The sequence below is a fragment of the Helicoverpa zea genome, chromosome 1 (assembly GCF_022581195.2).
Source record: "Helicoverpa zea isolate HzStark_Cry1AcR chromosome 1, ilHelZeax1.1, whole genome shotgun sequence".
Lineage (NCBI taxonomy): Eukaryota > Metazoa > Arthropoda > Insecta > Lepidoptera > Noctuidae > Helicoverpa > Helicoverpa zea.
Window position 1 is genome coordinate 10,886,072 of NC_061452.1, and position 1,147,899 is coordinate 12,033,970.

General features: G+C 36.2%; 65 protein-coding genes, 4 long non-coding RNA genes and 3 pseudogenes across 101 annotated transcripts; 50 read left to right on the forward strand and 22 right to left on the reverse strand.

Moving 5' to 3' along the window:
• The first annotated feature begins 19,013 nt into the window (after positions 1 to 19,013).
• LOC124631280 (fork head domain-containing protein FD4-like) lies at positions 19,014 to 20,631 on the forward strand. The gene has a single exon (XM_047165602.1). It carries the CDS (start codon positions 19,105 to 19,107, stop codon positions 19,858 to 19,860), a length of 756 nt encoding a protein of 251 aa, XP_047021558.1. The 5' UTR covers positions 19,014 to 19,104; the 3' UTR covers positions 19,861 to 20,631.
• A 27,120-nt stretch (positions 20,632 to 47,751) lies between these two features.
• On the reverse strand, positions 47,752 to 56,898 carry LOC124631676 (fork head domain-containing protein FD4-like). Its single transcript, XM_047166195.1, has 3 exons — positions 56,067 to 56,898; positions 49,520 to 49,678; positions 47,752 to 47,983 (listed from the first exon to the last, which is right to left on the reverse strand). The coding sequence occupies exon 1, from the start codon at positions 56,853 to 56,855 to the stop codon at positions 56,070 to 56,072; it is 786 nt and encodes a 261-aa protein (XP_047022151.1). The 5' UTR covers positions 56,856 to 56,898; the 3' UTR covers positions 47,752 to 47,983; positions 49,520 to 49,678; positions 56,067 to 56,069.
• Positions 56,899 to 109,127: 52,229 nt separating this feature from the next.
• LOC124646370 (peptide chain release factor 1-like) lies at positions 109,128 to 110,385 on the forward strand. The gene is made up of 2 exons (XM_047186508.1): positions 109,128 to 110,075; positions 110,161 to 110,385. Exons 1-2 carry the CDS (start codon positions 109,128 to 109,130, stop codon positions 110,383 to 110,385), a joined length of 1,173 nt encoding a protein of 390 aa, XP_047042464.1.
• A 660-nt stretch (positions 110,386 to 111,045) lies between these two features.
• LOC124632393 (peptide chain release factor 1-like, mitochondrial) lies at positions 111,046 to 112,701 on the forward strand. Its single transcript, XM_047167222.1, has 2 exons — positions 111,046 to 112,190; positions 112,360 to 112,701. The coding sequence occupies exons 1-2, from the start codon at positions 111,219 to 111,221 to the stop codon at positions 112,588 to 112,590; spliced, it is 1,203 nt and encodes a 400-aa protein (XP_047023178.1). The 5' UTR covers positions 111,046 to 111,218; the 3' UTR covers positions 112,591 to 112,701.
• Positions 112,702 to 117,046: 4,345 nt separating this feature from the next.
• On the forward strand, positions 117,047 to 118,458 carry LOC124632112 (peptide chain release factor 1-like). The gene is made up of 2 exons (XM_047166783.1): positions 117,047 to 117,966; positions 118,129 to 118,458. The coding sequence occupies exons 1-2, from the start codon at positions 117,055 to 117,057 to the stop codon at positions 118,363 to 118,365; spliced, it is 1,149 nt and encodes a 382-aa protein (XP_047022739.1). The 5' UTR covers positions 117,047 to 117,054; the 3' UTR covers positions 118,366 to 118,458.
• Positions 118,386 to 135,791, reverse strand: LOC124632084 (voltage-dependent calcium channel subunit alpha-2/delta-3). 5 transcript variants are annotated; one of them, XR_006984583.1, is made up of 27 exons: positions 135,463 to 135,791; positions 135,068 to 135,149; positions 134,614 to 134,989; positions 134,411 to 134,542; positions 133,922 to 134,181; positions 133,633 to 133,779; positions 133,360 to 133,479; positions 132,220 to 132,402; positions 131,849 to 131,983; positions 131,600 to 131,692; positions 129,549 to 129,629; positions 129,389 to 129,463; positions 129,085 to 129,189; positions 128,801 to 128,872; positions 127,937 to 128,142; positions 127,507 to 127,664; positions 127,243 to 127,305; positions 127,019 to 127,112; positions 126,235 to 126,339; positions 123,684 to 123,951; positions 123,393 to 123,515; positions 123,176 to 123,301; positions 122,932 to 123,043; positions 122,335 to 122,352; positions 121,105 to 121,511; positions 120,412 to 120,801; positions 118,386 to 119,049 (listed from the first exon to the last, which is right to left on the reverse strand). XR_006984583.1 is itself a non-coding variant. In XM_047166757.1 (27 exons), exons 1-27 carry the CDS (start codon positions 135,573 to 135,575, stop codon positions 120,703 to 120,705), a joined length of 3,774 nt encoding a protein of 1,257 aa, XP_047022713.1. In that variant the 5' UTR covers positions 135,576 to 135,791; the 3' UTR covers positions 120,415 to 120,702. The 5 variants fall into 5 exon arrangements, 4 of the variants coding, with proteins under 4 accessions (XP_047022713.1, XP_047022707.1, XP_047022729.1 ...); XM_047166757.1 differs by lacking the exon at positions 118,386 to 119,049 and adding an exon at positions 130,412 to 130,438 and having other exon boundaries at positions 120,415 to 120,801; positions 133,366 to 133,479; XM_047166751.1 differs by lacking the exon at positions 118,386 to 119,049 and adding an exon at positions 130,412 to 130,438 and having other exon boundaries at positions 120,415 to 120,801.
• Positions 135,792 to 136,245: 454 nt separating this feature from the next.
• Positions 136,246 to 147,841, reverse strand: LOC124633074 (voltage-dependent calcium channel subunit alpha-2/delta-3). 2 transcript variants are annotated; one of them, XM_047168176.1, is made up of 19 exons: positions 147,178 to 147,841; positions 146,436 to 146,517; positions 146,040 to 146,150; positions 144,926 to 145,205; positions 144,184 to 144,707; positions 143,593 to 143,812; positions 143,122 to 143,258; positions 142,325 to 142,363; positions 141,900 to 142,046; positions 141,230 to 141,304; positions 140,433 to 140,614; positions 139,934 to 140,137; positions 139,443 to 139,597; positions 138,960 to 139,230; positions 138,443 to 138,749; positions 138,051 to 138,290; positions 137,665 to 137,785; positions 136,687 to 137,084; positions 136,246 to 136,411 (listed from the first exon to the last, which is right to left on the reverse strand). In XM_047168176.1, exons 1-19 carry the CDS (start codon positions 147,252 to 147,254, stop codon positions 136,307 to 136,309), a joined length of 3,675 nt encoding a protein of 1,224 aa, XP_047024132.1. In that variant the 5' UTR covers positions 147,255 to 147,841; the 3' UTR covers positions 136,246 to 136,306. The 2 variants fall into 2 exon arrangements, with proteins under 2 accessions (XP_047024132.1, XP_047024126.1); XM_047168170.1 differs by having other exon boundaries at positions 136,687 to 137,117.
• Positions 147,842 to 155,210: 7,369 nt separating this feature from the next.
• Positions 155,211 to 163,287, reverse strand: LOC124632515 (glutaminase kidney isoform, mitochondrial-like). 6 transcript variants are annotated; one of them, XM_047167377.1, is made up of 10 exons: positions 163,093 to 163,287; positions 160,576 to 160,628; positions 160,097 to 160,144; positions 158,837 to 158,933; positions 158,399 to 158,759; positions 158,170 to 158,322; positions 157,735 to 158,015; positions 157,344 to 157,652; positions 157,104 to 157,258; positions 155,211 to 156,652 (listed from the first exon to the last, which is right to left on the reverse strand). In XM_047167377.1, exons 1-10 carry the CDS (start codon positions 163,270 to 163,272, stop codon positions 156,292 to 156,294), a joined length of 1,998 nt encoding a protein of 665 aa, XP_047023333.1. In that variant the 5' UTR covers positions 163,273 to 163,287; the 3' UTR covers positions 155,211 to 156,291. The 6 variants fall into 6 exon arrangements, with proteins under 6 accessions (XP_047023333.1, XP_047023357.1, XP_047023348.1 ...); XM_047167401.1 differs by lacking the exon at positions 163,093 to 163,287 and adding an exon at positions 160,792 to 160,965; XM_047167392.1 differs by lacking the exon at positions 163,093 to 163,287 and adding an exon at positions 160,759 to 160,965.
• Positions 163,288 to 179,139: 15,852 nt separating this feature from the next.
• Positions 179,140 to 204,345, forward strand: LOC124633583 (protein rolling stone-like). Of its 4 annotated transcripts, none has more exons than XM_047168873.1 (6): positions 179,140 to 179,400; positions 196,241 to 196,391; positions 196,638 to 196,846; positions 199,725 to 199,889; positions 200,446 to 200,673; positions 201,061 to 204,345. In XM_047168873.1, the coding sequence occupies exons 1-6, from the start codon at positions 179,352 to 179,354 to the stop codon at positions 201,207 to 201,209; spliced, it is 951 nt and encodes a 316-aa protein (XP_047024829.1). In that variant the 5' UTR covers positions 179,140 to 179,351; the 3' UTR covers positions 201,210 to 204,345. The 4 variants fall into 4 exon arrangements, with proteins under 4 accessions (XP_047024829.1, XP_047024831.1, XP_047024841.1 ...); XM_047168875.1 differs by having other exon boundaries at positions 199,743 to 199,889; XM_047168885.1 differs by lacking the exon at positions 179,140 to 179,400 and adding an exon at positions 180,061 to 180,291 and having other exon boundaries at positions 199,743 to 199,889.
• Positions 204,346 to 212,346: 8,001 nt separating this feature from the next.
• On the forward strand, positions 212,347 to 223,102 carry LOC124629429. The gene is made up of 8 exons (XM_047162838.1): positions 212,347 to 212,843; positions 213,691 to 213,801; positions 214,818 to 215,013; positions 218,543 to 218,735; positions 219,714 to 220,092; positions 220,381 to 220,488; positions 222,301 to 222,493; positions 222,742 to 223,102. Exons 1-8 carry the CDS (start codon positions 212,531 to 212,533, stop codon positions 222,926 to 222,928), a joined length of 1,680 nt encoding a protein of 559 aa, XP_047018794.1. The 5' UTR covers positions 212,347 to 212,530; the 3' UTR covers positions 222,929 to 223,102.
• Positions 223,103 to 223,495: 393 nt separating this feature from the next.
• LOC124634204 (protein rolling stone-like) lies at positions 223,496 to 227,341 on the forward strand. Its single transcript, XM_047169640.1, has 4 exons — positions 223,496 to 223,913; positions 226,108 to 226,215; positions 226,442 to 226,631; positions 226,864 to 227,341. The coding sequence occupies exons 1-4, from the start codon at positions 223,601 to 223,603 to the stop codon at positions 227,081 to 227,083; spliced, it is 831 nt and encodes a 276-aa protein (XP_047025596.1). The 5' UTR covers positions 223,496 to 223,600; the 3' UTR covers positions 227,084 to 227,341.
• A 511-nt stretch (positions 227,342 to 227,852) lies between these two features.
• LOC124634051 (protein rolling stone-like) lies at positions 227,853 to 232,515 on the forward strand. Its single transcript, XM_047169460.1, has 4 exons — positions 227,853 to 228,211; positions 228,973 to 229,083; positions 229,436 to 229,625; positions 231,598 to 232,515. Exons 1-4 carry the CDS (start codon positions 227,899 to 227,901, stop codon positions 231,818 to 231,820), a joined length of 837 nt encoding a protein of 278 aa, XP_047025416.1. The 5' UTR covers positions 227,853 to 227,898; the 3' UTR covers positions 231,821 to 232,515.
• A 2,034-nt stretch (positions 232,516 to 234,549) lies between these two features.
• LOC124629502 (protein rolling stone-like) lies at positions 234,550 to 243,516 on the forward strand. The gene is made up of 4 exons (XM_047162892.1): positions 234,550 to 235,316; positions 239,870 to 239,980; positions 241,859 to 242,054; positions 242,573 to 243,516. Exons 1-4 carry the CDS (start codon positions 235,022 to 235,024, stop codon positions 242,784 to 242,786), a joined length of 816 nt encoding a protein of 271 aa, XP_047018848.1. The 5' UTR covers positions 234,550 to 235,021; the 3' UTR covers positions 242,787 to 243,516.
• Positions 243,517 to 243,597: 81 nt separating this feature from the next.
• Positions 243,598 to 257,500, reverse strand: LOC124629514 (myoneurin-like). Its single transcript, XM_047162915.1, has 13 exons — positions 257,170 to 257,500; positions 256,563 to 256,928; positions 256,285 to 256,358; positions 255,952 to 256,066; positions 250,355 to 250,542; positions 250,023 to 250,255; positions 249,330 to 249,516; positions 248,994 to 249,177; positions 247,552 to 247,694; positions 247,208 to 247,474; positions 246,441 to 246,532; positions 245,750 to 245,846; positions 243,598 to 245,499 (listed from the first exon to the last, which is right to left on the reverse strand). The coding sequence occupies exons 2-13, from the start codon at positions 256,891 to 256,893 to the stop codon at positions 245,422 to 245,424; spliced, it is 1,989 nt and encodes a 662-aa protein (XP_047018871.1). The 5' UTR covers positions 256,894 to 256,928; positions 257,170 to 257,500; the 3' UTR covers positions 243,598 to 245,421.
• An 880-nt stretch (positions 257,501 to 258,380) lies between these two features.
• LOC124629506 (low molecular weight phosphotyrosine protein phosphatase-like) lies at positions 258,381 to 259,505 on the forward strand. The gene is made up of 4 exons (XM_047162906.1): positions 258,381 to 258,573; positions 258,841 to 259,028; positions 259,109 to 259,270; positions 259,348 to 259,505. The coding sequence occupies exons 1-4, from the start codon at positions 258,534 to 258,536 to the stop codon at positions 259,429 to 259,431; spliced, it is 474 nt and encodes a 157-aa protein (XP_047018862.1). The 5' UTR covers positions 258,381 to 258,533; the 3' UTR covers positions 259,432 to 259,505.
• Positions 259,506 to 261,609: 2,104 nt separating this feature from the next.
• LOC124629481 lies at positions 261,610 to 264,066 on the reverse strand. Its single transcript, XM_047162856.1, has 5 exons — positions 263,615 to 264,066; positions 262,996 to 263,181; positions 262,472 to 262,796; positions 262,130 to 262,388; positions 261,610 to 261,916 (listed from the first exon to the last, which is right to left on the reverse strand). Exons 1-5 carry the CDS (start codon positions 263,978 to 263,980, stop codon positions 261,652 to 261,654), a joined length of 1,401 nt encoding a protein of 466 aa, XP_047018812.1. The 5' UTR covers positions 263,981 to 264,066; the 3' UTR covers positions 261,610 to 261,651.
• A 216-nt stretch (positions 264,067 to 264,282) lies between these two features.
• LOC124629487 (lipid droplet-associated hydrolase-like) lies at positions 264,283 to 266,052 on the forward strand. The gene is made up of 2 exons (XM_047162869.1): positions 264,283 to 264,808; positions 265,015 to 266,052. The coding sequence occupies exons 1-2, from the start codon at positions 264,625 to 264,627 to the stop codon at positions 265,722 to 265,724; spliced, it is 894 nt and encodes a 297-aa protein (XP_047018825.1). The 5' UTR covers positions 264,283 to 264,624; the 3' UTR covers positions 265,725 to 266,052.
• Positions 266,053 to 271,018: 4,966 nt separating this feature from the next.
• Positions 271,019 to 276,745, reverse strand: LOC124629495 (alpha/beta hydrolase domain-containing protein 17B). The gene is made up of 5 exons (XM_047162882.1): positions 276,627 to 276,745; positions 275,914 to 276,546; positions 272,995 to 273,127; positions 272,800 to 272,917; positions 271,019 to 272,709 (listed from the first exon to the last, which is right to left on the reverse strand). Exons 1-4 carry the CDS (start codon positions 276,644 to 276,646, stop codon positions 272,834 to 272,836), a joined length of 870 nt encoding a protein of 289 aa, XP_047018838.1. The 5' UTR covers positions 276,647 to 276,745; the 3' UTR covers positions 271,019 to 272,709; positions 272,800 to 272,833.
• Positions 276,746 to 277,241: 496 nt separating this feature from the next.
• LOC124632984 (F-box/WD repeat-containing protein 9-like) lies at positions 277,242 to 281,344 on the forward strand. The gene is made up of 6 exons (XM_047168043.1): positions 277,242 to 277,399; positions 277,959 to 278,103; positions 278,507 to 278,818; positions 278,918 to 279,186; positions 279,569 to 280,109; positions 280,293 to 281,344. Exons 2-6 carry the CDS (start codon positions 277,978 to 277,980, stop codon positions 280,380 to 280,382), a joined length of 1,338 nt encoding a protein of 445 aa, XP_047023999.1. The 5' UTR covers positions 277,242 to 277,399; positions 277,959 to 277,977; the 3' UTR covers positions 280,383 to 281,344.
• A 5,757-nt stretch (positions 281,345 to 287,101) lies between these two features.
• LOC124634102 (DNA ligase 4-like) lies at positions 287,102 to 297,581 on the forward strand. Of its 2 annotated transcripts, XM_047169521.1 has the most exons (14): positions 287,102 to 287,324; positions 290,193 to 290,380; positions 290,858 to 291,167; positions 291,324 to 291,499; positions 292,210 to 292,383; positions 292,624 to 292,819; positions 293,062 to 293,275; positions 293,432 to 293,567; positions 293,849 to 293,969; positions 294,225 to 294,418; positions 294,542 to 294,679; positions 294,764 to 295,025; positions 295,459 to 295,730; positions 296,880 to 297,581. In XM_047169521.1, the coding sequence occupies exons 2-14, from the start codon at positions 290,216 to 290,218 to the stop codon at positions 297,207 to 297,209; spliced, it is 2,688 nt and encodes an 895-aa protein (XP_047025477.1). In that variant the 5' UTR covers positions 287,102 to 287,324; positions 290,193 to 290,215; the 3' UTR covers positions 297,210 to 297,581. The 2 variants fall into 2 exon arrangements, with proteins under 2 accessions (XP_047025477.1, XP_047025485.1); XM_047169529.1 differs by lacking the exon at positions 290,193 to 290,380 and having other exon boundaries at positions 287,102 to 288,859.
• Positions 297,582 to 298,308: 727 nt separating this feature from the next.
• LOC124634115 (doublesex- and mab-3-related transcription factor 2) lies at positions 298,309 to 303,079 on the forward strand. Its single transcript, XM_047169538.1, has 3 exons — positions 298,309 to 299,379; positions 299,763 to 299,910; positions 302,349 to 303,079. Exons 1-3 carry the CDS (start codon positions 299,185 to 299,187, stop codon positions 302,591 to 302,593), a joined length of 588 nt encoding a protein of 195 aa, XP_047025494.1. The 5' UTR covers positions 298,309 to 299,184; the 3' UTR covers positions 302,594 to 303,079.
• On the reverse strand, positions 302,675 to 317,007 carry LOC124634094 (transportin-1). The gene is made up of 16 exons (XM_047169509.1): positions 316,845 to 317,007; positions 316,262 to 316,594; positions 315,491 to 315,706; positions 315,268 to 315,390; positions 314,840 to 314,935; positions 314,352 to 314,535; positions 312,679 to 312,896; positions 311,991 to 312,200; positions 311,468 to 311,779; positions 311,288 to 311,395; positions 310,307 to 310,480; positions 309,243 to 309,414; positions 309,072 to 309,167; positions 308,169 to 308,244; positions 307,052 to 307,353; positions 302,675 to 306,974 (listed from the first exon to the last, which is right to left on the reverse strand). The coding sequence occupies exons 1-15, from the start codon at positions 316,947 to 316,949 to the stop codon at positions 307,071 to 307,073; spliced, it is 2,706 nt and encodes a 901-aa protein (XP_047025465.1). The 5' UTR covers positions 316,950 to 317,007; the 3' UTR covers positions 302,675 to 306,974; positions 307,052 to 307,070.
• Positions 317,008 to 317,183: 176 nt separating this feature from the next.
• On the forward strand, positions 317,184 to 318,840 carry LOC124634280 (probable dimethyladenosine transferase). Its single transcript, XM_047169771.1, has 5 exons — positions 317,184 to 317,359; positions 317,627 to 317,813; positions 317,919 to 318,222; positions 318,308 to 318,529; positions 318,652 to 318,840. Exons 1-5 carry the CDS (start codon positions 317,302 to 317,304, stop codon positions 318,799 to 318,801), a joined length of 921 nt encoding a protein of 306 aa, XP_047025727.1. The 5' UTR covers positions 317,184 to 317,301; the 3' UTR covers positions 318,802 to 318,840.
• Positions 318,837 to 319,792, reverse strand: LOC124634286. Its single transcript, XM_047169785.1, has 3 exons — positions 319,400 to 319,792; positions 319,209 to 319,310; positions 318,837 to 319,072 (listed from the first exon to the last, which is right to left on the reverse strand). The coding sequence occupies exons 1-3, from the start codon at positions 319,640 to 319,642 to the stop codon at positions 318,935 to 318,937; spliced, it is 483 nt and encodes a 160-aa protein (XP_047025741.1). The 5' UTR covers positions 319,643 to 319,792; the 3' UTR covers positions 318,837 to 318,934.
• A 312-nt stretch (positions 319,793 to 320,104) lies between these two features.
• LOC124634272 (mitogen-activated protein kinase p38b-like) lies at positions 320,105 to 327,603 on the forward strand. Of its 2 annotated transcripts, none has more exons than XM_047169757.1 (9): positions 320,105 to 320,347; positions 320,541 to 320,677; positions 320,766 to 320,959; positions 321,222 to 321,331; positions 321,440 to 321,564; positions 322,346 to 322,425; positions 323,503 to 323,624; positions 324,304 to 324,434; positions 325,357 to 327,603. In XM_047169757.1, the coding sequence occupies exons 1-9, from the start codon at positions 320,244 to 320,246 to the stop codon at positions 325,434 to 325,436; spliced, it is 1,083 nt and encodes a 360-aa protein (XP_047025713.1). In that variant the 5' UTR covers positions 320,105 to 320,243; the 3' UTR covers positions 325,437 to 327,603. The 2 variants fall into 2 exon arrangements, with proteins under 2 accessions (XP_047025713.1, XP_047025703.1); XM_047169747.1 differs by lacking the exon at positions 322,346 to 322,425 and adding an exon at positions 322,084 to 322,163 and having other exon boundaries at positions 320,110 to 320,347.
• A 421-nt stretch (positions 327,604 to 328,024) lies between these two features.
• Positions 328,025 to 332,750, reverse strand: LOC124634251 (E3 ubiquitin-protein ligase Topors). Of its 3 annotated transcripts, none has more exons than XM_047169736.1 (5): positions 332,300 to 332,750; positions 331,580 to 331,796; positions 331,077 to 331,234; positions 330,522 to 330,749; positions 328,025 to 330,371 (listed from the first exon to the last, which is right to left on the reverse strand). In XM_047169736.1, the coding sequence occupies exons 2-5, from the start codon at positions 331,784 to 331,786 to the stop codon at positions 328,865 to 328,867; spliced, it is 2,100 nt and encodes a 699-aa protein (XP_047025692.1). In that variant the 5' UTR covers positions 331,787 to 331,796; positions 332,300 to 332,750; the 3' UTR covers positions 328,025 to 328,864. The 3 variants fall into 3 exon arrangements, with proteins under 3 accessions (XP_047025692.1, XP_047025676.1, XP_047025684.1); XM_047169720.1 differs by having other exon boundaries at positions 331,065 to 331,234; positions 332,300 to 332,749; XM_047169728.1 differs by lacking the exon at positions 332,300 to 332,750 and adding an exon at positions 332,081 to 332,250 and having other exon boundaries at positions 331,065 to 331,234.
• Positions 332,751 to 335,979: 3,229 nt separating this feature from the next.
• Positions 335,980 to 336,883, forward strand: LOC124630697 (NADH dehydrogenase [ubiquinone] 1 alpha subcomplex subunit 5). The gene is made up of 3 exons (XM_047164664.1): positions 335,980 to 336,130; positions 336,280 to 336,441; positions 336,530 to 336,883. The coding sequence occupies exons 1-3, from the start codon at positions 336,113 to 336,115 to the stop codon at positions 336,704 to 336,706; spliced, it is 357 nt and encodes a 118-aa protein (XP_047020620.1). The 5' UTR covers positions 335,980 to 336,112; the 3' UTR covers positions 336,707 to 336,883.
• On the reverse strand, positions 336,881 to 339,458 carry LOC124630685 (tax1-binding protein 3 homolog). Its single transcript, XM_047164654.1, has 3 exons — positions 339,064 to 339,458; positions 338,857 to 338,985; positions 336,881 to 338,770 (listed from the first exon to the last, which is right to left on the reverse strand). Exons 1-3 carry the CDS (start codon positions 339,115 to 339,117, stop codon positions 338,582 to 338,584), a joined length of 372 nt encoding a protein of 123 aa, XP_047020610.1. The 5' UTR covers positions 339,118 to 339,458; the 3' UTR covers positions 336,881 to 338,581.
• A 998-nt stretch (positions 339,459 to 340,456) lies between these two features.
• LOC124634129 (NADH dehydrogenase [ubiquinone] 1 alpha subcomplex assembly factor 2) lies at positions 340,457 to 342,196 on the forward strand. The gene is made up of 4 exons (XM_047169554.1): positions 340,457 to 340,599; positions 340,825 to 340,915; positions 341,096 to 341,246; positions 341,471 to 342,196. Exons 2-4 carry the CDS (start codon positions 340,825 to 340,827, stop codon positions 341,670 to 341,672), a joined length of 444 nt encoding a protein of 147 aa, XP_047025510.1. The 5' UTR covers positions 340,457 to 340,599; the 3' UTR covers positions 341,673 to 342,196.
• A 4,882-nt stretch (positions 342,197 to 347,078) lies between these two features.
• Positions 347,079 to 354,028, forward strand: LOC124635314 (ornithine aminotransferase, mitochondrial). Of its 2 annotated transcripts, XM_047171187.1 has the most exons (11): positions 347,079 to 347,164; positions 347,617 to 347,675; positions 347,804 to 347,916; positions 350,379 to 350,517; positions 350,846 to 351,014; positions 351,526 to 351,666; positions 351,748 to 351,907; positions 352,759 to 352,886; positions 353,103 to 353,180; positions 353,294 to 353,432; positions 353,635 to 354,028. In XM_047171187.1, exons 3-11 carry the CDS (start codon positions 347,805 to 347,807, stop codon positions 353,799 to 353,801), a joined length of 1,233 nt encoding a protein of 410 aa, XP_047027143.1. In that variant the 5' UTR covers positions 347,079 to 347,164; positions 347,617 to 347,675; position 347,804; the 3' UTR covers positions 353,802 to 354,028. The 2 variants fall into 2 exon arrangements, with proteins under 2 accessions (XP_047027143.1, XP_047027148.1); XM_047171192.1 differs by lacking the exon at positions 347,617 to 347,675 and having other exon boundaries at positions 347,093 to 347,164.
• Positions 354,025 to 359,696, reverse strand: LOC124635327 (trans-1,2-dihydrobenzene-1,2-diol dehydrogenase-like). 3 transcript variants are annotated; one of them, XM_047171207.1, is made up of 7 exons: positions 359,550 to 359,696; positions 359,182 to 359,242; positions 357,603 to 357,810; positions 356,085 to 356,376; positions 355,580 to 355,826; positions 354,856 to 355,006; positions 354,025 to 354,418 (listed from the first exon to the last, which is right to left on the reverse strand). In XM_047171207.1, the coding sequence occupies exons 2-7, from the start codon at positions 359,194 to 359,196 to the stop codon at positions 354,312 to 354,314; spliced, it is 1,020 nt and encodes a 339-aa protein (XP_047027163.1). In that variant the 5' UTR covers positions 359,197 to 359,242; positions 359,550 to 359,696; the 3' UTR covers positions 354,025 to 354,311. The 3 variants fall into 3 exon arrangements, with proteins under 3 accessions (XP_047027163.1, XP_047027168.1, XP_047027172.1); XM_047171212.1 differs by lacking the exons at positions 359,182 to 359,242; positions 359,550 to 359,696 and adding an exon at positions 358,107 to 358,394; XM_047171216.1 differs by lacking the exons at positions 357,603 to 357,810; positions 359,182 to 359,242; positions 359,550 to 359,696 and adding an exon at positions 356,978 to 357,579 and having other exon boundaries at positions 356,085 to 356,748.
• A 2,281-nt stretch (positions 359,697 to 361,977) lies between these two features.
• On the forward strand, positions 361,978 to 364,280 carry LOC124635268 (FAST kinase domain-containing protein 3, mitochondrial-like). The gene has a single exon (XM_047171137.1). The coding sequence runs from the start codon at positions 362,082 to 362,084 to the stop codon at positions 364,035 to 364,037; it is 1,956 nt and encodes a 651-aa protein (XP_047027093.1). The 5' UTR covers positions 361,978 to 362,081; the 3' UTR covers positions 364,038 to 364,280.
• A 546-nt stretch (positions 364,281 to 364,826) lies between these two features.
• Positions 364,827 to 859,013, reverse strand: LOC124635257 (solute carrier family 12 member 4). Of its 3 annotated transcripts, XM_047171119.1 has the most exons (23): positions 858,782 to 859,013; positions 846,909 to 847,208; positions 744,884 to 744,916; positions 394,126 to 394,196; positions 384,465 to 384,722; positions 383,210 to 383,395; positions 378,423 to 378,658; positions 377,640 to 377,793; positions 377,177 to 377,363; positions 376,802 to 376,958; positions 376,239 to 376,451; positions 375,861 to 376,040; positions 375,659 to 375,778; positions 374,904 to 375,097; positions 374,372 to 374,540; positions 373,756 to 373,948; positions 373,120 to 373,335; positions 372,543 to 372,650; positions 372,344 to 372,394; positions 371,377 to 371,517; positions 370,178 to 370,341; positions 369,611 to 369,750; positions 368,633 to 368,986 (listed from the first exon to the last, which is right to left on the reverse strand). In XM_047171119.1, the coding sequence occupies exons 2-23, from the start codon at positions 847,027 to 847,029 to the stop codon at positions 368,895 to 368,897; spliced, it is 3,384 nt and encodes a 1,127-aa protein (XP_047027075.1). In that variant the 5' UTR covers positions 847,030 to 847,208; positions 858,782 to 859,013; the 3' UTR covers positions 368,633 to 368,894. The 3 variants fall into 3 exon arrangements, 2 of the variants coding, with proteins under 2 accessions (XP_047027075.1, XP_047027084.1); XR_006984983.1 differs by lacking the exons at positions 744,884 to 744,916; positions 846,909 to 847,208; positions 858,782 to 859,013 and adding exons at positions 364,827 to 366,360; positions 418,113 to 418,285 and having other exon boundaries at positions 366,501 to 368,986; positions 370,178 to 370,272; XM_047171128.1 differs by lacking the exons at positions 744,884 to 744,916; positions 846,909 to 847,208; positions 858,782 to 859,013 and adding an exon at positions 418,113 to 418,286.
• On the forward strand, positions 478,188 to 480,296 carry LOC124635426 (annotated as a pseudogene).
• Positions 484,269 to 486,937, forward strand: LOC124635537 (trypsin, alkaline C-like). Its single transcript, XM_047171445.1, has 4 exons — positions 484,269 to 484,314; positions 484,623 to 484,788; positions 484,868 to 485,125; positions 486,615 to 486,937. The coding sequence occupies exons 1-4, from the start codon at positions 484,269 to 484,271 to the stop codon at positions 486,901 to 486,903; spliced, it is 759 nt and encodes a 252-aa protein (XP_047027401.1). The 3' UTR covers positions 486,904 to 486,937.
• On the forward strand, positions 495,159 to 498,528 carry LOC124635389 (trypsin, alkaline C-like). The gene is made up of 5 exons (XM_047171273.1): positions 495,159 to 495,299; positions 496,742 to 496,910; positions 497,408 to 497,617; positions 497,847 to 497,892; positions 498,146 to 498,528. The coding sequence occupies exons 1-5, from the start codon at positions 495,254 to 495,256 to the stop codon at positions 498,443 to 498,445; spliced, it is 771 nt and encodes a 256-aa protein (XP_047027229.1). The 5' UTR covers positions 495,159 to 495,253; the 3' UTR covers positions 498,446 to 498,528.
• LOC124635436 (trypsin CFT-1-like) lies at positions 500,022 to 504,464 on the forward strand. Its single transcript, XM_047171322.1, has 4 exons — positions 500,022 to 500,129; positions 503,076 to 503,244; positions 503,493 to 503,748; positions 504,021 to 504,464. The coding sequence occupies exons 1-4, from the start codon at positions 500,084 to 500,086 to the stop codon at positions 504,315 to 504,317; spliced, it is 768 nt and encodes a 255-aa protein (XP_047027278.1). The 5' UTR covers positions 500,022 to 500,083; the 3' UTR covers positions 504,318 to 504,464.
• Positions 514,282 to 515,773, forward strand: LOC124635519 (trypsin, alkaline C-like). The gene is made up of 4 exons (XM_047171411.1): positions 514,282 to 514,375; positions 514,851 to 515,010; positions 515,087 to 515,345; positions 515,434 to 515,773. The coding sequence occupies exons 1-4, from the start codon at positions 514,330 to 514,332 to the stop codon at positions 515,728 to 515,730; spliced, it is 762 nt and encodes a 253-aa protein (XP_047027367.1). The 5' UTR covers positions 514,282 to 514,329; the 3' UTR covers positions 515,731 to 515,773.
• On the forward strand, positions 517,406 to 518,748 carry LOC124635357 (trypsin, alkaline B-like). Its single transcript, XM_047171239.1, has 4 exons — positions 517,406 to 517,511; positions 517,843 to 518,002; positions 518,084 to 518,342; positions 518,424 to 518,748. The coding sequence occupies exons 1-4, from the start codon at positions 517,412 to 517,414 to the stop codon at positions 518,718 to 518,720; spliced, it is 816 nt and encodes a 271-aa protein (XP_047027195.1). The 5' UTR covers positions 517,406 to 517,411; the 3' UTR covers positions 518,721 to 518,748.
• Positions 522,645 to 523,796, forward strand: LOC124635407 (trypsin CFT-1-like). The gene is made up of 4 exons (XM_047171294.1): positions 522,645 to 522,715; positions 522,884 to 523,055; positions 523,136 to 523,391; positions 523,475 to 523,796. Exons 1-4 carry the CDS (start codon positions 522,670 to 522,672, stop codon positions 523,769 to 523,771), a joined length of 771 nt encoding a protein of 256 aa, XP_047027250.1. The 5' UTR covers positions 522,645 to 522,669; the 3' UTR covers positions 523,772 to 523,796.
• Positions 525,027 to 526,255, forward strand: LOC124635528 (trypsin, alkaline C-like). The gene is made up of 4 exons (XM_047171422.1): positions 525,027 to 525,072; positions 525,171 to 525,339; positions 525,481 to 525,739; positions 525,959 to 526,255. The coding sequence occupies exons 1-4, from the start codon at positions 525,027 to 525,029 to the stop codon at positions 526,253 to 526,255; spliced, it is 771 nt and encodes a 256-aa protein (XP_047027378.1).
• Positions 526,995 to 528,211, forward strand: LOC124635344 (trypsin, alkaline C-like). 2 transcript variants are annotated; one of them, XM_047171232.1, is made up of 4 exons: positions 526,995 to 527,105; positions 527,179 to 527,347; positions 527,473 to 527,728; positions 527,804 to 528,211. In XM_047171232.1, exons 1-4 carry the CDS (start codon positions 527,060 to 527,062, stop codon positions 528,098 to 528,100), a joined length of 768 nt encoding a protein of 255 aa, XP_047027188.1. In that variant the 5' UTR covers positions 526,995 to 527,059; the 3' UTR covers positions 528,101 to 528,211. The 2 variants fall into 2 exon arrangements, with proteins under 2 accessions (XP_047027188.1, XP_047027180.1); XM_047171224.1 differs by having other exon boundaries at positions 527,473 to 528,211.
• On the forward strand, positions 528,764 to 530,790 carry LOC124635447 (trypsin, alkaline C-like). The gene is made up of 4 exons (XM_047171331.1): positions 528,764 to 528,902; positions 529,617 to 529,785; positions 530,079 to 530,334; positions 530,405 to 530,790. Exons 1-4 carry the CDS (start codon positions 528,857 to 528,859, stop codon positions 530,699 to 530,701), a joined length of 768 nt encoding a protein of 255 aa, XP_047027287.1. The 5' UTR covers positions 528,764 to 528,856; the 3' UTR covers positions 530,702 to 530,790.
• Positions 532,219 to 533,939, forward strand: LOC124635379 (trypsin, alkaline C-like). Its single transcript, XM_047171262.1, has 4 exons — positions 532,219 to 532,355; positions 532,667 to 532,835; positions 532,956 to 533,214; positions 533,527 to 533,939. Exons 1-4 carry the CDS (start codon positions 532,310 to 532,312, stop codon positions 533,821 to 533,823), a joined length of 771 nt encoding a protein of 256 aa, XP_047027218.1. The 5' UTR covers positions 532,219 to 532,309; the 3' UTR covers positions 533,824 to 533,939.
• Positions 542,263 to 543,764, forward strand: LOC124635369 (trypsin, alkaline C-like). The gene is made up of 4 exons (XM_047171250.1): positions 542,263 to 542,329; positions 542,596 to 542,764; positions 542,964 to 543,222; positions 543,443 to 543,764. Exons 1-4 carry the CDS (start codon positions 542,284 to 542,286, stop codon positions 543,740 to 543,742), a joined length of 774 nt encoding a protein of 257 aa, XP_047027206.1. The 5' UTR covers positions 542,263 to 542,283; the 3' UTR covers positions 543,743 to 543,764.
• On the forward strand, positions 548,341 to 549,567 carry LOC124635477 (trypsin CFT-1-like). The gene is made up of 4 exons (XM_047171337.1): positions 548,341 to 548,470; positions 548,582 to 548,750; positions 548,836 to 549,091; positions 549,175 to 549,567. The coding sequence occupies exons 1-4, from the start codon at positions 548,425 to 548,427 to the stop codon at positions 549,469 to 549,471; spliced, it is 768 nt and encodes a 255-aa protein (XP_047027293.1). The 5' UTR covers positions 548,341 to 548,424; the 3' UTR covers positions 549,472 to 549,567.
• LOC124635488 (trypsin, alkaline C-like) lies at positions 550,413 to 551,702 on the forward strand. The gene is made up of 4 exons (XM_047171347.1): positions 550,413 to 550,473; positions 550,661 to 550,829; positions 550,951 to 551,209; positions 551,382 to 551,702. Exons 1-4 carry the CDS (start codon positions 550,428 to 550,430, stop codon positions 551,673 to 551,675), a joined length of 768 nt encoding a protein of 255 aa, XP_047027303.1. The 5' UTR covers positions 550,413 to 550,427; the 3' UTR covers positions 551,676 to 551,702.
• On the forward strand, positions 552,688 to 555,474 carry LOC124635531 (annotated as a pseudogene).
• LOC124635549 lies at positions 557,965 to 558,869 on the reverse strand. The gene is made up of 2 exons (XR_006985024.1): positions 558,680 to 558,869; positions 557,965 to 558,074 (listed from the first exon to the last, which is right to left on the reverse strand). It is a non-coding gene; the product is annotated as an uncharacterized LOC124635549 (long non-coding RNA).
• LOC124635496 (trypsin, alkaline C-like) lies at positions 559,329 to 561,301 on the forward strand. Its single transcript, XM_047171359.1, has 4 exons — positions 559,329 to 559,478; positions 559,848 to 560,016; positions 560,186 to 560,441; positions 560,968 to 561,301. Exons 1-4 carry the CDS (start codon positions 559,433 to 559,435, stop codon positions 561,259 to 561,261), a joined length of 765 nt encoding a protein of 254 aa, XP_047027315.1. The 5' UTR covers positions 559,329 to 559,432; the 3' UTR covers positions 561,262 to 561,301.
• Positions 561,121 to 563,630, reverse strand: LOC124635556. Its single transcript, XR_006985025.1, has 2 exons — positions 563,258 to 563,630; positions 561,121 to 563,001 (listed from the first exon to the last, which is right to left on the reverse strand). It is a non-coding gene; the product is annotated as an uncharacterized LOC124635556 (long non-coding RNA).
• On the forward strand, positions 565,165 to 566,419 carry LOC124635506 (trypsin CFT-1-like). The gene is made up of 4 exons (XM_047171369.1): positions 565,165 to 565,313; positions 565,449 to 565,617; positions 565,702 to 565,957; positions 566,052 to 566,419. Exons 1-4 carry the CDS (start codon positions 565,268 to 565,270, stop codon positions 566,343 to 566,345), a joined length of 765 nt encoding a protein of 254 aa, XP_047027325.1. The 5' UTR covers positions 565,165 to 565,267; the 3' UTR covers positions 566,346 to 566,419.
• Positions 574,143 to 575,370, forward strand: LOC124635397 (trypsin, alkaline C-like). The gene is made up of 4 exons (XM_047171284.1): positions 574,143 to 574,263; positions 574,398 to 574,566; positions 574,648 to 574,903; positions 574,998 to 575,370. The coding sequence occupies exons 1-4, from the start codon at positions 574,218 to 574,220 to the stop codon at positions 575,295 to 575,297; spliced, it is 771 nt and encodes a 256-aa protein (XP_047027240.1). The 5' UTR covers positions 574,143 to 574,217; the 3' UTR covers positions 575,298 to 575,370.
• Positions 577,776 to 578,982, forward strand: LOC124635415 (trypsin CFT-1-like). The gene is made up of 4 exons (XM_047171303.1): positions 577,776 to 577,872; positions 577,999 to 578,167; positions 578,253 to 578,508; positions 578,603 to 578,982. Exons 1-4 carry the CDS (start codon positions 577,827 to 577,829, stop codon positions 578,900 to 578,902), a joined length of 771 nt encoding a protein of 256 aa, XP_047027259.1. The 5' UTR covers positions 577,776 to 577,826; the 3' UTR covers positions 578,903 to 578,982.
• LOC124635364 lies at positions 579,689 to 581,018 on the forward strand (annotated as a pseudogene).
• On the reverse strand, positions 580,932 to 582,643 carry LOC124635559. Its single transcript, XR_006985026.1, has 2 exons — positions 581,509 to 582,643; positions 580,932 to 581,058 (listed from the first exon to the last, which is right to left on the reverse strand). It is a non-coding gene; the product is annotated as an uncharacterized LOC124635559 (long non-coding RNA).
• LOC124635514 (trypsin, alkaline C-like) lies at positions 584,434 to 585,911 on the forward strand. Its single transcript, XM_047171397.1, has 4 exons — positions 584,434 to 584,582; positions 584,748 to 584,916; positions 585,002 to 585,257; positions 585,352 to 585,911. Exons 1-4 carry the CDS (start codon positions 584,537 to 584,539, stop codon positions 585,643 to 585,645), a joined length of 765 nt encoding a protein of 254 aa, XP_047027353.1. The 5' UTR covers positions 584,434 to 584,536; the 3' UTR covers positions 585,646 to 585,911.
• Positions 588,899 to 590,170, forward strand: LOC124635510 (trypsin, alkaline C-like). The gene is made up of 4 exons (XM_047171382.1): positions 588,899 to 589,055; positions 589,189 to 589,357; positions 589,449 to 589,704; positions 589,793 to 590,170. Exons 1-4 carry the CDS (start codon positions 589,010 to 589,012, stop codon positions 590,084 to 590,086), a joined length of 765 nt encoding a protein of 254 aa, XP_047027338.1. The 5' UTR covers positions 588,899 to 589,009; the 3' UTR covers positions 590,087 to 590,170.
• Positions 592,097 to 593,321, reverse strand: LOC124635462 (trypsin, alkaline C-like). Its single transcript, XM_047171332.1, has 4 exons — positions 593,224 to 593,321; positions 592,942 to 593,110; positions 592,579 to 592,834; positions 592,097 to 592,484 (listed from the first exon to the last, which is right to left on the reverse strand). Exons 1-4 carry the CDS (start codon positions 593,267 to 593,269, stop codon positions 592,188 to 592,190), a joined length of 768 nt encoding a protein of 255 aa, XP_047027288.1. The 5' UTR covers positions 593,270 to 593,321; the 3' UTR covers positions 592,097 to 592,187.
• Positions 607,521 to 611,343, reverse strand: LOC124635322. Its single transcript, XM_047171200.1, has 3 exons — positions 611,029 to 611,343; positions 609,484 to 610,522; positions 607,521 to 607,669 (listed from the first exon to the last, which is right to left on the reverse strand). The coding sequence occupies exons 1-2, from the start codon at positions 611,123 to 611,125 to the stop codon at positions 609,489 to 609,491; spliced, it is 1,131 nt and encodes a 376-aa protein (XP_047027156.1). The 5' UTR covers positions 611,126 to 611,343; the 3' UTR covers positions 607,521 to 607,669; positions 609,484 to 609,488.
• LOC124635288 (monocarboxylate transporter 6-like) lies at positions 650,325 to 657,758 on the forward strand. Its single transcript, XM_047171158.1, has 10 exons — positions 650,325 to 650,435; positions 650,994 to 651,120; positions 651,586 to 651,728; positions 652,103 to 652,205; positions 652,556 to 652,732; positions 653,088 to 653,223; positions 653,681 to 653,828; positions 654,108 to 654,255; positions 656,640 to 656,831; positions 657,591 to 657,758. The coding sequence occupies exons 1-10, from the start codon at positions 650,340 to 650,342 to the stop codon at positions 657,755 to 657,757; spliced, it is 1,437 nt and encodes a 478-aa protein (XP_047027114.1). The 5' UTR covers positions 650,325 to 650,339; the 3' UTR covers position 657,758.
• Positions 679,357 to 697,226, forward strand: LOC124635279 (monocarboxylate transporter 9-like). The gene is made up of 8 exons (XM_047171148.1): positions 679,357 to 679,512; positions 683,293 to 683,419; positions 687,103 to 687,525; positions 687,824 to 688,184; positions 690,133 to 690,280; positions 690,976 to 691,120; positions 693,399 to 693,590; positions 695,742 to 697,226. Exons 1-8 carry the CDS (start codon positions 679,402 to 679,404, stop codon positions 695,885 to 695,887), a joined length of 1,653 nt encoding a protein of 550 aa, XP_047027104.1. The 5' UTR covers positions 679,357 to 679,401; the 3' UTR covers positions 695,888 to 697,226.
• LOC124635298 (monocarboxylate transporter 1-like) lies at positions 699,235 to 707,968 on the forward strand. Of its 2 annotated transcripts, none has more exons than XM_047171168.1 (8): positions 699,235 to 699,477; positions 703,156 to 703,282; positions 703,587 to 703,994; positions 704,070 to 704,181; positions 704,397 to 704,544; positions 705,377 to 705,521; positions 706,112 to 706,303; positions 707,569 to 707,968. In XM_047171168.1, the coding sequence occupies exons 1-8, from the start codon at positions 699,250 to 699,252 to the stop codon at positions 707,679 to 707,681; spliced, it is 1,473 nt and encodes a 490-aa protein (XP_047027124.1). In that variant the 5' UTR covers positions 699,235 to 699,249; the 3' UTR covers positions 707,682 to 707,968. The 2 variants fall into 2 exon arrangements, with proteins under 2 accessions (XP_047027124.1, XP_047027131.1); XM_047171175.1 differs by lacking the exon at positions 699,235 to 699,477 and adding an exon at positions 699,500 to 701,687.
• LOC124635544 lies at positions 808,264 to 809,212 on the forward strand. Its single transcript, XR_006985023.1, has 4 exons — positions 808,264 to 808,606; positions 808,693 to 808,761; positions 808,955 to 809,080; positions 809,203 to 809,212. It is a non-coding gene; the product is annotated as an uncharacterized LOC124635544 (long non-coding RNA).
• Positions 859,014 to 864,893: 5,880 nt separating the features above from the next.
• Positions 864,894 to 891,428, forward strand: LOC124629435. The gene is made up of 12 exons (XM_047162849.1): positions 864,894 to 865,139; positions 874,836 to 875,111; positions 875,460 to 875,611; positions 883,936 to 884,188; positions 886,228 to 886,343; positions 887,645 to 887,777; positions 888,112 to 888,285; positions 889,570 to 889,703; positions 889,835 to 889,994; positions 890,411 to 890,518; positions 890,636 to 890,744; positions 891,140 to 891,428. Exons 1-12 carry the CDS (start codon positions 864,894 to 864,896, stop codon positions 891,352 to 891,354), a joined length of 2,076 nt encoding a protein of 691 aa, XP_047018805.1. The 3' UTR covers positions 891,355 to 891,428.
• A 2,647-nt stretch (positions 891,429 to 894,075) lies between these two features.
• Positions 894,076 to 898,717, forward strand: LOC124637311. The gene is made up of 6 exons (XM_047173709.1): positions 894,076 to 894,331; positions 896,704 to 896,826; positions 897,209 to 897,344; positions 897,608 to 897,706; positions 898,010 to 898,151; positions 898,403 to 898,717. The coding sequence occupies exons 1-6, from the start codon at positions 894,083 to 894,085 to the stop codon at positions 898,590 to 898,592; spliced, it is 939 nt and encodes a 312-aa protein (XP_047029665.1). The 5' UTR covers positions 894,076 to 894,082; the 3' UTR covers positions 898,593 to 898,717.
• A 180-nt stretch (positions 898,718 to 898,897) lies between these two features.
• On the reverse strand, positions 898,898 to 945,832 carry LOC124637175 (ADP-ribosylation factor 6). Of its 2 annotated transcripts, none has more exons than XM_047173563.1 (7): positions 945,692 to 945,832; positions 933,982 to 934,082; positions 906,187 to 906,295; positions 904,387 to 904,542; positions 903,438 to 903,584; positions 902,076 to 902,258; positions 898,898 to 901,707 (listed from the first exon to the last, which is right to left on the reverse strand). In XM_047173563.1, exons 3-6 carry the CDS (start codon positions 906,266 to 906,268, stop codon positions 902,116 to 902,118), a joined length of 528 nt encoding a protein of 175 aa, XP_047029519.1. In that variant the 5' UTR covers positions 906,269 to 906,295; positions 933,982 to 934,082; positions 945,692 to 945,832; the 3' UTR covers positions 898,898 to 901,707; positions 902,076 to 902,115. The 2 variants fall into 2 exon arrangements, with proteins under 2 accessions (XP_047029519.1, XP_047029551.1); XM_047173595.1 differs by lacking the exon at positions 945,692 to 945,832 and adding an exon at positions 937,898 to 938,137.
• Positions 945,833 to 946,600: 768 nt separating this feature from the next.
• LOC124632694 (leucine-rich PPR motif-containing protein, mitochondrial-like) lies at positions 946,601 to 957,023 on the forward strand. Of its 2 annotated transcripts, none has more exons than XM_047167643.1 (16): positions 946,601 to 946,803; positions 946,873 to 947,223; positions 947,440 to 947,596; positions 947,990 to 948,099; positions 948,281 to 948,512; positions 949,038 to 949,244; positions 950,047 to 950,260; positions 950,756 to 950,968; positions 951,440 to 951,660; positions 952,105 to 952,281; positions 953,028 to 953,186; positions 953,564 to 953,778; positions 954,169 to 954,342; positions 954,696 to 954,918; positions 955,259 to 955,481; positions 955,744 to 957,023. In XM_047167643.1, exons 1-16 carry the CDS (start codon positions 946,676 to 946,678, stop codon positions 955,920 to 955,922), a joined length of 3,183 nt encoding a protein of 1,060 aa, XP_047023599.1. In that variant the 5' UTR covers positions 946,601 to 946,675; the 3' UTR covers positions 955,923 to 957,023. The 2 variants fall into 2 exon arrangements, with proteins under 2 accessions (XP_047023599.1, XP_047023606.1); XM_047167650.1 differs by having other exon boundaries at positions 946,900 to 947,223.
• A 669-nt stretch (positions 957,024 to 957,692) lies between these two features.
• On the reverse strand, positions 957,693 to 960,777 carry LOC124631778 (intraflagellar transport protein 74 homolog). The gene is made up of 10 exons (XM_047166380.1): positions 960,548 to 960,777; positions 960,110 to 960,347; positions 959,830 to 960,026; positions 959,541 to 959,717; positions 959,296 to 959,421; positions 959,083 to 959,184; positions 958,670 to 958,975; positions 958,483 to 958,597; positions 958,236 to 958,345; positions 957,693 to 958,060 (listed from the first exon to the last, which is right to left on the reverse strand). Exons 1-10 carry the CDS (start codon positions 960,662 to 960,664, stop codon positions 957,848 to 957,850), a joined length of 1,701 nt encoding a protein of 566 aa, XP_047022336.1. The 5' UTR covers positions 960,665 to 960,777; the 3' UTR covers positions 957,693 to 957,847.
• Positions 960,778 to 961,847: 1,070 nt separating this feature from the next.
• Positions 961,848 to 963,293, forward strand: LOC124629449 (putative serine protease K12H4.7). Its single transcript, XM_047162850.1, has one exon. It carries the CDS (start codon positions 961,848 to 961,850, stop codon positions 963,291 to 963,293), a length of 1,446 nt encoding a protein of 481 aa, XP_047018806.1.
• Positions 963,294 to 963,565: 272 nt separating this feature from the next.
• On the reverse strand, positions 963,566 to 1,112,292 carry LOC124630432. 6 transcript variants are annotated; one of them, XR_006984429.1, is made up of 10 exons: positions 1,053,198 to 1,053,320; positions 1,032,352 to 1,032,499; positions 1,013,291 to 1,013,448; positions 987,678 to 987,750; positions 982,859 to 983,026; positions 978,557 to 978,755; positions 971,749 to 972,023; positions 968,761 to 968,854; positions 966,014 to 966,421; positions 963,566 to 965,452 (listed from the first exon to the last, which is right to left on the reverse strand). XR_006984429.1 is itself a non-coding variant. In XM_047164354.1 (10 exons), the coding sequence occupies exons 1-10, from the start codon at positions 1,112,219 to 1,112,221 to the stop codon at positions 965,334 to 965,336; spliced, it is 1,551 nt and encodes a 516-aa protein (XP_047020310.1). In that variant the 5' UTR covers positions 1,112,222 to 1,112,292; the 3' UTR covers positions 963,566 to 965,333. The 6 variants fall into 6 exon arrangements, 4 of the variants coding, with proteins under 4 accessions (XP_047020310.1, XP_047020324.1, XP_047020302.1 ...); XR_006984428.1 differs by having other exon boundaries at positions 971,734 to 972,023; XM_047164354.1 differs by lacking the exon at positions 1,053,198 to 1,053,320 and adding an exon at positions 1,112,160 to 1,112,292 and having other exon boundaries at positions 966,182 to 966,421; positions 971,734 to 972,023.
• On the reverse strand, positions 1,096,528 to 1,099,292 carry LOC124630462. Of its 2 annotated transcripts, XR_006984431.1 has the most exons (3): positions 1,097,939 to 1,099,292; positions 1,097,691 to 1,097,819; positions 1,097,365 to 1,097,431 (listed from the first exon to the last, which is right to left on the reverse strand). XR_006984431.1 is itself a non-coding variant. In XM_047164381.1 (2 exons), the coding sequence occupies exon 2, from the start codon at positions 1,097,409 to 1,097,411 to the stop codon at positions 1,096,782 to 1,096,784; it is 630 nt and encodes a 209-aa protein (XP_047020337.1). In that variant the 5' UTR covers positions 1,097,412 to 1,097,431; positions 1,097,691 to 1,097,923; the 3' UTR covers positions 1,096,528 to 1,096,781. The 2 variants fall into 2 exon arrangements, 1 of the variants encoding a protein (XP_047020337.1); XM_047164381.1 differs by lacking the exon at positions 1,097,939 to 1,099,292 and having other exon boundaries at positions 1,096,528 to 1,097,431; positions 1,097,691 to 1,097,923.
• Positions 1,112,293 to 1,147,899: the final 35,607 nt, after the last annotated feature.

Genomic DNA, 1,147,899 nt, shown 5'->3' on the forward strand with positions numbered 1-1,147,899 from the left:
GTCAAATGTTTAATTTGCTCTATAAATCACGCTATTAAAAACATTTCAAGGGTGTCATCGCGGCACCGATCTCATTGGAAACGTGACGGCGAGCTGTGTGGTCGAAGCTACTCCATGTTGGTATTCCACCTCATTGTTGGTATACTCATTGTACGAACAAGAATGTACACTCACATAGAACAAATTCAATTTGTTGAGATGAAATTGAATTAGGCATTGATGTGTGTCTTATTATTGTGCTGCTAAGTTATAATGAAGCGCAAAATGATGGTATACCTCGTTGGATAGACTCGATTAGACGTTAACTCATTTATTTGGTAGCTTGGTTCTAAATAGGAGTGAATAGTGAACGTATTGATTCATGTGGGAACGTGTTGTGCTACTGTTTAAAGAGTTTTTTGGATGTGTTCGCATGATCTCATCGAACGTGACTTGCTACACATCCTTAGCAGTAGCTACTTGTGACTACTTATATATTTACTGATCGGAATTAACGATATTGGTTTAAAATTGGAAACATTGAACTTATTCTTCAGTAAAGTTGTTAATAACGCAACCAGTGTCCTTACCAGTTTCTATATTTTTTCAGTGTGCGAACGTTACAATGACACTGAGAAATGTAGCTTTTTTAAGTACCTATGTACATGAAAACTGTAGGTAGGTATTATAATTTTGAGGGGCATTTTACTGAGGCTTTCCATGCTTCTATGAACTTTATTTGTTGTTACAATAAATAAAGAATCTGTTTTTATCTGTACTTACCTGGATTTTGTAATTACTAATTGGCCTTGTACTTTCGCACATTGAAAAGTTATTTAAGCGACTGTTAAAACGTGATCACTAAGTCTTTGTTTAGGTATAAAGAATCTATTTTAGTAATCAATTGTTATTTGTAGTAACAGTATTTTTAAACCAAGCCTGTGCTGTGGCGATTCATATATGCAATTACTGGAGGTGAATTAATAGTGCTACGCGCTACGAGATGCTACGAAAATGCGTAACGCTACGGCTGATGTCAACTTATTCATACTTACTTTATATGGTGAAAATTATTCTCTTTATTTTATCAGAATTATCGCGCAAAAAACTTTACTGTGGAGTTACTTTATTTCTCTATTTTAATATACAATAAGAATAGGAACCTAATGTCTAAGGGCCACCTTTATACGTACGTCAAGAAACTACTAATAACCACCTATGTAGTTCTATGCTGATGGTTTACTAAGACTAGCTCCATACCACATTTAGTAAACTGTTATTGAATCGGATCAATACTACGATTCTTATTAGACTAGCTGAATTCCATATTTAAGTAGTAAGCTATCATAGTACCTGTAGGAAACATGAATACTACTATCAAAATACCCTACCAATATTTGTCATCTAACAAAGTTATAAGGAAATCGACCTTAAACATGGAGGTTGCGTGACTCCGAAAACGTTCGGAGGAAGCCAGGCCTCAAATTAAATTATAGTTCGGCCATTCAGAGAATGCGTTCCTGACACGTCGCGATTGAACTGACGACGTAACTACATTCATTGATTATTGATATAATAATGTTGTTTTAATGCTCCTCAATTGTTAAAACGGTAAACAACCAGCAAAAATATTTTTATCGTAACTGCAACGCCATTGCAAAGTTACGTCGTCAGTTCAATCGCGACGTGTCAGGAACGCATTCTCTGAATGGCCGAACTTTAGATTAAATTGATTTATTGGTGAAGGAGCGTGAGTCCTCCGTCGCTTCGTTCCGCACTCCGGCGCAACTCTAATTAATGCTATTCGATTCGGAAACGTACCGGAAAAATTTACGGACGCTGCGGCCCAATGAGATGCTTCGTGATTTGATTAAACCTCTATGGAATGGTTGTGTTTTTGTCTATGGGAAAATTATATGCCTGTGTTATTCTTCTTTATTTAAAAATAAGGAAGTATAAAAACATGTTTCTCTCTGGTTTTGGTATGTAAAGGAGAATAATGTAGGCTAATAGGAAAAAAGTTTTGTTATATTTTAATATGGTCATATTATGAATGAAGCTCTTTCTTATATATAATGATGTCCGAAAGATTGTGATTGTTTCACCTTACTCATGTTTTCCCAACACCACTTCAGAGTATCCATTATTTTTTTACACCTGAATATTTCAAAACGTAAGATATATAAGATTAAACATCTTTATAGGCATATCCATATAACATCTCAATCTTATATTCATACTGATTACATTACATTATATTAGAAGCTAGAAAACATAAGGAAGTTCAGAACCGTGAGTAAATACCCCTATTTGTATCTAGGTATATAAGTACAGTCAGCATCAAAAGCAGCTGAACAAATCAAAATTTCAATATGTTGTACATTTACCTTCTTTAACCGTCAAATCCGTAGCGGACCCCAATCGGGGTCTGAACATCAATGTCACCGTAAGCTCGGTTTAGACCCCAATTGGGGTCTGCGAATCAGTCATACACTTTCCTAATTATTTACGCTATTATTATTATTTAATGTATGTCTCTTCCAGACCTCGGGACTATAGAGTCCCGGATTTTTGGGAGGCGAACGTGGGGCCGAAGCCAACACGCTGAAGCCCTTTTGAGACAACTTTAATGAAATGGTGACACAAAACCGACGATTATCCCTGTATACACTATAGAAATGTACCCAAGGACAATCCCCGGTTCTGTGCTAAACTATTGCTAACTATGGATGAAAACTACTTAGGCTATTGTGATGGGATGCTAATGGACTAGGAATGGGGAAACTACGGGAACTATGGCACCTGCCGATGACAATGTATTAAATACATGTTAAAATGGCAGGTGGAGACTCGCCAACTCACTTACTGGGCCCCCGGGAATCAGTCACTGAAAAGCAACAAGAGGGCAACAGGGACATGAGCGGCTGAGAAGGGTGAGGATACCTCGGCGGACTTTAAACGCAGATCACGCGCTCCCTGTGGGTCCAGCATCACCGGCCCACTCGCCACTTACCACGAGGCACCTACCCTCCGAGCAGGACTAACCTTGCTCTAGCGACTCCACTCTGACCGGCCGATGAAGGCAAGCCAAGAGGCGGGAGACCTATCCCCCGTCATGCTTCACTCCGGCAAGCCGGAGGTGGGGGACAGTATACTCTCCCTGGAGCACTCGGATATATAGCCCCGCGGGGTCGCTACTCCCCGTCATCCGCCTCAGATGCCCTGCGGGGCTATTATTTATATTATTTATATATTTATTTTCTTTCCAATCAAACCACATTTGTGAGTACTAAATAAAATAACTAAATAAATTTAAATTATTTTTACGTATTCAAACCTTTCATATTTAGCATCCCGTTAGAAATATACCTTTTTAAAATCCAATCGTAATTACCGGGAATTCTGATCGAACTCGCCATGTTTGTTTACATTAGTTGTTTTTTTAAATTTGAAGACGCATAGACAAGATGGCGACGGTGATAGAAGTTTTGCATCGAATGATCCGATTCGTTAAAATAAAGAATCGATTTAATAATTTTATATTATAATATTACTAAATTGCACTTTTGTATAGGTACTTACCATAGTCTGAAAATAAATAAGGAAAAGTAAAATGACTTAATTTATTTTGAAAAAAGTGCTAGAAAATCAGTGGTAGAAAATACGTTGTAGCCGGAATAAAAAAAATCTTCGGTTTTTAGGGTTTCTGAAGACGGCAAATGAAGACTTATTTTTTTCTTCGGGTGTTTTATGTGCAGGATTCCTGTAGACCTGCCAAACTTAATGGCGATTCGTTACTCCAACTTTTTAACTGAGCGGCAAAGCTATTTGACGAGAGCCGTAGTTAGGTGTAGTTATCGCAAAATTTTATGACGATTTCATTGTTTGAAAGGGCAAATAGTTCGCTGTTCATCGAAAGCTGGTCCAAGATGGAAAGATGGCCGCCGCCGACTTATTTTTAACCGACTTCCCAAAAAGGGGAGGTTCTCAATTCGACCGTTTTTTTTTTGTATGTTTGTTACGCGATTACTCAGCCATTTATTTATCGATTTTAATGATTCTTTTTTTGTTTGATAGCGTATACTTCCGAGGTGGTCCCGTTATCATCAGGTCAGGATCTGATGATGGAACCTTGAGAAATCGAAGGCGACTTTCGAAAGTTGCAGAAATACATAGGTTGAAATCTTATCACTCAGGTGTTTGCCTGGTAGCACTATTCAACAGTGAAGGTTTTGAGCTGAACTGATGATGGAGACCAGTGAAGTTCGAGGGAACTCGACAACTGAATATTTAAACTTTCTCGTGTTTGTGCTTATATTATTCGTATTTACGAGGCCTCTGCAACAGTGAAGGAGATGGAGACGAGAGAAGTTCGGTTGTCGAGATCCCTCGACCTTCTCTGGTCTCCATCATCAGGTCAGCTCCAAACCTTTACTGTTTCATAGTGTTATCAGGGGCCCGATTCTCCTAATTTTACTTAAGCGACCTTCGATTGACGTTCGACTCGCTTCGACTGAGATCCAATCCCGACTCGATTACGATTGAAGCGTATGTGGCATTCCGCTATTTTTTCTTTGAAATAAACGTTTTTATCCTTTTCTGTCATTCAATAATGAATCATTTTGTCTGCAAATGATTTACGATTGCATAATGATTGTACAGCAAACTACCGTATAGACCAAAATCATCAAAATAGCAGACCAATCGCACACCAATCAAATGTCAATCGAATACGATTGGTCTTTTATTAGTAGCAGAATGCCCGATATGGTTAAAACTGCTATAACGATCATATTGCGATTCGATTTCTATTAGATTTTGACATTATTAACTTAGGAGAATCGGGGCCCAGACATACATCTGAGTGTCAAGTTATAACCTTATCTATGCTTACAATTTTCGAGAGTTGCCCTCGATTTCTCAAGGTTTCCATCATCAGATCCTGGACCTAATAACAAATATGGGGAATATACCCTTTCGACCAAAAACAAACATCCAAATTGAGAACCACCTCCTTTTTGGGATTCGGTTAAAAATATTTGGTGACTTTAAAATCAATCAATTATTATTATTGTTTCTCATCATCAAATAAGTACATTACTTTGGTAGTTACAAATTGCATTATATTTCAGAACACCAGGCTTACCCTCATCATCATCATCATCATCATCAGCCTATCGCAGTCCACTGCTGGACATAGGCCTCTCCAAGTGCACTTAGTGCACGCCACTGAGATCGATTGAAGTAGGCTAAATACCTCTATGAGCAGGCTTACCCTCCGCCGAAACAAAAATCTTAGAATTGTTCAGAAATAATATAAGAATAAATTAAAATTCCGTAATAGGTAATAAAAATTCAATTAAAGTTAAAAATTATTACGAATGACGCAACACCAAAATAAATAATACATATAAAAATTTAATGCTAAAAACTTTCATAAAACTTAAATATCTTTTTTCTTAACAACAAAAACAAATTGAACCTATAATTTAAAATTAATAAATAAAATTGAAATAAGTTGCTATTAAAAAGAATATATAAAATTGGTATTCGATTATTTATAATAAATATCCGATTTAGGTATCGAATGCACACCGATGATTGAAAAAAAAAATAAAACTCTATTCCAAACTCTACTTGTCTGTGACTTTGATCTTGTAAATATTGTTCATTTTTATTGTGTATTTTATGTGCTGATTTTTTAGTTATTGAACATAAATAAGTGCACCAAATGTATTGCAATGGGTTGAAAATGTTATAAATATGACGTTTGTGTTGTGTTTGAGAAAGTGATGCGATTATTTAATGGTACCTAAGTTTTCACCAAATTTGAAATGCCTAACTTTTCTATAGACTTAAAAACGCCGTAATTATTATATTTTTCTGAATTAACTGACCCCATTTGACCTTTGCACGTTGTTGTCAAATAAGTGAGCTCTAAAGTTATAGGTAAAATACTTCTAATCAGGCATTACGGACTTAGAATTCATGTGTTGAAAGTTAGTACAAATTTTTGACTTCCATGTCGCGATTCAAAATATCCCGCCGAATCAACGGTATAGTCATATGTCAAAATCTTGTCGAGCAGAGGGGTTAAAAAAAAATATTAAGACAAATGCATTTTTTTTCCTGTAGTTTAGGATGTTAAGTAAATGGTGTTTGCCATGTTAAAAAAATTATGACCCTTACTTTGTAAGCACTTTTGAAAATTGTGATTTGTAGTACCTACTTTTGGTTCTGAAAGTACATAATATTTTCCTCATCTCGTTGGTTTTGAAAGCTCGAATGATACTTGTAGAGAACAATGTTGGGATACAAAATGATAAATTAAAATTTTGACGACTATTGTTTACTGAGAAAAGTTAATTATGTATTGTTTGCAGTAATAGGCTCATAAAACTAATTGGTTGGTGCAGCTAATTAATTGCCGAGCTATTACGAGTGTTCTGATGTAATTTAGGGATTTCTATTTTATTAGAATTTGCGTAATGACAAAAATGATGAGACATTACACAAATTAATTTGTAATTTTTGTGGTTAGTTAATGAATGTATATGAATCATTTACCGTTTTTAATAAGATTTATTATATTATATATTGTAATTTTATATTATAGAAAAGGTACACAAAAATTACCATCTTGTTTTTTTCTGTGTCTATAATAATTTTCATTTAGGTCTGCAGTAACAATAAACTCAAGATAGTGAAAAGTCATGGTGGCCTAGAGGGCAAAGAACCAACCTCACAAGTATGGGGGCGCGGGTTCGATTCCGGGTCAGGCAAGTACCAATGCAACTTTTCTAAGTTTGTATGTACTTTCTAAGTCTATCCTAGACACCAATGACTGTGTTTCGGATGGCACGTTAAACTGTAGGTCCCGGCTGTCATTGAACATCCTTGGAAGTCGTTACGGGTAGTCAGAAGCCAGTAAATATAACACCAGTCTAACCAAGGAGTATTGGGTTCGGAGGATGATAGTGAAGGAAAGTTTGTGATAAATTATTGTGAGCCCAGCAAGGGTTTGAATAACATACCGCTTCATTCCTATCCTTTATCGAAAGTAAATTGAATGAGAGTCGAACTTTATTAATGCTTCAGGGCTTCATTTCACTTTAAGTATTACGCATTAGTAATGATAAGGCTATTAACCATCCCATCGACCTATCTTGTATCTTAATTAAAGGTACATTAATTAAATACCGTAAATTACTATTGAAGCCATGGGCATTAATCTGAATATGATAACGAAACCGCGAATCAAACATTAACAAGGAAGTGTAGCGTTGTATAAAAGCGGTTTATACGCGATAATTCCGATACATAAAACATTTCATTATAAGCAGCGAGGCCCCATTATTCAAAGATATTTATTCATGTCGAATGATTGCCTTTCTTTTGTGTATCGACAATGGCGTCGCCGGCGTATTCCATTTGCGCGGCACCGCTCTTGTTCGCTCGCATTGTGCACGCGAGCCGTTCTTGTTTCCCGCGCCGCTCACCGCTCGCATGCTCGACGCTCACCTATTCTATGCAACATTAAATGGAGCCAAGATTGATGAGCTTAGACACGACCTGTGACACCTACTACCGAATGTACCATATACCCGTTTGTTTGGAATGCGCTTTATTTCATCCTTTATAATAAACGGTAATTATTGGTAGCGAGCCCATATGTATTTATGTCCGATCGCGGCCTTTGTCTAATGTTTGGACGAGCCCGGCCGACTAATAGGATTTTTTGTACGCGCCTGTTACTTATATCGGAGTAGGTATTAAAATGACGTTAATTTATCTTTTAGTTTATACCGCTCCGTGAACATTAATCACCGGTCATTGAATTGGTGTACGAACTAAATTAATGTAAATTAAACTTAAATAGAACACAATATATTATGTGAGGATACGTGTGTTGGATTCTTAGTTTGGTTACGAAACTTTTTGCGGTGTAAATTGAATTATGTTGATGGAGAGAAAAAAAAAACATCAATCAATAGTTGTTTGACACAGATAACAATATTTCTTATAGTAACGAGTGTCGATATCGTATTAGCAGTGAAAGTCGTCGGCACAGAAAGGGGTCTAAACTACTAGGTGCATGGGAGTCATTACATCTAATTCGATTGTTTGGGCAGCGTAGATTTGGGCCAGGCGCGGTGGTTGCGCCCCTGTAATTTGTACCCGTGCCGCCGCGCCGCAAGCGCCTTCTCAGAAACTAACTATTCGGAACTATGATACGCTTCATGCTACGAACTACTTATACGTTTTCAAAACGTAAACATCATATGCATTAATGTGATTGTTTGATATCAAAATAATACAGTAGGTAGGTGAATTAATGGTTAGATAATTTTAAAGCATATGCAAAACTTGTGCCTCAAATACCATTCGGTACCTACGGGGCAAGAAGAAAAATGTATAACTCATAACTAACATGCTGGACAAAATATACGTGAGAGGTGGAAGGAAGTTGGAAGTGTTGTCTGTAATATTGTGAACTAGGTGATACTTTACTTAAAAAAATTAGTAAAGATACCTGTAGAACAATTTCAGAGACAAAACATTTATTAGTTGCTTGTAGGAGCTTCTTTCCGCATCCAGAAAAACTGGCCTAAGTATGTTTTTCATCAGCCTCTAAACTATCTGAGCATCAAAACTTAAAATTGGTTCAGTAGTTTTGGCGTAAAAGTTGGAAAAACAAACAGACAGAGTTATTTTTGCAGTCACTTTCTCGTTTGTAATATATGTATTTTGATAAATAAATGAATCAATACCAGTTTGCATAGGAATAACCTCGCATGGTGATACTAAAGCTTGCAGTATTATTTATATTAATGACGTCAAAGTTGATACATAATATTAAAGATCAATATTACCAAAGTTAATATGACAACAGTAGTTATGAATGCTACACGTCATACCGGTGGTTATCCAAAATACTCATTATTATTTATCCTGTTAAATTAAATTATTTAACAGTATTTCACTGTTCATTATTTTAGTTGGCCTAATTCATGAGATTAAATATTCAGGCATTTAATTTTACCCAGTATTATTTTTTTATCTATTTATCGAGTTTTATGACGTAAACGCAACCGCACACTGCAGACTAAACAAGCCAAATATCTGATCATTGTTATTTTATGTATTTCTGTACATCCTCGTTGACTGCTTCGTCTAGTGGTCGTTATGACTGAGGTCTCGGGTTCAACTTCCAGGTCGGGTCGAAATCACGTGCATCGAAGAGCACGTAAATATCGGTCCTGCGCCTGATCTCTTGCCGGTCGTGTCGGATTGCCATCCCATCGGGCTATGAGAGTGAAGGAATAGTGAGTGCACTTGTATCTGCGCGAATGCTCGTGCACTATAATATGTCCTGCGCAGCTGGCTTATCTCCTTATATGAGATCGGCCTAGGACATATTATCATTTCTGTAGTTTTCAAGTGCCCGATCGGCCGACTAAAAAGTCTGCAGTGCGCTGATACTAAGTTTGATTTAAAGTATTTTCATTGCTACGTGCCCAGTCCGGTGTACTTAGTTTCTGGATCATTTATTACTCTAAGTAGTTCGTAATAAATAAATTTTTCGCCTACCTAATTCAAAACTTTGAGCGACTCGTGTGCGTAAGCACGTAACTCAATTACGTGATGCCAAGACCTAACTTAACAAGTATGTGCTTAGTCATTCTAATTTTTCATTTAATATATTATGTTATACCTGCCTACATTGTCTGCAAAATTTTAACAGGAAAAAGAAATTCCCAGGTACTATACGAAGGAATAATACATATACAGATTTATGCTCCACTAAATTATTAGCGTTGTAGGAGGCATATGTCGTGGTGGCTTAGTGGATAAACCATTCACTCAGCTGCATCCGGTTCGACTGGAAGACGCCCCCAACATAGTTGAGAAAAGGCTCGAGAGATGATGATGGAAGAGGCATAAGCTATTTGCTCTTCGCATGAGCCATAGAGCCATACTGTCGTGGGTTCACGATCACCCATTCCTCGCCCTCTATCGGCGCTCAATACGGCAAGACTGACTTGACTCCGATTTGTTTGCGGTCGATTGGAAGACAATACTGTCGGTATATCTGAAGTACTGTGAGATGAGCTTGTGAATGCTCTGACCGTTTTTGTTTGTAAATAAATAAATTATTAGGTATTTTTTTAAGTAATTACTTGGCTTAACTTAACTTTTTTTTAAAAGTCATCATCAAGTAACTTATTATACCTATTTAAGATTTTGTGGTAGGTACTATCCGAACGAATCTCGTCTATTATGAAATTATATAGATACGAAGAGACTCTTACGCCAATAGTAGGTCAATTTCATGTAAAAACAAGAAAATGAAAAGTTCAAAACTACTATAAAGGGAAATGCAATTTACATGTTAAAGCAATGATAGAGCTCAGTCAACAGCTAAAACCGCAATAGGTTCTACAAGTTCTCAGAAATACTTGCATAACGTTTGTAAAGGTAACACAATAACGTAGTATCAGTGTAAAACAAAACGTTTGCTTGATCATAACAAAATAAATGTTTATGTTGTTTGTAGGAAAGGCCGCAATTACCGAGGGCGGCGGTAGGAACGGAGCGCGCGGCCGCGGCTGGGCCACTACGATTTTTATCTCAAACGGTGAGCCGACGTTTCCATCCGCGTAATTACAGAGTTTAGGCCATAGAGTGAATTATTAGACGCGGCGCGGTGCGGTAATCAACACAATAATTGTTATTCACGGCGCTAGTGTTTGGCGCTGGTCTGCGGCGGACGGAACACAAATTGAATTTCGTACAATTGCCGTGTAACGGTCTCGCTTTGTTACCTTTTTATGTACCCATCACGTGAGCCGCTTTTTGTTTAGCTTAATAAAGAGCAATTTAATACGTTTTTTAACACGCAAATTAAATTTATAACGCTATAAAAAGAATAAGTCTTAATCCACGATAACATAAATCAGATATCGCAACAAAAAATTATAAAATACATTGCAGATTTATTTCAGTTAACGGTTATGAGATTCATTCAGAAGTTAATACATTTTTGATTATTGTTGTGCTGATTACACAATGCGATAAGAAATCTATGTTTTGAGGTAAAAGTCAATTTTACAGTGATTTTCAAGTAAAAAATGTATTCGATTTCATCTTTCTAAAAATGGGGATAAACTTGCGATCTGAGGTTCGCGGAACTCTTTAAGAACACACGACTTAGTTATTCATTGAAGTAAACTGAAAGCTTTTAAAAACAAAACAAGGAAACTACGTGGCAATTTATTTTCGTAGGGCGGCGCCCCCCGCGCAAATTCATTACCAGCACAACCTGGCGCTTCCGTTTCCGGAGCCCAGTACTACAAAATACAACCTTAACTACAATAGTCCTCCTTTGCACATACATTACTGGTTCATTACGAAGCTTAGTCCGAGAAGTTCGTTTCAACAGCGCAATGTAATGTGTATGTGTGAGTTCGTAGTGTTGTGTTAGTGTGTTCGTGGTAGTGTGCGTGGATCATGATAGCATCGATTTGACGTGACTGCGACTTCGTTTGCTCAGCCGTTTAGCTTTGTGGAAAACTAACATAAACTTCTACTGTTTTGTTTTTTATTAGTTTTTTTTTTATTTTCCATGTAGTAGGTACAATTATGCGATGTTTGTAACAGACCTTTTTTGGTTAATGGTTTAATAAGGCGTGTGTAGGAGTGCGTTTGCTTTTGCAAAACGATTCAGCTTTTTGCTTAGAAGATTGAGTAAATTATTTTATTGCTTGATGATGCAGGATTTTTTAAGGCTAAGTTTTTTCAGAAGCTGATTACTCAACGTGTATTCTGATAATTTAACATTTATTTACCGGTAATTGATGCAATTACCTACTTCATTATGTGACATGACAAAATAGCGCTGAACTAAACCCTGTTGTAGGTACTCGTTTTATGTTCGATATCTTAGTAACAATAGTCGAAGAAAAATCGTATTTTCCGGCCACCAAGCCATCAAACTTTCATACCATCCATTTTAAATTCAATTTCTTCTACTTCAAACAATAGCATTTCTTTATTTTTAGCTCCGAACACCTGGGTGGAAACAGGTGCACAGATAACATATAAGCACCTAGTTACATATAGTCTCACGATACATAGGTATATGATACGATATGATATATTTATTGACGGGTTGTTCATAACAGACGTGATATGGGACTGTAAAGGTCGGCATACATAAATAACGCCCGTCAGTCGAAGCACGTTGCAGGTGGAGACACGAGGCTACCCACGCTCTATGTCACAGCTTAACAACATCAGTGCGTCAATCAATCTAAAAATACTTATATAAAACTACAAATACTTATATAAAACCAACTTCTAAAAAAATTATAAAGAAATCATTTGACTCCAATTGATATATTGAATCAAATTATGTATTTCGTAACTGGTTAAAAAAGAACGAAATTCTAGAAATCTATCAATTTACTGGTGTTTTTTTAACCTAATTATATATCGAGTCAAATACATATTACGTAAACACATCCATGTCTTTTTTAAGTCTGTTAAAGGACTAGTTTCCCCATTGGCTTGGCATAGGCACAGCAATGATGTATTTCCTCATAAGCCTCTATGTATTGTTGAAAAATGCGCGGATTTTCATTCATCTTTATTAGTAGTAGTTTTATACAATGTGGCGTAAATTTTTGTTGTAATGCGCTGTTGTAAACTCAGATAAATCAAGGCGTTGTAAACAATTAAAAGTTACCTTTTTGGTAAGTAGGAAGTTTATATGCAAAAAGTTATCTAGTTGGTATGTGGGAAAAGCCACAAGAATATTAAAATTTAATATGATAAGGCCTTATAGGAACATGATAAGAACTTAACCAGGTAAACCACATAATAAACAAATCATGCAATTAGATACATATGACCAAATATAGCAGTACTTAGTAACAAAAATATTACCTGTCTGATTACGTACTCAGAAAAGCGCCATCGCCATATAGGCCGTATTTAATGCGGTATATACCTGGTAATTTAAATCAGTCTACAACAATTTATAAACAAAATTTCTAATTAAGGCACTAACAAATTGTCGAAACATTTAATGAGGACCATTAAGAACTATTATAAAATTATATAAAATTATTTTTCCCACGTTTACACGAATTGGCAAGTGAGCTTAACAGGTCATACTGTAAGTGAAATGGAGTCCGGAATTTTATTTTTTCCCGGAATAGTTGGTTTTTAATCTAGTTTCCCTGATTTCGGCATAGATCAAGTTAAACACCAAGATCGATCAACAACCAGTACTGCTGATTTACTTAGGTATTACTTAAAACCTTCCTTCCTAAATCGTGCAGCAAGCATTGTATTCTGTAATTACGAATGGGTTCGTAGCACCAGTGAGAAAGAAGTTTGAGACTTATTACAGTACCCGCACATTGCAAATCATTATAATGCATTACCGATAAGGCATTTACCGATATCAGACCGACTGAAAGAAAACACTGGTTGGAATCAAGATTTAAATAAAAAAATGCTAAGCATCTGGTCTACTGTCGGCCGACTGTTTAGTTTGCATTATGCATGTACTCTGGGTTCTCAAAAGTTACAAAGTAAACTTAAAGGTAGGTAACTATGTGTCAGTTTAATGTGGTTTTTCCCGGGTTCAGAAAGATTTGAAAAATCCTTCATTTCAGGTATATAATACTGTAATAGAAGCCAAAACAGGCTATCAAAGTTTTATTACTTAATTTGGTTTACTTAGTCGATGATTCAGTAACGCGTAAGCACAACTCTTAAAGTTTTAATATTGGTTATTCCAAATGTATATTAATTGGTTATTCTAAATATAATATACAAGTATGAAGTAAAGCATGGTCTAAAGTTCAATGATAACAATTTCCTTTAAATTAACAACACATAATATTACTAATTCGATGATTATATAACAGCCAAGAAACAATAAATCTCCTTAGTAATTAAAACAAAACTATTAATAACTTGTAGAATTGAATAATTGTACCATTTTATTCTGTGACTCGGTACTCGCAATCTCTTGATATGTAATTCAATAACAATAATCGGATTCTCTTTAACGCCGACAAGAGGCGTATGCCTTACAGCAAGAACCATTAACTCAGATAACTTACAAAAGATTTTAACCTTAATTGAGAAGGTGATAAGACTGACTTTCGCCTGTGAATGTCTTGGCACTTATGGTGAAATGAAGAGCTATCTATTCGGTAATAGGCTGGTTTGGTTGAGCTTACAAATAACGAATCGTTACGAGTGTTGCTCCATACTTTGTAAGTACTCTCTGGTCCATTGTTTCACTGCACTATTAATAGACAACTAGAATTGTTTATGTAATTATAGAGTTGGGATTCGTAATTAGAAAGGTGACTTTTAATTTTATTTCCAAAGTTCTTGATTTGATTAGCTAATTTAAATATGAGACATATAACAGTCGAATATTAAATCGATTACATTGGTAAATTGAATTTATATTGCAATATATTATTACATTAGTTTAGTGTTTACTATTTGATTATACAAAGGTTTCAAAAATGAGTACGTAGACATACACATTATTTATTAGCAAAGCAGCTTGTATAAAATCGAGAGCACTCTGAGAGGGGGGATACCAACGGGCCAGGTTCCGCAGTCTCCCCGCCATGTAGGCGGACACCATCGCGAGATATCTGTACCCGGTTATACATACAAATTGTGATCTCGTCGACTTGCAGATGCAAGATAAGAAGCAATTAAGCGCCCATGAATATACGACCCCGCTTCGCATCCCCTCTCATACATTACCACTTTTCCGAGGCCGGTTAATAAATAAAATCTCATATTTGCGCTCGCTCTGCCCAATGATATATAACGTTTGTTAATTAGGTTATCTCCCCGTCGGCATCTTCAAAGGGCCAAGGTTTAAAAGGCTCGTTGATATTAAAAATGCCGCTTATAACTTTTATCATAAATCACCCTGTGGCTAAATCGCGAGGGCGCGCGAAAAAATTCGATCTACTTGGAACAAAAAATATGCAAGTAATGACGAAAGCACCCTGAGAGCTTTTTTGAGTAGCTGCGGACTTGCTTAGAATTAATTGTATTGAGCCCACTCAATAGCCGCCTTGCCACTAAAATATTTATCTTGTAGTGTGACTGCGTAACACTTGCCCACTCTATACGAAATTACAGGACAAAAAGTGAACTAAAACATTGAATGACGTGCACATAAGCACGTAGAATTTTTATTTCTAGACTAAAACTAAGGAAAAATTAAAGGCACAAGGTGTAAAGCGATTGCGTAGCATTTTAAATAGGTTTTAGAGGAAATATGAAATATGTGGTTTGCGGTCACATTTAATTGCTTAAAAAATATTTCATTTTTATCTTACTTATTACAATATAATACTAGACTTAAATAATTATAACATCGCAAGCATCTGGGTTCAACTTTTAAACAACTATGCCCAAGGAAGATACGTACGGCCTATATGTTAGTATGTATTACGGTATGTGTGACAAACGGTGAATGTCTATCCGCCAGATCAATTTTACTCATGTGGTCACTACTTAGCCACGAGCTTACCTTAAACAGTATAAATATGAGGTATTAATGATCATTCAATACTCTTAAATACGAAACCAAAGTATTCAGAGAACATTAACGAAATGTTCCCCTATATTTTCAAGATTGTTCCCGTTGTAAAGAGACCGGCGAACAGTTTAATGAGTCCCAAGAGGTCTCGTCGAAAGCAGAGCGTGGGCTCGTGATTACCATGGGCCCCCTGTAATAATAAAACATCGACAAGCCGCCTTTATCGAGTGCCTTCTCGATAAGCATCCGTGACGAATTCGCACCATTCGAGCGAGCCCTCGGACCTACGATACTCGTGCACATGGCCGTTAAACACGTTATTAAAACGACTAATAATACACCATCAACAACCCAAAATATGTCTTATAATTTAAGTTCCAAGATTTATTTTTGACACCGGCGCGTCATATTTTATACGGTTCTTACAATTTTGAGGGAAAATGACCGAGATATTCATATCGATACAATTTTAATTCCAATTATAATATTACCACAGCGGCTTATCATCATTTTGAGGAAGTTCTTGGGTTGAACAGTTTTTATCCTGAATACTACGTCACGGTTTTTACTGCAAAATTATTGCAACCTCGATATCAACAAAGCGTTATTGATATTATTTGATAAAATTAATTTGAAATTATATTCGGAAATGGATTATCTATAGAGAAGTCGGTCACAGCTGATTTGATCCGATTATTCACGATCTCAAAGATGAATTTCCCCAGAAGGTGAAATTTCGCTAGTGAGACTGATTATAGCGGTCAAACGGAGAAATGTGGTGAACTGGTAAAAATAATGAATTTCATGCGTAGGGTACAGAATACCTACATTTGTTTCTTTGTTGGTAAAATTTTGAAAATATATTTCTAGCACATTAATCTATGAAAATGTTGTTTCTTGACTGTTTTTTATTGTCCTCATCGTTCAATTAGAACCGCAAATTCTGCCCGGTAGGTTTCTACTTAGGTACTTTCATATTTCATTTCAAAAATTGTTTAGAACTTTTCATATAATAAACTCCGTTCATGTAGGTAGGTATACCTATTAAAAATGGACAAAATAACAATTTAATAAATAATGTTACTATAGGTTAGTTACGATAGATATTTTTTACATTCCATATGTAGTCAGTTAGATACCATACCTCTATGTATAAAATTAAATATAGTACAAATTGTTTGTCATATTTTTAAGAATACCTGCCGAAACTATCATGTTTTCCTTACAGATAAAATTTAGTCAACAATTAGCTAATCGGTCCTCATTGGACAAATGATAATTTAAGTGAATTTGAATAAGTAATCAATCATTTATTTATTATTATTATATTTTAAACGTATTTAGTTACATCATCATTTTTTATCTTTATCCCAATTTTATTTGACTACTTCCATTTTCCTCTTTAAGTAGATACTATAAATAAATAATTTATTGTTAATTTTTATTTATCATAAATCAGTTTTCAGACATAGAAATCAAATTGTAGCTGTCTATTAAGGCAGTCCTCAGCTTTTACAAAAACCTATAACAAAGTTGCGTTTGCGCATGCAAACGGATGTCACCGCCATGTTTTTGTCGGCGATCATTCACCTCCCAATCATTCACGAATTTGGGAAACGGTATAACAATAAAAAATAATATAAAAACGATAGTTCGTGATCGATGTGACTATTAACGTTTTTGCTTTCTACAAGTCAATAGTGAGTCCAATCGTTGGATTGGACAATTTAGGTTAGATTAGCATTCTTAACAACACTGAGCCACGCAACCAATTAGAATATTATATTTAATTAAATATTCGATTAGCACTTTATGGCCGCTCAGCTTAACTCGAGTGCGATTATGATAATATTTTAATGACTAGAAAGGGAAACTAGTGTTGCTAGAAACTGCGGATTATGCCAATATTATATAGGAGATTATGCTTTTTTGAAAACAGGAAACTAATTTTTAATCTAGTTTTTAATACAGGAATGAATTTTAAGTAGTGCGCAAAAAGAAACTGGTGGTCCAGAATCGTTAACAGAACATATCTGCATCATCAGTAAAAAAAAAAAAAAAATTCATTCTTTTGTCCGCCCTAAAATCAGCAAAATATGGATACCAACTAAGTATTCTTACGCGTGCCGAGCGGAGCTCCGTCAGTAAACCGGTTTCGCGTTGCCGCCGTGCATACTATGATGACTGTGACCGTACTACTGGTTACAAAATAAACATCTTTCGATATCAATAACTTTTCTTTTTTGTACTAAAACACTACAAAATAAAAATATACGTATCTATAAAACTTATTTAACTATAAGTTGACAAAGTTTGCGCACTGGATAAAATTCATTCCTGTATTTTGTGTTGAATTTTCTAATACGATTTCTATTAAGTTACTTATAGTTAATGCTCTTTGATTGGTGAGTGATCGAACTATACCTCTACATATCTATATACAGGTCTACATACTTATAGATAAAACAAGTAAATATATATAGATATAAAACTGGAGTTATTCCAGTAACATTAATACTGAGACTCAAATTAGACCATTTATTGAAAAAACAAATTGGTACCTACTTTAGTGGCGACCCCCCGTTTAAAGCAAGTTAGTGTAGGTATTTTAATTTTCTTGTTAGTTATGTATCAGAACTTCAAGGTTAGATTTTCACTCGTATAGTCTAGGTTATAAACTAGGCTAGTTACAGCTTTTACTACTGGCATATACAATATCCAAATATAAAAAATAAAACCGGCCTATTAAGTAGTCGTAAAAGCACAGTTATAGTCGTTGTTATTTGATATTATATGATTCAGTCCTTGGGTATTATATTCTAGTTTCTGTTAATGATCTTATTAGTTCTCCCTCGTTAGTAACCTATCGGTTTTACTTTAACCTAGTTAACCTCTAATTGGGTTTTCTTGTAATATTTTCTAGAGCTTTCAAGGTTTGTCAGGAACAAGGAACTAAGTATTGTTTTTTATATGGCATCAATATTTAAATACAGTTACGTTGTTTTCAAATACTGGAATATATTTTCCTTGTGAAAAAATAAACGAGACTTTATTTATATTATACCTCTCTCGGGCTATGTATATTGATTACTATTATTATACAGTTAATCTAGCTTAAAAATAACAATGCAAAAGGATTTAATAACATTCATTCATTATTAAAGCAGAGTATAATTCAAATCTCTTATTCTGTATCATCGTAATTTACATATGCTAAATAAAAAGCGGTGTCATCACAAAAGATTTTGGAGGCAATATAAACATAATATCAATTTAAATTCCTTGTTAGTGGAGCGAAAGCCGACATCATACCTGAAAGTGGCGAGACCCCATTGGACGACGAGCGCGCCAATCGCGTGCGCGCTGCCGGCCGCCGCATCCGGCCGGCGGCGGGCGGGCGGGCCGGGCCGCGAGCTCGCCGCGCCTCAGTTCCTCTCCACACCTCGCATCGGACTGACGCGCTCGTACATCCGTGTGTTGCATACTTGCTTATATTCACTTGTCCTCCTGGGACATTCAGGGAAGTGACAATGCCGCGACCCTCACGTGAATCTTATGGCGATCAGAAACCTCCGTACTCGTACATATCCCTGACGGCGATGGCGATCTGGAGCTCCCCGGAGCGCATGCTGCCGCTGTCGGAGATCTACCGGTTCATCACGGACCGCTTCCCGTACTACCGGCGCAACACGCAGCGCTGGCAGAACTCGCTGCGGCACAACCTCTCCTTCAACGACTGCTTCGTGAAGGTGCCGCGCCGCCCGGACCGGCCCGGCAAGGGCGCCTACTGGACGCTGCACCCGCAGGCCTTCGACATGTTCGAGAACGGCTCGCTGCTCCGGAGGCGCAAGAGGTTCAAGCTCCAGAAAGGCGAGAAAGATAACCTGAACGCAGAATTAGCAGCGCTGGCCAGTTTTAACAGAGCATTTTTGGCAAGACAAGCAAGTGCACCCCCGCCGCCGCCTGCAATGCCAACCGCCAGTTTATACACTCCTCCACTGTGTCCACAATTGAGTCCAGAGCCAGCAGAACTACCGGAGGCAGCCGCTATTACAACGTTGCCACGTGAAAGACCCCGAAGAGCGTTCACAATCGAGGCGCTTTTGGAGCCGGACTTGCCGCGCCTGTCGCCGTCGCCGCCGCACCAGGTGCTGATCCCGATGCCCCGCATGGAGAGCGCGGTGTCGTACGTGGCGGCGGCGCAGCGGTACCACGCGGAGCTGCTGGCGGCGGCGCACGCGCTGCGCCCCTGCTACCTGCCGCCGCCGCCGCTGCCCGTCGCCTGACATCAGCCTCACTCCAGCTGCTCCAATGTTTCGTGCAATGTTAGATTGTAAGTACACTAGTATTCAACATTTTGTAGACCGTGATTGACGTGAACATTCTTCATTATTTAATTGTTAAAGTTTTGAGTTCTTCATTTGTGTTCTTGCTGGAGTCTTCAAGAGCCACCAGTCCAACTTATGGTTTCCTACTTTATGACGTTAGTAGGAAGCAGTGATGACATACCCTTAACGCATTTAGTATAATGTATAACTATTTATTATCCAAAAAGCGTGATACATGGAGGCTTAGTAAGATGGGCCTACTGTTGAACATTCCACAAATGATTCACCGCATCAATATCGTGTTTAAGTGATCTCACTTTAAGGTTAATGTAACTATTGATTAGAGTTTGAAAGGTGTGAAAAACAGTGGTTCAACATAATATACTGTAGCAATAAATAATCGTGAGAAAGTGAACTAAATAATCAAGAGAGCAACTAAATGACAAAATTATAAATACTACAGAAAAGTCCTGTAAATTATTCTCAGTTTATAATTTTACATATTCTCTCTTACAATTCTAATCAGAAAAATCATATTATCTGTAGTTATATAGTAAATGTAAAAAATATAATTATTGTTGTATAATAGCTAGCGTAGATTAAGATTGTTATTTATTTAGTGATGAGAACTGAATATTTTCCTGTGCATAGAGTAGATCAATTATTTGTGTAAATATTGTTTAAATTGTTATGACTATTGAGTAGGAATATTAAATGCAATTCATTATACGTACTAGTTTCATTTCTCCTAACTTTTAAAATCATTTACTGATATTGGTTTGCGGTATATACCAGGCAATTAAATAACTGAGGAGTGAGGTAAATAAAATTGGGAAGGCTAAAAATTCTTCGTGTGGGGTGGAGGAAAAAAGTGGTAGAAAATTGGTAAAAAAGGGATATTCCTGGTGGTCTTTTTCACGGTGTAACGCGGCGCGTCGGACCACGGTTGTGGGGCCATTAGCTCCCGATATAGGCCTGCAATGTGCTGACTCATCGCTTCTATCCACAGGCTTGTTACACACTATAATGCGCTTTATAGGCCTGACCAACATTTTGACCCTTTTTCACAGTGAAAAACCTTTAATCTAATGAAAGAGGATACAATAGAAAGGCTCCATTCTTCGGCGCCTTTTTGTGGCTTCAATTTATGTAATTAGGATCGGGTTAAACGGGGCAATAAAACATTGATGTTGTTTTGGATATTTTATTTTTGGAAGTAAAGTTGAAGTTTTATAGGGTTTTAAATTTGAATCTTAGTTTTTAATCACTACATGTAGGTATTATTATTATTATACACATATACATTATAGCGGGCACTTTAACTTCATCCCAATTTCGATCTCTGAAACATTTAGCCTACCCGCATACTTCAGACTAAACAGTCACCCGATGGTAGGAATTTTTATTTTCAAAGAAAATGTTGATTCTAGTCAAAGATTGCAGTCGGTCTAGTACCGGCTAAATACTTGATCTTTGTAATGTGCGTATTACCGTTCCGTTCAACTTCGTATAATCATCGGCAAGGATATTGAGCCCTGACCTTCACCTGCGCAGAAGTGATTTATTGGTTTATTGCCATAAGTGTACGGTGCGCAAAGCGATCGCCATTCTTCCGCCGAGAGCTCATTATCCGTGCCGATAACTACATATACTGATTAATAAGCTCAAACAAACTATCGGCCGACTAAAAGTTTGCAGTGTGCGCCTACTCTTAGACCAATTGAAATGCGCAGTAGGTATTTAATACCTGTACTTAGCTTACTTTAACACACAGTAGCCGTTAATGTGTGTTTAACGACGACATTAATTAATTAATATTAACAACGTATGATTATTATTACAAATTGTTTAAAAAAATGAAATTATTCCCTCGATAGACTGACTTGTTACGAAAAAGAGCCTTAAATTGAACAAGTGGTCAGCAACAATGTAACTACATACTTAGGAATTTCTGCTTTCACCTGCGACTCAGTATTACATTATTACATGTACAAGAAAATTATCAATTGAAACAAATGACGGCGTTTACACACTAGCGGATTCTTGTATACGCTTGATACATTCCGAGCGGAAAAATCTATCGCGTGGTTCTAAGCGGAAGTTTTTGTACTGGTAAATTTCAATTCTTTGCTCTCAGAGTCAAATTATGTATTTAATTAAGGATCGATTTTTCTATCATCAGTTAACTTCTATCCGAGGAATAATATGGCGGTTTGACATACATAATGTTCCATACCAAAGGTGACCAATATGCTTTTCAGATCAAAGTTTTCTAGCGATTGAAAAATCAGACTCTGAATGACAAAGATGTAAGTAGGTACTAAGGTTGGTCCAGTTGTGGTTGGTATGTATGGCCGTATTTACGATACGAGTGTTGTAACTCAGAAAAATCGAGCGGAAAATCCACTAGTGTGAAAGCGCACACTTTCGACCACTACCTGTATTTTATTATTTATTTATATACATTTGGTATGTTTCCTTATTAATTCGATATGTGACGCGGATTGGCCTGTCGGGGCCATGATAAAATATTATCCTGTAACATGCCATAATATTAAGTAAAAACGGCAATATAACAAAGTAACATAATAAAGGTAAAATGTTAAGGCATGTTTGGATTAATAATAGAACATAGGTACCTATTTTTAATAGAAATAATACAAAAATTGTTATAATGTTTCTTACAAATAAGCCATTGCAGGCAATTCATGCATTTATTTAGTTATTCCATTGTTTCATTTATTTCTAAAATAATAATTCGTTGACTCCATAAAAATAAAGTAGACTATTTTTTTAATTCATTTGTTTAAAATATAATTACATTTTAAAATATTAATCACAAAAATTTTAGTTAAAAAATAGTGTCCTACCAGCATCGGGAACATGGTCCAAGCTACCCGGGTCAGGGCTCCATGGAGAGAAACCTCCTGACAATGTGTGGCGTGTCGAGTAGCACTGCTTTCTGCATCAAGCGCTCGATCCAAACGTCTAACGAGAGCCCTTTAGAAGTCGAGTCTCTTGGCTATTAAGCCATTGGCTGAAACGACTGTTGGCACAAAGATTGCAGTACTTATCCACATGACAAATGTTGATGACCTCGTGAGCTAAATCAAGACTTTATATATTTAAAAAAATATATAATTAAATTCTAGTTTGATAGGAACCCAAAATTAATTTCCAATGGTCCTGGGAAAACCTAGAATATCGAAATTTCCTGCTTCTGAGTTACCCATGTACCTCTATATAAATTATGTTATTGACAAATTTTACAATAGTGTCGAAATTCTGATCTCTACCGTCTACTACTGAGCAATTTTTTTGTTCTCATAAATCAGTATGAAGACGAATAGTAGTAAGAACATTACAAAAATCAAGTATTGTCGATATCAGACCGATTGAAAACTTTTGATTGGAATTAAGATTTTCTTTAAAACAAAAGTGGCCAGCCATCTCGTCAACTGTCTGTCACTTTTGTAGTTTGCGGCGGGTACTCTAACTTGAAAGGATCAAATGCTGAAAATAATGACGATTTTGATTTTTGGCCTTTAAGTTAATGTTTTCCTTACCCAGGTGTACCCTTATGTATCTTTTTGTAGGTATATATTAGTACTTACCTATATTTTTACTTAAAAATAATGTAGAGTCCTTGCATCATAATACTAGTTAATTTAGTGCATGTTTAATAGATCTTTTCTAGAGAATATAATATTTACATGAAATAAATGAGGGAAACTAGCACTGACCTATGGTAGGTATAAAAATCACTAACTACTTACTTGAAATTGTGAAAACTGTATGAAAATCTCTTAAGTTCTTTTTGCATTAAACCTACAGACTAATGAAATAATTTGCAGTAGGTACCTAATAATCTAAACCTTTTATAATTATTTAATAAACAATAGCGTATACAATGCCGACTTTCGGAGCTCAAATGTTCAAAAGCGTTTCAGCCAAAACCAATTAAAAAAACGAATCGTTTCCTTTTACATTGTGTTTTTGGAAACTTAAAAGATAAGTTATCTTAGAGATACTGTAGACTAACAGTCGGCCGGCATTTAAGCCAATGGTTGTTTTATACCGACAAAATACCAGCTATTTGCAATCATCTTCGTATTGAACAAACTATCGGCTGACTAAAAGTTTGTTCGGTACTCTCACAGTTTAGCAAAATGAATCCAACTAGCTACAATAAAGGTCAATCTTAAACATTTAATTATGTCAACATCTTAATCGATCTGATTTAGAAACCTTGAGCCTTGACTATTTCCAGCTAAGTACCTAGTTAAAAAGTTATTGATTGTTATATTTTATAAGTTTGCAAATATAAAACAATATGTTTTATTGTTAAATACAAAAAAAAAACTAAAAACCGGCCAAGTGCGAGTCGAACTCGCGCACGAAGGGTTCCGTACCAGAGCAAAAATAGAAAAAAAATCACGTTTGTTGTATGGGAGCCCCCCAAAATATTTATTTTAGTCTAGTTTTTATTCCGGGACACCAAAGCGCGTTTTTTCTACTGAACATTAAGGGCGTTATCTCTGTTAAACTGTCGACGGGCTAAAAGTTTGCAGTTTACTTACGTACAGTTTGTTCAGGCTTTATTATATTAGTATACAGATAAACACTTTTACGATCTTCTGACATTACGTTTATACGATTTTGTTATTAAAAAACATTAACGACATGCAAAAAATAAAATGCCACTGGCTTAGATCACCTGTAGGTACATTATAGTCATTAAAATGGGCAAAACAATAAATGCCATTATTAATGTAAATAGACAAACTTGATATTTATAAAATGCTAGTATTTCGTGTCTATCGAACTTTAAACGTACCTACCCACCTACGTAGCCATGTACTTCACAGGTTATTTTCGTGGAAATTATAAAAAAAAAAACATAAAGGTACAACCCCGGCGAAAAGTAAGCGTGACTCAGTATTCATTAAGTCACATTAAATTATTCACTTATTATTTGTCATTTGTTTATATTTCACAATTTTACTTGACCACAATAAAATTGTATGAGGATATTATTAGTGTATACGTTATTACTTCTTCTTTTTCTGTGTAGCCTTTCTCAGATCCTGACAACATCGTACTTCCTAGGGCTGTAAGATGGTTCGAAAGAAGTTACTGCGTGAAAGGTTACTGAAAGCGAATATTTTTGGTTAGTAAGAACCTGACACTTTGCTCACGGTGGAAGAATTGGTTGAGTTCACATTAAAGATGCCATTTTCTCTACTAGTGTAACAGAAACCTCCAGTTAAAAATTCGTTTACCCCAAGGATCTAAACAAATTTTAGGATCGAGAAATGAAGGTAGCTGTGGCGGTCAAGACTATAGGTTAGAAAAATATCGAATCCAGTAATGAGACACGCCTTATGAGATTGAATATTAATTCTCACAACAATGATTTAAAATCCTAAAAAAAACATTTTCACATTAGGAAAAAATATATCCACAACACTTTCCTGTGGTATAGAAAAAGTCCGATAAAATACTTAAAAAAGGAATAGGACGGATAAAACGACTATAACTAAATTAAACATGGCTTTTAAATAGTTTTTTCCTCCTCTTTGTTCGAGGTGTTTACTTACAAAGTTTTTACGAACAATCTAAATCACATAACAAACAATAAATATTTGTAGAGGCAGCTGTTCGGTCAGATTATTACACGAACCTTAAATAATAATCGTCCTCTCTTAGCACTTCTGTTGATGTTTTTGCCCCGAACACCTTTGCATGCAACAGTTACAGTTACAGTTACAGCCTTTTTTATCGTCCCACTGCTGGGCACAGGCCTCCTCTCTCACGGAGAAGGATTGAGCATTAATCACCACGCTTGCCTAGCGTTTGCATGCAACGCTAGGCTATAATTTCGAAATTAATATCTAACACATTGTGCCTATCCGTCCGTCCCTCGATTTGCCGTTTTTATAGCTTTCCCGACACCGTAACTGCTAATTATATCTGCCGCGGCATCGCCTCGAGCCTTTCCCGAATTTATCGTCAAATCAATCTGGACTTTAATCCCTTGACGTAGGGTCCAAGTTCAGCCCCCTGAAAGGTTTTAATCAGCAATCTGGGTTAAATGTGAATTCGCTACGGAATTTTTGGTCCTTCACATTTACCTAACGATATCCGCTTCGAATTTGTACAATAAGCACTTTGGTTGCATAGGATGCAGTTATAAAATGTGATTATTTGCAGTATTTTTATTTAGCATTAACAAAAAAAACATATTTGCTCATTAACTGTAATTGCTAAACAAAGCATGACCGATTTTCGGAGTCTGAATATATTACAACCATGATCATAACCTATGGTGGGATCCTTATTCTTGAATCTTTTATATAAATTAATTTACTTTATTGATAAAATGCAGAGCAAGATCCAGTAACTGCCAGACCCAATCTACTTCATAAATAAAGGCTGGAACTTGTACATCATTACACACAGTGATATGGTGGTTGCATAAACAGCTTTGGTACTACGAAGTTTGACTGCTGCTACTTGGTGACTTTGGAAGAACTTGGGTAGGAAGAAAAGCCAACCATTGTCCTTTTTTCAAGAATTACATTAATTAGGAAAAACAATTACTTATGATCAGGCAATTGTCATGTGTGGCATTAACAAAGTCTCTGAAGCGTGTAAAGAGGTAAATTTTATTTGCCGGACGTGTTTTCAACATTTCATGTCTTAAATCCATTTTAATGCATACTGAAAACTTGCATAAATATTAAAGAAGAGTGATTCTAATCAATTAGAAGTTATTTTTTAATTTAATCGTACAAAAAAGAATTAGATAATGTAATAAAGCGTAAAGATTGAAGATTATCAGCATCCCATTGTCCATCTTAACACGTATCGATATAATATCAACAGATGTGTGACAACGCTATCAATCGGCCAATAGAGAAAGAACAATGTCGTCATGGTGATCAAGGTGTCGGCCTATTGTCACCGGTGTCGCTGTGTCGGTGAATGGGTGTCGGCGAATGTCGGCGTCACGGCGTCCCGTCGTGTGGTTCCGGCGATTGTATGGAAGGCACGCCCCCAACCCTATGCCTGGCCGAAACCTGATACGGACCTTTTTATAATTTGTCCTTGTTTTGATTGTGTTGTCTTAGTGTGAGTGCGATGGTGTTCTTATTTTAAATTCACTTTCATGGCACCATAAAATTGAATGAATTGTAATTGGCCGTAAACAGCTATGTAGGATCGATTAAGGCCGTGTGGATATGTTTTGAAAAAACTTACATGGAGTCCTCACTTAGGTATTTTACCCATATCATTATTGATCACTAGCCTTAGATACTTATTCACCCATACGATTACTTCTGACGCTGTAGCTTCATTCAACCTTACGTAATTTTTATTATATCCATATGTAGGATCATAGAGTTTTGGTCTCTAATAGATAACACAAAGAATTTTCCTCTAATCTTCGGCTTAATTGCATAATAAGTAAGCATAATCCATTCAATATGAAAAAGGAAAAAGCCAATACACTTTTCTGTGGTTATTTGCTTGAATCCGATTGGAGTGGTTTTCCTGGCACACAATAAATAATCTCTCTTCAATTTCAATAACAATTGATATCTGCAAAAACAACAAACTCCTTAGTATTGCAAAATAATAATTACAAAGTTGTCGTTGAAGCGATTTCTAATTAATTTAGAGGTACAATAAACATTTAAGTTGGTGAAATTCGTAAAGCTTGTCTTGATAAATGGCTCGTTGTGACGAAACTACAATGCCACGCTCAGCCATGCGTTATTCCTCTGCTCACGTTTCCGTCAACAGTCTTGTATTCAGTTTTACCTTTACCTTTTTTACGGTACATAATACATTATTTTTTTACCCAATTATCTATTAATTTTGTAATCAGCTTCCTACGCAATATCAATTCTTGTAAAGCCCTTCAATCACATCCTGTGCTCGTTTGCATATCTGCTTTATTAATTAACTGATTAGTTAATTTTCAAGGTTTCCAAGTAAAAGAATCTTTAGAATGTGCAAATTATGTACCTGAAATTCAGGAGGTGAAGTACCCACAATCTCTAAGGTGCATAATAAATGACTCAATACATAAGGAATGTTTATATCGTGGTTAATTTGTTTATTAAATATAGTCATACATTTCCCTATAACGCCACGTAACTTTTGCACAAACAAAATATGTTATCAACCAATGCAAGGTCTTTTACACAAACAAACAAGTTTCGTGCGTAAGAAAATATTTACCTGCACACATATATACGGAATCCTAAAATATGCCTGACGAAACCACTGAGTAATGAACGTTCTATTTAAAATATCCTTATGGCCATTAACACCGCTAATTGTTGGAAAAAACTCTTTTTGCACAAATCTGCCATTGTGTCTACTCCATTATTGGGAAAACTGTAAAGCATGGTGTAACTGTATGTTGCTGGTGTGGGACTAACGGCCTTGTGATAAACTAGATAGAGTCTATAATGTTCTGCTTGGGGTAAGAGGTTTGCGTGGCTTACTGTGGTCGAGTTGTCATTAGGTCACGTATGGCAGGGTAGAAGATGGCTTGCCGGCGGCTGGCTGATGGTGTGAAATGAGTGGTCGCCGGTGCTTTTGAACTCGCCGCCTGATACCGTTTTGTCCGTCGAAGTTTTTGTGGCGTGCGTTTAGGATGCGACCTCTTTTTTGTGGCGTGTTTGTAATGCCGAGTGTGTGGGACTTGACACGTAGGTAACTATTGTTAATTCATTCCTGTTTGTTATTGTTGCATTCCTACAATATAATAAGCTATTTTGTGACGGAAAGACGCACCGGTGCCGGTGTAACCTCGACCTGTTTGATTTCCTTTCAATTAATTATGATAGTTATTTAAGTACAATTGGCAAGACTTTTTGTACCTGGGTTTAATTTTATCTCTATGCTTGCACACTGAGTCATAACAAGGAGCTGTATTGTTGATATTTTAATTACTTGGTGTGGACAAGATACTGTCAGTACAATACTTTAGCGAGTTTCACTTGTTGTGATATTTTTCGTTCCGTCATTGTTTCTTCAACGAGTGTTTATAATTGTTTCGTGATTAAAGTTCTCAGAACGGTAATTGTTGCATGTAAGGAAGTGACTATCGATATCCATTAGACAAATGGTTTGTAACTTTATGTTAGTCACTGTTCAGCGATTTATTTAATGTTTGCACGCGAACTAATAAATGGTGTCTATCAATTAGTTGAAAGAAACATTTGCATAAATTTAAGTGCTTATCATTATTAAATTGCGTGTAATTGTGTAAGTCATTTTTAGTTTCTACAACAGTGATAAAGTGTAGATTTTTATTGATCTTTATTGCAATTAATTAACGGATCTATAAACGTGTTAACTACCGTTTCTGCTGTTTTATAATTAGCGAACTCGGAGAAATTGATTGCTTTTTATTTCGATAACTACTGGATTGATGGAAGGATCCATTTAGTTGGATACCACTATTGGTACTATTTAGATTCTTGCGTACACAACTAGTTTTTGTATCATAAAAACGAGGTTATTATCTGTAATTTTCTCACGTGAGCAATTTTTGATATCGTCGGCGTGCTTAGATGTGTTCACATAATGTTATGTTAACAAACTGACACTATTTTAACATTTCGGCATTGTTGAGTTTGGCTAATTTGGTGTGAAAATAACGTCATAGGTTACCGCTTAGCTTTGAAGTAGCAAAAAATGTGATAAAAAAGCGAAAGGATGCCGTCCTAAATATATGAGCCTGTCTGCTTATGGCACTTTGATTATATGTGTGAGCAGATGACGATTTGTTTAAAGTAGATTATAATTCAGCGGTTATCTCTCGTGTCCTGATGTTAGGATAGAGTTAAATGACAACAAGTGTAACTTGCATAAAGGGTGAACTTTTTTGAATAGTTTTAAAATATATGGGACTTTACACACTAAACTATTTCACTATATATTATGTAGCAAAATATTTTTATCATTACATTAACATTCATATTCTTTATTTGCTTTCCACAACTTTACAGATGTTACATTTGACTTAAAGCTAAGAACAATCATTTGGTCGTCTATTCTAATCAATGTATGGTTGATACAAGACGGACGAAAAAAAAACAGAGCGCATAAGTTCCTCACTTAACTATTCCTTCATCCTAGGTTTAAGAGTAGGAATTAGTCGAAGTGATAAAATAAAGGAGCCCGCGCTCACGGCTTCAAATGCACATCGTTAGAATAATCTAACTCACTTAACTTTAACATGCACAGATTTACCACAGGATGATACTTTGTATTCTGAGCTCTGTTACTGAGGGAACTTCTATCCAACTTCTGATGACAGGGGAAAACCAAAGGAAAATTCCGTAGCGCTACAGTTGTGCTATGGTTTTTTATTTGATTGGACATACTATAAAGTTTATAGGGGGTGAACTGTTCAGAATTAAGTACTCAGGGTATCTAGAAGCGGGATCATCATAAAGAATATTGTTATCTGGTCTTTAGTGTGTGTGTTATGTTTTTTCGTGTCAAATATGTTATTCCCTAAGACTGAAGTAGTTAAAAACTCAGGTTGCGTGTTTACTGTAGGTATTCAAGTAAAAAAAGAAAAACAGATCACCAAATATCCAAAGTAAATAATCCTACCAAAACCAAAACATAAACTCAATATTGACAGGTACCTAATCCCCCTGTATAGTACCTCTAACAAATATTGACAAACGAAGCAAGCAGGTTGGGTGACAAACGGCATAGGCTCGCACCCTGTCTTTATTTGCACATTACGCCGCGCCACTACGCCTCCACAAATTAGTTTCTAAGTAATCACTGATGATTGCCAGCATTACCACAGACGTTTGAGTTTCTATTAGTGCGTAGGTAATTTTTTTTGACGTTAGACTTCTTGATTTCAATATGCTTTAAAGTGGAGTTTATATCAGTTTCCTGAATAAATTGAATGATATTATATAGTGGGGTGACTGGAAAACCTCAAGCTAAGTGAAAAATTACATTAAAAAACTTATTTGACAAAAGATTACCTATTGATTAGAAGCCGACCCCAACATGGTTGGGAAAAAGGCTCGGAAGATGACTTTGGAAGTTTTTCCTATCTTATTGTTAATTCAACCATAGACGAGTAGTTAAATGTACTAATTTGTTCTATGCACCCTAGACACCCCTAATTTATCAATCGAAACTTAAGTGAATACTTTGTTCTCGTAAGTTGTACTTCGTCGTACACGAGATCAGCAACTATTTTATGTACATTTGTTAAACAAACCATAAAACCTCAATTTTAATATATCAACACTAATCGTAGTTTACAATTTTGATCCTTTATAGATAAACCTACTACCTACAAGATCAACAAAGTTAATCAGGAAAATGCGTGTCTGTCAAATAAGTATAAATAATAGATAAATCTGATAAATTACAGTAAACATGACTCCATAACAATTTATCTGAACAGTCAATATTATTTGCGTCTTGTACAGTGATTACTTTAATTACTTATCGTTCAGATAATACATATTAATGACAGAAGAGACCGATCATTGATCATGTTATTTATTATTGACATTATCCTCTCACTGCTAAGATCATGGGAATGTTCATAAATTATTGCTTTGCAGAACCATTACAAGCAAATTATTTAGGTAAAGCTCTGGCCGTCAACATACATAAACGCTTTTATCCGCTAAGCATATAATTTGGGCTTTTAATGGTAATCAAATGCATTATACGTGTACAACTTAAAGTAAATTGTATAGCACAGCGTACAACTTTTATTCAATATGTAAGTCCGTGGGTAAAAAAACGAATAAACAACATTAGTGGCAGCTTCTTTCTTTGTCATTCAGTGGAACCGATTTTGCATCATTACAGGCGACGTAAGATTGATTCCCACACAAAGGCGCTGTCAGGCTCGGCGGATGAATAAAACGCAAAACGCAGGCTTTCATTGTTGTTATAACAAAATGAAGTCGTAATGAGTAGGAGTGCGACCGCGGCCCGCCTCGATGTGAACTGAATGTCGCACGATTGAATTAAAATTGCTTCAATATTGTGGCTTTAAAATGTTGACATTTGACAAGCGTTGCTGACGCCTGTCGCGCTGACGGGTCGGCGCAGTGGCGCGGGCGCACGCTACGACGCACCTAAATGCATAATGATTGTCGGCTAAATTAGAAGGTGCATTTATTGCTTTATTATTATTTATTGGATTAGACTGAGATTGGTTTTACCTGACGTGATGTTTCGTAATTTAAATTGTAGAAGATACAAATGTAAATAACAAAACTGACAAGCTCCTTTCACTTTTAGACATTTTCTTTATTTATATTTTAAAAAAGTATAGTCACTATAATTTTAAGTTTTATTTGCTTATCCTCGTTTCATAGTTACATTAACTAAGTGTTCTGTGTAAATTACCTGTTATGTTGATGTCAGCTCGCCTTATTTATTACGCTTTATATAATGTTCTTGATTTATTTTGTTTAACATAATATCATTAGTTGTGTCGGAAATTAAACAAAATTAAATTAAGAGATCGCTCAGGGACAGTGGAACAGTATCTAATTGCATAAAATCGCGGTAAATTTTGCACAACAAAAACTGGTATTCAAATTACAAGAGATTATGTGAAGATAGATTAGGATCGAAGACTATTATTACGAACGAGAATCGAGTTTTTGTGAGTTCTATGTAAATCAGAGGCAGCTCCGGTAGCCCAATCTAAAATCTGATTATTAGTTTAGCGTGTTCGTTAAGAAAACATTGTTAGCTATTAATGTATAGGTAGTTTGTTTATAATAAACTGAATTAATAACACGTTTTGTCGGTTAATTCGATACCTATGTAGTTATAACTAAGCGCTTAGGTAAGGTATATATTGGTACAAAAAAGGTGGATTTTATTACAATTGGCGAGCATAGTTCTTAAAATTAATTTAATGAAAACATAAGGATAAACATAAACAAAGCATCATCATCATCCTCCGAGCCTTTTCCCAATCATGTTGGGGTTGGCTTCCAGTCTAACCGGATTCAGCTGAGTACCAGTGCTTTACAAGAAGGCCACCACGACCAACAATATCAGAAAAAAATTACATTGATTCGCACCGACGACACATTATTACGTTTTAAGAAGACATCTAACGTTTTCATTCAGGAAAGCCCAGAAAATCCTTTAAACGAATTTTCAAAAGGAATACTCAACGAAAATCTGAAAACATCAACGATTTGGGACTTAAGTATCTATGATTTGGTATACTTTGTACCTATTGTAGTAAAGATGAGAAGTTACTTAACCGTAAAGAATGCACTACATTTATCGTGGAAAGTTACGAGCATAATAAACATTGTTACAAACATAGTTTTGTCGAACAACGTTGGATCGACAATCGTTGCACGATTTTGACATATGATATAGGTTACCACAACCACGTGAGCCGATAAGTTCAAGTATCATTTCATCAGAATAACAAATTAAATGTCAGCCTATTTACGTCTAGCAAGATTTAATATTAATGTGCTTCATAATTCAGAGGAGCCAATAAATATTAATTTGTGCGTTATGTAAATATGGCAGATATATGTACATATATAATTATGTGATGTTTTGTGATGATTGCGTTAATAAACAAATATAGATTTAATGATCTTTTTAAGCCAACAGGTGGACTGCGAAGGGCAAGTTTCACAGACATTGTGAAGTTTCGAAGGTTCTTATTCGGGTTACGTCACTGTGAATCAAGTAAGAAGGTATTACTTACCTATAGTAAAAGTTCGCGGAGATTCTATCACATTTCATGAGTCATTTACGAAGCTAGCTCGAAAAATCCCTGTTGTTTCAAAAAAGAAATAATGAGATCACGTCATTTAGATGCAAGAAGTCATACAGCACCATCCCCAAATAAAATTGAAATAAGTGCTGGAGGATTATGATGATTTTCCTAATTTCAGCTTCTGAAAGAAAATTACTCTCGCCAAAAGATACCGACGGCAAATACAATCACAAAAGGGCAACTCCACAAAGGCATAAACAAGTCTGATAGCCAGTTTAAAACTGTTTAAGCAATCTTCGTCTCTTAAGGGACAGCGCACATCATATTTCCCTGTGTTATCGAGTCGAGCGGGTAAAAACTCGAGATCTCGAGAAACGTGGGTAGTTAGCGGCCGACTTTTGTCTTGTTTGTTATTAACAACAATGAGCTCGATATGGAATATGGTTGGAGGAAAGTGTTTTGGAATTCTTATGGAGTGCAGTGACATGATATGTGAAGAGGGAATGTTTGTGTCTAATGATTTCACGGCTACCTACTTAGTATGCCAGGAATAATTAGAGTGTCCGAAAGGGATAAATGTGGATTTCAGTGAAATAATCCGTTTATATCTTTTCGAAGAGTCGTCAACAAAAATGAAAGTGGTAATTTCTGTCAGCCGTACTAGTTCTCGTATCGTTCGGACCGTGTTGCTGGAGTGATTAGCTGCGCACAGCCCTGTAATCACGCCTCTGCTGCCCGTGCGTCTGCGCCGACCCGGGCCCCCTCCCCGCGCACCCCCGCAAGCCCTGCTCGCACCCCGCACCGCCCTGGGGCGAATATCTCCAGAGCAAACAGAAAAAAACAGAATCACAAGGTTCGGTTCGGCGTGCGTACACTGTTAACGACCCGACCTGTTTTCGATGCCGTGTGGGAAGATTTAGCGAATTTGAATTTCGATTGCCCGAGTCGGGTCCAAGGGTCCATCCATCACGAGAATTGATGGATTCGGGGCCAAAAAGATGCGAAAAACTTTATGAGATGAAAGCGGGCTATTTCGTGATCGATATTTGTAAGCGAAGCTATTACGATCAGCTATTGCTTTTCCACCGGAGCTTGTTTATTTTTGTTTTGTCAAGTTAATGAGTCTTCAACCGCGGTAAGGTGTTAACTAAGTTTTCTTATTTGTTCTCTCACGTTATGGTCATTTTTTATTATTATAATTACATGAATTAACCATCTACTAGGATAAGCGTTCGTTAACCGTCATGAGACCCGTAGTTACTTAAAAAAAAAGTTTTGTTGCATGTAAATATAAGATGGGTAATAATACTTTGCTTGTCAATGGCACTGTACTACAATTTTTTACAAGTTTACCACATCTGACCCCGATAGTATGCTATTTTTCAAATTAATACATAATACATCAATTGACAATCAAGACACGACTATGCATAAACCAGCTTTTTAACAAACAGGTACATATTATATTCCTGAGATTCCCTCACTGAGTGACACAGCGGGTTGGTGCCTCCCCGTCTGGTCTCTCCGACGTGATGTCTGCCAACCCCGCGCTTTTTATAGCCTCACCTCTCGCCTGCAGAGATATCAAATAAAACCGCCATGAAACTACAAAATCCTGGCCAGTTGTATTGTTTTGTAAATCGCATGCAATGCGTGAGCACTAGCGAACATCTGTCTGTAAAATTGATTTCTTTGATTTTTATTTTTGTATGTTCGAAATCGGAATATGTTTTTACTTGGATATTTTGAAGCAAAGTGTGATCAGCAAGAGGTAAGAAATAGAAATCTGTACTGTGTACCTATATTGGCATATAGGTACATGATTATGTTTCTGATAAATTCGCTGATTAATGTTAGATGATATGTTCCTAGAAGTTAGTGGTATATGGAAAGAAGAATATACAGAAAGCCGCAGTATATGAGAGAATACTACTACTATACTTTTGTGAGGAAAAGAAAATTTAAAGTTTTTAGATTAGGATCAGGGTTTATTGAAGTTGGATGATTTAGCATAGTATTCCTTCATTCGTTTAATTGAAACTACTTACTATTAATTGTTACAATTCTGATACACATAACACCTATCGCATCATTCGCTTATAATATAGGTAAAAATCTTCTATAATAAGATCCTAATATCATCTCAAACCACAGAATGATACTCTATTCTTCTTAGAAGATCGCCGCATCCAAAATAATGACGTAACAGTTATTCGTAATATTAAGGGTGGCGTCAAACGAGCCGAACAAGGGTCTCTCCGGGTCTCTCCTAATATCAGTTACCTGACTGATTGCTATTGAGGGCCTAAAGTGATTGTACTAATGTATACAAAGTTGCTGGTGAACAAATGAATGATGTTTTTCGTAATGAAATATGACTTATTGATATATTTGAAGTTTTGAGTGATTCATGGTCAGCCAAAGGTGTTCTAAAAGGTGTATTATTTAATTTTAGTTATCAATGTCGATTTTGTATAAAGAAGAGTAAGAAGCATTACTAAAACTTTTTGTTTCTGCTGGTTACAAGTTTATTTCTAAATTAAAGAGATACATAGGTATTCAGCTTATCTGAAAATCCATAATAGACTAAGTGGCTATATCCTTTAATTAGAATATTAAAATTAAACTGTTAATAAGTTTATAGTTGCATGAAAACCGAAGTTTTTTTAGGAACGTGGTATGCTTACGAACATATACATTTGAAATAGGCGTGTTTGTATTTTGAGACTCATATAACAAACATTACATATTTCAATATGATGTTTTCATTAGATAGATCTCGAATATGAATAGGTGTCAAGATGCTGGTCAACTCAGTAGGCAGTCGGTTTATTGGTTTTGTATTATATTTATTTTATTCATCAGACCTTGTACGCGAGTGGTCTGTGTCCACTTAATTAAGCAATTCTAATAAGAAGATTTACATATTCATTATGATGAAAACTCTTTTCTAATTCCGCTCTTTATTTCTATGTAAAAAGGTTATGTTGTGGGTTGTTCTCGTATTCTGCCAAAAAGGAAACATAAGAAAAATATTTTATGAACACAATCGTCTATGCCTACGTGTTTGGTGTTAGAAGGAAGGAAGTATAACAAAGATTTCTGGAATCGGCGTATTGATAGAAAGAAAAGGAAAAGTTGTGACAATGATTTTACTACCCAAATAACCGAACATTGAATCCACTGACCAGAGACGTATTATTTTGTATCCAAAGCTCAGAATGAGAATAAAATACTGGCGATTAATATAAAAAGAAGTTTTGATAACATATATTTTGTATTTAATGATCTCGGCAATAAACGACTAATGAAAAATAATAAAAGATTGTCGTGTTGAGAGCCGCTACTAAACTCTACCCGCGGACTTCTCTCACTGACAGATTTTTAATAATGACTGCGACTGCGCTCCGTCAACAACATAAATCATAATATATGACGAAGTATTTTTATTACTTTTTAGGTGTTATCAAATCGAATTTATTAAAATGGAGGTGATATAACGAACTAAAATATCGCGTTGCGCAATTTGCCATAAAGCTGTACCTACTAATAATTTTAATTAATATCCGGGTGATAAAACCAATGCAAATGTAGGGTAGATTAAAATTTGAATATTTAATAGCTTCTGTATTTATTTATTTGATTTACTCACGATTTTCTAACAACTACCGATTTCTCTGACGCTATGAATCTTGAAATTTGACGTTTTCTCAACCAGCTGCAGTCGTATGTAATTCGCATTTTGTTCATGTGTAATACAAGCATACTACAGATATGTAAGACAGCCGCATGTCCATTTTATGACGACACATCTGCCACATTTCACGCTCACCTTTCCCATTTTCCATCGGTTCTTTCTTAAGCCGCTATAAAAGTTTATGTTTTCGAAAAGAGCTATTCACCACTGAATCCATATACTGTGACATTGGTCATGCCGTCTGTCCATGTTTGCGTATTTGCACGTGCAAACTGTATACGAAATGGGTACTTAGGCGTGTGTGCTTTAGGGTGACAACTGCTTGCGCCCGCACGAAGGTACGCAGGTGTCTCCGCGACAAGCGATGGCCTGTGTGTCACGCATGTACTCGTAACGAAGCGTTCAACAATTCTTTAGAGCTGGTTATTAAAATATTTGTTGTTCCGATGTTATTTATTTGTATATGTGGAGAGGCTTTGTGGCTCGCCGACAGACGCTCGCTGTGATGTAGGTGTTCGCCGGAGCCCTGTATGGCTGCCATTGTTGACGACTGTGACCAATTCTTGTATGTGAGATAATAACATCGCGAAATTCCCTTCATTTTTTATCTGTAGAATGTAAAAAGGTTCAAAATCAAGTTGAACATTTGAAATTTAATTTAATTTGACTTCATAGCCCGCCGACACCTTGCCTCAATAGCAGTTTAGACGGCAGTATAAGTGTTTATAATTTAAAACTAATATCTGATTGATCAATCGTGTAACGTATTAACCATCGTACAAAGTTAATGGTAATGGAGATTGCTTCTCATTTATAGACACTCGAATACGTATGTGCATGTATCTGTTTACCAGATGTGGGATTCGAAATAATCAATTAAAAGGAATCGATTACGTGGGCCTGAAGCAGACGCGTCGGCTTCTGCGCTGACTCCTCGCTACATAGAACGAATCGACTCAATTATTACTAACCCGAGGATGAAAATTAAATTGGACCTCGGCTTGATGCGCTCAAACGATGAGACTGTTAAAACATTATGAGCCATACAATTTTTATCTCCCTCTCGGATCTTTAAACAGAGAGGTGCGCGGAGCCCGCAGACGCGCCGGCGCAGCGCGAGCGGGACGCATGCGCGCGACAGGGACGCAGCACCGACCGGCCGGCAGAGGTCGAATATAAATGTGGAATGTTTATGGTTCTACCGTTTTATTTTATTCCTGGGCCGGCAAAGCATTAAATATTGTTTCAATTGAAAGCGGGCAGATCAGACGGTAGTGTCTAATGAAGAATAGATTAATAAAACCCGACAGTTGATTGAGTTCGATTCGCAATCGTGTCGATGCTGCATCAACAGATCGTATCTGTAGCGCGCATACTACTTGTGTTACGAGTGTTGATACAAATCTAAGTAATAGAGGCGGCGGCTATCGGGAGATAGCGCTGGGTCAGCGCAGCGCTAGAGCGGACCGCCCGCGCACAAAGGCTTTGTCGCCACCGCTGGTCTTTGATCGGGCGGCGCGGCAGAGCGCGCGCGGTATTGTCGCGCGATTAGTCGCGGCGCCGCGGTCGCCACATTTGTGTCGCGAGTGTTGTGACACTGGCACACAGCATCACACGCGCCGACACAGACGCCGACTGTTTGCATTGTACTACGTGCCGTGACATATCGTTTGTCGGCCGGCCGCCGACGATGCTGCGCCATGACTTACGATGTTTTATGGAGCTGAGCTTTGTTGCCATTGAATGACTTGGATGTTAAGGAGGGTCGCGTTAACAATTACACAACACCTAGGCATTACCTATGTTCATTGTTCGAGCGCTTTATGTAAAGATGGGCTGAAATGACACTTCTAAGTAGACGCGTGATGTTGCAACACTTACAAAAGCTAAACTCATTAAGTTATGACATTAGACATCGTTCAAAGAGTTGATGTTGTTCATCTTTATACTGGACTCAATAAACAAAGACAAACTAGTTGGTACAGTAAGTAGAAGTAGGTACATATCAAGTAGGACCGGGAAACTGTTAGGTTTTATAAAAAAAAGCCATTTCCAATCAGCATGGTATGGACTTTCTTGAATAAATTTTTATTTTGTTCATTTACTACAATTAAAACACTGCTTAAAAACACCGTAATTAATAGTACCCATGAACTTCCCTACTGCCATAAGGTACGATTTAAATGTACATTTTATAGTGGTCCACTTTATAAAGTAATATGTAACTACAGCAAATGTTGTGGAATTGTAAGTGCTACGCAGTTCGTAGACAATGCTACGAACGTATTATTACGCTACGAGTTTTTAATTTCTGTTGCTACGAACTATAATTGTTTCAAACACTGTTTGCTACGAAGTTCTTTGTTGTAGGTATTTTTAAGAGTAATGTTTTTTGTACCTATACTTTCTTAACATGTAGATAACTTTCGTAGCATATCAAAGATATTAAAGATTATATAATATTTAACGTACCTGGTTGCATTTCCCACCCAACTGTGCGTTTATATCAATGTATTTCAGTACGTATTTGTTACCTACATATCTGTAGTCATAATAGGTGATGATTGAAATCGAAAACAGTTAACATATTTTAACAAAATTAAGTTATTAAAAAAACGCAGGAAGTACAATAAAATATCATCGAACAACAACTTACAGAAGTTTATTGCGTTTACACCGGATACAACAAGTGCAGTTCCCACACGAATTAACACAACGCGCTGTTACTTCATTAGATATTAATTTAATTAATTATATTATTTTCTAGCGAAGTAGGTTAACTTTAGTTCTGTAATTAAGATAATGATGACTTCGTTGGTCTAGTAGTTGAAACGGGAGAGAGTCGACTGTTGAGTTTTAGGTTCTGGGTTCGATCAAACATTTTAATTTAATTGCAAGCAGGCTAGATTAGATTTCGGCTGTCATTTCAACACCTTTGACAGTATTTACAGTAGTCGGAAGTAGTGCCAGTTAGAACGTCTGAAAATAAGTCTTATCAAGGGATATCGGGTTGCCCGGGTGACTGTGTTGAGGAGGTATGATAGGCAGTCGTTCTATGTAAGACACTGGTAATCGTATGCACTCGGCTAGACGGGACGCCGATACCAACATAGTTGGGAAAAGACTAAGCAAGATGATGGCAATTATTGCTCCTTTTGTCAAATTGGAATTTGAATAAGGCTTCAAACAATGATTACGATAAAGGTGTAAATGCTTTAAAATTTCATGAGAGCCGGTTTTTGAGCACCTGTTCGGCGGTCATCATCATCCTCCGAGCCTTTTTCCCAACTATGTTCGGTGGGCTATCTGTGAAATGAATAGATTTAAGCCACTGCAAGAAACTGACCATGAATGACTTAGTTCACAATTTGTTTCAAAACTTTGATTTGATTCCAGAATTTCAATTAAAAATAACATCGAGTTGTCAAAAATTTTCATCTATAGGTATTATATAATCCAATTTTTTTCTGCATTTTGATTTTAAAATTCTTTCCTTGTTGGAAAGCTGTCAGAAGCCAGTAAGTCTGACACCAGTCTAACCAAGGGGTATCGGGTTGCCCGGGTAACTGGGTTGAGGAGGTCAGATAGGCAGTCGCTTCTTGTAAAGCACTGGTACTCAGCTGAATCCGGTTAGACTGGAAGCCGACCCCAACATAGTTTGGGAAAAGGCTCGGAGGATGATGATGTTGGAAAGCTGGTGTATCCTCTACTAACATAGGCAATATTTTCCACCTGAACACAGGTGAAACCGCGGGAAAACAGCCAGATGTTTAGGGACTTATTTGTAGGTATATATAGAGCTTCTGTTATTTGCAGAATTCATATAATAAAAAAAAACCTATTGCATTTTAATCAGCTTACCTACTTACATAGCGATACAATGTATTTATTTTTAATGTTTAAAGGCAAACACAACGTTTAAATATGTAACATTATACAGTACTTACATATTTTACTCCTTGAAGATATTATATTACGTCAATGGCCATCGGTATTATTTACTCAGGTATGTTACCATAGAAGCAAGTATATAGATATATAGATATAAAGGAAAATATAATATTGTTGTATATATGTATGTTTTCATAAACTCAGAAATGTGACGTCAATGGCATCCGTATAATATGGGAACACGATCGATTTAGATTTATTTAGTTAAAACCACATTAAGTAAACAATTATATAAATAGGTAATTCAACAATGAATTATCCTTGAAAATAGCGGTAGTTTACTGTACGGTGCAACCGTACATTGCCATTTTCGCACTATCAGCAATATTGAATTGTATTAATTTTCACACAAGTCGTGGTGGCCTAGTGGGCAAAGAACCAACCTCTCGAGTATGAGGGCGCGGGTTCGATTCCAGGTCAGGCAAGTACCAATGCAACTTTTCTAAGTTTGTATGTACTTTCTAAGTATATCTTAGACACCAATGACTGTGTTTCGGATGGCACGTTAAACTGTAGGTCCCGGCTGTCATTGAACATCCTTGGCAGTCGTTACGGGTAGTCAGAAGCCAGTAAGTCTGACACCAGTCTAACCAAGGGGTATCGGGTTGCCCGGGTAACTGGGTTGAGGAGGTCAGATAGGCAGTCGCTTCTTGTAAAGCACTGGTACTCAGCTGAATCCGGTTAGACTGGAAGCCGACCCCAACATAGTTTGGGAAAAGGCTCGGAGGATGATGGATGATTAATTTTCACACATAATTGTTCATAGTTCAGTTCACGCTCACCTCGGTATCGGTACACGCGTCATATCATAACTCATTAGTCTATCAAATCATTAATCCTAAGTGAAGTGGACTCAATACACGTTATCAGTTAAAACTCCAAATCTAGTTTCATTCAAATATCACTATCATCTATCAATCAGCAAAAGACGTACGGTGAGAACCGTACAATTTGCACAATTATATTATAAAGTAAAATAATTAAGATGTGTGCCTAAGTTTTTTATACATACTAATTAAAGAAACCAAGATAATTTAAATTAAAAGCTTTCCAGCACTTTTCTTATTTCCTTAACCGACTTTAGTTAAGGGAAGTGCTAAAAAAGGAGTTTTTAATTTAATTTATCTTAGTTTTGAAATTGCATTCTTGAAATAGGTATTTAGGTTATTTTTATTCAGGAAGGTAGGTTGATAATGAATACGTCACTTCCATGGAATATAGTTTTAATTATTACGGTCGCGCCATTGATAAAATGCTTATTAATTTAATACTGTGACTGTAGACGCTTTCCTCAAGATAAGATCTTGACTTAACATTTTCATCTATATACCTACTATGAACAGGTTGATAATTTTAAATGGTTTTCCCCGGCGATTTAACCCACGTCTCGGAATTTAGGATTCGCACACCAGGATAAAAGGTACCCTACATACATAGGCTTTTTCAATACACAGACTATCTAACACTGAAATATATAATTGGCATGTTCATGCAAACAAACGCTACAGTTTTATAATCTTGAGAAGGTATCATTAAAAAAAAAAAAAACATACCTAGAGAGTGTGTACAATAATGCTTAAACGTTACAGATATACGTTAAGATCATGTTTGACGTTCTCTCCTTTCAACAAAATCTCTCTTACATAAAAAAAAACACATAATGGCTTTAAATAAATACATTAGGCACTCACAAAAACTAAAGGATAGATTACTTGCGATGCTAGCTTTTTTCTGATTTTCAAAAGGCAGTATGTCTGGACAGTAGGTACACGCTGGAGAAGTTACTGGCGTTACTGCAATCTCCATTGAAGTCCCTGTTGAAACCCCGTGACGCCCAGTATGATTGGACAAGACAAACGTACCTGGGAACAGGGAAGAGGACGGGAAAGAATCTGCCAACGACGGGGCACTTCCTCCGCACTTGCTTCTAGTAGAAAAGTAAAGTCTTTGCACGAGTCAGGGTGATACAGGCACTATATAACAGTTAGCACTTCTATTTATAGTTTTTCTTATCGGGCGACGGACCGCGGGCGATACCAATATTTTGACAGACAGAAGAGAAAAAACCAATAGCGAAACCCGTCATGTCAGGAAAAATAAAAAAGAAAGAAATGAGTAAACGACCAAGAAGTTTGTGTAATGTCTGAGAAAAATATTTATATAGGTACCAATCCGTAGAAATATATTTTTCATATCTCTATTATGTGAATCACATACTTATATTTATTATATTTGTATTATGGGAGAAACTATTTCCCTTATAAAATCACGGTTATATGACTAAATTAGTAATACGTTAGTCACCTTAAACTGTGTAATTATTAAATAGAACATTTGTTAAATAGTTGACAAGGAAACCAGTGTTTATTTATTAATTATTTAGTTTGAATGGCATGTTACAATGAGTTGGCACTCTGGCATGTAATTAGATATGGATTCCAGAAATGACGCATAAATATATTAATGTTTAAATGTAGTCTATTTTATTTATTAAGTGTATGTGTGTGTATTTTGTCTAATAATTTTCTTAGCGATAAATAAATACTTACTGGTTAATATTTAATATTAACGTGTAACGTGTATGTTAAGGTTTTATATAATTTATATAAATAAAATACGGATGCTCAGTCACACACGGTTTGAAATTACTTAGCAGTTTGAACATTCCAGCGATTAGGAAAAGCCTGTTGGAAACGTCTTGCATTGAGATTTACGCAATACACAATAGCATTTTCTTTTTTTTTTTTTGGTTTGGCATCTCGCAGTTATTATCCGGATCTTTCCCAGTTCATGCAAAGAATTGAAGCCCTAAAGCCAGGGGCTAGTATTTTTTATCTCGTATTTATTGAAGTATGGCTGAGTATAGTTTATTCAATACTGGTATTAAAAATAGTCCTATCTTGAGCTAGATTTTCTAGCGAAAAGCCGAGCTAAATTCCACAGATATTTTAATACATTATAAAACTTACCCCGCCTAAATTTTTGAGAAATACTTTCACGTATGACAAAACGCTGTAACTTAACGATCGATATCTTAAATCTCGTTTGGGTGTAACTAATTTTGTTAATGTCTGCCTTCTCATAATTCACGTAATCGTTAAAGCAATTAAAATCGCATTATCCATTGAGCCCATTGAAGCTCAGTTGCCAAGAGAAACGGTCAAGCGGGAAATCTATATTTTTAACAAAAGACCATGCATAATACCTGGGCCTATCCATTCAAAGCAATTAGCGTGAATGGAGATTTTAGTTTAGAATGAAGTTTCAATTTTCGTTAAATAAGTGGTTCCTGAAAAGTGCGTGGGACTATGAATTTTAATTTATTTTAATCAAATCCGCCTGACGGCCAGTATATCGGATACTTTTCATTGTAATATTATCTTAGGTACAAGTCGCAAGTCCAGACGCCAATAAATTTGCGATACTATTAAATAAATATTTAATTTTTAATCGACTTCCAAAACAGGAAGGATATCAATTCGGATGTTTATAAATTAAATATTTAAGTTTCCAAATAACAATATGTTTCACCTGTAACAACGTCTGTATTTGCATGTTTAAAAATATTACAGGAAGAATATTTTGCCCTTGAATTAAATCAATTGTGGTTAGAAAATTAAATATACATTTATATTCTGGACCAGGAGTTATTCTTAGCTATATGAGATATTAATTTTGTCCAGAAATACTTCTAATTAATATGTAATATTGATTTTAATTCATAATATAGGTATTTCAGTTATTTGAATTCTGAAAGGAATTGTTTACCTGTGTACTTAGTTACTGTATGTACTGGGAGCAGGAAAACCTGAAGCCTGTGCGCACACTGCAGATTATAGTATTGAGTCGGCACTTGGAAGGAAAAAAGTGTTTTTTAAGAAAATCGTGAATTCATCACGATTTTTAATCGGTTTCAAAGTTTTTAGTCGGTTTGGTACCGACTAAATACCTAATCGTTGTTACGTGTGTACTTCCATTAATTTTCATTTAGGTAGATTTATGAGCAAAAATCAACTATCGGTGTAATGTTCGCGCACTCTAAAGTGTATTGAAAAGAAATATACTAAAAAGTACATACACCCTTCGTATTTTTATATTTTATATGTTGGGGTTGGCTTTATGTCTAAATGGATACAGCTGAGTACTAGTGTTTTACGTGGAATGACTGCATATCTGACCTCCTCAACCCAGTTGCCTAGGCAACCACCAGTTACTAGGTAAGACTGGTTGTCAGACTCTCGAGCTCCTTACTAGCTGTAACGATTGCCAAAGATATATTAAAATGACAGCAGGATCCTACCATTTCATCGTGTCTTTCTAACCACGAAAGAACTCGTTAAGACAAAATGGTCACCCATCCACGGATCGTCAGCGCCAAGCGTTGCTTAACCTTGCTTCCAACCCTAACACTGGCAGTGGATTTGGATGGGGATTTTTATGTTAAGCGTATTGTGTATGCTTATAGTTGCTGCAGAAAGACCAACCCATATCTATATCAATCTATCTATATCTATCTATACATATACAGAGTGTGTCGTTCACAATCACATTAAATCCTATCGCATATTCTTTATGATATTCTATGGCGAATTGTAAAAAAAATAACCTAATCCATTCAGTGGTTTAACCACAGGAGTCATTTTTAGTTTTTATAATTTTCAACATCATGTGTAAATCAGAGATAAAGTTAGATTATGAATGACACACCCGATATATAAAAATAAAACCCGCTTTCCGTTGTCACGACATAACATGAAAACGGCTTGACCGATTTGGCTGAAAATTAGAGGGGAGGTAACTTAGACCCGGGAGAAGGTTTTAGGATAGTTTTTGTCACCATCCGGCTACGGGACGCGGGTGAAACCGCGGGCGAAAGCTAGTTTAAAAATAAAATTCAAGTAGGTTTCAGTACTTTTCAGTTTTGTTAATTCAGTATTTCTTGATTAGTAACCTATTTCTATTACTCCTAGTGACTTTGTGATTCGCTGATATAGATAGAAATATAGGGAGGGACAATCGAATTCCGACGAATGAAGTCATATAAACAGTAACAGGGGATTAAATCCTATCGACGATGGTACCCTCCCTCCAGACTCACTCTTTAAGAGCCCTGCCTCATTAAGACGCCATGGCGACGTCGCCGGTTCTGTATCCAAGTTAATATTGAAATGTATGGAACCTAACTCACTTGGCGACGGTTTGGCAACGTCGCCAAATTGGAAGCGTGGCCACGAGCTATATTTCGCTACGTGGCTTCTGGCTACTCTGGCAGCTTGGAGACGTTGCCGCGGTTGCCACTATAATGTACGCGGTAAAGTGCACATCCCTCACTCAGTCGCCAGTGTGGTCGCCAGTCAGCGTGCGATTTCTTCAGGCGACGACGTAAACAATTGACTGTCGAGACGCCATGGCTAGTCGACTTGGCGACCTTTGGATGCCATAAGTAGCCAGACTTGCGCCACTGGCGACGTCGCCAGAGCTCTTAGTCGATAGTGCATTTGGCCCCATAAATATGAATGGTAATATGGACATAGCAAAGATCAGGTATTTAGCCGGTATCAGACCGATTGAGCTTAACTGAAATTTAGGTTGAAATTAAGACTTTCTTTAAAAAACCGGCCAAGTGCGAGTCGGACTCACGCACGAACGGTTCTGTGCCAGAGCAAAAATGAGCAAAAAAATCACGTTTGTTGTATGGGAGCCCCCAAAATATTTATTTTATTCTAGTTTTCAGTTATTTGTTGTTCTAGCGGCAACAAAAATACATCATCTGTGAAAATTTCAACTCTCTAACTATCACGGTTCATGAGATACAGCATGGTGATAGACGGACGGTCCCGTTTTACCCTTTGGGTACGGAACCCTAAAAAAAATGCCTACCATCGGGTCAACTGTCGGCCGGCTGTTTAGTCCGGAGTCTCAAATTATCACTCACTGTGGCTTGTGCTGAATTCCAACCATGAAGTAATAAATGAAAAATCTGTTATTAACTTTTTCAGGAGCTCAAATGAAATCGCTCGGAGCCTATTAACGATCATAATAGAAAAATATCTACTATAGGAACTACTGATTAAAAATTTATTGTAAACTTTTAAATGGCACTAAAACACTATACCTACAGCCTTACTACAAAAACGTAAACATCTGTTGAACACTTGTCTAAAAAAAGTGTGGCTGCAAAACGAACCTTATAACCTTATTTCAATGTCATAATCTGACATTCTTTTAGACAAGTGTTCAACAGACGTTTAAATTTGTCCATTGAATTTTTAAGCTGTTGTATAATTGTTATTAAAGATACTCACTGACCCCACAGTCAAACCATTACAACGGTTTTGTGGGGCTTAGCACATAAGATGGCTACCTTTGTGATATACGATAAATAAATAAAAAAAAAACACTCACAAACAATTAACACGTATTTTTCTATATTTTCTTTCACTAATATTTATAGCAATAAATTATAATAATTATATTCGTATAATACCGTTTAGACTGTACATATTTACAAACAGTTCATTCCTAACCTATATCACAGTTTACATTTTAGTATCTACGTAGCAAAAGTAGGGAATCGTTTCTGTTGACTTCGATTTCAAAGTCGACTTCGAACTTCGACTTTCAACTTCTTTGTTCTTACATGCCAATACCTGAAATGAAAAGAAAATTGGCTTTAACTTTTGTCCATATAAAGGAGATGGCCAAATTTTCATAGAAAAAAAACCCAGAATCGACAGCAATGAAATGGTTACCAATAGGTTCTTTATGATAGACCTTTGATGGTGCCAAAAAATCCAGACTGAAATCCATGGGGTATAGGAGCTATTTCATATTATCGCAAAAATAGATTATGTTGAATATATGTTGATTTTAAAGATTATTATCATCATGGGACATAAAAAAGCAAAGTAAACTAACATTATACAAGCCACTAGTAATAACCCCACAGTTTCAGAGTTGGCCTGGTGATTAAAAGGTCTTGTATTTAACCACTCCAGATACGATTAAGCACCGACCTTACCTACTTGGAGAGGTTTCGCAATTCCATGCAACCTTCACAACTGGCTATGAAATGTTTTTGGAGAAATTGTCTTTGAAAATCGCGCCATGTGACATTGTCAAATATAACAAATGACTTAGCAATGTAAAACGGTCCAATCACGAGTCTGCATTCAACTTCTAACGAACATCAAACAGTAAAAGTAAACTTTTTTGTGAACTAAAATCTTGATCGAAAAAACGTTATAAAAAGAGAACCCCATGGTTTTTAGATGATTTGAAATACTTTTTAAAATCCACAAATTATACTGAATCCAATCATACATATGAAGTTCCTGTCGACTCTGGGTGTTTTTTTGGCCATCTCCTTTATTATTAGGAAAAATTGGTTGCGGATTTCAATAACCTAAGGGACCTATCTGTTAATATCCTAGAGAATAAAACATGGTTGATTTGTCTACAAGAAATATAATTTTGACATTAATCCACCATTAGCCCCATATAAATAATATTTAATTAATATCTTCAGTAAAAAAAATAACAAATATGTAATACACATGTATAAAATAATACAAATTTACTGAAATCCGCGATTTGTTATCATTTAGGAAACTATTTTGGCAAGTCCTTGCTAATATATATAATTGAAGCTGTAATTAAATTGCAAAATGATACGCTTGGTAATAAGAACAGTTAGTTTTAACGAGAGCAATAAATGTAAAATTAAATTGAAAAAAATAATTTTATAATACCTACTGTACAACTCGTTGAATACGTAGGTATAATTTAAAACTGACTTTTTGCATTTTTTTTACTTAATTTGTATTTGTAATGTTGTAAAGCAGCAGACACTCGTCATAAAATGAGATCAACAGATACAATTAACAAACGGAGAAAAGATTTATTAATTTTCTACTAGCTTAATAAAATTGTTCCTCCTAGGAGCAGCTAGACTTATTTCAGAACTAAACAGAACTAAATCGTAAATTAATCGCCGTAAAATATTTTTCAGTAATATTGGGTTGGAAAGATTTTCTCCGCTCGGAATATGTCGCATTTACCTATACGCTTGGTTTTGCGGTAAAAATATGTTAAGGTCAAAATGTTGACTATATAGACGATAATACCACCATTATTATGAACATAATTTGTCCGAAATAAAGCTTATTTTATTTACATAGACTCACCTCATTGTCATCACAAGTGTATCAGCGGTCCGTGTCGTAAGCCCACTGAATCCCAGTCACTATTCATCTAACTAATTAACTTGCATACATGAACTGTCTCTAGACATTTTCTTACAACTAGAGCTAATTCTGAGATCTGTCTATACACGACTGCGACATCTGTGGACAAAGAAAATTCACATTAGTACGAGTATACTTATAACTTCGTTCTTAAATAAGACTAACCGTTTGCCCGCGGTTTCATACGCGTCCCGTGGAAACTACTGCCCGTAACGGAATAAAGATAGCTTATGTTCCCCGGGAAGAGTGTAGCTTTCCTACCGTGAAAGAATTTTTAAAATCGGTCTGGTGGTTTTTGAGTTTATCGATTACAAATAAACGAACATAATTTTTTTCCTCTTCATAATATTACATAGTACTTATAGATAATTCCTGAGAGCTTTTAAACATTTTCTAGTTTGTACTTGAGTCAAGCTGAAAATTAGGTCTTATGCCCGTTTTCACCAACAACCTCTTACCGTTTCCCTATCTAAATGCTACTTTTAATAAGGACCCCTCCCAATTTGACACCTACCTAAATTCATTTTCACCACACTTGTACATGGATCCCTTAAGTAAGTGACAGATTACTAGTTCTACAAACGATAATGCAAAGTCGATATTTTATCGATAAAATGATTTTTCTGTACTTATTAAGAAACAAACGTCTATCCAGTATATATTACTAAAGCCTGTGAGTTTTTTTTCTTGTGATGTTATTTTAATTTAACTTAAACTACATTACGCTATGTTTTTTGCAATAAAACAGTAAAGAGGTTTTCTATAGGTGAATTTTTACCTATGTCATTCGCGCGTTTGTCAAATTGACTGATGTGTATGTGTACATAGAGTGAGGTTAATTTTGGGTTTATTATTGTTGAATAGATAAGTTTATTTTGGCAGAGAAGAGAAAACGAGGATAAACCTTTCTTACAGAAGAAAAAGACAAGCTAGTGAAATTGCTAACGTCTCATAGAGACACAATATTAAACAAAAAACGGATGGGACCACGAATGAAGCCAAAAACAAAGCTTGGATCCAGTCACAAAAATAGTTTTAATGCGATAGGAACCGTTTACAGGTAAATGTGAATAAATCTGTGTATAATAATATAGTGTATTAAGATATTGCCGTTCAACTGTGTTCCTTGTTTTACTGTGGGCTTCATTGTATTTTTGTTCTCCATGAGTTGATGGATTTAAGTATGGGGTTAAAATTATAGATTTATTATATTTATTTAGTTGCAGGTGGTGCGAGAAATTGGAAAGACGTGTAAAAACATGCTGCGCCCAGCCCACCCCAAATTGAATTGGTGCAGGAGGATGATGATAATGTTTGGTACATCATATGAGGACTATAATATTAAAATATTTGTTTACTATCTTTGTTTTAATTTACATAATTTATTATGTTCAATGTTAGCCTACTTCTTACCTCCAGAGGGTATCCCTATCACCTAGGAGATAGTCTCCTCCATATTCACCATTTTCGAATCATTGGTATCTACTGCAGTTTTGGTATTTAAGGCCTATTCAAACCTGAGCGATATTCGCTGCCGCTGTGGGTAGAGGTAGATACCGCGCGGGTTTCGTTCAGGTATTTAGTATCAAGTATAGTTACCGGCACGGATATTGAGCGCTCGGCGAAAGAATGGGGATCGCTTTGCGCACTGGCTTCTGCGCAGGTGAAGGTCAGGGCTCAATATCCGTGCCGATAACTATACCGCGGCTAGAGCGACCTGAGCGATATTTACTGCCGCTGTGGGTAGAAGTACATACCGCGCGGCAGCAGCGGCATACATCCCGAACATCAACAGTAATATTATCGCATACCCACTGGGTTTTCTCTGTCGCAGGTGGTAGCGAATACCGCTTAAGTCTGAACAGTCATATTACCGCGCTTACGTGGTCTTCTAATGAATATTATTTTACATATCCACAACCTCCACAGCTTCTAAACTTTCTAAAAGTTTACGTTTCATTTCACTATCAATCGCCAGAAACGGTTCAAAATATGTTTGTATTCTGTCATGATAATGATAGGAGTTGTTTAAGCAGGCATCAATCGGGCTCCCAGGTTTAAGTGAAATTTTAAGGTTATAATTGACACCTAGGCTTTGGTGAAAATGAAATTCTTATTAAGTGTTCCGTAAATGCTCCCTAAATTTAGGTATTCGTTGGTGAAAACGGGCATAAGATACCTTTCTCAACACACACATGTACAGCGAACAGTAAGGCATTCATCAAATTTTATATTTCCAAATAAAGTCTTTATTTCTAGCTGAGAAAAGGCTTGCAATATTTCAAGTTTACAGTATCTATTGAAGACACTTGTAATAGGAGTTAACTCAACAATATAAAGTTCAGATAAAAGCGTCATTCAGCCAAGTGTCTACATACATGTAACTTATGGACTATTTCACTGAAGTAATGACATGCTTCCAAAATATGTTTTATTGGGAATTGTGTACTAGTGAAATTACTATCTTAATACAAGTACATAAAATATAATAAAATAAATAAATGTTTTTATGTTTAATCGGCATGTGTTGTGTAGAAATAACTTTGTTGTGGTATTTAGCATGAGAAAGCGGCCGCGCGCATTGTGCTCTGAGCTTTGACGGCGCGCCGGTTCATTTATAGTTTTCTTACTATTCAGAAACGCACAAAGTCATCAAACGTTGGTGGTCAGTGTCTGCCGCGTCATTGTTTAATGATACCACTATATGTTTGTACCTATGTATAATTAAATTATAAAATATATATACATACATATAAACTATAGTAACACTGATTATTTTATTAATTTTACTCACGATAGGTTTGATTTATCATGTTGTTAGTAAACGTTTGCAATAAAAGAATAACTAAAATAACAATGCTTTTAAAAATATTTGAAAAAGGGGTATTTAAAGGGGAATTTGACCACATCAGATTTTTTGTAGTAGCACTAAGTTAATTTTTACTTTTATATTATTTATAGGAGAGAAACTCCTAAACTATCACCTATGTTACAAATTAATTGTCTATTCCTCAAATATAGCAAAAATTTTAAATCTCAGGCCTAAGTTTTGTGTTAAACCTCAATTTTTCGTTGCTTAAGTTGTTTTATATTTCTGATTTAAAAGGTAAAGGAAGAAAATCGCTGATCTGGCGGCAACACACATATATTATAACTATTTTCCTCATTCTCAATATTTTGCCTGCATTAACGAACCGAAAAGGCAGAAATGAATCGACCAATGGCAATTGCCGAACCTGCAAGCTAGGTAAACAATTAGTAGATACTTATTATTAATTCATTGGAATTGGTGACACAATGCCTATGTTTTAACATGTAGCGCCCGCCTATCTGATTATAGGTATCACAATAAACTTCTGTAACCGGTCACCAGACTAAAATCCCGTAACAATCATCAACCGAGAACTAAATCTGCTTTCCGAGACGCGGAAGGATCTATGAATTCAGCGCTTTACCTAACACCATTGGCTTTTTGTAACTACGCGTGAAAAGCAAGAAAAGCAAGCTGAAAGGCGCGACACTTTTTGAGGGGCCAAAATATACCGCTTGGTTTTAAACGTCATCTTTCGCGTTTCGTATCTTTCGTTGAGTAGTCCTCTAAATAATATATAAATAAATACTAAATAAGCATAATAAATAATACGTAGGTAGGTATATTATATACAAGCCCTCAAAACAACGCCTGAAAAAGACCTTTAAGCTATGACTTTGCTTTGTTACCAACACCTGTAAATACCTTGACGAGCAAATATACATACATAGGTATTTTGAGTTTAAGTTTGTTTGCTGTCGTCATACGTCTGTACGAATCGAGCAATGACGCTCGGAAAACCCGTGCGGAGAATCCGCTGGAATGAAAATGCTGGATAGTCACCCAGCCGTATCGTAGTTTAGTTACCTATTTGGGCAATATTTTGTTATTATGTTAATTAAGTATATTATGATTCATTGTTCTAATTTAAGCATATCTACGGTGTATTTTCAGGAATTCACGCAATCACTTGAGAGTTGGTATTATTATGAAATGTGTACCGCTTAGCATGAATAAATAATTTATGTTTCACAATTACTTAGCTATAACTCCCTCAACCTCTATAAAAAGAATGAACGCGAATTAGAAAAATTGAAGTAATTAGTCATTAAATAATTAAAAATTATAATTACCGTTGCATTATTTCTCATTAAAATAACGAGTTTAGAAAAACTTAATAACTCCTTTAAGAATGTACCTAATGTTTCTTTTTTTATTCAGTTGCTGATTAAGACAATTAAGAAGGTTCTGTAATAATTGTTCTCTTTATGAACAACTTTAAACGGCCTATTTTTATAACTAAGTATAGAGTTTTTGTTTCATGTTTATTTATAGATTCTCTTACATTGCTAGGCCCGCTGTTTCTCGCGTTCTTAACTAATGAAATTGTTATATAAAAATCTCTCACAAAAATGCATGATAAGTGCTACACTACTTATTATTATAAGCGTGTATATGTGAAGCCTTATGAGCTTCGCTGTATCTGTTATCTATTAAATTTATTTATAGCTGAAAAGTTGATGAACATGTTAATCTCAGAAATTCCGAACCAATTTGAAAAATGCTGTCAGTTTTAGATAATCCATTTATCATTTTGTTGTAATATACATACTTAGGAATATTTTGGCCATTTTTTTGGTGAGTATTTGCTGCTGTCGTAGATAAAACCTTACTAATATTATAAAGAGGAAATATTTTGTTTGTTTAAAGGCTCAGATATTAAGCTACCGATTTGAAAAAATCTGTCACAGATGGAAAGCTACAATTTTAAACGGGTACGGAAAGAGGTTTCCCCAAGAGGCGGGAAACAGCTTGTCTATTATAATTATAAATTGTTTTTCCTATATGTATATAAATAAATTATTATGTCGCATAAAATTCTGCATAGACATAAAATACGTGACTTTCATAGGTGCATACTTATACACCTTTTATTTATTTTATGCAAAGAAAGAGAAGGCAGGTGCAAAACATCTCGTTCGGACATAGCTTAGGGTACGTCTACACGGTGCATGTAGCTGGATCGAGTTAACATACGCAAGTGATAACTGACAAGAGCACGCGGGTGGGTATTTTGCTTTGGTACATGCGCGAGTCGCACGTTTTTAAAATGCATGTAGCCTGCGCATGTGCCTAAACATGAGCAAGCTACTTCCACCGTGTAGATGCAGCCTTATTGACTATTCGAACTCACTAACCGGTCCAAGTTTCTTTTAGATATTTCTATGTCTATAAAGTTTCTCTCTTTACTAGTAATTTTATTTCTTTTAAATTAGCCAAGTCCAAGTTGCGATTTCGATTCCAGGTCAGGCAAGTACCAAAGTAACTTTTCTAAGAAAGTGCATATAACTTTCTAAGAGTAGGTATTTTGAATACCACTTGAGCTCATTCCTTGTCTGTATGAGATATCCTACATCCTACAGCATGTATCAATGGGATAGTAAAAGTGACTGATGATGATGATGTCCTCCTAGCCGATTATCGGCTACGACGGCTGTTCTCACGTAAGGAGATTAGCCAACTACGCAGGACATATTATAGCGCACGAGCATTTGCGCAGACACAGGTGCACTCACTATTCCTTAACTCTCATAGCCCGATGGGACGGTAATCCGACACGACCGGAGAGAGATCAGGCGCAGGACCGACATTTACGTGCTCTCCGATGCACGGGAGTATCAATCACCAACTTCCAGGCTCCGGGCTGCTTTGTGAAAGTCTTCTAAAACCCACAAAGCGATTTCGGCCCGACTCGGGAATCGAACCCGAGACCTCGTGCTCAGCAGCCGCACTTGCGACAGCTAGACCAACGAGGCAATCAAAAAAAAAAATGAATCAAAAGTGACTGAAAAAGTATATAGCTAGGTTTTATCAGGTGTTTAAAATATCCTGAATACTTTATTCTGAAAAACCTAAAAGCACTTTGTTGTTAGTTATTGCAATAACATTCTTGCTTAGAAATGCCAACTAGCAAGTCCAACCAGTCCAACCTACATATCATCAACATCATGGTTTTTAGGTATTGCTCTCAGAGCCTCTTCTAATACAGAAATTACCCTTAAACCATGGTGTATCTTTTGAGTAACCCGAGTGGGAATTGTACCCGCGACTATCAGCCTCATTGTTAAATTTATTTTAATTCAAAAGCCATGCTTAGGTATGATTCATCACATAGAGATTAAATAAGATGCAAATACATAAAGTACAATTAAAGCTTATTTTATAATAGTTTAATAACGTGGTCTATAGGTATTTCTTTATCATACTGCTTATATAAGAGAAGAATTCCTGATACCAGAATCCTGCAATTAAGAGCAGCAAAATTGCATGTATTAGGTAGATTGATTAATTGATTATGATCCATTTATCATAAACCATAATTATCAACGTCCATTCGATGAATAAGTATAGATAGATGCTGGGTAGGTATGAGCATAGTAAAGTAATCAAACTTACCATTCATGAATTGAGGGTGTAATGTGAAAATTGACTGGTATCTCGCCACGTCCATAGAGGAGGTAAGCAGGACTGTTGCAAGCCAGCGATGAGCTCTGCGTGATACCTCTGGGCGGCGAGCAGGTACGGTGGCGGCAGCGGCAGCGGGCAGTGCGGCTGCAGCGGCGGCAGCGGTGGCGGCGACGGAGACGAGCGCCGCGGCTCCGGCTCCAGCAGAGCGTCTATCGTGAACGCTCTCCGCGGCCTCGGCCCTAGCGGCAACAGCGCTGTCGTGTCCACTGCCTCCGTAGGCTCCGGACTCGGCCTCGAAATAAACGTCGACGCCGGACTGTACATGCTACTATTAGGCATCGTCGCCGGCGGAGGAGGAGCACCGGCCTGCCGCGCCAAAAACGCTCTATTGAAGCTCGCCAAAGCCGCTAACTCCGCATTCAAACTATCCTTCTCCCCTTTGTGCAGCTTGAACCTCTTACGCCTCCTTAGCAGCGAGCCGTTCTCGAACATGTCGAAGGCCTGCGGGTGCAGCGTCCAGTAGGCGCCCTTGCCGGGCCGGTCCGGGCGGCGCGGCACCTTCACGAAGCAGTCGTTGAAGGAGAGGTTGTGCCGCAGCGAGTTCTGCCAGCGCTGCGTGTTGCGCCGGTAGTACGGGAAGCGGTCCGTGATGAACCGGTAGATCTCCGACAGCGGCAGCATGCGCTCCGGGGAGCTCCAGATCGCCATCGCCGTTAGGGCGATGTAGGAGAAGGGTGGTTTCTGATCACCGTATGACTCTCGTGTCGGCCGAGGCATGTTTTCGCACAATACTGTTCTGTAATGTCTTGTTTGTCACAAACTTGGGCGACACGTCTCTCACAGCGGAGTGGAAGATAAGGACTGGGTGAGTGAGCGAGACTGCGCGCGCGAGGCGGGAGTGGCCGCGCGCCGCGGTGACGCCCTGCCCGCCACCCACCAATCGCGTGCCGGGAACTTTGTTTGTTGTTTTTGTCGGCTCCGGACCCGTTACAGAGGAATTTAAATTGTTATCACGTTTACATTATACAAAATTTATTCGACACCGACAACAGCTTGAGCTTGTTTCGAAATTGCAATGATTAAAGTAGTAGATACTTATTGATGGGTGCGGGAGAGAAAGAGAAAGAAATGATGTCTAGCGCTGATACTTACGGCAGATATATTCGTTCTGAGCTAAATGGACAGTGGCTGATATTATTAAGAGTAATATAATGTTTCATCACACACATCGATTGAACATCGATATGGTATCGAATTAGAATATGTTATTTATTGTAAATAGGAAGTGTAGGTAGGGATTGATCAAATTCTGTATGGAAATGCATCACATAAAATATTATTATACGTTGTAGGTAGCGCTTTACAATAAATAAACTAAAATGATGGGTGTCGATTAGTCAGTTTAAATGTGTAAGTGCTGGCAGTACTTACTTACCGTGAGCAGCTCTAGTTTACAGTCATTATCTGGCTCTATGCGCGAGCGCAGAGCTTTGCACATTTTGTGCTTTCATCTTAGTCTACCATCCACATAAAATTTTACTTAGGTGTGTTATAAAAAGTAAAAATTACTTGGTACCATTTTTTATTTAAATTGATAGATATAATTTCTTCAAGAAACGAATGATGAATATTGCCAGTATTATTTTTTATGAATGAAATAACAAAATTACAGTTTGCTCCTTTGAGTATTACTTTTCAAGAAACCAAACGATCATTCTTCAAAAATGGTCGAAACAAATCCAACAATTAGAATCTTATTAGAAACCACAAAATACGCGTGCGTACAACTTCAGTGGATGGGAGACTAGTGATTCCCGCATCTTGTCGATCTGCGCCATGGCTCGCAGCGGCACAAACGCGCCGTAATGTCGGAGTAGCTACAGGGGAAACGAGCCGTTCAGGTGCAAACGTTGACGTGTTGCTTGTATAAATTAACCAAACACCTATACTTTGAACCGTCATGTCATACCTCTAAAGTGAACGCTGGGAATATTACAATCGAGGGAGACATTGCTAATCTCTTTATTAAGCAAATTAGATATAGGGAAACGTATTTTTTCTTGATTTCAATATGAACATTGCCTTACAAATTGTCTGATACTTAATGATGAAAAACTATCAAACCTAAGCATGAGATAAAGAAAGATAAAAGAAGAAAACATAATAAAATTGAACGTGAAATAATACCCGGTCCGCGAGCTTCTATTCCTTGGAAGAGAGTGGTGGAGCTGTTTGGAGGCCTCATTAGTGGTGACTGGTCGACATACGTCATAAGTCGTGTGTAACCATAAGTAGTCTGACAAAATCAAAAGTAATTTATTCAAAGTAGGCTGAAAATCAGCACTTTTTGACGGTCAAATTTACAAAAGACAGCCTCCAAAACGCCCGCCCTTCATCACTTCCTATGTGTTTTTGCTGGGAAGAAGTAGTGGTGGAACAAACTCCCCAGCAAAACAATTCTGTCTGTATGGTTTGAAGAACCACAGTTACTTCTTGGTTAATTCTGACATTCAATTTTATCCCTAAAACTCAAAGATTTCAATGACGTTTCCAAATAAAATAAGTTTTCTAATTGAAGTATGGAAATTCAAAATGAAACACCCTACTAATTTATAAATGTAGAAGTAGGTAAAGCTATCTGACTACCCCGCTCGCTGAACCGATTAAATTAAAATTTTGGAACGGTTCCCTCAAGACGAGGTTTACCTACAGGAAACAGCCATTATGTGTATGTATTATATAACTTGCATAATTAAAGACTCTTGGGTATTAACATTTGCCTTGAGCCTTCATTATGTCTCACAGCGATCAAGATATTTGTTTGGATTCGCAACATTGTTAGCAGAAAATGAATAATAAGTGGAACAGTTTTAATGAAGTCGTCTGTATGTTAATGTAAGAACTTAATATGTGGCTTTTACGATTGTTTGCGATACAGCAATTCCCATAATGAGACGTTCATGAATTATCAAATGTAACGGACTTTAAAAGGTGTATGAATATTTACCATAGCTTTCTATGCACATTTTTGGGCAAGTAATTTTTGAAATGTCATAGCTACCAAAAAGGTAACAACTTCATAAATAAATATGCAACTTGATTTAAAAAAATCGATCGATTTTCCTACAGCACTTACGGTGGTAAACTAGGTCCACTCACGTTCAGTTTTTTTTTCATTTTTATAATCCGGTGCTGGAATCACGTCATTTGTAAGTAACGCACTGCTTTCATCTCGCCGCCGATAGATGTAATAGAGGCGTGTATCGTTCACCGCTCTGCACGCTGACCACGTCTCGCCAAATTGTCGGCGTCTTCGCAAATAGCGCCATTAAATTCAATTGGTCGCAGCAACGAGACAGAAGCGTCACTTGTTACTTACTCGTCTCCTATATAATTTAGAGGTATTAAAGTAACATATAAGGTACAACACCGCAAGGTGAATCCTGTGCTTTGTATGCCAAATATGTCTCGTCTCCTATGGGATCGTGTTCAACCAGTAAAGTTTCAGCACCAATAAATTCTAAAATGGCCTGTTCAGCAATGCGGGGCCTGAGATGAATTTCTTAGCTTTAATTGGATGATGCTGTATATAATTATAGGGTTTCAATGTCTTTATGTGCTCATGAAACTTACATTTCATCGAGATAATTTATAAATTATAAAACTTAAATGCTTTTGAGAAGTTTTGTTGCTTTTATATTATGTTTAATCGGAAAAAAATGTGGGTGGACTGAACTGAAGTATTGTAATGTACCTACATTATACATTGCATTTTATTTTAGGGACATCGACCACTTTTCCATTAATATAAATTGCAGAAATATTTCGATTTGCATCAAAATAAACTCAAACGTTGCACATAAATATTTCACACAAAAATTACAATCAAATGACATGTTCTGTTATAAATCATAGAGTAAAAAGTTTATAAAAGTTACGTTGCAGTCAGGGGTTACACAATTACGATGCATTGTTCTGTCTTTTAGTCACGGGTGACGCGACGTTAAAGAAATGACACGCATTACACGACAAACTGTACGATTAAATAGTTATTTTAAAATGAGTCTGCACAATACAATTAATAATAACTGTATCATTGTTGTATAAATTCAATTATTTACGATCCCTTTTTTTTCTTCCCCATGCTTGTATGGTAAGCGAGATTCCGTGTCAGCATTTCTGTAGATGGGAAATGCAATGAGCGTAGCTACATTAATTTGTTCGATATGAAAACTGCAAGTGCGCCGTTGAGCCGAGTTGGCTTGTTAAGATTTGTAGGCTTTTGCGTTTTCGTAGTAAGCCGTTTTTATTTTTTTTTAATGAAACTTGCATATGTAATTATTTATATACGTAGTATCACACAACATCAATATTTTCTCTTTTTCACTGTTTTACTTAAATGCATCTAGTGACACTGAAAACCACCCCCAATAGGTATAGTTAGAAAAAGGTAATGATGGTGTTCAATGCTGTTGATTTTAATTAATAGTTAGTGTAATTTGTAAGTTAACAAGAGTGTAGAAGTCAACTAAAAAGTTACCAAACTTCATATGTTAAAAAATAATAGATGTAAGGATTCTTAAAACATATGCAAGCTTTAGATAAATAGTTACTCATTTATCTGTACTCTTAGGAAATTATTTGCAGACAGTTAAAATTCAGATTTCCTGATATTTTAAGTATGACTCACGCCAAATTCATCAAACCGGGAACTAATATTATAGCGAGACGAAATATAGCGATATCGTTCCCAGGCTCTTAAACAACTACGCATGCCCATTGAAATTAGTTCAGCAGTTTTGTAGGATCTGCGAACAAACAAAGGAATTGGTGAAAAAAAAAACAATCGATTAACATTTTATTGTCTTTAACTGGCTAATGGATAACATACACGTGGTAATATTTTTAACAATAAAAAAAATGATGGTGATACAATAAAAAAAAATTATAGATGTCTGACATGTGTCAGAACAAACAGACAAATCTTAAACATGTGTTTAAGAAAATTTGTTTGTGAATTGGACTGTTTTTTGGCTTTTAATACTTAGTTTCCGTCACATGGAAAGCATCACTTTTCGGTATCCCAGTTTTCCTACCAACTTCATGAAATATCAAATACTTATTGAAAGGAAAGTTTACTAAAGTATTCATATCATTATGACAGACATTACTCGAAATACAACGACAGATATCGATCAAAATACGTGGTTAATGGTCAAGTGTTTACAAGGCAGAGGCAAGAGGTGTTTGATTCAATCTAAGGTCGATCAAAAATCAAATCAAACCTTGCGAAATTGAATGGTTCACCTTAGTATAGTTTTATAAAGTAAGCAATGGATGTAAACTTGAAGTACATAAGTCAATAATTAGTAACTTATCTAGTATCCAGGCTTTTCACAAGAAAACTCGTTTCTGTCTAAGCGTTTACTCTTTGAAAGCCATTTTCCCAAACAAAGAGATCTGATACCCACTTTTCTGTTTCAAATCAACAAAAACTAGAAACGATATGGTTATTATCTCTTAGATCGCTGTCACCTGTTGCAGTATCCCATGGAGTCAATCATAGCACCTCTGCCTAATGATTCTCTTTGTGGTCGCCGCCTGGACACAACGCGAAAAAAAATAAACACCTCCGTTCTTATTAAGTGTGAATTCTACAAATTGTTCACAAATATTTGCGTCTACCTGTGCTTTTTACTAACATTTGTTAGATTTGCCGTGACTGAATCAAGGACGCCATAAAAGCTCTATATGATTAAGCACGGTGAATTAAGAATGGTGCTTCAATACGTATCGGATCTAGCGCGGATTTTTAAATTGTTTTTGGTTGATGTAGTGTGGGGGTATGCCGAAGTTAAGTAATGGATTGGTTGGAATGCAGCGACTTGAGTGAGCTTTGGATCTACTTGATGCTTTTATCTTAGTATCAAATTGTTAAGAAGAAAAGTGAGGAAAACTAATTCAAAATTTTGGATTATTTAGCTTCACAAATGATTGTGCACTATATCGAGCATTATAGTTAATTACTTACAGAGAATTCGTTTCAGCGATACCAATGTATATTAAATGAGAATACGAATGCCTTTGTATATAGTTCTTGGTAATTTCTAATCTCATAAATAGCCGTCCTGCCCGCTCATCTGACTGTTTAGCAGGTTATTTTCTAATACTCGTATAACGTCCTTTTTATTGAGTGTAAATAATTGAGTTTGTATCAACGCCGCGCCGCCATCTGCTCGCTGGAGTTTTAACACTCCTTTTCGGATTTCCCACTTAACTTTAATGTACCCATAAAATTTTACGTATTTAAAGATCACATTCAAAATTGTATCTTATTTTGTGTGATCAGAATTGAGAATCGCTCGCGCCTCCAAATTGTGTATCACTTCGCCGGGATTTAAAGAAACTTCATTCTGGTTAGTATTTAGTGTAACACGACATTAGTCCTTAAACGCCTCGCTGCTTGGACACATTTTTATTTGGTTTGTGCCCGCCTGGATCATTTCATGTGCTGCCTCGTGAGTTCGGTTATTACAATATTTGTTGTTGAAGGTTATTTATTTGACTAGTTGTCAGGGCTTACGTCGTCGGCTCCGACTGTTGTCGAGTCGGTGGCATTGATCTCTTTGCCATGGTATTGAGATTATAAATCTCACGCGTACGATTCAGTTAGTGTACCTTTTGGATTATGTGTTCCTAAATTGGGGTTCGGGTTGTCTGTTTGTCTTGTCAGATTTGAGTGTCCTTTGTTCAGGACGCGATGATCGCGCACAAAACCTGTAATATACATATTTCTGTCCCCGAGCAAGATGTCCGAGGCGGTAATCCAATATTCATTACCCGTGCAATGTATACAGATAGCCGATATTGAACTTAATTTATTCGTCGTCCAGATGTATATTTTATTTTTTACGCATTTTATACCAACAAGCGATACGTTTTACAGCCCATTTGTATTGGTGCGCCAATAATGGAATCCTTTTGAATTCATATTTACGATTTAATGCAAGGTCATTTTGCATTAAATATTTTGAGATCTTGGTGATTTATAAAGGTTCGTTATTTATTGCGCTTCAATAAATCATTGGTCATAGTAAAGTTGTGTTTTCAGTAGCCCTATTTCATGTGTAATAATATTTTTTCTTGATTCTATTCAACACTTGTATTCTTGCGTTTGTGGTCAATATATTAACAGTACTATAATGGACGTAATCTTGTCGTTGATTATTAAACGGACGGACACAATGGCTCGATAATCGGTCCGATCGGCCCCGGGGCGATTACCATTATTATTTGATATTGTTGTAGGTAAGTTGTACAATGCAGTCCTACTGCTGGCCAGCGCCACATGGTGCTGTCGCCTCGGGCCACGCAACTTTTAAACTCACCGCAAAATTAATTTAATGTTCTATCAGTCAAATAATGCAACAACGGCGGATGTTAATGTGTAAGGAGCTTGTGCAAGAACGGATGTTCTAACATAAAAACGCACGTAGTTGTGTCAGCTCGCAATGATAGGTATAAATATAAGTATGCGATTAAAGATACTAGTGCATAAAAATCCCGTTCACAAGTAATGATCGTTTAAAAGCGTTTAATTTAAAGATACATTGATATCTCTGAAAACAAATAAACTATTGAGACACGGACCCGGATATACATCGGTCAAAACAAGGGCTCTATGCTAGCGATATCTAGATTTGAAGATTGTTACATTACGTTACACAAAAGTGCGATAATCTCCTAAAAGGTGTTCATAGTGTTGTAGATAATTAATATTTAGAGTCGGCTTGGCGCCCCGCGGCGCGCGCGCACCTCGCCGCTTTGTGCCGCGCCGCCGACACCCGCATTTGTCATGTTAGCGCGCACCAAGGTGTGAATGACTTTTTTCTAACCATTATTAATGACAATGATAGAAAATATTGTTTTTTGTTGCAACACTGTTGATTGTTGTCAATTAGTTTTTTGTTGCATCACGGACTTTTGATTATGAGCGTGGCCGATCGATTCAATCGGATTTGAATTGAATGTTTGGATTAAAATATGGCGAGCTTCATTAAAGCTTTTGATATGATTGAATACCGACGCTTTTGTGTCGAACCAGTTAAACAATGGGTTAAATATATCAGAAACTTATCGAATTGTGAGAACCCATCGTCTTTAATGGGATTCAGTGATATTACAGAATTATTATCGGTGGCTAATAGATTTGCATAAACAATGTCACTTTTACCATTATTTTTTCCACAAAGCGCATTATTTCCAACAGGGTCGGTTACTTGTTTTGTTACTTAAAAAATGAGCTAAATCACGGAGCCAAGAAAAGCTCTCAGCCATCGCTCCCCTCGCACTCGGGTGAACAATGAATAATAAGCAGCAACATCATCTATCCATTTTCTTTTTCACCCCAACAATAACAGGGACGCTAAAAGAATGGAAACAATCGAAATTTAAATATTTCAAGAAAAATACTTTTCTTTGAGAGAAAATATTGGGTGAAGTGAGTCGTACGAGCGAAGCCCGGTGCGAAGTCTGGCGTGCTAGCCGCTCGTTTGAGATCGCTCTGAGCACCTATTCATTACGCGTCCAGTTTATATTATATTTTTATATTTACTTGTAAGATTATACGTTCAGTTAATACTGTGAATGGGCAGGCTATTAAGGCGTATAAACTACTTTATGACTTCATTGTCAACATTATAGGATAGGCTTTATTTCTGAGGAGATAATGATTCGCATAACACACTAGAATTCCTATCTTACCTTCATGCGATGACCTGAGGGTATCATACTTTATTCATGAAGGCATTACACCTATATAAAATCAACTTAACAATGATTAAGTAAATAAGTACACGTTTTCTCCTGTATGGATGTTCCGAAATGGATCTTCAGTTCAGCTGGTGTTGCAGTTCTGATTCCACAATAAATCAACACGCCGTGATTACATTTAGGATCGTTTTAGAACAATAGCTATTATATTCTAAACAAATGGATTCTTTTGAGCCGCAACAGTAAAGCATTGCTTCCGGCTAGTGAAGGCGATTTGATATAATTCTGACACGTTAACCCAATTTAGAAGCTATAATAAATAATAATAGGTGGTGTTTTTATAATTAAATACCCTGTTCATGCGTTTAAATTGAATTTATTGCTCGTGTGTTTTGTAAAAAACGTATCGTGAAGTACTTCGAACAGATGCTTCCTATATTTTATTGGAATGAACTGTCTATGTATTTTTAACACTGTAGTTACAAGGATGGTAAACAATTTGATACCTGCGTATCATAAATGCAATTGAAGAATAATGTTTGCGTGTGTTAATAACGCAAGTGTACATATTTGTCCCTTGTGTTTAGTATTGGATAAAAAAGAACACGAATAAAGTGGCCAACCTACCGGTTTTCCGTAACTATTTAACCTAATAGTGATAGCAGGCTAGGTTTGCCGGACGACGATGATAAAAATGTTACGTTTTAAATTGTTTATACCAATATCTAGATATTTACTAATCAGATTTGAAAAATCTTTTAACATGAAAAGGCAGGACACAGTGGACAAAACGAGTAAAATGTTTACTAAAGACAAAAAAAAACAACCACTATTTAAGTGATCATTTAATCCTACACCAGTGATAGCAGTTAGAAAGAAAACACACGGTTTGTGGAATGACGATGAGTAAGCGAGCCGAGAGGCGTCGGTACTATTAACGGTACCTTTTTTATATTTTATTTATATACCAAAATCTAGATTTACTTATCAGTTTTTTAAATTATTTTAGGTACATGAAATGCCAGGACACAGTGGACAATACGAAAAAATTACTCAAAGTTTAACTAAAAATATACATACAAAACACTATTTAACTGACCATTTAACTGTACACCAGTGATAGCAGTTAGAAACAAAACACACGGTATGTGGGATGACGATGAGTAAGCGAGCCGAGAGGCGTCGGTACTATTAACGTGTGGTTTAGAGATAACATCGGCCGACAAACTCGATTAGCGGCTCCACTGACTCGCTTTGCGTGTGGTACAAGTAACAAGCTTTTACTTTTGGAATATAATATTTTTTGAGAATAAGTATTAATTTTTTTTGCTCACTGTGCACATTTGCTGTTCAGAGTACTTGCAATTAGCATTTTTTTTTACTCCAGTGTTTTACATTTACATAGTCAGTGTAAAATAAAACGTTCTATATGAATCAAAAAGAGTACTATAACACTGAGCTTTGGACGTATATGCCAACATGACTAGGTAAAGAGTACCCTAGTTTAAAATAAAATTGTGATTGAGCTGTAATTTCCTAAAAGCGTAACACAAACCTTTGCTTGAAAGGTGTGAAAGAAGTGATTGTGTTACTGCTTATAACTGTTTATACTCTTGTGTTACTGCTTATAACTGTTAATACTAACTTTTTGCATCTCTATTGAGTCCTCCATGAGTCAGCTTTAATCTGCTGTGCTTACTGCAAATCTTATCTTATCTTTGTATCTCAACAAAATTTTGCCGTCATAATATCAGTAAAGTAGTAATTATATATGTTTTGCTTTGTACAAAATTATTAAATGCGAGAACAGTAAAACACTTATTTGGACCACACAATATATCACATGCATGAGTTATCTGTCCGTAACAACTTTTCATAATAAGTATTGAACATCAACCGGTTCAATAAGATTTGACAGATAAAATAAACCAATGCAGAATCAATAAGACAGTACTTAACTATGTCGAGTTTGCAATGACTACGGCGTAGCCGAGCGCTACATGCTACGCCGTAGGCATCCGACGTATTTAAAAATTTAAGAACTTAAAGATAATTTCAAAGTCATAATGTTAACTAAGTCGAAGTTAATTACTTTGGTTCTCTCAAACTAGGCTTTGGCGGTAACGTGGCTGGCTCATAACTCATCGTGGCGCGCATCCTCCTTGGTAATATGGTACGCGTAGACGCGCCGGCGCAACGCGAACGAGACACTGCTACGTGCGAGACAGAGACAGAGCACCCCAACTCACATAATACCCAATGTTTATAGCCTGAGAACTTCCTTTTAATTTTTTTGGGAGCACTATTTCAAATATTGTTTTAATTGATTGCTGGCAGACCATTTGGCGGCGGCGGCGCGGGATGAGCGCTAATTACAGGGGTTAACTCGCTTTTATATTATCTCCGATTTAAAAAGACAGTTTAGCTGCGGTACTTTACTGACAATAGTAATTTACTAAAACTTATCATGTTGATTCTTGTCGGACCGCTTGTGCTAGACAGTCGTTATAATAATACGAGGTATGTTTGTAATCATAGCGGTACGAAGACAGAGGATTTTATGTATTTTTGTAGAGTTTTGTTCTGTTGTGTTTATCTTTGGAGCTTCGTTTTTATAATTGTGACTAGTAGTAAAGGGCTGGCGACACAATAGGCAAGACGTTGTTTACTAAATACGCGGTTCGCTAAAAGTAGCTATAAACAATAATTGGCGGCAGTAAAGGCGCAAGAAGCGGCACCCGCATGTGCGCGCGCGCCACCCGCCCGCCATTGTCAGGCCGCGGCGAACACTATAAATTTTACTCCAACTCCACATTTGCATATCAACAATAATTTTATCAGTTTTCGTGGTCACGTTGCGTCTTAACGTTATTAACTGTCTCTTAACTTTTAAATGTTTAGCTTTCATAAGTACCTTTCATGAGATTTATTATGAGTGTTTATAATTATCTAACAAACAAAAGCTAGAAGCTAAATATTTCTAGACAATAGTTGAGGCATTAATTTTTATTGTTTCTTTGAACTGCCGCTCGCGGTTCACGGTTGCTCAGGTATATAGCGGTATTGGAAAAGTGTGTTTACAGACATACTTAGGTATATGTTAATAGCTTACGCCCGTGACTCCGTCTAACTACTAATGGGAAACAAAACGATGTACCTACTGGCACAAGATACCTACTCTGTCATTTTCAAAAACACCAATACCGTTCAGTTTTAAACTGTTTTATAAACAAAACGTCATAGTTTTTCATTTACTTCTACCAAAAAGATTTGACAAAGTTACACGATTTCAGTAACTTCACACAGAATTACGAAAAAGAACGCCTTTAATAACACTTTCTATCATTGCTAAGTTAAGAAGTTCACACTTACCTTACGCGGAGCGCAGTAACACCATATATTACTACTGTCCCTTCACGGCTGAACACTACATTGAGCAATATTACATACAAAAGTACTCGTATAAAGGTATAATAGAAAGTTTATTGAAAACAAACGAGCGTCGCTCACATGAGGTGGTCTATCGTTAATCTTCTATCTAATGCGGCACAAGCAATGTCATGGGCTTGGACGAGACAGCAAGGCGAATCAAACGCGGTTGGACACACCTCCAACCATTTTAACCATACTTCACGCGTACCATGTACAAAGGTTTTTAACACATTAACTTTCGTACTACCTAATGTGTAAAACCATTAAGTTGATCGCATTCGAATTTCCTTTATTCGTTTGTAATTTGGAGACATTATGGTCAAAATTTGGAGACAGGTAATTCAGAAAGTGGAATTAGCGGAGTAATGCTTTTTATTCGTGAATTGAAGGAAAGATTTACTTTGATTGTGATGATTGTGAAAATAGCTAAACTTAATAATTAATATGTTTAAAAATATGATAGAAATTGAAACTAGTTTCGTGATTCGAAAAATATACGTAGATATGTGTTATGTATTGAGAACGAATTTCACTATCTAATTTCCTTTGTGCAAGGTATTTTTCTCAGGTCTTGTATTCACTTATCAACTCTGAGGAAAGTTCATCAGCATCAGCAACAACTACACAAGAAGTTAATACCATCAAAATATTTATCAGCAAAAGCACCTACTATTTTTGTCCTGCAACTCCTTGCTTGAAATCCTTGCTTTGGCGCAGAGACTATTGTGGGTTAATATTTTTATATAAAATTTTTAACAATAGAACAGACTGTCCATCTTTGTTGTCCCAAATTCAAATAAAAGTACCAAGGTCTTCAGCTAGGCTAGTAAATTATACTTCATCCGCCACGAAACATACCCGAAATAAGTATGGCAGCAACGCACCTCTCACTTATACTCTCAGAAAGTGTAATGACATTTATAAAAAACATGACTTGGATATATTTGCAAGTAAAATAAGTGTGTTTAAAGGAGCCATTAAGAGTTTGCCTAATTTTTTATTTTTAAAGTTTTATTATGTTTTACCTGTTTTAATCATTTTTTTTTTAATTATTTCTTAATTTCTTTTATTATTAATTACTTTTAATTTTTAACTCATTTACTTTTACTTTTACTTGAACAGCCTAAAAATAATGTTGAGCCTACCTTTAAGAGCATACACTAACTTTTGTTTCCTTTGTTTTTAAGATTGTCTGTATGTGGCTTAGTTGGTAAGCCTAAATAAATAAATAAACTCAATTGAATAAATTATCAAAGCAATCAACATTCACATAACTTTTAACCAAATGGTCAAATTAAAAGACAGAAGAGACACGGTTTTTCTGTCTAAACCTGTAAAACAATTCGTTCCAAAAATATTTGCACAACAACCGTCCAGTCACTATATCCCTCATTTTGTAAATCTTACCTTATTACAAGCTACATCATCTCAATTCCACATCGCAGCAGGCTCTGCTTCCCCTATAATCAGGCAGAGATTCCAACCAGCTACGTCACGTAAACCTCAGCTCTAAGATTGTTTATCCACCAATTTCTCGAGCTGGGACCCAATACAATTGTGTTTGTCAATGATAAATGGTCGCGCGCGGTGCTTTTCATCTCGCACGGTCAAAGGCGCCGCCACTGACAGACCACAGATAAATTTAAATTCTAATATTCAAAGCATAAGGTGTATTCCCGGTTGGCTATAAATAATTACAACACAGGACTAAATGATACGGTACTAATCAAGGCCGGGAATAAATGCGGATAATGCGGTTTAATATCGTTTGAAAGGAACCTTTCGGCGGGTAGTCGCATTCAGCTATAATGAGTTTATTCAGACTTTTAATCGAATGAATCGTGGTAAGCAAATAGTGGTTCTAAAGTATTAAGCCGGGTCGGCGCAGCGGCACTCCACTAGTTGCCTTTTCAATTTGTATACGAATGATAGACGGTCGTAGATGATAAATTAAAATTATTATTTTTCATAATTGAAGTTCTTAAATATATAATTGATGCGTGTTTTTGTACATTGTGCATCTTTGTTAAGATTTGAGGGTTGGGGATGTATTTTAAAATATACCTAATTTCTGTAGTGTTAAAAAATTCTTGCAAACCCGGTATTGTAAAAAATACTCGGCTACAAGCAGACATTAAAGGCAGTTGTTGTAAAATGATTTCTTAAATATAAATATACCTATTTATAAATTCTTCTTTTGTACAAATAAATTATATTTTTTTATTGAAATTTCAATTGAAAGAATATCAAAACTTCTTGTATCTGTATCTTCTTGTGATTTCCAACTCAGGCGGGTTTTTGTTTTTTAAATACTTATCCTCTTTTTAAGCTTGTTTATAATTAGGCTCCAGATTTCCCATTTAAGCTTCATCATTCATAGGTACTTCAGATAATTCAACGTACTTACCTATCTAACGTAATCTCCTTGTTACGTAAGAAAAATAAGCTATTTTTGATTTTGACTCAGTTTTCTTTGTAGTAATCTACAGATGATAAACCATTTGCTAAAAATACTGTTTAAGAAACTAAAGCATACATCGACTGATAACTATACTGAACAGTAGGTATTTATACAAGCGTAAGGAAATGTGTTACAAAATTAACAAGTCAAGCTAGAGAAACAATCAAAACAATCAAAATAAACGAGTCAGAAAGACCAGAACGATATATCCATATGATTCTAAAATCTCAACATAAAAACAGGCTGCTCCACAAACGCTGAACTCAAAGTAAGTACATTCGTTAAATATAAACAAGGATGGATTCACGACGGGCATTACCCGCATTAGCGTGTCGGATGCTGCAGCTCGCATATTTCATCACATCTTAGGAGATAATGCTCCCTTTAACAAAACATTAATCTAGGAGTCGTTGGAGGCGTGGGGCGGAGTACCCGCGGCCGGCCAATGGCGGCGCTCCGCGGCCGGCGCCCCGCGCACCTGCCACCATCGATTGTCTTACCAACAATTAAGAATTGGGGACCATCTCCATATTATGAGCACATCCATGTTTGATATTTACTGTCTCCTTGTTGTATTCAATTGCTTGAAAGATTCTGAAAGTTGATATGGAATTTTCTTCGTATTTTCTTGTTATTTGTGGTTTTGCAATTATTTTGTACTGTTACTGTATATAAAAGTTTTGTGTTCTGTACTTTTTGTTATTTTCAGGTGATGCTGAATTCTTGTTGTCAATTTTCTGTTTATTATCTACTTTGCACTGGCAATCTAGGCAAATTCATTATTATTTATTCCCCTTATGAGTCATAACTTAAACGATTTTGGCGCAATGTAATTATAACAATTCAAGTGTTTATTTTCCCTCCGGTACAAACATATCATTAGAGTATGATGAGTTATTTGTACCAACATTAATTGGCTGATAAAATTGGATTCCATCTAAATTGGCGTTTGATCTTTTTTAATAATAAATATTTATACAGGTAGCAGCTGCACTAAAATCCTCGCTCTGATACCCAAATAATAATTAGCCTGCCCTTAGCACCTCAGTCGGCGTCCGAGAAAAAAGAGCCGGTCGAGTCTCGCTCGCGAACCAACATAACCTGTAATTTGGAAATTATTATCTAACACATTGTGCCTTTCTGGTTATCCCGCCGGTCAATTTGCCGTTTTTATGGCTCCCACAGAGCCGCGGCCTCTAATTATCTTCGCCACGATCTCGGCCCGAGGCGCGAGCGCGCCGTCGCACGCGCAGCTCCGATGTGCACCCTCGCGCGCTCGCACAAAGCACAAACTCCATCGCCCCGCGCTCTCCGCGTTAGCTTAGAAACATGGGAAAATAAATAGATACCTATGTTTTGAAAGGGTAACACGTCTGCGCGAATACTATTTGTTTTACTGCGAATTCCTCTAATAGTTTCAAATTATTTTACCACTAATGTGTACAGCTCTCAGTATCTTAATACGCATTCGTACAAACGACGTGGATATATAGCTGTGATAAATTAGTGCTTTGACTTTGGACCGACCAATACGATTATGTTAATATTAATGAAACTAAAGTGATGGTGGGTAGGTAGTAGTTTGATAAAATAATTTAATGAAATGAAATTATAGTTAAAGTCATTAAGGTGTGTTCAGATATGTGCCTTGTTAGTGATTGCCCCACTATAACGCGTCACAATTTCCTCTTTATATGCCTTTATATTATGCATAATGTCATAAATTTAAATTATAATCGGTGAGTTTTAACGCCCAATTTTTAAATTAGAGAAACGTAACGAACCGGGAAAACACGGTATCGTCAGAGTGGTTGGGAGCGACGCGGCCCTCAATGTTCGTATTCTATTAGGAAGGACTACTAATAAAATTAATTTATTTCTCGATTACAACAGTAACGCGAGTTCAAAAACGCGCCGCGGCCTCGGCTCATTAATCATATTAATTAAGACGAGGCGTAAGCGCTTTTGTTCGTGGCTCTCTCGATAAACGAGCGCCTTCTTTACGCTTGTACAATGACGGCGGAGTCGTGCTCGGCGGCAATAACGCGGCGACTGTGCGCAGTGACACGCGGCGCGGTGCGTGACGCCACTCCGCGATTGGTCAGAGACAGTATTGTTAAATGGTTCTGTTTCAACCACCACCTTGTTATTGGAGCGTTATGTGTGTAATCGGATAATCGCCCTGTTATACTCAAGTTTTATTGTTGGCACGCGGGCACGATTGGTTGCGATAGTGCAATTATTTAATTCCATTGTTTTGATGAGATTGATGAATCGAAAGTGCGTTGTGAAGTCTTTGTTATTCACAAAGCTGTCTCGCTGGTAATCAATAAAGCGGCAGTCGTTATTCAGCGTGGGCACTCGCATACAACACTCATTTAATTGAATTCAATCTTCAAGAACAGCAAACGAAATTGATAGTTTAATGGATTACAGACAGTAACAACTGCTCATCATGCCATGACTCTGCAGTGTACCTCATTAGCAATAATACGATTGCGTGTCTGTCTGTACAAACGTTACCTTAGTATTATCGCCTAGTCTAGTTAAAATCAAGCTTAACGTTGCTTGCAGTTGAGTTGAGATCGGGGTATTTGTTGCATGGCGGGTACCTACTAAGGTACCAATCAATTATACTTAGGTAGGGGATTGCAAGGACTTTGTTTCATCGAACTTTTGCCATAGCCACGTAAGGAACGAGCTGTTTCTATTTTAGGTCTTTCGGTTGAAAGACATAAATTCTCATCAGTTATAGATAGTAACAATTGGTCTCTAGTGAAAAATGTTTTAGCTCAGGGTTCAGAAATACAATGATCAAAGATTTGAGGAAGGATTACCTTCACCTCTGTCATTTCAATAATAAACAACCTTCTTATAAGCTTTTTTAAACCTGATATGATCTCATTGTGGTTTCAAAGAAAATTAAGTTCAAATTAGTCATTACCGACAACTTTCATCTTTTAATCAAAATAAAATCCAAAAACGCATCCGTATTAAATGTCAATATTTCAATATAGACAAGTTGAAGGATTAAGCTATAATTTTATAATCAAATTAAATTATCAATCAAAACGTTTTTACGACGGGTGCCATTCCGACTTCGCAAGTTCAATTTGTATCGGCAACTCATTAAAACAATTATAGTAATGAATAAAACATGTTACTTTGGTGTGATTACGAAATAATGTTTATTTTTGATTAGCTGTGTGTTGGCTGCCAATAAAATTTGATTAGATTCATCCATCCAATTAAAGATTGATACCTGCTACTTTTGATGCCTGCGTCGACAATTTTTGTTTATAGTTACCTCGCTTTGTAAGGTCGTTACCTTGTAAATATGGAGTCTACGTTTGAGTTTTATGTCTTTTTAAGAACGTAGTTACTTCGCGTTTTATGTGAGTTTAATATGAAAGCGTATACGTGAGTGTTGTTATGCTGTCGCTGTGGCTACTGGTCTGCTACTGTTTTAGTAGACAGAAGTCCGGGCTAGACGGTTATGCACTCATATTTGATTGCATACTGTAACTAGTGGTAGCGGTGTGACAAATATTCGTAAGACATTTCTTTGAAAACAAAGACAAGTACCTATGCTAAACCGTCCTATATGGGGTCCTGTGTCGTGTTGGTGGTCTATTTTCAGCTACATTCAATGAAGTTCACTCCAACACTGTAAGCAGAAGGCTAGGTTGATGATACAGAGTTCATTAAAAATGTTAAAAATAAGAACCCACGCGTCTTTGAGCGTGATCCCGAATCCATACGATTGTATTTATTTTGAAGTCTTTTTGGAGTTTAATTTTAAACTGAATTACATATTTTTGCCCCGTTCTCCCGTTTTGAAAGTAGAACGTAAGCCTAGTATCACTGCATTTCAGTCTACTAATGCCGACAGAAGTACGAAGATCGCCTGATAATTGTGCAGTTAAAATGCTGCGAATCTTATTAGATATTCATAGATAATGCGGAGAAAATTACACCTTACCATCGGTTGCTTGTTTAGAGGCCACTCCATCATTCAAGAAGCCACATATGTTAGTGAAGAATTGCTTTCGCTAAAACGGTCCGTTAGCCGTCGGAATTACTCAAAGAATAGATAAAATACAGCAGACACTACCTCCTTGCTATTTAATTTTCTTAAATGGCAACATTAAATACCTTTTTTGTATTCCATAGTAGGTAACACATTCTGAATTTAAATCGATGTGTAAAGTTATCGCAGGTACGTTAGTAATTTCATAAATAATTAATTATTGTTGTTTAAACCGTCTTGTTGATAGGTTTTTATGTGTTTACTTTCGAATTAAATAGGTAATTTGTGATATCGACGTGCAAGAACTGTATATTACTTACTATCATTTTATAGTTAAAGAAAAGCATGGTATTAAAAAAGTCGTGGTGGCCTAGTGGGTAAAGGACCAACCTCTCAAGTATGAGGGCGCGGGTTCGATCCCAGGTCAGGCAAGTACCAATGCAACTTTTCTAAGTTTGTATGTACTTTTTAAGTATATCGGCCCTGGTACATAAAAGGCCTATGACGGAACACAACGATTTTAGTCAGTAAGAGTCTGACACTCCCTCACCGCTGCTAACCCACAGCGGGAGGGGTCATTTGATGATTTTACGTCGATAAAAGACACCATGGACTGTGTTTCGGATCGCACGTTAAACTGTAGGTCCCGGCTGTCATTGAACATCCTTGGCAGTCGTTACGGGTAGTCAGAAGCCAGTAAGTCTGACACCAGTCTAACCAAGGGGTATCGGGTTGCCCGGGTAACTGGGTTGAGGAGGTCAGATAGGCAGTCGCTTCTTGTAAAGCACTGGTACTCAGCTGAATCCGGTAAGACTGGAAGCCGACCACAACATGATTGGGAAAAGGCTCGGAGGATGATGATGAAAAGCATGGTATTAACCTTAGTCTTACAACAGCATACAAACTTGAACTAAACACAAAACTGAGAACAAAACGAATTGTTTTCTTTGCAAAAAAAAAATGAAATTGTGTTCAATTTCCTAAGCATTATTTTCAAAATAAGAATATAGGTATTGCTTAGTACATTTTTTATACGAAAGTACGACACATCGAGGCTTGGTAATTATGAAAAAAAAAATAGCAGCACTAAAATGACAAAAGTTAGCTCCTACCTACTTAATTACTGAAACCTAATCCTCCTCTACATATAAAACGCAATAAAAAACATAAATGTTTTTTGCAATATTCGTAGAGTTGTAAAAACTAATTGATATACCTATCTAAAATCTGAATGCTTATTTCATGAAATATTTAACAAACACAACATCTTGTATTAGAACATCCGATGAAAGTAATGATATGAGTCTATTCCAATGTAAGTTATTATTTTAAGACCTCTGTATTTACCCATATTAGCAAAATTCTATTCTATTCTATTCAGATATGTGGTGAACTGTTTCATTAAACTGGCTTTTGTACACTTAACTTAGGTAGTGTTTTAACTTGTTTTACTAGGCAGAATAGGACAATTTACAAATCAAATGCTGTTGAAACAATTACTACTAATTGCATCTATTTCATTTGTGTGGAAAGTCATGTAAGCACATAGATAATTTTCCTACTGGGTTACAAGAAAACGTTATAGATTTTTTGTAGGTTTAAAAAAACATGATTTTCTCTCCAATTTGAACGGTAGACACTAAACTGAAAATTTTGATAGGTATCGTATCCATACGCCTAATAGACTTAACACTTAATATACCTTTTCCCTGACGTTTATCTTGTAGATGAAAATGGGCATTAAGTAGTCTCTTAAGCATATCTATAGAAACTGCAAACTTATGAGTTTCTAAACCGGTCTATTCTTATTGAACATCATTTATTTTTCAACACACTTCATACACACTCGAACTATTAATTATTTTGTTTTATTTATTTCTTGTGGCTTTTTTACCTAGACATCAGACAAAAACCTTATGAATTATTATTAAAATAAGCTTGCAAATAACCATTAGTTATTCAACTATTTATTTAAACAATATATCATGCGTAAGAGTATTGTGAAGTCAAACTTCAAAGTATGAATGCACGCCGCTAGGAGGCATAATTCATAAATTATTGTAAAGCCTGTGCTATAACAGCCAGCTTTAAAATATCCTCTATCGTAAGAAAATAATATTAATAATCATGAGTGACTGAAAAGCAAGGACCGGCCACAAAATGTATGGTTTTTATGCTAAAGTCCTTAGCGTGGTTTAATAGATTTCACTAATGAATAACAAAACTGGAAATAAAATTGTTTTGACTATTGTTGCAAAAAACAATAATAATTTTTAATCTCAAAAAAAACTTTGTCCATTTATAATTTTCCCTTAACCTTTAGAAACTTGCGTAAACCATCACGGGCCCAATTAAAATCGATGTCCGATATCACTCGGATCGTAATTACAAGTTAGCTACTAGACATGTCCAGTGCAAACAAGTTTCAGTCCACAAGTGATCAACTGATGGATGAGGCTTCGCTCGCTTATTTTCGCCAACTAATTAAAATTTCGACGTCGCCGGTAAAGCGGCAATTACGGGCGAGATTGCGCGATATACGGCAAAGGGCCCGCTTAATAACTAATGCAGGTAACTTGAGAACATCCAGGGCTGGTCACACTCGTGTCAGGGGGGTATTATATGAAAATTTGCCACTTTAATGGGTCTTATACCGTGTCGAGTGTGGCAAATGAATCAGGCTAAAACAAGGGGTATTTTTTTGTTTATTTAAATTTTGCTTAAAAAGAATAATGATTTATTTAGAACACTCAAATTATAGTAAAGCCATTCCTAATTTCTGCCTCAGTCAAGGAAGTTCTACCCCCAAAGACTCTGTGTAACTGTAAATTGGATTAAAAAAAAACAACTATGTAATATGTAACAACAAATCAACGTGACAAGTGGCTAAACAGTCTGTTTATCGTTTATATTTTGTTGACGTTTATTGGCAAAGCATGAAGAATATCTGCTTATTATCCACTGTAAGCGGCAATTAAGAGTCACCGAAGGAACGAGTTGTTATAACGCTCGCGGCCGAAGACCAACCTGTCATTACGCATGCGCGATGAGACGCGATTTTAAAACTTATAAATGGTTACTGTGACTGAGCATAGATAGGCATCGTAAACACTCGTTAGCTTACTTTGTGATAAATGGATAGAAAGAGTCATTATTAAATAATAATAAATAAAAAAATGCTAATATTTAGAGTGACAGAATATTTTCTCCAGTATGTAATAAGCTGTTACTTAATCAGTTCGTACACAACTGATTTCAATAAATATCATATGAAGTGCATACATTATAACAAAGTTATAGTGCAATAAAATGGTAGATCTCTCCGTTACATTGATATTTGTATAATTGTAAACGATACAAAAGCGATCATCATTGATTTATAACCACACTTAAATTAACTATTACTTTTATAGAATAAAATATTGTGATTGACATCGATATTGAGTTCTCATCAAAGAGTCAATATATCAATCTGTGTTACAGATGCGATGTAGCCCTATTGGACTTTATTGTACTTTCTCTTCATTACGTATTCAAATCGGTAGCTGTTTTGTGAGAATATTAGCTACTTAATATAAGTAGGACAGTCTGGAAAACTTATATTTACCTACTTCGTCACAAATGTTTGCACCGACCGAAGATCGATTAGTCATGTAGGTACGTAAGTATGTGGCTAGTCCTGCTTAATGCATGCATTTATTTACAAGTTGTGTGCATTTCGCTCATACATCTTCCATGTTTGAAAACACCATGTTACATGTCACAAGTTTAATTACGAACGACAGTAATTTATGTACTGAACGAACAGAAATGCAGCGAACGTAAATGTTGATATTTATTAGACGTTAGTGTACCTTCTAAAGTACACAGCTTTCACAAACAAAGGGTGAATTTAATTTGCTCGTACCCATCACTCGAGGCTACCTTTTGCACCTTATAAAACGTTTTTCTTTATAAAAGAAGTTGTGAATTGCAATTAATACAGAAACAATCGATGTAAGCTCGCCTTTTATTAAGTTGTTAGAGGAAAACTCAACGCAACCATGCAAGTATAGGTAGGTACGTGCTAGCGAGTAATTTTATGATACAATGTGTATTCAATTAGCGGAATCACATCGCATGCAAGCAATTGCGAACGGTTGCAGCTATCAACTGCGCCACTTATGTGAGCGCGCCGAGTGATTGCCGCGCGCGCACCGCCGCGACGCCGCGCCGCATCGCACGACACACGATGTAGCACGCACGACGCTCTCATTAATTCAACGAAGAATTATATCTTCATCGACTACTGTGAGCCACTGTGCTTCCTCTCTGTAATTATCTCGTATTAGGGACTATTATCCTATACGATGCACTATCAATTTAATGCGTCGCCATTTCAATAATCGGCCTTAGACAATAGCCACCGGATTGCACACACATTATAGCACAATGTGAATTTCGCAAATATCCGCGGCATGCATGATGCATGAGCACCGTGAGTACGTTAACCATACCTTACGCGGAGTCCTTGTGTAATAACTGGAAATGCTATGAATTTATCATTAAATGACAGCCGTTTCCACGACCGACGCTTGTGCGACGACGCGCCGCGTGGAGTTATTTAAATAATTCACAAATTAATGAAACGCTTCTGTGAAGAAAAATACATTTAATTTATTTGCAATACTTCAATGGCCTTTTCAATTCAGGTAGACGCGGCCCGCCCTCGGGGCACTCGAAAGCTATTTGCGATTATTTCCGAATTTCATTATTGCGTTATCATTTTGTTAATCACTGTAGTTGGTCGGGGGGTTTGCTGCCTTATATCTGATCGTTAGGGTCGATATTTAAGCGTGGCGATATTGAAAAAGTAAGGAGATGAAAGATGCCGCCACCATTTGTCACTACTTTCGGAACGAGGTGGCGCAGTAAAGTACCGGCCCGCCCTGTTTGCACCTCGGGCCGCGGCGTTTTCTTTTTCACCGCGACGTTCGCCGGAATGCGAACTTAATGGTTCGCTTTTGAGACCAGAACCAATCACTCCGTCATCAAAATTATGGAAACATTACGCGTGGCCTGTTTGCCGAAAATCACGACCGATGTGGAAAAAGTGGATTAATGTAAAAACTCCGAGCCATATCTTTTGATAACGGGCTTCGCGAACTTGCCACGCGAAATGTTTACAAAATCATGATCATTATCTTTTAATTAAATGCATTCTGCAACACTCTAGGTGTAGCAATTACGTCTGAACTGTAATTATAATTGTTATTTAGATAATGTTGAACTCGTAATTAATTTAACAAATAATTTCGCTCACGCTATTGACTATGGAAACAATTTCAGTGTGTACACGCAAGCGTTTTGTTTTGACTATTTTGTTTGTAACAAAGTTGTTAATTCATCAAGTCAAGCTTGGGTGCATGTATTCAGTTCGCGTGTAAACAGAGCGACATTATAAATAGCAATTAAATAATTTGTGGCACTAATATGTAGATTCTGGTGCGTGGATCTGGCCGTCACGTTGACCGGCCATTAGACGCAAAACGCCAAATCATTTACAAGAAAGCGAGAACCCGCCTCGTACTATTTACATAATTTATTCATTACGATGTCCAAGTGTTGTAACTTGGAAATGAAGTACTTAGTCTATTTGATAGGTGGATTATGTAAGTATGTATCTAAATCAAAGCGCGGTTTATCATCGAACAATAAGTCGTATAATTTATTAATTGCTTATCAGTAACAACTGATAAATAAAAAAAATCACAAACATCCGAATTAAAAAACTAGTCCTATTGGGAAGTTGGTTGATAAAAAAGATCTTTTAGTTGAAACAAATTCCCTTCAATTCTCGCTTTAAGTAAAGATTAATTTTTACATATTGGACATATTGATAACAGTCCTTTCACGAAGACTGCAGTTTCAGGATACAAAATTCTGCAAAGAAAGCTTGTCGTAACTGACATTTCCGGCAACACCTTCAAGCATCGAGCGATACAACAAAACAAGTTGCAACGCTGCTCTAATGCGGCCGTGATACAATCTTCCAAATATTAAACTAATATTTAGGCAACGCTTTGGCCGCTGCCGCCTCATTTGCATAAGGTGCGGTCTCGTTCCACAGCACTATGAGTTTTCCCAGTAACCACTACTTACAATGGGATTTGTCCCACGTTTCCATTATTTTGTACGACTTTTAACATATTGTTTTTAATCTGTGGTGACCATTATATGCAGAATGTTAATATTTCTCAACTTATATTTACCCAGTCTTCACATGTTTTTCAAATCCACAAAGATTGCTGGCAGAAAAATGGATACTTACAGACGAACAGAAAACTACAAGACAAAGACCATTTCGACTTTTAGCATTAACGCGACGTGTGTGTTAATTTCAACATTGGTTCGGAACAAAAGATGACGAAAACAAAAGCCAAATCGTATTCCATAACTCGGACTGGCCGCAAAGCTAGTAAAAAGTTTCTATTACGGCGCGTAAACTCTTGGTGGGACCGCGGCTTAAGGCGAGTGTAGCTGTAAATATCATAATCATAACCCATTAGTCTGTTAATGTTATGTCCCTGCCGGCGGGCTTTGACTCGTGTTTTATTACGCCGCTATTAATTGTGTACGATCCCCTGAAGAATTTCATAAAATAAGCCTTTGTTTTCTGCGGTACTCGCATGATAAGAAGGCTGTATGTGAATTGGCTATTTTGTTCAAACTTTTGTGTTTGTACTTTTTTGTGTGAGTAATTTACGTTCATTTGTTTTTTTTTTCATTGTGTAGTCAAATTAACTTCAGTTTGTATGTTTGTAGAATCTTTGTGACCCACTGTCCATGTGAGCACCACGATACTTTGTAGTTTTTGGACGTCCACACCAATTTATCAAATACAAAGAAAGAAAACACAAATTGAATAACATTATCAAAATTATTTGCAGATGTAATTTTTACAAAAGGTGATATTGTTGTATACATATATAAAAGGTACCTAATAGTATTGTATATATTAATATGGATAATTTTATGTACCTATTAATTTATAGTTATGTATGATATATGTGTATTTGTGTTTTTATGGGCCCTAGTTGCCTGAAATAAAGGAATTAATAAATATTTGGAATTATATAAAACTTTATAGTATCTTGTACCTATGAATATTCTCCATTTATTTTAGTTTCCGTGTTAGTGTGTTTCATCTCTTTCAATGAACAAAGTTTTGATTATAAAAACATACCTACTTTAATTACACTTGAAATCCTTTACCAAATTCAATTTGCATTTTATGAGCAAAAATAAAACTTATCTTCCTACACAGTTTTATTATACCTAAATGATAATGAAGCAATTAGTTTTTTGGACATTTACAAACAAACACAAAAGATCGTGCATTAAGACATCAACTTCTGAAGGCCAGATATAAAACAATAGCATAACAGAGCAAAAAAGACAGACAGCAAAGTTTAAAACGTGCCCAAAGAACAATAAAGTTTAACTAACAAATAAAGCTAAATCGTATCATTAGTAATGAATGTTTTAATTAAAGTTCTCCGTTAGTTTTCGATCGAGTTAATTAACAATTTGCACTTAAGTTTTATTGCAGGTCACATTATTCTGAGAGATCACTTTGCCGGCGGATTTACTTTACAAGACTCCAATGTTTGCAGTGATCACATAAAAAAGATAATCAGATCGTAAAATGAGTCGGAATGTAATTGCATTACGATTAGCAACTAAGTAAGTTGATTAATGAGATGATTGGACAGGAGACAAGTAAACACAGAAGGTTCACTTGTAGGTAATAATTATAAATTATACAGAATAATGTGGTGGTAGATCTATACTTATAATAAATCTGTAGGGAGGTCAATTCTGTACATTGAGTATATTTCCAAAATAACTATTAGGGGGTGATTAGTGATCGATACTGATGCCAAAAATGCAATCAGAAAATTTTTTGTCTGCCTGTCTGTCTGTCTGTCTGTCTGTCTGTCTGTCTGTATGTTCGTTATGGAAACAAAAACTACTTGACGGATTTCAATGAAACTTGGTGCAATGATTCTTCATACTCCTGGGCAGGTTATAGGATACTTTTCATTACGCTACGATCAATAGGAGCAGAGCAGTGAAGGTAAATGTTGGGAAAACGGGAGAAGTTACTCCATTTTTTAAGCTTCCGTCGCGTGTGCAGCCCTAATGGTTACCGTTACACAGAAACCATGTAAGACGGAAATGTTCTTCATAAAATTATGTAAAAAATATCACATGACAGCATATATCTATCTTTTATGGTTGACTCACAATAACAAGTAAAACTCTCGGTAGGTTAGCAGTTCGGAGCTTTCTGATTATATTTGTCTACTATTACGTTTATAACACTCTCACTCACACTAATTAAAAATAGTTAACAGTATTACCTATTCATTAAAAAAAGAATCATATAAATCGGTGAAGAAACACCAAAGTTATACATGAAAAACGGATAAGCCATCGCGCGTGAATACTGAATCACGCTATAAGGATCATTTTTGTGCAACGGTCGCCGCGCTCGACGCGACTCGCGGCGCGGTGTCTGCGCGAGCTTCATACAATATTTGGCTGTTGGTGCGATTGATGCGAATAGACGTTCAGAGTGTTCAACCTTATTGCGCGACTTTTAGGTTTTAAATAATTTATTTTTAACTTTCTTTTGTTGTTATTATTTCTTCCTCTCTTTGCACGAAGTCCGACTCTAACGCGGACGAAGTCACTGGCAGAAGCTAGTCCTACTTATATTATAAATGTGAAAGTTTGTGAGAATGTATGGATGTATGTTTGTTATTCAATCACGCAAAAACGGCTGGACCGATTTGATTGAAATTTGGTATGAAGACAGGTACCCACAGGATACCCTGGATTAACACATAGGCTACTTTTTAACATACCACGCGGGCGAAGCCGCTGGCGGAAGCTAGTATCTAATATATCTAATAATGACGTCTGCCATTTACTTATTCGGTGACAGTCTCATCACTTTAAAAAGTTACACCATTTTGCTAACACAGAAATTACTTTTTAAATTACCAAAAAACTCGCCTAATTTTCCACAAACAATGACAAATTTTCTTTTTAATCAATTTTCTTCTTTTTTCTTCGAATATTCTGTGCCTCGTTTAGACTTAGCACAAGGCGGTGGAACTCACTTAGGGCCGCCCCTTTCTCCTCCGCCAATGGGACGCGCTCGTCGTGTCTCCGCGAGATGATCAGCGAGGCGCCTCGCGCGGACACGACATGAGCGAACAGCGATAAACTTGTGACTTGTAGATCGGGGACAGAGATAAGTGTTTCGATAAGTTGGTGTATTTCTTTAGGTTTGGTTTTGAATATGGTATGTACCTGTATGTATGTATATTGTACATGGTGGTTGTGAAATTGTAGCAGGGCAGCCATTTGTAAACGTTTGGTTAAATAAAGCTACTTACCTTCATATACCAGTGATTTATTGTTTGATTTTTCTTCCGCCACTCTGAGTCAGTTACAAGCGGGAGAAAAAGTCGAGTCTAAAGTATCTCTTCAGAAACAAAAGCTCTAATATTTCTCTCTTATATTTATTGTGTTTTTTAGTTTTGCTTATCGATATTTTGTTCAGACATTACAGCGAGTTTCATAAGTAAACTTTCCCTATAATCGCTTTTCGCTCACGCTCTAAGCCCACGATGACAGCGCACACCGCTTTCATAATCCAATTAAGAATAATTGTCGATAAACTGACAGGCGAGATAGCGATTTATGTGGTGATATTTCAGCATCGTTAATAAATTTATGCTTGTTCTTGCCGTTTGATTGCGCGCCGTGTTTCCATTAAGTTTATTCGATTCGCGCTCCGAATGCCTCTCAGTATTGACAGCTTGTAATCTAACTGAAATTTACACTACTTCACGTCAAAACATCAAACGCACTTATATATTGCTTCTTAATTATTGCTCTGTGGATTAAGACTACTGTTTATTAAGTACATTTGAGTCGGCTTTGTGTCAGATGAAATATTTATCGAAGCCGCAGCGCATTAAATAAAATGTACAAGGGAAACAATTTTAGCTCCCGTTTTAAATTCAGTTCGATTACATAGACTTGACAGCTCCATAAAAGACTTGAATGCGGCTACAAATAATACAGGGTGGCAGTTTTTCCGCGGGTCGTATTGTCAGGTCTATTGATTTCGCGGCACATTGCGCGGCTGAGTTACGGGCTCTGCGGTGAACCCTGACTTACGGCCGCATCCTCCGGATTTATTAGATCGTTATACCGCATCGGGGCAAAATAAATTCAATTCCGTTCCGTTTTGCGCTCCGTATTTCACAGCGTGACAAATTTGTCCACGGTGCGCGCGAGCACCGCCATGCGGGTAACGTCTTGCGGTTTTGTTATTTTTGGAGTTTGATGTTTGTACTCGAGATATTCTCAGAACTTCTTTATGATACTGCCTGAGAGAAGTTCATATACAATTCTACATAATGTATTGTAATTATAGGCAATGACAATTTATTTTACTAGAGCTTTAAAATTTTCCATAGAAAGCAAGAAAGCTAGAGTTAAATGAATCGTTAAATCATTGATACCTGAATATTACTTAGTTTCTTGAGATCAACCACAGAATACGACAAAGTTTTGCACTTAATGTCAATTTTCTTCATGAAAATAAGTAGGTATAAATCAACTTTTGAACATTTGAAAAAAACATTTTTAAAGATTTATGATGATTACAATTTTGTATCTTCAGTTGTTTCTTGAAAATTACAGATAATTAGATATATCGATTACGAAATAACTTTTAAGTAATCTGTGGTATCGAGTTATTTCTACACTTACATCCTTCTTTACTAGTTATTTCGTTTACAGATATCCATTCTTAAAGATGATTTATATAAATGAAATAACATATTTAGTAAACAATATGAGACATCAGACATGTAAAGCTATAAGGCTAGTCACCACTGATGTAGCTTCGTATCTTCAAGGGTAATTTCTACCGTGTGTACGGTCATTAAACTTATATTTACTACATTGTTATCTGAAATAAATGGGCTCGTTTTGTCATGCGGGAACTGCTGTCACAACAAACATTATTTCATTTTACTTTATGATTCTGTAACGCGCCGTGAAGCAAGACGCACATTTTGGAAAAACCGATTTGAGCATAACAATATTCGACAGTACTGTAAGGGTAGATTGTGTGCAATGTTTTGTTATTAATGCTGTTACACTTTCCATTTACGCTCACAAAAGAAATTAAAAAAATAATAATAGCAACGACTTCTAAGAGGAAACAACAATACCCCAGCAACACATAATACAACGTTACATTACTTTACCGGTGTTAGACACGGAATAATAGCATAGTATGTTGATAGGCAATTAATAAAACCTGCATCAAAATTGTAAAGTATAGTGTGAAATCCAGAAACTCAGAAGACGTACCGTGAATCAATAAACACATTCGGCACTCCCGTCGCATGATAGCCGACAATAAAAACCGTAAATAAGACGAGCCGAGGAATAACAACAGTATTCAAATTTCGAATTCGTCTCGGATTTAAACAAAAACGTTCTAAGTATTTAATAGAGGAATGTGCACGGCACGGGTGTCGATAATGGTGTGTGTACGGCTCTCGGTGTGTGCCACTCGAATCGATTTGGTTGGTAATCGAGAACGCGTGCTTGATCCGAACTATCGGTGGATATCCACGGCACTGTTCCGGTTGATTTTGGTCAATCGTCGGTAATCGAATTTGGATCTTTTGGTTCGCGTGCGCGCCACCCGCGTCCCGAGTCCTCTGCAATCAGCAATTCGATAGACCCAATGTATTGTTATAAACATTACATGCATGTTAAAATATCTCACGTTTTCAGATATGTAAAATGATATTCGTTTAAATAAAGTTAATTGAATTTCTGAATTATTTATGGATTGTCTAATCTAGGCATTTTTCTAAAGTCAATTTCAACGACAGTAATCCAAAATTCCTGTTACATAGAAAGCGTCAACTATGACCTAAGGCCATTAAAAACAAGATTGATTGAGACAACTTTTTATAATGTAGCATCAATTACAGAAACATTTACATGTAACCTGCCCCTTATTCGCCTTGTACGTCTCCCCTAAAATTGTACAAAACGCAACCGGATGTAGGGAACAGCCAAAACGATACAAAACGTATGGGCGGGCACAATACAAGCCACACTAATGATATTATTATGCCAATAGATATGACGAAAAGTTACATACGGTTTATCAAAGGAGAAATTGAAAGGGAGACTTTGTGTAGGAACATCGATAGCAAAAACTATGACTTTAATGAGTTGTGTGCCTACAGGAACTTTTACTGTAGCACAACAACAAAGTTTTCTAATAAATAAACAACTTACTAACAACTGTTATGTTCTACACACATAATTGAAAAACTCCGCCCGATGTTTCCCAACAGCGACCAAACAGTTTTCAAGCGCTCCACACAAATTCGTGGACGATGTGTCCGCACAATAATAAATATTTAAAGAGGTTAGCAGGTGCAATACGCCTCAAATTGATGCCCAAATAACAGAGTACGGTCGAGCTCAAATAATAATAAAAAACAGGCTCGGCTTTGAGAGCGGCGAACCTGCAATTTGAGAATTAATTCTATCACATTTCGCCCGCATCTCGGCCAATTCGCCGCTTTATGGCTTTCCTGACACCGCAACAGCTGATTAAGTATAAAACAATCTCGCCGCCCGCAATCTCGCGATATTATCGGGTTAATCAACAACCTTCAGCGTTTTTTATCATTATTTATATACACAGTGTTTGTTTCGTTTGTAATATAAACGCGGCCCTCGTGCGCTGTCCCGTTGTCTGGCGGAGCCTGCCAATGATTGGCAACATGACTAATGACCTCCGATTGTACCATGATCTATCTCATATTAACAGTAAAGATTCACCTTGAATCCTACGTTTAATATTGAAAGATCGTTATATATATTGGAGTGTTCAGATTAATCCGACTTAAACTGAGCAATAAACGCCTCGCATTCGGACGTAGGTGTTATAATGATTCAAGTCTAATTTTTATTTTGATAGCGAGTCCACATTCGGGAGCACATTCACCATAGATTAATATCACATTAATTAATATTCTCAAGGTATCCGAATGTAACTGTCTGTCCTACAACTGAGTTATTGGCCATTGATTTATAAAACTTGCGAAGCTAATCACGTTTAATGGCCCGATAATTGATGATAGATGAATGTTTGAGCCTAATTGGAATAATAAGGCAAGTAGAACGAAGTAATGAGCTCGTATAATGAGCACTTGATATATGCATTCCTATTTGATTGCTGGTTGGTGGATAGTTGTATTGCGAAATGCGCAATTAGTGCAATTTATTACAAAAGAATTACATTCTAGCTTTTCATTAAAACAGCCTTTAGAAACAATAATTACATATTCTATGAAATAAAAAAAACTGTTGAGCTGATTTTTTTGTGCTTCCCTTATGTAATTTATCAACAACTATCAAGTGTGTGAAAATAATAGCTGTTAGGGTAGCGCAACTAATAATACGTCATTGGTAGTTTTAAGTTGGTCGATATGCTGCAGGAAGAAGGTCCAGCTGGTCTTCATAGATCTTATTGAAAATCAATTCTTCATAATACCATGGACGAAGCATTGAATCAAAGAGCGAAAGCAATTTTCAAAAGATTTTTATCGTCGACCACGCTTAATTTGAAGGATCCATATAGCCCACATTCCTGGGTAAACTGGCACAACCCCGAAACCCACTGGTCTATTCACAGCATTCTATTCGACGTGCTTTTAATTAGGTTCCAATCAGTATACAGCGTGACTAACCCGCGATTCGTCACGAAGGATTAAACCTATCGACCTGGCTCACCATCCCAGGAGGTCAAGGTCAATGTAAACCTTCTCGGACACCCGACAGGTTCAGATATAAACACTGGTTGTAAATAACATCATTTGATTGGTTCCAATCAAGCATGGTCTCGATTAAAAAATATATTCGAGACTCTGGGCCGAATTAAAATCTTACCACGCTCAATTTGAGTCGACACTTTATGATTTTTTGTTCTTTACAAATGGAAGTGTGTAATGTGTTGACATGCTGTGTTACCTCATACGAGTTTGAAATAATTCCAATCCGCCATTGTTAATTGCATTAGTAAAGCGAAGTAGAACAAATGGGAAGGGGTAGGCTTTTATGATGGTGTATAATTACTTGATAGACTATTTTTACCCGTATTAAAAATATAAAGCTAGGAAATGTTCTTCGTTTAATTTACAGAATTGATTAAAGCCACTTAGCATATTTTAACGATTACACATTTTGGCTTCTTTAGGCAGAATTTAAAAACCACGTCGATTTTGCATTTCAAGAATTACCTTTTCTTTTCATAAGATGCATTAATATTGTTGCAATGTAATTATTGTTACTTTGGTCTGGACTCGCTCAAACATAAAAGGTTCTATTGAGTGAGCAGTCGCTCTATTCATCCCATATGTGTTCTATTACACCTAATAATTATGTATAACAATGAAGCACAGAATACAACGGAAGCCATGGAAGTGCTAATTCGAAAAACACAAACCGCAGTGTACTATAATGAGCACAAAGACGTCCCTCGTAGTGAGCGATGAAATGACTACTAAGGCCCTACAATTAGTGAACGAAGCAAAATGGCTGACCAGTCAACCATCCTAACAGGACCTCCCTTGCCCCTTCGGCAGTTCTACGAAGACCCGAGGCAGGGGACAGTTGGGTGATGTTCGGAGGCCACCCTTGCTTGGACGTTTGCCCTCCCCCGAGTTACACGATGTGCGTGTGTGTTAATTTAATTTTCTACTTGCAATAATTGCAGTTAGCCCCGGGACAGACAGGCGAGGGCTCGACACGAAATACTAGAGTTGTCTTTACATACATCGAGCGGACAGTCGCGTGTGTGTACCCGGCCGGCCGGTCAAGCGTACCACTGCCACTTATGCGATTAAAACTTTATCGTGACAGTTATGCTACTTACCAATATGAGGATTAAACTTGAAACTGATAGCTCTATAAAAGAAAAAGAACTATGCTTAATGAATTTAAATCATACGTGTAATTTTAAAAATATTTTCTTCAGTACGATAATATTTTTTATGATATGGCAATTAGGGTGGTATTTTAGATGATGTGTACAGATGCTGGTTGTTTATAGAGCTCATTATTATTTCTTTACATGAAGGTTAGATCAATAGATAGCTATGTGCATGCACGTAATGCGCAGTATAACTGAGTCCTTAGACAGCGTGGGCCGATCTGTGTGGTAAAGTGTAAATGATAATGGTGCGCGTAGCGGGGCGCCCGCGTGGCTTTGTGAGCGCCGCTTGCATTTGTCATGTTAACACTGAACGTGTGAAGAGCCCTTATTAATGACGAACAGATTACACCGGCTCAAGCCGCGGCCGCATTGTTGCCATTGTCAGCGCGGCCTCGGTGTGGCCACATTGAAAAGCGCTTTTTCTTCTATTTGCTTTGGGCTTCATTCAAATAATAGGATTTTCGGTTTGTAAAGGTAATAAAGCAGCAAAAAACCTTTTGAATAAGCAGGTAGGTAAACATAAGCCGAGCGACAAAAAAGTCAAACGTGTAACGTACTTAATTCAAGTTGAGTTGACGCAACTAATTCAAAAACTTTATCTGATTAAACTTAATTTTAAAGTGTTATGTTATAATAGGGATACACAAGATAATTGAACTATTTGTGTCTAATAATATGCGACCAATGTTTTTGACTAATAAACCGTTCGTTTATGGGGCTTTCATGGAGCAATTACCAGCGGGGGTCTATCCTAAGCCGAGAGGTGTAATGCAATAAACCCATAAACTGCCGGCCGATGCACAGGTGTGTGAAGCCATTTATGATTCCTCGCTAACAGCGATTCTTTTTAGGATAAATGTATCCATTGCTTGTTGGTTAAGGGTTCTTCCCGAGTAAACATGTAATATACGCGCAATGGATTAGGAGATGTCGGCAGTTAAGACGCTATAAGTTTCCGAATGGCGTTTTTTTATTCACACAGAAGTTTTGTGGTATCGTTTACAAATTTATTGTACTTAATTCTGGGAACATTGTGTCGTGCGCGCTCATTGAGTTTTGTTGTAAAACGCACCAATTATTTAATAAAACCTTTTGTGATTTAGGTTGAATGAACGCTTTTAGACGAGGCCGAAATTAGACCACGGCTAATTTGTTTTGTGAATATTGCTCCTTATCTTACTGCCCTATGTTTTATTGCGGATAATATATTTTAATCATATCTTTCGGCTTTACAGAAGATATGACGAGGGATTATTTTTTTAAAGCAAATGGATTATTTTAATGTTAATTAAAAGCGAATATAGGTAAATCCTATTTCACCAGCTTAATAAAATGGAGTCGTTACCTAATAATTTGTCATTAAACTGTTTCCATGTAAATTAATGAAGCAATAAGTCGGCCTGGTTAAATGTAAAGCAATAAAATTAACATGGACATAAAGTTCTGACGTACCGCCGACATTGTGTCACATAATCGCGGTTTGCTCTCGAATGCACCGATGGTTAATAACCTAGAACTCAACTTCCTGTATGCGGTGAAAATAGCATGTACTGAGACTATTAAGTGCTTATTTATCATCTCCGATTTAATATAGGTAGGCACATGAATGTAGCAAAGATCAAAGAAATCTGAAATCTTATGCCGGCGGAAACCTTTTTGATCCATGGAAATTATTTATTAGAAATCTTTAATATTTAGCTTAAATAGTACTTAATACTAACTTATGAAGTCTCAAGACATTAGTACTACATTATTGTTTCTTTATACAAAGGTTGCGAGCCTGCATTATAGTTTCGCCACACAAAGGTATCTGAAAAACTAACCAGTAATACATTATGCTACATTTTCCTGCCTTTACTATTCTGTTTACGCAATTACAATATCTGTAATTTTCATACCAACGTAAGAATGTCTATCAATGGAATTACTTTATACGCTCAATTTCCGATTGTCTGTATTACAAATAACTGACAAACGGCGACGTGCGACCATTGCGACCATTCTGCCGAGTGCCGGTAAACATTATGCACGGGTAAATACATTATTAAAGCTTGCCCATGGCCGCTCTGTGTTATCTTTTATTCAGAATATTCATATAGGTATTATTATAATAGTATTTGTTGGCATAAATACCTTAAGATTACATGCCAACAATTCGCACTGAAAACAATGTCTCGTTTACCGTGAGCGCGGCGCGCGGCGCAGACTCAGCCCAAAGGTCGTATGAAGATATATTAACGTGGCGTGAAAATAAAGAGCAAGTAACAGACACAAATACGTATCATAACACAAACGGATCTAGTATTTCGTGATCGGGGCGTGTTCGTTGCGTATTAATGTACCCGCGGAACGATAAGCATCGCCGAGGCTTTGTACCGCGCCGGCCCATTGTGCGCGCCGCCCGCGCCGCCCGCCGCCAGAAAAGTAATTCTTAATAGACAATAAGCCGGCGTTTAGCGCTTTTATTTATGTAACACAATGCTACGGTTTGCGAGAGATATATGGATCGCTCGCATCCAAACCACTTAATGTACGCGCAAAATGCTCGCCTTTTTTCTTTTGCTCGACTTTAATGATCCTTAATGTGAAGGGTATTTAATAAACATTCGGCTGTTTGAGGAAAAGTTTTACATGCAATTGCCCGTCTTCGCAGAGTCATTTTAAGTAATCACCTCCAGAAATAATATGAAAGGTTCACTGCGGTGTATAACAAGAAAAAATTAACGTATGAAATATTGATTTGCTAATCGAGTATGACTTGAAAATGGTACGATGAGCGTCCAATGAGTAATTACTGTGTTTGTTTTGACAGTGTAGGCTGAGGTTAAGGAACTGTTAAAATAAAACTTGACCACAATTTAGTCATTACAATCTAGCAACATGAAATGTATTTATTGCTATTCATTTAAGGAAAATTTTCAAAGCAATTCAAACATAGTTCTAGGAAAAACTGGCGCTTAGAAATTAATCGAAAGAGTTATTAAAGTCACGTAAGTCACTTTAACCGTCGGTCATTAGTCATGAAGTTTCAATCACTCTTTCCGCTAAAAAGTAATTTCAATCATTACGCGCGATTACGGTACTGGATATTAATAAAGTAGCTATTACCATCGATAGATCAAAGCTTGGATTCCGAGTTGCGTATCATTATATACGAATGCACCGACCATTGAATTGTGAAACGAGTCGTTTGCACATAAATGTCATCGGCTGTCAGTTGTCATACCCGTGGGCTGTCAGCGGTTGATCACAGAACGGTAACGTGAATCGATTGATAGCCGGGGAAGGCTAGACGAAATAATTATATGATGCTTGTCGATGGCCTGTCAAGAGCCTTGTTCATACACGATTTCCTTTATCGATGAGTAATCGTAATTGTGGAATGAACACTGTGTTCAGGTTGTGTTAGCATTGCTCGAGGGGTACTTGTAAGCCGTATTATTTCGATTTTTTGTGGGCAATTGTCGGCACGTGTAGGATACTCAGTAGAATATAGTCTTAGAAAAAAATTCTAATAAATATGGTATGTTTTATTTATCAATGCTTATATGACAATGTTTATTGAATAAAGCAAAGTCATTTAAAACATATTTTATCTAGATTAGGCGTCAATTGTTTGATCCAAATAAAGGAAAGAAAACCACGACCGTAAATAATATTTTTGTAGGTAGTATTAATGGGAATAACACTTAAAGATAAGTAGCTATTATGGAAATAGCAAAACAACTATAACACACCCATAACAAGAAGGTCAGACGTCACTATGACGTGCGCATACGCAACTATCATCGCGGTCCCTACTAATATAATTACATATACACAATAACATATTGGTTACCTCCCTATATGTAAATTTAATTATAAATAAATTTGCGGTTACTTATTCATTTATTTTATGTAATATTTTCCTCAATTTCCGTGTAAAAAAAAGTCCCCCTTTTTTATGCTTTTTTATATACCTAGTACTTCCGACAGTAAACTGGTAATCGCAGATAAATTAAGGTACGTTTTGCATAGTGAGAGGTTCCTCTGCAATTTATTCAGTGTGCGTACAAACCTTATCAACGCGATACATAATTTTAAATACTATTCAATCATTCTTCCATGAGCGGTCAATAACCTAAACAAAAGAACTACGCCCCGATTTAAATACGTTCGAAGAGTTTGTTGTTTTACTTTACCACGCTACGCAAGTTTCGTAGCACAAACAAGCCTACGCCACCGTAGATAATGTAGCATCGAATCACCCATTATTAGGTGTAATAAAATCACTAATTAGACCTAGTTTCTGACCTGAAACGCACTGGTCTGTCATCAAGTACCCAGTTACGCTAGTTTTGTTTGAGTTACACGTAGGGCCACGAAGCCAGCGGATAAATTAGCCGGTGAGCCGCCGCTAATTGCACCACAACACAAATATTTAATAACAATCCAAGATCCTCCGAGATGACCACTTATCTGTTCAATTGGAACAGTAGCTGCAGTGGAGTCGCTGTTCGTTCAACAAGATTTATATATTTTTTTATGGACGTCTATGAATTTTGGAAAATTACTAACTCAACGTGATTTATAATTCTTTTGTCATGCAGATTCTTCTGTATTTTTACCTATAAGTAGTACAGTGATTTGTACGGATAACGGAGGTATTAAATTTCTCCTTATCAATGTTGGTAAAGTAAAGAGTTGAAGCAAAACAATTATTTCCTATCCTAAGTAAGTATATTAACATCATCACCAACATTGGAGCGATGTAAATTGCATCAATTTATTTATCATTCAAGAGCTAATTTCTTTATAGCTTGAGTAACATATACATACAATTATTAACATACTTACTTACTCAAGTTTCTATAAAAATATCGCTTAAAGCGACTCCATCGTCCCTGTTGTTCAAATTATCGCTGCACGATTGTTAAACATTATTACGTCGGGTGTTGTTTAATAGAAACAAAAATATCTGGCGGCGCGCCTCGTGTTTGATCTCGAGGTGTTCGCCCGTCGAGCGCGATTAGCCCTCTCTCAACGTATAATCAAATGTGCCTCGGGCCACCTCTACCCAGAACAAAGCCGGGCCAAACTCCTGCGTCGCCCATCCATTGCTCGTTTGATACGACACAACTTTCATTTGACCAAACAAACTTTCTTTTGGATGTCGGGTCTTTCGATAGTGTGGTAATTTTCTTTTTAAAAAGCGACCAGTCGTATTGAACAGCGGCCGGCATCGGCGGACGAAGCCTCTCATTTGGCCGCCATTTGTCGGCCATTTCGGTGTACCGATCATAAATGGAGCCCGCTCCGGGTCACGTTAGCATCTCGGGAGAAAACGTGAAAAATCACACTTCGACGCGTGAAATTACTATCGATATACGCGGCCGGTTTAACTTTACGAATCATGTTTTAACGAGATTAACCAGAGGAATAGGGTTTGATGATGATTTAGTTTTTGATCTCATTAGAATGAGTTAAAGGCAAGGCAGTGTAGTGATTAGCAATCTTTTCTATTCCTGGTATCATCATTGCTTTTAATGGAAAATAAGGAAAGCTGTTCTTACAAGTTTTAATGACATGATTGCAATTAAAGAACACTTCACATAAATAGGTAGCTACTGTTATTTAGAAAACCAGCACGTATTGGAAGGAGCCGCTTGGTGTTTCGAATAGCGACTCCCACCTTTCAGACAAACAATAATACAACATAAACAAGAACATAAACCACTGGATGACAATATTTTTTTCTACAATTAATGTAACCACAATTTCGTCGCACTGGGCAAAGTAGATCACGAGTACCACTTAGTACTCATCGTCGTCGTTTAGCGGAGCTCGTGAAACCCTGGTTAGGCGCGCTCCAGGCATGTTATACATCAAGCGGTCAGAACAAGGCTTCAAAAATTACATAGCGCTGCACAGCACAAACCTTCGTAGTGCTGCGATTTATTTATTTCACTTAAAGTGCATCGTAAAAGCTCGCTATGAGCACGCCGCCAGAACACACGACGCCGCAAAATTCATTTATCGAACATAAATGAATTTACCAAGAAATATGTTTTACAATATTATTAGCTCGTTATTTAAGGTTGTTTAATTTTAATGGCATAAAAATTACTTGAATGATTAGCCGACAAAGGAATGTCTATTTTGCTATTATTGTTTTTCTATATACCTTGATATATAGGTAGGTAGGTACTCAAGGTGTGTATGAAGTTTAGAGGAAAATCTTAACATTGTGAAAACCAATATACAACAAGAAACGTCATCATCTTGAACATTTCTTAAAAACTACTCTGAAATTAATATTTTCAGTATACGAAAACTCCACAGTGCCCATACAACACACAATAATATGCCAAATTAGCGAAATTATCTCCAACGCGATTAAATCCTCCCTGTTCAAATGCGCCGACGCACTCGTCCTCGCAGACGATCCGGCGCAGAGGGAGAGAGACAAAAACCTTCGCGCTAGACAGAGACAGCTGACTTTCGAAAACATTTATAAATCTCCTTCTTGTTTTTGTTTCAGATACACGTAAGAGATGGTCGTAAAAATTTCGACTCGTATTAATCTTATTTTCGTTCGATAAGTTACCAAATTTGTTTATACGAAAATCGTTATCGGTTTCAGGAATATTTTTTATTTTTTCGTGTAGGCAGAGAAAGTATCTTTTCAAGAATAAGGAACGTATTGGATGCCATTATTATTTTCATTGTTCATGCTGCATTTTGCTAGGACATCTACTTTATGCTAATCTGGTAAAATCCAAAGTAAAGTCTTGCTTGAGACAAATTTTGTAAACGAAGTAAGTATCTAATTACTCCGGATCCATCTCAAAGTCCATCATGAGTCCAATCCGACACGATGCAGCACACGCTAGTATGCAGTAACCACATATTAACCTGGCTTCCCGCCCCGCGTTTACAACGAGGCCTAATGAGCCTCCCAACACATGATGGATGAGCACCCCAAATCTGTTTGATTAGCATTGCTTAAGAGTACGCGCACACTACAAACTAAAAACTAAAACATAAAAACTACTAGAAAAACTTTTTGTAGAAAAAGAACCTGAAAATCAGCACTTTTTGAAGGTCAAACTTAAAAAAAACAGCCAACTAAACGTTCACACTTCACCACTTCCTATGTGTTTTTGCTTGGATGAAGAAATGGCAGAACAAACTCCACAGTAACACAATTCGGTCTGTACGTACATACATACATATACAAGGTGTTGATTTGCATTTGTGCCATACTTCAGGAGGAGGACATAAAATACGTAAATAATCGATTTGAATTACAGTAGACGGGAAATAGCTAATATGCGCTACTTTTTTTGTCATTTTTATGTCGTAGTATTTCAGAAGTAACCCAATTTTATGAATGAAAATTATGAATGATCGTTGCGTATGCTTTGTGTTTGCGTTTGTTTGAGGGCGCAGCACGGTTTTAAGGCCAGTAACACACGCGCCAAGTTCAAAATACGGCTAGATGACATTGAGGGAATTCGGAAAAAAAATAATAAAAAAAATTACCTGCCAATTTTTTTGTTGATTTGGGTCGAGAATCAGTAGCATAATTACGACATTGAATATGGCACGGATGCAAATCAACAGCTTGTATAGTCAGCCGATACTTTGTTCGGGCTCATAAATCAATATGAAAATGAATGGAAGTACCTACTCACGTAACAATGATCAAGAATTCGTCCGCTATCAGCCCAACTAAAAACTTTGATTAAATTCACAATTTTCACTTATAATTTTTTTCAACCACCACCGGGTCAACAGTCGGCCAACTGATTAGTCGTGCAGTGTGCGCGTAGGTTTAAGCTTCATTTCAACCAGCCTTATTAGGAATCCCACTGCTCCATTTTTGTATAAGGTCACTGAAGATTATCAATTCCTTTGGAACTAAATTAAAGTTATATCAATCTTCTATGTCCTGAAGGGTGAAAAATTCTGTCGGCGCATGACTTAAAAGAGTAATGTATGATCTGTGTCAAAAATGACCGCCATTTTTGACACAGATCATACATTACTTTTCTGTACCTAATTTAAGTCTTTTTCTGCTTTATTGTATTTCTTATTAAACTTATCATAATTCTGATAAAGAATAACGGATTACCTTTGTAAGAATAAATTAAGTAAGTACCCCATTATTTAGAATGTTTCGGTAGAGATAGTACCTAGTAGTGGTCAATTGGATAAGTACTTTGTTAAGGAATCACAGCTTATGCTGGTCAAACAATGAAATACTCGGAATTCATGTCATGCTGTAATATCATCATGCATTATAACTGTATAAAATAATATTAAAAACCTGCACACATAATTTGCAAATGTTAGAAACAAATAAATACCTACTGTGTTTATCAATAGTAAACAAAAGTAGTGCCATCTGTTGTGAAGTAGCAGACATATTGATTCAGTTTCTAAATGCAAAATACGACCGTCCTATAAAGGAGAGATAAGTTATTCGTAGTCACGACATAAATAAAATTAAATGACCAAAACGTTTCGGTTAAATTAAATTCGATTCCATTTACAATGTTGTACAACAGCAAATCACAATCAATTTGCCACGTAGCGTGTATTCACCCCTTTAGCATTGTGGCTTCCCCCGGGTTCTGACACAAGAGACAATATGGCATCGCTGAGTCTGCGTCACGCCGACTTCTCGCCTCCTCGCGACACTGTAATCGAGGGGGACGAACCTTTGTCATCCTACCCCGCAAAACCAACTGCAAACAATAACCAACCCTAACTCAACCACCAAAAGTTACTATCTCTTTATCAAAAATTCTGCAAGCATCATAAATTTTATGGCATTTTAATACAGCCATAACAACATAACAATAATAGGGTAAATGTTTTGGTAAGTCATAAATAAATTGAATTACGTCCCGCTAGGAGACGACAAATTCGGCGTCATAATTTAACGTTGTTTCTAAACCACAATTGTGACAATTCTTGTAAACGGACCTAATTAAAGTATTTTATCAAGGTATGTTGTTGTGTTGTTGATGTTTGTTTGCAGGTTTAATATAAACAGACTGATGTGTTGTGCCTACCGACCTGAATTATATCCAAAACAAATAAGGTAGGTACTGAATTGTTCTGAATTTATCCCTACACTAACTTGTGGATACCAAATTCATGCAAAAGTTATGTCCTGATTTTCCTCACCTGACAAGAACTTGCCAGAATGGCTAAGCCTTGGTATGGTAGTAGGTATACATATACGTAGAAAAGAGTTAAGGCACTGTTGTGCCCTACACTAAAAAAATCATTCATTTATACGAATAGAAAGCTTTATAAATGTACTTACGTACCTTAAATAAAACGCCAACCAACGCATTGACATTTAAAAAGTTAGTGTTACGTAATAAGGCTACAGGTCAAGAAGTTCCATCTATAGTCAGTCTATAGTCTATGCTACTGCCACGCTGGCCGGCAAGACACGACAGAAAACAATCGCAGTGTTTGCTTGCCTCGGCTAATGGCCCATTAGCTGGCCGTACACGCGAGCCCAGCTTTGCTTTACTTGACACTTAACAATATAGAATTAAAGCAATTATTGTGTGCACTTCTGCTAGCGAGCGTACTTAGATTTTTTTGTTTATTCTAATTAAATGTTTAGATTTAAATGCTAGGTCCGTACCGAGAAATAATTGTAAAACAAACGCAACTGCTGCTGTGTGCTAAGCAATTAGGTATTAGAACTAGTACCTAAATGCCTATGTTTTTTAGCATTAGATACTTGACTTGTTTACCGGTTATTTAACTAACATTCTATTTCTAGTTGCAAATGCTAATAAGTACGTACTTGTTCTGAGCCTGAAAAGTTCTGATAAGAAATTATGAAAACAAAACGATGCCTACCCAGTTACTCACAAGAACAAAGCATATTTATTTCACAAAGCAACCATTAAAGGAACTGTAAAAGTTTAAATATGTACTTGTAGGTGAAACAATAAATCGAGGGGATTTATGCGGGCGCAATAAATGTCTTCCCCAGTAAAAGTAAAGTGTGAAGTGTTGTTAGCGGTTATATTGCACAAACGTGGGATATTTATTTAAGAGGCAGAAGGCGAGTGCCGAGGACTGGGCAAACTGAGCACTCTGAACGGCAATGGGCCAAGACTAATGTGGACGGAGTGGGCGCACTCACACACATAGGCCCTTCACTGAGGGTTAAGGTATGAGGATTCTGTGAGGAAAATATAACAGTATTAATATAAGAAAGTGCTACTTTACTTAGATATTTGTTATCATTAATTGGAGAGATTTATATTTTAAGCAAAATTAGTGACATTTTTCGTAGAGGAACCTTTGTGAGGGCACGCGCGGCGGATCTAGCAATACATGCGATCGATGCTTATCGCGCGCGGCTCCTGCGTCTACTGAAGTACTAAAAAAAAACAAGATGTCGGCGCGCCCGTCGCTGCGCGTTCGTGGCGCGTCGGCGCGCATTCGCGTAAACTACGAACGTCCCGCCCCTTCCGTCTATTCTAGGAAACGAGCGGGAACGCGAGTTTGGCGGCGTCCGGAAATGCGCGGGGTAATTCGATTTGCGACATACTCCCCCTCTAGTTCTGGAGAGCGTCCTCGCTCCTGGACTAGCTCATTGCCCGAGCGTTTCGGACGTCCGCGACGTCGTTTGGGTCGAACAGGATTGGGTGGTACGGCATTACCTGTACCAGTGTCCACGAACGGTGTTAAATCTTGTGTATGATATTTACCTAGACTGTCGGCCGGATTTTCTATAGGCGAGATAATAAAGGTAGTCGGGCTAACCCTTTTGGTGATCACGTAGAGTCCGTCCCGTTTGGGGAAGAATTTCGCAGTCAGACCTTTACTTCCTTGACTCAGGGCATGGGTCCGGACTAATACTTTGTCCCCTACCTTATAATCGGGACTAGGTCTACGTGATTGATCAGCACACCTCTTGGATTGATCTTGTTGTCCTTCAACTCGCTCTCGAACCGCAGCCAGGTTAGAAATAAAGCTCCTTAAGTAGGGAGTGATCTGAGGAAGGAAGTTCTCTTTATCGAGTATGGCTCTCAAATCATGACGGGCTTCGGTGGGGGATCTCATCTCTCTGGCAAACATCAGAAATGCGGGAGTAGCACCGGTGGTTCTACAAACGGCGCTATTCAGGGCAAAACGGATCACCGGTAGTTTCTCTGGCCAAGAACCATGGTCATTCTCCACAAGTTGGGCGAGCTGCACCTTTAGATTGCGGTTTTTCCGTTCAGCGGGGTTTGCCTCTGGATGGTAAAGTGGTACAAAATTTTGTTTTACCCCTAAGATAAACATACATTGTTGCATGACTGCCCCAACAAATTGTACGCCGTTATCGGACGTTACCCTGCGGGGTAAACCATACCGAAGGAAGTATTCTTCGGTTAGCACTCGTGCGCAAGCTTCAGCAGTCGCCTCCTGCAGGGCAAAAAGTTCTACCCACCTGGTAGCGGTGTCTTCAACCAGAAGAATCCATCTCTCACCGTTTTCAGCTTCAGGTAGGGGACCGAAAAGGTCAACAGCTAAGACCTCATTGCGTTGCTGTAACACTGGCGTTTGGAGCAGTCCGGGGGGCTTGTTATTGGTAGCCTTGTATCGCTGACAATCTACACAAGCCTTCACATAATCTGTAACGATCCTCCGCATCCCAGGGAAATAGAAAGACTGAGCGATCTTGAAGTAAGTGCGATCGATCCCAGAATGTCCCGCTAGGGGGGAATCATGGCACTCCTTAAGGATCTCAGGACGAAGGGAGAGAGGAATGACGAGCTGAGGAGACTCACTATCCGAATCAGGGTTGTATCGGTAAAGTACTCCTAGGGATAACAGGTATCCGCGTTCTGTCCATCTCCGTGACGCTACTTCGTCGGTACTTTCCATATCGATGAGGATCTTCTGAATCTCCGGGTCGGCAAGCTGTTCCCGCCTTAATTCTTCGGGGCTCCTAGCGGGTATGTCGACAATCACTGTGCAGATACCGCAAGAGTCGCGAGTATCTGGTGAACATATAGGTCTACTCAGTGTGTCTGCGACTACATTCGCCTTTCCCGGGGTGTACTGATACTGAATATCGAATGACTGAAGTTTAAGAGCCCACCTTACTAAGCGTCCTGTAGGGGATTTGAGCGTCATAAGCCAACGGAGGGGTTGGTGATCGCTACCTATAATTACGGGATGTCCGTCTAAGTAGCACCGAAATCGCTCTACAGCCCATACGACGGCTAGAGCCTCTCGCTCAGTGGTCGAATAATTTCGCTCAGCGGCGGTCAAAAGACGGCTGGCGTATTCGATGGGTCTTTCTTCCTTATCCTCCCCCTGGAGCAAGACGGCTCCCAGCGCATAATTGCTAGCATCGGTGCGGAGGATAAAAGGGCGATTGAAATCTGCCTGAACTAACACTGGAGCTGAAGTCAAAAGTCGCTTCAGGTCGTGAAAAGCAGAGGACTGCGTTGTACCCCAGGTCCAAGTCTGACTTTTCCTAGTTAATCTAGTCAGAGGTTCGGCCACGGCCGAGAAATTCGGGATGAATTTGCGGAACCACGAGCAGGTCTGCAAGAAGGTTCGTAGATGCTTCAAGTTGTTGGGTTCATGCATATCCAGAACGACCTTGACCTTGTCAGGGTCAGGTGAGATTCCCTGTTGGGTAATAACATGGCCCAAGTACTGGACACTCCCCCTGGCGAATACGCATTTATCTCGATTCACCCGTAACTTGAATTCTCGAAGGCGACTGAAGACAGACCGGAGATCCTCTAGATGCTGCTGAAAACCTTCGGAGATGATCAGGAGGTCATCCAAATAGGCCAGGATGGTGACGTTGGCTAGAGATGAGCATGAGCGCAGACGATCGATCAGCCTCTGGAACGTCGATGGCGCGTTCTTCAGTCCGAAAGGCATACGCTTAAAGCGATCTCTATCTTGCTCATTCACACTCACCTGCCAGTAACCTGACCTAAGGTCCAGGGTACTCATATAGCAATCCCTCTTCGTTGATTGTAATAGTTCGTCAATCAACGGTATAGGATAATGGTCGGTTTTGGTAACAGCATTTAAGCGCCTGTAATCTACACAGAAGCGTATGCTGCCGTTGGCCTTAGGAACTAGAAGAGCAGGAGAACACCATGCAGACTCACACTCTTCAATGATGTCGTCCTTGAGCATCTTCTCGATTTCTTGACGCATAAGTTCCTTCTTGGCCGGGGTCAATCGGTACGGTGGTACCGAGATAGGAGGGTGCTCACCTGTATCAATGCGATGTTCAGCATAGGGGGTAGGCTCTCCCCCTAGCTGGAAGATGTCCCCATTGTCCACCAAGGTCTGCTCCAGCAGGTCCCGTTCCGGTTGGGTTAATACTGTACCTTCATCTTCCCGGAGTACATCCGCGGAGGAACAGGAAAGCTGTGGCAAGATGGAGGGTTCGAACTGCATTGGGTACTCCACGTGGCGAGTCTCTGAAAAGCACCAACATTTCCTAGCAAAATCCATTATTAATGAAGCTGCCAAGAGGAAATCCATGCCCAGTAATGTCTCATTCTGTCGTGCATCCGGAAGGATGAGGAAGGGTGCCTGAACCACCTTTCCCTCCAGGTGCACGTCCAGAGTCGTCATTAGGACGTCAAGCTCGCGCGCGTGTCCGTCAGCGAGTTTGATACGTCTTCGCGCCGGTTGAAGCGGATGACCCTTGCGACGTAGGAGGATGTGCAGCGTGTGGCCCGCAATACAATTTTTAGCACCGGTATCAACTAACGCGGTTCCCGACGCGCCTAATATTTTTATATTAAAAATAGGTCGCGAAACTACCCCGAGTTTATCATGGTTACCGTCACTGGCGCGCGTGCTCTCATCACAATATATTGTGTCACTACACACCTTAATATCTAACTTATGCTTAAAACAATTGCAAGAACAAAAAGAATCACTAAACAAATTACAAGCATATTGGTTACACCCCTCTATATCGCGGGCGTCATTACACATATTAAAATAATGCGAAGAATAGTCGTCGTCGGCGTCATCGCAACATAAAATGTTTTTCGGTACAATGGTAGATAATTGGCGCTTGCACCCTAATTCACAATGAGCGTTATCAATAATCGTGTTATCCTTGCTATTATTCTTCGTAACATATTCGTGGTAACATTTCACCACGTTGCTGGTCAAGTGAACGTCCGCAAACTCTTTATTTAGTTTTAAGTTATTAGTTGAGCACGTACTATTTTGTTTACGTAAATAACGCGAATCTAATTTTTGTTTAGATGGTTGCTCGTTTATGCGCGGACTATCACATGACCCGCTATTCTGTTGAACACAATTATTATTAGAAAATATGTTCGAATGCGACGTCGACTCTATACAATTTGCAACGTAACTCTTATTACTTATATTATGATTCGACTGTTGCGTTGATTTAGAATAAGAAACACATCGCGGGGCAATGCTATAAAAACTTTGTTCGTTGTTGCATTGTTTACAGTTTTCACGAGTCACATTTTGTGTACCGCACTGATAACACGACACCGGATTATTATTAGTCTGAGCAGCTGACCCACCTGTGCCTGTTGACTTACGGCACTGTTCCTTTCGGTGTCCGAATCTTCTGCAGGACACGCAGAATGGCCGCGATGCAGGTCTCGATGACGCCGGTGATGACGTATGCGTCTGCTCCTGACGTGTTGTGGAGGCGGGCGCTCGCTCGGGCGGAGGGCGCGGCGCGCGCGGCTCGCGCGGCGTCGGCGCTGTCTCGTCGCGAGGGGAGCGCAGGCGCGCGGGGAGAGGGCGCGCGGGCGCTTGAAGCGGGCCTCCGCCGCCTTCGTTGCGTCGCGCTGCGGGTGCTCCGTGCGGCTCGGCGCGTGCATTGCTGTACATTGCGGGCTGTTTGGCCGCAGTGTTTTTCGGTGGTGCGGAGTAGAGCGCTTCGCTCTTTGTTGACTCGGCGATAGTTTCTTCGATAATTCTCGATTTATTCAGAAGTTCAGAGAAATTATTAAACTCTTCGCGACGTAAGCGTTTTCGAATTTTGCGATGAAGTAGGCCGTAAACCATATCGAGCTGCACCTTCAATGATAGGTCGCCCGATGGTAGGCGCGATAACAGCGCTCGGCTCTTCGCTATGAAAATGTCTGTTCGAACATCCTCGGCCTGTTCGATTCTAAACAATTCTCGGTATATTTTGTACTCGGGGCGGCGATCTCCGTATGCGTCGCGTAGGTATTTTATTACGTCATTCCACGACGAAACTTCGGAACGAATGCTCTGCCACCAGGTCGCTGCGTCGTCTGTCAGCAGCATGGACATGCCTTTTATGGCCACATCGTCATAAATATTGGTGCACTCTTTATATGCCTCAATGGCGTCGATGAACGTTTCCACGTTTTCCTTCGCCGATCCGGAGAATCTCGACGTGCATCGAGCGAAGTTGCCGGTCCTCTCTGCCGCGCTCGGCGTTGGTGCCGGTGATGCGGTCGGGGTGGACGCCGTCGCGGACAGGCGTTGCAGCATGCGCTCGCACATATCCGCGTTAGACTGCTGGATAGTCGTCAGCAGTGCGGTAAAGTTGTCGCGAGACATGGTGACGCTGTCGTTGAGGTCTTCGGCGTGCGAGCCATTGAGTGATTGCCGTTGGCGCGTTCGCGGCATTTTAAACGGACACTATGGTACTCAAACACGTACACGAACAATAATTACACCAATTGTTTATACTTAACACCAACTAGAGTAGGTATAAGGCCCTAAAGTTGGGACGCCATCTTTCGTAGAGGAACCTTTGTGAGGGCACGCGCGGCGGATCTAGCAATACATGCGATCGATGCTTATCGCGCGCGGCTCCTGCGTCTACTGAAGTACTAAAAAAAAACAAGATGTCGGCGCGCCCGTCGCTGCGCGTTCGTGGCGCGTCGGCGCGCATTCGCGTAAACTACGAACGTCCCGCCCCTTCCGTCTATTCTAGGAAACGAGCGGGAACGCGAGTTTGGCGGCGTCCGGAAATGCGCGGGGTAATTCGATTTGCGACACATTCTCATTACAGCATTTCTTAAAAGACTAGAATACGGTCTTTCTAGCATAGTACCTACAAACCGGCAGCCCATTATTCAAAACCTATAAAAAAGCTTGAGCTTAAGAAGGCAGTATGCCTCAGTTTTAGTGCCGGATATATCACATCCGTCGCTGCCAGGTACAGCTAAATTCGCGGGAATCTTAGCACAGAAAAACTCGCAATCGTTCGTTAGTATTTATTAAAAATACTTAAGAAATATTGAAAACATAAAAAATTATAACGACCATCCTTTATAGCTCCTCAACTGGTCATAAAACAAAATTGTGGCTTATCAAAACTGTAAAGGGTATTCGCGTAAATCGTTCGATGGTTTCCATGGAGGTTATACCCTTATTGTGAATTTAGTGAACCAATATTTACTGGGAGCGGGAATGTTGCTTTTCTCCCGTCAAATGTGCCGGAACCCTCCGGAAATAAAGTGCGAGCCAATTTGCTCAATTACTTACTCTAGATGAAATATTTGCACGTTGGTAACACTTGGATTTGGTGCTTTACGCGAAATTGATACGAATAGTTTGTTGCTCACCATTGTTAACATTTGGTAAATTTGGTTACACTATGGTACTTGAGGTAATACAACAGACTAAAAAATGTTTAGCTCTTGTTTAAAATAATAATTCGATGTACCTAGGTTTTAGGTAATTGTTGGGATTGGCGACGTGTGGACTTAGCAGAATAAATAAATAACGCAAGACTGAAAAATCATAAGACATCATAACCGGCACATACCTACCTACAGACAAAAATCAGCAAGAACTTGGTTTTTAAAATAATTTCTCTTTAATAATTTAAGAACGCGAAGGGCCATCATTTAGAATCATATATTTTTATTGAAAATATACTTACGTATAGGTACACATAGCTTTGCTTTTGAGCTACCAAATGCAACGTGAACAATTTTAGATCTTGAAACCCACTCTCACACATACGCATGGTAAGTAATTTTAATTAGCTTCATACATGTGTGTGTCTACATACACATGCACGAATACATTGAATATAATATGCTTGTTGGTAGGTACGGGAGCTCGCTTGTAATTATGTTGCATTAGCTAACATTATCGCTTACACTGCTATCAATTTAATTCAATGCCGTTTGAGCAAACTACGGTTGACTACCGCGATTATAGTACCTACTTTATGGGTGCCGGATAAACATGTTACGCAACATCGAAGTATTTTGTATTCTATTTTTGTAGAGTATTAATGGTTTTTACTGTTTTATTTTCACATCTAAAGTCACCCAACATCTTACATATACTGAATGGATAAACAACAACAATAGAAACAGCGACCGATAGGGAAAGATGTAAGGCTATAGGGGAGGCCTTTGCCCAGCAGTGGGACAGCATAGGCTAAATAAAAAAAAAAAACTGGATGAATATTATTTTTTTATGTGATAAACTAGGCTGTACCTAAATCCCGTGGGGGCTAGCCTATATTACCTACCTGCAAGTAAAATGTTCATAAATCTTCAGTCGCCGCATCAGTTACAGGTGAATGCTCAATTTCAGACAAAGTAGCAAACAAGTCATTTTAGTTAATGATAACTGTTTCTGACTGCAACATGCCATAATTTCCACCACAGCCGACGAAACAAAGGAAGCTCGGTGTGGTTGCACCGTCCGTCTGTCCGTCGTCATTAGTACTAATAACACCATGCGCGTAACAACCTACAATAACGCAGAAGTGACGTCCTTGCGGTTACTAGAGGAAACTCCCTTTGAGCCTCCTAATAATTCTATCAATAGGCGCATCGCTGCGGTCGATGTGGTAATCGTGTCTGGAATATGTTTGGAATGCAACCATTCAGGGGTTCTGACCATCCATAACAATTGACACAGGAAGCTTCAGACAGAAGAGCAATTTCAATGTGGTCAGACGGTTACACCATGTGTAATTTCCTCGTTGTTGTTTAGCTTCGAATTTTAATTGCATTTTTAGGGTTCCGTACGTCAAAAGGGAGAAATGGTACCTACCTTTATAGAATCACTTTGTTGTCCGGCTGTCCGTTTATCAAGAGTAGGTATTTCGGTAAAATTTCGATTGGTTATTGATCTATCGGTAATCTATCGCACAGAATCCTCGGTGAGCGAGTCCAACTCGCACTTGTCCAAGTTTTTTTGTACCCCCAAAACAATATGGTTTTATCTTGTTTACCTACTTGCCTAAATGTATCTACTACGAAATTAAGTCTAATCCAGTCTTTCGAAAGATTGGATACCGCAGATTTTATCCTCGTATCCTTCCAAAAAACCTACCTTCATATATTAGGTAGATACCTACTTAGGTAACTACTTCCTGATGCGAAGAAACAAAAAGTACTCGACAAGAATGAGTTTAAGTCGTCATGAATGGCTTTTAAACGAAGGGCAGGACTATGGAGACTCTTTAAAAGTCGAAATATCCGAATAAAAGCTAAATGATTATGCTATAAGGGAAAGGACACACAGCACCGACCACTGTTATCACTAAGTAGACTTCTACTTTTGTACACCTCTATTGTCGGCGGAAAATGGTAGCCTATGTATAAAACCTGCCTCTCGAAGGTCTTAAGTACGAGTGCACGAGTTTGTTTCCAATTCTTGAGATCAACGTAAAGGAAACTGTTGGAAGCAGAACCCAGTATAGGTAGGTAGGTACATATGTACTTAGGTAATTCAGAAAGGGCTAGCCAGTCAGATGACTTTGGTATTTATCCAAAGTCATCTGCCTGGCCACTTCTATCAAATAGATCAAGACTAAAAATGTTCCGAAAAGACAATAAAAAGCTTACCTATACATAATTCCATTATTTTCCTGTGTAAATCCATTTCCACATTCATTCTGGTCTGTTCTACACATACGCCATCTATTACTCAGTCGCAGAACTAAAGTTTACGATTAGTTATGCTACTCGACAACAGATGGCCGATTTCGGGCTGAGGCTGTAAAAATAAATAAACGTTTTTACTTTCCTAAAATTAATCTGAATTATATTAATTTTGTGATAATTTTAATCAAGTATTCATACAACGATCGAGTAATAAGGTTTCATAAATATTCCGGCTCCCGCTTTTAGTACTGACATCAAAAGATTGACAATTTATAAACGGTCTACGGCTTTTTGTCAGTTAAAATAGTGAGATGTGATTTTTCTCATTTCACCGTTCAAGCTTTTATAAGTGCTTTATTGGATTACACAAATGCTTCCCTTAAGAATTTCACTCGGTCGGCAGATTTTGAAAGTAAAAAGTTTCGTGTCACTCACTAGAAGATATTATAGCCCACAGAATGATTTTAACTTGTCCGACGTTGCTGTACAGGCTTACTTTAAAAAGCTTCTGTTTGAACATGAAGAGCTGTACACTAAAATGAAAAGGACACCTGAAGAATCAAAACGCTTTTTTGAAATCAAGCCAATTGTCAATGTCTTACAGCACCGAATAACGTTGTATGAAAACATCGAGTCTCTTCAAGATCTTATTAGTAAACAAAAAAGCAAGGACGACGAGGATATGAAAAAAATGATAAAAGAAGAAGCGCAGATATATTTGAAGCGTATGTCAGACGTCGATCGTGAGTTACAGTCGATTTTATTGGAGCCGCAGTTGACAGAAGGCGCCGTGCTGGTGGAGTTAAAGGCTGGCGAAGGAGGACACGAAGCAATGTTATTTGCGCGAGACGTATTTGAAATGTATGAACGATATGCAAAGTATAAAGATTGGGATATTCGCATTGTGTCTATCGAAAAGTCAGACATTGGAGGTATTCTGAAGGCTTTAATGTTTATTGAAGGTGTTGGTGCGCCAGAATTGATGAGAATAGAGGCTGGTGCACATCGTGTACAAAGGATTCCGACGACAGAAAGGGGTGGCCTTATCCAGACAAGCACTGTTTTAGTATCAGTTTTCTCTAAACCAAGTAATATGGAAGCAGATATTTCCAAACGAGACTTGGCAATTGAATACAAATCGAGTAATAAGACTGCTACACGCAATGGTGTACGTGTCGTTCATACGCCAACCGGAATAGTAGTAGAATGTAGTGAGAAACGGTCAAAGACGAAGAATAAAGACATTGCTATTGAAGCATTAAAGACTCTTTTGTTAAATAAGGAACAACAGGAACTGAAGATTGAAGGAAGACCAAAGGTATAGATTTTGTGAAAAATAAGGTTGATTAAGTTTTTTTGACGACGATACAATTAATTACCTAATGAGATCACCTTAATTTCAGATGGATGCTATTAAAATAAATGATACAATTCGAACATATAATTTCCCACAAGATCAAGTAACAGAGCACCGTGAGGGTGGTGGCACGATTCATAGACTTCAAGCTTTCATGGAAGGGGATTACAAACTGGAACAGATGCAGCAAAATCTTTTGAGGGAGTACAAGCGTCAAGCATTCTTGGAGGAAATCAGTAATTTTTCTGAAAAACCGTCTTGTGACAAGTAATCTCCGATATTTCCATTAAGAAGCATTTCCAAGGATTTTAGTTAATTGGTATGGTAGACGGTAAACATCAAAACAAACCATGGTCTAACTACATGAATAGGCACTTATTTAAAACAGAGAATAGCAAAGTTTTTCATAGCATAAATATCAATTTTTGCTCCTACGCGATCGCAGGTGGAAACTTGTAAGAAATAAAATATGGCATTGGCTATATTATTATGATATATTCTGATATATTGTATCATTATTATTTAATTAAAGAACTTTTTATAACATAAAGTGACATTAAAATTAATAGGGTACAAGATTATGATATTACATTATGAGATAATTACGCAAGTGTCGTTAAACTCCAGGATGGGGCCGGCTAGCGTTTTCGATAATAAGCAAAAAAAAATTGGACCCAAAATCAAATGGCTGTGCCTATTGTATTTCTTCTAGGACGAAACTTCTATTCGGCAACAGATGGCAGCATGTGGAAATACTCGTTCTCGTTTGGCGAAATATGTATTTCTAATTAAATAAATATTTTAAAACTTGAAGCTAATTATTTACAATGAAATATTAAAAAAGCTGCTCAAATAATTATTATAACGAAAAAAAATTATAGATTGGCTAGTTATGAACAAAGTTTAAAGCTATCCTTGTAATCAATGTAATGTCAAATGTCAGATCAGCTGTTCTATCAAATTATAACCTATAACAAATAAACCGATTCAAAATAGTGTAATTTTACAGTTCCCTGAAAGATTGCATTTTAGTGTATATCAAGTCGGACATAAACACAACAGTCGAACAGTGGATAAATAAATTTTGATTCATTCAATTACATTATGTCACTTACAAGAATATTATTTTCACGGTCTCTATTCGCCGCTGAAAAGCTCACTTTATTTCGAAGATGTAGTTCACAAAACGGTGTCAACTTATCAGATCCTGCTGTCCAGGTTTACTTAAAAAATGTGATGTTGGAGCATGAAAAACTACTCATCAAGCTAAAAAGAACGCCAGAAGAGGCCAGGCGGTTGTTTGAGATAAAACCAATTGTAACTGCGCTAGAGCAGCGGATCACCTTGTATGACAACATCGAAAACCTCAAAGAGCTTAGTAAAAAACAGAGCAATGAGAAAGATGACGAAATGAAGGAGATGATAAAAGAAGAAGCTCAGATATATTTGAAGCGTATGACAGAAGTGGATAATGAGTTGCAGTCGATTCTCTTGGAGCCCCAGCTGTCAGATGGTGGGGTACTGCTGGAGGTGACGGCCGGCGCTGGCGGGCAAGAAGCTATGTTGTTTGCGCGAGAACTGTTCGACATGTATGAGCTCTACGCCAAGTATAAAAATTGGGAAGTTTGCATTGTTTCTCTTGAAGAATCAGACATTGGAGGTACTAGAAAGGCCTCAATGTTTATTGACGGGCATGGCGTGCCAGAACTTATGAAAGTTGAAGCTGGAGTGCACCGTGTACAACGTATCCCTAGTACCGAGAAGGGTGGACGTATTCACACAAGCACTGTCTCGGTAGCAGTACTTCCGAAACCAACAGATGTAGAAGCCAATATCCCAGAAAGAGACCTGGTCATTGAAACTAAACGTGCAAGTGGTGCGGGTGGCCAGCATGTGAATACCACAGACAGTGCTGTTCGTATAATTCATACTCCTACGGGTACAGTTGTGGAGTGTCAAGAAGGTAGATCACAAATTAAAAATAAAGAGATTGCTATTCAAAAGTTGAGAACACTTTTACTTGAAAAGCAGCAACAAGAGCAAACATCAAAAATTAACAATGAAAGGAAATCACAGGTTTGTCTTCTATTTATAGTATTAATGCTAATGTGAATATTGACTGTTAATTTTAATCAAATAGGATGAAACTGCACCACAAGGTGTTTTAAACTATTTCAAATTCTTCAAGTAGAATGTTGCCCCAATAAGATAAAACCTTTTAATAGAACTTTGCAATTGTTTACAGATTGGCACCAGTAACAGAAATGAGAAGATTCGGACGTACAATTACCCACAAGACCGTGTGACAGAGCACCGAGAGGGTGGTGGCACCATTCACAATCTACAAGGCTTCATGGAAGGCCAACACCAATTGGAACACATGCAAGAGAATCTGTTGAGGGCCCAGAAACGTCAGGCATTTTTAGAGGAGATCAGTGAATTTGCAAAACAAATAAAATCAGCAGATAATAATTAAAACCTTTGTGTCAGCAGTCATTTTTGAATAATTTAAGGATAGGAATAGCATTGACATTTTATATTAGTTTTGTTTGAAAATTAATTAAATAATTTTATTGTTAGTCACAAATTGTCTTCTTTTTACAGATATCAAATTTTGGCCTACTTTTTGGGCTTTATTAAAAACCATTGATACTTAAATTTTTTCATCAGGCATTATTATATCTACTGGTCCGGTTTCAGCCTTCAGTCCTTCAGTATTGCCAGGACATTTTATTGTTAGAATTTTTTTTTGCTAGAAAAGAGTATGTTGCTCAGATCACTGAGAACTAGAACAATCTATTGTTTTGAAATGTGCATTTCATTTTATAACTAGAAAGAAAGTGAAGGTCAATCTTCGGTATCACTGGATGCCGTGAAGAGATGTCCCCTATGCCCCCAGGCACGCTTTTTTAAAGGTAAGCGGGGTTTGAGCGTAGGGGAAAGTGGTATAAGATGGGGTCGTGGGGTAAGATGGGAATTGCGAAAAAAAGAATGTTCCAAACATGCTTTGAAATTACTACTAACGTCATCTAATGGCCTTTTGAGTAAGTTATTCAGTGCCGCAAGTGTCATGACAGAAAGTGCGTGCATTGAGATTTCGTAAGTAATTTATTGATTTTGACGCTTTTAATCTAATATTTCGACTAAGTGATCTACGTGACTGTGTGAAATATATGACAATAAGACGGTCGAGGTATTTTTTTCGTAAACCTAACATATTTTGCTAATTTATGAGCAATGTTTCAATCGAGTAGCTTTGGTTTTCTAATCTCAAAAAAATAATGTTTGGTAAATAGTCGTTTGGGACATAATGGGGTACCACGGTACCATACTTACGGAATCTCCATACAAAGCTAAACTAGAAGAAAGACAAAGAAGTAAGAAACCGAAAGCACAAAATAAGAAGACAAAAGAAAACCAATAACAAAAAAACTAAAAATAGAGCCAAAAAAAAATGTTGAATCTGAAAGTGACACTGAGGATACTGAATATTAATACTGTCAGGGTTTGTTTTCTCAATCTACTGAAGGATGGATCACTTGTGAGTTGTGTGGAAGATGGGTGCTTTGTCCATGTGCAGGAGTTGAAGACGATGATGATGAGGCGGTACATATTTGTCCCAATTGTGGCGACAGTGATTGATTTGATGTACCCCACAATCATACCCCATCTTGCCCCATTGACGGGGGCAAGAAGGGGCAAGACACAGTTTTGAAAAAAAATATATTTTCATATGAAGATTTAAATTTTTGAGTTATTGTTGATTAGAATATAAGAGAACTAACACTGATTGTTTCTTAATTAAAGTTTCTATTTCGTAAAATAATTTTTTGTTTGTGTTTCAGCAACTTTTCCTTAAAGGCCCCATCTTATACCACTTTCCCCTACACATTGGGAAGGTCCATAAATCCCAGTGCACAGGGCCTACCAATGTGACCGCGCCAAACCCAACTCTTATCACAACTACACCAACTCTCGATCCTTTTTGGCAAAAGCTATCGAAATTCAAAAATTCTGTCCCAGTATTAAAGCGGGTTCCCCGTGGAGCCAGGCCTCTGGTTGCTCAACACTTGGCAGGTTGTGTTCGCCTGGCTGCACGAGAGAACTCGCAACGTGCCTGGGAGGAATTGCTCACCTTCCCCTATAGAATTCTGCATGTTCAGAAAAGTTTGGCAAACAAAAAGTCACTAACAAAACAAATTAAAGACAATTGTACAACTTTAGGCCATACAGATTTCGATACTAAATTACCGACTCAAAGATGCTCAAATATTTCACGCCTAGTGGAATCAAAGTTGAGTGAAGGTGACATTCGGGGGGCTGCTAGAATTCTCTTCAGCAGTGATGTGGTGGCGCCGTGTTCTCCAGAGACACTCTCCGCTCTGGAGAGTAAACACCCTGCCCCTGCCGATGACCTCTCTTTTCCCGAACCTCCTGATCCGGACACAGATATCCTCACAGTTACAGGTCGACACCTGGTCACAGCCATAGGCTCCTTCAGATGCGGCTCTGCAGGCGGCCTCGACGGCTTGAGTCCGCAACATCTAAAGGATCTCACCTGCCCAAGCGCCGGGGAAGCAGGTGAGTCGCTCTTGAAGGAGCTTACAGCCCTGACCAACCTTATGCTCTCCGGCAAGGTGGACGAAACCGTCATCGACGTTTTGTACGGAGCCAATCTATGTGCTCTGCGCAAAAGGGATGGCGGTATTCGTCCAATTGCCGTGGGGACTACTTACCGTCGTATGGTAGCCAAAATCTGCTCTAAATTTTGTAGTGAGGAAGTTTCGGACAAATTTCAGCCCCTGCAGCTAGGTTACGGCTCGAAAGGGGGCTGCGAGGCTGCCGTACACGCCCTGTCGACCTATCTAAATCATGGGAAAGGAGATGTCATCCTGAAGGTTGACATCAAGAACGCCTTCAACTCGGTGAATAGGGACACCTTGCTGGCAGAAGTCAAAAAAGAAATACCCAAAATTTACAGTTTTCTTTGGCAATGCTATAGATACCCAACAAAATTATTATATCGGAACAACCTATTAGAATCCGCTGTTGGCTGTCAACAAGGTGATCCACTCGGGCCTGTGATTTTTAGTTTGGCGATTAACCCAATTATTCGGCAGCTAAATTCTGAATTTAACGTGTGGTATCTCGACGACGGGACCCTGGGAGGCAACAGACATACTGTTCTTAATGACTTAGTTTTCCTAAAAGATAAATTCCACGACATTGGCCTCGACCTCAACCTTTCTAAATGTGAACTTTTTATACCCGACTCGACTGACAGACAGACTATTCTTCAAAATTTCCTCTCAATAGCTCCTGAAATTAAACCGATAGACCAAAGTTCTCTTTGCCTCCTTGGATCGCCTATACTGGAAGATTCATTTTCGGATTTTATTGAGAAGAAAATTCAAAATTTTAATAATGTTTCGGAAAGGCTACTCAAAATTAATATGCATGCAGCCATCACCATCATACGGTACTGCTGTTTTGGACCAAAATTTACGTATAACTTGCGTGCTTCCCATTTATGGAAGCACACCAGCCTTTTGGACAAAATCGACGAAATTATACGACATACACTATCATCCATTTTAAATGTGGCCTTGGACGACAGAGCTTGGTCTCAAGCGACTCTTCCCATCCGTATGGGAGGACTTGGCGTCCGTAAAATTTCCAGTGTAAGTTTACCAGCCTTTATTTCCTCGGTCCATGGCACTGAGAAATTGATCAGGAAAATATTACCCACCACACTGGCCAATTTTGAGGTGCCAAGCCTGACTGAGGCTTTAAATGCTTGGAAAGTCGCATGCCCGAACACCGACTTACCCGCCAACCTGTCCTCCCAGAGACAGTGGGATGAGCCGCTCTGCAGAGTAATACGGAAAAGTTTAATCGATACGTCAATTACTTCTGCAGAGCGAGCGCGCCTACTGGCTGTGGGTGAATGGGAGTCGGGTCTATGGCTTCTTGCACTTCCGTCCTCAAACACAGGCACCATGTTTGATGACACCACCTTCAGACTCGTCGTTTGCCTCCGACTAGGTGCTCCATGCTGCTCTCCTCATCGCTGCCACTGCGGGGAAGCTGTCAACAGCCTCGGTCACCACGGCCTGTCGTGCAGCCGGAGTGCCGGCCGCATACCACGACATGCCAACATAAACGACGTGATCCGTCGCGCTCTTGTTGCCGTCGGCGTGCCAGCCGTACTCGAACCAAATGGCTTGGCACGTGACGATGGCAAGAGACCAGACGGCATGTCGCTATTTCCGTGGAAGGTGGGTAGGACTTTAGTGTGGGACGCGACATGCGTCGACACTCTTGCGCCATCTCACCTTCCCGGAACTGCATGTTGTGCTGGCTCCGCCGCTGCACAAGCAGAGAACCTCAAGCGGCGCAAATATAGTAACCTTATAGGCAATTACATGTTTGAGCCGTTTGGGGTTGAAACTCTGGGGCCGTGGGGTCCGAGGGCGCACCTTCTTGCCAGGGATATTTCCCAGCGCCTGGTTGACACTTCCCGGGACCCAAAGGCTGGCTTTTATTTCGCACAGAGGTTGAGCATTGCCATCCAACGTGACAATGCTGCCAGTCTTTTGGGTACATTACCCAGTGACAGCGATGAGGAGCAATTTTTTGATGCACTGTATTAGTTTTAAGTTGTATATATATATATAAGTTTATTTTATTTTATTTTCAATTAATGTAAATATGTATATTGTGAATAATTAACATTTTACCTTTTATAACTTAGGTATGTAAAACTCTTTAATATCTACTTTTTTCACATAAGTAAGGTAAGTTTTCAATAATGATCCTGGCAGTATGATATAAAAACTTAAAAAAATAACTTCACTCAAAACGCTTTTTTAGTTTCTTTTTGTTTTATTCTTTGAGAATAAAATTTTTACTGAATTATTTATCGCGTTTCTTATAAACTATGTCTGTTTCAAGAATATTTTCTTCCATGCTAACTAACGGTAAAAATATTAGATTACTTCGAAAGTGTAGTTCACATAATGGTGTCAATATAGCTGATACTGCCGTTCAATCTTTCCTAAAAAACATGACGGCGGAACACGACATTCTAAGCTCGAAAACAGAAAGAACACCTGAGGAGTCGAAACGACTGTTTGAGATAAAGCCAATTGTAAAAATATTGGAGCGCCGTAACAACCTTAGTGAGAACATAGAAATGCTAAAGAATTATGAAGACCAGAGAGACGACAATGAGAACAAAATAGAAGGTGAAATCCAAGGGTACATGAATCGTATGACAGCAGTAGACCGTGAACTGCAGACGATACTCTTAGAGCCGCAGTATACTGAGGGTAGTGCGCTTCTGGAGCTGTCGGCCAGCACGGATAAACAGGAAACCATGGTATTTGTGGAAGAACTATTCGAGATGTATCGAAGATACGCTGAGTACAAAGACTGGGAGATTTACGTTATTTCTCAACAAGAGTCAGAGGCTGGAGGCATCGAGAAGGTTTCAATGTTCGTCGAAGGCGTTGGCGTGCCTGAACTTCTGACAACGGAGGCTGGTCTGCACCGTGTTATAAAGACCTTCGAAAATGAAAGCGGGAGAAATGTTCACACAAGCACTGTGTTAGTAGCAGTTATGGTTAAGCCTACTGATAAGGAAGTAAATATTGCCGCAGAAGACATTTATGTTGAAAATGTCAGTTACGAACCAGATAACAACCTGTACCCTGAAGCAGCTGTCCGCATCACTCACACGCCAACAGGTACTGTGGTCGAGTGCCAAGATACTCAATCATACAAAGAAAATGCAGATATTGCTCTCAAGAAGATGGGAATGATATTATTAGGAAAGCAGCTAAAAGCACAGGTATGTCCTTTTAACCATATACCTGTTCAGTTGACTTTTTTTACAGCAGAGATCTAGGTATTTTAAACCGACTGCCCAAAACGAAGGAGGTTCATCAATTAGGTTGTGTAAATAAGGCTTTATGTAAGAAGCTTCTTTTTAATTATTATTTTTTGTTTACAGTCTAATTCCAGTACAGAGCATGAAGAGATCCGAACATACAGTTTCCCGGAAAACATTGTGACGGACCATCGTATGGGTGGCTTGACTTACAAAAATTTACAGGACTTCATGAACGGTGAAAACCAACTGGAATTTATGCAGGAGTATTTTCTGAGAGAGAATATACGCAAAGACTTTTTGGACCAAATCAGCCAGTTCACCAAAGAATTTGATATGAAATCTGCTGATAATATGTAAACATTAAAAAATCTTTTCAATAATCTTAATCATTTATTTATTAAAACCAAACAATCACATTTCAGTAAGTAATTCAGTAAATAGTCGACTTCTAAGACATATACTTAAATGACAGAGATTCAAAATACTAAATTCTAGTAATATTACAAATATTTCATCCAGTGGTGTGAACCTAGGTACTGGCCCAATGCAAACAAATTAACTTTATTGAAGATTTTTCCTAAATTGTTTGTACCTATATTAATTTTGCATATTATTGTCAAAATAATACGTGGATCCTTTAAAATGTTCACCAGCAGGACGGAAATAATTAGTTAAACATTCCGATAGGCATAAAGCAAAATTTAAAACATTACGTAAGTTTAAAATCATGCAGCCAAACGTTTTACAAAAGCTATAAATTTTATTCTAATTTTTTAATTATATTATTTTGTTCACAATTTTAAAAAGTTAACCCCACATGCCAAGGGGGTAATTGAATTTGTGATATGATTTTTTCATATTGCTTCCTATTGTGGCACAATGGGAGCACATCATTTAAAATTTGATATGTGGGAATGACATGTAATTTTTTTAATATCTACCTATTCTAAAAGCAGAGATCAATACAATTCATAATAATCATAACAAAACAATTGTAATATAATGAAAAGTTATTACCATCAATATATCTTTGAATTTACTATAGTTCGGCCATTCAGAGAATGCGTTCCTGACACGTCGCGATTGAACTGACGACGTAACTACATTCATTGATTACACTAGTTTACAGTACATTTGTTGCCGGGATTTTTTAAGCTGTTGTTGACTACTCATATTTAACCATATTTAAAACTATTAGTAGTTTTTTTTTATCAGCTCTAGTTTTTGAGATTCAGCTAAGTGCGGTTTAAAGAGAAAAAACGTGGATTTACCTTAAAGAATATTTGTTTAAAAATTATATTAATTGTTAAGTTCCAAAAAACTTGGCTTTAAAGCTCTTCTCTTATGTGTAGACTTTGGGAAATGGCGTATCAGAGACCAGCAATAGTCAGACATCATATTTACATCCCAGAAACCCTGATAACGTTCTTCCATGACACGTTAATCTTGATGCATACGTTCTCCCCTGCTCTTCGCTCATATCTCCTAAATTTTCTGGAAATCTGTCCAGATGACTGAAGAGGAAGTGACTTTATGCTCAAATTGCATCCCATACCTCTTATTTGTAAAAGCAGGTCTTCGACAAGTTCAACATAATTTTCATTATAATTTTTCAAAATTCAATATAATTTTTATTCTCTGAAAGTTCAGGTGAATGCTACACTCTTCGCTAAACACATGTTCTACTTCGGTTTTGCCATTTAGCTCGATTTTTGGTGTTTAAGCTGTTTATGTTCACGCTGCAAAAGTAAGAGCCGTCGAGATGATTTTTCGATTCTTTCCAAATAGTTGGTGTTTTAAGTTGAAAAGTACTTCTTTTACCACTTTTCCATAATCTTAAATATTCAACGCACGATTTACAAACACAATCAGGAGCCCAAGATTTGTCATTTTTATCTAACAACATTCCAAAATATAAAAAATAAGTATTTTTAAGCGTCTCTGATGACATTTCTACTCTTCTCAAACACATATTCTCCACATAAGTAACAAACATGGTTTGGATTGTTCAAACAACGCCTCCTTGAACTACTCGTGTTGTAAAAACTTCACATATTTGTATAATTACAATAAAATACGTACTTCAGCGACTGAAAAAGGTTCAGAAAAGAGAAAGTCAATAACAAGTAAAGTCGAGCTACAAAAAAATTTTTGCGGGTGTAATTAATAAAAACTAAACATAAGTGAATGTTACCAGCCATTAAATCCACGGCAACAGGCAAAAAGTTTGATTTTGTAAACTAGTGTTATTGATATAATAATGTTGTTTTAATGCTCCTCAATTGTTAAAACGGTAAACAACCAGCAAAAATATTTTTATCGTAACTGCAACGCCATTGCAAAGTTACGTCGTCAGTTCAATCGCGACGTGTCAGGAACGCATTCTCTGAATGGCCGAACTATAAGAAAAAATATTCCGATAAAGTATGACACATTTTAACAAAACGTATAATTCAATCTATTAATATCGTACCTATTTAAAACAATACTCGACTCTCCGACTTATCGTATTGGCTATTAACAAAAAATACCTAAGCGCAGGTATGCACCGTGCACACTGGCTAGTATTGAAGTTAGGTTTCTTTGATGTTATTGGCAATGCCAGTCAGGTAAATCTTCGACGTGGATGCACCTACATTATATCAACAGTCTGGCCGCTTTATGCTTTACCTACCCTAGCTTTGAACCTACACTTTACGCCAGATATTTGACTAGCAGAAAGATACTCAGCGAAATCCATGTCTTGCTGTTGCCAGGTAGACTGCCGCGTCCGCACATGTCGATGTTGCTCTCCTGAAAACACATTAATTGTTCAAATATTTTGTTTGGTTATATATCCTCTATTGTTGTGGACAAGAAGGCGGTTTTTCTATCGAATGTCAACAGTAGATATAGTTTAGTTTCCTAGGTATTCATCGTGACAGACACACAAAATCTTGCCCAAGCTCGGGGGATTTCCCTTACCCCGCTGGGCATGCGTTTTGGTAAACGCTTTCTTAGATGGTTTAGTATATGTATAAATTAAAGTAACACCTATTTATCCACCTTTGTTTCTTCAACCAGGAAGGTGTATTAATTGAAATGTATTTCACTGACCTCAGTGTGATTCCTAATGCACGAAGTAGGCTGCTTCCTGTACAAGGGATGCATATGCTTCAGGCATGGCAGTGACTCGTTATAGTTCACTTCTGTCGCATCCACCGACATGGCCGCGACCTCGTCTTTCGGGCAATTGGCGTCTACTACAATCATTAGCATGTTTGTATAGTTGACGTGTTGAGCAATGAATGGTCGGCCGCACTCTGACACTGGTTTGTTCAGCTTCTCGTCTAAGTTGTTATAGTCTAGCTGGTACAAGTACATCTCTCTGTCGCAAGGAGTCGGTCGCGTTCGGTTTATGAGCACCAGCTTCTCATAGTCTCGCTCTAAAACCCGCATGTTTGGTGGTTTCGACATGTATGGGTCATCCGTCTCTTCATCGTTTTCGTAGCTCTGGTATGCAACTGTCGAAAAAATGCTATTAATTACAAGTATAAGATCATTGTAGTCCCCATGCAGAGCGAACCAAGAGAGCTTGTTATAAATACGGAAAATCCTTTACCTTGTATAAAAAAAAAATAATAACATGCAGAAGTAGAGATTTTAAAGTAAAAATAAATCGGCATTTCAAAATTACAGCGATAGTGAAAAAACGTAATCGTAGTCAAAAATATTTACAAATCAGTTGCTGCCATACAAAAAAGATAGAAATAGAGTAAAATGTTATCTTGGGTCCCCAATTGAAAAAAAATTAAGATGCGAAAGTGTTTCTTCAGCAAAATAAATAAAAAACATTAATTAGACTACCTACCTAGGGTTCTTATTAATAAGGTTAATTTTATCTGAATAAATTATTTCAAAGTAGGTACATAGGTAGTATGTATCAAACATGCAATATCATCGTAATTTAGGTACCGTATTGTACAATCTCCCGAAAATCGAACAGTAACTGTTCGATTGAAGAACAACTGTTCTTCTTCAATAGGTGGTCTGGTATAATTAGTTTTAAACAGTAGGTATTTAAATCTTCTTTAAATAGGTACTAGTCTAACGTCATGCACATTCCGGTATTCTATCAAGCCTACTCTCATTTCCAAGAGCCATTTTGTATGCGAACAAAACTTATCTAAACATCAGCCTTGATTCAGTCTCAAATAGAAGCTCGGACCGAGAATAAGCTTGCCTTCTATGGGAGCACATAACTAAAGTATCAAAATATAAATAAACTATAAAAGAATTGTCTATAGGTCGACACGTGCGCATGTGCTCGCTCTACATAAAACTCACCAGTGGGTGTAACATTCTCTGAAAAAAGATGGAGTCATTACTACTTTAGTAGAAATATCTAAGTCCAATTGTTGACTCCATGAATGAATTTTGCTTTCGCTACAGATATCGTGAGAACCAGCTACGAAGTAATGTTGGGTGCAGTTAAATCGCGGTGCACACTCGCATGCACCCAAAATAACTTTCGTGTGTAGTGAACAGGTGTCTCAAGTTTTTATAACTTGACTATTGTTACGTGTTCGATTAATCTAAGTTTGACTAACAACCTAATAGTTGTTAACACAGATTTATTTCCTTTTCGTCAAGATATTCCATGCACAGAAACATTGATAAGCACAACTTTGTATCTCGCCCAAATAATGTTTGCTTCCAGTTAGACAACGTACCATTTCTACTAAGATAATTTTATTTGTCTAGTGCTCGTTGTCATGCAGATTGACAGAACATGCCGACAACGCAAGAGCAACATCGAATGCGCAGATACACAACATTTATGGCCTATCGATCCAATTTTGTTTTAATTGTGGAATGTTCTCGAACTATCCTGGCACATGTATGAACATGGAACATGGACTTGTATTACAATGGGTAACGTACCGTCATCGAAGGAGTAGCTGGATGCTTGAGCCAAACCTGTCGTTATGGAGTTGTAGAACCACACCGTGGTAGCTAGGAACCACGCCATCACGAGGCGCAAGTTTTCAAGGGGCTGAAATAAGAAAAAATCTGCTCAGAAATCACCGAAATCCGCATAGGAAATATTGATGTATTCATTATTTTTATCTAATACAACATGTTGAAAACAGGTGTCTAAAAATGTAATTGAAATAAGTTGTGTTACGGTAAAGAGCATTGTCGCTGGGTTCGTAGTTTTCTTCTCTCTGAAGCAGACCGCCTGATAATCAACAATATGTACTGCCTTGTACACCTCATCTTCAACTAATCTTGACATGATGTCCGGTCGAATCTACAAACAAATACATAGGTACGTATATTATAACTACGAGTATTCTGAATTGGATATTAAAGAAGATGCTTGTATTTATGAGAAATCTTACCCTCCCAAAGAACTGGCCAGTCTGTGTAGAATCCTCACTAACAATAATCCAGCCATTGTTGTCCACCAAGTAACAATCCCAGTTGTCTGACTGGCACGTTGTACACTCCTTGTTATGTTCACACTAAAAGAAGAAGGATTTGATATATCAAACATGTAAGTATAATCAGCCACCAATGGTGATGAATTATGATGAGGACCAACTGTTGATGATTTTGCAACTATGGGACTACAACCAAATCATTTTTGTGAGAAGCCATCATTGAAACAGTAGAAAAAGTGTAACACTTACCGAAGACGTAATATTATCAAACCATTCACTGAGTCGCTCATGTTTGAACTGGAAGCCAACGACAGCCGCCGGGGCCTTCCTGTGCCCGTCTCCGTGGAAGACAGCATGTGATGCGGTGACTAGAGCCAGGCTGACGTTGAGGGGAAACTTGACAGTACTCAAGTCTACACTGTAGACATAGCTCAAAGGATCTACGTAGTGCTGCTCGACTGCGCGACGGTACCAAACTTCTTCGATCGCTCGCGGCCATTGCTTGCCGAAGTCTGGCCTGGAAGGTAGGTAACATAGGTTCAAGCACATAGCACATCTGCTTGCAAACCCACGATTTAGTCCAAAACTTTAAATACTGAGGATGGTATGATTTGTATTTATACTCCATTATGTAATCTTTCCCATGTCCCTTATGTACTAAAGGGTAGTATGTACTCTCTAAGGCACCGTCCCTATTTACTCCCTTTTGTACTATCTTTATAAATTCCTTTATGTTTGTAAATAGAATACAAGTTGTCCTGTATATACATACATACCTATACAGTCGTGGTCAGCTAATTAAAGACACTGTTGGAATCTTAAATTGCCGCTGCATTTCTTTTTTCTGATTGCTATTGGAACTTTATTTTCTATTTTAAAATATTTAAAAGGGCATTGTGAAATATAAAAACTAAAGACTATCTTCAGTGATCCTCCACGACAAGTTTTTTTCGCTTTATCCGAATCTCGAGCGGTATGAACCATAACGTGGCCTGGCCTTATAATTAAAGACACTCCATTTGCTCAGAGGAAGAAAAGCAAATTATTAATATTATTGATGGTACTTTTCTATAACAACATTTCCTACACTATAACTAAGCGTACTAATGAGTACTAATATTTGGTTTATTTCCTTTTACCTCAATGACAGCACGACATCCCTAAACGTGTAAGCGGTCAGTTTTGTTTTAAGTCGCTACGGGAATTTTCTTCCATGCTTCATAAAAATCTATGTAAAACTGATCAATGTTTCATGTATGACTTATCGCCATTGTGTTTTCTGGCCGATTATCAGTTTTGTTTCTATTAAATTTGCAATAGGCCAAACCAAAACCGTCATAAGTTGCTCGATCAAAGAGTCCTTTTCACTACTCTTACAGTGTTTTTCAGAACTTTTCTAATTTGGAAAGCGCTAAGGACCGGTAAATTATGCTTAGCATATAGCAACATGCTTATTTCTAAAATATTATAGTACTTGAATTCGCCTATTTTTAATAATATCTTTCTAAAGGATCACCACACCAAGTATAGTTCGGCCATTCAGAGAATGCGTTCCTGACACGTCGCGATTGAACTGACGACGTAACTACATTCATTGATTATTGATATAATAATGTTGTTTTAATGCTCCTCAATTGTTAAAACGGTAAACAACCAGCAAAAATATTTTTATCGTAACTGCAACGCCATTGCAAAGTTACGTCGTCAGTTCAATCGCGACGTGTCAGGAACGCATTCTCTGAATGGCCGAACTATAGTGGAGAGAAGCCCCACACTATTACTTTTTCGCCTCCTATATTTGAGAACTTTCTTGGTGTACTTTGGTTCCATCTCATGTTTTGGAGGCGACTAATATCGATGCATTATATTAGAATTATTCGTATCCCTTTGTTTAATGAGAAAAAAAATACATTTTTGAACACTTGTTCATTGCACCTTTCACATTTAATAGAAATAGCCAACTACAGTATGGACACGCGGTGCTTTTCCAAAAGTAACATCTTCCGATACCCATGCCTTACAGTTTTTCCCAACCCGATTGTAGTCTTAAAGTTCTGCAGACACAATTATCGTCCTTTTAGCATCAGATGACTCCCAAAAAAACCAGAACCGAATCATGTAAATGGTTCACTATTTGCCTATAGCACCGCCTTAAAGTCTGTTTGCGGACAAGTTTTCCTTGGGGTCGGTTTTCAGTTGTTCTCAAACCTTGCCTTTTTTAGTGCCATTGATAAGGAATCTTTAATAATAAATATATTACCATATCCTTACTACAGATCAAGTGGTATGGATAAATCCGCATGTCAAAACTTAATTTTAAAAAGCCTAAAACATTTTACTTACCAGTATTTTTGTTCTAGTCTTATTGATAGGACTAAAATGAAAATGTTTAATGAAAGAAACCTAAATTATTACCTAATTCGAGTTTTCATAATTATTTTACTCACTTCTAAAAAAAAGTATGGCAACTATTTCTATCTTTCGTTTTTTTTTCTTAACTGGGCTTCAACTGTCTTTAATTAGTTGACCAGCCAAGTATCAGCTACAAAAGTTAGTGTTCATTTCCCATAGATCGTTATATCTAAAGTATTAATGAAGGTAAATATTTTTTGTCCTTAATTTGAAGAACACAGTGTAATGTTTGTTTTAATAATAATTACATTACATTTTATACCGTGCTTAAGCTCATGCCAGTACCATAACTATTTATTTCACTTCGAGTTGGGGGTGTCTTTAATTATGTGACCATGACTGTATAATTCCTTATGTAATCTCCCTATCACATCGAATGGTATCTTACTTGTCATTATCATGTTCCTTGGGCGGATGGGTCTGCCAGCGCGTTAGTCCGCTGTGGGTAGACAGGAACGCCACGATGTACCCAAACCGTTGAATGAACTCCACCCTGTTTAAAATTACCTTTATGGTATATTTTGCTTAAATCGTTTTTTTTATTTGACTTTCATTTCTGAAAAGGGTCAGGGCTCGATGAATATTGTTTTTGTATTTAATAGGTACCATAAAAGATGACAATTAATTTTATCAGTTATCAGTCCTACTATAGCATCTTAAGTAACATTTTCTTTGGGCATTTACAACCGTACAATGAATACAAACCCATCCGGAGCTGCTTGCTAGAGAAAAATAAACACAAAGTTTTCACGGATTTCCCTCATCTGAATTTAAAATGATGACTTTAAATCCTAGTTGCGACGGACCTAATTTAGCACCCTGTGGCACTCTGTCTTATCACTTGTTGTATTAGTTTAAACCATTATTTGTTCACAAATTAATTTCGCCTTTTAACAAGTAACCATCCCATCATCAGATATCATGCAAAATATTGGTCCATGTCGAAAGTACGAGTATACTTTACCTCGGCAACAATCCGATCACTTTTGTCAATGGGCTATCCGGGTGAAAGTAGTAAAAATGCATTCCAAATAAATTATATTGTTTTTAGAAATCATAATTGTGCTTCAATCAAATACTCCCTGTGTGTGCGCTAAGTTATCCACAACTTTGTTAAAAATGTGAAAAAGAAAATATAAATTATTTTAGTTAATAAAGTGAAAACTACTTACGCCTTCTCATCAGATGCGGAATCCGAGATGCTTTTGTTAAACCAAGCTGTATTTCTGGCGTCGTATACCAAGGCCTGCATCAAGCCATGATCGCCTTGAGGAAATAAAATAAAATGATATTAATGACATTGCCGGTAAGAAGTTGCATTGAGTATAAACAGGCGACATTTTTTAGATGAGTTACCTATAATGTAGGAAAACAATAAAGACAATTTGTCACTTACAATAATACTCATTCCTAGGAGTGCTATTAGATACTTTGCTTCTTTCCCTCGTTTCTGGTGTTCCTGGTGAGCAAAAACATATTGTTAATCGCAAAATTGCTTTCCGTCTTATGAATCAAACTTATATTAGGTGCCTACTTGTAGCTTTTTTGAAGTCTCAATACTTTGTAAAGAAATAACTAGATTAATGCTAAATATGCTCTTCAAAGTCTTGTCTTCATTTGATTACTTTGTATGTAGAAATGTTTACAATAAATGGTTTACCATTGTTATGCCGCTCATGTCCAGGTTTATTTTTATGGTGCTCCGGAGGCCGAGGTTTGGCAGGCCAGCGCCAGCCAGGCTTGGCTACGCGCTCCAAGAAATAAAGAAGCTCTTCCTCCGCAGTCGCAAAAGTGCGTTCATAATGCCGGCAATACATCCTACGAAGAACAACATTATTGTAAGATAGGTAAGTTTTTGTCACTCATTTACTTATAATGGATGGTAGAAATAAATAAATAAAAGTAAGACGTTTACCTATTGTTTACTCCATTGCTCACATGCTTTAGATATATCTAATCAACTATCATCTAAATAGTAATTCTTTCAGTAACGGTTGCCATATTTTCCAGCCTACCTTCACTTTCATCAAATTATGCGATTTTTGTTGCGAATTCCTCAGTGCCAATTCCAGATCTGTCGGCTTACTCACCAATCAGGATGAACGCTCCACTTATCCGACAGGTACTGCCTCGCCGAGATGTTCTTGGAAGTCAGAGACAGTCTATGGATGTCATCAGTCGGTGGTGGTGTTATGCGGTGGCGGCCATAATTCTCTGGTATTGCCACCACCAGCGTGAAGGGGGAGTCGCTGATACCAGTCCAGAAGTAATGCCTTTTTGCTCGGGATACTCTTTTCTGGAATATTATTTAGGTAAGTTATATACGTTATTATTGTGTGTACTTTGTAAGCAAGCATATTATAAATTAGAAGATTACATTCAAGATAAAAATGCTTGGAAACATGCTGGTCCTGCTCCATAGGACATACTGACAATATCTAATTAATTAACAAATTAAAACTACACCAGCAAATAAAATTGTATTCATCTTTTGATTATTAAAATTTGTTTGTAACTTTGTACCAAAATATAAACCAATTTGTAAATGTGAACACCATGTAGCATTTTAATTGTCACTTTATCCTCATTTGTCTTTGCGATTCTACATGATCTTCGCATGCTTTTACTGTATGTATCAATACATACAAACTGTAATACTATATTATTTTTAAAAAGAGTAACCATGGAGTTTCTTGCCCGTTCTTCTCCATAGGAAGCTACTTTTGGAATGGGCAACTAGAATCAAACTTAGTTATAATTTTGACGTTCATAAGTGCTTGTAAAGGCCTAAATGAAATAAATGATTTGACTTTGACTTTGACTTTGACTTTGTGTAGACAAACTTATTCTACGTTTACTTCAATCTGATGGGACAAGTTCTCATTTGAATAAATCAGTTTGGATTAAATGGCAAAACTACTTATTTACTATCTAGGTATGGTAAATTAACTTACCATATCGTCCAAATGGTACTTGACACTCATCACCTTGTTGCCCGTTTTCTGATCGATAATTTCTTTTCGTAGCTGTAAAAATAGTAAAATTAGTACAAGTGCTTAAGAATTATAAAGACTTGTTTTATTAGGAGCAGCCAAAAAAGATGAACGGTTGAAGGGAATAAGTATGGAGATATGAAAGAAAAGATGATCTTCGTCGATCTTGAGTACTTTAATATATCTACATCGTCACAAAATCTATGTTTCTCGTGTAGAAGTGTAATATTGAGATAAGTACTTACTGCTGTTAGTTCTTTGCTAAAATTCCTGGGGCCCCGATCATCGTCAAAGAGTTCAACTTCTATCATATCCACGCTGTTGTAGCTTGGCTTCAAGATTTGTTGAAACTGAAAATTAATTCACCCAATAAAAATAACTGAAGTACTTATATTAAAAAAAAATCTTACTTGTTGTAGGTGATTCTGTCATTATATTGTGTAAGAAATGTTCAGTCCTTATCTACAAAATCTTTTTTTTTCGAAAATAATAAATTATTTTCATTATGGCAACGTACGGTGTACGTGGAAAAATATAGGTAATACTTACGACAGGCCTCAGATCCGGGTGTATCAAGATGTAACCATTGTTTGTTACTATAAACGCGTAGCCATTCACACCGATCTACAACATCAAATCGTAAAATAAATACAAATTATTAATTAATTCCTACAAAGATGAATATTGATTATAATTTAAAGAACTGTACCTTATACGGTGTCATGAGAGCTTGTATTTCAGAAAGAGGTACGTCAGTGCCAGCGATTCCCAACAGTCTAGCTATACGCATCTGAAAACATTCGCAAGGCAATACATAACACTGACACGAGTCAATATAAACAAAACACAACACACTTCACATTCAATTGTTTACTATTTATTTATATTTTAGTCTCAGGCTATCTGCAAATCAATATCGCTAAAGTCTACGTTACCATTGTATAAATCTACGTTCGAAATATAAAAAATATTATAAAAATATGCTGTATGTTATTTTTGTAAGTAAACAGTCAAAAATTGTTCTAACTACAAGGTATTCCGCATCTGGCGACGTATTGGCCATCAGACTACAGTTATTATACAACATTATGACAATCTCGTAAAACTAGCAATAAATTACTGATTCTTTAGCATCTAAGCCCCGTTAGGCGAAGTTCTATATATTTATTTATATAGAACTATATTAAGGGATTCTAATTTTATATCCACGGTTACAGGTTCTAGCAAAACTACTCAAATATTAAATAATTTTATGTTAGAAAATTAAAATTCTACTCTTTAGATTCTAAAAAACCCACTACCATTTGATTGTAAGTATACAAATACCCTTTGGAATGTATCCTTGTAAAAATCTGTCGAAATTTTAAATTAATCATAGAAAGACAAAGATATTGCGACTTATGCTAAGCAGTGTTAAACCTCAGACTGTATCCCTTAGTTAAATATGTGAACAAACATTGAAAGCAGCACCTCAGGCATGGCTGGCATGGCACCCGCCGCGCTCGTCCGTCGTCTGTCAGGCATCGTCTGTCACGTCTCACGGAGGCATATGGTCTATGAGCGGTGGCCTACCTCTTTCTGGCCGTTCTCCTCTACGGACTGCGATTGGTTGTGGACGTACGAATGCAATAAAATATAATAACATATAGATAAATGCGTTGGAACAACTTCCGCTAGAAATTAAAATGGTTCCTCTTTTCGAGATACTAAATATTTCTAAAATTGTTTATATCAAAAATTGCCATTCTTAAGAAGGTATAATAATAGTTTAAACTCAATAGATACTCAAGTAACAAAAGCCCCATACTAGTCATGTGTACGCCGGGCTGCACGATACTCTTATTCAAAAATATTTACATTTACTTGTCGTCATAAAAGTCAATTTTTAAAAAATTGTCTCTACGAAGACATCACTATATTCAGGCAATAATACATTATTTCATTAGATAGTGTGTGTGGTGTATATAGATCATAACTCTTGCATAGAAAATTAACTTGATGATTGATAGAAAAGTCGTTCATAACACCCTAGTGGTCTACGCCTACGAGCTAGTAGAAACTACGTCACTACAGTAAGCCAAAGGGTCGGACAACACATCGGTCAGGCGGTGCGGGCTGCGCGCGCGCCGCCTCCGCGCACACATCTATCGAGGACAGATGCATCGCTAACGGGGCCAAATAACACTGTACCGTTACTGAAATCCAAAAAACTAAATCATAAAAACTCTCTTGTATCTTGCAAAACTTTACAATTAAATCATCAAAACTTTCTAAGTGTAGTACCTCTTTCGTAACCGATACCCAGTAAGCTTCATTTATCAGTACATTCTCTGTGATGTTCTGAGGGGAAACCATCAAACAAAACGGAGTTATTAATAGACATTGACATGTAAAAGAAGACAGACAATAGAGTAAAGTAATAAGAAGAGATAGGGCTTACGTCCAATTAGTAGGAAATATAAAACCAATCTGTAAACATAATCTTTTGAAACAGATAACAGGTTTATTCGGTTCATGCCACATGAAAAATTTAGAATTTGGAAAAGACGTAATGTACAGCTAAATAATAGAGACAAGAGAATAATTTGGCTAGAAGAGAGAAGAACACATAGGTACACTGAAAAGGATAGTTTAATTGATAAGAACGCAAATTAATTAGGGTACGCAAATCATTCTCTTTCCCGAATATTTATGAGATATCAGACACATTTGGGGACTTTCAAGTACAGGGTTAATTATGGTGCACGGGGGATAACTCACCTCGTTGTGTCGGAGGTCGTACACTGGCATGGACACTGATGTCATTAACTGATACTGGGAATTTCCGAGCTCACTGTACTGGCCCTGTTTCATCTGAAACCCATACCAATATTTTATTAAATCGTATTGTTAACGAATCGTTTACGAATTCTCTAACAAACCTAACGTTGATTGCGCTTACATTTTGTTCTTATACCTACTTACTACTAGCACAATATTATTTGGTTTATTGAATACCCTTTTAACTACCTGCGTAATTCTCCATCGTCTATCCTGTTCTTTGTCCGAGTTGAAGAGATTCTTGTCCCTCCTCTGGCTCATGAAGCGTTCTTTCTGCTCCGCTCGCTCGCGTTGCTCCCATAGATAATCTGCTACCTTCGGATCCTACGTATACACAAAATTAAAATCACTATTATAAGTGAGGGAAAAAATTAATATGCCAGTGTGGTAAGTTTGCCGCCAGCTTCCCAGGTAAAATAAACGGTGTTCGTAGAACTTCCAACAACCCTGATTGGTGGGTACACTCTAAGAATTGAGAGGTGTGGAGACAAAATGGGGAGGCAAAGATGCTCTGTAGTGGGAAAATAAAGGTTAAGAAAAAATAAAAACGTAGAACTTACAGTGACGTTAGCGTAGACAGGTGTCCAAACGACAGGATGCTTTTCTCTCTGCAGCACGAGCGGGCGCGCGAGCACGTTCACATGTTCTAAAACGCGCTCGCGCACCTCCGCTAGAGTACTCAGATGCACGTAGAACCCGCGATTCGCGCACGCCATCCACTTCACCTCTCTTACGTCTGCGACCTACATAACCCTCAATGTGTTACTAAACATCCTTTGCAATTCGTGACACTAACGACGGCCTTGTGAGTGCTGCATACATTGTCACCTAGCTAAGTGCCCTGCAGCATGGTAAGGCTTTACAACATTTATATTTGAACTATCTACAACAACAGCGATGTTGTGGTCTAGGGTTCGTTGAATTTGTTAAATGTAATAGAAATGGTAAAGAGATTCTAAAATTACTGTAAGAAGAATCAAAGTAAGAGGGTAAGAATAAAATGCATGTCCCAAACAACACTACTTAGGAAACAAGTTTAAACAACAGATCAATTCATTAGATATACGGTAAAAATGTACTTTAAATAATCAATTTAAATTGAATATTATAAAACTTTGGGAACATTAATTAAGCGAAAAACGAAACTATTTACTTCAAAAGAATTTTGAAACCATGAATGACCAAATTGAATTGGACAAACATGATACAATAATTTGAATACTGACATCAGTCTCATCCTTTTTTCGCTCAATAAACGTTGGTATTGTTATAGTGTAGTTGTACGATTCAAACACTAACTATTATTATTTTATATTGAACATATTGGTATTAAAAAAGTTGGAAGAAAATCCAAAATTCTTAGAACCAAAGCCAAAATAGTTGAACGTGAATCGTACAAAAGTGTGAATCCAGACGTGTCTTCACCAAAGTACAATACAAACACTTCATTTAGCAACACACTTGACAATACGCTGCACATGTATGGACCCACAATAAACAACAAACACCACAAACATGAACTACAAGCAAAAGCACATCGAGATTGGAAACAACGAACTACAGAAACACAATGCAATGTACAAGTACAATGTACAATATTAATACAGACAGGGTACCACATTCTAGGCGTACTGGCAGATTGGTACGAAGGAAGGTCGCACAATGACTACGACACACAGTAAGACTTGAAGTGGTACTACCTTTACCTCACGCCCTATCAGGTACGTAAACACTCTCACTGGGGTCTCATACTTCCAGTTGTACTTCTCAAATATTTCCTTGTAATTGTACGGTACGCCGTCTGTTACCAGCATTATTGCCTGGAAGTCACAAATATTTAATCTATGTATGCGAGAATGTCAAAAGGCCATAAACAGTGATAGGTATTGAACCGTCGCGTAACGTCCCTCTTTTTGTATGTAAAGATATGGTTTTTACAAGATATTAAGCGACCTTTTATCTTGATCATTTACCTGGTTGCAGTTTGCACCTCCACTATTATTTCTATATATCTCCAGCAGCTCGAATGCTCTCGTCAGTGCAGCTGAAAAGTTTGCTATCTCCTGTGTTTCAAAACTGTCCATCGCCAACTTTAGTTCCCGTATATTTCCCAGAGTGGCCTAAAAACAACGAATAAATGTGATGTTACGTTATGGAGTAGATAAGAAACTTATTATAGTCTTTATCTCGATATATTGTTTACGTACTATGTTCAAACAAAGTGCTTCTAATAAATTACACTATCCACATATTTTTACATACCTGCACTAGAGAATCTTCGAAACACGGTACGATTTCTTCCACGGTGTCGGCAAAAGTTAGAACATTGACAAAATCATTGTTACCGAGTGTGTCAAGTATATTGGTAACGACGTGTTTAGCGATATCCCGCCTTTGCCCGGTCATTGACCCGCTTCGATCAACTAAAATTATTACATCCTTTGGACTCGCTGCCGCTTCCATGTACCACGCTCGGGTTCGACAATCGTAAATATCCACGGGGTCAGCCCTCCATTTCAATGCTAAAACATTATGACAATTCGATTAAAATAAACCAAAACACGAGAACCATAAATCAACGTTAAGTAATAGGACAGTTAGGGCCTATCAGCACTTAGAATGTCATTAAATTAACCAGATTGACCATCATTATTTGGTTCAAATTATCTGGCCCCTGGCCCTTAACATTGACCCTATCAATCATTCGGAGATGGTGTAACTGTGCTTTTTATATTGTATGTGTTTGATTACCGGGATAATGTCTCATGAATCCAGTAGAACTGCCGAAGTATTGCCACGACAAGGTCGGGTCGCTCTGATAGTTGTTAATGAAGTGGGTGTCCAGTCCCTCCGACCAGTGGATTCCCTTGATAACCTCAGGTGCTGCAATAAATAAACCATTGCAAGTATTCCGTTCGCGCAATATTTATGATTACACGGTTATGGTTACTCACCCCAAGCATAAACATTCGTTGGAACATGTACACTGCTAAAATTAGTATTTACTGGAATGTTTGAGAAGTGTGGGTTTTGTTGCGTGTGCGCATTCTTTGACGGCGGTCGTACTATCCAACTTTCCTGACCAAAGTCTGTCTCAGGTGTGGTTGTGATTGACACCTCGTCCCATGGTTCCTCCATTTCTTTACTATTGTAGAACTGAAAGTCTTCAGGAACTGGCTCGTTTTGTTTATCGAACGCCATGTTTTCAGCAGCTTCCACTATCCTTTTGACGGCGCTGATCTTCAGTTCCATCATGGCGCGTATGTCGTCTGACATACTCTGAACTAGTTTTTCACCATCTCTTGATTCCACTTGAGCGGATTTAAAACTCTGGATGGAATAAATAAAATATTTTACAAACTTCCTACATAAGCTCAATACTTATAAAAATATAAAACGTATACATACATCCTGAACTTCTTTCTTCCTGGTGATAAACTCTCCGAAATGATACAGCTCAGTACCAAGCTTAACCGCCCATGCTTGGACCCTACAAAGTAATTGATTGACAGGACTATAAATCAAATCTACAAATCATATCGTGTCAGGGAACATTTGCTCAGCAGCATTTCCGAGTTACTCGTTCTTTATGGTTTTTTTACGATGTTAGCATACCGATATTAATAGATTCTTTCTAGTTCAAAAGCAAGTTGAACTTATTTGTGAACTATACATTATTCTGTTACCATGATTACAAATCGTAATCAATCATGTATTTAGCACGTTAATTAACGGAAGCCATTGGTGTCGGTAGACGAGTGAAGAAAATTAATAAATCGAGTAATTTGAATGTAATTACTTACGAGTTGAGCGATATTTTGCCAGCGGCATCATATTGTGCACTAGCCGAGCAGTCCCTGGAGTCCAGGAACAAAACCAGCAGAAGTAACACGAAGGCGCCGACACACTTGCACATCAGAACCACTGCGTTATTGAGTTCACTGACTAGAATTGCGGCAGAACATGTTACGTTTCTAATCTAATTATGACATTGATGATGTTTAGGGATTCCGATGTTAGACCGTCGAGAGGTACGGGGCGACGAACATTGATAAGGTTGATAGGTATGCGGTGTAGTGCGCAGACGCGAGAGAGCGCGGGGCGGGCATGCGCGCTGGTTCCCTTGCGCGGCCCGACTGGCGACCTCCGCCGCGTTGTTTGTGTATCGCGGCTGTGGCGCGTTAACGTAACTTGTGGATTCACACGCCACCTGACGCATCGATTGGTATCGCCCTCAGCACTAGGTCAGCGTGTCTATAGGACGCGTTCCGAGCTTTCGTTCCCTGCTATTTGTTATGCTTCCGCTTCAGTACGTTAATCGGGATTGCGGGTAGTAGAAAATGTTTTGCTCTTAGGTAGGTACCTACCCTACCTACTTGTATGAGATAAATAGCTCTTTATAACAATAACAATTGATCGAATAATGGGCTTTTATACCACATCTCAAATAGGCTATATAGAAGTGGGTATAAAATGATGGTTAATACGTTGATAATCTTCAGTCAAGGTACAAATAACCACGTTCTAGCGGCCTATCCACGAACATCTTTACCGACTATGATCATAGGACAAATAAAACACCAAACACGGGTGCAACAAGTTTTATTGCCAAAGTAACAAAGGTACAAATGTATGGAGTGTTCCGCGTCAGAGGCTGGTCTTGGCCAGCAAAGTCAAGACTGCGGCTAATAGAAGGACGGCCAAGTCGACTCGTGCGATACTCCCAATACCGCATGCTGTTATATTCCGCTCCTGGTGAAAAAGGCGTACTTTAATATAAAAAAGAAAAACAAACCAAAATAGGCTGTTGATAAGGGTTTGACATGACCATTTTCAATAATGTATTATTTAATCCATACATTGCAAAAGTATATTTAGAATTCAATTTTATGGGATCAGACTAAATAAAATTACTCCCCATCGCATCGCGGAGTCTTTTCGTAAAAACTTTAGTAGGTAAAAAAGTGATTTACTTGACTGGTACATTATTAGGAAAATTAAAGCTATCCGAAGTATTTGAAACGTACCCCGTCGTGGTAAGTGTAGCAGCCTTCAAGACGTCTTCTATATAGGGCGCCTAGATTCAGCTTATGGCAGGGCTCCTTACTGGACCGTGACATGAGCGTCGGTTGCGGCTTAGTATCGGGCGGTTCCGTACAATTCGCAGAAAAGTCATCTTGTTTCTCCACCACCACAAGTAGCAAGTTTGTCTTAGGAATGTACGAAGCCCAGTAAGCGGGCCAGCACTCCCCGGGCTCATCTTTTTGTACAGTCGGCGAAGCTCCAGCCGCCTCCAAAAAATATTTCTGATTCAGTATATAAAGCGTGATACTGTGGTCGCAGGAGAATGGGTTCTCGTCGGAATTGTCCTTCGCAGTCTCTGTTTCGTTCTCCGGTAAGGGTGCTGCAGTCGTGGTGGGCGGCTCTGTGTACTCTTTGTTGTTTAGATCGAAATACTCTGCGAGCGAGACGACCATGCGGTTACATTAAGCAGAAGAATTAGACGTGCTTACATTATAGAGAAGGCTGCGAGATGCAGCATGCAGCTAAAGTAGTGCTCGATAAGCTCTAGACTCAAGAAGGATACTTTCATTATTATTTTTCTACATATTTATATATTTTTTTAGTAATAAGCCCCCATTAGTTCCTTGTTTACTGAAATAATTTTACTATGAACATTCCAGTAGTGGTTAAAATATTACACGAACTACGACTTTACAAGTAAAGCGATTAGTTTGAGATCATCCTCATTACTTCTAACTATTTTCATTTTTGAACATCAAAAGCTAGAGGTTATTGCCAACCTAACCTAATTTCGTGAAATTATTTCTAGGAATTTTACATAATTTGACACTAGCTAGTCTATGTATTATTTATGTGTTTTGCTAATCCATTTATAGGAAATACTGTTTCAGATTTGGAGTTAAAAAGATTTTTCAAGAATTTTTAGAGTGTAATATAATCTGTCATATTTTTAGGACTACAAATTATTTCTAATATCTCACCATGGTCCTCCACGATGATGCCGGCGCCATAAGCGTAATAGTCCTGATTGTAGAAGTTTGTTAACAATAGCAGAGCCTCAGTCACCAGCCAGTTGATGAAGTTGAACGCTAAACTAAAAGGCTGGAAAATATTCATAATATTTAACTTGATTTATATCTATTAAAATGCACGAATGCAAGATCATAAGACTTTAGAGTTTTTAAAATAGAGTGAATTCAAAATATATATGTATAAGATTTCCTATGAAGGGAAAGGTACAGTTGATAGACAGGTTTATCTGGCTGCCCAAGTAGTTTCGTGAGAAAACTCTAAAATCCTCCATTTATCTATCCAATAGATGTCCGTAGGCATACCAGAATGCGAACAAATTAATGCACACGCTTACCGTTCGCAAAGTCCAAGAACTGCTTTTCTTCAGTAAAACCGAGTACGGGCAAAGAGCTTGGTAGTTAAATACTTCCACGTGTTCGTATATGCCCATGTCCAGGAAGGATTGCAGCACATACTTCTGTACCGTGCCGAAGAACTGGCCGACCAGTTCCTTCTCCTTAGCCAATACGATGTATCCAGAACTGTCTATTACATAACAGTCGTATTTCTCGGAATCCGGACGACATGTTGGGTCCTTAAAAATATCAAGTTGTAATTAATTAGCTTTTCCTAATAATTTACGAATATAAAGCACTCCTGGGTTTGGTTTTGGATAACCTTAAAGAAATAAGGCATTATGAGTTTTAAGGTTTTCCAAAACCCTCCAGTTTTAGATAATTAACATACCTTCGACCCATCTACATCAATATTCGTGATTTGCAAGAATCTTTCATAAAACTTCAAATATGAATACTGGAATCCAACAACGGACGCCGGAGTCTCTGAATTACCGTCTTTATAAAATATCGCGTAACTAGAAGTAATGGTTATATCTCCATCTTCATTGATGACTTTGGGAGGATTCTTTATGATATCATCGAGGACTGGGAGAGGAGTTGCTACAACTAGAGACTCCTTGTTTATCATGTGCTGCAGAACTGCAGCTTTGTACCAAGTCTCTTCTATTGTGTTGTGGTAGTCATCACCAAAAACGCTGTAATCAGATATAAAAATATATTATAATTAGCATAAGCCAAGTCAATTTTCCGTTATTTATTAAATTGACAATTGTATTTTATTTAAAAATAACGAATAAGGAGCAGCAGAGTCGAATGTGGGGTTTTCAACGTTACAGTTTTTTAGCAAATGACATTGGGTCTTACATTCAATTTTCAACTAAATACGTATTTCCAAATAATCTTACTTTCCATCATACTCCTTCCTTCTGTTACCTTGATCGTCCACTTGCTCATTCTTATCAGGATCAAAGATATAATGCCATCTTGTCAAACCACTTGATGTTGCTATGAACCTTACGCTTACATTATACTTTCTAGCCAAATCCCATTCTTCATCAGACGCTATCCAGTTCTCGAAGTAGGGAGCAGATAGTTTAGCATCAAACACTAATTGTTTGACTAGATCTTCATTGCAATAGTAATCATCTTTGCCTAATGGTGTCATGCCGCAGTGAGCTGTTGGAAATAAATTATTTTTCATTCATGACTTGCTTGACCTTACAGAAACGGTGACAAAACGATCATGGAATAAAAATTACGCTTTTAATATTTTCCCGAGTTTTCAGCTACGGCAGATAGTCTATAGGACTTCTTTAAAATTCATATATAATGTAATATAGGTAATTAACTAAAATACACAGTACAGTACAGTTTATAATAATACTTACTTTCCAAACTAAAATCCGCAGTTTTATTTTCTGTCGGATACTGCTCTTTCCTTATATCAATTTCATTCTTAGATAAACCAACTAAGAACTTCCAGGCTTCCACTTCAGAATTAAGTGACTCGTGTCCCTCCAAGTAGTGGTATTTGCAGTAAACCCTGCGGATTATCAAAACACTCTATTAAACTTATCATTAAAATGCATCCATCTTCGCCTATTTTCCTCAGTTCTATCTCCGTAATAGGAAACTCTTATGTGGGTGGGCACCATAATTTTTAATATGCCTTCATATTTTACGCTGCCGTATAATTTAATTCGCATTTACAATACAAACTAGTATCCACTAGCGGTTTCACCCGCGTCCCGTGGAAACTGCATCATGCAGACGGTTACAAAGTACTCTTCCTCTATAAAAAGGTGAATCTAATCCACAAAATGAAAGAATTAAACTCTTCAGATCCATAATTAAAGATTAGGGATAGAACCTTACTTACCAATCTGGATGTACCCTGAAGCTATATCTAAAGTAATCAGTGACATTGATGCCAGTCAGTTCCTTCCCTTGCTTTGCTTCCAATGGATTATCTTTGAGCCACAGTTCTGTGTCTCCATATATTTTGGGCAGTGAGATACCCATAGAAAATGGTGTCCCTTCCAGTTTGTTGAAAAAGTAGTCATGGCTTACTCTGGCTATTCTCCTGAAATATTCGAAACATAAAATTTAAAAGTTATATGCTTTGCTCAAAACTATTAACATCATGTCCCTTTCACAGCATCTCCCTTTCCATGTTTGTGTGTCTCTTCGTAGATTTTATGTCAACCCTACATCGTCGTCGTCACAGCCGAAAAACCTCCACTGCTGGAAAAAGGCCTCCCCCAAGTTAAGGTAGTTTTGCCCATACTAGTTTTAGACTTCCATATTACGTGTTAACGTTATATAAAACTCTTCTGCTATAGGTAACATTTGAATAGCAAAAAAGAGCATAAACCAACCTCATATTATCATAATGGTACAACACCGGGACCTGCGTCATGTTCCCATCTGTACCATTCACGAGATTGTACCGCAAGTTCTTGATCTGCTCGCCCAAGTCTCGTGAGCCTTTGCCATCGTCTACTTGTTCTACCTCCACGAAGTCCACGCTGTTGTAGTTCTTTTGTAGGTCGCCGTTAATCTGGGGACATTGACGTAATGGAACAGGTTTAGGTACCTACGTACGTAATTATAAGTAGTACGCTAACGTTGAAGTTTCAAAAAAGGATTTGATGGCAGATTTAAAAAGAATCGTGGAAAAGCTAAAAGATACCTAGATAGTGACAGAAAGCTAAAGTTGATATTTAAAAAGAATGCAGATTAAAAAAATATTTCGTGCTAAAAAAAACTTAAAAATACAAAAAGTGTACCCAATTTTGAATGTAGAACAGCAGTTACACGTCGCAAGAATGCAGAAAGACCATTTGTGCCAATTTTTAGCAATAGTACCTTTTTTTTTTTTTTTTTTTTAACGACGTAAAAAATCATCAAATGACCCCTCCCGCTGTGGGTTAGCAGCGGTGAGGGAGTGTCAGACTCTTACTGACTAAAAGCCGTCGTGTTCCGTCGTAGGCCTTCTTATGTGCTAGGGCCGCGGTACCTCTTTCGAACAACCCGCAGCCCTAGCAATAGTACCTGGCTTATTCATAAACAACAACGAAATCATTACCTACTAACTTCCATGGAAACTAAACTAACCGTTCTCGTTATAAACTATAGAAACTGAGCTAAAACGGGATTTGTAAGAGATACTCACTGTAGTAGTCAAAAGTGGATGCAGCAACAAGTAGCCATTGTTACTAACGATGAATGAATACCCGTTCACACCGAGCTGAAAGTAGCAAAATGTCATTGTGAATAAAAGTTTTGCATAATAGAAGGCACAGATGAAGTTAAAATTACAGTGAAGGCATTACATTATTTTAGCAGAAATAATACTGAACAAGGAGTAGGTACAATAGGCACCTATTTAGGAAACACAATGTTGTGAGACAGAAACAAAGGGGAAGAACTATATGAAAGGTGGCTTTCCGTAAATTTCTTCCCATGGAAATTCATATTTATACACGAATGTTTACATAGGTAAGTACATGGTACATACCACGTGCACACGTTTCAAACATTCGATATTTTTCCTTAGTGAAAGAATCTGCGGATTTAGTATTATTAGCTATTATCGGGGATTACACAAAAAACCATATCCATTTGTTCAGCCAATCATAATAAACCAACACCCCACCACCAACCCATGGCCCCACCGACATCTTTGTCATATGGGCCGAAACGCAAGGAGACGCCTGCGGACATATCCCATCCTCAGATAGGTCTATCACCGCAGACGCTGCTTGACTCCTTTACAAGTTCTAGTCCAATAATAGTCATAATAAAACAACAATAAGAAATACTTTCGATTCAAAAACAGTTACCTGATGTGGCTTAGCAAGCTTGGCGATGCTGTCAATAGGCACGTCAGTCCCCGCCACTCCAAGCAGCAGGGCGTCATTGTTCTCCTCATTGTACTTGTAGTCGAACGCCGGGATCGCCACTGAAGTCACCAGCTTGTCTTCGTCAGGCTGAAATATTGAGCAGTCTTGGTTGAGTTTCAGTAATATGTACGTAAATGCTGGATAAACTTAACCACTATTTTGAACATGATTATCATGATATTGGTAAATTGGTTGAGGTACAAATAATACGAAATTGTGGTTCATAGTCTTTCTTTTTCAAAGAAACTTCTGCTGAATTTCTTGGTAAAAGCATTTCATGGTGATTCCATGTGTTAGTTAGATACTCAATAGAAAACTTGAAAAGGTAAAGATTAAGTAGCTATAGGAAATAGAACGATAATTACCTTTGAGATGTCTCCACTTACACCCCATTTACTGGTACGCTGAAAAATTTAAACAAAAATAATTATAATTTTTGTAAATAGGCACCCATATAACAACTTGGACATTGCATTATATCCTGACGAAAACTTCTTTAGAAATTGTTATTTCATAAAAGCAATTCAAGTTGGCTTTGTTTTCCTGCATTTGTTTTCAATTTCAACAAAGTTATTACTTTACACCTTTGCTCCAAAGTTACTTGTTCCCTAGACGGGTAACACAATAAATGAAAATGTTCTGAAAATATGCGTTAATTGCTCTCCCGAATAGACGTTCATTTAGCATAATGTCGACGACACATATAAAACTAATTTTTTTGTGACATGGCGTGCCGCGTTGTTATTTCATAAGTTGAGTCACTCGGTAATCAATATTGTAGTAGCTACAAGTAAACAAAACGCCCGCAGACATAAACAAGCAGCTTATTTATAAAAAGATATTTTCTTCTATTTTCACTCAAATTCATTTTGTTCTTCGTCTTAGAACTTTCTCGATAATACAGAGACTTAGATCGTGGTTAAAGGTACTTTTTGTATTTTTTGTAATTGTTTTTCGTCTAAGGTACATCCCCAGTGGCGGCCTGCCGGAGCTGGGGGTTTGTTCGAAAGAGTTACCGCGGCCCTGGTACATAAAAGGCCTACGAAGGAACATGATGGGATTTAGTCAGTAAGAGTCTGACACTCTCTCACCTCTGCTAACCCACAGCGGGAGGAGTCATTGATGATTTCCCATAAAAAGGACTTTACATAATGGTACTGACCGTATAGTCAATGTTGGCGTGAGTCCAGGTGGGCGGTGGTTCTTTCTGCTCCAGGATCATGGGGCGAGCGATCACGTTGATGTACTTCAGCACTTGTTGCTGTACCTCTTCCACTGAGTGAATGTGCACGAAGTAACCTGGCGGTCAAAAAGCAGTTGGTTTAGTATCTACAAGTGATGAGAGATTGCACGATAGCTAAATACAATTCAAGTGCAATGTTTTTGCTTATGTTACGATATGGTTGACGTGTTAAAGAGCCTAAAAGGATAAGATTAATTGCCATTTCATCAACATTCTTTCGCTAAATACTGATTCCTACGCCTTTACAATCAAAAAACATTCCTGTTCCAAAATTAACTCCTTCTAAATATAAAACATCAGATGTTGAAACTGTATGCACAGGTTTGTTCAATACGAAATGTGTGTCTGTGCACACCCGTTTCGGCTTCAATACAACAATGTACTGGTTACCTCTATTCAAACACGCCATCCACTGTATTTCGCGTACATTTGTGACTTCCTTCCCGATGAGGTAGGTGAACACCCTGACCGGAATGTACGTCTTATTGTCTACCACCTCCCGGTTGTATTCCTCGAACACCTCTGTGAGGTTGCCCGGCACATAGTCCGTGATCACCATCACTAGTTGGTTGCAGCCTTGTGTACTGCTCACGTTGCAATGCTTCCTCCTCTGAAGTCAGAATAGTTAAGTTGAATTAAGCCTTTGTATGTACTTTGAATTTAAGGTTGAGTTTTATTTGTTTGAGTGTCGAATAATCTTGACCATCTTGACCCGTAATTCTGATAAAAACACAGTACAAAAAATACCTACAAAATGAATAGCTCTCATTTTGCAGTACCTCTCACTCATAAGAAAAGTTCTAATTTCAAACTTCATAAAATATCAACATTTGCTGTTGAAATAGGATCCCAACCTTTATGACACAAAGAGAAAGTGCTACAAACGATCCTCATTTTGAGAGCAAAAGTTAGAAGTGATCGTAGTTAACTTCGATAAAGTTGTGTCCGAGCGAGCAAACGAGTAATAAACACCTCACTTACCTCTTTGAGTGTTGTAAAAGCTTTTATATACGCTGTCGTCAAGTTTGCGTAGCCTTCCAACTGCACTTTATGGGTTTTCCCCCCATTAGTAGGCTCAAGTGTATCAGTAAGGGTCTTCAAATTTTCGGGAGTAGCTTGAACCAGATCCACGAAACATTCCACTACGAAATTGGTCGCATTTTTGAAAGTGTATACGTTGACATAATCGTTGTTCGATAAGGTGTCCAAAAGGGAACGCAACGTTCTTCTTGCTACGTAGTTTTTGAAACCAGTCATTGATCCGGAGACATCGAATAGGATGATCATGTCTTTGGAGCAGGTTGCAGCTTCGATGTACCACGACATGACTCTGCAGTCGTAGGTGTCCACTTCATTGGTGTTCCACCGCATGCCGGGGTAGAACCGAAGGATACCATGCGAACTACCGAAGTACTGCCATGATAATGACGGATCGGAGTTGTAATTTTTTATGAAGATTTCGTTCAACTCCTTTGACCATAATATGGAATTTAAAGCATTTGTCTCTGTAAAAATAAGAATTTATTCTATAGAACAATCATAAAGTATCGTTGTTAATTTCAGGACAATAAAATAACTGACACCCACGCCTCATGATATATTGCCAAAAACGGCAGCGGTTTATGAGGGCCTTGGGACCGTTTGAAATCCGACGCTCATTGGATTACACAGTATAATACTTATTAACAATGAAGTATGACATGAAAAGCAATTTAAATATTACCTATATCGAATATATTCGTCGGGACGTGAACACAACTGGTGTTAGTGTTGACATTGATATTGTAGAAGTGGGAGTCCCTCTCTAGAGACACGTTCATGTATCTTGTACTGTTTATGACGTATCTGGGGAGCTCCGGCTCCTCATGATGAAGACTTGGGTCATCGTTCTCGTCTTCATAGAAGAACTTGGAGTACTTTGCTGAACAGTACTCGAACTGAAGAGTTTTGTTGTGCGTATAGTTGAAGTTCCTCGCCAATTTTTCTGCCGTCGCGTGAATGCACTAAAATGACCAATATTAGATAAATTTCAATAACTTATCTATCAGTTGATGATTTATTTGTCTAGAGTTAAAATTATTGTGGTTATTACGTCAAAATTGTATTTTTCTATTATTCTTTATTTTTCGTCTTTAGTAAACACAACCACAGATAGACAGTTAAATTGAAATCCACACTATGTAAATGGATCTTTCACGAATCAAATGGCGTATCAACAACAGATTGTTTTCAAAGTTAACCCTTATCATGTATCTGTCCGCATACTCATATATGTTGTTATAATAAAGATACACCGCACCCTACGCACCCCCGGTGAGCTTAAGTGGAAAGTCGCTCTTGACAGAACATTTAGTTGCCTACATACCTTTTTATATACCCATACCCATATGTAGACATATCTCATTAAGTACGAAAGAAAAGATCCCTCTAAATCGAATTTTAAGCGCAACCATATCTTTTCGGAGACGGTCTCAATTATATTATGTGTATGGTTGTGTTTCGGTAAAATCTTAGATACATTCTTGGAAAAACAAGTGTTTTTTTTAGTAGCAGACACAATTTGTGCTGAATAGCAAACGAAAAAATATAAATTTAACTTCTTTGTCTATGCTGGTTCAGATAAACTTTTATTTAAAATAAAACCTGCATTTGTTTCGCTTAAAGAAACTATGTATCTAAGCTCAAAGCCTACCTATATACCTATTGAATAGGTTGGTAATACGTATTGCATTTATCCGATCATCGATAGCATTACAGACGATGTATGCCGACCAACTGAGGTCAGAGCGATATGGGCTATTACGTAAGTAAACCCTGGAGTTACGACTATGGCTTACCTTGACGGCATTGATTTTGCGAGTGAGCATTGTGCTAACAGAACGCAGTGACGAATCCAATATTTGTTTCCCATCTTTTCTTTTCACACTCGCATTCATTTGTTTGTATTTCTGGAAAATATTTAATTTGAGAATTCTGTAAGTAAACAAGAAGTAATACTAGGCAAACCTAATACACGTTGTTATTACGGTAAATGAGAACAATCATTTTGAAACATAATTTAAGCGTAAAACTAATCACATTTTTTTTATGTATAAATTTTCTTTATTTCATAGATACATAAGTTTGGTGAAGTCCAAACAAGCTATTATGTTGAAAGAATAAATGCGTTGTTTATTTACTATGGTCACAAGTCATAAGTACAGGAGTCTGAAGGCATTCTAAAGTTTACTCACGATTCTAATCTGATCTGCTTTAGTTAGTGCTTCGTTCAACTTCCATAGTTCATCCCCCAGAGCTCTCGCCCATATTTTTACACTAAAATAAAATAAACATTCAAGTTACCCTCCAAATAAACAGCCAGTAATTGGATAGAACAAAATCGGTTTTTAATATTTCGTTTCCCAAAAATAAATATAATGAGCAGTCATGAAGAAAATTCAGAGCCCATTATATTTGCGAGCGGCCGACGGGAGGTAATCCGGAGACCTTTGGCTCGTAAATAAAAGCCCGTTTACGATAATGAACAAAATAAATTCGGCGTTCTTTAATATAAGGGCATAACTTTCATAAATGCTGTAACTAAGTGATCGTGTTCAGGTGTTGAACATGTGACGGCATTGTATGTGCGTCACGTAGTCGTCCCGTGTCCGGAGCGGCGTCCGGCGTTGTATCGTAAACACTCTTTCAATAAACTTTGTAACACGTACTCCAAGTGTCCGTATAAACTTCTGTTGTTTGTGTTTTGTCCCTTTCTCTAAACTGTGTAGTATTATGAGCTTTAACTGAACAACAGTTTCTGTACAAACTGAAAATAGCCGCCGTTTTCAGAGGGATAGTAATACAGCATCAAAAAGTTTTTAAGTTATAAGTTTCAAACTACACATATTATTCAGAGTGTTTCCAGAGAGTACACTCTATATGGGCTTTGTGTTGGTAGCTTAGCAGATTTTACAGAAGATAATATGATAATCTTACGTGTCAGCCTTCCAGGCGGGGACAGGTTCCGGTATGAACAGCAGTGCACACAGTAATGCGAACTTGAAACTTTGCATATCTGCGGCGGTGAGTCACGCGCGCTTACTAAATATCACTCTCCTCTAGTAACCGTCGTAAACTACGCGAATATTACAGGATAAGGCACATCGTTACGGAGTTTTGTCACTTAAGTAAGGCTTGTCACGATACATCACAAAAATATATCACTCTAAGCGGCTAACGGGCTAACACGTATCTATGACAGATAAAGAACAACCGAACGAAAGGTAACAGAAAGCTTTCCCGACGAGAGATAACGAGCAAGGCCACTACAATTTCGAAGCACAGTAAACATTCAGTCACTAAATACTTTCACGTTAACGAGGTTATTAATAGTTTACGTATAGTTTTTGAGTAGAGTTTAGTCGTCCATTTACGCGGGTTCACAACACGAGTTACATGGGTGTTTGAGAAGCGCGGGGTATAGTTGCGTGCGAGTGCAGCGTGCGCGGGCTCGCCGGTGCGGGCCGGAGCGGCGGAGCGAGCGCGGCCGGGCCGGGAGCGGGCGTGTGTCGCGGCCGACGCACGTGCTGCGTCTATTCTGGGCGGGCGCCGGCGAGCGTTCGGGCGGCATCGAGCGGACCCGAACTAGGTCGGCCCGTGTCTGTCCACACACTGCTACCGGCGCGATTCCTACCCGCTCGCCTTCTACTACTTATAATTATAGAATTTACAACTTTTTGTCTATACCACCCTACGGCTGAATAATGTGATTTACATTTCTATTATCTCTTAGCTAATGAGAATTCGTTTACGTCAATGCCAGATTAGAGACTTACCTCTATTTATTTTATTTGATAGAGGGTTTGAGGGAGGTTTTCTCTCTTTGTTTTATAACTTTAAGTTAGTCTAGATCTTAAGTAATCTCTAAAAATATTTTGATATGATATGAATAACAATTCTTCAATAACACATACAGAAACTTCTGAGAATCAATATGAGTACAACTTTTCAGTATTCTATTTTTGAACACATTTATATGCAGCGATGCTGATGCGCTCTTCATGTTTTGGAGCCGCCAGTCTTTGCCTCTTGAGTTATAAAACAATATTGATTGCATTGCCGGCAATGTTTCAATATGAAGCGAATACATAGTACAAAGTAGTACTGTTTAATCTGTCATTTAACGTTCGCTACGCGTAGCACTCGTAGCAAATGAAGGAGACACTTTAAACGTTGAAGCGGGTTTTTGTATGAAATATTCATAAAATGGCTATAAAATATAACTTCTTACCTAAAGTGTAAAACAAAATGAACAAATCATTCATTTGCTGATTAGATTATTAAATAATATTCTAACTTAATCAAGGTTTACTACGTGCTACGGTGCTACGAACTTTTAATAAAGTTGGTACGATACCGCTTAAAGCTCTTGCGTTATTGAATCTCATATTCCACAATATTTAACAATTTAATTATATAACATAATTATGTTTTTCATTATCTATTTTTAGAAAAACAAATTAAGACAACAACTAAGTCATCAAAATGTGAGGAAAATGAGCGCGAATGTAACGTGAGGGCTTCATTACGCTTCGTGAAATAAACCGATTTAATATGCAAAGGGCGGGCGACGCGTGTAAACATTACTTAAATATAAACATTCGGGTGGGTTAACACTTCACAAGACCCGCGCGGTCTATAACTGCTCCCTACATTATTTACACTTGAAGGTTTCTCTTTTGGATCGTTATCTTTAGTGGCTTTTAGGGATGTAAACAAAAAATTTACTAAAAGAAAAACTTTCATACAATTGAATCATTTCAGATGTGGGTAAGGATTTTATACAAACTGTATTACCTATACCTCTCCAAATGATCTTTTATATTTTATACTAACTAGACCCACAAGATTAAAAAATCATGTCTTCTGTACTAGTCATACGGATTTTCCACTTTCAGAGCTTGTCGCGAATTTTTACCCGGGGTATCATCAGCCACCGTTGACAAGATAGGGTTCTCCGAATCTTGATGAAAATGCTTCCGGTCGTCAGATCAGTGAACTCTTTGATGTGTAAGTTAATCTTACCGTCAAAACCATAAAAACGTAACAGCAGATCAATCCTTTTGATCTGTTGATCTGCTACGCTTTGATTACAGAAACTAGCTTTGCAAGAAATTCTGTACCTACAAAGCGCTTTCGATTTAGTCAACATTAGATAATTAGGCAAGATTGAGGCTTGACAAATTGGGCGAAGACTTTCTTTGCGGTTATTCTGAGAAAAAAATAATGAAAGAGATCATTCCATATTTTGACCTCCATATTTGATTTCTGTTTTATTTGAAAACAAAAATAAGAAAAATATTACTAAACAAAGTAAAAACTTTAATAAAATCATACTAGTGCTAAATTACATCGACATTCGAAGCGAGCAAAGATTCTCGGAAAATGGAAGCCATTTGATCAAGCTTTGCCAAGAACTTATTATACTCTAGTCTTTGTTGAAGAAAATTCTTCCTTTAGTTAGAGAAACCGCACACTGTAGACTAAGCCGATGGTATGGTTGGCATTTTTTTTCCAAGAAAATCTTGATTCCAATCGAAGTTTTGAGTCAATCTGATACCATCTTTGTAATGAGCGTACTGCCATCCATCTTGATACTGATTTATGAGCCCCAACAAACTATCGGTCGTTTAAAAGTTGGCAGTGTGCACTCTTATACTTATTCGAAATACAATTGCGCAGTTCGACTGCTATAGAGGTACAAACAGCCATTATAATTCTGCTTTCGTTCCTAATTGTACGCGTAAAATACGCTAACAAACTAGTTGTTAGAAGATTTGTTCTATTTAATTATTATTCGGGGCTTTGATACTTGAAACGCGACTCAAGTGGCGAAGGAATAATTAAGAAGAAGAAGAAGAAAGAAACAAATTATCTTGTAACGAGAATAAAATCTTTTTAGCGAAGTTCAATTTTCGCCTTATTTACTGTCAAGTTGGCTTGGTAAAGAATTTAATTTAGCTATACAGAAAATGTTTACTTAGTCATTGGTTGCCAGCTTTTTAAGCCGATTAGATTGATACGCAGTTTTATAGATAAGTTTATCTATTGCAGATATAGTAAGGTTATATGCATATCGATTGTTTGAGCGGCTGAAACATACTTCAGTCATTTGTTTATTTGTTGAGCAATAAAGGGCAGGTAAATCACATATCGAAGAAGGCAGTAGATACCCTAATAAGCCTATTTGATATAATAATGCTCTTATCTTTTGTTGGCTATATCCCCTTCACAACAATATTAGGTTAGTTAGAAGAGATTAGGTCTCTTATTTTAAAGCTGCTTCTTTTTTAAGTTAAAGAAAGTCATTCTTTAAATAGGTACCTACTACATAATATTTTCTGAAATATACTGAACCTAATGTATGTCTTATACAATATTACTATAATGGGTATTTCAACAGTATGAAACATTTGAATGCGTCGCGGCGACTCAACAGCAGACATCGGGGGTGGAATGCATTAATTTAATAGCCCCTCGAGCGCTGCTCATTTCTTGATGACGTCATAAATATAAAGCGAAATGGCGCAGTATTTTGACCTTACTTGTGTCGCTTAATTTACGTTCCGTGTTGCGAGATTGTCAAGTGCTGTCGTTGCGTATTGTTACCAATGATGAAGTGCCACTCGTGTGAATTAACTGCTATATTATTTTTATTGACTGTTCAAAGTCTTTAAAAGAACATCTGGCATCTAATATCCTGGCATATGACGCAATTCAGCACAAAAATGATTTCAGGACAAGCGGTTCGATATCGGAGGCTTAGAAATTTTCATATAATTTTTCCGTTTTCCCCCTAACAGGGGCAGAAATTCTTTGGATACCGAGTATAATGGCATGCACTTGACGAAGCCGTCGAGGTTTTATTCATATCCAAGAGGTCAAGGTGCATTTATTATAATGATCCTGCATATTTAATTCTGTGAAGAGCTTGAAAGATTTGTGCTAACACTTTTTTGTCAGGCGCTTGAATATATAGCTCGTAATAGTTTTACAGGGTCCCAGATCTTGGAAATTGAAAATAAGACTGAAAAACACTAAGAAACTATGAGATTCATAACTAGTAAATATCCTTGAGTACTTTACTTATTACTGCAAATCTTGAAAAAAAAAACTATATAATATACATATTTTCGCTGAAATAACAGTGAATTGTAACAAGACTGTTTATTGATCGTTTTGTAAAGTAATAGGCACTGGAAAGTTAATTTTCCAATGTCCATGGCTTAATGAAGGTCCGCGCGATCGAGCTAATTAAAAGTTCGCAACTAGACTCCGTGTTAAGTGCCGTGAACAGATTAAAATGCTTCGTTAGTGTAATAGCATTGAAAAGTTTGTTGTAAAAAGGTTTTATGGAAGTATAGTTACCTACTTGTTTACTTGGAAAAATGTTCAACCAGCAGTAATTAAATAGAAAGTCTGCTTGCCATATTCTATTGTAAACAGTTGTGAAGCTACGTACTAACTTTCGTAACATGTCACTCACACACGCATGTGCATCGATGAGCTTTTCTCTGTGCTATTGGTGTTGTCAGTACTGAGTGTCGTGCATCGAGCACATGCGTTTGTGAGTGGAGTGACATGTTACGAAAGTTGGGAGGTACGTAGTTTCACAAGTATCTGCAAGAGAATATATCTGAACTATGATAATAGCTTAAACTTAAATTATTCAGAGACAAATCATCATCATCAGACTTTTTATTGCCCCACGACAGAACACAGGCCACCTCTCACACAGAGAATGATTGAGACTAATCACCACGATTTATCAAGGCGGATTGGCGATTTCCTTATTTATAGTCCAGGTTTTTCTAAGGTCACCACGTCTTCACATTGCTATTTAGGTACCTACACTAATTTTGTCTATGCAAAAATTGCATGTAAAGAAAAAATATAATTAGCTCCAAAATATATTTGATCCATCTATTACCGTTCGACAAGTGATATTATAATTCCATAAATCCTTACCATTGAAATCATAAATATTTGTTCAATTTAGATTAGTTTCCGTAATGTATCTCATACCCAGCAAACCACCTTTATACCTACGTATTTCAGGTATACGTGGTCGGGGCAATTTACGCGTATTCCGAACAAACATTTATATTAAATTCATCGCGGTCCCTTCATATTTTATTTATGCCGTTCATCTGCCATCATTTTCACTGCCATGTGGTAACAGCCTCAATTATTAATTACTAGCCGTTTTCCTGCGGTTTTAATTGCGTCCCGTGTGAATCGCTGCCCGTACCGGGATAAATTAAAGGCTGTGCTACTCGAAAAGATGGCTTTCCAACTGTGGAAGAATTTAGTATAGAATATTACGTTATTGTTATTGTACCTAATTTATTGCTTAGATTGAATCTGTGATACTCAGCACATTATGTGATGCACATAACATCACACCTTTTTTCTACAGTAATGGGCGGTAAGAAAATAACGTCAAAGAGTTCATACGTTACGTTCAACGTTCCATACTCATATAATAAATGGCACACAGCTAGCACTTTCCACAAAGCAATCAGTTCTCTGTGGAAGTATAAATCATAGTCAACACTGGTTCCGAACAAACACATTTTCAATCGTTTGCGAGTTCTACAAACAATACTTCAAGATGCCCGGAGCTCTCGGCAATAACGCTGTTGTGTATTTTATTCTATTCCATTACCCTGGTACACAGGATGACAGCTACCTTTAGGGAGAAAGAAATAAATGCACGCTATTTCTCAAATCTAGACAATGAAAGATTACTCGTCCTGCTCAGTCCTTTCTTTCCTTTTTGAGACGCCAAGATTTGACGACTGTAATATTGAAACTGTTGAAAGAGATGCGCTTATTAAGTATATTATGAATACGTTTAAAAAAGTCATATTTAAAATTTCATGTAAGATTAATAATTTTTAACTTTATTAAGGTCCTTAATGTATCAAGGACTTTTCTAACTAATAACTTATGCATATTCTAATATGATAGAAAAACTTTTAACGACGACTTCATTAAAACTTTTCATATCCAGTTCAAGCAAACTTTTGTATCTTACTTGATATGCCCGAAATGTGGTTCGCTAAAATGTTTACGAATATAATATTGGGTGAATTTCAGTTGAAGTACGTGAGTAAGGCTGGCGAGTCTGCAAGGACAAGTCCGGGGCGTCGGGCAGGCGTCACCCCGTCACCCCGGCGCCAAGGCGTCGAGACGCCCGCCAAGCCCACCACTACGTATTAAGGGATAACACTAAATTGATTTACGCGTTTCATAAGCCTGTAATCAGTACTGGACTATGAGAGGATAGTTATTTTTGGCGTATCATGTTTGTACTTCTAATTGATGACTTTGATTAATTTTGGTAAACATAATGAAAAATATATATTAGTAGATATAAGGTTTCAGTGAAATAATTGAAACTTTTGATAAAAATAAACCAATTCAGGCACGTAGTTTATAACTTGATTAATGATAGCCGAAGATTTACTCAGTATTAGTCTAGAGTCTGATTTATCTCCCACCCAACATTCCAAATATGTGCTCATTTATTACCTAATCTTTATTGAAAGGACGTGAATAAGGAGAATTGTTAAATACTGACAGCTAAAAATAAAACTTTTGATATAGCTATGGATAATAGACGTTGATGTCTTTTGACTGTTTTATTTTCCACCGACTTTTATTATAAACATTTCAAAAAAAAGACCGATTTCCAAAGAAAGGGGGAGGTTCTCAATTTTCTCAATAGATAATCATGCGTGCCATAACCTGAGAATCTAGACAAATATAAAGAGCTGTGATTTATGAAGAGCTGAGATAAATTCACGAACATTTTGCGTCCCTCCTGAAATTACAAACAAAAAGAAGTTTCGGATTTTACAGACCCCGCTGCGGAACTTAAACTTAAACCACTGATTACTATAATAGTTACTACTTAGCGGTTTTGCTAAAGCCTTTGAAAAACAATCACAAATAAAGAAAAAATATACATTTGATTCACTACTCCAATATTCTAAATTATATAATGGATGTAAGATGTCTTCTCTAAAACTATAACTTTTGGATTTGAATTATTTATGATGTTGTATAAGAAGGATATAAGAGTTCGGATAGGTTATAAGGATACAGATTTCAAGCTATCTTTGGAGTATTTTCAACGCCGCCGGTGAGAGTTTCTGCTATTACTGAAAAGCAATGTTACTTAGATCCATTTTTACCAACAACATAAACGTCAGTTTCCCTTAAAACAACTGTTTACTCTGAAAATTGAACGTTGAATTCCGAATAAAAATATTGTTTTAAGAAAATTGACGTTTATGTTGCCGGTGAACTTGGGCCTTAGTGTGTTTGTAGTTGTAAAATCAATAAATTTTGTTGTGAAAATATTACGGGTTTGTTTTACAACTCTTTTTCATCATGACCAAAGACCATTATTTATTATTAAATTCGTGATCTATATTTTTTTTATGCATCATCCTCCGAGCCTTTTACCCAAACTATGTTGGGGTCGGCTTCCAGTCTAACCGGATGCAGCTGAGTACCAGTGCTTTACAAAAAGCGACTGCCTATCTGACCTCCTCAACCCAGTTATCCGGGCAACCCGATACCCCTTGGTTAGACTGGTGTCAGACTTACTGGCTTCTGACTACCCGTAACGACTGCCAAGGATGTTCAATGACAGCCGGGACCTACAGTTTAACGTGCCATCCGAAACACAGTCATTGGTGTCTAAGATATACTTAGAAAGTACATACAAACTTAGAAAAGTTGCATTGGTACTTGCCTGACCTGGAATCGAATCCGCGCCTTCATACTCGAGAAGTTGGTTCTTTGCCCACTAGGCCACCACGACTTTTGCATGTTTTTTTTTATGCATACTACCTAATACATATTGTGTTACGAGAGCCTAAACACCTAAGTGTATTTTGTTAAAACAACTCTAACATATTAGGATAGCTGTGCTTTGTACAAGAAAACAAGGCATATTAAGTCAACAATTTATTTAATTGACAAACATTTGGACAACATCAATAATGGCATAGTATAGCATCTATTTATTGTCAGATTACATGTAATTACTTATATTTTATATTAGTAATTATAACATTTTTAACATTCCTGAGTTTTTGTGACATATATATATTTTTGAAAATACTGTATAATTTATAGTAAATAGAGTTGTTGTAAATTATATATAACAGATAATTTAATCTGAAATAATGAATATGTGATTTGTAACTATCATAAATGGAATGTTAAAAATACAATATTTGGGGATTTGTCTCCAAGAATCAGATGCTTACAGATTAACTATGAATAGAGAGATTATTACACCGAGATACAGTAGTTACATTCTGATAAGCCTATGTTATTTACTTTTCAAATATCGTAAAAGTTTCCGAAATAGTAGCTACACACTACTTTATGAATAACATTAAAAGTAATATAGATTTCATACAAATAGAGATTTCTGTGTCTGCTTTGAACACTACTTATAACTAAATAGGTAACATTTCCCAATATTCTTCTCAATATACTGAGTTTATTTCTCTAAGCATCTCTTCCCCAAACTGATTCTTTCCCAAGATGTTATCCATTCAAGTTATTTTAATATCACACCTTTGAGCTCAGTGCCATCATACTGGTCAAAGCTTATCCTATATAGTATCAATCCTCCAATAATTCCAAAACTAACTACGATCCATTTATGAATTTCTCATTTTAAAATGAATACAAAATACCATGTTAAGTACGCAAGCGAACATCATAAAAATTACAAATATTCACGAGAAAAGCTGTCCAAACGTGAAATGCAATATATTTTTTCTACTTAAATTAAGATATAAGTATCAATATGTACTGTAAAATACATCAATTGATTTCTACCAAAGTCAACTCACTATCGAGTGCCGCAAAATATACGGTACCTGATATTTTCCTATTATCATTATAATCATTATCATACAGGTACCTACCAACGGCACGATACAGAGTCGCCTTTCAAAAGTAATTAAAAGTGACTGCGTAGTCACGAGATCATCTCATTACATCCTAGTAGTTGAGATTCTACTTTTCTTTGTCTCCATTCCTGGTCACGATCTCCTCGATGCTCGGGTCCTTTACCGCATCATCGGCGTCTGGTTTGACTTCCAAAATGTCATCGACGGTGGAAGCTGACGCATCCGTAGGCTTGTCAGTTGGGTGTGCGAGCTCCCACTCCTTTAGATACTGGACGACGGCGGTGTGTCCGAAAGTTTCGGCCTCGTTCAGTGGGCGGCTGCCCCAGCGATCACGAGGGTCGTGTGGGACTCCGCACTGAGCAAGGAGAAAGTCTACGCAGGAGAGGTGGCCCTCCGCTGCAGCCAGATGTAGTGCGGTACGACCGTCGTAGTCCGACAAAGTCATGTCCATGCCTGAGAGGTGGTGCCTGGAAAACGACAAATATTTACTTATTTAACTAAGTGTCCTGATGCAAGAACAACGATACGTCGTGACAAACTACTTTTGCGTTAGACTGTACCTAGTGTAATGATGTTCTTGTTAACTATACTAGCGTCATGTGTATGAGCCGCTGTTAAGCATTGCCTATTCAAAGAACAGCTCTTCAGGTATATCGGTTGTTACAGACCCATTAAGCACTACAATAAGCAGTACTTGAGTGTGAATATGGAACATAATGTTCTGGCTGATATATCTACTAGATAAGCAGGTACTAGTAGGTACTTGTTTAGTAATTGTTGAAAGCAATCTATTTGTTAGAGTTCACCGGTACGGGAAGAAGTTTCGGGTCAGACCTTTGGCTGTTAAACAATAATATACATATCAGCGGTAATGTCTCATCAATTAATGTATAAAACTACGTTTAAAGGTTTGGCTACCTCCTCAGTGCGCTTAGATCACCACTCGCAGCAGAGAACAAGAGATTGACGATGTTGAGGCCAGTAGACTCGAACTTGTACCGACGAGGATCTTTCTTGTGGCTCGCGTAACGAATGTTGTCGTACTTGTGGAAATTAAACCTCTTGATCATGTCCTGAAAAAAAGTGTACGTAGAGATTTAAAATCAAAATTATGTCAAGAGTATGAACGTGATAGTAAATGATGTAAATATAACTTACGTCACAGAATTGCAAGCCTCGGCAGCTATTTCCCAGAGGATCCAGGGGTGGGGACCATGTGCAGATGCCCATAACATTAGGAACAACTATGAGCATAGCTCCAGACACTCCTGACTTCGCTGGAAGTCCTACTTTGAACGCAAATTGTCCTGAGTAGTCGTACATGCCACAGCTATGCATCAGAGAGAGCACGTTGCGAACAGAGTCTGGCCGAAGAACTTTTTCATCGGTGATTGGGCAGATACCTCCATTTGCGAGGGTGGCAGCCATAATTGACATAATGTCGCAGTTGGCTTCCATCGAGCAACACTGTAATTAAGAGCACAATTAGTTGAAGTCTTTTGTAAGAGGTACATGCATTAATTTTTAAAGAACAGAAAATAGTACACACTTGGAAATAGAAGTCCATACACTCTCGGAAATTTGTTTTTTCTGGGTAACATTTATGTTCTCTCATGTAGAAGCCAAGCGCATAGTTTCTGTCGGCAGCTTCGCGTTCAGACAAAAATACTGCATTGTTAAAGCCCAGAGGTTCGTTGCCAGCCAGTCGACTGAAGAATGACATGACATAATCAAACTTTTCAGCGAGTGTCATCTCGGGCCTGTCCAAGGTCTTCAGTAATGAGCATACTAGAATTGCGCCCGCATTGATCATTGGATTGTGCGGCTTCACTGTAAAAAAAGTCAAAATATGATTTACGACGCGCACACGGCGTACTTGGCAGTTGAGTTTGTTGATTCTAATTGTTTATGCGTGGCAGGTTTGTCTCGATCAAAACTCACAACAACAAATACTAATCTGAGTGTAGGCGTTGTTGATACGTACTGTTATAGTCTAGAACGAGTTCATTGAAGTTGCGGCCGCTGGGCTCCGTGCCAACATATTTGTGTACCACGTCGGGACCCAGAGTCTCGAGTGCCATGGCGTATGTGAGCGGTTTGCTGCATGACTGTAGAGTGAATGGGACGTTCACGTCACCTAGGAAAAATAATTATGTAATTAGTCATGAAAAAATATATAAATATTATGTTTTATTAAATAATCGAGGTCTCACCGATGGAAAATCGTTGTCCATCAATAGTGCAAACGCTCACTCCCCAGTTCTCTGCGCTGGCTCTAGCTAGCTGTGGTATGTAACTAGCTACTTTTCCATCGGAGTTGCTTTTAGCGGCCCAATACATTTCTTCTACGTCTTTAATAAAATCCTGGAAGTCTGGAATTACAAATTGACTGCGGAAAGCCCTCGTTATCAGAACTATATTGGGAGCAATTACTTCTTTGAAAGTCTTCCTGTCCAATTTTAAAGTTTCTGGGGAGCCACCCTCGAAATTGGAATCTTTGTGCACTTTGTATAAATTGTGCATAACTTCTTTGACACGAGAGTCATTTTTTCTAATGCCGGTTGTCCTCAGGGCCTGTAGATGGATAAACCGTTTAATAAAGATTTTAATTTCATGTGCTTGTAAAGAAAACGTGGCTTGTAGGTACTTACGGCCAAAAATTTTCCGACCGGCAGAAGTCCTGTGTCTTCATTTTTGAACATGTCAAATAGGACATCGTCAGCGTTTTTGTGAGGCCCTTCGCGAACTCTGTCGGTGAACAGAAAGCAGATTAGTATTCATAATTTTATTGTTAAACCGTAGGCAAAAAATAAAATAAAAATTACGCTAGACAGAGAAACAATGCCTACAAGGCTTTAGATACCCAAAAAAAACGTAGATATAATCGTAGGCGTCATGTACTTAATAGAAAGCCTCGTCTAGCTTGTGATTTAATCGGCTTACTCAGTCTACCGAGCAGCATAGTAAATACATATAGCAAAATAAGTAAATGTTACCGTGTTCTGTCATGAACATTTTAATTATTATGAGAGGGGTATACAGTGTTCTACTTGCGCCATGCTACATCTACAACGCATTTAACTGCAATCTACTACATAAAAGAAATAAGTGCCATCATGCAGGGATCGTGTGTAGTCAAGTACAGACAAACGCGATTGTTCGCGAGTGAGCAATTAGCACAACGTCGTTAATAGAGCAATTATATATTGGACAAATATTAAGTGTTGTGTTACCAGTAATTTACACCAACGCCCCCGAATGACGTCACGAGCTATTAATATCAGTAGCGTGACTACGTAGGCCGCGGGTGTGTCCGCGACGATCACACTTCGTGACAAAGCGATTTACCATCACCTGATGGTTCTATTTTTAATTTGAACACGAGAATACCAAGAAAACAAGCAAATTCTGCAAAATTTTGTTACGACACTCATTGACGAAAGCGGTTTGATAGCCAAAACAAATGCAATAAACCAAGAAGACCGATGCTATAAACAAGAAGAAAACAAAATGCCATCAACTCTATATTGGTGTATTCATATTTTCTTTAACGTTGCCTGCAAAATTAGGAGAGCCTTACCTTGTACCTACTTCATTTTATTTTTATGTATGTTCAAACTGTGTACCTCAAGTTCATAACATAAAAATAAAGTACATAATATATGCTCGTCATTATAATATTACTTAGACACTAAGGATAGGTTTTTGAATTTTCAGGAACTTCTTATGTGAAACTTGCCTATTGCGAAAATCTTACTCTAAAATACTGAAGAATATTAACCAAAAATGTGCACAACAATTTCGAAAAAAAAAAGCCAAAAAAACTCGCCAATCGGTTGTAGCCAATTAAACTACAAATCATAGTGATTCATGCAAAACGCCGGCGGGGGTAGGCAGTGCCCAGTACTCACGATATGGGGTCGATGTTATGCACGAACGAGTACTGACGAATTCTGCTGCTGCCATGTAACGTGAACAAACACAAAAGTGAATTCCTTATCACAGTCTCGCATGAACTTGACCGACATTTTTCATACGTGCGTTTTTATCTAACAGATTTTTATCTGTCTGCGAATTCGTAAGTCATCTAATATCATTTCTTTTGCAGACTGAGGTAATCAATATTTGCGTTACGTCCTACGTATAAAACGTTGCGTAACTCAATATGGAAAAGTTAGTTATTACAGATCTGAAGTGTAGACTATACTAGAAGTGTATGGGTGCCCAGTTTTAAATGTCAGGGGTGAATTGAACAAGTACCGGCGCCGGCCTGTTAATATAGATCAATAGGAGTTCATGTGTGTTATTAACAGCAATTGATTTCCAATGAACGTGTGTGTATTGACACTGTTTCTGCATTGATACATAATAATATGCACTAAGTACTTACTTCAGGTCCAGGGACTGTACTGAGTAGAAGTGCGGTGCCGAATTGCGCCATTTCTGAAAGGAAATTATAATGAATTTATTTAGGGTTAGTTTTGATGGGTCAATCCCGTATTCCCACACACAGAGACGGACACAAAGGTTCCTCTGTCACCGGGGGGAGGTAAGACAAGGGAGGGACACTCACTTCACGTTTGACTATTACATAGTTGGGTCTCACTTGGCTGTAGTGCCTGCAGGTGCATAGGGTGCGGGGACGCGCGGCTGCGAGCCGGCACAGCTGGCGGGTGCTCATGGCGGCTGTGGGGTACTTCGGAAGTGCCGCACGACTTGGTACGGGCGACCCGCGGCGGCGTGCTTGTGTCCGCTCTCGAGGCGCAGGCGCCAACTGACGTCGCCCCGCGCAGCGCACCTCGCGCTTATCTACTTGTTTACGTTCAGTGTTTACACGAGTACGACGCGTCACGTTAAATTCTATAAAATGTGGTAATGGAACTCCTGAATCACGTTTATCTTGTAGACTTAAGCTACGTTGTGGGGAATGCCCATCATATATTCTGATAACTGCGTCGTAATACTCACGAATTTGTTAATTGTATTTGTGAAAACGTCACAATGTAGTGCCGCTATTTTTGGTTAGTTTGTGTTTCAAACGGTTAGGCAACATTTTCAAGGGTTAAGAAACTGGACGTCATCATCATCCTCCGAGCCTTTTCCCAAACTATGTTGGGGTCGGCTTCCAGTCTAACCGGATTCAGCTGAGTACCAGTGCTTTACAAGAAGCGACTGCCTATCTGACCTCCTCAACCCAGTTACCCGGGCAACCCGATACCCCTTGGTTAGACTGGTGTCAGACTTACTGGCTTCTGACTACCCGTAACGACTGCCAAGGATGTTCAATGACAGCCGGGACCTACAGTTTAACGTGCCATCCGAAACACAGTCATTGGTGTCTAAGATATACTTAGAAAGTACATACAAACTTAGAAAAGTTGCATTGGTACTTGCCTGACCTGGAATCGAACCCGCGCCCTCATACTCGAGAGGTTGGTTCTTTGCCCACTAGGCCACCACGACTTTCGTGACTTCGTGAGCTACGAAGTAAGTGATTAGATTCTGTATGAAATACGGTTAGAGGATCGTAGCAGTTCGTAGCACGCGTAGCATGAACTCTAACTTAACGCATGGAAATGTAACTACTCACACAAAATATTTTAATTCTATTATATTTAATTTCATCGTTTAAAACAATGTCGGTTCGGTATCGGGAGTATCGGTAGGTGCTTTATAAATACTTTACAACATTAACTCTACAACTATAATATTGGCATTATAAACATTTCAAAAAGAAAATATAATATTTAACCCTGACCGTAGGTATGACCCTAAACTTGATAGCTATAAGTTTAGATTGGTATGAGCTACAAACTCTCTTTATTGCTTTAGCGTTTTGCTGTACGATTCCATGTAGCCGAACGGATGCTGCTGCGAGTTTTAAGTGAAAACGTATCTAACTTAGCACAACTTGGAGAGAAAACGAAAGAATTAAGATGGAATCTATAAGTAGGTAAATCGTATCGTTTGTACACTTATGAAATTATGCTTTAATCATAACGTAAAATACTATCATTGTTGTATAGCAGATATTTAATTGGTAGAAACAATGCAGAGAATCAATTAATTTAATCACTTCAAAGGTAAACCATCTAGAACAATACCGGCTATCCTATTGTAATCAATCGGAATCACAATTAATATATTGTATGTCTTCAAGTACAACAGCTTGGCATAACCATCTTCCTTTTGTTAATTACGATAACAAAGTCAGATTAATTTGATGCAATTATTAAAATTAATAATACCTTAGGCTAATGGCAGTCTAATATAGGTGGATATTGAAACCCAGATATATTCAATTAGATAGAACAACTGCATACGAACGTTCAGTATCTGTACTGATATTATAAAGCTAACGAGTTTGTAACGCTAACCTCTGGAACTACTGGTCCGATTAAAGAATTCTTTCAGTATAAGATAGCCCATTAATCGTTAAAGGCTATGGGCTACTTTTTATCCAGGTTCTTAGAGAAGTTCCCACGGGGCGCGAGTGAAATCATTGGCAGAAGCTAGTATTATTATAATCCAAGACAAACATGCCTATATATCTATCGTATCTGACCCAATTTCGAAATAGTATTTCATATTGTGATAGTATTTATTCTTGGAATCATGCACATACACGACTTTTCTCTACAATTTTCTGTACACGTAAATATGAGCTTTTTCATTTCGTCTGTCCTTGATCTTATAAATACCAACTACGTTGTTTTTAACCATTTTATTTGTCGCTATGATAGAATCTATAAATGTTTTATAGTGCGTCTATATATGTAATGATGAAAATATTTTGATGGAAATTGTGAAGGGAAAGAGAAAAGCTCGATTTGTTGGTGAATGAAACACAATATTTTGATGATGAATGAGAAAATGCAAAGAAAATGTTAAGAATTTAGATAATCACCTCAAAACCATTATCACATTCCATCACGAATTCTTCAAAGCCACTGTTATACAAGTACCGCATACCCGTGTAGCGGGACGTGCGCGGGCGCAAGGGATGTGCACGCGCCGGGACTCGCGCGAACTGAACCGATCGCCGTGCGAAATGCTCGCCACTTCCGCGCAACGCACACTGAGCCATTCTCCTGTCTGACGTTTATAAATACTACATCTGGGAGTGCCAAATTAGTAATAGAAGGGAACACTTGTATCTTTATATTTAGTTTACACTGTGATGTGATTGTTAGAAAATAATAACACTACCTACGTTTTCGACGGCTTGACAATGTCTCTTTCTTTTACGTTGCACTTAGCTGTTAAGGAAAATTCAAGTGTCAAAGATATCTTTTTTTTACTAATTAAATAGCTAGTTTGAAGATGAATACGTATCGACCACGTATTTTTCAAAGAAAATATGTAGGTACTAAGTTTTGTTATAATAAGTAGCTTTTCATATAATGAAGCTCTGTATTGCAATTATGATATCTTTCAAAACATCAGTAGAGCAATTGGTGATTTGTACGTAATCGTCATAATGCAGCTTTCGAAATAACATTCGCCATTACAAAATACAAAAGTTAAAGTTGTATCAACATAGACGTACTTATCGTGTAACTGCAATAAATGTATTTCACTTAGATTTTCCTCAAAATCTCTTTTAAACATATTTAATTATATAAATTGAATAAGCAGGTATTTAATATTTTTTTCTAGCCCACTTAAATCTATTTATTTGCAAAGGCAGATTATTAGGATAAATCCACATTCCATCAGTAAGTATTGGCAGAAAAAGCTCATAAAGGCTGAGTCTTATTTTATTACGAATATCGCTTATTCACATGAGAGGTCTATACATTCGAGTCTGGAAACATATTGAATGAAGTACAACGAAGATGTACTTTGATCTGTCGTTATAAAAGTGCCTTGATGAATAGTGGAAATGCGCATTTAATTGATAAAATAGTGCTCCTTCATTTATGGTTGACAATAAACTTATAGTTGATGGGAACATAGTTTACTCTCAATGTATTTTTGGCTCTTGTTTAGGAAGTAAAATCACACAACAAGGATATGATTTAATCATATTAAGAGCTCTTGTACACGGCACGTTGTTTGAACGTACGTCGAATTTGCCATACCGTGAAACTTTGTTCACAGGACAATTTTTTGGAGTGACTCATACGAAACTGACGGCCGCCGCCGCGCCATGCCTACAAACGGTGAATTTACCATAGGTTTTCACAAAAATGAGCCGTTTACAAGAGGCACTCCATATTCTACAACACTCTCACACTGAACTTTCTATAGGCCTAAAGTTATTGAAACTTTGGAATTTTCAGTATTTTTCAGTAGCCATTGCAATTGATTTTTGAGCTCACTAAGAGCCTTATCATACTAGCGGATTGCGAGCGTCTCCAAAGCGGAGCGGGCAAATAGCGAATGCGACGCGAAAAAGCTGCGGCTGCTCAGCGGAGACGTCGCGGACGTACGGCAAATTCGCTCGCAATCCGCTAGTATGATAAGGCCCTTAATGGCCATAAGCATTCTACCTGCCAATACATAATTATAATAATGACCACGTCAGTACTCCCTCAGAGATTTGTGTACCTATTCCTCATATTTCGTAATACGAGTAGCGTACATCTTTACCGAGAGGCCGAGAGGTGTGTGTAATTGATACAATATTGGCATTAGGTTCTGAATCTATTATGTAATAATTTTGCACTAAAACTAAATCCATTGTCTTTTAACGAAAGTGAGTGCGATAGGTCCATCGTTCCTAAAGACAGCGTCGGGATCATTCCTACATACGTATGGCTGAAGGTCGCCTGACCGGCTGCAGCTAAACTCGCCCATCACTTCCACTACGGCTATTCAGTAGAAACTTTCCTGTAATACAGCCGACATAGGGTAAGCTACCCTATGTTAGCTGTATTATATCGGGGAAAGATATTTTCAAATGGTTTCACTAGGTAGTTTTTGAACCTGTTGGTAGGGTATTTTATTTTTATTGGGGTATAAAGAAACAAAAATAAACTCTTTATAATATTAGCATACCTATTTATCCTGTTCTGACCAATCTGACCTTTCCTCGATTACTTCCATTATACAACTATGCATTCGTTTGAGATAATCGCTTTATTTATTGCTCAATGGTACGAATGTATTTTAATAAATCTTTTAGTAAAATATGTACCTATCCTATCCTTAATCGTGTATGGCTTGTGGCACGGCCTGTAGCGCCCATGCAATTTTCATAGCAACGTGCATTTCAACGTATCGCGGTGGGTAATCTACCAGGCGTTAAGAATCGATGTTTTTCATTTGAAGCCGGTTGACCTCAGCTGTCCAACTTCAAACATGGGTACCTATTGTTAAAGTTTTGCGAGCCGGAAAACGGTTTGGACGTTGAAGGTAACCGGTCCCCTGGGACACCGTTTGGACTTTTCCACAGAAAAGGCCTTTCCTTTCAAAGATTTTAATCTAACATAAAAGAGCGAAGCTTGTCAAGGTTTTATCTTGAGACCCCTTATTGTTGAGAAATGGGTCGTCCTCAGTGGAAAATTGGACAACAAATACTCTATAATTGTGTTAACAGGATTATTGTCGTATTATAATAATTCTACCACGTTCGTACTGTAATATACCTATAATAATGTCGTAGCAAAGTCAATTATTTTAATGAATAATTGGGGCGTGATCTACAATCTATACCCGAGACCAAATCGATAGTTCGTCTGAACCGAACTCGAAAAGTACTGGATAGATTTCATGTAGATTGTACGTACGTTTGTAGGTACATACCGTACATACATACAAGTTAGTTAATGTTTTTTAATGTAAAATATGTATACCTACCGTTCATAAGTATGTGCACATTTATCCTAATAAACTTTACCTACGGGTTAAACGAATGTAAAATTATTAAAAGACCTTTTCAAAGATTCAGTATGATTTTGAATATAAATCTAATAATGAAATAAAGAAAACAATAGAATGATTTGTAAAATAATACAGTTATTGAAAAAGTAAATTAACCCCTGCGCCCTTTATAATATAAATATCTTGCATAATGATAGTACTCGAGCATGATACATACATATTAATACGTGAAACCACTATGAATGAACCCTTCTAATGAAACAGTAAGACATACGAGTCTGGTTTCAAATATATTTAAAGACTAGTCCTTATATAGCTTGTAGATTCGTTCTTGAGAGTATAGTTAATCACTTTTTTCTTAATCGACCACCATTAGTTTTGCACTTAAGTATAAAATCTACTGTAAGGAATTACATATTTTCAGTGGAGATAAGCAAAATCTGCGAACCATATACATACATCACAACGACTAACTTTTATGAAAGCATAATAACAATTTATGTAAAAAAATCGTCAAGGAAAAGGTTTCAGTCTCTACGGACATATAGTTGATCGTTTTCTACGTCAATATTACACTATTAAATGCCGTTCCCAATATTCTCCCAATCCTTTGATTTGATTACTAAAGATAGATTTTTGACATAAGCCATACATAATGTCAAAAACCTATATCTTATAGTAGCAAAAAAATAGATAGATAGAATATTGGGACAGCCGTAACAGGACTGACTCACGATGCTTAGGCTGAATACTTCATGCATTGATACTTGTTATATTAATTGATAAGTAGAGATAATCTGGCGTGACCACAATATGGCGTGACTTCGATTCGAAGAAGGGCTTCAAGCTAGCAAAACATTTGCATTTACCCGTATATTATCATACATATTATTTCAATATGTGTAAATTTGAAACAAAAAAATCCAAATAAATGATCCCAAAGGACCTCAGCTGACAAAATTCACCGTAATTAACGGTCTTGACTCATCATTTCCTTAAGTTACACTTCAGTTATTTGCCAATTTTTACTCGTTGATACTGGAACGGAAAATATTAGCCTCGTATTGAAATGGTACGAAATGTAGGTGAAACTGCGGGAATGAGATAGTGTTAGTCACAAATTAAAAAGGGCTCCTAGACACGTCACACTTTAGCTCTTTTTCCTAGATCAAGAAGTAATTCCGTAATTGCTTGCTATCTATGATATTTATATATCACTCACCATAAGTACGCGAGTAAGCAAACGAGTAATAAAATTGAATGAATGTCGTCATTACAAACTATATGATACACAGGAATTATGAGTCGCCACAACTAATATCAATATCACTTCAAATGGAGTGTATTTTTCTGTACACATCGAAATTATTTTAATAAGACTAGATTATATCCAGATATTCATTTTATGTGTCTATAAAATGTGTTAATTCAAAGTTTACCCATTCTCGTCTTAACCAATAATTAGAAACGATTATTTTTTATTGATCACACGGCGACGGCAAAGCTCTTTCTTGTCTAACTTTTAATTGAAGCTGTTTTCAGCAAAGTAAAAGAAAGTCATAGAGGTGAAAATCCTTAGCTCAGTCTCATTAATGGGTTACCCACAAAGATAAACAACTAATTAATAAAGATAAATGGCATGAATATCACCAGAAAAACCATAGGAAAATAAAAGGACTATTACAATTATTATTCTGGTAGGTAAAGAATTTCCCTCAGGATGCGATCAATATCTCTGGAATATGCAAACAGGTAAATGATGTCATCTTACGCTTCTTGGAATGCAATCCGTTTCTGAAATATACCTACCTAATAATGTCTAGGATTTTTTACGAAAAAACGACGGTTTTGTACATGACTTGTATACCACGTATATTACAGAAATGATCAAATATCAAATGTGGTAATGTTTTTGAAATCTACTTAAGAAACTGGAAAGATGTAAACGACAAAGTTATGAAGCCGAATAATAAGAATCGTTTGCTCAGTGTTCAAACGTCACACGAAATGCGCCTAACTACACAAATACAAAAATATAATAAAAAAATACGACCTGCCTTTTAGCCTTTTAAAAATAAATGATTCAGATCTCATATTTCAAGAGCATCCTTTAGCCCAGTGGTTCTTAACCTTTTTGGCATGAGGGACCACTTTATCAAAAGTTTGTCTTGCCGGGGACCACCAAAATGGTTTAACTAAATTGACGGTTCTTTGATAAAGAATACGAGCACACTTTATAATTAGCACTCATTTCTTTATTATTTAGCAAAAACAAAACGCCTGTCGGCAGTGGCATTCAACAGATTTCTATGCTTGTTTTTAACAATCAGAAGCGTCGAAAACCCACGGACGTATTTATAGTTTTGACAAGGGTCCATCCACTGGGTAAAAAAAAACGAGTTTTAGCTCCAACTAAATCTTTCATTTACAAACTAGACATTGAGTTTACAAAATGAAAGTACCTGCTCTTATACCTATGTATTGCGTTTCCAAATGCGCGAGCGAAGCGAGCGCAAAACTTTTTTCGGACTCAAACCAAACATTACGTAAAATGTGGCCCAAACGTACTTAACTTTTTGTTTGTTGACAAATGCAAATATAAGGGCACACAGTTTCTGAATACGCGAGCGAAGCGAGCGCGAAATTTTAACTATTTTTAAGACTCAAAATTACGTAACATGTAGCCCAAATATATATTTTTTTCTGTTGGTAAAGTAAGATGGATATCTTAAATACGTCCATGCGAAAACCCCCGTTCGCATAGATAAGTCGTTAAAAGTAAAGTTAGATTAGCAACGTCGCGAAGCAATGCTTCGCGGACCACTTGGAATGCCTCCAGGGACCACCAGTGGTCCGCGGACCACCGGTTAAGAACCACTGCTTTAGCCTGAGAGCACTTCGCGGGGCACAAAGTGTTTGTAATTTAATTCGCTCTCCCCTTGGGGAAAAGCGCGCTTTCAAAGAGGAGGTTTTAGGGTTTCATGCCAATTAAAATGACGAAAAACATTGCGAACGACATTGCGAAACATTGCGACGAAAAAGCGAAGGGAAATGTTCTACTATTTTTCCTTATACCAAACAAAAGGGAAAAGGCTCGGGAGATGATGATTACGACCCAACCATTATTTATAATTTATATAAAAAAAGATTTATTGAACTACCCTTATTTACGAAACTGCCCGACTACGGAACCTAACAAGAATTTATGATCCTCGGAAGGTTGACAATAGGAGGCCATTGCCAAATTGACTCGAAGTGTCCTTGGAATACAGCCAGGACAGCCCTTTGCCAAATACTTTCGACAGGGACGCGGCTTTTACATTCATTTTGATAAAGATTTTCTTTGAAGATTAATAATATCTCTTTGGATATCTTTAAGTTGATTTTGCTCTTGAAGGACTTTCATGATATTTATTTGAGTTTAGTATCTTCTTATGAACTCACGATTCTTATGAAAACATTTATCGTGTTTTTATGAAAAGACTGGATATGACAAAAAGAGTTTTTTTTTTTTCAGTTTCTTTAAAAATAACAGATAAAGCTAAGAATTGTCTACAACCAAGCTTACCTCGGACAAAGGATCAGCATGGCCATCCAACGAGGTAATGCTGCCAGCCTCTTGGGTACGCTCCCAGTTGACAGCGATGGGGATGAATTTTAGAGTTTTAGATATAGGTAGTGTTTTTTTTATTGCTTTACCAGTATAGTTTTTTTTATGTATTATAACTGCACCATGCCCCATATAAGCTGCACCGTGGTAACAGCTCTTGTAAAACCTTGAATACGTGTATAGATAGGTACATATGTCAGAGTTCATTATCCCTTTAGTTAACAATGATTCATAGTTATAATGTAACTGTTTAAATAATACATAACTAAAAACTTTTAGGAAGAGATAGGATTTACTACGTACTAACGTGCATATGAGCACAACTGCACGTTGTTAGGGGATTTTTTGCGTCCTGAATAGGAACTGGGTGTGTACCTATGTCTTGGTATTTTTATTGAGTTATGCCCGATTCGTCATTTTAGTGATTTGGCATCCATAAATAAAAACCGGCCAAGTGCGAGTCGGACTCGCGCACCGAGGGTTCCGTACAAATGCTGTATAGATAAAAAGTGAGTTTCGCGCCAACCGTTCAGTTTAGAACAATCATAGTTATGGTAATTTCGTGAGAGTCAAAATAGTTAATATTTTTTATTTTATAATATAAGGTAAGTAAAGGTAAGGTGGTAGGCCAGTACCTTGTAAAAGTTATTTTATTGAAGTTATTTATATACAACATTTTATAGTCATCATTCAGAAATCTGATTGAAAATAACTAATTATGTCTTAAAGGTCATGGGGCATATCTGACCCGCTTTGTAAAAAGTGGCGGACATGAATCAAAGTAGTTTTAAATCGTGGAGAATGGTATGACGTTTCTTTGAATATAAATATTTTATTAAAATTCCATGGAGACGAATGTCCAGGATCGTTTGAAAAATATAAAAGACAAGCAGTTTCAGAGGATTGTACAGGTTGCAATGCTAGTTTTTATTGTTAAAGACATTTCATAAAGAAGGAAGGTGCCAATCCGGATGACCAGGATCTGATGAGGATCTGGAAACCCTGAGAAATCGAGGGCAACTCTTGAATATTGTAGGCACGCATCGAGTCATAACCAGACATGTGAGTGTATTTTTGAGGGTACTGTTAAACAGTGAAGGTTTGGAGTTGATTTGATTATGGAGACTACAGAGAGTCAAGGGAACTCCCGAACGGTATGTTGCAACTACCACGTGTTTGGGCTTATTTTATTCGTATTGGCGAAGACTTTCCACAAAGATAGGTTTGACTGCCATTGTGGGATCGACAGCTAAGATCAGATATAGTTATGGGAACTCCTTTACAATTTATAACGTAACCTTGTGTTGGAGCTTATTTTATTTTAGGTGATGAGAATTCACTACTAACTTGGGTTAAAGCAGACCGCCTGACGACTTGTAGCTGTCGAATTGTAACAACGACTTCTAGAGAGTAGGATTCGGGGCTGCTGGCTTTACGTTTCTAGAGCCTTGACAAAAGTGTAATTCTGTCCCTTTCTTTGTTTTATAAAGTCGGCATTATTTTATTTTGTAGCATTTTACAAACAAATCCAACTTCAAACATATAAAAAAGCAACAAGAAAACAAAAGCAAGAAAGAAATTAAAAAGATGTTAGGTGCATCGGTCTAGAAGTCGGTGTCTAGAGGATGCATCTATATTTATTTAACCACCGAGATCTAGACCGATGCATTTAAACAGTTTTCTTGTTGTTTTAGAAGTTGTTTTTTTTTTGTAAAAAGTTTTTAGGGTTCCGTACCTCGAAAGGAAAAAAAGGAACCCTTATAGGATCACTTTGTTGTCCGTCTGTCTGTCTGTCTGTCTGTCTGTCTGTCTGTCTGTCAAGACCCTTTATCTTAAGAACGCGTGGACATATCAAGCTGAAATTCACATGAAATACTCGGGTCTATTGCCCCTTTAGGCTGTGAAAATATCAAGCTTCTAAGCCAAGCCAATCAAAAGATACAACCGATTATGTCGATATTTTCAACAAATTTTCGACACTCGCAAAGGAATCAAAACCTACAGGGTACTTCCCGTAAACTCAGAATCTTGAAATTTGGCATGAAGCATTGTTATATAATGCAAATATAGGAAAAATTGCGAAAATCTCATTTTTTTTTGTTATATAATATAATAAAAATATTTTAATAAAATGAAACTTACTACCTTATTTCTCACGAACGAATAAAGGTACCAAATTGAAATTCATACCAAATACCTAGGTCTATTGTCCCTTTAAGCAATGAAAAAATCAAACTTCTAAGTTAACGCGATCAAAAGATACAGCAGGTTTACCGACACCTTAGACGAATTTCCGTCACACGCTAGGGAATCAAAACCTACAAGGTACTTCCCGTGAACTCAGAATCTTAAAATTCGGCACGAAGCAACGTTATATAGTACAGATAAAGGAAAAATTGCGAAAATGATAAATTTGAAGTTACATAAAATATTAAAATATTATTTTTGCTTACATGACATAAAATATTTTTTTAATAATTATAAACTTACTACCTACCCTTTTTCACATGAACGCGTAGAGATATTAAAGTTTTGAATAAAAAGTGAAATTCATATCAAACACTTCTTAAATATAATGGCCTCTAAAGTGTGAAAAATTTTAAATCATTCAAAGGTCATTGGGCACCTTAGTATGAAAACCATACCCACGGTGGATACGAACGAAATATAGCACAGTACAATGATAAAGGCTCTGATTTACTATGGCATTAGTCGCATCAATGTGAACCATGGGAATCTAGAGAAAATCAGGTGTAAACATCAAATATTTTCCTTATTTCAATGGGGAATTTAAACGACCAAGTTTGACGGATTTGAGAAATCATTTCTTTGTAGTGAAAGAGTATACTCGCCGTTTATTTCCATTGTCATCAGGTCAGGATCTGATGATGGAAATCCTGAGAAATCGAGGGCAACTATCAGAAATTGTAGGCATGCATAGGATTAAAACTTGATTCTCAGATGTATGTCTGGTGATACTATCAAACAGTGAAGGTTTAGAGCTTATCTGATGATGGAGACGTGAGAAAGTCGAGAGAACTCGGTATGTTTTAGTTACGTCGTGTTTGGGCTTATATTATTCGTATTGACGAGAACTTTTCACAAAAGTTAAAAATAAAAAACTTTTTACAAAAAAAAAACAACTTCTAAAACAACAAGAAAACTGTTTAAATGCATCGGTCTAGATCTCGGTGGTTAAATAAATATAGATGCATCCTCTAGACACCGACTTCTAGACCGATGCACCTAACATCTTTTTAATTTCTTTCTTGCTTTTGTTTTCTTGTTGCTTTTTTATATGTTTGAAGTTGGATTTGTTTGTAAAATGCTACAAAATAAAATAATGCCGACTTTATAAAACAAAGAAAGGGACAGAATTACACTTTTGTCAAGGCTCTAGAAACGTAAAGCCAGCAGCCCCGAATCCTACTCTCTAGAAGTCGTTGTTACAATTCGACAGCTACAAGTCGTCAGGCGGTCTGCTTTAACCCAAGTTAGTAGTGAATTCTCATCACCTAAAATAAAATAAGCTCCAACACAAGGTTACGTTATAAATTGTAAAGGAGTTCCCATAACTATATCTGATCTTAGCTGTCGATCCCACAATGGCAGTCAAACCTATCTTTGTGGAAAGTCTTCGCCAATACGAATAAAATAAGCCCAAACACGTGGTAGTTGCAACATACCGTTCGGGAGTTCCCTTGACTCTCTGTAGTCTCCATAATCAAATCAACTCCAAACCTTCACTGTTTAACAGTACCCTCAAAAATACACTCACATGTCTGGTTATGACTCGATGCGTGCCTACAATATTCAAGAGTTGCCCTCGATTTCTCAGGGTTTCCAGATCCTCATCAGATCCTGGTCATCCGGATTGGCACCTTCCTTCTTTATGAAATGTCTTTAACAATAAAAACTAGCATTGCAACCTGTACAATCCTCTGAAACTGCTTGTCTTTTATATTTTTCAAACGATCCTGGACATTCGTCTCCATGGAATTTTAATAAAATATTTATATTCAAAGAAACGTCATACCATTCTCCACGATTTAAAACTACTTTGATTCATGTCCGCCACTTTTTACAAAGCGGGTCAGATATGCCCCATGACCTTTAAGACATAATTAGTTATTTTCAATCAGATTTCTGAATGATGACTATAAAATGTTGTATATAAATAACTTCAATAAAATAACTTTTACAAGGTACTGGCCTACTATTTTAGTTATATTATAAAATAAAAAATATTAACTATTTTGACTCTCACGAAATTACCATAACTATGATTGTTCTAAACTGAACGGTTGGCGCGAAACTCACTTTTTATCTATACAGCATTTGTACGGAACCCTCGGTGCGCGAGTCCGACTCGCACTTGGCCGGTTTTTATTTATTTTTAACTTTTGTGAAAAGTTCTCGTCAATACGAATAATATAAGCCCAAACACGACGTAACTAAAACATACCGAGTTCTCTCGACTTTCTCACGTCTCCATCATCAGATAAGCTCTAAACCTTCACTGTTTGATAGTATCACCAGACATACATCTGAGAATCAAGTTTTAATCCTATGCATGCCTACAATTTCTGATAGTTGCCCTCGATTTCTCAGGATTTCCATCATCAGATCCTGACCTGATGACAATGGAAATAAACGGCGAGTATACTCTTTCACTACAAAGAAATGATTTCTCAAATCCGTCAAACTTGGTCGTTTAAATTCCCCATTGAAATAAGGAAAATATTTGATGTTTACACCTGATTTTCTCTAGATTCCCATGGTTCACATTGATGCGACTAATGCCATAGTAAATCAGAGCCTTTATCATTGTACTGTGCTATATTTCGTTCGTATCCACCGTGGGTATGGTTTTCATACTAAGGTGCCCAATGACCTTTGAATGATTTAAAATTTTTCACACTTTAGAGGCCATTATATTTAAGAAGTGTTTGATATGAATTTCACTTTTTATTCAAAACTTTAATATCTCTACGCGTTCATGTGAAAAAGGGTAGGTAGTAAGTTTATAATTATTAAAAAAATATTTTATGTCATGTAAGCAAAAATAATATTTTAATATTTTATGTAACTTCAAATTTATCATTTTCGCAATTTTTCCTTTATCTGTACTATATAACGTTGCTTCGTGCCGAATTTTAAGATTCTGAGTTCACGGGAAGTACCTTGTAGGTTTTGATTCCCTAGCGTGTGACGGAAATTCGTCTAAGGTGTCGGTAAACCTGCTGTATCTTTTGATCGCGTTAACTTAGAAGTTTGATTTTTTCATTGCTTAAAGGGACAATAGACCTAGGTATTTGGTATGAATTTCAATTTGGTACCTTTATTCGTTCGTGAGAAATAAGGTAGTAAGTTTCATTTTATTAAAATATTTTTATTATATTATATAACAAAAAAAAATGAGATTTTCGCAATTTTTCCTATATTTGCATTATATAACAATGCTTCATGCCAAATTTCAAGATTCTGAGTTTACGGGAAGTACCCTGTAGGTTTTGATTCCTTTGCGAGTGTCGAAAATTTGTTGAAAATATCGACATAATCGGTTGTATCTTTTGATTGGCTTGGCTTAGAAGCTTGATATTTTCACAGCCTAAAGGGGCAATAGACCCGAGTATTTCATGTGAATTTCAGCTTGATATGTCCACGCGTTCTTAAGATAAAGGGTCTTGACAGACAGACAGACAGACAGACAGACAGACAGACAGACAGACAGACAGACAGACAGACAGACGGACAACAAAGTGATCCTATAAGGGTTCCTTTTTTTCCTTTCGAGGTACGGAACCCTAAAAACGTGTCCCAGTTTGTCATTCAATAAAATATTTTATTTTGCTTAGTCCCAATTGGTCATCCGTACTTTATTTTGTATAAAGTACTGTCAACAAGATAAGCTTTACAATATTGTAATATGTTTTTTTTTATTTATGTTGGTTATGTTTTTTCCGATTAGGGCAAGACGCTATTAATAAAATCGCGATTTCAACGGCGTCACACAACGCACGGCCAAAACCAAAATACCAGGATCGCATAAATCAGATGAGTAATATACCAATCAACGAGTGTCCATGGAACTGCCCACCGTGTACTAGGACCGCATAACTTACAGGAGTATAGCAGTCAAGAGTGTCAGGATTTTACGTTTTTTTCCTAATTGTAGATAAACATACCAATTTACACCATGTCGATGAATTGTATTTTATGTATGTGAACCAATGTTTTGAAAATCCCGGTATAACTTATTTATATATAAAATCAGGTAATAAAACAGAAGCCTTTTATTTTCCAGAAAGAGACAATATATAGAAGGGGCAAAGTATGGTCCGGTTTCTATTGTTTTGTGTAAGTAACTATTTACTATTATCGGTATTAGCAAAAAAACATGTGGTGTAAATGCATTATTAGTGTATGTGACTTGTGACCAAAACTTAAGCACATAGGTATTCATAAATAAAATAAATATATTTTCTCAATTGTGTATGGATAGTAAAGCACTGGTACTCAGCTACATCCGGATAGACTGGAAGCCGACCCCAACACAGTTTGGGAAAAAGGCTCGGAGGAAGAAGTGTATGGACAGTAAGAACAAGAAGTTTAAGAAGATAATTGAACTGAAACGTTCTGTTTAACCGAACAAGGACCAATTTAAAAGAAAAATTGCAGTGTGTACAACACAACTGCAGACTACGTTCGAATTATTTTTGTTAATTAAATTTTATATTTATGAATATTTTTATGTATACAATCTCTTTGCTAGTTATGGGCCCCTGGTACTTTTGTTACCGGTACAAAAAGTATCGAGTCACATTTTCGGGTTATAAAATGCCCATGTTGTCTTCACCTGTGTTTTAATGTAAATTTTATTATATTTATATGAGAGCTATTAAAACCTTTACCTACATTGAAGTTTTTCATTTAAAATTTCTTCTAACACTTTTATTTCTGACGGTACTCTGATACGTGAAATTTTACGCGGGTGACGAATCGGCACTCAAAATTTAAATATTAAAGGACAATGCCTAAAAACGTCCCCACCCACCAACAGACTTGAAAGTAGTGTCATTGGATGCGCCTCATTTAATAGATCATTTCTTATTATGGAGACACATTCCAAAAGTATGGGGTTTAGGAACTATAAGACAATTTAGGTTGGGTGGACCGATTTTGATGTTTTTTATTTTATTTTAAAGAATCTATCTCAAAGTTAGTCTAATTTAATTTTCATCAAGATCTTTTAAGCAGTTTTTGAGTTATCATCGGTTAAAATAATCGGTTTGAAAAGGCAATTCAGGATGTCGTACTCTGTTGGAGTCAGTAAAGGTCCATACAAAATCATTAAACTAATTATCATTCTAACCGGTGATAACTCAAAAGTTGCTAAAAAGATCCCGATGAAAATTATATCGGACTAACGTTGAGACACGTTCTTTGCACTAAAACAAAAATAATCAAAATCGGTCCACGCATCTCCGAGTAATTGGTTAACAAACTTGAAGTTAATTGATTATTAAGGATACTAAAATGTCGTGTATTTCCAAAACCCCATACATTTGGAGTAAATCGTTTTGATAATCATGATCTATCGAAGGATGCGCTTGCGATGACACTAGTTTCAAGTCTGTTGGTGGGTGGGGACAGGGTCCATACAAAATCCGGCATTGTCCTTAGTTATTTTGCTAGAATGACCAATCGGGATTTGGTGTATGGAAAAAATAGTTGGTGACCAATCGGTACTAATGACAAATTGGGAATAACTCTTTTTATTTAGCTATTTATACCCTTGTGATTTTATTTTTATTTAGCGTTCTATTCCATTTTGATTTTGTTTTCCTAAGAAGGTATTTTATTTCATCTATAATATACTAGCTTCTGCCAGCGGTGTCACCCGCATCCCGTGGGAACTACTTCCCGTACCGGGATAAAAAGTAGCCTATAGCCTTCCTCGATAAATGGGCTATCTAACACTGAAAAAAATTTTCAAATCGGACCAGTAGTTCCTGAGATTAGCGCGTTCAAACAAACAAACAAACTCTTCAGCTTTATAATATTAGTATAGATTTGTCAAAATTTTTATTTCAGGATTTTTTTTAACGTAACTGCTCTTAATTATAATACATATTATATGCACTTAATATCTAACATTACATTAATTAAAATAATAACAATCATAATTAAACAATGGCATAAAAAATTGCGTTCAAAATTACTAACTTAAAAATTTAAAAAAATGTTAGGACTAATCAGTATTTGCCATGACCAATGATCAATTAGGTATACAAGAACCAATACAATTGTATTAAGTATTTGTTCAGAAACCGTCACGTTTAGGTTAAAATCGACACAGAAGTACTACACAATTTAGTTACATAATAATAATCAGTTGTAAAACAAAAGGTACCTGCCTATAGTTTTATGTCTTAGATAACGTTTCGTGCACAAATTGAATAAACGCTTATAACGCATGGTCACCAATTTTATCCATGGTGAATTTTCACTTACGCATGTTGTTATGATGATACTTATTTTTTTTCTCTGTACATATAACGCTTTATTAAGAAACATGAAGTTAAGTTATATTCCTCTTTAAATACGTACTTACTGTTTATTTTTCCCTTTACTAACGATCGTGTAAATTAGTAAGTTACCAGAAACATATTTTTCCGGTAATTTACTAATTTTCTAATCTAGGTAACTATTACTAGCCGTTTTCCCGCGGTGTCGCCCGCGTCTCGTGAGAACTTCTAAAAAAATATACCCTATGTTACCCGCGAATATCTCTCGAGTATCTTTCCTATGGTAAAATATTGTTTCAAATCGTTTCAGTAGTTTCGGAGCCTTCAGGGTGCAAAAAAATCGTCTTTATTACATTACCCAGCATAGATTAATTATTTGACGCAAGCCGGCGAATTCCAGATGGCGTTGCTGTTTCTCCCATACGGTCATGGTACAATAATTACAATTACAGGGGTTCTTTAGCTTCCCCGCCGTGACCCGGCCCAGGTAAAGACACGTGGTCACCCCAGGTAGTCGAGACCACGTGCTAACGGTTTTTAAGACAGATGTGACATTGATTGACATCGCTGTATTACAATGATTCTCGATATAAAATTATGTGAATAAAAATTGTAGTTTTTTTTTATTTCTTTGAAGTCGCTTTTTCGATCGGATTTAGTCAGAATCATCACTGAGTGATGAGTAAAATATGTAGTCTATTTAAAGTACTGGTAGCAAATAAGTTTGTAGTTCATGTTAGTTGCAAGGACGTTCTGGTTCAGAAATTATTTTTTGCGAACTATTTATGTACTATTTTTATATCTTTCTTTATTGACTTACCCCAGTTCTTATAATTTGTTGAATAAATATTTGGCTAATGGATTTATTACGTGTATCTTTCTCCTGTCAGTAAATATTTGTACATAAGATTGTGGTGATGCAGCTCGTAGCCGGTAGCGGCGAGCGAGCCGGAGTAGCGTGGCGTGGCGTGGTGGCGCGCGCCGCCACTGCGCATGCTCGCCACCGCCACTGTTTGCACGCTGCAGTCGCGGCCACGCGCGCCGCACACCACACGCACCCATGCATAATACACCATACTAAATAAAAAAACATCCATCGGAATTAATCACGAAACCTAAACAAAAAAATATAAATAAAAATAACATACAATTTAAAAAATATCTCCAACGAAGTGCATAATAATATTAGCTATAAAAATGTGCAAAAATGTTGCTATGGTGCCCATGAAGAAGAGTGTGGACTCAGGTGAGTTTGATAAGAATTCCTCTTAGATTTACGCACGGATATCGTACGCTATAGTATTAATTAACAATTATAGGTTTTATATTGTTTTATCCTTGTCGATACGAAGAATGTGAGAGTTTTATGGTTCATATACATAACAATCGTTAGTGCTTGTTTCCGATGTAGTTAACTTAAATACCATTATTTCCTTCTAGTATCGGATTTGTTGCTAATCGGACGCAGTGAGTTTAGCAAGTTTATAAATATTTTCTGTGATAATGGTGACAATCAAAAGCGTACTGCTTCATGCACAAGTTTTTATACGTGTTTGTATTACTTTTCATTTAAAATGTAAGCAATAGTTAATTCAGTTTCTATTTATTTTTTTGGTATAAGTAATCTGTCCTTCGTTTTCATACGTGGTAATAATAAATAAAAAAATTCATCATTATGGGTCAACGAATAGTTTCGCGAGGCTAGCCAATTGTTTTAAATTAGGAAGCCATTTGTTCGTATTAAGTGTCATGTGGGACTATTAATCGTAACGTCGATAGTTGAGGCGCGGTGGCATTGATCCGCTGAGATTGTTGCCGGGACCGAAGGAGCCACTTATCGGATGAGTTAATTGTAATGGAGATCGTGTGAGGACGGTGCTGCTGTATTGACTGTGTCGGCCGGCTCCGCAGTGTCAGCCCGTCAGCCCGTACATGCGCACACCCGCTCATTTCAATGCACCGCTTCCCTTTTAAAAACATCGCGATACACGAATCGTACACATTCTTCGGAGTTCAAAAACAACGTAATGCGAACTTGTAAACGTTTTTAATAGTGTGGTATTTTGATACGCCGGTCGTTGTAACTGATTACTTGAATCCTGAACCAGAAAGATGAAGTTGCCGAAATTGGATCTATGTAAGTGTAAATGCCGACTTATATTACAACTGGATTACGATTACTATATTTGTGTAGGGAATGTAAATAGTCTCAAATGATTCATGCACGTGTAATGTAATTGCATTTTTACGCATTATTTAAACGCGTGAGAATAATAAATAAATTATATAGGTATCACGATAATGTGTGAATACCTTACACGTCTTTATTATAAACATGATTTGTGTTTTTTATTTCCTATATAAAAGTGTTCTATGACTATTTTTCATTCCGTGCGTGTACCTATTGAAATCTGAAACATTTACGAATATGACTTTGGTAAACAAGAACTTAATTGTGACAATATTTGCGACAGTTCTCGAGACTCGAGGTTAACTCAGAAAAACACGCCTGTATTTTTGTATTTTTGTCAAATCTTTGTAGACATTAATACAATCAAATGCAGGCCTTCGTACGTCACATATTTGAAGTCCTTTGTTAAACGTTTTACACGACAAGACGTTACTATCTATGAAACGAATGAATCGTTTATGTCATTGTTAATGAATGTAATAGAAAAATTACAAGACATTCGGTGTATGACGTCTGTTCTCTTAACGATGTAATGTCAATTACGGTCAGTTAATTAATTTTATAAAATTAAAAATACCCACATTGTGTATTTTTGAAGAATATCTCAGGAAACAGGTTGCACCTAACATTGTTTAAACTAAAATTATACTTTTCTCAGCACCAACACAAATCGTTAAAACAATTCTCTAATAACAAGAAGAAGTAAATGTTTATAAAATTCTAATTACGTAGTACAATTATCTACTTAGGTATCTGCTTAATAAATTATTGTATTACAAGAAATGGGTAGACATGGTCATTTTAACAATCTTCCAAAAACTTTATATCTAGCGAAAGCTCCTTAATTCCCAAGAAATTATTACAAAAAAATGTAAATTCACAAAAGGAAGTCTTAGAAAGACACCAGAGAGATCCATCCATCTTTGCAAGCGATCCATTCAATCTCAGCGCAAAAAGTTTGAAATGTTAAAAGTGTTCCAACCCCGATCTCAAGCGCTTTTCCGTTAACCCAATAACCGTGAGCGATTGCACGAACCTTTCAGCAACGTAATCTCTTTTGCGCAACAAAGCGCTTCAGCGCTTCAGAGATACAGCCACCCCTCAAATGTGACAGGTAATGACGAATTACACGCTATCGTTCATTTGTTTATTTCTTTCGGTACATTAATTATTTACAACTACCTGTTTGTAGTGTGAAGATTGCAGCCTGATAGTTTACGTTAGGTAGATTATGTTAGAAAAACTACTGCAAGCTAGTCGAAGCTAGTCCAATATAACAATAAGATTCATGCTATGAAAATGTTGACTTTCCTTCAATGGATTTGTTTTATACATTCCTTATGACCGTTATCTATTTATTATGCATTACAGTTTAACGACAGCTAGGAAAGAGGAATCAGATCATAAATTGTAAAGTTTCAAAGTGCAAGTAACTTTTATGACATCGTTAAATAAATAAACACTGAGTGTAAAACGTAAAAGCTTCCTACGGTCCTTACACGGACGGTTTATTACAATCGTATCACCAATAGTAATAAAAGCTTAGGTTAAGTCCGTTTACGTTGATCTGATTTGTTTGAAAAAATATTTTAAGTGTTAAATAGATCATTTACAAACGCTAGGTCGGCCGCCAAATCTCTCAAATACCAATCGAACATTAGCCGTCCTCTATTATGATAATGTTGAAAATATATTGAAGAAAGACAGATTGAGATTGTCGTCTGTACGTAAGAAGGCTCTTAGGTATTTTCCCACGAGACGCAGACCCAACCACGGACGGAAACTGTTATATAATACAACTATCCGCTGAATATTTATAAGGATTGTTAGGAGGCAGTAGACGAAACATTCAGAACGCTATATTCAGAATACCTTAGACTGAAAACATCGTAAGTGTGAACGACGTAATTTTTCAATAGAAGGATACTACGAGCTTTGGAATGTTATCTTTCTTGAAAGGCAGTAAACTAACAGCAAAAATCCATTCTGAGGTTTTCACTCTAAGGATCCATTCACACGACATTATAGGTACTGCACGTTTTGTTTTTATTCGTTATCTATAACATCCAGTCTAGACGAGACCTACGCTATGCATTTGAGTTCTATTCTCGAAATAAATATTTAAAGGTTTTATGCTAGTGTGTTTGTTGACGTTACTATTCTGATGCAAAGCAATAAAAAAGTCGTCGGCCTACTTTATTGTGCAAATATTTTGCGTCTGTCCTCGCTGACCGCGAATTAATAATGGATTGTGGTGTAAATTGTTACGAAAACTACTCGAGGATTAATTTGTTAACAAACGTTTAAAAGATTATTCGCTTATTACATCCGCTATTGTATGTTGTTATAAAAGTCCACACAACAATTTTGCAAACTTAGTGTTTACATCAAGTGTTTGTTGAGCCAAGAAAGTGCTCGTAACACCGCAACAAAATAACTCGGGAGTCACATATCAGACATTTTGTCGTAGTCTAAACATAGTTTACCACTGACTCAAAGTTTCACTTGAAACTAAAGACTTCGGTTGTTATTTGTCTTGTCGCCAAGCGCTTAGTTCGACATTTACGATGTCGAACAAATCGTTCAATTGCCGTAATGGCCGATAGATATATCAGCAATGACTGCTAACTCTTTTTCAATCGAAAAAGAAGCTAGCAACAATATATCGATGGTACAATTAAATAAACGTTACTTTTATTGCGAACTCTTAAAACACTTCTGAGAAGGATAAAAAATAGAACATATTTAGGTAGAAGTGGTTCGTCATCATTATTTTTATCACTGCGTTATAAGTAGGTACTACTTTTATTTCCTAAACACATTTTCTGGGAAATCCCCTTTTGCAAATAAGCTACTTTCCTAGAACCATTAATACATTTACATATATTACCAACACCGATTTATGACTGAATTTTGATATAAAGAATAGACATATGTTTTACCCATCTCCAAATTAAGCAATTTCTTTTTAAATATTCATAAACACCGAAGATAAACACATGCGAAAAAATCTCCTTATTACCCAATGCAAATATAATGACGTATTACGAAAATATGCCGATAGATCTGCAAGAAGGTCAAAGCCAAGAGATAAACCTTTCCACATCAATACATGAGGCTCGGCTTAGGCACGGTTATTTGGTAATCCAGCTATCGAAGCTAGGAAATAATTGTCTGGTAATCATAAGTTTATTTTGAAGTATGTTAAATCTACGCTTGTATCCTCGTCCCCAAGAAACAAGCAATTAAAGATATACCAAAAAGTCATTTAAATTAGGCTGAAAAAACACATTTTTCGCTCATCAAATATCACATGGGAAAGCCCCCAAAAACGCCCGCTCTTCCAAAACCACCTCCTACGTGTTTTCCTGGGAAAAATAAGTGGCACAACAAACCTAGAGATAAAAAGTAGCCTGTATGTTATCATAATGTGTAAGGTTTATTACTGCCACGTTTCATCAAAGTCCAATCAGCCTTAACGCATAATTGAGGACACATCTAAAGCCGCAATCTTTCCCATTCATCATATTAGTAAAATCATTACCAAAGGGCAATAGGTTCAATGTTCAAGTTTCTTATGTTAATTTTTATATTATTCATGAAGGAATGCTTTTTTACAGCCTGTTCCTATTACGAGAATTTGAATATCCATTAGCATATATGGCATCAAGAATGCAGAAAACTGATTCCAATGTTTGTAAAATATGTCTAACACTGTATATTTTATAATGTGACTAAAAAGGCCAGCACGTGTCCTGCCTAACAGTTGTAATATTACCTGGCAATGCGCAAGTTTCAATTATCAAAATGGTAACCGAAATTGACGGGTCAATACTCCGATGCTAAATAGAGACGAACATGCGCCCTTATTTAGATTTGGTGTCAAATAAATGTGTGACAACCATCTCCATGTATTTTTGGTACCCTGAATAAACATTGCAACTGTGTACCTACACTATATTGAATGGCAAAGTAACTCTGTTTTAAAAAATAATGCTAAAATTGCTGAATCGAAGATGATAGGCCCAGAGATAGATAGTGGTGACCTGCAGGCGGTTTTTATGTGGCTATATATTTCTTCGAAACGGGCGTAGGCCGATATTCAGCAATTAGTTTATTTTAAAACTTAAGTTATGAATTACCTCATTACCATTTTTAGTAATTGACGTATTTTCCTGGATTTATTAGTTATTTAACGATTTCGCTAAGAATGATTTTTGTACGTTCATCCCTTTTCCCTAAAGAGTCCTTGAACGAATCATACCACTTTTTGGTGGAATTACTGTGCTGATTTCCTTCCCTGAAATAACCGTTTTTATCAACTTACTTTTTCAAAGGTAATTGAACTACATTTGAAGTTTCTGACCCAAATGAGTAGTGCGGCTTTCATATCGATTTTCTTTAAATACTTCTAGTGTGCATTGACCTTTCCTATAAGTTGTACATAAATATTACATTAAGTTTTGATACGTCATTCCTATAGTGAAATGATAAGGGCTTTGGTCATTCATTACAGTATTGATCGTGGTGGCTGTGATGATATGATTCAGTTCTAGAGCCTGAAACACAAAAAAATAGATATAAAATTACTAGTATTAAAGTAAGTACTTCTGTAAATACTTATGTAATTAAGAATAACATATGGAACGCAAATAAATAATTGAGTATTGAGTAATTTGTACCTATTAGTATTATTTGAATTAAGTAACTAATAGTATCCAATTATGTGATACGTAATTTCAATACTTAATGTGACACAATTTGTCGTAAAGGGTTAACAAGTTATTGATCTTCGCGACCTTTTAACCCTACGACTTCCAATCTACATTCTCATTATACGATTCATAGACCGCGCTCTATAAAACTGCACCTGCAATCATTGGTTATCAAGTTATTATAACTGAAATAATGGTACGTTTTGGAAGCGAACTGCCGACTGCAACCGTCGACCGCGCTTACCGCGACTGCACTGCTTGTTTTGAGTATTTTTCGTTTCGGGTCGAGGCGGCAACAGCACGTGCGGTCGGCAGTTGCAGTTGGCAGCTTGCTTTTAAAACGTACCTTAACATTATATATGTATGACGTTGTACCACATATGTACCTGTTGGTTATGCACGAGTGCATAAGCATTATACACACTTAAACACGTGGTTCCTTCTGCGTGCGAACAATTGTTCGGGACGTCTGTACGAAACTATCATATTATCTAGTTCTAGATGATGATTTGATGAACAATCATCGTCATGTTTAGCGTCACAATCTGAGAATGATGATTGTGTCTAATATTGTGAGAACCCGTCTTGAGTAGGTAATATGTCTTGACCGCTTACCTTAACATTTTGCAAAATAACTAGGTACCTAATGTAACGTGTGTGTGATAATCTACGATCATCATCATCATCATCCTCCGAGCCTTTTCCCAACTATGTTCGGGTCGGCTTCCAGTCTAACCGGATTCAGCTGAGTACCAATGCTTTACAAGAAGCGACTGCCTATCTGACCTCCTCAACCCAGGAAACCCGATACCCCTTGGTTAGACTGGTGTCAGACTTACAGGCTTCTGACTACCCGTAACGACTGTCAAGGATGTTCAATGACAACCGGGACCTACAGTTTAACGTGCCATCCGATAATCTACGTGTGATAATCCACGATCATCGCTAAAAAATATACAAGTATGTACGTTTGAATATAAACTTCTAAATCCATTTAAACTTCTTCCAAAGATGACCCACATAAGATATGATCTTGTTATAATAATTGTTTGAGCTAGTACCTTGCAGTAATGTTCAAAATATACCCTTTAGAACGCTTACACTTTTTTTTAGTTAACTAATTGTATAGATACATCCAGTCTTACGTGAATGACTCAATAATGAGGGTAAACCCTTTGCCGTGTGTACACTAATAGAAGATTAAACAGGTCAGCTGAGCTGTGACCTAGGTTCAACAATGGCGGGTCAACGCTAACTTATCTAATTAAGACAGTTGCGAGCACGAAGGAGAAACTTTTCTCCTCCGTGGTTGCGAGCCACCGGCCCTGTGCAAATTCATATGCAAAACTGGATTATAGACTATACCTACCCGCCATTTTACAAGCGTCCCGAGGGAACAACTTCCCGGCGCTGGATAAAAAATAATCCGTGTGGTACTCAATAATAGAGTAGTTTAACAAAAGTCCGTTCAGGAGTTTTTGCGTGAAAGAGGAATAGGCTTCCACAATTTCCCGTTAGAAGACTTTGTTTTCGCAATACATACAGCAGATGGCCAGAAAGGGCAGGTCAAAACTGCACGTGCGAAGCCTTACAAGAGTCGATTTTAATTATCCTCTATAGTTTTTGTAGGGAGACCTCTAAGCGACAAGCCATACTTGTGCTAAAAAACTAATTATTACTTACCTAGATACAAAAACTGTGTGGCTAATGGAGCATGCGGTGCGTCATAAATTCATGATTAACAACCATGTACGCTGATAAGATTTACCATGCGAACAATTTTATGATAACGCCTGCCTATATAGAAAATTCAGTATTATGCAATACCTATAAATAGGGAAAAAGAAAACGTATCGTAACTTAAGACCTAAAGTGGACCTAACTAACAAAATATGTGTGAGAGAAGGCCTGTGCCCCAGTAGCGGATTTACCAATAGGCCAAGTAGGCCAGTGCCTAGGGCGGCAGATTTAGAGGGGCGGCAAATTTAACTTTTTTTGTTTACAGATTTTTTTTATAATTATACGAGTACACAATCCATATATAAATAAACGATTAATAAACGCACTGTTATATATACTTAGGTATTATGTGATCATGAATTTAAAAATATTCCAATAGCATTTCAATAAAAATAAAATAAAAACTCGTAACACAGGATCTTCCTGTGTTATCTGCACGACCAGGATGGCACGGGCAGAAGGAACAAGTCCGGAGGGTGCCATTCTAATCTGCAAAGCCTAGGTTCACTACCAGTCACTGCACGCTATTCAAATTTTAAACAAAACTACAACATTGCATGCGCAAGACGTCGAGGCGGCACTGAGAGGGGTGCCAGTCCGGCTGTCACCCCTCTCCTTCTTGTTTATTTTTGATTACTTAATTTAATTCCTCAAAGTTATACAAAACATGGTGCAGGGTGCGCGAATAACCCGAGCGCCGCGGGCTCAGGGGCGCCGCGGTACGCTCCTGTACCAAGTAATTTCAATTAAAGAAGACGGATCACAATCCATATAAAATTGCCCCACGTCCTATAACAATGTAACGTATCTCAAAAAAAAGATAAAAATGTAAAAAAAAATATGGCATACTCTCTAACTTCTTTTTTTTACACCTTCATACGAAAAAAATGCTTTAAAAATTGTTCAGGCGCTGTTATGAAAACATCGTTCATAAGACTATTTACTGACCATTTTTTTAAATCATGTTTTTGTTTGATAGGGTATACCTCACAGGTGGTCCCATAATCATCAGGTCAGGACCTGATGATGGAAACCCTGAGAAATCTAGGGCAACTTTTGAAAGTTGTGGGTATGCGCAGGATAAAAACTTGTCAATGAGGTGTATGTCTGATAACACTATGCAACAGTGAAGGTTTGGAGCTGATCTGATGATGATGATGGAGACGAAAGAAGGTCGAGGGAACTCAACAACTGAATGTGTAAACTACCTTGTGTTTGGGCTTATATTATTTGTATTGAATAGACCTTTGCAACAGTGAAGGTTTGGAGCTGATCTGATGATGGAGACCAGAGAAGGTTGAGGGAATCGACAACTGAATATGTTAACTACCTCGTGTTTGGTCGTATATTATTCGTATTGATGAGAACTTTCCACTAATGCGAATAGTAAAAACTATACTTGTTACTTGTTGTTTGTTGTTGTTGTTGTTGTTGTTGTGTGTATTTTTTTGTAAAAAAACTTTTTACAAAAAAATAAAACCGACTCCCAAAACACTGAAAAGCAAAAAAAAATATATTCTTAGATGCATCGGCCCAGAAGTTAGTGTCTAATGGATGTAGGTACCTAAGTTTATTTCGCCTACGACTTATATGCCGATGCACCTAAGAATAGTTTTTTTTTTACTTTTTAGTGTTTTTGGGAGTCGGTTTTATTTTTTGTAAAAAGTTTTTTTTTTTCTTTTCAGTAACAAGCATGTCACTATCCGCATTAGTGGAAAGTTTTTCGTATGTCATTTATATATATGTCATTTACATTTATAGTCATTTTTTTCGTATGAAGGTGTAAAAAAAAGAAGTTAGAGAGTATGCCATATTTTTTTAATCATGTTTATCTTTTTTTTGAGATACGTTACATTGTTATAGGACGTGGGGCAATTTTGATCCATCTTCTTTATGTGTTGTCGTATAATGCCGGGCGCGTTAGATTTGTCCAAAGGCCATACAGGCCTAGGACATTCGATTCCATACTATTCGATAGATCACTCGATTTGAGAGGATTAGAAGTCAAATAGGTTTTTCAATAACAATCTTTAAAACCACCAACCAAGTCAATTCCTAGCCTGAAAAAATAATAAACATGGGATTGCTTGCGTTATATGGAGGTTTAGCCTTGTAAAATGTCAAATAGACAAGCAAATTTGCTGCAGACGTCGAAGAAAAAAAAGCGCTCACTTCGTTCGCGGTTTCTTCTTTATTTCTAACTTATTCTGCTTTTCTCAATTTAACGAAAAGTTGGAGCACCGAAGAAACAAACACATACAACTGACTGTCGATCCAGTCACGGTTTCTTTTGATTCCGCGTTAAATTTGAGAAATTCTCGAACAAACACTACTTTTATGTCCCAAAACTCAAAAATTTTCGCGCTCGCTTCGCTCGTGATTTCTTTACACTTAAATTTTTTATCACATATAGCTACTTTTAATGTCCCAATATTCAAAAAAATTCGCGCTCCCTTCGCTTGCGGCTTCTTCACTTCACAGTTGCCTTTTATTATATATGTTTAGAACTTTTAGTGATCCAAAACTCAAAAATTTTTGGGCTTGCTTCACTTTATAGTTGTTTTTATTTTTCAACATTTTTACTACCCTAGCAGAAAAAAAAGGTAGCGTCGTTTTTAAGTCCTTTTATTAATAAGAAAGTAACTTCTATTTTCTATATGAACTTTCTTTTCTTTATTTACGGTACTACTTAAGTCCCAAAATTTTAATACATAGGCTCCAACACCAACAAAGAGTTATTTACGTTTGGGCTACATTTTAAGTAATTTTTGTTTTGAGTTCTAAAATATAACAAAAAATTTAGCGCTCGCTTCGCTCGCGCAATCAGAACATATGTTCCCGTGTTTTTACATTCACCAACCAGCAATAACTTATGTACGATTGGGCTACATTTTACGTAATTTCTGCATACTTGATAACTATAAAAAAAAATTCGCGCTCGCAACTACATATGTCTCTGTTTTTCGTATTGGTTTGAATTGCAGTTGGAGGGCGCCGCAGAAATCTCGCCCAGGGCGCTGGTAGAGTTAAAACCGGCACTGGTCAACATTAAACTCTTCAGTATATAGCGGGTTGCAAAAATAATCTAGTAACTGACAGAAATATCATTAAGTTCACAATCATTAGGGGTTATGCGAAGTCCGTAGAGAGGGAGAGGACACCGTAACCCTGAAGTCTGGTAACTTGCTCTACTACCGGGAGGGAGACCAAAAGTCCCAAGGTGGTGTCGGGTTTCTCGTTCACAAGTCCCTCGTAAGCAACATAACAACCATCGACAGTGTGTCGAACAGGGTGATATACCTAATACTCAGAATATCCGAAAGATATTCGCTGAAGGTCATTCAGGTATACGCACCGACCTCGTCACACTCCGATGATGAGGTGGAGACTATGTATGAGGACGTAAGTAGGGCCATACATAGTTCCAAAACCCACTTCACTGTTGTTATGGGGGATTTTAACGCTAGGTTGGGCAAGAAAAGCGGTGATGAGTTGAGAGTGGGGCAATTTGGATATGGGCAACGGAACCATAGGGGACAGAGGCTGGCTGACTTTCTGGAGAAAGAGGAACTCTTCATGATGAACTCTTTCTTCCAGAAGCCGCCTCACAGGAAATGGACCTGGTTGAGTCCCGATGGTTTCACGAGAAACGAGATAGACTTCTTCATGACCGACAAGAGACGGATATTCAGTGATGTCTCTGTGATCAACAGGGTAAAAACCGGAAGCGATCACCGAATCGTAAGAGCCTCACTGAATATCAATGTTAAACTTGAAAGGTCCAGTCTGATGAAGTCTACGCTCCGACCTACTCGGTCCCATATTCAAAACCCGGAAAGCTTTCAACTCGAGCTCTCTAATCGCTTTGCTTGCCTTGAGAACTTAGTGTCAGTGGACGAGATCAACGACGGACTAGTGGAAACTGTCCGCACGGTAGGGTCTAAGTTTTTTAGACCCTGCCGTAAAAATAGGCCTCAAAAACTAACCGAGCAAACCTTAAACCTCATGGCTGAACGACGCTTGCTACAGTTGCAGTCTTCCCATGATGCGAAGTCATATAGGCAGCTCAATAGACGAATATCCAAATCCTTGCGACACGATCTGCGTCTCTTTAATACGAATCGTGTTAAAGAGACCATACAGCGAAACCAAGGCTCCAAAGTGTTCGCAAAGGACAAGTCTATTGGGCAAAGCCAGATGACTAAGCTGAAACGGGAGGATGGCAGCATAGCGTCGACCAAGGCAGAGGTTTTAGGCGAGATCGAGAGGTTCTATGGACAGTTATACACTTCGGTCGCAAAGTCCGTTGACAGCTTGGCAGGAGATCCAAGAGCCAAGCTGTCCCGACATTATACCGAAGATATCCCGGACATCAGTCTGTACGAGATTAGGATGGCCCTGAAGCAGCTTAAGAACAACAAGGCGCCGGGTGAGGACGGAATCACTTCAGAGCTTCTGAGAGCGGGTGGAACACCGGCACTTAAAGTCCTCCAGAAGCTCTTTAACTGCGTCCTGTCCGAGGGCAAAACGCCTGAAGCATGGAGCAGGGGTGTGGTGGTGTTGTTCTTCAAAAAAGGTGACAACAGCCTATTGAAGAACTACAGACCCATCACACTTCTAAGCCATGTTTATAAGCTGTTTTCAAGGGTTATCACGAACCGTCTCGAGCACAGGCTTGATGACTTCCAGCCTCCCGAACAAGCCGGTTTCCGAAGAGGCTTTAGTACCATAGACCACATCCATACGCTGCGGCAAGTTATACAGAAGACCGAGGAGTATAACTTGCCATTATGCTTAGCATTTGTGGACTATGAGAAAGCCTTTGATTCGGTGGAAACATGGGCGGTACTTGAGTCACTCCAACGATGCCATATTGACTATCGGTACATCGAGGTGTTGAAGTGTTTGTATAATAACGCCACCATGTCGGTCCGAGTACAGGAGCATAGCACGAAGCCGATTCCATTGAGAAGAGGCGTAAGACAGGGGGACGTAATCTCCCCGAAACTGTTTACTGCCGCAATGGAAGACGCCTTCAAGCTCCTGGAATGGCAAGGACTTGGCATCAACATCAACGGCGAATACATCACTCACCTTCGGTTTGCCGACGACATCGTAGTCATGGCAAAGTCGATGGAGGAACTCAGTATGATGCTCGAGGGCCTCGACCGAGTTTCACAACGGGTGGGCCTGAAAATGAACATGGACAAGACGAAAATTATGTCAAATGTCCATGTTCAGCCCACCCCAGTCTCTGTTGGAAGCTCGGTACTCGAAGTTGTTGACTCATATATCTACCTAGGACAAGTAGTCCAATTAGGTAGGTCCAACTTCGAGAAAGAGGTCAACCGCCGAATCCAACTCGGCTGGGCAGCGTTCGGGAAACTACGCAATGTCTTTTCGTCCGACATACCTCAGTGCCTCAAGACGAAAGTCTTCAACCAATGTGTGTTACCAGTGATGACTTACGGCACCGAAACGTGGTCTCTCACTATCGGCCTCATCTCAAAGCTCAAAGTCGCTCAACGAGCTATGGAGAGGGCTATGCTCGGTGTTTCTCTACGTGATCGAATCCGAAACGAGGAGATCCGTAGACGAACCAAAGTGACCGATATAGCCCACCGGATTAGCAAGTTGAAGTGGCAATGGGCAGGCCATATTGCTCGCAGAGCAGATGGCAGATGGGGCCGAAAAGTGCTGGAGTGGAGACCACGGACTAGCAAGCGCAGCGTAGGACGTCCACCAACGAGGTGGACAGACGACCTTATAAAGGTCGCCGGAAGACGCTGGATGCAGGTCGCTTCCAACAGGTATCTGTGGAGATCAAAGGGGGAGGCCTATGTTCAGCAGTGGACGTCCTATGGCTGAGATGATGATGATGAACCTTTGTCAGTTCAGAAGTTTACACATAACAGGGAAACCTCTTCAAGTACGTAAGATCGATACTTAATCGTATCTGCTGGAGTGGTTCATGTCAATAGTCCAATGGGGGGGGGAGGTCAAACAGGACCTTTTAATTACCAGGAAAACACTGTAACTATGGTGATATTCTATTCGCATATACTATTCGCATGTATAATATTAGTAAACCTTGATTTTTATGGTCCTTTATGTAAATAATCTGTAAAACAACATAAATTCAACATAACCTATTTTTGTGAAAATATGATATAGCTCCTATACCCCATGGATTTCAAACTGGATTTTTTGGCACAATCAAAGGTCTATCATAATGAACCCATTGGTACCCATTTCGTTGCTGTCGATTCTGGGTTTTTTTACTATGAAAATTTGGCCATCTCCTTTGTAAATCCGCCACTGCTGTGCCCAGCAGTGAACTTCGAAGTTCGTTTTTAACTATTATGCATAACATGACTTAACAGCCCATGCAAAATACATAAAAAGATCTTTTAAAACAATACGTATGCAAAACAAACACGTGGTACAATCATAGTGTTGTAAAATTTATTTATTTATTTACACCTCTAACCTACCATTACCTACAGGTTTATCTTAACCTAATGCAATAGATATAAAATAATTAATATCTAACTGCGCACTACATCCATACAGTTAAGAGATCAATCATACTGATTGTCCCAAAAAAATTGAGCAATCTAGATTCGGCACAGGTAGACAAATCTATATAACGTTACTCAACCTCGGCTTAAACGTATAGCATGACCGAATTTGTTTCCACTTAGCAGTACTAGGGCATCATAAGATGAAGGATATAGCAACGAATGAATTAAAATGTATGAGAACAAGGCTACCCCGGAAGACAAGCCGTCTGCAGGCCGTCTAGCAGTCATAGTGCATATAAATATTCATTCGTTATACACATTGTTGCAATGCCATACAAACGTAGTTCGTGACGGATGCGTGTATGGTAGGTACTTTGCATACTACATTCATAAAATCAGTAATTATCCTCGAGTCAATGGAGTTTCGATTTGGTTTATTTATAGTTTTGGTTAATGAATTGATTCATTTATTGTGACATGATACTACATACAAATTATATTATATGCCCCCGTTATATGCCTCCCACAAAACCGTGTACACAGTTCGACTGTGGAGTCTTTGAGAGTTCTTTTTTTTGTCCTAATGCGTAATTGGGGCACTTATATAGGTGTTTCATTATGTTCTACAACCAATAAGCAAAGATGAGCTTGCCTGGTGATACTTGTACTTCAGGGTTCCTTCATAAAAGTCTGGAATGTGCATCCTTTAGTCATGTTTCAACTCGATCTTTATGAATATCGATTATATTGTTGAAATGTTATCTACAATTCCAAAAGTAGGGCATTCTTTGAAAAAAAATATGGGATCATGAAATCAAAGCTACATTTATAAAATTTCAGAATGGAACGATAATACTCTTTCATTTGATCTTTTTGTTGAATGTAGTTTAGAGATGTTTCATGTTACGTGACCATAGACTGACATGTATCGTCATATTGAAAGACTTGCAACACGTATATAGTGCCTGATATTCTCTGACTTGCAATATCGGAGAATAATATAAATATACTTGGATATATTTCCAATACTGCTTTCATAAAATGTACGCATCATTTTAACTGTTTCCTATCTCCCAAATATGTATATGTATAACATGAACACGAAGAAGTATAGACCTATTCACAAACGTGTGAACTACAGCATGTTGTGCAGGTACGAACATAAATGGGCACATTTAAACAACAGTTTCAATGTAGAAGGTTTATTGATGGTCCTGCATGGCCAGATTACTATCACGAATGACAGTGCCAGCCAGCCAACCGAGACGAAACCTCAGTTTTATTCAAACTAGTCTGAAACAGGCCCCATTGAAAACACTATGAATCCGCATTCACAATTAATGCATACTAATAAAATGATGGCCATCCATATAGCTTCATTTATGTTTCCACGCCATTGTCATAAAATTCTTTGTTTATGCCACGCTACTGATAGACAGTGCAAAAAACATTGAGAGCATCTACCTATCCATTTGGCACAAATATAAGGAAATAAACCATTTTATTGCTTCATCAATTTCGATTTAATTAATTATAATAGTAAGTCATTTCAATATTTACTTAGCACTAATTTATTCAGAATATTAACGACTTCTCCGGCTTTGTAATGCCAAGAACATAAAGAATAGCTTCGAAGGCAGGAGAAAGAACTTTTGATAAAACCGCTAATGTAATGACATGAGCCAAGACCCTCATGGCACTCGGGTCGGTCCCTCGCGACCTTGTGTACTAATTAGTGATTATTCTGCGAACAGTTGGTGCACCCACTCGCTGCTCCAGCCAATCGACGCAGGTGGCTCACAATTTGTTGTGCATTGACCTCGCTCGCTAGACCCATCGTGGATATCTACATCAATTAAACTAAGACTGTTAATCTCCTCCTGTAATTCATGTAGCTGATACTCGAGTAGACAACGACGTATTCATTGCCGCATTGTACTTACCTACGTCAACATTAATGCGCTTATTTATGAGCTTATCTCATTGCCGATACACTGCTCTAACTTATAAATCTCAAATAATGTTTGAGTTAACTTTCATTCCGTTATCTGGTGAACTGATTATAATGGCCAGTCATGAGGAAGACACTTTGATCTGATTTAAGCGTTTCTGCATTGAAAGGATCGTTGTTGATTATAGTGAAGTGTTCCCCTCCGTCGTTATCTCATCATCGGACCACATAACGTATTCTTAATTAATGCCTTTATTGATCGCGTGCAAAACACAGCAAGCGTCGCTGTGTCACGTGACCACATGCATACCGTGTTGTATACGAAGTTATAAAAATAAATTCATGTAACTCGGAAGTAGTCCAGTTCCAAAAGTTTGAATATATCAGATATGGTAAAATTTAAAGAAAAGCTCCACACGTAATTTTATCTGTGTCAAGGTGTATGTCGCCCCAGGCTTGTGAAAACACATCGATGTCCATTAAATTTATTATGAACGAACGGCAGGAATAGAGACGAGGTGCCTGTATCATAAAATCGATCGTCCACCACTCACGCAGTCTCATTGAACGGTGGTACAATTAGAATTTATGTTACGATGTATGTAGACGTACTGTTGTCAACGTATAAAACTAGCTCAGTACCTAGTGCTTCTTAAATTGCTTTTTGGCCGTTAAACTTTCTACTGGAAATGTCTACCCAAACTTCAGGTAATGTTCGTAGTCACTGGTTATTATCGGATTTGACTTCAGACCCGTCCAGATATACTTTAGTGTAAATGAGACCCGCCGCCCACTGTCAGTCATACTGTCATTATTTACTTAGGGTCATAACCCTAAGTAAATAATGACAGTATGCTGTTTCATCCCAACCTTTCTAACAATAAGCATAGTTTATATCTAAATGCGACTGTCACTTTCACTTAGCCCTTGTCGTACCCTTATTAATGTTTGTTTGTCTTCCACAGCTATCCAGAAGTCATGTAAGCCAGCTATGCTGGGTCGCATGTGGCAGGCGAGCCGGCGGGCCCTCAACCTTGAGCATAGCCCAGCTCACCAGTTTGCCTGCAGTCAGTGGCAATCCAGTCCACATCCCTCCACAGTCTACCTTATATACAGGTACGCGACATCGCTTTTGCTATAAGAACCGGCCTGTGGTGTAAAAAAAATGTAACATCTTCTAATTTAAAACTAATGTCTGAAAAAAAACTTCGACCTAGTTTTTGCGTAAGAATGTGCCAGAATTAACAACGTGTACACGCGCAAATTGTATGAAAGGAAACATTATTTTATTGCATTGTTTTTCTTTTAACTTCCACTTGACGATTATAAACTTACTAGAATATTTACTTGTTTACCTTTCAGATGGTTGTTCTTCGTGTCTGTGGTGTCGATTGGCGTGGCCAGCTTCTCTTGCCAGCGATTGCCGCGGCTGTACGATGGGCCTAAGGTGGAGCTGAACTATATGAAGTGGTTCATCTACTTCACCAACTGGGGCTACTTGCTGATAGCACTGCAGGCTGGACTCGCACTTGCTGTCCTGCATCGGTACAGAGCACAAAAATTCAACTCACGTAAGTTTTTAAACTTTTTGAAAATTTAATATAAAAATAGCAGGTGGATTTTCCATTTTCACAAATAAATAATTTTCTGGATTTGGGATTTCAATCTGATGTGATGAACTAAAGGAGAATGATCAAAATACCTAATATAGAAATGTGAAAAAAATAAGAAAATAATTTATATTTTTCACTTTAGGAGTTTTCACATTCGGTATGATGATTTTAAGCAAATGAGAAAATTATAATTTGCTAGGGACATTTCCATATTAAACAATGATTGACGTTTCAAGTTACGTGAGTATGAGCCCTTAGCCAAAGACTCGTGATAATATTATAATATAAATTATAAGTTATGATAGTTGAGTAATTATTACTATTAAAAACATGACTTTTTATTTATGATTCTGTTACAATAATACTTATAATATTACGTCTTACGTCTCACGTAAAGGCAAACGTCAGGGTGTTTTAGGTAAAGGTTGTGTTTCTGAAGTCTTTTGGGTTTACTATAATCATGTCGATCCTTGATTCTACTAAATCGATACCGATGGTAGTGAGGAAAAGATATCACGCCAATCGATACGAAATTATCAAAAGTGTAAGGTATTGTACATGATCTGAGGATTTATTGAGAAGTTTCGGTTATTGTCTAATTACTTGAAGACCTGGATTTTTGTAGGAAAATGAATACTTTTATTCGATATTTTATAATAAAGAGTAGTCTATAAGAAATAAAGATTTATTGTCCAACAACACTAGAAGGAATTCCATAAATCGGCCATTCTTCTTTTTTCGGAGGAAAAGTTCGGTACATGTTAAAAATCAAAATTTTACTCTTTAATACCTGAATTCGTCATGTTTCTTCTCAACACTTAAGGCATCATAAAATATTTAACGGTTCTCTGGAATACCACGACAAGATTGTACTTTAGGACTGCATTCTCGAGTCATTATCACCTGCACAAGAAAATGCAGTTTGTTACAATGTAACGAAGCAATATCAAGTTCAATGACACATCTGCACTAGACTTTGGCTCCACTGAGCTTGCATCAGTAACATAACTCATACGTAAGATGAAGCAAAATGTATTAATATAAATAGGTTTATATTTCGTCCAAGCGATACATTCTGTCTACATCCTAAAAACAATAAATGTTCCATTAAAATATTCCACACTAACAAATTAAAAGTCAACTATGAATCAACTTCGAAGAAGCAAATAAAAAATTCATAAACATGTTGACGAAAACAACGATGAATGAAACTTGGTTTTAGTGATTAAATTCGGAGTCTTTTTCAGTATATTTTTAGTTTAGGATTGAGTAACAATAATATTCCTTAAATAAACTACAACTTGGTACTTCCGAGAAGGTTAAACGGTCTCGGTGGAAACTATGGTAAATTACGATGTTTTTGTTAATCTTATTTTTCTGGCTGAAACGTTTGCACAATTTACTAAACTAAATCTCAAAATTTCTTTATTACATTCTTTCAATGTCGTTGAAACAAGTCACATTAGCTCATATTTTCATACGTCTTCATTTCCTGTGTTTAACCTTCTATTCAAATAATTCTGTGCTTATATATTTCTTTGAAATTAACGCGGTTTTCATCTACAGAGATCAAAGAGAAGCAGGACGAATATAAACGCAAACAAGACAAAATCATAAACACACAGAACGCCGTAAATTACTCCAGCTAGTCTCATATCCGTAAAATGCAAAACCTGCAGCCATGCGACGTATAGTAATGTTCTACTGCCATGTTTACTAAACAATCTTGGCGCATATCGATTTCCGTTGCAAGATTGAACTGCAGGAGGAAATCAAGTGAATGACTTGAGATTTTCAATTGCTGCATGATTTTACTGAATCTATGAACTAGTTCGCTCTGACATTGCTACTAATTCTGTGGTTGCTTGTAAGTTTTACAGGACTTATAGAGTTTTGAACTCATCAATCAAGCAGTGATAGAAAGTACGGGCCACACTGTTGCCGGGTCGGACTCGTCAATGTCAAGTGAATCGCGTGGGTGCGTTTATTACACAAAACGGTTTTCTCGGACAACGCTACTCCTCACGCGAATCAATTAATCTGAATCATTGAGTCGCATGTCGTCGTACACATCAAAATGCTCGCTAGGGATCGATTGAACACGTGTTTTGTTTTTCGTCGCACTATGCGTTAAGAAGTCTAGACTGTTCATCAATTGAGATGAAACCTCCTAATAACAACGTTATTGGTTCGCTTTGTCCTATCGTATTTGTTCTCATCGATACTTGTCAAGGGCAATCATATTCAAATAAAGACATTTGGATAATATTTTGGTGCACGCTATCGACGGGGGTCACGATCGCTTGATTGGTAGCAATTTCGCGTCAATTAAGATCAGAGTGGAGCGGGCCCGCTGTCCATTGTGCTTCAAATTATCCTTATTGGTTCCTCATTCCGACTGAGCCCAGTCCGAGTATTATTCGCAGCTATTGTTGAACGGTTGAGACGTTGTCCACTTCAATACCAAGTGCCAGACAATTGTGTGCGACATAAAAGGATTTATACAAACGGTCACTTTCGTTAACTCGCACGGATACATGGCTGTGGATAATACGGTCTCGTGTATTGTTGGATACGAACACGTTGGATATCGTATTCTATTCGATTCAAACGAGGATTGCAGCTGAGCGACTTTTTTATTAACAAAAATAACAGTTTCTGTTACGTAGGGTTTACATTACTTGTTAGTCTCGTAGCTAGAAATGTTTTGACTAAATAGAATCGACTTAAGCTAACACGATTCCTCTGCTACCAAGGAGATTTTAACAAATTATGACATCTATTTTAATTCTCTAACTAACAGCATGTCTAAGCGTATGTTTACGTGTGTTTATAGTCAACCTACGTTTTGCAGCATGCGAAGAGGACGAGATCCCGATACCATTGGGCCGGCGCGCGCGCACGCCGCTGCTGTGCCGAGCCTACTGGCTGTCTCATAACATTGCCACGGACTTGGCTTTCGTCATCTCGCTTGTTTATTGGGCCCTAGTACATGATCCTAGTAAGTACTACTTATACAGTATAATATGGGCACTTATGTAATTTAAAAAACTTGAAACATTTTCTCACGTTTTCTGAAGTTTTATTATTTCACTCACGGGTGGCTATCTTCAGCAGGCTATTTGTAAGTTATGCTACGGGTATTAACACAAGAGATATATAACAATATTAGGCGCGTATACTTTCATATACTAGCATATTCTCCCGACCAAAGAATCAACTATGTATTTACGTCATGATCATGATGTGTGACTTTTACAATAAAATTACGGAAAAACATGTCTGTAATTTTGATCGATTAGGTATGCGCCTTATAAAATAGTCATAGCTTCTAACACAAGTGAACAATTTATCTTTCCAGTAGGTACTAGGACATCCAGTTGTCTACAAATTGATATTAATGTATCGATTTATTTAAATGGTCCACCTCCTGTTTGAACTGATTTAACAATAATGGCAAATAATGGCAGATTTTTTCTTAAAAGCCTCGTACTCAAATACTCGATACGTCACTCGTACTCACTATATAATTCTAAAATCAAAAATCTCTTTTGCAGAAATCCACGAGGTGAATGCCCTAAACGTGCTGGTTCATGGCGGGAACTCATTGTCTATGCTGTTGGAGCTGGCAGTGACGTCACATCCCGTGCGAGCCGCGCACGCGCTGTACAGTGCAGGCGCGGGACTCGCGTATGGCGTGTTTAGCGCGTTTTACTGGGCTGTTGGCGGCACTGACAGGATTGGAAGGCCAGCTATTTATCCGGCCCTAGATTGGAATAAACCTGGTTAGTTTATTTTTGAGAAGTTGTTACAGAAACTAGGTACTATATAACTTTTCAGGTGTAACTTAAAGGCCATAACACAGGTGCCTACTGGAGCAGTCGGTTTTTATGAAGGCAGAATCGTCAAATTACAAAAAAACTAACATTCATGCTCCAGTGACACGGTAATAAGAATAATTAAGAGTCATTTGTTCTAACGAATCCCAAGTTAAACGAATTTATTGCAATTTTTATGGCCTGCGTAAGTAATTTTAGAACGCCAAATTAGTATTTTGCACTACTATAAGACTCGTACCTATATTGTAGGGTTTGATTGACTATGAAGGGTTTCAATCCATCTTGAGAATTTACACAAAGCATTACCTAATCTTATTATTTTCTTCTATCCAGGCTCAGCATTCGGCTTCGTAGCCCTCTGCGCAGTGGTGATGGTGTTCGCGCACGCGCTCGCGACATTCGTGGCGGCCGCGCGCACTCGCCTCGCTTCGCGCATGCGTGCCCGCAACCACGCCGACCGACTCGCCCTGCCCACACACTGATCGCACGGGAAACTGCACTAGTTGTTACTTTTAACGTGCTTGGACATTTTATTTTTCGACTGTCTTATTCATAGTGAAGTCCTAAAACAAAAAAGCCAGAGCAGCGACAGAACTGTTTTGTCTTTGGTAAAAAAGAGACGAAGGAGTTCGATGGCTAAAATAGGTTTTAGTCACGTACGCCACAGACTATAACACAATAGGAAATCCACTGTCCCCTGTGGATCCGCGTTTGTAGCATACAGGGGGTTTAACGTATGTCTGGAATTATGAATAAAGTGGTAGAAAAATAAAATTAAGAACAGTGTAAACATTTTTACGCTGCGAACAAGCTGCGGTTACGCCCTCGTGACTCACTTTTCTTGGTCAAAGTGTGCATTTAATCCCAGTGACAGTGCCTTTTTTTGCAAAACTTTATCGAAAAGATGACAATTAACGTATTAAGCCATTGTCACATACAATTATCAGTATAGATTTTATTTCCATCTTCATTAATGTAAAAAAAATCATTTATCGGCAGAAAAGAAAATATACTGGCACCAAAATCGTCCCAAATGGCTTATACCTAAGTTCATTAGTATATTTGACGAAGTTAAGCGACAAGTGTTTTTGTCGCTTTCCTTCAAGAACTTCAGTGTAACGTCAAAACAACTTAGTATTAATTGAGCCTCCTGCTGTAAGTTGTATTACGAGTTTATACATTCATGTTAGAAATATCTGTGTTTATGTCTGCACAGTTCTCATGAAAAATCTCTTTTAACGTAATAGTCTTAATGTTTACACACGTAGTTTTTATACTAAAACTGCGAGCATAATATTATAAGGCGTTAAGCTTAAGTTATGCAAAACTATAAACATGTAAAAGAAGCTATATTTTCATTTCAATAATGAAATAGTTGGAATGCTTAATTGCTCAGTTCAAAACATTCCTAGCTTCATACAGGATTTGTGCACATCAAAGATAGGCATGTACTTCTGTTTATATAACTACGACTGTAAAAACATCTTATGTGTGATGTTCAAAAATGTCTGCCGTGATATCGATGGTCAAGTACAAAAACGCATCTGCAAGCTTTGAGAAATGCCTTCAGGACAAACATCTGGAAATAAACGGACTTCATTGAATGGTGTCCCGTTTTGCACAATTTTTACAAAAATTGCAGTTGTATTCTTGTTCAAACAGCCTTCGATGTACAGTGAATTAAAATAAACCTACTTGTAGTAGTATGGGAATTGCATGCAATCAATAATATTGCATTAAATAATATAATGAATATTGTGAATCGCTTTTAGATAAAATGTCGAGTGAATGAGCGGTTACTCCTTAATACAGTAACTGCTTTATCATTAATGTTCGTTCGACTTAAAGCATTCCTATTTTTCCAAAGAAACTTAGCATTAAGTCAATGGTATGTGCATTATACCTTTATTAAAAGCGGCACCTGATGTAATGTAGTGCCTAAAATTGTACTTTAGAGAATACTATCTGTTTTGAGTGCAAAACATTCGAGCACCAGCGACCAGCATGCCCTTACTGACCAAAGTTATCGGGAGTAAAAACCTATTGTTTTTTTCTGTCATGAACTTTGGATACGTATATTTTCAAAAAATACGAAGAATCTTAATAACTTCAATAGAAAAAGATCTTAATAACTTTAATAATGCTCCTGATAACCATAGGTCAAAAAAGGTTGGCGTGTTTTATTGTAAGAGGCTATAGATGTTAACCTCATTGTTATAAACTTATACGGGTGCATAATGGATTAGACAAGTATAGAACGGAACTTCATGAACTCATGGAAATCAAGACCCAAGTAACCACAAAATAAATATTGTAGTTACATGGTTTTTCCACGGTTTTTCCATCGTTTTTCCATCTGAAAATATGGTGGTAATTGAAATATTTTAACACATTAGAATTGGCTTTACTCTGTTGTGTTATGTAGGTGTACTTTTAAAAAAAATAACAACAAAAATATGTTAATACCCAATAATGGTTCTATTTTATTCGATTTTAGTCCATTATGCACCTCTTAAGTGGCGGCTGATAAAACAATCTATGCGCAAGTTTACACTAATATGTAGTATTTACTCGAATTGTGATATTTATGTATGTATCGATTGAATTGGTATCGATTTTATGAAAATTACGATATTTTGGCCCAAAGGTGCGATTGTTAAATGGAGGGAAATGGTTCGTAGAAACGAAAAAGGTCACGCTTGAGAAAATTATACCTATTCGTTACTGGGTTGCAGGTATAGATAATTTATATACCTAAGTGAAATATTTTAGCTCAATTGCTGGCGTAGCAACCTATGTGCGATGTTTTTATCATTGCAAAAATTATAATCGTAACTGCCCACTTATAAGTGGACCTTCTTTTTTTTCGTAAATAGTGTTGTTATCCTAAAATATTACTTATAAACACCTTACACTAATAATGTGCCATATTTCAACTCCCTTGATCTTGAATCAATTCGGGTTACCATGTTGAAAAGTTGAAAATAAAACCAGTTTTCCGCACAGAACTTTATAGGAGTGTGACATCTAACAGAACAGAACTCTATCACCTTGGCCCGTCAATATCTTTGAATATTATTGATTTTATAATTATATGTATTAATTTATTATCATTATTAGAATATTTTTTCATGGTGTCCTTGTTCATAAACTGTTGTTAGGAAACGAGTAAATAACATAGGTATTATGTTCAATTAGGAGCAGCCCGCGGGAAACTAAGTAATTCTGCATTTCCATAGAAATAGTAAATTACTTATAGCTAGATACTGTTGTCGTGAGAAGCTGAGTTTGCGAACATTCCTGCCTCGCTCCGAACTTAATTTGTGTCAGCATTTATGTAAGTGAATCTACGTAGCGTAGTGTAGGACTTATTAATAGTGATATGAATCGTTCCTAGCCCTAATTTAAAATCGGACAAAATGCTGTGATGCAATGTTTCTTTTAATTAAATTACTGTTAATTAAACTAATAAGCAATAATAGACTTGTAATCTCGAAATTGTAAGCAATAATTTAATTATTATAAAATTGTAATGGACTGTAATCTCTCTGGAAATAACTATTGTATCTTCTAGTATTAAAATAAAGAGATCCTCAGTATTCTGGTCTATTTCAGAAATTGGCCGTGAATTTATTTAATTCAAATGTTATTAAAATCCCATTTTCACGAAAGTTGTAGAAAATATCCTAAGGGATCTGGTCATATCGTATTTTAATCAGTGTAAATTTATCAATTACACGTGTAACAATTAATCGTGATAATAAATGAAATAATTTTCTGAGGTAACTTATATTTTTATTTTTATTAAAATATATTATATTTCGCATTCCATCTACTGACCATATCATTAATGAAATAGAATCAAGGTGAACCTAAAAAATGTTGTGTAAAAAGTGTGATCGAAATCATTCGCGATGCATGAAGGATTTATTTGACGGGCTGGTTGAGGGCGAGCCGGCGCGGCGCGCGGTTCACGCAGCGACCTGACGTGCGTGCGCGCAGCATCCCAGCCGCACGGCACTCGTAGCGTCAGTCGCGCGGCACTCGCGCGCTGCATCACGCGTGCTGCGTGTAACTCTGATAACTATTGAACCGCGCAAACCTATGAATAAACGTAAAAGCGCGACGTTCAAACAAGTTTAAATTTTATTTTAATAATTAGTGTATTGTGTGAACAAAATAAAGTATAAGCTGGTATGTATTGCTAATTGCAACAAATTATTATTTTTAGATAGATAGCCCCCTTTTATTTATTTTAAGATAAAAGTGATTTAAAAATTAATAATAATCTGCAATTGCAAAGTTACTGATTTTCTTATTAAAACTTGATTACGACAGTAAAAAATATAATCCAAAACGAACAATTAAAATATTATCACAAATAGGTCAGCAAACAGGGACTCCCTTTATCATCTCATAAACTGATCGCTCAGTACCTACATAATGAAAACTTGTTCATTATCATCGTAGTATCTATTCGAAGCAACAACGGCCTATTTATTGTCATTACCCCACTATGCGACCACTCATCAAAACTTTCATTCATATTTCTTACTTATTTTATTTTCACATCCATCAAAATTTCCCCAAAACTAACCGAAAATGAGGGTTAACGTCAGCAATCAAAACTCAGTTATCTAAGCAAAAAATCCTCAACAACTTAAATATGTTTATAATTGCACTTAATAATCGTTATGACGTCCATTCTAAGCAAACGGAAAATCCTTTTTTATTAACATGTACGTAAATACTTATGGAAATGTACGTACGCAGGTACCTACTTAGATCAGTGATTTAAGTTTATGTATCTTTGAAGTATTTGCTAAGTAAGGTAGAATTGCCTTCTTTTATTCCATTTGCACTTATTAAGTTAGCGTGCCACCAAGTTATAGTAAGTAATTACACGATAAAGTATTATCGGTCGCATAAAAATTACTGATAGAAGACCGGCTCTCGGAGAAGTCCTCGACCTAATATATGCATAGGAGTGTTCACGTACTCACCCTTTAAAGGCAACTGACCCGAAAGGGCAAAAACCTTGTATACATTATCGATTTCCGCCGCATTTCGTGAATGTTTTAGATTTTAGCTAAACTACGCTAAGCTAAACTTAGCTCTATAGAAATACTACTATCACAATCTTTTTCCAAATTATATATAACATTTCTGTAAATGCAACTGTGTAGGTCAGGACAATTAAAAATCATAAAAAACCTGACCTATGAAAATATGCAATTGGTCTGCACCTGACCATTTCATCACATACGCAAGAAACGTCACTCAAACAGCATCCAATTAATAACAGAAACTAAATCTGGAACAAATCTTGACAAATATCTATAGGTTCCAATAGTATTTTGGCGCATGTCCCAACAGCCCGCCTAGATATTGGCTCCAATCTTCTTGGGGCATATTTATTTTCAGTAATGTATTTTCAGTCTTACCGTAACTCGTAAAATGACATTTCACTAAACGCTTTGTGCAGCTGCTGGCTCGTAGTAGACCTGGCTTGTCCCAAAATAATTTTATTTAAATCTGCGAATGGAAAATGCCATTCCCTAATATAATTTGTAATTTTCGCGGCTAGTTCAGAAGGGCAGTAATTTATCATAAACGCAGGAACTCTCTTAATAATTAAGAATAGAGGAACTTGTTAAGTGTTTGCAGCACGATCATCAGATCCTTCAAGTTGAGTGATGTAAACCCTGGCAACATCAGTTTCTAACCTCGCTGAACCAACAACGTGGAAAAACAAATTAGTAGGCCTTTTTCTTAACCTCGAAGATTGTGTCACGACATGCTTCTATGGGTGTAACAAGCTGTAAGTACACTGATATAATCAGTTACCAATATAATAATAAAAAGTAGGCGCAATACGAATCGCCACTCAATCGGATGTTTAGAAACACGCGAGCACCGGAAGATGAGGGCCACGTTAGCACCATATCCTTATTGTGATTACAAATCGTTCGTCTATCGTGACTGAGCGCATCCTTAAGGTTAGGATAATGAGCGAGCGTTTTCCTCGGTTTCTAATGCCCTTGAAATGATTTTCCACGCAGTGAGCTCCTCGACTGCCTTAAAGGATGTTGTAGGCCGGCACGAACGTAAATAACAAACAACGGCTGAACACAAATATATTTAACGACGTTTGGACAAGGCGACTTAACAAATTAAGCAAAGTTAGTGTTGACCCATAGTGCGGCCTGATTGTGGAAACATTTACAAAATACCTACTAAGAGTTCAGTTAGGTACATGGTATTGTTCCCCGATAGGTTTCGAGTCGTATAATAATTTGACAACAACTAAACAATACTGTGTTGGACTGTAGTTGCTGCGGACGTGAAAACAAAAGGTGCAAATTTTATGATTACTGACTTAAACAATCGAATATTATTTCTAACCTCGAGTATTTTGAAAATGCGGAAACAGTGTTGTAGTTTATGATTTCAGTAAGTTTGTGCTTTCTTAAAGTTTTAGGTTTTGATACAGTGAGCTATATTACGCATAGACATGCGTATCTTTTTATTTTTTCCGATTGATTGTAGGGACTGGTCTGCAATCGATTAAGTGCCTCTAGATGTTGTAAAGTTCCCGTACACAGCTGTAACTTCCGATCAATGAACTTCGCTGTTGTGAATGACAATATAGGTATGTGCATTCGCTCAACGGTCACATACCAAAACTCGATTAATAAAACCGATTATTTTGAATGTTTACGAATTCAGCTTCACTTACACTTGACCGTGGCTACAGCACGTTGACCTCGAGTATTGATTGATTGTAGAAATACATATTCTATGCCTTTCAAACACGCGCTATGTACTTACCTACTCAGTTAAAAAATATAACGTAATGAAATTCCTGACCACATTTTATTTACTGATAGTAATAAAATACCGGTTAGTATGTAGAGGTTTTACTATATTGTACAATCGTAAATGGAGTTGTAAGCATTCGATTTTTTGAATGAATGGTTCTATAATGCGATGGAGACTGAAACTAAGAATCATCAAGCGCGTAGATTAATTAAAATAAATAAATATGTGAATATGTATATAATATTCTATTATATTTTAATCACAAACAATACTTCCTACTAAGTTAATATTAAAATCAATTTCATAAGCTAACACTTGAAACTTTTTTGTGAGCTCAGGATTTTTTGCTTCTAAAAGTACTTATTTAAATATATTTTGCCAACAGAGTAGATAAGTAACAGCCACGTAATTTGAAACGTGTGTCCGCGTATTTCTTTAATGTTTTATGTACATACAAATAATTATACATATGTATTTGTATATGCCAAATACTTGCTTGTGTACTTACCAACCAATGTCGACCGCAAGCAAATGTTTGCTCCGCAGTTTGCAGGCATAACCTTCGGCAAATATTCTAATTTAATACTAAATTAGGTAAATTTACGCACATTCATTAACCTTTTACATGAACATGCATTTAATTATATTAACGGTCGTTTAATAATACCTAAAATTGTAGCAGTACATTATGTACGTTAGTTTTTTTAGGGTTCCGTACCCAAAGGGTAAAACGGGTTCCTATTATTTTCGCTCCTCTATCCGTCCGTCCGCATCCCTCTGTCACCAGGCTGTATCTCATGAATCGTGATAGTTAGAAAGGTGAATTTTTCTACAGATGATGTATATCTGTTTCCGCTATAACAACAAATACTGAAAACTATAATAAAATAAATATTTTGGGGAGCTCCCATACAACAAACATGATATTTTTGCTCATTTTCTAAATAGTGGCACGGAACCCCTCGTGTGCGATTCCGACTCGCATTTGGCCGGTTTTTTAGTTTTATCGTACTACTAGAGTTATGTTATATTGCCTAACACGTGTTATATAATAGTCGTCAATAAAAAAATCATAGAGCAGTCGATTCGTTCTACGTAATATTTTATGTAGGTCATCAGGTAGGTATCTGAGTCTGCGCAACTATCAATGCTCTGCTGAACTTGAACTTGCGGCGTGTGTTTATTTTGAACAGAATTCTAGTAATCCTACTTATATTATAAATGTGAAAGTTTGTGAGAATGTATGGATGTATGTTTGTTATTCAATCACGCAAAAACGGATGGACCGATTAGATTGTAATTTGGTATGTAGATAGGTGGTACCCTGGATTAACACATAGGCTACTTTTTATCAACACACCACGCGGGCGAAGCCGCTGGCGGAAGCTAGTTCGTAATATTTGCTATCCTCTCATAACATTACATGATGAATGTCGTACTATTGTATAAGTATGTAAATTCAGTAATCTTTCATAGTTAATGTTTGTCATTTAAATGCGTTTCATTTTTTTTATAACAGCAAATAAATTGTTTGAGCGTACTTACGCATGTTTTGGTTTCAATGATTGACATTACGCATTGAGAATGTATTAGAAGTTTTTTTTTATAGATTTATCATTCTAGCTTGTTTGGTTGTCTTTTTTTATCTGATGACTGAGGTGAATATACTTTATAAGTAATTAGACTTAATTGTATGGATACGATAAACCTGTTTGCATGCGGTCACGTTTTATAACATTTGATTGTAGCCAAAATAATGATGATTGATGATTATTCAAACTCCTACAAATAACTATTCAATTGTTCATTTTATAATGCAGACATACCTACCATGATTATTTATATTTTACATTCATATGTATAGTTTGAGGTCATAATATATAGAAGTAGGTAAGTACATATTCCTACTTATACATACATGTAAAATGCAATAAAATAAATTATTATTATTGACTTGTAGGAGCTATGGTTATACTTCACCTCGACTATTCATCTAGCGGTTGCGTGGATTGCAATCAACCTTTTATTGTATTGGAAATTTAATAGATTTAAGTGGCCCTTAAAATTTACCAATTATTTACATTATTTGATGGAAAGATTAATCATCATATGCCTAGCCTTTCCTAAAATATACAACTTTCATGAGCCCAGAAACGACTAATTCAAAACAGATCAAAATCGTACCGAAAGTAGGTAATCAATTGGTCTCAAATGGCTCTGTAGAGGTAGTCAGAGGTAGGTATTACGATTGGTAGAAAACATAGTGTCACATTATACTTGACTCATTTTACCTCACTCACATTTTACGCACCAATACCTTCACCGTTTGAATTTTGTAGCTTATCGTTCCCTAATTCACGTGCTTCATATTATGGTCTCTTGACCTTAGCTCTCAACTTCTTAAGAGATACCTGATGTGCTTGAGAACAAACATTTTTGATGACTTATCAAATTATGACTTCATTTTCTTTTATGGTAATCACTTGAATTTGAAGAACCTTGTAATTTAAGAGTATCATTTTGGCAAAATAATTATTTATAACGTATTTAATATTCTTATTTTTTGTCCTTGTCCTCAGCTACACAAACAGTGGGTCTCACTCAAGATGTTATAAAAAACTGAAGGAGTATTTTGACTAAGTATAATTTATTGCGCAAGAGATCATAAGTTTACATAGCACGATGCAGTGGTCGTGGAGGAAAACGTTATATTGCGCTACAGGAATACTTGGGAAAGAAGAGAATTTGACGAGCGAGCCGTTCACGAGATCATGTTGGGGAAGGATATCGCCTCTGTACTGGAGAGTGCCCATCCTCGTGTGGGCACTGGTCGTCATGCTCTGGTCCATATCGTTCTTCTGGGGGCCAACAGAGAAGTTCCTCCTCTACATGACACATTGGGGCCTGGCGTTCGTAGTACTGGAGTCGTCGTTCGGGATATTCGTCGCCATAGGACGTAAAGGTTTAACAGGTAAGTTTACAGCGTTTTAATTGCTGCATCTGTTAATTGGTTGTAATGGGTGTTTTCCGAGCGGGCCGGTGATGCGTCACTAATGGCGACGGTTGCTCCACCTGGTGTTTCACATAGCATCCTGGCTGGTGGAGCTGGTGCAAGCTACAGAGGTACCGGCACCCGCCTGCCTGACAACTACAACATTCTTGTACCTACCGTATAATAAATTCGCGCCACTGACTTAGTCACGCGTGCATGAATATTTCGCAAAAGAAAACTAGGTAGCTATTGAAACCTGCTAATATTATCTTTATAAATAATCACGTAGCGATTAGTACCTAACGATCAGTGATGTGCTTTGAACATCAATTCGCATTGTGGCCTGTTTAATTTCTGTGCATTTGAATTATCAAAATAATGCATACTATCAAGACGAGCAAAACCTTAACGGAGGTTTCGTATAATGATTAAAACCATTTATGACCATTCTGCTGGGCGAGTTATTGTTTTCTCGTCACTTATTAAAACTTAATGCCTTTTTACAGACCGTTATTTCATAATTAAATCGTGGGAAGGTTAGATCGTGACCAAACATAAGATAAGAAACCGTCAAGTGTTTTTGTCTACAATAAACTAATATAGCTAAAAGAAGTCATTAGCAAAAATACCTACACAAATTAAAGTAGCTATTTGATGTTTTTCCCAATTAGTTGTGGTAGGTGGAGATGAAAATACACGATAAAAAATAAATAAAGAAGTTAAAAAATATGTATTATTAAATTAATCTGAAATTCAATTTGTAAACATAACTACCTACAAATAACATAAAATCTAGAATAAATCAAAGAATGTTAGGTACAATAATACTCAAAAACGTTAATTCAAATTAGTCTGATTTATTAGGCCAATTAGGCTCTCGAAAAGACAGCCCCCAAAACGCAGACTCTTCCTGTGTTTTTCCTGCGAAAAAAATTGGCGCAACAAACTCCCCAGCAACACATGTACCTAAGTATGTATGTCTATTGGGTTTGAAGAACAAGCTGCATACACAACAAGTACAATATAAAAATAAATATCAAATGATAAGAAATATAAATAAAAATTAACACAAGTGGGTTAGCACATTGATTCACCCCAAAAACTGAGTTCTCAAGCATTACTTTGTACGCGTATCTAAAGCCTGTTAAAATATTTTTTAACCTAAGCATAAAATTGGCGCATCCTACTACATTACATGTACAACACAAACATGATGTGCCTACTAGGATAACAGTAGTATTATTTTCACAAAAAAAGCTAATAAAAGACCAAACTTATAATGAATAAAGAGTAAATTATAATGAATATAAAATAATCATATGTTGTTAGGTTTATTGAAAACTAGCCGTTTTCCCGCGGTTTCACCCGCGTCCCGTGGTAACTACTGCCCGTACCGGGATAAAATATAGCCGATGTTACTCGTGGATAATGTAGCTTTCGAATGGTGAAAGAATTTTTAAAAACGGTCCAGTAGTTTTTGAGCCTATTCATTACAACCAAACAAACAAACAAACAAACAAACAAAGTTTTCCTCTTTATAATATTAGTATAGATTGATAAAGAACAATTTTTCAATGTGTCAATCAAACAAAACAAAAGCATCAAATATCAGCTATTTATACACAGATAAGATTAAATACAAAACAAGTAACCCAAGTATAAAAATGGCTATTGCAAGAACCGATTAAAAATCTATGTCGCAAGACCTTGGCGGTACAATAAGGAACAAGTTCATTACAGTGCTGTTACAAGATCAGCCGTCCTCACGCTTCACTGCTTGCAGCACATTTTCACTACTTAGTTTATCACTAACTATGTGCACGATCGGTCATATTTAACGCGGGGAATACTGAGCTGATTATATTAAGGTTATCTTCGCAATCTAGTGAAGGATCAATACAGTCACGCGCTGAACAAAGAACATTTGGAAATGCTGTTTGAGTGTTCTGAGTTGTTCGTTAGTGTTGTGTGCGTGGTGGCTGGTGCGCCATGCTGTGTGTAAAGTGTGTGCGCGTGGAGTGTCGGTGGCGCTCGTGTCTGCTGGAGCACGCCTCGCCGTGCAACTTCTACGTGAGCTGCTGGCAAAGCAACCGGTCGGCCGCGCCGCTGCTGCTCCTCCGAGGCTTCCTCTTCCTGTTCTCGACGTGCGTGCTGCTCACGTCTATCGCTGTGCCCTTGACATTGAACATACGTTTCGGCTACTGGTTCATATACCTAACGCATTGGGGTTTCCTACTAATCGTTCTCACCACCGGATTCTCTACTGCTGTATCAGCATACGCTTACTTTAAGAAGCCCATTGGTACGCTTTATTCCAAACTCATAAGTATCTATCTGTGTTTATCTACCACGTGTCACACCTGTTCTGATAAAACAGCACGTAGCATGTTATCAAAACAGACAACATACGCGTAAACGTGTGGCTCAACAATCGCTGGCCTTTTTTATTTTATTGACAATATGTTAATTTTGAACCTCGATTGTCGAAGATTTTATAGGAGATGCTGTATTGTTTGATATGGGCCCGTTGATGTCACGTCGAAGAATAATATGTGGTACGTGGCTGCAGTGAGCATCACGTATTAATGCGTTCGTCTGACCTCGCGCCAAACGCGTGAGGTCTTATAAAATATTGTCTCCACATTATCTCATCTCTCACTTACTAACACCACATAACGAACTATCTCCATGAAATAAGTTGTCGAATAACTGGTTCATGTATTCATATTTAATGAAGGTCGTGTATAACATTCTATATAGAGCGGACGCATTAGTTATGTTCCGCTGTGCGACCAATGCTAGCGGAAGATATGATCGTTACATTCACAAAATTATACGTAGATTATAATGCGTACACGCGTAGTCGTCTCTTAGATGAGCGGAAAATACAAGTTATTTCAATTTAATGCATGATAATTTACGTATTGGCCAACGCCGTAACTGCAATGTGGGAACGGCAGCTTTATATATAGAATATGAACTTAGCATAATGGTTTGAATTCACCTCGTCCCAAAATATTAGAAACTGACAAAAATTCCAAACTAATGCAGTTACCCGCACGTTGACATTGAAACAGCTATCGATATTTGAATAGCTATTATTATCTGTGTTCAAGGCAGTGTGAAATAATTGGAACATTTTGATTCAGATGCAACATTCGGTCTGCCATGGTACGTGAAGACCTACTGGATCCTGTACAACATCACCATCCCCGTCGCCTTCCTCATCACGGTGTTCTACTGGGGAATCCTGAAGACTTGTAAGTTAAACTTAACCTAACAAAGACCTAAGTAGGCCACATTTTAGTTTGTAAAGGTTATTATTCTAACAAATCCTTGAATTCTTATATCAGTAATCTGAACAATGCAACGTCTATCAAAAATAACTCGCTTGCCCTACAAATGGTTAAGGTTTTGAAACAGTTATTGTGTAAATTGAAGATGTTATATTGAAGACGCAAGCGCTGACGTCTAACTATTAAGAGCAATCAGAATAATATTGACTTATTGCTCGTCAACACTATCTGACAATAAATCAATATTAGTTGCACAACTCAGAATCAATCAGTATGAATTGTCACCGTCTCATTTTATACCTTTTGAAAACTCGGCAATGTTTGAGAAACGCGTTGATAATTTATTTGATTGACGTTTACAAAACGGTTGTACAAATAGGAATATTAATAAACTCTTTAATGACCCGAATTAAAATGGGCTTACGTTACGATGGTGGAACAACATTGACAAATTCCAACTCTATGGTGCCCACATTGTTACCGCTTTCTAATGCCACTCGCATTATCAATTGAGCAACAAAAGACATACTGTGAAAATGTATCGCAGTAGCAAAACGAAAAAATGTTCGACATAAAAAGCCTTTTATAACAACAACGACCTACTTAATGACCCCACTGCTTGGCGCTTACACAGAAGGTACCACGCGGTTTGATCACCACCATTATTTCGACCTAACAAAAGTCAACTAAAAATGACGCGATAAACGTTTCATTTTTAAGTAAATCTGCATTTGATGATTTTTCAGTATAATTCTTAGTTATTTTTTTTCAAAAGTATAGCAATTAGACCTAGTTTTTACCATTTTATATACAGTTAGGATTGTAAAAAAATCTCCAATTTCATTTGTAACATAATTCTGCATTTAACAGTTGATAATGTTAAATTAACACGTAATTCATTGCTGCAATGTTCCTTGTGAATACCTAAATAACTATGAGGAAAGTACACCATAATTTTAACATCCATTTAATACTTCCAGCGGCTGAAACAGTGAACTTCGCTCCGAACCCGGTGCTGGACATCATGCTGCACGGCGTCAACTCGGCGGTGATGCTGGTGGAGCTGATCTTCTCAGCCCACCCCAGCCGGCTGATGCATGTCATGCAGCCGCTGTACTTCGCCGGGGCCTATATGCTCTTCAGCGTCATCTATTACTTCGCTGGCGGATTGGACCCGTGAGTATTTTTGAATTGTTCAAATGTCACTTTTATATGTCCTAATTTATGATATGTAAATGTAGTATGTACCAGAGTCTACTAAAAATTTGCAAACCGATTGAGCGGTGAGATATCTATGCTGTACTTAATGTTACCTAACCAAAACACCTGTAGTACCGTATCTCTGGAAATAAAGTTTCTTATTCTAGTACCAAGTTATGCAATTTTAAGGATGGTTGCCGGAATGCTCATCGAATTGTTCGGTAGCTCCAGACATTACGTTGCCATGCGAGCACCTTTTGATATCTCTGCCATATGCTCTTATGCTCTCACGCCCACTCTCATGAATGTATGAAACCGATGCAAGTGCAGGCATATGTGATGGGCGTATATACAATCAGTCATAGCAGATAACTTAGGTATTTAGATAATAGTAATTTTTGTACATAAACAAACAAACAACCAATTATATAGCAATTTACATAATGGCATTTTAAAAGGCATGTAAGCCGTTGACGATAATAGATGAGTAAGATGAAGCAACTGACCCTTTGTTTAGATATCTCCAAGATCAATCTGAAGCGTCCTTTACAACACGCAATGGATCAATAAAGACCTTTGTTTGTTAAGACTTTAATGATTCAACGATAATCAGTTTGCAACAATAATGAAATTATAAAAAAATCACAGTTGGACTGAAAGAATAACAACTACAGTCTTCAAATTTTTAGTTACATAGATAAGTCTATGCGTAAATGTGCATTCCAATATTATATAATTGCATAAAATAACGCTTAATCAAATATTTTCGTAAGCTCGTTGCTGCGCTTGCATCAGCGCAAAAGTTCAAGATCAAAATAATAATATAATGTTCTAATTGATTGTTCCGTGGCTCGTATCGGAGATTGGTGTGATGTCGTAACGTGGAACCTCGACATCTAACGGACATGTGGCCAATATACGAGCGAGAGGTCGATGGTCACACACTCACGCATAATACTTGTCAAGTTCAGCATTACGTAGGTTGACATTGATTCTATGACAGATTTTTTTAAATCAAACTATCTAACGCATAAACCGCCATGAAATTATGAAACTCAAGGCCGATGCCAGAGGTTGGGTAATGCGTTTGTATGATTGTACTCATGTTACCTTAAGAGCATCACCTTGTTTGTAAATTCGGGGACAATAAAACAAGGAAACAAACAATTCCAAAAACCTTAGATTAGTATGCAGTCATTGTTCGCACGCGTGAAATCTGCGCGCTTATTTGTTTTATGCTTTATGATTTGAGGACACACATGAGGTAGTGTTACCAAACAAATTCCAAATTGCAATGTATCATATAACAAGTACTTATATATTTATTTACTACGACAAACCAACAAGGTATTTGATTATAGAGGGATATGTAGATTATAGAAGAAATTTGCTCGAATACTAGAGTCCCAATAGGTAACTTTTTTATATTTCCACAACATATTTTCATAGAGTTGCCTTACTCGTAAAAAAGTTGCTACTAAAATGCAATCACTGTAAATCGCATGAGAACGCAAACCTTTATTTAATACCACCATGTATACAGTAACAAATCGTATCCACAATAAGCCGCGCTTGCGCCACTAAGGCGAAGTACACACGATTTTTGGGCGGTGAACACAATACATTGCACGTCAAGTAGTTGCTACATGTAGATTAGACTCCTGTTTCTTAACTGATCTGTGAGTGACAGACTAACAATGAATATGTTAGCTATATATTGCACATATATTGTATATTGCTTGTGTCCCACGCACACTATAAAACACAGCTATGTGTGAATTTGTGTGTTTGATGTTAAAATGATATGTGTATTAGTATACAAACCTTGGCTTTGCAGACAACGGAGAATTTGTTAATTAGTTTCAAAGGCGTTTTTAAAATTAAATACATAATATTAAGAAAAATATAACATCCGAAATTGTTTTGATTAATAAACTTGTTTCTTAAGGATAATTGAAAAAATCTTCTTTTTTGGTAGTCGATGGCAAATATTATATTTAAGAAGCCTGCGATACATAGGTATTTATTTAATAAATAAAGCAATAAAAACAAAACTCGTATAGCATGCCAAGTAACATTTATAAAGACACCAAAACAAAGCAAAGTGTTGAAGATTAACTAAAAGTCATGAAAAACAAAATAAACGTTAAACATAAAGCCTAGTACACAAATGTGAATGACCGCAGCCGTGCACTACACCAAACGTGTAAATCCTTGGCTTTATTTGAACACTTCAAATATATGCCAAGTACAGGTAGGGTACTATACGTGTTTGCTAAACATAAATACAGCCCTTTTGTAAACTGAGACTGGTGCATTCAATGACATCGCGATACAGATTAAACTTATTGCAAAATATTCGGAAAAATCAGTAATAGATACGGTGAATGAGTTCTTATTTAATACTTATATGTATAATTTAAAAGAAAACAACGTTACCTCCACTTAGTATTAGGGTGCGTCCACATCTGGCGAATGCGCCGCGAATGCGCAGCACGCGAGCCGATCGCGAGCTGTCCGCGAGCTGCGCGCGTGCATTTTTGTTCGTGCGCCGCTTCTGCGCCGCCCGCGCGCAGCTCGCGCGCGACCTAAGCGCCGCACGCGAGCGGCGCGCAGGCGGCGCGCGACGTCTGCCATCTTCGATAGTACTGAGCCAATATACGGAACTGTAAGGGCGAGAACTGATTGCGCGCAGATCGCGCGCCGCTCGCGCGCTCTATACGAGCCTTGCGTGAGTTGCGCTAAAGAGGCGCACCGAACTATTGCAGTGACTGCACGCGCGCAGCTCGCGGACAGCTCGCGATCGGCTCGCGTGCTGCGCATTCGCGGCGCATTCGCCAGATGTGGACGCACCCTTACATAGTATCTACCTATCTATCTATCTATGGCTTAATTTTATATTCCGAACACAATCACAATCGACTTATATCTGCGAAATATGAACTTGAAAATTTTAAATGTGAACTAGTATTCTGGAATAGGAATGCCACGATAACAAAAATATAGCTTGTATGTAGGTTTAAAGATATAGTATATCAGCTTATTATAGTTATAGAGTAGCATATTTGTGTGTGTTTTTTTAACAAAACAAAAAAACTGCTTACTAAACAAAACGTGCCCTATTCTTTGCTACCACAGATACGTATCTACAAAGGAGTTGAGAATAAATCACTCGCCGTGGGAATGACCTTACTCTATAACTATTTGCGAAACCCATAGACATCGTTTTCTGGCGACTGTAGCAAAGTTTTTACTGGTACATAGTCCTCAACGTGTCTCGCTAGATGTATGTTAACAAACTTGCATCATTTTTGCGTCGGGAAAGAGCGTTTTTCACTATAATCATGGTCAATTATATGATAACATAATAAGCTTATCAGAATTCTACATCACTTCTAAGAATCTTTTATTCTGTTGTCACATCCAAAAATAACCATATATCCAAAGGGCATCCATGCTTACTTCAACTTAATTACTTACTAAAGAGGTCGTTTGACCATTTCAGATGGGGTAACCCGTTCATCTACCCCGTGGTGGACTGGTCGAAGCCTGAGCAGACGATGGTGGTGATCACGTTGACAGCTCTATTCCTCGCCCTGATGCATCTACTCACAGTTGGCATCGCTGCAGCACGAGACGCGATCGCCAAGAGACGGCTGGCTGTACCTGCGGGCGTCTACAACGATGCATACGCACCCTAACAAGAAAATCTACCTAATTATATAAATTATTTGAAAGAAAACACCGAGTAAGAAATGCCTTTGGCTTGTTGTGTTCTTAATTCGTAACTAAACCTTAACCGGTAAGAGAATTGAGTCAATTATACAGGTCGCTCGCAACCATACGATAAGAATGGTCTTAGTAGATTTAAAAATAATAAAAGTGTTTGTATGTGTCCTGCTTTTTGGAGCTATGAAGAAAGCGTGGAGGGGGTTTGTTAACACACTTATTGTTGGGGGTTAGAAATACGATATTGTATCAGCTAGTGGGTACCTTTACCTGTGGTAGCTCCACCAGCCATGACAGTTCCCGAGGATAGTCTGAATGATATGTGTGAATGTAATATTTTATACTATTCTGGGTGCGTGGTGTATTAAAATGTGATATAATTTAATGAAAATCTAATCTAAGTTAGTTCAAACTTTTTATAAAACTCATGCAGCTACTTAATTAGAGCTAATTTGGTTAACAGTTCGTAAATCTTAAGAATGGTTTATTATGTTACTAAAATGTATATTGTGCAGGTAAATACAATATTATGTTATACATATTTTACTGTATAAATTCAAAGCACACTGTGATTTTAGTTTTTAAGTTTTGTAAGTAGATTTATTTGTACTTTACAGTAATGGTTTGTAAATATTCTTACTTAGAAAGCGCACAGTCAGACTGGATTAATGTGATCTTGAAATCCTCATGACGTCAAAACATGTAGATATCAATAAATATTTTTATGTGTTTATATGATCTTATTTTTTTAACTCAAAAAGTTAAGTGTCTCCCATCCCGTTTTCCATGACCTACTTATGGAAGAAACTTGCTTCTTGTATCATTTGTCTCAGGCCCCAAAATTATTTTTAATTTTGGCGTCATTCTTATGCTATCTATGTACTTAAATGTGGCCCATAATCACAAACTAATCAGAGATAACAAGGTCTGTTTCAGTCGGTAGTTGACACGCGCACTCGATAAACCTACTCTCGATAAAAATAATATTTAAGAAAAGAAGTGTGTCAAAAATGGGTGGAACAGTGAAAAAGTATTTGAAAAAGGAATTCCAATTTCAAAAGTTTTCGTTGGACTTTGAGGATTTATCAGACTTTTATTTGAGTTGTTGGCAAAGGGGTCAGTCCATTTGGCCCTTGTTGGTGATCAGAACAATAATATTCATAGGTTTTGCTGGAAGTACGGTAGCCGCCTTCGTGATCTTGGTTCAGGATGGAGTAAGCGCTGGTTACGGGTTTATTTTCATGACCCGTTGGGGCTTGTACGTAAACACCATCACTTCATTGTTAGCATGTTGTATCTCTCTTACGGAACTCTTTAGAGGGCCAGGTAAGTCCTTGTTTTAATTCCTTCTTTTCCCTGCAAATAATTGATTGCAAAGAATTCCGTAACCTAAAAGATTGTTTAGAATCCCGACTTCTCAAATTGACGAGATTATAAAATATCTTATTAGCTCTGATTAAATTCTTGCAATGTTATGAAATTGATAAACCATAAGCAGTAATCTATTACATAGCTTAGATATTTCTACAAAACACTATAGAGATAAAAAAAATCTACACATTAGTGTTACAGCAGAAATAGTAGGTACGTAAACTCCAACTTCCATGATTTCAGATACAACCCCGACAGTGCTGGTGAAGATGTACTGGTGCTGCTATAACATCTCAATTTCTATGGCGTTCTTCATCACGATATTCTACTACTCCTTCCTCACAGAAGTTGGTAAGTTATACTTCGGCCGTTCAGAGAATGCGTTCCTGACACCTATCAGTTAGTCACGACTAGTGATGGGCACAACATAACACTGAGTTCGTTACCGTTCCTTCAAAATGAACCGCCGCATTATTTTAAGATTATTTTCGTTTTAAATTGGCGGAATCATTTGTTTTATATTTTAGTTATTTAAGTGGAAACCAAAAAAAGGTAATATTCATATAATAAAATTGTTTTATTTATTCTTTGTTACAAGTACATTGAATTGAATGTGCGAACAGAATATTAATCAGACTCCGATTTGCTTGAGGAGGTGGTGTCTTCATCATCATCTTCGCCTACATGTATAATTATATTATTATCAATAACAGAATCAATCCTGATATCTCGGTCTAACAAAAGCCGGGTAATCAAATAAAAACAGATCGAAAACACTTGAAAAACGTGGTCTATGCGCACGAAACGACAACGGACGACTGTTTTAGCGTCACAAAATGGCGGCCCATAACGCCATTTGGGGTTACCATTTTTAATCTAAGTATAAAAATGCGGTTTGGTCATAGTTTTATTTTTATATTTCATAAACGTTATAATTAAGTCTTATAGTCCATTATTTTCCAATTCTTAAAAAGAAAATCAAAACGTATTATTTTATATTATAACTGTATAAGAACAGATTACGATACTTGCCTGTTATTTTTAGCACAGCACTACAAAATATAAACCGCTGACATAACCTTGTAATAGCGCAGTATAGATTTAGAAAAATATTGTTTACCAAGTTATTTGACACTCAGTTTGGCACAAAATTATAACATTCATTGATTATTGATATAATAATGTTGTTTTAATGCTCCTCAATTGTTAAAACGGTAAACAACCAGCAAAAATATTTTTATCGTAACTGCAACGCCATTGCAAAGTTACGTCGTCAGTTCAATCGCGACGTGTCAGGAACGCATTCTCTGAATGGCCGAACTATAATCAAAGTAAGTTAACAACGACTTCTATATAAGTATGTACCTATGTACAAATCGCGTAAAATTTTGAGCAATCTAATTACATGCGGTCTGACTTCTGTAAAAATATTGTTTGTGTAATTTCCATGGTAAATGTATCTAGTTTTGTGGTTTAAACATGTATGTTTTGAAGGTTATAACTTGTTATTAAAGTTGCGCATACATCTGTTGACCCTAACGAGACTAAATGTACCTAATTTTCTATATAATTTATGATCAATATTTCATCAATGTTTATGAAGACTTTTTCTCATCAAAAATTTATCGCATAGTTTCCAAAAAAATAAATAAAATAATTTAATCAGTTGGTCCGCCACTTTATAAAGAATGCGTGCTAGGTTTTGGCCATGCACATATACCTACTGCAGCCAGGAAACTGACACTTCAAGCAATCAATAGTTTTCCTCCAATTCACGATACCTAATCGCAATTTCCGAGCGAGATATTTTGTAACTTTCATATTTCCCGATTGCAATATTTATTACCTATTTAGTTTATATACTATGCCAGTCACAGTATCGAATTCATGTATACAATCCTTGATCTACCTGAAATCTCTCTTTAATACGTGCGTTTTTTCAACCATGGAGGATGGGAATTGGATCCGCCCGTAATTGCTGGTAATTTTCTTTGAAGACAGAACACGCTCCCAGCCTATCCTTAAAGGTTCAATCATCTAACAAACCGTCTTTTTGAATTTTGTTCAAGTTCACTGTTGACACTACGACCATATCGCAGGACTGCCAAACCTTACAGACATTGATGGCCTTTTTACTTACAACAGCAAACCCTTAACTTTCAGCTGCAGATGGCGGCTTTGAACTGAATCCAGTTGTGGACCTGTTTCTCCACGGCATCAACTCGGTGCTGATGTTCTGCATGCTGATCACGTCACGCCATCCCCATAAGCTGATGCACTTCTACATTCCTATCTTGTTCGCTCTAACTTACGTCATCTTCAGTGTCATATACTATTTCGCTGGTGGGATGAGCCCGTAAGTATATCTTAAATTTGCTGTATCATGAGTGACTAATTCTTAATCAGTTAATATAATTAAGATTATCAATATAGTCTAGTCAGAATTTAAAACTGATATCGCAAAAACTCATCATAATGATTATTCTGAACTTAACTTTATCAGGATTAAATCTTCAAGTAGGTAACTATCATTCCTATGACCATATGCACTTGGATATCAAACCACTAAAGAATGTAACTAACAACATTTCTTATTCCTCACAGTCTTGGCACGCATTGGATATATCCGCAGCTGGATTGGGAGAAGCCCGGTGAGGCCATGATCCTGGTCGTGGTGGTGGCCTTCTTTCTCATTGTACTGCATATGGTCGTCGCTGGCATGACCCTCTGCAGGGATGCCATCACTAAGCGGTGCAGAGATAACACAGTACTATTGATATCCAGCAGATAAAGGAATTCCCTAAAATTATTTAAGATCTTAATAAAAATGAAGAACGCTATTGTTTGCCAAGCCTTATGGAGGAAAATATGGTGTCCGGAGTGTACACTTAACGAAGGAATATTTTGTTTTATTTGTTAAAAATTACCTAAATAAATGACAATGATGAACACAAAATACTCGCTACATGAGACTATTTTATTGATAAACCAAATGCATTGAAAAACGAGTTTGTCATGGACCAAGAGAACGCCTGATTAAATATACCTACTTTCTTAAAGATGATTAGTACGCAAATATCCATCTTGCATATAAAACTTTTCAGGCGCTCAGCTTTTGCGAGTAAAGACGTATTTTGACTGATTTGCAAAAGACTCCAGCGAAGAACATTTTTATGGTATCTCTTAAGACGAAACGGGGTCTTAAAAAGATCCAAAAAAGCTATAGAATATTAACAACAGTAGGTACTTTATCATACCTTTAGGTACCTTTTTTCCAGTGACTAAAGTTTTAATATAATCAAGGCATCATTGTTCTATTGTTATCTGCTAAAATGTGTGGATCATCGAAGGCACACAATCACCGTCTAATCAGAGATAACAGAGTCGGTTCACAGTCAGGGCCCGACACGCTCGCTCGACACTCTCGATAATATTACTCTTATATTAAATAGTGCTTGCAAAAATGGGGGGAAGCGTGAAAAAGTATTTCAAAAAGGAGTGCCAACTTCGAATGTGTTCGTTGGACTATGAAGATCCGTCAGATTTCTGTATAAGTTGTTGGCAAAGGAACCGGTCCGTATGGCCTTTATTATTGATCAGGGCTTTAATTATGATAGGCTGTGTGGGTACTGTGATTTCCTCGTTAGTGATCATGGGATCCGACATGGGCGCAGGCCACTGGTTCATTTTCATGACACATTGGGGTTTAATTGTAAATACTGTGGCATCCATACTGGCGTTCAGTGTCTCTCTTGCAGAGCTCATCAAAGGAGAAGGTAAGTCTAAAGTCTTTATTACGATTCCAAGCCGTTTTCTAGATTCGCAGACATGCAAGGCCATTTCGAGGTCTTAACTATAAAGTATGTAAATAAAAGAAGTCTGAGCCTAGAACAGGAAAAAAATCGGAGGAAATCATAAAGCAAAGTGCAAACTAATAAATTCCCTCAATTTTTGTCTGCAAAAACATTTGAACCGTTTTGTAGATAGTCAGAGTATTAAAAACCTAAATAATTTTCTGGTCAAACCCTACCAAACTTTACAATGACTATGTTTACATTGTACAAATGATTCAAAGACTAACCTTTCTCACCCGCTTTCCGAGGGACCTATATCCCAAGCCCAGATAAAAATTAGCCTATAATTAGAATTGCCAAGTTTCATCAAAATATATTCGGAGCTTTTGCGTGCAAAACAAACATCATACATCCATGCATCCTTATAAACTTTCGCATTTATAATGCTAGTAGGTTAATGTTAGAATTTACTATGGCAAACTGAATGTTTGACTAAGAATATAGAAATAAATAATCATCCAGTTGTAATCATCACTGTTAAAGCGAATTTGGAAGAATCATATTTCGAAGATATCTTTGATGGTATTTCCTAGTGACTCTTTATACATTTCTCAAAATCTAATTACCTATACCTAGGTATCTTCGTCACCAATACAAAATTAAAATTAGCTGAGCAACAGTTCACGTATTTACATAATTACTACCGCAATTTTTATGATGATTCATACAAGTTGATAATTTTTGGCATATTTCTAAACATTAAATATTACGCGGATTATTAAATGAGCCGATAATGTACAATTAATCAAAGTTCATTATGACTAATGACTATTGATCAAGCGCAGTATGCAATAACCGCCGGTGTCATATGATATGTCATATAGGTATTGTTCAGCTTATTGTGTGGTGGTCTGAATGCCTCTAGGTATCAGGATCACAGAAATATTTTTCAAAGACGAGCTAATGCTAATATTGCATTGGCCGTCGTACTTATAAGGATTTATATCCGTAAAAATATTTACTTTGAGATATCGTACCACTTATGTGCATGCTCTTGAGCTTAGTTCAAGTTATGCCAAACGTCCTCTGTTCAAAATTTTAAAAAGTCTCATTAATTTATGAATTTTACTGTTTATATTAGATACTTAGGTTTAAATTACTCACAAAACCCTGTAACTTAATTGAACTTATTGTTATTACATATATACATTTGTATTTACCTGACAGTTAATTATATCTATCGCGGAACACTAGGAACTGTGAAAATACGTTGATAAGTTTGATTATATACGTTATCGCATACTCACACAATCCAAAAATTGTATCATAGGCGATTAACAACACAAATACCTTTATCTTAGATGTCCTATTTTTGAATAAAGGTAATATTAAGTTCTAATGGTGGACCATGAAAAAGTTATAAATTCTTCTTAGCCTTTCTACTACTACTGATACTCAACCCGTATTGCCATTCTTAAGCTTTAATGCTCTTCTTCTGTCTTCCTTGTTCCCAATTTTATTTGGAGTCGGCTCATTAAGTTTTCCGCTCCCATTTCTCTCTCTCTCAGTCTTTATACCAACATTCGCTCCCTTATTAATCATGACATCTTTTCCATCTTTTTCGATCTTCCTCTCCATCTATCATCTTTTCTGTTATTGGTGATTGCTACTTTTAGACTCTATAATGACATCATTCCTCACTTTATCCATTCCTAAGCTTTGATATATCGGGTGTGTCGTTCACAATCACATTAAATCATATCACATATACTTTATGATACTCTATGGCGAATTGTAAAAAAAATAACCTAATCCATTCAGTGGTTTAACCACAGGAGTCATTTTTCGTTATTATAATTTACAACATCATGTGTAAAGCAGAGATAAAATTAGGAGTATCGTATGTTTTGATCAGTTGACAGCTGTCAGTTTTCAAGGGAGAATTTCAGTTGTTTGTAATGACTGACTTTTATATGGTGTTCTAATTTTTGCACATTTTTATTCCATTTACTTTGTTTGAAAAAATCATTTTTTTTATTTTTACGTATTTTTCTTTTATCTTTGTGTTTATCGACACATATTAACCAGTATATTAACGCATTTCATTTAATGTGATTATGAACGACACACCCGATATGTATGTAATTCAATTTCTCATTCGTAATAATAATTTCAGATTCGACGCCACCGACGCTCGTGAAGTGTTACTGGCTGTGTTACAACACCGCTATCACTATAGCCTTCTTCATCACGATATTCTACTGGTCCTTGCTCACCGATGTTGGTAAGTCAATTCCAATATTCATACGCTTACGCTGACGAAGTATTTGAATAAGACACTCGACCGGAAGACGTTTGAATCCTTGCACGTTTGTTTGTATATCTTTAACCGAGGAACTTTTTTGTCCCAAAAAGAAAAATGTGAGCATGTGAGCACATACTTCTCTCGTCTTACGACATTGCTGCCGTGAATTTGTTTTTACTGAATCCTCCTTTGTCTACCATTTCAGTGGAAGGTGACTACGCCCTGAATAAAGTGCTGGACGTGTTCATCCACGGCATCAACTCGGTGCTGATGTTCTTCCTCCTGGCGACGTCACGCCACCCCCACAGGCTGATGCACTTCTACATCCCGGTGCTGTTCGGTATCATCTACATGATCTTCAGTATTATCTACTACTTCGCCGGAGGACTGAGTCCGTGAGTATATTTAAGACGTTTATTTTTGGGCTCCGACTAAAAGACGTTGCTATGGAATACATATTTTTAAATTCATTTTATCAGGTCTTGTAAAATTCATTTTGGGATATTATACTCTATTAAACCAAGATTTAAATCAACATTATTCGCAACCCTTTGGCCATAGCAGACTATACTTAACTCACATTCTGACCCTTCAATTTAAAACTAAAATTGTATTTGTTCTGTCCAGATTCGGCACAAATTGGATATACCCGATGCTGGACTGGTCGAAACCCGGTGAGACTGTGTTAATGATCGTGGGAACAGCTATACTGATCATTGTGATACACATGATCGTTACCGCCATGACCGTGGGCCGGGACGCCCTCACCAAGAAGTATAGAGACACCACGGTTATACCCATATCCAACGGCCAAAGTACTGGGATGTCCAGCAATTACTTAAGATAGACAATAAGCTGTTAGAAGTCAAGCCTGGACCTTACACAAAGGCAAACCAAGTGTTGCAAACAATCCTGCATCTGGAATAATATGAGATTAATAAATGAATGTAGCGTTTTTGGACGACTTAGTTTCAAAAATAAATAAATTGACATGACATAATACACTCATCACTAGCTTGAGTTAGTAATGTTGTTGGTTTGTGCTACTTAATAGCTTTAAGAAGGCATTTGTATATACTGCCGCCGAAATAAATGATTGAATGGCTTTGTTTATTTTCTTCCCGACTATTCCTAGAAATAAGGCCCTTACTAACTAAAAAACATTACAGAGCCATCAGAATTTTTCGTCAGTTATGAAACAACTGAAAATATCTTCTTTCCTTCAGTACGAACAAAAAACCCACCTACTCTTATGGGATGTCCCGGACAAGTATGTCTTTCTGTAAAATTAAATCAGTCACCTAAATTCGATTGCTTAAAGTTAGTTGGTTTTTCATGGGGTTTTTTACACCAGGAAGGAAAAATCAAACTGTATCAATTATTGCTTATCTGGAGGAAAGTCTTAGAGGTCAAATGCCCTTCTATTCAATTTCAATTTTCAATTCAATGTTAGTCATACGTTTGCAACTAAATGTTCGGTTCACACCCAAATTATACACGCTTAAATCAGTGATCGTACGTACTAAGATAACGTGTATTTTGGCACCGCATTTAGATAATGTTAGTGAGTCATCGATAACCAACTTCACGGTATCGATTATCAGTTCCGTCTTATCGATAGGTTTGGCAGCGCCGTGAAACTGTTACTACAACAACACCAAAATGAGTGGCATAAAGACTTATTTTAGACAAGAGGTGAAGACTAGTATGCTCACTTTGGAGCATCATAAGCCGACTGACTTCTATCTGAGTTGTTGGCAGACGACGCGGTCGGCCGTGCCGCTTCTAATTTGGCGGGCACTGCTGTTCCTCACATCGATAGGAATAGTGCTATCGTCAATAATAATATACATTTTGAATGGTAAAGTGGCGTACTGGTTCATTTACCTGACGCATTGGGGCCTGACGAGCATCCTCCTTGTGACTGGATTCGCTACTTTGGTGTCAGCACGCTGTTACCTCTACGGACCAATAAGTAAGTAAGTTTTATGTCTCACTATCCTAATACTCCTATTGCTCTTTAATGTTACATTAATTTAGTTTCGTAGCCCGTAAGAATGTTACATAATAAGGATCATAGGTACCTGTGTGTTAAAATTTATCAATATATAGTATGTGTGTAAAATTATCTCCAAGTTTTCTGTTATCAGACTAGAATTTGTGCGTAATCATACTGTGGTGCAGGTGGGCAATGGCCTACTTGGTTTGCCTTATTTTAGAATCAAAGTAACCATATTATAACAATCACTTGTTCAAGGATCTATTTGTATCCGAAGTTCAATTTAACTCCGATGTCATTGATCCCGGTAGCGGTGGACCTGTCTCGAAAGTAGTACTTAAAATAGTAGCACTTAAAATTATTGACAACAAAAAATACGCTATTGGACTACTATTAGACATGACCAAAGCTTATGATAAAGTACAATTTGATATATTATTAAATAAACTCTACAACATAGGTATCCGTGGAAAAAGTTATGACTGGTTTACATTACAAAGTGACAAGCATCGTCGTAAGTAAGGGACAGTATTGAGTTTTTTTTTGCAATTACTGGTCGTAGGAAAACCATGATTCAAGGAATCAAAATTAAATAAATACAAAATTTATCCTTTACTCGTAAATGTATGCTGTAAATGCATAGCTGGGCGCTACGAGATTGTCTGGTTTCTTGTTATAACGCCTATGCGAATTGATAATTATCTTCAATGGTATAATTTGCCTATAAAATGCTTCAGGCACCGAGTTCCAGTTGCCATGGTACGTGAAGATCTACTGGGCGCTGTTCAACATCGCCGTGCCCATTGCCTTCATGATTACCATATTCTACTGGACTGTACTTTACGAAGGTGAGACGATTTTGATCAAAAATAATTTCTTAACTTCAGCTAGGTGCGTTGACGTCCAAGTATTTCTTTAAGCAAAACCCGATAGTGTGCTTTGCTATATTTTTCTTAGTTCATCAAAAATTTCATTTCTGGGGCAAAATCTTTCCAATGAAACAAAATACTGAGCTAAGAATAGGCCAGTCTTCTTGCAGTAATAAGTCATATTGTTTGTACCTATCTATTCTTCTCTTCCTTTCATTTGTCGTACCGTCGAACGGTTAAAAGCTTCCTTTACATATGATATTTCAGTAATCTGTCAGTAATTCATACAGTAGGTACAGTAAACTTAACATCCCCAACACATTACTTCCAGCTGGCATCGAAGAAGAGCTGAACCACGGCTTAGACGTAGCTGTGCACGGGCTGAACTCGTTGGTGGTGCTGTGTCTGCTCATCAGCAGTGCGCACCCTGGCCGTCTGCTGCACATCTACCTTCCTCTCGTCTTTGGCACCGTGTATATGTTGTTCAGCGTCATCTACCACTTCGCTGGTGGTACAGACCAGTAAGTACTCTTTTAATAATCCTAGCTGTAACCTACTCGTAGCTTGGCGAAAACTTTATTACCTTTCTGCATTAGGATATTTGTTAAGTTTAATAATATTACAAAAACAACGTGTTTGTGTGTAACATTTGGTATTTAAAGACATAAAGGTACCTAACGATGTGTTCTCGGAATTGATTGCCAGTGTGGAATTTTTGTCTCACAAGTTATTTCTTCCGAGAACATGCCAGACATGACGTTAACTTACAAAAGCCGATTTAATTTACCAAGATGTATTTCGTGCTTAAACACATCGTCTAAAAGCCAGTTAGTCTAACGCACAACCTCAGTCGGATAGATAACTATCTTATTAATTTCTTTAAAGTACCTAGTTTTTATGTAACATCCTCTCGGTTTTACTAAATACGTCAAAACTGGTTCCAAATGAACTTTCCTGCGATGTTTATAGAAACAATATTTCAAAGATTCATACAGTTCGGATCATTCAAAAGTGTATGCAGTGCATCTTTAGTATTGTTTGACCATCGTTAGAATAGAAACACAGTACCATCATATAAAGGCTTCCTTTATTTTGCAATAAAAAATCATAATTATAATGGATGTTATGTGATTAATATCAGATGCGAATGAAATTGTGAAGTGATGCGAACCCTTCCATTAGAAAAAAATGTAAATGCACATAAAGTAGAAAGAATAGCGGATCAACTGCATACAAGCTCGACAAGAATTCCAATTATATGGAATTTTATTATTAAAATAAAACTATGTTTGTTAAGTTTTCTCACAGATCACCTCATTCGATGAACATGGAATCAAAACAGTTAACATCCATTCATGATTATGTTTTGTTTACCTAACCGTGATTCTTTTACTGCAATGGTTTATAATATGCAAGAGCTCTTTGAAACATAACTTTCATATCACATAATACTTCTTTTGTGTTTCAAGATTACACCTTATATGCAGCGCTTAGAATACTTAAACTAAAGCTCGTGCAAGTCCTGCATATTTTGTAACTATTAAATATTTAATGACTAATGTCAATAACTAACTATTGGTAATTGTTTTCGATGAGGCAATAAACTATAGTTCGGCCATTCAGAGAATGCGTTCCTGACACGTCGCGATTGAACTGACGACGTAACTTTGCAATGGCGTTGCAGTTACGATAAAAATATTTTTGCTGGTTGTTTACCGTTTTAACAATTGAGGAGCATTAAAACAACATTATTATATCAATAATCAATGAATGTTATTACGTCGTCAGTTCAATCGCGACGTGTCAGGAACGCATTCTCTGAATGGCCGAACTATAATACATTTTATTGTTGGATTGTTTCTAAGTTCCCAATACTTGTTTTTATCAATTAGACACCTATTGAAGCCGCCTCGTAAAGAATGATAAAACACGACTTACTATCACCAAGTCTACCTTAGAAAAATTAAGCAATAACTTTATTAACAAACCTCCATTCGTTTATGTAGAACCTTTTTCGTATTTCTGTATATATACAATCAAAGTTCTGTATATAAATATAATATCAATAACCTTCGCTGCGATTAGGAGTTTTTACCGAACATGCAAGGAAACACGTGTAATAATTTGTTTGTACCTGCTTGAATTAGTAGGTATTGATGCCAAGGGCGGTTATTTACATCCCAGACCATTCATAAGTATTTAGTATTTTTATAACAAGCGTACAAAGTAACACATACGATGTTAATATGCAGCATCAATAAGCTTGGTCATATGCATCACGATTTTTAGAACCTTAATATTTCATAAAAATATCAATCTTCGAGACATATAAGATCTTAAAACATTTAAGTAATTTACGCGACATACTTTAAGAATGCTTAGCATAGAGAAAATGAGTAAAAGTAGTTGTAACTCTTGGAGTACCTCAAGGAGCTAATGTAGGGCCTTTATATTTTTTTACTCTTCTTAAGACGTAAAAACGATTTGTTTCAGGAAAGGTAACGCCTACATCTACCCTGTGGTGAACTGGTCTGCGCCGGGCACAACAATTCTGGTTGTTTTGGTCACCGGTCTACTTTTGGTTGCTTTGCATCTGCTGACCCTGGGGTTAACGGTGGCTCGTGACTTGGTGGCTAAGCGATGCGTGCATCATGCTGTCACTGTGCATGTTGACGAGGGCATGCCATTACGACAGCCTGGGAGAATAAACGCATAAAGGAAGAAATCAAGCCTGTACCGATGGAGTATTAGGACGACTACCCATGTCGCTATAATCGCGAGAGTCGTTTCAAAAATATCCGTCTCTATTTCTGATTGATATTGTTATAGTTTATCTGGAATTCCATTAACGTCATTTATGTTTTTCTAAGTGGAATTCTATATTTCCCCAGTGGCTATGAAGCCCATGTTTAATGTATGGGATGGGAGTTATAATAAAATGCAGCAATATTTATGTTAAGGTATTCACGCAATGTGTTAGCGTTACATGATCATTAAAGAAGCTATGTATTTATTTAATTTATTTGTTCTGGTTTATTGTGTAGTGAAAGAATTAGATATCAAGTGAGTGCTGATGTGTTTAGATTGTTCTTTTTTGTACGATCAATATCTTATAGGACTTCTGTGAAGTAATTTTATGTGTGTGTGTTTAGTTTTATGAATCTTGCAACGATGACCTTTCAGTATAAAAAACTAAAGAGGACCTTTGAACCATAAAACTAGTTTTTCCACGTGCAGACTAGACACGCAACTATACATTATGTAATTATTGTTGCAATCAGTGAGGGACGAATGTGTGTTCGTCGACATGACATTTCTATTGATTCGATGTACCTACGAGTGTAATAACATAAACTGCACTTAACTTTGTTATTATTTATTGTAAACGAATACATAAAAATACACACATGTTTAAAAAAACACTTACGTTTTTATATTACCTACATCCTATTATTCCGATGAGGTCTTAATACCTAAGTATAGGTTCATATTACATTTGGTCTTAAGCTGTCCTTCAATTCATTTCAATTAGAGTTTTCTAATTAATGAATAAATAACCCACTTGTAGTTAACATTAAGTAAGTATTTGCTCACTGCATGAACTGAAGGCCAATTCTCTCTTCAAGCAAACTTGAGTACTAATTCTAGTTTCTTAGGCAAAACCTACGCATAAGTAGTAGGTACGTAGATTTATTTTGGCAAATATGTCCAAAGGAATGCGATTTGCCGCTTATGATATCCTTCGCTAATGGCTTCAAAATCCAGGCTGTCTTAACCAACTCTGACCTAATAATACGCGTGTTCAATATTCGACCTATTGATTTATCAGACACCTGTGTACCAAGTGTGTACTCTAAGCAAGTAGGTACATAACTTTTTTAGTCCCATTGTTTCAAAGAGTTTTTATGGTGAGGAGACCGTCAATGTCATTCAACATGTCTTATTGACGGTTCTGAAGCTCCGCAAAAAAACTCAGGAAGTTATAATTGAAATCTTATTAAAAATTCTGAACAATGACTAACGAATTTGATGCTCTTATATCGTAAGTACAAACAAACATATTTAAAAACAGATGACCTACAGACCAAAAACTCCTTAAGGAAAACCTAAAACAATTTACAAAATAAAAATACCAGAAGTCTCCAGTTTTCGATAAGTCCTATCATCAAAACCAGTTCCCTACATACGTTTTATTTGCATAAGAACTCAAGGTATAAAGCATAAAGTTTAACATAGTGATACAACCTACGTTTTGAAAGTTACATTATACTTAGCTGTTCTGTTATTATCATTATATAAATGAAGCGTATCATAGAGTCACTTCTGAGCATATCTATTCAGTTTGAAAACTTTTGCCAGCGGTTGCTTACTTGAACCTATGTTTAGTAGTCAAGCATATCATCATGACTGTGTTTTATACACTGCATAAATATTGGCCATGACGATAACAGTATAACTACAAACTACATAAATGATTCGTTAAGAATGGGCTTGTATAAAAAATCCGTATGGTTTTTCTGTCTTGTATACCTACCATCGCACGTTCGCGTTTTGATATTTTCAACTAAGTTGTTTGTAGTTCATCAATCAGCCACTGATTTATCATTATATACATAAACAAAATGATTATTTCTTCCAAATTTCAAACATCTGCGTCCAAGATGCAGGCCGCAACCCCCGCCCGGACGGACAAATCCGGGGAAACCCGGACGGATGGCAGCCCTAGTCACGAGAAAGGATCTTATATATATTTAGATATAGATAGATTGTCTTAAGTTGCAATAAGCTTAAAGGCAATAAGTTGTTACTTGGAATAACACCTGACATTTCCGTGAATGGAAAATCAGCAGAATTACACAGTTGCAGTCATTTATGATTCATTGATTGACCGTAGTCCGTACGTTTCGAAAGCTCCGAGAGACTATTGCATCGAGCTAAACGATGACTCTAGAATCTCTCAAGTTAATTACGTAAAGATGTACCTCTTAATACCAACTTAGTTTATAATCTGACACCATTAAAACTTTATTTATAGATAAAGTTCGTAAAAAAACGATGCACCAAATAAAAAAGGTGAACAGGTTTACAAGTGTCATCTATTTTTATCTTACTGGACACATTGGTCACTAACCTGAAGATAAGTAGGTAGGTACTACTTAAAATTATCAATCAGAGTAGGAACATTATCAAGCAATAGTTAGGTTTTTTTACAAAATTTCATTTCAAATGTAACGGTACGTAAACCATTGCATTACCTAACGAAATCATTTTTTTGAGACGGAATTATGAATCCACATACAAAAGTTTGATCGTACGACGTCGTTGACACAACACAACCCAGATTGAGTTTAGAAAACCAGTAATTACATAAGTGAGGTTATAGTTTACGCAAGTATACAAGCGGCGTAGCTCGCGCTCCGCTGTCTTTGCCGCCGCACCAGTCTACATCTGCGACTGCGACCCTGCGCGCCTGCGCTGCGCTCGCGCACCCGCTACGCAAACCGCGCCAAACTTCTCTACTTATTTCAAACTATAAAACTTCTAATAAAAAATTCCAACATGAAGTAAAAAGAAAAAAAAACGTTTAGTGTAATGTATTTCTCTCACTGGCCATTTAAGATTATCTAACATATTTACTCATTGTTTATTTGCTCTAATAAAAAGCTAAGTGCAAAAGAGCATAGGATTACATTATTTCCAAGATAGCGACGCATCGATAACGGCCCTGCTCACTCTCTTGAGACGGCACCGCATGGTTTTCAGTTGTGATACGGGCAACAAAATAGATATTATCAGAAGTGATTGAACTTATCTTGCAGTCTCCTACGTAGCGGCTGCGAAAACGGTTAAACGCCGGGAGATGTGTAGAACTGCACTATCATAAAAAGTGACTGTGTGCCAATTTAAGTGATCAAAAATGGTGAAATTTTATAGGAAGAGTGTGTCCCTTTCCGCCCTATGGGTGTCGACAAACGAAAGGGTAAGCGACTTCTACGCGTCGTCATGGCAACGGGGAGATTCTCCTATTCCGATGCTGGTTATCAGGCTGCTGCTGATGGGGGTGGCGCTGGCGATCCTCATCTGGTCGCTAGTTGAAGCTCCGAACCCTTACTGGCTGATCTACCTTACAAACTGGGGCCTCATGCTAGATGTTGGCATGTTTTTGTGTGCACTCGTAGTGTCTTTCTCAGTCCTTTGCAACAGGCCAAACGGTGAGTTTCTTTTCCACAATACATAATTTGTGTCTTTATTAGAACTTTACAACGAGGTTAAGGATGTGATCTTGAAAATGAGACAGTTTTTTTTACCAACTAAGATTGTCATTGCGTATAGGATGTTTTCTGTTTATACAATTCATATCCTCCTTCGGCTCTTGTTCCTATCGAGAATCGAATTTGAGACCAAGCTACTACCTGTGAAAATCGATGCGTTCGCGCGGTTCTTTTTTTTTTGTATAATAGTCACTCGTACCAACTTAAAGACTATCTTTATGAAACCAATTAAACAATCAGGTTTACAATCACCATTACAGAGAGACAAATTGGTCCTTTGAAAAAGGGCTTTTTTGTAATCTAAGTATCGTTCTATATAATCGTTGATAACTTAATTTTTCATTCACAAAACCCTATGATATGAGTTCATCTGTGTAGGTACATGAAAACTAGCAGACTTCGATAGCTCATTCATAAAATGCCTTAACATATGGGAAGCCCCAATCTCCTTAGCAAGTAAAACCACTCAATGACTTTGACCCAGTCTGATAGGCTCGATAATTTGCCTTACTACGAGTTTTGACGAACTCACGAACCTACACACATTAACTTGAGGAAAGTTCACTAGGTATTTCAATTATAATCAGCAATATATTTAAGTAATAATATTTCTAGTTCTAACCAGTTAACTAGTTCGTTTCTAGGAATCAAAACTTCTTAAAATGGTCAATTCGTGGAGTTCGGTACTACCCGGGTTAATAATAGCCCTTTTAGTATTTTACGCTTGAGTTCCACTTCGTTCCGAGTAGATATAAAAACAATACTAGGAATATAGCATTCAGGACCTAAAAGTGATGGTTTTGTATACGTATGTTCAGTGGTAATTATTTACTAATACATCCAAGTCCACGACGACACAACATCGAGAATAACGTTGGGCACATTTGAATTTGCGGAATTCCTAGAAAAAGCTACCTAGCTCAAGAACACCCTTAAAGATAGGTATACCTCTATATGATTTTCTAGAGCAGCGGTTCCCAAATGGGGTTCCGCGGAACCCTGAGGTTCCGTGACAGGCCCTCAGGGGTTCCGTGGAAAATTCAAGATTTCCATATAATTGTTTCACTTTTGACAATACTAAATTATTATTCATTTTCTACTAAATTGTTTTAAATATTGCATTCCAAAATTTCATTTAGGCACCATGTAGGTGGGTACCACTCGGGAGCGTAAGTACGAGTTCGCGACAAGTGGCGGGGGAAGGCCATGGCAGCAGATAATTTAATTCAGTTTTTTACAAATTGTAGATTAACTTAATAACTCCAGGTCTTCGGCAATCGGCAAAAATAGGTAGCGAGTCGGCCAAAAATCACCGCATTTTTTGGGGTTATTTCATCGCCAGGATTATACGATTTCATACATTTGACACGACGTGAAATGACACGGCATACGAGTATTTCTAGTGGCTATTTTTACCATGAATCAAAAAGTGACATTATTTCAAATTTTTGCACCTCCGCGAATTCGAAAATTTCGCGCTCGCTTCGCTCGCGACTCCATGTTACGCGTGATGCTTTTATGTTCGTTTAATTGCTCAGGTATCCAACACCGAAATTTCGCGCTTTTCCGTCGAGGTTTCCTTTGATGTTTATTTTTTATTCCTCTGTTTGGTTCAGAAAAAGCAATAGGTAGCGCTATCTTCGCTAGCTGCTTCTTATTCATTTGCATTTGCTTTTTTGTGTGGATATTGTACTTTTTGAGACCTTATTAATTTTCAGTGGTTTTGTTTGTTTGTACTTAAACTAAAAAAAATTCGCGCTCGCTTCGCTCGCGATCCCGGCTACCACTTAATGTCTTTCGTTTGCGTTTACTTTGTCAGTCTTCAAACTGAAAACTATTCAGATACCTAATACACAAAGTCAAGGGCGGCTAAATTGTTTTCTGGCCCGTGTGTGCAGATAGCCATGCTACGCCTGAATATACTGAATATGTCTCTAATCATATAACCATTTGGTGCGCTACCTCAGGCTACGAGCCGTACCTAAGTGTATTTACGTCTTTAGTTTACTTCTTACTTAAGCTTAGGTTCCGCCGAAAAATGGTGAAACGAAAAGGGTTCCGAAGCCAAAAGAATTCGGGAACCGCTGTTCTAGAGGACAGACGCCAGATTAAAGTATAATTAAACTAGGTAGGTACTTGGCCCAACTTATTTCCTTTTTAAGAAATCTTGATTCAATACCTTCATGGACTTACAACTTTACTTCCCGCTGCCCTTGAACTGAAAACCTGTTTTGCAAATAAATAACTTCTTTACCTTTACCACATGAAAGAAGTTGATGCAAGTATGTTATGTCTGCAACCAGTTGCAACTGCAGATATAGGATAGATAACATCCGCATACTATTTAACCATTAGCAACTTGATAAGTCTGCAAAACAAAGCAATTGTTCGCGTTACACGCAAACCCGTTCATTGTTTTCAAACTTCTAAATCAACATTCAATAAAGTTAATTTATAATAACGGTAATCTATTGTCACCGCAGTGATGAGATTGTAAATATTGACACACATAAAATGCAAAGATAGTTTTGATAAAATGTGATAAAAGAGATATTTAATCTATCCAGTGACTCATGCTGTTCCTATTGTTTTCGGCTAGAACTAGTAACTAAACAACCGGTAGGACCTGGCTGTCAACGTCGAAAATTAGATTAACTAGACTTTGTCGGCGTCGTTGTAAGCGCCTGTTTATTTGTGTCACATTAACCTTTTCCCAACGTCTCTCCTCTCGCGTCATTTGACAGTTAAGAGATAAACAATACATAAGATCAATTAAAGATAATGACATAAACAACATAATACGTGTAACGTTTTACGCTTATAAGATAAAAACAACTCTTAATTGGAAGCACTACATATTTTAACCGACTTCCCAAAAAAGAGCTCTGATGTTTGTATTTTTACGTACCTAATATATGTGTTATATGTTCATCGTTTTCCTATAGGGACTGATCTATACATAGACTGATATTTTTATAACAATTTTATCAGTAAACAATAATAGAATTTCTTATCACGAGTCGTCTTACACGGTTTTCTAACTCCATAAAGAATCTAGAGCGATTAAGATGTTATGGTGACATAAAAAGCGCTTAACATGAGCTACATTTATTGTCAGGTAGGTAAGTATCTACTTATTTATTTCAATTTACATAAATGTGTGATCGATGTCTGATGATAATATTTATTTAATTGTTCTAAGAATATATTTTATTGTTTGAAACATAAAAAAAACAATATACCTACATATGTATATACCCATACATTTTGCTCGATTTGTGTGATATGTATCTAATATTTTTACCATATAGTTTAATTGCACCCTAACGTCCCCAAACCACTACTCGTGGTTGTATCTTCATAATTTCAAAAGACTTTAACAAAATAGTTTCTCAATTCGAATGTGTCTATTTTCTACAAGTGACAATAATCTTACCATAATAAAACCAGTTGGTTATCTACTAAGCCAACAGACACACTTCATCGATGTCGTAATTTCCACTGTGTCGACGTCGGTGGGACGACCCCATACCTTCGCAACGTAGTGTTGTGACGCAACGATCAACTTCCATTAACATTCGCAAGCGATGTTATGCACCTCCGAGTTACCATGTCATACCTTGACCTTGTTGCTGAGGAATGTTCTAGAAACTCTTGCCAGGTGCTTTACAACCTGGTATTAAAAATTGTGAAAATGAAAATAAATTGCAGCCATCCTAAGGAAACCAATTGCAAACCTTTTCCAAAAGCCTTTTAAATTAGATTTTTTCACAACTAATATAACGCGTGGGAATGCTAGAGAATATACAAGACTTTCTGTTATGAAAAATTCAATACCAACCCTGTCTGCCAAAGAAATAAATTTCTGAAAGCCTTAAATCCCCCTAACCTAAACCTTCAGATAAATGTTGACATATACTAGGTATTGTACCTACTTATAACATGTAGATGATGTAGGTATAAAGTAGGTATTTAGGTACCTAATTATACAGACACAATGCATAAAACGCAATTCCTATAAAATGAAATAAATAAATACATAGGTAATAAGTAGCAATTAAGATTTATAACGTTTGCAACAACACACAACGTTCTGAGTAACAATAGATAATCAAATTAATCACCGCAAAGTCAATATGCATAGCCTATTTTATATATTTTTACGCCAGTAAACATAAATTCATGTTTTTTTCAAAACTTAGGTATATTACCTATAGCACTCTACAGTTCTCATCATGCATTTGGATGTTAACAGTTATTTTATCTTTTAATTATTGTTTCCTTAAGGGCCTTGCTTCCAGGAATCACAACGCACAAAATCTTAGACATAATTCAAATTTTAAGTTTTAAACCGTCGCTTGTAGATAAACATTGTATTTACTTTTACTACATCAAACGTTACATTTGTTTTCCCATCTCATTCATCATCTCAATAGTGTGAAACTGGTTTAATCTTCAAGTTCAGGCTAATTTGGTTTTTAATACATTTCCAGAGGAAAAGGAGCTACCGTGGTACGCGAGCTTGTACTGGGTGGTGTTCAACATAGCCGTGACACTGTCCATCATGATCACCACGCTGTATTGGGTGCTGTTATATAATCCAGGTATGTCACCTACATACGTTTTTTCATTACATGTACGTAAATGTCAGTACTGCGCCTGATCTCTTTCCGGTCGTGTCGGATTGCCGTCCGACCGGGCTATGAGAGTGATGGAATACCCAGTGAGTGCACCTGTGTCTGCGCAAATGCTTGTGCACTATAATATGTCCTGCATAGTTGGCTCATCTCCGTACATGAGAACATCCGCCGTAGCCCATAGGTAGGGCTGCCATCCGTCCGGGTTTCCCCGGATTTGTCCTCGTTTGGAGGCCGTCCGGGGGCCGTCCGGGCGGGGTTTCAAGAAGTGTCCGGGGAAAACCCGGACATTTTTCACAGGGCCGTCTTAACCTGTCTATGGTGCAGGGTATGCGAATAACCCGGGCGCCGCAGAGCGCCCACGCCAACGCCATACAGGCCTAGAGCTAGCAGATTTCAGAGGACGATCACTCGATTTGAGAGGATAAGAAGTCATAGGTACAGGTTTTCAATAACAATCGTTAAATCCACCAACCAAGCCAATTCCTAGCCTGCCCCGCCTTCATCAACTACGAGTGGAAAACATAATATACATGAGATTGCTTGCCTTGTATCGAAGTTTAACCTTGTAAAATTACAAATAGACAAGCATTTGCTGCAGAAGTCGAAGTGTCCCAAAACTCAAAAATTTTCGCGCCCGCTTCGCTCGCGGCTTCTTTTCTTGGCACAATTTTTTTTAAGATTCAAAAAATTTTGCGCTCGCTTCGCTTGCGGCTTCTTCACGTTGCGGATTTTTTTTATTATATTTAGTGACCCAAAACTCAAAAATTTTCGCGCTCGCTACGCTCGACTTAACTTCACTTTGTAGTTATTTCTATTTTTCAATTTTTTTGTCTAGCCTATCAAAAATGTAGCGCCGTTTTAAAGTCCTATTACTAACAAGAAGGTAACTTCCAGTTTCCATATGAGCTTTCTTATTTATGACCTTCGAAATACATTAAGTCACAATCTTTTAATACTAGGTACTACATGAGCTAGAGACGGCCCTGACTTTTCATGTAAGGAAGCACCTCATTGAATTTAACTATATGGTAATATTGAAAATTAGGTCTTGTTTTGTTTAAAAAAAAATCGGACTCGTCCGGGGAAAAAATGCGATTTACGGCAAATGTCCGGGTTTTTTTAAATGTTTGTCCGGGTTTTTCGAAATTCGAAATGGCAGCCCTACCCATAGGTAATCGGCTAAGAGGACATCATCATCATCATTAAATATACTTAAATAGTTTTTGCACAACTCAATCCGTAAGTTCTTCTTCCTTATCTCGGCTACACTTTTCTTTCTACGTAGCGACTCACGCAATGTTCCCTGGCTACAAAAAGTTTAACGCGATCTATACCTACCTGAAAACACACTGTCGCTTACCAAGAGGTATCAGTGACAAGGTATTAATGTCATCGTTTCCTGTCGCCAGATGTAGGTACAATTAGATCTAATCGTATCAGAAAATTGACGAGTCTATTCGCTGTTAATTAGTGACCCATAGACTGCCTACCTGAGTAAATAATAGGTACTTTACGTAGGTACGAGTAGATATAATTCTCTCAAGCAGCAACTATCCTTAACGATCAATAGCTATACCTTTAGAATAAGAATGGACCTAACATTGAGCCCTGTGGGACGCCTAGATGAGTTCAAACCTTCGGCTCAAATAATTTACACATTGAAACTTATTTCCTTAGATTTTTTTTAAGATTTAGATCATTAGAGCAGGAAAAACATCTACAACATTTATTATTATAAAAAGTTCTTCGAAATCTAAATAGTAATGCCCCATTGTCATTCCAACACTGATATACAAGTAGTCAATGAGTAAATTCGAAGCTAACAATGATGACTGGTTCCAGAGTTCCGAGACGAGATGCCAGACCGCGCGTTCTGGCTGGACGTGTCAACGCACGGGATCACGTCATGCTTGATGATGGTGGAAGTACTAGTGTCACGGACTCCGGTGCGGTTCCTACATCTGTACCAGCCGCTCGGCATGGGCCTGTGGTATGCGGTGTTCTCCGCCATATACTACGCGGCTGGCGGGACAGATATGTGAGTATGCTGGCAATGGTTCACCTGGAGGCTGATAAATAGGTCTTAGAACAAAGTACAGACAATACAGAGCTTGATTTTGGAACAGTTGTTAAGAATTCATGATACCAGCCGTAAAAATATTATCACTTTTTGGAACCGTGCAACTAGTGTGATTTTTCTTAGGAGCCTGCAAAGGCCTACCTATCTATATCTACTAATATTATAAAGAGGAAAACTTTGTTTGTTTGGTTGTTATGGATAAACTCAAAAACTACTCGACCGATTTCAAGTAACATAGGCTATATTTTATCCCGGTGTGGGAAGTAGCTCCCACGGGACGCGGGTGAAACCGCGGGAAAACGGCTAGTTTGAAAAAAAAAACACTTGACTTCAGAAACCGGTTCATTCAGATTGCAAGCGCAATATAAGTAGTAAATAAAACTTCCAAGATGCTAAAAATATTAATTCATTCTTGATTGCTCTACTTAAATTATTAGGTAATCTTATTCTAATTGAATATTCAATTGTTGTTACAGAAACGGCAGCTCGTTCATATACGAAGTGTTAGACTGGTCTGAAGGCAGACGCACGAGCATCGTGGTGGCAGCTTCAATGGCCGGTCTCATAGTAGTGTATGCGTGCGTTTGGGGCATAGCTCTGTGCCGAGACAAGCTGTCCACGGTCCTAATAAGAACCACCAGCCACGACTTAGCCGCAGCCCCGCCTGATAGGCATACGAGAATCGTATGAATAACTTATTAAAAACGTTCAAGGAATTCGGATCGAAACCTCATTGAACGCGAACAACAATACTGCACCGAAGATTTGTCAACTTAGCTTTTTACAGCCTAGTCGGTTATTTTTCTAACGTCAACTGACGTAATTGGCCATCATAGTATCGATCAAATGTCTTGGCCTGTAACGACCTATCTCGTCTAATATTTATCGCTCGTAAATATTTACTTGCAGTTGATCTGATTGTGTTTTCTGAATTGAGTGAAGAAACATCAGATAACGTTATCATTTTGTTACGACTTACGCATTTTCATTATTTATTTTTCATATCCATGACGCGTTTTCGTTCAGTGAGCGTTTTCTGATATATATTTCAACACTTGTATAGTATGTCATAATGTATCTACATTATGATCAGTATTCAAAGGAAGCTCAACTATAGACTTTAAGTAGGTTAATACAAGACTACAAATGTAGTACAAAATACATTGGTTTCTTGTGGAAAAACTTAACAACCGAGAAGCCTATCAATCAGAAAATACTGGTTTACTTAATCTAGTTGTAAATGCTGATATACCCTTTCATTTAATTTTGTAAAAATAAATTATAAACTGAAGGGCTGTACCTATCGGTTAGACTTTAGAAACTTTCTGTATATTGTAGTATACATTAAAGTTTAATTAATTTTAATAATGTAAATATGTTATATAAGTATTATGCAAAATAAACTCGTTTGTGTGTGAAATGAGCCTTATATTCGATTTCATTTTCAAATCATAGGTGTAGAGTTTACCTCATATTGTAGCCGATAAATAAAACTATGAAATGTATTACAAAAAAAAAAACATTTATTAGGTACTAGTATATAGCAAAATCTACAATTAAACACAAAGCAACCAATTAAAACTATGATTAATATAACAAAACTAAATAATTGATATGTGATTAATTAAAATTTGACTTAGTACATCTATACTGTGCGGACTGTGATAGCAAATATTACACTTATTCGTGGCTTATTTAATTAATTAAACAAAACAAAAATATTAACAACCAAAATAAAACTTGTTTATAAAAATAATTTTGAAATACATCTACATACATCCAAGTATACAATTTCAACAAAACGATTTCATGATCATAATTTGGACAACAGTCTCAAAAAATAAGCAATCTCACATTTACCTTGTATATCCAAAAATATAACTTCTTATATACAATCGAAGGTGGTCAGACTAAGTATGAGCTCGAGGCGCCGACGACCGACAGGACATACAGACAAACAAGATTGCGAGTCGCCTGGAACAAACGCGCTACACTTTGCACAAACTTTCCACAGGGTTACTGCTGTCTCATTCCTCTTAGTTATATACTATTGTAACAAGAACTTTCTATTAGGGATAGTCATTTTCCCTTCACATAGTACAAGATATCTAACTGAGTAAGTAACATGCTCCGGCAAATACAACCGCGAGTACTTAACATCTAGCGATTCATTAACATTAATTAGACATTAATGGTTATTTCATAAACACTCATAGTATCACAAACATTCAGTTTTTATACTAATTCACTACCGAACTTACATCTAAAAGGCATTTCCAGAGATCATTACTTACTTTAGAAATTTTGAGTGAGCAAAGTTTACCCAATTAGAAGTTTAAAGTTTACTACATCTTATATTTATTAGTGAAGACAATATTTTACTGTTTATGTAACATTTGAATTGTAAAGAGAATTGTCTAAACGAGACTTAAAAACTTACTATATAGGTTTTACATAATCATGCTCAATAATAGTTAAAGAATGAAAAATTACTGAATACGTTCATATGAACACTTACGAATCATTATTAATCCGGGAACTATTCTCTAGTGTGCGGTTAATTTTCTCCTATCAAATGATTCCTTAGCAAATACTACTTAAATACGAACAATATTATTGTACATTTCTCCTCACATTGCCTTACAAATTACATTTTATAATGATTATTCATCAGGAAGCCAATTCGAAAAATTATAGCCCAAAAGTTGTGGCTTAAGTTCAACAATTACACATCAAAGTATTAGAAAATATTGCACCCTAAGACTAAAAAAAATCATGTCTTTCGTATATAATATAGCTACATATTTAGCCTAAAAATTACATTAACATTTTCGAGATCATCGAGTAGTTGACAAATACTTTAGGTCTTCGCTCCACAACACTGAGACCATCTTTCATCAGTGTTGTCATGTGATGTTAGGTTAGCAAAGACCTGATTCAGTACAATAACTCCGATGAAATGCTTACTGAAATGTACCTGGCAACATTATCACTCGCAGTGATATAATAGATTACCTTAACATAGCTATAACAATGACTCGCTTGTAGCAGCCTTTATAAGTCAACTTACCTACTGTAATCATTAGTAACTGTGCCTTTTTATTGATTTTTTTAATTAGTATGTAGTATGTTCATAAGGTGTGTTTTATTGAGTGATATGAAATACAATCATTATATTTGTATGATTGTTAAACAATAAATTCCAATCAAACTCTTGTATAAGTTTTAAATCATTTTAACTTCTTCAAAGGTTTTCATGAAATTGATCACTGATGGATTAAAATCTACTGGAGGCACAGTTAGAAAAATTGTAAAATCGTACGATTTAAGGGAGTTCCTCCCCGTTCATGAGAAGTACCCTAAAAGACGACTCGTCCGCGGCGTCTTCATACATTAACTCCTCCTAAAATAACAAAAAGGCACTGCAGTTGCTTCTTATATATCTTAATTATGAACTCTTGGTCATAAAAAAGTATTTCAGGCATCTCATATACTAGATACTGTTACAACGCAGCAAACCGTTATCTGGTTTATTCGATTTTTTTTTAAATATTGGTTTAGTTTTTCAGATCTACTTTTTATAAAAGTTTCTTGCTTATAAGGTTTATGAGGCAAAATCATGATATAAATGACCTTATGGCATAGTAACATACCTGCATGAGATCAATGGTGGGATGAGCGTCGATGAGGCACAGGTCGGAGTCCAGCGTGGCGCCGCCCGCCACCGACAGTGAAGCACCCACGATTTGCCTGCACACACACGTACACTATTTACTTATTGTTGTCATTTTATATTATGACTATAGTCCATATTCTGAAAAATCAATTGAGTAGACAAACACTTCAGTCCCACCAAGAGAATTTTTAAGAGAATTATTGCATGAATTCGAGTCAAATAGTTGCAAAAATATTCGTTGCCGAACATGTAGTCTCAGATTCTATATGGTTTTGTAGGCTTTTACTACTATTTCAACTCAGACAGCAGGTAATTGGCGATGGGACACACTCGTGTCCAGGCGAACATATGAACTCAATAAATGTACATGTGTATAGCTCAGATCAGAATAATAAGAACATTGTAATATATCGACTGCAAGCAAGCAATACCTCCTATCTGACTCCGGGTGGATTTTAAAGGGGAACAATAAAACTTAATAATATCCTTATTCCAAGGTATAATGAGATACTGAAAATCTAAGTTTTCTTTTTTTACGGATAGTATCGATTAATAAAGTTTTTTTCTTTTTATTTTGAGTCTAAGGGTAGTTAATAGTAGATACGAGTTTTTTGTAACAAAAATGTCAGATAGGAGGTATTGCTTGCTTGCAATCGATATGTACTCACTGGCTATCGTCGTCGATAGGCACGTTGCCGTGTAAGAACAGATCGCTGCGCACTGTGTACACATCGCTGCCGGAGCTCTCTGTTCGCTCCACCTAGTCAACAACAGATGCCATCATCACCTTGATACAGTTACAACCTCTTTACTTCTTTAAAACTGGCAGTAAAGAAATCGAAACAAATTACAGTGTATATTTTTAAAAAAGACAATGAAGGGACTGTTCATTTTATAGCGTTACTAGCTTTTGCGAGCGGTTTCACCCGCAACCCGTGGGAACCTCTCCACCTCTGAACCCGGATAAAAAGTAGCCTGTAGCCTTCATCGATAAAGAGGCTATCTAACACTGAAAGAATTTTTCAAATTGGTTCCTGAGATTAGCGCGTTCAAACAAACTCTTCAGCTTTATATATTGCTATCTAGATAAAGAGTTGGCGTTAAATAGAGAGAGTGTATGGAAAACAAGTTAAACCGACTAAAGCCAATTGATTTCGACACTTCAGCGGAGCCCAGTAGAGCCTAGGCCTGCCGGGGCTGCAGGATTGTTCGAAAGAGTTGCCGCGGCCTTGGTACATAAAAGGCCTATGACGGAACACGACGGTTTTTAGTCAGTAAGAGTCTGATACTCCCTCACCGCTGCTAACCCACAGCGGGAGGGGTCATTTGATGATTTTTGACGTCCGCGTCGTTAAAAAAAAAAGGGAGTTTGTCGTAAAATCGAGGAACGTTACATGGAGTCTACACTGCATTTGAATTTAGAACATGGCCTCACATGTACGTCATCATCGAGCACGTAGTGTGGGTGTGTGCGTGACAGCGGCCACGTGCAGTGCGTGCGAGCCGCGTGCCACTCGCGGCCGGCGCCCGCCCACTCGCGCCCCGCCCCCGCGCCCCCCGCACCCGTCTCCGTCGCCCCCGCGCCGCTGTCCGTAGACACTTCGTCCTCAACGAAGCTCTCCGGTGGCTTCTCTTCAAGTTCGACGTGCAGTGTTGCGTCCTTTGTGGAGTCCTGTTGTGCCATCTCGCCGGGCAATGTGACCTTGAAATAAGATTTTTTTATTCGACCGAAATAGACATGTAAAGATTGTCCGAATGTAATAATTTTCTAAGTCTCACCAGATAAACATTGTTTTCGACTTCACATAATGCCGCAGATGGATCCTCAGCGTTTGACGCGACGGTAGTTTTTTCATTCTTTCTGTGGACTTTCTTCATGTGCATGTATAAGGAGCTCATGTTCGTGAAAGACTGTTCACAACCTATAAAATAAAAAAATGAGTTGACGAAAATAAATTATAAAAAATCACCAGCAGTTTTTAGCTTATTTACACTTCTGTGAAAATAAGCTAAAAATATGGAAGTTTCTTATCTTTGTCTAGGTTACAATTGAGGGGATGTGTAAGGTGCACCAATCTCCTATGTATGATAAATGAAATGGCGCGGTGGCAAGACAAGTGACCTTCACATGACGTCACAGACATCAACACATCAACTTTGCATATTGGAGTCAATGTACGGGTTGGGACGGTATAAGAGCGCTTTCAAATTATGCGTTTCTTGACGGCATGCTGCGGTGCCGAAGCGGTGCGTTAGACGTACGGTATGTTGAACGCTCAACAACAGGACTGTTGAAAGTAAATTGAAGCGCCCTAAGACCGCAGGTAGGAAGAGTACCGGGGTGTGTGCAGATTCGAAGAGCGCGTGCTGCGGGCAGGTGGTGGCGCGCGAGGTGCTCGCGCAGGTGCTCGCGGCGCAGGAAGGCGGCTAGAGTGAGAGTAGGCTAGAGTACCGGGGTGGGTGCAGAGCCTGGGCGCGCGTGCTGCGGGCAGGTGGTGGCGCGCGAGGTGCTCGCGGCGCAGGAAGGCGGCTAGAGTGAGAGTAGGCTAGAGTACCGGGGTGGGTGCAGAGCCTGGGCGCGCGTGCTGCGGGCAGGTGGTGGCGCGCGAGGTGCTCGCGGCGCAGGAAGGCGGCTAGAGTGAGAGTAGGCTAGAGTACCGGGGTGGGTGCAGAGCCTGGGCGCGCGTGCTGCGGGCAGGTGGTGGCGCGCGAGGTGCTCGCGCAGGTGCTCGCGGCGCAGGAAGGCGGCTAGAGTGAGAGTAGGCTAGAGTACCGGGGTGGGTGCAGAGCCTGGGCGCGCGTGCTGCGGGCAGGTGGTGGCGCGCGAGGTGCTCGCGCAGGTGCTCGCGGCGCAGGAAGGCGGCTAGAGTGAGAGTAGGCTAGAGTACCGGGGTGGGTGCAGAGCCTGGGCGCGCGTGCTGCGGGCAGGTGGTGGCGCGCGAGGTGCTCGCGCAGGTGCTCGCGGCGCAGGAAGGCGGCTAGAGTGAGAGTAGGCTAGAGTACCGGGGTGGGTGCAGAGCCTGGGCGCGCGTGCTGCGGGCAGGTGGTGGCGCGCGAGGTGCTCGCGCAGGTGCTCGCGGCGCAGGAAGGCGGCTAGAGTGAGAGTAGGCTAGAGTACCGGGGTGGGTGCAGAGCCTGGGCGCGCGTGCTGCGGGCAGGTGGTGGCGCGCGAGGTGCTCGCGGCGCAGGAAGGCGGCTAGAGTGAGAGTAGGCTAGAGTACCGGGGTGGGTGCAGAGCCTGGGCGCGCGTGCTGCGGGCAGGTGGTGGCGCGCGAGGTGCTCGCGCAGGTGCTCGCGGCGCAGGAAGGCGCGGCCGCACGTGCCGCACGCGTGCTTGCGCTCGTCCGTGTGCCGCCGCGCGTGCCGCACCAACTTGCTAGCAGAACGGAATGCCCAGCCACACTCCTGTATAACAATATCAGAAAATAATCTATCTGGCTAACGTTTTCCAACTCTGTTTCAGTCGTAAATGTATGTAGATAATTAAATAAAAAATGACATAGTTGGGAAGACATGACAGATGGTAATGACATGACTAGTGTGCGATGCATACGTACCGGGTACCGGCAGACGTAGGGGCGGTCGCCGGTGTGCGCGCGCGCGTGCTCGCGCAGGCGGCACGGCAGGCGGAACACGCGGCCGCAGCCCGGCCACGCGCACGCCAGCCCGCCGCGCGCGCACAGCGACGCCGTGTGCGCGCGCAGGCCCATCGCCCAGAAGAAGCGACGCCCGCACACCACGCATCTGCACCAACCATTATATTACGTCACATTTTAAATGTAAGATGAAGTTGAAAAAAAATTGTATGTTAATTTGTAAGTAGAAAAAAAATATGTGGAATTTTAAACTAGCTGAAAATATTACTTTTATTTTTTATAAGTGGTTACTTGACAAATATTTTTATATGGTTTACGGGTTAGATAGATTATAATTTAATAGTTGTATTCTCTCAATTGTTGGTTATTTCATTGAATTGTTTAAAATGACACTTTTATATGTCCTAATTTATGCTATGTAATGTAGTATCTACCAGTGTCTACTCAAAATTTGCATACCAATTGCGTGGTGAGATATGCATGTACTTTATGTAACTTAACCAAAACACCTGTACCTAATACCGTGTCTCTGCAAATAAAGATTCTTATTCTATTCTTATTGCACACAAATACATTTTGACACACGGACAACAGAAAGTTTATGTATAATGGCGCGCTTAACCCAATGTTGAATTCTCTCACAGCTACCCTTACCTATACTGAGCATCTTCCAATGTATGATCTTCCTCCAAGTGTTTGAGTAAGTCTCCCCTCACTTCAAAGATCCGCGGACATTTCTCTTCAGTGCCATCATCTGCTGCTTTCTTGACCGGACACTCGTAGGTCATCTGAGTCGGATTACGATATACTTGTCTGTTGTGCGAGTTTTTGTGCTTACGTAACCTCTCTTCACTCCAAAACCCTTTAGTGCAATTCGGATGATCACACTGAAATGTAATGGCATATTACAGTACCATTTACTAATTATGGAAAAAAAATCCACATCATAAAAAGTACATAATCAACAAATAATTTTACAATGATACCTTATACTTGACTGCTTTATTTGAGTAGCAATCAACAGCAATGGTTTGTGTTGGTGTTGCCAACACAGACCATTGTTTGAACACTTGCTCATATACATCCTTGACTTTTTGATCTGTCTCTGGGACAGGGGGTAACACAACCACTGAATCTACTTTTTCTTCTATATTGCTTGACTGTTCCTCCCTACCTGTAAATACAATTTTAAAATTACTTCTGCACCTATTTTAGACTCGCTAATATAATAACAGCATTCAAATTCGTAGTAAGTCTGACACCAGTCTAATAATAATAATAATCTCCACGCCGATTTCGGCAACGGCGACCACTTCGACCCTAATGGCGTGCGTGTGCTCTCATGTGGCTGGAGTATCCAATTTTGTGCGTGAAAGTCCGCGCACACTGCGGACATGTCAGGGTACCAGCCACAAAGTTGTAGTTGATAGCTACAGGTGGTCGAGCTTTCAACTCATCTCGTTTGGCATCCAACTCAGAAAGCCGGCGTGCTTCAAAGTCAAAGACTTTGGCTTTAACGCGGCTTCTCCAGTCACTGCGGTTGGATGCCAGATTCTCCCACTGAGACGGTTCAATGGAACAGCTTTTCATGTGGCGCTTCAGCACATCCTTGTATCGCAGCAGCTGTCCGCCACGTTTCCGCTTGCCCTTCTGCAACTCGGAGTAGAGGATGCGCTTGGCCACTCTAGTATCCGGCATGTGCAGTACATGCCCGCACCAACGAAGCTGTCTCCTCATGAGGTATGCTTCAATGCCACCTACATTGGCTTTCCTCAACACTTCTGTGTTACGCACACGATCAAACCAACGGATATTTAATATTTTGCGCAGACATTTGAGGTGGAAGCGGTCTAGTTGCTTGATGTGGCGTCGGTATGGTGTCCATGTTTCCGCTGAGTAGAGTATACAAGGCAACACAACTGCCATATACACAGAGACCTTTGTGGATATCTTTAGGTCATGGGAGCTGAAGACCTTCTTGTCGAATTTGCCGAAAGCAGCGGCTGCAGCACCAATTCTGCTATTGATTTCGGCGTCAAGGTCGCACTTTGATGTTATAATGCTCCCCAAATATCGAAATTTATCGACCTGCTTCAGCACATCTTCACCAAGCATAATGGTCAGTTCTTGACGTCCGTGATTGTCTAAAGACATCACTTCTGTCTTTTTGATGCTGATTTTTAGACCAAATGTACAGCACTGCTTGTGAAGGTTCGTGACTAGCTGTTGCAGGACTTCAGGGGATTCAGCCACGAAACAGAGGTCATCTGCATACATAATGTCCTGTATATGTGCATAGGACACCTTTGTGGTCGCCTTGAGTCTATTCAGATTGAAAAGTTTGCCGTCAGTCCGATAACGAATACGAACTCCTTCAGGAGAAGAAGTCAATACTTCCCGGACTACAACTGCGAAATATAATGCAAACAATGTGGGAGCCAGGACACAACCTTGCTTCACTCCACAGGTGACGGAGAAGAAGCTCGATTGGTCATCTTCAACCGCTACACAACATTGCATGTCATCGTGCAGGAGTCGCAGGAGTCTTATGAACTTCTCTGTACACCCCAACTTTCTCAGTACCTTCCAGAGGGCCTCGCGAGGGACGCAGTCAAAGGCTTTTTCCAGATCAATAAAGCAGAGATACAAGTGCTGTCCCTGCTCTCTACTTTTTTCCTGGAGTTGACGGACTGCGAATATTGCCTCACAAGTTCCTCTGTCTGGTCTGAAACCAAATTGGGTTTCCGGCAGAATCTTTTCAGAGAGGTTCCTGAGGCGGTTCAGAAGTACTCTGGCGAAGACTTTTCCAGAGATAGAGAGCAGTGAAATACCGCGGTAAGAACCACATTCCGACCGGTCGCCTTTGTTCTTATAGAGAGCCCTGACGCGTGATAACTTAAAAGTTTCAGGAACTTGTTCTTTCTCCCACATAAGCACAAACATTTCCCAGACGCGCGAATGCAGTTCCTCGCCGCCGTACTTCAGAAGTTCACCTGGTATAAGGTCTAGGCCAACCGCACGCTGATTTTGCTGTTGTTTGATGGCACAAAGCACCTCATGTTTAGACAAGGCATCATCCAATTCTTCTGCTATTTGAAGTTGAGGCAAACTGTCTATGTAGTGTAGATCGGCTGTTCGATCTACATTAAGTAGCTTATTGAAGTGTTCTGCCCAACGATCTAACACTTCAGTGAAACACTTCTCAGTGAAAACAACCTCACAGCTAACATATCTAAAACTAAAATTATCCAGTTTAGGAACTACAATAGCAAAACTCAAAATTTAAAAATAAATTATCGCGGCCAAAAAGTTGAGGAAATCGATGAAACGAAGTTTCTAGGGATTTTCCTTGATAAACATTGTAATTGGAAAGTGCAGGTAAATAATGTTTGCAAACGTATCAACAGGTTCGTGTATGCTCTTAGAAAGATACGTAAACTCGCATCTGAGAAAACTGCACTATTATATAGCATACCATGGATACGTAGGCTCAATTTTAAGGTATGGAATTTTACTATGGGGTAATTCGGTAGACATTAATAGAGCATTTATATCCCAAAAAAAGTGTATTCGGGCAATAAGTGGTATTAGTCCAATGGAGTCCTGTAGACCATTCTTTAAAAAATTTAAAGTGCTTACGATAACATGCCTCTACATTTATGAAGTTGGGGTATTCGTTAAAAAACATGGTAGGTTATTCGAGAAAGTTAGCGAAACCAGAAAGTATTTGTCCAGAGACCCGAGTAAGTTGGTTCTTCCTATGATGTCGACTACTTTGTTTAAAAGGAACTGTTATTGTATGGCTATCCAAATATTTAACAAGCTACCTAAAACTGTAAGGGAACTACCACTGTATAAATTTAAGAATGTGCTCAAGAAATGGCTTTTAGAGAAATGTTTCTATTCTATGGCCGAGTACATGGCTCACAAGGAAAAAATTGTTTAGGTTAGGTACCATAAATTCTTAATATTGTATTATTAGTTTTTAAGATTTTAAATTGTTATTTGTTTTTAATTTTGTTCTAGCTGGTAAATACGTTTTTTATTTATTTATATTTGTATGCCGATGCTACGGCGAAACATGCAGAACTTATAACAAATGTTACATCTATGTACCCCGTGTTTCATACAAATAAAGATTCTTATTCTTATTCATTTTTGCTTTTCAGCAGACTTTTACCATCCAGCGACTTCAGTGGTACCTTTATGAAGTTGGTGGTACCCAGGAGATTGCGAATTTCGCTATAGAAATCACCGAGCTGATTACTATCAGCAAGCCACTGGATGTATTGAGCCTTGTCTTGCCACCATTTATCTTTAGTGTGTCTCGTGAGTTTACGCAACTCACGGTCACTCTCTCTTATAAGTGCGCTGTTATTACTGCGCTTGAGAAGTTCTCGGTGTTTGGCAATAGCTTTAGAAAGAACTTCGTCGTTCTCATCAAACCAGTCTTGCTTACGTTTATTTTTTAGACCTATGGTGTTAGTGGCTACGTCAAGAATGGACGACGATAAAGCGTTCCAGTCTGCATCAATATCACCGGTATTTTGATGAGAGTGTATATCACATGCCAGCGTTTCAGCGTATTTGCTTCGGGGTCCCGGATGTTTTAGTTTCTCAATGTTTATGTTCTGAGGCTTTTTCCTGCTAGCCCTGAATGGTCGCCGAAGGCAAAGACGCAGTTTGGTGACAATTAGTCTATGGTCCGTCCAGCAATGAGCACCGCGCATAACACGAGTGACTAGGACCTGAGAGATGTCTCGCTGCCTCGTGATGGCATAGTCAATGAGGTGCCAGTGCTTAGATCGTGGATGCATCCACGTAGTTTTGTGCTTAGCAGCAAGGCGAAACATGGTGTTTGTGATTGCAAGTTGGAATTGAGCACATAAACTAAGCAGCAACTGGCCATTAGAGTTAATGTTGCCTACCCCATGTCTACCCAAAACTTTAGGCCACGCTTCATAATCTCGACCAACTCTCGCATTGAAGTCCCCTAACAAGAGAATCTTTTCTCTGTTCGGTATTTTATGGAGACATTGTGTAAGTTCTTCATAAAATTTATCCTTGATGTCGTCAGAACTACCTAGCGTCGGTGCATAGACACTGATAACATTAAGGAAATTGTCACCGTCTAAGTGAAGGCGCAATGTGGTTATACGGTCCGAGATGTGGATTGGACATTCTTGAAGTGTCTTCACAAGATTATTCTTGATCACAAAACCAACTCCCGACCTTCTTGGTTCTGTTGCAGCAGTGCCCTTCCAGTAGAAAGTGTAGCCACCGCCATGCTCGACTAGCTCGCCCTCATCGGCAAGGTGGGTTTCGCTTACAGCAGCTATATCAATGTTGTAGCGGCGGAGTTCTCGAGCAACTATGGCCGTTTTTCGTTCTGGGCAGGCGTTTGTCTCGCGGTCAAGAAGGGTGCGAACATTCCATGCACCAAAAGTCAGTAAAGGTGTTTTAAGTTTATTACTATTGCGTCGACCACGAATAAAAAGATGCGGAAGCAGCCGTGGTTACTGCTATCCAAAGAGTGTTTGGGGTGAGCATTTTTTTAGGGCACCTTTTCTAGCCCCCTCCCAGGCTGAGCAAGGAAAGCAGTGCTCCCCTAAAAAGGGCTGCTTTGTCGCTCTGGGTGCTGCCGGATTCCCTCTGTCCCCCCAGCTCAAAGAGAAAACGACCACGGCATGTACTCACACCCCCAGAGCCGCTAGTGTGCAGGTCTCAGACAAAGCTCAGGTTGCATCAGCCCGAACCTCTCTACCTCAACCTATCGCCACTAGTCTTCGCCAAATCGGGGTCCATTATACGGAAGCAGTCAGATGCGCAGGATATATTATAGTGCTCAAACATACGCGCAACCGCAAGAGCACTCTCTCGTCTAACATCCCTTTATCCGATGGAATGGTGAACCGCTACGATCGGAGAGATGTTAGATGCAGCAGTTTGACATACGATAACACGATCCCTATCGCTGCCTCTAGGCCTTCCTGCGATGCCTCGGTGTCTTGCCACCAGCGGTGGTCTGCTATCTAGCCAAGACACCATTTTGGGGGATTTCCGATCAGGCTTGGGAGATGTTGTTACCAAGCGCCGGCGCCGACGGTAGCCGCCGCGCTACTGACGGCGCTCGCCGCCGTGCTCGACACTGTGCACGACACTGTGGCGCCCTCCAGCGGACACGCCAGGTACTGTGGAGAGCCTGCTCTCGCACACGTCCGGCGCCGGTGGTGACCGCCGCGCTACTCCGACACCAGTCTAACCAAGGGGTATTGGGTTGCCCAGGTAACTGGGTTGAGGAGGTTAGGCAGGGCAGTCGCTTCTTGTAAAGCACTGGTACTCAGCTACATCCGGTTAGACTGGAAGCCAACCCCAACATATTTGGGAAAAAGGCTCGGAGGATGATGATTCAAATTCATAGTATTTGAAAGAAAATGCACACAAAACAGTGAAATACCTTTTGCACAACCTGCAAACATGTGTAATCTTTATCCTATTGGGATAAGCTAAGGCTATGATCAAACTTATAAAATCAGAAAGTTTCAGTATGTAGTAGGTATTACATTCATAATTTTATGCTTACCATTGTCTGTTATAATATTAATAGAATTGTTAGTTACATCAAAGCACCATTTTGTTTTATCTTCAGCAGTTTTATTTTCCATTGATTCAGTGGTGTCATAAGCTATAGGTTGCTCCTGCAAAAGAATACAAAGTGCCAATGTGTATTTAAAAAGATATTTTTGATTATAATAACTTTAATGGAAAATAATAGAGGAATTTGCTGTAGGTCCAAATAGACCAAAATCAAATCCATTTCTTCAAATTTTACTACATAATATGTGATTCTTTGGTAATTTACAAGTAATTGGTACATATAACTTGCAAATTATTTTTATTTGCTATTACTACATACCTGCTCAATACAGCCATCACTATTTATAAAAGATTCAATATTGAGTGAATTGTTATCTAAACTTCTTGCTACACCTGAAAATGTAAATTGTTTATATTCTTTAATAAAATATATTGCTCCAAATTAATGCATATATCATGTTAACACACATATATTCAAAATTAAGTGTTCAGTTATTGTACATACATTGCCAATGAGTATTAAAGGTTATTCAATAATCAGTTTTGGAAGAAGGAATAAAGTGTATTTTGATCTTAGATTTCAATATGATTACTCACCATTTATTTCTGTAATAGCATTGCTACTTAAATTGGCTTCTATATCAGTCTCCAATGTTGTCAACCCACTCTGGTCTTCACAGTCAGTTAATGTCAGCTTCCATGTTTTTGTTTCATTTGTGTTTGTTTCATCAAACCCTAAAATGCTGTCCAGGCCACTAGATATGTTTGTCTTGTCCACTTGAGCCGGCCCAACAACAGATATTGCTACTGGAGATTCATAATTATTGGATATGTTCGGTTTCGGTGCAGAAACCTTACCTTTTCTTCTGAGAATGTTTGGTTTCTGAAATTTTTTTTTGCTAACATTTTTTTCGTGTGATGCAAACATAATTTTTAAGCTTTTTTCTTCATTGAATGATGGAACTGAAACATCAGATCAATTTATTATTAGGTACCTACCAAACATAATAATTCTTTAAAACCATCACCAAAATTCCCATATATTATACAAAACCTTTATCAGAATATCTAAACAAAAATAAAATGGTTATTTATATTATTTATGGCTGTTAGAAATGTGATAATGTTAAAAAGAAATGTAACTTGTCAATAAATGCTACCCACCCAGAAGCTGACAAAAATGTTTACATTTTGTTGTCTTTACCTTGTGATCACATAGAAAGAAGGCGTATGATTTACTAAATCTGACCAGTGATGAGTCTTATGCTCTCTGTTCAAACGAATTGTGCTATCCGATCCTGATGGTGCTTCAAAAATTTCATCGCCACTCTTGCAATAATTTAGAACCCCTCTTCTATGCGGATAAAATGTTACATACTGGGTGCTGCCAATGTCCTGGAGGTTATAATTTAGTACTTATGGATAGATAAATCTTTGCATTTGCTTAGCGTTCATGACGGCGTTGCTTGCAAGTTGCAAAACCAAATCAAGCAAATGTGAATGTGAAATTGAAATGTCAATTTTGACGATTTAAAGCTGAGTAGTGATGGATAATATATCGTATAGCAAAATATAGCACCGTGCTTTTTAAACATAGCATATAGCAAATGCTATCGTGGCTCACACTTGTTGCTACTTGCTAAGTTGCTAACTTGCTAATAAAAATATCACACGCGTTCTGTCTCTGTCCGTCGCGCGTCGCAACTCGCATCATGCATGAATCGCAATCGCAGCCATAGCAGACTAGCAGAGTAGCAGACACGGCGCGGCGGTGGGCGGGGCGGCCAGTCGTCGCATGCTTGCGTTTGCTATCGGTCGCTCGCGCTAAATAGTTGATTTTTGTACATACAATCAATGAACTTTTAAATACGCTTTTCATAACATACCCAGTTTATTTCATAAAAACACTTACGTCTGAAATGTATATTTACAAATTATTAATTTATAGCGTAAAATCAATTATAGACAGTCCTAAGCCTGAAAACTACTGAAAAGTATGAAGGAAAGTTCATTGGATTTTTACTGTTCCGTTTTATCGTAAGAATTCATAAACGCGATGTAATATTCTTAATTTCTTGTATAGCAACTTAGCAAGTAACTACAGCAAACAGTCACTACGCTTGCTTTATTCGCACCGACTTAGTGAACCTACTCATAAAATAGCATGCTATAAATATAGCAAGTAAAATAGCATGATAAAAATTTATAGCATTTCGCATATAGCAAGTTATTGCCGCATAGCAACTTTGAACACCACTAAAGCTGAGGGCTGAGAAGAGTGACCACAGAGTACTTCATCGATGTGACCCGCGCTTACTGTGCCGCTTACCATAAACACACATTAGTTTTGCAAGTTTTTTTGGCGGAGCAAAGCGATTATGAGTACTATGTCAATGTCACTCTCCGTCATGTCATTGTCATATGGCATATGGCATGGATAAATTAAGATGTCAAAATAGTTTGTCAGCTGTTGAGTATAATAATTCCACTTTTCCATTCCATTCTTTATTATTATAGATTGAGAGTCAAGGTGATAAGTGCATTTGCATTTTACAAAATAAGGACAAAATGTCAGGGGAAAAGAAAAAGGCGTTATTCATCTGCCTTGGTAATGTGAACTTATAACTGGTGATTTCACATTTTCAAATGTCTCTTCTATAATAATTTTATGATAATGTATAAGTTTTACCTCAAGATATTACGCGTCCATATCGGCTAAGGTTATGAATAGAACAAACAGGAACTAAGATTTCCACAAGACAATTAAAAGCCAGGAGTTGATAATGTGTTCCATTTTACAGGTTTTTAATCTGCTATCAGTCTACTCAGACTATGAGTACTGATAGCAGATTAAAAACACGAAGAAATTTTACAGGTAATATTTGTAGATCTCCCATAGCAGAAGGAGTGTTTCAAAAAACTGTGAATGACATGAAATTGGGTGATCAATGGGAAATTGACAGTGCTGCTATAGGAGGCTGGCATGTTGGCAATCCACCTGATTGGAGAGCCTTAGACACTATGAAAAAGCATGATGTTCCATATAACAACCATGCTAGACAGGTAAAATATATAAAAAAATGCTATAGTTCTTTGAATATTTAATGTCAAGAATTTTAATGTTTACATAATGTTTTTTTTAGATAACTACAGAGGACTTCAACCACTACGATTTTATATTTGGTATGGATGAGGCAAACATGAAGGATCTTTCAAAACGAGCTCCAAAAGGAAGTAAAGCTAAACTCCTTCTCTTTGGTGACTTTGATCCTCAGGGTGATAGAATTATAAGAGATCCATACTATGTATGTTTAATTACTATTTCATTGATTTTATTAGAATGTTATTCAAAGTTATTAATTAACATTGTATTTTTTTCCAGGATAGTGATGCAGTAGGTTTTGAAAAGTGTTACCAGCAGTCATTGAGGTGTTCTAAAGGGTTTTTAGAGAGCCTGCAAAAATAAATATCTCCAACTGTTTTCATTGTATACACTTTGTACACATCAAATTAATAAATTATAAATATAGTTATGTACAATTCCTGTATTTTTAAAACATTAATAAGTACTCTATCTTAACACCCACTATTGCATATTTAGGTATCAAATTAGAGTTGGTTTAAATATTGATATTATAAATAATGAAATACATATTCTATATAATCATGAATCTTTTCTACCATTACACTTATAGTCTTTTACTAGTAATTAGCCTATATCTAAGACTACCCTCATCACAATCCACTACAGCTTTACTGGTTAAACCAGAGACATAACTGGGTACTAAACAGGTAGAAAGAAATGTAAAATTTGATTGTAAGTCCTTGGTTTTAAGGAAGTTTAAAAACCAAATTAGAACTTCTTCTCCAATTGCTGGCTCCAGACATTGTAAACAGAACATATCTTTCTTGTTTAAATATCCATCAGATATGATTTTTCTACTTATTGGATCCTTTCTTTGTTCATTACTAGGTGCTTTAGTTCTGTGGTGCTGCTGTGGGTTGTCAAAGCGTTTTTCATTCAGGTAAGCGGGAACACGGGGCAAATCTACATATTCGGCTGAAAATACCGAAACATCGTTAATGTTTTTGTGACAAGACATGCATTACAATCGAAAATTAGATTTAAAACAGGTAGTTACTTGGTAACTCATCGTCGCTATCGAGTTTGTTTTTCAAATCGTTCGAAATAATTTTTGATGATTCCTTCATTGCTTGGAAGGTTTTTAAAATCGTATTTTTTTTTTCAATATCGCTGGAAAATAATCTAATGTGAAGAATTGTATGTAGGTATGTGTGAAAAACAGCTCAATTTAAACTCCTAAATCAAAGCCTTTGATGTAGGCTCAGAACTGCAACCATAAAGTTATATTATGTAGTCTTTGGCTGCAACCAGCAATTTTATTGACCTGCGCAAATGCGCACTACTGCAGCCGGCCGACGCGCAACACACACACAGCACACAGTGATGCCATTAAAATTGATTTATCTCCCTCGTTCGTGTTGTCAATTCCCCGAAATTATATTATTGGAATAAGGGATGATTTATATTAGGCCGGGGCGTGTCGTGTACGTGGCTCGTACGGGGCACGGATGTGAAACGTACATAATTTTGTATGAAGCAGTTTATATTACACAGTGCATGATCCGTGGCCCGTCAGGGCCACAAACGACACGGCACGGCCCGGCCTAATATAAATCAACACTAAAGCCTTTTTGAAATTGCTTTTCACTAAAGCCAAATGACCCCTCCCGCTGTGGGTTAGCTGCGGTGAGGGAGTGTCAGACTCTTACTGACTAAAAGCCGTCGTAGGCCTTTTATGTACCAGGGCCGCGGTATCTCTTTCGAACAACCCGCAGCCCCGGCAGGCCCTGGCCCTACTGGGCCCCGCTGGGGTAACCCTAAAACATCTATGCATATTCTTCTATGCATAGGTATACCTTTTATTTTATAGGTATACATAGGTAATATTGTTGACGAAGTTTCTGCTCCCACCGTGAGTAGTGAGTTGAAGGCTTACGACGTGGCTTGGAAATGTACATGGAAAAAAAAGTTCTCAAAAAAGTTATACATGGCGTTGTACCTACTATATACTTGAGTGTACCTTAGCCGAGTAAAAGAAAAACTGTGCCGATGAGACCCAAGAAATTCAGATTTCTGGACAAATTGTTTTTAAAATCTCTCGGGACATTCGGATAATAATCTGACTGACTTCTTTTCTCCTTTTATTACCTATTTTTTATTGGTGATCACAAAAACGTTTCGTTATAGGTACGACTTGAAAATTATATGACGTTGATAAGGTATCGTTTCGTTCCTTGCATTTACGTACCTAGGTCAGCGCCATCTAGTCACCAGCTAGGAAAAGAATGAAAGAGAACTTTGCGATTAGGGTCGAGGAGGTATATCGGTAGGTAGCACAATGTTTGCTTCTATTTTTTTGTTTGGAACTACTGAACCGATACGAAAAATTATTTAGCTGTTGAGTTGCTAGACTAGGTACCTTAATGTCATACCTAAGATATATTCTGTCCGGGTACTGGAAAAAGTTCAAACTGCGTGACACAGCCAGTTACCTACCTACCTATTTGATATAGACCTGGAGACTCAAAATCGGGCAATAACCTTGAAATAAAAGAAATATTAAATTAACAAACAAATTAATATTTATTAGTAACCTTTGTCTCAACTGTACTTAATCTCTTCTAGTTCTCCATTTTCGTTTAATTGTAGTGTTCTGAGACGACGCTTACGAAACTTTTTTGCCTGGAGTTTAACTAAGGCGCGATCCGCAATATCAGGTAGAGGTTTTTTTAAATACCCAGGTATTTTGCAAACCACTAGTCGAGATACTGCATATAGAAACCTATGTGTCATTCCATCTGGAAATTGCTTCACTAAATCTTTCCATCGAATGTCAGTCCAAACTTCATAAGATGAGGACTTTAATCTGTAAAGTAAAAGACACCAATCAATATTTAATCTAAACATAATTTCAGGATTGATGTAACTGACAGTAAACACTTGTAAGCATAAGCATCAAGTAAATGATAAAGGTGTGTTGTCTAGTCATTATCATGTTTTATCAAATGGGGTCATTAGTATATAGGTGAATGATGATGATTATGATGGTGTGAATTCTGGGAATTGAAATAAGAATTACCTTTTGAATACCTGTCTCCTCAATTTGTTTATTTTCAAAGTCTCTTTGACGAATATTTGAACATGAAGATATGCATACCAAAATGCTTGTATGTGAATATAATGATGATCAAATTTCTTTTCAATTTTCAACCAAACAGATTTATCAATTTTTCTGTACTTTAAATCTTCAAGAGGTAATTCTGTATATTTTAGGAGTAACCTAAGAAGTTTAGTAGCTAGCGGTAGAGTCCATTTTACTTTCTTCTTTTCTGGTTTTCCTGAAATTCAGATTGCAATTTAGTTGTATAAATGCTTCTTATAACTATTACGATAAGAATATTAATGATATCACATAAGTTACCCTGAAACAATTGCTCTAATCTCTTGTATATTCCTCTAGGCTCTCTGCATAGAACCCTAGACAACAATGTTACAGAGTTGTTGGGATGGTGCGTAAAGCAAACTTTCATGATTTTTTCTTCAACATCAGAGTAAGGGCCTTTATTGGAGCCTCCGAAATAAGTCATAATATGTCTGAATACTTGATAAATTGTTCTTTCCAGTCCACGGGCCAAGTAAGCAACAACAAAACGTCTTGCTAATTCAACAGGTGTATTTGGTAGTCGACTTTTATCTTTGTTTTTCCAACGAGCCAAGCAAATTAATTTATCCGGAACTCCATACAGCTGCCCAAAACAGATTGTATAAAATATTTCTTTTATTCTGTAAATTCAGTAAATAAATCAAGCTGCTAAAGAGAGCTGTGTGTGAAGGCAAAATATTTAAATGCACATAAAACACCTCATTATTTTAACATTCTTATAATTCTGTACATAAATTATGCATATTTAAAAAAAAAACCCTATTCATTAAAGTATTTCATACCCTTCTGAATTCATCCCAATTCTCTTGAATCTTCTCTGATTCAGCTTTACATATTGTGTCTGTCCTATACGGTTGCTGTGCACTTTCATTATTATTATCTTTAAGTGGCCTAGAGAGTGAGTTAGATTGTTGATACCAGGGTTGTTCCCATGTAATTTTTTCTCCGTGCAATTTATATACTAGTGTCTGAAAACAAACAACAAACGTTCCATAACCATTGCTAGAATAGAATTATTAAAACCTTATTTTCTAAAACAAGGTTTTCTCAAAAACGGGCACACCAATACAAACGATAAACAATAATATCTTCTCTGAGTAGGCACTTAGCTCAAACATAAACAACCTTTACAACTTTTTATTTAAAAACGCATTTTAATTATTAATTCATTTATGAGAGGTAGCTACGTACAAAACATTATGCCATTTAAATATAAAATGTGGCTTAACCAATGTAATACAATAATAACAGTTACCTAATAAATTTACTTGTTCTTTTAAGTTGTTAAACTTTAGTTAAGTGCCTACTCAAAAGGAGTAGACTGTTGCAAAAATTGCGCAATATTCTTGCAACAGTAGCCTAGGTCCAGTGTGCTAGTATATATTGATGGCAGCAATTTACCTCCATGAAGAAATAGTCCTCGTCATTCAGTTCCCCTAAATACATAAGTATTCTATCCATACAAGATGGCTCACTAATATCGTCGATATCTTTTAGTATATCGTCAAGTTTCATAGGTTTTTGCACCCTTCTCACCGGTGCCGCAGCATGACTTTCTTCAGATTCAGAATCTGTATTTATTTCTTCCTTAGACAAATACTTTTCACCTTCTGTACCATTTTCTTTTCGTTTCTTTACCGGTGGTGATGACGGTGATAGCTCGTCTCCAGATTCCGTGATTGAATTATTTTTTCTTCGTCTCTTTTTGCCTGGAGATGGTGATAATTCATGATCAGATGCCATGATTGAATTATGCTTTTGGACCATAAAATAATAAACTATACAACCGCAATCGTGTTATTTTGACTCTCGCTCACTACACACACGTGCTTGTGTCAGTTCGTGTATTTGTGTCACTGTCAGGCGTCAGTCAGCTGTCTATCCGGCGGCCGGCGTCAGTTTGTGGGCCGCAATGTGTATCGCAACGTATAGTTGAACTCAAATAGCTCTCATATATTTCGTATTAACTATCGCACACTGGTTGCACTTGTGTTTAAAACTTATCGGGATTTTTTGACTCCAATTAAAGCTTAAATTAATCTGTGGTATTTGGTTTGCTTGTCATGTCAATGTCATTCATGAGTAATCATGAGTGTCACTGTCACCGTGTCATGTTTTGTTTGATTTTTAATTTTCATAACTTTCATAGAAAATAGAAATGGATCTAATTTATTATGTATAGTCCTCGTAAAATAAGTTATTTTTAGTGACTAATATAATTCAAGAAACACACTCGTAATTTCTGCAATCCCACCCGCTCCTATGATTGTATAGTTACTTTGTATCGTAAAGATAAAGCGAACGCTTGGTACCTATTATATACGTAACTATCTATAAAGTATTCTAATCACTAAGATATTGTCCTGCGATATTGTGTCTGTGTAAATCGACGACGCGTTTTGCACGTTAAAATGAAGAATGAATTCTTGACTCTAAACCATGTGCAAACACATATAATCACTTATGGAGATCCTTTTCACTGTAATGGAAAGGATGTCATTGTTTGTATCACTGGAAACCCAGGTATTCCAGATTTCTACATTGAATTTGGCGCAGAATTATATAAATCAACAGGATTGCCTTTATGCATTATAGGTTAGTAAATTTTATTCACATTTTATTATAATTCCCATGGTTCCATTTGTGTAAAAATATAATAAAGGAACATCTGTAATCAGCCAGAGTAGACTTTTTTAGTTTATTGAATCTAACCTTCAGCCTTTTCTGTGTGAGGACAAATTTTAATGTTCTTCCTATTAGACTTTTTCTGTCCATAAATCTACTGATTTATTTATTTTTAGGTCATGCGGGTCACGATGTAGTTCCAGATGAACAGTCCAATATGCTGAAAGGTCAAGAGCACCTATTTCACCTTGACGGTCAACTTAAGCACAAACTTGAACTTATCAATACTTATATTGATAAACAAAGCAAAATACATTTAATTGGTCATTCCATTGGAAGTTGGTTAATTTTAGAACTACTCAATGATAATGAAAATTTGGCAATGCGGGTTAAGTCTGTTAATCTGTTATTCCCAACATTGCAACGAATGGCAGAAACTAGGAATGGCATTTTTCTTAATAATTACCTAAGGAAAATACACAGTGTATTAATATTTCTGTACCTTCTTGTAAGTGTATTGCCAGCAGTTATAGTTAATTTCTTGATAGCAGTGTATTTAAAAATAAACTTATTGCCTTCACACTACACAAAACTCATTTTAAAGTTTTTAAATCCAAATGTTGGAGAAAAGATACTTTTTTTAGCTTACAATGAAATGGATCGAGTGAAAAGTTTGAATGTTGATGCATTAAATAAAATAAAGCACATGGTTAATGTAATTTATAGTAGTCATGACAATTGGGCTCCAGTATCATACATGGAGGACCTTCATAAATGTCAACCAGAAATCCCCTTGACAGAAGTAGATATAAACCATGCATTTGTTTTGAAATCTTCAAAAACAGTTGCAGATATGGTGGCTCAATTTATAATCACAAAAATATAATTAATTTTGCAAGTGTCTCCTTACAAAATGAACCACAATGTTGCAAATAGAGCAAGACAAGATGTAAATTATATAAGAATTAGTAATTTGTATATTCATAGTGCAACCTGTGATTATGGGGTATTTCACATTCCTTTAAATTAATAGTTTAATTGTAACTTGCAAAAGTGTAATTTATTGCCATTTACATAGATTCAGTGATCTCAATTAAAAATAAGAGTTCTAAAATAGGACAAATATGTATACTATTATTTTAGATAAGTAGTGGGATTGTGTAGAGGTTTAATAAAAAAATATCAATAAATTAGGTACCTGCCTATTTAAAAAAGTGATGACTTTTATTTACAAAGTGATTACCATATTGCCTATGTATGGTAGGTAGTTTTTAAGGGTGCGTCCACATCTGGCGAATGCGCCGCGAATGCGCAGCACGCGAGCCGATCGCGAGCTGCCCGCGAGCTGCGCGCGTGCAGTCACTGCAATAGTTCGGTGCGCCTCTTTAGCGCAACTCACGCAAGGCTCGTATAGAGCGCGCGAGCGGCGCGCGATCTGCGCGCAATCAGTTCTCGCCTTTACAGTTCCGTATATTGGCTCAGTACTATCGAAGATGGCAGACGTCGCGCGCCGCCTGCGCGCCGCTCGCGTGCGGCGCTTAGGTCGCGCGCGAGCTGCGCGCGGGCGGCGCAGAAGCGGCGCACGAACAAAAATGCACGCGCGCAGCTCGCGGACAGCTCGCGATCGGCTCGCGTGCTGCGCATTCGCGGCGCATTCGCCAGATGTGGACGCACCCTAAAAGAATCTAGGTAGGCTAGGTGTGCACCTAGCGAACACTATCTATAGAACTCAAAAACTTGTTTGAATGTGCTCAGGATTGGACAGGAGTAACTAACAGGGTGTTGTTCAAACGTAATTATTCAAAAAAAATGAATAATTCAGACAAAAAACATATTAATGTTAAAAATGTATCTCATAAGGTTTGTAAGCATAAAGATGCTGATATATACCTAACTTTACACAAAGTGAGTATTCACTTTGTTATAGGCCTGTTACTAATGAAGTATAGAGATCCTAAATAATAGACAAAAGATTTCAGATATGTGCAATTTAATTAATTTATTAAAAAGTAAATTACCTCTTATTGTACAATTTAGAGATAACATTCATATATAATCATAAAATAGCCGTCGAGACCAAATAAACTTCTTTTCCTGTACATTCTTAAAACAAGTAGGTACCTACATATTTCTTTCAAACTGGATACATAATGAGTAAGGTACCTAATGTTACACACGCTAGTTCATGCTAGAACTGCCATTATCCAATGCATACCAATCATATTAATAAATTGAACTGCCTCCCTACATAATCATTCAGACATTTTTTAAGGGTAGGTATGGGTAAATAGGCAGGCATGTCAAAAACGGGTCTAAGTACTTTTTGCCCTAAAAAGTAAACAATTTTGACACATATTTTCTAGAATATTTCATGGAGAATGCAAGAGTAAATATTTCGTAAGACTCAATTTTTAATGTCTTTTTTTTTCTAATATCTCGTGCCAAGTTTGTTGACGCTTTAGAAAAAGAGTAAATATGTAAATGAAGTTTTAGGTAAATTAACTTTCCCCATTTGCTTAAAGACACACCTGATAAATCAATTCTAATGAATAGGTAAGGGGCCTAAAGTTCATTCTTCTGTCATCTTTTGTCTTTTATAAATTTGTGACCAAATCAACGAAAAATGGGTACATGGCAGATCTACATTGTTTAGGCGGCGGTTCCACTGAGGCGGAGACGCGCGGAGCGGAGAGGAGACGTGTAGGGATCGACCAATCACATTACATGCAAAAGACGAGATGTGGATTTCATGTAATGTGATTGGTCGTTCCCCACACGTCTCCTCTCCGCTCCGCGCGTCTCCGCCTTAGTGGAACCGCAGCCTTAAGGGCAGGTGTAACTTGTGAGGTAATGGCACTACAATGTGAACAGCGTTTTGGGTCCTACATAATATGCAGGTACATGTCAATATAATGTAACTACCTAATTTGATTATAAGTATACCGTAACGTTGGCCCTAGGTATAATTTTAGCTCAAACTTAAACTGTCTACCATTTCGCAACCATACCATCGTAGGTCCTTCAGTAACTAATAGCGATTAGCGATGGGAAGGAACATGGCAGACAGTTCTCGAGTTGGGCCAAAAATCCATTTCAACGGCAAATTTTAATTCCTCCAGATACAAAGTAATTAATTTTAAAATTTTTAGATATATTTATAACAGGCATTGGAAAATTAAACAAAATATAAAAAAATAGTAGGTACTCATCAGATCACAATAATTTACTTGGTCAAGTTTTAAAATCTATTACACTCCACTAAGTAAGCGGTCGTATAAGTTAAGATGAGGTTTACAGTCAACATCGAGCCTCATATAATTATGGCCTCCTATCGAAATTCATCTCTTTTTTATCATGTGCTTTTGTAGGTGTGTCTCAATGTTTACGCGTGTGCTCTCTACCGTTTCGTTTTTAGAAAGTGACCGTTACAACAATAAAATTGGACACATTTATATGAAATGATCAAATAGCATTTTAGTAGTGTGAGACACACCATGGAATCGTTAGTTATAACTGAGCCAGTATTACCTATATCTAAAGCTTACATTCAGCGCAAAACTAAATAAAAAAATTAAGTACTGATCTTTTACGCAAAAATAAATGGATAGATTTTAAAGTATGTCATGCACGACATAAAGACTGTATTGAAATTGTAGGTGAGTATACTAAAGGGACACGCTATTTAAACTCCAAAGATTGTCATGATCATCAACAATTTTGTACACAGATCGAGCCAGTCAATATGTTATTAAATGATCCACCAATAGATTCCATCATCCTAAAGATAAAATGATAATGATAATAGTTACATAAAATGATTTGATAACCCTTCGAGCTTAATTAGGAATACTCAAAAATTTGGATACAAGGTGAGCGTAAATTGGACTAGCACTAATGAACAATACATAATAATTTGCAAAATAAACACAGATTTGACTAAATAATACATAAGTGGTTAGATGTTAGATTTCATTTCATGTTTCTATTAAGGATCACATGGATACTATTTGGGTATGAATATGTAATTCATGTTTTAGTATTCAACAAGATATTCCTACAAATATTCAGTTGAAGAGTTACATGTTATAGTAATAATATTAAGAGACACGTCCTCCTATTAATAATCACGGCGAAAAGTTAGTTCAAGTTTAACCCTTTGAAAATGTTATTTATAGAGTAACTTAATATGTGACTATTAATAAGACTTTGTTTGGCACTGTGAAGAAAAATGACTTCTGATGTGAGAGGAAAGCAAGTAGCCACCGCAAACGTGCAAGCGAGGCGGCGATACTACTTATGTGTGTTTGTTTTTTTCAAGACTTTCCTATGCATGCGTGTTGCTTATGTTTTATTTGCTATTTTTGAGCGTCGTAGTCTAATCAACGGATTTTATGAATTGTATGCTGCTGATAACCGACCCAAACAGCCATATAACGGCATTGTACGCCTGCAATGCGATTTCTCAAATTGTAAGCGTAATAAAAACGACACGCTTGAATTAATATGATTATGTCACGCTAGTAGGAATTAGGTACAGTCTTAAAAAACAAAAGAATCAATTTGGAAATTATCAATGTTAGGACTTAATAAGTTTTGTTATTCCTTTGATACACAAACTTGTTACTGACTTCCACTAAAAGGTAGCTATCAAGTTTATTAAGAAGTCAGGCATCATGTATAGACAAAAATTAGGATGCCGGTTAAGACACGTTACAGTTGCCCGTTGTAGTATTTTAGGCCTAGCATGAGCATTTTGGACAATTAGTTTGTCAGGATTGGACTTAAAGCTTTAGAAGACCCAGCAAGGGCCTTCATGTTAGCAAGTAGCTACGTACATAATTGGCACTTCGATATTTTGAAGTAGGAACTTTCGTATACAGTTGTATTAAAATGCAAATGTCAATGTAGGTACTAAGTCCGTGACTGACCAGCAAAGGCCTGGCTCATCGATAACACATTAACTTTTATCGGCAATCTGCATGTACTACCACGCTTATCGACTGACCTTTTATCATTCATGGATTTATATAACGTTTTACGTTGATGCATTTATTCACTCATTTAGGGCTTAATAATAATGCGATAAATGTAAGATGAAATACCATGCGCGGCTACAATTCGAATGAAACAATTCTTGCGCTTGCGCATATATCACTAAACCCAAATGTTCTACCTACCCCGATTTCTAGAAATTTTGTTGTTTAATAAGTTTTATCTGTCAATGCATATAACAACATTGGAGTGTAAATCTTATACAAACATGAGAATATTTACAGACGTGAATAAAATCATATCATCGTTAATTCATAGATATGTCACCGGAAAATAACAAGATCCGTAAGTTTATCAATTTACTAGGAAGTTTATAAACTTTCGTAAGATTCTAAACGGGACATAAATTGTAATATTTTACGTCCACATTTTCGTAAACGTTCACGCACCATAAAATGTTCCCAACCGAGCTTGTTCAATAATGTTATTCAAACGTATTGATAATTTGATACATTGACGTCAGTTCGTTCGATCATTGTAGAGACCAATAAAGTAAGTGCGGAAGTAACCTGCAGAAGATACCAATTTATTACGATTTATTGTACTTTAGTATTGTTCCACTCAACCTTACTACGAGTTCATTTCTTGGTAGTATAAATACATCAGCAACCGTGTGTTATACGGATGGCACAAGCTGATATCTAACGCCTAGGGATAGGTAAATTAGAATCTGAATACTTGAGAACAATAAACGCGAATAATTGCAACTTTCTTTAGGTGCGCATCATCACATAACAGCATCCTTCATTTTATTAATGTTATCTAGTTTGAAGGTAATATGAGATACCTACTACCTACCTACTCAGAGCAGTAATGTCATACAATTTTATAAAACCACATCGAGAGAAATTGAAGGTCCGGTTAAATGAACATTCATCCTTGCAAGAATAACAATTTGCTTTCTTTTAATAACATGTTATTTAATTCTGAAACACGTACGGTCTAAGTCATATTATGATAAGTACTAAATACGATTAATGACGATAAAATAACGCCCAAAGCTGCTTCCAATAACGGTTTTTGATTTGTCATACTTTTAAACTGTATGATCGGGAGCATCAAAGGAAATCTGCTAATTGGATTTATCATTATTACATGTTCGTGGAATGTTAAGATAGAAACTGATCATGCCTATTAAATCGATTTAATATTTAAATATGCTTTAGTATTCTGCGTTACAATCAGATTTTTATATAACAACTATAATTAATATGTTTAATTCATATCTAAATATATTTACAGTTTATGGAAGATGTACGGACTGGTGAAAATGTAAGAGATTTACCATGGTATTGTGCGTTAAGTTTTTTGTGACAATACAAAATAATAGATCAGTGACTATATATATTAACTATTTTTTTCATGTATGTAGTTACAACTGTTTTTTGAAATACTACTGCAATTGAACTTGGTTTTTAAAGAATTCTTTCAAATCATGTAGAATATCTAATTACGCACAACCTCTCGAAGTAAAAGATAATTATACAATATTCATGAAAAACATTCATTATCATATCATAAAACGAGCATACTTTTTATATTTATCAAATATTATGATACAGTACAATAATAAATTTTGAAATCTTATCACTAAAGGGATACAAAATTCGCACTAATAATACTCGTACATCAAAAAGGGACAACACACACCGTACACAAAACGATTCCTCCCTATTGGCAAACGCGACGCGGCTGCGCGGGCAAGCTCCTCGCACTATGTCGACGTCCGTCACCTCAACAGGTGGTCTCCAACAGAGGATCCGCTAGCTTCTTAACTCTGTCACCATCGACTGAAGTGCATATCATTTTCTGCGAAGCAGACTTGTAAAGTCGACGTGGGCGCTCCTCGTCGTCGGAGAGAGCGCGCGGAGGAGCGCGGGGCCGCAGCCGCGCCGGCGACGGACGCGGCGAGCGAGCGTCGCACGTGCACTGCGCGCCCAGCGACCGCGCCGCGCGCGCCTGCCGGGCCCAGCTGGTTCGCCAGCACTCGCAGCTTTCGTTGCCGCACGTCTCGCATACGACCGGCGAGCGCCGCTCGAGCTTACCTCTTTTAACGGTTGGAACCTCTCGTTTTTGCTCTGAGTCAGACGCCGCGCGAGCCACGTCTTCACGGGATGCTGGTTGGTCGAGTGACTTTTTGGGGCGCAATGTGGGGTTTCTAACCCAAGGATCGAGTGCTCCGCGGCCAGCAGTTCGACCACGGCTATCGCCAGCGTTCAGATCGATTTCGCTCATTTTGCGCCACGGATTTCCTAGGACGGAAACGGCGTCGCTGCCAGAGCGATCACGACTTCGCAAACGAGGTTCGGTGCCATCGTCCAATGCAAGCGACGAGGCGTCAGGTGATGAACGCTCGCTGCGAACGATCCGCGGCAGCAACACAGTAGGCGTGGTTGCCGGCGCGGGCAACACGATCGCAGGCGACTGTGGTGCTGCGTGCGACGGAGAAGGTGCTGGGGAGGCTCGCGGCCGTTCCGAGTGGGAGCGCGCTCGCGGCGTATGTGTACGACTAGCCGGAGTCACATCGCTAAGAGATCGCAAATGTATCCGTCTTCGCACACATGTGGGCGAGTCAGTATCGGTCACGTTTATGCTGATGTTATGCGCGACGGATGGTTTCAGATCGGCAGAGCCTGTTTCGTTATTGTCTGTTTTATTGTTTTCCTTATAATTGTGTGGACTCACGGAGCCGTTAGCGTTCGCTGAGTTTTTGTTGGGGCCGGCCCGGCTGGGCCCGGCCCCCGCTAGCTAGAGGAGTCTCTCTGTCGCTGAACTAGAAGTGCCGGAGCTCAGAGTCGATGCGGGATTTTGGTCGTCACCTAAAATTTCAAAATTTTATGAATTCATTGAATTTTGGTGTACCTATTTTGTTATCAAGTAAAGGCTTAATAATCACGTTAATTATTTACCTTGAGTAGTCTGGCCTGGGGCCGGCAGTCTTTGTCAGTTGAGCAATTCCACTGAAACGAAACGCTTCAGCCTCTCTAAATATTGATTGAAAAGTTCAACATCATTATGTCCAGCGCCCTGAAATGTGAGCGAAAGTTAGCAATTGCAGGATTTTCTAGTAAATAATACATTCATGTTATGTAAGAATACGTCACCTCCACCCATAATGGTTCAACGGCACGAGGACAGCGTTCATAAATCGCTAGTCCGTGCGAAAAATCTATCACCTCATCTTCAGTTCCATGAATAACAAGAACCGGAGAGGTTACTTTTGGAATTTTGTCGATACTGCAAAGAAAAATAATAGTTAAATCTAAAGGTTAAATAAAGGTCTGGTAAATTACGATAGGCTAACAACATTTCAGCAATGAGTTGAGACTTAAGAAGGATTAACGTTCAATCAATAAGCCTAAATCAGTAGAATAGCCTCGGACAGGCATGAAGGTGTTTGTCCTCTATACGATCAAAAACCGTTTATAAGATTATAAAGAAACTTTGATAATTGAATTGGACACGCTTTCATGAACATTATCGTGGTCATGTGACGATTGCCTTTACGGAGTACTTGAACGAGTAAAGAAATGAATCTTAATAGCATCATCATTCTTAACAAAAAAATAAACAATTACAGTATATGAATGTTCTCAACGCCTTATTGACGTGATACTTATTGATGATTCGTGATTCACTTTATAAATATGGATCATATAGATGCAAACAGGTTGAATGAGTAATTGGCGTATGGTATGAATATGGTGCAGTCAGTCTTTATACTAAAGTGTGTAGATTTTTCAGCAATTAAGTATTTATACTCAACAATGTTTTTACTACGTTGAACCTGAGTTTGTATACGGTTACTCAATCCAGTCATTCATCATAACATACTTCGGCAGTCGGGTAAAATTAGACCGGCAAGTTCCCGTCGTTATTACGAAATCCACGGCTTCTAGCTGTCGAACTGATAGGTTTATTGGAAGCGCCGTCATTGTGAGAGAGACGTGAACCTTGCTTCTTTTATATTCTTATACTGAATTGATTTTTCTTAAGTGGCGATCTCAAAAGATGCCAGATGCTCAGAAGATCCAAAATGTTTAATGAATAACAAAAGCTGATTGCCGGTATCAAGTGACGTGGGCGATTCACTGTAGACTCCAGCCAACTGGTCGACTGCATTATATTGAAGTAATGAATACGCAATCAAAATACTGGATCAACTAGCTGATGTTATAACAGTTTACAAGTATTAAGTATGTACGTATTAAACTACTCGTTACGTGCACTAAAAGACAGCTGGCAATTCAACGCTAATAAATGGTTATTGAGGGCTGACTAAGTAAGCAACAACTGAAGCGAAAGTGGTCAATTGGAAAAATACTATGTCTACTTGGTTTCTTTCTACCAACAGGATTTGATGATATTGGTTTATTTGTACTAGATGCAATAGAATGTCTACTTGAAGAGCAAATGAGCCTATAAAACTGTAACGTGTTACAGTACATTAACACTCAATAAAATATTTTTGAATGACCCATTTTTTTTATTGAGTGTGCTTTACAAATCAATAAATATTATAGTGAACGAGGGGTAAAAAACACACAAAAATTTTGTAGTTTTACTCCGTTGTAGTAAAACAAAACAATCATCCATCTATAGGTTCTTCCAGTAAGTATACTTCAAGTAGGCTCATAGACAACTCAAATGCATTACAAAAATCTCAATATGATTCTAATTTATATAGGAAATCCATAAATGTTGTGAAATATAAAACTGTTTTACACCCAATTTTAGTTTTTTATTGAGGTCAACTCGCCAAAAAACAAAATTGAGTACAGCATTGTGGTAAAAGTCCACTTTTCTATGGTGAGTTATGAGTATGAGTTTATATTCTCAACAATCTCAAATAAGAGGAGCAAAATGTCCTAAATATCGTGTTAATGATGTTATCTATGCTGTGCAATCAACTAACGTATTACAAATAAAGTTATCAGGCTAAAATCAGTACCACAACACTGATAATGCGATAATTTGTGTATGAATCAACTTTGTTGTTTTATTATGATGTTCAATGTTTTGAACTTATAACTGAGAATGTGGTGTATTGAGTTATAAAAAACATTTAATTGGCATCTACATATAATATTCTACTACACAACATTTATTAACAATTAACTTTTTGTGTAAACTTATTTTACTAACTATGACAAATTACTACAGCTATTTTAGTAAATGATATGAAATTATGTGGGTTGGTTTGTGTTATTTATCAAGACTAATTAGCCCAATACCTATAAAATAAAAATAGTGATAACTGGCTGAAAAGAGAAAATGTAATACAAACAAGGTCAAAATAACTGATTAATTAAAAATGTTGCAAGATTATGATTATGTTACATAACTTGTCTGACTTGATTTCATTATAAGCAATCAGGTACAATAAACTATGCAAGTGTAAATGTTTTATTGAAAAGAAAAATATATAGCTGAAAATAATTACTTAATATGCATATTCTTATAGTTTGAAACTGGGTAAATACTAGGGTAGCCTTATTCACATTAAAATTTGATTAATCATCATTTTCAAAGCTAATTATCTCATTCTATTAATTAAAATTATAAATCATAACAAGATTTCAATAATTTTTGTAAGTCTAGTAATTTCCAAGATAATTAAAGTGGCATGCTGGTAGTATAACTACAGACATTATAAAATCATTAAGGTTGGTAGAATAGTGTTCAAATTTTGTTCAGATATCAACCTGATTAACACCTGATCTACCTTTTTTTTTAAGTGCCTTCCTAACTTTCTTCCTATACAAGTTTGTTTTATTCATCGTAAAAAATTATAACATTTTGGAAATTTTACTACCCACATTTATACAATTAAGTTTAATATTAATGAGTATCAATTTTAATTAATTATAATTAGTTATCCATTAGTTAACCATAATTAACCAGCACACTTTGTACCAAACAGTTACACATACTGTCTACATTACACATTCCTACTGATGAGTCACCATAACAACTGAAGATAGATAAAAAGAAATAATGTTAAAACTATAGGAGGTACTTACCTGGGAAAAGCGTCAAAGAACCATGTCCTTTTGGTGTTAGGGAAGGCAACTCTCATACCAGACATGAGTGGAGAGTGCAACACAACAGCTCCCACTTCGTAGCGAGCAGCTAAGTCCACTGTTGGTACCGTTCCAATACTTTGTCCATACAATATAATGTTTTCTGGGCTGATGCCATAACGAGTCCGAAGCGCTTGCCACGCAGCATCGATGTCAGCGTACAAATTCTTCTCTGACGGTTTTCCACCACTCACACCATAACCAGAATAATCATAGCTGAATATGTTACAGTTTATTCTAGTCCCTAATCCTAAGTAGAAACTGCTCATCTGACCGAGATCTACGGCATTTCCATGTGAAAATAATATCGTAAAGCGTGCATTGGGGCTACACCGAACAAAGAGGCAAGCTATTCTGTTGCCTCTCGTAGTTCTCGAGTAGAAGCCTTCGATATTCTCCTTTTCTCGTTCTGAGTATTGCCATTCTGCTCGTTCGGTCAGCGTCAATGTGAATTTTGATCCTGTCTCATCAGGTGTGAATGCATACGTAGGTTCTGGAGGCAGAAATGCGAGCTTAGCCGCGATTTTCCCCGGGCATGGTGGACAACAAAACAGGCAACAGAGTTCACTGAAACTTAACCCGTTCATGATGAATTTTTACTAATACTCATGAGAAAATTATTGAACACTATCCATTACAAAACCACAACTCACAAATTCCTATTCCTGATCATGGCGAAAATAAAAGATTTCACAAAATTGACAGATAGTCAACAGTTTCGTTCAGCCATGACGGCAATGTTGCCAACTTGCCAACGTCATTAGTTTGTAACTTTGTAACGTATTCTTGAGCCTCCCCTACACTACATGAGAAGTTGAAGTAAAAAGGAGAGTGTGGAGGGTCCATAAGAGCTGAAAATTTTACTTCGTCCAATTTTGCCTCGCCTCGAACTACTTTTATTAAAAACCCATCTTACCTGATCTACGGAACTTTGTTTTCTAGGCGGCTTACAGCTATATGTTGGCAATTTGAAAACAGGCGAAGTCGAAAGACTGGACTATCGTTCCAGATAATGGTGCATCCATACATCTGAAACTACTTGCGACTCCTACTTACGTTTGCTGTGATATGACTACGAGAGATAATCGCTCTTGCATCTTGTAATCACTAATTGAAAAAATAATCTCCGTTTCGGAATTTTGATATTCTAAATTACTCTAACATTTATTAATATTAAAATATTAGTGATAGCATAGTAATAGTGAGTTATTGTAATAAAATAATCTGTATGATAACGTTTAAGCTTAGTATGAAAAACCTTGTAGCCAGAACCAAAAAAAAAATAAGCTTCAACTTGGTGTGTGACTTGTATTTTTTCTGTTTTGTTTTAAATTTTACCAAAATAGTACACAGTGGGACATATGATCAAGATAAAAATTAGACGGGCGTAACCACATATTATTGCCCTATTTTTCAGAGCTGAACGGTAATAGTTATGACATTTTATTTATATAGGAAAGTAGATCTAATTAATCCAAACAAACCTTTGTTTTTGTTTCCTTTATTATGATTGAAAGCATTAGACTTAAACCATTACAAAGCTCTATCAAGGAAATCGAAGAAGTGAACATATGTTGTTTTGATACATAATGTAATTGAGGCCAAGGAAATCAGCCACCCTGCAATTATCATATGTGACTGAATCACTTTCAATTAAATTCTTTTAAATGGCTTAAAAAGTGTTTTAAATACAATTGAAAACTGCCAATATTTACCTTGGTAATGCAATCAAAATTTGAACTTTATTTAATATTTGACTTAACACAAGAAATCATTTATTGTATTGGAATATTGGTGTTTGTCCTGCATGTGACACAGGTTTTCTGTTATGGTTCTCTGAACATTCATAGCCCAAAAAAGAGGTCTCAAACATGCCAGGTGGAGCTAGTCATGCATGATAGATTTTAGATATGTTAGGGGACCAATAGCAAAAATGAACATCTGTTTACTATAATTTTATTGAGTAACATTTACTTTATTTTAAGTGTCCATTCTCGAATCAGAATGTGTGACGTACTTGAATCAGTTAAGGACCAGTTAACAGACATTGAAAATGAACTGGAAACAAATACGGAAGCTTGCGAAATGTTTGATTGTACTAAGCCCACGTTAGTGGATATGCCAGTTGAGGTATGTTTTTTTTTTTTCATATTACCTAAGGATAGGTACCCTTAATCAGAATATACTGAAATGTATACTTTTTAAAGTTTTTTGTTTGTTTTACCATTGGCCCAGATGTCATTCTGGGTTTAAGGTAAACATTGTAAGGTTGCTGATTCAGTCAATATGGAGAATAAACTTTCAAACATTTCTGATGTATGCATACCAAAATGTTTTGTTTGTATTTTGTGTTCAGCATTTAGCGACTCCCACCTACTGCCTACATACAACCTGTCAAGTTATCCGACGAAGCTTGTACATTTACCTATTGTTATTTCATCTTATGAAGAGACAAAACCAATATACTTTTCTAAATTGATTATTGCAAATAGACATTCTATGTGTATATTAATATTTAAAATGTTAATTACAGATACTATTAAAAATATGCTCTTTTCTGGATGCACACTTTTTAAAACACACTTTGAGTAAAGTGTGTCAAAGATTTGAGGACATATTAGCTGATGATCATCTATGGAAATATTGGGTACATAGTAAAATCAATGGCTGCTACCCAACACTACCTCGTCTGAAAGTATGGGAAGAAACGCAAATAGACTGGGAACCAGTATGTGTGGAAATGGATGTGGAGATGAAAAAATGGACAAATGTTAAGGATACCATGAGACATATTGTTGTGAAAGATGTTCATTTTGCTTCAGTGGATACTGTACTATTGGTCAATGTAAGTAAGATATTTACTTATTTTATTACATGGTATGGTTTTAACACAACAGTAACAATACATACATGTGATACATCTGAATCTTATAAATTTTTTCAGAATGGTGAGATTTGTATATCAGGTGGTAGAGATCGTGGAATGGCACTATGGCATGTTTTGGATATTAGTCCCAATGATGAAAGTGATGTCGTCACCACATTTACTGATGCAAAGCCTAGGTATATCAGACATGATGCACACGCCGGATGGGTCTGGGACTTGGCGGCAGACAACATAGATTCTGCTACCACAATATATTCTGCATCATGGGACAATACAGTAAAAGTGTGGGATCTTGAGGCTGGATTTCATTGTAAACAAAGATTTCGGTAAGGAAAAATGCATGTATAATGCTTGAAGACCAGAAAAACTGTAATTGAAAAAAAAACGGTTGTCTGTAAAGTCGGTTTACTGACGATAGTCGAACGTGACATGACAACGTCATAAGAAATTGATCGTCAGATGTCGAACGCTGCCGAAAGCGGAGGCCGATCGTGCCTCTTTGTCGCTCGTTGCGTGCTCTCGCTTGCACTTCAAGCCTTAAACGGAACGCCTCAGAGCGAGGTAACGCCGCATGAGTCATGTTTTTTCGTGCGTGCAGCCGGCCCCATCGATTTATAAGACGTTGTCACGTCAATAACTTTAAAGGTGCACTAAATGATAGATAAACAAAGCATTAACTATTTGTTGAATACAATTTTTATTTTTCAGATGTGGTATGTCAGCATTGTCTGTTGTTACCATTGGTAATGAAGTTATTGCTGGATTATACTCCAAAAAGATCCTGTCTTTTGACTTACGAGCGGGGTCTTCTCCTACTTATTCATACAAGCCACATAAAGGACCAGTATTGGCACTTCAAACATTCGGTAATATGGTTGCCTCCTTGAGTGAGGACAAAACTATGGCTGTCTGGGACAGAGTTGCTGGGAAACTTTTATTAAGTGATGTGAAGATACCAACTGGTAAAGCTTATCCAGTTTGCATTAGCTGGAGTCCCTCTGCATTGTATGTGGGGGACTCGAAAGGTTGCCTACACTTGTTCAATCCTGAAGACCATACATATGTGAGAACACATGAATTATGGCCAGAGCCGCCTATCACAAAACCACCCAGTAAGATAACAGGGTGCTATCAAAGTCCAGGCAATATGATAGTCTGCTCAGACAGAGGAGAAATTAAGTTCATGTACAATTGCTACCCTCCACAAGAGTATACTAATGTGAAAAGCAGCACATTTGATATAACTCAGGTAAATAATAGAATTCATCAGTGTATTTATGTATTTTTTATCTATTAATAAAAGTAGCTGCATTAGTGTCTCTCGGATCTTTTAAATAAAAACAAGACTGTACAGTCCAATTGATTCTACCGAAATAGTTTCACTATAATTTATTTTTGTCAAAGATTTCTAACCATATTTTTATATTTTCAGTTACGGTATTTGAACGGCGTGCTAGTAGTCGGTACCTGTGATTCTGCACTCGAGTTTTGGGTACCGAAAGAGAGATACCAAGATGACTAAAATATTTTTTAATGAAAGGTAGTTGGAATGTAGAGTTGACTTTTGTCCAATGTGAAGTCTGATAATGAAATGACAATGTCTATGTGTATTTAAAGTTTTATGTAACATAATTAACGTGTCAAACTGTATTAATACAAAAATTAACTGAAATGTCTAATTAGCCTATTTTAATGTTAATAGGTGCTGCAACTTCTTGAGCTTGTGCTATTATATATACTCTATGTTCAGTTTACAATCTTTACTGTGATATAGCATCTCAATTTATTATTTAATAGGATAATTGTTAAATCACATTTTATTTAAATGGATATGGCTGCTGCTGTACAACTGTAAAAATGAGTGTTGGAAATATGTTGGAATGATCAACATACTCTTACTGAATTCCTTTGAATGCATTTTAAAACTATTTTAGTTAATATACCAATCAGGCATTTTTTTATCATATTGACGACAAAAGAATGGAATAGATAGATTATTATTTATTGAGGACCAATGAGATTAAATTAAAAGCAAAGTAAGTAAGCAATTGGTAGACATAATAAAATGTTCTATACTAGTTGGGAATAGAACTTTTTCTAACGAACTACAAAAATAAAAAACCTAAGGCCTTGTTCCCTTGACTAATTAAGATGTCATAAATGATTCGGTAACTAATTTAGTCAAGTAAAATAGCATTCAGGAAGTTAAAATTCTAATTAGAATCATAAGTCGGAAGATAAGTGTCGTTTGAGACTGAGTAGGGAAAGTAATTGGGAAGCGATTTAGGACTTTAGAATTTAGTCAAGGGAACAAGGCCTATAGTGAGAAAAGCATTTTTTTATTTTAAACAGCCTTTTCGTAACATATAGTTGCAGTCTTTTAAAGCATTTTTTTTATTAACATCATTAATTTCTTAACGTAATGTTAAACTGATTTAATGTTCTCTACTATCTGCTGCTAACTGTACAAAATATCTATACGTATAATAAAAAGGTACCTAATGTTTAATAAGTAAGGTGAATGAGCTTCAGAAGATTTTGTAGTCGGTTTTGTTATTTATAAATGTTTCGGATAGTTGGAGCCAACAAGCTCACTTGCACTCACTATCGTTAAATTCCATTCACCTTATTCTCAATGGACTATTTTCGCAACTAGTAAAATCTGCGATTGATATTGTTGTTAATTCGGCCGGCTACTGAAACATGAATTTTCATCGTCCAGCAGCGACGCTACGCGAGCGACGCGTAGGTACATGTGTGTTCTTGAGTGCGTGCGTAAGGGTCAATTCCCACTGAAAGAGCAGCGGCCGGCAGCGGCCGTAAATGCAAGGGATTGAGCGCGAGCGCGGCGGGCCGCGCGGCGCCGCGCTGGGCCGCGCCGCGCCGCGCTCTTACATTTTCCGTGCTCTTACGGCCGCTGCCGGCCGCTGCTCTTTCAGTGGGAATTGACCCTAAGTGTTAACTAGGCCTAATGTAAGCACGTTGTATACATGTCTTATCTGTTGTTAGTACCGTACGTAATAAGATAGTTATCGCTGAATTTTATTATGTCTTCAATGTGTTTTAAAGATTTTAAACCATTCATAAATACTTACATGATCTTCAAAATAAAGACTAATATAATCGTCTGTCTTTTACTTTTCAGCTAATATAATATATCCTATTGACAGTACTGAAATTAAGTATAAATTAAGATAGATAATGATAAGCACACACGCGTACATTTGTCTGATAAAGGCAAAGTACTTCTATCCGCCGAAAGAAGGAAAGAGCAAGCCCATTCTAGAAGAGATTTCAAGTACAAAGTTGCGCGTTCACGTGAAGCTCATGGCCAAGTAACAGCTGCATGGGTTGATCATGGCCGGTAGATACTTGGATGGGCAATCAGACTATCTACTTTACAACAGGTTCCTGCGTACTTCAGAAGGCACGTTAAAGTTAAAGGCAAAAAGTCTGCCAACTAATTTTGCTAGTGCTATCGAGTTTGCTATTGGGTTTACCGGGTAACTGGCTCGAAGAGTTCAGATGGCACTGGTACAGTTCAGTCGAAACCAGAAGTGTAGTCTAAACAGGTACCTACCTAAGTCTCATCCGGTTAAACTGGTAGCAGACCCCAACATAGATAGGAATAAGCTATTTAGATGACGATGCCAAGTATGATTGGTTTCTTCTCATGTGGGCTGTCGGCTTAGATAATATCAAACAAGCCCTAATATTAGGCAATTAAACTACGACTGCTGAATGAGTGAGATTTACGCGATAGCAAAAGAGCATATAACCAATTTTAATTTACGAATGTTTATATTTACAACTAGCTTTCGCCCGCGGTTGCACCCGCGCCCCGTAGCTGGATGGTGACAAAATCTAAATCCTAAAACCTTCTCCCGGGTCTAAGTTACCTCCCCTCTAATTTTCAGCCAAATCGGTCAAGCCGTTTTCATGTTATGTCGTGACAACGGAAAGCGGGTTTCATTTTTATATACAGGGTTCCTGTTAACTCGACGTATTCCTTGCAGGTAGGGCTGCCATCTCGAATTTCGCCAAACCCGGACAAACATTAAAGAAACCCGGACATTTGGCGTAAATCGCATTTTTTTCCCGACGAGTACGATTTTTTTAAACAAAATAATACCTAATTAGTAATCCATTTACTATTAACATATACTAAAATTCAATGAGGTGCTTCCTTACATGAAAAGTGTCCGGGTTTTCCCCGGACACTTCTTGAAACCCCGCCCGGACGGCCCCCGGACGGCCTCCAAACGAGGACAAATCCGGGGAAACCCGGACGGATGGCAGCCCTACTTGCAGGACATCATAGTAGGGTTAAAATGCAACAAATTAAGCCACTAAAATATGTTCTACCGAAGTTCAGTAGTTTTTGAGTTAGATTTTTTGTGAAAAATCCCAGATTAAATTATTTGAAGCCAATTTGAAAATTATTCACGGGGCGACTGTACTGAAATTGAAGTTATTATCATAGTTGACACCGTAGCGATCGTTTTTAATAACTAAAAGTTCAAAATGACTACAACTTTGGTAAAGATCACTAATAAAACATTTTCTTTTTTGTAATTTTTGTTATTACTTCATACAAAATGTTGTCTTAGCACAAAAAAAACACTACATACACCAAGTGTACAAATTATTAGAAAAATATCCTTGTCTTATCAGCTATCCAAAAAGGTATGTATCCGAATGATAATGCAGGTCTAGGAACCGCCTTAGGCCGGCAGCACACATCCGGTTTCCGGATACGGTTTCCTGATCAGGAATTAAGATTCGGGATTCCGTGTCACTAGCGCACACATTCGGTTTTTTTCATTCGGAATTTACATGGCCAGTACGTAAAGAGGAACCATATTGAAGGCACGACATCATGGACTATGACGAATTGATTGCTGTTGCACTTTTACTGGCGCTAAACAAGAAAAAGAGGAAACGACGTTACTGGGTACAACCGTAGAATGCTCAAAGATTATCCGAAAGTCAATTCTATGTTAAAACAGCTAAATTACGAGCATACCCAGAAGAATTATTTATTAATTATTATAGAAAGTCCATTAAATCCTTTGATGAACTTCATAAATGTCTTTACTAACAATAATGGATTGTATTATCTCAATAAAAATTGATTATTATTATTATAAAGGCAAACATATGAGAGAAATAAAAAAAAACTCATTATTTTTGGGTGTTTATTTATGTAAATATGTGTACGTTTGTGAATTGTTCAATAAACAGGATTTTTTTATTATAATATTTAATACAAAAATAAAAACATATATAAAAAGCCAGTCACAGGCGGGCTCTGAATGCTCTGATACACGTCAGAATGAAAATTTCCGTATGTATGCGGCGGTCAAACCAAATTGTTCGCAAGCGCTGCGTTCGGAATGACGTCATCAGGTTTTATTCCGTTCTGGGTCCCCGAACGCCCGGAGAAAATTTTAAACCGAATGTCAGGTTTTTTTCCGTCCGGAAAAAGTAAGAACGTGATTCATGATCAGGATTCCTGATTCGGAAACCGGAATGCTCTTTTTTCATACAAAATGTTCACAAGAGCGCACACGTTCTTACTTTTTCCGGACGGAAAAAAACCTGACATTCGGTTTAAAATTTTCTCCGTGCGTTCGGGTACTCAGAACGGAATAAAACCTGATGTCGTCATTCCGAACGCAGCGCTCGCGAACAATTTGGTTTGACCGCCGCATACATACGGAAATTTTCATTCTGAATCAAGGTAGCCCTGTTCCGAATGGACGTGTATCAGAGCCCGCTTGTCACTTGCTTTTTTATATTTGTTTTTATTTTTGTATATATTTTTTTTTTGAGAGATGAAATCCAGTTTATTAAACAATTAACAAATCTATACTAATATTATAAAGCTGAAGAGTTTGTTTGATTGTTTGAACGCGCTAATCTCAGGTACTACTGGTCCGATTTGAAAATTTCTTTCAGTGTTAGATAGCCCATTTATCGAGGAAGGCTATAGGCTACTTATCGGCTTTTTATCCCAGTACGGGAAGTAGTTCTCACGGAATGCGGATGAAACCGCTGGCAGAAGCTAGTATATACATACATATTTGCATACATAAAAGATAAATAGTTTAAAGAAGGCGGATCACAATCCATACAAAATTGCCCCATGTCCTATAACAAAGTGACGTATCTCAAAAAAAAAAGATAGAAATTTTAAAAACAAATGTTCATCAAATGATTTGATGGACATCCGATAGTATTTAAAAAATTCTTCGGGGTACGCCCGTAACATGGCTCTTTTAATGTAGAATTGACTTTCGGCCAATCTCCGTGTATTTAACGGGTGTACCCAGTAACGCCGCTTAATTTTTTTCTTTTTTAACGAAAGTAAGAGTGCAATCGCAATTAACTAGTCATCCTCCATGATGCGTGTTTTCACTTAAGTGGCTCTATACGTACTGGCCATGTAAATTCAGAATGAAAAAAACCGAATGTGTGCGCTAGTGTCACGGAATCCCGAATAGGAATTCCTGATCAGGAAACCGTATCCGGAAACCGGATGTGTGCTGCCGGCCTTAAACGGTAAATACTTTCGGACAGCGACTCAGCCGTCAGGTTGTCAGTTGTCATGGAAAAGAAAAACGTCAATGTCACATTTAATATCAGGGTGTTTTTCAGAAAAGAATACCCTGTGACGCACAGGAAATATTTTTTTTTTATTTCGTGAATTCTATTATATTTACTCTAATATTAAAGAATATATTGTTAACTAGCTAAATCTGCATTTTAAATTAAAATTATAAGATGATTTTAAGAAATATTAAAGTTTTTCTGTCAGCGTATGATGCATAGTATTCCTGAACGTCACAAAATATAATTAATTAAAAATAAAACAAACAAGTATTAAAACGAAATCAACTTATGGTAGCATAAAGATATACTTAAAATCTTTTAAAAACAAACAAAACGATAGCATAATTCTATAAGATTATTAAATAATCAGCTAAATAATTTCACTTTCGTCACTTCTTGGACACATCTCACTAGAAAAGTTGTTATTACTAATGATATCCGCTACAATTTCCAAAATCAAGCCTAGTGAGAAATTTTAGATACTAACAAAATACTATGATGCCAAAATAAACGCTATAAAATGAAAAATATATATTTTAAAACCATTTTTGTAACATCCAGAATATGGGACAGTGACTATTATGAAAATTTCGTGATGGATAAGAATAATTTGAGCAATGTCCACACTGCCGTTTTCAAAACACAATTACAAAGAATAAAGTATTAACTCACAATTTTTTTAGATATAAACCTTTACACACACATATATAAACAAAACCGATTAAATGTAAGCCTTTTCGTTTGATACCTACCACACGCGCGGACAGGATGCTCCCATAAATTATTTAATTGTACACTAAGCTTTACAATTCAAGATCGTTACGATTTTGTTCCGGTAGTATGTAACGTGACGCACAGGAGGTGACGTTTTCATCTCACGAGACTTTTAAAATTGAAAATAACTAATATTTATTTAAACTACCTTGTTTTTAGCCTTACTAATCTAATAATGATGAGTTGTTTATGTTATATACAGTGTTATAGAGTTAAAAAAACAATTTATTAACCTTTTAAATACTGCCACTATCCGGACCAAAAATTTTGCGCGCCGATGACACCAACATTGTCGTCACAGTTTTCGCCTTAACTGACTTTAAAACGGCAATGGCGGAATCCTAATACGATCATAAAGTTGCCAAGAAGGTAGAAAAAACACAAATTAGTAGATTTTGTCTTCAGTACGATATCAAATTCACCGTGACGAAACCGGATTTTCCGGAACAATGATTTTCGTAGGACAACATTAAAATAATGATATTTCTTAAAATAACAATAAATTTATGGCATAAAAATTAAAAATACGTTTTTAGAAATACAGAGACTAAGTTCAAAAACTTAAACATACCTAAAAACGAATATTTTAGAAGTTAGATGTATTTGAAATCTCCAAGAGCGCCATGGGACACACGATATTTATACGTCTTCTTCAGGTTTATTTTAAATATAAAAATAACTATCCACTTTTTATGCTACATATCGATTTAATTGTACATTAAAATATATACCTAAATTAATCAAAAACTCACTTTCACACGTGCCATATAAAAAAATTAAAATAAAAATGTTTGAATGTGTGGGACAGGCCCATTTTGCTAGGGTCAAGTTTTCTGAAAAACACCCATCAAATATTGCGAGCGTGCCGTGCTAATAAAGCTGTTTTCCTGTTTCTCAAAAATAATAGTCAAAATCTCGAGATCGTCTTAAAAATAAATTTGTGTAAAAGAAGGCGATGATATTTAATGTATTGTAATACCATAGGTGTACGAAAGTTCTAGCGAAGCCTAAGAAAAAATGAAAACTATGTGTTCAAGAAGCTGAACCAAATTATTCTATTTTGTTTTCATTTCAAGTAAGTTAATATTCAAGATTAATGCTTTGTTATAGCGTATACTAAATCTTACAATAAAATAGACCGAGCAATTGAAAGAGTACCAAATCTTCTCATTTAGGAAAATAATTTAAAACATAAACATCAAAATGGAGTTAGAAAAGGATTTGACAAGTAAGTTCTTGAGTGGGGAAATGTCTTTTGCTGAATATTCCAATGAATGGTACAATATTGAAGATGAAGAAGACGTCGACGAAGCTAGTAAACGAAATGACGATGGACCCTTATTATTTACTGAAAAAGGAATGCACAGACGCCGCAAATATGCTCGTCTGCCACCAGGCCTCCTCGGTTTGATGGGTGAAGCAAACTTGCGATTTGTTAGAGGAGATAAAGATACTGCTGAAAAGATGTGTCACGAAATTATAAAGCAATTTCCAACTGCTCCTGAACCATACCAAACGCTAGCTCAAATATATGAACAAGATACTGAAAAGTCACTTCAGTTTTCGCTGTTAGCAGCCCACTTGAGCCCTCCAGATGCTGAAGAATGGCTAAGACTTGCTGCAATATCAAAACAAAGGGAAGATTACAAACAAGAGATGATTTGCTACACACAAGCTATAGCAGATGATCCACATAACTTTGACAGTCATGTAAAAAGAATGGAGCTTCTTGATAAACTAGAAAACATGAAATATCCTATTCAGACCTTACATATAACCAAACTTAAGTGTTATCACAAAATAGTAACCTCATTGCCTGCATCAGAAGGAGAAACCATAATGAAGTATGCTAAACTGGCTGTAACACAGTATCACAATAATAATGAAATGGAACGTGCACTGGCAGTGATGTCTTCTGCTTATAAAAAATGTCCAACACTATTCACTTTAGAAGACCTTAATATATTCTTGGAATTGCTAATTGGTCAAAAACAATTCCACACATGTATTGAAATATTTGTTGCAAATGCAGGAGTTGAAATAGAAGCTGAAATACAAACCGTGAAAAATGCTGAGGGTGACATAGAGGAGCAGACTAATTACTTGAATTGCTCTATTCCCAACTCCTTGCCTATAGATTTAAAGAGCAAGTTGTTGGTCTGTTTCATTCATCTTGGAGCCATTAATTTGGTTCAAACATTACTGAATGATTTCTTGTGTAATGATGTAGAAAAGGCTGGAGATTTGTATATGGATATAGAAGAAGCACTTTCTTCAGCTGGACATCATGAGTTAGCAATAAAACTATTAGAGCCATTAGTGAAAAATAATAGCTTTGATCTTGGAGCTGTGTGGCTGAAACATGCAGATTGTTTGTACATGTTAGGCAGAGAAAGTGATGCTATAGCCTCTTTCTACAAAGTATTAAAACATGCACCACAACACCCTGATGCTAGAAGAAAGTTGTACTCCATTCTTGAGAAGAAAGGTCGCATTGATGAAGCCTTGCAAATGTTAGAACAAGATTTTAAATATGTTGTTAATGCCAATCTGCTTTATGAACAATGTTTGGCTTTAAAGAAATACAACAAGTTACATAAGTACTTAGAGGTCGGTGAAGCCCTGCTCTCTAAAAATTTTGTGCGGTTTAGGCATCAAGAGGAATTAAATATGGCATGTATGGTAAGGTGTGGAATTGAGCTTATACACAATTTTCGTACATTGCGAGGAGAAAGCCAGTATCATGAAAATGATATTCACTTTGATGAAGATGAACCATTCAAATTCACTCCACAGCAAGAATGGGATTTCTTTCTAGAAATGCTGAGGACAGCTTGTAATCTAAAAAAATACTTTACAATGCAAAGATTAACATTTGGAGCAATGATGTCTAAGAGTTTATCTCCACATAGAATGGATATTGATTTTTATTGTTTGCAAGCCTGCCTATTAAGTAATGATAACCATAATGCCTCTCGTTTCATAAGAGAGTTCGCTCAGAAGCATCCAACTTCACGCTCCTGGAACTTATTGAATCTTGTTATTAATTATACTGATAGGAACACAAATTCAAAATTCTTGTCAAGATTGTTCCAAAGAGATACTAGTAATAATGTTATAAAGAACCTGTTCCTGGGAAATAACTTCCTCATATCAGGGAGATACTTGGTGACATTGAAATATTATTTAGAGTATCATGACAAATGCAGAGATCCCTTGTCTGCATTTTTGATAGCTGTAACTATTTTGGTAATGGCAGCACAGCGAACTGTAGATAAGCATCACAATCTTATTCTGCAAGGATTGGCTTACATGGAAACATATCGAAATTTAAGGAAATGTGACCAAGAAGCTAATTACAATATGGGAAGAGTTTATCAAATGCTGAATATCAATAACCTGGCTATCGAATACTATGAAAGAGCACTGGCTTGTGAACAAGTTGCAAAATGTGATCAACATGGAACTATTGACCTGACAAAGGAAACTGCCTATAATTTATATTTACTTTATAAAGACCATTCTCCTTTGATGGCCAGGAAATATTTGATGAACTATCTTGTTATCTAATAAATGTGTGTATAAACATGCTAACAAAAACAGTTTTAATTCCATCCCTTAGTTTTAGAGAAAACAAATTGATATAGGTACTATATGCGTTGCTTGTTTGATTACACCAAAAATTATATATGCTTCTTGACAGACACCATACCATATTAATAATTTATTTCGTTATTTACTTCGTATACCTACCCTAGAAGACTACTATATTGTAGGGAGCCTCTAGATACACAAAACAAAGTCATAATATAAAAAGAATGTCAGCTATTTCCTTGACTAAAATCAGTAGGTAGTTATAGGTACCTTATTATAGTAATAATAGGCACTCAATACAAACATGATTCTTAGTCCTTACACTCTTTATATATTTTGTTTGTTTTAGGAGTAAGTTTATAAATAACTATCATGGCCAATGAAGTAACGCCAGCAAATGAAATAAAGTTTGAAAAGTTGTGCAATCTCTTAGAACAATTGCACAAGAGGAAAAAGCAAAGACAAGAGCAAGATAAGATATTGGGAGCTTTTATAAACGAGTTTAAAATGACTGCATCACAAATCGTAGGTCAAAAGGTAATCAATCAGACATTTATAGACTTTCCTATTTTAGGGAGCATTGTATTCCATTCTAAAAAAGCACAATTTTGTTTAAAATTACTTGGTAAGTGCATCATTGAGGTCTGGTGCATTCATCAGGTAAATAAATGTTATCAAGATAGGTGTACCTAAATACTAAAGTACTGCCATAAGTACCTAACTGTCACAACATCATCGACATCAGAGAACACTGAACACAGTTTAAGCATTTCACATTTTTGTAAACATTAATTGTTGCTGACTGTACCTTGTACAATGAAACCCTGTATGTCTTCCTATGGCACAGTCCCAGCAAACTACAATCCTTCCGCGCACTTATTTTCTTTGTTTCTGTGTATGGCGATGTTTCGGTTTGTAACTATGATCGCCAAGTAAGCAGACTGGTTGCGTTACTCAGCAGTGGGGCTAAAACACCATGCAATTCTTTCGTCACTTTATTATTTACTTTTCCAGAACCCCAGTATTTTTCCCATCCTAAGACTGCTGTTACCCAAACTGGATAGAGAAAGGAATGCATACAATTTAAAAGAGAACAAATTGGGTGTTCTACTGGTCAAAGTTCTATCGCTGAGCAAGCAGTCACGAGATGCTCAAAAGCTGTTGAACTACAGATCCGTCAGTAATTCCACAGACAGTGACTTCGCTGGCGTGGCCTACTTTGTGTTTAAGAGTAGACTTAGCCCAAAATCAGACGGATTCACCGTTGGTGATATCAATGAAATCCTAGATAAAATTGCTTCTGCTGAAGTTGGAAAGAAAGCCTGTAAGTAATTTGTTAGTTAATATGCTTAGTTACCGCCAAACGTGGCAACTCGGATTATCGCGCGAATCGTGAGTGGCCGTGGTGCACGAGGGGCCACACATAGATACCTGTATATTAATATACTACACCTTTTGTAAAATTGTAAACTTATTTCAGCTATTCTTGATGACATGTTCAGTCATGTGATAAACAAAGTGACCGCGGATCAATTGAAGTGGTTCCTGAGGATAATTCTCAAAGACCTAAAGCTTGAAATAGGAAGCAATCGTATATTAGGGCTGTTTCATCCCGACGCTCCCGAATATTTTGAAACATGTGGACTATTGTCCAAGGTTGGTAATAATGGCCTAAATTGTTCTATACAGGAATGAATTTTATCCAGTGCTCAAACTTTGTCAACTTATAGTTTAATAAGTTTTATAGATACGTATATTTTTATTTTGTCGTGTTTTAGTACAAAAAAGAAAAGTTATTGATATTGAAAGATGTTTATTTTGTAACCGATTGTACGGTCACAGTCGTCATAGTAGGCAAGGCGGGAATGCGAAACCGGTTTACTGACGCGAGCGCTGCTCGAAGCGCGTAAGAATAGTTGGTATCCATATTTTGCTGATTTTAGGGCGGACAAAAGATTTTTTTTTTTTACTGATGATGTAGATATGTTCTGTTAATGATTCTGGACCACCAGTTTTTTTTGTGCACTGCTTTAAATTCATTCCCGTATATGTTTCTAGCTAAGTAGTTCACACTTAAATGCACGTCTTCAGCACCTGTAGATAAGCACCCATTTTCTGAATTAGGATCCCCTTGTTGTGTCAACCACAACCCAACAATTCGACAACTTAATGTTTTCTTAATTTATCTATCGTATTAAAATCTCGTTGACCATGTAGGTACCTACATATACGATGTTGGTTGCATGTCTGCCGTCCATCGGTATAGGTACCCTACATCGCATTTTTTGCTCGGAATATTCGCCTCCATGAGTTAATATACAAGTTAGAATACCTTTTGAGGTAATGAGAATTTTGTATTGGCTTAGGTGTGTGAAGAACTAGGCGATGGAGACGCTCGTCCCCTAGAGCTCGGAATCCAGATGTTCCTAGCCATAAGCCCCATGCTTTCTGAACGCCTTGATGTCAAACATATAGCCAGACAACTTTCGTCGGACAAAACTTATCAGATAGAAAATAAATTTGATGGAGAGAGGTTTCAGGTAAGCCATTTTAGATACAAGATTTTCACCTGTGCGATATTGAACCTTATTATTATTACCATTAAAGTATGATTGAATGCTTTATTTTGTTATTAGCTGCTTATCCTGTAGGCTAGAGGTACAGTGATATTTTTTCTGTAGTGAATCATCAATCTGTGTCTTAGTCGGCACAAACTGCTTAAATAATAATATTATTCAACTAAGAAGATACATGATTATGATGTTCCCTATATAAAACAGATGCACATGGAAAACGGGCGGTTTGAATACTTTTCGCGAAGAGGGTTTTCCTTTGCCAAGAATTATGGAAGCTCGTACGACTCCGGATTGTTGACGCCTTATCTCAAGGATTGCTTTTCGTCAGAAGTGTCAAGTATTATTCTAGACGGCGAAATGATGGGCTGGCACAAGGAACGAGAGTGTTTTAGCTGTAAAGGTACAAAAGATAAAATGTTCTTCCTATTTTCTGAATAGGTAATTGTTCTGGGTTTATGGGCTATTATTTTGTAGTTAGCTAGACCTTTTATAATCAGATGAGAGAGACAAAGTAATTTGACTAGAATATGTAGTATTTTTGTTCATACAATTTTAAAAGTATATGTACCTAAAGTAGGTAAATATTATGTTCTAATTTCTAACTTAACGATAACGAATTTTGTTTTCCTTTTCTTTTAACAGGAATGGCTTTCGACGTTAAGAAAATAACGGAGAACTCAAAGTTCCGTCCATGTTTCTGTGCGTTTGATATCCTGTACTTCAATGGCAGGACTCTAGTGGGGCCGCCGGAGAAAGGAGGTTTACCACTCAGCGAAAGACTTCGTATTTTAGACAAGGTATTTGTTAACGTCCCTGGAGTTATACAGCATAGTGAACGCCAGATTATTTCGCAAAGGTGATTATTAATTATTTTTTTACGGATAATATTTTGTATGTATACAGAGTGTTCCTCAAAATTAAACTGTTTGATACGTCTCCTAATGCTTCTTTACAAGAGTTTTATGATAGGTACAAGTCGTAAAATTATGAAAATGTCTTTGATTTTATGAAGGACGATATTTCCTGATATACTGGAAGCTTTGAACAAGGCCATAGAGAACCAAGATGAGGGTATAGTTGTCAAAGATGTGGATTCTTACTACATTCCAAATAAACGCAACGCTGGCTGGTATAAAATTAAACCTGAGGTAAGTGGCATGACATGATAGCTTACGTATTATTTTGTTAGGTGCGACTACATGGGGATTTCAGGGATTATGAGGTTCGACCTAAATTGAATAGAAAATGGTGGCTAACTGGCTACGTATTAAAAAATATTTTATAAATCTAACGCAATTTAAAATATTCCACCTTAATTGAGCTAATTTCCAAAAATTCGGAAGTTATGAAGTCTGAAGAGTTTTGGACCATCACCTAACGTAATTATTCAACGGCCCCTTGCAGCTTGAATCTTACCTAATTATTCCAGTACACAGAGGGAACTATGAGCGACCTTGACCTCGTCATCATCGGTGCTGAGGAAGCCGCGAACAAGAGACAAGGACGCGCCAAGAGCTTCCTCGTCGCCTGCTCTGATGGTGGTGCTCCCGGTAAGTCTAACCGAAGTACTCAAAAATAAACTTAGTTCGGAATGAAAATGGTTGTTCAGATTACAGCAAAAAAAACATTTTTGCTCTAAAGGTTTTGTAAGTGCATGTGGGTCACCGACATTTCGCAGAATGAAAAAGTCACAATATGAGTCTTAATTATTTCCTAAGTGTGAAACCGCCTAAAAATTTATATTTTTGTATTTGGAAGGTTCCCCAACTTCTCTTAATTTTCTCATAAGATTTTGTTTTTCTTAGGTAAAACGCCTGACCGCTGGGTATTAGTAGGCCGAGTATCAACGGGCCTAACATTTGACGAGCGTGAGAGTTTGTGTGCCGCCCTCGAACGTCACTGGGTCTCCTACAGACAGACGCCTGCCCCGGCTCACTTGTATTTCAATAAGGAGAAACCAGACTTCTGGATCCTACCTGAACATTCCATTGTTTTAACGGTAAGTGATACTTCCAGTTATCTTAACCAAACCTCCTAACTTTATAGGATAGGTTTGGTCAACATTTGTGCCTCGTCTTTCACAGTTCTTATTCGGCTTGAAAAATGTCTTATACTTATAAAGGTCCGGGCGTCTGAGCTGATCAGAACCACGGGATTCGGGGCGGATTATACACTTCGCTTTCCGCGCGTCACGAGAGTACGAGATGATAAACCTTATCAAGACTGCATGACTTTGGCCGAATTCAATCAACTTTGCGCAGTAAGTTTTTATCTTCACTTGACACTTTAGAACTGCAGTTCACATATATTCGTACCTAACTAAAAAAATAGGTATATATTTTAGCATAAAGGACCAGTAGTCAAGTTGAGCACTAATCTAATTAATGGAGAGCAAATGGACGAGATAAAACCCCGAGCGAAACGCAAGACTCAGCAGCCGCAAGTCGCCGAACAGTTTCAGATCAGCTCAAGCGGAGATGTTGAAGCTACGTCAAAAGCATTGCTCGGAAGAAAAGTATGCATATTGTCGGATGATGACGATTGTAAGAGACCGGAGCTTTGTAAGATCATTGAGTCCCACGGAGGGAAGGTTGTGGCGAATACAGGTTTGTTGTCATACAGTCTTCACTATACATATCTTTCAATGAAAATAGAATGAAGTTTTAAAATACAGAGATAGAGATACTTATGTAATTATTCCTACTCACTGTTGTCATTCTTCAGTTGCTTGTGTTACTGGAGGTAACTGAAAACCTCCAGGTATCTTATATGAAGCGACTATCCTTCTCGGTCCGAACTTTCATAACTCATTGGTGTCTAACATCCATCTGAACCTAATGCCTTAATTACTACGGGCGGGGACCCACAGAGTAATATGCTTTCCCAAAAACTATTAACTTTTTATCGCCGGAACTTTTATACCCAATTCAGCCACCAGTTTTATACGCCGTTAGTATGGAAAACGATACGTTTCTTGTTTAAAGAAATCAGTTACTATATACTATGTGAGATCTGAAACTGACCTGTTCACCGTATCAGGGTTGGACACATGGTGCTGCGTGGCGGGTCGGGTCACAGCTCACGTGAAGGCAGTTATGACGGCTCGAGCATATGACGTGTTGCCTACATCCTGGCTGCGGGCCCTCCTCCCCTCCCCCGCGCCCGTGCACCCCGCGCCTCTCCACATGCTGGCGCTCAGTGACGTCACGCGACGCAAGCTCGCTCGACACTACGATGTGCACGGAGACAGCTATACGGAGTTAATAGATGAAGACACGCTCGTCAAGTGTTTTAACAAAATGGATGAGGATGTAAGTAGTTCAATATGTATTAGACTCATCAATTGTTTTTTTTTGTCGAGTTGGACCTTATTCCAAATACCTACCACTGAAACAACGACACACGAACAATGCTTGAGTTTGGTCTTTGTTATTAATTAAACGTCTTGAAAAAAATAGGTTCTAAGTTTGACCCCGTATGTACCTATGTACATACCTATGCTCGTGTGCGAATCTTACGTTTTTAACCGACTTCCCAAAAAGGAGGAGGTTCTCAATTCGTCGGGATCTTTTTTTTTTTTTTATTATTTTTTTTTTATTTTTTATGTATGTTCACCGATTACTCAGAGACGCTTCGACCGATTTGCAAATTTTTTTTTTTGTTTGATAGGGTTTACCTCCCAGGTGGTCCCATAGTCACCAGGTCAGGATCTGATGATGGAAACCCTGAGAAATCGAGGGCAACTTTCGAAAATCGTAGGCATACGTAGGGTAAAAACTTGACACTAAGGCGCATGTCTGATAACACTATGCAATGGTGAAGGCTTGGAGCTGACCTGATGATGAAGACCAGAGAAGGTCGAGGGAACTTGAACAATGAATGTGTAAAAAACTACCTCGTGTTTGGGCTTATTTTGTTCGTATTGACGAGACCTTTGCAACAGTGAAGGTTTAAAGCTGACCTGATGATGGAGACCAGCGAAGGTCGAGGGAACTCGACAATTGAATATGTAAACTACCTCGTGCTTGGGCTTATATTGTTCGTATTGATGAGAACTTTCCACTGCGGATATGACATGCGGATAGTGACAACTATGCTTGTCACTGAAAAGCTAAAAATAAAAAACTTTTTACAAATAAAAAACTTTTTACAAAAAAATAAAACCGACTCCCAAAAACACTGAAAAGCAAAAAAAAACTATTCTTAGGTGCATCGGCCTAGAAGTCGGTGTCTAATGGATGTAACTAAGTTTATAACGCCACCGACTTCTAGGCCGATGCACCTAAGAATAGTTTTTTTTTGCTTTTCAGTGTTTTTGGGAGTCGGTTTTATTTTTTTGTAAAAAGTTTTTGCTGAACCGATTTTGATGCGGTTTTCAACATAGCATTTATCAGACTTATTATGGAAAATTGATTTTTCTCTGCAATCACTTTCTCTAAAACACAATTTCTTCATAACAGATACCGATCTACCTAACAACTCAAGAGATGCTGAACTTAGATAAGGAGATATTTGGCGATAACAACCCGCACTCGTTTCTACGCCCGTGCTGCATACACATACGGAACCCTGAAAGCATTGACGCTATAGTCGCTCGAATGTACGGGGCCACGGTACTTGACAATACGGCTTCACACTGCACCCATATAGTTGTACCCACCACTATAGAAAAGAACGAACTTGATAATCTTAAAAAGTCATCCAATAGCTTGATAGTCAGTGAAGATTGGCTTAATGAATGCTTTTCGCAAAAACAGTTAGTTCCTGAAGAAAAGTTTGTTGTTATGTGACACCGGCTTTATTTTATTTTATTTCTACTTTTTTGGTGGAAAAAATAAAGATATTAATTAGGTGTTTTAGATATGCTGTCAGAGTTTGAAAGCAAATAAAGAAGATTATTTAAATTTTATAAAGTTAAGAATTATCTGTCGGTCTAGTGGCTGAAAGGTGGTGACAGAGGTGTGCCTGTACGTTTTCTGAGGATGTGATCATTAGTAAAATAATAATATTTTACCGTTTACCGTTTTAACACTGTATTTTTATATTTTTTTATGTGTAAGTACGTGTTATTCTATCATTCGTTATTCAGTTATTATGGAATATACCTATTTTGAAAATTTATATATAATTTATATATTAGGAAAGATTGTAATACATTTTTGTGTAAATTTAGCTTTATTTTTATGAATTATATATCTTAAACGTTAAAATGTATTGTTACTTATATCGTACCTACTTTAACTGTTATCGTTTTTACTTACTAATGAAACTTATGTCCGCAACTGTACCTACAACATATTATTAGGCTTATGAACATAACTTGATATAAAACGTACGCAGATATAAACACGCCTTAATAAACCTTAACTAAATTACAACAAAAAGCCCTGGTTTGTTAACACTGCATATTGTACAATCAAAGCCAGTGAGGCGCATAATTAATTGAATGCACGCGTCAAACCTTACACAGAAGGCGTTTGTTCCACCACTGGGTAATACAAGGGTTACCAAAGACGGCTTTATGTTATGAATTAACTCGCGATTATGGCAATCAAAGATACATTGTGTGCTACTATTATTAACTTAATACTTCATTAGTGTTAATGCGTTTGCTTGTTATTAAATTACTGATATTTATTTCTACTAGATACCCAAAGAGATTGATCGTATTGTATTAGTCCAAGTTTGGTAAAATAATTTAAGATTTTTTTCTTATCGGATCATTTCGAAGTGAAATAGATTCGCAACCGTGATTTTTAATTATTTTATTGTGTGAAAATACATATAAGCAACAAGTGCCTACCTTTATAAGTATCTAGATATTTTCTCCTGCTTTTGACCAGACTCATTTTTGTTTATTAGATTAAGAAGTAACTGTAAGCACCATTAACATTAATCTTTCAAGTAGGTCCATAAAGCAACAAATAACTAGGTAAATACAAGTAAATATCAAGTTAGATAGCAGGTAACCGAAGAAGCAGCCGTGGACGTGGACAATTGAAATATGAGAGCTAATTGGCAATCGCCGCTCGAGATTGAATATCATTTTCACCACGATCACGACACTATTATCGATTAAGTTGTTACGTCGGTTTTAGATATATCGGGATTGAAATTAGCACCCAATTTACGTGAGGAATCCTACCTATTCCTTTTCATATCCAAGAGGTAGGTAACTGCGATTGGGAAGTTCCCAAAAATAATTACAGAGAAACATCTTTTATATTAATTATTTTAATACGTTTATTTGTATTTTTTTTAATTGGTACCTTCGCTGTAGCACTTTTGTTTATTCGAATTAATTATTTTTATTTTATTAATTGTAAGTAGCAACGCACTGTAGTCAGAACAATACCTAAAGTTTATTGCTTTTTTACAGTTTCGTTAAGATAGATGAAGTCTTTGAAATAATTTAAATTAGGTACGCACAAAGAAACACTTAAATATAACCGAACAACCGATTAATGTATCATTTTGCTACGAAAAAATAAAATTTTTACAATACAAAAACGTTTGGTGTCGCGCCGCCCGCCCACATCGGTATTCTCGGCCAATAGAGATGCGAATGGGGCGGAGCGATGGCTGCCACAGAACTCTTAAAACTTGAAGCCCACTTTACAGCCGTCAATCTGAAACGATATTTCAGCGTCAACATGACTCGATGTCGCGCCTCATTTGTATTTCTGTAATCCGTGGGCTCGGTTCGTGTATCATGAATTAAGTAGGTGGTTGTGTCGAAAGTAAAGTTCCGGGACATATAAACAAATGCAAAACGAGGGTGTAGTGGAGAATGGTCCTGGGAACAGTCGGAAGGCGCTGAGGACTCCGAAGTGCGCGCGATGTCGCAACCACGGCGTGATCTCTTGCCTGAAGGGACACAAGAGATTGTGTCGCTGGAGGGATTGTCGGTGCCCTGGATGTCTGCTGGTGCTGGAGCGACAGCGCGTCATGGCTGCTCAGGTATTTAGCTATTTTTCTCTTGTATCGTAAATGCTCTATACTGTCCTATTCACGGTAAAAAGGCTTAACTATGATTCAGGAACTTTGGAACATGGACTGTTGGACCGTCCAACAGTCCATGTTCTTGGACGAAACCTGAAAGACAAGACAGGGCTAGATAAGTTGTTTACCTACTTAAATAATTGTTTGCCTACCAAGTTGAGTACGTGCTTACAATCTGAAAACCTGAAACGATTTCGAAAAATCAAATGCATGCCTGAAATTACTTGTGACTATTAACACAGAAGTTTATATTCTTACAGAAATATTTTTATATTAGACCAGCCTTAAAACTATTTTGCGTTTTAGCTCTATAAACCTAAGTCATAATATTCTTTGGCAAGGTGGCTCTCCGCCGGCAGCAGGGTGCAGGCGATGGTGAGGCTCGGGACGGCGAGGCAGCCGCGCTGGCAGCTCGTAAGCGAGCTTACCGCGCCCGGCTGCGATGCATGCAGATGTCCAGGACATGTCCGATACAGCCGTCTATTTATGGTAAGTCCTAACTAATTTATTTGGAATACTTCTGAACCCTTCGTGTGCGAATCGGACTCGCATTTCGCCGGTTCTTGATTGCACCATCTATCTACAACTTTTCGTCTCTTCTTAACTCTTCGTGTGCGCGTCGGATTCGCACTACGTCCGTTTTTGTTTGCACCAAACTTCTACAAACTTTTTTGTTGTTACAAAAATTTCATGGACGGCTTCCATTCATTCCGCGTTTAGAGTAACCAACTACACGACACGTTGTCGATCGCAGAGTTCGATTCCTGCACAGGACAGCTGTTCCGTGTTTGCGTTTTGTGTGCATAATGGCGATTGCATGTTTGTCAACGCACATGAGAAAATCAGATGATCGTAGATAACGTTTTATACAAAATAGAGATGAAAATACCGTTAAGAGAACCTGTTGTGTAAAATTTAGGTCCGAACAAGAAAAATCACTCGGCTTACCTCAGTTTGAAAATTCCTACTTAGTTGGATATTTCATGATTGGATGTTTATCCAGTATTATTAAAAGGAAGCTGACTAAGTACGTATGTAAGCATGTAAGCAACCTATTTGGGTGGAGCATGTAAGGAAAAAATCTCTAGTTTTCGCTCTGCGCGCTCATGATTTCATATCTTTGCAACGACTGATTTCGCATATCACTTAGGTACCTCCTATAAGTCATTTGCATATTTAGTTCAAGTGGATGGTAATTTCAGGGTCACCTCTATAATGGGTATGAGAGTAATAGGTAGGAAGACTAAGAAAAATCACTGGCAGGCATAGTTCTTGAAAAATAATATTATTAACGAATTTAATATCCATTCCCAGAAATACAAAAAGCCTATGATCTTGTGCGTTCTGGTTAAGTGGTTAATTTCTGATACTAAAACCATGGAATAGGTGGTAAGGCAGCAGACTTAGGTACGTATTAGGTAATTAGTTGGGAGCAAATAAAATACCTACTTAATTCACGAGTCCATTGATTTACGTAGATGTAGAAACCGAATCATAAAAAAATACTAACGCAGTAAATACTCAACTATTGAAGTGATGATTAGTGAATTTATTTTGATACAACCTGTTACTTTTGTCAAGCAGCTCATAAAGTCATACATTAAAAACGAATGTTATCTTCATGTCATATGTGTGAAGATGTTTTTGGCACCCGCGGAGTTATCATTCAACAGAACGGAAAGACATGTTTACAGTCAACAGTATTACTGTAATCCGACACCCCGACAAAGAGCCGCCTCCGCCTCCTCGTGTAAAACAATCTTTACACTTTTTAGAGCCCATAAAAATAGTTAAAAGAAATTTTAGTTTTTGTGTTAATAGACAGTGAAATGTTGCCGAGTGTTGGATGACAGCTTTTGTTCTGTAATGAAGCGGGGACATTTTCAAGAGTCATTCAAATTTTTTATTACGGCTGTGGCTCTATTTATACGCTTTGAAGATTTTTTATGCAACTAAGAATGACGCATATCTAAATAGTTACTACAACCCTATTAATTCCAAGATAATTATAATTGTTTACCTAATTATAACTTTTGAGAAGAAATAATAAATCTTCAGTCTACAGGTGAGGTATGATCAAATCGTGCTTTATTTAAACTGTGTTCAAGTCGGCTGGTATTTCTTTCTCTGTAGTTTGTAGGTACATAGCAATTGTTCTAGTTACCTGCTATACATTTTTTTAGAGAAGACTCTTAGATCTAGGATCTACCTAATTTCAACCTACCTAATGCTGGTTACCTAAATAAAAAAAATCCTTTGTGATATTGTCACTGTCAGCTCGTCTCCAAAATATTCAATTTTAACTCTTCCCGCTGTTCCAAAACAAATATTTATCCAGCTAATTCGCATTTAGCATTTCACGGCTGAGAAACGAAACACTCGACAGTGGCGGCTCCGTTACTACAATAACAAAGCGGAGTGGTGCGGACGCGGGCGACACCCTGCTATCCGTCACTGTATACATTACAGTCTAAAATAACTAGGTACTATTAAAAGAATCAACATTAACATGTAGGTACCACTTCTCCTTTGGATAAGTGAAAAAGAAAAAGCTATAAAACAGAGCGTCTCACTAATCTATCACTATCATACCTTAATCTTAATGTAAAAATAGGCGTAGTTTAAAATTGCTTAGGTAACTGTAGTTATTTTTCTTACTCGGGCATACACAAAAACAATTGAATGTGTGCATTACTCCTGATCATAATGGGACCTACAAGTGCGTTTGTAAACTTCTGTAAAGGTGCACGCAGAAAATTCTAAACGAATTATCGGAGATAAATATTGTGCATCGGCAGAGAGCTTTTAGTTCTGCAAAAATCTGAGCTGAAAATATTGTGTTTTCTAGTGACTTATTTTGATGGCCAAATAAATAATAATTGGAAGTAGATAAAGCTAGTTAAAAAACTATTATATTGGCCATCCAGGTACGGAGCGGGTGTTCTCAAATGACCCAGCATGGAACGAGCGCGTGCGACGCCGTCGAGCCTTCGCCGACGTTGAGTTAGAGCGCGGGGCGGCGCCTCTGCCGCCGGCGGCCCCGCCTTCCGCTCTACTCTGCAGGAACTTGCTCGCAGCATTGCTTACTACTTACGCACCAATACCACCGCACAATGAACCACAGAGGAAAAAACTCTCTTTTTCCATCGAATCTATCATAGGCGTCCAGTAGTTTTAAAACTGAGTGCAAATTTCGGCAAAAGGAAGGTAAGGTAGGTGCAATGTCCATGTTAATTTAAATAAAATTCAAACATCTTTGAACAATGAGTGCTTTATTAACGAAATGTATGGTAAAAGAATGTCTATTGTGAGGTCATTTTATTACAACCAGAACTTAGATTTAAACAACTGATTAATATCTGGATTAAGATAACTTTTACATTTGTTTATTACTTTTAATTAATTAATAATTAATTTGATTTATTATATAAAATGAGTACAGAATTTACATTTCAAAAGCGTGTTGTACAAATATATTTTTCTAAAATTATAATTTTTATATTGTTAATTTTGAACGAGTCGCCTAGGGTTAGGCCTTAAAGTAGAGGTAGGTAGTGTCTATTACAAGATTCATTTATCTGTACTCACTTTATGTAAAAACAACACAATGACGTATGGTATGTAATTTTGTACCGGTTGACTTATAGCTGAAATTATGTATTACAATACAAACATTACAGTTGCAACAGTTTCATGTTAATTTTTTATGTAAATAACTTACACATTTGCCTACAGGTGACAAGAATTTACATTAAGTAATTAAAAATATATTCAATTCATTTTTATACAAGATACAGTATGCACGGATAGATTTCCTATCGCAATTTGCAAGAGGACTAACTAATAGTGATTTGTAAATAAAACTAGTGAAATAATATATGTAATAAAATATTAGTACATATCTAATAATAGATTTAAATAATGTGGATAAAATTATAATTAAACATACAATAAAATCAAAAAATGGCAGAACTATGAGTTTTATTTTGCGAAAGAATAAATAGATAATATATGTATAAAAGTATCACATTGTCTACATTGTGTCAAGATTGATAAAACTAGAATAAGTACAGGGTTTTGGTTAGCAGAATTAGAGTAATGAAGTAGAAAACCCGGAACATAATTTAAATCAACGACAATAATTATAGATGTTAACAATATTTTTTAAAATAATAGATGATTTACGATTATGCATTTGAGCGTCAATTTTGCAATTTTGAAAGCATTTTTGATTCTTTTGCAATTTGAAAGCATTTTTGATTCTCAATTCATCAGAATACTTCAGTTTACTTGAATGATACTAGGTTTATTATAGATTGTTTCCACCAAAGCAGTTTAGCTTTAGCCAGCTTAGTTGGACAAAGCTATTGTCAGCCTTCTGACAACATTGTGGAGTGATCTTGAAGGGGGCGAAGTCTTTAAGACAGAACGAGTAAGAAGTGGAGCGAGGGAGGCGTACGTACAAGAAATGTGTGACAGACCCAAGGAAAGATGACAAAGGTTTCTTAAACGAACTGGCACCAAAGCTGTAAGGAGTTCGCTATGCATCCTCGCACCACATATCTTCCAGGTATTTAGATATTTCTGATGTTAGAAAAGTTCTAGCTAAACACAGCTCTGGTGGAAGCCCCGACTCAAATAGGTAAACCCGCAAGCGACTTGTCAGTCAATGTAGTTTTTTTTTTTAGTTAAATGCTGATTCTTAAAAATTCGATGATCCGATGTGCGCAGGTTAGTTTGACCTCTATGCCTATGGAACTGTGACGTATTTATGAAATGTTCAGCGCATTTAGTGCAGATACGTGAGCGAGGCAATGTCATTTTAATTTATTCCAATCTTACAGTACTTCTGGCGCAAAAAATTACGCACCACGGTAGCACATTTTGTAATGTGACGTCAATGAACCTTTCTTAGATATTTATGTAAATGCTACCATACAAAAATATATTGTGCACTATATTGAACTCAGAAATGTTAATAACGAATGTGGACAATGTGATTGTAATTCACATGCATAGATAAATAAATATAAATACATAATGTGTTATGTATTAAAAATATAAAATATGTACGTTATGACAATAATGCACAACACAATAAGACAATTTAACGCGACGCAAACAACCTACATTTATATCGACAATGCATCACAATTAATGTTCGTCCAAACGATACAACTATAATATTTTTCATAAAATACTAACTATGCCTCAAGGAAGGGAGTGCCTTACGAATGCCGCCTCACTCACACATACACGCATGCGATCACTTATCCAACTATTATCACGGTTTTTTAGGAAAAACAAACATCTACATTAAAAAAATCATGACCATAAAATCTACTAACCTTAAAAATAAATTACGAGGCCACCCGTAACATCGATATAAAATGGATTCTACTTAAAAAATAAACAATGTGTCTCAAATTTATCGGAAGGTAGCTACAGTAATTTAGTGTTCCTACGGGTACCGAGACGTGAAACAGCTACCGTATCGATCAGACGGCGCGGCGCGGCTCACCTGCAAGTCGTCCGGGCTTCGTTGGCACATCACGCGGGATGGGACTAGACAGGACTCGGGATGCGAACTCACTGGGTACCAGGGATCGGGGATCTTACCTACTCATCAAATCACAATATCTATCCAACTAAAAAATACAAATTTAGCGAGACGCAACGAATACAATACATATTATACTATAATATAATAACACCCAAGAGTGAAATTTAAGTTGTAACCAAGCCAAAAGATAGAATTTAGACTACGGAATGTTTCAAATTTCATTATGCCCCCGAAAAATACCGTATTATACCGACGCTGTACCCTACGCTACGTTTGCAATTTGTTAAATACACTAACGTTCATTTGAACTACACAATTTCAGACCCCATATCTGAAAAAAAAACTAAATGATATTTAACAAGTGTTTAAAGTCAGACTTTTAGCTTTTATAAAACAAAAAATAACAATTTTACTTGAATATAATAATAATATACATCGCAATATGTATTTACATATACATAATATTACTTTAATTAAATATACACGTAAATAGTACTTCATATCAATAATACAAGTTGACCGGGACAGTGGCGAGTCGCAGTGTCGACGCGCGCGAATACAAAATGTGTAAATATAGCTTTGTGAGATGTTGCACGAACCGCGCCCGCGTCGCCAGCGAGCGTCCCGCCCGGACAACTCACGTACAATTCCATTAAACAATATACAACGTAAAAATACTATTTGGTATATTATATAGCAGAAATCTAGCCGTCATAAAATCTATCAAAGCAGTATATTATATCTACACTGACACAGACATATAATCATCATACACATATATTAGTCAAAAAAAACCAGTCACAAATCACAGTTGACATAAATTCTCGATTTTACTAAGTCTTTGTAATTTATATAAAATAAAAGTTAACACATCAATTTTAAATATATCTACTAAAATATATTTGCGAAGCTTTAGTGAGTGTAGATAAATGCTTTTAGACAAAATTAATAACCAAATGATGTTTCTTAAAATCCTCTAAAACAAACCGCAGATGCTGTATTAGTGAATTATGAAATAGACACGTGCAGTATCTGTGTTGAGCAGTGAATGGCATCAGTCAACCTAAGACTAATCTACTAGGAGCAATACGGCGAGCGTGTGACTGGCGATCGAGTGCTCGCGCTACATCATCGCTTCTCGACGGCCTGATAGTGTTGCCATCAACTTCCGAATCATATCGATAGCGATTCCACTTGAAACAGTACTTTCATTTACTATTGTTTCATTGTTAGTCAATTCTATGATGAGACTCCCGATCATTCGATGTGTCGTTTGAATCTTATTGAAGAAATCAAATGACTCAAATGTTGAGTTGACAAAATAAAAATCAATCATAATTTTCGAATAATTACGAATCAATTTAAAAATTACATATCAAACGGAAATACCTCGTCTCATCTTTGTAGTTACAATCTAGAAACTATTCTAAATATCATGTAATTATAGTAGATATTCCACATGTAACTCGGTAATAGTCACCGCGTTATAAAATTTAGTGAGTAAAACTACAACTAGAAAGGGCCAATAAATGTACACTCGTTACGATGGATGGTGAGATGGGCAAGCATGCAACGTGCGGCGATGCGCCGGACAGCTGAGCTGCGCCACGCGACGTGCCTGTTGTGCGTCTGTCGAGCGAGCGGTTCTGAACTGCCGACCCAACCAACCTACCTACTATACACTCGTGCACGATACACTCTTACCATTAAGTGATTACGCCGCTTCTACATGTACGTCTCGTCGAACGAAAAACATATAATTTTCAGGTACAAACAGAAGAATGAAGTGTAACAATCTAGATAATATTCTCTGTCGATAGGTACAAATGTGTAAATATCCTCGCTAGTGTAGTGAGGTCAGTGTGTTGGCACATAACGCGGCCGGCCGTGCGAGTGTTCCCTACGCGCGGGTGCCGGCAGCCGGCCTGGCCTGCTTCTGCCTGCCGCGACACCCTCAATGTCTTCCCGACCCGTGCTGACATTGGTTCCCCTGCAACACAAGCACTGCGTTACCACCAGCTCGATCATCCTCGTAGCTAGATACTAATATAGACTATTCTGGCTTACCATAACGCAGTGACGACGTTTATATCCCGCAGAGCGCGGAGAGACGCACGCTGAGCTGCACGGGGAACTGGTCGGTGAAGTGGCGCCAGTTCTCCTCGCCGACCTGGTTCTTGAAGCCGTGCAGGATCTTCGTGAACATCTCCTTGAGATCGTCTTTAGGGTGTGACCACGAGGCTACGGCGTCGCAGAAGAACATGAAGTCTTGCACCACGCCGGCCGGGTTCACCTGGATCATCTGACAGATGCCGCGGAACGCTGAATCCTTTTCGTCGTTGTCCCGGATATTTCTCAGCGAAGCGCACCTGATAGTGAATTATATGTCGTAAGAACGTCTTCGTTAGATCATACATACTATTGTTGTTTAGATGATTTTTCAATTTCTTCCTATACAAAATTGTATACATGATTATTAACTTCTAGTGACAGAAAACAATTCAATTAACTTCTGCACATCTTTATAATTTGAAAAATCATCCAATTTATTTTTCTAAAATAATAATGATGAAAATTAATCAAGCGTAAATAACTGTATAGGTACTGTTCTAGGGATTGTGGAAAACAAAGGAAAGGTTATTATTGTGAATAGCAAATATTGAAACTGGCACATGAAAATATTTGTATGGATATTGGAACTCTGAACATTCCAAACTGTAAGCAAATTACATTAAATAAAATATATAATATTAAATAATATTATTTAGTCATAGCAATAAATAAATTATTCAACAATATGAGCATAACATGTTTGCTATCTTACAAGTTAGTCATAACAATTTGTCTTGCAGTTTGGTGTAAAAAGTCGATTATATTTTTTAGAAAGCGGATGGTGTTCAACACATATAAAGTACAGCACTGAAAATAAGATGATCATATTGGTAAAATACCACCCAAAAAGTCAGTGAGTCCCTCAAGTGTGGCCGTACAATTAATACATAGAATTAATATTCTCATGCTTGGTTTAACTTAAATCAGGAACAACATATCATATAAAACAATAATATTAACAAGCCATGGACAAACACCATCCACAATCGAAATAATACCGGTTAATAACTTATTTCAATATTAAACGTAATAGTAATAATATAAAGTAATAATAAAAAAAATGACTACAGACCACTGGCGTACAAATTGATGTAAAACGGGTGCGACGTCGTGGGGGCACACATAACCTAGCCGACCGATAGTAATCGCTACACGCCACGACATACCGAGAACAAAACCAAGAAAACAAATCAACAAACCATCCAAAACATAGTTAAATTACATAATTCAACAGCAACAAATTAGTGTTACAAATGGAAATAACGTGAAACAATCGTATGCTAAGTAATCTATCAAATTATATAGTACCATATGTTGGACAAAAGATGGCCTAGAAGTTGTACCGTGTTCACATTAAGTGGTGCTACGATGCTGATGAACAAATACACCATGATCATGCAAGCTGATGATACAATACTAAGCCATCTAGGCCATCTTTTTACATCGGGCACACACTTCATTTTAGGCTCTGCTTTCATTTTCAAATATTTACATTTTACCCCAAAACCAAAATAAAGAGTATTGATGTAAGGTAAATAAGCTATGGCGTCGAAACTTTCTACTGTTCGTGTTTATATAACGTGAAATATATTGTAATGCAATAAAATACATGTTCGATACATAGTCTGTTTGGTTGCAGGAGGGATATTTATGATATAGAAGTGTTTAGTACTGAGTTAGTTACACATCAAATAAGTATTCTGATACATATTATATGAGTTCTGCCAGGTACAGATAGGCAGGGAACTACGGCGAACATAAATGGGGTAAACATGAACATCACAAAAACTCAATATAAAACATTGAATAGTAACATATATATATAATAGGTATACATAACAAGACTGCCACCAAGAAAAGTCACTTATTGGAGATAGTTCTAGCAAATAATAAAACATTACTGATTAGTTATTTTTCAATTGTTGTCAACAAAGTAATAGTGTTCAAATTAATTTTAATAAATAACATCACTTACCTGTATTTTCAAGTAGAGTTTTAGGTGTGTTGGGCCTGTTGATAATTTCAACTAAATGATTCAACACAAGAGGGATATACTTTGATGTTTCTGGTCCTGAAATAAGTTTATATATATATATGTTTGTAAAAAAGTCTATAACAATCGGAAGTTCCTTGTTCATTGACTTACCTAATTTGATGCTAATCTCGCCGATCGCCCAAGTGGCGTTATTGCAAACAGAAATGAGTTCAGGATTGAGGTTCATGCCGAGTATGGGCAGGAACTCGGGTATGTATGGCAGTACATGTTGGAAACACGCCTTTGTTAGGTCTCCCAGCAACGCAAACGACGACTGGCGGACCTGAGTCATAAACACAGCTTATAATATGAATTTATAATTGGAACCAAGTAATCCCCTCACCCAATACGTGTTAGTTACTGTTATAATATATGGCTGTAACAAGATATACAATGAGTATTAATGGTTTTGTGAGTGAAATAAATGTAATATCCATCAACCTTAGAACCAAGATGAGAAATGTAGAAACAAGTTGCGCCATCCAAAGTGTACCTGGCGAGAGTCAAAAGCAGGCATACTCTGATGGGATAACTCTCACAATGCCATCATTGTACCAACTTCTATTATTAGTTTTCAACTGCTTATATAGATAATGGATTTAATTATAATTTAGTTTTGCTTGTTCATGAAATATTGAATACCACACCCAGTATTTTATGTTTACGTAAAAGGCGAATATATATTTCGCACTGCTGGCTGTCTAACTCATACCATACATCATTAGCATAGTATATTCTACTACAGGTTAATAAAAATCACAACTTATGCTATGCTTATGCTACATGTGGTGTAGAAAGGCATCATTCAAATTAATCAAATTCTTGAGTCTGTCTACAACCTGTTAATAAAATTATGGGTAGATATTTATGGGTCAAATTATAAGTCAAATGAAATGGTAAGATAGCCTGCATTCGTTAACATATAAACAGTACCAACTGATAAACATGCAGGTTCCATAAACATTCAACAGAATCAGTCTCCCAAAATGGGAGCTTACAAACAAGCAAACAAACTGAAACTTGGATAACGCAACCAGTATATAAAATATGTTCAACAATATTAAAAAGCTTAATGGTAAATAATAAATATAACATTAAAACTCCATAATACCTTGACATCAAAGTGCCCTATGCGCCCTGTGATTAGATAAGCAAGAGTCACATACAAGATATACCTCAGGCATCGGATCCTGCATGCACTGGTACAGCAGCTGCATCAGGTTGGAGTTGAACACGAGGTGGTCTATGTGCCCGTCCAGACCTTCCGCGAGGCCGCTGAGTAAGTCAAGAGCGACAATCATGAAGTCTTTGTCCGGCGCTTCGAATTGCTCTGGACTTTGACTGTTTGCCTGAAAACGTATTTTCGATTGTAGGTTGTTCTCAGAAAAGTGATCTTCAGATGTTACAAAATACAATAAAGTATACAATAGTTATTTCTTATACAAGAGTGCAAAGTTGCTTTTTACCCGCGGGCTCATTCTCTTCATACCGCGGGTTGATGACAGAGCAAGCGAAGGATTTTAAAATTGAAATACAAGCTTCCATGTTTCAAAAATTAGAATGAATTAATAGTAGGCAAGTAAAGATAAACATTACAAAGCATAGTTTTCAGTGGAACGTAATTCATGCTGGTAGAAAAGTATTATAGCAATAAACACTCATGTTTACTTCTCGAAGATTTCAGTATCTCATTCAGTCGTTTCGCCATTTTTATTCGGAAAGTTAGTATTTTAGGCAATAGATTTAGTATTTTGAGTAAGGCCAATTCTTCTTTTTTTGTCGGAGCTTTTATTAGTAGCCGAAGATAAAAACGGCCTTTGCACTTAGATATCAAAGAGCAAAGCTACTCTTTCTGAGATGGTGGGATGAAAATATATTTTTCCTCTTTAATTCTCCTGACGCGCAAGAATGGAGGTCAAGGAAATAACTTATATGGATGTTTATCATGTATTTCCCCAAAAAGAAATACTAACGAAACATTATACTTATGTAAACAGTAAAATTCCGTTTTCATGACAGCCCTGTAAAATACCGTGAGTGATTGATGACTACGCGTAATTAGTTTATATTGGTGCCGTCATCGTCACGGTACTAGCTATACTGATAACATTTTGTTTTCTGAACTAGAATAGTATGATATTCTCAAATATACTTACAATATTTTGATTTAATGTCTGTTCTATTAATGATACACATCTTCTGAATACTGGTTCACAGTATGGCAAGAATCCTGATTGAAGAGCTGTCGCTACAGATGACAGACACTGTAAACAATAGTTTTGTTAATATTTCGCTATTCTTTGGACTTTATAAAGCGGTTAATGTAACATTCTTACCTCTAGAAGCGGGAAAAGGTCTTTATCTTCGTCTTTTAAAACGTTCCACTTATTGATAAGTGGGGGCATTAACATGTTAATGTACTCAGGCTTATTTAAGTGATGTCCTACGGAATCCGCCAGTGTTCCGATAGCATCGTACAGTATGAGCAAGTTCTTGTGTTGGTATTTGCTGAAGGCGTACACGAGCGTTTGTAAGATGAAGCCGAGGTACGGAACTAGTTCTGTGCAGGCTTCCTCTTCGAGGGTAGCGAACGCTGAACACGCGGCTTCTTGCACGCGTTTGTTGTTGTCTAAGACGCGTTTCAGTAACTAAAAACAGACAAGGAACTTACAGTTATGATGTAGCATAAACAAGACATCCATATTATCTATTTTACAAATAAATATTCAAAACATTGTATCATAGTCTGGCAAACTTGTATGTGACATCCCCATCTTCCGCGAGAGGGGTTCACGAGGCAGGCGGGGGTGATTACATCATATGGCACGCATATGTTTACCATTGGGCTAGATCACTGACCTCAGTCATGACGGGCTTGAGATACAAGTCGTGGGACTGCGACACGATCCAGTGCGAGTAGCGCGACAGCGTCCAGCACGTGATGGCGCGCACCAGCGCCTTGCGCTCCGCCAGGCAGCACACCAGGTACGGCACCAGGTCCGGCAGGTGCGGCACCATGCCGCCCATGCACCCGTCCGCCACCGCGCCCAGGGCCAAGATGCCGCTCTCCTGTAACAATGCATTCATTGTAATTGTACAGCTTGTATTTTATATCTTATCATAGATTCTGGTAAGCCATGATAAAAATTTAGAGAAGAAATAAAGAGACCATTTAGTGCAGGCTACGCATACTGGACTTTTATACTCCATTTAAAATAACATTAGAAATTTAAGTAAACCTTTTTTACTGTTTGTTCAACCGATTTTGACTTCTATTGCGTTAGTAGTATGATTAATGGCGGCTGCAGTAAATACTTGGTATTGTAACCACTATTTTGCTTTCAATTCCGTTCTTTTGTCTACGGAATAGAAGTCAAAATCGGTTGAACAAACAGTAAAAAAGGTTTACTTAAATTTCTAATGTTATTTTAAATGGAGTATAAATTATGTCGGTAATATTCAACTGACTTCCCAAAAAGGAGGAGGTTCTCAATTCTGATGTTTGTATTATTTTTAATGAACTTAACAAAAAGGCCCTTTAACTCACCTTAATAACCCAATCATCATGGAACAGTGTCTCCTTCAGTATCGGGAACAGTACAGGCAGTAGGTCTGCTCCAAACACATTGGCCAGTACATCGAGAGCCGCAGCACTGCACTTGCGCAAGTTCCAGTCGGACAGCGAGCCGTCGTCTGCGTCGGCACCGCCGTCGTCATCATCGTCTGATTCCCCACCACCCGACATGTTACTGTCACCCGCACCAGCTGTGACAGAAGAAAAACAGGTTTATTTCCAAGTTAGGACCCTGTTTAAGTTATTTACCCTGACAATTTAGAGCTTTGTAATATTTCACAACTACAAATAACCCCAGATCGGGCAAGACCGGCCCAACATCTGACCAAAATGTACAACATGCCTGAGGGCCAAATCTGACACTGGGCAAGATGTCAGAAGACAGGTTTCTTTCAAAGTAAAATCAATTATGCACTACTTCTAACGTCAATAACATATTCTGAAGTAGCATCAGTAGTAGTCAGTATAGTTCGGCCATTCAGAGAATGCGTTCCTGACACGTCGCGATTGAACTGACGACGTAACTTTGCAATGGCGTTGCAGTTACGATAAAAATATTTTTGCTGGTTGTTTACCGTTTTAACAATTGAGGAGCATTAAAACAACATTATTATATCAATAATCAATGAATGTTATAATTTTGTGCCAAACTGAGTGTCAAATAACTTGGTAAACAATATTTTTCTAAATCTATACTGCGCTATTACAAGGTTATGTCAGCGGTTTATATTTTGTAGTGCTGTGCTAAAAATAACAGGCAAGTATCGTAATCTGTTCTTATACAGTTATAATATAAAATAATACGTTTTGATTTTCTTTTTAAGAATTGGAAAATAATGGACTATAAGACTTAATTATAACGTTTATGAAATATAAAAATAAAACTATGACCAAACCGCATTTTTATACTTAGATTAAAAATGGTAACCCCAAATGGCGTTATGGGCCGCCATTTTGTGACGCTAAAACAGTCGTCCGTTGTCGTTTCGTGCGCATAGACCACGTTTTTCAAGTGTTTTCGATCTGTTTTTATTTGATTACCCGGCTTTTGTTAGACCGAGATATCAGGATTGATTCTGTTATTGATAATAATATAATTATACATGTAGGCGAAGATGATGATGAAGACACCACCTCCTCAAGCAAATCGGAGTCTGATTAATATTCTGTTCGCACATTCAATTCAATGTACTTGTAACAAAGAATAAATAAAACAATTTTATTATATGAATATTACCTTTTTTTGGTTTCCACTTAAATAACTAAAATATAAAACAAATGATTCCGCCAATTTAAAACGAAAATAATCTTAAAATAATGCGGCGGTTCATTTTGAAGGAACGGTAACGAACTCAGTGTTATGTTGTGCCCATCACTAGTCGTGACTAACTGATAGGTGTCAGGAACGCATTCTCTGAACGGCCGAAGTTATAGTAGTATCAGTAAAAGTATTTGTATGTAAAATTGGATAAAGTTAATTTGAAATTGGAATTTGTTATCTAACTAAGAAAAACAGGGAAGTTTAAGACTGGTTTAGTCATTCCCTCACAAAACGGTCTTTCAATATAATATCGCAAATTCGCCAAATCAAAACTTTCAGACAAGTATAACAGTGATTTTCAGAATATTTGTTTTTGTAAGCATACCATTATGTTTAACAGTGTGTGAGCGCGGCTTGTGGAAGCGCGGCCGTATGTCCGACTCGCGGTCCGGCTCCGCGTCATCGGCGTCGTCATCGCGGTCTCCTCGCAGCAAGATCACGTCCATCTCCGAGTAACGCATGCCGCGGACTAATATCGGTAGGAGATTGGGCAGCCGTGGGCCTAAGACCTGTTTATTTAAAAATGTTTAACTAAGTTGCAATGATCTAAGAACTGGATGAAACATTTTAATCATATGAATCTCAGTAAGTAGAAGGCCTGTCTTATTTTGTGTGGATTGAATAAGACTGTGATTTGCTGTGTGTTCTACTCTTGCGTGCCAGAGGCAAGACAAAACCATACAATTAGTTTCAACCATCACATAATCTTGACTAATAAAAAAAGACATCAAATATCCTAAGCAAGTTTAATGTTGCATTTAGTATACAATTTTACCATAAAAATAATATCAAGTTAATGATAATGTTACTTACTTCACGGCAGACATTCTGTTCAGCAAGTGAGAGCCAGAACTCGCAGGCCTCCAGAGCAACACCTTCTTCAGGGTCTTGTGTCCTCACCAGCATGTACTAGGACAAATAAGTTGCTTATTGACTTGAAATATTCATTAGGAGGTTTGATATTCAAACTATAAGCTCCATAGTACATAACTAAGCAGTTTCGTGAAATAAACCTTGACATTGAACTCAAATTGTTTCATATTTCTTTCTGTGCATAAGACACTTAAGATTCAAAATACTTGAATTCTTAGAACTGAACTGAAGTATTACGATACTCATGATACTATTTCAATGATATGTTACCAATTGTATCATAGTTAGGACCCTATTAGAATGATATGTCATCATCAATGAAATGAATAAATCATAGAATAATAACTTTAATTTCAGAAGCAGCTTACCTCAATGATGTTAGGCAGGTGAGGGATGAGCCTGTCCAGTCGCACCTCTAACAGCAGCACTAAAGCATGACACACATTTTTCCTCACATCTGAGTCTTCATCTGCAGCCAAGTGGAACAAGTTCTGCAAAAATATTTTTATTACATTATCTGTTCATGACATTTACACCAGTTTATAATAAAAGAACATGTTTACTGTGGATGTCTTTAGTAGTAGTTCTTACCTCAATAAAAGCATCAATGTGTAGCATGAGGGCCTGAGTTCTGCCCATGATGAAGTAGTTGACACAAGCAATAGCATGACATCTGATTTTAGGTGACGAGTGCCGGAAAAACTGTAGGAATTTAGGTATTAGCACATTCAGAGGCCTATTTAGTGCATCACTGTCCAGGATCTCAGCTGTGTCTTCACAAATCTTCTGGAGAGCTCCAAAGGCACCCTAGAATCAATACATAATTTTGAGCAGATATATTAAACTGACTGATGTTATGAGAATGATGACAACTAAAAATTAATTTTCTAGAGAGCACTGTTAGTTCCATTATAGTTCGGCCATTCAGAGAATGCGTTCCTGACACGTCGCGATTGAACTGACGACGTAACTACATTCATTGATTATTGATATAATAATGTTGTTTTAATGCTCCTCAATTGTTAAAACGGTAAACAACCAGCAAAAATATTTTTATCGTAACTGCAACGCCATTGCAAAGTTACGTCGTCAGTTCAATCGCGACGTGTCAGGAACGCATTCTCTGAATGGCCGAACTATAACATATTAATAGTGGCATATATTTGAATTAGTGTTTGCTTACTAAATTGAAATGCTACTCATGAGGAGTACTTAGAAAATACTCTTTGGTATGAGGTCATTTCAAAGTTATCAATTTTCCAAACAAAAACTAAAAAGCAGATGTAGCCTTTCCAAACACTAATCTTCTAATATTAAACAATTTCATGACATCCCGAAACTAAATGTATGGATCAAACTTACCTCACAAACATTGTAGTCTTGTGAATCCAGCATCTGACACAAGGCTGGCAGCAGTTCAGGCCATGATGTTAGTTCTCCCTTGCTAGCTATGGTAGTAATGATGATGCCCACGGTTGCTCGGATCAAGGGGGACGGGTCCCCGACGGCTGATAGACATTCTCGCTTAATAAATTCGGCCACTTCAGGCAAAAAGCTGTTATAATGAGCTTTGACATTGTTTTTCAAAATCAAACCACTCAAAGATCTTGTAGGTTCTTCTTCGGTGACGAGTTTAGTCAAGACGAAAATCAAATAATTGTTGAAGTCTGGGTACTTGTTCAATTCTTCCAATTTCTGAGATTACATTGTTAGGAAAATAAAGGCTGTCAATGGCTGTCATGTCGGAAAAATCGATTTTATCGCAAGCGTCTAGATGAAACAAATTATTGTTTAAAAGGCGTCGTGGCTTACTTTTGTGGAAAATTACATGAAAATAGGAAAACATTGATAAAGATTATTGGGTAAATAAAAAAGTAAGCGGTTATAGTTACAAAAAATATCCACGCCGATAGCTGTAAAGATGTGAAAATTATGAAAAGGATACTTGTTGAACGGCCCTTTGTGTTGCTGTATCTGGTGATTGAGACTCTTTGAGAAGTGTTAGTATTTGTCTTAGTCCTTCTTGTTCTGGTTTCCACTCCATTTTCATAATAATTCTTCGAAACGGTTTTATTTCACTCGGTCCCGTAAAGATCAACCATGCCAAAATTTGAAGAATTGCCAGATGAAAAAAATGTTATGGCAACCAAAAAATCTATGATATTATTACTGAACAATCGAGAATATTCATTATCACTTGTTGTGAGTACATCGCTAACGATAGGTGTTAGTCGATTATGTAAGTTTCAAACGAAATCAAAAGACTTGGTGTTGAAATTGACAGTGAAATGCATGAAATTATGAAAAAAAGCAGCTGTCGTTCAAAGCGCGTGTTTTTGTAGGCATGGTATTATTTTAATTTTAAAAACTATAAGAACGGGCCCGGGCTCAAAACAGTAAAAATGCCTAAAGTTAAAGCTGAAAAGAAGTCGAGAGTGCACAATGAAATTGCGAAACAAGGTACCCTCATACTTTTTAATGAATCTCTTTTATTGTTGTTATTAAAAATGTGTTTATTTTAGCTTTCCCAGAGTTTCAGTGATAATTTTAGGGAACTAGAACATACACTGGATCTTTAAATATCCTTCGATATGACTGAAAAAAGTTTAACTTATTAACAGTAGGTAACAAAATAAATAATACCTTTTTGTACTGAGAGCCAAACAAAACTTTCTACCCTGGTATATATTAGCTAAGAATATCATCATATCATTTTCTGTCTTTCAGGTATACAATTTAACAAGGATTTTGGACAGCACATATTAAAAAATCCTCTCATTATAACTTCAATGCTAGATAAAGCGGGATTAAGGCCTACAGATGTAGCACTTGAGATTGGTCCCGGTACTGGTAACATGACTGTTAAATTACTTGACAGAGTAAAGAAAGTGGTGGCTTGTGAAATAGATACAAGGTAAGTTGAGTATATAATTTTCATTTTTTTATCTTTTAATCAATTCAATTTCAGCCTGTATATAAAAATGTACTGATGATACTAAATAAATTTTCTGTGTTACAGATTGGTTGCTGAACTTCAGAAGCGTGTCCAAGGCACTCCTTACCAAGCCAAACTTCAAATCCTTGTGGGCGATGTCCTCAAAACAGAATTACCTTTCTTCGACATCTGTGTAGCCAATGTGCCGTACCAAATTAGTTCTCCTCTAGTATTCAAACTGTTACTGCACAGACCATTCTTCAGGTGTGCAGTTCTCATGTTTCAAAAGGAATTTGCTCAGAGACTGGTAGCTAAACCTGGTGATAAATTATACTGCAGGCTCTCTATAAACACACAGTTGTTGGCTAGAGTTGATATGTTGATGAAGGTCAGTATTACATGGACAGATTATTAAATAAAAATACTCTAGTTATGAAGACATTGCTCTGTAATTAATTTTATTACTTCAACAGGTAGGCAAGAACAACTTTAGGCCACCACCAAAAGTGGAGTCCAGTGTAGTGCGAATAGAACCAAGAAACCCACCCCCACCTATAAACTTTGTGGAATGGGACGGTTTAACGAGAATAGCATTTGTAAGGAAAAATAAAACATTGGGAGCCGTTTTTAAACATGCAACAACTATGGCTGTTTTAGAGAAGAATTATAGGGTGCACTGTTCTCTACATAATAAGGTAGGCCTGACTGAACATGTTGGGGAGAAAAATTGTAGACTATTTAATTGTAAACTGAACATACAAAATTGATCAGTCGCTTGTTCGTAGCTAAGATTACTAATATATTATGTTGGTTTCAGGAAATTCCTGAAGACTTTGACATTAAAGAGAAGGTACAAGAAATTCTAACAAAATCAGAAACAGAACAGATGAGGGCAAGGATGATGGACATAGATGACTTCATGAAGTTATTACATGCCTTTAATTCTGAAGGAATACATTTTGCATAACATATCTTATTAGATGATAAGAATAAAATATATTATTTATATTTCTTTTTTATTAACTATTATAGTTTACATAATAAAACTAAGACAACATATTCCAGTATTGGTTGGTGAACTGGGTTAAATAAGTTCATTTTTATATGGGAGAGGCCTTGAAACCTTTGCCAGCGTAGTCATCTTCTTTGCGGGTTGACTTGAAGGGGAACCCAGGTTGTCCTGGCAGAACCATGGGTTTGGAAACATGGACTCTCCAACCACCCTTCTTGGTCCAGTCCTGAAAAAAAAAAGGAATTCAATAATTAGTTTCTGTCGGATGACATCTAAATCACTACCTCAAGCACTATGCTATGCTATAAATATATAAAAGCCTTGATTATATTACAAACGAAATCAAATAATCTATTACTTACATTTCCATTGTATTTGAAGTAGTAGTGTCCACAAAGAATACCAAAGCCAATCATTATAAATTTCCCAGTGAGGTACCTATAGTCAGCAGCACGAGAGGCTCCCTGTAAATAAGTTACATATTACAGTGTTTATTGTTTGACAAATATTGTTCGTTGTTTACTGGACTTAGGTTAACGTTATGTAACCTTACCAAAACTGGCGTGAGAGCTTTATAAATGTTATCTAAAGGAGCACGGTAAATGCGGCGGAATATATTGGTACGTTCTTTCCAGTACTCTGGAACATGAACAGGTTCGTGAGGAGCCAAGACTTGATCCTTCAGCCACTGCTTGCGCCAAGCTCTCTCGACATCGGTCATGCCCAAACATCTTTCACGTTCAATTGCCACACGCCCAGCAATGGCCATGGGCTTTACACCCGCTGTTTGAGCCATGTTTTCGTTTTATTATGTTAGTTACTGTGCCAATAGTTTTTCCTTGAACAAATACAACAAACCAAGTAGCGCACTGTGGTGCGGACAAAAATATTCTTTTTCTTGACATTGACATTCATGACACATAGATGACACATGATAGTACCTGTGACAACCGGATTTTCGGGTACTCCCAGACTGTTATACTGTATGTAATGTTCCATGTATCCCGCGATTTAAAGAATATCTTGACCGGGAGTGCACAGGCTATTAGGAAAGATTGCCACACATTTACTGATCATTATCACTGCTAGTGGCATACACGTCAGTATTTTATCCCCACATTCCAACTTGTATAAAATTAAAATAAAGATCAAATGTCGATCAATGTCGTCCTGTGTATGGCGCGCTTTCATCAAAATTATTTTATATGTACGTCAATTTCTCTCTACTACAGTGTCCCCATAATAAATAATAGTCTGTGGTAGTATTCTACTCTGTGAGCAAATAGTTGGGAGATTTTATCTCTCCTCTCTTTGCTTTTATCAATTCGCGTTTTGATTAATTTAGTCAATTTTGTTGAGTTGTGGATTAAAATATCCCTAGGGTGATAACAAGAAAGATGCCTCGATACCATAAGGTGGAAATTAATAAAACAGAATGGATTGTCCCGGAAAGATATCAGATGCTTACACCTGTAGGCTCAGGTGCTTACGGACAAGTTTGGTATGTGTTTGTGACTATATAATCGGCAGTATGCCAGTAATTATTTCTATTAGAAGCATGCATTTATTTATATCAATAATCCCAATAGCACGCAATCCACTAAGCAACAATATGTAAAGTAAGTAGGTACATTGCCCTTACGTGGGCGGGCTGACTATGTTGTCTATTCTTGAATTGAATAAATTGTTTACAGTTCCGCAATCGACACACTGCATAATATGAAAGTAGCGATAAAGAAATTGGCGAGACCATTCCAGTCCGCCGTGCATGCAAAGCGCACTTACCGCGAGCTTAGAATGTTGAAGCATATGAACCATGAGAATGTTATTGGTAAATATGTGCTAATATTTGGAAAACTTCAAACACTGGGTTTAACTGTTAGCCAGCCAAGTGAAATCTCCTTATTTACTATGTTTAGGTTTGCTGGATGTATTTAGCCCTGAGAAAACATTGGAGGAGTTTCAGCAAGTATATTTAGTAACACATTTGATGGGAGCAGACTTGAACAACATTGTCCGCACTCAAAAGCTATCAGATGACCATGTTCAGTTCTTGGTTTACCAAATTCTGCGAGGTCTCAAGTACATTCACTCTGCAGGAATCATTCATAGAGTATGTAATTTTTTATCTTAATTCCATTTCATATAAAAATAGAATGGAAAGACATTTAGATTATTAATTCTAGACACTGATCCTCAATCATTCATTTTAGCATATTCATAATATCACAAGACAAATAAATTGTCAAGAAAGAACTAATTAATTAAAATTTTCTAATATGAAAATGATATAGTCCATGAAACTTGCATGTTTTAACTTCACTTGTAATTTTTGTGGCATTGTCTTAAAGTTAACACAAATATTAATATTGTAGGATCTAAAACCTTCTAACATTGCCGTCAATGAGGACTGTGAGTTGAAAATATTAGACTTTGGTCTGGCCAGGCCTACAGAGACTGAGATGACTGGCTATGTAGCTACGAGGTATGTACACCAAATTATCTTCATATTTACAACATTCATTTAAGACAACAACAAATATGTTTGCTACTTGAATCCCCCTTCCAATATGTAATTAAAAAAACTTTGCAGGTGGTACAGAGCACCAGAAATTATGCTCAACTGGATGCATTACAACCAAACAGTTGATATCTGGTCTGTGGGTTGTATCATGGCTGAATTATTGACCGGCCGAACTTTGTTCCCTGGTTCAGACCGTATCCTTTTAATTTTATTAATGTCTATATTTATGTTTAGAACTTATTTTGCATGTATTTTAAATTCTGCCAGTACATTATTAAAAAAAAAAAACATTTCATATTTGGAATACAGGTTTCTATTTTTATTTTTCTGCATACCAGTATTATTGCTACATTATTTTGTTTGTAGGTAATTAAATGTTATTGGTTCTCACATAATTTTACTGTGTTTATCAGAAATTCGGCTAAGTGCTCTTGCTAACTGGGAAGAAGTAAGGTACTGTGTACTTGTTAAATAACCATGCCAAGAAACATTCTATTCCTCATGTGTATATTTAACTTTCCATTGACTGCATTTCTCATAAATTCAATTTAATAAAACAATCTACAGTGGCTCCATAAACTGGTTAGTTTTATGATAGCTATTTATGCTTCCCGTGTAAGTAAAGTATACCTACAGGTTCACAACATAGTTACAGCTTAGCTTATAATTTTTATTTAAACCTCAATGGCTTTCAACCTTAATGGATGAGACAGATATCCATCAATTGAATTTGATCATGGAGGTACTCGGAACACCCGCTAAGGAGTTTATGTCGAAAATATCTTCAGAGTCTGTAAGTAGCTTCCATTGAATGTTTCAGCGGTGATATGGTGTAACGTTAAGTGTACATACATTATAATCAGCATTAAGCAAAGAGCTTGCCTTTAACTTGCTTCAATTGATGTTGTTATGTCATGTCAATAAATGGCTTGTGTAAGTTTGGTGCTTGTGTAACCTTAACATGCGTGTACTCAGATATTGATCACCTCACAAGAATATTATTCTTGTGTGGAAGGCCTGATCAAGAGACTATTGACAAAATAATTAGTGAAGAGGTGAGTAAGCCTACTAAAAATTTAATCTTGTAATATTAAATTAAGGCAGACATTAATATTTTCTTTGACGCTTTCTAATATGCAAGAATAAAACGGCACTGTAACTATTTAAAATGTACTAAAAATGTAGTTTTAAAAATAATTACAAGTCAGATTTTATGCGTCAAAAGATAGCAAGGCCGTTGTGAATATTGTGTTCCATCTGTTTGAATAGATGTAGGTGTGTACGCATTGTAAAAGTTCTAATGAGCGTTCTACATAAAAGAAAACATGGTGTGTATTGTTCGTGACGTGTCAATTTGTGTTCGTCCAGCTCTGCTTATTTCAATGTATATGTACACTGAGTCATCATTGAAATTAATTCATTAAAACAAATAGTTTATTCGCCGTGCTGTACAAACATCTGTCTCAAGTGCACATTTAATGGTTTTGAATCATTCTGTTTACTTACGACAACTTTACGATAAAAAAGTCATAAACATTATGAAAGCTGCAAGATAAATAAAATGGAGGAAAATAATTGTCCCAAGATTATTCCTCGTACATGTACAAGACGTAGTTATATTATTTGTACGATTTAATTGTAGTCGGCAAAGAAAATGCAATTGATTTGGCAATGGCCGTAATTAAAATCACAGTTATGATTTAATAGATGATGGTATTAAGTTTATCCTTGTAACGATAAACTCTAGTCAACAACTCGTGATCATTGAAACCATAGATATGATAGGATAAAGACAAGCAAGTCAAAATACCGTCCTGGAAAATAGCAGTCAAAATTTTAAATCAGATAATTAGACATCCAAACACGGGGTAGACTTGCAAACTACAATAGACGGAAGCATGCATCTATTGGGAACCTATTATTCTATGCATACTTATATTATAAAGCTCTGGATTACCTTGAATCTTATTGAATTAGCTCCAACACTCACGCCAACGTTGGGGGTCGGCCTTTCTATCGGTCTTTTCTTTGGATTCAGTCCAGAAGTTGGGACGAATGTTGGCACCAACATTTGGAGACTTTCAACCTAGTTAGATATACTTCAAATATGTGGTGGTATTCGACTGTTTCAGGCTAGGAACTACATTCAGTCTCTGCCGGCGCTGAAGAGGCGTGACTTCCGTGAAGTGTTCCGCGGCGCCAACCCGTTGGCCGTCAACTTACTTGAACTCATGCTCGAGTTGGATGCTGACAAGTAAGTTTTTTATTTCTTTCCCTGCCCCACCTGTATATAGAGCCTAGCAGTAGGTTCTTTCAAGTATCTAAAGAAATCCAGATGACTTTATTTTTTATCGTGTTCAAGATCGCATGTTAGTTATTTTCAAAGACGTACTGACTATCAAAGGTGTCTTATTCTTAACCTTAACTAGAGCTAGAAATCATATTTTGTCTTATTCCAATTGAGAGGATAAGCATTGGACAGAATCTGTTTAATCATTTCCCTTGTCAAGAGACTGTTTCGGTATTCTTAATTTGTATGACTAAGCATCGTGTAGGCAGTAGTTCACTGGTGTAACCAGTTTCCAACCTTTTCCTTATTGGTTTGGAATAAAAATAAATATCATGACATTGTAAGTATGGAGTATACTTTACATATAGAATACGTAGGTACTTACCACAGCTACTAGTGTATATCAAGGGTGTTCTTGAAAGGAAAGTTTTACTTACTCGTACTTGGGTTTGAAGTTCAAACGTTTTAGTTCAACAGCTCCTATACCTTTATCCGCCTAAAAAGTTCGACATAAGAAGTCTTTCTTCTTACAAGAACATCTCCTAAAATGTTCGTTGTTCTTAAAGTTTCAAAAACCTATCGTCAATAGCCCAAAGTCAATGAGATTTTCGAACTCGAATCTATCAAAATGTTCGCATTGCAGACGTATAACAGCGGAACAAGCGCTCGCTCACGAATACTTGGCGCAATACGCCGACCCAGACGACGAGCCAGTGTCGGCGCCCTACGATCAGAGCTTTGAGGACATGGACCTGCCCGTAGATAAGTGGAAAGGTATGTAAAATCAGTAAAATATATTTGTTAAATGAATAACCAGGTAACAAGTGGTAGCAAATGCAATGGGTTTCGTAACATGGGTCTGAAAAAGCCCCTCGCAGCTATAAGGTACTGTTCGTTCTCAGTAGTTTTCTTCTACTATCTATTTATTAGATTAAAGGATCCGCGTAAAAATATTACAGACCCAAAGCTTTTGCTTAATCTGGTAATGACAATATCATTCTTCTAACCAAGATGCAGGGTAACATAAATAAAACCATCTGATCCCATTTTAATCCTATATCAGAATAATTAAAATGGGATTCGTAGCGAATAGTTTTCTTCATAGTAATTAATTTCATAAACATTTTCTATACTTACATTACCTACTGTGTCTCCGGAATCCGGAATAAGACTTGCGTATTTAAAAAAGTTAAATAATGTGAAACTTGTATATCGATACGCCAATTTTTTTCTCGTGAAATATCAATGAAATTACGTCATTGTTCTGGAGGTTACCGATATATGATTGGCATTAATTAGAGTGTGTATCTACATATGTGCACCTTATCTCTTAAATTCATATTGAAGAGGTTTGTTCCGTTTGTGGGTTGGGGGGGCTTATCGGATCGTTGTGGTACGATAATTGGCTATCGAACAACTATCCTTGCAGATAATTCTAGTAAAAAGGACTTTGGTAATCAATATTTTGAAATTGCTTTTGTCGGAAACAAGGTACTTATCAGTGCGATTTTACGATTATTCTTTTGGAAATTTATCATTAACTATCTTGTTGATGTATTTATTCCAAAATGGGCTGTTTAGCTGCACAGCAGAATTTATACGGAAGACAATTTTCTTGACCATATATATTTACTTAGATTTTCGATGAAAGGTTTTTTTATGTGTAGATATTTAAAAAACTCCGTTTTTTTTACAGAATTGGTGTGGAAAGAAGTGGTGGAATTCAAGCCTCACCCACAGCACATGAACACAGTTGTAGAGGTGACTCCATCTTAAAATCTAGCATTGATTTACTTGAACATCGCTGTTGCAACACTTGATCTATGGCTTAATACTATCAGGGTAAATAGTAACTTAGAGTTTAGTGCAGATATAAATAAGTATCGCAAGTCATACACACTACACAGGCCTTATGCAGTACATTTAATATAGCTGGATTCAATAGTAAAACGAAGCAATAATCGCGTAGGAGATCTTATTTACTTGGATTATGTTCAACATAGAGAATAATTTCAACTATTCTTATTTCAAAACTAAACGATCCCAGTTATATTAAAAGTAAAGCATTAGCACTCACAGTACTACAGTTCATATTTCAGAATGACACTCAAAAATAGATCTTTTATCTAAAGGCATTGAATGCTAGTCGGAGAGTTCAATTTTGTAATATGGACTGGAGTTACATAAATATGGCAATGTTCAGTCGTAGTTTTTTACATTATACAATTTTAATGAATTTAAATCCTTTGTCACTGCTGTGTTTAGCAAGCTATATTGTTTACCCCTGACAGCTGCGTTGATTGTAAATAATGTAAGTGGAGTATTTTACGAATGGATAATAATATATATTTGATAAGTGTAAAATGTTAGGTTCTACTTCATTAGTCTTTACTTTAGAACAGATTAAGTTGAGGTGCCTTTTGTAATTTTGAAACTGCCTTTAAAATTTCGATAAAATATCGATATGCAATATGGTAATGTTGAGGTAGCCAAGCGTAAATTATTATTATTACTATAAGGCTTTTTATAGCAGAGTTATTACTTATTACGTAGAGTGGCTTATCTGTAATCCATTGTCAACATTTGCACATTGTACTTTTTCCGACAGTTTTAATACCAGGCAGATTAAAGTTCCAGATAATATAACTTGCATAAATAAGCGCACGTAGACTAACATTACACAAGGTGTTTGATAAATCTTTTTGATGTCTAAAATAAGAGAAAGACTAATAAAGTAGGACCTACATAATAATATATTATAGAAACTTGTCAGTTTCGATATAAAGTATATTTTATTACGAAAAAAAATAGAAATAAGAAATCAAGCACAAAGCTATTGTAAAAAAATCAAATAAAAGTTTATTTTTGAATCAAGTTTTATGGTATCGAATTATTTCAACCAAGCATTTAATGCTGTAAGTAAAATAAAATCAAATAAAAATTTATTTATTTTGAATCAAGTTTTGTGGTATCGATTTTTTTCAACCAAGCATTTAATGCTGTATTAGGTTACTTTTGGCTTCTATTAAAGTCCGAAATATAATCACATGTCTTGATGCGTCAGAAAAATATCGGTTTCATACATTTAGTATAGTTAGACATTATTATTTATCTGACGTGTGACGACACGTATATTTCAAGCTTTATTCCAAAAGGATTCACTTTCTTATACAGCAAGCAGTGTGGAGTTTAAATTTTAACCTAACAATACAACCACAACTCTTGTAAAGTTCTCGAAAATGTAAACTTTGAATAATCGAATTAAATAAGAGCAATATACTTTCTGCATTGAACGTAGATTCGTATACATTTGTAAGTAAAGCTTAAGTGTCATGCAGGCACGGCATCGGCAGTAGTCACTAGTCAGTGCACTATATTACCGTCACTAATGGCTTTATATGCTGGTGCTAACTAATTTGCTGCTAATTATCGTTAGTTAGACATAAGATTGTACGTTTTAGCAGAACATGCTTCTTAGTAACATCACCTGTTGTAGTCCAAGCGGTTTTACCTAATGTTAAGTATGGAGAACGTTTTTAGACCAGCCGTCCATCTAGGTGTCACTTTATTTTGCTCAGTTTTGACACTACCTTAATAAATAGAATGGTTACTTTGTAAAAGTAACGAGGAAAAAGGTTTTAGGAAGGGATATGTAAGATTATGAAATACCAATATTATTTGCCATTTCTTACAGAGGTTGTGACTAATACGCGAAAAACATAAATGATGGTCGGTATCTTATAATGATCGCAGCTAGAGACATCTTAATTTCTTCAGGAGACTTTAAATATTTTTCGCGTATTAGGCCTGGCAACTGTACTTTTATGAATATTTTTAAGATATAATATTATTTTATGATACAGATTACGATTTGTAAGTATTACACAACGTAGTATTTGTATTACTGTTGGATTTTAAGAGTAAAACATGAAATTATACAAAAGTTGCTTTTTATTTTCCTCCATGATTAGATATTCAGATCAATCGGCACCTTGTGAGGCATTTTTTGACACAAGTTTACCTTTTCCCTCGTGGTGTGGGTCTACTGATCGATACATGCCAAATGTCTGTTTACAAAATGCCAATCGTCTTTAGCACTCTTATTCTTTCAAGAATCAAGCTCTTTTGGCAGAGTTATTTTTATAGTTTATAATACGTGACTATTCCACACGAATGCTGACAAACAGATAGACAAATGTGTTGTTCAAATATGCGTATTGCGTTTTCGTAAGTGAAACAATACATTAGATTGCGAAAAGAACTTTTTTACTTGTGAACATTACAGATAAAAAATAAGTAGGTCTTGTATCCGAAGTGTGGACTTGGTAAATCCATAAATGAAAGCTTCTATCAAAAATAAAAGATCAATTTATACATCACTTTAATTTCTGGCTTTTACCAGTAAGATACATTTCCACTGTAAAAACTTTGTAACGGCCATTACCTATGGCAAGATTTTCTTTACATCATCATCCTGGTTAATTTCGAAAATCAGACATCTATCTTACGTTTTATCTATAAAATTATTTTACAGATTCTGAAGAAAGCCACAATCGATGCATTTTTATTCCACTAACCCATGCATCAGCGACGACGCTGATCCTCACAAGAACTTGCAAATTATTTTGTATTTATACACTTCTATTTACAGAGCATTCACAAATTAGAAAATGATCATAACTAGTTATCAAAATACTTAAATTAAAATGAATCATCCATAGTCTACTTAAATACCCGTATTTTTAAATAAAAATACATATGATTTATTTATACATTGCCAAATGGTACGCTTGCATGGCTTACAATATCTTTAAATTTGGATAATAAAATCAGGATAGAACGCAAATTATGCATTTGTTTAGAATTTATATTTTTAGTTGCAGTCTTGAAGTGTTACACTCAAGGAACTTGCAGTAGTCTAAATGTGCCACGGATACTAGCGGTAATTATATTTTCGGATAACGGCCCTACATACATGCTAAATATTTCGATTGAACTCCAGAATACATACAAACTTATTAACTGTACAAACTGTAACGTATATGCAGTCACAACAGCTTTGGTTTATTGTTTCCCAGTGACATTACTATTTATACCAGTTCTATGTTGAAAGTAAAAAAGCGATTGAATCAATTCTTACGTGTTATAACTACTTGAATGGTTTATTTAATAATTTATCACAATTATATATTTTACATTATCCTTCATGACGACGTAAACGGTCCAATTTTCTGTAACGTAAGATTCAAGGGTAAGTTGTCTTCGGAATCCGACGAAGTTTCCGGAAATCGACGACCCGTCGCCGATACTTCGCTGTGACCGACAGGTAACTCTGTACTGAAAGGCCGAGAGTCATTTAAAGCGGATGCTGTGGACTCGACATCGGACCGACTTCTGGTAGCAGTCACATTTGAAAAATTACTGAAATTTGCACTTGAATTTGATTCATCAGTATTCCTATGACTATTAATAACATTTACAACACTTCTCAGTCTTCTATTCTCGCGGCTGTCGCGCCGCTGGCGTTTCCTTTCCTTGTTCGACTTGCGCCGGTCCCTGCTCGACGTGCCGCTGGTGCTGGGCTGGTCCAGGGCAGGGATCGTCTGTTCGGAGGGTATGGCGGTCCACTCGCTACTGCTCGTTTTATTCGAGGACTTGACGCCTTTCCCAGAATAAGATTTCCGCTTGTTCCGTTTATCTTTTTCCGGTGACTCTGCATTCTTCTTTTCTTTGTGGTGTGATTTCTTTTTGTTTTTCCTTCGATCTCTAGTAGAGCTCTCACTGGAGTTTTTCTTAGATTTCTTTTTGACTACATGTTTGGAGTGGTCGGTGTCGTCGTTACAAGAGGAGGTCTCGGCGGTGGTGGAGGAGGGTGCGGGGGAGGTAGACGCGGTGGAGGAGGCGGAGGTGTCGCGGCACGTGTCGCTGGTGGAGGCGGAGGCGCGGGGGCGGCGGCGGCGGCGCGGGGGCGGCGGCCGGTACGAGCTGTCGTCGCTGTCCGACTCGCTGCACGCCGGCCGGTGCCGCTTCAGCGTCAGCTTCACGGACGGCGCGGGCCGCAGTTCGGGGCGGGGCTCAGGCACTTCCAACGGTTGAGTCGGCTCCGGTTGAGGAGTGTCCTGTACGATGACGTCGCTGTCGGAGCCCAGCAAGTCTACGATCTCGGGCGTCCTCTCCTGAGGAGGCTTTATATAACCGACGACCATCACTTCTGAGGAGTCGTCGTCGGTGTCCGATTGTGATATCGTTTCTATAGGAATGACGTTATTAGTAGTGGGCTGGGAAATATAATTTTGAGGGTAAACAGGTGCCGGGCATCTTGAAGGGCCGGGGGGTGCCTCGGCCGGTTCTGAACTTGAAACCATTACAATATCCGAATCTACACTTGCTTCAGTGTCCGAACTCGATATCACCTCGTTGACCATTGTGGATATTCTACTATCTGTGGTATACTGTACATTGCGGTCATAGCCGGTCATATCATAAGGGGTCGAAGCGAAGCAGTATAGCTCATGTAGGAAGTGCTCGGTTCTGTCTCCGAAGTATCGATGCATTGCTTCTCTAAACTCTGTCGAGTTGATATGATGTTGTGGCAGCAAGTCTAGGATCCGAGACATGACGTAAGAAATATGGCCAATGTTTTCGTTTAGTAAATAATGGAGTTCTCTGTTAAGCCAAGGCACCAGCCGGTGCATTTGTGTGTCATTGTACCTTCAAGGATGAAATTGATAGATTTTAATATGTTCAGAAAAAGAAAGAATTTACTATTACAATATTAACAATCAAATAGTACTTTTTCACCTATAAACTAATCAAGAAAACCACACTAAATGGAAATACAGACAATACGAGTAAAGTTACCTGTAGAACTCAGGCGTACAGTCGCGGAAGCGGCCGGTGAAGTCGGGCAGCGGGCGCGCCCACAGGTTGTGTCGGTACACGGTGCGGCGGAAGGACGCGGGCGAGCGCCGCCGCCGCGCCGGCGCCGGCCGCGGCCGAGCGCCCGGGAACACGTCCGCCATGAACGGGTAGTGACGCAGCAGCTGCTGGATCGCGATCGTCTCGCGACGTGGCAGTGTAAGGGTTGTCCTGAAAACAGATAACGTTCATTTGTTTATTATTCAAGGATTCTTTGAACCATCAAAATGTGCAAGTCATCAAAATACCTTACATATGCTTTTTGTCCAGAAGATTCTAAATTACATAGAGGCCTTCTTACACAATCACAGATATTATTGTGCAATATTCCCTGGCGACCTTAATCATTAAGATATGATATAACATAAAATATTTTAGGACTGTCCTTTTTATAACCAGAAAATATTTCTGTAATATATGTAGGGGTAATGGTTATGTATGATTTCATGTATATAATAACTCATACAAGTACCAGGCCCATTGTACCTGTATCTGAACCTGTGTGTTGCTGCGGTGACTCTGTCAATGTCGATCCTGCTGCTCGACTCCTCAGTTTGTCGCTGTACCACCAGGTACTCTTCATACTGGTGGTTGGAGCGCACATTGTGAATAATTGACCTGAAGGCTTGCTTGCACAGAGGGCACTCAGCTTTAACCTGGAATTTCAAGTTACTTATTGTCTTCATGTTCATTTATCATCATCATCTAGCTGCAAGATTCTAGCATATCATTATGAGCTTCCTATTCTATTTCCTATGCACATTATTATGATAAAAAATTGCACAGTATTTGCTATTATCAACTGCAGAGAAGTAGGCATGAGTAAATTAAAATTATCATATCTAGTAAAACACAGACTTGATACTTTAGCTGTTGTTCTAATTATAGAAATGGTTGTTATCAATTTTTGAACTAAATAGGTACTCAATGAATTCATTCTGAGTTAGGATTTTACAATTACAAGAACCATTTAAGGTTATATTTTCATTATAAAAACTTACCTTGCTCCAAGTTAGAAGACATGAAAAGCAGAACTGGTGTAAACAGGAATCAGTGAAGGACTTGTTTTTGCATGTTCCAAGGCATATAGCACAGTTGGGCGGCGGGGAGCCTGAGCGACTGTCAGGCCGAGGGCTGCTGTCATCACTCTTGACACTGCTGGGGTTGGCTCCCGAGCTGTCGTCTTGAGCAGCAGAGAGTGCCTCCATGGCTAGTTATCTGGGGATGTTCAAGTATTGATATCAATTTTTTTGGTTCTTTGTGACTTAATATGACTACATGAATTGATAATTTGCAGGCATAAATCACATTAGACTACACTAATATAAGGGGCATATGGTTTATGACATTGAAGTGTGTGTATTGTGATCTACAATTTAGTCTTTAATAAAGATGATTAACTTAAAATAAAACTATCTGTATTAAACTGTTAATGATGATTTTGCATAATGTTCTATCTGAAATTAAACATCTGTGTCTGCATTATAACTAAGATTACTTACACCGAAACTAAAGACTTATTTAACGTTACTTATAAACGAAACGATAGGCAAAGACAGCATAGTATGTTTATTCACAGATCTGTATTGCAGTTTATCCTACTTATCATGAAATGAAATTACGAAGATTAACGAACTGATATGCAAATGATGAGACAAGAGCGGCACATAACATCTTTTCTTATATCAGGTAATGGAAGTTCATGAATTGATAATACGTACCTACTGACAATCCTGACAATGGTGTGATCTTGACAGATTTCTGAGGAATTGTGACGTGACGAGAGACGAGTACCTACCAATTCAATCACTGAGATTCGATTTCAACTCAATACTATAAAAGTCCGCAGTTGTATTAAGTTATAACATATGAACATAGCCATATGATCATGATTAAACAATTAAAACTGCACTTGACATAAGCGTTTTCCAAAAGCAGAAATAAAAACACAAAAATCAGGTCTGGATCTGCAATAGCGCATTATAGTAAACACGTCCGTCGCACACATGGAAACTGGAATGGAAATACCCACTTATATTCTAGTAATCGACTGAGAAAGAAAATGTATTCCGCTTCATAATCGACATCGCAGTCGCAGATGTGAGTGATACAGATGATAAAACTTATAGAGATTCACAATGAAACAGAACAATACATCAAACGTAGTAAAATTTTCATTAAGCCCTCTATAGACGATCAATTAAATTATGCAATATTTAAGATGAAGGGTTAATAGTAGTCGCATTGATTTTTATCGACTAAAATTTTATTTTGTTACTTTATCCTGTACTGTTCTGTTGTTGTAATATTGCACAATGTTATTGTAGGTGAGCTAATGATAGGATGATAGTGAACACAATGTTATTGAAAGCATACATGATTATTGTGCGGGTTTGCTCAGTGGCGTAGCGTGGGTATCTGCCGCCCGGGGCAGTTGTCGATTTTGCCGCCCCTTCCCGTGTATTTTTTTCTAACAAGTGTTACTGGCCGTTTGTCATTTTTAAGCGACTTCAAAAAAGGGGAAGTTATTTTTTTTTGTTTATCGACGTTAAAAATCATCAAATGACCCTTCCCGCTGTGGGTTAGCAGCGGTGAGGGAGTGTCAGCCTCTTACTGACTAAAAACCGTCGTGTTCCGTCGAAGGCCTTTTATGTTCCAGAGCCGCGGTAACTCTTTCGAACAACCTGCAGCCCCGGTAGAAGGGGGAGGTTCTCAAGTAGACTTTTCTTTTATATCTTTGTTACTTGATTTCTTGAAGGTTTTAAAATTCTTTTAGGTACGCAGGCTAGCGAAGTAGGTACCTATAAGTATATATGAAATTGAAATAATTTAAAAAGCGGGGCTACTTTAAACTGTTTAACAAATTAATATAATTTACGGGACTAACACCAGGCCTCTGTCACTCGACGTACTTGCGCGCGATAAATGCCTACCGCTCGCTGGGTTACCGGTAACCCCACGCGGCTCAGGGCTTTCAACAGTCACGCGCCGCGCGCGCGCTCCAATATTATTATTTTTATTTCGTGGCATGTTATGCTGTTGGTTTTTATTAGGTTTTTTAAGCTACCTAACAAACTGATGGATTATTTTGAGTTGTGTTGGTTTATATGCTATTATTGTAAGATTTAGAAACATTTTATATTTATGAACTTATCTAGTAATTCAATTTTTTTTTATAAATTAATACTTATCTACTTTATGATTTTAACAACAGAGATCATTAGGTACTTATTTTACTTTAGATACCTACTTAGTTAAATATGAACTGTATTGTGAGTTTTGTGGCTCAAAACACATCTCAAGTGTAAGTAGGAATAGTTCTGGTCCAACTTAATGACGACTCGGCACATTACGCGTGTCGCTACGCAGAAACCAATTTTAGGTAAGTATGTATCAACACTCGACGGAGTTGTACCATATGGGGTATGGCACTTGTGCTCGAAAAATAGTTGGAAACCGCCTTTGATTTTGACGAAAGCCTTACTTAAGTACTTACCTATGCTTACGTATTAGGTAATATTTAGTAATATGTACCCATACTCCATTTTAGTAGGCAATACAATAGTTAACTAAAGAAAAATATTCTTGATATTACTTTTTATTTAAAAACTCAGTTTTAAAAAAGGCTATCTTAAAATAAGCGTAGCTTTGTTTTCCTTTTAAATATTAATAAATTGTAAGAAGCAACCCTAAGCGCGGCCACGGCACGGTTGCGGTCACTGAACTGTGCGCTATCGCATTGGAATAACAATCAAGCGCTCGAACTTTTAAGGTTCATTTTATAACGCAGCTAGGAATTTGTAGGTAGTTGGGGAACTTGTAGGTGCTTATAACAGTAGGTATGGACTTTTTTGTATGGAGTGATTTATCTGTTACGTAGTAACTATTATATAATCTGTGCTAACACTAAAACTAGTTTCCATGGAACTATACCTAAGCGTGAAATTTGGCTTGTATCTAGGTAGGTATTGCTTATAGCATTCAAGTTTATCTAAACCTTTTAGTCATGAGGGACCACTTTAACTAAAGTTTGTCTTGCCGGGGACCACCTCGTCGGTTTATCTAAAGGAGATGGCCAAATTTTCATAGTAAAAAAACCCAGAATCGACAGCAACGAAATGGGTACCAATGGGTTCATTATGGTAGACCTTTGATGGTGCCAAAAATTCCAGTCTGAAATCCATGGGGTATAGGAGCTATATCATATTTTCACAAATATAAGTTATGTTGAATTTATGTGGATTTCAAAGATTATTTACATAGAGGACCATAAAAAACAAGGTATACTAACATTATACATGCGAATAGTAACATCACCATAGTTACAGAGTTTGCCTGGTAATTAAAAGGTCTTGAGTTTGACCCCCACCCATTGCACTATTGACATGAACCATTCCAGATACCTACGACTAAGTACCGACCTTACCTACATGAAGAGGTTTCCCTGTTATGTGTAAACTTCTGAACTGGCAAAGGTTAATTTAAAAATAAAATTAAAAGTAAAAAAAAAGTTATTTTTAGTTGTTTAGTCATTATATTCGCATTAGTGAATAGTTCTCGTCAATGCGAATAATATAAGCCCAAACATGAGGTAGTTAATATTTACCATTGCCGAGTTCTCTTGATCTTCTCTACTCTCCATCATCTGGTCAGCTCTTCCAACCTTCACTCGTGTATAGTGCTAACAGACATACACCTAAGTGTAAAGTTTTTACCCTATGCACAATTTCTAATGAACAGCAAACAGAAAAGTTAAGCTTTTTAGTACTAAAATCTTTATCGAAAAAACCTGGTAAAAAGAGAACCCCATGGTTTTTAGATGATGTGAAATACTTTTTGTAATCTACACATTATACTGAATCCAACCATACATATGAAGTTTCTGTCGACTCTGGGTTTTTTTTTGGCCATCTCCTTAGCACTCTGCTAAACGCATGTCGGCAGTTGTGTGGGTACACCACGCTACGCCACTGGGTTTGCTGAACACTCAATTGACAACGCAACAGTAGCTTAACAACAACCTACTAAACAATATAATATGCTCGTATTCAATGTATGTTTACCGTTTAAGTGCGCAGGTATTTATCGCCTACCCTACAGTTTTTTAGTATTACTTATTTTATACGGTAGTTAAATAAAAAAAACTGTTTTAGACGTTTTTATAAATTAAGTTTTCTCATGTAAGTGAATTATTATAATTCATGGAAAATAAAGATATCTCAAACCTGAATAACTTGGAAACTGATCGTTTTTAAGTCGGTTCTGGGTGTGTGTATATGTATGTGTAGTTTATGTGTTGTGTTCATCAACTTTCGGAGTTCACTGTACGTCCTCGCCATTCGCCTCTCTCGCTACATTTGGTGTCCATTCTTCTTTCTTGAACCTTATCAATCATATTACACCTCTAATAATTTTGGTGGGCAGCATTTTGACAGCGAATAATAAGTCACTGTCATCTTACAGTAAACTGTCAATTCCTATTACCATTTGCCTGGAATAGTGGAATTCAGGTTGTTGTTATCTAATCACTAAACATGGGAGCACTTAAAAAGGTAATTCTAGTTTTGATCTGGAAAGCTCTTTGGCTTTATGGGAGCAATTTTATAAACGAATCAAAGCTTCATACATTCCCGTGCAACATTGACGAATTCAATGGTACCTAATCAGAATCTAACATGGAAAACAATTCTTGTTATTCCAGAGTACTGGCCTTGTGGGCATGGCCGTAGCCCCAAATCCACATCACACTCTTGGTTCTCTATATGGTAAAATTCTGCGAGTTCTTCAAAAGATGCCTGAATCTGCTGGATACAGGAAGCACACTGAACCAGTTATTCGTGAAAGAGCTGCTGTATTAACACAGGTAAAATATAGTGCCTACCTGACTTATTTTAATTCTAACATCTCCGAGAACTATCCAGATATTATTTAAATATAATTACATTTTGCAGACTAAAGATGTGTACGAGCTTGAATCGAAAATCAACTGTGGTCAAGCAGAAGAACTAATTGTACAAGCTGAAAATGAACTGAATCTGGCTAGGAAAATGTTGAACTGGAAACCATGGGAGCCACTCATGGCTAAGCCTCCAAAAGGCCAGTGGGACTGGCCTCCTACTAAACCTTAATTTCCCTCTCATGTTCTTGTTAGTATCACTGTGTTTTAGTAAATATGAGTAAAATGTAAATATACACTTTGTTTCTTATTATGTCAACATAAGTGTACTCAAACTAGGCATCCACACTGTAATTTTATGTTTCAATCGAAAAACATAATGGGATTATAATAAAATGTTCAAACATTATTTGTTTCTTATTTTATTATAACTAACATGTTTCAGTTCAATTAAATACAAAGAAAAATGATGGAGCAGTGTTATTTGGCACAGTGTATAAAGTGTAAACCGTAAATATTACAAACATTTCAGTAATGAATTAAATATAATAATCATTTGTTCAAGTAGAACATGAAGAGTGTGAATTTACTGAGCCATAACAAGGTAAGGTACAATGTACTGAACTGCTTTACTCTCATACATAGTACATCTATATAAATTATAGACCAATCAGCTAGTGAAACAACAGATGGCAAACAAAATCTTTGCTTTTAAAATATTCAAGACAGTATAGGTTATGGAATACAATGACAAATATAGGCACAACTCCTGAATAAATATTTAATAATATCAAAGTAAAGCAATTAGTATGACCATAACCAATTTATAAATTTTAAATATTCAAAATTCAAATGTAACCACTAATAAATACTTAACTTAGTAATTCTTTTTCCATGATAGTTACATGATTTCATTAAATTTTGTAAAAAATAATAACTGCTGGTGTAAATGCATTGTTTAGTATAAAAATATGTCATTGGTAACTCATTAATATAAATACTTTGAAATGCATCTTAGTAATTCACTGCACTTTGTTGAGCAGCAATACAAAAGTTGCACAATTAAACAGTACCTAATAAGTAATACTCTAGTAACTAAATCTTAAGTATAAAAAAATAAATAACATTATTATAATCACTTGTCATAATATAATACTAATTCAGTGCTCCATGCTCTTATCACCTAACCCAAAATATCAAATAATTAACCAATTTACTTATAAACTTTATAGCTGATATTTATCTTGTTTTAATTACAACTATACGTGCTAAAACAATGTGTAAAATTTGAGGAATTTGTAGAAAATAGGAATAATAGTGACCATGAATTGTCCATCTTTGTTTAGGCATTTTATATTAACTACATAACTTAAACAAATTCCACTTTGTACAAAGAGCAAATTCCATTGTTATATTTACAGGTAGAAGATTCATGTACTTATAAGCTGGAAATCCCATAAAAGTTTATGAATGTTACATCTAGTTTACTAAATAGCTAGAGGTTGTAGATAAGATTCCTAAGTACATCTTTAGAAGGGCGGTGGCAACAGTGGTCATGTGTTGGTGTAGCAAGCACATACAATTAAAAACAATTAGACAGACTTCGAAAGGTATCAAAACTTCTTTAAGGTAGTAAAAACTGTAATTGAAATGGCAGTTCTCAGTTAAGAACTAATCATAATATTTTTCTGGCTGAGCAAGTGATCAGTGATTGATTGGCACTTGTCTTATTTTTTTTTCTTTACTTTTTATATAGCCCTTGCCTTAGGCATTAATTAATAGGCCAAATAGTCCATAAGCTTCTCAGGATAGGTAGGTTTAGACTGAATACTACTATTTACATCAATACACAATCTATAAAACAAAAGTAAGAGGGTAACAGGGAATAACTGAAGCTCAAACTAGTGCATTAGTGAAATGCAATACTTTTTAAATAAAGGATGTGTACCTACATGTTTTCATTCAATAGCTATTAGTCATTAACCAACTTATCTTGAAAGATAACAAATAAATATTATCTATTCTTGAAATACAATAAATAGATAAACCTCAAAGTAATTTCAAACTAAATAATGTTTATAAGTAAGATGGTTTATAACAAATTGATTTAAGTAGATGTTACACCTTTCCTTGCTACTAGTAAGTTTAAGATTGGGTGTTTCTTGATGTAGCTTACAGCTTTTTTGTGCGTTACCATTGTGAAGTCATAGCCATTGCACTGTAATATTTTGTCATGCATCCTCAAGCCAGATTTAGCAGCAGGACTCCCTTCATGGACTTCTGTTACATAAATACCCTGTAAAAGTAGATTTATATTCAAAACATATGCTACAAATAAATAACATCAATTTTTATATATGTAAATGTAAATTAAATCATTACGTTATCGGTATATCCTTGCGGACTTTTGCGAAAATCCTGATCTATTCCGCCGCCAATTTTAAAACCACATTTCATAACTTCTCTACCTTCAGAATCAACGCCTGCCTCTTTTTGGAGTGTTATAGGTATCTGCGAAAAGGTATCAACATGTAATTCATAGGAATAAAGAGTGAATCAAACAAAAACTGGGAGTGGTCCTCGACTTACACTAAGACACTCCATAGCTGTTCCAGCCTGGTGCTGAAATGCCATTTTCGCCATGGTGATTGATTAATTAGTTCCTCGGGTGTAAACTTCAGTAAAAATCTAAGGTATTGTCGTTATTTGCGACAATATATCCACTGTGTACTGCAAAACAACTTCTACCTTGTATAAACACAATAGGTTTTTATGTGCGTCTCTAGGTGCGATATCTCCGAATCACTAATACTATCAATGTTTGTAGATACCACAGCGTAAGTACGTATGATTTTGTGTTATTAAAATATATTGTAATCGTATAATTCACTATTTGTACAACTTTAGCACTTTTTTAGCCCAAAGATGACACGATCTCGGTCACAGATTCTCCAATCGAACTTTGATTTGAATCATTTGAATGTTCTTCTGCTTCTGTCTGTCTCGCTCAGCCACGCGCAGAAAGCCCACAGATTATCACAATCTTATTAGGCCGCGATCACACAGTGTAGTCTAAAGTTACTGGTCCAAGTAGTCGATTAAGATACTTGTATGAAATAGATTTGTGATGCCTCGTGAGTCGCGATCGCGCTGCTTACTATATCGCACCTAGCGTCGGCGGAACTGCGCCTAGCGACACAGCGCGTCAATTTTGCTTAGTTGCCCAACTTTGGCGCGCGGTGTCGCGCAGCGTAGTTCCGTTGCCGCGTAGTGCAGTATCTCTAATACATTTACTTATAGTCTGTTTTTTAATCTCGTAGACTAAATTGACACTTGCAAAATGTCAAACTTTCTAATAATTTTGCTAGCTCTGTGGTGCAGTGTTGTACTTACGATACCGGTTCGTTGAATCGTAACTTTTTACAATAAGTCATCCTGAAATAATGGGCTTATCCTTGATGATTACGCATGGCTTTGCGTGGTCAGATATCCCTGGCAGTTTGTAGCACGTCGTACAGCCATGTGTACGTACGTGAATTTTAAATATAAAACTTTGAATGAATATTAAATTCGTCTATTATAGATAAAAAGTTACGATTCAACGAACCGGTATCGTAAGTACAACACTGCACCACAGAGCTAGCAAAATTATTAGAAAGTTTGACATTTTGCAAGTGTCAATTTAGTCTACGAGATTAAAAAACAGACTATAGAAACAATATTTTGCAGCGCAGTGTTCGCATGTCGCGTCGCTCCGCCTAGTGCGGTCTTACCTTAAAGGTAACTGTGCCTAACAGCTTTCTATAAAACAGCTGCCTAACAGTGAATTGACGATTTTTCAGGAGGTAGTCGCTTCAAGTTCTTGAATTTTCTGTTTGCTCGGGCATTGCCTCAAGGAACAATCGACGATCAATCAATTTGGGTAATATTTATTTATTTGATCCAAGAATCTTTCAGCGTTTCCAAAAATCTAGTGTATGTTGTGTATGGTGTATAGTCGCCTTTATACAGATGACAGCCAGCCAGGCACTAGGCAGCTGACAGACGTGACAGCAAAACAGACAGAATCCCGTCCCAAAATCTGACGAAATTGGTAAATGATACGAAATATCTCACGATATTGAGGTAAATTTTATTATTTAAAACTCCTCAATCATTCGGTACGCGAAACAAGATAACGATTTTATTAAAACCATGATTGATTTTTTGAAAACATTCGTAAATAATTTGGCCCAGGGCCATTTTCATGCTGTTGGCATGTTTCTGCTCCAACTGATGTTTTTTGAGACAATGTACTCCCTAGAATCTGTAAGAACCATAAAAATATAGTGTCTTTCTTTCTTCTTTCAGATGTCTGGCCCAACTCGTAATGTATGGGCGATCGTAGCTAGAAATTTTATCAACTCTTTTAAACCCCGCCAAATAAGGGGAAATCTCATGGGTAATTACTTTAAGCATCCTTGTTCGTACATTATTTTTGTAACTTCTACAGACAGCTACGCAACTTTAACAGTTTGACTGCAAATCATATAAGAAAATGCATATCTATGAATTTTAACATGTAGCTACTCTTTTTTACTGCAATATGAGAACATAAATATATGTGGTATTTCAATTGCAGGCAAGGATTACATAGGCAATGACTATTTTGAAATTCCTGCTGATCCCAGTATTGGGAAGAGAAAACCAACTAGATGGTATAGCCCACCGAAGGGTCAAGACTTTCAGGATCCCATCCCTGCTGAGTGGGAGTCATGGCTAAGGGGTCGCAGGTATTTAAACTGGCTTATAATCGATTTGCTCTCTCTGTTGTTACCATGCCCTACACCATGCAAATATGCATTTTCAGATGGGTTCACATCATCTCCATTTTAAAATATGTACATACAAAGTTTCAACTATTTTCCATCTAGCCAGAAATCTAAATTATTATAATTCGAAATTCAGAAGTATGTTGCAGTAAGGTGTTAATTTAAACAATAAATTTACTTTCCAGACTTGAACCACCAACAGAGGAAGAAATATTGAAAAACTTAGCTATTGCTCAAATGAAGAAAGAAAATGCAGCTAAAATTGAAGTGAAACGACTTGCAGAGGGTGGTTCTCTGCCATCAATACCTGATAAAGGGCACAACTCATATCCCACATACCCTGATTTTCAACCCGGTGATCCTAATCATAAAATAGATAACAAGTAATTGTAATGGGTCTTGAGAAATGCTTCACAAAGTTAGCACAGTTGACTTGTAATAAAGGAGATATTGTTGTTCTAAAATAAATACTCTGTTAAAATATATTTTTAATAGGATTTAAAAATATGAATTATCTAAACTACATGCAAATACATTTTACATACAGCACAATCAACTCATACAGAATCACTGTGAAGATTTTGATGATATAAAATTTTTTGGTACATTAATGTTGCTAATACTTTTTACCATGGAATGCAGAATAATCAAGTCTACTTTGCTTAGCTTGCCAGTACTTATATTGTTTTATTAGCTTAATTGCTGTACATAACTAGATTAAATATAGTTAAATGTAAATATACCTCATATTACTATGTACAAACTTCTTCATTGTGAATTATCAGGCAGTAAATTTTATTTGGTAGACAGTTAAACAAATGATCAAAATTTTAAACTTACTTTTGTTTCATCTGTCTAGATTGTAGTTGTGAGCTGTGATCTTTAGTGAGTAGTAAATTATGTTGTTAATAGTTTTGTTTTATTTATCCTAATTTAAGTTTTAAATTAAAACTTTTTGAAATGTAATTGTGGCTACGAAAAGGAATAATATGTCTTCTTGTGGATATAAGGTTCTTCCATGCTGCACCACTTGTCTTAATCTTTAGCTCCTTACTGTCAATCCTAGCCAGCAGCCTCATGAGCATACTGTCGAAAAGCCAGTCTTAGAACTAGGGCGATATAAACAAAAAACATAAGAAAGTAGAGAGCAGTTAGTAGCCTAATATGTTAAGCTGGTATATATCTATATATATGTATATCCTGTTAAATTCGCTGGTTAATTCTTATAGAATGCTAGGGCCAAGACGAAGGTGTGCCTAGCAAGGCGAGTATTGCTGCCACAAAGCCTTTAACACGCACGAATTTCCGTCGACAGCAGCGCCCCCATAGTAACTACGTCGCTCGTCTTCACCCAAATATTTCGCATTGCAAATCATAACGATTTGCCTGGCCAAGTGACTACACAATCCCGGTAACACGGATAGTCGCCGAAGCCTTCTGTGTAGTTCTGGCATCATGACGTTCCTAAAGCAGATGTGTGCTCCTAATTTTATGGCAGGCGCACGGCACAGAGAGGTCGAATAACCAGTTTATGCTCTGCTATAGGTGCTTACCTAACTTTAGCTCTTCGACCCTAATAACTTCCCTGAAAATTAGACCATACGTAATTAGCAAGGGGTACGTCTCCGTTCTTCGGCCAGAATTCGCGATTCGACGGTGCGGCAAAAGAGCCTCCGCATCTCTGTATGTAACAACTCACTGGTCAATAAAATAGGTAGGTATACGAAGGTATGCTATGGCATTCAGTTCCTATCGAGTTCCCCGAAACTATTAGGAATTTTAAATTAAATGGCACCAGAACATAAGGTAGGTACTAAGAACGGGCGAAACCTAAAGCATTGCGTATTAGAAGATGTTAAAAGAGCGCTGAATGCCATTCCGAGGTTTACATCATATTTATCAAGTCATGTCAATGAAACCTTAGGTAATTACCCACATAAAAGATGTTTCTCAAGTTTAGCTCTTCTATCAGCATTGTCGCACGTGGCATAAACTAAATAACTAAATGTAATCACAGTCTGATCTAATCTTTACTCTGAAATGACTTCATGTAGTGTTAACACAATATAATGCCGATAAGATACGTAGGGATTTAATGAGTTTTAATATCCTTCTGCAGTCCAAATTTATAAAAAAAAACAGGTCTAAAAACATTGGTTGGGATAATAGTAGGTAATATCGGACAATGATTTATTTCTTTTTTCCGCCTGATGAGAACAACCCTTTCAAATGATCATTAAAAGAGAATGCACCAACGGTTTTTTCTTTAATGTCCACTACCAGCTACTAACAAACTGCACAAAAGTAGGTCCCTACCTACCTCCCTACAAAATACCGAGCCATTGATACATCTGATTTTTAATAGATACAGAAGACTTGAAGAATGAGATAGGTAGTTATTCAGTACTAGCTTCTGCCAGCGGTTTCACCCGCACCCCGTGGGAACCTCTGCACGAACCCGGATAAAAAGTAGCCTATAGCCTTCCTCGATAAATGGGCTATCTAACACTGAAAGAATTTTTCAAATCGGACCAGTAGTTTCGGAGATTAGCGCGTTCAAACAAACAAACTCTTCAGCTTTGTAATATTAGTATAGATAGGTAGCCTTTGCCCGTTGTTATGGAAGTTAGGATTATAAACATCATCTTGAACAATACCTAGGTATTTATGTGAAAATGCCTCTGTAGAATAGACAAAATGCAGGTGTACTTACCTGTAGGCACAGAAATAATAAATGTAGTACCTAAGGTTCAAGCCACAACTCGCTGCGCAGGTGCATCGTCGCTGCGAAAAGAATATCACGATGCAATAGCTGGGGCCCGATTCTCCTAAGTTAATAATGTCAAAATTGAATAGAAAACGAATCGCAATATGATCGCAATAGCAGTTTTAACCATATCGGGCATTCTGCTACTAATAAAAGACCAATCGTATTCGATTGACATTTGATTGGTGGCGATTGGTCTGCTATTTTGGTGATTTTGGTCTATACGGTAGTTTGCTGTACAATCATTTTGCAATCGTAAATCATTTGCAGACAAAACGATTCATTATTGAATGACAGAAAAGGATAAAAATGTTTATTTCAAAGAAAAAATAGCGGAATGCCACATACGCTTCAATCGTAATCGAGTCGGGATTGGATCTCAGTCGAATCGAGTCGAACGTGAATCGTATGGCGCTTAAGTATAATTAGGAGAATCGGGCCCCTGTACCTACATTACACTTAGGTAATTTGAATAAGATTGCCCGGGGATTCCTTTTTCAGCCCGCGGCTTGACAGCATAATTATTTTCTTAAAGAGGATTATTTCTATTTATCTATCATAGTAATGACATCTAATAATTTATAGGGGAGTCCCTATTTACAGGCTTTAAAGCTATTTCTGTACCTATCTAATTGATGCAAATCAAACAACAAACAAAATGTTAATTTTGTTGAAAATATCAGCCCCACACTACTGCTCTGTTTTGTTCTTGATCTGTTATTGAAAACGGTTACGCGAAAAAGCTATTTTTACATTGTACGTCTTTCATACATGTGTGATAATAATAAAGGAATGTCGATTAGCTAAATAGCTAACCAAGCTTTCAACCGACATCTATCAATACATCGATAACCAAAGATATTTTCTTTTGTTTTACTTACCGTGTACCTACATACACATGTGATATACCTAGTGATAGGAAATGTAAAATTGATCACTTTCAAATGTCGGTAGGTACCTACTTGTACATAGGTACTCAATTTTAAAAGTTTTCTACCAAAAATAAATAATTAGATATTGATGTTTGGTTTGGCTTGTGTTTAAACGCCGCCCAAAAAAGTACCTATTTCGCAACCAAAAAAATTCTAAACGTTACCAAAATGGATTAATGGTCACCAAATAACGTTTCCAAATCCATTTTTTCCTATTACCTATTGTCTGTCATAAAAATATATGAACGCCTTAAAAATACACTTTAGACTAAATATTACGTATTGTCACTAGTGACATACGTAGTGACTCACTACTTAGCAGCTGTTACCAATTATGTAATATCATGAGTTCTAATTTGGTAATTTTTACTATATAGGCAAAAAAGTTAACGATATACCCGTTTGGTTTTCCTTGTTATATTAAATCATCTTCATGTCCTTTGATTTGATTTTTTTCCACAAGAAAGCAAATCCAGGACTATGTTTTGACCTTATTCTTATTTCTCGGTGTAAAGCCACAAAAATAATATATGTAAATGCTGTAAACGCAAAAATGCTGTAGACCGGTGTTATTAGTCAATTTGTGAATTAATCGGCGTGTCAAATGAAATCGCGTTGTGTCTACAACGAACAATCGTAGAGCTGCCCAAGTAGGTATAATCTTATCGGAGTTTTCTCATCCAGTTGAGACCACAGGAGGATTGCATAAGTATTGTAATAGAATCTAGGTTCTTTACCTATATACTATAACTAGCCGTTTTTCCGCGGTTTTACCCGCGTCCCGTGGTAACTACTGCCCGTACCGGGATAAAATATAGCCTATGTTACTCGTGGATAGGGCTACCATATTGAATTTCGCCAAACCCGGACAAACATTAAAAAAACCCGGACATTTCGCGTAAATCGCATTTTTTCCCTAAACGAATACGATTTTTTTAAACAAAATAATACCTAATTTGTAATCCATTTACCATTAACATATACTTAAATTCAATGAGGTGCTTCCTTACATGAAAAGTGTCCGGGTTTTCCCCGGACACTTCTTGAAACCCCGCCCGGACGGCCCCCGGACAGCCTCCAAACGAGGACAAATCCGGGGAAACCCGGACGGATGGCAGCCCTACTCGTGGATAATGTAGCTTTCGAATGGTGAAAGAATTTATAAAAACGGCCCAGTAGTTTTTGAGCCTATTCATTACAACCAACCAAACAAACAAACAAACAAACAAAGTTTTCCTCTTTATAATATTAGTATAGATAACTCTGCACTGCACATAATATGAATACCTACTAGCTACTAATGAAATTGTGTCATAATAGTTATAACTTGCATTTAATATGATTTTCTAACTACTGAAACACTACGGTTATTCAACGGAGGAGCAAACATTTTATAATACTTGTAAATCATTCCATAATAGGTAGATACTGTGAAAATCTGAGTGAGTTTACTTATCATGGGCTAGCCTTTTCCCAAGTAGGTATGTTGGGGTCGGGTTCCAGTCTAACCTGATGCAGCCGAGTAACAGTGTTTTACAAGAAGCGACTGCCTGTCTGACCTCTTCAACCTAGTTACCCGGGCAACCCAGTACTTCTAGTTACTAAGACTGGTTGCCAGACAGACTTATTGGCTTCTGACTACCGTAACGACTGCCAAAGATGTTCAGTGACACCCTGATCCTATAGTTTAACGTGCCCTCTGAAACACGATCATTGGTGACTACGGTATACTTAGAAATTACATACAAACTTAGAAAAGTTGCGTTGGTATTTGCCTGACCTGGAAACGAACCCACACACTCATACTTGTGCAGTGACTTTACTTATATTCATGACCTAATATTAAAGGTGTTACTTGTCCTACACTGAACCCACCTACCGAGACAACAAACATGAGCTGATATAAACACACAAAAATTGGAGCTAAATAAGATATATTGCACGAATAGACGACGATTTCGCGAGAGACAATTTATTTTGACGATGTCTAATTGTAAGATACCGATATGTTGACTCCGGGGGGCTGCATGACGTAACATCGAGACGCGCGGAGCAATCCATACGTTGTAATTTTCCTATACTGTTGTTTATTATCTCCATTCAGTCATTGGACAAATTCGGCCGCAGACACTCATCTCCCGGGTATCTCCCTCAGTTCACACTACAATCGATACTTAAAAGTAAGAATAAATAAATATTCGTCGAAAGGCACATAATTTACCACCCGTTTAATTTTATTCAGTTAACTTGTAGGTACCTACAAAGAGTTTATCATATTAATGTATTTATCTGAGTAATATTATTTATAGGCAATTATTCTGAGAGACTTGAATGAAATATTAGTTTATAATTAAACTTCATTAACATTGAGTGAAAGATGAGTTTACTGACTTCTTCATAAGTAATTATTGTTTGTTTATTAGCTAGCGCCAACTGGTTTTCGGTGTCATTTCTGTGTTCTGTAATCAATTAAACAATAAGTCAATTGTGAGTTTATCATCGGGCACGGCATGATTAATAATATTTATTTAATTAATATATCTATGCAAAGGCTGCAATCTAAGCTCTTTATTGTCTCATCTCAAGCGCGGTACTATATAAAGCCACATGATAGTATTTTTTGTCATTCTAGCACAGATCTTCATCGTTAAAGCTTCAGCTTCAGATTGTTGACAGATTAATACGAATAAAGTACGTATTTATTTTATAAACTTGATTATTACACATTTACGGAGGATTTGTTGACATTTGAAGAATCTTACTGATGTTAATTAGGCCATTACTTAATGAACACTTATTTGGAAAATATTTTTGTGCAGAATGGTTGGAAAGAACGAACAACAGTTGTCATCGGAGGAGATCTTCGCCCTCGAAGACAAGTATGGGTGTCGCAACTACGCCCCCGTGCCTGTAGCCCTTAGCCGTGGCGAGGGTAAGTTTCAATATTTCTTAGTAGCCGTTTTCCCGCGGTTTTAATTGCGTCCGTGAGTGAAAGGTGTGCCAACATTTATTATATTATTTATTATATAAACTATGAAATCTTTGATTGGACAGTATAAGTAATTGCAGGAAAGTAGTGAACCGGTTTAAAACAAATGATAACGGGGAAGGCTATAAGCACTTTTACATGCCTCCGGGACTCGGGACTCTTGAAGTGAATTTAGTTAGTTTGAGGTTTAAAGAGAAAATGCTATTGTAATTTTCCTCAATTGTCAATGGTTAGATAATACTATTTTATAAAGCGATATCATCAAATCAATATTATTAGTATTTCCGCGTCTGCTCGCGAAAAGCTCAAAAACTACTGCTACTAAATAAAAAGTGGAACGCCTATTACTACACATGTAATTTATATACTAAAACAGATGGCTAGTAAGTAGGTAATAGATAAATTGATAAATACCTAAGTAAAAAAAATGTCTGAGGGGTTTCAGGCTCAATGCCTTGCATCCCCCTCTGCGTCCCTTTATTTCCTGATAGCTTCATTAAGCTTATATTTCAGTTTCTATAGTGATTCATTCATTCGAGCTTACCTAATTAATTGATTTTTGTACTTTCTAATTTGATCACAGTTATATAGTACGAGTAGGTATTTGATGATTGCGATATTTTTATAGTTACTTACCTTATGACTCTTAACCAGGTACCTACATGATTTAATTCATACATATTATCTATTATTATCGAAATACTTCTGTTTTCCCTACTTACGCTTATCATCTTAGCTAGAATAAACTGGACTGCAATGCTGTTAGACCCTAACCTTAGATCAAATGTTTTTACTGCAAGGAAGGTCATATTTATATCTCAAGGATCTGGAATCTAATCTACTACATTGTTAGCTGTTAAAATGGTCTCTATTGTTGTATGGCCGTGTTAATGAAGATGATGCATCGCTTGGAACTGCTGTTCTTCTGTCGCTTCTGCGTCGTTCCCTCACTGATGAGGATCGCGACCACAAATTATATGCCTCCCTCCATACAGAGCGGTCCGACGTCGCGCGTCGCGTACCTACGTGGGAGATTGCCCCCGACAATACTCTTGGCTGGATCCGACCATCTGCCTGGTATACGTTTGCCCTCAATTTGGCCCAAAATTAAGAGCCCCCCGAGACTTTGCTTTGATTGAAGACGTCCGAAGAAGTTAAGGGGTTTGGTTTAGGCAGATAGAGAAGAGCCTTTTATTGGTGTGTAGCTAGAGCATTGACTGACTCATAAGTTCGCGATTTGCACTAGGGAAAATTAATACGAGACAGTGCCTCTCTTACGAAAATTCTCTTAAGAGTTAGGTATGTCTTATAAAAATGTGTGTTGAAGAGAAAATCGTATTTTGTAGTCGCATGTCCATTGAAATTGAAAAACAGTTTCTTTCTTATATCTATCTATGGTGTTATCGATATTTCTGTTGGAAGTTTATTTAAGCGGAGTTGTAACGTTTTTGCACGATTATCTTATTATGTGCCCATGTTATGATAACAAAGAGGGTAGGTCATCATATTGGTTGGTACCTAAGTACCAACATGATGAAATATAAATAACGGTTATTAAAAACTTATTTCGGGATCTCTGAAAGTTTGATGCCTAGTGGGTAAAGAAAGCACATATTGTGATAAGTAGGCATAGCATCGAGGTACCTAGGTACATACATACCCCCAATACATACTTGACCCAAAGTTAATGCAGATAAGGCAGTTTTATTTCATGAATCAATTAATAAACAACAGATATAGCGAACAATCTTTCTTTCATTAACATTGAAACTTTTTGATAGCCTTTTTATTTCTCGTAAGGCCGGTACCTATCCCACTGGCGTTTTATGAGCGTCGGCATATTTCAAACGCGCCAATGTTGCGCAAGAATTAACGTTCGCTGATCGCATCGTTAACGTCACGCACAATAATACTATTTGAGGAGCACGATCAGACAAATGATGGATTCTGACGAGGAATGGACGCGACGCGACTTTGACGTCAACGCTCGTAAAATGCCAGTGGGATAGCGGCCTAAGAGTTCTAAGGGTGCGCCCAGACTAAGAAATATTAGAACATTTCAAGCGTCATTTACCTAAAGTTAACTAATTGATCAAAGGACAGCTGACAATTAGGAATCTTATTTGTATGAGCGTCTCTAGATTATTTTATAGTTTTACAGTATCAATAAAAATTTCACCTCACGCTATAAAAAAACCAACTACATAGGTAAATAAATAATAAGCATGTATTTTCTAATCTTTATTATGTATGCTCTAGTTGGTTTATAGTAAATCTCAGACACATGTTAATAACCAGATTGTAGGAAATAACTGATAAACTTCTTCGAAGTGAACTTGAGCTATTATGAATGTAAATAGACTTTTAGACATTTTATGTAAATTATTATTTGTCTTTCTTTACAGGTGTGTTCGTTTGGGATGTGGAAGGAAAGAAGTATTATGACTTTCTTAGCGCGTACTCCGCGGTGAACCAGGGTCACTGCCACCCTAGGATTATTGCAGCTTTGAAGGCGCAGGCTGACAAACTTACCCTTGTATCCAGGTAATTATAATCATCATCGGCCTTTTTATACCCCCATTGCACAGGCCCCTTTCATGAAAAGACGGAATGAGCGATAATTACCACACTTGCTTAGTACAGATTTCCTAACTCCTGATTTCCTCAAGATATTTTCCTTTACCTAATTAAAATACTGAAAGGTTCACTAGAAAGAAATGGCATCACCTTAGAAATTCTGGTCTAAAGACTCAATATTACTCCTTAGGAACATAGAATTCTGTGGAACAGTCGAGCTCCTAATGGGCCAGAATAGGACAGGAGCACTAGAACGCAGTTAAAATGACTTCTCCATACCAAATCCTTGTTTCAGAGCATTCTACTCAGACCAGTTGGGTAACTATGAGAAGTTCATGACGGATCTCCTCGGCTTCGATCGTCTTCTGCCGATGAACACTGGAGTAGAGGGAGGCGAGAGCGCCTGCAAGATTGCTAGAAGATGGGCATATGACGTCAAGAAAGTACCCGATGGACAAGCAAAGGTAGATAAATAGATAGATATACCTACTCTATTAGGTACACCAATTGTTACATTTTTGATCTAAGATCTAATTAAAGTAGGTGACATAACATGCGGTCTTATCGCTAAGAGCGATCTCTTCCAGACAACCTTAGAAGAAACTACATGACGTGCATTCTGGAATGTAGAATACTTAGTTCCAACTTATCAGAGCACTTAAACAAGGGCAATCAAATGAACCTAACATAAGAACTCAATGCACTTAAATATTATTAATGTCTGGATAATGCTTATCAATCGTTTGGTTATATAAACACGGGTTATCAGACTTAGTGAACACTGGACGAATCCGGTCCGTTTTGTAAGTCTGGTGCTTTATGTAGATATGGATACACGTGGTAATACTTGCAAACTTTCTACATAGTTCGTCAGTTTGAGAGTTGCAACCCCCTTAAGCTCGCAGAACCTCACGGGGAGACTATGGGTTCAAGGAAAATACAATCCTAAAAAAAAAAACTTATTTTTGCTTCTAGATAATCTTCGCCGAAGGCAACTTTTGGGGCAGAACCCTGTCAGCTGTATCGGCGTCGTCAGACCCCTCGTGCTACCAAGGCTTTGGCCCTTACATGCCAGGCTTCGAGTTAATTCCTTACAACGACATTGATGCTCTCGAGGTATGTTCAAATGATGACAGAACCAACATATTCAAATCTAAAAGTTGGACCTAAAATTGACTTAAATATTTTTAAATTCAGAAAGCCCTCCAAGACCCCAACGTGGCAGCCTTCATGGTAGAACCCATCCAAGGTGAAGCGGGCACTATTATCCCAGACGACGGTTACTTGAGGAAGGTCCGACAGCTGTGCACCCAACACAACGTCCTATGGATCGCAGACGAAGTACAAACTGGTTTGGGTAAGTAGAAGTAGGTGTTTAGGTACCTATTGCAAAGGTCATTCTGGGTTATGTCATGATAAATCTCTATTAGTCAAAACATGCAGTAGTAATAGCCAGTTTCATCATCTTTTGTTTTAACATGTATTATAGGTAGGTACCACACCCCAGTGCCACAAGGGTGAAAGTGAAGTCTTGATACGGGGTTTCGTTCATAAAATAGACTAAAAGGTCGAAAGGTTATCGCACTGTATGTAAACAAATAGATGAATGTGTTTTCGTCGTTTAACTTCAGATACGGAGGATATAAATAAAACATTTCCATTGTGATAGTCCAGTTTTAGACCAGCAAAAATAACAGCTGATAACTTTGTTTCTTAAACGACATCGACGTCATGGATTTTTATCAGTAGGTAACCTCATGTGATTAAGCTTACGCAAAACCCTATGTTACATTGCCTTATTATGGTTACATTAAAAACATTTGATATTTACCATATCATGTTTATTACGCGCAATTATTTCGAACTGTCATTGATTTTATAATGCGAGGCAAATTCGGAGTTCAGTACTGAACTGTATGCCTCTTATACCTAGGTTGTCTGGTTTTTATTAAAGGTTGGATCCAACTTGCATACAGATTATATTAAGACCAGCAGTAAGAGGGGGTTCTTTGACTTGAATCGAATCCGAGAACACTAAACTAGGCCAGGAGGCAGCTATGCATCCGTCAGTTCTTATATGGATAATGCAATATTTATTTTTTTATTGTATAACAGTTTATGTACAAAGTGTATGCGACAAGAAGAAAAATAGAACAATCAAGTACACTCTCTTCCTGTAGGCCCGCTAAATTCCCTTCATTATTGCAGGTCGTACGGGAAAACTGTTAGCGGTAGACCACGAAGGTGTGAAGCCTGACATTCTGATCCTAGGCAAGGCGCTCAGTGGCGGAGTGTTACCAGTCTCCGCGGTCCTGGCCAGCAACAGCGTCATGGACGTAAGTTACATTTGCCAGCTATTCGAAACTTTTTTTAGGGTTCCGTACCCAAAGGGTAAAACGGGACCTTATTGTTCTCGAATATGAACTTTTGCGTTTGATAATATAATAAATGTGAGTTTGAATGCAAAGGTCGAATGCGAAATAAGCAATGTTCTTAAGTATTTTGTTTAAATGTTTTTGGAACGTCTCTCAGTTTCCTTATGTTTATTACAGGTAATCAAGCCTGGCACTCACGGATCGACATATGGCGGCAATCCTTTGGCTTGCGCAGTTGCCATGGAAGCTGTAAAGGTAAAGACCATTCTTATAAAACCCCCCGATCTATACGTTTAATGCTAGATACACCATGTTAGGCCAGCATTAAACTACCGCAAATTAACCGTCTACCTTGTGTTTGATACCAGGTGTTGCTAGAGGAGAAATTATGTGAAAATGCGGAGAGACTCGGCAAAGTGCTTGTGGAGGAGCTCAACAAGATTCCCAAGAACAAGATCACGACAGTGCGCGGCAGAGGTCTCATGTGCGCCATTGTTGTTCACGACAGTACGTAATGCGTTTTTATTTGGCTTAAGAGGACATAACTACACTAATGATAGGTACAGAAAATAATTACTTTTATCTGCTTGGGTTTATACACTAATAACTGACGAAAAAAGGAAAGATTTTAAATAGGTATATTGATGTCGTATCTAATGTGTAAAACTGTCGTTAAGCAATGAAAATTCATAAACCATTGCGATTCCAGGCATCCCAGCGTACAACGTATGTCTGCGGCTACGTGACGCGGGTCTGCTGACCAAGACAACCCACGGACAAACCATCAGGCTGGCCCCACCACTCGTCATCACCGAGCAACAAATCCGCGAGGGAGCCAACATCATTCGCCAGGTGCTTGACAGCTATGACAAATAAACGCACTGCCTTCAACCTCTGCCTCGCAATATGGACGTCGTCCATGCCTCAACAGGCCACCCTTGAAATTTCTCCACATCTTGAAACTATTTAGACATCCCCCAAACAAGGGGGTTTCGTTCGTTTCAAGAGATATCTTTAGGAATTTAAGTCTTTATTGAAATTATATCAAGATTTAATAAGCAATTAACCAAAATTATACTGTTTAAATAAAACGAGGAAATGAATTTGTGCGGTATATATTTTTTATATTAACATTTAACAACCATCTCACAACATACTAATAATCACAGTTAGTTGAGGTAAATACTGTACTTTAAGTAACTTTCATAAACATGTATGAGCCGAATAAAGGTAAAATATCACAACGCATAGCTCTTTTGTTCCACTGGCACTTAGCATTACAATATAATATAATTAAAGCAAATCTCTTTATGTATATGTTATATTTAAGTATTATGTAAACTTGGATTGGCTAACATTTAAGGTAATGGCATTAATTTTGTTCCCTCAATTTAGTTCAGCTTCTAAGACACCCACTTGAGCGCGCATAGTGTCAGTCAATTTAGCTAATAGAACAGATTCATCCAAACTCATCTTGGGACTTTCCAGCAAGCCTGTAATAAACCAGCATCACATAAATTATCATTAAATACACGTGAAGGAGAAAATCATAACGATAGCATTGTTTAAACAGTGCGCAAAATCATATAATTGATGGACAAAGAAAACAAAACGCAGTAAATTACCATTTTTAAGACGAAAAATGGTGTGACGCTAAAGTAACAAAGATTTGAGTACTTATTTGCACATCTATATTGAGTTAATGACTACTTACAAACAGCACTAAGTCTGAAAGATCGTGCCATTTGTGTTTGAAGAAGGTAAACATGCGACTTGTTATTTTAAAATGAAAAAAGATGATATTGCGAGCGGAAATGTTTTCAAAATAAAGCAGTATGTGATATTACAGATGTTTTTGATTTCTTTGCCTGCGAACTGTTAAGAGCTGCAATAATATTTATGTTGAGTGCGTAAGATACACCATGTATACCTTTGCTGATACAATCCCAGCATTCTTGTATCTCGTAACTGAGTCCCGCACTATTGTGGAAATGGAACTTGTATTTGCCTTTGGGTAAACTCCACTCTGTGTTGTTAGCGGCTGATATTTGTAGCACGGTGGGACACCAGAAATAGTCCAACTGTGAACATAAATAATTATCGAGATTTGCATTGGACTGATAATTGAAATGTTGATTTAGTTGAGTGCAAATGCACTACCTAGTAACTTGAAATATTTTTGAGAAAAAGGCACCTGTCTATTTAGATTTTCCTATTATTTTTTTCCTACTTCTGGAGCTAATTGTTAAATATATTTTGGTCAGTGGTGTACCTAAGTAGAATTTACATAAATCAATAGTGCAACGGTTTCTGACGTCATATATTTTCCGATTTAGGATTATCTGATAAACGTGGCGTAATCTGAAGTAGGCGATATGATAAAATGACATGCAAGTGTTTTGACAATATCACGGTCAAGACTGTAAAAAAAAACGTTTTCCCGGGAGAACAATTTCGCATCCCGTCAGAAAGCAATCTATCTCCACGTCCAACATCTGGATCGGCTCAGCCGTTTTACCCTAAAAACTTATCCAATTTAGAACCGCCTTTTACTACGCATAAAATTACGATTTGTCATGGAGGTTACTCAATACTGAGCAGGGCTACACATGCATTGCTGGGAAAATGAATTAAAGTATAGAATATGAGCTTACAGCAATAGCTCCTTTGGTGCCAACGATCTCCGCCTTATTGGGCATATTGGCCCTCGTATGTGCGGACAATGTAGCGGTGCGGCCATCTTTGTACTTGAGCGCGCAAGAAATGGACTCGTCCACTCCAGCCTTGCTCAAATGTCCTGTGCATACGATGTCGGTCGGCGGCTCCTTGTATATGAACTGCACTAGTTGCAACATGTAAACACCCAGGTCTAGTACTGCGCCACCGCCCAAATCCTTCATTCTGAAATTGGTCATCGATTACAGAATCGAATTGATGTAGATTTTAATCGATATACTAGGTTCGTATTACAGATTGATCCTCGAACACGGATGTTGCGTTGCTCTATATGTAATTTTGTGTAATCGTCATTAAGTAGCTCAGTTTCTGTAATACGAACTTTAGTGTCACCATTACAAATTAAGCGTTTTTATAATAGAAGCATGATGATGATGGGGTAAGCGTTATTATATAGGCAGTGAATGACAATAAATATCTTACAAGTTCCTCTCAATGTCGTTAATTTCGACCCCAAACTGTATGCTGATGTGATAGATGTCCCCAAGCCCGCCAGAAGATATGTGCTGATCCAAAGCGTCGTAAGCAGGGAAGAACCGCGACCACATTCCTTCAAGGAGGAAGAGTTTCTGTTCGCGCGCCAGGTCCACCAGCGATTTAGTTTGTTTGTAAGTCATGCCCATAGGCTTCTCGCATAGCACGTGTTTACCATTCTCTAACATTAATTTAGTTATTTCGTAATGCTGCAAATTGAGAACACTCACGAATACAATGTCTGGAAACAAGAAAAATATTTCCGATAAGTCGAAGGCTGGTGTAGTTGTGTGGCATCGGCGTTGCATGCCGTATCGTGTTAGTGTGGCACCTTGAAGTACAACCTCGTGTTAAAAATGAAACGACACGACAATTTCTACTATTAAGTTGTTACACATTTTGTAAGTTTATAGGAAATCGTGCAATGTCACACGGAAGTAATATGCGTGAGCGTTTATGCATTGAGTCCTGTTGGTAATCTAGAAAGAATGATTCAAGCTAAATCTTGATGCATTGTGTTTGATAGAGGTGCGAATCAATTTTTTTTTCTAAACTGACGCTTAAGTACAACAATCACTAATTATTTTCAACGATGACTCAACAAATGGCTACTATAGTTCGGCCATTCAGAGAATGCGTTCCTGACACGTCGCGATTGAACTGACGACGTAACTTTGCAATGGCGTTGCAGTTACGATAAAAATATTTTTGCTGGTTGTTTACCGTTTTAACAATTGAGGAGCATTAAAACAACATTATTATATCAATAATCAATGAATGTAGTTACGTCGTCAGTTCAATCGCGACGTGTCAGGAACGCATTCTCTGAATGGCCGAACTATAATTTCTAATACTTAGGCCAAACGTTTCCTTGACTACACACGACTTCTATTGAAATACTCGTACATTTAAACTCAAAGAAAAATAAGCGACTCTTTAAAATATCGACAGCCGGCTAATTTGCTCTTTTGTTATAGTATTTTAAAAGCCACGTTTAACAAAATATTTACTTTAAATACATTGTCAGTGAAGATTATTAACTGTGACATTTACAGGACATGATTATAACATGAATTTGGTCACCTATTTTATTTTGATTAGGTACTAACTTTATGAAATATCGCTACGGTTGCGATTCTAACTTTAAAGGTGCGCTTATATAGGGTGTGATAATTATGAAATTATGAATTGAAACCTAAGGTAGAACTTCAGGTTTCGAAGATGTCTTGGATGTAAGTACCTAGTTGCAGGTCTAGTAAAGTTTTTAAAAAACAGGATAGGAAAATTTTTAGGTATGTCGAGACCTTAAGCAAATCAGGCGGGTTAGTAGAGGCTATTGGCAAATTGTCCTCCAACGCAGTGTAATGTTAGGGGAAGTGTCAAAGTCATTCAAGTGTAATGATTCGAGCTCGTTATCTTTTGTTTGTGTTGACTGATCCTCGTCTAAACAATAGGACGTTTTGTTACCTATAGAGTCATCACGCGCGAGTGACTCGTAGCCTTCATAAGCTGTGTTGATTTTGTGGAGCGTGGCCAATCTGTGGACACGTTCTATATCTTTGCCGGCCACGGCGACGACCTTGTGCTGATCAGCCGGCAGCGTCCCCAGCGCCGTCAAGAAGTCGTGAGCTATCATACCCACGCCGGCTACCCCCCATTTCAGTTGTAAACCCATCTGGAAAAATACACATGTCCTTAAGTATTTTGTAAACAAAGTTGACGTACTGTTGAGTGATGAGGAGTTTATTTTGAAGTGGCGAAAATCACGAAAGATTTTCTTTTGATAAGATATTATCGATGTTGAATGGTATGACGAAAGCATGAGATTAGGACATCGTATCAAACATTATTTTGGATGACTTAGTCCTATCGCTTTTTTTGCAACGACGTAGATTAATTTCTGCGATAGCAACTAAATTGCAAAATTATGTAATTGATACTTTATATCGACAGGAAACTTGAGCTACTTACCTGCGGTCAAATGCGGTGATTGAGACGGTAATAAAATTAATAAATAATAGAAATGTCTACGTTCTCCCGTAATATGATCTGCGACAATTTGATAGTGATATGTAGGTACTATGTCTACGAGAAACACAACTTTTGCCTATTCCATGAAATTGCTTTGTAATTCAATACTACTGAACAGAATACACGTCAATACCGCATGGGACACAAACTGGCAAAGAGAAGTAACAAAAAATGTTTTCATAGAGGTAGGCAAACATAATATTGCATTAGGTATTCTTATCTTTTAAGATAATCACGTAAAAAGGTACACAATGTAGCTATCGCGCCTTGCTGACAATGTTCTGTGATTTGTCCTCACTTTGAAATATATAACAACTAGGCAGTACACTCAGGCCTCTTAAATATGTGTTAATTGAACTGAGTATAGAGTCAGCAGAGGTGTATGTATGTGTGTGTGGACATGTCCACATGTGTCCATTGGTCAACTAGGTTGATTGGCTGTTTGTTAGTGTTACATGAGGCAGGGGAACATACCTATGATCATAGCCAATAATGTTTATTTATGTTCATGAGCACTAACAAGAGCTCTAATTGATGCATAATTGCCTCGCATTCTATACAAAGTTATTAAAGTGTATGAGTTTAAAATAATTTGCTACACATTTTTTTATAATTGCTTTGAATTTGTAGTCATTAAAATTATTGTGAATTACAAAAATACAAAAATGTATTTCTGTGCCTTCAATAAGCAAAGAGAATATTGGGAGAGAAGTCAGGAAATGAATAAATAAATTATTGTGGTCATTCTGCACTGTTATTTAAATATAAATATAAACATTTAAATATTTAAATATAAACAGCTTATTTTTTATCATAACAAAATGACTTATTCATTTCCATAATCATTTCTGCAAAATGTAGAAATAATGCAAAAATGTGAACACTGTAGATACAAAATCATGCATCATCATGTTAATGAAAATGGATATGAATGCAGAAATAATAGGTATGTTAATCAAGTGGTTTGATTGGTATTTAATGACAATATAATAACATCAACATCTATAATACTCACAGCTTGATCAGGCATTGTAACAACTGAACTTTTTTGTATGTTCCTCTCAGTTATGCACCACCTACAAAATAAAATAATGAAGAATTATTCTAACATGACATTCATTGGGATTTTATTTAAATAAAAAATGCAAATGAAGCGGTCAACTGGCCCTTTGATAGGGAAGAGTTGATAGTTAAATATTTGAAAAAGAAGGAGCTTTTTGCTGTTCATTTTTTTGTTGTGGAAATAGGATTGAATTCCTTCTCAGTAAATGTATTCATAAAAGATAAGTTATGTATTTTTTAAAGGAGCAAAATTTTTTTAAAGCTTTATTTCACGAAGATGTACGTTTATATCTTAAAAATAACAATTAAAATCGAACTTACCGAAAAATATATCAGCTGACTCGACGAGTTCAAAATTTATCACCGTAAGATTATTTTGTCCAGGTTTTCTAACCTAACTTCCTTTCACTAAAGTATAAATATTAATGTATTATATTTAAAGTACCTTTAGTGTTACATAATTATTGTCCTAGAAAGAAAGAAAGAAAATACATTTAATTACGTAATTGAGGACGCATACATAAGTACCTACATAAACAATCAATATAATAAATAAAACAAAAAAGGGCTAAAATAGAAAGAAAACAAACATGAGGGGGTAGTATGCGTCACAACCACGCAATACGGCCCTCGCTCAGCATGATGCTGCGACCCCGTGCGAGACAAAGTCCCAGCGCTGATTTTCAGCGACAGCCGAAACTAACGTTATGGCGTCCAACGGGTGATTATGCGAATATGTGTTAAATAAATTGTGTTTAAATATATATTAAATAAATAGTGTTTCTTTGAAGAATATAATAGAATATAATTAGTTTACTCCATATGATCAAAATACATGTGGTCGCGCCATTAATTATCTATGCCTGTAAACCATAGAGGTCAGTGCTGTAACTTAAACATCTGTCAAAAACTATTTCAGCTACTGAAAATAAAAATGTATTTTTAATGGCGACCGACGCTTTCGTACTTTATTATAAGAGGGTAATATGCTTTACAAAATATTGTATAGTGTGTATGTATCATACGAGATAAGTATCTTGAGCAACGAGTGACTAAGTTTTATCTTATCCCAGTTTGGGATCGTGCGAGGTGTTATAAAATATGCTTTGTCATGACGGTGGGTGAGTAGAAGTTACACGTCCTATCTTATCAAAATTAAACGAATACACAAAAAACGTAGAGGAGAAACACAATACGATACAAACGGCACAAGACTCAAGAATGAACTAAATGAATGAGCATTGATTAAGCTGTCACAACTCACAATGAATGAAAATGCATGTCGCATGCATAGACATAATATTAGTAAACAGGACTGCGCACGTAAACCCAAAAAACGAGCCGAGTGAAACAGTTAGTACGGAGGCTGTCTGTCCCTTTCTAATAGGGTGACTATGAGATTAAGCTATGCGAGACAAATCCGAATTTGCTAAGATTATTAAACGCAGATTGGTATTGAAGCTTTAACTTACGCAGTTTGTGACCTTAAGATACTTATAAAGGCTTTTAATAATTAGCGGGAATTAGCAGTATAAAAGCAGGAAGATTCGAAGTGAAGACAGTTTTTTTTTGTATTTCTACTTCATATGTAGACTGCTGAGCCATTTATGTCGCCTTTCTTCATTTTTTGGGAAGCTATAACAATAGTACAACAGTTTTAAAATCCATCACCCATATTTTCACTCATTACAAGAATTCATGGGCACCCTAGTTGTTTGGTTTACGAAAATGTTATTATTAGCTAACCTGTGGAACGATATATTGCAACCACCATAGGGTTCACTTTTACAAGTATAAACGCAACACTTTTTCACCATTTAAATAGTTTAAATTGATTTAATACAAAAAATATAAACAAAATTTTAAATGCTGATTACGCGCCAAGAATGTTCAGGGTTACAGCTAGAAAAAAAAAAAAAACAAAATAAAAATTTATGTTGTTTATATTTTAATAATAAATACGAATAAATTAATGCGATTGTTATTAATTTGTTGACTTACAATTGTTAAAATAAGATAAAAATATAAGTGATTCAATTGTTTTTTGGGAAGACAAAACTTTTGATCACAACATTTTTTTATGCTGGCAAGGTGTTAGAAAGAGACAAACAGCCTCCGTTCGAACTATCCCTCTCGGCTCGGATTTGCCTCTGTGTATTATGCAACCAATTTAGTACCTTATTGCGTTAGAATAGAGTTCATTTTCGTAAATATATATTTTGAGCGTGCGCAATCTTGTTTAGTAATATTATATCTATGGTCGCATGATTCTTTGAAATTGTTAATGTTGCCAGTACAATGGTCGAGAAACGGCGAATATCTTTCGTCATGAGCCGGCGATGCATTTTTATATGATTTAGTAAAAACTACTGTTTTTATAATCTTGGAAAAGAACTAAGTTTTCACACTTTCATAAAAAGCTGTCTAGGTATGTATGCTCGCGTTACGAATTAATTTTTCAGCAAAACTACAAATGTTCATTTAGGTAGAGTTGAGAAACTTTCGGGATAGAGAAATACTGTGCTATGCCCCGACTTACTGCGTCCTGAGCGGACTCGGCTGTTGCACCCTAAGATCCAGCACCTCCGATGGTCTCCTGATTACCCCTGGTACCCCGAAAGCCGGCACTGCACATCACATATTACCAGATTACCGTCCGGACCTCACTTGTAGATACAAGTGAGGTCCGGAGGTGAGTACGGATATGGTACCGATGTACTGAGTCATTCATTCGTTCTCTCCATTCGTGTCACTGACTGAATGTCACATTCAATGTCATAGTTGTCAAACATGTGATCGCGAAAGTTTTGCTTTGTTTTTATTTATTTGTGCTTATTTGTTTATGTTTTCGACATGTCATTGGTTTTGAGAAGAACGTATTTAAAAGCCAAAAACAATATCCTGTCTTCCAGCAATGGAAATATTTCGTTATCTGGTTCATTACTTACATTTACGCCACGAACATTCAGTGACGACAAATCTGGCAATAATCCACAATTCAGCAGTAGCACAATATTAATAGAAAATGGATTTAATGTTCAAGAACTTCCCGTAGCTATCAAGAGGTTGAGAGATCTCTCAGACATCGAAGAGAAGCCAAACGAAGAACAAACAGCAAGTGCGCATGACTCACTGAGCTATCAGCTGATCCAAGAGGAATTCAAACAATGCCTGGATCTCCGGGAAGTATTCTCTTTGCTTTCTAAATGTACAAAAATTACTCCAAATATTGCATTAGGTGCCATAGAACGAATTTATGATATTGAAAAAAATCCAGAGTCATTAATTATTGATTCCAGAAGAATGCACATTAACTTGGCTAAAGGGGCAATATTAGACAAACTTCTCAGAGTGGTCATGAAAACTGAAGACACACGTACCATATTAGCTATATTAAACACAGCTTCTTCTTTTATGGAACCTTACAAATATAAATTTCATGATGAGCTACTTCTCAGAGTAATTGACAACAAGTTGACCATTGAGCAAATATGCGAGTTTATAACATTTTTAATAAAAAATAAGGACGATGGAAAGTATTCAGAGACTATTGACAAACTATGGGTTGGCTTTGTGGCAAAAGAAAATGAAATAGATGAATCTAATATTGTACAAGTGTTTCGTATCCTGCATGGCTTGAAAGTGAGCAAGAGAATTATTTTGACACTACTGGAGCAAAAGCTATGTGACTTGTGGTATAAAGTCAAACCACCTGTTATGCAAGACATATTGACCTCTTTTGTGCAAGAGAAATATTTATCAGTACAATCATTTGGTGTTGTTGGCAGTTGGCTGTATGCCAATATACATGCCTTAGATGAAGATTCAATGCTAGATATTATTTCTAAGCTAACAAGGCTCAAATATACTGATAGCCAAATTGAGAAAGCTGTTGAAAAATACATGAAATTTAAAGGTGAAAAGATTGAGAGCTATGTTCTCATTGTTGGTATTTTAAACTTTTGTATGCAATTCCAAATTTACAATGAACAGATTTTAAATTCATGCAGTCAATACTTCATGCATAACTGGCACATAGTGCCTCCTAGTTTTCTCAGATCATTTATATATCCATATGGTTATCTTCACTTTGATCCTGAAAATAGTTTGGCATTCTGGACTGCTGTAGATAAAGTATTAAATGAAAGATTTGATAAAATTAGTTGTAATGATCTTAGTTCAATATTATTGTCATTAATTTATTTAGGTAAATATCCTTCTACATTAGTATCCAGAATGCTAAGCCCGGAGTACCTGACAAAAGTGAAAAACCCTGATATGTTACAAAGATTTTATTTAATTGATACTGCAATGACACTTGAATATGAGAAGTACTCTGGTCCTTTGTTGCCAAAAAATCAATGGTCGAAACCAATTTCTCAAGATTATAGAGTTAAAAATATTTTGGAAAAAATAATGGATACTTTGGTAAATATAGCAGGAGGTCAAGATAAATTATCTGTTTCTGTGTCAATACCATATTTGCCTTCTGATGAGACATACTTGTTGGATGTTATGTTACACTCTGTTGGTTTGGGAAGCAAAACATTTAACTGGAAATCCAAAACCGAGCGAAATGAAAATATTGCTATCTTAATTCATTTGCCTGATCATTACTGTTCTGATAATGAACATTTAATTGGTCCACAAGTCATGAAAAAAACACATTTAAAAATTTTAGGAATGAAAGTTGTGAGCCTTAAATATTCTTTACTTAGTCAATTTTATACATCATACAATAAAAATGGGTTGAGAGATTATTTGATTGAGAGCATCAAAAATGCAGAACAATGCATGACAGTCAATTAGAAACAAGTGTATGTTAAATACCAATATTGGTAGTGATATCTTTGCAGTGTTCATGAACATAATTATGTTAATAAATATTTGAAAAATAAGGCCTATAATAAGGACTAAACAAATTATTTTTCTAGTCTTAAGGTTAAAGGCCTAATATCATTTAGTTTGTAGAATTGGGGAACCGCATTGAGTTACACCATGTGTCATGTTCCATAAAACATTTCAGAAGTTTTACCATAAAAAGATTTTAAAGCATTAGGAAAAATATAATTATTTATTTAACCATTTTAGGGAATAATAAATACGTTTTTTAACTTTGTAACTGTAAATGTCGAATAATAAATAAATTATTTTATTCAGTAAAATGGTTTTATTTAATCTAGTTTCATAGGAGCATATTGCTCCTACTGCTTGCGTTAGCGATTACCTACCGCGCGTCTCGAGAGATCTAACACTAAGGTTTTTTAAATTGGTGCCGTAGTTCCGGAAGAGTTAAAGTAAATTAGCAAACTCTTGGGTTTACACCTTTAATATTTACTATTTATAAATAACTCAGCGTCAAAACGTTTTTCGCTGTAAAAAAAACTGTTTTATAAGTTACTGCGATTTGGGGGCTCTACAGCTTAACTGTAGCATGGCTAAAAAGCGGTCGTTCTATTACTTACCTACGTATCGCTTGATCCAGAAGTTATCGTCACTTGCGCGTACGCGCGGAAAAACTGCGCGAAAAATCATGATTTAAAAGCGTTATTATACCTAAATGAAAATGAATAAACGTTTTTCAATAAAACGAAGCAATCTTTTTTATTATTTATTTTATTATACTCGTAACATCTTTTCTTATAATTACTCACTGACTAACTCTCTAGAATTATTATTTGAATATTTTAATAATTTCTTAAACAACTTTTACACTTCGAAATATTTTTTCTATGAAAAACTCGTTCCAGATCAAAATACATAATATTTATAAGTTAAATAGCATACCGCCCAGCGATCACTATCTATATACTTTCGTTATTGCTCAATATCTTGAGATGTAGCATGATGTAGGCTAACTTTGTCGCTTTCTATTTCCAACACCAAGAATAGTTTTCAAATAGATTTGTTTCAATAATAGACAATCTAGTTACATTTCTGGCTGTTAGACATAGGCTTTTATAAAATACAATTTTCAAAATATCTTCAAAGTAGAGACAGCCTTGTTAGTTACATTTTCATTATGTATTTTGTGATTTGTAATAAGATAGTTACAGATTACAAATCGTGAGGCAAAACTTTACGAGTCGTACTCAAGTCGGGAATGGGAATGAGACTTCAGGGATTTGTAAGGTTACGCGGATAAAGGTGCATCTAAACATCAGTGAAATCACAGATAGAATATGGCGTTGAACGTTCATCCACGTTATCTCCCATTGTAATTCATATAGCCAGAAATGACTACACTATAATTTTATAGCCATAATGGTGTATCACAGCAACTCTAGCTTGAATATTAAATTGTAAAGAATGTGTTTACGCTGACTCACAGCCTAAAATCTAAAATAGGTAATTTTATAGTTTTATATCAATAATTACTTGATACTTGTCAAGTCCAATCGCCAAGCGCGTTCACCAGCGTATTCAATCATACCTGTGGCTGACGATACGTTGGCGACTGTACAATTATTTAATAATATTTAATGATTTTATTTTAGTAAAGCTAAAATGTAACGACTGAAATTACGAACACGATTTTAAATCTATTCCGAGAAGGTTCACTATGTATGTGCATGTTGTTGAATTACAACTATGTTAGTAAACGTGATATTTCTAACACATAATGTATCTCCGAAAGCTATTTATTATAAGTATTACACACATTACTGATACTTCACTGAGACATGATTTTGTAGTTACTCTAATAATGTAAGTCGGATGACCTACTCTAAATATTTGCCACCTTGTCATTTACTCACTGAAATAATGATGTTTGGCACATGATGTATGACGTTATTGTGGGCATCAAACATTAACTAGTGTCCTACTTAATAATTGGAACTATCTACAATGTTGTTATCGAGAAGGTAACATTGAAGTAAGTAGGTGTGGAGCGCCGACTCTTGTTAGGGATTCAAGTAACACAGTTATGCCCAGGCGTAATGTCTTTTTGCAGGCGCCCGACGTTTGTGATGCGTTGTGTACATCTATAAATTATTAATTATTTTGGAATGCTTATTGAGCCTTTAATACAATCATCAATTTTGTAAAATAAAAATACATTAAAATACAATCATATGTTCTTACAGAATACAAATTATGTTGTCATAATTTACCAATTTCACAAATTCGACTTAGGGCTGATTTTTCAATCTTCAGTTAACCTCTATCTGAGGAATAAATATGGCGGTTTGACATATTTTCTATACAAATCTGTCAAAACGTTAAAAAAAATCCTCAGATAAAGGTTATCTGGCGATTGAAAAATCAGCCCTTAGACGTAATAATACCTACTAGGTACATAATTTTAAATTTAAATAATTTCGATATATAATTCAATATAATTCCATTTTTTAAATAAATTATCGTCCATTACCTATTAATAGGCATAAATATCACGTAGATATATATTTTTTCTATGTGAAAGGAAGATATGTGATCACTATTTCATTTGACCTGTGTATTACCTATCACTATATAAGTGATAGAGAACACAAATACAAAATTAAAATGAGCGATGTATAATCACCATAGTTGTCAAATGTTGAAATATATATGTTTATATTAATATAAGTAATTTAGAATGATTTATACTTAATCTTATTAAGTGATTTAATTTGTTATAATATCGCTATGCTTCAATGATAGACAGAGGGATGGCCGCGGCTAGGTGTCTGGTTGCTAGGCGACCGAATGGTCAGGGCTTGCACTCAGGCAGTTCATAGACGGTTAGTCGACAGTCGAATTCATAGAATAACTAACATCTACGTACTTAATTTATTATTATGGCATCTACAACCATGACAGAAAGGAATACTTAAATGCCTTCGAATTTATTCCTACTTTGTTCGTAACGCGGAGGGGCGCGAACATTACATGATGTTACTTGTATTTGTGAGTACGAGTTATGAAAAGGTTAAACTATTTTTTATTTGAGGAAATCTTAAAAATATCAACTCTTGTACAAAATTCGAGTTGATGCTATCGTAAAATCTTAGGACATTATTTTAGGTAATAATTGATAATTTTAAAAATAACAGTTACAGTTCGAAATGAACGTTAAAGGAATGCTATCCGATGGTAAACTCCTTATGTCGATTACTTTGTGAAAGAAAGGCAATACAGTCATCTAACTATTTCGTCTACAAAGTGTTGTAGTAATGTTTATAACTGTAAAACGTTTACAATTTTCATAAACGACGTTATTATTACCGAGTAGATGGTAGCTCACTTATGGACTAGGATATTTTACAACACCGATTCCTATTTGGCAGTTATCTAACACTCTTTATACGAATAAGAAATAGTTCCTTAACTAATGTGGTGTAACGGTAAATGAAAAATTGACAAGTTTTCTTCATACGCAGTTTTATACGCAGAGGTGGCTTCTATGCTCATATTATAGTTTACTTACAGATGATATTTGAAAGTTAATTAATTTATTAACGCCGAAGCTATTTCTATTAAAAGTGAACAAAATCCAGTTATTTTGAATTTCTGATTGGAAATTGTACCCGATTGGTAAATGGGTGGGTTGTTCATTTTCTCGTGGCGTCATGCGAAGGAATAGCGTCATGGTAGGTACAATTTGTACTGCGTTTTTCGATAGCAGGGTTTCACAATATCAGCTTTTGTTTAAAGTATAGCACGAGCAAGTTAAGGCAACTCGTTAAATAGAATAGCAAATATGAAAATGCGGCTGATGGCTGGCTACTACTGTCCGGATGTAATTACCGCTACCACTTAAGTTAAACTAAAACAATAAAAACTTTATTCAAACGATCACAGTAAGAAATCATCTACCTACGCGAATGTGCGCAATAAGTTTTCAAGTTATTCACTAAGTTAATTATTACGACGGGGATCGCATTTAACTATTAAATCTTCACGCTAATACTAAATTACGAATAGTTAATAGTTACCTAGGTATCCCTCTGAGCGCGGTCTGGTTGCTGCTCAATCTACTCACCATAAAAACTCGAGGGTTCGCCTTGTTGACCACTAATGACTTCATGGCTTTTTGGTATAACGAATTGTGTATGTATTAGATTGATCTAATATCAAAAAGTGACTAGAAATGACTTCAAATGAAAAGTAGTCGAAATCTACCCAGTTAGCGTAAAGTTCGGATCGTTTATAACTTCCGGCATCAGTCCCACGGTATGTTTTAAGTTGAGCAGATGTAAAAACCTTAGAACAGAATAATATTTACAAAATATTATTTTTGTATAGTTAAAAATCTTTATGGTTAAAGTATATACTCTTACAAAGTATATCTACGTCGTGTTAACAACCATAGAAAATAAAAATATGTATAAAAATGATACAAATTAACATCTAAGAGCTAACGCTTTCGCAATAAAATAAAACTATATGGCATGTCGGTAAACAAGAGACCACTCGGGTGCTTAAAGTAATTCTTAGCTAATCTATTCAATAACAAAACAACGAACTTAGAGCTAACGTCCGACAGATAAGGCTCCTCATTAGATACATATCATATCCATAAATATCTATACAACAGTGAATAAATTTCAAAACAACGTCACTCTAAACAGCAAATTCAACAAAACGTATCGTAGAATTAAGCTAACATTTACAAGTAAAACGGATGCCGAATACAAGATCGTAAGAAAATACTAGGAATATGAGTGAAGCGGTCACAGCTCACGAGTAGATGGTGATGACCTCGCGCCCGCCGCCGCGCACCATCAGCACCTTCTCCAGCCCCTCCGTCAGCACCTCCAGGAACTCCATGTCTGCCGAACACCACACGTCACTTCAGACGAATTCTAACATAGCGTTTGGCTACGGCACACAGATCGCAGTGCAAACAATTTGATATTTCGTAGCGTTTTGCTACGACGGATAATGCGTAGCATACCTACAGAATGATAGTGGTAGGTACTTCTTTGAACAGAACGAATAGAATGAATAATCTCTGCCTTAGATCATGACAAAAATAATTTCTAAGTCATACATATAGATTTAAGTTTTAATATACTAACAATTTTATATAATGTAATATGTATGTTAGTCTTTAAGGTATATCTATGCCAATGCAGCTTGAAAATAAAGATATTTTGATTTTTTGATATACATACTACTACATAGTATAAAACAAAGTTGCTTTTTCTGTCTCTTTGTACGCCTAAATCTTCAACTTTATGTAACTGATTTCATGCGGTTTTTTTAAATGAATAAAGTGATCGAAGATGAAGGTCTATATGTATAATTACATCCATTAAACCAGACGTGACACACGCACCCGTGCGAAACCGGGGCGGGTCGCTAGTTAAACAATTGATAAAACATATTTGGGAAAAGGCTAGGCAGATGATAATGCTATATGTAATAAAATAGTAAAAATAAAGATATCTCACAATTGGACTCCCGGTCGATGTTGGTGTCCCTGGGCGGGCCGGGCAGGTTGAGGATGACGAGCTGCGCGTCGTGCGAGCGCGACACGATGACCTCGTTGAGCTTCACCGCCGTGTGCATGCGCCGCACCGTGCCCTCGTCACTGCACACACATTGCGTTATAAGTATAAGCTTTATTTAAACACAAGTTTTTGAATATATTTAAATTATAAACAGTATTTTTTTGAAGAGAACCAATTTTAAGGTTTAACGCATATTTAAGGTTTAAATTTAAAAAATCTAAGCTCGGTGGTGATAATGACAGCTCTATAAGCTCTATTATAGAGCTGTGTATATGTGCTGTGTATGTGTATATGTGTTGTGTATATATGCTTTAAATATGTGCTCTGTATTTGTACCTTATTTACTTCCCTATGTATATGAATTTTCACAATCGTTTTTCAATTTTGAGACTGAGATCAGCCACTGAATAATCATTGTATGTATGTTCCCCCCTTCAAAGCCATTTGTATTCATCGTTATCACCCCGTAATTCAGGAATGGTTATAAGAATAGCATGTAGTACTCACGGCGTGATGTCTGCGAGGTTGGGCTTGGGCTTGGCGAGGTCCCCGTTGGCGGCGTCCTTGTGCTTGTCGTCGGGCGGCGGGCTGGCGTCCTCGCACTGCGACCGTTCATCGGGCGAGTCCCACATTGAATCGATTATGTGCAACAAACTACTTCGAAAGTCGTCCTATTCATCCCCAATTCGTCGTATTCCATTTTCAAATTTGAATTTTGAATCGCGATTCGTTTGTTTGAGTTGCACATGACGGATTCAAGGCGAATGAAACACGGGATGTCATATATTATTTTAATTGTTAAACGATAACTCACTACTGACATTCAAACATCAAAACTCTTAGCTAATGTGGACAACGAAACAAACTAAAGTGAACAAATTAACGTGAATGAACTCATCGCAAACATATGACCACCGTGTGTAAATTCGCTAGGACTCATTGGTGATATACATGAAGGTGGGGTATGAGATGAAGAACTTAAAATAATATCAAATAAATAATGACAGAATATGGTTAGCAGTGCATATCACACTGGCTCTTATTACTACCACACTATCGAGCTGATTGTTGTTGGTAGCCTGATCGTGTTACATTTTGTAAATGTCAACAGAGATTTACCATAACAACGTATTGGTAGACCGGTCTAATAAAAAAGAAAGAGACCGAGATTCTCAACGGAATTCAGGAAGGGTCTATCCTGAATTCCATAGGTCTATGTAACAAGATAAGGCTACTGATGTAACTTGTCCTGAATCTGTCAATAAGATTGTAGTTCAAGACGAGTTCTAAAAAAAATCTTAAGAAAACAAAAACCAATGTGCGGCCTATAAATCTTTTGGGATAATTTATGTGGATTCGATGAAATTGTTAATGGACATGTTTTTTTATTAAATTATAAAATTAAATTATAAAGGGGATCATGAATAGTGTAGCTGAGAAAAAGAAGCTTGTTTATGTTAATGCATTCATCAATTTCAATATAGTCGGAATCAGTTACTAGGTAGGATTAGATTAGACTACCATTATTATGAGTTTTCTAAATCTCTCAAAAGGGGAAAAAATAGGCGTTGCAAAAGTTCGTCAATGTGGAGTTATTTTTTTCTCATCTCCATTGAACTCAGCCTCAATATCAAAACTTCCATCTTTACAAGGGGATTCATCATCTAAGTGCAATTAAACTTAGTACATATCAGTAGTATAGTCACCTTGTCATCTTTATCTTTATCATCAGTGTCGGCTAGAGGCGGCGATGGCGCGTCGGTGGGTGCTTCGTCTCCGGGCTCCGCAAACCGAACCTTGCTGGCAGTCTTCACGTCGGCGTGGTGATGATCAACAATCGCTTGAACCTGTATTAAAAGGTTGGTCTAAGTCTTGTGGATTTCAAGGCTTTGTGTATTTGGGAGGATGATTTGTATTTTGGAAGGTATAGATACTCCTTCATGCTATAAGTGAAGAAAGGAATGAAGAGTTCTTTGTTAGCCAAGGGCTTTGTTTAAGTAGGGATAAGAGAGAGATATAAAAATGTTTAAATTATGTACAAACGATTAATTAGAATATTTTTAAATTCTGCATGAAGTACAAAGTTGGGAGGTTGTGAGTTGCCGTTTATAAGAATAATATGACAATACAATATATAAAACACTGAATGAAAGATGAAGAGGATTGCATGAAATCTTCTAATAGGTAAACATCAATCTATAGACACCCAGAGTAAAAGTATGAATTCAAATGAATTACGTAATAAGGAATATTGTGCAGATAGTGATTGTAAATAGAGCAAGGGGATTAGTGAGAAGTGAAAAATAGTGTATAAATACTATAAGGTTAATGAAGAAAATGATCTAAAACATCAAAAGCAATATTCAGAAGAAGTAAGCCAAATTCACTTATCTGAATTGGTGGAAATGTGGTGAAGACAAAAATGTATATCTTGATGATGGGGTGAACGTGGAAATCTTAGCCACAAATAGGACAACATTTAATCTAATATACACCAAGAATTCATTAAAGCTAAAAGTAAACTTATCTACACATTGCTTGGATCAATACAAATAACAGCAGAAATTAGTGTAGACTTCAAAATGCGGGATTTTTGGAAATCAACGAATAGCTAACAAAATGTTTTTAAAGAAAATAAGTGGACTCGAATCAGGGTTAAGGTATCCACTTTACCAAAGGTAACTTCTCCTCAGCGTTTTCACGATAATCCACGAAATTTTGCATCTGTATATAGGCGACAGACAAACGTGTTAGTTCTAGGTCAGAGTAGAGTTATTAGTACATATAGGAAGCTTTGTACAGACATATTGAACATTGAAATTGTGAACACTTCAATATATTTCATTATAGTTAATGTATGTTTAGTACTGACCATGCCCATGGTTTCCTTCTTGTTCAACCGCAGTTCGCGCAGCATCTGGTTGCGTTGTTCCATCATCAGGGTTCGCTCGTAAGTGTAGGCAGAGATATCGCTGTCCGTCTGAAAGAGTTTTATTTATTTCAATATTCTGGTCATGTAAATTCTAGATCATCCTGTCAAATAATACATGACCACCCCTTTACATTTGACTAACTGACCACTTGGACACTGTTGCCTAAAAATACAAATATTTTTCTTAAAATGTTTAATCTAAAAAATATTTTTTTAGATTTTTATTGGGTAATTAAGAATGAAGTACAAAGTCCTGATTTAGAAAAAAAAAACACCACTATAGTTCGGCCATTCAGAGAATGCGTTCCTGACACGTCGCGATTGAACTGACTGAATTATAACATTCATTGATTATTGATATAATAATGTTGTTTTAATGCTCCTCAATTGTTAAAACGGTAAACAACCAGCAAAAATATTTTTATCGTAACTGCAACGCCATTGCAAAGTTACGTCGTCAGTTCAATCGCGACGTGTCAGGAACGCATTCTCTGAATGGCCGAACTATAAAACTAACCATTTCAACGACTTCAACTTCAGCTTCAAGCCGGAGCTGGTACAAGAACATTTTGAGGTCCTTCTTCATCTGTATGGAGTTGTCTTCCATCTGCGCGACGGTGAAGATGCGCATCTTGCAGTTCTTCCAGGTGCGGTGCTGCTTCAGCAGGAACGGCAGCAGCATCAGCATGCCGCCGTCGTGCACGATCCACCAGATGTCGATGTTGCCGGATACCTGGAATGTGTGGATGAGCGGGGTTTATAGTAAGAGTGCTTTCGTCTTGAGTCTTGATTATCTATAAAAGAGTTTCTTTTAACCACGGTATGAATTGCTATGTTCTGTCCAGTTAACTTGAACAATAGAAGACATGGCGTGAGATGTAAGAATGTAGATCTTTTCATACTTGTCTTTTGGTAATGTGGCTAGGACAATATTTATGTAGGTAATGCGAACAGTGTAAGTACACGAGAAAGGCATGTTACGATTCCTGAATCCTCCCCTGGGGAGCCAGCCTAGTAGACTAAAACTATCAATTTATTGGTGGGATTTCTTCCTTTGTTTTTTCTTTTGGATGTATATAATGATTTTTATACCATGTCGTGTTCGAATATAGATAGTCATTCCAGTTACGGCAGTTATAAAAACTTGTATTACCTTCTCAGTAGAATCAGGGAAGAAATTAATCCCCTTAGGCACGAGCATGGCCATCCTCGCGGCAGCCACCGCCCGCACGGTGTGCAGGAAGTGCTGCCAGCGCGGCGCCGACCGCTCCGCCTGGCGCCAGCCGTACGGCCAGCCTACTATCACCGTGTTGGGCTTTAGACCGCCCAGACCTGTCGTTTGGACCCTGGAAAATGGAGTGGTGAATTAGACATGTTTATACTGCAAAGAAAAATTAGAACTATTCTAGATAGTGTATAAATAAAGATTATTGTTACAGTGCTAGATGAAAATCTATTTTTATAAACAGTAGATATGATCGCATAACCAGTTCAAAACTGATTTGCGATTTTCATAGTAAGTGTTTTACAATCCACAATTGAATGTACATAATCTTTTTGAAAATGTTACATTGGTAAAATATGAAGTTTCCATCTCCCGTATTCTTGCGTAAGACTAGTTATGTTTCTCTTGATTTTGGGAACCGATGAATTTTCTCTTCTCACATACTTGTTCATTGCAAATGTTCAGTTGGGGATCCATCAGCGAGACAATCAGTTACGACGACTCTTAACATGTGATAATAAAAAAAAGTAAATGTAATTCTTACAAATGGCTAAGTCCTTCAGCAATGTCGGGCGAGACGAGCACATCCACGAAGCCCTTGACCTTCTCCTCGTCCATGACCTTGCGCAGGTTCTGTCGCGCGGAGGACGCGTCGCCGGCGCGGCGCGGGAAGTCGCCGCCCAGCACCGACACGCATACCGTCAGACCCTTGCCTGAACGATGAAGTTAATATTAGATCGGTATACAAAGTACACATGAATCATCCATTTACTGTTTAGGAGTTCGGGAGAAATTACAAATAAAAATAAAATTGGGTGCTTATCTACATGCATTGAGTAAGCGTGGTGATTAATGCTCAATCCTTCTTAATGTGAGCGGATGCTTGTGCCCAGCAGTGGGATACAAAAGTAGAGCTTTATTCTCATACAAGAGACTGCGATTTTTTTTGTTTTCTTAGTGTGATATGAGTATAGATAGAATATTAAAACAAAAGCTTTAAATTCCAAAATATTCCAGGAATTCGCGGAAAATATCGCGTGTCCGAGCTCATTGTGTAAGATAAAAATAATTCTCACCAGCTTTCAGTTGACTGGCAAAGGCAAGCATCTTCCTATAAGTAGGCATCAGTTCATTGTTCAGCTTGGCGAGCACCAGTACTTGTGGGCGCCAGTTCTTGGTGTGAGGCGGTCCTTGTTCGAGACGTAGCAGAGAATAACGCGCTGCAGATAGAGCAAGACCTCGCAGGCCGTCACCCCATTCCTTCTCCGCTCTGGAAGTTGTCATTACGAGTTTGAGAACAATTGTTATGTAATAATGGGGTCCACGGCCGATTTTGGCCACGGCGGCTGTTCTCATTTAAGGAGATCAACCAGCTGCGCAGGACATATTATAGTGCACGAGCATTTGCGCAGACACAGGTGCACTCCCTATTCCTTGAAAGAGATCAGGCGCAGGACCGACATTTACGTGCTCTCCGATGCACGGGTGAATCAATCTCCAACTTCCAGACTACGGGCTGCTTTGTGAAAGTTCAAGAAAATCCACAAAGCGATTTCGGCCCGACCCGGGAATCGAACCCGAGACCTCGAGAACAGCAGCCGCGCTTGCGACCACTAGACCAACGAGGCAGGAATTGTTATGTATTTTAAATGTGTATCAATAATATTTTTGAATAAAAACTTAGCTTTAAAGTAATAAAATTTCAAACAACATTTTTTTTGGCTAATATTGACTGAAAAAAATTAAATATCAAAAATCCGTTTCGAAGCTACGAGATCTCAGACAGTTATTGTCAGGGATTAAAACAGAAACTCCAAAGATATCAACTTACCCGCGGTATTCAATGTACTTATAGATGAGACCGGCCATACCCATCGCGATGAGAGCATAGAACCATGACGTCATGAACATGATCGAGATACACAGCGTAAGACCGGCTAAGGACAGCGACCTGGAAGCATGCAAAAATATGACTTATGACCTTATAAATAAGATTGCAAACAGAATAGCAAAGGAAGTTAGGAAAATCTTACCAGTGGTAGTACTTGAAACGAGGTCTCCAGTTGGGAGTCTTGAGGAGAGTTTGAAGAGCGCAGGCGAGGTTCACGAAGCCGTAACACATGAGGAAGAACATGGAGAGTAGGGGAGCGAGGATGTCGACGTTACCCAGGAGAATACCGCACTGGCAGATCACCATTGTTAGCAGCAGGGCCCTGAGAATTATATTTTAGCTTGTGTTAAAAGTAGCATAGTTTGATAAAAAAATATTTAACAAGAGAGAACTCTGAAAGGAGGTTTAACATTTGCACTACCATTAAGTATATTTTAAACGTATTTATTGAGGCGTATTAATTGTCTTCCCTAAAGAAGATTTTTAGAATAACTAGAATGAAATTTGGTTAATAACATACCTTGTTGGTTCACCCCGGCTCGATGAAACGGCGAAAGGTGCCAGGAACGGAATGATCTCATCCTTGGCAATGGCCTGCAGTAACCGCGGCGCTCCGGTGAGGGACTGGAGACCAGCTCCCAGGGTCGACAGGAACGACCCGATCAGGATCACCCACTGGTTCGGCCACGCCATGTTCGCTACCACTAGCTTACCACCGATTGATTGACCGAACCTAAAAAGGTAAGAGACTCTTTGTCAATATGTCAAAGTATTTGGGACCAATGTGTATCATGATTTATATTAATAATTTATTTATTTATTGATGCTACATAGGCTCACTTGTTAGAAATGCTTATATCTAAGGGTTAGTAATTTAAATTTACTAAGGGTTAGTATTTATGTCAGTAGTAAAAGGTCCAGGGTATTGACAAAGTTTTACGACCAAAAGTCTGCTGACATTCACTTTCAAATATCTGTTATTCTTACAAGCATGTAAAATATAGGTTTGTTTTTTAATGAAAAGGCGTAATTAAAAGTTGTGAATCCTTCACTGGTGCCCTAGTTTTCCGTTCTCATACTTACTTGTCTCTTAGCAGTAGATTATCAACGGTGCCGGCAAATAGTAGCACACAGGACAGGTACACGGTGGAAGTCGTCAGGATAGCGCAGATGGTACCAATAGGAATGCTCTTCTGAGCATCCGCGAGGTCACCGGAACGATTGGAACCAGCCATTATACCTGTGAAGAAGGATAAGTGGATGCTACCAATATATTGGAGAATCAAAATTGATAATGATTTAGAACTGTACACATAAACAGTAAATTATGTGCATTGGGGCATGACATGGCTTTAGCTTTTTATATTGACGTTATAAAAAGTTTCATACGAGATAAGATTTAAGGGCCAAATTAAAATGAAAAGTTAGCCTTAAATACTTTTGAAGACACGATCTTACCAGTGACCGAAGGGAAGAATATTCCGATGAGTATGGTGAAGGTGGTAGTGAGGTCGGCATACACTTGGTTGTAGGTGGGTCTCTCCATCTGTTCGATGTCATCAGGTTCTTTGCCGTACGCAATGTACTGGCCCAGTTGGAGGAACGAGTCTTGTAGGTTGTCGAAGAATACTCCGCTTTTCAAACCCTAGAAAAGAATATAATTTTATACTTAAATTGTAAGTTAAAGAGTTTGTTTGCTTGCACGCGCAAATCTCAGGAATTGCGAAAATCCATAAGTGTTAAATAGCCCGTTAATCTGGAATAGCTTATGACTTTTTTATATCAAAGTTCCCACGGGACGCTTGTGAAACTACTGCTGGAAGCTAGATACTTTCAGATATTGAAAGCCAAGATTACTGAATTACTTCATAAAGGACTATTGGATCAGGAATCCTGGTTCATAGAAATGTATTCTGCTTACCTTAATACCCTGCACGACAGACACATCATGTGCCAGATAGTAAGGGTCGCAAGTATTGTTGGGGCAGAACAGCTGATGCAGCGGCGCGCCAATCTCCTTCGTGCAGTTGTTGATGTTAATGTCTTTTAGCAGGCGTTTGCCTAACACGCACATCCTGGAATACGTTTAAATCGGTTTAAACCAGAATATTTAAAAGAAAATTATGCAGCATATTTGAGATTGAGGTTAATTAATTGACCTAAAATATTCAAGGAATCATAGGTATATAGCTCCTGTAGCAATTGGTCCCAAAAGATCTTACGACACTACTGTCTTTACGTAGTTTTGGCTCAGTACTAATATTGTGTTATCCAGATGACATAACTTCAAGATTAACGGTCCAAGCCTAAGCATACTTTAACTAACTTTTCGAGCTACAGTCATAAAAGCAGGCTGATGTTATCTCTGAAATACAGCATCTCGTGTGAGCCATTACGCGGCTTAATGACTCATGCGACTATCTCAGTCACGGCTTAACCCCTTACCCTGCGTGTTAATGTTCGGGACCTATGTTTCTGTACTCAATTGCCAAAATTTCCTCGTTATGGCCAAGCATTAATTTGTTTTTCAGTGGCAATTGACATTGTTAATGATTTACGTTTTATTGGTGTTTTGTTTAACGTTCCATATTCGTACAAAAGTATATGATAATTGCCCAAATATGTAAATGATCGATGACCCCTTGAAATTTTGCTTTCAGTTGTACTTCCTAGAATGAATCTATATGAGATTTAAAATACTCACTGCAACTTATCGTTTCCATTGAAGTTGACGAAGATACCGACGTACACCGCTGTGATGGAGAGGATGACACAAGCGAGGGCGACGGTGGCGAACTTGTTCACAAACTTGACGCCCACGAACACCACCATGCCCATGATGAGCAGTAGCCCGGTGCCGTACACGCGGAAGTTGTTGTACATCGCCTCGGGGTCTTTCGTGAAGTCCCCGAAGATCGACATCCACGGCGCCATGTACGTCTGTTGAGGAGATATTGAACCTTAATTGTGTAGAAATTAGAGATGACGGCTGATACAAAAGTATGGAAGAAGGAAACAATCTGCTTACATAAAAATGGGTATGATTTAAGCTGTCACCAATTTTAATTCATTTTGTGTTTCTTAAATAATAGGGTTTGCCCTCAAAATAGTAGATTTGTCACCAAAATGTAGTCACCAAACAATATAAAATCAATTCCACAATAAATTACCGAAAATCATGGAAATATGGGGTCAAGTACCAAATAAATGGTTTTGTATGTATTATAATAGGTTTGTCCTAATAGTATTTAAGCAAACTAATTTAAAGAGATCACCATCATCATCATCATCATCATCATCAGCCTATCGCAGTCCACTGCTGGACATAGGCCTCTCCAAGTGCACGCCACTGAGATCACCAATAAATCATATATTATATCACTAGAAAATTTCATGAAGGTCTAAAAATGTAGGGTGGTCGTCATCATCCTTTCAACCAAAAGAGTCTACTAAGTACTTAACTGACCATGTGCTTCCCCCAAAGGCTCTTAATTTCTACAGGTAGTATAAATATTATATATCATATTATATCTAGCCTATAGTGTCCCATTGCTGGGCAAAGGCCTCCCCATCTCGCTTCCACTCTTCCCGATCTTTCGACCGTGTCCACCAATCCGGACGATAGGCGTCTAGTTCGTCACGCCATCTCTTCCGGGGCCTACCCCGCCTGCGGTGTCCATCCTGAGGTGTCCACTGGGTGATAATAGTGGCCCATCTCTCCGGATCCATTCGGCTGACGTGTCCGGCCCAGTTCCATTTTAATGGCGCCGCCTTTTGGCCTACATCAGCGAGTCCTGTTCTGGAACGTATCACGGTATTTCGTAGATATGCGATCGGTCCGTTTAATGCCTAAAAGGCTACGTTCCATTGCCCTTTGGCAAAATATATTTAAATTAAATTTCTAGCTGAATAGAAAATAAAACACTTAATTAAAGTCAAAATAATCAATATTTATTGTTAAAAATCTCGCTGCCCGCGCCGCGCATTGTATGATCGTACCTACAACCAACCTACAACCCATTCGTTGAGGCCCGAAAGCGCGCCAATTTGTCTCCCTTCCCTTCCTCTTCCCTTTGAACATATTTTCATTAAAATTATAAACTGATGTATTAAATTGGTAACGAATACATTATTTTAATAACTGAACGAAATAAAATGTAACTACTGCATTGGTGACAAAATAACAAATAAAAAGGAGTCGCAGTCAGGGATCGATTAATCGATTTATTTGGTGACAGATCTACCATTTTGAGCACCAAGCTATTATTTAAGTAATAAAACTATTATCATAAGAACGATGTTTATATTCATGTAATGCACTACAATTTTATTGGTAATCCATCTCATATTTTACACATTATATTAACAATAATTTGGTAATTCATACCTGGGAACACTCTTTGTTTATCTGAGAACGAAAATATTTCGTGGCGATAGATCTTTTTATTAGGTGATACAACTTGATGACAAATATAAATTTTGGTGACAAAAAATATAGTTCCCCATAAAAATTGGGATAAGGGCAGGAGGATGATAATGAGTGTGGAAATAGTAGTTTTATAAAGCTGGGTGCTGACTTAAGTTATGAGGTGTGGTTTTTTTTATTATGTAGTATAGTATAGTAATCTGTTGAAAATGTTGTGGGTAGTATATTTGTTAAGTTTAATGTTAAGACAGCACTGTTTACCCTTAATGTACTACTCTTTGTTTTCCCAAATATAATAAATAAATAAATAAATATATGTTACGTGGCGAGGGAACCAGGGAGCAACGAGCGGCTTGATACGTATTGACTGTCAGTCAGTACCCAGCTTAAGGTTTAATTCTTTAAAAAAATGTTCCTGCTAGCAAAGCATTAGTAGAGCTTAGTGCTTACAGAGCAAAGTATGATCCACACACGACGGACAAGATTTTTCATTCCACGAACAAAGTACCCCAATAAAGGATAGCGTCCATTACATGGATACTTCTCGTGGACTGTTCCAATGAGTGTCTGTGTAGCTTTAACGGACGACGTTTGCGGACTTATCTTACAAAGTGACTGAGTTTTACAATTTAAGATAATATAAACCATTTTTTTATTTTTGTTGTTTGTACTATGTTTGTCTCCAATGTGTGTCTTTCTGTCTGCTTATCTGTGGTATCTGTCTGTAGAACGGTAGCTCTTAAACACATAAACCGACTATAACATCTAACCATGATCTAACCTCATATTTTTACCTACCTACAATTGCTTAAAAATCTAATGTTCGTTTTATTCTTCGGCCGATATTGTAATAATTGTTGTTTGCTAATGGTCTAGGAGTGGGAGCCATTAACCGCAAGTAGAACACTATTCATATGCGCGACCTTAATCTTTCAGAAGTAATTAGCAGCCTGATGAATATTGAAATCTGGTTCTGAACCAAATTGCTTAATTAAGACACAGAACATTAAAGTTATTTAAGATTTCTAACTTTTTTTAAATGCCTTAGAATAAACCTAGAATGAGAGTAAGGCTTTCATTTCTTATTTTGCAAGACTCATTCTTTTTTTGTTATTTAAACAAAAATGTTCCATGTGATCCATATTGTTTTATATTGTATCAGAATCTATTCATCTATTCTTATTTATGAAATACCTAGTTAAAAAAATACATAACTTATTAAGGTGTGTTCTTTGTTGAGTATCTAATAAATACGTAGACAAAAGTAAATAAATTCTCCTACATATAATGTTGCTCGCTATTTTCATTACAGCTAACAAACATTGCCATAATTACCCGGAATGGTAGAACGGTAATAAATGTGAGAGATAATAAACAGTTGTGCTGTATTCCAAGCACGAATTTGCTTTGCAGTTTCCGCAAAAGCTTTAATTGGCTAGTTAAAAGCCATCCGGATCGAGGTGGAATGCGGATCACGATTTATAATCTTTTTTTATCTATCCTTTTTAGTTATTAAAAAGAGTTTTTTTAAAGCATTTTTAGAAAAACAGGTTTTATTTTTGAACGTGACAGGGGTCATTACAAATTACAGAAATGGATCACATCTTGGACCATATTAAGAAAAGGGAAAACTAAACGACAGCACAGCGGTAGCTTGAAAAAATATATTTCTGACCCGTAATAAAGTGATAGTAGTACATACATTTTGGGTCAAACGTTTCAGTACAATTAGGTGGCCAGTTGCAAGGCTCAAGTACCAAAATTATGGGCGTACAGTGTCAGGTCGACGTTAAATGGCAAGTCGACCGTAACCGTACCGTGTCGGTTGAACCCCAGAGACCGGAGTGACGGACGAGCGGCCCGCCTCTCCGGTGTCCGTTATATCAACACTGCTTAGCTGGTCCACAGAGCACTTCTAGCTACTAGATTTTGGTTTGTGAATTTGTGGTAATGTGTAATCGTGAACTGTTTGAATGATTCGCTGAAAGTAGCCATTACAGATTTATTGGTGGCTAAGCAAAGAGATATAAGAGTTATTTATTAGCATGAGTAAATAAATAGTGTAAATTAATATTGTGATGAAAAAAAAATATTACTTCATACTAGCTTCGTGTTATAAAACAAAGCCACGTTGTTAAATAATAAATAATCGTTGTTAAATAAATACATATACCTACTCTCAAAGCAAAAGTTTTGTTTATAGGATAAATGAAGACTGCCTTGGTTCAAATTATGAGCACGTGTATTTAATAAACGTCTGTCTATACGTAGGTTTTTCTATTATACCCACCTACTTCCATTTCCTTTGAATGTGGAGTAAATGTCATGTTATGTTATGTAGGAGTATGTTTTGTAATACTTGTTTTATTTCGATTATTTTGTCCCTCACAGGGCGGTGATAGTTTTTGGATTAATATTTGTATCGATGATAGGTTGTAAGACCTTAGGTCCTTTCACCTACATTAGTCTCGTTGGATTCAAGTTCTTAGTACCTTTCACGTATCGCTATCCTCATACTATTTCATAGCACAACAAGGTGCACGTTGTGCTGCATACAACAACCCTTAAAGCGGCCTAGTTTAGCGGTTATTTAACCAACTACAACATACCGCTAGATTTTGGCTAAACACGGTCAGAATATTTGAAGTATCGTGTTGGCGCCAGGCTTCATGCACACATTAGCCGATAAACCTACAATGTATGCAGACTATGCAATTGTGGCGAGAAGATATTCAGCCACGCGCGCCATGCCTTTGGTAGGCGTACTAAGTAAACCTGTATTGGTTTCGTGACGTTCAGCAACAGGAGTTATCTGATTTATATAAGCCAGCTGTCGTTTTGTACTGTATTTATAATAAACGAATTACAAAAAGGGGGTCTTATAGTACTTTTACATCACCGGATATACAGTTTGTTTTTTTACACGTGCAGCTTAAAAACATATGATGTAGGTACTCTCCAACCCGCATTGAGTAAGCGTGACGCTCAATCCTCCTGTGTGTGAGTAGAGGCCAGGCCAGGTGCCCTTCACTGGGACTGCAAAGAGGCTGATAAAGACGACTCACCAAAACAATTTCAACAGCTCCGACGATATACATGGCGGCTGCGAGCGTGGTGCCTGTATAGAACAGCATGCCGACCGCCCCGCCGCACTCGGGGCCCAGCGCGCGTCCTATCATGAAGTACGACCCGCCTGCCGGCACCACGCCGTTCGTCGCGATCGCTGACATCGAGATGGCAGTCAACATTGTCTGTTAACAGAAATAATTACCCTTAGGATCAAGTCTGTAGACTACATAAATGTCAGTTTTCTAAAAACAACTGTTTACTTTGTAATACAATAGTAGTATATTACGTTCAAAGTAAACAATTGTTTTTAAACGGTCAGTGTCAGTGAAAATTGACTTTTATGTACCTGGCTATTTATATGTTCGATCTTTTTTCGGTAAAACAATAGAGCATCTCTAAATTATATTGATGCGATATAGTATAATAAGTACTTTCTAAATATTTTGTAAGTATATTATGTAATTCATAGAGGACACAAGAGAGGGTTGCCAAGGGTCTGGACAACGACTCATAAAGTCACAATAAAGGTCAGACGTTCTATACAAATAAAAGGTAAGTTTAGATTTTATCAAACAGCTCTAGGATTACCGAAGAATAATAATCTAGTTAGACTGGATAAATAATCCAGTTAGTGTCTAGGAGATTTAATAAACCGTCGGCAAGTTAAATTAGATAAGTTGAAGGATCGAAATTATTAGACGCGCCATCAATGTAGATTTAGGAACGAGGCTCGGACAGACCCGGGGGAAATTCTACGTTACAATAACGCAATCAAAACGAAATATAGGCTGCGGAGCGAGTACAATGCCGACGACGTTGATATTTTTATTCGGGCCGTATTTTTATTTCGTAGCCGGTACAGCGATAAGGACAAACATACAATTGTATTTCTCGTTTCCACTTTATTTTCACACGACAAGTGAGTGTATGCGAGTTGTTATTCGTGCGTCATCGCCCCCCGCCGCGACGAATATGAATAGCTATATGCGTAAGTAATTTTATTCAAAATAGCTTGTGGTCGGGGGTAACGCTGATTACATTATGTATTTACATTGTTATTTACTCAACTTGGTATTACGTAACTACGTATACACGAGATAAGTTCAAATTGGGTCAAAGTCCTCATTCTTCCAGCTTTGGAGTACCCGCATAATTAGGATGTCGCTGGATATTGCTCATAATTTATACTGAATCAGCTGAACCGCTCCCTTGTGTCGGAGATAAAATATGAACATAGATGGGTTCACTCACCGTACAACAACAAACAAGCACGATCAGGAATCCTTGTATAGCGCCAGCGGTTCCGACGACCCACGTTAGACGGATGAAGAGGATGACACCGAAGATGTTCTGGATGCAAGGCAGGTAGACGCCGATGAGCGTGCCCATGCGGGCGGGGGGCGCCGGTTTCACGTCAGGGTCTGCTGCCGACGCCGTCGGGATCGTGTTCGAGTAGTTCGCCAGCGAACTGAGGAAGGTGGCCGCTCGGGGCCGGTCTTCCAACTCTTCCTGTTGACAAGCAACGACAATTTACAATTAATATTAATAAATACATTAAACGTAGGTACCTCTGCTGCGCCAAACCACACATTTACTGACAAAGAAGAAATAAATGAAAAATAAAAAAAAATATAAACTATGATTGAACGTTGATTTTTACCGCGCTTTTATTGTTGACATTTAGGAAAAGATGCTCCTCAAACTACCATAGATTCTAGCCAAGTTAAAAAAAAAAAAAAAAAAAAAACTACCATAGATTAAAAAACAATAAGCTGTGATAAAAACATAGATGTAATATACTAAACAAGATTGCGCACGCTCAAAATATATATTTACGAAAATGAACTCTATTCCAACGCAATAAGGTACTAAATTGGTTGCATAATACACAGAGGCAAATCCGAGCCGAGAGGGATAGTTAGAACGGAGGCCGTTTGTCTCTTTCTAACACCTTGCCAGCATAAAAAAATGTTGTGATGAACAGTTTTGTCTTCCCAAAAAAACAATTGAATCACTTATATTTTTATCTTATTTTAACAATTGTAAGTCAACAAATTAATAACAATCGCATTAATTTATTCGTATTTATTCTTAAAACATAAATAACATAAATTTTGATTTAGCTTTTTTTATTTTCTAGCGGTAACCCTGAACATTCTTGGCGCGTAATCAGCATTTAAAATTTTGTTTATATTTTTTGTATTAAATCAATTTAAACTATTAAAATGGTGAAAAAGTGTTTCGTTTATACTTGTAAAAGTGAACCCTATGGTGGTTGCAATATATCGTTCCACAGGTTAGCTAATAATAACATTTTCGTAAATCAAACAACTAAGGTGCCCATGAATTCTTGTGATGAGTCAAAATATGGGTGATGGATTTTAAAACTGTTGTACTATTGTTATAGCTTCCCAAGAAATGAAGAAAGGTGACATAAACGGCTGAGCAGTCTATATATGAAGCAAAAATAGAAAAAAAACAGTCTTCACTTCGAATCTTCCTGCTTTTATACTGCTAATTCCCGCTAATTATTAAAAGCCTATATTAGTATTTTAAGGTCACAAACTGCGTAAGTTAAAATTTCAATACCAATCTGTGTTTAATAATCTTAGCAATTTCGGATTTGTCTCGCTTAGCTTAATCTCATAGTCACCCTATTAGAAAGGGACAGACGGCCTCCGTACTAACTGTTTCACTCGGCTCGTTTTTTGGGTAAAAACGCGCAGTCCTGTTTACTATATTATGTCTATGGATAAAAATGAATACCCAAATTAATGTTAGTTTATGTTATTTCTTTTTTTTTTGGTATTCTTAATTTAAAAATTAGATTTCAATTTTAATTTGGAATAAAAAATCTGTTTTTCATTTAGCATCTTGTGTTAAACTTAAAATTAGAATATCATCGGAAATAAAAAAAATATACCGTAAACTAACTTTTTACTCTATTTTCAATATGCTGTTTTGAGGAGTGAGCTATGTGAGGAGCTTTAAGTTTAATAATGTTCAAATTAACTTATGAATAAAAACAAGAGCTTGTTTTGCAATAAAATGTACCTAAAACTTCTCTACATATAAAAACGTAAATTACGTTTTTGTGTTTTCCCAGGGGAAGCCGGAATGACAGCTATTACACATATACGACCGCATATAACTTTATGTATCACCGAGAAATTATGTTTTCTCTCGCCAATTACTTATACGTTTTATAGCATTACTGTTTTATAGGCATAATAATTTATGTAAAAACGAGTACCGACACGCGCTTGTAAAGTGGGACATTCGATTTTCACCGTATGTTTCGGCGTAGCCAGAATTCATATCCAAATCACGTAGCTAACTTGAAATATGTTTAACTTCACACGTAGAAATAAGGCTGAGCTAAATCCCAACGGGTTTTCACGAAGTCTGACTTAGGGTTGCGTAATCATTGTCAGACACCCGCCTATTCTGCCATCGCAATCTCGGAGGCGGTTATGATAAAGTTAGAGCAACTGACGTCTCCGTGATAACGCCCTTGTTGCTGAGATTGAGTTCTTTGTTGTTTCTATTAGGATTACCATCTTTATTCTTATTTCTGTTTATAAAGAAAAAATGTAACAGCCGTATAAAAATGTGTTCTCCAGCCAACCCTTTACATTTTTCATAATAATCCCGTTTTATTTATGGACCGCGAAAAATTCATCTAGACACACGGCAGTGTGTCCGCCAAGTTCGAGCAAAAAAAGCGACACACCGGCCGTGGGTTATATTACACGAACCATTTCGGGCCAAATTCGACCCCCCTATAACTCAAAAACTATTTTATTTACACATTTCAAATTTCTAGTATCTGTTGAGACCCCCTCACTTATCTAAAATACAAAATTTCATTAATATACCTACTGTAGGTCTTGAGATATTGACGTCAGAAAATCGCTATTTTTACTATACACTCACTGACTGACTCACTGATTCACTGACTCACTCATCAAAAACCTAGACCACTTCCAATGGTCGTATTGACTTGAAATTTGGCATGGAGGTAGGTCTTTATGTCAAGGTAAAGGGAAAAATCTGAAAATGGCCAAGTGTGAGTCGGTTTCAAAATAATGAAGGTGTTTTATACCCGGTGTAAATTATACCCCTAAGGAACTAAAACGAACTAAATTTATCTATAGTTATATAATATATCTTCGAATGGTCGTACCGATCTGAAATTCGTTACAAAGGTTTGTATTTCGTCAAAGTAAAAATCTGAAAACGGCCAAGTGTGAGTCACTTTCGAAAATAACGAATGTGTAACTTTGATCCACGAACATAATATATGATAACATGTCATGTCAGTCAGTTGGTAAATCTAGTCCATTTAGTTAATCTAGTTCATTTCTTTGTAAGAAGCATAGTGCATATTCAAAAATCTGAAAGATAGTATAAATGAGACATTTCCTTAACTAACTTAATCATAAGAAAAAAATAAAATAAACAACCTTACAAAAATAAATGAAATCCCACCCAAAACAAAAATGTGAAAGGCTGCCAAGTTCGATAATATGGAAATCCTTCGCCTATAAAAGAAGTGAGATCTGAATAAGTACCAAGTTCCATACACATACCTCAGTTAAAAATAGTTACTTTTTAATAATGTTACTTGGCAAGTTTTAATAGAAAATTAAATACTTGATTCATTGTGTTTAGTAGGTTTATAAGAAGGTGTGTGAAAACTTGCCAAGTAACATCATTAAAAAGTAACTATTTTTAACTGAGGTATGTGTATGGAACTTGGTACTTATTCAGATCTCACTTCTTTTATAGGCGAAGGATTTCCATATTATCGAACTTGGCAGCCTTTCACATTTTTGTTTTGGGTGGGATTCTATTTTCCCTTTTAGACCTACTTATTATAAAACCTACAGAAAGTTGAATATCCACGATATTCATAGAGCAAAGTCAAAATTACAACATATAGCCGGCTCCGTGTGTACACGAGAAATATGAACGAGTGGGTTGGTGAAACGCGAGTCAGCGCGTTCGTCTCCGAAAGCTCGTATTTTATTTACGCGCCATTTGCACCGCATCGGCGTTCTGCGCTCACCGTAACGTCGTTCCAACATACCTAGAGCAGTACCGACACTTGACGGAATGTGACGCTTCCAGCATACCTGAGAACGTAGGTATGAGTGCGGCTTTACGTCTCACGTTCGACAGAAAACGAATTTTGATGATTCAATTTTAAATTGATTTTCGATATTCAAACGATGTTGCTCTTTCTGATATTTTTACACATAGACGTTCTAGAATTTTTGAATACCTTTTAACCGAAGAAAATAGAATAAATGCTTCCATACTTTTATTGCTTGAAAAATTTACTTTAGCATCCCGCAGTTTCAAGTAACATTGCTAAGATACTAAAAGAAAAATTAAAGCAAAAAGGAAATCTTTTAAACAGCCAATGATGGTCTTAAAAGTCGTGTTGTAAATTATGTAGAGCAATAAAATAAAGGCACACAACACGAGCAATTTATCAGGGGCGCTCTCTTCCTATTTGTTTTCATTTGTTCCGTCGCCATTATTCGGCACTTTATTTGGTATCCGGATAGAACTGGAATCGCAAGCGTAATGAAGTTCTTTGTTCATCCGCAGTAGATTGTGAGGTTTTACGGAGTCAGCTCAAGAGAAGCCCTTGACATAATATTAACGTTCACCGGCGATGCTGTTTCAGCGATTGCTTTCGTTCTGCTTTGTGGGTTTTGTCGTTTTATTACATTAATTTTCAGAGACAGCTGTTTTTGAGCTTAAAATAACTTTAACAATGACTTAAAACTGAATTATGTATAGAATTAAGTCTTATCTTTAGGTACTCAGTCATATATTGATTACCACTGAGTCCGTTTATTAAATAGGTACTTATGAGCTTCCATATGGTATCATTTACCTAGTTCTTCTGTTTACCATGTAGTTTGTAACTATAGAATTTATTATTCTTCAATAAACACAGCACTCACATAAACGGACAGTAAATGACGCCAATTCAGGTTTAAATGGTTACTGCTTGAAATGACAGTCGCAGATTTAACAACCGTTAAACAGCGCTCAAGCAGTTATAGGTTTACACACCATTGCCTAGAACTTTATTAAGCCATTTAATTCTAGATTTTCTGCCTTGAACTCTGCGATCATATTCTGTGACGAGTTTATTGCTTGAACTAGCGAGTGCAAATCGTATTGTTCAACTATTCTACTCAGTAGCCGATTTCCATATTAACACTCTCGTCCCTTGGTAACTATGTCCCTTAAACTGTTGATATATACTCTGTAACACTCACAAATAAGGAATTTTATATCGGTTCAGTAGCTCCAAAAATTACCCCCTACAATTTCACAAATTTTACCTGCCTCTCCTTTACAATATTGGCATAGATAAAAATCAAACTGGTAGTTTTGAAATCTATTTGTACCTATACAAGGTGTTGATTTGCATTTGTACCATAGTTCAGGAGGAGGACATACAATACGTAAATAATCGATTGGAATTACAGTAGATGGGAAATAACTAATATGCACCGCTTTTTTTGTCATTGTAATGTCGTGGTATTTCCGAAGTAATCCAATTTTATGAATGAAATTTATGAGTGATCGTTGCGTATGCTTTGTGTTTGCGTTTGTGTGGGGGTGCAGCACGGTTTTAACGCCAGTAACATACGCGCCAAGTTTAAATAAGGCTAGATGAAATTTACCGAATTCCGAAAAAAAATTAAAGAATAAAAATTACGTACCAATTTTTTTATTGATTTGGGTTGAGAATCATTAGCATAATTACCTCCTTGAATATGGCACGGATGCAAATCAACAGCTTGTATACCAGTCGACCATACCATAAAGTATGTACGTGAATCTCATGCAATCAAAGTCGACGCGACTGAAGTTCCTGGCCGAAGTACAAGCACATAAAATTTGTAAGAAAAAAAAAAGAAGGAACACTTAAAAATCGAACACAATTACGAGTCGGCATTCTCTAGAGGTCTCAGAGATGTTATTGAAGCTCTCACATTGATTTCGGCGTCGGCCTTGTGCTGAGAGCGGCCTCGGGTGTAGGGTGCTTACCAGCGCTTAGACAGCGGGGCCGCGGCGACCCGATATCCGACGGATATACCGGATATACCGCACGGGGATTGGATGTTACCGAATGTTTGCTTGTTAACTAGTTATATTTTATATAAAATACTGGTTTCTCTCAGCGATTTCACGCGCTTCCCGGGGCAACTACTTCCCGTTCTCGGGTTAAAAGTAGCCTATCCGTCAATCTGATTTTTTGCGTGAAAGAAGAACATACCTATTTACAAACATTAACATTTATAATTTGGATTTTGGGTTGTTCGGTTGGTTGGGTTTGAATGTATGGAGCTTATTAAATGGAGTTCTATATTTTAGTATTTATTTGCTTTTATATGACTTATTATACGAGATATTTCCATGAGCGATTAAGTTAGATAAAGTTATATAATATACGAATTATTTCTAAGAAGAAAAGTTAATCGTAATTTCAGCATCTAGAAATCAAGTAATTACAAAAAGCCGAGATTCCATTTCGTAACCTACATATTTATATACTTCTGTATATACCTATAAATATTATAGGTTTATAAAATCATTAATTAAGTTCCGAGTAATAAACGCATCACGTTAATACCGTTAATAATGACGTTTATCCTTCACGTGATTAACGGTGCAAGATAATTGCGAACGAATTAATTGTATTGCAATTATTTATGTGTGTGCCATTATAATTATAGTACAATGCAATTATTTGGAATGTCAGTCACTTGGTTAACAATCCGCGATAGTATGTAGTAGTGTAATTTAATATGATATGTTTTGGTTAACTTTGTATTAACATTAAATTGCTAATAAAAAAGAAAACATGTTTTATATATTAAATTATTTAAGATCATGCTTGGTTTGCAAAAAAAAATCTCAAAGCTACGGTCAGAAATCAGTTAAATGCGCAATTAGGTATTCAATTAGAATATTTCTTTTATATTTAAGAAAAAAGACACCAATTTAAAGGCAGGTTTTATGTTACATAAGCCAATTTAAAAGGTAAAAATAAAAATCCTATCCAGTATTTTATTCTAACCGGGTGCGAGCTAGCGTGTGTGAAATACGAGGAGCAAAGAATGCTTTATCAAATGTTACGGGTAGCAAAGTCGTTCGTTAGGCTGTATTATTTGTAGGCAAGGCAATTACTTTTATATTGTACTAGCTTCCTCCCTTTCCTCTCTCGCCACCAGTTTTACACGTGTTTTAAAAACTCCATAACCTTCCTCAATAAATAGGCCATCTTACACTGAAGTAATTATTCAAATTGGTTCGCAGCCGTAGCTCGTTAAAAGAAACAAACTCTTTACCTTTATGATAATAGTATAGATTATTATTTCACAGTTATACAGTACTATTCACTTGAATATATTGTGTATGTAAGCCAAAGGTGCGTGTAAAAATTCTATCGCCATCTTTCCGTTGCCATCACTACACGTAATGGGGGCAGAAGTCACGAGGCTCGCAAATGGTGCGTGAATTATATACGAGATTGCGCTCCTGGATTATTTCAGCCTACGCGGCGCACCGCAGGTGTGGCCTCGCCTTTATGTACTAAAGACTTTTTTTATTAAGGATTATTTTCATCACACGAACCCACCTACATTCGCGTTTTATGTAAATAACCATCTTTATTGTATTGTTTTAATGTTTTTATTCCAGTTCTATTTTTCCGTGACGCGTTTATTTCATTTTTTAGGCAACCGCTATGTACACTCGGACGTTTACACACACGAATTTCTCTTTTATTGTATTTGTATAATGAAAAAAGTTTCGTAGTAAAAATGTGACATGTTTATCGGGAAAATTCCGAAACTACATCAAGAGTCGAGACGAATGAAGCGCGAAACTCGAGCCAATAGCGTAAGAGATTGAAGTGCTACGACCGCCATGTAATGAGCTACGAACTAGCTACGAGCGCTACGAGAACGCTACGATCTATACGGGTCATCGAAAGCACACATACGTACGAATACTCGTAGCAAGGGTAATACGTTCCTAACTCAATTTCAATAAGGCGTTCAATTTATTCAGTTTCCTCCACGGAATATACAAACCGGGTCTTAAATTAGCTTGCGTAAATGTTATTTAAATATGCCTGGATATTGGGTATATATACGGGAACGTATTCGTACTTAATTTAATTGCTGTTTGAAACGTGCAACGGAGTAAGCCAGGTCAAGGATAATTAGTGTGATGAGATCCACTGAAACGAAACAACACGTAACACGGTATGATTTTTTAATCTCCAGATACCGCCGGGATGGCGTTGGGTGGAAGATTAAATGAATTAATTATTAGGTGTTATCTTTCATGATGAAACCTTGCGGTAAAGGAACAGGTAAAGTTCATTTGGCTGTAATAACTATAGGGTGCTTCAGTAAATGAAGGTCATTAGTATTTGTTGCTTTATACAGAGTGTTATGTATGATTGCTTAAAACATTAAGCCATAAATTAGAATACAAAGACGTTACCCCAAAAAGATAAGAGGTCGGAGAACTACTAAAATGTGGGTAGGCTGAAACATTCAAATTCAGTGGAGTTTGTAGTGTATAAAATAAATTTTCCCCTACAAAGTGGGGTCGTAACTTTCTCAAGACTTTTACGACGGTACTGGAAGTGGTGTCCGACTGAACATTTAAATGACTACACCTAAGTAAGAATATCACGTATTTATGTGAAGTACGCGCATTTTGATGAAAGGGAACGTTTGCAGTTATTATTTCATGACTTATATCTGGGTCAACGTTTTTTTAATTACAAAAATGTTGGTATATTTTTCATACAAAACACGTTGCAAAATTGAGATCGATATTTCAATATATCCTATGAAGTTACAAGTTTGGGAACAATCTTAAATACATTTTTACATACCAACGCTATTTATTATTTCATACAGAGATGGGCGTTACCAAAGAGTTTCGTAACATTTAGAACTCCGTACAATACGCCTACTCAACAGATTCAGTGTAAGAATATTGCCTAATCCACAGGATCACGGTATGAGTGAGCGCAATTGTTACGTAACTGGCCAATTCATCTGCTGAATAATGAACCTAGCTATCTTTGTTCAGGGTACAACACTGGGTGTTTAAGACGGGGATAATCTACCTTATTTAGGGGAACTGTTAATACTTGAGCTTATGATAATAATGTTGTGTGTTTATTACGTCGTTTTGGTAAAATAGAGCTAGGTTGCTGGTAACGTATTTTGTAAATTTAAAACTAGGCTCACTATAAAATTGTTATATTATGTGTGGTTAGCGATGTATCTTTATATTGAATCGAATGAAAATTAATAAATACTTACAGATCTTAAGCTTCCTCTATTGTGCTAATGTATTTTTCAATAAGTTACAGTTTGGTGATTGAGTAGTAATTCTACATTATTGAATATTCTTATAAGTTCCCCATAAAATAATAACTAAAACACACTCTTAAATAGACACAGCGAAACAAAACACTGAATAATGAAAGGGCTCCAATGTTTAACGTCCAACAAAGTTAGGATAAGCTCCACTAAGTTTATACCTACACTGTGTACAGGAGCAGTCGTTAAAAAGGTTTTACATAACTTTACTTAAGCCTAAGCGCACACAACAAACTAAATAGTCGGCCGACTGTAGGCACGTTGACGGCAGGAAAAAATAGATTTCCAGAAAGTCAGGAATTCAATCAAAGTATTAAGTCGGTCTGATACGGAACGAATACGTGATCGTTGTTACGTGTGTACTTCCATTCATCTTCATACTGATTTATGAGCCCAAATCAACAATCGGCCGACTAAAACTTTTGTAGTGTGCTTGCTCTAAGTAAACAGTGACAAAACAAACTTACATGGTAGAGGTACAGGTTGGTGTCGCATCCTTTGTCCTTTTCTGTGGGTAGGCCATGCTCGTCGGTTTCACCTGGAAATAAAAACAAATTTTAGAGAGATTTGCAGAAAATCGTCATTCATTTGGGTATGTTATTGGGTTATAAATTAAAGTAATTTTTGTTTTGGTAAATACTCATTTATTCACCGTATTACTACAGTGTAAAAAATATAAGATGCTTCGCCATTTATATCTCATATATTTTATGCATTTAATAAAACAAAATTGTAAAACATTTCATTTAACATTCCATAAAATATGCAAATAAAAATATAACGTAACATATCAAACGATATACGATGCGAAATATCGATATATCCGACGCAAAATTCACTTACGTTCGAAATATGAAGTCAAAATCATTCGCGTAAAATTAACTTTCGAACGATATCATGAAGTCGACCGCATACGAAATTGGTTTACGGAAAATTATGCTATACGTGCAGCACCGGCTGTGTTACGTCACAACTAGTACATACCTACATACCCGTAGTTATTAGCTTTCAATGCCATGTTCACACTGCTGACATTTTACTACCGGGAAACGGAAGACTTAAAAAGGACGCATTAGAGATGCAACAGCGAACAGTAACAAAGTTATCGATTATGTTACCCGATATAAACTACACGCTTCTACATAAAATGTTCCTTTAAAATATCGTTTGATAAATATTAAATGCTTCCATTAAGGTTGGTTATAAAAACATTTTGTAAACAACACATACACCAAAACATCGTAACTTCAGCCGTATAATGTGAGCACTTTCAACGAGAAAAGTTACACGCACTCATTTTTGTTTACAGGAAAAATTTCTTCGGGTATTTTTTACGAAAACACTTTAAAAATTTACGTCGTTACGTAAAGATATTCGAATTTAAAAGCGTCAGATTACCCGACTTACAAGCAGGCTCATATTTTAGGTAGCGCATAATTCCCGCGTGAGTCGTAATGTATTCCCTTCAGTAAATACGTAGGGAGTGTGCACACACATTGTTTGTGCGGCCCCGCGAGAGCGCGAGCCGCGTTTGTTCGCCACCATAACTATACACACGCTAAGCTTTGTAATTACGTTAGTAATTGTGAAATAATGAGGCATTAGAATCAGAGCGCTTTCATTATAACTATTCTGTGAGCTGGTAATGGATTTCGTACCTTGGATTCTATGTTACGCATCAGGCAAAGATTTTCTTGTCACAATACGTAAGGTTATTTTTGTAGTTTTGCTCTAATTTTGCGTATTGCAATATCATTTGAAATTCTTTACAGTGCATCCGTAAATTAGTTCTTTTTCTAACTATTAAAATAACACGCAGCTTTTGCACGTGCAAGTAATCAGACTCAATCAGATGAGTACGGAATGCGCAGTAGCTTGTATTAATTCCAGAAGTCCATTGAACAACTTTACCGTTCCTGACTACTACACAGCATCCTTATTGTTCCCAGCCCTATATCATAGTAATAGTGTTCTATATGAAGGCAGTTGCCGTCAACGTTGTTAGCGCTGACGCTGAACTATCAAGGAGTCAACGAGCACGTTGTCACGGTAAACAGTTTTAGTAGAGAGTGGTTAATTAATTCACTCTCAAGCCAGTCACGTGTAGCTCGCTAATATTCTCCGCTTAGCAAGGCTAGGTGTATCGCCATTCTTTATAGTGATGTGTTGCAGTGCTCTAGTGTATGCCACGCCTTTACCTTGCAAGGATAGATATAATAATGTAGAATGTACTTCATTAAAAATTTTATGTGTGAGCTCCCAAAAGTACATCCAAAAGACATGTTTATCAACTGCATTATTGCGATAATTTCAACTTACCAAAACTTAAGAAATCAAAGTTACTTATATGTTATCATTATTGATTTCCGTACGTGAAAGTCCGACCGCAATAAAATATTGATCATTAACTTTGTTCTAAATATAAATCTGAAAGAATTTTTATAAGGCTTTACCGAGAGCGACCTTTATAACATTCCTGTTCGATATCATACGCCACTCCGGCTGACACGTGCCTACGCCTAATCATATTTTCCTATTTCAAAGGATTTAAAGGTCAGATGTAAGGAATCTTATAAATCGGGCTTTGGAGCTCACCCAGTTGTTCGACAGTTCGACACTGACCAAATATTAGATAATATGATATTAACTGGGGCCCGATTCTCCTAATTTTACTTAAGCGACATACGATTCACGTTCAATTGAGATCCAATCCCGACTCGATTACGATTGAAGCGTATGCGGCATTCCGCTATTTTTTCTTTGAAATAAACGTTTTTATCCTTTTCTGTCATTCAATAATGAATCATTTTGTCACGAAATGATTTACGATTGCAAAATGATTGTACAGCAAACTACCGTATAGACCAAAATCACCAAAATAGCAGACCAATCGCAAACCAATCGAATGTCATTGGAATACGATTGGTCTTATATTAGTAGCAGAATGCCCGATAAGGTTAAAACTGCTATTGCGATCATATTGCGATTCGATTTCTATTAGATTTTGACATTACTAACTTAGGAGAATCGGGCCCCTGTTGTTGGTATTAAGTGAGTATCTGTTTACCTCGCAGTTTGAAGGCTTCTTATACCGTTAATCGGGGTTTAGCTTGTCGTACATTGGCCTAAGATTTGGCTTCACCTCAGCTTTGTTAAGGACTGTTAACCACAGTGACTTAATAACTTGTTTGTATTGAGCTCATTGAGTAATGAGTATTATTAATAGTCGATTTCACAATGAGGTTACTGGACTTAAAAAGTAAATGTCAATGCACAGATATAATTTCATCCATTTAATCCATTCAAATAATTGTAGGTACGTGTATATTTGCATATGCCAAGTATGTAATAACGTAACTTTCCGCCACATATTCAGTAGTTTACTACAGATAACATGCTTAACGCTATCGGAAACAAATACAGTGAAAAGTACACTTTATCACCAGTCGTATAGGCGTGTTCAGGGCGTATATTTGCGAACGCGGTCCGTATATAAACTGCGCGTTCATTTGTGCCAGTATGCAATCCCACGGGAGTATGCACGTTTCAATTCACACGAGGCTATAGGATGTACGCGCGCCGCAATTATTGAAACTTTTTCAATCGCCCACCTTTATATCGCGCAGAACTATACCTTAATTGCATATCTTATACAGGCTGCTGTATTCTGAATAGAATGGGAACAAAAGCCGACCTGAATAAGAATTGTATCGAGTTTCAAATGTGTTTATTTTTCAACATAATGGTAGGTGACCCAAAGAGCTGTATTATTGCGGGAATAATAATGGTTTGCAAACATTTTAAATCACAGCAGGCAACAGCCAAATGGTCGGAATTTTAATCTTACTACTTAAAAGAGAAATTATGTTCCTATAGATACAAAAGCCGATTAGCGAGTTCCAAGCTTTTGAAATTAGTGTTTTACAATGTTTGCAAATCCAAAATGACTTTTCAAAGCGTAAGGAATTCTTGATTTCGAAATGCGTTCGTTTGAAGCTCTCCTTACTTGTGCTGTTATGAAAATGTCTATATTACAGTTGTTGGTACATATCTATGCTAAGTAGTTAGTTAACTTTTGAGCTCAGGACTCTGGGCGTCCGTTCCTTCATTATTAAATTACGCTAAACTTTGTCTTACGGCACTTTTACTTAATTAAAAATCCGAGGTGAAAGCCACCTTCTGCTTTTATGAGAACATGATAAAGTTTATTAGGTTTTAGATATTTTCTTGTGAAATTCAATGCTTTGAAGAGAAATATGATGAGGGAACTCATAATTTGGTTATTTTGATCCTAGGGTTCTTGAAATAAGCAATTGAATAAGCTAAAATGATGTACCTTATTTCACAACTTACAGGCACACAATTTAAACGTTTTTCAAAAATCCGTTTTCTCATAAGACCGGCTAATAAATTTAAATTAATTAGCGGCCGGGTTAGTGCAGATTGTACCGTGTAGTATACAGGCTACTGACAGCGTGATTGATGCGCGTCGCCGAGATTTCATTACAATGTTACCTGCCTCAGGCTTTGTTTGCGCAAACACCTTTAAGTACTATTGTTCCCTTTACACGTGTTATCTAAGTATAGAGCTTTCTTTGTTTATCTGGTAGCCGTTGATGGACGCATTGTCTACGGATCATAGAAAAAGAACTAGTGTATGGTGTAAAACTTTCCTTCATTAAAGGGTGAAGAAAAGGTGTATCGGTATTATACCCATTCAGATTTCTGAAGTAATATCGAGACATAAGTATGGGGGAGCAAGTCTATTCAAGACTTGACCGCTGATGAGAAGCTCTTTATGGGAAAATAATAGTTATTCTTTGAAATCTCACATAAGATATCTCCATTAAGTAAAAGCGGGAGTATTAAATAATATTAAGTGAAAGATGCACTGTATAAAGTTGATGTAATATGTGTGTTACTAAGCCGACCAGCGATAATTACATTATTGGCTCCAAGCCAGGGTAATAGCGTGGAAGAAGAAAAAAAAACAAACTTGGTCGCCCTATATTTCATAGAAATATTTTATTACCAACGGGGAGCTAAAAAATAATATTACTCACGTTCAAGTGCCTTTATTTAGCAACGCTATGTGCCGTGAATTATTTTAGGGGTTAGGCAAAGTTTAAGTCAGTTAGTACAACATTTTGACTCAAATTTACATTAAGTTATATAGCTTCAAAATACATTAGTGCTATCTCCCTGCTCTGTGTAAAATATAGAGTATAATAACAGTGGTAGTAAATGGTTCGTATCATACATTATCGTACGAAGTAAAAGGCATCAGTCATGTGTCAAAACGTTTGTCCGCCGCGACCGATTCAATTAATATTCTAACTCCAGTGTGATCACTCGCTGTGGCATTCAATTAATTGAACAGACAGAACATCACTGTTGGATTATTTTCGTATTCATTCGCTTAGGGAGGGCCGATACTGTTCTAATTAATTTTTAATCAGATTTCTCAACACAAAAGCCTGTTTAATGAGTGCGCCGTAGTTTTTTACAAGCGACATTTTGTATTATACTCGTAGTCGTATGAGAGTTTTCTTTTGTTCTTGTTAGATCCAATATAAGTGGCTATATATTGTTCTAATAAGAGGATGTTCGTCCACATGCTCCGTTGGGTTAGTCTATTTATGTCTCGTATTATTATAAAGTCGATGAAAAGCTCTTTGTTCGAGCTCATCCATACAAATAAACTTAATAGGTAATACAAGCATGAAATTACTGGATATACGAACCAATTTATCTCAGGCTGAACCTATAAAATCCAGACTTTCTTTTATCTAGTTACGAAGTTTTTCCATCGTGCCAATTTTTATAAATGTGCCACCATTGCCTCTGGGAGCGTGAGATCAGAAAATCGTTGTCCCCGGGCAACGTTACGGCCGCGTCGACGATTCAGGCTAGTTTGGGCGCGGTTACCTTTATCGCGCAAGGCGTTACACGGCCGTGAAAGACGCACGGACGGGCCTTTATATCCAATCTAATGTGATTATGTGTTACGTGCTCTGCATTCACTACATTTTATTATATTCTTGCCATCATTCTATTTACCCAGTCTAAGTTGACGTACATTTTGAAACGTATAAAAGCAACCATGCGCAAATAATGTGTCAACACGAGATAACACGTCACAAACACCTCATTACAGGGATGTAAGCTTTAAAATGTACGTAGTAAGACTCAAAGTTGCGGAAATCATAACGATGTTTCTTTCAGGGAGTACTTTAATTTTAGTAAAAAGGCGGTATTACGTCTATATAAGGGCAGTGGTGTAACGAATTGCATGGTTGAGTGAAAAAATAATTCAATTTGCAATATTTCGTTTATAGGCGCCTGGGTGGCTAGGCAGGTCGTTGTGTAGTCGAGATGTCGCGGCCAGACTAGCAACGATAAGCTTTATTGATGGCCGACCCACAAAATGAGGGGTGGCTGGGGAACGCTGTCTCCGAACAAACGGTTGAGTGGCGGCCACCGAGATAGTCGCCAAACTCGTTTAGACTTGTCCATCAGCTTGCAGGCGAATACCAAGATTTCAGTTAGTAGGGAGAATCTCGCTTTTTCCTTTAGATATTTATTCAGACGTGGTACCTACTATTTTATCTTATCATCTTTTCTTTCTTATTATTATCATTTTTTTTCTAGAGTATATATCTATTCGACCTCGTTCATCAAAAACTGTAACCACACCTCAGTTCAAACAACTCTCCTTTATTGTTTGAACGCGAAAAAAAGATGATTAACTGTAGCGGAACTGCTTTTCCTTTTATGTGTTCAGTGTACAGATTATAGCTGTAAAATAGACGTCGTTTTCCGGAGGGTAGGATACCGCCGCCGCGCCACGTTTCCTGACCTACTACGTCATATAACTACTTTGTACAATCAGCAGGCAACTGTTATACTCTCCAAGCACTTGTGAAATATATGTATCTAATAAAAATATTTTGCTACCGAATTTGTCAACGCCAAACAAAGTTTGGGGACACAGATGTCGGTTTTTTAGGGTATTCGGTCACGGCGGGTAGTATGATAACTTTTATTGATGACGATTCGGCCGGGCTAACATTTTGGCGGCTCGCCAGAAGGGATAGTTTCCTCCCACTAACGATACGGCTGTTGAGCGACTCGTATTTTCACAGTTATGCTATAAATCAAGTTTATGTCGACGACGTCAAAATAAACAATATCTAATATCACATTTGTCGAGGTAATGTATTTGTCAAATATTTGGAAGAGCTCAAATGTTATTACTTAGTGGTAGTCTATAAATATTTTAATACTTGTTTGCAACTGCGTAATATTAAATAAATAACTGCAAATTATATAAATTATCACATATATAAACATATTAATTATCAAATAAGTATTCGGTAAGTCAGGTTCACCTTCATACCAGTTTATTGAATTAAAATATCTTATATCATCACCTTATACATATGTATAAGAGGTATAATTTGAAATATCTTTGTCAATTTATTATATTCTGTGATTTCATTGAACTTAAACTATTGAACAAGACCTACGTATAATAGAGTGGTTGTATTTCAGCACCGATGAACTTACAACTCAATCGGATGTACCTACACGATAACTGAATCCGTAGAAGACGTACAAGTCAATGTTTCTTTGTTTGTACACACAATAGTAGCACAAGCTTCTTATCTTCTAGTGAAATTTATTCATTTTCCATTTAACTTGCGAATAAAATAACAGTAATCATATCAAAATAAATTGAATTCATAAAAGCTAGCCGGTATTGTAGCAACTAGTTACCGCAGACGGATTACTTGGAAAACGATTAATCAACAACTTTCAGCTTAGTGTAGCAAAACATTTAACTCTGCAGAAGGATTAAAGCCGAAGTCTACCGTTTGTCTCGTTTCGGTTGAAATCCCGCATCGTTGAGTTCATTTAAGTGTTCCTCACGAAGTTGTTCGGTTGACGCCTGTCCGCACTCCGCACTCTTAAATCCTGAACATTTGAAATTTTATTCTCCCCTTAAGTACGCGACTCAGTCGTGACAGCTAAAGCCAGGCATGGGGGTAGCTGAGTTTTAAGTAGCCATGTCTTTATTTACATACGAAAGTTTTGGGTCGTGTGTCCTCACCGTATAAAATTATTCCGTCGAATTGAAACGTTTTCGCTGAAACAAAGTGGGGACTGTAATTTTCAAGCTCTTTTGGATTAGCTGACAGCCATATTAATTTTGTTTGTGTTAAAGGTTTTTAGCGGGTGAAAAGGCTTTACTATTGGCATTTAAAAATAATTTAAGTAAGTACACCTAATGCGCTTTGCTTTTTGCTGGATAAATAAAAGTTTTTTGCGATAAATTCCGAGCGAGCACTTAGCTTGTCGTAGTTGTGGGGGTAAAAAACTTTGGGTCGACATTCGCTAGCTGGTTTAACTAGGCGCAAGTTTTAATTAGATATGTCCTTGTTAGTTAGAGGGACAGAAGGCGCGTGTTGTTAACAAATGACCACACGCTGACGTCTTCGCGGGTAAACTGGAGAAGTTTGGGGCAAGGCGACAGCTTGCAGACAGCTCGGTAAGTAGTGTGTACGTAATAAAGGATGAGTATGTATTTCTAGTATACATTATTATATAAGTAGGTAAGCATTAATTAAATAAATGAACTATCTTTTGGGTTTTACCTATGAAGCTAAAACTACAATGCAAACTATTATATAAGAGAAAACGCTTTGTGGTCTCCCAAATTAACGCGAGTCAAACCGCACCAAAAAACAAGTGACTAAACTTTGAGCAAACTAAAGGGCAAAGTACAGGGCACTGTAGCTTTCGATTTCCAGTTGAGAAATTAACTAACTTTGAAAGGTATAACATTAGGGACTTCAAAGGCTTCACTACGGAATTTAAGCCTTCAATCATTGTCCAAAGTTTGGTTTCTTCAGCACATCTAGCCAGTCGGAGCCCTATTCTGAATATTAATGAGAAATTATAATAAATTGTTTTGATATGCGCCCGTATAGATTTAATTACAATTTCGACTGAAACCGTCTAAGTTTCGAAGTACTCATTTAGCTTGTAAATGGAATAAAGTTTTTGTTATGACTTGATATTTGAAGTTGAGATGTTATTTGAGACGTTATACATGTAATATGTAAAACTGTTATATATTTTCATTCAAAACAGCAAAAAAAACCTACTAAGAAAAACTCTTAAACAATATTTGCCTCTCGACGTAAATCTAAGCAAACACTGAGCCCAATGTAAATTCACGTCTAAAAATATCACATAACCGTTATTCCTCAAGGTAAAAAAAAAAACAAAAGTTTCTGAATTCAAATAATAAAGAAGCGCGAAAAATCCTGATAATAACGCATGCAGACTGTAACAGTTTTTATCGATATTATGTTTGTCAAGCGTACGATGTGTTTGCTCACGCGCCTTCCCGTATCCACGTTATTCCCATATAGTTTTATTTGAGTTCTTTATTGCTGTCTTGTCCTTGTATTCTTGTTTAACATGCTATGTCACACCTACTGGTTTTATTGTAAAGTATACGGAGGTAGCAATTCATGTTGGTGATTTACTGGTATTTTACGTCAAAACGAGCAAACGTATAGAAATCTTTATACGCTAAATTCCCAGATTCAGACAGTGGCTTCTAAGTTTGGTTATTCTGGCCGTGGTTTAATCGTAACTCACTGAACTAAGTTGCAATTCAATGAAAATAGTTTCATCATACTTACAGATCTATATCCCATACGACTTAAACCTACATTTAAAATGAAAATTAATTGTTTAACTTAAGCATAACAAACAGAACAAGTTAAGTTATTATTCAAAGACAGGTCTCATGTGCGTTACATAAGTACAATAAGTACACGATACTTAAGTATTCTATACCACTAACTTAGTATGGAAGTGGGTGAAGTTTCAGCGAACTAATTGCCTACGTACCTCTGAAATTCCTTACATCAAGTCTGTTGTTGATTGTATTGTTTCTAACTAAGTTATCGTTCCACGAACCTACTTTAATATGTGAGCGATGGCGCAGAATTTGGTTGAATGTTCCGTCTCTTAAGTCTTTAGTGAAAAGCACAACCTTTACAATTACAAAGATTTAAAAAACTGGAACTTCATTTTTATCAGTAGACCTTTATAACACTTCTTCCTTACCCATCGAGCTAAAACGCGTGATATCATTGTACCAAAATAGCATTTATTTTATTTAAATTATACTATTAATTATTGAGAAAGTAATTAGAACAGACTTTGACTCACTCATACCAGGGATTAACCATACTTAGCAGATTTTAATTTCACCAACATATTTCAGAACTAGTCCAACACACAAACAAAATGAACGTTGTATTAAACATAAAACGTACCAAAATAAGCTAATGAATAATTTGGTTAATACTGTATTTATCTAGCGTTTCAACCGAGGGAGGTGTGTGGAGGTGATTACGAGGGAACATAAATTATATCAATTAATTAACGCCTCGTCGGTTCCCGTGATGAATCTCGACGCGGCATTGCTGAGCACTCACATGTGATATGTGGACCTAGTTTTATCTCACTTATGGAATAAATTGCTCAAGTTATAATGTGTGTAGGTAGCTATATATTCTGTTCTGAAGGCCTGGAACCATTTTTTTTAGAAATGAATTACCTACATGTATGTGCGCAAGTACTTTGTTGTAAGGAACAATGCGACACTTTTTAGATTCTCTCATCTTAGATCTGGTGCGTCCACATCTGGCGAATGTGCCGCGAATGTGCAGCTCGCGAGCCGTTTGCGACCTGCCCGCGAGCTGGGCGCATGCATTTTTGTTCGTGCGCCGCTTCTGCGCCGCCCGCGCGCAGTTCGCGCGCGACCTAAGCGCCGTACACGATCAGCGCGCAGGCGGCGCGCGACGCGCTCTTTATTAAATAATAAACGGAAGGGCGAGAACTGAGTGCGCGCAGATCGCGCGCCGCTCGCGCGCTCTATACGAGCCTTGCATGAGTTGCGCTAAAGAGGCGCACCTAGCTATTGCAGTGACTGCACGCGCGCAGCTCGCGGGCAGGTCGCAAACGGCTCGCGAGCTGCGCATTCGCGGCACATTCGCCAGATGTGGACGCACCCTAAGGCACACCTTCAGAATTCTACAAATAAACTATCGATATTAAAAAGTGATAGTGTATTTTAACCCCTCTGCTCGACAAGGTTTTGACATATGACTTTACCGTTGATTCGGCGGGATATTTTGAATCGCGACATGGAACTCAAAAATTTGTACTAACTTTCAACACATAAATTCTAAGTCCGTAATGCCTGATCAGAAGTATTTTAACTATAACTTTAGAGCTCACTTATTTAACAACAACGTGCGAAGGTCAAATGGGGTCAGTTAATTCAGAAATAGATAATAATTACGGTGTTTCTAAGTCTATCGAAAAGTTAGGCATTTCAAATTTGGTGAAAACTTACCAATAAATAATCGCATCACTTTCTCAAACACAACACAAACGTCATATTTATAACATTTTCAATCCGTTGCAATACATTTCGTGCACTTATTTATGATTCATAACTAAAAAATCAGCACATAAAATACACAATAAAAATGAACAATTTACAAGATCAAAGTCACAGACAAGAAGTAGAGTTTGGAACAGAGTACATTTTTTTTTTTCAATCAGCGGTGTGCATTCGATACCTAAATCGGATGTTTATTATAAATAATCGAATACCAATTTTATATATATTTTTTAATAGAAACTTATTTCAATTTTATTTCTTAATTTTAAATTATAGGTTCAATTTGTTTTTGTTGTGAAGAAAAAATATTAAAGTTTTATGAAAGTTTTTAGCATAGGTAAAATTTTTATACTGGGTGTCCCATAAGTCCTTTGAATTTTAAATTACGAATAAAATTCAGATGGCGCGCCGGAATGGCGTGCGGGGTGCGGGGATAGCATGTTGATGCTATCCGATCGATAAAACTTTCCTGAAAGACCGTTGGGTCTTTCAGGAAAGTTTTATCGGAGCAGACCGTGGTTTTTGTGTGCGTGAGTCACAACAATGATTCGGCCACCATTGCGCGGCGTAAAGGACATTGGGCGAGATGTTTGAATGTTGGTCTACTCCCCCTCTAGTAATGAGTCATACATCATTTGAAAGTTATTTTTAAGCGTTACATTTTGTACTTCATACTACTTACCAATTCTTAGTACTTTAGATGTTAGAACATGTTTAAGGTTTTTTATCGATAGTTAGTTTCAAGTCCTTAGATTCCTTCTCTAGTAATTAATTATATATCACTGGAAAGGCCTTTTTAAATAGAACATTTCGTACTTAAATACCTCTAACAAATTGTCAGTACCTAAGAAGCTACAGTAGATTTTAGACATAGTTATTATTTCACTAAACATGGTCCAACTCCCTAAATACTAACAAATGACAATCGCCGCCGTACAAGAAAATACTCTATATAACACAAGCTTTCTATTGATGTATTACTTAATGCTAGAGGAGAGGTAGATCAAAACGCTCATTGTCCTTTGGTGGCGAAAAAAAATTGCTTCATTCCTCTAGGCATCGACTTAATATTTTTGATCCTAATGATCCCGCAGGACTTCTGAGGATCTGAGGCGGATGACGGGGAGTAGCGACCCCGCGCTTCTTTATAGCTTGTCGGTCAAAAATAATCTTTCTTGTTCTACTAGTCAATGCAATTTATTTGATACCCGTATTGACAGATTTGTGAAAAGAAAAATAAATCGGCGGCGGCCATCTTTCTTCCATCTTGGACCAGCTTTCGATGAACAGCGAGTAGCAGTTCCGACTACCTATTTGCCCCTTCAAACAATAAAATCGTCATAAAATTTTGCGATAACTACACCTAACTACAGCTCTCGTCAAATAGCTTTGCCGCTCACTTAAAAAGTCGGAAGTAACGAACCGCCATTAAGTTTGGCAGGACTACAGGAATTCTTGCACATAAAACACCCGATAAAATAAATAAGTCTTCAAAATTTGCGGTCTTCAGAAATCCTAAAAACCGAAAAAAAAAATATTCCGGCTACAACGTATTTTCTAACACTGATTTTCTAGCATTTTTTCAAAATAAATTAAGTCATTTTACTTTTCCTAATTTATTTTCAGATTATAGTATACAAAAGTGCAATTTAGTAATATTATAATATCAAATAATATAAAATTATTAAATCGATTCTTTATTTTAACGAATCGGATCATTCGATGCAAAACTTCTATCACCGTCGCCATCTTGTCTATGCGTCTTCAAATTTAAAAAAAACAACAAATGTAAACAAACATGGCGAGTTCGATCAGAATTCCCGGTAATTACGATTGGATTTTCAAAAGGTATATTACTAAAGGGATGCTAAATATGAAAGGTTTGAATACGTCAAAATAGTTTAAATTTATTTCGTTATTTTATTTAGTACTCACAAATACGGTTTGATTGGAAAGAAAATAAATATGAGCGTAAATAATTAGGAAAGTGTATGACTCATTCGCAGACCCCGATTGGGGTCTAAACCGAGCTTACGGTGACATTGATGTTCAGACCCCAATCGGGGTCCGCTACGGATTTGACGGTTAAAAATAATAGAAGATCAGACTAAGCCTTCTATATAAAGACCTGTGTATCAATTTATGTCTAAACCAACCAACAACCAACAGGTTATTTGTGATTTAATGAAGAACCTAATAGTTTACTTGTTTGCTTGCGGTTACTCTTACTATGAGGGAAAAGTACACGTAGCTACCTGGTTAAAAATCGCTTTAATCTTTTTAACCTCAATAAATAATAAAGTAACTAACTTACGGATTTATTATATTAGTTAGAATACAAGGCATGAAGAAGTTTAATGCCTTCGCAGATTAAACCGAGAAGTGCTTATAGTCAGGAAAGTGGAAATAGCGAAGTTATTAATTCTTTCCAACTCGCCATTACGGGTAAGAGCAAAAGTTTTAAGTTCGCTTGGAAGCAGCTAATCAAGCAAGGCTATTGTTCATTATTACTTTACTTTTTAATGTTGGCGTTGTTTACTTAAAACTAAAACTTAAAATATATACTTAATCATATTTTTCGTTACCTACATATAGAATTTCATCAAAATATTTTTTGATATACATGTGATAAGAACAATCGCCACAGTTCCTGCATAATATTTGGAAGATAATAACTTAAATAAGTCGTTAAAAGCCGAGAGCAGCGTCACGGTCATGGTGCAAATTCAGAGTTTTATAAAAGAAATTAGAAAAGTTTCCCGAGTACGGGCCTGTCCCTTTTAAATTAAGTTTTTCGCCTTACATTTAAGAGAAGCACTTTTCAAATCGTCTGTTTGACATCTTCACTGACTTATACCAATTAGGTGCTGAAATTCACACAGACAAATCGTTCAACAGCCTATTTGAAAAAAAAACTCTGTCATCTGATAGCGACACTGTTATTAATTCGTCATTACCACCGTCGTTAATACGTCATTTATTTTACCCCGAAAAACGTACTAAAATATTTGATCCGACGATATTTTTTCCATTTTCATTCGTGACCTCTCAAAAACTTTTATTTTTCGTTTTCACCCACAATTGCCGGGGCCCGCCGGGCCCTAACCACAAGCGCTAAAGTTAGGAGACATCAGTTGGCACTGACATTAAGTGGAGCGGTCCCACAAACTTATGTAGTGAGCTATGTAGTACAGTCTGAGTACATACTCGTAAACATGCCTTTGTTGCTCGAGGTAACGGACAGCCAAGTACGTGTCTGTCGTGGAAATGTTGATTCAAAGTAGGTAATTAAACTTTTTTTTATTGAAACACGAGTATGCCTTTCAGAAGTCGAGTAATTTCTAGTTATTGCTGCTTTAAATTCTAAGTACTACGAAACAGCAGTTAACATTACAGTTTCACATTTCTAAAAGGCACTTCATCGGCCGGCACATGGGAATTCTAGTAATTTATTCAGCAAATAGGTCACTACGGACTACTTTGCACATCAAGTTTCGTTAAATGTCTCCACTAGTCGCAATATGGCCTCCATACAAAAGAGCTCGAACAAAGACTTTCCGTCCTATTTTGCTTTTGTTTCTTTTTTCTTATTTAATAATGTAAAATGTACGGGACAAATGTAAATTGCTCGCTTACAATTATTGATAGATGAAGGCAAGGCAAGGCAAGGCTCTTCTCCTCGTACCTACTAAGCTACTAGCCTCGGATTTGCATCGTAAGGCCCGTGCGAGGCTTACATTTGAAATTGTAATTGTGTATCTCTTTATATTGCCATGCTCTACTACAAATAGTCCACTGAAGCTATTTAAATATTTATCTCATACTTATGTGCATTCATTTGCAACTTTTCCATATAAAAGTAGGTAAAACGTTTAAAGGAAGACGTAATTTAGTCAGTGAAAAGCTCTTTAAAATATTGAACATAGTTTATAGTTGCACACGTGCGGAGGAATATTTTTGAATAAAAGCGTCGTTTTTCATCCACCACAGACATAGCAATTGCCATTCATGCACTATCAATCATAAACCTACGTTCTGGTTGAATACGCTCCATTCATATAGCTTTAGTTTATAAGTCAGAATAAATACATAGCCACGCTTCCAATTCAATATTCTTTCAAAGAATTTTCTGGTTGGATCTGGGTGGCCCCATTTGAAATTATAATCAGGGAAACGTTTTTTTTGCTTGAATAATCGTCCGGCAGCATGAAAATCAAGTCGGTTTGGTAAATTGGACACGTTACGACAAACCGCAATGGCGCCCTGCGACTGATTAGTTTAAACCATATAAATTAGTTTGGAGCAACGTTCGGTGAACTTTTTATTCGGTCGGATTAAGGTTTTGGTTTCCAGCGGATTTGTCCCCAAATCCGTTGTAGGGCGGTTGGCGCACATCCAAATGGCGTTCGACCATTAACCGTGCCCTAATTTTCTTTTCGACTCAAATTATTATGGTCCGTGATAGAATTCAGATTTTTTTATTTCATGAGAAATACATATTAGATATACACATTGGTTCTAGTGTCTTAGACCCAAAATCTCTCTAGGTATCTCTGATTACCTCATTGTTGGGCAAACGTATCCTATTCCTTCTGGTTTCGTTTTTTAAATTAAGTATAAGATATATTAATCTTACTAATTTACATAAGCAATAGCGCCTTAAATAAATCAAAACAAGCAAAAGAACAATTTAATTCCTCGGCAAACAATATCGTGAAACTTTACGAAGGAGATTCACTTTATACATTTGCTGATTTTTTCTTTGACACTTCGTAGCTCTGTTCTTGATAAGTAAAACTCGGACTTTTATCGAAGCGAAATTGCTAATAGGAGTTGCGATTTTGTTTCGCACGATTTCACTTAGCGGCTACTTTTGAACAAATCAACGATACAATTAAGGCTGATTCAGGGATATTGGCATTCACCTAATGAGGTAGATAGGCTTGTGATCGTGGAAATAAACTGTAGGACGCCTTCCATTGCCCCTGTTTGGGATAATCCTTTAACTACATTCACGGGTGTGGCTGGGGATAAACCTTACTGAGACGAAAGCGATTAGGACTTTATGTAAAGGGAGAAAATATTAACCTAGTTTGTAATGTTTTTATAAGCCTTACCTGGCTAAATGGTCAGCTTTTGCTTTACAATAAACTTAAAATTAAAAGCCTCAATGATGTACAAATTGTAAAATTAACCTCTGATATTGGTAGCTCCTATTTAAACCTCTGTATGAACTTTGTATGGAACTGATAGAGTTTGTGGGTTCATTGAAACTTCAATTAAATTCTAATATACTCGTATGATATTAACTGATAGTAATAATGGTTATATAGTTTGCCATTCATTACGTATATAATTTCCAAGTTTGGTTATTCAATTTAAAGTAAATTTCAGTCGAAGGTAGGTTAACTGATTTAGTAACCAAGACAACGTTTTCTAAGAAAAGATTTATTACGGAAAAAGCCTGTGACGGAAACTTTTCCCAATATTAATTGTCGTTTGATAAAGGAACGTTACAAAAAACTCATTATTTTATCTGAAACCAAACTCGAAAGGATCGTTGCGAACAAAAATAGATTGTTTTGTGTTAAACTACAGTTGCTATATTATGTTCCTGTTTTCGTAAATAGAATCACGATGGGTCGGAAGTGTGGTGTTTAAGCGAGTAGATAAGCAGGAAGCGTTTTCAATTTTGTTAGAGACCGACTATAAATAGGCCACTTATGTCCTGTATATAACCGAATATGTTACACATTTGGACTATTACCAACGTCACGGTAGATTTATTTGAAGATGTTTGCAGTTGTTACCTGAAACAAAAAGAGATACTTTATTAAAAACGTGTATTTTAAGATCAGTTAGAAGAAAAGTAATGATAAAACATAAATTATTTGTAAAGAGAAAGATTAAAGATAGTTGACAGTAGTCAGTAAATATTTGATGCTTTAGGTATTTTTTAAAATAAATATGAATTTTTATTTTAAAAGTAGTGCCGATAAATAAAGCAAAATAGCCATTGATGTCATTAGAAGAAACCTAAATTCGAACTAGAAATACAATTTCTAAATAAGGAGACCAACCTAAGAACATAGTTAAATAAGCCGAATGAAATATTTCAAATAAAAGCTGAGATTGTGGGAGTTCTTATTTTCAAAGCCAGATACTATCTCAATGGGTTGTATCTAGGCTAGGTCTGTCCGTAGCAGATCTGTATCTCGGGGCGAAATCAATAAGCAATGTCAAGTCTTGCCCGGGGACCAAAATATTCGAGAATTTCAAATATTTTGCCAAACTATTTTCTAACACAATAGCAGTTACCATTTATTGTTGGGAAAATAAACGTGTCATTTATAGTCTTATTTTATTGGAAGGGTTTCTTTAACGTCGCAATAACAGTATTCATTTGGTTTGTCATCTATCTGCTTTGCTTCAGAAGAAAGGGTTGTCTAGGAGTATCACTAATTTTATAAAAATTCAGTTTAACATAGCTGTTCTCATATTTGTCGTTGGAATTAATTAAGTAAGCGATATTGTGTCTACCTACTCAGAGTTTTGACAAAGATAAAAAATATTACAAGAGGCTAAACAAAATGTTACTAGCAAAATCACAGCGTCATTCAGGGAGATTGAGAGGTTGTAACCTCTGTCTCTCATTTCTATAAGTACCTACAGACTATGTATAATGTACGTAAAACACTTTAAAAACGGCACAGTAATTTGTTTTTTGAGTCACTTTGTAACGATCTCTACGAAATATTCGGTCGTCAAAAGCTGAGTGCTTTTGTAACTGTTAAGTGTTTGTTATACTTAAGTAAGTGGTGGGTGTATGTACTGAGAAACTTTATTTCGTGGATGCTTTGCTGCGAAGTTTAGAAGAGACCCAGATACACGGCTGTGTGCTGTCTTTGAAAAATATTGCACTTATTTTTTTATCTATAATCGGAAATCTTTTTCTATTTATTGAATTAAGTCGTTCCATAGATTTCTAAGAACGATTTGATTCACTATATTTAGGTACATAATAAATGTACCTATCGTCTTATATGTCACCCGGTTTCGTAGATAGGACAACAAACACAAACCCTCGATACAAATGGTGTCTGACTACATACAAGAACTACTTAATAAATTTGCCTAAAGAGACCCTCTTCAGGTGTTTATTGAGGCCCATTAAGACTATTGGCAGAATGATTACGGAGTCCCCATACTGTATATATCTCTTACCTAATGACAGTTTCGTAACTAATTTATTTAGAAGGCATTAATTAAGGCCTCCAATGAATGGGAATATATATCCCATACACATTAATGTTCGATAATCTCTATCAATGTGTTTGCTATGCTTTTACGGTATTACCACAGTTTCAATGTAGACTAATTTATGTTGGATTTCCATAAATTACGAATGAGTCATTTTGTTAACAGAAAGATTTTTGTCACAGGTAATTAAGCTTCGAGAATTTACATGAAGTAAGCCTAATGGAATATGCTTTAAAAATGAGTTGTATCTGGATTATAGTGAGCGGACATTATAGTATTGGGCTGTGATAAAGAGGTTGGTTGAAACATGGAAAAAGTGTAAAGATTTATCAATTTTGAAATATGCCTAAGTAGGTATATTTATAATATTCGAGTTAAACCAGCTAATTAATGTTTAAGTAATTTTAAAATTATAATATTTCTGGTTAAAAGACTATACAAAACAAAAGCTATTGCATATCATTTGAGAAACCTAAATACGTGTAATTATGCCTTAAAATAATCTGTATCTACAGACGCTCTACAGCCAGAAAGGTCTTACGTAGGTAATTCAAAGCCTGCCAATCTCAAAGGTATATTCCATACTTAACCAAAGTAGTTCAAACTAATATTAATTTGGGAGCCATCCTCAGGGGGTCCGTAAGCGCGAGAATTTGCATAATTAGAACTATAACGGGACATATAGGACCTCAAGCAATATTGCTTCTGACTGTAAAGTACGACTATTACTAGGTTTCATTAATGTAATTTCATACGATTTCTAGCTGAAGATAGCGTACCTAACCTAAACCTAATATGGTTGAAACTTTTTGGGGCCATGTGTGTTGAAGTACATATGTATCTAACAGTTTTCGCTAACTCATAAAAAGAAACTGGAGTCAAATTAGAGGATTATCTATAAGTATCTCCAGTATAAGCAGGCACCTATAAAAGAGAGTTTATCTCAACCTACAAACGATTCAAAGCTACATCCCTAAATAAACTACAAAAATCTAAATAACGGAGCGAAATCCAAACGGAATGCAATGCACGTAAAATGAGAGGTAATATTCCATATTTTTCTTGGAATTTCCATATAAGATAGATGAATTCAAAACCAATTCGTTCGTCCAACCGAAAACTTTTAGGATATACCTCGTGTTAGAGCGCGTAATCTTCTTTCAGCGCTTCAGGCAGTACTACTCAGGGAACTCGATGGAGTTTCACTTATGTGAGCACTTCGAAGTTTTTTTTTTTTCAAATTTTTTTTCAAATAAGCCTATGAAAGCTCTTTCGAAACGTGAAACTAGTTGAACGGTTCCAAAGAGTTGGTCTCATGGAGAAGAACCATCAAGAAACTTCATAAAACACAAAAATACATACATATAAATCTCAATATGCTTGTTCGAATAACTCTGCGGAATTTGCGTTGACAATAGTTTTCGGTCAGCGAAAATTATCGCGTAGAAGTGAGATTGTCGTTAGTGGAATGCTCTGATTACTATTTAGACAAGATTGGTGATTAGGAAATTCGGTTATAGCATCGGAAATGGGTCGGTTTCTGTAAACACAATTTTTGTGGCGAAAACTACACCAATTATTTTTTTTGGTGTCACATTGTCTTGATAGAGAACAGAGGTGTGTGTTTGTAATGATAAAAATGGACAGTGGAACTAGTACCACAGCGTCGTATGTACAATATGTACATAGAGAATATTCGGTCCGTGATGACGTCAGCATGTCCACGTGCTCAGTTTTTTTTACTAATCGTTCACGGATGTGTTATTAGACGGTGGTCAATATTAGAGGATGAGTAACTATGGGGTTTTCTTAATTTACTCACTACTGTGTATCCTCGTTCTGTTAATAGACTTAATCTTTTGGTAAAGCTATAGGCACTAAACAGGTTTATCTGTATGATCTGTAACTGTTAGGAACGGAGTATTCAATAGACACTTACAACTTTGACAATGTAATGGGATATTGATATTTCAAAATTCTTTAATCAGAAACACATTTATCAAGAGAATCAATGAGACCGCCAGATTTGTCTTATTCGACTAATTTTACGCCACAAAATTCGACATGTTATTCCCATTTTCCACTACTACCCTATCCATAAAACGCCAAACGATGACTTCAATTACTCACTAACAAAATATTAAACTAGGTCAGCGTCCAAAACTAATCTCATAAAAATCTGGAATATCAAAGTCACCGCGGTTGTCGTAAAAGCGAGTTCAGCTGGTTACGCCCCGGGCGTCGGGATTAAATGCTCAGTGTGCGCTAATGCAGATCCGCGGAGAGCTGGGGCTGAGCACTTTTATAACGTAACGAGCACAGCCCGCTTGCTCACGTCTACTTAACTATAAGAACAATGCTTTTCTAACTCTTTACCTCCGAGACTCCGAGCGTTTACGCTGCACCTTAATAATGCGTTCAAGATTAAGCTTTGATCTTTTCGAAGCGTTAATTCTCAATGCAAATGCGAACTTAAGAAACTCTTTGTGAGCTAAGGAACATTTGAGTGGATCTTTAGACCTTTTCAGAAACCATTTGCTCCTGCTTGCTTTATATGCTCCAGGATTTATATATTCAACTAAATTCGAACAGAGTCGTAAAATTTAAATTGTTTCCCCTCTACCCCAATTCAAGCAGCAAATAACTCGAAAATAGATTTTGCCAAGTTTTGGTACATCACAAAATTTAACCCTTTAACTTTGGAATATTAGCAATGGGCAAAGGCCCGGCATTTATTATGTACACGAGTAACTAAGGCGAGGCCCGAAGTTCGGCAAGGCACGACAATTCTGATTCAATTTAAAAAGTTTAGAACGAAGCTTGGAACTTCGGCAACCCATCCTAAATGTACGAACTACGAAGTCTTTCAGCAGCAGACATTAAGAAAGCAAAAAGTATTTTCTCAAACGTCCTTAAGCTGTTGGATAGTTGTGAATCGAAAAGTTTTACCTTTGATGGACAGTGCGCTGCCGAAGCAAGGGCGAGGTGTAAAATATTTGAAGCTCTTCGCTTCAGATCAAGAAGTTCTCAGCTTTGATTATATTATTAATCTTCTTTCCGGAAAGCCTACGATTCTTCACAAAATAATATACAAAGGCTTGGGAAAGTTATAGGTTTTTTAGTAATGGGACTCTAAAAAGGAACCCTTTTGTTTTACTATATTGCATGTCCTCCAGTTTTTCGTCCGTTCTATTATTATCTTGGAATTGCTATCGTAGACTTATCTAAAATACGACGTAATAGTTTTTTTTTTGCAAAAACTCTGGGCTTATTTTCAGTACCTACCTATCCATATTTGAGGATGTCAATTTAAAAACATTAGCACCTTTTGATACCAAAATAATTTCCTCCATTGAGGTATCTTTATATTTTTCACTGAATACAAGCAATTAGCGGCGACCGAAGGATTTATATGAGCCTGTTAACCATTTTATAGGTAAAACTTCTTAATTTATCGCTGTTCGCTGATATTTAATAAGGCTTATTGAAAGAACTTTGCAATGAAAAGGCAATTAAGGTGAGCATGAATGTATAGAACGACGGGACGGAGTTAACGTTGTTTGATAAAAACCATTCGTGGTTTTATATGACTGGGTGTGATTGTTTTCTACTATTCATTCAAAAGGGATGGTTGGGATTGGGATCGGTTTATCATTGCGGTTAGGTAGGGTTTGCTTAAAAAGACTCATAATTGAGCCACTTGCCCTTTTACTTTGTAAGAGGCCTGTGAGACGTAAATAGGCTGGCCTTGCCCTTTAAGAAAATTACACATCTAAAGAATACACGAAAAATATAACGGACAATCTGGTCCAGCACTTCATCAAAACTCGCAACTGTTGTTACAAATAACAAGTGACCGTACATTAAACGACGCCCAATGCTGTCATTCATCTATTGAAGGCTTTGTGCTAAAACAAAGGAACTTTGGCGTCAGCCGGCCCGCCACGGAGCCGCGCCCGAACAATAAACGCGGGATAGATAAAATAAACTTTGACAATTGCCCAACGACGTGAAAAATTAACAAGACCCTAACGTTACGCGTGTAGTTAAGCACTGAAACAATGTAATATGTGTTGCCTTCGTAATTGCCTCCTTCTGGTTTTTGTGGGGAGAAATTGCTTGCGTATATTGCCTCATCATTGCTTGTAATAAAAAGCACATCTACCCTTTGTCTAAGTACTGGTATTTAGGATTCTTGCAAGGTTATTCGCAAAAACAGTATTTGAAAAAAAAAAGAAATGTTTTCTATTTAATCAAAACGAGTATAAATAAGACTGTAAGACTGCTAGGTGTATCATAGATTTGAATATTATTACACTTTTCACTTCACCGAACATAGGACGCAAAGTCAACTCACCTGCTTTCCACATCGGATTTACATTTTATTAGAACACCCAGGAAAATCTAATATCCAATAACTTCCGCTAACTTTAGAATTCTAAAATAAGGCAGGGCAGGTTAAAGACCGATCAATAGTCCTCATTATATTCAGTAATTGGATAGGTGATTATAAAAAGAGGCCCGACTAGGATTGAGATTGCTCTCAGAGTCAAGAACCGTCGACGACTAGTGGAGAGTAGGCCGACGGCGAACTTCAGTTCTACAGAGAATATGAAATTCGATTTATTCATTTAGTTTTATTCCTCCGGTTCATATTTAGATATGTCCGTTTTACACAATAAGCTTTGCTCTTAAGTATTTTGAAGTACCACTCCCTACCGCTCCCAATCTTTGTTAAAGACAATCTTATGTTTGATTGTCATTCTGGAATACTGTACAATGAAAAGAGATTTGAATCAATATCAGGACGCTAAGATCATCTCTATTGTTGGTAAGATTAGCTATTGTTCTAATATTAGATTTCTGCTGGAGACAGTGAGGTAGATCTCTGACAATATTTCAAAGGATTTCGAACTGTCTGACATTTTGCAATATTAAACATAGCATTTGCATTCAAGACTTCAGAACTGATTTTCTGTACTACCTATGTAATTAGACTTGTCAAAGCGAATTAAAATCCTAACCCACTCGTGCTCATAAATAAAATGTTTGCCTTTTTAATCCTCTAACGATATAACGAATTGATTAGGCGTTATGATTGCATCTATTCTATATATAGTTGAGTTTTCGAGTTGCAATCACGTTGCCTCACCGCTAAGCCGATCGGGCTTCGACACCAAGTCGTGAAGCCGGCTAACTGTGCCACTACTTACGAGTATATTTCCGTATTGTCTTTCCTTCGCCTTGCCGTGCACAGGTTAAGGTTACCCATGAATTATTGATTTCAAGGGCTCCTCGGTTATGAATAGACGCAGTTGTGGGTAGTTATCAATGTGGTAAGCTACTATTGTAGGTACTTTATTGCGCTTCAAAAGATAACTGACTATATTTTTGTGATCATCACTATAGACACTTCAAACATACGTGAGACATAAAACGAGGTTCACTTAAACTTGCTGAAAGAACAAAAATAAAGTTACCACTCAGCTAAGGTATGAACCGCCGTGGAGGTTAATGTAATCTAAAATGTTAATGGTTATGGTAGTCACTTTAAGTGCCGCAGATAGATGCGGCAAAAGAGGAAAAATCAAGAAGAAGTAAAGATTACTACAATTAATCTATAAATCTAAATGAGATATTAGTTTGGTAACATTGACCAACATGAGTAGTGACACGATGGAAGAATGATGGAATATTCACCTTTCTTCCCAGGGGAGGTGCAGTTGCTCTTGTTAGAGGGAGACTTGGTCTCGGCAGCCGCCATCTTCTCTTTTTCGGAAGCCATGCTAAGCGCAGTACACACTAGACGTCCGAATTTATAACACGGTCACTCCGCTGCTCATACCTGTCTTTACGAATGCGTACGATTTTAAACCGGCTGCATGCGTCCGCACCCAAGGACCACACAAATAACTATTATCGATAATGAACGATGAGTGATTTCCGATGACTAAAATTGGCAAACAGCCATCCTAATATTTACTTTAACAGTTAAAAATTATAAAATTCGACCGCAACTCGACCACCATGATATTTACTTAGATTAATAGACGGAGTAGTGTCGTAGCGGCAATATTCTTGGTATTGCTCGAGTGTTTGTCAAGTTGTACTATTAAGTATTATTGTGTACGTGATGGGTTAATTGGTGAGAGATCACGTTGCGCCCGCGCCGTGACTAGCCCGGCCTGTTGATACTGAGCTTAGTACTGAAACTGTCAACGTTTATCACAATACCAGATTATCTAAACCGCGCTAATGGGACATTAAATATGTTTCTACTAATTAACAAGTCGGAAAAAGGTCAAAGTACTTACATATTCACAAGGTATGTGTTGACATACGTACTTTAGTATTGCTCAGTCGTGTTTTTAATTGTGTAGTGTGTAAATATATGACTATTAGATTTTTCAGGCATGTGACCAATTTTTCCACCCGTCGTTTGCGCAACTTTTGCGCACGTATGAGTATGACCAAGACAACAATGCAAGTAAGGCCACCACAGACATTTAGTGCATTTGTGTTATCTATTTGAGCAATTTGTGGGGGATAGAAGTATTAATGTTCAAATTAATGCACAAAGATTTTTCCGTCGGCACGTAATTTGTGTTTGCTATTTTTATATTGAAAAAGGATATCAAGTTCATTTATATAAGAATTGATAATTGGTGAAAAATTGTATCTGATTAGTTAAGTATGACTAAATACATAGGGAGGTATAATATTAGAGTGATTGCTAAATAAAGTTTGCGCTATAAAATATTCCGTTAAATTATACATATAAAAAGGACTTTTTAACATAAAATAATTAAGCGATGGACAAAATGATCTGAAGTGGACACTCTCTAAGTGTGATTGATGAATGTCCTGGGATCTTCTTTTTACGTCCTACTCTAATAATTCAATAATTTCACCACCATAATTGCTTTATATTAATGATAGTAAACTAACGAAGGAAGGAACATTCAAAAGTTCTATTTGTAACCACTTAATTCGCCTGTTAGTGAAAGAGCGTTTTATTTCATTCCTTTATCGACTCTATCACTGCAGACTTTAAGTCAGATTTTCACTGAACAGGTACGAAAACTACGGCGCGACGGACGACTCGCTCTCGTAGACTGCAGGCTATGTGTGTAGCAGCGCTCGTAGCTAAAATATTCACTCGAATAGGAGGGACGTATTCAGATAAATTACTCTTATACATTATTTATACGCAACCTTTACATTTCAGCGACGTCCCGACACAATGAAGGCACGGTAGCGCGCTCCGGCCTGTCACACATACAAAACAAGTGGAAACCTTCGCGGATGTCGCGACGGAGCTGACGAGGGCCACTGACACACATAACCTGTCAATACGCACGAATTCGCAAACGTTACGTAAGCCACGATTATAACCTGCAACACTGGCGATTACTGTTATTGTTGTGGGCGCGAGATGAGATGCAGGGGTATGTGGACCTTGGGGCGTGCAGCTGCGAGCGCGGCGGGCGCGCGGCGTGCGGGCGTCGTGCGGAACGCGTGGAGGTCGCGTGCGGCGCGCGTTCGGGACGCGCGCGTCGGGTCCCGGCTCGCCGGAGGCTGCGGCCCGGGCGGGATCGATGCGGGCGGCGGGCGGCGGCGGAGTGCAGCAGCTGGGAGGCTGCGCCGCGCCCCGCGCCCCGCGCCCGCGCCCACCGCGCACGCGCGCCGCAGCTCGCTCCGCCGCCGACCCGCCGCGCCGCCGACCCGACGCCGCGGACCACGTTTCAATTCCCTCTTCATCCCCGACTGATTTACGATACGTTCCATCTTATAATGATATTTTTTCATATCGGTCTGCCAATAATTGCAGCCTATGATGAGTTTTAACGTTGGAAGCGATTATTAAGCTTGAATGTTCCTAATCGATGCTGCCGGGCACTTCTAGCACAGCTGCCAACTTTAAAGAATGGTATAATAAAACTTAGTCTGATTGCTCACGAAACTACTTCCTTACTTCTGAAAAGTCTTTACCTAACTCCTGCTTAGTTATGATATTTAGTAACTATATGCCTTTCATTATATATCCTTAATTTAGTTGTTTTAAAAACCATTGACAATACCCGCAATCGACACTTTCAGTTTTGAAACTTAGGTGCTTAAATTTTAAATAACGCGATGTTCCAAAACTTTTTTAATTTCGATAACGAGGATTTATATTGCTTGGTAAGAAAAGCTTAGTGAAAAGTACTTTTTTATACATAACTTACAACTGAAAGATACATGATGTTTTTTGATGTCAACAGAACAGCTATTTTTATAAAAAATCCGAGATGAGCGTCTGTGATTACGCGGGGCGCGATGGCTTCTGTCCGCCTACTGTGTTGTTTGTCAGCTTAGAAAGAAAACATTTTCATTAGGAGCTTAGTTTGCGCTACGGATTGGAGTGGACGAGGCGCTGCTGACTCTGATCTCGATAGCCGCGTGTCTTATCGCCATTAATGGAGGCCGCACTTCACTCCCCTCGACGACAGCCACCCCAAAATGTCCGTCAGTAGGCTGTTTTGTTAAGGTAGGCTCAAATTACACAACATACGTACACTATACACGACCCTCCGTATGTTTTATTAGTGTAATTATTTTAATTAAAGCTCTCTAGATACCTCTGTTTATTCATATAAATTAGCCTCTCAGCTACAGTAGGTCTGTATATTCTTCTTACTAATACAACCTTTGTCGTTTAGGGCCAGCTGACATTTTGGGGTCAATGAGTTTACGTATACATCTAACGTTGATCACCGCTAAGGGTTGGCCACTAAGTACATCTATTAATTCTTGTACTCTTGATCTCTGCCACTTCTCCAAATGAAGCCGAACATAGAATTTAACGTATCTTAAATACAAATACTAGAATCGTAGTATCAAGAAGGTTTAATATTTAGTAATAAAAAGTATTTGAAGGCAATTTCCGACTCACTTTCATTATACTCAAGTAAAGCAAGTATAAGGCAGCGAAGTAACAAATAAACAGGACATAATGGGTTCTTTGTGACGAGTTTTCGATAATGCGTTCGATCATTTTCAACATGGCTTTTGTACATTTTCTTGTTTAACATTTGACTATGTTGTATAACATTTTCTTTTGTTGTTAAAAAGTATATTTTTGAACATAATTTTATATAGGATAATGCAGCTTTATGTATATTTTTCAAAATTGAAAAATTTCGAGGTTGTGTAAGTTTCAAGTACAAATCTAATTGTAGTAAATCACGGACAGATCTGTCGCTGAAAGTTCGTTGCACATTTCAGTTGAAACTTTTCCGTTTGATTCACAGAAACTGTTCACTTGAAACTCACGTTAGTTTTGAAAGTCATTGTACTGATGACTGTTTTTGAGACAGGTTTAGGTAACACGGTTTTAAATGTCTTTTGGAGCTTAGGATCTATTTATAAATGTAAGAATTTCAACATCAAACCAAAATAGAAAATCGGGATGAAACTCGGCGCTAGTTAAAAATATTTTGATAATTAATCTAGCGATTAGGATGTTATTGCGGGGATTTTAATTAAAACTAATTTCAAGCTTTTATACCGCTACTAGAATTTAACGAGATATTTTCGGCAAAGTCTATAGACGTTTATTCAACGTTACTTTAAAGGCGGTATCGTAGTCAGTGGAGCGTTGACGCCGATGAAGGGAGGCGCAATAAAAATTAAATGTTACGAGGGTAACGCCACGGGCGGAATTAAGTGAAATTATAATTAATAAAGTTCTCTCTCTGTTGAACGATATACTATTTAGTCATGCGTAAAAAGTTATGTAAAAAAGTGTTAATTGCTTTAGATATTAAAAACTCATTGAGGTGTGAATAAAAGTTGCTTATTTTAAATAGTCACTGTGAATTCATCTCGAAACACAGACATGCTATTACAAACAAAATGTTTATCGTGTATATAATTACTGCCTATTCCAGATCTTTCAGTGAAAACCTACTATTTCAACCAACAAAATATAACCGGCAGGCAAGTCAGATTTATTCCACATCACCCGCATCACGTATAATTTCAGCAACAAAGCAAAAAGCGGTAGAATATTTTTTACTCAACAAAAGCTGCATGTTTGTCCACTAAGAAGTATTCGGAATGGCGCAAATCACGAGAGCTTTGCGTCCCTCACGTCCTCACTGTTGAATTATAAAGGTTTCACGTTTTCCGCCTTTTCTCTTTGCTATAATTTAACACTTGGTGTAAATACTCTTTGGACTGCTATGTGATGTTTAGTCTGTGTAGCGTTTAGACCACCATATTATAATACGTGGTCTTTTAGTGCCAGCTTTAGCACTAGGTTAAAATCATGGTCTCGAATAAAGTTAATAGTCTGAACCTAGCACTAAAGCCGGTACTTTTTAAGTCCGCGTTTTATATTAAGGCGGTAATTAATTATGGTCTATCCAATCACTTTTAAAAATCGAACGCAGGCTCCGAGGTACAGGCCGTTTCCAACTGGTTTGGAAATCAATAGGGGACTTCCTATGGCTGAGATGATGATGAATGACTGATGAAAATCGTCTACTGGAGACTTTTTGAACGAAGATGCTGAAAAGTAGGCTAATTTATAGTTACGTTTTGGTGAATTTGCTACCGCCTGAAGACAAAGGTATTAAAACCTCTGTACCTAATGCAAATATTCTAAACGGTAGATGTAGGATGAGCCTTTGAAGAGATCTTTTTTCTTTGAAATCAGAGGCCAGTCTCGTTTATTGGTTTTTAGATTTGACATCGAACTAAAAAGAAAAAACGAAAAGACTTGAAGAGGAATTACTTGGAAAGAGTTATGTAACGTGCCTTCCGGGCAAGAAAATGTTGACTCGAATTTTTATCCCTCGGACTTTTAACTTATCTTAACTGAAGTTAAAGTTCTCATTCCCGTTTTAGTTAAAGTGTTCTTCGACTGGCTATACTACTGCTATTTGTATTTAATATTGCGAGTGATTTTATTTTTGCCATCAGAATCTGCAAATTCTTATTCTGATTAAGTTAAATGTAGTAACAAAGTACGTTGCGTAATGTTAGAGCACATTGAGTATCACACTTTTTAGTTTGCGACCAAAATCAAGAGCCAATGGCATCAAATCCCATACCCACAAGAATATTTAAAAACAATAGAACATCCAAACCACTCCCAAAATGCATATACCTACACCATGTATGGTCAGAACCCAACCACTTTAGATTCCATTTCGATTTTCAGTCACTCACTTAACGTAACCTTTTGACATGATGACTCGAGGCAGGGTTTTAGTCGATGCTCGGGGAATTACAGCGTACGGTAAAAGCGTGGGTCGAATCGAATCCGTCTCGTTACGTGACGTCACGGCTTCCGTGATCCTTGTCGTGAGCAGGTATCGAGTATTTTATTAGAATCGATGAGTCGATACCGGGGGTCGATTCCGATGTAGCCCAAATTGGGGCGATTTGGATACGGACCTTTTATGAGTGTGTTCTTGTCTGTTTCGTGTAAATGTGAGAGGAAAACTGTCTTGAAAAGGTTAAGGTGATATAGTGTTAGATACTTTTTGTTAGGGAAACTGTTAGGTCGATCGACTTATTATGTTAAATAATAGATATGCTAATGGAAATATTTAATTTACATAGTGTCACAATTTTAACTTTAATGTTAAAAAAATATTGATTAACTACTTCTAAATGGAATAAAAACAAATCTGGAGATTCAAATGAAGATTTTCGCGGAGGTTATGGCCAGAATATTAATGACCAAAAGGAAGCTGATTTAATTTTTGATTATAATTTCGAGTTCTTCACTGAATTGACAATGAAATAGAAACATTGCGACACCATGCGGCTTGGCATGTTTTCTGAAAAGTCAAAATTCTAAGGGACATTTTGATTTGAGCCGTCCCTTATTTAAATATAATTACTATTTATCTTGCAATTAGAAACAGGATATTGGTGAAGGTGACCTTTAAAAGGCTATAAATAAATTCTACGCAACTGCAAAATTCAATTACCGTTACAACATTTTACAACCGTTAGTCATACCACAAAAAGGGGTGCTTTAACACAATTACCAATCCTTCAATATTTATCAAATAAAACGTACACCGAATTTCATTTACGAATAAATTGCTCACATAAACAGACAGGCAGAGTCATTTATCAAAATGGAATGGGAATGCGATAAAAAATACGTTCCGGTGAGGGGTTAAAACCTCTATAGAAAGAGCGCGCGCCCACAATGGCGGGCGTCGTTTACTTAGGCTCGGAGCTGCTATTCCTGAATTTTTAATAGACGTTTTGTTCCAGATCGACGCTAAGACAAAGAAAGAATAATACAGAAATAAACGACGACAATACGGACCATAAATATTGATGTTTCATGTTTATGACTGGCGATCTTAGATTGTTACTTTTTTATAAACTGTCATCATTAGAAGATGTGTACGTATCTAAGTTTATGGTCAGGTAGTCTTTTGTTTTGGGTCGACTACCACAAAAAGTTAGAGAAATTTGAATAAAGGAATGTAACTACAATTGGCCTGAACGGGGATAGAAACAAACATACATTTAAATAACAAAAGCAAAACGCCCAATGTAATTTCAATAAAAAAGCGACATTACATTACGTATGTATAGTTTTTCAAACAATATTGTCCGCAAAACTAGAATAGGGAAAACAAAAGCCCGAATGTGATTTGCAGTGACCCATTTTGCAGTATGGGCGGTCATAAAAAGGAAATAGGATTAAAATTGGTTTACTTTTCATCGTCACCCCACTAACTCAAACTAAGTTAGAATAGCGACGGCTGAGTCGTGAGACTGTGATATGGAAATATGATATTTTTTTATTGTTTTCTCGGATTGTTTTGTTATGACTGGTGGTGTTGTTTCTGGGGGAAGTTTAATTGTGTTATGTTAAGTACTTATATCATAATGGGTGCCATTGGTGATCAACTAATTGAGGTTTCGCGGCCTGCATCTTCCGCCCTTGCTGCACGTATTAGTTAATTCAACCTTTTGATGTTTTGATGTTATTAAGCGAATAAACTTTAAAGAGATGCTAAAGCACTGGCTGAATGCTTTTATTTACTCGTAATAAACGATAGTAAAAGATTCAAATGTACAATGTATCTGATTGACATATTAAGGTATGTATAATTTGACGCTATTTTACTTAAACAAGAACAAAAATAAAAAAGTCTAAACAAAAAAATAAATGTAACACAAATGAAGACAAAAGCGAACAACAGAATGATAAAGTATTCACAATTACGGATGTTATTGACTTTTATGATTTCCTCGAGAGCCACGTAAATATTACAGGGATTACATTATCTCTTGAGAATCTGACGAATAATGCTGTATTATGTAACTGTTGATTGAGGGAGATTATTAGTCTGAGAAACTGCTTTATAGAAGCTGATAGAATTCCTAGAGTCTTTGTTAGGTGTCGTTGTATTTATTCTAAATTTAATTCGTTTCTAGAGGTACTAAATTGGGTCAGAGGTACTAAATATCATAAAGGGGGTTTGTTAGTTTTGGTTGGGTTTGTTACTTGGCTTGGATTTTAAATATTCCTTCAGGGTTAGATATCCCATATAGCAAGGAAGACTTTGTTATTTTTGATGCGGTTGCACGAAGTAGTTCCCATGAGATATACAAGTGAAACCTCTGCGTAACCTAGAAAGCATATATTTTGGTGGCATTTTAATGACAGAAAACTACAAAAATACATAGTTGTAAAAATCCTGGGTTTTCCCCTTTGGTTGCGTACAAGGTTAAAGAACCTTAAGCTTGTTATTATTATCACGTGAGATTGGAGTATGGAATATAGGCGTGAAGTTTACCTAATACTTTATCGTTCAATTGACAATTATTGTAAGTTCGAAAATGCTATTTTGAAGTAGAGTGTAATAACTTCTATGAGTAAATACACTAGACGAGAAAGGTGACCTAGTAGGGTCACCTACACTTTTATTAAGGTAGGGGTGACCGAATAGAATTTCAAAATATAGGTATTAACTTGACAATATTTTATTAAAAATATTTCTAAGTTTTCTTGAAGGAAGTTCTCGTTTAAGAAAGATCTAGGCCCTTTGCTTTTGTCAAAATGCTGTAACAGTGGCATATTAATTATATACACAACATATATAGACTGTGGAATTGTCATCGTATTATGACTCCAGAATTTTAATATAAATTATAAATTTTAATATAATTGAATTATGATACTTCAGAATTCACTATAATTTATCCCTCCAACATAGAGACCACCTTGATCTTATCTTAATGAATTTAATCAGCAACAAAACAAGTGACAGTCTACGTTTGTTCCGAAGCAACTTGCTTAGAACTCAAGAGGCATTAACCTGAAGGCCCACAATCTGATCCCTAGCCTTAATTAAACGGTAGCTACATTTAATTAAGATTTCAGGAAGTACCGTTGTATATTTTGGCGAAATTATTATAAATAGAGTTATAGTGTTATTTTAATTGTAAGGTTTCTGAAGAAATAAATATAAAAAATCCGGTTTATTTTAAAAAGAATGTTATTAGAAAACTATCAGGATGAAGCTTACATTTCTGTCAGGTTTGCTTTGTGAATCATAGATATCTATGACTAGAACAAGAGAGTCAAATCACTGACTTTTCTTTGAAATCAAGAGCTGAAGCCAAGTTGACAAAACGTTCAGATTAGTTAATACCTCTTTGCACAAATGTTGCGTTAACAATACCTATCTACTTACTTCTAAGTATTCAAGTATGGTAACATCCACATATCTTAACATGCCTTGATTACCATTATAATTTCTTCAGCGAAGTCACGGCCACTAAGCAGATTATCGACATAACCGCAACTGTCCACGTGACTCGGAATAGAATTAGCGTGGTCGCTGACAGGTTAAGTCGCTTACCTTACGTCCAATTTGTTTGTCCGCACTGGTGGTAGCAGGGTTGACTGGACGGAATTAATCTTGTCATTTCATGTTTTGTGTTTGAGGTAATTTATTATCAAGATGGAGGAATACAGTACGCAAATTGTGAATAATTATTAAATAGCAAAAAGGAATGGGATTTTGTATATCAATGGGATCAAGGTATTGAATAGAAGAATTTTATTTATTTAGGAACGCTGGCTAGGGTATTGATGAAAATGTGATCTTTTGGGATAGATTTTTTGACGTAATTATGTCAACTGATACGGGAATTGATATGTTTAATTATTTGTATTCATAATCAAAGCAATCATTTATTGCAATTATATTAAAGGTTCATAGACACCGCATAAAATTCAAACATCTTGACCTTCTAACTCCATATAATATTCCGAACAAAATTCCGCCATTAAACCGCCTTTATGATAAACAAACACAGGTACATTTGTGGAAATGGGACTTTTTTATCAAGCCCCAACTAATCTACTTTGCCGTTTGCCCCTCCGTAATCCGGCCAAGACTCTAAAAAGACCACTTAAGCTAATTTAAGACCGGCAAAAAACTTTTTTGCAGGATACATAAGTATCTCGTGTATTGAATTATTTATTTTACGTTCCATCCGAAAGCGGATCGATGGGAAATTACTTTTCGTATCGAGTTAGATAGCAATCGGTACGTTGCTTTGCGAAAATAAATACGCGTGTGAACCGGTTCGCGCTGGATTTTACAAAAGTAAATATGGAATGTATAGATTCGTATTTGTTTTCAAAAACGTTTGAAAAAATACTGGAGTGCTCTCTGCTGAAATACTGCGAGTGTTATTTTGTAATAGAAGGATATAAAAGAATGATACCAAGCAAAATTGCTATTTATTAGGATTGACAGGCCCTTAAGACTTTTGGACTACTTATATAGGTATAGTAAGTATGTAAACTTATGTATCAGTAAATAGTACGCAGCGATTACCTTCTACAATTCAGTTGGCTTTTAACATTTCAAAATAAAATAAACATATTCTAATAGACCAGAATATTTTTCACGGAACATTTTTCATACACAGAACATTCATACTCCATAATTAAATGTTTCCTGAAAGTCAATTAAAATATGATATTTACTCGCGTGGTCGGAAATACTGAAAATGTTATCCCGAATGTGCATATAAAAGCGTGCTTGTAAACGAATCAATACAGTGGGCGTGGATACAGTCATAATATTACAGGTTCATCCGAAATTTATCCCTAGGTAACACTTGCGGATGAGAGCCATTTTGCGGCAGAACTTTTCCGATTTAAATTCAACGCACGATTCTCGGAATGAACACTCAGAGACGAGTATGTAAAATATGTAGACCATAGATTAAACCCTACATTTTAGTGTCAGTACGAAATAGAACGAAATCCCAATTAGTCGTACGTGGTAGGTCCTACTCATATTATATTCTACAGGGTAAATACTAAATATAGTTGTAACTTTGAGCTCGAAATACAAACAAATATAAAATGTGAGCTTATATACGAGGTTCGACAAATAAACAGCACGGAGTAAGATATTTTTGTTTGGTTTTGTTATTTTCTAAAAATAGGAATTTCTGTTGGTTTTCTTTATATTTCCAGCGTTTTTGCGGGATGATGACATTTCGGGTTACGTAAAAGTTCTTGTATTTCGATGCACTAAAATATGGCGAGTTTAGTGTACAGATAGTGATAAAAGTGAGTGAACTTGCATTCAAAATTTATAATAACTTTTTTGAGAACATTATTTAATATATATATTTTTTACTTTTAAGTACGAAAAACCTGTGCTTAAGATATTCAAAGTGGTGACGGTTGTAACTTATGTTGGTGACAGTACTATATGAGCGGTGAAATGTCACACATATTAGTGTAGCGGAAAAGTTTGTGGACACACGTGGGAGTACACTCGCGTGCAATACTTAATATGTAACCATGGAGTTTCTAGCTCGTTCTTCTCCATAGGAAGCTACTTTTGTAATGGGCAACTAGAATCAGACCTATATTTAGTTTTTGATGTTCATAAGTGCTTGTAAAGGCCTAAATGAATTAAGTGATTTGACTTTATTCGGACGACTCGGTATTCAATTTATGGTATCCAAAAATACTTTTTGGTTTAACAATTTATTCCTAATAAAAACTAATTACGTATACCAAAACTATACAAAGTTTTATCAGTCAATCCATCACCTTTGGACAGTTTTTGATTCAATAAATAGTTTGTTTTAAATAAAGTGACAGAACGTCAACCGAATAAGACCTATTTACCGAGCATTGAAGTTACAATATTTTATTTCTTCAAACTTTAAGTATATTTTTCTGCACGCCAGTGTACAGTCGCAAGCAAGCTACGGACGCGATCCGGGAAAAAATATATAGTGTTCAATCTTTGTTGTTCAGCGGAGTGTTACGAAACCCGGGCGTGTCGCACTACGTTATTATTTTACGTTAGATTATCGGACCTGTAATGTATCGGTATTTATTCTACAAAGAACATTTTGAAAGGACACCCTTTGAAGTATGGTTTAAAAATTTATATCACAAGCCCGGTTTCCTAATTGCCGCTACGGGATAAAAAGTAGCCTATTCGATATTTTAGTTTAATACTGAAAAAAAAAAAAAAAATATTTGGCAATTTGCATAAAAGAGTAACAAAAATCCACCTAACAATCTTATATGCTGAGTTAGTATGAAAGTGCCCTCGGAATCTTAGTTTAACTTCACATATAGACTTTAAATAAAGATAAAACACACCAGATTCCAATCTTGAGACATTACATTTTAAAACTCATTTACAAACTCTTCAAGCATTCACCCCCAAACTTCGCAAAACTAAATTGCTTAACCCTCGAGACGGTAACTGTCTCTCGTCAAATACATCACTCTAAATTGGAATATCATCTATGAAGAGTGACGTCACCGCCGTGTTCCCGGGAATTATGTCCGTAACAGACCCGTCTACAGGTCCTAACGATTCTGTCAGTTTTGAACAAACATGTACAGCCAAATCTTTATTCATGAGCTGTTCAGATTTAATCTGAAACTCATCGGCAGTGGCTTCGTTTTAGGCTATATCATTTTTGAGGATTTGAGGTTAAGGTTATTCTGTGATTTCGCCCACGTCCTGGGTAGAGGAGTTTAATTTATCTTTCTATAAGTAATCGAGGGTACAGTGACATTTTACCATGAAAGAGAAACAAGCATATACACGTATATTACCACGAAAACAATCAGGATAAGGATTGTGACGTAATAAAGGTAGGGTAGTCTACTTATTTGTACTTGTTCTATTTGAAATAAATTACATATGCATAGTATTCATGAAGTTTTTTGAGTGGCCCATTTGTTTATACTTTTTCCGTAACTGTTGCAACAGTATCGTGGAAAATTAATAAAGTTGTTTTTATGACAGCCATTGGGCGGTTTATTGTAACATTAAACAAACAGTGGATCGTCCTGCAGAACGAAATCAAATCCCTGCCTACTTTTAATGTTCCATGTAAATGAATGAGAATTTCCTCCTCTCAATAGTCACGTAACAGCTACTCAATAACAAAGCTTCTTAAATTACGTAATAAGTTGATTATTACACAAATAGAATAATATCTCAAGTTGGGCAAAATGTTTGAAGTTTACTTCAAATATTAAAGTTGGAGGAAATTCTAGCTGTTCATCAAATTCGGAATACAAAACTAAACATGAAAACAAGCGTTAGAGGCAACAAGGGCCACGGGCTGTAATTTTCTTTGTGTAAGACAACGAGTGTAATACGCGGGAGATAAGCAAACTTTTGCGGCGAACAGAAAGCGCGACACGACTTGATATGGGTAAAATTGCTTCATTTCGCTATTATTATTGCGTTAGTTCCTGGTTTTAATAGCTTTGAAAATTTTAACCAAAATACTTATGAATTTTACTAACAAAATATTACATACCTAAGTTGTGTTTTATCTTATGACTGCTTAATAATGTAAAAGAGTGGAGAAAATTGATCTAACTACATAACATCCGACCTTCAAAGATGCGTATTCATATTTCTAAGTATCTCCTAAACCAACAAGCTTTGTTTATACACCGGAACCGTATGTCGAACACAATAACAAGCAATCTCGTATCTGGTGTAGCCTTCGATGCTGTGCGCCGATCGATCCGTGTGTGTAAACATAACTACTATTGAATTACGTTTGCGACACGTGAGCGAAGCCTCCAAGAACATCATCTGCCTTCATGAGCAATAATAATAATCTTAGCAACAACACGTTAACACTGTTTACCCTTTAAGTGAAGCATATTCCCACAAGGCAACATCTTAGGACCTCGATTATTCAAGAACTCCGCTTAATGTCACGAGTAATCGCATAATTTCATCGGATACAATTTACTTTCGATTAAATATTCCCGTCTTATATTTAGATTGAACCTCCAGAGCGTTTAACCAATTAGATATAATTTTGCACATTCCGTGCTCGGTCATCACTTCAGGGATTTTGAGTATAATTTTCAATATAATATCAGGCACTCATAATCGTCTACGTTATCGATTTTACATCGCACTGCCAATCAGCCCGGCTTCCCAGTGCTTCGTTTTAATTAAAGGGCACAGACGGAGTAGCGCCCACTGAGGTAAAGTTTTTGTAGCACTCTTCAAAGAGTTTCCGTTAATTAGGGTCCCATCTAAACAAAGGACGATGTGGCAAAGATGGCACCGGCTTTGTGGCAATTTGTCTCAATAAACGAGCTGGGCGGTATAAATGTACAGCTCTAGTTAAGTACTACCATATATTCTTCTAAGCACCCGAGTGCTACTTCACTAAACTTACGTTGAAAGTGTCCGGATTGCATTCCATTTTAAGAGCTTAGAAGCCATTACTTGTAATCTCGTAACTTACTTACAATGTAGTGAGCTAAACATACTGTTTTAATTTTGTATGTAGGTTTAACTACCCTTATTTTAGATTCACATAAAACAGTGTGTCCATCAAATATTCTGTGTAAACGAAGCGTTCATAAAATATGTACCGAGCTTGAGCCCGTACCGCGTCTAGTTTATGCATAAAATTTTATTCAGCGAGTGAGTACTGATAATGCGCTCAGATACCGTGAAACATGGCGCGCAGAGCCGGCAGTTTTCAAACTTTATGGCGCAGACTGAGGACTGAGAAAAATAACACATGTTGTGAGTACATACTTGCCTAGGTGTTTACAGTCTAGACCTCTTACTTGTCTCACTATGTTCAATGATAATGCTATGTTAAGCTAGAATCTGATATTAGAAAAGACGTAAAAAAGTCATTAGTTAAAACGTATAAAAATGTTCTTAGGTATACGACAAACACAAAGATTGATATCAAATCCAGTCAGAAAATTGACGGCTATTTTATTTTTCCATAAAATTCGGAGCTACTAAAATGTCCGTACCTCAACGTTTTCAGCTCCTTTAAAATTCAATAAAACATTATTTCTCTCGCTATTGGCTTCCCGAACAAAGTCAGCGTTTTGTTGACAACCGATTTTAAATTGATTTAGAAGTCAGGATAAAGATGGAGTGATAAAATATTTCGTTTGGACACGTCGGGGTGGCATAGGCATTAAAGCATCTGAGATGTAAGTAAGTTAGTACGACTGTGCAGTCACGATTATACTTCTTAGTTCGAGAAGAGGCCTACGTCCTGCAGTTGGACAGTAAAAAGGTTGATGATGAAGATAGAAATATTTAGTGACTTTTGTGACAAAACTTCCATTTCAGATAAGTCGAAAGTAGTATTTCGCCTGTGATGTTTTCTGTTTTTATTATTCACGTGTTTGCTGCTTACTGAAGGCGGGACTCGGCTGTGCCTACGAGAGATTTGTAGGCTCCCGAGCTCGCTTACAGCGCTTTTCTTTTACACCTACATCAACAGTGGCGTGCATTATTAAAGTAGACTCACACGGTAGAATATTATAGGTCTGAGCTCTGCTATTTGGGAAATGTATCTAGCTGTAAATAATGAAGAGTTATCTCTGATTTGTTTTATGATGGATTTCGGAAATGAGGTCTTATTACCTATTTTAAGAATCGTATTTTAAAATCAAGAAGACACCTTATGTGTCTTGATGCGAATTTATGTATGTACTTTGATTATTATTTCTAATTAAATTAATAGAAGTATATATTAATCGTTTTCAGTAATGAACGTCTAATACTGTATATTCGTACTGTATATTCTCATCCTACTTTCAAGGTCGAGATCTATATGATATTTGGAACTACAGAAGGTTGTAAATGTAATGATAACAGTGTTTGTTGTGATAAAATCAAGCCCTGATATGTTGACACATTACGTTATAACTTCCAAGTATCACGTCGATGTACGGACGACAACGTTTTCAATTATTTCGGTGTTCTCCTAACTTCGTGTAAAGGGTATATTCTAGGTACATACGTATACGGTAATTTGCAGTGGATGTATTACGAATGTTTGTTGAATCATTTATGTAGATAGAATTTGCTTTCCCCTATGATGACAGGGATTGTCAATAGTCTGTGCACACAAATTGTAGGTATGTGTGTAACTATGTATGTGCGTCATTATGTAGCTATATGACCATGTAATATTCACATTGATAAATACCAAACCATAGAAGAATATTGACAAAACAAATGCACATCAAAAATTAAAAACAATATACGATCTGTAGAATATATAATCCAACATCAACAGGTTCCAGGTGCACAATTATTGCAATAGAAAATAACAAAAATGTAATTAAAACAATGACAGTGTTTTCACATTAGCGGTTTTCGTCGCTCTAAGCAAAACCGAGCGTACACGCGAAACACATTAAGTATAAGAGCGCAAAAATTGACGCGCGGGTTTAAGCCTTTTCTTTTTAACGCTTAGGTTTATTAGCTACAATTGTAGGTAAATGTAATCTTAATTTAATCCACTGCTCGATCTTCGATTAGGATGGCACACATTCTGAGTTCTGATACATGACTAGCGTGTTTTTTAGTTTTTTAAACTATACATTTTTTGTACTAGTAGTTGTCAATTATATGTTGTCGCTTAAACGCTCTTATATCCCCAGCTGCCTCATGCGGAAAATCCGCTAGTGTGAAAGCGCTGTAAAACAAAACAAAGATATATTAATCAAAATCCTCAAGTGGAACAGAAACGAACGCAGCTCAAAGGAAGATTTGCTCCGGAATGTTCCGTGAAATTACGTTATTGACGTTGTGTGAGGTTTCATCAAATTCATTTCTATGGAAATATTAATATTTTCCAGTGTGCGGATAGGATTCAAAGTAGGTATATATTTCGAATCTCATAAAGATGTGATAATTGGTTATTTGGAATCTTTTCAGCAATACTAAAATTGAAGTAAAAGGCAATCTCATGCCCTGTTTATGCAAGTAAATATGTTTTTGGTTACATTCCATATCAATTAATTTGGATTAAACTCTACAAACAGGAAATTTTAATTTCTCTGTCTTATGACTCATATAGGTAGGTGCTATAGATTTTTTCATCAACTGCCTACATAGCGAACAGACAAATGGCTAATAGTGAACTTTCATACTTCAAATATTTTTCACAGTTATCATAGCTAAGAAGTGTAGGCGCCCTAGGAAAAACGTACGGCTGAGAAACATCAAAGGGTGGACAGGAATTTTGAATGAGGCTTAGCCGTTTCGAGCGTCGATTGCAAAAATAATGCGTAGCAGACTGCCTACCTTCGCAAATCGAAGAAAAACTTTAAGAAAAGACATTAATCATAGCTTAATAAAGTTCTAAAATGAACAAATGCTCACTTAAACCGCATAGAACACTAGTTACACCGTAACTCGTATTCACTAGTTTTGCTTAACATTTGACTACCCGCCGCCATTACCGTCACGTCCGTAGCTGTGGTAACAAAACCACTGGCCGTACGTGCTCACTACTGATACAAGAGACACACTATTATTTTGTATAGCCTTGTGATTGAATAGAAACCTAGTGGTTAATGTTATAAGGTGGTTATTCTAATGATTTAATGGTACAGCGATGACGTCGTCTTCTTAGGACGACCATAAAGAAAAGCCTATGTCCTTTCTGACTCTAAGCTAATAAACTATCTCTGTACTAAACTTAGTTAAAATTGGTTCACTGGTTTTGGCAGAAAAGCGTTACATAAAGTTTAATTTACAACATTAGTAAGTATCATACACTTTTAACTAGAATACGGTAGCGTATTGACATAGCTCACATTGACCGCATAAACCTAGAAGAAGCCTCAGTCGAGATCCTTCACAAGACCACCTAATTTATTACGAAATATACAGAGATTGTATCTAGGTTCACCCCATCTAATATTTCAGAAAGAATAACTACACATTTTCTCCTTATTAGTAACAACAAAATTCTACATCTAACTTATTAGCTTTCACAATATCTTCGTACCAGCAACAAAAGAGGGAATTCTATTAATACATATAAAACGAGCGCGCTAAGATGTTATCCCAAAAGTTCGGTGGCCACGTAAATTTATTCAGAAACCCTTCACAAGGTTAGTGCGGGCGAAGCCGGGTGCACGGATGTGTATAACCACGTTAACTTGCCGGCAGAGGGGATGGCTGGCAATATTCTGAATATTAGATCAAAGATTACGTGAAATAATTTGGGAAAGTACACTTGAATTTTATTTTGCTAATGTATTTTTTTATGAATGGCTATTTCGTCTTACTGGTGAGGCCCATATGTAAGTATGTGTAGAAAGTTTGTGTGGTAAGATATTCGTTACGCAATCATGTCCATTTGGATTAAAATATACTGATGATACCTGAATAAAATAACTTATAATTTGTGTCGCCTCGTCGTCATCATCTTCCTGTCCTCATTCCAGTTTTATTTGGGGTTAGTGCAGTATGTTTTCTTCTAAATATGTAAATTAAAATTCTCATGAACCTAAGTATATTATAATATTACCTAATTCATAAAACCTCGTAAGATTTGTGTCTGTCACCAGAACCTCTTCAAACTACTCAAAACCAAAATCATTCTTCAAAAACGTGACAATATTCTACAGGAAGAAATACCCTATCGTTGGTGTAAAAATTCTGTAATGCTAAACATTGGAAATAACCAGTTTCCGCTAGATAACGTTTACGGCGTCATAAACACCGGCAGCGGAGTTATTCTGCATCCCTCTCACTCGAAGATCACAACAATATCTTAGGGTGGTGTCACACTTACTCTGAGGGGTTGAGGGATGGTTCGAAAGTGTTATCGCGGTGTGGTACATAGGGGTTCAAAAAGGAATAAGGTTAGATTTGAGTCAGTAAAAAGTTGACACTCCTGCCGTGGATGCAGTGGAGGGGTCATTTGATAATTTTCAACCTCATAAACGGGTGGTATTGTACTTATCATACATATTATGTGATCGGAATTGTCCAAACTAATTTGTCTTTACAATTTTTGATTTAGGTACTTACTACATATCAATAATACGAATATATGTGTCTTTCCGAAAAATATGTACTTTTTAAAGTCATAAAGTGATCAAACGTACACTGGACGCAGAATAAAAGTGTAATCCCACCTTTATCCATAAAAGTTAAATGGTGTTAAAGTAGGAATAATGCTATCGTAGTAAATGGCTTAGAGCCGAGAAGAGTTGCATGGTGCATTTACATGGAGAACAACGGTTCACGTTTATGTAATGTTGGGTACGTTTTCTTATGTACAAAATAAACTATTTTCTTTCTTTCTCTCTTTCTTTAGTACTGTAGTTTCTTTTGCGCGTAGTTACAGTTTTTTTTTAATCTAAGAATGGAATCGTTTTTTTATTCCTTTTTTTATTCTGGTTCTTTAGTTGTAACTTGTAGGTAATAATTTTGAGTTTGTAAATATAGTTATAGTTTTTTTTTTTTTGTAAATATGTCTTATCTATCAATAAACTAAATAAACTTTTGAACATTAAAACAAAAAGAATGGACTGAAAACTTCTACACTTCTTTACTCTTCCTTTTTCTGATAGTCGGCTAAAATTCGGAAAACCGAATTATGAATCTATTAAGATACAGGAGGTTCAGGAAGTCGTTTAAGATATGTAGATAACTCTAATTATTGTTGGTTTGAAAATGAGTTTCAACGACTGTTCCGCTTATACATACAATTGAATAGTGATAAAGTCATACAAAATTAAATAGCTAGGTGTTATAATCAATCTGATTATAATTAATACTAGCCTATAAGGGATTATCTCATTATTATCAGAGCTAATGCTGGTGGCACGCGAATCCATCAATCATTATTAATAATGGCTTGATATTTGTAATGCTACGTAACATTTGTTTCTCCAGTTTTTTATGTCTATACTTATACAATTAAATATCAAAACCAGGTTATTTTGACATATAATGTCTACCTATATAAATATGGAACAGAAGTAAGATTAAGTCTAACAAAGGATATCACGATGACTCGTGTGCAAAACGAAATTTTCGTTTTGGATGTGAAAAACCCGTTGTGAGGTTAGAAATACCCGCCTAGCTAGGTCACACATTCTTTAGGTGCTATTCTCCTCTTCCTGTTACATTAATACACTTCAGTCAACGGATCAACACCAAGAGCAATTTAAATATACATTTTCATGACCAACCAATAGCAGAAGTAGATTCAATAAAATTTTTAGGGCTTCACATAGACAAAAAACTGAATTGGAAACCGCATACCGAAATCTTATGCAAGAAACTTAGTAAAGCTGCTTACGCCTTGCACACTTTGTCGTCTATAGTAGGTGTTGAGGCATTGTTGACAGCCTACTATGTTTAAAATCAAACCTACTGATAGTTGCGTTCCTTGCTTCGAAAAATATAAGATACTTACTTTGCCATGTCTTTATATCTTAGAACTGGCGCTCTTCGTTAAAAGCAATCCCAGTCGTTTCAAGCTACAAAACGAACTGATTCCCCGAAACAGACGAGACAATGGAAGGATATGCCTTCAGTCTGCAAGGACAGCCCTTATGCGCAAGAGTGTGTTCTGTATGGCTCCAACTATATTTAATACACTGCCAAAGAGCTGGAGAGCGCTGCCATTGCCACTTTTTAAAAATGTACTGCATAAGTTTTTAGCGAGCAAAGTATATTATAATATTTTAGATTTCATAAATGAAAAACACTTTATTATTCCTAATTATATTTTTCCTTGTTCTTCTTCTTAATCCTATGTTCAATAATTTTTGATTTATTAATATTATATTGCATGCCAATTGGTAAAATATGGCGGATCTTTTTACCCTTATGTAACAACATCATTGTAACCCGTATTTGCAATAATAAATATCTTTATCTTTATCTTTATCAAAATAATGTAATAATTACTTTAGCAAGTTTTTCTTTAACCAAAAGTACAGTTTGCTCGTTAACTCAAAATTAATATGTCGGCGTGTTTCATCCGCGGGCTTGGCGGTTTATAGGGAGGTGATTAACTTGCAACCCCTTTCACGTTCATTAAACTTGCAACATTACAAACTCTTAAAAGCTGTTGCTATAGAATATTACAGGTACTTTCCGTCCAAAAGGAAAAAAAAAACTTCTTATTTCTATTTATCTCTAGTACCTACTAATTTCATTTATATTGTTACAGCCATTGCATCGGAAAAGCGTAAAAAAATTAAAACAAAGAAGACTTTATTCCTCTATCTATATTAATATCACAGACTAAAATTATTATACACTATTAACATAGACAACGTATAACATTTCACGTTTCCTTAGATCTGTTTTTCATCTTAAAATGAGATTAGAGTAACTAGTTTCAAAGTTAATGCATATTAAGCGGACGATCCCTATCTTTTCATTTATATTGGCTACCTATTAAACTTCTACGGTCTGCGTATAGTTCAGTTAGACGTTTTGAGTTTTCCAGAAAACACTATATAAAATAAAAAGTTATACAACAGGAATCGACATAAAAAAGAATAAAAAAAAATACGTCTGAACCAACATAAATATCGGATCCCATAAAAATGTTAAACCATTTTCAAAATAAAATGATTGCGTATCGCCTTAGAATAATCGATCTATGTAACATGGCTATTGGAACAGAATATTATTTCATGAAATCGGGCGAACCATAACTGGGCTCAGGAGCGTTCGGTATCTAGTGGTCGAGTCATCAAGTCATACAAAGACAGTATGCATACAGGCACACAATTTTCACTCACCCGTTTCGTGAAATAAAATATCTATACCTACTAGCCTACGCTTTAATTAAGAACAATTTTCGCTATTGAAATATTCACAGTTCACTAATGACATTCTTTAACAATGGAAGGGTGAACTGACGAAAGAAGATTTCTTATTTTAGATAAATTTTCGTTAACGAAGCGTCAAAAGCTGTGAGGTAATCGAGAGAAACATTCAATTGTTTGGAGCTTGTTACGTAACCAATGTGCCGGAAAATAATACGATACAACTGTACAGTCAATTGTTCAAACTGTAGGAAAGTTTTGCATGGTGAATGTGATATTTGTACCTGCAAGGTAATTGAGTAATATTAGGTTTGGAACGGATCTTTAGCTTTGGAATTATATAGAGCTTCAAGTCGAGTTACTTACCAAACTCCCTTTGACAACTAGTAAAAATGTGATGTCAAAGTAGAGACAAAAAAGCAAATCATTTGTTCAAGAGTGGAGCTTGAAGTTACTAAAGCTCGTGGTATGAAAAAGAGCTGCCATTCGTTTAAATGTAATGCTGCTATTGTGTTACTTAAATCTATATATCTTTATTTTCAAAATATTATTATATAAAAATAATATTTATCAGAATACATATCATAAATATTCAGTTTCTTTGTTACATTTTCATTTTGTGCGGCAGTTTTATTCAGGTAGCCTGAAACTATAGGAAATACCTAGTAAAGAGAATAAAAGCGCACACAGCTCCACGGAATTATATTTCATCTCTCTGATCGGCTTCCGTGAAACAATGATGTGCTCTCAAACGAACTCCTGTTATTTTCCGATAAAATTCACCCGAAATGTTTCTCTTTGTTTAAAAATAATTACGGAAAATGAACCATACGTGTCATCATAATCATCATGTCAGCCTATTGCTGTCCATTACTGAACCTAGGCCTTTTCAAGTGAGAGTAAACCATCCCGGTCTTGGGCAGCCCGCATCCATCCACTGCCTGCTACTTTCTTCAACTTCAACTGTCCGCAGAATGCAGACTAAACAGTTGACTGACAGTTGACAATACGAATAGCATTTTTTTATCTTGATTCCAATCATTTCACTGATTTAGTAGGCCACACCAACTATCAGCCGTCTAAAAGTTTGCAGGGTACTCTTACGGCTAGAGTTGTACATGTATGTTGAGTCAAATATACACAAGTATAATCTAGTTACCGATGCAAGTTTCCAAAGAACGATACTCAAGTAAAATTGATGTAGTTAGTTCTGCTTACCAAGCCATTCGTGAATCCTCAATAACGTTTGAGTTAGGGTCTTAAAGTAGAATTTGCAACTTGAACTTGCTACGAACCAAATCCTTGTGCAATTCTGAGTTCGAAATTAATTTTAACCAAGAATAAACTACTTACGGGAAATAGTTACGATTTGAAAGAGGTTAAACTGATTTAAATCTTTAAAAGATAATTAGTGAAAAAGTATTATTATGTTATATAACAACATAACTGGGACTTACAATAGGTTACTTACTTAATCCATAGGGCTTGGTTGAGAGTTGAAATAGTGTTATTTAGCATACCTGTAATAGAAAAAATATCAATTAGATAATATCCTTATTATCTGATTTTCATAGAAGAAAAAACCAAAGAATGTACGTAAAATTAAAGCCCTAGCACCAGTGTTTTCTCGCGGCAAAAATAATGAAATTAGTAATAAGACCCCAATATGCCATTACAAAATTAATAACGGTACTCATTTGTTACGAAGTCTAACAAAAATAGTACTTGACGTAAATAACAAGTCTTAAGCTGGGTACTCACTTAGCAGTGTAGCACGTAACGTATCAGATACGGTATCAAGTGAGTACGTAGGCACGAGCCCGCTGCGAGCCGCTCGCGCGTGGAGCGCTGTAAGCTCGTAGTGATCCGCCGAGTGGCGGTTTCACTGCGAACACAAAGGCGGCTCGCAGTGTGCTCGTGAGGACCGTGGACGAGCCGTACCCACTTGCAGGTTGATACCGTATCTGATACGATACGTGCTACACTGCTAAGTGAGTACCCAGCTTTATATGTATAATATTAATAAATAACAAGCCAGTAATAACATTACTATTATTTATCGAAACATTTTCAAATAAGGAATAGGTTCCTTATGTGCCAGACAGTACAAACTATTCTAATATTACTTATTAAACAAGTTTCAGTACAAAAAGAAAGGTTTTTCGTAACACTAATCCCATTGGACGCCAATATTGGATTTTATACCCACGTAAATGCTAATTGATCATTTCCAATTAGAATTTACAAAAACCTATTAATTCGCGCGGACCCTTCAATCGTTTTTAATTCTGAACGAATAATGATTTGGGGTCATTGAACTCAATTTGGGCTTGAGAAAATAATAGATATTCGTTTCAAGGGATATTGTAATTGCTTTGGCTTTAATTCAGTACTAGCTTTGGCTAAAGGTTTCAGGAACTACTTGGCTTATAACTATTCTACAAGTCGCGTTTAAATTTGTTTTAAATTGAATTTAAATCGCTTTAGTAGTCCATAAGTTTCCACATAGATATGTATTCTTAAACTCCTTGTTACTAAAACAATATCCTCATAAAAAATGTCGAATGTTAGTATTATCTATACAAAATCAAATCATAAAGGTAAAAAGTTTTAATACCATACAGAATCCCAAAGGAAACCAATGCTCTATCCGAAAGAACGGTTCACAATAACATACAATATAAATGTTTGGAGTGGCGTGCTCAATAGCGTAGTTTGTAAAGACGCAATCCGACCCACTGTGTGCGACCCACCGATCGAGAACCAACTCGACCGGCAATTTTATTTTACTTTAATTCCCGGAATCAACATGGAAACTTTTACTACGGATTCTAACTAAATGATTCTTATTTTTCCAATTTAGTTTCGCTGAACGTTTTCTTTTATTGATACTTTTGTGTTCTGGTTTAAAATATTTTATATTAATATCTTCTATAAATATTGTGTTGTGAAAATAGTTGTGTACTTGGAAACCCGTTCTTAATTGGAAGCTCACGGCAATGTGCGAGTTAGAGAACAGATAAAAAGGAAAAAGCCGTGGGAAAAAGAGTGTCAATTGTAGAGAAGTTACGTTTTAAAACATAATGCAATGACAGTGTAACAAGACATCTGCAATATTTCATCTTATTTTTATAGCATTTTTACTATCCTCTACCACTCAATGTCAGTATTTCTTAAACTTGTTTACGTCGTACTATAAAATATGAACAATGCGACACAATATACAAGATAGTACATTTACAATGTTCAGCATAAAGTAATTGGTCTCAAAATTGCATTCAGCAGCAAGTAGCTAGCTTTTAACCCACGAGCTCCATTTTATATCAACCAATTACTTTAGCGATGAAAAAGGAAACTCCGAAACGAATTTTGTCATCCTAATAAAGTTATAGCTAGTAAAAAGGTAAAGTAATTCGTGTAACAGTCGGAGAAATACATGTCACCGAAGCCGCAGGGACCCCGTATTTATCGTCTGAAGGGCTCAGTGAGCGGCCGTTGTGTCGGCCATATTTTAATTGCGGTCGCGCCTATTCACTAGGTCTCTCAACGGGCCCCATGCGGGATGTTGGCCTGACAGAGCCCGATAAATTGCTCACTTCGGCCACGACCTACTCCGCATTGTACCGCTAGTAACAAAGCCCATTATCCTTGGTCATAAACTGAGAAATTCTTGTTCAAACACGAAAAACGTACACCGACAGCGGTCGGCTGCGAAACACCAATTTAGCCTTACAGAAAAACTTATTTAGAGAGTCAACAGGGCCGCACCTATCTAAAGTTTTGGCTGGGATAACTACTTTCTTCTCAGGTAAGTAGATAATCTGTTAGGACTTTGCGAAAACTCTGTTAAAAGAGGAAGATTACTTGAGAATGTACTTATCTGTGGGTACCTACAAACTGAGTTATTTGGACGGAGCTTAAAATAAATGGGAATAATTTTATTATTAAATTATTCAAGCGATCTGCGTAGTGAAATCAGTTCAGCAGTTAATTACAATGCATAGTGCATGATTGGAACTACATTTAATTAACTATGAACTATTCAATTGGAATTTATGGTCGATTATTGAAATTTTTGTTAGTGTTATGGACTGTGAATGTAAAACATGAATGGATACGCCCTGCATTATGATATGCTTAATTTTAATAATTATTATTACTTATTCAGTGATTGAAATACTATTAATGTAGGTACATATCAATGGCTGTTGAACTCTGCTACGTCAGATAGCGGCAAATGTTGGAAATTTTCAATAAACATAGAAAATCAATACGGAAAACACATTATTAAGCCATGTTCCTGCCTTTGTTTAATTTCCATAGTAGTATCCTCTTTTCACAACAGGTTTTGTCATGATTCTGTATATTGACCAGGCAGTGTACGGATGGCTGCTACGAAGGGGTCGGAAGCCAAAGTGATCACCCACCATAATAAAGAATGGATGGTTTTCATTTATATTCAACGCGCGAACTTTCAAACATGATTTTATAAACATGTTGTTATGAAGCTTTTCCTTTTGAATTTTGATGCATAATACCTACATAATAAAATACACATAAGGTTTTTTCATAAAACGTGTTTCATAAAGTATTTGCCTTGGGGTATAACACAATTAACAAGGCTCGTATTATGGCATGTTTTAATTATTTTAGCGTGAAAAAGGGAGTGGTTATTTATTCCGGATTGACTGATGCATTTTAATTTAATATTTGTGTAGAAATTATAATAGGTTATAGGAAGGAAAGTTCTGAAATAAACAAATGCATATTATCAGATCACAAATCTTGATTGAAGAACAGTTCTTAGTAACAACGATAATATTAGTAATATTGGGGGTTTTCTTACAAGCAAAATTAGCTTCCTTATGTACTCTGTAAATCCCGCTAGCTATAATGGACTTACTTGTATATAATTAGCAACGTGACGTTAATCCTCCATTTGATAAGTTTACAAGTCGTCTGAAAAGATTAATGTAAGTATGACACGTGCTAACTGATTTCTCACGATATTTACAAGTTAATACTTAACCGTTATTAAGCATTAGGATGTATAGGTAAATAAGAAGCACGTGAGAAACACCTTTATTTCAAATATTTTTGTCTCATGCAAAATAATCTTTTGGCATAAATAAAAAAGGAAAAAGTCCATCACTGCATTATACAAAATCTTTTGGGTATACTTGGGAAATTAATTTATAACATTATTTCCCAAAGAAAAACGTTTAAAATCACGTAAATCCGTTGAACAAAATACGCTTTATTTCAAAAAACTGGACCATTTAACCTTGGTACATTTACATTAAGGTACACAGTTCGTTCGGACACTCCAGTCCCTTGGGACGTTAGCTCAGTCTCTACATAGTACAGTCGTAACATAACGTACTTGTATCACTATGGCTTATTGCTATACATTACGCGAAATATTCTCAATGCAAAATATAATAAAGTTAGAAAATTAATTAATAACATTACACTCCAAAGAAAAACTTTTAAAATCAGTAAATAAGCAGTCGAACAATGCTATGTTTTAAAACAGTGGACAGTTTAACCTTGGTACATTTACGGTGGTTCGGACACTCCAGTCCCTTGGGACGTTAGCTCAGTCTGTAGTACAATCGTAACATAACGTACTTGTATCACTATAGGTTATTACTGTACATTACGCTAACGTTAGACGTGACATCCGAATGGCTAGGCCGGTGCTGTTTTTGGGGAAGAATGTACATATTTGGGATCGATTTATTTCTAGGCTATATGTAGACTTAAATAATTTGTTTGTGAAAGGCTTCGAGCTCCTAAAGACTAAAGAATAAACCGAAAGAAACGATTCATTATTTTATTATACAATTGATATTTGATTCAAACCCATATTTGGGTGTAAATATGACTTAAAGTTGGATTCAATTCCACGATTGTTATTTTCATTATGAATATACCTCTATTACAAAAAATAGCAATAAAATAAATGAGTATTTTCGCCGAGCCATACCACTGCAAAACGCAATGAAAACTCCAAAACTACAAAACTATAAAATTGAGTTCCATTAAAACACAAGCATTAGCAAGGTAAACAGTTGTTTCGGCTGCAGATGACAGCTGCAGCTGCATTTGCATATCCGAGCATTCTGCCAGTATCCGTCCCCTGGGATTTCATTTCCGTGTGTTAAATGTCTTGGAACATCTTGCCGAATGACTCTCTCTCATTTGGGCTAAGTGCTATCTGCTGAATAATGTTCATGGCTTCATGTTTGTGACATTAAATGGGTGTAAATAATATTATATTATTAGTAGTCGTGTTTTATAGGGTGCTGTTAATTTGATGTGGATTTATAAAGGCAGGTATTGTGTTTTTGTACGGGTTTTAGATCTATGCCAAGCATCTGAGAGCAGTTCTAATATTCTACATACATATGTTTTACTGACTAAAAACAGGAATTAGACATTATTTTTATGCAGCTAATATCAAAACTCTATCTCTAGTAAGTCTCTCAAAACAATAGGTAGATAGAATTCTGGGAATGGTTGTTAGTAGATTCGAGAAATGTTATTGCATGTAACAGTCGCAGCACGATAAACGAAGCCATCAGAAACACCACACTAAAGAACATGTTACTGATTTAAGTAAAGAACAAAAGCTTATGAAAACACATAAAAATATAATGGCCTCCATATTTTTATTGCCGTGGTTATTATACTCGTGTTTTCAGTAAGAGCATTATTTGTGTTGAAATATGCTCGGAAAAGTCTCATACCCTTGATAAAGGATATATTTTTAAGAGGAACTATTAACCTACTATAAATTAAAAACAAAATTCAAATAACAATCTTGTAAAGAGCTGTTCTACTTTAGCTTCAAAACTTCATGAATAAAGTTGGCGAAGTGGAAATTTAAAATGAATTTTTTCGAGCGGGTGCGGATGAATTTTTAAAATCAGTTTATATTTCAGGGCGACGTGATGCACGCATGCCTTTGTTTGTATATTGATAACTTCAATAGGCTTTCAAAATATGCTGAAATTTCTATTTTTAGATTCAGGGGTAACCTAGTTTTCATGAATATATCGCAAATTTGCGTCATCAGCGCATAAAAAAATGTGAATAGTATAATTTGAAGGCTATACACCGTTTGCGAGCGACCTTATTACAAGCTCCGTAGCTGCTATAGGTGGCTCCACTCGCCACTGTATCAGCATCAGAAGGTAGGTCGGTTCTTGGCCTATATTTTGTCCCGCTCTAACTTAGCAAGAGTACTATACGTGGTCTTGTTTTCCCGTGACGTCACAACGCAACCCCTCCACGTGTGAGTGTGTGCGTGTGTTGATTATACGCAACTTGTGTATGTGCGTTCTGCTGTTGATTATGATAGTTCAATTTATTATATTTTTTATCTTCTGTCTGTGATGTGGAAGATTTGTAATTTAAGACTTGATTTGAATAATATTTGAATAAAATTAAATTAATTTCCCTTTAATATGATGATTTGGTTTCATAAAAATAATTTAAGATTGATTATAAAAATGATGAACAAAATTAAGTTAAAGTACTTTTTTATAATTGTATGTACTCAAGAAATTATTGAGTATTAATTCTAATAACTTTAAATGACTCAGTCGTTTTTAAAGAAGAAGATAAGAGGAAGTACCTATAAAGAAAACTTGGAAGGCGAGAATATCTGAGCAAATGAAACGATGGCTCCCAATTTTCTGTCTGATAAATGATATGACCCATTGAACCGCACAGGTGTGTTAAAGTATTTCAATTTCATATCTCATTTAAGTTAGTTTCGGCTTCATATCTTTTTTTCGCGTGAATTAAATTATTCTTACATAGACTTAGATAAGCAAATAATAATTAATGTGATTGGTGATTTAGAACCGATTTACAATCGCCACACCACTTCTATCTGAAGAATATGTTTGACATTTTACTAGCTTTTGTATATAAAAAAAAATGTTAAACCGCCATATTTATTTCTCAGATATAAATTAATTGATGTTTTAAAATCGGCCTTCAAGTAAATTAATTAAGGTAATATTTAACAAATGATTATGTGTTTCTCTCGATACCTATATTTAATCACAAAAACACATCAAATGACTTTCAGTCCAACAATACTTTGATCACGATAGAACGCATCGTCCATTGTTCGCAATCCGCTCACGTCATTCTGTCCAATAGAAAATTCCAATCACATAGTTGTCCGATTTTGTGATCACTTTATTCGTTGCAGTTTTGATTAATTTCAGTCATTTGTATGTTTGCCGAATCGGTCGATATACGTCGCGTCGGCCAATTTGATTTGCCGATACAATCGGCCCGAAGTTCGTGCTCTGCGGTGACATGGCCTATTTTTTTACCATTTTTTTTCATTTTCATTCTTTCGTGTTAGGTAACAAAAATATAGAAACAGAATTGGTGCTCAATGTGTTTGTTTTGTTTTCGATTGTACATGCTAATGTAATAACGTAATGTATGCGATGTACTGTCGCAAACAAAATGGTTTCTTTGTTGTGTGCAGTCGTAGTTAGATTAGTTTAGTCGATTCTAAGAATTTCTTATAAACATAAATGTTGTGTTTATTTACTAAGAATAATTACAGTTCAGATTATGTTTTATAGTAAAAGTATGGGTACATGAAAGGTTCTATGAAATAAACACTTGTGACCCTGTAGAGAAATAATAAATAAATAGTAGTTGAAAGCTCGACTGTAAAACCCGGAATTCTCGTCTCAATTTCTAGTGTGAGCATTAAGTTTATCTTATGAGGTTGACATATGTACATGCATGCGGATTAAAGCCCCCAATTATAAAAAAAAATAAAACAAAGTTTTGCTAGTAGAACTTACAATGTACAGTGAGGGGATTAGGTGTAAAATATTATGTAGGTATCTAAAATCATAAATTAATATTTATAACGTGGATTAACACCGTATTTCCATAAATTCAAAAGCATTATCAGAAACTACACTTAACCTTAAAAAATCATAAAAAAAATACTTTTATAACGTAAGTGGTGGTATGGCGATCGTAAAACTAGAAATCGCTTTTATATCACAAAAACGTTAACTTGAATATATCGCAGGGGGTTTTGAAAAGCGTTGTGACGTCACTGAGCTTGTAAAGTGGCGCCCAACACGACTCGTGTGACAAGATCGAGATTGATTGAAATGACGGCTTTAAAACGGATTGTTTTTGGAAACCGTTGTTGCACAAATATATAGAGTTGGGTCATTTTTTCCTGGCTAGGCATAATGTTGATCGGCAATATCAATAACAAAGTTCTACGTGTCTCATAAAGCTTAGAAAATGACCCCTTTTTGATCGTACTATCCCACTACGACTACTGCAGTAAAATACCTTGTGCAAAAAAGGCTAAATACCATCAAAATAGGCAGCATAATAAGAACCAGCCCGGAAATAATATTTATATAAATCAATTCACAGTTGGCCGGGATTAAATTCTGTCATGTCAGTCAATTAAAATGTTATTGTACAGCTGTACATTTTCCGCACCTTGATAATATCATTTGACGTCAACACAATTCTGTGATGTTCATTTTAATTTCCATTTTATTATATTAATTATAGTTCGGCCATTCAGAGAATGCGTTCCTGACACGTCGCGATTGAACTGACGACGTAACTTTGCAATGGCGTTGCAGTTACGATAAAAATATTTTTGCTGGTTGTTTACCGTTTTAACAATTGAGGAGCATTAAAACAACATTATTATATCAATAATCAATGAATGTAGTTACGTCGTCAGTTCAATCGCGACGTGTCAGGAACGCATTCTCTGAATGGCCGAACTATAAGTAGCAAACTTTGTTGGTTTATTCTTCCCTAATATTCGTGATTAACTTTTAAGAAAATTAAGTAATTATCCAAGTAAGGCGATTTACCGTTTTAGCTATCACTATGTCAAAGTTAGATCATTAATCACTTCAGCGTCTGAAATTAACATTTATCAAACATTATTTATTAGGTCAGACTATAGATGCTACGGATTCATAGACAAAGGAAAAAAAGTTGGCTTTGTTCACTGCGTTAGGTCTCTCACTAAATCAAAAACTGTCAGCACTAGTAGGTATACAATTTAAAATAAGAATATAGTTCAGAATGAGGCGTTGAAGACATAATAAATGGCATTATAGTTATAGTGCCCTGAGACCATGTGTTCGTAGCAAAGTGAGCTACGCTTTAGCCGACAGGCGTAGCGTAGTATGTAGCACGTAGCGCGTAGCATGTGTCAATGTCAGCGATTTTTTATAAAGAATATATGGGGCCCACGGCTTGTTTACAACAGCGGAAATAAATAGGAACAATAGGTACTCCATATTATAAAATTACAATGCTTCATTGAAAAAGATTGAAAGATTTTCCAACACCGAATTTTCCATACAAATTCTCTCTCTAGTAACAATTTTTAATATTTTCCTAACTATAACCATCTTTTTTAACATGATCATTATCCCATTAAAAACTTTACTTCCAAGGGCTATAACATAACAATAGCTTGGTAAACAATAACTATTTGAAGCGAACAAGCTGGCAATTATCTCATAGCTGCGAACACCCATTAGGGCGATGTTACTTAATTACGTTTTTTAATGGCTGTCAGTGTGAACAGTTTCATTAGCGGGTGCAAGCAGACGTTGTATTGTACAGGCTACGTTTATTTGTTGGTATTTATTAAGGGAAGAGAATTTTGTAGTATTTCTAGTGTTTTCTTTGAATGAATGTATGTCTTATTTAAACGCAAGGTAAAAAGGGTTTAGGCTTCCAGTTTTGTTTTGGTAATGCTTAGCGTGTTTCTGATGTAATGTTTAGGTAAAAGCCAATATTACCTTCCTACTTTAACCATTTAGCTCCAACCATAATATATTTTTTGTAATCAAACCACATTTTCATTTTACCCCCAACATTCAAAGCGAACAAACTACTTTCGGCAATAAAAGCCAGCCGTCAAACCTATTTTTAGCAAAAAGTACAGCAGCCAGTAAATTAAACGAGTAGCGGTTAGCTGCTGAATCGCGAACGCCACTAATTCTTAACTTTCCCCAACACAATATTGTTCCGGATTGAGCGAATTCGCGACGTTTGCCGAAATAAGCGAATTTCGACACTTTTGCCGCAAAAAGCGAAGCCGAAGTTTGCGACGTGACGTTGCTAAGCTTATAAATCTGTGTGAGAATTGGATTTGATTCTTCCTTATGTGAGTGTTAAAAACTCGGCTAAACAAAAGGCATAATTTTTATTTCGAATACACAAAAGGTATTTTTCTTTAATGTATAGTTATCGGCACGAATCTTGAGCTCTGACTTTCACCTGCGCAGAAGTAATTTATTGGGTCCCTTTTGTGGTATGAAGTGAGGCGCGGAGGTGGGCTGAAGCGGTGATTGGCCCGCAGTGCATCGCGTCATAGCCGTCACTCGGGATTGGTTCTTTGCTAATAAATCACTTCTGCGCAGATGTAGGTCAGAGCTCAAGATTCGTGCCGATAACTATAGGTATTACGTATTACTTTGTGTTGTTTTATCTAAACACAACACACACCTGTAAATTGCTACTAGACTTTTCATCTTTCTGTTCCAACCGAAGTTTATTATAATAACCTCATATGCGCACGTACATGCTTATATGTAAACTAACTGCCCTTTCAACAAGCATTATCTTCAAGCCCAAATCACAAGAACTCACCCAAAAAAATGGGTCATTCCCCAAAAACAATATCACAACACATTATCCCTTACTATTCCCTCCCCCTCAAATCCCCGCTCTAGGTAACATAATCTACGTGCAAAGTAGTCTGTTATCTATTTGTCTATGGATTCTTTGAGCCTCGCATTACCTTTGATGTCTGACACGTAGAAGGCGTGTTTTGACAGGCTTTGTTTTGTATCATAGATCCTCAGGTGGCTATGATATTGCGTTCGTGTATTAAGTTACGGGAATTATTTTATTTGGTAGAGTATTGCCTTGTTTGTGAGTGTTGGATATAAGCCCTTTTTATATAGCATGCTAGATTCAACATTATCATGATCGTCCTGTCCTTATGCCAATTTTATTTGGTGTCGACGCAGCATATTTTCTATTTTCCTTTCATACTCTTTCATCTGAAGTCGTCGTTATGCTAAATTGTTCTGATAGATATGTCAATTTCAAATGATGCCTAAAGCGTAAGATATAGGCACGCCCTGTTAGGAACCAATTGTTAACATAACAAAAATAAATGATTGATGAAAGTGTTTTGTACAACTTTTTAAACTAGGTAGTTTGGGCTATATTCATCAACACCAAACATGTTATCTATTATTAGGACGAAAGTCCATTAGTAATTATTCAAATATGTACATTGAGCTTTCAGCAATGTTACAAACATTTATAATGTAACACTCGACAATATAAGTACAATATAGGGACAATACGACCACGTGGCCTTGTGATAAAGTAAAATTACCGAATATTTCACCCACAAGGTGAAAAACCGCGGTAACAACATTATATGGCACCATAATAATAATTTTGCCGTGAGTGTTTGTGAAGAAAAAAAAATATAGCCAACACATTTCCCTTACGTGTAAGATGTCGGAAAATAAGATAATGCTGGTAGTGTGGTCACCGCCTTAATGGCGCCCAACGTGGGACTAGTAATATTGTATCATGGTAAATAGGGATACATCGACGGCTCCTAAGTATACTGAGTCAACTAACAAATTTTGCGAATTGCACTTTTTTGTGTATTAACACAAATAACAATAACAATATTGTAAATACACAAAAAAGTGCAATTCGCAAAATTTGTTAGTTGACTCAGTATACTTAGGAGCCGTCGACATATAGTGAGTGAATTTTACTACACGTATTTAAAGATTTAATTCTACACTATAACAGGTAAATTCCTAATTCATATGGTATTATGCCAAAGTATAATAAATTGACCACTAATGAGTCGCTTGATTTTACTGATTTAAAAAACAATAAAGGGAACATTACAACTATCGACGCTCCACAACAAAAATCCAATTCCCTTTGTCCTCTTCCCAATGAAATGCAGAACCACAGAGTCGTTAGCGTTCTGAAGCTGTGCCCGTTACTACTGAAGCCAATTAACAAAATCGATTCAGCAATTTTACACACTGACCAACTTACAAAAGTAACAAATGCAACAATCCAACTTGTAAATTGAAAGAAAATTGCTGAGACTAAGAAAGAAAGAAAAATAAACACGAAAACTGTGCAAGTTTACTTCGTTGCAACTTATCTAGTTAAGCCATGTAAAGTCGAGCTATTTCTTACACGGCCGCGGCTGTCAGCAGGCCAGACGTGCTTATTTACTGCGCGACGGGTTAAGTTGATCATTAACCCTGCATTTGCTGAGTCGGCCGCCATTTTGTTTTGTACAAACTTGTGGAGACGTACTCGTGAACTGAACTGAATGACTCGCGGTGTGGAGTAAATTCTTGAGCTAACTTTAGATTTTATATTAACTGGGTCGGTTTGGAGAGCGTAATGAGGGAGTTGGTTTGTTAAAGTTTATTTTGACCAGATTTTATCTGGAAATGCATTAAGTTTTGAAAGAGCTTAGTACTATTATTATTATTAATATTTGAAAGACCATTCAGAAGGTAAAACAATATCCCGTTTCTTCTTCAATGTTATTCTGGAAACGGATAACTTACAATCCAGGACATATTGTCACGAAAAAAAACAAAATCTGTTTCAAAATTTTATTTAAAAACGTTTTTAAGTTCAAGATAAAACATTGTCATAATAACATTGTTTTACGAGACTTCGGTGTGTTAATATTTTCTGATATGGGTAGAAGTGTTCAGGCTAAGTTTGTTCTCCAGTTTATTTGACACTCGTCTCGGGACTTGTAAAATACGAGCCAGTGATCTTTTGTGACAACTGCTGTATTCAGATTTATGGAAGCATGAATATGAGTGTTGTTTACAATGTTATAAATGTTTAGAAGAAAATCCGTGAAGATCTTGTGGAATGTAATTGAAATATATACATTTGGAGTATTTATACTGTCACGACCTGAGACTTGTGTATGAAAATACATCCATACTAATATTATAAAGAGGAAAACTTTGTTTGTTTGTTTGTATTCTTTCACCACTAGAAAGCTATATTATCTGCGAGTAACATATAGGCTATATTTTATCCCGGTGCGGACAGTGGCTCCCATGGGACGCGGGTGAAACCCCGGGAAAACGGCTACTATTATATTTTTGGAACCGATTAAAACGATAACAATTGATTTTAGTTCAAACTGTGACGTAAAAATGCTACCTAATGGATTTACAATTTACCATTCAAAATCCCGAGATTAAAATGTGAAATTATTTCACCGCCATTTAATTGCAGCATTTAAAGCCGAGCGTTTAAAATAGTCGAACAAAATGTCCTTTTGTTCTGTTTGACTATCATCGGAATTAATACAATCACCGGTTTTACAAACGGAATAACAATTGCGTCGGAGGTGGGTCCGCTTAATTTGACAGGCGGGTCTCTTTGCTACGTTCATTAGGACCACACAGTAAGAAAATAAGCGGATATGCATGTATATGATAATGCATGTAGGTCAGCCTTCTTCTGGGTCAAATAAGTACATTGGGCATGACCAAAATAATCAGTTACTGGTGACTTTGGTTACTTCTTTGAGACAACTGTCAACGGTTTTTGTGGTCTTGTGCAAAGAAGGCATACTAGGGCGAAAACAGTAACGTTCTTCGTCCTCCGCTCACCTGCATTTTGGCGCGCTACTTTCTTAGGCGATTTTCAGTTATGGCACCTCCGCTAGTCATTTTCTTCTCCATGATTAGGACGCAGGCTCATAGCGCTTTGTAGGGAACGCCAAAGGGGCTATTGGGTATAACGGTGCCCCCGTGCGAACATTATGCTATGTAGTATCTCTGTTATCGATAAATTCTGTGTTGAAATTGGAGTTTCTCTGTGTTAGTGATAGTTGTTAATAGTTAACTGGTAGTTGGAATACGTATCCCTTATTTCAACATGCTTGTGATATGTAGATGCTTAATAGTATACCCCACTAAAGGTGCTTATGAAATGCAAAATGATAATGTTATTCCGTTATTCAATGAAATACTGAACAGGTTCATAAAATTATGAAACAGTTGACTTTTATTTTCATTTTGTTTTCCATACATAAAGAGAAATATTTATACAAGTACATGAATCCAGAATTACAAGAAAATTCTTCGTCAAATAAAAACCTGTCTATAACATTTTTTGGCTTATATTAATTGTTACATTTATGAAAACATCTTCACCTGTTCTATAATTAACTTAATTAAATTATTCACTCGCATACGTTTGAATATGACGCAACTGCACGCAACTTCTGCCGCGTTAAGTGCACGCCACTGCACCGTTTTGTCCAACTAACTTGGAAACTTGCTAAGTCTTCATAACTAAGCTCTTCGTAAGTAACCCTAAGTATTGTGTGTACATAATACGATTGTAAGTTACGTTCAAGTACAAGAACAAAAGGTAGAATGTCCTGCTGTATATTTCTAGCATTTTTCATCGTGAAATATTGAGTTAAAAGCAAAGAGTGGTTCTACGAAAATTTTATAACAAAATGTAAGAAATTGATTTTGCGCACGACGACTGTTATTTCTGCTCTGCTTATCTTTAGGGAGACTAGATTTTTACGGCAAGTCAGCATTTTATATTTTAACATTTTAATATCTCCCCAGCAAATATCCTTTATAAATATACTTAAGTGTTACTTGAGAAATTTATAGATAGCGAAACGCTCATTTTGGAAGACGATTAAATAGCATAAAGAGCAAATTAAACCTTATTAACATGTAACAAAAACCGCATACAAGCACTTCTCATTGAGGGTGGAATTATAAAGACATTTATGGTCGAATTCTCAAGAGACGACGCTGACATCCTGACGACAATTGGAACCAAAGTATCTTTATTCTGCAATTAATGATAATATAATTTTATCTTTACTGAATAGAGCGCTTTCTTACAAACTTACCTATTATCTAACATTACAAGTGTAGTAGTAGACGAATTCATCGCCTTATCTTGATAACGCGATTAATTCCTACTGATTTCCCAAAAACATTGCCATTCCAAATGTTTTTTTTTTTACATGATATGATAACTAAACTTCAATCCAAAATGTAGTATACTACTGTAAACCAACTGTAAGCTGTAGTACCTACTGGTACGTATTCGTAAAGGAGCTTCAAACCAAAGCGATAGGTACTCAGACCCAATCATTCGGACGCAAACAATAGATATTGATCACAAGAGCAGTTTGCGTTGCGAACATCCTACCAAATAAAGTGGTACTCGTCAACGATATGAATGCCAGTGATAGTTAGTAGATAGGTAACTATTAGGTTTTACAGAGAGGAAATATTTGAATGTAACAAAATAATTCAAAAGCCAGCGTTTGTCGTGGTTTGGACATATGATGAGTCGGTGTGAAACGCATGTTACAAAGCGTGTGTGTAGTATGATTGTGGAAGGATAGAGAGGCAGAGGTAGACCGAGGAAAAGATGGATTGATTGTCTGCAAGAAGACATGAATCAGAAGGGAGTGGATGTTACCATGACGGCAGACATAGAGGAATGGAAGAAAAATACATGTGTTTCCGACCCCAAATGACTTGCGCATGGGGCTTGAAGAAGAAGAAAACTCAAAAACTACTCGACCAATTTCAATTTTTCTATAATCATTACCACGCTACAATAAACTTGATTAATAAAAGTTAAGTATGTTTTATTTGGATACGGGAAGTAGTTTCACTACAAACAGCTACAGTTACTAACTAATAAATAAAGTAGACCTTTAACTAAGAGTATCATAAACACTGTTCAAACAAATTTCACTGATGGCCGCCTGTGTGACTTTCTAGCACATTTTGTTCTAAATATTTCGCCCGAGGCCCGGCAACATTCCAGGCACTATAGGTGTGCTTTTAATTATAAAACAGGGTCCAGTCTATTCTTAATTAACGCATGGGCTTGGGTACGCCATTAAAAGTAGGGTATACAATGCTTTACACTTCATAGTAGCTGTTTTTTTTGCTCTTTTCTAGGTCCCGTGAATTTCCTTTGTCCATTTTTTATTTTCTATCTTTCAACTATGTATATTTTAACATCGAATTTCACCTTCTTTTGTTGTGGTATTTCCTTTTGGCTTAGGACTTAGATAGAAAAGCACATATCATTCACGCATATACTTAAGCATGAGTTAAGTTTGTTCGTGGCCTACTTTTCGAAGGCCTTGTGAAAAGTAAGTAAATACTTAGATTATATAGAAATATCGAGAAGGTTCTTATATCATTCAGGCGAAGGGTAAGCTCATAATGTACACACGCCCACGAGGTTTAAAAATAACCGTTCCTCCTTTTTTCCCTGAAGACCTTTTATAATTAATTCTATTTATGCCCAGTTTGCGTGGGATAAGCGTTCACACGTCTAATGCTCAAGATAATTCATCATCTGAGTAGGTACGAGATCGTCATTTATTTTATGTGTTACATACGAACACATAGAAATAAATCGAGAAGGTACGTCGTGCTCCTTAGGTATAGCAATTATTAGTCACAAGGACTTATCTTTTATGTGACAAATCAGATTTTGATGTTTCCAGAACATTCCTTCTGAATGAAAGTCACAAAAACGCGCCCATGTCGATCTTGATCACATTTTTTATTTGACATAACGAACTTCCTTACAGCCCTCCGTCCCAAGGAACCTTTACAATTTCGTAATTTCCGTTTCTGTAGGCCTTTCGTAATTTCTTCCAATTTTTCACCGACCTGACGAAATTTTGAAGTACTGTGATGTTTTTTCGAAGAAAATTTCTTCTGAGTATAATCTGTTATAAATAACACGGAATGGAAAAAAACTTGGGCGATAACCATACAATATTGGTGATTTTTATTAGTATTTTATGCGGTTACGCGAATAAGTTTTCTGTTGTGCGTGTGGTTGAAAGTAAGGTACTAATATTTTTATTGGGCAATCATCTTCAAAATTGAAAGTTTCTCTATGAAACCCAATAGTGTCTTGTGGATGTTCAAGCGAATTACATAATTGGGTAATACATAATAATATGATATAATTAAGATTGCATGCAATAAGTATAATAATAATAGTTCGTGTGCCCCGCAGGGCATCTGAGGCGGATGACGGGGAGTAGCGACCCCGCGGGGCTATATATCCGAGTGCTCCAGGGAGAGTATACTGTCCCCCATCTCCGGCCTGCCGGAGTGAAGCATGACGGGGGATAGGTCTCCCGCCTCTTGGCTTGCCTTCACCGGCCGGTCAGAGTGGAGTCGCTAGAGTAGGGTTAGCAGCCCGCTCGGAGGGTAGGTGCCTCGTGGTAAGTGGCGAGTGGGCCGGTGATGCTGGACCCACAGGGAGCGCGTGATCTGCGTTTAAAGTCCGCCGAGGTATCCTCACCCTTCAGCCGCTCATGTACCTGTTGCCCCCTTGTTGCGATTTAGCGACTGATTCCCGGGGGCCCAGTAAGTGAGTTGGCGAGTCTCCACCTGCCATTTTTACGTGTTTTTATTACATTGTTATCGGCAGGTGCCATAGTTCCCGTAGTTTCCCCATTCCTAGTCCACTAGCATCCCATCACAATAGCCCAAGTAGTTTTCATCCATAGTTAGCAATAGTTTAGCACAGAACCGGGGATTGTCCTTGGGTACATTTCTATAGTGTATACAGGGATAATTGTCGGTTTTGTGTCACCATTTCATTAAAGTTGTCTCAAAAGGGCTTCAGCGTGTTGGCTTCGGCCCCACGTTCGCCTCCCAAAAATCCGGGACTCTATAGTCCCGAGGTCTGGTAGAGACATACAAGATAAATAGTTCGTGTAATAATATAAAATGACCACCATTAGTACTCTCGCCCCATTATTACTATGGGATCTAACCCAACCAGATGCAATAGAATTTCAGTATAATAACAACAGTAGTGAGGCCTCCAACTTCCCAACTCAATTAAAAGCTGATGTGTTAGTATAATTAGTTCGACTGAAAGTGATGTGCCAATTAGTTTTCAAAGCCATTTGCCCAGTTAAACGTTGCATCTAATAACTGGATGCATTAGACCACATTAATTGACTGGCTACTAACAAAGTCTATTGGTTTGTTGGTACTTTGTTGCGTTTAACGTGGACAAGGTAATGGACACACGTACGTAATGAAATTGAAAACGTTGTCGTGTAATTCTAACTTTTTGAACTATGTAGTTTGTCAGGTAACATTATTTAAAAGGGTGAGTATGTATGAGCGCGTTTATAGATCATGATTGTATTCTTTGTTTGAGTGTTTTTACCCGACTGCCAAAGAAGGAGGGTAATGTTTTTCGAGTGTATGTAAGTATGTATGTATGTCTGTTCCTTTGTGACCTCCTGTAGCCTAAACGGCTTGATGGATTTTGATGTATGAGGTATCGTTAGATTTGTCTTGATTACGGGAGTGTCATAGGATACATTTTATCCTAAAAGTCCCACGGGATATTTTTTCTAAATTTCCCTTTAAAAAAATATGTATGCGGTATCATTAGATTCATTTCAATCACGGGAGTAATAATTAATATAGGATACGTTTTTTCTCAAAATTCCCACGGGAACATGTTAATTCTGCGTCAACGCAAAGCAACTCATGCGTTAGCAAGCAAAAAGATAGGGCGTGGCCTGGCATGCGGCGCGCGGCGCGGTGCGGAGGGGGATATGCTCGAGTATACAGCCCGAATGCGGGCACACGCATAAGGGCACACGTCGTTGACGGTCTTCAGCAGTAATGACTCACCTAATTCTTTTTCTTCTTCACTACCAACAGTCCAGATTGGCGGTAAAGGACATTGTTCAATTTTGGCCTAAGAACCGATGTGAATATAAATTATACTATAATTTTCATTTATTTTTATATTGTTTGAAACATATTTTAGTATTCCACGGACACTTCAAATAAATAAATTCCAAATAAAAAGTTGGGTCACAATTATTGATGCGTTATAAAATGTTTCCGTCAGCCAGTGCTGCCAGTTTCGGAAGTTTTCGCGATTTCGGTAAATACGGATCGAATTGAGAACCTCCTTTCCGAAGTCAGTTATTAAAATAAGTTGCTAACACTTTATTCATTTAAATACCTAAACTGACTAGCTAGAAAAAAACTAGTATTCTATATGTTTTAAGCGAAATCGCGAATTTCTAGCTTGGCATTCGAGTAGGATTATAGTTTTCGTAATTGGCAACACTGGTTTGCTAGAAGTCAGTTTGATTGCTTTGCGACTTTCGTTTCTTTTATGATTTTCTATGCGTTTCATGGTTTTATTCTAACAACTTTGGCTTGATTACGCACTCCGATTAGATTGCGTACTTGATAGACTCGGCTGTGTGTAAAGGACTGGATTTTCCTGGCATTTTCGGATATTGCTGTGTCTGTGATCGAATTTAGTTGTATTATAATTACAACAATGGATGCAGAATATAGTATATTGTATAAATTGTGGATCTGCTGGAGGTTCTTTAGTATTAGAAAACGAAGATATACTTCGTTGCATACAACAATGGACTGTTCCCCGTATGGTAAGTGGTCTACGAAAGTGTTTTTCTAATTTTGATAAGAATGTTACTACCTACTTATGTTTTCATAAGCACACAATTTCTCGGTTTTCAAATCAATTGCCACAATTGCAAGTCAAGTTACTTGACATTTACTAATGTTTTATTGTATTTATTTATTACAGGTTGAAGCTCATGACCTTATATGTACGACGTGTTGGTCTGAAGCAGTCGAGCATAATAAGATGCAATGCACTGTTGGACGCAATTGTGTACTTTGTAAGAAGCTCCTACCATCAGGCGTTACTGTTGCAATTGTATCGTTGGGCGTAGAACAGTGGGCTGTTGTGCCCACATAATGACTATTATCTGGTATTTAAGCTGGGCGAGATATCAAAATTCAATTGAACTCCCTGCTCAGTTCTTAGATAATATATTATTGAGAAATATTGATGATTAAAAACCTTTAATTGAATATAAAAATTGTTTTTATTGCACATCCTCGAAAACCTCTTTCATTGTTATTGGTAAACCTTACTTTAACTGTTAAATTATTTTGTGTGGTAATGACATTTTTAGTATGGTCTGTGCCTTCTTGGTAATAGACCGCGGGTTCGATTCCCGCCTTATGGCATGTAGATAGCTAGGTAACTGTCTAATATAAAAGTAGTAACAATCATTTAAATAAATAATTCTCCATCGTAATAATATCGATATTTTATGAATTGTGGTGAATGGAACTCTTCCATTTTGGATACTTATGCGTTTTATCACAAATCCAAAGTGGATTCACTATATATTAAGAAACGTAACGTTGAAAGCAAAAGCGTTAAGGTAGTTGTTTTTCATAAAAATTCTAAGCATTTATGAAAACTAGTCACACGCCCCGTCTTCGCACGGTGGCAATGTAAAACCTTGGTGTAAACCTTCCTCTTGACCTACTCTATCTATTCAAAAAAATCGCATCCAAATCCATTGCGTAGTTTTAAAGATCTAAAGCATTCATAGGGACAGACAGAAAATGCAACTTTATAAAATGATCATTGTCAAAGAATTATCTTAAACTTGACTAGGTACTATCTCTTTTCCTAGTATCTAGTAGAGTAGTCTTTTCCTAGATCTAGAAGAGAACATATAGAGCTGTACATAGTATTGTTGATATTTTGTATAGTGTAGTTTGATAATACTACTCTGATATTTCACGCAAGCTTGGTTATTTTTTATTTATAACCTCAAAATATTAACTTTTTTCGTAATTATTTTAGTTTCCTGAAGTGTCCGTTCGTGAAAACTTATTTCCTAGGATTCCATATAATTTTAAGAGTTTATAGAAGTCACTTTCCATTCGAACGGTTCTTAGGCAGAACATGTATGGAGCCGGAACAATGTCCTTTATGTTGCGGAGTAACATCACTCGTAATCTAAAGCCAAATGTCGTCGAAATAATTTAAAATGGTACTTACATATACATAGTCTTCTACATCTACAACATTTTCGTTAAATAAAAACAGCTAAAAAGTTATAAATAAAAGAATTATTATTAAAAATACAAAATACCCGACTGCACACTAAAAAAAGAGTAAAACAAGCCCCACAATAATATTTAATTTATAAATATTGATGGAAAGCATCGCAGGCGGGGACCAACAGGATTCATCGTAATGAGCTGCACAAACGCCAGCTTTTTTTTATTTTTGCATTTTTATAGTATATAGTATATATTTATATAGTATATCCCATAGTGAAAAGCCGGCTTTACACAGCTCGTGGCAGTCACTCAGATGCGTAATGAATGCAGTCAGACCGCTGCAGCTATTCATCATGGCGGCGCGACTGCTGAGGTAATTACTTCACACCACCTTTTTGTGCAAAGGTATTATAGAATTTTATTGTGAAATAATTTATCAGGGTATTCATTTTTTCTGTTGTGTAGTAGAAAAAAGGGCGTGGTTGGTTACCACGAATTGTTGTGAAATAATTTATCAGATTGATAGCTAGATCAGTAATTCAAGAGAAAGAGTGAGTATGCATTGATAGAGATAGATATTTGTCATCTTTTAGTACAAAATGCAATGACAAGATTTAGATAAAAACTTAGCCCAATAAGATCTCTTTGAGTATCAATGAACTTCACATACCTACAATGAAACAAGGTTATAGTTGCTGTGCGCTACTCGTGTGGCTAAAAGACCTTGAGCTTGAGGAATTTTGCAGAACCTATTAGGGATTTGAGGAAAATTACATTTTCATTCAACTCTTTTTAATTGGTTGCAAAAAACGACACGTATAAACATCTGAATTGAGAACCTCCTTTTTGGGAAATCGGTTAAAATATTGCAGCTTTACAAAGGTAGGTTTAGAGATACCTACATAATTTCGGCACCCCACTTGTAATACCCAAACCCCTTTAATTTAGACCATCGCAATTGTTTCGCACTATGACAGAGTATACCGTCACATGTCATGGCAGGGGTGACAGCTTGCAAGCCCAACGCATATTACAAACACAATAACTGGAGATAGTTGACGACCCTATTTCCCGCATCTCACATCTATTCTAACTTTTCATACGGCTAAGACCGCTGTCTGATGGGAGATTGCGCTTGTTTTCCTTCGTAGAGACGGGCAGGAAGGCTATAACCATTTTGTAAGAACAGTTGAACATGGGTATGGGTATATAGGTAGGTATATTTTATTCCCATGGTACTTATAGGTCCACCAGTGGGTTATGGGCATGTTCTCAAATATAGAATGTATAGCTAACTCATCTAAATACATTTTGCAAGTCATTGGTTACTATCTAAATAAAGTCCGATAGATTCACGATCCAAATTCGTCACAATCTTCAGCCAAGCAGTTGAAAATTTGGACCATTTCAGTTATATGAGTTTGACAAGTAAAATTTGATAACTTTACTCAATTTGTCAGAAACCAGTGCTAACGATCACTACGCCTAAAAGATAGTCATACCTAAATGTCAGTGTTTAGACTTTCTTTGATAACTCGATACCTACCGATAAGATATCGGGCTCCTTCATTTCAAAGAAACCGTCTGCCTTCTGAAACGGCGGCTTACTTTCATAATCTGACTTGAACACGCGAAAAATACGTTATCATTGTTATCTTGCAAATTAAAAAGTATTATACTGCTGTTGGCGACTTATAATTACGGATTAATTGGGCAATGCATTGGTGTGGTCTACATTGATATAGTTCGAAGATAAGTAGAATTTTTAATAGCTTTGAATAGATTATTGACCTCGTTTAAGAAATAGATGTGGATCTAGAAGTAGTGAATTGAAAGAGTTGTATCAGCTGGCATAAGGTACGCTAGCCCTAGCCTTTTTTTTAATTGCGCAAGAAGGCTCATAGTGTTAGTAACATTATACTTACTTATAAACTACATATGTATGTTAGTGATGAGAAGCTGTATGTAAATCATGCTTGTGCATTATTCGTAGTTTGTGCATTTTAAAATCTTAGACCAGTCTGACGAATATCGTGAGGTAGTACATATTTACGTGCATAAAGATGATACCTGGGATTTTTTTGGAGACATATGTACATCAGTAAAGGTGGCTATAGATAATAATCAAGATTACGATCGCAAGGCCTAGATACTATCACTTTAATTAAAACTATGTCATAAGTTTCTAAACAAATGTATAATATTTTATTCAGATCTGTAACAGATGTTGCTTTGTCTGTCTGATTAAAGAGATCTTTATCAAATATCATAATTAGATTATCACATTTCTGCTGATTTTCTGATAACATAAAAACAATTCAATCGTGAATATATATAGTATTTAATTATGTTTACATAAATTAAATAATTTTATTATTAAATCAGTGACAGGATATGTACAAAATATTTAGCGAATTATTATTTACATTAATTATTCAAAATCGACGTCAGTTTTCTCTGTCCGTTTGTAAATTCATGAACATAATTCATTATTTTGATTATTTTGATAATGAATTATGTTCATGAATCGCATGCGCGGCGCATGTTATGATATTTCTAATAACCTATAACCTTTCTATTAACCTGTAAGCATAGCTGTGTTTATAATAAATAAATTAACAAATAATATGGAATTTCATTGAACATTATTTTATGTGTACCTACTGAAACCGTTACGTATTTAGTTATTACCCAATTATTTCATTTACTCTCTTAAAATATTACTTCTATTATTCAAGAGGTCACTGACCTTCTTCCTCAGGCCTCATAAGGCCTTGTTCCGCGGCCCCACCGTCCTGATCTTGTCCTGAAGACAACTTCATTTTCACACAACACAGAGCATTAGATAAACTTAAAACAAACAAAATAAAACTGTTCGTTTACGTTTAAACAAATCTTATATATACAGGTTAAAGTAGGTTATCCTTTATCGTTATAGATGCTCATGTGACTGATAAATGAATGAGTAAACAAAAGACCAATAAAAATGTAGTTAAAGTAAATAAATGTTTGTTTGAAGTGTTTTGAACTGTGCGATCGATTGCACCTGATTGGTGAAAAGTTTCTGATAGTGCCGCGTTTGTCATTGAATTTTATGGTTCGATAATATGTGTGTTTTGGCGGATTTGCATTGTGTAGACAGAAGATAGACGGTCTTATAATAAAAGTGATGCAATCAAGAAGTTATTTTATTGAAAAGGGTGTTGGTTAAGTCCACTTCATGTTGAGTCAGCTTATTTTGATGTCAGAATTAGAAATTGAAAACTAAATAAGAATGTACTGAAAATATGTACTTCAAAATATACATTTGTTAGTTTGTATGATATATTTATTTATTGTTTCAGACCTTTGAATTTTCAAACAAATGTTCTTAATTTCCTTCTGAAAGTCTGGGATAGCAAAACCCCGATACAATAGTGATTATGTAGCAATTAATAATTTATGCGCTGTCGCCATCATTATTTATGCTAAAGGGGTTGGTGGCAATAATTTATCATAATAATTGACCTACTTAATATTTGGACCGCAATAATTTCAATACAAGCCGCGATAATTAAATTTGAAAGGTTTGCGTATTGAATTATTGCCATACCGGTGCGTTCGATCTCTCTTATCGATACAAATTATGTAAAAAAACTGTCGTTGAGTTCAATATCTCTCATTTACTGTTATCAAACCGAGCAAACTACACCTAGTTAAGTAATAACTTTGTGAACGATTAATCGTATAGACTTGAAGTGATCGTTCATTATTTAAATCGTTTTGAATGCCTTATTAGATATGTTTCTGTATATATTTTGTGAATAAAGATTGATAAAATAAGAAACACGACCTTACAAGAAGCACTTTGAAGACATATTTCATTTGCGGAAAGTATCGAGAGTCACTAGACTGGTCAGAATTAAAGGTTTGTATTGTTCAGACAAAAGTGTAAAAATGTGGAAACTTCGTGACACACTCTTTTTTAATTCACTCGAAACACAAAAATGCTTTTTGCAAACAGGTACATTACAAGTGGTTAACTGGCGTGTTTTACTACAATTCTCTTAATGTAAAGTACATTTTTGGAAAATTCAAGTATTTGGGTAATAATTAGTTACCTACAAAGTTTGAAACCATTGTAACTTATCTAACGAAAAGAAGAAAAGGTTGCAAAAATTAGATTTGTAAGTAATCACAACCAATCTTACCTGTTGATCTAAAGACTAGAGGTGTATAATTTCCATTGTGTGTCCCACAATTCTCATCCATGTGTAAATATTTTTGTATCCACTTCACAGTTCAGCACTAAGGTCACTTGGGAACACAAAAAACTGATAATAAACACTAAAAAAGTATAATTATCTTTATAATTAGCTAAACTAAATAATGATTTGTGCACGTTCGCGTGTAATGGCAGATGATGAACTAAGAAAGTATAGTACTTAATCGCTTCTTCGTATCTGTGTCAATATTTATTTAAATGTGTTGTACCTACTGGCGTTCTTTACTGTGAATCTTGATAAAAAATACTCGTAGGAACTTGGTTTGTAAATAAATGCTTGTACTTTATTGTTGTTGTTGAAGAATTGTAGAGAGCTGATTCGTTTGATAACTTTTTTTATTATTGTAAACCTCTACGAAATATTTTATACTTACATCTGCACAAGGCGTTGTGTGTAATTCAGGGAATCAACATCTCACTCACCTCTCCCCATCCCTTCTTTTTAGTTGAATAAGTAGAAAAAAATATTTCTGCATCATGATTTCAACTTTTTATGTATTTCAACAAACATTCATCTTCAATCATTCTCTTCATTCCATCAAAATCAGTTTAGCTTAATGAAAATGTATAACAAACAGACATACACACCTACATGTTACTGGTGTAACTAATGTCTATAGAAAGTGGATAAAGATTTCTGCTATACTCATCGAAACACCGTCATTGCAATAACATCTTTACCCTCCAGACGAGATAAGATAAATCGGATTTACATTGCGTCTTTTATTAGTCCTTACACAATCTCAAAGGGTGAAATAATACTGAACAGACGGATTAGAATAAATCCTTACTAATATTATAAATGCGAAACTGTCTTTTCATTTAGCTATCGCGCCTTAACTTCAGAGAGTCAAAATCAAATGTACAAAAATAGTCTAAAGCATTTTTATCCAGGTGCAGGAAGTAGTTTTCATTTTTTTCCCGTACAACAGCTAGTTCGTACCTACAATATATGGTGATAATTTTTCATTTCACTGAATCTCCGTAGGGATGCGGGGTACCTACATAAAAATTCAAGTCTTTTATTATTTTAAGTTTCAGAATACCAGACGAATTAAATTGGATATAAGCTCCTCTAAAATATCAGCTGTTATTTCATCAATTCACCTTTTTTAGTGCAGATTATTTGTATCATCCGTGCTAACAGCGTGCCGATCATTGTATGCAACTAAATAAAGGATTTCGGTTATTATAGAAACAGAATTTGATCTGTAGCTTACAAAAGGACATTGGTACAGCCAAAGACATTTAAAAACGAACTCTTTATAAAGATCAATAACTTCCCATACTTGGATGAAAAGTAGGCTTCGTCCTTTAGGCTTTAGTCTATTTATGTATCAAACATTCAAATTGATTCAGAAGTTTTTGCGTGAAAGCCGGACAGACCGATAGACAGACATAATTGTTAGTAAGAAAGTATGATAATTATTACTTTTGATAAATTAATAGTCAAATGCCTATCGTCTAATCTAATCACGACTCACACTCATCAAATTCAAATTCCTTCAAGCAAATTGAAAGCACCATGCAATATAATGCACCTAACTAAGTACCAACAAGTGAGCATCATTTACGTTCAAACGATAAGCTGACAGTCACATGAGTCCAGTCATTGACCGAGTTTATTCACCACAGTCGATTACTATAGCTTGATCGCTATCTAAATATGTACTTACTGACAACTCGAGTGGCCGGCGTTGTGTATAGTTTGCACTCTTATGATAATTTTATAGGCGTTATCACGTTTTTTTTTGCTTGTGTCGGCACAGTAGTGAAAGGGGAATTGTGAGTGATAACGTTGATAACATGTTGAACGAAATTTCTCTCGCTTTTCTACAAAGGAAATAAATGGTACACTTAGAAGTGGTAAATCCGGGACAGAGACTTAAGAATTAGTTGCTTTGCTAATTTGCATAGCTTTCTAATTTGGGTCTACACAGTTTTATATCTACATTAAGTTTAAGTTTGTGTGTCTCTTGATAATTGTTGTAGCTGCTATTTCATCATTAGCTGTGACATTCTGGCCTCTATAACATTGAAATGAAAAACATAATTGTCGCTACGTATTCCGATAGGTATTACATATTTTTTTGAAAAAGCAAACGTAACAACCTATTCCGTATATTCAGCACCAACATATTAAAACCCGCGATTGGATAAAACCAATCCATACAATTTGAAAGGCCAACAGTGGAGCGTGCTTATCAAAAGGAATCAGTGCTCATGAATATGACTGAAGTGCTGCCAAGTTGAGGACATTAGGCACGTCGCCACTGCCATGTCGCTGATAATGGCCGATCATTTTATTAACAGCTTTCATTCAATGGTGAGTTTGTTTGAGCCCTTTTAACGCTGTACCCGGTGAGGTGTGGTCGTGTGCAGCACGGTTTGGATTTGACAGTACAGCGGCAGTACTTTGTGCACCCACATGAAAAGTAGTCTATAAGTACCCTACTTCTATAAATTGACCAACTGATACTTAATCAGTTTTTCCTGACCACGTAACTGAGAATAGAGGGCTCAAACAAATCAAACGAGTCTTTTGCTGCTTGATACCTCAATCAGAAGTCTTGAATTAATGTAAATATCCTAGTCATGTACCTTCTTCCATGAAAAAAAGGAACTAAACTCTAAAGTCACAAGCTATTTAACACTAACAAATAGTTATGGAATCTTTTATTTCCCTTGATAAATAGATTCGTTTGTGTTTTACTTTTCAATTTATCTTATCTTGGGTGACCTGGCCGTGAACCAAAACTGTACATGTGGTATGTTTTACATATCATCATTGTGTTTCTTTTATTTACATAATAAGTATAAAATCACGCTAATTACCCAGAACGTTTAAAGTATTCTACTTTCAAACTCATAATTTCTGTCCGGCGACACTGATGGTTGTCTTCTGTTTTCTAACCTGCAATACATAACTGTATAAGCATACAGTATTATTCAATAGCCAACCCCGATAATCAAATACACGGCTCCTAAGCTCTAAGACTAAGCTTAGCTTACGTTAACGAATAACTAACACAATAATATTGATTCGACTAACTCTTCCACACATAGCTCAAGAGCAGGTACACAAATATAAAGCTGGCCTAAGGATAACTAGTATCCGAAAAGAAAAGCTCTAGTAGATGACGGCTCTATCCATAAGCCGCGATTACGATTACTTTGTCTTAAGGTCCGCATTGCGACGCAAGTCCGCGGCTGTCATTCACTATGTCCATACAAGCCTGACATTTCGCGACGTACGTCAAATACGAGGCAATGGGCACGGCCGACATGCGAGCGAGATGCCCGCTTTTTATCTCTGACCGACTTTCATCCGACAACTGACGACTTTTGTCAAAGCTTTGTGAAAATCAAACTTCACATCAAAAAACTAATCTAGAAAAAACATACAGATTCTCACACTCTGTCTCTGGGGCATCGTAAGTGACTTTGAAACCATATAAGGTGGGTTAGGAAGTGGTATGCCCGAGTTATGCAACTCTGATGAGATTTGTCGGAGAAAATCTAGTGGCGCAGGGGAATGGAGGCCGAGAGGCGGTTGCTGTATTATGAACGGAGAAACTAGACACGTGCTAACTAATGGCAGTCTGCTGCAGTACCTAACCTTGGTGTTTAAATGATTTTCTTACTTTTGGCTGGCTAATATCATTATTGGTACATATGGCACAACGGGTCATATTATTATCAAGAGAACAAATACTAATGTGCTTAATTCAGCAAAAAGTCATGGCCGAAACCCAAACACGGGCCAATAGCGTTAGTTTTGGGGCAACTATAATCCTGCTCAATAATAGGTAAGGTCAGTGAAATTTCAGATAAGAGGCGAGTTCCGCGCGCACTGAATACTAATGTTATCCTCTGCCAAATTGATTTATATCTGCACGAACACGCCCTGTGTATTTTCACAATATTCTCTACGTATATGGGATGTGAGGGAAATACAATAAGGCGCCGAAAAGGTACAGAATTAAGCTTCATTTGATTAAATGTACAGAAACCTCTTGTGGAATTACAGAATTGATTAAATCGTGAATCGTGGCACGAAACTTCGCAAGTCGTTCGACAATATACGAAAACAGACTGAAAAACTGAAAGCTGAATAAGAAAGAATTGTCGACGACGATATTAATATCAATTCTTTTATAGACTTTAATATGAAAGCGCGAGATTCGCAGAAGAAAGCTCAAGTGTTGGCAAATCAAATATATTGCAAAATTAAATCACGTAAAGCTAATATATCGGAGCGTACGAGTTTGTAGGAAAACACGCACACACGCACAGATGGCTTACAACACGTAAGTGTGTAAAGTAAAGCGTTATTTGTTCAGCACCCTTTGTACCCGAGGGAGTGGGACAAAGGGTATATTGTATGTCGAAATATGATTGGACTGTACATTTTGTTTGAAAGTATCTTGTCTATTGTAATAGAGATCAAACAACTAGCCTAGAGGCATCAAATTGTGTTTCATCTTTTTTTAATATAGTCAAAAGCGCATCTTTGTTCAGAAACGTAGAACATGTTATGACATAACATGTTCTACGTTTCTGAACATGTTATGACATAACATGTTCTACGTTTCTGAACAAATAAACATTGTATGGTGAGCAGTGGTCATTAATTATTTCGTTGTGTTAATTACATTCCTCCCTCGGGATGACTGTGTTTCAGCCGTCGTCCCACTAATAATAATTTCATGGAATACAAGTGAACAAGTTTCAAGGTTCGTGTTCACTATGTTTCAAATACTTTACATGTGATTACAGTGATTATGATAATCTATTAGTTTGTAATACTGTTTACTTATATTTGACACATACCAAAGATAACACTGCTAAAAGATAACATGTTATCTATGAGACAATCGTAAACCTGACTGGTGGTACAATTCTACATATATTTAACTCAATGGATTTATTTTGTATCACCTGTTTTCCCGCGGTTTCACACGCGTCCCGACTGCTTCTGCTCATACTCGGACAAAATATAGCCTATGTTAGTTTAGAGTATTGTAGCTACCCAACAGTGGAAGTATTTTTCAAATCGATTCAGTCTTTTCGGAGCGTTTTGGGGTACAAACAAACAAAATAATATTTCCTCTTTATTATATTCATAGATTTAAGATTTTTCGATTTATTTATTAAATGAAAATCAAAGACTATATAATTGCAATTTCAAATTATTTGGGTATAAGAAGTACTTTTCTTGTACAGATATTTATACCAGGGTAAACAAGAGGCTAGGTTCACTAAAGAACTCAGCACTTTAAAGTACTAAATACTTTTAGTGTTTCTATTGGCTTCACATCTACTTTTCTCTACGAGTAGGTCAAGTCTGTATGTGGTAATATATCGATAAACGTTAAAGTGTTTCTGATATCGGTCATTACATTGAATACAGAGGCCATTAGAAATATAGAAAACCTTCATATTGTACAGAAAAGAGAAATACTTTAATGTTCAGAACTATTCAGAAGAATTGTAGTCCGTCCCACTTTTCTTCATACATTTTCTTATTCGTTTTTCTTGCAATGTTTGTGATATTCTTGAATGCAGAGATGTGTTTCACATAAATTAATTTCAGATATGGAAAATGTTATTTACATTTTTTAGAATTAAAGTAAATTATTTGATTTAATTCTAAATCTACGTATATAAAAATGAAACCCGCTTTCCGTTGTCACGGCTTGACCGATTTGGCTGAAAATTAGAGGGGAGGTAACTTAGACCCGGGAAAAGGTTTTAGAATAAGTTTAAGTTTAGTTTTTGTCACCATCCGGCTACGGGACGCGGGTGAAACCGCGGGCGAAATTAATTGATAAAAGCCAAGATTTATAAATATGTGATACTGCTATGTTTTTGCTACGTTGAGCGAAAATTCAAAGACAAAATCTAGTTGCCACTAAATGGTTTTCTTCTAGTAAATGAAGGGTTCAAGATGTTTGAAGTTATTTGTCCTTTCCACTGATAGTGTATCGAGACTGAATCAATAATTGCAAGGTTATATAAGTGATGGATAGTGCGAAAACAAATAGTTGTAGTTTGGTAGTGCAACATGCGGCCTATCGTTGTATTGTGCCTCTGTTTGGGCATTGTTGCAGGTAAGGTTCATTATTTTTATACACATTAGTGTCAAAAAGTTAGTGTCAAAGTCTTTGTTTAGTTTAGTTGCACAAAATTATGAAAGTTAAAATATTGCTACACTTAAACCATCTTATTTTACACTAGCTTCTGCCCGCGACTTCGTACGCGGATCCTGTCCCTTATGCCAGCGACTACGGGGTCAGCTAAATCAAAGATCTGAATAGTCTGATATTGAATTTTAAGGGCCCGTTGACTTGAAAACAACGGAATACGCATAACCATTAGAAACGTTCCATATATTTAATTTTTGTAGTTTAACAGCAAAAGCACAGCAGACTAAACAAAACGCTGAGAACTGAACCGCAATAGACGTGACCATAGGGATAAAAGTAGTGATTCTGATTAGTCCGCATTTAAGTTGTGTGTGGCAAAAATATTACACGTATTATTACGTAAAAAAACATTAAATAGATGACAAAGTCATGGTGACTTAGTGGAAGTCGTGGTGGTTTAGTGGAACCAATCTCTCAAGTATGAGCGTGCAACTTTTCTAAGTTCGTATGTACTTTCTACGTATATTTTGGATACCAATGACCGTTATTTGGAGGGGAAGTTAAACTGTGGGTTCCGGCTGACATTGAACATTCTTGGCAGTCGTTATGGGTAGTCAGAAGTCAGTAAGTCTTACCAAGGGGTGTTGGGTTGAGCGGGTAACCGGGTTGTGGAGGTCAGATAGGCAGTCGCTCCTTGTAAAACACTGGTACTCAGTTGCATCGTGACTGGAAGTCGACCCTAACATAATTGGGACAAACGCTCGAGATAATAACGACAATAATAATGAGATATAAGCACCGCATGACATCTGAGGCTGATGACGGGGAGTAGCGACCCCGAGGGGCTATATATACTGAGTTTTCCAGGGAGAACAGGGAGTATACTGTCCCCCATCTCCGGTCGGTCGAAGTGAACCATGACTGGGGTAGGTCTCACGCCTCTGTCTTGGCTTGGCCGTCCAGAGTGGAGTCGCTAGATCAGGGTTAGTAGCCCTGCTCGGAGGGTAGGTGCCTCATGGTAAGTGACCCACAGGGAGCGTGTAATCTGCGTTTAAAGTATCCTCGTCCTTCAGCCGCTCATGTCCTTGTTGCCTTCTTGTTGCTATTGAGTGACTGATTCCCGGGGGCCCAGTAAGTGAGGTGGCGAGTCTCCACCTGCCATTTTTACATGTATCTAATACAATATCATCCACTAACATCCCATCACAATAGCCCAAGCAGTTTTCCTCCATAGTTAGCAATAGTTTAGCACAGAACCGGGGATTGTCTTTTTTTAACGACGTCCACAGGGGATTGTCCTTGGGTTCATTTCTATAGTGTATAGAGGGATAATCGTCTGTTTTGTGTCACCATTTCATTAAAGTTGTCTCAAAAGGGCTTCAGCGTGTTGGCTTCTGCCCCACGTTTGCCTCCCAAAAATTTGGAACTCTGTAGTCCCGAGGTCTGGAGAGACATACGTAATAATAATGAGATATAACGCAACAAAGTCGGAGAGTGGGGGCTCGTGACGCGACGTCTAGGTATGTAAAATTTGTACTAAACAGTGACTTAAGACAAAATTCAAGCGTATTGTATCTTCGTTATTATTTGTTTATGAGAGAGAGAAAAGAAAAATACGTGTCCATTATTTTAGGGTTATCTAAAAGACGGACTAATTACTTTTTTTGATTCACCATACCTATTTCATAACATTCATTTCTATACATTTCAAGTGTAGTATTGCTCTTGAAGTTCCACATCAGGTGTTCCAGATCTTCGATGTTTATACGTCAACAGAGAGTGCTTATCAGATTGAACCACTTTTGCTAGAACCTCATATCTTCATATGCTATAGTCTAGCTGGGCTCCTGGAGTTCCACATCAGGTGTTTTACATCTTCAATTTTTATAAGTCAACAGAGAGTGCTTATCAGATTGAACAACTTTTGCTAAAACGTCATACCTCTATATGCTATAGTCTAGCTGGGCCCCTGGAGTTCCACATCAGGTGTTTTAGATCTTCAATTTGTATAAGTCGATAGAAAGTGCTTATCAAATTGATCAACTTTTGCTAAAACGTCATACCTGTATATGGTACAGAGAAGCTGGGCTCTTGGGGTTCCACATCAGGTGTTCCAGATCTTAAAATTTATTATCTCAGCTGAAAATGCTCATCACATGAAACAATTTTTGCCATGGCACCATTTTTGTATCTCTTATAGTTTTGTTGGTCTGTTGGAGTTCTGTATCAGGTCTTCAAGTTTCGAAGATAAATTATAGCCTATATGTTGACCAGGCTTAATACTGTTACAACAAAGAAAAAATCATTGAAATCCGTTCAGTAGTTCCGAAGATTAGCGTGTACGAACAAACAGACATACAGACATACAGACATACAGACAAACAGACAGATTTTTTTTTTTGGATTTGTGCTCCATTACTGTTCCTAAACCCCACCCAATTATTATTTTTTTAATATATTCAATGTACAGACACAGTTTTTTTACAGATTTATTATATGTATAGATAACATGTCATTTATTACCTACTAGCATCCGCCCGCGGCTTCGCCCGCGTAAGTTCGGTATATCGCGTTTCCAAGAGTATTCTTCCAAAGTCTGGGACAAAAACTATCCTATGTTCTTTCTCAAGGTTAACTCTATCTCTGCACCAAATTTTATTAAAATCAGTTCAGTGGTTTAGACGTGAAAGCGTAACAGACAGACAGACTTTATAATATTAGTAGGGATATGCCAATTTATATTTCTTCGTATCTGCTATAAAACCTAATAATATTTCAAACATCCCCCGTTGTGTATCAGCAATCCTGCTTCCAAAAATGAGTGTTCCTTTTTTCGAACACAAAACAAATGAATAAAGTATAATGAGTGCAATTTCGTTTCGGTTATGAAGACAGTTAAATCATTTCTCTTGGAGTCGAGTTTCTATTGTTTCAAAGCTTCTCTGGTTATCGCTATTGTAGATGTCGGGTTTTCAGTAACAGTGCCTGGTTTTATAGTGCCGCGGTCTCCTCTCTTTGTTTAAAAGACAAGGATTGGCTGTATAAATAAGCCTTTTTTTGGTATGAGTATAATAGTTTTTTTTTTTTTAATATAATTATCATTAAAATGAGCATACGTATTTCTATTGGTTGAGAATGTTTTTTTTTTATGGAGATCTATGCTAAATACCTTGTAAATCAGATGCGTTGACCCTTCAAGATTATAACAGAGAGCATCTTTAAGTGAGATGAAGTCATATTACCGCCTGGATGCCGTAAGATTACCTGTGAAAAAAGAAAAATTCTTTAAGATTTCGGCATTAAAAAGTCATGAAAACTGGTGAGGCCTGAGATGTTTATAAAACGGCTTTTATTAGCCATAAACAATTTCTTCATTTCATTTTCGGTTTATTGTGAACATTAAAGTTTATAATAGGCTCGTCTTTAATTAACATACAAAGTTACATCTTAGAGCATCCGCACACTGCAGACTTTCTGACGCCCTATATTTAGGCTCATTAATCAGTATGAAGATGAATGGTAGTACGCACATAACAACGATGAGGTATCATAAAATTGATTGAATTTACGATTTTCTTAAAATAAAAAACAACCGAATAACCGTTGGGCCAAGTGTAGGGCCACTCTTTAGTTTGCAATGTGCGTCTCTTATTGCGAGCGAAAGTGGAACGGGAAATTGCTATTGCGTTCGTAAAAAGATTTTTGGTAGCTCTGAGTAAGTTAATAGTCTTCACCCTTTATATGGGCACTTGAGCCAATGCTAGACTCCTTTGTTCGCCTCCTTTGGGAATACAGATTATTGTAATGCCAATGAGATTAGGAAAGTGATTTGGAAAAAGATAGGTTGGCTGCGAATTCGATGGAAAGAAATACTGTAATGTGGATTTAAGATACACAGATGGGTTATAATTCAGTAGTGATTTTTGATTTCTTGAATAAGTACTAATTTAACGAAAGAAAGAAAAACGAATATTTGGACACAACATAGACACTAACATGGGTATAATAAAAATAAATGATATATACATAATACACAAATATTCTTTATTTTTGAAGACAGGATCGAAAATATGACTCACGACTGGACCAAACGGAACGCCAGATCCGAATCACACAGGAAGAGAAACCTGGAATTGACGCTGGTTTCATCTTGTTCATCTGGTATCTTTCAATTTGCTTTATCAAGCACCCTCCCATTTTATTCCAGCCGTCCCCACTAATCCCCAAAGAATCGTGGGAGGTGAAGCAACCACCGTAGACCAGTACCCCACCATCGCCGCATTGCTGTACTCTTATTTCGGGATCAGCTTCAGCCAGTCCTGTGGAGGCACCATCCTTACTAGAAGGGCTATCCTCACCGCTGCTCATTGTCCTTCGTAAGTTTACTTCTTCGGGGCGGACGTTTTGGGGGCTGTCTTTTGTAAATTTGACGTTCAAAAAGTGCTGATTTTCAGCCTACTTTGAATAAATGACTTTTGATTTTATGATAATAATCATTTAATGAATAGAGATGAAAAAATAAGATCAGTTTCAACTACTATTAAAAATCCCAGCAGGATTCATTATTCTACTGGTATGATCCGTATATTGGTCAGAGAAGCCTTTATTCAAATGTAATATACACAACAACTTAGTTATTTTTTAAATTACTCTTAAATAATTGAATTAAGTTTCCCTTTCTGTTTTAGCGGTGACACAATCAATAGATGGCGCATCCGCGTTGGCTCCAGCTTTGCCAACAGTGGCGGTCTCGTCCACACAGTTATAGCCATCATTGTCCATCCCAAATACAACTCTCGCACCATTGACAATGACGTCGCCATCTTGCGGACAACTGGCAGCATTATATTCGGACCTGTTGTCAAGCCTGCTGCCATTTCTGGAAACGGGTACATCCTTGAGGACAATGAAGAAGTTTGGGCTGCGGGATGGGGTACTACCTCCGTAAGTTATGAAATAGTGACAAAATGTTCTGATGAGTTTGAATTTCATACTACTACCTTGCTTTACTGTATCTTTACATTTAGACAAATTAATTTTAATTTGATCAGACTCTCGATTCACATTGCACATTAAGATTGTGTAAAGTCCTACGTCTAACTAGCTACTACAATACTTAACTAATTTATTATCCTCTTTCTGCAGGCCGGTGGTTTATTATCAGAGCAACTCCGCCACGTACAGCTATGGACTGTCAACCAGGTGATCTGTAGGTCCCGATACGCAACTCGGGCAGCCAACATCACTGACAACATGTTGTGCTCCGGTGTCCTCGACGTCGGTGGTCGTGACCAGTGCCAGGGAGACTCCGGTGGCCCCCTCTACCATAACAACGTGGTCGTTGGCATCTGTTCTTGGGGTATCAGCTGTGCCACTCCTCAGTACCCGGGAGTGAACACTCGCGTGTCTCGCTTTGCTGATTGGATTGTAGCTAATGCTAACACAATTTTGGGATAGGCAGCATTTGAAGGACGGAGCATTTTTACAAGTTGACAAAGATATAAGTGCCAAAAATTTGTGACGAAAATATTTGTATGTCAAATTGTCGATTGAAAAATGTAATGTAAAAAATAATTAATTAGGTAATAATTATGGGAACAAAACTATTCAATAAAGAAATTACTTAAAATTTACCTAGGTATTTGTTTATTCATATTTTTTAATCTTATTCATTTAAATTATATCAAGATGACTCGACGTTGATTTATAGAAAATTGACAATGATAATATATGGTATTTATCAGGCTTAATGTAAATCGCAGCTGTGTTTTGTTTTGGGAAATACCGCTGTTTAAGTGTAGTGGTAGAAAAAAATATGAATAGAGTATCAAATAAAATTGACAATATCCTTCTCTTCCACAAATGGGGATTTTGAAAGCCCCTAAATTGTGAGTACATAAACACGAGTTACGTTTACTATTAACGTTTATTCTATTAACTTCTTTACGAAAGACTTTAAAAAACTTGAAGTTCTCAATTCGAATGTTTTTTTTTTGCAATCTGACTATTGTTAGAATGATCGACATGTTGAGTCATGGTCTAGGTACATACACTATCTCGAAGTTATCTTATAATTCCGTCGATTATATTTTATTGGTAATATTTTTATATAAATAATGTTGACTTAGATCTTCAGTTAGTATTTGGGACTCCTGCGAAGTTACAATGAGGGTTCTTATCACATTATTGGCTGTTATAGCTGCTGTTGCAGGTATGTATCAAAATGCGGTTTTTAAATTTAGATTTAGACTGTGACTGTGTGTTAAAGATTTTTTTTTTCTATGTCTATTTTAGTTTCCTATATTTATTTCTAGAATTTTGAAACAAACTTTAAAAGTACTTGGTTGTGATGGTCCATGCATTTTGTCCTTAACGGTTGTCGAACATACAGTTGCAACATATGTTCCCTAATCTTCTAAATTCATTTTTTGTTTGCTGTTTGCAGCTGTACCTTCTTCCCCGCAGCGGATTATAGGTGGTTCAGCGACCACCATCAACAACTACCCTTAAATCGCTGCTCTGCTCTATTCATCTACCGGCAATAATTTCCGTCAGTCTTGCGGAGGCACCCTGATCAATAACAGATCTATTCTGACTGCTGCTCATTGTCCATTGTAAGTTCCAACATATTTTGCCACGATAGATACATACAATTAATTCATCACCATTTAGGCCTCTGCCTCGAATTTTGCGGGCAGCGGGGCGGCAGCGGCGGCGGCGCGGGAGCGGGGCGGGCAACGGATACCTGTTCTCGAAACTAGCGGGCAGATCGCGCGGCACTATAGCAGTGTAGTGTTGTGTTCTGTTGTGTTTGCTGTTCCATATGGGTGTCCTCTCAAAGATGGCCAAAATAATTAGCTCTTGCACGTCCGAACACATTTTGATACGTCACAAAAAAATGTATAACACTATGCCTACAATGCAGATGCCCAACGCGGGCGGTCACCGCTTGACTGGAGCGCACCGCTCGTTGCCCGCCGCCGCGCCGCTGTATTCGAGGGCCGGTCCATATGAATATACGCGTAAGATCCTGCCGCTCCCGCGCCGCCGCCGCTGCCGCCCCGCTGCCCGCAAAATTCGAGGCAGAGGCCTTAAAGGCGTCCAAGTCGTCCCGCCTATTCAGTCTACAACCCTGATTAGTGGGAACACTCAAAAGATTGAGAGGCGTGGAGACAAAATTTGGAGGCCTTAGAACAGCAATAGGACAATACACGCTAAAACAAAGTCACCATTAACTTGCTTTTCTTTTTCAGCCGCGAACTGATCACAAGATGGCGTGTTCGCGTTGGCTCCTCTCTCGCACACAGTCAAGGACTCGTCTATGGCTTTGGTACCGTCATCTTCCATCCTAATTTTAATTTCCAAACCATGGATTCCGACATTGCTATCATGCGTTCCTCCTCTAACATCCAGTTTAGCAATGTTATTCAGCCTGGTTCCATCGCTGGTGCCAACTATAACATTGGCGATAACCAAGTTGTTTGGGCTGCGGGATGGGGCAGAACTCACGTGAGTACTTTTTAAATCCTGGTCTACATCTTGTGTGTGTAAATAGCAAAAGATATTTTAAGATATTGACGACCTCGATGGCGCAATGGACACCATGCCGGACTGCCGAAGCTGAGGTCCCGGGTTCGATTCCCGGCTCGGTCGACATTTGTGTGATGAGCATGCTTGTTAGCCGTGGTCTGGGTGTTACAATATGTATTCATAAATATGTATATATGTAGCTATATGTAGTTTATCAGTTGTGTTAGGACCCATAACACAAGTTAATTAATAACTTACCATGGGGCTAACCGACCGTGTGTGAAAAGGTGTCCCAACATTATAAAAAAAAAAAAAAATCTGAAACGCAATTGAAAGTAGTCCCTCCAAAGATGGTATTTTTTTACTAATTTATATTTGAGTACGATCTTGAAGTTTTAAAATTGCTTTTGCAGCCTGACATTGCGATTGGTGCCGAGCAACTTCGTCACGTTCAGATCTGGACTATCAACCAGGCCATTTGCCGTCAACGCTATGCCGCAGCCAGTCGCACCATCACTGACAACATGTTGTGTTCTGGCGTCCTCGACGTCGGCGGTCGTGACCAATGTGCTGGCGACTCTGGCGGGCCCCTCTACCACAACAATGTCGTTGTTGGAGTCAGCTCCTTTGGAATCAGCTGTGGTGACAGATTTTACCCTGGCGTTAACGTCCGGATTTCTCGATTCACCTCGTGGATTCAAAGCAATGCTTAAGCTGAATAAATTGATTGTTTTAACTATTGTCCTTGTTTTTTTTTTATGAAACTTAGCATAATCAATATTTGAAGAATATTGATTAGAGTAATATATCCTCTCGCCTCAAAAAAATAAAAGTCTGCCTTATTATTTTAAATAAAAAAAATCAAAGGACCTAAGATACTTCCCCGAGGTATGCTTAATATCATTTGCATTTTCTGTAGTTTTGTCAGGAAGATTTATAGTATGTATTATCACTAGTAAGAATTAAAATATCGGTTTATAAATATGATGCTTTTTCAATCCTTACACATGTCATCACAGAGTTTGTTTGTTCATTCAAGCTTAAGCAGAAATAAGGATAATTAAGGGAATGTGTTAATACATTTGTATGAAAATGACATGTTCCTGCCATTTTTGTAACTCAATCATTTATTGATCACAATCAATTTAGTTTCTGTTAGGCGCTAAATAACTTAAGTGTTTGTGTACGTTCTCTGAACATTCATAAGCAGCTTGGAACAGTACGTTTTTAACTTTTTGCAAATATACATCCACACTGCATCGTCGAATGACAATGGAGAGTAAAATAAACTTTTGGCATAACTAGTCAGTCAGCTATAGTCAGTTGTAATCGAGATGGTTCACAGTTCAAATTGAGCAACATTTGACTAAGAAAAAGTTAAGTTATGATCGACTCGGAATTTTTTGTCATTTTTTTGAGTCTGCTGGAAAAAATCTCCGAAGATGATTTTGATGTATACCTATAGAAACTAATATAATCAACCAGATTAATATTCAGTTTTATTTACGAGGATAAAAGTATCTTTGTAGATAAAACCACAGATGATTTATTGATATTTTTATCAGCAGAAAATACAGTCATCGCAATTTTATTAGACAACATGCCTAATTATATATTTTTTGCGGAAAGACAAAAAACAAGATAAACAAATCAGAACATGATGATGATGATAAAATCCGTCACATGAAAAGACCAATTAGTCAATTATTCAATTAGTCACTTGAAGTAAAAAAAAAACTACAAATACTTTGGATAGCTTATATTTCGTTTTATGTTTACAGCATTAATTCATGATTAATTGTCCTTTAATTGTAGCGGACCCTGACTCATCCGAGTTATTCGTAACAAACAATGGATACCCTCCTATAGTAGCTCTCCTGGATTTATCTGCCGGCAATCATTTCCGAGTCTTGTGGTGGCATTCTTATCAATAACAGTTGAACCTATTTTGACAGATACTCATTACCCATATAATAGTAATCATACCAATAATTTGAGACCAGACATTGAAGCAAGGATTTTTTGACTCATCTTGATCTGTGACTTCAGTCAGTGATCTCCAGTTGTTGTCTATTCTCCATTGCTCACAGAAATGGCTTAATTTATTGTTTGAACTATTACATCGTCTATGTTAATTTCAAACAAACCCTGGATGATGGGGGATTGCTGATATAAATTCAAGCCAATGTATTTTTCTCATCCAAATGAGAACTTTTATAATGAACTAATAAGTTTTTGTGAGAACATGGACTGGGTATGTGCTGACATTGTCAAGTGTGGGTTGGTGTCTGATACGCATACTTTTGTGAGCGATGCGCATGGTTGTCGACGTTGGTTGGACCATGTCGTTGTTACTAGCGCAGCATGGCCTTCTATTTTAGATATCTGGGTAGATTATGACATCTACTGGTCTGACCACTATCCTGTGTCCGTCAAATGTGATTTAGGAATAATTAAATCCAAAAATGAGTGTAAATCAGTTCCTAAAAGTAAAGTTGCCTGGGGTGAGAGGAAGCCAGAACAAATTGGTATGTATACAAATCTTTGTAATAACTTGTTAAGACAAATTGACTTTCCTGTAGAATTGCGTGAATGTGGGGATAAACGTTGTAATATTTTGAAACACAGAGAAATATTAGATAAATTGTATAATGATATTGTCTCATCACTGAGTGAGGCTTCTGAGTCTAGCTATAGGATGGGTACAAGTGTTAAGGGGAAACAAATTATGGGATGGAATAAACACGTTGCGGAATCTCATAGGGTGGCTAGGCTTAATTTTCAGCTTTGGGTACAGTGGGGTAAACCTAAATCAGGTTTTATTCATGAAGCAATGTGTCACAGCAGAAAGGTTTTCAAAAAGAATCTTAAATGGTGCCAACAACATCAGGAACAGATAAAAATGGACCGCTAGCGACACTGCATTCAAATAATAAATTTCGAGACTTTTGGAAACACACCAATAAACTGAATTTGAGGCCTGGCCTTCCTTTGAGCATCGAGGGTGTTACGGAAACTAAGATGATCGCAAATAGTTTTAAAGATCATTTTACTGTAGAATCCCCATTAGGAGTTTGTGATGCAATGCTGGACGCCGACCCCATTAGTGAAAACGTAGTGTCTAAAATTACTGCTCAGGATGTAAGAAAAATTGTTAAAAACATGAAAGGTGGAAAATCACCAGGGCATGATGGGCTCAGCATCGAGCATTTGCAAAATGCGGGGTCACACATTGCACGACTGTTATCTATGTTTTTTAACTTGTGTATTGGACACTCATACTTACCCAGTGATCTAACAAAAACAATAGTCACTCCCATACTTAAGAATAAGACAGGTGATAGTTCGCTGAAATCTAACTACAGGCCGATTTCGCTTGCTACAGTCGTGGCCAAAATATTGGATACTGTGCTTGAGACTCAGTTGTCGGAATGTATCAACCTACATGATGCACAGTTTGGTTTCCGCGCTGGACTTTCTACTGAGAGCGCGATACTGAGCCTGAAGCATACTGTTGAGTATTATACCAGCAGAAAGACGCCTATATACGCCTGTTTTTTAGACCTTTCAAAGGCATTTGATCTTGTCTGTTATAATAAACTTTGGGATAAGCTCAAAGACTCCAATGTACCTCATGATATTATTTCTATCATTAAGTTTTGGTACTACAGTCAAATTAACTTCGTTAAATGGGCAGGCGTGTTATCAGATCCCTACGGGCTACAATGTGGAGTGAGACAGGGTGGATTATCATCCCCACTTATGTTTAATTTATATATTAATGCGCTGATCGTTGAGCTCAGCAGCATGCACGTCGGCTGCCATGTAGATAACATTTGTGTGAATAATCTCAGTTACGCAGACGACATGGTGCTGCTGAGCCCAACGATCGGTGGTCTTAGGAAACTGGTTAACGTATGTGAAAGGTACGCGGCTAAACATGGCCTCAAATATAATGTTTCAAAAAGTGAGCTCATGATATTTAAGGCTGGTACAAAGTCACCCGAGCAGGTCCCTCCCGTTACTCTGAACGGAATACCGATGAATGTGGTCACTAGCTTTAAATATCTTGGTCACATGGTCACGGAACACCTACGTGATGACGAGGACATGGATAGAGAGCGTAGGGCGCTGTCGATCAGAGGCAATATGATAGCTCACAGGTTCAAGCGTTGTGCGGCGAGTGTTAAAATAACTCTCTTTAGAGCGCACTGTACGTCATTTTACACTTGCAGCCTGTGGGCTCGTTATACGCAACGTTCGTTGAGCGCACTACGAGTTCAGTACAATAACGCGTTCAGGGCGTTGTTGGGGCTGCCGCGCTGGTGCAGTGCGTCGGGCATGTTCGCGGACGCGCACGTGGACGGCTTCCACGCCGTGCTCCGCAAGCGGTATGCCGCGGCGCTCTGCAGGCTGCGCGCCAGCACCAACACCATCCTGGCCGTTATAGCGGATAGGCTGGACTCTTGTTACGTCCAACACTGGGTCAGAGCCCATGCCATAAAATAGATTTAAGTTTTTTGTTTTATTTTAAAGTATGTTTTTATTGTATTTACTAACACTAGTTTTAAGTTTTTTCAAGTTACTAACATTCTATGGACTTGTGGGTCTGCAATAAAAAGTTTTTATTTATTTATTTATTTATTGAGATTTGAGAATTTTACATAAATACCGATGCCATCTTTATTAGGAAGTTTGGTAGTTAAAGGAGTCACAATGAGAGTTATTACAGCTTTGCTAGCTAGTTTGGTTGCTGTAGCAGGTATAAATAAACTTCATTCTTTATTACTGTCCATATTCCTTCATCATCATCATCATCAGCCTATAGCAGTCCACTGCTGGACATAGGCCTCTCCAAGTGCACGCCACTGAGATCGATTTTCGGCTGCTCGCATCCAGCATATAATATATTCCTTATCACCATAAAATTGTTTATGGTAAATAATCTGTAAGGAGGAAAAAATCTTTGTGTTTATTTATGTCTTAAAGGCACTGCTGATCAGTTCAGTAGTTCCGAAGCCTTAAACGTTTTTGTTTTTAGTTGTCTCACAATTGTAATCAAATTTTCAGCTAACCCTGCATCCCAAAGGATTGTTGGTGGAACAGCGACTACCATCAATCAATATCCTTCTATCGTGGCTCTGCTGTACTCACAAAATGGAAACTCTTTCCGGCAACAATGTGGTGGCACAGTGCTCAATAACAGATCCATTCTGACCGCTGCTCATTGTCCATTGTAAGTAAAGCAAATTAATGTTTGCCGTAAAATTATAGACTGTGAAGTAAAGACATTACAAGCTGTTTCTTTTTTTTAGCGGCGACCATACCTCCAGGTGGCGCGTCCGCGCAGGTTCTACCTTTGCGAATCGAGATGGCAACATCTATGTCATAAGCAATATTATCTACAATCCCAATTTCAACTTCCGATCTATGGACTCCGATATCGCTATATTACGTACCTCTGCTAATATTCCGTTCAGCAACGTAGTCCAGCCTGGTTCAATTGCCGGTGCCAACTATAACCTTGCCGATAACCAAGTCGTTTGGGCTGCAGGATGGGGCAGAACCAAAGACTATAAAACCACTTGACTGCGCATACAGTGCCCCGACGCTCGCCAAACGTTAGCGATTTTGCGCGTACTATAAGTCTACGATCAGTACGATCCTTTAGTAGCGACCAAGTCTATGACCTGCGAACACGCTAAATTATTGAGGATTTTATTTAGTAAAAAATAAAAAAAATGCCTACATGCGCGATGAAATGGTGCGGGAAACAATCCAGGACATCTAGTTACAAAAAGAATGGCATCGGCAAGTATCAATACCAAAATTTGGCTTTGATTTAATTATATTACGAAATACCACAGGGGTCTATTTAAATTGGTGGTTGGTGAACCGCGCTCACGCTCGTTGATGTCTTTTGGAAAAGTCCCTTTCTTTCATTAAGAAATTCTAATACGTCCATCTCTTTCTTGCCCTTTGTATTCCTATCGATGAAATTTGGGCTGTTACCTTAAAGGATGAAGTGGATATCGATAATAGTAAAACATTAATTAAAAAATATGTTTTGTTTGGCTAATAAGTTAATTAACTGACCATAGTGACGTCAGAGGCAGCTGTTCCTGGTGCCTCCACAAATTACTTTTAACGTAATAAAAAAAAACATTTTAATTTTTTTTAAGATTCCAAAAATATGGAAAATTGGCCCCCAACAAAATACAGTGTTGTTTGCTTGAGGCACACTTCACTCCCAATTGTTTTGAATATTTAAAACAAAGCCGACGTTTATTTAGTTCAGCGATTCCAACAATGTTTTTGCCTATCTTAGTAAGTTTTTATAATCCTCACAATTTTGGAATAATTACATCGTGTACCTATTTAAAATATATAAAGAAATATGTAGACGTTCGATTATCGTTTTTTACCAAAAACAATCAGGACCCTAAAACAATAATTCGAAAAACTTACTAAATTAATACATTTCAAGAATCAATAATTTTCTTGTACGGAGTTCTTTTTTGTAATAGACTGATTTTTATTAAATATTCTTATACGATTTTTATTGAGTATTTATTACTACGATGAAATACATTTTATCGATATTTTTTAATTGAAAGAGAGCAATCCCTTGCTGAGCTTACTCACGCAACTCGACCTTGAACTGACCAATAGTAGCCGCGGATTATGTCGCGTCCCCCGGCCCGCAGCGGTGAGTCGTGTTCTTAGAAGAAATTGGCGAGTGCGCTCTCTAGTGGTTATTTACTTTATGGGCAGAACTCACGTGAGTACTTTTAACCCTGCTCCAGACTTTGTGTGTTAATTTTGTATGACAACGGCAAAAGTGAGAAGTAAGCAGCAGGGTGGGGACAAAAATTCTGTTAGTTTTATAGTTATACTTGATTTCAATTGAGACTAATTTCAATTTTTTGTCCGCTGTACTGAAGTTTCAATTTAAGAAATTAGGGACGATTAGGGAAGTCGGGGAGGGGTAATTAGGGAGTTTCCAACGCATCATCCATTTACGACTTAAAGTTCAAAATTGCTTTTACAGCCTCACGTTGTGACCGGTTCTGAGCAGCTTCGTCACGTTCAGGTCTACACTATCAACCAGTCCATCTGCCGTCAACGCTACGAAAGAGCAAGTCGCACCATCACTCCTAACATGTTGTGTTCTGGCGTCCTCGACGTCGGTGGCCGTGACCAATGTGACGGTGACTTCGGTGGACCTCTCTACCACAACAATGTGGTTGTTGGAGTCAGCTCCTTTGGCGTCAGTTGTGCTCATAAAGATTACCCTGGTGTCAATGTGCGTGTATCTCGTTTCACCCGGTGGATTCAAAACAATGCTTAAACAACGGTTCTGAATAAATTGATTATTATTTAAATTAACTTTGTTATTATTTTTGTCATTTGACAATTTTACATGACGCCTAGCAGAAATTAAATTCATTGTGATGAATAAATAATCTATTGAGTAACGAAAAATTTAGGAACATGTAATTTTCATATATTAATTAGGCATTTGTGGAATATGTGTTCATTGAGAAATAATCAGAATAGAAGAGCATCACATTCATAAAATTGACATTTAAATACTTATTAGTGATAATCTGTTAAGATTTGTTCCTTTGATATTTTTTTCTGAGATAAATACAACAAACGTAAAGAAAATACAAAGCATACCGCAGGGAACCATCTATGGGCCTCTGTTGTGAGTTACACGTAACATTCCGAATCTCACTCCTACAGAAATTCTGTATCAGACAAAAACAGCAAAAATAATATTATAATGCTCTTCTGATTAATTCTGAATGAACACATATCCCGCAGATGCCTAAATATATGAAAATTACATGTTCCTACATTTTTCACTACTCAATAGATTGTTTATTGATCACAATGAATTTAATTTCTGCTAGGCGTTATGTAAAATTGTAATTATAGAAAAAAAGGAATATCAGTCCATGCAATATATTACAATATATTACTACAAATATTTTGGGATAAAATTATTCTATACTGCATTTGGTTCAAGTTTCTTATAAAGACGTAAAGAGTTGTAGTCTCAGTGGCTGTCTCCAAGTAAGATAATAATACCAAATGTTATTAAATAACTGTAACCTGTGTGCTTTCTCTAATGTCCATAAATAGGGTAGCACAGGATGCTTTTATCTCTTTGCAAATATACATGGTCACTCACCATCTGCCTAGCTTTTTCCCTACTATGTCGGCTTCCTGTCTAACAAGGATTCAGCTGATTAATAGTTTTCTGTTAGAAGTGACTGCCTGTCTGACCTCCTAAACCCAGTTAGCCGGGCAACCCAATACCCCTGGGTAAGACTGGTGTCAGACTAAATGGCTTCTACCTGGCTACCCGTAACGACTGCTAAAGATGTTCAAATGACCGCCGGGACCTACAGTTTATCGTGTCCCCGAAACACAGCCGCTGGTTTCCAAGATATACTGCGAAAGTCTTTACAAACTTAAAACACATTGGTGCTTGCCTGAATTGGAATCGAACCCACACTCATTCTTGAGATGTTGGTTCTTTGCTCACTAGGCCACCACGATTTCTACATGGACAGTGCGTCGTCGAATGACTACATGACGAGTATGACGAACTTTTGGGATCGGACCGGTTAGCCGGATTTCATTGTAATCGAGATGGCTGTTTGGATATTTTAAATTGAGAAACATTTGACCATGAATTCTAAAGTTTTATTTTAAAGATCACGGCGCAAATAAATTCCAAAAAATACGAGGATCGTTATGAAAATAAAAATGTTGTTTTAATAAAAGTTTTGTATTATTTACCAGTATAAAAATATATTTTTACTAAAACCCATAAATGATTTTTTGAACTTTGAACATGCCTATAGCAAAGTTCAAAGTTCAAAGTAAACCTTTCGTGGAAATTCGGCAAATAAGATATCGGCATATAATGAGGATGATAAAAGCCATTATAGTTCGGCCATTCAGAGAATACGTTCCTGACACGTCGCGATTGAACTGACGACGTAATAACATTCATTGATTATTGATATAATAATGTTGTTTTAATGCTCCTCAATTGTTAAAACGGTAAACAACCAGCAAAAATATTTTTATCGTAACTGCAACGCCATTGCAAAGTTACGTCGTCAGTTCAATCGCGACGTGTCAGGAACGCATTCTCTGAATGGCCGAACTATACTATAATTAATTTGTCTATAATCTATACATATAATAAATCTGTAGAAAGTGATTGTTTGTTCGCGCATCACGTGAAATCTACGAATTTAATGCAGACAATGCTTATATACAAAAATTTTACGTAACTTGGGGTATTACTTAGGCTTTGTTTCATCGAAATCGGTTCACTCTATCAAAAGATATGATTAATTTCGTGAATTCAAGATGTAAGATATTATGACACGCAATCTGTTTGACAAAACAGTACAGGTTAAAGTAGCTCCATCTGTGGTAAATAAAATACATCAAGGAGCGAGGTGGTAAATAACAATGAATTACCATTTACATTCTTTATAGATTATTATTTCAATAGATGGAGTTGTGTATTTTCCGTAATTCACCATATTTTAACACGTGGTGTAATTTTTCGATAGACATTTCAATAGTGTTTGTCAGTTTGCCGTGCCACATCAAAATCCAACTATAATTATTACCTCGATGAAAGGAAAATTAATAGTTCTCAGCCAAATTTAAAACGGTGCCATCTAAATTATTTTTTGAACATTATGTCAAAAATGATGACTTTAGTGGAACAATTAATTATAATTTAAAGTTACAGATGGAGTTCATATCAGGATTTTTTCATAAACATAGTTTAGCTTATCTTCCACTAATGTGGTGGCCTTAAACGAATTACTTTGAGTGAGTAGTATTATTTTTTCTGATGCAAAATATGTAAACTTAATCCTAGAAGAAAAAAGCTGCTAAGCGTGAGGTAATGTAGGCTTCTGTAGTTTTAAAAACCAGCCCAGATACAAGGTGCAGATAAGAAATGGGAGCTGCCTTATCGCGTCTGAAGACGTACAAAGTACGCGTCGCATACCAGAGACATGCTTACTTTCAACTTCCGATCGCAATTAATACACTGTTCACGATTACGAACAGTCTCAGTAAGACCCAAGCCAAGTCTAAAAAAACACCTTTTATATAAAACTACGTTTGATATCATTCAATTACATAATTGTTCTCTGTTGCAAATCCTATCCACCTATATCCTATCCTAATCCAGCATGCATTGCAGGTGTGCACTGCACAAAAACCAATGGTATCCTATTAGAGAAGTCAAAAGAGTCGGCCTGCTAACGTCAGCTTTTGCGCCAAGCAAGTGTTCTTAATAGTACCATTAGAATTACATTCATCGTTGAATGAGGTGAATAAATTTTCAGAAACCACAATAACAGTAAGAGCCAAAGCGTATGATCGCTTCATAGAGCTTTGATTGGCCCCGGGTGACCAAGTCAGGTCTGATTTGTTCGTTCATCAAATCTTTGAAAGTGTTTCGGTGGATACTTACTGTCGTCCTATGTACCTGTGACACAAAATATGGTAAAAGGTTCTCCGCAAGAGAACGAACGTTTGTGCTATGCATAAAGGCGAAATTTTCCCGGTGTGCGGTAGTGACGCACAGTATACAACACTTATGTTTCTTTTGATTTGCTAGCTCCACCAAGAAATGACAAATTGCTAGCGTACATTTTGAAAATCTTGGCAAAACTGCAGGTTTCAAGTACGAACACATGAAGTGGACTCTCACAGATACGTACATTTTGCCTGTTCGTGAACTAATGCAAACATTTCGGTGGAGTGGGGATTTTCTGTGCACTTACTCACTTAAGGTGATCTTCACACTGCCCCGCATCACGCTGCATCTTGCGTGTCGACGCACCTACGCGCGTTCCTGCGGGAGTGCAGATCTGCATCATCATGCGGGTTTTTCACGCACTCACGCGCGTAGGTGCGTTTTGTAAATTCACGCACAGCGAGTTCCATTTTCAAATATACACGTCACGCCCATTCAAAATCACGCGCGGCATTGCGGGATTCAGTGTGCCATACCTTGCGTCTCGCCCCGCACTACGCGCGGGGGTGCGTGTTTCTCCGTATGTATGTGCGTGATCCGCATGAACGCGCGTGGATGCATTTTCAGTGTGTTGGACTATGCGTGTTTTCCATACAAACGGAGATATTTCCATACAACGGAAAAAAACGCATCCACGCACTACGCTGCATCATGCAAAGGTGATTACAAGAAGTTATTTAAAATATGTAACATCCTACCGGTTCATTTAAAACATAGATATCTCTTAGCCATAAATCAGCACGGCAGGAAAGAGCATGACTTATCTATTGTATCAAATACATACAATACACGGTCTATGCCTGCCGGTAAATATAATGTTCCAAGGGTTCATAATTATTTTGGTGATAGAACTCTAAAGAAGCGTGTACCATATGTGCTCAACAGTTTACCGGCAGACATCAGACAAGAAAATAATAGAAAACTCTTTAAAGTTAAGTTAAAAAAGTATTTTCATAAAATAATTGAGTAGCGTAATACCATTATAATATATATTGTAGTAGTTTAAAAAAAATATAAATGTATATTTATGTAAGTTTATGTAAGACAATGCGGCTCATCACCCACAGTCAAACCGATAAACCGGTTTTGTGGGAAAATGTTTATTTTAAAACTGTACATTTTTGAAATAATAAATAAAAAAAAAAAAAAAAAAAAAAAAAATGCGGGGCAGTGTGATAATCGCCTTAGGCGGGAGCCTTAACATAGTGAGTGAGTGCACAGAAAATACAAGCGTTTCTCCCCTGTAGTGAAACTATCCTACCCTATGCGCCTGCTGATGATGATGACTCATTTCATCATCCATCCAGCTATTCCCCAACTATGTTGGTGTTGGCTTCCAGTCACCGAATCTGTTCGAGTACCAATATTTTGCTTGGAGCGACTACCTATCTGATCTCTTCAATCCAGTCACATTACAAGACATTATCCATGGTAAGACTGACAGACTTTCTGGCTTCTGATTAGTCACAGCAGCTGCAGAAAATGTACAAATGACAGCTTTGTGAGACTCAAAGCATATATACCTTGATTTTAGCTGTTTCCTGCGAGAATTACTTACGCACCATACGTAATAATTTTCCAAATTGGCTGTTAGATCCAGAGATATCCACAACGTCACAAACTTTACTTCTTTTGTTTAGATAAATGGTCACATCCACAACACAACCTTGATCAATGAATCTATGCGACTGCTAAGTGCTAATCCTAATTATACTGTCACGTGAATGAATGCACCTACGGGATAAGTAGTATTTTGACTATTCTATATTGCCCACGCAGACGAAGTTGCGGGCAACAGCTAGTTAATAAATAATATAGAATTAATAAGTCAAAATTATTAATAACTCACTTAGTTTTAAAACTACATAATATAGCTGATATTATTATTTCGTTTTATGTTTACAGCACACCTACCATCATTTATTAATTGTAGCCCTGACTCCACTAGAACAGGTATTGGTGGTTTAGTCCCCACCAACCACAGCTACCTTTATATTGTGACTTTGCTGCGTGCATGTACCGGCCATAATTTATATTTTACGGTCTCTAGTATCAACTTAGTTGCTGGTCGCACAATTCCTGATAACATGTTATGCTCTAGTGTTCTTAATAATTGAAATATATTTGGGAATGGGACAGGAATAGCCTATTTTTTAAATAATGACTCCATTTCCACTACTTTCTCAAACAATCAATGAAACACAAAACTTCCAAAAGTTACTCTAGGAGCTAGTTCAAAAACAGTTAACTTAAAAATAAGTTGAACGTTTGTGACCGATTACATCCTGAAACCTTTTCCTGTTGGGCTATCTCTATTCGTACTATCTTTAAATTACATTGATTAACGCATTGGGGGTTTTATATAAATACTGGTATCTCTTTTATTAGGAAGTTTAGTTTTCAAAGGAGTCACAATGAGGTTATTACCGCCCTGCTAGCTAGTTTGGTTGCTGTTGCGGGGATGTACAACTTTTAATCTCCCATATCTTCTTTTTCGTCATGAATTGTTCTTGGTAATTGATAAACTCATCTGCCTAGCCTTTTCTCTACGGTAAATAATAATACTGTAAATAGAGAAAGCTTTTTGTTTGTTTGTACTTTAAAGACTCCGAAACTAATGAACCGATTTGAAAAATCTTGGGAAGCTATTTGCGAATGTAGGCTATGTTTTCTTCTGTTTAAGGAAATAGTTTTCACGGGCCGCGGATTAAGCTACGGGAAAAAGCGATTTATACCTCTATATTAAAATTCCTGTAATAGTCAAAATGACTACATAAGTCTGGTTAAATGTGTGGATCAGAACTGTGGTTACCTAGGACCTAGACATGATAAAAAAGCGTGTTAAAAAATTAATGATTGGATTGAGTGATCGGCAAATCGATCCTGAATAGATTTATTTACCCTTGTCATTGCTACATATAACATGTAAATCAGTTGTTATATTTTTAATGACTTAGAAATAAGGCGTCAAAGAAACAGATTACATTTCAAAACAATATAGAGATTCGTTTACACATCGTTTTTTTGTGACTAGCTATTTATTTATTCCCGACCGCTTGAAATTTTTTCTTCCATTTAAGGTGAAGAGTTATGCAAACCTTAATCTTTCCCATAATTGACAATGGTGATGTTTGCTATTATGATCTGAATCTGCTCAATAAACTTGAACGGCTTCTCAACAATCGCTTTCGATGCGTTTTTCATTTCCACAAGTACTTACCATAGTGTGTCAGCGTATCGAGCGCAGCTAAAATGGCTACTGATAAGACAACGCCGTATGATGAGGGCATTAACTACTATTTTTTCTACTCTACATTCTCCCTCATCAGCTTCTTATTTAACTCCTTACTTCTAACGACTATGTTCTCAACATAGCAAAAATCTTCGCTCTTTTAGTATCTGATCGCCTTCTAAACTGCCTTGCTCAACGTTCAGACGTTATTCACTCTTTCTTTTTTGATAAATCTATTCTTTTCTGGAATGAGCTTCCTTTGGACATCAGAATGGATACCTAACTTTAAATTGAAACTACGCGATGACATTAGCAGTAGACTGGTAAAAACGCCTAAGGCGTTTGTTAATTACAATTTATTCAATTGTCTTCTAAAAATAATACGATATTTTTTTATAATTTCCAGCTGTCCCTACATCTCAGAGGATTATTGGTGGTTCACCGACTACCATCGATCAATATCCTTCTATCGTGGCTCTGCTGTATGCACCAAATGCAAACGTGTTTATGCAACAATGTGGTCGTACGCTGCTCAATAACAGATCTATTTAGATCTATTTAGGTATTATTTTTTGATGCACCGTGGTGGTAAATGTCTTGTCACCTTAAACATTTTTTCCTGAATGACAATATACCAAATCTCACTCCTACGGAAATTCTATAAAAGGAAACAGAGAGACGCCTTAAGACGCTTCCCGTAGGTTTATTCTTGAAATAATTTATATCTTCTTTCCGTTTATTGAGGTTATCTTTAAAAGTAGTTTAGTTTATTCAAATAAGGGTCCGTTCAGATAGACCGGGTCGGAGAGCATCGGCGCGCATTTTTCTTTTCACACAGACCGGAGCCGATCGGCTGCGCGAGCATTAAAGAGCATGCAAACGGAGCCAAACGTCAAGAAAAAAAACACGATCGGTTCCTCTTATTATTTCACATCGAGCGCATTCGAGCATTCTCAATGACAAAAACAGTGCGCATGCAAAAATAAACCTTACTACAAATACTAAATACTCAATTGTCAACGTATTAAGAATTTGCTCTGCTCTCCGACCCGGTCTATCTGAACGGACCCTAATACTAAATAGTTTGAAATTGCTTTCAAATAACAGGCTTTGGACTTTTGGCGTAAAACTGCATGATTTATATACTCAAAGACTTACGTTATTTCGTAATGTAGAATTAGCACAAGCTGTTTTAATTTTTTTGCAAAAATAAAATCTCATACAAGTTGAAGACTTTTTGAGGTCTTATATTTACTGAAATTGATCATGAAAAATAATAACAATATAACATGAAAAATAATAGTCTCATAGCTGCAACATTGCTTTAAAGCTGAACGAATTGAAAAAGTATGACATTTTTATAAACGCTTGCTGCTTTAGTTATATCAGGCGCTACGAAATCGTATTAATGATCCATCATTTTTGTCATAATAACGATAAGTTTCTAATTTTTAATTAAAGAGTCAAACAGGGAAAGCTTACACCGTTAGTGGTTAATAACTCTTTCTTTTCATCTGCAATTAAGACTGTAGAATTTAAAATATTGTTAATAGGTATCTTCTGACCATAGGTGTCTTTTGGTTCAATCCATTCAATGGCACTAGGTGATACTTTCTACCGCATACAGAGGTTTAGCTTACGACTACTGTATTGCACATTTCCAGCAAAAGCAATTAACGTTTTTTAAGCTATTTAATAAACCTATTTACTGTTTAGATATAAATATTGTGATCATCATTCTGCGTCAAATCCTCTACCGTGATATAACTATCTTAGTATTATCTCTAATTGATTTGATTACTTTAAACCTCAGACAACGTTTTCGTATAAATACGAGTAACATCTTCAATAGTAAGTTTGGAGTCAGAAGGAGTCACAATGAGAGTTTTTGTTGCACTGTTGGCCTGCTTAGCTGCTGTTGCAGGTACGTATACAAAATGGTGTTTGGTTTAATTTAAACTAAAATATGTTTAGTTACTTCCTTGTTTGTGATTTCTATCATGGTGCGTTCACACTGATGATTTAAAAAAAAAATCTGTTTCTTTGTTTCGAACGTTATCATTGCGTGTGTAAACGCTTTATGACAGTCTATTAACGATATATCTTTATTGAGTATTTTCGTCGTTAGCGCCTTTAAACTTGTCAGGTTTTTTTTAAGCTTAAGTAATTAACTTACAATTTTGCAAATGAAAACCACCTTCGCAAGTCGCTAATAGTATGTAATTTCTTAGGACTTCTTACAACTAACGGAAGTTTTTTTACTTAATATTTATGGAAGCCACTTACAAGAGCAAAAGCGGGGTTTCTAATTTTAAGATACAAAGATTGTTATAATTTTGATTTACATGAACTGATTTGAGAACTAAGCTGCTCTAAGCTAAGAACGAAGCAAACAAACAAAGTATTTATATTGGCGGAAACTATAACTATGACGCTTTAATCACGATTTCTAATTGTTGTGCAATGTAACATTTTAAAGAAGCATTTTGCGTGGGAAGCTCAATCCTTTCTGTGCGAGAGGAGGCCTGTGCCCAGCCAGCAGTACGACGATGAAAGATGATGTAATGTTGACGATGCCGATTTTGCATAGCTTAGAAACAACAAACAAGGAATATTATTATTGTAGAATAAAAATCGGATTAAATATTGAAATTAAAGCAAGCATTATACTCGTAGGTTCCTATAATAATTTTGCTCTGCGGCTAAATCAAGGAAGTTTTTTTAATTGCCATCATGACAATCAATTAAATAAATCTATTGTTATGGCTGTAAATACATGTAGAATATAAAATAACACGATAAGATTAGGTCGATAAGACTTTTCCTCCAAAAAATATTTTTTGTCATTATGCGTAAATAACGTCACCACTGATTTAGCAATTTACGTATCATCGCCTCATAGATAAGTTAATTCTTTTTCATTGACGTTGTGAAAAATAGAAGACCCCACCGATTTACCTATCAATTTTATCTATCCATACATATTATATTTTTTTAAAGAGGAAAAATTGTATTTACTTTGTATATAATTGATAAACACAAAAACTACAAGACCGATTAAAAACATATTTCGCTGTTAAAATGCTTCACTCTTCCTCAGTAACATAAGCTATTATTTTATCCCAGTACGGGCAGTAAATTACTACGGGAAGTGGGTAAATCTGCGGTAAAATGGCTATATTTAAAGGTTTAAAAGTTAAGAACGAACATTTGATCGGTTTGAACGGGTGGAACATTGATGCTCTGGTTCATCGCCACAAGACCAACTTTTTGGAACCGTGCAACCAGTTTGACGTTTTGAAAGAGCTTTAATAGGCCTATTTGAAAAAAATAAATGATTTTGACTCATTTATTTATTGTTTCCAGCGGTACCTACATCCCCGCAGCGGATCATAGGTGGTACGGCTACTACCATCAACAACTATCCTTCAATAGTGGCTCTGCTTTACGCAGCTAGCAACAATGACTTCAGACAGTCTTGCGGCGGTACCATCCTTAATAACAGATCCATTCTGACTGCTGCTCACTGCCCATTGTAAGTAAAAGTACGACAGAAATAAGCTCACACTTCTTCTTCTTCCTCCTGCTATGTTAACAATTTTATTTGGGGTCGGCGCAATATGTCATCCTCTTCCATTTTCCCCGTCACTCGTCATACTAACACTCACTCCCTTCCTATTCATGTCATCTTTCAGGCAATCCACCCATCTTTTCATAGGTCTTCCTCTTCCTCTCCATTCATCTACATTCATACTTAGCACACACTTTGTTGCATGCATCATCATTATAGAAATAAGCTCACACTACAAACTTTTAGTCGGCCTATAGTAGAAGATGAATGGAAGAACACACGTAACAACGATCAGGTTTATCAGACCGACTAAAGACAGATTGAATTCACGATTATCCAAAAAAAAACAATAACTACCGGGCCAACAGTTGGCTGACTGTTAAGTATGTATGTATGTGTGCGGGTAGGCCAAGGATGATAAAACATTGCAAAATACATAATATTTTTTTTTATTTTTACAGCCGTGACACTATATGGAGGTGGCGTGTTCGAATTGGCTCTTCCTTCGCACACAGAGAAGGCAATACTTTGGGTTTCGCTGCGTTCATATTCAATCCCAATTTCAATGCCAACACCTTGGACGCTGACATCGCTATCATGCAAACGTCAACAAACATTCAGTTCAGCAACGTCGTCCAGCCTGGATCCATCGCTGGTTCCAACTATAACCTATAGTTCGGCCATTCAGAGAATGCGTTCCTGACACGTCGCGATTGAACTGACGACGTAACTACATTCATTGATTATTGATATAATAATGTTGTTTTAATGCTCCTCAATTGTTAAAACGGTAAACAACCAGCAAAAATATTTTTATCGTAACTGCAACGCCATTGCAAAGTTACGTCGTCAGTTCAATCGCGACGTGTCAGGAACGCATTCTCTGAATGGCCGAACTATAGTTGATAACCAAGTTGTTTGGGCTGCAGGATGGGGCGTGACTACTGTAAGAATTTTGACTACCTACTTCATTTTTTAACTAGAATTTTAAAATAAAAAATCAAAACATCATCTATTCAAACTTGGCTGCAAAACAGCACTTTTTGAACTTCAGAACTTTACAAAAGACAGCCCCCTAAACGCCCACTCTTCTTCTTCTGAAGTCTTTAATCACATTCTACACAAAACTCCTATACATAATTATATCTATACTTTCAAGGACTATAAAGTGGTTTTCAATCTTGTAACTGTTTTTGCAGCCTCATGGTTGGAGTGGCGCTGAGCAGCTTCGTCACGTTCAGATCTACACCATTAACCAAGCCATTTGCCGTCAACGCTATGCCGCAGCTAGTCGCACCATCACTGACAACATGTTGTGTTCTGGCGTCCTCGACGTCGGTGGTCGTGACCAATGCGCCGGCGACTCTGGCGGTCCCCTCTACCACAACAATGTCGTTGTTGGAGTCTGCTCCTTCGGCATCGGTTGCGCCCATCCCCTTTACCCTGGCGTCAATGTTCGTGTTTCTCGTTTCACCTCATGGATCCAAGCTAACGCTTAAATCTGACTGAATAAAATAAATATCTTTTTTAATAATAAATAATAAGAAGTCTCTGCAAATAAAGATTCTCTATTCTTAAAATATTATGTTGTTTTATTCTTCCTTTAATGAATGTCTTTGTTACGATACATCGATACAACAAGTTTACAGTTTTTTTCGAAGCCTGTAAATATTTGTGCAATGTAATATTATTGGTTCTTTATCAGTAATTTGGTTATGTAATAGACTGAGAATTGCACATAGTTTGTAAAATACAATCGTGTCATAAAAATACATAACCTTGGTCAACATATTTATTATTATTCCTTTATATACTAATCTTGATCTCCATGCAATCAAAGTACGCTTGTTTTTCATTAAGAAACTTGTAGGTTTAATTAAAGAAAAAAATAACTACGTCATCGTAGATTCACTTTAACTGAAAAAAAAAAAACATCAGTTTTTAATAAATTTAAGTGTAAGTCCTTTTACATTGTGTGATGTTGTGGTCTTTTTATAAATTCCTTAATATCAAGTTGAAAGAATTTGAAAAAAAAGACGCCTTTCTTCATTTACATTGCAATTTGAATTAAATTTTAAATTGCTATATGTTTTCTTCATCTTTTAATATTAGCTATGTGGCTATACCTCATATTCATTGATCAAAATCCCTACATTAGACAAAGAAACCAATTTATTTTTAGCTACAACGTGTATTTTAAGTTGTTTAGTTAAGATGTTGTTTTCGATTACTAGTGTTATTCGAGTGTTGGCGTTATATACAGCGTCAATGTTATTTAGAAATATCTTCTTGCAAGTGGAGTGTCTCGAAGATAAGGGGATTCTAGGAATGTTTCGTCAATCTAATGATATAACGTCTTGGGTAGTTACCCTGATGGGTTTATACCTTACTCATTCGTCAGACTGTTGTCCAAGTTCTTTGAAAGATCAGGTCTACTCATTATACTTCTGGCAGTCCAACTCTCACTTCTTATGTAAACAGTAGTTGGATTTATCGAATAAAGTCTTGATGAAAATACTGAAGTTTTCATGAGTATGCATCGATGAATAATTTGCCGGTATATATTTTCAAGGCGCTGATTTAAGGAGAACAATGTAAAACTTAAGTAGGTAACCATTTCCGAACTCTGTTGGGGTCGGCTTCCAGTCTAACCAGTTGCAGCCAAGTAACAAGCACACAGTCACTCCTTGTAAAAAAGGAGTGACGAAGCAAAATACAAGTTTAATTTCATCTTACAGACAGACATGTGTTCCTGGGGAGTTTGTTGCGCCACTTCTTCTTCCCAGCAAAAACACATAGGAAGTGGTGAAGGGTGGGCGTTTTGGGGGCTGTCTTTTGTAAATTTCTGACGTTCGAAAAGTGATGTTTTGCAGCCAAGTTTGAATAAACGAATTTTGATTTGATTTGATCTTTTGAATTGTTCAATCACAGTAACTCTACAAGGAAAACCCTTAGCAAAACAAATAAACGAGATAATTTAGAGAGTAAGTAGAAAACGGTAGCTAACACGTGAAAAACATCCACTTGAATGAAACATTTATGATAGATAAATTGGAAATCTATGAATCAGTGCACTTAATACGAGTATAAATAGTAAGAATGCCTCTAGACTGCAAGTTGGTGCATTGGTAGGCAAAATGCGTGCAGTGTTACTACTAGCCTTTGGCTTAACTGCCGTTACGGGTAAGTTTTGTCTTATAAAATTATTATTTTTATCTTAATTTAAATACGAATCGCAGTTAATTATTGTCCTTTTGTTATGTCATCGTTTTCTGTGGTATGTATCCAAGATATATGAAAGGGACTCGTAGGGTTTTGCTGCCTATATGTCCACCCGATCTGTCGTCGGAAATTATTTGTTCCGGGGACTTTATACTTGTAGTGGATAGCTGAACTTTTTACTTCTTTAAACAAAATAAAACCTTCATGGTTTTATAAGTCACTGCATTCTTTTTAGTCCGTAATTAGCTTATTCCTTCCTGATTAAACGAGGGAAGCCACAGACATGACAGACAATTTAAGCATACATATTCATATTTAATATTATACGTACTAGTAAGTACTGAAATTGCATTTTGCACAACCTTGCTTTACTCACTATCATTACGGTAGAACATTGAAGATTTAAGGTATTAACGCTGTTATCAGATGTCGTAAAAGTAAAGAGGTATTGAGAATATCTTTTAATTAATTAATTTAAGATACCACGATAAACGAGTATGTGATTTTTCACTTAGCGTTGAGCGTATAATTTTATTCTTGGAACACAAAATAATGTCCTTCAGACTATTATGAGTGCACTACTTACACACAATCTTTATTTTATAGTGACTGGAAAATCACAAAAAATCGTGAAATATGTATGGAATATATATGTATGTGTGCATGTGTGTAATATGCTCTTCGTGTGCCCTCCACAAAGAATCTAGATTTTGCGGTTTGACGTAACCTTTTGGCCCATGCTGTTTATTATGTAGTCTCTTACGTTATCGACATTATCAGCCTCTTAAAACGCAATATCTACAGCACTTATTTTCACTACTCAATCTCAAAGCAAATAAATTGCTACGATTTTGTTTAAAGGATGAAGGTTGAAAGACTAGTATTTAGGACAACGAATCAACGAACGTATTTTATTGTTGAATTTTAGCTAGGTTTAGGCTTTTAATTTTTGCTATACAGGGACATACCATCACGATAAAAATACTTCAAAAGTCTATTGTACCTACCTCGATACATTGTAAAGGAACTTTTGGTTTTAATTCTATCCGCTCCTTGAAATATAGCATAGCAATATTGTTTTTCATGTCAAATGATAAAGTTATCACTAATTTTAGTATATTCAATATCACAGCAAATAACTTTGCTATATTGTGCTTTAAGGAGTTAACCAAGTTTATATAAGTAACTAGCTTCCGCCCGAGGCTTCGCCCGCGTGGTATGTTCATAAAATGTGGCCTATGTGTTAGGATAGGTAGGTGACTACATACCAACAATCAAAGATCGCCGTCTTTGCGCGAAAGAATAACAAACAATCCATATATTCTCACAAACTTTCAAAGTTATAACATCAGTAGAAATAGGAATTTAGGAATATTATATTATAATACTAGCTTTTACCCGCAGCTTCGCTTCCGTGAACTGACTACTCTACCCTATCCTACCCTATTCTACCCAACTCGCCCCTACTATACCCTATTTTTTTTCTTTATAAGAACCTTCTCCTGACAATAACAAATACAACAGAAAAAGAATTGGCCAAATTGGTCCAGGCGTTCTTGAGTTATGCGCTTACCAACACATTTAACGTTTCATTTTTATATTATAGATAGGTATTGTGTAATAGGTAATCCCACCCAAAACAAAAATGTGAAAGACTGCCAAGTTCGATAATATGGGAATGCTTCGCCTATAAAAGAAGTGAGATCTGAATAAGTACCAAGTTCCATACACATACCTCAGTTAAAAATAGTTACTTTTTAATGATGTTACTTGGCAAGTTTTCATACACCTTGTTATAAACCTACTAAACGCAATGAATCAAGTATTTAATTTTCTATTAAAACTTGCCAAGTAATCATCATTAAAAAGTAACTATTTTTAACTGAGGTATGTGTATGGAACTTGGTACTTATTCAGATCTCACTTCTTTTATAGGCGAAGCATTCCCATATTATCGAACTTGGCAGTCTTTCACATTTTTGTTTTGGGTGGGATTTCATTTATTTTTGTAAGGTTGTTTATTTTATTTTTTTCTTATGATGAAGTTAGTTAAAGAAATGTCTCATTTATACTATCTTTTAGATTTTTTAATATGCACTATGTTTCTTACAAAGAAATGAACTAGATTAACTATGTCTAGATTTACCAACTGACTGACAAGACATGTTATCATATATTATGTTCGTGGATCAAAGTTACACATTCGTTATTTTCGAAAGTGATTCACACTTGGCCGTTTTCAGATTTTTACTTTACTTTGACTAAATACAAACCTTTGTACCATTCCAAGATATATTATATAAATATAGATAAATTTAGTTCGTTTTAGTTCCTTAGGGGTATAAATTTACACCGGGTATAAAACACCTTCATTATTTTGAAACCGACTCACACTTGGCCATTTTCAGATTTTTCCCTTTACCTTGACATAAAGACCTACCTCCATGCCAAATTTCAAGTCAATACGACCATTGGAAGTGGTCTAGGTTTTTGATGAGTGAGTCAGTGAATAAGTGAATCAGTGTATAGTAAAAATAGCGATTTTCTGACGTCAATATCTCAAGACCTACAATAGGTATATTAATGAAATTTTGTATTTTAGATAAGTGAGGGGGTCTCAACAGATACTAGAAATTTGATATGCGTAAATAAAATAGATTTTGAGTTACAGGGGGGTCGAATTTGGCCCGAAATGGTTCGTGTAATATAACCCACGGCCGGTGTGTCGCCTTTTTTGCTCGAACTTGGCGGACACACTGCCGTGTGTCTAGATGAGGTTGAAGGACATTCCGATTTAGAATATGCGTCATGTATTTAAAAAAACAATATTATTTTTAAACAAACATTCCATTTATTGAATTATAATATGTTTTTCTTTTTTATAAAAATACTGGCCGCTTTTCACAGCCGTTCCAACCAAGCAGTCGGTGATCGTCGGAGGTTCATTGGCCGTCATCAGCCAGTACCCCAGTGTCGCTGGTCTGCTGTACTCCTCCAATGCTAACAACTTCAATCAAGCATGCGTTGGCACCATCGTCACGGCTAAGTCTATCCTAACTGCCGCACATTGCGTATAGTAAGTATGAGAACATTTAAGTACTCAGATAAGAATGACCAACTGCTCAACTTATTGGTGATAATTTCATTTTCCATTAACTGTAAGTTATAGTAGGTCAAGAAAGTTTTAGAGTTCTATGAATAGTGTAGGTATACTATAAATTGAAAAAAAAAAAAAAAGATTGGTTATTGATTGAACCTTCTACTGAAAAAACTTTAGTCTTTTTAATACGATAAATGTTATAGTAATTAATATCTGTTTCACAGCGGTGATACGGCTTACACATGGCGTGCCCGAGTTGGTTCCAGTTGGGCCAATAGCGGTGGCACAGTCTACGCCCTTTACTCCATCATCACCCATCCTAGCTTCAAGATCCGCTCAATGGACTATGATATTGCAATACTGAAGACAGGGATCGCCATTCCGTTTAGTAACACCATTAAACCAGCTTCCATTGCCAGTGCGAACTATAACCTCCCTGACAATCAGATCGTCTGGGCTGCTGGGTGGGGCACTACGGTGGTTAGTATTAAAAATATTGTATCTACATACTTTGCAGCGTTTTTAATCGATGTACTATATATTGTAGGTATAGTATATGGCAGTACTGTTATAGACCCTACGACCTAATTGATCTCACATTTTCATAGTGAATTGTTTACTTCAGGATCGAATCCGTAATTGTGTTTATCAAAGCATGGATCCCAAAGCATTCAACCCTAAAAACCCTTTATTTTTGTACATTGGCTCATAAATCTTAGAGACTTTTACCTTATTTTAATTTGTGCTTATAGGCTGGTGCTGCGAAAACTGAGCAACTACGTAACATCCAAGTTTGGACCATCAACCAATACACCTGTGCTGCTCGCTACGGAGTCTTTGGCGCCAATGTCACAGCCAACATGTTGTGCACTGGTTGGCTGAAAATTGGCAATCGCGACCAGTGCCAGGGTGATTCCGGCAGTCCTATCTACCATAACACCGTCTTAGTGGGGATCAGCTCGTGGGGTTATGGCTGTGCAAATGCCATTTACCCTGGAGTTAGTGCTCGTATTTCTCGACTTACACCTTGGATACAGGCTAATGCTTAATTCCTTTTAGAAGGAATATCCGCTAACGATTTTGATGTTATTGTATATATGTTATGTTTCGTCTAAATTACTGTTTGGAAGAAGAACCTCATTTGAAATAATTTCGCACAACTTTGGCATGAAAATAAAGACGTTTGGATTATTTTATGTATGCGTTATGTTTCTTAAACCTAATTTGTTCCTAGATCATTGTAAAGCCTGCATGAATCACTTCATAAATTTTTTGGAATAATATATTTTTTAGCGATAAGATTGGGTTTTCCATTGAGGTAAAAGAATATCTGAGTATTAATTATTGTAGGAAGATAATATTACTTAGTCATTCAGGGTTATCACCTTAAAATATATCTGGTCCCTCTGTACCTAATTTCTTCATGCCTCATAAGGTTTTTGGTCTGATTTCGAGCCCTGTATCTGCAGCTCTTGCTTTAAAAATGTGATCCAAGAAGATTTTCGTTCCTAAACAAAATTACACGCACGTTACAGTCATAGATTTGGATATGTTTAACTTACTTCAAATTCAGAAATGATAATTTTTCAATAGCAACCTTAGATAATAGTTACTGTTTAATATCCTTAGCAAAGTTTTCATTCGGAACTCGTTTATAGAAGATGTCTTTGCTTTCCTTTCTGATTGTAACATCATAAAGAAAATATTTTTTTCTTGTACTAAATGTAGGTTACATAACAAAAAAAAAAAAATTAAAGAAAGCTTTCTGAGTTGCTAAATGGGGTTGATGGAAATTTCATATAAGGGACCTCAGGTACCGTCAATTTAATCGCGCTAACTTCTTGTACCGGTATAACATAAAAAAAAACAGTTTTAAAGTGGCAACCCTAACGTCGTCATTAGAGTGATTATGATAATATTAACGCGTGACAGATTAACGATATTAAGTACTTATTAAAAAAAAAACATTATTTATCTTTTGTAGGTAATAAAACGTGAGGTCAGTTTACGTTACTCGAAACTGGACTTATGAAAATTTACTCTAGGTATAACCTTATAGGATTCATAGACAAAGTAATGTTGAAAACGACTAATACTGATTTATTTAACCTACTTATTCGTACCCATCATCCTCCGAGCCTTTTTCCCAATCTTGTTGGGGTCGGCTTCCAGCCTAACCGGATTCAGCTGAGTACCAGTGCTTTACAAGAAGCGACTGCCTATCTGACCTCCTCAACCCAGTTACCCGGGCAACCCGATACCCCTTGGTTAGACTGGCGTCAGACTTACTGGCTTCTGACTACCCGTAACGACTGCCAAGGATGTTCAATAACAGCCGGGACCTACAGTTTAACGTGCCATCCGAAACACAGTCAATGGTGTCTAAGATATACATAGAAAGTACATACAAACTTAGAAAAGTTGCATTGGTACTTGCCTGACCTGGGATCGAACCCGCGCCCTCATACTTGAGAGGTTGGTCCTTTACCCACTAGACCACCACGACACTTCTACTTATTCGTACCCATATGTAATAATTGTAGAAATCCATAACACAACAACCAATGATGAGAATAACCAACATAAACTGAAAACAGACGACAAACAAACATACAAAGAACGAATTTGAGTATATTTTGTAATAGGTTATTGTAGTACATAACTGGGCTATACATTTAAATGAAAAATAAATAAGGAATTAACTATTAAAACCTAAAAAGGATATGAATTTAGATTGTAGTTTCCACATTAGATTCGAATTTTAAAGTTTGAGGTTTCTCTGTATAAAATAAACAAGCAGTAAACTAAAAGAATGTGCAGGTAATGGTTATAATATATAGTTGAAATAAAGTTATGAATGAATAAGCATAATCCTAATTATATTTAAAGAAAGAGTACTCATATTCTAACAAGCTGCCAATTATACAACTTGTTCTGTGTAAATGCGAGAGTAAGGTAATATAAAGTTTATAGTGAGAGCCTTTGGAATTAGCGTGATTATCAGTCCCTTATTCATTAAAAATATTGTCTTTAAATAATACTTTTTACTTTGTACTAGAACTTTAACGAACTGAAAAAATCGCGTATAAAACATGTGTAGGGTGACGCACATTGTTGTATTTAAAGGATTATAATATTACATTATCTTACTAATTGATAAATTCGATAATAAGGCGTATTTTCCCAAATTTATCGTTATCTCCTATAATTAGTCTGGCTTAATCTGATACTAGAGATTGAATAGTTGTTTTTTGTTCCCGGTGTCCGGGAAATACATCGTCCGGGATTTCTGCAAAATAAAATGTTCTTACGTTAATAAATCGTTTGTTTTTGTATTCAAACCATTTATTCATTTCTTATTAGTTGTTTCACCTACGTCCCGTGGGAATTACTACGTTTACCTGGACAAAATATAGCCTATGTCACCCGGGGATAGTGTAGCGGTAATTTTTTTAGGGAACACTGAAAAAACTATTCAAATCGCTTTAGTAGTTTGTGAACCTTTAGGGATAAAAAAATACTCTTAACTGTACAGTGTTAATTAGTATAGAGAAGAAAAGTGGCACTGGCGTTTTTCGCTCTAGACATTACACACACATATTCAATAAAAAAAAAAACAAAAACAAACTGCACTATAACTGTTTTGATTTTTAAACTGTTTTGACTGTTTTGGTGCCACTATGGCCACTACACAGCCAAGACTGAAGAACAAATGAAATTACCATGTTTCCGCGTTTGCATGATCTTGTCTTCCGGGACTTATTAATTACAAAATCACTAAGCTCAGGAAAGTACTATTAAGAATCCTTACAATTAACTTCTAAAGGAAGTCAAAATTAAAATGTTTATTTGCTGGCTAAGGTATTTAAAAATGTTATCAATAATGCTTAAGTTCAGCTTAACGGCCTTTTTCAGGCGTTGCAAATCCCTATGTTAGTTTGTAATAATATCTCACCAAACGGACTGAAAGGATTTGGATCTTCGATGGAATAGGTTATGTGTATAAGGAGTTATGCCTCAAAAGAGTTCATTTAATCCGGGTGCTTCTCATAAATTTTCCAATACTCGTGTAAGAATGCGGGAAAATGATAGATGAATGATATTTTGAACTTTCATTAAATCAGTGGGCAGCAATTATGATAAAAATAATATATGCATCTTCTTCTCTGTCGATTCGCTCTTGGCAGAGCGGTGGTGGTCACGTTGAGCCGTCCACATTAGAGGCGGCAATATATGCATAGCTTACAAAAAAAACCCCGCGAATTTCAACACTATTTCCCGGCAACGTAATAACAAATTGTTTATTTGGATTTTCCAAGGAAAAACCACATTAGTTACGATATCGTAATGACAACGATTTATGATCTAGATTTAATTACAATTTAGTGAAAAATAAAATAAAGCAAAGTGTACTGCGTAACTATTTATCCGTGGATTTGCTTATGTGGAGATAGAATTTTGACATCTTCCTCATACTTTTGATACCTTATACTTATTTTTCTTCTTTTCTAAATAATTCTTATTACTATTTTCTCTTGAAGAAGAACTGGCAAAAAGCTTCATAGACACTCTCTTCAAAAAAGCATGAGTGTGTATACAATAGTTTTATAGCCTACAATACAAGTTAACCCTGAGAATGTTATACACTACATGTGAAGCTACTATGTGATTTACTAATGAATGATGTAAAGCGATTTTAATGCGACTGTAACACTTTGTAACTAAAGGAACCACAAGTGCGCGTGAGCGTTGGTAACCGTGCTGTTTACAGGTTATAAACATAATGGAAAAGACTGATTTGATGCCTCGTTGGTCTAATGGCCGCAAGTGCGACTGCTGTGCACGAGATCTCGGATTCGATTCCCGGGTCGGACCGAAATTGTTAAGTGGGTTTTATACACTTTCTCAAAGCAGCCCGCAGTCGGAAAACTGGTGATTGATACACCCGTGCATCGAAGAGGCACGTAAATGTGGGTCCTGCGCCTGATCTCTCTCCAGTCGTGTCGGATTTCCGTCCCAATTGGCAATGAGAGTGAAGGAATAGTGAATGTCCAGCGCAACTGGCTGATCTTATATTAGAACATAACTGATACCTTGATGGCGCAATGGTCACCACGCCGGACTGCCGAACCTGAGGTCCCGGGTTCGATTCCCGGCTCGGTCGACATTTGTGTGATGAGCATGTGCTTGTTAGCCGTGGTCTGGGTGTTACAATATGTATTTATAAATATGTATATATGTAGCTATATGTAGTTTATCAGTTGTGTTAGCACCCATAACACAAGTTAATTAATTACTATTACTATTACCTTACATCTAGAAAGTTTGTTGTCATAAGATGTTAATATGCTTCTTGTTCTATCTTTTAGGACATCAAATGAAAAAATAAAATACCTTACGGGGTTTTCTATATACCTTATCTCTAGAATTTCACACTAAGTTATTTATCGTTTTATTGCTAAATCGGTAATTTAGGTACTTAATATTTAATCAATGCTATCAGTAGTTATCGATTTGGAAAACCCGGCTACCTATTTACACTTTAGACTTAAACCTTAGGTAAATCTTAGGTAAACGTTACATCCTTCTTACAAAAAGTACAAAGTTCTCTTTAAGTACTGTCAGTGTTGTTATTTAGTCATACTTTGCATTTTCCTATTCCAATGCCTACGATATTTCAGTCGTTCAACTTTGGTAGCCTTGATACTGTTTAATCAAAAGTGATTCAGATTATTACATTACATCTATACCATCTATTTATATAGGTACTAATATAATATTTTTTTTTTGTAACCTAAAGGCTTCATAACTACTTAATCCATTTGAAAAATCGTTCACTGTTTTTGAGTAATATAGGCATATCTTATGCAGCTAGTTCCCATAGGGTGCGGGTAAAATCCCGGAAAATCAGCTAGTTTATAAATACTTTAATTTAGTAGCAAAAGTACCGTCCGTAACTACCGTCGTCCTACGGTGTCCCCACAAAATCATGCATTCGTTTTTAGGCAGGAATACTGAGCAGGACTAAGGCTCAATTCACACCAAAAGCGCGGCGAAGGGCAGCGAAGCGCAGCGACCCGCTCGGTAGAGAACGCGCGTGGATTCCCGCGACTGCTCGAGAATTCGCTGGAATGCTCGAGACGTCGCGGGACTGCGCGCGCCTTTTCGAGCCCGCCCGCGATGAATTCACGGGCCGCGGCTCTTCTAGCGCAGTTGACTTTCAACAAAACAAGAGGAAACTTGTGTTTAAGCAGTAATATGGGTGTTTTGGATTTAATCATTATTGCACATATAATTGAAGAGGAAGAAGCCGAAGAGATAATGAGAAGAAAGAAAAGATTAAAAAGAAAAAACCCACTCGCTCACGCGCTTGCAACAGACGCGCGCGAGGAGCGGGCGCGAGGGGCGGGATATTGCCAGCGGCCGCTCGCTACTGCTAGAGCATTCTCGGGAGTTCCCGCGCAGTCGCACGACTCCGTTCATGGAATTCGCGGGAAGTCCCGCGGCGCCGCGGGCATCCGCGCGACTCGTTCGAGTTTCTCATGCGAAAATATACATTATTGTAATGGGAATAAAGTAAAAATTCAAATGACACTCAAACCGCGCTTCACTTCGCTGCCCTTCGCCGCGCTTTTGGTGTGAATTGAGCCTATGATTACATTTAAATTAGAACATTACTCACTCATGTTGTAAAGGCCATTCCACGCATGAAATAAAGAATTGTCTAGCAAATATTACAGATATGAAGCTAATCTTTACAGGTAAGTAAAGATGATTGATAATTATAGATACGTAAGACAATAAATGGACCAAAACTAGATTTATGAAACTTTACGATTATCGAATCAATCAATATGAAACTATTACATTGATAAAATCTGCGTTGATTGTTTGTTTTTGTACACATTTAGGTATCTAACCTTAAATAAAATTATGATACCAAGCAAAGTTTTAGTCGGTCTGATACCTTTCAACTTCACACTGCTTTGGATCCAAAACAAACTATCGGCCGACTGAAAGTTTGCAGTGTGCTTGTAATCTTTTGGTGTCCATGTTGTAAATTATTACGGTATCTTAAAAATGTTGTAATGTTGTATAAGATCAGAGTGCTTAGTGCGAGTTTTCGTGAATTTTTTTACGGACTCACGTGAGAGCGCGTATACTAAGATTTGTATGCAGTGTTGCCAACTTAGTGGATTTTCCACTAATACTGGTGGTTTAAGTCCCCTATTTAGTGGCGAAATGTTGAAAGTACTGCGGGTCAAGTAGCGAAATGTAAGTTTTGTGGTACAACTTTAAGGAGTTACTATGGAGATTTGAAGTCTCACGGAATGTCAAAAAAGCATCTACAAAACAAAAAGGTGAACGACTACTATATAATTATATTAAGTACTCATTCATTGGTCAAATGCGTAACTAAACAATTTGTGAAACTACTACGCCGATTATAATTTGTGAAGGATTCGGATCGGGTCGGATGAATTGCTAAACAGATGTAATGCTTTGTCTGTTTTAATTTTCTATCGTTGCCGAGTTACATCTTTGGATGATTAAATTGTTTTAGGTTACAATAAAATATAAACAATATTTTTTTAGTGGTGAATTTGGTGATTTTAAGTGTGGGATAAATTTTTGTTAGTGGTTTTCTGGTGGTTTTAAAAGTTGACTCTGGTGGTAAGCTTCTACAACTGTTGGCAACACTGTTTGTATGGAACAAAAACAGGTTCCAATTTTTGACACTAGGTGGAGCTGTTTTTGTTCCATACAAATCTTAGTATACGCGCTCTCATGTGAGTCCGTAAAAAAATTCACGAAAACTCGCACTAAGCACTCAGGTTAAGTCAATTATTTTACTAGTTCTTTTCTGTTTTCTTAATAAGTGACTATTAGTAAATGAGCGTAATTTTTCAAGAAAATTATTCACTAATTAGCGGATGACTAAAACAATACCGGAAGACGATAGTACTTTATATCTGTTATCACAATTATGAATGATACATTATTGTTCTGATAAGCTTTCACACTATCTTATCTCGAATGATGTTGTAAGTACCTATTACATATTCTAAGCTGGAAATACGATAAAAATATCGAAGGATTTAACTACTAATTAAGAAAGTAGTTTTGATTTAGATTTAAGTTTAGAACGAAATCTTAATTTGACGCGGACAAAGCTCGAGATGTATAAGCTTTCAGAAGGTTGAGTTTTTACAACCGAGAATAGCTACTATAGATGGTATTTTAACACCTAAGCTACCTAAACTCTAAACTTTTAGTCGGCCGATAGTTTGTTTGGGCTCTTTACTCAGACTGAATCAATATGAATTTTGGCAAGGGGAAGATTTGAAGGCGATGATTTAAGATAAGGGAACCTAACTTAAGTGACTGTTTAGGGGCTCCTAGTGAAAACGGGAATTACTCTTAAACTACATTAACTATTTTCTTTTTAATTCCAACTATTGGGCCATTTGTCGTCAACTATCAGACACAATTGAAAAATTATTGATTGTGGAGTCCAACGTGTTAGGGCGCGTTCACACGACACGCGTACGCCCAGCGCACGCCACCCGCGTCCAACTCGCATTGTTTGTTAAATAAGAATTCGATCCTTACCCATAATGCATCGATAGATCTGAAATTGCATTTAACGAGGTCTACACGCGCACGCCATGCGCACGCCCTGCGCCCGCCTCGCGCCAACCCTGCACTCGCCCTGCCCGCGCTCTGCACCCTCCCCGCGTACCAGGAAGCCTCCAGGTATCACAACGCGTGCTACTATGCCTAGTGAACGAAGTAGTCCAGTCACTAGTAGTTTATGTTGGCGTGAGGCGTGTGCGAGGCGGATGCAGCGCGTGTGCGGCTTTAAGGCGGGCAGAACGCGTGCATGGGTGCTGTGCGTGATCGACGCGTGTCATCTGAATATGCCCTTAAGAAGTTGAAAGCGTACGTGCTCTTTTTTCTTACAAGCTATTTTTATCCGTATCAACAAAACTATTCTTACACTATCAGCCGGGTGCAGTTAAAAATAAGTGTTTTACATGGTATTTTGTGAATAAATTATTAATGATGATAAATGTATCAAGACGTAGATAAGGTATATTTCGAGTTAACCGGTGTTTTCCCAAAAGCTTGCCTGAAAGTATTGGTTTTTACGTAATAATCGCTCAGGGCTGATAACCAGTAGAACACAAAAAAAACATTTTTTACTTAGGATTTCCTTTTAAGTTTCAACGAAGCATGGTAAAATAGTACAAAAATAATGAATAACGACAGTAATTTGTCAACAAAAGCTAGTAATAAGCATATCCTTTCCCTGTGATATTAGAAAACATTTGAAAATTCTTTGGTAATTTCCTGTTTATCTGAATCTTTGTAGTTATCAGAAAATTGAGGGTGGTTCGGTTACTACCATGGAAAATGAAGCAATCGATGGTGGTGACCGAACCGGCCACAATCCTCTCGATTTCTTTCTCCTTGAATGGCAGCTTATCATCAAAATTCTAAGACCCCATTGAATGCAATTGCGAGTACCTTGCACGGAGTCCCGGGTCCGATGATAGTCCATGGTTGGGCCGAAATCAGTTTGTAAGTTTTACACTTCCTAGGAGAGACATAAAGCCAGCGTCAAGCAAATACTCGAGAGCAACACCCAGTATCAGCCTATGTTAAAATTCACGGCTGTTAGGCAGATTTAAGAAAGCTCTGACACTAGGTTATAAAAAAGGTAATGACCGACGTTAAGTAATGAACAAGTCAGCGAGTGACTACTACTCGATAAGAAGAAGAGTCAAGTGAATCCAGCAAAGGTACTATAACCTTTGCCCTGTTATGGATTTATTTCAGGAAAATTTTACATCTATATGGTCTAGGACTGCTGTCGCAGACTATAAGACTGTCGCAGACGAAATGCAGACCGGGGAACTCTAATAGGTAAGAGGTAGCTAAATTATTGTTATTTTATTCGTTCACATCATGAAGATAGTATGGCAATACATTAATTTATGATTTTCAACCAAGTCCCTGAAATGGAAAAAAATAGATTTAGAAAAGCACATACCTGCTTAGGCGTAGAATTATTTCTATAGACAAAGCTCAAGAAGTAGTTCCCCGAATAAACATGGCTGGAATTGGACTTCTATTGGTATGTAAAGTAATTTAAGAAGAAGCATATCCTGTTTTCCGATATGTTTCTGAACAGTCATTTTGTGAAAGATATTTCGTTTCGGTTTACTTATAGGAAATAAATCTTAATAAAAAAAATCTTGACTTACATTTTGTACGCGTTACATACCAGCAAGTCATTTCGTTACACTATGACTGTATGATCGAAGAATTTTTTTATTTACTTCAATTAGGGACTTGCCAAATCAATCAGTCATGGCTGATACTGACAGCGCAAAGATAAATATAATAAAATACAGTAATAATCGTTAGGTGTAATCGTAACGGGTGGTGGTGATATAAATTTGGTATTACCTAACATCATTTGGTTTTCCCTTAATTTTTTATTTAAGGCTGTATACACAATGATTGTAGCAGGATGAGCGACCATCGATATAAATGGGCCACGCCTCCAAATCTTGCGGGATTTTTTGGGGTTTAAACTAGCGGACTTACTTGCTTAGCTGGTATATGCGTGACAAAAGTCCTGATGCACGTGTTACAGGCTTGTTTGTTTGTTCAAAACTAAGCTTTGTTTGAAAGCGTCTTATACGGGGTAATACGGCCATATGAGAAGCTAGCCGGAAGGTTTTTAGCCGTTTATTGCGGTTTATACGGCAAAAAATATACACACCACCATTCATTTTGCGTCTATTACTATTACTGTGGTCGACCCTACCACCATGTGGGGTATATAACAGAAAAGAGGGAAACTCGCCATATTTATTTGTCTAAACTTGCCCTTATAGAATATAGATACTTATCTCTTGAAATCGCAAAATGAAGACTCTACTATCTTCTATTATCTTTCTGGGAAATTAAATTCATGGATTTATACTAATATAAATATCGTATACGGAAAAACAATGCTACACTTGCCAGTCAGCAGTTACAGACAAAATGCGTATTCTTGCAATCTTTGCCCTTTGCATCGCAGCCGTAGCGGGTAAATAAATTATTATTATATTTATATTTTTTACCTTTTCATTATAAATTCATTACAATAGATGCAATTTTCCGGGAAAAAGTCATCATGTTCCGAGCCTATTCCTAACTATATTGGGGTCGGCTTCTAATGTTATCGGAGACAGCGGAGCAACAGTGTTATACAAGGATCGATTACCTATCTGATCTCCTCAACCCAGTTACCCGGGCAACCCGATTCCCCTTGGTAAGACTGGTGTGGGTGGTGGACTTACTGGCTTCCGACTACCAAAGATGTTCAATGACAGCCGGGACCTACAGTTTGACGTGCCCTCCGAAACACAGTCATCATACATTAGAAATGTTGCATTGGTACTTGCCTGACCCGGAATCGAACCCACACACTCGAACCCATACTTGAGAGGTTGATTCTTACCCACCAGGCCACTACGACCACCCTTAAAACTCATGTGTAAAAATATTGCTTAATTTTGCAGCTCGCGGAAATAGAATTGTGGGGGGCTCGGTGACCACCATTGGTAACTACCCCACCATCGCTGCCATGCTGTACTCGCCGAACGCAGTCACATTCTGGCAAGACTGTGGTGGTACCATCCTCAACAACCGAGCCTTGCTCACCGCTGCTCACTGCACCTTGTAAGTATTCTACCAGGTCATAAATTGGAAATTCGAGCAAAGGACTATTTGTTTTAAATATTAAAATCTATTCCAGCAATCGTGGAGCAGTCAACAGATTCCGTATCCGCGTTGGTTCCACCTGGGCTAACAGCGGTGGAGTTGTCCACAACGTTAATCAGAACATTATCCACCCACAATTCAACCCCAACAACTTGAACAATGATGTCGCCATCCTTCGCTCCGCTACCACCTTCTCCTTCAACAATAATGTTCGTGCTGGTTCCATCGCTGGACCCAACTACAATGTCGCTGACAACCAGGTTGTCTGGGCTGCTGGCTGGGGTGACACTTTCGTAAGTTCAATCCCGATTACAAACTCTGCTGAAACTACGTATAGAAAAAGAAGACAAAAAATTAAAATCTTAATTCTTTTTTTTTCAGTCTGGTTCAAACCAAGGTTCCGAGCAATTGCGTCACGTTCAGATGGTGATCATTAACCAGAACACTTGCAGAAACAACTACGCTACCCGTGGTATTTTGGTGAACGAGAACATGATCTGCGCCGGCTGGCCCTCCGGTGGTCGCGACCAGTGCCAGGGAGACTCCGGCGGTCCTCTCTACCACAATGGCGTCGTTGTTGGAATCAGCTCATTCGGTGTTGGATGCGGTCAAGCTTTCTTCCCTGGTGTCAGCGCTCGTGTGTCTCGTTATTCAAGCTGGATCGGAAGCAACGCATAAGAAGTAGAAAGAATACCTGTATATAATATATGATTTGCCCGCACTAGTTTTGTTTGTATTGCTCCAAAGAACTGCTTATTTACAACTTGACTTTTCCTAAGCACCTGTAATAGCTTACCGGCCCAAGAAGGAACATGACGGGTTTTAGTCAGTAAGACTCTGACACTACCTCACGCTGCTAACCTACAGCGGGAGGACATCATTTGGTTTCCAAAATAAAAAAAATAAAAAACTTTCACTTTGAATCCGCCAAAGTCACGCTTATTAATTTTAGTCCTTGAGTTTACACAAATCCTTCCTGGCTTGGAGCAGTTCGATTCGTCTTTACACCAAAAAGGTGTAATCTGTAAGGCCCCGGCCCTCGAATACAGCGGTGCAGGAGCGGCGCGCGCGCTCCATTCAAGCGGTGACCGCCCGCGCCGCCGCCGCTGCCGCCCCGCTGCCCGTAAAATTCGAGGCCGAGGCCTAAAAGCCTTTTTTGCTTTTTGAAAATTGGGGTTGGTTCGGTGGTTCCATGGAAAGTTTAAGAAATTGATGGTAGTCACTGAACCGGCCACAATCCTCTTATTATCTTCTTATTCTATTTTGGCTGGAGCTCCTATCGCGGAAAAACTTCTTTACAAAGAAATACAGCTTAATAAACATGATAAATGTTTTTTTTTGAAACTTACATTAACGTAGCACATACGAAGTACCGAGCTGGTTAAAAAAGGAACTTTATGTAAAACTATTTGAAATCTGAAAAACTTTAGACCCAAAAGTGAAGTAGCTAGCTTGCCAGCTCGAGAATCAATTACTGATGATATTAATAGAAAATAATGAATTGCCAGCATTAGCCATCAATCAGTTGATAGTGGAGGTATAAAGATAAATAATAATAATTACGGTGATGAAACAGTTAATTTTTCCTTCTGTCTATACGATAAAACGGAGTGATAACAGCTCACATCCTTTGGTTTTACCAAATCCGTTTTGGGCTCAACTAAGGCTATGTGCTTACACCAGAGCACTATTTGGAATAGAAAAATTTAATACCGATGCCTTACAGTTAGACATATTCTGTGACGTCATAATGTAAAAACTCCTAATAACGTAGCGTCGCCAAAATGCGGGTGTTCAGGGAACGAGGAACTTTACTTTAACTGGCTAAGCCCTTATTGCCTCTTTGGAACCCACTTATTTTACAAATGTCTCAAGGAGCCCGAACTTGCTAATTCCCTAGAAACTGATCGTTTAGATGTCGAAATTGTGTAGTTGACAAAGAAGGCGCCTGCCCTCCCTGTCTTATGGTATCTCCGCTAATCTTCTTCTTCTGTGGCAAAACTGAAGCCTTTTCATTTTAGGCTTTTTCCAACGATTGTTCGAAAGAATTAGTGTAGCCCAGTAACTCAATGGACTCCAAAAAGGACATGGGTGGATTTTATTCAGTCATTTGATGATTTTCACCTCAAAAAACACTATAGAAGCATTCGAGTTAAAAAAATGAGACGTCTTATGATCCAACATTTAATTTATCTAGTCTCTATTCTATACTCGTCCTTATAATTTGCTGGAGGGTAAAATATAAAAATTGTTTCTTATCAAAATAATATGTAATCGCTGCCCCAGGAAATTCATGACATATCTAAATCTTATGCTATCTTTCAGTACATATAACATCAATCAGACCTTATGTATATAAATGTCATGTATCAAGAGTACTTACACAGTTTATCAGTCAGCAGTAACAGACAATATGCGGCTTCTAGTGGTCTTCGCTCTTTGCATCGCTGCCGTTGCAGGTACGTCTTTTTGGATTATTATATTCTTTAAATTGATTTTTATTAACTTTGATATTTTTGTAAAACCTTTATCACCTACGGTAATTTAATTTATAGCTGTTTTTTTCCTTTTCTTGATTTGCCTCTAAAATAAATATTATACCAATTCAATAAGTTTTTGGTTCGTCTATGGATGATATGATCAAAGTATCTAGTTCTGATTTTCCGTCGTTCAGATGTTTTGGTTACTTTTGCAGTAGTTAAATACAAATTCTTCTATAACCCCTCATCACAGAAGCCTCGATCTTTTCTTGGTTAGCTGTGGTTATATAAACATGTTTTTATCTTGCAGCAACGGGAAATAGAATTGTTGGTGGCACGGTGACCACTATTGACCGTTACCCCACCATAGCCGCTATGCTGTACGCCCCGAACGCAGTGACATTCTGGCAGAGCTGTGGTGGTACCATCCTCAACAACCGAGCTTTGCTCACCGCTGCGCACTGTACCCAGTACGTACTTTCATGGATATTATAGCGTGAATACAAATAAAGATTTCTTATTAGTTATCTTTAATTATCTTCCTATTCCAGCAATCGTGGAGCAGTCAACAGATTCCGTATCCGCGTTGGCTCCACCTGGGCTAACAGCGGTGGAGTTGTCCACAACGTTAATCAGAACATTATCCACCCACAATTCGACAGCAGAACCTTAAACAACGACATTGCCATCCTGCGCTCCACTACTACCTTCTCTTTCAATAACAATGTTCGCCCCGGTTCCATCGCTGGAGCCAACTATAATCCCGCTGATAACCAGGCTGTCTGGGCTGCTGGCTGGGGTGACACTTTCGTAAGTTCAACAGCGGGCAATTTTCTTTCATCTATTTTGTTGTAACATAATATGAAAGTATTTTTTTGTGTTTTCTTCCAGTCTGGTTCAAACCAGGGCTCTGAGCAGTTGCGCCACGTTCAGTTGGTCATCATTAACCAGAACACTTGCAGAAACAACTACGCTACCCGTCTCACTATGGTCAACGAGAACATGATTTGCGCCGGCTGGCCCTCCGGTGGTCGTGACCAGTGCCAGGGAGACTCCGGCGGTCCTCTCTACCACAACGGCATCGTTGTTGGTGTCAGCTCTTTCGGTATTGGATGCGGTGACGCCTTTTTCCCTGGTGTTAGCGCTCGTGTCTCCCGTTACACATCTTGGATCTCCTCCAACGCATAAGAAGCTAAAATAAATAATTAACGCAAAATATTTGAATTTTTTTTTTGTCTAAAAGAGAGAAGAGGTTCTCAATTTCTCTGAATTCACCTCGAATATACCGATAAAGAAGACAGTTTCTGTATATGAAGGAGTAGACTTACCTATTGGTCGCACTGACATCAGGTCAGGATCTGATGATGGAAATCTTGAGAAATAGAGGGCAGCTTTCAAAAGTTGTAGGCATGCGTAGGGTAAAAACTAGACACTAAGGCGTATGTCTGATAACGCTATGCAACAGTGAAGGTTCATAATTGATCTGATAATGGAGACGAGAGAAGGTCGAGGGAACTCGGCAAAGGCATATATTAACTACCTCGTGTTTGTGCTTATATTATTCGTATTGATGAGAACTTTCCACTAATGCGGATAAAAACAAAAAAAAAACCGAGGAGCATCGATCTAGCTAGAAGGCCATGTCAAAAGTTTTATTGTGACCCTTTTATTATTTTACGCTTAGTAGTCTTTTACTTTATTTGAACCTCTCTCCTAGTGCTGCCAAGCAGTGGGACTGATGACGCAGGGCAGGCACAAATCATTATTTGCGTACAATCAATAAATATAAATATATCTATATATACCTATAAATACATATATCATTGAACATGTGTATAATTAGATAAAGATGATTCAAAGTGAACATTTTAATCTTTCTTGATTTATTATGTAGATCCAAAACGAGCCACCAGAGCGGCAGCTACTTTAGACTTACTAAGACATGTTAGATTGGTTGCACTACTAGCTCCGGTTTTACACGCCTTATGTGGAACCCGCCCAATATTGTCAAAATAAGTCACTAATTATAATCAATCAAGACAATCTTTGACAAATTGGTTTTAATTTGACAAAACTAATCTCGAACCAAAACAAAATCGGAACCCGGGCTCCTCGTTAGTTCTAATACCTGATCACGCCTACAATACTTTGCTTGACCTACAAGAAGGCGCATAACCTACCTTCCTTATGGCATCTTCGACACCTTTCTTTCCTCCGTGCTTGTTGCCATATACATACGTATTAAAGAGTATGGAAGACCAAATGCTGCGCCGACCCCAAATTATTTCTTTTAACTGTCTCTCTGTGGTTATCAGAAAATTGAGGGTGGTTCGGTGACTACCATGGAAAGTTAAAAAATCGATGGTAGTCACCGAACCGGCCACAATTCCCCTATTATCTTCTTACATTATTTTGTCTGGAGCTAATATTGAAAAAACAAAACTTGCTTTATAAAGATTATCATAAGTTTTACCTACTTACAACTTAAATAAAATGATAGTAATTAATGATATCTTTTGATACTTACATGAACTTATGAAGTACTGAGATAGTTTAAAAGAGAAGAGGAACTCTATTTATAACTTATACTTCTATATTAAATCTGAATTTATTTTTTACTAGAAGGTAAGGTAAGGTAAGGTTTAGGTTTTATGTAAATATGTATATATTTTTTAATATTTGAATATAATCTTTTACATATCTTTCATGTAATTAAAATCTTTTTTTTTTAACTTATGAACTTCAGAACCAAAAGCTAGCTTGCCAGCTCGTGAATCACTAACTGAAGCTACAAGCAGATAGTATTCTCTATGTCTTGAATGTATGTTATTACTCATCAATCAATTTGCTACGATAGTGGCGGTTAAAAGATAAATAATCCTAATAATGTAATAAATGCGAAGGTTTGTACGTAGGTATGGAAACCCTGGCTAGAGGTATGTGCATGTTTGTTCCTCTTTCACGCAAAAACGAACGAATGGATTTTGATATGGCAGTAATATAGAAAATAACAGTATATCAGAATAAATCTATCTATTTTTACTTCCGAGGAAGTAGAATAAAGATGAAACCAACGGAGGAAGGAAAGATGAGGTGAAACCGCCGGCTGAAGCTAGTAATACTAATAAGGTAAAATACTATAGGAGTTAATTTTTCCTTCTATCTAGATATATTTTGGTTTTACCATAACTGTTTTTTTAACTCGGTTAAGGTTCCTGAAACAATATTAATATTATTAAAATGGTGATGGCCTATGTTCAACTGTGGACATCTTATGTTTACGATGATAAAAATATCGCCTACGATAAGTGTAATTTTTTCGGGAAATAGATTTTTATGAACCTAATTGTGTCGTGGAGAAGCACAGAATAACGGCTTAGGTAAAATAATTGATAAAAAGTGCCATCATCATCTGGCTAGCCTGTTCTCAATTATGTTGGGGTCGGCTTCTAGTGTAACTGGACGCAGATTAGAAGTAATGTTTTCCATGGATGGATTGCCTATCTGACCTCCACAACCCAATAACCCAGGTAACCCGATACCCTTTACTCCTTTGGTCCACGAGGGAAAAGCCTGCCAGAGTTGCGGGATTGTTCGAAGGTTACCACGGCCCTGATACATAAAGAGCTGAAAAAGGAAGAGGTGACAAGCCACAGCGGGAGGGGTCATTTGATGATATCCCAAAAAAAGGGACAAAGGGAAAGTCTTTAGTGAATCAAGAAGGGTTAAGTTTTTCACATCAATCAATCAGCTTTGATACTGACAGTACCTATTAAGATAAATAATAATAAATAATAATTATCATCAAATGGATAATATATAAATATCATGTGATATTTACCAAACACCGTTCGGTTTTTCCTAAAATAATTTGGGAATTTATTAAAGCTTAATATACATTGTATTATATGTGCGATTTTCTAATCTTATAATATTAACTTAATAATATTAGTGCAAAGAAGAAAATGCAAGTCCGCGTGTTTGTTACACTATATAATATGAGTTATGACAGCAACTGCGAGACTGCTACAAGGCGTGTACAAATGGACAATGATACATTTTGAAAAATTGCATTATACACAATATTATTAGTGTGGGTTCGCCCTTAGCCAGTAGGCCAACTACCTGCGGTAACTAGTGTGCGGTAACGCTTATTGTATGCGCGATCTTGCCCTTCTCTTAATATTTCTAAGTAAGGATACAGACAACATTTTCTGACACTGTATCCCCTGGGAGCAATAGAGTTGTCTAAAAGAGTTACTGTGGAACACTGTAAATATATGATTGTTTTGAACAAAAAATAGGTATAACTGAAAATTGAAATAGAAAACAATATGGGAATAAAATCCTTTTGAAAAAGGACCTTGAAATTGTGGACAAGTGACCCAGTCATTAAACGATATTATTTTGAAATACGAATATTATTTAGTGCGAGTCGGACTCGCCGTGGGTTAAGGGAATAGCAGACTATTGAAATTAAGGTAAATAAAAAGGTAAACTAAAGCTAAATAAATATGAAGCTTTTCGAATTAAATAAATAAAGAAAAGATGAACAGTACTTCGAGACAAACTCGCTGCTGGGTTACTGTTGCTATGTTACTGTAATGCAAATATGACGCGAAACACTTCATTTATTGCGCCACTTCTTCATCCCAGCAAAAATACATAGAAAGTGGTGAATGGTGGGCGTTTTGGGGCTATCTTTTGTTATTTTTTGAGGAATTTCACCCCAATTATTTGAGCTATGAATGTATTTTTTTTCACTGTTTGTTGAGACGCTTTGGTCAATTTTAATTTATCCCCCAAGAAGTCCAGCACCTTAAAGAGGTAGATAATGAGCTGCACTCTCAAAACTAGCCTCTTTACAAAGTGAAACCACAAAAGATTTTGTTTCGTGTATGAAGGGGAGACAAAAAGTAATCACATCGGCAATTGTACGCGAATCAGTTAATCTAGTCTGAACTCATCCTTACGGCTTACAGTAGAGGTAAATGTGGAAATAAAACGATATGTAATCATTAAGCGGTGAAGATTTGGCTATCTAATATTATCTGTTTAAGGAAATATCAATCCGTTTTGGTATAAATATCATTAACTTTAAGCAATAATCACACTTGTCAATCAGCAGTTGGACAACATGCGTATTCTTGCAGTTCTCGCCCTTTGTGTCGCAGCCGTCTCGGGTATGTCATTATTTTTTAGACTATTCTTAAGAACCATGAGAACAACTTTCACATTTCTTGAGATTCAGCCTGGTGAACAAGATCCAATTTCACTCCTTTGGTACGGAACCCTAAAAACAGCAAATCACTTTGCTGTTGTTCATCTACAATTATTGTTATATTTTACAGCTGTACAGAGGACACCTGGTTCGAGGATCGTGGGTGGCTCACTGACCACTATCGACCGCTACCCCACCCTCGCCGCTCTGCTGTACTCATCCAACTTAGTTCAATACTGGCAAGATTGCGGTGGCACCATCCTCAACAACCGAGCTATCCTCACCGCCGCTCACTGCACTGTGTACGTACCTACTATTTCTGGGTCATAAAATGTGAATAAAAATCCAGAATGGTACTTGAATAATGTACTTTTTGTTTCAGTGGTTTCGCAGCCAACCGATTCCGTATCCGCGTTGGCTCCACCTGGGCTAACAGTGGTGGAGCTGTCCACAACGTTGCTTCGAACATCATTCATCCACAATTCAACAGATGGAACTTAAACAATGACGTCGCCGTCTTGCGCGTGTCTAACACCTTCTCCTTCAACAACAATGTTCGCGCTGCTTCCATCGCTGGTGCCAACTACAATGTCGGTGACAACCAGGCTGTCTGGGCTGCTGGCTGGGGTGACACTTTCGTAAGTACAACAGCGAGCATAAAATACATAAAACTTTGATTTTTATAAAGTATGTATTACCATAACTCTTTGTTCTTTTTCAGTATGGTTCAGAGCAGGGTTCCGAGCAGTTACGTCACGTTCAGCTTGCGATCGTAAATCAGAACACTTGCAGAAACAACTACGCTACCCGTGGTGTTGTGGTCAACGAGAACATGTTATGCGCTGGCTGGGCCACCGGTGGTCGTGACCAGTGCCAGGGTGACTCCGGCGGTCCTCTCTACCACAACGGCATCGTTGTTGGTGTCTGCTCCTTCGGTATTGGCTGCGGTGACGCCTTCTTCCCTGGTGTTAGCGCTCGTGTTTCCCGTTACACATCTTGGATCTCCTCCAACGCATAAGAAGTTTAAATAAATTGATAATTTGCAAAATGTTATTTTGTTCAGTAACAGGCTGTCTATGCAAACAAGTTTATCCTATGCCCGATAGGAAAAAACAGTTTTGCCCAAGACACACTAGTTGATCCTGATGTACATATGCCAGTTTATGATTTGAAGGTTGGCCGGTAACATGTATTATAGTTCCTTAGATGGATTGGAAATGTATGAAATAAATTATGTAGGGTATATTCCCGGAAACAGATAGCTATATTAAATGTGTTCAGGGTACATCGCTATGGAAAACACCCTGTTTAGGGAAATACGACCTGGACAGCTTCGGTTAAAACACTAAGACATCTTAATACCGCAGAATCATTGAATACGTGTTTGGCATTTTTCTTTGATGCGTCTAACAAGCCTAGAAACGGGTAGAATGCCGTTTTCTGGGTATTTTAGATATCTAAATTAAAACCTCTTTTAGGCTTAGATTGCATGATAAGGAAATTAAAAATAAAAATTGACGTGACTTCATATTGACATAATTGTTATGACAAATTGGGAATTGTACCTATCCTATCTGGCATCAACAAGGTGAAATATTTGTACAAAAAGAGTACTGAGGATTTTTATAAAAGTTAGTAATGTTGTGTTACATTTCCAGCACCCAGTTCCTATCTATACGTTGCTTGTTGGGACCAGAATTGTGATATCAATACAAAATTTCACTAATTACTTTTAGAAGATAATAATACAATTCCGACAGCTTTAGCATATTGACCTAAGTATTATTAGGATAGTATTGGCTTTATATATTCTGAAGAACTTTACGTTAGAAAAGAGAAGTCTTATAACATACCAGGGAATGAGTATGTCTATACTCCTTGCTTACAGGTGACCCAATCTTTCTGTGGACGAGTTTATTTCATGCGGACAAAGTCCCTTATCAATCACGGTCAATCACGATCGAAAAGGCAATCACGGTCTCGTGACTATTCGATGTTGAATATAGAGGAATTTGGAACTACTACTGTTTCCTGCTGCACCCATATTGGGAGGAGTTGTTTTATTATGCCCCATCGATCAAAAGGAACGTGTTTATCTAAAATTACCACATAAGGAGAATCGAGAATTTATGAAATGACACCAACATGAAACATCATGTTTGAATTTGAATTGGAGTAATCTTATCACCTTGACAGTAAATTAAAACGAGAATTTCGCTTAAATAGAAATCGAAGCTATCCTTTGGAACATCAGTAGTCTTTGGACATCCAAAATGCGGGTTTATGCTCTTTTGACCCTCATTGTTATAGTTATGGCAGGTACGTAAATTGTAATGAAAAACATAACATTCAAATTCGTTCATGAATGTAGATAATACATTTGTTTCGGGCATCAGCTTTGTATTTTTACATTACAGAGGTGCCGATTTACCCCGAAAAGATAGTGGGTGGTTCTGTGACCACCATTGACCAGTACCCTGCTATCGTTTCTTGTCTATATTCAAACGACTTGGTCAATTATACCCAATACTGTGCTGGTACTATCCTCAACAGAAGGTCCGTTCTAACTGCTGCTCATTGTACTTTGTAAGTATAACTTAAGGATTCTTTGTTCTACCCCTTATTAGAATCGTATAAAGATTGCTCAATACAAATGGCTCTAAATAACATTAGGTATATTAGTCGTAATATATCATTTTAACAAATCCTTGTTTCTTCTTTCTGCAGTGGTGATCCCGCTAATAAGTGGCGTATCCGTGTGGGTTCGAGTTTTGCCAATAGCGGTGGTCTTGTCCACAATGTTGAGCAAATTATCCAACATCCTATGTTCAATGTTGCAGCTCATTGTGACTATGACTTTGCTATCTTGCGCTCCGCCACTTTTATTACGTTCAACAAAAACGCGAGGCCTGTTGCCATAGCTGGCGATATTTACGAAATTCCCGATCACCAGCCTGTTTGGGCCGCTGGATTTGGTCTGACTTCTGTATGTATAAGCTTGAATAAGTCTACTTATTTATACGAATTTCCATACATCTCTACTATACATATTTATTAACTAACTTCATTTTTAACGGCTGGACTGATATGAATTTGACTTATGTTAATTTCAATGTGTTAGGTGGCACGGCTGTCAGTTTTTCCTGTTACACAGTACCAAGTTCGCTGGGTCAGGTAGATAAATATATTTTATTCCAATTTTTAGGAGAAAGGTCCTGCCTCCGAGATACTGCGCCACGTCCAGGTATTTACAGTCAACCACGATGCTTGTAAAGGCCCTTACAAAAGTGTAGGAATAACTATAACTGAGAACATGTTGTGCTCTGGTGTGTTCAACGCTGGTGGTCGTGACCAGTGCACGCAAGACTCCGGAGGTCCTCTCTTCCACAATGGCGTCCTTGTTGGTGTCTGCTCCTTTGGTTTTGGATGTGCTAGACCACAGTTCCCTGGTGTCAACGCTCGGGTGTCACGTGCATCCGCATGGATTAGAAAAAACGCGTAAATAATATAGGCTCGCAACAATTGACTTTAATTACGATTATTGATGAGAAGCTAAACTTAAAGCTAAGCTAATTTGGTTTTGTTTTATAGTGAGTGTTTTTTGTTTCTCCAGTATTGTATTGAAATTGTAATAAAAAAATATTTAATAGCAAACTTTTTTTATATTAGTGTACCCATCATCGAACTGTATCCTGCATGCGTAAGTTCTTGTAAGTATATAATACCTGTGGGATATAAATATCTTAATGATTGAGAATATGGGTGAACTATTGCGTGTTTACTAATAAATTAAGGAAAGATAGATGTTTAAGGTAACACGCTGCTTTGACAACAGTTCCTACTGAATGCCGTCATCACGTTATCTAAATATTGATTGCGTCTTTCCGGCAATCATATTTAAGGCTTCATTCATTGTAAACTCTTTTAATTTGGTAATGGCTTATATGAAAGTTTAGGCTTCACTATCCCATAGGTATACTTATGTGAGCATATTTTAAAGACTTACATACATATTATAATAATAAAAAATATATTATAAGAGCCATAAATGCCTAATTTAGTCGAAAATTACAGCATAAGGAAATCTGCTTTACAAATAATGCTTTTAAAATATAAAATAACTTTGTAAAAGTGTGATAACTATAAGGAAAGTTTTTAAATATAAAGAAAATCTTATCACTCGGTAGTACCTATAAATTAACCCTAGACAGTATAAATACATTCGGAGTTTACCTATAGTTCTGATTACTAGTAGACTTTTGAGAGTGAGAGTGATTGCTGTATAGATATTGCTGTAATAGTCAACATGAGAGTGATTGCTGTATGGGCCCTATGTGTGGCGGTTGTGGCAGGTTTGTGAATTAATTAATCATCTAGATTAAATTTAATTTTAAAATAGTTATAACACTACTTTTTCCTTTACAGCTGTGCCAACCAACCCACAAAGGATAGTTGGTGGTTCTTTAACTACCATTGGCCAGTACCCTACAATGGTTGCCTGTCTAAATGCAATTAACTCGGTTAACTTCTTCCAGTCTTGTGGTGGAACTATCCTCAACAATAGGTCCATCTTAACTGCAGCTCACTGCTCTTTGTAAGTATATTATACATAGGTTAAGGATCGAAGCTTTGTTTTTCTTTCTATGTGGTACTAAGTTAAAAATTTTCTCTGATAATTATCAATCTGATAATCACCTCGCATGTGTATTTTTTTGTCAGTGGCGATAGAGCAAATCAATGGCGCTTCCGTGTGGGTTCTACCTTCGCTAATAGCGGCGGCATCGTGCACAACGTTCAACAAATCATCAACCACCCCAATTATAACCATGCCATATTTGATAATGATTTCGCCATCTTACGTTCCGTTACTGTTATTTCAATTATCAACAATGTGAGGGCAGTCTCCATTGCTGGTGCTAATTACAATTTGCCCGATAACCAGGCTGTCTGGACCGCTGGATGGGGTCGGATTTCCGTAAGTACTGTTTTTTACTTGGCAGGTAAACACATCTTAACGATTTTTTCTCAAAATTTCTGTTCTGTTTCACAGGAGGATGGTCCTCCCTCCGAGCAACTGCGACACGTCCAGGTCTTTACTATCAACCAAGCAATTTGCAGAAGCCGTTATGCAGCTGCTTTCAGAACCATCACTGACAACATGTTGTGCTCTGGTATACTCGACGTCGGTGGTCGTGACCAGTGCTCGCAAGACTCCGGTGGTCCCCTCTATCACAACGGGATCCAGGTCGGCGTCTCCTCCTTTGGTCAGGGATGCGCCAGGCCACAGTTCCCCGGTGTCTATGCTCGCGTTTCACGAGCAACTGCTTGGATCACAAGTAACGCTTAAAACGTTTAAGCAAATGATCAACAATAGTTGATTGAATAGACGAATGTATCTTTTCATATTATTTGATCACCGACTATCAAAAATATACCTTCTTCATAAAATATTTTGAAATCTGTCGTTTTTATTTACCAAAATTATTTTTGTACATTAAGAAATACATGCTTTTAATTAAATCAACTGGATCAGGGGTATCAGTTACAGGTACCTCGACCACTGGGGGCGTAAGCCACTTACCCGAAATTCCAGCCAGCTGTTTGTGGCAAAATTGTGCATAAAGTTGTTCCTTTAACGGGGATACAATAACTATCAAAATTATTTAATTTACCTGAGAAGTTTAAAGTCTCCTCTCTATCTATCAAAATACACATAGATTTAAAATCAAATCATAATCATCCTGTGCGATGTACCTTACCCAGCACTGCCCATTGCCACGATACTGAGTGTACTAACCAAAAACTCATAGTAATTTTAATAAGATGGTCCCCTAGAGTGTCAAATAAGCATTTGCTCCCTGACTAAAATAAAAATCTACTGAAAAATAATGCCTAGTCATAAATTACTGCAATATGAAATCTGCTTTATGAAATGCGGCTGGGTTTTTTTTTATAAAATATATCTGTAAAAATGTGATAGGTTTAATTAGTTTTTCAATATCAAGGATAATCTTATCTCTCGGTACCTATAACTTTATCCTAGACAGTATAAATACATTCCGAGTCTATAGTTTTTATTACTAGTAGACTTCTGACCGTCAAAATGAGAGTGGTTGCTATATGGGCCCTATGTGTAGCGGTTGTGGCAGGTTAGTAAATTAATATAATTCTACTAATAACATCAATGAAAAAGTTCGTAAGAAGTTCTCGCTGTAGATATGTGTTAGTGTGAACATTCACAGAAAAACTGCTGAATGTATTTTGTTAAAACTTGGCAGTTATGTAGCATATGTATATAGTTATCGGCACGAATCTTGAGCTCTGACCTACATCTGCTCAGAAGTGATTTATTAGCAAAGAACCAAACCCGAGTGACGGCTATGACGCGATGCACTGCGGGCCAATCACCGCTTTAGCCCGCCCATGCGCCTCACTTCATACCACAAAAGGGACCCAATAAATTACTTCTGCGCAGGTGAAGGTCAGAGCTCAAGATTCGTGCCGATAACTCAAAATCAAAATCAAAATCAAAATCAAAAGTCATTTATTCAAACTTGGCTGCAAAACAGCACTTTTCGAACGTCAAAAAAAAAAAATTACAAAAGACAGCCCCCAAAACCCCCACCCTTCACCACTTCCTATGTGTTTTTGCTGGGAAGAAGAAGTGGCGAAGTGGTGAACTATACATCAGAATAGTATGAAGACCACTTTATGTCCGAATGCGAGAAGTAGTCAAAAAAATCAAACGTAACAGACATGCGGTAGCAATTTTTGTCTTACATTTCCCCTCAAAGGTTACTTAAACTAGATAGCAAATATAAAGAAATGTAAAAATAGTAACAACACTATTTTTTCCTCTACAGCCGTGCCAACCAACCCCCAGAGGATAATCGGTGGTTCTTTAACTACCATTGACCAGTACCCTACGATGGCTGCTTGTCTGACTACATTTAACTTTGTTAACTACTTCCAATCTTGTGGTGGTACTATCCTCAACAATAGGTCCATCTTAACTGCTGCTCACTGTACCATGTAAGTATACTATAGGTACATTAAAGATTTAAACTTTGCTCTTCCTTAGTTTATTCTTTATTGCACACATAAACATATTTTGACACACAGATTACAGAGAGATTATGCACAACAGCGAGCTTAACCCAGTTTTGGGTTCTCTTACAGCCAACCTTAGAGTGGAAGAGTGATTTGATGGGGTAGGGCAAATTCAGTGAGCATTGTGTGCAACTTTTTGCTAATGCTTCCTTCTGTGATGTATTAACTTCGAATCGTTCTTTGATGTGGATTTGACCTCGCATGTGTTTTTACAGCGGTGATACTGCAAATCAATGGCGCTTCCGTGTGGGTTCATCCTTCGCCAATAGCGGCGGCATTGTCCACAATGTTCAGCAAATCTTCAACCACCCCAACTATGACCAGGCCGCCTATCTTGACTTGGACATCGCTATCTTGCGTTCCGCCACTGCTATCTCATTCAATAACAATGTGAGACCAGTTTCCATCGCTGGCTCTAATTACAATTTGCCCGATAACCAGGTTGTCTGGGCCGCTGGATGGGGTGTGACTGTAAGTACTGTTACTTTTGGCAGGGATCTGCATCTTGCAAATATATGCTAAGTTTGTTTCTGTTTTGCAGGAGAGTGGTTCTACGTCCGAGCAACTGCGCCACGTCCAGGTCTTTTCTATCAATCAAGCCGCTTGCAGAAGCCGTTATGCAGCTAGAGGCGTAAGCATCACTGACAACATGTTGTGCTCTGGTATACTCGGCGTCGGTGGTCGCGACCAGTGTTCACAAGACTCTGGTGGTCCCCTCTATCATAACGGGATCCAGGTCGGTGTTTGCTCTTTCGGCATTGGATGCGCCGATCCACAGTTCCCTGGTGTTAATGCCCGCGTTTCACGTGTGACAGCTTGGATCACAAGTAACGCTTAAAACGTTTAAAATCGTTGATAGAATAGCTGTTACTATATATAGAAAACCGAATATATAACTCGTTTCGAAAATATACCTACAAAATTTTATTTGTTTGACTTTCTATCTCTCTTCCTTTGTTATATCTGCCTTTTTGCAAACAATATATTATGAGAACTCTTGTCGCTTTTATTCACCTTATTGGATCCTAAATACTTTTCCAATCTTGCTTGATAGTACATTATATTGCTATCTTCAAATAATATTTCTTTGACATGAGCATTGAACACTTGATTGAAGAGATGCAACTGGGATGTTTAAAACCAATTGCGAGGCTCTTAGCCTGCTCTTGCCAGAATAGGAGGAAACTCAAGATAAGGCAGATTTTTTACATGAGACAGACGGTAGACCTAATTGTTTTTTAATTATTTGCAGTAGGTGGTTTTTTGGCAACAGCGGTGGTGTTGTCTACAAATCACCAACCACGTACAATGTGGCCGCCTACGTTGATAATGACATTGCTATCTTACGCCCCGCCCATGTTATATCATTTGACAACAATGTGAGGTAATTATCATTAGCACCAGTGTTGGAAATAGGATAAACACTGGTGCTGATAAAAAGATTGTCTGTGTCGCCAGGTGGGGCCTTAGAATGAATATTCCAATTTAAAACAAAATATCCTTTTCTACAGGAGTCTGGTTCTCTCTCTATGCAATACACTGAAACGCCGAATGATTATGATGTCGGTCAAGTTGGGCCTAATCTAGAACTATCTGTCTAGTGAAGAATCTGCATATTCGGACACAATTCTTGGTCCAAATTCAATTTAATTATGTAATTTTGGCGTTATATAAACAAATCTTTATAAGACTTTGTAATTGCCGCTGATTGACTATCACTCAACAGGTGTTTGATAGATATGTCGCAGGGATATGATAAAAACGGGGATTTGATCAATTCTCTAAGGGATTTGATCAAATCACGGAGGATGTTAAAATAACAACACGATTTTATCTTTTCCCTAAACAAATCTAGTGAATTGAACAAATCCCTAAACTGGTTCAGTGAAATGACAAAAAACATGTCAGTTCTTGTCTTGCGCCTGTAAGAAATTCCTTTATGTAATTCACGATGCCACAAATCAGCTACATGTTTTAATAAGTGGTTATTACAAATAGGCATATCATACGCAACTAAAATATTTTTAAGTTTTTAAAGAAATTTTTGTTCATTCTTTAAAAAAAAAATATTTTTCTGAGTAATGGTGATTTTTTATATCAATATTTCCTTGTATTACACACACCTGATTATCATAATTATGTCTATTTTACCAAATAAACCTTTAAAATATCAAAGCAAAATTATTTTTGTCATTTCACTAAACCAATTTAGGGATTTGTTCTATTCACTAGATTTGTTTAGGGAAAAGATAAAATCGTGTTGTTATTTTAACATCCTCCGTGATTTGATCAAATCCCTTAGAGAATTGATCAAATCTCCGTTTTTATCATATCCCTGCGACAGATAGATTAATTTATTTACGACTTTAATCTTATCACTTATTATTATTAGTATATATAAAAGCCAAGGCAAACAATTTGCATCACCAGCGTGTGGACAGTCAAAATGAGAGCAGTAGCTGCATTAGCTCTTTGCATCGCGGTGGTGGCAGGTTTGTTAACTTTTTTATAATAAAACTACCCCTAACTACAGGTCAGTTTATAGTATGACAATACACTATTTATTATTTCATATTACCATATTGAATTCTTTAATACCCCGTTGCCATTTCCGTACTAGAATTACCTAAAGCCCGCCTGTACTATTTTCTACACCTACATATATTTGCTGAAAATAAGGAGTAGAAGAACAAACTTCTCAGTAACTTGACCGATATTCAAAAGTTTTAGGCTCAGTCTCGTCATCAGTCTATCCCAATTTTGTACTATACCTACCTATTTAATAATGGTAATTTGTTTTTAGCTCTGCCATCGGACCCCCAAAGAATAGTTGGTGGGTCGGTAACTACTATTAGCCAATACCCAACGATGGCTGCTTGTCTGTTCTCAAATAATTTTGTCAACTACTTCCAGTCTTGTGGTGGTACTATCCTCAACAATAGGTCTATCCTAACTGCTGCTCACTGCACCATGTAAGTACATACATAACCTGCTCACCAGGAGATAAGATACACTTCTAACTGGAAATGGTCTTTAAATTACTGCTAAAACAATTATTGATACTCACATTGTTCTCTTTGTTATTTTTGCAGTGGTCATACCGCTAACAGATGGCGCTTCCGTGTAGGCTCGACCTTTGCTAATAGCGGAGGTGTTGTCCACAATGTTCAACAAATCATCAACCACCCCAACTATAACCAGGCCAAATTTTTTGATTTGGACTTCGCTATCTTGCGTTCCGCCACTGCTATCTCATTCAACAACAATGTGAGGGCAGTCTCCATTGCCGGCGCTAATTACAATTTGGGCGATAACCAGGTTGTCTGGGCTGCTGGATGGGGTCTGACTTCTGTAAGTATATACTGTTTTTCTTGGCAGGGATCTGCATCATCAACAATCCCGAGCCTTTCCTTAACTATGTTGGGGTGTGCTATCAGTCTTACCGGATGCAGCTGAGTACCTATCTGACCTCCCAAACCCAGTTACCCGGGTATCCCAATACTCCTTGGTATGACTGGTATCCACCCTGTTACTTGAGAGACTGGTTCTTTACCCTAGTCCACCAAGCCCTTGTGCAGCATACCCCTTTACTAGTCCACCATGACTTCCAGGCAGGGATCTGCATCTTAGTAATATATGCTAAGTTTTGTTTTTGCTTTGTAGGAGGGTGGTTCTCCGTCCGAGCAACTGCGCCACGTCCAGATCTTTTCCGTCAATCAAGCGACCTGCAGAAACCGTTATGGAACTGTTGGCATAACTATCACTGACAACATGTTGTGCTCTGGTGTTCTTGACGTTGGTGGTCGCGACCAGTGCACTCAAGACTCCGGTGGTCCTCTCTATCATAATGGCATCCAGGTCGGTGTCTGCTCGTTTGGTACTGGATGCGCCAGGCCACGGTTCCCTGGTGTTAACGCTCGCGTTTCACGTGCATCTGCTTGGATTGCCAGCAACGCGTAAGAATGGATGAAACTTTGTGTTATGCTGTACATTGAACTTGTAAAATATGTATTAAAACTAATATTAATATAAGTATGTAAAAATAAACCTAACATAATAAATGGTAGAAATATTTAGATCTGTTTTTATTTCATGTTAATCCTTTTTGTTTGTAAAGGTATCTGTTGCATAAAAAAAAAAAAATTCTGATTAAAATAATAACATGGATTGGCTATTAATATATCATGTGATTCAATCACGCGGAGGGGGATTTTTCGTTAAGCTAAATACTTAATAATGCTACTAATTGCACCAAAGTATTAAGATAATCAACCATTCCACCACCATCTTAATATCTTTTCAAAGGTAGCAAGTTTCTATGGCACTTGTCCGGTGTCAGGATTTCAATCAGTGATTTATTTATTTTAAAGGGGAAATGAACTGGTCATTCCTTGGCCATTGATATACACACAGCATCTCGTATGATACTGCTGGGAGACTCAATACTCGAAAAGACCGATCAGTAGGCGCTTTTAGCAGATTCACGCAAGTGACAGGACCATAATCCATAGTAGAAAACATTATTATTGGACTTCAATGACCCTGAAGACTATAATGTTTGTGCAAATTAATCATTATCTTGAGTGATAACTGATAAGGAATGAAATTGGACTACTGGTCTATATATGTATTTTTATTGTAACTCACGTTTTAAATTCATAAATATCGAACTTTAAATCTACTACACTTAATGTTTTTTGTAATAACGTTGTCGTAGTCAAAAAGTTGAAAATTGCAAATCAATCAACTTTAAATGAACGACTATTTTAATCATTTGGCTACAACATTAGTAGCGTTATTTACAAAGTAAAAATGTTAATAAAAGTAGTAAGTAGTAGAAACTAAATCACATGCTTTCGAAAGAAAGCAAGCAATCACATTAATACTAAATTAAATATGTTCAAAAAAAACCTACTTTGTTTTTCTATGTGTAGTTTGGATAAAAGATTGTTAAAAATAAAATAGATAACGATAAAAGCATTCATTCAATTAGTCATTAATTGTTATCAAAGTTCATGTGTTTTCTTCTTCTTCTTCTTCTTCTTCTTCTTCTTCTTCTTGGCGAGTCGATGGCAACTTAAATTTTGGAGGCCCAATATTTCGCTACGCATACGGCATTGTCAGTAGCGTTGTAAAGGTCCTCCACTATGCAGCTGTCGGGGCATAGTGGGCAGCATAGAAGGTGCCGCATGGTTTGTGGTATGGCACCACACCCGCAGCTGTTGTCGTCAGTGTAGCCCCACTTACATAGGTTTTCCCTGCACCTGCCTACCTGTGCACGTAGCCTGTTAAGAGACTTCCGTACAGGCCACGGTTGGTCGTAACCAGGTGGAAGCCGTTCCACGGATGGAAGGAAGTCAGGCAGAGCAAGTTCTTCCCATTGTTCGATGCGGGTCTTTGGAGCATCTTTAACTGGGGTGCATGAAAGGAGCCTCCCCGAGCGGTGTATCATATTCATCTCCATACGCCCGGCGCACCCTGGGCAACCTGCGAGGACAGCGAGCCGGTAACGCAGGTCGGCTGATCCTTTCACCACGATGGCAACAACGACATGTGTTTTGGTATTTCCCATTATTATTTCCCATTCAAATCACGGGGGAAGGAAAGACAGGCTTATCACTATTAGGTTTAAAACCATAATCATATGATTGAAAAGCGCTGATTTTAGTAGTCAGAAAGTCTGAAAACCAGTCTTAACAAATTATGGAAAACCCTTTGACAATTAGAAACTTTCACTTAGGTGGTTACTACTTAAAAAAAATCTGTTTTGCTATTTTTATTTAAATAAATTATACATTGCTGTAAAAAATTGTAATTAACCTAATGTATTAAAGTAATTAACCTATTGTAATTAATAAATGTTTCTATTTTTGCATGCCTTAGATAAGGTAGAATGTATAAGGATCGCCAATTGCATTTTTTAACCGACTTCCCAAAAAGGAGGAGGTTCTCAATTCGGCCGGTATGTTTTTTTTTCTATGTATGTACATCGATTACGCCGAGGTTTATAGACCGATTTACGTGATTCTTTTTTTGTTCGACGTGGAATAGCTGCCAGTTGGTCCCATAGTCATCAGATCAGGATCTGATCTGATGATGGAAACCCTGAGAAATCGAGGGCAACCTTCTAAAGTACATAGGGTAAAAACTTGACACTCAGGTGTATGCCTGAAAGCACTATTCAACAGTAAAGGTTTGGAGTTGACTTAATGATGGAGACCAGATAAGGCCGAGGGAACTCGACAACTGAATATGTAAAATACCTCGTATTTGGGCTTATATTCTTTGTATTGATGAGAACTTTCCACTATAGTGGATACGTACCACTTATATGGATAGTGACAACTATTCGTATCACTGAAAAGCTGTAAATAAAAAACATTTTACAAAAAAAATAAACCGACTTCCAAAAACACAAAAAAAAAACTAATTTTAGGTGCATCGGCCTAGAAGTCGGTGGCAAAATTAACTTAGTAACTTAATTTTGCCACCGACAGTGTTTTTGGAAGTCGGTTTATTTTTTTTGTGTAACATCTATATTTATATTGTACCTACATTCCGTTGCAAATAAACTATTATTCTATTATATTCTATTCTAGCAGCGTAATCTCTGCGGGAGAGAACCTCAAGGCTCAAGTTCACGTCTGGGCCTCGAGGTTCTGGGGGCTTATTTGTGAGTCATAGTGTTTGGGTTAATAATAATAATAACATATGTCACGTGTCACGGAGCGCATCGACTTCCTGAGGCAAAAAGTCTGTGCATGGGCGAGCCGTATTCGAAGGTATAAACGACGGGTAGAACGTTACACCCAGAATCGTATGTTCCAGAGTGACCAAAGGTGGGTATATAGAACTTGGGAGCAACCTGAGCAATGCGTGATGGACGGGCGCCGACCGGATGATGGTGCCACAAACATGTTTTGGCGCAACCTCTGGTCGACGCCCGTCTGTCACGAGGAGGGTGACTGGACACGTGATGTTGAGCGAGAGTGTGAAAAAATGCCTGAAATGGAAGAGGTTAATATTACCTCCTCCGACGTAGCCTATGCAGTCCGTCCGATGCAGAATTGGAAATCACCGGGGCCGGACGGACTGCACAATTTCTGGTTAAAGTGGCTGCAAAGTTCACACCCCTGTTTAGCATCACAGTTTCAGTCATCCTTAGAAGCCGGGTCGCTCCCACAGTTTCTAACAACAGGGATTACCCACCTGCTCCATAAATCAGGTAGTACCGCGGAACCCAAAAATTATAGACCGATCACTTGTTTACCGACGGTCTATAAACTTCTTACATCTATTTTGAGATTAAAAATAAATCAACATATTGAAAAATATTCAATTATGTCAACTTCTCAAAATGGATGTAAGAAGGGGTCCCATGCTACTAAGGAGCTGCTCCTCACTGATATGGTCATCAGCCAACAGGTTCGGCGATCCCGAAAGAATTTGTCGACATGTTGGATAGACTATAAGAAGGCCTACGACTCGGTCCCCCATACATGGCTTAAGAGGGTATTGGAGTTGTATAAAATAAACTCAACTCTACGCGCCTTTCTTGCGTCATGTATGGAGCAATGGAGAACGGTTCTTCACTATCCAGGATGTCGAGAAATTGAAGGGACCGGCGATCCTATTAAGATCGAGCGGGGAATTTTCCAGGGTGACAGTTTGAGTCCACTTTGGTTTTGCCTGGCCTTGAACCCTCTGAGCACATTGCTAGAGGGCTCGGGGTTGGGCTATCCTTTGCGGAGAGGGGGTCAGGTTATACCCCATTTGCTTTACATGGACGATCTGAAACTGTTTGCCACCACAGAATTGCAGCTGATGAAGCTACTGAAGGTCACTGAAACTTTCAGTAGTTGCATCAGGATGGAATTTGGTGTGGACAAATGTGCAGTCATGCATGTAAAGCAAGGGGGAATTGTGGAATCTGAGGGAGTACAACTCTCAGATTCTATAAACCTGAGATCACTCTCCGCAAACGAGACATATAAATACCTGGGTATGACGGAGGGGTTAGGCATCAATGTGGCTGTCATGAAACAGTCATTACGAGAGCGTTTCTTTGGCCGCCTGAATAAGGTTCTAAAAAGTTCCTTATCGGGAGGCAACAAGGTTCGCGCCTTTAATGGTTGGGTCATGCCAGTCCTGATGTACTCTTTCGGCATACTCAAATGGACTCAAACTGAATTGGACGCCCTGTATAGGAAAGTTCGCACACTGCTGACCGCAGAACGAATGCATCACCCACGATCGTCAGTGATGAGACTGTACATCCCACGGAAATGTGGAGGACGAGGCTTTTTAAATGCAAAGACGCTCCACAACCATGAGGTGTGCAGTCTCAGAGAATATTTTCTCAAAAGCGACGTGGGTATGCACCGTGATATGGTGGCAGTGGACAGAGGACTCACCCCGCTGTCGTTGGCAAATGAGAACTGGCGCAAACCTGTCGTACTAACTACCCACGATCGCAGGGAGGTATGGCAGAGCAAACAGCTACACGGACGCTTCTTCGGGGCTCTTCATGGCCCCGATGTAGACTTCAAAGCGTCCGTATCTTGGCTACGCTTCGGTGACTTGTTTGGAGAAACCGAAGGGTTTGTATGTGCAATTATGGACGAAGTTATCCTTACGAATAACTACCGGAGATATATCGTGAAAGACGGGACGGTTGACATATGTCGGGCATGTCACCAGCCGGGTGAGTCTATCAGACATATTATATCTGGTTGTTCTCGTTTGGCTAATGGTGAATATTTGCACAGACATAACCAAGTGGCCAAGATCATCCACCAGCAGCTTGCTCTGCAATACAACCTTGTAGACCTTGAGGTACCGTACTACAAGTATGCGCCCGACCCAGTTCTCGAAAAGGACCATATCACGTTGTACTGGGATCGATCTATCATCACTGACAGGACTATTGTAGCCAATAAGCCTGATATAGTGGTGATAGATCGATTAGCGCGCCGCGCGATGATAGTCGATGTCGCCGTTCCGCATGACGAGAACCTTGTGAAAGCTGAGAAAGAGAAACAAATAAAGTATCTCGACTTAGCGTACGAGGTTGTCGCCATGTGGAGTGTCGACACGGCTGTTGTTGTGCCGATTGTCGTTACGGCCAATGGTTTAATAGCCAAGAGCCTCGACGAACACCTCAGGAGGCTCTCGTTGGGCGGCTGGATCAAGGGACTGATTCAGAAGGCAGTCCTTGATACGGCACGTATTGTGAGGAGGTTTCTGTCTCTGGGACCCTAACCACCGGTACCTTGGACCCTGTGCCCGATATCGGTGGCAACCTATTTTTTATATTTTTAAATGTTTTTATTTTTATATTTAATATTTAAAAATGTAAAATATATGTTTGAAAATAAATAAATGACAAATAATAATAATAATAAATCATTTATTTGTCAGAATATTGTTACAATGGTATTACATATTATTGAAATTGGTACATTATATTCTACCGTTTCCGGCGTACAAACATTATTTTTGAAGGAGAAAAAGAACAGAAAATGATGGCATGTCAATGACGATAGTTATCTATATAATATACATACAGAAGTGTCAAAATATAAGGTGATCAGATTCGAAATAATTATAATACAGGATATACGTACGTCAGAATTTAATATTTATGCTATTATATCGGGACAATCAAAATTTATTATTTATTACATTAGGATAGAGGTGTCAGATATTACACATTTTGTCAAGTAAATTTGCTGTTTGTTGTTTAGTTATTTTATCCTCTAGAAAATGAGTAGTTGAGTAGTAGCACTTATTCAGCAAAAAAATAAATAATTTATTAACTAGAAGAAAAACTTAACTAGAAGAAACTTGGTTGGGCTTTAACTTGTTGGAATCTGACACACACTTCTCCTAAACCGTAAGAAGCAATTTGATGTATTAGTAAGACATGCACATAAACACATAAAAAAATATTCCGAAGAAATTGTACTCACAAAGTTAGTTACGCTTTTTTTAATTCAGCTGGAAATTGCTCCGATTTTGCGTGTTGTTTAAGTAAATACCTACTGAAGAACAATTTGATGATAGTTCTATTATTGCTCATCACTCAATCAATTGACTATAGTTAATAAATTGACTATAGTTAGATAAACGTTGTTAAAACTGAAAAACCCAGTGAGTGAAGATGAGGTACTAAGATGCGTAGTCTTTTTTAGGATTCCGTACCCAAAGGGTAAAACGGCACCCTATTGTTTTCGCTCTTCTGTCCGTCCGTCCGTCCGTCTGTCACCAGGCTGTAACTCTTGAACCGTGATAGTTAGAGACTTGAAATTTTCACAGATGATGTATTTCTGTTGTCGCTATAACAACAAATACTGAAAACTAGAATAAAATAAATATTTTGGGGGCTCCCATACAACAAACGTGATTTTTTACCTCATTTTTGCTCTGGTATGGAACCCTTCGTACGCGAGTCCGACTCGCACTTGGCCGGTTTTTTTTAATTGCTGCCTTGTTTTAACATTTTCAACGTTCTCGTATTTTTTTTCTTTAAATTAGTTATCTCAATATATTTTGTGATTTTTTTTTTAAACATTGAAACTATCTGCTAAAAAAGGGTTTCTATATATCATGCCTCGAGCGATTGATTCGAAGAATAAGCACAGATTACTAAATTGGTATAAGTAAGTAAGTAAATTTCCAAAACAAGAAGCATGTAAAAATATTGTATTTTCTTGTACTACTATTATACTTTTCTTGTGTATGTGTGTAAGATCGTTAATTCTGAATTTATTGAACAACAAAAATATTGAAGCAGCTTAACAATACATTTTACTATATTATCATAAATTATATTATTTTTACTGTGTTTTTTGCCTGGATAACCTATTCCGTATTAGATTTTTTAATTTGGTAAAAAAACGAACTTTCATGTACTTTTTTTCCAAACATAACTACGTAGTTGTGTTTTTACTCCTAGATATCAAAATTCAACGATATTATTTTTTATCTACCTTGGGCTTTCCATTCTAACTCTACATAAGTTATAAGGCTCTTTCCACAATAAGTCTATTAAAAATATAGTAGGTATCTTACAAATATAATAGGTTTATTTCGTTTTGTGAAATTGACTGGAAAATTATTTAATAAGTATTTTAAAGTCTGTTGACTGAATCAATGGCTTCGAAGTTTTATCAATCGTCAATATTTGACAATGAACATTAATTCATTGTCAAAAATCCTAAATTACGTTCCACCAATAAAATATTACCTAGTAATATTAACACACACCTTTGTTTTCTTACTTGCAGTTTTTTTATTTTACTTAACGATCTTAATACAAAAAATTGAGGTAAAAAAATCTTTAAAAACAAGCTTTTATTTAAAGCGCTAAAAATAAAAAAATAAACTTTTACTGTAACTTTACTGATTTATGTTTCAAAAGCTTGTCGCGACATTTAAGTACTCGTATTTACTTTCTTAGTAAAATCGCGACAAGCTTTTAAAACATAAATCAGTAAAGTTACAGTAAAAGTTTATTTTTTTATTTTTAGCGCATTTAAATAAAAGCTTGTTTTTAAAGATTTTTTTACCTCAATTTATTATATACTTTTTAGTTTTGATTTGGTAAAGTGCACTTTATTTTACTTGCCTGTCATTGGATACCTATATGGATGGGATTGAAAAAAATAGGTTATTCACCATTTTGTAGCGGCGGCCATCTTGGATTTTTATTTCGTAAAGTGCAATGTGTTCTACTAGTCAATCACTTTCATTTGATACCCATATTGTATAGGTACTTTAAAAATAACTAGTCCGCCATCTTGTATATTTAGCCATGTCGGATTTAGGATGACGTCACATAGCTTAACATGCATTGTCATCCAAACTAAACATGTATGCAAAATTGCAGCTCAATCGGTTGAGGGCAAGTGCCTTAAAATTGAGTTGTAAAATTCCACCCGAACACACATAGTTACATACATACATACATACATACATACATACATTGCAAGTTAAATAAAAAGCTTGTAAAATAAAAAAAAAGCTTGTAAAAAAAAAGCTTGTAAAAAAAGCTTGTAAAAAGCTTGTAATAATAAAAGCTTGTAAAAATAAAAGCTTGTAAAAAAGATATAAAAAAAAAGGTTAAAAAAACTATTTGCAGTGTTAATTTCTATTGAATTATAATATTATTTTCTCGAGAGGGAATTTTCATCACAACGAATACAAATATTTCGTTCAGTCTTCAGTGTGAACGCTTCCTTTCCTCGTCTAGTAAAACCCTAGTAGTACCTACTTTTGTGAATGGGGTAAATCAATGATGTCTGATAAGTTGATATAGGTTTTTTAATCATGATTTTTATCTTATAATCTGTATTTGAATGATAGTATAAATAAAAATCACGGTAACCCTTTAGCATAAGTAGTCTGGTGACAGTGAAAATGCGAGTTCTTGCTGTATTGGCCCTTTGTGTTGCTGTGGTGGCAGGTTTGTGAACTTTCTTGCTGACTCATATTATCTGTTCTCATATAAGGAGAACAGCTGTGCAGGACAAATTATAACGCACAAGCATTTGCGCAGACACATGTGCACTTTCAATTCTTTCACTCTTATAGCCCGATGGGACGACAATCGTCGACCAGAGACAGATCAGGCGCAGCAGGACCGATATAAACGTGCTTCAAAATAAATTGAATAACACTTTTATTTTATTAATTATAGTTAATATTAAAATAAATTTTATTATTTTATAGCCGTGCCTGCCAGCTTCGAACGGATAGTGGGTGGTTCTTTAACGACAATAGACCAGTACCCCTCGATCGTAGCTTTACTCTATGGAAGGAACTTGATCAACTATGGTCAAGCTTGTGGTGGAAATATACTTAACAATAGGTCCATCCTAACTGCTGCTCACTGCACAGCGTAAGTTAATTATACCAATTGTATTATATTTTGCATAAAATTGTATTATATATAAAATATATTATATTTTGCCTCTCTCATGGAATGCATTAGAAATGATAGAAAAAAATCAGCATTAACATTGAATAGTCCAAAACTACTAGTAGCATTAACTCTTCGATGAAAATCGCAACATAATATATTCTTTTATTCTTTTCAGTAACGATACCCCTCAGATGTGGCGCTTCCGAGTAGGCTCCTCCTTCGCCAGTAGCGGTGGTATTGTGCACAATGTTCGGCAAATCATCGAGCATCCCACCTACAACGTTGCAGCTCGATTGGATAATGACTTCGCAATCTTGCGCTCCGCCTCAGCCATCATCTACAATGACAACGTTAAGCCTATTGCCATCGCTGGTGCTAATTACCATCTCGCTGATAACCAGCCTGTCTGGGCTGCTGGATGGGGAAAAACCCACGTAAGTAGCTATTATAAAATCTTCTGTAATAGGAAACATTATTTCGTTTGCGCTCAGGGGCTCCTAACCTACTAAATGGATTTGAATAATTGTGGGAAGCTGCAATATCCCAGGCTAAAATAAACTATAGTCTATTCGGAAGGGAAGAAAGCACGGGGACAAGCTAGTTAATCCAAGAGAAAATTGACATCCTAAAGATATTTTAATTCTTTCTTTACAGGAATTCACTATTCTCGGTCCTTCTTCTGAGCAACTGCGTCACGTCCAGATCTACACCATCAACCAAGAAGAGTGCAGGAGTCGTTATGGCAGTGCAGCTATCACTGACAACATGGTGTGCTCTGGTGTGCTGGACGTGGGTCGTCGTGACCAGTGCGGAGGTGACTCCGGCGGTCCTCTCTACCACAATGGAGTCCTTGTCGGTGTCTGCTCCTTTGGCAGAGGTTGCGCTAGAAGGAGGTTCCCTGGTGTCAACGCTCGAGTTTCCAGTGCTTCTGCTTGGATTGTTAACAACGCTTAAATAAACGATATTAGTAACAGCATGTTGTACGTTTTTCTCAGTGTAAAGTTTCCCATATCAATCTGATAAAGTCCTACACCTGAGCTTTTGTAGTCAAAAAGGAACAGAGACAAAGATAAGCTTGAAGATTTTAGCAATAGTCGAGCTACATCCCTCTTTGTTAACATAGAGGTATAATGTATGTTGAAGTAATCCTTTTTTGGTTATTCAATAATTTTATCATGTGACGCGTGAATCATATCTTATATTTTGTTTATTGCTTTCAGTTGATATAACTTAATACATTTCTAAAAATAATGACGAATATATTGAACAACCATAATAAACGAGATAAGTTTTTAGCTGTCTTCGGTGTGTCATAATGGTAATATAATTATTATCATTTATCAGTAATCGTGTAAAGTATAAGAAAGTATACACAATAGGTTGATTATCTATACATCTATACATATAATAAATCTGTAGAAAAGTAATTTTTGTACATTGAAGAAATTGACAAAAAAAATAGCCAGCATTTTAAAGGATAACTAACAGAACCCATTTCCATCATTTTTGTCATTTTTGTCTGTTTGTCTGTTTGTCTGTTTATGTGTTTATGTGTTTGTTTGTTCGGGATTCACGTAAAATCTACGAATTAAATGCAGACAATGCTTATATACAAAAATTCTACGTAACTTGGGGTATTACTTAGTTTTTGTTTCATCGAAATCGATTCACTCTATCAAAAGATATGATTAATTTTGTGAATTCAAGATGTAAAATATTACGACACTTAATCTATTTGTCAAAACTGTACATTTGAATGTTGTACTTATATTAGTTGATCGGCCTATTATTAATCTTTACACAGAAAATCACACCTTTATGAGTAACTTCGGAAGAAAAAAAAAAATGAAAATTTTGTTTAGCCAAGGTTAAAGTAGCTCCATCTGTGGTAAATAAAATACACCATCAATTTGTCAAAGGAGCGAGGTGGTAAATGACAATACATTCTTTATAGAGGATTATTATTTCAACAGATGGAGTTGTGTATTTTCCGTAATTCACCATATTTTAACACGAAGTGTAATTTTTCGATAGACATTTCAATAGTGTTTGTCAGTTTGCCGTGCCACATCAAAATCCAACTATATTATTACCTTGATGAAAGGAAAATTAATAGTTCTCGGCCAAAGGACAATGCTCAAAAAAAACCCAAGCCCGGCGCAAAAGAAAAGTAACTCAAATTATAGGTAATAATAAGTAATAATATACTGCATAGTAGGCATTATCGAAATTAATGGCTATATGTGTGAAATTGTTATTTGATTTTACAGGGGTAACATGAGCAGCTGGGACTTATAGTTTAATTAAAGTGCTATCTGAAACAACAAACAAGTAATATGGCATGTAATAAGCTTCTCCAAAAAGATAAATCAATACCGATGTACAGCTCGGGACTTTGGGATGCGACTCAAGCTTGTCCCAACTTAGGGTAGGCTAAGCATGTGGAACAGTTCGCGCATCCCGCAACATTTTTGGATCATCTCGTGTTAGGAATAGAGAATCGATGACTTTTAAGCGTATCTAATTATTAAAATGAAAAGTACATTCATAACGTGTTTTAGTTCTATCATCTTATTATCTTGTAAAAGTAGGTAGAATAGTGGAGAAGTTGCGATAAACATGTCATTATGTACACTCTTAAACCACAACTGTATCTATTTACTGTTTCTTTTACTAATACATTATGTTACCTCTAAAATCTCGAGTAGCAATGTGGCGCAGATGTTAATATTCGAATAGCAATTTCACACATATAGCCACTGATTTCGATGATGCCCCCTATGTAATATTTAATAACTTATTTTTACCTATATTTTGAGTTAGATTTCTTTTGCGCCGGGCCTGGGTTTTATTCTCATACTTCATGAGCATTGTCCTTTAAAACGGTGCCATCTAAATTATTTTTTGAACATAATGTCAAAAATGATGACTTTAGTGGAACAATTAATTATCATTTAAAGTTACAGATGGAGTTCATATCAGGATTTTTTCATAAACATAGTTTAGCTTATCTTCCACTAATGTGGTGGCCTTAAAACAAATTACTTTGAGTGAGTAGTATTAAGTAGACCTTTTTTTTCCGATTTCAAAAATCATCAAATGACCCCTCCGGCTGTGGGTTAGCAGCGGTGAGGGAGTGTCAGACTCTTACTGACTAAAAACCGTCGTGTTCCGTCATAGGCCTTTTGTGTACCAGGGCCGCGGTATCTCTTTCGAACAACCCGCAGCCCCGGCAGGCCTTGGCCCTACTGGGCCCCGCTGGGGTTGTATTAAGTAGACCTTAATTATTTTTTCTGATGCAAAATATGTAAACTTAATCCTAGAAGAAATGAGGATCTATCTCTCGCAAGCGCTGCTAAGCGTGAGGTAGGTAATGTAGGATTCTGTAGCTTTAAAAACAAGCCCAGATACAAAGTGCAGATAAGAAATGGGAGCTTTCTCGATTTAATACCATACACACGTAAAATGCTTTATGCGTCTGTAACATACAAATTACGCGCCGCATACCAAAGACATGTTTACTTTCAACTTCTGATCGCAAATACACTGTTCACGATTACGAACAGTCTCAGTAAGACCCGAGCCAAGTCTAAAAAAACACCTTTTATATAAAACTACGTTTGATGTCATTTAATCACAAAGACAGAATTGTTCTCTGTTGCAAATCCTATCCACCTATATCCTATCCTAATCCAGAATGCATTGCAGGTGTGCATTGCACAAAAACCAATGGTATCCTATTCGAGAAGTCAAAAGACTTGACCTGCTAACGTCAGCTTCTGCGCTAAGCAAGTGTTCTTAATAGTACCATCAGAATTACATTCATCGTTGAATGAGGTGATTAAATTTTCAGAAACCACAATATCAGTAAGAGCCAAAGCGTATGATCGCTTCATAGAGCTCTGATTGGCCCCAGGTGACCAAGTCAGGTCTGATTTGTTTGTTCATCAGATCTTTGAAAGTGTCTCGGTGGATACTTACTGTCGTCCTGTTTACGTGTGACACAAAATATGGTATATAAACGTCCTCCGCAAGAGCGAAATTTTCCCGGTGTGCGGTAGTGACGCACAGTATACAACACTTATGTTTCTTTTGATTTGCTGGCTCCACCAAGAAATGGTAAATTGCGAGCGTACATTTTGAAAATCTTGGCAAAACTGCAGGTTTCAAGTACGAACACATGAAGTGAACTCGCACAGATACGTACATTTTGCCTATTCGTGAACTAATGCAAACATTTCGGTGGAGTCCCGGCTTAGGCCACCACACGTGTGAGTAGCGCGGGCGCCGCGCGTGCGTCGCGAGCGCGTTGCGTAAGCGTCGCGTTTTGCTGCCCTGCGGCATTTGCAGCGCGCTCGCGGCGCGCACGCGCCGCTCTCCTTGACGTTTAACTGCTAAGGCGTTTAGCGGGCGGCGCGGCGGGGATAGCGGGCGAAGGGGTAAGAACGCAACTCGAGCGCCGCGTGCTCGCCGCGAGCGCGTCGCTTGCACTCTTCACACATGCCGCAGGGCAGCAAAACGCGACGTTCACGCAGCGCGCTCGCGACGCCCGCGCTACTCACACGCCCGAGGATCACGCACGCCTAATGTGGGGTCAGCCTTACCATAGTGAGTAAGTGCACAGAAAATCCCCGACATACAAGTGTTTCTCCCCAGTAGTGAAACTATCCTACCCTATGCGCCTGCTGATGATGATGACTCATTTTATCATCCATCCAGCTATTCCCCAACTATGTTGGTGTTGGCTTCCAGTCACCGAATCTGTTTGAGTACCAATATTTTGCTTGGAGCGAATACCTATCTACCTATCTTCAATCCAGTCAACTACACAAGACGATATCCATGGTAAGACTGACAGACTTTCTGGCTTCTGATTAGTCGCAGCAGCTGCAGAAAATGTACAAATGACAGCTTTGTCAGACTCAAAGCATATAGACATAGATTATAGCTGTTTCCTGTGAAAATTACTTACGCACCATACGTAATAATTTTCCAAATTGGCTGACTAGATCCAGAGATATTCACAACGTCACAAACTTTACTTCTTTTGTTTAGATAAATGGTCACATCCACAACACAACCTTGATCAATGAATCTATGCGACTGCTAAGTGCTAATCATAATTATACTGTCACGTGAAAGAATGCACCTACGGGATAAGTAGTATTTTGACTATTCTATATTGCCCACGCAGACGAAGTTGCGGGCAACAGCTAGTTGATAATAATTAGTAGAAAGGGTCAAAAAAGAAGAAAACCTGTAGTCACCTGCAGTCCGATAATGCTCCTCTACTCAATTCTGGCTCATATCAAACCTCAGCACATGAAGTTGCATAGGGCTTCCTTCTGTAACAAATTCAATCAAACGAAAAAAAAACCTATGTGTAAACTTCTGAGGATTGCACTAGTGATTTCTGTTGACTTTGTGGCCAATACCCATTTCAGGTAAAAACCTAATTAGCAAAAGGTGTAAATTATACTCAGACTAATCTATAAGTATCTTAAGTTTCTTTTGAAGAAACTATAAAATGACTCAACCGCGTAATCTCATCTAGCTGTAATTCAGTCATAAACGATTATTATAAATACTATCAACTTCTACCAAAATAGTACACTTGTCTGTGAGTATCCAACAGAATGCATTTCTTCGGTCTACTAGCCCTCTGCATCGCGGCTGTCTCAGGTATGTCTTGTTTTGACCTCCATGAAGTTCCTTTTGTAATTTTAAATTTAATTTTGCTCTAAAAAAATTGTTTTGTTTCCTTTTATTCATAACTTTTCTTCTGGTTCATAGCCGTTCCCGCAAATCCCCAGAGGATTGTCGGTGGTTCTCTCGCCACCATTAACCAGTACCCCTCGATCGCTGCACTCCTATACTCATCAAACTGGATCACTTACTCGCAGTCTTGCGGGGGCACCATCCTCAATAACAGGGCTATCCTAACCGCTGCTCATTGTACCAAGTAAGTCTTCTTGAGTATGATTCAAGCTATGAGAATATTGGATAGAGTAGGGGACAAAAATATAAAAATTTTACTTGTTTCGCAGTGGAGACGCTGCTGGCAGATGGCGTATTCGTCTTGGATCCACTTGGGCTAACAGTGGTGGCATAGTTCACAACGTTACTCAGAACATTGTTCACCCCTCATACAACTCAAGGACCATGAACAATGACATCGCTGTATTGCGGTCTACCACTTTGTTTACGTTCAACAATAATGTTCGCGCTGCTTCTATCGCAAGCGCAAACTACAATCTCGCTGATAACCAGGCTGTTTGGGCTGCTGGATGGGGCACAACTTTCGTAAGTTTATTACTACAGTTTTCAAGTAATGATGTTTGCTTTATGCAAAAAAGTGTTCTAATTTTAATATTTGTGCTACACAGTCAGGTGCAACTACCGGCTCCGAGCAGCTCCGTCACGTTCAGCTCGTGACTATCAACCAGAACACTTGCAGAAACAACTACGCTACCCGTGGTTATACCATCACGGACAACATGTTGTGCTCTGGCTGGATCGGAGGTGGTCGTGACCAGTGCCAGGGAGACTCCGGCGGTCCTCTCTACCACAACGGCATCGTTGTTGGTGTCTGCTCCTTCGGTATTGGCTGCGCTGAGGCTCAGTTCCCCGGGGTCAATGCTCGCGTATCACGCTACACCGCTTGGATCTCATCTATTGCTTAAGAAATAGTTTTAAAATTTATTTTAATGACTGATAGTATTATTGTGTGTTCATAAACATTGAAAATTGTATTTAGAAATATATTTCTGAAATATTCATTTATATGTATTTTTTTTTGTCGCAAGACTTCGTCGGACGCCTTTTGTAAAATTCTGAATGAATGAAGTATCTGCTCTGTTCATGCGGTTACATTCTGAAATGACTACAATATGTATGTGGAAGATCATCATCGATTAGCTAGAATACTTAAAGATAACAAATAAATGTATCAGGCCCCTGGGCTTTTTATTTGCTTTTAAATAAAAAAAACCAACCCTTGATACCTTTGATAATCAAGATAGCAAAAAAAAACTCATTAACTTTAAAAATAAACTGACTGAAGGAAAAATTAAATAATAAATCTTATCATCGCTTTGGGCGGCTTTCAGACTGTTCTATAGTATAATGGCCTATACATAATGTTTAACCTATAGCACAAAAATACCGTGCAAAGACTTTGCTATATTATGGTCCTATATATTACAACAAAAAAGGGATTAATAACATGTAGTGAGTAGTCTAACATTGTCCATAACAATGTTAATGGGCTATGAACTGTATACTTCATGCATATAATTTTAATGAGAGTATGTCGATCTGCTCGCTACATGCAGAACCTTCTCAAAGAAGATAGGATACTGCCTTCAGTCATATGCGAGCACACCAGCAAATTATCACTGCGCTGCGGTTTGAAGCAGTCAACTTGGCCGAATATGCATCATCGGATAATTTCTCATTGTACATTTACTATATTTTTAGCATTATTTACATGTAGACGCGTCCTTACATTGTGAAATGAATTTCCACCGATGATAAATAGATAGATTTATGTAATTATTAATTTAATCTAATCATATGACAGTATAAATAAGAAGCGAGGTAAAAATTTGGGATCTTCAGTAGTCTAGTGACAGTCAAAATGCGAGTTATTGCTGTATTGGCCCTTTGTGTAGCTGCGGTGGCAGGTGTGTAAATTTTATTGCTCATGACTGCACCTTATATCAGTCTGGCAAACCATTTTAATTATTTTAAACCTCACCTATTTAATGTAACAATACATGTACTTAATAGCCTTCCTGGCGAATAACAATACATGTTTGTTTAGAGAGTAGAACAAAACCTATTTCAATAATAAGAAAATTCTTTTTACAGCTTCGCCATCTGGTACCCAGAGGATCGTGGGAGGCTCTTTAGCTCCTTTTGGCCAGTATCCTGGGATCGTGGCCCTTCTCACCACATTCAACCAGGTCACTTATTTCCAATCTTGCGGTGGGAATATCCTTAACAACAGGTCAATTCTAACTGCTGCTCACTGCGTCGGGTAAGATTAAATCGCAGCTTCATACAAATTTCTGTGTCGGTCACATTAGCCAAAAGTTATAAGCTCAATTGTCTTGTTTATGTGATCAATTTTACTAATAATCATGTCTGTTTATTTTTAGAAATCGGTCTCCAGCTATGTTCCGCTTCCGTGCGGGCTCAATCTTTGCCAATAGTGGTGGTGTTGTCTACAGTGTTCAACAAATCATCAACCACCCCAACTATAACCAGGCCGCCTTTTTAGATTATGACTTTGCCATCATGCGCTCTGCCTCAACTATTGTTTTCAACAACCATGTGAACCCTGTTCGCCTCGCAGGCGCTAATTATAATTTGGCTGACAACCAAGTTGTCTGGGCTGCCGGCTGGGGTTTGACTGAAGTAAGTAGCTTTAAAATATCGTTGCGAAAATCTATCTTCGTATCGAATCAAGTTTTGTTGAATCATAAAATTAATGTTGCTATCAAAGGGGTACCTATTACCTATCTCCAAAAGAAATGATTAATCTCAACCAGCTTAGCTGTTTAACCGTGAGTTTGTATTATCTTTCCAGCAGGGTGGCTTCTCATCAGAGCAACTACGCCACGTCCAAGTCTACACTATCAACCAAGAAATCTGCAGAAACCGTTACGCCGGCAGATATGTTATCACTGAGAACATGTTGTGCTCCGGCGTGTTGGACGTCGGTGGCCGTGACCAGTGCCAACAAGACTCCGGCGGTCCTCTCTATCACAATGGAGTCCTTGTTGGTGTCTGCTCCTTCGGCACAGGATGCGCTCAGGCTCAGTTCCCCGGTGTCAATGCACGTGTGTCTCGTGCGTCTGCTTGGATTGTCAGCAACGCTTAAAATGAATTACACAGTACCAAGAGCATACAAGTGTGTTTTTTTATAACGCCTGCTACCCAGCTTCCTCAAATCGAATGAGTGATTATATTAAAGAATTCCTGTGGTTCTGGAAGATTAGGGTATTTTTTGGAAAAAACATGGGTATGGGCTCAAACAAGAGTTAGAGATTTAAATGATAACAACGCTTTGATATTCGGTACAGCCTTATAAGCCGCTAATAAATTTTGGATGGTTTACCATATACGACTATTTAGTGCAAGATGATACCAATTATTTGTACTGATTTTTGCTTTTTAACCTAATCCATCAAAAGCAATCAGGTGACATTCGTTTTTTTTGAATAGGTAATAATGAATCATATTTGTGTTTCTACACTTAGATAATTATCAGTACTTATTTATGTTCTATTTGTTATTACCTACCTTGGTCTTTCCTATTTATTGGGTATAAGGCTATATTCATAACTAGGTACCTTTTACAAATATTTTTTTTTATTCAATCAAGTTCTGTTAAAAGAACAAAATATTAATGATAGGTATACATAATTGCTTAACGTAACGGTATTTTAATATTGAAATGTTGTTTCTTTTGGGTTTATATAACACAAAAAATAAACCGGTAATCCGGTATTTTCTACCTCCTTGATGATTGAATTAGATAGCTAAGTATCTGAGTATAAAATGACACCCACGTAAAAGACCACCTGTGGTAGGTATATGAAATACTTTGATTAGGGAATCCTCAGAATTTATTTAGCTTTGATAAAACTAATGATTTCGATTTCATGTACATTATACAAATAAATCAACTCTTTTTATAATGACATCGCCATGTATAGACGCACCCTTACCTTTTCTGGTCAATCAAGTGGGCCTGACTGTGATCAATGAACATGTCAGTCTGATATCTTAATAGGTTTATACAATGTTTATTTTTATTAATCTAATCACGTGGTAGTAAATAAGAACCTAGGAAACACTTTAGCATCTTCAGTAGACTGTTGACAGCCAAAATGCGAGTTATTGCTGTTTTGGCCCTTTGTGTTGCTGCGGTGTCAGGTTTGTGAACATTTATGTACATTTATGCTCATTTAGATAATAACAGTTTGATAAAATTACATCGCCCTCGAAGTCGGAGCCTTAATGTTTTTTTTCTCTGTCTCTTGAATTTGGTAACCCACATAAGACCTAACGTGAAGTTGCGCGTAAAGTTTTGTTATGTATGAATGGTGCAGAGCAAGATCGAAAATTTGATTTTTATAAGCCTCTAGACTTGATTTTATAAGGCTTTTATTGAAAAGTGGGCGTGGCTATCATCATCATACGGAAGCTTATGAAGTTGCTGGAACATCAGCAGAAAATTAAAATTTTAAGCTTTGGCCATTAATGTACTATTCCTTGATACCAAAGCACTACATAAAATATATTATTTTATGGTAAAATTATAAATTAAAAAAAACCCCCGATCCAAAAAAAAGTACGCAATTAAACCCTAAGCGGTCCCCCGACACGTCAAAATTTTGTTTAGTCTGACATGGTTTATTTGGTACTTACGTAGTGTTTAAAGTTATTTTTTGCTTTTTATAGGGTTTAATTGCGTACTTTTTTTGGGTCGGGGATTTTTTAAAATTTATAATTTAATTTTATTTCATGCTTTTTGAAGGAGCTCCTTAATTTCTTTTATTTTAAGATGGGGTCGCTACATGCGATCACGTCCAAAGGAAGCTGTTTAACAATCCTCATGACAAACTGGCTCTGGGAGAATTAAAGATTAACTTTTGGTCATTCTAGATTTTCAGCAAAAATATAAATCGGTTTATCCGTTTAATTCCGGCATTCCAGGGTTTCATCACATCTCATTTCCAGCATCAGGTTCTCGTCAATTAGAATCATGAAGAGAACTAGTCAAGACAAATTCAACGAGCCCAAACTCGATGCGTTTACTAAAAGGCAGTTCAGGGTTACGTCTCCTATCTTCGTGCCCTAACAGCAGACTAGCTCAGCGGTTCCAGAAGACATTAGTGTTTCAAATTTCAGATCCCACATATGCTTGCAAGTAAACTGAGCGTGTAACATTCCTATCACACCTATCAAACGAGCTGATGACCTTGAAGACCTGAACCGATTTCCACCAAACATAGCTAAGAACACTCCCGAGTGACATTCACATACACACACACACACACACACACACAGACACGTCAAACTTGTAACACCCCGTCGTTTTTGCGTCGGCGGTTAAAAATGTATTTTATCGTAGCCATGCCATCCGGCCCTCAAAGGATAGTGCGAGGCTCTTTAACAACGATTGATCAGTATCCTGGGATTGTCGCTATTCTCTACTCATTCAGCTTGATCAACTATTACCAATCTTGTGGTGGAAGTATCCTTAACAACAGGTCAATTCTGACTGCTGCTCACTGCACCGTGTAAGCAAATGAAAGATATTTTTTTGATTCTTGCTGCCAACTACAATTGCCGACCGCACACGCCGCGACTGCGTGAAATCAGCCGCAGCTGCACTACTAGTTTGTATGTATTTACGTGAAACGGTTTTGTATGGAATCTGCAGTAGCATGCAGTGGCTGTCAGATATCTGAGATCTGATATCGATAGTTCATGAAGCCGTGGCATGTGTTCGGCAGTTGTAGTCGGAGCAACAATTCAAAACGTACCTTAAATCTCAACTGTTCTACATTTTTATAGATGACTTATCGACCTAACACAATTAATTCAAACGTCTTGTAATTTGGTCTTAAGTTTCAACAGCATTTATATCCATCATGTTTTATTATCTTGCAGAGATACGCCTACAATTAGATTTGCCTTCCGTACGGGCTCAACTTTTGCCAGTAGAGATGGTGTTGTCTACAATGTTCAACAAATCATCAACCACAACCCGCCTACAACTTAGCAGCGTTTTTGGATAATGACATCGCTATCATGCGCTCGGCCACTGTCATCGTCCGTGAGAACAATTTTAGCCCTGTTTCCATTGCTGGCCCTAATTAGAATTTGGATGATAATGAGGTAGTCTGGGCCGCTGGCTGGGGTGTAACTGAGGTAAGCAACTTTATTAAGAAAACTTTGACTTTCCCAAACATTATCAATGAGGTACCCTCATGAAGAACAATATGACTGGCAGAGATATCATAACGCAAAATCTCCTTAATGCGGGTGTTCAGAGGACGAGAAAAATTGATAGTTCCACCCTTACACGCCTTCTATATAACCCGCCCATTATTTTAAAAATAAAATCACCAATCAATCAAGACCAATCTTTGGCAAATTGGTTTTGATTTGTCATTTAATCCGAATGTTCATGATTATGTTACGTATGTAAGCATTCTAGTATCTTGTCACGCCTACATACAAGAAGACGCCTAACTACCTTCCCTTATGGCATGTTTGCTATCTTTCCTCCTCTGTGGTAACCCTTACTATTTCCATAGCCAGTTGATCTTTAACTTTAACAATGAATTCTTTTAATGCTTTTTATTCTTTCTTTACCACAGACCGGCTGGCCATCAGAGCAACTGCGCCACGTCCAGGTCTACACTATAAACCAAGAAATTTGTAGAAGTCGTTGTAGCAACAAATATATTATCACTGACAACATGTTGTGCTCCGGTGTCCTCGATGTTGGTGTTCGTGATCAGTGCTCTCAAGACACCGGTGGTCCTCTCTACCACTTTGGAAGGTTAGGACCAGTCGTTGTAGGAGTCTGCTCCTTCGGTGAAGGATGCGGTCTAAAGGAGTATCCTGGTGTGAATGCAAGGGTCTCTCGTGTTTCAGCTTAGATTGAAAGTAATGCTTAGAGTGAAATACAAAGTATTTGGAACATAGTTGTGTTTGCTCTTAGTTGTGTGCAGTTGTGGAAAAAGTCCCGTCGAGATTGTTTACCTTAGGTTAAGTGTCTAAATCATTACAATAGACACTTTATTTATTTATTGATTTATTGTACTACCTAAGAGGCAGCCATAAGTAGAGATATCAGGATTCAGAATGAAACAAAACCATTTTTATCACTTTATTTATTATCTTTATGTAATCGTGACCAATTAAATTAAATGTATTTATTTTGGCACCAACGCCCTCTAGTTACGTAAATATTACTATTAATACGAATATTACCCTAGCTTCAGAGAACAGAGGATCTTACTATTTCAGCCTCCGTCTTACAAATAAAATATGTGAAGGTATAAGATATCATTAAGATATTTTATTGGTGTAGAAAAAAGATACCTACTGGTTAAAGAGATTCCGTGATAGGACTGGAATTTATTCGTTAAAAAAACAGCCCGAAGTTTGGTAGTTGATAAAGGTAGGTACATGACTGCTTTAGTGAGCATGTTGGGCTATCGATGCTGCGCCCGATCTTTTGCCGATCTTGATCACCAATCAATCAATCAATCGTTTCTCATCGGATTATAATACTTAAGATATAGTAAATGCATCTGGAGGTGTATTCTTGTGCATTTTAATATCCTGCGCAGCCAAATAATCACGTTTGAAGATAGGTCGTTACCAAAACTTGGCTTAGGCAATTTGTAGCTTGACGATAGTGCTTCGTTTGTCATTCTGATATGAGCATGACAAGAGATGCCAAAGTATTCAAGGTCATTTGCATTAAGATCACTGTAAGTACTTTAATCTCCATTTTGCCGTCGTGACACATTCACCCAAAATAAAACTAGAAACGTGCATTCAGATAACTTGTATTTTCAATACTGTTTTTATCTCATGAACGTCTGCAGTTGATATACCTAACAATATCAATTAAACAATAAAAGCGATTAATTTTACTAATAGTCGTATGTGTTATCTATCATGTACCATTAATCTATAAGTGCAGATTGATTATAATCAATATTTTGGTTTTATCAGTAATCGCCTTACAACGAATTTACTACGTATGTCTGTATCTCAACAATTGCTTGTCATGTTTTGATGTTTAAATGGCTGAACAGATGTTTAAATGATGCATTTTTTTTAATTGAATATCTTTCCTGTGTTACTAAGCGTACTGAATATAATAAAAACCTATTATGAGAGCTAAAATGGAGTAAAACTCTATAATTTCTATACTAATTTTAATTTTAGTTTTTAAATTAATCTGATACAGTGACTTTACACTTTCACAAAAAGACATTATCTTTTAGATGGTGTAGGTTTTATTAATGATCAAGAAACTATGAGATTCGTCACCTCATTAATCTTAAATGAACGCATCAATTAATTATTATATAACACTCTATTTTACAACAACGAACAAAAAAATATATTAAGAATAAATAATTTACACCCTACTTTACACTTAATTGAGGACCTCCTCCATTTTTGTAGTTGGTTAAAAACTGATCACATTTTAAAAAGTCCTTTGAAAATCCTTCACTATTCCGCACACTTGTCTATAAGACCACATACACACCACTTCGAGCACACTTATTTACACTCATCCTGCTGCTCCTTATTCCAATTTTACTTGGTATTATTCACTCAATTTTTATAACGTCGCGTAACTTACGAAATTTTTCTTCACATTGTTTACCATAGGTAACACTGATTCAAACCTACGTGCATTGTTTTAAAGATTCTTTGAGACGATTTTTTTCAGGAGATCTGTGGTCAAGCCATTCTTATTATTGCCTGTTACTTAATAGACATAATTTCGCCAATTTGCCAAGTGTTGATCTTAAGGGAAAGCCAAAATCCACCATCTATATCTTCATAACTATCAAATACACAATATAAAACAGATTCCATATTGATTTTGATGAATGTAAACTGATCTTCGGTTTTTTTGCTAATTCATCAAACTGCTCTATATGACTTCATCATCCTCCGAGCCTTTTCCCAATCATGTTGGGGTCGGCTTCCAGTCTAACCGGATTCAGCTGAGTACCAGTGCTTTACAAGAAGCGACTGCCTATCTGACCTCCTCAACCCAGTTACCCGGGCAACCCGATACCCCTGGGTTAGACTGGTGTCAGACTTACTGGCTTCTGACTACCCGTAACGACTGCCAAGGATGTTCAATGACAGCCGGGACCTACAGTTTAACGTGCCATCCGAAACACAGTCAATGGAGTCTAAGATATACTTAGAAAGTACATACAAACTTAGAAAAGTTGCATTGGTACTTGCCTGACCTGGGATCGAACCCGCGCCCTCATACTTGAGAGGTTGGTCCTTTACCCTCTAGGCCACCACGACGTTTTTCTGCTCTATATGACTTATGACCATATTTAGTCATGTTTAGTGGCATGGTTATAAAGAGAACTAATAAATAGTTATTCTTATTTTTTTTTATTTTGAAGAGGATTAAAATTGAAAGTATATCAGTAAGAACTAATGCGGCCAACCTTTCAGCAGCTGTGTTTATTAATGTGAACGTTACCTGTAACAAAGAAAACAATGATGGATAAGTATACTGGTATAAGGAGAAGTTGAGAACATAATGACACAGTTTGGTTTAGACTCGGGATATGATGATTGCTATGAGAAAACTGTACTACTATACGGCACGTATTGGCAGGAGGTTTCTCTCTTGGCTACCTCGGCCTATGTGTTAGTGAAATACTATTTTTAATTTTCAAATTATTAAGAAATAATAGTTAATACGATAAAAAAATAAATATGAATCTAAAAGTATGGAACTCATGAAGTAATAAATAACAGCAGTGGTAAAACCTCTTCACAGGGTTTTAATTTTAAGACCCATTTAAAAACATTTTTTTCTAGATCAACACCCAGAATGTGTATTTTTTTACAAATATTTAGACAAAAACATTGTTATTAATTAATGTTAGAAATCCTAGGAAGCGAGCTTAGTGGCAATAGTTTTGTAAAAGTAGAAATTCTAAATAAATATTTTTGATTTGATTGCCTACTAAACCAAAATTATTAAAGACCATAATTTCTTTTTCGAAAAAGATCTAAGCAATTAATCTGCAATTTCCCTTTTCGAAATATAATTAAAAACAATTTACAAAATAAACGTACGTATCTATCGGACCCGCACGAGCTATTGTCAAATATTGACCTAAGCAAGCAATGACTTGTTAGAAAACCCGGATTTTCATAAATTGTAGATTTAAAGTCTCATTAAGATAACTGGGTGATACTGGTTATCACTATCATATCTGTTTTAAACACAACAAATATCGTCTATACCGAATTGTTTGTATTAAGGAGTGTAGTCAATGGATACTATTATGTTATGTCAAAGTTGTCATGAAATTCAATGGCGGTCTATAGCTAAATTCCAAGCACAAGTGTACGCATGTAGCTCATAACCCTCTCCCATCTTTGAGACCCGCCGATAGCCAATTATTGCAATTTTGACAATAGACCCGTATCTTTTTTATTCGTTTGATAAATTTTCCGAAAACAAAAACTTGGTCCATGTTCATTTGATCCACACTTTGATGGACAACCTGTATAAAATTAACGTTATCTATCAAACCATAATAAAGTTTTTAAATTGTTCTCCTATTATACAAAAATCTGTTGTCAAAGTCTTAAAAAAGCCAGTCCAAAAATATGTTGAGTTTTAGCAAGAAATAAATGGATAATTACCTATACAACCATGTATTGTTATGTATTTAAAATTGGTAGTCTGCAATCATCTTTACATGGAGATAAAAGATTAAATGCGGAAATTATCTTTTCGCGTAGTATTTCAATTAATCTGCATTGGTATAAATACCGTCTAATTGGTACGACAGACAACACTTGTCTTCAAGTATCAGCAACATGCGTTTCCTTGCACTTCTAGCCCTCTGCTTCGCGGCTGTCGCAGGTAAGATCTCAATTTTGTTCATATCCAAAATCACCAAATTCTTTAGTCCAATCTAGTGCAATATCTTGTTTGTAGTTACTTTATTTCTTGACAAAAACGTTTCCCTGAATTAACATCGATGGCAAATAAATTGTGCAGCAGAATTTTCAGTGTCACTATTATCAACTACCTAGCCTTTCCCAACTAAGTTGAGGTTGATGACTAGACACCACTGAGTGCCAGTTTTTGGCAAATGGAGCGCCTGCTTATCTGACATTTTTCATCCAGATTGTCAGACATCTCTCATCTGGCTACCTGTAACGACTAACAAAGATGATTCAGTCTCGTGAAGTCATTCCCGACATTAACGGATATTTGTTTGATTTCTAGCCGTCCCCGAAAATCCTCAAAGGATCGTGGGTGGTTCGCTTACAACCATTGGTAACTACCCTACTATTGCGGCTCTTCTCTACACCTGGAACTGGAGCACCTACTGGCAGGCTTGCGGCGGTACCATCATCAACAACCGCTCCATCCTTACCGCTGCTCACTGCACCCAGTAAGACTTGTTTTACTGAGACATTATTTTCAATTCAGAGCTTAAAATTCCAAAGCTCTATTAACTTTTAATAGTTCAGTTTATTAATTGTCATTAAAATGAAAATTATAAATTTACGCCAGGCGTGAAAAGTACTAGAAAAAGCCTAATTCTAATATTAACTTTTCAGAGGTGACGCCCCTGGCAGATGGCGTATCCGCGTTGGCTCCACCTGGGCCAACAGCGGCGGCGTTGTCCACAACGTTAACCTGAACATCGTCCACCCCTCATACAACTCCAACACTCTGAACAATGACATCGCTCTCCTGCGCTCCGCCACCACCTTCTCTTTCAACAACAACGTGCAAGCCGCTCCCATTGCTGGCTCCAACTACAACCTTGCTGCCAACCAGTTTGTCTGGGCTGCTGGATGGGGCACTATTTCCGTAAGTTAATTTTTAATTGACTATGTTTTTGCTCAAGGTTTATTTTAAGTGTCTTAGTCATCATCATCATTGGCCTTACTCATCATCCTCCGAGCCTTTTTCCCAATCATGTTGGGGTCGGCTTCCAGTCTAACCGGATTCAGCTGAGTACCAGTGCTTTACAAGAAGCGACTGCCTATCTGACCTCCTCAACCCAGTTACCCGGGCAACCCGATACCCCTTGGTTAGACTGGTGTCAGATTTACTGGCTTCTGACTACCCGTAACGACTGCCAAGGATGTTCAATGACAGCCGGGACCTACAGTTTAACGTGCCATCCGAAACACAGTCCATTGGCCTTACTAATTCTACAATTAGTCCTAAGCATGATCCTTGCACCAGGATTGGCAGGTAGTTCCTTGTTCATCACTGGCTTGTCGATATAATATTTATCTTGATGGACTGTCCAAGGTACTTTTTGGAATCACTCATGTACTTAAAATCTCGTTAGCGAACATTTTGTCAATTGAGAATTTGCATTTTACAGTCCGGTGGTGCTGCCTCCGAGCAACTGCGTCACGTGCAGCTGATCGTCATCAACCAGAACACTTGTGCGAGCAACTACGCTTCTGCTGGCGTGACTATCACCAACAACATGTTGTGCTCTGGCTGGAACGGCGGTGGTCGTGACCAGTGCCAGGGAGACTCCGGCGGTCCTCTCTACCACAACGGCATCGTTGTTGGAGTCTGCTCCTTCGGTATTGGATGCGGTCTCGCTAACTTCCCTGGTGTGAACGCTCGCGTATCTCAATACACCTCCTGGATCAACAGCAACGCCTAAGAAGTGTAATAAGGAAATTATATCGTTGATGATTTTATGATATGCCTGTTTTTAATTAAACCTTTTTTATTGAAACCCATTATTTTTTAAATCTGAATTAAAGTCTCTTTATCTCTGAGATTTTTGAGGTTTAGTTTTAAGTTTACTTTTTGGTGATTCATTCATACAAACAACATTAAGCATGAATAAAATACTGCGAAGCGAATAGGTATGTATATTATCGTCAAGAATATTGTTATAGGTAATAAAGCAGTGGCAAATACTTTAAAGTTTATGTTTCCTTAACATTACTTGCGCTCAAGTTCAGCAAATGGTACCGTACCATCCGATACCGTAGCTTAGCAGCCGATGCTACTGGCCACTACGTCACATGCGCCGACAGAGATATCGGAACCACTACATAACAGATAAGCTATGACGTAACTGTTGTATTTTGCTAAAATTATTGCTAGATAATCTGTTATGTTTCTTCTAGTAAATACAGGAAATACCAAAAACACAATGGTTACTTACATAACTTTGGTTACACCTTTTTTTGTACAAAATAATAATTAAACATTAGCTTTATATAAATTATGTCAAATTCAATATCTTATCGAGAAACCACGGATGGATCGGTTATTGTAATCCGCAGTTAACATCACGAGCATACATAAGCTCAAAAGTGTAACCTACAACCAAAACCACAAGTGTTATCTTTTTTTTTTTTTTTTTTTTAACGACGTCAAAAATCATCAAATGACCCCTCCCGCTGTGGGTTAGCAGCGGTGAGGGAGTGTCAGACTCTTACTGACTAAAAACCGTCGTGTTCCGTCGTAGGCCTTTTTATGTGCTAGGGCCGCGGTATCTCTTTCGAACAACCCGCAGCCCCACAGAATAACACAAGTGTTATCTGCCTCTGACATAACCATACTAATATAATATATAAGAAAAAATAGTTTGTTTTTTTTTTTCTTTACTTTAAGACTCCGACTGAACCGACTTGAAAAATTCTTTCAGTATTAGTGGTGGTGTTATCCTTATTTAACATTGGCTATATTTTATTCGGATACGGGCAGTAGTTTCCATGGGACTGGTGGATTATAAAAATCATTTAAACTGAAGAAGTTAAGTGAGAGTTTGGTCGCAACTAATCTATTTTATTTTAAGGAACATAAGGCAGTTGATGAAAGTAGGAAAGATTATTAATTTGTGTTAAAAATAATCAATTGTCATATTGTGGGGTTGTTATTTTCGCAACCAAAGGTTTTTAATGAAAGCACCAATTCCCAAACTACCGATACAAAGTATGGAAAAGAAGCTTAATAAAAATAAAACAAGTGAAGTTTAAATTAAAAAAACTTTATTGTAAAAATTCCTAAATTAAATTAAAGAGATCATAATTTCACACGTTATTGCAATTACATGTGTACATACAAACTAGCTACCTATCTAAAAATAAATGAAACAAAAATATGTAATGGTTAAAGTTATATATGTACAGTTAAATAAATTGTTGAATTTTTCCATGAACAATAAATAAATGATTAACTACATTTATTTTTGTATGTTTCAAAAAGTCATTCATGAAATTAAACTTAGGGCCTAAGAATAATCAATATATTTTTTGTCTTTCCTTTTCTTACAAAGAATTAAGTTGAAAATCCTATAGGAGCAGAAAGTAAATTCTTTAGTTTAAAGGCTTACTAGAAACCATTAAAGAGTTCTGCTAAATAACCCCTTTCTTCCGATCAAGCAAACCTAGTTAAGAATAAGAATAAGAATAAGAATCATTTATTTGCCAAATGTAGGTATACAAATTAGCTGGAAATAATATTTTACAACAGTCCCGATACATTTTGCCTTACGGCGTGCAAATTTGTTTACATAGTAGGTACAATTCTAAACACAAAATTGTTCAAACAATACAAAAAAAAAAATAATTAAAACAAAAATTAGACTATAGGTACATATTTCAACAAATCAAACAAATTAAATCCTATACGAATATATATACATAGTTACCGAAAACATGATAGAATGAGTTGCACCATTAAACTATAACGATACTCAAAACCATAACTAGCCTCAAACTTGCCGCCCATTAGTCAAATTGGTGATTTGACAATTGAAAATAGTTCGGTTATCGTTATAGTTAAATGGTGCAACCCACTCTTAGAATACCCGCGTACTGCAGTTTAACCAATGTACCTACATATTTATAGAAAATCTTGAGTTTTCACACGGTATGATACCGGCTTACTTAATACCAATTTTTTTGGGCTATACATGTATAATATACAACATGTAACTTAATTAGCGCACATCCTGAAATTAGTTTGTTCAGAATCGTTTACTGAATCGATTTATATCATTTTTAATATAGGTAATTTTTTATCCCAAAAATAATTAAAACTACGGAAATTATTGTCATATTAACTCTGTACAGTCAAAACAAATTCAAATAGACCGTAACTCAAAGTAATAAGACTTCGTGTATTGTCGGCTTTTTCCGTAGTTTCGTTATGTTGTGTCGGGTCAAGCGGCGCGCGGCGCGATATTTGCGTGCGTAGTAGTATGACCAAAAAGTTCTCTAAGAATTGGTATAACTAATTTAGTAAATAACAATGCATATACATGTTAAATTAAAAATTCAGTGTATGTATTATGATTATAACATAATATTCTAATTGAGGTGTTTGAGGGTATGCGTTAATTACGTTACATGTTGTATATGTAGTAGTATACATACATGTAACATAGTAGATCTATGTTATATGTGTGTATTACCATTCATGTTCATACTGATGTATGAGCCAAAAAATCCGTCGGCCGACTAAAAGCTTGTAGGTGGGATACGCTTTGCGTCCTCTACAACAGCGTTTTTTAATGAGATTATTTTTATGTTTATTATTTAAGTTAAGTGAATGAATGAAGTTGCAGTCAAATTCATTAAAATCTTGGATTTCATAATTAATCACAGATAATCTCAATTATTTAGTCAATGTAAGACATTTGTAATTCACATACTAAATGAAACACTGGCAAGCATTTCTTCAAGCAAAATTAATTACTGCACAAACAAGAGATTCATAGAGAATTCAAATATTTAAATTAAAAACTATTCTAGTAAAAAAACCTAAAACTAAAAACATCAAAACATTCGTCTATTCCTTCTTTCATGGTATCGCGTAGATTTGTTACAAAACTATGAAAATGCACTATTCAAACAACTCAGTATGTTTATAAGTAAGTCAAGAACCATAATTTTTTACACAAAATCACCATTAGCTGAATTACTATAAGTATGGCACTTAGCTGAAACGAAAATAATATTAGTTCTGATTAAAAAAAAAAAAACTGAATATTCTTAAACTTTAAAAACTATAAGACTCCAAATAACTATAGGTAACTATTTATCAAAATTAAACAGTTTCACACTATATTTTGACATATTAAACCGCCTCTGGTCAGCAAATGAATGATTGAATCACCTATTAGATGAGATAAACTTCAATAACGATAGTCCTTATCACGATAAAGTATGGCAGATAATATAGTGTTTAAAAAAAGACTGCTTAAGGGAGCTTGTATACTAATTTTGGTACATTTTTTTTAAACCTCAGTTAAAATAAAATTTTGGTTTTCCGCTTTAAGTCCCCTGATTACGACTAAAACGTAAACAGTAAGTAATAGTAGTAGTAGTAATAGTCATCTTTTCTTAATTTTTAAACACTTAAGATTCTTCGTAAATATTGCCCCCATAAACTTCGATACACTTTTTAGAACATTTTGCCACCCAAAGGTCTTTTTCTTTCAAATTATTCACAAGAGCATGCCGTGCCAGCACCGTACAACTTTTATCTTCATTACCTACCTATACAATAATCAAGTGTATAAACCTCTCTACCATTTACTTGATGGATTACAAACTGCTTTAATCTGCCATGTTGATATAATCTGGTGAAGTATAAATACAGCAAGTTTTGATGGAAACATAACATTGTCACATCGGCTAGGCAACAACATGCGTATCCTTGCTTTGGTAGCTCTCTGCTTCGCGGCTGTCGCAGGTAAGTTACAAATAAAATTAAAATTAAATTAATAGAGGTGTAAATTGATCCGTTCATTTATAGAATTTTTGCACTGCAAAAATTATGTCTCATTTTCATGTTATTATACCTAATCGTCGTTACTCGTCTTTCCAGCTGTGCCCAGCAATCCCCAGAGGATTGTGGGTGGTTCGGTCACTACTATCGACCAATACCCTACCATCGCGGCTCTGCTGTACTCATGGAACTTGAGCACCTACTGGCAGGCTTGCGGAGGTACCATCCTCAACAACAGGGCTATCCTCACCGCTGCTCACTGCACTGCGTAAGTGGAATAACAGCAAATTCTGGTTGTAATACAGGCATTGCAATAAGACATGCAATAACATGGCTTTTAATCGTTTTGCAGTGGTGACGCCAACAACAGATGGCGTATCCGTCTTGGCTCCACCTGGGCCAACAGCGGCGGTGTCGTTCACAACCTGAACGCCAACATCATCCACCCCTCATACAACTCAAGGACCATGGACAATGACATCGCTGTTCTGCGCTCCGCCACCACCTTCTCCTTCAACAACCAAGTTCGCGCTGCTTCCATCGCTGGTGCCAACTACAACCTCGCCGACAACCAGGCTGTCTGGGCTGCTGGCTGGGGCACAACCTCTGTAAGTTTCCTTATGATGATTGATAACCAGTTTTACGTTTTTGTGCCGTTATGATTGTTGAAGATTACTGATTGAGTATTTTTGTTTTTTACAGTCCGGTGGTTCTTCCTCTGAGCAGCTCCGTCACGTTCAGCTCGTGACCATCAACCAAAACACTTGCAGAAACAACTATGCTACCCGTGGTATCGCTATCACCGACAACATGTTGTGTTCCGGCTGGCCCAACGGTGGTCGTGACCAGTGCCAGGGTGACTCCGGCGGTCCTCTCTACCACAACGGCATCGTTGTTGGTGTTTGCTCCTTCGGTATTGGCTGCGCTCAGGCTGCATTCCCCGGTGTCAATGCTCGCGTATCTCGCTACACTTCCTGGATTTCATCTAACGCGTAAAAAGGGATTCCAATCTCATTAAAAAGTGTTAAGATGACATTTTGTAAAGAATAAAATTAAGCAACTAATTGAAATGAATTGTTTACTTTTCCCCTTTTACTAAATAGTAGCGTCTCACTGTTTCGATTCTTTTTATTTGGCTGGACAAGGATATCCAATGCTTATGAAATTGATATTTTATAAAATAGATTTATTTGTAAGTGAAGATAACTCGCCATAGCTGAACACAATATTAATATTATAATATTGTGTTCTGTTCAATTATTCGTTCTCAATCTTTCTCAAGCTAATGAAGTCTCCCAAATAACGAAAACTGCTAACTGTAAAGCTGGTCTTCGTTTTAGTATTTGGATAAATGATCATTGGATACTGAATAATTTTAATAGAGATATCAATAGAAGTCTCACAAACAATCCTAAACGTACTACGTACGTACGTACGTACGTTCTAGTAAAGACGTAATTTACAGTTATTGAAAGTGTGTAATTTGCTTCTTTGAAATAACTGCTCCATTGTCAAAATCCATCAAATTAAATACTTAAGTTTTCAAAATCATTCTATTGGGTACTAAAAGGTACGATAAGGACAGTCATGTTTCAACACTAATGAGTAATTATCGCGGCGTAGTAAGTGTTATCAAGCTAATTATTTATAAGAATCTGACGAATTAATCAACGCGTGTCTCTAAAATCAAGCGTATCTTGGATATCCGTTATTTTTGATAAGTATTAGTATTTAAGAGATTAAATTAAGACCAAAGGTTGGTTGACGTCAGAAAATTAGGACAAACGTTTATACATATTCAAGTTTCATTATATAACATGAATTTATTTTTGGTTCCATCAAGAAAAAAATGAAAATATTTAAGTATTTATTTTTGGTTTGGATCATATTTGTGTCGAAGCATAACTTCTAGTAGCAGTTAAAGAATGTCATAGAATGTCATGGAATTTTAAAAACTTTTGTGAAAAATTCATCATCTTCCGAACCTTTTTCTCAACTATGTTGGGGTCGGCTTCCACTGGCGTCAGACTTACTAGCTTCTGACTACCAGTAACGACTGCCAAGGGTGTTCAATGACAGCCGGGACCTACAGTTTAACATGCCATCAGAAACACATTAATTCAATTTTTTCAATTCAATTCAATATATTTATTTCAGACTTGTTTTCGGTCCATATACTAACACTTAGTAATATATGAAAGATAATAACTTAAGAACTATGTTAGTAATTTTATTTGTACTTACAATAAAATAAAATGAGGGGAAATACAAAACAACGCCTACCCTACATGCAGACCTATCCAATGCCTCCAGATCGGACTGTGGACATGGTCTGCAATAACCCGCAAGTAGCTGTTGGGACTTCCCCTAACTCTACGCATCAGCGATGCTGCTCTCTTACGTATAATGGCATGAAAGCCATCCACTCGAGCATCAGCAAACGTCGCTGACGCACTGCAGAAGCGAGGCAATCCCATCAGCCACCTGAAAGCGTTGTTGTATTGGATTAATAAGTGTCCAAGATATACTTAGAAAGTACATAAAAACTTAGAAAAGTTGCATTGGTACTTGCCAGACCTGGAATCGAATCCGCGCCCTCATACATAAGAGGTTCGCTCTTTACCCACTAGGCCACCACGACTTAATATATAAATAAAATAAACTATTAATGATAAAAATTGATTTTATCCTTGAAGAGATTAATTAAGGGCAGATTAGTATAGTTACCTACTATCGTGAGACAAACTGCTTAGGACGTATTCTCATTGTGAGAAACGTTTAATTTTTAAGTTTATTGATCGCTCCATATTTTAACTACATGTAAATACGAGCAAAAAAAATAAAACGTAGACAAAAAGCAACTACCTATACAGCGGAGAGAAAAAACTGAATCATTGTATTTTTATGTCGTCCGTTGATTTTTTGGTATTAGGATACTTTTTTGAAATTCATTGGTGTATTTGGTGGTGTCAGATATTTTTTTTGCGCAATGGACCATTTACCAGTGTCACCAATGGAACTTTCTTTATCGTTAATGAGTCAAAAAATAATTTCCTGTCACGTATATCCGTTGTGCTGATAAAATAAAAAGCCTTATCCGATAATATTTATATTAGTTCCATTTCTTCTCAGATAATGAAGATCGCAGAGTCTATGACCTTTTCAAAGCAGAGGACATCAGTAGTACCAATTTGACCACATGATATTATTTCTTTACTTTACATCCCCATACTTTTATCTTCTTAGGTAATACTTATAAGATAGGTTGCTGCATTACGAGTAACATCATAATCTCTTCTCCGTTTCTCATGTTTTCGTTGATCAAGTGAGCTGCAGGTGTAATCACAATTGAGGGCTATTGCCAGAGTATTCTTAAATCCATCAAATTCCAAACTCTCGGCTGCTAATTGAAAGTTTCGAAAACCCACAAAGCCATTTTGACCCGACTAATGAATCAAACCCGGGACTCCGTGCACGGACTACAGACTTTCTCACTGACACATAAAAACTTGAAGTCATTCGTGAATCACTCACTCCACTAGGATAATACTTAGGTATAAAGGAAGACATTTTAACAACAATTAATTTTGAATCAATGCACAAGTTTAAACTATTTACACAAAAAAAATTATACACAGTGGAGCAAGTCTCTCTTTTATCTCATATAAGGCACTGCACCGATTTTTAGAAGACCTTCTACACATATTTATTTGTGTGGACATGAAATAAAAACAAAACAAAATTAAAACTTTTTTAGAAAAAAAAATTATGTCTTTTACATGGAATGTAATTAATAAAAAAGAAATAAAAAAAGCAATTCTAAAATTTAAGTTACTGTACCTATAATATTTAAACAAACTACGAAACTTGCTTCTACAAATAAGTGTTGTCAAAAACGGAATAAAATAACTTCGCTCTAAAAAAGTTCTCAAAAACTATATGATCTTTTGAATCTCAATTATATCTGATATGACCCGGATTTTTTTAATCATTTTCTTGATAATGTCTCAAAGTGAGATTATCATAATAAGGGGATATACCCACCTATATCCGCAGTAAGGCATTTGTGATCCTTTAAATAAAATAAAAACAAAGTAAGAACTTCTCCAACAACCATATAATATCATCATCTCTCGAGCCTTTTTCCCAACTATGTTGGGGTTGGCTTCCAGTCTAACCGGATGCGGTTGAGAACAAGTGTTTTACAAGGAGCGACTACCTATCTTACCTCCTCAACCCAGTTACCTGGTCAACCCAATACCCGATGGTTAGAGTGCTCCATAATATTTTTCAATCCATGCCATTTGGTACTTGATACAAATATATTTTTTTTGGTTATAGGGAAAATTACGAAGGAAGTTGATGAAGAATGTACTTGTAAACTGAATTAAAATTGAAAATTATTTTATGCCGTATCATTTCAATTATTATCATTATATTTTTTCTTGAAAAAAAAAAATGTCACTATTATTTATTGAAAATTTTGTTAATCTGCAAACAGCTTTATGATAGTTGTTAATAAATTAAGAAAACAGGGAAAACACAACTTCTTAATCTTTTATCACGGTAATTTATTTAATCTGAGTTGATATAAATACCTAAAATAAGAGACGAAAAACCACTTGTCATCGAGGAGCCAACAACATGCGTTTTCTTGCACTACTAGCCCTTTGCTTCGCGGCGGCAGCAGGTATGTACTATAAATATATTTCAAACTAGCTTCTGCCAGCGACTTCGTCCGCGTTAGAGTCGGACTTTGTGCAAAGAGAGGAAGAATAAACACCAGCCCCTCCAATTATCTAAAACTATGCGTACTGATGCGTACCTACTACTACTTTAAGAAATAAAATGTAAACTATTAATATTTTGTATTTAAACACTGCCAAAATAACTAATAGGTACTAACCTATTTTATAAAATAACAACAAAAGAAAGTTAAAAATAAATTATTTAAAACCTAAAAGTCACCCAATAAGGTTGATCACTCGGAACGTCTATTCGCATCAATCGCACCAACAGCCAAATATTGTATGAAGCTCGCGCAGTCACCGCGCCGCGAGTCGCGTCGAGCGCGGCGACCGTTGCACAAAAATGATCCTTATAGCATGATTCAGTATTCACGCGCGATGGCTTATTACCGTTTTTCATGTACAACGTTGGTGTTTCTTTACCGATTTATATAATTCTTTTTTTAATGAATAGATAATAGTGTTAATTATTTTTAATAAGTGTGAGTGAGAGTGTTATAAACGTAATAGTAGTCAAATATAATCAGAAAGCTCCGAACTGCTAAGCTTCCGAGAGTTTTACGTGTTATTGTGAGTCAACCATAAAACATAGACATATGCTGTCATGGGATATTTTTTACATAATTTTATGAAGAACATTTCCGTCATACATGGTTTCTGTGTAGCTGTAACCATTAGGGCACCACACGCGACGGAAGCGTAAAAAATGGAGTAACTTCTCCCGTTTTCAAAACATTTACCTTCACTGCTCTGCTCCTATTGATCGTAGCGTGATGAAAAGTATCCTATAACCTGCCCAGGAGTATGAAGAATCATTGTACCAAGTTTCGTTGAAATCCGTCAAGTAGTTTTTGTTTCCATAACGAACATACAGACAGACAGACAGACAGATAGACAGACAGACAGACAGACAGATAGACAGACAGACAGACAAAAATTTTACTGATTGCATTTTTGGCATCAGTATCGATCACTAATCACCCCCTGATAGTTATTTTGGAAATATATTCAATGTACAGAATTGACCTTTCTACAGATTTATTATAAGTATAGATTGTGATATAATTTTTTTAGTAATTAGGGAAAAAAATGTATGTACAATATTGAATTTTGTGTATTAATTTAGTGGTAACCCGCAATAAAATGTTTTTGTTCATTTTGATAGATATTTTTACAATACCATGCGATAACCACGACAGAAACCCTGGATGATGTCTATAGATATTTTTGTAGGCGTTAGAAGTAACACATAATTTATCATTTTAGCCGTTCCCAGTAATCCCCAGACGATTGTGGGTGGTTCGGCCACCACCATTGGCAAGTACCCCACCATCGCTGCACTGCTGTACTCACCAAACTTGAGTACCTACAGTCAGGTTTGCGGAGGTACCATCCTCAACAACAGAGCTATCCTTACCGCTGCTCACTGCACATCGTAAGTCCAGAAACAAAGTTTGAAAGATAGTATAATAAAAATACTAGCTGACCCGGAAAACGTTGTTTTTCCAAAAAAAATAAGGGTGAACAACCCGTATCACTTAGGAGTGTAAAAAGTAGACAATAGCCGATTCTCAGACCTGCTGAATATGCACATAAAATTTGATAAAAATTAGTGAAGCCGTTTCGAAGGCGTAAGCGAATTTTATATAATAAGATTTATCCTATTACAGTGGTGACGCAGCCAACAGATGGCGTATTCGCGTTGGCTCCACTTGGGCTAACAGCGGTGGCGTCGTTCACAACGTTAACGCGAACATTGTGCACCAGTCTTGGAACCAAAGAACATACGACAATGATATCTCCATCTTGCGCGTATCCACCACCTTCTCCTTCAACAACAATGTTCGCGCTGCCTCCATCGCTGGTGCCAACTACAACCTCGCTGACAACCAGGCTGTCTGGGCTGCTGGATGGGGCACGACATTCGTGAGCATAATATTTTCTGTCGAACTAGTTTTTAAATGAAAGTGTCGTGTTCTGGTCCTAAATCACACATTTCTTCCACAGTATGGTGCATCCGTTGGTTCCGAGCAGCTCCGTCACGTTTAGCTTGTGAGTGTCAACCAGAACACTTGCAGAATCAACTACGCTACCCGTGGCGTCACAATCACCGCTAACATGTTGTGCTCCGGTTGGCCCAACGGTGGTCGTGACCAGTGCCAGGGTGACTCCGGCGGTCCTCTCTACCTCAACAACATCGTTGTTGGTGTCTGCTCCTTCGGTATTGGCTGCGCTCAGGCTCAGTTCCCCGGTGTCAACGCTCGTGTATCTCGCTACACTGTTTGGATTCAGTCTAATGCGTAAAAAGTTCTCCTATCTGAATCGTCACAGTCATAGGCACGTCATAAGCAACTCAATTATTGACAAGAACAATAAATTATTATGTTACTCAAATCTAGTTATTTTATTTCTTTAATCTATATGAGATACACCTAACGCGCAACAATAAAAACGGAAATCGAACCCGAGACCTCATGCACAGCAGTAGTGCGAGCATTCACTAGACCAACGAGGCAGTATGTAGTATATAAATCGGTTAGTGTAGATACTACTAACGCCACCTCTTCTTCCATGTGTAAATGGTAGATTATGTGATTGTTGACTAAATCGTGAGGATTACCTATATACAATAAGTGGTCGATAACTGCTAAGTTTTCTTGTAATGATGAATTTGGCAAAAAATATCAAAATTGATAGACCGAAATAAAACACAAGAAAAACTGGAAAACAAGTGTTTTACATACCGTTCAGGTAACTTGGTACTAAAAGTTCCATGAAAAAATACGATACACAGTGACAGAAAGAAGCAGTGCGAATGCTGTCGTTTCCTTCTGCGAAGCAGTCATGCTAGAGAAGGAGACGGCGGAGCGACTGAGAGTTTGCATGTATCATTCCAGCCGCTGCGGTGGCCGTGGAACGACGAGACGACTTCGACAGGGCCAAGGCCTGCCGGGACTGCAGGATTGTTCTAAAGAGTTATCGAGGCAATGTTATATAAAGGGCTTAAAAAGGGGACGTGATGGGTTTTAAAAGTAAGAGATCCATAAGGATGCAAGTCCTTATGGTTCTCTTAACATAATGAATGTGTCAGGCCTAACTGATAAACTTACTCATGTTCCTCCAGGCCCTGTTACGACACAGAATCGCGGTAACTCTTTCAAGTAATCCAGAGAATAAAGCAGAATTTAAGCTAAGGGGCTGTACTAATGCCTACTCATAGCTCACACCTTATCCACTTAATTGTTGCTTATAATTATTTGGTCCATATATAAAGTACGCTATTATATTTGAAAGTAATTGTTCTCTAACTATTTTCTTATTTCATAATGGAAAGATGATTGAATAGGTGGAAAAACCACTACTGCAAAATTTAAGAAAATAAGGAAAAAAGTAGATAACATATGTACGTATGTAGCAGAATATCTTTTCAGCAATAAATGTGTAATTAAATCATATCTCTGGTATCGGATCTCGTTTATAGGATCTCTCGTATCAAATAGGAACTTAAAGTAATGTGTCATCATAATAGATTATCACATTTAAGGAAACGTTTATACTGGATCACTTTTAATCAATTCAGATATTATTTTTAATTGACTGTGATTATTTTTTAAGCAACCAAGGTACAAGTTCACCCACAATATAGACGTTAGTTTTCATTAAACAATTGTTACTATATGCATTTTCACTTATATATGTTGTCGTGTTTTATTTTTATCTTGTCTCATCAACTCAACATAGACTGTGTACATTATTATACTCGAGTTTCCCTACTGTTGGTTGAAATCAACCAACAGTAATCAAAGAGTAAATGAATTTTTGAAGATTAAAAAAACTGAAGACGACTTTTGGATTGCGACGGTTCCCGAATTCTGACATACATGTTTTAAATTATTCGATTTAGAATTTCATTTTTTTTTCGAAGCATTGTGCTGCAAGAACGAGTAATTGTCGTTCATATTCTGTACACAGCCTTATCTTTTCAAAGAGGATTATAGGACAGTGGGTGATGCCATCTTATCTCTCACTGTAGCCGTTTCATTTATCTGCAATAATTGTATAAATACCATCTAATTAGGACGATAGACAACACTTATCCTGTCTTCAAGTATCCAGCAACATGCGTTTCCTTGCTCTGCTAGCTCTCTGCTTCGCGGCCATAGCAGGTAAGCACTCATTAAAATATTCATATAAATAATATTTAAATAAATTTGTAGAAAGGCCTCAGAAACTTAATCACGGCCACCCATATTTTCTGTAAAATGTGTTAAATTATTAAGGACTGTTATTCTTTTTTTAGCTGTCTCCAGCAATCCCCAGAGGATTGTGGGTGGATCAGTAACTACTATTGACAGTTACCCTACTCTCGCCGGTCTGCTGTACTCATTTGACTTCAACACCTACTGGCAGGCTTGCGTAGGTGCCATCCTCAACAACAGGGCTATTCTCACCGCTGCTAGCTGCACCGAGTAAGTGTATCTTGAGCAAAATCAGAATTTAACAATACAGTTTCTGGTCAAAGGCACACTGCTTAATAATTCATTTTGCAGTGGTTACGCGAACAACCGATGGCGTATCCGTGTTGGCTCCACCTGGGCCAACAGCGGCGGTGTCGTACACAACCTGGCCGCCAATATCATCCACCCCTCATACAACTATACGAACAATGACAATGACGTCGCCATCGTACGCTCCGCTACCACCTTCACCTTCAACAACAATGTTCGTGCTGCTTCCATCGCTGGACCCAACTACAATGTCGCTGACAACCAGGCTGTCTGGGTAGCTGGATGGGGCACAACTTATGTAAGTTTTCTAAATGATGATTGAAGCCTCGCTTTTGTACTGTTATTGAAAATTAAATTTTGAAGATTACTTATTGAATTATTTGTTTTCACAGGACGGTGGTTTTGCTTCTGAGCAGCTCCGTCACATTCTGCTCATGACCATCAACCAGAACACTTGCAGAAGCAACTACGCGGCTAGCAGCCGTCGCTATGCTATTACCGACAACATGTTGTGCTCCGGCTGGCCCGCCGGTGGTCGTGGCCAGTGCCTGGGTGACGAGGGCTCTCCTCTCTACCACAACGGCGTAGTTGTCGGTCTCTACTCTTTCGGCATTGGATGCGGTGAGGATCGGTACCCCGCTGTCAATACTCGTGTGTCTCGCTACACCGCCTGGATCTCGTCTAACGCATAAGAAAAGTTAGCTTTCTTTTGCTCAGACGCTGACAAATATTATGAAACGAAATATATCAAATTTTGTTAATCAACATTATTTTTTTATTTACAACCCCATATAATCAATCAGTTCAATTATATTGTTTCATGCTGTACTGGGCCATTATTAATGTCACAATTTGGATAAAATGTACAGTCTTTAATAAACGTTGTTCAATCAATCAAATACTTTTGTGACCTGATGTTTATGTATATCCTTATTCGTTTTGTCTTTTTAGATGATATGGTTTCCAGAATTTGTGAAAAATTATTCGTTAGATAATGCTTAACACAATTTGCAACTTCTTTCTGGAATGTAAGTGTAGGCAATGGAGAATTTTAATTAACAAAAAAAATCTTTAAACTCGCCTATTCTCATTAGGAATGGAAAACGTACTTGTTGCGTATCTGACGACCAGTTAACGAATTTTGGTATTTTTTCATGTAATTGTGCTATAAGAGACCTTTAGTTTGTAATTTAGAAAGTACTTACTGAATTTATTTAACTGTCTTAGATCGAATTGGTGAATCTGTAGGATACCAGATCAAAGTCAAATCATTTATTTCACTTAGACTTTATGAAATTCAAAATTATAAATAAGTTTGATTCTAGTTGCCCATTAAAAATGTAGCTTCCTATGGAGAAGGACGGGCAAGAAACTCTATGGTTACTCTTTTTAAAAATAGTGTGGTATTACAGTTTGTATGCATTGATACATACAATAACAGCATGCGACCATCATGTAGAATCGCAAAGAAAAACAAATGAGCATAAAATTACAGTCAAAATGCTTCATGGTATTTACATTTACAAATCAGTTGAAATGTATTTTGGTACAAATGTATAGACAAATAATCAAAACAACAAGACAATTTTACTAGCTAAGGTTTAAGAGCTTTTGCAAGATAAATATGCACTCAAAGTCAGCAGCTTTGCCCCACAGCAGAATTCCATACGACATGATGCTGTGGAAGTAACTAAAATTTATCAGTCTAGCTGTTTCTACGTTCGTTAGCTGTCTTATCTTTCTAATAGCATAAGCAGATGAGCTAAGCAAGAGACCCGCCAGAGATGTCACGTGGGGTCCCCATTGTAGTTTTTTGTTTAGAGTGATTCCCAGAAAAAAAACTGTCTGATTTATAAATTCAAGTTGTTCACTATTAAGTATAATGCCACATTCACTACTTGCTTACACACTTACACACTTTTTTTTTCATTAAAAACCAAGTTATTTGCGTTGAAACAATTTTGAACCTGGAGAATGCAATTTTCTATGTCAGGCTACGTCTACGTCGATCAATATTAAAAATAAGAGTAGTGTCATTGGCAAACAACAGCATCTTAGGTTGATTATCAAATAAATAAATCATTTATGTAAACTAAAAAGAGGAACGGACCTAATATGGAGCCTTTTGGTACGCCCTTGGTGATGTAAACGGTAGACTTTTTAGGTCAGATTTTCTTCAATGCCCTGAGAGACGGCATTCCTCACGGCAGAAAATGAAGAATATTTTTTTCTTTAGAGGTCGCATATCTAAGTAACAGCCGAACCAATCGATCTATCATTTGGTTTAGGGTTTGAGAGGTTGGATAGGCAGTCGCTTCATGTAGTCCCTTCATTAGACTGGTGTCAGACTTACTGGCTTCTGACTACCTGTAACGACTGCCAATGATGTTCAATGACAGCCGGGACCTACAGTTTAACGTGCCATCCGAAACACAGTCATTGGTTTCTAAGATATACTTGCCTGACCTGGAATCGAACCCACATTTTCATACTTGAGAGGTTGGTTCCTTACCCACTAGGCCACAACGACTTTTTGTCTATTAAATACAATTATATTTGAAAATAATTTTAACCTAACAGTTTATTTATTTTACAAAGCAAAGACGGTTAGGTGGGAAAACCACTACTCCAAATTTTAAGAAAATAAGGAAACAAGTAGATAACATAAGTACGCAGAATATCTTTTCAGCAACAAATGATTCATTTAATCATTACATGCGTCAGATAAGAATCCTAGATTTATCACTCCTAAGGAAATGTTGATACTGGAGCACTTTTTAAGCATTGAAGATATTATTTTTAATTGGCTGAGAATATTCGTTACACTACTAAAGTACAAGTTCACTGACAGCATAAATGTCAGTTTGCTTTAAACAAATGCTTACTATATGCATTTTTAAGTCGACTTTCAAAGTACAAATACTGATAATAAGAAATACTGACGTTTCTCTACAAACCGCTGAGGTAGGTGGTGAATCGGACCACATATACATAGTTTTTCAAATTCGATTTATGCTTTCAATTTTGCAGCACTGCGTTGCAAGAACGAATAAACGTCGTTCACATTCTGTACACAGCTTTATCTTTCCGTAGAGGATTATAGGACAGCAAGTGATGCCATCTTATCTCTCACTACAGCCGGTTCATTAATCTGCAATAATTGTATAAATACCATCTAATTGGGACGAAAAACAACACTTTGTCTTCAAGTATCCATCACCATGCGTTCCCTTGCTCTGCTATCCCTCTGCTTCTCGGCTATCGTAGGTAAGTTCTCATTAAAATATTTATGTAAGAATATTTTTTTAGAAAGGCCACAGAAACTTGATCACGGCTACTCATATTTTCTGTAAAATATGTTGAATTATTAAGGACTTATTATTATTCTTTTAGCTGTCTCCAGCAATCCCCAGAGGATTTTGGGTGGTTCAGTAACTACTGTTGATAGTTACCCCACTCTCGCCGCTGTGCTATACTCATGGAACTTGAGCACTTTCTGGCAGGCTTGCGGAGGTGCCATCCTCAACAACAGGGCTATCCTCACCGCTGCTCACTGCACCATGTAAGTGTACCAAGAGCAAAATCAGAATTTAGCGATACAGTTTCTCTTAAAAGACATACTGCTAAGTACATTATTTGTTTTCCAGTTACTACCCGAATGAGAGATGGCGTATCCGTGTTGGCTCCACCTGGGCCAACAGTGGCGGAGTCGTACACAACTTGGCCGCCAACATCATCCACCCCTCATACAACTATACGAACAATGACAATGACATCGCAATTCTGCGCTCCGCCACCACCTTCTCATTCAACAATAATATTCGCGCTGCTTCCATCGCTGGACCCAACTACAACCTCGCTGACAACCAGGCTGTCTTCGTTGCTGGATGGGGCACAACTTCTGTAAGTTTTCTTTAATGGTGACTGATACCTAGTTTTACGTTTTTGTACTGTTATGGTTTCTGAAGATTACTATTTGAATTATTTGTTTACACAGGACGGTGGATATTCCTCTGAGCAGCTACGTCACGTTCAGCTCGTGACCGTCAACCAGAACACTTGCAGAAACAACTACGCGGCTAGCATTCGTCGCTTTGCTATAACCGACAACATGTTGTGTTCGGGCTGGCCCAGCGGTGGTCGTGGCCAGTGCTTGGGAGACGAGGGTGCTCCTCTCTACCACAACGGCATCGTTGTTGGTGTCTACTCTTTCGGCATTGGATGCGGTCAGGCTCAGTACCCCGCTGTCAATGCTCGCGTATCTCGCTACACCGCTTGGATTCAATCTAACGCGTAATAAGGGCCTACTATCTGATTCATGACAGTGATAAGCAACTCAGTTATTGACAAGTACAATAAATTATTATATAACTAAAATCTTGTTATTTTATTTCTTTGATTAATATTAGATACATTTACCGTCACGTAATAAAAAGGCTAATTGTAGAGGATAAAGGTGTGGATGTTTAGAAGAAACCGAACCCGAGATCTCTTACATAGCAATCGTGCGTGCGACCACTAGACCGACGAGGCAGCATGTTTACTTGTTAATCGATTAGTTTAGATACTACTAGCGCCATCTCTTCTTTTAAATGTAAGTTATAGATAATGTTATAGTTAATAAGTTCATAAGATTTACCTAGATGTAAGTTTTCGATAGCTGCTGAACCTTTCTTGGTTACCTTAGGCGAAAAATTTATCTTTTTATAGTAAACAGTTTTATCTTAACATGTGGACTGGAACGGACCTAGAAGCCTATAGTATTTTTTTATTTTCATATGCGTTTATAGTCAACTAGCTTCCGCCCGCAGCTTCGCCCGCGTAGAGTTCGGTTATATCGCGTTTCCAAGAGACTTCCTCCGAGTAAAAGTCCGAGATAAAAACTATACTATGTTCTTTCTCAAGGTCAACTCTATCTCTGTACCAAATTTTATTAAAATCAGTTCAGTGGTTTAGACGTGAAAGCGTAACAGACAGACAGACAGACAGAGTTACTTTCGCATTTATAATATTAGTAGGGAAGTAAGGATAGTGACCGAAAAGTTTCTAAAAATATAACAATTGTAGAAACACCTTTATGTTATTTACAGACAATGGGGCGGTGGGTACTTTCTAATCATTTCAAGTAGTCATTAGGGCACTCTTAATATAAATACAACTCGATAACACTCGTCACCGAGTGGTCACCAGCATGCGTATCCTTGCTATGCTTGCCCTCTACTTCGCGGCTGTCGCAGGTAAAATTATCATACATTTTATTTTTAGGCCTTCAACTTAATCTTTTTGTTTTAGCAAAAATATTTAAGACTATTGTTCTCTATTTTAGCTGCCCCTAGCAATCCCCAAAGGATTGTAGGTGGGTCGGCAACCACTATAGACCAGTACCCCATCATCGTCGCTCTTCTGTACTCCCGGGACTTGAATACTTTCTGGCAGGTTTGCGGAGGTACCATCCTCAACAACAGAGCTATCCTCACCGCTGCTCACTGCACCTCGTAAGTGTTGTATGGTTCTCCTAAACTTTTTGTAATAGTCCTGCTCGGAATTTAGTTTCGGAACGACCACGACATTTACAAGAACTGTACCAAGATGGAGAAAAAACTAGGGATTATTTAAATACTTTGAAAAGAAAGACTGCTTAATCATTTTATATCAATCTTTTTGCAGTGGTACCCCGGCTAACAGATGGCGAATCCGTGTTGGCTCTTCGTTTGGCAACAGCGGTGGTGTGGTACACAATGTCAACAAGAACATCGTTCACTCCTTATTCAGCAGTGTTACTTTCGACAATGACATCACTATCCTGCACACTGCAACCACCATCTCCTTCAACAACAATGTTCGCGCTGGTTCCATCGCTGGACCCGACTACCACTTCGCTGATAATCAGCCTGTTTGGGCTGTTGGATGGGGTACAACTGTTGTAAGTTTAATTTCAAGAAGCTTGTAGTTTTTATATTGCAGTATTTGGTTTGCGAATTGTTTATTTAATGTATATTTCACAGAACGGTGGTTCTTCCAGTGAGCAGCTCCGTCACGCTCTGCTGGTGGCCTATAGCCAGAACGCATGCAGATACAAATACGCCCTCTATAGCATCGTTATTACTGACAACATGGTGTGCTCCGGCTGGCCCGATGGTAGTCGTGACCAGTGCCAGGGTGACTCCGGCGGTCCTCTTTTGCACAACAACAACGTTATTGGTGTCTGCTCCTTCGGTATTAAATGCGGACAGTATAAAGTACCCGGTGTCAATCTTCGCGTATCTCGCTACACCTCTTGGATCATCGCAAACTCATAAAAATGTGCTTTTGGAATGAAACGACAATTTTTCAAAATTCAAAATTTATTTATTGTTATGAAATTATGTTTATTGGTATTAAAAGATTTCTTCGCATTTTCTTCGCTACCCCAATTTAACGTGTGTATACTCATCAGTATGGACCGTCAGTTTACTGAAAATCAATAATTATTAAATAAAATATCCACAAACATATGATTTGGTACCTATATGTTGGAAACAATATTAGGGTTATTGTTGGTTTCACCGTTCAACGGTCAGCTAACACCGCTTTATCTAAAGTATTAAATATTGCGATTACATTACGCACCTGCACTAAAAAGATATTTCTCAAAAATCAATACCTATTTATAAAATGATGATAGGAGCTTCTTGATAAGCAAAAAATATAGGTACGGATAGGTTGTTAAAATACAATGCATACAGACAAAACTGTTACTTTTATTAAACCATCTAACTAGCATTTTCTCAACTAAGCCTCAGCTTCCAGTCTAACCTAAATAGTATAAGCCATACCGAATAAGTGGTTGAGGCTTTCTAGCATCTGACTACTTGTAACGACCGCCAAAGATGTTCAAATATGAAAGTCACCAATTCACCGTACCTTTTAAAACTGGAAATGGTCATTTCATAGATTACGACTACGCCAAACGTAGCTTAACCTTAGAATCGATCGATCCCCGTGACTGTTATTTACACATGAGCTTTTCCCAAGTCGCTTCGCCTCCGGTCTAGAATCCATCAGAGAAGACTCTCAACATTATCGTTTAGCATAGAGAAGCACCAAAGCTTGTACATGACCAAGCACCTTGTACCATGTAGCTGACTTTGCTTTGTCTGTGGGCATAGTATCACAATGGATTTATAATACAGTTCTACGTTCCATCATCAGATCTTTTACACTTCACAAAATACCACGATGAGCATAAAAACACATTGTCTAATAATGGCTCTTTTTATCAATGACTACCTTTACAGTTTATTATTATCAGACGCACGATATCAGTTCGATTCTAATTATGTAGTTATACAACAAGTATACCATATGCCATTTTGTGAGGAAAATATCACATTTTTATGAACACTTCCTTTGTATGTGGATTTAATAATGTACCAGGCCCTATTGATGAAACTATATTCATGCTCTTTTGGGTCCTTTGTGGCACAACGCCACAGCAACTCCTTCGAATAACCCACAGACTCCAACAAGATTTGACCTAAAGAACTGTATTAATGGCGTCTGAGGCTGATTTCGGCCCAAGGCGGCTGTTTCCATAGAAAGAGATCAGCCAGCTGCATAGATCATACTGTTGTCCTCCTCGCCGATTATCGGCTACGGCGGCTGTTCTCATATAAGGAGATTAGCCTACTGCGCGGGACACATTATAGTGCACAAGCATTTTCGCAGACACAGGGTGCACTCACTATTCTTTCAATCTCATAGCCCGTTGGGACGGCAGTCCGACACGACCTGAGGGAGATAAGGACCGACATTTACGTGCTCTCTGAAGTACGGATCTATCAATCATCAACTTCCAGAATGCGGGCTGCTTCGTGAAAGTTTCTAAAACCCGTAATGGATTTCGACCCTAAAATTGAGCCCGAGATTTAGTCCCCAGCAGTCACGACTACTAGACCGACGAGGCTCTCCACCTCACAGATTTGCTCACACACAAACAAATGATGAACAACTTTTTTCACTTTAATGTTGCTTCTGATGATTTTTTGATGTACTAAGCCTAATTTTATTGCTCGTACAAAAAGGTATGTTTGAAGTACGAGTAGATTTGAAAATAATTGTAATATAGCTGTTTATTTATTTTCTAATGGAAAATACGACTGGCTAGGTAGATAAGCAACTACGACGAATTTTAAGAAAAATAAGGAAAAAAGTAGATGATATAAGTACTCAGAATAACTTTTCAGTAACAAATGAGTGATTAACTCATTACCTGTATCAGATAGGAACTTCAAAATTGATAAGTAATTGTCATTATTGTCATGATTGTGTGTTATGTTAGATTTATCACTTCTAAGGAAATGTTGATACTGGAGCACTTTTAAGTAACAAATATATTGTTATGCTACTAAGGTCAACTACACTCAAAACATAAACGTCAGTTTTCATGTTTAATTTTCAAAGTACACAGTTGTTTTTAGAAATGCTGATGTTTCTCTCAGTTAAAGTAGATCTCATGTCGCGTGCGCTATACAAAATCCGCTCAAACCTTTCACACTTGTCAATATAAACTGGTATTTAGCTTTGAATACTTTAAACCCGTGAATTGAATTAAAACAAATGAACTAATTGATGACCCTAAAAAATATAGGAATTGATTTTAGAGACAGACGAGTAATATATGAAATATAGAACAAACAGGAAACACTTATTAAAATAGGGGAAGAGAAGGCTAAAGCCAAAATAAAACAGGGAGTTCGACAAGGTTGTACCCTATCCCCGATACTATTTAATATTTTCATAGAACAGGCAATAAAAAAAATTGCAGAACAACCTTTTGCAGGGGTTAATTCAATGGGCAGAGGGTTTTATTCACCGATTTGCGGATCATATAGCAGCGGTAGCCGAAGATCACATACAGCTAGAGACTTTACTTAACCATATGGACAGAGTTTTCACCGAATTTCAATTAAAAATTAACGTCAACAAAACAAAAACTTTAATAACAGCAAAAGTGACACCAATTTATAAGACCATCAAAATTAATAACACACAAATAGACCAAGTTCAAAGCTTCAAATATTTAGGAAGCAACATAACATCTAACTCTCGGTGTTCCGCTGATATCAGATGCCGAATAGCAATGGCCAAACAAGCCTTTTACAACAAAAAATATTTATTTAGATCTAATATACACAGAAACATTCGCAAGAATTTCATAAGGACATACATCTGGAACGTTGCGTTGTACGGTTGTGAAACTTGGACACTGACTAAGCAGGATATAAGCAGACTGGAGGCTTTTGAGATGTGGTGCTGGAGGAGGATGGAGAGAATTAGTTGGACGGAAAGAATTAGCAATGAAGAAGTACTAAATAGAATATGGAGTAGAATACAACTATTACATAGCACAGAGAACAGGAGAGGAAAAATGATAGGACACCTTATACGTCACGACGATTTTATAAAAAACATCGTGGATGGGAAAGTCGAAGGAAAGAGGGGAAGAGGTCGTCCAAGGTACAGCTACATGAAACAAATTAAAGAGAAGGTGAATGTTGTGACGTATAAGGAAGTTCAGGAGTTGACGCTAGATAGGCGCAAATGGAAGGAGCTGCACCGACAAGAGCTGGGCTCTTAAATTGAAGAAGAGAAGAACTAATTGAAGACTTACAAAGCGGAACACCACTTTTGGATTGCGACGGTTCTTGAAATCTGTTATACAGTTTTACAGATTCAATTTATGTATTCATTTTAATTTTAGTAGCACAATGCTGCAAAACGGGTAAAGGTCGTTTGTATTCTGTACACAGCTTTACCTTTTCGTAGAGGATTATAGGACAGCAAGTAATGCCATCTTATCTCTCACTGTAGCCGTTTCATTAATCTGAAATGCTATAAATACCATCTAATTCGGACGACAGACAACACTTGTCTTCAAGTATTCAGCAACATGCGTTTCCTTGCTCTGCTCGCCCTCTGCTTCGCGGCTGTCGCAGGTAAGCTTCAATTCAAATTATATCATTCCTCTTTATTTTCACTCCAATAAAGTAGAAAGGCTTCTTCTGAGGTCTTTCTGATCAAGTTTCTACTTGATCATGTCAAAAACATATTTACTGTAAAATGTTGTATCTAATTATTAATGAATGTTTTTTTCTTTTAAGCTGTCCCCAGCAATCCCCAGAGGATTGTGGGTGGTTCGGTAACTACTATTGACCGTTACCCCACCATCGCCGCCCTGCTGTACTCATGGAACTTGAGCACCTACTGGCAGGCTTGCGGAGGTACCATCCTGAACAACAGGGCTATCCTCACCGCTGCTCACTGCACTGCGTAAGTTTACCAAGAATTAAGTGTAGACAATTCAGGCAAAGAAAAATTATAAACTGATCATAATTTTATTTTATACCCTTTGCAGTGGAGACGCTAACAACAGATGGCGTATCCGTGTCGGCTCCACCTGGGCCAACAGCGGTGGTGTCGTACACAACCTGAACGCCAACATCATCCACCCCTCATACAACTCAAGGACCATGGATAATGACATCGCCGTCCTTCGCTCTGCCACCACCTTCTCCTTCAACAACAATGTTCGCGCTGCTTCCATCGCTGGTGCCAACTACAACCTCGCTGACAACCAGGCTGTCTGGGCTGCTGGATGGGGCACAACCTCCGTAAGTTTTCTAAAATGATGACTGTTGCCTAGTTTAGTTTTTTTGTGCTATTATGATAGTTGAAGATTACTAATTCAATCATTTTTTTACACAGTCCGGTGGTTCTTCCTCTGAGCAGCTCCGTCACGTCGAGCTGAGAAGTATCAACCAGAACACTTGCAGAAACAACTACGCTACCCGTGGTATTACCATTACCGCTAACATGTTGTGCTCCGGCTGGCCCAACGGTGGTCGTGACCAGTGCCAGGGAGACTCCGGCGGTCCTCTCTACCACAACGGCATCGTTGTTGGTGTCTGCTCCTTCGGTATTGGCTGCGCTCAGGCTCAGTTCCCTGGTGTCAACGCTCGCGTATCCCGCTACACCTCCTGGATCTCATCTAACGCATAAGAAAAATATTTTTTCTTTTGCTCAAATGTTGGCTAATGTTTTCAAATGAAATATATACAGTTTTATATAAAAAAAAAACATATTTCTTTTATATTTGCAACCCAATTTAAACAATCGATTCAAGTAGTTTGTTTCACACTATTTTCAGGATCGCGCTGATAATATTAAAACAGATTGTGTTACGGTTATCAAATGCTGTTCATGTTCAAGCCATCAAATACTTTTGTGGTCTGGGCTAAGGTTGATTATACAGTACCTCCTTTTGATGTTGTCTTTTGAGGTGGTAGGTAAGGCGTCCAGAATTTGATGAAAAAGTATTATTTACCTAATAGGCTAAACACATTACCAAACTCTTTCTAGAACGTGAGTTTAGTGCAGACTAAGTTGCATAATATAACAAAAATCGATTCTTCTAAAACTGACACAAATTGGAAGTGAAAAATATCGTGCATTATCTCACGAATTTACTGATTTCTGTATTTTTCCTATACCTACTTGTGCTAAAAGATAGCTTTAGCTTGGGTCATTCTAAGTCAGCAGAAAATATTTAGCTTATAGGTTTAGGTTGAATTCGTAAATGTGTAGGAAACTAGATATAAATATATCTTAGATGCAAAGACTTTATAGGTCAGATTTTTACCAGGGCCCTGACAGACCGCTTTCTTCGTTATGTAGAATTCAATTATTAGAATTGAATTCAATTAAGTAAGAGTATTCGCACTAAAAACTTTGATCGAATTCACGATTATCAAAAAATAATATTCCAGCTACCGGGCCAACAGTCGGCCGATTGTTAAAACTGCAGTGGCCGAGTAGGCTAAGGATAATATAGAGTTATTTATTCTTGAAATAACGTATGGATAAGTAACTGCCACACCAATCGATCGATCATATGGTAAAGCAAAGCTTGGTGCAGTAGGCCCTTGTGTGAGTATGACCAACTTGTCATGACGAGTTCCTCAGTGTCTCGGAAGGTACGTTAAATAAGTCTAACTGAATTCAGCTGAATACCCAGGCAACCCAATACCCCTTGGTTAGACTGGTGTCAGAGTTACTGGCTTCTGACTACCCGTAACGACAGCCAAGGATGTTCAATGACAGCCGGGACCTACAGTTTAACGTGCCATCAGAAACACAGTCATTGGTGTCTAAGATATACTTAGAAAGTACATAAAAACTTAGAAAAGTTGCATTGGTACTTGCCTGACCTGGAATCGAACCCACGCCCTCATACTTGAGAGGTTGGTTCTTTACCCACTAGGCCACCACGACTTGGTTCAAAAGGTTCTATAATGGTCAAAATCTTCATCTTCAATAGCCTGCTACCAGTCTCTTTGAAATAATGCCAAGTATTTTTATAATGACCTAAAAGCTGCTTTTTGTGACAGGAGGTGTGCCCAGCAGTGGGGCGATAAAAAGACTGGTGATGATAGTCTAAAATCAAAAGTCAGAAACAAAAGTAATTCTGATTAGACTTATAGAATGGACCCTATTGTGTTTTCATTTCTGGTTTTGTATTCTTCAGTGTCTGCCTACTATTGTATTGTTATGTTAGTGTTTGTTTAATGTCGTTAACTATGATAATACAGTGTGCATCTACCCTCAACACCAAAGAAGTTTGTCCACCGGCGCCGTCACCGAGAACGGGATTTTTTCGGGCCGAGTTTAGTATCGCCAGCCGGATGACGGCGTACGGGTAAAGCTTGGGTTTCCTAGGAAAGCGGTACCGTCATATAGCGGTCGTAATATTACGGGCGCAAATAGACGGTCGTCTTTACGGTGATGACATGTGGAAAGTTCCACGGCCGTTTTAACGCACCGTCATAAACTTTTTGTTAGTTGTATTATACTTACTAACCTGTTTTATTGAATATTTCTCAAATTTCACGACACCAATTCTGTTTTAGTAGATTTTTTCTATAATCTTTACTTTTTATATTATTTATTGCTTCGTGGTTACGAAAGAAATCTATTAAAATTGCGTCGTCCTCGCTGCTCCAAGAGTTGGAACTCATTTTTTACGTTGTTCCGAAAAAAAAAACACAAATACGGATTAAAAAAGCTTCACCGCTTTCAATAAAACGTTCACCAAATCATCTGACACCGTCAAGACGGCCGTCATGCAAATGGCGGCACCGCTTTTTGAAGTTACGGTGTCAGTTACCGCTCTCTAGGAAACCTCCCCATTCCGTTTACATAGACAACGTTCTAGTGACGTCATTCACCGCTGTATTACGGCCGCTATATGTCAGCACCGCTTTCCTAGGCAACCAAAGCTTAACGGGCGTGCGGTGGACGCAGCGCCATAGTAAATGTATGTGTCGCTAAATCGGTGCCGTCATCTTATCGGTGACGGTCCGGTGACGGCGGCGGTGGAGGTAAAAGGAGGTAGAGGTGGAGGTTCTCACTACACTAAATTTTATTTAGTACACTAAATTATTTCTTTACTGAAAAACACGGAATGAATAACTACCTGCCTATACTTGTTATATGTTATTGTAATAGTTGTTAACTCATTTTTTGTTTGAATGTGCTAATCTTGGTAACTGTTGGACTGGTTTGAAAAAATCTTTCAGTTTATGTTGATAGCATATTATAAGCATGGTAACATTCTATCCGAGTGTGAGGAGAAGCTCCTACCGGATATGGATGATACCATTGGCAGTAGTTATGTATTGCAATTATTATAAACTGAAATAAAAAAAAGAACCATAATTTTCGCAGGAAACACATTTTTATTGCACAATTTTACACATTTCTTCAGATATTAACAAAATAAAGTAACTAAAAATATATATATATATATATTAAGATTAGAATGTTCTTGAAACACACAATCAAAGAACGGCTGCGAATTTTCCATTAATTAATTTATCATAATATTTTAAAAATTGATATGATTGAGACCACTTCACTTCAACAAATGATAAATTAAATCATTGCCTGTGTCATACTAAGCCCAATATTGATAAATTATAATTATTATCATGATAAGGTGTCGTATTAGATTGCTACGTGTAAACGCCCTAAGGAGGCGTAGACACTGGGGCTTTCATAAATTACTAAAGATATATTTGGGTACTAATACTCTATCAATCCAACAAAACCTTATTTCCTGTAAAAACATGTTAAGTTGACAATTTCTTAACAAATTCTTTTGTAATCAGGTCAGCGATCATTTGATTATAACACTATCTACATTAAAAAGAAACAACGTGGAAACAGCCTAATCAATCTTTGCAACGGATTATAGAACAGTAGGTAACGATTTAATCGATAGTCTATTCGTATAACTAATCTGAAATGATATAAATACCAAACGTTTAACACGAAAGTCAACACTTGTCTTCAAGTATTCAGCAACATGCGTATCCTTGCTCTGCTTGCTCTCTGCTTCGCGGCTGTCGCAGGTAACTTCTCATTCAAAATTTTTTTTTATGGTTAAATTGGCGATTATCGCCGAACTGAACCATCTTAAATAAATTGCAACTTGAACTTTTTTTTTCGTGGTCTTAAATTAATCATTGTTATCCTCTTTTCTAGCTGTCCCCAGCAATCCTCAGAGGATTGTGGGTGGTTCGGTTACCACTATTGACCAGTACCCGACTATAGCCGCCCTGTTGTTCTCATGGAACTTGAGCACCTACTGGCAGGCTTGCGGAGGTACTATCCTCAACAACAGGGCTATCCTCACCGCTGCTCACTGCACTGCGTAAGTATACCAAGAATAAAAACCAGAAATGCTGTCAAAGGTAAAGTAAGATGATAAACTTTTCAATAATTTTATATTAATCGTTTCGCAGTGGTGACGCGAACAACAGATGGCGTATCCGTGTTGGCTCCAGCTGGGCCAATAGCGGTGGTGTCGTACACAACCTGAACGCCAACATCATCCACCCTTCATACAACTCAAGGACCATGGACAATGACATCGCTGTTCTGCGCTCCGCCACCACCTTCTCCTTCAACAACAATGTTCGCGCTGCTCCCATCGCTGGTGCCAACTACAACCTCGCAGACAACCAAGTTGTCTGGGCTGCTGGCTGGGGCACAACCTCCGTAAGTTTACATTAATGTCAACTTTCTGATGACCAATATTTTTTTCCGTTTTGATTGAAGATTTTTAATGGAATGTTTTATTTCACAGTCCGGTGGTTCTTCCTCTGAGCAACTCCGTCACGTTCAGCTCGTGACCTTCAACCAGAACTCTTGCAGAAACAGCTACGCTACCCGTGGTATTGCTATCACCGACAACATGTTGTGCTCTGGCTGGATCGGAGGTGGTCGTGACCAGTGCCAGGGTGACTCCGGCGGTCCCCTATACCACAATGGCAACGTTGTTGGTGTCTGCTCCTTCGGTATTGGCTGCGCTTTGGCTGACTTCCCTGGTGTCAACGCTCGCGTATCCCGCTACACCTCCTGGATCTCCTCTAATGCGTAAGAAGGGAGAATTACGAGTACTTTTAGTTTAAGTTAAAAAAATGACAAGATCTAAGTTTCCTAAATAAACATTCTTTGCAATACATATATGTTTTTAATGTATTTTGTCCTACCCTCATATGGTCACACTCACGTTATACCCTATTCGCCGAGCCGTAAGCCAAAAGCAAAACAAAGAACAACATTTTTTCAAGATGGCGGGTATAACCCGACCGGTGACAAAACGTCACATTTATAATATGTAAAATGTTCGCAGTATCTGTGGTCCACAGTTTAGTAGAGTTCGTTATATTTGATTTCAAATTCATTTGTTACATTTGATTTCAAATAAGTCTGAAAGGATTACATAAGTTTTACAGTCATCGTTCTAAAATACCATTTCTAATGCTGTCAATGTATAACTTCTATAGTTATTTTTATAAAATAATAGCTGTTACCCGCGACTTCGTCTGCGTGGGCAATATAGAATCACCAAAATACTACTTATCCCGTAGGTGTATTCTTTAACGTGACAGTATAATTAGGATTACTACTTAGCAGCCGCACAGGTTCATCGATCAAGGTTGTGCTGTGGATGCGTGACCATTTATCTAAACAAAAGAAGTAAAGTTTTGCTTGCATCAAGGTAGTAGTTATAGTTGGATTTTGATGTGGCACGCCCAACTGACAAACAATTTTGAATCATTCTTCGAAATAATATTCACTATATTTGTATGTTCTTTTTGTTTGCAATAGATGGCACCATTTTAACCTTGACTGAACCTAGTTTGCTTAAAATTTTATTTTTCTGCTCAGAAATATTACAGAAATATTGGTTCATTGCTTATCCCCTGTATGTGATAGCGTGATAATATGTAGCATATGTCCTGACCTGACCTATAGGTAATATTCATGCAAAATTTGAAGTAAATCCGTGCAGTACTTTTTGAGTTTACTGCGGACATACCTACAGACAAACAGATAAACCGAAAAACAGACAAAAATTCTAAAAACTACATGTTTGGGTTCAGAATCGATTATAGATCAAATATTCTTTAAAAAAAATTTCAATGTACAGTTTTGACTGCCCTACGATTTTATTATATGTATAGATTGTCACTACTTCAATCGTGACTTAAAGAAAGCTTATTTTTATGGTTTGTTTACCTTTTGGCTTATGGCTCCGCGAACAGGGTTCGTTATGCCTTAGTTGCTTAAGTTAGTTACAAACAGTAGCTTTATTTTTACTAGTTTTCAAGACTACATTTGATGTGAAGAATTGTCATCTACACGTTGAAGGAGCTCTAGCAGCCCCGAAATATAACGAGTGAGTAAAACGTGAATGAGTTTTACTAAAAATCAAATAGTATTAGATTACGTTTTATTAGTATTGCTAGCATCATCAATAATTACATCGTCAATTATTGATATAATGGTTAATTGATAAATAAATAGGAATTGAAAAATTTAAGTATTTACCTAATACTTAAATGAGAAAACATTTGCAACGTCTCAAACAGCATTAATTTGTGTTTTTGATTCCCTACCAGATAAGGTCGAGGATTAACTTACACTAGCTTCTCCGAACGTTTTGCTACATATTAACATTAGGTACTAAAACTAACCAGGTGTTCGGGTTCCTTACCAAAACAAGGCGAATCTATCAAAGATTGGTCTTTATTAATAGGTGATTTAGTTTTCAAAAATATGGACGGATTCCAATGAAGGCATATGAGGGTGAAGCTAGTAAGGTTTCTCGTTCTCTAAACACCTGCTTTTTGGCGCGTTGCTTTCTTATTAGATTTTGTGTTGGAAATTCTGATGTCATCTGCATAAGCGAGCTGTATAGTAAATAGTTTAGTAGTAGTTTTCAAAAGATGGCAGCACAGGTTAATTAAGAAGGTCGTGTAAAAAATATGATTATCAATATTACCTAAATGTCAATGACCTCATTGTTATCACTACTCAGGTCAATTATTGTACGGTCCGGAAAAATTATAGTTATCCATTTATGGAAATAAAAAGACAATAGTTACTGCAAAAGTTTATTCATTGGTAACACATATCTTCTTGCAATTTTGGTTACCAGTGCTGAGAATGTCGATCCAGTTGATATTCCTTTCTTATGCGTTAGACGAAATCCAAGAAGTGTAGCGGGAAACGCGAACATTGACACCGGGGAATTGAGCTTGACCGCATCCAACACCGAAGGAGCAGACACCAACAAGAACGCCATTGTGGTAGAGAGGACCACCAGAGTCTCCCTGGCACTGGTCACGACCACCGGTCGGCCAACCAGAACAAACCATGTTGTCAGTAATAACGGTACCACGGACAGCGTAATTGTTTCTGCAAGTGGCCTGGTTGATACTTCTCATCTCGACGTGACGCAGCTGTTCAGATCGCTCGAATGCGAGATGCTGAGGAAATTAATATTTCAATGTTAATAAACCCAAGCAATAAGACTTTATTTGAGTGCGCAGATGAAGGACTTCATATTATAAAATAGCTTACGAAAGTGGCACCCCAACCAGCAGCCCAGACAGCCTGGTTGTCAGCGAGGTTGTAGTTGGCACCAGCGATGGAAGCAGCGCGAACATTGTTGTTGAAGGAGAAGGTGGTGGCGGAGCGCAGGATGGCGAGATCATTTTCGTAAGTGTTACGGTTATACGCTGGGTGAACGATGTTCGCGTTTACGAAGTGCGTTGCACCACCACTGTGGGCAAAGCTTGAGCCAACACGGATTTGCCATCTGTTGGGTGTTTCTCCACTGTAAATAAAAATAAGATGATGCTAAGTGAACCGGTTGCTATAGAGTAAAACTTACGTCTGCCATATAAATGGATCTAATCATTTCTATCTCATCTATGAACTTACTTGGTGCAGTGAGCGGCGGTAAGGACAGCCCTGTTGTTGATGATAGTTCCACCGCAGCTCTGCCTGAAAGTGCTGAAGTTCCACGTATATAGGAGAACAGCGATGGTTGGGTACCGATCAATGGTAGTGAGCGAACCACCCACAATCCTCTGAGGATTGGTGGGTACGGCTAGAAATAAGAAAACAATTGAAGACCAACTAACAATAAAATATCAAATTGCGTTTTGATACGTCACTAATAGTTTTAAGAACGTGTCAGAACTTGATCGAACAAGATTTTACCTGCGACAGCGGCGAAGCACAGGGCAAGTAAAGCAAAGATACGCATTTTGGTGACTACTCGTTAACGAGTGTTGTTTTGTGATTATAATGTTTGGTATTTATATCAACCGATTAAAATGCGGAATACAATAATAAGGATTAGTTACGGGGATTAATCTACGTGCCAAATTTAAAGATACTGTAGATTAGACCCTATGTACGGTGTTCAAAGGTAATTTGGGGAATTCCGTAAACAAAAATACTAACAATGACCGGTACTTGATCAGTTTATCAATTGGTTAAGACAGATGGATAAGATTCATTTTTGAATTTTGCAAAAGATTCTGCATTTCAACTCTACAACGAATGATGTACCTACTGAATTATAGAGATTAGATGTCATTTATTTGAGTTCATGTTTAGCATTTTTTCCATAATATGGGACCCACGACTTAGCGTGCTACGCAAGCCGAACCTGTATTGACCCGTACAGTATACAGCACAATTACCCGTCAGCTGCATGGTCTAGTGTCAATACACCCTAACACCTTACATTTATTGATTGATGATGATTTTCAAGATAATAGTAATCACTAATAAATATTGTGTCAGTGTCATGCAGATCAATAGAGCATTTTTTTCAGTAGCGTTGCCAACTTTGTTAGGATATTGCATCATATCAAGGCTCTTAAAAACAAATTAAAATATTAACCAATTAAAATGTTAGTTTAAAGTCAGACGAAAGTGTTGAAAACTCATTTGAAGATCGATTCTCCTTCACTTTCTCACCACACAATACTTAAATTTACTTAGGTATATGATGGCGCATCCACCAATTTGATAATCTTTTTGTGTTTTCTTTGTAAAATACGTTGATTTGCAATGCTTACTGTAACGACCCACGGAGGAAGGAGCATTTTGTCCTACTTGAACTGGCCATGTTTGTCTTTAGTTCCTATTTTTAAACGTGCATTCCTCACTTATTTATTTACATTATTTCATCTGAAGGCAAAAGAGGATGTGAAGCTTACTTGCTTCAAAAATTAACTTTAGTCTTGAGTCTTGAAGAACAGTCTCGAATGCTCGTCGGCTAAGGTTTTTGTTATTAACCAAAACAGGACTTTTGTTATTAAAAAATGTAAACTATTCCATAGTAGACAATGTAATAAATCAAATCTTTCATTACCAGACATTTGGTACTGCGGTAAACCTCAGGCGCTCCAAGTTTAAAGTTCGGAACAAGTTTTATGCCATCCAATATATTTATATTAATAGTGAAACAAATATATAGTTAATTTTTAGTTTAAAATATTTCAAAACGGATTCGTACTGTATTGCAACCACGGGCTCTGGTAACAGTACAAAAAATGTAAAAGTTTTTCATATCGGACCATTAGTGCCAGCATGTTGAATTATATGTGGTATATGTAAAGTATAAAAGTCCAGGATATAATCTTATATACTTTCCAGCCTTTATCCAAGGTTTCTCGAAAGAATGATTAGAACCCATATAAAAGTAGCCTAAACTATCTGGATGTAATAAGCTACATAATGTGATTGTTGAGTTTCAGCATAATACTTTCTGTAATTTGCATATAAAAGTTTGGATGTACTCGCATCAGAATTTCCATGTTTAAAATTAAATATTAATGTAATTGTAATAATTTTTATGACGGTACAGAAGGATTTAGAAATCCATTTTTTTCTAGTCCTGTTCTAATCTATAGACAACCAAGTTACCATATTTAATCAGTGTTATTTGCATTTATTTGAGAAAGGTTAAAATTAAGAGTTTGAACAATTTTGTCGCAAACATATAACTTTATTTTAGGAAACAATAGTTCTCAATATCACATAAACTTAAATTGCTTTTCTAACGGTTGTTTTGAATCCAAGCAGTGTAGCGAGACACGCGAGCGTTGACACCGGGGAAGTTAACCAGGCCACATCCAACTCCAAAGGAGCAGACACCGACAAGAACGCCATTGTGGTATAGAGGACCGCCGGAGTCTCCCTGGCACTGGTCACGACCACCACTAGGCCAGCCAGAGCACAACATGTTAGCAGTGATGGTGATACCACGGGTAGCGTAGTTGTTTCTGCAAGTGTTCTGGTTGAAGGTCACGAGCTGAACGTGACGGAGCTGCTCAGAGGAAGAACCACCGGACTGTGGAATACAAATCCTTTAGTAATCCTTAAACAAAAGAACAGAGAAAATATTCTTCAGTCGATTAAAAAACTTACAGAGGTTGTGCCCCATCCAGCGGCCCAGACAGCCTGGTTGTCAGCGAGGTTGTAGTTGGCACCAGCGATGGAAACTGCACGGACATTGTTGTTGAAGGTAAAGGTGGTGGCGGAACGTACGATAGCGATGTCATTGTCCATGGTCCTTGAGTTATATGAGGGGTGGATGATGTTGGCGTTCAGGTTGTGTACAACACCGCCGCTGTTGGCCCAGGTGGAGCCAAGACGGATACGCCATCTGTTGTTCGCATCACCACTGCAAAAGTATTATAACAAAATTATTGACTTGTTGTCTTTTTACTCAGTGTCACGTACATCTACACTTAATTCTTGATCCACTTACGCGGTGCAGTGAGCAGCGGTGAGAATAGCCCTGTTGTTGAGGATGGTACCTCCGCAAGCCTGCCAGTAGGTGCTCAAGTTCCATGAGTACAGCAGAGCAGCGATAGTGGGGTAACGGTCAATCGTAGTAACCGAACCACCCACAATCCTCTGAGGATTGCTGGGCACAGCTAGATAGAAGATTTACGCTTATTAAGACTTTCAATTTAAATATAATCAATCTCATTTCTTTTTCTTCTTTATAATTATTTTTTTGATGTGCAAAAATATTAAGTGACATACCTGCAACAGCCGCGAAGCATAGGGCTAGCAAAGCAAGGATACGCATGTTGTTCACCACTCACTGACAAGTTTGGTTTGCATCCTCAACGGGAGGCATTTATATCACTGCAGATTACTTAAGTGACTTTGACGAATGATAAAATTAATTTCATGTCATATAATCCGGCACAAATAAAGCTGTTTGCAGATTGTACGAAAAAATATGTGAAGTACGATAAAAATATGCAACCTTATCGAGCATAATATCATCACCATATCAGCGTTTGGTGGTCTAAGGCTGAAAAAAAAAACCATCCCTAATGATTTCAATAATTCTGGGCATATAAACTGCACATTACATACTTTTTGTCGGCCGATAGTTTGTTCGGACTCATAAATCAGTACGGAAAGTAAGCACATTACAAAGATCAGGCGTTTGGTCGGCATCAAACCGGCCGAAAACGTTGTTTGAAATCAAGATCTTCCTTAAAAAATTTGCCAACCATCGGGTTAACTGTCGACCGACCGTTTAGTCTGTAATTTTTGTTATTAACATGATTGAGGATTAAGGAAATGAGTTTATATTGATCATGGCGTTATACATGAGTACTATGGCATCCATTTATGCACTGTTCCTTAATTCTCCTCTACCGACGGCAAAATAACAGTTTTATTTTTATAAGCAGTTTCAAAGGCGTAACAGGATTAGCAAAAGCATCGGTATTACACCAGTGTCAACACTTCTTTATAAATTCTTTACAATTGATATGATACCCCCAATAAATTAATCAAGATAATTATTGATATTATGACAACTGACGTCAGTGTTCCGACGGAAGTTAATTCCAAAAGTTCGCGTGACAAGTCAATTGTAAACAGTTTTTCAAATAGTAGTGTTGGGTAAAGTTGCATTTTTTTATTAGTGATGATTTTATCCCCAATCTCTTGTTGGTGAAAAATCTTTGAAAAATTATGGCAGAACCTGTGCTCTATCAGGTTTGCAAAGAGTATCTATTGGTAGTAGTATATATTAAGAAAAACGGTATCCAACAAAACAGTAAAAAGTTAGCAGACATTGCTTTTATTAATCAATCCGCTTTTGTAGCTGCGAACCATAACAGCTGGTATTATTTGTTTATGGCACTAAACATAACAAAAGAGTAATAATTTGTCTTCATCTTGACACTAACTTAATATTACATCCCATAGGGAAGCAGATAAGCCATTTAAGTTTTGTTAAGCTTTTCGATGTGTAGGTAATAATTCAGAACAAGTGAAAAAGATTTCCTTCAATATTGGATGTTTATAATAACTGTGAAAAATCTCAATTTTTAATCAAAATAAAAACCCGCCCTATGTACCAAAATACATTTTCTAAAACATCTGTGCCAAGAAGGGTTGTTCAGGCTCCCTTTCAAAAGTGATAATTTATATCTTTTCGAGAGCCGTTGAGCTCTCCAGAGTATGGATTATCTCGATTTTCTGTGAGTTTAGCGATAGAATTTCCATGAAATAAATTGTTTAATAAGTTATTCGTATGCAGGTTGGGATGTAAATAAAACTGTGCGTCAGCAGTATAGGACAGTATACTTTAAAAAAATACTTTTTTACTCTGTGAAAGAAAAATATCGGTCTTTTTTATTTTAATATTAAGATATCACTCTTTTTTGTATCTGAGAGAACAAAGGTGTTTCTTTCGAATTCATTTTAAAAATATTCAATGGTGATCAAGTATTATTTGGACTTTACTATAATAATTGTGAGTTTTCTCCTTTTTACATGGAAGTTAATTACTAATACCGTTCTTATATTACACCAATACTCAAACTTTTTCTTAATGATAACCTTACAAAGGTTTTAATTATTGTTATGTCTTAAACCTAGACGACAAATATGCTACGATAATTTAAATACTAAAGATATTCCAAAGTAATTTCCTATGTGGTACCGCAGCATTGATCCCGACAACTAGCCAGATATAAGTTAGACAGGTTTCCAAGTTACTACCTACAAAGTTCGAGGTATCCGGCTGATTGCTAGCCAAGACTTAGATGAAGCTATACCTATCACTGGCCTTGTTTGTAAGTCACTTCTTGTCTCACCTAGCTTCAGTTGTTAGAAAATCGACCTAAGTGGTAAATCAAATACTGTTACTGTTTATAGATTTCATCATTCTCCTTTTTCCCAATTCTATTTGGATTCGGTACAGCATGGTTTCTTCTTCTTTTTCCATACTCTTCTATCAGTCTAGCTATGCCGATTTTCACACAATCTTTTCCACTATGGTAATTTATTATATAAATATTTACAGATTTACAGATAATTGCATTAAGTATGGATCATTAGATATACATTACACAATGATGACGTAATTGAAAATAATGAAGTAAGAAACCACTTTGAATTGAATTACATAATCCAATTTGAATTGCAAGCGGAGATGCCAAGCACAGCGGCAAATGCTACGAGATCCACTCTCATTTGTGTTCGTAGCAATCGTGATTTGTAGCTACGCTCGTAGCGTTGTAGCTGCTACGAATTTTGTACTACGCAAATGGTTTAATGGGATAGTTAGCAAAGCTGAAATGATTTATTTGGGAATGTAATAATATGTAAATATGAAGGTATTAGTGTATTAGTTAATCATCTGCCTAGCCTTTGTATTACTTGATACAAACTCATAATAAATTGAGAAGTTAATTTAAGCCGTTTTACCGTGAATAGCTAAACATGCATTCTTCGCATTTACTATATTAATTTGTTATGATATATAATATTGTGGCTGTACAAACAAATAAAAAGGTTTGTCATCATTTACAGGATTGTAAGCGCATTGATAGAGATACACGATAAATATTAGGTATGTATGATTCATAAAATATGAGTTAAAATATAGCAAAATTTTTACGCATTCTTTGACTGTACATACTTACCCAACCAAGAAGCAGGTTAATTACAGTAGCGATCGTTATCGCCATTAAGATAAACATTACAACGGTTAAAATGATAAATCATATTTAATTGCACGTACCTATATGAACTTAAAAGTGTTTGCAGCAATGTAGAAGGAGGCTATCCTTGCCTTACACTATCGTCAATGTATTGTTATCATTCAATGATAACCATGCACGCCAATCTCCTCTTACAGATGACCTAAATTTTACTGATGTATATAACTAAACTAAACTAAAGATAGGCAGTATTGAAGTTGATAAAAAATATATATATACCTACAAATTCTTCTGTTCAAAGAGTACTGTCAGTTCATTCTGCAAGATCATACCTGAAACAACGAAAACATAATTGTTAGACATACAAATTATTTAAAACTATCTATTTAAACTTAATAATTAATTCAGTCTTCAACAATTAATAATTGGATTCAGAAGATTCATGAAAATGTAAACTAGAAACCGAAAAAGACTTTCTTTTCACAACAATAAGGTTGTTTATCGCATAACCCTCATTCAGAAGTCTGAATCACTTTGATGATATAAGTGGTATTTACGCTATGAATTATTTAACTTGTTTCAGTCCAAGTTTCCATCTGTTGTGGCTTACGAATGCCAATGTCAGTGGCGGACTTGCCCGAGCGGCGGCGGAAACGGCCGAACACCTGGATCGATTTTTCTAGTTGAACCGCGGTTCATATGCGTTCTATTTGTAGTACTAGTTTAAGGCTATTTATTATAAGGACAAATTGTGACCTCTATTTCATTACACAATGCCATGGTCTAGTTCGTATTATACTTACGGTTGTTTACGCCTGTATTTTTTTACCTATCTTATCTTTCGTTACGAAAGCAGTTTTGGCGACTGGCGAAAAATTATCTTAACACTTAACGATTAGTATTGTTAATAATTTATGTTGGTGTAATAAACGTCACTGTTTGATTCATATGAGTGTCGTTTATATAAAATTATTATAGGTGTTAATGTGATTGAAGGTTTTGATTAACCAATGAGTTTTGATATTGAAAAAATATTTAAGTAAATTCTATGCATGCACTTAAAAATAGATATAAAAGTTTTCTACTTACAGTATATTTTTGGTCAATATTTAGGAGATTTTGTTAATTGACTACTACATTGTCTCATATCTATGTACCTAAGTACCCATAAGACTTAGTATCATTCAAAACCACCAAAATACATATAATAAGTTAAAAAAGGGTTATTAAAGCTCTAATCTACATTAATGTTACTGAAGAGTTTGTTGTGCTTATCCTTAACATTCCTGTACTGTTATCTGATAATGTCTGCGCTCTTGGTACGGTGGTTCAGGTCTGTTCCTGGGTTGCACCGAAATCACTTGGGTTTTCAATTACTATCAGAAAGGCAGATTGGTGACTGGAAGGACAGATAAAGCAGATATCCTTGACTGACCAAGCAGAAGTCGTTATTAGTCCACATCACAGAACGTCAAGCTATGTAATTTGAATAAACTCTGATGCTTGGGCTTGTTAGATAATTAAACCTGTACCTCATTTGATAAGAAGAAAGCTGAAGACTGAACTAATACAGATCTGCTTTGTATCTCTGTAATATCACTCTACAGCATACTGTAGAAACGTCCAAGTGAGACAAAAAAAGTACCCAGACATAAGGTAAAGTCTAAAAGAAAATCTTCTATCTAGACTGGACTAATACGTGACGTTTTAAGTCTAAATTACTTACCTAATCTTCGGACCTCGATAAAATATTGATTTGAAGATATATTTTAATTAATATTTTATTTTTGAAGGTTAATTTAGGCACTTACGTAACTTAATGAGCCGATCTAAAAGTAAGCAAGTGATTAATCAGCTAATTAATGTCGATGACCTATAATTCATATAAAATAAGACACAAAGTAAATTTATTATAGATATTCCTACTTGTGTACTTTATTTCATTTACTCTAATACCTACAATGTTTTCCTTTTTATTCAAAATAATTCGTAACTTCTTAACTACAGAATACTGCGTAGCAGCTGTGAAATAAAGGTTTGAGAATTACATAGTTATGTTTATACATACCACTACGTAGTATAAAATTAAGTAGCTTTCTTTATCCTTATATCCCTATGTAAGCTGAAATCTTTAAAACCACGTAACTGATTTTGATACGTTTTTTTTAACAGATAGAATGATTGAAGAGGAAGTTTTATATAGATCGCTAGTTATACTATATTTCATTCCTTATAAAATTAATGAAAATATTTCCAACGATGTCCAAATTCTACGAATTATTGTTATCGTATCAACCAATTGGTAATCAGTATCACCTGACATAAAAATTATAAATAATGTTATCTTCTCAATCACTCGTGAAAATTAAATAAACAATTTTCTGTTACGTTTTGAAGGTAAAAGTGCTAAACTTTGACAGATATGATTATAGGCTACTTATTAACCTGAGCGTGACGTCATGAATTTATTGGTAAAATGTATATATATATCCACAAAAATCATTATATTATTTTTGTTTTTATTTGTCTACATAAATCATTATAGAATTTATATGATTTTCTTGGATTTCCTTGCATTTCAAAAACACAAACATTTTCTTCACCACATTGGTCAGTCTCAGAGTAAGTAGGTAACAATTATACCCGAACCTACTACTATTAGTTGCTATCAATACTTATCTAAAACTAATAAAATTTACGTACTATGAAATCATAGCTAAGCTACTGTTAGACCCCTGCAAACGTTTATCAACTTATATAAGGTGGCTTAGTTCAATCATATGATTTAGTGTGCTGCTAAGTAAAAATCGGCATTAGAACAATAGTGATAAAGGTCTTTTTCCTATGGAAGTTTTAGAGAGATTAAATAAATTCTTAGAAATAATAAAATTATTAAAAACTGACTGATTTTGCTATCAGTGTTTGATTTCGTTGATCGTTTTACGATGGATTAGTTTTATTTTTATGAAGACAATGAAACAGTCAGGTAAGGAACGCCATCTAGTGAGTGAATGATTGATTTAATTTAGAACCAGACTTTTATTTTATTAGGATAGAAGCCTTTAACTTAGAATTTCACAATTTCTTAAATGATCTGACTAACTATCAAAGAAAATGAATAACGAAACCTTTTATTTTGATTCAATCAACCCCTACTTCGTGTTTATAAAAATAAACAGATGAAGTCTTCAAATGTAAACAAAACAAACAACAAGAAAGTTTACATATACTTGCTACAACAATACATAGGTCCTGTACTTTTAAATATCCGGTAAAACTTGAGAATACTTGCTACAATACATAGGTTATTTTGTACTTTTACATACTCTGTAAACATAATATACGAATAACGTATCGTTCCATGATTAACCCCCATTTATGGCAACCCTGAAATCGAAATTGACATTGTCGTGTTGATATGACATTGATTTGTGGTATTATTACCGCGCCGCCCTTGATAATGCCACTTATTCTATGGCAACATTGGAAGCCACGACATAACGATGTCATATTACGTGAAAATAGCTTTTTGCCTGTGATAGAAAGTGTATCTATGAATATAAGGGGTAGAGGGTATTGAATTAGGGGAGTAAATAGGAATTACACAATGGGAGTATATGAGTACGAAGGGGTAATAAAATAGGAATACATAAGGGAGGAAGGACAGGGAGTATGTAAGGGAGTACATAAGGTAATAGGTACAGGCGGATGTACGTACGGGTAGTAATTAAGAGAGTTTATAAGGGGAATAGACAAGGGAGTAAACAGAAAAGTACATAGAGTAAAGGGAGAGTACATAGGGAGCATATAGGAAGAGTTGAGAGAGAGGGCAATTGGTACTGGCCTTACGTATTCTGCCCTCTTCCTATATGGTGTAGTAGAAATGAGTATGACGTCACAAGTTTATCAAAGTTATGGAGATACCAAGACATGTCCAGTAAAGTAGATCCGTCACTTTACGACCAAAGATAGAATGTTCTCATATTTGTTTTAATACAGGTATTAAAGGCAGCACTAGCTTATTAAGATATTAACTTAGTAAGCCGTTATCTTCACAAAGTACTACCTCACCAGCACCCGAGAATCTATTTCAAGACCAGAATATTGATGGTACAGCCTTCGTTAAAAGCAGCCTTGAGCCGACCCTGACACAGTACCACGGCCAATATACATTGAAACACCATAAATTAGTGAACATGTGCCCTCAATAAAGGCATGTTTATTTGTTTTCCTTGCTCGTGAATGACATACCTATAAAAATAGCTTACTGTCGTAGTAAAAGTATGAGGTGAGATTACTCACACATTAAGGTTCTATGTTGCTACTCATCGATATTTATTTTATCATCATTATCCTCCTGCTTTCATTAAGGGTGCGTGCAACGTATTTTTTTCTTCCATACTTCTTTCTGATGTCATCTTGCAACCTAACTTTGCGTTGTCCTAGGGTCCATATTTTTTTATAAACGTACTAACAAGTAGGTAAGTACCTATATGTATAGTTTTCATAAAACGCTATGGCAGTTCACTACCTAATTCCGAGGAAAAGCCCACCCCTACTCTTCTCCACCATTTAATCAAATTCTCTTTAAATGTATTGAAGAAGTACTTTTTAAAAGTACAGGTAAACCTTTACCGTCTTACCACAAAATCTTTTAAACGTCAGTTTATGCCTTGTCTAAAAAAATGTCAAATTATGACGTTGACATACGGTTCATTTTGCAGTCAAAATTTTATTAGACAAGTGTAAAACAGGGGTTAAAGTTTTTGTAGTAAGGCCATTAGCATTTACTTCTTTTAGACCATTGAATTATTAGTACAAAAATATTTTTAAGCATTTCTATTAAGGTGAACCACGTCGAAAAAGAACGTATAAATAAAATTAAAGATTCAGTATTTAATGGCCTTCATTTGACAATGGAATTATTATAATAGATTAAATTAAAGATAAAATAGATGAAAATACATTAATTCTCTTGTACATTTGGATATTATCCTGTAGTGTGTTGTTCATGTTCCAAACAAGAACAGTCTTGAATGAATAAATCAACTGCGAACAAATTCCAACACGGGAAAATTTAAACGTTCTTTTAAAATAAAATACAACCTTGACGATGTCATGAAATACATGTCAACAATTAAAAATTAACAGTCAGTTTTATGAAAATAAACTGAAAGAAATCCTGGTAATTCAGTACAAAGTCGAGTATATTTTTTGCAATATTATTAAATCAATCTATGTTTCGTACAATCAGAAAATAATTAATTAAAAATAATCTTATTATCTTATAAATATGACACTATAGCATCCTGTAGTTTCACAACAATTGTAGTAATAGCCTGCTCATAATTATAAACAGGTCTTATTAGCGGTTTGAGGATTTACTTGATGGATCGATATTATCGATTCATTTATCATAGTCAATGATTCATGACGGTTTGAAAATCAATATTTGAATGTATTTTTTACACGTTTTATTTGAATGCGAATTTAATACTGATTTTTAGAATGAGTATTTAATTCCAATAAGCTTCTAATAAATTCAAAAGGGCTTCAGCGTATTGTCTTTCCCTATATGTATCTACATTAAAATTAGGTCTTATAAATTATAATTTGGATTTCCCTATGTTAAGATAAAAATAATACAAATAAGGGATATAATTTCTTTAAGATAGATCTATCTAATCTAAATAGATTATGCGATAGGTAGTTTATTAGAAAGATCGTGACGTATTTTGTTTGTCACAAATAAGATAGACAACCTTTTGTGAAAATTAAGCATTACCATCCAACGTGGCAATGCTGCCAGCCTCTTGGGTACACTCTCGGTGGGCAGCGATGAGGAGTTTTTTGATGCCATTTTATAATTGTTTTTAGTGTATATATTAGGTGATAAGTTAGTTGTACGTTGTATATATATTTATTATTATGATAAGATATTGTAAAAAGTTATTTGTAAACTAATTTGTAAATAAACCTATAATTTGTGAAAATTGAATGAAATTGATAAGTGAAAAGTAACTACATATTAAAATTGATTGAAATAACAAAGATAGACGCACCTTAAAGAATAAACTTTTCTGATTTATTGCTAATCTTGTCATGCAAAAACTAAAAAAAAATATATGATAACACACCTGGTTAACGATTTGAATCCTTTTTATCGTACTATGCGAACTTAATAAGACACAGCATAGTAACAATGAAAACTACATTATCAAACTTCGTGTAACTTCGGTCAATTTCTTAACAAGATCGATCGAAAACAAATAGGAAACAGTGGTATTATTCCAAGCGTCCATTAACTTGGGGACTGTTGAACAATCAAGAACTACGATACGAGTTCGCAACTGCAATTACTTCGCTCTCGTTAAGTCCATAGTTTCATGACGAACGTAGTACTAATGAGTTGGCTGAAATTTTACACTGGGTTACAAGTAACAACGCTTTCGTATTAGGAAATTTTCCACTCGGTTTTTTTACGAGTGACAAAATACTGTCGCGCGGTTTTACGTTTCATCATTTGAACCGGTAGTTGTCAATTGTCAGCACCGTATACGCATGATATTGCGAAAATCGGCTAGTGTGAAAGACCTATGTTTTTTTTACGAGTGACAAAAGCCTGTCGCGCGGTTTTACATATCTACTCAGCTACGTTAGAATCGCTAGGTGTCAATTGTTTGCGTATATGTGTAATACCGTCCGCGCGATTTGCTCTGAAAATCCGCTAGTGTGAAAGAGCTATAAAAAAGTTAACAGATTTTTGGTTGCTTGAGGATTTCTGAAGCTTTGATACGTTTAGGTCCTAAAGTGGACCGGAAGGCACTAGCATGTAATGAGTCAATAAAAATAAAATAAATCTGTTATTATTGTTCTTATCACAATCATAGCGATTTTACTTCGTAGAATATGTTAAAACGCGGAAAATATTTGTTGAAAATAACCATTATCTCTGTTATATCCATCGTTGAATCTATGTAGGTAATAACAAGGTTAGGTTAGGTATAATTAGTGGTTAAACGAACTTACCTTAAGTGACGTTCGACCATAATTATACGAGACGTCACATCCGAAAGATTTATTAATTCACCTGGCAGTCCACTTCCTAATGTACTAGGCATCGCACACTTTTTAGAGCTAAAAAATAAATAAATTTGAAATTAAAGTCGCTCAACTGACTGTGACGTACCTCCTTCCCCCACTATGTTACCTGCGCCCTCGCCGCCATAAGTCTTGCCATTGTTTTTAGAGAGGAAGAACCTATTTCACGACCTATTTTGATTTCGGGATTTATGATTGATTTAGAATCAATCACAAGGGTTTGGGTGGGTTATAAATCTTTCGGATGTGACGTCTCGTATAATTATGGTCGAACGTCACTTAAGGTAAGTTCGTTTAACCACTAATTATACTACGACGTCACATCCTTCAGATTTATTAATTCACCTGGTAGATGTTTAGAACCAGGAGTGAAATAGGTATCACGATAAGAGAGCGCGTAGGGCGTTTGGAATAAAAACCACACAGGAATGTTTCCAAATCAGCAATATTTTTTATTGTGAAAATCAGGACAGGTTTATTATAATAATTACATAATCAGAATCTACAATAATGTGTAATCAGGTTAATGATTAAGTATAGTATAGGTGTATAACGTATCAATCACAAACAGCCATTGCGAAAGCCCCATCATCGTTATCTACCAGAGGTCTGTCATAAAACTTTGCAAATGTAAGCGAGGTCCCAGACCAACCTGCTGACTTCTTAATTAGGTCTACCGATGTGCCTCTTCTTTTAGCCGCTGAAGTAGATGCATGGCGCGTGCTATGCGCGGAGAATATGGTCGTATCTACCCCGCTTTCAGTAAGTACTAATTTTATCCAACGGCTAATTGAGGAGGCACTCGCATTATGTACCGGTTTTTTGGTAGTTAGAATAAGTTTATCAGTATGGGAGAAGTGTCTAAACTTTTTAGTTATTTCTAGATATGCGCACAACGTTTTTCCGGGGCAAATTTCTGCTTTATGTGGGAAAAAAGGTATGATTAACCGTGGCATGCTCCTTCCTGGTGCTGAAGTTTTGATTATGTCATTAATAATTATTTCAATGTTTGAGTCATTGACTCTGACATTCTGTAGTCGGATTAGAGATAGCGTCTGCACACGTTGTGCCGTCGACAACGCGAGAAGAGCTACTAGTTTCTTCGTGAGCTTTTCTAGTGGTAGGTCTTCGTTAGGATACCAGTTTGAGATATAATCAAGGACCAGATTTGGGTTCCACGTTACTTGGTATTTAGGGAAAGTAGGGTTCTTTTTGAACACACCCTTAAAGAACCGGGAGACTCGGTTGTCATCACTTAACTGCCTGCCTAATATTATAGCCAACGCTGAGCGTATGGAGTTAAGTGTGGAGTAGCTTGCCCCTTCTTCGTGCTCTCTTGTAAGGAACTGTAGTATTAGTGGAACGTTCGTACTAAAGTAACTTATATCATTTTTGTTACAAAAAAACCACCACTTTCTATAGGCGCAGTTGTATTGCTTTAAAGAATTTTTTGCCAAAGATGCAATCATAATTTCTATAGTTTCGGGCGTTAGTCCTTGTTTGGCATATGCTTCCCTGATAATAGCGATGACACCAGGGTAAGTCGTGTCCAGAGTGGGTGTCTGGTTCTGGAAGGAGACAAAAGTAAGTTAGGATCCGGTTTAAAGTAAACTAGATCGCTTTGTGACAACTGCAAAAAGAGTGGGTACCACGGCTGACTAGGCCAGTATGGTACAACCATTATTCCCGTAGCGCAGTCATTTACTATTTTTCGTAGACATCTTAAGATTAGTGAAAAAGGTGGAAATGAGTAGAAGAAAAAAGGACTCCAATGTACTGTAAACGCGTCAATATTGAACGCATCTGGATCTCGTTTCCAAGAGATATATTTGTCGCACTTGGAATTTATTCTACTCGCAAACAAATCAATTTCCGGATAACCAAATTTATCAACGACTTTTTGAAACGCTAAAGAAGATAGACTCCATTCGGTATCAATGTTGTTCCGTCTCGACTCTTCGTCTGCTTCAACGTTGTCTTTAGACTTTATATACGAAGCAAATACGTGTAACTGCCTTTTTTCGCACCATTGCCAAATTTCGCGAGCTAATTTATTTAAATCTAAATGTTGTACTCCGCCGTATCTATTAATGTAGGATATCGCTGTTGTATTGTCAATGCGCAATAAAATTTCTTTTTTATGTAGATCTTTGGCGAAGCATTTAAGTCCGTTGAAGGCGGCTTTTAATTCTAATAGGTTTATGTGTAACTTTCTTTCTGTATTACTCCAGAATCCGCCGCTTCTTTCACCGTTGCAGTATACGCCCCAGCCTGTCATAGAAGCGTCCGAAAATATTTCTAACTCGTAAAGGCCGTCCCGTAGTGGGTTTTTTGAATGCATTATATTTTCCATCCACCATAGAAAGTCTGGTTTTAGACTTGGAGATAATGACATATTTCTATCGTAATCATTGTCAGAGTTGCGTAAGGCTAGAAACTTTTCTCGTTCAAATGATTTGGTATAGACCCAACCGTAAGAGACGGCTGGGCATACGGAACCGAGTATGCCAAGGAATTTTGCGAAGTCTCTGATAGGAATGTGTTCTTGTTTAGAAATATTTTCGACACACTTCTGGACTTTCACTCGTTTTTTATGCGGTAATTTTAAACAGTAACTCTGTGAGTGTAGTTCAAAACCAAGGAAAGTCTGTGACTGTTTTGGTTGTAAATTGCTTTTGCCAAAATTTATGATGAAGCCCAGACGTTCCAATAATATTTTTGTAGCGGTGACACACTTCAGGCAGTCCTCATAATTTTTCCCGATACAAATAATATCGTCTAAATAAGTAACTAATGTTAAGCCTTTATTTCTAAGCGTCGCAAGCACCGGTTTCATAACTTTCGTAAAAATATAAGGTGCTAAAGATAGCCCGAAGGGTAGACATTGAAATTCGAAAATTTCTCCTTTGAATACGAATCTTAAATACTTTTTACTAATGTCCGCGATTTTTATTAGGAAATACGCTTCTTTGAGGTCTAAAGTGGCCATAAAACAATTTCTTGAAATGAGTTTTGTAACCGTTCGAATATCCTCCATTTTAAAATGTGGTGCGTCAATAAACTTATTTAAATTTTTAAGGTTAAGGATGAAACGGAATGAGCCGTCACTTTTGTTAGTAAGGAATATTTTTGACAAAAATTGGCCTGGTACGGCGGTACATTTAACCACGGCACCCGACGACTGCAATTTCGAAATCTCGTCCTGTAAGTTGCGAATTTCAGAATTTGAAAAATTTATATTTTCGGGGAAGAATGCTTGTACCACCGGTCTTGTAAATGGGATTTCAAAGCCCCTAATATAACCTAAAACGACAGGCTCGTCGGTAATATCACGCCAGTTATCGAAGAAATGACTAAGTCTACCAGCGTGGGGTATAAGTACCTTGTTTAAGGCTTGTTCGCCCTGTAGTTGGTCTTCGATGGCTGTGTTTGACGGTGTGTCGCCGATGTTGGACGTTTGTTTGTTTGAACTTGGAAGCGCGGTCTCTGCCCACCCTGTCTGCGTGCCTGTTGACCTTGAGATCTGGGTGGGCCTCGCCAGTTTCCCTGCTGAGGGAATTTTCGCGATGTGGGCGCGTGATCGCTTCGTTTTATCTGGAGTCCGGATCTCTCGGCAGTCTTTGACGCTTTAATTTTCTCACCTAAATTGGCCCCAAAGAGGTAGGTGTCCCTCTTTACATCGGTAATTAGTTGTGTAAATTTCTTATCTAGTGACGTGATTACCAGTTTTCGCCTGGTTTTTGTATTTTCGTAATGCAGGTCCAGCAATATTTTATTAATATCCGAGATTTTCTTCAGAAGCTGTATTTTATCTGTATCACCGTCGATAATTGAGCATGTGAGGTTGGTAAGGCCTGCTATTCCTCGACCGAGGTGGTTTTGTGCCTTCTCCAGTAACTTATCCCTGTTTTTTATGGGTTCACTTAGGACCGGTATGATTTCCGGGTTTAACAATGGTGCTTTCGCAAGTTTGAAGTTTTCTGGCACTAGAGATTTTTCCCAAACTTCCTGCTTCTGTTCTTTTGTCAAGCCATCAACTAGTATACACCCCCAACGTTTAGCAATCTCATCAGGAATCGGTGGTCCAAAGACTTCGTCCTTTCCTTTCGAATCGCCGAGCGCTTCTAGTATTTCTTGAGGCAACGATTCCTGGTTATTATTGGCACCAACGGGTTCTTTACTAGTGCTGGGAACTGGCTCTGGGGACACTGTTGGGACCCTGACTTGAGTTTCATACTCCATATCCTCATTCGAGAGGGAGGCCCTGTTGGCATTTTCTAATGAAAAGCCAGGGGCTACTACAGACCTGATAGATTGTGTAGGCGCGTCCATGTCGTCAGATTCCGAAAGGTCCAAGTGAACTTGTTCGTCCGGTGATAGTGCTCTTGGGTGGTCGGGTGACAGCACCCCAGGATCCGAATCTGCAAACCACAACGCAGGCGTTGTTTTATGCTGCTTTTGCAGTTGTGTAGTTTAGAGTCGTTGGTTATAATCACGTTATAACACGAGACTGTATGGTTATCAGCCACGATCACGTCGTGGAGAATAACCTTGTATCTTCATAAAATGCACTTATTGCCATTGTTGTCACTTGCGATCGCGTCGCAAAAACTGGCAGGTGGCGACAAATCTATCAGCCGCGATCGCGTCGCGGAGAATAGAGTAAATAATTGGTGGGTAATCTAGTTTTAGCCACCAAACCTCGTGATTATCGTATTTATTGCGATAACCATGCTGAAATTAACGTTAGACGAACAAAGGAACTAATTATAAAATAATAAATTATAGAGGGTAGGAAGGTATGCATTTAGGATATATTAAAGTGTTCTCTAAAACATCTGGTCACGAATCTTTTGTCAGTAAGTGCAAACAAAAAACGTAGTAATTAAGAATGGTTCTTCAAATAAGGTAAACAAGTATGACTCACCATCGCTGGTTCCCGAGAGGTGATTAAGGCGCTTTTGTAACCTCCTTATTTTCTTTCTAATACGCCACTCCTTATCTTCATGTTTTCGTTTACCCATAGCTAAAATTGGTACCTAATCAGTGGATCACAGTTAACACTAAGATGCACTCGAACTGTATAGGAACTATTACGGATATGTTGCGATGCCCGCACACAAAAAGCGAATGGCAAGACTTATGGCGGCGAGGGCGCAGGTAACATAGTGGGGGAAGGAGGTACGTCACAGTCAGTTGAGCGACTTTAATTTCAAATTTATTTATTTTTTAGCTCTAAAAAGTGTGCGATGCCTAGTACATTAGGAAGTGGACTGCCAGGTGAATTAATAAATCTGAAGGATGTGACGTCGTAGTATAATTTGTTCTTAATAAATATTTATTTGTTAGTTAACCAATTGATTTTGGAGATAGCGATCTAACAGGAAAATATAATATACATTCTTGAAAAGTAAACAGAGAGCATATACCAATTATGGCTGCCCCATTTTAAATGATACTTATGCACAGATTTCAAAACTGGTAATGAATCTTTTTCTCGGTTGCTATCGAACGTAAACCGACACCAAGAAGATGCGATAAATCAATCATAAGCAGAGATATTTAATAATATAATAAATTATCTTTCGTGACCAAGCGAAGAAATATTAGGCCCCCGGGAGTGATATAATGGCCTTAAAGCTTCGACAAAAAGTTTTTGTTACTTTGGTCTGTTCGTGCTGAAAGTCGACAATCAAGGAATCGTTTGTCTTCTGAAATTGTTAATGGGGTGACTTAGACCCCCTATAATATTTTTGACTAAATAGATGTTCTAAGCGGTTCCACCCCCATTATATTGCGCACTAAATTATTAAAATGAAGCAGTTATCAATATTGTAACAGGTGTGTTTAGAATACCTACAAAACTGAATAGTAATAGGTACTATTCAATGATAATAGAGCGCTTTCCTCGTTAAAAGTGTAGGTATCTATGTATCTATCTAATCAAGGTTAGTTAATTATACAATGCATCACACAGTTGTTTTGGTGGCTTTAAATTTGCTTTCCGGGTTAAAACTGTTACCTATCTTATACAGATATAAAAGTAAAAGTCATATTCCGTCTTCAGGAAAATCAATTCGAAAAATTCTATACAAAAAATCCACTTGTACTTAAAACTAAAACTCGAAAGTTTAATACCTTTACCTGCAGTTCAGATCAATGACAGCTAACCAGATCGCAACCACGTATCGCGTAAACTTTGCTACCTCCGTGTTCCCGTATCAGGGCGACCGGCCAAGTTGAGAAACTTGAGCAAGTACTAAACTTCGCCCGGCAACTTTGCTCGCATTGCCCGGGATATCACATATTTATGTTCATTTTTGCCCTTATTGGGTCAGTGGGGCAATAAAGTCTTGCATTGGCATGACTCAGACATAACTTTAGTTGGATTCTAAAGTTTCTGCTTGGGATTTAAGTAGTGAATTTATTTAAACAAAGTCCTAAGTTTGAAGTTTAGAATGGCTGCTTAATGCCTGAGGCAAATTTTAAAATATGAAAATATTTCAAAACATACAGTAGCTCTAGATTCTATTCAGCTGGAAATAGCCTTGCATATTATATTATTTAGATATAACAATAAAACATACCTAGCTATTCTATATATTTATATGTTTCAGTTATAAACCATGCGTACAACAAATGTTACCATAATTCATGAAGAGTTAATAACAATTTCTAATCAAATATACATACACTATTATACTCTATGACAGCCGAGGCCAGCCATCTACATACTTATAATTATAACCATTAATAGTAAAGTATGCTGTCCTTCAATGAGCAGTGAATAATGCCATGGTCTGAACCTTACCTTGACTGATACTGCTGTACCCATCAGGGGTCATTAAAGGTGTTCCTCCACCGTCGTACATAGTTCCAAATAACTTTGCCAAGTACACAATTAAAGAGATTTCTCACATCACTATTTTTCCACTGTTGGCCACACAAATAGTTAAGCACTTGCTTTTATGTTCACATGTACTTTAATGTTTTATTTTATGAGAATATAAAATTATGCTGCACCTATAATTACGTGCTCCCAATTCCAGCTTATCATTCCAAAAACTGAAATTAATATACTACTCCCCGACTTCTAGAACAATTAAAATATTTAAGTAGTCATTCTTTGCGAAATATAAAGACGAACTTTCAACAGAGAAACATCAGAGCTATCTCGAAACATGACTTGAGTTTCAACATTTGAGGAACAAAATTAAAACGATAGCAGCTTCCAAAGAATATCTGAGAAGTTAAGTAAGTTTATCGTCGAGTCCAAGCTTCAAGTTTATCCAATAGCTGGTCCTCTTTACAATTTCATTACTGCGGTACAATGGCCCATTATAAATCATGACGAAATAGGGCTCCGAACAAACTTATTTACACTAGATGTTGTTCTAACTATAAATTACGGTACTACAATATTATTAGCTTTAGGATTCCATGCCAGACTATTAATAATAAAGTTTGCGAAGTAAATACAGCTTTGATTGAAGTAGATTTTAAAATAGAGGTTGACTTAACCATCAATAAAATAAATGATCTGTTAATTGGGCTTTCGTATTAAAGACACTTTCTGCTTGAAAGCAAGTTAAGCTTTTTCCTAACCATGTTCAGGTCGTTTTCAGTCTAACTAGATGCAGCTGAATGCCAGTGTTTTATGACTTTTACGGCGGTACGAGCAACCTCCTTGGTCAGACTTTCTGTCTTGTAACTTTTATAGCTTTCTGGCTTCGGAACTCGCCATACCATAGATTATTCATCCATGGACCAATCACGCAAAGATATGCTTTACCTTATTATCGAGCGTTCCGTGTGACTGTAAGTTAGCCACTAGTAAGTGGAACCAAGAGGTAAGAACCATAGAATTATTTATATGTTCGTACTTGAAACAGCTATTTTGTTAACTGAAAAAATTACAGAATTCTACCTATAACCAGAATTTTGTCGAACTATTTACATACCTACATTATGTACTTTATACCTGTAGATAACCAATAACATTATTTACATTACTCGATGTAAATCCATCGACTCTGGCTTGTTGACTATGTAAACACTGTTAATTTGTGGTTTGCCGTTAAACACTGCTATCGAGAAATTGATATTGTCTATTGAACTATCAATTTCTTCTAAATGTAAAAACAAACAATTTACCGACTTTATTTATAAAGTTATTATAATATTCTGCTTCAATAATTTTGAATTTGGAAAGCGTGTTATATTCTTTTTTATTTTTCAGCCAGTTTGATGTTTCATTTAAATGATAGAAGTCTTAATTGACATAAAGACCTGCAACCGATTCTGATTCTATGTAATTTATCTATACTAATATTATAAAGAGGAAAACTTTGTTTGTTTGTTTGGTTGTAATGAATAGGCTCAAAAACTACTGGACAGTTTTTAAAAATTCTTTCACCATTCGAAAGCTACATTATCCACGAGTAACATAGGCTACATTTTATCCCGGTACGGGCAGTAGTTACCACGGGACGCGGGTGAAACCGCGGGAAAACGGCTAGTCTATGGTAAAATAACAAGTAAGTTAGGCTTTTAAATCTAAATATTTACTTTGTTTTTAATAATAGCTTAATTTATAAGGAAACATAACCCTTTTCAAACTATTGGTTTACAACCATGCATGTTATATCATTACATAATCAAGAAACAGCTTAATATATTGCGTTGTTGACTGTATTTAATGCGTATATTATATTTTACATCTATTATTCATTTCATTAAAACATTTTGGCTGAAACTCTCATATTAACGTAAGTTCGTATTAGCATCACGTGACAAAATGACACTTAGAAACAACACCTACATTATTTTCCCTTTATATCGAACCACATTGTTTATTACTAGTCAATTAATATAAGTAATGAACTATTAATTAAACCACTCCACACGAAAACTGAAAAATGCTTGAAAATTTCGCCCACAATTTTGTACCACGGGTATTTTTTATACGTTTTCGCGGCAGCTCGGCACGTCAGTTCGAGCCTGGTGGTGGTTCCCCACTACCACCCCCATAGTACCACCGATCCCACAACATGGAACGAACAAATGAATGGAGGTGGCATCCCTTTACGAAGGAAAATTGTGCCTTTAGGAATTATTTATGCCTCGTTATCTAACGTGTTTATTGATCTTAATGGAGCGATGTATTCATGCAGTTAATGTGTAATGGTGAATAAAATAGTCAATGTGGATAACGCCATTATGATTGTATCCTACGAACTTGGGAAATCACGATTGTAAAAACTTAACACGTCAGTTGGAAAAAATCTTCAAAAAATAAATATTTCAATACCAGATAGAAATTCAAAACAGGATATTCCAACATTTAAATGTACTACGCAATATTAGTTACACAAGATTATTTGAATAAACCCAGCCTTGTATTTGGTATGCAGACCGAACCACGCCGTATCGTCGATAGCACTTTGACAAATTAACGCTGCGGATTCCAGTCGGACTCATTTCAGATTTCATTTGATTCATTTGAATTTTGTTCAAGTATCTACCAATGTAAATTATCTGTTTCAGACTTGTATTTCTCTCTTTAAATCCTTTATAACGATAAAAACATGTTTATTTTAGCTAGAAATTGTAGTCAAAACGCGGAATTTTTATGTCGCTTTTCCCACGATACGAGTCACCATAGTCGGTTGAAATTACAGCGACAGATTTTACCGGTGAAAACCCAGGTTACAACAATATTTTGCGTTTTAAAGGCGTCAAATAAGTTACTCACTTAATCTATGAAAAATGCTTGAATGAACTACAAACCTATTAAAAATACTATCAGAAATATTACTGGCTGAATGTGACAATACAGACGTCTACGCTCGAAATAGCCCAATGAATTTTTAATAAGACATTGAGAACTTAGTTTCATGGCTCCTAGTAATTCATGTTGTTCTAGTACGGCCGTGACCGGGCCCATGGAACGTTGCATGACAATAGACTATCGATTCCTTGCATCACTCCTCATTTGAAAATTCGAACTGCTTGGAACTTCTGCGCTCCTGGTAGGAATTTCACTTAGAACCCGTAGACTGCAAATTTTTGGTCGGCCATTAGTTTGTTTCAGCAAATAAGTATGACGATGAATAGTAAAAATAAGTCCAAGGCCAATTTCGGCCATGGCGGCTGACCTCCTTATATGAGAACAGCCCGCTACGCAGGACATATTAATTAATTATTAATTACAGTGCACAAGCATTTGCGCAGACAAAAGTGCACTCACTATTTCTTCACCCTCACAGATCGATGGAACGGTAATACGACACGACCAAAGAGACGCAGGACCGAAGATCAGATATTTACAGACAGCTGAGTGAAAACTTTGATTGTAATTAAGATGTTCTTTAAAACAATCGGGTCGGCTGATTGTTGGCCGATTGTTTAGTCTACAGTGTGTACTTTTAATTGCCTGAGTGGAGGAATTAGTAATGCAATGCGATGGACAGACACACCCTGTTTTAGCGTGCCTGCATTTCTGTTTGTAAGTATATTATGTTTAATGAACACTACCCTCCTTTGTTTGTAGTGGGGAGGAAATGGGTAAACTTTGTGAGTCATGGGAGAACGGAGGTCTTTCACTAGTTTATGGTAAGCCATAAAGTCGTTAGATATTAATTAATTTAGTAGCTCGCTTAATGTAATGAACAAATAGAACAGATAAATGCACAGAAATTATTTATAACTATATCAATCGATACTTTATTTACATATTTACAATACATATAAAAAACTATCCTCGTAAAAAAATATTTAACCATTAGAAAGACACAGATCTGCGAGCTGCTAGGCTATGTTAAATATTATTCCGGTACAGGCAGTCCCTACAGGACGTGAATGAAACTGTGAGAAAACGGCTAATTTGGGTGAAATGGTTTTTTGATGCCTTTAATTTATAACTAGCATTTTGGCTACCTACCCCTATACAGGAAAACTACACATTTTACAACCTCGATAAAATTCCGACAAAAAAAACACAACTTCAACGAGCCTTGTTGTTACAGTTTCGTGCAGCCATTATGCATTTTGTAGCAGTAAAATGCTATAGGTATCCATATTAATGAAGTTAGCCGTACATAGCTATGTTCGATACAGTGCAATAATCTCGAACATGCCCATGCATGTTGTTCAGGGCATATAATTAGTAAGCTGTGTTTATGGTTCGTGTAACTTCGAACGTTAGTTATAGCTTACGTGCTTCTGTTTATAAGTTATATCTATATAATTTGTGGTGTATTATATAGGTATAAGTAAATACTTTATGTTGGACGGTGTCCGTTCTATTTTTGATAGTATTTATATCCCGTATGATATGCCTAAAACCCAGATGATATAGTGAGTGATAAACACGGTGCCGAGTATAATTTTTGGGTAAAAATGGTTTATGGGTGTCAAAAAAAATTAAAAGCAACCCGGAGTGTAGATGTGTCTGACGTTTTACCTCTTTGCTGATAGAGCAGGTAAAAACTATTTCTATACTGCTGGTTCAGTTTTAATAATAAATTCAGTTTTAAAGTGTCAGCTTTAATAATAACGCAACTTGAAGTGATACTTACATGAAGAGGTGTGCACTTGAGATAAGAATATGACTAATCTTGGAAAGTATTAAATCGATGTACGTAATACAAGCCATGGTGCTTGCAATTTATTTATCAGGTCTTTTTCACTGTATTACAGATTAGCTTTTCCTCGCAGTTTCCGGAAAAAATACTTACCTTACTCAGATAAAATTATGTATAGGTAACCTATTTAATTAGGGATAATGAAGTATTTTTACAGCGAAAGAAGTTTTGAAATCGGTCTTGTAGTTTTTGAGTTTATTAATCACATACATACAGATCTTTCCTCTTATACTTATTAATACTTTGGATAGGTAATCCAAGTAAATCACAATTTTTACCATGTTAAAAATTACAAACACGAAGACATCGTCAAGATTATACTAAAATGGTACGGATGCAATGACAGGCTCCATTGCTCCACTTCGAGTGCTATTTGCTTTGCTTGGTTAAGTCTCACGACACATGCGGGATTACAAACAGCTGATTCAGGGTTGTAACGAAGATCTCACAAGACGGTGCCAGTTTAGACGGTTAAAGAAGTTTACAGGATAGTTCACTAAAGCTTTATTATGAAACACGACTACTATTTCATTTGATCAAAACTTTATTTATGTTAAAAATATATATAATTTAAAATTTTAAAATTTATAATTTAATTTTTTTTATATAATTTTAAAATTTAATGTACAGATTTTGTTACTTTTCTTTAACCAAAGTAAATAATATAGGTTCCTATATTATTAGGTGATTATCAAAAACTGGACTTTTCGATACGCATCTAAAGTTAATGAATACAAACATACCTATTATAGAAAATAATCAGAACATTTAAAACATATTGTATAGGTAGGTACCTATGTTTAATAAATTTTATATATTTTTTACTGCCTGTAGCTGATCGTATCATTACAAATTATATTATTTATAGTGGGATTATAATACTGCAGTTGTATTTTGTAGATTTTATTAAAAGCTACTGTTTAGATAAATACTATCTTTACCGTGATAATGTGTAACTAACTGGCTTTACAACCGTACTGAAGATTAATAGCGAATTGATAAGACGTGTATTTTAATTTATTTCAGTATAAATAAAATAATACATTAATAATAATTGGTGTTATCAATATTATATTTAAGGAAACGAACGATTTATTTTGGACGTACGCTTTTTATATTATTTCACGTTACAATTATAATAATAAATAATCTTTATTTTCTTTTCAGTTACAGTGTTATATTTGTTCTATAAAAAACAACTGACGATACTTCGAGCTTCTTCCTTCAACAAACTGCTAACAAGATCTTCGCAAGAACTACAAAAAATTCAATACTCCTAAGTAGAAGTAGAAGTTTGGAAAACACTAAAAAGCTATATTGGTGCCGAGCCCCTAACTTTCGCAACTATCCACTGTCGAACCGTGAATATAGGGCAACCAGGGCTGGCCAACCCTCAGGGTTGCACGCGATTATCAAATAAACAAAAATCTGCACGGAACTCCCGACCTATTTGCGACCCCTGAACTGGTAATTTTGCCCACGATTATAGCTAAAGATGCCGTTAATAAAATCTGTTTAGCAATCTTTATGGACGTTTTTCATCGTGAAAATTTGATATGTATTTTATGTGGTTTTCAAGGTAATTTCGTATTATGATACCTTTGGGTTGATACGCTATTTCAAGATTCATTTGTATGCATGTTTATAATATTACGCAAAAAATCCATTGCATATACAACAACACATAAAGTGTACGTTTTTTAGAACTACATTTATATGACCTGTAAAAGCATATTTGAATTAGAAACATTAGCTTTGTATGTCTCTACTAGACCTCGGGACTATAGAGTCCCGGATTTTTGGGAGGCGAACGTGGGGCCGAAGCCAACACGCTGAAGCCCTTTTGAGACAACTTTAATGAAATGGCGACACAAAACCGATGATTATCCCCGTATACACTATAGAAATGTACCCAGGGACAATCCCCGGTTCTGTGCTAAACTATTGCTAACTATGGAGGAAAACTACTTGGGCTATTGCGATGGGATGTTAGTGGACTAGGAATGGGAAGACTATGGGAACTATGGCACCTGCCGATAACAATGTTTGCACACGTAAAAATGGCAGGTGGAGACTCGCCAACTCACTTACTGGGCCCCCGGGAATCAGTCACTGAATAGCAATAACAGGGCAACAGGTACATGAGCGGCTGAAGGGTGAGGATACCTCGGCGGACCTTAAACGCAGATCACGCGCACATTAGCTTTTATTACTTTAGAATGGAATCCGCACCGTATTTCACATAAATCCTTACTAATATTTTAAATCGGAAAGTGAGTTTGTTTGTTTGTTTGTTTGTTTGTTCCGCTTTCACGCCGTAACTACTGAACCGATTGCTTTGAAATTTTGCAGACGTAAAGTTAGAAGTCCGGATTAAATAATAGGGTACTTTTTATCCCGAAAAAAAAAGATATTCCCGAGGGAAAACAAAAATATTGTTTGCTTGATGGATGGATTGTAGATGGCGCTGTGTGTCGTTTAAAACAAGGTAATATATTGCAAACGAATATAAACATGTAAATTTAGAAGCTAAATGATACGATAATGAATCCCCGAAAATGAGGAATTCCCGAGGGATGATGTACGATTTGTTTAATCGTCTAAACTGTTTTTTTTTACATCTACTTATATATTGCAAACGAATATGAACATATAAATTTAGAAGCTAAATGATACGATAATGAATCCTCGAAAATGAGGAATTCCCGAGGGATGACGTACGATTTGTTTTATCGTCTTAACTGTTTTTTTTACATCTACTTATCCTGAATTAACTATAATTCAACGAATTACTAATTGGTATAAGTATTAGTTAAGTTATTTCGTTCTTGAGGTATGCGATAGATGGCGCTGGGTGTTTTTAAAACGTGGTAACGATGTGTTTTTAAAATACATAAGAAGTGGAATGATAGCTTTTTAAAACGTGGTGACGTTGTTTTTTTTAAGATACGTAAGAAGTGCAATGATATCTCGCGCTTTAACCTGTAGCTCATTGTTCAATCGCGAGCTTCCCGATAGCTCGATAGATGGCGTTGTGCTTTTCTGTATCGTGGTGTTAAGGTTCGCCGCGAATTAGTCTGTTTTGAAATCAGTGGGGCCCAGTAGCGCCAGGGCCAGCCGCGGCTGCGGGTTGTTCGAAAGAGGTACCGCGGCCCTGGTATATAAAAGGCCTAGGACGGAACACGACGATTTTAGTCAGTAAGAGTCTGACACTCCCTCACCGCTGCTAACCCACAGCGGGAGGGGTGAACCGAATTCCACGCGGGCGAAGCCGCGGGCGGAAAGCTAGTATCTTCTATAAAGTAAAAAGCTTATCTCCTCTAATTCGTGTCATTATCACAAGCTATTTTATTAACGTCTTAATGAAAGTTCACACCCTCTAATTGCATAATGGTGTCTTCAAAGCATTTAAGACATTTAATCAATGATAAATGGGGATACCAGAAATAACAGTGTTCCTGGTAATTGCCACAAAGTGGAAATGGTTAAATAGTTAACTCGTACTTACTTACAAACCGTTTATAATCTTTACTAATGACTCACAATCATTTTATAATCCCTACTCGTTCCGAATATTTTATTACATTTCTTAATAAATGCGAACGTTCACGCTAAACTCCTGAACTGGCTGAAATAAAATTTAGTGCATCTATTGAAGAGAGACATAAAGTGCATTTTATGCTGGAGTTGAAAGTAGTTAATCCGGGATACGGGTGAAATCGCACTGCAAACGTACGTCTTTATAATACACTAGCCGTTTTCCCGCGGTTTCACCCGCGTCCCGTGGGAGCTACTGCCCGCACCGGGATAAAATATAGCCTATGTTACTCGCAGATAACATAGCTTTCTAATGGTGAAAGAATATTTAAAATCGGTCCAGTAGTTTTTGAGTTTATCCATTACAACCAAACAAACAAACAAAGTTTTCCTCTTTATAATATTAGTATAGATATAAAAAACCTACACACACCAAAATATTAAAAAAAAAACACATTCAAAAAAATAACTCTAACCCGCCACTATCGTTTACGGTATTAAATACCCGGAGCTGCGACTGTGAGATTTTTCGTCGCGTCAAAGGGAATTAGTGCTTCCACTTTAACCGCATGATTGGATTTGCGAGTTACAATCTGGTCTGGTTTCACGTTTCAGACGTGTCCCAAATAAGTTGTGCAAGGGTTAATGCAGTGGAATTACGGTTGGTTTCCACCGGGAATTGGGAAATGCATTAAAAGGCCGGATTCTGTGTCGTGCTGTTTTTATTGACTTCGTTTTTGAAAAATGTGTAGAGCTGTAGAGCTCGGATTACACAGGTGTAATGGATTGAGTATAAATATGTATTGTCTTCCGAAGTTGACAGAAACCAATGATATATTAGATCTTCCATAACTGTTTGAAGATATGGATTGTTCTATGTAAGAGTTGATAGAAACTTGATTTTATGTAAGTAGTTGGTATTATCGTGATGCGATATTAAAAAAGTTTCAAGAAACCAATAAGATTTCGGGAAAATAAATATTAGATAGTATAGGTAATAATGTGATTCTTTTCAGAGCCAGAATAACAATATAAACTAAATCAGTAATAAGGTTTGAAAGAAAGGCTATTTTGAATGTGTAAACAAATATCACTATTAAAACATAATACACAATTTTGTATTTTCATATAATGTTATATTCAGAAATTTTAAAAAAATAATTGGATTTCATGTAATAGACACACAAGGTAGATTATATAGTGGTTTTAAAATGCTGATTCTGCTCGTATCGTTTTCTAGTAGTATCTGCCTACTTTCGTGAAATTGGGTCTCTTGTCACATGCCATTTATTTCTTGGCGTGGGCACAATGCAGAAAAGAAGTTAGATCAATATGATAGCGTGTATGTCCAAATAAAAATTATGGATTAATTAAAATAACCAGCCACTTAAAAAACTACAGCAAACCTTGTTGTGAATGTGATTGCTCATGTGTTTTAGCTAGGAGCTGTCTTTAACTAGCATCTTGGTACAATGTAGTACACAAAATATTAATAAAGAAAAGAAAGAAAAATAATTTATTTTTGCACAGACGCACACGTATAACGTACACAAAAACAAGACAAAGAAAATTACTATAACAAGATAAACAGAAATAATACTAAAAAAACTTAATACTAAACAACAGTTTTAATCTATGGTCCACAGCGTCGCTCTCTAATAAAAAAATATGTTTGAATTTCTATTTGTCATTATACTACAAATTAATAGAAATAAATATAATATTTGCAAATAAATAAATGTGAAACCAAAGTAATTTATGAATAAACAACCTGTAAATATACTCCGGTAAGGGGTCAATGATACCACCGTGTACACAGGCGGCACGCGAAGGGTTATGTTTCGCAATGGGAGTCACGTCACGCGCTCATGGTGTGCAATGTTCGCGTATTGATCCATACCACTTTACTTAAATTAGAGCAGTTTAAAACCATATATAGGCTATTTACTTTTGTGATTAGTCACTATTATGGCGAACCATAATGAGGAGCTAAGTCACAGCAGGATGGATGATCTTGGTATGAGAAATCCTTGCTAAAATAGGTCCTGGCTGTCATTTAAGACATTGATGCTAAGGTTGCTCCGGGTCGACTTGAACCCGTATCGATCATCATCTTGCTGACTTCCACAATTTTATTTGATGTCGGCGCAACCAATTTTCTTCCTCCATACTCTCGGAAAACCGACCCCAATATAGTTGGAAAAAGACTTGGCTAAGATGATCTCTATGTAATTATCAAATACATAAGACTTAAAACAAAACCTTTCAACCCAACAACCAATTTTAACGTGGAGACAGTGTGATAGTTGTGACACTCATAAAATAAACTCAAGCTGCAATATGATTTATTGCATCACCCAAGCAATCTCTTAAACAGCTTAATAGCCGTTTAAAAGACTAGCTTCTAGTGGATTAGTTTTTTACAATAAAGTCAGTGATGGATGAACACACAGTATTTTAAAGCGAGTTAGATAAATGAGCAGCGTGGCTCCGACAGCCATCTGTCTATAGCTTCGACAGGCGAACAGAGAGGGTTTTTTTTAAACTTTTAAAGCATTTTGTTTCACAGAATTTGATTTGAGGGGTTTAGTTTTGGTTTTTATTAATGGCTTGGCGATTTTTTCAGTGTCTGGTATTCTGTAGGAAGGAGGCTTTTTCAAAGCAGTCGAATAAAATGTATTTTTTGGACTGTACGGACGCATTTATAAATTATCTATGACCATGCACTAGGCAAACGCTAATAAAAATGAATGTGTTTATTTCTTTTAACGAACACATATTCTAATATACTGTCTAACGCACATTTACATATGTTCAGCGCGGTGAGTATGGTCAAATGCTCCCAACTTGGGGGATGCCTTTATCCGACGGCGGGCGTCTTCTAGCTGTCACGACGGAGAATCAATCAAATTTAAATTTGAACCCGCTTACGACATACAACACGTCATACAAACCTACAACATAAATCGACGGTTCATTGGCACCGCACCAATCCTCACACATAAATATGTCCCAAGTTTACTCAAACAGTGCAATTCACTACAGCCATCCCTAAACACGCCTTATTTGCATTGGACACTAACATGGAGATCAATATTACTAGCGGAGGTGCCATAACGACAAATCTCCTAAGAAAAAAGCACGCCAAAATGCGGGTGTGCTAAGAAACGTTACTGTTTCCGCCTTTTTCCGCCTACTTTGGAACCCACCCATTTTTTATAAGTAATAGCAAAAATCGTTGACAGACGTCTCAAAGAACCCACACGCCTCGTAAGTTCACTCGTAACTGACCTTTTTGGTCATGCTCGACGTAGGTATTTGACCTAGAAGAAGGAGCCTGACCTACCTGTATTCTCTTATGCATCTCTGCTCATCTTTACTCTGTGGACAGTAAACATTCGCTGCATCGGTAACCCTCCACGATCGCCGCGCCCTATTGATCCATTCAGCCGCGCCTTTTAACCCTACACTGCTCGCAAAGTACACAAGTACCTAATGTAAGTACGTACGTCAAACTTTGCGAAAAGAATCGTAAATTGTACGGAACTTTGTTTCGTTTAAAAGTTAGAAGTTATTTTTTGTTTGATTTATGGTTTAGTTTGAGTTTTGTAAATACTGTTACTGTTACTGTTACAGCCTTTTTATCGTCCCACTGCTGGGCACAGGCCTCCTCTCACAGGGAGAAGGATTGAGCATTAATCACCACGCTTGCTCAATGCGGGTTGGTGATTACAGACTTTATAGTCCAGGTTTCCTCAAGATGTTTTCCTTCACCTTTATATCAGCCATTGGTGTCTAAGATATACTTAGAAAGTACATACAAACTTAGAAAAGTTGCATTGGTACTTGCCTGACCTGGAATCGAACCCACGCCCTCATACACGAGAGGTTGGTTCTGTAAATACTAAGTAAGGAAATGTTACAGCCTTTTTTATCGTTCCACTGCTGGGCACAGGTTTCATCACACACGGAGAAAGATTGAGCATTAATCACCGCGCTTACTCAAAGGAAAAGAAAAATAAGGAAATGTTTTGTTTTTTTTTATACATCATTGTGAAAATTATTATCATCTTTGTTAAAACGTACACTTCACACAATTTGCGAATTAAACATGTTCACTGATCGTTTAACGGTAAATATTACTTTTCCACAATTCTAATTTATTCCACAAAAATAAAAAGACCTTTGATTCCCAGAATTATGCAATTTGAAAATAGCAATTCATTCCCTTGCAAATCAGTTATGTGACTAAAACTCAATATTATCGATGAATAAACGCAAGGTAAGCTATTTCAGCAGTATTCAGTTCATGGATATGTGAAGAAACTTTGCAAGTTTACAACTCTGGAACTTTTGCTTCGGAAACACTCTCAAAGGAAAATACTTTAACAACACAACAGCGGATTGCAGCAACATTGAAGTAATTTTCACGATACGATTTTGCTTCCTATAAATAAAAGAAAAAAAATATATGGGAGCCGATCATAAAAGGATAAGTTTAGTTTTGCAATATTTGCGAATGCCATGCATAGGATAAGTAAGTCTTAAGTTCGATTCCAGAGTCATGTCAAATTCGCTATACAAGTTTTCAAGACCACTTCTGTGGCTGACAATCTCGATGTACTTACTTAATTATAAAGAAATATACACTTAACTGAAACATACAACCTTATCTCTTAATCTTGTCTTATCTCTACTAATACTGAAAAGCTGAAAAATGTATGTGTTATGTTTGAATGAGCTAATCTCAGAAATTTACTCGTCCAATTTGAAAAAAAACTAGGTATGCGCGAAGTATTAATATCCACGGAATGCTGGAGAAACCGCTAGCGAAAGATATAGCATTTGTTATTACCTAAACATAACCAATTATAGGTAGTTAAAAAGAGACGATGTAAATACACTGAAACATTTTCTATTGTACCTCAATGTGAAAGTCAATCTTGCTAAGTGGAAATTGCAACGCACAGGGTGGGACGGTTCGACTGCCAATCAATGGCTGATGGAAGAAAAAATACGTCGACCGTAAATACAGGTACGAATTTATAGCAGAACAATATATAAAATTATGGAAACAGTGTCGTTGTATTAAAAATCTGTGTATTTATGCAAGTGTTTTTCTTTCTTTACATATTTTATGTAATTGCAATTTTGTTAATAATATTACAGGATTTCAAATTTTAATTGTTGCTCTTTTCCGCTATTTTTTTAGCTATTTGTTGCTTTTTTAGCCGACTCCCACCCACTGCAAATTTTAAATTTTGGCAGTTTATAAATCAGTATGGAGATGAATTTCTGTGCGTACCTACATTGAAAATCAAGCGTTAATACTCCATGTTTTACATGTATTTTAAATTACTAGCCCATATTATTTCTTCCAAAGTAAACTGGTAACAATATATATGCATTCAAATACGGCCCTGCCCCACATCACTCATGTCGAGCATTGAAAGTTACACGATCCATAGTGAGCGAAAATCTCACTGAACGTCAATCGAAATGTCTGTAACCTTCCTGGTATTAAGCTATCTTTATGCTGTGTTAATATTTGGTTTACAACGAGGAAATCTGCAATTAAACCTGTTATCTCCTGCATTTTTGGGCTTAACATACTTGTAATAATTAGATTTGTTTTACATAATTTGTTTTACGACTGACTAGATAGATAGATAAGTGTAATATACTCAATATAATAAGATGTGTTTTCCGTTATTGGTTTTATGACGAGATGGGCGATAATCTTGGCAAGGCCCCTGGTAAGCTGCTGAAGGAAGGCCGAGCAAATTGGCGAACTTTGGGTGAGGAATTTGACCAGCAGTGGATGATTTTAAGAAATTAGTAAATTAGCTAGGTACCTAGATTTGTAATAATAAAAATAGATAAAGTAAAATTACATAGCAATCTCTTGCTAATCTACCACAACACATTTGCTAAAGAACTCACGGACAAATTACTATTACAAAACATCCAAAATACCTAATCCAAATTATAATTGGAGACTTTAAAAAACACCTGGAGGTGAGGTGAGGGAACGAAATGTACTCGTAATTTACGCGACCAAGGCCTGTATATTTACGGCCAAAGTCGGGCAGATTACCTTCTGTCTCCATTGAGTTATGGACGCCTTATCGTCGACTTTTATAGGGTTGTCCGTAATCAGGTAGACTCTCGTATGTGTTCCCGAAGATATATTGCGATGGATAATGGTTGAATTTTAATGTATGGGATTTGTGGGAGATAATACTTTTGTTATGTGTAAACAATACTTAGATATGGTGGCATTACCTTAAAAGAACTCATTTTTGTTCGTTTATTTGTTTGTACCCTAAAGGCTCCAGAACTACTGAACCAATTTGAATAATTCTTTGACTCTGAGAAAGCTGCACTCTTCCCGAGTAACATAGGCTATATTATAAGGCATAGGCAGTAGCCTGTGATGGAATAAAATATACGTATATATAGAACTAGCTTCTGCCAGCGGTTTCATCCGCATCCCGTGGGAACTACTTCCCGTACCGGGATAAAAAGCCTATAGCCTTCCTAGATAAATGAGCTATCTAACACTGAAAGAAATTTTCAAATCTGACCAGTAGTTCCTGAGATTAGCGCGTTCAAACAAACAAACTCTTCAGCTTTATAATATTAGTATAGATATACGTGGAAACTTCTGTTTCCACCTAAAGCGGGTGTATCCGCGGGAAAACGGCTTTACTAGTTACTTAGATAAAACGTAAAATCTGCCACAACGATACTCGGAAATCTCAGCCTTCATCAGAATGATCGCAATAATATAATTGTATTTGCCTTGTTATCATTTTAGATCCTTAGCAATAAAATTAATATATAGAAGAGTGTTGACATGAGATAAAACATGTAATTGTTTTATTCATTACGAGAATATTATTGCTGAGTGCTAGTGTTTAAGATGAATGTTAAAGATGATAATAATGTGAACAAAAAATATAAAAATGTTCCTCCTGATGGCGGTTGGGGTTACATGATAGCCTTTGCTGTGATTATTTTAAGTGTGAGTTTATTTTTCCAAAAGTTCTACGGTTTGTATCTAACACATGTGTATCGAAATAGTGTATTCGATTCTCTAATGTAAAACTATTCATAAGCGCCTATTTATAAATTTCATTCTTCTGACCGTTTTGAGACGATTCTGTGAAGAACGATTTTTGTTGCGGTATGGGATAATTTATCCTGCCCTATGTTTGGTGTGAATTGAAAAGTGATTTTTTTACAATTATCATCTATACTTTTCAGTCAACTTCTACTGCATTTGTGTCAAGCTACAGCCTGTTGTTCAAAGAATTTCTTCGAGACATCGGGAGAAGCTCACACGATGTTTCATTGATACCCAGTGTAGCCGTCACGTGTACTGCTCTTGCAGGTAAACATATACATTTTTATGCTTTATTTTCCGACTAACACTATTATCGATGAAGTTTATATGGATGTTTGTTCTAAACATCCAAATAAATTAAACGTAAAATAGTTGTGGAGTCTGTTACCCCGATAGCAGTAGCACCTTTGTCTATCAAGACTACGTGCTATAAGAACTTTTTGGAACATGAAGGCTAGTGCCCTCCTTGGAATATAGTACCCTGAAGTTGAGGGGGGAAACCGCGGCATATACTTAGCAATAAATAGTATTGCCATAACATTAGCAGTGGGTCTTGTTATTGCATTATTTACTTAATTGGTTTTATCTGCCTTATACCTTTGTTGGGATGAGTGTAAAGTAATTTCATGCTTTCAATATTTCCAATGGGTCTAGTTAGTGCATTATTTGGTCATATCTATACCTTAATGGTCTCTGCACACAGCGGGCGCGGCGCGGCGGGACGGGACGGCGACGCGACACAATGTACTAGTACATTACAACTGCTCAGCGTCTTGTCGCCGTCCCGTCCCGCCGCGCCGCTCCCGCTGTGTGCAGAGACCTTTAGTTTTGATAAATGTAAACTAATTTCAGGATTCCTGACAAATCCATTGCTGTCATTGATGAGTCATCGAATGCTGACGCTGATAGCTGTATTGATATTTAATACTGGAGTTGTCTGCATCATATTTGTGAAAGCTGTCTTCACTTTTCATATTTGCTATGGAATATTACAGGTAAATCCAAGAGTGTTGCCCAGGTATTTGGATTAAGATAGGCAGTCGCTCCATGTAAACAATGGTACTTAGCTACCTACATCTGGTTAAACTGAAAGTAGACCCCAAAGTAGAGTAGACCCCAGGGTATCTGGGATGAGGCTAGTCAAATGAATATTTATTTTCAAATCAACCTTAGAGAAGTACCTTCTTCAGAAAGAATCTACTGTAAAGTTTGTTTTATAGATAACGAAGTTTATGCGTCTGAATGATTTCTACTAGCAATATAGCATATATGGCATGAACGTATATCATTGCGTATTACGACTACACGATATATCACCGTTACAAATCCTATCGAACTCACCTGCTTTATGCACTGCATAGAATAATATTTTAGTCTTCAATACTTTTGAGTAAATAACAGTATCTATTTATTTTATAATGTTATTATTTAGAACTGTTTTTAATATAATTTCTTGTATTGATTTCAGGGTCTCGGACTGGGTTTCATGTACAATTTATCCTGCAGTATATTGAACGATTACTTCGTCAAGAGACCACTCATGATCATTAGTTTAATTCAAAGTGTTGTCGGTGAGTTAAAATTGAGCTTTTATTCATTTAATTTGTGCGAAGGGCAATAATGATAGTAAGGCAATAATGAATAGAAATTTTGAGAAAACTAATAATCATGCATGCAATGTTTATTAACTTTGAAGGACTTTCCACTAAATGAAAAAGTATTTTTAAATTAATGTTTGGATAAAACATTGAAAAAAAAGCAACTGCATTCTTGAATCTAGAGAAAGTTAATAGATTGCTTTTGTTTATACATATCTATTAGTAGGTACCTATACACTTGCATTACAAACTAAAGCTTTTATCTATCTACAAGAACAATAAGCTATTCAAAAATCTAAAAAGTCCAATGTTTGCTATCTGAACAACAAAGCACTCTGTCAGTTGCTGTCACTAGCGAGCTCCATCCAAACTGTTTGTCATGTCATTCATCAAAATTCCTATGGTATGTACGTACACTTTATTTGCTTTGTATGAGGTTATTTTACAGGTTATTTTGAGTATATATTGCAGTTTGTTATGGGTCAAAAAGGATGAATTTCACAGCGGTTTTTTACAAAATACTTTACCATGGAACAAATGATTACATCTGGTTTAAGAAATCCACCTTACGATTCTGTTTACTATGTTATCACGCAAAATATTTCATACATAGGCAGAAAAAGCGACTATGAAATTATAAATAAGTTAAATCTTATTGGAAACCTCACCTACATATATCGTTCCTGATGTATATAATATATATAGATATAATATAGATATACATAACACCGTATTGATGAAGTTAAAACACCGAATGAACTTAGAGAAGTAATTACATTCCAAATTACTCTTCAATACCCTTAAACGCACCGAAGCGACAATAAATCGGTACATAATAAAATTACAATATTTCCGAGCTTACATTGTTATTTATTGGCAAATGCGAACGGCATCCATTCAACCATGTCCACGTATTGAATGTTATGTATGCTTTACTGCATCACGTCTTAAATTGATCCTGAGACGTAATATTATTGAGATCTCTAGTGTAGGTACGTTATTTATGATTTATCGTATGGCTGTAGAATTGAAATGGATGGAGTTATAATTTAACTCTCATTTTGAAACATTGTACTGTTGCAAATATTTTACTACGATGTCTAAGTGATACAATACGACTGTCATTTAAACATCTTCAGCAGTCGTTACTGGTGGTCAGAAGCCAGTGACATTCAGTTGCAAAAAGGTCCATTAAAGTTAAAGCTTCTTTAAATCTATTGACGACTCTTTCTTCAACGAGATAACAATGTTAATGGATCTTTCTGCAACTGACGGTAAGACTGACAGTTTTACCTAGGGGTATTGGGTTGCCCGGCTAACTGGGTTGAGGAAGTTAGATAAGCAGTGGCTCATGTAAAATACTGGTACTCAGTTGCATCCGGTTAGACTGGAAACCGACCCTAACATACCTAGTTGGGACAAGGCTAGACAGAAGATGATGTGTAAGTGATACAGTATTAAGCCAGAGAAATGGTTAAGGCTACTTTTTTTATCCACATGCCCGAAGTTCCCAGACGTGGGTATAACTACGCGGAGGATAGCTTGTAATAAAATAAAAGAACATTTGCGGTATTGTCCTGTTTCATTTATCTTTCGGTCTAGATGAAATGTCTAGCTGGAATCGTTTAGGTTTGCGAGACATTTGCGGCTAGCCATATACTTTGCTTTGATTAATGTTTCGTCCTCATGAGACTGTGTAGGTAATATAGCAGAATGACTTAGATATTTATATGTTGTTGTGTTCTTATAAAAATACCGTACCGATACTGAATTTTTCATTACCCTTATACAAATACAAATAGCCTTTATTACTGATAATGAAATTATTACATAAATATTAAATACATTCAATTTCTACATAATTTCCAAATCTTATTATATTATTTATTATAACTTACATTATAACCTTTTTTCTTATAGTACAATTAATTGATTTATATTACATTTAAATTTTAATCATGCATATTCTTAGGAATTAAATTAGTTAATGGTTCGTTACTTCTTTTACTCTTCGACATCGGTATCGGTCTCGATATTATCAGTTTGCCGTTTGGCATAGGCCTCCCCTAGGCTTTTCCATGTATCCCTGTTTGCGGCTTTTCTTTGCCATGTAGTCCCAGCTATCTTTCTGATATCGTCCTCCCATCTCATTTTTGGACGCCCTTTCTTTCTTTTCCCATCTCGTGGGTACCATTCAGTTACCTTTTTAGTCCATTTGTCATTTTTGTTTCTCATCATATGGCCTACCCAGTTCCATTTAAGATTTTTCATTGTGTAAGTGACATATATAGTATACCCTTATAGTAAGCCCAAATCTCAAAAAAGAGTTTAATTGCTAGGCATTTAAGAATACAAAGTGAGATAATAAAGATTTTTCAATAACAGATAATGATTGTTTATAAACAAATAAATCAATTTTCATGGCATTTTAGGTACCTATATTTGTAATCGTCCTATACCTTATAATAATACCTTATATAATAAATTGTATCCTATACTATAATCCTGTACCTTTCAATGTGTACAATAAAAATTATTGTCATTATTTTCAGCAATCTCATCGATGATGGCACCATTATTAATAAAATGGTCGTTAGATAGATATGGGTTCCGTGACACCATGATATTACTGTCTGGCCTCACTTTACACAATTTCATAGCTGTGACTTTAATGCACCCGGCTAAATGGCATATGAAGAAAGTTGAAATTGATTGTACTAATGGTAAGTTTTTTCTTAGAAACAAATTATTGTAAGCAAAGTTAAAAAAAAGAAAATTAAAACTGATTTATTGTGTAGATTTTGATACCAATTTTTGATATCTATGTGATTTAATACTGAGATGGACCTATGTATTTAGCACATTTTTTTAACACGTTTATATTTAGCTTCACTTGTAACTATGTATGTAAGAAAATCTTGGAATCTTAATTTGACCCACTTCTCGGCCTTTGATTAGGGTGAAATTTTGCAGACGCTCTGAGTTCTGATGACAACACAGCAACACATGACAACAAGATGACCAGCTAAGAACTGTTACAAAAAGCATGTCTTTTAGTTTTTTAAAACTATTTGTTTTTTTAATATTTTAATTTCCTATTGTATGTATCCTTCCCTGTATTCTTTCTTTAAAAAAAGTCATCAACACTTTTAATTATAATTATCAGTGACAAGTCCACTCGCATTTCTCGAAGCCATACTTAATTAAGAAATTAAAATTAAAAATTCCTGTTTCAGAAAAGTTTTTGCCCGAGAAGCAACAGAGCGAAGATCTGAGCGCTATTCCAATTATAAAACTGACAAACGCAGATGGCAATATTTTGAATGTTAATGACAAATTGTACTTGGCTGAGAATGATGATACTGGAATCAAGTATGTTTCGGAACTGGATTTTGTTTATGTTTATATTAAAGATGGCAGGATAAGAATTGATATTTTTATTTATTTCCAGTAAATTATAAGGAAGCGTGATGGTCAATACTTCTATTTTATGTATTCTCTGCTGCCCATGACCGGGATGGTTTTTGGATTTTGTTGGGGGAGGCCTATGTTCAGCAGTGGAGGGCAATTGGCTGATAAGACATGAGATGAAATTTCTATAATAGAAGACACATTGTCATAAACTTAAAAGTAAAAAGGCAAAAGGTGACGGCCTGCAAAATACCTACATTCAAAATATTAAAGAATGAAAACAAAAGCATTCTTCCAAACAAAAATAGAAAAATAAAGCATTGCCTCACATATTATTTGTTAGTTTCAGAAAAATAATCAACTTACTAGTAGACAAGTCGCTGTATGAAGGGTTTCTGCTGTCTTGTGTTTGCGCCGGTCCTGCACTGGCTCTGTTCGCTGATACTACTTACTCTTCAATATTATCACAAGCTTTGAAAACTGCTGGATGGGTGAAAGTAAGTTCTAGATTTTATCTAGGAGATTTTAAGACAGATCACTTGGCTATATTATACCGATGAATTGGGTAAAGACCTGAATTTCAAACTCATACACATATAGTATATACTTGTAATAGTCTAGATTTGAATGCATGCTTTGGTGGGGGTTGTGGCCTATTTTGCGAATGTATAAGTTTCCAAAGTTATATTGTACTTTCTAGAGTGTATTTTGGGCAATGATTGAGCAAAGTTAAAATCTTGAGGAAACTTGGGCTAAGCAGTCTGAAAACCAATCCGCTCTGGTTAGAGCAATCTTGGTGAATGGCACTCACTCCTTTTCTGAATGAAAAGCTGATGATGATGATGAAATAATATTCCGTTATCATAAGGTCAACGACTTAACGTAATTTTCATACATTACGTATGTACAAACAAGAATAAACAGTCTGGAACATTCATGTATAACATAAAACTGTGTTCTGTTTGTTTTTATTTTTTTAATCTTCATTTTATTTTATAATCAATGTTACAAGTTTTTTTACAACCATTTGAAATTTAAATGGGGATTTATCTATTCAGAACTGTTATCTCCGGTTAAATCAAGTTTCTTATCTGGACCAGACTCAGACGAATTTGTATTTAGTTATCTGTATCAAAATCTATTATACCTAATAATCCTGATTTGGCCAGATGATATAACGTCAAAAGAAAGATCTCGAATTTACAAGCTCTGTTTGACATTATTCATAAAAATCTTAGTAATTAATAAGATACTAGATATACCACAAAATACACGTGTGCTCCCAAATGTTCATGCAAATAATGCTAAAGTATTTTAAGTGTAAGAGCTTTTCTTGAATTAATTAAAGCAATTTATTTATATAATTAGGCTCAAAATTAGAAACAGGTAGGATTTTTAACGAAATAAAGTGTTTACGTTTAATACAAATAGATCTTGCATCAGTAGGTATATCCCCATAGACTATGCATGTCTACTGTCTAGCAATACAGGAGTTTATGTCATTCTACAATCCGCTACGTAAAACTTGGAATTTTACTAATTTTACGAAGTTTTCTTAAATTGCATTTCAATACTCTATTTTTCATATGATTATCAATAGGCGCCTTCTTTGCCTCTCATGACCTTAATTTCTTGCAGGATAACGTAGCTCTAGCCAGCACGCTGTATAACATTGGAGACTTGGTTATGCGGTTGCTGTTCTTCGTCTTAAGTAATTGGCTGCACAAGTTCGGCAGCCAGGAGCTTTATGTACTTGGAGTCACTTTGGGCTTAGTGTCTAGGCTTGGTAAGTTATGCTGAGAGAGAAACTCAATGGTCTTCAAGTTATTTTTAATTCAATTTTGACTTTATTGTAGAAGATCTGAGGTTGATATTTATTTGACAGAGAAATGGTACTTTAATTTGATAAAGTTCTGGTATAAGAAGAATCTTTTGCTTTCATACAACCTCGGAAAGCAAAAAAGACAAATAGTCTGTAAAATTTAAATTAGGATATCTCCCAATTTTTTCCAACCAAAATGACTTGATGGATTTGATGACTTCACGCCATAAAAAAGCGTGGAGTCGACACCTTCTCACACAAGCCATACTTTTCTGTCTATCACCATCTCAGAAGTGACACCTTTTGAAGACCTAAAAAGTGTATTTCTTTTCCAGGAATGCTATGGTCTAAGAGCTACATAGCTATAATGATCTACATCTCTCTAGTGGGAGCTTCGCATTGTGCTGTCACTATTCTGGTTCCTCTAGTGGTAGGTGACGCGGTCCCTGCTAAGAAGTTTACCTCAGCTTTAGGCATGCTGATGATGTTGACTGGAATTGTCAACTTGGTGTTGGGACCGGCTATTGGTAAGTATTATTGGAAAAAGTTTTCTAAGTCTCTTAGAGCACGAACCAGACCACAGTATAATCGTGGTTTGGTTCCACTTCGAGACGTGATATCTATATTTCATGTATGTCATATTTTGTTCAAATCATTTTGCATGAGTGGGGTCTACATACATGTAGGGCTGCCATCCGTCCGGGTTTCCCCGGATTTGTCCTCGTTTGGAGGCCGTCCGGGGGCCGTCCGGGCGGGGTTTCAAGAAGTGTCCGGGGAAAACCCGGACACTTTTCATGTAAGGAAGCTCCTCATTGAATTTAAGTGTATGTCAATAGTAAATGGATTACAAATTAGGTATTATTTTGTTTAAAAAAAATCGTACATGTTCGGGGGAAAAATGCGGTTTACGCCAAATGTCCGGGTTTTTTAAACGTTTGTCCGGGTTTGGCGAAATTCGAGATGGCAGCCCTACATACATGTAATATACCTCTACATACAATAATCAATCCTCAATCGAATTAGTTTTACTAGAAAAAATCACAAACTATTCCATTGATATTAACACTAAGTATATGTAAATAATAAGCAAAATAATACTTGCCAGTCCAGATTATTTTTATCATCTATTTATTTTTTGGAAAAGTTCAATGGATGTATGCATCCTTTAATCTAACATTTCAAAAGCCAGATAAGACATCGAAAATATCGAATAAAATCTTATCGTTGTTGAACAACCCACACACACGAATAACATTAGATGTTATTTTATAATGACTATAGTCTGTTTTTTTAATCTCGTAGACTAAATTGACTGATGATGACCGAGTGATGTCGGAGAGGAACATCAGGATGGCAGTATCATCCGACATCAGGTAGGATAATCGAGCAAAGAGATAACTCAAAGAAACTCAAAACTCAAACAAACTCAAAAACTCAAATGTTTATTCAAATTAGTCAGAACAAAAGACAACCCCCAAAACGCCCGCCCTTCGCCACTTCCTATGTGTTTTGGCTGGGGAGAAGAAGTGGCGGAACAAACTCCCCAGCAACACATGTCTGTCTGTTAGGTTAGAAGAACCATTACAATAACCTTTACAATATGGATCTACAACGGTACTACAACGCTAGGCAATAACACTAGGTACACTATACGTAACGAAAGGCAGTAACGCGACAACTCCACGAAGACTCGACGAAGCCTCGACCAAGACTCGATCAAGACCGAGCTCCGCGGACGCCACGCCGACCACCACGAATCTGCCAAGCGCGCCAAAATGTTGTTTCACCGGAAACGCCGCTAGAGGGCGCGCTTGCGTGACGTTTAGTGTCATCTGGTCGCATTTCTCAATTAGTCGCCACTCGCAAATATTTATATTTATTGATCTCTGACTCTTACCTTGGGTGTAGCCCTTGAAAATATTGCGTTCTTAATAAGTTTAAGAACACACTTAAGCACATAAATTCTTAATTCACTCCACATACTCGCATTTCCTAACACACACAACATAAACAACACTCATTACATAACGCATAATATTCAATTACGTAATATTATAGACGTTGAGCGCCGCCATGATTTTGGTTCATTGATTCATTCTTTACATCATAACCTCAACCAACGATTTTGACAACAGCGCATAGACAAGGAACGAATGAGCCAAATGAATGTTGCCAATGTTATCACTACTTAACTTATTTATTTATTTTAATTCATAATTTATTGTATTTATTTTAATAATATTATTGTTTTATTTTTAATATATATTATTTAAATTGCCGGCGGACGTTAACACGTCAGCTTTCGGCTTTTGCTGAAAACCAGCGCTGAGACTCTGTCCAACAGAGTGACAGCAACATGCTGAGCAAGGGCCTTTTCGCGTGGATGTGACGCATATTTCCCCCACTATTGTGTATTGTCTTCTGTAGTTCTATGTTATTATTAATTCGTTTTTGTTTGTATTATTGTTTGTATTTGTCTATGCGTTATGTCCATGTGAATAAATGTATTTTCTTTCTTTCTTTCTTTCTTTACTTGCAAAATGTCAAACTTACAAATAATGTTGCTAGCTTTTTTGTGCAGTATTGTACTTACAATATCGGTTTGTTGAATCGTAACTTTTTATCTATAACAGACGAATTTAATATTCATTCAAAGTTTTATATTTACAATTCACGTACGTACACACGGCTGCACGACGTGCTACAAACTGCCAGGGATGTCTGACCACGCAACGCCATGCGTAATCATCAAGAATAAGCCCATTATTTCAGGATGACTTATTGTAAAAAAACGATACTTGATTTTATTTACGCTGAGTTTCGGTCGTGCCACATCACTTTTTGAGAATTTGCAATAAACTGACAACACTCGTAATGTCAGTTTAGTCTACGAGATTAAAAAACAGACTATAGATACAACGCAGGTTTCAACAATTTTGACAACATGGTACATAGTCCATACTCGATAAATAATCCCTCTAAGACAAAGATTTTTTGCAAATCGGAGCTTTTTAAAATAAGAAACTAAACAACAAACTTATTAATTCAATATTTTTATTGATTAATATTTTCTTTAAAATAGAAATAATATGGTAACGTAATATCTTTCCAGGTGCCGTCAGAGATTTGTCAGAGAGCTACGGTCCAGTGTTCTACCTGATCGCGTCCTGTTTTGCAATCATCGTTCTGTTCTGGTCAATAGAAATGTCTGATGTAAAATTTCTTGTATTGATTTCAGGGTCTCGGACTGGGTTTCATGTACAATTTATCCTGCAGTATATTGAACGATTACTTCGTCAAGAGACCACTCATGATCATTAGTTTAATTCAAAGTGTTGTCGGTGAGTTAAAATTGAGCTTTTATTCATTTAATTTGTGCGAAGGGCAATAATGATAGTAAGGCAATAATGAATAGAAATTTTGAGAAAACTAATAATCATGCATGCAATGTTTATTAACTTTGAAGGACTTTCCACTAAATGAAAAAGTATTTTTAAATTAATGTTTGGATAAAACATTGAAAAAAAAGCAACTGCATTCTTGAATCTAGAGAAAGTTAATAGATTGCTTTTGTTTATACATATCTATTAGTAGGTACCTATACACTTGCATTACAAACTAAAGCTTTTATCTATCTACAAGAACAATAAGCTATTCAAAAATCTAAAAAGTCCAATGTTTGCTATCTGAACAACAAAGCACTCTGTCAGTTGCTGTCACTAGCGAGCTCCATCCAAACTGTTTGTCATGTCATTCATCAAAATTCCTATGGTATGTACGTACACTTTATTTGCTTTGTATGAGGTTATTTTACAGGTTATTTTGAGTATATATTGCAGTTTGTTATGGGTCAAAAAGGATGAATTTCACAGCGGTTTTTTACAAAATACTTTACCATGGAACAAATGATTACATCTGGTTTAAGAAATCCACCTTACGATTCTGTTTACTATGTTATCACGCAAAATATTTCATACATAGGCAGAAAAAGCGACTATGAAATTATAAATAAGTTAAATCTTATTGGAAACCTCACCTACATATATCGTTCCTGATGTATATAATATATATAGATATAATATAGATATACATAACACCGTATTGATGAAGTTAAAACACCGAATGAACTTAGAGAAGTAATTACATTCCAAATTACTCTTCAATACCCTTAAACGCACCGAAGCGACAATAAATCGGTACATAATAAAATTACAATATTTCCGAGCTTACATTGTTATTTATTGGCAAATGCGAACGGCATCCATTCAACCATGTCCACGTATTGAATGTTATGTATGCTTTACTGCATCACGTCTTAAATTGATCCTGAGACGTAATATTATTGAGATCTCTAGTGTAGGTACGTTATTTATGATTTATCGTATGGCTGTAGAATTGAAATGGATGGAGTTATAATTTAACTCTCATTTTGAAACATTGTACTGTTGCAAATATTTTACTACGATGTCTAAGTGATACAATACGACTGTCATTTAAACATCTTCAGCAGTCGTTACTGGTGGTCAGAAGCCAGTGACATTCAGTTGCAAAAAGGTCCATTAAAGTTAAAGCTTCTTTAAATCTATTGACGACTCTTTCTTCAACGAGATAACAATGTTAATGGATCTTTCTGCAACTGACGGTAAGACTGACAGTTTTACCTAGGGGTATTGGGTTGCCCGGCTAACTGGGTTGAGGAAGTTAGATAAGCAGTGGCTCATGTAAAATACTGGTACTCAGTTGCATCCGGTTAGACTGGAAACCGACCCTAACATACCTAGTTGGGACAAGGCTAGACAGAAGATGATGTGTAAGTGATACAGTATTAAGCCAGAGAAATGGTTAAGGCTACTTTTTTTATCCACATGCCCGAAGTTCCCAGACGTGGGTATAACTACGCGGAGGATAGCTTGTAATAAAATAAAAGAACATTTGCGGTATTGTCCTGTTTCATTTATCTTTCGGTCTAGATGAAATGTCTAGCTGGAATCGTTTAGGTTTGCGAGACATTTGCGGCTAGCCATATACTTTGCTTTGATTAATGTTTCGTCCTCATGAGACTGTGTAGGTAATATAGCAGAATGACTTAGATATTTATATGTTGTTGTGTTCTTATAAAAATACCGTACCGATACTGAATTTTTCATTACCCTTATACAAATACAAATAGCCTTTATTACTGATAATGAAATTATTACATAAATATTAAATACATTCAATTTCTACATAATTTCCAAATCTTATTATATTATTTATTATAACTTACATTATAACCTTTTTTCTTATAGTACAATTAATTGATTTATATTACATTTAAATTTTAATCATGCATATTCTTAGGAATTAAATTAGTTAATGGTTCGTTACTTCTTTTACTCTTCGACATCGGTATCGGTCTCGATATTATCAGTTTGCCGTTTGGCATAGGCCTCCCCTAGGCTTTTCCATGTATCCCTGTTTGCGGCTTTTCTTTGCCATGTAGTCCCAGCTATCTTTCTGATATCGTCCTCCCATCTCATTTTTGGACGCCCTTTCTTTCTTTTCCCATCTCGTGGGTACCATTCAGTTACCTTTTTAGTCCATTTGTCATTTTTGTTTCTCATCATATGGCCTACCCAGTTCCATTTAAGATTTTTCATTGTGTAAGTGACATATATAGTATACCCTTATAGTAAGCCCAAATCTCAAAAAAGAGTTTAATTGCTAGGCATTTAAGAATACAAAGTGAGATAATAAAGATTTTTCAATAACAGATAATGATTGTTTATAAACAAATAAATCAATTTTCATGGCATTTTAGGTACCTATATTTGTAATCGTCCTATACCTTATAATAATACCTTATATAATAAATTGTATCCTATACTATAATCCTGTACCTTTCAATGTGTACAATAAAAATTATTGTCATTATTTTCAGCAATCTCATCGATGATGGCACCATTATTAATAAAATGGTCGTTAGATAGATATGGGTTCCGTGACACCATGATATTACTGTCTGGCCTCACTTTACACAATTTCATAGCTGTGACTTTAATGCACCCGGCTAAATGGCATATGAAGAAAGTTGAAATTGATTGTACTAATGGTAAGTTTTTTCTTAGAAACAAATTATTGTAAGCAAAGTTAAAAAAAAGAAAATTAAAACTGATTTATTGTGTAGATTTTGATACCAATTTTTGATATCTATGTGATTTAATACTGAGATGGACCTATGTATTTAGCACATTTTTTTAACACGTTTATATTTAGCTTCACTTGTAACTATGTATGTAAGAAAATCTTGGAATCTTAATTTGACCCACTTCTCGGCCTTTGATTAGGGTGAAATTTTGCAGACGCTCTGAGTTCTGATGACAACACAGCAACACATGACAACAAGATGACCAGCTAAGAACTGTTACAAAAAGCATGTCTTTTAGTTTTTTAAAACTATTTGTTTTTTTAATATTTTAATTTCCTATTGTATGTATCCTTCCCTGTATTCTTTCTTTAAAAAAAGTCATCAACACTTTTAATTATAATTATCAGTGACAAGTCCACTCGCATTTCTCGAAGCCATACTTAATTAAGAAATTAAAATTAAAAATTCCTGTTTCAGAAAAGTTTTTGCCCGAGAAGCAACAGAGCGAAGATCTGAGCGCTATTCCAATTATAAAACTGACAAACGCAGATGGCAATATTTTGAATGTTAATGACAAATTGTACTTGGCTGAGAATGATGATACTGGAATCAAGTATGTTTCGGAACTGGATTTTGTTTATGTTTATATTAAAGATGGCAGGATAAGAATTGATATTTTTATTTATTTCCAGTAAATTATAAGGAAGCGTGATGGTCAATACTTCTATTTTATGTATTCTCTGCTGCCCATGACCGGGATGGTTTTTGGATTTTGTTGGGGGAGGCCTATGTTCAGCAGTGGAGGGCAATTGGCTGATAAGACATGAGATGAAATTTCTATAATAGAAGACACATTGTCATAAACTTAAAAGTAAAAAGGCAAAAGGTGACGGCCTGCAAAATACCTACATTCAAAATATTAAAGAATGAAAACAAAAGCATTCTTCCAAACAAAAATAGAAAAATAAAGCATTGCCTCACATATTATTTGTTAGTTTCAGAAAAATAATCAACTTACTAGTAGACAAGTCGCTGTATGAAGGGTTTCTGCTGTCTTGTGTTTGCGCCGGTCCTGCACTGGCTCTGTTCGCTGATACTACTTACTCTTCAATATTATCACAAGCTTTGAAAACTGCTGGATGGGTGAAAGTAAGTTCTAGATTTTATCTAGGAGATTTTAAGACAGATCACTTGGCTATATTATACCGATGAATTGGGTAAAGACCTGAATTTCAAACTCATACACATATAGTATATACTTGTAATAGTCTAGATTTGAATGCATGCTTTGGTGGGGGTTGTGGCCTATTTTGCGAATGTATAAGTTTCCAAAGTTATATTGTACTTTCTAGAGTGTATTTTGGGCAATGATTGAGCAAAGTTAAAATCTTGAGGAAACTTGGGCTAAGCAGTCTGAAAACCAATCCGCTCTGGTTAGAGCAATCTTGGTGAATGGCACTCACTCCTTTTCTGAATGAAAAGCTGATGATGATGATGAAATAATATTCCGTTATCATAAGGTCAACGACTTAACGTAATTTTCATACATTACGTATGTACAAACAAGAATAAACAGTCTGGAACATTCATGTATAACATAAAACTGTGTTCTGTTTGTTTTTATTTTTTTAATCTTCATTTTATTTTATAATCAATGTTACAAGTTTTTTTACAACCATTTGAAATTTAAATGGGGATTTATCTATTCAGAACTGTTATCTCCGGTTAAATCAAGTTTCTTATCTGGACCAGACTCAGACGAATTTGTATTTAGTTATCTGTATCAAAATCTATTATACCTAATAATCCTGATTTGGCCAGATGATATAACGTCAAAAGAAAGATCTCGAATTTACAAGCTCTGTTTGACATTATTCATAAAAATCTTAGTAATTAATAAGATACTAGATATACCACAAAATACACGTGTGCTCCCAAATGTTCATGCAAATAATGCTAAAGTATTTTAAGTGTAAGAGCTTTTCTTGAATTAATTAAAGCAATTTATTTATATAATTAGGCTCAAAATTAGAAACAGGTAGGATTTTTAACGAAATAAAGTGTTTACGTTTAATACAAATAGATCTTGCATCAGTAGGTATATCCCCATAGACTATGCATGTCTACTGTCTAGCAATACAGGAGTTTATGTCATTCTACAATCCGCTACGTAAAACTTGGAATTTTACTAATTTTACGAAGTTTTCTTAAATTGCATTTCAATACTCTATTTTTCATATGATTATCAATAGGCGCCTTCTTTGCCTCTCATGACCTTAATTTCTTGCAGGATAACGTAGCTCTAGCCAGCACGCTGTATAACATTGGAGACTTGGTTATGCGGTTGCTGTTCTTCGTCTTAAGTAATTGGCTGCACAAGTTCGGCAGCCAGGAGCTTTATGTACTTGGAGTCACTTTGGGCTTAGTGTCTAGGCTTGGTAAGTTATGCTGAGAGAGAAACTCAATGGTCTTCAAGTTATTTTTAATTCAATTTTGACTTTATTGTAGAAGATCTGAGGTTGATATTTATTTGACAGAGAAATGGTACTTTAATTTGATAAAGTTCTGGTATAAGAAGAATCTTTTGCTTTCATACAACCTCGGAAAGCAAAAAAGACAAATAGTCTGTAAAATTTAAATTAGGATATCTCCCAATTTTTTCCAACCAAAATGACTTGATGGATTTGATGACTTCACGCCATAAAAAAGCGTGGAGTCGACACCTTCTCACACAAGCCATACTTTTCTGTCTATCACCATCTCAGAAGTGACACCTTTTGAAGACCTAAAAAGTGTATTTCTTTTCCAGGAATGCTATGGTCTAAGAGCTACATAGCTATAATGATCTACATCTCTCTAGTGGGAGCTTCGCATTGTGCTGTCACTATTCTGGTTCCTCTAGTGGTAGGTGACGCGGTCCCTGCTAAGAAGTTTACCTCAGCTTTAGGCATGCTGATGATGTTGACTGGAATTGTCAACTTGGTGTTGGGACCGGCTATTGGTAAGTATTATTGGAAAAAGTTTTCTAAGTCTCTTAGAGCACGAACCAGACCACAGTATAATCGTGGTTTGGTTCCACTTCGAGACGTGATATCTATATTTCATGTATGTCATATTTTGTTCAAATCATTTTGCATGAGTGGGGTCTACATACATGTAGGGCTGCCATCCGTCCGGGTTTCCCCGGATTTGTCCTCGTTTGGAGGCCGTCCGGGGGCCGTCCGGGCGGGGTTTCAAGAAGTGTCCGGGGAAAACCCGGACACTTTTCATGTAAGGAAGCTCCTCATTGAATTTAAGTGTATGTCAATAGTAAATGGATTACAAATTAGGTATTATTTTGTTTAAAAAAAATCGTACATGTTCGGGGGAAAAATGCGGTTTACGCCAAATGTCCGGGTTTTTTAAACGTTTGTCCGGGTTTGGCGAAATTCGAGATGGCAGCCCTACATACATGTAATATACCTCTACATACAATAATCAATCCTCAATCGAATTAGTTTTACTAGAAAAAATCACAAACTATTCCATTGATATTAACACTAAGTATATGTAAATAATAAGCAAAATAATACTTGCCAGTCCAGATTATTTTTATCATCTATTTATTTTTTGGAAAAGTTCAATGGATGTATGCATCCTTTAATCTAACATTTCAAAAGCCAGATAAGACATCGAAAATATCGAATAAAATCTTATCGTTGTTGAACAACCCACACACACGAATAACATTAGATGTTATTTTATAATGACTATAGTCTGTTTTTTTAATCTCGTAGACTAAATTGACTGATGATGACCGAGTGATGTCGGAGAGGAACATCAGGATGGCAGTATCATCCGACATCAGGTAGGATAATCGAGCAAAGAGATAACTCAAAGAAACTCAAAACTCAAACAAACTCAAAAACTCAAATGTTTATTCAAATTAGTCAGAACAAAAGACAACCCCCAAAACGCCCGCCCTTCGCCACTTCCTATGTGTTTTGGCTGGGGAGAAGAAGTGGCGGAACAAACTCCCCAGCAACACATGTCTGTCTGTTAGGTTAGAAGAACCATTACAATAACCTTTACAATATGGATCTACAACGGTACTACAACGCTAGGCAATAACACTAGGTACACTATACGTAACGAAAGGCAGTAACGCGACAACTCCACGAAGACTCGACGAAGCCTCGACCAAGACTCGATCAAGACCGAGCTCCGCGGACGCCACGCCGACCACCACGAATCTGCCAAGCGCGCCAAAATGTTGTTTCACCGGAAACGCCGCTAGAGGGCGCGCTTGCGTGACGTTTAGTGTCATCTGGTCGCATTTCTCAATTAGTCGCCACTCGCAAATATTTATATTTATTGATCTCTGACTCTTACCTTGGGTGTAGCCCTTGAAAATATTGCGTTCTTAATAAGTTTAAGAACACACTTAAGCACATAAATTCTTAATTCACTCCACATACTCGCATTTCCTAACACACACAACATAAACAACACTCATTACATAACGCATAATATTCAATTACGTAATATTATAGACGTTGAGCGCCGCCATGATTTTGGTTCATTGATTCATTCTTTACATCATAACCTCAACCAACGATTTTGACAACAGCGCATAGACAAGGAACGAATGAGCCAAATGAATGTTGCCAATGTTATCACTACTTAACTTATTTATTTATTTTAATTCATAATTTATTGTATTTATTTTAATAATATTATTGTTTTATTTTTAATATATATTATTTAAATTGCCGGCGGACGTTAACACGTCAGCTTTCGGCTTTTGCTGAAAACCAGCGCTGAGACTCTGTCCAACAGAGTGACAGCAACATGCTGAGCAAGGGCCTTTTCGCGTGGATGTGACGCATATTTCCCCCACTATTGTGTATTGTCTTCTGTAGTTCTATGTTATTATTAATTCGTTTTTGTTTGTATTATTGTTTGTATTTGTCTATGCGTTATGTCCATGTGAATAAATGTATTTTCTTTCTTTCTTTCTTTCTTTACTTGCAAAATGTCAAACTTACAAATAATGTTGCTAGCTTTTTTGTGCAGTATTGTACTTACAATATCGGTTTGTTGAATCGTAACTTTTTATCTATAACAGACGAATTTAATATTCATTCAAAGTTTTATATTTACAATTCACGTACGTACACACGGCTGCACGACGTGCTACAAACTGCCAGGGATGTCTGACCACGCAACGCCATGCGTAATCATCAAGAATAAGCCCATTATTTCAGGATGACTTATTGTAAAAAAACGATACTTGATTTTATTTACGCTGAGTTTCGGTCGTGCCACATCACTTTTTGAGAATTTGCAATAAACTGACAACACTCGTAATGTCAGTTTAGTCTACGAGATTAAAAAACAGACTATAGATACAACGCAGGTTTCAACAATTTTGACAACATGGTACATAGTCCATACTCGATAAATAATCCCTCTAAGACAAAGATTTTTTGCAAATCGGAGCTTTTTAAAATAAGAAACTAAACAACAAACTTATTAATTCAATATTTTTATTGATTAATATTTTCTTTAAAATAGAAATAATATGGTAACGTAATATCTTTCCAGGTGCCGTCAGAGATTTGTCAGAGAGCTACGGTCCAGTGTTCTACCTGATCGCGTCCTGTTTTGCAATCATCGTTCTGTTCTGGTCAATAGAAATGTGCTACAAGAAGAACAAACACAAGAGGCTACAGCGGAGGGAATATTTGAGACAGAAAAAGCTAAATAAATGAATGAATTAATGTACCATTTTTTTATTCGAACTTTCCTCAGTCTTATATAAATAAGGTCCAAAATTAAACATATCTTAATAGAGATTATCAAGAGTCTTCATAAATGACAGAAATGACTAGTCAAAACACCTAATCTATGTGTTATCTGTAACTACATTAGTCTAAAAGATAACGAGATGAGTATCAAAATTAAGATTCAAGTAGATTAGGCATCAGTTTGCCAGATAAATGTTGAACTATTGCTGTGCATATTTAAGATATAAAGTTAATGTTATGTACAAATCTACATTTATATAATAATGAGGATTTTTATGTTTGTTTGTTTGTTTCTACCCTAAACGCTCCGAAACCACTGAACCGATTTGAAAAACTCCACACTGAATAACACGGGCTTTATTTTATATGGATGCAGGAAAAAGTTCCCCCGAAACGCAGACACGGGAAATATATAAACTTACTCTATTAACCATAATCCTAATTTTCCTCTTATCATGTAAGGTGGCGTCATGATATAACCGCCTTTTTATGTTGCTTACAAAACTTCTGTTATTGTTTGCAAACATTCATTTGAGGTATACAAAAGAACCAGTAAGTATGAGCTTGAGCAATTACGAGTATGAACATGTCTGCACTTGTAACACTAGACAGTCATCTTGATTATTATGTTTGTTTCAATAAATCTTAAGAAAATATTGCAGCTGAAAAAGAATTATTGTGTAACAGTTTCGTTTACGTCTGCAGAAGATGAGATAGGATTACGTGAAAACAAAACAATCATGACTGACTTTGTGTGAGGAAAACTTTTCCGAAAAATCTTAATAAAATAAACAGGCACGAGTATGAAGCTGTATAACTATGTATACTAATATTATAGAGAAGAATAGTTTGTTTGGTCCAACGCGATAACCGTAGGAAGTACTAGCTGTGCACAGCTAGTACAGCTGTGGTTTGATTTGATAAATGATTTCAATGGTAGATACTGAGAAAGGGCTTTTTTGAAAGTGCGCCAGTTATTTTATCCAGTAAATCCAGTTGTCAGGAAGTTTGCATGCTTGATAGCTTGCACTAGAATGGAAATGAGATAACGATAGAAAGTAAAAATTGGGATAAGGATGGGGATAATGATCTAGCACTGTTGCTTCTTTATAGTTTAGTAGGTTTGGCATAGATAAGTGATCTACGTTATAGAAAAGATTTTTTAGAAGGATTCACTTTAACACAACACCTCAACCTAATTTTTATCAGCTGACGGGATATAAGCAGGTTCATATGAAACATTTCTACTAACACCCTATGAGTACCCGAATACTGCAGTGGCCGATAGTGGTTTGGGCTCGTAAATCAGTATGAAGATGAATGCTAGTACGCACATTACTACGATCAGGTATTTAATCGATATCAGTCCGACTGTTAAGTCTGTACTGTGTACAACATCGTGTGTACACCGACACCCTTAAAAATGATATTACTCTGTTTCTGGGTTCAGAATCCGATATGCGTTCAAGGTTACCAAGGTCGAGATAATAATTAAGACATTATAATTACAATTAATACATAACAGGTATTGCGTCAAAGAATACAAACAGTAGTCAGTGATAAAGTTGTTAGGAAAGGAAGGAGAATAATAGGAATCTTTCTCTGCAATAGGTACCTTGAACTTTGTGCCATATAATTTTAAGGTTATTTTTTTGCACTTTTGAGAATAATTGTGTCACCTAGAATTCATTTGACGTGATTTAAATAATTATAGTAAGTAATCGAAATGGGTTCAGGGCATTAACACTATACATTTTTCAGCCATTTGCTGATTTTTCATTAGGGTGAAAAGAAAAAACAACTTATCACGTGCAAATCTTAGACAATGATAAAAGAAGTAATTATAAATAAAGTATTTTGATAACGGCCTGCCTATTATTTGCACCTGTCTCCTTTTAATTTGCGTAATATCTACAGAATGATCTAATTTTGTAAGATGAACTATTTATTTTTCAAAATGATCTTTTTTTTCAGTTTTTTTTTTTTCAAGATTATTTATTTTTTCAAGACGATCTTTTTTTCCACGATGATTCTCTGTTTTCAATTCCCTGTTATCTCTCTTGTCACCCTTTGTGATGGTTATCCTACCACATCATTCTGACAATGACTGTATGTTTGCTTGGGTACGAAAGTCAGCTTAACAGCATCCAGGTCAACGGTTACCCAAGAGCTTATGGGAACGTACCCGTGCAATTAGAGTCCGAGCTGACAATGATAATGTAATATGATTTATGAATGTGGATTATAAAATAAAATAAACTTATATATATATATATATATACAACTTAAAACTAATACAGTGCATCAAAAAATTGCTCCTCATGGCTGTCACTGGGTAATGTACCCAAAAGACTGGCAGCTTTGCCACGTTGGATGGCAATGCTCAACCTCTGTGCGAAATAAAAGCCAGCCTTTGGGTCCCGGGAAGTGTCAACCAGGCGCTGGGAAATATCCCTGGCAAGAAGGTGCGCCCTCGGACCCCACGGCCCTAGAGTTTCAACCCCAAAAGGCTCAAACATGTAATTGCCTATAAGGTTACTATATTTGCGCCGCTTGAGGTTCTCTGCTTGTGCAGCGGCGGAGCCAGCACAACATGCAGTTCCGGGAAGGTGAGATGGCGCAATAATGTAAATATATTGTGAATAAAGAAATATCTTACTTATGTGGATTTATTTAGTATCATGATCTATACTTTATAAATAGGATTTTGATTTATTTCTTTTTTGTATTGTAAAGGCTCCAAAGCTACTGAACCGCTTTGAAAAATTTCTACACTCTTCCCGAGTCACACAGGCTATTATTATCCCTTTACGGGTAGTAATGGCCAAGGGACGCTGGCGAAACCGCAGGAAATCGGCTAGTAATGCAATAAAAACTGTTACAGCTAAGTAATCAGAAGAATTCAAAATTAAATTTTGTAATTTTCTAATCATGCTCTTCAGCTGAATTACGCATAGTGACTTTCCATTCAAGAGCTAAACACACTGTACCTATTACAAAACGTAAACCGTACGCATGACTGGCATCTCCAGCCAATTTATCTCGCCATAGAACAAAAACCATTTATTGCATGTTTAAATACAATGCTTGTTCTAGATAAAACAAGTAAATAGGAGTCCAAATAAAACCGTTAACAGATGGTACATGAAGTTTGTTGTAATTTACATACGTGACGTGAATATGGATCGCAAAGACAGTTTAAAGGTGAAGGTGAAGAATGTTCCACCTGATGGAGGATGGGGTTATTTAGTGGCTATTTCGGCTATTATATGCTTTGTAAGTAGTTTTGTGAATACGATTGGATTTAAGCATAATGGAGTTTTAGTGGAGTGGAGGTGACTCGGGATGCGACCGCAAAATTTTCGGCATGGAATTTTGAGCCAGGGGATTTTAATAATAAGTAAATGATTTCTGGAAATCATTTAAGTTTTAAATAAAAATATGGTTTACATATACATATTGGGTACACACCTAGCTACTGTACATTACATAGACGGCAATAATATGACAAGAGTACTGTAGTAATAATACCTACTGACTACTACAATACTATTAGGTAAGGACTACGGTAGATAGGTAGTAGCAGTTTTGTAGAGAGTACCTACTTCTTTAGAAAGGGCAACTTTTTATCCGGTTACGGAAAGTGGTTCAGAGATTTTCGGAGACAGCTACTATGAGTGACCGCTGACTGTGATGCGGTTACTTAAAATTACAACCTTGACTCAAAATAGTGAAATAACTTGACATGTTTTTGGGCATAAATCACCTCAAACCCCACCCATCTTGCAAAATAATGATCACAAATGCATAACTTTTCTTACCATATATTTTCAGTCTACAACGACGGCATTTGGAGGTTGCTTCGGGATAATGTACAATGACTTCATAACCGAGGTATCAATGAGTTCAGCCAGCGTCACGCTGCTCACAGGAATATTCTGCCTTTCTGTAGCTTTAACTGGTAATTATTCAATCATATTGCTTTTCTACCGGGTTCTTATTATGAAGATAGTTTTCGGAATAAAAAATCTAAGGCTAGTACTGGGTTCAAAAAAAGGTTCATACTGGGTTAAAAACTGATATTAAAAACTTCATCAAATTCGTGACAATAAAATACTTTTTTTTTTAAAGGATTTTTCTTATTAAGGAGAGCCTAAGCATGAATTATCTCACGTGCTCCAAGTGAGTCTTCAGTCAGTTTTAAGTACTGGTTCATAAGATGTTTTCCTTAAGCAAATCACATTTAACATTAGACTGATGATGCCTTTTACACACACCTTTGCTTCTTCTTTGCCTCTAATCTAACTTAACCTGTCGTGTGTTAATCGTCGTAATGTGCCACATCCACGAAAATACAGTTAAAATTATGAACTGCCCCAATTAATGCAGAAAAATAGAACTCATACAATACGTTAACCAATTCCAGGTTTCTTCACATCACCTCTTCTATCAATAATGTCAATGCGATGGTTGGCGTTTGCCGCTTCAGTGGCTTTCGCTTTCGGGACCTTCGGCACGGTGATCATGACGACACCACTAATGTTCTTCATGACCGCAGGAGTATTACAAGTAATTTAGTTTCATAGATTTAAAAGATAATAAATTACGGAATCAAGCATTACTTTGCGTAAATCTTACGCGAGACAGTTAATCGAGGCTTTGGATACTCGACACGTTTTTATTCGTCCCTCTGCGGGGTAAGTTCAGGAAATGTTGACTGATCGACCGGCTCGTCAATTACTCGGTAAATAAACTAGACAGTTTAAATTAACGCTATATTTTTTTTGACATTTTATTTTTTATTGAATAATAATGCTTATTTTTATCTGCACTTTGCACACTACTATTTATATCTCATTAATTTTATTTTTGTGTTTCATGCTTATTATCAGATTAATTAACATGGGAAAACTTAGTTTAATATTTAAATTTTTTCATTACAGGGTGCTGGTTTAGGCGTACTATTCAACTTAGCTTGTACTGTAGTGAATGATTACTTCGTTGAAAGACGAATTCTAATCATGAGTTTCGTTCAAACTGCCACAGGTAAGTGACAACAAAGCCTTTCACGCAATTTCAAATTTCATCGTTTGTACGATCCGCTCAGAAAATCGGTCATTGTGAAAGCGCTAAATGGACACTACAGAATATCTTGGAATATTGTACAAATGTAGGTACATACAATGGACCTATGTACATTAGATCGGTTGACAAAGAAAATATTGTACTAAAATCAATTGATACGCGTGACCATTCCCAGAAAATGTCGATTTCATTAATATTTTATTTTAAATTATTGCAACACTATACAAAAAATTAAAACACTCATAATTTAGAAATTAATAGCCTCACATTAATACCTACTGGTTTTCTAATGTTATTTAAATTGATTACAGGGGTCAATGCCATGGTCGCGCCGATGTTCGTCAGATGGTCGATGGAGCAGTATGGATCGAAAGGCACGCTTCTCCTCATTGCTGGACTGTCGCTTCACAACTTTGTGGCTGTGTTGCTGATGCAGCCGGTACGATGGCATATGAAGAGGGTTGAAGTACCGGAGAAGGCTGAACTTAGTAAGGATTTATGTAATTTCAATGGTTTTTAAAAGCTTTCTGAGATGGGATAGGACTAGCTGTTCCCTGCAGTTCCGCCTTCGTCCCGAGGGAACTTCTACCCTTGCCCGAATAAAATAGTCAAAGTCCTTTATCGGCATCGAGAATATCTGTGTACCAAACAGTCAGAGTTTCTTTCCATTTATGATGATTTTCTTTTAAATTTTTTGGACACTATAATCAACTAACTAAACGAAGAAGTACAGTAGTGTTTCAAATGTCGATTTTAAATATAAAAATGATACCTTGAAAAGAGAAAATGAGATCTCTAGCATTAATTTGAAAAAAATCTAACTATAAAAATATTACTTTATAGAACTTCTTCTAGAAGAAAATAATGATGTCAAGAAATTGGATACACCAGTGATAAAACTGACTGATTTAGAAAATCCAACAAAGGAAGCTTTGGCAAAGGCTTTAGAGATGCCAGAAAAAAAGAAGAGCGGTATCAGGTACTACTATATATTTATAAGCACTATATAAACATATATAGCTTAATGAGTGCCATAGGTTTTAAAAACAAGTTTCAGTTTCACTATAGTTCATTTAAAAAATATTCGCGTAATGAACTACTAGGAATCTTCGCGTGAAAGACAACTGATTTGATCAATAGTTGCTTTCGTAAAAATGCTAAAAATTAATTTACTTCAGAAACTTTTGACAGCAAAAAATGTTTTAGGCCCCGACTATCACCGAAGCGGTGCGGAAACGTTTTTAAAGAACCATAGAATTCCGTTGTTTAAACATCTCTTCTCCGGGCACTCAGTAGGTACTATGCACATTATATCCTCGAGTGGAAAAATTCTATTGGTTGTTTAAACTCCTCCAGGCTCTGCGTCTTGTCCTTAAAACGCCACTCTGGTGCATACAAGTATACAATATTTAATTGTTTTCTTCATGTCTTTTCAGAAAAATTATAGATTCAGTAATAGATCCATCACTGGTGAAGACTTATTTATTTTCTGGTGCTGCGCTTGGTACCGCAATGTGTTCCAATGCTGATGGTATTTACATGGTGATGTCGCCACAGTACTTGTATTCCATGAATTGGAGTAAGGTTAGTATTGCTTCAAAATTAGATAAATCTTTTGCTATGCCAACATTTCTGCTGGCCCAATATTGCCATAAATATCCTTTATTTCGCAAGCGCTATGTGTAATAATTTCTAAATATTTATTGATTTATACATACCTACTATAATCATCTTCAGATGAATACCTACTATTTAAAATAAAACTTTAAGGTATCTCTTTTAGAAGGCTTTTGAAACAGCAAAACCAACAGTAATTGTGGCTTCGCCAATTTATATTAAAAAAAAATATATATATTTTTTCAGGAAAACGTAGCCATGGCAGTAACGTTGTATGGATTTGGAGACTTATCAATGAGAATAATATTTACTATGATCTCAAAATGGATGAATAAGTTAGGCGTTAAGAACATTTACATCGTTGGAATCGTCATAGCAATTATTTCAAGACTTGGTAAGTATTCCCTTAAAGATGTTAGCTAGATTATTAGCCGCAAGAAAGTATAGTAAATGGAGAGTAGGATAACCAAAAAAGTGTTGCCTCAAAACATTTAACTGTTAAATACGTGCCAGCATTAAACAGTGAATCATGGTTGCTTCGTCTGCGATATAGACTACACTGTCATTTTAGCAGTTCTTATTTTATCAAAAACTTTTTTCAAAATCATTTATTTGAAGAGGCTTAAACGCTGCTGCGTTTTACTAAAGTGTTCCTCCCAAAAATTATGACAAAACTTTTTCATGTGAGGAATAAGCTCAGTAAAATAAGGATCACAATGCTTCTTTGCCAAATTGTACTTCATTTTCCTTCCATCCAGCTACTGACGGGGATATTAAGCGCTCAATTTTATCCATTTCCTCAAAAGCAGTAGGAGATGATGGGCTTCATCTTCGAATTCTTCTTCCCATTCTTGATGTACTTATTCCTGTGATTTTACATCTTATCAACTTCTCCCTATTTACCAGTTCCTTTCCTTCAGCATGGAAAAAAGCCCATGTATTGCCTTTACCCAAGGTACCCAATCCCTCCTCCGTTTCCCAGTTCCGTCCAATATCCATACTTCCAATCCTCTCCAAAGTCCTTGAGAGTGTTGTCAATAATCAACTGTCTCACTTTCTTTCCTCTAACAGCCTGCTGAGTCCATACCAGTCTGGTTTTCGTCCAGGCCATAGCACAGTCTCCGCTCTGGTGAAAATTACGGATGACATCAGACTGGCAATGGAGCACCGGCGCTTAACTGTGTTGGTATTACTGGATTTCAGTAGTGCTTTTAACTCAGTTGATTTTGACATCCTCCTAGGTATCCTCTCCTCTCTTAATATATCTCCGTCTGTAATTGCGTGGTTTAGTTCCTATCTTCGAGGTCGCTCGCAGTCGGTTCGCTCTGACGAGGGTTCCTCTGAGTGGTGTGATCTTGCTGCGGGTGTTCCTCAAGGCGGCGTTCTCTCTCCTCTACTTTTCTCCGTTTTTATTAACGCCATCACAAAGTCACTTACTTCACATTACCATCTCTATGCAGACGATTTGCAGCTTTATCAACATTGTAACCTTGAGGAGCTTCCTAGGACGATTGATGCCATCAATAATGATCTTGACAACATAAGTCAGTGGGCTAAGAGCTTTGGACTTTTAGTCAACCCTTCTAAATCTCAAGCTATCATTGTTGGTGGCAGATATTTTCTAAATAGGTTACAATCTCCTCCGCCGCTCTTGTACGATAATGTTACTATAACTTACTCTTCGCACGTCAAAAACCTGGGTGTGCTAATGGACAGTCACTTGTCTTGGGGTAAACACATTGCGGAAGTAAGCAGGAGAGTATTTTGCACGTTTCAGTCTCTCAAACGGCTCCAAAAGTTCCTGCCTTTTTCAACAAAAATTACTCTCGCTTAGTCGCTTCTTCTCCCACTTTTAGATTATGCTGATGTCTGTTTCCTTGATGCGACTGAGGAACTTCTAGATAAGCTCGAACGTCTGCAGTATCTGTGCATCCGCTTCATTTTCGGGCTCAGGAAGTACGACCACGTGTCGGAATTTCGAAGTCGGTTGAAGTGGTTGCCTATTCGGCGGCGTCGAGATGCTCACATTCTTTCTTTTCTTTTCTCTCTTCTCTACAATCCTCGCTCACCAAGATATCTTCGGGAACGTTTTGAGTTTCTTGTTCCGAGAGGCAAACCTTGTCGCACTTCCTCATCTCTCCTTCTTCGTGTCCCTTCCCACACTACGAGCCGCTATGATGGATCGTTCACTGTTCGTGCTGTGAGACTGTGTGTGTGCCCTTCCACATTCGATACGCGAAAGCCCATCGTTGGGTGCATTCAAGCGACGAGTAAAGGAATAATATTTATCGACATGAATGATATTTATATTCGTATGTATATATATATATATTATATGTATTATGTTTATGTATTGTGTAGTTTTACTACATATATATGTTTAGTATATTGTTATTTGATATTTTTGTTTAGTTTTCAATGTTTGTTGTGCACTTTTTAATCTACCCTACCACTATCAAATCTCTCCATGGCTTTAAGGTTGGCTGTAAGAGAACCCAATTCTGGGTTAAGCTCGCCATTGTACATAAACTGTCTTTTTTTTTATTATTATGTATTGTTAAGTGTGCAATAAAGAATAGTAACTAATCACTGGAAATAACTATGCCCTCAGCAATAGCCTCGGAAGCTAGCTTATCAGCTATCAAAAACTTTGAAAAAGATTCTTGATAATCCAAGCTAAACCTCAACAACCATCTACGATTGTCTCATGTTCTGTATTAGCATCAACCATAAAAAATTGTAGTGACAAATTAATTAATTCCTTTTTCAACATTCCAGGTATGCTATGGTGGACCAGTATTCTAGCCACCATGGTGTTCTTCACACTGATGGGCGTGGCGCACTGCTCCATTGCAGTCCTTATTCCCCTAGTCATATCTGAGAGTGTGGCGCCTGATAAATTCACTTCAGCCTTGGGTATTACTTGTTTCCTTACTGGTACATCAAGCTTGGTTATTGGACCTGCTATTGGTAAGTTTTTTTTTCAATTTCTTTTGTTTTAATTTTTCCGATTATGTAATGCTCTTTTTTATCAACATCGAACCTCCTTTAGTCCTGACACTAATGTCATGTGCTGTTTTCCACCAATAACCTGGAATAATTTTGTGTTTCCCGTTTGCATTATGTTTTAAGCATTTAACAATGCTAATATGTATTACTCTATAACTAGCGCATGTTATCAAAATTTTAACAGTATTAAAATTTTATAGAATTTTCCCATCATAAATATTGAATAGGCCCATAACTTCCTATTACTTAATTATTTAACTAAAACATGACAGAAATTAACATAACTGTTTTTAAATTTTGTCACCAGTATCATAAGTCACATAATCACCATTAATACTGATTTGTTTTCATTTTATGTTAATTTTGGTCAAGGAGAACAAAATGCCTAGCGGAGATCTCATAACACAAAAACTCCTAAGAAAACAGCGCGCCAAAATGCACGAGAAATGTTACTAGCTCCACCCTCATGCGCCTTCTGTAGAACCCGCCCTTTTTTCCGAAAACTAAATGACCAATCGATATAGACTAATCTTTGAGAGATTCGTCATGATTCGACAAGGAACGCGAACGCCTTGTTAATTCACGCCTACCGTATATTAATTGACCCACAAGAAAGCGCCCGACCTACTTGCTTTATGGCATCTCTACTCATCGTTCATTCTTCCGTGATTTATGCGAACATTGTTGATCTGTGACTGATTGCTCTTACAATTCTTGCAGGTGCTGTCCGGGATTACACTAACAGCTATTCTACTGCTTTCTATATCTTAACTTCGATGTATGCACTTGTTGCCATATTGTGGCCGATAGAACTTATTGTTAAACACAGAAGAAGAAAACACTCAGAGAGTAAAAACTCTAGTCAATTAAATAAAGGTTTTGAATGAATTTAAGCTCTGATTTCATATACCAACTAAAAAATATTCTGATAATCCCAGAACTAGTCTGATTGCCTACCTATCGGAAAATCGCCCTTCCTATCCTTCTATCCTTTCCTACCTACTTAGTAAAGCTTTTCACTATTTAATGCACTTTTTATTATTTCCTTGATACCATATAAAATTACCTATACCCTGGTCTTATGCTGAAAAACTCCAAACAGCATCAAAACTACAGTACCCAAAGTCACCCAACCAACCCGATACATTGTGATTCTTTCATTTCCCACAATACGTTTTGGAGGCACAAAACAAGTCAACAAAGTAGTCGTCCAAATAGTGTGAGGGTAAATAGAGTGAACCGTGGAAGCAGGCTTAGTTTATTTATCCGTCGTGGCAAGACTATTTGCTGTGCAGTCACAAAGTTCCGTGAATCATTTGGAAATAGACCCGGTAGCTCACGTAACGGAGTTGAGAAAGAAATTGTGGAGAAACTAGTCTTCTTTTATTTGTTAGTGTGCATGATCAAATCCTGATGACGATATAAGTGTGAATTTGAGAACGTAAAGAATGCAATTTTGTCATTTCTTTTCAGAATCGGCTATTTGAGCCTTAAAACTTAAATAATTAAGTCTAAGGCTGATTTTACAGTCACGCTGCCCACCCGCTGACCATCAACGCCGATGACCGAAAATAATAAATGACCTCTAAGAAGCGTTTTTAATTCCGCCTATATAACTATCAGAACATACGATTTTCGGAAAAAAATACACGCATAGCTGTCAGTGCCCATGGTCAATGTGACTGTAAATGTAAAACCTGCCTTAAACTAATCAAAGCTCCACCTTATACATAGGTGTGAAAAATTAGAACCTTGATTAATTCTTTCTTCATCATGCATTTTAAATTAATTCTAATATTACATTGCGGTGATAACTTAATCTAGCTGGCTAATGGTGCTCCCACATTGCCGTTATAAAATGTTTGTAAACATTTTATAACACCAAAACATTTACTAACAAATGTTAACAATTGTTGCACTTTGTTAGAAACTGTTACATGTTATAAGTGCTCCTACATTGATGGAAAATGTTTAAACATTTTATAACATCTAGTATTGGCTCGCAGTTTGGTTTCGCCTTCTGAGGGCTGAGGACGCCCTTATAAAATGTTTACAAACAAAAGATAACACATGTTTTATTTTGTTATAATTTGTTTTGTTATAAAATGTTTACTAACATAACTAAACATTTTCTAACATGAAAATTTATTTGTGATTAAATGTTTGCTAACAAATGTTTACTAACGTTATTAAACATTTTCTAACGGCAATGTGGGAGCACCATTACAAATCATTTTGACACATGCATAGTGACATATGCGTACAAACATGACAGTTCAGGTGACAAGAAAAAAACTAAACTAGACGAGCCAAGGTCTAAAAGTCATTTTATTAAACCTACATTTAAACTTTGTTGAGGTAGTTCTATTATTATGTAAAATGTATTCTCGAATACAAAATTTTATTAAAATATCGTTTTAATAATCTGCTTCACACGTCATAAGAACACGTTTTGTTAATGTGGCTCGGTAACAGGATGTGTGTTAATTTTTCCAAAAGTGCCCAAAAGTGGTTTTAAAGGGATTGTGACTTTATTCTTTTATTTGGTCGCTAAATTAAAATATATTTTTTTCCTTGAGTCTTCACTCGTTTTTCACAATATTATTCTATCACCTGTTGTTACTGCCTTTTTTTTTATCGTCCCACTGCTGGGCACAGGCCTCCTCTCACATGGAGAAGGATTGAGCATTAATCACCACGCTTGCTCAATGCGGGTTGGTGATTTCAGACTATAGTCCAGGTTTCCTCAAGATGTTTTCCTTCACCTTTTTATCAGCCATTGGTGTTCAAGATATACTTAGAAAGTACATACAAACTTAGAAAAGCTGCATTGGTACTTGCCTGACCTGGAATCGAACCCACACCCACATACTCGAGAGGTTGGTTCTTTTAACCACTAGGCCACCACGAACTATTTTATTTTATTTTTATTCTATCACCTATACAGTTGCAATCTTTTTTGCCACGCAAAAAAAAATGCGCTTGTCCAAATTCCGCTTGCCGTCCACGAGAACTGCTATGCATGACTTTCGCAAGTCTACAAGCAGCGTCAACATTTTTCAGACAAGTCTGCCATTCTAAACAAGATCATACAATGCGAGAGCTACAACCCTCGATCACCTACTGGTTACAACTGGCGTCATCGCACGTCAGTTGCCTACCATAATAATAATACAGTGCTCTCCCGTGATCACTACATAACTTCCAGACTACGGGCTGCTTACTGGAATACTGTCGCTCTTGCGACCTCTAGACCAACGAGGCAGTCACTGACTGACTGTCTACCATAGACTTTTTTTAATCACAGGCTATACTTATTGTTGTTATATGACAACGTGAGTACATACTTATCTTTCGGAATTCCCAGGTGCAGTGCAGTTGTTAGGAGCTGATAACTATAATTCCTCTAATAAACAGATGCGATTGTAACTTTCTTTGATTGTTGAGAACATAGCAACGGGTTTAAGTCATTTTACTATGAAAGTATCTACCTTTTATGAATAGCACTTTCTCAACTGCACTGAAGGATGTAAGGGGGGACCTATCAAGTAAATTATATAACTTATACAATAGGACTTTTAATCGGGTGGGGGAAGGTGTTCCATTGGGATGAAAAATGCGACATACAGGTCGTAATTTAAGTATTTAAAGAAAGTTTTTTAAATTATTTTTGTAAATATCGCGAAATATGCAACTAGACCTGACCGGCAAGGCCAGACGCATAAACATAATATAATTATGATATATTGTAAATGTATTATGAATCTGTCAGAATATTTTATTTACAACGTCATAAATATCATTATTGTAATCAATACCAAATTAGTTTTGTGCTTTAATTACTGCTTTTTGAGATATCATTAAAGACTCAAAGAGATGTCAGCAACCCCAGCGGGGCCCAGCAGGGCCAAGGCCTGCCGGGGCTGCGGGTTGTTCGCAAGAGATACCGCGGCCCTGGTACATAAAAGGCCTATGACGGAACACGACGGTTTTTAGTCAGTAAGAGTCTGACACTCACTCACCGCTGCTAACCCACAGCGGGAGGGGTCATTTGATGATTTTTGACGTCGGTAAAAAAAAAAAAAAACAGACTGACAATGCATTTCGCACCGACGCACGACTTCAAAGGATACTCGTTTGTGTCACAGTTACAGTTACAGTCACTTCAGGCAAAGTCAAAGTCAAGTCAAAGTAAAATCATTTATTTCATTTAGGCCTTTACAAGCACTTATGAATGTCAAAAATTATAAATAAGGTTGATTCTAGTTGCCCATTCCAAAAGTAGCTTCCTATGGAGAAGAACGGGCAAGAAACTCCACACTCTTTTAAAAATAATAGGTATTACAGTTTGTTTGTATTGATACATACTATAATAACATGCAAAGATCATGTAAAAAATGTGAGAATAAAAAAATATATAATGCTATAGGCGTTACCTAAAAGCTGTCCATCTGTCCATCACCAGGCTGTATCTCCTGAAACATGATAGTTGAGTAATTGATCACAGATTGCGTAAGTAGGTATCTGTAGCCGCTAAAATAACAAATACTAAAATTTTATTATAATTATTATCTCCATACAACATAGTTTAAATAAACGAAAATTCTTTTGTAATTACAAACACCTTCATGCGTCAGTCTCGCACTGGGCCCATTTTTTACACGTGCTTAGACTAAACATAGTCTACCTATTACCAAGTTACACGGATTAGCAATACACACGACATGATACAGGATTTTATTTCAACGCTACATTTAATTAGCAAGTCAATCAAGCTCTAGATCGCTATCTGATCAGTCATTAAAAATGGACAATAAATAAGGCACAATGATCTTAATTAAGCATTTTGTTTTTTTTTCAAATATTTTGAGTGCAAGTTCAAGGATAAGCTATCGAAAAAATTTGGATCTTTGTATGGGTAAAGGTTATTTAATTAAGCACAAATATGGAAACATTGAGATAAAATTCCAAGGGAAACCTGATGCAAAAAGAATGAGTTTAAAACTATGGTAGGCTTTTCGTCTACAGCCCTCTAAATTGATAAGTTCCATATTTTTACTTACTAGAAACAAATGGGTACCTAATTAAAATATCTTTGGGTTGGGTAGGTCATCCGAATCATCTTGAAGTTATTGCATTATTCTCATAGTCTACTAAAGCTATTTGTTATAAACTTTCCAAACAAACTTTGTTTTGACAAATAAACAAGAAAAGTGAAACGGAACGCAAAATCTGCCAAAATTGCATCCGAGTTTCGCAAGTCATGGCCTCCTTCACATAGCTTTGAATACTAATCAGCTGACATTTCCGATGTTTTTCTCCCCTAGAAACATCAATGGAAACTACCGTTGTTTATTTGGTACATTTAAATTGATTTCAAATGTGAAACCTTCATACATAACCGCTATTGAGCCACCTTGAGCCTTTTATGAGTTAAAAAAAAAATGTTAACAGACCACGTTCCGCTACACGTTGATATGACGTCAAACCCCAGACGGGTTAAAGAACCTGTTGGTTTAGATTTTGATTTATTAATTGTTTTATTTATTTAAGTGTAGCGTGGTGAACACGTGGTTCGTGGCGTTGATGGATAACTGAGGTCATGATGTCTAAGCTTGGGCCCTTTAAACCTTGATCTGTTGCCCTTGGTAGGCCCTAGAGCAATGGCAGCGTTTTACTTGTTGGCTGTTGATAATGACTTCCGTTCATGTCTGCGTTATAGTGAGAATGATTTTCCTAAACTTAACAAATTATCACGCTAATGGCCAGAGTCAATATATTTTTGTATGACTTCTAAAAACTTATATACAACTTATATTATTGTCTCCATGGAGATTTGGATCTAATTTTGAGGTTTTTAATGAATTAAAGATTAGTGATTTTTGGTATCTAATGAATATGGTAGATATAGGCCTAGGTGAACGCGGGAATTATTAGTATGTACACAAACTAGCTAAGAAATAACTGGACATCAGATTATGACTTCTATGTACTATAACAACTATAAGTAGGTGGACCTAATTAACTATGTAAATATGTTGTACTTCACAAGCACATACAAGAGTTCATTAAACCATGAGCACGTTAACTTTCTTTCTTTTCGTTTTTTTTTTGTTTATGTTAATGTAATTGGTGTGTAAACCGTTTTAACATAATAAATAAATAAATAAATAAATAACTGTAATATTTCAATAAGCAAAAAGTTAACCCTAATAAATTAGAACCAATCATTAGTGTTCTAGAACAGAATGAGTAATCTTCTGTTATCAATTAAACCGTTCAATTTTAATTGTTTGCTTAGAGCTTATGTCTGACATCGACTTATTTTTCTTTATCAGAAAACTGAAACTGTATCATTACATGTTTATATGAATAAACCGATGATCTATGTTAGAAATAGCGAAAACTTTCAAATCTCGCCGAATTATCTACATAATGACTCATCTTTTACTGAAAAATAACTACTACAAAACATATGCATAATACGTGAAACTTTCCCTCCACTTAAATAATATTATTCAGTGTAGTTCACGAGTGTGTAACTAAGAATTTTTATATTACCACCTGCAAAGATTATAAATGTTTATTTGCCACTTAAAGTAAATGTTGAAACATGGTTGCTTTATAATCCATTTATATGAAGAATTATATGAAGTGGTATTGGGTTTCCTACGACCTTGCTGTAGGACGAAAACAGCAGTAGATTTTATCTTTCGTAATCTAGCATTTTAGCTACTCATTACATGAAAACGTGCTGTAAAGGATTTACATTTATTTTTCTTGTCACTAGCGAGTCTTGTAAACACGTGCACCCCTATATTGTCACACCTTCCCTGATCTGTTTGCGCACTGTTGCCATCAATAGATAGAATAATTTGCTATAAAATGTTAAGATGTTTGGGACTAAATTGGCTTAAGATAAGTTGCACGCTTGTTGCGAGCTACATCTTGCTGTAAAAGTGTAACCCGTCTTGGAAGTTGGCTACCCTGAACCTCAAGCTTCGGGCACGCCACCAGGCTGTACACCTACATAAATGTTATGATTTTACGAAGGCTGGTTGTTACTTAAACGGTGTAAAAGAATTAGACCATTTTTGGTTGTAGTTGTTACATAAATGATAGGAATGCCTTGCAGTTTTTTGTTTTTTGTATTACTCTTAATTTATTTCTCCACTTAAACTTCAGTATCTGTTGACTCAGCAGCTAAAAAGCTGGGTGGAGGGAGGGGTAAAGCAAACAAGCAACTTAGCATGTCATCGATCCACATAAAAATATTATGAAATATTCCGTCGCTCGTAAAATTTATCGTGTAACCTACATGGGACGGATTTTTCCACAGAAAACAAAATAAGCTGTATCTGGTCTGATGAAAGTTGTTTAAGTAAACGATGTTATAGCGTGGGCGTGTAACTAGATAGATACAACGATGTTAAAACTGTACATAGTTGCAAAAAGGTTTTATCGATCCATAGTTTTGACGATACTTCAGTTCTAGGTGGATAAATTTTTGGGTAGCAGAATAACAAGCCGTTTTAGCAAAGTAAGTAACGGCCACACGGGTGCTCGATCATGAGGTTAAGCAACGCTTGACGCGATCGATCCGTCATTGGGTAACCATCTATGACGAGTACCTCACCGTATTATTTCAAATACCGTTTATTATTTATTTATATATTTCAAATACCGTTTATTATTTTCCGAGAGTTGATCAACTACCTAGAAAATTGATCAACTTACGTGTCTTGTTATTTTCCGGTGACACCTCTATCTATCAGATGGCACGTTGGGGGTCGTAGTCCTGGCTGCCCTTTTGAACATATGGAGCAATCTTTTCGCGTAGTCAGAAGCCAAAAAATCATGTAAAACACTGGTGCTTGCTACACCCGGTTAGACTGGAAGTCGAGCCCAACATAGTTGGTAAAAGTCTAGGCAGATGATGAGATTAGCAGTAAATTATGATAGAGAACTAGTTCTAAATGATACTAAACTTGTGGTATTATTGGTAGGTTATTATTTGTTGATTGTAATCAGAGATGAGCTATTAGATATCTCTTTATTATCATGAATACTTTATTTAGTAGCGTCTGTATCATTAATTCGTATTATGATGCCTATTTTAGCTGATCCACCTATATGCTTCACACATTTATATAATTTGGCATATGGAATGGGCATTTGGCATATGGCTACTTCTATCCATTGATTGGTCAGAGTTGGATCCATGCTTACAAAACATATGTACTGAACAGCCGTCGTCAAATATCTTTACTACTATGAAATTGGTTACTATACGGTACAGGTACTTAGAGGTGTGCAAGGGTCAAAACGTTAGAATAAAAACTTTCTGAGAAATTAGCGAATTTAATTTATCCTAGAAAAGGCTGAATGTCAGAAATGAACTGTGAGATACTGCAATAATTATTAATGAGTTAGTAGTAGGTACTTGCTATGTCGATAAATAAGGCTATCACAGTTCACTTTTAGTACTTATTAGTAGTGTAAACTGATACCAAAATACATAATTTATCACGTACAGAATACACATTGTAAGGTAAAAAAGTCTCTTCTCATTCAATGGATTCTGATAAAGTTATAGCTTTGGAAAAATCCTTCTGGGCTTTCTGGAAAATTTCGAGAAAGGTACTTTTTATCCAGTTGCGAGAAATAGTAACCAATAGACGCGGGCGGAAGCCAGCAAGATATAAGGTTGGTAAAAGATTTAAAAATAAATGTTGGTGTAGGTAGTGATCCGTTATAAATATAATCTTATCTAAATTGCATCACAGCTGCAATTACTAAAAATATCACTTTAGGCAACGATAACTATCTTCATTATATCTAGACTTTAGACTGCGACCTTTTGTTTCAATAAAAATGTCACTAGGAGAAGAAAAATCTTACATCTCTATTTATAGCCTTCTTCACTCTCATAAATGGTATAGTTTGGAGATTGTGTGCATGTATAGATGTCTGATACCTTTCACAAAAAAAAAATACAATAATATAACTTATACTTTGATACATACCTAACAGGAAGAGAGAGAGAGAGAGAAATAACGTTTACTTTAAAACAATACTGCTATTATACCTACATTATATTACCTCAATACTGGTGTTCTCCGGGTGCGAGTACAGCTAGTTTTTATAATTTTATTGTTCCTAATGCGGACTATTTTATGATCTTAAGTATTTAATTGGCATCTCGTATTTATCTTTTTGGAAAGATTAAAATCGTAATCAAGCAAAGATAAGCATCTCTGTATTATTCCAAACATTAATTTTGATGTTTTAGATATCGTGATATCAATTTTCGTTGCTATGGCAAATCACAATAAACATTATATTATAGATACTACACTTCGCCCGCGGATTCACTTGTATGGAAAAAAATTACTTCCACCACCAGAAAAAAGCCTATCGTCTCTAAAATCTTGGAGACGGAAATAGGCCATCAATATAAGTTTCGAATTTAGAATATTAATTGAAATTAGAGTCCTGAACCGATTTTATAGATCCAATCCTAGAAAATATGTGGATAGTCATACCTAACCACTTAAAAAGTATCTCAGTTACCATAATAACCACATCCTACACCTAACTTGAATAAATAATTACCAATAAATAATAGTTAATAAGCTAATTTGAAACAAGTATGTGTAAAACACTGTGATAAATATTACTAAAAAATCTTCTTCTGAGTTCGAACCGGATTAAACTGGTATTGCTGACCAGAACAAAAATGTACCCGTGGTTTTTTATTGCTGGCAACATGCTAATTTATAATAATAGCTATAAAAAGTTTATGTAAAAAATGTATAACAAACCAAACTTTTTTTAAGGCTGGACTTTTGTCGTGCTCATTTTTGATGCTTCTGAATCACCATTCTTACACATAGACCACTGTTGGGTATATGAAGAGCTTCTGTATTTCAAATCTAGAAGGATTCATCAAAATGGATTCTATTGAAGCGATTCGCAACTTTCGGCTGAGGTAATAAGGAAGCATTTTGCATACCTTCTCTTCTTAGCAATCTGGTTAGATGGTCTTACTCTCTCATCTTTTTTTAACTTGGTGAAGTCAAAAAAGGATTTTACCAATTTTGAATTCATTAAAATCTTTTTTCTTCGTCATGGTTATAAAAACGATAGGAAATTGTATCCATATGCTTCGTATCTTTATCATTTCGTAAGAATAAATTTATTTACTCCAAAACTTATGCCACAATCAAAGGCGGTAAGAAATCAATTTTGCCTGTGTTTTTATAATTAATGTGTTTGATTATTAAGTAGATAATTAATCTTTAGGGTCTATTAAAGCAGTAAAGTCGTAAATTATTTTTACTGCGAGTTTCCTCGGTCAGAATTAGAAGGCGATCTGTAAAATTCCATCATTGTGTATTGACTTCCTTCCCTGAACAATGATTTTGGTGGAAATATCCAATTTAAAAACGGTTAAAACAAAGTATGACCCTCGACAAATTACTTTGCCTATCTAACATTTTTTTTTTTTAATTTTTAATGGCATGGCCCTCTAGCCTTTGTGCCAAATCTTCATTTTGCCTATCTAACATTAGATACTTTCTGACATAGATTAGATTCCGTTGCACCAACATTCTAGACTTCTAAATTTAAATTGACGAAACCAAAAAGGTTTACAACTTCCAAAAAATGTTTAACCTATTCGTACCATCTCGTTTTTGAACTGACCAAAGTCCGAATCACGCGTTCCTCTCATGATAGTACGAGTAACATCGTGAATCTATTACTTTTTATATCAATCCAGACACAACTTCGCGCCTCAAGCCCGTTAGGCTGTTGGTTCCGGTTTCAGATAAAATAAACCGTTTATAATGTGTGGGAACATCCGAAACATACTGTGCAAAAGCCTATTTATGAATATAGATTTTTAACCGACTTCACAAAAGGAGAATCTCAATTCGGGTCTTTGTACTTTTTTTATATTTTTTTGATAGCTGTTCCTTACATTCTTCTAGAGGTAATATAAGCAGTTTAATATATTTTAAAGCAATTAGGTAATAAATACCAAAAATATTTCATTATTCCTGAGCATTATAAATTGATACCTATGCTCTATTTTGTTTACTGTACAGGCAATTTCGTGGACTGTAGCTAGTTTAGATGTAGTATAGTCTATTTATAAACTAGAAATAAAAACAAAATGACATTCTACAGAGGTTGGTATACCTAGATCATGATTCATCAGCTGCAAAAAGATTGGTATATCATGTCATAACATGTTATATAAGAAGGCTGTCTGCATTTTATTAAAATCTCATATTACCTGGCCAGAAACAAAATACAAGAAGTCCTTTTTTATAGATCAAACATATTTGACCTCATCCGTGCATTTTTTTTATTCAATCTATTATCTTAAGGCTATGCGGATGTATGTAGGTATGTATATTTGAATTTCATTCATACATTTACGTAATAAGGCTGAGAAAATGAATTATGCAAGTAACCAGTTAACACCTAATTAATACACCACAGATATTGAAGTGTGCAAAATTAATGAATATCGATATTAAGCGATCTGATATTTGCTCAACTGAAAACGGCTCAGAGAAATGGTACTGCCTTGGTTATCTGATCGCGTAGGTATACTCAGCTCAGAGAAAAACGTTTGTGCATTGCGGGAATAATTTGATTATTTCAATCTAAAACACACAATAAAGGACTCCTAAAAAAGGCGCCAGTCGAACCCTACTAAAAACCTACCTATTCAATTTACAAGGACATCTAAAAAACTCAAACATCTTAAGAACTGGCACACAAAAAGACTAGCAACCAAAAAAGATAAAACAATAAAGTTGATGTCCGTAAGGAGTTTCAATTCCCAGAAGTTTGTTGACATAAACCAGTTTTGTAGGCCCAAAAATAACTGGTCTATGGATTGAGCGACCTTTTTTATTTGATTGCCTAACTAATTAGAAGGAGATAACATTGCGTAACATTTCGAAAGTATACTAATGGTACTTAGATGGAATATTTTAATGAATGAGCCCATTTTATCAAATTAATGTCTCAGTCTGTTATCAAAGAGTCTTTGTTTTGGCCCACAATGAGGTTTAATTTGCTCCAAACTTATTTATAGTCTATGATTATACGTTAGGTTAAGTGGACGCAGAGAAACGTAATATTGCGCAACTTGCAATATGATTTAAATTGTTCTTTAACTAACCACCAAAGATAGTGCTAATTGAATATTAAAGGGATATATTGTATATTTGTACCATTTATATACATTTTAAGCGTCACATTTCAATCAATGATCTGACGACATTAATTCGTTTTCTTTAGGTTTAAAAATAGAGTCGAAGGTTGTTAGACTTTAGACTGTTCTTAGACATGTAAATTTTTGTTTATTAGAAAATGCATTTACTTTTTATACAGTCTTTTCTTTTGCAGAGCCATCGTATGTAAGTAAAATATTCGTTTCGGAACCGTTGAAATATTTGGACTAGACTATTTAGAAGCTGTTTAGTCATCCACAGTGCAGAGGTAGGTACCCAAAAAGTACCATTTAGATTATTATTATTATGACATGAAGAATATTTACATTAATTGAAAATAAAATAAAATAAACTTATATATATATATACAATAGGGTGGTCCTTATTTTTCGACTCTTGAATTATCCCCGGGGCACTTTCTCATTCGATTATATACCTTTAAATATGAAATTAGCCTTTTTGTTTTTTTTTTTGGTTAAGATTTAGAGGTCGCTACCAGCTGTCAAATTTTTTACAAAAAGGAAGGATATCTTAAATCATGGTTTCATAAATGTTTTATTTAAGTGTTTATAAAACATTTTACGTGCAAATGAACATCGCATAGATAGAATAAACAATCGCTTCTTGTCAAAATATTAAATTAATTACATTCAGTGAAGAACAAAAGCAATATTTGCTTTTGTTGGTAAAAGAGTAAAGGAAAAAGTACCCTAATACTAACAAGTCAACTCTTATATCTTAAAAATAATTGATTCAAATGTGTACATTAATAACATCTTAGTTCATAGCAACAACAAAATTTGTAATATTTTTATTTCTTGTCTATAAAAATAAATGAATCTAACAAATACAGATTTTGTGTTTTTACTTTAAATTCAAACCTTGGTAGCGACCCCAAAATGTCTCTTAAAAAAATTAAAAAAAAATAATGAAAGACTTTCTTATGGTATATATTCAAATTACGTGGTGCCCCGCAAAATAAAAGAATTTTTTTTTTTTCGTAGGAATAAGGACCACCCTAATATACAACTTAAAACTAATTATTATTAGATTTTTAGCTTATGCACGGGATGAGTTAAGTATGAATTTTTGCTAACTTCATAAATGCTACGTTTTTCTTGTCATACATTTGTTTAATTACAGGTTAAGATGTTACTATATAGATAGATAAGAGCATTGTTCAGTGATACGGGTATAAGTGAAATAATTTGTGTCTCGATGCATTGTCAATTTTAATAATACCTGCAGTAAACTTGAAGGAAAAAGGTAACATTAAATGACAAACGCATCCGTATAATTAAACTATCATAACAAAATAAAACCATCTATTTAACTATGTTCTAGACATTATTAAGTCAAATTATAAAGAAATGCAAGGTATTTAAGTCAAACCAATGACAATTCTAATAATACTTATGATTTTATAGAATACTGCCGCATTGCTGAATAACTGTGATAGGGGCCTGAAATTACCTGCAACAAAAAAAGGATCAATTAGTATTTGAAGGCTGAGAAAAAAAAATACATACCTATTTAATAAGAAGAAAAATAACATTGAATGTGAATCTAGCTTGCATCAGAGGTTTCACCCGTGTTGGGACTATTTCGCACCACGAAATAAAGTAGCTCTTCTCGGAACAAGGACTATCTAACACTGAAAACATTTTTCAAATCAGCTAGCTCTGTAGTTTCTGTAACAACAGCGTTTAGAAAAACAAACGAAGTCTTCTCCTTTATAATATTAAGTCGAATAGATTAGAACAAAAAAAAAACTTAAATCAAATGCTCTTCAGATAGCAAAATGTCTCATATGACGTCTGCTAAACAGTTCCATATTACATAACAAGTATTTTTGTTCTATAAATAAACATTTTATCTATTCGGAATGTAGCTGCAACATATGCAAATAAAAACGATAAATCTAAATGATTCAGAGTCGTTAAATGTGGGACTCCATGTTTTTTGACCACATTATTTTCTTGCATGGCATCAGTCACCCGTTCACCTACACATTTAGGTACCTTCCTATATAAAAAAAGGGTTGCAATAAAATTGTATTGTGACATTTTTGTGAGGGTCTCAATCCGTTGGTTTGAACTAACATAAAACAGCACTATAGATTTCTAGAACAGTAAACAATCCCACTAAATACCAGTTGTGTTATGGTCATACACATTACTACACTCTTACTATTGGCAAGTAAAAATACCAAAAGGTCAAGTAAAATGAGTGCCATGATGATACGCCATCACACAAGTTTTCAAAAATCTAAATATTTGCTGAAATCTCATTATGTACATCAACATTTTGAAGGTAAGCTAATTTAATTTCTTCCGAAAATAAAAGGCTATAAAAGGAAAATTCAATTAAAAAAATTGTTAGCGAAACAATTGTTTTACAGAAAAAAAATTTTAGATTTCGGCCACCTTTTGTTGAACAACACAAAGAGGCACGGAACTTTTGTTCGAGGAAACCACAAAAATTTTATAATTATTTTAAACGCTCAAAGGTTGTCCTTGCATCCGAATATTTTTGTTACAGGACAATCATTTCAAAAATACTCAAGTTTTGACTTTTGGTACGTCATTTTAGATACCTTTGCAACAACTTACAGCCAGTTTCTTCATCAAAAGTTAAAGCCAAAGTAAAAGTCAAAGTAATGTCTAAAGTAAAAGTAACGGTCAAATTCAATTTTTCTATTAGTTTTGCTGCGTTACTTTTACTTCAGACATTACTTTGACTTTTACTTTGGCTTTAACTTTTGATGAAGAAACTGGCCGTTAATATGATAAATATTTTTTGACCAAAGCTATTTGCTTACTTTATGGTACTAAGTAGGCAAACACAATACCTACGGCGCGGGCGCGTCATTTCAGCTTGTATGAGCTGTATATGCCTATATCGATAAAAGTTGTACAAAAGAAAGAGAAAATGGCGTGTGAACAGTTGTAATTTTTATCGCCGACACGCAAGAAGTGGTAAATTGCTTAGTTTGGTCGATTTCAAATCCGATTGAATGTCTCTAGTTTTAAAATAACTTTAAGCCAAGCCCCTATCCCCAATAAACATTAGCCATATAAAACAGAGCCACAATAACAAATACAGACAATCAGAGCACACAATCTCTATAAATCTTAACCTAGGGTATTCCCAACACAATAGGCGCCCGCGCAAACATTAGTAAACTACGATATTTTGTCAACAACTGCGTTATTATTTAATAGGATTTAGATAGTAGTGTAATAGTAGGCTGTACTGATATTATTTGTTCATAATAATAGTTTTTGTTTGTAAAGAAGTTGAAGATCTCCTACAGTTTGAAATTATGAAGAGGGATGCTTGGAAGTTTGTATGCAATGGATATAATTGGATAATCTCCGTAACGGTTAGACCAAGTGTAGAACTGTTGTAAATACTTTGAGGTACCTATACAAGCAAAAAAAAAACACGATACACTCACGATATAGATATATCGTAAGTAATTTTAGTCTCTAATTATAGTTCGGCCATTCAGAGAATGCGTTCCTGACACGTCGCGATTGAACTGACGACGTAACTTTGCAATGGCGTTGCAGTTACGATAAAAATATTTTTGCTGGTTGTTTACCGTTTTAACAATTGAGGAGCATTAAAACAACATTATTATATCAATAATCAATGAATGTTATAATTCAGTCAGTTCAATCGCGACGTGTCAGGAACGCATTCTCTGAATGGCCGAACTATAGCAGTAGATTCGGAGATTACCCCCTGTATACAAATAAACTGATACTCTTATCTGGCATACATTATGTTTAGACAAGTCTTAAATAAAAATGTATAATAGTTTAAAGAACTACGTCACAACCAACCTGAGATTTTACATAGAACAATAAAAACTACTATATAATAAAATATTCACAATCTCGACAATTTTTATGGTTTTATCTTCATAACTGTATCGCAACGGAAATCCTTTATTAGAACAAGTGTGAGTTCCCCAGTTTACTATAAAAACGTGTGCAAACATTGTGTTTGACTATTAATAAAGTATTAAAACACGTGTAGGTAGCTTTCTTCCGAGACAGGAAGTTAATACCTATCTTTTATTAAATTTTGTTGATACAGTTAAATTGTCAAAATAGGTTTTTGCTTGATAATCCAGCCAGTTCTCGTAGAAGACCAGCCAACTGTCTTATAAACAAAGTTGGACTCTCTATTCACTTCCTCACATAGTCCGACTGGACGGCAATCCCGAATATGCTAACCGAAAGATTAGACGTTGTTCTCCAAGGAACGAAAAATAATAAAAAATATATGCCTTTTATCAAAGAACGCCAGCCAGGGCAGCTCTAATCTTTGAGTAAAACAGTAGGTACTTTACCAAAAATAAGGATATGATAACACTTATGCGGGTTACTGAAATTTTCCTCTAAGATTCAAGCTAATCTATGGGCAAATATTTTATGTTACAAATTATATCTGGACGAACTGTTAAAGGGTTTTTTCCATTAGGAAATTCTCAGTCTCAATATTGATCTGGATAATTGCAATACAGACCCTTATTACTGGTTATTTTCCTGCTTAAGGTGTGGGTGTACTAGGGCACGCCACCATCGTGGCGGTAAGTCCCCTCTTTGAGGAGTGGCTCGGGAGGAGTCACTGCGCCCTCACTTGTTTCGGGAGGTACCTGCACCGAATCGGTCGTGAGGAGGCGCCCGGGGGTCACCATTGTGCGGACAGCCCCGAGGACACGGTGGACCACACAGTCCAGGTGTGCCCCGCATGGGGGGGGCACCGCCGGATCCTCGTCGAGGCTTTGGGCGGCGGCGACCTCTCGCGCCCGGCCCTGGTTCAGGCCATGGTCCGGGGCGAGAAGGAATGGGATGCCGTCGCCTCCTTCTGCGAAGCGGTCATGCTCGAGAAGGAGGAGGCGGAACGCCAGAGAGTTCGCACCTCTCATCCCGGCCGCCGCGCTGGACCAGGTAGACACCATGGGCGCCGGGTGTCGCGAGATGACTCCCGGCCACCGTAGGCGTGGGTCTGTGGGCGGTGAGTTCGGGTGGCTCATCGTCCCTCTGTCTGCTTAGACGACAGACCCGTGTCGACGGCGCGCGTTGTTCCACGCGATCCTCAAAGAGATGTCAGCAACCCCAGCGGGGCCCAGCAGGGCCAAGGCCTGCCGGGGCTGCGGGTTGTTCGAAAGAGATACCGCGGCCCTGGTACATAAAAGGCCTATGACGGAACACGACGGTTTTTAGTCAGTAAGAGTCTGACACTCCCTCTCCGCTGCTAACCCACAGCGGAGGGGGTCATTTGATGATTTTTGACGTCGTTAAAAAAAAAAAAGGTGTGGGTGTACTTGCTTAATACCCGTTTCTATCTCTTGGGGGATTACAAATGACGTTAGTAAAGTATGCTGTAAAAATGGTATCAGAAATATTCGTAGAATTAGATAAGTTAAAAAGATGTTAATAACCTTTATAAAAAATATATATATATTTCTTCATTTTTAGGCACCATGTACCAGAGTTGGTTTTGAATTTGGCTATCGAAATGATATATGGACAGGCAAAATTATAATAGAATTGTTATACTTACTCACTAGTAGGTAGGTATTATAGTAAATTCCAGTAATAACTGGATACAATGTTTTAACATTAGGCTTAATGACCTTTCAATTAACTGATTTAAATGACACGTAGACCTATCTAGAGAGTTCCTGACGTCCGCTTTACATAACTTGAAGAATATCTGCAGGTGATCTATAAAATCCATTGACATCGGCAACAGAACCGGTAAAAAACTAAAAATAACTTGAATACTATTTTATTTAACTGTGGTATCAAAACCTGTTCTATATTATGCAACCTTTATTTAAATATTTAACAAATTCATTCATTTACAGTCATTATGATTTTTAAATTTATGATATTTAACTATTTCAAGGTGATCTTAATATCCTAGCTGAAGTACTGGTTGCATATAATTTTCCTCAATTCATCATAGAGAGATGTTGAAAACCCTTTAACCAGAAAGACTGGATTTAAAATATATTCCTTTGAGTAAAGCCAATCTAGTTCATGAGTCATTAGTAGTATTATATTTAACCGCGGACTGTTTGAAAGTATCCTTCATTGGCAAATTACTTATAAACTTATGCATTAATTCACCATTATTTTCAAAATTACTCAATTATCGATATTTTATGACGAATTTTCCTGTCTTCAGAGGAAAATGCTATTTAAAAATGATATGTAAAACGTTGATACGATTTAACTCTTAACTTTTAACTTTTCTTTACCAACAAAAAAAAATCAGCTGACGCGTTTGCATCTGCATGACAAAGTATTAAAACGCTCCATTATTGACAAAAAATACATCATAATTGAACAATTACCTATCACTAATTGCATAATGTTATCTTACATAACCCATCCTTAAAAAACTCGACGCTAGTTAAAAATCCATTATAATTAAAATACACTTTTTACATTTAATCATTGAACGAGCAAATCCCTTTAATTATACAGACATCAATTAAGGTTGAATTCCGCTATTATTACAATGTAATTGATTCATCATTCACAACCAGCTAACCCGTCTGTGGTGGAACCAAGAACTTAATACGTAGACAGCACGGAGTAAGTCAAGCGCCTTCTAGTAGGTCAAAGTAGCGTACAGTGTGCGTGATAGAACTAACGAGGATTTCGGGTTTCTTGACAAATCAAAATTAATCTGCGAAATCTGACAAAGATTGGTCTTGATTGATCGCTGATTATATTTTGAAAATAATGAGCAGGTTCTATAGAAGGCGGGTAAGGGCAAAGCCAGTAACGTTCCGCGCCCCAACACCAGTATTTTGGCGGGCTACTTTCTGAGCTTTTGCATTGTGACATCTCCGGTAGTTATTTTGTTCTCCATGGCAGACAGTGTATTATTGTACCAAAAGGAATTATCTTGGAATCAAGAATTACTTATTCAAATGGGTACCACAAAGCAACTGATTGACAAAAGCTTGTAATTTTGGTGAAAGAACTTCATTAGTAGGTTTTCGGTTTAGAATTTAGAAGACAAAATGTTTCTTTACCTATTTATTTATTCTGAAGTTAATTTCATTCGTCCTTTCTATCGTATTGACAGTATCTTCTTGCAACAATTTAATTTTTAGAAAAGTAGGAGTCAGTAACATTCATAAGTTTTGTAGAAAGTAATTCGGGATACATTAGAGAAAATAGAATCTTTGTCCTTGAAATTACTACAAAAAATCTATTAAATTATAAGACTAGACAAAATACCTATTACTATCTATAAATGCATGTGTTGTTTTATTTATTTCTCGGTCTAAAATCTAAATGGCTGCAATATCATAACTCATATTTTGTTGACTTTTCGAAATGTTATCGCATTATGATTTTTGGCGTGATTTCATATATGTAATTATATACCTACGAGCAAGATTTAAATGTCATCTAAGATAACTATATTATCCATAAAATTATAGACTAATATTTTTTGAAATTGTGATATATCTGGGAAAGTGTGCAAAAATATGTTTTTTTTTCTGGGACATAAAAACTGTCATAATCATTTAAAAAAAACACTTACATTAAGTTTAGTCTATTCAAAAATATACATGTATTTAAATGGAATTAATTTCACTGACAGTATTTTATATACTGTTATATAAGGAAGAAATAAAAGTGTCATGCATTTTTTCCAACACACAAACAAGTTCAACTTAATTCTAAGAACTCGATAAAATTCACACTCTTTCTAGAAATTAAGAGATAAATCGAGAAATAAATTATACATAATTCAACAAGTACGAATATAACAAAAGATAACATGCTAATATATTTATTTCTGTATCAAATCAAATTGCATAAATATTACGTATATTTAAAACATACGCGGAACTATCACACATAATGAAATCCCTACTAATATTATAATTGCGAAAGTAACTCTGTCAGTCTGTCTGTTACGCTTACACGTCTAAACCACTGAACTGATTTTAATAAAATTTAGTACAGAGATAGAGTTAACCTTGATAAACAACATAGGATAGTTTTTATCCCGGACTTTCGAAGAATTCTCTTGAAAACGCGATATAACCGAACTCTACGCGGGCCAAACCGCGGGCGGAAGCTAGTAACTTATAAAGAACAGTATAAAAACCTAGGATTATTTTCAATTTTTGTCTCGCTTGCAAATATGTAGATAAGCGTCAGAACAATGCATAGGCATTACACTCACGTGCATTTCAACGTCACGCATGCACAAAATGCTGACAGTGTAAACAGCCTACTTGGTATGTACAGATTTCATAATACTTAGGCATTTATTGAAAACTATGCACTTTATTTTATTGATTGAGTACTCTTACTTTGCACGTATCTGTGTTACAATCGGACTTTGGTTTAAGTGTTTTAAAATAAACTATGAAAAGACTTACCTAAAATTTTAAAAAACCCCCGACCCAAAAAAAAGCACGCAATTATTATGACAAAAGGTTAAAAACGCTAAACCCTATAAAAAGCAAAAAATAACTTTTAACACTACGTAAGTACCAACTAAAGCATGTCAGACTAAACTAAATTTTGTCGTGTCGGGGGACCGCTCTAATTTATTAGCCTAACGTTAGAAGTAATTATATACTACTACATTACATATACTTCTTATAACTTTTTATACAATTTTGTTTAGATACGTGTTTTTTTTTTATACGAATGTTGTAATTAGGTAGGTATCATTTGATATATGTAAGTATTTTAAAGGTAAAACGCGGTCCCCCGACACGTCAAAATTTAGTTTAGTCTGACATGCTTTAGTTGGTACTTACGTAGTGTTAAAAGTTATTTTTTGCTTTTTATAGGGTTTAGCGTTTTTAACCTTTTGTCATAATAATTGCGTGCTTTTTTTTGGGTCGGGGGTTTTTTAAAATTTATAATTTTATTTTATTTCATGCTTTTTGAAGGAGCTCCTTATTTTTTCCTTCTTTCATTTAATTTCTTTTATTTTAAGATGGGGTCGCTATATGCGATCTCGGCCAAAAGAAGCTGTTTAACAATCCTCATGACAAACCAGCTCTGGGAGAATTGCACAGATTGAGAAACAATAAAGATTAACTTTTGGTCATTCTAGATTTTCAGCAAAAATATAAATCGGTTTATCCGTTTCATTCCGGCATTCCAGGGTTTCATCCGCCACATCCCATTTCCAGCATCAGGTTCTCGTCAATCAGAAACATGAAGAGAACTCGTCAAGACAAATTCAACGAGCCCAAACTCGATGAGTTTACTAAACGGCAGTTCAGGGTTACGTCTCCTATCTTCGTGTCCTAACAGCAGACCAGCTCAGTGGTTCCAGAAGACATTAGTATTTCAAATTTCAGATCCCACATATGCTTGCAAGTAAACTGAACGTGTAACATTCCTATCACACCTAACAAACGAGCTGATGACCTTGAAGACCTGAACCGATTTCCACCAAACATAGCTAAGAACACTCCCGAATGACATTCCTTTCAAACAAAAAAAACCGCATTACAATCGGATCATCAGTTTGGGAGCTACGATGCCACATACACACACACACACACACACACACACACACACACACACACACACAGACACGTCAAACTTATAACACCCCGTCGTTTTTGCGTCGGGGGTTAAAAATAAAAAAGTGACTCTTCCAGTAAAGTTAATAAATCTCATTAACAAAAAAAAAAAAAAATAACGTGAACTATTCGCACAGCAACACAATATAAACAGCTCCCGTTGCAATCGGCAACCATCATTGAACTTAATGGCTTCAATCATATGGCCGACAAAAAATAAAAACAATCAGAGTCTGTGTCATTGGACTATTTAAATGGAATGTGTAGCGTAAAATTGAATATCGAAGGCCCATTGAGTTCAGTGGTGGCGTGCACGTGGAACCTAGCGTGCTCACACGACGACAAGACTGGCCGCACAGAGTTCGATTGCTTAGCTCATCTGCCTCCCAAACGTTGACCATTTACGTCGTCTCACAAATTGAAAAAAAAACTTTTTTTTTTCTCTTTAAACTTTTGTCGTGCACAAGGGTTGATAAAGTGGCGTGTCGTTATTATCAAGTTGTTTGTCAATCGTGTTTGTGGGAAATCCGAAATCTATTTACATACCGTACCCTCAATAAAGGTGTTACTATTTAAGCTCTGAGCAAATAGCCTCCGTATAGTTGACGATAACATAAGATTTATAAAACCGCTGCTGAGGTGTTGTACGGGGAGAAAGAAGGTTGTAGTGACAATGAGTGTGAAGGAAAAAAATGTTGAGTTCGGGGATGTGGATAAGTACGAGTATGTACCCCCTGAGGGTGGATGGGGGTATATGGTGTGCATCGGACTGTCTGTTATATTTGTAAGTATTACATACTTTTATGAGTTTTGAAATACCGAAAAAAATGAAAAATTTAAAATTGTGGTAGTAAGTGAGGACACAGATTCTATTATCTGTTGAATAAAAAAAAACTTTTTTTATTTTTAAAGAAATAATTAAAATAAATAAAACCTATATAAAACTTGTTTTTGTCCCAAAATATAAAAACAATATTTTGTTTCTAAAATACAATTTAAATGGCGAATAAAAAATATTAATTGTAAAATACAATTATTCATCATCACATGGGCAATATTATAAATAACCCGGCCATATTTTTTACAAACGTCAAAAACTGCTTTTCATTGCATTACCTAATAAACACAATTAAAACCAACTGTACTAAACACTTAAAATAATCCCAAGTGCGTCACAAGTTTTTGTTGCACATGCCATAACAACAACTAAGTAAGATCAATAAACCCTAAGACTGGTTCAAAAGCAGGAAAACCAAACATTATCCCTTCTCTGCTTACGTACACAAATTGACAAAAAGACATAAAATATAAAAAGGAGAAAAAAACTAAAAACAAAAGAGTGTCCAATTTTGCTTTACTTATGTTCCTTTTTCAAATGATATAATACCGAATGTGCATTGTGCATTTGATGTGAACGGATTTGAACCATATGTGCTGACTTCGGAGTTCTTAATAAAAACGTAGTCGTAACTAGTGCAAATTAAACAAGAACGGTAAAATAGCAAGTTATGTAATAAGAAATACCAACTGCTAATATACTTAAGCACATCCAATATCTTAAACTAAATATAGTTAGTCAAAATAGATGCAGTTTTGAATAAAACGAACAACAAATAAAAAGTTACGTATTCAAGTTACTGTGACTGTTACAGCCTTTTTATCGTCCCACTGCTGGGCACAGGCATCCTCTCACACGGAGAAGGACGTATTAAAGTTATTTGGATTTTATTATGATTCACAATATGTATTAAGAGAAGTAAAAAGACTGTTAAACTTAATCTTAAAACCGTAATAATTATCCCATTTATGAAAAACCTAAAAATTTTGCCCAAGAACCACTATGAGTTATGTTTATGTAATGATCGACGACAGCTGACCATTAACTATTACTATGAGTCATGGCAGCATAGAAACAAAAAAATAATTATAATTAACTGTAAATTAATTAGGTACTTATAAATACAAATAAATAGAGTAACTTTCGCATTCATCATGTTATAGACTGTAATATTATCAAATACAATAAAATTATGATGTAAGTAACCTCATGTGGGTTCAAGTATAACGTGAGTACCCGAAAAGTGATATCCTAACCCTCACGGATTCTTCTTTTCCAACCGATTTCATTGCATCTCACTTGCGGTATTAAGTAATTTATTGTGTTACCAAGGAAACATCGGAAGGTTGTCAACTCTTTTCTGTTCCTAATTTAGTCAAAAAATATTTATACTTCATAGTTCTCCATTTAAAAATAGCATAGAATTAATAAAGGCCGTAAAATGTGACACTTAAAAATTGATTATCAGAATGACGTCAAAAGGCTTTAAATGATTCACTTTAGATAGAATCTCCATCTAAAATACGCTAAGATTTAAATGATAAAGCTCGGAAAACAACTGGCTTATGATACGTATATAAATATATCTACTACAATATTTGCATAAGCCTGTAATGGTTTCAAATTAAGAAGCTTAAATTTTCCAAATGTTAATGTAAGCACTAGGAGTGAGTATATTTTGAGTTCTTAAAGATCTTTCCACTGTGGAAAGGAAAAATAAACCTTTGTTTCTGAGCTAATGACATTCTCTTAAATTATAGCCAACGATCCAATTTTGCCAGAGATTATCCATCTGTAAACGTATATACAAACTCTTTATAAGTGCAGACTTATTAAATATTTTTTAAGAAGTAATTTAATACCAATTTGTATGTCCTAGGCTGAGATATCCGTATAGATCTAGTTACATAACTAAATACAACCTGTCGCAGAACAGACAACTTACTTGAACGTCTAGTTACTTTTTATGCACTCAAGTCAACCAATATAATATGACTACCGCACGCGAGTAGACCCCATACCTTATAACTATATAAATATCCGTTATCCACAAAAGTAATTTGGTTTTAGGCAAACAAAATAGTTTCTTAAATTTTTTGTCGAAACTCCGCGGCCATTGGCGTCGTCAGCCAATAGTTATTTCAATTAGTTAGGTTACACTATGTTGCACAATGTTTTGCTTTGGCTTATTACCATCAGTCTAAATTCCGTCAGTATGGTGTTATCTACTGTGGGATGAAACTTGTTTTAAGTTGTGTGTCTTCGGATGGAATTTGGTTCTTAGTAACTTCCCTGTCCCATGAGTCAATTTGATACACACCTACCGTCTTACCACAAAAACTTTTAAACGTCAGTTTATGCCTTGTCTAAAAAAATGTCAAATTATGACGTTGACATATGGTTCATTTTGCAGCCAAAATTTTATTAGACAAGTGTAAAACAGGGTTTAAAGTTTTTGTAGTAAGGCCCCTATTGTTTAACTATTGTGTCTAAATCGTGGACAGTGGTTAAAAGGTGGTATTGGATATAATTGAATGAATATTTTAGTAATGTTTAGTCTCATTTTAAAAGTAAATAGATTTAAAGAGCTCGACATACTGTAGTTGTCTTTATTAAGCTTTTTATCAGTATTTTATTTTTGTAATCAAGTAATAACCTGCCAAAGTTAAAGCTTTTTATATGAGTAACCGGTCGATTTCCTATATTAAGCGGTTAGACGAAATGGAGGTGACCATGGCCGGTATTCAAAATCAAAACGCTTCTTATTACGTAACTTTTAATATTATAATTGGGGTTGTAACAAAAACACAAATGTTAGGAAGTGGTTAAAGTGCCAAGTTTATAGAGGCAATTCTTCTGTATATTATGATATGTATATTATGGTATATTTTGATTCAGATATTTCGCTTTATTTTCATTCTATTATAAAATAGAACATAAAGTGGTTGTCAACGAATAAAATAATGTAATTTTAATAGATTTTTTTTACAAATATAAAGCAAAACAGGTCTACACCCAGATAAGCCTTGCTTTAAAACCTTGATACATTTCCATCATAATTATTATGCTGTTATTTTCGCGAAATTCTTGGACCTAATAAATATTTACACACTTATACATACAGTCGTAAATAAAGATTAATTTATATGCATTTGTCAATAAATAAGCGTGGTGGAATAATTTTATATAATTTTGACTATTTTTAGAACGATCTTATTATGTTATAGTTGGTACTGTTACGGTAAAAATAAAACATATAGCTTTTAAATTAGATCGAAAAATAAATAACATTATAAGAAACTTTAAGAAAGTGAAACTCATATTCGTAAAGGAATCAAATGAATAGCTTCTCGCGATTTACGCGTGCTCAGTTGACAGAGTTCATTGACTTTACTTTTTTTTTACTCAGCATTATGACTAATACCTATGTATACCTATTATATCTCTATCTAATGTTAGACTTCTTAGCGTCAGACTTACTTGGTTCATTTAAGTTTTATAATTTTAATATTCAAAGTTTTATGTCGCAAATTGTGTTTTAAAATTTCTAGTAAAATTAATAGTTACAATTTTTAAATAAAACCTTGTATAGTTTATCGTCCATTTATTAAACATCGGACAGCTTCACAAACAAAAAAGAATCGAAAATTTTAAATCCAAAATTCGAATAGGAGCTCCTTTGTTCCATTTTTGAAAAAGTGACGCTTTTGTTTCTTTTTGTTTCAGATTGCAGGCACAGCCCACCAGCCAGTATTCGGCTTCATATATAACGACTTTTTAGACGAATTGGGAGTAGGCACAGCGGCAGTAACTTTAGTTTTCGGTGTATTTCAAGTCACATTAGCTATTGCTGGTAAGTAAAAAATAACGTTTTAACATCAAATTATTTAAGTTGTAGAATAGTCTTCTCAAATATTAGTTTAGTAATTTCAAATAATGATCTATAGGAGCACAATAAAAACTATGATCCTAATTATTTGGTCAATTATCCTTTTTTTTTAAAAAAAAAATATCTAACTGCAGGTTCTTTAAAATTCTTTTAACTGTTCAAGCCATATATAAATCATGACAAAAACTAGGCCTTACATTGTGTAGGTAATAGCGTATTATGTAATAATATAAATTATATACTTTATAGGAATTACGTTGCAGATTTTATAAAACTTAAACACATAATTTTAATTATAATAACGCCAACCGTTACTCTTATAAATAATTATCTTTATTTAAATTAATGAAGTGTCGAATTTTTTGTTAGATAGTAACATAATAACTCAATAGACTTGTTATAGACATAGTTTTTATTTCAGCTCAAACAAAATAAATCTACATAATATTAGTTACTGCACGGATTGTTCAAGTCATCTAGAATGAACAAAATATCGTTTGACAACATGCTAAGTTTAATTTTAAATCGACATATCTCTTATGCTACAATACTTAATATAAATCGTGAACGTACTAGTTCCAATTAAACAAGTCTTAAAAAACTTGAATCGGTGTGAATTAGGTATTTATTTGTACAGTCAACTTCAGGTCAGTCGTAATAGTTTTATAGGCAAATCGTACTTATTATTATTGAGTAAAGGTGCATGACAGTTATCACTAATGTGCAGTTTACTGTACCTATCAAAATAACAATCATGAACTACATAAATAAGGAACTTAAAATATAAAACCTCCTTACGTCACGATACCTACGCCATAAACCAAAATGCATTCTAGTTTCTAGAGCACTTGTTTATGCCAAAGCAACTCTAAACTCTTGTCAACACGAAATCCTACGTGTATTTACCCAAATGCTGCAAAAGCTGGGTTAGGTATGTTTTTTGCTAAAATTCTTTTGCATTTTCTGTCCAAGAATTTTGAATAGGATAAAGCTGGTGTTTAGTTCTATGAAGCAATTTTTAAACTTGTTTGCCTGCTCTATAATTGTAACACGTTTTTTTTAAATATATTTTTATGAAAGGAGAAAAAATACTTACTACAACATATTAATAGATATTTATATGAACTATGTTTATTTTCTGATATCGTAATTTAAAGTAAGGTGCCGTGACTATTATTTTGTTCTTAGAATCCGATCGCCGGTCATATCTTTACCCAACTAGCACACTGGTGGAAATAGCAGCCTATTTTGCAACTGTTAGCTGTACAGTAGTGCTTTAGGGGTTCCGAAAGTAACTTTAAGTTCTACTATTGCTTCCGTAGCTGCTCATAGCTGTAAATATCACTTAAGGCAGCAGAAACTGAACCAAATGTCACTCTAGGTTTTACAAGAGATCATTCTACAACCCATTTGCAGCCTACATCTTTAAAAGAGAGTTCAAACAATTATGTTAAAGGTTAAAGCTGCTAAAAAGTTTCTATTGCCGCTGATGTACGCGTTAGAACTGCATAAAGACTCAAATTGTAGACTTTTTAACGGAACAGTATAAAAGATATATTTATCACTTTTCTGCCACTGAAGGTTCCATTGCAGAAGTGATTTGTTCTTTTGTGCAGGCTTAAGTTGGAATTTGAACCTCTGTTCTACTTATAGCCACATTAAGGCTCCACAATAGAAGCAGGAGGTTAATAGACATTGCCTGCTCATTTGGATACATTCTGTTATTTTATTCACAAACACAAGCAAGGGTCCCGTAGATTTTGTTTTCTCAATTACTGATAACGAATCAGTTACAGAGGAAAAATAATGTTTGTTTTGAAGTAAAAAAAAAACTTATAACAGAAAGCTAAAGCTGCTTTCAATGGACGCCATGTTTACAAGATAATTATTTATTAGTAATCGAGAAATTAATAGGTTTTTATCGCATTTGTAGTAAAATGTATCTAAATATCGAACAAGCAACTTACTAAAAACGAATGTAGTCCAGTATGTAATTTCAATATCGTGTAGGTATGTGATACAAAAATATTTATATAATAATAATTTATATATTTTACGATATTCTGAGGTAATTATTGAGGCGCGTTAAAAATACTTCAACTATATTCACGATAAACTGATCTGCGTTTGTAGCTATATAATACAAAATATAGCTCAAAAACACTTACCTTCACTTAATATTTATTTATATTCAGTAATGTCTGACTCAGGAACAACAAATATATTTTATAAATGAGAGACAAGGTGAACGATCAGTGAAGTTTTCGTCATTCAGCTAAATTTGTCATTCATTCAATCATCGCCATAAGAGCTTTAGTATGGTGTTAATTATTAGTTGCCGCTCCTGTATCGCTTTTATGCCTCTACTATGGACTTCTAATGGAACTATAGACTGCAAAAAGTTGTGCCTTTGGCTGCAAAGCTGCTGCATAAGGTCTGTAGTGCACGCTCTGGCGCTTAAGCTTGGCACCTTTAGTAATAATCGGATTGGCTCTAAAGCTCTTAAGCAACAGTTTTGTGCTACTTGGGTATCCTATCTAACAACGAAAATGATGTTTTCTGCAAATTAATTAACCATACATTTATTTAAATTACCTGAACAATTAAATTAGATTGACATGCTACTAATTGCTAGTAAATATTTATCAGATCGTTAATAAATTTTTAATTTTAAGAAACATTAATAAACAAGTCTATTTGTGACGGAATATTTTTTTAAAGCAATTCCGAATCATCTGCTTACGGCTTAAGCTCAGGTCATTTTTAAAATTCAGATATAAAAAGAGATAAGAAACTATTTTCCTAGACCTATGAATTCGTCTGAGAACGCATAAATCTTATTTTTATTGCACTATAAAAATAAATGTTTGTGTCTCTCTGTTTCCATATCAGGTTATATATTAATAACTCTATTGAATTCGTAATATCTTTAAACTCCTGTTAAACCTAATTAATTGGTTGTTATGTGATTTTGCTAGTCCTTAGCATTTAGGCGTTGGTTGTTATCTCATTCTACAATAATAAACTATGTGTTAACTGTCAACATTATACAAAGATTTAATAAATAATCGTTCAAAGTTATTATTTTAAAAGATCAGACAGGATTAAATACATCATTTAGTATTAAGAATGTAACAGGAGCTGCACAAAAAAATAACGAAAATTCACGAATTAAAATGTCGGCAGTAAAAATCTTTGTGAATTTATTGCTTTTGAAAACTTTAAAGCAATTGTTTAGGCATACAAAACCGATGTTTTACTTCATCGTCGTAAAAGAAGTGGCTACGGGAAAAAGCCTTGTAAATTCAGTCGGATTTAAAGACTTTGCCTACTCCTATTTTTGCAGCAATAGTTCTTTCAAAACTTCAGCTTTGCCTCGAGAAGCAGCACGTTTTTTGTTTTCAATATTGGTTGCCAAGTATAAATATGGGCCGTCTTTAAATAAACTATCGATTGTTGAGTTTCTGTTTAATATAACAGAAGGAACGTAGTCCACTTTTTATCTATGTGTGAGAAGTAGTTCTTTTGGGACGCAGGTGAAACCGCAGGCGCAAGCCAGTATCTAATATTTTAGACCCAAGAGTAGCTTCTCATAGACATACTTATATTAAAAACGAAAATCTACAAATTACTGTCTCTTGTTTCAGGATTCTCAGCAAACATAGCGTTAAAGAAACTATCATTAAGACAAGTGGGTCTAATAGGGGCCTTCATATACACACTAGCGTCATTCCTAGCCATATTCGTAGTATCTACGACACAGCTGATCATAACAAATGGCTTCCTACACGGCCTGGGCATGGGGCTACTCATACCTGTCTCCTACACAAGCTTCAACAGCTACTTCACAAAGAAAAAAGTGCTCTATCTCAGTCTATGTAAGGCTTCTATTGGAATGATAACGATGTTCTACCCGTTGTTTATCAAGTTCACGATAACTGAGTACGGGTTTAGGGGGACTCTAGCGATTCTTTGTGCAATATCAGCACATAGTATATTTGGAGCTTTGGTCATGCACCCTGTGAAATGGCACATGGTGAAGCAACCAAAACCCTGCGAGAAAATTGTTTGTAAGTATCTTTATTGCACTCTATCTACATAATAAAGCCGACTTTGTAACGGTCACTGTTCTTTGTGAAAATTCATTTTGCTTTGCAAATCTGTTCGTTGTATGAAGTCGAGCTTATATTTAATTTTAGAACAGAGAAATGCAATTTAGCTTTGTATTCTGATGCAACTTTTTGTTTGTTGAGTTGAGCTTTGAATTATAATTTTACTACAGAGCTTTCCCCAGATTAATTCTTACAAAAATATTGAAAATAATAATATTTTTGTTTTACTTAATCAAAATTAATATGTACTTTCCAGTAATACCACCAACACCAGCCAAAGAAGATAACAAAGACAAATTCGATTTCACGAAAACGCTACCAAAAATCGATTCATCAGAAAACGCGAGATCTGTCGAGAATCTGTACCGAATCAATCGATTAGAAAATCCTCAGAAAGGAGCAGAATTACTATTTGTGTCGAAATTAAGCGATTCCAGGCGATTGAGCATACCAGTTGTCTTGATCCCGGCAGACGGGAAGATAGATAGTAAATTCGATTCGAGCGATCATGTGTATCGAGAGAATTTGTACAAGGCCGCTTCGGTATCGAGTTTGGGTAACTTCGGGAATATTGCTGCGGAACCTATGCCGATTATAAAAAATAAGGAAGGGAAATGGTATGTAATTTTTTTTTACTGTTTGTGTAAAGATACGGTTCGATTACTGTCCGCTAGTGGAGTCGAAATAGTTTTCTTATATTGAGACATTATCCCAGTACTAGTAGGTGTAACAGACACCTAATATTTGTAAAACCTAGTTCAAGCCCAGAATTAACCTATGATACTATTTTATACTTAGATGGAATGTGGAAGTAAAAATACGTGTTCCTTTCAGTCATTATGAAAATGACATTGAATCTCAACAAAACAACAAAATTTTAACAAATAAATAAACACTTATTTACGTAATATTGGACTGATTTTAAATAATACAAATGCAATAGTAATACACTTTGGATTTCTTTATAGTCTTATGTTAATTCACGAATGCAGATTTTAGTCTGATGCAATAAAACACAGTACATATATAAATATATAAATAAACATTTTTCGGTATTCTATACTCATAAAATATACTTTAGTCTGTCTGCTGTATAATTATTGTAAAAAAATTGAAATGTTTACTTACTTGAAATAGAAATTAAGATATACGGCAGTATTTTTTTGATCTAATCCCAGAAGTCATGGCAATTCAAACGTAAATAAAATATAGTAAGATCTCTTTGAATACGTCACTTTGACATAATATATATAATTAAATGTGTGTAAAAATTGCTGTATTATACAAATGGGCTATTCTAACATAACATGAAGTAATAATGCTCACAAAACACTGATAAGTCAGCATTAAACATGATATGATATAGCTTGAATATTGAGAAAATACACATAAATGTTTATAGTGTACGAATTCCTGAACATATTTTTTTTATATAAATAATGCATTGAAATAATGTGATCTAAAATTAAATCAGTGTCAACCTTGGCTGTGGCCGCGGAATTATTCCTTTATGTACCTAATTATGTATAGTACTTTTATAGGAGTCAATTTTAGAAGTGGCCGATAGTTCTACACTTTACAAGTTTTCTTTTGAAATCGAACTTGGTTGCAAGACTTATAATTAATCGTGTAGAGATATACAATTTTCATCTGCATATCATTTACGGTGATAGTCAATTGTTATACGTTATTGATTATCGGATTGGTATTGAATTGCCCAGGTAACTGGATTGAGGTGGTCAGAAAGGCAGTCGCATTTTGTAAAACACTGGTACTCAGCTGCATCCGGTTAAAATAGCTGAAGCCGACCGCAACATAGTTGAGGAAAGGCTAGGCAGATGATGATTCATTTTGCAAATGCTAAATTCCTTTTATAAAATATTATTTCTCTAATTAAATAATAAATCATAATACTGCTAAAATGTCGGTGGCACCTAAAAGAATTTGTTGTTTTCATTTACATAATTTTATTACACGGAGCTAAAAGGTTACAAACAAATAAATAAACAATTTTATTACTGTTCTGTTAGACGATGAAATATTCCGTTTATTATTAGTTTATTTACCATCATTAATAACGTCCATTCAAGAAGCTCCGCCTAAGTATTATATGTAAAAAAGTGTTAAGTTTACTAAGCAAAGTAATTTGGTACGAACCGGGAGGCTAAAAACCAATATTGTTTTGATCTATGAGCGTTACTCATCACTGCAATCCGACATACCACGAAAATACTACGAAATACCTGAAAATTCCTATTTTGTAAAAGAAAAAAATATTAACAATATATTTTACACAGACGAAATAAGAAGAAAAATAGTAATAGTAGAAACCATCATGTACATAGGCACTACTTATTTCTTAAAGAGAAATCTCATACTTATATCGTTTCTCATATTTATGAATGACTGACAACAGTTTTTCAATACGCGGTCCCATGGTTCTGTATAGATAGTTACCCGACCACGAACCTTTACGCTACTTAAGGAATCGACCCATACTTAGCTAGGAGAGATACTTACAGGTACTTGAACTTCATGAAATAATGTAAGGATTATTTTTTTCAGGCAAACCGTAGCGGAATTTCTGGATTTATCCCTTCTAAAGGACTTAGTCTACGTTAATATTATATTTGGACTGGCATTAACTTTCTTTTCTGACCTCACATTTTTTACTCTGGAACCATTATTTTTGGACAAAAAACATCTAAGCAAGGTAAGGTTCTTTAATATTTTTGCTTTCAGAATATTAAACTGAGGGTCTTTAATTTTTTTCGCTTGGATCATTTGGGTTGGTTTTCTTTTGGTGAAAATATTTAAATGGTTGAATAAATGTCGCTTTAGAATATTTGTCTCTTTAGTACCTACATAGTATACAGAGGTTAAAATAGAACGTAGGGGAAATATAAAAGTAAAGGAACCTCTGAGTGGTTCCGTATGCTGATTTTCACTACATTTGCAGTCCGTATGCATAATTCTGATCTTTAACCACATGGAACTATTCGGAAATTCAAATAGCGCTACGGTGTTGCAACTTCAATAAATATTTCTAACTGGCAACACATGTGTTGAAGTTACAATAAAAACTTCATCGTTGTATTGTTCCAAACTGTTTGTGAATTTGTATGGAGCAGAATTTTGTGAGCTCGATATTTTAGATTTCATTTATCGAATAAATCTATTTATAGAACAATTTAATTGTGGCTAATAATGTTGCTTATCGTAAATTCCAAATCAATATAAGAAACTTACATAAAATCCCTTTAGAATGTCTCGTTACTTTAGGACTTTAGGACTTTTTTGTGAACCACCAACACAGTAGATATAACCTTCTGGACGGCTTCACCAATTTAACGATTCTTTGTTATTCCTGCAATATGTTAGCTAAAATAACAATTATATTATTTCCAGGCCGAGATAGCGAATATAATTGCGGTGGGTGGCGCTATGGATATGTCAGCGCGACTCTTCCTGGGCGTGGCGGGACAATTCTTCAGGATGAACAGTCGCTATATGTTCTTCTGCGGCGCCTTTTTCACGGCACTGTTTAGATTTAGTAAGTTATTTTTTACATTTTTATTTATTTTTCGTCTTTTATGGTAATCAGAGTTTAGAGATAGAGAAACAAACTAAAACGATTGTGTTTTTACAATCACACAATAATCGATATTACTGGTGAAACTGTTAAATAAGGGGGTATTTACTTACCAAGCATTATTGATTAAATGCAGTAGCGTTTTGTATCAATTGTTATTCTTTAGGTTAATTTTATACAATAGTAGCTATATTATTTAAGACGTCAATAAAATTATTAAATAGGTCTGTACCTAGGTATGTGTACAGTATTTTAACTTTTCAAAAATCTGATACTATCCCAAATTAGTAAACTCTCAACAACGTCAATGATATCAAAAAATCACTAAGTCATTGTGCAGCTGTGTTTCGCGTCTTTAAGCTTTTTTAATTAAAAATAGTATATACATCAATGTTTTTGCATACATCAACATAGTAATTAACAATTTAATTTATTGAGTGTTGCGAGTGCCAGTATGAACTAGTATATTTAAATCTGAAAAATTATAATTTATTTATTTAGATGAAACTTTGACTGGCAGTAATTTATTTTTAGCTGATGTTGAGGCTAAACGGTATATTTTTTATACAATTTAAGGCTGTTCTACAGGCACCGCTTTTAGGGTTCCGTAGCTACCCAAAGGTTCAAACGAGATCTAATGACTTCGCTGTTCGTACGTTTGTCTGTCACCAGGGTGTATTTCACAACCCGTTATAGTCGGAGATTTAAAACACAGAAAATGTATTTGTGTTGCCACCTTAACGTCAAAATTAATGCTGAAAACTAGAATTATGTACCCAAATTTTTAGGGGCTCTCATGCAACAAACTTAATTGTTAGATCTCTTCATAGAAAAGTTAAGGAACACTTCGTTCTCGAGCCCAACTCGCACTTGACTTGCTTTTCCTAATATAAAGATAGAATATTAATTATAGATAATTGTATCCTTTTTTTATTTATTTGAATAATTTATAGTATAATACTGATTACACGTGCAATAAATATGATAACAAAACAGGTGTTTATATCTGGACATGAATTTATATGAATCCGTCTTATAAATTGGCATTTAATTTTTAGGACTAGATATTATTAGCATATTATTTGGTATTTTCCCATTGCTTATTTATTTTTAAGATATTCGAAGCGGATATTAAGAATAGACGGCCTAAAATACCTCTTTTGATCTGATGCAGATGCTGATGCAAAAAGTCCAATTTTTCCTTTTTTTCGCCGAAATTTTTTTTTAACATTACGTTAAATAAAATGATACTCATAGGTGTTAAGTTCAAAGCAAAAAACTACTTAGTAAAAAATAAACAATTTGTATTTGTCCATTTAGCATAAAATAAACAAAATAGTAAGAAAAAAAAGGTTTTTCTTATCTTATCTATAACACGTTTTTTATACAAGAATCCTATTAAAATGCTAATTTGTTTACTGTTTATGCGAAACTGTCAATAATAATCACTGCAGCATTTTGATAGCATAATTTATAGACTACGTTATAATGTCATAATCATATTTAAATACTATAACAAGTTTAAAATTATATATATAAAATATTTTTTGCTTCTGTCTGGATAAATGCATCAAACATTTTTGAACGAAGAATACAATAGTTTTTATTATGTTTTAATCCATTTATTTATTATACCTATATATATATAAATTTTGGACATAAAACATAAATAAATAAATCCGCATAGTTATTAAAAATATAAAAATGTGATATTTAAGCAAAAAGGTTAAATATTATAATATATAAGTGAAGAATTAGCTCCTGTTCGTCATTTTCAGTCTAAAAATAGGAAACATGTAAATGTAAGTTTTATTTTGTTGGTCCATTTGCAAGAGTGTTTTATCGTGTCCATTAATGCAAAAGTTAATGGATTGGGGTCTAATTAAAATACATCTTAATGCATCAATGCATCCAAAATAGAAAATCTTACCTAAATAGGTATTATGCACCTATAAACAAACCCAGTCAATAAGGAAGCAGTACATAGCACAAGTTTTAGGTATAGGAAAGAATAGGACTTCATTTATTTCAAATAGACTATAATACAGATCGGTTGAGATGGGTCAAAGGTACTTTCAAACTTCTAAAAGTATTTTGTTTTTTTAAATATCTAATACAATAATACCTCATTTGGCGGGACAGTTATTATGTTATGGCTGCCTTTTGTTAAATAGTACCTATAGTATCTTAACTTTTACTTTCGGCACTTATATTAAAATTCTATTTCTCTCTTTTCCAGTATTCATCCAATTCAGCACCTACACACCACTGCTCATCCTTACCGGTATACTGGGTTCCTTGAGGTCACTGGTCCATATAGCCCAGCCCATAGTGGTTGCCGAGCACGTACCCATAGAGAGGTATCCACCAGCGTATGGGTTATACATGCTGTTGGCCGGAGGGATCAGTTTGAGTGTTGGACCTATGATAGGTAAGATTAGTTCAATATTTTTATAATTTTATAATACGGTTTTATAAAGATAAGACTTTCGATGCCAAATATTAAAAGCAGCCTATTACAGCTATTTGAAAAAAAACCCACGTTTTGAAAGCGCTTTTATACATAATTAGAGGCTTTAATAAACATAAATAAAACATTAAAATGCCTATAATAATTTAAATTGATTTTAAAAAGGAATTGGTACTCGATAGGCGAGAATGGAAGAAGCTGTACCGACAAGAGCTAGGCTCTTAATAGCGATTTTAAATATTTTATTTTATGTTTAAAGATACAGCTGTACTGTATTAAAAATAACATGATGTTAACATATGTAATAGACTAGCCTTAATGGTCAGAGTCAAACACTTATTTGTTTAGGTATAAAGGATCAATTTAAAAATTAACATAATGGACTATCTTGTGGTAACTATTAGTGATCTTTTCTATCTATTAGTGTTACTGACATTTGAAACCTTTTTAAAGATTATCTAAGGGAGATAAACAAAAGATCAGTGTTGTTTTGAATCATTGGGTTATTTTGAGACAACTTCAGAAGTACCTACATTTTAAAATTATTTTATTAAAAAAAATTTGGATGACCTTATGCATACCTACATCGTTTTGAAGTTTAATATTTTTAAATATGTTGTACAAGATTACCTAAATTATTTAATACCCAAAAATAGCATTCCACTGAAATGCTTAGCTTCAAATGTCATTTGTTTGCACTATTAGCATTTTGATGATATTACCTACAAAAATAAAAATACAAAACAACAATAAATATTAAAATGACATAGAAAAAATTAAATAATATTTTAGAATTAGTATTGTTGTGCAAATTGTTTACCATCAAATTCTCTTAAATTGATTTCAATTTAAACATAAACATTTAAATTAGTTCTTTAAAAATATTCTTAACTTGGTAATAGAAATAAAAATAATTGAATTGTCTGCTCGAAATGTCAAAATGCGAACATTTACTAAAACTATACCTACCTAAGTTCCTCGCAATATGTCTTAAACAGTTAACCATACGATTTCCTTATTAAAATTATAAACGCGAAAGTAACTTTCATCTTGTTGATAAAAGCATTTCCCAGGAAAAACGGAACACAGAGCATAGAAGCTAGAATACCATAAGGCCGAATTTTCCTCCCGCTATGAAATTGCAAACTAAACATTTCAACGCCAATAAATCATCCAAAATGTCTGCCTAATATTGTCTTTCCCTCGACACTAACCAGAGTGTGACATTAAACACGTTTGCTTACTATCGAACATGATTCAGCAATCCTATTTAACGCCGTTCCCATATTCTATCTATCTGTTATTTTGCTTACTAGAGATAGGAATTTGATATCTTAACTAATATTATAAATGCGAAAGTAACTCTGTCTGTCTGTCTTTTCTTCACGCCAAAACTACTGAACCGATTTGTGTGAAATTTGGTACCTACAGAGATAGTTTGGAGCTTGAGGAAGACCATAGGATAGTTTTTATTACAAAAAAATAAAAAATAAAATTTATGACGGACATAATAATATAGCGCCATCTATTGGTCAAACCAAAAATCTGCCGGAAGTCACTATTCCACGCGAACGAAGTCGTAGGCAAAAGCTAGTTACCTACTTGTATTGGGCTAATGTCAAAATTCTATCTCTGGTAGGCAAATTAATAGATAGATAGAATATTGGAAACGGCTATAAATCAATATCGTTCGCTGACGTTCGTACTATTAGCTGTCGCCTCAATTTGTGTCAAGTCAACGTTTCAACGAGTATTGAATACTATAGCAATTAATAATTCTGTATTATTCTGGGGATAATTACGTTATGCTTGCTACGGCCATTCGTAGGTATAGGATTTCATGAAAAACAGCCTCTGTATATCTGAAACCCCTTTATTGCTTGGGCGGTAAACAAAAAACGAATCATTTTTCTAACGGATAGTATATATTGACGCTGTAGACACCGGAAAAAAATACTGTTTTTTGTAGATTGAGTTCAGGACCACAATATATAAAATAGGAAAACTTTCGTTTTTACTCAAAGCTGCCAATTCAGGGACTGAAAAGTTTCTAAATAGAGAAGGTATAGCTTCAACATGCCAATAAGTACTTAACATATTTTTTTTTTCCAGGTTTCGTCCGAGATTACACGGGCAGTTATGCCATAGCCTTCAACATGATAACTATGTGCAATCTCTTCTGCGTCATTCCCTGGGCAATTGAAGCCATCGCCAAGTACAGAAAAAACAAGAACTCAACCAACGCATTAAAGACATGAACCTTTAAGTTATCAGCTTTAATCATTCGAGTTCGACCTTTTCTTTAAAGGATTTGAACCCACCGTGTATCGATACTGAGGTAATGGCGGGTCCATACTACACCAACTTCACATAGACTTTCATAGAATTTAGTCTGAGCAACAAATCGGTGCGTACAAAAGTCTGAGCCAATGATAAGTCTGCACAAGCATCTTGTCATCATATTTTCACTCAGACTTCAGATGTTTACACAGATTTTACATTTTCACTTTAAGTTCGTACGGATATTTGTGCAAACTTGAACCTCGGTATCGTGTGGACCCCACCTTAATATTCGATTTCCAAATATATTGACTTGTATCAGGTCCTTTTAGAACATCCCTAGTGAAAGTATTTAATAATTTTAGATGTCATGAAGAAGTATTTAAACGTTATTTTTTAGGAAGTAGTTGTTTGATCAAAGATTAGCTAAAAGCGGTGAATCGAGTTGTAAATATTTTCTAATGTTACAGATACTCATTGTTATAAGACGTGTATTGAGTCTGTTGAACATTTTAGTTTATAAGTTTAGATATAGAACTTACTATTAAAAAAACAAGTTGCCATATTGGTCGCTAATTGAAAAGACCTGCATTTGGCTTTTATTGAAGATTTTAAAATCAATGAAAGCACTAGTTAAGATATGACTAATTATAAGTCTTAGGCAAATATGTACTTAGTTGCTATTTCTGAAGGCTTTTTACGTCGTAGTTTTAGTTATTAATCAGTCAAAATAATTTGTAGCAATAAGACCTATTTTAGTTGTAATTAAAGCCACAAAATTAATATATTCAATGAGAGGCCTACGTTCAATAGTAAGTACTAATAAGTAATTAGTTTAATTTACCTACCTATTTTTTAAGTGTACATAATGTATTATATTTTAATTCCTACTAATATTATGATTGTAAAAATAAAATAGTCTGTAAGTTTGTTGTGCTTTATGCAGGTAGTAGTTAGATCCTAAAAAAAGTCATATTATAAACCTTTGATATAGGTACGAATGCGACACGTGGTTTTTTGGGATGCAAGTGAAACCGTGAGGAAGAGTTGGTTAGCTATAAATATGCCTTTAATCTTGCCACTATTGTTGTTCAGGCCTCTCCAAAGTCAAAAGGCCATAGTCTATCACACGGTCCCAGTTAATTATTGGTAGACTGTCATTTAGCTGTACTATGTCAAAGTATATATTTTAGTCTGTACCTTTGATTGTGCTGTGAAGATTAAAATCACTGGGACCTGTGAATATTGTACATTGAAATATATAATGGCTGTGTCATAGTGAAACTGTTGATGAATTAAATAGTTTTTTTACACTAACGTCTTTTGTTTATTTTAATTTTATACCATATCGAAGGAATCACCAAAAATAATCTACTGCCATCATTCTTCGAGCATGCATAGCAGTGTTTGAAATATATAATGGCTGTGTCATAGTGAAACTGTTGATGAATTAAATAGTTTTTTTACACTAACGTCTTTTGTTTATTTTAATTTTATACCATATCGAAGGAATCACCAAAAATAATCTACTGCCATCATTCTTCGAGCATGCATAGCAGTGTTTTATTCATTTGTTTTTATTTGCGGAAGTAACTAGACCTAATTTCGGAGCGGTAAACTAATTTGACTAGAACTCTAGGATCCCAAGCAATAAATCAAATGTTTTAATTATTTTATAAGAGAACAAGTAAAGACTGCAAATAGTAAATAATGGCGTCCACGGCTGTTCCCATTTAAGGAAATCAGCCAGCTGCGCAGGACATATTATAGTGCACGAGCATTTGCGCAGACACAGGTGCACTCCCTATTCCTTCACTCTCGTAACCCGATGGGAGGGCAATCCGACACGACCGGAAAGAGATCAGGCGCAGAACCGACATATACGTGCTCTCCGATGCACGGGTGAATCAATCACCAACTTCCAGACTACGGGCTGCTTTGTGAAAGTTTAAGTAAACCCACAAAGCGAATAAACCAAGCAAATAACCAAGACGGAATCGATTAAAAACCGGCATAGAGTATTAACACAGATTGCATAATAATAATTAATTGATTATACTTTGACATTTATCAGTGAAAGAGACCAAGGGCAAGTCTATAAGAAACATATGTATGAAATAACAATAATCCTAATCTAAAGCATAGTCTAGACTGAAAATCATAAACAATATCTTTGTGATCGAATCATGCAATTCAGCAACAGATAAAAACTGTCTTCTTCATGATGATACGAAATATCTGTTCGCTGATAAGACGTTAAAAAAACAAACATAAAAACAGTTATTTTTGCATTTGCAAAAATGTAGAAATTATATTTAATCACACGGAAATTACACCTACAAGATTTAAAAATGTCACATGACTCATAAACTAACAAACAGGGACATAAATAAATTAACAAACAATTAATTAATAATCTCTCCTTCACCAATAAAAAAGTAATAAACTGCGTAATTCCGTCTTGTACTATAAAATGTTCCGACGCTTATGTAAACCTACCACTAAGCTATATTAATACTTCAATAAATGATAACAGTATTTAATATGCGATTGTGTATGAGCGAATAAATGAACAAAGAAAAATTATGTATACGTAACTCTATAGGATGAGAACGGTGTGCATACACTAATGTTCGGCGCACATAACACGACAAGTTGGAGAAACAGCGATTAAAAATCGCATGTAAATAAATAAAGTGGTAGGAATCTCATCTAGAAGCCTAATAATACAATAATATAATTCATAGGTTTTAAATAACATTCTATAGATTTAAATCATAAAAGTAATTTATAAAAGAGTATAGGTAATATATAGTTATGTGCTATGTAGATACTAGAAGCAAATAAAAAAATCCTTAGTACCTAGCATCTAACTAAATTCGGAAATAACGTAAAAGATACTTCTCATTACTTAAAAACATCTCTCAGAGATCCTTTTAACAGTAAATCCAATTCAAACTCAAATCTATTTATTTTAAATCTGAAACCATTCCGTTAATCTCGAGAGTTTTGTTTCTATAATGAGAATTTGATACCTAAATCAACAATTTGTTATTAGAAGAAGAAATACCCACTCATCTGAGTAATTTTGTTTTATACGCAATAAGGAAAATAATTTACAAGAAAGAAAATGCTCGTAAATAAACTGATTAGGTACAAATATATTTATATTATACTTATATGCGTACGATGACTTTTAAAAATGCAGCAATCAAATACAAAATTAAAAATAGCACGACTATTTCAGTCGCAACAATCCACGACAATAACTCGTGACGCACATGTACGCCCAAAGGAAGTTATTATCAGCCGTCAATTGTCGCAAAACCAAACACAGAGCATGTGTTGTAGCCCTAAGGCACATACTACTCGTTGTTTATCAGTCGCGTCCGGTCGACTCACAGTACAATTGTGTACGTTACTCAAGTCAGTGGTTTGTGCTATGGAAACTCAGGATTTAGAAGACAATGTTCTGGATAATAAGCAGGACCGTGAAGCCACGGTTAAGGAGAGAACAGATAAGAACAGTTGGGGTTATGCCGTCGGATTCGGAACAGTGATAACCTTTGTACGTATTTCTCTTTTGTTTTTATTTAAATACTGATATTATTGTTGTGTCTACTCTACATTGCCAGCTGTTTTGAACTCCCGCGGAAATTGTGTGAAGGTCATCCATGGATAGGTGACTCAGTATTTTATATAAAGAACGTTAGAGTTTTCTTTGTTTATAAATAAGTTGTTTGTATGTGTGTTATTTTGGGTTATTGATCTTTCGGAGTCGAGTTAGTATTCGGGTTTTGGGGCCTCACTTTGCATGAAAGACAAATTATTCCAGTATTCTCATTCATTGTTTCCTCGAGTCCAGCTGTAGGTATAATAACAAACTACACTTCCTAATGTTCATATACCAAGAGTTCTTTTTTTCTTCATCCAACAAATAGGGACACTTGAAGGATCTATCTTAATCTAGAAATATAGATTCTGTACCCATTTATGACTACTTAAAACTATCATCATCTATAGCCGTAGGTACCAACTCAGGACTATACCATTTAGGTGGTCTTTGTCAGTCAAGTCTTTGTGCTCCCTCTCATAAAACTATCTTGTGAACAAACAATGTTCGAGATGTCAGTGATGTCATCAATTTCCTTAGAGCCCACTTGTCCAATTTATTGATGATTGCATAATAGCCCGTAATCCCGAAACCACTGTGGTTTGTATGAGGTCACGACTTGTAGTAAGAACTAGACAACATTAGTTTTATTACATTTCATAGAAATAATTTAGCAGAAAGACTCAAAAATACTACTAATTCTCGCGGGTTCAACTTCCAAACAACCAAATATGTTAGTACAAAAGCATCCTATTACTTTTTGTGGAATTCAAGCTATCTCTACACACAAAATTCGCGAGATTTTGATACATAATTTACCCTAAAATCGGTGTTGGCACAAAATTGCTTGTTTTTGTTGGAATTCCTTCTATTGTTTGTTATCCTAAGCCAATAGTGTAATATTCCCTTAGAATTGAATGGTAGCTAGGTACATACATACATCTTCATGCGTGTCGGGTTACTACAATATCTTAAGTATCTATGTAGTATGTAATTACATTCCAGATAAAAGGGCGAACATAAACTACAGTTGTAAGTATTAATTTGTAGCACAATAATTTGTTATTGTTGTGGAATATGCAATAACAATTGCAACAATAGTACGCAAGCAGACATGTACTGTTTTTCAACCTAAGAGTGTATGGTACCCAAAAGTATTTACTGTTGGTTAACCAACTCTAAGATGTAACAGCAATTTTAGAAATAATGAGCCTAAAATAAAGTAAACGTAGCTTGAAGCCAGTTGCGGACAACCTTAAAACAAACATGACCTTACTACAAAAACTTAAACGTCTGTTTTACACTTGTCTAAAAAAATTTTGGTTGCAAAATGAACCGTATGTCAACGTCATAATTTGTCATTTTTTTAGACAAGTCTTAAACTGACGTTTAAAAGTTTTTGTGGTAACACAGTTTCTCTTTTTTTGACTCTATCAAGGCTAAAGATATTAGGCCTACTCACGTGTGAATTTGCTTTTCCTACCTCTCCGATGATAGTAGTTCTTATCAGTCCTGTGCATATATTTATACAATAAACTTTCCTGTGTCTGGAATAATATTTACCAACGCAAAACTACTGATTATTATTTACTTCTGTTGATACCAAACTGCTAACAACCTTGTCAGAGTAAATTCTGTAAACATTAACAGTCAGTTTTAACAACAGCACACCGTGTTTGTGGGAACGACACGACAATTCGATTTTTTTAATCTAGCTTTTTGACACGAAGGTACCTATGTCTTATTAACACAAAATCTGAAATTAATATCAACCTAATTGATACAATATGACGAGGACTCAATTTGTTTTTACAACTGGCCTCTTTACCCGAAAAGTCCGTAAAAAAACAAAATGGCGTCATTCGCTCATAATCTGAAAATCAATTAAAGTACTAATCTTTCCACGCAATTTACCGGACTCGCTGAGAGAAATGGGTCACAAATTCACAATGACTGAAAGCTGCAGACTGGAAAATCACAACTCATAACTGAAATGGGATCGTTTTATTTGTTCTTAATTACACCTTCTGATTTGAACTGTGGGATAATTGAGGGGATTAAAAATAACATGGCGCTATGGGGCCCTAATCATGGGAACATTGGACGCCGCTTTTCAACTGTTCCTGATTCAAATGTAGAAGTCCTAATTCACTAGTAGCTCGAAGGTATGTTTCATTTTGGAATTCTAAACAACCAAAGAGTTGGATTCGTAAAATGTTTTATGGCCAGTATCTGATACCAACCAAAGTATTATGAAATCAAATATTCTTCTCTCGTTTGTTAAATGTCGTCAGCAATTTCTTATGATGAATTGAAGAGAAGAATCATATCATTTTGCATGTTAGTAAAATAATTATTTCCTAGATCACGGATAGCATATTGTTGACAGTATTTTTTTAAATCACTTTTTTATCTGTGGTTTTATTAAAAGCTTTTCTGGTAAAATGCCTAACAGTGTAAAATGTAAAATTCGCATGAAAAAATCAATAAAGCCATCTATCGTAGTACTATTTTCATGCCATTTTAATTACATAGGTTGTTCCTGATGGAAAAGCCTTTGTGGGGATCTCGGTGCAACGCTTTTCCGAGTAATTTCATTGTCTATGAATCCGCTACGGTTTCAAAGCCGGTCCAATTATGAAACAAAATTTCATTAATCGAATTCCATTCTCTAAATATAACAATGAAACAAAGAAAACGCTCGTTTACGAATTTCGTAATTTAATTGTGAAACCGATTCCAACAGTTTTATGTAAATAATTTAATGATGTTGACTTTGTAAGCGTTTTAATTAGTAATATTAAATAACAACTGAATACCTAACTTTGTTTTGGTCAAAATGTACTTACTCAATCCGCAATTTAACCCAAAAAATACAAAAAACAAAGACGGGGAAGTACTGAAAAATATGAATTAAACATAGCAACAACGAGCTTGTAGGTACTCGTATAGATTCATAGATTTTGTAAATATCTCGCATGTTGCGTTGCATGTCCTGATTCTGATTATAACTGAGCTAAAAATAACATAGGTACAGATTTCGCCGCCCTGGTCGTGGTTGGTCTTCATAACGTATGGGCTGTATGGTTTTTCACATAACAAACCCTAGTGTCAGAGTTTTACCAAATCCGCTTAACAGCATCTGACGTGGTTGGCATCGTCAGTAAATGTCCCGGTTAGTTGGGCTCCCGAATAAAGCATCAGATCTTGTCTAAAGGATTCTCGTATAATATTGATTTCTGACACTTACGCGAATATTAGACATTTAAATAAAACTACTTTTACGGATTTTATCGCGTTATATTAATATTATTTAATCCCGACGTTTCGGATCCTTTACAGCATCCATGGTCACGGGCAGACTAAGGTGTTGGTCGTCTTGATATATTAGTTACAAACAGCTACCCTACATTTTGTTGATTATTATTGACAATCCGATTCACGCAAAACGAGCTCACTGTATCCATAGGTCCTACTACTACTACTACTATACCTACTACTACTACTACTAGCCTACAACTGCTCGACCTATGGATACAGTGTTCTCGTATAATTTAATAAATAGGTTCATTTGGACAATTTGCTAAGAGGCTGTTAAATGTGTTAAAGGATTTGCACTCAATTTGTTTGCAGATAGCCGGTATCGGACACGTGAATTCATTTGGACTGATCTACAATGATTTTATTATTGACACACACTCCACTGCCAAATCTTTGACTTCAGCACATGGCGTTTTTGCTATCATGTTAGCTATCGGAGGTAAGTTTAATAATATTAAATTCTTTATTACATTATGCAGAATTAATAATAATTGAATGAAATCTTCAACATAAGATATACAGTTGCTGATATACCATGTAACGTGTATCATTATGTATGTATTCAAAAACACATTTTATTCAGTCTCATAAATAGTATGAAGTCTTGATTCAAACCATTACTTACACTTTAATGGTTACATTTTAATGATCAATAATCTTGCCAAATTCCACATTACTCAACATAGCGACAACATAAGCTTTGAATCCAACCATTGACTAACAAACCCCTACGTTAATTTCAGGTATAATGCTCAACAGTATAACAAAAAGATTTTCTCTAAGATTCGGAGGGCTTATTGGAGCGGTCCTCTTATCGACAGGATCTATTAGTACGATATTCATTACCAACACCAACCAACTCCCAATCACTTTTGGAATACTGCAAGGCATTGGTTTCGGTATGATGGTACCTGTGTGTTACTCCACATTGAATCACTACTTCGTAAGAAAGAGAACGACAGTGATGAGCATTTGTAAGGCAGTCCAAGGAGTGATTCTAATGTGGTACCCTCAACTGCTGAAGAAGATAATGACCATTTATGGGTTTAGAGGGACTCTGTTAATGTTAGCTGGAATGTCCCTACACACATTCCCAGGAATGCTAGTGATGAAAACTGATGCATCTCCTATAAGACAAATAAGAACAGCAAGTATTTTTTCATTTGGAATTTTTAAGTTTTGTCAATGAATTGATTGTGAAATTGAATGTGGTTTTTTGTTTGCAGCTGATCTAGAAAATGGAGGGCATCGTGAAAATGAGGATTTATTGAATTCTAATGTTGAGAATAATAATAAAACAGACCAGAAAGCAAAGAAGAGGCTCGTTGAAAAAATGAGGTGGGTCACATGAATTTAAACTTATATTTATAATAAAGAGAAACATAAAACAAACACACCAAAAACTACTGAACCAATTTGAACAGTTATTTCACTGTTGGAAAGTAGTTCCCTCAGGACGCGGGTGAAAACGCTCACAAAAGCTACTGTATTCATATTTTTGGTGATTCATTTTTAATAAGTCTGTTTAAATTGTATTTATTTATTTATTACAGACAGAAGTTAATGGAAATATTCAACTTCAGGATTTTGAAAGATGCTGTTTATTGCAACATTTGTTTGGGACAAAGTTTCGTCAATTTCTCCGATCTCACCTTCTTTGTCTTACAGCCGATGCTTCTGTTTCAATATGGCTATGATAGGGTAAGTGATAGAAACTTTTCATTTGAAAATATCTATACGCTCACCAACTTATCTTGGTGCGTCTGAGCTTTGCCTATGAGGGTCAAAGTAAACGATGTGGTTTACGTTAGTCAGATTACGAGAGAGTCGGCATCCAGAGGTTATTGACCCGATCCGGGGTAATTAGGCTAATCGCTGAGCAGTACTTCTTGCAACTTTAAAACCAAACTACGATCACTAGGCTGACGAAACGTGTCCCAACTTTATAAGATTGCAGTATTTATGTTTAAATGAGTTTTCATATACGCGCTATCACTTAAAAATAACACAATTGTAAATCAAACAGGCTTATGTTCAAAGATAGCTATAAGTCAGACATGACATTTGTAACTTGCTTACTCATGTCAGACTGTAAACAACGAATCCAAAAGATAAGGTTTTAAAAAACACAAAATCATAAGTTGCTCAAAATAAAAAATGCTATCATACAATGCAAACAAGACTTGTTTTAACAATGTTAGATATTATTGTTAGAATTGATTTAGAGTACCATAAAACAGAAGCTCATAAAACAAAATACATTTATCATTGTTCGTACAAAATATAAAGTCATTGCTCTAACAAAACCATATTAAATAACATTATATACCATTTATTTCAATAGTTTATGTTATCAGGTAGGAGACTAAGAAGTAAAATTAGATTAATTTAAAATTAGACTCTGCTTCAAATTAGAACAATGCTAATGACGCATTCTTCTTCATCGTTAGTTTATTTGGCTTTTCCAACACTGATGATGATTTTAATCAGCCAACCATTTTAATAAGCTTATTTACAACCTCTCCTATTACAGACACAAGTCGCCATGTGCATATCCATCTGCGCAGCCGCAGACGTCGGCGGCAGATTCGCTCTCGCCATCATCAGCAGTATATTCCACATCAACACACGACTCCTTTTCTACCTAGCAACACTCCTCACCTTCCTTATCAGATTAGGTACGAATTTATTCATTAATATCAACTGCCTTATCTTGTTGACTCCTTCGTTATTACAATGCTATCGTCAGATAAGTATCTTTATTTGTTTGAAGTTTAATATGTTTTGTGTCTGGTTTCATGTAAATATGTTTTTTTGTTGCGTACACGTTGCATGATGTAATTTAGGAGGCCTGGCTTTGTTATTAATGAGTTCATCAATCAAAGAAAGAAGACACGCCTAGAATTTTCTCGCCGTTCTAACGATCGCCTTATAAGAAAGGATTATGTGTTGATTACTAGACTATAATACTATTATATCTAATGTATTTCAGCCTCTAGGAATAGTCATAAAAATATTAATTATTGGTTTCAAACTATGTGTTGCTGGAGAGTCTGTTGCGCCACTTCTACCTCCCAGCAATAGCAAAAAGGAAGTGGTCAACGGTGGCCGTTTTGGAGGCTATATTTTGTAAACTTTTCCAAGTTTAAATAAAGATTTTGAGTTTGAGTTTCTATCCTTCTGGGAAAAAAAATTACGAAGGCAAATAAAATGATCCAAAAAGGATTTCTTCTATGACGTTAAATCAATGTTATTTCTCCTCTTTCAGTTATGCTTCAAATAACCAGCGTGGTTTGGATGGCAACCGTCACTGGCGTACTAGGTATTCTTCGGGCGTGGCTGCACGTGGCCAGTCCACTGCTTATCGCTAACCATGTGCCTCATGAAGACTTTCCTGGAGCCTACGCACTGTCCATGTTAGCTGCTGGCACAGTTAATCTTACGTTTTCGCCGCTTATTGGTAAGAACTTGGTCTACTCAATATGGGTTTACAGAATGCCTTTGGCGTGGTCTTTTGTTATGTACTCGTATTTTTATATCGCAATCAATGAAGTCATAATCTTCGTTTTTCATTTTTCGAATTATTACAATCATTATTAAAATAACACCTACGCAAAAATGCCTATTTCTGACTTTTCAAAACTCGAGTTTGAATGTGATAATTTTGCGTTATTCAGCAAAAATGTCCACGTAGCTTTTTAAGTAAATATTAAGTTTTTTCAAGCTCTCCTATTCATTAAAGTACACGATGAATTATTTGAATTGTTTCGATTCCCAATAGCTCAATAGACAAATGGACTCTAGACTGGGACCAGGAAAAAGCATTAAGTAAAATAATAGCACCTTCTTGCAACAAGGGAGTTTTTTTTTCATTTATAATTCCTGTAAATTGCTAAATTCTATTTACGGTGTTCCATATTTATAGTTGAGAGTAGGTACCTTACTATGAAACATAACTATGATATAACTATGGCATTATTTTGGTAACAGTAGGATATTGTAGTGTCCTAAATAATGTTTCCGAGGATTCACCAGAAAACGTTTCAACAATTCACAATTCGTTCAACAAATTGCAACAATTAATTGCAAGTTATAACCCTTTGGATTTGTATAAATTTTAATCAGAACCTTGATACTTACAATGGATTTTAACTATACAAACTATTTTATGAATGCATGCGGAAAGAGAAACGAACATAAAGGATTATTAGGTATAGTGGAGCCTGTAGACAGGTTTACTTGTATTTATCGATAAAAGATTTCCAATAATTTTAGGTGTATTCTTTATCAGAATGTCATCATCTAGTCTGATAAGAATTTTCCATTCAAATGTGATGATAGCTAAAAATATATGTAGTTAGGTATCTGTTATGGACTGGCATTTTGATAAATCTGTTCTTTTATTATTGGATTAATTTTTATACCTTTTATCAGCACAAAAATCGCATCATTGCATGACTAATTGAAAAAAAAAATTCCGGATATATATAAAAGTGGTGCAGCTAGTTTTGCAATTCGTTTCCCTCTGATTCTGTTTGTCGTGTAAAGAAACAGATTTGAAATGCCAATACATTAAAACCCATATTATCTTTTGGTTCCCTTATTTCCAGACAAAATACAATAGATGACAAAAAAAATAGGAGCACTAAATCGTATTCATATAATTAAGAAAATTTATATTCGAAGTATAAAACGTTATCTATAGTATCTTTCTATTTGTTCCAGGTTTATTGAAAGACGTATACCAAGATTATGTGCCAGCATTTTATGCTCTAACACTCTGCTGCATTCCGTGCCTTCTCTTCTGGCCGATAGAATATCTTATTAAGATAAAGTGACCGGTTTTATATGGCGTACAGTGTAATTTAAGTGAAACCTGAAATATGTTTGTACCCTCCTGCATATTCTTGTTAAGACTGAGTCAAATAAATGCCCTATAATCGAGTCATCCAGCTTTTTATCCTCGTCTTTTATATTGTTAATTGACAAGGATGAAAGCATGATTGACTAAAACAAGTATAAAAACATAGGAGTATTTCTGCTTGATTGTATAATAAAATGCTTAGTTTATTTTAATTTATACATACTTAATGGGACTTTGTTCAATAATAAATACGTAAGTGTACTTTGGTTTGTTTACTTTATATTGCATATCTAATGAGTTTATCCATTCATGCGTGGCCAATAACTAATACTAGTGGATGGTAGGTATAGCAAATTGTATATGTATGGTATTACATACATATTTTCAAAAATGTCGATACTTTCATAATTATTCCTGAACGATCCTACCTATCCACAAGTGGAGATGGGTTACATTTGTGTTATGCGAGTATGACGTAATCTGGCAATAGGTTTTAAGAATAATATGAGAAGAAACGAAGCCTTAAGACAGTCATCAATAATAAGTACTTTTGTCAATAACTCATCTCACTTAAAAATTAAAAACAAATGAAAAATCATGACCGACCATAAATTCGTCGGAAAAACCAAGTAGATGCAAAGACTATCATTTTATTCACGTAGTCCAACAAAAATGTTGCCAGGTAAAATATATCAGGTACTTTTTCAGTGTTACCTCAGTATTACGTTGGGCCCTCTGAAGAGGCCTCATTATTAACCCTTAACGCGCTGGGTGCTTTAGAAAAACCTTCGGACGAAGTTGGGCCGCATCAATCTTTCTGACGCTTTCTTATTACCCTTTTTGTGGCTAATCGGTTTTAAACGTGTGAGGGTTTTCAAAATATGATGGTTGGGATTCGTGGTCTATTTATAGTTTGGGAAAGATTTTCTTTTGGTCTTGGAAGATGGAGTAGAGTAAGATGCTGTATACCTATTCTATTTTCAAGATTGACTCGGGCAAGGTTTCTATAGAGTGACTGTACTTTTGATTAATCTAAAAATAAAAATGGTGCCTAAACAAATACGCCAAAAATGTAAACATTATCATATTTTCAAATGGTCTAGGATATATGAGTCCTGCATAAACATACAACAAACAAAATTCCACATCACCTTTCTCCTGCATAAAACAACCTGTGCCTTTCAAACACACACACACACACACTTGACTTTCTAAGCGGATTATCGGTACATCTTGAAATGCATGAAGAACTCAGCTAAAAGGGGCTCCAGAGGAATTTATTCATAGCTTCCCGACAACTGAGTTTGCTTCCTATCAGATTGAAGTCCGCATGAGCTCGGCCTTCATTTTAATATCACGTTTCATTTGCAAATTGTTGCATTGCAGTTTTGAATAATGGCTTCCCGGTTTTGCTGGTTCAATCTTGGAACGAGGGTAGAAAATGCATAATGTTGCGTATTAATTAATCTAGTAGATGAATTATTTTGTTTTAGTCTGTGTTTTGAATAAAACTGCACCTACCACTGCTATTTCTCCACCACCCAAAGGTAGACTGGGAGAAAACGCCTAAGGCGTTAAGTCCGCCATTGAACTGTTTGTGCAAAATGTATTTTAAATAAAATAAATAAAACAGTAGACATCATCCGGCAATCTCGATATTTACAGTTATGCTGACCATTTACTTCTTTCATTTTTCAAAAGATTTGAGAGGGGAGTTGTTGTATAGGTTGCCGCATATGGCAATGAATAAGAGGTGAACCTTTTGAAGAAGAAGTATTCCTGCGTATTTGGCATTTTTCAATAGATAAGTCTATTTCCAAGAAACGGACACTGCTCTCCTGTCAATTTTCCAATAGAAACTCTGTGAACCTTTGATTTCCCTAAACCAACAATAAGTTCCAACTTACCCAACATCCCCTACAAAAACTATCGATTTTTCTATTAATTAACTAGATAATCCATTACCAAGGAGTGCACTAATCCATTATTCGGGATAATGTCAGCAGTAAGCCTTGACGATGGCTAACGTGATTAGCGTTTAAGCTGTTTCCGAACATTCTGGAACTTCCTAATTCCTTGCCAAACGAGATTACGTGAGTAGTTTGAGGACAGGTAGCTGAGCAATGTCGAATAACTTGAGGAAAGGGAATAATTTCCAGATCTGCGCATACTGTGGGATGTTCTTTCATTGGCTTAGCGAATTGAGAATTCTTTTGAATTCAGCCATTCTTTCTCGAGTTCTTGAGTCTGAGATTTAAACTGGATTTATAAAGATGGATTTAAATTCGATTGAAATATTTTTACATGTACAATAAAAGGAAGATGATTTCTTTTCCGATCATCACATCAAAAGGTAATAATGATCATCTTAAAGATACGTTTATGAAGAGGTAATGTTTATAAGACTTATTTAATCTATCAATACAGGATACCGATTATATTTACTTTAATTTTGATTCCGTATACTTCATGAATGATACTGTATAAACCAAGCGATAAATTATGAGGTAAGTAAACAAACTAGGCCAAAGTTAACGACATTGTTTGCCTAACTTGTAGCTTTCCTCGGCCGATCAACAAACTAAATCAACAACTTCCTATTTTATTAATGTAAGTAACTGAATTATAAGTAAAATGCCAAACTCAAAACAAAAGGTCGCAAAATTGACCTTCGAATTCCCAAAGAAATTGTTATATTTATATTCATCCTTAATTATTTACCGGGAAATACAGGTCGAATTTTTGATTCGTGACAAATTAAAATTGACACAGGTTAGGAGGAAATATAAATGTTATTATTACGTTTTGTGTGAAAGGTTGAATAATTTTTCGTTGGGGATTGAGGAAAATATTGACTTTCGGTCCCAATGTTGGATCCAATGTTTGGTCCAAATTCGTGGTTCCAAAAAATTAGAGCATTTGCCCCAACAATCACGCCAATGTTGGAAATTGGCTGTTGTACGTATCTGTCACATATTGCTTGATATGAATGTAGGAAACGTGTGGAGTCTAAAAGGAATCAAGGTCGAGGTCATATCAAATTATATGGTGACAGGGTTGATACTATTTTGAAACATATCAGAATCAATAATAGGTACTTGTACAATACATTATGTAAGATCTCGTGTACGTGTATGCGAGTGTGTCCCAAAAGAGTTTTAGAGATGTATATGTCATATGTATTGATGTACATACAATGTATATGCACTTATTTCATTCATTTGAACTTCTGCTTTAAGAGGAAGTGAGTTAGTTAAGTTATTTTATGAAATGATTAAATTATTTTTGAGGCGGTATGCAAATTGTTAAAGAAGAAACAGCACATTGTTAAAAACTAGAAATGCATACCATTATATTGTGAGGTGTGGATAGTACAACGTAGAACAGGACTCCTAAAAACCACAGAATATTTCTTTATACAAAAGCAAATAGGTAAATAACACTAAAGCCTGCCGTCATTGGAGCAAATCAAAACAAATGACAATTGGTAACCATTGTGACTCAGAAATAGTTGACTATCTAGGGAAGGGGAGAATTTTATCGACCTTTATATGAAACCCCGCCCCTTTCCCTCGGTACTATGGGAATTCCAAGTGTAAGGTGCTTAATATATTAAAGGTTAGGGTAGGTCAATACCCACGGGAGAATTTAAGCTATGAGTATAGAGACCAGTCTTACCAAGTCAGACAAAAACTATTAATTTTTTGGTTAAATGTTATCCAGTACATAAATAATAATAAATATATTTTTGACAATTATTACAATGCTCGAGACAGCGTTTATTAAACATACACACTGGTGCTATATTTTTTTGATTTAGTACTCATTTTCGTCAAATACATGTTTTTTAATGTTCTTTGTCTGAGCTTCTAGACAAAAGTAATAAATGCTAGGCGATTAAGTTATGAAATATTGATCGTGTGACCAAATTATAATGTTTTGGTTCATAAATTAGCTTCTTTTAAGTGTAATGACGGTGCTAAAATTTAAAAATGACAGGTAAATTATTATGAACGTTTCCATCTCTACAAAAGCTCGATTATTATTTTTAGGTCAGAAAACAGAGCATAATTCTCGAAAAGGATATTTCTCCTTCCTAAATATGAATTCTAACAATAAAATACGACAATATATAAGGTAAAGTTAAAACCTAGTACATTCCTGATCATTATCACATTTTTAGACTAAGACAGTATTACTACACAAAAACACAGTTCTTTTTCCACAAGACTTCTATCAGTCACATCCAATATCTTTATAACACATATTCACATCAAAATTCTACCATATTCACCCCAAAACACAAAACCTACATGCAATGATAAGTTCGCACAGCAAGACCTACTTCGCATTGTGGCGGATCCCGGACGAGCTGTATCGACCCGTGCCATCGTATCCTAGCCATCCGTCGGGAACACTGCTATTGTCATATCGATTCATCTTACCAAATGTCATGGCGAATGATCAATTTTACGTCGATGATTTAATGTGAGGGTAATTTATTGTAACGGTTAGAGATTATATGTAGGTTAATAAAGTAATTAATTTAAAGTAGGCTGAGAATCAGCCTCTTTTGAGGGTCAAATTTACAAAAGACAGTTCTCAAAATGCTGTATCGACCCGCGCCATCGTATCCTAGTCATCCGCCGGGAACACTGCTATTGTCATATCGATTCATCTTACCAAATGTCATGGCAAATCATAAATTTTACGTCGATGATTTAATGTGAGGGTAATTTATTGTATCGGTTAGGGATAAAGGTTGAAGTATAATTAATTTAAAGTAGAAAATCAACACCTTTTGAAGGTCAAATTTTCAAAAGACAGTCACCACTTCATATGTCTTTTTGCTGGGAAGAAGAATACAGTTAAGTTAAAATCTTAGTTGGAGTATATAGTCAGATTTTTTTATGGCAAATCGTTTTTCATTTGTTTCTCTATTTAAGCCTTGTTATTTTGGCTATTTTTAATACTACGAAATGACATCGAATGTATAATATGTTTTGATTAGATTTTGTTGAGTAATTGGTATAATTTATTGCTTCCATTAGAACATAATATTCTAATTGGTGTTATAACATGTCACATCACATGAAATATTTTAAATGTCGATGCAGCTTCAAGGCTCTACCACATTATCCGTGACTAAAACAAGACATTTACATAAATACACATTTGTGCATTTGTTGATATCTTCTCAGCATGGGGTAAGATAAGGTGATAAAATTCACAAATTCGTATTTCTATTGTCTAATAATATAATTTATGTAGACCAATATCCTTCACAACAGGGGTCCTTATTAGCAAAAAACATAACAATAAATTAGAAAACAATGATCTAGCAATGTTTGTTTTGTCTAGTTAGGCATAACTGTCAACCATTTATGTATTTACTTATAGATAGATTTTGGACCACATAAGAAGTTCTTAAACAAATGACAAAAGATATTCAAAATACTGCACTGCGTCCTTCGAGCGATTGACACAATGGTGATGTCCAAAAGCTCCGTCCATTATAATAAGGACACATTGGTCATTTTCTAAATAACTCCCCAAAGACGAGAGGCTTATAGCTACCACTTTAGCATCATCTCTTTCAATCAATCACATACATTTTGACATACATCTCACATCTGCATTGTGCACCCAAAACCTCTTGATATGTAAGTGATTTCCATCAACTTACATTAGGTCTAAATTATTGAGAAGAACCTTTTAAACAAAAATGCTTCGGCTTACAGTGAACTTTACATGTACTTACACTTCTAAAAACCTTTTAGTATTAAACCTTTGAAAAAGGAAAGAGGTCCCCAATAAAGAAGTATACAATTTATGTCAAGTAAGTAATACTTAAGATATTTGTTACACATGAACATGGAAATGTCACAAGGAACAAGAATAAAAGGGTATCAGTATTGATTCATGAGAATTTACGCCGACCGATAATGTTCATGTACCTGCGTATTTTCTTTTAACAGCTCTATGAGGTACAGACCGTTTTACATATTGCTTGCGAATATTTCACGCAGAAAGATTAATGGATTGGGTGAGGGAGCCACAAAAACACTGAATTTCGACTGATAAATAAGATGTGACAGCTTTAGTCTGTAAAATGGAAGGTGTTTGGACCAATTCGGAATATTATTTTACTTCTTTATCATTTTGTAACATGAGGGTTCGGTTATGTGCTTATGAATTGTGAGTGTTATCTATCTAAATAAGTAAAAAGGTACATTTGTTCTGAAGTGCCTACTTATATACCTACTTATATATTTCTATAAGTGCAGTTGGTATCACATTCAAACTTTTACGTCGATGATATCGTCGTCGTCACCCTACAGTTATTACATACGAGATAACTTTACACATCTGATTTCTACAGCAGAACTCACCATACGTCATAAGTTTCAGCTCGTAAAACTACTAAAGTTCGATTCTGTTCACTGAATCCAAATCATGTGATCCATGGAGAGAACTATGTACCTAGTAGTTTGTTCTCCAACTTTTAAATTGTAACCAAGTTTGTCGTCAAAATATGGATCTATTTTTTTGCAAAACGGAATTTCACCCTACTGTGTTAGAGCTACTTGAAAGAAAACGTAAATATTTATTTCCTAACTGTAGACCTACCTTAATCCTTTGTTAATAGTATCGCAGTATACATCTAAACATTTTAAGTACAGTCATTCATTTGCTTATAAGTCTGCAATAGATGAAAACTATAAAACGTACGGAACATAACAAATTGTGAAGGCTGAACATAAATTCCAAAACCAATATAAAACCATATTACTGGACCTCTAAAAAATACCTCCACATATCCCGTCAAAACAAGCGAAAGAAACCCATTATTATGCCTAAATCCACTGACCTAAATTCTCGTACCACACCAACTGACGCCCAAAGAATATCCTAATCATATACTCGTATAAATGTAGTTTTTCTCACAGTCTTGTAGCCAGTGACAAAGATATTCTTTGTTATTCACATTCGGTCCAGTGGCTACATAGAAACGGCGAGGTAAATGGCTATTTTCTGCCGAGTTGAACAAAGCTCCGGGTGCAAAATGCTCGTACTCTCGCAATGGTTCGTAATGTGGGTTATATCTTATTTAGCTATTATGTCGTGGTTTGTTGTAATGTTCTAAGGATCTTTGTTTATTATGATCATTTCTAAAGCTTCATTTGTTTAAATAGTAGAATTGACACAGTAATTTGATATTTTATCCAATTCACCCTCCCTATCCACATGACCTATTTTCGTTCGGTCAATGTCAAAAATCTCGTGGCTAAAATGATTGTTCCCCCCCAAAATTTTTCCTCTCTTCTTATTTAGAACCCTCGTAAAAAAGCTACAAAGAAAATCCGCTAATGCAGGCCATTCAAATACCAGGATAGCAGAAAATTAAACAGGTCTCGAGCCTACTTGATATCACGTCAAAAAGTAAGTGCTTCTCCCGTTCCGCGACAAATCGTTGAGTCGGCATAAATCATCGCTGTTATGTTATGTTTGCCTAGTACTTCGAGCAGAGTAGCTGGAACAATTTGGTGATACAATTTGGATTGTCGCCAACTTCTGTTGTTATGTGTTAAATTTTGTTTCCGAAGAAATTGATTGTATCTTCGGGAGTTAAGAACTTCCTGTTTATTGTTTTGTTCACACGATTGTTATTTTTTTTCCTCCATTTTGTTTGAGGAACGCTACTTTTGAAAGAAAGGAAAACACGAATAAAGAAACAACTTGCTTAAGTACCTTTGAGATTTCGTTACTTACGATCAAGTGACTTTACATTATTTGTGAAAGAGGAAAAAATAGACACAAATAAATACGTTGTCAGTCGGAAGAAGTAATCTATTGTGCCCTTTGTGAAAGTTAAAACTTTACTTTTCCTGTTTATCAGCAAGGATATAGAAAACATAACATTATCGATGTTGTACAGGTGCTAAACGGAATTCTCATAAAGACTTGATTGAATAAAAGTAATGATTGTAATTAAAGTTGTGTTAAATGAATCTATTCTTTGTTCTTTTGTTTTTCAGCCTACCAGCGCTACCTCGCTCAATTTTTCGAAACTAAACTGAAAGCGCCATCTAGTGCTGGTAGAACGTATTACAATGAAAACTGGACACAGAGATCCGAGGAGGTTCTATGTGAGATCTCGTACTGAACATGTTATTATATTAGTACCACATCCATCTCAGAGATGGCGCTGTATTAAGTCTTTGTTCGAGTGGTGAAAAAAAATATTAATTTTGAACATTTTTGTCAAGAGATTATTTCGATAATAACAAATTATCGGTGCACTTGAGAATTTGGATGTTATTTCAGTACTTTATTTTCAAGTGCTTGAAGAGTTTAATACCTACTTAACAGTTCACGAGGTCTTTTCTTTGCGGTATAAAAGTTGAAGTAAGTAAATAATGAAAGAACTTTTACATCGCACCTAATTATGTATGGCTCTCACATAGCTTGGCAACTTAGTTCTCCGATTGTATCGGACTCGTCCAGAATTACAACTTGCTTCGCGATAAATCATTGTAACTGTCTGAAGTTTGCCTAATTTATTGGTAACTAGAGTTATTGCTTTACTTGAGAATGATACAATTGTGAAACATTCAATACTGTATTCAAAGTTATACTAAGAAAACTTATTTTTGAGTAGAAGACTTGTGACTATAATGTTAGGGAATTGGGTAAGATGTTTATAGGTAATCAACTAGCCCCTGATTGTTTTCTACTGTACCTACTTTTAGTTAAAATTCCACCTCTGAAGACATCAGGCAGATTTGAGAAAACTAGAACATACTACAAGGATTCAACTTGGAGCTAAGTAGTGTTTTATTTTTCTATCAACATCAATCAAAATCTAAATTTTTAATTCATCGCTGTTTTACAGCAGTTTGTAAAGCAAACGTTTAGCGGTTTCAATTCATCTAAAACTTTATCTAGCCAATCGATGTTGCTATGTTATCACTAGTTCTGAGCTCCTTCACTGTTTTAATGGAGTTCGATGCAGTACTAGGAATTTATCGATTGAAAACTAGCATTTGTTTTAATTCTCAAAGATACATTTTCAAGCCATATGTTGGATTCTTGGGTATATCTATGTAGTCTCTAATAATAATATTGAGAAAATATATGATTGACGTGAATACGACTTAGGAGCTGAAGTTTGGTCCTTGTTAGGGTTCCATACCCAAAGGGTAAAACGGGATGTTATTACTAAGACTTTGCTGTACGTTTGTACGCCTGTCCGACGTCAGTCACTAGGCTGTATTTCATGAACCATGACAGCTAGACAGTTGAAATTTTCACAGAGTGAGTAGGTAGGTATTTCTTTAACATAGCGCTGTAATAAATGAAAACTAGAATGAGATATAGTGTATTAGGGGTTCCTATACATCAAACGCTTTATTTTTGCACGTTTTCTAGATACGGAACTCTTGATGCCTTGTCAGACTCGCCTTTGGACGTTTATTTTTACGTTGCTTTTTACGTTATTTTTTGGTTTCGCACTTCTCGTCCCTTGAATTTGACTTTCCAAATCAGAGCTGGGTTTAGCGTTTCTATTACTTAACATTCTTCCACACCCCATCCTATTTGTAACCATTCGATTACAATCAAACACCCATATAACTAGTCTATTTCAATGACGGTAAGCACAAAGCCAGAACAACAAACAAAACTAGCACACAAACGCTGACGTAACGCAATAGCGACGCAGTGACAGCTGACGTTGGCAACACGCAGCCAATATCCTTACATGACGCGGCAGTGCACTGGACGTAAGGAAATTATTGCTGTACCAAGTATAAGGAGTTTGGTGGCAAAAAGTTCGGTGTTGGTATGTGATCTTTGCCTAAAAATCTTTTTATACGAGAATAACAGGGTTACTACTATAGAAAATAATTATGAATGAATATGAAACGTAATTACTTTTGAAATAAGTAATTAGGCTTCATGATAGATGCTCAGATGGCAATATACCTAATATTGTTTCGAATCATCTTTTGAGTAGCTAAGTACTTCTCTTATCTAATATTAGAAAGAGATATTCTTACTCATGTAATATTTCCCGTTCGAAGGAACTATAGTTAGAATGTTTCTTAACTTAGAATTAACTACCATTTGTCTCAAATAATATAGGTAAACTAGTTTGATGCAACGTATACAAGTCATTAGTATGCCTGTATGCACGAATCATAAATGAGCCGTGAAAGCACGTAGAATCAACCTTAATAAAGGACAATGGGCGATTCCGGTCCAAATGTCCACCACGAACGAGACTTATATGGCTAGATAGCCCGTTAAATATAGAACAATTTTTGTTATGAAAGTAAAAAAAAATATAATGCCAGAAAAAAGTTATAGCAAAATCAAATAAAACATTTTATAGATTTTTTCAATTTCATTTTTTCAATTAATTTTTATGATGTTCGATTTTCGTACTTTCTGTAACTTCTGACAAATAGAATTTGTTCATTATTAGAGAGAAGACACCACCAGTTACATCTAACTTTCTTAGATCCAGGCACCGCTGAGTATATTCAAGCACTTCTGGCGCCTCATTTGGTTAGTGATTCGTACATCCATCGGGCAAAAAAATATGGGCTGTTTATATGCAAACGTGTCTTACTCATCTTAGTTTTCTTTAGATAAAGTGCGGAAATGGAAGTGGAATAAAATAAAATAAAAAATAATAATGATAACATTCAAAAACTACCGAAAATTAAGAATACATTTTTGGCTCTAACTTTTTTTTGGCATTGTTTTTTTTTTACTTTCTTAGTAAAAGTAACTCTAAATTAAGTGAACTATTTAATTATATAGGTCTCGTTTGTGGTGGACATTTGGACCAAACTTCATACATTCTTGCCCAATCTCCTTTATGCAATTGTCAATATACATTCAATTATTGACTGGTGAACCAAAATCGAATCCTACTAGCTTTACTAACTCCATACAGAAAACAACGTTCTTTATTCAAAAACAATTCTAAATTTAAATCTAACTGAACAAAGGTTGACTGGAAAGAATGCCTGTGGCATTAAGTCCGCCTATGTGATATTTTTTGTTGCATAAAGTTTAAATAAATAAATAAACAAAAAGGCCATCTATCAATCTTCAGTTTACCATATATTTCCATTTAAACTAGACAATGTTCCAAATACAAGTTTGTAGACAACAGACAACAGATCGACTGCAAACTTAAAATACCCGACCTCCACGAGGCCAGGGTAGCCGGTTGGTCAAGGTCCGCTGGTGAAAATAGACAGGCTGAGTTATGAAACAACCTCTTTGGAAGTGCATCCACAATAGACTGCTTTTCAAGGATTTTAGACAAGTTTTTGGGGGTCAATTTTGTTTGTCTTTGACCTTCGCCGCAAAAAGAGGGGTGTTATAATTTTTTGAACCCTCTACGTGTTAAAATTGACCGCTGTGTGTCTGTTTGTGGCACCGTAGTTTTTCACAGATTAACCGATTTGGATGCAATTTCGCTTACTAGAAAGCTGGTTTAAAAGAATTTGATTGAGACAATAAGGGGATGAAAAAAATGTGGATATCCATTTGATAATATAAATGGGACAACTTATCACGACCTATAACAACTCAACATTAATCTTCAAATAGGTAGCATTATACTGATCTCTTTGCAATAAGTATTATTCGTTCCATTTTATACGGTGCCAGACCTCTAAAGGAATCCTTATAATCCTGAAAGTTATTACTTTGTTGCACATCCTGCAAATCTATCCAGATATAGTTTTCACAGAAGCGCATTGACAGACCTACTTATATAAAGTTGATATAAATTATATCTATGCTGAGGTTTCCGATCCCCTAGAGTCTGAAGCTATGACAAAACAACCTGTCCAAACAAACCAAGCCTTGAAAACACCCTGAACTGCAGACGAACATTGAATGTCACATCTGAATATAGACCGGCCGAGACATTGGAAGCGTTGCATCGGGGTCACTTTGATCACTACGGAAGGTTGGGCTGGCCTTCCCGTGTTTTAACTAGGCATTGTTTCAGGAAATATCAGATGCAGATATCTGAACGAGACATTTAATAGTCTTATCTATACTAAGATTATAAAGATGAAGTTTCTTTACTTGAACGCGCTAATCTCAGGCATTACTGATCCGATTTGAAAAATTATTTCAGTGTTAGATGCCTGTTTATCGAGGAAAATGTTACTTGGCAGGGGCACTGCCGTGCCCCCAGATCTTTTATAAGGGTATAAGTTAGGAGACATAGAATTCGTATGTTCAAGTAGGCAGTACTACTGACGGATCGCCCTATAGGAAATGGTTATCGTAACCGTGGACGCCATACCAGAGGAATGGTAGGTAGTTTTCTGGTTTTCCACCGATGTGTTGAAAGTTTTTTTTTTAATAAGATGAAACCCACGAATCTAATGTGAATTAAAACTGGGAAAGACAGACATTTATTTCAAATACATAAATTTAGTAGCTCAGGATTCAACGGTTATTATATCAAAACTCATTAATCAGTTTAGAACCACTAATCGAATAAACAGATAAACAAAATTACTAAACAGAAACCGATAATGACATACAATTAAACTGCTATTGTTATATGTGCTGCGTGATACTCGCAAACTGTATACCGAGTTAAATTAATTCTCGGAATCGGTATTAAAATGTGCGGTAGCGATGAATCGATACCTAGTTTCTATCGAATGAATTTCGATGTCAATTCTATGTTTTTTGTTAACAGTTTCAGAGTAATTTGTTTTCATCTGTGTTCCAGAAACAGTGCTCGTATTTAGTTCGGGTTTTGCCTGTTTTATGCAAAACTTATGAAGAGACAGATCAGGTTCGTTACTTAAAAGTGTCAAACAAGCAGATAGTTTTTTTTGTCCTGTATATTAGATGGAATGCTGATAAATCAAATATTATTATTTTTACAACAGACAGACAATAACGGATTAAATCAAAATGAAAATCGCTATAGATTGGTTTTGAACAAATACCTATAATAAATAGAACCAAAAAATTGAATTGCATAGCATAGTCAACCAAAAATATATTTCCTAATAGTAGTAGGTAAACGTATAAATGGATTTATTTCCGGTTATTACACATTTCGTTATGGGAATCCCACAGGAATCCTTTTTACAGATAAATTGTACAATCATGTTATTCCAGTTCAAAAAATATGTTGTCTGTATGGTCTATTTTTCATACAACATAGTTTTATTTGTATTTTTTGCTAAAACGAAATGGATTTGCTATCTATGTAAATAATTTCGTTTTTATTAAGGTAATAAAAGTGGAATATTTGCTAAATGATATGTGAAAGTTTAATAAATATTTTGATTACCTCAAACATTGGGGGCCTTACTACAAAAACTTTAAACCCTGTTTTACACTTGTCTAATAAAATTTTGGCTGCAAAATGAACCATATGTCAACGTCATAATTTGACATTTTTTTAGACAAGGCATAAACTGACGTTTAAAAGTTTTTGTGGTAAGACGGTTTGTGTTTTATTTTTTTGTGCCTACATTTAATATTGTAATTTATTCTAATTGTTATATTGTTAATAAGTTATTCTAGACACCTGATATGTAGAAATGTAAGTTGAATAAACCCACAGTGAATAAATCAGTCCCATCTCCCGAGCCTTTTTCCCAACTATGTTAGGGACGGCATCCAGTCTAACCGGATGCGGCTGAGTACCAGTGTTTTACAAGGAGCGACTGCCTATCTGACCTCCTCAACCCAGTTACCTGGGCAACCCAATACTCCTTGGTTAGGCTGGTGTCAAACTTACTGGATTCTGACTACTCATAACGACCGCCGAAGATGTTCACTGACAGCCGGGACCTACAGTTTAACGTGCCATCCGAAACATAGTGAATAAATCAGAGTTTTTGTGAAATCCATCGATTTCTGCGGAAACCGTTATTGATTTTATCTTGAACTACGTGTAAACTATTCTTAAATCTAATATTGTTTTCTCTAATCAACATCAGTCCTTTCTAAATGCAAAAGAAAGATCGATACAAATCCTCAACTAATTGCTTCGAGCAGTTTTCTTCAGAGATTTTAATTGAACTTAGAATACCTTTGAGTGTAAGTAAATGCAATTCAAAGAGTTCTTTATAAATCTTTCTGTTTGTAGAAAAACAACAACATTATTTGTGTAATTAATTTATAAAGAATCGATACTTTTGAAAAATGCGTACCTGCCTAATTAATTAAATCGCATCTCTTATAAATATAATATCATATACCTATATTATTCCATCTATACTTATATAATAAAGAGAAAACATTTTTTTGTTTCTTTGTTTGTACCCTAAAGACTTCGAAACTACTGAACCGATTAGAAACATTCTTTCAATTTTGGAAAGCTACACTCTTTTTGAATAACATATTTTATTATGGGTAGTATTTAAACGCAAATCAAAAAAACCGGCCAAGTGCGAGTCGGACTCGTGCACGAAGGGTTCCGTAAATTACAGTTAAATCAACCTATCTCAAAAACTATAAGAGATACTTTGATCAAACCAAAAATCGTTGAAAGAGTTAATTAGCATGCATCACCTCTATTTTTTTTAGAATTTTATACCCCGTAGTTATAAAAATAGAGGGGGGGGGACATACTTTTTACGACTTTGAGAGCTGATATCTCAAAAACCGTTCACTTTAAGAAAAATGTTTTTTAGAAAACTTTATATCATTTTGAAAGACCTTTCCATTGATACCCCACACGGGTATGTACATCGAAAAAAAAAATTTCATCCCTCAGTTACATGTATGGGGGGCCCCACCCCCAATTCTTTTTTTTACTATTTAGTGTCATATTTTTGTAGCGGTTCATACAACACATATTCCCATCAAATTTCATCACTGTAGTACTTATAGTTTCCGAGTAAATCGGCTGTGACAGACGGACAGACGGACAGACGGACAGACGGACATGACGAAACTATAAGGGTTCCGTTTTTGCCATTTTGGCTACGGAACCCTAAAAATATCCTTTTTCTATGCAATAAGATTCCGAATTCCCATCAAAATTACTGATTGCACAGCAAAATATTCAACTCAAAATATCACTAAACACACTACAATTTATTTTCGCAGCGTACAGCGATTTTTTCTAAAGCAAAAGCTTTTTCATCAATGCACAGCTAACAATCTTAATGCACATTATACATGTTAACTCTTTTTCTTTTAAATATAGCTTCTATTTTTATATTATTTACAGCAGTTTTCTGAATAAAACGGCATTTTATTAGTCACAGTCATCTTATTTTTTATTAATTACCACATAATGAGATCAGCAAAAAAATATAAAATTAAATACAAAATTGTAATTTATTGAATTATTAAAGCCAGTAATTTATTACATTTTTTGCCCAATAGGCACATTTTTAGCTTCTACAGGTGGCGCCACGTACTTGAGTCGGATCGCAAGTCCGATGATATGCTTGCACATATAGTTCTTAAAAAAAATGGGGCAGGTGCATTTTCAGTCACTGTCAGTACTTCCTTTTGGCATACATTTCATAATATAAGTAGTCATTAAAAGCAGAACTATCATATTTCAGAATGTTTATAGTCAGAATCATCTTTTGGCATAGTTTTGGAATTTTTATTTTAATGTAAGAAGCATGCAGCATGTAAGCAGGCATGCAACATGGAAGTAAGCATGCAACATGCAGCAAGCATGGCTTCTGTCACGGCTCCGGCGCTTCGTGGCTCCGGCGGTCCCATGCGAGCTTATCGTCGCAGATGGTTTTCACGCTCACCACCGCAGTTTCGGCTTACTGGCGCGGCGCCTACGCGGTTTTGAATTGCACTCTAGGGGTAGGGCAAACAAGACTACGGGGAGTCGGTTTTGCAGCGATTCGTTTTCGTTACTAGCTTCAATTTTTAAAACAATGTTTTTTAATTGAAGGTTATAAATGGCAATTTGCAAAATAAATTGAATACAAATAAAATTCTACCATCTTCACAGTACGCTGAATGAAATTTCAGTTAATTTGTTCTGCTTTTAGAAATAATGCAATGTAACAGGATTTTTTTGTTATAATAATCATTAAATTTGCCGAGCATGGCTTCTTGAAAATTAAGACAAATATGATAAACAGGTTTTGTTGTACTTACTGGTTAATAAGCGACTGGGATAGTTATTTTGCTATGAAATATGGAAAATTTGCTGTGCAGTCAGTATTTAATGCTTGTATGTAGTATTTTTGTACAAGAATAAATTTAACTGTATTGCATTATAAGGAAAAAAGTAATGTCATATTGATGTATAATTTGGAATTATCTGCAGTTTGAGTTTTGTTAAACATTTAGTTTATTTGTAGTGAAGTAAGTTATTTGATGTAAAAAATAATATAAATGATGAGTATTTATTGATAGGCGATTATTTATTTGATATGCAATTTATAATATCCCTTTTATTATTTTATACCAGTACGGACAGTAGTTTCCAGGTAAAAACGCGGGAAAATGGTTAGTTCGATATAAAGTAACCGCTTATTAAGCCTTAAAATAAAGAAAATATTGATTGAGTTTCTCTAGAAGCTTCCACTATAATACGAAGTACTTTCAACAATTGAAAGACGTACTTCTTTCTATAAATAAAAGTCCCTAACATTTATTAATTTATCAGAATACACAGCGATTTCTTTGTTTTCTCGATTTCAATAAAAAGAATGTCACCTTTTGTGGGAACAGGCGAGGCGGCGCGAAAACAATTTTCTAAAACAATGGCGTGTTTTGCCTATACAGAAAGAAAAAACGAATATAAATAAAGCGATTTTAAAAGTATCACGGCCCATAACTCGTGGTAATGATATTTATTATGGTCATCTTTTGCGTATTTTTGCAGATACGTAATCGGATATTTTGTGGTCACAGTTTCAAATGAGTTGAGAACTTTGTTTCTCGCGGTTTCCGTAATTTTTGGCGTTTCTTTTAAGTACCTAAGTAGGAACATGTTTATTTAAAAAAACAAGTGAATATCCAATTATTGGATGTATTACACCGCCACCTAATGGTATAATGTCAGTTTTTAAAGCACTGTCTCCTTAAACACTCACTAACCTATACCTATATATTTAATCTGGAAAGCAAGTACATTGTCTGATTTAATTCCTGTACCTACTTATCTGTGAATTTCAAGTTAAATTGTAAATTTTGCAACCGGTAACTCAAAAGTATACAAACATTTTCGTATAAAATGTTGCAATTATTTTAAAGCTTTCCATCGGAACTTTCTTTGAAACTCGAATGAATGTAGGGGTCTTACAGACTATTTCCTTCAGATACATAAATCATCTTCTGTCAAAGTCCGTCGATATCAAGAGATATAATATTAGGAAAGAAAGCTTTTGGAATCTTCGAGATATGTTCAAAGTGGGGCAAACTGGATTACCTGCAACAAAAGAAAATGTTTTATCAGCTTTTTATTTTATTTCACTTATTTTTAATTCAAATAAAAATTTGATTGTTTATAAACACACATATTTCCTTTGTTAATTATACAAATTATATTTTAAGGGTTTTATTTTGTTTTGTTTTTCTTCGCGTTTTTAAGTAGTTCCTATGTGTGTATTTGGAAAATTTTAAAAAAGGTTTTTAGGCAGATTCCTAATTCTATGTACCTAAATAATATTCTAATCACTTATAAACCTTCATTATAGAAAGCCTAGGCATGCATTAATTCTACAAGGCTTGAAAATAGCCGATAAAAATAATGAAAAATAGTTCGCTTGTTGACGTCATTACACCTCTAATAGCGGGTTCGATAAAAATATCTTGAAGTGTATTCTCTCATAGAATATCTCGTAAAATGAAGGTCTTTTAAATATGACACAAGTGGCTGGATTGAAAAGGAACATATTCAGATAAATCATTGTTATATTTTATAGTGTTCTCAAATTATTTATGACAAAAAATTTCTTGCTTGGAATCGAGTTATTTATGCTTAAATCCTACTTATATCCTACTTCCTACTTATCCTACTTATATTATAAATGTGACAGTTTGTGAGAATGTATGGATGTATGTTTGTTATTCAATCACGCAAAAACGGCTGGACTGATTTGATTGAAATTTGGTATGTAGATAGATGATACCCTGGATTAACATAAAGGCTACTTTTTATCAACGCACGGAAGCTAGTTACACATATTATTGATTAAGTTATTGATAAGGTTTATAATGTTACTTATATTTATTTTGCTTAAAAAAAAAATAAGTCCAGTTGTTCTTACGATTCAACATGACTTTGTTATAAACACACTTGTCAAGAGATAAAGTCCGATTTGAGACCTCATCGTATGCTTATACAAGGTGTTGATTTGCATTTGTGCCATATTTCAGGAGGAGGACATAAAATACGTAAATAATCGATTGGAATTACAGTACACGGGAAATAGCTATGCACTGCTTTTTTTGTCATTGTAATGTCGTAGTATTTCAGAAGTAATCCAATTTCATGAATGAAACTTATGAATGATCGTTGCATATGTTATGTGTTTGCGTTTGCGCCAAGTTTAAATACGGCTGACATAGACGGAATTCCGAAAAAAAATGTAAAAAATTACGTACCAATTTTTAATCGAGAGGTCGAGAATCATTAGCATAATAATTACATCCTCGAATATGGCACGAATGCAGATCAACAGGTTGTATGAAAATACATATGTAGCGGGTGCACATTCGCTAAAATACTCGTACAGAATTTAGAACACTACAAGCCGTTCACACCAAAAATAAGGAAGTAAATCAATCATACATTTTCCTCAATTCTAACATTTGAAATGAGATAGCTCATAAACACAACGAGTGTTTCATGAAGGTACTCGTATAATTGCATTCCATTGTATCCCACACGAAATAATCAAATTCTCTTGAAACAATCAAGTTTCAGTAACAGCAGTAGTCAAATTATACCATTCACACTACAAGGTATTGTTCTCAATCACGGAGTAAAGAAAGATGAGCAGAGATGCCACAATCCAGATAGACACCGTCATATACGTACGTAATAGGAAAAGGATCAGTTACGAGAGAACTAACTAGGCGTTCAGGTTCTTTGAGAAATCTGTTAACGATTTTTGGTATTATTGAAAACGGGGGTTCCAAATAAATCGCATAAAGGTGGAGACAGTAATGATCTTTGAACCTCGCACACCCACTTTTTGGCGAGCTATTCAGGAACTATAGAACTCATGCATCACTCACTGCATGCGATAAGAACTCAAAAAAAAAGTTGATCTGCTAGACAATGATCTGCCAGGTTCACTGACATCTTTCAATGTTCACTGACATGTACTTTCAGAGGAGATTTTGCGTTATGGCATTTCTGCTAGTTATTTTGAGAACGGAAAGACATGAGCAAGATAATTTTGTACTATGCACACTTATTGTTCACAATGCATCGTTATAATGAAGGCAATCTTAGTCCTTCGAAGGAATTAACTAGGGTGGAAGTAGTGGGGAGGTAAGAGGCTGCAATTCAGCCAATGGCAAGCAGTCAAGCGCGTCCTTTGTTAGTGCACCAATCTTAGGTAATTGGGAGTTCTATTGTTTTTGGAAACTGCTGTGTTCACAATCGCATTGGTAGTTGAATTTGCTTTGTTGTAGGATTTCACGTGTTTCTGTCTAAAGGTGATAAATTTTCAATAAATAGTGCAGTGCTTATTCTCTTAAGGATGAAAAAATTTATAACTTAGTTTTTGTAATAGTTCTTCTCACGGTTAAAAGTAGCTTTGCTTTAAATAAATACTATTTATACCTACATTAATATTTGTTCAATACGTAGAAAACAGTAAATCTGAAATGTCAAGTTCTTCTGAATAATAATTTTAATACAAATCCAAGTGAAATCCGTTCAGGTTTACGTGCCGAAGCGTCAAACACCGGAGTATGACGGTGCCACGCTTCTACAGATTATTTTAAGGAAATTGGATTTCAGAACAGCTGAGCTGATTAATTTTCAATTATTTTTCAACGGAATCTTCCGAGGTGAAATTGTTGTACTTATTTCAATAAGATGATAAATAACAAAAGCCGATTTATGGTATAAGCGGTTTATTGATTCTAAGATTTCTAATCCCTACTAATATTATAAATGCGAAAGTAACTGTGTCTATCTGTTACGCTTTCATTTCTAAACCTGAACTTATTTTAATAAAATTTGGTACAGAGTTAGCGTTGACCTTGAGAAAGAACATAGGATAGTTTTTATCCCGGACTTTTGAAGAGTTCTCTTAGAAACGCGATATGACCGATTTCGACTAGGGCGAAGCCGCGGGCGGAAGCTAGTATTTAAATATTTAGTTAGAAAGAGCCCGATAGTCATTGGTCGTTGCAGCAAAAACAATTTCAAAGCATATATTTTTTAGCTTTACTCATTTTTGAAAAAATGCGATCGATTCCTTTTAATTAACGTTCCACGACTTAAACAGTAGTTATATCTTATCAAACAAAAAAGTACAATCATTCTACAATTAATCATAAAACAAAACCAATTACTGGCAAAATCAATTCCCGATTTAACCCTGGTTCCTATTACTAACTGATACACCCCAAGGTTTGAATCTTCCAACTTGGGCTCATCAATCATACCCTTCGTACGTCTAACTACGGCCAGGGTTGATCCAACAGCGTTTAGGAGATCCACATAACATGACCTATATTGTCTTATAGATTATAAGTTTGTGGGTTAATTTAAGGACTTGATATTGTACTTGGTAGTTTAAAGTTTAGCATATTATAATTGACAGGTATTAAAATTAACCTGGATCTCAATGATAACGAGGAAGTCTACAACCAGGTGTACTCAAATTCAGATTCAAATTTAAACAATTTATTCAAACTTGGCTGCAAAACGACACTTTTTGAACGTCAAAAATTTATAAAATACAGCAACCAAAACCTATGTGTTTTTACTGGGAAGAAGTGGCGCAACAAACTCCCCAGAAACACGTGTCTGTCTGTAGGTTAGAAGAACCGTTCCACAATGTTTTATATATAGGTTTGTATACAAGGTATACATTGCAGTTTACAATATGCAATATTGACATAAAATTACATGTACCTTACTTTTGTGCAGCTCCAAAATATCTGCCTGAATGGCCTTCGAAATATGCCTGTTACATTTTCGCGTTAATAATAATACCTTCAAAGAGAATGTGGTGAATCTTTTATTGTAAAGTCGGACTTGCATGAAAGATGTCATATTATTCCGAATTTCAAATCATATGTTTTATTACCGCTTCACAATTTTTGGAAGCTGGCCATTATAGTTTACCACAGTGGCAATTAAGTAACATCCAAATCATGTATCATCGTATAATTGTTCCTATACTTCTTCTTCTTCTTTCTCCTGCCCTGTTCCCAAATATTACTTGGGGTCGGCGCAATATGTCATTTTCTTCCATTTTCCCCTGTCACTCGTCATACTGACACTCACTCCCTTCCTATTCATATCATCTTTCAGGCAATCCATCCATCTTTTCTTAGGTCTTCCTCTTCCTCTCCATCCATCTACATTCATACTTAGCACACACTTTGTTGCATGCGTATCATCCCTCCTCATTACATGTCCATACCACGACAATCTTCTACTTCTCATCTTTTCTGTAACTGGCGCTACTTTCAGACTTCCTCTAATGTAATCATTCCTCACTTTATCCATTCTTGTAACACCACACATCCATCTCAGCATTCTCATTTCTGTTACATGCACTCTCTTCTCGTCCCTCTTTTTCAATGCCCAACACTCCGATCCATACAGGACGACAGGTCTAATGACGGATTTGTAAATAATAATAATAATTGTTCCTATACATATATTGAAAACCAACGAGACAACTTTGTTTTTGATTTAATAATGATGTGGTTTAAATTTTCACCTTTAAAGACAATTAAGAGCAAACTAAACAGTCTTGATCCCTGGATTGGGTTCAGTCGGTCTGATGCCAAATATCTGATCGTTGTAATGTGTGTTCTACCATCCACCTCCATATTGATTCAAACAAACTATTATTTGCAACGTACGTATATTATTAGCTGTTTATAACCTTTATATAAGCCACAAGGCTTCAATGTGCATAATCGAGTAAAATCATACTGAAGGGAAATTAAATTTCCTTGACGATGTCCAGAGTACGTGGGGATATTAACTTGACTAGTAACTTCAAACAAGTAAGCACTATCCATAACTGTTATAGTATCCATATCAGTGATGAGGAAGTTTGATTATGGCATGTTAACTATAGTTTCTTAAGTTTCATGAATTATATAGTAGGCCGGTCTACGTGGGCATGACCCTTAGAACTTTTCCTGGTAGAATGTTCGATACCTATGTGTTGGTTTTGGAGCCAGATAAGCCTTTGGATAAATTATATATTTCCTACAGTAAATAGAAAGAAAATCTCTTTTCTCCGGTTTGTTTTGTACCCTGAATTTCCAAAGACTATATTTTCAGTATGAATCGGCCTCTTCAACGTAAATGCGCAGTTGACAAAAAGCTGCTTTCAGATTTTAGTATTAGTTATTAAGTACAAAATTGCACGTTTTGATCTCGACCCTTAAAAGTTAGAAGTTAATTTTTGCGTCCGCAACTTTTGTGGCTTAGAACCACTTTACTTTCACCGGTACTTGACCAACCTTTTGGTCAAAGTTGAATTCACTGATTAGGATATTTTTGACTTCGTATAAGAAGGTAAAGGAATGTTCTGTATCCAAAATTCTTTGACTTCTACAGAGTTAGGAGTAGTCAAGTATAAAATAAACTTCAAGCAAAGACTGTTATGCCAAATTAGGTATGGTATATGTTCCCATATCATGGACTTTTGTATAACTTTGATTAAAGCTTGTGAGATTACTCAAAGTTTCCCAATGCTAAATACTTGAAGGTTTTAGGAAATTAAGGCCTTGTATGTATTGTAAGGCATTCGGCAACTATTTTACAGTTTGTAATTTTGGAGCGTAGTGTGTTGATTGGGGTAATTCTAAATAGAGTAAATAAATTAGCTATGTAAGACATAAATCATATATGAAGCACCTTAGAAAATAAACAGTAGTATTTATAAACAATTATATTTTTACAGCTGGTATGCTGCCACCGCAAATGATTGAGCAATAATGAATGAGCGTTCTCACTAAAGACAATTTCAATAATTGAGCCAATCTTATTCCACTCATTTAAGCAGCATTGAATTTCAAGATTAAAAGTCTCAAGGATTTCTAGGATTATTTTTTTCAGTTCAGCCTTCCAATGAACAAGCCTGAAAGTTAAGACTGTAATTTCATTGAATAAGTTGCCACAATACAGCTAAATAGATACTTCAGAACAAAACTACGCGAGTAAGTTAGGGAGATAAGCAATTTAAAAACAGAAGGAACTTATTAAGTTCGTCCAAATACCAGTTATCAACTAATTATGATAAAGACGAAAGAAAATGAACCTCTCAACAAGTTTTGAAGAACGAGAAAAGTTAGAAGGATTCTTTTGCTGACGATAATCAGTTCTCGAGAGAACTTAGTTAGCGAACAATTTTGAGCGAACAAGTTAGTGTTTGACTAAGTTTTGATAACCTCAAGCAAGGTCTTTTGGGTGCAGACATCAAGGATTCAGACTTTACTAAGAGTCAAACTTAGCTTAAAGTATATGGAGTCTGAAAATACCTTCTATCAATCAGAGCCAGAAATAAGCACCGGCATAGTCCAACGTGGAAGACCTACATGCTAACATTCAGGAAATCATTTAAGCAAAAAACCAACTGTAACATAGTTGATAAAAATAACTAATACAACTTACACTGTTGAATTAAATATATTCAATTGTATCATTTTTTTACTAGAAGATACAGTATCTGATGAACATAATTGAGGTCTTAGAAGGGATAACATTTAATAAGGTATCTACATGGGGATTTTATGTTTAGTAGGTACATATGTGTACTCGTATGCTGAAGGGATTTCCTCTACCAATTTATCTAGCTAGGTATTTCCCTTTTCGCAAATAAGAAAATCAAACATGAACAATGAGTACATTTGACCATGCTTACTAAAGACGTTTAGAAGAATGGTATTTATTTAAATATCTGACTTTACTGAGTCACTTATATCGAAATTCGTTTTTCACGTTTAGAGTTTTTTTTAAGTTTAGTACTCTAAACTTGAAACTAAAATGTTAGAACGCATAAACTTGTACCTTGTCTACGCAGTGACGTAGCGATGCCTGAACTAAGTTTAATGCAATGTTCAAAGAAAGAAATATGACGTACTAGCTTAAAGGCACTCAACAAATATTTAAAATTAATATTAAATATTTAAAAGGCTTTCGATAGATTTACATATGTATTTTTGTATGTCTCTACCCGACCACGGGACTACAGAGTCCCGGATATTTGGGAGGCGAACGTGGGGCCGAAGCCAACACGCTGAAGCCCTTTTGAGACAACTTTAATGAAATGGTGACACATAGGTATTATTATTATTGTTTTCGAGAAAAACGATTATTGTGACGTTAATAGACGTTATACATATATAATAGTGGTATTGAATTTTTGTGCAGTTAACAGCTGTCAGGTTTCAAGGAAAAATTTCATTTTTTGTACTGACTGATAACACTGTCCACTACACCAAAAACAGTCATAGACTATAATAGTGATAATAATTGACTGGATAGATAAACCACGATAATCAACTAGTACACCATATATAGGCGAGTAGTAATCCTCCAATTTTTCCTATTCCAAATTGATATCGAGACCTGGTCTGGAAATGAAAGCTATTGTACAACATCGATATTATCAATTTCACTCGGCGGATTCCTGATATTGCATAATCAAATTAACGTCAAATTCAATACCAAAACGGATGAAAACCGAATCAGACCGATTTCGGAGCCCTGTCGGCTAGGAATATTATTATGAATCTACGCCTGGTCTAACTATGTATGAAAGTTTTAATTATTGTGTAGATTTCATCATCATCATCATCATCATCTCAGCCATAGGACGTCCACTGCTGAACATAGGCCTCCCCCTTTGATCTCCACAGATACCTGTTGGAAGCGACCTGCATCCAGCGTCTTCCGGCGACCTTTATAAGGTCGTCTGTCCACCTCGTTGGTGGACGTCCTACGCTGCGCTTGCTAGTCCGTGGTCTCCACTCCAGCACTTTTCGGCCCCATCTGCCATCTGCTCTGCGAGCAATATGGCCTGCCCATTGCCACTTCAACTTGCTAATCCGGTGGGCTATATCGGTGACTTTGGTTCGTCTACGGATCTCTTCGTTTCGGATTCGATCACGTAGAGAAACTCCGAGCATAGCCCTCTCCATAGCTCGTTGAGCGACTTTGAGCTTTGAGATGAGGCCGATAGTGAGAGACCACGTTTCGGTGCCGTAAGTCATCACTGGTAACACACATTGGTTGAAGACTTTCGTCTTGAGGCACTGAGGTATGTCGGACGAAAAGACATTGCGTAGTTTCCCGAACGCTGCCCAGCCGAGTTAGATTCGGCGGTTGACCTCTTTCTCGAAGTTGGACCTACCTAATTGGACTACTTGTCCTAGGTAGATATACGAGTCAACAACTTCGAGTACCGAGCTTCCAACAGAGACTGGGGTGGGCTGAACATGGACATTTGACATAATTTTCGTCTTGTCCATGTTCATTTTCAGGCCCACCCGTTGTGTAACTCGGTCGAGGCCCTCGAGCATCATACTGAGTTCCTCCATCGACTTTGCCATGACTACGATGTCGTCGGCAAACCGAAGGTGAGTGATGTATTCGCCGTTGATGTTGATGCCAAGTCCTTGCCATTCCAGGAGCTTGAAGGCGTCTTCCATTGCGGCGGTAAACAGTTTCGGGGAGATAACGTCCCCCTGTCTTACGCCTCTTCTCAATGGAATCGGCTTCGTGCTATGCTCCTGTACTCGGACCGACATGGTGGCGTTATTATACAAACACTTCAACACCTCGATGTACCGATAGTCAATATGGCATCGCTGGAGTGACTCATGTACCGCCCATGTTTCCACCGAATCGAAGGCTTTCTCATAGTCCACAAACGCTAAGCATAATGGCAAGTTATACTCCTCGGTCTTCTGTATAACTTGCCGCAGCGTATGGATGTGGTCTATGGTACGAAAGCCTCTTCGGAAACCGGCTTGTTCGGGAGGCTGGAAGTCATCAAGCCTGTGTTCGAGACGGTTCGTGATAACCCTTGAAAACAGCTTATAAACATGGCTTAGAAGTGTGATGGGTCTGTAGTTCTTCAATAGGCAGTTGTCACCTTTTTTGAAGAACAACACCACCCCACCCCCACCCACCTCCATGCTTCAGGCGTTTTGCCCTCGGACAGGACGGAGTTAAAGAGCTTCTGGAGGACTTTAAGTACCGGTGTTCCACCCGCTCTCAGAAGCTCTGAAGTGATTCCGTCCTCACCCGGCGCCTTGTTGTTCTTAAGCTGCTTCAGGGCCATCCTAATCTCGTACAGACTGATGTCCGGGATATCTTTTTTTTTTTTTTTTTTTTTAGCGACGTAAAATCATCAAATGACCCCTCCCGCTGTGGGTTAGCAGCGGTGAGGGAGTGTCAGACTCTTACTGACTAAAATCGTCGTGTTCCGTCATAGGCCTTTTATGTACCAGGGCCGCGGTATCTCTTTCGAACAACCCGCAGCCCCGGCAGGCCTTGGCCCTGCTGGGCCCCGCTGGGGTTGCTGACATCTCTTTGAGGAGCGCGTGGAACAACGCGCGCCGTCGACACGGGTCTGTCGTCTAGAAAGACAGAGGGACGATGAGCCACCCGAACTCACCGCCCACAGACCCACGCCTACGGTGGCCGGGAGTCATCTCGCGACACCCGGCGCCCATGGTGTCTACCTGGTCCAGCGCGGCGGCCGAGATGAGAGGTGCGAACTCTCTGGCGTTCCGCCTCCTCCTTCTCGAGCATGACCGCTTCGCAGAAGGAGGCGACGGCATCCCATTCCCTCTCGCCCCGGACCATGGCCTGAACCAGGGCCGGACGCGAGAGGTCGCCGCCGCCCAAAGCCTCGACGAGGACCCGGCGGTGCCCTTCCCATGCGGGGCACACCTGGACTGTGTGGTCCACCGTGTCCTCGGGGCTGTCCGCACAATGGTGACACCCGGGCGCCTCCTCACGACCGATGCGGTGCAGGTACCTCCCGAAACAACCGTGTCCGGTGAGGACCTGCGTCATGCGGTACGTGAGGGCGCCGTGACTCCTCCCGAGCCACTCCTCAAAGAGGGGACTTACCGCCACGATGGTGGCGTGCCCTGCACTGGGTTGCGACAGTCGCTCCCTCCAGGCCACCATGAGATCGCGCCGGAGCTCCGCCCGCTGCGCGACAACTTGCCGCGGCAACGGGGTTTCCCCCCGGCGCTGAGCCTCCTCGCGCCAGTCGTACAGGCGCAAGAAGACCCTCGCCTCCAGATCCCACGGTGGCAGTCCAGCAAGTAGGCCAGCTGCTTCGCGGGAGATCGTGCGGTACCCCCGGATTAGCCTAATGGCTATCACCCTTTGGGGCACGTTCAGGTAGTGTACAGCCCGCGGCCGTACCGAACGTGCCCATACCGGGGCCCCGTAAAGGGCCATGGACCGCATGACCCCCGCGTAGAGTTTATGTCCGGGATATCTTGGGTATAATGTCGGGACAGCTTGGCTCTTGGATCTCCTGCCAAGTTGTCAACGGACTTTGCGACCGAAGTGTATAACTGTCCATAGAACCTCTCGATCTCGTCTAAAACCTCTGCCTTGGTCGACGCTATGCTGCCATCCTCCCGTTTCAGTTTAGTCATCTGGCTTTGCCCAACAGACTTGTCCTTTGCGAACACTTTGGAGCCTTGGTTTCGCTGTATGGTCTCTTTAACACGATTCGTATTAAAGAGACGCAGATCGTGTCGCAAGGACTTGGATATTCGTTTATTGAGCTGCCTACATGACTTCGCATCGTGGGAAGACTGCAACTGTAGCAAGCGTCGTTCAGCCATGAGGTTTAAGGTTTGCTCGGTTAGTTTTTGAGGTCTATCTTTACGGCAGGGTCTAAAAAACTTAGACCCTACCGTGCGGACAGTTTCCACTAGTCCGTCGTTGATCTCGTCCACTGACACTGTGTAGATTTGGTTGCTAGTTATTGATGCGTTAAAATTCAAATTATATCTTTTTTCTTGACATTTATTCTATAATAGCCGTTTGCCCACGTTTTCTGACACGTCCGTGGGAACTACTGTCCGTACCGATGTTAAATATTGCCTTACTTACTTGGGAAGAGTGCAGCTTTCCAACCGGTTCAGTAGTTTCGGAGCATTTGGGTACAAACATACAAAAAATGTTTCCTGTGTGGCATATCTGCATAAATGTATAAATAAGAAGGTATTTTCTTAGTAGGTAATTATGTTAGCCTATTTTGTGAGTTTCAGCATACAAAACACATAAACCCATTTCTATATTTGAAAACTTCTCTTCCACAAAACCAAGTTAATCTTCCAGCGCTCATAGAGCTACGAGAAGCAAATTCCAGTGGTTGTTAGTACACCAAAAAGGGTAACACAGAGTTCAGTTTGTCAGTGACATCAGATGGTAGTTATCATATCTAGTTTCATAGCCCAGTGCGCTTTCATCTGCCACAAAAACTGGAACTACATGGACTAGGTACATACTGTGGATTATGCAGCCGTGTGTAATGGTTTGACGGGGAACTTTTTTGGGGATTTTTAGTGGCTGCGAATGACATGGTCTTGTTTAAAAGTGGTTTTAATGATTGGTGTATTTCTAATAAGTTAAACCAGTAAGAGATGGTAGATTAAATTTAGGTATTATCTTGGTTTCTTGTTTCGGGTAGTCAGAAGCCAGTAAGTCTGACACGAGTCAAACCAAGGGGTATTGGGTTTGCCCGGGCAACTGGGTTGAGGGGGTCAGATAGGGCAGTCGCTCCTTGTAAAGCACTAGTACTCAGCTTCATCCGGAAGCCGACCCCAACATAGTTGGGAAAAAGGCTCGGAGGATGATGAACTTGGTTTACTTGGCTACTAAAGGGACGTTTTCAAATATCGATTTTCATTGACATTTTATGAAAAGGAAAGTAAAAAGATGGTTATATCGTTATTATTAAATATTGCAAAAAATAATAACAGCTAAAGTTTTAAATGATTATCAGTATTTTGACGCGAACTGTACTTCCAAAAAGCCAATTTTTGATCATGTTACCATCGAGTTCGGTTCTGGTAAAACCGATAATACTAATTAGTTTTATTTTGTATTCGAATTTCATTCTCACAATCACTAATTGGATTTAATCACTTGTATTGGATTTTCTGATATGTGCATAACATTAATTGGCATATTTTATAGAAATATCCTTAAGATCCTACGTTTATTTAGCAAGGTCAAAATGTATTATCTATGGACACTCTAAACAAAACTGTACACAACAAATTGTAAACAGAAATCAAAATAAATTGATATTCAATAAGACAAAATAAGATGGAGATCAATTGTAATTTAAACAGGCCCATCACGAGGCGGAAGGTTCTTATAACTAACGAAATTAATAACGCCTTCTGTTTCGAAACCTATTTTAATTAGCTAAAATTAAAATGAATATTTACAAAATATACCTTACTAGCTTTCCGCCCGCGGCTTCGCCCGCGTGGAATTCGGTTCACCCCTCCCGCTGTGGGTTAGCAGCGGTGAGGGAGTGTCAGACTCTTACTGACTAAAATCGTCGTGTTCCGTCCTAGGCCTTTTATATACCAGGGCCGCGGTACCTCTTTCGAACAACCCGCAGCCGCGGCTGGCCCTGGCGCTACTGGGCCCCACTGATTTCAAAACAGACTAATTCGCGGCGAACCTTAACACCACGATACAGAAAAGCACAACGCCATCTATCGAGCTATCGGGAAGCTCGCGTTTGAACAATGAGCTACAGGTTAAAGCGCGAGATATCATTGCACTTCTTACGTATCTTAAAAAAAACAACGTCACCACGTTTTAAAAAGCTATCATTCCACTTCTTATGTATTTTAAAAACACATCGTTACCACGTTTTAAAAACACCCAGCGCCATCTATCGCATACCTCAAGAACGAAATAACTTAACTAATACTTATACCAATTAGTAATTCGTTGAATTATAGTTAATTCAGGATAAGTAGATGTAAAAAAAACAGTTAAGACGATAAAACAAATCGTACGTCATCCCTCGGGAATTCCTCATTTTCGAGGATTCATTATCGTATCATTTAGCTTCTAAATTTATATGTTCATATTCGTTTGCAATATATAAGTAGATGTAAAAAAAAACAGTTTAGACGATTAAACAAATTGTACATCATCCCTCGGGAATTCCTCATTTTCGGGGATTCATTATCGTATCATTTAGCTTCTAAATTTACATGTTTATATTCGTTTGCAATATATTACCTTGTTTTAAACGACACACAGCGCCATCTACAATCCATCCATCAAGCAAACAATATTTTTGTTTTCCCTCGGGAATATCTATTTTTTTCGGGATAAAAAGTACCCTATTATTTAATCCGGACTTCTAACTTTACGTCTGCAAAATTTCAAAGCAATCGGTTCAGTAGTTACGGCGTGAAAGCGGAACAAACAAACAAACAAACAAACAAACTCACTTTCCGATTTATAATATTAGTAAGGATAATATTTTTAAGGTCCTGGTAAGTCAGTAAGAGTCTGACACTCCCTCACCGCTGTCGTCGGCTTTTAGTCTGTTCGGATACAGCTGAGTGTGTTTTACGAAGACTGACTGCCTATCTGACCTCAATTCAGTTACCCGGGCAACCCAAAACTCCTTGGTAAGACTGGTTGTCAGACTTTCTGGATTCTGACTACCCGTAATGGCTGTCAAAGATGTTCAAATTACAGCTGCGACCTATACTTTACCGTACTTTCCGAGCGAGCGAAAATAAGAAAATAAAAATTATTTTGATGGAAACCACAGGGAAAAATGCGTAACTTCACGGACACCGCAAAATCAATTAACAGGGAACGTGTATGGTTTATGAAAGGTCATTGTCATATGGAAAAGGGCATGACCTGGTGAATCGAACGTGAAGGTATTACTCGATTTGAATTCGATTTGGAATTTACAGAATCGATTCTTATTTAATTTCCTAACTAATGGAAATGAATTTGTATGTTGCCATTTCTGATGAAATGCTTGGACTGTGTAAAAGATTTGCTGTCACTATACTTTCATTCCACATTTATTGAGGTCCACACAGCGGTTCCATCCAATTCTAGAGGGGGGGTACCTCTAGAATTGGATGGAACCGCTTTAGATAGCTAATAGTATCTTCGTAACACTATTATACTTACTACTATTATATTAGACTTTGGGAATTTCTGGAAAGAAACCAATAAACTAAATTATAAATCGAATAGGCCTTTGTCTATTGAAGGAAATCAAGACCCATCTAGTATAGCCAACTTGTTTGTAAACAAATTTAATCCTTTGCTACCCCAGTCCCAGTCTACCTTTACTAGTTCCGTTAGTCAGAGTTTAGAGGCGAGTCGCGGAACCCATGGTGACCCGGAGAGCAGCAGCGCGCTGCGCGTCACGCCGGACGACGTGTACCGGTGTGTCACGCGCATGAAGCGCGGCAAGTCTCCGGGACACGATGGGCTCAGCGTCGAGCACCTTTTATTTGCACCTGACTTACTTTTTGATAAGCTTGCTTCGTTATTTAATTCGTGTATTGAACATAGTTATTTACCTGCAGATTTTATGAGAACTGTTGTTGTTGCTATTGTGAAAAATAGAACTGGTGATGTGTCAAGTTCGTCAAATTACCGACCTATTTCATTGGCTACTGTATTCTCTAAAGTATTTGAAACTTTAATTATGAAACATCTGAATGGAAATAATGTACCTTTAAATAATGCTCAATTTGGTTTCCGGCGAGGTTCGTCCACCGATTTAGCTATATTTGCCTTGAAAAATACGGTATACGAGTATTTAAATAGAAACACCACGGTATATTCATGCTTTTTAGACCTAAGCCGCGCATTTGATACAATAAATTATAGTATACTATGGGACAAATTAAGGAAAACCAAAGTACCACCAAAAATCGTAAATATTTTAGAATACTGGTATGCCAATCAAATAAATCAGGTGAAGTGGAATAACACTCTGTCGGAGAGTGAAGGGAAGGGAAGGGAAGGGGAGGGGAGGGAAGTGAAGGGAAGTGGAGTGAGGCAGGGCGGGCTGACGTCGCCTGTCTTATTCAACTTGTACATAAACGAGCTGATCGAGGAACTGAGCAGCACCAGGGTCGGATGCCAGGTCGGCGGAGTACGCATTAATAACCTTAGTTATGCGGACGACATGGTGCTGCTCAGTCCGTCGGTCAACGGCATTAGGCAGTTAATAAATATATGCGAAAAATATGCAACTCGACACCACCTAACATATAATGTGAAGAAAACAGAAGTTATGATATTCAAGTATAAAAAAGGCCCTGATGTACTTCTACCGATAAGCTTATGTGGAACCGTGCTTAAAATTGTTACGAAGTTTAAATATCTGGGACATATTATTACAGAAAACTTGATGGATGATGACGATATGGAACGGCAGAGGCGCAGTATAGCCTGTAGAAGTAACATGCTAGCCAGGCGTTTCTACCACTGCTCTAAACAGGTGAAGGTGACGCTGTTCAAGGCGTACTGTCAGTCGTTCTACACCAGCCAACTCTGGTACCGGTACACGAGGAGTGCGTATAACACTCTTCGTGTACAATATAATAATGCATTCCGGGTAATGATGAACTTGCCCTGGCGGTGTAGTGCGACTGACATGTTCGCTGAGAGCAGTGTTGCAGGGTTTGTTGGTCTAGTACAGAAGCTCAGGGTGTCATTCTACAGCAGAGCAGCCCTGAGTACCAACAAAATTGTGTCCTCTGTTTTTCATACCGTCCATCTAACCCGAGAGATGAAAGACTTTTATTAATTTGTAATTACATGTAGGTTAAGTTTTTATTTTTATTTCATTTTGTTATTTTATTTTATTAAGTATTATGTATTTCAAAGTTTAAGTCATGTTTGTGTTAGTGTGTCTGTATCTCGTGTATGTTATGGGTAATTACCTGAAATAAACAATATTTAATTTAATTTAATTTAATTACAACAATGAAAAAGTAAAAACTATCTAGTATGAATTGGAGGATCGGAAGCGAAGTCGAGTTAATACAAACAGAGGTCCCAACCCTTTGTTCGACGTTTTTATTTGATCTTCGTGTTGACTATTATTTTATGGCATTAGGCACTATTGACCGAAAAATATATAAATATTATTAAGATTCGCACCTTAATGCAACCTTAAGATCTGATATTTAGAAGTTAAGTCCTTTCTGTTTATTTGGACAAATATTCCTGCACTCTAATTTGTATGTAAAAACTATTCAGGTATCTTTCAAATGTCTTAATTTTATATTAAAACGAGTAAAACTAACCACAAAAACCCATGAAGTTGCCCCATAAACCCCCGTAAACCTCGTATACGTGACATAATCAAGTCTCTATAAAGACATCTTCTCCAGTAGCTCAGGCCAAGGATATAACATCGTTTATGACTATCCACACTTACGACACTAAAGCTACCCAACCAATATTGTTACTTAATTAATAATCAATATTAGCTTTATCAAGTAGGTAGACGGCATACGATGCTCAGAGTTTACGTAATTGACGTTTTTATTAAAAAATGTGTAAATAAAGAAATACTTTCTGACTCCCCGTTACCAGTACCGTACCGTATGAAAGCCAGGAGCCACGAATTTAAACTTTACGAATTAGTTGGTAATCATTTAATGTTTGGAAGAAGAAAACATGCCTGATTATTTAGCCACAGAACATAACATAATTATATTCATATTTATATGGCTCCCGTATATGTTGATTAATATTATTACAAGAGGTAAAACGTAATTAGTTTGAGAAGCACTGGTCAAGGAGTAAAGGTTTATTAGTCGTAAACCCTTAACTGATTTAATTTGGACGCTCCGGTGCATGATATTTTATTACCTAGGAGGCTAGTTAAGGGTTTACTGTTTGCTTAAACCTTTATAACTTTATATTCCATCAAGTTCATGCTACTCGAAGATTTACTTAAGAATAATCTTATCTGTAGATCTTTTATAGGTCCAAACAACTTGAGACTATACATATGTGCCCTTTATTTACAATTTACAGAAACTAGTCTCTGTTTCCAAAGAATTCGTTTCGAAAAAAAACGCGAATTTAAGTAAGTTTCCAATACATTGGGTGCTAAGGGAAAATATCTATGTATAAAAAAAAAAAATCGCATCATGCTTACTGATTAACACCTCATAATACTTGATTTAACAAGTATAAAAGGTCTTTATCATTCATTACTGGCGATACGCACTAATGGCGTTTTATGAATGAATCGAACAGCCTTATGAATGGGCACAGCTAGTTTGTAAAGAGCCAATCATTTCCAGTATTCGGTGCGTTGCACTAACCTGGCAATTGCCTGTATGGTAGCTTATATGGTACTTATATACCTGTATATGGCTATTCATATACACATACGCCTTTAGTTGTATGTCATGGTGTGAACCAACTGCTGTCTGGAAACCCAATTTGGTTACCAGGCTACTATTTTACACCAGGCTATTTTACACCATTTGAGCATTCTTTTTAAAGGTTTAAAGTGTCCATACGATATATATTTTTTAGTCTATAATGCTACTTGGCTTTTTAACGCTCAATCCTCCTCCGTGTGAGAGGAGGACTGTGCCCAGCAATGGGACGATAAAAAGGCTGTAACAATGCTACTTGGCTTTACATTAGCATTAGCTCATATCGTATTACACACATTCATTTGTGTCATCAACACATTATCATGGGTATACCTCAATGCTAGTTATTCCTAATAATGTATGATCAAATTAAACTAATAGATAGTCATCAAACATTAATATAGGTAGTCAGAAATCTACTCTAATTGGCGGTGCCAATTAACAGATTTCCCGTGTCTGAAAGCAAACCACGTTCAAAACAGCGTTCATCGATTCCGTGCTATTCACTAAACGTTCGGTTTTACTCGATCACGGACTTCTATTCATCGAAATCGGTTCGATTCGCAGAAATTTCATATAAAATGTTGTATCAAGTTCTGTGGGTATCGTACTTAGTTGGGCGGTTTGGTCAATAGAATTTGATGCTTCGATAGACTGTTGCAATATTTGAATATATCTACAAAATATGTAATACTTTTTTAAAGGAAAAAATAATAATAGTAGAAGCTATTGTTAACTGTTTAGCACACCTACACTCCAAAACATAACCCTCTTTAGGGACAGTCGGGTAAAAACACAAGAATCTTAACATTGCCAAATCTTTCCAAGTCATGACAATCTTTCAAGTTGCAGCCTTGCTGAAATATGACACCGAATGTAGAGGTATTTTTTCATAACAGTAGTCGCTACACCAATTTTGAGGCATATATTGTTTCATTTATCTACTTACATAACAGGCAATATTTGTTACCAATTAACGAGCAATATTCTTTTACACTACAACAATTGAGAATGAAAAACAAATGAAAGCCCCAACATTTAAGGTAGACTTCCGTGCATCGCGATCGATCGCAGAATTCTACCTTTACTTCTGAACTAACGAAGCGGTATCGACGGTGTGATTGCTTTCATTGTTTTTCTCAGAAAGAAAGTAAAGTGCAATATAACTGTACTGTCAGGTGCACTCTAGTGTATCAGCGTCCTTATTTCTAGTATCTTGGATACCTGAGAGCAGTTTGTTCAGCATCACTGGTAAAATACATGAGAGATAGATTTTATGCTTTTGTTCTACGATTTTTACGAGAGCTTGCAACAGGTACTGAAGACGAATACTGGTATCGATTCAATTTATCAATTTACTTTCATATTCAATGTAGATAGCTAAAGTCTTTATCAATCAACGTCATGACTGATAAAGACTTTAGCTTAGATATTTATGTTATTATGTGAATTAGCTTTGGACTTATTTTATGACCGACTACTGCTGGGCAAAGGTGTGGTTTGGGATATTTTTATCTTTAGAGACGCTGTTGTCCATTTCTGACCAAAGCGATGATTATACTACTTAGTGCTACGAGGTTTACAGCTAGGTGCATCACGGGATTGTGAGTTATTCAATGCAACTAAACATGGTACTGACGGCCAAGAAAAAATAGACTAAATCTACCCCCTTCAAAAAGTTTTTACTGTATAAAATACATTAATCCATGATTAATTATACCATCAAATTAACCCTTAACTATAGCAATTAACCCTTAACTATAGCCTTTATGTCCACTACAATAGACCCGGGTCCATCAAAACTATTGTCTTTACCCAACGAACTGTATGATTTGACAGCACGGAGTAAGTTAATATTACCAGAGATACCATAAGGCAGGTAGGTCAGGCGCCTGCTTCTTTGTCAAATTCATACGGTGGGCATGACCAAAACGATCAGCTACGATAAAACTAACGAGGCGTTCGGGTTCTTTGAGACATCTGTCAACAATTTTTGGTATTACAATAATTATCGGGTCCAAAGAAGGCGTATAAGGGCGAGAACAGTAACAGTCCTCGTTTCACGCACACCCGCATTTTGGCTCGCTACTTTTTCAGGCGATTTTTCGTTATGGCACCTCTGCTAGTCATTTTGTTCTCCATGTTTGACAGGCACCTTAGCATGGTCTCGACAGTTTGGCTTTGTGCCATACACCCTCGGTCGCCAGCTTCTGAAGATAAATTGTATGGAGATATCTGGTGTCCTAGTGTCAGAGTAAATGGCCTTCCAATATGCCTTGTTTTTGGTGGTTTTATAAACTTCTAGTACCAGGTTTTCTAGGTTTTTTGAGTTTCAAAGTGATCAGTTTTAAATTGAGTTAGCAACGCTACTCACAGATGTCTAATTTGGTATATTATAAGAATAGTTAACACGAAATTTCGACTATTGAAGGGTTCCTTCGTGTAAGATTCAAACTTTTTTACAAGAAATCTTATCTATAAGAAGGATTAGTAAGACACATAAGTAAGTACAAGCCCCATTCAACCGATGTTAGCATTGTTAGTCTCTATGTCCCAAACGCTTACCTTTTGGCGATATTGCTCGGATTTCAGCCCGGTCTGTAAATAGAGAGGAGTGAAATTATACGCGTGTCAACAGTCCTTTTGCTCACTTCAGATCCTTTATATTTGGTACCTCATCTCTAAAAATAGGGAGGCTTGTGATTTTAGCAGGTCGTGTGAAATAATGTTGTGTTTGTTCGCCATGTTGGATTTTGTCGCCAGTTTTGTTTTTGTTCTTATCTCAAAAAAATATTGCTCTTTTTGTGGGTCTTTAAACAAATTGTGATATTAGATGCTCTTCTTGAGTTGTAAAAATATATCGAATATTAAATTAATCTTAATTTGTAGAACACTTTCTATTTTTACACATTTTAGCACGCTTTTAAATACCAAAGTTTAGAGTCAACAAATCCCAGGAAATCAATTGGTATATTAATCATGCTACCTATAACTCCAAAAACGATTACACCATGGATGGTCCCCGCCTAATCACTCTTAATCCTACTTCCTCCTGTGAACCTTAAACAACCATGTCCAAAACACGGTTCCCTCACTAAACTATCCCTATGATCGACAAAAACGTTTACCGAAATATAACACCCGGCCCCTGAAGCTGTGCGTTTAACACGACCACCATCTATCTTGAGCTTGACAGTCTATGAGTAATGTTGCTTGTGTACTAAGAAGTAATAGATTTTTTGTGTAATTGTTTTATTTGGTGAGAGGTTTTTGTAATTATGTTTTTTTTTCGTGTGTATATATCGTGTGTACCTGTGCAAACTCGTGGTGGCCTAGTGGGTAAAGGACCAAACTCTCAAGTATGAGGGCGCGGGTTCGATCCCAGGTCAGGCAAGTACCAATGCAACTTTTCTAAGTTTGTATGAAATGGTAATTATATAATTAATCTTACAATATTTCTTATATAATCCGTGCATACATTCTCCTTTACTGGCATGCAAAAATTATAACTTATGCTATTAAAAAAAAAAAGATTTCTATGAGTATTGTGGAACATACTACACTATTAGTGCCCAACCATAACTTCTACTCAATAAAACAAAAACTACAACAAATGAACATACCTAATAATACCATAAACGGTTCAAATTATATAACTATGTCTGTACGTCCCGGATCCGGCCACGACGGGCTACAAAATTGAATGATTGATCACCCCAACTATAATATAACGTTTTTATTATTTTTAGGGGTCTGGTTCACCCTTGTCGATTTTGTACTAAAGTAAACCCTTTGATGTGGTACGCACGATACGATTTTCAATCACGTTGTATTTTTCGAAATAGTTTATCGTAAATTGTGTTTGGAGGAAGTTTTTTTTATGGTTCTGTGGTTATTCAAGTATGTATTTTTAGATTTTCGGTTACTTTGAACATGTAGCTTAAGTGATTCCAATTATACGTCCGCCAGCGATTTCACTCGCAGTCTGTGGGAACTACTCCACTCACTCGGATAAAAAATATATAGCCTTCCTCGGTAAATGATTACACGTCGGTCTAATGCTTTCTAAGGTAAGCAAGTTCAAACCCTTCAGCTTTATAATACTACATAACGGTAGTGTATTATAAATTTCATGAATCCTTTACACCTTTAAATTTCCGAATTCCCATTCAAACATTTACATGCATTTAACACTACAGAAACCTCCCCAAACGTTGTTAATATTGAAGCTCGATTTGTCGACACAAAACGTTCGCAGCATTTGTAATTAGTATCACGTAGGTCATGTTTACTGCGGTTGTAATTCCGAACAGCATGCGTAATGTTGCGTTTGCATTCAGTTGCAGTAAAATGTAGACTAAATATCAAGTAAAGGATCAGTAGTTTTGAATCAGGTGTGAGATTGAAGATATAATGTCTTGACTCTTTACTTGTGTAACATAAAACATTCAAGAGGTTAAAAAAACAAAGCCTGATTCTTCTTATCGAATTTTCTCTCAAAAGACTGGTTAAATATGAAGGACAAAGTTTTCCTCAGGATGTTCCTGAGGAAAACTTTAAAAAAATCTGTAACCGCCACTCCACCTTGAGCGAGGGTGGTCATTAACGCTTATTCCTTCTCTGAATGAGAAGAAGTCCCTGCCCTGGGGCAGTAAAAATGATGATGATGATTTCACAATACCTACCATGGTCACTATTACACATACCAATTTTGATATCTCTCATGGAGACGCGACCTGCACACTAGAACTGCAAAATATGACGAAGCCTGGCTCGACAGAATTAAGCAGAAAAAGTTTTGCATCAATAACGCTGCACCCGTGGACGACCAGCGCTTCACCTGCGACAAATGCGGCAAGAAGTGTCGCTATTGGCTTAAGTATTCAGCCATAAAAGAAAGTGTTTGCGGCACTAATAACCGCATAGACAAGCACTGTCACAATCATCTGACCAAGATGCTCTGAGGCCAATGATAACCATGGTCACAATACGGTTGCAAGTCGTTTAATACTCAAGATCATTTGAGGAATCACACGTCTTTGCTAGACAGCTCGTACGCATTGCAATTAAAACAGAATTACAAACAATCGCTTAATCGGTTCGAAGATGAAGAAAATCTTCACAGAATCTCGACGTTAGTTTCAAAGTAGACTAGGCGCTGATATCTATCAGGTTCATTTCCAATCCATGTTATTACCAAGTTGGATGAGAGATTCTATCATTCCGATAATATTATGAGATTAAATACGTTTAAAAGTTTGACTAAAACAAATGTCAGTTACAAATTGCATTTCAGATTTCTCTGTTCAGAGTTTGTAAGCTTACTTAAATCGATATCTCCTCGATTCGTAATATCTAGAAAATTTGCATATTAAACGATGAAGTAATGTTTTATTTTTCATAACACAGCTGAAAGGTAAAGACAATTTAAAATTAAAAAATAGCTTTTTTGCTAGATTTTGATATCTTCTTACAAACTATAAAATTAAAGATATCAAAATCTAGCAAAAAAGCTATTTTTTTATTTTAAATTGTCTAGATACTACCCTATTTCAATACAAAAATGTACGACACCTAAAGCTCAGGTTAACTTAACCAAAAGCTTTAAATAACCAAAGACTTTGTACTCGTCTTTAGTCCGGAAATCGACTTCTGACTTCAAAACCGCATTGACCCTTTTAGTCCGTAACAAAGTCAAGTCCAATATCATTAAGTTCAAATCTCTTTACAATTGATCGGTTTTCAAAAAGGTTCGAAAAGGTATGTTATTTCATTTGATTTGTTATTTTGCTTTTCAACGGAGGCCGATATACTTTTGATTTCTTCAGTGGTATGCTTATCTTAGTTTGTAAATATCGTAAGTCCACAAAATACAGGCATATAGAATTTGTTTTAAGTCCACAAAATACAGGCATATAGAATTTTCATATAGAATTTATAGAAGTTGTTTTGTTTTTTCACATGACAACCTCAATCTTGTAATTTGGTCTAATCATGTTATTTGATATATTTAGCAAACCTTTTTCGAATTCTGCATAACTTATCATGACTAACTATGAGCGGTTTCACGCACGATTCCAGCTGTCATTTGTTAATGTAGTTATCGATTTGTTGTACTTAGAAAAACTAAGCGTTAAATAATACAATCGTGTGAAAGTGCAGTAAACACTTATCATGGCAACGTAACTGGTAAATAACTGTGAGCATACCTTTACTTAACCTCACAAGAATACAAGCTTGGTATAAAGCTCTTAAAGTACATGAAAACTTTAATCGCAGATTTTTATTAGGCGAGAATCATTACAATTCTAGAGGATTTGACCAACCGGAGACGCCATTATCCTTCTTCCAAAAGTAACATAGCTCATACCTGTATGTAAATGTGTGCGTTAAGTGTATGCTTGTGTTTGTTAATTTCGTCGAGTGCGTCATATTTTGTTGCGTTTCCTCCTTTGTGCTCATGTCGGTTCCTGTTGTTATACGCTCTAAAATTTCAATAGTTCTCATTGTGAGTGTTAACGGCATCCATATGCTTCACAATAAAACGACTGTAAACTCTTTTATTGGTTCTCTGAAGTTTTATTTACAAGAGCTAGGAGAAAAGCATTAAGACTTACTGCTTTTATACTATTATAGTACTTCATCAACATATCCGTGAACTGATTTTAAAATGCGCTTATCGTAACTGTGAAAATAACTTTATCAGTTCGCTGTTTTATAGTAAAACCACTGAAACATATTCGACTATACGTCTGGTTAACGAGATTCTATGTATATTCATTTAGGTAAGTTCGAACAGAAAAAAATACAGATCACTGTCATTCAACTATGAAGCAATTAAATATTGAAACAAAAAAATACAAATAAAAGAAAACTCCAATCAATTTATTTCAAAGGCAAAAGGAATATTTTTTTTGTTTTAATTAAAAAAGGATTCTTCCTAGAAACAATTTATTAAGAGTAGCGTAAAAAAACGTATTTCTTGTCACTGCCTAGATACCTACACACTGCAGACTAAACAGTCGACCGAAATCCGGTAGGTACTAAGTTTTCGCTTGAGCATTAACTGCACTTTGGGTTTTGTGATGAATTCTTTTTAAACTACTTTATTATTTTACTCAGCTTTTTTTGGGTTGTACAGGATATTTGTTACTCAATTCCGCATTGGTTTTGATGTATTTATAGGTTTAAGTAAAATATGAGACATAATAACTCTATTAATAAAGAATTCACGACTATATACTTTTAAAATAGATTTCATTATAGCTTGAAAAACGCGATGCGTGTAAAACCGCCATAAATAACAAGCCTTTGTAAAATGACCTGTCTATTTTACTAGTTCATCTGTTCTATTCAGTTCTTGAGATAATTTTTGATGCAAAAATCATCCTTCTTACATTCTTGATACATACACGTGGCGGAAAATATAATTTCCCGGAACCATTTATTAATAAGTCCTATGAAAAGGTAATATTTAAAATAAGAACACGCTAAAAATAAGCTTTTAATGACTTTTTTTGTTTATATTAAAAACGTTCTTTCTATTTTTAAAAACGTTTTTATCTACGTAGTCTATTAAAAAGTAAAAGTTCTTTTTTTTAAATCGTCAATCATTCATTTCAATTGAAACGTCGGGAAAACGATTCGACTGTTATGTGCCAGTATTGTTCTCACGTTTAAAATGTTGGGGCCAATTCATGCCAGCGTTAAGTAAGGCGTGGCGAATACTTTTGACGTTTATTTACATTTTACCTCGTTAACTCAGTCATTACAAAAAAAAAAACTTTGGTTGGTTCAAGACATGCATAAGATACTACGTTGGGACTGTGGCATTTTTCGAAGAAGTTACTGCCGCCACTGTATCTCATGGGCTCTCAATAAGGAACAAAGGTGGGTCTTAGTTATTAAAAGTTTTATACTACAACGGCCTTCCCGTTGTAGTATAAAACTTTTAATAACTATTGTTAATAACATTGTTATTTCCCACAAAAAAGTCGAGGTACCTTATAAGTTTCACTCTTTAACAAATGCGGTAAATAATCCAACCAGTCGCATGTGAGCCCGCCCTATCGAGTAATGAGAACAATTACAGCATGCGGTCGTTATGGCATGTGAGTGCAAAAATTTTCCCGAAAATCACCTTAAGGCATCGTTCAGACCAAACGTATTGTCGGCCGCTGACTGTGAGCGCGCGTTACGCAGTTTATTGCTTTTCCATATATATTGAAATTGTCGTTCACACCGAACCGACTATACGCTATTGCGTCGTCTGTTGTCGCTGACTCTCAGTGGCCGATTATTTTACTACGCGACTATGCACGGCGGACGCGGATTGGCTACGCGGACGCAGTTGCCGAATAGCGCCGCTCCGCCGCGTACGCACCGCCGCTCCGCCGCGCCCGCACCGCCGCGCGCCTCGGCCGCAATACACTCGAGAAACAAACTTCAATGAGGACAGACGTGACACGTGACACCTCGCGATGTTCGACACCAAAAAGTTTATTGCAGAAGTACATTCTAGAAAATGTATTTGGAATGCGAATTCAGAAGAATTTAGTGATAGAAACTTACAAAGATGCGCTTGGGTAGACATAGCATCTGTTATGTATGAAGATTGGGGGGTTCAAATACTGAGCTCTTTTATGTGTAGAATAGTCAGCCGCTCAGCGTACGCATCTAGTGTGAACCTACACGAGCCTATTCTTTTGTTCACACATGTAGCGCATCGTACGCGATAGCTTATTGTCGGCTTGGTGAGTACGGGTACTGCAGATTGAGTCGACGTTCACACTGGGGCAGACAGTGAGTATACTCACAGTCAGCGGCGGACAATACGTTTGGTGTGAACAATCCCTAAATGCGAGCTTTGAAAAGATGACGATGATAATGAACCTAGCTAAGTAAAACTTATTTGCTCTATCATGAATTTACCCTAAACGAGCGCAAGTTCGGTTACCGCAAAGCATAAAGTATTTCCCTTGACATATTGTTGGCAACTGCCGCAGATATTTTTTACTGCCGAATCGGCTGTGCGAAGTTTGACATTATACTCGTATGAAGGTTTTTGTGGTGTGTTTCAGTTGGTTTTGTGAATAATATGGTATGGTATATGTATTTTTATAACATTGTTTAATTATGGAAACATAAACCAGGAAAAATGTTTGATGTAAAAATGTCGAAAGGTGTGACAAAAAATTTCGTTTATAAAAATGGAATGAATATATAACAATGTTTCAGTAAAACGTTGTTAACTATAAAAGCGTTTAAATTAAAAACACAAAACATCGTACTATCATATTTTTTAAATATTTTAATATAATATTACGTAGTTGCAGATGGTAAAGAGTTTGCTAGTTTGACTGAACGCGCTACTACTGGGCCTATTGGAATTATTTTTTCAAACATCAAATATTTATTGCGATCATGAGTGTTACAAGGTGTTTTCTCTTTTACATACCACATTTAATATATCTAGGTAGACTATAGTCTACTTTTTATCCATGAGCGCGATGTAGGTACTTAGTTCTCATCGGACAGGAGTGAAACTGCTGTCGGAACCTAGTGTACTATAATTATTTCAGATAATGGATCGGGCGATATTGGAATGAACTTTACAACGAGAACTAAAAGATATAACTGAAGTTGGAGCTCTTCAAACTTGATCAATAGGAAATTCATGCTCCGTTTACCTATTACTTATTATTTTACTTGTCACTAACAGTGCTTCTTGCACTTCATTGAAATAAATAATACTAAATTCCTATTTTTTGCCTTGTAGAAACACAAATAACGGTATTCAATCAATCATACTGGAATTAATAATTGTTACATTATGTTATCTGTTTATGAAAACAGAAAAACAGATACTCTTATCTATACTTATAATAAATCTGTAGAGAGGTCAATTCTGTACATGAAATATAATTAAAAAATAACTATCGGGGGGTGATTAGGGATCGATACTAATGCCAAAAATGCAATCAGTAAAATTTTTGTCTGTCTGTCTGTCTGTCTGTCTGTCTGTCTGTCTGTCAGTCTGTATATTCGTTATGGAAACAAAAACTACTCGACGGATTTTAATGAAACTTGGCACATTTATTCTTCATACTCCTGGTCAGGTTATAGGATACTTTTCATCACGCTACGATCAATAGGAGCAGAGCAGTGAAGGGAAATGTTGGGAAAACGGAAGAAGTTTCTCCATTTTTTAAGCTTCCGTCGCATGTACAGTCTTAATGGTTAAAGCTACACAGAAATCATGTATGACGGAAATGTTCTCCTTAAAATTTTACAAAAAATATTCCTTGACAGCATATGTCTATATTTTATTGTTGACTCACAATAACACGTGTAAGTCCCGATAGCATAGCAGTTTGGAGCTTTCTGATTATATTTGTCTGCTCTTACGTTTACAACACTCTCACTCATCTATAATTAAAAACAGTTAACATTATTCCCTATTCAATAAAAAAAGAATCATGTAAATCGGTAAAGAAACGCCAAAGTTATGCCTAAAATACGCTACTAAGCCATCGCGCTTGAATACTGGAGCATGCTATAAGGATTATTTTTGTGTATCGGTCGCCGCGCTCGACGTCCTTCGCGGCGTAGGTATAAAAAGGCGGGGGGTCCGCGCGCGAGCTTCATACAATATTTGGCTGTTGATGCGAATAGACGTGCGGACTGTTCGACCTTATTGACAGACAATAATTGTTATAAACGAACCGTGCTTATCAGCGCGACTTTTAGTCTTTATATGTAGTTTAGTTTTAGATTAGATTTGTTTTGTTGTTATTTTATGAAATAGGTAGTAGTATTAGGTTTTGGTAGTGTTTAAATATTATTAATAGTATAGATTTTATTTCTTTATAAGTAGTAGTAGGTACGCATATTAGTTATTTTGGTAGTGCTTAATTTTATTAATACTTAGTTTATTTTTATTACTTTATAAGTAGTTGAAGTAAATAGTAGGTACGAGTATTAGTTATTTCGGTAGTCTTTAATTTTATTAATAGTTTATTTCTTTATAGTTGAAGTAATTAGTAAGTAGGTACGAATATTAGTTATTTTGGTAGTGTAAAATTTTATTAATAGTTTATTTTTATTTCTTTATAAGTAGTTGAAGTAAATAATAGGTACGAGTATTAGTTATCTTGGTAGTGTTTAATTTTATTAATAGTTAATTTCTTTACAGTTGAAGTAATTAGTAAGTAGGTACGAATATTAGTTATTTTGGTAGTGTAAAATTTTATTAATAGTTTATTTTTATTTTTTTATAAGTAGTTGAAGTAAATAGTAGATAGGTAATTTCATTCTATTAGACTTAGTTCAGGTATCTATTTATATGTATATTTTTAAGATTTTAGTTTTGGATTTATTTTGGATCAGTTTTATTATTTCAGTACCTAGGTACTTAGATTTCGTAAGTGTAAGGTAGCTTTAGTTGCCGTCGATTAAAAATACACAATGCCACCTAAAAAACGACCATCTTTATCTCGAAACTCGAGAGATGCTAAGAGGATGAGAAATGCGCGTTCTCAGGAATCGGCAGAGGAAAGAGCTCATCGGTTAAACTCTATGAGAGTTAGTGCCTCAACTTCTCGAGCCAATGAAAGCTCTCCAGAAAGAGAGATGCGATTAGCAGCTGACAGAGCAAGACGAGCTACATCACGGGCGTCTCAAAGCCTTTCTCAACGAGAGTTGAGTCTTACCATCGATCGAGAGCGACATGTGTTAATCCGACAAGCTGAAACTGCTTCACAACGAGAATTGCGGCTCACAGCTGACCGCGAACGACATACATTATCTCGCGAGTCAGAAACATTTATTGACAGAGAATTGCGTCTTACAGCTGACCGCGAACGTCATACATTGTCTCGCGAGTCAGAAACCTTCACTGACAGGGAATTAAGGCTTACAGCTGACCGCGAACGACATACATTATCTCGCGAGTCAGAAACCTTCACTGAGAGAGAATTACGTCTTACAGCTGACCGCGAACGTCACACATTGTCTCGCGAGTCAGAAACCTTCACTGAGAGAGAATTACGTCTTACAGCTGACCGCGAACGTCATACATTGTCTCGCGAGTCAGAAACCTTCACTGACAGGGAATTAAGGCTTACAGCTGATCGAGAACGACATACATTGTCTCGCGAGTCAGAAACTTTCACTGAGAGGGAATTACGTCTGACTGCAGACCGCGAACGTCATACATTGTCTCGCGAGTCAGAAACCTTCACTGAGAGGGAATTACGGCTTTCAGCTGATCGCGAACGTCATATTTTATCTCGAGAATCTGAAACTTTTACTCAATATGAAGATCGTTTGACAAATGATAGGGTGCATCATAATCTTATTCGATCTCTTGAAGATGAACATGAGCATGAACAACGACTAGAGTCGGTACGCGAACGTTATAATTCTTTGAGACAAGAACGATTTATAAATTTGTCTAATGAAAGATTAAGGATCGAAAATATTCGGTCTCTTGAAACGGATGAACAGCGACAGGCCCGTCTTACTGCGGATAGATTTCGACATAGTCTTAATAACTTAGACGTACACATAGAAGATCAATCTAGAAATTCGGTGGCGTGGTCCGACAAATATAAAAGTGGTTTTGCTTATAACCTCACAATTGATTACAGATCATTTTCTGTAATAGGCGATATGAACGTAGTATGTTCTTTTTGTAATGCTTCAAAATGGAGTAAGGAGTCGGCTGGTTTCTGTTGTTCTGGAGGTAAAATAAATTTGCCTTCATTTGAAGACCCACCGGAACCTTTGAAATCACTACTTTTAGGGGAACATGTGCTATCTAAACAGTTCTTAGACAATATTCGCACTTATAATAGTGCGTTTCAAATGACATCCTTTGGTGCTCAACAAATCTCAGAAGGTCCTTTCATGCCTACTTTTAAGATACAAGGTCAGGTTTACCATTTGATAGGATCCCTTTTGCCTGAAGACCAACCTAAGTTCCTTCAAATATATTTTGTATCCGACTACAACGAACAGTCGAATGTAAGAAATCAATATTTCCCGAATTTAAATACTGAACTCATTTCACAACTTCAGAACATGTTGCATCAGGTTAATTCGTACGTATGCAGTTTTAAATCGGCATTAGAAGTTCTTCCTCGAGATGATGCCAACAATTATAAAATTGTTATAAATGCCGATAGGCGTCCAACTCAGGAACACCCTGGGCGTTATAACGCTCCATCAACGAATGAAGTTGCTGTGGTATTGGTCGACCAGGAATGTGATAGGCGTGATATCGTTATCCGTTCCAGAGACAATCGTTTGCAACGCATTTACGAAACCCACAGGGCTTACGACAGTTTGCAATATCCTTTGATATACTGTCGAGGGGAAGATGGTTATAATTTTGCTTTATACCAAACTGATCCGCGTACAGGCGCACCTAATTATAATAAAAAGATTTCATGCCTTCAATTTTATTGTTACCACTTGCAAGTGAGACGGAATAGGTTTGTATACTTTCAACGTTTCCGTGGCTTATTCAATCAGTTTATTGTTGACATGTACGCAAAAATTGAAACCGAAAGATTAGTTTATATACGATCTAATCAAAGGCAGCTGCGCGCTGAAGAATACGTGCACCTTCGCGACGCCATGCAGCAAGATAATGATACAGTGAATATGGGCCGTTTAGTTATTTTACCCTCTTCTTTTACTGGTGGTCCACGATACATGCACGAACGTACTCAAGATGCTTTTTGTTACGTAAGAAAATATGGACGTCCCGACCTTTTTATTACTGTAACTACCAATCCTAAGTGGGATGAAATCACTCGGGAGCTTCTTGAGGGTCAGGCACCGCATGACCGCCATGATATCATCGCAAGAGTTTTTCATTTGAAATTAAAATTAATGATAGATCTACTCACCAAAGATGATATTTTTGGAGAAATATTGTGTTATATGTATAGTGTTGAATGGCAAAAACGCGGTTTACCTCATGCACATATCCTGCTTTGGTTAAAAGATAAGGTTCGACCTAATGATGTAGATAGTTTAATCAGTGCTGAAATTCCAAATCCGATTACAGATCCCGAGTTACACGAAATTATTAAAACTCATATGATACATGGTCCATGTGGTGCATTTAACGGGAATTCTCCATGTATGCAAGACGGTCGTTGTACTAAAAGATTTCCAAAAGCCTTAGTGGATGAAACTGTAACAGGACATGATGGATACCCATCATATCGTCGCCGTTCAAGAGACAATGGTGGTTTTACTGTTGAAAAGCGAGTGTTTGGACAACAGGTTACTTTAGATAATAGGTGGGTCGTTCCATATTCGCCTGTGTTGTCTAGAGCATTTCAAGCTCACATAAATGTTGAAATGTGTAATAGTGTAGAGTCAATAAAATATATTTGCAAGTACATTAATAAGGGCAGTGACCAAGCTACACTTGCGTTGAGAGATGAACACGATGAAGTTACAAGATTTCAGTCAGGCAGATATATAAGTTCTTCGGAAGCTGTGTGGCGAATCTTAAGTTTCAACATTCACGAAAGATATCCACCTGTGACCCATCTGGATGTTCATCTTGAAGGCGGTCAACGTATATATTTCAACACCGAAAATGTTACAGAACGATTAGAGAATCCTAGACAAACAACTTTATTAGCATTCTTTCGACTTTGCCAAACCGATGATTTTGCAAAATCTCTGTTGTATGAGGAAGTTCCATCGTATTATACCTACGATAAGCAACGAGGTGTCTTTAATCGAAGACGCCGTGGCAGGCCTGTAGGTGGCGAGTCAGGTATTTTCAAAGAACATGTTCTTGGTAGAGTGTATACCGTTCATCCTAACAACGCTGAGTGTTTCTATTTGCGATTATTACTACATACAGTGCGAGGACCAACCTCATTTATAGATTTGAGAAAAGTAGACGATGTTGTCTATCCAACTTATCATGCAGCTTGCCAAGCGCGTCATTTGCTTGAAAATGATCAGCATTGGGATGACGCTTTAGCAGAATCCTGTGTTAGTGATAATCCACGACGGTTACGTAATTTATTTGTAACATTACTCACATTTTGTAATTTGTCAGACGCTGCACAATTATGGGAAAAATATAAAGAAAAATTTGCAGAAGACTTTCTAAGAAATATATCTAACAGTAATGAAGGCACAACTAATGATAATTTCCGTGATCTTGCCATAAATCAGTGCTTATTAGCTCTTCAGGATGACTTAGCAGCTGTAGGCGGTAAATCACTCTGTGAATATGGTTTGCCAACACCAACCTCAGTCGGAGAGGTTACTAATAGGGAATATTCTGCAGAGATGGGTTACAACTCAATGGAACTGCTGACAACATTAGAAAACGGTGTCCCAATGATGACTGCAGAACAACGTTTAGTTTATGATCGCGTGTGCGAGAGTGTTCAAAATAATTTGGGAACAATTTGGTTTTTAGATGCACCTGGAGGAACTGGGAAAACTTTTTTGACTAAATTAATATTGGCTTATGTTCGAAATCAGCATAAAATTGCTCTTGCCGTGGCTTCATCAGGGATAGCTGCAACATTGCTACCAGGAGGTAAAACCGCTCACACTATGTTTAAAATACCAATTGATTTAGATCGCACGGAAAGTCCAACCTGTAGTGTTTCAAGAAATAGCGACAAAGCTAAGGTATTACGCGAGTGTAATTTAATCATATGGGATGAATGTACGATGGCCCATCGAAAAGGAGTAGAAGCGGTAGACAGAACTTTAAGGGATATAAGACAAAATGATCGACCAATGGGCGGTGTCACGGTTTTATTTTGTGGTGATTTCCGACAAATCTTACCGGTAATACCACGGGGAACCCGAGCTGATGAGGTTAGAGCATGTCTGAAAAGCTCTTATTTGTGGCGTGATATACAATCGCTGCATTTGACTACAAACATGCGAGTGAGAACTGGAGATAACCCGGATGATAGTCAATTTTCTGATACATTATTAAAGATTGGTGAAGGTACATATCCACAACACCAAGGAAAACTTATTCTGACGCCTGAACTATGTTGTATAGTGCAATCTCAATCACATCTTATATCATCGGTTTACGGTGACGTAACAAATATATTAAATAGGGACAATTCTTGGCTATGCGAAAGATCTATTTTAACTCCGCGCAATGACCAGGCATCTGAGATTAATAACCAGATACTGTCGCATATACAGGGGCAAACCAAAGTTTACCGATCAATAAATAGAATGGTCGATGAACAAGAAGCCACTAATTACCCGATAGAATTTTTAAATTCTTTAAATATCCCCGGACTTCCTTCTCATGAAATATATTTGAAAATTGGCATTCCCATTATTCTGCTCCGAAATTTAAGACCGCCAAAACTTTGCAATGGAACTCGACTAAAAGTAACCCAGTTGCAACAAAATATAATCGAGGCTCAAATTTTAACAGGTTGCGGTGCAGGAGAAATCGTTTTCATTCCCAGAATACCCATAATACCAAATAATTTTCCATTTCAATTTAAAAGGACGCAATTCCCAGTATCGGTGTGTTATGCAATGACAATTAATAAGGCTCAAGGGCAGACTTTTCGTGTTGCTGGAGTAGATCTCGGTGTCAGTTGTTTCTCGCATGGTCAGTTATACGTTGCTCTTTCCCGGGTTAGCAGTTCTAGAAATCTTTATGTCCACGTGCCGGACGGGTCAACTTTCAATATAGTTTACCCGGAAGCTTTGCGCTGAAGTATTTTCGTTCTACAGGTACTTAAGCCTCATGTGAACGTGATCTATATTACCTTCTTATATATTAACTTAATAACAAAAGGAGTTAAAAGCTGACCGAGACATAGCTATCTATACTTTTCTGCCGGAAGTCACTACACCACGCGGACGAAGTCGCGGGCAGAAGCTAGTTTATTAATAAGATTCAAGTAGGTATGTACCTAAGTTTGAATTAATGATATCTTCAAATTAACAAAACTGTCTCAACCCTAATTCTGTCTAAATACCTAAACCTAATTTGTCAATAAACAAAACAAGACTCTAAATAAACCTAATAAACTGGCTAAATAGCCACGTTTGGCTATTTACTACAGCCATAAAACTACATGAGGCTTGAAGCCATCAACACCTAAGGCTAGCCAGATAGTAAAACATACGCTCGGTACTATAAACTAGAGTAGGTTGTGTAAAGAAAAGAAAGAAATAAAATTGGATTGAAACCTAGGATTGTTAGAACTTTGGTTTGCTATCTCGTTGTGGCAGAGAAACAAAAGCACTGAATTCTTAATTCTGACACAAGTTAAAATCTTTCTCCATTGCTTCGCAGTAGGTATTCAATATCAGATTAAGTAGATAAGTGTCCATAAATGACATAAGTAGCTAAATTGCGCAGTATAAGAAAAAACAAACGTGAATAAAATGTAAAGTCTTTCTGAACCTATACCATGGAAAATGACTAGGTATAAGTAAAATAACATTTTCAGTACGAAACACCATGTTCCTATTCCAATAAAACATTTTACAGCTATATCCAAAAAACAATCTTCAAAGTTACAAAAAGCCTAAAAACTCCTAAACGCCTCCATTGAACCAAATCTCTGTAATATTAATAAAAAACGCGCATTCAATACTAACCTTTTTAAAAGGAAAAAAGATAAAAAAAGTTCAAAGTCATCTTCGTAATACCGCCACCGGAATGATCCAAAAACGTTTTCGAGATTATAGATCACAGATATAGAAAATGAGGGACCTTTTGTCAATGACCATTATTTTTTTCAGCCTGTATATAATTCTTTTTTTTTTATCCGCACCCTGTAGACATCGGTTATATTGTGATTATTTTTGGGATGTTACGAAAAGAAGTGAACAGATGATCAGACTCGTTTGTGTGTTTATAATAAGGCATTTTATGACTTACACAAGTGTGGCTACAATTAATAATTACGATAAAAAATGCTTCTTCTGTTTTTTTTTATACCACTGTAATAACCTGACACTATCCTTACTAACATTATCAATGTAACTCTGTCGGTCTGTCTGAGTATCTATCTATCAGTCTAGATTTCATACCAAACCTACTAAACTTATTTCAATGAAAGGAAGAAAAATAGTCAAGTGGAAGACTAGACTACCATTGTAGAAAATAGTTCCCTCGGGATGTGTCTAGAACCGCAGGGAACATCTTAATATTATAGAAGGATGGAGTGATGTTCAACACCTTTGCGATTGGAACGCTTGCACGTATGAAAAGGCATTAGTGCTATCGTTCGGACATTCATTGACAGATTTATAACACCCCAAATCGGGACACGTAACGTACATATTAACACATATTTTCACGAATAACGCCTATAATGTGTTCGGGACAACAGTCGGTGGGAATTCACCTTTATGTATGAAATAAATGTGAGGAATTTTTGGTGTAAATAAATGTAGAAAACCCATGTTTGATTGAAGTTTAATTCCATGGTTCGATAAACAAAGCGAAATACTAGCTTTCCACTTGTCAAAACAAAAAGTTGTTATTGTTCCTAGCAAAAGGTGACCTTATCACATTTCAACAATAGTTATATCATCCAGAGAAATTCCGTAAATAGCCGTAGATAATACTCATGTCATAGAGAACAAAATGACAAGTGGAGATGCCACAACGGAAAATATCTTAAGAAAGTAGCGAGCTAAAATGCGGACGTTTTTGACGCCGCTCTTATATGCCTTCTTTGGAATCCGCCCATTTTCAGTAACACCAACAATCATTGACAGATGTCTTAAAAAACCCGAACACCTCGTTACTTAACTCATAACTGATCGTTTTTATTATGCCCACCGTACGTATATGACTTAGAAGAAGGCGCCTGACCTACTTACATTACGTCATCTCCATTCATCTTTCTTTACTCCTTGACTCACACCCACTACTACATATCCTACACACACTACAATACATTAGTAAATTGTTTTAGCAATACAAACGACACGAATGTACTTGTAACAGTACATATTTACCTGAACCGTGACATTTCCTTTGATAAATGTCTTCCCACGCGTGTTCTACTGCCAAATATATTAAGTCCTTAATGAACGTATCAAATACAATGTTATTTACTAGCAAATGTAACTACTATATAAAAAGATCAAATATGAATATTTATAAGCATTTCGGGAGATATCAAAGTCTTGAAAAATAAGTAATTATCTTCCTTTTTGAATACTCACTTACTGGAATTTTTCTCATTTGATTTGTCATTTGTTGTAAAAGACATTATTATATCAAGAGTAATTTACGTATCTTGCGTCCAACTCAAAAAAAATATTTCAAAAGCCTTTCAGCCCTTTCAAACATTTGCCCAACTTTTGAAAACTTTGAAAGATTATTTCAAAAAAAGGTTCTTAGTTAAGAAAAATTCTTTAATTTCAAAGGAGTGTCCCGTCTTTTCCGCTGTGGACTCGTTTCCTGTGGATGGCAGTCAATTTGAGTGGTGGTTATACGCCCTTGGGGCTTCGGTTTTCTCTCGTCTCAAATGTTTCTTGAAATATTGTCACACTTTCACGTCTTAAAACATAGGTTGGCTATAGATTTTTATTAGTTTACAAATCAGTCCTCTGCCACATTACAGGATGCTCTATTTAAATACAACCATTTATGTATTGTATTTTTCAAAATGAGGACACTAAATTACATCAAAATACGAAACTTAGCTGAAACCATTCCGTGTACGAAATAAACATTTTATTACACTTAACGAGCAGTATACCAACGGAACCCAACATCTTATGAGTTAATTTTCAGAGTAGATGCATCCAATTTGTTCGAGTTACACTAGTTAAGATTTGAAATTAAGTACAGGAAATAAGGCATGCTACACATTAGAACATCAAAAAGAAACATTATGAAGAAAAAATGTGTCGAATATGAGATTTGGGAACAACAAAACACTGGGTTCAAAATGTGTTAGTTAGTCTAACGGCCGGTCCCAAAATACTATCTATAGACTTGTTTACTAGGAATAGGATTTTCACATTAGCCCCATATAAGTAATATCTAATCCCTATGTCTAGTAACCAAAACAATGGATAGATAGAAAATTGGGTACGGCTGTAAATCCATCACTGATTTGCAACAGCAGATAAAGCCCTTTTGGCTTGCAACCCTCTGTGACACACACAGATGTCAATCAATGCAGGCTTTGATCATTCCAGTGACATTTCAGGAACGAGTTTTGAATTCCGAATTTGAATTTGGGGAGAGAAGGACCAAAAAAAGCTGCAGTTTGTAGCATGCACAATATATTTAAATAACATTTACAATCAATATTGTTACCAGTAATAAATCTGCTATAAAAAAACTATTTCAAAGTATTGGATGCGAACAAATTGGTCCTTTGATTCACCTACAAATTGACTCACAGACGCAACTATTCTTATCCAACGAACCGTCTTCCCCTTTCAGGTTTTTACCTCACACAGCTGTGTTTACTTACGACAATTGCAACCCAAGTGTCAGACACTAATTGCTGCAATTTGTACATCCTGGAATGATTTTAGGTGTGTACAGATTTTTGAACCCATTACAGTGAAGCGTTTTACATATTTTTCATACACCTAAAAACGCCAAAAATATTTCGATGTGGCTTTTAACTATATAGTCGTATCGGAGATTTGATCACTTCATCAAATTATCGATCATTTCGTTTCGTTTCATTAGGATACGAACAGTTTAACTTATTAGGTTTTATTTTTTCAAACAACCCAGAAAAGGAGGACAGGACCATAATCGAGCATAATTATCATGAAGTAAGCAAACCTACGATAATAAGCCTACAACATAAACATTAGAAGCCTACTGAACAACAAAACCATCAGTAATAATTGGACAATATTCCAAGAAGGCGCCATAACATAAATAATAAAGCAAACTTCACAAACGCAGACAAGTTGACGCACAGACATGAATACAATTCAACATTTAATGACCAATTTACATTTCTCGAAGCTCATACAGTGTTTAATATGCAAAAGTAATATATTGTAAAGGTTTAAATTAATTAGATGACGCCAATAAACGTCGGGGTCTATTGTAAAGCGTTTCTGGAATTAATTTCGCTACAAATTGTTTTTGTCTCTCATTCTCACACATTTGAGGAGCAATGAAACTTTATTAGGAAATAAAGGGTACACATTAATCATTGTCTTTATATTCGGTAAAGTCTGTATTGCTTGGTTATTCGAACAAAGACGCTTTTTCTTATCGTATCATTACCATCATTTGTTTTACATAGTATTTGGGAACGGCTTAAGAAAGAAAGAGAAAGAAAAAACATTTATTGACACAACACAAGACATACATACAAGCTGTTGATTTGCATCCGTGCCATATTCAAGGACGTAATTATGCTAATGATTCTCAACCCAAATCAACAAAAAAATTGGTATGTATTTTTTTTTTTCGGAATTCCATCAATGTCATCTAGCCGTATTTAAACTTGGCGTGTGTGTTACTGGCCTTAAAACCATACTGCGCCGTCACACAAACGCAAAAACAAGGCATACGCGACGATTATTCATGTTTCATTCATAAAATTGGATTACTTCTGAAATACAACGACATTACAATGACGAAAAAAGCAGTGCATATTAGCTATTTCCCGTCTACTGTAATTTCAATCGATTATTGACGTATTATATGTCCTCCTCCTGTATGGCACAAATGAAAATCAACACCTTGCATAATAATAAAAAATACAAAAAAAAAAAACAACAATAGTAGGTTGCGCCAAATAGCATCCAGTTCAGCATTATGCCAGACAGCCAGTGCCTGACGCTGGTTTGCAACTGGACCTATGAGGAGTTGCGGGTGACAACAGTCCAGTAAACTTCTAGTATGGTCTGACCGTTTTTGGTGCAGTTAACAATTCTATCAGTCAGTACAAAAATTACTAGTTTCACTTGAAAATTGACAGCTGTCAACTGCACAAAACATTGCGTGCCCGTATACCTGCATTACTGTAAGCACACAAGTTCACATCACTGGTCCTTTCGACCTACCGTGTCAACATAATGTCACAGTGATGACATTATTTCCTCTCGCTAATTGCTCTCAATCGAGTCGAGCAAACAGTCGGCCCGATTAGTCAAATGCTTGCCTGTCTGTTTGTTTGTTTGTCTGCCTGTTAATAGTTCACATGTGTGTTTGGGTGTTCACTGTGTCAAATGCTCCGAACTAGTTTATTGTTTTCAGAGATTGATTAATTCTGTTGTTCGGGGACTTGTTGGGATTGCAAACGTGTTATTCATGTAAGTTTGTAATAGGGTTAACGGTTTTAGAGTTGTTTGATTAAAGTTTAATGCAGTATGAGAGGCATAAAACATGTGTTATTTTTTATTTATTTTCTCTTAGGTATGTTTAATTCAATCGAAAATGACGATTCTAAAAATCGAACAGTATTTAAAGGACTTGTTTATTACTTTTAACGAATTTCGATGACCCTTGACATACAAGAAATCGCGACCTACATATTTGATATTATTTAAAATCCAATGACGTGATTTCTTCATACTAATCTTATTTTTAATCATACTTGAATAGTGATAGCTGCATTAATTTTGTTTGTGACGTCATCAGAGTAGTGATGTTAATGTTCCGAGTTTATCGATAAGAGTATCGATCTAGATATTGCTGTGCTCTGATAATGAATGATGGACATGAATTACTATCTGTACAAGCTTTGGTATTTAATGTGAGAAGATAAGTTTAATACTCTGGTCCTTGATTAAAGTAATTTTGAGGAAAATGTTTAATTACTACGTTTTCTATAACTGTATAACTCAAATTAAGTTTAGGTGGAGTTATAGACGGTGTCTTTATCTATACCTTTCAAATATCAAAACAAGTGTGAAAAAATAAAAGGCTAAAAAAATACACAAAAGTCTGGCTAACTTAGATATACATTTACACTTAATAAAAGTAAAATATAATAATTGTTCAAATTGTTTGTATTTGACACTAAGATCTTAACCGTACCTAAACCTAATCATATTTTTGCCTAAACACTGTACTCAACAATATCCTAAGACGCTAAAAGCTAAAAGTGATTGTTTCCTTGTAAACAATTACGAGGCTGTAACTTTAGTACACAGTTTACAGTTTCTAGAATATTCCAGTATATACATTTGAGTCTAAATCTGTTAGGATCAGAATTTATCTAGAGGAATGGGCTTCAAACGATATGAGAATTCCCAAGCGCTCCGTAGACAATTTTGCCAGAATATTCTACGCAGTTTAGCGTATTTTTGTGGTAAAAGACAATGTACATAGATATTCTCAATAATTTCTTTTGTGAAATAGTTTTTTTTTACACATACCTGTTACTTGCAATTTTATATTTAGGTATACCGAGGTTTGTAATTATTTAAACACTTCTAAAAATATAGGTGACTATGACACAAAACACATATATTTTTATCGGTAAACAATTCTAAATCTGTTTTCCAAATTGACCAACTAAATACCTCTTCAAAATATTAGTATAGGAGTATAGACTACACTCCGACTCAGATTACTCTCCGACTTCTAGCTCGTTTAATAAATGTAAAATAGCCAATATCTATAGTAGAATTTAACAGATAACAATATTATAAGCATTATTCGTGCAATTGTATCATACGAAATTCTAGCACAGTTCAAATGAAATTTATCCCCTAATGTGCGTCAATTTACTAAACGCGTTCACATCTCAGCAATGGCATTTCCTGGTACGTACTCGAGTTTCTCTCACTGCTAAATATGTATGGGTTCATTACGTTTTCGAGTTCACAACGAGTGGCGAAAAGAGGTCTTAGACGCGAAGTGTCTGAAAGGGCTTAGGAGTACGAACTGAATTTTCATGTGCATGGTTTAATTATGATGGTATGTACCACTAACATCTTGGCCTTGTATATACAGGTGGTTCAGTGTAGGATTTTTGCTTATGGGACCTGTGACCTTATCTACCTGAAATAGATAAGTACATAGTTACCTATGTAGGTTTGACCTTCTCGACTTTATGCCGGTTTTAATAGGTATCCCGTTCCGCAGCCCGCAGAAAAAAAGATACCTATGTCCCCCCTAGTCTTTTTATTTAGATTTTACGAAAGTATTTTGTATGTATTATTTATTATATAATGTGTATGTATTATGTAGTTGATGTGTTTGTTTGCGTTGTTCTTATTACTTATGTAGGTATTATTATGCTATTGTATATATATAATATTATTATATTATTTTATCTATACTTATAATAAATCTGTAGAGAGGTCAATTCTGTACATGAAATATAATTAAAAAATAACTATCGGGGGGTGATTAGGGATCGATACTAATGCCAAAAATGCAATCAGTAAAATTTTTGTCTGTCTGTCTGTCTGTCTGTCTGTCTGTCTGTCTGTCAGTCTGTATATTCGTTATGGAAACAAAAACTACTCGACGGATTTTAATGAAACTTGGCACATTTATTCTTCATACTCCTGGTCAGGTTATAGGATACTTTTCATCACGCTACGATCAATAGGAGCAGAGCAGTGAAGGGAAATGTTGGGAAAACGGAAGAAGTTTCTCCATTTTTTAAGCTTCCGTCGCATGTACAGTCTTAATGGTTAAAGCTACACAGAAATCATGTATGACGGAAATGTTCTCCTTAAAATTTTACAAAAAATATTCCTTGACAGCATATGTCTATATTTTATTGTTGACTCACAATAACACGTGTAAGTCCCGATAGCATAGCAGTTTGGAGCTTTCTGATTATATTTGTCTGCTCTTACGTTTACAACACTCTCACTCATCTATAATTAAAAACAGTTAACATTATTCCCTATTCAATAAAAAAAGAATCATGTAAATCGGTAAAGAAACGCCAAAGTTATGCCTAAAATACGCTACTAAGCCATCGCGCTTGAATACTGGAGCATGCTATAAGGATTATTTTTGTGTATCGGTCGCCGCGCTCGACGTCCTTCGCGGCGTAGGTATAAAAAGGCGGGGGGTCCGCGCGCGAGCTTCATACAATATTTGGCTGTTGATGCGAATAGACGTGCGGACTGTTCGACCTTATTGACAGACAATAATTGTTATAAACGAACCGTGCTTATCAGCGCGACTTTTAGTCTTTATATGTAGTTTAGTTTTAGATTAGATTTGTTTTGTTGTTATTTTATGAAATAGGTAGTAGTATTAGGTTTTGGTAGTGTTTAAATATTATTAATAGTATAGATTTTATTTCTTTATAAGTAGTAGTAGGTACGCATATTAGTTATTTTGGTAGTGCTTAATTTTATTAATACTTAGTTTATTTTTATTACTTTATAAGTAGTTGAAGTAAATAGTAGGTACGAGTATTAGTTATTTCGGTAGTCTTTAATTTTATTAATAGTTTATTTCTTTATAGTTGAAGTAATTAGTAAGTAGGTACGAATATTAGTTATTTTGGTAGTGTAAAATTTTATTAATAGTTTATTTTTATTTCTTTATAAGTAGTTGAAGTAAATAATAGGTACGAGTATTAGTTATCTTGGTAGTGTTTAATTTTATTAATAGTTAATTTCTTTACAGTTGAAGTAATTAGTAAGTAGGTACGAATATTAGTTATTTTGGTAGTGTAAAATTTTATTAATAGTTTATTTTTATTTTTTTATAAGTAGTTGAAGTAAATAGTAGATAGGTAATTTCATTCTATTAGACTTAGTTCAGGTATCTATTTATATGTATATTTTTAAGATTTTAGTTTTGGATTTATTTTGGATCAGTTTTATTATTTCAGTACCTAGGTACTTAGATTTCGTAAGTGTAAGGTAGCTTTAGTTGCCGTCGATTAAAAATACACAATGCCACCTAAAAAACGACCATCTTTATCTCGAAACTCGAGAGATGCTAAGAGGATGAGAAATGCGCGTTCTCAGGAATCGGCAGAGGAAAGAGCTCATCGGTTAAACTCTATGAGAGTTAGTGCCTCAACTTCTCGAGCCAATGAAAGCTCTCCAGAAAGAGAGATGCGATTAGCAGCTGACAGAGCAAGACGAGCTACATCACGGGCGTCTCAAAGCCTTTCTCAACGAGAGTTGAGTCTTACCATCGATCGAGAGCGACATGTGTTAATCCGACAAGCTGAAACTGCTTCACAACGAGAATTGCGGCTCACAGCTGACCGCGAACGACATACATTATCTCGCGAGTCAGAAACATTTATTGACAGAGAATTGCGTCTTACAGCTGACCGCGAACGTCATACATTGTCTCGCGAGTCAGAAACCTTCACTGACAGGGAATTAAGGCTTACAGCTGACCGCGAACGACATACATTATCTCGCGAGTCAGAAACCTTCACTGAGAGAGAATTACGTCTTACAGCTGACCGCGAACGTCACACATTGTCTCGCGAGTCAGAAACCTTCACTGAGAGAGAATTACGTCTTACAGCTGACCGCGAACGTCATACATTGTCTCGCGAGTCAGAAACCTTCACTGACAGGGAATTAAGGCTTACAGCTGATCGAGAACGACATACATTGTCTCGCGAGTCAGAAACTTTCACTGAGAGGGAATTACGTCTGACTGCAGACCGCGAACGTCATACATTGTCTCGCGAGTCAGAAACCTTCACTGAGAGGGAATTACGGCTTTCAGCTGATCGCGAACGTCATATTTTATCTCGAGAATCTGAAACTTTTACTCAATATGAAGATCGTTTGACAAATGATAGGGTGCATCATAATCTTATTCGATCTCTTGAAGATGAACATGAGCATGAACAACGACTAGAGTCGGTACGCGAACGTTATAATTCTTTGAGACAAGAACGATTTATAAATTTGTCTAATGAAAGATTAAGGATCGAAAATATTCGGTCTCTTGAAACGGATGAACAGCGACAGGCCCGTCTTACTGCGGATAGATTTCGACATAGTCTTAATAACTTAGACGTACACATAGAAGATCAATCTAGAAATTCGGTGGCGTGGTCCGACAAATATAAAAGTGGTTTTGCTTATAACCTCACAATTGATTACAGATCATTTTCTGTAATAGGCGATATGAACGTAGTATGTTCTTTTTGTAATGCTTCAAAATGGAGTAAGGAGTCGGCTGGTTTCTGTTGTTCTGGAGGTAAAATAAATTTGCCTTCATTTGAAGACCCACCGGAACCTTTGAAATCACTACTTTTAGGGGAACATGTGCTATCTAAACAGTTCTTAGACAATATTCGCACTTATAATAGTGCGTTTCAAATGACATCCTTTGGTGCTCAACAAATCTCAGAAGGTCCTTTCATGCCTACTTTTAAGATACAAGGTCAGGTTTACCATTTGATAGGATCCCTTTTGCCTGAAGACCAACCTAAGTTCCTTCAAATATATTTTGTATCCGACTACAACGAACAGTCGAATGTAAGAAATCAATATTTCCCGAATTTAAATACTGAACTCATTTCACAACTTCAGAACATGTTGCATCAGGTTAATTCGTACGTATGCAGTTTTAAATCGGCATTAGAAGTTCTTCCTCGAGATGATGCCAACAATTATAAAATTGTTATAAATGCCGATAGGCGTCCAACTCAGGAACACCCTGGGCGTTATAACGCTCCATCAACGAATGAAGTTGCTGTGGTATTGGTCGACCAGGAATGTGATAGGCGTGATATCGTTATCCGTTCCAGAGACAATCGTTTGCAACGCATTTACGAAACCCACAGGGCTTACGACAGTTTGCAATATCCTTTGATATACTGTCGAGGGGAAGATGGTTATAATTTTGCTTTATACCAAACTGATCCGCGTACAGGCGCACCTAATTATAATAAAAAGATTTCATGCCTTCAATTTTATTGTTACCACTTGCAAGTGAGACGGAATAGGTTTGTATACTTTCAACGTTTCCGTGGCTTATTCAATCAGTTTATTGTTGACATGTACGCAAAAATTGAAACCGAAAGATTAGTTTATATACGATCTAATCAAAGGCAGCTGCGCGCTGAAGAATACGTGCACCTTCGCGACGCCATGCAGCAAGATAATGATACAGTGAATATGGGCCGTTTAGTTATTTTACCCTCTTCTTTTACTGGTGGTCCACGATACATGCACGAACGTACTCAAGATGCTTTTTGTTACGTAAGAAAATATGGACGTCCCGACCTTTTTATTACTGTAACTACCAATCCTAAGTGGGATGAAATCACTCGGGAGCTTCTTGAGGGTCAGGCACCGCATGACCGCCATGATATCATCGCAAGAGTTTTTCATTTGAAATTAAAATTAATGATAGATCTACTCACCAAAGATGATATTTTTGGAGAAATATTGTGTTATATGTATAGTGTTGAATGGCAAAAACGCGGTTTACCTCATGCACATATCCTGCTTTGGTTAAAAGATAAGGTTCGACCTAATGATGTAGATAGTTTAATCAGTGCTGAAATTCCAAATCCGATTACAGATCCCGAGTTACACGAAATTATTAAAACTCATATGATACATGGTCCATGTGGTGCATTTAACGGGAATTCTCCATGTATGCAAGACGGTCGTTGTACTAAAAGATTTCCAAAAGCCTTAGTGGATGAAACTGTAACAGGACATGATGGATACCCATCATATCGTCGCCGTTCAAGAGACAATGGTGGTTTTACTGTTGAAAAGCGAGTGTTTGGACAACAGGTTACTTTAGATAATAGGTGGGTCGTTCCATATTCGCCTGTGTTGTCTAGAGCATTTCAAGCTCACATAAATGTTGAAATGTGTAATAGTGTAGAGTCAATAAAATATATTTGCAAGTACATTAATAAGGGCAGTGACCAAGCTACACTTGCGTTGAGAGATGAACACGATGAAGTTACAAGATTTCAGTCAGGCAGATATATAAGTTCTTCGGAAGCTGTGTGGCGAATCTTAAGTTTCAACATTCACGAAAGATATCCACCTGTGACCCATCTGGATGTTCATCTTGAAGGCGGTCAACGTATATATTTCAACACCGAAAATGTTACAGAACGATTAGAGAATCCTAGACAAACAACTTTATTAGCATTCTTTCGACTTTGCCAAACCGATGATTTTGCAAAATCTCTGTTGTATGAGGAAGTTCCATCGTATTATACCTACGATAAGCAACGAGGTGTCTTTAATCGAAGACGCCGTGGCAGGCCTGTAGGTGGCGAGTCAGGTATTTTCAAAGAACATGTTCTTGGTAGAGTGTATACCGTTCATCCTAACAACGCTGAGTGTTTCTATTTGCGATTATTACTACATACAGTGCGAGGACCAACCTCATTTATAGATTTGAGAAAAGTAGACGATGTTGTCTATCCAACTTATCATGCAGCTTGCCAAGCGCGTCATTTGCTTGAAAATGATCAGCATTGGGATGACGCTTTAGCAGAATCCTGTGTTAGTGATAATCCACGACGGTTACGTAATTTATTTGTAACATTACTCACATTTTGTAATTTGTCAGACGCTGCACAATTATGGGAAAAATATAAAGAAAAATTTGCAGAAGACTTTCTAAGAAATATATCTAACAGTAATGAAGGCACAACTAATGATAATTTCCGTGATCTTGCCATAAATCAGTGCTTATTAGCTCTTCAGGATGACTTAGCAGCTGTAGGCGGTAAATCACTCTGTGAATATGGTTTGCCAACACCAACCTCAGTCGGAGAGGTTACTAATAGGGAATATTCTGCAGAGATGGGTTACAACTCAATGGAACTGCTGACAACATTAGAAAACGGTGTCCCAATGATGACTGCAGAACAACGTTTAGTTTATGATCGCGTGTGCGAGAGTGTTCAAAATAATTTGGGAACAATTTGGTTTTTAGATGCACCTGGAGGAACTGGGAAAACTTTTTTGACTAAATTAATATTGGCTTATGTTCGAAATCAGCATAAAATTGCTCTTGCCGTGGCTTCATCAGGGATAGCTGCAACATTGCTACCAGGAGGTAAAACCGCTCACACTATGTTTAAAATACCAATTGATTTAGATCGCACGGAAAGTCCAACCTGTAGTGTTTCAAGAAATAGCGACAAAGCTAAGGTATTACGCGAGTGTAATTTAATCATATGGGATGAATGTACGATGGCCCATCGAAAAGGAGTAGAAGCGGTAGACAGAACTTTAAGGGATATAAGACAAAATGATCGACCAATGGGCGGTGTCACGGTTTTATTTTGTGGTGATTTCCGACAAATCTTACCGGTAATACCACGGGGAACCCGAGCTGATGAGGTTAGAGCATGTCTGAAAAGCTCTTATTTGTGGCGTGATATACAATCGCTGCATTTGACTACAAACATGCGAGTGAGAACTGGAGATAACCCGGATGATAGTCAATTTTCTGATACATTATTAAAGATTGGTGAAGGTACATATCCACAACACCAAGGAAAACTTATTCTGACGCCTGAACTATGTTGTATAGTGCAATCTCAATCACATCTTATATCATCGGTTTACGGTGACGTAACAAATATATTAAATAGGGACAATTCTTGGCTATGCGAAAGATCTATTTTAACTCCGCGCAATGACCAGGCATCTGAGATTAATAACCAGATACTGTCGCATATACAGGGGCAAACCAAAGTTTACCGATCAATAAATAGAATGGTCGATGAACAAGAAGCCACTAATTACCCGATAGAATTTTTAAATTCTTTAAATATCCCCGGACTTCCTTCTCATGAAATATATTTGAAAATTGGCATTCCCATTATTCTGCTCCGAAATTTAAGACCGCCAAAACTTTGCAATGGAACTCGACTAAAAGTAACCCAGTTGCAACAAAATATAATCGAGGCTCAAATTTTAACAGGTTGCGGTGCAGGAGAAATCGTTTTCATTCCCAGAATACCCATAATACCAAATAATTTTCCATTTCAATTTAAAAGGACGCAATTCCCAGTATCGGTGTGTTATGCAATGACAATTAATAAGGCTCAAGGGCAGACTTTTCGTGTTGCTGGAGTAGATCTCGGTGTCAGTTGTTTCTCGCATGGTCAGTTATACGTTGCTCTTTCCCGGGTTAGCAGTTCTAGAAATCTTTATGTCCACGTGCCGGACGGGTCAACTTTCAATATAGTTTACCCGGAAGCTTTGCGCTGAAGTATTTTCGTTCTACAGGTACTTAAGCCTCATGTGAACGTGATCTATATTACCTTCTTATATATTAACTTAATAACAAAAGGAGTTAAAAGCTGACCGAGACATAGCTATCTATACTTTTCTGCCGGAAGTCACTACACCACGCGGACGAAGTCGCGGGCAGAAGCTAGTTTATTAATAAGATTCAAGTAGGTATGTACCTAAGTTTGAATTAATGATATCTTCAAATTAACAAAACTGTCTCAACCCTAATTCTGTCTAAATACCTAAACCTAATTTGTCAATAAACAAAACAAGACTCTAAATAAACCTAATAAACTGGCTAAATAGCCACGTTTGGCTATTTACTACAGCCATAAAACTACATGAGGCTTGAAGCCATCAACACCTAAGGCTAGCCAGATAGTAAAACATACGCTCGGTACTATAAACTAGAGTAGGTTGTGTAAAGAAAAGAAAGAAATAAAATTGGATTGAAACCTAGGATTGTTAGAACTTTGGTTTGCTATCTCGTTGTGGCAGAGAAACAAAAGCACTGAATTCTTAATTCTGACACAAGTTAAAATCTTTCTCCATTGCTTCGCAGTAGGTATTCAATATCAGATTAAGTAGATAAGTGTCCATAAATGACATAAGTAGCTAAATTGCGCAGTATAAGAAAAAACAAACGTGAATAAAATGTAAAGTCTTTCTGAACCTATACCATGGAAAATGACTAGGTATAAGTAAAATAACATTTTCAGTACGAAACACCATGTTCCTATTCCAATAAAACATTTTACAGCTATATCCAAAAAACAATCTTCAAAGTTACAAAAAGCCTAAAAACTCCTAAACGCCTCCATTGAACCAAATCTCTGTAATATTAATAAAAAACGCGCATTCAATACTAACCTTTTTAAAAGGAAAAAAGATAAAAAAAGTTCAAAGTCATCTTCGTAATACCGCCACCGGAATGATCCAAAAACGTTTTCGAGATTATAGATCACAGATATAGAAAATGAGGGACCTTTTGTCAATGACCATTATTTTTTTCAGCCTGTATATAATTCTTTTTTTTTTATCCGCACCCTGTAGACATCGGTTATATTGTGATTATTTTTGGGATGTTACGAAAAGAAGTGAACAGATGATCAGACTCGTTTGTGTGTTTATAATAAGGCATTTTATGACTTACACAAGTGTGGCTACAATTAATAATTACGATAAAAAATGCTTCTTCTGTTTTTTTTTATACCACTGTAATAACCTGACACTATCCTTACTAACATTATCAATGTAACTCTGTCGGTCTGTCTGAGTATCTATCTATCAGTCTAGATTTCATACCAAACCTACTAAACTTATTTCAATGAAAGGAAGAAAAATAGTCAAGTGGAAGACTAGACTACCATTGTAGAAAATAGTTCCCTCGGGATGTGTCTAGAACCGCAGGGAACATCTTAATATTATAGAAGGATGGAGTGATGTTCAACACCTTTGCGATTGGAACGCTTGCACGTATGAAAAGGCATTAGTGCTATCGTTCGGACATTCATTGACAGATTTATAACACCCCAAATCGGGACACGTAACGTACATATTAACACATATTTTCACGAATAACGCCTATAATGTGTTCGGGACAACAGTCGGTGGGAATTCACCTTTATGTATGAAATAAATGTGAGGAATTTTTGGTGTAAATAAATGTAGAAAACCCATGTTTGATTGAAGTTTAATTCCATGGTTCGATAAACAAAGCGAAATACTAGCTTTCCACTTGTCAAAACAAAAAGTTGTTATTGTTCCTAGCAAAAGGTGACCTTATCACATTTCAACAATAGTTATATCATCCAGAGAAATTCCGTAAATAGCCGTAGATAATACTCATGTCATAGAGAACAAAATGACAAGTGGAGATGCCACAACGGAAAATATCTTAAGAAAGTAGCGAGCTAAAATGCGGACGTTTTTGACGCCGCTCTTATATGCCTTCTTTGGAATCCGCCCATTTTCAGTAACACCAACAATCATTGACAGATGTCTTAAAAAACCCGAACACCTCGTTACTTAACTCATAACTGATCGTTTTTATTATGCCCACCGTACGTATATGACTTAGAAGAAGGCGCCTGACCTACTTACATTACGTCATCTCCATTCATCTTTCTTTACTCCTTGACTCACACCCACTACTACATATCCTACACACACTACAATACATTAGTAAATTGTTTTAGCAATACAAACGACACGAATGTACTTGTAACAGTACATATTTACCTGAACCGTGACATTTCCTTTGATAAATGTCTTCCCACGCGTGTTCTACTGCCAAATATATTAAGTCCTTAATGAACGTATCAAATACAATGTTATTTACTAGCAAATGTAACTACTATATAAAAAGATCAAATATGAATATTTATAAGCATTTCGGGAGATATCAAAGTCTTGAAAAATAAGTAATTATCTTCCTTTTTGAATACTCACTTACTGGAATTTTTCTCATTTGATTTGTCATTTGTTGTAAAAGACATTATTATATCAAGAGTAATTTACGTATCTTGCGTCCAACTCAAAAAAAATATTTCAAAAGCCTTTCAGCCCTTTCAAACATTTGCCCAACTTTTGAAAACTTTGAAAGATTATTTCAAAAAAAGGTTCTTAGTTAAGAAAAATTCTTTAATTTCAAAGGAGTGTCCCGTCTTTTCCGCTGTGGACTCGTTTCCTGTGGATGGCAGTCAATTTGAGTGGTGGTTATACGCCCTTGGGGCTTCGGTTTTCTCTCGTCTCAAATGTTTCTTGAAATATTGTCACACTTTCACGTCTTAAAACATAGGTTGGCTATAGATTTTTATTAGTTTACAAATCAGTCCTCTGCCACATTACAGGATGCTCTATTTAAATACAACCATTTATGTATTGTATTTTTCAAAATGAGGACACTAAATTACATCAAAATACGAAACTTAGCTGAAACCATTCCGTGTACGAAATAAACATTTTATTACACTTAACGAGCAGTATACCAACGGAACCCAACATCTTATGAGTTAATTTTCAGAGTAGATGCATCCAATTTGTTCGAGTTACACTAGTTAAGATTTGAAATTAAGTACAGGAAATAAGGCATGCTACACATTAGAACATCAAAAAGAAACATTATGAAGAAAAAATGTGTCGAATATGAGATTTGGGAACAACAAAACACTGGGTTCAAAATGTGTTAGTTAGTCTAACGGCCGGTCCCAAAATACTATCTATAGACTTGTTTACTAGGAATAGGATTTTCACATTAGCCCCATATAAGTAATATCTAATCCCTATGTCTAGTAACCAAAACAATGGATAGATAGAAAATTGGGTACGGCTGTAAATCCATCACTGATTTGCAACAGCAGATAAAGCCCTTTTGGCTTGCAACCCTCTGTGACACACACAGATGTCAATCAATGCAGGCTTTGATCATTCCAGTGACATTTCAGGAACGAGTTTTGAATTCCGAATTTGAATTTGGGGAGAGAAGGACCAAAAAAAGCTGCAGTTTGTAGCATGCACAATATATTTAAATAACATTTACAATCAATATTGTTACCAGTAATAAATCTGCTATAAAAAAACTATTTCAAAGTATTGGATGCGAACAAATTGGTCCTTTGATTCACCTACAAATTGACTCACAGACGCAACTATTCTTATCCAACGAACCGTCTTCCCCTTTCAGGTTTTTACCTCACACAGCTGTGTTTACTTACGACAATTGCAACCCAAGTGTCAGACACTAATTGCTGCAATTTGTACATCCTGGAATGATTTTAGGTGTGTACAGATTTTTGAACCCATTACAGTGAAGCGTTTTACATATTTTTCATACACCTAAAAACGCCAAAAATATTTCGATGTGGCTTTTAACTATATAGTCGTATCGGAGATTTGATCACTTCATCAAATTATCGATCATTTCGTTTCGTTTCATTAGGATACGAACAGTTTAACTTATTAGGTTTTATTTTTTCAAACAACCCAGAAAAGGAGGACAGGACCATAATCGAGCATAATTATCATGAAGTAAGCAAACCTACGATAATAAGCCTACAACATAAACATTAGAAGCCTACTGAACAACAAAACCATCAGTAATAATTGGACAATATTCCAAGAAGGCGCCATAACATAAATAATAAAGCAAACTTCACAAACGCAGACAAGTTGACGCACAGACATGAATACAATTCAACATTTAATGACCAATTTACATTTCTCGAAGCTCATACAGTGTTTAATATGCAAAAGTAATATATTGTAAAGGTTTAAATTAATTAGATGACGCCAATAAACGTCGGGGTCTATTGTAAAGCGTTTCTGGAATTAATTTCGCTACAAATTGTTTTTGTCTCTCATTCTCACACATTTGAGGAGCAATGAAACTTTATTAGGAAATAAAGGGTACACATTAATCATTGTCTTTATATTCGGTAAAGTCTGTATTGCTTGGTTATTCGAACAAAGACGCTTTTTCTTATCGTATCATTACCATCATTTGTTTTACATAGTATTTGGGAACGGCTTAAGAAAGAAAGAGAAAGAAAAAACATTTATTGACACAACACAAGACATACATACAAGCTGTTGATTTGCATCCGTGCCATATTCAAGGACGTAATTATGCTAATGATTCTCAACCCAAATCAACAAAAAAATTGGTATGTATTTTTTTTTTTCGGAATTCCATCAATGTCATCTAGCCGTATTTAAACTTGGCGTGTGTGTTACTGGCCTTAAAACCATACTGCGCCGTCACACAAACGCAAAAACAAGGCATACGCGACGATTATTCATGTTTCATTCATAAAATTGGATTACTTCTGAAATACAACGACATTACAATGACGAAAAAAGCAGTGCATATTAGCTATTTCCCGTCTACTGTAATTTCAATCGATTATTGACGTATTATATGTCCTCCTCCTGTATGGCACAAATGAAAATCAACACCTTGCATAATAATAAAAAATACAAAAAAAAAAAACAACAATAGTAGGTTGCGCCAAATAGCATCCAGTTCAGCATTATGCCAGACAGCCAGTGCCTGACGCTGGTTTGCAACTGGACCTATGAGGAGTTGCGGGTGACAACAGTCCAGTAAACTTCTAGTATGGTCTGACCGTTTTTGGTGCAGTTAACAATTCTATCAGTCAGTACAAAAATTACTAGTTTCACTTGAAAATTGACAGCTGTCAACTGCACAAAACATTGCGTGCCCGTATACCTGCATTACTGTAAGCACACAAGTTCACATCACTGGTCCTTTCGACCTACCGTGTCAACATAATGTCACAGTGATGACATTATTTCCTCTCGCTAATTGCTCTCAATCGAGTCGAGCAAACAGTCGGCCCGATTAGTCAAATGCTTGCCTGTCTGTTTGTTTGTTTGTCTGCCTGTTAATAGTTCACATGTGTGTTTGGGTGTTCACTGTGTCAAATGCTCCGAACTAGTTTATTGTTTTCAGAGATTGATTAATTCTGTTGTTCGGGGACTTGTTGGGATTGCAAACGTGTTATTCATGTAAGTTTGTAATAGGGTTAACGGTTTTAGAGTTGTTTGATTAAAGTTTAATGCAGTATGAGAGGCATAAAACATGTGTTATTTTTTATTTATTTTCTCTTAGGTATGTTTAATTCAATCGAAAATGACGATTCTAAAAATCGAACAGTATTTAAAGGACTTGTTTATTACTTTTAACGAATTTCGATGACCCTTGACATACAAGAAATCGCGACCTACATATTTGATATTATTTAAAATCCAATGACGTGATTTCTTCATACTAATCTTATTTTTAATCATACTTGAATAGTGATAGCTGCATTAATTTTGTTTGTGACGTCATCAGAGTAGTGATGTTAATGTTCCGAGTTTATCGATAAGAGTATCGATCTAGATATTGCTGTGCTCTGATAATGAATGATGGACATGAATTACTATCTGTACAAGCTTTGGTATTTAATGTGAGAAGATAAGTTTAATACTCTGGTCCTTGATTAAAGTAATTTTGAGGAAAATGTTTAATTACTACGTTTTCTATAACTGTATAACTCAAATTAAGTTTAGGTGGAGTTATAGACGGTGTCTTTATCTATACCTTTCAAATATCAAAACAAGTGTGAAAAAATAAAAGGCTAAAAAAATACACAAAAGTCTGGCTAACTTAGATATACATTTACACTTAATAAAAGTAAAATATAATAATTGTTCAAATTGTTTGTATTTGACACTAAGATCTTAACCGTACCTAAACCTAATCATATTTTTGCCTAAACACTGTACTCAACAATATCCTAAGACGCTAAAAGCTAAAAGTGATTGTTTCCTTGTAAACAATTACGAGGCTGTAACTTTAGTACACAGTTTACAGTTTCTAGAATATTCCAGTATATACATTTGAGTCTAAATCTGTTAGGATCAGAATTTATCTAGAGGAATGGGCTTCAAACGATATGAGAATTCCCAAGCGCTCCGTAGACAATTTTGCCAGAATATTCTACGCAGTTTAGCGTATTTTTGTGGTAAAAGACAATGTACATAGATATTCTCAATAATTTCTTTTGTGAAATAGTTTTTTTTTACACATACCTGTTACTTGCAGTTTTATATTTAGGTATACCGAGGTTTGTAATTATTTAAACACTTCTAAAAATATAGGTGACTATGACACACAAAACACATATATTTTTATCGGTAAACAATTCTAAATCTGTTTTCCAAATTGACCAACTAAATACCTCTTTAAAATATTAGTATAGGAGTATAGACTACACTCCGACTCAGATTACTCACCAACTTCTAGCTCGTTTAATAAATGTAAAATAGCCAATATCTATAGTAGAATTTAACAGATAACAATATTATAAGCATTATTCGTGCACTTGTATCATACGAAATTCTAGCACAGTTCAAATGAAATTTATCCCCTAATGTGCGTCAATTTACTAAACGCGTTCACATCTCAGAAATGGCATTTCCTGGTACGTACTCGAGTTTCTCTCACTGCTAAATATGTATGGGTTCATTACGTTTTCGAGTTCACAACGAGTGGCGAAAAGAGGTCTTAGACGCGAAGTGTCTGAAAGGGCTTAGGAGTACGAACTGAATTTTCATGTGCATGGTTTAATTATGATGGTATGTACCACTAACATCTTGGCCTTGTATATACAGGTGGTTCAGTGTAGGATTTTTGCTTATGGGACCTGTGACCTTATCTACCTGAGATAGATAAGTACGTAGTTACCTATGTAGATATTATTAATAAGCAAAGCTTTAAGTTCATTAATTGGGTTTATATCTAACAAAGTGACCTGGTTATTTGAGAATAAATTATAATTATGTATATTATGATCGTAGACATTTCTGAAACTGAATAACGAATACCTATTTGAAAAGAATACCAGACCACTTTGGAAATCAAATTAATCTAGTATCCCAGGTTTCTAAACACAACGTCATTGATATTTCAAGCATTTTTTGTGATCGTGTAACAAAAACTTTCTCAAACAAGATAAAAGTGTCGCCCACACGTGTCGCCTGAAGCTGAAACTTAGTATATATGTGTTTTCAGATACACTTAAGGGATTGGAGTGGCCCTAACCTTAATCCTGCTCTTTGTAACAATTACACTAGGGAACAATGAATTCTGGACAGCTTTGAAAAACTTTAGGTATCATCAAAATAAAGATAAAATGTAATACGAACTTTTGTCTACTATTTTTAGACACCTGCCAATCTACCACGCTGACTGTGAAATTTTTGACACCTTTATATTTAGAACACATTTCTGTATTATATACAAGGATAATTGTCGGTGTTCTGTTACCATTTCATTATAGTTGTCTTAAAAAGGCTACAGTGTGTTGGCTTAGTCCTCTATGTTCGTCTTCCAAAATGACGGGGCCCTATAGTTTCTTAGTCTAGTAATGACGTACACACATACGTATATTTTTTGCCATCTCTCTTTATCCTTAAATGTAAACTTTTAGTGGTATTTACGGATCCTAGAAATAGAGTTTTGTGTATACCTGATCCAGATTCTATCCTGATTATCTCTTAATTTTAAAAGAAAATTCAATCAGTTTGTAATTCCGAGCCCTACAGAAAGCACCTAGATAAACTCGCTCCGATAAAAAGTCACTTTTCACAAAGAATATTTCCAATATGCAGATGTAGTGAACTGTATCGGACAACGATTTTACAAAATGAATTCTATTTACTTGATGACTGAGTCCATTTTCACGGAACATGGAGCGATTGGCATCGCTTTGATCAGTGTATCATTGTGATGCGTACGGCGTATATTAAACTGCTGCTGTCGAAAAATACTTCACAGAATATGCTCAATTGTTTTATGGCACTTCCAATTGGAATTTTCAGTTATTATTTATAATCACAAGGAGGTTGTATGACGTCTTTAATCCGAGTTCAAAATCGAGAAGGTTCTCAATTTGAATGTTTGCGTTTTTTTATGTTTGTTCCCGGATGGCATCCTCGATGACCAACCAATTTTATCGATAAATTGGAATTACTACTCTGATTTAAAATTAGAACTTGATTTCTGTAGAATTATCTGAAAAGTTTGAATACGCACTTAAATATTGTTTAAGTACCAATATGGTATGTATCAATGTATTTATTGGAACGATTACCTCACAACTTCCGTGCAGCAAAAAATTGTCTTTTTGTCCAACGTCATGAATGTACTTAAATGGTGTATACCTGAAAAAAAATAATCTAAATATTAATGTTTTATTTTACTACATGAATTACAATAGCCTAAGCATATTTATTTTACTGCAAACATTCTGGCATAAAAATGATACCCTGACCAAAATGTTAGGAACACTCTTAATTTTTTTTATCTCATAGACTGAGCTACCGATGTAGGTAACACTCAAAAGCATCCATCTCAAATCAATTAAAACACCTTATTTATACATTAAAGCGTAAAACAGGAAACTCCACTTAAACATTGTCCTAATATATTTTCTCGTGAATTTTGTGCGACACTGCTATTGTTTCCGATAGGATTAAAGGTCACCCCAGACTTGATTGTGTTTGTTTTCAATTATATCAAACCCTGAACCGAGTTCCGCTTTGATTTATTCAGTTTCATGTTAGCCGTTCGAAGTATTTAATTATTTGAGTGAATTAAAATCATACGCGAACTTAAGTACCTATTTCTTGCATATGATATTCCTTTAATGTTTTACGATTGTGTGTGCAAATGAACTTACACTTTAAGCGAAAAATAAGCGTCGGTCCTATGACAAAGGCTCCTTTTTATCCCGGCGTGAAAAGTGGTTCCTTGGAGAAGCGGGTGAAACCGCCAATAGGAGCTATTAAGATAATAAAAACTCGGTTCTACACTGCGATCGTATGTAACATAGAGATGCAACTAATTTTCTATTGTGTAATAATAAGTGACTTACGATCTAAAAGGTTAAAGTTGAACGCACATAAAACAAAAACCTCCACTTTTCAAATCGTTATTTATATGCCAAGATTGTTTACAGGCCGACGTGAATAATTGAATCTTTTAAAATGATATTTTTGCGAAACACCCTTCACAAAGGCAATTTCTGACGCATTCATTAAACTGTCGCGTTTTAATTTATAATCTGTAGCGAATTGTATTTAAAAGGCTTCTTCTTAAATCACACTCATATTATAAAAGAAAAGTTTTTGAGTAGATCTATAATGTGTGTTTATATTTGTTAATATTATTAATAAAACAATGTTGAATTGATTTTGATGAAACTTGAAACTAGACAGACAAACCATTGTAATATAACTATGTGTAATAAAATTGTGGTCGATAAAGCCTATTCAATTGATGTTACCAAATTTTCGGATAATTAATTTAGGCACATGATGTGCTAACAATAATATTATCATCAGACTTCCAAAATAGTTTGGGAATTTGATTTAAATCGTACAAACAAAGCCTTATGTAACACATTCACAATAGCAAGATACATAGGACTAAAGCTGATGTCAGACGCTTCATTTTCTGTTAATTTTAACCTTTCAATCGAAAGAACATGAAATAAAACACGAATCTGAAATCTGCCTAGTCTTTTCCCAATTCGGCTTCCAGTCTAACCGGAATCAGCTGACCAGTGTTTTCCAAGACCCAAGCGGGCAACCTAATACCCCTAGTTAAGACTGATAACCAGACTTACTGGCTTCAGACTATAAACGTAACGACTGTCAAAATATGTTCAATGATCGCCGCGATAAAACGAAACACGAATATGGAATGAATTCATTAGTGAAACGATCCAACGATGTTGGATATTGCCATATTTAGAGCTCATAAGAGAGAACGCCGACTGAAAAAAAAATACCAGTAAATACAAAAGAGACAGTTCACTGAGATTCAGCCATAAAAAAATATTTTTAAGGCATTTCACAATCCAGGCAGTTCCACATGAAAGGCTGGTTAGGTAGCAAACAAACTCATTGCTTGCAACCTGCAAGTGATCGTTGTTTTTCATTCGAGATTAGTCGTGTGAGCATATGTAAGTGAACGCTCATTCGAACCGTCTGATATCAGCTTTAGCCACGGTTTGAACAATATTGAACTGTCAAATTCAATAGAGAAGACGGATTTTCGATAACAAGATTGACACAGCGTTGTTAGAAGTCTGAAGGTCTGAGCTAGATGGACACGAAAAAGGCAGCCTTTATTTAAGCTCTTGGCTTTGTACCTATGTATTTTTTGGATAGACAAAGTAAGCCACAAAGGAAATACTGAAATAATGTTTTTTTTTTCGTTATTTTTTCAATTATTTGAGTTGGTGCCAACTGTCTTTCCCCCACGGTTTCTCCCGCGTCTCGAGAGAAGTAATTCTCACACCCGGAAAAGTAGCTCATGTTCATTCTCAGGCATTAGAGAGTGTAGAAAACTGCATTTAAATTGGTTCAGCAGTTTTGATGTGATTGTGTACGTATCTTATTTCTTCAAAGAAAAGTTTCTGACCGGTTTTCATGGAACGTTTTTAAGGTTACACTAGTATAATTTAAAATTGTGTAAATCGGAGGCAACAGCTAGTATCATAATAAGCGTTACTTCAACTCCTATTAGTTTCTCTTTACACGATGATCGAGTGTAATCAATTTTTATCCGACAAAACACCGGGTGAAAGCCTCACGTAGTGACGATAAAATACGGTTAAAAATAGCTCTTAGTGTTTATACACTGCTTAGGAAAATTCGAACTAAAATTTTCTTTATGTAGTGCGTGGTAAAATGGAATTTAGTTGGTTAGCTTATTTTGTGCCTGGAATTTTCCGAATTGAAGAACAATATTTCAGTTTTCTTTTTCTTCTAAACAATAAAATACATACTAAAAAAGTCGTGGTGGCCTAGTGGGTAAAGGACCAATCTCTCAAGTATGAGGGCGCGGGTTCGATCCCAGGTCAGGCAAGTACCAATGCAACTTTTCTAAGTCTGTATGTACTTTCTAAGTATATCTTAGACACCATTGGCTGTGTTTCGGATGGCACGTTAAACTGTAGGTCCCGGCTGTCATTGAACATCCTTGGCAGTCGTTACGGGTAGTCAGAAGCCAGTAAGTCTGACACCAGTCTAACCAAGGGGTATCGGGTTGCCCGGGTAACTGGGTTGAGGAGGTCAGATAGGCAGTCGCTTCTTGTAAAGCACTGGTACTCAGCTGAATCCAGTTAGACTGGAAGCCGACCCCAACATGATTGGGAAAAAGGCTCGGAGGATGATGAATAAAATACATACTAATGCCCAGATTTTACCATCGCATTTACCTATTCAAATCAGCAACTGAGAGAACTACTTTCCGCACATAGATAGTGTATACTCATTCCAGTTATAGACTATCACTGTATTACAAAGTTAAAAATTGGTTCAGTAGTTTTAACACAAAAGCACAACAGACAGTTTCTTTCTTTCTTTCATTAGCTTTTGTTATAGTATTGGAAAGATACCTGCTTTACAAGATACACGTACCACGTAGGTATGCTTAACCTATCATTTGGCAGTCTGGCTGAAATAACAGCTGGCTAAAACTTGGCTTGCTCAGCCCAGCCTCCCTTTATCATGCAAATACGGTATGGGTAGGTATGTTTTGCGAGTTTGTATTTCTTTTACCTTAGACTCGATATGTACGGTCAAGTTTCATCACCATCGTTTGCCTAACCTTTCCCAAGCCATGTTGTGGATCCTTAGACTAGAAGCCGACCCAATATTAAAGTCATTTTCAATAGGGTACCTAAAGAATTTGCGATGACCTGAAAACAATTTTAATAATCTAGGCAAACTATTAGAATTATGCTTTGAAATACTCCGTTAGGTTCAGATAGATGCTTAACGGAATCCAATAAACTTAAAACAACATCGATCGAAAGTCCGAGTTGTCCCAAATTTTCTAGGAATGCAAATTATTAATTCCAATATAATCCTAAAGCACACAATTTAGAAGGGAATCAAACTACAGGCCCAGGGGGATTCGGTTGCTGGTAGCAGAACGTGACCAAAATTAATGATTTGGCATTTGAAGTGAGAGCCTCATTATAGTTAGTCTTAGACCATTTAACTTAAAGGACCTGCTACGAGCGCTAACGGACTAATAAGACTACGAAAAGTAAACTACAAGGTAAGAAAAGTAAAACTGGGAGAAAACGCCTAAGGCGTTAAGTCCGCCATTTTAACAAATTTTGCATAAAGTATCAAATAAATAAATAAAAGTCTGCCAAATTACCCGAGAGCGGCGAGACCATGCAACAAAATAGTCATACACTTTCAATACAGTTTTTGCACACGAACACGGAAAATTGACAAACACAAGTATTAATTTCACTTAAGACAACTAAAGGGCAATTACAGCATTTGAGTCTCCGGTTGGTTGCATGCTCTAAGTAGTTAGCTCATAAATCTAATTTGTAATTGTTTATTCTGCAGAAAATGTTTCGTTTTATGAATAAATTTGGCTAACAGAGAGGAAAATGCAGGAAATTAGATTGCTGGATTTGGGAATTGTTTGAATTTTACGTTTGTAAGCTTGGTGCTTATACGTGATGAAATCCCCTAGTATATTATGTAATGAATGCTCAATTTTAAAATGTTTCAACTTGCCAAATATTTAATGTCTCATTAGTATGTCAGAAATATTATTACCTAAATGATTTATTTTAGTCAAAATATATTGCTAATCTCACTAATTTCACACATGCTGAATTACTACATAATTCTGTGTCAATCAGGATTAGCTAAAACTCTGAATGTACATATATAATTGTTTTATGAAGCAAAATTAATATTAGAACTAGCTTTTGACACCGGTTTCATGGTGGAAACTTCTTCGTACACCCTGATAAAAAGGAGCAGCATACATACATACATAATAACAATAGGGCTAACTAACAATGTATTTTTTTTATAAAGGTAGTACTTGCGAGGTAAAAACCCACCTGTTAATCCTCTACTACCATTTTCAATTCCTCTACTCCAGTACCACATTTCGACTCAAAATTAAAACCTCAAAGCTAATCACTCCCCTAAGACACAAATGCCATTTCTCAGATAAATCGTCACTTTAGTCAACAATGAGCTTCTACTATTTAGCTTTAAAGCAAACTATTGTGACCATTATCTGTTCGTTGCACAAAGCAGGAGTACGGCCACTTGATCCTATTAAGTGCAACCCGGATTGTTACTGTATTAAATATGCAGTTGTCAAGTCAAGATTGGATTAAGGTTGTTAAGGAAGCTAGGTATGAGTAAGGATAGTTGCACCATATATCTATAACGTCAAACAAACCATAATCAGTCGTATAATAGTAACCACAATAGACACATACTTACCTATCGTCAAATTGGCGATTTGACAACAGAACTTATGTATACTTAAATAGTGCGACCCAACGCAAGACAATATTTTTAGTGAAAATGCCAAAAAACAATAGGGATGATTGAAACAAATGATGTCATCTATACTTATAAAAAATCTGTAGAGAGGTCAATTCTGTAAATTGAATATATTTCCAAAATAACTATTAGGGGATGATAAGTGATCAATACTGATGCCAAAAATGCAATCAACAAAATTTTTGTCTGTCTGACTGTCTGTCTGTATGTTCGCTATGGAAACAAAAACTACTTGACCGATTTCAACGAAACTTGGTACAATGATTCTTCATACTCCTGGGCAGGTTATAGGATACTTTTTAACACGCTACGATGAATAGGAGCAGAGCAGTGAAGGTAAATGTTGGGAAAACGGGATAAGTTTCCCATTTTTTATGCTTCCGTCGCGTGTGCAGCCTTAATGGTTAAAGCTATACAGAAACAATGTATGACGGAAATGTTCTCCTTAAAACTATGTAAAAAATGTACCATGACAGTATATGTCTATCTTTCATGGTTGGCTCAGAATAACACGTTTAACTCTTTCCACAAAGTCTGAATCTAACGCGGACGCAGTCGCTGGCAGAAGCTAGTATGTAAATAAATACCATTCGAAAATGAAACTGAAAAGTAGTAAGTAATACATGGAAACCAATTGTTTGTTTTTCGTGTGTTAGGTGTTAAGAACTTAGTAGCTCCCTCGGAACCCGGGTAAAACTGCGGGCGGAAGCTAGTAGGTAACTTAATATAACATTTATTCGATGAAGCAATGTAACTAGCTAAGCATAACTCTAACTTGGAACCTTTTAACGTAACTTACATATTTCCATTAAACTATTAGTTACAGTAAACTTTGTTTGGAGGACAAAACGTTAATTTGTTTAACTTTATTTCAAGGCTTTTGTTCACTTAACAATAACTATTTCAAATGGAATTTGTTTGATTTATTAATCGTTTTTTGTGAACATTTCTACAGTTTAATAGTTTAGTTAAAGTAGATTTAGAATTGTTGGTTTTAATTAAATCTTATTGTTTGCGATAAATATAATAATTTCATTTACTAATTTGTCGCTTTTGCACTGAAGCTACATGATTTCGATAAAGACTTTTGACAAGCTTTAACTTTAGCCTTGTAATTTTTCACGTTTCTGAGAAAAGAGTCGTGGAGTTTGATATTTTTTTGTTTTTGTTTGATTTTATATGTATATTCGTTTATGTTTGTGCGTCACGAACGCGAATAAATGTTTTGATTTGATTTGATATTTGATTTTCAAAAGAAGATGTAATTCAATTTAGACAATAGACAAATAATACCTACGTAATTATTCCAAATACGATCCATATTTTAAACAATCACGTTATTTTGTATAGAATTGAAGAACTAAGCTGGTTACAAGAGGATTGTACTAAAAAGAACACTTCTACGTTTATTCATAACTAGTTCGTAAGTTGTTTGTTGAGTGCCCACTTGCTACTAATGTCTGTGTTTTCCTCCTCACAATTTGTTTTATATCACTGAAAATTCACTACTTAAATAAGAGTTCCTTACTGAATGGAAAAAAACGGGACCTTACTACCAAGATTTCACTGTCCGTCTGTCACCAGGCTGTATCTCATGTGCCGTTAAAGTCGGATGGCGATTTTTCACGCATTTCATTTCATGCTGAGAATAAATAAGTATTGAAAACATGAACCAATTAAGTGTTTTAGGGCTCCCATACACTCGGCAGAGTTTTTTGTTTGCAGGAAAAAGGCCTCTTTTTACACAGAGGATCTCACATTTAATTATAGCAGACAAAAAATATCTGTGCCTATTGTCCGAGGTGCGCCCACGCCCCTACAAGAGTGTTTGAAGTGTCCCCTAACTAAGAACGTATACAGTACAATACTGTTGTTGACTCTCAGTAAAACCTTATCCAGGTTGCGTTATTATTCTTGGGTAAGTGTAAATGGGAGATAACAAGGTGTAACTGTAATAAAAGAACAGGTAAATGTAAATGTTGCTGTTAGGAATATTATGGGACTTTTATGGGACGTTACCGCGAAAGCCCGAAGTGTGGCTACCCTTAGTTCAGCCAGCCAGCCAGCCAGCTGGAGCCAGGTGTAGCTGGGTAAACTAAGTTGTATCTTGTCTGTAGTTAGAATTAGGTACGGGCTTTATCATAGCGGCTGGACCAAGGACCTAGGCTAGGTACAGCCGCACACACGTTTTTGTAATACCAGACAGTCTTGACAGATGTCTCAAAGAAATCGAACGCCTCGTTAGTTTGGTCATGCCCACGATACAAAAACCTGGAAGAAGCCGCCTGGCCTACCAGCATTATGACTTCTACGCTCATCTTTCCTTGGGTACTTACGTTTGCACGTCCATGTAAAATTGTCTAATTAATAATAATTTAATTGCCAATCGCACCTATGATCTGATGAGCCCACTTCATTATACAGAGCTAGCATAACAGCGATAAACTAAATATCTGATAGACTATAATTAGCAACATCGCTAGTAATTTCATGCTTATCATACTATAACGTGTAGCTTAAATAATCCTAATTGATTGGTAAATTGCTAGCCTAGTTGTGTGATAACCTAGGTATTAAGTTGAGATTTAGAGCATTCATAATTTTACATCGGTAACCTACTTTTTGAAGATGAGAATCTGTAAAGTTATTTTAAAAGGTTGTGTGCAAGTATACTTAATAAGAATCTATGATAACTTAAGTATTTACACGTGACACGTTATCCTGACAATGTTTTATCCACATAGTTTTCAAGGAATCTACTTTCCGCATCCGGATAAAACTAGCACATGTCATTTCTTAGGCTCTACCTGCTTCACAGGTTACACAGTTACGTTACACAGTACAGTTACCTGTGAATTTTCGTTTAAATTAGTTCATTAGTTTTGAAATGAAAGACCAACAGACATACTTGTACATTTATACACAGAACTATGGCTTACCAGCTATCGTGATAGAAAACCTACGTATAGGTACGTATTCTGATACCGTAAGTTACCCTTAAGAACATACGATCATTTCGCCATCACAAACCCATCTGCTAACAGATTATGTTATTATTACACTGATAACTTGGCATCAAGTGACAATGGGAAAGGGGATCGTGTGTCATTTGTTTTTTTGTAATATGAACTTAGCTCATACAGTGATGAACGAACATTCATCTGAGTCGAAAGCACCGATAAAATCCTTAAGGTATGTCACACACAGTGTCTATCTTAAGTGGTCAAGTAAACAAATTAAATGTTTTTTTTTTTTTGCATTAAGAGATTTTTTCTTTAAAGCCTTTATATCCGAACTATTTATCTTTAATTATATGAAAATCTTTAATTATCTCACAACGCAGTAACTTGTCTTTTGAATATCTAGAAATATTTGCTACCACTACATAATATGAAGAAGCAGGTTACAAAACTACTTCATGTAGTTACAAACTTACTTCATGTAGTTTCTATACAAAATTAATGTATAAATAACAGCATAAACGCTGTGAATTCTTTACCCGTAATTTAGGAGGTAATTAATCAACTGCCGACAGGAGCCTGTAGGTAAAAAAGCGCCGAGAAAACATCAACACGTTATAAAAGAAGAAAATATCCTAAGAGTATCTAAACAAAAGTTACTGAAAAAACACATTTCATTTAGAAGACTGTAGTATATGAAAAGGCCAACGGCCACTTCCAATATTGTATCTATAGGTTGACTTTCTTACCATAAGAAACGATGGATGGATTGTGTGAAAGTAGATATGGTAAGAAAGAATGTTACTTGTGAGATGACGGCAGATAGAAAAGGGAATTGGGATAAGGGCAGAAGGATGATGAGAGAGAATTTTGACATTATCCCAATACAAGTAATGCGAAATTCCCGTCTCTAGTAACCAAAACCACAGACAGACTGATAATATATTGGCAACGGCCGTTAATGATAATATCGGGTGTGTCATACCTAATCACATTAAATCCTATCACATATACTTTATGATATTCTATGGCGAATTGTAATAAAAATTACCTAATCCATTCAGTGGTTTAGCCACAGAACTCTTACACATGATGTTGTAAATTATGAAATTTTTTCGTTTTCATAATTTACAACATCATGTGTAAGCAGAGATAAAGTTAGGAGTATCGAGTGTTTTGACCCGTTGACGGCTGTCAGTTTTCAAGGGAGAATTTCACTTGTTTGTAATCTCTGACTGTCTGACTCTTATATGGTGTTCTAATTCCCGCACATTTTTATTCTATTTACTTTGTTTGAAAACAACATTTTTTTACGCATATTATTTTTTTTGTGCTAATCGACATATATTTACCAGTATATTAACGTATTTAATTTAATGTGATTAGGTACGACACACTCTGTATAGGGAAAGGTCGCTAATAGGGAATGCAAATCCGTTCTGTGTTAAAATCCGGATTTTTTAAAAACGGATTTTTGGTCCAATCCGGATATTACGGATTTTTCATAAAAATAAACAAACCTACTTATATCAGTTTATTAATATGAAGTTTCTTATATTTGTGTAAATGGATTAAAATAAAAACACTGGAAAATCAAATCATATGATTTATTTTATTTTTGTTATTTATAATTATTCAATTTCAATACTAATCAATTTTAATACTAATATTTTGGTGTTATAGATATAATATTCTCATAAAATAATCAGTTTGTAACTCGCGTGCTGAGTAATGTTAGTAAAATAATAAGTACAAATTCTTCTTCTTCTTTCGTGTCGATGACATGTCTTATAGTGAGACTATACTTTGTCAGCCCAATATGCCGCCACAGCGAGAGCACGGCCGGATGCACTCATGAGGTCCTGCCGCGAGCAAGTTTCAGGGCACAGTGGACATGCGATGAAGTGGGACATGGTCTACATAGCAGCCCTGCACTCGCACCCAAGGTCCACCCCGCCCGTGAAACCCCACCTGGACCGATTGTCTTTGCTTTGGCCGACCTGCAATCGGAGTCTGTTTAAGGACTGCCAAACTCTTCTCGGGAGATCGTGTCCAAGAGGGAGTTTTCCAAGAGCGGGACAAACGGAGTGGGCAGTGGAACTCCTCCGACCGCCAAAGTTCCCGTCTGGCTAGAGAGGCCTCACCATCGACAGGAGCAACGATCTTGTAAAAACCCCTGCGACTTTTGAGCCGCTGTGGCACTGGGGTGTAATTGTGCATGGGGTGTCGTTGGTCTGTGTCGAATTTGGCTCTCTCGATGCCAGAAGCCACGCTTCTGCGAACATCTGGTGGGGCAAAGCCGGCCAGTGGGTACAGCATCTGTACCGGGGTCGGCTTGAGGCAGTCAGTTATAATGCGGCACGTTTCGTTCAGTGCTACATCCACCTGTCCGGCGTGAGCGGAACGACTCCACACAGGACATGCATATTCGCCCGCGGAGTAGCACAGTGCCAGGCCAGTGGTTCGCAACACCGATGGTGAGGCTCCCCAGGTCGTGCTCGTCAGCCTTCGCAACAGGTTGTTGCGGGAGGCTACTTTCTGCTTGGTATTCTCGCAGTGTTTCCTAAAAGTGAGCGACCTGTCGAGAGTTACACCCAGATATTTTGGAAGCTTGCAATGGCTCATGGCTGATAGGTACACCTCGCCATGTTAAGGGTTCGACTCGCTTCTCTGTTACGCAGGTGGATACAGATAAAAACATAAAATGTACATAAAATGTGACCTCAAAAATAATAAAGCATCTAAGTAAAGTGCTATCGTTTAACCTGCTGCGAATTCGGTTACACATAATTCCTGCTGCAGAAAAAGCACGCTCTAATTCGTCGTCGACGCTTGTAGGGGGAATGCATTGAAGATGCTTGTAAGCGGCCTCCAAGTATCGTCCTCGTGCCTTATATCCGGCGCCCTGGGCCGTCGCCCAATCGCGCCCTACCCTAAAACCGGTACTGCTCGTCATCTCCACTCGCCATCTCCACTCGCACTAAACTGGGAATATCAGTTTCAGGCTTTCGGCTGATGAGGACATTTTCTTTTCCAGCCTTATCTATACTATAATATTATAAAACTGAAGAGTTTGTTTGTTTGAACGCGCTAATCTCAGGAACTACTGGTCCGATTTGAAAAATTCTTTCAGTATTAGATAGCCCATTTATCGAGGGAGTTATAGGCTACTTTTTATCCGGGTTCGTGCCGAGGTTCTCACGGGATGCGGGTGAAACCGCTGGCACGAGCCAGTTGATTTTGTATATCTCAAATGCTCTATTGTCTCTCTCGAAAACTCATTTCTTGATCTAAACACTCTTGTTCTCTGGAAATAGTTTTATGTAATTCAACAAACACTTCTATAGGATTAATACAGGTTTCTACAGTTCTGCAAATTACTTATTCTATTTCTGTCCGTTTTTTTTTTAGGTTTCTTATTATTCAGAAAATCCGCGGATTTGATTTTCGAATCCGGATTTACAAGTCGAGTAAAAATGTGCGGATATCCGGATTTTTTGGATTACGGATAGTCCGGATTCATTCCCTAGTCGCTAATGATAATATATGAATAGATACCTTAACACTGGTCCGGACTGAAGTAAGTATTGTGATTCACTGAACCGTAAACATCTTTGAAAGGAACAAAAGCTCAAACGTTTGTGAAATCTTCAGTAGTTTTGTACAAGAATGAACTGAATACGTCATGATTTGAACATATAGGATTGTCGCAGTCATTATTATCAACGCCATTTGTATTGCCAAACTGCAGGGCAGATGATCATTTATTCTTATTCAGAGAAGGAAGCATAATTACAACGCTTTCGCAAGGTAAATTGGCGATCACAGGATTTTTGAGTAAATTTTTTCTCTATGTCCAATCACACACTCGCGCACAGGACATTTTTCCAGGTGCTCAAAAAGTTGAGTTGCGGGATTGTTCGAAAGATTTAGGTACCGCGACCCTGGTACATAAAGGGCTTAAGAAGGAACATGAGGGGTTTTATTAAGTAAGAGCCTGACACTCGGGATGGGTCATTTGATGATTTCCCATAACAAAGGTGTTTATAGTAAGGCGAAAATCAGACATAATATGTACTTGATATTGACACGGTACATCAACACCGCCGTGATACCAATATTCAAGATTGAAATAATATACGCAAGTTAAGCTTCCAAGTTCCATGTCTAAAAACGTAAAGTTATAATAAGACTGCCTAAAATTAATTCAATAAACTAATATTAAACTTTCAAAATTAACTGTTATAACTCTTAACAAACTTGAATATCTTAACAAAACAAAAATTAAGCTTAACCATTTAACTTACGAAAGATTATGCAAATTATATAGTTTCAGCCGAGTCGTGTCCCCTAAGACTTTTACAATGGCTGGACAGTTCAAAAGGCTTTATAATAACGGACGAATTTTCTCCTACAAACTTCGCTCAAAGCAACAAGTTCGTGAAATAAAGTACCTAAAAGGTTTTTGTGATTCATTTGATTTTTGGCTTTTATATCTACATACTTCTGATTTCAAGTCAGCCCGTTAACAGTGTTCAATTTTTATTCGCTCTTTGCTTGACTCTTAATTTGTTAAAATAAATCTACTTTTACGGATTTTATCGTGGCTATATTATTTTAAGTCTGCCCGTAACCATGGATGCTGTAAAGGATCCGAACTGTAAACATAAGCGCGGTAAAATCCGTAAAAGTAGTTTTATTGAAATATATTATTTTCGCGTAAGTCTCAGAAATCAATATCCTAATTTTTTTTCTTTACTCTCAATTTGTACATATGTTATATGTAATATGTTTCTATATATGTAATATGTAGAAACACAGTCTCAGTCAGTTTTGTTACTTCTTGAATTCTAGTGAAGAAAAGCACTATCTTACGTAGATCAAGAGTCTTTAAATTATCAACCCACTTTGCGACAACGCCTAGACACACACACGCATTTTCCTAACAGAACGATAAGCAATTATTTACCTTATACAGTTTATACTATGTAAAGTTATATATCTACACGATCTTATCCCCACGGGCGCTTCCTTTTCCTTCCTCAGTACATATTGCGAGTCCTCTTGAAACTCAGAAAATACATTCTTATTTATTACGTTTATCTTAGATCCCTAGGCTCTGGATTTCAGAGGTTTCAGCTAAAAATAATGAGCCAATTAAAATTCAATTAAGTTTTCGAATATGAACGCTGAATCTTTGCGCTACTATTACCTAAGTATATATTTACAAACTATAATTTTAAATTAGCACTCAGGCTTCATCAAGAAAGTAATTTGAAGAATATCGGCAGAAGTTAAGTTGAATATTTATAGAGCAGTGTCTATAATTTATTTATTTAGATTTGTATTTTACCGCATGACTAGATAAGTCTAGTTTAAGAGCCCCCGCAGAATACCTCTAGACTGAACTATCGGCGATACTTGACCCGATTTTTGCCTGAGTTTTTTAAAGGTAATCGGAAATTAATTCTAATATTTTAGTCCATACGATACTTGACTGTCGTAAAGTGCATACGTACTACCATTTATCTTCATACTGATTTACGAGCCAAGCAAACTATCGGCCGATTAAAAGTTTAGTGTCTCCATAGAATATAGTCCATATAGTACTATTAACTATTTTCACTATTTTTAAAATAATAATACTAGGTATCAAAGTTTAACCTTTATTAGTGCGGCTAGTCACACAAACTTTTCTTTTATTTATGGTAGTAGCTACAGTGTCTTCGGTTAAGCTATTTTTATGGGGTTAAACTTTCACCTACCAAGGTCACAATGAAATACACCTTCGAATTAGAAGGTTAAAAAAGTACTTTATTTTCTGTGTACATTTTAGGCGGTTTTTAGTCATGAAATATGTTCGCGATTAGACAAATATATTACTTAAAATATTTCAAATATAAGTAGAAAAGAAAATTGCTTAATTATGGCGCTATGTGAAAGAACCCATTTATGCTTACCAGTAGGAGTAATATCATAAAAAAAACTTCGCCCGTTTTATTTCTCAGTACTGCGTGGAAATACTAAGCCTTTTAGACCTAAACTTTGAATAATATTTGATTTTAATGTACATCAGAATTACTGAAACTTTTCGGGGGTTTTCAGTCAAGGTTTCTTCGCAATCTTAACATACTTTAAGATTTTTTACTTTCTAAGAGACTTTCAAACTATTATTTAGGAAATGCACTAAATAGTCCATAAATGGATCAAAAATGACACGGTTTTTTTCTAAGCTTAATAAATTAATAGTATGGACTGAAGTCCGATTAAACCACGCCTTTGCAAACGGTCTAGAAGCTTCGTACTAATATACATTATGTAGCTAAGATGAGAAGGGCACTACCAATAATTACTTGAGCTAGAAGCAATTCCATCAAAACACTATTACAACTATATCTAATGTACTAATGGATGAATTAAATAATTAATTAGTTGATATTAGTTAATTTGGCGAAGAGCACGTGGCAATATGTGATGTTTGTATGTAAATAGTATATGTTCATTCATATTGTGTGTAATGGTCTGATTGAGTAGAAAACCTATAGCAAATGCTTAGGCTATACTTTAGGAGATATATACACTCCATGGTCGCCATCAGAAAAAATAAATAAAAGGATTTTTTGTTTTGCCAACAAATAAACTCTAAGTTCAGTTAGCAACATAACATTTTAAAATACGTCTTTTCATGAAAAAAATCTTGATGCTTAACTTAAATAATAAGGTGATTCGCACATCGCACTGCGCACAGCCGCGGTAGGCGATCTCATATCGGCCTAGCGTCTATGAAATCCGGTTGAACCTTCCACGCGGTTGAGCGGTTTCAGCTCCGCACCAGCTCATCCGCGCGGTTTACTGTTGGAAAATATTAATATTTTTTCCAAAGTTATTTACCGATATAGATAACAAGCATCCAGCAAAACAGAAAATATAAAATGCCGGCAGCCCACGTTTATTTAATCATTGAAATCCAATCAAAGTATGCAAATAGACGAGATCGGATGTGAATAGATATTGCGTTCTAATAAAATGAAATTATCGTTTTGTCAACAGAAAATTAATTTATCTTTTTGTGATTCCCACCGTTAGAATTTTAGGTCTTCCTCAATTTACTACCACGCTTGTAGACAGACAGACTTTTCAGTCTTCTCAGAAACCCGAGGAAAATATGTAGTAAATAAGTCCGTAAACCAGTAGGTGTCAAAGATACTTACACTCATGACAATTATTAAAGTATGTCTTTGAATAAAAAGTTAGCCGTGGCAGAATGTAGGCATAGTTAAAGCAAAAGAAGTGACAATAACAACACAAATATCAAAATCCTTTATAAAAATAAAACATTAGGTACTAACAAAACAATAAAACTAACTCCCATCGCTATAAAGCCCTTCCAGATTGTCCCAAAAATCTTGTTCGACTCACTTGTTACGCAATCGATGGTCGTTTGCGTGAAGTAGCGGATGTGTAGGAGCCCTTACATGGCGGGTCGAGCAATCCAATTACAGGATTAGTGAACACTAAAGTGGAATGAAGTGAGCCGACAACAACGCCTGCTGATGTCCAGAACGACAAATAAACTTTTAAATTAGTATATTGAAATTTGAGAGATTTATTGAGAGATAAACTATAATCCTACATTATTAGGCCAGTTTCCACCAACAAGATAAACGTACGATTGAGGAAATAGGTACTACTAATTGAAACGTCCATAGTCCCAGAGCCTATAAAAGGGTACATAGGGTACTTTTTACCTGATTGCGAGGACTGGGTCTTGACGGACGTGGGTGAAAGCGAGGGAATACCTAGTATATAATTAAAACGTTTCTACTTAAGTTCGCTTCCAATTTAAATCCTTACACGCTTTTTACTGCAGGTAGCTTTAGGTACCTTCAGCAATTAAGTGGGAAAAAATCCTATCTTCACTTTAATCGGATTTCAGTGTTGTGATAGCTCCAATAATCGTGTTCCTAGAATGCACTTCAGTTCATTTTTGTTGAGTTTCACGAACCTTTCACTGAAAATCGTAACTAAAGTCCACTTTTACTAACAAAATCTGGAAGCATTGAGTGTCATCGTATGATATTATGTCTTTTCCAAGAATGGAAGAGATTTTTATGCAATGAGTTTAAATATTAAAATAAAAAGTAGGCAATAAGTTAAGTTAGTCTTACACCCATCCAAGGGTAGGCCGCGGCAATGACAGCTTTCCTTTCACGTTCAAGAGTTTGTTTACTTTACTGAGAAACAATTACAATTTTCGTCGTTTTATACAAGTTTCGTATGCTTAAATAATTAAAGGTTTAAATAAAGTCAAGAACTGAACTTAACAAGAAATGGATTATTCATCTCTCGAAGAAACGCCACAACAGCGGAACGAGTCTCGATATAATGGTATGCATAATCGATTCGATCAATCGTTTCTCGCTCGATTATTTGCCACTTATCGAATGTTCTAGGGCTTCATGCTTTAATAGTAATAGAGTAAACATGGCTTACATTCTTTTGTTTGATTATATAATATATGTTACCTAGGTGATGTTGCGGAATGGCGTTGCAGAAGTATGTTCTTAGAATACCTTCCTAAGAACACGATTTTCAATTTCTTAGCAGTTCCTAATCGAGTAATGGTGTAATAGTCTTTCATAATTATAATCTTATATCATTCGACTATTAACACAGGCTTTTCTTAGCGAGTCAAAGTATTTTTTTCACGTTGTTAGGTATATGGCAGAACTTATTTTGTTACTGTTAATGGACGACATCATATACTTGAGCGTTACATTTTCCACCTCGTATTAACTATTTTTCTAGCGTTACCACAATATAACTTACACTGTACAACTGATTGCAGTAATTTCAGTTAATTACTTAAAGCATTTAACCAACTGGACACGCCATTTTCCCACGCCTTCACCTCTGCTAAGCAGTCACTCATATTAATACCACAGATTACCCACTAATTAGGTACTGCATCTACGTGTACTGTACGTCAATTTAAAGGTTGTATTTGTCGCAACGATGACATCACAAATGCTTGATGCAACAAAATGCCCTCCTTTGCTACCCTCCGTCTTCGTAAATTGGCAGACTTTTTCTCATTGGTGCCTAAGGCGAGTCCAGTTGGTTCAAAGCTCTAAGGTTAGCACAGAAGCAACAGCTCTCTGTCGTCAGTCATAGTGGGGACAAAATTAATGAGTCAGCGACGGGTAGGGCTTATTAGTATCTGTCATGGTGTGCCGTTTTTCTCTCCCGCTAGTGTACAGTGGGGTGTTGTTTTTCTTTATGCGAGTGTAATGTTGTTTTGTGTTGGAAATTGATTGTTTATTACCCTTAGTTGCTGAGTTCACTTCGAAGATGGATTTTTTGTGAGCATTTTTCCAGCAAGGCTAAAGTTTATAATAGGTACTTCAAGGATGAATGTGAGGTACGGAATCCTAGTGAGAATTGCAACAGATAATATGGCTCTTTGAACGAAACACATAAAGTTATATTAGCAGATTCGGTATCAGTCCTTAAAGACCGAGCAAAAGACACAATCAAAGAATAAGGAAGAAACATAGCAACCGATGAAATATTCCGCCATTTCCTTCCAAATATCGAAATTATACACACATCCTTACCCAATACTGTTCCCACACCTATTCTTGGTACAAAAACGAAGGTTCTAGAAGTGTATTTGGTAAATAAAACCGGCACAGTGATAAAGTAAGTGGAAATCAAATGTCGTGACTGGCACTGAGGGGCTTCGTGGCGCGTCGGTGCCAATTACAGCCTTCGGATAGAGTGCCACTTAAGCCGGAGATTACGCACAATTGCATAATGAACACTTCTAGAAAAGTGTCAAAGAATGACCCGACGACCTGATTTTGATGGCACTTTGACCGATAATTTTAATGATTTGAGTCAACTCCAATAAAAAGTGTATTCAAGTTGAGTCACATCATTTAATTTTTGAAGCAACCTTCAAGCTCGATCCTATTTTCAGAAAGACACTCGTAGGGTTCATGTATCAGTTATGTATAGGTTCACTATAAGCTTATAAGTTAGTCATAAATCAATTAATATTTAATAATCAATATTTAAAAATATTGCTGTGTGATATGGTCAATGTTACCAGATATAGTCCAACCCATGAATTAGCCTTCCATAATACAAGACATATCATATAGGTACCGTGTACCATGAAATTCTTAAATAAAGCACCTTTTCTCATCTTGTTTATCCCAACAGCGTCTTTATCGAGGTAATCAATTATCTTGATGGATAATAACCTAATTGTATCGCTCGGCTGATTAGTAATTACATCGAACCTAATGTTTTCAGGACCCGATCAATACGTACTCACGCTTCTAAATTTGGGAATATTAGCTCGGCTTCTGAAATACGACTCTCGAAGAAAATTATTTTTAGGTAACATTTGAATTCTAAAGCTCTCAGCTGTCGAACGTTATATTGAAAATTTTATTTCAATTGAATACTTATTTTTGTCCATTTTCTAACCTTTTGGAATTAGTTATTCTAAGTGTATTTTAAAATTCAATCTGGGTACTGGGAAATAAAAAGAAACTGGTAATGGTTTTCTGCGCACACCATCAATATCGGCATTTTTATTACATAGATAAATAAATATTTATTGCGCAACAATAGACGCATACACACACTTAAAATTAGGCACATTATACATAAATATAGTAGAAGGGAAAAATATGCGTATATGTACATTCATAGATTATCTGATTAGAATATTCGTATCACCATTACATAGATTTATAAAATTATTCGTATGTAAGTACAAAAAGAGATTTTTGTACAACACCGCTAAGCAACATTAGTAGAAATGTCTGACACGATCATAAACGGCTGACACGTTCCCGACACCCAAGTGGACGATAAAGCGACAAAATGGACGTAAAAACAATATAATTATATTTATTATAAGATATAATTATATTATATAAGATAATCTGATATCAGACAGACGGTTCTTATTTATTAATAAAAATATCCTATTAGGTGTTTTATTGTTTAGGAACAATAATGATTATTCCTCTCACACTAATAATTGTCTCTCTGGTGTATTCATTTATAATTTTAATTAATGTAGGCTTGACCAGCGATAAAGCGGCTAACCCCCGCAATAATATTACCATCGAAGGCAGAAATGTGGTCCCTGCTTTTCTAATTGGTGCCAAAGCTAATAGATCAGATTGCACTAACTCCCTAACAATTTAATGTAGTTTTTCAGAAATCCAACTTTTTCACTCCCTTATAAAATCTTTGGAAAGCGAAGGCGCGTATTAACTTAAATATAAAGGGAAAGAACTTATTTATACCATTCAATAGCTGCAGGATGTTTTGAAAAGGAACTGAGGCTCCGGTAAATTATTTTACCCCTGTTGCAAATGTTACTGCAAGATCTATATTGGCTAATTGGTATAATAATACGTTGCATTTCCTGTGTTTTAATTAACAGGCGCTTCAGGGCAAGTTGTTCGGAAAAGCAAGGACAATATATTTATTTTGCCAACTTGCCTTTCCTGTTACTGATTTAATGTTCCCCTAAATTAACGAAGACTCGAAAAGTTATATATTAAAAGGCCTTTCCCGGTTCTAATGAAAGTTCAGACACCAGTTGCACGGTTTCAAAAACTAGGTCTTACTTAGAAAAATTAAGAAACTCCAGAAACATTTTGTGCTAGTCTCCTAACCTCCCGTAATTAATATAGATAGCTAAGTAAAACACGGCACAAATTAACTTCGGAGCCAAGAACAAAATTAAATAAAACCATTTTGGAGATCACAAAAACATCTAGACAGGCCCAGAAACAGAAAAACATTTTAGTAAAACAGGGATGAGAACAGAAAATGGCAAATCCAATCATTTAAGACCCTTAGCAGACCTCAATGACAATCCTAACAGCATTAAATTTAATCGAGGCCGCAACAAACTCCTTCTTAATTTACCACTCTAAGAGATTAGATCGAACAAAAAATTCTCTGTACCAACGAAAATGACCAGTAAACGAAAATTCGAAAACGTATAATTTACTCAAATTTTTTAGTCTCTAAGACAAGGCGTGATATGGATATTTATAAATTAAATAACACAGAAAACCTTTCAGGGATCGACAACATTCTGATCGAACTATCGGCTTTTACAAATGACAAGAATTATACATATTCGATATCAGGGGTTCTACTCGTCGGTTGGTCGTTTGGTCGGTTATACTCGAGGGTGGTAACGGGACCCGAATGGTAAGAACACTACATCTTGTCTAGACGTCTATCAAATGGTCTTATTTATAATAGAAAAAAACTGCTAAATTAATTAGCAAAGTCCTCATGCTTGACAGAACAACAACAGAACCACCATTTCGCTAGTACAGAACCGATCGAATACGGATGAAACTCGCTTTCACCGAGTTTTTGGTGACGACGTACCGAATAGGCCTCGGCTGGTCTATTCAGTATTCAGCCATTATTCAATAGTATTCAATATACATATATTACGTTAACTGATAAGCACTTTGTATCTGAAGTCGCATTAGGGGAATCGAATTAGGTTACGTTGATAGGTATTGGAAGTACGAGCATTATGTGTGAATATGGTATTCCCTTGGTTGTGTATTAGCTTGTGGCTTCTCTCGGAATGAGTTAATGGTGTTCTATATGTATATGTATGTGAGTAAAAAGCGGTGCCCTGGTCGATTTTGTTAGGATCTCTCAAATTGACGTTATCAAAACTAGATCAACATATTATAATATTTAAGATGACATTCAGACACATACGTATTTTCAGCTAAGACTTTTTTTCGCAAAAGGCACAGCCAGTGCAGGTAGCATCCCGAACATACAGACAAACCATCAACAAGCTCTTATAGTATTTGTAATAATTGGATTATGCCACAAAAAAAATGATTCAAGTCTGAGAAGCTTGACTCCGCATCAAATAGCAAACTACCAAGAGATACGCTTACTGAAAGCTAAACTAAGTACAGTTATATACCACGCTATCGCTTACAGACTTTCATCAGCGCATCTCCTTTGTGAAGTTCACAAACACAAGCGAAATCCGAGGGACGCAATCCTAACGTACTCCACTTTCCTTCGTAGGAATCCTTACTAATACTACAAATGAAAAAGCAGTTCTTTTATCACGCTTTTATGGTGAAATCGCTGTTTCATTTTGGGTATAAGTTTTGGAGACAAAAAATTAGGGTGTGGGTCCGATTTGAGAATCAGTGCAACATTTCTAAGTCTGTTTATATTCTCCAAACATATCTTGAACGCCAATGCCTGATTGAAGGTAAAACAAAACACCACGTTTGAGCGTTAACGCTCAATCCTTCTCTGAGTGACTGCTGGCCTGTGCCCGGCGGCAGCGGTGCGACGACAAAAAAAAGGCTGATGATGATATGGAGATAATTATGGAAACAAGAACATGATACTTTTTATTCACGAGAGAGAAGTTATTAAGCCGAAAGAAACAGCTGTAGGTATTCATAAAGGATAACATAAGAAAGTAAGCGTAATGTCCAAAGTGACAATTGAACACGAAGAAATACGCGCAAAAGCTAGTGATATGACAAAATGTTCCTGAATAAGATCGAGGGAATGCTGGAATTTCACGGATATTATATTCTACGTGAAGCCTGAGTCTTAGGTTTGCGGTTGACTGTTCCTCGCATTTAAATTGGCAAGTTTTCTTCGAATTCAATATGTTTGAGTGGATTCTCTTTCATTGGTATGATTTGTATGTTTAGTGAATTGATTTCAAAAAATTATGTTTTTTGTAGATATGTAAGCATATCTGTTTAATTTATTTTTGAGACATTTCTTTCAGTCTTTGGCAGATCTCTAGATATGTCTAACAAAAAGACAGATGGAATTCAAACTCCTAATTTAAAGGTAGACAGGTTTTTTCTAGCCTGAAAAAAACATTTGATATTCAGGTAAGTTTAGTAAGGTCATTATTTTTTTACCATGTGGACAGAAAAGGGATGATAATCTTATTATATATTTGATAGTGTTTACTTTAACATAGTTCTTAACATATTAGATCTTACGCTGAAAAACCTTCCTGATTCAAAAAATCGTTAATTTTTTCATCATCAGATGAGTCACCTATCATCAAAGCACCAATCTCTCGTCTCTGAAACAACATCCCAGTTTCGATATTGAAACATCCACTTTGAAAGCAGGAAACAAGCAATCGTTATACAAAAGCCGTCTCTAGTATGAAGTACTCGAACACAGCCGATCGAAAGAGCCCTGACCTTTCCCGGTATTAGGTACTGATAGTGACGTCAAACTCAATTGTAAGTCAATTTTATTGGTATTGTAACGTAACCAACATGATATAAGGGTAAGAGCTTGTTCACACATGAAGCCTGTCGTAAGATACATAGGTTAATTTGTCATGACAGTCGGTCATTGATAAGTAAGGCTTCTTATGCTTAAGGGTGTTGGGAGCCGAAATTCGGACAAGTACTTATGTCGCTTTTCAAAGTTATTGTGTACTTTTTCATTGTCCCCTGAACACTAACTATTCACTGTGAAATTGAATGAGAATATATCTGAAGTCAGTCTGAAGTCGCTAAACCGCCTTTAGGTAGTGCGAGCGTCTGACTTCTGTGCAAAAAGGGGGATGTGCCCAGCAATGGTATAACAGAAATATGTTCTTCAGTGTTTCATAACAATCCATATAGGCAGCACTCACGACCATTATCTACGTCCTACGACATGCCAAGTGAACAACCACCCTAACTCAAGTTTATTACCACAGGTATTGAAACGTAACCAACATGGAATAACTGTGTTTTCAGATGTAACACTTCCCTTGAAAATCAAGTTTGCATGTTGAAGGAACAACGACCAAAGACAAGGGAACAAAGACCTTGAATGGCAAATTGAGGCGCTCATTTTGAATGCACTGACTGGAATTGATTTGTTTTTCTCTATAACCATTAATAGTTTGAAGAAGTAAAGTTTGTATGTTATTCTCTAGAATTACCTATAGTTAAAAAGGCAATGTAATTAACCTTGTATTTAAACATACATATATGGTCTATACTCCGAGCATAGTCGTCCTCGATTTTTTCATCCAAATTCATATGCATAGCTTCTCTTAATCCTTTCATAATTTCTAAGCTTTCAAATATTATTGGCACAAAACTAATCCTGGCACATACGCAGTCAAAATCAGGTTAGGAAAATAAATCTCATTAATACAAGAGATGAAAGGTAAAACGATTAGGGACACTCAAAACTGCAGATACCGCTACCAACGAATTAGTTGATTAATCCGAGGTCGTAGTATAAAGGCTTCCCTGAAATAGGCCAAATATATCTTTGTGGTGTTTATTTTTGTGTGCCACGTATTATTTAGGATGAAGGTGTACTCCCTGGCTTAAGCTGAAGGTGGCTTCCTGGGTTATAGAGGCGATAACTTTATTTTTAATCTTATTTTATGTGCTTTCACGGAAGACAAATTAATCGATTTTCTTTACATTACGATACGTATTTGATAAGATGAAATGCGGAGACTGGTACTATGCTGAAACTAACGTTGGTTTAAGCTGAAATTTGTTTGTGTTTTTTTAGGTTGAACGCGCCAATCTCTCCATGATTCAGTGTTGGATAGCTAAAGAGAAAGCTTCTTTTTATCCGACTGCTTATAGTAGTTTCGTTGGAACGCGACCATAAAGGTACAATGAGAAGAATCGACACAATTCTTACATAATTCCACCATATCGAGGGTTATTTTACAAGTTTTGGAGAAAGACACCCTGAAAACACTGAACTGATAAAATTCATACGTGACCCATTACAAAAACGCGAAATTAGAATATCGCGTTTGCTCTCAAGGCTGCAAACCTGATTATACCCGTACAAGTACCTTGAAAAATTGGATACCTTCGATTCTGACATCATAATGTATTCCATTCGTATACACAATAAACATATTCAAGTCTATCTTTAGGTATTGTTCCACAATGTTTTGTTCGCCTATCATGTGAAAAGATGGGCGTTTTGTGTAGTACAAAACAATGTAGCTTCTATTATTTTGTGTTGAATGTTTCAGTAATAGTTGATAGGATTTTAATGACGTCAGACACTATAGTACTACTGTTTAGCTCGCAAGTACTGCTGATACAGGTTCATGGGTTCGCGTCCCGTATCAGTCACTGGTTCTATGTGTAGGTTTGTTTTTATCCCCCCCGAAACTTAAGTCTACTGGCTATTACTTATATACGAAATTATTCAGACGCCGCTTCTGATCAAATCTGTGTGCAAAGAATGAGGACTGCAATTAAAGAAGACGCAAAAACAATTCTTACCTGTACTGGGATTCTATAAAACTCGATCAACAACTCGCATTTCACTTCGATTCGTAATGTCATTTCATACTTTAGGGGAGGTAGGGGAGGGATGGGCACTTTTTCACAATTTATTGCATAAAAAATCAGATTTTACAGATCATTATCAACTTTTATTGCCATTTCTTATATTCGGCTAGATATAATGAAAGAGCTTTCCTAAAAATTACAATCAGTTTCAACATTACAAGATATTTAAACGGTTTTATTTAGCTCACCCCGTTTGTTTTATTATTTATTCTTGGATCAAATTTAGTAATTCAAATTTCACCCTCTTCCTGTCAACCGATTGGTCTGAAATTTTGTATACACCTTTAATTAAATCCAATATGGCCGCCGGCACAAAATGGCACAGCCCCCTCAATATGGGTATCAAATGAAAGGGCTACACAAGTAGAATACTGTCAGCAACCCCAGCGGGGCGCAACAGGGCCAAGGCCTGCCTGCACGTCGATTCTATAAAATTCGAACAACAACTCGCATTTCACTTCGCTATTCACTCTCACTTCGCATTCGATTCAGAACGACCTTGATTTTGCATTCTGTAAACATCACCTAATCACTTGCGAAGTGAAGTGAGCTCGACATCGACCAATGCTGTGCTAGTGACTTCCCCACTCGACAAAATGTCAACCGAGATTAATCAGTTTTTAATTTTATCAGTTTTGACACAGAATTTTAGCTAAATATGATGTTTTAGTTATAATTTGTTATTGTAAGGAATTTGAGGCAGCTTTTAAGTATAAAATAAACAGAAATCTCTAAATTCGTGCTGTGAATATAATCTATGCTTACCCTACGAAAAAAAATACTGACAGCGCCAATACCATTATTAATCTGTGGACAATATTTTCTTCTCTTCTGTCATAGAGGAAAGTAATATATCGGGTATCTTCTGTCTTCATATTGTGTTTAAGCTTGTTTGTTTTCGCCGGTTTTCGCCGTAATTGTGATAAAATCATGAAGTAATTTTATATTTCTTGTTATAAAGTTAAAAATAATATTAATTAAAGAAGTGTTTATTTTATTAATCCAACAATAATTTCAGTCCAAATGACAGGTCGTCTCACCCTTCGTCGGCTCAGGTTGAAACTCTGGTTGAGTTTATGGAGCAAAACCCTGGCCTGGCGAAGGGTTTCGTGAGAACGCAAAATGCCAGAGAGCGAAGTCGAAGCCAGTGGGAGGAATTAGCCGTGCGCTTAAACAGTATAGGTGGCACCATCAAAACCCACAAACAGTGGACCAAGGTTAGCAGTATTTTTTTTTGCAGCAGTATGTTAGAACCACTTCACATTCCTTAAAGCAAACCACTTATGCGATAGCCGATAGTCTTGGTTTCAAGTGTGTTCCTTGAATTCATAAATATTTTATTTTGATTTTATGTAATCTTTTTCAATTTTTGACCAAGAATATTGTGGAAATGGAGACAACTAATTTTCTTTTTAATTTTAAATAAATGTTTGATTGTAGTATTGGACTGACAAAAAAAGCGCCATTAAAAAAAAAGTTGCAGCAGGCTCTGCTGCTAGGCGTAGGACTGGTGGTGGGGTGGAGGACGAAATGATGCTAACTGAGGTTGAGGAAAGGATTGTTGCTTTGTGTGGTGGTGAAAGCTTTTCCACAGGAGATGCACATTTAGGCATTCAGCCGTTTCCGGTAAGAAATTCAGAAATGCAATTGGTAAGTAATACTAGAAACACTCTGCAAGGTTTGCTGTCGTTTTTACAGCACCCATTTTTTTGTGGATTAGACCCTTTTTAGTGTTAAGTGAATTTTATATTAAATTTACCTTCCTGTTTCAGGAAAATGATACGCCGTCTCCATCACCCGAAGCACAACCTATATACAATACTAATGATGACAACGTAAGATATTTTTTAATTCATAATTTTATGGAATTCATTATTTTACACTCTTATCTAGCATTTTTTTTTATGTTAACTTATTATAGATTAATGTACCACAACAACAGCAGAGTCAGGCACGGCCTACTGAGGAATCAGCAGCTATTGTATTTTATGTAAGCTATTTTGTACTAAATATGTCTGTATATGATGTGTCTAGATTATATTCTATTAGTATCTATAAATATTGAAATTCATTTTATTATTACCAATATAATTGAAATAGTAATTCATCCTTGTAATAACCCTAATAATATTATAATCTTAATTTTATCCCACAAGGAAGATACCATTTTATCCAATTTACAGGATTCCGCCCTGATTGAGGACAGTCCAGCACCTCGAAATTACAGACCACCAGCTAGTGCAATTTCGAGAAAACTGTTTGCTTCCTCATCCAGCTCCATTGTTGGAACTAGCCAAAGCATTTTACGGGTATGTATCTATCTCTGAAATTCTAAGTGCTTTAATATTATTTACTGTGTCACTTGGAATTGTCGATATTTAATTTCAATATTAGGAAGTGGGCCTTTTTAAGATTGTTTCTGTTGTTTCAGAATAACCAGTAACATATTGTCACACCCAGACCACGGCCAACAAGCATGCTCATCACACAAATGTCGACCGAACCGGGAATCGAACCCAAGACCTCTGGTTCAGCAATCCGGCATAGTTAATTGTGGCTGACTTAGTAATTTAGAAGCCAACATACATTTTTGGGCCGAATAATGATAATAAAAAGAAGTCTATTTAATTAGCACCCATTAATTATGACGTGAACGCCAAAGCCCATTCACGAAGTTTCGCCTTCGTAATTGACCTAAAGCTAAATCGGCGTTGGATGGTAAATCTCTAGTTTGCCTCCTTGTTGCTTCAGCAATTATTTCAAGCTCTTCTACTCTTTCTTCCTCGGAAATAGAGATTGCCGGAATTCCCGCGCGATTGCACATGTTGTGCAAAACACAACATGCAATTACTATTTTTGCAACTACATCTGGATGGTAGTCGAGTACTCTGTGTACTAATAAGCACCTAAATCGTCCTTTTAGGAGGCCTATTGTTCTCTCAACTGAGTTGCGAGCAGTTGAATGACGCTTATTGTAATAAGCTTCAGGGGAATTCTCTTCAGCGCCACTAATTGGCGTCATGAGGTAGGCACGCTGAGCATATCCTGAATCACCTGAAAAAAAAATAACTATGTAGTTTTTATACTTAGTAATTAGGCTTATATTCTGAAGCAGGGTCAGGAAAGGATCTACTTACCGAGCAAAACTACTTCTTCACCAGCATTTGTTAATGCCTCTAAATGGTCTTTGATAGCACTATAATTAAAAATGAAGCTATCGTGAGTAGCTCCTCCATATGTGGGATCCACGTGTAAAATATTTAAATCTGCATCTGTTATCTGAAAAAGAAATAAATTACAATGACTCTATTATACCTAATTATAATTGATTACAACATTGAAATCCATTTTACCAATTGCACATTTCTTGCATGGTAGCCTTTGCGGCAGTAAAACCGTTCTTCGTTCTCTGCTGGTCTCTTCATTGCCACCAGAGTGCCATCAATACAGCCTATGGTGGCTGGAAACCCAAACCTTTTGTAGAACCTGTAATTTACAATAATCACTAACATGATCAACTGTAAAAATAAAAGGGTCAGTTTAATTATAATAATATTAAAATTATATTATATCTAGGTACTAACCTTTCTTTTAAAATTTGCCTTTCTTGCTGATTTTGAGGAAACCTTATATATTTTTTTACTACGGCCGGATTGTTCAGAGCTTCCACTACTTCATTTATGCAACGAGATGCAGACGGTTGCGATAAATAAGTTCTGATGCCCTCTTTAATAACCTTCTGGTAACTGCCACTAGCCAAGAATGATAAAGTACATAGTATCTGTGAAACAATAAATCAATAAAAAATGTAATACCTACTTTATCTGGATTTAGTGAAAACAAAATTGAGACCAATTTGGTTATTTTCATGCTTAAGAGAATACCAATATTATAACTGAAGTACAGAGGCTTTTGAAAACATATCAGCTGGCGGGGAAACCACATAAAGGGAATACTCCTTATTAAGAACTAAGTGTTTTTCTTATTATTGTGTGCTTGATTACAATTTTTCAACTATAAACTGTGTCAATACTTACTTTTACACGAGTTGTAAGTCCTTTGCCTCGACGTTTTGTGGGCTTTATCAGGGGCAGTAAATCAGACTCCAGTTGGTCAATTAGCTCCTTTGACAATCTATATATGCTCACATAGTCATCATCGCGAGTTAATAAAGGTAAACTACGAATTCTAACAGATTGTTGACGCTTTTCTAAATTATCTAAAGCATGAGCTTCTTCTAATAAAGATTTAAGCAAAAACATTCTAGCCATCGTTAAATGTAGGCACTTAATCACTTTAAAACACTTAGAACTTTATTTAAACACTATTTTAAATATAATAGTCTCTAGATCAAGTTGGCAACGGTACCTGAAACAAGATTCTATAAAGGATTTTTCGTGCAGATTTATAACCTCACAAATTTTCACTGACGAAGAAAAGCCTCCCTACCATAGAGAGCATTGGACACTTTTGACTTAGTTTATGAAAAAAAAATCGGTAAAAAAACTTTTAAGTTAAACGGTTTTATCTTATGTGCACTGAAAACTAGAAAATAAAAAATAGTTACTTACCTGTCAACCTACGTAGGTGGTCCCGGTCATATTAGACTAAAATAAAAACGTGGGGCCCATTAACTATTGCTGTAGTACTCTCTTCTAAAGGTATAATAGGTGTGGATTGCATCGACTTACTATAATTGTAACTGGAGATTTTGACAATCAATAATTAATAATAGAAAATACACATACCTTTCATTAGTTTTCTCTTTATAACGATCCGAAACCGCAACAAAATATTTAAGTACTTTTACGAGTGTTTGTTCTTGACAACTCACAGAAATGACAGATAGTCTATGGATGAACACCGTTACCAGTCGGTAACGTAAACTACCCAATTAAAAAAAAACAAAACTATGATCAGAAATCAGAATAAAAGGACCCCCCTTTTATTCTGATTTGATCATGTCTCCCAACTGCCCATCTCTCCCCTACCTCCCCTATAGATAGACAGATTTTGACAAATCTGTCAAAATCTCGACTTTGATTTAGTTCAACTTGTCAACACGCTCGATAGTGAAGCGCTAGTGTAGTTTGACAATGTCAATCACGAAACTTTAAGGTAGAATTCCGTGGGTCGCGATTGTCGCAGCCGCGCGCGACAAAAGTCAACCTATGAAAATGTATGGCACCGCTGCCGAGGGCTGCGACAGTCGCGCGCGGACGACGAATTTCGTGAGCCGCTCGCGGCCGTACGCTTCTCAACATGGTCTAGCGCTTAATAACATCTATAGAATTTTAGTAAAACCAGAATTAAATTTTTGACAATGCCGCGAGCAGCTTACGAAATTCGTCGGCCGCGCGCGACTGTCACGGGCCTCGACAACGGTGCCATACATTTTCAAAGGTTGACTATTGTCGCGTCCACGGAATTCTACCTTTAGATCGAAGTCGAAGTGAGAGTGATGTCGAAGTGAGTTGTGATATTTTATAGAATCGACATGCTGTACATAAAATAGAGAATAATGACATCAGAAAAAATATAATCAATACATCCTGCCTGCCAAACTAAAAAGATTAATCTGGAATTAATTCGTACGTAATAAAATAAAACCTAGTTCCTGAACTTCGTTATGAAATTAACTTAAGTTAAGAGTTAAGTTGATGTAAAAACTTTTCGCGAAACTCAGGTTGGCGATTATATTTAAATACTAGTTTCACAAGTTGACGTCTTTTTGTGTTCTCAACGCAGCAAGTTTTGGCTTTTAATGAACTTTCTTGTTGGACTTGCCTTTTAACTTCATTGCCTTTTGAATGCCAAGTTGACAGTAAAATAATAGTTATTTTCTTTTAAAATAAACTATTGTATATGTTTGTCACGCTTTGAATGTAAAACTTAATAATAAGACCTATTATTGTTATAGATGTTGTCTGTGCCCTGCAGCATCCATACAGCATTTTGCAGCCAAATGTAATCTGCTGAATTTTATTCTAACGAGATCTTTAAGTAAATAGTATATGGAACAAAAGTAAATAACTGGATTCAATGTTTTTTTGTTTTACGATTGCCTTTCCTCAAACATCAGGCGCAAAGCAAATAAACCAAACGCGCAGAGTTGCAACTCGGGTACCTAGTTCGGTTTTTGCGTCTAACGGAAACAACAGCTAGTACAATCCTTAAAAAAAATATGTCACGTGCATACATACTAGGGGATAGTTGACAGTTTAAAATCATTTATTTTTACAAACTATAGTCCCTTTTACAAGGCAGTAAAAGCTTCACTGACATTGCAATAATATTTCAAACTGATACAGCCTTTTTATCGTCCCACTGCTGGGCACAGGCCTCCTCTCATACGGAGAAGGATTTAGAATTAATCAACACGCTTGCTCAATCAACAACAAAGCAAATTCATACACTCGATTGACATTTATCGGTGCAAAAAATTACCAATGTAACTAGATCCTCCTTACCTATTAAACTAAACCTACAAAAAATTTAACCCTTTCAATATTACAATGTTACCCACGGACTTTTTCTGACGTGCCATTTCGTCAGTTCCTTACCAGGGAAAGTACATCAGTCTTCTGTAACCCTCCCCCCCCCCCTACGCTGACGCCTTCATACTCCATCGATTACGACTTCCCCCGAACCTATATTTGTCTCATAATTAAATTGGCGGAAAGTTGGAAGATAATTTAACTTTCCCGTGCAAAGACGAGGAATGCTCGCCACGGTGATCCTAGTTGAGACTGTTCGAGGTGACAAGTAAGAGTTTATGGTGAAAACTGTGAACGTTTTTCAAATATTTTGTATTGTAACGATTAACTTCTATAGGTACTAATAATAATAAAGAGGTAATCTTGTTGCTTTTCAGTGACTGATTCCCGGGGGCCCAGTAAGTGAGTTGGCGAGTCTCCACCTGCCATTTTAACATGTATTTATTACATTGTCATCGGCAGGTGCCATAGTTCCCGTAGTTTTCCCATTCCTAGTCCATTAGCATCCCATCACAATAGCCCAAGTAGTTTTCATCCATAGTTAGCAATAGTTTAGCACAGAACCGGGGATTGTCCTTGGGTACATTTCTATAGTGTATACAGGGATAATCGTCGGTTTTGTGTCACCATTTCATTAAAGTTGTCTCAAAAGGGCTTCAGCGTGTTGGCTTCGGCCCCACGTTCGCCTCCCAAAAATCCGGGACTCTATAGTCCCGAGGTCTGGTAGAGACATAAAGAGGTAATATTATTTGGTTGTTTGTTTGTACCGTAAACGGTCCGTAACTGCATAACCGATTTGAACTACATTCTTCCCGAGCAACATAGGCTGCATTTTATCGCGGTACAAGCAGTAATACCTACGGGACGCGAGTGAAATCGCGGGAAAAAATAGATATAAGTATCTACAAGGCTTTAGTTTTTTTTTTCAAGTATTAATTACATTTTACCTAAGTTGACATATCAGTCTTCTTTATTGTTTCATTTACGGCTATGCGAAACACATACAGTATGTACGTGGAATCCGTTAGACGTTAAAACCAATAATTGAAATGATCTGCCTAGCCAGTACAATTGACGGCTGCGCTGCATTTCCATGCGTTCACGCTGACTAATTCGAAGAATGCAGTCCAACTTTATTAGCTAATCCAGGCTGTGCAGTACGTGATGGCATATTCGCTAGGCTTTATGTGCCAGGTCACTTTAAAGGTAAATATATGAGAAGGGTGTAAATAATGTGAAAACGTAAGTATGTTGAGATGCGTGCTAGTTTCATTAATTAGAAATATTTACGAATTTTTAGACGCTTTTTAGGAGTAAGTTTTTACTTTTAATGTTAACAAAATGTTATCCTTACTCTTCACAGCCTTTTTATCATCCTACTGCTGGGACCAGGCCTCCTCTCACATGGAGAAGGATTGAACGTTAAATACCACGCTTGCTCAATGCGACTTACCTATTTCAATAATATTTACTTTAAATGCCTCTCATGAAATAGATATCCTAGTGTTAAACTATCTCTTGTGTCATGTAATATGATGATTCTTCAACAGGACTTCTTTAATATAAAGTGTTCAGGAAAAGTTTCAATATAGGCAAAAACAGAAACAATATTTCCCAGTCAAAGAAAAAAAATCAGCCAAGCTCTGTCTGCGGTCTGAAGATTAAACCGGACAGACATTGTATTATATTCAAAAGCTGATCAATAGCACTGTTTAAGGAAAATCCAACTGTAAATAAAAGCTACTGAATTAAGGTTAACGTTACACTGAAAGAAGAAAAATGCCTAGCGATTTCTTCTTTATTGAAAACTTCATTTTGACAAATTCAAGGATTGCAATGATTAGGTATGGTAGGTACATATACCTATGCCTCGACATGGCCAGATTAAAAAAGACTATAAAAGCAGGGACTAACAAAACCTGTAGGTATGCCTACCTACTGAATTCGATGGAGTCACTTAAGTTTATGAAGCCTTTTTGATATTAATTTATTTTCCCTATTTATGACGCATCATAATTACTTAATATCCCAAAAAAACATATTCAACGAAACAGTCCATCATACGCGTCGCTTTTGCAGTGTGAATGAAACCTAACAATATAAGAGAGTCGAGATAGCCACAAAATACCCGCCAATGAGCAGCAACAACCTGTTGTAAGAGGATAATGATACTTATAACAATGTTGGCGAATGGCCAAACAGGGGATAAAGAATCCAGACGCTTTGAATCTCGGTTGTGAAGAGTGCCAGAATTGGGAACTTAAATTAATCTTAATAAGTAGGCTTTAAGTCTCTCTAATTTCTTATGAAAGTATCTGCTTAATATGAAGCATTTAACAGTAAAACGATTTAAATATTCAAAATTTCGTAGTTTTAAGATATCAGGTATTTTTACGGGAAATCATTAAACGACTTCTCTCGCTGTGGGTGCAGTAGAAGGGAGTGTCAGACTCTTACTGGTTAAAACCTACGATGTTCCTTCTTAAGCCTTTTATATGCTAGGGCCGCGGTAACTCTTTCGTAAAATCCCGGACCAAGATATCTGGGATATGTGTGTTTGCCTCCCTCCTTTATTTGTTAACCATATCTTTCCAGTAAAATCAGTTCACTTGTTCGAAAATGACAAATGTTCTCATATGACGTCACGAACCATGAAACATGTACAAAGTGATAATACAAACTTTAGTCATCATCACGAGACCATAATGCCAGTTAATCCAAGCACGACGAAATATGTAAACTTGGATCAAGTGGACTTACTGCAGACCATCTTAAGACCTTGAACAGCTACGTGTGTGAGAGACACATTGGAGTGACATGAAACGCTGAAGAGAATTTGCATTATTTGAATATGTTCTCGAGTGTTACATAAGGTAAGTATTACGTAAAGGGTTTAGCAAGACTACTTGTTATCTTAGCAATATAATATTTGAATGAAGGAAGATGAAATTTAAAATAGCAAGCGGTAAAATCAATGTTGGATAATCGGTTAATATACCTACAAGTGATTGCAATAGTTAGTACACTATGTAAAACAACTATCTACAAGGAAATCTGATAACATGAAATAATGAAAAAGTGAACTTTCGAAATAATATTTAGATAGAGTATTACTAACCGTTCCCGCGATTTCACCTACGTGCGGACAGGACCACATCCCGACAGACTTTCACATTTGTAATAAATATTAGCAAGGATATACCAAGAGCATCTAATAAAAAAATCCTTTTGAGTTCCGAGGAACCCGCATAAAAAGACATAACCCAAAATAAAACAAACAAACGCCCTGCTCGATTAAAAAGGGGTAGGTACCTGTTATTTTTGTTTGCGATTTGCTAAACGCGGTTGAACATGAGTTGCTAAGCTTTACCCCAGCCACGTTTTAAAAGATAAAAGAAAAAAGGTAAATAAGAGGTGTAAATAAAAATTACCGTAAATATAAACGTTTTCGCGCTTATGGTTCCATATTTCGTGTTTTTAAGGAGATTAACGATGAAAACCGTTTTGAGTTGAAAAAATAAGAAAATGTTGTTTTATTAGGGCTGCTTCGTTTGTGCGGTTTTTGAGTAGCCGCGTGACGCAATTGCCAATTCTATTTAGTTTTTGAGAGATATTTTTTCCGTTATTAAATGTAGTGTGAGTTCTGAGTAGCAGCTAATATGTATGTATTTATATGTTTTTCTTTCAATAGAATCAATGTTTTTTAGAAATTCATACTTCTGTGTAACTGTGAAATAAACCCTAACTACTATGTACTGGTGAAAATGCAAATAGGCTTTACTTCCACATCTAACCCATAATGTTTAATTTGAATAACAGTCTATTAACTGATTTCCAGGTTGACACGATGTTAGCAAACATTCGGTTAAACCTACAGCTGTTTCAATTTCTATTGTTTGAACTGGCTAGTTTGATTTACATTACAGTATTAATATAACGAATAGAATAATAACTACGTGTGATACTTTGAACATAATGCAAGGTGTTGATTTGCATTAGTGCCATACTTCAGGAGGAGGTCATAAAATACGTAAATAATAATCGATTGGAATTACAGTAGACGGGAAATAGCTAATATGCACTGCTTTTCTTTTTCATTGCAATGTCGTAGTATTTCAGAAGTAATCCAATTTTATGAATGAAAATTATGAATGATCGTTGCGTATGCTTTGTGTTTGCGTTTGTGTGAGGGCGCAGCACGGTTTTAAGGTCAGTAACACACGCGCCAAGTTTAAATATGGCTAGATGACATTGAGGGAATTCCGAAAAAAATAAAAAAAATAGTTACGTACCAATTTTTTTGCTGATTTGGGTTGAGAATCATTAGCATAATTACGTCCTTGAATATGGCACGGATGCAAATCAACAGCTTGTATATGTATTTACAGATATATTAACAGCGTTTATTGCATTCCATAATGTACAGTCAACTCAGGTCAGTGGTAATAGTTTCCTAGGAAAATCGTACTTATATATAGTAATTTATTGATTTAAGGTGCATGACAGTTACCACTTTTGTGCAGTTTACTGTACCATAAAAGGTGTATATATAAAATATATAGTAAGTAACATTTATGAACCTTAATGGGTAAAACAAGTCGTACTTGGTAATATCTATTATAAAGAGGAAAACTATGTATTTTTGTTTCTTTGTTTGTAAAGGATAAACTCAAGTACTGGACTGGTTTTGAAAAATTATTTTACTGTTTGAAAGCTTCACTCTTCCCAGGTAACATAGCGTATATATATTTTATCCCGGTACTGTTGCCTGTACCGGGATAAAATTTCTTTCGGTACGCGGGTGAAACCGCGGGAAAACTAGTTATAAATATAATGGACTCTATTAAACCTAGACTGTTTGTTTTATTACAGATTTTGACATAATCTTTGACCATCTGCAGCATAACTATTATAGATAGAGTAATGAGAATTATCTGATTCATTTAAAATGATTTCTACACTGCATCGTCTACTGGATCAGTTCTAATAGAAGCATCCAGAGACTGTCATCTTCACAGTTGATATATTTCGGCCATATTACACCGTCATCTTAACACGTCTTATCTCGTACAAATTCTGGTCACGACTCTAACTTAGCGTGTATATGTAGGACAGATATGTGTTATCTAGAATAATCTAAGTCCTGTGTATAATATAGTGTCCTCATTTTACTTTTAGGCTTCATTTATAATTATGTTTCTTCGACATCATTTCATCATTATTTTTGGTAAGATTTGGATGTCATTGTAATTTTTACGTAAGTCCTTAGGAAGTCTGATTATAAGAGTGATGATTATATCAGTACTTGTCTGTTTTTTTAAATATTGTTACTAAACTACCACTTATTTGATTTAAACTCATTTTAAAGAGATATACAGTTCAAAAAACCAAGCTACAAAATCATACGGTTCTTTAAAATCATTCTGTATACTCCAGCGATATCACGTTGCATTACATCCCCAGACATCTTCGTTATCGCAGTCTCTGGAGGGCTCAGCTAAATCCTAGCTATATAAGAAACACTAGACTTTACCACAGAGTAAACATGTACAGTTTTGAAGCTACCTAGTTACTGTTACAGCCTTTTAATCGTCCCACTGCTGGGCACAGGCCTCCTCTTACATGAAGAAGGATTGAGCACTAATCACCACGCTTGCTCAATGCGGGTTGGTGATTTCAGACTTTATAATCCAGGTTCTCTCAAGATGTTTTCCTTCACCTTTTTGTCAGCCATTGGTGTCCAAGATATATTATACTTATGCTCACACACGCATGTGTATCGATGAGCTTTTATGTAGGTACTTCTCTCGGTCCTGTCAGTACCGAGTGTCGTGCATTGAGCACATGCGTGTGTGACATTGTTACGAACGTTAGTACATAGCTTCACAACTGTTTAAAAGAGGATATATTAACTGTAACTTTACTACAGAATTTATCCTCGCTTTCAGTGTTAGAAGCCCTGTTCTGTATCGAGTTTACGTTCCAAGAAGTCTTTACTTCGTAGAAACGGTTCATTGATTTTAATTTTCTTGAAGTGGATACAAGCATCTTGTATGCTAGGTTCATGGCTTCTGAAATGACTGTATTGATCAGTCTATTTATCTATTGAAGCTTAAATTGTAGTTTACACCACAACTTCAACAATATCTTGCATTATAAATAAATCAATTAAAGACATAGTTCCTACAGCGTCTAAGTTGATAGTTCTCAAAAAGTAACTTCTGCAATTTCAACTTTATGTCAATGATAATCAAGTTGAGATTTAAATACCAAGGTGAGATTATCAGCCTCACACGTTGGAAAGAAACTAAACTCCTTCGAAACTCCAGGCACCCATAATAATGGCGATAAGCACTAAGCAACTGAATCACAAATTGTGTAAATAAATAACAATAACACCTACAAAAGATCATATGACTTGAACAGTTGTGTAAACATTATTCATGAAATGCAAATTCGGTACATTGCTCCTAAAAATACGTTTTGTAAATGAGTTGATTACGCACAACTTACTGTTATGCGTTCAGGGTCAAGATTGGTCTGAAGTAATGTAATTTTTAGCCTATTCGAAGTTCCAATGCTGGACAAGCTAGACACTGGACAGTTTTGGTCTCGGCACGAAGTGAGAGGAAATAATAAAAATCTCCAATAAGTTTTGTTATTATACGCTAACACTTGCGAAATTAAAAATTACAGACTGAAATCTTAGGGTCAGGTTTTCCTCCAAACATATTTAATCAGTGATATACTTAATATATTTTTGTACATACAGAAAGCTACATAGTTAAAATACTTGCAACATTATCACCAGGTCTCGTTTTGTCACATGAGCTCGCTCGGTTACCTGTATCTCTAACCTTTAAATCCGACAGTAATATTCATAATCCTACGATTACTAAAACCATCACATGACTGGACACAAGTGGGTTACACCTCGTGATGATGACGTCATTACATTTACACGATTTGCATTTCATTCATGCATAGAGCACACTGTTGATTAAATAGTCGGCTGAGAGTTGGCCCGACGATTACTCACTTTCAAAGAACATTTGATTTTATTGAACTAGGCCGTGAATCAAAGACAATAATTTGCATGCCGTAAGGCGAAATGTATTGGAACACCATACATTTATATACCATCATATTTGTAACATGCATTTAAGGCAAATAAATGATTTCTATTTCAAACAAAGTTTTCAGTCGGTCTGTTACCAGCCAAATAGGTACCCGATCTTTGTATTGTAAAGTGCGCACTGCCATTCATCTTAACATTGATTAATAAGCCAGACCGACTAAAAGTTTGCAGTGTGCTCTCAGACAATTTGCTATACTTGCAACACTTAGATAAAGGTTTTCTTGTTTTATTGGCAAAGACATACATATGTATCCCAAAAGGTTATCAAGTCATAGGTATTATAATATTCATATCGTTTGAGCCAGTTTTGTAAGGCTAGGCAAATAGGTAAAGGATGAAGTTGATAGATAGCCTAATAGCTCGTTTTATTGTGATAAAGCCTAGTAATCGATTAGCATTTGTAATAATTATAACGTAAAACCCTTGAAATGACATGTAGCATTTGCTTACTGCATAAGACCTGCAGCAGATTTATAACACCGCAAACTTGAAAGTTACTCTACCTATGTGCGTGACTTTGACACCAAAACAACGGAATCAATTTAAATGACATTTGGTACACATTAATCTAGAGCTTGAGGAAACACGTAAGTCACTCTTTATGGGAAGTAGTTCCGTCGGAATGCATTTGGAACTGCGAAGTCAATTATGTAACAATTTGTCATACTTTTTATACACAAATTAATTATTGTAAAGTAATGTTGCTGTTTTCTGTTGTAGAGGTAGTTGTTTCCAATAAAAATCTATAATGAGCATGATGGCAGATCTCCATAAACATACTTTTAAATGCACTTAGCTTTACGAGACTACGTCATTGCCGCCGCAATATAAACATTTATATCTACGCAGTTTAAATGTTTACAATAAAATCTAGATTCGTCATACTACGGATAAACATTTAAGCTAAGTTGTGTATCTTGGTACTAAAGTGACTTTTATTAGTATTTCCCAATTTTTGTGCCATTTTATTAGGCACTTTAAATTGGAAATCGACGGTTGTGCACTAGACTTTCTATGATTATGTGGACCAGTTTATTTCCAAAGATTCTTCAAATCACCGTCAATATGTCTGCCTTTATTTCACAGAGCTTTACCATAGGTAGTTAAATATCGTTTGATATAAAGATTAATCATACCATATCCCTCTAGAAAAAATATACTATGATCTTAATTATAGCGTCAAAGTTAATAATTTTTAAGCACACTTTCAAAAGTATTTTTTGTAGTACGGAACCTTCAATACACTTTCTTAAACGCACCTACTTATCTACCTGTCACAAACAGTTCATTGACCTCTAAGTACAACTAACTAAGTACCACTTAATTATAACAATCAAGATATTTTTGCGGTTAAACGAGGTGTAAATAAATGTAAATATTTTACCGCATGTGGTTTCAACAGACGGCCCTGATACACTTGGAATATTCTAGTGTAAGCTTGTACATATAGTTGAGTAGTCTCCTTTAAAAATAGGTCAATGCTAGCCCTTGTCCCGTGAATGTCGTCATTCAAGACTTCTATAGGTTCTAGACTTCTAGAGGAATGCTGTTGAGTAGGTTAGGGTGGAGAGACAGCTCTAGACTTTTTTAAGATATTTAAATTAAAGTGATCGATTGCATAACAATACTATATTTTTGTAAAGATTAAAATTTAGATACGTATTTCATGTTTTTTATTTTCATTTTTTAATGGAAGGGGTATAATAATGGCGTCCACGTCCGATTTCGGCCACGGCGGCTGTTCTCATTTTAAGGAGATCAGCCAGCTGCGCAGGACATATTATAGTGCACGAGCATTTGCGCAGACACAGGTGCACTCCCTATTCCTTCACTCTCATAGCCTGATGGGACGGCAATCCGACACGACCGGAAAGAGATCAGGCGCAGGACCGACATTTACGTGCTCTCCGATGCACGGGTGAATCAATCACCAACTTCCATACTACGGGCTGCTTTGTGAAAGTTTAAGAAAACCCACAAAGCAATTTTGGCTCCACCCGGGAATTGAACCCGAAACCTAGAGCACAGCAGCCGCGCTTGCGACCACTAGACCAACGAGGCAGTCATGTCATGGAAGGGGTATCACTGCTCCGAAAGAGACCGAATGGACATTCGTTTGGTTTTACACACGGAACCAAACACAATTTGATGGACGTAGTTAGGTGCAAAAGTCAACTGCATCTGTAAAATTTGCCATCTAATGAAGCCTTTTAAAAAATATACATCTTATACTTTTGCAGCTTTACTTTCTAATATTTTGCACGGAGTAATGATGACAACAGTCTAACTACTGAATAACCTGATAACGATATCACAATAAACTGTTGACGTATAAAAACCTTCCTCTATTTATAACATACAACTGTACTGACTAATAAGCGATGGGGCTTTGAACTCGGATAATAAGTGCGCATACAGGATTTTTAGGGCCTTACTACAAAAACTTTAAACCCTGTTTTACACTTGTCTAATAAAATTTTGGCTGCAAAATGAACCATATGTCAACGTCATAATTTGTCATTTTTTTAGACAAGGCATAAACTGACGTTTAAAAGTTTTTGTGGTAAGACGGCATATCTTTACAATAGGTTTTGTTTTACCTTGTATGAGGAAGAGCATGCGGTTATAATATTTACTACATTAAAAGTAAAAATGTACATACCTATAAATAATGTGTAAAGGTAGGTGGTATACATTGTTTGAAAAGTGCATATTAAACAGATCTTGAAAATAAATAAAAAGTAATTTAAAAGATAACATTTAAGAATACATTAAAGAATTTGCAACCCGTATCATTTGAATAAGTCACTCAAGTTTTGGCATGAAAACCGAGCAGACAGACATAACTTTTGCATTTGTAACATAAAAGTTTGATATCAAGCATTAATAATACAACACTCAAAAACTATTTATATGTAAACCGGTCTCAACAAATAATCCTGCACTCGATTTTAATTATGATAAAATCACTTTAACAAAGCATCGCTTCAGCTTAGCCTGTTAAAGAATTAAGTCAACTGGACTAACGACAATAGCATAGTTCGCGGTACAACGGAGAAAAAATCCTGTAAGCCCTTTTATAAAGATTAGTATAATGTCCCCTTTGTACTGTTTATAGCTTAGCTTTTGTATTGAAAATGTTTATTTTGCGTGATACAAAATAATCTTGCACACACAGACGTAATAAAGTGGTTTGTTGGATGTATTGTTTGTAATTAGCTACGCGATCTCGTCCGTATTCTTGGAGCAGTCCTGTCTGTCAGCTTTATCGTAGGTACTTTAATATTGTAAGTACCTGTTTCCATGGATACTATGGATAGGTCGAGTAAAAGAATGGCAATGTTTTCTTCTCTACTCGACTTTTAGGGGCATGTGCATACAAGATTTTTAGACGTCCCGTCGTTAACGCCCGTGTGTGTCAATACCGTGGTAGTACCAATGCAGACGAAAGCAAAATGCGAAACAGAAACGCAGAAACTGCGCCGTAAATGAATGTGCTCCGACTTCGCGCGTTTTAAAACGTTTTGTGCACAAGCCCTTAGTGTCATAGGCATAGATTTTCTGTCTCGTGCCTAAACTAAGATTTTACTAGTTTAAACACATGAACTCTTCAGCTTTTTGTTACTGTTAAATAAATTAGACAGACCTATTATTATCGCGATACACATCACACAAAACCACATTGGGCTTGGTAAGTATACCAAAATTCCTTTTACACTGAAAGAAGGCTTGACCGTTATTTACCAGACTAATTAGCTAATTAGCATTACTGTACGTTGCGATGTTTCTAAAAGTATCTGTAAGCCTAATCTTTTTGGCTAGACCATAGATTTTTATAAATAGACAAGTTTAGGTTTTTCGACATTATATTATAATTATACGCATCACTATTCCTTCACTCTCATAGTCCAATGGGACGGTAATCCGATACGACCGCAGAGAGATCAGGAGCAGGACCGACATTTACATGCTCTTCGATACTCCAGACTAGAATACTCGTATAGCACCTAACCAAAATCCATTCATCTCATAGTGACATGTACCTACTAAAACATGCCCTTTAGAACCGGTCTGCCTACAGTTTTGCTTTTGCTCTTTTATTTAAACAATCGGAGGGGTGCTCTAAGCTAGGGGAGCGTCTGGCTGGGGATTACACTACCCCAAATCTTCATGTGTAGAGGGTGATTTGATGTACCGAAAGCATACCTTAGGAATATTTTTTTATCTAGCTTTGTTATATCACTTGGGGACATTAAAACGGGACTGTTATAAAAATCTTTTTACTGATAGGTATACATATGTTTCTTTACTACCTAGAGGTCAATATGTTGTATAACTTAAGGGAATGAAACTGCGAAAAAAGCACACACACAAACGCAAACTGGCACACCCTTACTCGCACGCACATGGACACCCACATGCACAGTAATTATAAGAATTAAGTATTTGTCTACTACATTATCATACATATGAGTGTTAAGTCTGCCATCATTTGAATAAACAAAACATAATAATCTTTCTAAATAGCCAGATTTACTTGGCTCCTATTGTACCAGTCATAAAGAAAGGGTTAGCAAAGTAGGTACACACGTTGAAGCTTCGGTATTAAGCTAAATAGGTACCAAAAAGGTTTTCAAACGTTTTGTGGTTTAACAAAAGTTTTCATGGACTTTATTGTAATGAATTAGGATGAAACCGGAATGAACCGGAATATACTAACCGGAACCGGTTTATCCGGGACTTGGCAACAGCTCGCGTGAATAAGTCTAGCTGATAACGGTAGTGTATTGTTTTCGTGGTGTAAATTATTATTTTGATTATTTTAGGAATTCTTTCATGCCAAAATTCTTACTTAGGCAATTTTTTGTATATACTAGCCCTTTCTAGTAGGTACAAGAGTATTCTATACATATAAGGAAGTTTTCTTGAGTAGGATTCAAGAAAAACAGCTGGCAAAAGAGATGGCGCGTGCTATGTACTTACTTATATGAGTTACAAAAACAGTAACGCAGCTGCCCATTTATAACAGTTTGATATAGGTAATTTGCATGAGTTCGTATATTTTTTAGTTTTATCCAGTCAATGTTTTTATTTAACTACTATTTACGGTGATCCAAATAATCAGATTTCTTATTACATAACTACCTACCTGCAGTTATTCCAACCTCACTCTTATAACCTTGACATTAGCAACTCAATAAATAATAAAACAACATAACACAATCCAGCTCAGCAATAAAACGTAAGTACTAAAACGACATAGGTACGAATATAGACGGTTAAAATTTCATTGCATATGTAAAACGTTGGAATCGACTCACACGAGTCGCGATACGGGCTGCAAATATTAACAGTTCACTCGCTAAGTAAATATAAAACACGAAATATTACACTCGAATAGTCAAAGGGATTTCAAATGCATTTTATGAAAGTATACTGGGATTGGTATATTTTTTAGAGAATGTGAAAACTTAATCTTCTCAATCGTAGGGCGTCCATTGCTGAATATAGACTTCCTACAAAGATTTCCAAAAATAGAGGGTGGAAGTTATGAGAACTTACGTCTTTGTAATTTATCATATACATTGAAATCAACGTAAGCTATAGGTGTCATTGCATAACACATAAATTAAAAACTATGGAATCGATTAAACAAAAAATTAAACCGACTTCCAAAAACACTAAAAAGCAAAAAAAAAAACTAATTTTAGGTGCATCGGCCTAGAAGTCGGTGCCTTATGAATGTTACTAAGTTAATTTTGCCACCGCCTTCTAGGCCGATGCACCTAAAATTAGTTTTTTTTTTTGCTTTTTAGTGTTTTTGGAAGTCGGTTTAATTTTTTTGTAAAAAAGTTTTTTATTTACAGCTTTTCAGTGATATGAATAGTTGTCCCTATCCATATAAGTGGAAAGTTCTCATCAATACAAAGAATATAAGCCCAAATACGAGATATTTTACATATTCACGTGTCGATTTTCCTCGACCTTTTCTGGTCTCCATCATCAGGTCAGCTCCAAACCTTCACTTTTGCAAAGGTCTCGTCAATACAAATAATATAAGCCCAAACACGAGGTAGTTTACATATTCAGTTGTCGAGTTCCCTCGACCCTCTCTGGTCTCCATCATCAGGTCAACTCCAAACCTTCACTGTTGTATAGTGTTTTTAGGCATACACCTGAGTGTCAAGTTTTTACCCTATGTATACCTACAACTTTCGAAGGTTGCCCTCGATTTCTTAGGGTTTCCATGATCAGATCCTGACCTGATGACTATGGGACCAACTGGCAGCTATTCCGCGTCGAACAAAAAAAGAATCACGTAAATCGGTCTATAAACCTCGGAGTAATCGATGTACATACATAGAAAAAAAAAAAAAAAAAAAAAAAACATACCGGCCGAATTGATAACCTCCTCCTTTTTGGGAAGTCGGTTAATAAAGATAGTTCAGAACCTGAAAAGGGGCAGGTATCTGAGTGCAAGCACTAGTTCCTTCGGAACGCGGGCAGAACTTTTATGAACAGCTATTTATATATAATTAAGTAAAACGTTAAATCATTCAATTATAAATAGCCACTTTTTATTATGAATTAAAAAAACTCATCCGAATCACAAAATAAACAACCAACTACACAACACATGTAGCAGAAAATGTGTCAAATAACATGCAGAAATACGCCAAAACAGTGATAAAACCACAATAAATGTACTAACGCAGTCATGTGATGTTGATACCTTATCAACATGTCATGATGCCGTGACCTGCAGGGTCTACTGACCTCTAAACAGACTTTCCTTCATTTCACGATAGATAGCAACAGTATAATGAGCCTCCTGTTTTGTTTGTGTTAACATTGACAGTAGATATTGGTTAGCTATACTTATCTTGTAAGGATTAAGTGCGGTTGCACCTATTATTATATTAGGTAGGCTTAAGTAGTGCAAAATCGTCGGCAGGGTAAAGGATCAGGTCATCAATACTATTTCCTTGATTGCCATAAAAAAAAAAAGTTTTGAGCATCACAAATAATGTGTCTGCGTCTAGTTTTGCGAAAGATTTGAATTTCGTTTTCACTTTATTGACATGAAGATATTCATACCCAAAGTTCTTATACGATTACTCTTTAGAAGAAGAAGAAAACTTAAGGATCATTTTAAGTCCAGATTTATTTTTCAACATTAGTCTATTAGGAGCATGATCATAAGTAGCGCGAAGACAGCTTAATCATTTAGGTTTAATTTTTAAATATATGTAATACTACTAGAATAGAATCATAAACAAAACCACGAAACATGAAAAAGTCACAAAGCGTTCTATTTGCGTGTAACCCACCACTCGCAGCAGTGCCGTATTTATAGAAGTCGCACTCCATTGCACTTGAACTACAAATATCGGTTTATAACCCGAGGTACAGACGCCGACAATAATTGTTGACCATCTAAAATTTTGTAGGTTAACACATTTGCAAGACTATACCTTTAATAAGTAAATTAAAATAATCAGCCAAGATTTTATCCTGATAAATTGTCAAAGATTAATCCCTGCATTTGTTCAATAATTTTAATTCATTTTTTTTTTGATTGATTGCATTACACGAGTAAAATGCGATCAATTTCAAATAAGTACAACAAATAATGTCGACGACTGTACAAGTATACCGCAATGCCGACTTCTAGCCATAATGTTTATTTCTAGAGCTGTCGACGTAGGACAATGTTCTGCGCAAACAAAAGAAACGCGCAGAAGGTCCGCCCATTGTTAGCTTGAGATTAATTAAGATCCGTGTGGACTGAACATATCTATAGTAAGTAATGGAGTCTGCAACTACTGTACTGGGATTCTATAAAACTCGATCAACAACTCGCATTTCACTTCGATTCGTAATGTCATTTCATACTTTAGGGGAGGTAGGGGAGGGATGGGCACTTTTTCACAATTTATTGCATAAAAAATCAGATTTTACAGATCATTATCAACTTTTATTGCCATTTCTTATATTCGGCTAGAAATAATGAAAGAGCTTTCCTAAAAATTACAATCAGTTTCAACATTACGAGATATTTAAACGGTTTTATTTAGCTCACCCCGTTTGTTTTATTATTTATTCTTGGATCAAATTTAGTAATTCAAATTTCACCCTCTTCCTGTCAACCGATTGGTCTGAAATTTTGTATACACCTTTAATTAAATCCAATATGGCCGCCGGCACAAAATGGCACAGCCCCCTCAATATGGGTATCAAATGAAAGGGCTACACAAGTAGAATACTGTCAGCAACCCCAGCGGGGCGCAACAGGGCCAAGGCCTGCCTGCACGTCGATTCTATAAAATTCGAACAACAACTCGCATTTCACTTCGCTATTCACTCTCACTTCGCATTCGATTCAGAACGACCTTGATTTTGCATTCTGTAAACATCACCTAATCACTTGCGAAGTGAAGTGAGCTCGACATCGACCAATGCTGTGCTAGTGACTTCCCCACTCGACAAAATGTCAACCGAGATTAATCAGTTTTTAATTTTATCAGTTTTGACACAGAAATTTAGCTAAATATGATGTTTTAGTTATAATTTGTTATTGTAAGGAATTTGAGGCAGCTTTTAAGTATAAAATAAACAGAAATCTCTAAATTCGTGCTGTGAATATAATCTATGCTTACCCTACGAAAAAAAATACTGACAGCGCCAATACCATTATTAATCTGTGGACAATATTTTCTTCTCTTCTGTCATAGAGGAAAGTAATATATCGGGTATCTTCTGTCTTCATATTGTGTTTAAGCTTGTTTGTTTTCGCCGGTTTTCGCCGTAATTGTGATAAAATCATGAAGTAATTTTATATTTCTAATATTAATATATTTTTATTTTAATAATAGAAAATACACATACCTTTCATTAGTTTTCTCTTTATAACGATCCGAAACCGCAACAAAATATTTAAGTACTTTTACGAGTGTTTGTTCTTGACAACTCACTGAAATGACAGATAGTCTATGGATGAACACCGTTACCAGTCGGTAACGTAAACTACCCAATTAAAAAAAAACAAAACTATGATCAGAAATCAGAATAAAAGGACCCCCCTTTTATTCTGATTTGATCATGTCTCCCAACTGCCCATCTCTCCCCTACCTCCCCTATAGATAGTCAGATTTTGACAAATCTGTCAAAATCTCGACTTTGATTTAGTTCAACTTGTCAACACGCTCGATAGTGAAGCGCTAGTGTAGTTTGACAATGTCAATCACGAAACTTTAAGGTAGAATTCCGTGGGTCGCGATTGTCGCAGCCGCGCGCGACAAAAGTCAACCTATGAAAATGTATGGCACCGCTGCCGAGGGCTGCGACAGTCGCGCGCGGACGACGAATTTCGTGAGCCGCTCGCGGCCGTACGCTTCTCAACATGGTCTAGCGCTTAATAACATCTATAGAATTTTAGTAAAACCAGAATTAAATTTTTGACAATGCCGCGAGCAGCTTACGAAATTCGTCGGCCGCGCGCGACTGTCACGGGCCTCGACAACGGTGCCATACATTTTCAAAGGTTGACTATTGTCGCGTCCACGGAATTCTACCTTTAGATCGAAGTCGAAGTGAGAGTGATGTCGAAGTGAGTTGTGATATTTTATAGAATCGACATGCTGGTGTGGATGCTAGACAATGTGGTTCGTATGAGGATTTATTACTGATCCTCAGGTAGGAGGCTGTTGTATTCGCTATTACTTACGTACCTCTGAGCAAATCAAAGGTTTTTTTTTCTTTTTTTTTGCAGTTAGCATCTGCATCTGCTTCAGCTGCATACAAATAGGCTTCGATGATCAAGCCAACAAGGAGAGGGTTACTATTATGTAAAAAGTTTATTTTGATTTTCAGTTCAGCCAAATTGTTTTTGGATCATGCGGTCCTTATTTTTATCGGGCGATTAAAAGCCATAATGAAAGAACAACCTTTCTATCTACTTACCACGATAAAATTTCATATAAAAATTGTATGAATGTTTAATGATCCTGAGTTCCTTAAAATAAATATAAAATAAGTTCCTCAAAATAACCTATGTAAATTTCGAAGACGTAACATACTGAGACTTCTTCACCTAAATTCCACAACTATTGTGTGTTCAACCGTCATTTGTGAATTAGCATAATTTGGGCATTATTCAAGTTTTATCCAGAATTTCAGACAGACAGGTATTGAGGCGACAATGATACTTTGAAGCCCCGTATAGTTTGTCACGAAGACCCGAGGGTACATTAGTGTGCGTCGAAGTTTTAATAAGACGCATAATATCGTTCGCAATTCGTATAATAACGATGATAGTTTACGTACACTTGGGGGTTATGAATATGAGTCAGTGTAGATATCTGTTCAAGTAATAATTTTACTATAGACACTATTATAAGCTGAAGAGTTTGTTTGGTTGCTTGAATGCACTGATCTTAGGAACTACTGGTCCGACTTGAAAACATATTTAATTGTTAGATAGCCCATTAAATGGGCATACAAACACGATTAAAAAGTATGTAGTAGCAGTCGTGACTAGACAAAGAATGCAGACAAAGGGTAGGTACTGTTCTATAATTATAGTCTGTGTTTACATACTTCAAACAGCTGAGCCAATGCATAATTTTAACAATGCTGCAAAACCCGAATTCACTCAGTCTATACCTACATATTCAAATACCAGTCATAATATTCCGTTCTTACATAACAATTCATAAGAATTTCAAACATTACTAAGTATATGTAAATACTCTTACAAAAACTTAAATAGCTGAGTACTAAATACTTAGATTAAACAAAACTCGAATAAATATTGGCGTGACATGCAAATTAAGCGGTTCATAGTTTGAACAAGGTCAAGAGCGAACGTGTATGATTCATATCCATATTTCTATAGGACCGGGTTATTTGAACGGTCGGTTGCGTAACCAATTTTACGTACATTGGTTTAGGAATAAACATAGTATGATAAATTGCTTTTCGCGTACGATTAGCGGCATAGAAGTCGGTGGCAAAATAAACAGTTTCTGTCGTGTTTATTTTTTTGAGACACCGACTTCCAGTCTAGAGTGATGTTAAAGTAAGATGTTATATTTTTTGCTTTACAGTGTTTTGGATATCGGCTTTAACGTTTTTGGAATATGTTACGTGATGTTTCATTTTAGTTTAGTGGTAAGATGAAGCCTGAACACCTTTAGTACATTTGTTCCTTTAAAAAATATACTGCCTATTTTGCAAAAAAGAAAAGAAAACAATGTTAAAGAGAGCTTATAAAAGTTATCGATACTTTTTCTTAAAAACAAGGTTCTTCTTCCACAAATACGAGTATTTATGTCAGTTCATAACAAAATTACGAAACAAAGTATTGAAAAGAAACAAGGCCCTTTTCTTCTCCTGCAATTTGGGTATTAGATACATTGTGGTAAGAATTATGTATGTTAAACTTAGCCAGGCATAATATAAGTTAAAAATCCAAACATTCCTCTTTACGTATAATACAAAAGGACGGATAATGAATACTAGGATGAAAGCGTGACACGAATTCTTTTGTAAAACCGTCACTTTGCGCTAATGTTTCATGAAATCAGGGTGAACGACCTTTTGTTAGTGTGAACTTAATAGCAACAGCCTGGTGCCTAACCGTGATTATGTAAAACTGTAGCCTTTTTGAAGCTTAGGCTTTTAGGGTCCTGTGAACTGTGAATCTTTTATTTTTGAAACCCTTTAGTGTTTGTATAAGTAATATAAATTAATTAATGATACTGTATTATTGCCTGGATTTGAAAATGTGTTCCTGTTAAATTAACTATCGTAGAATACTGTGTATTGTTATTCTACTGGTTCCTGGATATTTTATGTAGGTAAATTTGTAATGAATAAATGGTTCCCTCGAATTTGGTGGTTTATTCACTTCATGGAAGAGGAGAACAGTCGATTTTCAACGTACCAAAACATTTCGTTTGTGGTCTTAACATTGAGAATTAGACGAGGGGGAAAACTACGGGTGAAGTCTTATAATAAATTACAGTAGTAAAGGCATTAGCCAACAAGAACACATTTTACTGTTTCAGGAAAACCTTTCATAATAACAAGCCGAGAAGTGAAAGAACCGGTTAAAAAAAAACGAATAGCATTAGTATACCTACCTATATCTCACCTATCTTTCGGAGTATCATGTCGTCCCAAAAAGAAAACATACTCAGCAATATACTTGAAACTTACAACTGAAACATAACGAGCTTCGAAACTGAAAGAGTCCTAACGAGCTATGAAAACTGAAATAAATACTCGAGAAGTTATTGAGTACTAAAATAACCAGTTCTATATAAGATGCAATACGGAACGCTTTTGCAAAATCTTGTTCAAATAGATATTTTACCTTCGTCACAGAATAAGTTCTGCTACTTTGTAAAAGCGGGTATCGTTTGTATTTTAGTGAATAGGTACTATTTTATTGAATTTATTTCTAGCATACATAAAACTACTAGCTCCCACCCAAGATGCATTTTCGTATATAACTGTTTATTGGTATTAAGATAAGAACTTGATCAATAGATATTTACAACACAAAAAGAAAACTATCCTAGTAGAACAATAAAAAAACTAAAATATATACACTATATCTAAACGGCGTCAAAAATTGAAATCGGCGTCAAATTATTTTCGTATTGAGTAAAAAGTTGGGTTCAGGATGCTTCTTAACTCTATGTCATTCACCTCAAATGGATCAGCCGCTTTTACTGTAATTGCTTAACGTATACATAGATAAAGTTATTTTCGCATCTATAATATGTATTTGAAAGGATTGGGTACATCACATTCGTTCGTCGGTTGTCGCTAGGTTGTTTGCGTCCTAACAATTAATTAATACAAAACAATAATCTTCATTCGGCTTTTCTAAATAAAAGGCAGGGATATAAGTTATTTAAAATGCTATTCAAACAAAATAGTAATGGCGGAAGCACCCGAGAATAGATAATTAAATAAAAGTACCAAAACCAACTTCTATGTACATTTGCAATCGTTACGACGAACTGAAATTCAACTGAAAACTAGAATCATAATGGCATGGCCGCAATCAAGTCACGCTAGGGTTGCTCAAAATATTTAATATTAAAAAAATGTATGCTATAACAAAAAAAAAAAAACAAATTCTTTTATTCTACATTGAGCAGATATATTTTTATGCAATTAACCTATTACTACCTCTCATATAAAAATATTACTCGACGCTTATGCTGCGAACTCTGCCTCGTGAAAGTATGTAAATTTTACCCGACTTCGAAAAAGGAAAGAGGTTCTCGATTTCTTGTATTTTTTAAATATAATAAGCGCTAACAGATTCCCAAGAGTTACTTACAACAGAAATGTGAACTTTGCCGTCACCATGTCAGAAAAGGGGTTTAAGCGCCAAATAATTATTGTTCCCCTACATAATAAGGTACCAGCCCTAAGTCCAGGCAACTTGTTGTCGGTATTCCTCGGATTCCGTGTCACTGCATAATTCCACTTCGGTTGCAGCGTTCTTTTTTTTCCAACAATTTTCACATACAACTCCCCTTTTTAACTTTAAAAAGCGCAAAACGTACCTTTCACGTGAAAGCCGTGTAAAGAGTCCAACTGAAATGCGTCATACATTTAGTTGGACCAGTTATTTAGAAGCGCCCATATTACGACATTTTCACTTTAATGTACTTTACCTGAAATCTATTTAAGCTGCGAGTACGTGGAGAGAAAAGTTTGCCTCTCTATTTTTTAGGTTGGTAAAAAGTAAAGTTGATATAATTTGACGTAAATGTAAGTGTAAAAAGGAGCGCTGCAAATTGAAATGTGTGGTTGGACCCATAATAAAAACAATGCAATTACAAAGTGGAATATTGTAGTTTACTCCTACCACCCTTTGCTTATTTGAACTATCTCTAAAGCTGGTTTTACATATAAACGTATTCCACAAACATGGTAGGTAGTCTCTCGTTTTTGCCAATTTCGCGTTTGCTACTTCTGGGTGGGCCACTAAAGGATTTCTTCAAGTTACTGCCCAGAAAAAGGGGTGCTATGGTTTTTGTACCGTTCCGTTTTCCTCATACAAGTTATGAAGTGCAAGACAGATGTTAAGGGTTCCATGCCATTGCGTACAATATGTTCTATTTTTCCCACAAACTGATTGAAACGAGACACAAATTAACATTAATTTATCTATAATTAATATTGACATGTTTAATCAGATAAATTAACCTGTTTGCTACGTACATGGAAAAAGCTATACTTAATTAGAGGATGGCAATTGGACAGTTCCTATAATTGATTTGCGGTTATTGGTGAATTAGGATATTAATTGCTTTTCGCGTAAAGTATTAATTTCAACATGAACAATGAATATGGGAGTTTGAACTATATTTTTATGAGCTTAGGGTTGTTATTTAAAATCTATACTAATATTATAAAGAGGAAAACTTTGTTTGTTTGTTTGTTTGGTTGTAACGGATAAACTCAAAAAGTACTGGACCGATTTTAAATATTCCTTCACCATTAGAAAGCTACATTATCTGCGAGTAACATAGGCTATATTTTATGCCGGTGCGGGCAGTAGCTCCTACGGGACGCGGGTGAAACCGCGGGAAAACGGCTAGTATTAAATACAAAGAAATCATCTAGCTTTGTTTTTATATTGATGGATGGCAAGAGCGACTTATTGTAGGGCTCGCTTTCAAGGTCTGCTTATTCTGGCAGTAGGGGTTCGTTCTTTGAGGATTACAATAGGGTCACACCCTTTATATTGTGTAGCAACTAAAAACATGCATATGATACGTCACCTCTTAAAATGTTACGTTGCAATACTGAGGCCGAGGACTACTGACAATATAGGTAAACGCTCTTTTTCTTAAAAAATATAATTACTATCACTTTTCACGTACAAGTTTCAAAATTGTTTTAAGAAAAATGGACTTTTATGTGATCGGTGAGCCTAGGCTGTGCCTTGCCACCATTTGGCCGTTCTTCAAGTGCCTAATTTGACCAATATTGGCAGCCAGCATTGAAAAAAATCTAAATCGATAAGCTGAAATAATTATACAACGAAATATATCTTAATATCCTAGAGGAGTCAACAAAAACCTAACCCTTTTATAACCTACAAAAACTATTGTATAGACATTTCATGCGGCCTACTGAATGTAATAATACCTTACCGAGATGAATTTATCGGTAGCAAGCCTCAGGCTCTCATATTACATTCTCATAACATAACGTTTATTTGCATTTGTGGGAACAATAATGCTTGAAATTCCAACTTCATATAGAGGATTATGTTTGAATTGGTCGGCTTTTTTATGTTAGGTATATTTTAAGATAGGTTTTCTTTGTGAAAGGGGTGTTTTATCTTTCAAACTCCAAAATATTTTTGATTCTCCAAATAGATATAGCCTGTTGATTTCTGACACTTACGCGAATATTAGACAATATATTATATTAGACGATATATTAGACGTTATATTAATATTAAATAATATTAATATAACGCGATAAAATCCGTAAAAGTAGTTTTATTTAGATATAGCCTGTATACCAATGTTTTAATTTTATAAGGGTATTCTTTGTATAAAATATAAATCAACTAAGGTTTATCAAGCCAGTTTGTCTTTTATATACACTAGAATACCTGCTATGGTATGTAAAGTTCATTCCCACGCGGAAAGCATTTTTATAGCTTTACATAGTTTTTTGATGCGGGTCTGAATGTTTGCGCAAGTGACATGAATGTGCGAAATGTAAAAGCACGCACGATACAGGAGAAATTTCTAGTGTGACGCACAATGTAAAATAGGAGTGCATACCATCCGTATTGAAAAAACAAATCAAATATATAGATGCTTGTTTGTTTTTAGATTGTTTAAGGACACGTTAAATGAGCAAGCGTGGTGATTAAATCTGAGTCCTTCTCAGTATGAAAGGAGGCCTGTGGCCGTTGCGATTAAAAGGCTGATGATGATAAACGTATTGCTTGAAATCTTTCTCTTTTTTCTATTCTTGAAAGCAATACTTTATACAGGGTTACTGGTAAGTAGACCGCATCCTTTCATGAGGTGATAGTATAGGTCAATACGGACAAATTTGACCATGGGATACACTGGGCAAAAGTTAACCCGTTTCAAGATAATCGAATTTCAAGATCTTTTCTTAACAAGTCGTCTAGGTACACGTATAAATTTTTATTATTAGTTAAAAGTCTCGTTTTTGCGGATTTGTGTGTGTTTTGTGCCTTTTGGATAGCTAGATAAATGTAGATGTTTTTTAAGTATTCTGCACAACAAAATGAAGAGTAATATTTTTGAGAAAATAGCTACTAAAAAAGTAATTGCTGTTCGCTATAATTTCCTCTGTGATTTGTACAGTTTTATGGTTTGTTACTATGAAGTGATTCATCTTCTATCCATAAACACACAAAAATCCACAAAAACGAGACTTTTGACTAATAATAAAAATGTATACGTGTACCTAGACGACTTGTTAAGAAAAGATCTTGAAATTCGATTATCTTGAAACGGGTTAACTTTTGCACAGTGTATTCCATGGTCAAATTTGTCCGTATTGACCTATACTATCACCTCATGAAAGGATGCGGTCTACTTACAAGTAACCCTGTATAATCATCAGCAATATCATCTGATAAGGGTTAAAATAATACCTGTGAGAAATCAGAAAGAAATATATGAAAGAAGGCACACTGCCCTAATCGAAAATACCAAATCACCAGGATAAGACAGTCCACCTCATAATTCCGCAAAATAAAAACAAATACAAACAAATAATGCAATGAGGTGAATATCCTACACCAAAGCTAGAATATTCAATTTTTGTGACATGCTTTCGAAAATCCATTTTGTCTGAAATCAGTCGCCGAAAGTTTTTCGCCGAAGTAAAGTTGCAAGCCAATTTCATGTGCGCATGTTTGTTTGTTTATTGAGTTCTATAATACATACAGCTTTGTGGTAAAGTAGGTTTTGTTGTAAATGTATCGATATTATAATGGAAAATTGGAAAACAATGGCATTATACATTTATATTAGTAAATATTGCGAAACATATGTCACAAACTGGGAAGGTATAGTATAGAGAGTAGGTAGTTGAAGATGAACTTCTCTAAGCTCAGATTTTTCATCTCGTGGTACAAAAATTATCACACCAAAACTACTGAACCAATTTAGATAAAGATTGGTACAAAGATACTTACTCTAGAGCCTACTTTTTATCTAGTTGTGGAACGTTGTTCCTTCCCGACGCGGATGGAACTAGGGGATCAGCTAGTTCGTTAATATTTATCACATTTCTTCGTTCAAGAGTTCACATATAAACACAAGCACATGTGGGTACTACTAGACATATGAACAAACACGGCTTTATTGTCTACAAACAAAGTCTGTTGACTCACGATACGTTATTAGTTCGCTTCGGGAAATTCCGAACTGTGCCGAACGCTCCCGAGTTTTGTGCATGTAGGTCAACTTTTTCGTTCAAAATGTATCAGTACATCATCGTCATCAGCCCTTTTACTGTCCCACGGTTTAGCGCCGGCCTCTTCTCATACAGAGAAGGGTCGAGTAAGTAAGTATAAGAGAAAAGTAAGTACATAGATTGAAGCAGAGATTTTAATTAATTAGATACAGTATTTATTATGAACTCGATTCCACACGCGACTTTGTTTACATCCAGCGGGAAATACTACGCTCAGTCGGATTAGAGACAGCCTCGATAAGTAGGTTCTATCTAACACATGCCTTGAAATAAAAATGATGAATCAATTGACACTTAAACGATGAAATATTCAACTATTGGGAAATTTTCCTACAAGTCGCAGGTGAAATCGCGAAGAGCGGTGACTTTTGCCATGACTGCCCCATCTTTACCCCTATATATTTTACTTCCATTGTTCCTTTCTACAATAGAAAGTCAATAGTTAAAGGAAACGCTTCGTTTATACGCCATTTATATACCATTTCCTTAACTTCCTACTCTAGTTCCGAACTCATATTTGTATGCACTTTTGTCGCTGTTTGTACTGAAACGGCTGTTCGATTTATATCTATGCTGTTTCTGATTTTGTTTACGATTGTGAAAATTTTGTACAATTACTTACTGTAAAGTCAACAGATATAGTATTGTATAGTTTACTTGAATGCCTAGGGATGCTAACTTTGAACTTAGGAATTACCTACAACTAGTTTGGGACTGAGGACTGTTTTTTCTGTATTTTAACTACGTAAATTGTCGAATAACATGTGTATCTAACATATGGACACCTTTCACACATGTACCTATGTACAAATAGTTATATATACCTACCTATATTTGATGATGTCCTCCTAGCCAATTATCGGCTACGGCGGCTGTTATATACGGAGATTAGCCAAGCATTTGCGCAGACACAGGCGCACTCACTATTCCTTCACTCTCATAGCTCGATGGGATGGCTATCCGACACCACCGGAGAGAGATAATATCATACCTATACTTATTTATAGCACAAACTGTTTCTCTTTTCAGTATGTATATACATAGGGAGAAAAAGCAGTTTGTAGTGTGGAGACGTAGACAAACTCACGTTTCTAAACTATATAGTAACAAGTATAATCACCTTTAAATGGGTTTTGTGCCCTTGTTTCCGACCGCCAAGGGCGCTGGGTACCGTTTGCCCAGACATTTTGGGTATTTAATCTTAACCTAACAAAGTTAACTGGCATTGAACTACGTTTATTTAAACATTGTATCGAACAACTAAGTCAACAGCCTATTTGGAATTTTGAGAAGCTAGACTATTTTCTTTGCATATATTTTTAAGTTTATTAATTATATCGATATCGATGAATTTTACGTGTAACTTTGATTAACTTAGAATAGCTGGAATACTGATATTATTGAGAAATGTTTTCGAGTCTGGGTTGAGCCTAATGGATGGTAAAATACCTAATATTCTAGATGTAAGTAATAGAAAAATTAAACATTACTTTACAATTATACTAACAGCAATGGCGAGATGAAACATTCATTTGTTTCAGTGCCCGCACACCGGTAAAATCTCACCTTTAGATACACCACTATTAAGCCTTTCAGGGAATATTTAAATGTCTCCATTCATACTTAGTTTCAAAACCGTAAGCATATATAATTTATCCTACGAATATTCACTCCCACACTCGATCGTGAATGGAATTTTTAATAAAACGACAACTTTTAAGTCTCAAAAGTAATAACATAATGTGAATAACATTAAGAGTACTTGCACACTGCAGACTAAACAGTCGGCAGAAAGTTGACCCAATGGTTAGCATCGTTTTTTTTTAGAATTTAGACTTCAATTAAAGTTTTCAAACGTTGTGTTACCGGCTAAATACCATCATACCCCAGCGGGGCCCGAGAGGGCCAAGTCCTGCTGGGGCTGCGGGATTGTTCGAAAGAGTTACCGCGGCCCTGGTACATAAAAGGTCTACAACGGAACACGACGGTTTTTAGTCAGTAAGAGTCTGACACTCCCTCACCGCTGCTAACCCACAGCGGAAGGGGTCATTAGATGATTTTTGACGTCGTAAAAATAAAATCCATCTATGTAATGGTGCCTACCATTCATCTTCACACTGATTTATGAGCCCAAACAAACTATCGACCGACTAAAAGTTTGCAGTGTACGGGTGCTCTAAATTGAGCACTCCAAAATTCTGCACGCAGCATTAACTTTTCATCTCTTTAGCTAGAAATAATGCATTCTGAAACTGTCTGAATGCAATCTGTAAGATTTTATATTCTTATTCTTCTAAAATTGTGATGGCTGAAACGAGGTAAACTGTCTATCTCTCGGGTATTCAGGCTTCGACCGCGAAAACGGGTTACTTCAAACTAAAAGTTTTATTTTCAAAAGGTTTTGTTACACCTCAATTTCTTCTTTATGGTACCTAGTCTTCAAAGAGGACTGTTTATTATTTTTTATCATGCTAGGTAAAAGAAAAGTTTAGTTTTTAATTGACGCTGTTTTGGGTTTTTATAATCCTTACTATAGAGTTTTATAACTTTTTTAACTCTCATCATCATGATGATGATGAGAGTTTCTTTCTCATTAAATAATGAGAAAGAAACTCTACTTCAATGGGGTACACAGATACTTAGTAGAGAAAGAACATACATAGGTTTCTTACTATCCGGATGCGGGAAACGGATGGAGCTCAGTAACATATAAAGTTAAATCTGTCACAAAAAGAAGTATTCTGAGTGAACAACTTGCTTTTTGAATAATGTTATAGCAAACTCCCTAGGTGTTATGAAGCAACCAATTTTAGCTTTACACTACGCATTATAAATCAATTTAAAACAAAATTCATCCGTCAAGATATTTATTTTTGTATCCGAACGTAAAAATATACTTACCCACATCTTCGTCATACATCACATACATATATCACATGTGAACTACACGCGATTTCATCAATAAATAAACCATAGTTCCAGTTATTTTATTACCTTATTTTTACTGTACCTACGTAAGATTTCGCGTAAAAATATTTTTGTAGTAAGTCTATACTTAGAACACCATAGTATGAGTTCATGGGTTAATAATCTTGCGACACGCCAGCCGTGGGAAATAGCTTTGACAACGCGGTTAAAATACAAAGAACTTATTATTAAATTTAATTCTGTATTTTAGTGTAATATATCTAGCAATTTAAATAAAAGATGAAATAAAGTAAATTGAGAGCCACATAAAAATCAAAAGTAATATTTTCACTGATGTCTAAGCATAATAAAGAGTTTGTTTATTTAGGTATATAAATACGCTAATTTCGGAAACTGCTGTGGCTGACCAGGTAATATCGAGCAAGGCTGTAGGCTACTTTCTATCCAGGTGCGCGAAGTACTTCCCACGGATGACGAGTGAAGCCGCTGGTATAGGCTATAACACCCGGATAATTTTCGTGTTTTCTTGAAGTTTAAATGTGCTTACTTACAGGATTTCCCGCGGGGGACATTTAGAGACAATATAATAGATTACAAACCGGATAAATATGCTGGTTATCCGGATAAAATATTGTCTTTACCATCTGGAGACAATGTAGCTTCAAAACAGCGAATCAATTCAGTAGTTTGTAGTCTTTTTTTCCTCATTATAATCATCATCATTTGCCCAGCCTTTTCCCAACTATAAGTCACTCGTAACAGTGTTTGACAAGGAGTGACTGTCTATCTGACCTCCTAAACCCAGTAACTAGAAAATTTGCAACGGAGCTGACATAAGCTTACATATATTGCATAAACAAATAAGTTGCAACTTCATAACCCAGCAGCACATTAAAACCTCCCCACAGAATAGGGTTGTCGCATTTTATTTTTTGCTTCACACATCACTTAAGTACCGGCACGGGATCCGCTTTCCGGGCTCCCGTACAAAGTTGACAAAGGAACGCGAAGCCGGCTGGTTTTAGCAACCCTATGTGTTTCTTACATTGTTCTGTATAGACTTGCATAAGAAAATGAGGGAAACATTGCGGTAGGCGCTTGTAGCAGTGTTTAGTGGTGATGTGAAGTATTGTGATTTTGCATTTAGACTTAAAAAAATATTGTGAGAGGATTGGTTACAATTTCCGTGAGAAAAATAATAGGAGTACCTTTGTTTATTTGGGACAATATGAGATATATGAAAAAAAAATGTTTCTTTATCTTGGTGAGATGATTTAACCCAGGTGAAAAATGGCCCTCCCTGTCCTTTCTCATAGTTCAATATCTACTGACCAAAGTTTTCCTGCAGACAATGTATCATTGGTCATTGTCTGTGTCTTATTCATGTTCATTTGAAGTCCAACCTCTCGGCTTGCCATGCTCAAATCTTGGAGCATTTGTTGGAGTTCCTCTGATGTGGACGCAAAAAGGACGATGTCATCAGCAAACCGCAAATTTGTAAGCCTCTTGCTCCCGATCGCGATACCTTTTGATGTCCACGGCACAGTCAGCTTTTTGAAAACTTCCTCCAGCGTACACGTGAAGAGGTTTGGTGATAGTGGATCACCCTGTTTCACGCCTTTCTCTATGTGGAATGTTGGACCTGGGGAAAGGAGCTTTACTGACGCTGTACTGGCTCTGTAGATTAGCTCCAAAAGCCTTATGTAGGTCTCATTTACATTTTGTGCGCGTAAAGATGTGAAAATCGCTGTGTGCTTGAGACTGTCAAAAGCCTTGGAGTAATCCACAAAAGCCAGATACAACGGTTTGTGGTATTCATTGTATTTCTCTATTATTTGATTTAATGTGAATAGATGATCGGTTGTGGAGAAGGACGGGCGGAATCCGGCCTGTTCGATTGGTTGATGTTGGTCTAGGTGTTCTCTAATGCGGTTGTGTATCACTTTAATGAATAGTTTATACAGATGCGAGATCAGGCTTATGGGTCTGTAGTTGTTGATGTCTGTCTTATCGCCTTTTTTATGGAGAATAATTATATTTGAGTGGGTAAACTGGAGCGGTATCTGGCCAGTAAATAAAATGGAGTTGAAAAGGTTTGTAATATGGGGTATTAGGGTGTTCTTAAACAATTTGAGAATCTCAGTACTGATACCATCGTCTCCGGGGCTCTTGTTGTACTTCAGGCTTTTTAAAGCCACATCAACTTCACCGCCAATAATGGGAGAGATGTCAGGACGGAGGTATTCGATTGGTTCAGAGAGTCTGGATGAATCAGCATACAAGGTTTTAAAGAAGTCGGTGCAAATGTGACTTATCTTCTCTCTACTGTATTGTTTGATACCGTCTCTGTCGCGCAAACACGTCAGCCATGTTTTGTTTTTTGAAATACCATCCTTTGCCGATCTCAGCGATCCACCCCGTTCCAAGGCAATTTTAATTGATTTTGTGCTGTGATTCCTCAGATCTTTCCGAATATTTCTCTTTACTCTCTTGTCTAGTTCTCTGTATTCGTCTGTTTGCCTAACTGAGTCTCTTCTTCGATCTATTAGTATTAGTGTGTTATGGGTAAGTTTGTTGGTTTTTGGTCTTTTTATTTTAATTTTATTGGTAGCTGTTCTTATGCTTTCTAAGATGGTATCGTATTGTTTCTGTGCGTCGCCTGTACTATTGTGCAATAAACTGAAACTATTTTTAAGTTCTAGTTCGAAGTCTTCGTAGTTTCCAAGTAAAATTTGTTTGTTTAGTGTTTTTATTCTATTTCGGAAGAGATGTTGCCTATGAATTTTAAAATTAAATGTTAATTTTGCCCGAAGAGGTCTGTGATCGGAAGAAAATTTGATTTTATTTATAATTCCTACATCTTTTATTATGTATTTGCAGGAAGATAGTATAAAACGTACACACGAAACAGCACGAAACGTAGGGTCGAGGTAGACGGGCAAGCTCTACATTATGTCGACGAATACATCTACTTGGGCCAGTTAGTCTCTTTCGAAAACAGGCAACAGCGAGAAATCGACCGTCGCATTGAGAACGCCTGGAAAAGCTACTGGTCCATGAAGCATTACATGAAAGGGGACCTTCCCCTTTCACTCAAGCGAAAGCTAGTCGACATGTGTATCTTGCCCGTCCTAACCTACGGTGCACAAACCTGGTCTCTCACGGAGTGTCAGAAGTCCAAGCTCAAGGTTTGCCAAAGGGCAATGGAACGTAGCCTTTTAGGCATTAAACGGACCGATCGCATACGGAATACCGTGATACGTTCCAGAACAGGAGTCGCGGATGTGGGCCAAATGGCGGCGACATTAAAATGGAACTGGGCCGGACACGTCAGCCGAATGCATCCGGAGAGATGGGCCACTATTATCACCCAGTGGACACCTCAGGATGGACACCGCAGGCGGGGTAGGCCCCGGAAGAGATGGCGTGACGAACTAGACGCCTATCGTCCGGATTGGTGGACACGATCGAAAGATCGGGAAGAGTGGAAGCGAGATGGGGAGGCCTTTGCCCAGCAGTGGGACACTACAGGCTAGATATAATAATATAATAATAATATAATGTATCATTAGTCAAGTCCGCCAGAGTACAAAATGAACAAAAAATATTTAATAAATAATTATTCTGAACGACTGATGTACTTTAAAACTTCTAATTTTATTTGTATTCTTGTAGAATTGTTTACATTGTAGCTCATTATAAAGTAATCATAGTAGTTAACTCACCACCACACTCTTACGCTAAAAGGACTATCAATCGTGCCAAAACTGCTTATTATGCAAATAGCCAGTTAATTAGTGTTAGTGAGTGTGCATTAGTGTGAGTGGTGTTAACTTAAGCACGTGTTAGTGAAGTAAATGTGTAACGATGCTTGGTTTCTTGCTCAGTAGTCTAAGGGTGGTGTGTCTAAGGGTGGTATAAGACTTATCATACCTCTATGTGTTGGTTTATTATAAGTACTATTGGGGACTCTTCCACCTGACCATCACTGAATTCCTTAATAGTTTATTGATTAGAAAAAAAAAACTTTCTTGCTGTGCCCTAATGACCTTAGATAAATGATATATTGCTTTTCTAGAAGATTAAATCTACAAAGTGTTTTCTTTGAATAGCGCCGTAGGATTTTAAACGCAAAAAATCACCAGTGGTCAGACGGAAAATTCCGAGGTCGTATATAAGAATGCTTTAGAACTTCAAAAGATGCACTAGAAATACCGAGAGTGGGTCAAAATTTTAAAAGCACTTAAATCAAAAAGTTTACCAACAATATATCGTACAATGTTTTCTTGTATATGATAACTGTAATACCACCCTAATACAATGTTTTCTTGTATATGATAACCGTAATACCACCCTAATACTAATCTAACTAATCTAATTAATCACCCTAATATCTAGTGCCTACGGGATGCACACAATTGAGTACTTGACGCTTTTAGAATTTATTCTAGATCAATCTTTGAGTGCATGCGTGGGGAGGATGCGTGCACTTCTTCGGGTCATTTTGTTATTGAAAGGAGTGTGTATTTCAAAGCAGTTCAAAATAGATTAGGAAATTGATTAAAACTGAAGATTTTTGGGGTAAGTTTTCCTGAGCTTTAACTGCAAATTGAAGAGGTGTTAAAGTTACGAGACAAGACGTATAAATCACAGTGCAGTGACAGTAGCAGATGCTACTGGAATGAAAAGATTATCCTGTTTCTCTTCTTTAAAACTGATTTATACGTCTTTTGTCTTTTGTATTAAGTATCTACTTAATACACAAAAGGACCTGGTACCTATGGTACTAAAGTATAAATAGAGAGATCTACAAAATAAATATAAAATAATGGGAGATTTCTTTAGAAATAAGCATTAGGTACCTTTGTTAATTCTTTCTTTCCTGTCTCTTTGTTTATTATGTGTGTGTACAAAAATAGTAAATAAAAAAATAATTTTATTTTTTTACCTAATTTATTTACTTAGTTATTTAACTAAGTACTTACAATTTAATTAATACTACAAGCCAGTCGACGATAACGTGTTTAATACAAGCAAGAATTTAACGATGACTTTATTACGATTTTCTCTGACCTTTCAGCCATTAACACCGTTTAAATGTTAGCCCTTCAATTAAGACGAACCATTAAGAATAATAGGTTTTTAACAGGTTATTATTAAATCCCTCAAAGTTTTTATAAGAAGTTTGTTTAGCTGAAGTTTTCAGACCTTTTTTGTGAGTTGGTAATTTTTTTTTGTAGGAGCTGTGAACTCTCAGACAAGATATTATGAAACGGAGAAATGTTATACGGAAATGTTGGCTTAAATCGATAAATCATCAATTTGGTAATTTGAGACATTATTTTATTAACGTTTAGCACAGAAAATCATAGGTCATATTTTCAAGAAGGTTGAGTAAAAAGTTAACAAGTGCTTTTTTGCGGTTACAATTTTAGCTTCATGAAATATGTTTATAGAATAGAACTATTGTTCATAACGAAGAATATTAATTTCAGTTTAATTTATGATTCAAAAGTCATATCCACTTAGTTTATTTAACTTGTATTTAAATAGCATATTAACACTTCGCTGGTTTGTTTCTACCTCTAAGAAATGGTAAAATTATTATAGTTGTTATGTTAAGCTCCACCAAATTGTATAATGTTAAACATTTATTCATAATATTTAAATTTATTTTAACAGTACACCTCGTTTTCTAGTATATTTAGATTTTCTCATAAGTCAGACTTAAATAGTCTAAATTTTAATAGCGAAATAACTCAGCTGTGAGAAACATTTACCTTTATAAATCAAACTTAGATCATAAGTACTCTTAGTATAATGTCTCCACAACATGGAGTATCGACTACATTTGTTTCAACAAGCATTTACCTAGCTACAAAAATATTATATCACGCAGATAAGAAAACATTTACCTTGCAATCAACTTTTCATTTCAAATACATAGACACTAGAGACCTTAACGTAATCTGATTCTAAATATACCGAACAATTCATGTGTAGGCATTACCTAAATACCTGGTAAACTAATTCTGCATATAATAATGTATGTGTGAAACAAACCTGAGTCTGGAAGCAGCTTCCCTTTCAGCTCCACGTCGCTCTCCGCAGACGTCGCTCCATAATTCTTGTACGTTTTGCCCGAGGGCTCCTCAAACTTCGTCACCTTAAACCGTTCAGACATTTTCACGCAATTTTCACTCTTATTCCAACACTTATAACACTCAATTTACACTAACACTCGATATGATTACACACTGTTCGGTTACACTGTGATATGTTTTGATATGGATGTGTTCGGTCACTTATACATTGTTTTATGATTCTTATGTGCCACTGTTTTGGTTTATTTCGTGCTGGTTGCTATAAACAGTAGTTTTGTTTAAGTATGTACGGGGTTTATTTTAATGTCTTTGAATGTAGAGGAAATATTCATTAGGAAAAATATTCGTCGATTTGAACTTGAAGGAGGTTGATAGGTTGGCAACGAGAGAATCTGATGACATACATGTTATGTGTTAACTTGAATAGATAATAGGCAGTAACGTGCTTAGAACAAGCGAAGATACCTCAACATTAGGTTTCATACTTAATTGTTAAATCAATAAGACTAATATGTTTACATTTATTAATATTGTGTTCGTTCTATTAATCAACAAAGGCAGAAATTATAGATATTTAGACTATAGACATTTCTAAGCACCAATATTTTTTCCACTAAACTAGTACCCAAGTTCAATTTATTATAGAAACAGAATCCATACAAAAGTCGTCAAGAGCAATTCTCATTCGGACGAAGCAAAAACTTTTACGTGAGCAAAATAAAGTTGAAAAAACACTCATTTCTAAGCAAAACAATTTTCTTCGCAGCTACGGAAAGTTCTCGCCCCTTATAACGTGGTTAGGAGGTTACCTAGCTAGGTTATAAGTGTATAAAATACATACTAATTTGTATAAAATAGTAAGTCGGGTTTCTACTGTTCAAAGAAAGTGTATGCAATCTTTACTAAGTACTACTAACTTGTAGGTTTTAATAACATCACAATCAATATTGTAAACATATTAAATTGTTTTATTGCAAAACAATTCATGTAACAATAATATATTACTATATACAGCGAAACTATAATAACTATAATAGATAAAGAACATAACACAAACACAACTTATTTTTTTCATAAAATTAGAAAAACAATTGAAAGTTCACAAAACCAACATTGAAAACGTCCCTTTCAGGGCCTTCTTACAACTTCTTCTTCTTCTTCTTTCTCCTGCCCTGTTCCCAAATATTACTTGGGGTCGGCGCAATATGTCATTTTCTTCCATTTTCCCCTGTCACTCGTCATACTGACACTCACTCCCTTCCTATTCATATCATCTTACAACTGACATCATAAAATACCAGTACTATGGTAAAACACAAACACACACATAATGTAATGTAGGAACCTAATAATCTATTCAAATCATTAATACACGTAAATGTATGAACTAATGAACGAATGCCGTGGTTACCGCAACCTTAGTGAAAAACGCCGCGTAACTTAACTGCAGTAAGTAAATTATACGGACTTGCTTATGCATTCAAGTTTAAGATAAGTTATTCAAGTATTGTTTTTGAATCGGATTTGTTTTGTTTTACTGAATTGAATATTGTGGTATTGAGAACGTGATCTTTATATCATGATCGTCATGGTATGGGCATGTAATGAGGAGGGATGATACACATGCAACAAAGTGTGTGCCTAAGTATGAATGTAGATGGATGGAGAGGAATAGGAAGACCTAAGAAAAGATGGATGGATTGCCTGAAAGTTGACATGAATAGGAAGGGAGTGAGTGTCAGTATGACGAGTGACAGGGAAAAATGGAAGAGGATAACATATTGCGCCGACCCCAAATAAAATTGGAGACAGGGCAAGAGGAAGAAGAGGCCATGATCATTATGTTGTTTGAAAACGCAGTTACCGATTGACGATTGCGGTTTGAGAGTACAGAATTTATACGAGAAAATACAAACACCTAGATTTTATATTCGTAGCATTCACGAGCGATCATCACTTCAGAACGACCATAGAACGACTCAAAATGTGGTTATGTAGTGTGTACGTGTGGTAGTGTTAGTAAATTTATCTTTGGAAAAAAAGAATAGGCAGATTTTTCAGATCACGCTACATAAGATTTAATTGCTGTATTACCATAATTTCAAGTTTAAACTCCTATTGACACAAATCTATTAAAGATAATTAAACACTATTGGAATAGGACATTAGTCAGCACGTCGAAATATCTGGAATTTTCAGGGAAAAAATCCCTGGAACGGAACGGTGCTAGTAAATCGAATTAAAAAGATTCCCCTTGTATCTGACGCGAGCTCGGCAAAATGCAAATGCAGCGATGTTTTCTCGTTTGGTTTCAGAAGATAGTAAAAGCTTTACTGATATGCGGGTAAAAATAATGAGGGCTACGGAATTAATTATAATGTGCAGCTCTAGATGAATGGAAAAGACAGATAAATATAGGTAAATACTTGAGATTTTCAGTTGGTAAAAATCTCCGTAGAAAAATATAATGATAAACATATTTATTTCAGTACTTCATCATCCATCCTCCGAGCCTTTTTCCCAACTACGTTAGGGTCGGCTTCCAGTCTAAGCGAATGTAGCTGACTACCAGTGCTTCACAAGGAGCGACTGCCCTATCTGACCCCCTCAACCCAGTTTCCCGGGCAACCCAATACCATTTGGTTAGACTGGTGACCGACTTACTGGCTTCTGACTACTCGTAACGACTGCCAAGGATGTTCGTTCAATGACAGCCGGGACCTACACGTTAACGTGCCATCCGAAACACAGTCATTGGTGTCATTTTTTTCAGTACTTCCAGGTGTTAATTAATAATTGGGGGCTTTATAATATTAGAGTGTACTTAAAAATTACCTTTTCAATTTAAATAATATGTATATTAGGAATCTACACTGCTACATAATATGCAATGCACCGTTTGCAATTTTTTAAACATAAATACTATTTAAACCATTTTACCGAGAGTACCTCTGATCGGTAAAATCCATGACATTCTTAGCTATGGATCAACTAACAATGTAATAATTAGAAACATATTTTATTCATTTTATTATCCCTAGTTGCTAGCACTTTATAACTATGTACATATGTAGGGTATGTCTATTAAAATTGTGAGTATTAAATCTGCAAAATGAAACCAGTTTTTCCTCATTAAACTATGTTAGGTACATAACAATATTAACCTAACAATATTATATTATTTGGAATAGACTCTACCCAGTATATTTTACTCTGTGATTTGCTTTCTACTAAGATTGACTGATTTATAGCCATTGTATTCTAAGACTATAAACATGGTTTTATCGCAACCTCGCTTCCTATTCCACTTTCGTTTTCAATATATATTTTTGCACATACATGACTGTCGTTTTTCACCGAATTGTATACACCTACTCTAATCTCCTAAATTACCTACATTAGCTTGCAAATAATTTTATTGTGATATTTCACCCACATACGATAACGACTGCCAAGGATGTTCAATGACAACCGGGACCTACAGTTTAACGTGCCATCCGAAACACTGTCATTGGTATAAGATTTACCTAGTAGGAAGTACATAGAAACTTCGAAAAGTTGCATTGGTAGGTACTGTCTGACCTGGAATCGAACCCTTACTTGAGAAGTTGGTTCTTTACCTACTAAGCCACAGACGACTTTTTTACCTACACTTTAACGTGCCCTCCGAAATACACAAAAAGGTATTATCTAAAGGTGACGTCACATAATCCAGGCACACATTGTTATCAGTTATCTAGTAAAGTAGGTCCTTGAACATTCGGGTCGACGAGGTATCATTTCAAACTGGTTTTAAAATTATTCTTGTGTCGCACTGATTAAGGTAAGATCAGGCTTATAGAATATGCATTTGCAATCTGATTATTATATTGTGGACTAGTCGATTCCTGCGATTTCACCTTCGTTTGCGCCTTTAGAAAACTTTATTTACTGAGTAAAGCAAAATATTTGTTATGATTCCAATTTAATACAAAATTATTGAGCAACGCTTAAAAAAATGTGGAGTTTGTTTTTCTGGTGGAATTTCAGGTATCCTCCTACCTTATTTAAGTCAGTCTTACTTAGAAATTTTACTAATAATCGTCTTTTTACGTTGGTACTATTACCTTGAATATGTTTATTAATATTTATGGATTTCGTTTGCGACATAAAATAACTCTAAATTTTATCGACTGTATTTCAAAAAATTGTCGAACCTTTATAAAATATCAAGATTTTAATTAACAACCAGTAAGAAAAACTCAATACTGTCCCAGTTGCGAAGTGGGTGAGTAAGTAAGTAAAGTCTATGAAAATGAAGATAAACTTTTTGTAGACTGTTTCTCGAAGTTCGATCTCAGTTCCCTTTTATAGTTGGGAGTGGTATTAAATTGTTTTATATCAACTAAGTTGTGCGGGTTTTTATCAAAGGATTTTAGTATTGAAGTTTGAATATTGTATTTTTTTAACAATTGTTATGAAATACGAGAGTGGTTGAAATGGCTAGTATAAATAATGAGGATGAAAAATTATTACAATTGTTATTAATCGACTACAAAGAAAAAACAGTAAACTTCTCATCCTCATAGAGATTTCCAATACAATCAAGAAATTTTAAAGAAAACCAAAAGACGATCGTTTGACACATCCTAAAAAGACAGACATAATAACGTCTGTAAAACACATTACAGTACAAAATCGAGTGCACACAAAGCCTACACAAGTGCAACAACAGAAGTAATTCTATAAATATATCGAGTGACAATCGGCCGATACCGAAGTGATCCGGTGCAACAAACGAACGGTCAAATGACGCCAATTGAAATGTATTGAAAACACTGAATTGAACGCCAGGGCCGATATCGGTATTTCATTCGTCGCGTCTACTGCGAGTTATTTTGTTTAAATCAATTATGAGTGTTTGGTAGTCCTGTTTTTTTTGGGGTCGTTGTACCTTTGTAGTGAGTGATGGCTGATGATTTATTATTGTAAGCTAACTATTGATAGGCAACCATGCTAAGATGGTGATTAGGTAAAAATGTTATGGCATCATTATTATTCCCTGCCCTTATACCAATTTCACATTTAAGCATAGCACGGTCTTTCTTTACTTCACGCACTTACATAAAATGTAACCTATAAGCCGGTAAATCTAAAACTAAAAGAATTTCATATCGGACCCCTAGTTTCTGAGATTAACCCGGTCAAGCAAACAAACCAACAGCTTTTTAATACCTCTAAAATCGAATGGCCTTACTATATTCAACTATTATGAAAAAGTCACTTCTGTCCAAAGTTCTCTCCCTGACATCGTGGGAGTATCTTTTATGACACCCACTTGAAACAGCTGGACGTATCAAGTATTCGGGCAACAACAGCGCTGATATTTCACTATGTAATACTGGCATAGATTTTGTTGATATAAATCTGAAAAGTTCGGATTTTCAAAGTGTACTTAACAAAATATTGAGTTACAATGTAACTTTGATCATAGATCAAAAGCATATTTATGCACAGCTAGTTTTTTTAATGATTAACCCGTATGCTTGATGAATTGACGTTAATTTATGAAGATATTTTTGACAACATAACTACTCTGTTTAGGACAAATGGTCTTCTATCTCGTTAATGGTTTCAGTGTAGTTTACCTATAAGCATCACATTTAAAAAATAAAAACAGTATGCCAATAAAGGAAGGAATATCTTTCTCCCCCGCAGCACATAATACTACTTATATTATAAGCGTGAAAGTTTGTGAGAATGTATGGATGTATGTTTGTTATTCAATCACGCAAAAACGGCTGGACCGATTTGGTTGAAATTTGGTATGTACATAGGTGATACCCTGGATTAACACATAGACTTTTTATCAACACAACACGCGGGCGAAGCCGCTGGCGGAAGCTAGTCCCAAATAAATAAGAAAGCTAGATTGTAATTATTGGCCAGAATCCTCCAGAGTACAAATCCTTACTTCAGTTGACGCCAACCGAACGAAATACCACGAAATAAATAAGCAGATAAACCGCAAAAACTTGCTTTTATTTCGAAGAGAACTTTGTGATCTGATTTCTAAGAAAAAACTTCACGGTTTCATGTAATCTGATTATGACAAAAGAATTTGGATCTGATACAAGAAAAAGTGCTTTAAAATTTGTACCGTCTTCATAAAAAAAAGTTCTCAATTTTATTCCTATGTCGCTATTTTTTTAGATTTTCAAAGCACACCTACTTTAACTCTGCCTTTTTAAATCATCTTTAAAAAAAGGAAAAATAACAGTTTTTTTGGACCTTCATAAAAATACACAAAGACAAAATTGTCTACTAACATTTCCTTACTAAGTAATACATGTTTATACTCATACAGTGTTCGTTCCTAATCAAAAATACACCCACTACACACTCACACATAATTCCCATCGCATTATTTCAAAAGTTCACCTCCACAATGAATAACATTCGGTCACACAATGGTTAACCGTCGCATATTGATATACATGCAGTAAATGAATGTGTCCGGTCAATTCGGCCTATGGGCGTTTGCTCTTATTTTAGAATCAACTGGTAATAGAATTGAGTTGGTCCAATCAAGAGAGATGGGAAAGTTGTCTATTTTGGGAATAAAAACGTGTGGGGTGTGAGTATTCCCAGTGGTAAGTGAAAATTCCCAGATTGTTTTTTTATTCTCTATTAATGGAGAGTCAGATAGTCTTAATAGAGAGTCGAAAAAGGTTAAGGAATAACAAACATGCAGGTGCAATATGCTTAAGAAAAATACTTTTTTTTTTTCAAAAAAATATTTCAGTTAAATTCATTTTTGGTCGAGTGTTGATTAAAATCTTTCGCATATACGTGTACCAATCAGACCGAAGCTTACGCAAAATACAAAATTAACTTCCTTAATTAAATAATTAGTATCAGATATATTTTGTTCGGTGTGGTCAGGAATCTTGCGAAACTACTCCGCAACATATTGCGCTGTGTTTCTTTTTGTTACCAAATTTTTTTTGCATAACATTTCTTAATAAGTAGTGTGTAAGCCTAAGTGTGTAATAAAACGGCTAATAATAAGGCTAGCTTATTACTCTTTCGGCATACTCAAATGGACTCAAACTGAATTGGACGCCCTGGATAGGAAAGTCCGCACACTGCTGACCGCAGAACGAATGCATCACCCACGATCGTCAGTGATGAGACTGTACATCCCACGGAAATGTGGAGGCCGAGGCTTTTTAAATGCAAAGACGCTCCACAACCGCGAGGTGTGCAGTCTCAGAGAATATTTTCTCAAAAGCGACGTGGGTATGCACCGTGATATGGTGGCAGTGGACAGAGGACTCACCCCGCTGTCGTTGGCAAATGAGAACTGGCGCAAACCTGTCGTACTAACTACCCACGATCGCAGGGAGGTATGGCAGAGCAAACAGCTACACGGACGCTTCTTCGGGGCTCTTCATGGCCCCGATGTAGACTTCAAAGCGTCCGTATCTTGGCTACGCTTCGGTGACTTGTTTGGAGAAACCGAAGGGTTTGTATGTGCAATTATGGACGAAGTTATCCTTACGAATAACTACCGGAGATATATCGTGAAAGACGGGACGGTTGACATATGTCGGGCATGTCACCATCCGGGTGAGTCTATCAGACATATTATATCTGGTTGTTCTCGTTTGGCTAATGGTGAATATTTGCACAGACATAACCAAGTGGCCAAGATCATCCACCAGCAGCTTGCTCTGCAATACAACCTTGTAGACCTTGAGGTACCGTACTACAAGTATGCGCCCGACCCAGTTCTCGAAAAGGACCATATCACGTTGTACTGGGATCGATCTATCATCACTGACAGGACTATTGTAGCCAATAAGCCTGATATTGTGGTGATAGATCGATTAGCGCGCCGCGCGATGATAGTCGATGTCGCCGTTCCGCATGACGAGAACCTTGTGAAAGCTGAGAAAGAGAAACAAATAAAGTATCTCGACTTAGCGCACGAGGTTGTCGCCATGTGGAGTGTCGACACGGCTGTTGTTGTGCCGATTGTCGTTACGGCCAATGGTTTAATAGCCAAGAGCCTCGACGAACACCTCAGGAGGCTCTCGTTGGGCGGCTGGATCAAGGGACTGATTCAGAAGGCAGTACTCCTTGATACGGCACGTATTGTGAGGAGGTTTCTGTCTCTGGGACCCTAACCACCGGTACCTTGGACCCTGTGCCCGATATCGGTGGCAACCTATTTTTTATATTTTTAAATGTTTTTTATTTTTATATTTAATATTTAAAAATGTAAATGAAATGTTCTAAATAAATAAATGACCGAGGCTAGCTTATTATTCTTTATAATTTCATTCTACGTCAGATGGAGAAATGATAAAACCATTATTACGAAGAGATTACAACGAAATATATGTACGTGAACTTTTATTTACTGTACATATATGGTTTGGAAGGGTCAAGGTTTTTTTTAAAAAAAATATCATTTATGTATTTAGTGAGAGAATCACAGAACTATTCCGCTGATCCCAATAACTACGTTCCAAAATAGAGCCAGTTGTCTGGCAAATCATACTAAAGTAGGCTTTCTTTTAACCTATGTGCATAATATGCAATGAACCTAAAAATCTATAACCCTACCCTAGTCTCGACTGTAGGTACATATTATAAAATAAAACAAGTGACGCGAGCGTTTACAAAACGCGCGACACATGATCAGACGTACAACCGTCGCGTCGCATCAACCGTTTGTAATCTGAACTTGCCTTCACGACTTCTGCGTGAAACATGACGATATTGGACGTCTGGCATCCAGGCATTCCCTCGCAAGATTAACGTTTGCTTGTCTCGACTGCCTTTTAGGCGACACTTTGACGAATGATAATCTTAGGGTAAACGCACCATAAGGGAGTGCCTTCAAGTCTGAAACTGAATTAGTTTCGTTTAAGAAAATTGTGTTTTGGAATTTCTGTGAAATGGTCTTTGAAATGTGTGTTCGTTATAAGTTAAAGCTTGCCGTGTAAACATTAGTTTGTTGTTCTAAAACATTGCAAACATAGTGAATTGTTCTCAGCGGTGGGAGTTATAAATTTTCAACTTATCACCTGTCGCATTTTAATTGATGGATATACCTAAATAATTCATATTAGGTTAAACATTTCACATACTCGTAAAATACCTTTTAGTTTTTGGTATGCTTCGAATCTAGATTTTTTTACTCCTCATCCATCATTTACAAAGAGTGAACTTTAACTTAAGAGTCGTATAATATTATAGTCTAGCTCGATTACAGAAACACATAGCGACAATATAATAAGTACTAGTCAATAAATAACGTCACTATAGATACCTATGTATAATCATAATAACTCTGTTTAAATTACAATAACTCAATATCGAACTTCAATACTTAATTAACATCCAGCTATGCGCTAACATAGTATTTATAATAAATGCCTATAATATGGCGCAATTATAAGGCTATAAACATCAATCAGTATTATAATTATTATGTCTGACTAGATAAATAGGACGCGTTTTACTTGACTTTTAAGATGTTTTCCAGCTAGTAAGCAACTGCCATTCTATGATTTCAGGCCAGGCAAGGCCCTTATTTATTTATTTAATTATTCAATTATTCCCTTATTTATTTAATTATTTTATTTAATTATTCCCTTATTTATTTATTTTTGTCCTTAATTTTTCTTATCGCAAGTCATAATACGTATGTCAATTAGTATGTATCTGCCAAGCCAAGCGTACATATCCTGGACATAGATGACTGACTGACTAAATAAATGTAAAGGAAGACATGGTGATAAAACCTGGATTTATAATATCTGAAATCACGAACCCACAATAAACTAACTCACTAGGTTAACTTTCCTTCTCTGTATGAGAAGAGGCCTGTGGGTTGAAGAGGTTTTTAAGTAAAGGTGGTTTTTGGGTTGATAAACAGCTGCATAGTTAAGAGTGACAAATGAGCCGGAGTATTATTTAATCCTTTTATCAGTACACACTATTATATAAATGCTTTATCAGTCACTGATTTATATCATTAAGTATGAAGTTTATAATCAATTTCAAGTCCAATACAATAATATTTACTGTAGTTACTGATAAAACGTGATTATGTCTTCCTCAGAATCAAAATAAATTGCAATATCAAATCGTTATAAAACGGTTTTTTTTAAATAAAAATATAGAAGTATGTTTAAAAAAATCATTCTCCCTGCTTTTTCCTAACAATGTTGGGGCGCCTCCTGCCTCGTTTATGGATGCAGCTGAGTACCAGTGCTTTACAAGGAGCGACTGCCTGTCTGACCTCTTCAACCCAGTTATCAGGGCAACCCAATAACCATTGGTAAGACTGGTTGTCAGACTTTCTGTCTTCTGGCTACCTCTGTAACGACTGCCAAAGATGTTCAAATGACAGGAACTGTGTTTTGAATGCTTGCTTTTATGTTATTACTGGGTTGAACTCAGCTGACATTAGTGACTTAAAACTTTACTAATGGGAATTCCCATGGGAAAGTACTTAAAATATTTGCGTGTGCTAGGAATCGATACAAATGACAAGGAAAATAATATATCAGGTTGCTCTATGACCTTATGTACAAAAAACCCGTATTTAATATGTTACACTTTTGATAGTCTATTATAATTTAATGAGAATGAAACGTAAATAGCTAATATTTATAAATAACTATCAAACTTTTTCGACTTTTTGTTGACTTTTTCCTTTAAAAAACGACACTGCTATAGGTAGAGATAGACATGTATAAGGTATTTTGTGTGGTTTTACCTTCCTACAAAATAACTACAAGTTTATATATTAGTCTACATTACGAAAACATTATAATGACGTCATGAATGAAACTATAACAGTTACACGATTTCGCTAGGATCCTAAATGAGGTCAAGTAAATGCATCCAGTTATTTTTCAATGACAAACTAAATTTCAATTAAGTAATGTTATAACATAATAGATTGTCAGAAATTATTCATCATTCCCAGTTTATCGTTTTGTAACTAAACACCAGCACTGATAATGACTTAAAAAGTTGAAAAATAATGTAACTAAAACAATTTGACTACAAATTACCCAAGCCTATTTGTCTTAACGATTTATGCTACTGAAAAACGACTTACAAATTACCTACTTATTGTTCATTTGCATTTCAAACTAAACTGTGTACCTACAGTCAACATTTAGGTAAAACAATAGACGGAAACATCTATTTATATCAATCGTCCGTAACTAGGAACGTCCAAAATGTATTGAAATAATAATATTCCTAACAATCGCTGTAAACTTATAACTTGCAAGAGCTCAAAGTAAAACTTTCAGCTGAATATGAAAAAAGTTTCGACTGTCAAATTGTTCGAGAAAACCGTCTTTCATTGTGTTCAAATTACTGTCCCATGTTTTCATTTTAAATTCCAAAGTTTCACGAACATATAGGTAAGTGTATGTTGTTTTAGTATCTACATGGAAGAGCGCTTAAACTTCATTTGATAACGTAGTATTTAATCACCCATTAATAACTGCATAAGTTTCCTCCAACAAAGTTATTCATTAACAGCTACACATCACGACATCGCATACTGTTTAATAACACCGGAAAACACTGATAACGTAACAATATTTTGTTACACAGCCGGACCTTGAACGGCTGGGCCAACTATGAATGAAATCGTATGAAACACTATTTGCATTCTCCAAGTCTGTTGCCAGCCTTACCTCCCTCCGTGTACATTACATACTAGCTTAGCGTATCTAATCTAATTAGCGGTGCACTCCATGTGACGTCATGAAGCCGGCCCGTGCCGCGAAATGTAAGTTCAACAAACTTAACCTTTATAATATACGCAAATCTCGCGGCATTCGTAAACAAATCGCTGTTTATAGCAAACGCACGGCTGCACTATTTGTCGGTGAGGTTATCACAAAAACTGGTGTTTTTTTGGGATTTTTTTGTTGGTTAGCACTTTGTTTTCGTAAGTTTTGTATAGTATAGACACGCACGTCGGGTCCGCTGCGGCACGCGAGCGTCGCACGGTGGCTAGGACACGTCTGCTCGCAGTACGGTCGGCTCGCCTGTGGACACGGCGCCGCTACTCTGCGCAATTTCCATTGCTCTGCCTGCAAAGTGCAACACAGTGCTAGCACAGTTTACCGCGCGTTCTAATCGCCGATACATTCACAGCGTTATTTACGGCATTCTCATATGCAAACATCATTTCATTCTTCTGAAACACGCTTGTATCTCAGTTGCTATGCCATTCACTGTAATACGGATTTGATAATAGTTTAAATATAAATTGATGCATGATGATTACGTAACTATTTTTTGGTGCAGTGGAGGATTCAATTATGATAGAGTTAAAGGAGGAACTCTATTTTTTTTATCAAAAAACCTATGTAAGATACAAATGCAGATTTAATGCAATATGTTTTTTATTAAAAAATCATCAAAATTGAATACCCTGTTTACTGAAGAGATGGGCCTAGACCTTTTGCAGCCATTTATCAACATCGAGAAAAGTTTTGCCGGCCAACTATACCTATAAGTAAATTAGGTACCTACGACATATTTAACACATATCTACGTCACATTACACGATCTCTCAAACTCTAAGAGACCTAATATCTGAAGGCCCAATTTCGCACATTGGCACAGTTTGAAACCACCTGTAGCCGCATATGTGTTTGTCGAGAGCCTACAAGACTCCCGGTAACCCATTTACATGTGCCATGCTATGAATAGCCCACTCGTTTCTTCCCTCAGGGGCCGTAAGATGGGACTTGAGTATTCCACCAGGTCAATGGGCCCCAACACTATTATATCCTTGTATACAAGTCCCTTCCTAAAATGCGTAGAAAAAATTTATAAGGAAATAACTCTATAAGAAAATGTCGTGCAGATCTACCTATTTTACGTAGATGGATTTATTTTCGTAAGAGTTAGGTACCTATATGAAAAAACTTATTCAATCTTGGTATTTTAATTTACGATCTATAAATGAGAATATGAACCCATATTTTATTGCGTTACTTAGTGTTTTGCTACTTCGTTGGTCTTGTTGCCAACCACGGCTACCGTGCACGAAGTCTCGGGTTCGGTGTAATGGATCGGGCCTAAATCGCTTTGTGGATCTAAGTTACTATCATAAAGCAGCCGGAAAGTCTGATAGTTGATGATGATACACCCATGCATCGGAGAGCACGTAATGTCGGTACTGCGCTTGATTTCTCTCTCTACGGTCGAGAGTAGGAGAATAGAGTGCTTCTGTGTCTACTAAAACGCTGGTGCACTGATCTCCCTAGAAAGAGTACCTACCCGCCATTATTTTTTTAAGAAAGTTGTGAAAATCACTCCAATCAAAATTGTAACGCCGACAGCCCATTTATAAATTGTGGTACCTATCATTACTTAAAATTCACTCAAGGTATTAAAATACTCTATAAATAAAACTGATTCATTAATAAATTCACCTCATCAGTTTACTTAAATATACCGCAATATATAATTATGCTTAGATACATATTTAGTTTTAATGGCAAATATAGGTAATTAACTAATTTGAAATTCATTCGTTTACGAAGGTTAAAAAAATATGTAGAAAAAATATGGAAGTTTCCTTAATTCGATGTTCCTTGCGATTTGACCCGCTTTCCAAAGCAAATACTTCGCGCACCGGTTACAAATGTGTCAAATCGCCCTCTTGAATGTATATTATGGTTTGTGGTCAAATCAGACTAGTAACCAAACAGTCTTTCAGCTTTTAAACCGAATTCCCAATAAGGAAGTGGTTCTTAATCCGATTTTTAGGGTTCCGTATCCAAAGGGTAAAACGGGACCCTATTGTTTTCGCTCCTCTGTCCGTCCGTCCGTCTGTCACCACCCTGCATCTCATGAACCGTGATAGTTAGAGAGTTGAAAACTAGAATAAAATACATATATTGGGGGGCTCCCATACAACAAACGTGATTTTTTTGCTCATTTTTGCTCTGGTACGGAACTCTTTGTGCGCGAGTCCGACTCGCACTTGGCCAGTTTTTTTTTATTTTTTATAATATTTGTACCATAGGTATTTCATACGGGAAGGTGCTTTATGTAATTACACTTTTTCTCTGTTACGTTAAGTTGTAATCTTTCTATATTTATTGAATAGATTTGAATTTAATTTCCATAGATTACACCCAACACAATAATATATTCGTCTATCAAAGTGACATTGCTATGACACATCTAGTCACACCAGTAACAGGTGAAACGAGAATCTATTATAGAACTTAATATGCTCCTAATTAGTTCTGTGAATATTATTAGGTAAGACTGTAGGTATAAAACGGCTTTATAGTTCATTGCATATATTGAATCTGCATAATATTATAATCATGTCTATATCTACATAACTTTTCTAAGTCTGTATGTACTTTCTAAGTATATCTTAGACACCATTGGCTGTGTTTCGGATGGCACGTTAAACTGTAGGTCCCGGCTGTCATTGAACATCCTTGGCAGTCGTTACGGGTAGTCAGAAGCCAGTAAGTCTGACACCAGTCCAACCAAGGGGTATCGGGTTGCCCGGGTAACTGGGTTGAGGAGGTCAGATAGGCAGTCGCTTCTTGTAAAGCACTGGTACTCAGCTGAATCCGGTTAGACTGGAAGCCGACCCCAACATGATTGGGAAAAAGGCTCGGAGGATGTCTATATCTACATATTTGTTGGCCAAAAGCTCATGGCTAAGTTATTTTATAGTTAAGCAACGCTTGGCGTGGTCAATCAGTGGATGGGTGACCACCGACCATCTTGTTATGTCGAGTTTTTGCATGTTTCGTTAGGCGCAATAAATTGATGTGTTCCGATTATCATTTGAACAGTATTGGCAGTTGTTACGGATAGTCAGATGTCAGAAATTCTGATAACCAGTCTCTTACCAAGGGGTATTTGGTTGGCCGTGTAACTGGGTTGAGGATATTGGCTGAAATAGACAGTGGCTCCTTATGAAACACTTGTACTCAGCTGTATCTGTTTAGACTGGAAGCCGACCACAACATAGTTGGGAAAGGGCTCGGAAGATGATGATGCTCCTATAAGTCTACTATAAAACGGCTTTATACCTCTAGTTCTCTGCATATCTACATAAGTGGGTATATTAAATCTGTATATTTTTATCTCGATCTGTTAGCCACTGTAACATAGAGAAAGATTGTCCTGTTTCTTATATCTGGGACGCATGTACTTGACCCAAAAACTTTGCAGGTTCTTCAAACTTTACTGAGCTAATTATAGTAGAAAAATGTGGATAAATTATTTCTTTAAGTTCGTTGTTTAGCTTGGATACTAAATTAGGTACTTTAAAATGAATGTTTGTGGGTACTTATAAATATTGATATGTACAAAATCAGATCTTTACTATTATTATCCTACTTATATTATAAATGTGAAAGTTTGTGAGAATGTATGGATGTAGTTTGTTATTCAATCACGCAAAAACGGCTGGACCGATTAGATTGAAATTTGGTATGTAGATAGGTGATACCCTGGATTAACACATAGGCTACTTTTTATCAACACACCACGCGGGCGAAGCCGCTGGCGGAAGCTAGTTATTATATATTTAACGATTGGGGTAAATGTCGTGTGTCGTGTCACTCAAAACCAAACAGCATAGCCAAGTTACATATGTACAATAGGTAGTTTTATATGCTATGTTACTTTAGTATAGAGATACATATGTAAGTAGGGAGTCGGTAAACATATACCTACGCGTAAGGAAGCTAGCACTCGATATTACTCAAGTAGCTACTACTTTTCTTACGACTTCATTCAAACGCGTTTGACCTTTCAGAAATAAATGTGTTTCCAGACACGCACGTCGTAACATGAAAACGTTTGAGTATCAGAATATTAGCATTCGCAAAGATGATAGGTGAAACTGACAGATAAATATCAATTTATAAACAATTTAGATCTTATAAGGTAATTATAGCAGATGACAAACAATAGGTGAAGGCGATTTGTATCTAATCGGGACTTAATTGCGATACAGTATATAAAGGTACGATATCTTTTTATTTACCTTACTATATTCACAAATTGGATTTGCACTGTCTTTTACCCTGCACACAACAATAGGTGAACACACAAAAGAAAGGAAAAACATTCGATAAAATTTCATAGCTGCATTTTACTGAAGTGCCATATAACCGCAATATTTATTATATTGGAGAATCTCATTTATATGCAATTAAAATATGGATCAAACGCGGCCACAAATATTAACACTTGATGATAACATGAATGATAATGATAACGGTAGGATTAATGACCACTCATGCAGTTTAATATCGAAATAATAATTAATTGCAAACAACGATAGTACATATTTTAATGGAAAACTGAAACATTTTCATTAGTTGGTTTGATGGCCTCTTCAGTGAACATAACTACATTTTAAGTTTCGTCGAAGCTAATAGGTACTAATATTATTTGGACATGTTATTTGGTCATTCATACTTGAGAAATTTTGGATTTATACAATTTTTAGAAAAGGCGGAAACCAATAATATCCATATTTTTCAGAAATAAACAGAAGATGACCTTTTAGGTCTGTAACTTCAAAATAAAACAAACAAATAAACCACGTTTAACCCTACTTACTCGAGCCCCAACTAAAAATATAACGCTAAGTACGCAAACAAATTGTGTAGGTAAGTACATTCACCCGTAACCCTGCGTTTGCCGCAGTACGCCGTACGGTCTTTCCAGGAATTTTAATTTCCTTCAGCAGGATATCTAAGCGTAACTTTATTGAGCTTTGATGTGACACATTTGCTCGCCGATAAATTGTTTGCTAATTAACACAATGAACGTGAACTTTAGAAGGGTTGACGTTTGTTTGTCGTTCTTTTGTTTAAATTGGGGAAATGAGTCGGATAACAGTTTTAATGAGTCAGTTTGTACGTCTGTGAATAATGAATGTACGGTGTGGGACAAATCCTTTTTTTTGCTACTGCACTGAGGATATTATATTCATGGTGAATATAATGTATTAAATTAAAGCAACCAATAAATCATTAAATAGGGACATCATTGTCCAGGGTCAAACTAACCCACATATTTTAAAATACGTATACTTAGTACTAGGAAAAAATATAAAAATATTACATTTCCAATCGTTTCGCTTTATTTTGCGAAACTGTTATTCGGAGAATCGGTGTTTTTTTCCTTAAATGACCCCTTTTCGATGGCCCAGTTTTCTTCTGAAACAGGAATACTCAATAGTGAGTGTTTTTGGAGATGACCTTTTAGAAACATGCAATCTTTACAACTTGATATTATTGTAAATAAAATGAAAATAACTCCAAGTTAAATGGTAGTTTAATTTGGGGGAAGCACCAGCTGGCAGCGATAACAAATGTCGAACTAAACGACGAACGTATCATACGTCGATCATTTGGCAACTCCGCCAATTGTAGAACTTAGCCTCTTGGCAGGAATTACCGACTAGTTTACCTAAAATGAGTATTAACACAGAATTACCTCATGCAGCGATTTATATCATTACGTAAGCGACAATGAAACAATGTGTTTTCACTAACAACTCATCAGTATGTAAACTAACATGTATACCGTGTAAACCTATCCGCATTTATGTAAATAAGCTAATTTATGAGCTTAAAATCTGTTCTATGTCGTGAAATACCATTCGACATTGATACATACCATTTTCAATTTTGATTATTATGTGAACTGAATAAAAACTTTTTTATACCTAAACATCAGATACATCACAGGCTGGCTAGAAAAAGCAATTAAAAAACGATCAACACAGCGTCACATTTAAAAATAGAACATCAATATCTGTCAAATTTTTTGGTAGTCCACGCCTAGCGGCCGCGTCGCGGTTTTTTCTTAAATTATTATTTTTTATTTTGATTAAATTTATAAAAACACAATGACGTCGTCTGAAAAGTTGACTGAGCTGACGATCGATGATCTCGATAATATCGATATAACGTTGATGACATTGAGGAAGCCTACGGAGCTCAAAAAAGTGATCGATTCTGTGCCAAAGCCTGTGAGAGCTGTGCCAAAAAATGGCTTGCCCCTGTGGTACAAACTTGGGTTGGAGTGCAAGTTACCAGTGCCAAAAATGCCTGTTGGTAAAGTTATATTCTCGCGCGGGAGGATCGGCGAAGACGTAAGCACTTCTGATATTATTGGGTTTACAAGTAGTTATTAGATATGATATAACTCTAGCTTTGTTGCACATGTTGTGTATAAATGTGATGGTTTTCTTTGAAATTGTTTACTTAGGTTTTTATACCGTAACTGCGTGTGACGCATGGCAAAGTTATTCCATTGCCACAATTCCAACGAGAGAAATCAACACTTAAAATAAATCCAAATGTGGATTATTTAATACATTTAATTACAATTACAGTTTGTTTATGAATATGTTTACACAATATTGCAGACTGATTGTTTTTGTGTGCCTAAACCAACAGTGTGTTTTATAAACCATTAAATAAAATGTTAGCTATTTATTTAAATTTTACCTTCAAATCTTAAGCCACTACACATTCATAACATCTCTAAATACATATTCAAAGAATTCAAGCGTGGCTTACACAAAGAGATTCGGCTAAAACCTTGCGAACTCAGTCGCGCAAAACTTTGCCTTTGTACACCTAGCTTAAGTCCTCCTAAACATCTTTAGGCCCAAGTATACCGACAACATAAACGTTGTTTAAAAAAAAAATAACATCCTTGGCAGTCATTACGAGTAGTCAGAAGCCAATAAGTCTGACACCAGTCTTACCAAGAGGTATTAGGTTGCCGAGGTAACGAGGTTGACGAGGTCAGATAGCCAGTCGCTCTTTGTAAATCACTGGTATTTAGCTGCTTCCAGTGAGACTGAAAGCCCCAACATAGTTGGGAAAAGGCTCGGTAGATGATATGTTTTCAAAAAAACACAGTGTAGTATAATTTCTACGTTCAATTTTCAAAGTAAACGGTTGTTTTAAGAAAACGGACGTTTACGTTGTCGGTTTACTTGGGCGTTAATATCTCAGGTTTAAATGGTTCGTTGTCAATGTTTGTCATGCAAATACCATTGGTAGATGCGTGAACGAATGAATGGAGGCTGGGGAACTCATAAATCAACCGTTACTTTGCATTGAAATTCCATTTCTTTATGAGCGCCTGGTAAACATTGGCTATTTTGTTTGGGAAGAATTTTCTGTACTTAAGATATGTTTTATAGGTTTAGCTGAAAATGCCTGACTGTTTAGTTGGTTCAATGAGGTGCACTATCACCATCATTATTTAGTCTGGCAATGTCTTTGAGATTATTCAAGTTATTAACTTAACTCTTTTAGCTATGAATAGTGTTCCTGTCTGATTTGTACCAGCTTTTCTCTTCGCCCAAATTAATTCAAGCTATTTCATCTCAAAGACATATAGGTACAGTCACTATTTCTCCTTCAATTTAGATTCTGGGATATCTATATTTAATATTTGAATGAAAAACATTATCTTTTATATGATTAATTTATCAAACGAGATGAAAACATTAATATTTGACGAAGTACAAAATAAAAAGCAATTTGAGCTTTTTCATTACCTTACACGTAATGAAATATCTATATTGAATTTTATCCCAATTGTGTTTGTCAGTCATATTGTACGCGTTATGTTTAAATGAGTGTCTAGAGGAGGTACCTGAATAATATCGTGCTGAAAGCTTTTATCACAGGATATTTGTATCGAAAACTCAAATTCATAAGGCACTTAATATTTTTTAGTGTGTGTGTATTTATTTTTTAGGAAACATTTTCGAGCTCGCACACTGAGGTATTTTCCATATCTTTCTCATTACATAATATTATTTTAGGTAGTTCGTTCTAATAGGCGGACAGCTGAATTATATAAAATGCAAAGGTAACAAAAACAAACATAATGAGCAAGAACTTTTCTTTTTTTTTTTAATTCATCGTCTTCTCCTTTGTTAACTATATTAAAATATGAATCAGCACATTCTTAACATAAAGTCTAATTTAACAACAGCGCAGGCATTGAAAATCTATCAAACAGCGAAATTACCTATATTAAAAGTTTACCAAACAATCATAATGAATCTCATACATCTTGCCCTACATTTCAATTTACCTACATAACAACGTTATGCAAAAACTATTTTAATAACATGCTAGTTCATCGGATTACCTCGTATTATCGTAGTCAGAACTCCTTATACCAAAAAGGGTCGACCACTAATATTCCTGTACCTTTGTACAATAGATAGATATGTAGGAACCCTTTTAAGAGGGATTAACTCGTATTATGGGGCTCGTGGCTAAAAAAGCAGCTGCACGAGTCTTTCGATCATTAGATTAGGCAAATGCTTGTAGTGGTCGGTCAGTGGATGGGTGACCATATATGTCATGAATAGTCATGATATATTTCACCATGTTGCGAAAGGCACATTGATCGTCCCCGGCTATCATCTTTGGCAGTCGTTAATCAGAACCTAGTCTGACAACCAGTCTCACTTGGTTATTGTCTTGCTCGGGTAACTGGGTTGAAGACGCAGTCAATCCATGTAAAAACCTTGTAGTCATGCATCCAGATATACTTGAAGCCGACCCCAACATACATAGTTGGTAGAATATCATAACTGGATTATTTCAAGATTTACAATATTAGGTAGAACGATCCACGTTACATTTTCCTAACGACATTGTATCTTGTTTCTGAGAAGATTAAGTGCTTTCTGTTCCTAGAATACCTTCTTGTTACAATGCAATATAGTCATATTGATCTAAATGCATTTATGTTAATCTGTCTGTCAGTATGCAAGCAAAGCAATCTTGAACGGCAGAATTAATCAGACGGTTCCTATTCCATGTAGGCACCTATTGTACAATTTCATGGACTTGTTATGTTTTCATATATCATTTTTTGCAGTTGTTTGTTTTATTTTATTTTAATAAGTTATGATTGAATTACACAAACAAACATCATCTCCCGAGTCTTTTCCTGTATGTATTACTGTAAAGTATCTATTTGAATTTTACGAGTAAATGTAATTGGTAATTCTAAATTGATACTTTTGTACTGCGTTAATTTAATTATGAGTTCATTGTTTCCAACCATGGGTGTAGGCGTTAATCTCAAATATTATAAGGATAGTTTGGCAAGCCACAAAATTAATTTGGCAATTTAATTAAATGATATTAAATATTATCAAACTTTCCTCATACGTTCCAAATGCCTATTTAAATATTAAATTTACAAAAGTTTTTGTTATTTAGATTTGCCGCAGATTTTCCTTCTAGATAAAATTCATTTCTGAAATTAGATAAAGTATACTGACAACAACATATGTACGTATTTATGAGATGGTAAAAGTAGAAACACTTGCTTTCCTTATATTTGATTCTAAAATCAACTACGCCCTTTGCGTTGAAGCTTAAGTTCTAATTATATTTAACTAGCTATCTCTCAGCTCCAAATTCCTGGAAAATTCTAACGTCTCAGGATACATAGCAATTCAGTATTTTACCAGTTCACTATCATGAAAAATTACCTACTTTAAGAACATGCTCAACATAATATCTAATATTGGCAGTATTTATCGGAAAATATCCCGACAGATGGCGTGCCATGCGACAGGTGTTCGCATCTTACCTAGGTATACGCGTGCTGAATTTGTTATTACAAAATTAATTTAAGTATATCATAGACGGTTAAGGGTTTAAAAAGCTATTGTTCTTGTGAGAGTCCAAATCAATTGGGTTACAATGACCCCACATGTCTGATCACTGAACAATTAAATAAATATTGACACTTTATATTTTCTGGTATATGATTACATTTGTGACTGAAATGCCAATAAAACAATGGTGCCAGAAAATAACAGTAAGCACATTTTACACAGATTTATAACAAAGAATAAAAACAGTTACCTACCAAACTTATTTTTTTACGAAAATCCGTAGAATTCTTTTGACGAAATTCTTATGATAGCTCGGAAACTCTCAACATAAAGGGTTCCGTCCACAAAATATGTTTGTATGCAACACTTGAAATCTGTTTTAAGAGTCTCGGCAGTTCTCATTATCCTAATGCTTGCTTTTCAGTCGGTGAATGGTACCGTGTGTAGGTTTTCGCGAAATAAATCATCTTACCACACTTGTATGTAAAAATATGCGATTAGTTACAGATTTGGTAGCCTGAAATACAGTGATTTTATACCATAGGCCATAGGGATTGCTGGTGTAGCCTACAATTTTCTCTTATAACCACTGGCTGTAACATTCATTGAAAAACACATAGTTTGGCATAATACTCAATTTATTGAATTATCTATTACAATTCGCCTTTACTGTTTCAATTAGTAATACATACGTACATAGCAAAATCCGAAAACGCCAGTCAGCAAATCATAGCAGGTTTGTTAGGCTTTAATCACGTCATATGATGCCTGACCCAAATCTCTTTAGGCACCAAAACACATACAAACTTTCCCAACTTCGGGATACGTCGGGATTTGTCGGAATACATCGGGAACTAGGCGGCCATCATGATAGCTTGTCATCTCCGGCCTTGGGCCTCTGCCAGCGATAGGGTATGCAGGAAGGTAGACTAGGTGCAGGTAAATAGGTGCTATTTGTCAAATAGCAGGGGGTTTTCGGTTGTACATGATATTCGATTTATTAGTACCAAAATATGTGTGAGGGATCCGCTTTTATATCATGAAGGTTTTTGTTTATGTTACAGCCAAAGTGATTAAATCGATATTATTCATAATCACTGGTCATTATGTACATACCCAAATTGACCTGACAATGTGATGAATTAATCACTTTATCTGGATATTATTCATAATAGCTGGTCAAAGCCAAAGTAATAAAGAAATAAGAATCTTTATTTGTATAACACCATATGTACTACTGACTAATTGTTAAAAACGGTTTAAGTTATTGTCGACTTTTTTATGATAAAATCATCAAATGTTTCCTCTCGCTGTGGGTTAACAGCGTGAAGGAGTGTCAGACTGTAGTGACTTAAACCCAATGGGGTTTGCTGAATCTCTTCGTGGAGCGCGTGGAACAATGCGCGCTGCCGAGACGGGCCCGTGTCTTCTAAGAGACGGAAGGACGATCCACCACCCGAAACTCACCGCCTACAGACTCACGCCTACGAGGGCCGGGAGACGTCACTCGAAACCCGGGGCGCCCTGGTGCCTTCCATGTCCATGGCAGCAGCTGGGATGAGAGGTGTTAATTTCTCTAGCGTCTGCATGAGACGAAGGCATCCCATTACCTCTCACCCCGGACCATGGCTTGAACCAGGGCCGGGCACCAGAGGTCGCCGCTGCCCATTGCCTCGACGAGGACACGGCGGTGCCCGTCCCAGGCAGGGCACACCTGGACTGTGTGGTTCACCGTGTCCTCCGGGCCGTCCGTATAGTGGGCCCGAAGCCTCAAAGAGGGGACTTTTCGCTAATATTATGGCGTGCCCTGCACTGGGCTAAATGGCCTTTTTCGAATTATATTAATGTCAGCTACCAGACACGTAGTTAACATGAAATAATAATGTTTACCTACTTGTTTTATTACATTATCCAACTCTATGGAGATATTTTATAAAATTGCTAGTTAATGTGATTAATTCGGCTGGCAGGAGCTGGATGCGAGCAGCCGAAAATCGATCTTAGTGGCGTGCACTTGGAGAGGCCTATGTCCAGCAGTGGACTGCTATATAGGCTGATGATGATGATGATGTGATTAATTCTGTGTCAATTATCACTTTATCCAAATTGAGTAGATATTACAAATAATAGCTAGATAATATATATAATATTCAGACTTATTACTTTGGCTGTAACATTTATACATAAAAAAGTGGTTTTGCGAGTAATTCCTGGAAGCATGAATTCAGCGCAGAGAGCAAAATAATCTGAATATTTCAATGTAAATCGTTATCGTTCGTATTTTATTAAAAAAAATATTTTGGTGATTGAAAAACATGGCAAAATTATCTTTAAATAAATAAAATAAATGTAGTAAAAACAAGCGTACACCAACAAGATTCAACGATTTTCTTCAAAGTAATTTTGCGTTTAGACCCACAGTGCTGGCTTGTAACAGAACATCTATTTGCTTTGTAAGACGAGTCACGGTGAGTTTGCCCGCAATTTCCCTGCCGATACCAGCCACTAGGGAGTAAGGTAACTGGCGTTCTATCTTGTTGTCACTCGATTTAGAGGTGCATTTCATACAAACCAGAATAGTATATTCGCTCTAAAGTTGGTTTTGTCATCTATAAAGCTACTGGACCAATTTGCAAATTGCTTCGATGGGACATTTATCGAGGATGGCTACAGAAAAGGAGTATGACTACATGCTACCTTTTGTCCGGATCCCACGAGGCGCAGGTGGCACCGCTGACGGAAACTAGTATGAAACAAATAAAATTTTATCTTCCTTTTTGGAAGTCGGTTAAAAATTTTATACGTCACTAATTTGCCACTGACTGCTTGAAACTGCGTCAGTCAGCTTTTACCGTCACTTAACGAACTTCCGACCTATATTGACGATGACCTTTTTACGCACTGCACTTAGTTACTTCGCCCTGCCATGGATCACTTTGTTTTACCATTAACGCTACATTAAATGTAATAATATATTACCTAGGATTTATTAAAACTCTGGATAAGGAAAAGGCTAGCCAGATGATAAAATTGTGATGACATTTTAGTAATGATATGGTTTTTATTTTTAAAATGTTTAGGACTCGATGATCAGGTTTTCAGCGATCTATTTACATCGTTTATCGGGGCTAAGGTTTCGCCAATTTACATACATTTGAATTTTCAAGAAGTTCTTATGTCAGTTAGGCTCGACGAAGCATTTTGCTCGAGAGCCAAACAGTTGTAATTATTTGTAAAGAGCTAATGATGCTTTCTCTGTCTGAAATATTATGCAAATTCTAAATTACAAGAATATCTAAATTGTTTCCGTAAACACAATTATTTTGCTGGTAAACCACAATTTTCCGTAAGGCCTTTGAACTTCTTGGTATTTTCAAGCAATAGGTATGTCCTAGTTTTGCGACTTTCCATATATTCATAACAGTTTTGACACTTTACTGAGTACTGCTATGAATTGACCAAAGGCAGATAACCGGAACGTGAACTCTTATCTATATCCCAACAGTGGGAATTAATAATAATACGTTTAAAGTCCGCCGAGGTATCCTCACCCTTCAGCCGCTCATGTACCTGTTGCCCTCTTGTTGCTATTCAGTGACTGATTCCCGAGGGCCCAGTAAGTGAGTTGGCGAGTCTCCACCTGCCATTTTTACGTGTGCAAACATTGTTATCGGCAGGTGCCATAGTTCCCATAGTCTTCCCATTCCTTGTCCACTAACATCCCATCACAATAGCCCAAGTAGTTTTCATCCATAGTTAGCAATAGTTTAGCACAGAACCGGGGATTGTCCTTGGGTACATTTCTATAGTGTATACAGGGATAATCGTCGGTTTTGTGTCACCATTTCATTAAAGTTGTCTCAAAAGGGCTTCAGCGTGTTGGCTTCGGCCCCACGTTCGCCTCCCAAAAATCCGGGACTCTATAGTCCCGAGGTCTGGTAGAGACATACAAGATAAATAATAATAATAATAAAGTTTATTGATCCACAGTTACATTAATGAGTCACGTTTATAAAATTAAAGTAAATTATTACAAATGTTCGCTGTAACTTCTCTATTGGAGACATTTTCATAGGTTCTGTGGTCCCCAAACTAGGCGCTGCCTGTATCTTGGGGACCTACGTTGTGATCACATGACAGTTTATACATTGAGTTTTTCTCTAGGTCAGATAATGTTTACTTTGTAATGTAAGAGGTGGACAATTAGAAGCTTTTAAAACTATATAACGAATATAAAGTGAGATCAAAAACTTAAACATAAAAATAGTTGTCTTTCTCTGAACAATTAAAATTAAATTAAATGAGATCAAAAACTAAAAACATAAATTGCTTTTTCATGCAAACAAATTGTGTCTCTCTGGACAATTAAGTACAGGATAGGAAAAAATCTTAAAAAATAATAATAATCAATAAAAAACAAGTTCTTGTATATGTCTGTTTTATAGACATTGAGATTTATTTGTGTGGGCTGTGTGTGGTGGTTGGTGTTTGAGTGTGTGTAGTGCGTGTCTGTGGGTTTTGATAGTAGTGTAGAGTTGTTTTTGTGTGTGATGATAGGTGTTTATGTTGGTGTGCGTGATTATATGTATACTAGTGTGTCCTTTCGAGTGTTGTTGAGGTAGTTAGAATACTTTCGGTTTCCTCGTATGTGAGTCCCAATAACAGTTTTTTGATTACCTTCTTGCAAGAGTAAAAAGAGAGTTCATTAGTGGATCCGGGTATACTACGGTTGACGTTGTTGAATATTGTGGTGTGTAGGAATGTTGGACATCTTCTGGCTAGGAGGGAGGTGGTGCGTGGTACTGGGACATGGAAAGTTCTTTTTGATGTCAGTGTATAGTAGTCCGGTCTTTTTTTTAGATTTTTGTATGTGTGCAGATATGCATTCAGAATATAAAGTTGTCGAACGCGGAGGACTTTAAATTCATTAAATAAGGTGTCTGTGGGATATAAGAATGGCTTCTTGAGAAGTACCTTGATGACCGCTCTTTGGGCTCTCTCGAGTTCTATGAGAGTGGTTTTGCCTGCTCCTCCCCATATTGATATACCATATTGAATTACGGATTGACATATAGCATGATAGACCATGCGCTGCGTATCTTTCGATGTCCTGTCTCTGAGTTTTTTCATTATGTAGATGAGCTTCCTGACTCGTGATGATAGTGTTTGGATGTGTTCTTTGTGCGATAGATTTTCGTCGATGAGAAGGCCGAGGTACCGGATAGAGTGAGTCCGTTGTATATGTTCGCATGAGCAGCTATCTTTTGGTGTGTTTGATGGGCATGTGTGAAATTTTAATGAGAGGTGAGAAGGCGGACTGGATGTTACAGTTTTGAAAAATGTAATTGCTTTTGTTTTTTTGATATTTAAGGTTAATAGGTTGTAGTTTAGTGTATGTGCTACTATTGTCAATGCCTCCTCTGCCTGGGAATACAACTGTTCCCAGGTTTTAGCTTGAAATGAGATTACTGTGTCATCGGCATATGATATGAGTTCTGCGTTTGGTAGGTTTAAATTGAGTATGTCGTTCATGTATATGGTGAAGAGTGTTGGGCCTAGTAGACTTCCCTGCGGAACTCCAAAGTTAATGGGAAGCTTGCTACTGGAGTAAGATCCTGATTTAACATACTGGCTTCGGTTGGTGAGATAACTACTTCAATTCGCTTTCAGGATCAGATTAATTCCATTGGGAGTCTCCAATCAAATATTTCCCTTTCGCTAATATTGATCATGTATTGGATAGGTATACGACGAACGAAAATGTGGGACGGTAAAATGAAAATTTTCACAGTATTTGTAAAGGACAAAGTTATTAAGTTTCAAGATTAATTGCGTGGGCTGTTACTTTATTTTGTTATTATATTTAAATTGTTCGCTTCGTTTGCTTAACACCAAAGGTAGTATTGGATTAAACATTAAATTAAACAGGCGAGATGTACCTAAACGGACGGGGCCTTTGTATTTTGTCGAATGTAATGTTTCTGGTCAAATTAAATATTAACTGTTGAATTTTGAAAATAAATAAAGTATGGAGAATAGCATACCTACTACACTTGAATAGTTTGTTTTATAGTTCACCCGTATCCTAAGAACAATTGACTATAGTTTTTTGCAACTATTTGCAACGATTCGCTAGCACGTCGACAGAATTTAACAAACAAATCATCTTTCTCACAGGTTCGACGACTCGGCCTCGGGCTCGGCGGTGGCCCACGACCTACCTTCGACCTCACAGATCCTTACTGCAACAACGTTTCCTACGACTACGTGCCCATGCATGACCCCCACCTCGCCCACCACTTCTCGCAGAAACCCGCTAGGAATAGGATGAAACAGCTCGGCTTCTGCACCAAGGATGGCAGGGCAGTCTGCTCGTTGAAGGAGTTCAATCAGTACAGGAAATATTTGTACAACCAGTTCATGGATAGGATTCACATGGAGATGAAGAAATTGGTATGTTAAAGAAGTGTTATTAAACATAATCTTTAAGTTTATTTCTCTAGAAATCTTCTAAGAAAAAACTAATGTAGTAACGCTGGATGCCGATTAGAGAGTACCTATTAAGATCGTAAATGTTACTTCTGCTGACGATAATAATATAAGAACAGGCTAAGATCATGCTTACGACGTGAACCTAATAGTGCGATATAAATAATATAATGTCTAATAAACTATCGATTATAAGGTATCAAATACATCAAGTAGTAAATAAATAAGTAAAATTCTCAGAACCAGTTTTCCACCAGAAACAATTTCTGATAAATCGATTCCATTTCTCATAATGCTATCAAAAATAAACAGGATGAACGTGCGAGAGATGACTTAACCCTGAAACGAGTCGAGATTGATGTTGCAAGAAGACTTCAGGTGTTCACAAAAGCAGAGAAAGCGAGGGAGCATCTCGAAAAGGTTGCGCAGGAACACGCAGATGAATGGGCGTCTAAGAAACGAGCGTAAGTTTTATTTTAATTAATGGTATACTGGGTTCAGAAGGTCAGATAGGCACTGGCTCCGTCATCCCATCGTCATCGTCATGCAAGCCGACCCCAATGGAGTTGTAATAAGGCTTGGCAGATGTGATGTGTAAGCATAATTTTGAACATAGATTTACTATTTTATATCTGCGAGCAAGTGCCTATTTTTAATAATATATTCAGTTTTCCATTTGACACACTTTCGTAGAAATAAAATTTTTTTTTCATAAAATTATGGAGAAGTTTTATTAGCATTATTAAAACCATAGTTAAAAATTCATGTTCACTTCGTTTCTGCTCGCATTTTATTATTGGATTTTTGCCATACGGCATCTGAAATGAGGACAAAAATCCCCTTTTGAGACGAGTTTTTTATTTCGTTTCTCTGAAAGCAGTATTTTAATGCTTATTTTATAACACACTCGAATATTCAGTATTTAAATTAAAATCGTGCATTTCCATTTCACCGACATATAATTGTCTTTCTTTTTGTTGTTCTTCTTTTTTTGGTCTGTGCCTATTTCCTTTTTGTGTTTTCAATGCGTTATGTTCTCGTAAATAATTGTATTTTCTTTTAAATATTCAATGTTCTCGTAAATAAGTCTTTCTAAATATACAGCACAGAACATAAGCTGATTTTATCTGAGTGCTACTGACGAATCGCAAATAGAATACACTCTATTCACTTCAAGCATTGTTCTCCATAAAAAGTCAATCTTATTCCATTATCCGCATTGTCTAACCTAACGTTGCATGCCTAATGTACTAACAATACCAATCAATGGAAAATTTAACCTAAACGTTTTCCCGAAATCTTTGAACAATGCAGACAAAGGGCCTTTTCCCTGAATAAGCGGGTTGGAAGTGAAGTGCCCTTTTTAATGCTGTGTTTGCATATTTTGTTTGGCCATCATTAGTCGTTTAAATGTTTTCTATAAATTTTATCTTGGTATTGGTATTTATAGATGTGAATGTGGTCACTCGAATCAAAGGGAATATATTGAATGTGGTCACTCGTATCAATGGGAGTTCCAATAATAGGTATAGCAGATATGAAAAGATAATGGTCACCATTGTCATATGAAGTGTTCAAAAAATTATAAAATACCAGTCTAATAATAGTTAACTCCTACGTAAAATACAAGGGTTTCTTAGTTATGTCGAAGTAAAGGCCTAACAATACTTTAAGTCGACAATTTAGTCAATACTTTTAGTATATACTTCAGTCTTACTAGACAAAAGGGTTGTGTTCTATAAGTTCAAAAGTTAAACAACTATTGTTGGCAACTTGTACATATTTACCTGACTCGTTAACGGGCTGCTCAAAGTTTCCAACGTTATGCACGGGGATGGAATATTTTGAAAATGTTGCCTTGTTATTATTTAGTACGTGTACTTGGTAAAGGATAGCAGTTTGATGTTCCATATACGGTTCAACGATATTCGCGATAATAATCTTTGTGGAGTATTTTTTAATCTCAATAAAGGGGTACTTATTTTTATTAAAAATGCTTCAGTTTTTTTTTATGAATATTAAAAGCAGTGCTCATAAACATACTTTACTTGGACTAATCCTTTCTAATATTATAAATGCGATAGTAAGTTTTATTGTTTGTCGCGCTTTTGAGGCCAAAACGACTCAATCGATATAAATGTTTGGTAAACTGATTTGGTACAATGGAGGCAGGAAAATGACATAGAGTACTTTTTATAAGGGTGTTGGAAGTAGATGATCACTTAAGGATGCGCTTAATGGCGTCCACGGCCGATTTCGGCCACGACGGCTGTTCTCATTTAAGGAGATCAGCCATTTACGCAGGACATATTATAGTGCACAAGCATTTGCGCAGACACAGGTGCACTCCCTATTCCTTCACTCTCATAGCCCGATGGGACGGCAATCCGACACGACCGGAAAGAGATCAGGGGCAGGACCGACATTTACATGCTCTCCGATGCACGGGTGAATCAATCACCAACTTTCAGACTACGGGCTGCTTTGTGAAAGTTTAAGAAAACCCACAAAGCGATTTCGGCCCGACCCGGGAATCGAATCCAAGACCTCGAGCACAGCAGCCGCGCTTGCGACCACTAGACCAACGAGGCAGTCAAGGATGCGCTTAGAAACTTGGAGAACAGCTATTTACGTATGAAATCATCTTGCATACAGTAAACCAATTTCTAAGAATTCAATTACTCATACATAAAATGTATTACCGCGAACCGCGTAACTGTAGAGATTATAATGAATCTTATAAAGGAACTAAGATCCTCATGCATTTATAATCGCGTGCAAATATGATTATGTTAATCCCTTCTCGCCTCAGTTGGTTAATTTCACAAGTTATATGTTAAGGGCTCTTTGAAATTTCGTGCACATTATTTTTCTTTCAAACTGCTGTAATTAAAATATCAGTATATTTTAATTACAGCAGGCATAATATTGTGACTACAGGCGAGCTTATTTCTATAAAAAAGCATCAAACAAGAAATATCTTAGCAAAAATTAAGGCATGACACTACAAAAACATAGGTCCTTATTTAAGTGAGAGAATTTTCGAAATCTGATCAGTAGATTAAAGACTATACTCCTTCCAAACTATATCTCAAATGAACAAGCTTTTCTTTTTATATTATTTCTGGTACACTCTAGAGTTCACAAGAAAATACAAAATGCTTGAAAGATACTTTGTACATTTTGTGGTTTATAGGTAGGTACACTGCAAGCAATTTTTATATAATTTTGTCCAGAAAACTATTCATCGATAGCACATTCTTCTTCAAACATTCAAGTAAATATTTCTTCTTCAGTTTAATGAAAGGAGGTGGAATATTTAGCGTTGTTGGCTTAGAGGCCCATTCTGCGTAAGCCGAGGGCCCACTGATTAATGACGACACTTATTTTCATTTAGTCCCTGTTATACATTAACCTTCGTCCGGAAAACGTATTTCTTTATTTGCTAAGTTATTTATGAGGTTATGGCTGTTGGAAGTTCAAGTTTGTCCTTGTCCTCTTATTGCATTTAAGGATAAATAGTTCAACGTAGAATTTACTTGATTTAGTAATAATGGTAAGCCTGATCTGCTCTTTGGAAAGAATTTTTTAATAGTCCAATGTGAACTAAAAAATAATCTCTCTTCAAGCCTAAATTCAGTAGTAGGCATTACACAAGTTAATAGCTGGATATGCAAGGAGGAACAAGCTGTGCCGACCCCAAATAAAACCGAGATAAGTGCAGGAGGATGATGATGAAGTTATTAGCTAAAGCAAAAGTCACATCATATTAAAACAATTTCTGCAAAAACACCACGTATTTAACTACGTAAAAAATCACAGCAATCCAATGATTAAAACGCCACGCAGAACATTTGATTAAACAGAAAGAAGGTCGCGCCATATTGGCATCTGCATTTTCATTTGCTACAGCATCCACTCCGCTAAAATGTAATTACATGGAGAACACAATATGCTGATATTGCACCGACGTAGCGAGGATACAGCGGTATCGAATAAGGATTAATTAATAAATGGATGGTGCACGGTATCATTTGTATGCGTGTAATGATTTTCTTTCACATTGTTTGCGGTATTAATAGTATGGTTATGAACTTGGAAATAAAGCTTTAAAACTAATATGACATAATATTTTCCAGGTAAAAGTAGTGTTGATACGAGAAAGGCTTATCTACATTTTTGTTAAAGTTCATCTACCATTTTTTTTCCTTGAATGGTTTATCCATGTGCAAACTGCTCTGTGGATTATACCCTTTCTGTTGGTAGTATTCAATCAAACCCGATAAACTTGTAAGTTCAAGACTTCGCTTTGCTTACTATCGGTTTGGATACTTGAAACTTACTGTACTTATTACGGAAGTTAAGGAAGCTTGTAGTTTATTTTGGATTTATATTGATAGCCTATTTCGTTCTTTCTACATTAGTTTTGTTTATATTTTATTATGACTGCCATCTAACACAAATAAATAAACTGTTCAGCATACGCGTGCAAGTAAACACTTACAATAACAAGACATGAAGACAAAGTAAATAGCTGAGCTATTTCTTTCAACATCATTCTGCCTTAATTCTTAAAAGGCTTTTTAAACAGCTCCAATAATTACCTGAGGACTGACGATAGAAAAAATCTCATAATTATAATATTTGATTATCGGAAACATCATGAAGTACTAAGATCAATTAAGCTAAGCGTCCACTTGTCGGTATCGTACGCAACGGACGCAACGCACGCAACGGATCGTAGTATTACTTATATAGAAACTCAAACAAGATGTGCGATGCGTACGATGCGGACAGGTGGACGCACTTGTTTGAGTTTCTATATAAATAATACTACGATCCGTTGTGTGCGATACGTCCGTCGCGTACGATACCGACAAGTGGACGCTTAGCTTTAATCTAATGTGAGTTTGTAATAAGGCACACATCACTTACACCCATATAACACCATTTCGTGCAGCCTATTAACTTAATCGTAACAATACACTTAGCAAGCTCATACCGAGTTTCCTTCAAATTGTAACTCGTTACTTACGAGTATTGCCAATAGTTATGGCTTTTCTCACATCATCAAACATTCTTTGTAAGGATTCGTTGAAGTGAGAATTTTCTTATTTTCTTCTCCATTTGAGATTGATGGTAAGTATACATGTCGTTCTATCGTTTTCGTTTTTATTGAGTTTATACTTTTTACGCTATTTCACAGTTTCATTGATCGCCCTTGTCTATACTCTACATGAAATTATGATATATGCAAATAGTAAAGGTTTTTCCTTTTTTTGTTTGCACTTAAGTGCTCTATCTACCGAATCAATTAGAAAAATACTTTCACTGTTCGGATGGTACACTATTCCCAGGTTATAGACCATATTTTATCCGGGTACAGGAAGAAGTTACTCCAGGAGCAAAACAGCTAGTTGCTTAGCATAAGCTTAAAAGATCTAACAACCATGATACGTATGGGCCATGTTCTAGTCTACCTCAGGAACTTGAAATGAATTTCCACTGTAATTCATCCCTTCACTTGGGCGCTTTAAATAGTGCTCACAAAGTTCCCACCCAAGGCATAGTTACATTAATTACACGCACACCTGCTCGAAGGAGATAACTGAGCTTAATTACGTAAGATTCATTAAGTTAAATAAAACCTTTATTAATTTAATTTAAGTCCTTTTATTCAACGAAACTATTTAAATTTTCTTGTGGCGAAATTTACATTGGTATTGCTCGTGAATTCTTGTGTGTGTCTTGTATCGAATCCGATTTGCTCAATAAAACGTGTTGGTTTTAAATCTTAGGTGCAGTGACCAGGGTCGACCCTTACAACATTTGTATCGGTATTGCGTATTCGTCTCGAAGGAACTTTGGAAATAATAGGCAAGACTCCATCGGTCTACGGCACTGTGACGCACAAAAATGTAAGAAACATTTGCGTCTCGTCTACTCTCTTTAGCACATAATAAGAAAATTGCGTGCAAACATAATTGTTTTCGAAATCCAATTTTGCTTTAATTTCGCCATAGTACTAGGTACGTGTTTGGTTTTTCAAATTACAAAGTAAAATCTTAAAGTGCTAAATGCATTTTATCTGGGACGAATCTGATGAGCATACAAAATGTCTATGTTGAAAACCTCAGGATGATTTTGTTGCGTGTATCCTACACTACTTAATAAACTTAAACATCGTGCAATTTGACGTAATTTGAAAAAAGGGTGTTTACATTTATATTGACACATATTTACCACAAATAAACGAACCAGAAAACGAGCAACTTAACCCTCAAAGACGTACTCATTCTCTCATTACCTACCCATCATATTCCGCATTTGCTGTTTGTATGCACCGTTTGCCCTTGTTACTCAAGTCGCATGTTGCACTCGAGACGCGAAACTTTGCGTCGCTGCATTTACATAACCCATTTAATGGCGACGTTCGTCAACTCCTGTTAACTGCTCGTTTGTGGGGGAGTTTGTGCTGCGTAGGGAAGATTTTGATGTTAGGTTCGAAATAAACGTCTTGTATTATAATGTCGGTTTTTAGATTGCTGTTAGTAAAAATGTAGGATGGCTGCTAGGATTTCTTGTGGGTTTTGATAAGATAATAGCTAAGTATCGTCTATAACTACTGAGACATAATGATACTCCATAAACTCAAAACCGTACAGGTTTCGCACTTAAAAAGATCGAAAGAGGGCCATGCCATTTGAAATAACAAATAAATATCCTTATACGTACTTTCCTCTTGTTACCACTTCGGGTAAAATCTCCCAATTACCGTGCTCCAAAACATATTCTCGTATATACAAGACTTGCACTAAGTAAGTATGCATGTATATGCTACAGAGCATCTCTCCTATAGCTTAATTGCTTCCTCCGGTAACCGCAGGAGACAGCCATGCGTCCTGCGGCTGCTATACACTACCTCATTAAATCTTAGCCTCTAGGGATATACAACGTACATACATGTATTAAAATAAATAAATGTAAAATCTCCGCGAAAATACATTTGCATTATCTGAAATCCGCATGACCCAATTTCTCTTCTTACTGAGGTATCTTTTAACTACTTCTAGCACTTGGATGAAAAATAACTTTTCATCTTTCTTAGAATCTAAACTATCCGTATTTATCCATTCCATGTATTTAAATTTCATTTAAATCGGCTCAGTAGTTTTAGCATGAAAGTAGTTTTAGCATGACAGACAAAGAGAGATTTATAATATTCATATCTTCGTCTTTTATCCATCCGTCAACACAAAATGGTTACACAGCCCATACCATATCTGCATACTTCTTGCCCATTAAGACAACCTTAAGAAGAAAAGTAGTATCTTGAAAGCAAACAAGACGTATTTTAACGAAACATTTAACAAAATAAATGAGCATGCAAATGCAAAATTCAATTACAATGTCTCAAGGAATTTGCCACAATCATAACTCATTGCAAGCGTAACTCATTACTCGAAATTAAAATGAACCACGAAAGAGTTTTCATTTCAAGTATCTAACTCAAACGTGTGCCAACGAAAGGCGAAGGTTTTAATTAAAGGGAGCATGGTTTACTCCACACCGCAAAGGCGTTACCATTTGAAAGATGGAGGAATTCTAGAACGTTCTGGCATCCTTGACGGCCTTATTAAGTTTGGTTTTAATGATGATTTTATTTTGTGGCGTTTTTTTTACTCTAGTTACTTGTTACTTTAAAATTATCATAGCTGTGAAGTGGATCAGGAAATACCTCATAATATGTGTGGTGTATAAGGATACAGTTCTATTATGCAGTTGTGTATATTTTATAGTGCGATTATGCATAACCTTGGTAGGATGCAATTTGTAATTTTATGATCGTCAATAGCATCTTTATCACAAATAAGTTATTGTTTATCACAGGATTGTGTAGTCTTTTAATGATTGCTAATTTTAGTGCAATGTTCAATACCGTCATAACTTGACAAACAGTGTAGTAGATTCATCATCATTATCAATCTTTTTTAATTAGCCACTGAAGGGCATAGGGCCTCCTCTCACCGCTTCTACATTGTAGTAGGATTGAGCGTCATCATCAAGTAGATGATAAAGATTTAATCTAATCCTTACTAATATTACGAATGCGAAAGTAACTCGTGTCTGTCACAGATCTCACGCCAAAACGAATGAACCGATTTACATTTGGTGCACAGATATTCTAAAACCTGAGTAAAGACGTATATAGGCTACTTTTAATAAAACTGCGGGAAGTAGTTCCTCGAAGACGCGGGTGGAACTACAGAGAACAGCTAGTCTAAAAATAAATGCTCAAGAATGTAGTTGAACATTAATAATATGTGACCATACGAGATCAATTTGACTTACAAAGATAACATTGACTATGTATTGCACGCTCGGATTTGCCATTAATCTCGGTGATGCAGACGCTTTGATTAGCCACCACTTAATTAATGCATTAACACTGTACTGGATCTACCTCTGTGTAGAGTAATAGCACTACTAATAATGTATAGTACGTTTTGATTTATCAATGTAACAATATCACGTCATTTGTACTTCGTCTAGTACTGGTACAAAGAATATATACTGCCTTATTGGTTTAGTGGTCGTAACCGTATCTGCTGTGCACGGGGTATCGGGTTCATTTCCTGGGTCGGGCCAAAATCGATTGGTGGGAAAGCTGTTCTAGAAATTATTGTTGTGGTATTATTACACCTCCGTGCCGTAAGGGCTGGTATGGGGTTTTGTATCTCCTGTGTTCATATCACAAGCACTTATCACTTTGTAATCCTTTCCACAGTGCCAAAGCTCAAGAAAAGAAAATCCAAGCCAGGATGAAATATTTAGCAGAATTTAACGAGAAGCAGCGAAGGGAGAGAGCGCAGAAGGCTCGGGAGAAACAAAACAGGATTAAGCAGAGGGTTCAGGCCGCTGCAGAAATGGAACTCCGGCGCAAGATTACCATGGTGAGGCAATGGCGGGCCAATGAGAAGAAACGGCTGAACAGGGTCAAGCAAGAGAGAGAATCAAAGATTAGGCGGTTGGAAAATGAGGTAATTAACTGCTTTATTTCTTGGTTTTACAGGTAAATAAATTTCCTTTATAAAGTAGATAAAAGTTAAAATGAAAAGCTTGATATATTTGGACCAGAGTATCCATCTAAAGTGATTAATAATCTCATTTAATATAATAATAATCACTATCAAGATTTTAATTTGAAAACTGTAACAACAAAATATCCTATATCCACAGAAATCCAGAATATGTTAATAAATAATAAATAAATAAATTGTTTATTGCACAAGAATTGAACATACACTATAACATAAAAACTTTTTCAACATGTTTCATCGCTAAGGTAAATGCAGTGTTGACGTGAACTCTGGTACCCATGTTAAGATTTAACTTGTGTTAAAACTTGTTAAAACTACGTATGTAGGTATTTCCTTTGTAATATCTACCTATACGTAAGTCAAACCCAGTAAATGGTCGAGATCTTTTTTCGTTCCAAGCTCGGTGGAATATTTAAAATGCGTGCTCGTGCTACCGAGAAATTCAATTTCTGGTTTATTTTCGTCCATATAGCGATGACAATGAAATGCAAAATATTTTCCACCGAACGATCCCATCATGGGTTATTGCATTTTTTACAGGATTCTGCAGTTTATTGCATACCTAACTTAATAATATCCTTATCTAACCAAATAAAAGGATATACTCTCATCAAAAAGTTCATTTGATTTTATCTTCCTATTAGAAAATTAAAGTGTTTGTTAAAATGAAACTTTACAACCTTTATCATTATTTTTCAGTATTATTTTGTCAAATTTATTTTCTTTATTTAGACAGATACATACATAGGTACACACCGTATTACATAAAATGTCGCCTAAAAATCACTAACTGTATTATCGATTCTATATTCTAGACTATACCTAATATAATTCCCTCTAAAAGGACCATGAGTCAAATTGGGCTCATTGTCCAACAGAGTTATAGCATATGCCGTTGTGAAGGTTTTTGTTTGTACTAAAATTGTTACTATGGGCACTACCTTCAATTCCATGGCAAAAAAAAGATATGCACCTAAATAGGTTTACATATTACGTAGGTATACATTCTGGTTAACAGAAACGAAATGGGTCGAGATGCCATCGCTCAGTATTACTGCTCGTGTCTAACAGGTAGACGCTCAGTAGGAAGTTGTGCTCATATCATTTCAATAATATGGTATCTAGGGTGAGGCAGGCACTCACAATTTAATCCACTGGCAGGATATTTAGACGACATTATTATTGATATTGATTGAAATGTTAACAAAAATAATTTTAACTGTTAGCAGCTGTTTTATTTTTTATGTATACATTAAACCTGGAATTAAAACTAGTTAAAGGTGTTCAATAACAAAACCTACACTGCCATAACAGCACTACTTTTTGCAGAATATTAGTTTATTTATGGTCGGAGAAAAATATTTATAGCAAAATAACCCCATGGATTCTTCGCAAAAATGAGTTTAAATCTTTATATTTAGTGCTTTACAAGTATATTCAAAGTGGTCTCATCTCTGTTGGTGGGTGAGCCCAGGCTTCATACATTTTTGCCCATGGTCCTTTACCGACTTAAATACCTTCATCTCGGTTGTAAACGTTTGATGAAAAGCGGTTGTCGTGGGTTTCTGTGACGGAAAGGCGAGCGACGCACCCATTACTTAGCTGTGACGAAACATCAGAGTAATTGGTTTTTGTTACTGAAACAAAGCTGTATAGGTATCACAAAAACTAGTAGGATTTCAGGTAGTTTATATGATAGTAAAATGAAATGCGATACAAAATTATGAATTAGCAAGTTATTTATGTTTATTGCACTTCAAGTTTGAAAAATCTCAATTCTCATTCTCTCTCTAAAATCCGATTACCGAAAAAAGCTTAAAAGCATTTTTTTATCCCAGTTTGCGAATTTGTTTTGAAGGAACACGGACAAAAGTACTGGCGTAGACTAGTGCTTAATAATGCTCGAGTCTACTGACGACAGACCTGTCATATACTGCTTAGACAAAAATAAACAAAGCTAAAATTCTATAAAATTATAGGCTAACAACAAATGGATCGCACGCGTGGAAGCTCAGAACATGAAGATACAAGAAGAGGCTCTGCTGCTGAAGCTGTACTCCGAAGACATGACTGCCGGTGCTAAGAGGAGAGCCAAGTAAGTGATGTGGTAAACTTATTTACACCGAGAAAATTCTTCAGATATCTAGACATTTTGAGACTAATAAAACCACGGAAGAACTCGCAGAACACTTTTATCCCTGAACAAACAAACATTTCAGTAAAAGGACTTGCGTAGAACCATACAGAAAGTTGGATCGTAGTATAGAAGTTTTTATAAAGAAATAGGGAAATATGTATAAGAAAAGTATATGTATAAAAATAGGTAAGTTTTAACTATCAATATAACTAACCCAACCATTCAAAACGCAAAACTTAAATGCATATTGATAGTTCTTTTGATAAGCAGTCATAGGCAGCTGAACCGCAGACCCGTTTATGTGTAGAGATACTTTCATCCCGCGATAAGATAACTCTCATACGGGCGGAACCCATGAATCACAGTGCAACTGTAGACAGTCAAATATACATCGATTTTATTATCTATACGCAATAACTTATTTAAGTACGCTTTCAAACTGGTGTGCTGATATAACGAATTTAAAATAACAGTTACGATGAAATCCAATTAAAATTTCGAATTTAGCAATATTCAGTTTGTTCGATTAATTGGAATTTATCAAATAGGCTATTGAAGTACCTAGAAATTATTTCCAGAAGTATTTTTAATGTTTGATAGTTTTCGCGGTTCTCTGAACATGACAACATTTTGATGCGAAAAAGCTATACAAATAAACCGATATAGAAAAGCCAGAACAGAAATAATCAGGAGAGATGTATATGAATTATTCACTTATTTTATATTGAAAGCTGAAAACAATACTCTCGAATCCAATCAAATAGGAATAATCTCAAAAAACGAAATGAGTCAAATCCCTGATTTTTCGAGTCTTTCCCATCAGGTCGGATCGTTGAGACAATAAGCAAGTAATCCTAATTTATGTTGATTCATTTCGTTCTTTATAGCGACAGATTACGCAGCAATAAAGTCCTGATTGTATTCCGAACGACATCTAAATTGCTTTTGTAGGAGACACGTGAGAGCAAATAAACTTTGTGTAAGGCCTGGAAAGTGGAGGAAACAAATGAGTGGTTGGAACTGGGTTAGAAAACAATTTATTGTAAACATGGCCAAGTTTAACAGGTTTAATGAAAGAACACATCTTGTAGATTTAAGTATCGATAAACTCAGCCTATAGAATTCGACCTGCATCAAATTTTGCATACAACAAAATAGCAAAAGGTAGCTAAACGGTTCATATATCTGAACCTCCACGCTTTGTATGTCTTTACCAATGTATGGTCTTATAAAAACTACATTTAATCTTTATAATATAGGAAAGCAGAAATATACGCGTACAACACAGATCTGGAGTTGCAGCGCATCAGATTGGCCAACTGGAAGCTAGGACACGGAGGCACCGCGAAGACAGTGCGGCTTATCAAGAAAATGGGCTCTGAGTTTGAGAAGGTATGAAAAAACGACATGTATTTTCCAGTTTGGGTAGATTGGTGGCCACCAATCATTTTTAAAGGCCATTCCCACTATTCTGTCTATCAATGATTTTGCTTACTAGAGATTTGACATAATTAGTGAGGGGCTAATGTTGAAATTCTATTTTTATTAAGCAAAAAGCAATGGATAGGTAGAATGTTCTACTTCTGCCTTCTGGTGTAAGGCTTTATTATTGAAACTGTTAGTTTGCCCATGGCTATCCATCAGTGCAGTATTTGAAACATTACTCTACAGATTTTTTCATCTGCTGTGACCGTCCCTATAAAAATATGCATTTGCTAATTCTCAGTCGAAGCGCGGTGCCAAAGGCATGAGTCCGGAACTCGCACAGAAGATGGCTGCCCAGGCGATGTCGAACGCGATGTCGACACAAGGCGACACGCTCATGATCCTGGGACAGGCGCGCGTCAGGATGGACATCGAGACCTTGCTGCCGCTAGCTCCAATACGATTACTTGATGAGGTAAGTTATTGTATTGAAATGGTTCATGTATGTCTCTTATATTGTCTTCAAGGGTCGATATATAAAAGGCAAACAAAACATCTGCCAAGCATGTATGTATAAGGAGTGCTATTATATAACACACTCATCTTGATGTAAACAATTCTACTTTTTGTCTATTGTCTTCTTTGCGCTCTAGTTTTTTTTTTAGTTTTCAATCCCTGTTTTATATCCCTAAATTAGCTCATCAATTTTCAGATAAATAGGTTTTATTAACCTTTTTAAAGCGTCATAAGCATCTATCTGCCTAAGTATGGCTGAGATGATGATGATGAAGCATCTATCATATAGCTTTCCATATTCCCACAATTTTATCAAATCCTCGCCTACCATAATTCCAGAGTTATAATTCGACTTTCCTAATGACTGAAGTACCTACATACATAACGTATGCTGATTTATTACACTTATTCCCGCAATTAACGCGACTTCGCGAATCGTGTCGGGGATAACTAATGAATATCCCGATTTAGTTAATAGTTTCATTGCTGTATTAATGAGCTTTGAATGCTTTAATAACGTGAGTTATGGCTTGCTTAATTGGCCAAATTACCTAAGTGTATAAGTAAATAATATTAAGAAGGATAAGATCGAATATAAATAGCATTATGGACGTCATTCAAGCTTCTCGTGAGCTTAATTTTGAGACACTCCTAAAATTACAGAATTTTAGGGGACAGTATTCAGAATTTTTAGGGCACCATTAAAAGAGAATTCACAACAATCTCTTTTCATAAATCTTGTTTGAGGTAACAATGAATGCTTGATGCTTGGTTGGTTTCTCTGAGAAGGCCTCACATTGAGATAAGTCATAAACCGATGATAAAGTCTTAAATCGGGACTTTTATTTCTTTCAGCCTAAACCAAAAATAACTAAACATTTTGCAACAGAAGCTTCTTAAAACATTGTAATTTATGTAGGTTCACTAACTGGCGACATGTGGGACCTATTACTTTGACCTCTGTCAACGATAAACCGTTGTTTATGCGGACCATTAGGAAAATTGGGCGCTTTGATTATTTAAAACAAGATGGGATTTGATTAAATTAGATAGGTATTGTTTTATATTTTCGCTCTTTTTATCTTTATTTCTCAATAATCTTATGATTTATGAAGCAGTGTCCAATAACGCTTTATTTGAACTCTGTTGGCTTGTTACTTAGTATTAGTTTGAACATAATAAGGAGTATAAAAGTTTGGAAAGCGCTATGTATGTAATTCATTCATAATCATTTTCCCCCTAGATGCTTGAGTCCGCCATAATGGAGTTCTCCCGTCGTCGCGTGCATCAACTACTGCAAGATGTGGAGAATATGGTACAATCGCGAGCATCCGTCGTGTTCTTCCAGGACTTTAGGCAACCGGTCGGCAAGAAACGGTTCGTTCATTGCTGTTTACTAACTACTGCATAAGCTACTTTTATACATTTGCGGACGATCTATAGGAATGCGTATAGAAGCTGGTATCAGTACAGATTACGATTTAATCATGAAATAATCTACACAACAGATCAAAGCAGTCCCGTTGGCAATCTCAAATAGCGGCCGAGATGGCGCGTCATCATGCGCGCGAGAGTATGCTCGGCTTCGGAGAAGCTATCAAAATACCCGCAGAAGTGGAATCTGAGATTGAGCTCAAAAGCATTAAAGAAAGAATTCCTACGCCTGTGGTAGGTGACCCTTTATTAGCAAAACGTATAGTGAAGACCTAGCCGATTGTCATCCACAGCGGCTTTTCTCATATAAGGAGATCAGCCAGCTGCGCAGGACATTTCGGTACACACGTGTTTACATAGACACAGGTGCACTCTCTATTCCTTCACTCTCATAGCGCGATGTGACGGAAATCCAACATGACCGAAGAGAGATCACAAAGAATTTACATGCTCTTCGATGCACTGGTGTCCCAAGTACCAAAATCCAGACTTCAGGGCTGCTATGTGAAAGTTTTTTAAACCCACAAGCGCATTTTGGCATAGGTATGTACATTTCAAATAGGCAAAACATTTTGTACCTATGTATTTGAAGCGAAAGGTATAAATATTTAGCATTCACGTGTTACATTTATTTTGTAATTGTATTGCAGCCATCGAAAACGAAATTGGCTGAGGTCACATTCATAGACAGGGTGGAAGACTTACCCGATCCCGTGTCTGTGCCCACCTACCTTCCAGAGAGGAAGAAATTACTTGACGTGAGTATGCCCTTTTATCACAACCACATTCAGTCCTTTTTACGAATGAATCAGCTACAAACCCCATAGCTATGTAGCCTAACTTAATTATTTACTGTCTGTGTGGCGTCTATGTAGATGGTGAATGCATCAGCAAAGCTACTGTCTCGCACCGTGACCGCGAAGGTGGACAAGGGCATGGACGTCACCGTGGGCAAGGTGACACTGCCGAAGATGAGACACCCATGTAAGTTGTAGTTGCCACAGAAGAGATAGAACAAGAGAAAGTGCTCTTTTATACTTGTGAACCTACTGAGAACCAGTGTTGCCAAATTCACACATTAAAAAATTGTATTCTACATGTCAAAACACAAAAGAAAAATATTGGCAAAATATATCATTTATTATAGATTCCTCTTAGTCTATACGCAATTGGAAAAGGTTGGTTTTACGTCACTGAGTGAGTGTTGCGATTCGGCGCAGAAAGTTGGGCTCAACGGCTCAATGGCACTTCCACTCGTTCTTTCTTTTCCGAAGTAATTGCTTACATTAAGAATTTGGATAGTATAATTAGGAAAGCTAGTTTGAAATAAATAATAAATAATTATTGAATAAGTAAGAAAATACTAATCTCCCTAACAGTGGAATGGGGTGAAGCAGTAGAAGGGCTAGCGTTGGCGGTAGTAGATAACCGCGTGCACGCCGAGTGTGCGGACGTGCGGCGCGCGTGCGAGTTCCTCACCAACCGCGTGCTCAAGAACTTGCAGAACGACATGAAGCAGGAGAGGAAAGTATGTAGATCTTTCTTCTTTAGATTGTTTAGAAAGGGGGGAAAGGGAATTCCACAAGTGTACTGAACCGATTGTGACGTAAATTTTGATTGTGGTCGAATCAGTCAGGCAAATTGGGCGCCGGAAATTTTTAGAAATGTTTACGACTTGTGTATTTTCAAAATCTTAGGTACACTTTGAAGACCTTTAGACACTTGATAATGAAGATGAAACTTTGTGTGATAACCTTGTATTAGAAAAATCATCAAGCTGTCCTAAGCAAGCATGGTGATCAGAACTAATGTCATGTTGAGAGGAGAGGCCTTTGTTCGCGAAAGATAGTAATCAATAGACTGAGGTTGAAAGATTTGTCCAATTTTTTTGTTATATCTTTTTTAATGTTCTTTTTTCTTGTTATTTTTATTTTGATACAGGAAGCGGCGAAAAAACAGCTGTCCGCTACTAAGGCAGCATAGAAATCGGACATTCCGACTCTGAGATATTTTGGTGCGTTTTTTTTTCATGTTTTTTTCTTTATCTTTATTTTGCACTTGTTTCTTCTGCTCATGTATGTAGCCTACATGTATTCTCCAGCAAATAATAATACTTATTTGTGTGATGTGAAAATAGTTTAATTTTAATACCAGTACGCTATTTCAGAGACGAAGAGAGCTTCAGGATGAAAAGAGGGAGGACTTTTACGTGCCGGGCGAATAGTGAACAAATTCCATGCCTGCTTACCTTAGATGCCCGGCATTTTATAATAATATTTATAGTGATATATAACTGTTTTTTGTTATATTATAATTTGGAGACCGATAAAAATAAATGGTATAAAAAATAAAAGTTTCCGACCTTCTCCTTTTTGGGAAGTTGGTAAAAAATATATTTTAATGCTCGATCTATTTTATAAATAGGCAAGCCTCTTCAGCCATTTTAAAAAATCAATTTTCAGGGAATCCAATGGTTAAGCTAAGTCTATTTGACCTCTTGAATGAGTTTTCTTCATGTATTTTTGTCTATGTTTGTGTCGTTGAGTACAAAAAAGTGTTTGTTTTTGTATCGTCATTTTATTCCTTTAATTAAAAGCCCTCAAGATTTAATTTTAATAAATTAAATGCTTTTTGCAAGTTACGCAAAATATTCACATTTCTCTTTTCCATGAAATTCGGTCTCCGATTACTTATAGCTTCGTAGTAACTACATTTTCGTGGTTTAATTTTTATATTTAAAATATAAATTGTATTTTGTTGATGTACCCAAAATGTAATCAAGTAAACAAAATCCACATTGTGTAGGTATATCGTTTTGTATGTTTTTGTTATGTATTTTATAAAATGTTCACTATGAATGTTGTTTTGTAGCTCATTTATTTTTCAATAAATGTACAAAATCTAACCAGATTTATTTTATTTACTGACCGTGTAAGTATTCCTATCAACTCAATATGCAAGCCTGTGGGAATTTAATTATCGATCGATCACACATTGAATGAGGGTTTTCTAAAATGGCGTCCACGAGGTGGCAGCACCGAGTCGTCAGGTCCAGGTAACTGTCAAAGTGCTTATCTTTACTATGAATAGTGAACGATTTTAGTGTTTTTTTTTATTTTATAATTAAAGCACTGCATTATTGTTTTACTATTGAGGTTGAGTAAATAAAAAAAACTAAATCATATTGTGTTAACAAATTTTTCAACAAGCTTTTCCTTAGTACCAGTGACTTTTGCACCCTCTCTCTTATATTTTTAGTTCGGAAACCTTATTCTGACCGTAGTCCATAATAAAATCAATAACACTTCCAATATAACAGAAGTTCAATAAACAATAAGTTCGGACCCTACAATTCCATACTATTTGACAGCTGTTTGGACCTGAACTGACGCATACGAAGCGCCGCCTGGCGGCAGAAAAAGTATCGAAAACCCTCATTGCCTATCAGCCAAGTATGACCACTTTATAGGTACACCCCCACCCAAGTTCAAAATTCCTAGTCAAAAGTGTCGTTGAATAAAAACGTTAACTGTGTATGGGTTTTTATTAATGTTACACAATGTACATACAATGGTTTATACCCTTCTATAAGTATAGCTATCAAACGCACCGAACTTGCCTCTGAAGTTGATAACTAAGTACCTTTAACTTTATGTAGTGATGCATTTGGCAGTGTAAAAAAGTCCACATAATGTTGACCTCCCAGGATTCATCTGATCACGTCAGAAATACTGCCAATAACTCTTTATTCATTCCATAACACAATAGACGTGTATTGGCAATTTATTCCCAAAAAGGGACTGGCTTAATTTCAATATACTCTCAAAGCGGACTTTTCTCGGAGGGTGTAATTTTGGTCAAGCGGTACTACGTGATCGGGATGCGATACAGTACACTTATCTCACTCAAGTACTCGTTTAAAAGCTTACCAACCTTTTTGAGATGTAGTTAGGATGAAAGATCAATTTGTAAACTGAATGCAGCTTGCTACCAGAGGTCGGTCAAAATGTTTGTGCAGAAGTGCTGATAGGCTTTAGAAGTATTTAGATAAGATCTAAATTGACCCACTCCTATATTCTTGGTGGCTCCATAAATAAGTATTTCGAAAAAGGATCTTCAAATAAAGAAGGTCGCAAGAATTAATTACAAACCTTCTTGCAACAACGGATGTATCAAAGAGGTTTCACCTAAAATCCAAACCAGGCATAATAAAAAAATAAATCCCAAATTTCAAAATCGAAACGTCACACAACGTCAAAATTTCAATAAAAATGTGAACATAAAAATATAACAAACCACAGCAAGACAAAAAAATAGCAGTGATGCAGTTACTACACGAAAACAAGACTCACTTGATGACAGCGAAGGATAGGAGCATGAGTACCAATATGAGTGTCAAGGACTTGTCCGACAATATGGAGGTGAAGGAGAAAAGGTCCTCGGACGCGTCTTTGCTCCTCATGAACCCGGTGGCGAGTGGAGACAACGTGACCACCGGGCTCAACTCCGCTCATAAGCTGAAGGAAGAACTGCCGCCCCTAGTACCGTGCTGTGAAGGGAGAGAACTGCAGGCAAGTACTTACCTTTTAGCTAATTATGTTAGTAGTAGACGCCATCCCATTAGCATTGCTCCTATGTCATGCATGCGGCCCAGACGAACATGATCGTAAGACCATGCGTAAATACTCATATCTGCGAAATGTCCATTTGAACGTCGTGCGATCATGCAATGTTGAAGAATCTATTTATAAACTATTTTTACGTTTTCTTCTTGATAAAACATGCCGATGCTCTGCTCTGGCTTACCTACCTGTTACCAAGAAAACTCATTTATATTAAAATTAAACAGACGATAGAAGGATTCGTTTGAACGGTTCCAAGAAAGTACAGAATAAAATGTCAAGGCAATACTTCTGTTAGTTTAGCTTTGGCCACAAAAGATATTTAAAAATGTTTCAGGAAAAAACGATTAATAGTTTCGAGGAAGGGAGGCAATCATAAAAAATGCTCTTGAGGGCTATTGACGCAATTTTATATCAACAACCCTTGGGATAACTATTCAATCTTCACAGAAATTGTTTGAATTATTAGCTCTTGGAAATAAGATCTTGCCTATCTCATTAAAGTGGTTTTTCTTGTAGGAAACTTATCAAAACCTACATGGTTTGCTTAGGTAGGTACACTTACAGAACAAAAGAGCTGGCTTCCGATTATTTGATTTAGAAATGCAAGTGTACAAGGTAGAAACAAGAGCCAGTAGGTATCACTATCTATTCAGAAAAACACTCCTTTCATATTATATATTCTCATAGTAGATTTCAAGGCGCCAAATTTCTAAAGCTATCAATAACACACAATATTAAAGTCTGGTTCCCGCATAAAATGAGTGCGATCCCATCTCCTACTGATTGATGTGCTCCAATATACGCGGGTTCGCAGTCCATATGCGACATACTTTATTCAACGCGAACATTGATTTAATGTCAAACAGAATGTCGAAGTTGTCCTTAATTCATTCATGCGGGAATGAACATTTACAAAGTTCATTCGATTCTTTGTCATGAAGAACTTTTACTGAGAACTAACATTAAATTTCTATTCATAGGTTTCATTTCGTATTTAGGTACCCATAGGTAACTTCGAGTAGAAAGTTAATTTACTTTTAAATACTTTCCTAGGTAAATACTTAAGTAATAGCTTTTCACAAGTCAACGCAACTTGCGAGGTATTCCATAAGTCAATGAACTTGTATTCCACAGAAAGCGAACTGAATTAAAATATCCTACTTTGCTTTTCTCAACAACCACCCAAATAGTCTAAAGAGCCTAAACACAAAACTGTCTGTAAACTTTTGAGAAGGTTTGTAAGTAGGTGGGTACTTACGCCTATTTACAAAACTTAGAATAATTGTATTTCATCAAAACTTGGCATAAATTAATGTTATCGGACTTAAAGCTATCGAAACTCAAGTTTCACAAGATTCTATTGTTTTCAAATTAATTAACCATGCCAAAAGAAATATCTAGGTAGGTACTTACTACCAAATTCCTTTAGTTAATGATTGGTAAAGTATTTATTGTGTTAATAAGGAGCGATGTTCGAAAATACTATGTATTTTTTACCTACCTTGACTTGTATTCAGAGACTTTGGTACCTACATAAATTGTTCCAAGCCTTTCAGTCGTTCCATTTAGCAAATATCATAGAACTTACCGCTCGTTTTCAGAAATTCCTAGAATCCAATTCAAAAGGAAACCAAATAATTTCGCCAATTTCTGTTTCCCGAGAAACATAGCTTTCTCCGAATTTTAACAAACTAAAATGAATTTGGAACTTGAAACTCGTTAGGGATTTGAAGATTACCTGTTTAGAAGATTATTAATCTAATTATAATCCAGATTTGGCACTTGTAGTCGGGGTTGGGTTAGTGTGAGAGGTAAGGTTACACGGTAAAACTCAAAATTATTTACACAAGCCTCAATTACAAAACATTCAAAATCCGCCATCACTATCAAACTAATATCGTACGACCAATCAGTGGCCGGCCAGGCCACGTGACTATACGCGTAAAAGGGCATTTGGTTATATTGATACGTTCGGAGATATCACCAGCTATACACTTGATTGAAGTTATTTCATAAACGTTTTCCATTTTCCAGGGAATAGTTTAGTTAAAAGCGTTTTTCGAACTGTGAATTATTGAACTTTAGTTACATGCACTGTAGTTAAGGAGATATTTATTAGTTGAATGGAACCTAATAGAACCTACCTCCCTAGTTTCCTCCCAGGGTTAGATTAAAATTTCCGATAACTAATGGCTAACGACTACGAGTTTTCACTACTACGAGGCAGCGACTTTTTTCGTCATAAAAAAATTACAATAAGGATATGAATCCAAATATGTAGACTTAAAAGTAAATATTCCTTTGACAATCTGGTGCAGATTAATGAGGACCTGGTGCGAAGTGGACTCTCAGCGATTTCCGTGAAACACGACAGCGTGATACAATGTTTGAGCATGTCACGCGCCTGCGAGAGGATGCAAATACCGCCCGGCCTCGTTAAGGTACCCTGTTTACTTATTTAGATGAACATCGTTGGTTTAGAAATCTTGTCATATGCCTTAAACCTTCTGTTGTCAACTTTGCAGCTTTGTTTTGGAAACCCAAAAACTAGGAATGATTAAGTCTTGTAACTAGAGATTTTTTAAATCATGTCATTTTATGTAGTCATTTTATGTACCAAAGCGGAGCAGGGAATTTTAGAGCCAATAGAATTTCTTCGCTCAGGGGTAGATAGGTACCACTCTTAGTGGGCGGAGATGAGATGTTTGAATAACACAATTCTAATGGTTGATTAAAAACTTCTCCGTCCCGCTCTGCATTGGTGGAGGCTGAAACATACCTCTTATAAGTAATTCTAAAACCTAAAAATATGTCTTCGGTCAGCATCGAAACTCCTTCCGGAGTCTCCACCGGCCCGATTTGAAGCGTGTGCCGTATCTGCGTCGCATGTCACCTGATGAACTGGAAACACTATTCCGTGGTTACGCTGACTTGCCCACGAGAGGGATTCCCAAAAATGGTAAATTTTACAGTTCAAGACTTAACTATAAAAAAATAATTTACCTAAGCATCATTTAGTCCCCGGGTGAAACGAGTTTCAGCCAAGATGATGTTGGCTGGGTCTATGGAAGTAGGTATAGCTTTGCCGAAGAACTCTTACAACAGAGCGAGATGCGTTCTTTGCTCGACAAGGTTTGCCGTCTTATCGTTTTAAACCTTCCAGGTATAGAACATTTTACAGGGTTTCTATCCATTACTTTTTAATTGAAGTTTAAATTTCAGACGTTCGAGAGGAAATTCCCAAAGTGTCTCTGCCGCCCGATGAGAACGGACAAGGAAAAGAATTGAATAAAGTCAAGGAAGCTTGCAGACCAGATGAGGGTTTGAATTATTTCATATACCTACTGAGCACAAAGTTGTCAATTCTTTAGTTCGTTGGCACATAGATTTTTCCGAAGCTGCATACTTTACAAGCATTGGTGCATTACCCTATGTAGGCAATATAAGTAGGTAGGTACTATCGATGTTGTTCAACGTTGAAATAGAATCCGAAATCTGACCTATTACATGATATTTCTTTTTTCATTGATTTTGGACTCTGATTCAAAGACGACAATGACGATAACAGTTTGACAGTAAAACAATCTCTAACTTCACTTCAATATCTGTCCCGGCTTTTTGCAGGTAACGGTGCGAACGCCCTGCTCCCGATTCTGGAGACCCGTTCGGGCGCGGAGGACGTGCCGGCCGGCATGCGGCTGCACGGAGCACGCGCGAGGCTCTACACCTCCGTCCTGGCCGGCGCCAGGGCTGGCGATCAGCTGGAGTTAGTATAGCTTAGGAAATAAATGATGCATTTACTCTATTCTAGTGGCATATACTTATAAAGTGGTGAAAATATGCGATGTTTTTATTTAAGAGTATAACGGCGAGCCCGGCCTTGCCTACACCTATTAAAATCTTATGCCGTAGTGTTCCACAAAATGGCTGTTGACAAAAAAGTTTTTATCTTCTACATTCCATGACGACAAAAAGTTCGAAAACTATATCTAACTCAATAAGCTCGTTTTGTTACAGTACGAATATTCATGATTCCAGCGGCATATCGAATCACGAAGAGTACGACAATCGCGTCCCCGAAGACTCGGTGCCTGACGAAGAAGTGCAACTCAATGAGGAACTGCAGATCATCCTCCCGCCACGCTACGACGACGTCACGGCCGACTCGTCCATCACCACCACAACCACAGACCAAAGCATCAGTTAGGAGTTTGCACCCTATCGCAATGTGTTAAGGTACAAATTACAAGGAATTAAATGACAAATGAAGTTCAACGTGAAACCTGGTATTGGCATGAAAGCACGTCGACAATTGATACGGCTGATACGCAATTCAAGGAAAACAATCGGCAGACTGGTCATGTACTTAGACTGGTTGCTTAGTGATTTTATTAAGAAATTTTGATTTATAATTTTATTTCCAATAAGTCCGCATTAAAGTTTACTTTTTTATACGAATTTTGGTTTGCAGTTTAGTTCGCACTTTTGACATTTTAGGAATAAAACTAGATGTTTTAAGGGTGAATTTATATTGAATTTATCTTTCTACAATATTATACAATAGGTTTTAAATTGTTATCAACGCTTCCCGCAAAATGAACCCAGCGGTACATTACCATACAAATAAAAATATTGTTTTTACATCTCCGTGCAAAATAGTTGCTAGAAATTTTAATTGCACTTTAAGTTAAACGAAAATTGATTATTCAAATGTAAATCAGTTCTTAATTTGACAGAACATGACTTATTTTATATTGTCATGTCTCCGAGTATTAGCATCAATAATTCGAACATTCTAGAAAATAATCATACATTATAAGGTTCTATGAAATATATTTATATCACAAAGTATAGGTGAGTTTCAACAGAAAAAGTTAACATTAGCTTCCATCGTAGTTTACTCGCAATTACACAATTCAATAGGACATTTAAATGTAGGCAAGAAATCAGTACAAGTATGAAGATAGTCGTAAAAGTAGGCTATGGACCTGGAAATAAGAGCTAATTTCGATCAACAAATGTTCGTAGTCACTCATTCGTAGACGTCCTAAGGCCGAGTGCTGAATTGAGGCGCAAGACGATCTTGTATTGGTAATTTATTGTCTCACGCACATTATGATTCGAACAGTAACCATTCCACTCCTTCATCTGCACTTAGCCTTAGGAGCCTTTTTACCATCCGTCCGGCGGGCATATTATAGCCTGATAGATTAATTTATACAATAAAATTCCAATCAAAAATACTATGTGAAACAAAAAACTCCCTGCTAGTGCCTTACAGTTATATCAACACCTACCTAAACTCTGTCCTACTTCTAAGGACCATAATACAGGCCAGATTAACCATCATCCGTTAACTAATCAGCGACTACTGATTAACCTCTGGTTAACAGTTAACCGGTCGTGGAAACCAGACCCTAAATCTAGCAGTAACGATTACATTATTTACGAAAGTCGATGTTCCAACTTGCGAGTTTTTCATTTCGTTGGACTAATTTGCTTTTAATCTCTATCTAAAGTAGGTAAAGTTGGAAAATCTATTTATTGCTATACTCGTATATTTCCTTTACTTGTCGTAGCGCAATGCTCAAACTAACCAACGTAACATTGATTCGATATCAATCACCGATTAGTTGAAAATGGAGTGTTTCAGTTAGTGATTTTTAGAACTAGAATAATACGCACCTTGAAACTAAATAAATCTGTCAAACTTAGCTGATTTGATTTATAAACACTCCATTACTAACCTACTCCCAAGTAAATTAAAGATTGGATATTTAATGGACTTTGCATCTAAAATCAGCCTTGTATAAGCAAATCACCCTTTGGCAAAAGCCTTCACAAAACGAAGCTATAAAAATTAAATATAATTCGCTAGAAAAATCTCATTTCAAGGTCCATTCAAGAGCCGTATTTACAAAATCAGATGGTCCCCGAACTGACTAACTACTGGCTCGGCGGGGTCAGTACGACGCTTTACTTACTGCGGATTTCTATAACCTATCGATCCTTTGTTTTATGAGAAGAGATTGTTCAATCTCTAGTCACAAATCGACGCGAGAGATAGATTATACAAATTTGCGGTTGGCGGACATCGTTATGGAAATTTTTAGAAGCTAGAACAGTAACATGTGTGCATAGTGGTCAACACTGTTTGCAGTTAATATTCAATTTAAGAAGATTCGCTTAGCAAACGATAACTTCGCAAAACAAATATAGGTTTTGATTCAAGTTGCAGCTTCGAAGAATGCCCGTTTATAACATGACCTCTATCTGCGGGTCACTAAACTATTTCGACTCGAGATTCGACAGCAAAATGATCATTTATCTTTATACACAACTGATTTAATTTTCTCAAAGTAAAATAATAAGCATTATGTACAAAATTTGAATTCAGAAGCTCGGTAAAGCGCCCTTTCCCCGCCGGACACTCACAATGAAAGCAGAAAGCAATACATTATACATACATAGTGGATTTTGTCTTAAAAAAATCGCATACAAAAAATCAACATTCAAACAGCGATAGTAATAAAAAATACTCTTCAATATGTACATACATTGCTTTAATATGTACATTTTTATATGAGGGTAGCTTGACTATTGTTAAAAGAAATTAGGTTATGTCACACTAGTCGGTAAATTGAGAAAAATAGGTTATGTAAATTATAGAATTGACATAAGTTGTTTAAATATTAATTATAAAATTAAATAATATAGTGATGCATTAACATGTCAATTTGTAGTCATGAATGTCCTTACACACAAAACAACAAAGGGTAATCGTCAAATGTTATTTTGAATATTCTGGTTCGTCTGAAATTATTTGTAAGTGGTTAAATATTACAACAGTCAAGCCACTCCATACGAATGACCTACACAGCGTGCATAGCTATCACTTAAATATCCATAATAAAGAACATTGCGACCTTCCCATACATAGTCCTCGATTACCCACAATAATGCATTAGAAACTTTATTCTACCTTACTATACAAAGGAGGTAAACATTAAACTAAATAAAAAAAATCATTTTACTTTATGTAATAATTCTTTAAATAACATAAAAAAATAATCGAATATCGTTACAACAAAACTTTCTAAATTTGTTTTTTAATTTTTTAAATATGGAATAATTGATTTTGTGACAAGCGTTCGCTTGCTTGCTATCTAACGTTGTGTTCACACGGACAGTCTCTCGCACCGTTCACTGGAGCGTTTTTGTCTGTATAACCATTATATAGAATCAACACTGGTATTCACAATGACGTTGCTTGTTCCGGCACGCGGGCGCTTACTTAAATTAAATGGCATCGACATCCTCACCTGAAACCGCAAAAGAATGACATTACAATCACATTTTGGAAACTAATGTAAAGAGATACCGGTATACAATCGTACCTGTTAAGTTACCATTTGAAAAGTAAAGGGGCGCAGGCAAAATATGGTCTACTTCAATAGACCCGTTTTAAACATGAAGTTCAGCAAATATCAAACGTTTCCAATAATTCAAATGTTTCTCGTAATATTTTTATGTATTTTGCATTGAAAGTTTACTTGTCGAGGAAAAATTACTAATGGCCAGTTTTACCGGTTACTGATACTCTCTGATAGCCTATCAGGTGTTTATCCGACAGCTGAAGTGTAACCAGAGAAACAGGGTCTTAAAAAGTTATGAAAATGAGGTGACATACCGTGGCGGGCGCGGCGGCTGGCGGCCGCCTACTCTGCAGCTCATAACTTGTGGTTGCTGGTGAGCCAGGTGAGGCCCTCGTACAGCCCGTCGCCCGACGTCGCGCACGACGGCTGCACGTACCAGTTGCGGTCGCGGATGCGCGTCAGCCCCAGCTTCTCTTGGATCTCGTGGGGTTTCATTGCTGGAATCATTCGGAAAATTACATTTTAAAAGAGTTAATACTATAGCAGGTCTACTAGGAAGCAATTGACACATAAAGAAAGTGATTCTGTAAGGTTATGGATACGAGTAAATTCATCGTCATCCACCTGCCCTAGTCCCAATTTTCTTTGGGGTCGGTGCGACATATTTTCTTCTTCCATTTCTATCTGCCGCCATTTGACAAGTAAGTAACATTCCTTCTAGCCATATTGTCTATCACACAATCCTCATATCGTTTCTTTGTTCAATATGATTTAATCGTCACCATTATTACGCCTACCAAACATCTTTATGCCTACTTTAACACCTGAATTTAAAATTAGCTTGCCTAATCTCGATTAATATGTAAGACACCTACTGTTTTTTTTATCTAGTGCAAAGTTTAATTATTTATTATCAAGGAGTCAAATCATGCGGCCTGGCTTCCTACTAGTCACGCATGAATTCGACCTTTGACCGTACAATTAGTAAATTACGAGCACCATTTCTCGCAGCTGATACATGACGTGTCCTAGATTCTTTCTTTCTAGGAAATAGGTCTTTGTCTCATTATAGGCATCCATTTTTACCGCTTGATTTATCTAATACCTACTTGGTATTCACTCTTGATGAACTGACCAAATACAATTTAGGGTAAGGATTTACCGCGGTTTTAGCGAATACTGAGAAGACTGTACCGTAAAAGAAACTCATATGTCGTCTGAGGTTCTAAATGATTTCCAGAACAGACAGGCAGTTTATGGCTTGCAGAAGTGAGTAATGGTGATGAAAATGTTGCACTGGGGAATTGACCAAAAGGCTCCTAACACTTAACTTATTACTTCAGGGCCAACAATCGTTGTTATGTTAAGTACTTTAGTATTAGACACCAATGACTTAGTAATGGTGAATGAAAACATCTTGAGGAAACCTTTACTTTCAATCCGTCTCGAGTAGTGTGGTGACTAAAGCTCATTCTTTCTCTGCAAAAGAAGAGTCCTGTATAATCATCGGCAAAGATATTGAGCCCTGACCTTCACCTGCGCAGAAGTGATTTATTGGTTTATTGCCTTAAGTGTACAGTGCGCAAAGCGATCCCCACTCTTCCACCGAGAGCTCATTATCCGTGCCGATAACTATACCCTGCAGTGGGACAATAAAGGCTGATGCTAAACCATACCATCAGGCAAGTCCTGTTTGTTGGCGAAGATGAGGATGATGGCGTCACGCATCTCCCTGTCGTTGATGATTCTATGGAGCTCCTGGCGCGCCTCGTCGATGCGGTCCCGGTCCGCGCAGTCCACCACGAATATTAGACCTTGAGTGCCTGGAACAGTTGAATTGAGACTTGAGTATGTTTCACGATAGTCCGTAGAAAAACCTGATGAAGTATATTATTGAGATAACTAGATACTCTAGATCAGTGGTTCTTAACCGGTGGTCCGCGGTGGTCCCTGGAGGCATTCCAAGTGGTCCGCGAGCTTTGCTTCGCGGCGTTGCTATACTTTATCTAACTTTATTTTTATTGACTTATCTATGCGAGCGGGGGTTTTCGCATGGACGTATATCGGGTGTGTCGTACCTAGTCCCCCCATTCATTTCGATTGAGTCTTAAATAAAAAATAATTAAAATTTCGCGCTCGCTTCGCTCGCGTATTCAGAAACTATGTGCCCTTATTTTTGCATTTGTCAACAAACAAAACGTTAAGTACGTTTGGGCTAAATTTTACGTAATATTTGGTTTAAGTCCGATAAAAATTTCGCGGTCGCTTCGCTCGCGCATTTGGAAACTGCATAGGCAAGTTTTTATTTTTCTTTATTTGCATTTGCTTACCTACACAACTGCCGACATGCGTTTAGTAGAGTGCTAATTTAGGTAAACCGATGAGGTGGTCCCCGGCAAGACAAACTTTAGTTAAAGTGGTCCCTCATGACTAAAAGGTTAAGAACCACTGCTCTAGATGAAAGATCCAAAGATGGACCTGATAATGTAGGAAACGATCGTGTGGCAATTTGGCCGATTAATGGAAAAAACTACTCGTGCCAGTAACATTTGGCTGGTGTGACATGTCCCACAGTACCCACATTATGAAAAAAAAAAAAACTAAAAATAAATAAATAATACACACCTGTATAGTAATGCCTCCATAATGGTCGTATTTTGTCCTGCCCCCCAACGTCCCATACGTTGAATTTGACGTTTTTATACGTTACAGTTTCAACGTTGAAACCGACCGTAGGTATCGTTGTGACTGACTGACCTAATTTTAATTTATATAAAATAGCTGTAGGTTTATTTTAAGGAATTAATGTTCTTACATCATTGGGTTACTTTACAGTTACATTCAAAAGGTTCACAATTAACGTTTGGTAACTCCATGAAAGATTATGGCTTGTGTTTAAACACCACCCAAAAAAGTACCTATTTTACTACCAAAAAAATTCTAAACGGTTACCAAAATGGATAAATGGTCACCAAATAACGTTTCCAAAAATATTATTAGGTAAAACCATTTTTTCGTATTATTGACTACTAAAAAAATATATGGACGCCTTTAAAATACACTTTAGACCAAATATTATATATTGTCACTACTTAGATGTTACCAATTATGTAATACCATGACTCCTAATTTGGTCATTTTTGTTAGACTAAAAAAGCTAACGATCGCTAGAATATTTCCCAAATACCAATTAATATACTGGGGTTCCCAAACGTACGTCGCTTATTTATTGTTATATGAATTTGTGTGTAACTCAGTAGATAAAATGAAGCACGCAACATGCAGCAAGCATGGCTTCTGTCACGGCTCCGGCACTGCGGGGCTCCGGCGGTCCCATGCGAGCTTATCGTCGCAGATGGTTTTCACGCTCACCACCGCGTTCGTCACTAACTTTGATTTTGGTAGTAATATTAATCTTTTAGTTGGATAGAATTTGGTGACCATTAATCCATTTTGGGAACCAAAAATAATATTTGTGCGAGATTTGCGATTTTTCTGATGTTATTTTATTTTTTTTGGATCATAATATTATATACTTTAGTGCCCTTTTAATAAAGTCAATTAATTTTTTTTGGAGTTGTTTATTTTATTTGGTGCCTCAGCTTAGAGTCTTAAAAATATTTTTGGTGATCGCCTAAATTATACCCAAAGATTATATTATACTAATGGACTTCTTTGTGAGTAACGGCTAGACCGTATACAATGTGACATACATAGACAACTTCGTATTGAGACTAAAGGACACATTACATTTGTGCATAGAACTACGTAAAGGTAAATTGCACCTTATCATCTACTATTTTTGCTGAGTCATTCATTTCAGTTATAGTTATCGGCACGTATCTTGAGCTCTGACCTTCACCTGCGCAGAAGTAATTTATTGGGTCCCTTTTGTGGTATGAAGTGAGGCGCGGGAGTGGGCTAAAGCGGTGATTGGCCCGCAGTGCATCACGTCATAGCCGTCACTCGGGATTGGTTCTTTGCTAATAAATCACTTCTGCGCAGATGTAGGTCAGAGCTCAAGATTGGAACTTCTGTTTTCTTTATCTTGGTAGTTTCATTAGAGTCCACACTATCTGTCGGGTTGTAGCCCCGAGACTGTACGTTCATTGCTATACGAACCGTGTTTACGATGTTATAAATGGGAGTATCTATGGCGCCGTAAAATAGAAACGTAAAACCAGTTAAGTTTGCATCTAAATATTTATGGTTTACGAAATCGTAGTATCGTTTCCGTAGTAAATTTAATTATAGCTGTGATTTCAATTGGATCATGACTGACGATATATCTTCATCAGAATTTTGAGAAGATATTGTATTACACGTACATTTTAATAGCCAAACGTTTTTTTAAGATCCTGATGGCAATCCTTTGCCATCTTTAACTAGACCATGTAGTAATAATGTAGTATTGTAAAAGGATACTAGTCTTCCCGGCAGCATCGAGGCCCAGCATCAATATCCTCATCTCCTTGTTACCGAAGATTTTTGACAGCAGCTTCCCCATTGTGCTGAACTCTCCTCAACCGCACAACTGGAATAAGGAAAAGAAAACTATTAATTTATGTGTATAAGCATCGTCACCAATTGATCGAACAAACGCTGTACCAGTTGGTTCTGAGAAAATCCACATGGATAATTCCAATAAAGCTAGCCAGCCTAAGGGTTTAAAACTTTAAGCCTTTGCTATGGTGACCACAAAAGCTGTGGAGCAATAAAAAAATGTTTAACATTTTTCTTTGAAGAAAAAAACTTCAGATTTAACAAAACAATTTCATTCAGCAAAGAATAATTCGGGTTGTTTTCTCAACACCGTTTTCTCCAAACAAATAACAGCCAAAATAACAATCAATTTCTCTATCTCAAGAACAACATCCATTCCACCAAAGCAGATCTATAAAACGGATATCGTTCAATTTGTTTGTTCTTGAAATCAATTTCGAGAGACTCAAGTTTTAATTTACCAACTGAAGCGCGGTTACGGAAGTCGGTACAAACTGCTAAAGCACTCCAGAAGTTAACAACTGTAGAGTTGAAGGGTACTTCCCTAATAAAGTCAACTAGATCTATTGTTTGCCGAGTTTGACCCTATTTTAATTCTGATTAATGGATATAAAGAATGGCAGACTGTGGAGTTTAACAAACACTATTGACTGCGTAAACAAGTTTCAGTCTGCATTTACGCAAATAATAATTGCATGAAATGATCCGCCAATATTGTGAAGTGACCAATCTCATGATCGTACTCGTATTCGGTATTCATAAAATGAAGAATAAAGCTCGAAAAACATATTTTCATCATACAACATACTTATTTTACGACGAAGCGTGTCAAGATAATAGATCTCCAATATTATCAAAGCGAAAACGAAAATCAGCGAAAAACATATTTTACAGTCACAAGTTATCAGGGAGAGAATCGAAATCTTGAGAGCTCACTAAAAATGTTTGCAGAGATTCGATGGACCAATTTGGCAATGTTGCCTATCAGGATCCAAGTTTAATGAAATAAGTTAGCGGTAGAAACTTAGAGGACATGTTCTCCTTCGTCATTTCAAATGTATTGGGGACGTGTCATCGTCAATTTCAGTCTGGTTTATGTACATTTCTTAATGGCCCGACTCTCATCCTACTACATACTACGTAGGATTCTAGGCAGAATAAGGATAGAGCTCAAAGCTTTGTTCAGCCTTAAAAGATCACCGTTCCATTTCTACGCAAGGATGATAAATTGCTCGTCCACTGTACGAATGTTAGAGCTTTATACAAAGTTTCCGCAATCTGAATCGCATATTTTACACACTATACATTGTTAACAAGTTAAGTGATAACATGGCCTACAAAAACATCCGATGCACTGTGTTCGCACTATACATAATTGATTTACTGTATCCTTCTAAAGAACTATACTTCGGCCGTTCAGAGAATGCGTTCCTGACACCTATCAGTTAGTCACGACTAGTGATGGGCACAACATAACACTGAGTTCGTTACCGTTCCTTCAAAATGAACCGCCGCATTATTTTAAGATTATTTTCGTTTTAAATTGGCGGAATCATTTGTTTTATATTTTAGTTATTTAAGTGGAAACCAAAAAAAGGTAATATTCATATAATAAAATTGTTTTATTTATTCTTTGTTACAAGTACATTGAATTGAATGTGCGAACAGAATATTAATCAGACTCCGATTTGCTTGAGGAGGTGGTGTCTTCATCATCATCTTCGCCTACATGTATAATTATATTATTATCAATAACAGAATCAATCCTGATATCTCGGTCTAACAAAAGCCGGGTAATCAAATAAAAACAGATCGAAAACACTTGAAAAACGTGGTCTATGCGCACGAAACGACAACGGACGACTGTTTTAGCGTCACAAAATGGCGGCCCATAACGCCATTTGGGGTTACCATTTTTAATCTCAGTATAAAAATGCGGTTTGGTCATAGTTTTATTTTTATATTTCATAAACGTTATAATTAAGTCTTATAGTCCATTATTTTCCAATTCTTAAAAAGAAAATCAAAACGTATTATTTTATATTATAACTGTATAAGAACAGATTACGATACTTGCCTGTTATTTTTAGCACAGCACTACAAAATATAAACCGCTGACATAACCTTGTAATAGCGCAGTATAGATTTAGAAAAATATTGTTTACCAAGTTATTTGACACTCAGTTTGGCACAAAATTATAACATTCATTGATTATTGATATAATAATGTTGTTTTAATGCTCCTCAATTGTTAAAACGGTAAACAACCAGCAAAAATATTTTTATCGTAACTGCAACGCCATTGCAAAGTTACGTCGTCAGTTCAATCGCGACGTGTCAGGAACGCATTCTCTGAATGGCCGAACTATAATATCCCCCTTTTAACTGGATGTCTTAATTGCGCACCCATGCTTACATTCATTCTTGTTGCGATAATCTTGCTTATTAACAATTCGAAACAAAACCCCCAAAAAAGGCGACAGACGTTTTTAAAACATTTCGCAAAACAAGTTGCTCTCAAGGTAAGTACTTCTAAATCAGAAACGATTTTCTTTAACCCCAATCTTTGCCGCGATGACGTCAAAGATTCCAATTTTACCTGAGATTACTGTTCAATTTACGCTTGTTAAATAGAACTTCACAATTGATCCGAATTCTGGAGATATCCCAAATCTTGGAAATGAAGGATTGTAAATCACGGAGCAATTTCAACCATCTTTGGACGAAATTAATCTCCCAATCATCTGCGGGCAGGAGTTGAAAGATTACTAATGTAACCAGAAGATTAATTATTTCTAAGTAACCCTTCATTATTCACGAATGAGACACAAAGTTTTGGGAGTAAGTATATGAAAAGACAAATTGCTTTTATAAGTTAAATTTTTTAAGACCCATAACTATCAAAGTACTATCATATCTTTATATCGAACAAAATGTTTTACATCGTCCTATCAATGATCTGTGTTAATGCATTCAACGTTATCATCAATCAACATAGAATCGGGGCGACGGTACCTACGCTATCGGAAACCGTCTATCATAGTGAACACCCTCGTTTATTTAAATGTACGTTTAATAGGGTACAATACACGCTATTTTATTTTCAATGCCACTCACTGAAAGCTTTATAGATTTTTGTGCAATTCGCAATTGATGTCAGCATTCAATCACACAAAAGTTGTGTCAGCTGTGAGCGGCAGAAAAGATAGTCGATGATGTCTCAATATAACACCCTGAACGTTTTCTAAAATTATTATACGAATCCTGTCACACTTTATGAATTCTAATCCAAATCTATATATAGGTCCATATTGCTCTGAATCTATTAAAATCCACTAGGAAGTAAATGTTAAAATGTATCCAATAATAAATGCTAAAATTCTTCGATTTAAATCTAAATTTCAAATCACAGCCAACAGCATTAACTGGAAACGATTCATTTCACAGATACCGGGCGTTAATAACAACGTTCTAAGCAAGGAAACCAGCTATTACGTCAACATCCCACATGCAACACCTACCTTCAAGACAGTCTATGCCCTAAATGCTAAGTTAAGACGAACTAAATATAGACAAGACCTGTAGCTGATATCTTGAGCTGGTTATATTGGATATGCATTTTAGTCAAAAACTTTGATGCATCTTAAGAAATTAAATCTATAAAACGAGTGTTTTATCTGTTATTTTATCGAATTCCAAAATATATGGTTCTCTTTTCAGCATAAGTCCTGATCTTATCCAGTGTTGCCTTTTGAAAAAATCAATAACAGGGTACGGTATGGAGACCAAAAATGAAACCCAAAATTGAGAATATCCAAGTTTTTCTCCCAAAGTTGAAACCTCTCAAATCTCCCAAAAGATAGGCCCTGACATTTTACAAAGATTACGACCATCTTTAAAGGATAAACATGGAATAAAACGAATTGTACTGATTATTCCGGGACCGTCAGGTACGTTCCAAGAACTCTCCGTTCTTAGACTAGTCTTGATTAAGTAAGAGCGCTACAAATTCAGATTGCTCTTCGCGTTCAAAGAGTAACCGTCTCTCAATTTCAGAAGACGCTAGTTTCAGAAATAGTATTATCCGTATCAGACCTATTTTAAACGCAGACAAACTAAGTATAGACAATTACACGACAATCGGTAAAGGGCACATAATTCTAAGGAACCTGATACAAAAGGTCAGATTGGTGCAAAAAGGTCAAAATTATTTGTAGGTCAAAAATTGGTACTACGTCTACAGTCTATTAATCCTAATAATAAAATATATTTTGTGCGACTAAACTTAAAATATGCAAATTGTCAACGTATTATTTTTTTACTGAAACGGGAAAACCTCTATTGAATCTGAAATCAGCCGGCTAAATTGTCGAACAGAATTAGTTTAGGAAGAAAAATAGCAGTTGTCGAGGGGAGAACGGAGGGATAAAAGGCGTGGAATGAATTGCCAACTCGTTTATTTGTCAGGATTATTTCTGTCTATTAGATCACAGCCCATTTTTGTACCATTGCCTTAATGTTATTACAAGCTGATGAACGAGATAACAGTAAATTCTTCTAGTCCTTTAGGGATTCAGCAAAAAATACGAGCAACAATATTTAACTCATGTAAATAGGTATAGTGGAACTCTTTCCAAATTTTCATCTTTTTCTTATGACATATACATTTTAGTCATTATTCTTATAAACCCAATAATTATAACGAACGTTATGACTACAAACCCCATAATTACAACCAACGTTATACCAAGAATGGTAGAAATAATGCATTTTTCATGTGTAGGGCAGACAACAACAGGCAACTGAAACATGTTTGTTGTGTCGTGTACAAATGCACATTAGTCGCAACACGTTTAGAATTTAATATCTAAAGTGGTGTTAAACATACCGTTGGTGTAACACGAAAAGACGGCAAAATGTATAATTCAATATTCTTCATTCAATGTATGTTTTAGCATAATCATCATCTCGATAGCACTCTTGACGGAGTGATCGTGGCCAACATGTCATTTGTGGCAGATGTCTCGTGTCCATATATCCCAGTCAACAGACATTCTTGAGAACACGTGTAATTCAGCACGTGACAGAATCCACAGTTACACCATATACTATAATGTTCCGATGTTTCATTGTTCTCGAAAATTACATATTGTGATAGAAATGTTGAATGTATTCTATACAATCGGAACGAAAGTGTGAAACATAATAGACTGGTGTAAGCTATTTTTGTATGAGGAAAGGAAAAGGGAGCTATGAATATTGTTTAATGAAGTGTAACGGGCTAGTGTGGTGTTGTAATTTATTACTGCTATTTTGTTTGGGCATTATCTAGACCAGCGTTTTCGTTTGCAAAAACTATAATAATGACAAAATAGATAAATCGTTAGTTGGAAGGCTTAATTGCATACAAAACCACAAAATAGCCGTATCAAACACAACAGATAAAGAAACCCATTCAATCAAATCACTACAAAAACAAATTAATCTTCCAATACTGAATGAAAAGATCCCACGCTTCGACGAAGCAATTACGTTTACGTTGAAACGCCTTTGACGCCAGATAACCATTCAAAATATTCATCAGAATTTATAGAAAATGATTGCTATTCAAATGGTATTTTTCGCAATGAAAAACCTCGAATATTCATGAAACGTGAATGGTAAATAAATAAACGTGTCAACGAAACATTAACTTAAGCATGACGAGAATGGCAATGAAATAAGAAATGCAATGTGTATAACCAATTCTAAAGTCCGTCATGTTTCTCATGGTTCAAGATTTGAAATACAGCACACTTGAAACTCCAATCAACTAAAATTCATAGATCTTTGATAAAGTCCCTACAATGAACTCAGCATACTTTGGATGTCAAAGGAAATTCTTATTAAGAGACCACAGATGAAACAATTTATCTACGTAGGAATAGGAAACGTGGACATTGACATTAATTGATCAGGTCGGGCCGCAATGGAATCTAGATCTAACTAGTAGAACAAAAGGCACTGACAAGTGACAAGTATGTAAAGTAAATGCCATCTACCACATTTTACGTAGAAAATCTTGAGAAAAGATTCTAAGTACCTCTTATTTGAACACTGAGCGAAACAGGTAACAAATATTTAAGCCTATTATGTGAACGCAGGCGATACTAAGATACATGAAATTGATTCGTTTACTTTGCCGATCAAAATCAAAGCATAACATAAAGTTGATCCCAACATCACATGATGGGAAGCCACAAAACCAGAACTGATATGACAAAAACGGGACCAGGCGACAATGCAATATTTGCCAGTATCAGAAGTGAGAGAAACCGTTAGGATGCAAACCGGATTGATCATAACTAAGGGAATGGAGAGGTCGATTGACGCGATACCCACTATAGGTATTTGGTCGATAAACAAAATAAAGGTTTAACGGCGTGCCACGGCATCATAAAAGCGAAACGAGGGTTTGCCCGCGATCCGCACACGGAACCCTACGTCCCCGTACGAATTGGGTCGCTCCGTGTATCTATAATGTCACTACGTTTGAAAGGCTGTGTCTAAATAATGAGGCTTGAATGTCTGCAAGGGCGCTTAGTTATATTTTTAAGGGAGTAATGTTATAGTCTTCTACAACATCGTTGGTACATAAAAATATAACAGCTGAAGCATTAAAGCATTTTTTAATAAAAGAAAAGCTAAGTCGTTTGTAAAAATCTTTATTATTCTATCTTACTGTCACAACTACTAATTCTCTGTTTTTCAAGCTCGCTAAACAATAAAAGTGTCAGAAGTCAGAAGTACTAACGACCATTCACACAACAATTTTGGCACAGCACGCGTGATCTAAAGCTGGAAACTTTTACAACTTCAAGTCGTAACTTGCAGCAGTTTGTAAACACGTCAGGTGTCAAACACTGTGCTTGAAACACACATGAAATCGCAATTTGTATTCTATAATCTTTTTCTTAAAGGTGACACAAGACGGTCTAAGATTTCAAAGGGCACTTCAAACGGTTTCAAGATCAAGACGGCTGACGTCACTCGAGTGAAAGGTTTTCGACAATCCATCGAAGTTCATTGTCGGTCTGAAAACTGAAAGGAGATACTAAATTTAGAAGTGAACAGATCGCGTTCCAAAGCAGAAACCTTTATTTGATATTGAAGACCGTAATTTCGTTTGTGTAACTGCCAATAAACCGGCTAGTTTGTAAAATACTGACACCACCTTGTTTTTCAAAGAGAACACAGAGCCCGAGTTGAACTCATAACCTTTAGTTTTAAAAACAAACAAAACTACGTAATTTCGGATGCGATATTAGCCACCCGTGCCGCGATGAAATATTACTTCAATTCCGTTCCAAAAAAGGTACGCTTTTGAATTGTTGATGCACCGCTGAATAAACTATCCGTGGTACCTTCGAAACAATACTGAATGACGTAATATTACATTCGTAACGCATAACTCGGCGAAGTGTAACATAGCAACGAATGATAAAGAACATTAGCTAGATGACGTAATAAACCCAGTAGGCAAGAATGAGGAAGAGATGGACAATTAGAACTAGACTCAGTTCAGTGAGTCGTTAGTGCACTGGAAAGTGGATAAGTAAGTTAAATTCAAGGATATCTTAGCTTTATGACTGCAGTTAGATCATTAGTTTCTACCTTGGGGTTGCTTTTGCAGTTTCAAGCCATTTGAAAATCTTTCGGAACCCAACTTGGGCGCCATAGGATATCCAAAAATTTTGGGATTCAATATCTACGAAACCCAAACCAACTCAAGATATCGAACAGTTAAACGAAGCTGCTCCCTACTACCCTAAGCCCAAAATAAGGGTGGCGCCACACTGTCACAGGGTCCAGAACCACCTCGTCAGCATCGGGGTCGCCCTTCTATTTCCGTCGGGTCAACACCTAGGGCGTTACACATTTCCACGTCATTTCCTTCGGAAAGCCAATTGAATGGTACAATAAACAGTGCGTACAGTCACTTGTTTTACAAACGTGATTTGAAGATTTACGATGACTCGTTCATGTGCAGAAGGTGTTCAGATTTGTATGTGTCGCGCTTGAAAACAACCTTAAAGGTTTATGTCTAATTGTCTGGTCGAAAAGAATTATTCCATTATTCAAATTGATTATGAGTTTCATATACAATGTATTTTAAAACAGATATAATGAACCACATTCTTAGACAGGTAGATAAGCATATTAAAAATAAGACTACATTATATCGATAGAACAAATGACTTGTACAAATATATGTGTGGTTCAAATATAGGTACTGTATAAAAAGTATTAAAACCAAGTATTCACTTATTTTTATTAACTTTAACTGGAAAAATGACTCAGCTACGTTATCAAATGTTATTTTAATCTATTGTATAAACCCAACGGTTCGAGTGTAATATCCTACACTAAGTACATAGCAATAACAATGTATTGAGAGGCTGTTTCATCCGTAGCTTACAAAAATGGCTATGATTTGTTACTCGAAGTTTTAAGTGAAAATGATGAATTTGTGATTTAATACACTCGCTATCGTGGGTACCGTAAAAAATATACTTACTCTAGAAGAATTTCCAGTGTTAACTTCACAAGTAGAATGATTGATGAAGCAAGGATTGAACTTAAGTTGGAATCATTTACTCTCTATATAGATTTCTCTATTATGATAGATGAACTATATTACTTTAATCTGCATTCGTCATGCTGTGTTTCAAAATATTATAATTATGATTATAAACAAGCAGTTAGTAATCTATACTAATATTATAAAGCTGAAGAGTTTGTTTGTTTGTTTGAACGCGCTAATCTCAGGAAGTACTGGTCCGATTTGAAAATTTCTTTCAGTGTTAGATAGCCCATTTATCGAGGAAGGCTATAGGCTATATAGGCTTTTTATCCCGGTACGGGAAGTATGTCCCACGGGATGCGGGTGAAACCGCTGGCAGAAGCTAGTGAGATATAATTTGGGGAACACAACTATCAAAAGTTTATTTACCTAGTCATATCTCTTGCATTAGGACAATCCTATTCATCATGACCAAAAAATTACATTCATAAAAATCATATCAATCATGAATTATAATTACAACAACAAACATTAGTCTCAAATTACATTTTCCGTCATAACGTATTTGTTCTAATCATACCTAAAATACATACCTATCTCATAATGAAGAATTAATGAAACACACAATATTATATTTCAAGCCGCCTCTCGTAATAAGTGCCGCCCACTTACCTCAAAAGCTCAAATTCTAAAATATAAATTCCTTTCACAGGATCTTATTGCTCGAGCCGTGGGTCGAAGTTCACCCTCAGCAAACCCACGAGTATTGAATCCTAAGCAATTACCAACAGATCTTCTGGAACCCACTCATTCACCTTTTCAACCGCTGCGTGCTTATAACACCGGTCCAACTCGTGTTTTGCATATAAATCCCGTACATTTTCTAGAAATAACTCTCAGAATATTTTCGAATCATAGCAGCTTAAATGGGAATCCATTTGATCTAATTTATCCTATCAGCAGTAACGGCGGTGAACGCAAACTTACGTCATTGTATTCGGCAACGGAATACGGATTGTGAAAGCGATATTAGGTTATTTTCCGATGGTTCTAAAAATATGGAATGTGCAGTTGAATGAAGAAGCTAAATTGGATCAATGCTTGAAATTCAGTCGATAGTATTTGTAAGAAATAAATTAAGTAACAGGCATACACACGACATGAATGTTGCATGTCATCATATTGGCTTAAATACGAAAAGTTTAACGAAAAACGCAAAGATGACTTAAACATCATTAGAACAATCCGCGTACAGAATCTGTGTTACGTAACAACCAGTGCTAACAAATCCGTTGAAGGAAGGATAGGTTAGGAAAAAACAGCTACAGATGATGTCAACCAGCATGATACAATCATATTCGATGAATCAGAAACAATTATAAAGCTTAACATACGAACGTGTAAATCAATTATTACTGTTTAAGGTCAACAGGTAATTGTACAAATTAATGACGATTTTACTTCAAACACATATTTTCAAATGGAAATATGCATCCTTTATATAACCGCACAGTCTGTAATGGGAGTTTACGGAGACAAAGATACCAAGTAGTTCAGAACAAGCATATTAATAGAAACCGATACATACAAGGGTAGACCTTTGTTTGATAGTATAAAAAAGAATTCATAAATAAGCTCAAAAGAAAGCAAGCTACTACTACTGCAATATCACGTATGACGAAATTGCGAAATTATATGGCATTAGCACGGTACCTCAACTTGGAAGGACTTCCCAACTAAATACTCTGTTTATTGGGTAATCCAAGATAGATCTGCAACACTGATTAAGTTAATACACTTCCGATACTGCAACATGGCTGCTAAGTGCGTTTGCCACCGTTAAGTAAGATTATACCTACAATCTGAATCTCCCAATGCACTCTGTATTTAATAAGCTAAAAGGTGCTTTGTGCGCACCTAGCCATAAAATGGCATGTTTAAGATAAACCAACAAATGACTATCAAGACAGAGTATGTAATCAAAGAAATACTGGTCATCTCAATTAGAACGTATAAAGTATGATTGCAAAGCTAATGACTCGTGTCCTGGCACCAAAGTTGCATCTAAATTAAAAACTTCAGACCCGGTCGTGTCTTCTTCGCTTATTTTCTTTCAAGAATTATGGTGCATCGTGTCAAGGTAGGAACTCACGAAATTATTTTCAGTACCGTAAATGTTCTGCTTTTATTGGGTAACTCACGATTCCGCCAGTGTTGTTCCGTTAAGTTTTATAGGCAGAAATTGGTAATTTTTGTCAGGTATGCCAACCAACGCCCGCCTCGATAGCACCATGCGGGCAGTCACACACTTCGCATTCCATCCTACTGCCCGATCCGAGCATCAAAACTAAGGGCCGAGAAAAGCCATATGTTAATCACGCCATGTAGTCCTCCGTGTTATTTTTTCAATTCTATTGTGCCAATACCATGATCGGAAAAGTGTATATAGGTCCGTGAACTCCTACCCTAACGTTTTTGATACTTTTTACGAGTTAAGTGCATTTCGGGAATTGTAGTTTGGCTTGCGGCCAGGGAACGGTTACGTGCAGTACACAGACAAGTTTAATGAATTTACTGACTCATTTGTTTTACTATCTACACTGCGTTCATGATCGCATCATCATGCATCGCATTTGAAGCCGTACATCAGATTAAGATTTAAATGCCTGGCTTACACTTTGACATTACATCAAATATGTCGAGTGCCTTGTTTTAGCAGAGGGTGAACTCAACATTAGTCGCATAAATTGAGATTAATGTTTGTTGAATCACAAATATGGTTAACGAATTAAATGGGTAAAAAAGTAGGTAATCCACAGAAATTGGGACATACAATGTTGGTTATAAAAGCCAGAAATCTAAATACGATCAAAAATAGCCAAAAACTGTTTACTGTCTCCGAAACGAAAATTGGCCAAGCGTTAACTGCACTATTCGGCGCCGAAACGGCTGCGAAGTATGGACTCTACGCATAACTCTTCATAGTAAGTATAGAGTCCTATATTCAGTTAGCACGACAACAACGAGCAAGCTGTGCCAACATCATTATACACAGGACTTTTGTATTTTATATTTTCTACACTCCTTTTTGTTAATAAAGTCGGCTTACATTTTTGCCTCTCAGAAATTGTACAAAGAATAGGAGTAAATCTGAAAAGGTAGTCTTAATCTTACTAGCGAGTTTATTGTGTAGGTTTACCTATATAATTTTCGTAATTCCTCGTAATCCTTCCAACAGATAATATGGACTATGGAGAGTATCGTCCTTCCGTGTAAGTACTCTTCCTGAATCCAAAGTCCCGCCCAAGCATAAATTTATCTAGCGACGCACATAAATACAAATTACGAATTGAAACATGACACCCAAGGGAGGACCAAAGTTCTAAATCTAATAGAAGCGTAACTACTAAGCAGGCATCTTCACGAACTAGAAGAACCTGTCTGCTAACACGATTCCTTAGTAGGTTAGTGAGAAAAAAAATGCATTCAGAGGCCGTGACCGCCGGTGCGGCCGGTTCGCTAACGGTACCCCCATCCGACTGGCTTGTTAGACACGATAATCACAACTCCTGATAATGTGGTTGAATGGAGACTATTGCAATGAATATTCAAATTCCAATCTAGTTTGGAGTATTTGTTCAGCCGACTGTTGTAGCATTTCAATTATGAAAATTACTGGAATGTTGCTGCATAAGGTTGAGTGACATTGCAATATCTGAATAGGAGCATTCTAAAATACAGAGAGCGAAAAAATAGCATCCAAACCTCAGCAAAAAGTTCTTGACAAAGGCAAAACATCAACAATTCAAAACCCTTTCAATACTGGTAGGTAAAGCCAACCCACCTCCAAAATAGGATACTACAATGCAGCCAAAAATAAACCATAGCTGGAATCACAGACAGATGTTTCGTTTCGCTTTTAAAATTCACGAGTCGTAACAGACTTTAGGCAAACAGCCCCTCGCATTTATCGGATCGTGAAACTAGAACAATAGGCGACCGATTTATATTTTCCTGTCCTAAAGGAGGGCAAATCAAATATTCGAATAGGCTCAGTAGGCGGAGCCACATATTTTCACACAGAAGTTTCTGTTATTTCAAAAAGTTTTAGGTTCGGTTAATAGAGGATAAAAAGATCGCACAAAATGAAGATTGTTCAAAGTAACACAGTCGAAAATAAAAAAGCCCATATGGAACCTAAACAGAAATTCCAATTAGGTTGCTTCATCTAAGGGATTTCTCGAGATTACTTCCAATTAAAATTGTCATGAGCCGTTAGAGCCCTTCCAATAAAGCCCAAGTATCTCTTGCTGAATATCATATTCAGATGACACAGCTCTGCAGGAGTCTCATAAGCAATAACAACGGTCCACGACAAGTCATGTCTTAACCGCAGAATCGCAATATCTATTCGTAGTCAGGACGGAAACGGAACATGTGGCAACTATTGCATATCTAGTTGCAGATCATTTATAACATTGACTATAACTTGAGGCATTTTTCTTAACATATATTCCAACATACAGATGCTTGCAATTTCGAAGACCTCTAAATAGTATAAGAACTAACAAGTTAGCAAGTCTTTAACGCGTTAAAATAATTTCAGACACCCATCAGGTCTGCTAGTAGGGAAACGTCGCAATAAAATATTTTATAGCTCTTGTATTTTATAACGTCTCAAACGGAAAGCGGCTCCAGTGAGATGTATCGTCTAGTTTGCAGCATGACACAAATCGCGTACGTTTGAAAAGTTAGCACTTTCGACAAACTCTAGCTAGTTCTTGGGCGTTGTGGAGCTAGCACACTTATGTACTCCACTTCTAACAGTGCTGCTGTGGTGGAGCCTAATTAGGGCAGCAATAGTCGCGCCGCTGAAGTGCAGAATAACTTTTCGCATAGGCAGGAAAAGTCCAAACTGTATATTTCCATTATTGCTTTTCTATGTGCGTATTTTTATTCGTTTCATTCACATTTTACATAAGACCATTCCTGTTTTATCCAAGCTTACTTTGCGAACATTAACAAGAAAACCCTGTCAGCAAGTTTAAGCCCATAGTTTAACCTATTTTACGTAGACACGTTATGCGTCGCGTTACCATCATCCTGAGCTTTATACCCGCGTTCGTTGCAAATTGGCTTCGTCAGCGGTTTGCATCAGATTTTCCGAACAATAACCCCAAGCTATTTTATTTTTTTGTGATAAAATATTCATTACTAACGAACAGTGCAATTCTGCATTTCGTGATCCGATATTCGTTATTTCATTTTATGGTGGCTCATTCAGTGAACCTGCGCTCCGATATTGCTTTAGTAAATGTAAAAAACTGATACTTTAAACGAGCTTTGGGATATATTTTTAAGTTTTCCATCCAAAAAATAATAACGGATATGGAATTTTTAAATCAAGATTTGTATTTCTACAGTCAAGTTTCTTTGGCACGCTAATTAAAGAAGGGAGGAGTACATAACGTCAACAAGGGTGACGAAAGCCAAAGGAGAGAGAACATCTGAGACGATGCTTTATGATGCGCGCAACATCGTTACAGAGATTGCGGCTGGGGAAGCCGGGGGTACATACTATTTAGACGTTGTTTGGATGCGTACCACGTTACGTGGCGGACTAATAAAGTGTTACACACACGTGAATATATATCTATACCTCTTGTTATTTGCAGAAAGGTACGGTAAGGTAAGGTAAGGTTTTTACATTGGGATCATTTACTAATCGTTGCGATAAATAGGTTTAGGTTTCAGTTCCATAATGTGTATCGAACTTGAAACGTATCAAGTTAATCAACCGGCCACAAAAACCTTTAGTAGTTGGCTTAACCCCTGAATAAAGTTGGTAACGGCGGGTCTTTGGACATGCCAAGCACGTTTAATCCCTGTCCCGTGGTACGGTGATATATTGTGTTTCAAGCAGGTTCAGGTTTTATCGCTCGACCCAGACGACAGCTAATATGAAAAAGAATGACGAACATTAGCTATCTAGACTGGAATGACGGAGAAATTGATATAAAACGTAGCTGTCTTTTATGAAGGAGATGATTAAATCAGTGCTACAAAGATGGCGTAGATAAAATCCATGATGAGACTTTTGTAATAAAGAGAAACCAGATATGTTTATTAGACTGCATCTTGACGACTACAAACTATTACACAACCATGGATCTAAATAAAACGCATCTTTGAGGAAACCCAAGAATGGATAATCCTAGTTTACACATCTAACATCAACAAAAACCTTTCAATACTTTTCCCGCCAATCCAGACAATCCACACCCTTCAAATCAATCGTTCACGCACCGTAAGCATTAATACTATCATCGGACAACTGTCTTTTATGGTCCTGGATGTTTTGTGCCCCTTGAAACAACAGCATGTCGGTTACAAAAGATTTATGGCAAGCAAGGGAGAACATATTGGGGTTGTACACGCAAACCGATCGGTAAATCAGGAAACAATAGTTGCGGATCTTGGTATCCGTACTAAGATTCTTGTTTAAGATTAGGAACGTGATATCAAACCACATTCAAGATTAAATTGGAATTCGTAGACATGGAAATGTTTATTCGCTTATTCCAACAAAATATTATGTTGTGGGTTTGGTAACTCTTGGAATTAACAAATCTGTTAGCAAAGCATTCTTAGAAAACTTATTAAAGCTCTACAAAATCTATAAATAAACATTGAAACATAACAAATGTTATGAAAAGCTTTCACTGCTCATATTCGACATTTGAAACATGTTATCTCATAGCAGAAAGTGCAAATCTCTTGACATGTAAATTGGTAAAGCAACGGGTGAAATATTTCATATTCCGTTTGATGAAAATAAATTCAAGATTACCATGAAACATCTGTTCAGCAAATAAATGTTAATAAGCGAGTTATGCAGTAACTGTCTGCAAACAAGGACGTCACATGGGGATGAGACTTTGTAAAACTGCATCAAAAATGAACGAATGTTACGTCAAACTTTGTTCACTGTTGTTCTAGTGAAATTTTCGAGGAAAATGCCAGAATTCTCGGGTAATCCACTAGGCTTATACGACTTTACTATTGGGGACTACATGGAACGAATAGAAGTTGAGCCGGTCTGTGGTAATTGTGGGTTAGTAAGTAGGTGGAGATGGAGACAAATAGGGCACGCGCACTGATATATAAAACAACTGAAGAAGTTTTGACAAAAGTAAATACAGTACAATGTTGTAGGTGTTGCATTTAAGACAATACAACTTTACACTAAGTCGTATTTTAAGCTAAATGTAGTGGATAAAATTCAACCTACTCCATAAGTGTTTCTAGGCGGAAGATTTAAACCCCTTTTCCTTGCGCTACTGCACTCCGTGATAACGTTCACGAAGACTACATTTATGTAAGACTCCACTTATAGTCGGTCTACGTATAATACAATGATTGCATAACACAAAACCTACGTAAATGACGCCTGTGAGATCCTTTTACTGATACTGCTAATAAAGTCTGCGGGCGGAATGTCATTCTAGAACTAATGGTTCCCTTCACAGATTTCGCCATTTATTTTTGAACCACAAATTCCAACAGTTCGGTGATAAAATATCATTGAAGTGAACGTTGGTAAAGCAACGTCAAATATTGAGGACACTAAAAACAATTTCAAATTTACCAGAAATATTAAAATGAAACGAAGATTTGCATTTATGTATAAACAGTGGCTGTTTAGAGTTGCGGAAATAAACAAATAAGGTAACGAGATACCTCCTACAAGGCGGCAAAGAGGTAAACAAGAAAATAAATGCCTTCTTACGTCTGTGAGTGGCGTCGAAGTCGTAGATCGAGACTTCACGGCAGATCGAACAACAATTCATTTTATTGGACGTTTGTCTGCTCATCTCGACCTGTGGCACTTCAAGCGGTGTAACATTTAAACAAATTGATTCTTGATGCTCTGACGTCTGTTTCCGAAGGTGTGGTGAAATGTCGCTTCTTTATTATTGAGACGAATGCAACGGTATAATCCATGTTATTTATTAAGCAACATTATCAACCAGATTCTCAATTCGGATTTTTCTTTGAACTGGTATTGATTTGTATCTATGTGTCTATATATCAGACCTCCAAAAACACGTATTACAATTCCAAAAACACCCTTTTTCGGTATAAACAGAAAAGAGGCCTCCTATTTGTGGATGTTCGCCATTCTATGCTAATAGTCGAAGTGCATCGCGACCTCCCACTTGCGACTATGTCTGTAACGGGAAGCCCAGATGTGGCCGATGACAAGCGCTTACGTAATCAGATTAAAGGAATTTGTGTCACGATAGTTCATAGACTTTGTCATAATAAACTGCATCATTTATATCAGTTTCTAACGCGCTTTTGAAGAAAGGAGGGACATCTGGTCTGAGATTACGAAAGGGACATGATGTATTATTTTCCTACGATGGTGTCATGCAGATGCAGAATCCTCGATTTCACGAACGAGTATTATTTCTTTCTAAATGATCATAAAGTTCTTTGTAAAGGTTAATTAACTTATTGAATGCGCACGTTTCGTGATAAATAAAATAACAAAGTTGCGTGCTTCATAAAATTGGCACCCGCATTGATTTGAAACAAAGTGAAAGGTCGCGATCGATTGGCCTTCTGACCTGACAACAATAAAACGCTTGAAGATTATGACAAAGATAGCATACTTAATTACATGACACAGTTTAAAAACCGCTGCGAATTAGACAAAACCGGTTGTTTTTAAATAAAACATTTTGCGATACTATCACGCGATATCTCAAACGATGATCGATATGACATTAGATCGAGTCTGAACAGATTTCAATACTTACTAAAAACCTTTAATTTTTTGTGAAAATATACACACGAATATACCTAACTATACATTAAAATAATCGCACAAACTGTTGGTTAGTTGTTTTATCATGGTTTTCACATAAGCACATCCGAACCGATAACCCCGGCCTTCGAGTGACCTAACCGCCGAAAACGGCTAATCGCCATGCCTAGAATAAAAATAAAAATGTACGGTTCATTCTGTTGAAATCCATACAATTTTAAAGCGTTAAAAGGGTTTCATTGCGAATTCCCTTTTTTACTACATTTATTTTTAAAGGAGAATACAATAAATGTAGATATTTAGAAGTTACCTAATCTTATTTTCCAGCTTTATCGCACCTCTGGGTAAATCATTTCCCTTCTCCGCAGGTACTGCGTCATAAATTAATAAAATCCTAAGTTCCGCTTTCGCACTTCAGTACAATGCCTGTTCAATCCTTTTGTATCGATAATCTTTTGAAGCTTCACGTTCCACTGGTCAAAGGATATAGAGCCTTTGTGAATCCCAGAATATATTTAAATACCTACATACTGAGGTAGAACTGATATTACTTTCTTTAGCACTGGATTCATCCATATTGATTCAGGCGAAACAGGGGGATAGTGAGCAAATATTGGCAAAAAGTCGTTCTGGGTTGAGGAATCCACATTTGGAAGTGAATGCTTAGTCATCATTTGGGGATCTTTTCAGTACTACATCACAGATTATATAATAGTTACTACGGAACAGATAAATCATTCCATACAAAAAAGTCCATACCTACTGTTATAAGCTCCTACAAGTTCCCCAACTACCTACAAATTCCTAGCTGCGTTATAAAATGAACCTTAAAAGCTCGAGCGCTTGATTGTTATTCCAATGCGATAGCGCACAGTTCAGTGACCGTAACCATGCCGTGGCCGTGCTTAGGGTTGCTTCTTACAATTTATTAATATTTAAGTAGGAAAACAAAGTTACGCTTATTTTAAGATAGCCTTTTTTAAAACTGAGTTTTTAAATAAAAAGTAATATCAAGAATATTTTTCTTCAGTTAACTATTGTATTGCCTACTAAAATGGAGTATGGGTACATATTACTAAATATTACCTAATACGTAAGCATAGGTAAGTACTTAAGTAAAGCTTTCGTCAAAATCGAAGGCGGTTTCCAACTATTTTTCGAACACAAGTGCCATACCCCATATGGTACAACTCCGTCGAGTGTTGATACATACCTAAAATTGGTTTCTGCGTAGTGACACGCGTAATGTTCCGAGTCGTCATTAAGTTGGACCAGAACTATACCTACTTACACTCGAGATGTGTTTTGAGCTACAAAACTCACAATACAGTTCATATAACTAAGTAGGTATCTAAAGTAAAATAAGTACCTAATGATCTCTGTTGTTAAAATCATAAAGTATTAATTTATTTAAAAAAAAATAGAATTACTAGATAAGTTCATAAATATTTCTAAATCTTACAATAGTCGCATATAAGCCAACACAACTCAAAATAATCCATCAGTTTGTTAGGTAGCTTAAAAAACCTAATAAAAACCAACAGCATAACATGCCATGAAATAAAAATAATAATATTGAAACGCGCGCGGCGCGTGTGACTATTGAAAGCCCTGAGCCGCGTGGGGCTACCGGTAACCCAGCGAGCGGTAGGCATTTATCGCGCGCAAGTACGTCGAGTGACAGAGGCCTGACTACATGTCCATCAGCTTCCCTAAGACTTGTCATAGTCAAATCATGGTTCTTTATAACAATAGGTACACAACACATATTAGAGTTTTATTACAAACAGGTAATAAACCAACGTTTACAACCGCCACATTATCACCTGGTTTTATTATCTAACTAATTTATGCCACTTGCGTGGGAAAGCTGTATGCACTTTCTATTTCTTTCATTCAAAACCAACAGGTTTTGGTATAAAAAGCGTAATTACTCAATACAACATCAATCCCTTTAGAATTATGATTATAGTAAATGTTTGAACTGATCTTATCATTAATGGTATCTTATGGTACTAAGTTCTGACTGGAATTTGTGTCACGGCCTCTAACGACAATGGCGGGCAGCAAAAATGTTATGCGAACACGAAAATAGAGATTGTTGAAAATACAAAAGCTAATGGAAACGTATTGTAAAACCAAACAAACCGAAAATTAGGTAAAAATTCTCATTAGAAAGTTTTATTATTGCTAGCTCGTAATCTGTTGCGGTGAGGATTTGGCAAACACTGGCTAGAATTGTGTATTTTATTTAATATTTTTTGTTGGAGCATGATTTGATTAAGATGATTGGACCGCAAACTACACATAACACTTCTGCACTACAGAGAAAGTTACATACATTCTCTATCAATTTTGATGTTATCAATGGATTTGACCACGTTAGAATCAAACTGCATTGCTGTTATCGATTTGCTCTCAATACAAAGTTCTTGAACAATGAAAGTCATCCCGTTAGAATTCAATTTAAGTGTAGTTGCGAATAAGTGTTATCGCTGTCGGATAGTGTGAATATCCTAGTATTTGCCACTTGGCACTCGGGTTTGCTTCATAATAGACAATACCAACAATATCCGCCAGTGACTTACAAGAGCTCAAGTGAGTGTAATATCGAGTTCATTATGAAGATAACGATTCTATTATCTTATTCATAATGGGGAATATTTTATCCATCATTTGTTTTAGCCTGAAATAGAACTCTTATATTATCAAGAAAATTGCGATATCACGTACTTATTGTGTTTCAAATATCAGGATTTTTCTGTTCATTTGGAAGTGGCAATTCACAGTAATGAAGTTATTTTGATACTAAGTGTGTAAAGAATAAGAAACAATAATATGAATTGGCATGATAACGATAATATTTGAACTGATGAGCGAATAGCAACAGATTTAACGAACGAAGCAAAATGAAATTACATAAATTGGCAGTAGAGACGACATTTCGACACATCACGCTTGACTGTTAACAATTGCTGTATGTAATTGTGATACAAACTCTTTTTTCTGGCACTAACCATGTCGTAACTGTAAAGATAAACAATGTACAATGTAGATTAAACAAATACATCGAATTAGACAATTAATTAGCTGATGACCTTGTTCTTATTACGGTCTCGCAACCGACGATTGTTCTGTTCATCTATTTAAATACCCACGAGGAAATCTCGTGGCGTACGAGATAACTTTGTAATGGGTTCGGTAACCGTAGCAATAAACATTTCACTACGGCTTTATAGTGCAAATTATTTTTGGATGCCGTAGATTTTGATCGTACGTTTGTAAAAGAAATAAACATCATGAATCATGATCGACGGCTTCAATGTTTTTCATTGATGTTTAGCGTGAGTAGTGACGGTTAAATTCCTTTCTGATCTACCGTTTGTATGTTCATTGTTGAATTTGTAATCAATTGTCTGTTTTCATTTTAGCATCATCCTTTAATTTAAATCTCATAAAACTAACCGTGTTTGTATGGCCATAAGCTGTTACTAAGTCGGTGGAAAAAAACGTTACAAAAACCACACACTGCTTTTAACAATTACGTAGATTGCATGTCGCTTTAGCACATGTGTGGGGTGAACAAACTTTACTGTAAGCGTCCCCTGAAGCTCGTTCAGTTGATGTAAACATCACTTGTTTGAGCACAACTAGCCAGGGTTGACTCCTCCTTTGTCACCGCCACTATTTTTAGATTTAACACTTTCAGCACTCGGCATAAACAACATACCATTTGTGAGCATATCCACTTTGAAATATAACCCTAACATTTAGTAATCTTACTTGACTAATACAGCAAATCCCTAAGGTTTGATTTATGCGACCAATTTGGCGCCATGTCCACTTCAGTATCGAGAATTCGGACACCGTAATCTCTCCAAATCGTTTTATTATCTGTTAAATTGCCTTTTGATGATAAAATAAATACATTTTAGATAAATCTCTCAGTTGGGGTCCAATTTTAATTTGAAAAAGTTGCGTTTACTGCTTTATACTTCGGCCGTTCAGAGAATGCGTTCCTGACACCTATCAGTTAGTCACGACTAGTGATGGGCACAACATAACACTGAGTTCTATTGATTGCTGTCTTTACAAAATCATTCCTGCTTCATTACCAAAATAGCTTTAAGCAGTAAACAAACTTACATTGCGAATTATTATAGCATTGAATATAAAATCTGGGCGTTACAGCAGGCCTCTGTCACTCGACGTACTTGCGCGCGATAAATGCCTACCGCTCGCTGGGTTACCGGTAGCCCCACGCGGCTCAGGGCTTTCAACAGTCACACGCGCCGCGCGCGCTCCAATATTATTATTTTTATTTCGTGGCATGTTATGCTGTTGGTTTTTATTAGGTTTTTTAAGCTACCTCACAAACTGGTGGATTATTTTGAGTTGTGTTGGTTTATATGCGACTATTGTAAGATTTAGAAACATTTTATATGTATGTACTTATCTAGTAATTCTATTTTTTTTTAATAAATTAATACTTATTTACTTTATGATTTTAACAACAGAGATCATTAGGTGCTTATTTTACTTTAGATACCTACTTAGTTATATGAACTGTATTGTGAGTTTTGTAGCTCAAAACACATCTCGAGTGTAAGTAGGTATATGTAGTTCTGGTCCAACTTAATGACGACTCGGAACATTACGCGTGTCGCTACGCAGAAACCAATTTTAGGTATGTATCAACACTCGACGGAGTTGTACCATATGGGGTATGGCACTTGTGCTCGAAAAATAGTTGGAAACTGCCTTTGATTTTGACGAAAGCTTTACTTAAGTACTTACCTCGTATTAGGTAATATTTGAAATATAACCCTAACATTTAGTAATCTTACTTGACTAATACAGCAAATCCCTAAGGTTTGATTTATGCGACCAATTTGGCGCCATGTCCACTTCAGTATCGAGAATTCGGACACCGTAATCTCTCCAAATCGTTTTATTATCTGTTAAATTGCCTTTTGATGATAAAATAAATACATTTTAGATAAATCTCTCAGTTGGGGTCCAATTTTAATTTGAAAAAGTTGCGTTTACTGCTTTATACTTCGGCCGTTCAGAGAATGCGTTCCTGACACCTATCAGTTAGTCACGACTAGTGATGGGCACAACATAACACTGAGTTCGTTACCGTTCCTTCAAAATGAACCGCCGCATTATTTTAAGATTATTTTCGTTTTAAATTGGCGGAATCATTTGTTTTATATTTTAGTTATTTAAGTGGAAACCAAAAAAAGGTAATATTCATATAATAAAATTGTTTTATTTATTCTTTGTTACAAGTACATTGAATTGAATGTGCGAACAGAATATTAATCAGACTCCGATTTGCTTGAGGAGGTGGTGTCTTCATCATCATCTTCGCCTACATGTATAATTATATTATTATCAATAACAGAATCAATCCTGATATCTCGGTCTAACAAAAGCCGGGTAATCAAATAAAAACAGATCGAAAACACTTGAAAAACGTGGTCTATGCGCACGAAACGACAACGGACGACTGTTTTAGCGTCACAAAATGGCGGCCCATAACGCCATTTGGGGTTACCATTTTTAATCTAAGTATAAAAATGCGGTTTGGTCATAGTTTTATTTTTATATTTCATAAACGTTATAATTAAGTCTTATAGTCCATTATTTTCCAATTCTTAAAAAGAAAATCAAAACGTATTATTTTATATTATAACTGTATAAGAACAGATTACGATACTTGCCTGTTATTTTTAGCACAGCACTACAAAATATAAACCGCTGACATAACCTTGTAATAGCGCAGTATAGATTTAGAAAAATATTGTTTACCAAGTTATTTGACACTCAGTTTGGCACAAAATTATAACATTCATTGATTATTGATATAATAATGTTGTTTTAATGCTCCTCAATTGTTAAAACGGTAAACAACCAGCAAAAATATTTTTATCGTAACTGCAACGCCATTGCAAAGTTACGTCGTCAGTTCAATCGCGACGTGTCAGGAACGCATTCTCTGAATGGCCGAACTATAGTATCTATAAAAAATATAATACTATAGTATCTATACTATAGTATTTATAACAAAGGATTTTTAGCATCTTCAGAACATTATTTTCCTTTTTTTAGATCAATTGGACCTAACCCAGTGCCAAAAATCCACAGCTGCTGAAATCTATAGTCAACCATACAGCATGCATCATAGCTGAAAGCTGACTGGTGTCGATGACAGGCCAACAGCATGATACCCGTCACTTCATTAACGGCAGTGTACAGATGACCCGACACCCGACAGCTCTAGCATACCGACTGATTGTAATAGACAACCCCTTTGTGTTGCAAACGAGATTCTAATCGCGATTGTTTGGCTACAGTAATTATAAATGACAACGATCTGTCGTCACACTGCGACAATGGTGAATGTGTGATTAGGGGCGGGAAAAGGTAGTTTGGGAACTTCCTTATGTTATGTATTTGAAATTATTGATTAAGTAAGCGTACACTGTACGTGGCTCATTAAAAACCTACTTTTATATGTTTCATGCAAATGTTTGCGAATATGTATTTGGTATTGGCATTTTGAAGCGATAAATAATAATTTTGCAATTATCCTTATATTACGTTATTACTTTGGTGTACAAGGTTAACTTATTTAAATAGTAATAAAACTACACAACATAATTCATACTGGCATCTGCAATTAAATTGGAGGTCACATTTTGACTAGATTTTGTTCAGTCTTTACTATCAATTATACCATTTTGACGTCTTTTTCTGCGAGACCTGTATAGATTTAACTTCCATAAATCCCTCACGTTGAAGTCTACTTTTACAACACCTTTGAATTTTTTTGAAAATCTGACCGCACAACGTGTCATCACAAACTACAAAACTTCCACCTCCCGATACTGTTAGTCAGTGCGTTAAGAGAATACATAATATTGATTTCTTCATACCGACAATAATGTGCCGACGACATCCGGGATGAGGGGAACTTTGTGCTGTTCACATTTAAATGAGCCTGGTCGATATGCTCGTGTAATATCGTTAGAGGGACAATTATTGAGAACTTACGGCAGGAATGGGGGAGCAGCCATTTGGGCCTTCCTTCGACAGGAGGCAGAAGGAAGAAAAACTAAGAGCTGCAAAAGTTTTGACGCTTTGTCCATTTATCATCGATCTATTGATTGCTGTCTTTACAAAATCATTCCTGCTTCATTGCCAAAATAGCTTTAAGCAGTAAACAAAGTTACATAGCGAATTATTATAGCATTGAATAAAAAATCTGGGCGTTACAGGCTTATTTCGTGGGTAATATCAAAACCGTCTTATTAAGTTTTTCATTACAACACCCATGATAACCATATAAAATTGCCTTTCTGAACACCTAAATGTTGGTTTTATTAGAACAATCTTCTTCTTGGAATTGGTCTTAAAGATGCACTGTTCAATCCCAATCAAAATGCCTATGTGGCCTATGTTGGCTATGCTATTATTAATACATTTATTCAGTACATATTCCCGGTTGGATACAAGTTAAGCGGTCACAGAACAACTGTTCACGTAGGCGCCACGAATATTAATTGGTTTAGAGTGAACAGTTCTATGTAAACACATAATAAGGCTTAGGCACTTTAAGCGCTTTACAAGGTTTTGGGGATTTCATATTCATAAAGCGCTTTAGATATTAACTGCTGGAGTATTAATTACGCGTCAGTTTTCAATTTTCAGCGTTTTGGAAAACAGAAAGTGCAAAAATTGTCCCACATCGGTTGGATAGAAGGCAAGCATGTGAAAATTACCCTGGCTGTACCCTCCATTATTGTATGTAGGTAGGAAGGTAGTGGGCGAGCTAAGTCAACAAAAAGGGGAATATTTTATTCGAATAACTACCCGTAGGCGAAGTACGAAGGAGTCGTAATTTATGCAAGAAAATTGAATTTCAAATGTTACAGCTCTATTTGAAATATCGAATTTAAATATTATCCTACCAGTATTAATAAAGTAATCCCCACAACAAATCGAAAAATAAAATTGTCCCTATAGAATATGAAAGTACCAATTTTAGACTATTTAAGTCAATTGGGGGTGACACTAACCCCATTACGGCTCCCTTTGCCAGTTAACGACCCCAATTTCTACAGAAATAACAGCGTGGACTACTTAAAGTTCATGTGTGAATAAAATTGGTAAAACCCCGTGACCTGTCACCATAGCGCAAAACTTGTGCTGTTTAAAATTCTCCGGGTGCGGAATTTTAGGCAGGGCCGCGATGATTCATAGGGACAAACTATCATAGATAACAGTGCTACGATATTGGTAAATAACTATAAGCAATTGTATTAACCGCACTTGCTCTTCTTTTAGTTAAAGCTGTCGAGAATTTCGAAAAGTATCGGAAATTTACCGGAGATAGGAGAAAAATCTGTTGTATCGAAATTGCATTGCATTTCAAGCGCAAACGCTTTCTACGGAGGAGTTCGATGCTCCTCTTTTATTTGCAATTTTGTGCAGTCAGCTGAACATTTTAGAAACCGCTTCAACTATCTATCTTCATCATACTTCAGTGACCCTGAATCCTAAATATTATGAGTTCAGTAGGTTCTTTCCATTAAACAAACTTCAGTAGTTTGCTCACACCCATCTAAGGCTAGTTACATACAATAGTCAGCTAAACAGGCGTGAACGTGTAACTCGTACACAGACATATCGATTAAATGTTCACCTCGGTGATATGACGCGGAGTATTGTTAAGCCCGGGATTGTGATCTAGGCACGTGAAAGCCTATTTATACATCTGTTTGTAGCTTTGTATTTTGTTTTATTAGGATTTGCTTTTTGCTCAATTGATTTCCTGGTTTCTACCAACAATATGAGTCTGTAATGTTCAGTTTGTTGGCACTGTTGGCTATCTTCTATTTGCGAGTTGAATGACAGTCAGTCACTCTGAGCGTGATGGCAATTTCCACATTTCAAGTTCTTTGATCCTAAAGTTCCATTATAAATTAGTCAAAAAGCCTTTTAAAGTCTTAGATGGCTCTCGTTCGCTCCCGAGAATTCTCAAAAAAGAGGCTTTTGAGCAGAGGAGAAATATTTCTAATAAATGTAATATTCCCAATAGCACATTTACGGTTATGAGTACTAGAGCACACACAAAAACAATATAGGTGAAGAAATTCCTATACACATTAAAGTTTTATCAAGTCTCGTAAGATCTGAAGTTGGGTCGAGAGCGAATTTAACAATTCATGCTAGGTAGTCGTTCGATTTCGCCCAGACATGTACATAAGTACTCCTTAGAAAGCTAGCACATCTCTAAAAGCCACTGGTAATCCACTGAATAGAGAATCGAAGAGAAATTGTTATTATACAGTTAACAGTATCGATTATAATCGATTTGAGGCTACGTAAATACACTTACTGTAATTTTATAACGTGGATACTAATGAACACATTGTATTCGATTATTTTGTACGTAAGTTACAGCAATTGAAGCAGTTGAAATTCTTTCACATTACGCTCAATTTAAAGCAATTACATTGAGTCTGAGACTTAACAATTTTACACATTCTCCGAAACTAATTGGAATCTAAACGATTATGTAATCGTTAAATCTGGAATCGAAACTACTCTAAACTGTTAATTTTAACTTGTAAAGGGGGAAAAGAGGTCAGTGTGCATTCATGGGACATCGGATTACTCGAATGTAGTATCGACTTACGTCGAGCGAAAACCGATTGCTAGTCACGGGTTTGGGTTGCTCTCTCGGATTCGGGACTGCATTTTTAACGCTCAGTTAGGTGGGATGGCGACTTAAAGCCTACGGAAGTTCGGGAAATGGGACGGTCCAAGAAAACGGATACCTTATTATTAAGATAAATACATGCCGTTTCTTTTTTTGGGACGCAGAATTTTTCATTTTTCCGCTATTGTTTTTTATTATTTCAAATCTATCAAAATTTACCTTAAAGAAATTGATTACGGCCTTATGTCACCCCAAAATTGTCAGAGGTAAAATAAAATGATTCACTGGTTTCCGATAAAATCGGAACCGGTTTGAATGCTTATTGATCTTGACTTGGCAATGAACTGAGTTACTAAGCTGTTAATAATTCTTAAATTAAACGTTCGATCTTACCGATAGGCTGTCTCGGAACTTGCCTGATCGAAACATTCACTGGTGATTTAGAAAGTTACTTCTCTTTACTTCAAGGAATATGGTATAATACTTTGGTAGATCTAGACTCCTCATTATCATTTAGGAGCCTCTTCATATTTTACATAATACTGGATCATATTCTAGTAGACAATATGTAGTACGTTTACAACTTACATCAACAAGACACCGCAAACACACAGGAACCATTCCACACTGTTGGATCACTTCAACAATCCCACCACACTGTTGCTTATCTAACGGCACGCACACATAACCTGAAACAATGGATAAACTGCGTTAAACAATTGAACAACATGTGGTAAACACATTCCAGGATACTTAGTCTACATTGATGAAAATGAAATTCTGCTAGTTGTTAGACATATAGAGCTCATCAGCTTACTTTGCCGCTTTAAAGTTAGTGACTTCACTGCACCCAAAATGTAAGGACGAAACACCAAAGACAAGGGCATCAAATGCTACACGAATGCTGCAAATATGTACTTATAGCAGGAAACATAATTGAATAGATTGCACACGCATGGTCCTTATGTTAAAGCTAAACGGTTTAGAAATTCGTAGAAAGGAAATGTTACATGTTGCCCGTGCGTGCATTGCGGCCGCTGCGGTCCAGTCAAGGCAAAATAGTATGTTACCGAACAGTTAATATTAGAACTTTTATTAAATATCTATCTGTTTTATAAACTATATAATATAGCAAAAGTGATGATTTATGTCAATAATAAAATTATCTAGACCGTTATTGTAATAATAATGAAGATGTTTATGGAGCATTTAATCACACTACACGAAGTAATAACGTTACGAACATTAGACATTAGGTCGGTATTGTTACCAAACCTCATTCAATTCAACCAACAACATGTATGATTGAATTCTACAGAAAATTAAGGAAACCGGAGAAATAAATCCAACAAATCTTGATATTAGCGATCAATATTAAATTGAAAAGCAATCATGGTATCTATCCGATTTATTGAACATCAAGGAATATTGCTTTTAAGAACACCGAACAGGAATGAGGAAAAGCAGAAATATTTCTGAGAATTTACTAAAGATTTTTTACTTCATGCCCAGAAAACTCGTGGGATGACTCAAGATTCTCGGACCTGGTCGCCTTTTTAAGGTAGATGAAACTATTTTTAAGATCATATAAATAACCACAATTAGAGGTACGATGAAATAAAATAGCACAGGTAAAGTTAAACTTAGTAAAAATAAAGTAAGCTTCTTAGAAGTCTTGAATAATATATCAGGGAGCAATCAGGAATTGAAAATAGAACCTCTTTGGCACCTGACCAAATTGGATGGGATTAAAATTAAAATATACGCTGGAGCCTCGATGGTATTTTTTTCATATCTCAATTTGTTTTCATGCCTAATTCCATCTGACAACATTCAGGCTTTTTTGCAAGTATCATATCGTTTTTATGTTTTACATAAAAGGCTGAAATGGAATGCTAAAATGTTTTAAAGATTACGGGAGTTTTCGCAAAAATTTGATCTCTCTTACTGTTCTTGTTTGGGAAACTTCGAAATGCTTGTCATAATAACCCAGAGCAGAGTTAAATAAACGATCTAATGCAAGGTTTAATTTTATTACAATCATATTCTATATTAAAAACTTCTCTGTAGTAAAACGTCTTTTACTCCAAGACGAAGTTAATTTCGTTTTATATGAAGCGAAAGAGCGAAGCCAGAGATGTGCTCATACAACTTGTACTTTCTACAGTCAAGATTAAGTTTAGTTTACGAAGATATGACTTGTGGTTCTGTTCAACGTTTACTTTCACTTCTGCTTTGCCTGCAGCAGTTAAATATTTATCATTTAGATGTTTCCACGCCTTAAAAGTCTCTCAGCAAGAAACCTGCAAACTGTCTACTCACTTTTAAATAAGCCTCGGTATAATAATATTTCATCATTATCGAAATTGACAAAATATTGACATCGCCAATAAATATAAGACCATTTTCCAAACCGCTATGAAATCACAAATCGCAAATTTTGCCTTGACAAGAGGTTATTGCAAACGAGAGGTCGTTAATTATAACTTGAAACAGTCACGTTTCTGTTCAAAATAGCTGTAATAAAAATTGATTTGACACGATTATCTTTATCACAATTGCATAATTTTCTGTGGCAACGGTATCTTCTTTAATAATTATAATCACTTCAAGAAATCTGTCCACTGACGGTCATGCGATAATAACTAATCATACACATTGTGAAGGTCGCAGTAATTCTAATTGCTAATCACCTTCACACGTGTTGCAGCACCTGCCACCAAATTCAATAATAGAAACCGTACATAAGATGCTTAGGCGTTTGTTCAGCAAGCATATGATTCTTCAAGTACACCGCTTGACAACAATGAAGTAAATTACAATTAAGACCTTGTTGTCTTTCCGCATGCCATAAGGCTTAGAAGTAACGACATTTTGCCACACAAGTTTATGACGTGCAAAACATGTGTTGCTAAGTGTAAACTTATTGAGTACTCTTGCATATTCAAACGTTAAAGTTTTCATTTGAAGATTAAGTAAAACTTTAGTGGTTCATATTAATCAATGGGAAAAGTCAATTGAAGGGAAATATTTCTATTTACAGTGATTCAACAGAAAAAAACATTCTTTACCCGGTTTAAAACGTTCGATTTTTCCGAGAGCTAATAGAGCTGAAAATTGTAACATCAGAACTGCATTTACGTGAGAGCTAGTACTGCTTTTATCTACAGAATAATTTTCAGGAATATCAGGTAACTATAGTTCAATAAGCAACAAACGATATCAAAGTTGCCGTTAAAAATACGGAAGGAACTTCTAAAACAGTAGGTACAGTTACGGAAAAATCAATACTTCTGTACGAAATAGCCGTGGCGTGTATTTGTCCATTTAAGGGCAAAGGCAACACCTTACCTAAATATAAAACTTTCCCACGTTCCGTAATGTCATGTCAATGGCCTTAAATTTTATATGATCACCTAGCTTCCATTTCATGCAGGGTAACCATATTACGTTTCAAATAAAAAAAGCTGTTTGAAAGATAGAATTTTAGGATTATTCGTTCTAAAGAGTAAATAAAATATAAAGTTGGATTTGTTTGAAATGCAAATTAGGATCCCTAATATCTAGCAAATGTCACTCGAAGTCTGAGATAAAAATGTTAATTTCCATTGAAGTTCTTTGCCCTTAAGGATGGATATTTTTAACTTCATTCATAATACTTATTTGAATAACATGTTGGACTAAGGAGCAAGCTGGCAAGTTTGGAGTATCTCAATTTTAAGAATCGATTAATATTTAACACGAGACTTGAGACAGGTAAGGCCAGTTCGTACGATTATGAATATGTAGCCAAAACTATTTCAGGGCTTCTTACCCTAGACAGTCATTGAAGGTTCTTTCATTCACGATTCATTAAAATACATCAAACGCAATTTTAGCAGGTGTAATATTATTTTTAACTTGAACATCGTATAAACTACTAATATTAAGCTCGAACACACTAGAATGTTATCATAAATCACATGGTTTAATACTATTATGCCCGAGTCAGTGAACCGTAAAATTGAAACCTTTTCAAATATCTGATCACGTAACACAGGTTTATAACTTAGTTTTGACAAAGTTTTGTATTCTGCTGAAGTTGTTCTTGCTAGCCAGTCTGGACAGTGCGATTGTTCGTTTTTTATTCCACTGCAATTTCTGTAATGATTTCTATAGCCGTAACCGTTTAACTAAAGGCTGCTTTATTAGTTAGCAATGTTCCAATAACTATGAAATCTTTCGTATTTACCACCACTCCATTAATAGAAGCAATTTGTAATTCGAATTGCCTCTTCCAGTGCCAGCTCAAATCAAAACGCTAACTAACAGATGCAAATGTGACATCAATACGACTACATAGTTTCAGTAATACCTAATGAGGTGTGTCGTCTATGTTCTTGGAATAATAAATAGCTTCCTGTACCTACCGATTGTCAATGACAAAAAAAAACTTCGCATACTTTATACAACATCTGTCTCTAAAATATGCAACCACGGAAAGAATACAAAATTAATAACAGACCTGACACAAAACAGCACATCCAAATACCAAACTCCACTATGCAAACGCAGAAACAATTTACTAAATCACAAATCAAAACACGGAATCACTAATCACCACACCAAACTCCCACATTCCACTGTGTATTCAGTACCCCCTCTCCGAACCGCACTGGTCTGTGAACGTGGTAATCTGCGCAAGAGCACGCGAGCTTCCGTCCGTAACGCACACCCACCGCAAGCGAACTGAGCAATGTACGAGCGAGCGAGGGAGCGGGCGACGAGTAAAACGTTCCAACTATCACTAATACTTTAGATATTTCCAGACAGAATGCAAATGTTGATTATTCCGTGATTGGAGTTGAAAATTATAGCAACAACTAAGTTAGGCACGGGTTTTACTCAATAGTTACGGTCTGTTGATTTTAGAAATTAAATTCAGAAGTTGGCTTGTCAGCAATTGGCTAATGAACCAAATAATATCAGCTGAAAATTATACAGTTTCAGAATACGGATATTTAACAGCAGTTTTTTAAACTGAACTGTAGGCAATTGACTTCCTGGTCGACAACGCGATATAAACCGAGTCTTCCTGTAGCGGATATATTCCTGGTTTGAACCCAAAACTAAGCGATAAAGGGTTCATTTCCTACTGAATTTCACTTTCCAGTGGGTGGCATGGATAGGGATTATTATATTTCCTGCGTGATTAATTCATTCGTCACCATCATGAAGCTCAGAGGTATGAACGCTTGTTACTTGCAACAGATTCCACGTATCGGTTGCCATCCGCCGCAGTCATGCCGTTGCGCATGAGTAACGAGGTCCTGCCACAAAGTCTCTAATAGCATAGAAGGTCCAGGTTATCAAATCAAGTCACCTAGTCCATTTGCACACAGCGAGGTAAAATATTATCGAAAGGAGAAGTGATAGAAGTTTGAAAATTCGTGTTTAATAAAATTGACAATTTGGTGCGTCTTTTAATAACTGAAGAATACTATTGAATCCGTAAAACAGGCGCACTTGATGTCTAAAACTAACCTCAACAAATAAGAAAAATTGTATTGTAGGTATAACATGTTTTGAACCCTATTAACTGATATTGTATGTAGTGGACCTCCTGCAGATACCCTGTATTGTGTAGATGCGCGCACGCACGACACAGAACTAACAATGATATGCTCATCGCGTCCAGATTTAGAAGATGGTTTCACGGATAAGCCTACGCTGACGAGCGTAAGCCTATTTAGATAATCTGAGTTTATATGGAAAAATGAGGTCTCTTCAATGAAAGACTTCTTGGAATGTATCCGCCACAAGTAGCGTTTCCAAGGTTCATTCAATTCTTTATGACTTCATTGGCTAAAATCAGATGTGGCGTTAACTTTTAATATCAAAGTTACACCATAATCATTATAAACAGTAGTCAATAAAGTAAAGGCCTGTTATTCAAATTTCATAATTGCCTCCTCAAGACAAACACAAATTGGCCATAACTTTGAAATAAACTCAGGGCAACACCCCGAAATTTAGAGCAACGGCTATTCAACCGCAATTATTCCGTCAAGCGTGAAGAAAATAATAAGAACAGTACTACACGATATCTGGAAGTGAACAACTTTACTACCTAGTGGAAGCATGTGGCAAACATGACTAATCAGCGTGTAGCATGAAATTTTTAACGTGATCTCAACAAATAAGATTTACAAACTACTTGTATGTTTAAAAAGAGTGATGTACAAGTAGAAGTTGTTCGATTAAATGAAACGTTTGCAGCAGCTAAATTAGCCTCATGAAGTCGGTTGAACAGAATTAAGAAGAGAAGTTCCAGAAAATTGGGGTTCACTGAAACAAACCAATCGTTTAGCGTTACCTCTCGTTATTGCTCCACTATTCAAAACCTCGTGCTACCAATTCAAATCCAATTCAATTTGAATTCTCGCGAAAATGTCACGTGATACCAATACCAAATCCCGACGAGGTTATTGATTAGGCTTTCTAACGTGATGAAATAATCTGCTATTATTGCGACCCCAAACTAGGAACTTCGATAACAAAACTGACGTAACTTCAACTTTGATACATTCCGAATTTAGAGAGAACTGAATATCGGAAATAGATCGGATTGAAAGTTCTAAACTATACTTCTTCCAATTGATGTGAAAGGAATGAAAAGATGAAAGAGATTGGTCGTTGTGATTTCTTTTCGGCGTTCGTAAGATATTACGTCTTCATTTCCACACATTATTTATGTTCCCATTTTATCATCAGAGTGTACAAATGTCGTATCTTTCAAACAAATTCACTTTGCTCTTTTATGGGCATTTCATGGAGAAGCTCCACTCATGAAATATTTCATACCTTCAGGTTCTTTTTTTTAAACAGAAAGAACTACACAGGTGAAGGTCAAACTCGACCGCATGATTTTGTCATAGAGCCAAAGGTCATGATAATGAATAGTAAATTTAGACGACATTGACCCTGAAAGGTTACAGTCATGGCCGCTTTTTCGCTGTCCGAAGCGACACTGACAGCTTTCAAGCTAATTACGGAAATAGGAATCGTGTAAATATTTTAAAACAGAACTCATGGGTCTCTTTCGTTTTACTCTCGTTTTCCATGAAGTGGCAAAATAAATTCGATGATGATAAGCACATAGATATCTAATGGGAGTGCAATCAGCGAAAACTAGCAACAGTATTTGCATTCTGCTATTCTCGGTTTCTCTAAAGAAAATCCTTCCACGATAGGATAACAATACAAACAAATGCTAGTGTTATTTATAAGTATCACGAGTGCAGCACAAGGTACTAGCTTAGGAAGCCACACACGGCAATAATGTTACGAGTTTAGTTCGCAATAGTGTGTAACAAATACTGCAATGTGGATGATAAGATTATTAATGTGCAGTAACTAACCTACTTTCTTCAATTTCGCTATTAGAGCATCTACTATGATATTATCATAACGAATAGCTGGAAGTAAATAAGCCATTTCACGTTTAACGCCAAAAATAATTTTGAAGTGAGAAGGTAATATTTAGCCAAGTTCAAAACCTCTACAAACACGTGAAGATATAAAACATTGAGATTTAAAACATTATGACGTGTTAAGAATCTGTATACACTATTAACGTTACAAGGTTCAAAAAATAATGTTATCTGAACGCTAACAAGGAACTGATAAAGCGGAGTGCCTACAAACGTCGAGGGTCGTACACACAAGTGGTGATGCTACAAATAAGTATTACGTAATCTATAATGGCCACCATAATTAATTTTAATTACTTTTCGTGTTTAGTACATGTCACTTGTCAGACACGGCTGAACCTTCTAAGACGAGTTTCGGCTTTTTAATGAAATGTCTTTTGAACAACAATTTGTGGTTAGAATACGGAGTTCGCGAAAACTTTTGGGTCGTTTGTGTATTTTGGGTCCTCATCAAGACCTTTTGACGTTTTAAGTACCTTTACGAGTGTCTTTTTATCCATGGAAAGTGAATTAAAAATAATATAATGAGCATACAGTCAATATGAAGATGAATTGTGCCAAATACTTTTACTAAAAGCTATCAGCAAAATATTACCATAGGGTAAAAAACAAAAGGGCTTGAAATATGTTCATTGTTATTTGTTATTTTTGGGATGAAGAGTTATTTTTGGGATGAACACGATGAGTGTTACATCTTCGAACAACGATTAGGGATGTGACGAATAAAGATTTAATGTCAGCATCAAAAGCGGTCTCAAAGTCATAAGTTTATTGAACTAGAGGAAGGAGTTTCTAGAGGAAGTTATGGTGAAAGATATCACTTAAATATGCAGTTGTTCGGCACTTTTGCTAGACGATCCAGCCTTCAAGTCATGCCCGTTTGTGATTTGATACCAAATCACAGTGATTCACGTTCCATACAAAGGCGGCCATAAATACGAAACTCACAAATACTTTTAATTAATTTATTTTACACGTTGAAATATGTTAAGAGAAGTGTAAATTATTAAAATTATAACATAACCACATTCATTTAAAAAAAATATCATACTATTTAGGTGTAAAAATGTCTCGCAGTAATTTTGTTTCAGACGATTAACCTAAAACATGTCATACTGCGACTTTTAATGAAAAATCTATATAAATAATGGTTATTTATATTAAAAACAACCATAAAGGAATAAAATAAAACAGCAAAAATACATGAACAACCTTTTTTGCAAATACACACAAAACACAAAATATACCAGAATACATTCAAGCTAAAAAGTTTTAACTACAAACAGATAACAAATATAGTAGATTTTGATAGTACACCTTTTGTTTTTGACAGGTAACTTTCGTAAACCTGTTAGGAAGGGATCTGAATGAAGAAGTTGATGGTTCAACTTGGTCACACTTCTGAGATACATGTAACTCAATTAGCTCTACATCAATATTTTCAACTACATTCAGCCAATCTGAATATTTCTCTATAAACTTAGACCTACTACGATTTGATTTTGCCCAATAATGAGAAATTCGTTTACATACATTCATAATGTTATTACTTAAAGTCTCTAGTTTGATATTTTCGATGTCGTCCGAAAGGTCCGATGTTTCAGTCAAAGTATTCAGGACATGTTGCATTTTTCATTTGGACTACCCTCTTTAGAGTGCCAAATGTCAAACATAGTCGTCCTCGAAACAGAACATTTGAAAACTTTACCTAAAACAACATGAAAGCTGAAAACTTAAAATATGAAGTTTTTTCTTTACTATGGACATGCATACTTTGACACTCCTTTAACCCAAGAAGGGGCAGAAAGATGCAGATGAAACTTATATGGTTTTATAAGAACATCCTCTTTATTCGAAAAACATTTGCCTCAAGTGCAGCACTAAGCAGCAAAAAGTTATAGGTCCAAATGAAATCAAAGTATACCAAACAAATCCACAAAAACGCTACCTTCAATAAAAAAATAAAAAAAAATTATTAAGGGCATTAAAAAAAATAAAAAAGTAGTTGATAATAGAAGTACATACCTTGGTCTTGGACCTCCATACTATCAACATACGTAAACACTTGATTTGGAATAGTGACACTCAAAAACAAAGTGTTAAGTTTTGATGACTCACACGTTGCGATAAATTAGAGTCGAGATGCGCTAACTTCCGATGCACAAAAGTTAATAATAAGTTGACCTTATGACACGGATATTTAGAGTTTTCGGAAGCTTCTTAACTTGTTAATCAGTTAGTAAGTAGATCTAATGGGGATAAGCCAATGACATTTTTCGATTTATGGCCTTAGAGTGAATCACTGTGCAAATGTTGTAATGATTTGACAACCTTTGGCGATACAGGCAAAGGTAAGTTGTTAACACCCCTCACGCACGGGTATTAATTATTTAGCATGTTCATCATTTATTTACTCAAGGACTCTCTAGATCTCAAGAACCTTTATGGAATTAGGTACACGTCTTTGTAACTAGAGAAAAGGATCTAATAAGTGAAATGGTTGCCTAAGTTACGAGTAGAAATCTACATGGACGATTTCTTTGCTTGAAGACTAGCCAATATCAGAAGAATAATGAGGTGTTATAATACAAAACTCATCATAAGTATCCACTAACATTTGCGGGAAGCACAAATAACAATGACTTGATCATAAATTCTGGCGCGAACATACAACCGAACAATAGCTGAAACGTGTTCTGCCCCTTCTTAGCGACGCCATTCTTGTTACGCAAGATCGGCACATCAGGCAAATGTTTCTCAAGCAAATTGAACAGTTCGGCGGTCACATGTGGACGTGAGTCTAGCTAATTGGCGTCAATTCTCACTTCGTTGACCCAGGGTGAGGGACGGTTGGTATCGAATGTCGAACGATGTCGATTCGGTAGGATGCCGTTGATAAATACCAGAACATCGCGTTACATGGTATCATTATTATCTGAACGAATTCTTCTCGATTTTCTTTGGTATTTACCGATATATTCGGTATCGGAACTCGTATTAGCATTGCTTGCTCATAACGTTTTGATATCAAAATTGAGTTATGCAAGTTACCGTGAATGGCATTTTGTTTCGAAATCATGTTGATAATATTTACAGTAAATCGACGTAAATCGATGGTGAGAATTGATATTTAAAAGTATCCCCTGTGCCTTTTAGTGAGAAGATCATAGCCACCCTTCGAGAGATTTACGGGTATTTTTAATACAGTTTCTAAAGATTTTTTTTGGAAGGTATGGCCGTAGGTAGCATTTTTTGCGCGCCGTTATTGAAAGCATTTGATCTGAAACGATTTGTAAGAGACAAGTGAAAATTTTTATTATAAATTCTTGCAGTTATTAGCGATAGAAAAATAGGTTTAGAACTCTGTTGAACTTAAGTATGATTAACATAAAACATCCATGGGAACTACAGCCCTTATACTCCTGAATAAAAAACTAATTGTTTTGAGACAGTTTCTCATAACAACTAGATCATTTTCTGTTTAAAACAGAAATGGAAATCTTTACTTATTATGTTATAGAGACTTTTACTCAATAACAATACATATTATGTTATGACTATGAGTTATCATGAGATAATTTACTATTTAACAAACAATGGGACATTATAAGAATCATAAGAATAGGTGAATCTAATATGATTAATGATAATTTCAGACTGCTCTGTAGCTTTTCTAACAGTTGAAAAAAACTAAATGGTTAATTAATTTAGAATTACTATGTAATACATAGTTAGTATTGTATTTGTGTATTTGTTTTTTGTATTATCTGGCTTTTGGACTTTTCAGACAGGCCAACGGACATTAGTAACCCACTTATTTTAATGAGTTCAATAGAATTATATAGATATAAAGAGAATAGAATATAGGACATCAATACTGCTGAAAATAGACAGTAATAATTTTGAATGCTAATGGGAAATAGATTTGTTTCTTAGGTATTATGCATTTGCATTGTCAACTGAAGGTACTTACTCAAAATTGCTTATAGAAAAAATCTTATCTGTCCTAAATGAGTTTTTAATAAAGTTTCAACAAACAAGCCAAATGTTATTCTAATAACTTTGTGGGAAATGATGTGATCAGACTTTAAGGAAATACCCTAAGAAGACCCACAGACCAAACTGTAATTGTTTTTTTGTGCTGGGTAATACCTATAATCAATATTGCTGACCCTATTGCTAATAATTAAAGAAATATTAAAAAGATTGAATTTTTTATTTTCTAATTTTAAAAACCAGTAGGGCAAGCATGCTGCAATATTTTAACATGCATGTCAATGAGTATTTGAAAGATTTCTGAATTATTACTTAGATCAAATATAAGCTTAATTTCACATATTATTTATAGGTTAACAATTAAATTCTGATTAGTAAAATAAACTTAATATTGTTGAGTAAATAACTGATTACATTACAAAGTCGTTAAATGTTTCCCACGAAAAAAATATCAACATAATACTGTAGTGATTCATCGGCGGGAAGTCGGCATTACTAACTTCGCTACTGGAAAACTGGTTACAAGCATTGAGAAGATACAAATTCTTACAAGGTTAGGTCACTGGAGTAAATTTAATTATACAACAATAACGCTTAGAACATCCACGAGTACGTGTATTTCTTGAAAATAATACGAGTATCGTGTTAAATGTCACGTTTAACTGCAAAGGCGGAGCCGAGCCGACCGCCGACATCGACAGGCTTGGGCGATGGCGGTCAAGTAACGGCGGCTTCAACTTCAAATCGTCAAACTTTAAAACGCATCTGCCTGACTCTAACAGCCCCTAAACAGGAATTTATGAAATTTTTAGATGATAATGAACACTTACCACATGACAACGATAGATTACATCAATTTTCGACATTCACTCACAACACAAAACACTTGGCATCCACGAATCACGATTCAGTTTGACAATGACAGGCAGGCGGTCACTCGCTTCGACACTAGCGCCACGTATTGGACTTGAGTGAAGTTAGCGACAAATTGCAGTTCTACCAACCAACAGTAATGTTCTAAGGCACCCCCTAGACGATTAATTATTACGAATTGTGCAAACCGTGTATTTGCAATGATTTCTAGCAACAATGAAAATAATAAGAGATTTTCTTTTTATGAATTAAAAATAAAAACATCCGAAAATAGTTAGATAGCGCTGTACTTACAACGTTACTGGGCCTTTTATCAAAATGCCAAGGCTTAAATAAATATTACTATGACCTATTTATTATTTTGGAACACGGTGTAATAAAGTCACCACTCACCATTATTCAACGAGTGGAACCGCGCGATAAATGAATACGTTGTTCCTCACGCTCCTCAAGGAGATTACAACAAACAAAGCAAACCCCAGAGCTGTCGAGGTAGCGAGATTGTTCGAAAGAGTTACCTTGGCCCTGGTACATAAGGGATGGTAAAATGGTTTTAGTACTCTCTCACGCACGATGCACCACAGCACTCAGCAGGAGGAGTCACTTGATGATTTCTCTTCAATACATACAAATAAGAAGTGCAGAGCAGATTTGATGCAGTTCCGGGACGTGTCGGCAGCTCACGATGCTCATTACATACATTTCATACTAATACAATATTTAAAAAGATGATGAATGAATTTGAATATATATGGGTTTTTACAGTGATCCTAAAAAACAAAATTACATTGTTTCTTTTTCATACAGGGAAGTGCTCAAACCCCTGATCAAAGTATTTTCGTAAAATGGCAATACCATTTAGCAGTCAAATGTCAAAACTGTATTTTGAAGAATTTTGAAATCGAAAAATAAAAAATTCTTTTTTACAAAATAACTAAAAAATGTTATCTCGGCATTACATTAAAATTGCTGGTGCTTCAAGAACAATACTGCACAATAGTCTGAGGCTAAATAGGAAATATATACTAGCTCCACGTTTACATAATTCGTATAATCTAAATGCGACTAGGTTAGGATCTTTTTAAATTGTTTCTTATTTTAATTTATTTCTTCTGTTGATATCATTAAAATTTTGCAGATCAATAACTGTGAATGCTCAACATAGGTTTGCAGAAAAGAATGTAGAAATTCGACATTCACCTAAAATAGCACAAGAAGAAGATTCATTACATGGAAACAGAGTTAAGAAACCGGCGTTGTCTTCTCAAGAAGTACTTGAAAAATATGTTGCCGCGCTTAACACAGACCTATACCAGAAGAACAGAGTATATAAGAATGACTTACAAAGAGTACTGGCTAAAGTGAAGGAGTATAACTTTTCGACTAAGAAACAAGGCTTGCTTCTGATCCGATGCTGCGGGGAATTACTGCCTGATGAGACGGCTTTGTGTCGAATGCAGATGGTGGAACAGGTGTGGAATACCATAAAGTAAGCTTTTATTTTCCATCAAACTTATTTTCTTTGGGTAAATTAAGATTTAACCTAGGCTGACACAGATCTTGATCTTGATGCTTACTAGCCCAATGATAGCGATTAAAAACTATGAATACAAGTAAATTCTACTTATATTTTAAGCTTGGTAAAACAACCATATTCCTTTTTCGAGATTTAAATGCTAATAAATATATTTTTCTTTCTCCCAAGGCCTCATACACAATTTGGAGTAGAGCATTACAATGAGCTGCTGAAGGTGTACATAGCTAACAACAGGACTATAACAGTTAGCAACTTTATCAGCCAGATGGCACCTGCAAAGCCTACCACCACTACTTATGAGCTAATACTTAGAGCTCTTGGGGAGGTTTGTATAGAAACTTATAACCTATTCATTTTTATTTTACAAGATAATTTGATTTGTAGGAAATAAAATTAAAATAAACCACTTGGGAACTAAAAATAGGATAATATAGATTATATTTAACTGTTCAGGTTGATTTCTCTACCCCATTATTTCTATCTATTAAAATCAACAATTTTTTATGTATTGCCAGAGGATTTTTATGATTGCCCTGTTTTTAATTTAAATGGGGGTAGTGCAATATGTTTTCTGATTTGAACATTCAAATTAGTTTAATCTACAGTTTATTTATTTACTTGTTATCCTTTATATGCTAGAGCGCAGGTATATGGTAGACACATTTGTTTTATAATTAGTGACACAAGCAGTTAATCTGAATTATATTTAAATTTTCAGGCAGGTGACCTGAACCAATCAACAGAAGTGATTTCCAACATGAAGGCACAAGGACTGCCAGCCACTGAAAGTATATTCAATTCCCTCATCATTTGTCAAGGAAAGGCAGGGTAAGTTACACAAGACACATTACGCATTGCTACTATGGCACTATACTCTTTATTTACCTTATTTTGGTTTGTACTCAAATTGAGTACAGAAATTGGTTTAAAAGACCAACAATAGGTGCCCAAAATATTAAAGTACACAAGATTATGATTTACAAGTCAAAACCTTATTTCTAAACTCCAGGAATGTCCACAACATACAAGAAGTAATGACAATGATGCGGTCACTGAACGTTGACCCCTCAATAGACACATACACGGCCACAACCAGAGCCCTTGCTTGGAACAAGAAGACTGATGCTTTATTAGATGAAATGGAAAAAGCTAAGAAGAACGGCTTACAATTTACTGAGGCACATATCATGGAGATTGTGAAGACTTTAGCTTGGGTTGCATTGTATCAGCCAATACCTAAGGTAAAATAATAATTGAATAAAACTAGCTTCCATCCCCCGAATCCACAGCTTACGGTAGGAACTACTTTACGTGCAGCCAGATTAAAAGTAGCCTTTTTCGCTCTCAATAGATAGGCAAATTTTTTTTTTCAAATCTAAAGTTTCAGAAGTCCTTGGGATAAAAAAAAAAACTAGACAAACTCTCAAAGAACTCGGTGTCTTAATATACTCAATAACTTTATTGCATTCCATAATGTGTACAGGCTGGTGGGTAAAATTAAAAGAAACAAATATGGACCCTGTCGGGCACAGCAAAGTTAGTTTATAGAGGAGAGGACGAAGAATATAGTTAAATTAGTTGACAGACACGCTATTTCCTGGGAGCATAGTCCGTCTTTTACATCAATGTCAATTTAATTATTGAAAACGTAAATGTTTTACAATGTCATCATCTGTGTAGCCCTTTGTCAACACGTTGAGGTCAGCTTCCAGCTGTCCTCATTAAAAATAATATAATAATAAGAATTTATTCTTCTAAAATTCCAGGTTCTAAGCTATCTTCCACAAGAAATACTGAAGACACCGTCAATTACACCATTAATGCAAAGTACTTCCACACTTCTGGTGTTCCAAAACCATCCGCTAGCTGCTTTGGAAATATACAAATGCTTGCCGTTGCCTTCATTTGGGCCTAAAGATGATCAGGGATTGCATGGAAGAAGTTTGGTGCGAGATTGTGTTAAAGCCTCTATGGTAAGATTATCCAAATAATTCGTCAGCTTGTTTACTTAAAGGAAAGATAGCCCTCTTTATCTATGTTTTAGACTGGTTCGAAGTCTAAGAATATTTTCTGCTTACCGTATACAAAGCCATATAGATATAGACGCCGAAGGTTATATTTTTTTCAAGGGGGTTTTGATTTAAGGGCTGTATGAAAATAACCTTATTTTAACATTATCTTCACTTTCAAGTAGATCTTGGTTAATACACCGTGACTTTTTAGTCGTCTTACAAAGGTGGTCCACTCAATCTATCCGACATAAAATACCACTATATAGACACGATTATTCATTTTATAGCCTTACTTAATTAAGATAATAGGTGCAAAGAAAAATACTGAAAAAAAAATTTTTACCTATCAAATGGTAGAAAGTAGGTAAAGTAGGCGCCGCATTGATACAAGATTCGGGCAGTGCTCACAACAGGGTGTTCTTATAATCTACGTCATGCATCATAATAATGAATTAATTTTTATTTTTAAATTATTCAAATCTCATAAATATATTTTTTTTATATGAACGTTTACTAGTCATTGGATACATGAAGTGGGCTGCCGTTGTAAGACGACTAAAAAGTCACGGTGTATAGCTATTGAGCTTTAAACCGTATGTATGGAGCTAAATATCTAATTATTCCCTTATCACAATATTATTTGCATTTATTCATGTTCTTATATATCTTTACTTACTGATGCCACTTATTACTTAAATACATAATTTAACAACACAGACCTATAAAGTCAAACTAATCTTAACCTTTTTTGTCTACTTTCCAGCCATCAAGCATAATAGGCCTCATAACTCAAGAACTCATGTCATCAGGCCGTAATCCGATAGCGTTACAAAACGCCTGCGAAGCCGCGTTACAGCAGGCCAAAGTACCCCTCGCATTAGATCTCATGACTAGGATGAAACAACTTGGAATTACTCTAAGATCGCATTACTTCTGGCCGATATTGCTGCATAATTCTAAGACTTATGGGGAGAAAGGTATGTTTTTTGATGTAGTTGTGTATTTGATTTAATTTCGAAATTAAAATTTATGCAATAAGATAAAGAGTTGAAAATTTATTTTGAGAGATTGTGACGTCACTTGTAAGACTCCTATTGGAGGACAATAAGATGCTTGTAAGACTACTGTTAGAGAGTGAAGCCCATTTTTTTAATAACTAAAATCAAATTGTGAGTGTACCTTAAAGTTGAACATATAACTCCAAATATTGCATAACAATGTGCTTACCTAACCACAATCTTTTGTCAAAATCAAAGGCATATTTTTCTTTCAATAACACAAACGATTTTTGAAAATCCTTTGCTGACCAATTCATCAACATACTTATGGTATATTGTCAAAGCCAAATTATTTATTTCATTTAGGCCTTTACTAGCACTTATGAACGTCAAAATTATAAAAAAGTTCGATTCTAATTAAAAAAAAAAAAACTACAAGTAAACAAGTCAAAAAACACCATTCTTTTCACCCAGGAATAATGAACACCCTAACAACGATGGTACAAATGGACGTCAAACCTGACTACGACACTATAATGGACTACACGCTACCGTACGTCAGTTTCACTTCACCGCAGAACTTGATGAAGAAATTCCTGGAAACGGGACTGTCGGTTACCACTGTGTTGACTCCTATGATGCAGACGTTACTGAATACTGGACAGGTTAGGGCGGCTAGTGAGTTGTGTGAGTATTTAGTTTTCATATTTAACTTTAACGGGGTTAACGGGGTTCCAGTCGGGGTTACGGAATTGTTCGAAGGAGTTACTACAGCTCTGGTACATAAAGGGCTTATGAAGGAATGTGGTGGGTTTTAGCCCGTAAGAGTCTGATACTCCCTCAGGCTGCAATCACATCGGCAAGATTTTACGTCTGCTTTCTGATGTAATACATTCATTATCATGACTATCAGAGATCTATAAATAACTGTCAAGAACATTTATTAGCCTTAAATGATATTATTATGCTTGTACAGATAGGTATTGGACAGTCAACTAAACATTTATTTCATTAACCTTTCCTTCGAATTCAAACTCAATTCTTTGAAGATTTGTACAAAATGCAGTGTTCGAGGAACATATTTATACAACCCGAAATACAAACTTATTTAGAACAGTGAATTCAATAAGTATATTTATCAAAACTATTCTATTACAGGCGAATTATTCAAAGGCAAAGTCGATGCAGAGAAGCTAATGAAACCTTTATTGAAAGGCTATCTAATAAGTGCAGACATTACCTCAACGATACATACATTAGAAGACATTACTGACAAGTCTATTGAGCAAAATAAAGACTGGGTGGGGAGATTCCTTTGCAAGTTCATGCAGCATCCCAAGATAAAGACTGATCTGACTGATGTTACTAATTTGTTGAAGGTGAGTTTTGAATGAAGGAGTATGTTTTTTAAAAGTAGATGGCGCTGATAGTTATTTTTAATTTAAGTAAACAAAGTACGATATTGACACTTCTTGTGGTGCTTTAATGGGTGATAGAAAAGAAATCCTATAAAAAAACTAGCGCTTCTTAATTGCGTTTAAATGAAGATATTCCAGTTGGCTTTTTTTAGTTTTTTTTCACCACCTGGCCTAATTTTTTTGCCTGGATAAATTGACATACATAATATTTTCTACAATACTGTGCATAATTGAAGAAAAATATTCAAGAAAATGCTTTATATACATCCTCTTCCTGCCCTATTCCCAAGTAATTTGGGGTCGGCGCAACATGTGTTTTTCTTCCATGCTTCTCTGTTAGATATCATACATAAATATGTTTTATATACATGATGTTATTTATATAAATTATGTTTTCACTACCAGGGCCTACAGAAATCCACGATAAAGATGTCAACTGTAGCCGCCGACTATTGCCTTGCCCGTGTCCCGGAGAAATACGACCAGGACGCCATAGATAACTTCCGTGATTTAATCATAGCGATTACTGACGAAAGGCTTGTGGACGACGGCGATGTTTTCGACCAGCAGTTACCGCACCCGGTAAGACTTGGATAGATAGATTAATTAGAATTATTTTATCTGGTGAATTTATACAAAAGTGTTAATTTTGAAAACTAGGGGATTACATTCTTACAGCCAATTTCTTCATCAAAAGTAAAAGTCAAAGTAATGTCTTAAGTAAAAGCAACGGTCAAATTCACTTTTTCTATCGGTTTTGCTGTTACTTTAGCCTTGAAAAAACGAATTTGACCGTTACTTTTACTTTAGACATTACTTTGACTTTTACTTTTGATGAAGAAACTGGCTGTCAGCAAATAAAGACTTATTCTATTCTATACATCGCGTAATTTATGGAACGCCCCTATATATAAAATATGGCATGCATTTATTTATGTAACAAAAATATGCTTCACTATTTGTCATAAGCTTGTTGTTTAATCTGCATCCCGTGGGAACTACTTCGTGTACCCGAATAAACCCTAGCATATAGCTACAGCCTTTCTGCTTTCTAACACTAAAATATTTTTTTATCAGTTTCGTGCTTCCTGAGATTAGCGTATTCAAGCAATTTGACTCTTCAGCTTTATAAAATACTTATAAGTTAAGAGATAATCTCTCGTTCTTTCACCATGGGGTAGTGGAATAAGAAGTGGGACGAAAAAGCATCCCAAAGTTTATGAAAGGCTTCTATTTAAAAATATATCACGAATTTAAGTAGCAAAATATATGTTTATAATATAGGATATATTTTTATGATACTTAATGAAGCCCATGGAATATTCCAGAAACACATGAGCGAAGAAAACCTCCGTGCCCACTTGGCCGAGCTCGAAGCTAAAGGCATGAACACACGCGGCACATTACGGAGGTTGTTACAACAGTACTGCAGAGAGGGGAATTTGCAGGCCGCTAGAGAAATTGCTGAGAGGTGCCAGAAAGAAGGGGTGAGTGATTATTGTTAATTATTGGCATTAACGATTATACGATTGGCGATATATTTATCTAGGCAATATAAAGCTAGAAACATTATAATATCAGGTTTGAGAGACTGTTAAATTGGTGGATCCCGGCTGTCATTTGAATATTTGGAAATCGTTAGAGTCCAGAAAATTTGACAATCAGTCTTACATGAGTATTAGCTTGCCCTGAGGTCAGATAGGCAGTCGCTCCAAGTGAAACATTGTTTCTTAGCTGCATTCGGTCAGACTTTTAGCCGAGCCCAGCATAGTTGGGAAAAAGCCAAACAGATCATCATCTATAAGTTTAGTCTTTCTCATAAATTCTTGTCTTGTAACTCTAACGATATTTTCTAATTTCCCAGGTATTTCTATCAGCTGGCATGAAAGCGGCTATATTCGATCTTCACGTTAAACTTGGAGAACTTGATATGGCTGAAGTTGCCTTAGCGGATCTCAACAAATCGTCTCCTAACTTCACGCTTGACGAGTATAAGATCATCGACTTTGCAACGCTTATGGTGTATCGGAAGAAGATCAATCAGGCTTTTGATTTAATTAATGAGCAGTCTAAGAAGAGGTAAGATTTTTTTATGGTTCTGGCAGGAATGACTTTGCGCAACCAGTTAAAAAGCAACCCCCTCCCCATAAACCCATCTTCCATAAACGGGCTAACAATTACTAGCATAATTTTCCAAATACAATTTTCAAAAAAACTTGATACAATAGCTACTGTAACGAGTTGAAGTAAACAAACATTTCTGTTTTATAATATTGGTATAGAACTATAATATTTTTGAACATGAAATACTTAATTAAAGCACATGGTTGACTAATTTACCAACATCGTAACTACCTATCCTTTGTGTACATACCTATTTTGCAGAGATACACTTATCTACATTCAAACATTATATTATAAAGTTTCTTTTTTCAACATTTCTTATACATCTGTTTTACCTAACACCAGGAACATAAAAGGCGGTCGCAGCATAGCAATGAATTGTTGGCGGCTACTCGACGCGACGGCCGCACAGGGGTCTCACGTAGAAGTGCGGAAGATGTTCGATCTGCTTATAGAGAATAAGTACTGCAAGCCTAGTAACATCATGTTGGGGCCGCTGATTAGGGTGCATTTGAAGAAGTAAGTATAGTATTATATTCTAAGGTACAAGTCATAAAAATAATAGATACTTGGATGGGCCCTTGGCCTAGCTCCCAGATTAAGAATTTTTGTGTTGTTTTGAACATGAAAAAGTCACATGTCACACTTCTCAAACATGCTCACTCTGCTTAAAATTACGGTGGATCCTAGATGTTCTGATTTTTGTCAATGATACTTTCTTGCACCGTATAAGTTGATAAAGGAAAAAAATATATAAAGAATCAGTCAATCAGAATCAGAACCTGAAAAGAGCTGAACAAATGTTTATCATTAGCTAAAATTATTATTAAAAAAAAAAAAAAACAGAAATAAACATTTAATTTAATTTATAGTGACAACGTACAAGAAGCAGTCAACGAATTTGTATCCCTAGCTAACAAATATAACAAAACTCCATTAAAACACGAGCTTCTATGCAAACTCCTGCATCTTATGGGTGACGGACAGACAGAAGAGAAATTTTTGAACAATGAGAAGACTAACGGAAGACTGAACAAATTAGTGCAGATCGTACTTAATATCGATAAGAAGGTGCATGGCCCGGGAGATGTTCAGGTACACTAGTTTTAAATAGGGATATATCATTGATTTGCTGTTTCACATGGTTTTAGTCATCCTGGGGATCTTGTTTCCCGTTGCTGGATAGTATTATATAATCTGTGTTAATAGGGATAACGTATCAATATAATAGTTTTTTTTAATCGGTCAATTAGTTTTCTCTTTATAGTAATACTGCAACTGTACAAATTGATTTCTAGATTCTATTTAAGTTTATATATTTTCCATATAAGCCTTGTCTTTCTTACTCGTATCTTTCTTTTAATTCTGCACATGATATATCAACATAAATTAACAAAATAACCCCTATTAATCTTATTACCTTTAACCCTTCCAGTTGACAATAATAGGAGCATTAGCAGAAGTCGGTTACAAGAAGACTCTTCGCAAATTATTCTTAGACCCCACAGTGAAATTTCATCCCGACGCCATCTTACGTCGCTGTGAACGATTCGCCGATGAGAAGAAAATCAAGGCTTTAGAATCGATAGCGGAATGCGCTAAGGATTTGCGCAGTATCGATATTAGAGACATTTATGATTTGATGCTAGATGTTTTGCGTGAGTATATGTGTTTTAATCGAAGTTAAGAAAAGGTGGTTGATAGTATTTTTTTTTTGATTCCTAAAATTAGAGAGGTACTGATACTGAAGGTCATTAAATTAATCATGAACAACAAAAAGTAAGATTTACGTATTGCTTTTTTTTTCAAAATAGTGTTGTATTTTCACAAAAAAAAATATGGCAACACTACTATCCATATCTGATTACCTCTCCAAAAAACGAATTCGTCGATATAATGGGAATAAATTGTTCTTTTCAGAACGTGATGATAACTACGCCGAAGCTTTAGCCCTATTTGGAAGAATGCAGGATGCGGACGTGCCGCCATCGCAGAAATTCGTAAAGAATCTAGTATCTATGGCCAAAGCGAATAACAAAGATGTGCCACCAGAATTGTCTATGCTACTCGATAAAGAGAAAAAGATTGTTCAGACATAACACTAGTTATTTTTTAAATATTTGTACAGTTTTTGAAGTATCTTGTTGTGAAACGTAAATATTTTAGTGTGAAAGTGGGCCAGTGGTATCCATCTTCTCTTGGTGACAAACAGTGGATTTCCATATCATATCTATTCCATGGTTTGAGATACGAGATTAAAATTTAGAGTTGTTGTTGTTGAGGGAGTCATAAAGTTATGGATGGATAAGATATAGAAACCGGAGTAAGCATATTGAGCACGGGTACGTTTTATTCTTTGCCCGCAAAACGGATGTCGCATACATCGGTATGAATATCATGTGACATCATATCTTTGTATAGGCGTTCTGTATCCAATGTATGTAGCATTTTTTTCGCTGTTTGTGTACGGAGCAGTTCTTTGGATGTTCTTTTATTATTTAAAAGTGTTACTGTATTAGTAGATTTGTTAGGCACAATATAAATGTATAATGGACTGTACTACTACCTCCCATTTCAGTGTTTTACGTACAAAATCTAAGAGGTATTATTATTTTTGCTTTTTTTGTTATTCCTGGACATGTACAAGTCAAAAGATACTTTAGTTCTTGCTCTTACGGTCTATACACAGTGTGTGACACATTAAAATCAAGCTAAAAGCCAGTTCCTAAAACTTGCCTGGAAATGCGATACTTTAGAACTGATAAAAAAAACATCACAAAGTAATATAAAACGGAGGAAAACATGAATTTATTAATTTGTGATAAAATTAAATATTTTTTTTAGTTGTGTAACATCGCTTTGTCTAATAGTTTTATCGATATCGATATTTTTATCGACGTGATCGCTACTCCAGTAATTGTTATTTTGAAATCTATCAAGCTATCTTTAAATTTATTCTTGTTTAAAATGTAATTCAGTTTATGTTTGGATGTGTATAATGTTTAAATTTGAACTCTGTTGCCTCTGTGGATAGTCGATATTATCTATTGTAGTGACCCTAGTCGTAGTGTTAATACAATTCTGCTCTTTGGAGTAATAACATTTTTTAGTTAGTAAGTAAATTGTCTAGTTATTATTTTACAATATTTTGAAATTCAACTGTGATATTAAATTATTGAAGTAATAAACTTTTAGACTTATCACCTGTTTCATTTACAATCGTTATTAAACTATAATCTGTAAGAGATCACATCACTAATACTTGATATTTGTACATCTCCTTCGATATATCAAAATTGTACCAGTATAATTTGTGCTCACAGTGCGTGCTAAGCTTGTGTCTTTCACATTCAGTGGCCCTATCAAGTAACTGGGTGTGAGATCTAAGGGTGCGTCCACATCTGGCGAATGCGCAGCACGCGAGCCGATCGCGAGCTGTCCGCGAGCTGCGCGCGTGCATTTTTGTTCGTGCGCCGCTTCTGCTTGGCCCGCGCGCAGCTCGCGCGCGACCTAAGCGCCGCACGCGAGCGGCGCGCAGGCGGCGCGCGACGTCTGCCATCTTCGATAGTACTGAGCCAATATACGGAACTGTAAGGGCGAGAACTGATTGCGCGCAGATCGCGCGCCGCTCGCGCGCTCTATACGAGCCTTGCGTGAGTTGCGCTAAAGAGGCGCACCGAACTATTGCAGTGACTGCACGCGCGCAGCTCGCGGACAGCTCGCGATCGGCTCGCGTGCTGCGCATTCGCGGCGCATTCGCCAGATGTGGACGCACCCTAACGGCGCCCACACAAAACTGCGATCCGTTTTGTACGGTAACCATACTTTCAAGTATGCGAATTTGCATCTCACCGCATCGCAGTTCTGTGTAGGAGCCCGAAACGGCACGCCAAACTTTGTGAAAGCAGCATACACAGCCTTTAACTTAGGTACTAATAAGTATGTGGCGTTCATAGCATACCTATTACTTTTAAAACAACATAAACTATTCATGAAACATTTATTCTTCATTTACAACACTTTATCAATAAGATTTAACACTATTCAAGTCCTCTTTTATCTTTCTATTCAGCGCTGCCAATTCCTCCATGGCCTGTTTTTTTAAAGGTTCATAGTCGGCCTTTAGAGTGATAGAGGCTATATCTTCTTCTAGCACGGTCTTTCTATTCTCCAGTTGAGCTAGCTGGTCTTCTAAAGCGTTCAGCTTTGCGTACATTTCATTTCCGTCGAGACTGGCCTGAAAGAATAAATGGACTTTTATTTGAGGGCGTTGGAAAAGAATGTCGGACTCATTTGATTCAATGGAGAGAGATCTGGAGTATAAAATATAGAAGAAGGTTGTACTGTACAGTCATGTGATTTATTAAAAAAATAATGAAAGATTGAAGAGCTATGTAAATAAGTTGGCTGACCTGCAATTTCTTCAGTTTAGCCAATGCTTCTTGCACTGCGCTTTCAGTGGGGGCTAACTTCTCCCTGAGCTGTTGCATCTCAGTTTCTAAACCTTTCTTCTGCTCTTCACCTGAAATTGAAAATCATTTGAGGATTATTTACAGATTATTGGTGAACTTACTGAATTTCAGGAACATTCTGATGAACACGGATACTTGTTGTATTGTTTTGTGATCTTAATGAAAGTTCCTGTATTTACATTCGTACCTTCGTCCCGTAGTTTCTCCAAATCTGACAATGTTACTAGTTCCTCTTGCATTACTTTGGTCTTCTCTGGTAACGTTTGTAGCTCAGTTGCTAATCGCTCTCTTGTTGCTTCTGCCTGTTACAACATACAAGAAAGTATTATAATACCTACATCAACTGTATTCAATTTCAAAGGCAGGCATTTTACCTTTTTCAAATTGGCTTGGAACCTCTCATAGTCCTTTATCAAAATATCTGCAGATTTTTTGGTATCATCATACTGAGATGTGTACCCTTCTTTCTGTTTTAACGAATCTATCTCACTCAAATCCAAGTCTATGTTAGAACTACTATGTTCTAAAGCGAAGACGATATCTTTCTCTAATTGTTCGATCTTTTCTTGTTCCTTTTTGAGATTTTCTTCGTATGTGGCCATGAATGTGTCCATTGTTTCTTCCCTTTTCTTCAGTTCTCGGTATTTCTGATGGCGTTCAGAATTTCCTTCTTCTAGATCCTGAAAATGCAGTTTTACATCATTTAGTATTGTTTTACTCGTATTGGCTAAGAAAACCTGTTGAGTTTCTTTGAAATCATATGTACGAATGTGAATATTGTACTTACCTGTTCAGCTTGCTCAATTAGTTCTTGTACTTTCTTAATTTGTTCTTTTAAATTCGCTGCGTTACTGTCGAGTGACGCAATTGCGGCATTGTCTTCACGAACCTGAAAGCAACGTAATCTATCATGGTAAAACTGTTTGTCTTGTTCTTTCGATTTGACTTTCGTTTCTGTGTTTTGAGATTTAAGCTTGGTTGAACCATTTAAGGTGTTTACCTGAAGCAAAAGTTTCTCGCGCTCTTCTTGCGGGTCCAATCGGTTGTTCATTTCATTTTTCATGTTGTCACGTTTTTCTTCAGCTGCGACTAGTCGACGATGCAACTCTAACAGATGAACCTTTATCTGTGAATGAAATTGTAAATAAATATGATATTATAAATGATCACATACAAAAACGTTAGGTATGTTTCTAAATATTTTTCAGAGGCATTTTGGTTTTCTGTTTATGTTAATTAACTTACTTGAGATCCAGATATCTCTTTACTAAATTCGTCTTTCTCTCTATTAAGATGATCGATCTGCGTTCTCGCTTGCTCAACCTCCTCTCTCAGAGCGGCAGCAGTTGCTTCTAACTCATTGTATTCATCTTTTTGCTCTTGTGTCATTTCTGCTAGCAACTTTGTTATGGTTGATTGTTCCTGCAATTTCGATGTTGACATTCAATTTAGTTATTTCAATATGATTAAAAAGGGTTGTTTTCCCAGAGTTTTGGACTTCTAGAACTACTGATCTATATCTAGTTACAATTACCTTATCCATTTGTTCCCTCAGTTGCCGCAGCTGATTCTCTTTCCTCTGTTTCTCCATGAAAACTTGTTCTACTTCTTCTTGCATCTTCTGATTGCTTAATTCTAGTTCTCTCGTCTGTTCTTCTACTGACTGTTTGTTAGCCTCTCCATTGGCTATACGTATTGCTGTGTTATAATCTGCTAGACGTCCTTGTAAATCTGGAATGATACCATAGTCATTTATCATAAGATTGACACCTATCTTGGTAGCCCTTATTAAAAATCTATCTCTTGTATCTTACCAGTCAATTCCAATGCTAACTCCCTTACTCTCTTCTCATAGTGTTTCTTAGCGGATCTCTCTCTTTCTCCTGCATCGGCCTGCTCACTAAGCCTGGCTATCTCTGCCTTCATCTCCCTCACTTTGACTTGCATCAGCTCTTCCCAGTACCGTTTGTCTTGCAGTTGGCGCGTACGGAACCCTCGGGCGGTGCCAGTTCGAAGCCCTGATATTCCTTGCTGTGTTATTGGTCTGTCGATCTAGAAGGCAATAGTTTTATTGAGACATAATTATGGCTGAATGTAGTTTGAATTACATGGCTAATATTCGCGTAAGTGTTAGAAATCAACAACGTAAAATCTCTTAGAACTTTACCCGAAATTATCGCGTAGCTTAGGTACCGTAGAAACCCCATTAAACATGGTGCCATAACCATTATCAAACCAGATTCATATCTTACCATTGAAAATCCAGTCATCGCTGTAGGCTGCCTGCTGGCTGTCGGAGGTGCTGGTCCGAACCCTGCCGTGGACAGCCGTGATGCTGTACTGCCTCTGTATGCTGATGTCGGCCTCATCGTGCTGCTTCTAAAACGTTGACACCTATTAAGCTAGGAAGTATTCTCTTTTTGCACTAACAAACTTGACAAAACACAGGCGCATAGTAACTGGCTATCTGCCAAGAAAGTATTCAAACCATTTATTTTTTCTATTATTTTATCAATGAACCTTTATGTATTGTAGATACTATGTGACATACTAGAGCAAACTAAAATTGCAGACCTTTAAGAGGATTCAAAGCTATTGTCATGGAATTTTACACTAGTTAATTAGCTATCAAAACACATTACTACCGGCTTTATCAGTGCCGATATGGAAGCCCAGGAAAATGTCAACCACGCTTCGCGAAATTACGCAAAAGCAACAGAAACTAACGCACTTCACACCACATGAGCTAACGTGCACGTATATGCGACGCACTTATAAAACATACACAAAATAATCAGTAATACGCTCACCTAGACACAGCTGAGCCTGTGTTCGTGTACTCTCGGTAACCCCGTCTAGAAACCGGCCGAGGGGCGTCTGGCCGTTTCCCCCCCGCGCTTCCCTCAGAAAAATCCATAATAATGCCAAGTAATTAATTATTTTTTTCACATAAAACAGGGTCAAGTGTCTCAAATTGTCGACCGGCGCATTAGATTTGTTGTTGATATGCGTTGCCATGGAAACGAGACAGTGACAACCGCTTTATTTTTTGTTGTTGTGCCAGCCAGTCTTTCGTACTGACACACTTGTGATGTTTAAAGTTTTTAACCAAATCATAAATTAGTCATTGAAGAAAAGCATTACCTACTAAAATGTCGCTAAGAATAGTTTTCTTTTTAGGTGACCGGATAATTAAATAATTGCATAAGTTTCATGATGAACATCTATTTGTTCCATTTTTCTTGTAAATAGAAAAAAAATCCTCACTTTATTATTCAACTAGTGCTAATTATCACTTCAAAAAGAGAAGGAAAACATTAGTATTTAGATGTGTACCTATCTGCGTAATGGAACCTATCCAGAATAACGTTGCGTGACAAACTTTTGTATTAATCACCCGCATATGAGCCTACTTTAACTGATAGTTTAAATATGTATGACGTTCGTTCCAAATAACTAGCAATTACTAACACTCGTGCTCAGAGCCTACAAAATTCAGTAGGTATTCATTCAGCATCAGTCTTTTGGTAGGCCCAACGGATCTTAAATAAAATGTATTTTGCTGAACTTGCAATAATATTATCATCTTGCTTCCACTCCTCAACCAGTTTTGGATTAAACGGCCTCAGCAATGGATATCGATTCTTCATCAAAGAACTGAATACTTCATTAAATTTGTTTGATGCGCCTGATATTGAGACAAACTGGATTGAACAACCGTTAGACCACTTCGATAGTAATGAATCCCGTACGTGGAAGATGAGGTACTTCGAAAGACTGGACTTATGGAGAAACAAAGGACCCATATACCTGTTCATCAACGGTGAAGGTGAAGCTAGTGAATGGTTTCTTCGAACCGGCATAATGTATGATTTAGCAAAAGAAACAAAAGGAGCTATGTTTCTATCAGAACACAGATATTACGGGAAAAGTAAGCCTTTTAAAAACATCAATACAGAAACCTTAGCTTACCTCAGCTCCAGACAAGCTCTTGCAGATGTAGCAAAACTACTTGAAACGATTAAAATGTCACCTGAGTATAAAGAATCTAAAGTTGTTGTGGTAGGAGGGTCTTACGCAGGCAACTTAGCGGTTTGGATGAGACTTCTGTACCCGGATTTAGTTGATGCTGCTATATCCAGTAGTGCTCCAGTTTTAGCCAAAAAGGATTTCTACGAATACCTAGAAAATGTGAGTGATGACTTCGAACAACAAGGGACGTCTGGATGTTATGACAAAATTGTTGAAGTATTCAAAAGGTATGATGAATTATTCAAAACCGATTCCGGTATTGCTCAGCTAAAAGAAGAAGAACAGATTTGTAACAACACAGACATGAGCAAACCAGAGAACAAACAGCTGTTTTTCCTCGATAAAGCTTCTGAATTTATGTATGAAGCTCAATATGGAAGTCCTGAGAGTATAAAAAAATTATGTGATGAAATAATAACTTATTCAAAAGTATTCTCAGCTAAAGATGATGAAACGGATTTGTGGAGCGAAAGGAATAATTGTTTTGATTACGATTTTGATGCAATGGTGGAGGCTATGCGAGACGTAGACTGGGTTATGTCGTGGACTTACCAAACTTGTACAGAATTTGGTTACTTTATGACCACTGCTTCAGAGAATCAGCCTTTTACGGATAATATACATACAGACCTGTTTTACAGTTTATGTACTAAAACTTATGGTGAAAAATTTGACGAAAAAAGAATTGATGAAGGTATTGAACGTTCTAATGAATTGTATGGTGGTTTGCAACCTAATGTAACGAATGTAGTTTTTGTTAATGGTGACTTAGATCCGTGGCATAGGCTTGGAGTTTTAGAAGATGTTTCATATGAAGCCCCAGCTAAAATCATACCTTTATCCTCACACTGTAGGGACTTGTTTTCGGATAGACCTAGGGATCCCGAAGAGTTGAAAGAAGCTAGAAAGTATATTAAGTATTTGATTAAGAAATGGATAGGCGCTGGAGAATATAAAATGCCTTAGTCATAACAAAAGCATATAGTAGACATGTCAGTGATAGATCCAACGTAACGGTGAGTGTCTTGATATAATGGGCTGATGCCCGTTATCTTAATTTATGTACATCTGACGTCACACTTATTTCTTCTTTTGTTTTAGTCACTGTTTTATAAACTTCCCCTATGGATATCCTTATATACCTTTATGTAGTTATGAAATGGTGTATATAATAGTGTACAAAATTGCCTTTACTTGGTTTATTCTTCATATATGTGAAAGAGAGAATGAAACGAATGTTTTATTAAAATAATTGTATATTTACTCATAAACGTTCTTCCTTATGATAGGTTACTCGATAACCAACACCCAATGCTACACAATACAAGTGGATGTTGATGTTATATTACTTAAATTCGTAATAGCAGCAGTATTTTACATTTTGCCAGAGTCATTCGACCCTTTTATCATAACATTTTTCTTTAAAAATGCTTTACTTATCTAATTGCAATTATCAATAAGTAAATTGACAGTTTCATGATCTTGTTTTGTATAAAAAGTTACATTTACAGAACATATTTTTAATACATTTACTTTACTCAGCGTATTCCATTTTCCTCTATCACCGTCTTTGATTTGGAAAAATACTATAGTTTCACGTGTATATTCTCATCTTAAAGTATCATTATAATTATCTACAATAATGCATAAGATACAATATTTTATGGTAACCTGTGTAGCACCTCCGAATTTTTGAAGCTACAATTCAGTTTTTGAAGCAAATAAAATAAGATATGGTAAAAAGAACTGTGTCTCTATAGAACACAGTTTTTCCAAAGAATATAATATTTTAATGTATGAGTTTATCAGTTAAAATATAACACTTAATGTGCTACCAATACAAAACGTATCTAAATATACAAAAAATATTAAAACCTTAAAATTAATTGTGACAATAAATTACATTTAAATTGTCAACGTAGTTGTACAAAACTAGATCATAATTAATATTATGATAAATTGAGTATTGGGAAATATATCAGGAAATACGTGGATATAGACCTTAATATGATATTAAAGAAGAGAGATATTTACAAAAGTATTAATTAAAACTATAATTGAATTCCTAACTTATTCCTACATGTCGAATTTAAAAATATGCAATTTACATGCCAATTACAAATAATATTATATTAACAATATGTGATGTTTCGAAGGGCGAAAATTATTGTTCGTATACTAATATAGCATTTTGTTCTTCAATTAAAATAAATATTGCAGTCACTTTGTTCGATACAATAAAATGAAATGTTTGAAAACAGCACATCTAAAAAACCATCTTAACTTTTTGAAAATTGCAATAATTACAATAGCAATAATATTTCAAAATCCCTAATTGTTTTAAATTTTCCCAACCCTGTTTTGACTAGGATTGCCACTTAAAAATTAAAATAAAAAAGAGAAAATACTTTAACGACAAGACAATTGTGATGACATTGAACACGCAAATCGTTAAACATTGGCAGTGAAAGTTAACTTATTGGTTTAATTAATTACGCTAAATTTTTACAATATTCAGCTAAATACTTTACTACTAACGTGTTGGTAAACTCGATTACTATATGCTATACTTAATACTTAGACATAATACGTTGATTATAGGATTACATATTGATGTATACTAGAAATCTCGATAATATTCGCAATACCATAACGCAAATCTCTTGCTCCACATACAAAAATAAACAACTGCGTCATTGATGTAAACACAATTTTTAAATTCATTTTATTTTACAAATCTTTGAATATTTACAACAATAAAGAATAATATATTTCAAAGATACTGCCACATCGATTCTTAATTTCATACCTATCTTCATGCACCCTAAAACCAGTTAAATTACATTTCAATCTTTGGTTACATGATTCGTTACTTCATTTGAAAAGATTGAATAAATCGTCTACATACAAATCGTACCAAAATGTACTGATATTTCTCTATATCGATTTGACAGTATCCTTTGCTTATGTCTAGATTAAGTTGCCAGGTGTCAGTTGGTTCGCACTCTAGTCCCACTCTCCAATGAACATGTGACGCGCGTGAGGTGCTGGTGGTGGGGGGAAGCCACGCCCAGGCATGGGCAACCGTCCGTACAACGCGTATGGATCATAGTGCTGCTCTCCGTCTGCAATAAACATCGACATCCATGTTTTAGATGGCTGAATACTCTTAGGTATCTCATTAATGTTGTTTCAGTGTCTGCTTGCCAGGTCTAGGCTGTTCGGCATTACTTCTATCAACTTATTGAGGAAATTCAGTTGTTCTAGGCTAACTTACGACTTACACTCAGCGGAGTTAGTGGAGATGTTACAAACATTTAAGGATAAGCAACAGGGTATGTTAATATTAACAGACGGACTAATTGGTTTAGTTACAATACGACCTTGAAAACGGGGTACAACAACGCGATGCTGAAAACATTTTGCGAAGTCTAAAATTCTGCTGCCTAGTCTGGACACCTAGTGTATTTGCAAAGTACATCTAAGGATGATAGCAAAGCTTTCGAAAATTTGGCAATTGAGAAGAATCCGATTTGACAAGACTGTCAAGAAAAAAGTAAAGACGTGAATTCTTGATACTGGTGAAATGAGAGATGAACTCAGAAGTATGAAAAGTGAGGAAACGAAGCTTACAGGCGAGTTGTGCTACCAAGCGAAGCGTCTAATATAACAGAAAGTTTAAATACCAAGATTGGAGCGAAGAGTCCGCGTTGAGGCGGTGGAATTAAAGTGCGGGGTTAGTCTGTATATACACTAGCGTGGCTGCTGGATCACGAGGGGTCGCAGCCGTTTGTCCCTGTTCGGATAGAATTGGAACATGAGCTTCTCTTTTCTTGGTAGACGATCGTACGCACCGATTCCGCTCTCGTAAGAGCGAGCGTGCCACAAAGCCTGTGGCGGCATCGGCGCGTGAGCAAACGGCGCCATGTGCGGCGGGAATGGGCCGGGGTGAGCGTGAGCCACGCTGTAGCGCTTGCTGGGCACTGGAGCCTCCTTCAGAGTCAGACGTTCAGTCATCGAAGGCAAGACCTTCGCGCCGTTAGTCTTCACAAAGTTGGGCACGCGTGCTCGCAGACCACAGTAGTAAGGATCATCTGTAATCAAAATAAAACCACATGTTTACGTTAAAATCACATTACACGTTCAACAAGCGCCTATAGGCATGTTAGTACCTGGAAACGAGCCTTTACATAACATGGTTATCGTTCACCTATTCCTATGTTAGAAATTGCGCACACATTCGTCTATAAAACGGAACGCATGCACGTTCTGTTCCATGTTCCGCATCCTACGCCTGGCTTGTTCCAAATACCGACGATTCAAATATCAAGGATACGCCAAAATGCCAGCCGGCGGTTGCGACACCGAGCCATTGTCTGCTTATAACCTCTGCACTGAGCTCCTCTTATGAATGGAAGGCAAGTGGTTTCAAATTAAAACGTGCGAATGCGATCCAAAAACGTCATATCCGATCAGCCGTGTCGTATGTGGTATGCGTCAAACGTGTCTCGACATTGACACTCAGGAATCCGTGAACACCGAACGCAGCCTATGTTACGTAATGCGCAAAATTCATTTGCATAACACTTCCGAAATTCGAACTTGCACGTCAAAGTCCTTTTACGTTTAAGTTTACCGTCCAAAGTGTATTCAAACGTAAACTGGGCTCATATTTCAAAAGAGACTTCACCTCTTTGTCGGGTCGATATAACTCTTAATATTTTAAATAGTATCTACTCCTTTTAAGACGGTGCTTGTGGTGTTTGAGTAAGTGTCCCCTTGTAATCTGTGATGTATGGCCATGCTCTTGATACACTACCTAGGTACTTGCTTGTCTTTTTGTGAACAAAAAGTTCCTTAGAAACACAAATTCCATTTTAAGGTGCATTTTCTGTGGAGTCTTGCTAAATATAAATCTTTGTTGAATTAAGTTTTTGTATTTTTTTACCAACGTAGATTTGATAAATGGAAAAATATATATCTATTTTGCAAATAAAAAAGGATGGATTTAATATTATCGACTATCATCAGAACACAACACAATAAAGTCGACAATATCGATCAAAGAAAAAAGCCAGTAGGTAAATCAGTTTTTATCACAGAAACATCAATAGCAATCCAGTTCATTGTGCCCATAACCTTAAGTCCATATTCCATATTTTATAAATATTGCTTTAAATCACATTGTGCGTGGACATGGGTTTATAAATGATGATCTGGCTAGATATGTTGATATAAAGGTTCACACTTGCAAGTACTCGCACTGTGGCTGTATAAATTGCAACTCGCATTCATAAATCCATTGCATTGTCAACTGCAGCGTGTTCAAATAGACAGTTCTGGTCGCAAAGGACGGTGATTGCTTGACTAATATCGCTGGTGGTAAATAATATCTTTGTCATTGGACGTTTGTGAAATGTAATAGAAAGTTTTGTAATTTACTCGCGGTGCCGTAATGAAATGACGAATGTGCTGTCCTGTCAAATTAAATGCTATTGAGTTTCTTTAAATTCATGTCAGGTAGTTGACTCCCAGTGAATAAACGACGACTAGATTTAGTATAGTTCGGCCATTCAGAGAATGCGTTCCTGACACGTCGCGATTGAACTGACGACGTAATAACATTCATTGATTATTGATATAATAATGTTGTTTTAATGCTCCTCAATTGTTAAAACGGTAAACAACCAGCAAAAATATTTTTATCGTAACTGCAACGCCATTGCAAAGTTACGTCGTCAGTTCAATCGCGACGTGTCAGGAACGCATTCTCTGAATGGCCGAACTATAGATATAAATAGATACTAACAGTTTTCATGTAGAAAAAAGAGAAAAAAAAAAGAATAATGGAGACGGAGACCTAACAGCAGATCTTAATTTAGATAGAAAAGAAGGGCCATAGACATTTGTCGGCGAAAAAATCACTAAGTAGCCGCCCTCTGATATCAGCTGAACCTATTTGTCCATTACTGAAGAATTATGAGCATGGTAATGACCAAACACGGCAGGCAATCCTGGGCCCGGTCTCAATGTAGGCGCCTCCAAGATCTTTGCCTTTTAAATACTGTTATTACCCATTCAGCAAGACAGAACATTGTGATACTACGAAGAGAATTTATACTGTCCAAGTAATTAATGCAGAATTTTGTCTGTTTGTTTTTTCTTGATGCCCTTTGTTTCTCGCGAATGGTAAAGTTAATTGAAGCCCGGTAAGTTATGAATGGCCGTAGTCAACGTAATTAGACTCTTTTAATTTAAATGGAGAGATTTAAAGTTTCAATTGTTTGGAGCTGAAAAGTAGTGGCTTATTCTGTGTCAAGAACTATTTCTTTTTATTTCGTTTTGGTATACAATATCGTTTCCTTCAATTCCCTATGTAAGTTTGGTAGTATGTTCTAAGTTTTATTAGTACGAAGCATATGGAAACACTTACCGTATTTCTTGTTGTCTTTGCCCTTATCTGATTTGCCTCTTGGGAACTGTGTTGGCACGCGTCCATCGTGGCCTTCGATGTCATCGTAATCAGGCTGTGAAACAAATTGTTACAAATATTTATTAGAAATAGTATTATTATGAGCTTCGTGAAAATGTACTTGTATATTACAATCAAATGTAATCTAAGATTATTTAGTTGGATAAATAGCGTCTTCATGGAATAATATTATAAATAAAATGGAGCAAGATTCTAAAACGTTTTTGACGACTTGAAAGGCTGATAGCGCCTAAGCCTAAGGGGAACACCCAGATCGCAATTACATTGTAATATGTCCACTAAACAACCCAACTTGCGCCTTAGAACATGTAAAAGCAAGTAATTCACGTATAAAACACGATGCAAAAATCAGATGCAATAATATGAACGTGTGGGCGCTGTACAATCTTTTACCTTGTAACGAACCAAAGATGGCATCAAAAAACAAGGAATCATGATATATAAAACTCATAGGAACAGGATCTTATCAAATAAAGGTTATGGAAACCACCCCGGCAAGACATATCGGTTCACGCAGTATATTTTCTTAATAAACACCTAGCAGGCATAAAAGTGAAGCGTAACAGACACACAAAGGACATTGTTCATTTGTATGGTGTCAGAAGCTAAGGAGACTAGGTAAACCAATAAAAGAGTAAAGCCGACGCGCCGATACTATGTAGTCGCTCGTATCATTTATCTTGGGAGGCGATGAGATGTGAGATACGTCACAGTTATCTCCCCGCTGGGCGACCATTGTCCACTCCACACAGTTGCGATAGCGCATGTCCACAATTATCTGACAAGGAGTCGGCACCGACAGCCGTTAATCGGATTGAACTTTCACCTCCATTCGATGTTTGTATCTTTACAATTGTTATGATTTACGCAATGATCGATGAATACGTTTTTGTGGTAGAAGAATCAATCGCTGACGTGAATAGATAAGTACATGACAGCCACCTTACAACCCTAGATTGAAGTGTGATGAATGGCCTGCATGGTAATAATATTTTATATTTTTTGCTGTTCAAACAAATGGTTCTTAAAGATTCTAAGAACTTTGTGATTCTGCATGGTGAGACGATGGTGGATTTTGATTAATTTAACACGATTTTGATACACATTATATCGATTCTATATCCATTAAACAACCTTCTATAAACAGATTCAAATAATAAAAGCTTCTATGTAGTAGCAAAAACCCAATTTGACGGCGACGGAAAAATAAATGACTTGCAGATAACAGAACTAAATGCTTAAATCGATAACCAAAATCAATACGCTAATGTAAAAGAACCAAATAAGGAAGGTGGTTATGTCAAAATACATCTAAAACCGGACAGTGTAAATGACACTAATGAAAGAAAGGATTACTTTAATTGGAATTTGAAAATGTGGTCGATATTTTAGGATCGAATTTAAATACCTTTTTCCTTTTGCGTGCACTTGACTTTTTTGGATATATTTTGGAATATTTGAGAACTTAAGCTGACATAAGACCCGGTTCGGTCTTGATTGATAAAGTCGTATTAAGAGACACGGTGCATATTTCACTGGCGAGCGATTTTCTGATTACAGACGTCATCCATTATTTATTCGTTCGGGGACAATTTTGAATTTCAATTTGCATAAATCGTACTTGTATCACTAAGTAGATTGTGTGTTTCGTTTTATGCTTTAGCTTTGTCAAATGTCCATTAAGAGTTAACAGAGATTTATGCTTATTCATTTCAGTTTACTTTTTCCTTGATGCAATTTTGGAAGTTGATTGTTTCAAATGCCTCGAAAGCATTTGAGTTAAAATAAATTTTATCCTATTTAGAAATTAAAAACAAGCGCAGAAAAATGCAATTAAACATTATTGGCCTTACTACAAAAACTTTAAACACTGTTTTACACTTGTCTAAAAAAAATGTGGCTCCAAAATGAACCATATGTCAACGTCATAATTTGACATTTTTTTAGACAAGTCTTAAACTGACGTTAAAAAGTTTTTGTGGTAAGACGGTAGTAGTTCCACAGCTCATGCACAATTCTTGAACACCTTTGTCAAAGCCAACAGTCGGAGTCAACGGAAATGTACAAACTGCTCTTAAAAAGAAACAAAAGTCGAAAGAACAACTAAAAGAAACCTGAATAATCAGGGACATAAAATATACAAAGATCACCGTGCTGGCGGTGTGTTTATTATAAGACGAGATGTAATAAAAATTACATGTAAATTATTGTAATAAAAATAGCCGTGCCATCTCAAAAGCACCTCGATGCACCAACTTAACAATGAAAAAATAATTCGTAAAGCAATTTTCACTTCGGAAATTACTTCGACGATTCGCAACCGCATCTTACATTTTATATCGAGATAGAACTTCTTCATGTTTATTATTATTCAATCATGAAACTACCCTCGTAAATCATGTCTTATTAAATTAAATTATGGGCAATAGGTACTTTTAAAGAAGTAATTGAAAATTGGAACACGTGTCTGCTGACTGGTGACTTCGCGATTAATTTTGTTTTTATAGTCGTCTGGGTCTTTATTGGTTATCGTTTTATTAGTCCACTTTGTATTCCATGTCTGTATTATTGAGTGGCTTTTTTCTTTCTAGACTTCTTTTATGTTTGAATGAATGAATCTGAGTTCAATACCTACTTGTTTTCAAATTGGGGGGTTTTCAGAAATCTTTTAGCTATTTTGGGCGAAATCTTTTTATTTCACAAACTACAGAGTAAGTGCGATCTTTGGTTTCCTATGGGACGTAATAAATATCTCTGTCCTACAAAAAAATTGGAACCATACTCTCGTTCATTCTCATCTTCTTGGTGTTTCTATTTGTAAGTTTGAAGTATCAGACAGTCTGAAACTCCGTGACAATTTAAGCATGCAAGGTGCAAAAGGCATGCAGAATGTCACCAAAATCGATAACTCACTTTGTATCCACGTACCTTGGGAATATCAGCGGGCCCATACCCATTCTCCCTTGGTGGTAACTTCGGAGGCTTGTCACCTCTCCTCTGGCCCATTTGCATCATCAGCTGTTCCCTGGTTGCGGCTACTACTCCATGCCCATTATTCTGGTGTCCGTTGTGTCCATTGTGACCATAGCCTCCGGAGCTGCCGCTAGATCCTGAGCCATTTGCGTTGGAGCTTGCGATGCTGTACGGGTCCTCGTCGGGAATTGGAATGCGGGGTCGGTTCTTGATGTCCAGCAGTCTTTGAACTGTTGACAAAAGATATACATGAATTTAATGGATGTTTTATTGAAGAGCGTCGAACATTTATAAATGTCAAACTTCTCAATGGTAAACATAATTCATTTATTCTATTTAACTGATTTTATTGGATAATACACACTCAAATTATAATCGTTGTCAAGGTAGTATTTCAATTTGTCCTAATCGTATATCACAGACCAGAGTTTAAGGCAGTCAAAGGTCAAGCAATCTGCATCTCAGATATTAATGAAGCAATATAAATTCTATTCAGAGGTAAAATATTGTATAATACAAGTTTCCAAAAAGATTATCCAACAGTTTGAACACACAACAATTGGAAACATTTAGAGGCGCTTGCGCAACTTGCAACGCAAATGTTACTTCGTGATGTTGAGATCGGATGGCAATCACTCCTCTTCACGACTTCGAACAACCTACGATTATTAAAGCGACGCCAAAGGTCTAGTGTCTTCATTCCACTACAGATCACTTATTACTCGTACTTCGTCCCTAATCATAAAAATAAACGAATCGTCCGCGATCAACCAACTTTAGTATTACACCGCAAGGTTGAATGCATAATATTCAAACAATAAACGTAAATTCATACGAATATTGACTGTTTAGTTGCGAAATATTAAAGTGTCTATAAAATTTATTGCATGAGCGACGGTGCGGTACAAAAGACGAATAGTGACAACTGCATTCATCATAGCATGTGGCGTCGACTTGTCGATGCTGTCCTAAATGTTTTGTTTGCTCTTTATATACATGTCAATCATTATGAATAATTACGAGGAACTTAGTAATAAATTGGTACCTACACATTAGGCAATCACATTAAAAATAAATCCTAATTGCACCCTTTCATTACGATGATTGCAGTTTACAACCACTTACAAACATTGCTATTACGATAATTTAACTAGATATTAAATATGATTTCTTCAATCATAATTCAAAAGCTTTTAGTTTGAACATCAATTACAGTAATTTTGTTAAGGAAGTTAAAGCTGGTTGCCATTTCATAGATTTCCAGCGTCGACATGATAAAGATGTTGTGGAAGCGATAAACCTTTGTTTCGCACATAATCTAAGCGTATAAGATATACCTGTGTCTGGAAATACCGTAGACGCCATGTCGCAACGGGATTAGAATCCAGATTAGTTCAGCCAATGAGCTGAATGCTAATAGCCGAGGAACACTGGCTGCTTTTAAATGCTCAGAATATTACGTGCGTCTATTTACAAAAAATAATAAAATTGTGTTCTTTGGGCTATTTGTGGTATGCGAGTCAAGAGCATCTTTGTGAAGCTCCAGTTGGTGTTTCAGATCATGAATAGATAAAAGGTTTTCCTCCTCAAGTGCCAAAAAAATAAAAGGCTTTAAAATTTTATTTGCATAGAGACCATCTAAAGTACTTTAATCTTAACGTTTCTCTTGTATAACATTATCAGAATACAAAAATTACATCGCAACCATGTCAGAACGCCAAATTAGGGCTACTAAAATCTGTATAATGTTCAAATCACTTTCGATCTCCATGCTTCCTCTTGTCATCAATCGGAGTTTTGCATAATCGTCAGTCACGATTCACGTCTGTTCAAGCCTTTAATGATTCAATTGGCGCATGTTACCAATTCAAAGTGAATTTAATGGGTTTATGGGCTACGATTGCATTCGTATGATCCAGTTACCAACTATGACGAACGAAGGTCTCATTATGAAATCGAAATTCGAATGTGTGATGTAGACAATGAAGTGGGCTTGGATTGATTGAACAAGAAACATGTTACTTATGTAGATCTTATCGGATTTAAAAGCAACGAGTTGCTACTTAACAAAGTACAGGGAGATTAAACGATTAGCAATCCATACATATCGGTTAATTATGAAAATAAAGTAACACACGAATAAAATAACAATGTATAAACTCCATGACACGAAGGTTAAGTTTTGATGCTATATCGGCAAAAGCGACCAGTCTCCATGTTTAAGTGTCACGACTTCCATACAGAAAACATTAGCTACGTTACTCAATAGATTTATTTGAGTTCCTTAACAGATAAACAGTGGCTAGACCGCGAAACCACTGCAGAAAATCTATGAACGCATCTTATCCGTGGCGGAAAATCACGGGAATCTCGCTGTGCGGTTTCTTTCCCATAGCCTCACTATCATTTGTGCAAAACCAATATTAGATGTTGAATTGCTGTTAACTTGCCTAGATGGGGTTAGTTAGAAATTTCCAGTACGGTTTGAGTGAAATGAGGTGCAATACATTTTGAGATCGATGTGAGATTGCATTGTTGCACAACAATAAGCAGACTACTGAGAAGTGAGGCTCTGCATAGCTGATGCGGTTGCGTGCTATGGGAACTAAATCAGATTTGAACATTATTTATATAATAACACGTCGATTCACACTTGTTGCTTATTTCAAAGGACGTGCAAATTACTCGCTGTAATACAAATTTCCTAGTCCTATGAATAAAACAGCAGTGTGGAGAGGTAACTCAATCACAGACGTTATGATGATGCACGCTTAGTGCCCATAGATCCAACATGTGATTAAATTCCGGAAGTCTCTTTGGGCAGTCGATTGTATGTACATTATTACTGGCCGATCACCTTGCTTTAAAGAAAACCGGATCACTTTGGACCGAGCCCTCAATAATTACAACAAGAATACGACAGCTGATGATCCTGGTTTAAAGGCCATCTCCTATATAAGACATCTGTAGCTATAATCAATTTAAGTTCAGACTGGACTTTCCGCACTATTTAATTTTTTCTCTCCTACTTAAAACTTCAATAAACCCAAGGTTAATACAAAACTTGGTAAAACGCTCGCGGTTGCGCGTGAGAATATTACCGTGCATTATAAGAATTTAATTTTGTATATTCGTCAGTTAATGATAAGTGTAGAGGTCGTCCCATTGTTCCATAATACCTGTGCCACAGTCTCCGGAGGTCTAAGACAAGGTAACTGTAACATTGTCAGATCTTTGGGTGCCTCCAGTCATCGTCTACGTATGCAAACATACGCCCATTCAATGGTAATTATTGTTAACGTTGATGACGCGTGACTGATGTTCGACAGAGGCCTTGTAACTGATGATACAGAAGGACCTAAAATAAACATTACCGCTAATGGCATTATTCTCCTAAATGTTAATGATGACGCTATCGATGGGAGAGCTAAAACAGATGTTCAAACGCATAAAGAAACGTCATTAGTTGTGACTCCCACAGGGTTTGATTTGATAAATGCCGTTCACAATGCAGTATTATAATGTAATATTTTTGTGTTTTGAGATAAAGTGGCAAGAGGTAACTCTTCAGTGGACCCATGTTTCTCTGTCCATGATATCGGTGTTAGGCAATTTATTCGCTATGACACGTATTGTGCGTTTATGTCCCTTAATGCTGCTATTGCAATTTTTCTGTTGATTTTGCTTGTTTTCTCTGCTATTGTTGTGGCGTGAAATCGTTTGCTGCCCCTGTCAACCTTAACGATGCGACGTGGCCGGTAACAGATTTAGATTATTTAGGACCGTAGCTTGCAGGTTCATTTGTAACTTCACTTTTATTTCCAAAGACATTTGTACAAAAAAGACCATGATCTTTTAAAAGCCCTTCAAATTAAGGTAGTATAAGTTCCACTTATTTATTTCGTTAAACATATTTATTGGTAGGCGTACATTTCTCTGAGGTTATATTCAAATTGATTTTTTTAATCATTAGACCAGTTTCGTGTAGCATGTAATTATCAAAATATGCGGAACATTGGACACGATGTTTGTTAGACATTTAATTGGTTTTGTGACCAATTTATACGTCGGGTAGAGTGCTCTGAAGCAATATGTAGACGAAATCATTTCCTGTATAGTTTTTGCTGGATTTAATGAAGAACTATTGATCGTGGTTAGACGGTATTTACGTGTGTGTGTGTGGGTCGTTCGTAGTTGATTTAATTATAGGTTCTAGTTAGACGCGTAGATTGTCAACACAATTGATATAAAAAATCTAATGTATGTTATTAAAATTTTGGATTTTTAATGTCTCAATCAAACCTATTTTTTGTTTAAATAAATCTGTTACTCACACCTAAATACTTGCCATGGATTCAAGTTCATCCCAGAGATAAATGGCCCATCATTTCCCACAAGCATCACTAACTGACCTCATCAAAAATATTTAGCTAAAATCATAACTCGCCTACCTTGACCATGCTTTACTTAATGAAGCCTATATTTAAAAAAATAGACAAAAACAATTCATATTGCTCATCAGTTTTTTAGTTTCGTGGCCAGTGAACAACCCAAGTGATGATATCTCCAAGTTCTTTGTACGGAAATGTTTTTATAATGAAGTTAATATGAAATATTGTGTTTTGGTTTAATATTCTGAACGTATTGTTCTTGTGTGTGATGTTGAAGTTTGTGGTTTGAATGATTTTGAGTTGCTTTTGTTGCAATTGGTGATGAATGCAGTGTAGTTATTAAAAAATATTTTTTGGTCTTTTCTAGAGGTCAAACTTATGAGCTCTTGGGATATTTAATGATTTGCATTAAAAGACTCGAAAAGATTACATGTTTTTTTTGTTATTTATTGTAGATCTTTCTAATCCCACACATACTTTTCTTTAAACTGTTATGATAGGCATCAGATTCATTGTCTGTTCTAAGATTGATTTAAACTGGCTTTCTACTTCATCTAATAAGATAGTGTGACTCACAGTCTATTTGAAATCTCTCAACATTAACGTCAGATACTGAATCACATAAATGCATAATTATATAAAAAGTTACTATCTTCATATGTATGAACTGCAATGTTTCGTGGGAATCTTATCCATTTTTATCTAACTTCATCTTTTGTTGGCAATTAGTTATCCAACCTACCACTTAAGCTACCTTCTAACTTAAAATTGGATTTTCGAGTGAAAACAACAACTCTTCATTTATGTAAAATTTTATGTTAACGAATATAAGATCTTTTATCAAATAGAAATCTCTTTTGAAATTAAACGTTAGCTTATTAACATTATGTAATCAAATTATATCATGTCAATCATTTGTTAAAATTTTACTCAAAGCTAAGTGAAGTCAATCATAGAAAGGTTTTGGGTTTTCTTTTATTTATGTTCCAATACAAAACAATCGATCAAATATAACCATACTGAATGGCAGACCGTTTGTGTTACATCATCTATTATTTCAATATGTTGTGTCAAACTGCCTTCCGAAGTTAATAGGCAATTTGATTGAACAAAACGGTCTATTCTTAATACGTTATCATATCTTTCATTACTCGCATAAATTTTTGTTAGAGGGGAAAGTATTTATTGATTAGATTTGTGTAAATTTAAATACACCTTAACCTTCTTCACAAGTCAGTCCATCTATTAGTGAAAACTAAAATTATTTTTTTACAATATCTCCTTCTATAAGACCTATTCTGTGAAAATTCACACTATATTAGGACCAACTATCAAAGATTATTAAGTAAGATACAATCTGTAAGGGCTTAGAAAGTGACAGTGAACATTGTTGAACCAAGGTCGATCGCTGACGTGACAACCGGATTCAAAGCCCTTGTGTCAACCAATGCTGGTAATGATAGTGTTAATTAAATAATAAACGAAGTACACGGCGATTATAAAAATGTATTTAATCAAGTATTTAAAGAGAAACTGTTGAAAATATTCTAGAAGATGCCAAAGATTTTTATGCAGATTTGCGTTAGATTAACACGTCATTTGTCATAAGTAATGATAATTAAATTCGTAGTAAAAACGTTTTAAATATCTGCTAATTTGTCTCGCTGTAATAAAAAGTAATGTGAAGTCTTTTTTCGAACAAAACAATTCACTTTTTGCCCTCCAAGTGATTCACCAAAGTGCATATTATCGCTAATCCTAAAACTTGCATTGGTTTTATTTGTTTTTGCGACTTCAGTATAAAATCTTATGAGAGGTAAAAAATCAACCGACTGTAAATGTGTCTCAAGATATTTATACCTGAATTGTGTTGCTATGGGGACAAAACTTGAGAAAGACTGATATAAAAGGCTGCAGACACTTTTACATAAAACCACAGAGTAGGTACCACCTAGGATTTTTTTAGTTTAAAAAAATCCAAGCTGACTAAGCTAAACCTATGTTCATAAAAATCCAGACAACAGACAACTAAGTTTAAAAATAATCCGTTATTATGTGTAAATAGCAAAAATAAAACATAACGTAATAATGCAAGGACAAGTTACTTTGTGCTTGCTTAAGTACACTTTTTTATGTGTAACTATTTTTATAACATTTCTTAGAATTGAGTTTTGATGTTCTTTTATCCTAAAGCGACGAATTAACAAACCTGCATTATTAACAGTGATAAAAACTGCACTGGTCAAATACAAGGAACAAATCTATCAAATGACTGTGAAAAAAGAGTACTGGGCAATTCATTTATAAATTACAGTGCCTAATAGAGCCAATATGAATTAATCATATAAACTATTTAAAAATGGAAAACTCACCAGGTGGAAGCTTGGACTTGAGCATATCCATAGCAACGACGTTGATGATGAGCACCCAGATGGGGCAGTCGAGGAGATCGTTGTCCGACTTGACGAAGGCAATAGCGCTGAGGCACTGCGTCTCCAGCCGCCTGCGGTCAGGGTACGAACGGCGAAGCTCACGGTTCACGTTGGATTGGAACTTCTTCATGTCGAATAACTGGAAAAGGAATAGAAAATTAGATTATAAACTAAACAAATATGTTAAGGTAGCCGCTTCAATATGGTCTCGGTAAGTTGGGATGCGAGAAGATTTAATTCCTATCGCCCATAAAAGTAGAGCGGCTAAAACACCTGTAGGCTTTTCCGATAATGTTAAGTATGCTTTTTAAACTTTAGATACTGAGCCCAAGACTTTGAGTGTTCTAGATTGTCTAATATAAAATAAGGAAGAGAAGCTAACTATGGACACTAATTTGATTATGTTTAAAACACGTTATGATAAAACAAATACAAAATTAAATAACAATGATTAAGTACTAACACCTAACATGAATCATAATAGCAATAATATTAAAGATGACGATACTACCAATCAAGTAATAACAAACAAACTTATAACAGACAGTTACAAATAACGTGTACATTTTTTTATCTTAATTAACACGAGCGATGATCTAAAACAAATTGTCGGACCATCGATTGAATGCGTCTAAATTAGGAGATCTTATCGAATTAATATTACATAACAAGCCATCGTTCGATAATGAAAAGACAATCGCTCGATCAAACAGAAATTACGCCGACGTCATGTAGGGCCCATCTTTACAGAGAAAACGTCAAGCGCGAGTGTTGAACTGATGTAGGCCGAAATGATGATATAATTGGTTAGTAAAACAGAAATGTATGTTTAAAAAATTGTTTGAGGCTGCGATTTTGCTTAAAAAAATAATAAACTATAATAGATGTCAGGAAAAATATGTAGCGTTAATTCCGCGGAACAATAGCGGAATCTATATCATGAATTTCCGCAAAGTAACGCCTGATTTCATAATTTTCTATTGTCCAATTTCCAAAACATTTTCACCAATTTCATAATTTCTTTTGAACAGCAAAGTCACAAAACCAAAAATCCCAGCACGACGTGATCCAAATCTATCATGATAATCTAAAATATTCCTAAAGATTTCCCATTTAACCGAGGAACTCTGAGAGACAAACAAAAACGCCGAGTCAGATGCATCGACGAAATTGAATGAGGCTTATAAAGTTGTTACATAACCAGTGCAAGCAGTTGTCGAGTTGTCCGTCCATCTGCCCGGACCACTACACTATATAGATGTTATCTTTAAAAACTTCGCCGACGTAATTCGTAAATCATATGACGGTGACTCAAAAAAGACTGCTCCAACTTATATTGATGCATTTTGAGAATTCTAATTAAAACTGTAACATTCCATTGTTGCAACACAAGCTCGTCTAGCTACAAACATAATTGGGAGTGTTCTGGGAAGTGATGAATTGTAGTGGTTTGCGCAAGTACCAAATTCAAATGGAAGATTTGACGTAAATGTTTTGTTAAGACAAATGGTTTGAGTCTTCCGTTCTCACAGGCTTGATGGAAATGAAGAATATATAATGTTACATAACACAGCAAGTTAATTGTATCTTTGAAATAGATCATATAGCTGAGTGTCAGTACAATAGTGCAGGAATGTGTGAAGTGGCTTAGAATTAATGTCACAACAATTCCAACTTTATTGTAGATTCGAAGTAAGTAGTTTAGTTTCATTTAAAAACTGTAGTTGACACTACTGATAGTATTGTTTTATATTAATTTAGTCACGAGGGAATTCGGTGTGGAAAACGAGTCGGATCGCATAGAAAAAATCCCAGAGATCACCAGTTTCAACACTTGACGGCATTGTTTCGAGGAAATTGGAGTATTTTTAATGATGACTTCCACTGCTGTAGAACGCCTTAATGAGTGACCTATGAAGATATTTGTGGCAATGTTGCAGCTCCAGTCAATTATCAATAATAACCCACGTGAGTAATAACTTGCTTTGTCCACGTAAACTGAATGTTGAAGAGTATGATTTACAATTAAACACAATTCAAATTTACAAAAAAAAAAAAAACTTCTGAAATCTTACCGAATAACCTAATCTTTATTACGAATGTATTACATCGCTCCTAAAAATATTATCAGAAGTGTAATATTTCTCACAGCCGCCATTAATTGAAGCATCACATTGTTTCGGCAGTGCGCTGGTCACGGACAATGGTTCACTTTCTGCAAATTCGCTTTCGTTACTCCCAAGGAAATAAAATAACACCCAAACAAATAAGTGAGGCAATGCCCATTCCTTCCCTTGCTTAATGGTGCTATCTTCTCTCATTGTTCGCTACAGACTTACGTAAAACCTTGTAGGTAATGGAGTATGAATTAGTAATGAATCTTTCGGATGCTAGGAAGTGAATTCTCCATTGTTTTGTTCCACATCTTGTACCTATATGCTGTCGGTTAGCGCTACGATGAAAGTAGCTTTAGTAACAGCTGAACCGACTAATTTGTGGTCGTTCTTAGTTATTATATTCACATTTGCGTTCGCTTTGTCATTAGTATCGTGTTCACAAATGTCATGGCCCTTACTCGTTGAATTGTATTCTTGTTACAGCCATCTACTACTTCGCAAGCCTATCGGATTACATATGTTAAATTAAATAATATTCACCTTATGTATCACATACACGCGAATAAAGTGGCAACCTTCTACTAAATCCTGTGTGCATGCATACAGGTTTTATTAACAATAACTCGTCTTCAAAGTGCATGCTTGGAAAATATTTCGTAAGATTAAAATGTTGGTAAAATGAAATTACGTGGCAATGTCATGGTCAGAGTGAATCGTGCTCGGACAAAATCTGTGCAGTCGTGATGCGCCACAAATGACTGATGCACTAACGCAACGCGCATTAGAGTAATGCTGCGGCCTCTTAATTTTTTTTCTACGATGATTATTGTCTTTAATAATGGTGAACATAAGGAAATTACGGAGGCAGAAGCAGCAACAGGTGAAGTAACAGACGAACAATAGCCATCCATTGTGTGTGATCGAGTTCAGAAAGACGTGAGTGAATATTTTTAATCGGTCGATAGAACTTTTACTCTTACAAAATATGATAGAAAAAATCGATGTTTGAGTTACCAAACAAGTAATTTCTCCAGAACATCCGAGCGTTCATCGGCTTCCAAGCAATTTAGATCATTATGTGGGCAACCATGAAATTAATAGGCAAATGTTACGACATCTTATTTCATAAACGCATCTATCTTGACGGAAATAACTACTGACGCCTGCTTGGTATGCTTACAACGAACCAGTTTACCTTGCTTGCCCATAAATTAGATACCAAAATTCATATTTTGATAGCAGTAAAGACTAGAATAGTGGTTTATTTTCTTTGGACGATAATTTTGTTAATAACGTGGTGCAAGAGGAAGGATAAGCTGGTAACCTGCAATTAGATGCACCTATTGGACTTGGTACAAATTGTGGTTATAAGTTTATCAAAGCAAGACATGCTAATGATGTTATTTATTTTGCATTATAAAAACTTATTGCGGTACAAGGTTTTTTGTTAGCTCAAGAAGTAGGTACGGTAGTAATTGTTACATTTGTTTACTTAAAATAGATTTGTACTTAACAACGACTTTGCTTAAAAGGTTAAAATTGAACTTTACTTGTGAACATTTTTTAACTACATAGTTACGATTTTTTTGACTCGACATTGAAGCTTAAGTTTTTATATTACATTGTTAAACCATATTTGTAACACTTAAAATATTACACATACGGTGTTTTTTACATTCTTTGATAATGGCTTTGTTTTAATAAGCGTTTCGGATTATATGTTTATGTATTTGTTTATGATGCTTAATGTCTGCTTTTGTTATCTAAATGATTTTCTTATTTCGTGTTTTCATCATTGTTTCTATCTGGACCGCATGTATCTATTGCTGTATCTGTCGCTTGCAATAACTCACTTATCTATACTAATATTATAAAGCTGAAGAGTTTGTTTATTTGATTGTTTGTTTGTTTGAACGCGCTAATCTCAGGAACTACTGGTCCGATTTGAAAATATCTTTCAGTGTTAGATAGTCCATTTATTGAGGAAGGCTTTATACTTTTTATCCCGGTACGAGAAGTAGTTCCCACGGGATGCGGGTGAAACCGCTGGCAGAAGCTAGTTATAAAATAAGTTAAAGCTTTCTTAGTTCTATGTCTTAACATCTGCTACTATTATAACTCTCACCTTAAATATTTTCTCCTGTTCAAGTGAATATCCAGGTAGTTTGACTATGTCCTGCCCGATAGCCGTCTCTTCGTTGCTGGTGGCTGCCGTACTCTTCACAAATACGTTACTCTTGGAGTAGCGTCTGATGAGTATGTTACCGGCGTCGTCCATTTTAATTTTGACACCCTGTTAACAAAAAAAATCTGCATTTAGAAACATATTTTAACCATCATAAAATCCTTGCACCTAAACACCAAATGATCGTTCTCATGTTCTGTTTTTAAATTATCCGTAGATTTAGAGCAATATTAAGAAACTGTGGTCGGAGTAATAATGCTAAAATAACATGGAGCAATACGCAATTTTATGAGTTTTTAAATACGATATCAAGGTTTAGTTGGCGGTTAAATATAATCATCTGGTTTACTTTTGTGGTTATTCTCAATTCCTAATTGTCTAGTATGATTTTTTTCGCTTTATTTCTTCTCCGTCGGTTATTTTCATCTTCATCAGTGCACGTTTTGTTACTATTAACCCTAGACCCAGCTAAGCTTATCAGAACATCATTAATATCATTAGAAACTTGGTCTCCTTAGTTCCATCTGGAATGTACTCAGATGACTTTATCATTTAATTTACAGTTGGACTCAATATCTTAGTTGACATGAACTTTGGCCGTGCACGTGCAGGCTAGATCATTGGCTGATTAAAACCTATTACGTTAGCAGTACGTACCTATGGCAGAATGCCAGTTGTGACTTTTTCTATAGTCGCAACCTTATTGCAAGGATGTGTAAGCTTGGCATATAAAGATAATATCGGTCGGATGCTTCAAAATTGAGCACTGACAAATGCAGAGCATGAATGGAAAGTGAATGTGGTATAGACCAAGGTTCTATTGGAAGTACAAACTGTGTCTTGATGTAATGATCTAACTGTGCCATTGAATGTATGGTATGCTTAAATTGTATTTATAACACTACGACTGCATTCCGAAGCTTAATTGGTGAAGATTGTCAGGATCTAACCAGGCAGCAACTCTCAAGGCATCAGTATATAATAGCTTATATATATAGATCCTGGTGTCTCAAGAAATACCTCAAAGTACGTAGCAATCAATCTAGCATTTTACTCAGGACCTCGATTTGGCTGTCAGAATGCTTGTTGTTATTACTCGGACTAACTACTTATTTCGTTGGATATCGTCGTGATCGTTATACTTAGCAAGTAAATTGTCTATTGCAGTATGATGTTGATAAATTAATTACAGCTTTAAGTAATCGTCTCTTGCGCAAGACTTGGTATGTGGCAGATGGGAATTTCTCATCAGATCAGTTCATATTGTTGTATACAACTTGATCATATTGATATGATATTAGGTACCGAACCTGAATATGGATTACTTGATACGTAGAAATTGAAAAACCTATCGTCGTCTCTATGATGCTAAGTCTATCAAAGAAAAGCTTAAATCTGTCCAGGGACATGAAGACTTATTTGGTGTAACGGGATTATGACCCGTGTACTCAGTTACTTCATGTTTGTCTGGAATTACAACTGGAGAGACCAAGGCTGCTAAAGGACAGTAACCTTACAAACATTTTAAACCAGTGCTGTCATCGCCCGTTACTTTATGACATCACAACTCATTCCCTTATCTACCATCAGCAAGGTCATTGTCTTTGCCATACTTCTTACTTCCATCATTCATCTCATTATGATTTATGACACCACAAAGGCGTTCAACAATAGAACAAGTACATACTAATCTGACCTATGACATCATGACCTTACCGAACTCAAAAGTGCATGTCAATGTATTGTTATAAATAAGTGAATTAATCAAATACACGGAAGATGGGTCATATTTTGGAGTAAAAAATATATCAAAATCAATTAGAGTTTAAACGTGTGAGAATAGGGTTTTTGTAAACGATTTGTAATGTTTTACAATGGGTGTTTTTTTGTTTGATAACAGTGGGTGAACTATTAATAATGTCTTATTCTTTTTAGTGTGCATGTCTAATGATGTTGAAGACAACGTGAGAACAGTGATGTTGATAGCCATCAACGCAAGTTATGACTTATAGTTACTTTTCTTATAACACTTTGAAGCAGTTGGTAAAGAAAATATGAAAGTAACCATTCAAGCAACTAAGGTATTGTTAATAATAATCATATAAAGTACACTACATATTATGTAGGTATGGTTATTAACAAGCATTTTAGACAGAGACACAAAAATGTAGAACAAGCGAAAAATATTAACAATACAAGATACCTAGATAATAAATTAATGCATTTTAATGAAGGAATCTTAATGAAAATATATTTAGATACTTTAATGTCTTCATTTTAATTTAGACCCATGACAGGTAACCTTTGCATGGCCTTGTCATTTGGAAAGACACTGAAAGCGAATGTTTAATACACGAACTAAGTTTACGTTTGTTCTGATAGAAATCTTGTGGAATAAGTAATGAGACTGACGCTTCCTCGTCTAGTATGTTTTGTTTAAAATTATTAATGTTTTTACTCTTTTTGTTATTTCATGTGGAATTTTGTGCATGTGTTTCATTAAGTATTGTTTCCTTATTCGTATCTATGATAACGTAAATATTTTTATTAACGGATGTTGAGATCACGACTGCTTAGTACCAAAATACATCATTTGTTTATTACATTTTGTCGCAATTTAGAGTCATATAAATTTTATTATTTACAAGTGGAATAAATATGTCAGGAATGATTGAATGTTAAAGAAGTAACACAAGTTTTTTGAGTGTCTAGAACTTAATTAACTTGTTGAAGTTGATTAGCGTAAGTTTATAAAATTATTAATGTCTAATTGAAATTATTAGATTTTTATTATCTCCTACAATTCTCTACGGTCTTATAAAAGTTACGTGAACATCTTCACTCAGTGCTTAATCGTCACACTGCGCATTTATATCCGATGATTTATCCGAAGTATGCGCAAATCATTCGATCCCATTTCCTCCATTAAAAATGTTTCCTCTATCCAAGTACTGAACAGAGGAATACATTAACATTTCATTACAGCTGTACCGGTAGTGGGAAGTTGCATGTGTATTGACGAAACGCATAATTGTCGCGCTGTAGAACCAAATTCCTTCGAACCAGTGAGCTGTAGATAATTTACTCGAAGCCAGTGGTTTTATATATCGATTTGTGTGGAAGGGTGAATGATGTTTGAGAATTTTTTGAATTCCTGTTGTGTCATGTCTAGCATATTTTAAGTCTTACATTTTAATTGGACTTGGGTATAACGTAATTAAAATATGTCAAAATTTAATTTAACATTTAATTCTACAGATTCAATACCTATTCTTACTTTGTATGTTTTGCGGTTTAAAAAACCACCTGTAATTTTAATGTCTGAGGTTAAAGATCAAATGCTTGCAAGATTAGTGACAGGTTAGCACACCAACAACCACATAATAATTCGTCTCACTATAATTTGTCTGTTTTGAAATCAAGAAACTCTGTAACGAATCAATCTGCTTTAATCTAAATATTAGGCCGGATATGGGCAGATCAGGCTGACCTCACAGAATCTTATTTTGTTTCAAGAACGTAAGTTAGCTACGGGTAATAAAAGCTGGTGATCATTTGTCTCATTAAGCTTCTAGCCTTACTCAAGTTTATTACGATCACAATTGTATGTTTGTGCGTCTGTATAATCAATCGCACCAACAATAATCATGGTGATTATATCGAGTTCAAATTTACTTCCAAGGTGATCGATAAAATTGGATTCAGTTGAGCAAATACAATTTGAATTACTTCTAGGCCGATTTGGTTATAATCGATTATAGATATACCTTGTGAAAATACAGGATTGCCCATTTAAACCGTGCCCAAAGTCACGACTATATCAGTAAATCTTTTTGGCACGAGCCATTTTTATACACTATTGGTATTTACTTACTTACGACTTACTTACGAGGACTCATTAGAAGAAAAAGCTTAAAACAGTACTCTTCTAATGACCTACAACCCAGTCAATGATAAAGAACTAGACACACTTAAGGCTAGTTGTTTGTTTTTCGTTCCTATCGGTATCTGTAACCTTTAATTTGACAGCTAGGTGCCGCATCTCATTTGTATCAGGATTTTCAATCCTATTGTCTAATATTTCCATAGCTATACTATGCATATCGATATTAGAATGTTCTCCATCACTTCCTTGTGAACAACTATTGTTTCTGCTTGCAGCAACTTGTTGATCGTCTGTCAATTTTTTTGTTTCATTGCTAACGTGATGGGTTGTTTCATGATTGACAGTGATTCCCTCTATTTTGACTTTGTAATGTGGATTTTTTATTTTGATGTTTTCATTTGTATCCTGATTGTTAATGAAAATTATCGTGGTGGGCGGTCCTAGCTTAGCATTTGACATCACCATCGTTCCTTCGTGATCAATGCATAGATTGTTATCAATCATGGTGCCTTCAATATGAATATCCACAAAAACAAGATCTGCGCTGATAACAGAATCAGAAATAAAAATAAATTCGTGATTAATTTATTTTTGAAATAAATTCGTGATTCGTATTTGGTCGTGAACTCATCTCAATTTTAGTGTGGGTGTCAACGCTCATCAGTTGACGGTATATCAGTGTCATGCGTGTCTCCATCATTAGCATTAGTTCTACGTTGACCTATCACAGATCTAAGATATTTATCTAGCTTGAATTTATGTACTCATTATGGATCATTTGCCATATTAGCACAGGCGTATGTTTGAGAAGAGTTATTTGTCTGGAATGGTAATGAGAGTGCGTAGAATTATAAATGAATGTGTATAACTTACTTGTCCTATGTGTCTTCTGACTTCTTCTGTCTTTTGATCTCTGTGTGGGTTATCAAAGCCGCAAAGACCGATTCTGGAAACAAAGAAAAATGCGTATAAAGACATGAGTGATAAAATGTTGAGTGAATATTTTCTGAAAATGTCACGTGCGCAAAAGAAGATAGAATTAGGTTCGCAGCAAAAATGCCTACACAATTCAAAAGATGCAACAAAGCTGGTATACAATGACGTGATTTATATGCAGTACACACGGTCTATATTTTTTGATGCGATTATTTTTGCATAGCTGGAACTTTGCCAAGCGAATTTAGAATAACATTGAATGTGAAAAAAGCAATTTTAATAAATAACTTTGTATTGTTTATAGGCATTGGCAACCACAAACATAATTTACATGCTTCTATATCATCATTCATAACATTGGTTTTTACTGTGGGTGGGTTTCTTAGAATTGCGTTTTTATCATTGAAGTACATAGGAATTAATAATAATATATAATAATAATATATTTATTTCCAAAGTTTTTTTTTTAATATATAATAATATTATACAGATTAGATCATACATACAAATTATTTGACTTAATCTATACAACACACAACAATTGCATCTATTATAGTGAATTTCCAGTATATTATTGGCAGATACATTATAAATGTTCCATAAGTTAATCTTGGTATCACCGCTTCAAGGATTGAAGCCTCTACTAAGTAGCTTCTTTAATGTATTAGTTCCTCGATATTTATGTGTTTCGTAAACAAATCTAGTCCGGTTCGGTTCTCATGTGTCAGATCGAATAATGACGACATAGGAATTTGTCGTTCATTTGTATTTCGTAAACGTACTATCGGAATATCGTTTTCTCAAAACCGTTCCTTGGCATTGCCCTCAGAATGTCCACATTTTCATTGGTATTCAAGTTCGTCACTAAGGTCTGGCTTTGTTTACTGATCGGGAATTTCTATTCGATTCTTTGGGTTATTATGTGTATGTTGATTTCTATTCAATGGGTGAAACGATTAACTCTGATGGTGGTTTGAACGATGGTGAAGAAAATGTACACGGTCGTTTCGCATCAAGAATTTATATTCTATTATTTGATGTGGAAAGTGAAAAGTGGACGCTTTATGGTTTTTAAGTTAATAGAAATGGTACAGTATGAGTTGGTATGTGTTTTGGAATTCCTTTCTTTACGTTAGTTATAAGCGTGTGAAATGATTCCTAACTGTTTAACTTTGTGTTACATAGAAGGCTAAATTGTTCACACACAACATAACTGTCAACTATTACCTATAGAGATAGTTTATGCAAGCGTTAGGGCATTTGAAGTTTTTTGTCTCGATGTTTTAGGAAACATACCTCTTAAGAAATTAGTCCTGTTGGTATTTTCACCTTAACCTTCTAATATTGCCATTTCTATATTATTAGACTTTTAAGAGATTTTTATTTTTATCGATTCCTTTTAGTATGCATTCTGTCGATATTGACACACATTTACCATGACAATTGAAGGTGATAATTCATTTGATCACAATGACACGAAACGACTCGTACGTGCTTCAACACCATATTATTTTTCAATATAAACGTATATTTTCATCTGACCTTTGTTGCATAGCGTGTTTGAGAAAATATAATTGGGTCAAGTGTCTACAATAATGTTACTAGGCTCTTTTTAATTATAGTGTTTATAAGATATGATGAGTAGGTATGTCAGTGATATTTATTTGTGAAGAAGAAAACTTACTACAGAAATGTGGGGATAAAATTCAATAGCATTTAACGCTATCGAGAAATTGAGTGTTTCGGGTCAATTGAACGCAAAAATATACCTCTTCGGAAGAATTCTTTTAAAAAACCCTTTTAAAGGCATACAGAGGATTCCGAAGTTTATATCTACTTATGTATTCAACGTGTGTGTGTTACATTTTGTATTCAAATTATTTTTATAGCGAAATTTTATTTCGAGGTGTGCCTTGTCGCATTGAGAGTTTTGAGGAAAAAGTACCTTTTGTTTTACATTTCTGTCCAATTCGATGATGTGTCAAAGTGTTTTACGATATAGCGTCTATTATAATATATTGAAGGTATAACTTTTATTGTGCGACTTTGAAAGTCCGAATGTATTTTTGCATATCATTGACGTATTAACATAATTCGTTTAGAATGCCATATAAGTCACAAAAAAAAAAATCACTATCTTATTTACAAAGAGAAATAGTAACTAAACTACCTCCTTAAATTACCAACGAATTTTAACAATTTAATCGATCATTCTAGACCCTTCATTAAATAATAAAGTGTTAACTGAATTAATGCACAATATTGAGCAGATCGGTCGTCGACCAGTCGGCGCAGGAGTCGCGGTGAGCGGCGACCTTGGCGCGCATGCGCGTGGCCCGTCACCCGCTACTGTGTCATTTCTCGTATACCGCCCTATGATTTGATTAGCTAGTCTTGCATCTTAGTGTTTACTGGGCTTAATAAGTATGAACTAAATAGCTTTGTTTTTATCGCAACAGGCGTGTAAAGTTGTCGTGCTCTTTAATTCTACCCTTTACCAAGTACCTATGATGTGGCCACCTACTTTATCCATCAAATTTTTTTTTCGAAGCACTTTGCTTAACCTTGCAAGAGCCTATTACAGCTTGAAAATTATTTATCATTCAAAGCTTTTTGTCCACATGGCCTACTGTACCTGCAGGAGTTTGCTCAAGGCTCAAGGCTTGTTAGGCTCAAGGATTGTCGATTTCAGACTTTTATGCCTAGGTTTCCTCAAGAAGATTTTCTTCACCTTTACTGATTCATTGGTGACCAAGATAGAATTAGACAGTACCTACTTACCAGTAACAGTTCTTACCTTTCAATTTTGGTTAGGACACCTACACATACCAAAGATTTCTATATTATCTATATTAAGGACACTCGTGACTCCACTCAAGGTTATGTCAATTGTTTTAATGAAATGCTATCGTGTACTGATACTGTTTCGTTATCTAATTCAATTATGTATTATTTCGTCATTACGGCTGGTCACGAGTTCTTGACGTTGGGTTAGGAATTCCATGTTAATTATACACTAGTTTGATTAGAGAACTGTTCGTATGGTTATGATATAATATTGTAATCATACGCATGGTTGTGTCGTTGATTTTGTGTTATTTTATGAGGTGGAATTGGAAATATTTATCTGTTTGTTTGTTACTGATATGATATTCGTAGAATTGCAGTAGCAGTCAGTAGTCAGTTATTATTTACATGATCATTCATGTATTGTATTATAGAAGATCTTTAGTATATCGGGTTGCAAATGCTCTTTTAATATGGTATCCAAACAAAAATTGATCTTACAGTCCCAACAAAATACTGACTAGAGCTAACGAGAAACTCAAGACATTTAACGTTACCTATACTTTTAACGTTCTTTTGTACTTAAAAGATAATCACAAACAAATAAATAAATGATGTATCATGAAGATAAAATTACAGGCAGATGACAAAATAATGATTAAAATAATCAGTGAACAAATAAAGGCTGACAATGATGATGAAAAGCTCGAAAGAGGTGATAATTTCATGAAGCCGTGACAAATTCGGAGGGCGTAAAAAATTGGCATCGCTTAATGTATTTTTTATGTTTAGTGATTCAGAATGATTCTTTGTACTCGGGGTCAATGCATGAACTTGTGATTATGGTGAGTTAATGAGTATATATTTGTGTTATCTCTAGTTATAGTGTATTAGATAAAGTGTTTCCACGTGTATCGAATTTAGACATATTTTGCGTCTGATATAGGAAGAAGCTTTGCTGTAAAAGTAGAGATTCAATTTCGCATAAATGATAATGTTTTAAGTTTTCAAACATAAATAAAATCTATTCTACAGTATCTAGAAACGTATCTCGTTACGAATCCATTTCTACTTGTACCGGCACCACTAAACATTTTCCCTGTAATAAAACTATCTGAGTCTTCGGCTTTTCCCTATTTTCCAAGAACAATTGCTTCGGGAAAGTGGTCAATCCAGCAAGTTCATGGTCCAAGGTGTGGCGACGGAACTGTGCTTCAATGTGCACTGATGTAAATGGGAGAAAAGCATTTGTTCTAAACTATTAACATATCAATGTGTTTAGTTGCTTTCAATAATTATTTATTGTTAAGAAAGAAATCGTATATCAGTGTTTTGTGTGATTATGGATGTCCTAAACAGCTCCTCTCAGCTACAATAAGATATCATTGAGAGGAGTTTTGATTGAAATGTTCCTCATTTATTAACTGGGAAAATAGACCGTGAAGATTAAAGATCATAATATAAGAGGTATAATCCTAGCTTAGTAGTATTTTTTTTACTTTAAAAACAACAGTTGGAAATGGGGCTTTACCGACTGTATAAAAATAATATCGACACGATTAGTCAAAATAGCCTTTTTTAATATTAGCTGGAATCATAAAGCTGCAATATGGGTACATAAGATTAAAGATCATAGTGCAGGTACATTGATCACAGGCAATCGATTTCCTAGTTAAACCAGTTTTCATATCAATTAAATAGGTAAGAAGTGAAATTGTTAAATACTCAGGTATGTATGTGTATAGGAAGATTTTTTAAAGAACTTCTTATGAACGTGAAGTGTTTGAAGAAGAAAGTTTTGCTGTCATTGATCAGCATACCCGATGATAAACTGATAGTGATGTGTCTAATCAGATTGTGATTTTATCGATGTTTTTAGTCATTATTTTTCACGTGACTATACTGCGGTGCTATGATTGTGTTCTTCGTGTAAAAAAAGCGTTATTTATTTCGAAAAGTTATTATTTTTTTAAGATAAAAAAAAATATCGCAGTTTCTATTAGTTTTATTCTATAATAAGTTAGGTCATGCTCCACGCAAAATACATAGTAACCACGCTTTTTTTAACCTGACCAAACTAAACGCGGAACTGAATTCGATTTCATGTAAAAAAATATCGTGATCAATTATTTATAGAAAAGGTTTTGAAGCTGTAGACGGAGTAGGTTTTTGTGTGTAAAAACCATAGTTGTCTTATCTAACTTGGTATAAAATATTAGTTTTATCCTATAACGTATTATTATGTGTAACTCAACTATGGTTTTTACTTTTGATTGTAATCTGTTTTAGTACATCTTTGATTAAAGTGACTAGACGGGCAAAAAGTGGCAGTTTTATATGTGGATCGGACTTCAGAGGTTAATATGACGTACATAAAACACCTACAGTATCTCACGTTTTGCTCTACATTAAACCCCAGATACAACTACTGAGCAATCATTCTATAGTTTTTTGGAAACTCACTATTGAGAAGTATAAAAGAATATGTTTAAAAAATAAAGGTAATTCAATTGCAGGAAAAAAAAACATCGATATCGATAAAAAATCAGCGGCTGTTGCCTCGCACTTTCGTTCGCGGAAGCAACGCCGGCAGTTCCATTGAAAGTAAAAGCTGATTGGTGGGTACCGGATTTACCTACTTATACATAGTTTACATTCTATGAGCTGCTGATATATTGCTCAAATCCTTATGATGTTTTGTACCTTTCTTAATGGACTTGACACTTTCTTTTTTCGTGTAGGTACTCTGCTCATTTTATTGACAGTGTAATATTTACTATACTATGGTTATTCAAAAGTTCTTCAATGAGATTTTTTAAATCTGCAGAGGTAATTGGTAGGACCTGTAGAAGGCAGCCTTGTAATCCTTTAAAACCTGTATATGACATAAATTGTTGTAAAGACATCCATAAAAATTAAAAAGTCAATGATCGTTAATCCGAAACGTCTCCCAATCCTTGGCATTTAATTTGAGTTTAACAACTAATTAACATTTACAATGCAACATAAACAATGCTAAAGTAACTATTAATAACTTTGTTTACACAAACTAGAGGTCACCACTCACTTTGTGATACTCGAATCATGGGATTAATTTGGCCTTACTACAAAAACTTTAACCCCTGTTTTACACTTGTCTAATAAAATTTTGGCTGCAAAATGAACCGTATGTCAACGTCATAATTTGACATTTTTTTAGACAAGGCATAAACTGACGTTTAAAAGTTTTTGTGGTAAGACGGTTTCTGTTTAACTAAAGTTATCAACAATGACGATTGATCAATCAATTTAATTGGATACGATAAAACACACACTGATTAAGTCAATGCGTTAATTAAATTAAGTAAACCTGGCTAGAAATAATCAAATATTAGAAGTGAATGGTCCTCAGATGAAATATTTATCGCTTTTATAACAGATATGGGAAAACTACACGAAGTAACATGCTTACAAAGACTGATATTGTTGAAGTGAATGACCGCCGTTAAATACAAATAAAAATTAGGATTCTCAATTCTCAGAAATAGTAGTTCAACTTTTAAACTAAAATAGAACTAATATATTTTGAAATTATGACGTAACAATGACTTAAGTTTATAGCTAACACATATGTATTGAAAGTAACATTTACCATGAATGGTAATATCAATAGCTATTCTCGATTCTTGTGTAAAATCCATGTTTGTGGCTTGTCTTTAAATACCATAGAAATGGCTGAATACAACGGAGTCCCTTTCATAGTGCCTGTTGCAAAAATATGCCTTGATTTAGATGCAATATCTTTAAAGAAGGATGATTGTGAATTTTATGGTACTAAGCATTCTGAACGCAGAATGAATACAATGGTTAGTATATTATTTTGTCCCCATGTAGTAGATTTGTTCTATTAAAGGAAGTAGAAAGAACATAAGACATGTAGGAAATAGCCCAAAAAAGGCTTATTCATTAAGGAAACAAGGTCAGATAGATTACAATTAGATAAAATTTAAAAATGTTGGAGAGCATCAAATGGCATTGATCGAAAAGAGTATTGTTTACGTAGGAACAATCAGTGGGAGCTATTACCCATCCCATTATAAACAATTAGTGACTAAGACAACGATTGTGTTGTAGGAGTTAACTACGAACTCTGTAGGTGTCATCGGAAATAGCAATAATAGGAATTATATAACACCCAACATCAATAACAATGTGACGTCATATAATAAAATGACTGAGAAAGGAGTTAAGACAGTAGAGGTTGATATAAAGAAACATAGTCTCGATTCCAGACATGATAGAAACAAAAGAAGAAGAAGCAGACAGATAAATGTAGTCATAAAAAGTGACGATAGAAAGTCTGTTAGAAATTCAAAAGATACTAAACTGACAACATATAAAAGAGGTTTTGTTAACAATAGCTTTCTTCTTGCTAACAAGTGTAAACAAGTTATGGACACCGCCGCAGGGGCACCATAATGAATACATTATATCTTAGAGCAGATTTTATTTCATGTCTACAAGCCGTTTAACATCAATTTAGTAGGAGAAAGTCTTCTATAAATTAATTTAATAACTGCGAATTATCAGAATGATCTATCCGCCTTTCGACGGCTTAATTAGATACCAGTAGTTTAGTTTAATTAGCATATTTGACTAACTCTCAAATCTGATATCAAACTGTATGCGAATATTTTAATGATTTTCATAAGCTGGATTAGCTGTAGCTGTCTATAGGTTATCTGCAGTATGCTTGATTTCTTCATTAACTAATGTGGGAAAGTCTAGCAAAAATCCATGTCTAACTCTTTATTACCAGCATTTACATACTTATTCACTGTCCACATACCACCAGCAAACTTCAGTAAATTCCCAAACAAAATAATCCTTCACAATGCAAATTCGATATTAGCATTCCGAACCATTCTATCGAATGCCCTCCACAAATCCACTCTTACGCATCATAAAGATGTTCGTTGTAGGTCAACATTGTCTATTAAACAACAATAGGGCTTGTGATGTGATCCATGGAAGTTTTTCGTTCTGTGCCAAGGACCGAGGTGATCGGATGTGCAGCTCTGTCGCTTCGCCTTCAAAACCGGGTCAATTGATCCGAACAAGATGCGCACGAATATGTTCTACGATGCACGTTCACATTTGGATTAAAGTTGAAAGGAAATTGTATGTTTAGTAACATATGTACACACACTAATTCAAGTTGATGTAAGAATAAAACACAGTTTCCTGTAAGTAAAGTTGAAATAGTTATTGAAATGTCGACTGCTGCTGTCATTTTGTTCGTGTATGGTAATGTGTTCGACTTGACGTAGGTAAGTGATCGTGGAATAACACCGAAGTAGGTTCTACACCTGACAGAAGGTTAATATAATAAAAACTACTTCAATATTGAAAACACTTCCATAGTAAAAATTAATTTACTGCAAACGTAAATGTGCAAATAAATCATGTTTATTTACTTAAAAAGTAAACTACTCATAATTTATGATGCCAAACGAACCATTGTAAGAATTTTCTTCCATTCATTGACTTTAAGTGAAAACAAATTAAGAATTCGATGCAAATTACAACTCTATCACAACTGACAAAGATTGAAAATTGGGTGTGATCTTTTGAATAGGCCTGTTAACAATAAACGCTTCCGCTGTGAGGCTTTCCGTATTGGCATCGGAATATCGACAATCGATTATTTATCATGCGTAAAATCAATTGATTACAGCACTATGAATCACTTTCTTTTTATCATTATCCGTAGCATTAACAACGCTCTGTTTATCATCTGTAATACTTTTAATGGGATCAATGTCAGTAATTCCACTTTCTTTTGCTTCCATTTCATTTGTCAAACTATCTTCATCATCATTATCTACTGCTTTTACTTAAACGTTTGCTATTTTTAGATCTGGCTTGTAGTAAACGAAAAAAATATTTATAGTTTTATCTACAATTTTATGTTGCTTATCTAAGCTAACACTAGCTTAACAAATTTCATTTTCATTAATACATAATGGAATTATATCACAATCTTCACGCCTCAATGTTAGATTAACACTATTGAACATACCTCAGTATTACTTAACGTGATCATTATTGCTAGGTTTCTAGCCGTTTTGTAAGACATAACTGATCTAGTACAAAGCTAGGTACTTGCTGTGGCACGCTGTAGGCTATTGCTAAATTACCTTGGACTGAGGTATCTAAGCCTTCCTGTTTAAGGTTTGCCAGAGAAATACTTTTACTTCTATTCGTACTTACTTGATCAAGGTTTCTTTTATTGGATTGTGTGGAATATATTAACCAGTTCAGTGTCTGTTAAAAATTAAGTTATTTACTTTAAAAGTTTCAGAATCGGCTTATTTAACTAAATATGTACGTACACAGTATTTAGCCAGCAGTATCATGTTCTGTTTAATTTTATTTTGAATGGCTACTACATTATGAGAAAAAGCCCTTAATAATAGTTCTACTATGTTATCAACTGTCAATTTAAAATGAATTATTCCAAGAAAAGTACTGAGGGCCGAATTGTTATTTGGCCTTTATATGTTAAAACTGTTAGAAAGTTTTTTTATACCGGTTTCTATGTGAATTCTGTGGTCAGAGAAGATTGCGAGTTTATGAGTTTATTAATGGCCTGTTTATGTAAATTATGATGTCTGACTAATAATAACTAAAAACACTAGTAGAAAGAAATTGATCCCTATATTTTGGCATTTCTACACCAAATTATGAGATTTCGACACAAATTCTCTTCGTCATAGCATTATTCATCGATTCTGACATTAAACAAAATGATTCTATGGCCTAAGCTTCAATAAATTCATTGTTCTTACTAAACAGTCGAACTAGCATTTCGTACATTTTAGTACTAAAGTTCAGAGCAAGCATAAATTATATGTACTGCACCCAGATGCTATGATTTACTAGTCCTAGTGTTTTGACTGATCGATTCATGATGTATGGGGAATTAAAATCAGGTTATTAAACTAATCACTCTTTTGTGGTAAGATTGATAGCACTTTAGCATCTATCTTATTTATCAAGCTAAAGTTCTCTTGAACTATTCAAAGGATTTGGGTCGTCTGATGACTTAATTAAAAACTTTATATTTATTATATTTGACATTTTTTTAGACAAGTGTAAAAAGTTTTTGTGGTAAGACGGACCGTCTTACCACAAAAACTTTCTAACGTCAGTTTAAGACTTGTCTAAAAAAATGTCAAATTACATAAGGTTCATTTTGGAGACACATTTTTTTAGACAAGTGTAAAACAGTTGTTAAAGTTTTTGTAGTAAGGCCATTAGTGTTTAGTTGGAAGATTGACAGAATTTTCGTCATCTTCATTTTTTATTTTAAATGTTATTGTTATATTGTCATGCTATATATCAGTAATAATACTCGTAGCATGTAATTATTATTTGAAAAAACGCTGGAATTTTAATGTACTTTTGGTGACGTTCTTTAATTTCAATAAGATCTATAAGAACTTGATATACCTACAGCTTGCTACGTTGTCTTGCATCATCAAATTCCTTTTCATCCGCTATTACAAGAGAATCAAGTCCTAAACAACAAAATACTAGTCTGCATTACCATGTTTGTTATACATTGCCAAGTTCTGAGCTCCAACGATGGATTTCTGCCAATTATTCATGAGTAACGGGTAGATGGCGCTATCAATCAACGTGAAATGCTCAGGACATTATACTTCATTTGAATATTTTTTACTTACACGTTCTGTTGTAACATCTTTATCGAGTATGGCGTCAGTAACATTATGTATAAAAACCAACTGATTGAAAGATACAGGTCTAGGTACATTTAAATCCTCTACAATGATTGTTGATGATAGATGACACATTGTGTCCAAATTAGATGCAAATAAGTTTTTGTCAATTTGTGTTCTTCTTCTTGTGGCTTGTTTTTATTGAGACTACTACTTGTCACGTTTGAGTTAGTAGAACAGATTCATCTTTTAATGTTGCAAAAAGTTTACTACTCTACTACCAGTGTTATTTATATGCAAATAGTATTTTACGTAATTTGAAAATAGTCTCATGAAATAAATCCCAATTGGCATCTCTATAAGGCATCTCATACAGTTTGGATTCTTTACTTATAACATATGCATGACTAGGTAAGTTTTCTACATCATTAACACACCAATTAAATAAAACCTTCTTTATCTCAAAATGCCAGCGGTTTCACCCGCATCCCGTGGAAACCTCTGCACGAACCCGGATAAAAAGTAGCCTATAGCCTTCCTCGATAAATGGGCTATCTAACACTGAAAGAATTTTTCAAATCGGACTAGTAGTTCCTGAGATTAGCGCGTTCAAACAAACAAACAAACTCTTCAGTTTTATAATATTAGTATATATTATCATCAATTTCACTACACCAACAACTTGGCATTCGAGATGAAGCATTAACTTCACTGGTCGGCCTTCGTCACACCTACTGATCCATTGGTACCAGGATGTCGGCTGCACGACATTTTTGACTCAGATTTGCGTTTGCTTACTGTCTACAGACAGTTTTTGTCATGTAAGTATCGTTACTGGTGTTCTTTAAGATATTTATTTACACGACGGTTTGAACACGGAGGTAAAAAGGTTGTTATTAAATGCTACGGTAGTTTTAACATACATAAATTAATATTTAGTAGGTAATAGTAAAAAAAGGACTTCGTAATATTCTTTCTTGCATATGCAATAGTGTAAACTTATTTGTACATACGTGACTGCATGGACTGCTTCGGTATTGGTTATTAATTGATGTATTATTTACCTGAAAACAAAAGAAAAGATGATTTTTATTTGGTACAATAAATTATAATAAAAAATAAAAATAAGATTAATAAGTAGTCTCAATTAATGTCAATGTAAAATTTTAAATATTCATAGAATCGCAATATTTAACAAAGTCCTTAGCACAAACGGCAGACTTGTACGAGTGTACAAATATCAGCATAACCTCGAGGTAGTAAAATCCAAGTTACCTAAGTCAATAGATTTAGCATTTAACATGCAATTAGCTCTTAATTTAGACTGACGTACTGCAATCGGCAAATTAGTGTCTAAAGGCATCGAACTTAAAATGTTTGAGGTAAAAGGTCGAACGAGTGAAGCAGAGGGCTCAACCACTGGCGTTTCGTCAGATGCGTCTCGTGATGTTCCCAACAAAATTGTCTGTTGTGAAGTGAATGTAATTTAAGTGGTTAAAAAGAAATAGAACTGTACCATAATAGATATAAAAAATAGAACAATTGTAAGTAGTGCTGATCTTTAAGTGGGGCAACATACTTTTTAAGGAAATAATATATGTAGATGGTATAATGGTGCCTTAAAAAACTTAGAAGAGGTAGTAATAGTACCTTATATAAAAAGTGTAGAAAAGGTTAAAGAACTAAATAGTCCCGAAAATATTCGATTACTTCAGGTAGACAACCTAGAATTTGAGCATTGCACTTTCTGAAGCAGTATTGCAATGTAATGGAAAAGTAGATGATAAAGCCGCAAAATCCAAAAATGACCTATCACGATCATCTAAAGTGAACGTAGAATGTCATCTTATAAAATATGAAGGTCTAAAAATAGTACAGAAAACAAAACTACGTGCAAATCTGTGCGAGATTCAAAAATTATGTAGTTAAAGACTGTGAATCTATAAATAAGAATGAAATAGTTTAATTTGGTGTCTTTAATGGAATAATCGACACATTAAGATTACATGGCCAAGTCATTTCCGATGATGACAGCATACTCGACAATTATGATATTAAAAATATAGTTTCGTTTTTCAATTAGTGATTCAATTATTCCAAAATTAAATTGAATTCTAGAAATTCAATAACTTAGCTATAAAGTCATTAAGATTAATTAATGCGTTCAAGATTAGGAGTATCTTAAAAAGTCTGCCTAAGAGTTTATAAATGTAGTTCCGTTGTCATTTAAAACCATTTTTTAATTAAAATCTTCGTTTTATTATGATTAAGATTCATCATTACTATGGCTATGATCTCATATGTTGTCATTGTATAATCTGTTTTAATCTGTTTTGCCTTCTAGGATTTTTTCTTTATTAATTTATTCACTTTTAATATCTAGCTTGTTTTTTTTTAAATCGCTCTCCGCTTTACTATATTAATGCATTTATACACAAGGTCGTTCAAGGCCTCCATTTACAAAAGTTTAGATCTCGCCCCAGGCTCTATGTAGCATGATAATGTTGCATTTTGATAATCTCACAGCCATTTCATTACTTAGATAATTTATCTAGCTATTAAAAGTTACATATCACTAATTGTTGTATGTTCCGAAACATGTTTTTGAAGTTTAGTTTGACTGTCAATCAATCGTGTATCGGTAAAGTTGAAAACGATTTTAAAATAGACCAAAGAGTATTGATGACTGCAGATATTATTCATATTTAAGAATTATTTAAAAAATATATATATTGTATTCATACTTTTGATGTAAATTGAAGTGAAGCATCAAAAATAATGAGTAACGAGTCTATATTTAATTAAAAAATCTTGTTTCCTCGACCACTAGTTTGAGCAACATTCCTAAGCCTTCAACTGCGCATCTAAGCCTTATTCATCTCAAAACATTTACAAAGTCCATCCATTAGTATCAAGTATTTAGACGTAGCCTATAGCTCAAACAAGCTAAGTACCAAGACTAGCCACTTACGACACAGTATAAATGTCATATGTATAAACTTGTAATAAAATGCGAATAAGTGTTGAAAAAGTCGTGGTGGCCTAGTGGGTAAAGGACCAACCTCTCAAGTATGAGGGCGCGGGTTCGATCCCAGGTCAGGCAAGTACCAATGCAACTTTTCTAAGTTTGTATGTACTTTCTAAGTATATCTTAGACACCATGGACTGTGTTTCGGATGGCACGTTAAACTGTAGGTCCCGGCTGTCAGTGAACATCCTTGGCAGTCGTTACGGGTAGTCAGAAGCCAGTAAGTCTGACACCAGTCTAACCAAGGGGTATCGGGTTGCCCGGGTTACTGGGTTGAGGAGGTCAGATAGGCAGTCGCTTCTTGTAAAGCACTGGTACTCAGCTGAATCCGGTTAGACTGGAAGCCGACCCCAACATGATTGGGAAAAGGCTCGGAGGATGATGAAGTGTTGAAATAGGTATTAATTAACCAAAGTATGTAAGGTATTTCGTAATTATCATAAATTATCGCTTATGATGTTATTCTGCAAATTTTTGAATACGTTGCTAGGATTTGAGTGTGTTTTTTTGACAGAAGGATCAAGATTAGCAAATATTCCTAGAAAGATTGTGAGGTATATAAATCAATTCTGTAATCTTTTCATCTGTGCTACTGAATTTGTTTTTGAGTGACATATTTCACTTTTAACAACTCACGTAAAATATGTATTACACACGATCTCACTACACCAAAGTTGGCTAAGGTTAATTTAGATTACAAGAAATCTTTAATTATCAAAATAAAACATAAACTCTGACCTAAAAATCAAGCAATGATTGATTGCGATCTCAAAACAATCAACTTCAAAGAACAAGGTCGACATAATCGATTAGGGAATCGATACTGTACCGATACATGAGTTGTCAGAAACAATACGCTATTGATGATCGATATAATGTTTAATGATATAATCAAGGTTTTAATGGGGGCGGCTAAAATAGTGAGAGTTAATAAGCTATAAATTTATTACAGTGGATATAGATCCAAGAATTAGACGTTATTTGTTGTATATCTTAGACACCATGGACTGTGTTTCGGATGGCACGTTAAACTGTAGGTCCCGGCTGTCATTGAATATCCTTGGCAGTCGTTACGGGTAGTCAGAAGCCAGTAAGTCTGACACCAGTCTAACCAAGGGGTATCGGGTTGCCCGGGAAACTGGGTTGAGGAGGTCAGATAGGCAGTCGCTTCTTGTAAAGCACTGGTACTCAGCTGAATCCGGTTAGACTGGAAGCCGACCCCAACATGATTGGGAAAAGGCTCGGAGGATGATGAGACGTTATTTGTTGTTTTAACCGATTTATGTAAAGAATTTGTTTTTTAATTATTTACGTGTTTTCATCAAAATTTTACCATATTTGTTACACCTAAGTAACCAATCAAAATCAACACAAATCAATATAATTTAGTCACAATTACGCAAGAGGCCGTGCGTTTTGCGTCGCGTGCACATTTATCGCTTCAAAGCGAGATGCGGCGAGATCCACAGATTACATTGTCACTGCGTAGGGCTACTTTCACTTCGTCATTTTCACACCGTCTGTGAACGTCTACGGTCGCGTTAGATATCATCTTTATTGCCCGTGTAACACGGAATCGCCTAGTTCTACGACTTTTTAGTTGCAGAATTAGAGCAAAGGTTAGTTTCGTAATGTTTCCAGTAAAAGTGGTTTGGGATGAAAGGGAATCCCGCGGTCTCTTTTTCTGGAAATAGTTACTCTTCTAATTATATTTCCTATTTAACTGCCTTTATTAACTATTTAAAAGGCTTATGTTCAGTAAGAAACTGCTTAGTGTATCGGCATGAAATGTCCCAAAATAGTGAAGTCTCACACGAATCATAATTCCAAATCACTTTGCTAGAACAAACAAAAGACAGTTCTGAATTCGAACGAAACTAAACATAGACAAAAAGATGAATCTGAATCTACAAGCAAACAAAACATAAATGTCACAGTTGTAGCTCATGTCAAATTCATGATGGCGGCTGCAAGCGCGAAATTCACATCAAATAGCAACGTCTAGCAAAACATGTGACATTCATCTCTAAGCAAGCGACTAGCTAGCAACAAGAAATACGAGTTCACGTTGAGGTGTATACACATTTGTTTTGTTGTTTCTATGTTAGATGTCACGATAGTGGTTGTCACCTATTTTGTTTGGTTAAGTACGTTTGGGTCATTGGATTTTGGGATAGCAGCAAAATTTTTGATAGCTTTTGCTTTTATTGTTGCTTCTTATTTTATATTGAGTCTTTCTTTTACGTGCATCCGATTAAGTCTTGTCAAATTATGGTTAGTTACAAATGAGTTAAATAATTTTGATTTAAAGAAGCTGATCTGCACCTTCCCTAACAATTTCAAATTCTAGTCCAGAACTTGTGTATCACCCTTTATACAGGAACAGAAACACGGAACGCGCCTCCGTGGGTCGAATCAACACCACTAATCTTTTTATTAAACGACAGAAGCGACTTAAACTAACCCACGTGCGCCCGAACATCAGATATGCGCCATATTTGCATATATTGACAGTTTAGATCAGCGTAGAAAAGTCAATGTACGTGTCCACACATCAAACTGATTTGTTGTTCGAATTTATACGTTAAGTGCACGCAATAAGTGCTTTTTTATTTATATTTATTCTTCACTTTTCACACGTTGAATTGTAAAGATACAGTCATTTAAGTTCGTGATTATCTCTAATGGAATCGGAATCTGGCGAAACGCCTTCAATGGATCTAATGCAGTTATGAACGGTTAAGCTAGAAACATTTGAAACTATGGCTTTAATTGTTGCTCCACTTTGAGAGGGATCGTGAGGTTACGTGTAGTAGCAGTAAGAAGCAATTAAGTCAGTGTCAATCAAAATATTGTGAATGTAGCCAGGCATCCTCGCGGTGATGGACAGTGATGAATAGATGTGGGCGCAGTAGCGTATGTATGTCCGACTGGATAATTGGCGATTCCGGTTGCTATAGACACACGGATGATTTCTCTTTTGGGAAAACTTAGAAACTACATTCGTAGAAAATAGCGTGAAATATGTTTTGAGTAAATAATGGAAGAACGCTTAGATGACAGTATGTAAGTATAGGTAAAATAATAAAACGATAAAAGCAAAAGTTTATGAGTTTTGACTGAAGGCAAAAAAAACGAGACGTTCATAATACAGATTTAGATGTCAAGATAACCAAGGATACACAGGACGTCTAATTATCAAAAAGCAAGAATCAGAGATCGCATTCCAATCAGCCCACTGTCTTCAATTATGTATTACCATTAAAATGTTGTTAGTCTAGTTATTTTTAGTTAATCGGTGTTAGGCGTCAAGAAGCCAGAGCGACTAAGTTTAAAATCTTAATTGAGTTCTTACGAGTTGTTAGAATTGGAATTGCTTGGCGGCCATTTTTATTTATAAATTAGATCTAGCACGCGACTGCGATTTAAGTAAGTTAAGTGGATATTTTAAATTGTTTGAGGTCGATTAATGAAAGTGAGCCTTTTCGTGTAAAGGGAACTGGTTCTGCTTGTAAACCCGGTGGACTTAGGAATAGGAATGTTTGCTAATTCAGAGGCAGGTACAAACTGTAGGTAGTTCGATTTGTAGGCATTGCTATGCAAGAGCATGTCCAAAGTAAGATTATAGGTATAGTTATACATGCGGAGGTTCTAAATACTTGCGTGCTTGCTTGGCAGTTTCTAATAGATTAAAAATGCAAACTACAGTAAAATTTTGCTTGATTCAATTTTTTTAGTGTCTTTTAAGTACACCTCAAATTATTATTAGGATATTTTCAGTTTTTTTGAAAATCATTTATAGCTTACTTCAGTTAAAACGAAATGAATAAGCCCAAGATAATTTCAAAGATGTTATCTAAAAACAAAGAATCTAGAACTTCCTGAATCTATTATAATTTTATAAGCACGCTATAAAGCCTTATAAAGAACAATAGGTTTCTTTAATAGTTTTAGAGCGATCCTTATCAGTTATCTATAGATAGTCTAGTTTAGTAAGTTAATGTTTTAATTGATATTTATGGCATTGATTATGTTTTATTTATTGGTAATGTACTTTTATGGTCTGGGTGGAGTTCTGATCGATGTTTCCCATCGAGTCATATATTTTATGTTTTGTAAAGACTTCGTCTAAACAAGAATTAATCATGATGATTTTGTTGTAATCAACAAAGACTTAGTTTTTGATAGTTCGTCATAAAGCTGATTTCAAATATAACTTGCTTTTCCATTATTTAAAAATTTTTAGGTACTTGTTATAATATGATTTCACAATGATGCTATAACAAACAATTACTAATCAAGATATTTAAGCCTCTCTTATGCCAGACATTGACTCTTACTACAATGTAGATATTGTACGTGCAAATAGGCACCCATAGTAGGTACCACCATGTTACGCAAAAGCTGCAAAACCACATCTAGGATTTAGGTCTGCCTAGAGCTTAAAACAAAGTCTGGATGACGTAACTGCGTGGCCAGACAATACATAAGCGCTTACCTAAAGGTTCCGAACAAAAGCTTAGAGAAATTAGAATCATTGTTTCATTCGGTGCAAGTCAGTCAGTAGAATGCAACAACATAATATGTTTTGTTTAAGAAATGCAAATGAAGGAATTGGTGAGTATTTGAAACAGAAATCTAAATAAAGGGAGCAATCACTTCAGTATAAAAAAATTAATAAGTGAGTACATTGTCTTTCAACTTTGATAGGAATCTCGATTCCGTAACATATTCAATTTGGTTTAAACAATTAAAAAACGTCGATAACTTCATAAAAATCATAACGGCAACCATTTGCGTAACATCTGAAACAAATTCATTGACACTGACCAAAGCGATCTCTTACAAAAGCCTACCTCAATGCCGCCCTACTTTCCAAACGTATCTACAGCTACAATTATGTGGACAATATAACAAACAAACAATTATATCACACAGTATACCACGATACATTTGCTATCCATTCACTCCATAAGCTCACTTAAATCCAGGCAATAAAGCTCAATATACCTAAGCAAGGGGTTTAAAAGCAGCAAATATAGTTGTTGCTATCGTCGAAGACAATAGAATCGAGGACATTAAGTTCGTGCAAAATGTTTCTGGAATGGCATATGTTGCAGCCACTGAGTATTCTAAAGCAGGCTCTACTGAATTCAGAATAGGGTTCAGATTGATTTGTTGCATCAAGCGATTAGGATATAGGACCAGTCGGCGCCACAATGTACTTTTGGTAGTTGGTATTATGAGGACAATTACGAAACTTAAGTTAGTGGGCGTTGGATCAGATCTGGATCTATGGTTACAGCAATTGAGCTAAATGCTGGACTGCAGTAAATTTGTCTGTCATTATAAAATTACTGGTTCAGGAATTACGACAGTCTACTTGATTATGGCTTATAACAAAGAGCTTCCAAGATTTCTTGGACTGTATTTTTTGTTCTTATTTCACATAATCTCTTTTAATTTTTATTAAAGTTTTTATTTCACTAGGATAAACTTGATTTTGCATTATTTTACTCAGATACGTAGTTACTGTCATATAATTACATGAATGCAATCAGCAATAACGCACTGGGTTAAAATATTGTAATACAATTTGAGGACAAATTACTATTCAAGAATCTGAAGCAATCTAGAGGCAAGAAGTAATCTAAGTAATCATTTAGGTTATCCTCAGAAACTATAGGCATGCATTAATATAATTCCAATGTTAATCTTGCTATATTTTTTTTCTCTTTAAATATGTCTTACATCTGTTTTTACAAAGCTAAATGACAATTCTAGGAATATTCGGTCACTTTTTTAGACAAAAATTATTTGAAGTTACACCAAAATTCTACCGTCACCTCTGTCACCCCGTAAAAAGTAAAAAAAAAACGGTATATCCTCACTATTTCGTGTGAAAACCTGTTTTATTTTTATGAATATTACCAGTCGTGAAATTAAAATATGCAATTGTTAGTATTACCGTTGTGTTTAATAGTTTCTTGAGAAATTAGCCTACACTTCTACCCACGGAGGCAGGAAAGATAGCGGAGGTACCGCGAGGAAGGTAAGAGAGGCGCCTTCTTGTACCCGCATCATTTTCGGCACACTACTTCAAATGATTTTTCGTAATGACATCTCTGCTTGTCATTTTGTTCTCCATGGATCTATACAACGTTCGTCTTGTCACCCGGCTGGGCGTTGACTGGGCAGCTTTTCATTGTGTTAAACATAGTTCCGGCTATGAAAGTCATGTCTGTAGATTTGTCCGTGAAATAAAGTACATATTTTGTCACTACATAGAATGGAATTTAGTAATATTATTCAACTACTGTCCGCCTAAACGTGGTTAGTTTTTTTTTAATTTCCTGTTATTTTGTTTTTGGAACTGTGTACCTTAATAAGACGTATTTTATGAACCTGGGCAAAAAGTATTTCACTTCTCTATTTAGGCAGTTTTTGAATAATGTGTTCAAAATTAAGTACAGTTCCGAATTTTTACTGTAACCTTAACACACACTGTGTTACATTAAAATTTAACAAACAAATTCTTTCACAAACAAATTATAGCACGTACCAAAAGACCACAGACATGACCTACCCACAGTGCATTTTATTTCCACAAAAACCAAGGTTCCAGCCCATTGTGCACTGACACACTGGTTCCGTACAAAGAACATATCGATAAGAACACAATAAACAATAACGTTCGTGTATTGCGATTACAACACTGTTATGCGACTAACGATTGTAAGGACTTGCGATTAAGCGACTTTTTTTCCGATGTTATGTCAGAAATACTTGGGAATGTGGACAGAATGGAGTGTAAATAATGTAAAGATTTAAAGGTTTGTCATACTATTTAAATAATGAGAAAAATAATGAAATTCTGTCGAAAATATGACATGAAAATTCTGAGATCACTTTCCTTCTCAACCAATAAAATTGGCCAAGGAATCACGTTTAATTTATTTCAATAATTAATATAAAAACAAATAAAAATATATCAAAACAGGTAGGTAATCTATTTATCTATCTGCATAATACACGATTTATGGAAAACCAATACCACTAAGCGCCACCTATCAAACCAAACGCCATCTTGTTAACCAAAAATCACAAAAAAAAAACAAATGACAAATGGCGCCTTAAAAAGAACGACCTCACGTCGCAAATTATGATAGTAATGGTTGCGTGGGCAGATTGACGATCTAGTTTATCGACGGGGCGTCGTCGGTAACTGGGTCGAAGTGCCAGGTGAGTTCGTTGATCGTTCGTATTTTGAAATGTACGTTCTAGCCAATCATATACGAGGAGTGTTGATTCAGTATTTCTAGTAGTGATTTGATTTTGGAATTTTGCAGTTCTTTATTTGAATGAATTTAGTGATTTTTTATTTGTTATTTTTTTGTGGAGAAAGTCAATTTAGATATCGTATTCACTTTCTTAGAATTTGTAATTTGATACTGGTTCAATTCTTTAAATGTTAGATATTTTCCTTCTTTCTAATTGAACTCGTTTTACAAGTTAAAAATTCGTGCCCCCAATTTCTCATAACCACAAGTGAGCCCGTACCATCCCTAAATCTACAAACAACAAAAACAAGTCGAAAGATAAAAAAAAAACAAATGTAGAACCGAAACCAACAGCAACAGAACAATTATATCCACAAACCTACTTTTACATCCCACCAGTAACCAGCAAGTGCACAAACCCCACTTCCTACAAGATAGGTCCAATTAATTCACATAAAATTAGAAGCCGGCCCACTATCACTGGCTCCCAGTCCTAATTATTAGAGGGAATGTTCGATCTTTATTGTTCGCTGTTAGCCAGCCCTTACATTAGATCTGGACTAATTAAATGCTAGTTCTAAGAGGCTGGTTTCATTAAATGGCGATTTTCGTGTGTGTGGATCTGATAGTCGGTGCGCCAGCGACACTTCCTACTTGTAGCCGGTGTAAAAACTAGAGGCGCAAATCTAGCTTTAAATAAATCCTGGATTTAATGCTGTGGTGGTTTGAGGTAAATGTTTTAAGGGAAATTACGGTTTGGGCTTTGGTTTTAATGTAGCGTGTTAAGGTTAAATTGAAAGGTATAATTAAAAAGAAGGAAGGCAGTGAGAGCGTTATTGGTCCTTTGGAACGCAAATTATAACAATGAAACGGTAATAAAAAGTGAAAAAAAAATTGAGGTGGAGTAGGTAAAGATTTTTCACCACATAATGTAAAATAAGTTACAACAATATTGCAGTAAACTACGAATGTGTTTTAATGTTTTTACTTCTTGATGTTGTTAAGACTGAATGCAGCACAAAGAATGCCTATGAACCTTTAGCACATACAATAAACAAAAAAATACACGAGCATTTCAACATACCACAGTAACATAACTCTCCGTTTACAGCACATACAGTAAAGTATTGTACAAAATCACAGCGAGCTCGGACAGTCCACGATGATCTACGAGGCGACGGACTTCCGTATCATTACGGGTTGGAGTGCTCGCGCGCAGATCACATCGGCACGCGCCGCCACTCTTATCATCTTAATTTTATGTATTTATTCAATATCCACTGGATACACTGAGAATGAACGAAGCATGGGCTTCTGTTTTCGAAATATTCTATTCAAAAAAAGGAACGCTTTTCAATTGTTTTTAGGACTGCGCCATCGAAATTTTGAAATGAAGAAAGTAATCAAGGAAATTTTCTCTTGCATGTATGAAAAGAAATGGTTGGTAGTTAATAGCCATAAAAGTATAGACAGCAGATGGTATGGTGGTGGTTAAAGAGCGTGACGATTGACATACATTCTTAACAACCTGGGAATGAAAAGGAAAAGGAATTCAGTGCAATTACGGAGACTGTATTTGCAGAAGTTGATAGATATTTTACAACTGTGTCATTAAATATAGCAGTACACAAGGTTGACGAAAACCAAAATTTAATAGCTACAACTAATTTGAATAACGAACAAAATTATCATGGGAAAGGAACTGAGTTTAGCAACATTACGCACAACTATTGCAACACTAAAACATATTTATTACCAACCACTAAATTAGCTATAACTGACACTAAACGGACCGCGATAATTTGGTTTTCAACAGCTCTATCTGTCATAACTTCAGGGAAACATACAGTATCTCGTATTTCCAGCATGTCGTTAGTAGTTAGGTCACGAACTCCCAGTGACTGGTTGATCACGGCTATATCTATAACAAGTTGGCTAAGGTCCGGTGACAGCTTATCGAGGAAAACCGAGGGCATTTATGTTATTAATTTGGTATTAATTGGTGCGCAAGTAACTGATCAGGTTGCTAGATCCGGTGTTTATAGTGCTATTTTTGTACCTACTTAGACTTCCGTTGGGCAAGTAAAAGATAAGCAATTTAATTGACAGGCTGATATTAAAGACGATAAAGATTAAGAAAAAGGTTAAAAAACAATGGAATCAAAGATATGTCCCAAAACACAAGAAGTATTTTGGGATGGATTAATCAGGCCTATCAATCATTTTGAAAATGTGAACTAAGATCGCCAAAGCTAACCGACAAACAGCTCTTGTCAAAACTCGCCTGTTAACGTATCAATCCTCGTAACCTCAATGTGTTGGCCACACTGTTGGGTAATTGATTGCCATAATCAAAATGTTATCGACGTTTTCGCACGCGAGGTTGCCTAACGCTGCCTCGCTATAAGGGATAGCTGAGACTATGATAATAATATACGTAAGCATATTGAAGTGTTTACAATTACTGATTTTGTTGAACAAGAGGCTTGTTACTGCAGCCTCCATATACTAAGGATAATTGGACAATCAGTGCGCTTGAAAGGAGTATGGGTTTGTTACGAATGATTGTAAGGCAGATAGAGGAACTAGTTACCGCTTTGAGTTTATTGCAAATTTTAGTGGAGTCACTAAATCTGGTGGTGGTAAAATGATAAAAAATCTATAGGAAAGAATGTTGAGAAAGTCCAAGGATTTAATTGACGATGCAACAGGTTTTATTAATAGTGATACTAAATTCTCTATTCTACAGCTATTATGTTGATGATTTAATAGTAAAATGAGAAAGTGGTTGTTGGTGTAGAAACAACAAAATATTTGAATAATGAAATAAAAAAATGAAAAATTGCAATTGTTGCTTTAACATGAAACAAAACTCTTAAATCCTTCTTATTTTGTAATGTTTCTTCTCATTCATCATCATTATCATGTACCACTGTTTGTTTAACACCTACTCTATCGCAAAACTTTCACTATCACGCGTGCTGACACGAATTATGATCTTGATAAATTTTATTCTTCACTAAAACAGGTGAAACTACAGTTAGTATCGTTGTCGTAACCTTGCTTGGCCCACGCTTCGTTGGCTTCGTGTCTTTTGTTAACGCTTACTTCGGTATCTATATATAATTCACACCATTCATTGGATTTAATAAAAAATAGCGCTATTGGCCTTTTAATTGTGTTAGATACGCAAGTCTTGACGTATGATTTTTTCAGTTAGTAATTTTAATTCTTGCATTTCTATGTCATTCTTTGTAACTGTGTTTAAATATTTTGGTATTTGCCGATTTATGATTTACGTAAGCTCTTAATCAATAAGGTAAAGTTGTTAGGTGCTTTGTCATATTTAGTAAGAAACTCAATATTTTAATTTCAAGGTCAACGTTCATTTTCCCCAAATAAAGGATTTAAGTAGGATCATTTGTACTCAGAAACGTTAAGGTTGGTGTAGCATGCTTAAATTGCTACTATAAAATCTTCCTTCTATAACTCGTATCAAAACCTACGTATCATAATTTAATTTGATTAGAAAAACGATACGCGAAACTATAATAATGATGAGAGGAAGTTATCAATTACTGGAGTACAACATTGAATTATTTACGTACTGTATGGAAGGAACTTCCATGGAAGTAGGGTACAGATTACATCAGCCTTGGCGATGATTAAAAAGAAACATTGATCATTTCACATTAATAAGCAATTTGACATTTGACCAAGTGATATATATTGTTACTAACAATTTTCTAATTAAAGCAAATAAGGTCAAACATCAGACAAGACAACTGACGAAAACGAATGACAAAGAGCCAGTCACACAAGTAAAATAATGAGCTGAATGTCTCCTTCTAATCGATAAGCTCAACATATCACAACAACGTGACTCCAACAGGTCCAAAGCAACTGAACCAGAAATAGTTTCACAATGGTAATTATTGAGAAACGATTTACCATAACGATAATGGTGAACAATTAAAAATACAGGTAGCTAATCCCATTGATGTAGAAACTAATTAAAATGATTTAGTATTCGGGGACCTTAACGAGACTGCAGGTGTTAAAAATAATGTTGGATAAGATCTTACAAAACGATTAGTTATAATAGAAGGATTAAATAATATGCTAGAACTTTGTAGCGAAGGCGATGAATTACATCACCAACAAAAGAGGTTCAACATACTTTTGTCCTTAATCTGAAGCAGGACCAAACAACTATTGAATTTAACTATAAATTGACTTTGACCAAAGTAATTGACAGACCAGAGAATTGAATCGGCGTGATTAAGAAGTATAACAATGTAAATTAGAAGCAATGGAAGAAAATGTTATCGGGAACTTAAACCTGACAGTTATTGATTAGGAACAAGAAATGAATATGTTCGCAGATAATAAACAGGATTGTATAGAATTTAGAGCACCCACGTGCCACAATGGAGTCGGCTAAGGCTTAGTAGTTAGCAATGCAGACATTTCGCAATTATGCTCGGATTAGTTGCAAGTTGATTATAATTAAAACTAGGTGTGTTTGTAAACTAGATTGAGAAATATCTGGTCGGGCTGCGTTTGATATTGCTTAGTTTTGGAATTCGCTATAGCAAATTATTACTCGGCGAGTTTTACCGATTCCAAAGTCCTATTCGATTCTGGTCTGGTTGCAATATCGGTCATTGTTCGATTTAAGTAATTTCTGATTCTAAATTAAGATGCGTAGTTTCTAAGCATTGTTCTTACCTCATGCCGTCGAATCCATCGTCCGAGCCGTTGATGGTAAGTACAGGAGCACGCGCATATGCTTTGGCAACGCGTCTGTTCCTCTCGAACACTATCACTTTTGCCCATATCTCGTCGTCTATCTGTGTCCATTTGTCCAGTACTTCTTGTATGTGTTCCTGTTGACAAGTATTGTTTTTTAATAATAATATTATCATTAAACATTATTTCTATAAGTAGTTATGATTTGTTCCTATTCTAATAAATTCATAATGCATTCACAAGTTTGTATCTACTGTAACAATAGCTACATGCCTGCAAAATACAGCAACCACTTTACATATATCAATAGCATGTTACGAATACATTAAGTATTTCATTCACAAACTATTAAGCAGGTCTTTACCAATTTTCCATTTCCACAACCTTCATTATTCGCTGCTACAATAAAATCATTACCTTAAACGACTGTAGTTTTATTACACACATTTTTAACAGTAGTTTCATTGCCAGCGTTTACCAAAACGTTTTCATTCATATTGTCTTGCATAACGTCAGTTTAAGAATGACCTTGCTATAGTTACTTTTGTAAGGTATGATTACTGAAGTTTAGATATTAATCCTAATGTGGCAATGTTGTTGTAATCAGATGACATCGTGGCGGGTGCAACGTAGGTTCCGCTCTAGTAATCACCGGTGTTTTGCTTCGAGTATGACTTTACTTGTGAGGTGTTTTATGTCAAATTGTTAAACCTCGGTGATGTTCGTTTGACAGTCAATTACAGTGGACGAAAAAATGTGGTTAGAATTGAAAATAAAAATGAAATGTCTGCAGATAGAAATATGGAAGTAAATAACAAAGGATATTGGAAGACGCAGTCGGAGATGTAAAAATCTTTATAAAAATGTTATAAAGCATGGCTGGTCAGTTGCTAATTTAATCGCTTTTAATATCTGAACAATATTTATGAGGATATGAATGAGTCAAACACAAAACGCGATGACGGATGAGCATTTTATAAATGCCCGCAATTATCGACTGAACAAAAAATGCACACAAAGCCTCCGATGACGTAATAACACAATCAATCAATAATATGATGATTTATAATAAAAATACAAACGATACTATAGACAGTATTCATAACAAGGAAGAGACTGGTCTGAGAAACTTGAAAAAGTCAATGCAAATTGTGTCTTATGTTTCAAAACATAAAGATCAATTTCCTATGTTATGTTTGCTTGGATTCTCTAACTATTTCAACGGGCATCGGCCTGTGTAAACGTGCCTCTGTTTTTGCCTACATGTAACAATAACTCGGCAATTTTGCCACTAAAAAGCCGCTTCTATATAGACCGTTACTTGAATAAAAAGTTTCGAAATCTACATTCATAGACTAGGGATGTAGTGTCTGTGGTTTCCTGTTATCTCTGCTGTTACTGTTGAATTTCTTTCTTTTAAAAACTCTTTGTCCTCTTTATCAGAGCTGAATGATATTCTAAATAAATTGGCAATTAAAAATACGTTACCACAGTATTAAAAGTCGATTATCGTTATCGAAAGAAAATAGAAAAGTTTCTATCTTAATGTAGTTATTAATGAAAAAAGTATCATTTTTCTTATATAGGATATCTCTTATGTAAATTATAGTCAAAACTTGATAAAATTCTATTTTAAGCAAAAAGAAAGAAAAGTTATTATATATAAAAAATGGCACAGCAAAATATAAATAGGAAAATATGGAACCAATTTAATTCGACATTTGTTTGATTTAAAATTGTTTGTTGGAAATATTAAAAAACTATCGATGCATCGGTAACAGTATTATCGTTAACGCACATCACTAACATATCGAAAAAACAACAGTTTTATTTATTCGCAATTGTTTCTTGTATAATCATCGTTATAATGGTCTAAACTTTTTTTAGTTTCCGCTCGCCATCGAAATCGAATCGAATAACTTTCATTTTCATATGATATGCGATGATTATAGCAATTTTATCTGTTATTGTTGGAGATGAATTAGTGTTTACTTTCGATTTTGTCTGATGGGTAAACTTATCTATTAATAGTGGTCTGGTTTTTTTTTGGTAACACGAAAGATTGTTTGAGTTATTTCTTGATTTGCGGAAGTATGTTTTTTTGGGCAAAACTACTCACATATGTAGAGACAGACACTGTTTTTTTATGTGCAATGAAATACGAGGCATTCAATTAAATGCAATGTAATTAATAACCAGGAGGCCTCAAGAAGCGTAATAGTCTAATGACAAGAATAAAAAGAAAAGTGTATGACCATCGAGGGCTTTTGTACAACTCAGCTTAGCTATTCACTGTTTAAGAGTAAAGCTATTAGCCAAATGAACCAATTATTGAACGTCTTCATACAATATGAAAGCCTCTAATGACTCATTCAGGGTACTAAATCAAATTCTAATCAGAATCCATCATTTGCAAGCATTGCCATAAATATGGAGTATCGAATTTGAAGGATTTTGTATTCACTCATTAGTACATTAGTAGATGGCTGGTTGTCTGATAGAGTGTCGATGAAAAAATATCGATAAACAGCACCAAGGTATTTTTAGACGAATGAAAATTAGAAAGTGAGAAGTAAAATTATAAGGTTGGAAAATATTTTTCCCCCATCTTTTAGTGAACTTAAAGTGTCTCAGAAATAAAAAACCGTCACTTGCTAAAACTGTTAGGTATTTTCCAATAAAGCATTTCATTAGTTATTTATCTCCTTAAAAAGTGTTTTGACCGATAGTTACCGTAAACGTCGATACTTTTTGCCCAACCCTACAGCGCTACAATATCTAGTAATACACAATTGGTAGCGTCATCCTTCTCATAATTTAGCTCCATATTGTCATATTCAGTTCGTTATTTGCTCTGAATAGTCTTCGTTAGTGCTATTTTGTAGTTATTCGCGATTGGACAGTCACTCATGCTTAATCATTCAACTGATTTATAACCGCATATTGTTGCAGCGAGATAGTTCTGATGTTTCGCCGTCAGATGGCGTGACGTTGACATTTGTGCCACAATGAGCAAATGATTATTTGAAAGTAATGGTCAAGTTAGTTCGTTAGGACATTGTAGTGGCCATATTAGTTTCTGTTTTATGAATGATTATTTTATTTTTGGAATTAATATGATTGATTTGATGTATGGCATATTTTATGTGATTGTAAAGAGACATGTAGCTAAATCTATGGTTTTATTTTATCATTATCAAATCCTTGAAGAGCATTATACTTTTTACTGCCAATTTATTTTACATGAATTTGATAGTATCTTATGACATTATGTACAGATGAATAATTTACATAACACACGTCACCGCTTCTCACTAATAATAAACTGTTCGTTTATATTGATATCTGAACTTGATAGAACATTTTAAATACGGTTAGGTGCGAGCAATGGTGTCGAGTATGCAAGGCTGGCCACACCTAGATCGCCTTAAGCTATTTATGTTAGAACTGCTACCTGCATTTTGTCATTATATCCTGGTGTATTTTAATGCATTTTTTTAATTAACGAATTCTTTTTTTTTAGGTGGCAACATTCTCTCGCTGACATTGTCAGTTCAAAGTCAAAAATATATACTGCTGTGATAAATGAATACTTTAAAACTGCAACCCGTGTCTACGACCTTATTATGTACTTAGTTGACTTAATATTTAGAATGTTATAACTATAAGTATTGTCTGCATAATGGGGGAAATATTCGTTCTTCTGACGTTACCAAACAATTTATAGACGAAAAACGTCATGATGCGGGTGAGCTTATTGTGATATAATATGTTTGGAAGAGTTACCGCGGCCCTGGTACACAAAGGGCCTACGACGGAACACGATGGATTTTTTGTCAGTAAAAGTCTGAAACTCCCTCACCGCTGCTAGCCTACAGCAGGAGGTGTCATTTGATGATTTTTGCTATCGTAAAAAAAAATCTCGTAATTGACTTACGTTACATACAAGATCCACATTTTTCTCGTGATCCACAATATCGTAACAGTTACGAATATCGCATGTTATCGTTTAGCGTGTTTCTCTAACTTAATGAAACGAAGCAGTGTTTATGTAATTAATTGTATTAATACGTTTAACGTCTGCTAGAATCATCATTTGCATCTTAATGCGAATTAGAAACGATTGGGCGAAGATAATTGTAATTATAAATATCTTTATCCGTTGCTGTAATATGTCACTAACGAAGATTTTTATTCTTGGCCCTTTGCTTATAATGTTACATGCATTGAGTAAGAACGATAGTCTATTTCATTTCTTAAGTAATAGACAAGACTGAATTTGTAATATATACCATTATATTTAATTAGGATACTTAAAAACAAAACAGATTTTACAAAGAGTTTATTAACCTCCTTTTTATTTTCGACATTAAAAAAAAAAGCGAAACTGACACTTGCACTAAAAACCGAAGTCGGTTACAAAAAGAAAAAAGATGGCCATGATGTCATTTGGACACATTTCTAAATAAAAAAATTTAAGATTATTTAATTTAAGCACTAAAACGTGAGGTTTCTACCTGAGACTTGAGTCTTTTTCCTTAAATTTCGGGACGATGACCTCAAAAACTTTTATGGCCTACCAAAACACTTTCAGAGATTATATTTTTTTAAAAGGGCCTGAATTATATGCTATAAATCTTTTAAATTAGAGTACTTCTAAAAACATCATCAAAAATAAGGCTGACAACAACCTTCGTTTATAACTTCCTAAATGTTCCTAAGAATCTATGTACACAAAATGAGGTAGATATGTGTAGCACATTAAACCTTTTTATAAAGCTGCAACGAAAACATAGTAAATAAGTAGTCAATCAACAAAAGTGTTTAGTGTAGGAACAAAATGTTACTGCAACAATTTTGCGTTGAGATATGCTTAAAAAAAGTAAAAAACAACTTGGACCCTATCCTAAAAGTTCTAAATTTAAAGGAGGTTAGGTCATTTGACTAAATTAGAAACAACATCCCGCTGGGAATTTTAATATTCCTGTAGAGATGCCAAAAAGTGGCTTGAAATATCAGTATTTTGAGGTTCGGAACGACTCCGAAAGATTTTATTTTATGGAATAAGGGTAAATTTGAACGGGGCTTAACAATTTAGTGAGGATATTTATTATAGATATTGCATAACTTATAAAAAACATGGGTATCATAGGTAAAGTACAATGGCCCAATTAAACAAAATAAAACCTTAAACTGTAGACTCACAGAATTAAGAGTAAGAATGGAAATCTGGGTCAACCTGAGGAAAAGCTTAATGAAACACAATTTACGATAGTAAAATAAATTGCTACCATTTCAATTGCTATCGACCATTTATTGGCGTTAATCAGATGTCTATCAAACATTCTTATCACGAATTATTGAGTAATTTATACCACATAACTGTAATACGAAGTTGCATAAATAAAACGCGTGCCTGTACCATAGACAAACTATCATAAATTGCGTTACATTGCCACCTTCTTGGTTGAAAGCACGCATTCTTTACACTATGGTCTACAACTGTCATTCCTTGCCCTTAACTTTTAAATATGGAACGGTGAATGTGTGTGAGATGGTATGACGCCATTTGTGTTTTAACTAGCTTTAACCTTCGGATTCTATTGCTTGCTGACAGGCTAGTTAATTCATTTACTTACTTGTTTGAGATAATAGTAATATGTTTTATAAGATTTCACTTAAGTTTTCCCAAGATTCTTCTTAATCAGTGTCGTTAAAGTAAGCTTTTTAACATTTAAATATTGGTTGCGACTATTTTCATATCAGCTCAAATAGACTATTTTAAATTACACAAACTATTTAAAAACAGACGTGCCATTCAAATAAGTACGCTAAATGGTTATAATTAAAATTCAGAATTGCACGTCAGCAATTGGTGCATATACGCAAGTAACAGTACCACGGCCTTGCAGGGTCATGTTTCCTGCATTCTTTGAAACTGGTATTAGTATAGACAAGTACTTACTTATATACATACGTGCATTTTTTTCTTAGAAAAGTAATAGTGACCAATTATATTATATTCGCGATTTTTTATCATACTTTTATAGTAAAGCGAATGCACTTATTTCGATATTTGTTGTGGAGCTTGCAAAAACCTATGTTTAAAATGTCTTTTGGTATCAAAACAACCAAACAAATATACTAAATGATGATTTAAAAAAGCACAGAACAAATTCAAAAAGAAATTAATGATGACACATGTTCCTTTCAGAATTAATTCCAAATGAATAAATTACTGAAATAAATTGAAACGCTTAAAGATAAAATGTTATTTTGACAAATTCAATAATCATTATTCATTTAACCGCTTCAAATAAAAATGTATGCAGTCAAATGCAACTTGCAAATCGCTTGAGTGACATATTTCTTCGCTTTGGCAATTTATTTTTCAGCTTTAAAATATTTGTTCCGACTTTCAATTATTCGGTAGCCATGATACTATTATTAATGGACTTCGATTTTATTATTTTACTAGCTTCCACCCGTGGCTTCGCCCGCGTAGAGTTCGGTTATATCGCGTTTCCAAGAGGATTCTTCAAAAGTCCGGGATAAAAACTATCCTATGTTCTTTCTCAAGGTCAACTCTATGTCTGTGCCAAATTTTATTAAAATCAGTTCAGTGGTTTAGACGTGAAAGCGTAACAGGCAGACAGACAGACAGAATTACTTTCATATTTATAATATTAGTTAGTCTAAAAATAATTTTCAAAGTACATTTTACACTTCAAAATAAAGTTATTTTCGACACTAAGTTCAAAAGGTTCATTTCATTAATAACATCGATGATAAATCTCACATTTGGGCCGACAAGCGTATCTCTGAAACAACGCTTTTTTATTTGTATTTTGTAACTAAATTCAATTTCTGTGTGTTTCGTCCTGTGATGTAGAACCATTAAACCCTTTTGGGAGTGGGTTCTTAATTAACGTTCAATTTTTTTTAAGAAAAAGGGGATCCGTAGGCTGTGTTCCTGCGTCCTTCGTTTGTAATTTTTTTTTCTTTTAGTATTTTTGTGTTGCCGATTTTTATTATCGATAGCATGGTCCTATCTTACTTTTAAGTTGAGTTGGATGTCTTCAAATTACTGCTCCGTAGGTATATCGTGTGTAAAGAAGTGAGAATCGATTCGAGTGACGATTTTAAAACATAATACGTGTATCATTGTGTCAAAATGATGATAATGATAACAGAAAGCAATAATTATCAACACAGCGAGATCTAGATATTAAAATTAGGTTTTAAATAAAAAATAACAATGTGACTGATATGTTTCAACAATGTACAAAGGACATAAAAACTAGTATTAATATCAAAGCAAAAAGCTTTACCTAAAACTACTTTATTCAACACACACACACACAAAGCTAGCAACAATAAAACGATCTGTCCTCAAAGACTTAATCCTAGATGAAATGAATAAAACATTGAGCTAATATGTCGTCTGCTCTAAGAACAATTAACCAACAGGACCAGCATGAATCTATCTATGCGAAAAGTCTACTTACCGAAATACGCGAGGCGAGGCAAAGTTTCAAATAGCGATAGCACATGAGTAAAAAATGTGTGGATTCATGCATTTTCGATCACTTCACTACACACACGAAAAAAAAATACAAAACTTAAAGATGAACTTGATTTAGGTACACATATAGACTCTTTGTGAGCGGCCCTCTTGTTCTATCTTTGGTAGAAAGGCAAGGCATTGTCGTCTCCAGTTGTTTGAATCATCTAAGTGGTTGCTTAATTGAGTTGAGCTGGGTTCATTTATTCCATCAACCTGCAGCTATGTGGAGCAACCTTGGTCATCTCTTGACGACCTTTGATAGAATGCAAGCCTACAGTGAATGGCAACTCGAGCTTTTCTTGGAAAACTTAGTATTAATATAATATTATATTAGTATTGATATAAGGAATATATTATATTGTAAAGCTTGGTTAATGTCCAATAAATTTTGTTAAAGGTTCTCTTAGCATTTGCGCTGTTTGGATGTTAAAGTGTTAATTTATTGAGTGAACTTTTGCAATTATCGTTATTAACACATTTTCTTATATTTGCAAAAAGCATCGGTAGCTAAGCTGTTCGTATACTTAGACATGCACATTTGCATAATTACAGTGCTGATGCAGATAAGTTTTTTCTGCTAACATAAAATGTCATACAGAGAGTATTTATTGAACCTACAGTTGATATATTTACATGTCATCTATCACTAACTACCCAAAAATTTGGAACTATTTGGTAACAAACTATGACTCAACACAAAATACGAAGTTTACGTACAAAATGAAAACAAACGGTCGATATAAGTCTGTATAATCTCATTTTAATCTGAATTTGATTTACTAGACCTCTGGTAAAGCAATAATTTAATGGCGTATCCTGACCTCTGGCGGAGGCAAGTCACGAATCGGCAAATGTAATAAATTCTACGATTGAGTCGTTATTTCATTGAAAGTGAACGTTATATGAATATTGACTTAAAATACTTATTAAATACACTGCAGACTAAATAGTTGACCGACCGTTGACCTAATGTTTACCAAAAAAAATATTGAAGAAAATCTTGTTTCCAAACAACGTTTCCAGTCGATATGATACCAGTTAAGTACCTCTAACTTTGTGATATGCGTACAAACCATTCATCTTCATACTGATTTATGAGCCCAAACAAACTATCGGCTAGTCCAAAACCAACTATCGCCCGACTAAAAGTTTGTAGTGTGTGGCACTCTTAGTAAGCACAAGATACAGCAATTTGGATATTGGGCAAATTTTTAATATCTCAAACTGTGTTTATAACTCAGTCACGGTTCCCCTCTTGACGTATTTCAGATTAGTTTATTAGAACCACGAAATTTATCAACGAAAGAATTTGCATGCCACGTCTAATCATCTCAACTTTAGACACCAATATACAATCAATTTTGCTATTAATTTTACAAAAGATTGTAACAAATTAAAAATTACTGTAACAAAGAAAAACTTAATAAGAAAAAGTGATACTTTCTTTTTCAATACTCAATAACTTTATTGCATTCCATAATGTGTACAGGCTGGTGGGTAAAATTAAAAGAAACAATTATGGACCCTGTCGGGCACGGCAAAGTTAGTTTTTAGACTTTTCATTGTACATAGTTCCGTGACTCTTAAAGAGACAATTTCACAAAAGAAAATAAATAAAATGGAACTTAAGAATTACAGATAAGAAATCTTACACCCATTACATCGTGTAATGTGTTAAGAAAATGAAATAAACGTTTCATGTAATGGTCAGCACGCACTTGGCAGTTTCGCAATAATTCATTCAATTGTTTGAAACTAAATTGCCGTACATATTACATTAGCCAATAATAAAGTGGACCAATTTCATACTTATATAAGTAATTGAATCTAGAAGATGAGCTCCAATTTTAATTTTAGTTACAGATTTAAGCATTGCTTTTGTTTTGACTATTTTGCCTATTTTTTAGAATTCTAAAAATAAAAAATTCTAAACTTAAAAAAGAAAACCTTTTTTGGCTTTTGGCAGTTAGGTCATTTATTAAACCTGTCACCGAACCAAAAATCAAACCATAGACTGTTAACAAATTTTCTAACTCAAGACGTCTTAATTACGTTTCTACATAACTGCGTATTTGTAGTCCGTTATTCATATTTCCAATAGGCTTAAAAACAAGTGTTACTGTCGTGTAAGCATGACAAAGGCTGATTAATTGCTGGACGACCAACCTGCTGACTGACAACATATGACTGACAACGTGACTGATGACGACTGAACGTGTTTGGGAGTGTCAGGCTATTTCCGGACAGCGAATGCGTGAGTGCGGCAAAAAATGTGGTAAGGTTTCCTTGTATGGAGCATGATCAGGATCTTGGAGTTTTTGCTGTCACTTACAGCTGTACCTGAGCAAATCATTTGAAAGGAGTTGAAGTTGCAGGAACTAAAAATACAAGACTTAGGTGCAGCTGACAAAAATTTCAAAGACTGAATAGTAGAAGAGACTGCAAATACACAATGAATGTTACAATGAAAGGTAGATAAGACATTAACAGATTATACTTTTACACGTAGAAACGTAACTTGCTAAGTCAATAGAGAAACACGAACACCAAATGACATAACAACGTTCAAAGATAGCGTTACTACTGTAAATTATCTTAAACATCTGCCAACAATAAACATAGTGTGAGAATCTCCGCACACATTACGAACACGCATACTCGTGAGCGAAAGTTTAAGGGGCATTACGTAAAATTTTAGGCGGAGCTAAGTAGGTAATGTGGATAATATTATAATTTAGCCAATTCATTAATAGTATTATAGAGGACAGTAAAAGTTTGATGATAAAAGAGTAGAACGACAAGAATGGAAATATGAGTGTTGTGGTGCAAAGAGAACTGGCAGAAAATTGAGGACCACGTACAGTTTGCACAGAATGGGGCGGAAAACACAGGGCAGCAACGAAACGAAGCAACAAATATATATAAAATATAGATAAAATAATTCAGATGAAGCTCCATTAGATAGAGAAATGGAACTCTAAAAATAGTCATATGATTATTTTTCCAGTGACAATAAACAAGCTAACAAAATTTGGCAAGGCTCAGTAGATTAGTGTGAAGGCTACGATAAAGTACTCGTTGGATGCAATTCTTATTGTTGGGTCGTCAAGCCTTTGATGGTACTAAATGACCAGATATTTAAGCATAACAAAACTAAATTGCGTTAGAACCGTTTGGCTGTCATTTGTATAATGCTTGAACTAACTGTGGTGCTAAATTGAATGTTGTTATTTATTTTAAAGGAGCATGGAATCATATTTTATAATGTTACAAATATTGTGTATCAAAGTAGATCGTGAAGCTATAAGACTAAAATCCATGAAAATTCAACGATTCCATGTAAAATATTTTTAGTCAAAATCATCATGCCACGGGAATTCACAATAAAAGCAGAACAGAAAAATAGCATAAATCCCAAGAGATCACTGACCATCACAAGACTATTAATTACTTCCTAGCAGACAAATATCAACCGTATCATTCACAAGATTGAGTCGACTTTGACTCGAGATAAAAAATTGCATATAAAAGCTGCAGAACAAGACAGGTGCGTGAAAACGAAAGTTGTTCTCTTCCTGCTCACCCGTTCGCCTCGACTTCAAACCAGGTATGGGTATAACTATTTAGACTTTGATATGCAAGGACGTTACCGATACAGTAGAAAAGATCAATGATAACAAAGTATGGAAAAGCAACATTGCTGATAATACTATAGATGGAGTCACGATTAATAATGATGTATTACTTGAAAGTGTATTATGAATGGAATCCTGACACTTATTGCATATTCATTCATGCAAATATTGAAATATTTGTTTTTTTATCATCTGGTAAAGCATATTTCTTAAATAACCGTCGCACTCAATATTGTTTTTATGTTAATTCTTACTGAAACGTAAACCAGCCGAATTGTACAATGTATTTCATAAGGCAGATTAACGTTCGCGTAATAATGCGAATCGGAAATCGTAAGTACCGATACCCAAAAAGTAAGACCACTATAATGTTGCAATCTGGACAAGTTACTGCAGATAAGCAATTAAGAGTAAACAATCAAAACATTGAACGAATATAAAAAAGACATAAAGCAGGAAACACATCAGGTTGATGTTATAATGTTATGATACAGCACGAGCCGTATGAAAGGAAGAGTTGGGAGTTCGAATCAACTTTACAACTTACTTACTTTCACTGAACAGACGCTAAAAAGTGAAACTGGAATCGGCGTAGGCAACGGAATGCTGGCTAACCGTGATAATGATGACGTCAAAATTATAAAGAATTGTTAAATATGTGCTGTGGAAAGTTTTGAGCATAGTCAGTTTACTATTTTCGAGTTTAATGCGATGTTATTACTGTTCTTAACAAGGCGGAACATAATGTAAATAGCCCAAGAGATAAAGAAGGGGGATCGTGACATACAGCATTCATTATGTCCTCATAGTAAACTTGCAAGCTGTGTTTAATACAAGTGTCTATACCACTTTAAAAACTTGATTGTAGAGCATAAACGCTTATAGCAAAAAGTCGTCAATATACAGGGTTACTGGTAAGTAGACCGCATCCTTTCAGGAGGTGATAGTATAGGTCAATACGGACAAATTTGACCCTGGGATACACTGGGCAAAAGTTAACCCGTTTCAAGATAATCGAATTTTAAGATCTTTTCTTTACAAGTCGTCTAGGTACACGTATACATTTTTATTACTAGTTAAAAGTCTCGTTTTTGCGGATTTTTGTGTGTTTTGTGGCTTTTTGGATAGCCATATAAATGTAGATGTTTTTTAAGTATTCTGCACAAAAAAATGAAAAGTAATATTTTTGAGAAAATATCTACTAAAAAAGTAATTTCTGTTCGCTATAATTTCCTCTGAGATTTGTACAGTTTTATGGTTTGTTATTATGAAATGATTCATCTTCTATCCAAAAACAAACAAAAATCCACAAAAATGAGACTTTTAACTAATAATGAAAAGTTATACGTGTACCTAGACGACTGATCTTGAAATTCGATTATCTTGAAACGGGTTAACTTTTGCCCAGTGTATCCCAGGGTCAAATTTGTCCGTATTGACCTATACTATCACCTCCTGAAAGGATGCGGTCTACTTACCAGTAACCCTGTATACATTAAAGTTGCAAAAATGAACTAAAATGAAACAGCTGCTGACGATAAGTTTGGAGGTCGTCCAGTTAACGTAATGAGGGAAAGGGAAGGACGTAAGGATATAATTACAGCACATCATGCAATTCGAGAACCTCGATTTGAAAATCAGCAAGCTGTTAAGCAAAACGCAAATGACCTAATATTCGATTTAGTTGTTGAAGATCGGATCGTTCTTATTATATTCCACGAATTCGGTATAAAATGGAACGTAATTACCAATATCTCGATACTAAAATCGAAATGAAGGTTGAACTTTGCAAAGAGGTCGGAGTTAACGAAATGTCAATTGGCTGGAACGTTGTTTGCACTACACACAGATTTTCGTGAGATTGATGTTAATCAAACATTTGGCAATAACACAGATTATGAGTAACTTAGTAATTATGTTGTTTGTTTTAATCTGAGAGATTTAGTACGATTTGCAGGGTCATGTCCGAAATCGAGTCACGATGCTAAACCAAATGACAGTGGGTGTGAAGAATTACAACAGTAACGTTGTTATGTTAACTGCGTGTACGTACAGACACGATTAAAGCCCTTGTAGGGAACTTTACTGCTTGGCCCAAATTACGCAAAACCTGCAATTTTGTGGACACGAATTTCGAATATGTCACTTGTTATATTCATATCCTTATTTCTTTATTTAAATAAGGTATTCTTGTATCAGATTTTTAAGTTACTCAGCTTATTTGCCACAATGCGTTTTGAAATTAATCATGACATTATTGCAAATCAGACAGTTCGAGGAATGAAAGGACTTTGATGTCTTAAGGATTTGATTTTAAAAATGCAAATCACTCCGTGGGTCGATATTTTGTAAAGGGTATTTCGATTGCAGCTTGTCCTGCAAAGGAACAATCACTGTCTGATATTTTTGTAAGCTTACCAAAAGAAAATATGATTATGCCTTTGTGTGAGAAAATACAATTTTAATGTATTTTAAATCATTGTTCGGGCATTGTATCTCTTGATTTACCTACTTTCCGAGCGTATCTGTCTCGTAATTTAAAAATAATATCGGCCAGGCGGATGTAGGGTGCCTTTGAGTGTCTTTAATTTCAAGGACACCACGAATACCAAATGTTCCCACGTTAAAAGGGCATTTGGGATTCGTCGTTTTAATCGTCTTTTGTTTTTTGGGGTTTCCTTTATTTAGGCATGTAAATTACATTGTGCTCTTCATTCTTATAAGTGAGTATGGTTGCTTGGTGTAAAATTCAAATCTTGATTAACACATTTTGGTACCTTTAACTTTTTATGCAAAGCTGCCAAGTCGTTTAACATTCACATTGCAGTATCGAGTTATCATTACCAAATCACACAACTCATTAAAACAAATTAACTTACTAATATCAGGCGTTAATAACGTAACGCCGTCAATCATTACCACATCTATGGAGTAAGTCAAATTAATACACAAAACAATCGTACAAAGAGCTTGCTTAACCATGTTCATATCAAATAAGGCACGTAGCACGTAATATTTAACCTAGGTGTTGCATTAACGATGCAAATCTATCATCCTCTGCAAGACTTAGCATGGAGCAAGATACCTACATCATTAGTTTCTAACGCACGACAATCTAATCTTCAATTACTACCAAGAGTGACCTTTCTAACGCGCAATTATATTGCACGCAACTAAATATCAAGCATACAAGTGACAACTGTGTGCTTTCGTAACTCTAGCTCGCAATCTTACGTCATTTCACTTTTAACAGCCTTATTTAAATGTCAAATATTGACCCATGACACGCACACCGCCACTTGTCTTATTATCCGTCAAAATTCCGAAGACTAGCCTATGTTCTTCTGAGTTAAGGTAATGAATGTCATTTGATTTGATAGCGTTAGCTAGATTTTGCAATATTGGTCAGTGTGTGATGAAGTGTACAGTTATTTCATTGTTACAAATATGGCCGTTTGCGATTGTAATCTGAAATTAACGAAGCTTCATTGATGTAGTTAAACAAATGTTATGTATCGTGTTTATTGTTGGTTTGAATCATTCGATAACGGTTATGAAATTGGCATGTAAGAGGCTGTTACACGCGAAATTAACAATGGAAGATGAGGCAAATGATATAATAGTGATGTTACTAAACACGCTGATAATATTAAGGGATTTTAAGATCTAATGAATTATAATTACGTTTAATTTGATGGCAATGATAAACTTTTAGTACATCTATTCAAAATACAAATCAAACTTAATGAACTTTTTGTTTTGGACGATATTAATGCTGATAAAACTGATAGTAAAATAAGTTCAATGAATTCAGACGCAGACACTAAAGAAAGCAGAAAGATTAAGTAAAAACAGCACATATCATTGTTTATATTTCTCCTAACAACAAGATTTCACTTTCATTAGATACGTATGCAGTATGTCGTGTTCGTAGGATCGTTGAACGTCACGCGGATCGTGATCTCTGCACAATTAAAGTGTCTAAAACAATTACTATCATGGAAAGATGATGGGAGAAATGATGGTTATGTAAAACGTCATAGGAATTTCTTTGGAGATGTTACTTCAAACAATAGTTAGATATTTTCCGTGTTGTGATGAGAGAGGCCTTTTTTTGAAATACCTGTAAAATAATATCAGAACTATTTTGAATATAAAATGCAACACAGATTAATTAAAACGCCCAAGGTTTTTGAGCAACCTATCAAACGAAAACAAAATCTATCAAAAATATTTTTGCTAATATCTTGTGCAACGTATCAAAGCGTTGTATCGCATAGTAATATGCTGGTGTTAATTTTTGTCGTAAAATCAACGACTAGACAGACAGCTGGGTTGGCTAATAGCGAGTGTGAGGTGTTGCGACAGAGCATGCGCCGACCACTGTAGGCCGTAATAAGGACACTGGTGTATATTTATACACAATCGACCAATGATTAGAGTGTTTTGATACAGCGGTGTGACATGAATGTCTTGAATGGTAAGCATTACTTGAGAGAGGAATCTAGGATAGAATAATTTATGGAGGAATTCGACGAGCTATTAATATTGAGAAATCAAAGCAGTGTACTTGGAAAGGTAAATAAACCTAAAACAGAAACCGAAAGAACAGAGACGACCTTGAAAGAAAAGCAAGGTAAGTTACTAAATTCTTCAAAAATTAAACACGAAATACCAAATTCGTAAACTTACAACATGAATGGAATAATTTCCATCTTTAAAATCATACCGACTTGAAAGAAACGAAATAGAATCACAGGTGACCTTGAACTACTTTTGAGTTGCATTCATTTCTTAATTTCGGTACGGTTCTGTGAGCCTTGATATTAAAAGCGAAATATAGAGTCAGTTAGATTCGTGACTTCATTGTACAAATGCACTTGCAAAATGTTAAAGTAATGCAAATCAGGCGTCAGACTGTCCAGTGATGGCAGATGATAAAATTGTTAAGATTAAAAAGGGTAAGGTTAGCTCTGATGATCTAGAAATTTCTATAGACGGTGGATTTGAAAAGGTTAAAGAATGTTTCAAAAATTAATACAAAATAAGAAAAAAATATACACAATTGTAAGGTTTGAATAAAATCGCAGATGTTGTAAAGGTAAAAAAAGTAAAAAAGAACACCATCAAATGTCTTTTAAAAAAAGTCTGGACAATCTGCATCATCATTATTAAGATTACGTTTTGTACAACAAAGCAGAAATTTCAATGAACCGTTTGGCTTCAATTATTTGCTGAACTGGACCTGTTAAGGTCAATATGGCCCTCCCACGGTTCTGTCAGATCAACGCCCTTAGACATATCCGGCAATACTGAGGTTAATACAATCATTCGCACTCCGATTGAAGACGTGACTGCATTCGATGCAAAATATTTAACAAAGAATTGAATTTGGACGGACTCTTTGAGGAATCAATACCTCTTGTTCATGAGACAAAAAAATGGCCCTAGAATGACTAGTTACAGCTAAAAACTTTACACGAATTGATCCTTTACCGAGTACTATTGACTTTTAAAATTTTGTTATTTCTTTGTGTATTACCAAAGTATATAATTGAATTTCACAAAATCACGCGCTCCATCTTGGTTACCAATACTCTCTGTTACAGTAATGCTTGTAAGCTTCGATAAATCACTTGCAATTTGACATTGCACAGCGATAAGGTCAAAAGTGTACGCGACCAGATGTTTCCGGACAATTTGCTATGCTGTAACTTATTGTTAGTCATCGGTCACGATCGCGATCAATGGGTCAGAGTTGATCGTACAACGATTGACGGACCAACAGACGTTGCGAAAAGACTCCACTTGAGTAATGTTTGTTTTGCAAAGACTTTGGCATTAAATGTGCCTAAATGGCAAGCGTTTCTTGAGAAATTCTAACCATAATGGATAAATGAAATTCTAGTCGATTCATTTACTTACTAAGTTTTGCGAAATGTAGGAATGAAGCCTAGACCTGTCATTAAGGTGTCAAGAAATTAAAACCTATGCAAAACCTTGCGATAGTCTGCGGTTTCTTTCCATTTAGCATTACATAATTAGTTAACTATGGCGTAACTGAAGAAACAACGGAATTCTACGATAGAATCGCAGTCTGTATTCGCCCATTGTTGATTTGTTGCACCGATTCTACATACAGATACAATCAAACATAAAGAACCGTCTATGATTGGGATGAAAAAAGGGAAAATATACTCCTAGCCACAACCACAGGAATCAATAGAAAAATCTATCAATAACAACAATGTTTTGATTGAATGTGGCATTCATGATTCCAGGCTTTCACTGTCAACCGCAGATATTATATCCGCGAAAGCTTTAATAAAAACTATAAATGGAGGCATCGAACAAACAACATTGTGAGAGTCAATCGAGACACTATTGTGTGGCTGTTACGTCACTAGACAATCAAAGACATTTCAATACAATGCTACTGAATTTAGTGCACGCATGAATGTTATCTGTTCTCAGTTGTCGATGGATATCGAAATAGCGATGGTATCGTTTGTAATGTTGAAGCTAAATGAAACTTAGTAAGTGTCGTAGTCAGTATATAGTACGGCAAGTTCTCACGTCCTTAATAACAGTAAGCCGTCGGAAACGGTTACAAAAACGTAACCAAAGACAAAGGAAAGGAAAACGTAATAACACGCGGAACAACTATGGAAGACAGTAATCTTTAAGTTGCAAATTGAGTTAATTAATTCAAAATTGTAATGGTTGTGTAAGACAAAATGATGTTACTACATTTTAGGTGCTTTCACGGCGAGCGCTTACCATAATTGTTTAGTACTCACGAATGTACGAAATCCGAGACAAACTGTTGAAAACATAATTGACAGAACAGAAACTGATATTCATTGAGAAAGGCATACATATTTTCATAGTGTGAAACAGCACTTTAAAGAGTAATCTAAAGAAACAGCTCTAACAGCCATAAGTGGACACACGTAAAGTCACGTGAAGTCCTAATTTGTGGAAAGTCATAGATTTCACTTTGACAATTTGTTATAATGGTTTCTACTATGATCTGTCATTTACCAATGCTATTATGGTAGTGACTGTGTGAACTGAGCCGTGAACATTACTTACATCGGCTCGACGACCTCGTGATTGATGCATAGAAAGTTTAAATACCAATTTGGGTATCGTTCGCCTATTATGATTTGATTGGCCGCTCATTAGCCTTTGATACAATGGCAGGAAACGCTTCAGGTGTCTATAAATTACTAGAGGTTGCAGTTTTAGGTATTCTTTAGAAATATTTTATTTCCTACAGTAAGTCAGACTTTAAGCATGTAATTGAAATCCTAAGTGTGAAAACACATAAAAGACATATTAGGTAACTTCGTACGTCATAGCATAATTTTGTTACTTGTCCATTTTTTGGAAATATATACATGATTTGTTTGCTTTGAGTCAAATGCGAGTCGACTTTATTATTCAAATACACAGCAAAAGGTGAGGAAACACACAAGCTTATTTCAACAGTCAGTGCAACCTAACGTTTGTTACCTCTTCAGAATAGTACCACATATGTTTACTTTACCTGACGAAACTCTTTGAGAACATAAACATTATGTGCAAAGTCAATATCATAAACCAAAGTATGCTTACACTATGAAATATTAAAAGTAACGTTAAAATATAAGATTGTATAACAGACAACATAAGTAGGTAGAGACAGGCACCCAATAGCAAAGATTAACAAGGATTCCCACAGGGTAATATTTTGGGTCCCACATCATTTCACTCGCTCAACATCACCTGCACCCTTATTTTCTTTTATTACCATACTAATCCCTGATATTCCTTTGCATTTAATACTATCTTACCTTATAAAGTTTATCCTTTTGATACCACACATCTTCCTCTTCCTCAACGGGTGCTGCGAACGCCTGCGTTAGGTCGTCGCGGGAACGCGAAAGTATTCGACGTCGTGACACCATCTCGCTACCCACAGCCGCCTCGAACGGAACTAGGCTGAAACAAGAAGAGACAAGACTATTAGACATTGGTTTAAAAGACTACATATTGGAAATCAGGTCCAGAGACTTGAAATATAAACAGTCACAAAGCAGCATACGATAAAACTAAAGTTGATTCAAATGCAACTGATAGTCATTATGCATGACCAGTGAATGTATCGATTGTTATTGTAAATATGAGTGTACGGTATGAATATAATAATTCAACTAACGTCTACAGTTCTACATGATTGACTTGCAACAACACATGCAATCCTATCGGTATTTGTGTTCAACCGGAACTATGTAATTAGGTACATTTTCGACACAATGAAGACTATTTATATCAACACGTTACACAATATTATGATTATATCTATAGCAAATGATACAATTGTTGAACTTTCTATAGAAGATTAAACTTATAAATAAGATTGTTATGAAACAAAAGGCGAGGCGAAAGCTTCTATTGACACCTATGTTTGTGAAGGTTTTCGTTTCATTATTGTTATTCATCGTTAATGACAACGTATTAGGAATAGGCGAAGCTTGTTTTAGTCTCTACTTAACCGTATATTAAAAATGTTTGATGAGTATTTATGATCTTGAAACACGTGAACTACATTATCTAATGATAACTTAATTTATGTACCTTGCTGTTCCAATATACACGCACATTCATTACTTATGTGTATTGCAATTTGTCTTCTAACATCAATTACACAGTCTACATTTAACACTACATCAAATTCAACCTCATCATTCAAAGACTTCTACTTCATCATTTATATCTATCCAATCACCAGTTTCACTATCATGTACCTCCCAAACATTTCCATCTACCAAGTTACGAACATAAGCCTAATTTCTCCAAGCACACAAGTGAACATCTTATCGCTGGCTCTTAGTAGTACACAAAGCGTCGGTCCGTTGCTTCCTTCCGACAGCGAACAATGTATGGCATTGGATTCGACATTGGGGATCGTTTGCCGTGTCTAACGATCGCCTCCGACTGTTCCTCCCATTCATTTGATACCCACTATGTTTGTTTTAGTTGGTTTTCGTGTTTATATTTCGGTTTGTCTTATATTTTAGCTACTGATGGTGTTTCGCTAAATGGTCTTTTAATTACAGCAAACTCAAATTCAAGATATTGATTTTCATTAGGAGCGTTATCAAGAAGTGTTCATTTTGCAAATCTAAGATTGCACATATCAAATTAACCACTTGACGGAGTTCAATATACCACTATATGTGACAGCTAAGTAGTTATTTTGAATTTGAATATCAAAAGGAGTGGGCTATTTAGTATAAATCATAAAATGTCTTATTTAACGTTCATCGATCAATTTGAAGATCTTCTAAATCGAACATGGGCCTATTGAAATTAAATCTTATGTGGGCACTTTCTTTATTTTATGGTAAGCCATGGATAAATTCATTGAATAGACCGCAGACACCAAGCCCATTAATTTCAATTGATAGAAAGTGGAAAGCACTTCTATTCACGCGATTTTCTCCAAAGCCAATGTTATTAAACCTAAGCCGAGGAAAATTATCATTTGATGCTATATTTGGTTTTTCTATTGAATGTGATACCACTATTATTTCATCTAATTTGTTTGTATTTACTTTGTTTGTATTTAAAATTGATCTTGTAATGTTATAATCATTAATTATTGCACCATCTTCAGGAAGCTTATTCTTCTTATCGTTAAAAGCATTTTCAGGTATAAATGTAGGTATTCCTTTCGCTTATTCACACACAAGAACTTACGTAAATACTTTAAGTAGTGAACTTTTAACTATCCTTTTAACGCATTTAAGATTTTTGCCACAAAGGCGCCGAGAGTAAAGACTGGGCGTCAGTAGGTCAGTAATACTTTCACACTTGATTTACTTTGCTCTAAATAATGTATTGCAAGCCTGTTACGACACCCGATCGCGATACGTTTAGATCTACCGATACAGCGATATGAAATACGCAACAGCATGGAAAGATTCATGTTATCGATTCGTGTCGCTAGAAATCTAGAACATTTCGCCATGATAAATATTTCATTCCTCTGCTATTATTTGTAACTTACGTAGGTACAGTTCAATACAGCTGTTAGAAGGCATTTTACTAAACAAAAGATAAACGGAACACAAAATTCCTTAAAACTACGATGACGTTCGAAATTCAAGAGACAATTTCAGTTGTTTTTAATCAGCCTGTTACACGGTCATGATTTTTTTTTAATTAGATCTGTATTTTTTTGTTCTACGAACAGACATTGATTAATTCAAGCTATTTATAAAAATAAATAAAAACGTTGTCTAAATAATTTCTGTGTCTGATGTTACGCACGCACTTTGGCATACCTGTGATGTTGTTGTCCCGTGATCGATTCGCTAGAGAGAGTACACGCATAAAATATTCATTTTTATATTTTCTCCCTCCTCAAAAGGACAATGCTATTCTTTGTATGGAAGTTGGGCTCAAGAGTTGCCCACAGTAACTGCATAGTGTATTATGTTCCATAGGCTTATAATAGGTCCCAGACCGAAATATTTCGAAATCTATCCCAGGAGTCCTGAGAAAAACTGGTTTGACTCTTATTCAATATTACGAAAAATATGCTTACGAACTCTTAAGTATTCCACTTTTATTACCTCAATTGAAATGCATTATAATATTAATCGACAAATACGAGGTATTGAACGAGATTTTTTTTACCGACTTCAAAAAATGGAGGAGTTTCTCTGTTCGTTTGTATTCTTTTTACGTAAGTACGTGCATAACTCCGTCGTTTACCAACCGATTCAAACAATCATTTTATTGTTTGAAAGGATTTACTTTCCAAATGGTTCCTTTGTTATTCGGTCCAGGGTCTGGTGATAGAAACCTTAAAACAATAGGGAACTCTCGGAAATTGTAAGCTCATATCGAATAAGAACTTGTCATTCGGGTATATGTCTCCGACACCACAAAACAGTGGAGTTTAAGACCTAACCCGACGATGGAGACGACAGTGAGACGGGGGAACTCCTCAACGGTATCTATTTACTACCTCGTGTTCGAGCTTATTTTATTTGTCTTGATTAGATTTTTCCATTGCCATTACGGATATTAATTGCATGACGCTACACGAACTTAGAACTGATTGTGGTACTCGTAGATAGAGACTGAAAAGCAAGAGAAACAACAATTACCTTTAAACGTCTATTTCTGTTTTTTTTTTTTTATCCTGTTAACAGTGAAACCACTAACTATCTGAATGTTATTTCAAGAAAAGAGGTTGTTAGATTTGCGGCTGCTTAAAATGGCTTGCTAACAATGGCTGGCTAACATTAGAACCGGTTTTTCTCGGGACCTCTGGGACCGATTTCAAAAATATTTGGATTCCGTCTTAAGAGTGAAGTAAAGAACCTATTCTAACCATTCCCACTACTGGGCAAATGGCTTGGGCTTTATAAAGTGACTGTTCAAGTTTAACATTAGAACCGGTTTTTCTCGGGACCTCTGGGACCGATTTCCAAAATATTTAGATTTCGTGTTAACAGTGAAGTAAAGAACCTATTCTAACCATTCCCACTTCTGGGCAAATGGCTTGGGCTTTATAAAGTGAATGTTCAAGTTTAACATTAGAACCGGTTTTTCTCGGGACCTCTGGGACCGATTTCCAAAATGTTTAGATTTCGTATTAACAGTGAAGTAAAGAACCTATTCTAACCATTCCCACTTCTGGGCAAATGGCTTGGGCTTCATAAAGTGACTGTTCAAGTTTAACATTAGAACCGGTTTTTCTCGGGACCTCTAGGACCGATTTCCAAAATATTTGGATTTCGTGTTAACAGTGCAGTAAAGAACCTATTTTGACCACTTTCACTACTGGGCAAATGGCTCAGACTTTGTTAAGTGAATGTTCAAGTTTAACATTAGAACCGGTTTTTCTCGGGACCTCTGGGACCGATTTCCAAAATGTTTAGATTTCGTGTTAATAGTGAAGTAAAGAACCTATTCTAACCATTCCCACTTCTGGGCAAATGGCTTGGGCTTCATAAAGTGACTGTTCAAGTTTAACATTAGAACTGGTTTTCTTCGGGACCTCTGGGACCGATTTCAAAAATATTTGGATTTCGTGTTAACAGTGCAGTAAAGAACCTATTTTGACCACTTTCATTGCTGGGCAAATGGCTCAGACTTTTTTAAGTGACTGTCCATGGAGAACATTTGAACCGGTTTTTTTCGGGACCTCTGGGACCGATTTCAAAAATATTTGGATTTCGTGTTTAGAGTGCACTATGGAACCAGCTGGAACTACGCCCACTGCTGGGCAAACTTTGAGCCCAGACCCTGGCATTGTCCTTTGGCAGTACTTTCCTGACATTTTGTTGAAAAACTACGTTACTAATAGGTACTATTTTTTTAATTGACACCTTATTTGATTAACAAATTGTTCCTAAAATCTATAACATAATTTGTCTCCGCATTAAATAACTTTAACTTCCGTCTTCAATCTTCATTTTGACATCTTCCCACGACCAGGTGAAGTACACGGCCATTGCAAATGTCTGACATAATGCATCGTAAAGGATGATCATAAAACGGTGCACCTGTACGTCACAGGACCCGTTTATAGCTGGCTGACCCATATACAGGGGTGAACGCTTCGAGACGAGTGCTGTGATCGGGTACTTGTCGATAGCGAATCGATAGTTCGTTTGCGAACATTTTATTTGAAGTTATTTAGATGATCGAATGATATATGACTTGTTGTGTCTATGTCAATTTTATTTGAAGTGGTAATTGAAGAGAAATCTTATTTAAAAAATGTGTAAACACTAATCAAGCAATTGACGAAACACAGTTAATAACTTTCTGAAATGTTGACATCATTGCAGTCATTGTAATAACATGTGCGTGAGTTTTTATGTTTCATTTAAAAATTGACATTTCACGTAAGCAAAAATTAGACACGGTCAATTACAAAGCGTTAGGTAACTATGTGATTGTGTATAGTAAATTAAAATTGTAATATTTAAATGGCATGATTAGCTACTAGCTACTCGTTTTCCGCATTCCGAAGTACCAAAATTAGTAATTACTGACAGATAAGTTGTTCGATATAAGTTATGATGTAAGAAAAAAATAAATTGTTTTTGTGGTGTAGATGTTTGCGTCATTCGCTATCGATATGTCGATTGTCGATAGCTATTGAGTCCCGCTAGGCCCATAGAGCTAGTCATTACGGGAGTCTCTTAGCGGAACGGGTTTACACTTTTATTTTCTTTTTACATACGTGAAGGCATCCCCGGGCAGGCGCTATTGCTACGGTACATTTAGGGTTGCACGCTACTTGTGTTTGTTGGTTTAAGTATTTCTTAATTGCAATAAGATTTATCTTAAAAATTAGAATAATTTAGTACTTAAGTACTTGTTAATCAAATATTTTTTATAATCGTAAATAAGGATTATAGGATATGTAAGGTCTGATACGTATTAGCCAACTGCTTATTTTCAGGATTGTTTAATATAAAATAGAATATCAACGTTGTAAGTGAGGGACGATGAATGAGAGAATATTAATTAAGCTTTTTTTCGTAATATAAAAAAATGCAATATGTGCCTGCATGTACAAATTAAAATACGCACAAAAACGCAAATTACAAAGTTACAAAACAATCGACAGATCTGTAAAGACGCTATTCAGTTACTAAAAGTCTCAGAAGACCTGAATTTAAATTATTCACTTTTAAATCTCTAATATTTTAAATAAACTATTAAAAGCAGGTGCTCAGCCAACCCTGGACACTACATCTGGATAGCACGCGCCACGATATAATCGCTTGATAGTTTGTTGCCTCGCGACTGTAATTGTAGTTTATGAGACAAATGCGATGCTTGCTTTTATTTTACTCTGAGTTTATTGATCGGGGAGGAGAAAATCTCATTTGATTTGATGAAAAAAAAGAGTAATGAAGATGGAAGTGCCATTTTTTCGTGTGTTTGTTTGAGAAACCCCGATTGCAAAGAACTGTGGTCACACCTCGATTTCATTTGCTCTTAATATTAATATTTTCCATTTTTGGAATAAGCGGCACCGATAGCCAAATATGGTTTTTGCATTAAATAAAATATAAGTTTAATACTAATATTTATTTATGTATTATATTCTAGAATATTTATACAACATACTAAACCATATTTAGGTAAAAATTAGGTCATAGTTTCTGACTTCAAAGTATGGGCATGTTAGGATACACACTACACTTTATTACAGTTACAAAAACATTACAAAATGTACTGTTAAAAATTCAATAGAAATTGTGTAGCTCGCATTCTTCTCAACTGTTTACCAAGTCAAATGACAAACGTGGTCGCGATTCTAATTACATGTTACTATTATGTGTTTAGAAGACAAAAACGAACATCTTAACTAACAAACATACACACTTACCTACTACATTTACCTACACCCTTATGTCAACAAGTTAGAGTTGAAAATCCTTTGGCACCTGGTCCTTTAACTTGGTCCTTTCGTCACCGTCAATTTTAAAAGGTTCGCTCCTATTGACGATTGGATGCGTTCCATTTTTAAGACACGTTCTTTGACAAAACATATTTTTTCGCAATCCGTTTCGAGAACATCTTGGCAGGTCGAGCGGTTATTAAAAGTTGCTAAACATCTCATCTTGTTGCTAATTAAGTACTAAATTGATTATGTACTGAGGATCGGTAATATTCTTGAGAAAATTTTAAAGATCGTTAGTCAAGAATGTTATTGGCCTTACTACAAAAACTTAAACATCTGTTTAACACTTGTCTAAAAAAATTGTGGCTGCAAAATGAACCATATGTCAACGTCATAATTTGACATTTTTTTAGACAAGTCTTAAACTGACGTTTAAAAGTTTTTGTGGTAAGACGGTATATGTCTAATTTACTTTAAGTCTAGTTTTCTGAAGGTTGATAAATTTATCTAAGTAAAAGTTTAGGCTTAATTTATCTAGAAATAATAATAATGTATTTCGTGTAGGCAATAGCTACAATACAATATTGCATCTACAATGTCTCTTGCCAAGTTTCTATTCTAACCTGTTGTTGATATTACAACAGTTTACATAACAATTAATAATACTTTAGTGACGTAACTATCAACTAATGACCTTTCTTAGTCACATCCTACCTATGTACTACTTTAATAACTTATGTGTGTAAGTAAGCCTATGTATATCCCTACTAATATTATAAATAACGTAACTCTGTCTGTCTGCCTGTCTGTCTGTTACGCTTTCACGTCTAAACCACTGAACTGATTTTAGTAAAATTTGGTACAGAGATAGAATTGACCTTGAGAAAGAACATAGAATAGTTTTCATCCCGGAATTTTGAAGAATTCTCTTCGAAACGCGGTATAACCGAACTCTACGCCGGCGAAGCCGCGGGCGGAAGCTAGTTATTCATAGTTTGTCATATATAAATGAAACAAATAAACAAAGTCAATATTTTTGTCCCGTTGGTATTTTAGGTACTGGTCCTTCGGTCCGATTTCGATGAAATAAGGACCATGTTCCTATCTTTTAGAAATTATCAGTGTTGCTCGTCCTCTAGGTATCTATTTAATGAAATATCTTGGCATAACAACTGGCGATCGATCATCTCGCATTTGACTTCTAATTGCATCTGCGAGTACACGACATAAATTAACTGGCAATTAAAATGATAACTTTCTCTCACGCACGTAAGTAGTAGGACGTTCATCTTTTATTTATTTTTTTCGTGTCAAATGCTTAATCTTTTTGAAATATTCATTACATTCTACATAAATAATTTTCTTGCTTTCATAGTATTCAAAGCACGATAATATGTTTATAAAATAAACCTCGCTCATATTTGGAATTTCCAACAATACATTCCTAAAATACAGGATCAATAAACATAAAAATGTAAACAAGAAGAAAATTGTCGAACACTTTTAACTGTCAATAATGCATTTCGCGACACCGATTAATATTCCGCTCATCAAGAGAAAACCGCTAAGCACTATACTCGACTATCGATAGAAACGACTCGATTTCAATGTCACAGCATATCGATACTATAGTCGATTACGTATCGATTTGCATGGGCGCCTACCTGTTAGAAACGGCAGGCTATCTAACTGAATACAAAGAGATTCACGCCCACTGCCGTTGATAAACAAATAGTTATATACTTAAGTACCTATAAAATATTTTGGAAGTCATTTTATGTTTTGTAAAAGATTTTGATTTTGCTAATATTGGAAGATAATTTGCATAAAGAAAGGCAAGTTTTGGCATTATGATATTAAACATTATGACATGCCTTCCGACAAATATGGAACCATTTTATTTCCTACCACATGGCAACTTACCTACTTGGTTGATGATGTCCTCCTAGCCGATTATCGGCTACGGCGGCTGTTCTCATGTAAGGAGATTAGCCAACTGCGCAGGACATATTATAGTGCACAAGCATTTGCGCAGACACAGGTGCACTCCCTATTCCTTCACTCTCATAGCCCGATGGGACGGGAATCCGACACGACCGGAAAGAGATCAGGCGCAGGACCGACATTTACGTGCTCTCCGATGCACGGGTGAATCAATCACCAACTTCCAGGCTTCGGGCTGCTTTGTGAAAGTCTTCTAAAACCCACAAAGCGATTTCGGCCCGACTCGGGAATCGAACCCGAGACCTCGTGCTCAGCAGCCACACTTGCGACAACTAGACCAACGAGGCAGTCAACCACCTACTTGGTTACTTAAGTAGTAAGGTAAGTGACCTTTATTTTGTCCTATTGCATCTACAAAACATTCTATCTCTCTATCATAAAACATCAAACTATCATTAAATCACCGATACTTTTATTGGGTCCACTCATAGCCCTAAGCAAACGTCAAAATGCACCCAATAAATCATAGCACAATAAATTGCTCCATCGACCCACAAAATTATTTTAATCGATCATATTTATAACCACAATACATTTTATCGATACTTATGCGTTGGCTGTTGGACAGCCCAACGTTGCGCAATGTCAGAACTCCTGGTTACGTTATGTTATGGTTATCCAATCTGTGTCACAATTGGGCGGTCGAAAACGATCGGTAACGTGTCAAACATATATTCGGACACGCTGTCTGGTTTGCGATATGTTTGAACATGGTGTTGGAGTGTTGTATGCTAATATGTTATATTTTGAGATGGTAATTTGACGTGTGTTGGTTGATGTGAAGGTGGAAATGTATTAAACGTTACTAGCTGTTCCCGTGGTTACTAGATAGACCATATTGTGTACTAAATTTCTAATAGTTTTAGTGTGAACGTCGGACTGGCAGAATAACTTTCGCATTATTAATATTAATAACTGGAGGTATACGTAGATATACACAACCTTTTCCAAGCGATTTAACGGGCATCGACATGAGTAAAGAAAACTTAACAAAATGAAAGATACCACACACTAAAATCCGGCGCTTAAATATGCCCAAAACAGAACACCCACAATTTTAAACTTAGCGTTTACTTCCAATAAACCAACGACCAAGTAATTACGCAGACATCAAGACCCAAGCCTGTAGGTAAGTAACCTTTTGACGTATTTAAAATGACTGCCTTTGCATAGCCCACACAGTTACGTAATGCAAAGGTCATATACTAAGTGTGGGAGTACCAGTAATGTGGCGTTAGTAATAGTTTTAATACCCGGTCATTATTTTATTGTAGTCATGGATTGAAAAATTGTAGTTTGGATGATGGTTGAATTGGGTTAAGAAACTTATTTTAAAGAGCCAGCTAAGTGAGAATGAGACTCGCTCATGAAGGGTACAAACGGTTATCAATTTTGAACAAAAACGAGCAAAAGGCCTAAACAATTTTTTTTTTCTAGTTTTCAGTACTAATAGTTACAGTACTAACAAAATACATCATAATATGTGAACATTGGAATAGTCTAACTATTACGTATTATGAGATAAAGCCTGGTGACAAACGAACAGTGATGTCCATGCCCAGAGGGTAAAACGGAACGTTAAAAAGTAATCTAAGGATACATTTATAAAGTTGTTCTCTAGAAACAATTCAAGTTGGCCATATTTTGAACCATAGCAACAATATGAATGAAAACCTTTTTCATCTCTATGAATGGCAGTAACCTAACCTAACACCTACACTAACACCGATAAGGGAATCTTTTTCATACAAAAAACAGTTAAAAACACGAAATAAGGCAAAAACGATGCATGTACAAAATCGCCCACTTATTTTTGCGATGCTATTTTAAACCCTATAACAAGGTGATAAAACACACAATGGTTTGGCAAATTTTCGTGATGTTATCTTTAAAAGTGTAGCCGAAATGTCGTCTAGACACGTCTATCTAGGTACTTAAAGTAGCCTAGGTAGAAACAATTGTCGGACTCCTTATGATCTTGTCTAAGTGTTAAGTCAAAAAGGGGAACAGACTACAATGAAAATGTAATAAAACTAAACATAGCAATATTGCGGTTTTTATTTCCTTATTGCTCTGGGTTTTGATGCAATCGTGCAGAAAAAGAAATTTTATATTTATAAAGAGAGAAATATATTTCACATACTTTAGAAGATTCTCCCATAGCAAAAATAACGAAACAAAACACTTACTATTCCAGAGAGCTAAATATAGATTCCATTCTCAAAAGGTTATAATAACCACGTTAATGACATCCTAGAGCCAAAATAAGCCTTTCTTAAAAATAAGCCTGTTCTTAAATCATCCGAGAAAACACCCGTTACATTATGATGTAACAATACAAACTGACAAAAAAAAATCGCTTATCGCGGACCGCAGATCGCTTATTAAATCGCAATATCCCAGCAATAAAATAAAACGGCAGACGCGCGTTCACAACGGTACAGAACAAGTCATATCGTTTTACCTCTTAGATCATCGAACCGACCGGAGTCGCTACGGGCCCGACAAGTGAAAAAATCTACCAATATACTTGAGTAAGAGCCGCTCTCATCGAGGCTGTAGGATTGTTCGAAAGAGATACCGCGGCCCTGGTAAACAGAGTTCCAGAAGGAACATGGTGGGGTTTAGTTAGTAAGAGTCTGAAACTTATCACCATTTGGGGGTTATTTGATGATTTCCCACCAAAAAAGTGAAGCTCTAAAACGTTTAGTATAGGGGAAGACACGGCAATGGCGTCTCCAGTTGGTTATATCTTCCAAGTTTACTTCGCATGACTAATGTGCTGCGTACTAAGGATTCCGTTCACCCCTCACAGGTTATGGTGATAGTGACCTATGAACGGTTTTTTCTTTGGGATTTTCAGAAACGTGCTTTGGGTGCAAATTGTGATGATTTGAAGTAAAAAGTGGCATATGTTGAGGGAAGTTTATGTATCTATAGAAAAAAATATTGGTTGAAAGCACCTCATGTTTTATATCTCGCAGTAATCAGGGATACATAAAACTGACATGGAACAGGTGTGCAATACTAAAACAATTCTACTTAGAGATTTAATCTGCCGTTACCATCAGATCACATACCGCGGTTTGCAAATTTTATGCGTGATCTGTTTCTGACCTAAATGCGGTGTGCCTAGGGCTGCCATCCGTCCGGGTTTCCCCGGATTTGTCCTCGTTTGGAGGCCGTCCGGGGGCCGTCCGGGCGGGGTTTCAAGAAGTGTCCGGGGAAAACCCGGACACTTTTCATGTAAGGAAGCACCTCATTGGATTTAAGTATGTGTTAATAGTAAATGGATTACAAATTAGGTATTATTTTATTTAAAAAAATCGTACTCCTTCGGGGAAAAAATGCGATTTACGCCAAATGTCCGGGTTTTTTTAATGTTTGTCCGGGTTTGGTGAAATTCGAGATGGCAGCCCTAGGTGTGCCCAATTATTTCAAACTGCCTTTTGTTTTATACCTATTTAGATTATAATAGAAGTGGAAATGTCAAGGTATATTGTTTATTTTCGAGAACATGAATAATGTAACATTTTAGTTTTATCGGAACCAGCTGCTATATTTCTTTGCTTCTTAAAGCATTGCAAACAGAAGGTATTGATACAGAAATACTCGTAAGTATTAAAAATACTGTTCTTTTAGTGTTACCGAACGCCATAAAAATTAATGAGAAGTAAAAAAAAAACTAATAAGCAGCGCAAGAATAAGTCAGGCAGAGAGAAATATGGAAGAGGAAGACCACCTTTTTTTTTTTTTGGAAGGGGGAAATCCTCATGGACTTCCTCCGCCTGGGGAGAGGCGGAGGGGTATGCCGGACTCCTACCGGCTAAAACCCCCTTGTGTCCTCCTTGCCCGTGTGCGCGGGGCCGCGGGAATCCAGATTCTTCCGCAGCAGAGGAAGACCACCTAAGCCAACTCTAAACATAGCAAGGTAAAACTTTAAGATTGGAGAACTTCCTCAATCTACTTACCTACAAACATTCCACAAAACAATGTAAATACTCATATGTAGGTACAAAGATTTTGATAAACACTCGACACAGTTTAGTGACCACTACTCAGATCTATGATAGGTAGTTTAATCTTAATGGTTTCTAACAATAATACTAAGCGGTCAGGAGTGAACTGTGTCAGTGGGTTTAAGATAACTGCTGGCCAGTTTTTGTATGCAGATAATGATTTGTTTCCAGTTACTTACACATTTTCTAGCACTTGCATAGTTTTATCGAAAGGAATAGAAATTCTTGTCATTTTTTCATTTTGTTCTTCAACTTTAAAATCGTACTGTGCTAAAGAATATTTATCGCAATTTTTTGTAATATTTCCAATTTATTAGAGACTAGCTTCTGCCCGCGACTTCGTACGCGGATCCTGTCCCTTATGCCAGCGACTATGGGGTCAGCAAAATCAAAGATCTGAATAGTCGCAATAGACGTGACCATAGGGATAAAAGTAGTGATTCTAATTAGTCTGCATTTAAGTTGTGTGTGGCAAAAATATTACACGTATTATAACGTAAAAAAACATTAAATAGATGACAAAGTCATGGTGACTTAGTGGAATTCGTGGTGGTTTCGTGGGTAGAGAACCAATCTCTCAAGTATGAGCGTGCGTCTTTGATTCCAGGTCTGGCAAGTGCCTGCCAATGCAACTTTTCTAAGTTCGTATGTACTTTCTACATATATTTTGGATACCAATGACCGTTATTTGGAGGGGATGTTAAACTGTAGGTTCCGACTGTCATTGAACATACTTGGCAGTCGTTATGGGTAGTCAGAAGCCAGTAAGTTTTACCAAGGGGTGTTGGGTTGAGCGGGTAACCGGGTTGTGGAGGTCAGATAGGCAGTCGCTCCTTGTAAAACACTGGTACTCAGTTGCATCGTGACTGGAAGTCGATCCTAACATAATTAGGACAAAGGCTCTTGAGATAATAACGACAATAATAATGAGATATAGGCACCGCAGGACATCTGAGTCTGATGACGGGGAGTAGCGACCCCGCGGGGCTATATATACTGAGTTCTCCAGGGAGTGTTTACTGTCCCCCATCTCCGGCCCGTCGGAGTGAACCATGACGGGGGAAGGTCTCACGCCTCTGGCTTGGCTTGGCCGTCCAGAGTGGAGTCGCTAGAGCAGGATTAGTAGCCCTGCTCGGAGGGTAGGTGCCTCATGGTAAGCACAGGGAGCGCGTAATCTGCGTTTAAAGTCCGCCGAGGTATCCTCACCCTTCAGCTGCTCATGTCCCTGTTGCCCTCTTGTTGCTATTCAGTGACTGGTTCCCGGGGGCCCAGTAAGTGAGGTGGCGAGTCTCCACCTGCCGTTTTTACATGTACCTAATACATTGTCATCCACTAACATCCCATCACAATAGCCCAAGTAGTTTTCTTCCATTGTTAGCAATAGTTTAGCACAGAACCGGGGATTGTCTTTTTTTTAACGACGTCCACCGGGGATTGTCCTTGGGTTCATTTCTATAGTGTATAAAGGGATAATCGTCGGTTTTGTGTCACCATTTCATTAAAGTTGTCTCAAAAGGGCTTCAGCGTGTTGGCTTCGGCCCCACGTTTGCCTCCCAAAAATTCGGAACTCTGTAGTCCCGAGGTCTGGAAGAGACATACAAAATAATAATGAGATATAGCGCAACAAAGTTAGAGAGTGGGGGCTCGTGACGCCACGTCTAGGTATGTAAAATTTGTACTAAGCAGTGACTTAACACGAAATTCAAGCGTTGTTGTATCTTCATTATTATTTGTTTGTGAGAGAGAGAAAAGAAAAATGCGTGTCCATTATCGTCGTTGTCTAAAAGACGGACTAATTACTTTTTTTGATTCACCATACCTATTTCATAACATTCATTTATAAACATTTCAAGTGGAGTATTGCTCTTGAAGTTCCACATCAGGTGTTCCAGATCTTCGATGTTTATACGTCAATAGAGAGTGCTTATCAGATTGAACCACTTTTGCTAAAACGTCATATCTTCATATGCTTCATATAGTCTAGCAGGGCTCCTGGAGTTCCACATCAGGTGTTTTACATCTTCAATTTTTATAAGTCAACAGAGAGTGCTTATCAGATTGAACAACTTTTGCTAAAACGTTATACCTCTATATGCTATAGTCTAGCTGGGCCCCTGGAGTTCCACATCAGGTGTTTTAGATCTTCAATTTGTATAAGTCAATAGAAAGTGCTTATCAAATTGAACAACTTTTGCTAAAACGGCATACCTGTATATGGTACAGAGAAGCTGGGCTCTTGGGGTTCCACATCAGGTGTTCCAGATCTTAAAATTTATTATCTCAGCTGAAAATGCTCATCAAATGAAACAATTTTTGCCACGGCACTATATTTGTATCTCTTATAGTTTTATTGGTCTGTTGGAGTTCTGCATCAGGTCTTCAAGTTTCGAAGATAAATTATAGCCTATATGTTGACCAGGCCTAATACTGATACAACAAAGAAAAAATCATTGAAATCCGTTCAGTAGTTCGGAAGATTAGCGTGTACAAACAAACAGACATACAGACATACAGACATACAGACAGAATTTTTTTTTTGGATTTGTGCTCCATTACTGTTTCTAAACCCCACCCAATTACTATTTTTTTAATATATTCAATGTACAGACACAGTTTTTTTACAGATTTATTATATGTATAGATTTCTAATTCCCACACCAAAGTAGGTTGGAAAACCTATGCATACCTGCTAAGTATTAAATAGATTAAACATTACCTATTTATATCCGCTTCTAATACACTCATGTGAACCTAAAAAAAATTACAATTTAAGTAATTTAAAACCATTCAAGAAATTCATACAGTTTCCGTTCCGTTTTGATAACATTATTTCTACATAAGGTAGACTAAGTGTGCGACTGTACCCAACGTTGCATTCACGCACTTTACAATTAAACCTAGGCCCAAAGTTACTTCTGCCTAAAAAGGACATTGCGCAAAATTGTATTTTTTATCGTACATGGTCGTGAGAACTGTTGGTAAATGGAATTAAGCAGTTTTGAAGTATAAATCAATGTTTATTTTTAGATTTCAAATGGCCTGAACCAGTAGTGGATATTATGTAAGGTAAAATTCTGCATTACCAAGTTACAAAACTAAAAATTTTTCATACAGGTAGAAAGGCTAGATAAATAAATACGGATAAAATTAGATCGGTTTTAAAGCCCTCTTCAACGCCCGAAAGAGGCTGTTACGCTATATATAGTTGTTAATTAGAACATCGGGAACTTACACCATACCTAGTACAAGTAAACAAGCAAATAAATATTTTGAGTTTGAGTTCATTTGGTAATTTAGTTTGCACTTGGCTTGGCTACGCTACCAAGTGTAAGATAGAGTTGCGTACGAGATGTAAGTTGTTCTATTTTTGGTCGATTTCCATTAGATAAAGGGCGTATATATTATGTCGTGTATATTATTTATATACAAACCATAAATCTTTCTTCGCAATACTTAACAAATAACCGTTAATGCCGCATTTGACATTTACATCCCATGAAGTTGCGTAATTATCGACGTCCAATTCTCAGTGAATAAATATAATGGCTGATGGATGAGTCGCGATTCATGCTTAACCTTTTGATTCGGCTTATGAAATAGATATATTTCCGGTGCATATAGTGAAACCAGTTTGTTTGATATTTATTATATGAAGCATGGCAGATGGTTCGTCCTTAAAAGATAGTAATTAGGTGATGATGATGACACAAGATATAGTTTTAGTTTCTTAATGGGATTCGAAAATTAACATTTTTGTTATATTTTTTATGTTTTGCCATTGAATTGTTTTAAAATAATGCATATTGTAGACTAAACAATCTGCCGAGAGTTATCCGATGGTCGTATTTTTTTTTTATGAATATTTTTCAGTCTTTCAGGTACAGGCTAAATACCTGATCTTGTAACGTGACTACTACCTTCATACTGATTTATGAGCCCAAAGAAAGTATCGGCCCACGAAAAGTTTGCAAAGATATACGAATTATACCAAAACATGAACGAAGAAAAAAATTTTTCACACAAAAGCAAAAGTGTTAGCATACAATAAGTAAATAAACAAATGAAACTGCTCATTAATCACAGGTGGAAGCGGTTAAGTAATTGCCACACGTCAATTACACAATTATCTAACACAGTAGGCATTAAGATATCTCTAAACGTGCTAATACGATAAATGTTTGTCTGTTTGATTGTACCTAGATTTATCGGATGTAGTGAATTAACAATAAAATATAAAAAAACCGGCCAATTGCGAGTCGAACTCGCGCACTTAGGGTACCGTACCATCAAAACTAATATTCTATATATATTTATGGATATCGAGCAAAAATTAGCAAAAATCACGTTTGTTGTATGGGAGCCCGAAATATTTATTTTATTCTAGTTTTCAGTATTTGTTGTAATAGCGGCAACAGAAATACATCATCTGTGAAAATTTCAACTCTTTAACTATCACGGTTCGTGAGACACAGCCTGGTGACAGACGGACGGACGGACGGACAGAGGAGCGAAAACAATAGGGTCCCGTTTTACCGTTTGGGTACGGAACCCTCAAAATCAGCACACTTTTACAAGTAATCATTTTAATACCAAAAAACACCGCTACTTCCTACATGTGGAAAAATAGAGAAAGTATATGAAAAAAAAAATACTCATATTTTACGCAGGCTATAGGGGCTATTCACCATGGGAGTATCTTTAAAAATAATAAAAATAATGGAAAGTGATTTTTTTACGATACTTAGTGGCTTCTATAATAGTTGTAGATTATTATTATTCCTTCTAAGGAAGGTGAAGACGGTGTCTTAAGTTAGTTAATTCAATGCTTACGTACAGCGTGTGTTAATAAAAATGAGACGGCGATTGTTACAACACATTGTGAGAACATTTTTTTATGAAGGAAACATCTTGTATTAGCTTTGAAGTGTCAATCTTTTGCTGTTTTTTCCTTTTAATTTAGAAACTGGCAATAATAATTTGTCAAGTATTTATCGCGTTTTCAATTTTAAGTACATACTTCTTGTTATCTTTAATAAAAATTGACGTTAGGTTTATAAGTCATGCGTGATGTAAAAGTGTTAAAGTAAAACGTTTTATTACTAATTTTATAGGCGGAAAATGAAGAAATTGACGCTCATTAAGCGTTTTAATTACTTTACAATACTTGCTTATGCATAAAAGTATTGTGGGGTTTTCACATTTACCGTAAAAGTAAAACGAGCGTGGGAGACTTAACAGTTGTCTATAGGAAGGAAATGCTTTATTTGGAAAACAAAATTACTATTGACCTTTTCGAATTTTAATTAAAACAATAATGATCTGACATTATATATCACACACGTTATCTAAAGAATTAATTGTTTCAATCAAAGAGGATTCCGATTTAGATGAAATATTTTTTCCACAGAAATAAGCTTAATGACTCTATGCAAATCACAGAAGGCCTTAACATTCTGAATCTCATCATTTTCATTCGAGTTTTAAATCTTTTAAAATAAATGAGTGTTTTTGAATAAATCACTTAACAAGTCATTGTAACAAGGTTTTTCTATAAATTAATCAGTCTATGTTACAGCCGGCGGGCAAAGTGATTTCACCTTAATTCAAATTAATTTGAGGAATAAATTGAGCTACTAGATAGGTACATAAACACATATACATTGTTTTAAAATGACTTTACAATATTAGGATTTACCAAAAACCTTGAGATTTTAGTATACAGTTGCAATATTGTAAATAAACATTTTAAACATATTTTTTAGAGCATATATTGAAATTAAATTCTTATTTAAATTATATTTATTCAAAAATATACAATGCTTTTAATAATAAAGCCAACAATATTACTACTGAATAAATAACATAATTGTGGGTACGCATTGATATCAATTGTGTGATAATCACACTCTGATTGACAGCTCAAACAGACAGCTACTTACTGTTACGCTACCGTGAAAGTAAAAGCAAAAGTTTTATAAGAACTGTTTACGTATGTTTATAGTTCGGCCATTCAGAGAATGCGTTCCTGACACGTCGCGATTGAACTGACGACGTAACTTTGCAATGGCGTTGCAGTTACGATAAAAATATTTTTGCTGGTTGTTTACCGTTTTAACAATTGAGGAGCATTAAAACAACATTATTATATCAATAATCAATGAATGTTATTACGTCGTCAGTTCAGTCGTCAGGTCAATCAATCTATAAGTATTTTTATTTTATCATAACTGTGTTTCGTTTGTATTAATTTAATATATCAAAGTATTTGAATTTGATTATGGTACCTTAGGAAACTATACCTAATATAATTGTTCATAAAAAGAGCTAACACTGAAATATAGTTTTACTAGAATAGTTTTTAATTTTAATTGTAAAATAATTAATGTAATAGTGTAAATTTTTTTATTAACTAAATGTACTTGAAGAACACTGAAATAAAATTAAGGTGAATCTAGTAACGCTAAAAACTTCAATGAAATCTGGGAAAGAAATTTCATAGATAAATAAATAAATTCTATTCCAAGGAAAATTATTTGGTGCATAATATATTCCGATAACTTTTTTACAATTAATATCGAATTCATGTATAACTGGTTTTTGTATATTATTTGTAGTACAAATCACGTGACAATGACGTGAGAAACCAAACAAGTTCATGAACAACGTGATCTAAACACAAACTTATAATATAATCAATATATTTTTAAACAAGAATATTTAAACTTTATTTAGAAAAAAAAACATTATTAATTTTTTTTTCACTTTTTTTTTCTGTCGATGGATTGCAAGACCGCCCACTGTGTAACTTCGTTTACTTTATTGTAAAAATATGACAAATATATTTTTTTAATCAAATTAATGAAGGTTTACCATAGAAAAGTTCTTTCAATCATGGTGAACGTTTCAAAAATATTTTCAAGTGTCATTTCATATCAAATAAGCAAAATAGTATAAGGCATTATAGTTCGGCCATTCAGAGAATGCGTTCCTGACACGTCGCGATTGAACTGACGACGTAACTTTGCAATGGCGTTGCAGTTACGATAAAAATATTTTTGCTGATTGTTTACCGTTTTAACAATTGAGGAGCATTAAAACAACATTATTATATCAATAATCAATGAATGTTATAATTTTGTGCCAAACTGAGTGTCAAATAACTTGGTAAACAATATTTTTCTAAATCTATACTGCGCTATTACAAGGTTATGTCAGCGGTTTATATTTTGTAGTGCTGTGCTAAAAATAACAGGCAAGTATCGTAATCTGTTCTTATACAGTTATAATATAAAATAATACGTTTTGATTTTCTTTTTAAGAATTGGAAAATAATGGACTATAAGACTTAATTATAACGTTTATGAAATATAAAAATAAAACTATGACCAAACCGCATTTTTATACTTAGATTAAAAATGGTAACCCCAAATGGCGTTATGGGCCGCCATTTTGTGACGCTAAAACAGTCGTCCGTTGTCGTTTCGTGCGCATAGACCACGTTTTTCAAGTGTTTTCGATCTGTTTTTATTTGATTACCCGGCTTTTGTTAGACCGAGATATCAGGATTGATTCTGTTATTGATAATAATATAATTATACATGTAGGCGAAGATGATGATGAAGACACCACCTCCTCAAGCAAATCGGAGTCTGATTAATATTCTGTTCGCACATTCAATTCAATGTACTTGTAACAAAGAATAAATAAAACAATTTTATTATATGAATATTACCTTTTTTGGTTTCCACTTAAATAACTAAAATATAAAACAAATGATTCCGCCAATTTAAAACGAAAATAATCTTAAAATAATGCGGCGGTTCATTTTGAAGGAACGGTAACGAACTCAGTGTTATGTTGTGCCCATCACTAGTCGTGACTAACTGATAGGTGTCAGGAACGCATTCTCTGAACGGCCGAAGTATAATTAAAGCTAATAAGTATAGGATATTGCTTATTAAAATTATTACGACAACCTTGTCTGCAAAAGAATGTAGAGAAAGTTTCACAGCATTTGCGGTCTATGAGCTCAAGAGGAAATATTTTTATTATTTTTTACTCAATCAATCAAGATGTAAAAACAGTTATCTTCAAACACGACTTCTATTCACCACAATACACGTCAATCGATACCTCATTACGATATTTGCATACTGTTAGAATAGGTGCTAATTAGTATTGCTAATTCCATATAATGCATAATCATTATCATAATCATTTTGTAGAAACTGACCTTGGAGTAGAGACAGACGAAGATCGAGACAGATTCGGCTTTTTCGGCCTAAAAAGCTTATGATTCCGCAAATCCATTTTTTAATTTGGAAATTTCACCACAAATTAAAAAAAAACAACACACAAAAGACACGACCACTCACAAACCTCTGACACTGGCAACTAGCATATTAATTAGAACATACTATTGCAATCTAATTATCATAAAATTTCAGGTTTTAGCCTTACGGAGCCGTTAGAAACGAATTGCATTGTAAAGTTGGCAAATCTTACTCCGTCGGCTATTCATGTGAGGAAAAGGGATGGCAATAGCTAAGCCTAAGCAACAGAGAGAGACAGCGAAGTTTCGTAATTTCGCTGTCGTAAGCGCATGCTTCTTTAATTAAAATATGAGTTTAGTTTTAGTTGTTTTTGGATGCGTAATTGGCGTAAAAAATAACGTTTGATTGTGATCTGTTAACGGCTTCTCCGAAATAAAAAATGCGAGAAAGTGAAATTCTTCGAAGACTTTGAATGAAAACTTTGTATTTACAAATTGCTATTATCACTTAATTAACACTGATCAGTATTGTTAATACTATTTAAATCGACCATCCTTTAAAATTACAAATTCTGATAATGTTTTGTAAAGGTCACAAAAATCAATGAAACCTTTTCAACTATAATAAAAACTAAAACAAAAGCTAGCAGCATCAAGTGATCAGCATAAAATACATTTTTTTAAATACCTACTTATGACAGCTGTTAGATAAACTTTTCAAGTCATTCACTTTGAATACTGACTTGTGAGAGCGGCTGTGTTTATTGTAAAATGAGAATTAACTATATCAAGGGCTTATAAATATGTTATATATATGTTACCGTAAGATTACAAACATCGTTAGATTACAATCTATCTCGAGAGATTGTAAACTGTCGAATTATTGTGAACCGTAACATCTGATTGCAATTTAACGCATTATTTTTCGCTATATTATAATCTATCGATGAGAAATTGTCAAATTGTCAACTGTCCGAAAGCTCTCTCTGATTGGTCAGTCTTTTTGTAAGATCGACCAATCACGACCAGCCGTTCTGTTCCCATGGAGTTCCCGTAGAGTTAGGAATGAAATAGAGGTGTCAGTTAAATAAAATAAATGCTCTTCAAAAATTCTTCAAGTATTAAATTTATATAAAAATAACTTTAATAAAAATACAGTTAGGTATTTTGTCTTCAAATACAAACTAATATTTAAAAATAAAATAAAAGGGATGCTAATTAAACAGGCTTCTTTTTAATATCATTATTCGCCCCCAAAAATGTATGTTGCCTTCTAAATTACTAAGTCAGCCACAATTAATAAAGCGTCGAGCATCTAAATAATACTATCTTAGCCACGAGTTATCTTCCACTCTAAATACAACTCAGCATGATGGTTATTTTTTTGCATCTAAATTTGTAGCATGCATTCTAACAGTAAACTTCTTAAATACTATTAAATGACATCATAAAAATATTTATTTACCTTCTAATTTTTTAACTCGTACCTACTGAGTTTTTTGTTTAAAATATAACACATCCCATATTAATTGACCCAGCATGGAAGTAAGCATGCAACATGCAGCAAGCATAACTTCTGTCACGGCTCCGGCGCTGCGGGGCTCCGGCGGTCCCATGCGAGCTTATCGTCGCAGATGGTTTTCACGCTCACCACCGCAGCTTCGGCTTGCTGGCCGGCTCTGCCGGCCAGCCTCAGCCGCGGCGGCGAGCGCTGAAACTACCTGCGCCTCAGCTCGCAGGCCGCCTCGCCCCTCCGCGCCTACGCGGTTTTGAATTGCACTCTAGGGGTAGGGCAGACAAGACTACGTGGAGTCGGTTTTGCAGCGATTCGTTTTCGTCACTAACTTCAATTTTTAATACAATTTTTAATTGTGTGTAATTTGAGTCTTAAAAATTAAGTACAATTTTTGATTTTATAAAAAATTAAACCGTCACTTATTTTTGCACGTCAAAGAGCTGTGACACCGGGAGTTGCAAAGAACATTGTCTTTTTTGACGTTCTACCAATCAGCGCGCAAGATGCATTCCGTTCTACGCCAGTTGACAATTTGACCGCTCTACATCGCTCTCGATCTTACAAAAAGACTGACCAATCAGGGAGAGCTTTCGGACAGTTGACAATTTGACAATTTCTCATCGATAGATTATAATATAGCGAAAAATAATGCGTTAAATTGCAATCAGGTGTTACGGTTTACAATAATTCGACAGTTTACAATCTCTCGAGATAGATTGTAATCTAACGATGTTTGTAATCTTACGGTGACATATATATATATAACTATACTATAAAGGACTGTGTAATCTCGTTTACAATATTTGCGTTAGATTAGGCTTGAAATGTATCGCGCTTTTCAGAAGTACAGTCTGATTGAAAACGAAGAAGTGTTCACGTTTTGATCTGCATCTTAGGTAGCTACAACAGTTAGAGGAAACTTGTGCGGATACGTTTTATTTTCCCGATTGTCGCAACTGCATTTTTGATTAAAATATCCAAATTGTAAATAGGTAAAATCGAATATCACATACTTTTTGATTATATATTTTTTGAACCAGAGGGTCTCTCGCTCGATGCTTCTCTTGCCGATGCTCTTCTCTGATCAGAAAATCGTTTATTATTATTTAATTACTCAATTAAAGAAGGTAATAAATGCTCAAACAATTAAACAAAATCGCTCATTCATCCGCTCTTCAGCAACCCGACCCTAACCTAACAAACAGGAGTTAAATTGCGATCCACGTCACAGATAGAAGGCGGCGAGCTTTGCTATATGACGCGATGGTTAATGTACCCATGCGTTTAGAATAACCTAGGTACAGTTACCGTCATAAATGCTAACCTTATCTAAAGTAACTGTGAATGGTAACATAATCCATATAATCCGGTGAGATTTTCGCGATGTTTTCCTCGAAGCTGTGTGATTAGTCTGTACTAATATTGTGAAGAGGAAATTTTTATCTGTCTAAGGCTCAATCCTTCTCTGTGTGACAGGAGGCCTGTGCCCAGCAGTGGGACGACAAAAAGGCTGTAATTGTAACTGTCTAAGGCACCGAAACTACTGAACTGATTCGAAAAAAATATTTCAGTGTTGGAAAGCTAAACTTTTCCCGAGTAACTATATAGGCTATTTAGCGCGGTACGTGCAGTAGTTCCCACGGGATGCGGGTAAAAACGCGGCTAATCGGATAGTACCTAAAGTTGTTTGAAGATATTTGAGTAGAATTGTGGCTATTTTGGTTAGTACGACTTATGTATTTTGAGGCGTGTTACTAATTTATTCATAGACTTTAAATAAGTATCTAAAATGTCGTTTTATGTCTTATTGTATGGAATGTGTCCTGTATAGGTGTGGAATAAAATCTATAGTATTTGTTTGCATTTAATCTGGTTGTAAATGACTTTACTTTTTTTCTGTTTACCTACTATTAATGAGTAGCCATATTTTTATTACTAAATTCTTAGCTACCTCAACTTGTTACACCTCTAAATACGCCCTGTCTCTTAAAAAGTGAACGTTCGAATAATTCTTATAAATAACCATTTATTTCAGCTTTGTAAAAAACTTTTTGTATATTTCAATTATTTATTGCGCAACTCTAATAGATCGGCCTCAGTTCACTAAGTTAGAAATAAAAGATCTTAAAAAACAATTTCATTACACTTCAGTACGCAAGTGGACTGTAGTTTTTCTTTCTTTTTCAAATAAAAGAATTTGTTTAAGCAACTTTGATGTAATGAAAAAGTTTTATGTAACGCATAAAATAAATAGAAAAAATGAGTAACAATTTTGTGCATGATTGTATTTGAAAAAAATTGCTTGAATGATATATTTTTTTTATTGCAAAGTCCTTAGCTAGATTTTCTAATAAGAAAAATAAAATATTGTTTTCTAAAATCATCTGGTTGAATATTTGAGACAATCATGATTACTCATCAATATGCAGTTATGCATAAAATAACAGTTTTTCTTAATGCCAATCTAGACAAAAAAAGATCGCAAAAAGCAGGCACCCAACTACATAACAAATATTAGGGACCCTTCATAAAATCTATATTTTTTGCTGGTCCTATCTTTGAATCTAGTAAAACAAGTTGGATGCAGTTTAAAATATCAACCTGTTGCTAATATTACGTGCTTCTCCTTGCATACATCGACAAGGGCATTCTAACAAAATAAATCAATTTGTGTGAAGATGTTAAGTTTTTTCTCAAACGTTTTTCGTTCACACTGGCGTCTGTGAAATATTCAAAGCGAACCGTTAGGATGTTTTGACAGTCAAAACACATGTTTATGTATGACATTTGTTTACTTTATGACGATTTAAAAACTCGTCAATAATTTTGATTATAATTGCAAAATGCAGTAGGTATTTTTAACATAATATTTGATCATAAAGTGCTTTTCGAAAAGAGATGTTTAGACAACATAATGGACCGTGTAATCGGTCTCATTGAGAATAGAGATTTTATGGGTCTTTAAAGTAACTAATCAACTATAAAAAGTGCTATTAAAACTAACCTTTTTAATAGATTTTTAACATTGAATTGGAGTAACATACAAATAAAACTGGGCAGTTACCCGACTGACTTCGGTACCGCACCGTTACCGATCATGTCTCGAATGCTTAATGAGTCCATTGATAGGTTAGTATTGAACGTAACTGTACTGAAAGCACTTAGATATTTACGGCCGCTCCCAATATTTTATCCATCTATCGCTTTATTAGACTAGAGATAGGAATTCGACATTTCTCGTATAGGTCTGTATTGTGCTGTGGTTTTACACATTGGTGTGAGAAATAAAACTGGCAAAGTTGGTTACTATGCAAATATAATACGAAACTTTTGAGTCTAAAATATGCTTATAAGGTCGTTATTGAAAAACCCAACTGCACTTAAACTAGTTATTTTAATTTCAAATCAAGAATTTCAAGTTCAGCAGCTGCAATAGCAAATACAGATCAGGAAGCGATCGAAAAAATACAATGTTTTGGGAAACCCTAGACTATGAAAGTAACAATACAGGGCTTCTCAAAAACGCAGTTTTAACAATTACATACAAACCGTTGAATTCTCATTGACTCACTTAAAAGCATATAGAAACAGTCAAAGCTACACTGGATTCTATATCTGATAGGATCTTATATATCAGCAATGAACGACCTTCATAATTCTTTCCTCGTGAACTATGAGTGAGAGATCACGTGTACATAATTAGTATTAAGTATTACCTCAGCCGATGACATTACTGTAAGCTATTTACAATGGGAACCGTAGTAAGAATGTCGCCAATGCACTATTAGCTCATGACAAACATAACGCTTAGATGATGTGTTGGGAAAATAGATATAGGAGGACAGTTACTAATAATATCAATATTTGTAGTAATATGACTAATGCTATTGTGGGTGATGTGATTGGTGAAGACAATGAGGCTCCGACAAATAATAACAATGCTGAGTAATACAGCCAAAATATGAACTTTGATTAAATAAACAAAACAAATGATAACAAAGGGCTAACAAAGAAAGTTCTAGCTAACGATACGAAATGATAAAACAGTGGTAGTTACAAGAAAAGAGACATCAAAGAAGCTAGGAATGCTAATTCAGATTCAAAAGTTTCTAGCAAACACGTAAAAGAACAATCTAAAACAAATGAAAACAGTGTTGAAAAAAAAGTAGTTGAACAACATCAATATGTCCTCATTCAGACCACTTAATTTTGCATTTTAAGTACATCGTGTACTCCTAATGAAGTTGTGCGACTGACCTTTATAAATACTTTTTTGTTTTTATTCGCACCTACTCCTACTTTGTCGCCTACAGATTTTTAACTTTTAACTTTTAGATCGCGTGGATTGGTTAAAAAAAAAGTTGAATTGTATTTCAGTAGACAAGATCTTGTATCTGTCTCCAAGATAAGTGATTGTATCAATTGTTTTACACGCAAGTAATTAATCTTAGCGAGACCGTGATACAAATGAATCGAGATTTATTTCGTAGAGGATGGCAGTTTTAAAAAAGGTGGCTTGAAATCTAGGTTGATAGACAAGTTGAAAATAAAATTAAGGCAATCTTTTAACGAGTTATTTGGTATACTTTTAAAGGCGGTACTTTTGAGAAATAGGTGTTCCAAAGAAGTTAAGTTAAATGGAAGAAAATGGTTAAGATGTAACTCAAATATTTTTAGGGAGCTTGAATATCTTATTTTTGATTTGTTGGATATGTATAGAAATATGGAGTACCATGGAACGGTAGAATACAAAAATATTAAATTTAATAGCTTCTAAATTCAATTCTAATTCTAAATTCAATGTCTCTGATCTTGAGCTCTATTCAAAGAACACTTCAAAAAATTATTAAGAACACTTTAATAGTTACATGGACAAAAACTTTATTTATATCAATATAAAACCTTCTAGACACCTATATCCTGTTGGCGATCGCCTCATTTTTATATATAACACAAATTTCACCTCATTGGTATGCAGGAGGCATCCTGACACGTGTTATGTATGTGTGCGTAAGATCGTCGCGTCATCGAACGTCACGACGCACACATACTCGTACCTATGTACAGTTCGATAAGAATAGATTTTGTAATGACTATGTAACTGGTGGTATGGTTTTGTTAATATAACTGTATGTTTAGTAACTCGCTTATTTACATACATATATATTTTTTTTCAGACTTTTCTGCTATGGTTGTTTATTATTATTTATCATGCCATGTGCTTTAAAAAATTCGTTATTAGTTGTAACTTTAAGGACCAAAAAGTCTATTCAATGGAATTCCTTCTATTCACAACATAAACCTATCAAACCAATAGTTTTCGTTCCAATTGAATTCTCATTCACCTCATATCCAATGCACTTGTGAACGCGACTGTCCTACAAAATACAGTCGAGCACACAAGCCGTTCCCCGAACTGTCAAAACATAAGTCTGTTTATATTCAGAGTGCATCGGTGCATAGTATCTGAAGGTGCACTTTGGCGGCCATTTTAGTGGCACCTTAGGTACTTCCTTAGTGCTAATGTTACCAGTATTCTTAGAAAAGGTGATAGGTACCTGGAACAAATAAAGGAATTTCGTTAGTACAATTATAATTTAATTTTGCTTAATACCAAACAATCATATTGTGTTACGTAATCACAACAAAATTGCTGAACCTGTTGAGATAAAATTTGGCACAGAGATAGCAGTAAGAGTAAAACCGTGGACACATTAATACAATATAAAAGGAAATAAAATAAATGTCGTTAGTACAATATCTTTACTGAATGTTAATAACAGCAGTCAGTTGATAATCGTAAACCCATCATAAGTAATATATCATTATGCAACCGAGCGTCATAACGAAATTATATTCATGAATCGATCACGAGATACTTTCACCCAAAATCAGGCACGGATTTTGTTGTTTTTACTTAATTTGTGTAAGTAAATAAAAAATGTTTCCCAATGAGAAAATGATTGTTGAAAAAATTCCTTAAGCGTCACGTTTTTACAATATGCAATAATCATAAATAACATGTTTCATCTAGCAAAAAATAAATGTCTAAGAAGATCTTAAGTGATCACAACTAATATACAACTAGCTACACCTATCAGTAAAAAAAAGTAATACAAACACCGAACTATTAATACAATTAAAAATTAAACCCAAATCCCTGTCTGTCTTCAACAAAATTGACGCTTCGTCTATAAACCGGCCAATTTGAGATAAATAGCTTATCGTACATTCGAAAACAGTAATCAGGTATCATCTCAAACTATCCACTTGTTATTTTTTTTCTCATAATAGTGTCCATCACGCGTCACGCCTAGCTACGGAATGATTTATTACGAGCCCTTATCAATCAATTATGCACTTTGTACCTGTCAGAATAGGGTCTCAATTCAATTGTATCCGTCTCGATTAGATGTTTTTATAAAATAGCTCGATAAGTTTGATGTGTGAGATCAATCAGGCCGTGAAAGCTGGTTCGATTTCAATTGTTTTTTTTTTTGTTTTAAAATTAAAACTTCGAATATTTTTAAAGTTATTTGAAGGGCATACCAATTTTAAATGAATAAGATTATCATTTTTTAGGTTAAATCGTTTTAAAATACATGAAACAGTTTCTTTTTTTTTAGACCTTTCATTCCCTATATCTCTAAAGTGTTACCAACTATTTGTGATTTATTCTCTGTCAAAAAACATTCAAACTGGTATCAAAAAAGTAGATACCTTTCTTTCATCACAAACTGTCCCCATTTCACATAATAGCGCGATCGTTCCGAATCATTCCCACCGCAGTCACGTCTCTTCATGACCCCAGTTTGTTCCGGTGTTCACTTCCTTCGTATTGATTGACATTACTTAATAAATGATTGACCATTGAGTCATCGATGGTACAAAAAATATATTAAAATTGAGCTATAAGTTATGTAAATTCAAATCATATACAATGCTGACTGAGAGATAAGCAAAAAAATATTAAGTCGTCTACATATACAGAAAGCATGGCATAAGCGAGCATCTAAGTATATCTTAGACACCAATGACTGTGTTTCGGATGGCACGTTAAACTGTAGGTCCCGGCTGTCATTGAACATCCTTGGCAGTCGTTACGGGTAGTCAGAAGCCAGTAAGTCTGACACCAGTCTAATCAAGGGGTATCGGGTTGCCCGGGTAACTGGGTTGAGGAGGTCAGATAGGCAGTCGCTTCTTGTAAAGCACTGGTATTCAGCTGAATCCGGTTAGACTGGAAGCCGATCCCAACATAGTTTGGGAAAAGGCTCGGAGGATGGATGATATACAGAAAGCATGGAGACAGCATTAAATCAGTTTTTCTGCTAATAATTTTAGTTTTTATGACATGCAAAATAATATATAATCTCTAAGAGATAGAAGACTCTGTACATATCCACAGAATAAAAATGTAACTTAGCAAGTTCTACTTGGTGATAACCTGAGACGAGATCTAGAAAAGAGTACATGTGGTTTAAGCGAATTTTTACCATTTTAAATTAAATTCATTTTGCAATTCACATAGGATAAATATAAATTGACTTCCACAATTTCAGTTGACGTAAATAATCTTAAAAAATGTTTGAAAAATGCATCATTTACCACAGAGACTTTAATATTATTAATAAAACATCAACGCATGTCGCTGACGCAACCCGACAGACGGACAGACTAATCCCTCACTGACAAATCGGCCGCCGACCTAAAGCTGATTAATAAATCATTTTGAACGGTTTTTGGTTAGAAAAAAGAAAAGAAAATAGAAGAAACATTTTGTTTGTTCAAATACCTATGCATACTGTTTCTAATCTAGCATACTGTAGGGTTGAGAATTAATATTGTATAAGTTTCACAGTTTGACTTGAAATACTTATAAGTTTTGCAAGATCTATTGAAATTCAAAATTATGCAAAAAAAAAATTAAGAAAAATCTGACGATGACGACCATGTTTTTAACAGTGATAGGTATTTCCACTTGTTAGAATCAAAAAGTGATCAAATAATAATCTACTAAGTGGCTGCAAAAAGTGGAACTCTAAAAAGAATATCTTGAATTTTATATCTAAACGCTTTGACAAAACATGAGTTTTCAGAGCACGTCAACACTGACAAGCTGAAAGCGAGCATCTCAAAAATAATAATGTCAGAAGTCAATATTATGTCACTAGTGATTCACAGACACAATTAGGTACAGTCGCGAATTGCGTAAAGATGCACCTTTCACCTATACATGCAGTTCTTCGTGACTGTACCCACTGTTATTACAGATGAGTACATTAGATATTCAAATGATTTGTGAAATAATCATTTCTGTAATCTGTTTTGTTTTTATTGTATAATCGATCTTGTTGGTTTTTGAAAGTGATGTTGAACTTTGAAGAGGTTATATATTCCATTTCATGTGCAGATGCTTAATCTCAAGAACGCCATGAGCCATAATTGGGTGTGTGCGTAAGCTCAGGAGCGCTCAGTGGTGGCTGAACATTTACTCACACAAGTAAGGATCATATGATTTTGTGAATCAAAACATCTGTACCTGTTAATCTATACTAATATTATAAAGCTGAAGAGTTTGTTTGTTTGAACGCGCTAATCTCAGGAACTACTGGTCCGATTTGAAAAATTCTTTCAGTGTTAGATAGCCCATTTATCTAGGAAGGCTATAGGCTACTTTTTATCCCGGTACGGGAAGTAGTTCCCACGGCATGCGAGTGAAACCGCTGGCAGAAGCTAGTACTTCATATCTGGAACAACACCTGATGAATTTTGTTGACTACGGCAAGTATCTAAGCCTAGAAAACTTGCCTAAAAAACAGACAAAAAATATTTGTTCATCTCCAAAAAGAACGCAGTACCTAAGTGGATTACAAAAGCGCTTCAAAAGGATGAAAGTGTTGACACAAATTGGACACGAGCGTATCGACACAGTGACAACTAGAGGCAAGATCACTATAAAAGAATCTGTCGTGACAAAATATCACATTTTGTGACGTTTTTTGTCGGTTATCAGGGCGGAATTCGTCACACTGTGCAATGGTTAAATTTCTATTGGATTGTGATTTTAATTTTATCACGTTACGCCCTTTTTTGCTGAGATTGCCAAAGTATGGGAATCAGTATTGCAGTAATGAAAAGGGCTAGTGCATTACCACAAATTGTTGAGAATTCAAATTGCTATAATAGATACATACATAGGTAATAGCCTACGTTTGATATAGCCTTAGTTTTTTTAAAAAATAATTAGTCTATAGTTTTTGCTTTGCACTATTACACGGATGTTAAGCAAACCAAGATAAAGTATCAACACTAAAAAAACACGGTAAAAATAATAATTACCGCTTAAATATTTTTAGACTTTCATGTTTATGTACGGCACACTCTTCTAAATTGAACCCTCGCTATAAAGAATTAAGGTTCAGATTTATTTGAACAAAACGGTCACGGTCTCTGAGCTCATACAACACGACATTTGTATTTAGACGTGAATTTCTCGACTTTTCTCTTACTTTCGAAGTTGAATAACCCGGGTTAGCGCATCTCACATAATTATGGCAATATGAATATTTATATCAAACTATTATATTACAATATTATGTCACTGTTATGAGATTTCTCTGGTTTTGACGTCATGTTTTTAATGTGCAAATTAATTCTAAGATGTGTTGAAGTAATTAGTCATACAATATAATGTACTGACAGTTTACCAATACAGCGGTAGGTGGCAGCACATATTGTACTGAAATATAGTTATTGCATCATGGAGGATGATGCGGATGAATCATATGAGAGCAAGATAGTCCTCATTGCATACGCATCCTACGTACAAGAATCTGCGCTGGTTTGAGAAGGTAAATATCTGTATATAACTTACATAGTTTGACCTATTATTTCGGATATAGGTACCACTTCTAAATGAAAAGAACACATTATTAGGCGCAGAATTGTTACTACAAGACATTTCAAACAATAATAATGAAAAATGTAACGAGATGTTTCGCGCAAAAATGTAACGTATTTCGAGGGAACTACTTCCTGCACTTGGATAGGGAGGCTTTCTAGAGGTAAAATGTGTCTACAGATTATCTTCTAAGACTGCACAAACTTTAACTCTATGTATATCAAATTAGTATACTAGTAGACGACTCGTAGAAGTATAAACAAGTCCAAGTACATAGGTAATCTGAACTCATAAGATGTACTAGGCCAAGGCGGCTATCATACATCGCGGTAACCGCATCTTAACCTCTATGTAGAATGTAGACCAACAGAATATGGTCAATCTCTTTTACATGCAAATATATCTAAACTACAGGACCTTTTATGCGTTAGATCCATTCTATTCATTCATCTAACTAAAACAAATGAATGATCGGAAAATATAATTTGGATATTGGAAGCAGCTTTCTGTGGGACGTATGCTGTTGAAAAGGGAACTCTATGTTTGTATTTTTAAGGTAGCTTATTGGTCGTCGAACTTAGTAGTACTTATTCTGATAAGTAGTAGGTGAGGTTCCATAGTTGAGTAGACTTTTTTGGAGAGTCCAGAAATCATTTATTGTTTGAAGGTGGGCTTACAAATGCTTTATTATTAAAAAGGACACATTTTCCAGGTCAAGTAAGTTATATGAAAACGACACCCAATATTAGAATATTACGAAAGATCGAAAATATTTTCTTGTAACTCATAATATTAATTGATTTGATTAATAAATTAATGAATATCATTCATTACACATACGAATTCAGACTAAACCATATGAATCAATATGTTAAGTTTAAATGAATAAATAAAAATTTGGAATGCATTAGTTCAAAAATGTAGCCTCCATTTTCATGACTAAATAACTTCTTAAAATTCTATTAAATTACACTTCATTAATTGCTTATTACTAGTTACCTTATACTTTCAAAATGTTTACAAAACACGGAACTATTTCAAATCATTTGCCCAAATCTTAAACCAATGTGATTTGCAAACAGCCTTAAAACTTCGTCCAATGTTTGTAAACTCCTTGACAAAAAACAAGGGCCAACAAATTCGTCCAACATTGGTGCCAACAAGTCAATATTAATTAAAAATATCTGATAGTAACATTCCATTTTACGTTCGACTAGAGGCCGCGACAAAGGTCGCCGACTGCTGCCAAATTGAGAAGAACGAGTTTTTAAAATGTCACACAAACTGTTCGATTCATATTAAATTTTATTCTGAACCGTACCAGCCAGTGGCACCTAGTTACTATTTCATTTTTGAATTAAGAACTTTTATTTTCTTTTGTTAGGTATACATCGCCATTGTTATAATGTACCCATTGTAGGTTATTTGGATCAAAATGCATTGTTTTAAGTACATGATTTTTTTTTTGGCCTAACTGGTTATGGTAAATTGGTGGTTAGAAGGTATGTTGATGATGAGTATTGTCAATAAATTATATTAATGTAATGCTAATCGAATGCTTTTTGATAAGCTTTGAAAAAGCGTATTGTGTCACCTACATACTTTTATGAGTATGTAATCAAATATTCAACAATTCAATTAACTCGTACTCTCCTATTTGTTGTAATTTTTTTTTTTTTCAAAAAAATTGTTTATACATTATGACAACAAAAAATCTACAAAACTTTGTTTCCTAATAACTTTCTATTCATTAAAGCAAATTAAAAACATTGTAATCACTGGTTCATTTTTCTATGACAATTAAAATATTTCAAATTATTAATCACGTCTAATTTCGTGTCTACGAATAGAAGAACCGGAGGGCGTGTATTGAACGAAACCTTTACTAATATTATAAAACTGGAGCGTTTTTTTGTTTTTTCTGAACATCTGCCATCATTTAGTTTTTTTTAATGCATCAAATGCGCAAATAAGTACATACCTAATAGATTTTTTTTAAAGCAAATCTTCATTATTAGCTACTGTCTATCTTGTGGGATCTCATAAACAGAAAACCAATGACAGTATCTATAGACAATTGACAATTTGATACATTAGGTTAGAGACAGTGGTCTCATGGATACCGCGGGGCATATCTAATCAAAAATACATTGACAATCACTTTCATTTGTAAAGGTTAGAACCAGTTACCGAAGTAATTTGAGCTTTAATTATACATTTGATTAATTTTAATTGATTGGTACATATCGATATTCTGGGATCGGCTTTTCATTGATATGTGATATCGATAAAGCTATTATGTAGTTAGTGAGAACTTCAGAGCTTATTGGACAGTTGTGCCTAATTTTAGAAGGTTACAATTACAATGAATGCATTAATTCGGTAGACATGAGGTTTATCTAGATATCTGAAAGCCAAACCAAACCAATTTGAACAAAGCTTACATTATTGGGAAGCTACATACGTTATCCCCGAGTACCATTTTGTCCGGGTACAAACAATCGTTTCTACGAGACGCTAGTGAGACCGCGGGAAAACAAGCTAGTGTGTTATCACATGTAGATATAAAACTAAATCGTTGTATACATTAGTAAAACAATACATTTCAATCAATTAAGTTAATATAGTATCCAAAATACATTATAACTTGCAAAACAAGTTCCTCCGATCATTCATTGACACCGTGATTTCTATGTTATGCGAGATTATGTAAATTATGCCAAAGTTCGAATAAATTTGACCTGTTTATGAGATTTTTATTCTTATGAGATCATTATTGTAAGCTGAATACTTCAAAATCACGTTTACAAGTGAGTATTATTATCTGATGGTCGAATAATAATGGTGTCAATTTTAATTATTAATCATATTGTCACGAGGAAGCTTTGCTTTTGTGATTCAATGGCTATTAATATTAAAAAATCTATACATTTATAATGTTATGTAATTAATATTTAGGATTACTACCTAGCTAAAATGAAAATTTTGTTTTACATACGCAGGCTTTTAGTCTTCTGAGTCTGAATTTCTTTCTAAGGTAGGTACCTTCTTGAGCTAGACTTAAATATGAGCTAAATTGTATATTCAATATAATATGAGTATTATCAGTAGGCACGTAAGCATATTAAAAAAGTAAACCAAAAAGACAACTTTTAAAAGAAAATTCTCAATATTATCTGAGCAGATCAGGTAATTTACTCATACAAAAAAATATTTATAGTTTTTATACAACAAATTAATATTCAAAAATGTCGCAATCGTATCGATGGCTATATATTATGCGATGAGCCGAACTAGGACTGGTTTTAAGATCCGGGTGATGAACATTATGTACCAAAGTATCTTCTTTATGTATGAGATTTATAGTTAAAACTATTATATAATTTTGTCTCTAATTATGCTATAATATATTCCTGAATTTTTAATGTGTTCTAGATACTTAATTTTTATTTTTTTCACATAATTTTTGCGAATCTGGCTCGGTTATGTCATTAGAAATTTTTATTCTCTTTGAATTTTTAAGTATGTGATTATGTGTTTTATAGTTGTCTATGGTAATCTGTCACATCCCACGCTTTTTAATTTGAATAATAACAGACTTTTTTTTAATTGGGTCCTTCTCACTAATTCGTTATTTATACACAGATGAAAGTTACACGTGTCGCTGTCTTTTGTTTATTGTTATTTATGATACAGTTTTGTGTTTATACATCGAGTACATAATTCGAGTAAATAAAAAATTGCAATACCTAATAAGAATCCTGGAGCATATCGATTTAATTGTTTTACTATCTGCTTTGATTTATATGTGACTGTAGCTTAGCGTGTGAGTCATCGATTTACCTCAAAACAGTCAAATTACTCTAAATGTTTTACACATTTCAGTGTCATGTTTATCAACAACAAATTGAATTGAACACAAGGACATTGGATTTCCTTAGTCGACACCGTTTAACATGTTCAAGAACATTTCAGCTTCCGATTCATTTAGTTCCTACATGATCGAATAATTTATCGGTACTTTTCGAATAGTGTTTTTATTCGAATATTTCCGAAACATATAACTACATACGTAATCGAGGATGTTATTACGTTTCATGCTTTTAATATCTGTCTAAAGGATACTCAAAGACTATATCTATATTCTATATATCTATAAACATCTATCTATATTTTCATTATAAATTATTAATGTTAATTCTTCGTATATTAATTTATTACGGGGATCAAACTTAGTTCTTCATGTTCGATGAGTATGGTTAACATGCAGTAAACTCACAACACATTATATCAAATACTATACAGCAATTATTTACAAAAAAAAAACTATGGTGATTTTAACTAGAGAACATTTACTTAATCAAAATTCGATTGCGTCTCGCTAACACGAGTAGCTACAAAACGATTATATTTTATCGATTGTAAAATACTTTATGATGGTAATTATCCAATATATTTTGTACTAACAATGTTATTAAAGGAATCGTTACTATCGAACGGTTTTACGATGTAACTAGCAGGCACCTACGTCCATTATATTAGAGACTTTTAAATAAAATAGGATTGGTGAACATTTTAGTAAGAGTTTTATCAAAAGCTTATATTATTATCTTACCTATTTTTTGGCTCATTTTCCAATCTCAAAGTTATTTTAAAATGATCATTGATAAGTTACTTGAGTGTTTCTAAAAAAACTAACACATTTCTTGAAATATTCAACAAAAAGTATTTCATAGGTACAATGTTACGTTTGTTTTCCTTAAAGTTTTAATCAGATAAGTAGTTACTGTGCATCCTGTTATTTTATAGGTATGTCTTATTTAGCATGCAGCCAAGAACCAACCACAAAAAAATCAGGTTATTCCTAAGAAATTCCAAAGGAAAAGTCCTATAAGAATAGGTACCAAAAATACCTTCACACTTCACGCCATCAAAATATTAAATCAACACCATAAAATGCAGGAGGTCACTGTTTACACAACAACTCAAGAATATTTTAATACATTTGACACGTTGATAGTGCGCTTTCAACGTTCGTGAGTCGTCGGCAAATGTCGTCAGAGTTCGGTTTCGTAAGCGCGTGCGCGGCTCGCTAATTGTAATGGCGAAAGCAAACAGGTGCCTTGTGTATCTTATTCATTTAAACACAGATGTTAGTTCTATTGTAAAGGACACTACAATCTGTGAAGGCTTAATTATTTTTATGTGCATTTTTTAAATCTTGTGTGGTCATGTGACTTTTTTGAAATGTTTGTTTCATTTTTACAGGAGGTGCTAAGAAGGGCTGTATAACTACAAAGTTTCAGTGTGAAGTTACGTTTAAAAATGAAAGAATGGACTGTGTTAAAAATAGCAAGCAAAATGGAGGAGGATGAATGAAAGAAGAGGAGATGAATTCAAGAAATATATAAAAAAAAAAATAGAAAATATATGTACTGTTGCAAATGATGATTGGACAGTACATTGAAACATATAATACATACTTACAAATAACACATGACACTTATAAAATATAGATGTCTATTTTACAGGAAAATAATATTACAGAAATCAGTGATATTAAACGAGTGAAAAGTCTCCATTTAGCGAAGTGTGTGAAGGTATGTGTGTCATCTCGTGACTATAGAGGAATCAGGGAAATCTGACGGACACTAGACGGAATGGAAACCCACACGTTCATTAAACGATATCTCATCTTATAGAAATTACTTACTTCGTATCTTTGTATTTATTTGTTTGTAAACTAAAACTTTCTACAAACTTTTAGGTATATAAAATATCTAACATTGAAAATAGTAATATAATTGAATGTGGAAGATAACTTTGCTATAGAACTTTTATCAAAACGTATTTGTAAGATAACAGTCGTACTTATTGTCAAAAATACCGAAAACGACCATTTAAATAATATTGTTTTGCCCAGATAACAAAATCGTTCAAGACATCGCAATTATTGTACACGTTATTGCAATTAATTTTATATTTAGTTCCAATAAAATCACGGCAGATTGAAATCGAATATACTCAACATACAGAAAGAAGAAATTCTAAAAGTTAAAAGGTATATTTTTTCTCTTAAAAGAGCGGTTTCATTGTTAATAGTTCACTCGGACTGAACTAAGGTCAAAACGCGAACGATAACTTAATAATAATGTTTAAAACAATTCACAACACGCGAGACTATCAATCAGTAAGTTTCTTAAAGCAATATTAATTTTTAAATAAATCGATTTTTGTGGCGCAATGGAAAATCAACTTTAACCACTGTGGACATACATCATTCATTCCCACGTCAGTAGAACTTAGTCTTAGAATGTAATAAGGTTGATTTTTGCTTGGCAAATTTTGGTAATATCCTACCGGAATAAGCGTTTCTAGCGAATCGGAAAAGATAATAGCTGAAAAGATATACAGAAATAATGTTCTTCCGCCGGCCTTAATACTCGTATTCGGAAATGTTCGGCTAAAACAATGCGTATTCGGTTACTGAGAACAGTTGGCAACACAAGTCTTACAGATATTACTGTGTGGTCACATTTTAGTAGTAGTTGTAGTATATTTTACGCAAGACAAAAAAAAACAAACTAAAGTACTGAGGCTTTACCATAATAGATATAGAAATAATTTCTATATAGGTATCGTCAATATGCGAAAGCTGAACTCTGATCAATTTCTATCGAAACATTTCGATCCATCCGTATGGATGACATTGTACCTTATACGTTTAATGGTTTAATAATAATTACAATGTTTTGAAATAACTTACGTTGCTAACTGTACACTTTAGTAGAAACATTTAGTTAAACGAATGCCAAAAATATTTCGTCTAATTGCTTCATAATGTAACAGTCGAGTTAATTAATTGTTTGTCTTACAAACATTTGTGTAAAAATGTAATTGCGTAATGTGTTAGTGTAGTAAAAATACTAACTAGTTTGTTAAAATAAGCACTGTCATTTTGATATTTTTAGTTTATCATTTTCACTTTCCATATGAGATTTTGTTATGTCCATCATCATCATCTGCCTAGTCTTTTTTCAACTATAATGCGATCGGCTTCTAATCTAACAGGACGCAGCTGAGTACCAGTGCAAGTGTTTTACAAGGAGCGACTGCCTTATCTGACCTCCTCAACCCAGCTACCCGGGATAAAGAGTTATATCCATGACCACAAAAAAAAACTACTACAAAAATGTACAAACCCTAAAAAGAAAACCAACCACAAAAGACCCTAAAATTAATTATTCTAATTTTATTTCGAGGCCAAAACACACCTCACGTCAAAATTTCAACAGACAGAATTAAAGATGGCCAACAAACATTAAAACATTCATTGATTTACCAATCAATCGAATGTTAGTGAACTATGAACGAGTGGTTTCATTCGCTACCGTGCACTCACACATGTAAATACGACGCACACAAGCATATGTTCGTGTTACACAACTCGACGACCTGTCATTGTGAAGTTAACAGTATGGTACTAAGATAGGGCTGTGTGGTTGTTTGTTTGTTTATGTGTTTTTTGTTTGAATAATGATGATTTAATTGTTTAGAGGGTTTAAGGTTCTTCTAACGTAGACAGACATGTGTTGCTGGGGAGTTAAAAAACTTTGAATAAATGATGGTTTAATTGTTTAGATGTTCTAATGTTCTTCTAACGTAGACAGACATGAGTTTAAAAAGTGCTGTTTAGCAGCCAACTTTGAATAAACTATTTTAAGTTTGAGTTAGATTTGCAAAATATGTTTTTGGTTAAACTTTGCAAGTCAGCATGGTTTCTTATTGTGAAAACTGTATCTGATTATAAAATTAACATTTAGATCTGTATGCAGTGGTCAATTGTATTTTATTTAAATATAGCACCGATAGTTGTTTTTCTCTTGTGAAAAAATACAAAATTCTTTACTGTCTGACTAACGATTATATTAAATTAACATCAAGAGTGAAACTGGTTTTATAATTATTGATAATAGAACTAGCAATTAATTTTAATAGGCAACTTGTATTATTTATAATTCATTTTCAATCATACAATTTCACTCACACTACAATCAGAATAAAAAAACACTACACAAAAAAACTACAAAATTTCTCCGTCCACCAGCCCTATATAAAACGTTATTTGTAACCCATAACAAAGCGGTTAACCGGACCATTAGTTCTATTGTAACCTATCAAATTGTAGCTCAAACATTACCAACTCTATTGTGTCAATCTTTTTTCAAAAAAGAGTAATATAAGTCCATATGTCGAAATGTTTTTGACTATACCGTGGGACCATTGAACAGTCGCCAATATATTTGACCAGCAGTTTCCTGCAGTTTCACCCGGGTCCTGTGGGAACTGCTGCTGGTACCGGGATAATAGCCTATGTTACTCGGTAATAATGTAGGTTTTCAGCTGCGTAAGAGTTTTTGTCGGTTCAGTAGTTTGAAAGCCTTTAGGGTACAAACAAACAAAAACACAAAAAAAAATCCTCTTTATTGTATAGGTTTAGAAATATTGATGACACAAAATTTGCATTAAGCGAAACTTGTTGACTTTTTTGTCCCGAAAAAAGTGTGAAGTGCAACACTGTGTTTGGATTAAGCTCTCTTTCTTGTTTGTTTACGGTAGTAATGTATTAAGAGCTCTTATTGGGGATATGGTGTCAGTAAATCGACCTGAACCTGGGAAGAAATTTTTAAATCGGTGAAAGATAAAATCACTATAGTTAGAATACAAAATAAATAGATAATCTCTAAATATGCCATACTACTATTACCTAAATCGACTTATTTTTTGCATTCTTCAAGAATTAATACAATAAAAACTTCACAACATACACATATTAATCAATGGTTTTTGTTTCTCAAATTAAAATTCAATCAAGTTCTCACAAATAAAGTAAAAATCTATAAACTGTGTATGACATAATCTCTGCAGTGGATTTCTTAAGAACTGTTGTAATTCCATTTTTGGGACCTTGGCGAGTACGTACGTACTGCATACATTATACATGTACATTTGCACACTCCTAAACTCAAGTAAATCTCTGTATTTTTTAAGTAAATAATAATTATTTCCTATGTTTGAAGTTCCTTGTATGATGCTCTGTTAGTTAAGATCTTTTAATATTATTTTAATTGTTAAGTTGTTTGTTTTGTACCTACTTTATTTCGTGTAGGTACTGTCCTTAGCGACTGTCTTTGTGAAGAATGTAATGTAAACAATATTTTTTTCTGTTCATAAATGAGATGAATGAAAAAATGAGTAAAAATTAAGTCGATGAGTATCGTTTTGCTTCTCTAAGTGCCAACCCTATCAAAATCTCAAGATACTAATAAGTTGAGGTTTAACATTGCGTATTTCATCAAAAGACACAGCAATTAATTTGTCCATGCTTATCCCTAAGTTAAGCCTTTAATTGCCTAAATGCAGTCTTTACGACTCTTAGCGGTTACATGACAGAATACTAAATGGCAGGCAATAAAGCTTGTATTGTACTTATGTCTGACCTCAAAAATCCTGTTTAGTCTAGGAAAATCTTAATACTATTTTGTAAATATCTGCACATACAATAAACTTTGGTACTATATTATACGATTTATTATTTTATTATACCTAATAACACACATAATTTTCCCTTCAAATCATTAAATAAATATGTCGGAAAGATCTAAAGATGATTATCACACGCAAGAAATATTAATGCGAGAGTATGATAGGTTTGCGTGCGGCTTCGAGAAAACGCAACGAACGCGCGACTCGGCGCAATATGCGAGAAGCCGCTACACTTTCGTAGCCCCGCGCTACGCATACAAAAGATATCAACGAGCGCCACTAAAATTCCCTACACACTTTTCTTCCAAACTTTTACTAAACTAAAAAAAAACTACGGACAATTTCGTGCACTCATTTTTATTTTTCTAACTTTAGAAACAGTTTCTACAAAAGAAATAATTGCGAAATTGTTTCCCTCGCGAAACGAGACGACATTGTGTAACACACCAAACTACGAACAATTACGCGACGTCTGATTAAAATAAGCGAAAAAACACTCACCGCTTGCAAAAACTGTTTGGTTATAAGTGAAAGTCGCTCCGGTGGTCGCGACTGGTGGGATTTTGTAAACACTGAATATTCACACAACACTGTTTGGATCACTTTGTGGGGTTGGAGCACACTTAGGGGTGTTTTTGGGGGATAAAGTTCGTTGGTCCTTGGGTTTGAATTTGGCGCGGGTGTGCGCTCATCGGCGCGGGCGCACGGGACGGCTGGCGGCAAGAGACTGCGCGCGCAACTCCCACCATCGCCGCCCGAAATACTAATCACCTTGCTATCGAGACTGTGATTGAGGCGTGCGTGATAAGAGATCGCGACTGATTGATGTAAGAAAATTGGCTCGTAAAGAGGTTTTTCTTCGAAATTATTTAGTGTATTTGGCTGTAGAGAGTTGTATTTTAAGTTTGTATGTATTCTATTGCATAATGGGTAATGACAGCCGCTCTCGCAGGCTTTGTTAAAGTATCCTCTTGTATGTATCTATGTTAGAATACTCAGAAACTCAATTACTGAACAGAAATAGCAAGTCAGCTTTATTTATTTCCACTTATCATAAGGTTATGTTTCTCGATGCCTGAGGTTCAGTTACACTTGCCGAGATCACAAAATTTTCAACCAACGACCAATAATGAATTATCTGACCACAAAACTAAAATAAACAACACCAATCTTTACGACCTAAACCCTCTATAACTTATAACTTGTACCACACACCACACAAGGTGAGACGGATCTAGATACGGCGTGTCATTTCTCTACACATCAGAGGCTAAGTGACAAAAGGTCGTAGGATAGGAAACTGTGACGTCACGAACCGGAATCCAATGTCAAAGATACGTCACTTACCTTTAACTTACTTATAACTTAAGTAGTCATTTGGAATTTTGATTTTGACCTTGAGAATTTATCGATAGATGACGTGATTTTTTTTCTGGTATTTTGGGGGCTTTTGAACAAGGTAGGTTTTTTTGAGGGTTGTTGAGAAGAATGTTAAATACATCAAAGATATTTCTTGGTAATCTCTGAAATCGTAATATGCAACATACGTACTTCATTCTAATTTGCTACAATTCCCAATCATGTTTGGTTGACAATTTGTTCTTGAAAGATTTCTATGTAATTGAGTAGAAAATAATACACTGGCTTTAATGATCATATATGCGTCAACGAATATTTTTACCCTAATATAAAAAAAAAATGAAAGTTGATGCAAAAGTTGCGAGCGATTTAAAATACTTACTAATTACTTATAAACGAAAATGTTTTTGCTTCGTTACCCTGACCATCCACCTATAGCTTGTGTCATCGATTACCGATTTCTCTATAATATTAAAATATTTTGACCTTACAAGCTTGGAAATTCAATATAAATCAGTATATTTAAGTTTAGATTTTTATTTAAGACGTTGTATAACAAAATACCAAATAATATTAAACACTCGTAAATCACTACATATACCCATAAAAGAGTCTTTGAGAAATGGAGAAAAAAAATAAGTTGTTTGGTAAGAGTTAAATTTACATCAATTATCGGATTTATAAAGTGCTATGCAAGATTATACTTATAAGTTCGGCCATTCAGAGAATGCGTTCCTGACACGTCGCGATTGAACTGACGACGTAACTACATTCATTGATTATTGATATAATAATGTTGTTTTAATGCTCCTCAATTGTTAAAACGGTAAACAACCAGCAAAAATATTTTTATCGTAACTGCAACGCCATTGCAAAGTTACGTCGTCAGTTCAATCGCGACGTGTCAGGAACGCATTCTCTGAATGGCCGAACTATAGTGTTACTAACAACATAAATATTGCACGTATTATAACCACACAGTAGAAGATGAGTTAATTGTTATCTTTACAGCAAAAAGTGGTAACTCACTCATTGGAGAAACCCAAACATACTCATACTAACTGCTATCTGATCTACCAAGAACCTTCTAACTAGACCAATATAACAATAACAGATGCAAGAAACAAAGCTAATATTGATGAGCCATAAAAAAATAATCACCATAAGAACTTTATCCATATAATTTCAACATAACAATCGATAAATAATCGAATTGAAATCGATCTTAATCAGCAATTTGAAACAGTCGGACAAAAAGTGTGAACGCATCGGCGATTCTTAATGAGAGATCGATTTTAGTGTAGTTGGCATGCATAATGTTGAGTGGACACAAAGGATTGAGATAAATGATGGAAAAATATAGTTAAGTGGAAAATGATGTTAAGTGGTTACCATCAACTATAAAAAGAAATATGAAACTATGAAAATTATAAGTTAAGTAAACTTTTTTCAGTCATCCATCATTCATAATCCATAATTCATCCATCAGTCATAATCATCAATATTGGATGATTGACCACCTTAATGTAATCACCAACACATTGAATCTTGTTATCTGAATAAAAAAATATTAAAAACAAACTTATTACATGTTTATCTCTTTGTAAAGCTAATACCCGTATGACACCCTAAGTCACTTTCATGTGTATTATTCAAGATTAGATATTTTTATGACAAGACATTTTTATTTAACAACTAACCCTTTGTCGCGGTTTCACCCGCGTCCCGTATCCGGATAGTGACAAAAACTATCCTAAAACCTTCTCCCGGGTCTAAGTTACCTCCCCTCTAATTTTCAGTCAAATCGGTCAAGCCGTTTTCATGTTATGTCGTTACAACGGAAAGCGGGTTTCATTTTTATATATATAGATTAACAAATGTACACATTATCATATGATTCAACATTTTCATAATATCTAATATAACTTTAAATAAAATATAATAATATGTTCCCACTTCCCCGAAAAAGAATCATTTTTGAAACAATCGAAATAGTCGTAAGTGTTACTAAATGTCAAGGGATATTGTTATATTATTGTGACAGCTTAATTAACTAAGTCGTGTGTATTGTAGCATTGAAACAATACGAATGTGTCTAGTTTGACAAAACTTTTAGAAAAACATAATAACTTATCAACGTCAAAATGCTTGTCTTTACTAATATTTTAAATGCGAAATTGATTTTTTTGTTTTCTAACGACTAAACCGATTAAGATCAAATTTTGCAGCGTGATAGATGGTACTCGTTAAACAGAATTAAAGTGATTCTCTCACTACACGGTATTTAAAATCTAGTAAATCGTAATACATGCTTTACCCCTTTTCAGCATGACAAAAATATAATTTACTGATCTGTAACCTTAAAACACCCAAAAATTGTACATCATATTCACTTTTCGACCTATACCCTATAACTGTGACCCTAACTGCACTATGTAAAAAAATCTGCACTGTAATGCTCGTTCACAAAATAACAATAGCATTTAAAACATTAAAGATCAAACAGTCGAATGTCACGAACCATGAACTAGTAAAAACATGCACGCATCAGGAAATCCTAAATGATATCCGTGAATGCACATGTTTTTATAAATGTATCATTTTGAAGGGGAAGTACTAAAAACAAATGTTTAAAAACTAGTACAAAAGCTCGTGACGTACAATCGTATTTAAAACTACCTGATTTCCCGTGGTTTCTCCCGCGTCCCGTGTGAACGGCATAATATAGCCTATGTTACTAGGGAAGAGTATAGTTATATTTGAAACCAACAGTAAAATCATTAAAAAAACAAACAAACAAAAAATGAGAACTCTTAATTACATTAGTATAGTATATTATGCAAAGCGAGACCACGCAAATCTACTTTTTTCTAGACACCTAAAATTAAAAGGAAATATCAATACCTACCAAGTCTAAAATCTAAAGAACAGCTTCCACGTAAAATGACGACCAAATGGTTAGTTTAAGATTTTTTAGAATTCTTTGAAATTAGTCCAGCTAGCAAGCTCCATGACTATTTTAACTATACCACAAAACATTGAATAATAAGCAAACAGAATACCCAAAGGTCTTCACCGAAAAAAAAAATCCATCTTTAACCAACATAATTGAAACTGATTCAATGAAATGGAAAACCAGCAATCATCTGAAAGTAATATTTCCAAGCAATTGATTCAAAGCTGAGTCAACGGTCAGCGAAATTGCCCAGACGACTCATTCCCGATAATCTATTGAAGCATTGACCCGCTTTTATAGAAACCTTGACACAGTTACCTAGACATTACCACTTCCTGGCTTCTTAAATTATTTCTCGAAACAAATCTTTTAGAATTTTTTCTACGGTTTTTGAGTCATTCTTGAGAAATTATTTCAAGAGTGGTGTTGATTTGTGATTCTGCATGTCTGCATTTTATTATGCGAGATTATGTGTTTCTTTTTGATTATTCATTTAACCTTTTCAAAACATTTCACCATGCTTTCAATTGAATGTCTGAACTAGAGAAATCCCTTATGATATTTTAGACATTACTTCATACAATCCGAAACTTTTATTTCATATAGGCCGGATTTTAAGTGGTCAACTATTTGCTTTAATATCATAACAAAATACCATAATATTTTGCTACCTTTCTATTTCCCATACCTTCTATAAAATGAAATTATTTCAATGAAGTAGGTCAAAGAATATATCTGTGTCGGTTACATAAGACACCAGATCAAATCCTACATACTTTCATTCATCAAACAACGTTCCTATCATTCGTTAAACACACTAGTTCTGACATCCGACTCCTCCTCACATCCCACGTGATTTTAAGATTAGTTGTATCATCGTTTGCTCACACGATGTGAACTGTCAAACTGTAAGACGGATAGCATTGAAGGCACTTCAGACGGACGATTTAGCTTAGGTATTAATAAAATTATTTTATTAAAATTAAGTGGTGATCCTGTCTAAAAGTAAGAAACAAGAAAAGGCAATTGCCATACCAAGAATTTTGAAGTTCTAGTGCTACATTAATTACGACTTTGACTAGGGTGATAAACTCTTGTTGCTGTCTAGATATGACCCATATTTTATTATCTAGTACACATACTTATTTCATAATTACCTGCGCAGAATTCTCCTTAACACTTCAAAGTCAGCTTTCATCTCCTATTATTTATTTAAACGTGTATCCTCAACGTGCAACATTGCGTCAAGTTTACCAATTTTACGTCACAATGCACAAATCTTTAGTGTTACCAGATTGACGCAACAGAACAGTAGTTCGAAACGCGCGCAGGCACACGTAGTCATCACACGTTACGTGTCAAGATTGACGATAAAAGGTCAAATGCACTATTGCCCTTCTCTAATGGGTTTATACTTAGGAACCTAACTTTTAATGTGTTAAAAACAAAAATATAAATGCAAAAAAAAACTGATTAAAATTATGTTGATAGCGACTTTGTTAATTGCAAAAATAGATGTGAGTAGAAAGACGCAGGATTTTCATTCCTTAGATAACTTTTGTATTGATCACTAATCAGCGTTTTTTATTATTAGGTATGTTGCACCAATGAATGGTCGGATATATCACTTTAAAATAGGGATTACGATCATATTAACATCAACTTTTAATATCAAATCCTCGTCCTCATTTCAATAGCATCAAAACAAAATCGATTCTCACAATCGAGACATCTGTAAGCGCCTAACTTTATCAACATGTTCACTCGCATCGGCATTGACCCACATGTGAGTATCGATATTCGGTTACAACACTACTCGGTGACGAATACACCTCTATAATTATCGTGTCATTTGTATATTTAAATTTTTACTCTATGTCCTCGACATTATTGAACAGGTTTGAGGTTTGTATCTTCTTGATTAGATTTTGAATTAAAGTCGTCTTTTGTTTTCGAATGAGCTGAGCTATTAAGGGCAATTAGCTAAGCAGCTTGATATTTCTGTGGATAGAGTCCTGAGTAATAACGACTTTATTACAAAGGTGTAAGGTTGAAAGTGAAATGATAGTGTAATGTTTTAGTGTTTGTATAGATGACGATTTAATCAATGAATTACTCAAGTGTTTTGTTTAGATCCATTGAAGTTTTGACTTAAGCGAGAACGTGGTTAGTGAAGTTCACATTTTGATACTGTACTATCCTGTTTTTAGTTCCAAATACATCTTAATACCTACCAAGTGAATCGAGCAACTTAAAAGGACAGACTTATTGGAAAATAAGTGACGATATAATGTGGTGTTTAGTACTTTATTACTACACTTTGTAGACCAAAAAATGGGCTTCCCAACAGTTACTAAAAATAAAAGAATCTTAGTACAAATATACACGTACTTACGAATGTAATGTTTAAATAATGATGTCATGACAATGATCTCATATGAAATTCGGTTAGTGTCACCATTTTTTATGGGGCCAGTCCACTACCTCATGAACCGGAGTCCAAAATTATTGGCACGTCATAGTTAAGTACTTGGGCCTCGGGTGTTTTATAAATATACTGCAAGTATTGTACAGAAGTACCAACAGCCACTGACATAATATCAGCTGTCTGAGTACGGAGATTGCAATGTGTGCCAGAAGTAAGTTGTAGGTTAATTAAAATCCGGTTTCGTGAAACTCTTGTTCTAGAGAAAACCTGAATAAAACAGCAAGTACTATATATTTTATAAAAAACAAAAGAGGCTACTTTAAGTCGAAGAATTTAAATGAAAAGAAGACAAGCATGCAAACAGAAGTTCGACAATTTTCGTCAACAAAGGATGTTACATCCAGAATTGACTTTCTGCCACTGATCTACACTGTGTCATCAATCTCATATTCTGGTAAAACCCATTCAGAAAGAACTGTGACGTGTCAATCTGGAGAGTGGACAGTATCACCAGCATCAAAATATCAACCTTACACTTTGATCATAAGGTTCATCTTTGCTTGTTCAGAGAGAAGGATCACTTCGACCTTGGGTAATCCTTTGTAAAGCGATACTTTAGTACAGTCATAGTTTATTTATGATAATTGAGAAGTAACTGGTAATTGGGTAGACACTACATTATATACGATAGTTATTTATAGATTTCTATCGTCTACCGTTCTAATAGAGATTACCATTTGAAATCTTAGTAGAAAGTAAGAGTAGAACGCATTTGTAGATTAACAGATTTATTTTTAGCAAACCACAAACATAATTAAGTTTCATTTTAATAAATTGGTGGGTCCCGGCTGTCATTAAAATACATAAGAAGGTTGTTACAGGTAGTCAAAAGCCCGAAACTTAGACAACCAATGTTTCCAAAGGATATCGGGTTCCCAGGGTAACTGGGTTGACAAGGATAGAAAGGACATGAACATATGAACAGTGATACTCAGCTGCACCCGTTTAGACTAGACACTGATTCCAACATAGTTGGCAAAAGGTTAGGTAGATGAGATAATATTGAACTCTATTAAATAAAATTCTATTGGAAATCTATCCGTTCGGTAATACATTTATATAGCCTTTCCCTCTAATTGTTATCACATCTGTCATTTAATTCACATTCAGATAGAGGTACACCAACTACCAATTGAAATCGAATTAATGAAATCGAGAATGCCGTTACATCTCGATACCTAATTAGTGACGTAAGTATCGATAAGCGGCTTGTAATGTGGTTTCGAAATATCGAATATAGGATGATGTGAAATTGAAATTATGTTGTGTGATGTACTTATTGTTGTGGATATTTAAATGTTAAGTACTTATCTACGTTATTATTAAAAGATTAAAAATTGTGCAATTTTGCTTTACTAAGGGCATGGTCAATTAAAACATTGGTAACATCAGTGTAATGGCAGGTCATCACTACATATTATCATTAACTTTATACGTTTTCATACCTAAACTAGCTTCTGCCAGCGGTTTCACCCGCATCCCGTGGGAACTACTTCCCGTACCGGGATAAAAAGTAGCCTATAGCCTTCCTCGATAAATGGGCTATCTAACACTGAAAGAAATTTTCAAATCGGACCAGTAGTTCCTGAGATTAGTGCGTTCAAACAAACAAACAAACAAACAAACTCTTCAGCTTTATAATATTAGTATAGATAAAACATTAAATGCCTTACTATAAAAACTTAAACATCTGTTGAACTCTTATCTAAAAAAGTGAGGCTACAAAACGGACCTTATTTCAATGTCATAAACTGTCATTTTTTTGACAAGTGTTCAACAGACGTTTAAAAGTTTTTGTGGTACGACCATATACGTTTAAATAACTTTTCTTGGTCAACAAAACTTAGCTTAAAAGCTTGTGTTGGCGTATTCCAGAAAACACTTCACAATTAAGAACCCTTTTATGGTGTTTTGTCGGTAAAACGGAAAGTTCATTAACCCTTTAGACCTTATTTACTTTTCTTAGTCATTGTTACGTCACGCGTACACTATGAATTTAAAATATTTATAGAGCAGTAGTAAAGATGTGACGATAATCGAATAATCGATAAATAATTATATTTATTTAATACGTATTATTTTTTTTTTATATGACTTTCTGCAAATATGTGTATGGCTTAAATATTAGAAACTAGGAAGGTAAAAACAAAATATAAAAGTGGTTTTAAACCAGATAATTGGAAACGCTATTTAATGATGATACAGCGTTTCTGAACGAACTTTCACGGTCAGTGCGAAAACCACTTAGTACGTAGTTAAGTAATATACCTGCCTACATACTTATATATTAGAATATATTAGAACAGGCTCTACTATATTTAACTTGACCAACAAGATGCACGCCAAAAATGTTTGTATTAAAGTCCCGTGATTATCTTCGAAGTCAAATTTTACGTACTATGTCCATAGTATTGGACAATCCCTTGCTGAGTAAAAAGGTGAGTGCTTCTTATAAGGTTTTAATATTTGATAATAAACAAACAAATATTAAAAGGACCTTGTAAAATATTTTAGCGTAGTGACACATTACCGCACCTACACAAAGTCTAGTCTCTAGACAACATTTTGCATTATTCATTACAATACTCTTGATTTCAAAGGAATTTTGCTTCGAATAAAATTATCGAACATAATATACGAATAATGGATATTTGCACAACACTATTATAATAAAATTATCATGGAGCGCAAAATGACAAGCGGAGTTGTCATAACGGAAAATCTCTTAAGAAAGTAGCGCGCCAAAATGCGGGTGTTCGAGGGACGGGGAATGACCTAGGCTACGCCCTGGTACTTATACCAATTTTTTTAAAACCAAAAATCGACGACAGATGTGTCAAGGAATCCGAACGCCACGTTAGTTCACTCGTAACTGATCGTTTTGATCACGCCCACCGTACTTATTTGACCTATAAGAAGGCGCTTGAGCTACCAGCCTTATGGCATCTCCGCTCATCATTCCTTCCTTCATGAAAATTATTCACACCTTTTTCGTAGGTGTGTAAACAAGCGGGTTGCCATAGAGACGACTGGTTTTTCCTTATTTTAACTGAAAAACAAGTCTAGTCTTTTTGGTGTACATTGTGATGACCATACTGTACTATTTTGTATTTGGAATAAGGTATGTAAACTCTGTAGTATTTAAATACATACATACCTACATTAATTAGATATAAATAATGTTGTTATTTCAATTATCTTGTTTGAAACTTAATTGGGATTCGTGGTGTTCTAAATTGAAGGCATTTGAAATGTTTACTTGGTTGGTATTGGAATTTAAGATGAGTACTATCGATTTATTTGCTGGGTTTTACTGATCAGGGTGTTGCCGTACATCTTGTAGCTACAAGTTTCACTTAAGAGCTTTGCTATTTTCCAGAGGATATCCAGAAGCACCAGAAATGGGTGTTTTTATGAATGTGTGTCTTCCTTCTACCATTAATTAAATTTAAAAACTTCTTGGAAATATCCGTGGGCCAAATATAACATTTGCAACTTACAATTTGGGGATGGCCCTTAAAGCTTTTAAGAGGGAGTAAACATTATAATAAATATTTGGTAAAATATTTCACAAGATTTTAATATCTGATAGGGGTATAAAAATTAGCCGTTGCACGAATCGCGATCGAATTTACAAGAGGCGTTACTTTGATTCGCTGCGCGTACGCACATAAATCACAATATCAATTAGAACTTTCTTTAGAAAGAATAATTAAATACTGCTTTTGTATTTCAGTGTTGTTTGCAATGTTTGTATAGAATCAGTGATATTGTCGGAAATCTTACTTGGGGGTACAGATGACGGTTTTGAAGCGTTTGATAAAAGAACATTAAAAAAATAATCATTATTATTATTTTGCAGTATACCCAGGCCTGATATCAAAGAATATTTATTAGTTACCTACCTACGTCTCATTTTCACGCAATTATAGACCAAAATTATCGACACACCGATCCTCTTTGATATCAAAATCCAATATTTAATTTCGTATGATAAATACACGTAATATTTTGAACGCACGCACTTTATATGAGAACCGTTCGAAATTGGAATACATTAAAAATTTAAAAACGTCGACATTTCCGTGATGTATGACCGCGGCGGGAGTGCATTTAAAAACCTATTACTCTTAACACGATTCCCAAATGAATCCTCAATTGGTTTAAAAAAGGAACGCGGAATCGATTTAATAATTCGAATTTGGAATTAACACAATTAGCTTCTGCTGCGTGATGGTTATATTAGATGGTGGTATTTCTGAAAGCTGTAAGTACTAGAAAAGATTATTGCTAGAAAGAATATAATAGAATTTGAATTAGAATAGAATTTATTTTAAAGAGAAAGCAAGCAGCCCGAAGGAAAATTAATAAACAAAAACCCACGTTTTTGAAATTTTATCGCATTTAGGAAAGCATTTACTGTATTGTTTCTATATCACATTGCATTCACTGTAATTTAAAAACATTTATTTCATGTCACCTGGGTATTTTTTTTTCTGGCTTAAACTAAGAAACTAAATTAACTTTTAATTTTTGATAGTATGAAGTCCATCCTGCAACGTAATATAAATATGTAAAGAACTACATTATTTGGTCGCAAATAAAAATCGCACCAGCCACGATCGCGATGAAGCAATATTTCGTTATTAAAGAAATTCTTTTATTTTGTATGAGCGTTACAAATTGTAGCATTTAATTTTGTTACGTTTGTGAACTTATTCGATTTGATATTTTCCTGTATGATCTTGCAATTCTGGAATAAAGATATAAGGACCGTTTTATACGGTAAGTAATGTACTTAGGTTATATAAAAATAAATATAAAAACTCATTTATGAAAACTAGGCTGAAAATCAGCACTTTCTGAAGGTCAAGATTACATAAGACATCCCCCAAAAATGTTCGCCATTTCCGTCAAAGATTTACAAATATAGGTAATAACATCACAATTCTTTGACTTACCGATACTCCTACATTATCCAGGAATGTTTAACTATCTTAAAACAAATGTGGATAAATATGGACGTTGTGGCCTGAGTTAGGATGGAGCTAAGTAAAATTTCAATCATTCATTTAAAAGAATTCCATCAAACATACATTTCATAAAGTCCAAACAAAAAGTGTGGGTGTTCCATTCCACGCATCGGTTTCTTTACAAGAAGGCGTCGCTTCAGGCTAAAACTGACGTGTTACAGGATTTAAATCAGTGCGCGTAAATACTGAGGACTGCCGACGCTTCCGCAAACCATCTGTCTTCTTCCAAGAGTTTATTGGGTAGGGTTGCTACAGGGGAATCTGGATAATTCCAGTATGAACTAGCTGACAGAAATGGCACATGATATTTTTCAAGAATTTGAATTTTCTTCTGCTATACAGAGGGCCGCCAATCCTAAAGTTCGAGTTTTAAAATCAGTGCACATTTTCAGGAAACGTGTTGCACCCTATTCAGTAATCCTTGACAATTATCTGTTAGTCCACATACCTATAGGCAAAAGCCATGTAATGCTACTGTAAATGCCACCAAGCTAGGTTAAATCAATGCAAAATAAAACTTATACTCTGAATATGAATTTAAGTAAAAGTTATCTAAAGCAAATCTAGAGCAACTCTTGCTACCCAAGTTCTTAACTTTTCCTGTGTCATTGTATTCCATGATGATCAGCTATCCTCGAGCACAATATTTAACTTGTAGAGATAGGAACATGATCTTCTCATGCTTACCACCCCTACACCAGTAAGAGAATCAATTTATTACACTGGTATCATTATCATTTTCTCACAACCGTACCATCCCTTCTTCGCTACACCGCAAAACAAATTGCGAACAAGTTCTAAGAACCTCAAATATCAGCCGAAAGAAAGTGCAGTCATAGTAATTAATTATTATCATATTAATCGTAAATAAATATTTATTGGTGACGTCGAATAAATTTATTGGCGGTTAATGCTTTAATGCCTAGTGTTTGGCGCATAATGAAGATATTTATAATGCGTTGTAAATCAAATATTTTGCACCGCGGTTAATTTGAATATTTATGCGGTGTTGCCAGTTGAGATTGATTAGGGGGTATTTTTAGCTGGCAATTTTGGGAGGCTGATTTATTTTTACGAGTCTGTGTTTTTTTCTGCGAGTTGCAGGTCATTTACCATAGGGTTTTTTAAGATCGTGGTTGTAAATGAGTGTTCCTTTGAGAAATGACACTGCAAGACGATTGAAGGGCTGTAACGGTTAATAATTAAATGAAAAAGTTCTGTTTATTGCGATCTTATTGCTAATCTGTGCTTGATACTAAATGTTACTGATAGTCTTTTAGCATTATTTTTTTTGTTTCTAGAGGTTTTTTTTCATTGCATCGTTAAAATAGGAGACACTGTAAAAACCCGTTTTCACATTTTCTCAAAAATCTAAATGCATTGGGGTAAAAAGTATGACATCAAACAATTCTGTGAAAAGGCCATCTTTCCATAAAGTCGCGCAAAAATTGCGTTTATTTTCCCCTCGCACATATTAGGCAAGCAAATACAGAGGAATTTTATTGTATGCTTAACGGTTCATTGTTCAAAAACTTAATGTACAAGACAAATAAGAAATGGCTCCCAAACGTAGGTGTCAGGACTTTTCGGATATATCTTAACCATCTTGATAATGCAGTCAAGATCACCTCTACTTAGTTACATGTAAGGTTGAAAATAGATGATGGTGGTGATAAAGCTAATGTGGTAGAAAAGTTTATTTGTTTATTTATAAGGAAATGTAGTATTCGGTTACCGGCGCGGTGTTTTGTGAGTCGTTGTGATATTATTTCGCCGGTTACCGTTATCGAAGGCAAGCAAGGTACGGTAGCTCTGGCTATTTTTAGATGGTATTTTAAAACAATAATATTGATGTCCTTATTGATTACTTAAAGTTTAAAATGCTGAATTCTGCTATATTTACATGCACACAAATAATATATAAACACAATATATCACTCGTGGTGGCCTAGTGGGTAAAGAACCAACCTTTCGAGTATGAGGGTGTGGGTTCGATTCCAGGGTCAGGCAAGTACCAATGCAACTTTTCTAAGTTTGTATGTACTTTCTAAGTATACTTAGACACCAATGACTGATAAAAAGGTGAAGGAAAACATCTTGAGGAAACCTGGACTATAAAGTCTGAAATCACCAACCCGCATTGAGCAAGCGTGGTGATTAATGCTCAATCCTTCTCCGTGTGAGAGGAGGCCGCAGCCCAGCAGTGGGACGATAAAAAAGGCTGTAACAGTAACAGTAAATAATATATAAAATGGTTTGATATAGAAAAATAAATGGAGAACAAATTAAAGACGAATTTTGAGAATTCTAATCAAAGCTATTAATCAGACTATGATCCTTATTACTACCGGTGTGTGTGGATAAGACAAAAAATAATGTATATTCAATTAAAAATGTTCAAATTCAAAATCTTTATTTTTTTTAGTTCGCAACTAAGTGGCAAAGGATCTTATAACTAGGTACGTACTTAGAACTTAGTTGCCCGTTAAGGCATTGCAATTTATTAAGATTACATTAACATTAGGTTCTTATGTACATATAAATAACTAATTACTATTACAGAACTAAATTTTAGTGAAATCATCGCTATATATCGGGTGTGTCGTTCATAATCACATTAAATTCTATCACATGTACTTCATGATATTCTATAGCGAATTGTAAAAAAAATAACCTAATCCATTCAGTGGTTTAGCCACAGTTCTCATTTTTCGTTTTCATAATTTACAACATCATGTGTAAAGCAGAGATAAAGTTAGGAGTATCGAATGTTTTGATCAGTTGACAGCTGTCAGTTTTCAAGGGAGAATTTCAGCTGTTTGTAATGACTGACTTCTATATGGTGTCCTAATTTTCGCACATTTTTATTCTATTTACTTTGTTTGAAAAATGCATTTTTTTATTTTTACGTATTTTTCTTTTTTCTTTGTGTTAATCGACATATATTAACCAGTATATTAACGCATTTCATTTAATGTGATTATGAACGACACACCCGATATGTATAAACAAAATATAACTTACATATAAACCTGATACTCTAAACTCTACATAACCAAATTCACTATTCAAAGCAAGACCTTAAATACCAAGCAAATAGTGTTAGATGTTTTTCCTCATGAATAGATTGCAGTTTGGTTTGGTGCCAAACACGTATTGCGTATCAAGCGGCGCCGTTTGAACGTCAATTATTCTGAACTTTTCCTACTTATTGCAAGTCTTCTTAATTAACATCCAAATCACATGACAGTGGCGCAAGTGTAGGCGCCAAGAGTTGGAAGGCGTTTCCCTTGTCTAGCGTATTTTGACATCGTAATGAGGTGTTTAATCAAGACGAAATTAGCCGAAATTCAGGTAAAGTACAGTTCAAGCAGACTTGAACAAAGGTAAATCTAATGTTATCCCGACCGAATATTATTAACAACTCCTATACATATTTGACACGAATTGACAAATTTTTGACACAGGTACGCTCTCTATTCTCTTACACCCATTTTCTGATGGGACGGCAATCCGACAGGACCGAGAGAGATCAGTCAATCAAAAAGAAGTTACTTGGTTCATATTTTTGGGGAAGTTTTGTTACTTTTGCACATTTCAGGGATCTTTATCACGCCTGTTACATTTTGGGGGAAAAGCGGAAAAACACGAACATTGTTTTTCCAAGCGTGTGTTTTAAGAACACCCGTCCTTGCATACATCTAACCATGCATATTTTGGATTGCAATCCAATGCCCAATCATTAACGTTTAATACAGCTTCAATATCACCCATTCATTACACCACCACAAAAAACAGGTCGGCAAAAATATTTATAAGTACCTTAAGTACCGTAATCCCGATGTCGGTCAAAGTGTAACTGTGCCATACCACCCGGGGTTCGATGTACGATCCCGCGAGACTAGTCGTAAATCCCGCGGTGTTCCCGGGAACGTAACAGTATCTGAATGAGCCCGAATTCGAACGGTGTGTGTGAGTTCTTTTGTTTTTTGGGGATTGGTGGTATGGTTATTGTAATGTCAATTGAAAGTGTTTTTAAGCTGTAAATTTTATTGTCAATATTAGGTAGGCTGTGACAGGTTGGAAGATTTAAAGGTGCCTTAGAGAGTTGCCAAGTAAAAAAATACGTTTTCTTGAAACGGGCTGTACTGAAGCTTCAGACCTAGAGTTGCCTATGGGCAACTAGAATCAAACTTAGTTATAATTTTGACGTTCATAAGTGCTTGTAAAGGCCTAAGTGAAATAAATGATTTGACTTTAAGACCCTTTTCATAATTTTCACATCTTAATTTTAAACTGTTTTTTTTTTTCGACACGAGAGACGTTTCTAGAAACCTATTACTTCTTTTTTATGAAATGGAATCATTTTAAGACAGGAAAACAATAATCACCAAAATATTATCCATGATTAGGCACATTTCTGACATAATAAACCTCAAAATATCAGCAGAGTAAATTCCATCTATCAATACAGATTTACGTGCCAAACAAAACATACCGTGACCAGTAATCGTACTCTAATGATACAGTAACAAGATTACGGTACTTCGAGTATTTATCGCCGGCTTAATTCCGTTTCATAATAAATACAGCCACCCTTAACTTCGTGACTCCGACCAGCTCACTGTCAAATGCGTTGATTAATTTGACAGTACCGGAGTTTTAAATAAAACATACTTATATCACGTCACGGGAAATTGGTGACGTCAAAATTCGATGAGGAATTTTGACAGCTTGACAAATCACAGCAGTTGTGTGGGGACAAAATAATAAAAAGCGATTACTTTTATCAAAAATTTGAACGTAGAGAGCATCCTAGCAAAAAGTGGTACCTATTTATAAGTTGGGTTAAGTAAAGAATAACCTGTTAACACGCTACTTTATTCCCGAGTAACAAGGCTACATTTTGTCAGGGTACGAGAAGAAGTTCCTCGGGACGCGGGTGAAACCACTGGAAAATTTCTAGTTTCACAAAATTAAATATCACATGATGATGGGTCACTTTTTATTCAACCAATTTTATTGTTATTTAAAATGGAAGTGGCGTAACATAAGTATGTTTTTGTTGACCGAGGCAGATATTCTTTACCAGCATCGGAAAGAATGGAAGTGACAAATGACTTCGATGAATTGGAACTACATAATAAGACGTGTAATTATGTTGCCAAAGTTTTTTTTTTATTATTTTAAAAATAACTGATAACGGCACTGAGATAGCATGACTAAATACTTTTTGCAAAGTTTTTATAAAAACTGAAACTAAAATCAATGAACTTTCAGACTGATGACAAAAAATTGGAAGATTTCAAGTGATTGAACTGAAAATTAAATTTAAAAAAGTAACTGGCGCCAGTCATGGCATTCTTCATTATAAATAATTATTATTTGTACGAATAGGATTGATTAAGTCTGCCTGAAAAACTTGTTTAAAATACATACCATCTTTGAATAATTCATTATTTCGATATTACGAGGAAAATAAATTGATATTTAAAATAGAAAACGCTGTCTTCTGTCGAATATCGATCCTCATGAGTTCGATTTAATTTCTCGAAAAATGAAAAATAATTGTATGACTTTTTTTTCCACATATTTAATTCCACATTAATCTGATTTTATTATTATTAGATGTGTGGTGACAATATAAATAAACCTTTTATTCAAAAAAAGTTTAAAATCAGACACTAACTTATTCTCAATATGTACCTACTTATTACTCCAACAAATCACTACAACCTTAAACAAACCGAGCACACATCGAGTCGAACTTTATAGACAGCTACAGCACTATCAATCGACAAGTCACACGTAAGTAAGTAGGTGTCTGAGTCCACATATCGCGTTATTTATTACATTATAAACGGTATCGAGGATCGCGCGCGTTTCGGACGCGCCCCGGGTGTATGATGACGTATCTCATATTTATGGGGCAGCGGTGGGGCGAACGCGTATTGTCCCGGAGTGTAGGCCGTGATGGATGTTACTTACCATGTGGCACCCTAGAGTGGGTGTAGACGTGGACTTATAGTAAGGGTGGGGAATGCGCCCTTTAGGATTTGAAGTATGTTATAGCCTGATGTTTCTGTGTTCAGGTATGCGGAAGGCTTCGATTTATGTGAGAGTAAGTTTTCAGGCGCCATGTTACTTTCTTGGTTTATTTAGAACTTTGTTACTATGCAACTTGGCTAACAACATATTTTATTAAAGTTAGTACAATTGATTCCTTCAATTCTGTGCACAAGTACCCGCCCACTAAAATGTACCTCTATGCGCAAAGTACATCATCCTCCGAGCCTTTTCCCAACTATGTTGGGGTCGGTCGGCTTCCAGTCTTACTCTACTCGCAAAGTCCAACAAAAAAAAAAAGCTTTAAAATCCATCGTAAATTAAACAACAACTCCAATACGAAAAGAACAGCAAAATCAACAACTATATCAATCTTACTGGAAGGGGCACAAATATGTTAACGCTTTGCAGACCCTCGCGGTGTTAACACGGGACTTCAAAGTGCGCTCGCAGGCAGTTCAATACGAGCGCACACAATAATGGCGCATCCAGTTGTCACTAGCTCACTCATTGAATGTATATATATCGCTGATGGACAATGGTTTGCGTTTACAGAGTTATTGGGTGCCCGCATGAAAGATATGGGTCAGTTGAAAAATTAATAGCAGTTGAAAAGAATTTCTGCTGAATAAAATTTACTGCAACTACTGTGAATACACGATTTTGAGCAAAAATTTTTTAAAACATTAAACAAAAAAAAAATACATAGAAACGAGACGACGTTCTTTGTTTCTAAGGATTAGACAATATCAGAAATTAATGATATCAGGTTCAAAACATAACCTTCCTTTTAGCACAGTCGGGTAAAAACAACTTGTCTGTTAAACGAACAAAACAACAAACAAACAACATCCATCTAATATGGAAAATATCATTACCATTGAATTTCACATGCATTTTGATCAACAAAAATATTAAGCCACAAAAGGCAGGGAATAAGTAAAAATAATCAAAATTTATTCCACATTACCTACTTTAAATACTTTTTATCTGGAAGTTCGGAAATAAATTGAAGCGCTCGTGCCACCCAGGGAACAGAAAACAAAACTCAATGTACTGTCGTCGGCCAGATATACTATACACTAGAAATATTAACCGTCGCTACGAAAATGCCCCTCTTGAAAAGATATAAATAGATGAATAAACGTGAAACACAATTAGCTTATGCTACGGACCAGAGTGACGTCACAATTCACCACGCTAAAAACCATTTAAAAATTCAATTCTAAAATAACCAAAAATATAATTTAAACGTCACTGTGTAATAACAGAAGCAAAATACATTTTAATTTCAAAAAATAACTCTTAAAAATATTTTTTGTATCAGCCATGTCGTCACATCCTTCACCCAACGTAGGCTAAGTATGCTACCCTCAAGTCAGTTTCTCAGTCCGTATCCCCAGTCCGTTCTATTATATTGTCAATTCGGGACCTCCACGCACAGTATACAATTACAAGATGTGTTCATCCTCCCGCAATCTGTCAGTTGGACTCTCCGTCTCACAATAAATAAAGTGAATTTATTTGCGTACATTTAATTTATGGGCATTTTGGACACAATGTAGCGATGTGATATCCTACGGGAGCAAGTGCGGCTATTCAAGTCTGAGCTGGCATTGTTGGTGAAATATATTGAGGTAGTCGTTGTTAAATGGTTCTGTGGGCTTCCATCTTCTGGGTCATGTTTAGCATATTCTGCATGATAGAATGGAAATTTAAAGACTACTGACAATTTTGTAAGCAATAGTATATCATACTGAAATAAGAACTGCGTAATGTTGTAATTTTGTAAATAAAATTTCCTCTTCTGCAGCAGTTGTTTTCTTTTTCAGTATTTTCAGTGTTCATAGAATCGCTGAATTTGAACTGTTTGTTTTGTGGTGAGTAAGTAACATACCAAGAATGTATTAATTTACCTAAGGGGCATCAACAATGCACGTACTGTCAAAATCTAACCACAAACCAGATCTAATTCCGAACACCGTAACTATCAATTATAACTTACTGTTACATACATTAGTTTACACTCGAACGGCTCGTAACACTATCCAGCCAGTGATTTAGTGCACTCGCCCGTCCACTCGCCCGTCTACTGGCGCGGTTTACTGGCGTGCCAGTGTGTAATGACTTCAGATGTAAATACTTTAAATTGATTTGTTGGTTTCGGCTTCGTAAAGAAACAATAGCCGTCCTGTTTGTTGCAAGCTGAGATTAATAGGTGTCCCATTCAGATATACGCCACTTTGAGTATCATTTTGTCTATCTTATAATGAATGGCGAGCCTTATGACTGTGATCTATGGGACTAGCATGGTGGTAAATACAAGTTACACACTGTATTTCAAGTATCTATTTACTAGACCTCTCTTTTATTCTTTTGGAACTAATAAGACATTTAACAACAAAATTCGATCCTAAATATTTCCTTATTTCAGTAAAATCACATTTGCTTACATAGTTAAAAAAACGGACCTTCCTCAGCTTGAAAACATTAAATATTTAAAGACTGAAAATATTCAGTTGCATAAAGCGTGTTCCTAATTCAAAATACATACATCGCAACAAACTACTGGTCAATAACACAACACAAAGGTCACAAAAGATACAAACAGATAAAAATCAGACCATTATCCTAGACCATAGACAACAACTACCAACATACAAACTCAATTAAAAAGACCATTGTTATCATAGACAAAAAAAAAACAATTTGACCTCATAACTTGGTTGCTTAACATTCAGCACATACTTTATCTTAGGGGTGTTATCCATGTCGCAAGATACTTTAAACCGGCGCACGCGCCGATCTGTAATGAAATCATAACTCACGATCTTTCTCAAACGATGCTTACCTGAAACAAATGAAAATGAACTTTATTACTAAAGTACTAAGATTGGATTTTGTAACTAGTGTGTTAAGTAGGACTTATTTGCCCTATATAGAGTTGGTTGAATAGTTTATTGCGAATTACAAAACATTGAATAGCTGCTGTTTAAGTCCATTATTTCTTTTCATGATAGATTTTAATTTTAGTGCTCATGTAGTTTTAATGCGTTCTTTTAGTTCTTTATGAGCGTCTAAATGGGTTGTTGTAGTGTACTCAATTATACTTTTTTGCAATCTAATGGTGTCTACTTATGTGCTGTGGTATCTGTTTCATATATCATATTGCAATTGTAAAACAATCACAATTGTTAAAAGACGAAATGCAATTGAAATTAATTTTGGCTTGATCGGACTACAAGGACTTTCCAGAGCTTTTTGAAACTAGGTATGAGAAGACATAGTTATGCTATGTTGATAATAACGAATAATAAGGTAGACCACAGCTAAAACTTCTTAGGGTCCAACGAAACGTAAAAATCTAATTTGTTTGACTATTTGACTATGATACCTAGGTAATTAAATAAATTATCACTATTTCTAAGAATGTTTAAAGTCTCTACAGTCCCAATAAATATAATATAATTTCCCGTAAAAATATTTAACCTACATTACCTAGAACCAAAAACCACTAATGCCCTATTAAACAGCCAATACCAAATAGGTTCTCAGCACTAATTCACCAAGAAGGTCCGAACATATTAGTCACAAGACACATGATCGATATCACATCTCAACAATGGGTTCAGGGTTCAAATTCCACACAGGTGACATTTACACAGTCTATAAAGACCATTCATTGTGTATGTAGACTTAAATAATTGTACTTATGTACATCGACGATAGTACGGTCCTTACTAGAATTGTACTCAAGAGATCTTTGCCTTGAATATTTGGAGCCATTCGAATGGGTTGGATGTATTTTAGTGTTGTCCTTCATTATATAGTCATCCTTTGAGAAATGGTGGTTTAGGTGACTTATCAGGTATAAAAGTAAATTAAATAAAAGGCTCATAAGTACCAAAATTTCCTTATGTACTCCCCTTATGTACTCCTATGATGCAATTCCTTATCTTCTCTAATCTATAAACTTTCTTATGTACTGGCTTACTACAATCAGTATATCTATGTATATACTTTCTTATGTACCTACTAATAATCAGTAGGATTGTGATTACTTGTGTAATCTATACTAATATTATAAAGCTGAAGAGTTTGTTTGTTTGTTTGAACGCGCTAATCTCAGTAACTACTGGTCCGATTTGTTTCATTCAGTGTTATAGTCCATTTATTATAACATTAGAAAAAAGAGGCTCGCAGAGGCAGGAGTACGAAACCTTTTATTTTGAAGTCAAGTTCGAACAATTTTAACAGATAATGTGTGTGATTTTAGTGCCAGTGTATGACTTCTATGTACGGCAAAGTGCATTCTATCTATCTATCTACTCGTTACGATGCTTGGATAGACACATGAAATAAAAAAAATAGTTGCAATCAGTTTATTAAAAACAACTTCATCATAATCCATACCTATCATGATTAAAACAAACCAAGTAAATAAGACACAAAACATACTTAACAATTTAGTCACTGCTACCATCAGTTAATTTATGTATGCTGACATAGGCGGTAACAAAAGTAATAATTTTATCTATAATCGTTTAGCAAGTTAAATACCAACTATTATAACATTTTCCAAAGACAAAAGTGTGAGATTTATTGCAGGGTATTAAATAAGAGAAAAGGTTTTGCCACCCTAATGATATAATCGATGTGATAGATATAAATATGAACTCTTTATTCATCATCCTCTGATGATGATGAAGATTCACCAACGTTAATAATAAACCTTTCTACAACTTCATCCATTATACCATCAAGTTGGCAAAATCTTTCCTCTTCTTTAATTGTATGGGCAATGCAAGATTGCCATTTTTCTGCAGTTATATTTGCGAGTGCTTGAGGGAGCAACTGCTGCACTTCCTTTAATTTAAAACTTTTATTGTTTTGTGCTACATATCCCTTCATTTGAGCCCATATTAGTTCGATTGGGTTGAGCTCGCAGTGGTAAGGTGGAAGGCGCAACACTAATACGTTCTTTTCTTTAGCCATGTCATCTACAACAAACTTTTGGTACAAATGTTTTACATGTTTCACTTTCTCTAATAAAGTGGCCCTAAGGTCTTTTTCCTCAAAAGGAATATTTTTGTTTTTCAGCCATTCCTGAATAGCTGCCTTTCGTGTGGCTGTAGTTGGCAGCTTCTCCACTTTTCTTGAATGATAAGGCGCATTATCCATAACAATAACTGAACCATTCTCGATTTTGGATAATATTAAACTGAACCACTTTTCAAAATTGTGTGCATCCATTTCAGAATGGTAGTCTCCATCTCCCTTTTTGGCTTCAAATATTAATTCACCATTCATTAAAAACCCATCTGTTGATCCTGTGAAATGAAATAAAAACAAATCAATAATTAAGTACTGGTGGCATAGAATACTTGATCGCTGGAAATAGATTTTAACCTTTAAATAGCCACCGAAATTAATTGCAGCATTAATGTACTTGAACAGATGATTCTAAAAGCATAAAGATCTTACTCCTAGGGAAAGTATTAAGACTTAACCAGTTTTTAGTGACCGAAAATGGAGTGCTCATTTTATTAAAATGCTTTGTTAATAAATTAATAATAAAAAAAGTTTTACCAATATGGCCAATGATAAGCCGTTTTCCTTTTCCAGTTGGGTTCTTTAAACCAGTTGATAAGCCTGCTCGGTGTGCTTCCTTTGAAGACTTAACAGTACTGTCTTGCCATACTTTGCTTTTTGTGTGTCCTGGAGGTTTAAAATTGTAGATGTAAACATAATATTAATTCAACGTATGTTGAACTAATAATATTTCACTATATTGTTTAGCATAAAGGAGGTTTTACATAACTTGGTTAGCTATTTACCGAGTTATGTAAAACCCCCTTCTTCCAGACTTCACAAATATTAGCAGCACTATATCTTCATTTAGCCAAGTCTCATCTAAATAATATATTTTTTTTCCTTCATTCCTTAATCTCTTAATTTCATGGAGATATTTCACCCTCCATAATACAATCTCCTGTCTGTCGATTAGGGCACTTCTTCTACTTCTTTTAATATATGTAAATTTTAATTTGTTTTTGATTAAATTATATAAAGAGCTTCTTTTAAAATCGGGTAGAGACTCATCACTATTCACGGCTTCCAGAATCTTATCCAATGTCGGTAATTCATTATCAAAGAAAAAAGAATGAATTTTCCTTCGTATTCCACTTAATATTATATCATCATATTCATCCGATTTTGAATATTTCCGTTGGCGAGGAGGAGGTGATTGCAGGCGACCTTCTGTATTGTACTCTTTGAGGATATTATACACTGTTGCACGAGATATGCCTGTAAAACGATTAATAGTGTATGTTATTCATCCTCACAAAGCATGCTATTTTCAAATACATTTATTTATTATAATAAAATCCCTGCAATCTTTACCTGCAATTTCTGCAGTTTTATTAATTAACTGCGTCATATAAGCAGGAGTACTTTCTGACTGGGACCCCTTGATGTCTTTATAAATATTTAAAACTGTTGTTTTTTCTGCAGAATGAAGAGGTGTTTGCTTTGATCGCTTTTTCTTGGGAGACAATATTTTAACGTCGTGTTCAATTTTGGGGCCACGTCGTTTTGGCTGTTGACGTTGCTCAGCGTCACTAGCAGTTTCAGTACGTACATGTTGCGCTTGCAAGCCACTCGGGCCTGCACCGAGATCGTCCGTGTTCATAGTTCAACAAAATGTACTGCTTTGTATGAACAACACAAAATTACGTAACACTAATATAGTAACAATAACAAACAGAAAAACAGTAACAAATAACAACTAAACCACGAAAACTCAACAATAACAACGAAACAAGGCGTAGCATTCACAAGTATCCACAAGTGAATAACAATATGTCAAATTGACAGTCGCAGATAGATGACATTATAAACCAACAAAATTAAAAAACACGTGCTGCCGCAATTTAGGAAGGGACAAGGTAACATTTTAGATTTGGTTGAGTTATAGTTACATGAAAAAACGTTCCGAGCACTATCTGCCCCTGCTTCTTTTAGATTTTAAACATAGACACGACATTATTTTATTTAAAAAATAAATAATATTAAATGAAGGACTTGTAATTTAAGAACGTAAATGGCTTAAATAAGTACAATTAAGTGTGACAGCTGTTATTTAAAATGGTTTTATTTAACTCCTCATCAATCTTGACTGTAATAGTGTTTATTGTATTTTTATTGCAAACTGTACTCCTAAAAGAGCCTTTTTTTACTTCTGTCTAATGCTATAGTAAATGGAGTATAGATAGCCCATCTATCGAGGAAGGCTTTAGGCTACTTTTTATCCCGGTACGGGAAGTAGTTCCCACGGGATGCGGGTGAAACCGCTGGCAGAAGCTAGTACTTAATAAGTGTGGCAGACATTTGCACAAAAATCTAAGTATAAAATCCTAACATGGGAACACAACATGGGTGTTTTCCAAATTGCCTAAATTCCTAGAACTTCCGAGGAGATACCTGAGTCTTAAAAGTTTACTAAAAATCTTGTTGACCTTACAAAATATTTAAAGTATTTCCGGAGCACACACGAACCTCATCCGATGTCAAAATGTTGACTTGTCATTATGTACTTAACTTGCTGTTTTTTTTTTTTTTTATTTTAGGGATTGATGAAACTGTTTTTCTGTTGTGCTTACAAGAGCACAACAGAAAAACAGTTTCATCAATCGTTTTCAAAAACAAGAACTTTAAGTAATAGCAAAACATAGCGAGCTTTTTCATGGGTATCCTACAAGATAATAAGGGGATGATATGCCCTCAGTATCACTAATTTTGATCTTACCTTAAATACTATTTAACTTAAAATTAAACAAATTACACTAGAGTCAATTTATCCAAACCATTTAGGCCCAAGTACACCGACGATATAGACGTCAGTTTTCTTGAAACAACTATTAAGAAAGAAAGAAAACCATTATTTAGAAATTGTTCAAAATAATCACGTTTGGTTCATGGGAGCCCCCCAAAATATTTATTTAATTCTACTACTGTTTTCAGTATTTGTTGTTATAGCGGAAACAGAAATAGATCATCTGTGAAAATTTCAACTCTCTAACTATCACGGTTCATGAGATATAGCCTGGTGACAGACGGACTGACGGACGGACAGAGGAGCGAAAACAATAGGGTCCCATTTTACCCTTTGGGTACAGAACCCTATAAACGGACGTTTATTTATGTCGGTGAACTTAGGTCTTATAATGTAAGCCGCGACTTAGCGCATCATAATCGTTATCACCACCATCCCCATAAAACTTCACACATTGAACCTTAAATTAGAAACCTCACTCCGCTAAGCTTAAATTAGTTACAAAGAAAAATTAATCTAGAATATTCCCTGTATTTATCCCAGGGTTATGGGGTGTAGAAAATAACATTTGACTCCTATCAACTTTGCAACATTCCACCTACTTTACATAAATATCAGTGCTATTGTCTTTCAGTGTAAATACCATATCTGTCAGTGAGAAAGGTTCCAACAGAATTATAGGGTTCATTTACAACATGTGATTTTGAACTCTAAAGTGTTGGGAATAAGGTTGAGTTTTGATTACACAGGTTTGATTTACAATGTCTTTAAATAAAAAGTGTGCATCAAAAAGTTTATTTTGCGCATTACTTTTGAAGTTTATCACTTTTATTGTCCATAAAGCGTGTTAATGGCAAGTTACCCATAGTAAATCCCATTACCATTTTTAAGGGAGAAGTCATCTGAAATTACTTTTGTATGTGATAACGTGTAATGTTGCAAGTGAGACCACCGCCTTATATTTATTGAGATCATTTTGTTTTACATTTATTTATTTGTCTGAATTATTTTTTATTGTCTTGTAGATTACGCTCGGAGCTGTGAACGTGTCATAATTTTTGCTTTAACTGATATCGCCTTGTTTGTTTCTTAAGATTATTCCTGAACGCAGAGTTCGAATACATTGTTGCTTTTAAATTCAGTAGCAAATTGTTAAAAAATAAATAAAACTTCAGTCATAGTGTTTTTCCTAAAAAATGACAACTTTTATTCAAGAATGCAAAACCTCATCATTCTTTTCACTTTATTTCAAGATTTCATTTGCAAAATACATTTGGTTTTCAACCATCATGCGCCGAGCCATCTTTTACACAGCACATTAGCCTTCATTAAAACTAACATATTTAACAATACACATTTGGTGACACATACATAAAAACCACACAATATAACGGTCAAGTTGTCTCAAACCGCAGGGTTAGGCATAACCAAAAAAAACCTCTGAAAGAACCAAGTAGCCACTCCATCTTATGAGATAAATGAACATGATTGTCGTAACAGCTGACTTTAGGTACACCTACCCGAAAACTGACAACCCTATTTTGCATACACTTAACATTTTACAACGGGAAATTGAACCTTAATCTTATATTCTTAAAGTCCAAGTTATGATATTAATGTGTGTGAGCAAAAAGTTTGCACAAATGGACATCGCCCTGAGACAAGATCAGCAAAAATTTTACTTAGTACAAAAAATGTTTAAACAATGAGATGTGACTGAATAAACTTGCTCTCCGTTACATTTGGCGCCAAAATGTCCTTGACGAATTAAGATGCAAAGGATCTGATTAAGAGAGGTCCATTTAGATTTTAGTTAAGAAAGTATTTTTGGACTTAATTAAGACAGAAGCGTGTGCATGGACCTTATTCAACGGCTTCTAAGATGATGGCAATATTTTACAATTTCGCTTGTGGTGAATGAATAATAATGTTATGATCGACTAGGGAGATAAATTGCTATAGTTTTCACAAGCTTACAAATATAAGAAAGGTACGAAACTTCATACAATTGGTACATGTTGCCGAAAGCTAGTTAACGATTTAAGATTGGCTTTTCCCAGGCTATTCTAAAAATGAATTAATGAAGATGAAGGGAAAAGAATACTTACTATTTCAGACAGAAGGTATTCCCATTTCCCACAAAGCAATAGAAAATTAAAAGTTTATCTAGTGTTATTATCACCATTTACCAGCAACTTTTTTTTTAATACTGATCTATCTATAAGAACTTATAAAACCATCAATCATCATCTAAGCAGCTATAACCAGTAACAGTTTTGTCAATGACAAAAACTGTATAATACGAGCTGTCTTTATCTATAATAATAGTTTGTTAGTGTCATGGAGAACAAAATGACCAACGGAGATGTCATAACGCAAAATCTGCTAAGAAAGTAGTTCGCCAAAATGTGGGTGTTCGAGGAACATTACTAGCTCCACTGTTACACACCTTCTATGAAACCCGTTCATTATTTTCAAAAAAATTCAACAATCAATCGAAATCAATATTCCACAAACTGGCTTTGATTTGACAAGAAACCCAAACGTCTTTTTGGTTTTTTTAACTATCACGCCTACCATGCGTTGCTTGGCCTCCAAGAAGCTACCTTCCTCATGGTATATCCGCCATTTTTCTTCCTTCGTGGTTTGTGTACAAAGAGGGCAATGATCGATGAGCTGTAATAGGCTTCATAAAGTTTAATGACGATTCTATACAATGGCTTCCAGATAAGTACTGTAACTGTTTGAAATAAGGTGCTTGGACTTTTGACAGGGTTTAGTCACAGTACTAAATTTTTTATACTACTATTTTACACCTAGGAACGAAATTATCTCTATCATATCATTTCCATGTAGTGTAATAAAGGATCAGAACTCTTCGCCCACGTCAAGTAGGAACTAACTTTAACGCTTCCGATAAATGGGCTTTCTAACACTGAAATAATTTTTCAAATAGCATTAAACACGCAAGCAACCTCTCTAGTAATTAATATGTATTAGACTAAATAAATTGGCTATCAAAATATCATTGAATATGCGGTTGATTTTTCCTTAGTTACTAGACTGGATTTTTCAAAACTGATACTAAAAAATCTGACTAAAAAATCAAAATTGATAAAGAACATTGAAATTTTTTTATCATGATGAAGGTCCTAAAATACTCTGCATGTAGGTAATAAACATAATAATCTTACGGTTCTTATTTAGATAATACCAAATGAATGTGTCGCACCCACAATCACCGTCATTTGTTTAGTGACAAAATTTTTTGATAAAATTTTCCTTATGGGATGGTTTTTACGAATTTCCGGATAACGGATGCAAGGTTTTGGACCCTGATATTTTTAAACATTCGTTATGTCATTTCAGACGTCTGATGCGGTTTATTTAATAAACCAGGAGCCATGATAACAGACTTTATTTCAATGTCTCCAAATGTTCAGTAATGTCTTTCACTCGTGCGCGCAGTCCACACCACCACTGTTATAAGTTAGAGGGTGAAACTTTGGAGAGAGTGATGGAGGTTAGAGACCTTGGTGTCTATTTTGCGGCCGATTTAAAATTCAGAAGTCATATTATTAAAGTCAGTAAGAAAGCATTTAGAAATTTGGGATTTATCTTGAGACAAGCTAATGACTTTAATAATATGGGGGCTCTCAAGGCTTTGTATGACGCCTTGGTTAGATCTCACCTCGAGTACTGTGCAGTGATATGGGGACCAAGTGAAGCCAATTACAAATTCATGATTGAGAGGATACAAAATAAATTCACCCGATTTTTGTATTTAAAAATATACAAGGTATACCCCGGCTATCCTCTACTATACCCAACATTATTTGTGTTGGGTATGGTGGGATACTTCAAACTGGAGACTAGGCGGGAAGTGGCACTGGCTGTTTATTTATTTAAAGTATTGCGAGGTAAATTATTTAACTCCACAATTCTTACGGAGCTACGCATGTGCGTGCCGGATGGGTATGTGAGTAGGCGGCGGCGGCCGCAGCTGCTGGCGGTGCCGAGCGCGCGCACCAACCTGCTGCAGCGAGCGCCGCTGACGCGCGCCTTGCGCACGCTCAACGCAGTGTCGAGTAGGGTCGATTTGTTTACTTGTTCGCTGAATGAGTTCACAAGAGCCACCTATAGTATTGTTAGTATTTAAAATTTCAGTAGTGGTATTATTTTTGTGATATTATGTTTAGTTTTCGTATGTATAATGTAAATTTGAAATTTAGATAATGTAACTAATTTTGTCGTATTAGGCTAAGTGCCTGTGAAGATTAAATTAGCTGTGTTTTTTGATAAATAAATAAATAAATAAATAAATAAATTTAGGGACTTGAGGACCTCTGTGGTTTTATAAGTACCTAATATTTGAGTTTGGTACAATTGTTTGCTTTGCGAGAATGAAAAACATACCTACAAATATCAATTACTTATTTAGTCACTAATCCGAATGTGACATACAAATTATTTTTATCAAGCTCAAAAAAATATATCTTTTTGTTTTTTGTGAATTATCGCAAAAAGTTATCAATAAATAGCTCTTCCAAACCCTTTGGGCAAATGTGAGGGTCCATCTTAATTTTTTTTAAACAGAAATAAAATACTTACAGTTATAGAGATACTCACAAAGCATAAATACATAACCCATTAAAGCAGGCATTACATAATTTTCTCACATAAATCTTGCATACGTACCGTTTTCAAGTCGGTATACAAATGAATTCACAAAGAATTCCGTCACGGATTCTTATGTCATGCAAAGAATGATGACACTTGTATTGGTTTTGCCTTTTTTTAGTGAATTTCGATTTTAAGGTGGTTATGTGAAAAAGTTCAATGAACATTAAGCCACTCAAAACTCAAAAACGTTTATTTAAATTAGGCTGATAAATCAGCACTTTTCGAACGTCAAAAACAAAAGACAGCCCCCAAAACGCCCGCCCTTCACCATTTCTGTTAGCAGAGGGAAAAACCCTCTACTAACTACAAGCCTGTTTTTCCTAAAGTCTTATAGACATTTAGTTTTGTTGTCGGCTAAGACAACAAAACTAAATGTTTAAAAAGTCTATAAGACTTTTTAAAAAGAGTTACCTCGGCGCAGAGCACAATACTCCCTTCAACTGAACTCACAGAGATACGGCTTTATTTCACGAAAAAAAGAAGTATCTGCAATAATAAACTGCCTCTATGTAGGAAAACATCTCTAACATAACAAATTTTTATTTTTTCATTTATAAACTTACGTAAGTACGATTGTACGACTCGACAGAATAAAAAAACCTATTCATAATATGAATCACAAAAAAAATCACAGTTTTTCCTTAAACCTTAAAATATCCTTAGGTATTTTACCTTAACTCACGTTACCTAATACAAGTAATATCAATGTCAATGACTGGCCATGTAAACAGAAGGACTGTATTAAAATTCGTGAAACATTCCTCTAAAGACCGATCTTTGTTGACATGATACGAATTCCGATGATGTGTGATGCATGCTGATAATGTTAAACCGAGTATAACTTTAAATAAAATAATAACAGAAAGAAAAGTAATAAGAGGTGGTTGTGTCACGGATGGCACGTTAAACTGTAGGTCCCGGCTGTCATTAACCATCCTTGGCAGTCGTTACGGGTAGTCAGAAGCCAGTAAGTCTGACGCCAGTCTAACCAAGGGGTAACAGATTGCCCGGGTTACTGGGATGAGGAGGTCAGATAGGCAGTCGCTTCTTTTAAATCACTGGTACTCAGCTGAATCCGGTTAGACTGGAAGCCGACCCCAAGGCTCGGGAGATGATGAAAAGGAATAAGAGGTATACCATTTGAAGCCGACCCTAACTTTTAGGTTTTCAACTTAGAACAATAGATTAGATGTTGTTGACCAATCATAAGGGAATTGAAGGACTTTCAACTGCTAACTTGATAGGCGGATATGACAGTGAAGTCAATCATTAACCATGATGAACCAAAGGCTAGCTAAAGTTTTTACACTACACATGTGCACCCCTACTTAAAATTCACACAATAATTTCAATAAATTCCTTTACAGTTCAAAAAAAAAACAAAACACTCTCAGTTCAATAGTCTCTTCATACCACTGTTATCACAAAACCCGAATACCATTTTAGACAAACAAGCTACCTACATTCACAATTAGTAAAATACATAAGCACTTTTACTAAAACCGCGTCACAAAAATAAGAGAATTTCATTATAACATAAATTCTCACTTAAGCACGTTATCTCGACTATTGTTCAATTACCGATTGTTATCTTAAAGCCAATTAAAAATTTGTTTAAAGATAGCTATATTGCGTTCAAAGTAGGGCGTTCATTAGGACTAGACTTGGAGCAGTTAACCAACTGAAGCCGCCATGAAGTCTATGCAAAATAGCCTAGGTACCAATTTATGCAAGTGGGACGAGACAACGATGGCAGTGGATGCAGGTTGCTGGAGATCGAGCAAAATGGCCAAACTTGGGGGAGACTTGTGTTCAGCAGTGGACTTCTTTCATCTAACGACGAGGACGGACGATGCAATAAAACAAATTGTGATAATTAAACAAGCATTATCGGTCACATGGTTAAGAACACATACGACAAAATTGTCCAACATATGATGTACACAAGCACAGATCGAGTAAAAGTGTTACTATAGTACCTTTTTCAAGAGGGCAAGGCCCGACAATGGCGTATCCAATTAGTTAAATGATCTAAGTGAGGACTAGCATATATTTTTCTTATTGGCATCGTGAGTTCGGTATTCAACGGAGATGCGTCTTTGATTGTGCCGATATTATTTGGACTATGTTAAGTGGGTTACTTTAAGTTGTACCTATTGCTAATTGAAAGTTGTTTTGTTAGCGCTAAAAGCGTTAACGAATTAGTTGACTGATTTAGTTATCGGAACGTAAGTATACCTACTCCATTTTTAAAAGGTTAGGTACTTAACGCTTTAGGCCCAAAGTACTTATCTTTTGCGTTGGCTTGCACAATACTGGCTGTTACCTGCAGTTTCACCCAAATCCCAGGAGAACTTTTTTCCGTAACATGATATAAACTATAGCCTATTTCACTCAGAGATAGTGTAGCTTCTCTACAGTGAAAATAAAATTTACAAACAAGCAAAAAATCGTCTGTATAATACCTTAGTTTTATAATAGTTTAGCTTCACCTATACCAAGAATGATGTTCTAAATCGCTAAATATAATTCTGTAAAACCCGCAGACACATTTAGTAGCCCTTTCTCCACAGACACAAAAAAAAAACCTCTTATTTACACTATCACCTCTAGAACTATCACGGATATCGTTAAATATCGTCATATCGCGACTCTGTAGCATCGCCCACGCTACAGGTAACTGCAGTTGCAACAAGCAACCTATTGCTTTGTCGTTGTTCGCTGCAGATGGACATGTTGCTCAAGTGTTTATAATAAATCTGTAGATGTGGGGCGACGTTGGGATAGAGTGGATATACTTATGTACCAAAATTTTTTAGCTCTGTAATTTTATTCCATCTGTACTTTAAAAAACGCAAAACATATTTGTAGCCTTTTATTAAAATGCAGTTTTTGATAATTTATTGTAACTGACTTGTTTTTGGAAGAGAAAATAAAAATGTAAAAAAAAATTGATAGCTTTATAGTAAGTAGGTATAATATCATCGTTTTTTTTTGAATAGTGCATCTATCTCTATCAAAAAGGAAATCAAGCTTATTTTTTCTGATCTGGTAAAAAACTTCTAAGAATCTTTTCTAAAATAATGTTCGCCTCCGTCGAACGAGGGAGACCTTTGGTAGATCCATACAAGTCCATGATAATCCAACATCACCTCCACACGCTCGCAAACTCACACACCTACAAATCTCACACGTCAAATTAAGTGCCCCACACACGGTCCACCAGTGACATCATTTACGAAAAACATAGGAGTCCTCTCATGGATAAAGCCGTTACCGTGTACCCGACCTTAACAAGCACCCATATTCATAACGTGGGCGTCGGTTACGTGTAAAATACTAATATTGCTGTATTAAATTGGCTGTTTAGTGCAAAACTGTCAAATGTTTGGTTACTTGGTTGTTTTGGTATGACAAGGCGGTTGCTAAATTTAGAATAGGATTGGTTTAGTTTGGTTAAGGGCCTGCCGTTGTGAACTGTATTGCAACACGTAGTACAGATACTGAAAAAAAAATGTCGTTGAGATAAGTTGATCCCAAAGTTATATGAATGTATTCTCTGGTAAAAACAAGTTACCTATTGATTCGAATTAACTCTTCCGAAAGTACAAATCGACACTTTTATACATCAAAACCTCAGCAATCTTTTAGAGTACTATCCTTACCAACGTACTTAGGCAATGATTTCTACCTTACTGATAGCTCTATAATTTTCAATGAGTTATCATGAGTCTATCAAAAAAGCTATTGCATAGCACTTTGTATTAACTTATGCAATTATAATTATTTATTTATTTTATTTATGCAGTATTTCTTTTTCTTTGATATTTATTCAAGTTACACTTTTCGAGCGTGGTGACCGATAAACAAAAAAAAGCAACGCCGCCGCCAACCCGCCGATGTTGCTCATACAACTGGCACACTTCGTGAAGATACGCCCCGAACTGTTTGTCAGCGGCTCCAAGCATAGGAGTACTCTGGATAGAATGTTCAGTAGGTTGCAGGTAAGCTCTTTAGTTGTTATGAGCGCCTAGTACATTTTTGTGGGCGGATCCAATCATAGAACGCTAGTTAGAATGTTTAGCAGGTTACAGGTAAGCTCTTACTTGTTATGGTCGCCTAGTACTTTGTGTAGAACATTTTGATGAAAATGGAGTCGGAGTGGGGAGCGTGAGGTTTTTTCGTTACGGAATTTCTGGATTTGGTCCCCGCGCTCAAGGCTTGCGATAGAAGCTATGCAATAGCTTAAAATTGTGATAAAAAGCTTTGTCAATAAACTGCAGTGGAGATCTAAACATATATTTCTCAAACAAAGAAAATCTAAACATTTATGATATAACAAAATACCAAATCGATGTCAATTCAATTAAATTAAAAAAAAATTAACGTTAACAGTAACAAATTCTCATCGCATTAATAATATAATTACTTAAGTATTCACTACATGTAAGTAACGATGATGTCACTAATATTCCCACATAATGAAGAGTCGGCATAACGCGATGTTTGTAAATTACATGCCAAAAACGTACGAGTTTTGTATTCATAATGTCACCTTTGGTAAGAATTGATATGTCTCAGATTTACGATTTAGTTATTACATTCCCACTAAAAAACCCGTTAGTTTGAAAGGACCGCATTAATTTTATTTAACAGTACTTTTGACATAAATGCACATTTTAGACCACATAGAAAAACAAAATAATGGAAAAGTATTTTTATCCTAATCCATATTAAACACGTGAACTACGAAAGCTCATCAATTCATTCTATTTGACACTAATGGCAAATTAGAAAAGAAAAACAAAGTTAAACTCAAAAACGTTTTTTCAAATTAAGCTTATAAAACAGCACTTTAGAACCTTAAAAACAAAAGACAGCCCCCAAAACGTCTACCCTTCGCCACTTCCTATGTGTTGTTGCTGGAAAGAAGTGACGCAACAAACTCCTCAGCAACACGTCTGTCTATTAGGTTAGAAGAATCAGATAAATACAAAATAAACCCAATATAATTATAAATTTCGAGATTTTTTTAAAGAAGTAAATATCTAAAAGGACCAGATATATCAAATAGGTAGTTTATAAAACAACAGTGTCTGAAAATGCAATCAAACAATCAAGACAAAGTTGACATTTATTCGTCAACTGACACTGCAAGGCACTGCAGTAAATTATTACCTGCATTCTACTCAGAGATTCACCATGCACAACATCGAGAACCCAATTTAACTCGATCATTTCGATTTTATGACTCGATTCGAGCACTCGATGAATGCTAATCGAGAAGATAGAATTGGGAATTTTTGGCAGCGCTCGATGAGTCATTTGGTACTAGAATTCTGTTTATTTTATTTTTTATATAAGAGGTTTGCTTAAGAAATTCTTGGGGCTATGACTAGGTTATTATTTGATTGTTTGCTTGGGTCATTATCCGCAAATTATATCATGCTTGTACTATTGAAGGTCTATGCGGCATATCGATACAATCAGCCTTTTATCAAAAACTTTAAAAATATATTTAACACTTTTTGCTTAGTGTGACAAATAATATGCTGAAAATTGCAAATGAAATCTTGAAATCAAAATCAGTTCAGCTAAACGTGCAGATCAAACTATGAACCTCCTTTCTGAAGTCGGTTAAAAAAGCCTGATCTTGAAAAAAGTTCCTGACAATGCATAAAAGAATAGTCTGACCTATTGATGATTTTTTTATAACGTGTATAATATTTCAAACCATTTCCTATACGTCAAAATAATCGAATGTTGTAATCGATACCTATCAATAGAAACGTCTAATAACACAACAATCGATTAATTATAGGCTGTAGTAATTAGTGCGTACCTTGAACTCTGTCACTACCAAATGTAATGGGTATGGGTAAGCTTGAAGATAATTTGTTTCGTTGATTCAAACGTTAGTATTGTTCGATTGACAAGGACTTATAGATATATCATCAAAAATAATTGCAGTAAATAACAATTTATCAAAACACATAGGCGATCAGCATAGAATAGTCTGCTAGAACTACTGTCTTGATTTACACATACTAATAATTATTTTATTTATAATCACTTTCCGCGACCAGATAAAAACAAGCTCTATGTAGGCTATACGTGGACAAATTAGTATCCATTTCAGTAGCTTGGCATAAAAGCCAGACAGACAGAGTTACTGCCGCATTTATAATATGTGTTTTATAAGTAAGTAGGATAATAATTTTCTTGTATTATTTATTGTATTATAATTACAGCCTATTCTGCGACTCATCACATCAAGATTATCTTAAGCTAGCAGATAAATATACACAAATCTTCGTCTTGTTACTTCCTTGACTGATGCGTTTTAGTAGATGATAATCACTCATAAAAAAATAAACAAATTCTAATTACTTTCCCGCAAAAACTTAATTGAGTTACATAGTTTATGTGTTTATAATTAAGCTGGTTAACAGTCTGTCAGTTTGTAGTTATGATCTTAAATAGATAATCTTCACTATTATGTTATTGACCTTTTGGGTACGAAGGAAAAAAATGCTAATAACCAATATTGTAACTGGGTGATTGGTATTGATCTGTCGGCTTTTTTATTGGATAAGTAAAATAAAATATTAGAATGCTGCATATTATACACAGTAAGGGTTATCAATGAAGATATTTAATAAAAATATTTTTTTTGATAGCACGACTAATTTTGAAATGCTGAAGCGAGGGGATTTTTTTAATTTATTTTTACCTAAAAAGGGGTGAGATGGTCCATCGCTTTATTTTTTTGAAAAATCTATTGAAATTGGGTATGTACCTACTTACTATCATTGCTGTTCCATTAGATAACCGAGTAAAACCGAGTAACTTAAAGTAGTACTCCCAATTTTTATCCAAACTTCGCAAAATCGATCAAAAGTAACAAGTATCAGGATTTAAGAATTTTAAACCAGCGCCATCTACCGCCAGAGCGCCGAACTATCCATCAAACGGTCAGTGTAAGTAAAAGTGAAACGCTGCACTCGATGCCGAAAGATCCCGTTAGTTGAGTAGTGGCGCCGCGGTGCTGCGCCTACGCCGGCAATATTGGAGTTTTTGTAGTTAGTATGAGCATCTTTTGGTGTTTATGTTGTTAAAGTCGAAGTCATTTATTTCGTTTAGACCTTTACAAGCAGTTAGGAACGATGTTGTTACCTAATTCTAGGTTTTTCCATGTGAAAATTTAAGAGCTACGAACTGAACATTCAGCTGTCTTCAAAGTATTTATTAGGCTGTTATTCTGTTAACTGCCTTCTGGACCTGGTCTAATTTGTCGTAGGATTCTTTGACAGAAAAATTTAAAAAATAAGTATTTGCCTATTTGTAATTTTCACAGCCTCCATTTTTTTTTAATATCTAAAGGCACTCGCTTAACCACTAGGTATCTCACCTGATAGTATGAACATTTTAAAAAATAACAGTGATCTATTATATGATTGCAACTCACCGTGATCTCCCAAGAAAGCCAGTTCGGATATTAATAAGTTCAAGGGGAACAATAATAAAACATCTCATACCTTTCTCGTTTCTTCCTCTTCGTAGTACTGGTCCCTTTAATGGTTCTGTATAAGGTCATCATTTTGACTCCTGTATGTCACTCACACACTCAATACACTATTACGATACATCCACACAATTGTATGCACTAATCACACTTATTTATTATGGTATTTAAAACATTATTTAACACTTAAAATATATATTTTTTTAGTTTTCACTTCACTGGAGTTAATCTGAAACAAAAAAAGAAATAAATTAGGAAAAGTTAATAGGTAACTTCATTTTGTTAAGAAATAAGTTGATTAGGAAAAGTTAATAGGTGAAATGTATGAAGTTACTAAATAAAAAAGTTGTAAAGTCCATTTCTCGAAAAAAGTCCCGCAGGAGCAGCGCTAGTGTCTATGCTCAGTAAAAAACCTAAAAAAAATATAAAGTAGAAAAAAGAAATTGTGGAACTATATATATTTTTTTTCTCCGGGAAGAGAGTCGTGGTGGCCTAGTGGGCAAAGAACCAACCTCTCGAGTATAAGGGCGCAGGTTCGATTCCAGGTCAGGCAAGTACCAATGCAACTTTTCTAAGTTTGTATGTATTTTCTAAGTATATCTTAGACACCAATTACTGTGTTTCGGATGGCACGTTAAACTGTAGGTCCCGGCTGTCATTGAACATCTTTGGCAGTCGTTACGGGTAGTCAGAAGCCAGTAAGTCTGACACCAATCTAACCAAGAGGTATCGGGTTGCCCAGGTAACTGGGTTGAGGAGGTCAGATAGGCAGTCGCTTCTTGTAAAGCACTGGTACTCAGCTACATCCGGTTAGACTGGAAGCCGACCCCAACATAGTTGGGAAAAAGGCTCGGAGGATGAGGATGAATTTGCCGCGGGACTCCTTTCGTGAAATGGACTTTAATGGTTTGAAAGCGAAAGAGTGAGAAATACCTTCGTCCTTCGTTTCAAAATGTTAAATCAAATAATGTTGTTCACTTAAAACAGAAAACTTTTATTCGACTTAACATCTAAATTCGTCTTCTTTTTGTCGAGTAAACAGGTTTAATCACCTAACAAGCCCTAGACTAAAAATTTACTCACATCCGAAGGCCTCCGGTACAAAAAAAGTCTTATAAAAAACAAATCTAATATTGTGAAAGATAGCTCCCAAATGCAATACCGTTTCTGCTTTACGAAACTCATTCATACACAATTTCCTCAGCAATTTTATGATCGTTAATAAAAGCCATAAAATGTTCTAACTGGCTGAGTATAAATTTAACTCATCTATTTCATTAAGAAATTACAAGAATTACAAAACCAATATGAGCTGTTCATTGATGATTTAATAAAAGGTTTCAAACTTACAATGGCTAGTAAAATTACTATTATTATCATCTTTTCACAATGGTGAGGAACATTATGAAAAGAGATAATTTTTGAACTGTTGTAATTATAAATATTTACTTTCCAGTGTGTGTACTACCATTCATCTTTATACTTATTTATGAGCCCAAACAAACTATCGGCCGACTAAAAATTTACAATGTGCTTTTAAAGGCGCGGCTCCACCGCGGTGCACGGAGAGGCTAGGCACGTGTATTAAGCTTCGCTTTGTAAGAAAATGTATGTGGTTGTGTCCACTGCAACCCTCGGAGAGGCTACGCATGAATTGACGTCATTGATACACGCGTGGCTTGCTCGAATAGGCGGTTACATAGCTCAACGCTGTCAACGTGGGTCTACGTTTCCACTGGAGTACACGAATAAGACCCACGACTATGTACAGCTCGGTTATCGCAAAGCAGTTTTCAGTCATTCACGTTGTGGAACGGACGCGTTTCGTGTTTCTCGTATACATATATCATATCGAGGTACTCATAGAATGGCATTGGTACTGACTTTGCTAGACAGTTCTTCTGACGATGAATCCGAAAGTGAGATTGATGATCATTGACACACGCATAGCTTGCTCGAATAAGCGGTTACGTAGCTCAACGCTGTCAGCGTGGGTCTACCCGTGCGCCGTGCCACGCTATACATAGTCGTGGGTCATATTCGTGTACTTCAGTGGAAACGTAGACCCACGTTGTCAAACAAATGAATACACGCAGCTAAAATGCGCCACGTGTCCGTGCACAGCGTGCACTGCGGTGGAGCCGCGCCTTAAAGTGAATCAACCCACGAAATAATTTTCCCAACACTTGACAGTTAAATATAAATATTTATAAATGTTGTAAACATATATCACATGAATATTCATATTATACTAGCTTTTGCCCGCGGCTTCGCTCCCGTCAACTGACTTCTCTACTTTACCCTATTTTTTTTTTCATAAGAACCTTCTCCTGACAATAACAAACACAAAAAAAAATAATTAGCCAAATTGTCCAGGCGTTGTTGAGTTATGCGCTTACCAACACATTTTGCGATTCATTTTTATATTATAGATTATTCAAAGTAGCTTCAAATTAGTTACAATCTATTAAATCATTCTCAGCGATGTTTTGTAAAAAGTCATATTTAACTCAAGAATTCATCATGCAACATTAAGGTAAAATACCGAAATAAACTGGTCAGTCTTGGTTTCTTTCAAGGTCTGAGATGTCATTATTGCATAATGGTGCAAGTAGGTAAGTACGGTGGAATTTCAGAAATGAGGTTTCGAAGCAAGGGACAGGTCATCTGATGACTATCCAACCTTAAAAAACTAATTATTGTAAGTATCCAGATTGACAATTGGAAAATCTTACAAAGGTTTTTAAAGTATAATTTGTAAAAGACTTCTTAGTTACTATATTTAATGATAAATAGGTATATGATGATTTTATTAATAAGTATTTTTTTATTTTATTTTCAGTATTTTATATTAGGTAGAGGTATTTTTTTTTGTACTACTGTAAAAATGTAGAAACCAATCCAATGAAAGTTGTTGAGAAAACAGCTTAATATCTAGAGTAAAACATAGAGAAAAATCGATTGAATCGAAATCGATTAATAATTTAGTAAACCACCGAAAAAACAACTTTAACTATAGAGGAAAAGTTCATAACCTACACTTGTGTAGGAATGCATTAGTGGGGCGTTCTGACCGAATCAACCGGTTGTCTGACCCACTAACCGACTGTCGTCTGATTTGCATATCGAGTGATCATGCGCATATGTTAATTTGTAAGTGTCGAAAGCATTTTCCTTTCGTTCAAGGCGCTATTAATTAGACTGTTTATGGTAATTTTGTAAGTGATAGGAACGGAACAGGTTGGTTTTGCTTTTGTGGTTTTTCTAACTGTATTTACACACTGATATATTATTTACTTTTTTTAACTTCACCATAAAGTAACGACTGTTTTCTATATTCTTTGAGATAGAAAAAAATCTTCAAATAAAAGTGTGCTCCAGTTGATTTACGTTGTGTTGCTAAAACAACAATGACGTTCGTTTAAAAGTGGTTAATAAATTATAACGAAAAAAGCACACAGGCACGATATATTTTATTTATACTACATTTGTTTAATGTAACTAAATAATTACACTTATATTTATCGCTAAAAACTGTCTACAAACATGATATTATGCGCTATTAGCCGCATAAAATTAACTAGTTTAATATAAACATCAACTGCAAATCCAATATCCTTAACATGATTTCATAATTTCCCGTCGCACCTCTCAATCCCACACACAACTAACATATAGACACGTCTCCTTCACACACTGTCAATTACCGCACAATTATAATTGAATATTGCATATCCGTTGCAACGCATTTCTCTTATAAAATATTCATTGTAAGCCACCTGAGAGAAATGGTTCTTGTAACACCTTTAGCTTACGTTACGTGATGGTGATGTCACTATTTCCTATAAGAGAATACATTTTAAAACAATACCTCGTAATTCATTAATTAATCATAGATTTGAGTTTGGCGTAGAATTAGTGTGTACATTAATTTTGTGGTGTTTAACAGTGTGTCACAAAAATGATGTGGGAATAAAACATTGCCTCGCCCTTTTTTTTGGCAGGAGGAAAATCCTCATGGACTTCCCTCCACCTGGGGTGGAGGGGGTGTGCCGGACTCTTACCAGCTAAAAATCCATCCAGCATTGCCTTCAATTATCTACCTATTGCCGAGGGCACGGGTATCGCCAAAGTATTCTTCCGCACCCCCGACAGGTATTGGCCCGCCAAATGTTCGAAGGCGGGCCCCGTCAACCTCTGTAGCCGTCACCCAGCGGCCACAGCAAACTCCACTAAGAGAGGCGCGCGCAACACAACACCACCGTCTCGAGGCCTGTTTCTGATCGGACGACAGACGCCCCTAGTCTGTCGCCCGCAGGCCGCGCCCTATGGTGGCCGGAGATCAGCCACCCTGCGACGCCCACCACGTCTGATGCGGGCGGGGAGAGAGGAAGCAGTTTCTCTCTCCCTTTCCGCCGCCTCCTTTAAAACCATCACATCTTCACAAAAGGAGGCGACGGCGTTCCACCCTTCTTCGCTGCCGACCATGCAGGACACGACAGCCGGCAGCGACTAGCGAGAGACTTCCCACAGCATCTACTGCTGCCGGTCACGGTGCTGTATTGCTCATGCTGGGCACTTCACCAACGAACATTGCCTCGCGCTGCTAACATCTCATCTGACTACAGGTCAACGATTTATCTACCATAACCTAAAAAGTAAAAGATTTTTGATTTTGATAGGTTTTATTTTTGAGTTTCATGAATTTTGGATATGACGTATTACAAATTGTTATCTATTTAATCCCTTTAATGACAAACCTACAAAACCATTAGCTAAATTAAATTCATTTTTTTACGTGACGTAACTTAAGGATACGAAACAGACGTGTGCGCATATTAGAATGAATACTTGCGCGTACGATCAATGAAATAACTACGTTCTCGTAAAGCATAGTGTTACACTCTAGCGATCATAGTAGGTGTATATTAACGGGAAAAAGTAAAAACTTGCTTTAATATGATAATGAGGTTTCACTATAGTAATCTTGTGGGTTTTATCTTAGAACACCACTTTGTGAGATAATGACTTAAGGACGTGGCACATTACAGCAGCACCGCAACAGCACGGCTCCACACCAGCATTTAAGTTGTCATTCAATTTAGAGCATTAAATCGTGTATATTATAATATATTTCGTAATGTCAATATGAAAAAGCCAACGGCGAGCAGTCAGCGTGCTTGCCGCTTCCACACAACTCGACTCGCCGCCCGCGTGCTGCAAGCGAGCGGTCCTCATGCGTACAGCGCGCCGACGGCGTGCTAATTGCCCGCCGACTCCGAGCCGGCAGCGAAACAACGTCATTACGTCGTGTTCGATCATAACATCAATCATAATCGTCTTAAAATAATATTGAGTTTGCGGTGACAGCAAGCTTACACCTCGCGGCCGGCGCGCGGACGGCGCGCCGACGGCGAGCGGACGGCGCGCCGACGGCGAGCGGACAGCGCGTGGTTGGCGCGCTGTCCGCTCGCCGTAGTCTTAATTCGAGGCGACGCCGTGCTGCAGCCGTGCTGTTGCCGTGCTGCTATAATGTGCCACAAGCTTAACACCTACTTCAAAAAACTCACTTTTAGAATACGCAGTAGGAACTATAAGAACGTATTTTTAACTTTATTTTATAATCAATAATTCATAAGTACCTTTTAATTTGTCAAATTTGCGTTTGATAGTAAAAAATAATAAAAGGTCGAAGACAGTTCGTATAAAATATAGGTAAACAGAATAATATGAAACGTTCCTTCCACCCAACCAACACCCAAACGATCTAATGAGCGCATCCGGCCAGGCTCTCGCTGTGGGAGACAAAGTGTAGATTCATTATATGACATGTAATCGACACGAAAGAAGAAGAACCACCCAAAAAGCCAATTCCTATAAAACGTGCAGACCTTATCCAACTCTAGCCATTCTACAGACAGCACATACCAAAAGAAAAAGCCAACCTTGCGAAATACTCAAAACAAATCCACATTACCAAGACCGACCGATGAGAACCGACCCGCAATGCACATGCAATTAAAAACGCAGTTAGTTTCAAAATCGGCGAACATTCCACAAGTCCCCATAATCGCTATAAAGCTAGACATTCAATGTCGTAATCGTTCGTCAGCAATTCAGTCTATGGTCAAACCGGTAACCGGTGACGTGTAGCCTTAGCTTTGTCTAAACGCTGCGTTGATTTCCGTGAAGGGAATTCGGCTAGTGATGGGTGAACCAAAGCCGAAAACCAACGCCAAATTTTAAATATTCGGCTTTGGTTGGGAATTCGGTGATTAGATTTATTGCAGTAAGTTTCAGTCTAATTTCAAGGTAAAGATTGAGTATTATAGTAGGAAAAATTTGCGTCAGATTGAATGTAAACATTGGGGGAGGCCTTTTTCCAGCAATGGACGTCTTTCGGCTGACGCGACGGTGTCGAATAATAGCCATAACTTCACAAATGTAAGTATGTTAATGTAATTTTATTTTTAAATTTTATTTTGTAATGTAATTTTTAAGTAATAGATACTTAAAAATTACTTTACTAAGTACTACTTATACGAGATTGAATTGAATAATTTTGGTTACCACCCAGTTATGAAGCTTGTCAATATGACGTAGGGTCTAGATTACCAACTTTTCGGCCTAATCAGGACGAAATGTATCCCATCCCTAGTCTTTCAGTTTCTCATAGATTTTAGGTCGTCACAGTACGGTATGTAAACATTATCAATGTGCCTTTTAGGCTCGCCTTGTTAGTTTTAGTCTAAAGTTTAGGCTATTATGCGTGCAGTTTTGAGAATTCAAATACTGTTATGAGGTGATTGATTGATTTATTAGTTTTTTGACACGGCTATGAAAGCTGGATTTAGCGATGATGGTAAAATTTTTGATTTGTTAATACTTAGTCCCTATCGTTACACTATTAATAGTTACTTATTTTATTTGCTATATATTGCTTACCAGAGAATGTCAACAATGGACGTCACTTTGTCCCTATAGATTATAGATATATTCAATTTCTGACAGATACTCAGGTTTGAATAACTTCCACTGGTCACGTGTACCATACGCTTAAATTCGTACTATTGAATAGAAACAAATACCATCATCTATTCAGATTATTTATTATTATTAATTTCAAAGAAAATAAAAAACAGAAATATACCAACAGTTTGTTATTTAATTCCACTTAAATAACTTTATTTGTTTTAATTAATTCATGCATACTCATCCTTTACTCCAAACTACGTACATAATCCATCGACCTTTCATTTCTTGAACTAACTTCGAATTCTAGGAATATTGGACTAAGCCAGTGTTAATTACAATAATCGGTACATGAACCGTAACACATCGATCAGTGTTAGTACAGTTATGTACAGTTGGCCAGTAAGTATATACGTAGTTTTATGGCCAATTATTTGGATTAGAATGCAGAAAAAATGCAGCAAATATGTTGCCAAATATCGCATGCAATGTAGTGTAGTGTAGGATATTCAACCGGTGGAATAAACTTGAGTAGCTAGCTTAACTCAAAGTTACACATAAAATGTTGATGGTATAAGCTCGAACATTAAGATTTCTTTATTGTATAATGTTAAACATTATTAAATAATAAGCTTCTGTGTAACATTACACTTTGTTATGATCTACCTTAAAAACAATTTTTCAGTTCTTCCAATATTGGAAAAAGATGGTTTGTATGACACATTACCAAATACATAGTTATTGGGCTTAAAAATAAATTTAATATAGTTGACAGACAGTAAAAACGTTGTAGGTAGTGAAAGAAATAATTACTAATAACAACAATCCGTGCAGTCTAAAGCGCGAAGGTTTAAAGATTAAATATTGCGACAAGAATCCAGGCAATACACCACTCTGTTCGTAAACTATCCATTTATCTACAACAGACAAATATTCGCAACTAACTCCAAATTATTTACACCACAATTACCAAAATTGCATTCAACTATTTTTAGTAAAGCCTTTCGCAACTGCAGTGAGTAAGCAAAATTTTGCAACAAAATGTTCACTGGACACCATGACTCACGAACATACCCGAACCCTACCGGACCTTACCGAATCCAAAATGATATAAAATATCGACAATAATATTACTCAGTTATGCGAAATTCTACAGGTTTTGCCGGTTTTATGCGAAATTTATACGGCAGTATTTTTATAGATGTCGCGCCTAAATTGGGGGCCAATGTCCCATAATGTGATGTGCGGAAGATAATTTTAATATATTATTATGGGTAAACGATTTGTTTGTTCGTTTTTTGTTGCTACACAAAGTAATTCATGATTATCGTATTTACATACGAGAACTAAAGCTGTTTGGTATTCATTCATTTCCTGATTGCCGGAGAAGGCAAACATGTTTAAACCACTTCACTTACTCTTCTTATAGTAGTTTTTCTGCTTTCAGGTAATGTCAGTATGCCTACTAGAGGAAAAAGGCTGCATTCATAGTATTCCCATGTATCTTGGGGTTTAGCTATCCTTAGCCGATGCCTTCGCATAGAACTGATCGTATTAATAAATGAATCAATAAAATATAAAAAATGCTTGAACTGCTCAGCCTAACCAGCTCCACACAATTTGTTAAACAACAATCTATCATATTCACAAGTGGGCGAAAGACATCGTGTTATTGACCGTAAAGACCAAAAAGCCACTGACCGCATAACTAGGCAAAAAGCAATACTATCATATACAGTACATTTGTACTAGGAACCCTCAAATTATTGCACGTAGGAAGCCCAAGAGGCCAATTTTGTATGTCGCTCTTAACATTCAGTGCACATCCGAACCATGCTTGGAATTTGATTGAAGGACCAAAACCCTTTGACCTGCCTTCTCAAGTAAAACGTATGAAGCAATAGGCCTACTTATGTTGGGTATATGTTGCATCATGATTGAGGGAAATGAAGGTTGATTTTTATAAGTTGAGGATGTTAGTGGGTGTATTTTGTAATAACCAGTAATCCTGTGTAATCAATTACGGTTGTTTCATAAGGATGCGTTCAGCGTTCCATCATTCCATTAATTTGGTTCTTGTGATTACCTTGAGGTGGTCCATTGGCCTATGTTCGTTAAAAAGTGTAAGGGTTTGTTTTGTAAAGTACTGACTATAAGCCTTTGTGACTAATTCAACCTTCTGTTGCTACAGAAGTTGAATTCATGCAAACATGCGTCAGGAAAAAAATTGCTATATCGAACAGTTTGACACTTCATCATAAACAAATGAATATGTCTTCTATTTTGGTGTTTAGAATTCCAAAATTATCTCCAAACTCACCCAAAATAAGTACATAAACATACCACCAATTACTTAAAACAAACGACATAACAACACATCACAAAATTACCCCAATCATCTTATAAAATCGCTAACTAAACCGCCACGGCTCCTAATACACGCAAATTTTCGCTTTCGACATCGCCATCGAATTACGAATAATGTGTGCATATGGCAAATAAATCGCTGTCATTTCGTAGCTTCATGTACGGTGTGCAAGATAGTCGCGTGACGTGCGTACTCGGCCGAAATATGGTACATATATATAAAGAAATATTGGTCCACACGCAATGTATTTTCGTAACCGTGTTATGGGATTTTGGTGTGGTCTCAATTATGTGGTGTTATGTCAACCATACATACATACTGACATAATAAACTGATGATAAATGTGGTCCAAGATGACTGGGGAAGTGTTGAAGGTACAAAACTTTTTGACCCAAAGGACTATTCCTTTCAAAAAAATAAATGAGTTTTTTTTTCTTTAAGGACAATTTCTTTCGAAAATAAAAGGAAGGTAATTGTTGAGGTTTTTTTAGTAACTGAGAAAATGGCCTATCGAATGTAACCATCTTTGTTTCAGGGCGAAGTACTCAAGTTTAATTACGTATGTTATTATGAATTAAATCGTTTTAACATACCCATTAATTGATTTCGCACGTTGAGAGCACTTAATAGATGCGTTGATTTATAGTTGAAAACTTAATTCTTTGCGTGTTTACAGTATTTTGTTTTAATGATAATAACTTAAGCAACAAAGTTTCTGAATTTAATGATATGAAATTACGATAATTCGCAGATTTAAAAAAAGAATAACTTAAAACTCTAAATTCTAAAAAAAAAAAAAACATCTTATTTTTTAACTTGTATTGGAAACGTAATGAAAACGGAAATTTAATTCTAGGTTACAATGTCGTGTCTTAGATTCTAGACCGAATTTCAGTTGACCTAGGAAGTTGTAAACCTAAATAAAACAATTGGTGCTATTGAAATAGCCATCAACTTTATTGTCTTATGGAATCATATGAATTTAATTGATAAGCCTAAAGCCAAATTAACTCTTCCCGAATCATCATGATCATCAGCCTATCGCAGTCCACTGCTGGCCATAGGCCTCTCCAAGTGCATGCCACTGAGATCGATTTTCGGCTTCTCGCACTCTTCCCGAATATTGGTCATAAAAAGGCGACAAACATCTATTTTTATCAAAATTATATCCAAATTAAGCTAATTTGTAGAAAACAAGACAGAAACTGTGTAAGTAGAAAAATCTGCATACTTATCTCGCTTATTAGATAAACATAATAGCTTTGAGCTTGCAAATATCTACACTAAAACACGACAATATTTAATTTTCACACGAAATCTTTCTATTTTTAGAAGTTAAATAAATGCATTATACCGTGGACAATCCTAACGTATTTCTCAATAAAATTCTTAGTAATACCGCGTTTAGAACAACTGTAAAAGACATAAATCTAGTCATAACTATTATTCAGACATTCACATCGTTCGAGTGCATTGAAGTTCATACAACAGTTGCCAAAATCGTGATTCTAAACAGAGGAATTTACCACAAGAAAATATACAAAAAATGGACAAACACCTTGATGCTATTGAATCAAATACATAAATACAAGGTGTTGATTTGCATTTGTGCCATAGTTCAGGAGGAGGACATACAATACGTAAATAATCGATTGGAATTACAGTAGATGGGAAATAACTAATATGCACTGCTTTTTTTGTCATTGTAATGTCGTGGTATTTTCGAAGTAATCCAATTTTATGAATGAAATTTATGAGTGATCGTTGCGTATGCTTTGTGTTTGCGTTTTTGTGAGGGTGCAGCACGGTTTTAACGTCAGTAACATACGCGACAAGTTTAAATAAGACTAGATGACATTTACGGATTTCCGAAAAAAAATTAAAGAAAAAAAATTACGTACCAATTTTTTTATTGATTTGGATCGAGAATCATTAGCATAATTACGTCCTTGAATATGGCACGGATGCAAATCAACAGCTTGTATAGAAGGACTAGGTTCTTAGCAGTTTAAATCACTCAACGAGAGTACCACTTCCTATAACCGGGTAAAAAATAGACTGTGTTCTTTCTCAGACTTTAGACTATCTGTGTACCTGATGTATATCCAGTACTTTTGGTGTAAACAGGCAGGTATGTAGGCAGAGTTACTATAGCATTTTTAATATTAGTAAGGATTTTTATAAAGCGGTTCCAAAACAACAAACATGAAACGATGGAACCTACCATCAGCACCACTAACACGGTCCGTTTTCTCACTAGATACAGCGTACAGATTGTCAAAGACGACATTAGCTCCGAAATCTCTGATACATTTCCAATACACCGATTTGAAACCTGCTGAAAGGCATTTAATGATAATATGCATGAAAGCAGCACTTGCTCGCGATGCATGACAGACCGATATGGATGCATCAAACGCTCATCGCAATAACTGTCACATAATTAACCATTTCGTTCCGCGAGGAACTAATTAACACGATACGTAACTAATTAATTAACTTGTAATGAACCTGTGACTACTTATACTACAAGAAATCCTTCATGGTAAATTGCTGATGTTGTAACATTGTAAGTGCTATCTCTTAACAGAAATATGGTTCGAGTTTCAGGGTCTATGAAAACTTTTAGTACTGTAAACTTTTGGTCATGATCATCTGTCCAGCCTTTTCCCAACTATGTTGGTGTCAGCTTCCAGTCTAACCGGATGCAGCTGAGTACCAGTGATTTACAAGGAATGACTGCCTATCTGACCTCCTCAACCCGTTACCCGGGCAACCTAATACCCCCTGGTAAGGCCCAATATCCCTAGGTAAGTAATACAGTAAGCATATGGTAAACGTAAAAAATCTATGTAATTTTTATTGAATCTTAGTATTTTTTTTAAAATATATTTTTGTAGGTTCCCCATAGTAAAGTTTTTGAAATGTAATTGACCTCTAAACGATCTTTTGGTCCAAGGTCCAGCAGCGTCATCAACCTACATGATCATCTCATCACATCTAATTTAAGCGACACGTGCAATTCAGATTTTTCCTGCATTTTCTTTATTTTATTTTTATTCCTACACTGAACTTCATAAAAACTAATATTTCTTAACCACATACTAACTACAATACCTATAAAAATCTTTATAGTCAAAAAAATCTTCAAAGAAGTGTCGAAAAAAACAAACAAACACGTATATTATTTAAACTAAACAATAAAAAAGCCACGTCCGACAAACTTTTCTTCATTTTTTTTTGTATTATATTTAGTTTTTTTTTCTGTAATGTATGATCATAGTGTTAAAGATGTACCTTCATTGTATTTGTTTTTTACTGTAAACGGGAGTCAAGGGTTCGAGCTGAAAACCAGCGCTTGGCAACCCCATTTGGGAAGCCTAAGCATAAGCTGACGCTCGAACCTTTTGCTTTCGGTATTATAGCCTCCATGTTAAGTTTTTTTTTTCTGTTTGCTGTAATACTGGAAACAATAAACTTCTATTCTATTCTATTCTATTCTATCGTATACCGGTGCAGACGGTACCTCGTCACGGCAACTCATCGCCGGTCACTTTCGATGATCTTGCGCAAGCGCATCTGCGAGCATTCCGTACGTTTTCGATTCGTAACATTTTCTAATTCGTCATGTGCAACTGTTGTTTGTTTAAATGTCAGTTGTTAACTTTAAGTGTCAAGTTTACGATGTGTTTTTTGTGGATTAACTGTTTTTTTGGCACTTGGGTAATGAAATTTTGGACAAAAATATTTTTCTTAGGGTTTGTTGGTTAACATAAGTTACACATTAAGTTAAATCATTCTAATGTTAACGATGCAAACCTAGGGCCTGATTTTAAGCCAATTTCTCTCCCGAAACAAAACTACGAAAAACTTGTGCGTTTTGTGTGGGTTTAATTTGCATATACATTTACATAAAATTAAGCATATTTAATAATTACCAACCCCATATAACAGTAAATCGTTAACTTCAATTTATTATGATTACTTCATGCAACTAACAATAAACACCATATTAGTTCCAAAAACCTAAATAATCTTAACACAAATCAATATTTTCATCTACATAATTATTCTCCTTACCATAAACACACCATCAGGCATGGCTCATTGAGAATTTCAAAACTCCGAATGACCCGGCCTTGGTTTTAATATTATTTGCCAAAGGCAGTGCCATACTTGCTCAGAAGCAATCTCAACAAGTTAGGTAAACAGTTACACGCCAATATTCGTTAGCTAGTCAATGATACCTGTGAAAAGATGGTGGTACTAACGTTTTGGATGTCACTTTTTGGTTTTGATTTTCTCGCGAACAAACGTAGTCATAACCATAGACAAGTATGACAAAGAAGGGAACTTCACTTAATTTTGAAAGGAAAGGTCTTTTCTTCGTGTTTCTGTTACCTACTATTAATATTTTGTGTTTCATAAATTGATTAAAAATTAAAAAATCTTCTGTAAATACATGGGTTTGGAAAAAAACATAATTCCATTAAGTATATAATTTCCAATAAAATAAAAACTTATGTCTTTTAATTCACATTATTTATTTATTAATGCACTTTATATTTACAAACAAATGTTTTAGTACCTTTAGTAATTAAACTTCTTTAGCTACCGTCTGCAAAGCGACTTGAAAGTGACTTACAACTCACTCCCAACTTAAACCAAGTCCAGTAGTACCCGACTCGTCACTGTTTACATTTTCGCGGTCATTTGCTTAGCATCACCAATGCGGTTACATTCGGCTAACTGTTAACTATTATGTGCTTTTTGACACAATACTGGACATCGTTAACGCTGCTTTTGAGTAATTTCGGTAATTTCCACATGACTAATGGTCTGTGGCTTCTTTATACCACTCTCTTGTAGGCTCTCTTATTGCTTGTTTTAAGTTGAGAATATTAACCTTTTCGTAAATAGTTCTCTGAAACCTGAAAAATATGGATTTTGTTATAAACAGTATTCTTTAGCTTACCTTGGCTTATTAACATTATTTGATCAGTAAAATCTGCTATTTTACTTAGAGTCAGAGACCGTTTGTTTTATAGGCATTTTATCCGCATGTGCGAGATAGTTCCTTCGGGTTACATATAAAAACATATTAGGTACTGCGATATAGCTTTCAAAGTACAATTCTGCTCTTATAAAATATGGTAACCTTTGAATAAATGGTAAACTAACAATAAACTCGCCACTGTAGGTGATCGGGGTCATGTTACAAGACACGATTTTCATTAGAGCACAAGTGCATTTGATCTTCAACATTGTTACCGTATTGGAATCTTATTAGTATTATTAAAGACGAAGGATTTTGAAATATAAATGACTTGGGAACAGGGCAGGAAGATGATGACGCTTATGCTATTCTCAACGTGATGCCCCAATCTTGACAAAATAAATTTTTCAGATTTCCCAGAATTATATTTAAGGTCGGCGCAGCCTGTCTTCGTCTTATATACTTACTTCTCTGCCTTGCCGCGCTATCTCAATTCTCCCAAGTAATATTTATAATCTTAAGCCACATCGTCTTTTACAGTTTATTTTGATGTTACTGTAATTAATTATAATAGCGTCCACGGCCGATTTCGGCCACGGTGGCTGTTCTCAGTTAAGGAGATCAGCCAGCTGCGCAGGACATATTATAGTGCACGAGCATACTGTAATTAAACTAGATATTAAGATAGACTTTAATGTTTCTATTAATCGTATTCGATACATTTCAATTTCTAAGTGAAACCTCTAGTAATAATATAAATACGAACTAACCACTAGTATTTAATGTAGTGGTCAATATTTAAATGCAAACCCACCGCAACTAGAAAGGCCTAATGTCTATTAATTTCTATAAACATTGTAACTTAGCTTCCTACTATTACGAAAGCGATATTGTTCAACGATGAAGTCATACGCCTAGCCAGATAGTAAATAACTGGCGGTTAGTGCTACCATTACACGACTATTAAACTTTATAACTATATTAATGGACTTAAGTAAATTGAAAATGAAGCAACTTGTTTGCGTTGTGCAATTGATTTATTTAATACGTTAATTAATAGATACTCAATTGTTTTATATTATTAGCATTTCCTATGTTATACAGGTGGTACATTTTATAAGGTGGACACAATTATTTAAATTGAGCCAACTGCCACCAATCATAAGAAATCAGTTCTAGTTTATTTCTTAGTAAATAAGAATTTGATGTTTACCATCATTTAATTTATCATTTCTCTAACGGTATCTGTATATTTAGATCATTTTAAGTGATAAAATGCGGATTCTTGAAACAGATTATTCTGACAAAGAAACAATCATAGAATATACTCAGTTTATATTATTATGTGGATAAACGAACTTTTTATATTCGGAAAAGAAAAACGTAAATATTGTAACCAATGTTGGCTTGCTTTTCTAACATTTAGTACGGTACCTACGTGTTATATTTGCATATCCATAAAAGTGGATCGATTTCACAATGGTCCGTTATTAAATGGCTGACAAACATTGCATAGGCTGTTAGATAATCAGCGTGATGATTACAGATCAACTTACCTAATGACTTGATTGATTTCTCACTCATTAGCTACGCTCAGTTTGGTGACGTTTTCATGTGTAATGTGAGACTTTGATTCGGTCATTGGTTAAACTGTAAGAGATATTTTATGTGTTTGCTGGTGATTTTCAGTTACTGATTGGGATATACTTGTTTGCCGCAAAGAGTGAGGCAGATATAGGTAAGGTGGTAACTAAGTAATTATAGATTAAATTAATTAAGGACTATTAAAGAATCTACATCTGCTAAAGATTCAAATATGTAAATACAATGAGATGAGGAAAATTAACTTTCATTTTAATTTTAGTAACAGATATTTCTAGACATTTCTTTATATCTACAAGTTCCTACAATGTTATAATTTATAAATGTGTATTAATTTCGCAAACAAAATTCCTAGACATTCCTATATAATCGTAATACAAAGTGCTCTAAATTACTTATACAGATATCCAAGTAGATACACATAGTATTTATGAAATCGTTTGTTTACATAAGCGTCAGTTTGTTGAATGGGACTATAATATCTTCCGATATTACAACGTTATGAGAAGGAAAGTGTGTTTCATTACATATGTGTTGATGACTCCGAGCTATGGTGGAGAGAACATAGATTTATTTATTTGTTTGATTTACACGACTTCAAAAGTCAGTTACATAAATCAGAGAAGTTTACAAAGGAAACTTAAAAATAAAGAAAATTGAGAAAAAAAAAAAAAAAAAAAAAAAGATAATACAACAAAAAAAAAATTACAAACAACATGAGACAACATAAAACTTTACAATAACTAAGTAACAATTAGGTAAATACTATTTAATTCAGACATTAATATTCCTTGCAAAGAAAACTTAATATTAGACATATAATAAACATGAAATAAAACTTTAGAATAACCAAGTAACAATTAAATGGTATAACTTTCGCAAAATTGTAAACACAAAGACATTATGTGGGTAAATTTGTCCTCAAAAAGATCGCAGTCCGGGTTGGCTTCCACAAGCTTATTTATTGTGCTCAACACACGCGGTACGGGAGACGCAGCACGGGCTGCGGTCCGACATGAAGGCACGTCCAGCAAACGATGCTTTCTGCAGCGGAGGAAATTATCCGGTGTGTACAGTCGAACCAGCTCATTATGGATATCAGATGCATCGATCAGACCTTTGCAAATTTTAATCATAACTCCTACCTGGTCACATGCTCGCCTCGCTGTCAACATATTATATCCTAAACATCCTAAGAGGAACTTAGTGGGATAGAGGTATGGATAATACCCGAAGGTTCGCCTGTAAAGAAAACGCAAGAATGCTTTTTGCACTTTTTCCAAAAGGAGTGCATACTTTGCTTCATGCGGATTCCATACAGAGGAACTGGCTTCGAGTTTGGTTCGCACAAGTGCGCTGTACAGGAGTTTTATAACATGCTTGCTATTGAAGTCACGAGCGGTGCGGAGCACAAAGCCTAGCCTTTTAAAAGATTCTTTGGCAATCGTGGAGATATGATCATGAAAGGTTAACTTCTGGTCAAATGTGACACCCAGATCCTTCATGGTGGTTGATCTTGTTATTTTATTGCCATTTATTGTGTATTCAAAGTAAATTGGGTGTCGCATTCGACCAAAAGTCATTACACAGCATTTGGATAAATTAAAATCCATTTTGTTCTGTAATGCCCATTCATTTATGGCATTTATGTCACTTTGCATAGCTTCACAGTCCGACAGGGAGTCAATAGCGCAGTAAAGCTTGAGGTCATCTGCGTAAAGAAGACACTCCGCGAATTTGTTAACAGCTGGTAAGTCGTTGACCATAATCAGGAAAAGTAGAGGCCCGAGTATTAACCCTTGACTGACCCCAGAACGTGTATGGTATGGACGTGAATCATAAACACCTAACCTTACAAATTGTTGACGGTCACGGAGGTAGTCAGCTAGCAGTCGGAGTAAATTTGGACAGAACCCGATGGCGCTGAGTTTCTGCAGCAAGATATCATTGTTGACCCTGTCGAAGGCTTTACAAAAATCAAAGTACAGTACATCTACCTGGCGTTTGTTATCAAGATGCTTTGATATGTACTCGGTTATCGTCAGTAGGTTGGTATTGACAGACCTCTTGCATCTAAAACCATGCTGGTTATTGCTTAAGTATTTTTCTACTTGCGAGTAGATGAGTTTGTGAAGAACATTTTCAAATATTTTGGCCGGAGATGACAATATGGCTATTGGTCGAAAACCTTCGACAGCTGATTTATTGGTAGTCTTAGGTATTGGTGTAACTCGTGAGATTTTCCAGTGATAGGGATATATTCCTTCTCTTAAAGATAAATTGAATATGTGACATAAGGGAACAGAAAATTGGTCTTTGAATTGCTTCAATAGAAAAGCCGGAATACTGTCCGGTCCTGTTGAACTTTTAGGTTTTAATTTGTTTATACCGTATTCAACATCATCAAGAGTAAATTGAAAAATATTTATGTAATTGCTGTTTAGATTAATTTCGTGACTATGTACACATTCTGCATTTAATACTGGAATATCGGGCAGAAATACGCTTTCAAAAAAAATTTTAGATAAATAGATGCATGGTGTAAAGGGATAATGTTGTACTTATGGGTAAATTGCAAAGGTGAATTGATTGATATCACTGAGACATGCATATTGAATCTTAACGTGATAGTACCTAGTGAGAAAATCATTACGTATTATTAATTACCGAAAAGTCGGAAAGACTACATATTTATGCAATAAGCAATGATCATAACATGAGATATTCCTGTTCAGCCATGAACGGTATACTTACCTGTCTTGACCAAAAACCAAAAAGTGGGTACAACTCTCATTTTCATTTTAGTTTAGAAGTATGTTAATAGAACTGCTCATCTTAATGAGAATCCTTTTATGTTTATTTCAAGGCAAAGGAGTGTCTACCAAAAGGTACGTCTACGTTTTATTGCAAAAAGCGTGTTAAAATGACCCCTAATAAACCTTACTATTGAATGAGTTATCTCCAATATTTTTTTACAAATCAGGCATTTTTTGCAAAAAATATTGACTCATCAACATTTTTAAATTTAGATGACATTTCAAACAATAGAATTATTGAAATTTTAGTTTTTTTTTTACATAAGGAAGCATCAGTTTTGGCATAAAACCTTTTAGGATTTGCATAATCGAATTTTATTTGATCACGCGGATTTTTATTCGAGGTCAAGCTTTATTTGAAGTATCTTCTCGTTAGGTTAAAAAAAGTCTGTTTATATAGGCGTGACTCATACAGAAAAATATTGAAATGTTGTTAGAGATGACCTGTGAAAACCGCAAGGATGATAAAGGTATGTGGAATTTTATTGAAATGACTTCGATAGTGTACGAGAAAAAGAACATTTAAGAATTAAGTAATAAGCGAAAATATTCATTTTGGGGTGTAATAGATATTATTAATAAGAAAGTACTGACTGTGTTTTTTATGGAAAGCAATATACTGTATACTATTTATTAATTTTGTGTACTAAAAAAATATCTTAGAAACTTTCTCTTAACTTGATATTAATGAGGTACTTAATTTAATTAATTCTTTGAATAAATTAATTTTATTTATAAATTCTTGCTTTTAGTTACACAGAACGTTGGAATGGTGAAGTTAAATATTAGTTTTTATGTCTGCTAGTGTAAATATTTGTGTTTTTGCCGTAAAGAACAGATATTTTTTGTTCGAAAAGTATTGTTCGATACTCGTGAAAACTTTTTGTGACTTATTAGTCGTTAATTTGTAAACAACTTTGAAATATTAAATCACTGTTCATACTGTACATTGACTTCGTGATTTCATAAAAAGACTAGTGACTTCATATAAATAGTGTGTTGATTTATTTAGTTAGCCAATTATCGAAGTAATTCAGTTTCATAATTTAAAATGTAATAAAAATAATTTGGGATTTCTGAACCTGGAAACACCTACATCATTTTATAATAATTAATATTTAAAATAAATTAACAATACTTACAACAAAAAATACTACACTATCCCAAAACTTCAATACGTCCAACGAAATATTTCAACAAATAAAAATCACAAGTTCACCTCACTTTCGTTCACACAAAACAAAACAAAAACAATTCGGGAAAATCTTTCGGAAAATTCACTCGATCACGAAAAAAAACTCGTTACTAAAGTAAAATTGAGCTTTATGTTTAACGCGGTACGGGTGATATTAGCTCGTTTGACCGGTTATAGTGATGGCCGCGTATGATGCGTGTTTGCGGCGTGGTGTGTGCCGACAATTTGCGCGCGCGCACCTGTATCGCCCACCGCCCCGTAAGTGGGTGACATAGAATTTAGGTAAAGCCAGCTTTGATTTTAAGTATTGTGGTTAAGTTAATTTTCGATTTAGTTAACTTTTCGTGAGAGATATGGCTTAAAAAAATTTATTTTTTTTTGAGAAAACCAACGTTTACTTTTTTAATAATGTACCTATACAAAATGATTTTTGATTTCGAATTTAAAATGAAAACATGAGGTATTTTGCAAATGAAATAAAATTGCAACGATATTTATGTAAAATATTAATATTATTTGGCAATAAGTATTGTTAAGTAGGTACAATTATGTCAACTTATGCACCGAACACAACGGCATAATTATACATACAGATTAAAGTTCTAAAATCGATATCCACAAGTCTGCAAAACAAAATAATCGATACCTTTTAACATACTTTCACAAAACCTACAAAATATTCAGAGAGAGATTAAGAAAAATGACTTTCTGTCAACAATAGTATAAATAAACATAATTGCTTGCTTTAGGAAAAGTTGTTAAATACAATACGCTGGAACTCTTGACATTTTGTGCTGGTCTTTGCACATACCTTAATTATGCACTAGTGTTAGAGTGTTTAACTTTCACTCACTTCTGTCAAATTATATTCATTTTCACTAAACGATTTTTGGCAATTACAGCGCCTAAAGTAAAAAAATAAATATATATTGAAAGTGAATAAACTGAAACGTAACAAACATCTCATCGCAATTCAACGTGCTTCATTTGTTTTCATTTCAATAATTCTATGTATTTTCTGTTTATTCTATAACAAATTGTTTAAATAATACTAGAAGAACACGCGTTTATAAATGCACGTAAACATTTATAACAAGTCTAAACATCTATGATTCGATGTTTCATCATGAATTTCCAGTTCATATTATATTCCAGCTCGATTATCAGATCAGTTTCAGACATTACCACATTAGGTATTGTCATCATCAGAACTACATACCTACAGGTGCCAATTTTCATGATACTACGATCCTTGGAAGATGGTTAAATTAGTCATCTTAGATTCCATCAGGCATTTAATTAGTTACATACAGAACGACTTAATAAAAGCTTGTTGAAAATACATAGCAAACTCCAACTAGTTGCAAAGACGTATAGCATTATTTTATTCTGCAACCTTTAGGCTGACCTCACACCTACGACAAAGTTCTAATGCGCTTTTACAAAGTCAATGCTTTGTTGAGCTTTGTTGAAACTCGTACTTATGTAGGAGGCAAACTGTTCTTTAATTAATCTCTACCTCGTTGGTCTAGTAGTCGCATAACACAACCTCTGAGCACGAGGTCTTGGGTTCGATTCCCGGATTGGGCTGATAGTGCGATGTTGGTATTAGAAAGTTTCACCAAAACAGCCCGGAGCCTGGATTTTAGCGGTATTTTAACCCCGTGCTTAGGTAGGAAAACTGACACTAGGGCTTGTTAGGTGATTAAACCTACTTTATAAGGAGAAGATTAATCATTAAGATTTATTTTGTCCTACTGGCTTGTAAAATAATTCCTCCACGTAAATTGTATGCATTATAGTTCGGCCATTCAGAGAATGCGTTCCTGACACGTCGCGATTGAACTGACGACGTAACTACATTCATTGATTATTGATATAATAATGTTGTTTTAATGCTCCTCAATTGTTAAAACGGTAAACAACCAGCAAAAATATTTTTATCGTAACTGCAACGCCATTGCAAAGTTACGTCGTCAGTTCAATCGCGACGTGTCAGGAACGCATTCTCTGAATGGCCGAACTATACATACATTATATAAATGACTACCAAACAATTGACAATCACATTTTCATGATTGAGAAATTCATAAACATAGGGTATTAAAAATACGTTACAGCAGTATATTACATTACTGAAAGTATAATACGAATACTTAGAGCAGTTATAATTTCATTTAGTAGGTTTATTGATAGGTATGTTGTTTACTTTATCCCTATTATTGAAGATTTTTATCAACCCACACTATTCAGAAACCTACAAGAAATGATCTTAATTTTTTTCCACCTAGAAAGCAAGAGAAACTGCAGACAGTACCCATTTCCCTGAAAGACCACCCTAGCATCATAAAGACAAATGACAATCGACCCGTGAAAAGTGAAAAAGAAATCGCAGAAGTCTCACCCAGCACTTTCCTAGCGTAGTGACCGTGGCTACACAGTTAACGCCTGCATACTTTCGATATAATTACACTGTAGTTTACACTGTACAGTATACTGTACAATTAGATACTTACACTGAATAGATTAGCGTGTTCTGTTTTAGGGGTACTCATGACAGCAGTGGTTCTTCGTGGTGTTTTGTTTATTTGTTTGAACCCTAAATACTCCGAAACTACTAAACCGATTTGATAGAAACTCGTTGTTCGAAAGCAACAAACTCCATAGATATTTTTATTTCGGTACGGGCAATAGACAGAGCAGGAAAACGGCTAGCAGTTAAGAGGACGAATTGGAATTTTTGGCGCCAAGGATCTCAATTTTTCTCAGTAAATACAAAACGGATCAAAATACAACTTGGTTACCTGAAAGTTCATGATATAAACCTTATTTTGTTAGACGTAGAAACATGATTAGGTAACTTTTATAACAGAGAAAAATATATCAAACATACCTCTTTTTAAAAAGAGATTCACATATTATGGGCAAACGGGACCGATTTAAGCCTCTTAACTTTTTTAGTAGTTGAGTATATACATACTCTTTAAAATTGTAGAAGGAATTTTTATCAAATTATCATTTCTAAATAATCAAATTACAAAACCATTTTGTCGCTTACGACTTTTAGTTATAAGCTAGCGCGCGTATTGTTATCCTCGCCCCGCTCAGACGCTCCGACCCCTTTTGGCGCCTTGGATGCGCGTGCCGGTTATGGAATTATTGTTGACCAATTCGTCGCCTTAAACAGTCAGATATATTCAAATGTGAGAAATCACCTTCAAAATTAGTGTCAAATAATTTCCCTAATTAATTAAAAAGCAAAGGTTTTTAAAAACAAGTTGAACAACTAAATAATCATTGACCATTGACACTGACCGCGAGACATAGGTATTAAAAACGAATTCTAGAAAGTCATATTTCCGACTGTTTATATCTTTGAATAGTAACTTCGGTTGTAATTTCGTTTTCATTCGTGTCAAGTTTGTGGTGAAAAAAATATTTTCCTGCATTATGTTATTTTTTTGCAATTCCACTAATATCCTCTGGGAACTACACAGTACACCCATCCCTCTAGCAACCTCTAGCCTTTCTTGATAAATAGACTATCTAACTCTGAAATAATTTTTAAAATCAGGTTAGCGCGTTCAAACAAACCCAGAAACTTTAGCTGTATTAATATCTATTAATCCATGATAGGATCTTTCTTCTAAGTCACCCTATTCATTCATAGGATCACCAAACGCGTTCCACTGAAGGAACCAAATACCATTCTTTTATAGCTAGCCAACACCATAGCCAAGCGTGAACCACAAAAAAGTACTCCACATTCACCAAATAGTTCGGTAATCGTTCCGAATCTTACTATCTACCACAAATACTAGGCCGGTGCTATTGCATACATACTATGTATGTATGTTCCGAGTCGTTAATTAAAATTGCGCCCAGTTTTTCAAACACAGTCAGGCAAAAACTACTAGTAACCAGTCTCCTTTGATACTTGTCGGTAGAAAGGTAGGTTTGGCGCCCAAATTATAAATTTTAAGTGTGCGACTGCGTCTAGTCTCACGGATAAGTTATTAATTTATTAGGTTTGGTTTGTTTTTATTGCGAAAGGAAATATGAGGTTTTGAGTCAGATATATTTTTTAAACTATTTCCCATCAAACCCTTCTTTTTACTAAGGAAAGACTATACCTATAGCACGAATTTATTAGTACCTATCAGTTTTATTTTGCAGCTTGTACTAAATAAAAGTACCTAAATGGGTAAATTTTACTCTTTTGGTCACAAAGAAGAAGGTTATAGTCATCATCGTCCATCATCATCGTCCGAGCCTTTTCCCAATCATGTTGGGGTCGGCTTCCAGTCTAACCGGATTCAGCTGAGTACCAGTGCTTTACAAGAAGCGACTGCCTATCTGACCTCCTCAACCCAGTAACCCGGGCAACCCGATACCCCTTGGTTAGACTGGTGTCAGACTTTCTGGCTTCTGACTACCCGTAACGACTGCCAAGGATGTTCACTGACAGCCGGGACCTACAGTTTAACGTGCCATCCGAAACACAGTCAATGGTGTCTAAGATATACTTAGAAAGTACATACAAACTTAGAAAAGTTGCATTGGTACTTGCCTGACCTGGGATCGAACCCGTGCCCTCATACTTGAGGTTGGTCCTTTACCCACTAAGCCACCACGACTTCGGTTATAGTAACCCTTCAAATTATTAGATATTATGAATGTATTTACACTGCATTAATTACCAAACCAAAACCATAATGGGTAAATAATAATATCCGAAAAAAAACTCAATAACGCGAAATACGCTTTAAGAAGACCCTTACATACACCCAAATAATTTAAATGAAAATCACCAAATTACTCTGTGCACCACTCCTCAAACACAAACCCAAGTTCTAATCGATTGAAACATGTACCATATCGATCCATGAATAGCCGTCCATCACATAGGTAACGGGTACAGTGCCATATTCGGTAGGTGACCGGTTGGCGGCGCGTGCGCCGGTCTGCGCACTCAATACGCACAACTGACTCGCACAAAAAGTATTTATGTACCTATAAATCTTTGGTCTAGGTTTAAGGATAAATAGGTTAGCTTAGTAGGAGTGAAAGGACTATTTTTAAGACTTTCAAGGTCACTTTTTTTATTTGATTTGATTGATTACCTATCATGTGCAGACTTCATAAACGTTTTGAAAGAGAAAGATAGGGAAAAGAAAAGAAATGGCAGATGAATTTTGTGAAAAATCACTAGAACAGGAATAAAATAAAGGCTTTAAAACTTTCGCGGTTTGTATCTACACATATTTCTAACTAAACAAACGGGACTTAAACACAATAAATATATTATTATAAAGGTAAAGGAATAAAATACTCTAAGAGGAACCATGGAAATCATAAAGTATAGATCCATTTATTGCTCTCTATAAGATTAGCTCTTTAAACACAGAAACAACAACATCCTGAATTTCACAGATTAAAGTGAAACCGTCTCCAAATCATTACTATTAACAACGCTATCTATGAACAATAATGAGCTTCTTACAATCGTAAGCACTACAATATCATCGAGATGAATCTACTCGAGATACAAATACTTACCGCTGGTCACTTTCACTGACCACACTGACCAGCCATTATCTTTCTTTGTTGTCACGCAATCTTCCCATTCTTAGCTCCCCTAAATTCAACTCTATAACAATGCCAAAAGGTCTAGTTTTAGCTGGTGAAACTAAGTATGTGGTCAAATAATTAGGTAGAACAATATCTAGGAAAGTAATTAGCCGTATTTAAGAAAATAACAAGTATTTGTAATCTTTTTCGTCTGTATTTTTAATTTGTGTTTAAATTGTACATAGAGTTTCTAATTGACTGGTTTATTTGTTGTGTTTTTGTGCACTTTGTGATGCAAAACTTTGCGTATTTGAGTAACTTAATTGAAGAAGTCAACAGAACAAAGTCAGGTCTTTGTTTTTAAAGTGATCCAACAAACATAGATTCTTTTGGATTCTAAACTGTTTTAAGTAACTTGCTTTTAAGAAATACCCTACATCAGGGTAACAACAACAGCAATTATCTTCATTATTTCTCACCGAGCCACATACCTAAATAAGTAAATACAGGATGTTATTAGTTCCACTAATTCAGTTCAACGAAATCACGCACAGCCTATGCATTAATATTGAATCCATCATACACGACAATTATCCAATAAAATCGAATATTAAAAATTCATAAATTATACTTCGTTTCGAAACCTTTTGCATACCTAAACATAGTTTTATGCATTACCAGCGACCCGCCCCAGCTTCGCACGGGCTTACCAGTATTTCCCCACTATTTAATGGATGTTATAATACATATAAACCTTCCTCTTTAAGCACTCTATCTTATCAAAAAACCGCATGAAAATCGGTTGCGTAGTTTTAAAGATTTAAGCGTACAAAGGGACAAAGGGACAGAAAAAGCGACTTTGTTTTATACTATGTAGTGATTAATTGGTCCCCGCATTTTCACCGACGTGCTGTGGGAACTTAATTTCACTATTTCGCGCACCCGTAGATGTGTCTATAACCTTCCTCTATAAATAGGCTATCTACCTAAAAGTCTTAAAAGTTTTTCAAATAAAACCAGAAGTTCCTGAAAAAAGAGTATAAAAACAGATAAACAAACACACCAGTTTTACAATAAATAAAAGTTTACATCTTCAGTCGGGGTTCTGAAAGTAAATGGAAAAATAACATCAGCAAATATTCCTTAGAAAAACATAAAGATATGTAATTAAATGGATGAATTCAATTAGAATTAACATTTGTTTTTCACCTGAGACATGGAAAATGCGTTAATTGATGACACTCGTTCGAAGATTACCAAAACAGGCGCATCAGTATGGATGCAAGGACACCCAATTGCATTATTTTGAATAGCCGATAGATTTAAGCTAATAATGTATTGAAAGAAATGCGATGGAATATATAAATTAGCTAGGAATATATTTTAGTAATAAACAATCACGTAGAAAGGGTTGACGCAAGCTTCAGATTCTTGATCTCAGAACTATGTACTTTTATTTTATCATGGTTGCTGATCAATAAAACTGTATTCTCTTCTAAAAAGCAAGAAACTTTAACATTAAATAAACCCTTGAAAAGTTAAGTATGATCACATGATAGCGAAGTACACCATACTACGCTATATAAGATGATTTTATACAAGAACTGGACAACAAGCTTTACAGCTAGAATCTGTTCACAAACTATGGAAACTTGTATGACCGTATGTGCATTTTGTTGAAGACTAAAGATCACAGAATTCCAACCTTCGAATATTAAGTTGTGACATCCTTTTCATAGCAGTTCAAAATCTGGTTTGTCCTAAAATGTTTCTGCATGAGAATCATAGAATATAAGATAGCAAATAAGTATATAAGTATTGATCAAATAATTTAGCTTTTTGGGTATGCTTTGCTTAGCATGCACATAATAGCCCAATGTCCGGCCCAATCTTTATATTTCTTACTCATAAAACTATTAAACAAGGTCTCCTGAAAGGTAAGTCTATTAAGACTAGCCATATCTGAGACGATCAAAAAACCAATAAAATCAAATCACTTTATTATGTGAGGTTCCCAAAGTTTATGGTTCCAACACTAAGGAAACCAAGATAAATGAATGTTATTTAGTTAGAGATGTGCATCACAATTAGCATATAACATTACTTAAGACTTGAGATTACTACCTACAGTTGTTTTCGTCTTGTTTACATCGTGAGTCAGTGGGAACCCACTCGTATCTTCTAAATAGTCAACTACTGTCTAGTAACTAACCTAAGTAGGTGTTCAGTGTTTATACTATACAAACTTACTGTTTTGCGCTAATTCATCAGCGTCCCAGGGTTTGCGCTAATTCATCAAAATAAAATATAGCCTATCACACTCTCATAGTGAAAATTCTTACCAATACTTGGTTAAAGAATTTTCACTATGAGTTTTGTAGATCAAAGTCCAAAATTTTCTTTCAAATAGTCCTTCATAGACTCATGAAACGACAGAAAATAGCACAATTCAGATAATACCCTAAAAAAATATATATATATATTGACGCCTTATAGGAATTACGTGTAAAGTTAATACTAGAACTAAACTAGATAATGTATTCTCTTTGTATGTTCCAAAACACTTTTTGGGCTCCAAATTAAAATTCCCAAACATCACTATAAATTCTATCTGGAAGGTGCAAAATTTAAATAACAAAGCGTGCTCCAGAACAGCTAAACAGGTCCCTACCTGACACTGTGACCAAAAAAATAGGTACAAAGGAATGAAGACCCAATTTAGATCTAGATTCGTTCGACCTTCGGAATGTCATGACCTAGACACAGTTTGGCAGATATGTTTTTGTTTTATTGTGTGATGCGATCGGAGTACCGCTTGTAAAAAGTCGTAGGCTACTTTTATTTAAATGTCAAAGGTTATAAAGAACACGGGTTTTATAAGGTTTTGGGGTTTTATTCAATAGTTTTTGTAATACCTAGAGTAAAGCCACAAGATTCGATCAATCAAGATAAACACTGCGCTTGCTGTTGTTAGTTTTTTCGCTAATTTTATTTTGATTTGTGGTTTAAATTCCTTTTGAAGGTCATTTCCTGCGATCATCGCTATAATCCTTCCTAATAACATACACATTGATTTAAATAAAACTCAATAACATAAAAATACCGGAAATCCTCGCTAAGCCATTCCTTTGAAATTGATATCTCAATCATAATAATCTCTCTTATTCAAAATCTTCGCTATATTAGGTACTTACAATAATCCGCATAGGTAGAGGTCAAATTAAACCGATGGATTACCACAAAATCTCTTCAAAATATTATAAAGATGTTTCACTAATTATAAGAGCAAGTACCTACTTACCTAGTTATAAAGAATAGATATTTATTATGAAGTTAGTTCATCATCGACCCACACGGGTTCAGACAATAGATTTCAAATTAGAAGTAGGTACATAGTAAGGTGTCAAGGTGAAGAGTGTATTTAACATAACAGAAACATACATATGTTCCACCTATTCACTGATTGTGACCGTTTGACGGCAATTGGATGAATTAATTAGTTACTTTACTTAATGTAGCTAAATTATTTTGATTGAGAAATTAAGATGACATAATTCCTCATAGTCCTCGACCACACTTGTTTTTTGTCTCTATATTGCCGATGAACTTAGTAACTTCTGACTACTGAACAGTATTTCACCAATAGATACGAGGGATAAGAAAGATCCTTATCAAGTAGGGATGGGTAACTAAAAAGAACAATAGAAAATAAAAGATAGATTGGGATATACTTTATCAATACAATTACAATTTATAAATGGATTGAGCATACCATTTAATTACATACTAGATAATAACCGGATTTCTAAAACCAATACCGAGTCATTAAATAATCGTGGTTTTAAAATCCAATTTTATACCTATTAATGAAATAAGTACACATGAACCCTGATAATCTTGATTGATATTTATAGATTTTTAATAGATCCATCACCAGGAAACGCAAAATTGCTCATTAATTATAAAACTGACAAGAAAATCATTGATCAAAAGGCGTTTGTTCGCACTCTACCATCAAAACAGATTTTTTAACCATATACTTACTCATAATAGGTATGACATGATTTAATGAAGAAATAATTATAGGCTTTAATTAAATGTAATTCTTTATGATTTATTTAAAGTTCGTGATTTGTGAAAAACGAATGATTTTTTTTCTTGTCGGTTAACATCATTTAGTGGGAGGCAAATATATCACTTGGTCTGTTTAGGCGGATTTTATAATGAGCCGTAATAGAAATCAGTAAATATGCCTCATCTAGGTATATTTGCTGGTTTAAAATGTTGTCCAAAAAAATTTTAAATGATTTATAAAAATAGCTTTGGCAGACCGATCACTATCAGGATATTAGTAAAAACTCTTTCATAATTTCCCTATAGAGTTTACTATCAATTTACTTTTATTACAATTAAAATTCATTGCCCAATTTTACTATTGCCTCTTGATTAAAATTAGAGAGATAACATGCACGGTCCTACCATTTAAACACAGATCTTAAAAAAACCCACATAAACCTTATCCTTTTCTCACCAACATTCCGAGACACCAAAATTAACGCAACAAATTCGCCCCACATCCTACATTAGAATATCTAAATAATTCATTTCATTAACTTTCGATTTCACATGTTTGGTCTACGACTCAATGTTCCAAGTTGTGCATACAAGAGAATTAAGTAGGGTCCTAACTACGGACTAACTACCAGTGTGTATCATGCTAATGTACGCCCACGGTACAGAAATAGCTAATGCTAGACTAATTGTGTTTTGAAAGGGAAATGTTTTGCTGTTAAATGTTAATAGAATATTGTTTTATTTAGAACAGTGTTTGCAGAATACAAATTCTATGAAGGTTTTGGAAATATATTTAATCCAGCAATGTAATTCGGATTTAGAAACATAAAAATAAATTAAGACATTATGTCTTTGCAAAATAATAAAATAAAATAAAATAAAATTCATTTATTTCAGGTAAGAAACCCATAATAGAAAAAGATTAAGGAAACAACATTATACAATAAATTTACACAATTACAAAATATATATATAATATATAATATGTAGATTTTTTGCGAAAATCTGAATTTGCAATGAAATTAAATAAAACTGTCCACTCCTTTGATTTTTTCGTTTGTTGCCCGTGGTACTACCAATAGTACTACCAGTAGTACCACGGGCAATTTTTTCTTCCCGTAGTACTACCAAGCGGTCTGGTAGTACCACGGGCAAGAAAAAACTACCCGTGGTACTACTGTCAATATTATAGGTTTTTTTCAACCCTTTTGTTGTCACAGTTGATATTGTCATCCTAGAAAGAGAATTGAAATAAGTATATATTTTTTTTAATTTTGATATATTTGGGTACTATTTCGTAAATAGATCTGGTAGGTAGTTGTGAAATTTTTCATTGCTCAAAATCGACAAGAGTCAAAAACACTTAGTTTTTTTTTTCACAAATTTTATAAGAATTGAATATCAACTTATGTTTTTCGTTTTATTTGCAATACTAGCTTCTGCCCGCGACTTCGTACGCGGATCCTGTCCCTTATGCCAGCGACTACGGGGTCAGCAAAATCAAATATCTGAATAATCTAATATTGAATTTTAAGGGCCCGTTGACTTGGAAACAACGGAATACGCATAACCATTAGAAACGTTCCATATATTTAATTTTTGTACTTTAACGGCAAAAGCACAGCAGACTAAACAAAACGCTGAGAACTGAACCGCAATAGACGTGACCATAGGGATAAAAGTGGTGATTCTAATTAGTCCGCATTTAAGTTGTGAGTGGCAAAAATATTAGGTACACGTATTATTACGTAAAAAAACATTAAATAGATGACAAAGTCGTGGTGACTTAGTGGAAGTCGTGGTGGTTTAGTGGGTAGAGAACCAATCTCTCAAGTATGAGCGTGCGGCTTTGATTCCAGGTCTGGCAAGTGCCTGCCAATGCAACTTTTCTAAGTTCGTATGTACTTTCTACGTATATTTTGGATACCAATGACCGTTTTTTGGAGGGGATGTTAAACTGTAGGTTCCGGCTGTCATTGAACATTCTTGGCAGTCGTTATGGGTAGTCAGAAGCCAGTAAGTCTTACCAAGGGGTGTTGGGTTGAGCGGGTAACCGGGTTGTGGAGGTCAGATAGGCAGTCGCTCCTTGTAAAACACTGGTACTCAGTTGCATCGTGACTGGAAGTCGACCCTAACATAATTGGGACAAAGGCTCTGGAGATAATAACGACAATAATTATGAGATACAGGCACCGCAAGACATCTGAGGCTGATGACGGGGAGTAGCGACCCCGCGGGGCTATATATACTGAGTTCTCCAGGGAGGTCGGAGGAGGTCGGAGTGAACCATGACGGGGGTAGGTCTCACGCCTCTGGCTTGGCTTGGCCGTCCAGAGTGGAGTCGCTAGAGCAGGATTAGTAGCCCTGCTCGGAGGGTAGGTGCCTCATGGTAAGCACAGGGAGCGCGTAATCAGCGTTTAAAGTCCACCGAGGTATCCTCACCCTACAGCCGCTCATGTACCTGTTGCCCTCTTGTTGCTATTCAGTGACTGGTTCCCGGGGGCCCAGTAAGTGAGGTGGCAAGTCTCCACCTGCCATTTTTACATGTACCTAATACATTGTCATCCACTAACATCCCATCACAATAGCCCAAGTACTTTTCCTCCATAGTTAGCAATAGTTTAGCACAGAACCGGGGATTGTCTTTTTTTAACGACGTCCACCGGGGATTGTCCTTGGGTTCATTTCTATAGTGTATAAAGGGATAATCGTCGGTTTTGTGTCACCATTTCATTAAAGTTGTCTCAAAAGGGCTTCGGCGTGTTGGCTTCGGCTCCACGTTTACCTCCCAAAAATTCGGAACTCTGTAGTCCCGAGGTCTGGAAGAGACATACAAAATAATAATGAGATATAACGCAGCAAAGTCGGAGAGTGGGGGCTCGTGACGCCACGTCTAGGTATGTAAAATTTGTACTAAGCAGTGACTTAACACAAAATTCAAGCGTGTTGTATCTTCGTTATTATTTGTTTGTGAGAGAGAGAAAAGAAAAATACGTGTCCATTATTTTAGGGTTATCTAAAAGACGGACTAATTACTTTTTTTTGATTCGCCATACCTATTTCATAACATACATTTCTATACATTTCAAGTGTAGTATTGCTCTTGAAGTTCCACATCAGGTGTTCCAGATCTTCGTTGATACGTCGTAGATGTTTATACGTCAATAGAGAGTGCTTATCAGATTGAACCACTTTTGCTAAAACGTCATATCTTCATATGCTATAGTCTAGCAGGGCCCCTGGAGTTCCACATCAGGTGTTTTAGATCTTCAATTTGTATAAGTCAATAGAAAGTGCTTATCAAATTGAACAACTTTTGCTAAAACATCATACCTGTATATGGTACAGAGAAGCTGGGCTCTTGGGGTTCCACATCAGGTGTTCCAGATCTTCAAATTTATTATCTCAGCTGAAAATGCTTATCACATGAAACAATTTTTGCCATGGCACCATTTTTGTATCTCTTATAGTTTTGTTGGTCTGTTGGAGTTCTGCATCAGGTCTTCAAGTTTCGAAGATAAATTATAGCCTATATGTTGACCAGGCTTAATACTGATACAACAAAGAAAAAATCATTGAAATCCGTTCAGTAGTTCGGAAGATTAGCGTGTACAAACAAACAGACATACAGACATACAGACATACAGACATGCAGACATACAGACATACAGACAGAATTTTTTTTTTGGATTTGTGCTCCATTACTGTTTCTAAACCCCACCCAATTATTATTTTTTTAATATATTCAATGTACAGACACAGTTTTTTTACAGATTTATTATATGTATAGATTAATTTTTTTAATATATTCAATGTACAGACACAGTTTTTTTACAGATTTATTATATGTATAGATTAAGTAGGTAGTGTTATTCATTAAAATTATCGAAAGCATTGAGTATTGATATGATCATATAAGTTATGCTGTCCTAGTACTTTACTATTTTGGTTCGGCCGTATTCTGTAAATTAGTTTTTGACTAATCACCTCGTCCGGGGAAACTTCTTTCCGTACCCGGATAAAACGTACTTTGCGTTCAGCGCAGAGAGTGTAGCTTCCTAACAGTGAAAGAATAATTGGGTTTGACGCATTTGGTGCACTTGTACATCATGCTCAAATGGTGCATTTCGCAACTAGTACACTTTTCAACTGGTGCTCTTCTCAAATAAATTGCTTTGTTATAATTTATCTTGGAGTAGGTGACTCTTTCTTACATATTTTTTTTCTTATTTTCATCAATCACCGGAGTTAAAAAGTGAACCTACCAATCTCTGAATTTCGATGCAACTGCTCTCCCCGTGTACCAGGACAGCAAACTTATCTGAGTATTCCAATTTCCCGACGGAAATACTCACGAAGTACAACGATAGCATAAAATACATCAAGTTAATCCCACGAGATCAAGGTATTCAATACTTATTTGTGAAAAAAAAAAAACTTAAGTGTTTTTGACTCTTGTCAATGAAAAATTTCACAACTATATTTTTTTTTATACCAGATCTATTTACGAAATAGTACCAAAATATATCCACATTCAAAAAAATATATATTTCAATTCTCTTTCTAGGATGTCAATATCAACTGTGACAACAAAAGGGTTGAAAAAAAAACTAAAATATTGACAGTAGTACCACGGGTAGTTTTTTCTTGCCCGTGGTACTACCAGACCGCTTGGTAGTACTATGGGAAGAAAAATTTGCCCGTGGTACTACTGGTAGTACTATTGGTAGTACCACGGGCAACAAACGGATTTTTTGTTCTCAATACCTCTTCCAATGAAAATCATCAATAGAAAAAAAAAAATAACACGCTTATTCTCAATATAGAACTGTCTCATCCTTAATCAACGAAAAAAAATCATCAACCTTGCCACAATGAATTAATTTATTCCTAACAATATAGTTCTGCGAGAGTACAATTAATTTACGATGATGTTAATCAAAGAACATCCTCAATAAATGATTTCGGTTCGATCATCGATATTTACGTAAAATCCTGTCACCATAGAAACAACGCAGGCATCTTCGGTGTGGTAGGTTTAATCATTATTTCAATTCAATTTCTCCCTTGTCCTGGGGAACTTTTGCTTGTACTTACCCGAATAAAATATAGTCTATTTTACTTCGGAATAATGTACCTTTCCAACAGTAAAAGAACTATTTAAATTGTGTCAGAAGTTTCGGTGCCTTTTACAAACAAACAAACAAAAAGTGTTCTTTTTGTTGTATTGGGATCGGTGATTTAGGTATCACCAAAAATAAATTGACAAGATGACACATTCTTCGTCATTTTATCATAGATATTTCAATATATCTAATTATGATTTACGAATAGAAATACAAGTTATACGAACATTATAATGGTTAATATTAACATATGACATCACGCGTTTATTACTAAACCTAGCTAAGTTAAACTTAGATATGTTATGTGGATGTCTTGTGATAATTTCAAGACGTTGATGAGTAGTTTGCTCGTCAGGGCCAGAGGTCATGGAGAATAAGCTTTTAAAGCTTTTTGTTGTATTACTAAAACGACACGTTTTTTGACACATTCTTTGAGCATTAGAATATTTTATGACATGTAAGGCTAGATGTATTTTTATGCGTTAGGTACAATTAAAGTGCCATTAAAATAAAAAAAGTTATTCTATACAGAGCACTTAAAAATATAAAACAAGTGAATTCTTATTTTCACTTATACATGCCATCCGCCGTTTCGTCTACACTTTAGCGGGTGGTATAACAAAAGATAACTAATGCCTCGCCAACAGTTTTTCCCCACTTCTATATCAAACATTTATTTTATATTTTTTTTTAGGTACTCGTACATACAGGAAACTGTACAATATTCGAACTACGACTACGACTGTATAAGAATCTGTAAAATATTCGAACACAATTACATTTCAAAAAAAAATATGCAAACATAACTAAAGATATTTGGCTTTGCACTTTTAATGAAGATACCAGTTTCCATTTCTTTTGTCCAACATCCCATACAACCAATACCACATCGAGAAAGCTGTACCAGATATTAATATATTCATTCATTAACAAAATCATAGGAGAAAGTCATTTGGATCTATTGTGGTCAGAATATTCATGATGTCGGAACTGAGGTCAGAAGGTCAGAATCAAAATGTCGAGAGCTATAATA

Coding starts and splice junctions, on each gene's coding strand:
- LOC124635462 (XM_047171332.1), bottom strand. CDS start 593,269: ATGCGTATCTTTGCTTTACTTGCCCTGTGCTTCGCCGCTGTCGCAG. Junction 593,111..593,223: donor GTGCTTCGCCGCTGTCGCAG/GTAAAATCTTGT, acceptor TCTTATTTCTAG/CCGTACCCACCAATCCTCAG. Junction 592,485..592,578: donor CTGGTTGGGGTGCCACTTTC/GTAAGCTATTTT, acceptor TAATTTCCTCAG/CATCTCGCATTCGAGCGATC.
- LOC124635528 (XM_047171422.1), top strand. CDS start 525,027: ATGCGGGTTTATGCTCTTTTGACCCTCATTGTTATAGTTATGGCAG. Junction 525,340..525,480: donor ACTGCTGCTCATTGTACTTT/GTAAGTATAACT, acceptor TTCTTTCTGCAG/TGGTGATCCCGCTAATAAGT. Junction 525,740..525,958: donor CTGGATTTGGTCTGACTTCT/GTATGTATAAGC, acceptor TCCAATTTTTAG/GAGAAAGGTCCTGCCTCCGA.
- LOC124629495 (XM_047162882.1), bottom strand. CDS start 276,646: ATGATCAGGAATAGGAATTT. Junction 273,128..275,913: donor TTCTTTGACGCTTTTCCCAG/GTAAGTACCTCC, acceptor TTTTCTTTGCAG/TATCGACAAAATTCCAAAAG. Junction 272,918..272,994: donor TTGAACCATTATGGGTGGAG/GTGACGTATTCT, acceptor CTCACATTTCAG/GGCGCTGGACATAATGATGT.
- LOC124635496 (XM_047171359.1), top strand. CDS start 559,433: ATGCGTTTCCTTGCACTTCTAGCCCTCTGCTTCGCGGCTGTCGCAG. Junction 559,479..559,847: donor CTGCTTCGCGGCTGTCGCAG/GTAAGATCTCAA, acceptor TTTGATTTCTAG/CCGTCCCCGAAAATCCTCAA. Junction 560,442..560,967: donor CTGGATGGGGCACTATTTCC/GTAAGTTAATTT, acceptor TGCATTTTACAG/TCCGGTGGTGCTGCCTCCGA.
- LOC124635510 (XM_047171382.1), top strand. CDS start 589,010: ATGCGTATCCTTGCTCTGCTTGCTCTCTGCTTCGCGGCTGTCGCAG. Junction 589,056..589,188: donor CTGCTTCGCGGCTGTCGCAG/GTAACTTCTCAT, acceptor CCTCTTTTCTAG/CTGTCCCCAGCAATCCTCAG. Junction 589,705..589,792: donor CTGGCTGGGGCACAACCTCC/GTAAGTTTACAT, acceptor TTTATTTCACAG/TCCGGTGGTTCTTCCTCTGA.
- LOC124635379 (XM_047171262.1), top strand. CDS start 532,310: ATGAGAGCAGTAGCTGCATTAGCTCTTTGCATCGCGGTGGTGGCAG. Junction 532,836..532,955: donor ACTGCTGCTCACTGCACCAT/GTAAGTACATAC, acceptor TTATTTTTGCAG/TGGTCATACCGCTAACAGAT. Junction 533,215..533,526: donor CTGGATGGGGTCTGACTTCT/GTAAGTATATAC, acceptor TTTGCTTTGTAG/GAGGGTGGTTCTCCGTCCGA.
- LOC124634204 (XM_047169640.1), top strand. CDS start 223,601: ATGGGGGGAAGCGTGAAAAAGTATTTCAAAAAGGAGTGCCAACTTCGA. Junction 226,216..226,441: donor GTCCTTGCTCACCGATGTTG/GTAAGTCAATTC, acceptor CTACCATTTCAG/TGGAAGGTGACTACGCCCTG. Junction 226,632..226,863: donor TTCGCCGGAGGACTGAGTCC/GTGAGTATATTT, acceptor TGTTCTGTCCAG/ATTCGGCACAAATTGGATAT.
- LOC124631676 (XM_047166195.1), bottom strand. CDS start 56,855: ATGCCTCGGCCGACACGAGAGTCATACGGTGATCAGAAACCACCCTTC.
- LOC124634272 (XM_047169757.1), top strand. CDS start 320,244: ATGCCTCGATACCATAAGGTGGAAATTAATAAAACAGAATGGATTGTC. Junction 321,565..322,345: donor TTTGTTCCCTGGTTCAGACC/GTATCCTTTTAA, acceptor GCGTGTACTCAG/ATATTGATCACCTCACAAGA. Junction 323,625..324,303: donor CTCGAGTTGGATGCTGACAA/GTAAGTTTTTTA, acceptor TTCGCATTGCAG/ACGTATAACAGCGGAACAAG.
- LOC124635257 (XM_047171119.1), bottom strand. CDS start 847,029: ATGTCTGAACGGTTTAAGGTGACGAAGTTTGAGGAGCCCTCGGGCAAA. Junction 744,917..846,908: donor GAAGCTGCTTCCAGACTCAG/GTTTGTTTCACA, acceptor CTCTATTTACAG/ACCGGGCTGAAATCCGAGCA. Junction 377,794..378,422: donor AATGGAAACGATAAGTTGCA/GTGAGTATTTTA, acceptor AACGTATTCCAG/GATGTGCGTGTTAGGCAAAC.
- LOC124629449 (XM_047162850.1), top strand. CDS start 961,848: ATGTATTTTGCTGAACTTGCAATAATATTATCATCTTGCTTCCACTCC.
- LOC124629487 (XM_047162869.1), top strand. CDS start 264,625: ATGAAGAATGAATTCTTGACTCTAAACCATGTGCAAACACATATAATC. Junction 264,809..265,014: donor ATTGCCTTTATGCATTATAG/GTTAGTAAATTT, acceptor ATTTATTTTTAG/GTCATGCGGGTCACGATGTA.
- LOC124632393 (XM_047167222.1), top strand. CDS start 111,219: ATGTCACTTACAAGAATATTATTTTCACGGTCTCTATTCGCCGCTGAA. Junction 112,191..112,359: donor ACAATGAAAGGAAATCACAG/GTTTGTCTTCTA, acceptor AATTGTTTACAG/ATTGGCACCAGTAACAGAAA.
- LOC124630432 (XM_047164339.1), bottom strand. CDS start 1,053,274: ATGGATTTGCGGAATCATAAGCTTTTTAGGCCGAAAAAGCCGAATCTG. Junction 987,751..1,013,290: donor GATGGATTCGACGGCATGAG/GTAAGAACAATG, acceptor CTTTGTTTCCAG/AATCGGTCTTTGCGGCTTTG. Junction 968,855..971,733: donor CCAAGGTACGTGGATACAAA/GTGAGTTATCGA, acceptor TTTGTTTCACAG/CCTGATTACGATGACATCGA.
- LOC124635268 (XM_047171137.1), top strand. CDS start 362,082: ATGTCATTGGTTTTGAGAAGAACGTATTTAAAAGCCAAAAACAATATC.
- LOC124635415 (XM_047171303.1), top strand. CDS start 577,827: ATGCGTTCCCTTGCTCTGCTATCCCTCTGCTTCTCGGCTATCGTAG. Junction 577,873..577,998: donor CTGCTTCTCGGCTATCGTAG/GTAAGTTCTCAT, acceptor TTATTCTTTTAG/CTGTCTCCAGCAATCCCCAG. Junction 578,509..578,602: donor CTGGATGGGGCACAACTTCT/GTAAGTTTTCTT, acceptor TTGTTTACACAG/GACGGTGGATATTCCTCTGA.
- LOC124635314 (XM_047171187.1), top strand. CDS start 347,805: ATGGTTGGAAAGAACGAACAACAGTTGTCATCGGAGGAGATCTTCGCC. Junction 351,015..351,525: donor TACCCGATGGACAAGCAAAG/GTAGATAAATAG, acceptor TTTTGCTTCTAG/ATAATCTTCGCCGAAGGCAA. Junction 352,887..353,102: donor CCAGCAACAGCGTCATGGAC/GTAAGTTACATT, acceptor TGTTTATTACAG/GTAATCAAGCCTGGCACTCA.
- LOC124629506 (XM_047162906.1), top strand. CDS start 258,534: ATGTCAGGGGAAAAGAAAAAGGCGTTATTCATCTGCCTTG. Junction 258,574..258,840: donor GGCGTTATTCATCTGCCTTG/GTAATGTGAACT, acceptor GAAATTTTACAG/GTAATATTTGTAGATCTCCC. Junction 259,029..259,108: donor ATAACAACCATGCTAGACAG/GTAAAATATATA, acceptor TGTTTTTTTTAG/ATAACTACAGAGGACTTCAA.
- LOC124634094 (XM_047169509.1), bottom strand. CDS start 316,949: ATGAAAATGGAGTGGAAACCAGAACAAGAAGGACTAAGACAAATACTA. Junction 315,391..315,490: donor ACATTGATGCTTTTATTGAG/GTAAGAACTACT, acceptor ATATTTTTGCAG/AACTTGTTCCACTTGGCTGC. Junction 309,168..309,242: donor CGAGATTAGCATCAAATTAG/GTAAGTCAATGA, acceptor AACTTATTTCAG/GACCAGAAACATCAAAGTAT.
- LOC124634129 (XM_047169554.1), top strand. CDS start 340,825: ATGTCTGGCCCAACTCGTAATGTATGGGCGATCGTAGCTAGAAATTTT. Junction 340,916..341,095: donor AATAAGGGGAAATCTCATGG/GTAATTACTTTA, acceptor TTTCAATTGCAG/GCAAGGATTACATAGGCAAT. Junction 341,247..341,470: donor TCATGGCTAAGGGGTCGCAG/GTATTTAAACTG, acceptor TTTACTTTCCAG/ACTTGAACCACCAACAGAGG.
- LOC124637311 (XM_047173709.1), top strand. CDS start 894,083: ATGCAGTTACTACACGAAAACAAGACTCACTTGATGACAGCGAAGGAT. Junction 897,707..898,009: donor AGCTTGCAGACCAGATGAGG/GTTTGAATTATT, acceptor GGCTTTTTGCAG/GTAACGGTGCGAACGCCCTG. Junction 898,152..898,402: donor AGGGCTGGCGATCAGCTGGA/GTTAGTATAGCT, acceptor GTTTTGTTACAG/TACGAATATTCATGATTCCA.
- LOC124632515 (XM_047167377.1), bottom strand. CDS start 163,272: ATGGCTCAGTGTGCGTTGCGCGGAAGTGGCGAGCATTTCGCACGGCGA. Junction 158,934..160,096: donor CATAACATCGACCCCATATC/GTGAGTACTGGG, acceptor GTTCACCGACAG/AGTTCGCGAAGGGCCTCACA. Junction 158,323..158,398: donor TGGACAACGATTTTCCATCG/GTGAGACCTCGA, acceptor TATTTTTCCTAG/GTGACGTGAACGTCCCATTC.
- LOC124635369 (XM_047171250.1), top strand. CDS start 542,284: ATGCGAGTTCTTGCTGTATTGGCCCTTTGTGTTGCTGTGGTGGCAG. Junction 542,330..542,595: donor TTGTGTTGCTGTGGTGGCAG/GTTTGTGAACTT, acceptor ATTATTTTATAG/CCGTGCCTGCCAGCTTCGAA. Junction 543,223..543,442: donor CTGGATGGGGAAAAACCCAC/GTAAGTAGCTAT, acceptor CTTTCTTTACAG/GAATTCACTATTCTCGGTCC.
- LOC124632112 (XM_047166783.1), top strand. CDS start 117,055: ATGTCTGTTTCAAGAATATTTTCTTCCATGCTAACTAACGGTAAAAAT. Junction 117,967..118,128: donor GAAAGCAGCTAAAAGCACAG/GTATGTCCTTTT, acceptor TTTTGTTTACAG/TCTAATTCCAGTACAGAGCA.
- LOC124634280 (XM_047169771.1), top strand. CDS start 317,302: ATGCCTAAAGTTAAAGCTGAAAAGAAGTCGAGAGTGCACAATGAAATT. Junction 317,814..317,918: donor GCTTGTGAAATAGATACAAG/GTAAGTTGAGTA, acceptor TCTGTGTTACAG/ATTGGTTGCTGAACTTCAGA. Junction 318,223..318,307: donor GAGTTGATATGTTGATGAAG/GTCAGTATTACA, acceptor TTACTTCAACAG/GTAGGCAAGAACAACTTTAG.
- LOC124630697 (XM_047164664.1), top strand. Junction 336,442..336,529: donor GAGCTGCTGTATTAACACAG/GTAAAATATAGT, acceptor TACATTTTGCAG/ACTAAAGATGTGTACGAGCT.
- LOC124632984 (XM_047168043.1), top strand. CDS start 277,978: ATGTGTGACGTACTTGAATCAGTTAAGGACCAGTTAACAGACATTGAA. Junction 278,104..278,506: donor TAGTGGATATGCCAGTTGAG/GTATGTTTTTTT, acceptor TGTTAATTACAG/ATACTATTAAAAATATGCTC. Junction 279,187..279,568: donor CATTGTAAACAAAGATTTCG/GTAAGGAAAAAT, acceptor TTTATTTTTCAG/ATGTGGTATGTCAGCATTGT.
- LOC124629514 (XM_047162915.1), bottom strand. CDS start 256,893: ATGTTTGCATCACACGAAAAAAATGTTAGCAAAAAAAAATTTCAGAAA. Junction 250,543..255,951: donor TAATATTATAACAGACAATG/GTAAGCATAAAA, acceptor TTGTATTTACAG/GTAGGGAGGAACAGTCAAGC. Junction 247,695..248,993: donor CAGGCTCTGCACCCACCCCG/GTACTCTAGCCT, acceptor TTTATTTTATAG/GTTGTGAACAGTCTTTCACG.
- LOC124634251 (XM_047169720.1), bottom strand. CDS start 331,786: ATGGAGGCACTCTCTGCTGCTCAAGACGACAGCTCGGGAGCCAACCCC. Junction 330,750..331,064: donor ACACACAGGTTCAGATACAG/GTACAATGGGCC, acceptor ATCTGTTTTCAG/GACAACCCTTACACTGCCAC. Junction 330,372..330,521: donor TGTACGCCTGAGTTCTACAG/GTAACTTTACTC, acceptor TCATCCTTGAAG/GTACAATGACACACAAATGC.
- LOC124634115 (XM_047169538.1), top strand. CDS start 299,185: ATGCAAAACGAGGGTGTAGTGGAGAATGGTCCTGGGAACAGTCGGAAG. Junction 299,380..299,762: donor AGCGCGTCATGGCTGCTCAG/GTATTTAGCTAT, acceptor TTCTTTGGCAAG/GTGGCTCTCCGCCGGCAGCA. Junction 299,911..302,348: donor GATACAGCCGTCTATTTATG/GTAAGTCCTAAC, acceptor TTGGCCATCCAG/GTACGGAGCGGGTGTTCTCA.
- LOC124630462 (XM_047164381.1), bottom strand. CDS start 1,097,411: ATGAATGGTGAATTAATATTTGAAGCCAAAAAGGGAGATGGAGACTAC.
- LOC124635506 (XM_047171369.1), top strand. CDS start 565,268: ATGCGTATCCTTGCTTTGGTAGCTCTCTGCTTCGCGGCTGTCGCAG. Junction 565,618..565,701: donor ACCGCTGCTCACTGCACTGC/GTAAGTGGAATA, acceptor ATCGTTTTGCAG/TGGTGACGCCAACAACAGAT. Junction 565,958..566,051: donor CTGGCTGGGGCACAACCTCT/GTAAGTTTCCTT, acceptor TGTTTTTTACAG/TCCGGTGGTTCTTCCTCTGA.
- LOC124635537 (XM_047171445.1), top strand. CDS start 484,269: ATGAGAGTTATTACAGCTTTGCTAGCTAGTTTGGTTGCTGTAGCAG. Junction 484,315..484,622: donor TAGTTTGGTTGCTGTAGCAG/GTATAAATAAAC, acceptor TCAAATTTTCAG/CTAACCCTGCATCCCAAAGG. Junction 484,789..484,867: donor ACCGCTGCTCATTGTCCATT/GTAAGTAAAGCA, acceptor TCTTTTTTTTAG/CGGCGACCATACCTCCAGGT.
- LOC124646370 (XM_047186508.1), top strand. CDS start 109,128: ATGCTTCCCTTAAGAATTTCACTCGGTCGGCAGATTTTGAAAGTAAAA. Junction 110,076..110,160: donor AGATTGAAGGAAGACCAAAG/GTATAGATTTTG, acceptor CCTTAATTTCAG/ATGGATGCTATTAAAATAAA.
- LOC124630685 (XM_047164654.1), bottom strand. CDS start 339,117: ATGGCGAAAATGGCATTTCAGCACCAGGCTGGAACAGCTATGGAGTGT. Junction 338,986..339,063: donor CAGCTATGGAGTGTCTTAGT/GTAAGTCGAGGA, acceptor ACCTTTTCGCAG/ATACCTATAACACTCCAAAA. Junction 338,771..338,856: donor CGCAAGGATATACCGATAAC/GTAATGATTTAA, acceptor CTACTTTTACAG/GGTATTTATGTAACAGAAGT.
- LOC124635389 (XM_047171273.1), top strand. CDS start 495,254: ATGAGAGTTTTTGTTGCACTGTTGGCCTGCTTAGCTGCTGTTGCAG. Junction 495,300..496,741: donor CTGCTTAGCTGCTGTTGCAG/GTACGTATACAA, acceptor TATTGTTTCCAG/CGGTACCTACATCCCCGCAG. Junction 497,893..498,145: donor CAGGATGGGGCGTGACTACT/GTAAGAATTTTG, acceptor CTGTTTTTGCAG/CCTCATGGTTGGAGTGGCGC.
- LOC124635514 (XM_047171397.1), top strand. CDS start 584,537: ATGCGTTTCCTTGCTCTGCTCGCCCTCTGCTTCGCGGCTGTCGCAG. Junction 584,917..585,001: donor ACCGCTGCTCACTGCACTGC/GTAAGTTTACCA, acceptor TACCCTTTGCAG/TGGAGACGCTAACAACAGAT. Junction 585,258..585,351: donor CTGGATGGGGCACAACCTCC/GTAAGTTTTCTA, acceptor TTTTTTACACAG/TCCGGTGGTTCTTCCTCTGA.
- LOC124635279 (XM_047171148.1), top strand. CDS start 679,402: ATGAGTGTGAAGGAAAAAAATGTTGAGTTCGGGGATGTGGATAAGTAC. Junction 690,281..690,975: donor ACAAAAAACATCTAAGCAAG/GTAAGGTTCTTT, acceptor TATTATTTCCAG/GCCGAGATAGCGAATATAAT. Junction 691,121..693,398: donor CACGGCACTGTTTAGATTTA/GTAAGTTATTTT, acceptor TCTCTTTTCCAG/TATTCATCCAATTCAGCACC.
- LOC124635477 (XM_047171337.1), top strand. CDS start 548,425: ATGCATTTCTTCGGTCTACTAGCCCTCTGCATCGCGGCTGTCTCAG. Junction 548,471..548,581: donor CTGCATCGCGGCTGTCTCAG/GTATGTCTTGTT, acceptor TCTGGTTCATAG/CCGTTCCCGCAAATCCCCAG. Junction 548,751..548,835: donor ACCGCTGCTCATTGTACCAA/GTAAGTCTTCTT, acceptor CTTGTTTCGCAG/TGGAGACGCTGCTGGCAGAT.
- LOC124632084 (XM_047166751.1), bottom strand. CDS start 135,575: ATGTGCAAGTGTGTCGGCGCCTTCGTGTTACTTCTGCTGGTTTTGTTC. Junction 128,143..128,800: donor AGTACCATTTGGACGATATG/GTAAGTTAATTT, acceptor ATAATATTCCAG/AAAAGAGTATCCCGAGCAAA. Junction 123,516..123,683: donor TTGATAATATTACGTCTTCG/GTAAGTGTTACA, acceptor TTCTTCTTTTAG/TGTGAACATAACAAGGAGTG.
- LOC124635327 (XM_047171207.1), bottom strand. Junction 355,007..355,579: donor GCACCAAAGGAGCTATTGCT/GTAAGCTCATAT, acceptor TTATGTTCACAG/TTGGACTATTTCTGGTGTCC. Junction 354,419..354,855: donor CTGGGATTGTATCAGCAAAG/GTATACATGGTG, acceptor GGTTTATTACAG/GCTTGCTGGAAAGTCCCAAG.
- LOC124635488 (XM_047171347.1), top strand. CDS start 550,428: ATGCGAGTTATTGCTGTATTGGCCCTTTGTGTAGCTGCGGTGGCAG. Junction 550,474..550,660: donor TTGTGTAGCTGCGGTGGCAG/GTGTGTAAATTT, acceptor TTCTTTTTACAG/CTTCGCCATCTGGTACCCAG. Junction 551,210..551,381: donor CCGGCTGGGGTTTGACTGAA/GTAAGTAGCTTT, acceptor TTATCTTTCCAG/CAGGGTGGCTTCTCATCAGA.
- LOC124629481 (XM_047162856.1), bottom strand. CDS start 263,980: ATGGTCCAAAAGCATAATTCAATCATGGCATCTGATCATGAATTATCA. Junction 262,797..262,995: donor ATTGGGATGAATTCAGAAGG/GTATGAAATACT, acceptor TGTTTTGGGCAG/CTGTATGGAGTTCCGGATAA. Junction 261,917..262,129: donor AGGAGACAGGTATTCAAAAG/GTAATTCTTATT, acceptor TTTACTTTACAG/ATTAAAGTCCTCATCTTATG.
- LOC124635344 (XM_047171224.1), top strand. CDS start 527,060: ATGAGAGTGATTGCTGTATGGGCCCTATGTGTGGCGGTTGTGGCAG. Junction 527,106..527,178: donor ATGTGTGGCGGTTGTGGCAG/GTTTGTGAATTA, acceptor TTTCCTTTACAG/CTGTGCCAACCAACCCACAA. Junction 527,348..527,472: donor ACTGCAGCTCACTGCTCTTT/GTAAGTATATTA, acceptor TTTTTTTGTCAG/TGGCGATAGAGCAAATCAAT.
- LOC124633583 (XM_047168873.1), top strand. CDS start 179,352: ATGTGCAAAAATGTTGCTATGGTGCCCATGAAGAAGAGTGTGGACTCA. Junction 179,401..196,240: donor GAAGAAGAGTGTGGACTCAG/GTGAGTTTGATA, acceptor TGTCTTCCACAG/CTATCCAGAAGTCATGTAAG. Junction 199,890..200,445: donor GGCCCTAGTACATGATCCTA/GTAAGTACTACT, acceptor TCTCTTTTGCAG/AAATCCACGAGGTGAATGCC.
- LOC124634051 (XM_047169460.1), top strand. CDS start 227,899: ATGAGTGGCATAAAGACTTATTTTAGACAAGAGGTGAAGACTAGTATG. Junction 228,212..228,972: donor TTACCTCTACGGACCAATAA/GTAAGTAAGTTT, acceptor AAAATGCTTCAG/GCACCGAGTTCCAGTTGCCA. Junction 229,626..231,597: donor TTCGCTGGTGGTACAGACCA/GTAAGTACTCTT, acceptor GATTTGTTTCAG/GAAAGGTAACGCCTACATCT.
- LOC124634102 (XM_047169529.1), top strand. CDS start 287,453: ATGGAGTTAGAAAAGGATTTGACAAGTAAGTTCTTGAGTGGGGAAATG. Junction 292,384..292,623: donor TTGATGGAGAGAGGTTTCAG/GTAAGCCATTTT, acceptor TATATAAAACAG/ATGCACATGGAAAACGGGCG. Junction 293,970..294,224: donor CTCTGATGGTGGTGCTCCCG/GTAAGTCTAACC, acceptor TGTTTTTCTTAG/GTAAAACGCCTGACCGCTGG.
- LOC124635436 (XM_047171322.1), top strand. CDS start 500,084: ATGCGTGCAGTGTTACTACTAGCCTTTGGCTTAACTGCCGTTACGG. Junction 500,130..503,075: donor TGGCTTAACTGCCGTTACGG/GTAAGTTTTGTC, acceptor CGCTTTTCACAG/CCGTTCCAACCAAGCAGTCG. Junction 503,749..504,020: donor CTGGGTGGGGCACTACGGTG/GTTAGTATTAAA, acceptor TTGTGCTTATAG/GCTGGTGCTGCGAAAACTGA.
- LOC124635322 (XM_047171200.1), bottom strand. CDS start 611,125: ATGGGTAAACGAAAACATGAAGATAAGGAGTGGCGTATTAGAAAGAAA. Junction 610,523..611,028: donor CCTCTCGGGAACCAGCGATG/GTGAGTCATACT, acceptor TGTGGTTTGCAG/ATTCGGATCCTGGGGTGCTG.
- LOC124635288 (XM_047171158.1), top strand. CDS start 650,340: ATGGATCGCAAAGACAGTTTAAAGGTGAAGGTGAAGAATGTTCCACCT. Junction 652,206..652,555: donor TTTCGTTCAAACTGCCACAG/GTAAGTGACAAC, acceptor AATTGATTACAG/GGGTCAATGCCATGGTCGCG. Junction 653,224..653,680: donor AAAAAGAAGAGCGGTATCAG/GTACTACTATAT, acceptor ATGTCTTTTCAG/AAAAATTATAGATTCAGTAA.
- LOC124635519 (XM_047171411.1), top strand. CDS start 514,330: ATGCGTATTCTTGCAATCTTTGCCCTTTGCATCGCAGCCGTAGCGG. Junction 514,376..514,850: donor TTGCATCGCAGCCGTAGCGG/GTAAATAAATTA, acceptor TTAATTTTGCAG/CTCGCGGAAATAGAATTGTG. Junction 515,011..515,086: donor ACCGCTGCTCACTGCACCTT/GTAAGTATTCTA, acceptor AATCTATTCCAG/CAATCGTGGAGCAGTCAACA.
- LOC124634286 (XM_047169785.1), bottom strand. CDS start 319,642: ATGGCTCAAACAGCGGGTGTAAAGCCCATGGCCATTGCTGGGCGTGTG. Junction 319,311..319,399: donor AAGCTCTCACGCCAGTTTTG/GTAAGGTTACAT, acceptor ACTTATTTACAG/GGAGCCTCTCGTGCTGCTGA. Junction 319,073..319,208: donor ACTTCAAATACAATGGAAAT/GTAAGTAATAGA, acceptor TTTTTTTTTCAG/GACTGGACCAAGAAGGGTGG.
- LOC124635298 (XM_047171168.1), top strand. CDS start 699,250: ATGTGTTGTAGCCCTAAGGCACATACTACTCGTTGTTTATCAGTCGCG. Junction 703,995..704,069: donor AAGACAAATAAGAACAGCAA/GTATTTTTTCAT, acceptor TTTTGTTTGCAG/CTGATCTAGAAAATGGAGGG. Junction 704,545..705,376: donor TTCAATATGGCTATGATAGG/GTAAGTGATAGA, acceptor CTCCTATTACAG/ACACAAGTCGCCATGTGCAT.
- LOC124635397 (XM_047171284.1), top strand. CDS start 574,218: ATGCGTTTCCTTGCTCTGCTAGCTCTCTGCTTCGCGGCCATAGCAG. Junction 574,264..574,397: donor CTGCTTCGCGGCCATAGCAG/GTAAGCACTCAT, acceptor TTCTTTTTTTAG/CTGTCTCCAGCAATCCCCAG. Junction 574,567..574,647: donor ACCGCTGCTAGCTGCACCGA/GTAAGTGTATCT, acceptor TTCATTTTGCAG/TGGTTACGCGAACAACCGAT.
- LOC124631280 (XM_047165602.1), top strand. CDS start 19,105: ATGCCGCGACCCTCACGTGAATCTTATGGCGATCAGAAACCTCCGTAC.
- LOC124629435 (XM_047162849.1), top strand. CDS start 864,894: ATGACGTCGTCTGAAAAGTTGACTGAGCTGACGATCGATGATCTCGAT. Junction 887,778..888,111: donor TGGGCTCTGAGTTTGAGAAG/GTATGAAAAAAC, acceptor GCTAATTCTCAG/TCGAAGCGCGGTGCCAAAGG. Junction 889,704..889,834: donor CAACCGGTCGGCAAGAAACG/GTTCGTTCATTG, acceptor TCTACACAACAG/ATCAAAGCAGTCCCGTTGGC.
- LOC124635357 (XM_047171239.1), top strand. CDS start 517,412: ATGTCATGTATCAAGAGTACTTACACAGTTTATCAGTCAGCAGTAACA. Junction 518,003..518,083: donor ACCGCTGCGCACTGTACCCA/GTACGTACTTTC, acceptor TTCCTATTCCAG/CAATCGTGGAGCAGTCAACA. Junction 518,343..518,423: donor CTGGCTGGGGTGACACTTTC/GTAAGTTCAACA, acceptor GTTTTCTTCCAG/TCTGGTTCAAACCAGGGCTC.
- LOC124635407 (XM_047171294.1), top strand. CDS start 522,670: ATGCGTATTCTTGCAGTTCTCGCCCTTTGTGTCGCAGCCGTCTCGG. Junction 522,716..522,883: donor TTGTGTCGCAGCCGTCTCGG/GTATGTCATTAT, acceptor TATATTTTACAG/CTGTACAGAGGACACCTGGT. Junction 523,392..523,474: donor CTGGCTGGGGTGACACTTTC/GTAAGTACAACA, acceptor GTTCTTTTTCAG/TATGGTTCAGAGCAGGGTTC.
- LOC124632694 (XM_047167643.1), top strand. CDS start 946,676: ATGTTATCTCGGCATTACATTAAAATTGCTGGTGCTTCAAGAACAATA. Junction 947,224..947,439: donor CAGGTGTGGAATACCATAAA/GTAAGCTTTTAT, acceptor CTTTCTCCCAAG/GCCTCATACACAATTTGGAG. Junction 949,245..950,046: donor ATTGTGTTAAAGCCTCTATG/GTAAGATTATCC, acceptor TCTACTTTCCAG/CCATCAAGCATAATAGGCCT.
- LOC124629429 (XM_047162838.1), top strand. CDS start 212,531: ATGCTGTGTGTAAAGTGTGTGCGCGTGGAGTGTCGGTGGCGCTCGTGT. Junction 212,844..213,690: donor TTACTTTAAGAAGCCCATTG/GTACGCTTTATT, acceptor ATTTTGATTCAG/ATGCAACATTCGGTCTGCCA. Junction 213,802..214,817: donor CTGGGGAATCCTGAAGACTT/GTAAGTTAAACT, acceptor TAATACTTCCAG/CGGCTGAAACAGTGAACTTC.
- LOC124635447 (XM_047171331.1), top strand. CDS start 528,857: ATGAGAGTGGTTGCTATATGGGCCCTATGTGTAGCGGTTGTGGCAG. Junction 528,903..529,616: donor ATGTGTAGCGGTTGTGGCAG/GTTAGTAAATTA, acceptor TTTCCTCTACAG/CCGTGCCAACCAACCCCCAG. Junction 529,786..530,078: donor ACTGCTGCTCACTGTACCAT/GTAAGTATACTA, acceptor GTGTTTTTACAG/CGGTGATACTGCAAATCAAT.
- LOC124633074 (XM_047168170.1), bottom strand. CDS start 147,254: ATGCAAAGTTTCAAGTTCGCATTACTGTGTGCACTGCTGTTCATACCG. Junction 143,813..144,183: donor CTTTTACAACACTCAAAGAG/GTAAGTGAGGTG, acceptor TTCTGACTTCAG/AGGAGGAAGCATTGCAACGT. Junction 140,615..141,229: donor ATCCACTTTTGACTACTACA/GTGAGTATCTCT, acceptor CAATGTCCCCAG/ATTAACGGCGACCTACAAAA.
- LOC124637175 (XM_047173563.1), bottom strand. CDS start 906,268: ATGGGGAAGCTGCTGTCAAAAATCTTCGGTAACAAGGAGATGAGGATA. Junction 904,543..906,186: donor CGATGCTGCCGGGAAGACTA/GTATCCTTTTAC, acceptor ATAAACCTACAG/CTATTTTATATAAATTAAAA. Junction 903,585..904,386: donor ATGGAGGCATTACTATACAG/GTGTGTATTATT, acceptor CAACTGTTCCAG/GCACTCAAGGTCTAATATTC.
- LOC124629502 (XM_047162892.1), top strand. CDS start 235,022: ATGGTGAAATTTTATAGGAAGAGTGTGTCCCTTTCCGCCCTATGGGTG. Junction 239,981..241,858: donor GGTGCTGTTATATAATCCAG/GTATGTCACCTA, acceptor GACTGGTTCCAG/AGTTCCGAGACGAGATGCCA. Junction 242,055..242,572: donor GCGGCTGGCGGGACAGATAT/GTGAGTATGCTG, acceptor TTGTTGTTACAG/AAACGGCAGCTCGTTCATAT.
- LOC124631778 (XM_047166380.1), bottom strand. CDS start 960,664: ATGAGGCCGACATCAGCATACAGAGGCAGTACAGCATCACGGCTGTCC. Junction 960,027..960,109: donor GTTAGCATTGGAATTGACTG/GTAAGATACAAG, acceptor GTATCATTCCAG/ATTTACAAGGACGTCTAGCA. Junction 958,598..958,669: donor TCCAAGCCAATTTGAAAAAG/GTAAAATGCCTG, acceptor ATGTTGTAACAG/GCAGAAGCAACAAGAGAGCG.